Source organism: Bos indicus, chromosome 6 (genome assembly GCF_029378745.1).
Source record: "Bos indicus isolate NIAB-ARS_2022 breed Sahiwal x Tharparkar chromosome 6, NIAB-ARS_B.indTharparkar_mat_pri_1.0, whole genome shotgun sequence".
NCBI lineage: Eukaryota > Metazoa > Chordata > Mammalia > Artiodactyla > Bovidae > Bos > Bos indicus.
In genome coordinates, this window is record NC_091765.1 from 101,521,372 (window position 1) to 102,529,865 (window position 1,008,494).

Genomic DNA, 1,008,494 nt, shown 5'->3' on the forward strand with positions numbered 1-1,008,494 from the left:
ACTATCTGGCTTCTAATTTGTTTTTTTACAATATTGTCCTTCCCTATTAAAACATATTTATTCACAATAATTTTAAAATGTGAATCTTTAAAAGTCCGATGGTGATCAATTTGTGAACATCACTAATGATAACTTTCCAGACTCTCTGGGACTCTCTGGAGCTGGAGATTGGAGAGAACAATTCTTCACAATTAAATAAGGCAATGATTTTGAGAGGCAAAGCAAATAAATCTTTCTCAGACTAGAACAGAAAGTCACAAAAGGCATAATTAGAAATAAATACTACTTGAGTTTACGGGATTTGCGTTGTTTGGAGGCTCTCTGCTTGTGTGTATTTATTTTCAAGGGGACAGTAACCTTTACAACCTCTGTTCTTGTCACTGTGCTGCCTTTGTTTATATATTTAAACTGAGCAAGCTTATGTGGTCCTTTGGTATCAACCACTGTCTCTATAGCAATAGTTCTTTTATCTTTAGTTCCCTTTTCTCTCTCTCTTCAATTCTGTAGCAAGATACTCCTACCCGGATATCCTATAGAAAATTCAAATGCAAAATGTGCAAAAATGATCTCTTATCTTTTCCCTAGTCCCTGCCTTAGTTAAAAACCACAGACTCATAGGAAGCTGTATGTAACAATAGTAAAAATCAAAGACTATGCAAACTGCTCATGTTCAAATTTTTTCCAATTGTCCAGCTGTTACTAAATCTTCTGTGCATCTCTTTTTTTCATCTGTAGAATAGTTGGGCATAATAAAAATACTGCTCTCATAGACCTATGTGGTTTCAGCAAGGTAGCTTATATCAGGTTGAGGACGGTACCTAGTATACAGGAAGGGCTCCATCAATGTTAACTGGAATTTATCTCTACTCTACCCTCTTCTTCATGTTAACATTCACTCATCAAGTACTGTCTAGTCCACCCATCCTCACCTTTTTCATCTGCTCGCTTTGATCAATTTCTCCCCATCTCTTGATGAAAGCATCTCACCCAGCCCCTTAAGTTTTGGTATTTCATTTGCAGACTGCTCTTTGTAAGTCATCCTTCTGACCATTGTAGCCTTTTTAATAACATTCAAATGCCCCTCACACAGTATATATGACTCTAACTTGCAGTTTCAGTCTCAGATCCTGCCACTTCCCCCATACCTGTAATGCTGTCTCATGCCTCTGGAACGTTCCACCTTCTTTTTCTTTAAGGTTTTTTTTCTTTTTTGATATGGACCATTTTTAAAGTCTTTATTGAGTTTTTACAATATTGTTTCTGTTTTTGTTTTGTTTTTTGTGTCATAAGGCAGATGGGCTCTTAGATTCCTCACCAGGGATCAAACCTGCACCCCCTGCATTGAAAGGAAAACCTTAACACTGGACCACCTGCAAGTCCCTCCACCTTCTATCATTGTGTGCATCTTGACTGCCTTCCTTCTATCTGGCACACACCAACCATGTGTTTTTTGGTTTTTGTTTTTTGCCAAATCAAATATCAGTTCAGTTCAGTTCAGGCACTCAGTCGTGTGACCCCATGGACTACAGCATGCCAGGCCTCCCTATCAACTCCCAGAGTTTACTCAAACTCATGTCCATCGAGTAAGTGATGCCATCCAACCATCTTATCCTCTGTCGGCCCCTTCTCCTCCTGCCTTCAATCTTTCCCAGCATCAGGGTCTTTTCAAATGAGTCAGTTCTTCCCATCAGGTGGCCAAAGTATTCGAGTTTCAGCTTCAGCATCCATCCTTCTAATGAATATTCAGGACTGATTTCCCTTAGGATGGACTGGTTGCATCTCCTTGCAGTCCAAGGGGCTCTCAAGAGTCGTCTTCAACACCACAGTTCAAAATCATCAATTCTTTGGCGCTCAGCTCTCTTTATGGTCCAACTCACACATCCGTACATGACTACTGGAAAAACCATAGCCTTGACTAGATGAACCTTTGTTGGCAAAAGTATGTCTCTGCTTTTGAATATGCTGTCTAGGTTGGTCATAACTTTTCTTCCAAGGAGTAAGAGTCTTTTAATTTTATGGCTGCAGTCACCATCTGCAGTGATTTTGGAGCCCCCCAAAATAAAGTCTGACACTGTTTCCACTGTTTCCCCATCTATTTGCCATGAAGTGATGGGACCAGATGCCATGATCTTAGTTTTCTGAATGTTGGGCTTTAAGCCAAATTTTTCACTCTCCTCTTTCACTTTCATCATGAGTCTTTTTAGTTCTTCTTCGCTTTCTGCCATAAGGGTGGTGTCATCTGCATATCTGAGGTTATTGATATTTCTCCTGGCAATCTTGATTCCAGCTTGTGCTTCATCCAGCCCAGCATTTCTCATCAAATGTCAGCTCCCCTTTAAAGCTTCCTAAGATCTCAATGGAAGGTTAGTTGTGCTTTGTGCTCCCAATTTATATATATCCCTTTTACCCTTGTCCATGTCTGATTGTTTTCTTCACCAAGTTAAAAAGCAGTTTAGGAAGCAGCAAAGTGGAATGGTAATTGCAGGAAGCTGAGAACCATACAGAAGTAAGCATCTTAACAGTTAGAACCGGACATGGAACAACAGACTGGTTGGAAATTGGGAAAGGAGTACGTCAAGGCTGTATTGTCACCCTGCTTATTTAACTTATATGTAGAGTACATGCAGGCTGGATGAAGCACAAGCTGAAATCCAGATTGCCAGAGAAATATCACTAACCTCAGATATGCAGATGACACCAACTTTATGGCAAAAAGCAAAGAGAAACAAAAGAGCCTCTTGATGAAAGTGAAAGAGGAGAATGAAAAAGCTGGCATAAAACTCAGCATTCAGAAAACTAAGATCATGGCATCTGATCCCATCACTTCATGGCAAATAGATGGGGAAACAATGGAGACAGTGGGCTGTTTTCTTGGGCTCCAAAATCACTGCAAATGGTGACTGAAGCCATGAAATTAAAACATGCTTGCTCCTTGGAAGAAAAGCTATGACCAACCTAGACAGCATGTTAAAAAGCAGAGACATTACTTTGTCCACAAAGGTCCATCTGGTCAAAGCTATGGTTTTTCCAGTAATTGTGTATGGATGTGAGAGTTGGACCATAAAGAGAGCTAAGCACCATAAAATTGATGCTTTTGAACTATGGTGTTGGAGCAGACTCTTGTGAGTCCCTTGGACTGGAAGGAGATTAAACCAGTCCATCCTAAAGGAAATCAGTCCTGAATATTCACTGAAGGGACTGATGCTGAAGCTGAAGCTCCAATACTTTGGCCACCTGATTCGAAGAACTGATCATTGGAAAAGATCCTGAAGCTGGGAAAGATTGAAGGTGGGAGGAGAAGGGGATGACAGAGGATGAGATGGTTGGATGGCATCACTGACTCGATGGACATCAGTTTGAGCAAGCTCCGGGAGTTGGTGATAAACAAGGAAGCCTGGTGAGCTCCAGTCCATGGGGTCACAAAGAGGCAGACATGACTAAGCAACTGAACTGAACTGGACTGAATATGCCTCAGGCAAGGCACAAAAAAATGATAAGTCATTTAACCTTTGAGCCTTAGTTTTTTCATCTGTAAAGTGAAGATGATAACTAACTCTATTGATAAATGCAGTTTCTTAAGGCACCAGAAAGATATCTTATCGATTTTAAGTGCCTCCTCCTCCATCGTCACTGGCCTTCCCAGGTGAAACAATGGTAAAGAATTCTGCCTGCCAATGCGGAAGATGCAAGAGATGCAGATTTGATCCCTGGGTTGGGATGATCCCTTAGAGTAGGAAATGGAAAACCACTCCGATATTCTGGCCTAGAAAATTTAATGTACAGAGGAGCCTGGTGGGCTACAGTCCATGGGGTCACAAAGAGTTAGACACGACTGAGCACACACATTCTTCACCATTGTTATGCCACAGAGTATCAGCATGGAGAGTTAGCAATAAATTTTGTCTTTGCTTTATGAGGGATACTGTTATTAATCTTAATTATAAATAGTGATGACAATCTTCAGTCAATGCATGCCATGAGCAACTTGTCCATCTGGGTTTTTATTGGTTTTTATATTAATTCAGCTGAAAGCCTAGAAAAATATCAATGGGAAATTGACATAAGAATAAATTGGAAATAATAGGTAGTGTTGAGGGTTCATTTGCTGCATTCTGCATACATTTCTTTAAAACTCTTTAGACAACTGTGATGATTTTTACATTATGGGCTCAGGAAAAAAGACTTGCTTCCAAGTGAGTCTATAGTACTGGTTTGACTTATCAAACTATATGGCTATGTATCCTTTAATGAACATTTAAAACAGAAATGCCCATGCCATCAAGCTAACTAAAGTGCAGATTTTATATGTAAATTTATCATGAAGTGACTAAAAACTCCAAGTAGAATTTAAATAGTGTCATTCCAATTTATTCACAAGCTGAGGATTCCTTTTATAAAATTATATCAATGCTAGGTAAGAGAGTTTAAATCTCTTTTTAAAGATATAATTAATATGATATAATATAAAATTAATTCATATAATTAATACTGCCATAATTTTAATGATATAATTATCTTTCATTGGAAATGCAGGAGTGGATTAAAGACTGGGGTTGTTGTTTAGTTGTTAAGTCATGTCCAACTGTTTCCAACCCCATGAACTGTAGCCCGCCAGTCTCCTCTGTTCAAGGGATTCTCCAGGCAAGAATACTGGAATGGGTTGCCATTTCCTTTTCCAGGGCACCTTTTGGACTCAGGGATCAAACCCATGCCTCCTGCATTGGAGGTGGATTCTTTACTGCTGAGCCGCCAGGGAAGCCCCAAGAAGCAGACCACAAACCCCAGTGTTCCTTATATTGCAGATTTGTGCCTTCTTGGTGTAGCATCCTAGAAGAGAAAATTCATGAACTTTTGCATTAGGAGACCTGGATCATAATCCCAGCTCTGCAGCTTAGAAGTTATATAAGCTTAAAGGAAGTTACATCAAGTTTGTAAGCCTGTTCATTTTTATGTAAAATTGGGATAATAATAGTGTCTTTTCCTTATTAGATTTTTTTGAGGCATGAATAAGTGATTAGCACTGTATTTGGCATATATTAAGTGTTCAGAAAATTAAGATCATGGCATCTGGTCCCATCATTTAATGGGAAATAGATGGGGAAACAGTGGAAACAGTGTCAGACTTTATGTTTTTGGGCTCCAAAATCACTGTAGGTGGTGACTGCAGCCATGAAATTAAAAGACACTCCTTGGTAGAAAAATTATGACCAACCTAGATAGCATATTGAAAAGCAAAGACATTACTTTGCCAACAAAGGTCCATCTAGTCAAGGCTCTGGTTTTTCCTGTGGTCATGTATGGATGTTAGAGTTGGACTGTGAAGAAAGCTGAGCGCTGAAGAATTGATGCTTTTGAACTGTGGTGTTGGAGAAGACTCTTGAGAGTCCCTTGGACTACAAGGAGATCCAACCAGTCCATTCTGAAGGAGATCAGCCCTGGGATTTCTTTGGAAGGAATGATGCTAAAGCTGAAACTCCAGTACTTTGGCCACCTCATGTGAAGAGCTGACTCATTGGAAAAAACTCTGATGCTGGGAGGGATTAGGGGAAGGAGGAGAAGGGGACGACAGAGGATGAGATGGCTGGATGGCATCACCAACTCGATGGACATGAGTTTGAGTGAACTCTGGGAGATGGTGATGGACAGGGAGGCCTGGTGTGCTACAATTCATGGGGTCGCAAAGTCAGACACGACTGAGCGACTGAAATGAACTGAACTGAACTGAAGTATTCTATAAATGGTAGCTGTTGGCTCCCAAATTACTCCTGTTAAAAGGATGCTTCTGGAGCTCATAGCTGGGTTCTGGCCTTGGGAAACGGACCAGCAATGAAGCACTAGCAGGCACAGCAGCAGAGGCTGTAATTGTGACCCTGTCTCAAGGACTCTAATTTTACCTTTTCTCGGATGATCTACCGAGATTGATGACAAGAGAGAGGCATGCTAAAAGCATCCTTTCTATTTGGAATTAATACAATTACATCCATAATCTGGGAATAAAATCTAAAGAACCACCTCTAACTGTCCATCAATTTTGTCTATGTGGACACAGAGGAAGACAATGGGCATTAAAGGTATTAGGTAAAATACGGTGAACGTGCCTAAGGATGTGGCCAGTGAACACGCCTACAGTCATATCAGCATCACCTTTAGTGAATATTCGTTGAAGGAGTCCACATTCTAGACTAGCAGGAGGCGAGCTGCCCTGGGATACCTTGTTGTTCTTCAGTTGCTAAGTCATGTCCAACTCTTTGTGACTCCATGGACTGCAGCATGCCAGGCCCCTCTGTCCTCCACTATCTCCAGAGTTTGCTTAGATTCACATGAATCTGAGCAAACCCCAGGAGATATTGAAGGACAGGAAAGCCTGGCGTGTTGCAGTTCACAGGGTCACAAAGAGTCAGATGCAACTTAGTGACTGAACAACAACATGTCCCTTGAGTCAGTGATGGCTATCTAACCATCTCATCTTCTGCCACCCCCTTCTCCTTTTACCTTCAATCTTTTCTAGCATCAGGGTCTTTTCCAATGAATCGGCTCTTTGCATCAGGTGGCCAAAGTATCAGAGTTTCAGCAACAGCCCTTCTAAATGACTATTCAGGGTTGATTTCCTTTAGGACTGATTAGTGTGATCTACTTGCAGTCCCAGGAACTCTTACGAGTCTTTTCCAGCACCACAGTTCAAAAGCATCATTTCTTCGGTGCTCAGCCTAGTTTATAATAATTTCCACATGAGATGTATGGCAGATGTTAAAAGACCACAGAGGTGAGGCTGGGCAAGGCACCGCAGAGCCATCACTATGACATGAGCCCTAAAGGATGAGTTGGATGTAATCAGACAGGGAGGCAGTTTGGAGCCAAGACCTCCCTGGAGCACACATGGAACAGCATGTACGAAGGTGCTTGTGCTACAGACTCCAGGGAGGGGGCCTTTTCAAATACACAAGATGCCCTATCCAGCCTGTGCCATTGAGGTGGCCTTCTACCTAACCTTCCTGCACCCTGTGAGACTTGAAAACACACGTAGGTCCCAGGCGGCTTCTACTCTTTTATTCAAAGGAAGCAGCCAGGGCATGAAGTGTTTTGCCTTGTTTGAATTCACAGACCACAGGGGAAGAGTGCTGGATCGGTGGCTCCTGTAGGTCTCTTTCATTATTCTCTTTATAGTCTTCTTAATGGGACCAGTGGGAAATGAGCCAAGTGTTAGAACTGCCCAGCTGAAGTGCCTCTTGTTGCCAAGTGACTTGGATAACGAACAGTTTCCCAGGCAGCCTGACTTTACTGAACCTACTCTAGAGCTTTGAGGGCAAAGTTTAGCCAATGAAAAGTGTGTTGTTTAACATCCCATTTGTGGCTCAGGTCCAGGGCCGAATGCCACTCTTTATTTATGGACTACATGTACCTGCTGTCATCATAGCCCCTCGAGGGTCAAGCCCAGGCGAGACCAGCCCACACAGGTAGGAGTCCTTTTGTTTTAACTCAGGGGGTCCCTTTCTTAAGTGGAGAGTACAGGTAACAGGATAACACTGAATTTTCTGAATGAGGAGTCAAGTTGGACTATTTGCTTGGAGCAAAGCTATCTCTTGGCTCTGAGGGGAGCCCTTTAAGAATTTGTGAAAACACTAAGTCCATCCTAGCCCTTTCCTCCCAACACGCACATTCCCTGCCTCCACAAGTCATTAGAATTGGCTAACGACTCTTAGCCAATTAGAACAGGCTCCCACACTTCGCCCTCTGTTGTTGTTGCCATTTAGTTGCCCAGTCATGTCTGGCTCTTTTGTGACCCTATGGACTATAGCCTGCCAGGTTCCTCTGCCCATGGGATTTCCCAGGCAAGAATTCTTGGAGTGGCTTGCCATTTCCTTCTTCAGGGGATCTTCCTGACCCAGGGATCGACCCCTAACTCCTGCATTGGCAGGTGGATGCTGCTGGGCCACCTGGGAAGCCCTCACCCTCTGTTACTTTTCATCGAAGTAGCTAATGGTCCTTGTCACTTGTCTCCACCTGTGAGCTCATCCCCATCTTGCTCAGCACATTCCCACATTTGCTTCAAACTCTGATCCCTCTCCCATTATTCCCCAACCTTTCCATTACACCTTCTAGATCTGCCAGCATCCCCTCTCCATCTTTCCTGAAGCAGCTATGTCCTAAAGACATGGCTGTCCTGCAGCCCTCTCCAGGGTGGCCTATTTTTCCTTCCCACAGCACAATTCAACACAAATGATAATTCCCACAATTATCATTAGCCTGATGGAGAGGAAGGTCTCTCTTTGCTTTTTATTGCTACTTTCAGAGGGTTGATCCTCTCTCCTCCCTAAGAAGCTTCTTGGAAGTACATGTCACATGCAAGAGTATTTTTAGCATCTAATCAGCTGTTTGTCCTAACCTCTATTTCTCTGTCATATACCAATCTGGCCACACAGCTCCTTGACCTACTCGGTCCTGAAAAGTCTTGTTTTCCTTTGCCCAAACATCAGCCACCTGTGCCCAAGGTTGACCTCACACCATGACGTTACAAAAAATTGTTGCTGTTCTTGGGTCTCTAAGTCATGTCTGATACAGTGACCTCATGAACTGCAGCATGCCAGGCTTCCTTGTCCTTCACTATCTCCCAGAGTTTGATCAAATCAAGTCCACTTACTCGGTGATGTTATCTAACCATCTCATCCTCTGTCATCCCCTTCTCCTCCTGCCCTCAATCTTTCCCAGCATCAGGGTCTTTTCTAATGAGTCAGCTCTTGCATCAGATGGTCAAATTATTGGAGCTTCAGCTTCAGCATCAGTCCTTCCAGTGACTCTTCAGAGCTGATTTTCTTTAGGATTGACTGCTTTGATCTCCTTGCAGTCCAAGGGACTCTCAAGCCTAGCATTTCATATGAGGTACTCTGCATACAAATTAAACAAGTGAGGTGATAATAAACAGCCTAAAAATAACTGCACCATCACCAAAATGTCTATACCAAGCATCCACTCTCTGATTATCACTTCTTCTCTTTATAGATCACTCCTTTTTGCACCATCACTCCAACAATTCTTGAATGCTCCCAAAGTATCTCAGAGTCATGGGCTTGCCTAAATTTTCACAAATTATTATCCCCTCATGTCATCCCTCATGGCATCACTTCCCTCCTTGACCAACTTAGCTTCTGTGGCTCTCCATCATATTTATTCCTTGGAGTAGGAATGGCAACCCATCCCAGTATTCCTGCCTGGGAAATTCCATGGACCAAGGAACCTGGTGGGCTACAGCTCATGGGGTGCCAAAGAGTCAGACACAACTGAGCACGTGCTCACACACTCCACTCTCAAATCCCTTCATCTTCTCTTCCACCACTCCACTCATCTGGGAAGCAAAGAAAAGAACTCAACTTTGGCTAAATCCAATTTCTGATTCCTCCTAACCTTCATCTAAAAAACTAAAAGGCAGCCTTCAGAATGGGAGAAAATAATAGCAAATGAAGCAATGGACAAACAACTAATCTCAAAAATATACAAGCAACTCCTACAGCTCAACTCCAGAAAAATAAATGACCCAATCAAAAAATGGGCCAAAGAACTAAACAGATATTTCTCCAAAGAAGACATACAGATGGCTAACAAACACATGAAAAGATGCTCAACATCACTCATTATCAGAGAAATGCAAATCAAAACCACTATGAGGTACCATTTCACGCCAGTCAGAATGGCTGCGATCCAAAAGTCTACAAACAATAAATGCTGGAGAGGGTGTGGAGAAAAGGGAACTCTCTTACACTGTTGGTGGGAATGCAAACTAGTACAGCCACTATGGAGAACAGTGTGGAGATTCCTTAAAAAACTGGAAATAGAACTGCCTTATGATCCAGCAATCCCACTGCTGGGCATACACACTGAGGAAACCAGAAGGGAAAGAGACACGTGTACCCCAATGTTCATCGCAGCACTGTTTATAATAGCCAGGACATGGAAGCAACCTAGATGCCCATCAGCAGATGAATGGATAAGAAAGCTATGGTACATATACACAATGGAGTATTACTCAGCCATTAAAAAGAATACATTTGAATCAGTTCTAATGAGATGGATGAAACTGGAACCTATTATACAGAGTGAAGTAAGCCAGAAAGAAAAACACCAATACAGTATACTAACGCATATATATGGAATTTAGAAAGATGGTAACAATAACCCTGTGTACGAGACTTCGAAAGAGACACCGATGTATAGATCAGTCTTATGGACTCTGTGGGAGAGGGAGAGGGTGGGGAGATTTGGGAGAATAGCATTGAAACATGTATATTATCATGTATGAAACGAGTCGCCAGTCCAGTTTCGATACACGGTACTGGATGCTTGGGCCTGGTACACTGGGAGGACCCAGAGGGAGGGTAGGGGAGGGAGGAGGGAGGAGGGTTCAGGATGGGAAACACGGATATACCTGTGGTGGATTCATTTCGATATTTGGCAAAACTAATACAATATTGTAAAGTTTAAAAATAAAATAAAATTAAAAAATAAAAAAATAAATAAAAAATAAAAAACTAAATGTGGCTGAAGAGCAGAGGATCACTGATTGACTTGTCTACCTTATATAAAAATGGCTCATTTCTCTCTCATTGTTGTCCAGTAACTTATCTTTGTAATTTTTAAGGTCTATTTCACACTTCATAAGCCCCATGAGCTCTTTCTATCCTCATATTCAGCTGATAATCTTACTTATATAACCTTACTTACTGATAGGCTCTTTTTACTGAGAAAAAAAAAAAAAATCCACAAAGCACATGAGATCTTAGCTCCCCAACCAGGGATCAAACCCACACCCCCTGCACTGGAAGGTGAGGCTTTTCCTCTGGACGACTAGGGAAGTCCCTGTTTTAATGTTTCATCGTCATATCTACCAGACAACCTACATCTGCACTGTACACACCACCTTAGCTCTTTTTCCAAAAACCTGCCGCCTGCCCCACCCAGGCCAACGATTCCTCTTTGAGAGCACACCTCTCCTATTCCAGAATATTGCTCCTTCAAATAGACACTCTTTCTCTCTCGCATTAGATATTTCGCTTTTAGCTATTAAGCCCTCCCATACATACTTACACTTTGGTAACTTAAAAAAATCCTTTCATCTTATATATATATGTCTAATTTCAACATCACTCTTCTGCTTCACTTTTCAGGAAAAAAAAAAACAAAACTTGAATTTTCTGACCTCATTTCTAGCTTCTTGCTTCCCATGTTCTCTTGAACTCAGTGGAATCATGCTTTCTTGCTCAAAATTGCTGAGAAACTACCGTAGTCAAGGTCAGCCATGACCTTCATAAAATCAAGTCCAATCGCCAATCTTCCATCTCCATCCTCACTGCTCGGTGACATTGTCCATGGTGCCCACTCCCTCATTTTTGAAACACTTTGTTTGGCTTCCAGGATAGCACATGCTCCTAGTTTTCCCTCTGCTTTACTAGACATTCTTTAGAACACCCTCCTGTTCCTGACTTCTGTATGTTGGAACAAGAGGTACATTCATCTTCGGACTCTTCTTCTTTATCTACCCTCAGCCTCTTAAAAGCCTCTTATAATCTTCTTGTTTCAATCAACACTTATGAGTCTCAAATTTATGTTTCAGCTCAACTTCTTTCCTACCTCCAACCTCGTAGAAACTCCAGCTACTTCATATGAGTATCTAATGAACTGACATTTCCAACAAGAAATATGAATTTCTTCACAAATATGTTTCTAGCCCATCATTCTCAGTCAACCACACCATCATTTACCTTGCAGCTTATATTTCTTAAAAGTACAATCATTCCTTCATCTCTTTCTTCCGTATCACATTTCAATCTATCAGCAGATCTCATCAACTCTACCTTCACAACATATCCTTAATTGGACTCTGACTCCAACTCCTTCTCAGCACCAGCTCTTCTTAGCCCAAGTTCCATCTTGCCTTTCTGGACTCCTGATACACCTTACAATGGATTCTTTGTTTCCATTCTTGTCTTTTTTCTTAACCTCCTCTCTCTACTCAGCAGCAAGGGAGATACTTTTTAAAAAGAAATATTATGGCATTTCCATGCTCAACTCTATCCATCATCTTCCCATGATAGAATCAAAGCCCAAGATCTTGCCATGCTCTGACTCTATCTCTTCAATTTCACTTATTATCACACTTCTCTTGTCCATTATGCTTTATTCACAAGAGGCAGTGTGTGCTTAGTTTTGTCTGACACTTTGAGATCCCCTAGACTGCAGCCCAGCAGGCTCCCCTGTCCATGGAATTTTCCTGGCAAGAATACTGGAGTGGGCTGCCATTTCCTCCTCCTAGGGATCTTCCCGATCCAGGGATCAAACCCACATCTCCCCAGTCTGTTGAATTGGCCAGGCAGATTCTTTACCACTGAGTCACTGGGGAAGCCCTTTATTCACAAGACTGTCATTCTTGTCAATATAAGAATTCTTATAAGAATATATAAACAAGCTCTTACTCCAAGGCCTCTGAACTTGCTTGTCCCTCAGATACTAATATAACTCATTCCCTCACTTTATTCAGGTCTCTGCTGAAATATCACCTCTTCTGAGAACCTTGCTCTGATCACCTCATCTAAATGATACCCCTTATCATGCCTTATCCTTTTAACTACTTTGTCTGTTTTCTTAGTGTTATCCAAGACCTTGGGCTTCCCTCATTGCTCAGTTGGTAAAGAATCTGCCTGCAATGCAGGAGACCCCGGTTCGATTCCTGGGTCAGGAAGATCCGCTGGAGAAGGGATAGGATACCCACTCCAGTATTCTTGGGCTTCCCCTGTGGCTCAACTGGTAAAGAATCCATCTGCAATGAGGGAGACCTGGGTTCAATCCTTGGGCTGGGAAGATCCCCTGGAGAAGGGAAAGGCTACCCACTCCAGTATTCTGGCCTGGAGAATTCCATGGACTGTATAGTCTATGGGGTCGCAAAGAGTCGGACACAACTGAATGACTTTCACTTTCACTTTTTCAGTGTGCATAGAACAATCATGGGAGGACTGAAGTACTTAATATCTGTGGCATGGGTCAGTGAGTGAATGTTCAGAGTTCAATGTCAAGTTTCTGGTTCACATATTCAGTGATGTTCTGAGTTGGAGTTTCTAACAGAAAATAACAAATGAGTAAACTCTACCTTATTTTAGGGCTCCAACAACCCCCACAGACCGAACAAATTTCAAAGATTTGGCTTCCTATGAGAGCATCACTGCAGAGAGACTCCAGTATCTGCTGTGATGTTATTTACTCATTTGGATATTTTGAAATATGAGCCTCAAGCTCAGCATTCAGGCCCAATAGCTCTCGGAAGAAACATGTATCAAAATGAACTTTATATTATGTAGAAAAAAGCATCCACGCTATTTTTGTTGTTGTTGTTTTCTAGCCTCTGAACTTCTTATCTATTTTTCCCCCAGGATACAAATATCATAAGTCATTGGCAAGGTGTCAAAATGCCATCACATTTCTCCCTTTTTCTGGAGACTGAAATTTGTTTGTTGTTGTTTAGTTGCTAAGTGTGGTCCGACTTTTTGGCACCCCATGGACTCTGCCCAGGCTCCTCTGTCCATGGGATTTCCCAGGCAAGAATACTGGAGTGGGGTGACATTTCCTTCTCCAGGAGATCTTCCCAACCCAGGGATCCAACCCACATCTCCTGCATTGGCAGGCAGAATTCTTTACTGCTGAGTCACCAGGGAAGCCCTTCATTAATTGTACTTATGTACGATTAGACAAAATGATAACATCAAAAGGAGCAGATTCCGTGTTTCATTTGCTTTAAAAGAATAATAAAAATGGAATCATTCAAATCATGCCACTAATTTGAACACGTTATTATTTTAAAAGAAAGTAATAGATGAGTTAAAGATTTTTTGCTTTAACCACTTATTTTTAAACTGTTAGGCTTTATTTACTCTGAAGTTGTGAGGATAAGAACTATATTGTATTTATCTCCTACAAGGACACAGAGAGAGATGTTCAACAAATGGCCTTGGAGTGAATGAATGTGCCACTTAAGAACGTAACTCAGAATTTAAATTAGAAATTTAGAGCAATTTTCTGAGAGCTTGATTTGCACCAAATCCAAGTTTGCAAAATACTAACATTAAGAAATAAGCAATGGCTTTTTGAAAGTCTTCCTTTCATAAAAGAAGCACTTTAATATCAACAGTTTCCTTAGTCCATGTAAAATATTATTTGGTTTATAAAAATTGATTTTGTGTATAGTTGTTCATAAACAATCCTTTGACAAATGCAAATATAAATGTGTTTGTGAAAAGCAAATTGTGAGAGATACACTTTTATAGGAAGAGTGTGGAGAGGTTTTAAGATGAATAACATTTTATATCTGCTTTCGAGTTGCAGACAACGTGGATCATTGGGTAAAAAGAAGGAAAAGAAGGACAGAACTGGAAGTTCAGTGTCACGGAAGTGAACCATGGAGTAAAATTTGAATCTTCTAAATTGCACTTCAGACTTCTTTTACATTGTGTTTTATACTATGATAAACAAGTCTTTAATATGTGACAAGAGAGGATGGGAAATTCCAAAGTGATGTTTGATTCTTGTGTATGTACCATCATATCTCATGTGCTTAGGAACTGTACATGTCTACAGTTTGTTTCAGTAACAAAAGAGAAGACACTGATCTAAAAGGATGAACAGATCAAATTCAGTCTGGACCTGGGGAGATGACTTGCCATGTTCAATGGTCCCTGATGTGAACTGACCTGAGACAAGAGCGTTTTCAGTGTGTTTCACTACTTGCAAATGTCTTCCAGGCATGCCTTTCAAAATTCAGAGAGGAAAGACATGCAACAAGTAGCTTTCCGATAAATCTGTAAGGTCAAAAACCTCTAGCTTGAGTACAACCCAGTGCAACTGCTGAGCAAAAAGAATCCTCCTTCTAGGGTGGTTATTGCACAAGCAAGAAAGGTAGTTTTCAAGATATCTTTAGTCTCACTGTAAATGTGCTCAAAATGACCCACATATTTGGTAACTTTTCATGGCACCTGGTGTGCACCAATAACTCCTTCTGATCCTTTCTATCCATGAGCAGTCTTATGGCATGTGATTCCCCTTCTTAATATTGTATTTTCAGGTACCTATACTTGGCCACTTTTAAACTTACTTTATTAACAGAGTAAAGATATGTGATTTAAAATAGAAGCTATGCCAGAGATAACAAATGGCTTTTGGTTTCTATTTTTCTCATATATAATAGGTTCGATTCAGTTCAGTGGCTCAGTCGTGTCCGACTCTTTGTGACCCCATGAATTGCAGCACGCCAGGCCTCCCTGTCCGTCACCAACTCCTGGAGTTCACCCAAACTAAATTGTGTTAACTCAAAAGAATAGATATGTTTATCTTCCAGATTTTCTTTGTAATAGTTAGCTGGTTAAATAAAACATTGCATTTATAGAAATAGGCCATTCCTCAATTTTTCAGATGTTTCCAGCTTAACATGGGTTTGGTGACCTTATCAAGACATAAAATCATAAATTCAAAGAGGAATAAGGTTAACTACCATGTAGACACACACACACACACACACACACACACACACACACACACACACACACACACAAAACAACTTTGACCTCTCTCGAGTAATGACTAAACTGATCAGGACTTCTGATAAATTAACCTGATATTTAACCCTGTTTTACTCACCTAATACCCTCAGAAAATTATTTTTTCCTTCTTCACCGATTTTACACCTTAAAGGAAACTTATATGAGTTGTAGATGTACAACCAACATCTCCAGACAGAAATGAAGGCTATTTTTAGGAGAAACTAATCTCAAATGAAAGTAGAGCTTTCTACATGGTCACATATGTATTACACACTCATTACCCAAAGTGAGAAAGTAGGTCACTCCTCATTTCTTATTTATTCCCTGGCACAATCAGACTGCACAATGAAATCATGTGATATGCTTCAGAGCTACTGTCAGGACATAAAACCCAAGACAATGAGCAGCAGGACAACAGTTAGCAACAGGCAAATTCCAACAGTCTGGGTTTGGATTTGGTTTTATGTTACTAGAAGCAGATCTGCTTTGTTTTTTAATAGTTCATAAGAAACAGAAATCACAATGTATCAACTTCATATCCACCTACAAAGAGTTCAAAAAAGCCAAAGTTCTCCCCCCATTCATCCTCTTGTTCCACCAATATCTTGAAAATAAAAAATAAAAATAAAAAAAAAAACCCCAAAATGAAAAAGAGTGAGAAAGGACACAAATGATTTAAATAATTTCAATCCTTATTAAACATCACTGAAGTGCATTTGATCTATCAGGCTGACTTCCAGTTCTCACCACTAAGACCTTGCAAAGAAACTGGATTGCGTAGTTTTGTTTCCAGGGTTGATCTAGAACTGTAAAGATGAGATGTGTATGAATGTGTGTATGTGTTTTAAGTCCATTTCATAAACACGGACACAGGACGATTCTCATCATTTGTAATAGTCTTTGGAGTCCAATCATGCAGAGTAACAGGCAGGTGTAAATTAGGTCTTGTTGCAAGATATACATGGCAAGGTGAACAGTTCAGTGCTAACTAGGGGTGGGAGATTTCTGTCCATTAGGATATACTGGCCATTGGTCCCACATAATCAAAAGTTAGATGTACAGGAGTTCATATACAAACAGAGATCTTCCATTTCAGCTTGCTGACCAAGGAAATGAGTCAAAGTGAGCCATTTCAGACAGCGAAAGAACTGTCCAAGTGCTAAAAGAGATAAAATCTTGTATTTTAATCACATGGAAAATAATTAGTGTAACTATGTACATTATAAGTTGATTGTTGTTCTTAGAGAAAGGAGTTTCCATTCTGGGTTCAAAAATCTCTGTGGACAATATGCATGTTGGGCATTGTGAGCAGGGTAGAGAGTGGAGATTTCTCTTCAGACCCAAAGTGGTTGGAATCAAAGATTTCTCAGGCTATTTAATCTCTTGCTCTGAGCTATACAAGATAAATTCTCTTCAGCTAACCTGGTTGATAGCATTCATCACAGAGCATGATGCTTTTAAGATTTAGATTATCATATGTTGAGAATTACATAGAAATAGATTTGGAATAATTTAGATTTTGCAATGACTATTTAAAATTTTGAAGTCCATTTTGCTTATTCTGCCCCCCACCCTTCCCTGGCAAGTCATAAAAGGATTTATCTAATCTTACCTAGTCTACTTATTCTATTTGTCAAGGCCTATTTCCTGATTTATCAGTCAGCTGCTATCAGTATCCTTAGGTAATATTTTTCTGATAATGATAACAGATTGAAAAAAAAAAAAAAAAAAACTATACAGCTCCCTGGCCTTCAATTAAATAGTTTACTCCAAGTGGAGGGAACAGACCAGGCCCTGGTCCATCTATGGGGTACATTCTCTCAAAGCTCAGTCATCAGATTCTTGAAGATGCAAGATTATTATCAGTTTTTATTCCACAAGAAGAAATTTGGTTATCAGGCCGGTGTATCTCTTTTGGCCAACAGAATACATATAGAAATATCAAAGTGGGGGTGGTGGTTTTGCCAAGCTCTCTCAAAAATCTAGTTCCTCCTGCACATGGACATGTAGCTATCCCTCCTGTAAAATACTACAAAACATTTCTTGAAGGATCACTATGAAACTACTTGCCCTTTAAGGAAAGTCAGGCCAACTTTGCATTCCGAAAGGAACCCCAACCATAGGCAGGAATTTCACTTTTCCCAAGAGTGACCTGACACCCCCCTACCTGAAAAGCAGGAGAGACCTTTTGAAGGAATGGGTGACTGCACTGGAAATATTTGTTTTTTCGAGAAAAGAAGACTCAGTGCAGAACATAGTATATTCTGTGGATCTGGTAACAACATAATCACCTCCTGAAGGGACTAATAAAATGGACCCAAGGTTGTGAAGGGTGGGTGGACTTTTGCAATGATGGTTCTCTTTGTTGGCCTATTGCCTGTTGCTTTGATAATCTAGGAAAATTAATTGTAGAAGCTATCAAGAAGCTAACCCTTAGCTTGCTTTGTAATACATGATATCTCAATATAAAGGTTGTTTCATTTTCCCTTGACTGGAGGGAGTTCTGGCTGAAGGTAACCCATTTCCAAGAGACAACAGGAGAGGCCAGACTAGTGGAGTTTAGAGAAGTAAGTAAGTAGCAAGTGGAAGTAGCAAGTAAGGGGAGGGACTTTGGGTAGTTCTTGCCTGGTTTCATCTGAATGGAAAAAAAAAATCACTTCCACATACATGAGACAGAGTCTAACTGTCAAGTGGTTTGAAGTTGCTGGCTGGCTGGAGATTTCCTTTTGTCTCCTGATGTTGTTTCGTGGCTGATGAAATTCTCCCTGGGATTCACTCTCTTTCAACAGCTTCGTGCTCTCTGCACTTAATCTCATGTAGTTAAAGAGCCAGGAGGGGAGAGGCTGCAGGTATAGCAAGAGAAGAGCACAGAGAAAGGAGATAAACAAAGAAAAAGGAACGCAGAGAGGAGAAACTTTAAAGGGGGAGGGGGAGTGAGGGAGAGGGTTGAGAGAGTGTGACACAAAGAAAATTGAGAGAACTCATGTGAATGTGGAAGCGTTTTTCCAATCAGATTGTCTGCAATATTAACCAAAAACAAGGGCAGCAAGATAGAGACACTGGGCCACTTCTATTCCAGGGGGCAAGCTGCACAGTCTAATAATTTTTCTCTCCATTTTGAACAAATGACCTCTTGTCATGAAATCTATGGTGCGAAGCAATCCCTGGTAAATGGCAGCATTGCTCCCGTGGCGATGGTGGGAGTTGATTCTATTGCTTAGGAAGAGATACAGCTTCCCTATCGTTGTGTTTAAGGCAGTTTTCACAGCACTGGCATTCTTGGCTGCTCTGTTTTCCAAGGGATCCCATTTGCCCGTCATCTCACACTCAACCAGCCATCCTGTGTGTTTCACTTCTTCTTCAGGTGAAATACCACCACATTGGTGAGCACCAAAATGGTCAGAGTGCAGAGTTGTGATGGATACTTCACTAGAGTGAATAAGAGGAGAAGGGTCGACCTGGTCCTGTTATTGCTGAGAAGTTATCCTGGTATCGCCTTGTATGGAACCAGGATGTTTCACAGTGCCTCCTTCAAGTGCCTGGGAAAGCACTTTCATTTATTTTTGAGCTAAATTCAGGAGATTTTGCTAAACATTGACATCAATGCTTCATGGCTTTTAAGACACTCTATTGCTAAAGCTATTTAGGAGAGTAACTTATGGGCAGAGTTATTGCTGTCATGTCAACTTGTGGTACAAAACTCAAATGATCAGCCCTTCTTGAATTGTTGAAATTTATGAAAAAATAAATAAATAAGAGACATTGGCCATGTTAAGGAGTCGGGGAAACCCCTGAGGAACGTCTGTGGATGTTTTCAAATGCTAACCTGAGGATTGCCCTGGGCTTTGGGTATTTTTTTAAGTAATTTTTTTTTTTTTAAATTCCAGAAGAGGGAAGTAATATTTCTTCTCAAAATAAAACCTTGACAAGGTATAAACATGGAAAATAGCACAGTCATGGAAAACACAACCCACAATCTAAAAATAGCCTAGGCAAACTCACTTTTTGTTAGGGATACCACGTAGAGGCAGCTCCAGTCTATTTCAGAGAAGGGTTCCCATCAGATATGGACACACTAACCCTGCCTCACTAGCTGCCAATCTCTTCTCAGTTGTGACACATAATTTGCAAACGATAAATGAGGGTCTCCTTTCTAAAACAGGAATGCCGGTGTCTCCTAAATCTGGGTCATACCTCCTTTAGTTCTTCCTCCCACATGGCCACACTACCCTAGTCTCTCCTACCCACTCACTATCAGAGAAAAGACCCTCAGCTGTTATGCCTACCTTCCTTCTAAAGGTCAAACCATTCAGTACCTGGAAACTGTTACCCTCTCCCACCCCGCACTGTACATAAGCATCACATATGTTCTTTCTACAAATTGGTTTACAGGTGCCATTTAATCAGTTCAGATTTGGAAGCTACATCTTCAAGGGTCCAAGAGAACTCACTCCCTCCCCATATTCCGCCCTTTACACATTTTCTTATAAGACATACAGCTTAATCAATTAACAAACTAAATAGCTTATATACTGGCAATATATTACAGATGGGTTTATGTCAGAGTAATAGATCACATGAAATGGACCATGTGGTACCCCAGTGCATGATGTCTTGGGAGAGCCCTGAGGACACTGACAGTAGCATCTCTAAGTACGTGGTGCTGTATGAATACAGACACATGCGGATCTGTATCTACATCCATCTGACTAGGCCAATAGGAGCAGGTAGATGCAAGATAGAGACACACACATGCTGGATGGGGCCACTGCACACCTTGTCATGCCATTTGAAAGGGCAGTTACAGGTCACTGGTTCTGCAGCCATTAAAATTACACTTTATGGAGAAGGCTTCTCTAATTGTGTTTGATTTGCTTTCTGTAGTAAAAGCATCATTGGAAGAATACCAAAGCAAGAGCAACTAGGAGTTAAATATACATTTGGCTTAGCTGCAATACAGAACTCTGGAGAAGAAGCAGGCTGAAAGATGTGTTTCAATTTTAGACTCGGATTCTCTCCCTTGCCACGTTCTTGTCGTTGCGTGTCTGCGTTTGCGTGTGTGCGTGCGTGTCTGCGTGTGTGTTCCATCACATCATCTCCTGAAGAACGCTGGGTTTCGCAGGCAGGCGGCTAGTCACCTGCAACAACCCAGGGGTCCTGCCGAGGCTTCCAGGCTGCTGTCAGTGTCAGATGCCAGGGTCTGGTCGGTGGACATGGAGGAGATGTCATTGACGGATGAGGAAGGAGGGAGGCTCTCACTGCTGTTCACGGCTGCACCTGTGCTAAGAAAACGAAGACCGACATGACTAAACCTGGAACTAGACTCAGCTGGATGTCACTCAGCGGACAAGTGTGTGCACAGACGACAAGGCAGTGCTCCCCAACCTTTTTGGCATGAGGGACCGGTTTCATGGAAGACAGTTCTTCCACAGAGCAATAAGGGGGGATGGTTTGGGGATGATTCACGTGCCTTAGCTTTACTGTGCATTTATTTCTATTATTAGTACATCAGCTCCACCTCAGATCATCAAGCATTATTAGATCCTGAAGGCTGGGGACCCTAGATAGGGGATGTCTGCTCCATCATTCATTCGACAAGTCCTCACAGAACCACTAATACAGAGCACTACATTAGACTGTGAACATGAGGATAACAACACAGTGTCCCTGGTCAAAAGTTATTCAAGGGTTAAAGCAGTCATTCAAAATTGGGAAAGGAGTACATCGAGGCTGTTTATTGTCACCCTGCTTATTTAACTTATAATATGCGGAGTACATGATGAGAAACGCTGGGCTGGATGAAGTACAAGCTGGAATCAGTGTTGCTGGGAGAAATATCAATAACCTCAGATATGCAGATGACACAACCCTTATGGCAGAAAGTGAAGAAAAACTGAAGAGCCCCCTGATGAAGGTCAAAGAGGAGAGTGAACAAGCTGGCTTAAAACTCAACATTCAGTGAAGATCATGGCATCTGGTCCCATCATTTCATGGCAAATAGATGGGGAAAGAATAGAAACAGTGACAGACTTTATTTTTGGGGTCCCAAAGTCACTGAAGATTGTGACTGCAGCATGAAAATGAAAGACACTTGCCCCTTGGAAGAAAAACTATGGCCAACCTAGACAGCATATTAAAAAGGAGAGACATTACTTTGTCCACAGAGGTCTGTCTAGTCAAAGCTATGGTTTTTCCAGTAGTCATGTATGGTGGTAAGAGGTGGACCATAAAGAAGGCTGAGCACCGAATAATTGATGCTTTTGAACTGTGGTGCTGGAGAAGACTCTTGAGAGTCCCTTGGACTGAAAGGAGATCAAACCAGTCAATCCTAAAGGAAATCAACCCTGAATATTCATTGGAAGGACTGATGCTGAAGCTGAAGCTCCGTTACTTTGCCACCTGATGGGAAGAACTGACTCATTGGAAAAGACCCTGATGCCAGGAAAGATTGAGGGCAGGAGGAGAAGGCGATGAGAGAGGATGAAATGGTTAGATGGCGTCACTGACATGAGCTCGAGCAAACTCTGGGAGATTGTGAAGGACAGAGAAGCCTGGTGTGCTACAGTCCTTGGTGTTGCAAAGAGTGGGACATGACTAGTGACTAAATAACAACAATGCAGTAACTGTCAAATTCTGCTCTACCCTAGAAATCACCTGTAATGCTTCTAAAAGAAAAAAAAAAAAAAAAACCTCCACTAAACACCCCATTCACCCTTCACACCTCCCATATCGTAACGCATCTGGCCTTGGGTAGAATCAAGGCATTTGCATTTTTCAAAAGCTCCCTGGAGACTGATGTTAAAGGCTGAAGACCACTATTCTATGAAGAGGGCAAATAAGTGAACACCTTTAAAGTAATCACCTGAACCTGGATGGTTTCAATTCAGGAAGGTGTTTGTTTGTTTGTTTGTTTTCCTGCATAAGGCAGTAGGTGAGATTTTAGTTACTGACCAGGGATCAAACCCACACTCCAGGAACTGGAATCACAGAGTCTTAACCAGAGTCTTAACCACTGGACTGCCAGGGAAGTCCCTCAGGCAACTTTTAAAACAAACACATATAAGCCTCTTATCCCAGAAATATAGGCTGAGGTAATTCCCAGAGATCAGAATTACTTTGAGGCTACAGTTATAAGAAAGGAAGGTATATTAAGTAAATATTATTTTACCGTCATTAATTTGACATCAAACTTAAAATCCATATAGGAAAATCCAGGTAGGACTGTGGATGAAAGTTACCATAGACCAAAAAAAGAACAGAAGTCAGACCCACAGTCAGCCTCTTGAGTGCATTTACTTTTCATCAGGCTTGCTTACCTGGGAATCTCCAAATAAGAACTACAAAAAATTTTTAATTGATCTGCTATGTAGGAATACAAAGGTTTTGAAACTCTGAGGAGAAACCTGCTTATGGTAATCACTCAATAAATACTTACTGAGCTACAGTAGTTTTAAGAACCACACAGGGGAGATTGTAAAACTGAATTAAACCAAAGCACCCTGGAAAGTCCAATCACTTTTTCTCTTTATAGAGCCTTTATATTCAAGCGATACAGGTGGTGAAATGCATGTTTTGTGAAAGAGTTCACTATTAAAAATATATGAAGTATAAGCATCTAATAAAGTGAGATATATTTGGTGAAAATCATATATCCCTGTGAATAAGTCACTGTAGTATTATCAAATACATCTAATAAGTTAGGGGGAAAAATCTAATGAAGTGGAGAACTTAATACAATCTCCTTGTTCCTGGAGTAGGTAGGTGATTAAAATGTGACAGTAACTGAAGAGGGTACACACACTTAAACTAAGACAAATTACATGGATCCTTTTAAAGCTGTTCTTTGTTGATTATAACCATATTTATGCAAATTATGATAAATGTAAAAAATATAGGAAAAAAAGACAGCCAATATGCACTGATCCTCAAATTAATGATAACTATTAAACTTTTGATATATTACTTTCTAGTCTTTTTGCTAGGAAGTCTCTCTAAGTATAATCATTTCATATATACCCTTTTGTATCCTGTATTTTCTTATCCAAAAAACCTATGCAATATTTCATGTTCTTTAAACTCTTAAAAATATCAGTACCCACTAATCTTAAATGTCTCTATATTTTTAAATCTGTCTTATTAACATCTTCATGTAAATACCTTTACTCTTATTATCATATAATATTATGATATATTAATGATATATATTAATGATATATATTAATATGATAAGTTATATCATATTAATATAATGTAAAGTTCGGCTCAGTTCAGCTCAGTCGCTCAGTCAAGTCTGACTCTTTGCGAGCCATGGACTGCAGCATGCCAGGCCTCCCTGTCCATCACCAGCTCCCGGAGCTTGCTCAAACTCATGGCCATCGAGTCGGTGATGCCATCCAACCATCTCATCCTTGTCTTCCCCTTCTTTTTCTGCCTTTAGTTTTGCCCAGCATCAGGGCTTATCCAATGAATCAGTACTTCGCATCAGGTGGCAATACTTTGGCCACCTAACGTGTGCTTAGTTGCTCAGTAAGCATACAAGTAATGTAAAGTTATCTGGTTTCAATTCATTCCAGCTTTATTTGATTATATCCTTTACAGATATGGTGCAGAGCTACTTCATTTCCTCTTGTGACATATACTAGTAGATTTCAGAGGCCAGCAGACAACTCTTGATTAAACAGCCCAACTGCCCAGCTCTGTTTTTTTTCCCTTTGATTTCAGATTAAATTATACCAACATCCTCATATTCTTTCATCAGCTATAGTCTCTAATAATTGAGCATTACTGCGATGGGCTTCTCCGGAGAAGGCAATGGCACCCCACTCCAGTACTCTTGCCTGGAAAATCCCATGGACGGAGGAGCCTGGTAGGCTGCAGTCCATGGGGTCGCTAAGAGTCAGACATGACTGAGCGACTTCCCTTTCACTTTTCACTTTCACACATTGGAGAAGGAAATGGCAACCCACTCCAGTGTTCTTGCCTGGAGAATCCCAGGGACGGGGGAGCCTGGTGGGCTTCCACCTATGGGGTCACACAGAGTCAGACATGACTGAAGTGACTTAGTAGCAGCAGCAGCGATGGGCTTCTCAGAAACATCTTAAATTTTTCCACATTATTATTAAAGGGTAGAGATTAAAACTAGATGCAGGATTTTAATAAAGGCTTGATCAAATTATGGGCTGACAGAGTGAGATTACTGTCTATTCATCTCCTGAATGATATATTCTTATACTATGGATGGTTTTCAAATCAGGGTACTAGAGTTTAGATTTAGTTTTAATTTGAAATATAAAATATTGCCCATATATCTTTTGTAACAGCTTCACTGAGACATATTTCACAATCTAATTTGTATAATTCAATTGTTTTAGGTTATTCACATAGTCGTGTAATCATTACAACAATCAGTTTTGTAGAGTTTTCATCACCACAAAAGGAAATCCTATAAACTGTTTCTTACCACCCAACCCTAGGCCATGACTAACTTACTTTCTGTCTTTATAAAACTGTCTGTTCTGAACATATCAGATAAATGGAATCATACAATATGTGTCTTTTGTGACTAGTTTCTTTCACACAGCTTAATATTTTCAAAAGGTTCATCTGTATCAATACTTCACTTCTTTTTATGACAACAGTATTCTACTGTATGAATATATCCCTTCTGTTTATCTATTTATCAGATAATATCACATGATATTTGTCTTTCTCTGACTTACTCCACTGAGTGTGATCATCTCCAGATCCATCCGTGTTGCTGCAAATGGCATTATTTCATTCTTTTTAATGGCTGAGTAACATTCCATTGTACATGTGTACATAGATCTTCATGCATCCATCTGTAGATGGGTCTTTATGTTGCTTCCTGTCTTGGCTATTGTAAACAGTGCTGCAGTGAACACTGGCATGCATGTATCCTTTCAAACCGTGTTTTTCTCTGGATATATGCCCAGGATTGGGACTGCTAGACCTTATGGTAGCTGTATTTTTAGTTTGTAAGGAGCCTCCATACTATTCTCCATAGTAGTTGTACCAATTTACATTCCCACCAACAGTGTAGGAGGGTTCCCTTTAACCCATAACCTCGCCAGCACTTACTGTTTGTAGGCTTTTTTATCATGGCCACTCTGACTGGTATGAGGTGATATCTCATTGTAGTTTTGATTTTCATTTCTCAGAATCTTTATCAACCGTATTTCTAGGGTTCCATAAATTGTTGTTGCTGACTCTGTATAGCACAAATGCATTAAAAAAGGTTCCTAACAGTGCCTCTATAAAATCCCCGTTACATTCTCAGGTTGTATGTAAAGAGTTTCCCTATACAGTGCTGTGGGGGATGGGAATCTTGTGTACTGTCTAGCAGCACGCTGCGGTGGTTTTAGTGGCTTTGAGAGTCAGTTATTAGCATTTCTTTCCAATTTTGCCTTCATAGATGACATATCAGTAGCTTGAAATTGATCACAGAATATTTACACGATCAGTTCAGTTCAGTTCAGTTGCTCAGTCGTGTCCGATTCTTTGCGACCCCATGAATTGCAGCACGCCAGGCCTCCCTGTCCATAGAAATTAGTAATTGCTACAATCAGTCCATCTTTTTTAAAGAGATGATTGCATGCATGCATGCTCATTTGCTCAGACATGTTCAACTCTTTGTGGCCCCATGGACTGTATGTAGCCAGCCAGACTCCTCTGTCTATGGAACTCTCCAGGCAAGAATACTGGAGTGGGCAGCCATTCCCTTCTCCAGGGGATCTTCCTGACTCAGGGATCAAACTCTATTGTTATTAAAAATTAAACCCCACACTGTAATTAAAAAAAAAAAACTTTTGCTTCTGTATGATTTTTTCTATTGCACTATACTATATGCCTTCTCAACTGTAGCCATCTCTGGCTTTACTGAATGATCCTCTCAAGTCTGTTTTTTATGTAGACAATAAATAAATTTTTAAACCATAAAAACAAACAAAATTAGAAGGTTCCAGACAAATATTTTGGCTTCAAGTTGTTAGTTTACTGCCAAACAGTTTGGGACAATATGTTAAAAGTAGAATTGAACTGAATTGAACTTATCATTGCCCAGGATATCCTAGCAATGTGATAAATACCCCTCTTCCTATATTGTTTTCAGAGAAACCAGTAAAATACATACTCTTTTTATAAAATTTTTTTGTTAGTAAAGCATTATAAATTTTTGTCAATAAATGTGTCATTTAAATTAACTGGAAATACTAATAAAGTTACAGATAAAAAATACTAGTTACTTTCAAAATTACCTGAAAAAAATTTAGGTTTTATGGAAAGACATAATAACCTCAGATATGCAGATGACACCACCCTTATGGCAGAAAGTGAAGAAGAACTAAAGAGACTCTTGATGAAAGTAAAAAGGAGAGTGAAACAGCTGGCTTAAAACTCAACATTCAAAAAATAAAGATAATGGCATCCGGCCCCATCACTTCATGGCAAATAGATGGGGAAAAAATAAAAACAATGACAGACTTTATTTTCTTGAGCTCCAAAATCACTGCAGATGGTGACTGCAGCCATGAAATTAAAAGACACTTGCTCCTTGGAAGAAAAGCTATGACCAACCTAGACAGCACATTAAAAAGCAGAGACATTACTTTACCAACAAAGGTCCATCTAGTCAAAGCTATGTTTTTTCCAGTAGTTATATATGGATGTGAGAGTTGGACTATACAGAAAGCTGAGCACTGAAGAATTTATACTTTTAAATTGTGGTGTTGGAGAAGACTCTTGAGAGTCCCTTGGACTAAAAGGATATCAAACCAGTCAATCCTAAAGGAAATCAACCCTGAATATTCATTGGAAGGACTGATGCTGAAGCTGAAGCTCCAATACTTTGGACACCTGATGGGAAGAACTGACTCATTGGAAAAGACCCTGATTCTGGGCAAGATTGAAGGCAGGAGAAGGGGATGACAGAGGATGAGATGGCTGGATGGCATCACCGACTCAATGCATATGAGTCTGAGCAAGCTCCAGGAGTTGGTGATGGACAGGGAACCCTGGTATGCTGCAGTCCATGGAGTCCCAAAGGATCAGACATGACTGAGTGACTGAACCGAGCTGAACTTACAAAAATTTACCAGCTAAAAGTTGCATGTGTATCTGTGCGCGCACACTCAGTCACTCAGTTGTGTCTGACTCTGCAACTTCATGGACTGTAGCCCACCAGGTTCCTCTGTCCATGGGATTTTCCAGGCAAGAATACTGGAGTGGGTTGCCATTCCTTTCTCCAGGGAACCTTCCCAACCCAGGGATCACACCCGCATCTCCTGCATCTCCTGCATCTCCTGCACCAGTAGGCAGATTCCTCACCACTGAGCCACCTGAGAAGCCTAGAAGTTATCCAGCCAAAGGCATCCATAGTCTCAAAGGAAAATACTGTTCTGCTTTTCTAAATAAAATTATTTTCCTGACCCATCCACACATAAAAAGAGACACAAAGTATTATGAGAACCACTAGATTTGTTTTAGTCACTAAGATGTATTCCTTCTCTGTATTCATGGCTATCAGCTTCAGTTGGTTTAGGGGCTGATGTTTTTAAATAGAAAAAGTTATTGGGATAGATCTGTAAATAACTGGGAGGAACATACTCCCATAAGATGTAGAGGAGAAGGAGGGGCTATATATTAAAATCACTGGGAAAGCTTTATCTTCCATTTAGAGATTCTAAGAAATCTCTACCCATCTTGATGCTAAGCATCCCTAGCTCAGTGAGTCATTGTCACTTCTGGGAGGTTTACTTCTCAGGCAACAGGGTGGTGAACAGACTAAGAATCTTTGTATTAGATGACCTTCTAGTTTGTTCTTGCTCTAACATTCTATAGTAAATGCTTTTAGAAGAAAATTAATTTCTATTCATGGGCTGTTATTCCCTCAGCAGTCTTTACAAATCAATTCAGAAAGCAAGCACTCATGCTACTCTTGAAAATAAATCACTATGCAAGTGAAATCAGATAGTAGAAGGGAATATAATTATTTATTTAGAAGTGTATCTGGGGTTTAGATTTATTTCTTATTGATACACAACAATTCCATCAGTAAATTTCAAGCTTCTGTATTATTCTGCAAATGCACATTTAACTTTCTATTTACATTTTAAAAGCATCACTAAAACATGAGTTTGGGTATTAGGACAATTTTGTCACTGAAAAACTGCATTAACTTATTCCCTTGCTGCTGGGTTTCTAGTGTTGCCATGACTGAATATTAAGGGAGTCTAAGTCGTAATATTATTTCATCTCAGCTATTTACAAAATAAAATGTGATATGCAACATTCCTGAGAAAAGGTGATTATAATGAGGAATGCAATAAGGCTGAATCTTCAAAAGTTTTCTAAGTAATCGCTTTCTCTTTCCAGCATAGTTTACTGCAAATGTGTGTGTGTGTGTTAATTGCTCAGTCGTGTCCAACACTTTGCAACTCCGTGAACTGTAGTCCATTAGTCCAGCTGAACTCCTCAGTCCATGGCTTTTCCAGGCAAGAATACCAGAGTGGCTGTATATATATATATACACACCATGCACACACACACACACACACACACACGCCCACACACACGCACGCGCGCACACACACACACGCACACACACGCACAGTGGTATGCCAATAAAAATTTAGCAAATGGCTCTTCAGAGGGGTTAAGAATGCCTTGATTTGTAGAGTCAGCCAATTTCTATGTCTTAAATCCTGCATGGTGGATTTCAAGCTACAATATGAGGTCAAAAAACTCAGTGTACACAAGTGGCTCGTTGCTCCAGCACATGGCTGTCTTATGTCTCCACATAATGCACGGAAATATATCAAACACAGGGACTTCCCTGGTGGTCCAGTGGTTGAGGATCCACCTGCTGACGCAGGGACACAGGTTCAATCCCTGGTCCAGGAAGATTCCACATGCCTCAGAGCAACTAAGCCCATGTGCCACAACCACTGAGCCCTCATGCCACGGTTAGTGAAGCCCATGCACCCTGGAATCCACACTGCACAACCAGAGAAGGCACCTCAGTGAGAGGCCCACACACCGCAGCTGGAGGGTAGTCCCCCACTCACTGCAGCTGGAGGGTAGTCTCCCACCCACTGCAGCTGGAGGGTAGTCCCCCACTCACTGCAGCTGGAGAAGCCCATGGGCAGCAGTGAAGACCCGCTGGGCAAAAATAAATAATAGCTAGCTAAGTAAATAAAAGAATAAAAAATACCAAACAGAAATATGTCATATAATATGTATCACACGTATGATTTCTCAAAATCAAGCCAGGAATCTTTTCCTTTAAAATCATGTAGTGAAAGATTGAATCCACAATCATTTTAACTATAAATTGCTTAAGCCAGGCCACTATAGTTTAGAGCAGGTGTAGAAGGTAGATAATTTAGTATTGTTACAGGTAGTTGGAATGGGTAAAAGTATTTTGGCCTTCTCGTGTGCACAAAGAGCCTAAGGGGAATGTTTTATGATTAATTGCTAGCACACTAAACTAACTGCTAAGTCACTTCAGTCGTGTCCGACTCTCAGCGACCCCATGGACTGCAGCCTTCCAAGCTCCTCCGTCCATGGGGTTTTCCAGGCAAGAGTACTGGAGTGGGCTGCCATTGCCTTCTCCGACACTAAACTAAACGGGCATGCAAAAAATTTCAGGAATATATATGTCCCACAGTGAATAAATAAAAAAACCACCTGAAAGCATGGCAAAGCTTTGTCTGAAGCAGGAGTAAATGCCAGAAGCAACATTTGTGTACTTGATACTCGGTTCATTTACCTTCATGATGATTAACAAGTGAATAAGTATTAACTGGCATAAGAACATACTGAACTGCATACTGTCCCAAAACTATAATCCTGTCTTGAATTTTGTCTTTGGGAGAGCACCAAGAAACATGTTGAGGAAAGACCTGAGCACCAATTTCCAAATTAATAAATATTTAACAGGCTACTATTATGTGTAAGTTCTCAGTCCTGTCTGACTCTTTGCAACTCCATGGACTGTAGTCCATGGAATTCTCTAGGCCAGAATACTGGAGTGGGTAGCCTTTCCCTTCTCCAGGGGTTCTTCCCAACCCAGAGATCGAACCCATGTCACCCGCATAGCAGGCGGATTCTTTACCACTGAACCACCAGGGAAGCCCTTCTCTGGTGGCTCAGAGGTTAAAGCGTCTGCCTATAATGTTGGAGACCTGGGTTCGATCTCTGGGTTGGGAAGATCCCCTGGAGAAGGAAATGGCAACCCACTCCAGTATTCTTGCCTGGAGAATCCCATGGACGAGGAGCCTGGCGGGCTACAGTCCACGGGTCACAGAGTCAGACACGACTGAGCGACTTCACTCACTCATTATGTGTAAGGGATAATACTCTGGCACCGCAGGGCAAAGCTGAATATATACAATCTTTTTCTCAATGAATTTACAATTGATACAGGTAATAAGACAATGTGTAAAATACAAGTACTATTAGGACCCATAGGAAAGAAAGATCTTATTCTTTGGGAAGATATGAAAAGTCTTTTGGAACAGATACGAAAAATATTTGGGGACAAGGTGGTAATAAAAGAACACTTTTGAATGGGCAGAAAGGTGGGGAGCCAGTCAAGTAAGGCAGCGACAACACAGGACCCTAGAATGGGTATAGGATCAAAAGCGGGAAAATGTGGAGTGTATTTCAGAGGGCTGTCTGTGTCAGAGGTTACTAGGCTTAAATTATAAGTGATGCAAAGCTATTGGAGGCACTGATCAGTAAATGATTGCTCAACCTATAGTTCTGAAAGATCAACTTAGGTCAAGACTGAAGTATGGAAAATTATTTCAAGAAAACTTTAATCATAATGGTGTTAACATAAAGGTATGGTAGCAATTCGATGTAAGACATCTAGCAAGCAAAATGTTTAGGATGCAAAGAGTGACTGACAGTCATAATGTGGGTATGGAGTGAAAGGTCAGTTATGGGTTTCAGGCTGGGAGGCTGAGAAAAATAGAGTTGCCATTAATAGAAATGGGAAAGTTGAGACAAAATTTACGGCTGAGTGGGTGAATCTAAATGGAGAGGATGTGTTTGGTTTTAAACAAATGGAATCTGAATTGGCAGCATCTCACGCGTCCTGGCCCAGTATCCTAATTTCTTTATGACTAGGTTATACTCATCATTACATAATTTGGCAGAATGAATTTATTTCACAGTGAGTCCAGAAATAACAAACTACTCTGTAAACTAGGCTTCAGTTTTATTCACCTTAAATATATTTCTTACAAACTTAAAAATAATTACTTGGCCAAGACTCAGGTTCATCTATTCAGAGCACGTAGAAATTATGTCAATAACCTTAGATACTGTTCAAGAAAATGATCCAACACTTGGGATTGGTGCCAAAAAAAAAAATGAGCATATAACCTTTTACTATCACACTTGAGCATTTTTTAATAGGCCCCCTCCTAAGGGTCATCTGACTGTTTTGTGGAACATAACTTTTTGACTTAATATTCTCAGTAGATTAGGATCCAGATGTTTTATAACATTGTAAACTTGTAGAAAACTGATAAAGTAAAACTCTTTTCTTTTTCTGCCTAGTAGAAAAGACAACCACAAAGATAGGTTTGGTTGCTGTGTAGGACATTTGTAGGTTTTTATTTAATTTGGTAATCTTATCTCAGTGTTATTTTTTCCATAGACTGCTGCTGCTGCTGCTAAGTCGCTTCAGTCATGTCTGACTCTGTGCAACCCCAGAGAACCCACCAGGCTCCCCTGTCCCTGGGGTTCTCCAGGCAAGAACACTGGAGTGGGTTGCCATTTCCTTCTCCAATGCGTGAAAGTGAAAAGTGAAAGGGAAGTCCTTCAGTCGTGTCCGACTCTTAGCGACCCCATGGACTGCAGCCTTCCAGGCTCCTCCGTCCATGGGATTTTCCAGGCAAGAGTACTGGAGTGGGGTGCCATTGCCTTCTCCTTTCCATAGACTACCTAATCTTAATTTCTCATATCTTCACTGAACTTTGTCATCCTGTCATTTCCCTCATTAAGGAGCTAAAAGAAACTTTGCATGTACTCACTTTCTTTTGCAATAAGAATGATGACTTTAATGATTAAAGAATTACACTTCAATTATATACAAACTTTGTTCCTTTACCAAACACTCCAGCCTTTCTTATGGCAGATCACTGATCGCATCCCTTTAATTATCCATTGATCTCACTTGTACCATCGCTAATTCCTTTCTGCCTTCCCTGAGCTGTACAGTTTGCCTGAAAGGAATCGTGGGAATAAGAAGATTTTTGTAGAAGTTTGTGAAAGTATTGAAAAGCAAATTGTGTATTTTTATGCCATCACAGATTAGCTGTTGTGAAGACCTGGTCGGGGTTGAGGGGAAAGTGGAGGAAACAAGCAGAAGATGGGGTATCCTGGAGTGGATAGCATAATTCTGAGCTCTTTGCAAAAAAGAAAGGAGATAATGAATGGATTTCCCTGGTGGTCCAGAGGTTAAGAATCTGGCTTGCAACGAAGTGGGTAAGGCTTTGATCCCTGGTTGGGGAACTAAGATCGAATATTGCTGCGGGACAATTAAACCCATGTGCCGCTGCTACGAGCCCATGCAGCACAACTAGAGGGTTCTTCTGCAGCAACAAAAGATTCTACATGTTGCAATGAAGATCCTGCGTGCTGCAAATAAGACCTGATGCGGAAATAAACAATTTTTTAAAGAAAGAAGAATAGAAGAAACTGTGAAATTTGTCCTGTCCTGTCTTGAAATGGGGCTTCCCTGGTGGCTCAGTGGTAAAGAATCTGCCTGCAATTCAGGAGACCCAGGTTTGAGCCCTGGCTTGGAAAGATCCCCTGGAGAAGGAAATGGCAACCCACTCCAATATTCTTGCCTGGAGAATTCCAGGGACAGAGAAGCCTATCGGGCTACAGTCCATGGGATTGCAAACAGTCGGACACGACTAAGCGACTAACACTTTCACTTTCACATCTTGAAATAGGGCTTCCTAGGTGGTGCTAGAGGTAAAGAAAGAATCTGAATCTGCTTGCAATGCAGGAGAAATGGGTTCAATCCCTGGGTCAGGAAGATCCCCTGGAGAGGATAATGGCAACTCACTCCAGTACTGCCTTGAAATTTCCATGGATAAAGAGGCCTGGTGGGCCACAGTCCATAGGATTGCAGAGTCAGACACAACTGAGCAACACTTTCACTTTCAACACTTCCTGAAATGCTAAGTCACCCTTCACTGGATTCTGGTATTTCAACTTCTTAATGATTATAGGAAAAAGTATTTTGACCATTATGATAATTCTTAAGTTAGGGAGTCTTTCTGCCTTAGCAGGTGGCATCTTGCTGTTGGATTCAGTCTCTGGGCTCTTTAATCAGCAGCAGATAGAAGAGGCAGGTTAAGTAAGAAGCATCTTCTACAGACTTGTATCAGTATAGAGGCGGGGTTGAATAAATAGGGTGGGCAGACAAACAACTCCGATGATTCCTTTAACCTTCTTTGATGAAAGGAAAGACTTGACATATAATTGGACATTTTCCTAAGTCTAGAAGTGAGAAAAACATGTCATAACTGAACAGCATCGGTTTGGGTATCATAGTAGTTGTGGGTTGCAAACTTGTTAAAGAGTAATATCAGCAGGAGGAATTGACTCACTCATTCTGTTTCCTGAAATGATTTAAATTGCATGGGAAAAATTATATATCAAAAGTAGGACACCAAATCTACTTTTCTCTAAGGTAATAATTTGCAGCCTACAGTTTTGTCAGCATGATCTGAGTGTTGTTTGAAGCTGATGATAAAGTCATTACATTATTTAAAACTATTTCTATATTCTCTTTCTATTCAGAACATTGGTCCTAGGAAAAATATATTGGCATTAAAAAGTGTAAGTAAATTATCTCAAGTCATCCTAAAGCTCATTGGTGAGCTCAGGAAAATATGTGTATTATATATGTGCATGCTAAGTTGCTTCAGTTGTATACAGCTCTTTGTAACCCTATGGACTGTGGCCCACCAGACTCCTCTCTCAATGGGATTCTCCAGGCAAGAATAGGGAGTGGGTTGCCATGCCCTCCTCCAGGAGACCGTCCTGACCCAAGGATTGAACCTGTGTCTCTTACGTCTCCCGTGTTGGTAGGCAGGTTTTTTACCACTGGGAAGCCCATGTATATGTACTAATGTGTGCTATATTTTGTAGACTGCAAATGTAAAGATTTTTCTGTGCTGACTTTAATTGGACCCCGTTGTGGTTAAGGCTTCAACTACTGTCACATCAACCTTAGGAAGAGTAAACTTTAGAGTGAATGAAGGAAAAGGTTTTAGCTGGAGGGATTGATTCCTGAACTCCACACTGAGGTGGTGGTCAAGAGGGCATTATGGATCTGAATTTTGATGAGGAGCACCCACCCTTTAATCAGATTATGCTAATATTTCTTCAAGATTCCTTGTTATTTTAAAGTTCTGAAAGAACTCATGCTAAATCATTATAGTCAGAATAAATGCCACACTAACCATCAAAAGCAAGGAGACTGAAATCATTAGAGGGAAACAGGTAACACTGGTTCATATGCTTGATAAGCAGTATTATTGACTGCAATCTCTCCTTAAGGCCAAGAAAAATACGCAAGTACCGGTTTGTTGGTTATTCATTGAGAGTGAGTACCTGAAGGAGAAGGCTGTCCTTTCACAACGCCATTCTTCGTCTTTTCTTCCGAGTTCATTACTTCCTTATAGATAAGTTCTGTAACAAAGGTACCAGTGTTATGAAAATCAGTTTTCTCCTTAACCCAAAGAAAAAGTCATTCATAACAAACAATAACATTTTGATGGGACTGAGTCAATTACAAATCAAGTGGAATTTTTTACTTTTCTATTTTTACGTGCTCAGTCATGTCCAACTCCTTGTGACTCCATGAACTGTAGCCTGCCAGGCTCCTCTGTCCATGGAGTTTTCAAGGCAAGAGTACTCAAGATTGCCATTTCCTCCTCTAAGGAATCTTTCCAACCCAGGAATTGAACCTGAGTCCCCTGCATTCGCAGGTGGATTCTTTACCACTGAGCCACCTGGGAAGCCCTATTTTCTTGCAAAAGCACAGAGCTTGGCAAACATAGGTGCTCAACAGTGCATTTGACCAAATCAATGTATGTAGAATACACATTACTTCTTTTCTGAATTCTTTGGGGAATTTCTGATGCATTCTGACTTTATCTCTTACGGATTTTAATGCCTTAGTTTTGAACATCCATTTCTCTTTTATGTTCTTTCCCTAAGAGATGCACATATTCTTGTGACTTGAAATTATTACTTTCTATCCATTTCCAACTCTTACTTCATCTTTTTTTCCAGACTCAAATTTTGGATTTGTAAAACTAAACTTGCCTAAAATCCAACATTAAAAAAAATTATTACCCTCATTTCCAAACTGGCATCCATTTCTGGCTTTTTCATTGCTAGAGATAAAAATGTGTATATATTCATTTTTTACTTTATCCCTTTTAGCTAAAAATTACTCTGTGCAATTCATTCCTGCTTTGCAATGGCTTACAATTAACACAAGCACCATCCTTTATAGGTATTCCTCCAGTTTTCAGAATTGAGTCTATCCTCCTTGAGTGATATTTACACCCTATTACTTACCTAACAAGAACCTTTGAGTGTGCTCTGGTCCTTATTTAGATCAACTCTTTTTCTGTCTATCATTCTCATCATTTTTAAAATTTGATCTACTGTTTATATGAGCTTATTTTTCCATACTCTCCAATATGATCTCTCGAACAGTGGATTCTCCTTACTATCTTTATAGCACATTTTGATCATTCTTGCCCTTTGGTTTTCTCTTATATTTTCATTCTAGTATTTTTCTCTATTTTTTATTTTCCCAACTTAGAATTACTAATTCTTTCAAGGTAGCTCAAACATTTCTTTCCTTCTGATGTACCCTTTCTCTTCCTCCTCATTTTGAGCTAATCATTTGTTATAAACTGCATTTGGTTTTTTCATATTTATTCTATTCTGTGGTTATTTATATTAGTTTAGCAATTCTTCTCTGCTTTGTTTCATCCTGAGTATGATATTGACCATATAGTATGTGTTTGGAAAAGTTTTGTTAAAAAAAAAAAAGGTAATTAATATATTCACTCACTGTTTTCTTACTTTAAATGAGAAATAAGCTGTTTGAATGCATACATTTTCATTTAAATTCTCAAGTCCTATAAACTGAGTGAGTGAATTCACATATTCACTCTTTTATTTTATAATGCCTAGAACCATCTCAGGCATAACATTATCCATTTAATGTGATAATTTTATGTACAAACTTAGAATGTTTAATTCTGAAATTTTGAATTAAAGCTTGACTTTCACCATGACAAATATTTTGACAATCAGTACTATTTTTAAAAATATGTCAGTAATTAATTCCTTTCATTTTGGAGTAAATGTAATATTGCTATTAGTATGAAAAGACAGATGAAGTTTAGGAGTTTTGAAAATGGTCTAAGAGGATAGCCCTTAGAAAACCATCTGTTACTAAAGCATTTTAAAAGGAAAATACTTAAAAATATTTTATGAGTTTAAAAAAAAAGAAAAAGCACACTTAATTAGGCAGTAGAATCACCTTTCCATTCTTCAATGGTGTGCTCTCTCTCATCCAGCTGTTTGTCATATATCTGAGGTGGGGGCTGCGGGGAAAAAAAATAAACAGACAATAAGCTTTCTATAATAGCCTAAAAATAAACTCTTACAATGCAGGAGAATATCTTGCTATTCACTGATTTTAGGGGTGATCAGAATCTCATATAAATTGTGGAGTAATTATAGTGGTGAAGAAGTTTAAATTGCCCCAACAAACTTATGAAGGATTCATTTACATGCCAATATTTGCTGCTAACAAATAAGGCAGCAGAATACAAAACCCGAGAGCTCATTTTCCAAAATCTAATTCAGAACTCATGTGTTACCAATTAATGTTCAGTTTGGAAATGGCAACCTGCTCCAGTATCTTGCTAGGGTAATCCCTTTTACAGAGGAGCCTCATGGAATCGCAAAGATTTGGAAACAATGGAGCAGGCATACACTCACTCTCTTTAGAATGCAAACAAGACACTTGATAACAAGGACCCAGAAGTTGCATTTTGTCCACTCACTAGCCCTCTAACAGAACCCTGCTAAAATTATCCCAGACTGATAAGATTCTGTTCCATTTTTAGAGCCTTGTGAAGAAGAGTCTTCAATGCCTCTCAACAGACCATAGTACTAGCCTCCAGCATAAAGGAATATTTAGGCCTAATCAATGTTTATTCTTTTGAAGCATCAGAAGACAGTTTTAGACATAGCTGGGTGCCCTATATTTAAATGTTTTAATATATTTCCTCCCCTCAGGCAGAAGCAACTGCCAGTTCTCTAGAGGGGTTCAAGGTTCACTCACCTTGGACCCCCCAGTGGCCCAACTTAACCCTCTCTAGGAAAAGGATATGACGGAACTTTTAGCCTAACATATGCCTTCCTCTTGCTCTGAGGAATTTGGATATGGAAAAGGAGAAATTTTCACAAATTGAGGTGCCTTTTAGGAAGGAGATCTCAGACAGATTCCTTAACCTGCTCCTCCCAAATCTTGGACCTAGAGAATTCTATCATGGTGACATGGTAGCTCCAATTCAGCTCAAGGAAGAGGGAAAGAAAAAAAAATATCTTAGAGAAAGAAAGAGGTGAGAGAGAAGGAGGTATATTGGCCAACAATGGCTTCAGTGAAAAAAAAAAAAAAAAAGAGCTGCAAACATCTGGTGCCATGAGACAGGGGCCCCAGAATTCATGCTGTCCAATGCTCCAAAAGCAGCAGTTTTTTATAAGAAACAGTTGCTCTCAATAAAGTGACTCAGGTCTATTAGGATGTGTGTGCACACTCAGTCGCTCAGTTGTATCTTTTTGGGACCCCATGGACTGTAGCCCACTAGGCACCTCTGTTCATGGAATTTTCCATGTAAGAATAATGGAATGAGCTGCCCTTTCCTACTTGAGGGGATCTGCTCCACCCAGGGTTTGAATGCACGTCTCCTGCATCTCCTGCATTGGCAGGCAGATTCTTTACTGCTGAACCACCTGTGAAGCCTGTTCGTTTTGAGGACAGCCTTCCTCACAAGGGCTATCACAGGAAGACTTTGGACAAGATCTTCAGAGAAAGTTTCTGGCTTCTGTGGGAAGGTCTTTGACCTGTGGGCAGCACCGTAGTATCACATGGTTCTTCTTTACTGTGTGCAGAATCTCTGGCAGCCTGCATCATAACAGACAGGAACACTCCCCTTAGTCTCAGTATGCTGGGCCAGTGTCACATATCACAGAAGGAGCTGGATATAAAACTGAAAGACTGACCAGTTGTCATGGGCAGCTTAACACCATATGGAATTACTGAGAAACAACTACTGATGAGCTCAGACATTCCTTCAAAATCTACGACTGCTACTGGGACAGAGGTTTTAAACCAGCTACTGTGATTCCTTGGTGGTTCACACGGTAAAGAATCCTCCTGCAGCGCGAAAGACCTGGCTTCGATCCCTGGGTTGGGAAGATCCCCTGGAGGAGGGCATGGCAACCCACTCCAGTATTCTTGCCTGGAGAATCCTATGGACAGAGAAGCCTGGTGGGCTACAGGCCATGGGGTCGCAAAGAGTCGGACGTGACTGAGCAACTAAACACACATGCACCAGTTATAGAAATATGATGATTTAATGCGTGCATGAGCAAAATAAGGTTATTTTTGATAAATTGTGAAAATGTCATCTAAGTAAGCTAACGCAAAGCCAAACTCTGGTTATGTAAAGACACTTTTCCCAAGCGGCAGGTTTTCTGCTTTGCCTCTTACTGAGCTTACATAAAGCCATGGTGAGGTCTTCTCTAAGTGAGCCCTGTCCAGGCCCCCCAGCAGGGAGGCACACAAGCTCTCAGAGCCCCCCACTCCCCCTCTACCCGCACTCCCGAGCTCTGTGCACTGTTGGTGCCTCTTCTAACAATAGACTCAGCTCAGGACCCTTTGTGGCTGACATCTCCAAGCAGTGGATTTTTTAAGTTTCAAAACGGAACATGGCTCAAGAGTGTTATTTCCTGCCAAAGCTCATGAATGCCATATTCTCTTTGCAACTAAACTGTTTGAGAGAGGTTTTCCTTGGAGCTTCAGCAGATTGCTGTTGCTGATGTAGAAAGCACGAAGTATTACACTCTAACTGCAAACTATAAAGAAAGAAAGCAGAGTACTGAGTCCAAGATGTTACCTTTCAACAAATCAAAAGGACTGCTTTCAACACACCTGCATTAGCGCTATGGTTGAAAGAGCAACCTGTTTGTTTGTTTGTCTGTTTTAAAAGAGGGGATTCGATCACCTGCAATGGAAGGGTACTTCACATAAAGATGTTTCTACATCGCAATATAAAATAGTAATTGACCAATAATCCAAAAAGAGTAATGTCATATTCCAACATACATATGCATGTGCTCAGACAGCTACCATCAGCATGCAGTGGTCCAGACACCCCCTGCCTTTCCCTGTTAAATGAGGCTAGGGGTCTACTGCTCTGTTGTTCCCTTTCCTCACCTTACTAAACAGGAAGGATTCTCTCTTCCCAGGTAACATTCTAAATAAGAAGGAAATGAGGAGTGAGTATCATGAGAAGTGCCCCAGAGAGTATTTTAAGAAAGTTTAGTAGATTTGAACAAATTGAGATGTGAGAAAATTAAGGATGAGAAGAAATTAAGAATAATCTATGGAGAGTTATTAGGGCTTATATCTTGCATGCTTTTGCATATTCTTCAAGAGACTGACGATTTCTTTCCTCTTGAAGATTTGAACTCTGTTTACCTGTTTTAAGTTCTTTTAGGAATTCATATAGATTGCATGTCATAAGTTAATATGGATTAGATGTGTTTTATATTAATTACACCATATATACAGGTACAAATGTTTTCAGTTAAATTAGATAAACACATGGCCAAATACAAGTAACTATGAGTTAGTAGATATTGGGATTGACTTATTCATTTATTAAATTCATTCATTCATTAAAGGTTTGGGGCACCCAGTATATGTATGCTAGGCTATATTAGAAATTGATATTTTGAAAGTGAATAATATGACTGCTTGACTTCAAGGAACTCAGAATTTAGCAGGGTAAGACTTATGCAAAACAGGTAATTAACATACAACATGAAAAATAAAAGAAATACATAGGTGGTATATGGGAGCAGAGTGAAGAAACACTAAGCAAAACCTTTTGATTCTTGGAGTAGATGATACTTGTACTAGTTCAGTGAGCAAAAAAATATCTTGGATATTGACAAGGTAAAGTGAGGAAAATAAAAAGATGACTCTAGGCCACAGAATCTAGAAAACAGAATGATGATGGTGGTGAGGATGGCGCTGGTGATTGTGGCAGTGCTGGTGCGTGTGTGTTTCTCTGCTCAGGTGCACACACACAGCAAGAGAACCAGAAGCATCTGTGGTCATAAAATATAACTTATGTGGTCAGAAGGGACAAGAGGGCCATGCCTAGAGAAACAGATGGGTCAGAGAAAGGCTGGATCAAGAACGGTTTCAGTTCAGTTCAGTTCAGCTGCTCAGTTGTGTCTGACTCTTTGCGACCCCATGAATTGCAGCACGCCAGGCCTCCCTGTCCATCACCAACTCCCAGAGTTCACCCAGACTCACGTCCATTGAGTCAGTGATGCCATCCAGCCATCTCATCCTCTGTCGTCCCCTTCTCCTCCTGCCCCCAATCCCTCCCAGCATCAGACTCTTTTCCAATGAGTCAACTCTTCACATGAGGTGGCCAAAGTACTGGAGTTTCAGCTTTAGCATCATTCCTTCCAAAGAAATTCCAGGGCTATTCTCCTTCAGAATGGACTGGTTGGATCTCCTTGCAGTCCAAGGGACTCTCAAGAGTCTTCTCCAACACCACAGTTCAAAAGCATCAATTCTTCGGCGCTCAGCCTTCTTCACAGTCCAACACTCACATCCATACATGACCACTGGAAAAACCATAGCCTTGACTAGACAGACCTTTGTTGGCAAAGTAACATCTCTGCTTTTGAATATGCTATCTAGGTTGGTCATAACTTTCCTTCCAAGGAGTAAGCGTCTCTTAATTTCATGGCTTCAGTCACCATCTGTGGTGATTTTGGAGCCCCAAAAAATAAAGTATGGCACTGTTTCCACTGTTTCCCCATCTATTTCCCATAAAGTGATGGAACTGGATGCCATGATCTTCGTTTTCTGAATGTTGAGCTTTAAGCCAACTTTTTCACTCTCCACTTTCACTTTCATCAAGAGGCTTTTTAGTTCCTTTTCACTTTTTGCCATAAGGGTGGTGTCATCTGCATATCTAAGGTTATTATTTCTCCCAGCAATCTTGATTCCAGCTTGTGTTTCTTCCAGTCCAGTGTTTCTCATGATGTACTCTGCATATAAGTTAAATAAACAGGATGACAATATACAGCCTTGACGAACTCCTTTTCCTATTTGGAACCAGTCTGTTGTTCCATGTCCAGTTCTAACTGTTGCTTCCTGACCTGCATACAAATTTCTCAAGAGGCAGGTCAGGTGGTCTGGTATTCCCATCTCTTGAAGAATTTTCCACAGTTTATTGTGATCCACACAGTCAAAGGCTTTGGCATAGTCAATAAAGCAGAAATAGATGTTCCAGAAAAGGAACTCTCTTGCTTTTTCCATAATCCAGCGGATGTTGGCAATTTGATCTCTGGTTCCTCTGCCTTTTCTAAAACCAGCTTGAACATCAGGAAGTTCATGATTCACATATTGCTGAAGCCTGGCTTGGAGAATTTTGAGCATTACTTTACTAGTGTGTGAGATGAGTGCAATTGTGCAGTAGTTTGAGCATTCTTTGGCACTGCCTTTCTTTGGGATTGGAATGAAAACTGACCTTTTCCAGTCCTGTGGCCACTGCTGAGTTTTCCAAATTTGCTGGCATATTGAGTGCAGACTGAAATGAAGATGTTTTTCTAATGGGGGAGAACCCACTGAAGAATGAAAGATAACAGCATGGCCAAATCTATGGGCAGAGTCAAGAAAGACACAACTAGAATCACAGAGAAGAGTCAGGGAGCTGCTGCACCATCTAGAAAAAACACTAAAAGGTCTGGCTGGGGTGGAGATGGTAAAAATAGATAGAAACATGGATTCAAGAATCCTTAATTCTTGGGGTGGGATGGGGAGGGAGATGGGATGGAGGTTCAAAAGGGAGGAGATATATGTATACCTATGGCTGATTCATGTTGAGGTTTGACAGTAAACAACAAAATTCTGTAAATCAAATTAAAAAAGAATCCTTAATAAATATTAATAAACCAAATTGCTAGAATTTTGTTTTTGGACTGTGTGTGATGGGGAAGAATGACTCCCAGATTTCTAAACACAGTAGCTAGACAATGGCAATATTTGTGGAGTCAACTGAAAATATAGAGAGTAAAAACATAGAAAATGAGATTGATAGAGAAATGAGCCTTAGTGTTATGTGGGCAGAGATGGTTATTTGATAATCAAACATATAATATGATGTTCATAGAAATGCCGTTGGCTAGAGAAGGCAATGGCACCCCACTCCAGTACTCTTGCCTGGAAAATCCCATGGACGAAGGAGCCTGGTAGGCTGCAGTCCATGGGGTCACTAAGAGTTGGACATGACTGAGTGACTTTACTTTTACTTTTCACTTTCATGCACTGGAGAAGGAAATGGCAACCCACTCCAGTGTTCTTGCCTAGAGAATCCCAGGGACGGGGGAGCCTGATGGGCTGCCATCTATGGGGTCTCACAGAGTTGGACACAAATGAAGCTACTTAGCAGCAGGAGCAGAGACATTTATTTGAGACTATCAGCAAGAGGAGTTTGCTGAAGTCAAAGCAGGGAGAAAGAGTAAAGGGCCAAAATGGACCCCTGTCAGACACCAAAATTTAAAGGTTGGCCAGAGGAAGATGAGTTACAGAAGGAGGAGGTGGGGGGAACAAGAGGAGGGGAAAGGAACATTTACAGAAATACATGGAGAATGAGAGTATTGCTATAGATGTGCAGTGATCAGAGGGTTTAAAAAATAAAAAAGAAGTAATTGGAAGTTTCTTATAAATAAAATAAAGATTTTGGCTTTGAAAATACCAGAAAGGCATGATATAAAGTATGCCTCTGAAACCCATCAAGGTTTCCAAACTTCAAAATTGCCATCATGCCCATAAAGATCCAGATAGATTCTTGGTGGGGAACATTAATACAAGCTAGCACCTAAAAGACAGGAACATTATAGAAGAAATATCCTCAATGCTAATATGGATATGGTATATGAATAAAACAAAAAAACTGCATAATAGATTGCGACATTGTGACACTAAAGAAAAATGCTACAATGCTCTTAGATCTGCTCCCCTAACTATCTTTGTATGTGCTAAGTTACTTCAGTCATGTCCAACTCTTTGCAAACCCATGGACTGTAGCCTACCAGGCTCCTCTGTCCATGGGATTCTCCAGTCAAGAATAGTGAAATGGATTGCCATGCCCTTCTCCAGGGGATCTTCCCAACCCAGGGATCGAACCTGTGTCTCTTATGTCTCCCACATTGGCAAGTGGGTTCTTTTCCAATGGTGCCACCTGGGAAGCAGGGCTTCATAAATGAAGATCACTCTTCTATATCTAATTCTATCTCTTCTATATCTAAATAAGGGAAGTAATATTTTTTTCTGAGAAGATACTGTATACTAGGCTTTTATATACAGTGTAATAATCCTCGAATCAGGAAACTGGGATTCAAAAATGTTTTAAAAAAATATCTTGAAGTTACAAAGTTAATTAATGATAGACTTTTGATTAAAAATTTAAGAATATGAAGAATGATTCAGAGCAAATAGTAATTGAGATGAATCTAAAATAAGGGATAATGAAACAATATCTAAACAATATTTAAATTAGGATCTTTGTAAAACAGGAAATAGAAACATAAGTATAGAGGGTTTTTGTATGAAGCATACAGAGGACTGTACTTCTCAGCTTGCCCAGCACAGTCACCGTGTGTGCTTGCTGTCCTCGCAGTTACTAATAGCCCTCAGCTCCTTCACTCTCATAAGTGCTTAGAGGACAATTATGTGAGCAGCCTACTTGGCAATGCTGAAATATGCCTATTAGGGATGTCAGGGATACAACAATTGGAAGGGTGGAGAAAATAACTGCAACATTTTTCTACCACTGGAGTCTCAACACTTGCAGCTGTACCCTTTCCTGCTCAAGGACAACATGTCAGCATTTTCTTCCATTTTCTGCATTTTGGGGAATGTGAAACTCAGATATTAGTACTGCCAGACAGTACACGCTCCTGCTGCTACTAAGTTGCTTCAGTCATGTCTGACTCTGTACGACCCCATAGATGACAGCCCACCAGGCTCCCCCATCCCTGGGATTCTCCAGGCAAGAACACTGGAGTGGGTTGTCATTTCCTTCTCCAATGCATGAAAGTGAAAAGTAAAAGTGAAGTTGCTCAGTCGTGTCTGGCTCAGCGACCCCATGGACTGCAGCCTACCGGGCTCCTCCGTCCATGGGACTTTCCAGGCAAGAGTGCTGGAGTGGGGTGCCATAAAAGAGTACATTTCTACATTAAGTTAAGTCGCTCAGTTGTGTCCGACTCTTTGTGACCCCGTGGACTGTAGCCCACCAGGCTCCTCTGTCCATTGGATTCTCCAGGCAAGAATACTGGAGTGGGTTGCCATTTCCTTCTCCAGAGGATCTTTCTGACCCAGGGATTGAACCCAGGTCTCCCGCATTAGAGGCAGACGCTTTAACCAAATTAAGGAATATGGATTTGGGGGGCAATCTCTTGAGTTCTTATGGCTGGGCATGATTTTTTGCTGAAGAGATCTTTTCAATCAGCATCTATTTAAATTCCTAGTTGATTATCCTAAGGTACAAGTTGTTCTCTCTTGCAACTTCATTTTTTTAATTGGAGTATAATTGCTTTATAATGTTGTCTTGGTTACTGCTATAAAACAATGTGAATCAGCTATCAGTTCAGTCCAGTTCAGTCACTCAGTCATGTCCGATTCCTTGCAACCCCATGGACTGCAGCACACCAGGCTTCCCTGTCCATTACCAACTCCCAGAGCTTGCTCAAACTCATGTCCATTGAGTAGGTGATGCCATTCCAACCATCTCATCCTGTGTCATCCCCTTCTCCTCCTGTCTTCCACCCTTCCCAGCATCAGAATCTTTCCCAATGAGTCAGTTCTTTGCATCCGGTGGCCAAAGTATTGGAGTTTCGGCTTCAGCATCAGTCCTTCCAATGAATATTCAGGACTGATTTCCTTTAGGATTGACTGGTTGGATCTCCTTGCAGTCCAAGGAATTCTCAAGAGTCTTCTCAACCCCACAGTTCAAAAGAATCAGCTATAAGTATACATATATCCCCTCCCTCTTGAACCCCCCTGCCCACACCCCCATTCCCACCCATCCTCACAGAGCACCAGGCTGAGCTCCCTGTGCTGCACAGCAGCTTCCCACTAGCTACCTACTTTACACATGGCAGTGCATATATGTCAATCTCACTCTCCCAATTCCTCTCACACCTCCCTTCCCCTTCTGTGTCCACATGTCCATTTTCTACATCTGTGTCTCTATTCCTGGCATGCAAACAGATTCATCTGAACATCTATACCATCTTTCTAGAGTCTATATCCTGCTGCTGCTGTTTAGTGGCTAAATCATGCCTGACTCTTTGTAGCCCCATGAACTGTAGCCCACCAGGCTCCTCTGTCTTTGGGATTTCCCAGGCAAGAATACTGGAGTGGGTTGCCATTTCCTTCTCTAGGGGATCTTCATGACCCAGGGATCGAACCTATGTCTCCTGCATTGCAGGGGGATTCTTTATCACTGAGCTACCTGGGAAGCCCTTAGATCCTATATATATGTGCTAATATACAATATTTGTTTTCCTTTTTCTGACTTACTTCACTCTGGGTGACAGACTCAAGGTTTTATATCATATATGTAAGTAATAGTTCTTAACTGAGTAGGGCTTCCCTGATAGCTCAGTTGGTAAACAATCCGCCTGCAGTGCAGGAGACCTGGGTTTGATTCCTGGGTTGGGAAGATCCCCTGGAGAAGGGAAAGGCTACCCACTTCAGTATTCTGGCCTATATAATTCCATCAACAGTCCATGGGGTCACAAAGAGTCAGACACGACTGAGCAACTGAACTGAACTGAACTGAAAATATATGAATTCTTCTTTCCTTAATCTTCAAGATAATCTTATTATCAACAGCATCGCAGAAGGCTAGTGACGAAAGAGGGTTGAGAGATTATCTAGTGCCACCTTCATTTAATTTGCAAATGAGAATATGAAAACTTGGTGATCATAAGTGATTTCTCCATGGTCATAGAATACTGAATAGAATTAATTAGTGGCAGAATTACAAATAAAATGTATTATCTCTTATGAGAAAAAATGGAATGAAGAATTCTTCAGTTCAGTTCAGTTCAGTTGCTCAGTCGTGTCCGACTCTTTGCGACCCCATGAATCGCAGCACACCAGGCTTCCCTGTCCATCACCAACTCCCAGAGTTCACTCAGACTCACATCCATCGAGTCAGTGATGCCATCCAGCCATTTCATCTTCTGTCGTCCCCTTCTCCTCCTGCCCCCAATCCCTCCCAGCATCAGACTCTTTTCCAATGAGTCAACTCTTCACATGAGGTGGCCAAAGTACTGGAGTTTCAGCTTTAGCATCATTCCTTCCAAAGAAATCCCAGGGCTGATCTCCTTCAGAATGGACTGATTGGATCTCCTTGCAGTCCAAGGGACTCTCAAGAGTCTTCTCCAACACCACACTTCAAAAGCATCAATTCTTCGGTGCTCAGCCTTCTTCACAGTCCAACACTCACATCCATACATGACCACTGGAAAAACCATAGCCTTGACTAGATGGACCTTTGTTGGCAAAGGAATGTCTCTGCTTTTCAATATGCTATCTAGGTTGGTCATGACTTCTTAGAGTTGAATAAATGTTAAACAGAATAATTCAACAGTCACAAAAGATTTTCATTAATGACAAATTTAAGGATGCCACTCTGATTTCTGTTCCCATTTTCTGTCAGTCTATACATGCAACTGGATCTGGCAGCTATCACCTGAGTAGTCAATATATATTCCAAAAGGCTTTTTGTTACAATACCCTGGCCAACATCAGGGTCTCTCCACACATAAATCCAGATATGAAAGAGCTAAATTGCATTAAGTTGTTCTTTGTATTCATCTTTAAGCCCTGAATTAACATTTTTTCCATATCAGTCATGTTCTGACCATATGACAATCATGAAGATGCTGGTGTTTGCTTTCTGCTTACTTTATCCTAATTCAGCATACAGGATGGTTTTGTTTTACCTTTTTTCTCGGTGTGTATTTGCTCTCTTGTTTAAAATGCCAATGAAAGCCTTAAATAGCATTGTTTTTCTATGTGTGCATTCTCTATTAATTCAGCAGCTGGATCAAAGAAACTTATATTCTGTCCTAGTGAAATATGCTTTGTTTTTTCTTATTAACCTTTGCAGTCTGAGCACTACCAAAGCATGCATGATTTATGGTAAGGCTTCAACCAAGATAAGTGTATTTTAGTACAAAATGAAATCAGAAAACCTGTTAAAAGAAATGTGAAAACTTTGCTTTAAAATTTCCTTGACTCAACACATACAAAGGTAAGTTTTCCAAATGTGTTTAAAATTTTTGAGGAATATAACTTGTTAAAATTTTAGCCTCTTGACTGGAAATAAACATTTATATTGAATAATTTTTCAGATCAGTTCAGTTCAGTCAGTCAGTCGTGCCCGAGTCTTTGCGACCCCATGAACCGCAGCACGCCAGGCCTCCCTGTCCATCACCAACTCCCAGAGTTCACTCAGACTCACGTCCATCGAGTCGGTGATGCCATCTAGCCATCTCATCCTCTGTCGTCCCCTTCTCCTCTTGCCCCCAATCCCTCCCAGCATCAGACTCTTTTCCAATGAGTCAACTCTTCACATGAGGTGGCCAAAGTACTGGAGTTTCAGCTTTAGCATCATTCCTTCCAAAGAAATCCCAGGGCTGATCTCCTTCAGAATGGACTGGTTGGACCTCCTTGCAGTCCAAGGGACTCTCAAGAGTCTTCTCCAACACCACACTTCAAAAGCATCAATTCTTCGGCGCTCAGCCTTCTTCACAGACCAACTCTCACATCCATACATGACCACTGGAAAAACCATAGCCTTGACTAGATGAACTTTGTTGGCAAAGGAACGTCTCTGCTTTTGAATATGCTATCTAGGTTGGTCATAACTTTCCTTCCAAGGAGTAAGCGTCTTTTAATTTCATGGCTGCAGTCACCATCTGTAGTGATTTTGGAGCCCCAAAAAATAAAGTCTGACACTGTTTCCACTGTTTCCCCATCTATTTCCCATGAAGTGATGGGACTGGATGCCATGATCTTCGTTTTCTGAATGTTGAGCTTTAAGCCAACTTTTTCACTCTCCTCTTTCACTTTCATCAAGAGGCTTTTTAGTTCCTCTTCACTTTCTGCCATAAGGGTGGTGTCATCTGTATATCTGAGGTTGTTGATATTTCTCCTGGCAATCTTGATTCCAGCTTGTGTTTCTTCCAGTCCAGCGTTTCTCATGATGTACTCTGCATAGAAGTTAAATAAGCAGGGTGACAATATACAGCCTTGACGTACTCCTTTTCCTATTTGGAATCAGTCTGTTGTTCCATGTCCAGTTCTAACTGTTGCTTCCTGACCTGCATACAAATTTCTCAAGAGGCAGATCAGGTGGTCTGGTATTTCCATCTCTTGAAGAATTTTCCACAGTTTATTGTGATCCACACAGTCAAAGGCTTTGGCATAGTCAAAAAAGCAGAAATAGATGTTTTTCTGGAACTCTCTTGCTTTTTCCATGATCCAGCGGATGTTGGCAATTTGATCTCTGGTTCTTCTGCCTTTTCTATAACCAGCTTGGACATCAGGAAGTTCACGGTTCACGTATTGCTGAAGCCTGGCTTGGAGAATTTGAGCATTACTTTACTAGCATGGTTAGCCACTCCCTTCTCCAGGGGATCTTCCCAACCCAGGGATCCAACCCGGGTCTCCGGCGTTGCCGGCAGATTCTTTACCATCTGAGCCACCAGAAAGCCCAAGTAGACAAATGGCAGCTTGTAATACTTACCAGTTGATTTTTTTTTAATTGCTTAGACAAGTCTGAGGAAGTAAGTCTATATTCCTAAATAGAAATTAAACACTCTAATACTACAGATGAAGTAAATGCCCTTTAAAAGTCTGATGAGTTGAAAGTACTCTACAGTAAGGGAAAAAAGGTTAATAAAATCTGTCTCTGGAAACCAATCTGATTAATTCTTCTTTTTTAAGTCATCTGGCACTGGGTCCTCAAGGGGGAGCTGAGAAGGGGATTCATGCACAGATGATCATTTGAAGATGTGCTCTCAGGGGGCATCCTGTAAGGGACGGGAGGAGGATGACCAGGGAAGAATGAATGACACAACAGTTAGCAACCTTAACAAGAGCTGTGTTGGTGCAGAAGTCAGACTGATACGTGTGAAAGCGTTAAGTGTGAAGTAAGAAATGAAGACTTCTGAGGCTGAATAACACTGTTGTGAAGTATTTTGCAGGATGTGGTTAAAAATTGAGAATCTTTTGACAATTTGGATTTGAAGAGGGAGATGTGTGTAGAGTGACTCCTAGGGATTTGGTTCAATCACCTGAGTGGAAAGTAATGCCGTGGATTGAAAGGTGCAAAGTTGGGAAGAAAGAGGAATCAGTTTGGGGTAACAGGGGCTATGTCCAGCTCAAAATTCAACATGTGAATTTTGTGTTGCCAGTCTAAATGCCAATCTAAATCTACTGCTAGATTTACAGATCTGGAGTTCAGGACAGCCATGTGTAACAATGCATATATCTGAAAGTCATTCGTAGTAATTAAAGTTCATGCGGTGGGCAAGGAAGCCAAAGATTCCCCTGGAGAAATGAAGTTAGGGCTATGGGAGAGGACTCCTGGGATCCCCAGTTCTAAGGGAAGAGAAAACAACTCAGATAGCAGTGGTGACTAGAGAATAGGAAAGGCGTCATCACAGTGATCAGTGGGGAATGTATCAGGAAGGAGGGTGTTTATAGTCTAGTCAAATGTCAAAGATGCACAAGCTGCCAATTTTCTCTGGACTTGGCCCTTAGGAAGTCACTGGTAATCTTCAGTTCACTCGCTCAGTCCTGTCCAGCTCTTTGAGACCCCATGGCCTGTAGCACGCCAGGGGGTCTCAAAGAGCTGTCTATCACCAACACCCTGAGCTTGTTTAAACTCATGTCCATCGAGTTGGTGATGCCATCTAACCATCTCATCCATTGTAGTTCCCTTCTCCTCCCACCTTCAATCTTTCCCAGCATCAGGGTCTTTTCAAATGAGTCAGTTTTTTGCATCAGGTGGCCAACATATTGGAGCTTCAGCTTCAGCATCAGTCCTTCCAATGAATATTCAGGACTTATTTCCTTTAGGATTGACTGGTTTGATCTCCTTGCTGTCCAAGGGACTCTCGAGAGTCTTCTCCAACAGCACAGTTCAAACGCATCAATTTCAAGGTTTGAGATGTGAACTAGAGTAATTGTGAACAAAGTCTAATTTTTTACAGAAACTTGACTATAAATTGGTGGAAGATACTTCCATTGCTAATGGTGTATTTTAAAAAATAATGACTGATTCTTTATTCTTTAAATGAAGGCAGATAAAGCATGTTTATTTGTTTTAGTATACCAGAAGTATACTAGTATTACCAGTATTACCAGAGGAAAGTGAAAGATGGGACACACTCCATGAAAGAAGAAATGCCCATGCAGAAAAAGACCATACGTGAGAAAGTACCATACCCTGAGCTTTTCTGGATTTTGTGTAACTGACTTTATAACAGCTTTCTCAGTGTCATCCTCCACATCATCCCCATCCTAGAACCATTCACACAGAGTTGATTTTCACATATTACCTCATTTAGTCCAATTAATAGTCCTCCTCTTCTAGGCATACAATTAAAGCACAAAGAGATTAAACAGTCTATCGGTAAGTAGCACAGGCAGCATTAAACCTAAATCTATCTGAATGTAAACTCTGTTTGTTTGTTTTTTTTTGCATTTTCCACTCAACTATAGCTTATTATATGGAGCTTCCCTGGTGGCTCAGACGGTAAAGAACAGTTCATGCTGATTTAACCTGTTGAAATAAAGTTTTCTGTTTAAAAGTTTTCTTAACAAACCAAAGCAAGAGAGAATAACAGGGGGAAAAAGTCAATGCTGTCTCTAGTTGAAGGAACCCTCAAAATGCTATTAATTAGCATTACTGACACAAATTTCTAAGTCCCTGCAACAGAAGGGCCTGTGTGTGCACTGTATTGTCATACTGCCACCTCGTGGTTGCAAAAAGCAAAAGCAAACATTAACTAAAAGCCCGAGTTCACCATTTTTATCAAATTGCTGTCACCCAGGGGCTCTCAACTTTCGTTGCACATTGAAATCAACTGGGAACTTTAAAAATGCTGATTCGTTAATCCCACACCCAGAGATTTTCATATGATTGGCCCGCAGTGAGATCTCAGCACCAGGATATATCAAAGCTCCCAGAATAATTCTAACATGTAGCCAAGATTAGGACCTCTGTTCTAACTCCTTACACAGTAATCAAGGTTCAGTTCAGTTCAGTTCAGTCACTCAGTAGTGTTCAACTCTTTGCGACCCCATGGACTGCAGCACGCCAGACCTCTCTGTCCATCACCAACTCCCAGAGTTCACCCAAACTCATGTGCATTGAGTCGGTGATGCCATCCAGCCATCTCATCCTCTGTCATCCCCTTCTCCTACCCCCAATCACTCCCAGCAACAGGGTCTTTTCTGACGAGTCAACTAAGTTTTGTTATTTGCCTAAGTGTGCTTCATTTGTATAGATGGCAAGAGTTCCTTGGACTGCAAGGAGATTCAACCAGTCCATCCTAAAACAAATCAGTTCTGAATATTCATTGGAAGGACTGATGTTGAAGCTGAAACTCCAAAACTTTGGCCACCTGATACAAAGAACTGACTCATTTGAAAAGACCCTGATGCTGGGAAAGATTGAAGGCAGGAGAAGGGGACGAAAGAGAATGAGATGGTTGGATGGCATCATCGATACAATGGACATGAGTCTGACTAGGCTCCAGAAGTTGGTGATGGACAGGGAAGCCTGGCATGCTGCAGTCCATGGGGTCGCAAGGATTCGGACATGACTGAGTGACTGAACTGAACTGATGTATTAAACAGGTAACTAATGAGAACCTACTGTACAGCACAGGGAACTCTACTCAATGCTCTGCGGTGACCTAAATGGGAAGGACATCCAAAAAAGAGTGAATATATGTATATGCATAAGTGATTCACATTGCTATACAGCAGAAACTAACACAACATAAAGCTATACTTCAATAAAATTGTTTTAAATAAAATTTAAAAAATATTTTGCTCATGTCTATTCTCAGGCTGCCATTAGTTCTAACCTGTGTTACTACAGATTTATCCTCCAACCTTCCATCTCCCTTTTCTCTATTCGAGACTCACATTGTGTACAAAGGGACTCTGTGGTTCAGTCGCCAAGTCCTATTCGACTCTTCGTGACCCCATGGACTGCAGCACGCCAGGCTTCCCTGTTCCTCACCATCTTCTGAAATTTGCCTGAGTTCATGTCCATTGAACTGGTGATGCCATCCAACCATCTCATCCTCTGAGAGTGACCTTGCAGAAGTTCAAATCAGATAATGCTATTGTTCGCTTGCTAGCTTTCTTTTTTTAAGAATAGTTGATTTACAATGTTATATTAATTTCAGGTGTACAACATAGTGATTCATAATTTTCATAGATTGTTTTAAAACAATTTTAAACTTTAAACTCCATTTAAAGTTTTAGGAAATATTGGCTATATTCCCTGGTGGTGTACAATACATCCTCGTAGCTTATTTATTTTATACATAGTGTTTTGAATGGCTTCCCTTCACCCTTGGGATAGAGCACACGCTCCCCATGTTTTTCTTCCTTGTGTGGTCCCTGTTTACCAGCCCCAGTTGTTTCTCAACCTTCTCCACTGAGTCACCCCCAAAGATGTGCAGTTCTCCCAACCCTCTCTCGACTCTGAGTTTTTTGCCAACCCTTTCTTCTACCTTTCTTTCATTTGGATGACTCCTGCTTTATTTTTCATACATCTGTTTAGACATTAATCATCTAAATTTCACCTAAAATCATCCAAAAAGCCTTCCCTAATTCACATTACTGAGTTGAGTTTTTTCAATGTGCTTTGACAAACCTAGATGGCATATTCAAAAGCAGAGACATTACTTTGCCAACAAAGGTCCGTCTAGTCAAGGCTATGGTTTTTCCTGTGGTCATGTATGGATGTGAGAGTTGGATTGTGAAGAAGGCTGAGCGCTGAAGAATTGATGCTTTTGAACTGTGGTGTTGGAGAAGACTCTTGAGAGTCCCTTGGACTGCAAGGAGATCCAACCAGTCCATTCTAAAGGAGATCAGCCCTGGGTGTTCTTTGGAAGGACTAATGCTAAAGCTGAAACTCCAGTACTTTGGCCACCTCATGCGAAGAGTTGACTCACTGAAAAAGACTCTGATGCTGGAAGGGATTGGGGGCAGGAGGAGAAGGGGAGGACAGAGGATTAGATGGCTGGATAGCATCACTGACTCAATGGACATGAGTTTGAGTGAACTCTGGGAGTTGGTGATGGACAGGGAGGCCTGGCGTGCTGCAATTCATGGGGTTGCAAAGAGTCAGACACGACTGAGTGACTGAACTGAACTGAACTGAACTGAAGCTTAAAATCTGGACTACTTGTCATTTAATGCTTAGTGGTTTTACTTCTCACTAGATTGTGGGGACAAAGTCTGGAGGATGAAGATTGTATCTTCATTTACCAGAGCCAAACATTGTACTCAGCACATAACAGATACGACAAGGCTTCTTTGAGAAGACATTTTAGCAAAGAACTAAATTAAATAATGGAGGGAAGCCATGTGGATTTATGTTTTATGATGCAAAAAAAAAAAAAAAAATCTGCTGTAAGTCTCTTCAGATTTCCCTGGAAGTAAAAGAAACAGACAAGGAATGATACTATTTCTTATAAATAAACACATGTAATGTGTGTAACTGGTAGTACACATCTGGACTACATTTAAGTGTCCCATCACATGCCCAATGCTTATATTTCACCAAACCATCTAAGTCAGATTCTGTGCCAAATCCCCAAATTCAATCTACATCACATTCTCCACTGATGCTGCTGCTGCTGCTGCTAAGTCGCTTCAGTTGTGTCCGACTCTGTGCGACCCCATAGACAGCAGCCCACCAGGCTCCCCCATTCCTGGGATTTTCCAGGCAAGACTACTGGAGTGGGTTGCCATTGCCTTCTCCAACATCACTTCCCTTGTGGCTCAGATGGTAAAGCGTCTGTTTACAATGTGGGAGACCCGGGTTCGATCCCTGGGTTGGGAAGATCCCCTGAAGAAGGAAATGGCAACCCACTCCAGTACTATTGCCTGGAAAATCCCATGGATGGAGGAGCCTGGTAGGCTACAGTCCACAGGGTTGCAAAGAGTTGGACACAACTGAGTGACTTCACTTCTCGAACATTGTATTCTCCACTATCAGACAACAAAAAAATTTCACCATTTTCAGGAAATTTACAGTCATCATGAATCAGGTAACCATTTAGGGTTGGAGAGAAATGGAAGGATCTTGATTCTCCTTTTGCCTCCAACTTCAAATATTGTGCAATAAATTTGGTTAAGATACCTTTGAGAACAAGTTGTTTTATCTGAATCAGCTAAATAATTGGTAATCAATGCTCTCAAAGACTTTTGTGAATTACTAGTCACCTCTTTTATGTTACCTGTAACTGGCATTGAAACCAAATTGTCAAACCAACCTATCAACCACTCATTTTACCTTTGGTGGCAAAGTTGGCTTATGGCCATAAGTGGTCATAAGTACATGACAGAAACACCAGACAGAAACACTTAGTATTAAATCGAAAAGTGCTCACAGCGAACATTAGAGCTGTGGAGTTGGGGAGACAGATCTAAAAATGGGTCATTTCAGCATTGTACATGATATGATGATAGCATGTGGAAGGTTCTAAAGAAAAACAGTGTTAACTTAAAATTCTGAGAAGCAACAGCTTTTACTGCAAGGCTTACCACAGGCAAAAGGCCATATTAGCCTCCATCATACGTTACAGGACAAAATTAAGGAGATAGGAAAACATCCTGGGTGAAAAATCGACACATCAAATATAAAGAGTCAGCCTCTTAAGGTCACGTGCCATTTGCACCTCTGTTGGACAGTCACAAAGCAGAAGCAAAAGGAACAAGGGGATAAAAGCCCTTCAGCACTTCCCTATCAGTGACATGACTCAGTAGCAATTCATTCTAGAGACATTAACCAGAGAAAACCACACTCCTCTAGTTAGCATAAGTGAGTAGAGTAGCCCCGATAGGAATCCACAACAAATAAATAAACAGAAACTCTACTAAGGAAAACGGATGTGCCTATTCTTTACTGCCATTAAAAGAATGCTAGTGTATTTTAACATAAAAATTCATCTTTTTCCTATTACAAAATAGTTTTATTAAAGTATACATTTTTTCAAACTACAAGTTTCTGCTTTTCTGTCTTTCCTAGTAGTGACCTCTGTGAAAAATCTTGGTGGTGGTGGTTTAGTCGCTAAGTTGTGTCCGATTCTTGCGACTCCATGGACTGCGAACCTACCAGGCTCCTCTGTCCATGGGATTTTCCAGGCAAGAATACTAGAGTGGGTTGTCATTTTCCTCTCCAGGGGATCTTCCCGACCCAGGACTTGAGCCAGTGTCTCCTGTATGCAGGCAGATTCTTTACTGACTGAGCTACAAGGGGAGCCCAAGAACATGACATAAAGATTTGGGATTAGTGAAATTTTTCAATCATGTATAAAGAGTTCTGCTAATCTAGTAATTACTGTTTCTTCTACCTACCTTGGGTTTCCCTGGTGGCTCACTGGTACAGAATCTGCCTGCTGTGCAGGAGATGTACCTTTGATCCCTGGATAGGGAAGATCCCCTGGAGAAGGAAATGGCAACCCACTCCAATATTCTTGCCTGGAGAATTCCATGAAGAAAGGAGCTTGGCAGTCTACAGTCCATGGGATCACAAAGAGTCAGACATGTCTGAGCAACTAACACACACACACACTACCCACTTAGATTCAATACACTTGGCACATTATATAAGTAAATGTTCATGTACCATTTTATAAACACAAGATGGTCATCAGGTAAAAAGTAGCAAATATTGTAACTTCATTTCTATTCTAAATTTCATCAATACAAACATTATTAAAGAATTTCCTTTATGAAGAATAATAGATGTTTTTAAAGAAAATCATGACATAGTGCAACAACCACTGGTTTAGAACCAAGGTTTTTAGCTATGGACTGTGTAAAAGTCATTTCTAAATTTTGTCAAATGGGAATAATGGTATTTAGAAATAGTGGTAGGGGTTCTTTTGCCGGAGTAACAGGAATATAGATGGGAAGATTAAATAAAGTAGTCAATATGAAGGTGATTAAAACATTTCCTTAATTAATTATTCTGAGAACTTGTAGTGTGCTAAGAACAAGTAGTTACACCGATGATGTAACTGAATGAGACAAAACCTTTGTCCTCAAATTGTTCCTAGAGCAATCATTTCTAATGTATATATATATACGGTGGAAACAGAATGCTGGGGTGGGTGGGTAGATGACTGGATAAGGAACAGAACCACCTAATGATGAAGGATTATTTCCTACTGATTTGCTCACAAGATCCTAGCATACCCCACACATCCCATCAAGAATTATTGTCTTGGGATTTCCCTGGTGGCCTAGTGGTTAGGATTCAAAGTTTCTCTGTGGTGACCTGGGTTCAATCCCTGGTCAGGGAACTGAGATCCTCCAAGTCTTAGAGCACAGACAAGAAAATGATAACAATTGCCTTAATGCATGTTGATGACTTGATGATTGCTTCTCAGGTACACTGTGGAAGATACAGGTTGAGAACACAAGTTTCCTCCTTACAAGCACAATCAGAGAACTATGACCTAATGTAAGGCATAACTATTGTCCCTATTTTTCCTCTTAAAACATTTCATATAATATATTTTATTTTTTAAAAAGTGCATGCCTTTTCATTCAGTAATGAGATATGAAAAAGAAAATAATTCTAATTGAGCTATTCATTAATAAGACACAAATAAACAGCATTTCATTTCCCTTATGTCATAAAGGTTAAGACCGTTAGGTTGAAACGATTTTGACTACACTCACAAACTAAATGTCCCGCTTTAGTAACATCATGTATTTTCAAATCTATTGAGCATTTTCACATATAATATCTTATCTATTGACATTGTTAGATAGGAAAATTCATAGATAAAGATCAGTTGTGACAATTATACCACCAAAAACATCCTGAATCTATCATTCTTTTTTCATCCCGACTGCCATTGAAGTTCATTTTATTATCATCTTTTATATCAACTACTTCACCAGCTTCCTAACTGCTCTTTCTGATAATGGTCACCATCTCATCAGTCAGAAAGAATGGTCAACCTCAACAGACATCTCTGATCAATATTCCTACAGGCATCCTTTCTGTTTTCAGTGTGGGTTCTCTCTGAAAATGACTTAATGGTGCTTCCTGACCTGATCCCTTCCTTGGTCACACTGAATTACCTGAGAAGAACTGCAAGAAAATGTTTTTTCTCTCTTGGTCTTTGAACAGGTTGAACCTTTGAATAGAAGATTCTGCACTTCAATCTCTGTTTCATTTGGCTAACACTTCCCCATCCTTTTTGATCCATTTAAGACTTTCTTTCCTTCTGAAAGTCTCACAAACTGGAGTCAAGATTGCCGTGAGAAATATCAACAATCTCAGAAATGCAGATGATACAACTCTAACGGCAGAAAGTGAAGAGGAATTAAAGAGCCTCTTGATGAGGGTGAAAGAGGAGAGTGAAAAACCTGGCTTAAAATTCAACATTCAAAAAAGTAAGACCAAGGCATCCAGTCCCATCACTTCATAGCAAATAGAAGAGAAAAAAGTGGAAGCAGTAACAGATTTTATTTTGGGGGGCTCCAAAACCACTGCAGACAGTGAGTGCAGCCACGAAATTAAAACATGCTTGTTCCTTGGAAGGAAAACTATGAGAAACCTAGACAGTGTATTAAAAAATGGAGATATTACTTTACCAACAAAGGTGCGTATAGTCAAAGCTGTGGCTTTCACAGTAGTCATGTACAGATATGTGAGTTGGACCATAAATAAGGCTGAGTGCCAAAGAATTGATGCTTTTGAATTGTGGTGCTGGAGAAGACTCTTGAGAGTCCCTTGGACTGCAGGATCAAACCAGTCAATCCTAAAGGAAATCAACACTGAATATTCATTGGAAGGACTGATGCTGAAGCTGAAGCCCCAATACTTTAGCTACCTGATGTCAAGAGCCAACTCCCTGGAAAAGACCCTGATGCTGGGAAAGATTGAAAGCAAAAGGAGAAGGGGGCAGCAGAGGATGAGATGGCTAGATAGCATCTAATGGACATGAATTTAAGCAAACTCCAAGAGAGAATGGAGGACAGAGGAGCCTGGTATGCTACAGTCCATGGGGTCCCAAAGAGTCAGACTTGACTTAGCAACTGAACAACAACAAATTCATTATTCTTTTGGCTTCTGTAGTGCTTGAGCCTTCTTTTTAATATAATTTACCAGAGGTCAAAATTTCTCATTTATTTTGTCTATCAACACTACTATATTATAAGAACTAAGTAATAAGAATTAAGTAATTTTATAATTATAATTAATGAACCCTCAATGACTATATGTGATTGAAACTCAATGAAAATTTAGGGAATTAAAGGTAACATAACCTTTAATTGTGGACTGTGAGCGGTTTCCATTGTGCTCTGCTATCCCCCAGATAACGACTTTGGTCTCCTCACTCTGTAACTCCTTGTTTTCTCCCATTGCCTAGAACCCCTTGGTTTAAGGAAGCTAGGTTATACGCCTCAATATTATAAATTAACTCATTGCAAATCTTTTTTTTCTTTTTCACTTATATTTTTGCTAAGCCTTCTATTTGTGGGGAGCTTCCCAGATAGCTCAGTTGGTAAAGAATCCACCTGCAATGCAGGAGACCCCAGTTCAATTCCCAGGTTGGGAAGATCTGCTGGAGAAAGGATAAGCTACCCACTTCAGTATTCTTGGGCTGCCCTTGTGGCTCACCTGGTAAAGAACCTGCCTGCAACGTGGGAGACCTGGGCTCGATCCCTGGGTTGGGAAGATCCCCTGGAGAAGCGAAAGATTCTAGTATTTTGGCCTGGAGAATTCCATGGACTATACAGTCTATGGGGTCACAAAGAGTCAGACATGACTGAGTGACTTTCACTTTCACTTTTCTATGTGTGGGGAATCTACTCAACACTTAAGAACTTCTCTGTGAGCGTATGTGTAAGAATTCTGGCCAGGGATAAACTTTTCTTTGAAATTATATAGGAGACCCAAGGCAATGGAGCAGGGAACACAAGCAAGCTTGCTTCAGAAAAAGAAGTGGTAACAGATTGCTGTAACATGATAACAGCATTCTGGTGCATATGTCATGAAAAGAAGTCACCAAAAATGGTTTATGCTAGACTTAGTCCATAGTAACAAACATCTTAAAATAAGAAATTTTCAGAAAAAGTGCCCAAAGCATAGCTATTTTATCCCTTGCTACTTTCAGAAGAACATGAGGAGTTCAGTTTTCAAAAAGTACATAAAGATGGAAATAATATCCTCCCTGGAGTTAGAAACTGTGGGGAATGTCTCTTGGTTATCAATTAAAAACATTTGCATAAACAATAAATTTCATTTTTTTACAACATGTTGTGGGTGAATAAATGACACTGTAAATCCCAAATTAAACCTGCAGCAAGTTATAGAAGTGATTTTTATCATTCTTAAGACTGTCTTGCCATTAGAAAGGGACATAATAATTTTATTATACTACATACTCTGTGAAAGACCATAAACTTTTAACAGACTTATAAAAAGGGAGTGTAACCTTTTCAATATTCTGTGTCATCCTTGGGTGAATCCATTCCACCCTCTCCTCATGCAAGATGGATGCCCCAGGGCCCAAGTAATGGTTCCACACTCGAGAAGAAAATGTTCAGATCCAGCCTTTTCCATGAATTTGAAGGTTAGCATGATTTAGCACTCAAGAGCACTTCCCGGCCACCCTTTTTCTGATTCTACAGCTCCTCAGATTTCCAGACTATAGACTTCTGGTCTTAGAAGAGTTCTGCTGACTTCATCTCTATAGCTTTCATCTGGGGCTAAAAAAATCAAACTAAATATCATTCAGATTTAATAGCTTTGTTCTCACAGGACCACACATTTGTTTTCAGCACCATTAAGGATTATAGTTTCCTATTATTTCCCTAGAACGTGAAATTTCTCAATTTATCTCCTAACCTTGATAGCATGTGGTGCTGTTTGGACTCTACGTCATGTCTGACTCTTGTGATCCCATGGACCGTAGCCTGACAGGCTCCTCTGTTCATAGGATTTTCCAGGCAAGAACACTGGAGTGGGTTGCTGTTTCCTTTTTCTTCTCCAGGGGATCTTCCTGACCCAGGGATCAAACTTGCATCTCCTGCATTTCAGGAGATCTCCTGCACTGCAGGCATATTCTTTACCACTGAGTCACCAGAGAAGCCCATTACCTTGATAGCATAACCAAATTTAAGCATGAATTTTAAAACAAAATGACTGACTAACTTGACCCTATGGTCCCCCCTGCATACTGAAGAAATTAGGCCTTTTTATCTGTTTTAGCTGTTCATTTGTTTGTTTCTCTTTTATAAATAAAAAACATATCCACTTTCTTAGAAAATAGGCAAAATTCCAAAAATCTCTGGAGACAAACATGGTCAGAGAAAAATGGATACTGCAAAGGAAGGAAGTCTTTAATTAAGAGGAAAAAAATGGAAGCAAAGTATGGAGAAAACTGAATGGCTCATTCTCAGGAGACCTGTTCTTCATTGCAGAACAACGCCATCATGAAGCTATACACCAACCTGCTAACTGAACCCCTGAAAGTTCCATAGCACAAGAAAAGAGCTGGCTACTTGGAAAGTAGACATTGGCTATTAATTCTACTTAGAAAAAAAAAATGTCATTTTTAACTTGCTTAAAAACACAGAAAACCTTTTCATATCTTCAATAAACTTAAAAAATCATAATAAAATTTGCAAGCATAGTGCTTATATTTACCTATCCTTTCTCCCGAGAACCCCCGCCTAAAAAAAGTAGAATGTTTGTAGATGAAGGGTCTTTCCATACAAATAAAAATTACCTCAAGGGTAAAAATTACCTCAAGGGTAAAAATTACCTGAGATTTTTTTAAGAAGGCATTAACTCTTTTGGCTACAGCTATGACCGATAGCCAAATCTAATAGTCAATTACACATATTTTTATAGTTCCCTCATCTAAAACTTTCTGAATCAGACTAATGTTTTTTAAAAACATTGGAGACAAAAACTCTAAAATCTCATTAAACTCATGAACTATATCCCTAGGAAGATGTACACACATAATTATAGGCATATAATTTCAGTATGTTTTGCGCCAGCCCTCTGAGGCTCATCCAAGGAACCTCTAGGGATAAATGAATGCCAGAATAAGAGAGCTTAGGGCTAGATCATGAGCTCAGCAGAGTAGGAGAATGTTTCCCTCATTTGTGCCTCTTTAACTATGGAATGGTGCTTAACATAGCACATATGCACAAAGAATTTGTTACACTGAATTGTGCATGCTGGCATGTGTGTAGTAAGGGATTTTTTTTAAAGGAGGATATACTTTTTAAAAGTTCATCATACAAATAAACTTCCTTGAATCTGGTAGACTTGGGACAAAGAAAAAGTTTTTTCAAGTAGCAAACCAGAGCAGCTTTAGGAACTTGCACGTGGCCACCCACCAAATGGGCTTCCCTGGTGGCTCAGTGGTGAAGAACTTGCCTGCCCATGCAGGAGATGTGGGTTTAATCCCTGGGTTGGGAAGATTCCCTGGAGAAGGAAATAGCAACCCACTCCAGTATTCTTGCCTGGGAAATCCCATGGACAGAGGAGCCTGGTAGGCTACAATCCTTGGGTCACAAAAGAGTCAGACATGACTTAGCAACAAACAACCCACCAAATAAGCATTACTGCCAGAAATAGAACAGAAAGTGAAAGTGAAAATTGCTCAGTCGTGTCCGATTCTTTGGAGACCCCATAGGCTATACAGTCCATGGAATTCTCCAGGCCAGAATACTGGAGTGTGTAGCCTTTCCCTTATCCAGGGGATCTTCCCAACCCAGGGATTGAACCCAGGTCTCCTGCATTGCAGGTGGATTCTTTACCAGCTGAGCCACAAGGGAAGCCCAAGAATACTGGAGCGGGTAGCCTATCCCTTCTCCAGCAGATCTTCCTGACCCAGGAATCAAACTGGGGTCTCCTGAATTGCAGGCAGATTCTTTACCAACTGAGCTATCAGGGAAGCCCAAATAGAACATTGGTGACCTTTAAATTACATACATACTGATTTATATATGTAATTTAATTTATACATAATTCATATATATAATAATTCATATATGTTTTATATAATCATTAACATGTGTGCCTTGCAGAAAATATCCCCACCTCTGCACAGCAGTAGCAGTTTCTTTATCAATAAAGGTTCTATATTGAAAGCATTCATAATGATATGAAGGTGGGCAGAAAAGCCTTACAGCTGCACTTGAACTTGTAAACACAGTAGTTTAGAGGATATTCTTTTAGGACAGACAAAAAACTGTGGAAAGGAAACAGCCTAGTTTGATTATTTCAGTAACACAGTGGGTAGTCAAACAAAGCCAGAATGCAAATTACCAAGTAAGTTAGGTTTCCTAAAGATGAGCGATTTTTATGACTTCTGCTTATCTCAAGGCAAAGCTGTCCAGCAGAGATTCTCTCTTCTGACTGGCCTTTCTTTTTTCCTCTTTAGTCTTCCTCTTACTATAAAATTTGGTAAGTTTTCATTGAAAGAAAACCTTACACGTTCCAATATTAACTTCTTTGCTTATCTCTTACAGACAGCTCTGAAAGGGGAAAAAATTTATTGTTTTTATTCTCTCACAGCTTGTGAATTATACTAACTTGTGGCATCTTTGCCAACAAAGGTCCGTCTAGCCAAGGCTATGGTTTTTCCAGTGGTCATATATGGATGTAAGAGTTGGACTGTGAAGAAAGCTGAGCACTGAAGAATTGATGCTTTTGAACTGTGGTGTTGGAGAAGACTCTTGAGAGTCCCTTGGACTGCAAGGAGGTCCAACCAGTCCACCCTAAAGGAGATCAGTCCTGGGTGTTCATTGGAAGGACTGATGCTAAAGCTGAAACTCCAGTACTTTGGCCACCTCATGTGAAGAGTTGACTCATTGGAAAAGACTCTGATGCTGGCAGGGATGGGGGCAGGAGGAGAAGGGGACGACAGAGGATGAGATGGCTGGATGGCATCACCGACTTGACGGACATGAGTTTGAGTGAACTCCGGGAGTTGGTGATGGACAGGGAGGCCTGATATGCGATTCATGGGGTTGCAAAGAGTCAGACACAACTGAGCGACTGAACCGAGCTGTGGCATCTGCCACAGTGAATAATCTTTCTTTCTAGGATGAAAATATTAAGAAAATAAAATAGGCTCTCATAAATGCCTACTCCTGTGAGTAAAGTTGGTGGATCTCACAATAACTGAAGTCATCTGGGAGACAACAAACAAAAAGTTGTAGATTTGGGAGAAGCTGACAGGGACATTGTAACTCAGGCTTTCAGAGATCGCCACCTATGATCTCTGGGAAGATAATTTCTGTTCCCTTCCCATGTTTTTAAAAGAATTCTCCTCCAGTGGTCTATTCAAAAGATTAAAAATATTCGCTGCCTAAAGGGTCCCACAGAGGAGCAGCAAAGGATGAGATGGTTGGATGGGATCACTCATTCAATGGACATGAGTTTGAGCAAACTCTGGGAGATAGTGCAGGACAGAGGAGCCTGGCATGCTGCAGTCTGTGGGGGTCACCAAAAGTCAGACGTGACAGGGGCAGAACAACAATGAAAGGTAATGTATGAAAAGAAAAGCCTGATCCCAGACTCCACCAGTCAGCAAAACAGGTATCTCCTGAGAAAACACTCTCCAACCACTCCAGTTTTGACACCTGAGAACTATATACATTCAGTGAACTCTGAATCTCCCAATGATTCGAAGTCAAGAAGGCTTTTCTTCTGTAGAACAATTTGCTAAAATTAGAGACGAATGAATTAGTGTTTGAGCGAAGTATATATTCTTCTTGTAAGTCATGTAGGGAGAGGGGCCTTTAAGAGCAGGTGGCTAAATCTATCTACAACAAACATTTTGACAAGCTCCCACCAGCATGGCATCAAAACAATCCCAATGTGATTCAAAAGATATCTTCACTTTAACAGCTGGGCACATGAACTGTAAGTTTTATTTTTCTCCAGCAGGCAATTAGTAAACTGCTCACATTTTGCTGCTGAAAAGACTGCACCACCATGAACAGATGGAAATGCAGAATTCCACAAATGGCAGATATTAGGAATTAGAGACGTTGATTTAACTTTCACCAAGCAAACAAGAATCCAAAAACACACGTCACTCTTTCTATAATTAAATACATCAGAGTACATCAGATTCATATCCATTGTAAGCTCATGTTTCTTCCTTCTTATTTCTAAATTTATATACATTCTCTGTATAACAGACCTACTCAGAGTTCAAATCCACAACAAAAGGGTCTTCTGTGACAGATAGATGGCACTAAACTATTTCTCAAATTAAGCTTGCCAGGGAGTCGCACTAGCTTTTTCCCAGCGTGATGCCTGCTGCAATAATAAGAAATCATAAGACTGAAAGAGGTAGTCCTTGTGTCAGGACAGATGGAGAGAACAGCTGAGAGAAGGATTCAGCCAATTTAATAACTCCCTGTGAGTAGAATAAATCATAGTGAAAGGAATTCAGAGGAACATTTAGTCTGGAAAAAAAAAAGAATTTAAATGGTGGCAATTTTAGAATGGAATGAATAGAATAAAAATGTTTCACCTTACAATATCACACAGTAAAAACAAAAAACAGACAAAAGGTTACGAGTGACCTGAACCCAAATTATAGAGCAGGCTAGTGACAAACGCTTGGGAAGCATTTAGACTGATTGTCACATTTAAAAGACATAATGCATGCTAACATACTAAGGGAATGAAATCCACGATGTGAGGTATTTGAGGAACCACTGTTAATTATTCTTTCCTCCCTCTGAAATGGCAGTTTACCCTACTTATGAACATAGTTAAGAGAACTTACCATTTTTGATATTCTTAAAATGCTAGAGACAATGTGAAAAATCTTTTTTTGAGAACAATTTCCTTTATACAACCTCCCAGGACTTTCATGGGAATATTCAATTTATATTCTTTATTACATATAGAAATATGTCTAGTTGCAAATATGAAAACAAAAAAGTCTTTATAAGTTTTCCAAATTTTAATCCAAGGGGAGATGACAATGTGATTGAAATTATCTAAAGAAAAGTAAAAGGATTTTTTTTTTTTCTTACCAAAAGTGAGTGTACCTAACATCAAGAAGCAAACTAGTAATAATATCACTAGTAAAATCCCAGGTCATAGTCCGAGACATAGTCTTTTTTGCTTTAAAGAAAAGCGTTGAAGGCTTTTTGTCCATTAAATGTTAAGAGACACTAGTTATCTTATTACATTGGTGAAATAGAGTTTTTCTACCCCAATAAAAATTTCAGATTATACCAAAAAATTCTTAAATAGCATAAAGGTTGCAGGTTATGTTTACTTAAGGGCTTCCCAGGTGGTTCAGTGAGTAAAGAATCTGCCTGCAATTCAGGAGATGCAGGAGATGGGGGTTTGATCACTGGGTCAGGAAAATCCCCTGGAGGAGGGCATGGCAACTCACTCCAGTATTCTTGCCTGGACAATCCCATGGACAGAGCAGCCTGGTGCGCTACAGTCCATAGGATTTCAAAGAATCAAACACTACTGAAGCAATTGAACATGCACGCATGTTTACTTATATATGTATAAGTTCTTTCTTTGTATTAATAGTTGAGAGTTTCTATTAAATTTTATATCATAAACTTCATATTCAAACTGGCTTCTTTCTCAGGCACACTAAAAACAAACAAACAAAAAAGTAACACCCACTAACCCTTTAAGCGTGTGTCTATATTCCCCAGGCAAAATCAGGAAACAAAAAACAGTGGTTTCTGAATTTCAGATTGATTACTTATTCAGAAGCTGTCTTGAGGATATGGCCTAACCTTTTGATATTACTCACCAAAGAGAAATGTCAGTTACAAAGACTTTAATCTCCTTTCCCCTCAATAGGAGAGACACAGCCTATAGAGAGAGTTGTTTTCATTTATAACTCTTTTATACCATCTTTTCTAGATACTTCATGTTTAATGGTGTTAGACTCACTGAATTAGTAAAGAGATTGTAAAACATTTGAAGCAAACACATACACCTCTTATTCAGTGGTTTATCACCAAAATGTAAACTGCTGAGGGACTCTTTGAACATGAGGGGCATCAAGTTCATATTCACAGTGGCTCATATTTTTCTCATTCCTAAATTTACATTCATTCTGAGTCTAGCAGAATGCATTTAATGCATTTATAAATGAAAATATTTATAAGCCTATTCTTTACCACATTGTTTTAGGAACTTCTTATGGACTCAAGAGAATTTTGTAGAAGATAGCTGGTTAAGCCATAGTTAGTGAAGATAAAGATAATATGAACAAAACTCATTTATGAAGTAAGTAATAGAAAAAGTTAATACATGATATTTGTAATCAAATAATATTAGCTTTTACTATATATTCATGAGAATTAGAAGTAGAAAAGGAGAATAATTTCCCACCATCATCCTCAATAACTTGAATTTTTTGGAAGGCCACAGATAGCCAATATATTTATAGATGACACATGAAGTCTTTACTTAGTATGCCAACTTCAGGATTCTTTGATTATTCAATAATAATCTATGTGTTACAATTACTAAAACATACATAGGACACTGATTTGTATTCAAAGTCAAATAGTTTTTTAAATATCATAGCTAGAGATAGACTATCATAATTTGTTAAACAGGTTTCAAAGTAATTGATGCACATCAGGTCAAGGATTAGAAGATGGTCATTGCTATCTAGTTATTCCTGATTAACATTGAGGGACAATTATTACAGATTCTTCTTATATTCAGAATCTTACATACTAAACAAGTTAAATAGTCAAGTAAGGTAGATAACCCACATTTGGAGTCATTTAGGTCCAGAGATGATAAGTTATAAAATTCCCAATCAATAGAAATCTTCATTAGCTATTAACTGAATAGTCAAGACATATTTAAGAGAAACAGAAGATCAGTAAAAGCAGGCACTGTTTTTGTTTTGTTTTGTTTCTAATTCACTGCTGAATCACCAGAAGCTAGGTCAGTGTGGGACACACAGTTTGGGTTTAATAAATATTTACAGAGTGAATAAATACTAAATTGTTAATAAATAATCAAAACAAATGTGAATAACTCTGTAGGAGCTGGATAAAGAAGACGGGCTAATAAGAGAAGAAAAGACAAAGAACAAAAAACCAACCAAGCAGTGAATGAGAAGAAAGAATGACAGAGTGGCCTTTTTTGGTGTGTTTTACCTGCTTGGCAACAAAAAAGTAGCATGAAAACAACCTAAAGGAAAACAGATGGCTGAGTCCCTCACGTCCCCATGCATGGGCTGTTCAGCGTTGGCTCCACAAGCTGCAGGCTCCTCCTCAGTCACACAACAAACAACTAAAAAGTGATACCAACGTACACAAGGGAGTACACATATTCCGTTGAAAACCCAATGAGAAATGCTCTCTTGCCAAGACACTCAGGTTGGCATAGTATTCATGATTTCCTGGTAAGAAGCCAGAGTCTTCTCCTCTGCAGATTAAGTGTGCCTAATCAAAGAAATGCAAAAAAGCATCTGAGGAGGCCTTACAAATAGCTGAGAAAAGAAAAGAAGTAGAAGGCAGAGGAGAAAAGGAAAAGGATACCCATCTGAATGCAAAGTTCCAGAGAATAGCAAGGAGAGATAAGAAAGCTTTCCTAAGTGATCAATGCAAAGAAATAGAGAAAAACAATAGAATGGGAAAGACCAGAGATCTCTTCAAGAAAATTAGAGATACCAAGGGAGTATTTCATGCAAAGATAGGCAAAATAAAGGACAGAAATGATACGGACCTAACAGAAGCAGAAGATATTAAGAGGTGGCAAGAATACATAGTAGAACTATACAAAAAAGATCTTAATGGCCCCGATAACCACAATGGTGGGATCACTCACCTAGAGCCAGATATCCTGGAGTGCGAAGTCAAGTGAACCTTAGAAAGCATCATTATGAACAAAGCTGGTGGAGATGATGGAATTCCAGCTAAGCTATTTCACACTCCAAAAGATGATGTTGTTAAAGTGCTGCATTCAATATGCCAACAAATCTGGAAAACTCAACATTGGCCACAAATCTGGAAAAAGTCAAGTTTTCACTCCAATCCTAAAGAAAGGCAACGTCAAAGAATGTTCAAACTACTGCATAACTGCAATCATTTCACGTAGCAAAGTAATGCTCAAAATCCTTCAAGCTGACCCCTAGTGAACTGAGAACTTCCAGATTTACAAGCTAGATTTAGAAAAGGCAGAGGAACCAGAGATCAAACTGCCAACAAACATTGGATCATAGGAAAAGCAAGAGAGTTCCAGAAAAACATGTACTTCTGTTTCACTGACTATGCTAAAGCCTTTAACTGTATGGATCACAACAAACTGGAAAATTCTTTAAAAGATGATAACACCAGACCCCCTTACCTGCCTCCTGCAAAACCTGTATGTGGGTCAAGAAGCAACAGTTAGAACCAGACATGGAACCATGGACTGGTTCCAAATAGGAAAAGGAGTTCGTCAAGGCTGTATATTGTCACCCTGCTTATTTAACTTATATGCAGAGTACATAATGTAAATGCCTGGCTGGATGAAGCACAAGCTGGAATCAAGATTGCCAGGAGAAATATCAATAACTTCAGATATGCAGATGATACCACCCTAATGGCAGAAAATGAAAAGGAACTGAAGAGCCTCTTGATGAAAGTGAAAGAGGAGAGTAAAAAAGCTGGCTTAAAACTCAACATTCAAAAAATGGGGGTGGGGGGAGCGGTCCTAAGATGGTGGAGGAATAGGATGGGGAGACCATTTTCTCCCCCAGAAATTCATCAAAAGAACATTTGAACTCTGAGAAAATTCCACAAAACAACTTCTGAATTCCAGCAGAGGACATCAGGCACCCAGAAAAGCAGCCCGTTGTCTTCAAAAGGAGGTAGGAAAAAATATAAAAGATAAAAAGACAAAAGAGGTAGGGACCGAGCTCCATCCTGTGAAGAGAATCTTTAAAAAGAGAGAAGTTTCCAAACACCAGGAAACACTCTCACTGCCGAGTCCATGGTGAGCCTTGGAACAACAGAGGGCAACATAACCGGGAGGAAAAATAAATAAATAATTAAAACCCACAGATTACATGCCCAACAGTAACTCCCCCAGCAGAGAAGCAGTGTAGATGCCTGCATTCGCCACTAGCAAACAGGGGCTGGGCAGGGAGGTGCGGGCTGCATTGCTTAGAGTAAGGACCTGGCCTGAATGCCCCGAGGGCAATCTGAGGGAAATAAGGTTGCTTGGGATAGCAAACCTGAATGCCCCGAGGGCAATCTGAGCGAAATAAGCTTGCTTGGGATAGCAAACCAGACTGTAGGATAACTACCACGCGAAAAGCCTTTTTCTTGGGATTCTGGACGGTCAGCATCCGCCTGAGAAGGTGCGCCATTTGTACACCCAAAAAACCGAGCGGCAGGGACAGGGGAGGCAATAAGTCGCAGCGACTGTGCTCGCCAAACACCTGGTCACCTGAGCTTCTTGGATCTGGGAAGGGCACAAAACGCAGGCCCAACCGAGTCTGCGCCTCTGAGGACTATCCGAATACCTAAACCTGAGTAGCTTAGACCTGGGAAGTGCATACAACCCAGGGCTGACCTCAGACAGTTCCTGGCAGAGCAACCTAGAGCCTAAGAAGTGCAGACAGGGAAAGCACAAACACCATGAGCGCCGGCAAACCCAATGTGGTCGAGACACTGCGAGCACACGCCAGTGTTACTTGTTTGCAGCGTCCCTCCCTCCCCACAGCACGACTGAACAAGTGGAGCCTAGAAAAGTGTCCACCATCGCCCCCTTGTGCCAGGGTGGAAATTAGACACTGAAGAGACCAGCAAACAAAAGCAGCTAAAACAGAGGGACCCTCCTTGGAAGTGACAGGTGCAATAGATTAAAACCCTGTAGATAGTACCGACTACATAGGAAGGGGCATATATATCTTGAGAAATATAAGCAGGATCAAGGAGCTATCTGAAAATGAACTGACCCCACACTGCCCACAACACCACCAGAGAAAGTCCTAGATATATTTTTACTATTTTTACTATCATTCTTAAATTTTTTTTATTTTAAGTCCTCTATTACTCCTTTAATTTTCATTTTTATAACCTACTATTACTTTGCAAAAAAAAAAAAGAGATAGAGACCCTATTTTTTAAAACAAACTTCATATATATGTATATATATATATATATATTATAATTTTTGTGAATTTTTTCCCTCCTTTTCTTTAATATTGTATTTTTGAAAATCCAACCTCTACTCTAGATTTTTAATCTTTGCTTTTTGGTATTTAGTATCAATTTTGTACCTTTAAGAACCCAATCTTCAGTACCCATTTTTACTTGGGAGCGAGATTACTGGCTTGACTGCTCTCTCCCCCTTTGGACTCTCCTTTTTCTCCACCAGGTTGCCTCTATCTCCTCCCTCCCCATTCTCTTCTCTTCCCAACTCTGAATCTCTTTGTGTGTTCCAGATGGTGATGAACACTTAGGGAACTGATTACTGGCTGGATCTGTCTCTCTCCTTTTGATTCCCCCCTTTATCCTCCTGGCCACCTCTGTCTCCTTCCTCCCTCTTCTCTTCTGTGTATAACTCCATGAACATCTCTGAGCGGTCCAGATTGTGTAGGGCATATAAGGAAGTGATTACTGGCTAGCTTGCTCTCTCCTCTTTTGATTCCACTTCATGTCATCCTGGTCACCTCTATCTCCCTCCTCCCTCTTCTCTTTTCCAGGTAACTCTGTGAACCTCTCTGGGTGTCCCTCACTGTGGAGAAACTTTTCATCTTTAACCTAGACATTTTATCATCAGTGCTGTATAGATGGAGAAGTCTTAAGGCTACTGTAAAAATAAGACTGAAAACCAGAAGGAGGAGGCTTAAGTCCAAATCCTGAGAACACCAAAGAACTCCTGACTCCAGGGAACATTAATATACAGGAGCTCATCAAACGCCTCAATTCAGTTCAGTTCAGTCGCTCAGTCCTGTCCGACTCTTTGCAACCCCATGAATCACAGCACACCAGGCCTCCCTGTCCATCACCAACTCCCAGAGTTCACCCAGACTCATGTCCATCGAGTCAGTGATGCCATCCAGCCATCTCATCCTCTGTCATTCCCTTCTCCTCCTGCCCCAAATCCCTCCCAGCATCAGAGTCTTTACCAATGAGTCAACTCTTCACATGAGGTGGCCAAAGTATAGGAGTTTCAGCTTTAGCATCATTCCTTCCAAAGAAATCCCAGGGCTGATCTCCTTTAGAATGGACTGGTTGGATCTCCTTGCAGTCCAAGGGACTCTCAAGAGTCTTCTCCAACACCACAGTTCAAAAGCATCAATTCTTTGGTGCTCAGCCTTCTTCCCAGTCCAACTCTCACATCCAAACATGACCACAGGAAAAATCATAGCCTTGACTAGACAAAACTTTGTTGGCAAAGTAATGTCTCTGCTTTTGAATATGCCATCTAGGTTGGTCATAACTTTCCTTCAAAGGAGTAAGCGTCTTTTAATTTCATGGCTGCAGTCACCATCTGCAGTGATTTTGGAGCCCAAAAAAATAAAGTCTGACACTGTTTCCACTGTTTCCCCATCTATTTCCCATGAAGTGATGGGACTGGATGCCATGATCTTCGTTTTCTGAATGTTGAGCTTTAAGCCAACTTTTTCACTCTCCTCTTTCACTTTCATCAAAAGGCTTTTTAGTTCCTCTTCACTTTCTGCCATAAGGGTGGTGTCATCTGCATATCTGAGGTTATTGATATTTCTCCCAGCAATCTTGATTCCAGCTTGTGTTTCTTCCAGTCCAGCGTTTCTCATGATGTACTCTGCATAGAAGTTAAATAAGCGGGGTGATAATATACAGCCTTGACGTACTCCTTTTCCTATTTGGAACCATTCTGTTCTTCCATGTCCAGTTCTAACTGTTGCTTCCTGACCTGCATACAAATTTCTCAAGAGGCAGGTCAGGTGGTCTGGTATTCCCATCTCTTTCAGAATTTTCCACAGTTTATTGTGATCCACACAGTCAAAGGCTTTGGCATAGTCAATAAAGCAGAAATAGATGTTTTTCTGGAACTCTCTTGTTTTTTTCCATGATCCAGAGGATGTTGGCAATTTGATCTCTGGTTCCTCTGCCTTTTCTAAAACCAGCTTGAACATCAGGAAGTTCACAGTTCACATATTGCTGAAGCCTGGCTTGGAGAATTTTGAGCATCACTTTACTAGCGTGTGAGATGAGTGCAATTGTGTGGTAGTTTGAGCATTCTTTGGCATTGCCTTTCTTTGGGATTGGAATGAAAACTGACCTTTTCCAGTCCTGTGGCCATTGCTGAGTTTTCCAAATTTGCTGGCATATTGAGTGCAGCACTTTCACAGCATCATCTTTCAGGATTTGAAATAGCTCAACTGGAATTCCATCACCTCCACTAGCTTTGGTCATAGTGATGCTTTCTAAGGCCCACTTGACTTCACATTCCAGGATGTCTGGCTCTAGATCAGTGGCGCCTCCATACCTACACTGAAACCAAGCACCACCCAAGAGCCAACAAGCTCCAGAGCAAGACATACCATGAAAATTCTCCAGCAACACAGGAACATAGCCCTGAGCTTCAATATACAGGCTGCCCAAAATCACTCCAAACCCACTGACATCTCATCACCCATTACTGACACTTCATTGCACTCCAGAAAGAAGTCCAGCCCCACCCACCAGAACACGAACACAAGTTCCCTAACCAGGAAACCTTGATAAGCAACCCCTACAACCCCACCCACAGCGAGGAAACTCCACAATAAAAAGAACTCCACAAACTGCTAGAGTACAGAAAGGCCACCCCAAACACAGCAATATAAACAAGATGAAGAGACAGAGGAATACCCAGCAGGTTAAGGAACAGGATAAATGCCCACCAAACCAAACAAAAGAGGAAGAGATAGGGAATCTACCTGATAAAGAATTCCGAATAATGATAGTGAAAATGATCCAAAATCTTGAAAACAAAATGGAAACACAGATAAATAGCCTGGAGACAAGGATTGAGAAGATACAAGAAAGGTTTAACAAGGACGGAGAAGGCAATGGCAACCCACTCCAGTACTCTTGCCTGGCAAATCCCATGGACAGAGGAGCCTGGTAGGCTGCAGTCCATGGGTTCGCTAGGAGTCAGACACGACTGAGCAACTTCACTTTCACTTTTCACTTTCATGCATTGGAGAAGAAAATGGCAACCCACTCTAGTTTTCTTGCCTGGAGAATCCCAGGGATGGGGGAGCCTGGTGGGCTGCCGTCTACAGGGTCGCACAAAATCAGACACGACTGAAGTGACTTAACAGCAGCAGCAGAAGAAGAAATAAAAAAGAGTCAATATATAATGAATAATGCAATAAATGTGGAGAAGGCAATGGCACCCCACTCTAGTACTGTTGCCTGGAAAATCCCATGGATGGAGGAGCCTGGTAGGCTGCAGTCCATGAGGTCGAAAAGAGTCGGACACGACTGAGCGGCTTCACTTTTGCTTTTCACTTTCATGCACTGGAGAAGGAAATGGCAACCCACTCCAGTGTTCTTGCCTGGAGAATCCCAGGGACAGGGGAGCCTGGTGGGCTAACGTCCACAGGGTCACACAGAGTCGGACACTGGACTGAAGTGACTTAGCAGCAGCAGCAATAAATGAGATAAAAAACACCCTGGAAGGAACAAATAGTAGAATAAGGGAGGCAGAAGATAGGATTAGTGAGGTAGAAGATAGAATGGTAGAAATAAATGAATCAGAGAGGAAAAAAGAAAAACGAATTAAAAGAAATGAGGACAATCTCAGAGACCTCTGGGACAAGGTTAAATGCCCCAACATTTGAATCATAGGAATCCCAGAAGAAGAAGACAAAAAGAAAGACCATGAGAAAATACTTGAGGAGATAATAGTTGAAAACTTCCCTAAAATGGGGACGGAAATTATCGCTCAAGTCCAAGAAACACAGAGAGTCCCAAACAGGATAAACCCAAGGCAAAACACCCCAAGACACATATTAATCAAATTAACAAAGATCAAACACAAAGAGCAAACATTAAAAGCAGCAAGGGAAAAACAACAAATAACACACAAGGGGATTCCCATAAGGACAATAGCTGATCTTTCAATAGAAACTCTTCAGGCCAGGAGGGAATGGCAGGACATACTTAAAGTGATAAAAGAAAATAACCTACAGCCCAGATTACTGTACCCAGCAAGGATCTCATTCAAATATGAAGGAGAAATCAAAAGCTTTACAGACAAGCAAAAGCTGAGAGAATTCAGCATCACCAACCCAGCTCTCCAACAAATGCTAAAGGATCTTCTCTAGGCAGGAAACACAAAAAGGGCGTGTAAACTCGAACCCAAAACAATAAAGCAAATGGCAACGGGATCATACTTATCAATAATTACCTTAAGTGTAAATGGGTTGAATGCCTCAACCAAAAGACAAAGACTGGCTGAGTAGATACAAAAACAAGACCCCTATATATGTTGTCTACAAGAGACCCACCTCAAAACAAGGGACACATGCAGACTGAAAGTGAAGGGCTGGAAAAAGGTATTCCACCCAAATAGAAACCAAAAGAAAGTAGGAGTAGCAACACTCATATCAGACAAAATAGACTTTAAAACAAAGGCTGTGAAAAGAGACAAAGAAGGACACTACATAATGATCAAAGGAGCAATCCAAGAAGAAGATAAAAAAACTATAAATATATATGCACACAGCATAGGAGCACTACAATATGTAAGACAAATGCTAACAAGTATGAAAGGGGAAATTAACAATAACACAATAATAGTGGGAGACTTTAATACACCACTCACACATATGGATAGATCAACTAAACAGAAAATTAACAAGGAAACACAGATTTTAAATGATACAATAGACCAGTTAGACCTAATTGATATGTATAGGACATTTCACCCCAAAACAATAAATTTCACCTTTTTCTCAAGCGCACACAGAAACTTCTCCAGGTTAGATCACATCCTGGGCCATAAATCTAGCCTTGGTAAATGCAGAAAAAATTGAAATCATTCCAAGCATCTTTTCTGAACACAATGCAGTAAGATTAGATCTCAATTACAGGAGAAAAACTATTAAAAATTCCAACATATGGAGGCTGAACAACACGCTGCTGAATAACCAACAAATCACAGAAGAAATCAAAAATATGCATAGAAACGAATGAAAATGAAAACACAACAACCCAAAACCTGTGAGACACTGTAAAAGCAGTGCTAAGGGGAAGGTTCATAGCAATACAGGCACACCTCAAGAAACAAGAAAAAAGTCAAATAAATAACCTAACTCTACACCTAAAGCAACTAGAAAAGGAAGAAATTAAGAACCCCAGGATTAGTAGACAGAAAGAAATCTTAAAAATTGGGGCAGAAATAAATGCAAAAGAAACAAAAGAGACCATAGCAAAAATCAACAAAGCCAAAAGCTCGTTCTTTGAGAGGACAAATAAAATTGACAAACCATTAGCCAGACTCATCCAGAAACAAAGGGAGAAAAATCAAATCAATAAAATTAGAAATGAAAATGGAGAGATCACAACAGACAACACACAAATACAAAGGATCATAAGAGACTACTATCAGCAATTATATGCCAATAAAATGGACAACTTGGAAGAAATGGACAAATTCTTAGAAAAGTACAACTTTCCAAAATGGAACCAAGAAGAAAAAGAAAATCTTAACAGACCCATCACAAGCACAGAAATTGAAACTGTAATCAGAAATCTTCCAGCAAACAAAAGCCCAGGTCCAGACGGCTTCACAGCTGAATGCTACCAAAAATTTAGAGAAGAGCTAACACCTATCCTACTCAAACTCTTCCAGAAAATTGCAGAGGAAGGTAAACTTCCAAACTTATTCTATGAGGCCACCATCACCCTAATACCAAAATCTGACAAAGATGCCACAAAAAAGAAAACTACAGGCCAATATCACTGATGAAAACAGATGCAAAAATCTTAACAAAATTCTAGCAATCAGAATACAACAACACATTAAAAAGATCATACATCATGACCAAGTGGGCTTTATCCAGGGATGCAAGGATTCTTCAATATCTGCAAATCAATCAATGTAATACACCACATTAACAAACTGAAAAATAAAAGCCATATGATTATCTCAATAGATGCAGAAAAAGCCTTCGACAAAATTCAACATCCATTTATGATAAAAACTCTCCAGAAAGCAGGAATAGAAGGAACATACCTCAACATAATAAAAGCTATATATGACAAACCCACAGCAGACATTATCCTCAATGGTGAAAAATTGAAAGCATTTCCCCTAAAGTCAGGAACAAGACAAGGGTGCCCACTTTCACCACTACTATTCAACATAGTTTTGGAAGTTTTGGCCACAGCAATCAAAGCACAAAAAGAAATAAAAGGAATCCAAATTGGAAAAGAAGAAGTAAAACTCTCACTGTTTTCAGATGACATGATCCTCTACAGAGAAAACCCTAAAGACTCCACCAGAAAATCACTAGAGCTAATCAATGAATATAGTAAAGTTGCAGGATATAAAATCAACACACAGAAATCCCTTGCATTCCTATACACTAATGCCAGGGTCCTGCCCCGGCTGATCCAGGGTATTCGAAGCGGGGACGGCGTCGGCGACCTATTTATTTAAATATTTTATCAAAGATATAAAGAGTAATAGGATGAGGATAGCTCAGTAGGAAAATTCAGTGGAGAAAAGAGGCTGAGTAGCTTGGTTTACGCGGGAGACCAATAAAACTTCAAGACAAGAAGTTTGCACCACTTACGTAGGCCGCAGGCGTCCTTCCGTTCTCCCGAAGGAGAGGAGACACTGAGGCCTCCCCGGTCGGATCTTAGAAGCCTAGGCATAATTAGTAAGCATGGCGGGTTCCGCACTCCAGATGGAGACTCAACCAGAGTGAGAGAGAGAGCGACATGGGGAGACCAGTATTTCGAGAAACTGATCCCAATTCTTTATTTTCCATGGTCTACTTTTATACACTGAGATGTTATGCAAAAGTCACACGGGGTCAGCAGTCCTGACTTTTATCAAAGTTAGGTGCTTCATACAAATGTATACAGAGGTCTTAGGGGTGTTACATCATCTTCTGGCCAGGGGGCCTGCTGACAATTTATGACCCTCTCCTTGTGACAGCAGTCAGTCAACCAGGACACTTATTTCTCCAGGGGTGATTATTCTTAAAACAGACACTACCCAAATAGAGTTACATTCCTATAGGGTGAGGGTGTAGTGGGTTTTAGTTAAGGAAAGAATTTACTTAGCCTAAGGTCTAACGTGATTAATATCAAAGGTTAATACTTATTTCTTCTATATATTCATTAATGTGTGTAAGGGCAGGGGATGTGGAGACTTAGCAACAAACATTGGCTCAACAAATGAAAAACCCTTCACCAATACAATTTATAATCAGCCCATTATACTTATACTAATAGTTTTCTAACTTTTCTAAGGAACCTGTTTTTAGAAGGTTTAAAGCATCTCGTGCCTCTCACGGTTGGGAGGCTGTGAGCAATCACATGTGGCCGGACAAGCCTGTCAGGCAGGCCAGAGAACCTTCAGAGGAGTTTGTAGGTTAAAACACTCTTATCACGCCCAGGAATTATTATTAACTGGAGCTCTAAGTTAACTCATTCTCCGAAAGAGGTGGTGGGAGACAGCCCCCCCACAAAGTCAGAGGTGTAGGTGAGCACAAAATAGTAAAGTAGGCAGGCTCTGGTTATGGGGGTAGATGCTCAAGGATTTCCAGGGGGACTCCTGAGGCTCGATCCCGCCTTTGCGTATGTCGAGCCTCCTTCCTCATGACCCTTGTCACGGGCGGAGTACCTCACTCTGGCCCCCAACACACTAATAATGAGAAAGGCTGAGCACCAAAGAATTGATGCTTTTGAACTGTGGGGTCGGAGAAGACTCTTGAGAGTCCCTTGGACTGCAAGGAGACCCAACCAGTCCATTCTAAAGGAGATCAGCCCTGGGATTTCTTTGGAAGGAATGATGCTAAAGCTGAAACTCCAGTACTTTGGCCACCTCATGTGAAGAGTTGACTCATTGGAAAAAACTCTGATGCTGGGAGGGATTTGGGGCAGGAGGAGAAGGGAATGACAGAGGATGAGATGGCTGGATGGCATCACTGACTCGATGGACGTGAGTCTCAGTGAACTCCGGGAGTTGGTGATGGATAGGGAGGCCTGGCGTGCTGCAATGCATGGGGTTGCAAAGAGTCGGACACGACTGAGTGACTGAACTGAACTGAACTGAACTGAATAATGAAAAAACAGAAAGAGAAATTAAGGAAACAATTCCATTCACCATTGCAATGAAAAGAATAAAATACTTAGGAATATATCTACATAAAGCAACTAAAGACCTATATATAGAAAACTATAAAACACTGGTGAAAGAAATCAAAGAGGACACTAATAGATGGAGAAATATACCATGTTCATGGATTGGAAGAATCAATATAGTGAAAATGAGTGTACTACCCAAAGCAATCTATAGATTCAGTTCAATCCCTATCAAGCTACCAATGGCTAGAACAAATAATTTCACAATTTGTATGGAAATACAAAAAACCTCGAATAGCCAAAGCTATCTTGAGAAAGAAGAATGGAACTGGAGGAATCAACCTACCTGACTTCAGGCTCTACTACAAAGCCACAGTCATCAAGACAGTATGGTACTGGCATAAAGACAGAAATATAGATCAATGGAACAAAATAGAAAGCCCAGAGATGAATCCACGCACATATGGACACCTTATCTTTGACAAAGGAGGCAAGAATATACAATGGAGAAAAGACAATCTCTTTAACAAGTGATGCTGGGAAAACTGGTCAACCACTTGTAAAAGAATGAAACTAGAACACTTTCTAACATCATACACAAAAATAAACTCAAAATGGATTAAAGATCTAAACATAAGGCCAGAAACTATAAAACTCCTAAAGGAGAACATAGGCAAAACACTCTCCGACATAAATCACAACAGGATCCTCTATGACCCACCTCCCAGAATATTGGAAATAAAAGCAAAAATAAACAAATGGGACCTAATTAAACTTAAAAGCTTCTTCACAACAAAGGAAACTATAAGCAAGGTGAAAAGACAGCCTTCAGAATGGGAGAAAATAATAGCAAATGAAGCAACTGACAAAGAATTAATCTCAAAAATATACAAGCAACTCCTACAGCTCAACTCCAGAAAAATAAATGACCCAATCAAAAAATGGGCCAAAGAACTAAACAGATATTTCTCCAAAGAAGAATACAGATGGCTAACAAACACATGAAAAGATGCTCAACATCACTCATTATCAGAGAAATGCAAAATCAAAACCACAATGAGGTACCATTTCATGCCAGTCAGAATGGCTGCGATCCAGAAGTCTACAAGCAATAAATGCTGGAGAGGATGTGGAGAAAAGGGAACCCTCTTACACTCTTGGTGGGAATGCAAACTAGTTCAGCCACTATGGAGAACAGTGTGGAGATTCCTTAAAAAACTGGAAATAGAACTGCCATATGACCCAGCAATCCCACTGCTGGGCATACACACCGAGGAAACCAGAAGGGAAAGAGATACGTGTACCCCAATGTTCATTGCAGCACTGTTTGTAATAGCCAGGACATGGAAGCAACCTAGATGTCCATCAGCAGATGAATGGATAAGAAAGCAGTGGTACATATACACAATGGAGTATTACTCAGCCATTAAAAAGAATACATTTGAATCAGTTCTAATGAGGTGGATGAAACTGGAGTCTATTATACAGAGTGAAGTAAGCCAGAAAGAAAAACACCAATACAGTATACTAATGCATATATATGGAATTTAGAAAGATGGAAACAATAACCCTGTAAGCAAGACAGCAAAAGAGACACAGATGTATAGAACAATCTTATGGACTCTGTGGGAGACGGCGAGGGTGGGATGATTTGGGAGAATGGCATTGAAACATGTATAATATCATATGTGAAACAAAATGCCAGTCCAGGTTCGATGCATGATACAGGATGCTCGGGGCTGGTGCACTGGGATGACCCAGAGGGATGGTAGGGGGAGGGAGGTGGGAGGAGGGTTCAGGATGGGGAACATGTGTACACCCGTGGTGGATTCATTTTGATGTATGGCAAAACCAATACAATATTGTAAAGTAATTAGCCTCCAATTAAAATAAATAAATTTATATTAAAAAAAAAAAAAAACGAAGATCATGGCATCTGGTCCCATCAGTTTAGATCAGTTCAGTTCAGTCGCTCAGTCATGTCCGACTCTTTGCGACCCCAGGAACCGCAGCACGCCAGGCCTCCCTGTCCATCACCAACTTCTGGAGTCCATCCAAACCCATGTCCATTGAGTCAGTGATGTCATCCAACCATCTTATCCTCTGTCATCCCCTTCTAATCCTGCCCTCAATCTTTCCCAGCATCAGGGTCTTTTCCAATGAGTCAGCTCTTTGTATCAGGTTGGCCATAGTATTGGAGTTCAGCTTCAACATCAGTCCTTCCAATGAACACCCAGGACCGATCTCCTTTAGGATGGATTGGTTGGATCTCCTTGCAGTCCAAGGGACTCTCAAGAGTCTTCTCCAACATCACAGTTCAAAAGCATCTGGTCCCATCACTTCATGGCAAATAGATGGGAAAACAATGAAAACAGTGACAGACTTCTTTTTCTTGGGCTCCAAAATCACTGTGTACAGTGATTGTAGCCATGAAATTAAAAGATGCTTGCTCCTTGTAAGAAAAGCTATGACAAACCCAGACAGCATATTAAAAAACAGAGAGGTTACTTTGCCGACAAAGGTGTATATAGTCAAAGCTATGGTTTTTCCAGTGGTCATGCATGGATATGAGAGTTGGACCATAATAAAGAAGGCTGAGTGTCGAAGAATTGATGCCTTCAAACTATATAGCGCCGGAAAAAAACTCTTGAGTGTCTGTGGACTGCAAGGAGATCAAGCCAGTCAACCCTAAAGGAAATCAACTCTGAATATTCATTGGAAGGACTGATGTTGAAGCTGAAGCTCCAATAATTTGGCCACCTGATGCAAAGAGTTGACTCATTGGAAAAGACCCTGATGCTGGGAAATATTGAAGGCAGAAGGAGAAGGGAAAGACACAGGATGAGATGGTTGGATGGCATCACCAACTCAATGGACATGTTCAGTTCAATTCAGTTCAGTTGCTCAGTCATGTCTTACTCTTTGCAACCCCACGGACTGCAGCATGCCAAGATTCCCTGTCCATCACCAACTCCTGAAGCTTGCTCAAACTCATGTCCATCGAGTCAGTGATGCCATCCATCATGACATGAGTTTGAGCAAACTCTGGGACATGGTGAAAGACATGGAAGCCTGGAGTGCTGCTGTTCATGGGATCACAAAAAGTTGGACATGACTAAGTGACTGAACAACAACAGAATAGTCAAATTCATAGAGTCAGGAAGTACATTGGTAGATGCCAGGGACCAGAAGGCAGAGTTGGAGTGGGGAGGGTGAGGGAGATGAGGAGTTAATGTTTAATGGAGACAGAGTTTCAGTGTAGGAAGGTGAAAAATTCGGGAGATATATGATGGTAAGAGTTGCACAACAATGTGAATGTACTTGGTGCCACTGAACTGTACAGTTAAATATGGTTAAAATTTAAAAGGAGAGAGACAGAGAAAAGCATATCTGCTCTATCTGCTCTTGACTTTTGCCCTGTGATCAGAAAATGTTCTTAGCTTTGCCTCTATATAAATGCCTTGTAGGGTGGTATCTTCTCAACCTCTGACCTTAGAGTACAAGTTTCTGCTGAACTGGTCCAATGTGCCCGCCCTGCCCTCTGTGATTTGTTCACATCTGAGTCAGCCCTCCCTCTGGATTGCTCAGACCAAGCTCTGGAATCTGTGCTACTTTAACACAGGCTCCTGATTCTCTTTTTGATGCTTTCTGATTCCACACTTAGCCCTATTCTACTCTCCTCCTCATGCTTTCTGATCTGTGTGCCTGTTGCTGTTTATAATTGTAGAGCTGATATTCTGGATGCTGATACTGGACAAACTGTAGCACGCAAACATTCTACAATGATCTTTAAGCTCTCATTTAAGATTTACCTTGACTAAATTTCTAGACATACACAACATTAAAATTTACACATCTATGTCACAAAAAGATTAAAAATAGTGCATATTTCTTGTATGGTTGGTCATCTCTTCCATGTGCTCACTTTGGTAATGACCAATAAGATACAAAGGCAGACAAGATAAATAAAATAATGTCAGAGAGTAACACTGCTCAAAGAGTATGAAATCTATGATGGCCTTGCAGTAAAAGAGTTTATAATAGTCAGGTTAGCTTGTTCCTATACTTTCACTGCTCACAAAAATAACATAATCCCTAGAGCTATGTAATAGTAAATACTAATAAAACATTTAAGGCTCTACTAATTACCTTATGTTATAAACAGTAAATTTGTAACATTACTGACTATTCTGGGCTTACATTTTCACCATGCTTATTTTAATTGAACTTCAGCACTAATACATGTAAGCATTACTCTGTTTCCCAAGTTATTCTCTCACTGGGGAGCTGACAACCAGGTTGTTTAACTTAGGGTCTATATAGGTAGATTAAATTCCCACACAGCCTTGTCCCAATTCCCAAATTAATCTTGAATTGGATAAGAAATAACAAATAAGTTCAGCACTGGCTTTGCTTTCCTAATCACACTCCACTGAAACTGGATTGGATTAGCCACACCTTTCCTATATGGATGGCAGGTATATTTCTATTCCCAACCTCTCTCTCTAGTCCATTCTCAGCTGAGGCCCACGTTTCAAGCCTCTCTTCCCGCATTCTCTCCTGTCACTTTGACTCAGTCACCAGGCAGAAGGTTTGGCTTGCCTGCCAATCCTCCTCTATACTGCCAAGTATCTATGGCTTGCCAACTGGAGGGCAGAATTCTCAGATACCAGCTGCCTGACCGGTTCAACCTGTCCCTCTGTCCAGATTCCCAGAGTGATGTTTTGACCATTTAGGACTGTATCTGGGCTTCTCAGAGACAGAGCCTTCCAACAGTGGACCTGATCACTGCTGGCCATGAGCCTGGCCCCCAGGAGCAGTATCCCAGGAGACAATAGTTCTAGTGTTAGGTTAGAAGCCTTCCTTTTTATCATAAATTGAGAAATGAATGTCCTTCTCTAACATGGTAAGTTCCTAATTGAGATCTTCATGATGATTACTTTGAATATTTATTTGGCTACTCTGGGATCTTTGTTGTGGCGTGTGAACTCTTAGTTGCGGCATGTGGGACCTAGATCCCTGACCAGTGATCAAACATGGGCCCCCTGCATTGTGAACATGGAGTCTTAGCCACCGGACCACCAGGGAACTCCCATGATGATGCCTTTGAGTTTGGATGTCTTGGGTTTGGTAGCCAAGCATTTCTCCCTCCCTTCTTCCTCCCCTCCATCTTCCTCCCCCCCATCTCCAACACAGAAGAATTACAGAAGCCCTTAGTAAGTTTCCTATATACTCATGAGCTTTCATAGGGTGCTCAGAAGTTTCTGAAAAAGTTAAAACTATGTATATATATAAAAAAAGGTCACATATCATACTCTTCTTAAGTTACTTTTTTATATGCCCTGAGACAGAGTTAATTGACTCCTCCTTAGCTTGCAGTTCACAAAAATCCTCCTAAAGTGTATCCATATGCCTATTCTCAGGGGTTGCAAGGTGAGAGTCACCCTGTATCCTAGCAGGGTCTCTAAACTCAGGAATCGGACAAGAAACAAGGCAGCTGATCCCTACTGTCTCGGTATTTCCCTCCAACAGAGCACAGAGAAAATGTCAAGCTGATTCCCTAAAATTGCCCTGACTATACGCTAACTTCTTAAAGATATCAATAGTTATAAAGAATATTTGTAAACAATGTAATTTATCTTTGGATGCATGCTTGCATTCTCAGTTGTGTCTGACTCTTTGTGACCCCATGGACTGTAGCCCATCAGGCTCCTCTGTCCATGGAATTTTCAAGGCAATAATCCTGGAGTGAGTTGCCATTTCCTACTCCAGGGAAATCTTCTCACCCAGGGACTGAACCAGCATCTCCTGCAACGGCAGGTGAATTCTTTATCACTGAGTCACCTGGGAAGCCCCATAATTTGTCTTTATGTTGGCTTAAATTAATGGCACTGGATTTTCTTATACTTGGAGGGTCTACATCAGCAAAATAAATAAATAAAAGCAAACTATTTAAAATCTTACAGGAACTAGATGGATTTTAGTGATTTTTTTTAAAATGTAGATTATTTCTATAGTTTCTTGAGCAGCTCCTCTTTTTCACCAAATATATCTATTTTTCTGAATATCAAAAGGTAGCAAAGGCTTGAGCAGGCTTCCCTGATGGTTCAGTCAGTAAAGAATCTGCCTGTAATGCAGGAGACCTGGGTTTGACCCCTGAGTCAGGAAGATCCCCTGCAGAAGGAAATGGCAACTCACTCCAGTATTCTTGCCTGGAGAATCCCATGGACAGAGGAGTATGCCAGGCTACAGTCTATGGGGCTGCAGAGTCAGACACGACTGACTGACTAACACACACACACACACACAGCAAAGGCATGCAAGTAAAAATCATAATAGTAATAGTAATGATTATGAGAATAAGAATTTGTGTGATATTTACTGGCTACCAAGCACTGTACAAAGTACTTTATCTACATTAACTCTAAATTCCTGAAGAACACTCTACAATATGTATGATTGTTGTCTATTCCTAATTAAGAAAACAGAGTTCAGACAAGAAACTTGAATTAGGCCAGCTTGTAAGTGACAGAACAGGAATTTAAACCTAATGCATCTTTCCACATCTGTGATGATGCAAACAACTCAATAAATGGCATTTATGTCTGATATCGAACTCTTCTTAATGAATACTGAAACAGTGAGAATACCTCCAAGCATTTCATGAAAAAGTATTGACGGTAAATGTGGCCTTTGTGTTTGAAGAACATATTTCTGTTGCTCTGAACATTACTTGAATAAGAACTTGCTAATAATCTGAACAGATCTAACTTCAAATTTGATGTTCTGTTACACAAAGAGATGAATATTCACCTTGACATTCAACTTTGTACACTTTCAACTTCATCGTTACATGAATAATTTTCTCTCTTAGCATTATGACACCATTCATACGCTCTTCTCTTTTCAGTTTGGTAGTTTGGCACTTTTGGAAACGTGATAAGATAGCTTGCAGTATGATTAACTGATTAATACACATAGCATTTCTCTACCCTTATTTTTCCTAAAGACATCATATTCTTTTGCACTTTCTCCTTTATTAAATCCTCTACTTGCCCCCCTTTTCCTTCAAAGACACTCACTTTGGCAATATTGAAATGACTGAGAAAAAGATTCTAGCCTTTTAAGTACCCTAAATTTGATCTTTCTATACTTGAGAGGAATTTTTCATAAGAAGTTAAAATTAATTTAAAAACCCATTGAAACTATTCATTAATATGTTGTTATAGATTCTAAGCAACTGTCTCTTTTATAGGCAACATAATTACAAGTGAATTACAAATACAGACTTTATGACTCCAATTAAACTCTAGGCCACAATCCATTAAAAACACATTATACACATTACATTACATATAAGGAAAAATATATATGCAACATGATTCCAGCTATCAAAATAACTGAGCAGTAATTTCAAATAATTTATGTTTATCTAAAATTTCATCAGCATCAGTGTCTCTTTTGCTGTCTCGTACACAGGGTTACTGATGTATGGAACAGTCTTATGGACTCTGTGGGAGAGGGAGAGGGTGGGAAGATTTGGGAGAATGGCATTGAAACATGTAAAATATCATGTATGAAACGAGATGCCAGTCCAGGTTCGATGCACGATACTGGATGCTTGGGGCTGGTGCACTGGGACGACCCAGAGGGATGGTATGGGGAGGGAGAAGGGAGGTGGGTTCAGGATGGGGAGCACATGTATACCTGTGATGGATTCATTTTGATATTTGGCAAAACTAATACAATTATGTAAAGTTTAAAAATAAAATAAAATTTAAAAAATAAATAAATAAAATAAAATTTCATCAGCATAACCTCAAAAATCATCAGAGAAAAAAACTCATGCTTAATTTTCACATATGTCTACATCATACTTTCTCTTACTTATTTCATTATTTCATTCTACCCCAGGAATATATTTGAAGTATTTCCCAAGAATGAGAGATTGGAAGAGATTCTAGTTTTTAGTTGTAAGAACACTAGTTTTTTTTTTTTCAGTTTTAAGAGCATTAGAATTAAACTAAGAATATTTAATTTGGGGGATTTTACTTAGAAAAGGCAGAGGAACCAGAGATAAAATTGCCAACATCCGTTGGGTCATAGAAAAAGCAAGAGAATTCCATAAAAACATCTACTTCTGTTTCATTGACTACACTAAAGCCTTTGACTATGTGGGTTACAACAAACTGTGGAAAATTCTTTAAGAGATGGGAATACCAGATCCCCTACCCGCCTCCTGCAAAACCTGTATGCAGGTCAAGAAGCAACAGTTAGAACTAGACATGGAAACATGGACTGGTTCAAAACTGGGAAAGGACTACATCAAGGCTGTATATTAACCCTCTGCTTATTTAACTTCTATGCAGAGTACATTATGAGAAATGCCAGGCTGGATGAAGCATAAGCTGGAATCAAGATTGCTGGGAGAAATAACAATAACCTCAGATATGCAGATGACACCACCCTATTGGCAGAAAACAAACAGGAACTAAAAAGCCTCTTAATGAAGGTAAAAGAGGAGGGTGAAAAAGCTGGCTTAAAACTCAACAATCAAAAAATGATGATCATGGCATCTGGTCCCATCATTTCATGGCAAATAGATGGGGAAACAATGGAAACAGTAAGAGACCTTAGTTTCTTGGGTTCCAAAATCACTGTAGATGGTAACTGCAACCATGAAATTAAAAGACACTTGATCCTTGGAAGAAAAGCTATGACCAACCTAGACAGCATATTAAAAAGCATAGACATTACTTTGCCAACAAAGGTCTGTCTAGTCAAAGCTATGGTTTCTCCAATAGTCATGTATGGATGTGAGAATTGGACCATAAAGAAAGCTGAGCACTAAAGAATTGATGCTTTTGAAATGTGGAGTTGGAAAAGACTCTTGAGAGTCCCTTGGACTGCAAGGAGAACAAAATAGTCAATCCTAAAGAAAATCAGTCCTGAATATGCATTGGAAGGACTGATTTGAAGCTGAAGCTCCAATACTTTGGCCACCTGATGCAAAGAACTGACTCTTTAGAAAAGACCCTGATGCTGGGAAAGGTTGAAATCAGGAGGAGAAGGGGATGACAGAGGACAAGATGGTTGGATGGCATCACTGATTTGATGGACATGACTTTGAGCAAACTGCGGGAGTAGGTTATGGACAGGGAAGCCTGGTGTGCTGCAGTCCATGGGGTCACAAAGAGTCAGAGATGACTATTCAACTGAACAGAACTGAACTGAACTAAACTGAGTTGAAAGTCTAGAAAAAAATCAACTGCAAATTCACATAAGAATAAATTGGAAATAAATAGGTAGTATTAAGTGTTCATTTGCTACATTCTGTGTACACTTCTTTAAAACTCTTTAGGCAACTGCAATGATTCTTGCATTATGAGTTCAGGAGAAAAGATTTGCTTCCAAGTGTTGAGTCTATAGTATTGGTTTTACTCATCAAACTGTATGGCTGTATATCCTTTGTGCTGTGCTGTGCTTAGTCATTCAGTCGTGTCCGACTCTGCAACCCCATGGACTGTAGCCTGCCAGACTCCTCTGTTCATAGGGATTCTCTAGGCAAGAATATTGGAGTGCGTTACCTTGCCCTCCTCCAGGGGATCTTCCCAACCCAGGAATCAAACTGGGGTCTTCTGAATTGCAGGCAGATTCTTTACCAGCTGAACTACCAGGGAAGCTCATGCATCCTTTAGAAAACATATAAAATAGAAATACAGGCAGGAGGAGAAGGGGACAACAAAGGATGAGATGATTGGATGGCATCACCGACTCGATGGATATGAGTTTGAGCAAGCTCCGGGAGAAGGTGAAGGACAGGGAAACCTGGTGTGCTGCAGTCCATAGGGTTGCAAAGAGTCAGACACATCCGATTGACTGAACAACAACAAAATTTTGTAAAAATCAAGTCAAATTGACTAAAATTAATTTTAAGCAAATTAAAATTTCATCATCATTGTAAAGCTGCTGAAGAAAGAAGGTCTTAAGAAAATGTTAGAATGTTATACCTCAGTTTCCACACAGGAAAGTCATTTATCACTGAATTATTTTCTCAGAAATTTTGTAACACTTAAGAACTGGGTTACTATGAAAAGTTGCTTTTTTAATATTATGTCTATAAAGTTTGATTCTACCTGATTTTTATTCTCATCCTTCAGCTCTCAATTGTCCAGTGAAGAAGGGAGGAGAATTAATGCCAGCTTGAACCTAGCATCTCTGACACAGTGAAGCAGAACAAAAAAGCCAAAAAAAGCAAGCTTTGGATGGGCCAGAATATCCTGGTATATAGTGAAGGTCACAAGAAAACAAATAGAAAGAATATTTCAAATAGAAAATTAATGACCAATTCAAGCAAAGTAATTTGAAGGTACTATGAATCATTTAGCACAGGTTTTCAAAGAATGTGAAATTTTGATGGGAGAAGGTAACACTGTTGATAGTAAAGTTTAAAAGAGGGACATTCCTATTGGGAGGCTTATTGAACACACATGGGCAAAACAGTAGCCCTGTTTCCTGAGCAGCCCTGGATCTACTCAGAGAAAAGGAGATAGCAAAAAATTAAAGAGTTTTGCTTCTGAGAAGATTCTTTTACTATGTCTCGATGGAAAATATGGAGATATACCTTCCTATGGCAGTCAACTTAGAACCAACCTGAGACAGTGGCCTTATTGAAATACCCAATTTTTCTCATCTAATTTATGCAAAGCTTCACAAAGTCACCAATGGCCTAGTAAAAGCTTTATAATCTAAATGTTCTGCTTTTGCACAATGAAGGAAACTGTAGGCAAGGTGAAAAGACAGCCTTCAGAATGGGAGAAAACAACAGCAAATGAAACAACTGACAAAGAATTAATCTCCAAAATATACAAGGGAGCTTGTACAGCTCAATACCAGAAAACTGAACAACCCAATCAAAAAGTGGGCAAAAGACTTAAACAGACATTTCTCCAAAGGAGATATGCAGATGGATAATAAACACATGAAAAAGATGCCCAACATCACTCATTATTCAGTCAGTTCAGTTCAGTCTCTCAGTCATATCTGACTCTTTACGACCCCATGAATCACAGCACGCCAGGCCGCCCTGTCCATCACCAACTCCCAGAGTTCACTCAGACTCACGTCCATCGAGTCAGTTATGCCATCCAGCCATCTCATCCTCTGTCGTCCCCTTCTCCTCCTGCCCCCAATCCCTCCCAGCATCAGGGTCTTTTCCAATGAGTCAACTCTTTGCACGAGGTGGCCAAAGTATTGGAGTTTCAGCTTTAGGATCAGTCCTTCCAAAGAACACCCAGGACTGATCTCCTTTAGAATGGACTGGTTGGATCTCCTTGCAGTCCAAGGGACTCTCAAGAGTCTTCTCCAACACCACAGCTCAAAAGCATCAATTCTTCGATGCTCAGCTAGGGAAATACAAATCAAAACCACAGTGAGGTATCATCTCATGCCGGTCAGAAAGGCCATCATCGAAAAGGCTACAAACAGTGAATGCTGGAGAGGGTGTGGAGAAAAAGGAACCCTCTTACACTGTTGGTGGGAATGCAATCTGGTACATCCACTTGAGAGAACAGTGTGGAGATTCCTTAAAAAACTGGAAATAGAACTGCCATATGATCCAGCAATCCCACTGTTGGGCATACACCCTGAGGAAACCAGAATTGAAAGAGACACATGTACCCCATTGCTCGTTGCAACACTTTTTACAATAGCTAGGACATGGAAGCAACCTAGATGTCCATCAGCAGATGAATGGATAAGGAAGTTGTGGTACATATACACAATGGAGTATTACTCAGCTATAAAAAGGAATCTATTTGAATCAGTTCTAATGAGGTGGATGAAACTGGAGTCTATTATGTAGAGTGAAGTAAGTCAGAAAGAGAAAGACAAATACTATATATTAACACATATATATGGAATTTAGAAAGACAGTAATGATGATCCTACATACAAGGCAGCAAAGGAGACACAGATATTAAGAATAGACTTATCGACTCAGTGGGAGAAGGGAAGGGTGGGATAATTTGACAGAACAGCATTGAAACATGTACATTACCATATGTAAAACAGATGACAAGTACAAGCTTGATGTATGAAGCAGGGCGCCCAAAGCCAGTGCTCTGGGACAACTGAGAGGGATAGGGTGGGGAGAGATGTGGGACGGGGGTTTAAGATGGGGGGACACATGTATACCTGTGACTGATTCACATGGATGTATGGCAAAAACCATCATGGTATTGTAAAGTAATTATCCTTCAATTAAAATAAATAAGTTAATTAAAAAGAATAAATGTTCTTAGTACCACAGTTTATTAAAACCAGGAACCTGATTGGAACAGAGGCAAAGAGATTTCTCCTCTATTACATTTTTTGTTACTTAGTTTGCATCAAGAGAGACTGATCATTAAATACAAGGAGATACTGGTGGTGTTAATAATTTAACAAAAACTAGTGGAAGTGTGTCATGAACAGCCAAGGTATTGGACTGAATCACCATCTCACATAGGAAATCCTGAAAAAGAAATGCAACTCAAAACATAGGTTGAAGAAAATAACTTGTAGAAGGGAAGGTAGTAGCTTTGTGACTTAGGAATTTTATGAGGGCCCTTTGAGAATTCTTTGGGATTCTAACTCTCTTTCAGTGCACACCATGGCGCACCCAGTTACTACCATTTGTTTGTGGAAAGAAAATAAAATAAACCTAAACCTTACCGCCTCCACTTCAGCAGGGTCATACCAGACATTGATGTACGGATGTTGTAAGGCGTCATCCACTGATATCCTTTTTGCTGGGTCAATCACTAGCATCTTTGACAGCAAGTCTCTGGCTTGGCTGGCTGAAGGAAATGAATGAAGAAAAAAATTTGTTAAATTTTGATTTTGGCAAGGAAATTTTTTGGAGGGAAAAACAGTTTTTAAAAAGTCAATTAGCACCTTCCTTCCAAACATCAGCTAATTTCACCAAGTGTTTAGGGAAATGCAAAATGAAACAATGAAATATTTTTTATCCATCAAATCAGATCAGATCAGTTGCTCAGTCGTGTCTGACTCTTTGTGACCCCATGAATCGCAGCACGCCAGGCCTCTCTATCCATCACCAACTCCCGGAGTTCACTGAAACTCACGTCCATTGAGTCAGTGATGCCATCCAGCCATCTCATCCTCTGTCGTCCCCTTCTCCTCCTGCCCCCAATCCCTCCCAGCATCAGAGTCTTTTCCAATGAGTCAACTCTTCTCCTGAGGTGGCCAAAGTACTGGAGTTTCAGCTTTAGCATCATTCCTTCCAAAGAAATCCCAGGGCTGATCTCCTTCAGAATGGACTGGTTGGATCTCCTTGCAGTCCAAGGGACTCTCACAAATAAAACATGGCATAATATTCAATAATCTCATTCATGTTGGTTGCAGTGTAAATTGATAAAGATTTTTTTAGAGGGCACATTTGGGAGTATCTTTTAAAATTTTAAATGTGAATAACTTATGACCCAACAGTTCCACTTTTCAGTATACAGTCTAGAGAAACAATTGCACATGTTCACGAAAAGCATCCAGAAAGGATGCTCACTGCAGCGTTGGTCAAGGATTAAACATTTTAAACAATCTAAATGTCGCTGTTGTTCAGTCACTAAGTCATGGTGAACTCTGCAACACCATGACTGCAGCACACCAGGCTTCCCTTTCCTCTCCCATTTCCTGGAGTTTGCTCAAATTCATGTCCATTGAGTTGGGGATGCTATCTAACTATCTCATCCTCTGCCACCCCCTTCTCCTTTTGCCTTATCTTTCCCAGCATCAGGGTCTTTTCCAATGAGTCAGCTCTTCTCACCAGATGGCCAAAGTATTGGAGCTTCAGCATCAGTCCTTCCAATGAATGTTTGGGGCTGCTTTCCTTTAGGATCAACTGGTTTGATCTCCTTGCAGTCCAAAGGACTCTCAAGAGTCATCTACCTGTACCAATTAAGTTTGGCAGTTTTAAGCCTGGCAGGCTACAGTCCATGGGGTTGCAAAGTGTCAGACATGACTGAGCAACTTTCACTTTCAGATGTATTCACATGGACATGGTATTAAGTGAAAAAATAACTGCAGAATGACCCATAGATCCTGATGCCACTGTATAAATCTGCCTCTTCGCAATAAAACAACAAGCATTTCTCTGATAAAATTTGTACATGTATTGCTTGTATAATTAAAAATAAAAGTTAAAAGAATTGTTTTTTAAAAGGAAACAAAGTGAGTGTACACCACTCATTTTAAAACTTCAGAGCTGCAGAAAAGGACAAAGCAGTATCTGGAGGGAGGCAAGGAAGTTAGAGGTGACTTTCTGAGAATGGGAGAGATAATGAGGACTTTAATGGGAGCAGAAGCTTCAAGGATTGAGAGAAGGGGGGCAAATCTGAGAGAAAAAATCCACAAGATTTAGTAACCAAATTGATGCAGGGAATCGTTTATTTATTCAGTATTCAATTTATTCAATATACATCGTCTACTGTGTGCCAGGTACAGTTTCAGATGCTAGGGATACAAAAAATTTGCATAGTGATAATCAGTAAATGTATTTATTTAATAACATTGCTGAGTGAAGTGTATTAATTGCTAAGTCATGTCTGACTGTGTGTGTGTGACCCCATGGACTGTAGCCATCAGGTTTCTCTGACCATGGGATTTTCCAGGCAAGAATACTGGAGTGGGTAGCCACTCCCTTCTCCAGAGGCTCTTCCCAACCTAGGGATCGAACCATGCTCTCCTGCATCGCAGGTGGATTCTTTAGCATCTGAGCCACCAGGGAAGTCCCTAACTTTTCTAAAGGATGCTCTAAACATATCTGAAAATACAAAAAATGTTTCAGAAAATAAGGATCCAAACTGATTTGGAAATTTTTATGGTGAAAATATTCAATTTATTCTAAACATGGTAAAACTTCAAATTAAAGAAAGGAAAATCTAAACTGGTTTGCTAAATTAGGGAAAAGGCAGTGTGTTTGAATTCATGAATATGTACCAATTTTTAATTAGCAATTGTTTATTATTAATGAAATATGGTTAATTATAAAATTTTGAAATTACATAAAACATAAAATCCAGAAAAGCTAACCTTCCCCACCATCTGGAAGCAATCATTCTTATTATTAATGTATTCCCTTCTAGTTTTATGTAGTTTCATAATTTTGATTATACTAGAGTTAAAATGTGGCAATCTAATTTTCACCTCTACAGCATTTGTATTTCTTGTGTTATTACATTTTAATAAAATATTCACATTTACTTATACTAATTATATAATTTTTAAAAATCACTAGTTAAGTTACTGGAAGATTTTTTATTTCTATTAGTCATTTTTCTGGGGATCTCAATTCCAAACACTTAATTTCTGCTACTCCCAAACTGACACTTTGAAGTTCACAAGAGTGATGAAAGTACAGAAATATACAATGATTTTCAGTATTAGTTTCTCTGATTGTTAACCTAACAGGTCTGTGTCTATTTCATTGGTTCAAGACCTCTTTGATTTGTAACTGATTTTATACCCAGACTCACACACTCCACGGGTTCTCATGTCACCCACATTTCTGTTCTTGGAAGAGTAGGGGTTGGGGTGGTCTCCTCATCTATGGGCAAATGAACTACTGGAACACCGAATCATCTCACTGAGAAACAATGATCACTACTGCTTGTAGGGAACAAAATGAGGAAGAGGAAAAGATTTTAATTCTTCATCGTTCACTCTTTTGTTTGCAAGTAAATGTCTTACACTCTTTAATAACAGTAGAATAAATCCTTCCCTTTGATTATTTGTGTAATTCTTTATAATTTGCTGATTTTGTGTTACAATTGTAATTCAATAATTATACAATTCAGGAGTGGTACAGGTAGCTGAAGGGAGAAACCCAACTGTGCAACGGAAGTGTCACAGACACAGAAACAACACTGTACTTAATTTAAAAACCACCAGATGGAAGTCTGGAGAAGACAATATGACCCTGGAAAGTTGTAACACTATATTTCGGTTTCTCCATCTCATTTAATTCTATATTAGCTATAAATTAAGTCTGTACATTTAATCTCTAACTAATTAATTGTCCACTAAACATTTGCAGTAAAATTTCACAAGTGTATGTCCTTTTGAGGTGGGGGGGATTCCCTAATAGCTCAGCTGGAAAAGAATCCACCTGCAATGCAGGAGACCCTAGTTCGATTCTTGGGTCGGGAAGATCCGCTGGAGAAGGGATAGGCTACCCACTCCAGTATTCTTGGGCTTCCCTTGTGGCTCAGCTGGTAAAGAATCCGCCTGCAGTGTGGGAGACCTGGGTTTGATACTGGGTTGGTAAGATCCCCTGGAGAAGGGAAAGGCTACCCACTCCAGTATTCTGGCCTGAAGAATTCCATGGGGGTCCATGGGGTCCCAGGGGAAGCTGAAGTTCCAATACTTGACCACCTGATGTGAAGAGCCAACTCATTGGAAAAGACCCTGATACTCTGAAAGATTGAAGGCAAAAGAAGAAGATAAGATGAGGTTAAGATGAGCAGAGGATAAGATGGTTAGATAGCATCACTGACTCAATGGATATGAATTTGAGCAAATTCCAGAAGATAGAGGAGGACAGAGGAGCCTGGTGTGCTACAGTCCATGGGGTCACAAAGAGTCAGAGACAACATAGCAACTGAACAACAACATAGATCCCCTGGAAATAATAATTTTATTATTAATAAATATTTATTATTTTTTTTATATCTAACAGTTACTGCGCATTTAGTGTGAGACAGGCAGTGTTCTAAGTGCTTGACAAATTATTCAATTAATCCTCCCAATGATCCTATAAGATAGACACTTCTTGCTTTAGTTTGTTAAAGAAGGTACAGAAAGATTAGATAACTTTCCCAGGTTCACATAGATTTTAAGGGATAGGATTTCTTCCCCCAGCAAAGGAAAAAAATAAGATTTGCTTCATATCCCCAATTTCTGAAATGTCATAAGTTAGAATAAGAATTAAAATATTACTTATATTATACTTTATAGGTTGCCAAATTTATTCTATGTCTTCAATCCTATAAAGAAGCTGTTATGATCCCTATTTTGTGGGTAAGAAATTAAGATTCATTACTAAAGTTCACAATGGCAGACATAGTAGTAGAAAAAATTACTTATTAATGAAAGTCTTTGTTAGAAACAAAATATGAAAGTAAAAATTTCATTTGTCACTCTAAAATAAAAAATGGTGGTTAAGCATTAAGTAAAATACAAATAAAACTCAAACATCTATAGTTTCAAGATTTTAAAATGAAAATCTTGTGTTGAAAATATTTTCCAGAATATAAAAATAACTGGAACAATTGCTTCAAGGTATATATAACGTTGTTCTTTTAGCGTTAACGTTGCAAAGTAATTTTAGATTCTAAATAAGCCCCGTGAATAGTTAACCCATACCATTGTCACACACTTTATTACTAGTCTTTTCCCTAGATACCCAGAAAATTTTAAAATCCTTGATTACTCTCCCTTTGTAAGGAGGATCTTTTAAAAATACCTCTTCTTAAATTGAGGTTGTTGTTCAGTTGCTAAGTCATGTCCGACTCTGCGACCTCATGGATTGCAGCATGCCAGGCTTTCCTATCCTTCACTATCTCCCTAAGTTTGCTCAAACTCATGTCCATTGAGTCAGTGATGCCATCCAACCATCTCATCCCCTGTGGCCTCCTTCTCCTCCTGCACTCAATTTTCCCAGCACCAGGAGAGGTGTCTCCATGGTCTGCATCACCCACGCAGTGGTTCTGAAGTTATCCCTGAAGGGCTTACCTTTGAGTTTATTGTGCTCAGAGTCCGCTGGGAAGAGGGAATCTGGAAAGAGCTTGGGGAAGGTGAGTCCTGCATACTTGGGCCGATTCTCCACATAGTTTCTTACGGTGGGTTGCAATTTCTTCATGAATTCTGGACATGGTGTTCCTAGTTGCTCAATAACCTTATTCCACTGGTCAATATCTGAGAATTGAATAGTTAAGGGCAAAAACAAGTGCAGGACACCAGCTCTTGCCTTTCACTAGTTGGGAGACTAACTGCTTCTCAGAGCTCTGAACAGTCAATAACACAGAAGAAGTTTTAAAAAAACAACAAAGGACAAACATAAAAAATCAGACTGTCAGGCAGTGAATGCCCTTGGAATTTTAAATTCACTTTGAGAACACATATACTTTTGAGGAATTAGCATTACTTAACAAAATATGATATCATGAAAGAGTCCTTGGGTTGTGTCAATGGAAAGGTATTTAAATAACACAAGAATTTCTTTTATTGAGTTAAACTTCTATATAGCCATGTAATTTGGAAGAGAAAAATTATAATGACACATAATAATATTATCATGAAATTATTCTAATCATTTACTTTCTAAAAATGACAGATGAATAAATATTTTATAAAATTCATCTATACTTTTCTTAAATTCTTTATAAGATTCTTTTTTCCTCTTGTTCTCTAGAAAATGCGAAATTTCCTTGTCTGTTAATTTTTTTGACTCATGCACATTACAAATAGAATCAGTATGATAATAACTCATTAACTCTTCATCAAAGACTTAAAAGATTCTGTTTATCAAAGCAGTCGCAACTTCATACCCATTTTCTTACTTCTGATAATAGTGCCTTATATCCTGAATATTGTAATATTCAATGAAGTATGAAGGTAAACACAGGATGTTCAGTTCAAGGCAGATTTCATCCAAGCGCCTGTGTTTCACAAGCATGTTAAATATGGGGGATTTTATAAGAAAAACATGACCTCTCTATGAAAACTAATACTTACAAAACTGGGGGTCTTTGACAGGCACACCCACTGATTGAGATTTTCTTTTTCATCTTTCATAGATATTTGATATGTCAGAGCTTGGGAATGACAAACACCACTTCTGAAAACTCTGAATAGTCAACTGGAAGAAGTTGATTTCAAATAGATTTTCTTGCCATGTGTCAATGAAAGACAGAGGCCTTAGAAATTGTCAAATCCAATACCACAGGCAGTGTTCTCTCCAATGTTGCTAATTCTATAACTCTATCTTTACTGTAAAGTTAATTCATTTCTGTTAACGCAATTTGTGACAGTTCAGGGAATGTTACCATAATTATTTAATTAAGATTTCTAAAATCATTACCCCTAGTTTTTCTATAGCATTGGACTAAAAATGATGGACAGTTCTGACAAAATTAACTAATTTAACAAAAATAAATACATAATGCAATGTAGATAGGTGACAGAACAAAGGTAAAACCAAGCTAATTTGCAAATGTGCTTCTATTTCTCATATAATCTAGCTGAATAAAAATTAAATTATATATCCTCTCAGTTATTAGGATGAAAAAATGTATGACTGTGTAATATCAAGAAATGAAGTAAGAGTGGGAAAAACTGAAGAATATTCCTTTACAAAATAATAGACATAACTAAACAAGAACATCTCTCAATAAAAATTCATCTCAGTTGCCATGTATATGAGAATATATAGTAGTAAATGAGAATCATTAGGAATACAGTAAAAAAATGTCAAAGATTAGAGTTAAAAGTCACTCTTAGACAAAAACTTATGTTAATACTATCGATAATAGGTAAGCTAGATTTACTTAGATATATTTTAAATAGAAAACATTAATACAGTTAAATAAACCTCAATGCTTACACTGTAAATTATGAAAAGAGATCTACTTTTTAATACAATTCAGTTATCATGTCCTAACAAGACATAATTTAATCAGTGATCAAACTTCTTGAGAATTCTAAAGATTTGATCAGGGCAAAGAAGTTATCAGATTTTCTGTAAAGGAATCTTCTAACAAAGTTAGCAAAATACTCCCAACACACTAGTGTAGTTATATTTAGCTACAATATGGTAGCTCAGATGGTAAATAATTTGCCTATCATGCAGGAGACCCAGGTTTGATCTCTGGGTAGGAAGATCCCCTGGGGAAGGGAATGGCTACCCACTCTGGTATTCTTGCCTGGAGAATTCCACGAACAGAGGAGCCTGACAGGTTACAGTCCATGGGGTCGCAAAGAGTCAGACACTACTGAGTAACTCACACTTGACACAGTTATTTAATTCAAAAATGAATTGCTTTTAAAGCAACATTTCCAAAACAATTGCATGTTTTTTTTACAGTAAACTTTCAGAAAAAGTGAAAGTCACTCAACCATGTCCGACTTTTTGCACCCCATGGACGCTATAGTCCATGGAATTCTCCAGGCCAGAACACTGGAGTGAGTAGCCGTTCCCTTCTCCAGAGGATCTTCCCAACCCAGGGATTGAACCCATGTCTCCCACATTGCAGGCAGATTCTTTACCAGCTGAGCCACCAGGGAAGTTTAAGGGAGTCAAACGTCCTGGAATTAATTAAACAAGAACTATTAAAATGTGTCTTATTAAAAGTTATAATTAAAGTCTCTAGAAGCACTCAGCATGTCTTCCTACCTTAGATTGCTCTTTAGATGAAACACTGTTATGGTCCTTGATATAATAGTTTACCAAAAAAACCCACTAATCTTTATTATTGGCAATGAAATACTTGATTGTTATAACTATAAATATGTGGTATAGTCATCTTTAAAAGTGTGTGCCTTTATTTTAACCAATCCATTTCAAGCTCTTTCTTCCCAAAAACATGACTAGTGCATTTAAGCACTAAGTACATGTTTCACAGGCGTTCACAGGATTGCATCATTAACTATGTACTTAGTTAATCATGTGAGTTTTCTCTATAATCATAATTAAACAAATACAATCCAATACTAGAAATAATAGCTCCTGGCTCTAAACCCAGGACTTGTTCCAAGGATTCCAGAAGAAAAAGACCAAGTCTGGAACTGACGTAGTAAACATTACTTTAATTTTGCCATAAAATTGATCGTTTGTTTGTCCCAGGCAATCCCTCTTAAAGAATGCCTCTGAAATTGCTTTCTTAATCTATTAGGCCAACTTATTCACATAAAACAACTAATTTTATTAATATTTAAATAGAAAATAAGGTGATACATTTTAAAAGAACTTTTTAATCATCAGATTTCCACAATGATTATACTTTTTAAAATACATAAAATATTAACTAGGTTTTTATGATTATGTGTTAATTTAAAATAGTAAGTTTTTTAAAAGAATGACCAAAATTATTTTTGTAAAACAATTTCTCTGCTTTAGAACACTAATAAGTCATCATTTTCCTACTATATGAGTAAGGATATGAATACCTACAGATTCCAGCATGTGCAGTCATCAAAAAAGCAAACTATGTATATTTTTGATCTACTAGTTCAGAAATCATCATACAACATAATTATCAAATGTATTTAATAAAAATTTTAAACTGTCATCTAGTAGGAATTATTTGACAATATTCTCATCTAGTTCTAAATTCACTACATAAAGATAGTCATAAAAAGTTTGGTTTTTTAAATAGAGTATGATAAGATAATGTTCAACTATTTACTACTAATGTCTTCAATAAGTAGTATTGTAATAGATGAAAGAAACAAAGTATGGATTGTAAAAGTGATTATTTGAAATCCTAAGATTGAAAATCATTCCAGCTAATTTTTGTCAGTTAGCCAAGAACTTACATTTAATGTCCTCCTTTTACATTAACTTCCTTGGTTGAGAAACTTTCTAAAATATATAACAAATTGCCTTGAGCCCAATGTATGAATAATGTCTTACTATTTTCTGAAAATTTGGGGTCATAATTTATACCATGTACATTTAAGCTTTCAGAGGCTACCAAGTGGGAGCAAGCGGCTTCCTTGGTGGCTCAAATGGTAAAGCATCTGCCTGCAAATGCGGGAGATCTGGGTTTGATCCCTGGGTTGGGAAGATCCCTGGAGAAGGAAACAGCAACCCACTCCAGTACCCTTGCCTGGAAAATCCCATGGACAGAGAAGGCTGGTAGGCTACAGTCCATGGGGTCGCAAAAAGTCAGATGTGACTTAGTGACTCCACTTTTTCTTTCAAGTGGGATCATAAAGAGTTGTTTAGTGGCTTCATTCTTCTATGCCCTTTGAATTATTTTATCTTCATTTTGTTTTTCCATTGATTACTTTTTCTTATGATGAATATGGTTTCCAGAGTTGACATCTTTGTGAATTCAGATTTGCTTTTTATTCTGCTCTTAGCCTTATATTCAGTATTCTGTGCAAAAATGTTGACATCTCTTCACAACCTAAAGAATATCAGTGTTTGTCCCCAAATTCTTACCTATGCTTTTGAAGATAATATTGTTTAAGAGTACTGTCTTTAGAAAAGTTCCAGGAATGACTACTTTATCTTGCGAGACAAGCAGCTGCCTGGTTGGCACTGTGTTGTGTATTATTGGGAGGCTTTATGTTAGCCCTGCAACGAATGTGCAATAGGAGGTGGAGGTATGCATGCCATGTGTTAGGCATCATGATAAAAAACTGCAGTTCCCAAACTGAATATTCATAACTTGGGGAACTTATAAAAATATAGATCACTCCACTCTCCCCATTGATCTACAAGATTCTGAATGCATATGCTTGAGATGATATCATTAAGAAACATCACAGTAATTGCAATCCAGGTGGCCCCCGGTATATTTGAGAAATACTGACAATATCTTGTGAAAAAAATAAGTCCAGATCTAAGAATAAAGTACTAACCTGTTTCAGTTTTATGACACGGATTAGTTTAGGGTCAATTTCACCAAAATATTATTCCACATCTTTTGCTATGGAAAACTTAGGGGTTGTTCACATGGAAACATGACAAGGAAAGAAAAATCCTAATATTTGTTCCCTTTCCCCATGTCACTTTCCCAAAAATACCATGAGAAATTATGACAAGTGTCACACATAAGCTCCATGCAGAGAAAAAGGGGTTCTACTCATGAATACCTATAGGATTGAAATTACATGTTGCTATCATAAAAATACAGGTTGATATCATGTTACTACTCATGGGAAGTACTACTCATGGGAAGCATAAAAGCTATTCAATATAAGTTCAAACTATTTTACTATTTTTAAGTAACTACTCCATAATTCTGTATGATAAAATTTGTTCTCAAAGAACTCTCACTTCTGAGGACATTGTAAAATTCAGGCTAGAAATATATCTATATTCATATGACAAAGGTCTGGATTCAGATTTTCATGGTTTTGTCTTGAGTTTTTTGTTACTTTAAAAACATTTTTATTTTTTTTCATTTGAAAAGTGTTATTTTCATCTTGATAGCCCCCCTGAAATTCTAGAAATATGAATGTGACAATGAAAAATTATAACTAACATCTGTTTTCATTATAAATGAGCACAGGAAGGGGAAATATTATAAGCTAATAACACTTTGAAAAAGTCAAAGCTGACAGTTTGATTAAAAGGCTATTTGTTCACTGGCAGCTGATTGCTCATGGAATACTGTGGAACATGAAATATCCAGAGGCTAATATTTGAAGCATGATATATATGCACCTCAGCATAATCTATTTCATCTAATAAATCTATTTATCATTGTAATCTATATTTATTTACAAAGCAAAAAATATTGAAGAGACATTTCACATATAAGCAAATTCAATATATGTTAATATGTATCACAATGTAGAATTTTAATTAAACTATTGAGGGTTAATCTTTAGGGCCACTCATTTGTACAGGTCCCTTGCAAAATTCTATGCCTAGTTTTGCATTTGTAATATTAATTTTTTCTTTACATAACAACTTCCTCCAACTGCATTATATTCCGGCCTCATAAAGACCAGATCTGACTCTACCTTCATTTTGAAACTGGAAGATGTCTTGGAAATCATTTAAATTGACATCTGTATTTTGTAGCTGAAAAATGTTGAGGTGTTTTAAAATTGGTAAGTAAAATGACTTTAAGCAAAGTAGCGGATACAAACAGCTCCCAACACTAAAAGAAATACAAAATTCTATTTAACAGTTTTGGTAACTCTCTACTCTGTTCTGTGAAAACCTCTCTGAAAGATTACACTCATTTCTGGGTATAACACTATGCAAGAAAAGATTTAGAAGGGACAATGAAGTTTATATGAGGTAAAGAAAACATGCTATATGAGGCATACTTGACAAAACTTTTTATGTTTCAATTCAAAAAGAAAGGAGAAAATCCTTGCCTCCTCCATCCTCGCACTCGCACTTTGATCCCTCTTTTCCTTTAGTTGTTAACACTTTCTAATATACCATGCCTTTTATTTTAAATTTCATGATGACAAGGATTTTTATCAATTTTCTTTACATGTATATCCCTAGGTATAAGCACATAGCAAGTGCTCAAAATATTTGTTGAATAAATAAATGTGTCTATTTTATGTTCAATTAGAGTTTTTCAAGGAGATAACTTGAAGAATAAGGAGAGAAAGTATTCGAAGAAACAAAAATTGAGAAATTCCAGGAACTGGAGAAAGGTTGAAATTTAGGTAACAAAGGGAATCCTGAGAGGTAAATAAAAAGAAATCCAGACCTAGTCACATGGGAGAGAAACAGCAACTAACCAAAGATCAAGAAAAAAATTCCTAAATGAAAGGAGGGAAAAAAGACAGAGTATGTCCAAAGATGACTATCACACTGATGGCTAATTATTCAACAGTAATATTAAAACGAAAAAGCCAGTGGAAAGACACTTCTAAAATGCAGGAAGAAATAACTGTCAATCTAAAATTCTATATCCAACAAAACTATCTTTCCAGTAGGGAATACAAATCAGAATACAGCTTTATTGTAAAAGACTTCTAAAGAACTTCTAAAGGATATACTTCAGAAGGAAAGAAAATAATCCCAAAGGGTCAAATTGCAAGAAATACTGATAAGCCAAGAAAATTATAATCATAAGGGTAAATCTAAACAAACTCTATCTTTACATAACCAAATGATAATGTCAATTTATGAGGTTCAAAGAAAAAAACTAAAATACTGAGCATAGATAGCATATTTAAATTGGTACAGTAATGATCTAAATTATTAGTATGTGGTAAGATCCTTGTGTGTTCAGGAGAGAGATAAAAATTATCTGAATTAAAACAGAAATTCTCCACAAACTGAACTATAGATTCAATACAATTCCAAAATCAATGCAAATAGGGATCATTTTATAGAAGTTAGCAAGCCAATTTTAAAATATTTGAGGAAAAGCAATGGCTCATTAATAGCTAAGGTACTTCTGAAGAAGACAAAGAAAGAAGATATTTATCTTATCTGATATGTGTATAGTATACACTTGTATTCATTAAGAAAGGGTAGTTGTGGTATAGAGATAGACAAAAAAAAAAAAAACCTCATTATGAAACCGAATACAAAGCCAAGAATTTAACACCCTTTCCCCCTAAATGTGAAAACTTATGACAAAGACAGCATTATAGAACAATGAAGAAAGAATTAGCCATTCTTCCTCAGTCAGTAACTGGAAATGAAATTCCTCTTTCACACCATACACAAAAATCATTTCCAAGTGAACTAGAAGCTTAAATATAAAAGATTAAAATATTCACACCAAAACCAAAAGAGAATATAAAGGCATCAAAGGATTCTTAAGAAAGACATATAAATAAATGAACTATAAAAAAAGCAAATTCCAAAATCAATATAAAATAAAATGGCAAAATATTCTAAATAAGGGAAAGGATATTTTCAACACATAAAATGGACAAAGGTTAGGTACCACAATAAATAAAGAACTCCTACAAATTAGTTTTTAAAAATACAATTTAAAAATTTGTTCTAAAAAACAAAAGATATATTACCAGGAGGAAATACTAATGGCCAGTAAATAGGAAAAAATGCTTGTAAAGAAAATATAAATAAAAGCTCCAATGAATAGGATTTTACATCCAAGAGATTACTAACAAATTTAAAGACAAATCTGGTAATATCAAGAGTTGGTTTGGATGTGGAGTAGACAGTTACTTTTATACATATACTGTTACTCTGAAAATCAATCTGATGTTATCAACACATAGTCAAGCTTAAAATGTGCACACCTATGAGTTCTGGTGTGACTTCCCAGATGGTTCAGTGGTAAAGAATCCACCTGCCAAGTAGGAGATTGAGGTTCAATTCCTGGGTGGAAAAGATCACCTGGAGAAGGAAATGGCAACCTACTCTTATTGTTGCCTGGGAAATCCTACAGAGTAGCATGGTGCATGACTTAGCAACTACACAACAACAATGATCCTAGGCATTTATCATAAAGAATCTTGTCCATGTGCTCCTAGAAACATGTATTCATTGTTTATAAAAGAAAAAGCAAAAACTCAATGTATTCCAAAGTCTATTTGTAGAAGAACAGATTTATTGTATTAATAGAACATTCATATACTGGAATGCTATACCGCAATGAAAATGAATGAACTATTTCCTATGTACCAACGTGAATAAATCTTAAAAATATAATGCTAACTTCAAAAAAAGCTTGCTTTCCAAAAAAAAAGCAAGTCACAAAGTAATAATAGCACAATATGTAAAATGGATAAAACTAAATGGAAGGAAAGTTATGACCAACTTAGGTAGCATATTAAAAAGCAGAGACATTACTTTGCCAACAAAGGTCTGTCTAGTCAAGGCTATGGTTTTTCCAGTGGTCATGTATGGATGTGAGAGTTGGACTGTGAAGAAAGCTGAGTGCCGAAGAATTGCTGCTTTTGAACTATGGTGTTGGAGAAGACTCTTGAGAGTTCCTTGGACTGCAAGGAGATCCACCCAGTCCATCCTAAAGGAGATCAGCCCTGGGTGTTCATTGGAAGGACTGATGCTGGAGCTGAAACTCCAATACTTTGGCCACCTCATGGGAAGAGTTGACTCACTGGAAAAGACCCTGATGCAGGGAGGGATTGGAGGCAGGAGGAGAAGGGGACGACAGAGGATGAGATGGCTGAATGGCGTCACCGACTCAATGGACACGAGTTTGGGTAAAATCCGGGAGTTGGTGATGGACAAGGAGGCCTGGCGTGCTGCGATTCATGGGGTCGCAAAGAATTGGACACAACTGAGCGACAGAACTGAACTAAAATGATATGTTGTTTAGGGATAAATATGTATGTGCTAAAAATATAAGGAAAGTCCAAGAGATTGTAAAAACATGCCTTTAGGAATGCGATGACCTCTGGGGAAGAGAGAGGATATAACCGAGCAGGAACACACACAAAAAGTTCATAGGTATTGATAATGTTCTACTTTTTTAACCTGAGTGGTAATATATGCATGTTCATTTTATTGATCTTTTCAAAAGCTATAAATTTAATATTCTTCTAATTCACTTGCATAATTTATTTTGTAATTTTAAAGTAAAAGTGTCTGCCAGGGTGAAATTCATTAGGAGACCTCCCAATAGAAAAGTATCTCAGTAGTTGAATTCTGACTTTTCTGTAGAAAGTTAAACACATTTGATTTGAATAAAAATTTAATTAAAATATATCAAAATACAGCTACTAATAAAGGGTTTCCCTGGTGGCTCAGACTAAAAAATCCACCTCCAATGCAGGAAACCTGGGTTCAATCCCTGGGCTGAGAAGATCCCCTGGAGAAGGATACGGCAACCCACTGCTGTATTCTTCCCTGGCGAATCCCATGGACAGCGGAGCCTGGTGGGCTACAGTTCTTGGGGTCACAAAAAATCAGGCATGACTATGTGACTAAGCACACAACACAAAAATACAGCTGCTAATAAAGTGGCATAAAAATGCATTAAATTTTAAGAACTGTTTTTGGTTATCTAAATTTCTCAAGGCTAAAAATAATGTGAATTCGTTTAGGTATAAAAAATAAAGGGTATAAGACCGTATTTTTAAGTTTTGTTGTTATTTTATGTATTAAGAACACATGTATAGCTCATATTGCACTGACTTTTATCAATCATTTATTTTGAGAATGTCTTCATATAAATGATATGTTAAAAATAATATGACTGCCTACAGAATATTGTATAGATGTATACTACACACACTATATATCTAGTAGATTAAATATAATTTTATTGCCACTTTCAGATGTCATGTTTAATAAAAGGGCATTTCAAAAAATAAGTAATCTGTTTTGTATTTTAAAAGTTTAACATTATAATAATGAGTCTTCATAATATGTTTGCCTGAAAAATTCTGATTTGAAATTACCAACATGTTTGAAATTATGAAAAGACTGCTCTGACATTCAGAGGAGACACTTTAGTTAATAATTACCATTTACCCTTCCCAAAATTTACAAATATATCCCTATACAAGAGCTCCATAAATAACCAAAAATAAAAATACCAAGCTCAAGTATTGAAAGAACAATCTGAGACTTCTTAACATTAGCAGCAACCCAAAGGTTTACTTATAAGGGATTTTGGTATCAAGTTAAGAAATGATAACCAAGCAACTTAAAAAAAATGGATTCTAAGAAATGTTAATCTGTTTTAATAACTCAGTTGTGGAAATCTGATTTGATTTTCTTTAATAAAAATTATAAGAAAAGTAATGAAAAATAATCATTTTAATTTATAGGTGGCAAGCAAAATGAACTTCTAAAATATCAAAGAGTACAAAGTTAATAGATTGAGTCTGTTTTTTATCAAATGTCTAAAAATTAGGCAAAACTTAACTGTTTCATATTCATGTTCAAAGTCCAAATTCAAGTTTATAATCCACAAGATTTCAGAGAAATCTTGTTTTTTTTTCCAATCTGAAAGAATTCATTTTTTATCAGGCTAACATACTTTTAAAGAGTATTAACATAAACATGAATGTTGTAAATTTATAGATACTATTTAGTAAAACGTATATGCAGAAGACAATACTGCAAAACAGGCATAAATGTTTTAGAAATAAATGTGTGTCATATAAAACTAAAAAAATATTTTTAGTAAGAATAGAGTTAAAAGTAGTGCAGTTTTATTTTTAACTAAATAAAACATTTCATGTTAAGCTTCTTATCCACAAAAACTGAGTGTCTAATTCAGTCAGTTTGTAAATTTGTCCAATACAGAGAATATATGCATGCACTTAATATTTGTTACATATTAATCTTCAAAGTAAATGGCTAATTGCAGAGTTAGGCTACAATATTATTAATTAGATTTATTTTATACATTAAAACCCCATTATTATAGGCTCAATTTTGTTTTCAAACAGTGATCATTTAAGTAATGCTCATCTTATCTTTAGTATGATAATGACGTAATAGTTTGTAAGTGACTGTGAGTAGGATACTTAACTGACTAAATAAAATAAGTTATTATAAACCCATACACTAAATCATACTCTCCATATCTTTTTAATACTGCAAAGCCCATAGAACCTTTACTTGCTAATTATTAGCTGCTTAAGGGATCACTTTTACTTAACCAAGTGATATACATTTGTTTTCTTTGGATATTTCATATAATCATTATTAATTAATGAGGTTTTAATCATGGTACTTGTTAATAATGTGGAGAGAATAAAAGCAGTAATGGAGCTATTATTCCTAGACATTAAGGAAATGAGAAAAATTATTTTAGAAGATCATTTTTAAAAGGAAATTCATATGAATGTTCTCTGAATATGTGTTAATAATAAACTGATTGCATTTATGAATGAACATAAATTTAACTGATAAAAGATTTCCATGCCAAATGAGTATTTGTTATGGTACAAAAGCATAAATCTTTAGTCTTAAACTAAAAGATTTTGTCATTTATTATCTAGCTATGGATATAACAACTGACACAACTGAGTGACTAACACTCTCACAACAAAAAACAGTAAAACATAATAGAGTATATCATTGTTACTAGTTTCATAAGACTGAATTAAGGCAGATCTTTTGATAGTAATTGAACGTTTCATATGTGTTACAATATTATCTACATACAAGCTTGCTAGGAGACAAGATTACTCTCCCATGATGCCAGCTGGTAAATATGTGACATTGGAGTTTCACAGAACCCCTCTAAGGGCAGTGAGGATATACCACCAACAGTATTATACTGGAGACCTAATGGAATCGATTGAACATATTACCCATAGAGACCACTGGCTTCTAAGAAGGATACGATCAGTGCCAGGAAACAGCACTGCACCTTTTATCATTTCGCCCATGATGCACCCTACTGACCACATGTCAACTGAAAACAAAAATGAAATGAAGATAAACAAGAAGACAGGAATAGAACAGCAAATAAACAAAAACACTTCACTACCCAGGCCTTGGAGCAATGGTCTGACCTTTTGCTGACTGGGTTAACAGTGCTTTAAAACACTTAACAGTGCTTTAAAACAGGGGGGTGGGAAGAACACAAGAATGTCAGGGCCCTTTCTGCTATGCAACTGAACTAACCGTGCCATTCAATGCCACCTAATGTATGATAATATTACTTTGCAATTATAATGCAATGATTAATTTAGGTTCTGATTTAAAAGGTCTGATTTGCATTCATCTCCTAGAATCCTACTGATTTGTATTGTAAATTATTCTAGATTGTGTTAATGTGGGAAACATGCAAATTGGTTTCTCTTTCATTCTTTTGTATACCACACTTGGAGAAAGAAATAAAAGACTGAGCCGCCTACAACCTCATAAGAAAGGGTTTCTTTTATAAAACACACTTACTCTTATTTATAAATATGGATAAATTTCCGGAAGTGAAATGCCAGTTCAGGAATGAGTGTTTTGGAATAGGCTGGTTCAGTTTCATTGACTCTCACCAAAGAAGTACGTTTTTAAACAGAAGCTTTGTCTTATTCTCGTAAAAACAATTGCTTTCTAACTGTCCTTGGTTACTCACGTGTTCCTACTGAAAACTCAGAAAGAAAGATAGGTCATTCTTATGAGGAAAATTAACCTAGAAGAATAAGGGAAGTTGAGGGGGAACAAATAGGGAAAGACATTAAGATAGCACACTAGAATTTTGCTCCACTTATTCTTCCAGTTATATATTGTAATTTGGCAGTGACCTTACAGAATTCCTCGAGATTCTTTCCCAGGTGAAGGTCTCACTCAGGTTAAATGCAAAGTTTGACCAAATACCTAAACAGAGTTATCACTGCAAAGAAACGGTTATAGCTATGAAGGTGACAAGCATACCCAGAAAAGCAAATTTGTCTTGCTTCCATTTTAGGAAAGCAAGTGACATGCAAAAAGATCAGGAAAAGATAGAGCAAACAGTTGTGCATCCCTTTATTATTAATACATTTGGAATTCAAGATAATATCTGTCTCACCAGAGGTTGGTATTGTGAACACTTTGATTAAAGGGCAAAAAAATTCTCTAAAACAAAATTTGCTTTTGAATTGCAAATATTCTTATCATCAAAGTGACCAGTCTAAGTTGTTATTTACCATGTATCTACTTTTTAGAGATATTGTGGGAGAGAGAGATTTTTTTAAAAAAAGAGAGCTAAAGGCTCAATAAGCAAGGCTTTCTCTTGCCTGCATCAATTTAAACATTTGGGAAAAGGTTATTTCTGCCCCAAACCTATCCGCTAGTTAAAAAACATCTATTTCTATATTTATTTAATGAAAAAATATCTCTTTTATGTTATCTCTGACAGATATTCATTTTTTTTTTCTGCTACAGAACCAATCCCATTGCTTTCTAACTGTACATGTATGTGTTAGTCACTTGGTCATGTACAACTTTTCGTGAGCCCCATGGACTGTAGCCTGCCAGGCTCCTCTGTCCATGGAATTCTCCAGGCAAGAATACCAGAGTGGGTTGCCATTTCCTCCTCCAGCGGATCTTCCTGACCCAGGAATCAAATTCAGATCTTCTGTGTTGTGTCTGTCTGAGCCACCAGGGAAGCCCAGCCTTCTAAATGTGTATCAACTTGGCCAAGTTACTGACTCTCTCTTTTCATCCTCTAAAACATGGATGGCATTTATCATGTAAAAATTTTTTGACTTAAAAGGATTATGCCTGGTAAAGATCCTTCCACATTGCCTGGCATATAATAAGTTATCAATAAATGTTTGTTATGTATCATGTATTATATATATATATTAGAATTAAATATACATAGAGAAGGCATATTCATTTAATATTTATATACTATTATACTATATCTTATATTAATGTCTATAATTAAGAAATTTTTCCAATGAGGGAAGCTTACCACTCACTGGGCAATCCTTTTCACTGTTGAAACCACTTTGAAAGGCACTCCACGTATTAAATCACAGTTGACTCCATGGAATTTCTCTCCATTATCTAAATCGGAATTATCTTGTTCTCTAATACAAATAATAATCTTAAAATAGAATCTGTGACCCCTGACCACTCTTGCAAAACTGACAAATTTTCCTCTTTCAGACTAGAATCCCTTGCGTTTTCTTCTCCCTCACCTAATGCTGTTAAACAGCAACAACAGTAACAACAGATGCCCTAAAGAGGTCTTAGTCCCAGGGTTACTTCAGTCTCACTTGGCTCTAGATAGTTCTTGGTTTAATAACTGCTGTGTCTCCCAGTTCTCACTTATGTGGCTCTGTGGGATACAGATATTCTAAAGTAAAAGCAGAAAATTTTTGGAAATATATCTTCATGATAGAAGCTACAATTGTAGACTTAATAGATCACAAAGCCTTTGTGTGAAAATAATGTAGAGAGATACAAACTCAAGATCTGAACTACTGATGAAAATACTGAATTCCATTTGCTTTATTTAATGTACCATTTGCTTTATTTAATGTACCTTTGCTGAGTTATAATACCCTGGAAACCTCTCCAAATTCCAGTTTCCATTTAACTTTCCTCGCAATTCACTATTCCTATAGACTCTCCATGCTTATGCCACAGAAATGCTAAGCCTTATGCCTGGCCTGGAAGCTAAATTGGTAAAGAATCTGCCTGCAATGCAGGAGACCACCTGCAAGGCAGCAGACCCAGGTTTAGGGATCAATCCCTGGGTCAGGAAGATCCCCTGGAGGAGGAAACGGCAAACGACTCTAGTATTCTTGTCTGGGAAAACCCCTGGACAGAGGAGCCTGGTGGGTTAGAGTACATGGGGTCGCAAGAGTCGGATGTGACTTAATGACTAAACCACTACCACCATTATAAATTACAAAAAGGGGAGTAGATGCATATGAGTTTATATAGATTTTTATTATTCAAGGCAGGATGAAATGTCAAGAGAACGTCATTGCAACAGCCACAGCGAGGGATTTTATTAATTAGTTATCACAACTAAAACAAGAAAGAGGGAATAAAAGAATTTGGTTCTAGATCTTTTTAAATCCTTTGGGGATGCAGGGTGATAGCTTTCCCTCAACTAATTCATCTATATGCTTATCAAGATGAGACTGGATTATTTTATGAAAATTTCAAGATATTCCAATGAATACTGACTGTGCATAGACCTTAGAAGAAATTGTCAAATTCAATCACAGTTGGAAACTGGATTTTGTTGCTCTCTGAGACAGTCTGATATGGTATGTGAGTCTCCATAAGATTTTTGTACACTAATGCCACCCAGGCAGAATTCTAGTTCCTTCCATGATTCTGATCATAACATTCCTCTCATCATCAGTATTTCCAGAGAAAGCAGATTCATTTGCAATTGTGGCACACAGAAACTGATTTACTTTCCTTAAAAGGAATGCTTAGTAAGTTTTGATGTTACTAAAATATGGTTATCAGTTTTCTAAGGGAGAAAATCTCAAGTGTATCATTTGTCAGGCATTAGATTATGCTAAATTATAATTTTTCTACTCTAGTCAAGAGATAGAAATAAAATAATAAAGGTCATGACAGTTTAAATCTAAATTGTTGTTGTTGTTGTTGTTTAGTTATGTCTGATTCTTTTGCAACCCCATGGTCTGTAGCCCACCAGGCTCCTCTGTCCATGGGATTTCCCAGGCCAGAATACTGGAGTGGGTTTCTATTTCCTTCTTTCTCAAGGGGATCTTCCTGACCCAGGGATCAAACCTGCATCTCCTGCATTTGCAGGCAATTCTTTACCACTGATCTACCAGGGAAGCCTCTAGTGAAGAAAATGGCAACCCACTCCAGTATTTTTGCTTGGGAAATCCCATAGACAGAGGAGCCTGGTGGGCTACAGTCCATGGGGTTGCAAAGAGTAAGACATGACTTAACAACAAGGTTGTGTCAGTTTAAATCTAAACATAGAAAGCACTTTATTGCTACTTCCACACCCCAGTGGCTTGATCTGTGATTTATGATGGAATATTTTTTGGACTATGAGAGCTTCTATCCAGCAACCTAACACATGTTTCCTGTCTAGGAGATTATGCGGTTCTGGTAACGCAATTATGAGACCACACTGCTTTTCTCTTTAACCTAATTATATCTTCATTTAGCATAGGATTCAGACAATGGGTTTTGATAAATCTTTCAACAAGCACTTCAAAGTACAATAGAAGAAGATTTAATATGGTTTTCTAAAATCAGAACACCATTTCTTTAAAATGTTTGCTTTAAAAGTTCAAAATTTAATTAGATATTTTACAAAAACACATTGTTTTAAACTTTAGTGCAAAGATAGAATTATGAAAAGCTACCGATATGCATAAATAAACTGTGAATGTACCTATTTTGCATCTGTGGATCTAACTAAGAAAAATAAAAAACATTCATGGAACACAATGCTAAATATTCTAGTTCCAGGAAACAGAGGATTTTTCTCCTTGGATCTAGCTATTCAACTTGTTTTTCTTTCTTTGTAACTTCTATGGCATCATATTAATTTTTAATGTTTATTTTATAGATGTTATACCATTGATTTTCTTTTTTAATGAAACAGAATAAAATCCATTGAAACTTACTATAAAGAAGAAAATCTTTAGCTTTATGTTAAATTATAAATAAAACTGTAATAATTTTCAAAATACTCTGCCATAAAAAGTCTTGTCATTTTTTATTGCACCAAAATATTTTAAATTGTCATCTTTAAAATCTCTATAATTCTGCAGTGTGTATAAATAAGGAATCTGAAGAAATCCTAATGTTGAAAAAATAATTTTTTTCTTTAAACTTTTCATGTTTTGATGAACACATAGTAAATGCTTGGCTCTGAACGTTTCACATTATCACCAAATTAAATACAAGTTCCCTGAAGATTGGGGTAATTATCCTCATTTCATTTTACACATCAACTTGCAGAAGTGCTTCAGTAAGTGACGAACTACTCATTTTCTTTCCTTTTACTGTCTAATTCACAGATAATTTTGGTTTCTCATCACTTGAGAATTTTTTTTAAGGCGGTCTTTTGGTTATTTCTATTTTTTTAAATAGTTTATCTAATTCAATTTGAAGGTTATATTTGGGCTAAGGTACCCCCAAACTAATTCCATGCCATAAAAAATGGAGTTCTTTATAATTTAAAGTTATTTACAGGTATGTGTACGTTTGTAAGGGGCTTCCCAGGTGGCACTAGTGGTAAACAATGCACCTACCAATGCAGGAAATATAAGGACACAGGTTCAATCCCTGGGTCAGGACGATCCCCTCAAGGAGGCATGGCAATGCACTCCAGTGTTCTTGCCTGGAGAATTATATATATATATAATATCATCACAGCAATTCTGTAAGGCTGGCAAAGGAGGTATTATATAAAATACATTGAAACTCCTAGGAGATAATTTATGACTAAAATGAAGAGGACCAGAGCCAGTTCTTGGAACCCTTATGCTCTGGAGTCTCATCTGACTGCTGAAGGGAGAGAGTCCCATAATAGGTTATCACTATTCGTGGATTTCGTCCTAAGAGCCAATCAGGCTAAGGGCGGTTGGAATGGAATAGCACAGTAATGACTAAGGAATCTGTTGTTTGTAGTTTTACTCTGTCAATTAGTTCAGTTTATTTTTAAAGATCTTCCAGTACTCCGTCTACAGAACTGTAGAGGAATAAGGAAAAGCAATATGCTTTTAAACCTTTCTATATCTATTTCTCTCCTCTTTCACTTTCATCAAGAGGCTTTTTAGTTCCTCTTCACTTTCTGCCATAAGGGTGGTATCATCTGCATATATGAGGTTATTGATATTTCTCCCAGCTTGTGCCTCTTCCAGCCCAGCGTTTCTCATGATGTACTCTGTGTATAAGTTAAATAAGCAGGGTGACAAAGGAGCCTTGGCGTGCTCCTTTTCCTATTTGGAACCAGCCTGTTATTCCATGTCCAGTTCTAACTGTTGCTTCCTGACCTGCATACAGGTTTCTCAAGAGGCAGGTCAGGTGGTCTGGTATTCCCATCTCTTGAAGAATTGTCCACAGTTTATTGCGATCCACACAGTCAAAGGCTTTGGCATAGTCAATAAAGCAGAAATAGATGTTTTTCTGAAACTCTCTTGCTTTTTTGATGATCCAGCGGATGTTGGCAATTTGATCTCTGGTTCCTCTGCCTTTTCTAAAACCAGCTTGAACATATGGAAGTTCACGTTGTGACCAAACTAGATAGCATATTCAAAAGCAAAGACATTACTTTGCCAACAAAGGTCCATCTAGTCAAGGCTATGGTTTTCCCAGTGGTCATGTATGGATGTGAGAGTTGGACTGTGAAGAAAGCTGAGCACCAAAGATTTGATGCTTTTGAACTGAGGTGTTGGGGAAAACTCTTGAGAGTCCCTTGGACTGCAAGGAGATCCAACCAGTCCATTCTAAAGGAGATAAGTCCTGGGTGTTCTTTGGAAGGACTGATGCTAAAGCTGAAACTCCAATACTCTGGCCACCTCATGCAAAGAGTTGACTCATTGGAAAGGACTCTGATGCTGGGAGGGATTGGGGGCAGGAGGAGAAGGGGACGACAGAGGATGAGATGGCTGGATGGCATCACCAACTCGATGGACATGAGTTTGAGTGAACTCCAGGAGTTGGTGATGGACAGGGAGGCCTGGTGTGCTGCGATTCATGGGGTTGCAGAGAGTTGGACATGACTGAGTGACTGAAATGAACTGAACTGAACTGAACTGATATCTATTTCTGGGGGACAGGGGCTCCTGGGAGAAATGGCAGTCATGGTGGAGCTATGTGCATGGTCACCCAAATGCTTCTCTCCAAGGCATCAAGATCCATCACCTCAATTTATTTTTTCCTGTTCCACCACCAAAGCTGGTTCGCTGTGTCCTCCCTTACTTTCTGCCCCCCTCAATATACCCTTCTGACCTTTTATCCCAGTTATGCCTTATCCTGCCCTCTAGTACAGTGGTCCCCAACCTTACTGGCACCAGGGACTGGTTTCATGGGAGACGATTTTTCCATGGACCAGGGATGGGGAGGAGGATGGTTTCAGGATGATTCAAGCACATTACACTTATTATGTACTTTATTTCTATTATTATTACACTAACTCCACCCGAACTCATCAGGCTTTAGATCCTGGAGGTTTGAGACCCCCACTCTGGTATACTCTGGCCTCTAAATTTCCTGTGAGAAGAATTTTCCTCTTAACTCTGATCTTCCATCTGTTCAGATAATCTCAGAATCTTCAGCTTACTCAGATTTTCTTAGAGTAATAAAGGGAAGTATATTAACAAATTCACAGTGAAAAATATTCTCTTAAGCAAATACAAAGAAAAAGAAGTTAAGTCTTATTTTTTCAAATGTTTGTGATTATTGGCCATTTGTTTATGGGTGTGAAGAATGACTATTTTTAAACCCTGACTATAAAGTATGTATTGTTTGAGATAATGTTTTATTACTATAATATTAGGTAGAAGACTCAGGCTATAACAAAATGTATTAGTTGCAAAAGATTATTTGGAAATAAGCAAAGTTATTTCAAAGAGGGAAGGATTAAAAGTATCTATCTGTACTAGATGGATATAATAATCCACAGCCTCCAATTTTTGTTCACCTTACTTTGATTATCCCTAATTTTCATTTCTTCAAGCTTAGAAAGATGTGATATTTAGTTAATCTGAGGATGTTTTCTTTATTTCTTCAAATATATAATATTTTGGTAAATCATTCCCTGTTCCATAATAACCTGTTTTCTTGGAAAGATTATATATATATATATATATATATATATATATATATATATATATATATTCTTTTCTTTCTAACTGAAATTTCTCATGTCCTCAGAGGGAAAGGCAAGAAACAGTGTTTTAGCAGCTCAACTGTCAGCTTTAATCAGAAATAATATGCTTGAGGTCCAGAAGTTTCAAATGAATATGGTGTGCCTATTTATATCATTCCCCAGATCCAGAGAACTCTAGCAGAACTCAAAATAAAGGAATATCACCTGATCTTGTTTAAAAAGGTGCAACCATTTGAAGTAGAATAGAAATAAAAAGGTAGAAAGAGTATATCTATTTAAAATGGATAACCAACAAGGTCCTTCTGTATAACAGAGGGAACTCTGCTCAATGTTATGTGGCAGCCTGGATGGGAGGGGAGTTTGGTGAAGATTGGCCACATGTATATGTATGGCTGAGTCCCATTTTTTCAGAACAGTCCCACCTGAAGCTATCACAACATTGTTAATCAGCTATACTCCAACACAAAATAAAAAGTTTAATTTAAAAAAAAGATTCAGGTTTAAAGAAAGAACTGATATTACAGTATATACAAACTATACTGATATTATATGAGACTTTGGTAATCAAGAAAATACCATGCCCTGGTTGGGTTGTGGAAGGAGTCAGTGACTAGCTAGTTCTTTAAAAAAAAAAAAAAAAAAAAAAAACAGACAAACTTCCAAGAAAGTATCATAAAACTGCTGCACTATAAGCTATTATTAAAAGAAACAAGATCTTAATGAAATGTAGTCTTTGATGCCTCTTATATGATCATTGGACTATGTAAAGAAAATAGAAAATAAGTGACTTGGCATATTATTGTTCTCTAACTTGAAATTCATCATAGACTGAAGAATTATTAGTAATACTATTATTATGTCAACCTATATGCAGGTTTTAATCATAAAACCATAATGAAAATTGAGTGTTTAATAGTGCATGTTTATATAATTAAGAAACTATTTACACAATAAAAACAAATACTTTCTAAATGTTTCTTTGGATATTAAAAAGGCTAGCAAACTAATGAATGGAAAAGTAAGTATGTACGTATGTATTTTGCCAACATTTTAATTTAATCATCAAGAAACTACCTTGTGATATCATCTGGGTCATGTCAATAGTCAAGAAACCCACACAATGTTCCTCAAAGTGAAAAGACAATTTTAACACAGTAAAATAGCTAAAACTTCAGTTGTCAATGGTAATTTCCTAAGAGCTCCCAATTTTTCAAGGTGTTTTACTATTTTCACTTAGAATACAGATTTTTTTAAAAGGAACATTAAAAAGTTCTGTTCAGAGAGAAGAATATCTTTGCTTATGATGACAGAGTGCTATAACATCATTTTTCAGCCTCAGAGAAATTCAACGGAAATCACTCTGAATAATTCTAAGTGAATTATTCATTTAGATTGTTTTTTTGTTTTTGTTTTGTCTGTGAAGAATCTTGGAAGTACCCAAGGTATAAATTAGCATATACTAAACTTTGATATTACTTCCAGTAAATGCTGAAATCATTTCATTATGCTAAAATATTGATATGAGTCTTCTCCCCATAAATAAGCTCCATCAGCCCCCAAACTTGTGTCTGATCATCATGGTCTAGTGAAGTTACTTTAGTGTTCTGATCCCTTTATTACTGGTAGTAAGCTCTAATTACAAAATGATAATAATTTCATATAAAGATTAATGAAACAATTTCACCCCAAAACACAGAGTATATATAATCCATTGTTCAATAAGGATTTCTATGGTTTAGTTTAATTTTTAAATATGGTCATGACTAAGACATTAAGTTATAATTTTAATTATAGGAAAATGAACTAATTTCAACATATTTCATGTGGAAATTATTTACCCATGTTTAAGTAAAATTTAACTTGAGCAAGACATACTATATTTACGTAGCTTCCCCACTGACTTTTACATCTACACTCGGGCTCCTTATCATATTTCATATCACCAGCTCATTTAATAATTCCAAATCAGAGATATCTGTCCAAAAAGTTCCTGATGAAATCTAACTAAAGATTCAGTGGTATAAGGCAAATCAACACAGCTTTTTTTTAATTGACTACCTCCCCCACATTGTACATTCCATTTCTTTAATTCTAAATTTCATTGGAAAAGCAACTATCTATGTCTAAGTCACATCTCCAAGTCAAATAAGGAAAGCCAATTTTGAACCTACCTGACCTCCAGCAAGTTGACTAAAATTATGATTTTTAAATGTGGAAGTTCATGTTTTAAGAAAGATGTGCCTTAAGACTGGATATAGTGTCGAGAGTAATTCAATAAAGGTGTGGACAGAAGCTTAAGATGTTGGCAAGAAGAGAAATGAGCATGCCGAAATTTATAGAAGCATAAAATGGATTTAGAAAAAAGATGGGTAATACTTGCAAATAGTGATTTCTTTTGCTAATTCGAAATATATTTTAATCACTTGAGATATGTTGGCCTCTCTTATTTATGAAAAACAGCACTGCTATTCTGAGTTATAGATAAAATAATTTAAGGAAAAAAAAACATCAAAAATGTAATTAAACTATTGAGATAGGTAATCTTCAGTACTGGTCAGATTATAGAAATAATCACTTTTTTTTTTTTTTTAATCGCAGTTACACCACTTACCCAACTTTTTGCTTCTATCTTTACTCTCCTGGTAAAATCATTATGTGTTTAAAGGGAGAGAGAACAAAACAGGTAAAGCTGCAGCAAAAGGTACAAGGATACAGTCCCTTCCTGGAAACAGGATTTTGTGGCGAACCATTTCTCCCATAATGCATCCCACAGACCATATATCCACTAGAACAGGAGAGAGGGAGGTGAAGAAAAGGGAGGAAAGTAAAGTTAACTAAGATAATTGATCTCTGAAGGAGGAGGAAAAAGAACAGTTTGATTAGAAGGTACAAATTTTTGTCTCCCACCAAAAGTTGGTCAAAAAAGGTGAATTAAAACCAGCACTGGAATGTGACATAAACGATGTCTAGTAGAACTCAAGCTTTAAAAATTACTTTGTGGTGCCTTAGATTTTCCTTCAGTGCCTTAAGGTGGTAACGTGGACAAGCACCAGTTTAACCAAACTTATCTCCATGTCAGGTGACACAGCTCAAAGCCACCAAAGGGTTTTCAACGTCATTCTCTGGAGGGAGAGAAATTAATCTCAATCAACTCTTAGGGGTGGCTATTTCCATTTTCTATTCTACCCAATTACATGGAATAAGCCAACTAGAGATCATCTTTTTTTGGTCCAAATCCAAGAAACTAGGAAACGGCTGAAACTATGGTTTGAAGGCAGAAGTATTAGTGACTTCTTTTACTAATTCAAAATATATTTTAATCACTTGAGAAATGTTGGCCTCTCTTATTTATGAAAAACAACACTGCTATTTTGAATTATAGATAATAAAATAATTTAAGAAGAATAAAAAAACACTGAAAATTTAATTAAGTCCTGATATTCAGGACTTAGTTTTTCCTTCAGAAGTTATTCTTATAAATATCAGTTTGAGTTCCTTTTTGATATATCTCAAGAAAAAAGATGTATAATTAATTTGCACAGGTATAAAGGAGTCATGAAGGAAACAGAGTATTAATGGTGTTAAAAAGTTGTTAAGCACGTATGTCGGTTTCTCAGTTGCCATGCTTGTTAACGAAACATACTTCACCTTCTCCTACTAATCTTTACCCTCTTCCAACTCGCTTTTTAGTAAGGATGAAGGGAATTGGGCAAAAACATTAGGCTAAAACGCTCCTTGAGGAAGGAAGGCAGGGTTCGGTGCACAGGAGAGCTGGCATGCCTGATGTGGGAGCAAGCAGGTTTTGTGCGTGATAACCCTCATCCCACTCGTGGGTGAGAGCAGCACAAGGGTGGTAGATATGCTTTCTCCACGGGTCCAGAGAAGCCAAAAATCTGAGGCAGAAACTTGCAATCCTGTCTAGTAAGGGAAGGACAAGGGATGCAGTCACATGCCATCTGTGTTCAGCAAAGATCTGAAAATCATTAATAGCAAATTCAGACTCCCCTACAGATTTTTGTAGATTCTTGAATTTTTTTAATTGGTTCCCACTTTGATTTTTTTTTAAATATGAAGAATGTATACAACCATCTGCTTTTCCAAATAAGTTAGATGTAGTATTGCCTTGGAACAGGATTAGATTTTTTTCCTCCTCCAAGTCAAAAGGAAACAGAACTCTGCCACTGCTCACCACAGTTAAGCCTGACCTTCCTGAGAACTTTTTCGCTTCCTCTGAACAAATGCACAAAAGAACTGGCTCTCCTCTAATCTGGAAGGAGCACAAGAAATTTTTCAAAATTTTGGTGGCCAGGAAATTTTCATAAAAGTACTCTGTAACACCTACACATAAAAATACAATGATAATTATTTCTATAGAACTTACACCTTTCCAATAACTTAATAGAATAAAGTCTCAAAACAAGTATGAAAGGTATATTAAGTATACATATACAATTCTACTTTAAAACAGTTTTAATTCCTGAATATATTGGATTTTTTTTAATACACCTCATTACTTGTTAGGGCTAATCCTTCAAAATAATATACTGCAGTGCTTTCTAATAAGAATTTTTATAAATCCTCATTTTAATAAAATCAAATTGTAATGTATTTTAAAGATTCTTTCTACCTTTTCTTTGCAAGTGTTTATGAATACTACATTTTCTTTATGAAAGCAGCAGTGTAAAATTTAATATTATTCTCTCTGTATGGTTTCAGAATTTATAAAAGCTTACCAGGTAATTACTACCTTAACTATTACTTACAGAACAGTACGTATCCAACTTGAACAATTTGGATTATTCTAAAATGACTATGCATTAAGCATGTGTGAAGATTCTTGCTCCAAGGATTTGTGGTATCCTTTTGTTTGTCTTTTCCTAGGACTAGAGACACCAGTTTAAGACATGACATAAAGCCAAATGGTAAAATGCAATAGATGGATTTCTTCCCGTTTATATTCACTGTGAGTTGAGCTGCCTTCTAAATACCAGTGTTTCTGAATATCTACAGCACGTGTGCTCATCTGTATCCATACGACTGTTTAATCAGACTCTATTTATAATTCTTTTGAGTTATAACATTTCAATGTTCTAGTTATGCGTGCTTCTCAGAAGCATCCTTCATGTTGATTCTTCTGAGTAGTAATTTTTGAAAACCTCTGACTATGAAGGCTGGTAGCCCTATTTTTAAACATTCACATACGTGGGAGGGAGCACTGCTCTTGACACACTTAGTTTCTTTGCAGTTTCTGTGGCTGCTGCTCAAGAGGCGTCCTTACCGTTCTCCTTGTAGCCCATTCCCAGAATGACCTCGGGGGCCCGGTAATAACGTGTTACCACGTAGGGAGTCATCATGAAGCTTGTGCCTGCTGTTCTGGCCAGCCCAAAGTCTAGGATTTTCAATGTACAATCAGACTTGACTACAATGTTACTTGGTTTTAAGTCCTGACAACAAGAACAAGAGAAGAAATTAAAAACGAACATCAAATGGCCCATGTGACGTCCACCTACTCAATCAACACGGCAGTCTTGCAATAGCACTGATGGGCTTTCCCACTGGCTGTAGAGCCCTAGGTGAAGCCAAAGAGTACTGCCCCAAGGAAGCTTAAGATTAGGTTTGGGATTTTTTGTTTTAATATCCTCAGAAAGTTTTTTAAACCCAGAAGATAACTGCATCATTTTTACAATTTTTGGCTCATGTTGGGAAGAGGTTTTTAGGGGGAAAAAAAAAAAATCATTGATTGTCATCTGTTAGGTTTCTCTTTACAGCAACATAAGCCTTTGAGTTTATATTTCATTTCTAGGCCTGACAGAAGAGCAGATCAGGGCGGCTGTCTTTATGGAACCAGAAACAAACAGTGGGAATGAGTTGTCTTGTTTCAGCTGCACCTATGACCTCTGCCAATCAGAGTTTCTGAGAAGGCTCATAAGCTGACTTTCAGTGAGCTGAAACAAAATGTTAAACAAAATGAGCTAGCGTGCTGAAGTCTCCTCTGACACGTTAGTGAGCTATATGCTTATTCTACAGTAAAATAAATGAGGAAGTACATTATATTTACCCAAGCTCCCCTACCTGAAGAACGTAATCTACAGCTGCCCTTTGTCTTCTCCACAAGCAACTTTATAATTCTGGACTGTGTTCTTACCCTGTGAATAATCCCAGCAGAGTGAAGGTGCTTGATGCCACACAACATTTGGTAGAGCAGGTAAGACATTCGCTCGTGGTCTAACTCCATCTGAATCACCTGACACAAGTTAGCATCCATCAGCTCCATGACTAAGTAACTGCAGGGTAAATCCGCAGTGTTAGTTTCAAATCACAAGGCCCACGGAGTCCTTCAAACAAGTCAGAATCCTCTCCTAAATCTCTAACTCTTCCACATTTCCCAGCTCCACCTCTGACTGAACTAAGAATATGAAAAACTTGCAAGTATTGCATGCGTGACAGCCGTGGTAACCCTACCACAAAGGTAGCATTTATGGGTGTGTGGTTTCTGTTTGTGTAGTTTCTCCCTTCGTTTTGTTCTCAACTTTACCCTGAATTCCCTGAACTCTTTCCTGAGTATTAATATTACAAATAAGAAAAAAAATTCAGAATAGAATTTTCCATTAAATGCAGTGTATCTGTGTTAAAAAAGACAACATGCTATGATTCACTTAGAGTCACTATATTCCTGGTAATTTTTTTGCACAAAATCCAAGACACCACAAAAATAGATTAAGGATGATTTTTTTTTATCATGTCCACTATTAATATTTCTCAAAGTGAACTGACTCATTCTAGAAAGCTCACAAAATACATTAAAAATAAATAAAGAATAAATAGCAAGCCTTCCTGGATTCTGATTGAACCAAGAACACAGGACAAAAAAACGCAAAGAACCAGAAAATAGCGGAACTGTCTTTCCAGGAAGAAACACCATAAAATGAGACTTTCGGGATCCCTTTCATTTGCTGCCAGTTCTTAAGGGATTTCACTCATTTGACTCCTGTCAACGTCACTTGTGTTATTTGGATGTTATACTCCCGCTTCCTTCATGAGTTGTGTTACTTACACATCTTGGAACTCCTCCAGTGTTTTCTGGGGTGTGAAGACATTTAATAAACTAATAATCTGAGAAGAGACAGTGGGATGGGAGGAGAGAAAGAAAAAGGGAGAAAAATAATTATTTGAAAAGCATATTTAAACAAGTACTTATTCCGCTCAAAGTCACATATTAGTACTATGATGGAAATAGAAAAGTTGGAAGATTTTTCTAGAACTGTCTCATAGAAAACTGTACTCAGAAAGGATATATGATCCGTCTTCGGTTAAAATGCAATTAAAAAGCTCAAATTCTTAAGCAGAAGAGTCAGAGAAGATACATAATTGTGGTATTGCTCTAGAGTGTGGTGGTTCTCCTTGGTAAATACAAGGTGGTAATATAATTAAACAAAAAAGGAGAAAAAACCACGTAAGGAAAGTTAAGCATCAGTGAAATACCCAGCAGGACTGGCAAGGCTATGTGAGGGGGTTGTGCATGCTAAATTGCTTCAGTGGTGTCCAACTCTCTGTGACCCCAAGGCCTGTAGCCTGCCAGGCTCCTCTGTCCATGGGATTCTTCAGGCACGAATACTGGAGTGGGTTGCCATCCTACTCCAGGGGATCTTCCCAACCCAGGGATTGAAGCAGCATCTCTTATGGGTTCTTCACCACTAGTGCTACCTGGGAAGCCCATGTCTTCCTCCAAAGGAAAAGTTTGCTTTCTATGTCAAGGAGATGTTCTAAGTCAAGATTTTTTTGTGTGTTGTTACTTTAGTTTCTTTTGCTCCTACTTCCTTCACACTCCAATACTATTTAAACTAAAACCCCAATGGTATGTGTGGGGAAAGGTATGTCTTACATGATATCAATGATGAATTTAAAGGCAAATGTATTTTTAAAGTTATTAAAATTCTGCTTTTTGAATTTTTTCTCCTGCTTTAGTTATTTAATATATTAGATAGTAAATAGAATAAGTAAACTTTAAAAGGAAAAAACCTTTGTCTTACGCAACTCAATTGCATACATAAGTTGCTCAAAATTTTCTTTCAGCTAAATATCCTGTATTAATGTGTCAGTGGGAAATAAAACCATAGAAAGCAATACTCTACTCATAAAATGGATGCAACCATTTCACAAAAACAAGTGGAAGATTTATACATCTTTAAAACATGAACTAATGAATTTCAATAAAGTTCAATAAGTGGTACACAAACAAGAAGTAATAAACAAAATGATTTTCAACATCTGAGGAATGCAGTCAATTTAGGGAATGATTTAGGTCTTCAGTAGTTTTCATTTGTTGATAAATTACTGAAAAAAATCACAATACTATCCAATGCATATATATATATATATATATATATATATATATATATATATATATATATGTAGAGCCTGGTGGTCCACAGTCCATGGGGTCGCAGAGTTGGACATGACTGAAGAGAGTTAGCACACATGCACAGATATATATACATGGCAATGGTTGTATCAAAAACAAGACTATCTATTCTGAAGCAGCCTTGCAGTATGGAATATGCATATAGAAACAATATAGTTTCACAATATTTTCAAACTTGTGATTAAAGTGCTTTGTTATTCTGTATACTTAGTTATGGTTTGTGTTGAAAAATGTCTCCAGATCTCTTTGGAACATATATTGTGAGCCTGTTTTTATATTACTTCATCAATCTTAGAAAGTAATTTATTTTGCGTGTGTGCCAAGTTGATTCAGTCATGTCAGATTCTTTGCGACCCTACAAATTATAGCTCACCAGGCTCCTCTGTCCATGGGATTCTCCAGGCAAGAATTCTGGAGTGGGTTGCCATGCCCTTCTCCAGGGGATTTTCCCGATCGAACAATTTATTTTAATATTTGTTCAAATGAAAACATCAGCAACTATGTATAGGACACACACACATAAAATTCATACAAACAACTCTTAAAGATGAAAAAGTGCTAATCGATATTATCTGGTGAATAGATAATCTAGATAATCTAAATTTATCTAGAAAATAGCATTACCATTTTAAATAGATCGAGGTTGATTACTTTAAAGGTAAATTCCCAACTATATATTATTGTATTCCTTTTTACCATGCCCTTGTAACACCTTCATTATGTTTGATTTTCCTTTGAGAATTTCTCCTCTGTTCTTCCTTTTATCCCTTGTAAATCCTAATTCTTATTAATAACCAATTAAAAATCTTGTCTTTAGAAACAGATCATCACAGGTATTTCCATTTTAGTTCGACCGTGTTCAGGCAGGAATCTGATTTGGTTGCTTTTTATTCTAGCATCTTAAGCTGCACAAATATGAATCAATGACCCCACTATCATACCAGCAATCACTTCCTAGAAGGGTGTTCATTTTCTAAACAGATTGTCTTCTTTATTATTAAAATTTTAATTGGCATAATTTCAATATTTTACATTACTTCCCACAGCATTAACAGAGTTCTGCATTCTGACTGCATTTAGTTAGTATTATAAGCACTACTGTAGAATTTACATTTAGTTGTAAGTGAACTTCCTCTCTATTAACAAGTTCTAGAAATTTATTTCCATAGACTTATATACATACATATATACAAACCTATTTACATACACAGATAAATGGAGTAGCATATCAGATGCCATTTAAAATCATTATTTCAATTTGGAAATCCTTTTCAGGTATCATAAACACGAACCCCCATAGTCCAGTTAAGATTGGGGAATATGAGTCCCTCATATTGACAAAGTAAGCAGGACTTTCTCCACAATGTCTTTATTGCATTATAGGGGGTTGGAGGAAGGGTTGAAAGTGAAAGTGAAGTTGCTCAGTCGTGTCCCACTCTTTGCGACCCTGTGGACTGTAGCCTACCAGGCTCCGCCGTCCATGGGATAATCCAGGCAAGAATACTGGAGTGGGTTGCCATTTCCTTCTCCAGGGGATCTTCCCAATCCAGGGATTGAACCCAGGTCTCCCGCATTGCAGGCAGACGCTTTAACCTCTGAGCTACCAGGGAAGAAGGGTTAGGGAAATATAAATATACGAAAACAAAAACTACCAAAACTCGCCATGTAGTTGCTTCACCATTTGTGTCCATCCATCTCCCACTGCCTGTGGTATTTCTCATCCTCTTTGCTATCATAAAAATAGATTGCATTGATCATGTGGTTAATCTTGCTCCTGCCTTTACTTATCATACTCAAAGAACAAATTACATTAGTAGAATGATTTTTCTTAGGAATCATCCTTTCTGTCATCTCTATATTCCTTCCTAGAAGTATCATGTTCCTTGCCTGGCCAAACTAGAGATGGGCTCACACTTCATAAAATTTCTCTTTCTTAGAGGCCTTTCCTGCTCAACCTATTTATAAAAGAGTTACCCTATCCACTCTGTACTGACCAGTAGTTTTTTTTTTTTTTTTTGACCAGTATTTTTTATCTTCCTTCTTTGCTTTGTTTTACTTGATAGACATTCTATACATAGATATGCCTATTTTGCAGACTGCCTTTCTCTCCTCAGTCGAACATGAGCATCACTTGGGCAGTGACTGGTCTCTCTTATCTTCACTGCTGTATTCTTAGCATCTAGAGCACAATCTGTACCTGGCACTGTTATTCAGTTAACAAGTATTTGTCAAGTGACTGAATTAAAAACTCATTAGAGTAGAGTAATAGAGGAAAAAAGGAACACTATCATTGGGCCTAAATCCATATATTTTTATTTCAAATATCTTTCAGCTATATACACTCATATATTTGCTTCTACTTAGCACCTTATGACAAATTCACCTATTTATAAAGTGTACTCATAATTTCATATATTCTGTGATTTGATTCATACTCAAGAAAAATTTTGTAAGCAGTTAAATTACAGTTTTATAGTAATAATCTATTTTATTACATGTTTATATGTAACAAAATATACACTATATTTATTACGATTTATTTATTAATATTATCTTTATTAAAAGAAGAATTATCTCCCATTTATCCTTACTAAGAAGAACGGGAGCACAGAAAGAATTCTAGAGGCCTTTACTGGTGGTTGAAGATTATACTCTGAAGTGAAGAAAGCTCTGTTGTAATGGTCCTCCCTACTGAGTTTAAATGCAAAATGCTTTTATTTTTTGTGGCTGCCCTGCAAGACGTGGGATCTTAGTTCTCCACTGCAGTCTTAAGCACAGAGTCTTAACCACTTGACCTCCAAAGAAGTCCCTGAGCAATGTTCTTGAACAAACCTGTTCTGAATGCTCTGCAGATATGTCTCTGCACCTTGCCCCATCCTACCAAAAGCAAGATGCCAAAGCACAGTATATACACTGAACGGTTGGAGACCACTGCCAGACTATAGCTAAAAGTAAAAGGAGACAAAAATCTTCACCTGTTAATAATTACATTTAAATTATCATAAAGAAATATAGCGTATTGTTCTTTAAGATATTTTTGGTTTTTGGTTTTTTTGGAGGGTTTTTTTTTTTCTGGAAATGTGTTAAGTTTTCTGGTTAATCTAGAGTAAGAAAACCAAATATGGTTAATTTTTTAAATTAATTATTTTAATTGGAGGCTAATTACTTTACAATACTGTGGGTTTTGCCATACACTGACATGAATCAGCCACTGGTGTACATGTGTCCCCTATTCCGAAGCCCCTCCCACCACCCTCCCCATCCCATCCCTCTGTGTTTTCCCCGCGCACTGGCTTTGAGTGCCCTGTTTCACGCATCCAACGGTTAATTTCTTAACAGGGAAATATCTATCCAATTCAGTCCCTCCATGCCATATGGTTTTCAGATGATTTTTAAGCAGAAAGCTACCATGAGGACAATGAAAGCAAATGTAGCATATGGGCAGGATAAACAATCTTAAGAGGCAAAAATTGCCAAGTAAAGAAAGCTTTTCCCACTCAAGTTGGCATACTGATCTTCTTTTCCCAATCTCACCACCTCCCACCACCAGCAGTTTAAAATACCAACTCACGTTTTTATGATTCACACACTTCATGAGGACCAGCTCCCGGTAGGCTCTCTTGGCATGCGTTTGGTTCTGAAAGGGTCTGCTGAGCTTCTTAATGGCCACATTTCTGTCAAGAACAGCATCATACGCAGCGCTGCAGAGACCCAAGAGCAATCCGGAATTAAGAACAAAGGAGCCCTTACAGTTCCTACCTACTGAGCTAAGGGTATGGATAAGGAAAATATCAGTTTGGAACCCTACTCAAATACCTGCTTCTCAAGGCACATGTCAATCAACTGTAAATAAAGACATAAGAGTGACTAGTATAGAAACCTTCTACTTGCTAGGAAAATAAAAAGGGCTTCTTGCCAAGAAAACAGCATGTAATTGCATCAATGAGTGGGGGATAAAAGAAGAAAGAAAAGTCCTCAACTTTCTCACTAGCCACGTGACTGTGGCAAGTCATTTAATCTCCAGTGGCTTGAATTTCTCATCTATTAATATGTGATATTTAGCTATAAAACTTTATTGTTCTTTGATTATTTTAAGTAGACATTCATTCTTTCCCCATTCACAGGAACCAGTTTTTAAGGCATGATGCTAATTGCCTTGAATGCACAGGTGGGCTGATGTTCCAAGTGCACTCATTAATGATAACAGAGCTTGAAATACAGAATGTAATCAGAGAGAATTTCAGAAGCATAAATAACTTCATTTAAATACAAAGACAGAAATGAATGCTACTAACATTGAAGCTTTCAAACCATTTGAGAATAATTTACCATGCTTTATGTTTCTGCCATACTCAAAGTATATGGGTCTAGGGGTCAATGAGGAAGTGAGTCTCTTCTTGCTATTACATCTAATTAGACCACTTACAAAGTTTTTCCATCCCGGCAAATTTGGATTGTACTAGATTTTCTCTTATTTGCCAGAAGGAAGGCAGTAACCAGTATCCTACTGATCTATTGTATTGGAAGTGACATTAACCATGTAGAGCTCCAGTCTCTACACTAAAAGATAAAGAAAATAATTCCTGTGTTGCAGGATGACAGACTTACAAGATAATTTTGGACACAGCCTTAGAGTTCATCTGGTCCATGCCTGCATTTATACTTATTCCTCTCCAAAATATCTTCATCAAATTTTGACCAGTCTCTGCTTGAGCAGCTTCAAAAACCTGGGCTCCTTGACAAAAAGGCAGCCCATTCTGTCGTTGGACAACTTCAAGGGTTAGAAATGTAATCATTCTAATGAACAGAATTGTCTCCGTGATTTCTATTAACTACGTTCAGCCTTGCCTTCCAAGGCAACTCAAAATAAAGTCCTCCCTTTTTATCATGCTGTGCTGTGTTGTGCTTAGTGGCTCAGCTGTTCCCGACTCTTTGAGACCCTATGGACTATAGCTCACCAGGCTCCTCTGTCCATGGAATTCTCCAGGCAAGAATACTGGAGTGGGTTGCTGTGCCCTCCTCCAGGACTTTTCATCATGACAGACCTATAATGACTGAAATCTACTAAAGACCCTACTCAATCTCTGGCCTAATCTATAAGCACTCAGTAAGCACTCAATAACTCTTAGCTTTCCTTCCTGCCCCCACCCCCTCCCACCTGCCAAGTATTTTCTTTCTTGAGCTAAATATCACCAATGTCCTACTCCATTTGTCAGAGTGTGATTTCAAGTCCTACTGCCATCTGGTCAGTTTCCGCCGAATATATTCCAGTCTGTCGATCTCTGAAAGTGATGTTGTTCCTCTAAGCATGTCATATCAGTGAAGAGTAGAGAAAGGCTAACTCCTTCATACATTCATTCTGTTGACAGTTAATACAGCTGAGTCTGTCCTAGCTCCTTTGATAAATGCCTCACACGCTATTGATTCACAGTGAACCTATGCTAATTAGAAACACTTTTTTTTTTAAAATCTTATGCTGCTATTTGACTCTGTCTTTAGCACTGGTACTTCTATTCTTGTGTTTGTTCTTGTTAACCTACCAATGGCAGCACAAGGAAAGGAAAGAGTCAAATGGGTCTTCATCTTATATGTAGTGTATAAGGGTAACAATGAGTCTGGAAATAGAGGAAGTGAAATTGCTTCCTGCAGATAAGAAATTGTATCAGCAGGAAACTGATCAGAACAGTCACCTTAAAGAGAAAGACTAAATTTAAAGTCAAAATAACTAAGGTCAAGTAATTAAAATATCTAAAGAAAGAATAGCAATTAGTTATGTCAGCCTAGGAAGGAGTTCAGTTCAGTTCAGTTCAGTCCCTCAGCCGTGTCCGACTCTTTGCAACCCCATGAATCGTAGCATGTCAGGCCTCCCTGTCCATCACCAACTCCTGGAGTTTATTCAAACTCATGTCCATTGAGTCAGTGATGCCATCCAGCCATCTCATCCTCTGTTGTCCCCTTCTCCTTCTGCCCCCAATCCCTCCCAGGATCAGGGTCTTTTCCAATGAGTCAACTCTTTGCATGAGGTGGCCAAAGTACTGGAGTTTCAGCTTCAACATCAGTCCTTCCAATGAACACCCAGGACTGGTCCCCTTTAGGATGGACTGGTTGGACCTCCTTGTAGTCCAAGGGACTCTCAAGAGTCTTCTCCAACACCACAGTTCAAAAGCATCAATTCTTCAGTGCTCAGCTTTCTTCACAGTCCAACTCTCACATCCATACATGACCACAGGAAAAACCATAGCCTTGACTAGACGGACCTCTGTTGGCAAAGTAATGTCTCTGCTTTTGAATATGCTATCTAGGTTGGTCATAATTTTCCTTCCAAGGAGTAAGCGTCTTTTAATTTTATGGCTGCAATCACCATCTGCAGTGATTTTGGAGCCCAGAAAAATAAAGTCTGACACTGTTTCCACTGTTTCCCATCTATTTATCATGCAGTGATGTGCCCAGATGCCATGATCATAGTTTTCTGAATGTTGAGCTTTAAGCCAACTTTTTCACTCTCCTCTTTCACTTTCATCAAGTGGCTTTTTAGTTCCTCTTCACTTTCTGCCATAAGGGTGGTGTCATCTGCATATCTGATGTTGTTGATATTTCTCCTGGAAATCTTGATTCCAGCTTGTGCTTCTTCCAGCCCAGTGTTTCTCATGATGTACTCTGCATAGAAGTTAAATAAGCAGGGTAACAATATACAGCCTTGATGTACTCCTTTTCCTATTTGGAACCAGTCTGTTGTTCCATGTCCAGTTCTAACTGTTGCTTCCTGACCTGCATACAGGTTTCTCAAGAGGCAGGTCAGGTGGTCTTGTATTCCCATCTCTTTAGAATTTTCCACAGTTTATTGTGATCCATACAGTCAAAGGCTTTGGCATAACCAATAAAGCAGAAATAGATGTTTTTCTGGAACTCTCTTGCTTTTTCCATGATCCAGTGGATGTTGGCAATTTATCTCTGGTTCCTCTGCCTTTTTGAAAACCAGCTTGAACATCTGGAAGTTCATAGTTCATGTATTGCTGAAGCCTGGCTTGGAGAATTCTGAGCATTACTTTACTAGCATGTGAGATGAGTGAAATTGTGCAGTAATTTGAGCATTCTTTGGCATTGCCTTTCTTTGGGATTGGAATGAAAACTGACTTTTTCCAGTCCTGTGGCCACTGCTGAGTTTTCTAAATTTGCTGGCATATTGAGTGCAGCACTTTCACAGCATCATCTTTCAGGATTTGAAATAGCTCAACTGGAATTCCATCACCTCCACTAGTTTTGTTTGTAGTGATGCTTTCTAAGGCCCACTTGATTTCACATTCCAGGATGTCTGGCTCTAGATGAGTGATCACAGCATTGTGATTGTCTGTGTCCTGAAGATCTTTTTTGTACAGTTCTTCTGTGTATTCTTGCCACCTCTTCTTAATATCTTCTGCTTCTGTTAGGTCCATACCATTTCTGTCCTTTATTGATCCCATCTTTGCATGAAATGTTCCCCTGGTATCTTTAATTTTCTTGAAGAGATCTCTAGTCTTTCCCATTCTGTTGTTTTCCTCTATTTCTTTGCACTGATCACTGAAGAAGGCTTTCTTATCTCTTCTTGCTATTCTTTGGAACTCTGCATTCAGATGCTTCTATCTTTCCTTTTCTCCTTTGCTTTTCACTTCCCTTCTTTTCACAGCTATCTGTAAGGCCTCCTCAGACAACCATTTTGCTTTTTTGCATTTCTTTTTCTTGGGGATGGTCTTGATCCCTGTCTCCTGTACAATGTCATGAACCTCCATCCATAGTTCACCAGGCACTCTTGTCTATCAGATCTCATCCCTTAAATCTATTTCTCATGTCCACTGTATCATCATAAGGGATTTGATTTAGGCCATACCTGAATGGTCTAGTGGTTTTCCCTACTTTCTTCAATTTAAGTCTGAATTTGGCAATAAAGAGTTCATGATCTGAGCCACAGTCAGCTCCTGGTCTCATTTTTGATTACTGTATAGAGCTTCTCCATCGCTTCTTCAGCGTTACTGGTTGGGACATAGGCTTGGATTACTGTGATATTGAATGATTTGCCTTGGAAATGAACAGAGATCATTCTGTCGTTTTTGAGATTGCAGCCAAGTACTGCATTTCGGACTCTTTTGTTGACTCTGATGGCTATTCCATTTCTTCTAAGGGATTCCTGCCCACAGTAGTAGATATAATGGTCATCTGAGTTAAATTCACCCATTCCAGTCCATTTCAGTTCGCTGATTGCTAAAATGTCGACATTCACTCTAGTCATCTCCTGTTTGACCACTTCCAATTTGCCTTGATTCATGGACCTAACATTCCAGGGAAGGAGTAAAAGAGGCAAATTCTGGCACTGCCTGGCAAAATAAATGCCTTCTGAGGTAGGGCTCTGGTGGCTCAGATGGTAAAGATTCTGCCTGAGGTGCAGAATCCTCCTCCAGTGCAGGAGACTGGGGTTTGACCTCTGGATTGGGAAGATCCCCTGGAGAAGGAAAGGGCAAGCCACTCCAGTATTCTTGCCTGGAGAATCCCATGGACAGAAGACCCTAGCGGGCTATAGTCCATGGGGTTGCAAAGAGTCAGACATGACTGAGCGACTAACACTGACTGACTGATGTTGGTCCAGGCATCCAGTCAGCCAGGTGGACATCCCCACTGTGGAAGTCATAGACCTAGGCCAGTTAGCAATCTAGTCTGTGTCTCCTTAGGCTGATTCTATCTTCTGCAGTTAAAATTCTGCTCATCAGGCTCTCCCTCAGACTCCTGCATGCAAGAAGTCCACCCATATTTGATTAGCTTGACTACTTTGAATTTCTTGTAATTTAAAAAACTGGCATCTGGTTTTAAGTGTGAGCCTTTAGTGAAGCTCATCAATGTGCGTTTGAGTCCCTGAGATACTGAACAGATCCTGCAACACCATAGGCCCATGTGGGATAACCGAGAAAATGTCACCTTCTGGGGATCTGGGCAGGTTCTGGCCAGTTTCTCCTAGAAGTGTTGTAAAGTTCTCTCTCCCTCTGGTACCTCTATTTGAAACAATTCTAGGTCTGAATCAGCACTGCCGCTTAATAGATGTGAAGTATGAGCAAGCCACTTACACTTTCTGAAATCAATGTCCTCATACTTAAAAATGGAGATAATAACAATCTGACAAGATTATAAGGAGTAAATGAGATGGTGATGTATCTACAGTACCTCGCTTAATGTGTGCCCTCGATAAACAATTACTATTATTATTTTTCAAGTCAATGTCTTCGTTACTTAGAGGAACAAAATCTGCCTCCATGTTGAATCTGTTTCTTGTACTTTAACCTTTGCTTCCCATTGCTTTTATTCACTAAAAAGATAATATCTATACATAATGGCCTGCCTCAGGGAACCCTGCCCCTCTGCCTGAAGGTTACACCAAAGTGTCTAGGAATAGCTAACCCATTTCTGACCTGTGAATGGCCACAGGAAAAAGAAATGAACACATCCCCTCCCAAGGCAGGCTATTCCAGGAGATATTTAAAAGACTTTAGGCCTTTTACTTTACTTCCTAACCTCCTCCACCTTTCCATTCTATTTAAGAAACTGGCATCCAGACCCCTGACAAGACAGTTATTTATTTTGAGACACTAGTCTGCCATCTTCTCGGTCTGCTGGCTTTCTGAACAAAATCGCTATTCCTTGCCTCAACACCTCATCTCCCAATTTTATTAGCCTGTCATACAGTGAGCAAAGTGAGCTTAATAATATCCTTGCTAGAGTCATTGTGTGATTGTAGGGTAGGATAAAATATATAGAGATATATCATTCTTTTTTATATTTATGTGTTATAATTGGATAGGTATAATATCTACTAATTAGCAATTTTTAATCTTTCTATTAATTACAAATCAGTTATACTACCATCTTGACCACATATCACAATTTTGTCCCATGATATAAAAGTCTGGGACAAAAGCTTTGTTAAAATCCAGATACATCATAGCCATACAGTTCCATTACCTACCACTTTAATAAGCTATTTGCTGTGATTTATTTTTAATGAAACCCCTATTCTCAATGATCACTACATCCTTTCTCAATGGCTCACAGGTTTTCTTTTCTAACTAATGCTAGAGCCAATGTCAAGTTCAACACATATCTCTTATGTGTTTTTTTCTTCCTTCTAGAGAAATAAGAATGTTTGCCTATCTATGGTTGTATGGAACATGGTAGTTTGGCTCACTGAACTTCCACTTAACCCCATGAATCATGCCTTCCTATACTGAAGAGAAAATGAAGATCATGGCATCTGGTCCCATCACTTCATGGGAAATAGATGGGGGAACAGTGGAAACAGTGTCAGACTTTATTTTGGGGGGCTCCAAAATCACTGCAGATGGTGACTGCAGCCATGAAATTAAAAGACACTTACTCCTTGGAAGGAAAGTTATGACCAACCTAGATAGCATATTCAAAAACAGAGACATTACTTTGCCAACAAAGGTCCGTCTAGTCAAGGCTCTGGTTTTTCCTGTGGTCATGTATGGATGTGAGAGTTGGACTGTGAAGAAGGCTGAGCACTGAAGAATTGATGCTTTTGAACTGTGCTGTTGGAGAAGACTCTTGAGAGTCCCTTGGACTTCATGGGGATCCAACCAGTCCATTCTAAAGGAGATCAGCCCTGGGATTTCTTTGGAAGGAATGATGCTAAAGCTGAAACTCCAGTACTTTGGCCACCTCATGCAAAGTGTTGACTCATTGGAAAAGACTCTGATGCTGGGAGGGATTTGGGGCAGGAGGAGAAGGGGACAACAGAGGATGAGATGGCTGGATGGCATCACTGACTCGATGGACCTGAATCCGAGTGAACTCCGGGAGTTGGTGATGGACAGGGAGGCCTGGTGTGCTGCGATTCATGGGGTCGCAAAGAGTCAGACACGACTGAGCGACTGAACTGAACTGAACTGATACTGAAGAGACTTGAAAGACACACATGCTATTCCCAGAAGCTTTTGCAGCTGGTATTCTGGATTCCAATATCGTCCTGGATGCAGATGCAATCATGGGAGATTTGTAAGGCAAAAGCAAGGGTGGGAATCTTCTATCACCTCTCAGTTGGCAGGCCTGGTCTCAAGAAGACCTGAAATTTTCTTCTGAAGCAGTGAAAATTCATGCCATGCACCAGATTCCTGGGTGAGGGGAGCATTTGAAGCAGAGGCATTACTGGTCTCCAGGGCCAAGCCACCAGGCCAGTGGTTTCCAGTCACCAGCCTGATGAAGTAGCAATGATGGTAATAAAGAGCACACAGTTCCAGCTCTGTGATTTTCAAATCTTGGTTACATCATGTACTCTGGAAGTTCAGGTTTTCTAGGATAATCTCAGGGGTTGGAGCTCCCCTGGTGATTCGGCTCTCTTGTGTCTGGGAGCCATTCCAAGAAGCCCAGACTAGAGTCCACTTTTCCAGGCTTTCCAATGCACCCAATTTACCGAATTAAATCTTTGCTTATTTACAGTATTTCTGTCTCCCGCTATGAACCCTGGCTGGCACTACTATCTTTCCCATTTTCTGTAATTTCTCAGTGATTACTGGCAGCAGTTTAGCAAATACATCTGCAAGTTGGCATCACTGATGCTGCATAGTCACAAATTAATGTCTGAAAGTTTTCCATTACTCTTAAGTCCTTCTTTTTTTGAATCTTGGTCTATAAAATATTACTTTATTTCTTTCAGTAGTTTTTCTTTTTTCTACATGTAGGTGAAAAAGAGAAAAATCTTTATAAAGGTTTTCCAACAACTTCTAGCAACTTTACTGAAAATTTTCGAGAAATTTCTTGACATACAGTACTAACTCACCTCCACTTCTACCAGGTTTATTCATAAAAGAAAGATATAGCCTTCTGTTGTTATGCTCCTGTTATTTAATCCAGTTTTATGATGCAATAAAGTTATGTTTACCTCCTTGAATATATTATACAAACACACACAGACACACACACACACACACACACACATCCTTGTAGGCAAGTCTGTTCTCAACATGAAATCAGTTTTCCTTCTAGCAACTGTAGACAACCTTTTGCAAAATTTCCTTCTTCCTAAGTCATCATTATTTATTTGATAATTTCTCTTGTTCCCCTTCTCTATCACATTTAAAATGTTCTTGATCAATATTAACATGTTAGTGCACAGAAAATTAAAAAAGAATAAACCAAAAATCCCTAGGCAGGATGAAAAGAGCTTTATGTCTTAATAAAATAAAAATTTAAAAAAACCTTATCATTGGAGCACCTTAAGATTCTCAAGCCACAGCTGGGAAGCCAAATTCTGTCCCAGAATGCACACTGCACCCTCCACTGCGCCCTTCACTGCTCTGTCCCCATGTGACTATTATGTTCTCACTTTGGCTTTTACCAAAGGCCTGGTTTAATTGAAAATTATCAAAAAGTCTCTACCCAGTACCTTCAAATATCTCTTTTATGCCCAAACTGTAGAGTTCCTAGCCATGCTATCAAGACACTGACTCCACCACAGAAAAATGCATAGGCCAGCCTACAAAACCACCTCTGTATTAGGACTTTTGTTCTTTCTGCCAGAAATGCTCTTCCCACATCCCCGCTGGGCTGACTCCATCATATGATTCAGGTTTCAGCCTAAACATTACCTCCTCAGGAAAGGCTTTCCCTAACCCTCTTATCAAAAGTTAGCAGTTGATATTTTTTGATTGATTAATTTGTCATTGAATTTCTTGGCTATAACACTTTTATTATATTTTGTTAGAGACACTTTTTTCTGCTCATGGTCATTTTGGTTTATTTGCATTCATATCTTAATGCAGACAGATACACAGACATATAAATAAAATGAAATTTTTAAAAGTTTTAAACTCATAGAAGTATTTTTTAAAACATTTTATTGGCATATAGTTGCTTTACAATGCTGCGCTAGTTTCTACTGTACAGTAAAGTGAATTAGCTATATATATATTCCCTCTTTTTTGTTTTCCTTCCCATTTAGGTCACCACAGAGCACTGAGAAGATTTCCCTGCTATACAGTAGGTTCTCATTAGTTATCTATTTTGTACACAGTATCAATAGTATATGTATGTCAGTCCCAATCTCCCAATTCATCCCATTTCCCTCCTTTTCCCCTTGGTATTCATACGTTTGTTCTCTACCTCTGTTTTATAAATAAGATTGTCTATATCACCACTTTAGATGCAAAGTAATAGAATTATGACTAACAGTGACTTAATTATTAAAGGTATTCATTATATCATGTAACAGAAAGTCTAAAAATAGGCATGTCCAGGTTTCAGGAATACATTATAACTTTCATGGGCCATAGACACTTTTGATTTCTGATTTTCTGAAGATTGTTTCTAAACATGTTGAAAACAAAAGCCAATAACAGAAATCCATTAGTTCTTCAAAGGGAAGTGTAGGTGTTGCCATGAACCACTAAGACGCCCCTTCAGGAACAAAGGACTTTGTTTGTATCCAACTGCTGGGAATGCTGCTGACACACAGCCCCGCAGCTCTTAGTCCTCTCTGGTTATAACCTCAGCTGAAAAGAGCTGCCTAATCAAAGTTACAGTCTCTTCTTGGGCAGCCTTCAATCAGCAACTAACAAATCCAGGATTATGAAAGCCTGGTCATCTTGCTCCAACTCAGGAGAGTGAAGAAGGCTCATTCCCTCTTCAGAATTCCCAGTAGGGTTAGCAGAGGCTTCCAATGAGTTTCCATTGCAGCTGAACTTCTGCCTCTGCTTCTTTCCCATCCTTTCCACTGCTTTAAATCCCCAAAACACTCACTAATAAACCTCCTGCATGTAATCACCATCTCAAAGTGTATTTTCTGGGGAACATAACATTTGACAAGCAGTAACTCATGGTCAAATAGAGCAATAAGCTGTGGCATTTGCCAGGATCTTTTTCTAAGCAAAAGGAAGTTTCCCAATTGTAGCTGAAGGTGGCTGGACTCAGAGCGCAACATCAAGAAAGCCACTTCATATGCAACAAACTAACCTAGATGACCAAGTCTTATTATCTAGATGGGTCGTTTGCAGAGATGTGGATGGACCTAGAGAGTGTCATACAGAGTGAAGTCAGAAAGAGAAAAACATATTAATGCATACATGAACCCAGAAAAAGGTATAGATAATCTTATCTGCCAAGCAGAAATAGAGACACAGACATCGAGAACAAATATATGGATACCAAGGGGTGAACAAGGGGTGGGAGGAACTGGGAGACTGGGATTGACACCCACATAATTTTGATACTATGTATAAAACTTCCCTGACAGCTCAGTTGGTAAAGAACCCGCCTGCAGTGCAGGACACCCCGGTTTGATTACTGGGTCGGGAAGACCCACTGGAGAAGGGATAGGCTACCCACTCCAGTATTCTTGGGCTTCCCTTGTGGTTCAGCTGGTAAAGGATCCACTTGCAATGTGGGAGACCTGGGTTTGATCCCTGGGTTGGAAAGATCCCCTGGAGAAGGGAAAGGCTACCCACTCCAGTATTCTGGCCTGGAGAATTCCATGGACTGTATAGTCCATGGGGTCGCAAAGAGTTGGACAAGACTGAGTGACTTTCACTTTCACTTTTTTTTTAATTCATAAAATAGATAATGAGAACTCATTGTATAGCACAGGGAACTCTCCTTAATGCACTGTGATAACCTGTATGGGATGGAAGCTCAAAAAGGAAGAAATACATGTATATGTGTGGCTGATTCATTTTGCTGTACAGCAGAGGATGAGATGGTTAGGTAGCATCACTGACTCAATGGACATGAATTTGAGGAAACTCCAGGAAACAGTGAAGGACAGGGAAGCCTGGAGTGCTGCAGTCCATGGGGTTGCAAGGAGTCCGACACAACTGAGCAACTGAACAACAATGGCTGATTCATTTTGCTGTACAGCAGAAACTGAGACAACATTGTAAGGCAGTTCAGCTCAGTTCGGTCTCTCAGTTGTGTCCAACTCTTTGCGGCCCCATGGACTGCAGCACACCAGGCTTCCCTGTCCGTCACCAGCTCCTGGAGCTTACTCAAACTCATGTCCATTGAGTAGGTGATGCCATTCAACCATCTCATCCTCTATCATCCCCTTCTCCTCTTGCCCTCAATCTTTCTCAGCCTCAGGGTCTTTTCCAATGAGTCAGCTCTTTGCATCACGTGGTCAAAGTATTGGAGTTTCAGCTTCAGCTTCAGCTTCAGTCCTTCCAATGAATATTCAGGACTGATTTCCTTTAGGATTGACAGGTTGGATCTCCTTGCAGGCAAGTATGCGCCAATAAAAACTAATGTAAAAAATACACTTTGCACTTGATGGACAACAGAGTTGAAGCATGAACAGCAAGGGACTCAGAAGCTGAACCCTCCAAGATAGGACCAAAAGCAGCAGCTCTTCCAAACACTAGGAACTGAACTAGAGCTTTACAGCCCTCCAGCAAATGAGTGTTGTGGGAGATCACATAAAGACTTACCACGTGGATGAGGAATGGGGGACTAGCTAAACAAACTCATCACCACCAAAAATAGATGAAAGTGAAGAGGATGACTGTCTTAAGCTCAAGACAACAATATTCTTGGAAATCGGGATGATGGCATTGGAGAAGAATGGAAGGCTCCCAATTAGAAACTGCTTCATCTCAGTGGGATGGAATGATAGGTGCTGCTTCTCTTCTTTTCTTTCGTTTTTGTGACAAGCTGTCTCATGCCCACTCTGCTGCCCATAGAGTACCACCATGTATGATCCGGTCCATGATTTAGCCTGCAAAATTCACAGAGCTACCATGCCACTCTTTGATAAACTCAGTAGGAAAGAGTTTAGTTTAAAACTACAGTTTAGCTTGATAAGAAATATCTGGGGGTAAAGAGGCTGATCAGCCTGCTATAAAGCCTATAACGAGGTTATAGAGATTAGTCAGAATAACTGTGCTACACTGATTTTGCCACGTGTGTGGCATCAATTTATAATTATTTATCTTTTAGTGATTAGTAAAAGCTTTTTTAACTTTGCAATAAAACCCTTTTGACAAAAATAAATAAAATTGAGGCTGCATATTTAATTAAAATTGAAGAAGGCTGAGCGCCAAAGAATTGATGCTTTTGAACTGTGGTGTTGGAGAAGACTCTTGAGAGTCCCTTGGACTGCAAGGAGGTCCAACCAGTCCATTCTGAAGGAGATCAGCCCTGGGATTTCTTTGGAAGGAACGATGCTGAAGCTGAAACTCCAGTACTTTGGCCACCTCATGCGAAGAGTTGACTCATTGGAAAAGACTCTGATGCTGGGAGGGATTGAGGGCAGGAGGCGAAGGGACGACAGAGGTTGAGATGGCTGGATGGCATCACTGACTCAGTGAACTCCGGGAGTTGGTGATGGACAGGGAGGCTTGGGGTGCTGCGATTCATGGGGTTGCAAAGAGTCAGACACGACTGAGCGACTGATCTGATCTGATCTGATGCTGAATTTTCATTTCTCATGTTTTCTTGGGCATAACTAAATGAAAACTAGAAAATAATTTTCCTAAAGAAACATCAGTATCTATTTCAAAAATTAGTAATTATTTTAAGGCCATGCCCAAAGACAATGATTTCACACATGCACCTAAAATGCATTTGAACTATGACTTTTCATTTAGGTCAAATGACATTTTTAAATAAATCTTGCTTATTTTCTATATCAAGGTGTATTTTTGGATATGTACAAAAAGTTAAGCAAAAGTTTATCAATGAAAAAAATTCTTAAGGCATTTCAATTATGTCTGCTTTACATCATTTTATCTGCTTTATGCCAAATACTTCAAATATAAAATCAGAACTTTTCAATAATAGTTGGATTTTATATAATATATTAGAAACTATACTATAGTTTAGCTTGATTTTCTATAGGACAGTGGTTGTGATGTAAAAACAATTCACATTTGAGTTCAAGCAAATTGAAATATTCTATGAATCAAAATAAAATTTGCATATGTGCCAAGATTTGAAAATAGAATGTATACATGGTTAAAATAACTTTATTACAAAATTTTGGAGAAAAAGCTGATGTTGAATCAAAAAATACAGATGCTTCTGGAAGGCAATCAGCATTTTCTTAGCACCCCTTATGATTCTGGTTGAAGAACAACTTTTAGTAAATAATTCTTAAATTTCAGATTGTTTTTCATAATCACTTAGAAATCTTTAACAATAGTATTCAGTAAATGGGGCATCCCTATACTTCATCTCTTGAAATTTTAGGAAACAGCTATTAATATAAACAAATAATACTTGCAAATAGAAGCACCCTGAAATGTGGTGAAAGGAACTGATGCAAGAAAGAAATGGAACAAATCAAATAATAAAATCATGTTTGAAAAAAGTTTCCTTCAGAAAAATACCAGTGAAATTGTATAAGAGACAGAGAGGACAATGAATTTTCAGTTGATAAAAGTACATGAGAATAAATGAAGAATAATCATTCTTCGCATGTTATATTTTTAATGTTTAGGTTATCAATATAAACACATCTTAAATTTTTATTTTTGTTATTTTAAGTAATTTAGAACAAACAGCTCTAATTTTAAAGTTGTTAATTAGTCACTAAGTTGTGTCCAACTCTTTGTGACCTCATAGACTGCAGCGTGCCAGGCTTCCCTGTCCTTCAACATCTCCCAGAGTTTGCTCAAATTCATGTCTGTTGAGTCGGTGATGCCATCCAACCATCTCATCCTCTGCCACCCCATTCTTCTTTTGCCTTCACTCTTTCTCAGCATCAGGGTCTATTTCAATGAGTCGGTTCTTTGCATCAGGTGGCCGAAGTACTGGAGCTTCAGTTTCAGCGTCAGTCCTTCCAGTGAAAATTCAGGACTGATTTCCTTTAGGACTGACTGGTTTGATCTCCTTGCAGTCCAAGGGACTCTAAAGAGTCTTCTCCGGCAACCACAACTCTTTGACACCCATCAACATATTGTAGTGTGCCCTTTCACTGCCCAAAATTTCCCAACTTCGAGCTAAATGATATGCCCCCCTGCTACTGATGGCCACTGTGCTTCTTGTTGAAGAGGCTTTTGCAGGTTGCTTCCACAAGATGGGAGAGACAGAAGCAAGGAACTGCTCTTCCAGGATTATTGCTACATTCTTATCTTTGGCTGTTTCCTGGCAATAAAATTCGAAGTCTGATTTCTATTTAATAGTTTTAAGTGCAAATAGGTTAGGTGAGTGTCAGAACCTGGATGATGGCAGAGTTAGCTAAGGACTGAGCATTCACTGAGCACATCATTTTTACTTGGGCAAGTAACTCTACTCTGAAATGGCACCTCTCAAATTGGCCTTCTAATAAAAATGTGCTATGTCTCAAATTAATGCAACTAAAGACAGGAGGATGTTCCTGTGGCTCAGAGGTTGGTACTATTTCTTGACACCTGCCAGCTTAATGAGATCCATTAAGTGACCCACAGGAATCGCAAATGGTTCCTGCACACAGGACGTATAATTATGTCAGGAATAAGCTTCACTGCCCAGCCCACGGGCCTACTCTCTCTTCTCCTGCGCCTGGCCCAGCACAGCGTTTCTGGCTTTACGATTGCCCTCCAGAGTCTGACAACTGTTGCAGCATTGTCAACTATGGATGACCCCCAGCATCTCTTGACTCTGAAAATGTGTATTAGCTATTGTTTACGGCCCCTGGACTTCTTTCCTTTGTATTGTCCTGTTCCTCTTTGTCTATTATTTATCTTTTTTAATTCACTTCCATGACTCTGATATTTGGCTGATCTTTATGAAACTGACTTTTATATCTGCAACAGTTTATTTCTATGATCATTATGGTATAATGATCATTACCATATACCATAATGATCATACATTACCTTCTACTACAGTTCTTGCTATCCTCAGAGTCGTTGTGCTTCTTCAAAATCCTGCGGGATTTAGCTCTGTATACCCTACAGGTTTGTTGCATGGAATTATATTTGCTGTTGCTAATTTTTTATGTCTAGAGCTTTAAAGATGTTAGGAAGATAGCACTGTATAAGTTAAGAACAAAAGTTCAAATAACCCAAGCAGCATATTTTAATTTAATGCTGGGTTACTCAAGATGCCAAGATATTATCTCTAGCTAAGATGTCTGTCTCAAAGCTCCTGATTCACATAGACAACTACCTACTGTACACCCCTAATTAAATGTCTAAGAATTATCTGAAAATTAATATGCCCATAAACTGAAGAAACCCCTGATTTTTCTCTTCATCTGTTTCTCTTTTAAACACCATTTATTCAAAATAGAAGTCATCTTGATTTTTCTCCTCTCATCTCCTCCCCATACCCAATTCATGAAGGTCTATTTAATTCCAATATAAGTTTTCAAATTAATCCACTTAACTCTAACTCCATTTCCCCTATAATGTGCTACATGTAGTCCAGAGAATCCCCTTAAATGCTCTCCTTAGATTAACTCTTGCTTCTCAACAACCTGCAACTCCCCACCCTCATAGTCTCATTTTATCTAAATGGGGCTGTCCCTGCCACACTACTTTGTTTCTGAGAATCCTGCTTGTTTTTAGTACTTATCAAGAAAATGACTTGAAGTAACACAGCATTAATATCATAACTGATAGAACCTCATAAATTGTTACAAAAATTGTTAGCTTGACTTAAAAAAAATCTGCCATACTGCTTGCTTTTAAGTCCACTGAAGGCAGGAGCCATTTGTATCTTGATCACCTTTTTACTCCAGCTTTACTGGGATATAATTGACAGATAACATTGTATTAGTCCAAAGTGTACAGCAAAATGACTTGATACATGTTTATTGTGCAAAATCATCACCACAATAAGTTTAGCTGACATTCACCTCATCAGTTCAGTTCAGTTCAGTTGCTCAGTAGTGTCCAACTCACTGCGACCCCATGAACTGCAGCACACCAGGCCTCCCTGTCCATCACCAACTCCCAGAGTTCACCCAAACCCATGTCCATCGATTCGGTGAGGCCATCCAACCATTTCATCCTCTGTAGTCCTTCTCCTCCTGCCCTCAATCTTTCTCAGGATCAGGGTCTTTTCAAATGAGTCAGCTCTTCGCATCAGGTGGCCAAAGTATTGGAGTTTCAGCTTTAATATCAGTCCTTCCAATTAACACCCAGGACTAATTCCCTTTAGGATGGACTGGTTGGATCTCCTTGCAGTCCAAAGGACTCTCAAGAGTCTTCTATAACACCACAGTTCAAAAGCATCAATTATTCAGCACTCAGCTTTCTTTATAGCCCAACTCTCACATCCATGCATGACCACTGGAAAAACCATAGCCTTGACTAGATGGACCTTTGTTGACAAAGCAATGTCTCTGTTTTTCAATATGCTGTCTAAGTTGGTCATAACTGTCTTTCCAAGGAGTAAGCGTCTTTTTAATTTCATGGCTGCAATCACCATCTGCAGTGATTTTGGAGCCCAGAAAAATAAAGTCTGACATTGTTTCCACCATCTCCCCATCTATTTCCTGTGAAGTGATGGGACCGGATGCCATGATCTTAATTTTTTGAATGTTGAGCTTTAAGCCAACTTTTTCACTCTCCTCTTTCACTTTCAACAAGAGGCTTTTCAGTTCTTCTTCACTTTCTGCCATAAGGGTGGTGTCATCTGCATACCTGAGGTTATTGATATTTCTCCTGGCAATCTTGATTCCAGCTTGTGCTTCCTCCAACCCAGCGTTTCTCATGATGTACTTTGCATATAAATTAAATAAGCTGAGTAACAATATACAGCCTTGACATACTCCTGTTCCTATTTGGAACCAGTCTGTTGTTTCATGTCCAGTTCTAACTGTTGCTTCCTGACCTGCATACAGGTTTCTCAAGAAGCAGGTCATGTGGTCTGGTATTCCCATCTCTTTCAGAATTTCCCATAGTTTATTGTGATCCACACAGTCAAAGACTTTGGCATAGTCAATAAAGCAGAAATAGATGTTTTTCTGGAACTCTCTTGCTTTTTCCATGATCCAGTGGATGTTAGCAATTTGATCTCTGGTTCCTCTGCCTTTTTGAAAACCAGCTTGAACATCTGGAAGTTCACAGTTCACATATTGCTGAAGCCCGGCTTGGAGAATTTTAAGCGTTACTTTACTAGTGTGTGAGATGTGTGCAATTGTGCAGTAGTTTGAGCATTCTTTGGCATTGCCTTTCTTTGGGATTGGAATGAAAACTGACCTTTTCCAGTCCTGTGGCCACTGCTGAGTTTTCCAAATTTGCTGACATATTGAGTGCAGCACTTTCACAGCATCATCTTTTAGGATTTGAAATAACTCAACTGGAATTCCATCACCTCCACTAGCTTTGTTCATAGTGCTGCTTCCTAAGGCCCACTTGAGTTCACTTTCTAAGATGTCTGGCTCTAGGTGAGGGATCACACGATTGAGATTATCTGGGTCGTGAAGATCTTTTTTGTACAGTTCTTCTGTGTATTTTCACCACCTCTTATTAATATCTTCTGCTTCTGTTAGGTCCATACCATTTCTGTCCTTTATTGAGCCCATCTTTGTATGAAATGTTCCCTTGGTGTCTCTAATTTTCTTGAAGAGATCTCTAGTCTTGCTGTGTGGGGCCATCCAAGATGGAAGGGTCATGGTGGAGAGGTCTGACAGAATGTGGTCCACTGGAGAAGGGAATGGCAAACCACTTCAGTATTCTTGCCTGGAGAACCCCATGAACAGTATGAAAAGGCAAAAAGATAGGACACTGAAAGATGAACTCCCCAGGTCAGTAGGTGCCCAATATGCTACTGGAGATCAGTGGAGAAATAAATCCAGAAAGAATGAAGGGATGGAGCCAAAGAAAAAACAACACCCAGTTGTGGATGGGACTGGTGGTAGAAGCAAGGTTCGATGCTGTGAAGAGCAATATTGCATAGGAATCTGGAATGTTAGGTCCATGAATCAAGGTAAATTAGAAGTGGTCAAACAAGAGATGACAAGAGTGAACATCAACATTCTAGGAATCAGCAAACTAAGATGGACTGGAATGGGTGAATTTAACTCAGATGACCATTATATCTACTACTATGTGCAGGAATCCCTTAGAAGAAATGGAGTAGCCATCATGGTCAACAAAAGAATCCAAAATGCAGTACTTGGATACAATCTTAAAAATGATAGAATGATCTCTGTTTATTTCCAAGGCAAACCATTCAATATCATGGTAATCCAAGTCTATGCCTGACCAGTAATGCTGAAAAGCTGAAGTTGAACAGTTCTATGAAGACCTACAAGACCTTCTGGAAACAACACCCAAAAAAGATCTCCTTTTCATTATAGAGAACTGGAATGCAAAAGTAGGAAGTCAAGAAACATCTGGAGTAACAGGCAAATTTGGCCTTGGAGTGCAGAATGAAGCAGGGCAAAGGCTAATAGAGTTCTGCCAAGATAATGCACTGGTCATAGCAAACACCCTCTTTCAACAACACAAGAGAAGACTCTACACATGGACATCACTAGATGGTCAACACTGAAATCAGACTGATTATGTTCTTTGCAGCCAAAGATGGAGAAGCTCTATACAGTCAGCAAAAACAAAACCAGGAGCTGACCGTGGCTCAGATCATGAACTCCTTATTGCCAAATTCAGACTGAAATTGAAGAAAGTGGAGAAAACCACTAGACCATTCAGGTATGACCTAAATCAAATCCCTTATGACGATACAGTGGAAGTGAGATATAGATTTAAGGGCCTAGATCTGACAGAAAGAGTGCCTGATGAACTATGGATGGAGGTTCGGTAGATTGTACAGGAGACAGAAATTAAGACCATCCCCAAGAAAAAAAAAAGCAAAATGGATGTCTGAGGAGGCCTTACAAATAGCTGTGAAAAGAAGGGAAGTGAAAAGCAAAGGAGAAAAGGAAAGATATACCCACTGAATGCAGAGTTCCAAAGAATAGCAAGGAGAGATAGAAAGCCTTCCTCAGTGATCAATACAAAGAAATAGAGGAAAACAATAGAATGGGAAAGACTAGAGATCTCTCTTCATCTCATTACCTGACTTAGTTACAAATTTTTCTTATGGTGAGACTTACTCTTAGCAGCTTGCAAAATATAATACAGTATTGTTAACTATAGATACCATGCTATGTGTTACATCTCCATGACTTATTTTATAACTAGAAGTTTATATCTTTTGACCACCTTCAACAATCCCTCTTCCCACCCTTATTCCCATCTCTGGCAACCATCAATCTGTTTCTGTATCTATGAGTTCAATTTTTTTTTAGATTCCACATATAAGTGTGATCATACAGTATTCGTTTTTCTCTGACCTTGTTAACAAGGTCCATCTACGTTGTTAACAAGGTCCATCTACGTTGTTAACAAAGTCCATCTACGTTGACACGAATGGCAGAATTCCCTTCTTTTTATGCATGGATAATATTCCATTGTGTGTGTGTGTGTGTGTGTGTGTATAGATACCACATTTTCTTTATCAATTCATCCATCAACGGGCAATTAGGTGCTGTGTGCTTAATCACTCAGTCGTGTCCATGTCAGTCAGTCTTTGCGACCCCATGGACTACAGCCCACCAGTCTCCTCTGTCCATGGGATTCTCCAGACAAGAATACTGGAGAGGGTTGTCATGCCCTCCTCCAGGGGAATCATCCCAAATTAGGGATCGAACCCAGCTCTCCCGCATTGCAAGTGTATTCTTTATCAACTGAACCAAACGGGCACTTAGGTTTTTGGTAAATAATGCTGCAATGAGACTTGCTCACCTTTGTTTGCACTGAGAGCATAGCAGTGTCTGGCATGCATTTTTAAACAAGTAACCTAATTGCTGATTGAAATACTCCTAATAGTAGAGCAAAATGAAGTACTGATCTCAGATTTATAAAAACAAGAGTCAACTAACTTATAAATATTCTTGAAGTCATATGTTTCATCTTTAAAATTCATATAAAATTTGTATTTTAATCCCATATATATCCATATTCAATATAAAATTTCACTTCTTCATTAATACTTCAGTCTTTACCTTAAATCTGAGCTCCAGGCAGGCCTGCCATATTTATCATGGGGCTCTGAGTATTCCTGCCAAGCTGCATCAGTATCCCTCCCCAAGCAGCCCCTTACCCTGAACCACAAAGACTCCAGTTTGAAAAATGGGAGAGTAACATCTAGGCTGTTTTCTTTTCTCCAAAATTTGATTAACAGTTCTAGACAATAATAAGGTGACTGAAGTTTCTTCCACCGGCAAACCTTTTCCTAATATGAAATAATTTACCAGATGCACTTTAGGAAAGATCAACTAGGTTCATCCTCACATTGACAGACACTGATGGGAAGCCTAGGTAAACCTGAAATGGGAAGCCTTGATGTAAGTTTAAACTCTAGGTCAAAAAAAAAAAAAAAAAAAAACCTATGCATAGGCAATTTGATTTTAGGGGGATGTTATTTAACTAATCATAGAAACTCAAATGGCGTTTCTTACAGTAAGTTTTATTATCTATAAAGCACAGGTTGTCATTAACTTAGGCAGGAAAAACCCCAGGTTGCTAAGTATTATGCATGTAATAATCTTATAAGATAGGCACTCTTATTACCACCATCATTAATGGTGACATTAATCATTATGTGACATTAATGTGACAAAACTGAAGCTTAATGATAGCAACCAGTATTTATCAGCTTTAAGCAGTTTTCCTCCCAGTTTATTTTCTTCTAAAGTTCTTAAAACTTTCTATTTACTAGCGCATTTGATCCTCACCAAAATTTTATGAAATAAGTATGATTATGATCTTATCATGGTTATTTTTGCTATTCCTACAACTTTAAAATCATTTCAAAATAAAAATTTGACATTATTATAAATATACAGAAATACAGCACACATTTGAAAAATAAAAATGTAACTGATGTTACATGACTGCAACATTGTGAGATCTCTTAATTTTCCTCCAGTTCTTATTATTAGAATTTTCTATGTTTCTTTACTATCTCTATTGTTAAAGTCAAAACTACAAATATTCACAAGCCATTACACTAAGATGTCAGCCTTTCTGATTCTTACTTCACAATTAGTTCATTCTTCATTCATGTATACATTCAATCAACAGATAGTTAATATTTATTTAGATAATTGAAAGAACTTCAAAAAATCACTTCATGATAATAACTAAAATTTACATTTCTCATCTGGACAGATGTTAGTGAACTTGCTGTATTTTTACAGAAAATTGGCAAACTAGTGGAGCTAAGGAAACTGAGACTCAGAATGGTTAAATAACTTGCTCATGAAATAATTAGCATATGAGTGATCTGGGGATAAACTGCTCTCCCATTAAAGCTTTACTGCTTATAGCTCTCCCATTAAAGCTTTACTGCTTATATTTATAAAAGAAACGAGCTTCCAGGAAATACCAAAAGCATATTTTTAAATAACAAATTTTTGATGTGATCAATTCCTTTGAGAAACATGGTAAAATCAGATAAATGGCTGGCAAATTCTGCTGGGTTAGTTGTTTCTGCTTGCTTTAAACAAACAAGAACATTGTTCAGCATAGGTTTGGTCTATAAAGTATTCTTCTCACAAAACCTATCTTCCTAAAAATGTTAAACAGTGATAGAGAATTGGCACTTTAAGACTCTACATCAGAATTTCTTTGCAGAACTACCCAAGAAGGACCACACCTATCAAGTACAAGTATTGATTTTACTTCTAAATGATTGCCTGCCTCTTGCCATCTCCACCTTCTTCCTGTTGGTTGGTATCATTAGCAACCTGCTTACTGACCCCAAATGGGTTTCCTGATGAGCTGGTGTTAACAGCACTCCCACTGCATCCTGCTTTTATGGTTTTATGTGTGCTCAATTTAGGAACCCAAGGCACCCAACACTCATAACCACCAAAATGGAAAAGAGATTTATTTATGTATTCTTTTTGTGATGCAGGCTGAGTTCAGAATGTACAAGAGTCACTTTAACAATAACAAAAATTCCCTTCTTGCAAAGGTTCTTTCTGTGTCACTGGTAAAGATTAAAGCATTGTGTACGTGTATATGCCTGTGTGTATGCCTGTGTACACAAGCACAGACACACACATATGCATTTGTATCAATCGTCTATTCTGGGACACCTTAATATAGATGAAACTATGTGAACACAAATTCTACGTCCTCTAGGATTATTAAAAACAACATCTCTCTTTGTCCTTTGGCTACACACGATAAGGAAATGGAATTCCATTGTAACGTTTCTTTTTAATTTGAACTAATACTCGGTTTTTAAAATTAAGTTAATTTAAAATTGTTGCATCTCTTTATTCACTTAACAAAAATTTACTGATCTGCCAAGTGTCTGTTTTTCTTTATTAGGTATTTTTATTTGGATAAAATAAAAAACTTCATAGAAGAAGGTTAAATTCTGCCAGGTAGAAAATTAAGCAAAATCTTGCAATTATTTATTGTAATATATACAAAAAAAAAATACAAGTTCAGTTTCTTATATTCAAAGCACTGTGACATATTAGGGATGACCTAATACAGGAATAAAATACAAACTGAAAATATTAGCTAAAAAATGAGAGAAGAAAACACAATACACAGATGGAAAAGTCTAGTTTTAAGGAGGATGGCAAATAGGACAATTGCTAAAGATGATAAAATGATGTGGGATCTAGTTTACACAGGACTAGTTTATACAAGTGTAGGGATTAGTTTATACAGGAAAAATGCTGTACAGCATCACCCAGAAAAGTAGCCTGAATAGGTTTACATGACAGTACATATGTAGGGATAGTGGTGGTGAAGAACTTGCCAATGTTCATTTCTACTGGCTTTTAATTTTGAAGTGAAACAGGAAGCAAGATCATCTGCTAAAAGAAAGCATGGGCAAAGCGGTGTTCGAGTTTTGAGGGCAGAAAAAGGAATAAAATTGTCACCGATAGTGGTAGAAATGTAACAGACTAGAGTTTCTGAGTGCTGAGTGCTAAGTCGCTTCAGTCATGTCCAACTTGGTGTGACCCTACAGACTGCAGCCCGTCAGTCTCCTCTGTCCATAGGATTCTCCAGGCAGGAATACTGGAATGGGTTGCCATGCCCTCTTCCAGGGGATCTTCCCAAATCAAGGATGGAACTCACATCTCCTGAGTCGCTTGCATTGGCTGGCAGGTTCTTTACCACTAGTGCCACCTGAGAAGCCCCGATAAGTAAAACTCAGAGAGCTTGAGGCCCTGCATGGCTGTGTGTTAGGCACTCAGTCGTGTCCAACTCATTGCAACCCCATGGACTGTAGCTCACAGGCTCCTCTGGCTATGGAATTCTCCAGGCAAGAATACTGGAGTGGGTTGCCATTCCCTTCTCCAGGGGATCTTCCCAACCCAGGGATCGAACCCGGGTCTCCCGCATTAGAGGCAGGTTCTTTACTGTCTGAGTCACCAGGGAACCCAAATGTGGAAAGTTTAGATACTTTTCGTTTTGTTTTTTGGCTGCATAACATGCAGATCTTCCCCAACCAGGGATTGAACCCATGCCCCCTGCATTGGGAACACAGAGCCTCAACCAATGGGCCACTGGGGAAGTCTGGGCAGTAATAAAGAGATTCTGGATGGGCAGAATAAAGCCCCACTTCATCTTCTGGTCTTGAATTTAGGAGCAAACAGTCAACATGACTAAATGTTTTTCTCCAGCCATGTTTGGTGGGGAGGAGTTAGATTAAACCAGCATTTGAGTTTTGCCAGGAAGGAAGAGAGAAGGAGATAGTTGAGAGTTTATGTATGGGATAGATTATAATATCAGCCACAATATCTAAGCTATGGAAGGAGGAAAATGAGTGCATGAAGGTTATCAGGAACAGAGAAATGAGGACAGAAAACAGATTGTAGGTCCTTGTAAAATTGGGAATAGGGTGCTGTGTCAAATGTATCAGGCTTCCCCGGTGGCTCAGCAGTAAAGAATCCACCTGCCAATGCAGACGGTGGGCTACCGTCCATGGCGTCGCAAAGAGTAGGACACAACTGAGCAACTAACACTTCACTTTCACTTTCCCCCAAATGCATATGTTGAGGTCCTAATGCCTAGTGTGATGCTGATTGGAGGTGGGGCCACTGGGGGGTAATTGTGTCCTGAAAGCAGAGCCCTCATACACTGGATTAATGCTTTTATAAAAGAGGCCTCAGAGAGATTCCCTCTGCCATCTGTCATGTAAGGTTGTCGCTAAAAGACACCAACTATGAACCAGAAGACAAACTTCCACCAGACACAAAATCCTCTGGCATCTTAATTTTGAAATTTCCATGAGTTTGCATGCATGCTCAGTCACATATGCTCTTTCCAACCTGATGGACAGTAGACCCTCCAGGATCCTCTGTTGATCAGATTTTTCAGTCAACAGTGCTGGAGTGGGTTGCCTTTTCCTTCTCCAGGGGATCTCCCCTACCCTGTCTTGCAGGCAGATTCCTCACCACTGAGCCATCGGGCAAGTTGAACTCCCCAAAACTGCGAGAAATAAATTTCTGTGTGTGTAAGCCACACAGTTTATGGCATTTTGTTACACCAGCTGGAAAAAACTGAAACATGTGTCTACAGTTTTGTATTTGAGAAAATCTGAATACGTAATTCTTTCTGTGGGTGTTAAACATATGAATCTAACATTCTGGATGGAATTTTAGGTTCAGACTTTGGATGTAGAGTCAAGACATCTTCACTGAGACTCAATTCAATATTCAGCCATTACCAGCAATGCGGTGCATGAAGTGAGGAGATACCCTGCTCCAAAGCTAAACATAGCACTACCTTGACCACCTTCTAGAAGCAGATTCTCTACTTAAAAACACTGATAGCTTACAATTTATGTCTCTAAGGTAACAAAAAGTCTACACAAACTTAGAATGGGAAGAAAACTAACCCACTTAATCCAAGAGTCCACCAAAAGAAGAAATTTTATGTAGAATACAATATTCTTAAGAGATAGTCATCCAAATAGCATGGTGTGTGAATGTGTGCTCAGTCATGTCCGTGTCCAACTCTTTGAAACCTTATGGACTATAGACGGCCAGGCTCCCCTCCATGGAATTTTCCAGGCAAGAATACTGGAGTGGGTTGCCATTTTCTCTTCCAAATAGCATGGTATTGGCACAAAAGTAGAATTATAGATCAAAAACAGAATAGGGAGCCCAGAAATAAAACCATGCTCTTACAGTCAATTAGTCTACAACAAAAGAGACAAGAATATACAATGGAGAAAAGAGAATCTCTTCAATAACTGGTGCTGGGAAAGGTGGACAGCTCTTGGTACATGTGAAAAGTGAGATTAGGACATTTCCTCACACCACATACAAAAATAAGCTCAAAATGGATTAAGGACCAACTGCAAGCTGAAAACCAGAAAAAATTAACCATTAAACCTAGAAGAGAACATAAGTAGAACATTCTGACATACACTGTAGAAATTTAAAAAAAAATCTATCTCCTAAGGCAAAGGAAATAAAGGCAAAAATAAACAAATCCAGAACAAAAAGACAACCTACTGAATGGGATAAAATACTTGTAAATAATATGATCTATAAGATGTTAATATCCAAAATATACAAATATCTCATACAATGCAATATGAAAGAAAAAAATCAACCCAACTAAATATGAGAGCAGAAGAACTGAATAGACATTTTTCCAAAGAAGATATACAGGTGACCAACAGGCACAAGAAAAAAATGCTCAAAATCATTAATCATCAGAGAATGCAAGTCAAAGTCAAAATGAATATCACCTCACACCTGTCAGAATGGCTATTATAAAAAAGGAAATAACAAGTGTTGGTGAGGATAGGGAGAAAAAGGAACCGTAGTACATCGTTGGTGGTGTGGAGCCCTATACCAAGGACACAGGTGCAGAGCCCTGCACCAATGTCATCTATGGAACTGACCAAGCACCATAGCAACCATTGCTATGAGCACCCCTGATCTAAACTGGCCAGATCCATAAGCCCATGTTAGGTAAAAACACCCACCCTAACCAATCACCTAATGCCACTCTTCCAGCAGGAATTTTCTTAGTCTCAAGATTATAAAAATTGGCTACTGACCCATGAAAGGGTCAGCTCTCCCTTCAGCCAGCCCACTGTTCTAACAGTCAGCTCTCCCTTGAGCCTGTCCACTGTTCTAACAGCGTCTCTCATTCTAATAAACTCTCCTCTGCTCTCATTATGCCTCATGTCTGGAAATTATTTTCCAACCCACACACAGACCAAGAGAGGTGGAATTGTAAATTGGTTCACTCACTATGAAAAACAGAATGGAGGTTTTTCAAAAAAGCTAAAAACAGAACTACCATATGATCCAACAACTCCATTGCTGGGTATATATCTGAAAAAAAAATGAAAACACTAACGTGAAAAGAAATATGCATTCTAACATTCATAACGGCATTATTTACAATAGTCAGGATATGGAAGCAACCCAAATGCCCATCAACAAATGAATGCATAAATAAGATGGGGTATATGTATATATTCATATATATATAAATATTCAATATTCATATATATATGAATATTACTCAGCCATAAAAAATAAAATTCTACCATTTGCAATAATGTGAATGGACCTACAGAGTATTATGCTTAGTGAAATGTCAGATAAAGATAAATATTGTATGATATGACTTATATATGGAATCTAAAAAATACAATAAAGTAGTGAATATAACAAAAAAGAAGCAGACTCACAGATAGGGAGAACAAACCAGTGATTACCAGTAGGGAGAGGGGACAGAGGCAGAGTGGGATTAAGAGACACAAACTACTATGTATAAAATAAATAAGTTATAAGGATATGATACACAGCACAGAAAAAATAGCCATTATTTTATAATAACTTTAAATGAAGTATAATCTATGAAATATTGAATCACTATATTGCACACTTGAAACTAACATATTGTAAATCAATTATACTTCAATAAAAAGAGAGAGATTCATCCTCCCAGCTTTTGCTTAAAAACTATCAGTAACCAATTGCTTACATCTTCACAAAGAAGACAGCCCATTGATGAATGGTTCTGACTCTGATAAGTTCTTTCTTAAAACCAAATTCATCTCCTATTAATCCCTATATATGTCCTCTGGAGTCAAATGGAGTACATTACTGATTTATTGACACAGGTATCTTCAAATATTTGAAGATATTTTCCATCTCCCTGAAAAGTCAACCTCTCGCCAAATTAAGTGTTCTAGCTCTAGATTCAACAACCATACCCTTCCTATGTGTAAGAGAGAAAGAAAGTGAAAGTCATTCAGTCATGTCTGATTCTTTGTGATCACATAGACTATACAGTCCGTGGAAATCTCCAGGAAAGAATACTGGAGTGGGCAGCCTTTCCCTTCTCCAGAAGATCTTCCCAACCCAAGGATCGCACCCTTGTCTCCTGCATTGCAGGTGGATTCTTTACTGTCTGAGCCACCAGGGACGCCCCTTCAGCTCAGTTCAGTTCAGTCACTCAGTCGTGTCCGACTCTTTGTAACCCCATGAATTGCAGCACACCAGGCCTCCCTGTCCATCACCAACTCCCAGAGTTCACCCAGACTCACGTCCATTGAGTCGGTGATACCATCCAGCCATCTCATCCTCTGTCGTCCCCTTCTCCTCCTGCACCCAATTCCTCCCAGCATCAGGGTCTTTTCCAATGAGTCAACTCTTCACATGAGGTGGCCAAAGTTTCAGCTTTAGCATTAGTCCTTCCAAAGAACACCCAGGGCTGATCTCCTTTAGAATGGACTGGTTGGATCTCCTTGCAGTCCAAGAGACTCTCAAGAGTCTTCTCCAACACCATGGTTCAAAAGCATCAATGCTTCAGCGTTCAGTTTTCTTCACAGTCCAAATCTCTTAATAGCAATTAGTAATCAAATGTTGCAAAACAACATCAGTCTCTACCCCATCCCCTCTATCCCACTGCCATCACACACACACATGCACACATACAAACACACACAATTTTTTTGGTCTATTACTTGTATTTGATCTGCAAGCTGATGATAACATTTAGGTGTTTCAGATTTTCCAAAGAATAAGAAGCCATGAAAATGAAAGAAATTTTACCTTTGGCAGTAAGAACTATATATTCTACTCATCATTTAAAGGATAGGAAATTTATGTACTCATTCAGATTCCTACTGGCTGCAATGTACACACACATGTGGGCATGAGTGTGTGCAGACAGATACACACTCACGTATACATACATAGACACAGACTATTGGCTGCAGAGGCTTGAGAATTGGCAATTACTTCCCATGCTCCCAAGCCAAGGTTCCTAACAGATGCACAACAAATACTTTGCTAAGTGCTAAAAGCACTGTGCTTGTCAGCAGCAGTTTTCAAATGGAAAGAAAAAGCATATTGTACATTTCCATAAATAGCAAATGGGCTACATAGCAAGACTTAATTTTCAGCTAGCAAGACTTCTAATCACTGAATCCATTTTGTTTATAAAGAGGAAATTGAGGCCTAAGGAAGACAACCGACTTACCCAAAGATACATGGTTTATTTGCAACATCAGTTCTACAAGATTCTGTCTTATGTTCTAAAGATTCAGCTGTACTAAAACATACAAGTCAAGCTCAGAATGGCTAATGACCAAGACTGAGTTAAGGAACATGAAACCACCTTATAAAAAAGATACTGTTTACAAAAAATGATGCTAGTACCCAACTCCTTGCAACCCCAGGGACTGTAGACCACCAGGCTTCTCTGTCCATGAAATTTTCCAGGCAAGAATACTGCAGTGGGTTACCTCCTACTCCAGGGGATGACCGAGGGATTGAACCTGTGTCTCTTGTGTCTCCTGCATTGACAGGCGGATTCTTTACCACTAGCGCCACCTAGGAAGCCTTGCTGGTATCTTACAAGAAGTTAAGCCCACAGTGAACATGAGATACCTGACCACTGAACAAGATGCTCAGAGGTACAGCACACACCACAGGTGTTGTGACACAAGATAATCAGTCCCTAAATGTGAGGAAACTGTCACAAGGTCCATCTCCTCATTGGGAGTAAGGGGCAGGGAGAATCCTGTGTTCAACATAAACAAAACAAAGCTCTATAGAATTTACTGATATAGATTAGACTTTTTAAAATCTACTTTGAACAATCTAATAGGGCAATGCTAAAGAAAAGCATCTTTTACTATAATATTAATGTAATAAAAACAGATAAGCACAATTCACATTTAGTAAGACAAAAAGAAGTATCAAGATCGGGCCAGAATAGAACACGTGTACACCCATGGCGGATGCATGTTGATGTATGGCAAAACCAATACAATATTGTAAAGTAAAAAAAAATAATAAAAAAATAAAGTAACATTAAAAAAAAGAAAATAATCATCAATCCAGATCAAAGAGTTCTTTTATGTATCTGTGGTGTGGGTGTGCACGTTTGTGAGTTTGAGTGTGTGTGTGTGTGTGTATGTGTGTGTGTGTGTCAGTTTGGGCCTAGGAAGGGACAGAACCAGAATTTGTTGAGCATCTGTGTCACATACTGCATGTTGCATTTTACTTATATTATACATTTTAATCTTTACATACCCTCACATAATCCTGTGATGTAGGTATTACTATCTCATTTTGCAAAAAAGGAAAGAAGCTCTGGAGCTTCAGGTCATATTGCTAAGAAGTGGCAGCAGCTAGGCTGAAATCTATGTACGCTGAATATTAAAATCTATAACCATTCAATTGATGTTATATTAATTACATACTAAGGTACTTATCTTTTTTTATTTTTTTCACAGTGTGGACTTGGTCATTCTCATTTAGTTATATACAACCATCAGACCACCCCATAACAAACTAATAATTCTGTTGTATCTACATATCTTCACTGAGAAGAATGCCTAGTAGTTAGAGGAAGGTCAAAACCAGGGACTCAGTATTCTTTGGAAAACTCTGTCAGACAAGGCTTATTTCTCTTTAAACATGCTCTTTGTAAGTAGTGACTCCTGGTGGTTCAGACTGTAAAGAGTCCGGCTGTAATACAGGAGTCACAGGTTTATCTCTAGGTCAGGAAGATCCCCTGGAGAAGGAAATCGCAACCCACTCCAGTATTCTTGCCTGGAGAAATCCATGGACAGAGAAGTCTGGCAGGCTACAGTCCATGGGGCTGGACACGACTGAGTGACTAACACTTTCACTTTCCTCCACATTAACCTGTAAGATGCATATTTAAGTAAAATGGCTGTAGAATTCCTGATTGCAGCAAAGTTTAACAGTGTAAAACCTACTTCCAGCACTAGAAAATGCATGACTCAGTAGCCATTAGATGTAAATTTGTGTAAAATCCTCCACACGTGGGAATGTAGGTATGTTTGACGCACTTCTAAGATATCAGCCTTGTAAGAATCTCATCCACTTATGAGGATTAACTGAATAATCCTCTGAGGGCAAATGAGATGACTTTGAATTAGTTTTCCATGCTGCATAATAATTACCCCAAACTTAATGGTTTAAAATAACCAAAATTTATCATCTCAGGGGTTTCATGGGTCAGGATTCCAGGCATGCATAGCCTAGCTGGACCCTTTGCTCAGGATCTCACAAAGCTGAAATCAAGGTGTCGGACAGCTGAAGGAACTTTCTAGATCTCAAGGTTCTCTTCTGAGCTCACATAGTTTTTGGAAGAAATCACTCTTCTGTGGCTGGAAGACAGAGGTCCTTACTTTCTTGCTAGCTGTCAGCCAGAGGCTCCTATCAGCTTCTAGATGCCACCTCCAAGTCAGAGGCTTATTACCCACTTACTACATAATGGCTCACTCCTTCGAAGCCAGCAGGAAAACATCTCAGTCTCCTAAGAGTGTCTTACAACCTAATCAAGGAAGCGATGATCCTATCTATCACCATTGTCATACTTAAGTGACTGGACATAAGACACAGGTTCCATCTGCTCCCAAGAGGAGAAGGTTATACAAGGGTTTGACTCATTGGGGGTTACATCAGTGTGTATCCACCACGGACTTGCTATGACTGAATGTTTGGTATCACCCAAGTCCATGCATTGAAACCCTACCCCCTAATTGTGATCATGTTAAGAAGTGAGATTTTGGGGAGGTAAGGACAATTCAATGAAACCATGAGGGATGACCTCATAAATGGGATTAGTGTCCTTCCAAGAGTCCGGAGGGACCTTGCTTCCTCTTTCATCAGGTGATAACACTGAGGAGAGAGCCATCTGTGAACTAGGAAACAGGGTCTCATAAGACACTGAACCCTCACCAATGCAGACAACCTGACTTTGGACTTCCAGCCTCCAGAACTGTGGGAAATAAATGCCTGTAAGCCAGCCAGTTTACGGTATTTTGTAATAGCAGCCTGAGATGACCAAGACAGACCTCAAATCAGAAAGCTGTAGCAGTGAATTTAGTCATCCAGATCTTCTTGCTCATCAACAAGTTTTCACTCCATTCTTAATCAGTTGCAGTTTCTGACACAGAACAAGGACAAAGGGAAGCTAGCCAGCTGGGATTTAATTGTCCCATGGGAAAAAACAAAACTCAATTATGAAAGGGTTGCAAGCAAGCTATCAAGAAAATAACACAAACTTCGTCCTTCTGATGACCCAGATAATATAGCTAGATTATTTTTTGTTTTAGGACTCCTAATTAGGTCAATATTTTGAAGCATCAATAGGCAGACCCAAATATAAATATAAACTGCCCAGATTTGGCAGATCAGTTGCTTCCAAAGACTCTCTTACCAATCCTGCCCTTTGAAGCCCAAGGATAGGTCAAGTCTGAAATATACTGCTGGAAGTGTTGTTTCTCTATCTGTTTCAGTTATCAAAAATGTTAAAGATTCCAACCAAAAAAATCAATTAATATAATAAATGACATATTTGCTATTGTTAGTTACTTCATTGAATATCATTGTTTTTTCAAATTCAGCTGTAGGATTTTTCTTTTCCTGGGAGAGAAAAAAGAAAAATATGGCTAGTTCCTTTAGTTTTTAGAGGAAGTTCATTTTCTTTCTCATAATTTTTTGCCATAGTTAAGGATGGAATTTCAGGAATTAACTATCTACTATGCACCAAAAGATTGTGCTGGGCACTTTTTATGCTCCTCTACTGACACTGAAAGCAAGGATCAGAGATTGTAAGTACTCTACATGCAGTCACTCAGCTAATATATATGGGGATGATGTTGTGCCAGTTCAGGCAGATTTTAAACCCAGATTCCTTTGGTGTTTACTTTTTATCTAAAAACTGTCATTCAAACAGAAGGGAACTTCAGGTGGGTGATCAAAGGAACTCAAATCATGAAGCTAAAGAAATATATGAACTTGGAGGGAATAATTTTTTCAAGCACAGACCTTGAAAATTAAAAAGTAAATAGAGACTTCCCAAGAAAAATGTGTTTTTATTTCAAAGAAAGTGAAAATCAGAACCATCCTTTTACATTCCAAAGGACTGTTAAATAGAGACCTTTCCTTTCTCTTCCTGGAGAAGATTCTTCATATTTCAGACATTAGATCTCTCACTCTCTTTCTCCTGCCCTCCCCACTTCCCACACTCTGTCTTAGAAGGAGGAGGTTGCAGCTGTGTTGCATTTCCTATACAAACTCTAAGATTCATAATTTCTTCTTGTTTTCAAAAACCCATCTGCTTATACAGGATAATATTTGGCTTTTATAGCTTAACCCTGAAAGGGGACATTGGTAACCGATGCAGTTGTTGCTATAAGTAACAATATTCTGCATCAGATCTAGAAACTTCTTGTTTGCTTTCAGGACAAAATAAATTAATATAGATATTAAAAACTTGGAATGAGCTGTAAAAGAAGCAGAGATCTATGAACATCGTTAGACAAGTCATCTGCTATGGACATGGTAGCAGAGTCTGTTTCCATTCCCTGCCTATTATCATCCTATTTACCAAAAGAAAAGCTATTAATCATAAAGCATTTCAACTAATAAGCTTCATCCTCCTCAAAGAGCAAAGAAACAGTTGTTCGGTCGCTAAGTTGTGTCCTACTCTTTGCGACTCCATGGACTGCAGGACGCTAGGCTTCCCTGCCCTTCACTATCTCCCCTGGAGTTTGCTCAGATTCATGTCCATTGAGTCAGTGCAATTTTATAAGCACTGCTCTGTGACTAACGCTATTCTCTTTTGTCCCACTTTTTCTTTCAATTGCCTTTTCATATGTAGCTGCATGGTCAAAAGACTTCTTTGTCAATTCAGATCTCTACCTCTATTTGAGAGTAAAGCAACATTAGTGAAGAAATGTTACACAATATATCGAAGACGCTTCTCTATAAATGAAAGAAAAAAGCGTTTTTCTCAATTTTGCTCTTTCATGAAGAATTATTATCTGTTTAAAGCTAATCCCGTAAGCATCGTCTTGTTTCCTCAGAAATTGTTCTCTAACAGATATGTTTTCACTTGCTGGTATCTTCGGGCTCTCTGCCTCTCTCTGTTCTCTGCGTGTCTCTCAGCCACCTCTTTGTGCCCCCACATCTCTCCATCTTCACTCTTCCTTTTGTGCATCTGTCGCTGGTTTCTCTCTCACTATTTCTGTTTCTACATCTGTCTCTATCTTCTCTTACTTCTCTAGACTTGTCTCTCTGCTACCCACCTTCCTCGCCACACACTCAATCTCCAGCATCCAGCATTTCCCGTCAGATGGGGTACACAGATTTTCCTGTTTTTAAAAATATACTCTTCCCTTGATCTGTGTAAAGCAAGCATTGAACACTCAAGATTGCTCCTTTGCAAGCAAATTTTAGGGGAAAGGAATCCACATAAGAATTGAGAAGGTACAGCTGAAAAACTCAAAGATAAACCTTTAATAAGAGAGTGCCAAAATGAAGTCGCAAGTGCTAAACCAAAGAGGAAGAGACCCACGAGAACTTGCCGTCTTTGTCATTTGGTTACTAGGAACTTAGTAAAAGCAGTTCCCACAGAGCAGTGTACACAGCAGTGGATTCCAGTGAGCTGGGGGGTGAACAGGAGATGAAGAAGAGAAAACAGCAATAAATACTTTTTAAGTGTCTACTCTAAGCCAGGACTGTGCTAGGCCTTAGAAATACAATTGGGATCAAGTTTGACAGTCTCTGCCTGTAAGAGCTTCTATAGTCAAGTGGGAAATGAAACACTACAAAGAAACAACATAAATACGGCATGATGATGATTTGATAAAAGAAGCATGGAGTGGTGTGGAAGCGTATCAGAGAGGCACTGACATTGGATTCAGGTGGGTGGTAGACATTTAGGGTGGGAGGCAGGGGGCATGATGAGAAATGTTCCTTTTTCTGTCTTTAGATGAAATTATCTGCAGATACAGTTTATGGAGCTATGGCAGCCATCTTGTGACCATGAGGGACAACTCTGAGACTGAAAACCTACATGCTGTGGATGGTAAAGGGAAAAGGCAGAAAACACCTAGGCTGGGTGCTTGATGACATTTTTTGGGACTCTGAATTAATCAATCTGGGAAATGATATACCCAGCAATAATATACCTTATTGTTTAAGCTATATTTATATTTTTTAGAAATAATAATAAAAATAAATAAAATAGGGCAAAGACTCCAAATCCTAGTCCCCCTCCTCTTCTTGGGCACGTGGCTAGATGATATTTTCAGCCTCCTAAACAGCCTTGTAACTGAGCTCTGGTCACTGGACTGTAAACAGAGGAAAGCACACCCCTTCTGGGCCTGTGCAATAAGAGTAACTCCATGCTTTATCCCCTGCTGTTGTCTGGAGACCTTAGATGCCACAAGATGAATATGACAGAGCCTTCATCAGCCTGGCTCCTCTGATCACTGAATAGATGACTCACCCTTTTAACTACAGTTAATAATTCAGTTCAGTTCAGTCGCTCAGTCATGTCCAACTCTTTGCAACCCCATGAATCGCAGCACGCCAGGCCGCCCTGTCCATCACCAACTCCCGGAGTTCACTCAAACTCATGTCCATCGAGTCGGTGATGCCATCCAGCCATCTCATCCTCTGCTGTCCCCTTCTCCTCCTGCCCCCCATCCCTCCCAGCATCAGAGTCTTTTCCAATGAGTCAACTCTTCGCATGAGGTAGCTAAAGTATTGGAGTTTCAGCTTTAGCATCATCTTTCCAAAGAACACCCAGGACTGATCTCCTTTAGAATGGACTGGTTGGATCTCCTTGCAGTCCAAGGGACAAGTTGCTAAGAGAGTAGATCTCATAAGTTCTCATCACAAGAAAAAAATGTTTGTAACAATGAATGGTGACAGATATTAACTAGACTTATTGTGATGATCATTGCTAAATATACACAAATATAGAATCACTATGCTATATATCTGAAACTAATGGCAATTATACCTCAATAAAAATGTATATTTGAAGTAGATGATTAAATATACATTATATCAATAAAAAAAGAAACAAGGTGTAGCCAGAACAATATAAATGTGGAAAACATTAGGGATTGAACTGTGAAAGGAAATGAAAAGCCAAGGTTGGACGAACATTTAAAGCATACAAATATTTGAAAAGTAGAGAAAAATTACTCATAAAAGAGATAGATAATTATTCGTTAGAGAAGCAGGAAGGGACCAGGAAACAGTTGGCTTCAACCCAGTTTAACATCACAACCACTCACCCACCAGCCAATAATATTCATGACACTTGTCCTAGAGTCATTCCATTGTTTCCAAATTTCTCCCATTTTGACCCACCTTCATATCGGTTTTTGGCATTTGACTCCATTCCCCCTTTAGAATCTCCCTCTCCATAGGATTTAGAATTAGTACCTGCCTTTTTGCTCATTTTGCTCTGGCTCCTGATTCCAATCTGCCTTCGGGAACTTTGGATTGATTTTTCTTTTACTATCTTTCTGCTGCTGCTGCTGCTAAGTTGCGTCCGACTCTGTGCGACCCCATAGATGGCAGCCCACCAGGCTCCCCTGTCCCTGGGATTCTCCAGGCAAGAACACTGGAGTGGGTTGCCATTTCCTTCTCCAATGCGTGAAAGTGAAAAGTGAAAGTGAAGTCGCTCAGTCGTGTCCGACTCTTCACGACCCCATGGACTGCAGCCTACCAGGCTCCTCTGTCCGTGGGATTTTCCAGGCAAGAGTACTGGAGTGGGTTGCCATTGCCTTCTCCATCTTTCTGAGCATTACGCTATCAAATACAGTTCTCCATCCAGCCAGTCCCTTAGCAACTGGCCATGACCCAGACCAGCCAACACTAATGAAAACCAACATGTACTGGCTACTTACTAAAGTCAAACACTATGTTAACTAATTTAATTTGTTTTAACAACAACCCTATACATGCATATTTCTACTATCCCCATCTTCAGATGAAGTAACTGAGGTCACACATGGGTAAGACTGAGCCTAGATCCCAATCAGGCGGTCCGACTCCAGAATCTGCTGTCTTAACCATCATGCAGCACTTCACGTGCTACTCAGTTCATCCGATTCCAAAGGGCAGATTTTGAAAATTCCCAGCTTGACAATCAAAGTAAGACAACATTCAAGAAGAATTAAATGAATACTTACTATTTCCAAACATTAAAAAGAAGTAAAGAAACGAGGGCTGAAAAAGAAGTTGGTGGCTTATTAACCATTTAGGAGTCGATGGTAGCCTCTATAGCATCCTACTCCATCCAAGGGGGTGATGGTACTAGCAATGGGGCTGTCTGTGGCATGAGAATTTAAACAGTATGTGAGGCCCTAAATGTAGACTATTTTATCCAGAAGTTTGATGATGAAGAAAAGAGAGTCAAGAGGCAGAAATCAGGCATATTCTAAATAATGTTTTTTACACGAGAATTAAGTGGGAGGTCTTCAAGGGTCTGGGCAGAAGAAGCTACTGGAGAAGAGAGAGTTGAAGCAAGACAGGGAACTACTGGCAGACCCCAGAGGCAAGGAATGAAATTAAGAACACTGGTGGGCGCCCACCTCCAGAGTTCCTCACGGAGGAACTAATTGGGAGAGAAGACTGCAGACAGAGTTAGGAGGTGGAAGGGGAAATTGAGAGCTCACAGGCCTGACTGAGGCCATCTGTTCTCTCCAGGAAGAAGGAGGCAAGCCTTCCACCAAGAATAGCGTGGGTGAAGTGGAACCAGGAGCTTGCAATAACGGTCATAAAAGGATTGTAAGGGCCACCATGGGAAATGGGATAGGGGGCTGATGAGACATGTAAGTAAAAGGATTGCTAAGCAGCATCAAGGGCCCAGCTGAGGATGAAGCTCATAAACTTATAATGGAGGAAATCAGCGTGATTATGTGTTTTCTCCAGCTGGGCTCAGGCTTTGGCAGGAGGAAACAGCTCGTGGGGCTGCCCAGGATGAGGGTTTGGAAAACAGAGAGCTGCAGGAGACAGAGAGGGAAGAAAACAGACAGCCTCCTATACAGTCTTTGAAGTTATTTTCATGGCTCCAGACTTAATAGGAAAAATGTTAATCTAGCAGGAGGATGACAGAGAACAGGGAAACCTTGAAAGACTGACATCTGTAAGGACATACAGAGAGAGAAAGAAGGTACGAGAAGGAACAGCATCAGTGTGTGACAACAATTTGACTTTTAATTTCTCTCTGCTCCCTATTCCTCTCCATTTTCTTATATTTCCCCACCAGGGAATTATTTAACCTCCGAAATTTACTAGATTTCCACTGCATACTAGTTACTCTTCAACTTCTGTTTTTGCTAAGTAAATTGAGCCTCTCTCATTTGTTGCTGTTCAGTCACTGAGTCATGTCCAACGCTTTGCAACCCCATGCACTGCAGCACCCCAGGCTTCCTTGTCCTTCACTATCTCCCAGAGTTTGTTCAACCTCATGTCCACTGAGTCAATGATGCCATCCAACCATCTGATCCTCTGTCGCCTCCTTCTCCTCTTGCCCTCAATCTTTCCCTCTTTTCCCTCTTGCCCTCAGTCTTTCCAAGTTTCTCTCATGGATCCAAAGTTCATTCATTCATTAGCAGCTCAGATGTGGTGTGTGAATTAGGAGCAGGCAACTCCTTGGGGTACAGGGGACCTCCCCCACAGGGCACACTGCTGGGAGGCTGAAGGGCAGCCTGGGTTTCAGCCCCTACACTTCCCTCATCTATATGCGCTTGTGCAGGGCATCCTTCCCCGGCTATATTTTCCAGTCCCAAGTGAGCCCAGTGAAAAAATGTTTAAAATATATTCAGCATTGTAGCTCTCTGGATTGGGAGTACAATCTTGATTTTATGCATAGATGTATGAAAATCTTCTGTGGAAACATTTTGAATGATGAACATAGACAAAGAAGAGCACAGCTAAGAGGTCTCTAAAGTCCGTGTCTTTAAACGAAAGAAGCCCCATGTCATATGAAGTGGCTAAATTCCCTCTCTGATGGTGACTAACGACCCCATCGTATCGAGAAGCTTAAAATTCAATGGTTCAGTGCTGGATTCAAACACTGGATTCAAACACTCAGTGCTGGATGTTGGACACGCAAAGTGCAAGTCGCTTGACAAGGTCAAGTATTTCAAATACATTTAACGAGCCCAGGAATAGAGAGCGGGACGAGGGAATGACAGGGCTGTCTCTCAAACTTCTAAAAGATATCTTCCTTTGTCCTCAGCTTCCACATTCAAATCCGTGATTAGCAAGACAGCTCAAACTCTATAAACAGAATAGGATGCTGGAATGGGCCAGAAGCATGACTCTGCAGAAGACAGAGGGCCAAGTACCTTCCCTCGGAGCTTTATAAAAAGCTCCTTGAAGCCTTAGTATTTTTAGTTACCAAATTTATTACACCTACCTGCTCTCCATTTTTTTTAAGTCATATTAATCTACAGATAGAATGGAAAGATCTCTAAGACCAGTGGCTCAGCATAATCAATGAAGTCGGAGGAATAGCAATTGCCATCTGTTATTTGTTGTTGTTCAGTCTCTAAATTGTGTCCGACTCCTTGCAACCCATGGACTGCAGCCCACCAGGCTCCTCTGGCCATGAGCTGTTTCAGGCAAGAATATGGGAGTGGATTGTCTTTCCTTCCCCGGCTGATTCTCCTGACCCAGGGATCAAACCTGTGTCTCCTGGTAGCAGGCAAATTCTTCACCATTGGGCCACCTGGGAAGCCCATCTATATTAAGCATAATTTAATCTAACCAAAGACACTGTCTCCTTTCTGTGAAGAATGATGTTTTTTTCCGAACATGCAGGATAGTACAAGATTAATCTTTTAGGGATTCCCTGGTGGCTCACACAGTAAAGAGTCTGCGTGCAATGCAGGAGACTGGGGTTTGATCCCTGGGTTGGGAAGATCCGCTGGAGAAGGGAATGGCAACCCATTCCAATATTCTTACCTGGAAAATCCTTGCTGGAGGAGCCTGGCAGGCAATAGTCCATGGGGTCACAAAAAGTCTGACATGACTGAGCCCCTTCACGTTTTCACTTACATTTAGGTTATAGTTTATATATGTATATAACCATGAATGCCCTCTAATCCAAACAATCAGAATGTATCTAGCAAAAAAGTACATGAAGCATAAACTAATTTTAGCTTTGCAATGAAAATACCTATTGATAACCTAGAAGACACATCCTAAAAGAAATAAGAATTCGTGTCACTTAAACTCTTAATATTTGGAATTGAAGTAGAAACTGGAAAAAAATATAGTTCATTTGTTTATTATTAATAGTTCTCCTGATAGGACATTAACATTTATATCAATAACTGATTTACAGAGAAGACTCAGTCATGCATAAGTGAATAAATATCTATGGAATTTAAATGACTACTTATCCCTTCTGCCAACAAAAATATTTCTCAGCTATAAACTTTCACTGTCCATTTTAACAACAGGGATATAAATTAATTGCAAGTTTATTAAAGAAAGACAGGATTCAGAATAAATGTCCATAATACATTGCAAAATTAAACATAGTTTTAAGATTATATACAAGCTATGTCATCATTTATTGCACTGGCAATTATATAAGTATGGACATATGTACTTTATGGTTAACACACAGAAATATGGAACTTGTATAATGTTTTCCCTAAAAGCATGCTGCTACGAAACTCCTCTACCCATGGTTTCTCAAAGTCCACCTTTTCTCAGTGAAGGGAAAAAAGGTAATGTGTATGTCTCAATCACTAGTCGAATAATAGAGCAAGTAAATATTTGGGGCTTATGCTAGGCAACAAGGCCAAGAAAAACAGTGAAATATAGAAAGAGAATACAGTGTCTAATTCTGTCCTACTACACCATCACAACCTCAACTGTCTTACCAATACAAAAGGCAATATCTGAAGCTCAATGCTCCTTATACCAAGAAGGTTGTGATTTAAAAAAAAAACAAAACACTACACACAGGAGACTATATTCAGTATCCTGTAATAAACTATAATGGAAAATTTTAATTAAAAAATAAAAAAGAAGTTTGCAATTAAGGGTCTAAGTTGTAAAAATAATGGAAAATAACAGGGACACAAAAGTGTGCTGATATTCCAGATGTGTATCAGAAGGCAATCATGTCCCCTAGTCAGAGGCTAAATGGAAATGTGTGAGTAATGCTGCATTGTTTAGTATAATGGCTCATTAGGAACTCTAAGAAGAAAAATGCACTACAGGATCAAAAGTGATGTTACCAGAAGCAAAATAAAACCATCATCTGGGACCCACTGATCAGGCCTCTTTTGTGTTATTCAGGAAGTCTGATCACCCTCTGGATGGTCTCACTTCATACCATCAACCTAATTACCATAAAACATTTCTATCCAAATTCCGTGCTTCAAGATGGTTGGCAGACTCTGTGTCACCATGGTGCAACTTTAAAAACTAATATTTAAAATTTGTGTAAATATTGTAAATATCCTTGGTTAACTGAAACTCAGATTGAAAGACAGGAATGAAAAGGTTCAGAGGCTTTTCTTGACTCCATTATGGAGCATTACAGAAGTCATTTTTTGCATCCCATATTCTCAACTACAATATGCAAACAATACGCACAGTCTAAGCAACTGTCGCAATCAGCCATCTTGGTTTACATGTGTTGACCTTCTGCAATTTTCCATTGATCAAAGAGTAACATTGTCTACCTTCCTTGAAATCTACTAAAATTCATGACAACATCAGATTTATAAAGCAATCTCATATATCTAATTTGTTTTATGCTATTTGAGTCCTCTGAGATACCAATGTCTCCATTCACAGTTGAGTACAGATGAGTTCTGAAAGACTGAATGATAAATACTATCACTGATAAAGCACAATGGGAAATTCAATTATTCTGAAGTATAAGTGTATTGATAATTATAATGACTGAGCATGATAATATGAGGTATCTTAAAATATGTGTAGGGCTTCCTGGGTGGCTCAGCAGTAAACAGTCCACCTGCAATGCAGGAGATGCAGGAAATGAGGGTTTGATCCCTGGGTCGGGAAGATCCCCTGGAGGAGAAAATAGCAACCCACTCCAATATCCTTGCCTGGAAAATTCCATGGACAAAGAAGCCTAGTTGGCTACAGTCCCTGGGGTTGCAAAGAGGTGGAGTCAGACATGGCTGAGCACACACACACACAAACAACAAAAAAAAATCTTTAATTGAATCAATAGTATTTAAATGTGCAAATATTTTACAGAATTCAGATAATTTACTTAACTTCCATCCCAATCTCAATCAGCAATAAACATATATTGAATATCTTTCCATCATACAACCAAACACTGCCAAGGTTGCAACTCCTTTGTTTTGGTGTATATCTACAGATATTTCTTAACCTTTGCCAGTCATTTTGTAAATGTGTGCCATTATTTCAAGGGTGATTAAATCAGAGTCTAGATAAAAGAGCTCCAATTCATCATCAAGATGAGAAAAGCTGCTAAAAGCATCAGTGAGTCAATAACATCTTTTTTTTTTTAATAAAAATGAACATTAAAAGGGGGAGACTTTCCATAACTCGGTTTTTAAAGCACATAGAAGCTACTATAATTTGAAGAAAATTCCAAGGATTTTGATGCTCTAATAATGTGATTTGATGATTATCAGTAATTATTTTGAGCATTTGAACAAATTCAGAAATTCTTGGGGGCTGGTTCGTGGTTGTCTTGGTTTTTGATGAGAGCTCTGGCCTACCCACAGTAATCCTACTTGCGAGGAGTTTCCCAGGTAGCTCCTGTGAATGCAGGAGGCACAGATTCAATCCCTGGGTTGGGAAGACTTCCTGGAGGAGGAAATGGCAACCCACTCCAGTATTCTTGCATGGAGAATTCCATGGACAGAGGAGCCTGGTGGGCTACAGTCCATCCAGTCACAAAGAGTTAGACATGCTGAGCACTGAGGGTACAACTCATTATTATTATTATTATAAGTACTATGTGGAAATGATGCTTTTGAATTGTGGTGTTGGAGAAGACTCTTGAGAGTCCCTTAGACTGCAAGGAGATCCAACCAGTCCATTCTGAAGGAGATCAGCCCTGGGATTTCTTTGGAAGGAATGATGCTAAAGCTGAAACTCCAGTTCTTTGGCCACCACACGTGAAGAGTTGACTCATTGGAAAAGACTCTGATGCTGGGAGGGATTGGGGGCAAGAGGAGAAGGGGACGACAGAGGATGAGATGGCTGGATGGCATCACTGACTCGATGGACGTGAGTCTGAGGGAACTCCGGGAGTTTGGTGATGGACAGGGAGGCCTGGCGTGCTGCGATTCATGGGGTCGCAAAGAGTCGGACACGACTGAGCAACTGATCTGATCTGATCTGATGTGGAAATGGGAAGGCAAAGATTCAAACTGTGTTCCACAATTTAAAAAAGCCATGAAGAAAACCAACAAATTATGTTCCACAATTAAAAAAACAAATCATGAAGAAAACTCCTTTTCTTTTTATCCCTACTAAAGCACAGGGGAGATCTTCAATCAACTTAGGTTGTATGCCTTATTATATCATCACCCTTAAGGAGATTCTACTTTGAGGCATATGATAACCATCTTCCCTAAAAATTAGATGGATACTAAGTCTCATCTATCTTTTCCATCACTTTTTTTTCTTTTTGAATTAATTTTTATTGGAGTATACTTACTTCACAATGCTGTGTTAATTTCTACAGTATAGCAAAATGCATCAGCCAACATATACACAGAACTTCTACTTTTTGGATTTCCTTCCCACTCAGATCTCCATGTTGCATTAAGTAGAGCTTCCTGTGCTATAGTATGGTCTCATCACTTTAAATCCTATTTGAGGGTAAACAAGGTTCCAACACATATGTATCTGTATACGGCTACCAAAATAATACAACTACAGTTTCAGATGCTGAGCCAAGAATGGGCCCACGAGATAAAATGCTGTAACTGACTTAGTTTTCCGCATCACAGTGTTTCTTACAGAATGTTTTCTATCCCTGTCCTCCTTCCATGTAGATCACATCCATATTAAACAGATTTTTAAAAGCCACAAGTACAGGAACTCTAAACACTTTTTCAGTCTCCATTCAGTTCAGTCACTCAGTCGTGTCCGACTCTTTGCCATCCCGTGGACAGCAGCATGCCAGGCTTCCCTGTACTTCACCATCTCCTGGATCCGTAACCTGACCAGGATGATAGGACATTGCTAGGCAGGCTCACTGTACTCACCAGTATCCACTTATCAAAGGAAGGTAACAAAATAAGAATACATGAACACATGATGTTCTGCTGAACATGTTTGACAACTTAAATCTTAGATTGTTTATCTGCATCGGAGCTTACTGCTATAGACCACTGATTGAAGGACAATCACCAGAAATGATTTTTTACATTTTTGTAAATTATGTAAATTACATTAACATATATGTATGCAATATGTTATAAATTATGTATTTGTTATATATTCATTTCGTATATACACATATGGATATGTATCTAATTTAGAATTGATTAACCCACTGCATTATTACCAGGGCATCTTAGGACTACAATTACTTCTATTTCTATGTTCTCCTGTTCTAATTGGACTTTCAGGAAAGTTTAGTTAATACACAGTGTATAATAAATATTTAATTTTCTAAGTATACATTTTTATAATAAGCCACTGTAAGTCTATACTTTTTCAGCATTCAGCGTACATCTTTGACACAAATATCCTGTAAAAGATCATCTTACAAAATTGCATTGGGACTGCTTACAAGTTGATTACAGGTAGATAATAAAGAGGGGCTTCCCAGGTGGCACTAGCAGTAAAGAGCCCGCCTGCCAATGCAGGAGGTGTGGGTTCAGTCCGAGTTGGGAAGATACCCTGGAGAAGGGAATGGCAACCTACTCCAGTAGTCTTGCCTGAAGAATTCCATGGACAGAGGAGCCTGGTGGGTTACAGTCCGTGGGGTCACAGAGAGTCAGATACAACTGAAGTGACTTAGCACACATGCACAGATGATAAAGAAAACAACCTCAAGAAGGAAAGAAAATGTCATTTAAAATACTTCCTGTCACTTAAAACTGTGCAATCCATTCTTTTCGATTAAGGGGCAGATCAAACTTGGCAAGTCTTCTCTGCTGAACTTTACTGACCTGAATTTTGCCACCATTTCACTGTCACTTTAAATCATCTTTGCAGAAAGAACAGAAAATAGACATGTTTTCCGGGTTTGACAAGCAACAGCAGAACTGAAGTAAGAGAAGATAATGGACTCCCTGCTGTTGATTTCTTCCTACATTCAGTTTTTGTTCTGGAGCTGGTAGTAGACACAATGCTAATGAGATCCTCTTCTGATGATTGAAAAGATGTTCTGAAATGATTTGTTCATCTGGCTCCTGACTATTGTTGTTAAAAATACATTTTATACATCACTTTATGATTCCCCACCTAGGAAGCCACAGAGGACTTCTTTGTTCCCATGGAGAAGGAAAGTCATCAGTTTCTTTTTGTTTCAATGCGTAATATATTTTCCTCAGTGGTAGAAAGAAATTTTTAATTTATTCTAAAGATTTTATGTTAGATTTTATTTAATGATTCTAAATAATGACATATTTGGTCTATTATCTATGGTGAATGAAAAATAGCATGGTAATGGTGAATTCCTTTTGAAAATACTTTAGTATTGCCTATTTATTTTCCTGATAGTAAGTAAGCAATGAAGCCATTCAAAGAGAGGAAACAACATAAAAAAACCAATAAAAAGTTTAAGGTAACAGGAACAGGAGAAAGGAGAATCCATTTTAAACAAGTTAGGAGAATGGAGATTCTGTGACTTAAGTACTAATATACGAACAGTTCACTTGAAAAGCAAAATCCTTCTTATACATATACACAGAATTTTATAGTGATGTATGCCAAAATAAAAAAAAAATTGATGATGAATTTCCCATTTGGAGGAGGAGGAATTGGTTCCTCCATGTCTTATTCCTGTTCTAAATAAAATAAAATAAATCATCTGCTTCACATTGTCTGCCCTCCACCTCCTTCTGGGGACCCCAGACACCCCCAGTTTCCAATTTCTCCCAGTTACTCTACTCAGGATCATGCATGTGTGTGTGCTAAGTCTCTTCAGTCATATCTGACTCTTTGCAACCCTACGTGGGACATTCAAAATATGCAAATCTGAGATTTCATGAACAGAGGAAAGGTGTGGATTTTGCAATCATGTTGGGAATAAATGTGTTTTTGGTGTAGAGAAGTGGATGAACTCACCATTGACAAAAGGTAACAGGAAAAAAAATTAAATATAAGAAAGGTAGATAGGACAAATCTACAAAAGTAGATCTTCCAGAAAAACAGCACATCACAAACCCAAATTATAGTAAGTAAACAGAGATAGCTCAAAGTTAGGTTGAGGAAGAGGGACAAGGAAGAGACAACTGTATACACAGACAGAAGGGAATGTGCTGGAATTGTGTCTGTGCATGCGGTAGAATGGCACTGGAAGAGGATGGAGAGGAATACATTATCCCATTTCTGCCCCTTCATGTTTGTCTTTGCTACTTTTATTTTCCTCTAATCTCAGGAAATTCCAAGGCTAATATTTTGGAATTCAGGTGTCCTTTTATCGACAAGTTTGCTGATAAAGCTATCATTAATTTTACTGATTTTACTGGAGTAAAAATTGTACTCAAGGACATTTTATTTACTGAAATTTGTTTCAATTACTATACTTAAGATCTTGTATGATTTCATTTCCGTACAAGAAGAAACAGAGGCCCAATGTATCCTATAAAAGGCTTCCCGGGTTGTTCAGGTGATAAAGGATCTGCCTGCAATGTAGGAGACCCAGGTTCAATCCCTGAGTAGGGAAGATCTTCTGGAGAAGGGTATGGGTACCCACTCCAGTAGTCTTGCCTGGAGAATTCCATGGACAGAGGAGCCTGGTAGACTACAGTCCATGGGGTTGCAAAGACTTGGACATGACTGAATGAGTAACACTAGCAACTAGCTAATGCCCTATAGAAAATACTACAAAACTATTAGTTCTAGTAGATTTTCAAATGTTTCTGGGGCAATCTGTTAACTTCTTGAGCAAAATGGTGCTTTGGGTCTATTTTTTAATCTTTAAAAATCTATTAACTTCCTCTTAATACTACTCCTGATTTTTGTGGTAGTTTTATTTGAAAGAAAATGAAATGATTCCAATGAAGATTGGAGCATCCAAACTGCGGGTCTTGGGAAAATTTTCTCATGTTCTACAACTTTCCATTTTAAAAAGGTATCCATGAATCATTCTACTTTCTCCATCTGCTATTTCTCCTCCTTCACAGGAATTTTTGTTTCTATTTTATTTTCTATTTTACTTTGAAAATTCTTCATGGATGCAGTGACCTCTTAAATGGGGTTCCTACTCTCCAAGTGGTATCCAAACCACAGAGTAGAATGCAGAAGAAAACATAAACATGTAATCTAGAAAATAAATTAAACCTTGTGCTGCTACGTTGCTTTAATCGTGTCCAACTCTCTGCAATCCTATTAACTCACCAGGATGCTCTGTCCATGGGATTGTCCAGGCAAGAACATTGCAGTGGGTTGCCACGCCCCCCTCCAGAGGATCTTCCTGACCCAGGGATCAAACCCACATCCCCTGTGGTTCCTGCATTCCAAGCAGATTCTTTACTGCTGAACCACAGGGAAGCCCAAATTAAGCCTTACTAATAATTAATAAACTGTGGAAAATTCTGAAAGAGATGGGAATACCAGAGCACCTGACCTGCCTTTTGAGAAACCTATATGCAGGTCAGGAAGCAACAGTTAGAACTGGACATGGAACAACAGAATGGTTCCAAATAGGAAAAGGAGTTCGTCAAGGCTGTATATTGTCACCCTGCTTATTTAACTTATATGCAGAGTACATCATGAGAAACGCTGGGCTGGAAGAAGCACAAGCTGGAATCAAGATTGCCGGGAGGAATATCAATAACCTCAGATATGCAGATGACACCACCCTTATGGCAGAAAGTGAAGAAGAACTAAAGTGCCTCTTCATGAAAGTGAAAGAGGAAAGTGAAAAAGTTGGCTTAAAGCTCAACATTCAAAAAACTAAGATCATGGCATCCAGTCCCATCACTTCATGGCAAATAGATGGGGAAACAGTGGAACCAGTGGCTGACTTTATTTGGGGGGGCTCCAAAATCACTGCAGATGGTGACTGCAGCCATGAAATTAAAAGACACTTACTCCTTGGAAGGAAAGTTATGACCAACATAGACAGCATATTCAAAAGCAGAGACATTACTTTGTCAACAAAGGTCCATCTAGTCAAAGCTATGGTTTTTCCAGTACTCATGTATGGATGTGAGAGCTGAACTATAAAAAAAGCTGAGCACTGAAGAACTGATGCTTTTGAACTGTGGTGTTGGAGAAGACTCTTGAGAGTCCCCTGGACTGCAAGGAGATCCAACCAGTCCATCCTAAAGGAGATCAGTCCTGGGTGTTCACTGGAAGGACTGATGTTGAAGCTGAGGCTGCAATATTTTGGCCACCTGATGCAAAGAGCTGACTCATTTGAAAAGACCCCAATGTTGGGAAAAATTGAAGGCAGGAGGAAAAGGGGACGACAGAGGATGAGATGGTTAGATGGCATCACTGACTCAACGGACATGAGTTTGGGTAAACTCTGGGAATTGGTGATGGACAGGGAGGCCTGGAGTGCTGCGGTTCATGGGGTCGCAAAGAGTCGGACACGACTAAGCGACTGATAATTAATATTGGTCTCTCCCAAGCACATTTTATCTTCCTTACTTTGGTCATATATAATCTAGGGTAAAAGATGCAACTTGGAAGGAAAAAAGGAATTTCACAGTTTGGGGACAGTTGACAAAGGCACTCTGAACTCCTTTGAAAATAATATAGTTTGGTGTGTCTGCTTTTTAAGAGATTTATAGCAATCATCTTAATAGTAGAATATTATAATGTATGTATTAGTGTTAATGCCACAACAAATCACCACAAACTTAGCTGCTCAAACATAAATTTATTATCTTATAGTTCTTCAGGTCAGAGGTCCTATATGAGTCCCTCAGGGATAAAGTCAAGACGTCAGCAGGCTGAGTTCCTTTCTGGAGGTACTGTGGAACAACCTGTTTCCTTGCTCATTTGCGTATTGCTGGCAAATTTCAGGTCCTCATGGTTGTATGACTGTGATCTCCATTGTCTTGCTAATTGGCAACCGAGGGCTATTCCCAGCTTCTAGAAGCTGCCCTACTCTTTGTCTCCTGACACGTTGCCTCTGTCTTCAAAACCAGCAACAACAAGGCAAGCCCCTCTCATGTTTTGAATCCCTATTCCCTTCTCTCTCCTTGCATCTCTCTTATCCATTCTTCTGTCTTCCATTTCCATTTTTAAGAATTCATGTGATTACATTGGTCCCACCTTGATATTCTAGGATAATCAATCCCCCCATTTTAACACCCCTTTCATCTTAAAGTTATATGGCAAAAGTTCCTTTTGCCAAATAAAATAACATACCAAGAATTCTAGGGATTATTTGAAGGACCATTATTCTGTCTACCACACTTTGAAATTGTTTTGTGTAACACAGAAGTTCACCTGCAACTTTGTGTGTGTGTGTGTGTGTGTGTGTGTCTGTGTGTGTGCTCAGTCACTCAGTTGTGTCCAGCTCTTTGTAACCTCATGGACAATAGCCTGCCAGGCTCCTCTGCCCATGGGACTTTCCAGGCAAGAATACTGAGCTGTTTGCTTTCCCAGGGAGTCTTCCTGATTCAGGGATGGAACCCACATCTCTTATACCTCCTGCATTGGCGGGTAATTCTTTACCACTGTGCCACCTGTGACATTTTGTGTTACAAAGATATTGACCTGCAACCTTGCACCATAATAAATAAACATTAAAAATAAAAATTTACCTAGCTTTTAAAATATCTACACAATGAAGTTTTGGCCCATTATTTTAAAATGTTAAAATATTCCATCTTCAAATTGCAAAAACAGCTTCTGATTGACACTGGCAAAGACTGAAATTCCCTGGGTGAATTTCAATAAAAACCTTGGTATATTTGATAAACGGAGAAGGCAATGGCACCCTACTCCAGTACTCTTGCCTGGAAAATCCCACATGCTGTGGAGCAGCTAAGCCTGTGTGCCACAACTATTGAGCCTACGCTCTAGAGCACGTGCTCCACAACAAGACGAGCCACACAGTGAGAAGCCCGCACACCACTACTACAGAGCGGCCCCTACTCGCTGCAATGAGGGGGGAGCCTCTGTAGCAACAAAGACCCAGCACAGCCAAGAGGGATGGTATGGGGAGGGAGGAGGGAGGAGGGTTCAGGATGGGGAAAAAAAAAAAAAAAACATGTATTAAATGAATAAATGACACTTTTATGAACAAAAATTTAAAAAAAAAAGAAAAAAAAATAAGTAAAATTATTTTTAAAAAAACGTTTAAAATAATGTTTATTTCATCTTCATCTCATTCATCTCTTAAAAGGGATATTTGTATTTTTAAACAGATATCTCTACTATAGCTTTAATTTATACAACAAATAAATATATTGTTATAAGTAAATATCCCTTATAAATAAATATCAATATACATGTATATTTATAATGCGTGTCCTAAATTTTTACTTATAGTTGTGAGCCACAAAATTGAAAATTACACTAAGAAGTTCACACTAAATATATTTGGTTGCTAAATTACAAGTTAAAACTACAAAATAAATGCTTACCAATCTGGTATCATCACTTTTGCAAGAGTTTTATAACCAGTAAGTTAGATCCTGATTTGTCAGCATTTCAATTTGCCACTCAAAATGTCACAAAAAGAATGGTTACCAAGGAGCCCAAATCTTTCCATTTTGGAAATACTCAACAAACATTTTTTTAATACCTCTTTTCTAATAGGCAACTGAATTGGGAGAGAGAGAGGGTGGGAAGATTTGGCAGAATGGCATTGAAACATGTAAAATATCATGTATGAAACGAGATGCCAGTCCAGGTTCAATGCACGATACTGGATGCTTGGGGCTAGTGCACTGGGACGACCCAGAGGGATGGTATGGGGAGGGAGGAGGGAGGAGGGTTCAGGATGGGGAGCACATGTATACCTGTGATGGATTCATTTTGATATTTGGCAAAACTAATACAGGTTATGTAAAGTTTAAAAATAAAATAAAATAAAAATTTTTTTAAAAAATGAATTTTAAACATTAAGCTTTAAAAGTCACTGAAACATTTGAGATCTCATTTATACTTCTTCAGAGTATAGAATTCTACTTCTACAGAGTAGAGAATTTTATTTTCTGGTCATCTGAACACATATTTCCTCATTTCTTGCTGTGAAAACATCCAAATAAGATTTTTGAAATGCTTTAGCAAAACCTCTGGTTTTCTTGGTTCCTCTATGGCTGTTGTGTAATGGATTTTTTTTTTTTTTTTGACTAGGAAAAAGCTAGTCACAAGCAAAGATGTACATATTGTTAACCAATGGGTCGATAAACTTCTAATAATGTTCATAAATTTATTTTTCCTTGGTAGAATGGATATTTCCCATCTCAAGTCATACTGTTTATTTGTATATGTGTGTTTGTGGCTAGTCAACATATACAGCTGTTTCCCTCTAAAAATAGAAGTTAAATCCATCCTACTTACCAGACTATTCCCTGAGCCCCAGAGCCAATAGGCTTTAGATTCTGGTAGCGTTTGAGAACCGTGAACGTTGAGTCTCCCACTTCCACGCTATAGAACTGGTTGTCAACTTTGCTTTTGCTCATGTTGTAATGTTTGGCGATATATGACACATCCACTTGTTTATCGAATCCCTGTGGAAAAGAACAACAAAAACATGAGACAAGTGGACAGCCAGAATGGCAATGAGCCGCAGAGAAGCCTGTTCTTTCGATGATTACTAATACTGTGTCATCTATAACAAAATTCTATAAACCTGCATTTCACACAGGAAAAAATATCGATTAGCCCACACATGATAATCTGGAGTAAAAGAGCTTAGAAATGTGCAAAGAAAAATTTGTTTTCGATGTTAAAACTATTTATGATAAAATATTCTTAGATCTGCCTCATCTTTTCTGAAATGTTTCACTGAAACCATATATTTATGCAGCAAACACCTACCAAACATATACCGGCCCCAGAGACCATGTTAGATATTAATACGTCAAGGATGATCCCTGATCATCTGTTGTAACAGCCATATGAAGAAGAATAAAAGAATGTATTCAGGTCTTCCCTAGTGGTCCAGTGGCTAAGACTCTGTGCTCTCAGTGCAGGGGGCCCAGGTTCAATCCCTGGTCCGGGAACTGCTCTCAGATGCCGCAACAAAGAGTTGGCATGCCACAAGTAAAGATCTCACCTGTCACAACTCAGACCTGGCACAGCCAAATAAATAAACTAAATTTTTAGAAAAAGAGCAATGAGGGCTAATTTGCCTTAAAAAAAAGGTTGTATCTACATCCTTTTCTCAGAAACAAATGAGATACAAAATAATGCATACTTTTAATTTGGAAAGTTTGAATTAAATAGTGTTGACTTCTTTTGCTCTCAGTAATACCAAAAGTGCTACTATCCTGCATTGAAAGATTTTAGTCACTAACACTGTTCTAAAATGCCACATGACAGCTTTTTTATTTCAAGCTTAGATTTTAAGTATCTCAATTGCTATACCTTTCATTTATCACTAAGAGAAATTCTATTCATTATATTTAGCAATTGAAGAAATTGCTATTTTGAATCATGATTTATGAATATATATAATGTAAATATCCATTATCCATGATCATTGTTTATGCATAAATGATCTTTCTATTGCTTTCTATGACATTAAGTAGTTTGGATTCTGTAGTGAGAAGGGACGTTACAGAATATTATCCAGCCTCTTCCTTGTGGCACACATTGGCGGATGCCTATCCAAAAAGTCATTCATTTCCTTCTTGCTTATGTTGTTCAGGTTTTGAGCACACACATGCTCCATGGATTCCTTCCAAGTTCCAGCACTTGACAACTGAACAGTCTAAACCAGTGGTTCTCTTTAGAGGTGGTGCCAACCCTTAGCAGGGATTTGGGAGACCTGTGGGCATGTTTTGGTGTCCACAATAACAGGAGATGTGGCTTATCAGCCAGTGCTAGTGGTCTACGAGTGGGACATTCTCCACTCATAGTGAATGGGACATTCCCGCACAGTGAATAATTTTCTATGTACCTTACAATTTTTGAGCATACCAAAGTTTTAACTAGTAAAAAATAAAACAAAACTGGCTTTAATATTGAGCTCAGAATCTAAATTAAAGGTCTTTGTATGGTTTTAACATACACTGACCTCAGAAAATCTAATTCTCACATAATATGAAAGAAAAATTAAACCTTCTCAGGCTCTGAAATTCTAGCTGATGATAAAACCATTTCCTAGACATTTAAAAAATATTTTTAAATTGGAGAATAATTGCTTTACAATATTGTGTTGACTTCCGCCATACATCAACATGAATCAACCATAAGTATACATATGTCCCTTCCCACCCCATCCCACTCCTCTAAATTGTCACAGAGCACTGGCTGGAGCTCCTTGTTCCTGTACAAAACTTCCCACTAGTTATCTATTTTCCATATGGTAGAGTATATATGTCAATGCTACTCTCTCATTTTGTCCCGCCCTCTCCTTCCCCGCTGGGTCTAAAATCTGTTCTCTATGTCTGTGTCCCTATTCCTGCCTTTTAAATAGTTTCATCAGTATCATTTTTCTAGACTCCATATATATGACTTAATACACCAAATTTGTTTTTCTCTTTCTGACTTTCTTCACTCTGTTTAACAGGCTCTAGGTCCATCCATCTCACTAGAACTGACTCAAATGCATTCCTTTTTGTGGCTGAGTAATATTCCACTGCATATATCCTTAGACATTTTGGCATTTCATTTTTAATTAAAAAATTGAAATGGAGTACAAACTAATTTGCCCTAGTATGCTCTTGGAAGACGGGCAAGCAGCATCAACGATGCAAATGAGGAGAATACAATGGGGACTGTGCGGACATGGTGGCAAAATCTACGAATCTAGTGCAAGAATCTTAAGACCTCAGACAGACTTGAGACCAAAATACTCGTGACAGAAGCAGTCTATGATTGGGATGCATATGCTAGAAACAATCCAGTACCAATGCACTCAGACCTCAAAGAACAGAGTGGACTATATTAGGAATCTAGGTTGTTTGGACAGAGACTGAAAATCCAAGTCATTTACAAATACAGTGATGAGAGGTTTGAAATTCAGGAGGCAGTCTGTGAAGCACAGAACAGAAAATTAAACAAGACTATTAAGAATCAGAGCATTGTAAGCCCATTCACGGGAGACTAAACAGTTTATAATTTAGACAACGGGTGTGGACAATAACAGAAACAAGGACATTATAACAATCCTTTATTTCAACCACAGTATCAGGAACTGTTCTCCACATCTATAATCCATTTCTACTCTAGATTTTTTTTTTTTTTTTACATATTGGTAAAGTAACCCTAATAAAGTCATTTTTCCTCTCAACTAGGAAAGGTTAAATAAATCGTAGTTAAACTAACAAATGAATTTCATCTGTCAAGGTTGTACATGCGTGCTATGTCACTTGAGTCATGTCCGACTCTTTTTGACTCTATGCACCATAGCCCGCCAGGCTTCTCTGTCCATGGGATTCTCCAGGCAAGAATACTGAAGAGGATTTCCATGCCCTCCTCCAGGGGATCTTCCCGACCTAGGGATCAAACCTGCCTCTCTTATGTCTCCTGCACTGGAACATGGATTCTTTATCACTGAGCCACAGGGGAAGCGCCCCCCATCAAGATTAATTTGGGAAGAAATGCCTGACTTGCCATTTGGCATGTTCTGACTCTTCTTTGCATTTTTTACTATTCTATTTCTGACCACCCACAAAGTTCTTAGCATACATGAGTCTCATCAAACCTAAGTAATCTATTTCCTTCTTCCCCCATGTATTCTCTTCACCTCTGGAATGTCACTTATTCCAACTGCACTCCACATGTGTAGCGATCCTCTGTAATGATCCTTTTGTTCCAGACCTCTGACACTGGAGACAGAACAAAAAGATAAGTCCCCGTCTAGATGAAGACAGTCAAAGAAGCAGGGAGTTAAAATATGGATGGTGTAGCTTAGAGCAGAATAAAGAAAAGATGCTGGGAGCAAACAGAGTAGCAACTAATTGCCTGCCTACATTCACTACCATTAATTCATTCAACTACTAGGTACAAAACCACCACAGATGCCAAGCCATGGTTTAAAATTGGTTATGTTGAAAAGAAGACTTGATTTGTGTTTCCTCTGGAGAACCTTATTCCCAGTCCTCCCTGCCTCTAGCTGGTTCTCAGATGTGAATCTGCGTCTGGACCACCTGGGAAGCTTGATCAAATACAAATGACATAACCCCTCAGAGATGTGAATTCAGGCCATCAGGATATGTCCTGAGGGTCGGGAGATTAGCAGGCAGTCCAGGTGGCTCTGATTTGAGGATCTGACTTTGAGAAAGGCAGCATTAGAACATCATTCTCACAGTGTGCTCCTTGGAGCATCCATATTGGCATCACCTGCACACATGTTTAGAACTACGACTGCCTCACTCCCACCCCAATCCTATTGAATCAGGAACTTTGAGGTCCAACATCTTACTTTAATAAGCCTTCTAAGTGTTCTGATGGATATTTAGAATCACACCCTGGAGTGAAGGACTGCCTGAAGCCTGTGAAACAGATCATACAGCTCTGCTTGAGATATTGGCAAAGTGAAACACTTACAACACAGCAGAAATAATATTTCTGCATCTACATCAGGGAACACACTCTGTGTCTTTACATATTGCCAAATTCCATTGTCCATGGCAAACACAAACTGGCAACCAGAATGCCTAGTTAGGACAAGGATTTATCCTGTATCTCAGATTCAAGTATTTGAAAGAGACCCACTGCTCCAGACTCAAGGACTAACAAAATCTTGGTACTCAGACAGGTCACCAGCTGGCCAAGTACTATGTAATGGAGTATAGCATTTCATCCCAGCAATGGACCCACCTGAGAAGTACCCTGTAATTTTTCCCAGTGAGTGCCTGGAGCAGGACTTTTCACATAAAGGGGAAGCTATAAATGGACTTGGTGGTAGTTTGGTAAAATGTTTAAAACAATCACAGAGCTTGGACTAAGAGCAAAATTTTAGCTACAAAAGTATTCCTTGTCAAAAAGAAAAAAATAAAAGTAACTCAAACGAAATACCTAATGCCCTGACACATTTTTTTAAATAAAAATTACTCCGTGATCTTTTTTATCCATTTCAGAGAATATAATTTCTTACAATAATATTGAAAATCATCATTGTGAAGTTTGTGAATTCACACATACACACACACACACACACACTTTCCTTCCTTAATTTCCATGCAGTCTCTCTTGTCATGATTATAAAGGTCAAATACAAACTCTTCTCTAAATATGTGCCTATGAAAATATGCTATTAAGCACACTATAGAAAATATGATCAGTGATGAAGAGCTTTTTCACCAGTTGTATATTTTAATATATTCTTGGTTCATATCCCAGAACTAATGATTTGAACCCAAGAAGGGAAGAACCAAAAATTCATATTAGAAAGGCATGAGTGTGTGTTCAGTCATATTTGACTCTTTGTGACCCCGTGGACTGTAGCCCACCGGGCTCCTTGGTCCATGGGATTTCTCAGGCAAGAATACTGGAGTGTATTGCCATTTCCTACTCCAGGGGATCTTCCTGAGCCAGGGATAGAACCCACATCCCCTGAGTCTCCTGCATTGGCAGGCAGATTCTTTAGCACTGCACCACCCAGAAAGCCCATTGGAAAGGTATGACTTTAGTTTAAGGCCAATAGATTAAGGCAGAGATTCTGATGTTTTAATATAGATCAGAACTTCCTGAGGAGCTTATAAAACAGATTGCTGAGCTCCACCAAAAAGTTTCTGATTCAATGGAACTAAGACAAGACCAAGAGTTTGTTTTTCTAACAAGCTTCACAAACTTCAAGAACCACTATTTTGAAGAACAGTAGATGTAAGAGATCTCACCACTCAACAAGGGCTAGTTGGAGAGGCCAAAACTCAGAGAAATGCAGGTTAAACCAAGTAAACAAAGGATGCGGAAGTTAAAAATAAGGCCAAGATGACTTTCCTTGGTACCAGCACCCCTATAACAGGCCCGGATGTCACATTCCCTAGGATATGTTCTCCTACCTCACAGGTGCAATATAGCGCCCAGTCAACTTTACCTCATTTATCTCATGGAAATAAACATTCCATGACCTATTTATATTAAATTTATATAAAACATGGGAGGAATGTATGAAATTCACAAGTATTCACACATGCTCATCAAAATGAAAAGTCTCTTTCCAGAGAAGAAGCTAAGATGTTGATGAAATTAATTATAAATAAGAAATATTACATTAAAAATGATAAATATCACAGTGGTAACATTTGGAGGTCAATACAGCTCAAAATAACTACAGGTTTAGAATAGTCTATTCTATTATTGGGTTAGGGTGAATGGATGTGAGAGTTGGACTGTCAATAAAGCTGAGGGCCAAAGAATTGATGCTTTTGAATTGTGGTGTTGGAGAAGACTCTTGAGAGTCCCTTGGACTGCAAGGAGATCCAACCAGTCCATTCTGAAGGAGATCAGCCCTGGGATTTCTTTGGAAGGAATGATCCTGAAGCTGAAACTCCAGTACTTTGGCCACCTCATGCGAAGAGTTGACTCATTGGAAAAGACTCTGATGCTGGAAGGGATTGGGGGAAAGAGAAGAAGGGGACGACAGAGGGTCAGATGGCTGGATGGCATCACTGACTCGATGGACATGAGTCTGAGTGAACTCCAGGAGTTGGTGATGGACAGGGAGGTCTGGCGTGCTGCGATTCATGGGGTCGCAAAGAGTTGGACACGACTGAGCAACTGATCTGATCTGATTCTATTATTGACTCAAATTATTTTTTAAAGTATTTAACTCATTCTTTCACCAAATACTAATCTTATATTTAAATGACTTGACAATTTACTTGATACAGACATAATAGAATTTTCTTTGAAAAAATTAAAAACAAATTCATTTCCTCCCTGTCCCCCATCTGCCAAAAAAAATGTTTAAGCTAAATTAAAAGAAGACATTTTGTTACTAGCAGTTTGGTAGGCAGAAAGGAAATCTGAATAGAACCTGTTCTGTGAAAAGACTGCATATTACAGAGAACTATAAAAAAGGGGGGGGGCCTTGTTTCATGATTGCCCATCATCAGTTCAGTGGCTAGCACATTGCTTCGGAGTTTGCAAAGAAAAATGTCCCACGTTACTGATCCTATCTTGCAAATGTCCAAAGCCTTGGTTGCATTTTTCTCAAATTTAATAACCTGTATGTCATCCCCTCCCCATTTTCATTTGTGCATGGCTGGCCAATGTTACTGCCAGTCAGTTCCTGAGCAGGAAGCATTAAGGTTTAAGAATTTTTAGATGTTAAGTTTCTTTAGTTTCTCTTGAATGATATAACTGAAAAGATCATCAGGCCGGATTAGTTCTGCACTTAATATCTATAAAACCAAGCAACTTTATTGTTTCATTCATTTATTATTTATATTCTGTGTGGTTTCAAAAAGGATTTGTGCAGTTCACCATAAAAGATATAGAAACAATAAAAGCATTAAATCCATTTTTAAGAGCAAATGTCAAATAAAGCAGGCTGAGAGATGACAGTCTTACCAGAAGATTTAAGTTACGAATACCTACTGTCTGGAACACAAAAGTCAGTGTCATGCTTATAGCAAGCCAAAGAAAAGCATGACAACAACAGAACCACAGTGAGTGGCAAGTTTTGATTTGCTAATTTCATGAAGTATATCATACAATAGTCCATAGGAAAAGCAAAAGTTCTTCAGCACTCAACCCTAAGGGAAAAAATATTCAACAGTTCTTTATATAACCCTGGAATCAACAAATAGGCAGTAGATACAGCATTTTTTCATCAAAGACATAGAACTCTGCTCCATACAAGTCATATGATATCAGTCCTCAATAAGGCAGGGGGAGAAAGATGAACCAGCATTAATCACTTACCAAGTAAAGGTGAACTTCATATTCTGTTAGATACTATATTCAACACTAACAACAGGTGGGGGGCATATAGAGTTGTTAATTGGCTCAAAGTCTTGATACTTTTAATTATTAATAGTTGTACCAATTAGTATGAAGTTTGTCCAAATCCAAAACATGCGGTTTTCTTTTACTATTCATTTGTTCAGCTAAAATAACTTACAATGGTGATGTCATTTTCTTATGAAAAACTGAGCTGTATGAACAGAGCTTAAGAGAGATGAATGAGTAACACATCCTACTCTTTCATTGATCAATTGCCTTAGTCTGGAGTTTGAAGTTCACTGAACAGTTCAGGATTGAAGTAGACAGTCTTCTGTTGGTGACGGAAATCTGGATTTTCAGAGTTGCCCAGAAAATGTATTTGTTAAATGCTTGAAGTGAAAGTGAAAGTCACTCAGTCGTGTCCGACTCCTTGCGACCCCATGGACTATACTGTCCATGGACTTCTCCAGGCCAGAATACTGGCATGGGTAGCCTTTCCCTTCTCCAGGGGATCTTCCCAACCCAGAGATCAAACCCAGATCTCCTGCATTGCATGCGGATTCTTTACCTGCTAAGCCACAAGGGAAGCCCAAGAATACTGGAGTGGATGTTAGATGCTTTGTGCCAGGCACTATTGAAGATGCTCTGGATGTGATGTCGATCTAGCTCAACAGGATAGCCAAGATGAGTCCACTACAAAACACATCTCCAGAAAATGAACTGGTCAATCTGCTGGATAGTACTTTACCACTGATATTTGGATACTGAAAACTATCTGCCAAAAGTGATGATTCTGCTTTTGACACAAGTGATAATGAGCTCTTTAGTCTTGTAGTTATGACCAATATATTGAATTGCTCATGATGCCCCTCCATGATTGAAATATAAAGTCAGCAGGAACAATGCCTGCTACTCTGTTTGTTATGCCAGAAAGGAACGTGTTGAATCCATTTAAAATCTGAATCACATAATCTACATATGAGTTTTAAAGGGGAGATTTGAGACAATATTTAATGACCTTAAAGATGATTAAGGTTTCTGAAAAAGTAATTGTGGTTTCGGACAGTGAATTTTAAATCATTAAAACTAGGCTCAAAAACATCTTTATTAGTCAAAATAGGAACCATTATAATCAACATATTTCTGCCAGCAAGAAATATGTTTGTTTATTCCTGTAGCATAAAAATCCTTGCTTTGGGATTCAGTGAACTCTTAGAAAGCATTTTCTGCATCCTGCTGGTTATGGAAGCATTTTCCCTGCAAAAAGTTCTCAAGATGCTTGAAGAAGTGGTAGTCAGTTGGCAAGAGGTCAGGTGAATATGGTGGAAAAGGCAAAACTGCAAAGCCCAATTCATTCGACTTTTGAAGAGTTGGTTGTGTGACGTGTGGTCGGGTGTCATTGTGGAGAGCAATCAGGCCCTTTCTGTTGACTGCTGCCAGCTGCAGGCGTTGCAGTTTTGGGTGCATCTCATCGATTTGCTGAGCGTACTTCTCAGATGTAGTGGCTTCACCAAGATTCAGAAAGCTGTAGTGGATCAGATGGGCAGCAGACCACCAAACAGTGACCATGACCTTTTTGGGGGGGGTGCAAGTTTGGCTTTGGGAAGTGCTTTCAAGCTTCTTCTTGGTCCAACCACTGAACTGGCCATTGCCAGTTGTTGTATAAAATCCACTTTTAGGGGCATGTCACAATCTGATCAAGAAATGGTTCATTGCTTTTGTGTAGGATAAGAAAAGATAACACTTTAAAAGAACAAATTTTTTGACTTTCAGTCAGCAAAGATTGAAGACAGGAGGAGAAGGGGATGACAGATAATGAGAGGGTTGGATGACTCACTGGATATGAGTTTGAGCAAACTCTCCAGGAGGTGGTAAAGGACACGGAAGCCTGGAGTGCTGCAGTCCATGGGGTCACAAAAATTCAGACATAACCCAGTGACTGAGCAACAACATGAGGCACCCACGTATTGAGGTTTTTCACCTTTTCAATTTGCTTTAAATGCTGAGCAACCATAGAACAGTCAACAGTGAGTTCTTCGGCAACTTCTTGTGTAGTTGTAAGGGGATCAGGTTCAATGATCCTCTCAGTTGGTTGCTGTCACCTTCCGATGGCCAGCCAATGCACTCCTCATCTTCAAGGCTTTCATCTCTTTTGCAAAAGTTCTTAAAGTACCACTGCACTGTACTTTCATTAGCAGTTCCTGGGCCAAATGCTTTATGGATGCTGTGAGTTGCCTTTGCTGCTGTATGACCCATTTTGAATCCGAATAAGAAAATCACTTGAATTTGCTTTTGGCCTAACATCATTCCCTTAGTTAAAAATAAATATAAAATAAACAGCAAGTAATAAGTCATTAGCAAAAAAAAAAAAAAAAAAGTGAAAAATGCACATTAAAATGATGTACAGAATAACATTTATTTAAGAATGTATTCCAGTATCTAACAGCAAAGTTCAACAATGTCAAAACAGAATTATTTTTACATCAACCTAAATCGATTTTGTTCTGTCCTGAGCATATTTTCCCCATTCAACTTCTTGAAGTGTTTCCACTTTAAGAGGAAGACTGCAGTATGGAATCTTTTATTTATGCTGGTTGGCCCAGAGACCCTTACTCTGTGGAATCAATGGCTTATTACAAACCAGTAATGCAGTAAAAACTCTTAAGACGTTTGTTTAATCACTATTTTCACTTATGTGAAAAAGTATATAACAGTAAGCAATAACAGGACAGGCATGGCTTCTGCCTGCCTGTTTTTTGTATATAACATAAGATAACTAATACTGCTTGAATACCTACTAAGTACCATGCTTATATTAGGACCAGATGCTGTGTTAGTGAAGTCGCTCAGTCGTGCCCGACTCTTTGCGACCCCATGGATAGTAGCCTGCACCAAGCTCCTCCGTCCATGGGATTTTCAAGGCAAGAGTACTGGAGTGGGTTGCCATTTCCTTCTCCAGGGAATCTTCCCAACCCAGGGATCGAACCCAGGTCTCTCACATTGTAGACAGACGCTTTACCGTCTGAGCCAAAAACACACAAAAGACTTAAGTATTTTCATTTTGCACTTGAGAAATCCTAGACTGGGTACTTCAGCAAAGGGTAACAGTACAACTTTTATCTACGAATCATTACTGTGAGGCCTTGGGCAAGCTTTTAACAATCTTAGCCTTAGTCCTTTTATATGGAATGCCGGCAACATATGCATATCTTGGAAATAATGTAAGTTTCATTCCAGTTCACCATAATTAAAAAAATAAAAGAGAGTCACATGGATTTTCTGGCTTCCCAGTGCATATAAAAGTTGTGTTTACACTATACTGTAGTCTCTTAAGTGTGCAATAGTATTGTGTCTAAACTCCAATGAGCATGAAGTGAATCATAGTCTTTTAGCTGGTGGAAGCTCTTGTCATGTCCCTGGTGACTGCTGACTGATCAGGGTGGTGGCTGCTGAAGGTTGAGGGGCTATGGAAATTTCTCAAAGTAAGACAACAATAAAGTTTGCCACATCAACTGACTTCCTTTCACAGATGATTTATTCGTAGCATACAGAGCAGTTTCATAACATTTAACCCACAGTAAAACTTCTTTCAAAATTGGAGTCAATCCTCTCAAACACTGCCGCTGCCTTATCAACTACGTTTACACTTCAGTTCAGTTGCTCAGTCGTGTCCGCCTCTTTGCCACCCCATTGCCGTAGCACACCAGGCTTCTCTGTCCATCACCAACTCCCGAAGTTTGCTCAAATTCATGTCAAGTCGGTGATGCCATCCAACCGTCTCATCCTCTGTCATCCCCTTCTCCTCCTGCCTTCAATCTTTCCCAGCATCAGGGTCTTTTCAAATGAGTCAGTTCTTCGCATTAGGTGGCCAAAGTGCTGGATTTTCACCTTCAGGATCAGTCCTTTCAATGAATATTCACGAATGATTTCCTTTTGGATTGACTGGTTGGATCTCCTTGCAGTCCAAGGGACAACAGCACAGTTCAACAGCATCAATTCTTTGGCACTCATCATTTGTCCAACTCTCACGTCCATACATGACTACTCAAAAAACCATAGCTTTGACTAGATGAACCTTTGTCAGCAAAGTAATGTTTCTGCTTTTTAATACGCTGTCTAGGTTGGTCATAGCTTTTCTTCCAAGGAGCAAGGGTCTTTCAATTTCATGGCTGCAGTCACCATGTGCAGTGATTTTGGAGCCCCCCAAAAATAAAGCCTGTCACTGTTTCCACTGTTTCCCCATCTATTTCCCATGAAGTGATGGAACCAGATGCCATGATCTTAGTTTTCTGAATGTTGAGTTTTAAGCCAGATTTTTCACTCTCCTCTTTCACTTTCATCAAGAGGCTCTTTAGTTCTCTGCTTTCTGCCATGAGGGTAGTGTCATCTGCATATCTGAGGTTATTAATATTTTTCCAAGAAATTTTGATTATAGCTTGTGCTTCATCCAGCCTGCCATTTCGCATGATATATTCTGCATATAATTTACATAAGCAGAGTGACAATATAGAACCTCAACATACTCCTTTCCCTGTTTGGAACCAGTCTGTTATTCCATGCCCAGTTCTAACTGTTAATCCGTGACCTACATACAGATTTCTCAGGAGGCAGGTCAGATGGTCTGGTATTCCCATCACTTGAAGAATTTTCCACACTTTGCTGTGATCCACACAGTCAAAGACTTTGGCATAGCCAATAAAGCAGAAATAGAAGTTTTTCTGAAACTCTCTTGTTTTTTCCATGATCCAGTGGATGTTGGCAATTTGATCTCTGGTTCCTCTGCCTTTTGTAAATCCAGCTTGAACATCTGAAAGTTCATGGTTCACGTACTATTGAAGTCTGTGTTGGAGAATCTTTAAGCATTACTTTGCTAGTGTGTGAGATGAGTGCAATTGTGTGGTAGTTTGAGCATTCTTTGCCTTTGCCTTTCTTTGAGATTAGAATGAAAACTGACCTTTTCCAGTCCTGAGGCTACTGCTGAGTTTTCCAAATTTGCTGACATATTGAGTGCAGCACTTTCACAGCATCATCTTTCAGGATTTGATATAGCTCAACTGGAATTCCAACACCTCCACTAGCTTTGTTAATAGTGATGCTTCCTAAGGCCCACTTGATTTTGCATTCCAGGATGTCTGACTCTAGACCAGGGATCACACCATTGTGGTTATCTGGGTCATGAATATCTTTTTTGTATAGTTCTTCTGTGTATTCTTGCCACCTCTTCTTAATATCTTCTGCTTCTGTTAGGCCCATGCCACTTCTGTCCTTTATTGCGCCCATCTTTGCATGAAATGTTCCCTTGGTATCACTGTTTTTCTTGAAAAGATATCTAGTCTTTCCCATTCTATTGTTTTCCTCTATTTCTTTGCATTGATTGCTGAGGAAGTCTTTCTTATCTCTCCTTGCTATTCTTTGGAACTCTGCATTCAAATGGGTATATCTTTCTTTTTCTCCTTTGCCTTTCATTTCTTTTCTTTTCTCAGCTATTTGTAAGGCCTCCTCAGGCAACCATCTTGCCTTTTTGCATTTTTTTTTCCCCCTGGGGATGGTCTTCATTCCTGCCTCCTGTACAATGTCACGAACCTCATTCCATAGTTCTTCAGGCATTCTATCTATCAGATCTAGTCTATTGAATCTATTTTTCACTTCTACTATATAATTGTAAGTGACTTGATTTAGGTTATACCTGAATGGCCTAGTGGTTTTCCCTACTTTCTTCAATTTAAGTCTGAATTTGGCAATAAGGAGTTCATGATCTGAGCCACAGTCAGCTCCCAGTCTTATTTTTGCTAACTGTATAGAGCTTCTCCATCTTTGGCTGCAAATAATACAATCAATCTGATTTCACTATTGACCATCCGGTGATGTCCATGTACAGAGTCTTCTCTTCTGTTGCTGGAAAAGGGTGTTTGTTATGACCAGTGCATTCTCTTGACAAAACTCTATTAGCCTTTGTCTTGCTTCATTTTGTACTCCAAAGCCGAATTTGCCTGTTACTCCAGGTGTTTTTTGACTTCCCACCATTACATTCCATTCCCCTATAATGAAAAGGACATCTTTTGGGGGTTTAGTTCTAGAAGGTTTTATAGGTATTCATAGAAGCATTCAACTTCACCTTCTTCAGCATTACTGGTTGGGGCATACACTTGGATTACTGTGACATTGAATGTAAACTATTTTTTACATTATATTCTAAATCCTTTGTTGCCATTTCAACATTCTTCAAAGAAAATCACCAGGAGTAGCTGCCTTCTCAAGAAACTACTTTTTTTGTTCATCCCTAAGAAGCAATTCCTCATCTGTTAAAGTTTTATCATGAGAGGGTAGCAATTCAGTCACATCTTCAGGCTTCACTTCTAATTCTAGTTCTGATTTTCCACTGCAGGAATCTTCAGTTCTTCTTTCCACTGAAGTATCAAACTCTTCAAAGTTATCCAGGAGGGTTAGAATCAACTTCCTCTAAACTCCTGTTTAATTGATATTCTGACCTTGTCCCATGAATCACAAATATTCTCAATGACAACTAGAATAGTGAATCCTTTCCAGAAGATTTTAAATCTACTTTTCCCAGATCCACCAGAAAAATCACTGTTTATGGCAGCTCTGTCCTTTCAAAATGTCTTAAATAATAAGACTTGAAAGTGGAAATCATTCCTTGGTCTATGACCTCCATAATGGATGCTGTGCTAGAAGGCATGAAAACAACATTAATTTCACTGTACATATCCATCAGAGCTCTTGGGCGACAAGATGCCTTGTCAATGAGCAATAATATGTCAAAAGGAATCTTTTTTTGAGCAGTAGGTCTCAACAGTGGGCTTAAATTATTTAGTAAACCATATCATGAATAGATGTGCTGCCATGTAGGCTTTGCTTTTTCATATATAGAGCACAAGCAGAGTAGATTTAGCATCATTCTTAAGGGCCCTGGGATTTCCAGAATGGTAAACAAGCATTGGTTTCAACTTAAAGTCACTGGATATATTAACCCCTAACAAGACAGTTAGGCTGTCCTTTGAAGCTTTGAAGTCAGGCATTAACTTCTCCTCTATAGCTATGAAAATTGGCTTAAAACACAACATTCAGAAAACTAAGATCATGGCATCTGGTCCCATCACTTCATGGCAAATAGATGGGGAAATAGTGGAAACAGTGGCAGACTTTATTTTGGGGGGCTCCAAAATCACTGCAGATGGTGACTGCAGCCATGAAATTAAAAGACCCTTGCTCCTTGGAAGAAAAGCTATGACCAACCTAGACAGCATATTAAAAAACAGAGACATTACTTTGCCAACAAAGGTCCGTCTAGTCAAATCTATGATTTTTTTGAGTAGTCATGAATGGATGTGAGAGTTGGACTATAAAGAAAGCTGAGTGCCGAAGAACTGAGGCTTTTGAACTATAGTGTTGGAGAAGACTCTTGAAAGTCTCTTGGACTGCAAGGAGATCAAGCCAGTCAATCCAAAAGGAAATCATTCCTGAATATTCATTGGAAGGACTGATGCTGAAGCTGAAACTCCAATACTTTGGCCACCCTGATGTGAAGAACTGACTCCTTGGAAAAGACCCTGATGCTGGGAAAGATTGAAGGCAGGAGGAGAAGGGGATGACAAAGGATGAGATGGTTGGATGGCATCACCGACTCGATAGACATGAGTTTGAGCAAGCTTTGGGACTTGGTGATGGACAGGAAAGCCTGGCCTGCTGCAGTCCATGGGGTTGCAAAAAGTCGGACATGACTGAGCGACTGAACTGAATTGACTGACTCTTTGGCAGTTTCCTCATTTCTCTCAGCCTTCGTAGAATTGAAGGAACTTAAGATCTTGCTCTGGATTAGGTTTTGGCTTCAGGGAATGTTGTGGCTGGCTAAATCTTCTATCCAGACCAGTAAAACTTCTTCCATACCAGAAATAAGGATGTTTCATTTTCTTATCATTCATGTGTTCACTGGAGTAGTGATTTTAATTTCCTTCAAGAACTTTTCCTTTGCATTCATAACTTGGCTAACGTTTTGGCAAAAGAAGCCTAACTTTTGGCTGATCTCAGCTTATAATGGGCTTCCCTCATAGCTCAGATGGTAAAGAATCCACCTGCAATGCAGGAGACCCTGGTTTGATTCCTGGGTCGAGAAGATCCCCTGGAGAAGCGATAGGCTACCCAGTCCAGTACTGTTGGTCTTCCCTTGTGGCTCAGCTGGTAAAGAATCTGGCTGCGATGCAGGAGACCTGGGTTTGATCCCTAGGTTGGAAAGATCCCCTGGAAAAGAGAAAGGCTACCCACCCCAGTATTTTGACCTGGAGAATTCCATGGACTATACAGTCCATGGGGTCACAAAGAGTTGGACACGACTGAGCAATTTTCACTTTCACTTTCAGCTTATAATGACTTCCTCACCAAGCTTAATCATTTCTAGCTTTTAATTAAAGTGTCTCAAGACACTGCTATAAAATCAGTGTACAGCCAACAGGTTTCAGAATGGCCAGGTAATAAAATATTTTTCTATCATTTGTGGTGGAGACAGTCAGTTCTCTGTGGATACTCATGTGCTCTACTACATTTCCCAGCCTCCCTTGCAGTTCTATTGGGGCATTTCTGGCCGAGGGATTACAAACAGAAGAGGCAGGTGCCACCTAATGCATTTTGTAGGCATCTTGACCTTTTTAAGAATGGGTTAGAGATGTATTGAGTATATAACCATGCCGGGAGCCGGCACATTGCATATTGAGTGCATATTGCATATTGAGTGCAGCACTTTCCACAGCATCATCTTTCAGGATCTGGAATAGCTCAACTAGAATTCTATCACTGCTGGAGCCAGCGTGAGGAACTCCGCCCGTGGCAAAGGTCATAAGGAAGGAGGCTCGGCATACGCAAAGACGGGATCGAGCCTCAGGAGTCCCCCTGGAAATTCTCGAGCATCTATCCCCAAAACCAGAGTCTGCCTCCTTTCTGCTTTGTGCTTTCACCCACACCTCTGACTTTACGGGGGGGCTGTCCCCCACTACCTCTCTCTGAAAAAAGAGTTAGCTTACAGCTCCAGTTAATAATTCCTGGGTGTGACAGTGTTTCAACCTACAAACTCCTTTGGAAATCCTCTAGCCTGCCTGAATAGGTTTTTCCGGCCACATGTGATTGTTCAGAGCCTCCCAACTGTGAGAGGCAGGAGATGTTCTAAACTGTCTAAACACAGATTCCTTTGAGTAGTTAAAAGATTGATTAGAAATTGTATTGGTGAGGGGTTTTTCACTTGTTGGGCCAATGTTTGCTGCTAAGTCTCCATACTCCTTACCTACTGTGTCCTTGGCAGTGTACTGATTGATATAATGGGTGTATAGAAATGTAAGTAGTAGCCTCAATGTTTGTAACCTTGGACCCTTGAGTTAATTCTTTTCTTGATTGAGCCCACCTCACCTTTGCCCTATAGGAATGCAACTCTATCCAATGCTTTTTGGAGGCTGGCGCCTGACTTTAGAATAATCGCCTGACTTTAGAATAATCACCTTTAGAGAAAAATAAGTTTCTTAAAATGTTAACAGGCCTCCTGGCCAGAAGATGATGTAAATCACCTGAACTTTTGCATATGATAAGTATGAAAATCTGGCTTTGATTAGGACCAGGAACTTCCGTCCTTGCATGACTCCACCCCTTCCCCCATTATCCTCTATGCACAACTTAAGGTATAAAAACTACTTTGGAAAATAAAGTGCGGGCTTTGTTCACTGAAACTTGGTCTCCCCTTGTCGCTCTCTCTCTCACTCTGGCTGAGTCTCCATCTGGAGCGCGGAACCCACCATGCTTACTAATTATGCCTGGGCTTCTAAGATCCGACCAGGGAGGCCTCAGTGTCTCCTCTCCTTCGGGAGGATGGAAGGACGCCTGCGGCCTACGTAAGTGGTGCAAACTTCTTGTCTTGAAGTCTTATTGGTCTCCCATGTAAACCAAGCTACTCAGCCTCTTTTCCCCACTGAATTTCCTCACTGAGCTATCCTCATTCTATTACTCTTTATATCTTTGATAAATATTTAAATAAATAGGTCGCCTATGCCGTCTCTCCTTTGAATACCCTGGATCAGCCGGGGCTGGACCCCGGCATAACCAGATAAATATATACCTTTAGAGAAGATAAACAAAAGAAGAGTTGAATAACATATTCCTGCTTAGTACTGGTTTTAGAACTCAGAATGAAAGTGGACATTACTCTTCTTAACCTACTGAAAAATTTCACCTTTGCTAAAATTTTAGCCTTTGAACCCCAACCTCAATAACAGCTTTGCAGAAGAGCAAAATTATCACTTCATATATTTTTTGAAATCTTACACCAGAAGGTAATGAAATTAAAATAGTGTATTTAAGGAATTGGGTTTACCTGGTACTCAGATGGTAAAGAATCTACCTGCAATGCAAGAGCCCCACGTTCAATCCCTGGGTTGGGAGGATTCCCCGGAGAACAGAATATCTACCCACTAATTAGTTGATATCTTAGGAACACTTATATAGATTAAAGTGGAATCCACAAATTGGTGCTTTTCTGACACAGCAGTAAAGTAATGCTCACCAGGCTTCAGCAGTACGTGAACTGTGAACTTCCAGATGTTCTGCTGGTTTTAGAAAAGGCAGAGGAACCAGAGATCAAATTGCCAACATCCGCTGGATCATGGAAAAAGCAAGAGAGTTCCAGAAAAACATCTATTTCTGCTTTATTGACTATGCCAAAGCCTTTGACTGTGTGGATCACAATAAACTGTGGAAAATTCTGAAAGAGATGGGAATACCAGAGCACCTGACCTGCCTCTTGAGAAACCTGTATGCAGGTCAGGAAGCAACAGTTAGAACTGGACATGGAACAACAGACTGGTTCCAAAGAGGAAAAGGAGTACTTGTCACCCTGCTTATTTAACTTATATGCAGAGTACATCATGAGAAACGCTGGGCTGGAGGAAGCACAAGCTGGAATCAAGATTGCCGGGAGAAATATCAAAACCTCAGATATGCAGATGACACCACCCTTATGGCAGAAAGTGAATAAGAACAAAAGAGCCTCTTGATGAAAGTGAAAGAGGAGAGTGAAAAAGTTGGCTTAAAGCTCAACATTCAGAAAACTAAGATCATGGCATCTGGGCACATCACTGCATGGCAAATAGATGGGGAAACAATGGCTGATTTCATTTTTGGGGCTCCAAAATCACTGCAGATGGTGACTGCAGCCATGAAATTGAAAGACACTCCTTGGAAGGAAAGTTATGACCAACATAGACTGCATATTCAAAAGCAGAGACATTACTTTGTCAACAAAGGTCCATCTAGTCAAGGCTATGGTTTTCCCAGTGGTCATGTATGGATGTGAGAGTTGGACTATAAAGAAAGCTGAATGCCGAAGAATTGATGCTTTTGAACTGTGGTGTTGGAGAAGACTCTTGAGAGTCCCTTGGACTGCAAGGAGATCCAACCAGTCCATTCTAAAGGAGATCAGTCCTGGGTGTTCATTGGAAGGACTGATGTTGAAGCTGAAACTCCAATATTTTGGCCACCTGATGCAAAAAGCTGACTCATTTGAAAAGACCCTGATGTTGAGAAAAATTGGGGGCAGGAGGAGAAGGAGACGACAGAGGATGAGATGGTTGGATGGCATCACTGACTCAATGGACGTGAGTTTGGGTAAACTCTGGGAGTTGGTGATGGACAGGGAGGCCTGGCGTGCTGCGGTTCATGGGGTCGCAAAGAGTCGGACACGACTGAGTGACTGGACTGAACTGAACTGAACTGACAGAGCATTATTAACCAAACACTGAAAACCACAGATAATTCTGGGATCTTTTACAGCACAATTATTTTGACAGATATAAGCAATAACTTGCTTTAATCTGATTACTACCTCAACCATAATTGCTCTCATAATATTGAGCTACCTTTACATTCAGGTTAAGATCATTCAACAAGAAGTCAAGCCTGAACTTTCACATGCTTCAAGCAAACCAAACACATACTCACGTAAACCAATAGAGAAGTTCATCATTACAGAACCAAGTCTTAGGTGGGATCTATACATTTTTGTCAGAGAAGGCAATGGCACCCCACTCCAGTACTCTTGCCTGGAAAATCCATGGACAGAGGAGCCTGGTAGGCTGCAGTCCATGGGGTCGCTAAGAGTCGGACATGACTGAGCGACTTCACTTTCACTTTTCTCTTTCATGCATTGGAGAAGGAAATGGCAACCCACTCCAGTGTTCTTGCCTGGAGAATCCCAGGGACAGGGGAGCCTGGTGGGCTGCCGTCTATGGGGTCGCACAGAGTCAGACACGACTGAAGCGACGTAGCATAGCATAGCATACATTTTTGTTAGATAATATTTAGTAGCATAACAGAATCTACTTACTAACTGGAATAATTAATAAATCTCTAAAAAAAAAGGCTGCCCGAGGTATAAGACCTAAATGTAACACAAAAGTCACTCTTGAAATCTGTTTAAAAGTTAAGTTTTCGTTTATTTAGAACAGCCACCATTTGTGGCTAGGAAAATTATTATTACTATATATACACACAGTGCATTTGTTATCCAGACATTAGAGTAGCAAAATAAAATTTAATTACCTAGTCATCTAGTAATATTTTATATCTATTAAGAAAAGCATTGCTTTAACTAGAAAATTCAGCATGCTCAGTCTTGGCCATTATATCTAACAAGGGGCTATACCAAAAAACACTAACTTCTGAAGACACTGAAAACAATTTTGACATTAAGAACTCTACAAAGAGACTGCTATTTGTGTCATTACCCAGTAATATTTTAGACCTTATACATCAATACTGTCCTTTGGAATTTATATAAAAGTCTTCTTTGTTTTCCTACTGGTGACCAATAGAATCTTAGGCTTCTTTGCATTTAATTATAGTATTTTGGTTCTGAGTCCTACTCACTACTCAGTTCAGTTAAAATTCTGTTATAATCAATAGAAGATGTCAAAATTCCATGACGAGACTGGATAAAGACATTCTAGTAAAATGGCTCAGGTTTCCAACCCCAGAATAAAACATAATTGAATTCAGTCTGGGTAGTTAATGACATTGTAAAGATTAAATGAGATAAAGTCTTAATGAAGTCCTCACAGATAGTAAGCATCTGTTAAGTATTGAGGTGTTTCCTTTTCTGACTTGTTATCTTTAGCCCATAGTTATCATTGAGGTTTTAACTCAAAGTCGAAGAAGTTTTCTTTATGTTTTAAGCCAAGCTACTCTCTACTGCGCTTTAGACTAGATGGTGTGTTCTTTGAGGAGAGTCACCATTTCCACCCTGTACCCCTAATTTCTACAAGTTACAGGTCCATATTAGAGGTACTCAGTAAAGAAGTGTGTTAGTCACTTAGTTGTGTCTGACCCTTTACAACCCCATGGACTGTAGCCCTCCAGGTTCCTCTGTCTGTGGTATTCTGTAGGCAAGAAATACTAGAGTGGGTAGCTATTCCCTTCTCCAGAGGATCTTCCTGACCCAGTGATCAAACATGGGTCTCCTGCATTGCAGGCAGATTCTTTATCATCTGAGTTTCTGTGTCACAGCAGAAAAGCAGATCCCTGAGCTCAGTCTCTTTGTTTCTAGTGTTACATAAACCCATAACTGTTGACTCACTAACATGAACCTCCTGTCTCTTAAGCCTTTCTGAAAATCAAGAAATCATTTTAAATGATTTGTAACCAACTCAAGCATCAATAACAAGATAGGGCAATAAGTTGATAAATTCTTAGATAAATGTTAGATTAACACTTGTGATTAACAAATTAACCAAAATACAAATTAAATATATTCCAGTCCCATCACTTCATGTCAAATAGATGGGGAAACAGTGGAAACAGTGGCTGACTTTATTTTTCTGGGCTCCAAAATCACTGCAGATGGTGACTGCAGCCATGAAATTAAAAGACGCTTACTCCTTGGAAGGAAAGTTATGAACAACATAGACAGTATATTCAAAAGCAGAGACATTACTTTGTCAACAAAGGTCCGTCTAGTCAAGGCTATGGTTTTTCCTGTAGTCATGTATGGATGTGAGATTGGAGTATAAAGAAAGCTGAGCACAGAAGAATTGATGATTTTGAACTGTGGTGTTGGAGAAGACTCTTGAGAGTCTCTTGGACTGCAAGGAGATCCAACCAGTCCATCCTAAAGGAGATCAGTCCTGGATGTTCATTGGTAAGACTGATGTTGAAGCTGAAACCAATATTGTAGCCATCTGATGTGAAGAGCTGACTCATTGGAAAAGACCCTGATGCTGGGAAAGATTGAGGGCAGAAGGAGAAGGGGATGACAGAGGATGAGATGGTTGGATGGCATCGCCAACTCAATGGACATGGGTTTGGGTGGACTCCAGGAGTTGGTGATGGACAGGGAGGTCTGGCATGCTGGAGTTCACGGGGTCACAAAGAGTCGGACACGACTGAGTGACTGAACTGAACTGAACTGATATGCACTTTTCAAGATGTTAAGATGTTGAGAAATTGACTTGATTTTCAAAGGTGAGCAAATTTCTACTAGTGCTTTTCTGAGTTTTTATTTACCCTCTTTTATTCAAAAAGCACTTATTGAGCATTTCCTGAATTAAGGTAGAATTCTGGGCTTGGAAGACAAGGATGAGGATGCCCTGGCCCTACCCTAGAGGCCATCACCATTGAGCTGGGAAAGCGTAAACCTGTACAACCAATGGTAACACAAACTGGGATGTGGTAAATGCTGTAGACACCAGTGGATGTGCATGTGGTTTCCAACATACATTATCTCTCTGTGCATATATTTCTTGGTTAAAACCATGACTCATCTATTCAGTACATTAGAGTTCCAAAAACAGCAATTTTCACAGATTTTTTCTTAATTCATAGAGTGAAATTTAACAGTTCTTCACTTTTCTATTCAATTGAGAAAAGAGGGCTAAGAATCTAGCTTACCTACATCTCTGGAGAATCAAGAGTTCTGGCACTTTCAATTCCCTGTTGGTCTATATTTTGTAAATGATTTATACAAGGGCAAACTTAAGATTTTTTTTTATTATCTATGACAAATTCCTCCCCATAATAGAGCAAGAAACCTCCTGCCTGCAAAAGCGGCTTGATGTTTTTAAAGAAAAAAAAAAAAATGAAATGAATAGGAGTAGCTAAAAAATTCAATGAATCTCATGTTCTTCAAATAATTCAACAAAGAAATAAGGTTATTAGTACAGTTAACTGACATATTTACTGTTGATAAATAACTACCTGGGCAATTTTATTTTCTATATTTTCTGTAATTTCTTTCTTATAACAGTGAAAAACCTGGAAATATGATATAACTTTTTAAAGCCAGAGATTAAGATTCAAGAGACCTAGATTCTGGATATTCTTGTTGTTTAGTCACTAAGCTGCATCCGACTTTTTGTGACCCCCATGAACTGTAGCCTGCCAGGCTCCTCTATCTATGAGATTTCCCAGGCAAGAATACTGGAGTGCATTGTCATTTCCTTCTCCAGGGACTCTTCCCCACTTAGGGACGGAGTCCATGTCTCCTGCATTGGTAGGCAGATTCTTCTACCACTGAGCCACCAGGAAAGCCCTCCATTTTGGATATACTCAATCCCTAATTGTTGACAAGTTACTTAAAGGTCTTCACATACCACCTGTGAGACAAGAAGTTGGAAACAACCTAACCCTACTATACATGGTGTTAAATGCCACTGCATACCAGGGATCCATGAGATGTCTCATAAAATGAGAAGCTTCCAAAGCACATAGTTTGAAAGACAACTCAAGCAAATAAACAGATAAAACTCAAATAAATAAATTCTGTATTCATTTAGAGAAAATAAATACACCATTTTCTTTAAATTGCTAGAATAGTAAATGAGGCACACAGCTACAGGAAAGAAAAAATAAACATCATCAAATTAAAATTCTCCATGGAAAGTAAATTAAGCACTCTGAGTCACAACTAGAAATATTCTGCTTGCTGATATTTTTAGGGTTTGTTAAGTTATAGAATACACATGTATATTTTCTAGGTATTAAAAGTTTACAGTAAGCAAAAAAAAAAAAAATCAGAGCCATTAAAAAAGTTCATGCTTCATTTCTTCTCTTTATTCCTTTGCTTTAAACTCTTTAAGAACTCTTCCTAGAAATAGACACTCTGAATCTGTACCCAAATTTGGGGAGATGATTTAAAAATAACTTCAACCTACACAGAAACTTTTTGGATTAAAAATAATAGCTGAAGTTTTCAGATTTTTTTTTTATAATTTCTTAAATTCAGATTAATCTCAAAATATGTAAAAAATAAACATTTTTTGTTTGTTTTTGGTTTGGTTCTTAAGGGCTAATGCCCATGGTAAATGACTAGGATCATGGACACTAAGGAAATGGCTTACAATCATAAAGCTTGCAAATGGTCCAGAGATTCTAACCAGAAATTCAGGCCTGCTCGTTTTCCACCAGGGCACTATCACAGCTGCAATTGACTGCATTAACCAAACACGTATCATTCATTCATTCATTATGCAAATATTTGGTGAGAGCCCACCCTCTGCCAGATATTATTGTTAGTACTACAACACAGCTGTGTGCAGAGGAGACAAAATCCCAACTATGTGCTGCTAATTATTCAACAGCTGGCTGGGGTTGGGGGAGGGAAGAGGACTTATCTGCACGATTTGTTTATTTACATAATGTACATATTCCTATCATGACAGATCTACCAACCCAATATCACTGAACTTAGACCAGGGAAAGGTGTGCATGCTCAACGCTTGTGAGCCTTGTCAGCCTGTGGGAGCTCACAGCACATCACTGAAAAACTTCCATGCCCAAGTGAAAAATGTATTCCAGCAGAGAGAAACAACATGCCAGTCACATATATTAAAAGCTGTCATGGAGGGGACAAAATAGAAAGACAAAGAGGTTGGGTAGGAAGTGTGACATAGGCAGTGTGGAGTAGGAAGGGGCAATTTTAGATAGATAAGCAGGAAAGACTCCTCTACAAATGAATATTTGAGCCAAGTTCTAAAGGTAGTGAATGAGTGAGACAAGTGGAAGAGTATTTTAAGGAAGCGTGTCTAGGTGGCAATACCCAAGGCAAAGGCTTAGGTATTTAAGAATTTTTACCATTAGTGAGGTGAGAAGACATCTCACTGACCGAATGGTTTTTCTGTTTCATTTGTTTTCTTTTTAATCAAGGAGTGACGTGATCTCCCTTATATTTTTCAAAAATATCTCTTGATGAAGTTCTGAGAGTAAACCCCTTAAGCTCCCGCAATAACCCAGGCTTGGATCAGAATCAGCTCAGTTCAGTTCAGTAGCTCAGTAGTGTCTGACTCTTTGCGACCCCATGAACCGCAGCACGCCAGGCCTCCCTGTCCGTCACCAACTCCCAGAGTTTATCCAAACTCATGTCCATTGAGTTGGTGATGCCATCCAATCATCTCATCCTCTGTTGTCCCCTTCTCCCTCCACCTTCAATCTTTCCCAGCATCAGAGTCTTTTCAAATGAGTCAGCTCTTTGCAACACGTGACCAAAGTATTGGAGTTTCAGCTTCAACATCAGTCCTTCCAATGAACACCCAGGACTGATCTCCTTTAGAATGGACTGGTTGGATCTCCTTGCAGTCCAAGGGACTCTCAAGAGTCTTCTCCAACACCACAGTTCAAAAGCATTAATTCTTCGGCGCTCAGCTTTCTTTATAGTCCAACTCTCATACCCATACAAGACTACTGGAAAAACCATAGCCTTGACTAGATGGACCTTTGTTGGCAAAGTAATGTCTCTGCTTTTGAATATGCTGTCTATGTTGGTCATAACTTTCCTTCCAAGGAGTAAGCGTCTTTTAATTTCATGGCTGCAGTTATCATCTGCAGTGATTTTGGAGCCCCCAAAAATAAAGTCAGCCACTGTTTCCACTGTTTATCCATCTATTTGCCATGAAGTGATGGGACCAGATGTCATGATCTTAGTTTTCTGAATGTTGAGCTTTAAACCAACTTTTTCACTCTCCTCTTTCACTTTCATCAAGAGGCTTTTTAGTTCTTCACTTTCTGCCATAGGGTGGTGTCATCTGCATATCTGAGGTTATTGATATTTCTCCCCGCAATCTTGATTCCAGCTTGTGCTTCCTCCAACCCAGCGTTTCTCATGATGTGCTCTGCATATAAGTTAAATAAGCAAGGTGACAATATACAGCCTTGATGTACTCCTTTTCCTATTTGGAACCAGTCTGTTGTTCCATGTCCAGTTCTAACTGTTGCTTCCTGACCTGCATACAGGTTTCTCAAGAGGCAGGTCAGATGGTCTGCTATTCCCATCTCTTTCAGAATTGTCCACAGTTTATTGTGATCCACACAGTCAAAGGCTTTGGCATAGTCAATAAAGCAGAAATAGATGTTTTTCTGGAACTCTCTTTTTCGATGATCCAGCGGATGTTGGCAATTTGATCTCTGGTTCTTCTGCCTTTTCTAAAACCAGCTTGAACATCTGGAAGTTCATGGTTCACATATTGCTGAAGCCTGGCTTGGAGAATTTTAAGCATTTACTTTACTAGCGTGTGAGATGAGTGCAATTGTGCAGTAGTTTGAGCATTCTTTGGCATTGCCTTTCTTTGGGATTGGAATGAAAACTGACCTTTTCCAGTCCTGTGGCCACTGCTGAGTTTTCCAAATTTGTTGGCATATTGAGTGTAGTACTTTCACAGCATCATCTTTCAGGATTTGAAATAGCTCAATTGGAATTCCATCACCTCCACTAGCTTTGTTCGTAGTGAAGCTTCCTAACGCCCACTTGACTTCGCATTCCAGGATGTCTGGCTCTAGGTGAGTGATCACACCATCGTGATTATCTTTTGTTCATGAAGATCTTTTTTGTACAGTTCTTCTGTGTATTCTTGCCACCTCTTCTTAATATCTTCTGCTTCTGTTAGGTCCATACCATTCCTGTCCTTTATTGAGCCCATCTTTGCATGAAATGTTCCCTTGGTATCTCTAATTTTCTTGAAGAGATCTCTAGTCTTACCATCAGAATGGATCAGAGTGGTAATGGAGAAATTGGTAAGATTCTAGATATACTTTTAAAGGGGAGCCAACAGAATTTACTGACAGATTGGATGCAAAGTGTTGTCCAAAAGCTTATTCTGAAGATTTTGTTCTAAGAAACTGGAAAGAGGGGTTAGCATTTACTGAATTAGAGCAGAGAAATTTTGACAGAAAGATCAAGTATTTGGTTTGGTATATGTGTCATTTGCTACACCTATTAGACATTTGAGCTGAGATGTAGAACAAGCAATTGGGTATATGAGCCAAGTTTCAGGGAAAGCTTTTGCTAGAGGTATAACTGGGGAGTATTCACGGTATCGATAATATTTAAAACACTAGAGTTCAAATGAGAGCCCCACAAGAGAGAGCATGAATTTAGTGAAGATTTAGTTAACTACTTAACAAAAACATATTCTCAGTGCTCTGCAAGTATGAACTCACTTGTTTCTTATAAACCTATTACCTTTTCCCTTTTTACTAATTAACCGAAGCAGAGTAAGGTTAACTAACTTGCCCAAGCTCACAAGTAAATGGCTAAGTGGCAGATTTAGAATTTCTAACCCAGGCTGTTCAGATTCAGAGCTTTTGTTTTGTTTTGTTTTGTTTTAATTTTAATTAAAAGAGGATAATTACTTTATAATATTGTGGTGGTTTTTGCCATACATTGACATGAATCAGTCATGGGTGCACATGTTTCCCCCCATCCTGAACCCTTCTTCCACCTCCCTCCCTACCTCATCCCCCTGGGTTGTCCCAGAGCACCAGCTCTGAGTGCTCTGCTTCACGCATGGAACTTGCACTGGTCATCTATTTTACATATAGTAATATACATGTTTCAATGCTATTCTCTCAAATCATCCCACCCTCATCTTCTCCCACATATTCCAAAAGTCTGTTCTTTACATCTGTGCCTCTTTTGCTGCCTTGCATATAGGATCGTCATTACTGTCTCTCTAAATTCCATGTATGTATATATCTATATATACATATATATATATATATATATATGTTAATACACTGTATTGGTTTTTCTCTTTCTGACCTACTTCACTCCAGATCCAGAGTTCTTATTAGAGAAATCATCTGAAAGCCTGGAAGTTTGTGGCACTACAACAATTTAGAGGCCAGGAAGATAAAATAGATCAGTAAATCCTATTCATAGAACATAATACATTTTATTTTTCCATAGAAATTCTAACTACGCTCAGCGTACAGAGTAGATTTACCAGTGTTTTGTTTTCTTTGTACTTTTCTATATTTTCTATAATAAGCATGTTACTTCTAGAATTAGAAAATATTGTATTAAAATAATATTATTTTGAGTTATTTTTTAAACCTCATTTCAAGGGACATATGTCATTCTGTGTATATAACCCATCTCGATGAGAAAATACAGCAAAAATCATTACAGAAAAAATGGAAGTGCTCTCTGCTTGGAGTACGATTAGAGCTACTATAAAATTTACCAGCCACATAACAATCCCTAGTGTAAAACTGAGCTCTGTTAATGATACAATGACCACAGTCTTAAGTCAGAATGACCTAAATATACTTAGAGGAGGTACGAGCACCTCAAGTAGACTTTTTCTTAAGAATATCATTTGTATGAATACAAGAGTGCAGACCTTCTATTGTCCATGTACACTACCTCGTCACTAGTAGGTTAGCGATACCTTTATTTGTCACATTGCTGCTAGTCTTATTTGTTCCCAACTCCTGGCTAGAACAGGGCATTGAAAAACGAACTAAGGGCTGTGTGTGCATGCTCAGTTGTGTCTGACTCTTTGCGGCCTCATGCATTGTAGCCCACGAGGCTCCTCTTTCCATGGAATTTTCCAGGCAAGAATACTGGAGTGGGTTGCCATTCCCTTCTCCGGGGGATCTTCCCAACTCAGGAACCAAAACCCTGTCTCCTGCGTTGTCTGCATTGGCAGGGGGATTCTTTACCACTAGTGCCACCAGGGAAGCCAAACTAAGCACTGCCTACACACTGTTACATCTGAGTCCTGGAGACTCTGCACTTGGGGCTCATCAGTCCTGCGATCAAAAATAATATCTATTTCAGCTATTTTGATTATTTAAGCCACATTTTAAGGATTTGAAAAAGACATATTAATGCTGTTAAATATAGTAAGAAATCACTTTATACTGTGATTAAGTACAATATTTGCAATATTAAAAAGAATTCTCTTCATTCCTATTCTAAGATAAATGAACTGGGGGAAAAAAATCTAGGCATCCAATTCTACTCCCTAGGCTACTTTTAATTCTACATAAACACTAACTTTAGTGTGAAACGTGCAAGATGAAATGGCAAAATGGAAATACAAGGGAATATACTGTACCTTGTTTTACCTGTAAGGAACACACACCTGACAAAAGGCAATTTTCACATCCAAGGTTGGTTCACTGCAGTAGTACAATAAATGGAGGCTCATAAATACCTACAGAAAAAAAGGGGGCATGAATTGCTAACTCACCTAATCATTCATTATTTAATAGTTATAAACTTTAGTATAATTTGAATTATACACAAGGTGTCATGCACAACATATATTTGGCATAATCCTTTTCAGACCAGTGCTAGGTACTTTTCACAAATTGCAAATATTAAATGAAATAAGGTAAAAAAGGTCTTATCATCTATCCTGATGGATGTCATCACAATCATGAAGACTAGATATAAGAAACTGAATATACCTCATATGTTAAAGTTAATTACATCCTATCACAGAGCACTTTCAGTTCTGGGCTTTCCTGATGGCTCAGATGGTAAAGAATCTGCCTGCAATGCAGGAGACCCAGGTTAGAACCTTGGGTCAGGAAGATTCCCCTGGAGAAATGAATGGCCAACCCGCTCCAGCATTCTTAGCTGGAGAATCCCATGGACAGAGGAGCCTGGTAGGCTATAGTCCATGGGGTCAAAGTTAAGTACATCTTATCACAGAGCACTTTCAGTTCTAGGCATCTAATTCTTAAAAATATCAAATATATGTTCAAGAAGATATATATAAGAATATTTATTGTAGAATTAAGGGCTTCCCCAGTGGTTCAGCAGTAGAGAATCCGCCTGCAATGCAGAAGAGGCAGGAGACTCTGGTTCAGTTTCTGGGTCCAGAAGATCCCCTGGAGAAGGAAAAGACAACCCATTCCAGTTTTTTTACCTAGATAAGCCCATGGACAGGAGAACCTAGTGGGCGATAGTCCATACGGTCGCAGAGAGTCAGACGGGACTGAAGCAACTGAGCACACACTCAAAAAAAACTTATAATAAAATTACAGACAGGACTTGGAGTAATTGAATCAGAGCTTAGGGTATCAGCATAGATAAACATTTCAAACATAATGCTGAATGGGGAAAAAGTATCTTTCAAAAAAGTATCAATATCATTATTAGTGTAAAATTTTGAAGTACATAAAATAATATAAATTGCTTTGTTATCTAACCATATAACCATAGAGTAAAAAAGATACTATATTAACATGTGTTTAATCATGGTGGTAAGAAAAGATTTCAAGTATATTATTTTCTGTATGTTTCTTAAAACTCCTAAAGTTTTAAGGAGAGGATAATAATCTAGAGGTGGAAGTGCCAAATCAGGTATTGGTTATTTGGAAATGATGAGGCAGCATCAGAAAAATCCAACTGAAATCTTATTCAGTTCAACTGAACACACTTGATTGAATATTTATTATGCAAAAGATACAATTCTGTGATTAAACAATTTTAAAGCCACTATTGACAAAGACTTCTGTTTCAGGCAATATGAATGGCAAGATATCCTGAAAACCACTTTCAGTGCAAAATTGTTAAAAAGGTTAGATGAAAGAGACAAAATATTTTTAAAATGCATAGCTGAGCTGCTCAAAAAGAAAAAAGGGTAAGAAGAATTCTGCGAGACTGAAAACAAAGTGAAAGGATCCATGCGGAGAAGTAAATGAGCTGAACCCGTCACTTGTGTGCAGACCATCTGCTGATGTCTGAAGATCAGAACCTTAGCTTTTAAAGGGCAGCAGGCAAGAAGCCGAAGCTTGGAGCTGATCTGTGATGGGTAGTCACACTGGAAACACCTGCATAACATTTACTACAAAAAGTTCCAAACAAAACTCTGGAACAAGCAAAATAATTCCAGAAGTTCAGAATTGCAAATATATACACACATATATATTTTTTACATTGGAATGTGTGTAGATTTTTTAAATACAAAAAAAGAATGGCAGGAGTAGAATATATAAGACATTTCTGAAGAACAAGGTGGATATTTGAGGGGGTTGGGAGAGAATTGCTCTACCAGACAAGATTTAATATAAAGCTGTAGTATGTAAAGCTACATGGTATTGATGCCGAGAGAGTTGCTCATTCATGTCCGACTCTTTGTGGCTCCATGGACTGTAGCCCACCAGGCTCCTCTGTCCATGGGGTTCTCCAGGCAAGAATACCGGAGTGGGTAGCCATTCTCTTCTCCGGGGGATTTACCCGACCCAGAGATCGAACTGGGGCCTCCTGCACTGCAGGCAGATTCTTTAACATTTGGGCCACCAGGGAAAGAAAGTGAAAGTGGAAGTGAAAGTCTCAGTTTTGTCCGACTCTTTGGCATCCCATGGGCTATACAATCCATGGAATTCTCCAGGCCAGATTACTGGAGTGGGTAGTTGTTCCCTTCTCCAGAGGATCTTCCCAAACCAGGAATGGAACAGGGGTCACCTACACTGTGGGTGGATTCTTTGTCAGCTGAGCCAACCAGGGAAGCCCAAGAATAGTGGAGTGGGTAAGCCTAACCCTTCTCCAGAGGATCTTCCTAACCCAGGAATCGAACCCAGGTCTCCTGCATTGCAGGCGGATTCTTTACCAGCTGAGCTATCAGAGAAGCCTGATTAATAGATCAGAGAGCCCAGAAGCAGAAGCTTACATACATGGAATCAAACAGATAATGTTATGTTAATGTAGATGTTTAAACGTGATTATATTAAAGATACCTGGGAAGAGATGAAACTTTGCATTAAAGCATGCAGAGACAATTAGTCATGAATACTGGGGCAAGGGGAAAAGGACATACACCCTTTGCTAAGAGACAGTTGCTTCTCGTATTTGTGCAAGTCTTACAGGCAGAGGCGCTGGCTGCCTTTATTCCAGACTATGTTCTCAAGGATAGTTATAAGAAAAAACAGCCTTGGAAGGGAAAGATGCCACTCTCTGGAGTATAAGGCAGGTTTTATTACTATCTATTATCCAGTATAATATAGACAAGGTGCCCCTCTAGGTTAAAGGTAAGGCATGCTAACCGCCCACTACAAGAGACCCTCTTCTGTAACACAACTCACTGTTTGTGTGGTAGTCATCTGACCTTCCTTGAGTCACCCTATGGGAACTGGGTTTGAGAAACTGGCATGAATTCTGACACTGTAGCTCCTGCTATTAATGTGAGTAGTAAAGAACTTTTCACCTGACTCGGGAACTGCGTTTCTTCTGCCCCAGCATCCTCTGGCAGGCTACTTTGTTAGCTTGCAGGCAGAGTAACATCTTAGACTGTTAAAAGTTCTTCACAATCTCTACCTCACATTGTATACAAAACACAATTCCAGATGGATAAAATTGTTCAAGAAAGCCCAAACTTTAAATAATATGGAAGGAAATGTAGTTGAATGTCTGAAAAATACATCATAAATAATATGCAAATTGGTGGGAGTTGGGAGGGAAGTTCAAGAGGGAGGGCATATGTGTATACCTGTGGCTGATTCATGTTGATGTATGGCAGAAACCATCACACTACTGTAAAGTAATTACCCTCCAATTGAAAAAAAAGAAAAAAAAAAAAAACATGTAAGTTGCTACCTTATAAAGGAAACTGTTGACAAAACAGACTACTTAAAATGAATCATTTCTGTTTATGAAAAAAATGTGACAGGGTAAAAAAAAGTAGGCCATAAATTCAGAAAAGATATTTGACAGACACATAACCAGAGGAAGATTCATCCAGAATCTATAAAGAGCTCCTAAAATATGAGAATAAAAAGGCAGAGAATCCACAAGAAGAATGGACAATAAAACATGGACTACATTTCATAGAAAAGAAATATAAAAGCTTTCATAAATATATGTGTAATTTTAAGCCACACTGAGATACTATTTTATACCTATCAAATTGATAAAAACTGAAAAGTATGATAATGTTCAGTTTTTACAAAGCAGTTGCTCAGATGGGGATGTTTATGCACTGCTCATAGTTATACACAACTGGCAGTTAGAATAACCAAATTCAGGGGCAAAATAGCACTAGGAAATAAACTTCTGCATACCCTGCTGCTGCTGCTGCTGCTAAGTCGCTTCAGTCGTGTCCGACTCTGTGCGACCCCATAGACGGCAGCCCACCGGGCTCCCCCGTCCCTGGGATTCTCCAGGCAAGAACACTGGAGTGGGTTGCCATTTACCACCCAGCAATTCTATATCTATACATATTTCCAGAGACACTCTTGTGTTTTGCTACCAGGATACATATAAAAGGCAGTTCATGAGAATACTTTTGTAATGGTAAAATAAATAATAAAAACTAATACTAGGAAAAAACAAATAATCATAGAAAGACCAATGAATAAACTATGGTACATTCATTGAGTACGAAGCAATGAAATGGTTGTTCAAAGAAACAAGCATCCAGGTGACACAATGTCATAAACATGTTAAACAAATGAAAAGAAATCCTACAGTATGTAGTTTCTTTTTTCTTTGATTGGGCTTCTTTTGTTCAGCAAAATGCTTTTAAATGTATCTATGTTGGCATAAATATCAATAATAGTTCTATTTATTGCTGAGTAAAATGTATCAGTTAATTTATCTATTCTGCTTTTAGACATGAGAAGTGTTTCTAATTTTTGGATATCAATAATGTTGCATGAACATTTATGTACATGTATTTTTGCACAAATATGTTTTCATTTCTTTGGGGAAAATATCTAAAGAGGGAATTGTTGGGTCATTGGATAAGGATATATTTAACTTATTAAAAACTGTTAGACACATTGGCTACCCACTGTAGCAATGCATAAAAATTCAGTTGCTTCACATCCTTGCCAACAATTGGAGTTATCAGTTTTCTAAATTTTAGTCAGTATTTAGTAATATTTCATTATAGTTTTATTTTTTTACTTCCCTGATGACTAATAGTGTTAACAACTTTTCTGTGTGTTTATTGGCCATTTATTTATCTTATTTGGTGAAGTGCCTTTTCAAGTACTTTGTCCATTTGGTGAGACTGTAAATAGGGGAAGGGGGTTGTCTTTTTATAGAAATTTTAGAAATTCTCTATTTCGGGTAAAAGTTTACTATTACTTACATGTATTATGAATGTTTTCTTTCAGTCTGTAGCTTACATATTCAGGTTACTAATGTTGTTTTCAGTGAATAATAATTTTATCAAATTTATTTTACAATTTTTTTCTTTTAATTATTAGCGTTTTCTTGGTTTTGTTAGGGCTCTTTGCCCACCCCAAGTTCATTAGGATTTTCCTGCACATTTTCTTCATGAAGCTTGACATTGTTATTTTTATTTTTAGGTCTGTGATACCTCTCCAATAAATTTCAATTCATGCTATGATGTATATGTTGAGATTCACTTTTATTTCCTTAATGATACCCAGCGGCTCAAACATTCTTGGTGAAAAGACTTTCCTTTCCATATTGAGTTGCCTGCTGTCTTCGTTCAATTGACTGCACCAGTGTAAGTCTATTTCAGCACTCCATTCTATTCCGTTTATCTGTTGTCTATCTTTAACCCAATACCATCCTGTCTTGACTACTGTAGATTTATAATAGTCTTAAAATTAGGTAAATACTTCAAATTTTTGTTTTTATTTGGGAGACTAGTCGAGGTCTCTGCATTTCCACATTAATCTTAAAATCAGCCTAGTGTTTCAAAATATTAATAAATTAAAAAGAAAAACTTCTAAAATGTTGTTTTGGATTGCATTGGGAAGAACAGATATCTTAATGTTGAGTGTTCTATCCACCACAATCATAGTATATTTGTCCATTTACTTGAGTACTTTCTAATTTATCTTGGTAATGTTTTGCAATTTACAGTATATAAATATACCTTATACGTTTTTTAAGTTTACTCTTAAACATTTATATTTTTGATGCAATTATAAATGACATTTTCATTTTCACTTCCTAAACACTCATTTCTAAAAATAAAGTCAATTTTTGTAAGTGACCTTATATTTAGAAGCTTGCTAAATTCACTTATTATGTGTGTGTTAGTCACTCGGTCGTGTCCAACTCTTTAGTACCCCACACACTGTAGCCCACCAGGCTCCTCTGTCCATGGATTCTCCAGGCAAGAATATTGGAGTGGGTTGCCATTTCCCTTCTCCAGGGGATCATCTTGATCAACAGACTGAACTCAGGTCTTCTGCATTGCAGGTGAATTCTTTCCTGTCTGAGTCACCTAAATCTAGTAAATATTTTGCTGATAGTTTAGGAGTTTCTTTACACACAAAAATGTCTTCAGTGAAGACAGTTTTTGCTTTTTCCTTTCCAGTATGCCTTTTATTTTTTTCAGCTAATTGTCCTGCCTTTGAAACAACATTGAATAGAAGTGATGACTTGCTGATAATCTCTGACTTTTAACAGATCCACATATCCATTTTCATTTAAATTATGAACGTTAAGTCCATCATCATACAATTAGTTTTGAATGTGTGTGTGCTAAGTCATTTCAGTCTGTTTCAACTCTGAGAGTCTATAGACTGTAGCCTGTCAGTCTCCTCTGTCCATGAAATTCTCCAGGCAAGAATACTGGACTGGGTAGTAATGCCCTCCTCCAGGGGAATCTTCCCCGGGGATCAAAACCGCATCTTTTATGTCTCCCGCATTGGCAGGCGGGTTCTTTACCACTAGCGCCACCTGGGAAGTCATTAGTTTTGTATTTATTCTTTTATCCCAATTTTCTGGAAGAGCCTTTCTGTAAGAATTGAGTATTGTTTTGTTTCCCATTTTATTTTACATAATAAGTTATTATTTATACTTCTTTTTCTTTTATTAATGAGTGTTGCTCTAGAGTTTGCAATCTTCATTTTTAATTTTTAGTAAATTAGATTCAAATAATATTATTCTACTCCAAACATGTAGTTTTAAAAACTTACAATAGTATGCTTCAATTTTCACCTCTAATCCTTTAAGATATTGTTATCATATGTTTTATTTATACATATTTTATAAACCCTACAGCACATTGCTATTATTTTTCCTTTGCTTGAGTCATTCTATTTTAAAGAAATTAAGAATTTACAAAGAAAAGTATTTAATATTTAATCATATATTCTGTGTGTAGTCCTTTCACACCTCTAAGTTTATTTTTAAGCACTTTTATTCTTATATTTTCATGTTATTATAAATGACATTTTTATTTCATTTCCATTTTCCAAATGCTCATTTTCAGCATTTAAAAGATGATTTTCCAAGACTTTTCCAAGATTTCCTGGTGGTCCAGTGGTTAAGACTTCGCTTTCCAATGGAGGGGGTGTGGGTTCGATCCTTGGTCAGGGAGATAAGATCCCACATGCCTTGAGGCCAAAAACCCAAAACATAAAACAGAAGTAATACTGTAACAAATTCAATAAAGACTTTAAAAATGTTCTACTTCAGAAAAAAAACGGGGGTTGTTCCCTTGCTGTTTCACTACCTCGTGTGTGCGTGCGTGCTCAGTCACTCGGTCATGTCCACTCTGTGACGTTATGGACTGTAGCCTGACAGGCTCCTCTGTCCATGGGATTTTCCAGACACGAATACTGGAACGAGTGGCCATTTCCTCCTCCAGGGGACCTTCCCGTAGAGTGCATTAAATGGGGAAATGTTCTCCCGGCCACTCTCAGTCTTTTCCTTCTTCTCACAGCACTTTGTTCATACTTTAATTATGAGTATCTTGTAATACTGTAACTGTTCATATGTTTGCTCCATACTATATTATGACCTTTGGGGGAAATGATTCTGTTCTATTCACACTCACAACACCAGGACAGAGCACTACTTGTAGTGAATAGTTAATGTCAAATAAATGTTTATTGAATAAAAAAAGAATCAAAGGAAAAAAGCTTCTTTCCTTCTCTACCACAAATCTAAGTATTTTCACTATCTTCTCATATTGAGACCTGTGAATTTTCAACAAATTTTATCCAAACAAATTAGTAATGAGGAGTCTGCAGTAGTGAAAGTACGAAAGAGCCTAGCAAAGACAACCTCAGAAACCTTAGCAAGCAGGAATGTTTTTGTTCTGTACTGCTGACCTGGACATGTGGGAAATAACATCCAGCCCACCCACCTGGAATGAACAATGTATTTTCATTTTTAATGAATGAATAATCTTTCTATGAAAAGCAAGTATCTTGACCTTTCCTGATTCGCATTATAAAGATTCCAAATGTATTAATTGCACCTATGGCCAAGTCACTAAATCAAGGCAGAAGCTTCTGGTTCTACAAAGGGACATTAAGAGAAAAAGGACACTCAGTATGATAATTCTAGTGAATTACAGAAAGCTAGTCTGGTAATTATATTTCCTGATAGCATGGTAGAGAACATCTGGCACCATTACATAGAAACAGCATAAATGGCCAGGGCATTATCCTGACATTAGTCTACAATGGAATTAGTGAGAGCATCTTGGTATCTATGAATAGCTTGAAAAGGGAGGGGATGATAACTGGGGGAGTTTAGTGCTTTCAATTACTGGTTGTTCTTTTGGGAAAACCCCCATATGTTCATTTCTTGCCATGTACTCTACTGAGTTCCTCCTCATTACATGCCTATAGGAGTTAATGGCTACTCTGAGCAGAACAGTAGGCCAAATTGTATGAATGAGATACACTTGAGAATTCATTAGGCTAAACTGGTGCACAGCAGTTGCTATAAAAGAATGCAACTATGATGTGTTTTAATAGCTTAGATCAATACTTAAATTCTTTTGTATGTGAGATGTGCCAGCTAAACCACAGGAAGCTTGAGAATCTTTGCAGATGAAAAAATCAAATTGTTCTGGGCAGCTCCAGGCTCCCATGGTTTGTCACTGAAATGCAATATATAGAGGGGAAGACCAAATGACCTACTGATTCCAAAAATAGCCTAAGGTCCAGCAGTTGCCAAGGTGAGTTGGTACACAACAAACTCGTTGTAAATAATTTTTGTATTTCATACATCTCACATTTATTATAAATGACTAACAGCCTGCAAGCATATATACAATATTTAAATACAAAGTCACTGTTAATTACAAAACACTGCTTCTTCTATGCCCAAAACAATTCTCCCAACTATATGCAGAAAAAAAGTAATTATATCTTAAAACTAGTAATTATCTTTCCAAGTGCTGATATAGAAAATGAAATTAAATATAATTTTCTATTAACAACTGTTTATATGTTCACTTTAAAATATTATTAAGTCTTTACATCCATGGACTATCATTTAGAGCAGGACTCAGCAAGCTGTAGTCCATGGACCAAATTCAACTCACTGCTGCTGCTGCTGCTGCTGCTAAGTCGCTTCAGTCGTCTCCAACTCTGTGCGACCCCATAGACAGCAGCCCACCAGGCTCCCCCGTCCCTGGGATTCAACTCACTACCTGCTTGTAAATAAAGTTTTATTGGAACACAGCCCATTGATTCATTTACATATTATCTAAGGCTGCTTTTACACTATTGTGGCAGAGCTGAGTAATTGTAGGAGGGAATATATGGCCTGCAAAGTCTAAAATATTTACCATCTCACCATTTACAAAAATGATTGCCTCTGATGAGAGCACTCTTCCCACAAACATCTAGGAGAACATGATTAACTTCAGGAAATATGCTATCTCCTTTCAAGGAATCAGTGCTTGTCTACCTCTAAAAGCTGCTGCTGCTGCTGCTGCTGCTGCTGCTAAGTCACTTCAGTCGTGTCCAACTCTGTGTGACCCCATAGACGGCAGCCCACCAGGCTCCCCTGTCCCTGGGATTCTCCAGGCAAGAACACTGGAGTGGGTTGCCATTTCCTTCTCCAATGCATGGAAGTGAAAAGTGAAAGTGAAGTCACTTAGTCGTGTCCGACTCTTAGTGACCCCATGGACTGCAGCCTACCAGGCTCCTCCATCCATGGGATTTTCCAGGCAAGAGTACTGGAGTGGGGTGTCATTGCCTTCTCCGCCTCTAAAAGCTAAGTATCTCTTAAAATACTATTTATATAACAAGATGATTCCTTCCACAGAAGTCCTCTGATAAGCTTATTTAGCAGAAGTAAAGCAATAGAGACCAAAATGTAAGCGATGGGTTGTTGTATTTTGTTGTTGTTTAGTCGCTAAGTTGTGTCTGACTGTTTTGCAACCAGAGATGGGGGAAAGAGGCAAATGAAGAAGAAATGGAGTGGAGTATTAAGAGATAGAACATATCAAATAAAAGATGTATAAATGGTGGAATTCACCAACTCAAGAACTATAACATGCACAAACCTTGTTGAGCTTTCTGAATTTTGGACAAACAGCATTGCTTCCAGTCCTGGGAACCCGGTAAAGTTAGCTAACGGAAACTCATGTCATGCTCTACATGTGCTGGGTAAAATATAACAAAAAGTTAACAGACAGCTGAATTTATAGTAAAAAAAGAAAACTGCCAGTGATGTTGAAGTTAATAAGCTTACAAAATCTGAGTGTGCACATCTCTTCCCACCTCCATGCTCAATGACACTTCTTCAGTTTTTTAAACTTGGCTATGCTGGGGATATGCTACATACCTGAGCACTTTTTCTCAGAGAGCTTATAATTAAACATCTACTAACACACCACTGGAAGTTACCAGGTACCGAAAATGATAGAGAAAAAAAGAAAAACTGAAAGATGAATCATATATTTTCTATAAATATCATGAGGAAAGCAAACATCACAAGTGAGAATCGTCAGATACTATAAAAGAAATATTACAACACCACAAGGATTTCAGACATGACAGAAAAAACCAGAAAGACCATATGTAGGAATGAGAAAAATAATTAAAGAGTCAAAATAAATGTCATAAGAAATAAGCTAGTGATGTGATAAAAGGAAAAATGGATAGATTTGAAAATGAACTAAATAGAAATTGTGAAAAACATAGCTTTAAAATTAAAAGCCTTATAGATTAAACAGGTTAAACTGAAACAGTTGAGCTAATGAACTGGTAGGACACTCACAGAAATTTGTGATAGAATAATAAAGAGATGAAAAATATGAAAGATTGAGAGACATATGCAATACAAGGTCAAAAATAAATATAATGGGAGTTCCAGAAAGAACAAAGCAAATAAACAGAAAATGCAAAGGGGCAATATCTGAAGTAATAATGAAGTAATAACATGAATTTAATTCTTAAAAACTGAAAAACATAATGAAGTACTTAGCAGGATAGATAAGGATATATCCATGCCTAGAAATATCATGACCAACTGTAGAAGAGCCAACACAGTGATAAAATCTTAAAAACAATTAGAGATAAGAGTCAGAATCCCCAGAAAATAATGATGGGACTGAAGGAAGACTGATGGGCATAAAATAAAGTGGGTAGGAAAAATGATGTTTTAGAAATAAACCAATTAAAACACACTATAGAACTAACATATTAAGAACAATAAAACGTACAAACAAAAGAGATCAGTTTATCACCAACATATAATAGAAAGAAAAGTGCTCTAATGTTGATAAGAAAAATTCTAATTTTGATGAGGAGACATAGTATGATTGGCAACCAGCTGAAAGAGAACTAAATAACACTGGGGATATTCTTCCTCCTTCACCAAAGAGAGATACAGACACCAAGCAAAGTGGTCAGTACAACAGAAAATCCCAATACAAAAGATGGCTACCAAAGTAATTTTTTAAAGGGCTTCGATCTTCATAGTGAAGAAATAAAAAATAAGATAGCATTTATTCACCAAGGGCTTCCCTGGTGGCTCAGATTGCAAATAATCTGCCTACAAAGCAGGAGACCCAGGTTCAATTTCTGGGTTGGGAAAATCCCCTGGTAAAAAGCAATGTTTATCCACTCCAGTATTCTTGCCTGGAGAATCTCGTGGATAGAGGAGCTGAAGTCCATGGGGTCTCAAAAAGTCAGACACAAACTCAGTGACTAACACTTTCACTTTTCACTCTTTACTCACCAAATTGAGGAATTTTTTTTGATGAAACAATATTAAATGCAGAGAAACAGACGTACCCTGCTCTCCTCCCCCCAAACATTTATTTTGCTCAATACTTCACTCAATATAAAATATGCACTAAATAAATACTTGTTGAGTGAATCAATAGGTGTTGCAAATAAATATCCATGCACTAAGGGGGCAGTTGACAACAGGTATTCAATTGCTTAAAAATGCATTTAAGACAAGTAATTCTGTACCTAAGAATTTGTGCTAAAGATATAATCAAATATCTTACAAACATCTAAGAATGTTCACCACAGCACTATATATAGTAAAATAATTGCAAAATAAAGTGTTCAGTAAAATGGATTAATAATTACTGTAAAACCATATATCATAATTCCATTTAAGCATTTATAAATTATAAGATGGATGAATGTTCACAATATATTATAAAGTGGAAAAACATAACAGAAATATATTACAATATGTCCTCAGTCTTTTGGGCATCCCTGGTGGACCAGTGGTAAATAATACTCCTGCCAATGCTGGAGACAAAGGTTCAGTTCCTGGGTGGGCAAGATCCCCTGTAGGAGGAAAAGGCAACCCACTCCAGTAATCCTGCCTCGGAAATCCCATGAACAGAGGAAGCTGGTGGGCTACAGTCCATGGGGTCGCAGAAAGTCAGACACTATTTGGTGACTAAACAGAAACAAGTTCAATCTTTTAAAAACTAAATGGATATGGATAGATATGAATATAATTTTACAGAGCTAGAAATGTGCTTTGTGCTTTTATGTATTTTCCAGTTTCTACAATGAAGACTACCTCTTTTTAATAAGGAAAAATGTTATTACAGGATATGGTAAAATAACAGATGCAAAGCTTTTAAGTGAAATAAAACACAGCAAACATCTAAGCAACTTCTTTTCACAGATTAGAAACTTGAGGCCTAATGGTAAACAGTTAGTAAATCTTCCAAATTCATATACGTCATCAGTGAGGCAATAAGGACTCTAATCCGAATGTCCCAAACGCTATGCAGTAAACACAGGTTAAGATTCCTCAAAATGTTGGCTGGCAAACATTTAAAATATACCAGTGATGGCCTCTGAGGCTTCTGAGATGGCTCAATGGTAAACAACACACCTACCAATGCAGGAGATGTGGGTTTGATCCCTGGGTGGGGAAGAGCCCCTGGAGAAGGAAACGGCAACTCCCTCCAGTATTCTTGCCTGGAGAATTCCGTGGATGGAGGAGCCTGGCGGGCTAAAGCCCATAGGGTCGCAAAAGAGTTGGACCCGGCTAAACAACAACAAAAATAGCCTCTGACCAACTGATTTTTTTTCCTCTTCTAAATGCTCCTAAAATTCATGTATATGGGGTTTGCATCCAGACACAAGTGTTTTACTTATTTTTCTAGAATATCCCGTATACAATTACATTAGCACAGAGAAACAAGATTTTTATCATCCTTATAATTTATAAATCTAATAAAATGTTTCTTGAATTGCTTCTAGTGGGTTTAATAGACACCTCCATTTCAGATCTCGTTATCACAAAACTTATTTTGTCTAGGCGTGAGATCGAAACTACTATATTTTTGCCTGGTTATATCTTTTTTGTCATGACATTTTCCATCTAAATATCAAGAAGTATAAAGTTCGGCTCCTCTGATACTACAAGAAACCCTGTGTATCTCCCACCACCACAGACATGATCATATTCACAGAAAACTCAGCATCTGACATCTGCATGCTCCATTCACCCACAGCCATTTGTAGGTTTGTGTGTGTGTACACATGTGAATTACATGTGGTCTTTTTTCCTAAATAGGTACCCGAGGTAAAGGGAAAAGAAAGTTGTGTCTGACTCTTTGAAATTCCATGGACTGCAGCCTGCCATGCTCCTCTGTCCATGGAATCCTCCAGGCAAGAACACTGGAGTGGGCAGCCATTCCCTTCTCCAAGGCATCTTCCCGACCTAGGGATTGAATCCTGCATTGCAGGCAGATTCCTTACCTTCTGAGCCACCAGGGAAGCCCCAGATAAGGGAAAAGATGATTTTTTTTCCTTAGTGATTCCACATTAACAATATTTGTAAAGCATGGAGCAGAATGTTTTTTATAGAGTAAGAATCAACTATGTATCTTTATACATACATTTGATTAGATAAGTAAATAACATTTCACATCACAGAGGATAAGACATACAGATTACAAGTCCCAAAGAGTAAAAATAGACAAAATGTTTGTAGTTTTATTTTGATTTTTAGTCCGAATTACTTATGATATGTATAACCATTTTTATACTAACTTCACTTTAAAAGGAAAATTTGAATTCTTAGCACATGAAGTGAATGAACAATATATGTATATATCCAGTATCCACTCTGTCAGGTGCTACAGAGAGGACTCCAAGTATGAAAGTGAACAATTCAAAGATAAAAGGTAAAAATCAGTGCCTTTAATGAATTCCCATTAAATTAAAATACTGTACATATATATATATAGGTTTTTTTTTATCCTCAGAGTTCAAAATTTTCTATATTAGAGTACTTTTTAAAAATTTTTCTAAGGATGGAGTTTTCTAAGGATGTTTATTTTAACACAGATGGGCATAATAATATGCTTTAAGCCAGAAAAAGCAATAAACCTTTGGGCAATCCATTTAAAAGGCAAAATAAAATCCAATTCCACTGAACAAGTAGCATTATTGCCTTAATTATGCATCCCCAGAATAACTAGGCCAACAGGGGCTATTAATTAGGTGAAATGTCAACTTGAATCTTTGAGAGGTGTTGAACTTACAACGAACAAATCCATCCCTTAAGTGATGCGGAAAAAAATCTAACAATGTAATGAGAAGAATAAATTCAGAGGTCACTTTATCTTCCAGTCACTTAGCAACTGAATTGGAGTGAAGAGGGCAAGAGGGAAATGATTTGTAAAAATAATTAACCATAAACTCTGAAGCAGAGATTAGTACAGAGGAAGCAGTTTTTTCCCAGGGCTTCAAGCCAACTCTCCTAGTAGAAACATATTTATTTATCGTCACACAAAGCCCCAGAGATAAGGCTTACCACCATTTCTTTTTTCCATACATCCCTCTGTCCCTGCCAACTTCTTCTTTCTACTGCTCTACTTCACACACACACACACACACACACACACACACACACACACACACACACGCGCAAAACTAAAGCCATGTTCTTTGTCTTCTTCACACCCTCTTTCCACCTCGGGTTTGCAGGACAGATTCCTCTTACTAGCCTCTTGCTGCAGGCACAATTAGCACACATCCTATTTTGCACAGCCAAATCTTTTTAAATTCTAAAGTAAAGCACAGCGCAGATAGACTTAGCATCAAACAGAGTGAAGTCAGAAAGAGAAAAATAAATATCATATACTAAGTTGCTCCAGGAGTGTCTGACTCTGAGACCCTATGGATCTTAGCCCACTAGACTCCTTTGTCCATGAGATTTCCTAAGCAAGAATACTGGGGTGGGTTGCCATTTCCTTCTCCAGGGGATCTTCCCAACCCAGGGATCAAATCCACTTCTCTTATGTCTCCTGCATTGCCCACCTGGGAAGCACATACGTGGAATCTAGAAAAATGATGCAGACACAGACGTAGAGAACAAATATATGGACACCAAGGTGGTGAGAGGAATTGGGAGATTCGGACTGACAGATACACACTTTTGATACTATGCACAAAATAAATAACTAATGAGAAGTACTGTGTAGCACAGGGAACTCTACTTAATGCACTGTGGTGACCTAAATGGGAAAGAAATCCAAAAAAGATGGAATATATGTATACCTATAGCTGATTTAATTTGCAGTACAGTAAAAACACAATATTTTATTTTTTTTATTTTTTAATTTTATTTTATTTTTAAACTTTACACTATTGTATTGGTTTTGCCAAATATCGAAATGAATCCGCCACAGGTATACATGTGTTCCCCATCCTGAACCCTCCTCCCTCCTCCCTCCCCATACCATCCCTCTGGGTCATCCCAGTGCACCAGCCCCAAGCATCCAGTATCTTGCATTGAACCTGAACTGGTGACTCATTCCATATATGATATTATACGTATTTCAATGCCATTCTCCCAAATCATCCAACCCTATCCCTCTCCCACAGAGTCCAAAAGACTGTTCTATACATCAGTGTCTCTTTTGCTGTATTTTAAAGCAACTATACTGCAACTATACTTTGACTTCCCTGGTGGCTCAGACGGTAAAGTGTCTGTTTACAATGTGGGAGACCTGGGTTCGATCCCTGGGTCGGGAAGATCCACTGGAGAAGGAAATGGCAATCCACTCCAGTACTATTGCCTGGAAAATCCCATGGACAGAGGAGCCTGGTAGGCTACAGTCCATGGGGTCACAAAGAGTCGGACACGACTGAGCGACTTCACTTACTTATACTTTGGCTACCTGATGTGAAGAACTGACTCATTGGAAAAGACCCTGATGCCAGGCAAGACTGAAGGCAGGAGAAGGGGACGAAAGAGGATGAGATGGTTAGATGGCATCACCAACTCGATGGACATGAATTTGAGCAAGCTTCAGGAGTTGGGAATGGACAGGGAAGCCTGGTATGCTGCAGTCCTTGGGATCGCAGAGAGTCGGACATGACTGAGTGACTGAACTGACTGATAGTCCAATGAAAATTAATTTAAAATATAAGCACAAATTTAAGGAACCAAAATTGTATACAGCTATTCATTTCATTTAGTAACATATTTCTTTATATTAGAGTAAAGAAAGAAAAGGAGGATACTTGGGATATGACCAACACAAACTCATATCACAACCCATTTATTCCAGCAGAATAAATCATAAATTCATATGAGGTCAAATGTTCCCTCAATTTATTCTTTTAAATTAATTTTTTAAAGTGGATATTTTAAAAGTATGTTTATTATAAGAATAATGTGTGTGCTTAGTCATTCAGTTGTGCCTGACTCTTGCAACCCCATGACTGTAGCCCGTCAGGCTCCTTGGTCCATGGGATTTTTCAGGCAAGACTCCTAGAGTAGATTGCTATTTCCTCCTCCAGGTATACGAATAATATGTCTGTAATTTTAGGAAATGTAGTAATATACAGTAATATTGTCTTGTGGTTATTACAAAGATTGTAGCAGGTTTAACCAAGTAATACTTAACCTTTTAGAAAAAACTATTTTCTTTAATAATAATTAAATTAGGAGACAATTTGAAGATTTTTCTCTTTAGATAATTATTTCATGGAAAAAATATTTTATATTCTTTAAGTAGAATATTTATTTTCTTGCATTTAAATTGTTTTAATTATCTGCTAGTGTAACCCATCGGAGAAGGCAATGGCACCCCACTCCAGTATCCCATGGACGGAGGAGCCTGGTAGGCTGCGGTCCATGGGGTCGCTAAGAGTCGGACAGACTGAGCTACTTCACTTTCACTTTTCACTTTCATGCATTGGAGAAGGAAATGGCAACCCACTCCAATGTTCTTGCCTGGAGAATACCAGGGACAGGGGAGCCTGGTGGGCTGCCATTGATGGGGTCACACAGAGTCGGACACGACTGAAGTGACTTAGCAGCAGCAGCAGCAGCAGCGTAAGCCATAGATTATGAAATGAAGTTAGGAGAAGGCAAAAAACATCTACTGAAAATCATCTACAGGCAGAATTCTCTGCTAAGTGCTTTTTATGATAATTAATTGTTTAATATTTTTTCAGAAATACATATATGAACAACAGTGTATCTCCTAATCTAACAGCATAAACCTGCACGTACTTCTGCAAAGCTTATGTTTAGAAATCTTATCTCTATCCAACCTAAATAAATTGTGATATACTAAGTTGCACAGAAAAAAACCATTTTAAAATGTACACTACATAAATGCCAACAAACTACTTGTTTGAAAAACGTGTAATCATCACTTCATGGCAAACAGATGAGGAAGCAGTGGAAACAGTGGCTGACTTTATTTTTCTGGGCTCCAAAATCACTGCAGATGGTGACTGCAGCCATGAAATTAAAAGATGCTTACTCCTTGAAAGGAAAGTTATGACCAACCTAGACACCATATTCAAAAGCAGAGACATTACTTTGTCAACAAAGGTCCATCTAATCAAGGCTATGGTTTTCCCAGTGGTCATGTATGGATGTGAGAGTTGGACTATAAAGAAAGCTGAGCGCAGAAGAATTGATGCTTTTGAACTGTGATGTTGGAGAAGACTCTTGAGAGTCCCTTGGACTGCAAGGAGATCCAACCAGTCCATCCTAAAGGAAATCAGTCCTGGGTGTTCATTGGAAGGACTGATATTGAAGCTGAAACTCCAATACTTTGGCCACCTGATGTGAAGAGCTGACTCATTTGAAAAGACCCTGATGCTGGGAAAGACTGAAGGCAGGAGGAGAAGGGGACAACAGAGGATGAGATGGTTGGATGGCATCACCAACTCAATGGACATGGGTTTGGGTGAACTGTGGGAGTTGGCAATGAACAGAGAGGCCTGGCGTGCTGTGGTTCATGGGGTTGCAAAGAGTCGGACACAACTGAGCGACTGAACTGAACTGAACTGAATCAAACAAAAAGGTATTTTAATATGACTCATGACAAAATAGAATGTTATGTCATACACATTTAGTTTGCTTTAATTTCATCTATGATATTTCATGATTAGTTGAAATGTCACAAGAACAAAAAATAAAGTTCAAAAAAACACCATTAGAAAGCTGGCCTGTATTTAGCCAACACTTGCAAGAGCTTTGTGTGTGCTTAGTCATGTCCAGCTGTCTGCGGCTCCATGGACAGGGGCAATAGTTGGCCCGACTCCTCTGTCCATGGCATTTTCCAGAAAAGAAAACTTGAGTGGATTGCCATTTCCTACTGTAGGGGATCTTCCAGACCCTGGGATAGAACCTGCATCTCTTAAGTCTCCTGTTTTGGCAGGCGGATTCTTTACCACCAACACCACCTGGGAAGCCCCACCTATAAGAGCTACTCAAGTCAAGTGTTTCATCCACAGTTAAATAAAAAGAACAAAAACGAAAATTCAAGTTTCACAAGATACTAACAGTTTGAACCTATATGTTTTTTAATTGAACAATGGGTAATGTGGAAAAATATAAGATCATTATAGGAGTAATATGATTTCAAAAAAAGATATGAATCATGAATTATATCCACTCTCTTTCTGAAAGTAATAACATTTTGATAAATGGATGGTGGAGTCAGGAAAGAAAAGGCAGTGGTGCCATGAATCCTCCTTAAGTTCTGTTTAGTCTAAACATATGAAAAGTGACAGAGAAATATTTTATTTTCTTCTTTTATATACATTGATCACATAATTAACTGGTTAGTATTTAGAAGCAAATGTATGTATACGTATTAAACTCCATTTGAGTTTAAAGTTAGAAAAGCAAGTTCAAAATTTTACAATTACTTCTGAATAAAAAACAGTAGTTAATGTTTCTTCTAGTGACATTTTCCCCACTCCAGTACTCTTGCCTGGAAAATCCCATGGACGGAGGAGCCTGGTGGGCTGCAGTCCATGACGTCGCTGAGAGTCGGACATGACTGAGTGATTTTACTTTGACTTTTCACTTTCATGCATTGGAGAAGGAAATGGCAACCCACTCCAGTGTTCCTGCCTGGAGAATCCCAGGGACGGGGAAGCCTGGTGGGCTGCTGTCTATGGGGTCGCACAGAGTCGGACACGACTGAAGTGACTTAGCAGTAGTGACATTTTCAGCCTAGTATATTATATTTGTTATGGCATTTCTATCTAGGATTATAACGTTTGGATCAAGGCAAATATGTCTCTTTTTGTTTATTTTACCTAATTTATTTCTGTCTTAATCTCCAGGCTCTCTATAACCTTTGAATATGGTTATAGATTCAGTTGTATCTTAATTATCTGACAACATAAGGTACTTGTGAAGGAACAATATGATATGCCTAAGGATTAGCATTTTGTACCACTTTCCTCTCGATTGAACATGTTTAAGAAAGTTCTCCCTTTCCTTGACTTAAAAGCAGACCTTGGCTAGCTCTGCTAGGATAGAGACCACTGAGGAAAAGGGGACAGGGAGATGCCAACTGCCTGCAAGAGTCAGGGTTCTCACTCCAAGGAAAAGTCTAGAACATTCTTGACAATCTATTGCTATATGGATAATGAGATACTATTATTGCACAAAGAATTTGCATTTATTTCAGATAGATTTAAAGACTTTGTAGACAATCATTTTATCTAAACTATTTCATAAACCAAAGTTGAAAAGACAGGGTAAAAAAAACTTGGTAGAGAAATTTAGCCAAAATGATTTATTAAAATGACTTCTTAGTGCATAATATATCACTCCAAAGTCAACTGAATGAGTCTGTCCTTGTAAGTAACTCAATGGGAGACATTTCAAAGCTTGCCTTAATCACGCCCATTCGAAAAAACTGAGTAAAAACCTGACATGCGTGTTGTTCTCCTCACTTATGCATATCTACCGGGTTGGCCAAAAAGTTTTTCTGTGTTACAGAAAAACCCGATGGAACTTCTTTGCCAATGCAATACAAACTTTGGGGTTTCCCTAGTGGTTCAGTGGAAAAGAATCTCCCTATAATGTAGGAGATGTAGGTTCAATCCCTGGGTCTGGGAGATCCCTGGAGCAGAAAATGGGTCCAACTTTTTCCTACTAAAGTGGAAAGGGGAAAAATACTTCTTTTGCCTGCCTCCTGTAAGACGGAATGTGGTCAGTGATCTATAGACAGTCATCTTAAGAAGTAATTCAGAGCTATGTATCAGATGGAGATTATTGCTGGGCAGTATGGGAAACGAGAGAGGACAGTGGTAGCAGGTGTTCAGAAGCACCAGAGTCCAGAAACATCCCTTTCTTTGGCTTTTCGCCTCTGCTGATCACCCTTGGTTCTTGACTGGTCCTCCAGTCATCCAGAAGATATGCCCTTTTACCGAATTCTTCTGCTTAAACTAGCAAGAGCAAAAAAGATATCTTTGCAGAGTAGAAACTGTACAGAAAAAAAAAAAAAAAAACTACATGGTACCCAGGAAAGTTACAATTAGGTCCAATACAAGGACTTTCTCAGTCAGTGGTTAAATATTATCACTAGCTCCTTAATGGGGAGGAAGTGGAGATAACTGCCGGAATCTATTTAGTTCTTTATATTCAATTATATGTTGATCTCATTAGGAAAATTGGTTTGACATTCTCAACAAATTTTATCATCATTCTCATAACATCCTGAGTTGAAGACTTCTAGTGTGTTTTTTTTTTTTTCACATATAGATATCTGGACTGGATAGTTAAATCCAATAATATGTTATCCAGATGAATAGAACTAGAAAAGTACAAGAGAAGATCTTCTTTACTTGTCTTGAGATAATTTTAATTCAAATTAAAGTAGACAGTCCTGGTACTAAGAACTGTTACCCTAAGCTACAAATACATGGAAATATTCAGCTGCAAAGTACAAACAGAATAAAATTGCCATAAAAATGTATTTTATCAAAGACACAACAGTTAAAGACAACAACATTAGCCTGAATTGACAAAACAAATCTAAGATATTCACATCCTCTTTATCTTAAGCCACATTTAATCTCTTTTCAATTATGCTTTTTATTTGTTAAAATCTGTATGTCAATGAATTAGTTGCATAAATGAAATATAAAAACATTCCCAAATAAGTCTCAACCTCTATTAATATAAATATTATATAAATTTTGAAATCCTTTAAAAATCAAATGGATTAAGTATTCCCAAATGTGGAAAAAAAACACAATTTTTCTTACATAAACCAATTGTATAAATATATTTTACATCATTAAATAATCATAATTTCCATCAATAAATGGTTTAATTGATATATAATTTATCCAGGCAATTATTTAAAAACAAGCAGCACGTACACATGAGTATTTGTAGCTGTGTATAATGGCATATGTGTTACGAAACTACCTATGCTGGCCCTTAGGTCCATAGCTCCTACTGTCTAAGTAGCCACATTCTGCACCTTTTTGGGCCAACCCTGCCATCACAGCTGACTGGACTGGGCTGACCTAGGATAGAGAGCTACATCAAACCTCTTGTGTTCTGGCTCAAAATTGTGATATGGGTCAACTATCAGATCAGATGAAACCAGAAAATTAAGAGACTGTATAAATTAAATGAAAGAATAAGTTGTACTTTAAAATGGAAGTGTAAGAAGAAAGCACATGCTACTATGACAATACACGTGAGTTAAAATTAAAATGTAGTAGGAGGTAGGACAAAATATAAAAGACAAAAAGGGAGACAAAAGAGTTAGGGATGGAGACCTGTCCTGCAGAGGGAGTTGTGAAGAAGTTTCTACACAGTGGGAAGCCCTCTCACAGGCGGGTCTGTGGGGAGTTTTCAAATCTTAGAAGGCAACATAAAACAAACAAACCAAAAAAAAAAAAAAACCACACCTAATTGCAGAAAGAATACACACCTAATTGTAGAAAGAGAACTTTCCCTTGATAGGCTCTAACCCTCTCACAGAACAAAGGATTGAGCAAATACCAAAGGAGAGCTGCATACAGGCCCCTCCCCACCTGGAGGCAGAGAGGCAGGCTTCCTTCATCCAGGGCCAGAAGGCAACAGGCTGCTGCAATCTCAGCCACAGAGATGGCACCTTCCACCACACTGTGAGCAGGCTCCCAGCTGCTAACCAGGTCTTCCTGAGGTCCTGGATGGTTGACATCCGCCAGGAGGGTCACAGTCTGAGATCAGCTTTCTAGAAGAGACATACAGTGCACCTGAGATGGTGCTCTCATGACACACCCAGGAAACTGCGCGGCCTGGACCAGGGAGGTGATTAAGACACACGGTCCACCTGGGACAGTGTGCTCTTCAAGAACCTAGTCACCTGAGCTGCTCAGATCTGGGAAGGGCACAAAACACACACCCAACCCACAGAGACTAGGCCAGAACTGTGTCTGAGTGTCTCGTGTGAAGATAAGGGTCAGCAGTTGCCTTTCACAGGGCAGGGGCTCTGGGTGCAGCAGACCTGAGTAGGGCACAAGCCCTCTTGGAGGAGGTCGCCATTAACCCCACCATAGAACCACCAGAACTTACACAGGACTGGGGGAAACAGACTCTTGGAGGGCACAAACAGAACCTTGTGTGCACCAGGACCCAGGAGAAAGGAGCAGTTAACCCACAAGAAACTGACCTAGACATGACCATGAGTGTCCAGAAGTCTCCGGCAGAGGCATGGGTTGGTGGTGGCCTGCTTCATGGTCAGTCACTGAGTGCAGTAATGTGTGCATGGGACATTTTGAAGGAGGTTCCCCATTATCTTCATTACCTCCATCATAGTTTGGCCTCAGGTCAAACTACAGGGAAGGAACACAGGCCTGCCCATTAACAGAAAATTGGATTAAAGATTTACTAAACACGGCCCCTCCCATCGGAATAAGACCCAGTTTCCCCCTAAGTCAGTCTCTCCCATCAGGAAGCTTCCATAAACCTCTTATCCTTATCCATCAGAGGGCAGACAAACTGAAAACCACAATCACAGTAAACTAACCAAACTGATCACAAGGACCACAGCCTTGTCTAGCTCAATGAAACTATTAGCCATGCCATGTAGGGACACCCAAGACAGATGCTTCATGGCGGAGAGTTCTGACAAAACGTGGCCCACTGGAGAAGGGAATGGAAAGCCACTTCAGTATTTTTACCTTGGGAATCCCATGAACAATATGAAAAGGCAAAAAGATAGGACACTGCAAGATGAACTCCCCAGGTCAGTAGGTGCCCAATATGCTACTGGAGATCAGTGGAGAAATAACTCCAGAAAGAATGAAGAGACGGAGCCATAGCAAAAACAGCACCAAGTTGTAGATGTGACTGGTGATAAAAACAAAGTCTGATACTGTAAAAAGCAATACTGCATAGGAACCTGGAATGTTAGGTCCATCAATCAAGGCAAATTGGAAGTGGTCAAATAGGAGATGGCAAGAATGAACACTGACATTATAGGAATCAGTGAACTGAAATGGACTGGAATGGGTGAATTTAACTCAGATGACCATTATATCTACTACTGTGGGCAGGAATCCCTTAGAAGAAATGGAGTAGCCATCATGGTCAACAAGAGGCCGAAATGTAGTACTTGGATGCAATCTCAAAAACGACAGAATGTGTCGGGAGCCGCGTTAGGCATTACTGACAAAATAGAGGCACAGCCCCAGACCCCTCTCCTCATTCCACAGGCAGGGATTCCGGATCCTGGGATGAAGGAGTTAGGCCTTGTAATTCTGACTTGTCTTTTCCTCTCCTTGGCTGAGTTGACTGAAAAGGAACATTAAGGTGCTTATTGTTCTTGAGAGGAGTGTGAGAAGGCACAAAGCCTTCTGCAGCTGTGCTCAGAAAATAATTCATAAAGTTAATCACTGACATTTGTTCAAGGACTTTTACAAAAGAGTGTTCCAGGATGAGCACATAGGCCGTAGCTTGAGGCCATGGGAAGGATTGCTATTTGAAGCCTATTTGTGAGGACAATGTTTATGGCAAAGGAGTTTACTGAACTTAGGGCTTAGAAATAATTAAAACAGAAGTTAAAGATTTAAGGAATGTTGTAAAGTTAGCATATTTTACTATAGCTTATAGAAGTTAGGAATTTTTAGAGATACTATAGCTAGAAGCCTTTTTAAGAGATAGTGAGCTCAGGATGTTGGGAAACATCAAACAGGATTTAGGAAGATAAGTGGTAAACTGAGGAATGTAGCATGAGTTACAATGTGATCACAAGTTAACTATAGGACACATTAGAGGAGGTACATAATAGATGATAAGGCTGATTCTGAGAGAATCACTGAAGCAGGAACTGTGTTTGAAGAGCAACAGTGATTTATGGAGATAATAAATCTGGGAGAGGGGGAACTGAAAATGTCAAAGCTCTGGCCTAATGTTTTTGTAAAAGTATAAGAGAATCTTAAACTTGAAATAAACAGGCAGTCCAAGAAAACTGAGAGGCTGCCTCATTTCTCTCGCCGACACCGTTCATCTTTTCAGGTTGAATCCCTGGCTGCTGGAGTTGGACTCTGGCAAGAATGATCTTTGTTCATTTCCAAGGCAAACCATTCAATATCACTGTAATCCAAGTCTATGCCCCGAGCAGTAACGCTGAAGAAGCTGAAGTTGCATGATTCTATGAAGACCTACAAGACCTTTTAAAATTAACACCCAAAAAAGATGTCCTTTTCATTATAGGGGACTGGAATGCAAAAATAGGAAGTCAAGAAACACCTGGAGTTAACAGATAAATTTGGCCTTGGAATACAGGATGAAGCAGGGCAAAGGCTAATAGAGTTCTGCCAAGAGAACTCACTGATCATAGCAAACACCCTCTTCTAACAACACAAGAGAAGACCTGTAGAGACACATGGACATCACTAGATGGCCAACACTGAAAAGAACTGATTATATTCTTTGCAGCCAAAGATGGAGAAGCTCTATACAGTCAGCAAAAACAGGATCAGGAGCTGACTGTGGCTCAGATCATGAACTCCTTATTGCCAAATTCACACTTAAATTGAAGAAAGTAGGGAAAACCACTAGACCATTGGGGTATGACCTATATCAAATCCCTTACAATTATACACTGGAAGTGACAATTAGATTTAAGGGATTAGATCTGATAGAGTGCCTGAAGAACTATGGACGGAGGTTTGTGACATTGTACAGGGGACAGGGATCAAGACCATGCCCAAGAAAAAGAAATGCAAACAGGCAAAATGGTTGTCTGAGGAGGCCTTACAAATAGGTGGAAAGAAGAGAAGCCAAAGGCAAGGGAGAAAAGGAAAGATATATGTATTTGAATGCAGAGTTCCAAAGAAGAGTACCGAGATATAATAAAGGCTTTCTCAGCAATCAATGCAAAGAAATAGAGGAAAACAATAAAATGGGAAAGACCAGAGATCTCTTCAAGAAAATTAGAGATACCAAGGGAACATTTCATGCAGAGATGGGCACAATAAAGGACAAAAATGGTGTGGACCTAACAGAAGCAGAAGATATTAAGAAAAGGTGGCAAGAATACACAGAAGAACTGTACAAAAAAGATCTTCATGACCAAGATAACCACGATGGTGTGATCACTCACCTAGAGCCAGATATCCTGGAATGCAAAGTCAAGTGGGCCTTAGGAAGCATCACTACCAACAAAGCTAGTGGAGGGGATGGAAATCCAATTGAGCTATTTCAAATCGTAAAAGATGATGCTGTGAAAGTGCTGCACTCAATATGTCAGCAAATTTGGAAAACTCAGCAGTGGCCACAGGACTGGAAAAGGTCAGTTTTCATTCCAGTCCCAAAGAAGGGCAATTCCAAAGAATACTCAAACTACTGCACAATAGCACTCTTCTCACATGGTAGCAAAGTAATGCTCAAAATTCTCCAAGTCAGGCTTCAACAGTACAACACTATGTGAACTGTGAACTTTCAGATGTTCAAGCTGGATTTACCAAAGGCAGAGGAACCAGAGATCAAATTGCCAACATCTGTTGGATCATCAAAAAAGCAAGAGTTCCAGAATAACATCTACTTTGGCTTTATTGACTATGCCAAAGCCTTTGACTGTGTGGATCACAATAAACTGTGGGAAATTCTTCAAGAGACAGGAATACCAGACCAGCTGACCTGTCTCCTGAGAAATCTGTATGCAGGTTAAGAAGCGACAGTTAGAACCGGACATGGAACAACAGAATGGTTCCAAATAGGGAAGGAGTAGGTCAAGGCTGTATATTGTCACCCTGCTTATTTAACTTCTATGCAGAGTACATCATGAGAAATGCTGGGCTGGATGAAGCACAAGCTGGTATCAAGATTGCCAGGAGAAATATCAATAACCTCAGATACACAGATGACACCACCCTTATGGGAGAAAATGAAGAAGAACTAAAGAGCCTCTTGAGGAAAGTGAAAGAGAAGAGTGAAAAAGTTGGCTTAAAACACAACATTCAGAAAACTAAGATCATGGCATCTGGTCCCATCACTTCATGGCAAATAGGTGGGGAAACAGTATAAACAGTGGCTGACTTTATTTGGGGGGGGGGGCTCCTAAATCACTGCAAATGGTGACTGCAGCCATGAAATTAAAAGACGCTTGCTCCTTGGAAGAAAAGTTATGACCCCTAGACAGCATATTCAAAAGCAGAGACATTACTTTACCAACACAGGTTCGTCTAATCAAAGCTACAGTTTTTCCAGTGGTCATATATGGATGTGAGAGTTGGACTATAAAGAAAGCTGAGCACCGAAGAATTGATGCTTTTGAACTGTGGTTTTGGAGAAGACTATTGAGAGTCCCTTGGACTGCAAGGAGATCCAACCAGTCCATCCTAAAGGAAATCAGTCCTGAATATTTATTGGAAGGACTGATGCTGAAGCTGAATATCCAATACCTTGTCCTCTTGATGCAAAGAACCAACTCATTGGAAAAGACTGAAGTCGTGAAAGATTGAAGTTGGGAGGAGAAGGGGACAACAGAAGACGAGACATTTGAATGGCATCACCAACTCAATGGACATGAGTTTGAGTAGGCTTCGGGAGTTGGTGATGGACAGGGAAGCCTGGCATGCTGCAATTCATGGGATTGCAAAGAGTCAGACATGACTGAGTGACTGAACTGAACTGAACTGAGTGCTTATCCTATGTGCCCAAAACTATGCTAAATATGTTACATGCATCATCTCATGTAATCCTAATGATAACCCTATGTAATAGATATTCTTTTTAGTCACAATTTACAAGTAGCAAACTGAGTCACAGAGAGGGTAAGTAATTTGCCCAAAATCAAATATTTGTGTAAAACCAGAATTCGTATAGAACATGAGTATCTGAATCCATATTTCTTATACTTATCCACTGTACAATCCTGCCAGTTATATGAGAAAATGGCAACTAAAAAAGCATAAGAAAAGATCATATCCTTTACTGAAAAGGAAAGACAATCTAAAGCAAGAATCTTGTATATCTAGTTCCCCAAAAGACTGACTACAATATACATCCTATCCTTGGGCTCATATAAGATTTCTATATCCTCAAAGTCAAATGTGCCGAGTAAACATAATTGATACATACACTTCTATATGCTCAACAAATTGTTCTACCTATGATTCCTTCTACCCTGTCTTAATATATATAAATTTAAACAATCACCAAAAAAAGTACTTTCCATATATATATTTATTTAATTACCATTGTACTCTTGGTTTGAGGAACACCATGATGTTGAACTTGAAATTGAGTTTATAATTTACCAAAATCACAATTAAGCATTTTTAATTATCAAAGAGGGACAGAGTGCTTATCAAGGAACTCAATTATAAATATTCATTCAGTAGCTATTATTGCACGGTTCTAGGCACTGAAGATGTAACAATGAATCAATCAAACAATAAAACAATTCCTGCCTTCATTGAATTTGCATTCTATTTGTACAAGACAATTGAAAAAAATAAATGTGGCGTAGTACAAGATCCATACCAATAGACAGCTTCTAGAAAAATGATGCCAAACCACAACTTCAAACTGCATGGCCAGAGCTGACCAAGTTCATCCACATAATTGAAAAAGAGAACACTTATGAGAACTCTCCCTAAATGCGCCCACTGTTGGAATTCTACGTTTGACGTTTTTAAGAACTATTTACATAGTGTGGGCATAGATAAGTCATAAATTATAATGACTGTCCAAAATGAGAAACTTATTTGCACATGCCCATTCTGGTTGGCTGACTTCCCAGATGAATTCTGTACGAGAATATAATAAAATTCAGATGGAATTCATGATTTTGAACTGGACTTACAGAATAGTAATTAAAGTCTGCAGTGCTAATAACAGACTTAGTAAATCAGTATTATTAAATTTCTCTATCAGATAATATAAAATTTGAGGGTTAAAAAAGAGCAAGAAAGGTTATCTCAGCATGGTTTTGAACAAAAGTAAAAGTAGCATTTACATAAAAATGAGACACCCAACATTTCCTTATAAAGACACATACCTCTAATACCAAAACAGGCCACTCAGAAATATACATGCAGCTCTTTCCCACGCACGTAACAGAGTCTGATTCCATTTTTGATGCTTGATTGCTGACACTTATCCAGTTTTCCCCTTTCCCCTCCCCTCCTGCCCCACATGTAGGAAAACTGAGAAGAAAGCTCAGATGCCCCCTCTCTTGATGATGTCAGGAAATTCAAAATACTCAAGTCCTGGTCCATAGGGTTACAAAGAGCTGGACACAACTGAACCAACTTAGTATGCATACAAAACTTTGCATAGCTTTTTGAAGCAAGTATGGTATCATCAGTCTTAACATCTGAAGCAAATATCGGGTGGGAGATCCATCTCTCCTCTTCACGGTGACCAGAACAACTGACCCAGCAGGCATGTCCAAATGATAATCAACCAGCGCTGGTGGGGTCAAGAAGGGTGGGGAAGGTCTTTCTCCTCTTGCTTAGGCTTGCTAACTAGTTCTGCTGCCTGTGGACTAGCTCTTTGCTGCATTTGCTGAGTCCCTGCTCAAGCTTCTGTTGCGGATTCAACTGACCTGCACCAGAAGTTTCACTCTCTGGCATTTAGGACAGGAGTATGGAATTGGGGCCCACCTTAAAGGGACCGTGGATTACGCCTCTTGAGCTGGACCTATCTGTGAGTCATGTGTCTTGATCCCAGCCCACAGTGCCACTGATGCTAGACTCAGGGTGTGTGTTTCATTGAGGAACTGGCCCTTTCTGTGGAGCAGCAGTCCTCAGTCTTTTTGGCACCAGGGGCCAGTATCGTGGAAGACATGTTTTTTTTTTACAAACGGGACAAGGGGTGTGGTTTGGGAAGGACTGAAGCACATTTAGGGTTCATGCTCTTGTGATAATCTAATGATGCTGCTGATCTGAAAGGAGGTGGCGCACAGGTGGTGAAGCGAGTGAAGAGGAACGGCTGTCAATACAGACGAAGCTTCACTCACTCACCTGCTGCTCACCCTCTGTGGCGCAGTTCCTAACAAGTACACGAGGTACTGACCCGGGGTTTGGGGACCCCTGCTGTAGAGTGCTCAGGAGAAAGACCAACATCCTGCACAATGGTGGGCCCACTGGCTGATCTCCTGTGTAGAGGAAAGGCGGTTGCTATGCGGCATGCTAAGGTCCCACTCTAAGAACCGATGGCTGAAAATGGGACACTGTGAACTGCCCTTGCTGATGCTGCTGCCTATACCTCTGTCAACAATAAAGGTCTTTACCTCAGGATTACCAAGAAAAACAGCCACACCTCCCTCCCCCACCCCATGACACAGCCAAGGGTTAAGCCACACACAACATCAACCTGGATTTCTTAAATTCCACAAAGTAACCATTGACATGGAGGAGGACCCTAATCTTTCAGATACTGATTTGAGGCTTCTGAAAGAAGAAACATAAATACGAACAGTGTAGAGAGGACCATCTTTCCATTGAGGTGTACTGAACAAAACAACCATAAATAGAAAACTAATACAGGACATTGAAACAAACAAACAAAAAATGAAACAGAGGTCCACACCTTGACTAACTGGAAAACCAAATTTTACTAAAAAAAAAAATTTATACAAAAAGAGAAAAGGAAACTAATTAGCTTTCATGCCTTTACAATATTGGTTCTGAATCAATTTTAACAAATATTGAAATGCACCAGCTGCCAAATTCTCATGTTGTTCGATCACTAAGTCATATTTGACTCTTAACAACCTCACGGACGGCAGCACGCCCGGATTCCCTGTCCTTCACTATCCCCCAAAGTTTGCTCAAACGCATGTTCATTGAGTCAGTGATACCATTCAACATCTCGTCCTCTATCACGCGTTTTCCTCCTGACCTCAATTTTTCCCAGCATTGGGTCTTTTCCAATGAGTCGGCTCTTTGCATCAGGTGGCAAAAGTATTGGAGTTTCAGTTTCAGCATCAGTTCAGTTTAGTTCAGTTCAGTCGCTCACTTGTGTCTGACTCTTTGCGACCCCATGAACCGCAGCATGCCAGGCCTCCCTGTCCGTCACCATTTCCCGGAGTCCACCCAAACCCATGTCCATCAAGTCAGTGATGCCATCCAACCATCTCATCCTCTGTTGTACCCTTCTCCTGTCTTCAATCTTTCCCAGTATAAGGGTCTTTTCAAAAGAGTCAGCTCTTTTCATCAGGTGGTCAAAGTCTTAGAGCTTCAACTTCAGCATCAATCCTAACAATGAATATTCAGGGTTGATTTCCTTTAGGATTGACTGGTTTGATATCCTTGCAGTCCAAGGGACTCTCAAGAGTCTTCTCAAACACCACGGTTCAAAAGCATCAATTCTTCAGTGCTCAGCTTTCTTTATAGTCCAACTCTCATATCCATACTTGACCACTGGAAAAACCACAGCCTTGACTAGATGAACCTTTGTTGGCAAAGTAATGTCTCTGCTTTTCAATATGCTCTCTAGGTTGGTCATAACTTTCCTTCCAAGGAGTAAGCATCTTTTAATTTCATGGCTACAATCACCATCTGCAGTGATTTTGGAGCCCAGAAAAATAAAGTCTGACACTGTTTCCACTGTTTCCCGATCTATTTCCCATGAAGTGATGGGACTGGATTCCATGATCTTCATTTTCTGAATGTTGAGCTTTAAGCCAATTTTTTCACTCTTCTCTTTCACTTTCCTCAAGAGGCTCCTTAGTTCTTCTTCACTTTCTGCCATAAGGGTGGTATCATCTGCATATCTGAGGTTATTGATATTTCTCCCAGCAATCTTGATTCCAGCTTGTGCTTCCTCCAGCCCAGCATTTCTCATGATGTACTCTGCATATAAGTTAAATAAGCAGGGTTATAATATACAGCCTTGATGTACTCCTTTTCCTATTTGGAACCAGTCTGTTGTTCCATGTCCAGTTCTAACCGTTGCTTCCTGACCTGCATATAGGTTTCTCAAGAGCAGGTCAGGTGATCTGGTATTCCCATCTCTTTCAGAATTTTCCACAGTTTATTGTGATCCATTATAATATACATCAAATTCAATTCAGAATTTTGAATATAACCTGTCCTGAAATTTGGAATATATTTTTGTAAGAATATTATTATATATTACTCAAAGGGTGATAGAAAAAATACTACTTATTGAACAAATAATATATATCAGAATTTCATGGTTAATAAAGCAGAAATAGAATTTTTTCTGGAACTCTCTTTCTCGATGATTCAGTGGATATTGGCAACTTGATCTCTGGTTCCTCTGCCTTTTCTAAAACCAGCTTGAACATCTGGAAGTTCACAGTTCATGTATTGCTGAAACCTGGCTTGGAGAACTTTGAGCATTACTTTACTGGCATGTGAGATGAGTGCAATTGTGCGGTAGTTTGAGCATTCTTCGGCATTGCCTTTCTTTGGGATTGGAATGAAAACAGACCTTTTCCAGTCCTGTGGCCACTGCTGAGTTTTCCAAATTTGCTGACATATTGAGCACATCACTTTCACAGCATCGTCTTTCAGGATTTGAAATAGCTCAACTGGAATTCCGTCACTCCACTAGCTTTATTTGTAGTGAAGCTTCCTAAGGCCCACTTGACTTCACATTCCAGGACGTCTGGCTCTAGGTGAGTGATCACACCATCGTCATTATCTGGGTCATGATCATCTTTTTTGTATAGTTCTTCTGTGTATTCTTGCCACTTCTTCTTAATATCTTCTGCTTCTGTTAGGTCCCTACCATTTCTGTCCTTTAATGAGCCCATCTCTGCATGAAATGTTCTCTTGGTATCTCAAATTTTTTTGAAGAGATCTCTAGTCTTTCCCATTCTATTGTTTTCCTCTATTTCTTTGCATTGATCGCTGAGGAAGGCTTTCTTATCTCTCCTCCCTATTCTTTGGAACTCTGCATTCAAATGGGTATATCTTTCCTTTTCTCCTTTGCTTTCCGCTACCCCTCTTTTCACAGCTATTTGTAAGGCCTCCTCAGACAGCCATTTTGCTATTTTATATTTCTTTTTCTTGGGGATGGTCTTGATTCCTGTCTCCTATACAATGTCACAAACTTCCATCCATAGTTCATCAGGTACTCTGTCTATCAGATCTAGTCCCTTAAATCTATTTTTCACTTCCACTATATAGTCAGAAGGGATTTGATTTAGGTCATACCTGAATGGTCTAGTGGTTTTCTCCACTTTCTTCAATTTCAGTCTGAATTTGGCAATATGATCTGAGCCACAGTCAGCTCCTGGTCTTGTTTTTGCTGACTGTATAGAGCTTCTCCATTTTTGGCTGCAAAGAATATAATCAATCTGCTTTTGGTGTTGACCATCTGGTGATGTCCATGTGTAGAGTCTTCTCCTGTGTTGTTGGAAGAGGGTGTTTGCTATGACCAGTGTGTTCTCTTGGCAGAACTCGATTAACCTTTGCCCTGCTTCATTCTGCACTCCAAGGCTAAATTTGCCTGTTACTCCAGTTGTTTCTTGACTTTCTACTCTTGCATTACAGTCCCCTATAATGAAAAGGACATCTTTTCTGGGTGTTAGTTCTAGAAGGTCTTGTAGGTCTTCAAAGAACTGTTCAACTTCAGCTTCTTCAGCGTTACTGGTAGGGGCATAGACTTGAATTACCGTAATATTGAATGGTTTGCCTTGGAAACGAACAGAGATCATTCTGTCATTTTTGAGATTGCACCCAAGTACTGCATTTTGGACTCTTTTGTTGACGATGATGGCTACTCCATTTCTTCTAAGGGATTCCTGCCCACAGTAGTAGATACAATGGTCATCTGAGTTAAATTCACCCATTCCAGTCCATCTTAGTTCACTGATTCCTAGAATGTCGATGTTCACTCTTGTCATCTCCTGTTTGACTACTTGCAATTTGCCTTGATTCATGGACCTAACATTCCAGGTTCCTATGCAATATTGCTCTTTACAGCATTGAACATTGCTTCTATCACCAGTCCCATTCACAATTGGGTGTTGTTTTTGCTCTGGCTCCATACCTTCATTCTTTTTGGAGTTATTTTTCCACTGATCTCCAGTAGCATATTGGGTACCTACTGACCTGGGGAGTTCATCTTTCAGTGTCCTATCTTTTTGTCTTTTCATTCCATTCATGGGGTTCTCCAGGCAAGAATACTGAAGTGGTTTGCCATTCCCTTCTCCAGTGGACCACATTCTGTCAGACCTCTCCACCATGACCCATCCATCTTGGGTGATCCCATATGGTGTGGCTCATAGTTTCATTGAGTTAGACAAGGCTGTGGTCCATGTGATCAGATTGGCTAGTTGTCTGTGATTGGTATCCTCTCTCAGTGCCTACCATCTTACTTGAGTTTCACTTACCTTGGACATGGGATCTCTCTTCACAACTGCTCCAGCAAAGCACAGCCTTGCAATGAATACTCAGGGTTGAGTTCCTTTAGGATTGGCTGGTTTGAATTCCTTGTTGTCAAAACACTCTCATGACCTCCATAAATTTGGGGACTCAAATTAAGTTAAACTAGGACATCCTACTAAACTTATACAAAGTATTTTTTATACTCACAGGAAAGTTACAAGAAACAAAATAGAGATAAAATCTATTCTCATCTTAACCACCAGAACTATTCTTTGCCTAAATTTCACATAGCCATGAAGATCCCATGGAGGAAGCCATGGCAACTGATTCTAGTATTCTTGCCTGGAGAATCCCATGGACAGAGGAGCCTGGTGTGCTACAGTCTTTAGGGTCACAAAGAGTCAGACACAACTGAAGCAACTTAGCACAAATGCACACATGATGTCCATTGCTCTAAAATATCTTCCAGGGGTCATGCATACTCTGACCCAAACTAAATTAAGTCTTTGATACTTGCAACTGGCTTCTTAAAAAGGAACTCCATGGACCTTCCCCTTTGAGGACTATTATAAGAACTATGTAGGAAAAGGGTGATAATGACCAGTATTCCTTCATCAACAGCCAAATTTGGGTTTTTCTTAAATCTGAATGAATGAATGGCATCTCAGGGTGGATTCAGAGAAGGCAATGGCACCCCACTCCAGTACTCTTGCCTGGAAAATCCCATGGACAGAGAAGCCTGGTAGGCTGCAGTCCATGGGGCTGTGAAGAGTCAGGCATGACTGAGCGACTTCACTTTCACTTTTCACTTTCATGCATTGGAGAAGGAAATGGCAACCCACTCCAGTGTTCTTGCCTGGAGAATCCCAGGGACAGGGGAGTCTGGTGGGCTGCCATCTATGGGGTCTCACAGAGTCGAACACGATTGAAGTGACTTAGCAGCAGGGTGGATTACTAATATTCACTATTACTATTACCTAATACCACGGTCTTACCCACGTAAGGTCTCCACACCCAATACTATTAAAATTATTGATTGGATGGATCCAATCAGCTATTGGTGTGTATTCTGGTGTTATGGATTTGGTTAATTTGCTCTCTTCAGTGCCTGTTTCAACAGCCTCTCAGTCACAGTTTATGGCTTGCCCTCACCTTTGAAGGGACAGAACACACAGCCTGGCCACCCACAGCTGAATACTTCAACTGCCCCGCCATGACATTCAGTGTTTGTGGCAAAGTCTAAACTTCATCCAGCTTTCTGCAGGGTCAAGTATTCTAGCACACTGATGACATCTTGCTCCAAAGAGATTCAGTTGAAACACGTAGTCAAGACATACAAACATTCACAAACGAGCTCACAAAAAAAACGGGATGGGCATTGCCCCACACAAAGTAGAAGTTCCCACCATCTCAGTTAAATTCCTGAAAATTATTTGGTAAGCCAAGTGTCACTATATCTCTATCAAGAAATAGTTGTTAACCCTCAGCACTCAGTGTTAAACAAGCCCAGCATCTTTTATGCATTTCTGGGTTCAGGACACACCATATGCCTCACTTGCAAATTTTACTTAAGCCCATTTAGGGGCTCTCCTAAAGAATCTGCCTGCAGTGCAGGAGTCCTGGGTTCAATTCCTGGGTTAGGAAGATTCCCTGGAGAAGGGAATGGCAACCACTCCAGTATTCTTGCCTGAAGAATTCCATAGACAGAGGAGCCTGGCAGCCACAGGGTTGCAAAAAGTCAGACATGACTGAACAACTAACACTTTTACTTTAAAACCCATTTATGCTATTATTTACAAATAAGCCCATCTAGAATGGGACCTCCCAACAAAAGGCTCTAAAATCTATGCAAATTGCAATACAGAAGGTCTTCCCACTAGTGCCTCCTGCTTTCTTGAGATTTCTTCAGTGCAAGGACTTCAGTAATTTTTTCTTTCATTTCCTGGAATCTCTGGACCACCTGTGATGGACAGAAATTGCCCATGGACTGTGGCACAAGAAACTGCCCTCCTCAGTTACATTCTATCAGAATGGCATTTGCTGCATGCATTCAGTACTCTTCTGAAAAGAGGAACTCTCACAAGGTCTGAGTCCAAGATCCTCCACACTCAGCTGCCTTGAGTCATGGGAGTGCAACCTGCAAGAATCGCACCACCACTGAGGCCTCTTTGCTACAGAATTGTGTCAAACCCAGGCCCCTTATCAAACCTTACCTGCAGGAGGAATTGGCCCACCCTATTCCACCTTCACCCCTCACCCCCTTTCCACTTCCGGGCAAGCTGATAAGAAAGCACCAGATGCTCCCTGATTTGGCACCAGTAGGACATTTGGATCACACAACCTCTGTACCATGCATAAAGAAACTCTCACCCCCAACCATAAAGAAACCCCAAGCCAGTCTCTTTCCCTTGCTTTCTCATGCCATTTTTGAACCTGCTTAGGAACATACCCTGCTGTCCCCCAACAATTCCATTATATGAGCAATAAGCCTTTTCGTACCCTCTCAGTACATGTGTGGCATTATTACTCAACATAAGAACCAAATTTGGGGTGGGTGTTCAGCCTCCCTCTGCAGGCTGAGCACAACACCCCTCTACATTAATGGGTTAAACATGCCACAGTTTTTATTTTAAAACTTTTTTGAACTATGGCTTACTTAACATTTTGTAATATCCAAAATTCCATTTGTAAGAGTTAGATCTCTACCTCAATTCTGATGAGCTTCCCTGGTGGCTCAGATGGTAAAGTATCTGCCTACAATGCAGGAAACCTGGGTTTCATCCCTGGGTTGGGAAGATCTCCTGAAGAAGGGACTGGCAACCCATTCCACCATCCTTGCCTGGAAAATTCCATGGACAGAGGAGCCTGATGGGCTTCAGTCCATGGGATCGCAAACAGTGAACACCACTGAGAGACAAACAGTTTCACTTTTCACTTTTCAATTCTGATGATCTGAGTACATATAGAAACAAAGCTTTCCCTGAGCTTTCATGTAACAAACATTTATGGGACTTCCCTGGGAGTCCAGTGGTTAAGAATCCACCTTGAGATGCAGGGAATGCTAGTTCAGTCCCTGTTCAGGGGACCTAGGATCCCACACGCAGTGGGGCAACTAAGCTCATGCACCTTTTCGCTGCAAAGGAAGATCCCACACAAGAAGTGAAGATCCCATGTGCTACAGCTAAGATCTGAGGCAGCCAAATAAATAAATATTTAAAAATTTATTGAATACATACTACAAAACATTTATTGAATATATACTACATAGATCAAAGCCATTTCAGGAAATGCCAATTTTCAATTGTGACAAGTTCCAGGGAGAAAAGTCTACAATCCTGGGTGGACCTATCTGTTATACTGGGATCAATCCTAGACAGGAAGTTCAAGGAACTGATATCTGTGCTGAAGGCTGAAGAATGAGTAGAAGTGAACCAGTGGATAGTGATGAGAATTCCAGGCAGGACTAACACAGGACAGGGGGAGCTTAGGGAAATCTGAGGGACTGAAACTCGGAGCAATCAATGCCATCAAATGGTTTCAGGGTAAGCAAAACATGAGCAGACTTGTGTTTTTAAATGCTCACTCTGAGTCAGTCTGAAGAATGACGTGAAGAAGGTTGAGTAGTAGAAGATCAAGTGTCAATAACCAAATATCAGTACATAGTCACTGCAGAGGATTGTATAGACCTCAGTTTGTGTTTTCTTCTAAGTTTAGGTTAAGTTCAGAGAACTTCATCTTCTGAAGTGGACGTTTAACGAAAAATTACTCACAATTAATGCCTTCACCATTTACAGAAGTAATATCTTAAAGATGCCTCTCTATAGCAATGAAAATTAAGCCTCATTTATTTTGCAGTAATCTAAAACTTATAGAAGCAGATGCTTAGTTGGCCTAAAGAAACCTTGAAGCTGACTGTTCCCAATTAGTGTGGAAATTCAACTGCTAAAGTACATTAATACTCTAGAGGGAAAAACAGTTTCAATACCCACACAAGAATCTAAATAGTTTAATACATCTGATTTCTGTGCAGAAAACAGTCAGTAGCAGGCCGTGTGTGCATACTAAATTACTTCGGTCATGTCTGACTCTTTGCGATCCTATGAACCAAAGCCTGCCCGGCTCCTCTGTCCATGAGATACTCCAGGCAAGAATCCTGGAGTGGGTTGCCATGTCCTCTTCCAGGGGATCTTCCTGACCCAGGGATCAAACCCATGTCTTTTATGTCTCCTGAATTGGCAAGTGGGTTCTTTACCACTAGTGCTAACTGGGAACCAATAGCAGGCCTGAGATTGCTAATTCTAAAAAGGCTTGCTTGAAAGTTGGGCCATTGGCTGAAGTATGGGAACTTGTATTTGAGGCACATTTCCACCATGACTAGAACTGACCATGCCAAAATTGTGTGTACACACAGTGTGGTTTTGGCCGAACACGTGCTCTCCTGAGACTCTCAATATTGGTACGTACCAGGCAAACAGGAAATGTGACTAGACTCCTTGGGCAGTGGGTCTCCACTGAGCTTCCCCAGTAGCCATGCTGTCACAATTTTTTGCTGGAGGGATTAGGCAGGTCCTCTGAGACTCTGCTGGGAGAAGCAAGACTCTAGGAAGCTGGAATGTGATTCCCCTCAGACCTCAGCCCACCTGTCTGTTTCTTTTGCTGACTATGCCTTGCATCCTTTCACTGTAATAAATCTTGGCTATGAGAATGGCTATACTCAGTCCTGTGAGTCCCTGAATCCATCTCCAAAGCTGACAACAGTCTCGGTGACCCTGACACAGTTTCCATATTTTATCAGTAAAATAATAGGATTGAACAAATATATCATTTATTCCTATTCTGGAGTTCTTATACTTGCCTGGAGAATTCTTGTTGTTGCCTGGAGAATTATTAATAAAATATTAACATATTATTTGCCTAGTCATATTTAAAAGTAATAGGCATTTCTAGAAGATACTGTATTCCTGGTGCCCACTGATCTAAGCATCATAGTTAAGTTTCTCTCCTATATATTCTCTACAAATTTTTCCATGGATACATACTCTGTTGGTCTTCCCAGGTGACTCAGTGGGTAAAAAATCTGCCTGCAATGCAGGAGACACGAATTCAATTCCTAGATCTGGAAGCTTCCCTGGAGGAAGGCATGACAACCCACTCCACTGTTCTTGTCTGGAGAATCCCATGGAGTGAGGAGCCTGGCGGGCTATAGTCCATAGGTGGCAAAGAGTCGGACAGGACTGAAGCAACTGAGCCCATATATACAGTCTGTTAGACATATATACACATAGGGGTTTACCCGGTGGCTGGGCAGTAAAAAGTTGCCTGCAGTGCAGAAGACACCGTTGATGCAGGTTCAATCCCTGGATCAGGAAGACTCCCTGGAATATGAAATGGCAATCCACTCCAGTATTATTGTTGTTTTAGAGCCCATCATTATATTAATAGTACATTATGTCGGAGAAGGCAATGGCACCCCACTCCAGTACTTTTGCCTGGAAAATCCCATGGATGGAGGAGCCTGGTAGGCTGCAGTCCACGGGGTCGCTAAGAGTCGGACATGACTGAGCGACTTCCCTTTCACTTTTCACTTTCATGCATTGGAGAAGGAAATGGCAACCCACTCCAGTGTTCCTGCCTGGAGAATCCCAGGGACGGGGGAGCCTAGTGGGCTGCTGTCTATGGGGTCGCACAGAGTCAGACACGACTGAAGTGACTTAGCAGCAGCAGCAGCGGCATGCCAGAATGTAAAGATATTTTGAAACCTCTTTATTGGACACACGGGTTAATAAAGAGCATGAAACCTTATTTTTTCTTTTAAGATTTTAATTCAGTCCTGTAATTGAATATTATTTCAGTCAGTTTCAGAATGAGTGATCCTTGATGGAAGAATCCAGGAGGAAGCCACCGCTTTGATTTCTCCTCAAGAGTTTCAAAAATAGTTCGAGAAAATAAGAGATGATAGATGTGCTGGGTATTTAATTTTCTATTTCATGTTAGGACAATATATTTGAGAATTCTGTGTTTTATATTACAAGCATAACTGAAGACCATTTCCATAGTGAGTAGTAATTCCTTAAGAGTCTGATATGGCTGTCCTTTAACTTTTACCAATATCGTGTCAATTGAGCATAAATCCTCCATGTGAGAAATGTACACTCACAAGGCTTTGTAAATTCAATTTATCTGGATAAACTCAGTAGCATGTTTTCAATATATTTGATGCATTATTTTACCTGATTTTTGAAAAAAAAAACATTTTATGTCCAATAATAACACATCGTGAATGTCACAATTTATCTTATCATTCATGATAATATAAAACCCACGATGAACCAAAATTGAGAAAGGGCTTTTCTCACACTGTTCCTCCCATATTTGTTCTGGTGGTAGCAAAATGTAAATACCTTCTTTGCCGAACACCAAAAACTATTTGAAAAAAGACATGTAGATGGTATTATTCTCAGGTTTTTAAGATTATTTTCCCATCTGTCAGCAAAATTGATTATAAGATAGGGGTTGTCCTAAAAGACACTTAGACCAGCCTTGGAGATTATGTATGGCCAAACCAAAATTCATCAAAGACTCTCAAAAAACTTTATTCTTACATGAATAGGTAGAAAAGAAACAGAAAGTAATATTGATATGGCTCTTTCTACCTTTGCTTCTCTGATCCTCAGACTGGACACTGTCCACCTCTGTAGACATACTTCCTTCCCATCCTCACCTCACATTTTGCTTGAACAACCTTAAACTGCTTATGATATCACATAATACAGTGTTCTGTCTCCCTTCTCCTTTCCTTATGCAATTTCTTCTGCCTGAAATCCTTCTCTCACACACTTCTGTTTTATTTTTATACTTTGTTTCACTGAAGATATAAATTCATCTTAGAAGCCTCATCAGACCACTCCTACCAGATCTAGACTAGGAAAACTATGCTCCCAAGGTACCTGGAAAATCCCATGGACAGAGGAGGAGCCTGGCAGGCTACACTCCGTGGGGCTACAAAAGAATCAGACAAAACTTAGTGACTAAACCACAACAATACGATACCACAGGTATATTTCTACCACTCTCTTTACCTTAGAATTACAGTGTCTGCTACTCACTGCACAATGGGGATCCGGAAAAAGAGGATACCTCTTATTCATGTTTGTATACCTAGCACCTTGCACAGTACCAGACACAACGGTAGACACACAATACGTATTTGCTGAATAAATGAATACTGACTCCCAGTAAGGTGTGCTTTCAGTCAACCTATCTTTATGTCTTAATTTGAATCCCTCATGAATAACAATGACTGCAAATTACAGGTTGAGTCCATGCTTCAGTGATACTCATTTTATTAAGAAACAAGACTATGCATGGTTCTAAACATGTAGCAATTAAAATTCTACAGCACCTCTAAATTTGCCTTTTGAGAGAAAGCAAAAATCAAAAACTTAAATAAATTCTCCATATACTGACATTTTCAACCTCCCTCTTGAGTTTGCAAGGCAGCTAAAGATTGTCCACCAATACCCCAGTGAGCTTCTGTTAGGTTTAGACATAAAAATCCCAATTAAATCCTCATGGGAAGAACAAAGGATCCATTCACATTCCAGGAGCCATGTGAAGTCTAATTTGTTCATATCTACTGCCTACACTCCCAGATATATTAATTATGGATCATTAAAATATCTTCAATGAGCTAAAATTTGGTTATAATAAAATAATAAACTAGTCACTGTGAAAAGACCATATGGCAGCAATATGCATGCAGAGCCATCAAGATTAATCTACCTAATACCCACACCTAAAAGGGGAAGCCCTAGCATATTAGTCAATGTTTATCAAGGATTAATCATATAGAAATGATTAATCCTTACAAAACTCTTTTCTCCAGCACTTGTCTTTGTAGGTAAACACTCTCCAAACACTATCCATCAGGAGAAACTGATATATTGTTGTGAAGGAAATTATTCATATTTTGATATTCATCAAAAATTCAGTGACTTCAGCCATGAAATTAAAAGACGCTTGCTCCTTGGAAGAAAAGCTATGACAAACCTAGACAGCATATTAAAAAACAGAGACATCACTTTACCGACAAAGGTCCATCTAGTCAAAGCTATGGTTTTTCCTATAGTCGTGTAGGCATGTGAGAGTTGGACCATAAAGAAGGCCAAGCACTGAAGAATTGATGCTTTTCAAACTATGGTGCTGGAGAAGACTCTTGAGAGACCCTTGAAAAACAAGGAGATCAAACCAGTCAATCCTAAAGGAAATCAACCCTGAATATTCATTGGAAGGATTGATGCTGAAGTTGAAGCGCCAGGACTTTGGTCACCTGATGCGAAGAGCTGACTTGTTGGAAAAGACCCTGAAGCTGGGAAAGACTGAGGGCAGGAGGAGAAGGGGGCGACAGAGGATGAGATGGTTGGATGGCATCATCAGCTCAAAGGACTTGAGTTTGAGTAAACTCCGGGAGACAGTGAAGGACAAGGAAGCCTGGTGTGTTGCCATCCATGAGGTCACAAACAGTCAGACATGACTGAGCAACTGAACAACAAAAATGCAAGGACGGGACTTCCCTGGTGGTCCAGTGATTAAGACTTCGCCTTCCAATGCCGGGGGTGCAGGTTCAATCCCTGGTCAGGAATCTAAGATCCCACAAGACTTAGGGCCAAAAAAACCCCATAAAACACAAGGAATATTGAAACAAATTCAATAAAGGCTTTTAAAATGGTCCACACCAAAAAAAAAATAATTTTTAAAAATGCAGAGAAATAACTGGCTTTTCATTGCAGACCAGATTAAAAACATGAAATATATACGAACTTTATTACATTTTGCAAGATGATAAATGCAACTTTTTTGGATTTTATGAAAAACCACACGCATAATATAATTTTCTGACAAAAATTAAAATGACATGCTCAGAGAATAATTCTGAATTATCAGAACTGAAAATAATCAATCACAGTTTGGGAAAAACTGTTTCTCAGCTTTTATATCTAAATGATTATTTAAAAAACCAAAATAATACAGTTTGGTTGATTCCAAAATATATTTCCCATTCAGGACTGTATTTCTTTTTGAAGGTTATTAATTTCTTTCTTAAATGGGAGATTAAGCATGTGAAATGTCACTGCATGAATTACCATATGATTTTAAATTTTACCACTTAAAGAAAATAAAATGTAACATATAAAGAGAGCTTCCCTTACTCATTTCTAAGAAAACATTCAAAAAGACTATGAAGTACCTTTGCCTATCATGACAGCCTACTGTTTGCTGCTAATTTTTAAAATAAACTATCTCTACTAATTTTATCTCAGGATTATTTTTGTGAATATTCTACTTTCTATGCAAGTGAGGAATCAAGAGGATTATTGGAATTATTGATTCATATAACTTATAAGCTTAATATTTAAATACATCGAAGTTAATCATTACCTCTGTACTAAGGAAATTGTACTCATACAAGCTCACCTTACTAATTCCCTACTATAGAACTAATTTATAAATTATTTCTTTAAAACCACCCTTGATTTATTCACCTTTATTTTTGTACAATTTGAATTTCAGCAAATGTTACTGCCACAATGATTTTAATCCTAAAATATTGCATAACATCTAGTCAACATTTTTATCATCTCTAGTTTTATTGGAAATTATAAAGTCTTGGCACTTTTAAATACTTGTTCAGGCTACTTTTTGTTTTATTAATTACCTTTTTTATCTGCTCAGATATGAAAGGCAATTTAACAGTCCTGGAAAAAGTGGTCATTGAAGCATGTATATTACCATATATAAAATAGATGACCAGTGCAAGTTTGATGCATGAAGCAGAGCACTCAAAGCTGGTGCTCTGGGACAACCCAGGGAGATGGGGTGGGGAGGGAGGTGGGGGGGGCGTTCAGGATGAGGGGACACATGTGCACCCATGACTGATTCATGGCGATGTATGGCAAAAACCACCACAATATTGTAAAGTAATTAGCCTCCAATTAAAATAAATTAATTTTAAAAATCTAAAGCTGAGATAACTAGAAAAGACACATTGAAGGAATATTATAATTTTAGTTCCAGCTGAATATTTTGTCAGAAAAGATGAATTGATAAGCACTAGAATCTTCACCCAAGACTAATGATGACAAGAAAGTCAAAATGCAAGGAGGGGACTTTTAATAGCCTAATGTATTACCCTGGTTATTAAAATGATTTCTGTAGTATATCCTGTAATTGCGCTGTAGATATTTAAGATACATATTTATTATCATCCCTAGAGAGCTTTTACCAGTTGTGTAGAAGTTGAATGTCCAAATAAAATACCTGCAATATTTGAGACACACTTATACTAAAAAGCTTATTTATTGGTCATTATTTGAAATTCTAATTTAATTGGGCATTTGTATTTTTATTAGCTAAATCTTGCAACTTCTGTTGAAGTAATTAGAGGGATGTGCTCAGTCACTCAGTCATGTCTGACTCTTTGCAATTCCATGGACTGTAGCCTGCCAGGCTCTTCTGTCCACGGGATTTTTTAGGCAAAAATACTGGAATGTTGCCATTCCCTCCTGCAGGGAATCTTCCCAATTCAAGGATCAGACCAGTGTCTCCTGCGTGCCCTGCATTGGCAGGTGGATTCTTTACCCCAGAGCCACCTGGAACCCCAAGTAGAGGGATACTAACCATTTCCCCTCATGTTTCAACTGAAGAAACTTTTGACTCTAAACATTATAAAAATACATGTTCTTATAATGTTTAGAGTCAAAAGATAGCTACCTAAGGTGTGGGGCTCCCTTCAAATTGTAAACACAGGCCCCCTTTCAAAAATTATTATTTCAAGATGGCAGCAGTAGAGACTTAAGCCAAGTATCCATGAAGCCAGTCCCATTCTTAGAAGTTTAGCATCCCAGACATTAGGGTACATCTGAATCAAGTACTCTTAAATTACAGAGAAACAAATGGGGCCATTTTTAACTGGAACTGGTCTATACCAGCGGTCACCAAACTTCACCTATAAAGGGTCACAAAGTATTAATAAATATTTTAGGCCAGGCAGTTTCTGTCACAACTGTTAACTCTGCTGTACATAAATAAAAGTGCATAGGCTGTGTTCCAATAAAGCTTTTTTTTTTTTCTTATTTTCCACAAAGGAGCTGTGGACCAAATTGACCCATGGTCTATTGTTTGCTGACCCCTAGACTATACTACAAACATGAGCAAAATTATCAGTTAGATCTGTTCAGTCTACACAAATATAACACCTAAGGTAGACATTTGGATTATACTCATTTCCACAAGACATTAAAACAATTTTGCAAAAATAGATAACAGAGTTTATTAAGTATGTATCTTCACACTGAATGCAACCATGTAATTTACTCAAACCACTGCCTCAGTCTTCTAGATACTCTAAAAATGTATACCAGGGAATGCATAATGAGAAATGTAATAAAAGTTCCTTTTATCTTCCTCTTCTATTTAATTTTTATTTACTTTCATATGCCTTTTTATTGGCTAAAAAAAAAAATGTCAAAGGAAAAAACATGAAGAAAAGCATAGACAAGTGGCTGTCTTGGTCTGTCCTTTCTGGAGTGGTGGCTACATGACAGGCCATGCAAGGCTGAAAACTGTTCATGTATACAAGCCTCAAAGACCTTCTTGGGGTTCCAAGTGTTTTCTTTTCACATAATGCAAGCCCCTTAATAGTAAATAGGTGAAAGAGTTACTATTCCCATTTTGAAGCTAAGGAAACTAAGACCCAAAGAGGTTAAATATCTTCCAAGAATCATGTCAGAAATAGAAAGGTCAGGCTTATGTTCCAATCTTCTGAGCTCTTGGTATCGCAGAAAGTAGTCATGAACCTTGTTTTTGAGCAGCCAGTAGTCAAATATAGACAAAGAACGAAGCACAAAGACCCAAGGAGCAAAACCATACATTTAACTAATTTTGGTAACTCAGGAATACATATATTATAATACAGAATCTAAGTACTCAGTGAAGTCAGAATAACTGATGGTTACATAAGGCCTAGTTCTAGGAATAATTGGAAGTTAAAGCTACCCACTCCAGTACTCTTGGGCTTCCCTTGTGGCTCAGCTGGTAAAGAATGTGCCTGCAATGCAGGAGACCTGGCTTTGATCCCTGGGTTTGGAAGACACCCTGGAGAAGAGAAAGGCTACCCACTCCAATATTCTGGCCTGGAGAATTCCATGGACTCTGTAGTCCGTGGAGTTGCAGAGTCAGACACGACTGAACGACTTTTGCTTTCATTTTTCACTTTCATAGTATGGGGAAGAACTAGTTTTAAAACATTCTAGGGAAAAATAAATTTTCTGAGTGACTGCCACAAAGATTTGGCTGAATAGGTATGTCTCAGCTATTTTGCTTCTTCCAGGCATGAATCTCCCTCCCCAGAGAGCATCCTTTGAAAGTTGACACACCAGTGACAAGCAAGTGCTTGGCAGTCTTTAGAATCATATTATATACAATCTTTGAAATTTTCCTTTCACTCAACATTATACTCCCCAAATTCATCCATGTTGGTGCATGCCACTCAATGTATCATTTTTACTATTGTAAAAGATTTCATTGAGTAAATAAACCACAATTTATCCTTCTATTCTATCAATGGGAATAAAAGAGCATGATGTTTTTCAACGCTCGATTTCTTCTAACTAACATTTTGGTGGTGGGTTTTCAAGGTTATCCTTACCCTGAGTCTGAAAAAAAGTGGAAAGGTACCATCTTGTACAGCAGGCTGGGAAGAACTATTTCCCATCCATTTGGTTTAGCCCCTCTCTACCCTAGGCACCCTCTAGAGCAACAACAGGTTTTTCTGACCATTTCACTTTGATCAGGTTTTCTTACCTACCCATCTTTGCGGCCGTCATTACAAGAACCATAAGGAAATGCTCAGAACCCCAGGATACGGGATCATGTTCCCCAAGGTGTGTGCTTTCCAAGTTACACATTCTAGGTGACACTGATTTTAGATGAAAGAAGGGGAAAAAAGATAACAGGCCAGAGCTTTCCCTTTAAAACCAAGAATCATATGTAAAATGACTGTCCTCTCAATCATAATATGTATCAGAGTGAAGCTGCCCGGCATGAAGAAAAAAAAAAAAAAATGAAACTATGGAGTCAGTGTATCTGCACTAACATGCAGGGCTCACAGTGAACTAACTATGCGACCTTGATCTTTCAGGGCTTCCATTAACTTCTACATAAAATGGGAAAAATAGTATCCCTGTTTCAGGGTTGACATATGGAGTCATAAAAATAAGAAATTAATGTAAAAATTCCGATATATATTATTTGTTCAATAAGTAGTATTTTTTTATCATCCTTTGAGTAATAGACAATACTATTCTTACAAAAATACATTCCAAATTTCAGGGTAGGTTATATTCAAAATTCTGAATTGAATTTGATGTATATTATAATGCTACTTACAAAATAAGAACCATTTCCTGTTTATGTCTTTATTAGATATTTGGTTTTCACTTTCATTTTCTTTAAAATAGTATCTTGAATACTTTCATTTAAACCATGAATACCTAGCCCAAATCTTCAACACGAAACACTTTATTAAAATAAATGAGTGATCATCTGACAAATGTATTAACAAGTAAAGAGAATTTGTTTTCATTTCTAAACAATTGAACAAATCAACTTTTCTTTAAAATCATCATTGTCATTTTCCTTATTAACATGGATTTTTACTCACCAACCCCAGAGTTAATCCTCTAGCTCTCAAAGTTTATAATACTCTAGAAACACTGTCTTGTACATTAAGGGGGAAGTTATAATATTAGACTGAAATCAGCAATCTCTAAGACCCTTTCAGGAAGTCCATCTCTTTGTAAGAAAAATTTCAGCCATCTTATTTACTTAATAAAGTAGGCAGATGCCTTCATGCATTTACTGAAAGCATGCAACAACAGATTAGGAGGAAAGAGAGGAATCAAGAAAAACAAAAATCATAACCAGTAACTGCTCCTGTACTCTGGTGCTACATTCATTTTCCAGGTAAAGAATCTGGATTATATCACATTACTCCTATAATTTAAATTAATAACATACAAGCTTTAATTATAAAATCTAATTTTCCTGCATTATCAAATTCACCCAGATATCATAGAAGCCAATTCTTAGATTCACATACAGAAATGAACTGAGATTACTGGGCACTTCCTTGCTTTCTAGATGAAGAAATTGAGGCCTTAGAAGGAAAGATTTTTATCTGAGTCTCAAACATTTCTGTTGATCACCCTTACCTGATCAAAAGGGAAATTTCAATATTCCTAATTCCTATCAAAAATATGTTTTGTTTGCACAGGCTCCCTGGTGTTAGAGGTCAGGACAGGGGTGGGATGCAAGGAGGTCTCCTGGGTGCCCACAATGTTTCATTTCTTGATCTGGCTAAAGATGTGGATGTGTTCACCTCGTGAAAACCCATCATATTGCACACTTGGGCTCTGTATACTTCTCGATATACTTGTTATATTTCATTAAAATGTAGTAAGATGCGTTTCTACTCTCTGTTAGTGATAATTGAGATATATCACATAGTAGTGAAAAGTCACTCATCGTTTATTGAATATCCACTATTTGCCAAGTCCAGTGATTTGTACTGAAAATATAAAGATAAATGAGGTTAAACAAAAACAAAAAACACTTCCCTCAAGCATCTTTCACAGTCTGGAGAAAGACAAGTAAACAGTTGCAAAGCTGTGAGCAAAGTGCTGATAGCTGAGTAGACGAGGAGCTGCGGGACTCCAGCACCTGAGTCAGCAGGGCTGGAGGTGAACAGTGTGCTGAGGACAAGTTTCAGAAAGAGAAGATGCCCCTCCCACCCCAGGTGAGCACTGGAGTTCATTCTCTGCGGACCGAAACTCCAAAATATCAATAGGAGGACAACTGAGAGAGGAGGCTGGGCCCTGCCCAGCAAAGAGACCACATATTCCTCATTCTCAAAGTCAGGGAGACCTTCCTGACTAGAAAGCTCCTTGAAGGTCAAAAGGGGAGTGATGCCAAAGCCACCCATAGGCCTCTTCGCTGGAATCCATCTTGGCTGAGCAGTGCGTGCCTGCTCATGGGAGGATCCTGAGATAAGCCCAATGCAGACTCAGAACCAGCCAGTCAAAATGACTGGCCAAAGGAATCCCAGAAGCAATGCCCCACAGAGGTGATTCAAACTGCCATGAAGATGTAACTCTCTCTGAGAGCACGTGCATGTCTAGTTACACGTAGTGTACTCTTTTCCCTCCTAATAAACACTTTGTTTCACTACAAAAAACAAGAGAGAGAAGATTTGTGTCCCCTATTAATTTCTCACTGCTGCTGCAACAAATTATTACAAGCATAATACCTTAAAGACTGCTGGCAGAAATATCAATAACCTCCGATATGTGGATGACACCGCCCTAATGGCAGAAAACAAAGAGGATCTAAACTGCCTCTTGATGAACGTGAAAGAGAAGAGTGAAAAATCTGGCTTAAACTCAACATTCAAAAAACAGACCATGGCATCCGGTCCCATCACGCCATGGCAAATAAGTAGGGAAAAAAATGTAAATAGTGACAGATTTTATTTTCTTGGGCTCCAAAATCACTGTGAGCAGTGACTGCAGCCATGAAATTAAAAGACACGTGCTCCTTGGAAGAAAAGCTATGACAAATCTAGACAACGTATTAAAAAGCAGAGACATTACTTTGTCTTTATGGTCAAAGCTATGGTTTTTCCAGTAGTCATGTATGGATGTGAGAGTTGGACCACAAAGAAGGCTGAGTGTTGAAGAATTGATGCTTTTGAGTTGTGGTGCTAGAGAAGGCTCTTGAAAGTCCCTTGAACAGCAAGGAGATAAAACCAGTCAATTCTAAAGGAAATCAACCCTGAGTATTCGCTGGAAGGACTGATGCTGAAGCTCCAATACTTTGGCCATCTGACGCAAAAAGGCAACTTATTAGAAAAGACCCTGATGCTGGGAAAGATTGGGGGAAGGAGGAGAAGGGGACAACAGAGGATGAGACGGTTGGATGGCTTCATCAACTCAGTGGACAAGAGTCTGAGCAAACTCCAGGAGACGGTGAAAGACAGGGAAGGCTGGTGTGCTGCACTCTACAAGGTTGAAAAGAGTCGAACACGACTGAGCAACTGAACAGCAGTTCCTGGAGGTCAAGTCCACAGTCAGTCCCCCCCGGCTAAAGTCAAGGTGTTGGCTGGGATGTCTCCTCTCGGAGGCTCTGAGGGAGCATCAGCTGCCTCGACCAGCTGCCAGGGCCTCCTACACTCCTTGGATTTGACCACCTTCCTGCATCTTCAAAGTCAATAGCAATGTAGGACTTTCAAATCTCTCTCCTTCTGACCTCTGCTTCAGTTACCGGATCTCTTTCTCGTGACTCTGACCCTCCTCCTCAATTCATAGGGACTCTTGTGGTTACACTGAGTCCACCCGAGTAATACAGGGTAACAGTCTCATGGCAAGATTCTTAATTCAATCACACCTGCAAAGTGTTTTACCATGTAAGGTATCATTATCATGGGTTCTGGGAATTTGGATATAGATATTTGGAGTGGGGGGACATTATTCAGTCTATCACATGTCCTGAAAGATGAGTAGATATGAGCCAACTGGAAAAGAGAGAAAAGAATATGCCTGGAAAAGGGAGTCAAATTTTGAGTCCTTTGATAAAGCCAGATAGAAACGTAGGTCAGATTATAATGTGATTAATACTGCCAAGGTCAGCCAGTTCAGTTCAGTTGCCCAGTCGTGTCTGACTCTTAGTGACCCCATGGACCACAGTACGCCAGGCCTCCCTGTCCATTACCAACTCCCGGAGTTTACTCAAACTCATGTCCATTGAGTCGATGATGCCATCCAACCATCTCATCCTCTGTCATCCCCTTCTCCTCCTGCCTTCAATCTTTCCCAGCATCAGGGAATTTTCAAATGAGTCAGTTCTTCGAATCAGGTGGCCAAAGTATTGGAGTTTCAGTTTCAGCATCAGTCCTTCCAATGAATATTCAGGACTGATTTCCTTTAGGAAGGACTGGTTGGATCTCCTTGCAGTCCAAGGGACCCTCAAGAGTCTTCTCTATCACCACAGTTCAAAAGCATCAATTCTTCGGCACTCAGCTTTCTTTATAGTCCAACTCTCACATCCATATATGAGTACTGGAAAAACCATAGCCTTGACTAGATGGACCTTTGTTAGCAAAGTAATGTTTCTGCTTTTGAATATGCTATCTAGGTTTGTCATAACTTTTCTTCCAAAGAGCAAGTGTCTTTTAATTTCATGGCTGTAGTCACCCTCTGCAATAATTTTGGAGCCCCAAAAAATAAAGTCTGTCACTGTTTCCACTGTTTCACCATCTATTTGCCATGAAGTGATGGGACCAGATGCCATGGTCTTAGTCTTCTTAATGTTGAGTTTTAAGCCAACTTTTTCACTCTCCTCTTTCACTTTCATCAAGAGGCTCTTTAGTTCTTCTTTGCTTTCTGCCATAAGGGTCTTAACCTTCTCCATCAGAGGGCAGACAGACTGAAAACCACAAGCACAGAAAACTAACCAATCTGATCACAAGGACCACAGCCTTGTCTAACTCAATGAAACTATGAGCCATGCCATGTAGGGCCACCTAAGACGAACAGGTCATGGTGGAGAGTTCTGACAAAAGGGGCTCCACTGGAGAAGGGAATGGCAAACCACTTCAGTATTCTTGCCTCGAGAACTCCATGAACAGTATGAAAAGGCAGAAAGATAGGACACTGAAAGATGAACTCCCCAGGTTGGTAGGTGCCCAATATGCTACTGGAGATCAGTGGAGAAATAACTCCAGAAACAATGAAGAGACGGAGCCAAAGCAAAAACAACACCCAGCTGTGTATATGACTGTTGATAGAAGCAAAGTCTGATGCTACAAAGAGCAATATTGCATAGGAACCTGGAATGTTAGGTCCATGAATCAAGGCAAACTGGAAATGGTCAAACAGGAGATGACAAGAGTGAACGTCGACATTTTATGAATCGGTGAACTAAAATGGACTGGAATGGGTGAATTTAACTCAGATGACCATTATATCTACTACTGTGGGCAAGAATCCCTTGGAAGAAATGGAGTAGCCATGATAGTCAACTGCCAAGGTAGAAGTTCATATCACAAAAAGAAACACAGAAGAATTTAAACCAGAAGAGTGATGTGATCTGATGTGTATTTTTTAAATATTTTAACAGCTCTGCATAACCTTAGGCTTCCCAGGTGGCTCTGTGGTAAAGAATCTGCCTACTGGTGCAGGAGACACATGTTTGATCTCTGGGTTGGAAGAACCTCTGGGGGATGGCATGGCAATCCACTGCAGTATTCCTGCCTGGAGAATCCCATGGACAGAGAAGCCTGGACTGCAGGGAGTTGGACACGACTGAAGCAACTTAGCATGCACATTTGGTCTATTCAATACACAGTAACCAGAAAAACCATGATCTCTTCCCTGGTCAAAACCCCAAATGACTCCAAATGCATTCAGAGTAAAATCCCAAATCCTCTCAACAGTCTATCAGGGTAGACAATCTGGCACCCTCAGGGTCTCTAAGCTTGTTCTCTACTCTTCTTTACCTCACCTGTTCTGCTCCAGACACTCCTGGTAGCTCCCCAAATACCTTAGGCACACTCCCACCTCAGGACTTTGCACACATTCTTTGCTCCACCTGAAACTCTCTTCTTCCAGATACCCATGTATCTCCTGCCTTGGGCTGCTTCCTGTCTTGGTTCAAACATCACATTCCCACTGACATCTTCCCTGATCACCTAGTTAATGAAGTGATTACCCTGCCAACCCCAGTACTCTGAACCCCTGTTTCTTGCTTTGCTCAGTCCATGGCACTGTTCTTTGTAAACTTACAATTTATTTCTTTGCTTGTTTACTGTCTGTCCTCCCCTGTAAGCCTAACCTCCTCCTGAAGCCACTAGAATGTAGTAAGTTTCACGACGGCAGGTGTGACTTTCCATTCACTGCTGTACATGGAATACCATCTGGCAGGTAGTAGCAACTCAATAAATACTCGTTTCCTGATTAATGCTGGAGTGCAAGGAAGAAGACCAAATGGAAGCACGTATTTAAGAGTCACATAAGTGGGGACTTCCCTGGTGGTCCAGTGATTAAGAATCCACTTTCCAATGCAGGGGATGCAGGTTCGATCCTTGGTCCGGGAACTAATATCCACGTGCCATGCCGTGGGACAACTAAGCCCACACTCTGCAACTACTGAGCCAGCGCGCTACAACAAAAGATCCCATGTGACACAACTAAGACCCAACACAGCCAAATAAATATATATATTTTTAAAGTCACATACGTAGAGACCTATACTAGCACATCCACAGTGCTACACAGATACACACTTTTCCAGGTGTTCTTTATAATTCTTATGTTACAACTAAAGAAGCATAAAACTTAGGGGAGAAAATCTGTATGAAAAAGGGAAGAATTACATACTTTTTAAAAACATTTATAAAAATGATGCCAACCATTTTGTGCATCTTAGTAATCTGTGACACTACAACACATCCACATAGAATCATTTTTAATGAATGACAACATGAAATCAGAGAAGACACTGCCACAAGGGTTATGCAAAAGGTAAAGCTCCTTATATTTGAGACACCTGCAATTTCCAAAATGATTTTAAATACATTATTGCTCATTGATACTTACTGGATCTTATGCTTCTCTTTAATATGCATCAAACAAAAGGTCATTTCTAGTGGTTCAATTCACAATAGTCCTTAATAACATCTTTCACCATTAATAAGTGAAGTGCCAGCTTAGAAGCAACTCTAATAAACACAGTGTCCTGTAAGAACCATAATGTGGCTTATGACACTTGCTGCAAACATCCTGGAGGGACTACCAAGTACCATACAGAGTGCATATGTGCATTTTGTGGTTCCCAGAAGACATGGTGGAGAGCAATAAAATGTCAGCAACCAGTTTAAAAGGTAACTTTCAGAGGGATGATCAAAGGGCTGAGCCTAAGTGTCCCTGGCTTTTCTATTTTGAATGGCATCATCTGGTCTCTTTGAGCCTAAGAAATTTTCTTATCAAACTTAACACTGAAATTTGGGAAACTCTAGAAGACTCCCTAATCCTTGAACACTGACACAATCTTTTCTTAGGATAGCCAGTTGCTTGCATAACCTCTCTTTCAATCCTGTGTGTATGACATAATACTAACTATAAGAGCTCTTTAACATTTTATTTATTTATTTGGCTGCATCAGGTCTTAGTTGAAGCACATGGAATCTTTGTTGCATCATCTGGGATCTTTTGTTGCAGCGCAGGGACTCTTTAGTTGTACAGTGTAGGCTCGGTAGCTGTGGTTCACAAGCTTAATTGCTCTGTGACTTGTGGGATCTTTGTTGCCTGACCAGGGATCGAATTTGAGTCCCCTGCATTGCAAGGCAGATTCTTAACCACTGGACCACCAAGGAAGTCCCTGTAAGAGTTCTTTATACATCTTTTATTCGAGTTGCTTTGAAGACACTGATTTTCTCAGGATAACTGTGTACATGTCTCTAAACTACAAATTACAGAACACACACCAGCACAACAGCTAACTTGTTAAGGAAAACAAAAACTTACGTAATGACCACTGTTGCTTGCCTACATAGAATCTATTCATTGCTTTTACCTTTTTAATACAACACCAATTTTGGTTAAATAATCAAAAAGTGAGAGCTGACACTTCAATAGTACCTTCTCTGTTTCTTAATAATTTACATCTAATAACACACTAAACCTCAGGGTAACTTTATGAAGTAAGTACTGTTATCACTCCTACTAAAAATGAAGAATCTGAGTTAGAGTTAGCTTGTGCTAATTCACAGAGCAGGTAAACAGAAGAGGCGGAAATCTGAATGCAGGCAGTGGGGCTGTCTGTGCTCTTAACCTTCACACCTTCCCACGCTCAGCCTGCTTGGTTGGGGGAAGTTAATTTCCTACAATTTCAAGAAAATCTCCTGACTAGTAAGTCAATCACGTCATTCCAACTATCTTGCATGCATTCAAGTCACTTTAGTCGTGTCCGACTCTTTGCGACCCCATGGACTGTAGCCCACCAGGCTCCTCTGTCCATGGGATTCTCCAGGCAAGGATACTGGAGTGGACTGCCATCACCTCCTCCAGGGGCTCTTCCTGACCCAGGGATGGGACCTGTGTCTCTTACGTCTCCTGCACTGGCAGGTGGGTTCTTTACCACTAGTGCCACCTGGGTTCATTAAATGGCTTTCCTTGTCAGTCATAATAGTCAGGGCTAATGCACAACTTAAGCGGAACTTAAGGACTTCTCTGGTGGCTCAGATGGTAAAGTGTCTGCCTGCAATGCAGGAGACCCGGGTTCAATCCCTGAGCTGGGAAGATCCCCTGGAGAAGGCAATGGCAATCCACTCCAGTACTCTTGCCTAGAAAATCCCATGGGCAGAGGAGCCTGGTAGGCTGCAGTCCATGGGATCACAAAGAGTCGGACACATCTGAGTGACTTTATTTTCTTTCACTTTAAGTGGAACCAATCAGCCTAAAGGGAGGAATATTTGCTCTGTGATAAGAAGGGAGGTCTACTCCAGAAAAGAATGTGCGTTACTGCCCATGCTGCTGGCAGCCACCTGCCAGTCATGAAGGAAGCCAGTCTGAGGTCAAAGCCCAGAGGAAGGAAGGAGGAGGAGCCAAAAGAATCCTGAAGTCATGAAGCTGGAGTCCTGATTTCATTCCACTCTCAGCCTGCTCTGCCTCGGTACTTTCTTTTGTTTGGGCAACAAGTTCCCTTACTGTCTGAGCCAACTTGAATCAAGATGTCTCTTTCTTACACCTGAAGGTATCTGATAAATATTGGCATGATTAAGCATCTTATACACAAATTCTAGGGGCTTCCTTGATGGCTCAGCAGATAAAGAATCTGCCTACAATGCAGAAGACACAGGGTTTCGATCCCTGAGTCGGGAAGATTCCCTGGGGGAGGAAATGGCAACCCATTCCAGTATTCTTACCTAAGAAATCCCATGGACAGCGGAGCCTGGTTGGCTGCAGTACATGGGGTCGCAGAGTCAGACACAATTGAGTGACTATGTATGCATGCACACAAGTTCTAAATTGCTAAAAATCATTATTTAATCTGAACTGATTTTCCTTCCACCCTGATCCTGAGACCTGTGGTAATGCAACATTTATGTTACCGCCACTGAACTTACTGCTGAGTCATTCCCTTTCTAGGACACTCATCGACTTGACAAAGATTTATTGCACACTTACTCTGTCTCAGGCATTGTGAGGTCCTGGTTTAGGGAGATAAATGAGTCACAGCTCCTACCCTCACAGAATTAATGTCTAGGAAGGGAGAAAGACATATAAATCAACAAATTACCATAATATGTGATGGTGTTAGAATATATAAACTCTGCGAGTGTGCACATGCTGTGCAGGTACCCTGAGAGCATACAGAACAGAAACTAAGATGTTTTGAAGTCTTTATGAATGTTTTGCAGAAGACTTAACATTTTATCCTTGACTAGGAGTTTTACAGCAGAGAAAAGGACTTCTAGGGGAAGCATCTGATCAGAAGCATATGACTACAGAAAAGCTGGGAAGGTTTGAGAATGGCGGAAAGTTCAAGAGATGTTGTGCTTCAAAAAAGGGACAAGTTCTAGGGCTCCAGCCCTGGCTCAGTCTCAAGTCTTTCTGGTTTTTTATTCTCATACTTTAAGTAGCTTTCTACTTTCCTTCACTTAAGCTACATTACCCTCAGTTGAATTAATACAGCCAAACAAAGGGTTAAGCTCCAGTACTTTGGCCACCTGATATGAAGAGCTGACTCACTGGAAAAGACCCTAATGCTGAGAAAGATTGAGGGCAAGAACAGAATTGGGAGACAGAGGATGAGGTGTTTGGATATCATTGACTCAATGGACATGAGTTTGAGCAATGTCCAGAAAATAGTGAAGGACAGGGAAGGCTGGCATGCTGCAGTCCATGGGGTCGCAAATAGTCAGACACGACCGAGTGACTGAACAACAACAAAGAAGTCAAAGCTGTGTTTCTCTGGCTTTTCTAGTTCTCCATCCAAGACCAGACGCAAAAAGCTCAAGAGATGTAGTTAATTACCAGTACAGCATTTGTGAGAACTAATAGTGATTTGTAAAACTCTGGTGTTACTTTCTTGACAATCATAATTTGTTAGTGTTTCATGTTGCTTTACTACTTTTCCTAAACTTTTCTTCCACAATTAGTTTTGATGTATTCTTTGAAATTTTCTGGCTATTTCAATTACAATGTTAATTTGCTAACTTCTTCCTGTAAAGCTGACTCACAACCTTAACTTAGATACACACTGTATTCTAAATGAGTCAAGAGAATCAAACAAGAGAAATCAATAAAGTTTCTTTTAACCTCAATTTGTCACTTAGCATATAAATACTATATTTTTACTGGGTACCTAATAAATGCATAATAAGCACTGCAGATTTTTATTCAAATGTAGCTTTAGAACTAAGTCCACAGGAAATGGTTAAATAATAAAATCTCAAGTGGCTGTAGCCAGAAAATATTTCTGATGGTACCACAGAGGAAATTTCATAGAGTGCATGACCCCACCAAGCAACTCTTCTTTCCTACCTAGGTTGAGATCTCCGTCCAATGTAATTTGGGGTCAACTGGGAAGATTCACTCTCTCTCATAGTGACAGGCAACAGTGAAGCAGACTAGTGACCCCCTCCCCCACCTGCCAAGCAGCAATGCCATTATTTTTAGATGAAAGAGCAGCTGAATTGTCAATCTTATTAAATATTTCAAAGAACAAATCATAAATTTCAGTATCGCAATGGTAAGGAGACAGAAATGCTGTCAATAAAGATTCTGTTGAAAATCTAAATTTTGAATTAATTCTGAAAGACTTAGAATGTTCTGAAATTGTTTTAAAAAGTAGAATTTAGCACAGGCAATTATGACACTAATTTGAGTCAGCAAACAAAAATAACAAAAGAGAAGAAATCTGACTAGGTCCAAGAAAAATCTCTTTGCCATTTCAACCTCCAGCTTCTTATCAGATCCCTAGTGAGGATAAACTGATAGCTAAAACCAGAACTTTGTTATATTTATACATTATATATATACATATATATATATACATATACATATACATATACCGTATGCTTTCAGGTACATATAATGAAACAGTGGCTGAAATTAAATAGAAATTTATTTTTGTCACTTAAAAAGCCATCTGGAGGTAGGTGGTTGCTGGCATTGATCTAGAGGCTCAGTTATGTAACACCCTGTTTCTGTGATTCCCCTGTGCTGGGTGGAATGGAACCATCCCAAGATGGTTGCTGGAACTCTAGGCTCATCCTCGTTAGCTGCTAAAACAAGTAGGGGAGGACCAGACTTGCCAAGTCAGTCCCTGTTAACTTAGAAAGGGACATTTTCTGAGACACAGTCTTAGCAGACTTCCACTTGGGCAGAACTATGTCCCAGGGGTGGCCTCTTTTAGCAAAAGAGGCAGGAGAGAGAATTTTTTAGAAACCTTTTTCAGCCTCTATAGTGAAAGATGAAAGCAAGAGAGAAAAAGGATTGGAAAGGACTGCAGGTCAATCTGAACCAGGTCAGCCTGTAAACGCAGGAACTCATTGATCAGTATGGTGGGATACAGCTTTTTGGCCATATAGTGGGTTTGACCAATGCCAACAAATCATTGGCACTGAATCCCACATTAAAGAGTCTTTCCAAATATTTTTAAGAGAGATTTCTTGACCAAGTGGACACCCTAAAGACAAATTGAGCCAAGAGGTTTATACCTGAGGGAATCATCTGAGAAAACATCATGATTATACAACGAAGCCTTAACAAACTCACTCCTGACTGTATAGCCTACACATCATTGAACCCTAATGGGAATGTTAAATAAGGATATTAAGTGACTGTACTAAAAAAAGCTTCATGTCTAAAAAGGAGGAAATCACATGAAGTGAGGTCGGAACACATACACAAAAGTAGGGCAGCTAAAAATAGTACCTTTAACTATTTCTTATCGTTTGTCTTTATCCAAAAGCAGGAAGATTGGCTAACTGACCTTTTAAGGTCTTTCCATGGTAAAACTGTGGGCTTCCTCCACAGCTCAGCAGGTAAAGAATCTGCCTGCAATGTAGGAGCCATAGGAGACTTGGGTTCAATCCCTGGATTGGGAACATCCCCTGGAGGAGGAAATAGCAACACACTCCAGTATTCTTTCCTGGAGAACCCCATGGACAGAAGAGCCTGGCGGGTTAAAGTCCATGGAGTAGCAAAGAGTCAGACATGACTGAGCACACAGAAGCACACAGTAAACTATCCAGCTACACTCACAGGAATGATGATCTTTACAAACTTTCTGCAAGGAATTTGTCAAACCCATGGAGCTGTGGTCATTAGTTAAATATATTTGTTTGTCTGTCCTACAGAGCTTTGAAATAAACCTTTCTGTCCAATAATCACAGAGGCTTCCCTGATGACTCAGACAGTATAGAATCTGCCTGTAATGCAGGAGACCAGGGTTCAATCCCTGTGTCGGGAAGATCCCCTGGAGAAGGGAATAGCAACCCACTCCAGTATGCTTGCCTGGAGAATCCCAAGGACAGAGGAGCCCGGAGGCTACAATCCATGGGGCCACAGAGTCGGACATGACTGAAGGACCACACTCACTCACTCAATCACAGAGGCAAGCGACTGATTTCCTAGCAATCCTTGTACTGTACTTGTGGTCATCTTAAGTACGCTCATCAGAGGTTTTAAAAGATCTCAGACAGACGAGCTCTATTCTATGTTCTATTTTAAACGTTAGCAGGAGGAGATTATACAGTCTCAAGATAACTGTATCATAAAAATAGCTGTTATTCCTGGTGAACCATGTTTCTGCTGTTAAAACTGACTGAAAGCCTAGAGACTTCCAGGGTGAAAAAAATTAGAAAGAGGCAATATTTATCCAATTTTGAAGTAAAGAATCAAGTTTCTTAAATTTTAATTAAATTAAGTCTAAATTTTATAGGGGAGTCATTTGACATCCCCTGTCTTTAAATTTCCTTATTATGGAATAGAGAAAGTAGCAAAGAATAGTCAATTACACAATTTCTGGAAATGCAGTCACTGCCGTAAACAAGTCATGGACAAGCTTCCTGGGGCCTTAACGATGTACGAGTGTCCAGGAAACATGTTTTCAAAGAGCCAAGCTGATTAATTTCACCAGCGGTCATGAGCCACAACACAGCCAGGGGACATGACAGATTGACTGTTGGAGGAAACTATTATTTTTCCTCTGTGACCAATGCTGTAACTGTTGAAATCATAGCTGGGAAGAGTAAGCTCAATCATGCAGTTAAAATGTTGTTTTCAACCAACTGACCAATAATTTTCTCACTGAAATAAAACTTCAGGGATCAACCCCTAGAAGTGAAGGAGTTACCCATCACAACAAATAATTGCTCCCACATTCAAAGTCTAAAAAAGATTCTGGTTCTTCAAATCACTGAGCAAAGACAGCAATCTACAATTCTCAACGTTAAGTAAACATCTTTTTTTAAAAAACTTTACAATAAACATAAAATTAAAAAAATAAAATATTTTCCCCAAAGTATCAAAATGCTTAAGATAATGCTTAATTTTCAAAAGAAGATAAACTAACATACAAATGCAGCTCCTCTGCAAGGACACAATATATGAGTGATATCACTGAGTCGACCAATCTGCTTAATTAATATGATTAATATGTCAATCAGAGTAATGTATTTTTGAAATCCTATTTTCTGAAGATAAACAATGATAAAGAGACTTTCATTACAGGAAAAACAAAACAAAAAAACGACTAAGATGGAAGCCTGAACAGGATAGAGGATGGAAGTGGGTGAGGAGATAGGAAATAGAAAAGGTGTTCTGGTTTGGTTTCACCTGGGACTATCACTATTTTCCAGTTTAAAAAATTAGAAAAATTAGTGCACCTGCTTTTTTAACATATAGTTTTTCAAAATGCATTTCTTGGTGTCAGTGAATGAAGAACATGAACAGAATTTGATATCGAGGTTTTCAGTCTATAACATGTCTCACTGTTCCTGACTTCTTCCTCAACGCATGTAACATTTTTAGTTTTAGTCTGTATGTACTTTGGTTTTTATTTGAGTCTGATTGCTTTACAATGTTGTGTTGGTTTCTGCTAAACAACAACTTGAATCAGCCATATGTATACATACATCCCCTCCCGCGTAAGCCTTCCTCCCAGTTTCCCCATCCCACCCCTCCAGGTCGTCACGGGGCGTCAAGCTGAGCTCCTTGTGCTATGCAGCAGCTTCCCACTAGCTGTCTATTTCATACATGGTAGCGTGCATATGCCAATGCTGCTCTCAATTCGTCCTGTCCTCTTCTTCCCCCACTGTGTCTATATGTCCTTTCTCTACCTCTTCGTCTCTATTCCTGCCCTGCATAATAGCTTCATCTAGATAGGATGCTGCAGCAGAGTGAGATAGTCTCAAATGGAAGAACGCCCTTCCTTTCTCAAAGCATAAATGCTGCCCTGATAAGACATTCTCCAGTGCATCTGCTCTTATATGCAACAGGGAAAGGACTTTGGAGACCTGCGTTTAGATCTAATTAAAACCACAATCTGGTCTTGAATGATGGCTTTTACAGCTGAATACTGAAATATTTTAGAAATCACGATTCTCTCTGCTTTTTTTGATTGCAAAATTTCAGAGAAGTTGATCCAAACTGAATTTTCTTTTTCTAGGGGAAGAGATGTGGGGGTTGTAGCCTGCCAGATTCCTCTGTCCATGGGATTCTCCAGGCAAGAATGCTGGAGTGGGTTGCTATGCCCTCTTCCAGGGTATCTTCCTGACCCAGGGATCAAACCCATGTCTTTTATGTCTCCTGCATTGGCAACTGGGTTCTTTACCACTAGTGCCCCTGGGAACACCAGCGTATACTTAGCACATGATATACACTGGGCTTCCCTGTCAGCTTAGCTGGTAAAGAATTCACCTGCAATGCCGGTGACCCCAGTTCAATTCCTGGGTCAGGAAGATCTGCTGGAGAAGGTATAGGCTACCCAGTCCAGTATTCTTGGGCTTCCCTGGTAAAGAATCTGCCTCCAAGGTGCGAGACCTGGGTTTGATCCCTGGGTTGGAAAGATCCCCTGGAGAAGGGAAAGGCTACCCACTCCAGTATTCTGGCCTGGAGAATTCCATATACTGAGTAACCCATGGAGTCGCAAAGAGTCTGACATGACTGGGCGACTTTTACAATATATAATCACTTAAGAGAAAATTTGCCAGAAGATACAAAGAAAGAGAATGGAGAAGACAAATGGAAAGGAGGGAGGCCAGGTATCAGGTAAGTAAGCTGAGTTACACATTTATAGGTACTGGACAAAAGTTTCTGCATCTGAGAACCTCATGTACAGCAAGCAAATAAGGGCCAAGAAACCGTCCCCATTCTTTCTCACAAATAATTTTTACTGTGCTTTATTTAACATTATCAATGGCTTTCATCTCTACAATCAACCAATGTCCCACATAGAGACAGACTGATCTGGTGCCTTCGAAAAGTCATGACTGTGTCCACAGCTTGAATATCCTCTCCAGAGGAGAGTGGAAATATACATTTAACTAAAATTTGCCTGTTTATTTTAATTGCCAATAGTCAGAAACTTAGGGAATTAGTTACAATGAGGAAATTATAGCTGTAAAATCATGTTATAAAAGTTTCCACTCCTGTACTGAAATTGGCCAAAATTACATTATGTTTCTGTTTTGCTTATTCTGAGAACTGAATATTTGCATAAAATTAGATAATTTTCCTTTTTTTACTTTCATAGGAACATGATATATATTGCAAAATGAACAAATATTTCAATTTATTTAATAAGTACCTATATTTCTTCTGAGCAAATTACCATATTCTTTTAAAATATATATCATTGGATATCTGCAGCTTTATGTACTATATTCCACTGATAATGATTGCATTAGGTCTTTATATCAGGTAACTGGCCATGCACTATATTACTCTGCCTTTAATGTGAATATCATGTCTCACCGTACTATTTTAAAGAATTACAGAAAAGATAGGATGCAAGCATGAATATATTCTCAACTATACATGACTAATAAATTGGTATTTTTATTAACCTTAATAATAATTTATTTTCTTATGATTTCATCTCACCCAAAAAGGAAGAAGAAGCCCAGCTAATAAATGGATCATTTTAGGTTGGTTTGGATTATGATCAACTGAGTCTTAATTTGCTATTAAAAAGGACAGATACTGAATCTACATATCATACCCACTGAGAGTGAATTTCCCAGGCAGTCTTTCTGAGTCCCACAGAATGTCTTAAATCTCATGAACTCATCCTACAGGGCTCATGTGATCCATATATCACCTCCCTCTTTTTTACTGATTGCAATTTTCCACTGAGTCAGCAATGACTTCACACAGGTTCACAGACTCCCTCTTAACCCCTGCGATTGTGCTGGATGAATTCGATCCTCACACTGCTAACCATCCAGTAGTCTTGCCTCCCAGTTCTTTGTCGTTCTCGGTTCCATTTACTCTCACCTCCACTTTGCTTTAGGCATCTTCATCTGAAGCATTTATATCAGTCAAAACTGCCCCATTTTCTGATGTCAAATCCACTGAAGCACATCCTCTCATATCTCCAGTTCCTTCACACCACTCCATCTTTGCTGCCCTTTAATCTCTCCAATTGGTTCTAATTCATCAGTCTACTCCTATTTATTTTCCCTCTTCTCTCTGAGTAACCTAAGCATCGTTTTAAATTCAATCTCACCAAACCCCTTAACTCCCATTTTCTCAATCAATTCATCACACGTACCAAGCAAAACCTCAAGCCTGGATCAATTCGGCTGTCTATTTATTCCTCCTCTATGCCTAGACTGATAAGGCGTACTACAGAAAAGACAGAATGCACAATCAGGAAGAAAAATGGTATGAAAAATTCATGGATGCCAGCTTCAACTGTACCTTCAAAATTGTTTTGCAGTCCTTGTCATCGTATTCTTTGTCCCACAGTGGCTGTGTGAAATCATCCCACGCTTCTACCCTACTTTATCATTTTTAACAAATAGCATCGATTCCCTACTTCAAAGAAAAAACTAAAGTTGTCATTTGCCTCCCCTCAACACTAAATTATTTATAAACAACTCAATATTTCCTTGGGGCTGCAAAGTTAGGCACAACTTAGTGATTGTCAGACACAACTGAGCGACTTCACTTTCACTTTTCACTTTCACGCATTGGAGAAGGAAATGGCAACCCACTCCAGTGTTCTTGCCTGGAGAATCCCAGGGACGGGGGAGCCTGGTGAGCTGCTGTCTATGGGGTCGCACAGAGTCGGACACGACTGAAGCGACTTAGCAGCAGCAGCAGCAGCAGTGATTGAACAACATTTCCTTATTCATTTTTGTCCCAGCAGAAGAGATCTTTCTCCATGTATTGGGTGGGAAATATGTTAGTTTGGGGTTTTCCACACCATCTCACAGGGGATGAGATGATTGGATGGCATTAGTGACTCAATGGACATGAGTTTGAGCAAACTCTGGAAGATAGGAAAGGACAGGGAAGCCTGGCATGCTACAGTTCATGGGGCCACAAAGAATCTGACACAATTTAGCGACCAAATAAAAACATGGTATGTTACAGAAAAACTCAAACAAACATTTTGGCCAACCCATTAGAGTCCATTCTCTTTCCCTCATTTCCCATGGCCTTAGATATCTCTTCCTATAAATTCATATCATCTTGCCCAACTGGATTTTTAATCTCTTCTATGCTCTTCTACGGAGAAGGCAATGGCACCTCACTCCAGTACTCTTGCCTGGAAAATCCCATGGATGGAGGAGCTTGGAAGGCTGCAGTCCATGGGGTCGCTAAGGGTCAGACACGACTGAGCGACTTCACTTTCACTTTTCACTTTCATGCTTTGGAGAAGGAAATGGCAACCCACTCCAGTGTTCTTGCACTGGAGAATCCCAGGGACGGGGGAGCCTGATAGGCTGCCGTCTATGGGGTCACACAGAGTCAGACACAACTGAATGACTTAGCCTAGCCTATGCTCTTCTAAAGCTGAGCGCCAAAGAATTGATGCTTTTGAACTGTGGTGTTGGAGAAGACTCTTGAGAGTCCCTTGGACTGCAAGGAGATCCAACCAGTCCATTCTGAAAGAGATCAGCCCTGGGATTTCTTTGGAAGGAATGATGCTAAAGCTGAAACTCCAGTACTTTGGCCACCTCATGTGAAGAGTTGACCCATTGGAAAAGACTCTGATGCTGGGAGGGATTGGGGGCAGGAGGAGAAGGGGACAATAGAGGATGAGATGGCTGGATGGCATCACTGACTCGATGGACGTGAGTCTGAGTGAACTCCGGGAGTTGGTGATGAACAGGGAGACCTGGCGTGCTGTGATTCATGGGGTAGCAAAGAGTCGGACACGACTGAGCGACTGAACTGAACTGAACTGATGCTGGTTTCACCCTCTCTTTATCTATAATTATGTTCAAGTCTTTCCTCTAATAATACAACAGGATTTTTCTTAAACAAAATGTTTACTAACCTGCATGTCTGAATACCATATTGTTTTTCCTTTTCCCTTCATAATTATACCACTAGAAAGAGAGGATCACGTGCTTTCCCTCTTCACCTTACATTTATTCTACCAAGGCAATCTACCTTCTACCTTCTCCCCATGCTTCCACACTTCCTTTTGTCCAAGTAACATTGCCTCCAAAACTCAAATGGAAACTTTTCAACTACTATCTTACTTAACCTTCTGAAACATATGGACTGCTGTATCCTTTTTGAAATTACATCTCGCTCCCTTAACTTCCTTCAAGTCTTTCCTCAGATGCCACTTTCTTATCTACCTACATAGGTTACCTGATTTTAAAATGCCAACACTGACCCCTGCACTCGGCCCCCCTTACATTTTGCTTTATTGTGTTTTATTGCATTTTCATCTTTCAACAAAATAGAGAATTTACTTACTTATTATATTTTTGTCTATCTCTCCCTAGCAACAAAGAAGTTTATCTGCTGTGTTCCCTGATTTATCTCAACATCTCACACAAAGTAATAACTCAAAAAATATTTGTCAAAAGAATGGGCCTTTTGGTTTCCAGGACAAAAGTCTCTCTCAGTTTTTCTCATGAATTTTGGATTTGTCTTTCTCTGTCTCCTTTGCAACCCCTCTATACACTCTTTAACTTTTAGTCTTCCATCCATAGGCCCTTTTTTCATATTCCTCTGAGAGATCTCAGCCACTATTAGGATTTGAGCTACTTCCTTTATGTTAAATATGAATACCTATATTTCAAGTCCATATCTTTCTCCTGAATTCAGACCCATGTATCTCGCTTCTTTCTATGTATCTACACTTAAAGTTCCCACAGGCAACTCAAACTCAACGTGTTCAAACTCCAACATACTACGACCCTTCACTAGCTATGTATTTACATGTCTTCTGTAAAAGTATCATTTCTAAGTTAAGTACAATATTTTACCTAAAATCTTATGGTGGAGGTGAATGATACTCTGGATGTGAAATTGAACCTATGTTTTATTTAACCAGGAAGTGCTCAAACCACATCTAGAGATTTAGAATTCTAATTGTATGAAAGGGAAATATTTATGGGTAGATCAAGGAAACCTTTGGTCTCAACCCTCAGTGATATTTTATCTATAATTCTAATAATCAGGGAAGTAATGACTTAGTATACTGAATTTTCTGTTACAAGTACATATAGAGAAAAAAAAATTTTTAATTTACCCTCCAAGCCATTTGCGTCTACAAATGAAAGCCATAAACTAGCAACCATTATAGTAAATAAATAAATAAATTTATTTTTTAAATTAAATCTAATTTAATTTTTAAAAAATCTAATTTATTTTAAAAAATAAATCTAATAAATTTAACCAAGATGATCGCATTTCAGAAGCAAAACATATAAGTAAAACTATGTAGCATGATCTCCAAACACCAGAAAAGTGTGACATGGGCAAAGCATACCCTATTCTAAATAAATTTTAAATAAATAACATACACACAATGTGGACTGGGGGAAAGAATACTAAAATTAAAAACTGATGCCTTGGGTTCAAATTTTACTTCTACTTAATTGTTTGGCTTCAAGCAAGTCAGTGATAGTGAATACATACTGAGTACTTACTATATGCTGTTTACTTTTCTAATAGTTTTGCATTTTTCAATTTTCATGACAACCCTACACAACAGGCGCCAGCATGTTTCTCAATTTCCAGATGAAGAAACCGAGGAATGTAGAAGTAATGTATTCAAGATCACAGTTTGTAGCTGGCATTCGTGTTTCAAATCCAGGTTGTTTAGTTCCAGGGCCCAAATTGTGTTTTGAGGGTTTGCCATTTATAAAATAGAGGTTTCCTAATCAAAAATCAAGGTTTATTTAACGTAGTATGTAAAAATGTCTTTTTGCAGATTTTAAAATACTATCAAATGTAAGATATAAAATTACTAGTCTATAGAGACACAGATGTAGAGAACAAATGTACAGACACCAAGGGGACAGGTGGGGCGTGGGATGAATTGGAAGACTGAGATTGATACATATATACTATTGATACTATGGATAAAATAGATAATTATTGAGAAACTACCCTATAGCACAGGGAACTCTACTCAACGCTCTGCGATGACCTAAACAGGAAGGAAATCTAAAAAAGAGGGGATATATGTAAACATACAGCTGATAAAGCTAGACAGCATATTAAAAAGCAGAGACATAGCTTTGCCAACAAAGGTCTGTATGGTCAAAGCTATGGTTTTTCCAGTAGTCAAGAACAGGTGTGAGAGTTGGACCATAAACCAGGATGAGAGTCAAAGAATGATGCTTTTGAATTGTGGTGCTGGAGAAGACTCTTGAGAGTCCTTGGATTGCAAGGAGATAAAATCAGTCAGTTCTAAAGAAAATCAACCCTGAATATTCATTGGAAGGACTGTTGCTGAAGCTCCAATACTTTGGTCACATCATGCAAAGACTGGACTCATTGGAAAAGACGCTGATGCTGGGAAAGACTAAAGACAGGAAGAGAAGGAAGTGACAGAGGATAAGATGGTTGGATAGCATCACCAACTCAATGGACATGAGTTTGAGCGAACTCCAGGAGATGGTAAAGAACAGGGAAGCCTGGAGTGCTGCATTTCATGGGGTCACAAAGAGTCAGACACAACTTAGCAACTGAACAACAGATAGATGATTCACTTTGCTGTACAGCATAAATTAACATTGCAAAGCAACTATACTCCAATAAAAATTAGCAAAAATAAATAAACAAAAATAAAATGATTAGTCTAGTAAATCATAAACTCCAAGAAGTGGTTTCTTTCTTTAGTTGGGATTTGTACTGCATCACTGCCTAAATGGATTTGAGAAGCTATTTCCTTCATGTAGTGGATTCTCTGATTTGAATTTCATTGTTGAGTCTTAAGAGTTACTCTGCAGGGACCTTAAAGATAACATTAAAAGTCTACTAAAATTCAGAGGAGAGCTCTCAGACATCCTGACAAATATTCTTATAGTAGTGCACTAAAGAAAAACACACAGCTCAAATCTTATTTGCATTCTTCACCAACTTAATGGATAAATTTTCATCTGCCATCCTTAAAAGGAAACAGATATGACTGGCTCTCTATAAAAAAAAAAATACAAATCTATGAAAATCGAGTTTTAATGCCATTTAACAAAGGCACTTGGCCCATAAGAAAAATTTGGTCCAAAGTTTTAATCCACTATAGCATGCATTGCCGTTATATTCTTTCATTTATTCACTCATCCATTCAACAAACTTTACTGAGTATTTACCATGCAGGCCACTGCGTTAGATGTTACATGTGCAATGATGAGACAGATAAGACTATTGTCCTCACAGGGTTATTGTCCAGTAGGGCAAATTTTTTCACAAAAGTATTATAATGCAACATGATGAGAAGTATAGTATGGTTTAGGAGGACAGGAGAGGCCATGAGACATCTGACACATATATGAAAGGCCATGCTAATACATTTATTGGAAGGCAATATGACAGTATATTTTAAATTGGGGTATAGTTGCCTTCCAGTGTTAAACAATGAAGTGAATCAGCTATATGTATACATAAATCCCTCCCTTCTTGGCCTTCTCCCCATCTTACCCATTTAGGTCACCACTGAGCACTGAGCTGAGCTTCCTGTGCTTTGTAGCAGGTTCCCACTAGCTATCTATTTTACACAATTGGTGTATATATGTTCATGACATATATACACTCTCCCAAGCTTCCAATTCATCTCCCTGTCCTCTCCAGCCCACATGTTTGGGCTCTTCATCTGCATCTCTCTTTCTTCCTTGCTAATAGGTTCATCTGTACCATTTTTCTGGATTCCACATATATGCATTCAGATCAGATCAGATCAGTTACTCAGTCGTGTCCGACTCTTTGCGACCCCATGAATCGCAGCATGCCAGGCCTCCCTGTCCATCACCAACTCCCGGAGTTCACTCAGACTCACGTCCATTGAGTCAGTGATGCCATCCAGCCATCTCATCCTCTGTCTTCCCCTTCTCCTCCTTCCCTCAATCCCTCCCAGCATCAGAGTCTTTTCCAATGAGTCAACTCTTCGCATGAGGTGGCCAAAGTACTGGAGTTTCAGCTTTAGCATCATTCCTTCCAAAGAAATCCCATTGTTTTTCTCTTTCTGACTTACTTCACATTAACACATTTTTTAGGGCACAGGAAAAAACGCATCATCTTTTTCATATCTTTTCACTTTGCAAACCTGGAGAAGGAAATGGCAACCCACTCCAGTATTCTTTCCTGGAGAATTCCATGGACAGAGGAGTCTGGTGAGCTACAATCTATGGGGTCACAGAGTTGGACACGACCAAGCAACTAACACACACACTTTGCAAACTAAGCATTACGATATCAACTAATTCAAGGGGCTGCCTGAATACAGAACTAGCTGTTGCTCAATGCTCTTCGTATAATAATAGTCAAAACAACAATTCATTATGTTCCATCATGAACCATCTCTTTGGAAGATCCTGTTGGCTCACTGGCTATTTAAAATCATCTGCTTGTACAAAATGGAATGTGGGCTTTCTTTTTTGTAACAGGAGCTGAATTGGTCTTCTGATGTTTGAAACCTTAGCCCAGTTAAGAACCTTGTCTCCTGCCCTTTTTCATGTCTTTCTCTGTTTCTATACAGGAAATCCAGCAAATACTAATTAGAAGCATAATACATAGGGGCAAAGGGTTAACAAAATCTTTTTTTTCTTTCTCTCTTAGAATTTGACATTCAATTCACTTTTTAGATCTGTTACCTTGGCAACCTGATAGAGGAGATATATCAACTAAGTTACCAGGTAGCATTACTTACAGTAAAAATAATCTATGCTTGGTCAGTTGCATCTGGGTTGGGAACAACTATAAATGAATGATAAACACCTAACAGGTTTCGACTCTTGTAACTGGCATGTCTTCTGCAAAGGCTGTAGGAGCCTTGCCTCAGGAGTTGTTACTAGAGATATTGGCTCCTGTGGAACAGGGGTCTTTAAAGCCAAGGGAACTTTTATGCCTGCTCCTTCTGAGAATCATTCTTTCAAACCCGAGCTGTCACCTGGGAAACCAAAGGGTACAGCTCAAACTGTTGTGCAGACTTCAGGGATTTCTGCAAGGGCTGGTCTCACAGAAGAGCAATATCTGATGTTGCCCTGCTGCCCAGCTGGGGTTCCTGTTCCATGTCCTTCAAGGTGAATCTGATGCCATGGATGACTTATGGTCATCTTGTGAATCTGATTCTTTAGTGGAACTTTAAAAAAAAAAAAAAAAGCCCCGGCCTTGCCTTCAGAGCTTAAAGTAGAGTAATGGCAAATAACAGAACAACACATAAATAATGAATAAACACACCAGGAAGATGCTTCTAACTGCCCTTTTTAACATACTTCATTAACTGGACTCATACTGTGTGTTAAAATAAATGAATAAATTAATAAAATAAATAGAATAAATTAATGAATCTCACCAATTCAATGACTGAAAGAAATTAGAGCCTCAGCTCTCAAGCCCCATTTGATCCTAACTCAGTTTTCCTAACTGAGGAAACTAACTGAATGATCCTAACTCAGTTGTCATAGCTCGACACTCTCCTTGATCTTCAATCCACTTATTGATCCTCTGCCTGACCTCTTGTGCTGGGGAACTTCTACCTGCTCTTCTGTAGTTCCTCTCCAGTTTTCTCCACCTGCCCTGTGTCCAGGAGGATGGCCAGCAAGCACTTCATTCACTGCCTTGCCCAGCTGCTTCCTGTTGAACCACTAAGGAGCACCACAGAGATTAGAGGGAGGGTAAAGTTGGCTTCCCTGGTGGCTCAGTGCAGGTTCAATTTGATGTATGTTCGATCCCTGGGTCAGGAAGTTCCCCTGGAGAAGGAAATGGCAACCCACTCCAGAAGTCTTGCCTGGGAAATCCTGTGAACAGAGGAGCCTGGTGAGCTAAAATCCATGGAGTCGCAAAAGAGTTAGACACAACTTTTCGACATTCGCAAAACAGAAGATTGGGATATTTTTTTCACCAACTCCTTCCTTGTGGAGCACATCATAAGGAGGCCATTGTCACAGTCACCATGGAGTGGCTGTAAAAGTCACAGCTACTGTGAAGCTACTACTGTAAAGGTCACATCTCCAGGTTTCAGGAACCACCAGCCCCTAACCCCTTTAGTAGAGAGTGAGAGTTGGACTATAAAGAAAGCTGAGCACCGAAAAATTGATGCTTTTGAACTGTGGTGTTGGAGAAGACTCTTGAGAGTCCCTTGGACTACAAGGAGATCCAACCAGTCCATTCTGAAGGAGATCAGTCCTGGCTGTTCATTGGAAGGACTGATGCTGAAGCTGAAACTCCAATACTTTGGCCACCTGATGTGAAGAGCTGACTTATTTGAAAAGACCCTGATGCTGGGAAAGATTGAGGGCAGGAGGAGAAGGGGACGACAGAGGATGAGATAGTTGGATGGCATCATCAACTCAATGGACATGGGTTTGGGTGGACTCCGGGAGTTGGTGAAGGACAGGGAGGCCTGATGTGCTGCAGTCCATGGGTTCGCAAAGAGTCAGACACGACTGAGAGACTGAACTGAACTGAACCCCTTTAGGCTTAGGCATGGTCATAGCTTCCTGTCTACTTTCCTCAGGAGATCATACCATCTCATTATTTTTCTACACTATGTCCGTATGTTTAAATTAGTCCCTGTTTAAATATCCACACCAAATGTGAGTACACTGTCTTGCAGGACTCTGACTGAATCATCATTGCTTCTGCTATTTTTCAGATTTCTTATAATAATTTTCCTGCTCCTAATGTATCCACCTGCTTCAGCCACCGGTCATGACCTACCTTGAGTGCTTCCATATTTCCAAACTTGGTCTAATCTAGCTGCAATCAATGCTAACCGTTGATGTTTACTTACCAAACCCCTCAAGACCTCATTGTATTTTTCTGGGCCCAAACTAACCGCCCATGCCCTTATAGCCACTACCCCTTATATATTGGTATGACAAGTAGTCAGGGATTAATTTTTGCTTTGGAGACATAGCTAGATATAGCTGAAAGAGCAAAGGATTTAGGTCCAGATAGATGAAGGCTTGAATATTAATTGTGGCACTTCGCTGGTGCCTGAGCAAGTCAACAAAACTATCTGAGCTCCCATTTCTTCTGGAAATCAGAGAGAATGAGACCTATTTTGCAAGATTTGAATAAACACTGAAGATGACGTACATTGATATTAGAAGGTAACATGCACTGAAAAAAGGGGGTAGATTATGTTATTATTACAACATATTTAAAACCCAAGACCTATTATAAAGCTCATTCCAACAAAGGGGTCATTTTCAAAGCTGAATATATTCAGCTCTATTTGTTGTTGTTCCATTGTTAAGTCTTGTCTTACTCATTGCAACCCCATGGGCTACAGCACGCCTGGCTTCCCTGTCCTCCACTATCTCCCAGAGTTTGCTCAAATTCATGTCCATTGAGTCAGTGATGCTGTCTAACCATTTCATCCTCTGCCGCCCCCTTCTTCTTTTGCTTTCAATCTTTTCCAGCGTCAAGGTCTTTTCCAATGAGGAAACTCTTTGTATCAGGTGGGCAAAGCATTGATGCTTCAGCATCAGTCCTCCCAGTGAATATTCAGGGTTGTTTCCTTTAGGATTGACTGATTTGATCTCCTTGCAGTCCAAGGGACTCTCAAGAGTCTTCTCTAGTGCCATAATTTGAAAGCATCAATTCTTCATAGAGAGATTTTGAAATTCTGCTTTTAGATGCAAAAACCCTTCACTGCCTATTTCTCTCATATAAACTCACAATATCAAATGATTATGATTACTGATTATAATTGTTGCTTAGAGATAAGGTAAATATTCTATTGCCTCTAGTTGCTCCAGACATAAACAGAAGAAAAGTTATGTATCCAAGACTTCTATTTCTGGCTTATAATAAAAAATTTTGAAATTTGAAGTTAACAAGAAATGCCATATTAATTCCATTTTCCCCTATCAGTGTAACATATTATGACAGGCTTCATAGTGTATGATTTTCCTTTAACATTAAAGCTTTTTTTTGTAAAGTTGCCAAGATGTTTGGCATAGTTGCCAGTCCAAATTAAGAATATGGTCTTTCAAAGTGCAAACATTCAAAGAGTAAAAAGTTTTCCAAGCCAAATGAGTTTCACACCACATAAGAACATGAGAAAACAAGATATTTCTCTTCAACTTCTTGGTCTGCATTAGAAAAAGCTTTTAAAAGTCCCACTACTATATCAGCCTTTAAGTCAGAAGAGCTGGTAGGTTGCAAATTGTAATTTTAAGGCTGCCAAAAGGATTTTTAAAACTCCTCTGCCCTTCATTCTAATCCCCTTCAATGATTTCTGAAATTCCTCTGACAATAAAGAAGTCTATCCTCTCATAACTAGAGATATATTTAAAATTCAAAAAGTCATTAAATTGAAATGTCTAGCTATATTTGCTTTTGTTTTTTCCCGATTCTGATAAGATTTACAGCAAGGAAGGAACTGAATGGTTGAGAGGAGGGGGCTGGGAGCATTGAAAACAAACATCACCTAATTCACATTTGTGCCTCAGGAAGGCCCTGCACCCAGCTCTGGAAGAGTTGAACAGAATTCCTTACTGTGCTTCTTTCTTCTTAAGTAAGTCCCCCTGCTCTTAGTTTTTGATGGTCATGGAATTAAGGGTCATGGAGATTCTGAGCCCATTCAGAAGCATTCCTTCACCCAATAACCTAAAAAATATTCTGTTGTGAAGTAAGGGAATTCAAAGCCCCTTCTATGCCCAACTGACTCATTGGAAAAGACCCTGATGCTGGGAAAGATTGAAGGCAGGAGGAGAAGGAGACAACAGAGGATGAGATGGTTGGATGGCATCACCGACTCAATGGACATGGGTTTGAGCAAGCTCTGGGAATTGATGGACAGGAAAGTCTGGCATGCTACAGTCCATCGGGTCACAAAGAGTCAGACACGACTGAGCAACTGAGCTGAACTGACTATGCCCAAAGGTGGCCTGCCAGGCTGAGGAATTCATGGGATAGTCCCTTGAGTATCCACTGATAGAATCTAAAAAATGGATTGGCTTTGGTGACAGGGAAAACAACATGAATGGGTTATCATTTCATTTTGTTTTCCTTTGTTTCTGATACATGGGCACTGAAGGAGGATATATGAAAAAAGATTAGGAGAATGCTTGAATTCTCTTTCCACCCCTTACACAAATGGAGAGATGCATTAGAGACAGATACTGCAGAATCTATTTTCAAGAGATCTTTTGTTCTTGTTTTAATGATGTCCATAAGCAGTGCTGTTTTACTGTCAATGTGACAGTGTGCCACCCAGAGTTGAGGCAAGGTTCATTACCCCTTCTGCATGAATGCCAAGCTTGCTCTGACCTTGAGGACTGATGGTTTCCTGGGCAGCAAGGGATAACATCTTTAACTCAGCATTTTCACATCTGAAAACAGGACTGCTTCATAAATAAAGAGAAGGATAAAGGGAAGGTGGAAATTAAAAAAAGAAATGTTATAAAAAGTGTTGGCAGATTGGTTCAAGAGAACATCTGAGGAATTCTGTGGCGCTTCCTTTAACATTGGCTGGGCATACAAAACACCCAAAGAAAAGAGGAGAGATGTCTAGTAACTGGAAGATGGGGTCCTCTTTCAGCAGGTACCAAGCTGAGAGCTGCCATGGTATGTGAAATAATACAGCACTGAAATAAGATGCTGAGCTCTGCAGTCAGCCCCCAGATTTAAATGCTGGCCTAGCACTTACAGCTGTATGGCCTTGGGCATGTTATTTAATAAACAGTGCTTTGGTTTCCTCTTGAGTAAAACAGACATCATAACAGTCCCTACTTCACATTACTGCTGATTCCAAGGGTTTATACATGCAGATGGTTAGAATAGTAACAACGATAATGACAAACATTTGAGTGTTTGAATTTCATCCCATTTGTACCCATAGGTTGATGACGTCAGAAACATCTGGAAACAGATTAAGTAGCATTCTCTAAGCCTAATAAACATCTTCCTACTTTCTCTACCATCCTAAATTAGAGTAGCAAATGGCATATATCATATAAATATCTGGAGAAGGCAATGGCACCCCCACTCCAGTACTCTTGCCTGGAAAATCCCATGGACGGAGGAGCCTGGTGGGCTGCAGTCCATGGGGTCACTAAGAGTCGGACATGACTGAGCGACTTCACTTTCACTTTTCTCTTTCATGCATTGGAGAAGGAAATGGCAACCCACTCCAGTATTCTTGCCTGGAGAATCCCAGGGACGGCGGAGCCTGGTGGGCTGCCGTCTATGGGGTCGCACAGAGTCGGACACAACTGAAGCGACTTAGCATAGCATAGCATAGCATAGCATAACATATAAATATCTATTCAAATTATGTAAAAATAATAAAAGAAGCTTTTATATTTGCTTCCTGATGGACTAGTATGTGTTAATAAAATCTTCATGAATCATAAATGAATCAGGATTTTGAGAGAAATTCACTTAATCCTCTAGAGTTTTAATTGATTACTGTCTGCCTCTATACAATCAGACCTGCTGCTGCTGCTAAGTCACATCAATCAGACCTAGATAACACAAAATACTAAAAACACAAAGGAAAAAGTAGCATGTCCCCTCGCCAAAGTATAAATTTTTTTTATTTCAATCCTTATCAGATCCATCATCAGTGACGTGGGTGTGTATTATATACCGCATTTTCTTTATATCAAAGTTCAGATTTCTATGTAAGCAACCAAGTTGTTTGGACCATTTTAGTCTCCAACCCTAGGCTGCTCTGCTGAGCATTAGATGAAACAAATTAACAGGTATGTAATTCAAGTGTAAATGGGTGCAATCAGCCAGAAATGGATTCACAACTACAAGAAAAATGCTGTCCTGAATGAAAAAGCCCACAGACGTTACTATTTGAGTATAGATTTTTTTCCCTCAAATGTTGTAATTTGCCTCTGCAAAGATAAAATTGCCCTCTGACTTTTGATAGGTAGACAAAAGAAAAATTCTAACAGAGCACCTGAATCAAAAGCCACATAAATGTATTTATTCCATCATATCATTTTTCTTCTGGCCAGTGTCTCAAGATGTCCTGAGATCTTAATTCTCTGAGTACTCCTGTCAGCTACTTCTTTCCCTCAAGGAAGAGGTCAGCCTCTTGAGGTCTTCAAATACCACTTGCTTTGAGGCTTGCAGGATAAATCGCATCATGTCCCTGTCTTCTTCAGTAACCACTGGAATTCCCAGCATTCTTTCTCTCAAGCAGGTTGATCCCCATACTGCTCTGGACATGCCCTAACCTGTCCTTACATGCCTACGCCCGTCCACCTTGCCCTCTGCAATTCAATCTTTCATCTCCCTCCTGTGACCTCAGACAATTTTCCACCTTCCTGCTGTGACTGACCTCGGGGTTGCCCTTACAGGGCTCTCAGGTGGTAGATTTAGTTTGTTTCACACCCCATGTTTCTCAAAGATTTCAAGTAAAGTTAGTTTGCTCCTTCCTTCCCAGCACTTTTTCTAAGTATTTTCCCTCTTTGTCTTTCAAAATCTTAAATCATTTGAAGTCTGTTTCATTACAGTTTACCTTTCATTCCTTTTTGATATTAGGAATCCAACTCTCAGTCATTCTCTTCTATTTACTAATTATCTTAACGTTTAACTCATTGTCTCACACTTGTCCACTGTTTTTTATCACCATTCTCAGTTACTTCAACATCCACCAACGAATCTTCTGGTTTCTCAGTTCCTTGACTCCCTTAGTTCCAATGACTTTTTCTCCACCAATCACACATAGCTCTACTCTCAAGGACTGAGCGTGTGTGTGCTCAGTCGTGCCCAACTCTGCGACCCCATGGACCCTATAGCCTGTCAGGCTTCTCTGTCCATGGAATTTTCCAGGCAAGAATACTAGAGTTGGGTTGCCATTTCCCACTCCAGGGATCTCCCTGACCCAGGAATTGAACCCACATTTCCTGCATTGGCAGGCAGATTCTTTTAGCACTGAGCCACGGATTACCCATCATCAATAATTATAGAACCTCCAAATCTCAATTTCAAAATACTGTTTTTGCATCCAAACCACTCATCTAGCAATCCTTACCAGTACTTTCCCATTCTCACTCAGGATCTCCAACCCATTACCCCTTTGGCATTTCATTTCCAACCCCTCCACCATAGTCTTGGCTCCCCCTTTATTTAGCATCTCATCCATGGTCCAGCACCATAATCCCTCTCTGATAGGATCTGCTGACAGATTGGATTTGGAATGGAGAAGGAAGAGAGGAGAATCAACAATGGCTCCAAGGTTAGGGAAGGATAGAGTTGCTGTTTACTGAAATTGGGAAGACTCTTCCTTTATCACATCTGCCTGGAGAAACCTTGGCCTCTGTTAAACACAACTATCCAATCATACTTGCCAGAACCTGAGCAAATGAACACTTTTGGAGAAAATCCTGACCATCTTGATTAGTAGCACTTCAAACTGGAATCCACATTTCTTGGCATTGCCAGAAATAATTCACGATTCTTCTCTTAAAAACTCAATTTCCATTCTCCCAGATGATTTTCATTCCTCCTTCTTATTCTTCTGGAATCTTCAAAAAAAACCCAAAAAACCTCTTCTGCTCCACTCTGACCTGATAATCTTATATCATAATTCAAGAAAACAAATGTAATCAAAGACCTACCCCATCTTTCCATCAAAAATTCTTGCTCATTCTCTCTGCCTTTCCTCCTGCTCTACTGCCAGAAGAATTGCTGCTCAGATCTTTGCCAACCCTTCCTCTTGTGTTCCAACACTTGCTCTATTATGCTCTCATTTTCTCAAAGGCCTTTCCAGTGGCGATTTCTCATGCTCTGCTGAATCCTTTCACCGGCATACAAATGTGTGTTAATATTACCCAACTTAAAAATAGAACAAAACAAAAGCTTCTGTTGAACTCATGTTCCCTTCTAGCTACCATCCCATTTCTCTATGTACTTTCACAACAAAAAATCCTTGAAAGTCTCCATTTCTTGTCTTCAAATTCCTTTTCCCCTTTGCTCTTGAACCAATACCAGTTGGGCTTTTGCCCTTACCACCCACTGAAACAGATCTTGTCAAATTTTAATGATTCCATGTTGCCACATCTAATGCCAAAATTTCAGACCCCAAACCTGCCTGATCCACCAGCATCATTTGACACAGTTCACCATTTTCTCCTTCTTGAAAGAATTTCTTCACTTGGCTTCTTTGTTCTCTGCCTAACTGGTATCTCCTCAGTTTCCTCACCTTCTGACTTGCAGACATTGAAGTGCCCAGACCCCAGTCCTCAGATCTTTTCTCTCCTCCCTAAGGTACCTCATTCTGTTTCTTCTATAAATATCATCTACTGCTGATCACTCCCACATTTGGATCTATAGTCAAAGTCAGGATTTCTCCACTGAAGTCTAGAGGACGTGTGTGTGTGCATGTGTGTTTGCATACACACACTCCACATCATCTTTTAGGTGTTTAAAGATGTCTCAAAAAAAGTCCAGAAAACTGATACTTGCTTTTCTTCTAAAAACTCACCTACCCTGAGGTCTTCCCCATTTCTGTAAATAGCAATTCCATTTTTCCAAAACCTTGCAGCCATTGATTCTTCTCTTACTTACCCAAATCCAGTCTGTCAACAAATACTATCTGCTCTGCTTTTCCATAACGGAGGAGCCTGGTAGGCTGCAGTCCATGGGGTCGCTAAGAGTCGGACACGACTGAGCGACTTTACTTTCACTTTTCACTTTCCTGCATGGGAAAAGGAAATGGCAACCCACTCCAGTGTTCTTGCCTGGAGAATCCCAGGGACGGGGCAGCCTGGTAGGCTGCCGTCTATGGGGTCGCACAGAGTCTACACGACTGCGGTGACTTGGCAGCAGTAGCAGCATCATCCTCCCTACTACCATCCTAATCCTGTTTCAGGCCTAAATGATCAAAATAGCCTCTTAACTAGTCTCTGCCTCAGTCCTTGCCTCCCCAGGCACTGCGTACAACATGACAACCAAAGTGGTGCTTTTAAAGAATCTGCATTCCTCTGCTCAAAATCCACCATTAGCTTCTCACTCAGAGTCAAAAGCAAAGTCCTTACAATGGTCCATGGTCCCCCACATCCTGGGGTGCCCGGCCTCTCCTGGTAGCACCAACTACTATCCTCCCATCCCCTCTTCATTCTACATTGCCTTCAATGCCATTTCTCTAAGAAGTCAAAACACACCTGTTTCATGGCTTCTGTGTTTTCTGTTCTCTCTGCCTGAAACTCTTTTACCCTAGATATCCCCCTCGCATTCTTAAAACGTCTGGTCAAATATCACCTTATTAAAATGACCTTCCACGATCACACTAAAAAATTGCAAGGCTACCTCCACCTTCAGCGCTCTCATCCTCATTCTGTTTTTATATTTATCCATATTTATCAATATCTTGGACTTCCCTGTAGCTCAAATGGTAAAGAATCTGCCTGCAATGCAGGAGACCAGAGTTTGATCCCTGGGTTGGGAAGATCCTCTGGAGAAGCAACTGGCAATCCACTCCAGCATTCTTGCCTGGAGAATTCCATGGACAGAGAAGCCTGGCGGGCTACAGTTCGTGGGGCCGCAAAGAGTCAGACACGACTGAGTGACTAACACAGACACACACAACAATATCTTACAATGTAATCTCTATGGAGGACAGAATTTCCTTTCCTTCTGGCTCTTTTCCCAGCATCTGGAATGGTGAATGGAATCTGTAACATGCTCAGAAAATATTTCTTGAAATTAACTCATTGAAATAGCAACATAGCCAAAATAGAACCAGTCACACACACACACACACACGCTACTCCCTCCACCAAATTCGCCGTCTCCCTAAATAGCTCCATTATTCCCCCAACTGCTCAAGTGAAAAACCTATGTTGTCATCTTTAGTCCCACCTTGCCCTCAGACCCCACATACAGTTCTTCAGGAAGTCAGGCCCACATTAGGCCACCATAAAAATCAATTCCACCTTGGGCCACTTTCTCATCATATTTACTGCCATAATTCTATCCCAGGCTTTTAGAAACTTCCACCTGGACCAGTACAACAGCTTTCTGCCCCAGTCTTGATGTCCACCCAACAACCAAGCGATAGTTCTGAAGCATAAATTCAAAGTACATCCCTCCCCCACCTCTCTGGCTTCTCATTACAGCTGGAAGAAGATCTAACATCCTCCCTGCAGCCCACAGGCGCTGCATTAATGCCTGGGCTGCCTCTCGGATCCCATTTCCTCCATCCTCCACTATCAGGTAGACTTTCTTTCCCTTTCTTAGACATGCAAAGATCTTCTCCACCTGTGTTTATTTGCTTTTGATGTTCCTTCTCCTCGAATAACTCCTTCTCTAGGTCTTCATTATGGCTGTTTTTCCCTTACATTTCAGGTCTTAACTGAAATATTTCATCCTCCCACGGGCTTTCCCTGCCAGCTCTAGACAGAGTTAATGGCCAATCCCTCCCTTTTTCTATACATTACCCATATATGTAATGTTTTGTAGAACCTATCAGTATGTGAATGAATGAATTACATGTCATTGTCTCCCCTATTGTCTTATTCCCACCAGGATGTAAACTCTTTGAGGGACCTGACTACTTCTATGTCATTCTCCATTATATTTGCAGCGTCTACAATAGTGAGTGGTATGTGGTATTATACATACAGTCATGATTTAATTACTGACTTCATAATGTCTACCAGAATTTGTTGTTTTTTAGTCTCTCAATCATGTCCAACTCTTTGGCAACCCCATGGACTATAGCCCACCAGATTCCTCTGTCTGGGATTTCCCAGGCTAGAATACTGGAGTGAGTTGCCATTTCCTTCTCCAAGGGATCTTCCTGACCCAGGGATCAAACCTGCATCTCCTGCATTGCAGGTGGGTTCTTGATCACTGAGCCACCCACACTTCTTTACCCAATAGCTAAAATGTACTTTTCTCTGTTCAAAATATGGAGGCTATACAAAGGTGAAAGTAATAAAATACCCATATTATGAGAGAAAAAAGATAGATAAATAAATTTCAGCAATGCAATGTGACATTTTCTGCATTTCTCTCCAAACTTTCTAAATATAAACTACATAAATCATTTTAACCCAGCGTGAGCTATTAGGCTGTGTAGTGAGTTCACTGCTCTGTCATTATGACGTATGCCTGCACTGCTTAATGTTTTTGGTTCCTGTCATTTTGACAAATTCAACTTTCTCTTTGCTAGCCTCAATGCTTCAAATCTCTTCTTCCAGTTAATGCAAATTTGGTCTTTTAAAATCTTCCCTTTTTATCACCATGACTACCTCACTGCACTCAAGTTCTTCCTCTTGCTTCCTAGGTCTTAATAATTCAATTCAGAAAGTGCTTGAGTGCTTACCAACATACTCAGTCTGTACATCCTATCTCAGCACTCAAGGCCCGTATCTCAATTCCTACTTTCTTGCCTCTATGCAGCCCATTTAGTAATTCATATTCTTTTTTCTCCATGTCTCTACTCCTATCCGGAGAGCAGTTCTACTTCAAGTACTACACGCCTTGCCAACACCTGCTCACCCAAACCCAGGCTCAGTCTGATTAATAACAAAACCCTAGATAACAAAATAAAGATTGTAAGAAAGCAATTAAAGTTCATTCTAAATAGTTGCTATGATATGAGCAAAATTCAATATCTGGTGTCCTTAAGGTCATATAATAGCAAGAATCCTGTAAAGTAGTAGTAAAACTAATAAGGAAACTCAAATTAAAAGATATTTATATATCAATGTAGCCTAAATTTTAAAGTAAAATATGTTACTCTGAAACTGTTTTATGAATAATTGCATATTATAATGCAAAGATCATGAAGAATATTATGAACATATTATTACATCAATTTATAAGAGAAGGCTTACAACTTTAAATAAGAAAAATGCAGTGCTTAGAAAATACCTTAAAACTTGTTCAATAAAATCAAAATATTTTAAAAGCATTATATGGACTAATTTATATAGCACCCATTTGGGTACAGAAATGGAAAGCAAACACAATATAGAACAATTCCAACTAGAAATTTAGGATCTTACTGTTCAAAAGATGCCCAGGATTCTAACTCATAAAATGAAACGATGAATTTGGATTCTCAACATTTAGTATATTTCTTAAGAGATAATTTTTTTATTTACTTTTTGCCTAAAACAAGAAAGGATGAAGCAAAGTGAGATATGAGCAAAAATAAGAAAGCACTATTTGCAGTTGCAATTTAAATTTAGGTAACTAGAATGTTGTGTGCAGAAGAATATGGAAATGCTAACTAAAAATTTCTAGAATCCAGATAGTTGTAAAATACATGAAATTAAGAGGGAAAAGCTAGGTCCTGCTAAGTCTCAAAGGCTTGTACTCCTTGACTCATACTGATAAAACAGAAGATTAATCAAAAGACTTTTACGTACCTTTGACTTCAAGACCAGCTATTATTCATACTTATTCCTTTGACCCATTTTCCTGTACAACTTAGGAAACATTATGATAATTAAGAATTAAAATCTTATTGAGATAAAAATGACAGTGAGATTGAAATTGACATATATACACTGCTGCTGCTAAGTCATGTCAGTCGTGTCCGTCTCTGTGCAACCCCATAGACGGCAGCCCACCAGGCTCCCGTCCCTGGGATTCCCCAGCCAAGAACACTGAGTGGGTTACCACTTCCTTCTCCAATGCATGAAAGTGAAAAGTGAAAGTGAAGTCACTCAGTCGTGTCCGACTCTTAGCAACCCCGTGGACTGCAACCTACCAGGCTCCTCCACCCGTGGGATTTTCCATACACTACCATATGTAAAATAGATAGCTAGTGAGAACCTGTTGCATAGCAGAAAGAACTCAGCTCAGTGCTCTGTGATGACCTAGTGGGGTGGATGGGGTGGGGTTAGAGGGAGGTCCAAGCAAGGGATAAATGTACACAGACATGACTAAACAACAACATAGCTGATTCACTTGATTGTCCAGCAAAGACTAACACAATATTGTGAAACAACTATACTTCAATTTTTAAAAAAATACCATAAGTACATCATTTAATGATTTTGGATACATATTTACATCCTGCAACCACTACTCCAATAAAAATACAGAATGTCTCTAATACCCCATTAAGTTCCATCATGTCATTTCTAGACCACCCCGCATCTTATCAGCAACCACTGTCTTGAATTCTATCACCATAGATGAGTGTTGTCTGTTCCTGTGTTTCAGAATATGAAAACATGTAGTGTATAATGTTTTGTGCCTGGTAGATACTTCTCAGAATTATGTTTTTAAGATTTATGCCTGTTGTGATATGCATCGATAGTCGATTCTTTTTTATTCAGGGGTATTATTCCTCTGAATGAATAAATCACCATTTGTTTATGCATTTAAGCTGTTGTTGAAATTCCTGGGTTGTTTCCAGGTTGGAGCAATTATGAATAAATCTCCTTTGAACACTCTAGTACAGGTCTTTTTGTGGAAAAATGTTTCATGTCTCTTTGTTAAAAAACATCTAGGAGAGGAATTACTTTTTAATAGATAGATAAATTGATGCTTTTGAACTGTGGTGTTGGAGAAGACTCTTGAGAGTCCCTTGGACTGCAAGGAGATCCAACCAGTCCATTCTAAAGGAGATCAGCCCTGGGTGTTCTTTGGAAGGAATGATGCTAAAGCTGAAACTCCAGTACTTTGGCCACCTCATGCGAAGAGTTGACTCATTGGAAAAGACTCTGATGCTGGGAGGGATTGGGGGCAGAAGGAAAAGGGGACGACAGAGGATGAGATGGCTGGATGGCATCACCGACTCGATGGACCTGAGTCTGAGTGAACTCTGGGAGTTGGTGATGGACAGAGAGGCCTGGCATGATGCAATTCATGGGGTCGGAAAGAGTTGGACACGACTGAGCGACTGAACTGAACTGAACTGAGATAGGTATATCTATGTTAACTTTTTAAGAAATTAACAAACTGCTTTTCAAAGATGTCCCATTTTGTTGTCCACATAACCCATTTGGTGTAGTCAGCTTTTCAGTGATAGATATTTGAGCAGACATAATATGATATTTCATTGTGGTTTAATTTGGGTTTACCTGATGACCAACAATGTTAACACCTTTTCAAGTGCTTCTTGGCCCTTCCTATATCTTCTTTTTTGTCTATTCCAATTTTTGCCCAATTTCTTCAACTGACCCTGTTGTCATTTTATTATTGATTCATAGTAATTTTAAAAAATATACTCTGGGAACAAGCCCTTTGTCAGATTTTGTATTGCAAGCAAGTATTTCCTTCCAGTATGTAGCTTACTTACCCCTTCATTTTCCTAGCAGTTGTCTATGGGCAAGCAGAATTTATCCTTTTTTTTTTAAACCCTTTTTTTTAATCATTAATGCTTTCTGGTACCTATCTAAGAAGCTGTATCTATCCACAAGGTGTAAAGTGTATTTTTTAAATTTTTTGCAGAAGTTTTACGGCTTTAGCTTATTGCTCAAATCTATAATCATCTCAAATTAATGTCTGTATGATGTGAAATAGTTTGAGATTTATTTTTTCCATACATTTATATTCATTATTAAATTTTAAGTTAAAATTTTGGGTGAGAAACATAAAAACACAATATACCTGACATCAGCACTTACTTTTTTTTCCCTTTTACATTTTGCCAGCTTTCTTTTTAATGTTGTTGTTGCTTTTAATATAGCTTCTGTCTGCACAAGAATAGTCCAAACAGAAGCAGACTAAGACGGTTCTCGGGTCTGGAGAGGGCAAACTGCTTTTGCCATTTGCTTCTGGGCAAATTCTACCTTTTCTGAGGATATTTTCTGGATGGCTCAAGCTCAGGAGGTTTCTTAGAAGGTCTCACATATCCTTAGTCAACATGCATATTGAGTGGATTACACTGACATTGACAAATGATTTGAACTTCTACCCAGAAATCTACCAAAACCTGCAGTCACGCAGTTGCTACCTGGCCATGGGACTAAGGACTAAGTGAACTGCCAGATCTCTTTTTAATAAAGATAACACAATGCTATTCGGACGGGCTTTTTAAAATTCTACAAAATAAAATAACCAAGTAAAACCTAACACTTCAACATATCTAATTATGAGATCTCATTATTTTATTAAAATTTTTATTTAATTGGAGGAGTAATTACTTTAAAATATTGTGTTGGTTTCTGCCATACATCACCCTGATTCTTCGCGACCCCATGGACTATGGAATTCTCCAGGCCAGAGTACTGGAGTGGGTAGCCGTTCCCCTCTCCAGGGGATCTTCCCAACCCAAGAATCGAACCCTGGTCTCCCGCATTGTAGGTGGATTCTTTACCAGCTGAGCCAGAAGGGAAGCCCCAAAATACTGGAGTGGGTAGCCTATCCCTTCTCCAGAAATTTAACTGGGGTCTCCTGCATTGCAGGCGGATTCTTTACCAACTGAGCTATCAGGGAAGCCCACCATGAATCAGCCACAGGTATACAGAATATGCCATTTCTATTTACAATAAGGTACACCAGCATTCTGACCTTAGGAAAACCACAGCTCTACTGTAATAAAAAGAAAATAAAAGCTGTATGAGCACAAAATTAGTTTGCCTAAGGCCAAACAAAAGTAAGACAGTTGCTTCTGAGGTGTTAACAAAGCCAAGACATAAGCTGCACCTATTAACAGAGTTCCAAAATCTCTCAAAATAACAGTTCACATTTCTTCCTTTTCCAAAATCCTGTTAATAAAGTCAACCAAGGGAGAAGAGTTAACATGTTTCACTTGTACTTTTCTAACACAGACATTAACTAGTTCATGGTCACTAAGTCCAGAAACCACTTTAGCAGAAACTAACACAATTTTGTAGTGGTGTCTATGATCTTCAGAGAATCTGATTTATTGCCAAAAGTCACCAAGTCTGACTCTCTGAGCAATCAGATATTAATACTGTATACAAATTTTTGCCTTCACCATATTTGATTTTGATACAGCACTCTTCTAAAGTATTTCAAAATAAGAACTGAATTTATAACTTCTGTGATCTTTATATAAAATTCAAATACCTGGGTGGTGTTGTTTAGTTACTAAGTAGTGTCTGACTCCTTTGCAACCCCATGGACTGTAGCCTGCTAGGCTCCTCTGTCCATGGGATTTCCCAGGTAAGAAGCAGGTTGCCATTTCCTTCTCCAGGGGATCTTCCTGACCCAGGGATCAAACCTGTGTCTTCTGCATCTCCTGCATTGGCAGGCAGATTCTTTATTGCTAAACCACCAGGGAAGCCCTCAAATACCTGGTACAAAGTGTCATATTCAAAGAAAGAAAGAAAGAGAAAGCAGCAACCAAAAGTAATTAAAAGTAACTTAAATTCCCAGTTGGACCCCTTGAAATCTATTAAAAGGGATTCAATTTACAACCCATTTTCTTAAAATCTTCTCTTTCTTTCTCATTCCTGTTGATTGCCCATTTCTCCCACTCCTGAACTCTCCCTACACTCACTTTCTACTCTTTCCTAAACCTCCTTCCCTTTCTGTTTCTTGATGGGAACTTCCCTTTCCTTTCTCTGCTTCCTTGTTACCCCCTGCTACTCTCTTTTTTCTCAAGGCAATATCTTCATGCAAATACTCATCCCTAATTCTATTGTTCAGCCTCTAAAGATTATGCCAATGTGCACAGTAAATTGGTTAGGCAGGGGAATAGAGAAAAAGATGTCTCCTCACACACTGATCCCTTCTGTCCCTGTCACATACACATCTCCTCTTTTTGAGAAGTCTCAAGGTATGTTAAGGTACTCAGCATTCCAGTGCTCCTCCAGCTAGTAGTCATCTGTCAATCAAACTTGACAGAAAGACTGAGGTTAAGCAATTTCCTCAATTAAATTGACGATAATAAGGAATTTGGCTTAGGGCTCTGTCTCCCAAATTAAAACATGTTCCCAGGGTACACCAAGCCTCTCTAAGGCTTTACATGTACAGACACATCTTATTCGTCTTCAAAACTGACTTTACTGGCATTATAAGCTTTCTCCACTTTTCCAAAACAAAGGATCTTGATTAAAAAAAAAGAAAAACGAATGGTAATCATTTGGTACAGTTACTAGGTGAACATGGACCAGGTTTTTCACAAAATAAACATAAAATTCTGATCTAATGGATGCTTAAAGAGATCACTTTCAATTATACTGCCTATAGATAAGCAAAAATATAAAAGCTCTTATCTCCATATCTATTGGGTTGGTCAAAAAGTTAGTTTGGGTTTTCCCATACAGTGTTATGGAAAAACGAACATTTTGGCCAACCCAATACATAAAGAATAAGAGTCTAGCTAATCTTGTGTAAAACATAGGGCTGCTAGGTTTATAACCCTTGCTAGAACATTTTAAAAGTCACAACTTAAAATAATCTACATAACTTTTCAGATAAGATAAAAGTGAAATCTGTGACAAAAAATGATAGAGTCTACTTCTAATGAGCAACTCCATATACTTAATTCTACATGGTTCATACTGGGACCATCACACCTAAAATCACATTTTATCAGAGTGGAAGGCCCAAAAGACAGTAAATACCCAAGAAAGTTTCACGAACTTATGAAAGATCCCCATCATGCTATATCTGTCCAGACCTAAAATATCCTGAAGTCAAATATGATTTTATTACCTCTAGAAAAGATGTACAAGAAGTATAGAATAAAAATATGTGCTCTGGTTTCCAAAGTATAAAGATATGTGAATTTTGAGTTTTAACTAAAAAGCCATCCCCTTCAGGAAACTTCTCCTGATAAGGTTAAACATTTCCATCCCACTTAATTTCAACTTTCCTAACTCTTCATTCATATTTGATTTGGCATTTAAATGTCACTAGTACTCAAGGCCTGTTTGACTTCTTCAATGTCAAGCCAGCCTATCAGCGATATCTGCATAGGTTTGTTCAATGAGTATTGTTAACACTGAAAATATACTTTGATATTTTGGTTTCATGAAATATTTTTTTAAGTCTTGTAAACCTTTCTGATAGAAATTTGGGGCCTATATGAAAACTCTTTGTAAGAGTTTTTCCCTTGTTTTGTTCAGTTATTTAATTGACTCATATTTTTCCATAATCAGTGATCTTCTAGTTTCTCAAGATTACCAGGCAATGTTTCCATATTTTCCTAGTACCTGTCTCTTTTATTCCATCTCCCACTTACCATTATTTCAAACTAATTTCATTCTTTTCAAACTTCATGCCCTTTCCCATCAATTCTTCATTCTCAGAAAATAATGTAATCTCATTCACAAAGAATATAGAATTTGTCTCTGCAACAGTATATGTCGCTACAACCAAGGATTAGCAGTAAAACTCAGTATTTCAATAAGACAAATGCTTATTCTGACATAATATGCAAAGGTAAATAGGCAGGCAATCTAGGTTCTGCTCAGGATAACAGCGAGGACCCCAAATGTTGACTCATGACCTTACATCATGAAGATGTCCAAGACTGACTTCCATTTCAACCAGGTGGAGGTGAGGAGAAAGAGACAAGCCCCTTTATCTTCCCCAGAAGGTGCACACATCGTTTCAGTCACATCCCACGAGCCCAAATATGATCACAGAACAAATTAGCTGTAAGGGAGGCTGTGTGCCTTGCTAAAATTAAGGAGGATTCTATTACTAATAAGAATACAAGGGAAATTAATACCAGAGGCAATTTAGCATCCATCAAATCAATAGATAGGAATTTTTCAAATTAGCTCCACAAATCATAACTCTAACCCTAACCAAAAGCCACAAAAAAATGTACCTGGATCCACACTCACTCCTTCTGATGCCCTTTGGTTAGCAGAGGCTCTAACCAGCCTCCTTTCATCTTGAATCCATCCTATTTCATTGTCCAGAAGCTTCCTCTATCATTTACTCTCTTCTGCAACTTCAAAATACCCTGTGTCTGCTCACTTCTCCCCATCAGGATTACATGTTTAGATCTCTCCTGTTTTCATTCTTCAATTACCTTGAGCTATTTTCTTCTATAATGCCCTTTATAAATTTAAATTCTTGAAATATTCCTCTAAAGTAGAGAGATATGCTGTTCTGTGAACTGCCTTCATCAGAATCACCTTGGGAACATTCTAAAAATTCAGATACCTAGGTCTTATCTTGGAGAGAGTCAATTCAGAAAACCTAGCACAGTGTAGAATCTATATTCATAAAGCCCCAGATGATCTTAGGAGTCAGACACAACTGAATGACTTCACTTTCATTTTTCACTTTTATGCATTGGAGAAGGAAATGGCAACCCACTCCAGTGTTCTTGCCTGGAGAATCCCAGGGACGGGGGAGCCTGGTGGGCTGCCATCTACTGGGTCGCACAGAGTCGGACATGACTGAAGCAACTTAGCAGCAGCAGCAGATGATCTTAAACTTACCCAGTTTGGAACTCCCTAGAATGTACTTCCTCACCTCCTGTTTATACACCCAGGTCTGTTTGCATCCTTAGTAGTCCACTTGGGAGATCATGGAAATTACATCTCTACCTATTCAGATGGGCTAGAAAACTACAAGTCAATCTTGACTCCTCTTTCTCCTTTTGCCCACAAACCAACACACTACTCATTACTTACCAATATCTCCTCTATTGCTAAACATAACCTTTATTGATCAAAGATAACATTTACTGATGGAAGCACTTCATGTGTCCTGACTCTATTATTCCTCTTAATAACCCAAAGTATCTGGTACCATCATTATCACAATTTTTAAGTGAGACACTGAAACTCAGAGTGGCTAGGATGACTAGCATCCTAGCATCACAGTGAACTAGCATCACAGTGCTAGTTCAGGGCAATGGCCAGGATTTGGACTGGAAATTCGGTTCTTAATCTATGGCCTTAACCCTCAGCCATTCCTCTAAACCGCTTCCTTATCCCTTAAAAATTTCTCTAAACTGCTCAGATATCACCAACATAATCTGGACCACATAATCTGCCAGGTTTAATAGAGTGGCTTCTAACTAGTCTCTAAACCTCAACTCTGTCTTCTCCAGCCACAGAGATTCTCATATCAAATCACTAGAGAACCTGCTCATATCAGTCCATTAAAGCAAACTGTTTATCCCTTTTTATCTTCACATTTAGTGACATCACGCATGCTAAATCACCTCAGTCATTTCTGACTCTCTGCAACCCTACGGACTGTAGACCGCCAGGCTCCTCTTTCCATGGGATTCTCCAGGCAAGAATACTGGAGTGGGTTGCCATGCCTTCCTCCAGGGGATCTTCCTGACCCAGGGATCAAACCTGTGTCTCACGTGTCCTGCGTTGGCAGGCGGGTTCTTTACCACTAGTGCCACTCGAGAAGCCCAGTGACATCATATGGGTAGCTTTCAAATCAGCATGGTAGAAATATGTACACCACAGAAATGGACAAGCACCACACCTCAGGGGTGTTCATTCCTCTGAAGAGCCACTTTTCAAGCATTTGTTAGCACACCACTGACTCCAATCTCTGTTCATATACCAAAGACTTTATAATCCATAGTGCTACTCATGATCATGTGATCAACTTCATAAACGTTATAAATCTGGGCTAGTTGGTTCTTTTCTGTGCTCTTCAAAGGCTTTAAACTTGATCACCCTAGCACTGATCACCCTGTATTGCAATGGTCTGTTTACCTTACTGCCCCGTTAGAGTGTTTGAGAATAGAAAGTGTTTGTTTCATTGTGTCCCTAGCAACCTAAAACACTGCCCGACACAAAATCAGTGCTTAAAACCTATTGGTGGTATAAGGGAAGGAAATAACAAATAAAAGGTCTTCGCCCAAATATTTGCCAATCTTCACACCACTCCTCTTAGCAACAGCTTACCCTTTCCTCCTCAGTTTATGAACCAAATGTTCCAGGACATTATGGGTTACTGAGAGGCTATCTATCTCCAGGTCACACTTTTTAAAAGTCAGCAATAAACTTGACTGGGCTCTAAAATATTAGAAATAGCAACCATCATCAAAGTCACTGAAAACACTCTTTTGCATTTTATTTGCTCATTTTATACGAAGTTCAGCTTGTAATAGAATTGCAGCCTCAGCTTCCACCTTACAAAAGTCTTCTGGGAAAGAAAAGAGTTCTTGACAGCTAGCTTCTGGAGCTGGAGAAATGCCACAAAAAAATCTGAATATGCTGCTGTTCCCTAAAATAAAACCCTCTCTCATTCATGTAATTAGTGTTGCTTTGGAAGCATTATTTCTGTGGGTAAGTACAGCATAATTAATGCAATGTACAAACTCCATCTCCAACTAGAATTTTAACATGCTGTGCTGTGTGCTGTACTTAGTCATTCAACCGTGTCTGACTCTTTGCAACCCCATGGACTGCAGCCCACCAGGCTCCTCTGTCCATGGAATTCTCCAGGCCAGAACATTGGAGTGGGTTGTCATGCCCTTCTCCAGGGGATCTTCCCAACCCAGGGATCGAACCCAGGTCTCCCGCATTGCAGGTGGATTCTTTACTGTCTGAGCCACCAGGGAAGCCCCAGAATTTTAACATAATCTATCCTTAAGTTCTTAGAGAAGGCAATGGCACCCTACTCCAGTACTCTTGCCTGGAAAATCCCATGGATGGAGGAGCCTGGTAGGCTGCAGTCCATGGGGTCGCTAAGAGTCAGACACGACTGAGCAACTTCACTTTCACTTTTCACTTTCATGCATTGGAGAAGGAAATGGCAACCCACTCAGTGTTCTTGCCTGGAGAATCCCAGGGACGGGGGAGCCTTGTGGGCTGCAGTCTATGGGGTCACACAGAGTCGGACACAACTAAAGCGACTTAGCAGCAGCATCCTTAAGTTCTATCCCCAAAGAAATGTAACAGAAGTTAAATATTTTTAATTTATATAAAAAGATACCCAAAAAAACAACTGTGCTTTGTTCAGAATAGCTTATCTCATCATTTTAGGGTCTCTTTTTTTTTTTCAAGTGGTAATATTTTGTCTTCCCAGATGGCTCAGATGGTAGAGAATCTGCCTGCCACTGCAGGAGATGTGGGTTCAATCCCTGGGTCAGGAAGATCCCCTGAAGAAGGAAATAGCAACCCTTGCTATTTGTAATACTTGTAATAGTATTCTTGCCAGGAGAATTCCATGGACAGAGGAGCCTGGCAGGCTACAGTCCATGGGGTCACAGAGTCAGGCTGACTCGACTCAGTGACAGAGCACGCACAATACTTTGACTAATTTCATTTTACTTCATATTCAGATATCATTCTATTTCCCAATCCTCATCTTAATTTAGATGCCTTTTACTGATATAGTCTATCCAAATCTTAAATTATTTTTAAAAAACAAAAATGTATTGGTCATTTACTGTGTGTTCAGTCCTGTTTTAGGTACTGAAAATCAGAAATAAAAGGATCATAGAAGATTCCTCCCCTTAAGTAGCTTATATGATAGTAAGGGAGAAAAACAGTAAACAAACAAAGTACTTACTGAGAATAGTAAAAGTTTTAACAAAAGTAGAGACAGGGTGATGAAATAGCAAATGTGTCAGGTCAAGGGGTAGACAGGACAAGGTGGGCTATTTTAGATAGTCTGAAGGGACAACATATACATCCAGATGGGAAAAAGAGACAAGGGTATATTTGAGGGAAAAGCATTCCAGGTAGAAAGAATACAACAGCAAACTCAAATACCCTGAGAAAGATACGAGTATAGTGTGCTTGACTGGTGGGGAGAAAGTCACTAATAATAGGACATGGGTGTGGTCTTCAAATCACATGGTCTTCCAGTATATTTCATTTTCTTTATGGAAGTACATCACCAATTCAATGGACATGAAATTGGGTAAACTCTGGGAGATAGTTAGGGACAGGGAGGCCTGGCACGCTGCATCCATGGAGTCGCAAACAGTCAGACGTGGCTGGGCAAACAGCAATGAAAGTATATACTCATATTGTTAGTCATGAGCTTATCAAACTACCAGTGTGAACTCCCTGCGTACAGAGCTGGGCAGAGATGTGCAGTGCCACCGTATTAGAGAGTATTTCAAAGACAAATAACCTCAAGAACACCAATAACACAATAATAGCAAAAAGTAATTTTAGAAACCAGGAAATGATGTCTTGAATTTTTAATCTTTGTTTTGAATAGTACTTTTTGTGCCTTTATACAATTTAATTTTTAATAATGACTGTGTTTAATAACTGGATGACGAAACTCCTCAGAATTTAACACCTGGTTCTTAGAACCAGCTGAAGCCGGTTACAAGGCAGCTTCAGCACACCACTCCTGCATGCTCTGAGTCAGGCTCTTTAATCTGCCCAGAAACCTAAAATGATCTGCAAGGACATTTAATTTTGGGTCTAGCTCCCCGTTGCCAAATGGCTTTTCCCACTTCCCCATCACTCACTGAAAAGAAAAAGGAAAAGGAAATAATGGTGTATGGGTATATCATCTGTGGCAAATCCTGGGAAGTAAACTGTTATTTTTTAATTTTTAAGATTTCTCAAATATTAATATTAAGGTTGAAAGCCAGTTTTCTGGGGATCCTAAGTCTTGGTAGTAACAAACTAATAAAATTGTTTAAAAGAAATCATATGACAAACTTAAATTTAATACTAAGATTACTAACACACTTTTAAAAGTACTTAAGCATTGAAATAAAAGCTAGTGATTATGCTATTAGATGACACAGCAGAATGTAACTTTTAAAAATGCTACTTTTGTGGGGGGGACACACAGTTTTCAAGGGCAGAAGCCCCTATAAGCCCCTTTGCCTGGCAAAGTAATAAAGCTATTCTTTTCTACCTAAAAACAAAAAATGCTAACGTTTTTTGCAAAAGCAATGTATACCAGAATGCAATGCTGAATAACCAACATTCCTGTGTCCTGAGTTGATGAATATAACAGCATTGCTAGAATGATAGCATACTAAATAGTGGCTTATAACGAGTATATAATTTTATTTTTTCTACATTTAGCCACACCTTCACTCTCACTCATCTAAATATAATTGGCAGGAAATGGTTTACCAAACATCAAAATTTTTCTGTATCTGTTGGAAAACTGGAGCAGATGTCACCATTTATTTTTAAGAGGAAACAAACACACACAAACAACACATAATAATACTCCTAAGATTGCAAAAAATTAAGGAGCACTTAAAGATTGGTTCTCTAACATGAGAAAAACTTACATATGTATAAATTTATTATAGATATTAAACACAAAAGTATAAAATTATGATGGTTTTTAAATGGGTACTTTTAAAATTATAACCAAAACAAACAAATTATAAACAGATGACTACAAAATTATTTTCTTTCAGAATAATTTATATCACTCTTTTGGCACATGTTTTACTCATATCAAAAGACAGATGCACAATTTTACGTATGGAGGATTGTTTTAATGAGCTATACACAGTATCATAAAACCTAGGCTAATAGCCAAATTGGCCTGAAGGCCTTACTGATAAATGTAGCTTTCAAAAACAGCAAAAGAAATGGCTTGGATACTCATCAAATGGACAGATTTGACTATAATTCACTAACTCCCTAGTGTGGTACTACATTTCGTTTCAGAATAAAGATTACCTTTGGCTATGGCATCCACTCCAAAGCATGAACAGAGCAGACTGCTCATCTTTCACTTAGCTTATTACACATCAGATAGAGCATTTAGTTACATGTGGCTTAAGGAACAGGTTATGTTTTATACCAGAGAAACTTAGACACTGAAAGGCAAGAATGTATTATTGATCCAGGAATCCATATGGTTAGAGGTGCCGCAGTATAACAAAACCTAATAAGAAAAACAAATAAAATTTACTAAAATTGAAAATGTTAATCCAACCTAAGTTTCAAACAAAAAAGTTAATTTAGCAGTTTATTAAAAGGAAAAGAAACTTATGATTAAAAAGTTAAATATAGTCACCTTGTTGTCACTGTTCAGCCTCTAAGTCATGTCTCTTTGCAACCCCACAGACTGCAGCACGCCAGGCTTCCCTGTCCTTCACTATCTCCCAGAGTTTGCTCAAATTCATGTCACCTTAATTGAACAATATTGAACATCACTAGTAGTAATGAACACACTGATATTACAAACTCCTTGAATGAATGCACTAAAAAGGGCATTCTTTCTCTAAATGCATAACTTCAATTTACTTATAAGAATGATCACACAAGATCCAAATCAATACTCCAATACTTTGTAGTATTTTGAAAGTACTTAAAGTACCAAAGTCATAAGAGACCTAAAGAAAAAAAAAAAAAAAAAGACAGAGGCACTGGGGCAGATTGAAAGTGGTTAAAGAGATACGGTAAGTAAATGCCACGTAGGGTCCCAGGATTGGCTTTTGGAGCAGAGAAGCAACGTTAGTAGAAAGGCTACGAAAATAGAATTAAAGTCTGTGGTTCTTTTTTTAAGCATTTTTTTTTAATTGAAATATAGTTAGTTTATAATACTGTGTTAGTTTCAGGTGTACAGCAAAATGATTTAGCTATACAGATTCTTTTCCATTATAGGTTATTATAAAATATAGAGTATAGATCCCTGTCCTATATTAATATATTAATAATTAATATATAATAAGCTATATTAATTAATATAGCTCCCTGTCCTATATATTAATAATTGTCATTTATCTATATTTCATATAGTAGTGTATCTATATTAAGCCCAAACTCCTAAATTATCCCCCGCCTGCCCCAAAGTCTGTAGTTTATTAATAATGATGTGTCAATGCTAATTTCTTTGCTTGTCTCATTGCGCTATGGTTATCTGATGTGTTAACCTTACAGAGGCTAAGACTATACATGGGAACTGTTTGTACTATCTTTTCAAATCTTCTGTAAAATATAACATTATATAAACATTACAAGTTTAAAAAGTTACATGGAATTACAATATACAAAATAAAGAAAAAATAGAAAGCATATATTTTATCATCAAACAAAAGAGACATTTGTTGATTGCTGATCTGTCATTTTCTCTGTCTTTCTTTCTTTTTAATACTAAGTCTCTGAACACTTGTCTTTGCAAGACAGGAACGTGGAAAAAGGCATATATTCAGATTCTATCTCTATCATTTACTCTGTGATTTGGGGCAAGTAAATGAACTTCCTGTGCCCACTTCCTTGGTTGTACAGATGGGAAGAATAATATCTGCCAAATCAAGTTGTTGTGAGAATAAATGAAATAATGTGCAAAGCACAGAACAGTGTGTGCAAAAGTAAGCACCATTCGACAGAAACATCAAAACAGTCTGGAAGCAGTGCTGTCTCCCACTCTGGAAAGTGAAGGGGTTCAGAATGAGCCTGCATAAAATGTACCAGCTTGGCAAGTAGATTATTTTAAGCTAAAAGCAATCCAGACCCTGTGGTTCAAGAAAGACTTCTGTTCCTCCCTAACTATCTAGAGAATTTAAATTGGGGGTGGGGGTCTTTCCCAGAATGGAAATTATGGCCAGAGATTAATTTTATCTGAGTGACCCATCTGCATGGCAGTTCAGTTCAGTTGCTCAGTCGTGTCTGACTCTTTGCGACCCCATGGACTGCAGCACGCCAGGCTTCCCTGTCCATCACCAACTCCCGGAGTTTATTCAAACTCATGTCCATTGATCAGTGATGCCATTCAACCATCTCATCCTCTGTCATCCCCTTCTCCTGCCTTCAATCTTTCCCAGCATCAGGAAGCAAACATCTAATTACCAAACATCTCCTCTTTTTCTTGTTATGCTGTAAATTACCCTCCTTCCAGTTGAAGCCTCAATCCTTTTCTCATTTCTTAGCTCAGGATGGCATATCTACTTCTTTTTACCCTGTCTTTGAACCCCTCATATATTTGGAGATTTCTGTACCTACAAAATTAAATTTGTTTTTCTCCTGTTAATCTGTCTTATGTCAATTTGATTATTAGACCAGCCAAGAGAACCCGTAAAGAATAAAGGAAAATTTCTTCAAAATGAAATAACTTTCCCTCCCTTTTCTGCTTGCTCTAATGCAGCCGATATTACTAGAATTTGACTCATCTAACCGAGTATCGCTGACCGGAATTTTCATTTCAGAAAGAATAACATGTCAAAGGGCAGAAAATCCCCAGTCCTGGCATCTAAACAAACCCTCCCTAGATGGACTCTCAACTGACTACCTTTCGGCTTCCTGGTCATCCTCCCACCCTGTTTCTCCAAAGCACCTGCTGCTCTGTGAGCCATCCCGAGCCCTTCCCTCTGCTGCTCAACTTGGCAAGTGTTGTTTTCTAATACTTGCAGCCAACCACAAACATGTTGTGTGCATGCCCTGGTACTGTGGGTGTGTTCAGAGACTGTTATCCAATTCCTAAACTGTGGGAGGAGAAGTGCCCTTACATATCAAATGTTCTTAAATCATACTTTGAAAAGAAATGAAGTTTGTTGAGTTGGTGTTTGAGACAATAAATGGAAGAGGAAATCCCATTAGAATGTAGGAAAGGCGCAGTGCTTCCTTGAAGAAAGGTGCAGTGCTTCAGTCATTTCCAACTCTCTGCAACCCCATGGAAGGCAGCCCACCAGGGTCCTCTGTCCATGGAATTTTTCCAGGCAAGAATACTGGAGCAGCTTGCCATTTCCTACTTCAGGGGATCTTTCTGACCCAGGGGTTGAACCTGCATGGTCTCTTGCATTAACAGGTGTATTCTTTACCACTAGCGCCACTAGGAAGCCCTAAGCAGAGGAACCAGAGATCAAATTGTCAATATTTGTTGGATCATAGAGAAAGTAAGGGAATTCCAGAAAAACATCTACTTCCTGCTTCATTCACTACACTAAAGCCTTTAATTCTGTGGATCACAACAAACTGTAGAAAATTCTTAAAGAGATGGGAATATCAGACCACCTTAACTGTATCCTGAGAAACCTGTATGCAGGTCAAGAAGCAACAGTTAGAACCAGGACATGGAACAATGGACTGGTTCCAAATTGGGAAAAGAGTACGACAAGGCTGTACATTGCCACCCTGCTTACTTAACTTATATGCAGAGTACATCTTGGAAAATGCCAGGCTGGATGAACCACATGCTGGAATCAAGATTGCCAGGAGAAATATCAACAACCTCAAATATGCAGACGATACCACTCTAATGACAGAAAGCAAAGAGGAACTAAAGAACCTCTTGATAAGGGTGAGAGAGGAGAGTGAAAAAGCTGGCTTAAAACTAAACATTCAAAAAACTAAGATCATGGCATCTGGTTCCATAACTTCATGGCAAATAGAAAGGGGAAAAAGTGGAAGCAGTGACAGATTTTATTTTGGGGGCTCCAAAATCACTGTGGACAGTGACTACTCAGGAAATTAAAGGATGCTTGCTTCTTGGGAGGAAAATTATGACAAACCTAGACAGCATATTAAAAAGCAGAGACATCACTTTGCCAACAAAGATCAATAAAGTCAAAACTATGGTTTTACCAGTATTCATGTACAGACGTGAGAGTTGGACCATAAAGAAGGCTAAGCACCAAAGAACTGGTGCTTTTGAAGAGTGGTGCTTTTGAGAGTCCCTTGGACTGCAAGGAGATCCAACCAGTCCATCCTAAAGGAAATCAATCCTGAATATTCATTGGAAGGACTGACGCTGAAGCTGAAACTCCAATACTTTGACCACCTGATGCGAAAAGCCAACTCAGTGGAAAAGACCCTGAAGCTGGGCAAGACTGAAGGCAAAGAAGAAGAGGGTAGCAGAGGATGAGATGATTAGATAGCATCACTGACTCAGTGGATATGAGTTTGAGCAAACTCTAGGAGATAGTGAAGGACAGGGCAGCCTGGCATGCTGCAGTCCACGGGGTAGCAAAGAGTCAGACACAACTTAGCAACTGAAGAACAACAACAAATAAGGATACAATTATTGATTGAACCAATAGAGGAAATGACCCTTAGGCTTGAGTTTGTTCTCTAGACAACTCACTATATGTTAAACAGTAAAATTTCAATCTGGATCTTTAGTGGATGCTTCACAAGAAAACTTTGTACTAGAGAGTGGCCATGGCTATCATCGTGTTTTGCATGTGGGAAAAGTTATTTGAGAAGATGGAATAATTACTGAAGGGCCTAGATTACCATGTAAATGCAGGGTTACTTAAGTGATTGATAAGAACTCAAAAGAAATGTATTTGTCTTACAAAAAAACTGTTATTTAAAATTTTAGAATATCCAATTAGTGGCTCAGCTGGTAAAGAATCTGCCTGCAATGCAGGAGACCTGAATTCAATCCCTGGTTCCTGAAGATCCCCTGGAGAAGGGAAGGGCTTCCCACTCCGTATTCTTTCCTGGAGAATTCCATGGACAAAAGAGCCTGGCGGGCTACAGTTCATTGGGTCACAAAGAGTCAGACAGGACTGAAAGACAAACAATTTCACGCCCTTTTAGGCTCAGATTGGGTAATACTTCACGAGAAAGTCAAAATAACACTCAATTAGTTAATCATTTGAAAGTACAAATGAAAGTCTCCACAGTGGTTTGTGGATGAATGTATAACAAGAATGTTACATATTGCTAATTAAGAATCAGGAAGTCTAATCAAGAATCATACCATTAATATGGTATATTTAAAGATATTCCCTTAAAGTGAATATTTTATTTTTTTTTAATTCATTCTATTGTAATCCTAACAACTGCATGGTTTGGAATTTTACTGTAGGCTTGCTTCATATTTATACAACTGCAAAAAGTAGAAACAGTCTTGGAGATAATTTTAAAACTGTACTGCAACTATAAAATAGTAACAAAATGGGAAATTGCAATGGTAAATACAGATCTAAAAAAACACTTTATTTTAAATTTTCCCTAGTGCCAAAAAGGAAGAGTACTTCTCCCTCTCCCTTTAGCATCTTCCTTAGAAAACTTGAAATTGAAACTGCTTTCTCTGTCTTCTAGAGATGTATATGAATCTTTTAAAAAGCTTGAAAAGCCTTATATCAGTTCTGCATCTCAGGAATGTATTTCTTAGCGAGCTCAGAAGCATTTCTTTGAAATGTGAACTTCCAGGAGGATGGATGGCACTTGGCTCCCTGCCTCTGAGGGAATTTAAGCCTAGGTGTTCACTTTCATGATGGTTCTGTTACCAAGTCCAAGTTCGTTTTACTCACCGCGTGACAGGCCAATGAATCGGAGACCAGGTGTTGAGGCAAGAAATAGGACTTTATTCGGAAAGCCAGCTGACTGAGAAGATGGAAGACTGAAGTCTCACAAAAAAACCATCTTCTCAGAGTCTGCACACCGGGTTCTTTTATAGAACAGAGATTGCGGGGAGAGGGGGGAGGTGAGGAAACAAAGCAAAAAGGACAGTAATCTTGCAAATATCTCCTAGAATGCCAAAACTCTGGTAGGGGATATGTTAATTTCGTCCTTCCTGCCTTCAGAAGGTGGGCAGGATTCTGAAGAAAGGCACTTAAGTTTAACAGTCACACAGAGGGACAAGATTCTCTGAGGCAGGCCATTATGTATGATTATAATAACAAAAGCCACGGAAAGCTTGTCAAAGAAATAATTCCAACAGGGAGTCACAATTAACTTTTCCCTGCAACACTACTTCCTGCTTGTCATAAAGATACAAGAAGTTTTGGGTTTTATTTTTGACAAAGACAATTAACATGTATGCAGTAGACTGTATCTGCCTAGCTGTATAACAGGGTGAGGTTTGTTTCTCCATTTGCAGTCTCCTTAGCAGATTGCCTGTGATGTGCATCTCGGCCTGATTTAATGTTTATTCAATAATAAAACTTTTTCCTTCTTTTCTACATAGAGAAGATTCATTGGAATGTCAGGAGATTTCATTTCTAATTATATTTCCCCAAACCAGATTAGTCATAATAGGGTACAGTGGGAATAATTCTTATAGAAACTAGTTGACTTCTCTCTGAATAAACTCAAGCCCAGTTCTTAAAAGCCATGTAAGATATGCCATCAGATACAGAAACATTAAATAGAACACCAACTGATCAATATAAGCTACTAGCAGTTCTGGGGGAAAAAAAATAAAATAAGACTTTTGAATAATGTGGTTTTTTATGTTAATATAAAAGCAGAGTGCACTAGAGAAATGTAACCCAACATATAAGGGAATAGTGTCTTTATGACATGATAATGAACAATGGACCACAAACACTTTAAGGGAATTATAATAGGGTACTACCTCTGGGCTTCCCAGGTAGCACTAGTGGTTAAGAATCCGCCTGCAATGCAGGAGACATAGATGATGTGGGTTCAAACCCTGGTCAGGAAGATCCCTGGAGGAGGGCATGGCAACCCACTCCAGTATTCTTGCCTGGAGAATCCCAAGGACAGTCCATAAGGTCACAAAGAGTAAGACTCAACTGAAGCGACTTAGCATGCACTCACAAAATAAACCTCCAGACTGGAGATGGCTGGAGCCATGCCAATTTTGACACAGTTTTTTTTACAATGTTCTGTAAATGTGCCGAGAAAACTTCCGGTGTTAAAGGTGATGATGCTGCCAAGGCTGGAGAGCTTCGATACACAGTTTTGTATGCTGGATAAAGAGGGCATTCACGGTGCTTCATAAAAGCTCAAAGGCCTCTGACGGCTAGTTGTGCACAGTGCAGGTGATCACTGAAAGACATTCTCTCCTCTGTTTTTCTACTCTTCTGTATAATAAGTATGAAACAAAGAAAATTGGGCTTCCAATTGGGTTTTCCAAATAGTGGCACAGACAGTAAATAAACTGCCTGCAATGCAGGAGACTCGGGTTCAATCCCTGGGTCAGGAAGATCCCTTGGAAGAGGAAATGGCAACCCACTCCAGTATTCTTGCCTGGAGAATCCCATGGAGAGAGGAACCTGGCAGGCTACAGTCCATGGGATGGCAAAGAGTCGGACACAACTGAGTGACTAACATTTTCACTGTTCACTTTCACTTTCAGAGAAAATTTCCTAGACTCTGCTCTGTATAACACCAATCTCCCACAAGACATCATTTAGACTGCATGATAAAAAAAAAAAGGAGGAGGAAGGGGGAAGAGGTTCTGTGATCAAATAACTCAGAAAATCCCCCTCTGGAAGTTTTAGGATCTAGGTAAGCATATGAAAGGCTACGAGGATATGTGCAGTACATGCATGCTAAGTCGCTTCAGTTGTGTCTGACCCATTCAGTAATGATGATGATGATAATAGCTCTCACTTATTGGAGACTTACTCTGTGTCACAGTTTTGTGTACATTAAGATTCATCTAATCCTCATAAAAACCATATAAGGAACATGCTATCATTATCATCTCCATTTCACAAATGAAGAAACTGAAGCTTAGAAGGGCTGAGTAACTGGCCCAAGATTACCCAGCCTGTGGTAGAGGAAGAACTCGAATCTAGAGAGCCTGGCCCCAGTGACTTTGCTCAGCTGCCTCTCCTTCCTTAGCAGAGAGTTGTGCCTGCTCAGAGCATTTATTACCAGGGAAAGTTACTGCTTCCATTTCAACTGTTCTGAGAAATGGAATATTCCCTGCCATATCAGTAAACAAAGGATGTCACAGTCACCAGCAATTGTCATCGCCCAAAATGGTGAGCTGGTGAGCCCTGAGGGAACTCAGAAAGGAAAGACTACCCACCATCTAGTAGCCATCAGACTACAGCCACTCCCCACAGTGAGCCCTGAGGAAGCTCAGGATGTGAAAACACAGGATCCTGGCCCCAGACAGCCGAGATGCATATTAAAGGAATGATTTCAGGAGCCCAGATTCTTGCATCTTCTCATACATAGAAAAGTGCTAAATGCTTTAACTTGGGATAACTGGTTTTCTTTAATTTACAATAAGCTTTTTTTTAATATAAATTTATTTATTTTAATTGGAGGCTAATTACTTTACAATATTGTATTGGTTTTGCCATACATCAACATGAATCCACCACAGGTATACATGTGTTCCCCATCCTGAAACCCCCTCCCTCCTCCCTCCCCGTACCATCCCTCTGGGTCATCCCAGTGCACCAGCCCCAAGCATCCAGTATCATGCATCAAACCTGGACTGGAGATTCGTTTCATATATGATACTATATATGTTTCAATGCCATTCTCCCAAATCATCCCACCCTCTCCCTCTCCCACAGAATCCAAAAGACTGTTCTATACATCTGTGTCTCTTTTGCTATCTCGCATACAGAGTTATCGTTACCATCTTTCTAAATTCCATATATATGCGTTAGTATACTGTATTGGTGTTTTTCTTTCTGGCTTACTTTACTCTGTATAATAGGCTCCAGTTTCATCCACCTCATTAGAACTGATTCAAATGTATTCTTTTTAATGGCTGAATAATACTCCATTGTGTATATGTACCACAGCTTTCTTATCCATTCATCTGCTGATGGACATCTAGGTTGCTTCCATGTCCTGGCTATTATGCAATGAGGTACCATTTCACGCCAGTCAGAATGGCTGCTATCCAAAAGTCTAGAAAGAATAAATGCTGGAGAGGGTGTGGAGAAAAGGGAACCCTCTTACACTGTTGGTGGGAATGCAAACTATTACAGCCACTATGGAGAACAGTGTGGAGATTCCTTAAAAAACTAGAAATAGAACTGCCTTATGACCCAGCAATCCCACTGCTGGGCATACACACCAAGGAAACCAGAATTGAAAGAGACATGTGTACCCCAATGTTCATTGCAGCACTGTTTATAATAGCCAGGACATGGAAGCAACGTACAATAAGCTTTTGATGTTCAGATTGCCTACGCTTTGTTGCAAAACTTTTCTATAACCCTGGCTGCCCCATCTCACCTCCTCAGAGTAGTTCTCTCAGAGTTGCTGCCTCTCAGACTTAAGTCCTAAAAATTCCCACCGAATAAAACATAACTCTCAACTTTCAGGTTGTGAATATTTTTTAAGTCTACAGGTCTCATTCACGCCTCTGAATGACTTCTACTCCATGGCTGGTTAGAGTTATATTCCCTGGTTTCCATGCCCATCAGCTGTGCAGCTGTGACTTCATTGTCCCTTCCCTCTGCATTTTGCCAGTGCCTTCCACGGCACACTGTGCCTCTGTTCACTCACCTAGAGAACAGGAATGACACCACCTGCCTCACAGGTTATTGTGAGGCATAAACAAAGACCTGAAGTGAACAGTCTTTTGAGCAGCAGCCTGTGCAGCAAGAGCATGGTGAATACTAACGATGATGATCGCCACCATTATTTATATTATTGTCATTGTTTTCCTCATTGATTCAGACACAGAGTTAGCTTCCATGTGAGTATAGAGAACATCACATGGCTAACAGAAGGATAATGGCATTCAACTACTTAGGGTATGAAGTGACTAAGAAACCAAGGGTCTTCACACCTTCTTTCAGAAGAGCAAGCTTTTTTCTCTCTTGCAATGGAGACTATCCAGTCTAGTCTCTATGGCCTTGTAATAAGTAGAAAGTCCCTTAGAATCTAGAAAAAATAAACTGCCAATCCCTGTTTTCTTTCCTATTGTGATTTTTTTGTGTTTTCATCTGTTTTTATAGACATTTAAGTTAGAAGATGGAAATGAATGTATTAGAGAAAGCCAGTGAGATGTTATTTTTAACCAAATCATGGAATTTTGATTTTAAAAGATAGTCTTCAACAAAGTTTGCATCCTCTAAAAACCCTGAGATTTCTTTCCAGTTTGTTACTTAAAACTCAAGGAAATTGTCTTATTTGAAGAGAGTGGTTATATAAGTTCAGTGTCATTCCCATTCATGAGTTTCAGAGAAGCCTAATATTTGTAGTTACATGGACTTTGAAAGAACCGTGAAAGAACTTTGAAAGCTTAAATCACATCACTGTTAGCGTGCATCCCTTGATCCATACAGCAGTAGATGGTAACTAGACTGCTTTCCGCGCTTTCCATCTGAAGCTGACTTTCAGTGCCTGGGCAGCGCTGGCCTTCCAACCTAAAGCAGTGTCTCTCAACAGGGCTTTGGTGACACGGTCTTACCACTCATTCTCATAGAGATTCTATTATTGTTCTTTCCATCACTGCCCAGAGAAGTAGTATTAATGAAAAGAAATAATAACAATTGCAACAACTAACACTTACAGTGTTTACTCTGTATCAGGCAGTGTTTTAAACACTTCATATGTATGTGTGTGTGTGTGTGTGTGTGTGTGTCTGTGTGTGTGTGTGTGTGTGTGTGTGTGTGTGTGCTGTGAGCTCAGTTGCTCAGTCCTGTCTAACTCTTTGTGGGCCCATGGACTGTAGCCCACCAGGCTCCTCTATTCATGGAATTTTCCAGGCAAGAATACTGGAGTGGGTTGCCATTTCCTCCTCCAGGGGATCTTCCTGACACAGGGATCAGATCCTTGTCTCCTACATCGGCAGAGAGATTCATTACTGCTGACCCACCTGGGAAGACCTTCATATATATATATATATACCTTTAGATATGTAGGAGAAGGAAATGGCAACCCACTCCAGTACTCTTGCCTGGAAAATTCCATGGATGGAGGAGCCCGGTGAGCTACAGTCCATGGGGTCGCAAAGAGTCGGACACAACTGAGCGACTTCACTTCACTTTTTAGATATGTATGTGTATTGGAGAAAGAAATGGCAACCCACTCCAGTATTTCTTGCCTGGAAAATCCATGGATAGAGAAGTCTGTCAGGCTACAGTCCATGGAATTGCAAAGAGTCAGATGTGACTTAGTGACTCAACAAGAACAACAAATATATGTGTGTGTGTGTGTGTGTGTGTGTGTGTGTGTAAACTCATTTAACTTCATCCTTCATAGTAATTATATGAGTTAGAATTATTATTATCTTCATTTTACAGATAAGGAAACTGAGGCAGAGAGAAGTGAAGAAATTCACCCAAAGTCACACAGCTGATATGTGGCAGAGCTAGTAAATGGCACGGCAGAGATTCAAATCCAGGTGGCCTGGCTCCAGAGCTCTTGCTCTTAATCTCAGGCTGTGCTGAATGAGGGTGATGTGGAATTCCTTGTGTCCATGAGAGATGGGGTGGGCAGGAAGGCTGTCACCTCTAGAGCCTGCTCCCTCTTTGAGCTACCCACCTAAGAGTAGCCTTAGGCACGGGAACTCAGTTTGCTGGTTGATGATACTTTTCAGTGTCAGAAAAGACTGATGGGAGAGAAATCTTAAAGGCTGAACCAACAGGATTTGCAAACTGATGGATGGAGAGCGAGTTAGAGCCTGTTTGGTAGAATGTACTGTTAACAGAAATAGAGAATCAGATCTGCCTTCAGGGACCTTCAGTTGCATTCGTGAAAGACCAGAGTATAAATGCACTATTTCAATTCAATGAGGAAAGTAGTACGATTTGCTCCAGGTGTTCAGAAGGACAAAGGAGGAGCACTTACCCAGCTGGGTGAGGAAAAAGGATCATCAAGGAAAGCTTAAAATAGTTGAACCCATTTTCTAGGATTACAGACCCATAAATCCAGTATTTCCTCCTACAATCCATCAATAAAAATGTTTTTTTAATGTTGTCTATATTTATCACAGTTAAATAGAAACACTGCAGACTGTACTAGAGTGATTCTCGTTTTCAGTTTTCTAAGTATCTATTAATCATGAACTATTTCTGTCAAAACGTCTTATCCATGAACTTTTTTGGGTTTTGCTTTTTATTGTTTTGTGGGTTTGGGGTTTGGGGGTTTCTTTTTACCAAAAATGGGCCATATGAACTCTACATGCTGTCTAAATATACTCTCACCCTTTTCTATATTTTAATCTTAAGAATATGCATCACCAAATAGGAAACACAGATGCTATCCTTTCAGAAAAGAGTCGTGAGTAACAGTTTATTCTACATCTCTCAGCATCAGGTGTTCTAAAAAAATCTCAAAAGAGTCAAGTTATTTTTATTGTCCCTAAATATTTGAGGCATAATGTGATTTTCATTGTTTAAATGCTTACTTTAAAATTATCCCCATTAATCCATAAATTGCACACCACTGTATAAATCTACCTAATATCTTTTTAAAAGAAAGCCTAATCACTACCAGATGTTGATGCTGAAGCTGAAGCTCCAATACTCTGGCCACCTGATGAGAAGAGCCCACTCATTGGAAAAGACCTTGATTCTGGGCAAGATTGATGGCAGGAAGAGAACAGGGCAACAGAGGACGAGATGGTTGGATGGCATCACCAACTCAGTGGATGTGAGTTCGAGCTAACTCTGGGAGATAGTGAAGGACAGGGAAGCCTGGCATGCTGCAGTCCCTGGGGTTGCAAAAACATGACTAAGCGAGCACAGCAATCACTACCAGAAATAATTCAAGTTAAGAATGGTCTTCAATAATATTGATGGTATCTAGAACCAAGCTATAGCTTGGAATTTATCTAAAAATCAGATCTGTGTCTGCCTTGTTCATATTCTTGTGATAAAAAGTTTGAGTGACTGAGTTGGGTCACTGGGGCTCCTATAAATATGAAAAAGAAAATAAAAAACGATAGAATGAAGAGGCTGGATATATGCTGGTTTCTGAGGTTACCACTGGAGAGAGCACCAAGATCAAAGGCATTGAGTAAGGATGGAAGAATGGCACAGTGAGGAAAGACTTGGACTATGATCCAGATATCCCAACTATAGCTTTCAGCTTAGTTTTGTCACCCCCGAGTTCTGGCCTTCAGCTTCATCATGTATAAAACAAGGCATTGGATTAGATGATCGCCATGTTGAATTCTACAAAATCTGAGATTCTTAACTCTGCATTTGCTGCCTTAATGTTGTCAAACCCTGCCTTTTTGTCATGTGGAAAACTGCATATATTTAAAAATTATAATCTAAAATTTCATATAGTTTCAGAACATCATTTAACCATTTTCTAAACCAGAAATGGGCTGCATTTTACCCAGTGCGAGACTGTTGATCATAACAATGCTACTAGCCTAATGTTTGGAGGAAACACCAGAGATTCTCTGAATTGCTTCTTTAGGAAACAAAGATACCAAGTAATCATTAATTCATCAATACACTTTTAGCACCCCTATGTGCCCAGTTCTTTTCTGAACATTGGCAAACCAGAGATGAATGTTAATGTCATTTCCTCCCAAGGGTTTACAATCCAATAAATGAAAAAAATTACTTCCAATTAAGATACAGTTTTTTAAATGCTATGATAGGGCTGTAAACAGGGAGGCTATGGAAGCTAAAATTCAAAATAAATTAAAAATTCAAATAAATATGTACTATAATGCCTTATGTTTCCCTTGTGGCTCAGCTGGTAAAGAATCCTCCTGCAGTGCAGAAGACCTGGATTCGATCCCTGGGTTGGGAAGATCCCTGGAGAAGGGAAAGGCTACCCACTCTATTCTTGGGCTCCCCCTGTGGCTCAGCTGGTTAAGAATCTGCCTGCAATGCAGGAGACCTGGATTTGATCCCTGGGTTGGGAAGATCCCCTGGAGAAGGGAAAGGCTACCCACTCCAGTATTCTGGCCTGGAGAATTTCATGGACTATACAGTTGATGGGGTCTCAAAGAGTTGGACTCGACTGAGCGACTTTCACTTCCACTTTCATATTGCCATATAATGATGAAGGTTATTTGTTGTTGAATCACTAAGTCATGTTCGACTCTTTGCAACCCCACGAACTGTAGCATGCCAGGCTTTCCTGTCCTTCACTATCTCCCTGAGCTTGTTCAGACTCATGTCCATTGAGTCAGTGATGCCATCCAACCATCTCATCCTCTGTTGCTCCCCTCTTCTCTTGTCTTCAATCTTTCCCACCATCAGGGTTGTTTCCAATGAGTCAGCTCTTCACATCAGATGGTCAAAATATTGGAGCTTCAGCTTCAGCATCAGTCCTTCCAAACGTTATAAAGAACAGTAAAATAAGATGTGGGAATATAGACTGGTGGAGGAGTCCGTGTTTAGACAGAGTGTTCCATGTTTAATTACTGTCAGGGATAGTCTCTGTGTTGACATTTAGGCAGACATGAATAAAGTGAAAGGGCACTGAGCATATTCAAGTGAATGTTCCAGGCAAAGGGAGCATCCACAGAAAAGTAGAAAGTGACAAGGAAGGGTATAGAGATGAAAGGCTGCTGAGGACTAAATTACGTGGAGCCAGTTGGCTGTGATAAGAAGGCTGGATTTGCTTCTGGGAGGATAGAAAGCCACTGAAGGTTTTTGAGTCGAAGATTGACACGGTCACATTTTTAGTTTTTAAGGATGATTCTAGATGCTGTATAGAGAATCTACTATGAAGAGGCAGAGGCGGAGAACAAGAGTTGAAGCAGAGAGAAAAATATTAGAAGATAATTTTTATATTCACGTTACTACACACATACATGGGTGCTCATGTCACTAGATCATGGGTTTATTAATACATAATGTCATAAATTATATTTCCATATTTATATTATAATGATTATGTAAATCACATATATACCACAATATATTATTTTATAATGATACAAATAAAACATCCTTACATACCAAGAGTATCAGTAAATCAAACATATTTTATATATTTTCATACAGAGTTAGATCCAACAGGACCTGCCAGTGGATTTTCTATGAGAGGTGAGAGAAGAAAAGGCTTGTGGAAGACTCTTAAGTTCTGGCTTGAGCAACAATATGAGCAATGATGCCATTTACTGAGATGGCAAAAAAAAAAAAAAAAAAAAAAGGTGAAGGTTTGGGAAGCAGGGCTGAGAATCAAAAGTTTTATTTTGGACATACTAAGTTTGGGATGAATGTGGATGAGATGTCAAGTAAGCAGCGAGATATCAAGGTTTGGATAAAGTGGTCAGAAAAGTCAGGGTTGGAAATACAAATTTAGAGGTATCATGTGTAGTAAGCCACAGGAGTAGATGCGCTGATACAAGAAGTGGAAAAAGAAGAAAAGAATTACGATGACTGAGCTACAAAGTACCCAAACATTTCCAAGTCATGAGAAGGAGAAACGAGCAAAGGAGATATTGATTAAGAGAAGAGGAGAGTGGCATCGTGGTAGCAGAGCGGTCTACTGCATGGAGTGCTGCTAAGAAGAAGTCATAAGAACTAAAGAACTGCTCCTTGGATTTAACAAGCTGTTCTTCTTGGAACACTGTTCCAGATGGCCACATTGCTGTCAATCTCTTCAGGTCTTTACCCAAAAGTTACCTTCTTGATGATGTTGGCAATGGCCACACTATCAGTAATGTCAACCCACTCTCCCACTTACTTGTGTCCCCTTACTCAGCTTTCTTTCTTTTCCTTAGCACTTTTTCACTGTGTAAAAGACTAGACGTTTTACTTATTGTCCATTTTCTTCCTTAGAATGTTAAAGAACAAGCAATAGACACAAAATAGAGTCACTTATGCCAAGCCCCAGGCCACCAAACTGAGACTTTACTTAATTACAGTTTCAGCTCTCCCAGAAATAAAATCTCAAACCCACTCCATCAGGAACAGGCTGATTAGCACTAGGTAGGTAATCTGCCTGATAGACTCCTGCCATCCCCTAAAGGCAAGTAACCTGGCAATAACCCACCCACTTTTCACCTAGGATAACTTCCTTGTTCCCATTCCTTTCTGCTGATAAAAGTCTTTCACCTTGTACAGCTCCTAGGAGCTCCCTGGCTTCCAAGGTGGCTCAGCAGTAAGAATCTACCTGCCGATGCAGGAGACATGGGTTTGATCCCTGGGTAGTGAAGATCCCCTAAAGGAGGAGATGGCAACCCACTCCAATATTCTTGCCTGGAAAATCCCACAGACAGAGGAGCCTGGTGGGCTATAGTCCATAGGATCACAAAAGAATCGGACACAACTTAGGGACTAAGCATTTTTTGGAGCTCCTTTCTATCTACTAGATTAGCTGTTGCCCAAATAAAATAAAAATAAAATCAATTTTTTGTTTAAATAAGTGCTTAAAACTTTTAACATGGGTAGTTTGTCTTTCAACAAGAATAAATTCATTAGGAAAGACAGGAATTTCTGTCTTTTTTATTCATTGCTGTTTCCTTAGACATAGAATAGTGCCTGGTATTCAACTGACACTAAGCACTTAGTAAATATTGATTGAATGAATGAACAAATCCATCAGTTACTACATCAGATCTAGGAGCTCTACAAATTTGGCCTTCTTTCCTTTCTTTTCAAATCAAAGCTTACCTTTGGGCACGGACCTATCTTCCTTCAGTGAAAAGCAAATACATAAAGGAAGAGATACTTGTATATTTCTTGAAAATGTTGAAAGACTAGCTTGTTAAAAGTTTACCAGATACTATGTAAACCATTGTATAGACTTGATAATGAAAGGATGTATAAGGCAGGGTGGCTACTCTCAAGGGACATTCAGTATGATGGTGAATGAAGACTTGTAAACAGAAAAGCTATGAACAATATTGCCGTAAGTACAAACACAGGTAAAACCAATGAAAAAATGAAAGTGAAAGTCACTCAGTCGTGGCTGACTCTGTGAGACCCCATAGACTATACAGTTCATGGAATTCTCCAGGCCAGAATACTGGAGTGGGTAGCCTTTCCCTTCTCCAGGGGATCATCCCAACCCAGTGATCAAACCCAGGTCTCTCACATTGCACGCAGATTCTTTACCAGCTGAGCCACAGGGAAGCCCATGAATACTGGAGTGGGTAGCCTAGCCCTTCTCCAGAGGATCTTCCTGACCCTTCGCTTTTATTAAGCTTCTGTTGGTTTTACCTGTTTTTGTACTGTGTCTCCAGACAGCTGGAGAATTGGGTCAGACTCAACCTGTGCATCATGGGGAGCACAATGCCAGAAAAAGTATGAGACTTAAGTCATCTGTTCACTGAATATTCATTGACATCTCAGCACCATATTAGACACCAGGGATACAATAAGCAAAAGAAACACAGCCACTTCCCTTAAAGAATTTGATCTAGCAGGGGTTATGATCTATCTGTGTGAAGGCAGTGCTTCAAAGAAGCATCTGTTAAAATGCTTTAAAGGTCCTCAGTCAACCAATTCTAAGTAGCTGAATTACACATCTCACCAGCCTACACTGAAAAAGCAGATGCGATGGTCTGATGAATGGTTCTTAGTGAAAATATCCAAGCACACCTCATCGCTGGCCCAGTAGTTACAGAAGAGGTACAAGGTTTTATTTGAGCAAAGGGGGACAACGGAGCTATATACATTTTTTTTTTTTTAAGAAATGCATTTAGCTTTGGCATTTCAAACTGAGACGTGGCGCTGGAAGGCTAGATGCTGGGATGAAAAACTTGTAAATTACAACATTTCAGTATTTTTTTTTTAGGTTTTCAGATAATTTATTTCTAAGTACTGGCCACTTTCTGTATGATATTCCATTGCACTTGCCAATTTCCAAACTGAAAAGATTCCAAGGAACCCAATGCCCTGGCTTACAGCAGGAGAAGGGAAAACAAATTAATTTTCAAGGGTTAATGCTACAAATTCTTATAAAACAGTTGGAAGTCAAATGCAAATAAGTATTTATATGGTTGTGTAATTTTTATTAATAATTTTATACTTATAGTATAAACTTTTTATAAGTATAAATGTCTATACATTAGTCGGGGAAAAAACTTCAGGCAATCATGCTTCCCTCAGGGAAGACCACCATTATATCAGACCATTTCTCAAATCTTTCTAAGCCGCCATGGCCTTTCATTAACAGAGCCCATGGAGAGAGAAACTTACTTCTCAGATTTAACAAGGTTTCTGAGTCTGAAGAGTGTTTATAAGGAAGCTGACCAATTCATCAGGAACCATGCAAGGTTTTCAATATTTTCTAATGATTAAAGTTAGAATTCTCTCTTTTTAAAAATGGCATCTAGTAATCTATTTCTAATAAAAAATTTAGAAGAATACACAGAAATGTGTGCAACTGTTGTCCAAGAAAAGAGTAATATGACATTGACTTTCATGACTATTAAGAAAATATAATCCTTCCTGCCACATCTCCAGCACAAATTCTTAAAATGTCAAAGCATAATCCTCATTTAATTCTGTCAATAACATATTGGAGGAAAAAGCATTTAGGTAAATAAATGGAGAGATCCCCGGGGGTCAAGTGTGTTTGCAGTGCAGCAGTAATAACAGACGTGTTGAACAGTGCTGACAAGCCAAGGGGTGGAGACAAAGGAGATAATTTAGGGGTGGGAGGGGTAATGAAACCACTTCAGAGAAGGCTACGGCATCGCTGATCTCATAACTATTTTTTACAACTCACTAGTATTGTTTTCCTGTCCAGGCTGTAAGCTATACTCCTCCTCTCATGCTATTGCTGCTGCTGCTGCTGCTAAGTCGCTTCAGTCGTGTCCAACTCTGTGCAACCCCATAGACAGCAGCCCACCAGGCTCCCCCGTCCCTGGGATTCTCCAGGCAAGAATACTTGAGTGGGTTGCCATTTCTTTCCAAAGCATGAAAGTGAAAAGTGCAAGTCAAGTCACTCAGTCGTGTCCAACTCCTAGCAACCCCATGGACTGCAGCCTACCAGGCTCCTCCGTCCATGGGATTTCCAGGCAAGAGTACTGGAGTGGGTTGCCATAGCTTTCTCCGCCTCCTCTCATGAGAAAGGCACAGATGCATAAAACTAAGTTGGCAGGATATGTTTTGTAAAAAAAGCCACTTCGGAGGTTCCCATCTATTTCTTTCTCTCCACACCTACAAAGGCAACTATGTCTATGATTTCCATATATGACATTCCTTCTGGCCATGGGGAATGTGCTCAACCACATAGAGAAAAAACTGGGCGTGCAGTCAACACCCACAGAAGTGCTTCTCAACAAATGATGGATGAGGAGTCCAGAGAAATATACCCAGCTTTCTTCCTCCCAGGTTTTGATAGCTCTGAGGCGTGATGTATCTATTCCACTTCTGCAGGCCCAAGTCCATCGCCAAATCTGGTGAGTGAGTTGATAACACCCCATTTAGTGTCTTCTTCCCCTTCCCCCACTCTTCCATGTGTGTTTCTTGGGATCACCTCCCAAACGAACCACTCTGCATGTAAATCACTATCTCTGGGTTTATTCTGAGATAACCCAATCTGAAATACATGGCAGAATTTATGCTTCCACTGTACACAGGTTTTCTTTCTTTATTTTAATTGAAGGATAATGGCTTTACAATATTATGTGGGTTTCAGCCAGATCAACATGAATCAGTCATAGGTATACATGTGTCCAGAGAAGGCAATGGCACCCCACTCCAGTACTCTTGCCTGGAAAATACCATGGACAGAGGGGCCTGGTGGGCTGCAGTCCATGGGGTCACTAAGAGTCAGACATGACTGAGCAACTTCACTTTCACTTTTCACTTTCATGCAATGGAGAAGGAAATGGCAACCCACTCCAGTGTTCTTGCCTGGAGAATCCCAGGGACGGGGGAGCCTGGTGGGCTGCTGTCTATGGGGTCGCACAGAGTTGGACACGACTGAAGCGACTTAGCAGCAGCAGCATACATGTGTCCCCTCCCTCTTGAACCTCCCTCCCACCTCCCACCCCATCCCACTCCTCTAGGTTGTTACAGAGCACCGGACTTGAGCTCCCTGCAAATTCCCACTGGCTATCTAATTTTACATATGGTAACGTATATGTTTCAATGCTACTCTCTCACACAGGTTTTTAAGTGTGGGTCAGAGTTCACATTATAAGTATATAAACAGGTTAGACTCTGAGAAGCTTTTAATTAGCCCATGTGTTGGGCAATCAGAAGTTATACTGGGACTTCATATAACTTTCTCCCCGTGAGGGATTAAGAGCCAAGAGGATTGCTCTCCTCCTTTAAAAAAATTAAATTTATGTGTGAAAATAAGTTGTTGGGTTTTTTTCCACATTGGACAACAGCCAGAGCAAGACTGTGACCCGTAAGAGAAGAAAAACAAATGAAGTGATCTTTACACTTTCTCCAAGTTATTGCCTAGAGGCAGCTCTAGAGGCACAGGGAAGGAGAAGCCTAAGAAAGTTCCCTAGGGCTTCCCAGGTGGCACAAGTGGTAAAGAATCCACCTGCCTTCCCAGGAGATGCAGGAGACATGGGTTTGATCCCCAGGTCAGGAAGATCCCCTGGAGGAGGAAATGGCAATTCACTCCAGTATTCTTGCCTGGAGGATTCTATGGACAGAGAAGCCTGGTGGTCTATAGTCCAAGAGGTCACAAAGAGTCAGACGCGACTGAGCAACTGAGCACTCAGGCACAGGAAGCTCAGGGTCTCACTGTCTCCTGCAGCAGAGGAGTTCAAGAGGGCTGAGGCAGCCAGAATTCTTGAAGCAGGGTAGCAGAAAGGGGTGAGCTGCAGAGAAAAAGCTTCTGAGATCTGAAGAGAAGGCCTTTTGAGATTTTGCAGGATGCTGATCAACATTCCACACAACCATGGAAAAAATCCTCCTGAGGAAACTCTCAGAGATCAAATCAGATTAAGAGGAGTTTGCCTCTTCATGCACCAGAGAGGAAAAAATTGATAATCCATGGAACTTGGATAGAGTCCTCAGAAAGCTGTCACCTGAGTAATCAGTTAAATTAGCCCTAGATTAAAAGCTGCTGTGGTGGTGGTGGTTTAGTCTCTAAGTTGTGTCTGACTCTTCTGACCCCATGGACTGTAGCCCATCAGGTTCCTCTGTCCATGGGATTTCCTAGGCAAGAACACTGAAGTGGGGTGTCATTTTTCTCCTCAAGGGGATCTTTCCAACCCAGGGATTGAACCTGGGTCTCCTGCACTGCAGGCAGATTTTTTACCAACTGACCCACCAGAGAAGCCCCCAAAGCTGCTGTGGACCTGCCAAAATAAAGCATAAAAGCAAGATTTGAAAAGGTCAATGTGATCTGAAGTAGCTTAACTGTGCACTAAAACCAAGCCCAACACTTCTATCCCCTTGGCTTTCATGTCTACATCATCAAAAACAGCACAAAGTTCAAAGAATTCTACATCCAGTAAAACTTACCAGGTATGTAAAGCAGCAGTGGAAAATATCAGTTAACAGAAACAGACCCAAGAATGGCAGAAAAGGTGAAATGAACAGACAAGGACCTTAAAGCAGAACTTGATAAATGGGCTCAAAAGTGAGGAGAAGGTACATACATAATGGGGAGAGAAATGGGAGACATTAAAAGATCCAAATGGAACTTCTGATTATGAATGTCTGAATGTCTGAAAGGAGAAATTGCAAAGAATGACAAAGACTTCACTGAGCCAGTAGGATTTCACCCACTACATCCCCCTCTGGCCCCAGGCCTCAGGGACTTTGCACTGGCTGATGCCTCTGCCAGGAGTCCAGATTGTGTCTGACTTGCTCCCTCATTCCCTCAGGTCTGTGCTCTGATGTCCCCATCTCTGGGAGGGCCTCTGTGCCTATCCCATTTAAACCCCTATTCTCCAACTTACTTCTCAACCTCCTTCCCTGCTCTATTTTTCTCCATAGAATGCTGTGCTTAGTCACTCAGTTGTGTGACTCTTTGTGACTCCGTGGACCATAACCCACCAGGTTCCTCTGTCCATAAAATTCTCCAGGCAAGAATACTAGAGTGGGTTGCCATTTCCTCCTCCAGGGAATGTTCCTGACCCAGGGATTGAGCCCACGTCTTCTGCGTCTCCTGCACTGCAGACTGATTCTTTACCCACTGAGCCATTGGGGAACCTCTCCATAGAATATCTCACCATATACCTTGCTTCCGCTTGTGGTAAAGAACCCACCCGCCAATGAAGAAGACTGAAGAGACTTGGTTTCCATCCCTGGGTCGGGAAGATTCCCTGGAGAAGAGAATGGCAACCCACTCCAGTATTCTTGCCTGGAGCATCCCACAAACAGAGGAGCCTGGCCAGCCCAGTCCACAGGGTCAAAAAGAGTTGGACATGATGGAAGCAACTTAACATGCACTTTAATGTATGTGGTCTTTCTTCTGGGGGGGTTTAGTCAATTTTCCTCACTAAACTATAACCTTCATGAGGGCAGAGACTTTTTTCCCCTGTGTTCGCTGTCTCCCTAACATGTACTTCAGTTCCTGGCACATCATATGGGGTCAAAGAATATAGGTCAAGTGAATATTTTAGAAAAATAACTCTGGCTCCAATGTACACTGACAGTCTATCACAACACAAAAGAAATAGAAAACAAAGTTTTATAAAAATGTGACACAACATCTTTTGGTACTATACCTTCTGACATCACTATATATCTTCATATTCGTAACTGTATGTTCTCAGCATTTCCCTGCTCCTTTTCTCTCTTGTTATAAACCAAAGATTATTTTTTCCCCTCCCCTGAACAACACAGAAACCAAAACACTCAAAAGTTCTAACGGAAATGCAAAACAGAAAAATTTGATAGCAACACAAACTTTTTTAAATTTCCTGCTCTTAAAGATTAGGTGCCACATTAGGAGCCCTAATATAGATGAGTTAAGGCCATATTGGAGAGGAGAGGAGAGGAAAGTTCAGCAGTGACTAACTGAAAAAGAAGGCAGGGCTAAGGTCTCAGGAGTGGGAAGGGAGAACAGGACCATCTGAGGAGCATTAAGAAACATTGAGTGGTCCTACACTGGACACTGAGCCCTTAATGGAGAGATGGACACTTTTTGTGAGTCAGGATGTGAAGAAAAGCTTCACCCTTCAGATAAAGTAGAGCCAGGCAGAGCCAGGTAAGAATTTCCCTATTAGATGAGATTTTTCTTTAAATGAGAAAAAATTATTAATAAAGAGCAGCACTGACTGACGAACCTAGGACTGGAATGAGAACATGATTTTCTTTGCCTATAAACTATTTAATGACACAAGGAATCGCATGCCAAAGACTTGGATAAGAGAAGCGACCTAATCCACTCTAAGAAGAAAAGCACAGTCAAATTCTCATTAAAGTTAGAACTTTTAATAGTTTCTACTACGAGTTCTTCTTTAATAATGAGAATTTCTTACAACTTAGTCATTTGATGACCCTGCATATGCAATTCTAATTATTTCTTAAGACATTCTTTGTAAATTTTATTCCTAGGACCTCTGCCTTTAGAAAAAATGACTTCTTGTATCCTTAGTATTGAAAGAAATCAATCTCAACCTGCCAAAGTCTTGGTTATCAACCTTCAGTGAGCATGGGAATCCATTAGAGGGCTTGTTAAAGACTGAATGTGGGCCCCACTCTCGGAGGTTCTGACTCATAAGCCTGAGATGAGGCCTGAGCATCTGCAGTTTTAACAAACTCCTAGATGATGCTGATGCTGCTGGTCCAGGTACTACAGTTTAAGAGCCACTGACTGAACATTTTAATTAAAGAGTTATAGGCATTTCTGGATTCCATTATCTGCTTTGTCTCTCATACAACTTACAACGCAAGTTGCTGGCACATGGTGGGCTCTCAGTAGATCTTTGTTGAATGAATGAGATTGGCTTGTTTCTAAAGTCATATGAAAATCATCAAGTATCATTATATCCATATGAATTTTTTACCAGTTATAAAGGCAAACTTCTATTTTATGAACATAGCTTGTAAATGAAATTGACATTATAGAATAAGACTTAGTTTTCTGTGTTATTTAATAAGTTAAGGCTTTTATTCTACACCATAAAAAACACAGGTGTTAAAATACTTTCTTTAATTATCTTGACCTAATGGGAAAGTTGAACTGATAGATAAATCAGTAACTCAAGTCAATGAAAGGCTAAATGATATCATGGTTTCTGGTATCAACTCAAGTTTCACAGTTCAAAAACCAAAAAAGGAAAGTGGGGTGCAAATACTTAAGACTTCACATCACATACAGCAACATAAGAAACACTGAAAACAAAAAAACCTGGGCTGGATCATCATCAAACATTTGTTGTAAGCTAATGTTTTTGAGCAGATGCCACAATAGGTGGTCAATAATAAGAAGATGCAGTGAAGAATATGTCATATTAAACAGTATTTTTAACTTTTTAGTATTATACTTTGTGAGACACTATTACATTTTGGGGTTATCAAAATAAGAGATTGTCATTTAAAAATGATTTATTTCTAAAAGAGGAAAAAGAAACCAGTAACTATAATGATGACTCAAATAATACTACTCAAAGAATCACATAAACAAGCAAAACACAGAAATTTAAAAAAAAAAAAAAAAAAAAAACAACTTCCTATCCTAACACTTAATACCAGGGATCTATTTTCAGCAAAATCACACCATCTGTCTTGTTCATTCAATATTGCTCATTCAAACCTTAATATTTTTTAATCTGGTTCATATTTAATTTGTAAATCTGCTGGCTTTATAGTTATATAAAAACTGTAAACACATAGACGTTGTATAGAGTTTTATATGTGTACACATTTGAATAGCTTCCGTCATAGCTCAGTCGGTAAAGAATTCGCCTGCAATGCAGGAGTCTGCCTGCACTGCAGGAGACGTGGATTGGATCCCTGGTTAGGAAGATCCCTGGAGAAAGAAATGGCAACCCGCTGCAGTATTCCTGCTTGGGAAATCCCAGATAGAGGAGACTGGTGGGCTACAGTCCATGGGGTCGCAAGAGTCGGACACGACTTAGCAACTAAACTACCACCACACATATGAATAATTTTATTAAAAAATGTTTACTGATGAGAACTTTGATCCTGTAATTGTTTCCATAGACATTATCCAATGTTATCACTGTCTTCAGCACCTTTCTTATATCCAATCTTGCCTCAAGTCTATTCCTTTCATTGCAGCCAGAGTGACAGCCGTAAAATATAAATCTTATAATGACCCTTCCCTCTGATACACTTTTCAATGGCTCCCTCTTTTCGTCTGGAAAAACTCTAAGTTCCCTAAGATGACACAGAATGTCTTCATGTCCTGGCCCCCTCTTATCTCTCCAGACTCCAGGCTGACATCTCCTTGCCTCTACCCAGTCACCTGAACCACTGCTGATTCTCTGTGTGTGTTCTTACTTGAATCAAATGTTTGTTCTCATTGTTCTCATTTGTCTTATTTGTCTGAGCTGTTCCATCTGCCCAAAATGCTATTCCCATAATTTCATTGGACTTACTTAATTCCATGTTTTTGTAAGATTCAGCTTAGATATCAATTCCTCTCTAAGTTTTTTGCTGACCTCTTCCAGAGCACTCTAGACTACCCATAGTAATATTCATCATAGTCACACTCAATTATCATGTTCTATTTTCTTGTTTGCACTCTGCCAGAGTTTGCAGACTTTTCCAGAGCTGTATCAATATTAATATTATTGAATTCCTCCCAAAATTTTGGTGTACAGAATGGACTAAGCAAACTTTCTAAAATATAAGAATGAAACTCAATGATAGAATAAATAGGTCTGAATCTTAATGAACCCTGCCACCGTCCCATTAACTGCCACTGAGACCCTCCTCCAGCCAGCAGGAAGACTGGAGTGCTGAGGTGTAGTAAATATCTGAAGCCCTTCCCTGATCATGCCTTCGCTCCTTGCAGACACTAAATACTTACCCACATGCTTGAACTAGGAACTACTCCACTATCTCCTATTCTGGAAGCTTCACAAAGGTAGAAACTATGTCCCTCTGCATCCCAGTGCCAGGCACATTGTAAATACTTAGTAAACACTGGTTGCTTATTGTAACCTAATCATGGTTACTGACAAGCCTTATTTCTGGTCATGGTTGTTGGTTAGTCGCTAAGTCGTGTCTGACTCTTTTGCGACCCCATGGACTGTAGCCCACCAGGCTCCTCTGTCCACGGGATTTCCCAGGCAAGAATACTGGAGTGGGTTGCCATTTCCATCTCTAGGGGATCTTCCCAACCCCGGGATCAAACCCACATCTCCTGCATTAGCAGGCAAATTCCTTACTACTGAGCCACCAGGGAAACCCATGTCTGGTCATTAGTATATGATCAAAGTTAATTCAGACAGCCAACTGGATATTTCCTGAATGCTCAGGGACTGACTCAAACACACTTTCACTCCCCATCACTTTCCTTTTTGTTTTTGTTTTCTTCTTCCTTTGTACTCAACTTTAAAAAGCAAGGCAGATGATGGGTGGAATGGTTTTGCTTTAGTTCTCTATTTTTCTTTATGGAAAGACGAGGTAGGACACATGAGAAATGGATTTGGACGATGAAGACAGGAAAAGTAGAAAGGTATTTTCTGTGTTTTTCTCCCTTTGCAGCCAATATTAATAGTCAGTGCTAACATAACCTCTAAATTTCGACTTATAAGAAAGAAACCCGAAGGGCCTACTGTTGTTTAAGTACCTGTGAGCTATGATCTCCTTGTTATGTATCTATAATTTGAATCAATTTATTAGTACAATAAACAGTAATTAGCCTAAAATAAGAAAATTAGTTTTTCAGAATAAAAGATGTAATAATAAAACCTTATTTATTGTGCAACTTTAAATATGTGAATCTTTATGAAAGAGAACTGTTTAAGTATTTTAAATAAAAACTAAAAGTAGGAGAGTTTACAGACTTGATTTTGGCAGCACATAGATATGATAATATAATATTAATATTAATTTATCTAAGTACTTTATAAATTTATTTTCCAGATCTCCTTTCTTTTAAACCATCAAGACTAGGTGGTTAAAGACAAAAACTAGAAATTACTATGTTTTACTATTTACAAAGAAAGCATCTGGAAAAGGGATTTAATTATAGTATTTGAGAGCAGAAACACTACCCTTAATCACTGTTCATGGATTTGCTAAACTAGAATATTATATGGTAAACAGTGTTCAGATCTTTCAAAAGAGATATTATTCATTTCTTATTATAAGAAGGTTGTGAGGATTAAATAGTTAATATACATAAAGAATTTTAAAATGAAAAGCTTCCTTCCCTTTAAATGTCACTGAAACCACTAAACAATGACAATCAATATCCCCTTCTTAAACTTTGGAAAGATTTATCCAGTATTGGGCAATTATCTAACTTTTCCACATTAGAACCGAAATTTGAAACCCATGCATGTGTGCTAAGTTGCTTCAGTCGTGTCTCACTCTTTGCAACCCTGTGGACCGTAGCCCACCAGGCTTCTCCGTCCATGGGATTCTCCAGGCAAGAATTCTGGAGTGGGTTGCCCTACCCTCCTGGAGGGGATCTTCCCAACCCAGGAATTGAACTCATGTCTCCTGCATTGTCAGGTGGGTTCTTTACCACTAGCGCCACCTGAGAAGTCCTTTAGCACCATATCCATGAATTAAAGTGTTCAGTTCTTTTTAAAACAGAAGCAACAGTTAGAACCGAACATGGAACAACAGACTGGTTCCAAATTGGAAAAGGAGTAGGTCAAGGTTGTATATTGTCACCCTGCTTATTTAACTTATATGCACAGTACATCATGCAAAAAACCAGGCTGGATGAAGCACAAGCTGGAATCAAGACGGCCAGGAGAAATATCAATAACCTCAGATATGCAGATGACACCACCCTCACGGCAGAAAAAGAGAAACTAAAGAGCTTCTTGATGAAAGTGAAAGAGGAGAGTGAAAAAGTTGGCTTAAAGCTCAACATTCAAAAAACGAAGATCATGGCATCCGGTCCCATAACTTCATGGGAAATAGATAGGGAAATAATGGAAACAGTGACAGATTTTATTTTCTTGACTCCAAAATCACTGCAGATGGTGACTGCAGCCATGAAATTAAAAGATGCTTGCTCCTTGGAAGAAAAGCTATGACCAACCTAGATAGCATATTGAAAAGCAGAGACATTTCTTTGCCAACAAAGGTCTGTCTAGTCAAAGCAATGGTTTTTCCAGTGGTCATGTATGGATGTGAGAGTTGGACCATAAAGAAATCTGAGCAGTGAAGAATTGATGCTTTTGAAATGTGGTGTTGGAGAAGACTCTTAAGAGTCCCTTGGACTGCAAGGAGATACAACCAGTCCATCCTAAAGGAAATTAGTCCTGAATATTCATTGGAAGGACTGATGCTGAAGTTGAAGCTCCAATACTCTGGCCACCTGATGTGAAGAGCTGACTTTTTAGCAAAGACCCTGATGCTGGGCAAGATTGAAGGCGGGAGGAGAAGGGGACGACAGAGGATGAGATGGTTGGTTGCCATCACCAACTCAATGGACATGAGTGTGAGCAAGCTCTGGGAGGTGGTGAAGGACAGGGAAGCCTAGCATGCTGCAGTCCATGGAGTTGCAAAGAGTCGGACATGACCGAGCAACTTAACAACAATAATACCATTCAGTTCAATTTAGAGTTTTCAAAGACAAAAAGTGCCCAACCTAAAAATGATGTTATTAAGATTACTGAGCCACATTTACTTTCCAGAATTTGATGTAATACACAAATACCCAATTTTAAATTTTTCTTCAATGAGAAAAGATTTAGAACAATATAAAATATTTAATATTTATAGCAGCTTCAAAACTCTATGTGGTATATTTGTAGAGCTTTGTTTTTTATGTTTGTCTTAAAAGCAATGGGATATTCAGGATTGATTATTCCTGACACTCAATTTGCGTATTTGCCTTTTTGGAATTTGGAGCTACTGGAAAGATAACCACGTATCTGAGTTCAGACTCCGGTAGCAAACAAGGGTCTCTGTAAGAGTTTCTGTTTCCATGGTAACCTCTTGAGGTAAAGAAAAAAAAATTTTAAGTACAAGAAAATAAGCCAAAAAGATTAGAATTAGTACAGAACTTTAAGAATATCTGACAGTATGTTGCTATTCTTTTTTTCTGAAAGAAAAGATGGTTTAAAAAAAAAGCCCAGCAAATGTGATTATCACCCACATCTATAAAAATTATTCAAGATTTAAATCCGATAACTGATTCAGCCTAATGTTTTATTAAGTCCTTAGTCCTATTTGTCCTCCCCTAAAAGAATCTGTATACAAGTGAGACTCCACAAACAATGCTAACAGTTACTTGTAGCAATATTTATTTTTTAATAGGCCCTGAAGAAAGGACATCACATATTTTTATTCAATAGTGGGGAGCAGGTAGATTTAGTAAAGAATCAAGGATATTAAAGAATTGAGGCTGTTACACTGTTTGTAATAAATTATTGCAATAAAGTTGCTATTCTAAAGAAAAAGAAAATAAGCCAGACTTAAGGGGAAAAGCTTCTCAGGTGGCACAGTGGTAAAGAATATGTCTGCCAATGCAGGAGACATGGGTTCAATCCCTGGGTTGGGAAGATCCCCTGGAGAAGGAAATGGCAACCCACTTCAATATTTTTCCCTGGAAAATTCCATGGATAGAAGAGCCTGGTGGGCTAGAGTCCATGAGGTCACAAAGAGTCTGACACAGCTAAGCACGGATGCTCATGAAGGGGATAAAACACGGGGGAGGAGGATGGAGATGAAGAAGGCATAATTCTGAAGGGTTCTGAACACGTTCCATGAAAGAACTTAAAGCATCAGAGCAGGATTTCTCAGCCTTGGCAATACTGACATTTCGTGCCCAAAAGGTCTTGGTTTGGAGAGCTGTCCTGTGCACTGTAGGATGTCTAGCAGCGTCCTTAGCCTCCACGTACTGAATGCTGGTAGCACTCCTTATCCAACCTCATCCTCTGCCAGATGGGACAACCAAAAAACAACTCCAGATATCGCCCAATGTCCCCAGGGCAGCGGGGCTGGAGGGGAGGTGCGGGGGACTAGGGGAAAGGACGCAGAGACAAAATCATCTCCAGTGGAAAACCAGGGACAGAATTTGGCACAAAAACACCCTTGGAAGTGCCTGTATAAAACAAGTCCTGGGAGCTGTGTGATAAGAAGAGGTGGCCAAAGCGTCAGAAATGACAAACAATGCCACCAAAAGCTGTGACTAATTGGCTCCACTAACTGGAGGGGTGGGGCGGGGGCAGGGAGAGTGCTGATGGTAAGAGCTGCCTTTGAGTGGTGTCTGTTGGGAATAGACACTTGGGCCACAGCCCTAAGTACCTGCCTATGGAAGCACCACAGCTGATACCCCAAAGTGAGGATCATGGCAGTCGGCTATAGGCTCTTCAATGAAAGGAAGAGTCTAATAGCGTCTTCTAGGAAACTTGACTGGCTTAAATACCAGAAATTTCTTGCAAGGGGTTCACTGAGTTTCATCTAACTCATTAAATATTTATTGAGCACTCTGCTGTGTTGTGGGCTTCCCAAGTGGCTAGGCAGTAAAAAAAAAAAAAAAAAAAAATCTGCCTGCCAAGGTAGGAAACTCAGGAGATGCAGGTTCAATCCCTGCATCAGAACAATCCCCTGGAGTAGGAAATGGTAACCAATGTCAATATTCTTGCCTGGAGAATTCCATGGACAGAGGAGCCTGGCGTGCTACAGTCCTCGGGGTCACAAAAGAATCAGACACAACTGAGTGACTAGCATGCACGAATGCACGCCCAGTGTCAGGCCCTGCTTACTGTCGGGAATGCGGTGAAGACAGTCTACCCTCAAGGAACTTAGGCTCTAGACAGAAACATCATTACAACAAATCTGGTCTTCAGATTCCCAAGATAGGGTTAGGGTAGCCAAAAAGGATTCCAGTTCTCTACACTGATAACCACCACATAACTAAAATTTCAAAATCATAGTACGCTTCATTTTTAAAGAGCAAAAACTGCTTAGCTTGTTTCTCTATTCAAATGCTCTATTTTTTCCCCCTCTCGTTTTAAATTTCTCAACCATTTCACTGGCATTTCAGGCAGCTGCTTTTTCTCCATTTCAGAGCAATCAATATATGAACATGTTAAACAGCAAAAAAAAAAAAAAAAAAAGCACTTCAGTTGCAAATGTATTTTTCCACTGGCAACCTTGGGCACAGTCATTTGGATTCACATGACGATGCTGACCAGCCTGGGTCTGCGAACCTTCCTGAAAACGTCTTTGACACAGTGATGACTGATGTACTGTCATTTCTCATTTAGGCCCAGCTGCCTAATAATAGCAAGGTACCATTATTAATAAATTACTTGCATAGCTGGCTTGGAAACATACAATATAATTACACACAGTATTTAATTCACGACAGGCAAAAAGCTCACTAATGTTCCACATATCCTCGAAGGCCCATCTTCAGGGGAATTGAACCACATAGCCTTTATAGACAAGTCATTAGTATTCAGAATAAGAAACAATTGCTTGGAACAGGAAACACAGAAGCCAGATATTTGGCAGCATCACACAGAGTTCACGACGGAAGTCAACCGTCAAAGAGACTGGGCTGACAGTAACTGGCCTCCGTTGCTATGGAAACAGCAGTGAGCTGTGTTAGTAAATAGTTTGGATTCTCTTACCTGCCAGGACATAAATTCAGAATTTACTGCTGGATTTTAAGCCTACTATTTGTAAGTGACCTACTTATGAAGTAAATAAGAGAAATTACTCTTTGCTTCAGAAGAAATATCCAAACATTCATAAAAATATCTTGAGGTATCCAAACACAATTAAATCCAATTATGCAAAATATCTGACAAAAAAAGTCTATCTCTTCATTCTAACAGTTGCTTATTTGGCCAAAAACTGGTTCCTAAAAATGCAAAACTGGGAATCCTGAAGACTTTTCTAAATTCAGGATAAAGAATCAAGTCACTTTTTAATTTTATTCAACCCATAGCTCCATATTTCAAATTGTAAAAATAAAGTCATATTTATTTTAAGTTTCTTTCATTCTCACTTATAAGAAATGAGCTTAGACTGCCTCTTGCCCACTTTTCACTCAAATATCCCCTTCTGGAAATTCCTCTCTCTTGATAATTATGATAATTATTATCCCTAGTTTACAGATATATAAAATATGACAGAAAAAAAATGTCTGGACTGCAGCAATCCAGGAAAAAAGCCATAATGCAAGCCTCTAAGTCTCAGCTTTCTTAATCCATATTTCTTCTAGGTCATTCTGGCTTCATTAAGCATCTTTCAACTCTTTTCAATTTTATGCTGAATTATATTTTCCCATAAAATCTACAAATAAAAGAGTTATTTGGGACTTTGCCTTGAGAAGCCTATTCCTCCTCATCTACAAATGCTAAAACATGCCCATCACCCTCTTCTGTGATTTCTACTTTCATTCATCATGGTAAATAAACATTTACCAAGCAAATGTCTATATGTTGTATGTTATATGCTTGGCAAAAAAGTAGATGATACAAAGATGAATAAAGCATGTTTTTTGCTTTTGAAGAGCTAGTCTAGTGGAGAAAACAGAAATATATATGGATATACTCCAATTTGGTAAGAGCTGTGGTAGAAGTAGATTAAAATAGATTTAAGTAGATTAAAAGTGCAATGGGAGCATTATGAGGCAAAAATGTTAATTTTGCTAACAGAAATAGAAAAGGACCTACTACGAAGGTATTTTCATCATATTGTAAAGAACTGTTGTGTTGTTTAGTCTCTCAGTCACTTATAACTCTTTGCAATACCATGGACTGTAGCTCACCAGGCTCCTCTGTCCATGGGATTTCCTAGGCAAGAATACTGGAGTGATGAAAAGATGCTCAACATAGCCCATTATTAGAGAAATGCAAATCAAAACTACAATGAGAAATCACCTCACACTGGTCAGAATGGCCATCATCAAAGTCTTCAAACAATAAATGCTGGAGACGGTGTGGAGAAAAGGGAACCCTCTTGCACTGTTGGTGGGAATGTAAATTGATACAGCCACTATGGAAGACGGTATGGAGATTCCTTAAAAAAACAAGGAATAAAACCACCATATGACCCAGCAGTCCCACTCCTAGGCATATACCCTGAGGAAACCAAATTGAAAAAGACACATGTATCCCATTGTTCATTGCGGCACTATTTACAATAGCCAGAACATGGAGGCAACCTAGATGCCCATCAACAGACGAATGGATAAAGAAGTCGTGGTACATATACACAATGGAGTATTACTCAGCCATAAAAGGAACGCATTTGAGTCAGTTCTAATGAGGTGGATGAACCTAGAATCTATTATACAGAGTAAATCAAGACAGAAAGAGAAAGATGAATATCGTATTCTAACATATATATATGGAATCTAGAAAAATGGTACTGAACAATTTATTTACAATAAACAATTTATTTACAAATGGAGAAACAGACATAGAGAACAGACTTACGGACATGGGGAAAGGGGAAGAGAGGGTGAGATGTATGAAAAGAGTAACATGGAAACTTACATCACCATTTGTAAAAATAGATAGCCAACAGGAATTTGCTGTATGGCTCAGGAAACTCAAACAGGGGCTCTGTATCAACCTAGAGGGGTGGGATAGGGAGGAAGATGGGAGGGAAGTTCAAAAGGGAGAGGATATATATATACCTATGGCTGATTCATGTTGAGGTTTGACAGAAAACAACAAAATTCTGTAAAGCCATTATCCTTTAATTAAAAAATACATTAATTTAAAAAAAAAAAAAAAGAATACTGGCATGGGTTAACATTTTCTTCTCCAGAGGATCCTCCCACCCAGAGATGGATTCAGAGTCTCCTGTGCTGGCAGGTGGATTCTTTACCACTGAGCCACCATAGAAGCCCATCTTAAAGAATAATTAGGATTTTATACATAGAAGTTGAAGGGGCAGATAATAAAATATACTTTTTCAAAAGTTAAAAACATTACTCCCAGCCATATATAAAATTCATATGTGCAAACTCAGTCACTCAGTTGTTTCTGACTCTTTGCAACCCCATGGACTACAGCCCACCAGGTTTCTCTGCCCTTGGAACTTTCCAGGCAAGAATACTGGAGTGGGTAGCCATTCCCTTCTCCAAGGGATCCTCCCGACCCACGAATCAAACCCACGTCTCCTGCACTGCAGGCAGATTCTTTACTGTCTGAGCCATGAGGGAAAGACCCATACTGGAACTGGGATCTTGGAGTCAAATTATAAAGGATCTCACAAGCCTTGCTAAAGAGTTTAGACTTTGCTCTCAAACGGTGGAAAGCCATTGAAGGATTTGACACAAAGTGTTAAATTAAAAGACGTTTTCTGTTTGCTTACTCCTGATTCTAAATCTATTCAAATCTGCAATTTCTGCATACACAGCTTGTTTTGGAGTGTTTCTTAATCCAATATTTAATTTTTTCCTGTTTTCTAAATTTTAAAAATGTCTCCCAAAAAAGTCTATCCATATTTCCTTCTATTTCTATCCATATTTCCTTCCATAAATGCTACCTTAGGAAAAAGCCATGTAGACTCGGGAACTTGAGAAATTATCACTGAATTATTTTAAGATTACTCCCTCGAGAAATCTTATGCTTCCATTATATAAGAATATAAAGATCATTTTCAGTAACTAAATGATAGTCACATACTAAAATTAAAATAATTAAGAATTAAAGAAAAGGTAATCCTGAAATATGATGGTAAAGCAAGAGGACAAATACATGATTTTATTGTTATTTATTTAGGGTTTCAATACAAATTAAAATAAAATAAAAACTGACACCATCATTTTCTTTTTAAGGCAAGAAAGAGTCTCTATTAATACCCATTATTTTTAAAAATCAAGGAAGTGAAATCAATTTTCATGCCTAATATCATCACAATTTAAAATACAGTTGACCCTTGATCAACGTGGATTAGGGTCACCCACCCTCAGCACAGTGGAAATTCCACATATAACTGTACACTTGGCTCTCCATATCCATGGTTTTGCATTTGTGGATTCAACCACAGATTCTATAGTAGTGAATTTACTGAAGAAAAGCCAAATAAAAGTGGACCCATGCAGTTCAAATCCTTGTGGTTCAAAGGTCAATGTAATAGTTATCATAAACAAAAACAGTCTGCTTGATAGTATTGGGACTTTATTTTATATACATGAATGTAATTATCAAACTTTTTCTCCAGACCCTCTTAAAAATAATTGAGAACTCCAAAGAACTTCTGTTTATGATCATTAGGTCTATCAGATTTACCAGTTTAGAAAGAAAAACTAATAAATGTTTTATATGTCTATTAGTTCAAATAACCATAATAAAGCCATTAAATATTAATACAAATAATGCATTTTCACAAGATAACTGTATTTTCCTCCAAGATGCATGAAAAGAATGGCAGTATTTTTGCTGCTCTGTGATGACTTAGAAAGGTTGGATGAGAAAGTGGAAGGGAGGCTCACAAGGGAGGGGATATATGTATGTTGCATGAGTATGTGCTTAGTCATGTCTGACTCTTTGTGACCCCATGGACTGTTGCTTGCCAAGCTCTGCTGTCTGTGAAATTTTCCAACCAAGAATACTGGAATGGGTTGTCATTTCCTCCTCCAGGGGATCTTCCTGACTCAGGGATTGAACTGGTGTCTCCTACATTGGCAAGTGGATTCTTTACCACTGAGCCGTCTTCAAGTCTATCATTCAAGCATGGGTCTAATAACCTTCTGAGTCTGTGCAGTCATTCCACTCGTAAAGCATGTGCCATAAGGATGGCCAGAAAAGAAAATGAAGCATAACTAGTGTCATCTACTAGGGCAAAAAAAAAATCTTCAGCTGACCTACAATGGTATAAATCAAGCTAAATTTTAAGAAAAGTTTCAACAGTTCCATTAATTAGAAAATAAATATGTCCTTACATCATCTACCTTGTGATAGAAAGAGTCCATGGGTTCACACTGCACACAGTTTCAGACTGTCTTTTCAATAGGTTAAATGCAGATCTTTGAGTCTTACCAACATGTAACTGAGAGCTACCTAGGGTGATAGTACCCCAGTTCCATTCAAATGGCCTAATATTTTTTATAAGGAACCCTTACACATATGAACGAGTGTGGGACTAGGCAGTTGGAAGTGTGTTGGGAAATGTAGCATTGATTATAATACAAAGAATTTTAAGAGAAGTACAGAGGGCTAGGGGCTTCCCTTGTGGCTCAGCTGGTAAAGAATTCACCTGCAGTGGGAGACCTGGGTTCAATCCTTGGGTTGGGAAGATCCCCTGGAGAAAGGAAAGGCTACCCATGTCAGTATTGTGGTCTGGAGAATTCCGTGGACTGTATAGTCCATGGGGTTGCAAAGAGTCAGACACAACTGAGCAACTTTCACTCCACCTTCACTTTCACTTTCACAGAGGGCTATGGAGATTCATAGAAGGGAGAACTTTAGGTTGTGAAAATGAGAGAGAGTTAGAGGTGATGGACACAGACAAACACAGGCAGATATAACTTCAAAAAGTAGACATGGAAAGAGAGGTTATCCTGGGGGTGGGGGGAATGGTTTAAAAAAAAAAAAAAAAAGACAGGAAACATGATTCATGTTCATGAAATGGTGAAGAGCCTAGTTTGGTTGGAGGACAGACTTGTTGGACAAATAGGAGAAGTCAAACAGGAACAATAGAATGATGCTGCCTTATTGTAAAGATCCTTGAATTCCTGGTCCAAAAGTTTATAGTTCATTTTGGAGGCAAGAGGAAATAATTTTTTTTTTAATTTAAGTAGTAATCAGAGAGTCATATATCAGGTGGATTGGAGAGGAGAGGTAAAATATCAGTAACTGTCTTTTAGGGCTTCCTCAGTGGCTCAGCAATAAAGAATCCACTTGCAATATAGAAGACTTGCAGGAGATGTGGGTTCGATCCCTGGGTTGGGAAGATCCTCTGGAAAGGAAGTGGCAACCCACTCCAGTATTCTTGCCTGGGAAATCCCATGGACAGAGGAGCCTGGAGGGCTACAGTCTGTGGGGTCACAAAGAGCTGGCCACGACTGAGCAACTAAACAACAACAACAAACTTTCTGCTATTTCAGTTGAGGCCAGAAGCAAAGAATGAATGAGTCGTAAACTGGAGTTACAGAGACACAAGTCACTTTCCAGGTAAGAGTCTATATGACGTACCAACAGGTGAATATAATGCTTAAGAGAGAAAGACCTCTCAAAAATGACTCTGATTCTGCCCCTAAACCATTAGGGAAATATTGGTACTATTAATATTAATAGGAAAGTACAAAGAGGAAATGAATTGATTCAGAAGAAAGAAGTTGTTCAGCATTGTGAATTTCAGACTAGAGGTCAACTAGGCATTAGAATAGGATCTAAGTCTCATCTATTGAGATCTTGAGATATCTCTTTGACATCTTAAACCTCAAAGGGAAGAAAAAGGTAAGAATGAGGTTCTTATGGGAAAGAAAACAGATTGATTTTATCATTACATTTTATTCCAAAAAGATGAAATATCTGACATTTAGTATCCTGTATTTCTGCATACAGCTTCAAATGAGTAGTCTTCTTTCTTTGCTGAATTGCTGTCTTAACTTGAAAATTACAGAAAGAAAAGGAAAAAAAGGAGGGGAAAGAAAATAGACTTGTAAGAGTTCATGGTTGTATGCAATATAATACTTCTGTGCCTCTATTCTTGCATGAATTTCTAGAGGTCATCCCCCTTTTTGTAAGTGAGGATACATCTCATGGCATGATTTAGTTAAATTATTAATAGCCTGATTAGGTGATCTATCCAAAAATAATACTCACAAGCTACTTACCTGGCGAGTGTCAAGCCTTTAGCTTGCTTTAGAATAGACAGGGGAATAATGCACCTGCTGTCCTGACCAAGGAGAAAGGAGACTTTTCAAAGCTATCTGGGATTGGAAAGAAAACATACCACTGAAGAAGAAACACCATCTACCTTCTCTGCTAATTTTGCTAAAATAACTGCCATTCAATTAAACAATATTTAAATTGTACTCAGTGGACTTCATTTCATAACACTGGAAACACTCAATAGGATGATGATTGAGTTAGCATATGTAAAGTCCTTAGAATACTGCCTGCCACACAGTCAGGTGTTATTTAAACACTGGTATGGTCATTAGCTGCTGCAGCAGCCATATAATGCTGAGCAGTAGCTGAAAACCTTGGATATTAACATTTCTTCCATTTACAAAATTGAAAAAAAATTACTATACTCCTCATGTTAAAGTGAAAAGGAATCATTTCAAATTCAAAACCTTACAGGTGAGTATTCTCTGTTGGCACTGGAATCTGGCTTCTAATTTAGTTTTTTGCAGTTTATTTTGTAACTTGCTTCCTAATTTAGAAATTCTGTAACTAAAATGAAAAATAATTGAGGCTCAAGTGCAGTCCCACACTCTCCACTGATGCTAGTCAATGGCCACATCTCCACCATTGCCACAGGCAAATTATGGTCAGATGAACTCTGGCTTGCAGGTATCTTGCTGCCTCCAAGCACACACACATCACGTCGGTGTCATGGGTGAAGGGGGCTTTTGCTCAGAGGTCAAGGACCAAGGCCACAGTGCCTTCACACACCTGCCATCTGCATTCAACAGTCTGTGGGAGAGCTTTGTAAAGGATATCCTTCCAGCCACAGTGATGTAAATTTAAACTAAACCACTGGGACCTTCCCTTTCCTGGCCATGAGCTGGAAATCATTTGTAATGGTTAAAACCGGACCCAGAGACAGTTGGTCTGTATTCAAATCCCAGTAAATTCCAAATGTGAGACCTTGGGCAAGTTCCCAACCTCCCTCCCTGCCAGTGACTATGTGATAGTGATAGAATCTTCTTCATGGAACTGTTAAAGAGCCCATGAGTTAAGACATGTGGAGAGATCCGCACCGTGCCTGGCACACACTAAGTGCCTACTAGATGGAACTTAAGCTGGCAAGGCTGTGTGCCAGGCCACGTGCCGGCCTTGGGATTCGCTGCTGTACCACTCACCTCTGAACTGTTGGAGTCTGCTGGTAACACCCTGGGCACATCCATTAATACCCTCTGTTTTGGCTTCCATTCAAAAGTACAGAGAATATATCTCCTAAGTATGGGGCTCCATTTATTATTGTTGTTTAGTTGCTAAGCTGGGTCCGACTCTTTGCAATCCCATGGACTGCAGCCCACCAGGCTCCACTGTCCTTGGGAAAGAAAACTGGAGTGGGTCACCATTTCCTTCTCCAGGGGATCTCCCCTATCCAGGGATCAGATCGTGTCTCCTGCATTGCAGGCGGACTCTAACACAGAGCCATCAGGGAAGCCCCTCCATTTATATATCAAGTAATATATGACTGCTGAAGTGAAAGTGTTAGTTGCTCAGTCGTGTCCGATTCCTTGCGACCCCATGGATTCTCCAGACAAGAATACTGACGTGGGTTGTTGTTTCCTCCTCTAGGGGATCTTCCTGATCCAGGGATCGAACCTGTGACTCTTGTCTCCTGCATTGGCAAGTGGATTGGGAGCCCAATATATGACTAAGTGACTTGATACAGTGTGAAGGCTTCTGATAGCCATGGGCTCCTCTATTACTAACTTCCTTACAAGCAACATAAATATGATGCCAATATGTCAAGGGAGTTGATCCTAAAATTGCTGGCAACCCAAAAATCCACTGAAATGTTTTCAGCTTCCTAAGCTTGAGTCCTGTTTTTAAAACATTGTTCACTTCCTCAAGGCACTATTTATGATGGCTTGCTCTCTGTTGGTTTTTGTTTTCCTAATTTCTCACTGTGTGATTTAGTGCTTTTCTTCACAAAGAAGATTCTTCATTCCTTTCCTGCTGTGGAATGCTTTTTATGAAAGCAGCTTTAATTATTTACTCCATACCTCCTACTGTGGCACAAGTCACATTACTTTTAAGATGGGCTGTTACATAGGTTTCTTGTGAAAGTTCAAGTCAGAAAGAGGCCCAGAGACAAACAGTATCAGGAAGTCAATTCCCAAGCACTATATGATATACTTGTGACTCAGCTGGTAAAGAATCCGCCTGCTATGCGGGAGACCTGGGTTTGATCCCTGGGTTGTGAAGATCCCCTGGAGAAGGGAGAGGCTACCCACTCCAGTATTCTGACCTGGAGAATTCCATGGACTGTATAGTCCATGGGGTCACAAAGAGTCGGACACGACTGAGTGACCTTCACCTATCACTTTCATATGATACACAGTTTTAAGTTACACATACACACACACAATAACATGCACTTCACATATCTGTCCTCACAAGCAAACAGTTCTGCTAACATGATAGCAAATACAACATGTTTTTACTGCTTGAATAGTATAAATGTGTTAAGAACAACAAAAATGGCTCAGCATTAAGAAGCTTAAAATAATATTAAGCAGAAAAAAAAGTTATAAGATGGAAATCTTAGGCTCACTATTATCTTACATATTGGTTTTTATAACTTCCCTGTAGCTTAAACCGTAAAGAATCTGCCTGCAAGTCAGGAGACCAGAATTCAATCCCTGGGTTGGTAAGTTCCTCTGGAGAAGGGAATGGCAATCCACACCAGTATTCTTGCCTGGAGAATTCCATGGACAGAGGAGCCTGGTGAGCTACAGTCCATGGGGTCACAAAGAGTTGGACATGACTGAGCGACTAACACACACACATTGGTTTTTATAGGTAATCCCAGGTGAATCACTATCTTTTCTATGCTCATGGCTGCAAGCATTTTTTAAATGGCACTGACCTTACATTATAGGATAATTCTTGCATGGAGTTTGAGGATCTCCATCTCCAACACTGCTGCTAAGAATTTTTTTATCTTGTAGAGAGCCCATGAGACTTTAAAATATTGTGACTAAATTCCTTTGCTAAATGATGCCAATTTCTCCTCTTCCCTTTTGCAGAGAGATCCAATAGTCCAGAGTTTCTTCCGTACATATAACAATAAACACACTGAGGCTCCTTACTTCCTAGTAGGCTGCACACAACCTTTGCTATTGTAAATTACACTGAATGAATATCCTTATATAGTTTTTGATTATACACACACATTCTAGAAGTGAATTACTAAATCTCACAATGTAAACTTTACACTGTTAACTTGCTAATACCACATTGTCATTATCAAATTACCTTCCAAGAATGTTATACCAGAATATTTTTTGCCTGTTAGTTTTATTTATGTTTATGTATAAAATTGCTTTCTAAAGTAAATAGAGAAATTGTCTAACTTTGGTAAAGTCATACATTCCTGATAGATAATATCAAATATCCAAAACGAAGTGGATAGAAATCACTCAGCCTCAAATGCAGAGTTACATTAAAGCTTCTTCACCTAGATTTATTTTTAAAAATTAAAATAAAAAATTAATAATTTCTGATATATATAAAAAATAAAATAAAGTATCAGTTTCTTCCCCACAGCAATAAAAGTTGCACACTTAAGACTTCTGTGTGGGTATCTACTCTTTGTTTTTAATGTTTGTATTTGTTGTTGCCTTAATGCCTTCTGAGAAGTTGATCACATGATCATGAGTAGCCCTGTGGATTATAAAGTCTTTGACAGGTATGTGAACATAGATTAGAGAAAGTGGTGTGCTAACAAATGCTTGAAAACTGGCTCTTCAGGGGAACAAGATCCCCTGATATGTGGTATTTGCTCATTTCTGTGGTGTATGTGCGTGCATACATGATAAGTTGCTTCAGATAAGACAACAGATAAGTTGTCTGATTCTTAGTAACCCCATGGACTATAGCCCACCAGGCTCCTCTGTCCATGGGATTCTCCAGGCAAGAATACTGGAGTGGCTTCTTGCCATTTCCTCTTCCAGGGGATCTTTCTGACCCAGGGGTCAAACCTGTGTCTCTTATGTCTACCTGCACTGGCCGGAGGCTTCTTTACCAGTATCGCCACCTGGGAAGCCCACAGTCTATTACATTTCAAACTTGAATGAGAACCTGCAGTGATTTAATTTGATTCACATTTTCAGGGTTGATACTTATTTCTGGTCCAAGTTCCCAAACGGTCTAATAGCAAATCAAGTAGAATATCTATATTTGTTGCCAGAAAGAATAGCACCATTGCCATAGCGTTTTGGGTAATAAAGAATCTATATGGGTTGGTTTACTAAGCATTCTAATAGTAAACGTGTTCTGTAATTCTAAGACAGGTATGTTCTGTCTCATTTGCAATTTATCCTTTTCAAATGAAACTCCGTAAAGAGTTATTCGATAAATGTTAAATTCTATTGGAAGTCAAATGTTCATAATTCCATAAAATCATCTGCCTTGATCCATAATAGCTAAAATATAGCCTCAAACTACTGCACCCGTTTAAACAGTGCTACAGCATGTTTTGAGTCATGAAAAACTATTTAAGGAACAGCTTCTGACAATTTTTGTTTACAGATCAGAAAAATCATGGAAAAAGTTGCATCTGTTTGTCCTTGAAATTTCTGTATCAGCTTCTCACATCTCAGGAGAATACGTCCCCTATACGTGAAATATTTCAGAACATAATCTAGTCAGCCACCACACATTCTGCAGAGCTTCTATTTATGGGACTCACAGAACAAGGCTGCTCCAAAAAGATGTGAGGTTATGAATTCTAACCCAAATTAATTGGCAAGGAGGAGGCAAACCAACCTGAATAATGCCTATGCAGAAGTCTAAGAGCCTTCTACTCGAGTCTGACCTCCTTACAGAGCTTAAAAGGAAAGAAAAGTCAGTAACTGGGAATCACTCCTATGGCAGAATTCAAGTCCACACGTGCTCATGTGACTGACTACCTTGTTCTGAGATGTCAGCAGCTCCAGCCACGGGTTATTGCTTGTCACAGAAAGTTTATATCAAATAAGAATTACCCCCAGTACAACCACAGCACCTCATTAGAGACTTTGCCTTGGACCCAGAGAAGTCCCATTCTCTTTCCTAGGGAATGTAAAAGTCAGTAATTATGGCTTGAATGCTCCCCAAGCTCATTCAAAATCTGAAATATTCAGGTCAGGAAAGAGGCAAATTTTAATTTTTGGATTTCAGAGGAAAAAATGAGTTCATTTTGAAAAACAGCATTTATTTATAGCAGGAGGTGGATTTGATGGCTCAAGGCGTAAAGAATCTACCTGAAACGCAGGAGACACAGGAGGATGCTGTGTCAATCCCTGGGTTGGGAAGATCTCCTGGAGAGGGAGATGGCAATCCACTCCAGAATTCTTGCCTGAAAAATCCCAAGGACAGAGGAGCCTGGTGGGCTATAGTTCAAAGGGTTACAAAGAGCTGGACATGACTGAGCAACTAAGCACCTATAGTAGGAGATAACAGCAGAAATCCACCATACATGTCGCAAAGGAAATGCCGGTAATGAGAGGCAAACTTCCTCCCTTCTCTCTTCTTTATGATCCCTCAGGAGCAAATCTGTGTAATCTCTTAGTCTCTCAATGTGGTCTCATGTTTCATTTTTATTATAAATTCAGGGCAGGCCAGACATGGCACAAATCAAAATAAGCTAGAAATAATGTTTGCCAACACTGTTCGGACATTAAACTAGTGTTTTATGTATGCAATCACATTTAAACCTCACCAAATCATCCTGAGTGCCTTGGAAAACTAACTTGTCTAAGATTATACAATAAGTAAGTGTCAGAATCAAAGTTTAAACCAGATCTATCAGATTTTACAGTCACAATTTCTCCTATAACAGACTAAACATAACTGAAAATTCTAGGGAGAATAATAGGAAAGAATTTTAATAACATATAAAGTTCCCTGTCAGAGTCTCTGTGGCATCGGTGCCTGGTCAGAAGGTGCTATACAATAAAATTATCAAAAAATATTTTACTGTTACATTCAGTAGGGTATTATTTGTTATGTATAGGATATGTAAGTTGATTTAGGGATGATCAAGAGAGTCAAACCACCAAAGACAATATACATTGAAAAACCTGCATGAAAATAATGCTTATCTTAATCTAAAGAGAAATAATCTCCCTTCTAAGAAATCCAAGTGAGGTTACAGAGGTATTTCTTTGCCATCACTGGATTGCAGGATGGACCTATTACATAGTCTGTTATAGACCAATTCTAAGTGGTAAAATTGGAAATATTCTACAGGTTCTCTTCGTTTGAGATGGAAAGTTCCCAGCAAAGATTTAGAAGAAGCAGTACCAACATGTGGGCCTAAAAGAAGGGCCACGTTACACACTGAACGTGAAAAGTGAAAGTGTTAGTACCTCAGTTGTGTGTCCCACTCTTTGCAACCCCATGGTTTATTTGGCTATTAAATGCACAAAATGAACAGAAGATAATTCCTCAGAGGAAGGAGAGATAAACTCAAATAAATGACACTCAGTATTTTCCCAGCTTGAATCATACCTCTGCCTAAATGTCATCTTCTTTACTGAATATCTCTTTTTAGTAACTATCTGAAAGGCATGCGCGCATGCTCAGTCGTGTCCGACTCTTTGCCACTCCAGGGACTGTAGCCCATCAGGCTGCTCTGTCCATGGGATTTTCCAGGCAAGAATACTGGAATGGGTTGCCATTTCCTTCTCCAGGGGATCTTCCAGACCCAGCGATCAAACCTGGATCTCCTGCATTGGCAGGCGGATTCTTTACTGTCTGAGCCATCTGGGAGGCTCCTGAGAACCAAATAACTAATATTTTTGATCACTTATTGTATGCCAAATACTAGAACCACACATTCATCATCTCTGTCCTTACGACAACACTGTCTCTTATGTACTACTAATATTATCTCCATTTCGTACAGGAAGTGGAGGTTTGATGTGGTCAAACCATACCCAAATCACAAAACTTGTAAAAGGCAGAATTAAGATTTGAACACAGCCTTCCCTAGTGGCTCAGTGGTGAAGAATTTGCCTTCCAATGCAGGAGACACAGGTTTGATCCTGGTTCAGGAAGAACCCACGTGGCTCAGAGCAGCTAAGCCTGTGTGCCACGGCTGTTGAGCCTGTGCTTTGGAGCCCTGAGTGGATGTCACAACAACTGAAGGCTGAACACTATAGAATCTGTGCTCTGCAACAGGGGAAGCCACTGCAGTGAGAAGCTTGCACACCAGCAGCTAGAGGGTAGCTGCTACTCACCACAACTAGAAAAGAGTCCACACAGCCAAAAATAAATGCATACATGAATAAACCTTTTTTTAAAAAACTGGAATGCTTTAAAAAAAAGATTTGAACACAAGTAGCAGTTTGTTTTCAGATTCCTTACACCATATCATCTTCATAATATTTGGTTCCCTGGTGGCCCTAGTGGTAAGGAATCTGCCTGCCAATGCAGGAGATGCAAGAGACACAGGTTCGATCCCTGGGTCAGGAAGATCCTCTGGAGGAGGAAATGGCAACCCACTCCAGTATTCTTGCCTGGAAAATCCCATGGACAGAGGAGCCTGATGAGCTACAGTCCCTGGAGTGGCAAAGAGTCGGACATGACTGAGCATGCGCGCATGCCTTTCAGATAGTTACTAAAACAAGATATTCAGTAAAGAAGATGACATTTAGGGAGAGGTATGATTCAAGCTGGGAAAATACTGAGTTTATCTCTCCTTCCTCTGAGGAATTATCTTCTGTTCATTTTGTGCATTTAATAGCCAAATAAACTGTTATAGACAGAATATATTCCATCTTTATAAATGAAATAAATTCACATTGCCCATAAAATCTACTGCAAAAATTCCATCATAAAGAGCATCACTAATGAGCCTGTATTCCCCTCATTTTTCAGTCACTTCCCTTTTGAGGAATTCTCATCTATGAATTTCTTCTACCTACTCATATATCTGAGCACCTCCTAAAACATATATCTTTATTCACACACACACACACACACTCACAAAATTTGCTCTTCATAGCAAAAACTGCGAGAGGGAGAGGGTGGGGAGATTTGGGAGAATGGCATTGAAACATGTATAATATCATGTATGAAACAAGTCACCAGTCCAGGTTCGATGCACGATACTGGATGCTTGGGGCTGGTGCACTGGGACGACCCAGAGGGAGGGTATGGGGAGGGAGGAGGGAGGAGGGTTCAGGATGGGGAACACAGGTATACCTGTGGCGGATTCATTTCGATATTTGGCAAAACTAATACAATATTGTAAAGTTTAAAAATAAAATAAAATTTAAAACTTAAAAAAAAAAGCACTAAAAAAAAAATTATTAATGAATGGAAAGTTAAAACTGGAAAGAGCATATGAATACAAATGTGAAGAAAGAATTCAAATGATAAATCAATAAAGAACATAAGTGGTAAATAAAAAAAAAATTTTTTTTTAAATTTTTTAGTTTATAGCCTACATAAACTCTCATACTTTAGCCACTGCACTCTGTGCATAGTCTTCTAAACTTCATATTGTTTTGGACAACATTTGCACAAAGGAAATGAGGAGTTTGATTTAGTTTCTAATTCCTAACTCTCCTTTTGTTGTCATTTTAGTGCAACCTTCTGTACCTGTAAGCTTCCAACTAACAGTTGCAATTTGAAATGGAAAATACTCCTAAATACACCCTAAACCAATAATTAAATAAGCGAGGTCCAACAGAGCACAGAGGAAAAGCAGGTGGTGAAGTAATTGAGGAATATTAATAGTAATAACAGCTAACACTTATTGACCGGAGCCTAGTTACTTTTAAATGAAATAACTCACTTAATTCACAAAATCATCATATAAGGAAAGTTACTAATTGTTGTTGTTGTTCAGTTGCTAAGTTGTTTCAAACTCTGCGGCCCCATGGACTCAGCATGCCAAGCTCCCCTGTTCCTCACTATCTCCTGGAGTTTGCTCAAACTCATGTCTAATGAGACCCCATGGACTCAGCATGCCAAGCTCCCCTGTTCCTCACTATCTCCTGGAGTTTGCTCAAACTCATGTCTAATTGAGTCAGTGATACTATGTAAACATTTCATTCTCTGCTGCCCCCTTCTCCTCCTGCCTTCAGTCTTTCTCAGCATCAGGGTCTTTTCCAATGAGTCAGCTCTTTGCCTCAGGTGGCCAAAGTATTGGAATTTCAGTTTCAGCATCAGTCCTTCCAATGAATATTCAGGACTGATTTCCTTTAGGATTGACTGGTTGGATCTCCTTGCAGTCCAAGGGACTCTCAAGAGTCTTCTCCAGCACCACAATTCAAAAGCATCAATTCTTCGGCTCTCAGCCTTCTTTATGGTCCAACTCTCACATCCGTACATGATTACTGGAAAAACCATAGCTTTTACTATACAGACCTTTGTCGGCAAAGCGATGTCTCACCAATATTGTCTCCATTTAAAGGAAAAAGAAATTTAAGCACAGTAACATCTTAAAGTTATTCAAGTAGTAATTGGTGTAGCCAATATTTCGACAGCTCGCCTCTAAGGTTACTTTGCTTAACCATATACTATGCTGTTTTCCATATTTCATTTATTGAATTAGCATTATCAACAAATAGTACTGCTAAACAATCTTAGACGTGAGTGTGGTGTTAGAAATGTCTTAAATTTTATAAGACACAGCCTTCATTACTTATGAGTGTTTATTATTAAAAATTGCACATGCTTATATCTAGGAACTCAAATAGATTTCAAAAAGATGCAATTGTATCCTAGTGTTTAAATAAAATTTAAGGGGCAGTCCAAGATGGTGACATAGGAAGATTCTGAACTCATCTCCTCTCATGGACACACTAAATCTCCAGCTACATATGGAACAATTTCCTCTGAAAAAGACCTGAAAAGTAAAATTAATAGCTTCTTCACAGTTGGTTAAAGGGCCACATTGAGAGGAGTAGGAGAGGCAAAGACATGGTTTCTCACAAAAAAGAACCCTACCCCCAGCACAGCAACTCAGGATCAGAAGGGGTCTCACAAATCCAGAGCCCCTCCCTGAAGAGAAAGGGGTTTGGGCCCCATATCAAGAATCCTAGCCACTGGGATCTGCATCAGGGAAACAAGCCCTCAAAACATCTGGCTTTGAAAACCAATGAGGTTCTTGTCCGGGTGACCGAAAGGGATGGAGAGAACTGAGGTACTCCTCCTAAAGGGCTTGCATGTAGACTCACTCACCCCAGGGACCAATGAAAATGTAGCGGTTTGAATAGCACCTGGACTCTATGTGAAAGAGATTTATTTGCTAATCTTCGTGTCTGCCAGAGGGCAGGGGGGCCTGCTGAGACCCTCTCTGGGGAAAAAGGCATCACAAGGGATCACTTTTGCATTCTCCCTCTACCCTGATATTGCCAGCAGGCATGCAGCCCTGCACCTTCCCATGGCCTGGCAAGAACCAGTGGACACTCGGTAGCCCTGCGCTCTCCCAGCAACGCACACATCCGGAAGGTGCACCCCGGCCCTGCGCTCTCCTGCTGCTGTGCCAAAGCTGGGAGGAGCACACAAAGGAGAGGCTCCTTGATCGTTTGGCTCTGGTGACTGGGGGACTTCTGTGCCTGGGTCCTCCAGGACTTTAAATAACTGGAGAGACAGTTCTTAGCAGGCTACTACTCCCAGGGCCCTGCACAAACTACAGACTGAAATACACCCTCAGTCTTTCTGTGAAAAAAAGCCCACCTACTTGTCTTGGAGCTTCAGCCTGAGGGGCAGGCTTCGGGCATGCCACACATCTACAGGGCACAGAAATGCCCTTTGGGAATGTAGGCCAGGTGATGGCATCTTTGCACTCCTCCTCTACCTCACTAGAACTCACCAGAAGGAGAGTTCTCAGAAGTTCACCAGAACATCTCAGAAAGGAGTGGAGACACTCATCTGAAACCCCAAGTTCTGCAACTGTTCCCCAGGGGTCACCCACCAGATCACTCGGTCTGGAGCAAACAGGGTTTATAACTGTAATCCCATGAAAGTGTGAAAGTGTTAGTCCCTCAGTCAAGTCCGACTCTTTGTGAACCCATGGACTGTAAACTGTAGCCTGCCAGGCTCCTCTGTCCATGGAATTCCCAGGCAAGAATACTGGAGTGGGTTGCCATTCCTGTCTCAAGCGGATCTTCTCTACCCAGGGATCAAACCCAGGTCTCCTGCATTGTAGGCAGATTTTTACCATCTCAGCCTCCAGGCAAGTCCCCCAAATGGGACTCCATGTGTTTGCACACTTTAAAAGCCAGGCTTCCAAACAGCCTGAAACTAGCTGCAAACTGCAATCCCTCCCTTTGGAATACTGACGGGTCTTGGCATACCCTCAACAACTGAGACCTCTCAGGAATAAGTTAGGCTGCTTAGACAACCACAAAGGATCAAGAGACACCCAAGAGCTAGTCCAAGGTTGAAAGATAAGGTTCATCTCCTATACAGAGCCACTCTGTTAAGACTAAGAGAGGAAGCTCACTCACCCAACACAGAGAGTCAAGCAAAATAAGGAAACAGGGGAATATATTCCAAGTAAAAAAAACAAAATAAAACCTCGGGGGAAAAAATCTTAATGAGACAGAGATAAGCAATTTACCCGATAAACAGTTCAAAGCAATAGTCATAAGCAGAAGTCACAGAGCTGAGGAATACGCTAACTGAACTGAGAAATGCACTAGAAGAGTTCAACAGCAGACGCTACTAGATGAATCTGAAGGATTAGTGATCTAGAAGACAGAGCAGTGAAATTTATAGAGAGAGAGCAGAAAAAAGAAGAAAAGAATTTTTAGAATGAAGATCGCTTAAGGGACATGTGGAACAACATCAAGCAGATGACATTTGCACTATAGGAGTTCCAGAAGGTGAAAAGAGAGAAGGGGGCAGAAAACATATTTGAAGAAATAACGGCTGTGGATTCCACAGTGTAACGGTTAGCACTCTGGACTCTGAAGAAATAACAGCTGAAAACTTTTCTAACCTGAGGCATAAAACAGACAACCAATTCCAGGAAATCTAGAAAGATCTAAATAAGATGAATCCTAAAAGATCCACACCAAGACACATTAAAATGTCAACAGTTAAAAATAAAGAGAGAATCTTTAAAGCATCAAGAGAAAAACAGCTTGTTACATACAAGGGAACCCCCATAAGACTACCAGCAGATTTTTCAGCATAAACTTTGCAGGCCAAAAGAGAGTAGAACAATATTTTCAAAGTGCTGAACAGAAAAAATACTAACCAAAAATATTCTAGCTAGCAAGGTTATCATTTAAAACTGAAAGAAAAGTAAAGCATTTTCCAGACAAGTAAAAGCTGAAAGAATTCATTGCCACTACACCGGCCTTACAAGAAATGATAAAGGAACTTCTTTGAATTAAAAAAAAGAACATTAATTAGTTGACAACATATGAAAGTATAAATCTCACTGGTAGAGGCCAATATATATAGTAAAGGTAGTGAATTAATCACTTAGGAAGATAGTACAAAGGTTAAAAGACAAAAAATACTAAAAATAATTGTAACTAAAATAATCAGTTAAGTTATAACACAAAATAAAAAGGAGGTAAAAGGTGATTTCAAAAACATAAAAGATGGGGGAAGAATAAACTGGTACTGCCACTATGAAAAACAGTTTGGGGGCTGTTCCTCAAAAAATTAAAATGAGAACTACCATAGGATCCAGAAATTCCATTTCTGGATATTAATCTGAAGAAAATGGAAAAACTAATTTGAAAAGATATACACAGCCCTATGTTCACTGCAGTGAAATTTACAATAACTAAGATATGAAATCAACCTAAGTGTCCACTGATGGATGAATAGATAAAGAAGACGAGATACATACATATGCAATGGAATACTACTAGCCATATAAAAGGAGGAAATATTGCCATGTGCAATTACGTGGCTAGACCTTGAGATATTATGCTAAGTGAAAGACAAATACCATATGATCTCACCTCTGTATGAAATGTAAAGGAAAAAAAAAAACAAGCAAAACAAAACTCACAGAAGACATAAGGGCAGTCGCCACGGGAAAAGGGTTGGGTTGGGGCAGCGAAATGGGTGAAGGAGATCAAGAGATAAATCTTCCAGTTATGAAATAAATAAAGGGATGTACCATATAGCCTGGTGACTATAGTCAATAATATTATAGTATATATTTTAAAGTTGCAAAATACATATATAAGAACATTGTAATTTTTATTATAGTTGCAATGTAAAGAAGTGCTAAGTAAAAAGTAATTTAATGTAAAATGCTGCACGTTAACTCACTTCACCTCGTTTCCTTAAACAATTGTTTGATTAAGATTCCTAATACATATCTAACCAGTATCAAATGGGTAAATCATGACTGAGAAAAGAATACATAAAGAATTTATAAATCAAAAAGTCTATATAGAATTTATTCATTTGTCAACCAGAATTAATTGAGCACTTAGCATGTTCATATAGCATGCCCAGAGGACTGTACGAAGAAAACAGCCCTGTCTCTGAGGATGTCTCCCTCAAAAGAGTTATGAGGAACAAGAAAAGGGAGCATTATTTTTGCTGAGTGTAAAAATGCCCAGAAAGGCCTTCACAGAGTCAGGGACACTGCAAAATAAATGTGACTTACCCAGGCAGAGACTGAAATTAGCTGCACAGAAGACTCCAGTCAGAAGGAAATGCATGAAAGGACATGGCAACAAGAAAAAAAGACGGAGGACTTCCCTATCTGTCCAGTGGTTAAGACTCCTTGCTTACAATGCTGGGGGCATGCGTTCGATCCCTGGTCAGGGAACTAAGATCCCACACATGCTGCGTGGCACCGCCAAAAAAAGAAAGAAAGGATATGGCTTGTTAGGGGAACAACCAGAGTCTTAGATTCACAAGGGCCAGGAAATCAGGAAATGTGGCAGGCAAGAATATAACGAGACTTGGTTACTATGGTAAGAAATTTGGACTTTATGGGAGAATCACTGGATACATGTCAGCAGGGATGAGACATGTCTAGTCTTTTTTCAAAAATTCACTCTGACAGAGCTGAGGCAGAGTCTGGGAGGGAGGTAATTGCAGTGGTTTGGGGCTGAGCTGAGGCAGCCGTGGTTAAGAGGAGATTTAATGGAGAGATGGCTTCTCATAGCTTCTCCCTTCCCCCTGCAACTCCTCCTAAACACTGAAAAGGGAAGCCCACTATATAGTAGCCTGAATTCCTTTTAGAGTAGTACATCTCTGGAGTTAAACACAGTTGGCTTACACTAGATTTTTAGCTGAAAAATCTACCAAGTACAAGTCTACAGCTCTCTTCGCCACTGGAAAAGAAATTAAGCAATAACAAATAATAAAACTAAAAGACAACCACATTCAGTAGGGAGATAAAATCACTAATGAAATATGGAGTAAACTATTTATGCTAACAATTATATAAGTGCGCCTGGGAGCACAGGAAATATACACAGTTACTTGATTTTAAATCTCACCGTGTAAGTATTTAACCACCTTGTTCCTTATTATATTACTTTCAGCATTCTTAAATCTATTTTAAGAACCTTTTTATAACTGTGCAGAGGGAGTAGATGTACAAGGAGGCATCTTTCTATTTCACATGGTACCTAATCCATCTGGTTGAAAGTCAAATACTTTATTAAATTTTACAAATCTAGGAAACCTTGGGCATTCCAAGAGAAGTTTACCAAATACACAGTACCATGATTTCCGTTTTTGACTTTCACATAGATTATCCCACCTCAGGGTTTAAAAAATGATCTCATGCTCAAGTTTAAAAAATATAAATTTTTTCCCTTAGCCAGTGCCAACATGCAACTTGAACCACTAAAATCCTAAGGAATTCTAATTTATAGTGTTTGACACTTTTCCCTGAGTTACTTATAGCCTTACTTTCTTTTGCAAATGCTTAAATATTTACAAGTTTCACTCTTGCATTGAATACTGTCCTTTGAAGGACAACATGATTGCAATGTCTTACATAATGCTTCATTAAGTAGCATAACACTGTACATTTTTAAATGCTACTTTTTCTAAACTCTCAATATTTATTAGTGTTATAAACTCTATTTGCAATCAAACACACTCCACAAATATAAACATAGCTAAACATATCATAACCAGCTAGATAAATGAATATAAGTTTTTAATTCACTGATCTCCTAGTTCTACCCCTTTTCAGATTATTACTACTACAGAGATCTTTAAGAATGCAATTAATCTTGATACTAAACTGCATTGTTATATTATAATTTTATTTAAGCAGGAAACCAGCACTGTGTAATAAAGAGGAAGATGTCTTTCAATATCCACGGCCTGTTACCATGAGCAAGGACAGGCTCAGCAAAAAGAGATCCTTGTCTGGGGCTTACGACAGCATGACTCCTCTTCTCCAGGCCTGCTCTCATCACTTCGTTCTTCACTGCACCTCCTGTCAGACCCCTTTGCAAAGATCCCAAGTCATCAATTTGTCTTTCTTCCCCTACTTTTGCTGAATAACCTCCCTCTCTGGTCTCTACAGGTCACCTCATTTCTACCTGCCTAAAATGAATGAATGAAGAAAGGAAGGAAGGAAGGGAGAGAGGAAACAGAGAGGGAGGGAGGGAGGAAGAATGAACCTTTTTGGAAAAACTCCTATTTTAAGAAAGTCTACTGTTTTCAAATGCAGCTGTGTCCAAAGTGATAAATCTCATAAGCAGTTAAGAGAGTAAAACAAATCTTACTTGGATAAGGACTGACAGAGGCAACTATTTTCTAGACTTTCCATTTAGTAGAATTTTACATCCTTAATTCAGGGAAGTTCAGTTATGAGGGGTCACCAGAGACAGCACAGAAGAACAAGTGTGTACCCTGCTGTGCGTATGTGTGCATAGGTGTCCTTCTCCCTGAAAATGAGTGTCTACATATGTAAGATTCCACATAAATGTGTATTGTCTTGTGTTACTCAGAATAATCAGTATCTTTCTATGGGAACTGATACAATAATAATATGGCACTTATTTCAGTTTCTTTGTATTCAAGCAGAAGTTCATGAGAACCTCAGGCACCTGCTAGCTAAACTCCTCACCCTAATGGGATTCACAAACTATGCACAAGTGAATCAAAACAGATTTAAGCAGGAGGCTCTCAAATAAACTACATCTTTGTCACTGTGTTTCTCTATCCGCTCTTCCACACCTGAAGGAAACTCTAGCAGCGACTCAGAAGCTACAGGGATCACTACTAAGCGGGCTGCTTCCATTTCTATGTTAACTCGATATGGTCATAATGATGGGTAGAAGTCTGAATCTTTTTATCAAAATATTAAGCTAATTAAATATGTTAAACACGCCTGTTGGTGTTCTTTCTGGTACCAAGAGATCACGTGTAGAAACTGTATACTGTTCGTTTTCATCCTAGAGTATAGCACAATGTCTAGCTACTCAATAAGTATTTGTTGAATAAAACAAAAAAAGTTTGAAAAAAATTGCCAAAGAGAAAACAGAAATACTGGCAAGTGGTTTACCAATATTGTGAATGGCTTGCAAATAAATCTACAAACTCAGAGAGCTCGGGTCACTATGAAAGTGAAAGAAAGAAAGTATAAGTCCTTCAGTCATGTCCAACTCTTTGCAGCCCCTGGGTCTGTAGCCCACCAGGCTTCTCTGTCCATGGATTCTCCAAGCAAGAATACCAGAGTTGGTTGCCATTTTCTTTTCCAGGGGATCTTCCCAACCCAGGGATCAAACCCAGGTCTCCCACATCACAGGTGGATTCTTTACTATCTGAACCACCAGATATATAAAATGTATGTATATGTGTGTATATATATATATATATATATAGATATAGATATAGATATAGATATTATACAATAGTTCAGCTGGCAAAGAATCTACCTGGAATGCGGGAGACCTGGGTTCGATCCCTGGGTTGGGAAGATCCACTGGAGAAAGGAATGGCTACCCACTCCAGTATTCTGGCCTGGAGAATTTCATGGGCTTTATAGTCCATGGGGTTGCAAAGAACTGGACTTGACTGAGCAACTTTCACTTTCACATATATATATATAAACACCTGAGCTAAAAACTCATCTTTACAAGGAAGCTAGAAAATGAAGTGTGAAGACAATAGGAACAATGCCTTCCTCTCTCAAGGCTGACTTAATCTACCAGGAAAGGTGTTAAAATCAAAGACAATCTATAGCTTTCCCTAAGTTCATCAAAGCAGGAGCCAGAAACACAGGCTTTTCCAAAGGTGTAGATAATTCCATTCAAAGCGGAGAGCAACAGAAGCAGAGAAGGAATGTCGTTCCCCTCGCTTAACAGCACACGGGCAAGACACAGAACACAGAGCAGACTCCGCACTTGTCTCTGAATACAGGAAATTTCTCAAACATGATGTGTGGCCAAGTTCCAGTTTGACTGTGATTACAGAGTCCCCTCCGGACCCTTCTATCAGCCTGTAAACTCAAGAACAGAGTCTCATCAGAATAAACCAAACAAGGGAAAAAAGAGCCACTTCTGTTTATGATTCTCGGGAAAGGACTCTGAAAGCACAGGTGTTCCTTCCCTCTCATGACCTCACTGAACTGAAAAGAAAAATGTTCTCCACTGGCTTCATTGCCCTGTTTTTCCTTCGACAAAGACTCTGTACTGAGAATTCCCTCAAGCAAACAGTCACTGAAGGCTTTTCAACAGGGAAAGGCTCACGCATTTTTTTCTTAAGAGCAACAAATCAATCATGAAATGGACCTCATGAAAGACACGTCATAGTTATGAGGAAATGCGCAGTGTGACAAATGATTCAGCAAGTATAATTATCTACAAAGCCTGTTTGGAAGGAAAAAAATACTACCTAGTACTAGAGAAAAAAAGGACTCTTTAACTGGTTTTGCCTATGCTTTTCCTGGGTTTATAACTGAAATTCACTTAATCGTTAACTATGTCTTTCTGTCATTAATCTTACTTTCTTTTTCCCTTGGGACCCATTTTAGCATCTGCAATGATTAACTGACAACCTTACATTTTTTCCTAAAAACGTACACCCCTGTAGCAAGACTCTATTTACGGCACACTATTTTTTCCTTTAAATAATGCACAAATGTACGATGGATGTTCAAAACAACGCAAACTAACATAACAAAATTAACGTGTTAAGATAATAAAACCAAACTTACACGCATTTTACATTTAAATAAATTTTTAAAGCCTTAAATAAGCTTTATTTTAAATAAAACTTTACATGAAATACAACTGTATACTGAAATGCTTCTGCTAGTACTTAGTTGGGTCTGACCCTTCGCAATCCCTTGGATAATAGCCCTTCATACTCCTCTGTCCACTGGGTTACCTCAGCAAGAATACCGGAGTGGGTTGCCATTTCCTCCTGCAGGGGATCTTCCAGACCAAGGGATCAAGCCCATGTCTCTTGTGTCTCGTGCCTTGGCAGGCATATTCTTTACCTCTGTGCCACCGGGGAAGGCTCCCACTTAAATGCATCATTTCATAAATCATTCTCCCCCATTGCGAAGTTTTTTTTTTTAATTATTCTAAAGTTTCACAGACTCATCAAATTCATGTTGTGGATTTTAGATAGGGGGAAAAACTTGTGAAACAAATACAGCCTTGAGATTCAGTTGAAAAAAAAAAATCTGTAATTCAGCTCTCTATTGTGGAAAAGAGCTTCTGTGGTACTGGCAGTGGTAAAGAACACACCTGCAATGCAGGAGACATGAGAGACTCATGTTCGATCCCTGGGTTGGAAAAATCCCCTGGAGAAGGGCATGGCAACTCACTCCAGTATTCTTGCCTGGAGAATCCCATGGACAGAGGAGCCTGGCAGGCTACAGTCCATAGGGTCGCAAAGAGTTGGACATGACTGAAGTGACTTAGCATGCATGCATAATGGAATAAGGAAAGAATGCCACCCATGAAATTCCATAGAACATTAAAGAACACGTTCCGTCCTACCTTTATTGTGAAGGCACTGGTGTGGTTTGACACAACATTGTACCACTCTGGCATTTGTGACATTTCTCTGTGCCCTATTCTCCCATAGATAAATAGGCCACTTCATCCTGTAACTTTCCCCAAAATCTTTCACAAGAGCTCCTTAATAGTCTGGAGGTCATAGCAGAGATGATGGTCCAACTGACCTTCAAAGACAAAAGCCTAGGGTCAAAACCAAACCTGATTTGAAGCTGGTAAGGAAAAGCAATTTTTAGGGAAACTTCCTCAAGGCAATTCTTGCCATCTGTAATAAATGGAAAGAAGCAAGCAAGTGGAGTGAAATGCACTAAAATATAATTGTCATTTGTCCTAGGTGAGAGCACTCTATTTATATCTGGTTACAATTTTATCCTGTATTTGTTCCCAAGGTTCTCAAGAGAGAAGGCCATAGGTTTTGCATCCAAATTTAATGCTGCTGACTGATGGATAATGGCAATCAACTAATTACGGTGTGGCTGTGGAGATTTTTAAAAAGCAGCAGAACTCTAATTTATAATCAAGGATTGCCTGATGATTATTTTAGGTCATACCTGCCTCCTTCTGGAAAAAGCATGCACATTCAGTCACATCCAACTCTTTGTGACCCCATGGACTGCAGCCTGCCAGGCCCCTCCGTCCATGGGATTTTCTAGGTAAGAATACTGGAATGGGTTGCCATTTCCCCCTCCAGGGGATCTTCCTGACCCAGGGATCGATCCCGAGTCTCCTGCATCTCCTGCATTGGCAGGCAGATTCTTTACCACTGAGCCATGTGAGAAACCTTCTAGAAAAAGCAATGCTTCTCAAATGTATTCCCCTCATAAAGTACGCCTCGCTGCTCTACTCCAAAAGCAAATTGTTTCTGTGACTTCTTTTCCTATTCCAAGTCTGCCATCTAGAATTTCCCAACACCTCTCTCCTCACCTCCCCTGTCAAACTGCTGGACAACACCCTCCACACTTGCTGTCTTTGCCCCCTCATTTCCCACTAGATCCTCAGCCTATGATCTGTCTTCTCAGGCCATCGCAACAGTAAACAAGTTCTTGTTAGTGACAAATGTCATTAAATGTAATGGACAATTTTCAGCCCTGATCTTCCTTGGCCTCTAGGCAGTGACATGGCTCTAGATTCCCTCTCTGCCCAGAGTTTCTGTGCAACACAACTCCATGGCTTTCAGAAGAACATAAAGACACAGAGAAAGAGCCCACATCACTGAAGTCAGATCACCCATGCTTAAATCAGCTCTGACAGACACCAGCTCTGTGACAATCTGTAAGGCACACAACCTCATTTAGACTCCACACATATTTTTCATCCATAAAATGAGGGATAGCAGTAGCACCAAACTGTCAAGATGACGAAATTGATTTAATATATGAAAAAGCACATAAAATAATGCCTGGCCCACAGTAACTAGGGGGCTTCCCTGATGGCTCAGACAGTAAAGAAACTGCCTGAAATTCGGAAGACCTGGGTTCAATCCCTAGGTCAGGAAGATCCCCTGGAAAAGGGAATGGCTACCCACTCCAGTACTCTGGCGTGGGAACCCCACAGGCAGAGGAGCCTGGCAGGCTTCAGTTCATGGGGTCACAAAGGGTAGGACATGACTGAGCGACTCACACACACACACATATACACACACACACAGGAACTGCCATATACATTTTAGATTTTATCATTTTTATTAGAGTTTTCTTCCTACTTCTCTGGTTCCTCTTTGTTTGTGTTTATCAAGGTTTGTTCCTAGATTCTCTCCTTCCCCCAACCAGCTACAGGGTCCTGCTCCTTGCTGATAAAGCCTGAAAGTCATCTCCAGCCCACACCTAGTTCTTAAACTTTAAACGTCCATATGCAGCTGCCTACCGGATATCTCAAATTCAACACATCCACAAATGAATTCATATTTCTTCCAGGCCTGTTCCTCCTCCAGTGTTCCCGTTCTCTAAAACAGCAACCACCACCTACACAGTCATTCAAGCCAGAAACCAGGGATCGTGTCTGACTCTGTCATTCCCTCATCTTCCAAATGCAGACAAGTCCTGCAGATTCTATCTTCCTCCTAAATATCCCTGAACACAACCATCATCTTGTCTTCTAACTCTGCAGCACCTGGTCCAGGGTGCTGCTATGTTTCTCTGGACCATTGCAACAGCCTTCTTGTCTCTTCACCATTGAACTTACCCTTCTCTAAACATTTTCTATATGGCAAAGGTGGCTTTCTTCTAACCCTCAAATCTGATCATGCCTCCAACCCTTCACTTCCAGCTCTTCTACATCATAATGAATATGGCACGTAAGGCTCTTCATGATAGAACCTGGACCCTGCATGTTTCTTAAGTCTCATTTGTATTCTTGTCTCTCTTCAAGGGAGAAGGCAATGGCACCCCACTCCAGTACCCTTGTGTGGAAAATCCCATGGATGGAGGAGCCTGGTGGGCTGCAGTCCATGGGGTTGCGAAGAGTTGGACATGACTGAGCAACTTCACTTTCACTTTTCACTTTCATGCATTGGAGAAGGAAATGGCAACCCACTCCAGTGTTCTTGCCTGGAGAATCCCAGGGACAGGGAAGCCTGGTGGGCTGCCGTCTATCAGGTCGCACAGAGTCGGACACGACTGAAGCGACTTAGCAGCAGCAGCAGTAGCTCTCTTCAAATCTTTGTCACTGCTAGACTCTCACGGATGCTGTTGCCTCAGTCTAAAACCTTCTCCCACTTCACCAACCTCCTTCCTTTATCTGGATAATTCCTACCCAGCCAACTTTACTCAAGGAGATGTTCTCTGACACCTAAACTATATTCGGTACTCTTGTAATATGCTCACAAAAAATGCAATATTTATGTTTAAGTATTTAAAGTTAATATTAAAATAAATTATATAATTTATATATTTAAAAAATGTGATACATGCTATGAAGGGAACTGTTTGTGTCCCTCTCAAACTCTGATCTTACAAGGATAAGACCTTCTCTGAGCTCAATATCTAGAATAACAGGTATTCAAATGTGTATGTATATATGTGTATATATATAGATATATATGTGTATGTTAGTCATTCAGTCGTGTCTGACTCTATGTGACCCCATGGACTGTAACCCACCAGGCTTCTCTGTTCATGGAATTCTCCAGGCAAGAATACTGGAGTGGGTTGCCATTCCCTTCTCCAGGGGATCTTCCCAACCCAGGGATCGAACCTGGGTCTCCTGCATTGGCAGGCAGATTCTTTACCATTTGAGCCACCAGGGAAGCCTGTATATACACAGAGAGATAGTCACTAACAGAAAGAGGGAAGAGGAGAAAAGATAGTCCGATTTTCTACGTGCACGCACCTGTACAGGTAGAAAATCAGATTCTCTGCAGCACTTACTGTCACTGCCCATCTCCACACATCAGCCCTGCACCTCCAATGTCATCTCAGTAACTCTGACCCAGTGAAAGGTAACTCAGTACCTGGGATAAAGTTTGATACATGCTTTGATGTGATCGTGCACGCTCAGTTGCTTAGTTGTGTCCAACTCTTTGCGAGTCCACCAGGCTCCTCTGTCCATGGAATTTTCCAGGCAAGAATACTGGAGTGGGTTGCCATTTCCTACTCCAGGGCATCTTCCTGACCCAGGGATCGAACATGTGTCTCTTGTGTCTCCTGCATTGACAGTCAGATTATTTACCACTAGCACCACCTGGAAAGCCCCTAAACAGTTATTAATAATTGGCTGTATGTGATAGACTATCTTAAGTGTAGAAGTCTATTCAAATTAAAAGATCACAAAACTGTTAGAAGCTAAAGCTAAAAACCATTTGCAGCAAATATGTTGAAGACAACGGTATGTAAACACTATGTGAAAAATGATTTTTCAAATTTAAAACCTGCCATAATGATCCTGCCCTAGAGTATAAGGTAACAAAGAACCAGATAGTATTCCTACAGATAGAAGTGACAGGCTGAAAAATAAGTTGGGATTTTTTTTAATCATTTTGCTTTTTATCTTCTTGCTCTCTTTTCCTCTCACTCTTTTATTCCTTTTCTTCTCTGTCTCTGTCTCTCTCTGCAATAGATAATACCTTACACTAGTCATAAAATGTCAGAGATGCCCCCTGAGTTGGAAATTTGTCAAAAGAAATCAAACGCATATCAAAAAATTTCTAACATAAAAAGACAAGCATAATTCCTGTTGAAACCAGTGTAAGAGCAGATAATAAATGTACGAACAAAAAATGCCATACAATAACCTTTAGAAAACAACTAGAACATGAAATTACTTTTATAAATTAATGTCAGATAATTTCCAAGTCAGGGCAGAATCAATTTCATGGAAGAGAGATAATTTTTAAAGTTTAAATTGCTATCTTTTAGTGATCTGTGTATTTTAGGAGAGCTAAACCATTGTGACTGACTCTAGAACTTGGTCTTAATTGTTTGCGATCCAGTCTTAAGCAGAACTGAACGTTTTAACTGAAGCTTGACAACTCTACTTTCTCCTATCAGTGATTCTTGAGAACTTGTCTGAAGGGGCTATCAAAAAATTAGAGGCACCCACAAACCCTTGGATAGATGGTATTATCCAGGAAGATAACATGTAGAGAACTTACCCAGGAAATGCTTCCACTTTTATCAAGGATACAGTTTTGGAAGGGACAAATATAGAATCACACACAGAGAGGAAATATGCTCGTGCAGACACACCAAAAGAAGTCTGTGTTCAATATCACTCCAGGGAGCCTTCACTGGTCACCCTGTCTAAAACTGTAACCCTCCACCACACTATCCAATCCATTTCCCTGCTTTAATATTATCCTTGACCATTTCCAACGTGGGATATACAACATATTTTACTTATTCTTCTGGTTTACTCTCTGTCTCCTTCCCCCAGGACATAAGGTCATAAAGTCAGAGATGATTTTTTAGTCCACTGCATTCATCACTGTATCCTCACGTCTAGAAGAGGACCCGGCATGCAGTAGTGCTCAGTAAATATTTGTTGAGTGAATAAAGGTAATCAACCCTATCCTATGGGAACTTATGGTAAATCATAGGGCAATTTATGGTGCAGCCAGATTACCTTTACCTCCACATGGCAAGTTTAATGTAGCAAGAAGTTTCAGTTAAGTTCAGTCACTCAGTTGTGTCCAACTCTTTGTGACCCCATGGACTGCAGCACGCCAGGCCTCCCTGTCCATCACCAACTCCCAGAGATTACTCAAACTCACGTCCATCGAGTTGGTGATACCATCCAACCATCTCATCCTCTGTCATCCCCTTCTCCTCCCGCCTTCAATCTTTCCCAGCATCAGGGTCCCTTGAAATGAGTCAGTTCTTCCCATCGGGTGGCCAAAGTATTGGAGTTTCAGCTTCAACATCAGTCTTTCCAATGAATATTCAGGATTGATTTCCTTTAGGATGGACTGGTTGGATCTCCTTGCAGTCCAAGGGACCCTCAAGAGTCTTCTCCAACACCACAGTTCAAAAGCATCAATTCTTCAGTGCTCAGCTTTCTTTATAGTCCAACTCTCGCATCCATACATGGCCACTGAAAAAACCATAGCTTTGACTAGATGCACCTTCGTTGGCAAAGTCATGTCTCTACTTTTTAATATGCTGTCTAGGTTGGTCATAGCTTTTCTTCCAAGGAGCAAGCGTCTTTTAATTTCATGGCTGCAGTCACCATTAGCAGTGATTTTGGAGCCCCCCAACATTATAAAGTCTCTCACTGTTTCCATTGTTTCCCCATATATTTGCCATGAAGTGATGGGAACAGATGTCATGATCCTAGTTTTTGGAATGTTGAGTTTTAAGCCACCTTTTTCACTCTCCTCTTTGACTTTCATCAAGAGGCTCTTTAGTTCTTCTTTGCTTTCTGCCATGAGGCTGGTGTCATCTGCATACCTGAGGTTGTTGATATTTCTCCCGGCAATCTTGATTCCAGCTTGTGCTTCATCCAGCCCAGCATTTTGCCTGATGTACTCTGCATAGAAGTTAAATTGTAGGGTGACAATATATAAGCTTGACACACTCTTTTCCCTATTGGGAACCAGTCTGTTGTTCCATGCCCAGTTCTAACTGTTGCTTCTTGTCTTCACCTGCATACAGATTGCTCAGGAGGCAGGTCAGGTGCTCTGGTATTCCTATCTCTTTAAGAATTTTCCAGTTTGTTGTGATCCACACAGTCAAAGGCTTTGGCGTAGTCAATAAAGCAAAAGCAGATGTTTTTCTGGAACTCTCTTGCTTTTTCTATGATCCAATGGATGTTGGCAATTTGATCTCTGGTTTCTCTGCCTTTTCTAAATCCAGCTTGAACATCTGGAAGTTCATAGATTAAATTTGGAAGCAGTTTTCTGCACTTGCGATAGAGGTTGGTAATTACTTTGATCACCCCAGAAAGGCAAATCATGCCTGAATCTCTTCAGATGGATACTTCAGGCACTGCTCAAGGTCTGTGTCTACACTTGCATGAGTGGTTGCCTAGAACAAGGCGGGTTATAAGCCCCTTTGTGTTTGAGAGTCAGAAAAAAGAAACTGCCTCACACCACAGAGAGAATGGGGAAATGGAAAGTGGTAAAAATTCTGAGTCCATAAGATGGTGGACATCTGCATCAGACATGATTGTGTAATCCAGCAAGTTTGCAACCCAAGAAGAGGGACTATTGCAACTAGTCATTATATCAGCACGTCAATCAGGAGCTGGCGCAGAAGACAGACAGAATGGACATGTGAGGGCAGAGCAGGTGGGGAAGGGAAGGGTGGGTCACATTGGGAGAGTAGAATTAACATACACACACTACCACGTGTAAAGCAGATGGCCATTGGGAAGCTGCTGTATACAACACAGGGAGCTCAGCTCAGTGCCCTGTGATGACCTGGAGCGGTGGGACGGAGAGGGAGGTGGGAGGAGGCTCAAGAGGGAGGGGGTATGTGTATACATACAACTGATTCACTTTGTCGTACAGCAGAAACACACAACATTGTAAATCAATTATCCTCCAATTACAAAAAAAAAAAAGAGAGAGAGAGCTGATGCAGAGCACCCACTTTATCTGCAATTGTCAGTCCACGTATAATGAAAGAAAACGTTGCTCTCTACTTCCCTCGATCACCAGATGAATCAGTCTGTGGGACCAAGCGCTGATGCTGGGAATGCACTGAGGCTAAAATATCCAGAATCCTCTACCTGGCATGCAAGCTCCCATTCATCTGCCCAAATACTCAAATACTAACAGACCAGTTAGTTTTATGCTTATCATATATGCTTTCTCAAGATTTACTATTTGCCTTTTTCTATGGGTCGGAAGATACCCTGGAGAAGGAAATGGCAGCCCACTCCAGTATTCTTGCTGGGAAAATCCCATGGACAAGAGGAGCCTGGTGGGCTGCAGTCCATGGGGTCGCAAAAGAGTCACACATAACTTAGTGACTAAACAACAGCAACAAAAGTCCAACTGCTCAAATTCTGGTTTCCTTGAACTGTGGTATTGGAGAAGACTCCTGAGAGTCCCTTGGACTGCAAGGAGATCCAACCAGTCCTTCCTAAAGGAAATCAGTCCTGAATATTCATTGGAAGGACTGATGCTGAAGCTGAAACTCCAATACTTTGGCCATCTGATGAGAAGAACTGATTCATTTGAAAAGACACTGATGCTGGGAAAGATTTAAAGCAGGAGAGGGGGATGGCAGAGGATGAAATGGTTGAATAGCATCACCAACTCAATGGACATGAGTTTGAATAATCTCTGGGAGTTGGTGATGGACAGGGAGGCCTGGTGTGTTGCAGTCCATGGGGTCACAAAGGGTCGGACATGACTGAGTGACTGAACTGAACTGAATCTTATTTTCCTTAACATATAATTTAAAATCTGCTCTTCTCCCTGCCTTCCTTGACAAATTAATTCCATTCCTCTCTTCTTGTTAGAATTCCTATGGAAATTATTTTTTAATCTTACATTTGCAAAGGATTTAAGAATCTGCAAAATGTGTCTGTATACATTATTTCACTTAGATAAATAAACAGCTGAGTACTATTTTATACACTCACTTTTTTCTTGCACTTTACCACCCTAAACCCTTTTCACAGCTTACTTTTCCCAAACCGAGTAGGGTCACCCAGAGCATGCGTGCTAATAAGGATGAAAATAAAATTATTTTATTGTATTGAAAGTACCTCAGGGCATTTGCCATGATAACAACTGAGTTTCTTTAGTTATTTCAATAATGAAACTGCTTGGCAATGATCCAAAGCAAGCCAATCTTTTTCAAAGTTTTAGTGTTATAATAGCAATAACAAAATGCAATTCTCCGCTGTAGCAAGACATCATACTAAAAATGTTTTACATTCAGTTCTCTCAAAAACTATGGAATATGTAAAACATAACCATTTTATAGATGAGGAAAGTCAGTCTTAAGATTGTTAACTAATTGCCTAGTGTCAGATTAGAAATTTGGACCAGATCTGTAGGACTTGAAAGCCAAAGCCCTTTGGCTCACACTCTGCAGTCAGGTATTATTCTTTATTCAGAGTTTAAGGGCAGTCTACAGCACGGGGCACAGTCACTTCAACCATTGCCGGGAACAGACAGAAGACAAAGGACAATAAATAACATTGATTTTCCTTATCAATAAGTAAATAGGAAATGTATGTGATTGCCTGGGGCTTCAGACAGTCATGCAGTGACTAAGGCAGAAGCAGAAAAAGGGGAGAAGTTGGAGCTAAATAAGATGAGAAGTCTTGAGTAAACCTGCCCTCTCACCTCACCCAGGACAGGAAGAGTTTATCTGGGGCAAGGAGGTCTGGAGGCTTTCCTTCTAGATTCAACCACAGAGACTTCAGGTCCCCCTTTTATGAACTGCATCACCTTCTCATCTTCTGTGTGTGTGTGTGTGTGTGTGTGTGTGTGTGTGCGCGCTCAGTCACTCGGTCACGTAAAACTCTTTTGCAACCCCATGGACTGTAGCCCACCAGGCTCCTCTGTCCATGGGATTTCCCAGGCAAGAATACTGGAGTGGGTTGCCATTTCCTCCTCCATGGGATCTTCCCAACCCAAAGATCGAGCCCACAATTCTTGAGTCTTCTGCATTGGCAGGCAGATTCTTTACCACTGTGCCGCCCGGGAAGCCCCTCATCTTCATAGTGCTAATTATTAATCGTCATTTTAATCAGGCTTATCTGGCCATATGAATAGATGTAGGGTTTGAAAAAGGGGAGGACACAGGGAGAGCCTCAATCATTAGCCTAACAGTGTAATTTCACTCTCCAGACACTGTAGTTGACTTGTTTCTTTATTGTTGTAAGTAAAGAGGCAATAAAGTGGAATGCATAGTGTTCAGATTGTGCTTCACCATCAACAACTACGGGATCTTGAACATGTTGCTTGACCTCTCTTTGCTGCAATTTATTCATCTGTAAAAGGAGCACAGTAATAGTGCCTGCCTCACTTTAAGGTATTGCGAAGAATAAATGAGATAATACATGCGGTGTACTTGAGATGTTGCCTGGCTCAGAGTAAGTGCTCTATGAGCATTTACTATTACAATTACTATATAATGCATGTGTCATAAGAATTACAAAAATGATGCCTAATATTCAATGAAAGATGCAATGTGATTTCTGTCTATTCCTCCCATGAATCTTGTGAAGTAGATACTACCACTGCCCCAATTAAAAATGAAACAGAGGCTCAGAGAGGTTATAGAGGAGTCCAAAATTAAACAAAATTAACTTTATTTTTTGGGCTCCAAAATCACTACTAATGGTGACTGCACCCATGAAATTAAAAGACGCTTGCTCCTTGGAAAAACAGTTATGACCAACCTAGACAGCATATTAAAAAGCAGAAACGTTATTTTGCCAACAAAGGTCCATCTAGTCAAAGCTATGGTTTTTCCAGTATTCATGTATGGATGTGAGAGGTGGACTATGAAAAAAGCTGAGCACTGAAGAATTGATTCTGTTGAACTGTGGTGTTGGAGAAGACTCTTGAGAGTCCCTTGGACTGCAAGGAGATCCAGCCAGTCCATCCTAATGGAAATCAATCCTGAATAGTCATTGGAAGGACTGATGCTGAAGCTGAAACTCCAATACTTTGGCCACCTGACGCAAAGAACTGACTCATTTGAAAAGACCCCGATGCTGGGAAAGATTGAAGGCGGGAGAAGGGGATGACAGAGGATGAGATGGTTGAATGGATTCATTGACTCAATGGATATGAGTTTGAGTAAACTCTGGAAGTTGGTGATGGACAGGGAGGCCTGGCGTGCTGCAGTCCATGGGGTCGCAGAGTTGGACACGACTGAGCGACTGAACTGAACTGAACTGCAAACTAGCCAAGCAGTAAGTGACAGGGTTGGGACTCAAGTCCAGCAAGTCTGATTCCAGAATCAAGTTCTAAACCACCATGTTATTTCAGATGGGTAATAATATTTGCTAATAGCTACTGAAGTTTTGCTCTGTGCCAGGCTTTGTTCTAATAACTTTAAATCTCTTACAGAATACCCTATATCTCTTGTGAAAATTAAGTAAAATTCTCAAAACTACCTTATGGGACAGATGCATTTATTGTGCCTATATTATAAATGAGAAAACCAAGAAGCCAGGCATTAGGTTACATGGCCAAGATCACACAACTGGCAGATGGCTAAAGTAAGTGCACCTCCTACTGAAAGGTGGGGGAAGCTGAGGTGATAAATTTAAATTTCAGTCCATGGGGCCACAAATATTCAGACACAATTTAGTGACTGAACAGCAACAATATCAGATCGAGCATCACAATTTCCAAAAAGAAAACTCCTTCCTAGTATATCCATCTGAACAATTTCTGAGCCAGAACGATTAAGACAGATACTCAATGTTGGAATCATAAAAGAAGGAACTTATTAAATGCTAATTTATTCTGATTTGCCTTACTACTCAATCATCTTCCCACCTCTAATAGCAGCTATTTTCAGTAGTCATTTTCATTCTATCCTCTACAATTTGAATAGATTCACTATTGGCAAATAAGGATCAACTTTTCATAGGAAGCAAGACCATTACCTTCATGCATTTCCTGTCCCATAGAAGTTAAGAGGCAATCTAGAGAGAGAGAGTGGATGAATACTCAAGCTACACAACTGATAAGCATCAGTTGTAATGGATAACAACTGATTGGGTGCTGAGCAGGACCACAGTCGTCCTATAACTCTTGAACTATTTAAGCAAATTATAAAAATAAGCCCTGGTTTGCTGAGCAGAGCAAAGGTTTCATTGTAGCCCAAACAGCTCACTAAGCCTCAACAGTATGAACAAAGAGTCTGGTGTATGTTTCAAATGGATCTCAATGGATGTGAGCTCATATGGGAAGGTGCCTTTAGAAGTCCTGAGAGACATGATGCACAGCCAGGACAGAAACATATTGTTACAGATCTTGGGAACAGACTGAATAAGACACAAAAGTTCAGAAGGAGGATGGTTAACAAATTTTTTTATAGAAAGATTCTGTAGGAAGACAACACTGTGCCATGAGAAATAATACCAGTCAGGTGATTGGAACAAGTCGTCAGATCTCTTTATTCACTGCACAATTAAACACACCTGATGTGCTAGGCAAAAAGAAAGCCCAGTATGAATGAATGAATATATATATATATATATATATATAAAATAATTAAAATTTTTTAAAGATTTGGGGCATTCTTCAGAATGTTATTCTCAGTAAAGAAAAGGTTGATGATCAATTGTGTGGTCACAAATTAACTCAGTAAACAAATAATGAATTAACAAAACATAAAACAAGAACCTCATTAAGAAAGAAGACATGTTGATGATAATACATTTGACCAAAACAAAACCCAGCAGTTACTGAGCACGTCATGTATTTCACATACAGCTTCCCTGGTGGCTCAGATGGTAAAGTGTCTGCCCGCAATGCGGGAGACCCGGGTTCGATCCCTAGCTTGGGAAGATCTCCTGGAGAAGGAAATGGCAACCCACTCCAGTATTCTTACCTGGAGAATCCCACGGACAGAGGAGCCTGGTAGGCTACAGTCCATGGGGTCACAAAGAGTCGGACACAACTGAGTGACTTCACTTCATTTCACTTCATCCTTATAAAAACCATATGAGATCAGTAGCATTATTATTAATAGTACCATTTTACAGATAAGAAAACTGAAGCTTAAGAGATCATGTGATTTAACCAGGATCATTCACATGAGATAATAGAATTTGGGTTTAAAACCAGATGGGTTAACTTTGGAGTTTATATGCTTGAGCACCATGCTATACAGCTAAGTGTTAAATTAATGGAAGTAGCCACAATTAACAAGAGCACAGATGCAAGTACCAGACACATCAAATGCTGTACACCTCTATCCGCATAGAGAAAATTCAGGATAATGAGGCTCCTGATAGCAATAAGAAACCTGACCAGAATAGAGTGATGGAAATAATGAGATACAATGAAATTCAAATGCTCTTAAAAGGATGTCTTCCCTAACCAGGAAAATAGTTTACAATAAGCAAGATTCATAATCAACAAAATAGAATGGACTTCAACGCCTGGCTTTGTCATCTCAATTTGGAATCGACAGAGAATCAGTTTGCTGTGTAGGCATTTCATGGTAATGACTTTACTATTATTAACAATGACAATAGTTCCAGGCAATATTTCATATTTGCATAGCAAGCCTTCAACAGAGAAGCAAAAGCACCTGGCAAACATTCTCATTTTTATTATTGATGGCTTAGATTAGTGGAGCACTTTTCTATGAAGGAGTTCACTAATGCTTCCATGCACTCTTGTGACACAGATAGACAAGCAATCCATTTCTTCGTTTTTACATATAGAAAAGCCAAAGCCCAAGGACCTTTTTATAACTGCTTAGTAATACTGTGGCTGTGTCTACAATGACATCACAAGGAACCTGAAATTCCCCTTTCTTACTGATGGAAGCCCTTCTTACTCCAAATTATCTGAACGTGGGTACCTTCTCTATCTACTGGATCCTTCCCTACCCATTCTTACCACCTCTTCTTCAATTCTCATTCCTTCCTTCCCTGTAGCAGCTCAGCTCCATCCTCTCTCCTCCTCACACCACTCTCAGTCTTGCTGCAAGATTCATTTTCTTCACTCTGCTCAGAAAACAGCAGTAGCTCTTCTTGGTCTATGGAAAACGGACCCAAATTCCTTCAGAGATCATTCATGACCTCCCTTAACCTAACCCCAAGCTTTTTCCCAGCCGTGTCTGACTTCAATCTCCTCTGTGCCTATATCACATAAGCCTAAACTTAAGAACCCCAAGCCCACTCTTCTCTTTACTCATTCTATTGCCTCTTCTAGAAGTAACCTTTCTAACTCCAACGCTGTCTGCTAAAATTACCTTCCCAGTTCCACTCTGATGCCATCTCCTCATGAATCCCTCTGACAACACCTTAGTTAAAAACAGCTGCTCCCTCCAACTCCACAATACCCATTTAACCTTTCTTTTTTGCTCTCGCTGAATTCTATCTGGGGCTGCTGTGACTTATAAAGGTATATATCTATCTTAGAATGTTCTATCACTGAGATTCACAGAGTCAACAAGGTGTCGGGCCCTGTGAAAGCTAATAGGTGAAACAAGAGACATAGATCTCTGCCTTCACAGAGGTTACAATCTTACAGGATTTCTCATCTCAAATTTCTCCTTTGAAAGACCAAACACACTATAGTCTCTGTTTCTCCACGAATGATGCCATTCTAGGTCATAAAAGAGATGTTAATTCATTGCATACAACAGATGCTCTTTAGAAGTGGTTCTCCAGACTTCCATGGTGGTTCAGTGTTTAAGAATCTGCCTGCCAATGCAAGGGACACGGGTTCAATCCCCAGTCTGGGAAGATTCCATATGCTGTGTGGGCAACTGAGCCGGTGCATGGTAACTTCTGAGCGCACACTCTAGAGCCCTCGAGCCGCAACTACTGGGCCCACGTGCTACAACTACTGAAGCCCACACACCCTAGAGCTTGGGCTCTGCAACAGAGAAGCCACCGCAATAAGAAGCCCCCACTCACAGCAACTAGAGAAAGCCTGCATGCAGCAACGAAGACCCAGCACAGCCAAATATGAGTAAATAAATTCTTTTTTTAAAAAGTAGCTCTCCAAGTATCATACATGTGCTCGGTCACGCCCAACTCTTTGCGGCCCCATGGATGTAGCCCACCAGGCTCCTCTGTACATGGGATTTTCCAGGCAAGAACACTGAAGTGGGTTCCCATTTCCTACTCCAGGCAAGTATCACATATAGATGTCCTGAAGGTCCTCAAGACTTTTTCAGAGGGGCCCCTGAGCTCAAAACTAACTCCAAATAATATTAAGACACAGTTTGCCATTTCACTCTCATTTTTCTCTCAGATTTGTAATACCATCCTCCAGAGACTGCATAGTGTGTGATATAACAGCAGACTGAAGCCATAGGTAGATAACAGAATTCAGCTGTCTTCCATTAAGCCAGTCATTAAACAGATATACAAAAATGCAATACCAAGCTTGTCGCTAACTTATTTTTAGTTTGTGAAAGGCAGTTTTCATTCAAAGATACATTACTTTTATTTAACATAGCTAACAGTTTACTGTTACTTTTAAATTACCAAAGTATTTCAAACTGATATCTTAATTTCTGATACTGTAAATACCAACAGTGAGGGCAGGCTCCCAGCTGGTGCAGCGGTGAAGAACCCACCTGCCAACTCAGGAGCCACAGGAGATGTGGGTTCAATCTCTGGGTCGGGAAGATCCCTTGGGGAAAGAAATGGCAACCCACTCCAGTATTCTTGCCTGAGAAATCCCATGGACAGAGGAGCCTGGCTGGCTAGTCCATGGGGTCACAAAGAGTCAGACACAACTGAGTGACTGGGCACTCAGGCAAATACCAATGGATATAATGCACATGAACAAAATGTCTTCAGGTTTTTCAACAACTATGGAGTGTATAAAGGAATCCTGAGGCCACAAAGTCTGAGAATGGCTACCTTAGAGAGCAGGGACTCATGTGTTTCTGTGGAGCCCCGGTCAAGAAGGTCTGAGTAATTAGTTAAGTGATTTGTAATTGCACTGTTCCCCGAACTTGTCCTCTATTAAAACAACTATCCACCCTACGTGTGAGATAAATTTATTATCGACGCTGCAGCACCTAGCACAGAAGCAGTCAATAAATACTTGAAAGAGAAAGGAAAGAAGGAAGGAAGGAGGGGAAGAGAGGATGGGATGGAGAGAGGAAGGGAAACAGGAAGGAAAAAAGGAAGGAGGGAGGGAAAAGAAGGAGACGTGTCTTCTTCATTCTTCAGAAATTCTACCACAGTAATCTGTCCACTGAAATTATTAACCTTCAAGTAAATGTGTCACATTGATATGATTTCTAAGGTGATTAAGATGCCAGTAGTCTTATCCGATGTGTTGGTACATCCCAAATACAGCTTAGAAACCATGATTTTAAAGACAAAGTTTTAAAGAATCTTCTCATAAATAAATGAACAAACATTTACACACACTAATCCTTCAATATAAGAGGATAATTTTAAGATAAAGAAAGACACAAATTAGGAAAACAGATGCAGTCAATTTGGTTGTGTATGCATAAGTTATCTTCCTTATGGATAATAAAATCTCAATAATTAGAGGTGACTTGCTATAGTTAAAATACTTTATCCCTAGATTTAGAGTGAGAATGGGTAGAATTAAGCCAAAGATAATAAAAGGGGGCGGGTCAAAGCAAAACTGGGCATAGGTGTCTATCTTCAAGATCCTCTAAATCTCTATCTAGCCTATTCTTCCCCTTCAGCTGCCCATGACGCTGCTTGTCATCCCTATGAAGTCCCTTCACCGACCAAGGCCACCCTCACCAAGGTACTCCACTTGGCCTGGCCTTCAGGGCATTAATCTATGCTTTAATTCAATCTGTACAATTAAATCCATATAATTTTTATAGTCATAAAAAGAAACATCATCTATCACAACTCCCTCATACACAATTGAAACTCAACTAGATTAAGACTTGACCCAACAGGTATTAATTCATGACAAAGCTGCAGTGAGATTCTAACATCAAGTTCTCTTCCTTTTCCAGAAATAATATAATGAAAAATTTTAAATAATCTGCTAAACCCCTTAAAAGCACTTTCTTTCAGACCACTCTTAATTCCCTCTCCATGTAACAACTTTTCCTACATATTCCATTTCCTTAGTCTCCTATGTTAATGCAGTAAGACATTTAACCAACCATGGATATTATCTATATTCAAAATCCATGAAGTTAGTCTATCAGGTTAGTTCTCCAATCACTTTACCTCATAATATTGGGGGGCCTCACAGCATAGCTTGTGGGATCTTAGTTCTCCAACCAGTTCTCCAGACCCCAGCAGTGAAAACACCAAGTCCTAACCGCTGGACCACCAGGGAATTCTCATAAGATTTCTATTGTAATAGGAACAGTCTTCAACCAAAGGGGTAAGTGGGAATCTCACATATTATATCAGGGTCAGAAACATGAGAACTGAGAGCCAGAGGACATTCTGGCTCCTTAAATCAAGACACAAAGTCAGAGAGAAATATACATACATGGTGCACGCATGCTCAGTAGCTTCGGTTGTATATGACTCCTTGCAACCGTGTAGATTGCAGCCTTCCAGGCTCCTCTGTCCATGGGGTTCACCAGGCAAAAACACTGGAGTGGGTTGCCATGCCCTCCTCTAGGGGACCTTCCCAATCCAGGGATCAACACAGCGTCTCCTGCATCACCTGCATTGCAGGCAGATTCTTTATCACTGAGCCACCTGGGAAGAGAAGCTCTCTCTCTATATATATATACATATATATATATATATATATATATGGATATGGAAAGATATATAAGTAGAAAAAAAGAAAGAAAAAGAAACAGAGGAAGGAGAAAGAAAATAACAAGGAGAAAAAACATAGCCCAAGGGACTTTGTAGAAAAATAACTAGACTACCAAAAAATGCATCAAAAATTGTACCTCTGGATACAATTTGGAAATTGTACAATCTGGAAAGCAGCCTAACAGCCTTCTTTGTTTTATCAGCCAGCCAACATATATTCATGCAGTACTAACAAGTATCAGGCACTGTGCTAGGCATAGACAAGTCAAAGATAATTAGATCTGGCTCAAATTACTCACAGGCTAAGGTGGAGAGATAGACATTAAACAGTTAATAAAACACTATAGTAATGCAGCGAGAAGCTCCAATACTTTGGCCACCTGATGGGAAGAGCCAACTCATTGGAAAAGACCCTGATGCTGGGGAAGACTGAAGGCAGGAGGATGAGATGGTTGGATGGCATCACCAACTCAATGGACATGAGTTTGAGCAAACTCTGGGAGACAGTGAAGGGCAGGGAAGCCTGGCATGATGCTGTTCATGGGGTCACAAACAGGTGCATGTGACTGAGCAACTGAACAATAAAATGCGGTGAGACAGACATGCATAGGCTGAGGTGAGAACACCTCAGCCTTATGGAAGGATTCAGGAAGGGTTTCTGGAAGGAGATAACATCTGATGAAGTCTAATGTAAGTCTAAGCAGCGCCTCTTGAACACAAAATCACCTGAGAATCTTGTGGGAAAAATTCTGAATCAGTAGATGTAGGAGAGACTTGAGATGCTGCGATTCTAATCAAGCCCCAGACAGCATTTGAGCTGTTGATCCCCGGATCATTCTTTGAATTGCAAAGGTCTTAAAAAATGGCCAATGACTAAGTAAAGGGTGGAGAGGGTGAATACAGGCGGAAGAGACAATACGAAGTAAATTACAGAAGAAACACTTGAGTGTGTGATGAAACTGAAGCACATTGGGGTCCCCAGGTAACTGGAGAGATATTCATTGCTAAACTGGAGGTAGATGGGAGTATGGTATATTTTAAGTAGAGGGGAATTTATTACATAGGCAATGGAGCATATCTAAGTAAGCTGGGCGGTTACACAGTAAAAACTGCACATCGAATCTGGAGGTTTCATTGGTAGAATCATGAGCAAGAAGATAATATGCTAGCCTACTTTAGATAAAACTGCTCACAGTGATGACGAGGGCCTAATTTGTGCTGTTAGCAATAGATTTATTTCAAAGGGAACTGATGTGAGACATGTTTAGGAGATAAAGTAGGTCAATTTATTTTAACTTATTAATTTTTAAAAAATTTAAAAAGTTGTTATTTCTTTGCATTCTCTGTCATCCAAGTATCTCTTCTTAATCTGACAGTAACATGTGATCTCGACCAAGACACTTCTTTTCACACTAGGTTTCACATTTTAAAACAGTAAAGAGTTGACCCAAGTCAACACTGTGGTCTCTTTAAACCCTAAACTTTATAATCCTATGAATTAAATTCATCTCTCATTGAATAGTGCAACCATAAAATATATTCTTAAAGCCTACCACAAGACCTAGAATATATTTAAATATACATTGTATTACTAACTTTGAAGCTACCTAGCCACCAGGTCTGAAAATTTGAGACTTTAAAATCCTCCCTCTTCTTCACCCATGACATTCATTACTGGGTCCAATTAATTTGCACTTGTGTCCTACTGATGATTCTTTTGTTTATGCCCTTATTATTTTTTAGCTGAGCTCCTGCAATAGTAGCTGATAAGTCCCCTGGCTCTAATCTAAACCCCTTTCAAACATGATTCAAGAAACTGCTTGGTAGCACAGTGGTAAAGAATCCGCCTGCCATGCAGAAGACATGGGTTGAATCCCTGATCCAGGAAAACCCCACATGCATGGAGGAGCTAAGCCCATGTACCACAACTGCCGAGCCCTCACCCTCGAGCCCACAAGCCTTAACTACTGGGCCCACTACTGAAGCCCGAGCACTTAGAGCCTGTTCTGCACAACAAGAGAAGACAACTCCAGTGAGAAGCCCACGTAAGAGTAGCCCCCACTCACCACAACGGGAGAAAATGAAGCAACTTGCGGCAATGAAGATTCAGAACAACCAAAAATAAATAAATTTAAAAAAAAGAAACTGAAGAACTCTGGAGTCAGAAAGACCTGGGCTTACATGCTAAATCCTCTGCTTCTTAGTTATGTGATTGCTAGCAAGTTATTTAACCTCTCTAAACTTGAGTTTCCTTATCTATAAATCATAGGGATGACATGAGGATTAAATGTTTGTAAAGCGCTTAGCACAGTGCTTATTACACAGCAAGAACTCCATAAGTGCTAGTTGTCATTCTGAAAGACTAGTCGCATAAAGACTTTAGCAGGCACTTCACAACAGAAGATCAAATGGCCAATAAAAATTAAAAAAATTCTTCTTCCTTAGTAGTCAGCAAATGCAAACTACTACTTCCATGAGTACAATTATGCATCCACCTGATCAGCAAATTTTGAGAACTTAAAAATAAAGAGTTGGTGAGGATATAGAGCTTCTTATATACTGCTGATAGGAACATAAATTCATGCAATTGATTGAGGAAAATATTTGGCATTATTTAGAAAAACTTGGAGAAGGCAATGGCAACCCACTCCAGTACTCTTGCCTGGAAAATCCCATGGACAGAGGAGCCTGGTAGGCTGCAGTCCATGGGGTCGCTAAGAGTCAGACACGACTGAGCGACTTCACTTTCACTTTTCACTTTCATGCATTGGAGAAGGAAATGGCAACCCACTCCAGTGTTCTTGCCTGGAGAATCCCAGGGACAGCAGAGCCTGGTGGGCTGCCATCTATGGGGTCGCACAGAGTTGGACACGACTGAAGCGACTTAGCAGCAGCAGCGGCAGCAGAAAAACTTAATGTGCACATACCCCAAAACTCAAGAGTTCCTTTCCTTGATATGTATCCTACAGAAGTTCTTACGCATGTACTCTAGAATCTATGAGCAACAATATGTGCATAAAAAGTAGCATATGTATACTTAATGTTATCATATATAAATATATGTATTTATTAAAATTTACTTAGTACATTTATATATAAATAACTCAGGTTAATAATTAGGGTTGATTTCCTTTTGGATTGACAGAAGGAAATCAACCCTGAACGTTCACTGAAGGACTGATACTGAAGCTGAATCTCCAATATTTTGGCCACCTGATGCAAAGAGCTGACTCATTGGGAAAGACCCTGTTGCTGGGAAAGTTTGAAGGCAAAAGGAGAAGAAAATGACAGAGGATGAGATGGTTAGATAGCATCACAGACACAATGGACATGAATCTGAGCAAACTCCAGGAGATAGTGCAGGACAGGGAAGCCTGGCGTGCTGCAGTTCATAGGGTCGCAAATAGTTGGACACGACTTAATGACTGAACAACAACAACATACATACACAGACACACATACGTAATGTAGAAACGATCCAAATGTCTATCAGTGGTGAGATGGATAAGTAAATTTTGATGTATTCATAGAGTAAAATACCACATAAGTTACTTGAATAAACTACATACATTAACATGAGCCTTGCAGTGTTTCACAGGCTTCCCTGATAGCTCAGTTGGTAAAGAATCCACCTATAATGCAGGAGACCACAGTTCAATTCCTGGGTTGGGAAGATCTGCTGGAGAAGGGATAGGCTACCCACTCCAGTATTCTTGGGCTTCCCTGGTGGCTCAGCTAGTAAAGAATCCACCTGCAATGTGGGAGACCTAGGTTTGATCCCTGGGTTGGGGAGATCCCCTGGAGAAGTGAAAGGCTACCCACTCCAGTATTTTGGCCTGGAGAATTCCATGGTCCATTGGGTCACAAGAGTAGGACACGACTGAGCAACTTTCACTTTCACTAGAGGGTTTCACAAAATCAAGTGATTAAGAATATATATATACTACCATGGCTTCCCTGGTGGCTCAAACAGTAAAGAATCTGCCTGCAATACAGGAGACCAGGTTCAATGCCTGGGTCAGGAAGATACCCTTGAGAAGGGAATGGCAACCCATGCCAGCATTCTTGCCCAAAGAATTCCATGGAAAGAGGAACCTGATGGGCTATAGTCCATGGGGTCGGAAAGGGTCAGACATGACTGAGCAACTGTCACTTTCTTTCACCACGATTACAAGATTGAAAACCTACAAAGAAAGGCAAGGGAAGAAGTGACAAGAGGCAGAGTAGTGGGTACCTCTAGCGGGGAAGGGAAAGCATGTGGTCTTAGAGGAGCACAGAGGGCTTACTGGGAGTCTACTTGGTGGTCATACAAGGTTTGCTCTGTAATTATTCTTTAACTGAATTTGTTTTATGTACTTTTCTGCTGCTGCTACGTCGCTTCAGTTGTGTACGACTCTGTGCAACCCCATAGACAGCAGCCCACCAGGCTCCCCTGTCCCTTGGATTCTCCAGGCAAGAACACTGGAGTGGCTTGCCATTTCCTTCTTCAATGCATGACACTGAAAAGTGAAAGTGAAGTCGCTCAGTCGTGTCCGACCCTCAGCAACCCCATGGACTGCAGCCTTCCAGGCTCCTCCGTCCATGGGATCTAGAGTACATGGTATTTTCTAAAAAATAAGTTTCATAGCATTATTCTACTTAAAATCTTTCAGAGGTTCTTTATTGTGGAATAAAATACAAACTCCTTAACTTTGTCTTAAAAACTCTTCCATGTTATATCCCCTGTACCTTTCTTCAGCTTTATCTTTCCCACCCCCATTTATGCCCCAGCGCAGTAAATGACATCTCGCTCCCCCATCAATCATGCTCCCTCAAGTCTCTAGGCCCTTGAAAAACGTTCTCACTGTTCCCCTTCTTCTAGCTAACCTCTTACTGTCCTTAACATCCAGCTAAAATCTCGCTCCCTCTGGGAAGCCTTCCCTTCCAGGCCCCCATCCCATCTGTCTTAGACTCTCCTCGGCGGCACTTCCTTCAGCACTAGATGGCTACCCATTTAACAGCGGTGGATAAGTACCCCACTCTTTAGAAATCGCTCCCTGTTTTAATGACATACTTTATCGTAAGTGTCGCATACTTTAAACACGGCTCCTTTAAAGCAGGTGCTGTCTTCTTCATCTGTCCCAAGTGCAAAGGATGATATCTACACCACAGATTCTCAGTAAATGTTTGCTTAATGAATACATGTTTAAGAGGGGGCAATATATATTTTTGACATCACTGGGAGTGACCCATAACTCAAAAGATTAAGTTCAGCCATAAAAAAAAAATCACCCTTGTTTGAAATCAAAATGGTTGATTACTGGCAATTACGTATTTTCTCAGTCATAACAATCATTTAACACATATTGATTAAGTACAGCATAGTGATGACTATTATATCTGCTTCCTCAATGTAATCATAATCAGACTGTAATAAGAATCATGATGTGAAATAAGTACAAGGTTAATTTCATCAATCCTCCACAGTTATGGTTTATGCATTGATTCATAGCGCAGCCTATAAACCCAGAGTTATATAAGCCAATAAACAAATGAAAGAGAGATATCGATCACTCGTTCAAACAGCTTCTTTTGGAGTCTTACAAGCATCACTGTCATAATCTATTTCTCAGAGATGTTGTTTGACAGATTATACCTGGTTCATCTCCACTGGAGTCTATTGATTATTGACATTGGCAACTATGAAGCATCAAGTATTAAAAAATATATTTTGCCTATGTGAGCTGATATTTTTATAAAATAATAAGATTTTAAAATGATTCCAAATAACAAAGCAGCTGGATCTATTTTTAATACTGTCTTTATTAAGCAAAGAATTTGTAGGCTAAAATGTCCACAAATCGAGTTTTATAAAACTATGATGTGGTTTCTCTTCCCTTATGTCTAAAGATCTAAATGTTATGTTAATATATATCACATATATCTTATATACACATATATATGTACACGCATGCTGTGTGTGGGCTAAGTCACTTCAGTCGTGTCTGACTCTTTGCAACCCTATATGGACTGTAGCCCACCAGGCTCCTCTGTCCATGGGATTCTCCAGGCAAGAATACTGGAGTGGGTTGCTATGGCCTCCTCCAGGGGATCATCCCGACCCAGAGATCGAACCAGCGTCTCCTGTGTCTTCAGCATCTCTCGTACCTCCTGCATTAGCAGGGGGTTCTTTACCACTAACACCACCTGGGAAGCCCCATATACGAGCATATATGTTCCTGAAAGGAATTAAGTGTTAGAATTTAAATCAGAACCAGTATTCTCCTAGAGAAGATGAAGCAGTAAAATGTAGAATTATGTTGCAGATAATAAATGCCACCGAAAAATACTGTTATGTACATACCCAACTGTTACGCAGCCCCAGGAAATTGCTCACTGCGATCATCTCACTTAGACTAGTACCATCCAGGGCGGAAGCATTATGGTGCTGGATGACGCACTTATGCCCCTAAAGGCCTCAAGCTCCTTCACGTGGTATTAATAGCACCACACCATCAGTTAAACACTGATTTTCACCTCTTTAGTTGACATGATTTGGGAGCAGTATTTCTTCAGATCCACACACTAAATCATATGCAATATTTAAACTGGTTATGTAGATCACATGTTTCCTGCTAAGGAATGTGTTTAAGTTTGCAACTCACCACTGCTTGTATGGTTTCTCATCTACAGGAAATGGGTCTAATTCAACAGCTTCTTGCCTGAGTCGCCATAACAGAGATCTGAGATGGTGTTGCCGTTGGTGTTTCTCACGCTAGCCTAAAATCAAAGCAAAAACACAATCAAGTTTGATTTTACCATTTCAGTGGGGATTTCACCTGCATTTAGAAAAGTCAAAAGACTAACAAAGACGTTGGGGGATGGGTAGTGAGCACACAAGGGAAAGGAGTAAAATCTCAAGGTAGTTCGCTCTGTTCAAATTTATCAAACACTAGAACTTTGGTGTGGCCATCACCAGAGTAGCTGGATATTTTAACATCTGAACATAAGCCCAATTAGTAATTGTTACCTTGGATGACATGGATTTGAGTTTGTGATAGGAGGCACCCTATTCGGCTTCAACCATGAGCTCCTTGTTACATGTTTGCACAGTCTGCTCCTCATACAAGAACAATGGGTTCACATGGAAAAATGAATTACAGAGTCATCGATAAAGGAAAAGTTGAAAAAGTTTTGAACTATGTGAAATAAAATGAAACTAAACTGAATTTGAGCAACCATACTCGAACAAAAATTATTTAATAAAGAAGGCAAAAAATAAGTTAAAATGTTAAAAACTGAAGTTGGTGTAAAGCTAGAAAGAGACCTGTATGTATATTTTTCCATTATCTGATCCAGTTACAAAAGTAGGTTTGTAACTTCAGTCTGTTACTGTTACTTTTTGACATTATAATGGAAAAAAAAATCTCCAGGACTGTGCCAGTTTTCTATGTTCTAGGGCTTCCCTGGTGGCTCAGTGGTAAGGAACCCACCTGCCAATGTAGGAGATGCAGGTTAAGTCCCTGGATCAGGAAGAACCCCTGGAGGAGGAAATGGCAATGCATTCCAGCATTCCAGTATTCTTGCCTGGAAAATCCCATGGACTGGAGCCTGGCGGACTCCAGTCCATGGGGTTGCAAAAAGTCAGACATGACTGAGCACACACACAGCTGTTCCAAGCAAGAGTTCCCTTCCAGGCCAAGTACTTTCAACTGTTGTTGGACTTCTCCCCCACCACATCTTCCTGCCCTCCCCATCCCAACGTGGCCTACCACCGTTTCAGAAGGGGTGAATTTCTTTCTACTGTGAATCCCTATTGCATTTGTTGAATAGGGACATTTGATCATATACCACGTTTGTTATTTAACCTCATCTCCCTAAATGACTATAAGCTCCCTAATGGCAGAAGCTGTGTTGTATGTGTGTGTGTTAGTTGCTCAGTCATGTCTGACTCTTTGAGAGTCCATGAACTCCCCTGTCCATGGGATCTCCCAAGGGAAAATATTGGAGTGGGTAACCATTCCCTTCTCCAAGGGATCTGCCTGACCCAGGGATCAAACCCAGGTCTCCTGCATGGCAGGCAGATGCTTTACCATCTGAGCCACCAGGGAAGCCCAGAAGCTGTGTTACAGTTTCCCAAACTCTATCACCCACAGTACTTAGATAACTCTGTGCATGGGATACCTTCATTCATGGAATATTGATCGTGCCCCTACTATGCACCAGGCAGACACAGTCAGTGCCTGACAGAGATTATAATTGAGTAGTGAATACATGAAGCCCAGGAAGAGGCAATTACTGTGCTGCAGGATAAGTGCTATGACAGAGGAAGCACAGACGCTGAATGAACATTGCCCAATAACAGACACACCGGCCTGACTTCTCTATCCAGGCTTTCAGATCCTATTTCCAATGTATGAGAAGAGGATGATTACTTTAAGAAACTCGTTTTCACGAAGTACATGGAGCACCCAGGCAGGTTAACATCCAAAACCCAGGAGGCGGTTTTACATCCATGAAGACAAGTCAGTACTGGGTTATGTGTGTGTTTTCCTGCTTACACACACACACACACACGTAGCAGAAGTCTTGTTTGTTATTCTGCAGGCCACTCTGCAAATGCCTAATTGCCCTGGAGGAGAATTTCATTTTATACCTGTGTGCCATGCGAGGTTTTAGAGCAGCCATGGGTTAGGAATGCTTCTAAGGAAACTTCAGTTCTTTCTTTCTCCACTGAAAATTTAATTTCCATTCCAGGAGCATTAGTTCTACAAGCCTATGAGTTTCACATCTCACAGTCACCAGGGACAAGACCAGTGAGAAAGGCTTGTTATAAATCTAAAATGTCAATTCAACTAGAAAATCCTTTATCAAAAATAATTAGAAACTCGCAGTCCACTTTTTAAACTAAAAAAATGTTTCTCTCAATTTAAGAATTTTCAAAGATCACCTGAAGTCTCCATTTAGAGTTTCTACCAAGATTCACAATTAAGAAATGGAGTTCTTTTTCATTCAATAGTGGGGGGAAACAGAACCTGAAACATACAGGCTTTCCACTTTTTCCTCTTTGCCTTGATTCTCTTATAAGGATAAAATGTACTCAAACTAAGATATCTTTAGTCAAAACCCTTACAAGCCTGCTATGAAAATATGTACAGATAGGTACATTTCTGAAAATCCAGGCTCCAGATCCAAATTAAATTTTCAATCAATTTGCAGCATGATCTTGTATCTGAATCAGCAGCAGTGTCTCATTTCAGACTTATGCAATGCAATAAATATCTCTCATATGCTAAAGAAGCAAATGGATTCTGTTCTTTATCAATAAGCATCTCCCCCTTTAGTCTATGTGCCCAACTTTTCCCACAAGTCCTTAGTGCTCGGAAGAAGCTGTAAGAGATGCAAGTATGGTAGGAAGGAAGCCCTCAGCCTATAGCAAATAAGGCACGATACCACTTTTGTGTCATCCTTGGACACTTTGTGCCTCTTTTTTGCATAAGTGTTGCAATGTCCAACCAAAAACATAAAGGAGACTACAAGACAAAACAGGGGCAATGGAGAAAGAATTTAAAATGTCAATTTATCACTTCTTATTCTAAGTGAAGCAAGTCTCTCTTGCTTTGAGTTCATTATTCTCACTAGCAACTAAACAATCATTTTATTTGAGCACACCAATCCCATGTAAAGTCTTATAGCTACAAATAGGACCTGCAGCCAGAACTAGATCAGGAAGGGAGAGCATCTGCCCTCGTGCTTAACAAGAGAAACCCAATTTGCCTTCTTTCCCTTATCATCTGTATTCAAAGACTGTTACACTAAGATTCACTTACATAAAGTCACACACACACACACAAACAAACAAACAAAAAGCCCTCCCTTTAAATATGGGAGGCTTTATCACATTTCTTAAAAATCAGGCAGATTCCTTTTGCTTATGATATTCCTATAGGATATACTAACAAGGGAAATCCTATGAATTTTCCTGTAATTTTAAAATATACACATATTTTAGGGCATCCACCATCCATTCTCAGTTCATTTCAGCCGTGAAAAATATTGACCACACACTATGAAACCATTAAACACTAATAGCTGCAGACATACCAGACAATGACAGCAAAAACACACTTGGCCCCTCTGGGATCTGTTCGTGAACATCGCCTTCTAGCATGGCAAACACGCTCCTCCCCACAGCAGATGCTGCTCTGGGGCAGACAAGCAGGAAGCTGGAGGCAGCACCTGGTCTTTCCCACTGGTCGTATCATTTCTTACTGTCTCATCATCAAGAGTCTTTTCACCCACACTGTGAAGATTTTATAACACCAGGAGACTGTCGGATTAAAGACACCTTGCAACAACGAGAGGGAGTGATGCGCAAATGAGGAAGCAAGAAGACTCTTTTAATATCTAAGGTCATACCACCTTTGTCATTGGCTTTTCCAGTTCCGTTGTCAGGGCGAGAAAACCCAGTGTGCTTTGTGTGATCAAATAAGCTAACTTAGTACTTTGTGTCAATTCGAAGAATGAGATCAAGGTAGTGGAAGGAATACATACCCAGAGATGGCAAAACTACTACATCCGAAGTGTCTGACCCCTATAATCCGATGGCTCCAAAGTGGAGTCGGAAGCTGGCAACCTCATCCATAAACGTGAGCATCCCTGTCTAGATGTACAACAGAAACACTCACCTAAGGCAGAAAATTTACAGAAGCCTCTCTCAGAGTCACGGGCCTTCCTGCAACCATTTTAACACATGCATCAGCGTTCTGAGACCTTCCGGGGTCTGACAACTGGCAGACGAGGGGCAGAGGAAGAAATCAGACCTCGGACTGCCAATGCCTGGTGCACTTAGACCCAATTTCCTTCCGTCTAAACTGTGGCCTGTCCCATAGGACTTAGCCTGCCTCTGTCGGGTCTGTTCATAAAAGTTACTGTCAACACATCAAGGCAGGGAGGGCGGCTGTGCAGACACTGTGGAGCTCTGCAGCAAAGACAGCCCATGTAAACAACCTTGTGACTGCCTCAGCGCCAGCTGCCACGGGATAAGCTGTTCTTGTGCTGTGGTTAAATTGCAGTACCCTAGGAATGTATGCATTTAAGGGGGTAAAAGCAGAGACTTGGTCTCTAGATTTAAATGAGAGGAGGAGGGGAGGGAGAAATAGGCCCATAATTTTCTTGAAATGGCTCTAGTCTTGATTTACTTGAAGATCTTCCAATAAATCACATTTATTTTGCTGCAGGCACAAAGACATCAATTCCGCTAAATATATTGCCCTGGTCCTCTCTGATGATAGACCTTTTTCTCCCAAATGGGCTCTGACATTTCTAGGGGACACGGTATCCCAGTACAGAGCACCTGGGAACCATGCCATAAAGAAAAAAATGCTGCCTGCTGTGGACTAGCTCACTTTCTTAAAGGGACCCTTTACCTGTACGACTGCAGTGCCAATGTTTCCTCTTACCTTTAACCTGACCACCCCCCACCCCTACTTCCCATTCTATGTTCCCCTCTCCAGCTCAGATTTAGCCTTGGGTCTCTCTGCAAGAGTAATGCTGTTAGTTTTGCAACTACAATATAAAAAAAAAAAATACCGTTCCCTAACTAAAATATGTAAATATGCCCCCAAATATCTCTCTAAGCACAAAATCTCATGAAGTAAACATAAATGCATAACTTAAAGATGTGATTTTAATGTTTTACGGAGCCCACAGCATTTCTTAAATATGGGACTAAGGCAAGCACTTCTAACAAGCACAGCTGTTTCGCTCTCTCTCTAATTTTCTCTTCCTTTTTGCAGATCTGCAATGGTCTAAAAAACCCCTGGTCACAATAAAAATGCTCCCTCCCACCCTCTGCCAACCCTCACTCCAAACAGAAAGGTTTCAACACGCCCAAGTCCTGGGAGAGATGCTCCGCACAGAAGGAAAAGCTGGTGGCTTCTTGCCTCAGAGGTAGTTCACTTCATTAATCTCCTATCCACCCCATCTCTGCCCCCCTCTCCCATGCTCACTCTCCCGCCCCACCAGGAGCAATCAATAGACATAACACCACCCTCCAAAAAACCGGTTAGAACCCAGAATGAGCAAAGAGCCACCTACCATTCCGTGCTTGAGAACTACGATCCTGATCCAGCAGTGTTTGCCCCAGAAATCCTCCCTACTTGTCTCTCATTAACCACATTCCGAACTGTAATAAGGAATAGATTGTTTGGAGGTGGGGAAATTGTTTAAAATTAATGATGGACAGGTGATTGCCAAGAAAACCCAAGCGTAAAGTCATTCAAGCCCCTAGGAATTGAGGGGTGAGGAGAAAAATGGAATACTGTAAAAACGAAAAAGGAAAGAAAAATGGTAAGTACAGAACAAGCACCAACCACCCCCATAAAAATAAAAAGAGAAGGGGAGGTTTAAAAAAAAGAAGAAGACGAAGAGTGGCTTGCTGAATCACCCTCTTTCACTGCCTAGAAACCATTGTGCAGCGCGATGCTGCCTGTACCATTGTGGAACCGACCAGAGGAGACGGACAGAGGGCTTGGGGAATGGGGTTGCTATGGCAACCAAAAGGAGCACACGTGACGTCAAACCCCAGAGAGGTCTAGGGAGGGGGGAGAGGGGGGAAAGGAGAAGAGGAAAAAGTCTCTGTGCGTCTGCAGCTACCGTGTTTTCCGATTAAATGAGGACCTGGCGAAATGGAAAGGAGCAGGGTTCGTCGGCGGCCGCTATCAGCACCTAGGACATCAGGCAGCCAGTCTGCGCAACGGAAACAGCTCTCTCCACGCAGCCCTGGCCCAGCACTCGGCAGCGCTCAGAAAACAAATGCTTGCAGACCCAAACACCATTGGAAATGTACTCAATCTATGCTTTTCAACTCGCCCAGCTTTTTGCAAACAGCACAAAGGCATGTCGTGCCTCTAAGTGTCAAAGCAAACAAGGATGGTAATAACCTCGGAGGCCAAGTGAGCGTCTGGGTCCCACCTGGACCCCAGAGGTCATTTGAAATGTCATAATCCCTCTTGTCTGTTTCCTTATCTTTCAGAGAAATCCTACATAAATACCAACTAAACCAAAGTCAGCAAACTAATTCTGAGATTGCAGCTTGAATTTAGAAAGAAAATACTGATAATTTGAGTTACCAAATCTAGATTCTTTTTTTTTTTTAATTGGGTAATTCTTTAGAAAATGGATACAAATTGCATTATTACTATTTGGAGCAGATATCTCAATTTTATTTAAGTAATTTGCCCTATCTGCGACTGTCAGAGTATATTTTTGTCTCCATATATTAATAGTTTGTTAAATGTTAAATATAGGTGCTTAAATATAATGTCATAGATTATTAAATCTAGAGTATTAATCTATAAATATATGGTTTCTAGAGTGAGAGTTCAGAATAATGGAATATTCCCACAATTTTTTTTAATTATCATTTTTTTTTACCTGTTTAAAAATATTTTTTACTTAAGTAAATTTTTCAATACACATTTGGCCTAACCAGGCTCAACCCTTGGGCATCTCAGGTTACATAATTGAATCAAATTCCTTTTTTGCTTAAGTAACTTTGAGGTGAGTTTCTGTGTACTGCAACGAAGTAAGACTGAGTTTTATACCACTTGACACTGTTTTAGAACTAGCATACATACATGAATAAGGAGCTTCTTCCATATGTTAACAGAAAAGATACAACTTGCAACAGATACAAACCAAGCAATGACTGATCCACTGAAACACATCATAAAACCATATGGGACCATATCAGGTTTCCTTATTTTAGGAGGGAATCAAGGGGGAAAAAAAGTCTTGTGTGTTTTCTTTTTCATCTATTGGACAAGTTTTTGGATATTGCTTTTTTCTAATTTCAAGTTCAACAAGAAGCAGTTGATTATTAATTTTTAGTCTTGGCAATGAACCTACCTTACAAGACAACTTTGTCTCAAGAAAAATATGTATTAACTAGCCAAACGACTTTATAGCAAAATATAATTGGCATTGAAACTTTTAATTTACTTTATTCTAAGTTTTGATATCAAAGTTTTGATATTAACTCTTAATAACTGGATATCAATGAGGAAAAAATGAACTTCAACTTCTACCACACACTGCAAACACAAAAACTTAATTCAAGGTAAATTTACACTGAAACATGAAAGCCAAACTATATAAAGCTATTAGAATAAAATGTATCTTTCAGAAGAAAAAATAGCTTTCTGTTCTCAGAGCAGGCAAAGATTTCTTAGGACACAGAAATTACTCACCAGAATAGGAGAAAAAAAAAAAAAATAGACTTGATCAAAATCAAAAGCTTCCAAAATAACCATTAAGAAAATGAATAGACAGCCTCAGGCTAGAAGAAAATATTCTTGATAAACATGTCTGAAAATACTCTTGATATTCACAATTTCTAGATTTTTAAAAAAATATCCCACAACTCAATGATAAAAACAATTTTGTTTAATGGGCAAAAGTCTTAAGCAGGCATTTGACAAAGAAAGATATATATATATGGTCAATAAGTACACTATAAAGTATTCAACAGAACTGGTCATCAGAGAAATGCAAATTAAAATTGCATAAAGGCCATTTCACACTCACACAAAAAAAAATTGGCTAAAATTGGAAAGACTAACAACACTAAGTCCTGAGTAGGGTATGGAGAAATCAGAACTCTCCTACATTACTTGTGGGAATAGTAAATGGTAAAACTACTTTGGGAAATGGTTTGGTGGTTTTTAAAGATAAGCATATACCTACAGTGTGACTCAACAATTCTATTCATAGTCACCTAAGAGAATAGAAATATTTGTCTATCAAAAAAAGTTATACATAAATGTTTATGCCAGCTTTATTTATAATTGGTAAAAACTGGAAACAACTCAAAGTATATCAACGGAAGAATGGGTAAGCAAACTATGGTATATTCATATAATAACATACTGTTTCAGCAATGAAAAAAGAATGATAACTATAAATAGGTTAAAACCAATATTTCTTCTAGTAGGTGTTAATTCTTGATTTCACAAATGACAGTGGTAGATGGCACTGGGGTATATTTTACTAGGGCTTTAATATTCAACCTATTCATTTGAGTAATATTTAGATGATTAAAATGTTCTTTTAAGTCTATTCTATACGGCATAGAAAAAATAATTTCCTAAAATTAGATCATCTGATACAAGCTAATTTTTAACACTTAAATATATTTCATTCCTTATTGGATAAAGCCAAAACTCTTCATTTAAAGTCCTCAGTAAGATAATATCACATTTTGAGAAAGAACTATGGAAATATGCAACAATATAAATGAATCTCAAAAACATGCTATGTTAAAAAAAAAATGAGACAAAAGACTGTTTAGAATATAAATCCATTTACATAAAGCTCTAGGACAGACAGAAATATTCTATGGTATTAGAAATCAGAACTATGATTGAGGGAGCCACACAGCTGAGGGAAATTTATGTAGTGATGAAAATATTCGACATCTTGATAGAGGTGTGAGTTATTATGTAGATGTAAGCATTTGTCAAAATTCTTCAAATTCTAACTCTTAAGATCAGTGCATTCACTCAGTGTAAATTAAGTTGCTGTTTTCAAAAAATTAAAGTCAATTCCCAAGAAGAAAACTGCTAAATGAACAATAAGTTAGAGCTCCTAAACCTACAAATCTGGTCCTATACCTGAGTCCTGACTTTACAAACCCAAGCAGAGCAATAAAGGAAAATAACAGAATGGAAAATACAAGAGATCCCTCAAGAAAATTAGAGATACCAAGGGAACATTTCATGCAAAGATGGGCTCGATAAAGGACAGAAATAGTATAGACCTAACAGTAGCAGAAGATATTAAGAAGAGGTGGCAAGAATACACCCATCTATACAAAAATGATCTTAATGACCCAGATAACCACGATGGTGTGATCACTCACCTAGAGCCAGACATCTTGGAGTGCAAAGTCAGGGGGACCTCAGGAAGCATCACTACAAACAAAGCTAGTGGAGGTGATGGAATTCCAGTTGAGCTATTTTAAATCCTAAAAGATGATGCTGTGAAAGTGCTGCACTCAATGTGCCAGCAAATTCGGGAAACTCAGCAGTGGCCACAGGACTGGAAAAGGTCAGTTTTCATTCCAATCCCAAAGAAAGGCAGTGCCAAAGAATATTCAAACTACCAAACAATTGTGCTCATTTCACATGGTAGCAAAGTAATGCTCAAGATTCTCAGTAATCTTGAGATTACATCTGAGCATTCAAAGTAATGCTCAGGATGTAAACCAGAAACTTCCAGATGTTCAAGCTGGATTTAGAAAAGGCAGAGGAACCAGAGATCAAATTGCCAACATCCATTGGATCATAGAAAAAGCAAGAGAATTGCAGAATAACTTCTGCTTCATTGACTACCCTAGCCTTTGACTGTGTGGATCACGACCAACTGTGGAACATTCTTAAAGAGATGGGAATACCAGAACACCTTACCTGCCTCCTGCTAAACCTGTATGCAGGTCAAGAAGCAACAGTTAGAACCAAACATAGAACAATGGACTGGTTCCAACTTGGGAAAGGAGTATGTCAAGGCTGTATATTGTCACCCTGTTTATTTAACTTCTGTGCAGAGTATATCATGTGAAATGCTGGGCTGGATGAAGCACAAGCTGGAATCAAGATTGCCGGGAGAAATACCAGTAAACTCAGATATGCAGATGACACCACCCTTATGGCAGAAAGTGAAGAACTAAAGAGCCTCTTGATGAAGGTGAAAGGGGAGAGTGAAAAAACTGGCTTAAAACTGAACATTCAGAAAACTAAGATCATGGCATCTGGTCCCATCACTTCATGGCAAGTAGATGGGGAAACAAAGGAAACAGCGACAAACTTGATTTTCTTGAGCTCCAAAATTGCTGCAGATGGTGACGGAAGCCATGAAATTAAAGGATGCTTGAAGTGAAGTGAAGTTGCTCAGTCATGTCCAACTCTTTGCAACCCCATGGACTATAGCCCCACAGGACAATCGGTCTATGGGATTTTCCAGACATGAATATTGGAGTGGGTTGCTATATCTCCTTGGGAAAAAAAGCTATGTCAAACCTAGAGAGCATATTAAAAAATAGAGACGTTACTTTCCAACAAAGGTCCATACAGTCAAAGCTATGGTTTTTTTCAGTAGTCATTATGGATGTGACAGCTAGACAATAAAAAGGGCTGAGTGCCAAAGAACTGATGCCTTCGAACTGTGGTGTTGAAGAAGATTCTTGAGAGTCCCTTGGACTGCAAGGAGATCCAACCGGTCAATTCTAAAAGAAATCAATCTTTTTTTTTTAATTTAAATTTATTTTAATTGGAGGCTAATTACTTTACAATATTGTATTTGTTCTGCCACACATCAAGATGAATCCATCACAGGTTCCCCATCCTGAACCCCTCTCCCACCTCCCTCCCTGTACCATCCCTCCAGGTCATCCCAGTGCACCAGCCCCAAGACTCCTGTATTGAACCTGGACTGGCGATTCGTTTCTTATATGATATTATACATGTTTCCATGCCATTACCCCAAATCATCCCACCCTCTCAAATCAATCTTGAATATTCATTCGAAGGACTGATGCTAAAGCTGAAGCTCCAATACTTTGGCCACTTGATAAGAAGAGTCGACTCAATGGAAAAGATCCGAGGCTGGGAAAGATTGAGGGCAGGAGGAGAAGGGGACAGCAGAGGACGAGATGGTCGGATGGCATCACTGATTCAACAGACATGAATTTGAGGAAGCTCCAGAAGATGGTGAAGACAGGGCAGCCTGATATGCTGCAGTCAGTGGGGTTGCAAAGAATCAGGCACGACTGAGCGACTGGACAGCACAACAGAGCAGACCAAGAAATAGAAACAGCTAGACTCAGGTCACCAGGATCTTAAGAGATAGAGCAGTCCCTCTGAAGTGATGAAGACAATTGAGGGAGATTTGCCTGACAAACAAGAAATGAGATGTTTAAAAAGAGATTTTTAAGAGATGTCTGGCAAGAACTAAATTGCCAGGTTCCTCTGTAGGGATTATCATTCAGCCGCAGGACTAAAACTGAAGGAAATGAAGGTGATCAATACCTGGTTTTCCGAACAATAAATGGCAAAGACCTCAAGGATAGGAGAACATAAAGGAATCAAGTCAGTGAGATTGGACTTCCAAGTAGGAATTTAATTTCTAAATCTAAGTCTCAAGTACATTCATGGGGGCTAACAGTAAAACCAGTTACTGTACTAAGGTCTTCTGGGCTTCCCTTGTGGATTAGCTGTTAAAAATCCGCCTGCAATACGGGAGATGTGGGTTCAATCCCTGGGTTGGGAAGATCCCCTGGAGAAAGGAACGGCTACCCCCTCTAGTATTCTGGCCTGGAGAATTCCATGGACCATGTAGTCCATGGGGTCGCAAAGATTCAGACACGAGTGAGCGACTTTCAAGGAAGGAAGGTCTCTTATCAAAACTGGTCCCACAGCAGAGAGATCAACTGGTTCTCATTTGCCAGGGACTTCCCAGGTTTTAGCAAATCTACATGCCAGGAAATCCCTCAGGCTTAGGCAAACAGGGAAGGCTGACTGCCCTATTCCAGAATTTAGCATGGACTTGAACCCTCAAATGAGAATTAAAGGTCCCACCTGCAAAGAAATGATACAAGTGAACTTACTTACAAAACAGAAATAGATTCATAGACTTCAGATCAGATCAGATCAGATCAGTCGCTCAGTCGTGTCCGACTCTTTGCAACCCCATGAATCGCAGCACGCCAGGCCTCCCTGTCCATCACCAACTCCCGGAGTTCACTCAGACTCACGTCCATCGAGTCAGTGATGCCATCCAGCCATCTCATCCTCTGTCATACCCTTCTCCTCCTACCCCCAATCCCTCCCAGCATCAGAGTCTTTTCCAATGAGTCAACACTTCGCATGAGGTGGCCAAAGTACTGGAGTTTCAGCTTTAGCATCATTCCTTCCAAAGAAATCCCAGGGCTGATCTCCTTCAGAATGGACTGGTTGGATCTCCTTGCAGTCCAAGGGACTCTCAAGAGGCTTCTCCAACACCACAGTTCAAAAGCATCAATTCTTTGGCGCTCAGCCTTCTTCACAGTCCAACTCTCACATCCATACATGACCACAGGAAAAACCATAGCCTTGACTAGACTTACCTTTGTTGGCAAAGTAATGTCCTGCTTTTGAATATGCTATCTAGGTTGGTCATAACTTTCCTTCCAAGGAGTAAGCGTCTTTTAATTTCATGGCTGCAGTCACCATCTGTAGTGATTTTGGAGCCCAGAAAAATAAAGTTTGACACTGTTTCCACTGTTTCCCCATCTATTTCCCATGAAGTGGTGGGACCGGATGCCGTGATCTTCATTTTCTGAACGTTGAGCTTTAAGCCAACTTTTTCACTCTCCACTTTCACTTTCATCAAGAGGCTTTTGAGTTCCTCTTCACTTTCTGCCATAAGGGTGGTGTCATCTGCATATCTGAGGTTACTGATATTTCTCCCGGCAATCTTGATTCCAGTTTGTGTTTCTTCCAGTCCAGCGTTTCTCATGATGTACTCTGCATAGAAGTTAAATAAACAGGGTGACCATATACAGCCTTAACGTACTCCTTTTCCTATTTGGAACCAGTCTGTTGTTCCATGTCCAGTTCTAACTGTCGCTTCCTGACTTGCATACAAATTTCTCAAGAGGCAGATCAGGTGGTCTAGTATTCCCATCTCTTTCAGAATTTTCCACAGTTTATTGTGATCCACACAGTCAAAGGCTTTGGCATAGTCAATAAAGCAGAAATAGATGTTTTTCTGGAACTCTCTTGCTTTTTCGATGATCCAGTGGATGTTGGCAATTTGATCTCTGGTTCCTCTGCCTTTTCTAAAACCAGCTTGAACATCAGGAAGTTCACGGTTCACATATTGCTGAAGCCTGGTGGTTGCTGGGGGGAAGGGTGTGGGGAAGGGATTGTTAGGAGTTTGGGAGAGACATGTCCACACTGCTATATTTTAAATGGATAACCAACAAGGACCTACTGTACAGCACATGGAACTCTGCTCAATGTTATGTGGCAGCCTGGATGGGAGGGGAGTTTGGGGGAGAATGGATACATATCTGTTTATGGATGAGTCCCTTTGCTGTTCACCTATCACAACATTGTTAACCAGCTATTAATCAGTTAACATTAACCCCAAAACAAAATAAAAAGTTTAAATAAAATATAATAAAAACACTGAGAAAAACTGAGGTTAAAAACAACTATTTAAATTTCTTAAAATTAAATCAAAATTTATATATCAAAATAACTTTTTGAAAGTAACTTTTAATTAATATGTTTTATCATTCTACTTGGATGGGAAACACATGGCCAACAGCTTACCATGGCCATAATAATCTTCAGTGGAACGTAACACATTATTGACCAGAGATATACTAATGCCATGGGTGTTAATTTCTGCAAAAATTTCCCGGTCAATACTGTGTTAAAGTATTAATGGTCCCTCATATGATCCAGTTTCATTTCTGGGTATTTTTCTGAAAGAAACAAAAATATTAAATTGAAAAGACACATGCACCCCCATATTCATTGCAGCATTATTTACAACAGCTAAGATATGGAAGCAACTTACGTGTCCATTGATAGATAAATGTATAAAGAAGATATGGTGTATATATGCACACACATATATTTACTGGTGGCTCAAATGGTATGAGTCTGACTGTAATGCAGGAGACCTGGGTTTGATCCCTAGGTTGGGAAGATCCCCAGGGTTTCCCTGGTGGCTTAGATGGTAAAAAGATCTGCCTGCAAAGCGGGAGACCTGGGTTTGATTCCTGAGTTGGAACGGTCCCCTGGAGAAGGAAATGGCAACACACTCCAGTATTCTTGCCTAGAGAATTCCATTGACAGAGGAGCCTGGCAGGCTACAGTCTGTAGGGTCTCAAAGAGTCAGACACAATTGAACAACTAACACACACATATATATAGTGTACATATATATATAATCACATACAACAAAATATTCAGCCATAAAAAGAATGAAATATTTCCATTTTTGACAACATGGATGGACCTTGAAGGAATCAGTTCAGTTCAGTTCAGTCGCTCAGTCGTGTCTGACTCTTTGCAACCCCATGAATTGCGGCACGCCAGGCCTTCCTGTCCATCACCATCTCCGGAAGTTCACTCAAACGCACGTCCATCTAGTCAGTGATGCCATCCAGCCATCTCATCCTCTGCCATACCCTTCTCCTCCTGCCCCCAATCCCTCCCAGCATCAGAGTCTTTTCCAATGAGTCAACTCTTCACATGAGGTGGCCAAAGTACCAGAGTTTCAGCTTCAGCATCATTCCTTCCAAAGAACACCCAGGGCTGATCTCCTTCAGAATGGACTTGTTGGATCTCCTTGCAGTCCAAGGGACTCTCAAAAGTCTTCTCTAACACCACAGTTAAAAGCATCAATTATTTGACCCTCAGCCTTCTTTATGGTCCAACTCTCACATCCATACATGACCACTGGGAAAACCATACCCTTGACTAGACAGACCTTTGTCAGTAATGTAATGTCTCTACTTTTTAATATGCTATCTAGGTTGGTCACAGCTTTTCTTCCAAGGAGTAAGCATATTTTGATTTCATGGCTGCAGTCACCATCTGCAGTGATTTTGGAGCCCAAGAAGTAAAGTCTGCCACTGTTTCCAGTTTCCCCGTCTATCTGCCATGAAGTGATGGGACCGGATGCCATTATCTTCATTTTCTGAATGTTGAGTTTTAAGCCAGGTTTTTCACTCTCCTCTTTCACCTTCATCAAGAGGCTCCTCAGTTCCTGTTCACTTTCTGCTATAAGGGTGGTGTCATCTGCATATCTACAGTTACTGATATTTCTCCCTGCAATCTTGATTCCAGCTTGTGCTTCATCCAGCCCAGAATTTTGCATGATGTACTCTGTGTAGAAGTTAAATAAGCAGGGTGACAATATACAGCCTTGACATACTCCTTTCCCAATTTGGAACCAGTCCATTGTTCCATGTTGGTTCTAACTTGCTTCTTGACCTGCATACAGGTTTCTCTGGAGGCAGGTAAGGGGTTCTGGTACTCCCATCTCTTTAAGAATTTTCCAGTTTGTCATGATTCACACAGTCAAAGGCTTTAGGGTAGTCAATGAAGAAGAAGTAGATGCTTTCCTGCAATTTTCTTGCTTTTTCTATGATCCAATGGATACTGGCAATTTGATCTCTGGTTCTTCTGCCTTTTCTAAAACCAGCTTGAACATTCGGAAGTTCTTGGTTCACATGCTGTTGAAGCCTTGCTTGGAGAATCTTGAGCATTACTTTGCTAGCATGTGAAATGAGTACAGTTGAGTGGTAGTTTGAACCTTTTTTGGCATTGCCTTTCTTTGGGATTGGAATGAAAACTGACCTTTTCCAGTCCTGTGGCCACTGCTGAGTTTTCCAAATTTGCTGGCATATTGAGTGCAGTACTTTCACAGTATCATCTTTCAGGATTTGAAATAGCTCAGCTGGAATTCCATCCCCTCCACCAGCTTTGTTCCTAGTGATGCTTCCTAAGGCCCACCTGACTTCACGTTCCAAGATGTTTGGCTCTAGGTGAGTGATCACACCATTGTGATTATCAGGGTCATGAAGATCTCTTTTTGTACAGTTCTGTGTATTCTTGCCACCCCTTCTTAATATCTAAAAAAATTAAACACTAATTTATTTTAAAAGAGTAAATTTTGTGACTTTTCAATGTCAAGAAAGAGAAAGAATCTACCTGTGCATGCCTTTTTCTTCTTAATGAACAGACTTTATTATTTTAAAGTAGTTTTAGGTTTATAAGAATATTGTGCAGAGAAATACAGAGAATCCCATATACCCTGCTTCCCTCTCCATGCAGTTTCCCCCATTATTAACATCTTGTATCAGTGCAGTAAATTTGTTACAGCTGATGAACCAATGTTAATACATTATCATTCACAGAACCCATAGTTTATATTCGAGTTCACTCTTTGTCTTATGGGCTTCCCAGATGGCTCAGCAAGTAAAGAATATGTGTGCAATGCGGGAGACACAAGTTCGATCCCTGGGTTAGGAAGATTCCCTGGAGGAGGAAATGGACAGAGGAGTCTGGCTGTCTACAGTTCAAAGAGTCGCAAAGAGTTGGACACAACTGAGCAATTCTACATATTGCACTCAATTTCAATTTTCTTCCTGCTAGGACTCAATTTTACATTTAGTAAACAACTGTTTTCATATCAAAAGGAAGTAGATATTGGTCTGCTGAAAGTTTTTCCTAGTGGACAGGGCATTATTATAAGACTTTAGTGGCAGGAAATGTACCTTGAACCAATTTTTATTAAGCTTATAAAAGCACTGATTTTTTTTTTCAGTGGGAACACCCATAACTAGCCAAATTATGTCCCTTTGTGGTTAAACACACTTTGATTATAAATGCAGAATACCTGCTGCTTGGAAAATAGTAGTTATATGCCGCTTTTCAGTAGCCTGATAGACTTTTTCGAACATCTGGATTTAGTTTACAATAATTATGGGTGCTGGGATTCTATTTTAAAAAAATAGCACACTAGCTTAAACTTCTTCAGGTAGTTTTAAGCAACAGCTTTAAAAATCTAATTAGAGCGTCTGTCTTTTGAATAATAATGCTAACAGAAAATTGCGCTTCCCTAGATCCCAACAGGAGCTGGTGTGTGAGATAAAGAAAGAGCTATTCTTCCCAGACAGCCTCAGGTTTATCCATACTTCCATCCACGCACATCTGTGGGAATTTCAATTTTCCTTATCCCTGCTTTACTGAAGTGCCCCCAAAGCACAACAAAAGCATGGAGACAGCATGGATTATATTCGAGTCTGGCCTAGAAAATGAACTTCTTACAACTCTGTCGCAATTCACCTCTTTATTAAAAGGACTATTCTTTTATTCCAGCTTCATTGAGGTATAACTGACAAATAAAATTGTAAGATATTTAAGGTGTACCATGTACAGATTTGATATATGTGTACATTGTGAAAAGATTCTCCCCACTGAGTTAATTATCATATCCATCACCTAATGCAACATATTTTTGTTTTATTCTTAATGAGAACGTTTAAGATCTACTCTCTTAGCAAATTTCAACTCTACAATATAGCGTTCTCTGCTGCAGTCAGCATGTTATACATGAGATCCTCAGAATTTATTTACCTTATTTTTGAAAGTGCATACTCTTTTACCCAGCTCTGCCTATTTCCCCCAGCCTCCAGTCCCTGGAAATCACTTTCCTATTCTGTTTCTGTAAGTTCAGTTTTGTTCAGGCTCCACATATAAACTATCACGCAGTATTTGTCTTTCTCTGTCTGGCTTATTTCACTGAGCGTAATGCCCTCAAGGTCCATCCTTGTTGTCATAAATGGCAAGCTTTCTACCAAGGCTGTTCTCACCACTGACTCCGACTTGCCACCACAGCACTCAAAAAGCAAACAGTCATTGACACAGGCCAAGACACAAATGCAAGCCCAAATTTTTGTAATCAAATTTAAGATAAAATGTTAGCATATCCTTTGGATAAATACAGATCTTCTATCACCACTAAATGAAATTTCCTAATATTAGAGAGCCTATTTTTAAACACTGATGTAAGAAGACTTTTTTAATCACGAAATTAGTGAGTGAATTCTGGGTCTGTGAGATAGAGCAACAGGCTACATAAAAGTAATGCATGGTAAGAATATCCTAGCGATCAAAAGAATAGTAACCAGAGTTAATAATATAATACAGGATTTGATCTCTTTGGTCTTATATTTTTAAACCAATAGTCACCAGCGTTAACTATGTACAGCTTACACTTGCTATATTTTCAAATTATTAACCAAAAAAAAAAAAGTCTGTGTATCCTAAAGATGCTATTTAACCTTTATTGAAATGCTATATTCAAGAGAGAGAGGGGGAAATAAGAATCCAATTTTGAAAATTATCTAAATTCACAAAGAGCAATGATGACACTATAAATTAAATGAACGTCTTGTGTATCTATGCTGAATGTCTTGTGGATCTATGCTGAAGACATTTTTTTTAATTACAAAATAAAGTGTAAACACTTTTTAAAGTTCATTTGAAATACTGGATAGTGAAAAGAGTATTGGATTCACCAACAGATTTTGCTTTAATCTATTGTTCAAATAGCCATCCTGTTTCCTATCTGTGTGAGTTGCCCCAGACCACACAGCCTCTCTACTTCTTAATTTAAGGATTGACATAATGGGTGTAATAACATTGGCTTCACAGAATTTTTGTGATAATCAAATTAAATAATGTATACTACAGTGCCTGGCACAATCCTTGGTACATGACAGTCAAGAAATAGTCAACTGAATCTATTCACAATAAGAAATATGTAACCCACAGTTAAATTTAAATTTCCTGGTATGCAACAAGGACCTACTGTATAGCACAGGGAAGTCCGCTCAACATTATGTGGCAGCCTGGATGGGAGGGGAGTCTGGGGGAGAATGTATACATGTATGTGTATGGCTGAGTCACTTTGCTGTGCGCCTGAAACCATCACAACATTGTTACCAGTTATGTGTGTGCACGCTCAGTCATGTCCAACTTTTTGCAACCCCATGGACTGTAACCCGCCAGGCTCCTCTATCCATGGAATTTTCCAGACAAGAATACTGGAGTGGGCTGCCATTTTCTATGGCTGGGTCACTTTGCTGGGCACCTGAAACCATCACAGTATTTTTAATTGGCTATATTCCAATATAAAATAAAAAGTTAAAAAAAAATCCTGGTATGACTTTGTAAGTTATGAACACTGTCCAGTGCCCCAGGAGCATTCATCTTCTATTGTTTGATAATATTCTTAAAGTAGATACACATGAGGAGGTGTAGTTGATCATGTGCTACTTGGTGGTGTTGAACCAGCACTGTGGAACTAATAATAAACTTGAAGGAATTTGAGCCTACCTGCCAGTCCACACTTGAGAAGCTATTCAGGACATCAGCAATTCTCCCTGGAAATTTCCCAGAGAAAATTCAGCTACTTGGTCAGCAGATATTCAGAGATATACTCTTTCACAAGAAAAAGAGAACCAGATCAAGAAAACTAAGCAAAAAAGAAAATAGCACAGCTGTTGGAACCGATTGTCATTTCTATAATTTAATTAAAGTCCCTTCAATTAGCAAATCACTGAGTAGCATACAAATACAAAACCCTGTGTTGGAGATTTGGAAAAGAAGTGCAAGACGTGGTACCCGTTAAAAAGAAACTCATGATCTTATTGCAGAGTCAAGACTGACCCACTAGATTAAAAAAAAAAAAAAAACTCTTAAGTCCTTAAATATAGGATAAAACAGTAGAGTCTCTTGTTAGAAGAGGGAAAACCTTAACATGGGGATCTATGCTGAAAGCATGGACCTCAAATTCTGTGTGTATTCAGAAGGAGCATGGTCCAATAAAAACAGAGATCTAAGTTCTAATTCCACTATGATGAACTATCTAGAAGGTGCTGGGCAAGCAGATGCTCTCCAGATTTCAGTTTCCTCTTTTATAAAATATGATAATTATAGTTCTTCAGCAAAATGAAAGAAAGAGCCTTAAGATGATTCTCGAGCAATGAAAAGAATTTGGACAGTTGGGGATTTAAGGACAATGAGCTTAAAAGTGAGGGAAAACATATCATATTTAGACGAGAGTAAAGATATAATACTTCCCTGGTTGAAGAGAGTAGGAAAGTGGTGAGAGAAACGGAAAATCTTCAACCAGATGGTCTTACGAGGCAAAAGATGCAAACCAAACATTTGTATTAAAAATGAAAATGTAAGGCAGAGACAACAAAATCCATGGCTGAAGTCAGTTCTGGCTTTTTGAGTCATTAAAAAACATTATTTGACAATAATAATTCATAGTTGTTATCATTTTTATCACTAATATCTTCATAAACATCTTTACAGTCATTTTTGCTACTATCTTTTAAGAGCATACTCTGTCTCAAGAGCTAGGCTAAATTTACAGACATCAGTTCCAATCACACAGCATTTCTTGATCAGTGTCTCACTAACAGGTGCTTCCCAGGTGGTGCTAGTGATAAAGGATCTTCCTGCCAACACAGGGGATGCAAGAGACACAGGTTCTATTCCTGGATCGGGAAGATCCCCTGGAGAAAGGAATGGCAACCGCCTCCAGTATTCTTGCCTGGAGAATCCCATGGACAGAGGAGTTCATGGCATCGAAAAAGGTCGGACATGACTGAGCAACTGAGCACACATCTCCTAACATTTATCAATAAGCCACTGTGTGCTTGAGTCCATGCTCCATGACCATAGTCCTCACTACTACCCCATCAGTAGGTAGGATTATTGCCCCTACTTTATAGACAAGAAAACTAAGACTTGAAGTCATTAGTCCAGGATCACACAGCTAATAACTAGATGCATCAGGATTTAAATACATGTCTATCTGACTGAAGTTCCTACACTGAGAGAGTAAGAGGGGAAATACTAATGAGCTTAAATTATAAAAGTAGTATCCTTCAAACAGTAAGTCTTTGCACACATTCAGAATAGGGGCACTAACCAAGTCCTGCTGTTACTGTTAGCTTATACGGTTTGTTGTTGTTCAGTTGCTAAGTCATGTCCAACCCTTTGCAATCTCATGGACTGCAGCAAGTCAGGCTTACTTGTCCTTCACCACCTCCCAGAGTTTGCTCAACTCATATCCATTGAGTCAGCGATACCACCCAACCAACTCATCTTCTTTTGTCCCCTTCTCCTCCTGCCCTCAGTCTTTCCCAGCATCAGGGTCTTTTCCAATGAGTTGTCTCTTCACATCAGGTGGCCAAAGTATTGGAGCTTCCTCTTCAGCATCAGACCTTCCAATGAACATTCAGGGTTTATTTCTTTTAAGACTGACTAGTTTGATCTTCTTGCTGTCCAAGGGACTCTTGAGAGTCTTCTCCAGCACCACGGTTTGAAAGCATCAATTCTTCGTCCTCGCATGGTACACATGGAAAATTGTCAGGGCAGTAAAACCTTGTGAGCAGAAGCAGAGAAACTCCTAAACAGGAAGGCAGAAGAGGCCTTTCAAAGATGTCGTGTAACTGGGAAAAACAACTTTTAAAAAATATGATATGGCTGTGAACTGCTCAGCAGTAGCTAATAGAACACCTGGAGTTCCTCTGTAAGGAAGGTGACCGGCTTTTTATCCAGCAAAAGTTTTAGGCAAATCCACACGTTATCAGAAGTGATGCCAGTGCCACACTGGTCAGAGCACAGAGTTACCCCAGTGATTCACAAAGTGTGGTGAGCATGTGCAGGGGAAAACGGAAGTACGTTTTCCTTCATACACGCCTGCGCACAACACACATCGCGTAGTAGGCAATGTAGTTTGCGGGAAATCTGTAGGGATATAGAGAAGAAACGAGCTTAGAGTAATGAAGAGACTGCTGACTAAAGATATATAGAACACCAATCGGAATACTTGAAACGCAGAAATGGGCCAGGTTACTCACTGTCGCAAACCACCAAGAGACTGCAACAGCTACTAGTGATGCATTTGGGACAGACAAACCAGAAATGAAGTTCAAGTTACAAGGCCAATAAAAATTCAGTGGGAACTAGATTCAATTTGCAAGAAATTTAGCAGTCCAGTAGAAAACACTCTCTCAATCCAGTGTGTTAAGTATTCCCTTACCTCCTGTGTGAACCTCAGACGATTTTCTGTGATGAATTCTGTGAACATGTTGTCATTCTAATGCAATAGATATAAGTACAAATTAATTCCCTCAATCCCATAACAGTTTAACACAAAATAGAGTCTGCAGTATGCCAAGCATTATACTATGGGCTTTCACACTTATTCCTCTATTCTGGGCCTTATCCCATTCCTCTATTTATCATTATTATTGCTGCTGTTATTATTATTATTAATTGCACTGCGTCTTCATTGCTGCATAGGCTTGCTCTAGTTACAGCAGACAGGGGTTACTCTTCCCAGCTGCAGTGCGCCTCTCACTGTGGTGGCTCCTCCTGCTGCACAGCATGGGTTCTGGAGTGCACAGGCTTTAGTGGCTGTCACTGCGGTGGCTCCTCCTGTTGCAGAGCATGGGTTCTGGAGCACACAGGCTCTAGTGGCTGCAGCGTGCAGGCTCAGTGGTCACGGCTCCTGAGCTTTGATGCCCTGAAGCATGTGCAATCTTCCTGGACCAGAGATCGAACCCATGTCCTCTGCTTTGACAAGTGGATTCTTAAGCCCTGGACCACCAAGCAAATCCTGCCTTATTCTATCCTACTGATGAAACATAATTCACACTCACTTGGTAGGAAGGATTGAGATTTGCCTACTCAAACTCCAGTAAGCATTCAAAATAAAGGCAAACATCCCAAAAGCAAAGAAGTTATTCCCTTCTTTTCCTCCTTCGATAGTCTCAGGATTTCATCTTTCAGTCTAGTCAGATAGGGTTATACAAAATGTTTTTAACTTTTTTACTGCCAACTCAAAATCTGGTCAAAATATATTCCATAATATCAAAAAACACACATACAACACCCCTAAATAAGTCATTATTTTAGCTAAGTGAATAGCATAAGAGAAACCTGACTTTTACAGCTGGAAATGCAGGCACCAAAAAATGGAGGCCTAAAGCTAAGTAAACACGGTAAAACCCAACAAAAAACTTCCTAAAAATGAGTAATCCAATTCACCATATTCAGACTTCATGAGAAAGGAACTATGACCATCCAAAATTCTTGCCTAAAGTACATGTGTAAGTCCGCTGTTAAGATGACCTCCTCAACTAGACTGAATGCTTATCGAGACAGTGTCCCAGACATCCCATCATCCCCAGTAGCTAATACGTGCTTGGTAGAAAAGAAAAAGGGGGGTGGGGGGAGAAATCATATTTACTTGCTGTTGCTATTGCTAAGTCACTTCAGTCGTGTCCGACTCTATGTGACCCCATAGATGGCAGCCCACCAGGCTCCCCTGTCCCTGGGATTCTCCAGGCAAGAACACTGGAGTGGGTTGCCATTTCCTTCTCCAATGCATGAAAGTGAAAGGTGAAAGTGAAGTCACTCAGTCATGTCTGACCCTTAGCGACCCCATGGACTGCAGCCCACCAGGCTCCTCCGTCCATGGGATTTTCCAGGCAAGAGTACTGGAGTGGGGTGCCATCGCCTTCTCCAGTATTTACTTGAGGACTTAAATAATTAAACATACCCTTTTTAAGACAGTTGCCTAAAATTCCTAGCATCCGATATGCTAAGAACCAACCATGCACTTTCCCAAGACTAATGCAGAATCTTTCAAACAAATATCTTGGAGAACATACTCTGCCATGTCTTTTGAAAACAGAGAAAATAATTTAAATTCAATACAAGTGGACCACTAGCGTGAAGATGACTTCTGGAGACAAACTTCCCGTGGAAATTCTTCTCTTAGGTTCTTTCTAACCCTTGCTGGGGGTTTCTGCTCCAGAGGAGCCCATCAAAGGTGATGAGAAATGTGATGGCTTTATAAGCAAGAACCCATTTCCAAGGCTGAGTGTCCATATCATAAATAACTAAAGCCCATGGACTCTTCAGAATTCTATGGCAGCCAGTCATTCCCTGTAAAGTAGCTACCTTAATGAGACTGGGGAGGTCTTTGATGAAGCTTATCCACTTCCTAAGAACTGTCTTCCCATTGGGTTGGCACTAGCACTCTGAAGGTGAAGACTATCCAGATTCTCCTTGACTTATGGCCACTCTTACACAGATCTCGAAGACAGATGTTCACAATTGCAACAACTCCCAGCAGAGCTCTATTACTCCATAACCCAGAAGATTCAGATTTCCAGAAGAAGAGAAGGTGATTCTCCCACATCCTGGAGAGAAGCTGACCTAACAATAAGAATAGTGATCAACTACAGCTACCTACAGAGCCTCCCAAAGAGCCTCTGCTGTCAGGAGTTGGCAATTGAGCTGCAGGCCTTGGAGAGAGAGGGACCAGAACCAAGGGCTGCTGCTAAGTTGCTTCAGTCGCGTCCAACTCTATGCGACCCCATAGACAACAGCCCACCAGGCTCTGCCATCCTTGGGATTCTCCAGGCAAGAACACCAGAGTGGGTTGCCATTTCCTACTCCAATGCATGAAAGTGAAAAGTGAAAGGGAAGTCACTCAGTCGTGTCCGACTCTTAGCGACCCATGGACCGCAGCCCACCAGACTCCTCCATCCATGGGATTTTCCAGGCAAGAGTATTGGAGTGGGGTGCCATTGCCTTCTCCGAACCAAGGGCTAGATGACCTAAACTCTTACTGGGAGGAGGAGGGAACATGTGGAGTGCACATATCATGAGGGCAGGAATGTTTTCTATTTATGTCGATATCCTTCATAGGTAGAAGAGTTCCTGGGAAACACTTAATGGACATTTTTAAAGTGAATGAGAAACAATGAATCAGTGAATCAATGAAACAATCAAGCATGAACAGTACAAGGAGCAGATGTTTTACAGTACAAGGAGCAGATGTTTTAAAGTTTCTATCATGGATTGAATTGTGCTCCCCTCAAAAAAGATGCATTGAAATCTTAACCCCCCCCCAGTACCTTAGAATATGATCTTATATTTGGAAATACAGTCCAGATAATTTGCAGATACAATTAGTTAAGTCGTGATCAGGGACTTCCTGGTGGTCCTGTAGCTAAGATGCCACACTCCCAGAGCAGAATCTGCCGGCAATGCAGGAGACCTGAGTTCAATCCCTGGGTCAGGGAGGTCCCCTGGAGAAGGGAATGGCTACTCACTCCAATATTCTTGCTTGGAGAATTCCATGGACAGAAGAGCCTAGAGGGCTATAGTCCATGGAGTCGCAAAGAATCAGACATGACTGAGCAACTAACACTTTAATCCATTAAAGACAAGATGTCCTTATAAAAAGGGGGAATCCATACACAGACAGATATGCATTGAATGAAGATGATGTGAAATGGCCCCAGGAAAAGAGGGCTATCTGCAAGCCAAGGAGGGAGGCCTGGAACAGATTGCTTCCTCACAGCCTCAGAAGGAACCAGTCCTGCCCACACCTTGACCTTGGACTTGAAGCCTCTGGAACTGTGAGACAGTACATTTCCATAGTTTAAGCCACCCACCTGGTGGTATTTTTGCTTCAGCAGCCCTAGCAAACTAAACAATCCTGCAGGTTCTCCCTGCTCCTGTCCTGTCTGTTCTCCCCAGAGCAACCACCGTGATCAATTATACCATGTCTCTTCGCCACACAAAATACACAATAGCTTCCATCACGCTGAGAACACAATGCAAATTCCTTATCGCGGTCCACCAGGTTCTGACTCCCGGCTCCCTCACTGACCTCATAATCTACCCTTCTCTCCTTCACTCCCTTCTCCCTCCAGCCTCTTTACTGTTTCTCGAAATAGTCAAGAATGCTTCCGTCTCATAACTTTCCCACTTGCTGTTCATCCTCTCTAAGACTCTATTCCTTAATATGTGTATTATCTGTACCTCAGTTCATTCAGATCTCATGGGAAGGGCTTCAAGAGAGGACTTTTTGATAAACCTGTCTAAAATAGCAACCCACAGCACCTTTATCCTTTATTCTGTGGCTGTACACAGCAGTTACTGCTTCCTGATATATTCAGTGTTTACATGTCCATTTTCTGTCTTCTCCTTTAAAATGTGTGAGGATGGAGACAATGTTTTATTTACATCTGAGGATACATTCGTATCCTCAGCACCCAGAACAGTGCCTGACACATAGGAGGTACACTGAATAATTATGTGGTGAAAGACTGAACGTAATAATTTACACACACAAGGATGCTCTGACATCCTTGAAAAGTCTATAAAAAAGAAGATATCACTCAGTCACTAAACATCTACTTGGCACTTCTTTTGCAGCTGGGACTGGAATAGACACAGGAGAGATACATATACATCCATCATGGACTGAGCCCTTGAGAAGCTTGGCGAGAAATATAAGCATGTTCCGTGAGTTACAAAGGAGAAAACAATCAGTCCTACCTGGCAGGTAGGAAAGGCTTCTTGGAGTAAGTAACAGGTGAATGCAGGCTTAAAAGAACTTTCAATATAAAAAAGGCCCCATAATCATGCCCAAGATAGCATGGGACAGACTGGCGGATTTGGATGACAGAAAGTACTGAAATATTGTTGGAGCACAAGAGCTCATGGGCACAAGAGCCCAGTGCTGACGAGGTTAGAGTTGAGGTTCAGTGGAAAAGCAGGGGACAGATAGCTTATTTCCCATTTTAAGAAATTGGGAGTTTATCCTAGGGCCCAAAGAACTTTCCTAAGACCCAGCCCAGAGGACACATTACTAGTTTAAAGTCTGAAAGGGATCACAACTCTACTACCAGCATTTGTTCTTGTTGTTGCTTAGTCGCTAAGTCGTGTCTGACTGTTTGCAACCCCAATGACTGTGGCCCACCAGGCTCCTCTGTCTATGGGATTCTCCAAGCAAGAAACCTAAACCTCTAACAACACGCATCACAACTCTAACTACCAGCATTTGTTGCTGTTCAGTCACTAAGTCGTGTCCAACTCTTTGAGACCCCATGGACTGCAGCACACAAGGCTTCCCTGTCCATCACCAACTCCCAGAGCTTGCTCAAACTCATCTCCATCAAGTCAGTGATGCCATCCAACCATCTCATCCTCTGTCATCCCTTTCTCCTTCTGCCTTCAATCTTTCCGAACATCAGGGTCTTTTCCATTGAGTCAGTTCTTTACAAGCCAAGGTATTGGAGCTTCAGCTTCAGCAACAGTACTTTCAATGAGTATTCAGGGTTGATTTCTTTTAGGATTGACTGGTTTGATCTCCTTGCAGTCCAACGGACTCTCAAGAGTCTTCTTCAGCACCACAGTTCAAAAGCATCAATTCTCCAGCGCTCAGCCTTCTTTAGGTTCAACTCTCACATCCACACATGACTACTGGACCAGCATTTACCATTTTGCAAAAATTACTTTGGAATAACAGCTAAAAAGGAACAAAAATGCATGCGGGCAATTTGATTTGTTAGAGATGGGAACTTTGGGGTTGTTGGTTTCTTTTTATTTTCTATTAAAGTGTGGTTTGGTCAAGGTCTATTACCTGTTGGCTTAGTCTCCAGTTTTATAATTGCTACTTCTCTATGTAGGTTTGATTTCCCTGGCATCAACACATCTCTTGAGACAGTGTGTCACAATTATTTGTTGATTTTACTTGGAGTAATTTAGCCCTCAACTGTGCGTTAGTCCCAGTTTTAACAAAGAGAACAGGCCAGTCGTACATAAGGACTGCTGCTGACAAATTGGTTTTTCTAACCATTTGAGTCCTGAGCGTCAGGCCTTCTGGTTGTCAGTTTTCCAATCACAAACCCTTAGTGCATTTATCTAGTCTAACTTGTTTTCGATTTTCTTAATGAAATCCTTTTTTCTTTTCCTAAGCAAAATCTCCCACAGAGTCCAGTGTATAAAATCTGTACGGCCATGTTTAATTCATTACAAATACATTATGCAGATTTAAGTTTGTACCATTTGTTTATAGTAAAAATGATTGGTGAATGCAATACGGCTTTTTTGATGAATTGGATATTTTCAATCCTGACTGATGGAAGACAGCCATGGACCTGTTATTAACATCAGGAAATCTGGTTCTGTATATATATATATTTTTTTTTTTTTGAAAATACATTTCTTTTCTGAAACTGACTCATAGATTCTGAAAGCAATCAAAGCAGAGCTAGAAATTTTATCCTATGTCTCATTTATAGACTGCAATAGTGTATTTAAGTTGTATGTTGGATGTTGTAAACTCATCACTCTAGACTCCAGTTTAGTTCAGTTTAGTTCATAGTATGTTTTTTAATTAATTGCCATTGTTTACAAATTGAAAGATTTTACTTAAAAATCTGTGTTTCTTGCTGGAGAGGAGAGGGTGTGGAGAAAAGGGAACTCTCTTACACTGCTGGTGGGAATGCACGCTAGTGCAGCCGTTATGGAGAACAGTGTGGAGATTCCTTAGAAAACTGGAAATACAAGTGCCATATGACCCAGCAATCCCACTGCTGGGCATACACACTGAGGAGACCAGAATTGAAAGAGACACGTGTACCCCAATGTTCATTGCAGCACTGTTTACAAGAGCCAGGACATGGAAGCAACTTAGATGTCCATCTGCAGACTAATAGATAAGGAAGTTGTGGTACATATACAAAATGGAATATTACTCAGTCATAAAAAAGGATTCATTTGAGTCAGTTCTAATGAGTTGGATGAAACTGGAACCTATTATACAGTGAAGTAAGTCAGAAAGAGAAACACCAATAGAGTATATTAATGCATGTATATGGAATTTAGAAAGACGGTAATGATGATCCTATATGCAAGGCAGCAAAAGAGACACAGATATAAAGAACAGACTTTTGGACTCTGTGGGAGAAGGCGAGGGTGAGATGACTTGAGAGAACAGCACTGAAACATGTATATTACCATATGTAAAACAGATGACCAGTGCAAGTTTGATGCATGAGGCATCGAACTCAAAGCCGTTGCTCTGGGACAACCCAGAGGGATGGGGTGGGGAGGAAGGTGGGAGGGGGGATCAGGACAGGGGGAAACATGTGCACCTGTGGCTGATTCATGTTGATATATGGCAAAAAACCACCACAATATTGTAAAGAAATTATCCTCCAATTAAAATAATTGATTAAAAAATAAAAAACAAAAATAAGAATTAGAGAACATTAGGGCAGGTCGGAGAAGGTGATGGCACCCCACTCCGGTACTCTTGCCTGGAAAATCCCATGAACAGAGGAGCCTGGAAGGCTGCAGTCCATGGGATCTCGAAGAGTTAGACACGACTGAGCGACTTCACTTTCACTTTTCACCTTCATGCATTGGAGAAGGAAATGGCAACCCACTCCAGTGTTCTTGCCTGGAGAATCCCAGGGACAGGGGAGCCTGGTGGGCTGCCGTCTATGGGGTCGCACAGAGTTGGACACAACTGAAGCAACTTAGCAGCAGTAGCAGCAGCAGCAGGGTAGGTCACGTAAAGTATGGTAAAAATCTGTTGCATTTCTTAGATGGCACAAAATCTTAAGTGTGCCATTTCAGAGCTCACTTCCAATTATATCTTATGTTTATTTGTGTATTTTCTTGTGCTCTTATATTGACATTATTTCAGAACGACTTGTCCATTTAGTTTGTATTCATGGCATTGGAGAGCTATTTTTTTCCCTGAAATTGTTGCTGTATAAGAAAATTTTATCTATTGTTCTGTAAAACCTTTACAAAATTCTGGTAGATTTAAGTGAGCAGGCTATTTATTAATTTATGAAATAAACAAATATTTTTGTAGACATAAAAATATCTGGATTTCTGATTTCTCTTGAAATCTCTGAGAATCTGCAAAAATCGTATTCCTGCCTATAACTACTTCTTTAGATGGTTTGCTGTTTCCAGATAACCTTACACACACACACACAATCTTCCACTCCATACCCTTATGGGTCCTACAGCAATTATATTTGTGCTCCCTGAACTATACATCCAAAGATGTTGGGAGAAGCTGTATTCCCTTCTCTCTGTCTCTATTCTATCACTCTGCCCCAATCCAGGACACCATCAGGCTCCCTGTGGGCCACTGCAGTAACCTCCTACATGTTCTTATTCCGGGCCTACCCTCCCTCTGCAAGCCTATTTGTGTTGTATTTGCCCTGGCTCCATTCCTTATCCTTCCCTGCCTCACGTAGTCTGCATTTTCCAGACACTCATATTAGCTGTCTTCTGACTGGGATCAGCCAAGGGGGCGGCACTACAGGAGGTCAGATGAGGGTTAAAAAGAAAAGCCAATGCTTGTGTGTCCCTCCTCTCCGCCTTGTGCAGCAACTCTAACAGGAGCATCTCCCTCCCAAGACTCTATCTCCTGAAGTCTTTACACAGGTCATTTCTCCTATTAGGAATAGCCTTGGGCTCCCAACAAGGAGATGGCACATTTGAAAAGAATAATTCAAGGTGAATTTATTTGCAAAGGGATTATTTACAAAGATATAGATACAAAGGAACTTGGAGAAGGAAATGGAAACCCACTCCAGTACTCTTGCCTGGAGAATCCCATGGACAGAGGAGCCTGGCAGGCTACAGTCCATGGGGTCACAAAGAGTTGGACACGACTGAGCGACTAAATGACAGAGGAATCACAGGGGTTAGTGCTTAGCACTCCTAGACTCAGTAACAAGGAGAGAGTCAGGCAGAGGTTTGCCTTCGTAAGGAGCAGGTACCTTCAGGCGAGAGATACAGCCAACTGAAGACAACTCCGCAGGAAGGAGCGAGGGGAACAAAATCCCTCAGAATAAAATGACTTTCCTCCTTCCTCTGGGTTTCTCTACCATGGAACTATGTCATCATTTGGGGCCAGTAGTTCTATGTGGACAAGCAGGGCCGCCTTGTGCATTGCTGGGTGTTTAGCAGCGTTCCGGGAGATATCGCAACAACTGAAGTTGTCTCCAGACACTGTCTAATGTCCCCTGGGGATCAAAATCACTCCCCGGGGAGGGAACCACGGAAGTTCAACTACCTGTTGTAGTCCATTCAGGTCAGCCGCTCAGAGCAAAGAGAGAGGTAGAGAAAGGGGGAGGATGGTTCTGGAAGGGCAAACAAAAGACAGGTGGCCCAACTCTTGGCTCTACATTAACCTGACCTGGTATTGAGCCCCACTTTTACCTGGTGCCCACAGAGAAAGCCCTTTCCTAGCCAGCCCCCAACTTGTTAAATAAAACTCTCACTCATTATTCTAACTAACTCTTCCCTGTTCTTTCCCCTCAGACCTTATCACAGCTGGCAATAATGTATTTTATGTGTCTGTTTATTTTTAATATATGTCTCACCTGTGGACCAAAGCCCTTCTGAAGATATGGGCCATGACAGGCCATTCACCTGTCACCTAGCACAGCGGTGGCATAAAGTTGGAGCTCAATAAACATATGATGAATAATTGAATTACGATGAGTGTGCTAACTTGACAGCGTATGTTAATGTGCTGGAGGGTTTTGTTAGGTTAAATTTGTTTTGGATCACATTTGGGTGTTCTCGTAGTTAAACAAATAAAATATATTTCAAATACAGTCAAGAAATAAAATCTGACTCAAATATTCAAACAACTCTTACCTCAAGTTCATGAAAAACATAAAAATCTCTTATCTAGTAGAGCTTCCTTATTTTATACATGAAACTAAGTTAAACTAATGAGACAGACAAAACCAGGCAAATCAATAATAAGAGTATTCACAAAAAGAATGCAAAATTTCTGAATAAATGTAATTTGGTCTATAAAAATATTTTAAATGGAGAAAAACTTAAAAGGTAGAAATAAAAAGTAGTTATTGGGCGCAGTAACCTAGTTAATAAAAATGAAAACAATGTTTAAAATGAATAAACTCACTTGTATACTCACATTCATAGAAGCATTGGTCACAGTAGTCAGAAGATGGAAGGAAGCCACAGGTCTATCAACAAATTAATGGATCAACAAAATGTGGCATAGCTTCCCTGGTGGCTCAGCTGGTAAAGAATCTGCCTGCAATGCAGGAGACCTGGGTTTGATCCCTACGTTGGGAAGAGCCCCTGGAGAAGGGAACAGCTACCCACTCCAGTATTCTGGCCTGGAGAATTCCATGGACTGTATAGTTTATGGGGTCAAAGCAAAGAGTCAGACATGAGTGAGCAGCTTTCACTTTCATATACATATGATGAATATTTTTCAGCCTTACAAAGGAAGAAAATCCCGACACATGTTACATTATGGATGAATCTTGAGGACATTATGCTAAGTGAAACAAGGCAGTCACAAAAGGGCAAATTCTATATGGTTCTATTTATATGAGGCATCTAGATTAATCACATTCATAGAGACATAAAGTACAATGGTGGTTGCCAGGGCCTGGAGGAAGTGGGTGATGGGGAGTTGTTTAATGAGCATAGAGTTTCAGTTTTGCAAAATGAAAAAGTTCTGGAGATTGCACAGCAATGTAAATATACTTAACACTATTGAATTTTAAATGGTTAAAATGGTACATGTTATGTTAGGTATATTTTACTACAAAAATAAAAGTTTAAAAAGGCAAAAAGTAAGTAAATATATAAATAAGTAAGATCACTCAAAATACAAAAATAAAAATAAGTGGTATCTATACCAGTACAAGGAAAGCTATGGCAAACCTAGACAGTGTTAAAAAGCAGAGACATTACTTTGCCAACAAAGGTCCATATAGTAAGGGCTCTGGTATTCCCAGTGGTCACATATGGTTGTGAGAGCTTGACTGTAAAGAAGGCAGAGCGCCAAAGAACTGATGCCTTCATGGTGCTGGAGAAGATTCCTGAAAGTCCCTCCTTGGTCAGCAAGGAGATCAAACGAATCAATCTTAAGGGAAATGAATGCTGAATACTCATTGGAAGGACAGATGCTGAATCTGAAGCTCCAGTATTTTGGTCACCTGATATGAAGAGCCAACTCATTGGAAAAGTCCCTGATGCTGGGAAAGATTGAGGGCAGAAGGATAAGACGGCATCAGAGGATGAGATGGCTGGATGGCATCACCGGTGCAATGGACATGAACTCAGGCAAACTCTGAGAGATGGTGAGAGACAGGAAGGCCTAGTGTACTGCAGTCTATGCGGTCGCAAAGAGTTGGACATGACAGGGCAACTGAACAACAGCAGCAACTTAGCAATACAAAGTCCTCGGGTTATCACTACCAAAAGACAGGCATACGTTCCATCGGAGACTGTGACCCATTTAATTTCTGCCTGGTGATTCTGCTGCTGGCTGATGTCAGAGAAACACACTTTTAGGTCAGTGTGGGAAGCAGCAGAGAGTAGCATTAAGGGCATGAATCCAGAGACAGATTGTCTAGGCTCAATCCCTGCGGCTTCTACTTCTTACTTGCTGTGTGACCTTGAACAGGCTGTTTAACTTCTCTGTGCTTTAGCTTTCTCATCAGTACAATAAGAATAATGATACTAATAGCTTATAGTGAACAGTGTCAGATTCGTGATATCCGAAGAAGATTTAGCTTCGGGACCAACGACCAGGCTTGATCACTCAAGAGCTTCTGTGTAGCAGAGTTTTATTAAAGTGAAAAAAGGGCAGAGAACGCTTCTGGCATCGACATCAGAAGGGGGATGGAGAATGTCCCCCTCGCTAGTGTGAGCAAGGGAGTTATATATTTTTTAATTAGTTATTACAATAAATCAAAAGAATGTCTCAAGGTTGTAAAGGTCTTACTAGACCCACTCCCATAATTTACATTTTAAGATAACAGGATTAGCCAGAAGGTTTTCAGGAAGGAGAAACTGTCCTCAAGCAGGATACATTGTTGTTATATAATCCTTAAGTACAGAGTTTAAACTGAGTTGTTCGTTGTGTAAACATCAGTTCCCGGCTTAAAGAAAAAAAACGTTTTATGTGACTAAGACTAAGGAATGTAGAGAAAAAAAAATGTTTGTCCTTTCCTCCTCCTTGAGAATTCCAAACCCATATCTCTGCTTCGAGAGCCCCAGACCTCTTTTTCCTCCTCAAGGACCCCGGACTTCTTATCAACCTGCCTAGGAATTGACTCTCTCGATACTACATACTTCATAAAATCATTGAAAAAATTTTTGCGGTTGTATTCTCAGACATACATTAGGCTTCCTTTCCATGAAGTCTTATTTTACTTTTCTTCCCTTTGGGTACAAGACTAAGAGTCCATCCTTCTTCCAACAAACTGCTCCCTTAAGAGGCATTGTGTATTTACTCCAGGCCAAGGGGCCAGCTGAGCTATTTCAAATCCTGAAAGATGATGCTGTGAAAGTGCTGCACTCAATATGCCAGCAAATTTGGAAAACTCAGCAGTGGCCACAGGACTGGAAAAGGTCAGCTTTCATTCCAATCCCTAAGAAAGGCAATGCCAAAGAATGCTCAAACTACCGCACAATTGCACTCATCTCACACGCTAGTAAAGTAATGCTCAAAATTCTCCACGCCAGGCTTCAGCAGTACGTGAACTGTGAACTTTCAGATGTTCAAGCTGGTTTTAGAAAAGGCAGAGGAACCAGAGATCAAATTGCCAACATCCGCTGGATCATGGAAAAAGCAAGAGAGTTCCAGAAAAACATCTACTTTTGCTTTATTGACTATGCCAAAGCCTTTGACTGTGTGGATCACAATAAACTGTGGAAAATTCTGAAAGAGATGGGAATACCAGACCACCTGACCTGCCTCTTGAGAAATCAGTATGCAGGTCAGGAAGCAACAGTTAGAACTGGACATGGAACAACAGACTGGTTCCAAATAGGAAAAGGAGTATGTCAAGGCTGTATATTGTCACCCTGCTTATTTAACTTCTATGCAGAGTACATCATGAGAAACGCTGGGCTGGAAGAAGCACAAGCTGGAATCAAGATTGACAGGAGAAATATCAATAACCTCAGATATGCAGATGACACCACCCTTATGGCAGAAAGTGAAGAAGAACTAAAGAGCCTCTTGACGAAAGTGAAAGAGGAGAATGAAAAAGTTGGCTTAAAGCTCAACATTTGGAAAACTAAGATTATGGCATCCAGTCCCATAACTTCATGGCAAATAGATGGGGAAACAGTGGAAACAGCGTCAGAGTTTATTTTTCTGGGCTCCAAAATCACTGCAGATGGTGACTGCAGCCATGAAATTAAAAGACGCTTACTCCTTGGAAGGAAAGTTATGACCAACCTAGATAGCATATTCAAAAGCAAAGACATTACTTTGCCAACAAAGGTCCATCTAGTCAAGGCTATGGTTTTTCCAGTGGTCATGTATGGATGTGAGAGTTGGACTATGAAGAAAGCTGAGAACCGAAGAATTGATGCTTTTGAACTGTGGTGTTGGAGAAGACTCTTGAGAGTCCCTTGGGCTTTAAGGAGATCCAACCGGTCCATCCTAAAGGAGATCAGTCCTGGGTGTTAATTGGAAGGACTGATGTTGAAGCTGAAACTCCAATATTTTGGCCACCTGATGTGAAGAGCTGACTCATTGGAAAAGACTCTGATGCTGGGAAACATTGAGGGCAGGAGGAGAAGGGGACAATGGAGGATGACATGGTTGGATGGCATCACGGACTCAATGGACATGGGTTTGGGTGGACTCCGGGAGTTGATGATGGACAGGGAGGCCTGGCGTGCTGTGGTTCATGGGGCACAAAGAGTCGGACATGACTGAGTGACTGAACTGAACTGAAGTGTCTAGCAAGTGGCAAATCCTTTAACCTTTCAAAGGTCTGTCTGTGCATTGTGGCAACAATGGCTGTCAGGATCTCCCTGCTGTTCAAGTGAGAAAGCTTTGTCCAGGCAAAGCTAGAACCTCACCACCTGTTCTCTTATTAACTCTTTGAGCCTTCGTTTTCCACCTGACATATGATAAGCAGATAGATAAATAATTTATGAACTCCCTTCCTGGTTTTAATCTTACATTTTCCACAGAACATCTTAGTGTTGGAAAGGCAACATTTATTAATTTCAGAAGAATATGACCTAGATGTGACCCAGTAAAATAAAATAGAAATTACACTTTTATGTCAATTCAAGATGAACCATTAATCACAAATAAACAAGCTAAAACACCTATTAGTTCAGTTCAGTCGCTCAGTTGTGTCCGACTCTTTGCGACCCCATGAATCGCAGCATGCCAGGCCTCCCTGTCCATCACCAACTCCTGGAGTTCACTCAAACTCATGTCCATCGAGTCGGTGATGCCATCCAGCCATCTCATCCTCTGTTGTCCCCTTCTCCTCCTGCCCCCAATCCCTCCCAGCATCAGCCTTTTCTAATGAGTCAACTCTTCGCATGAGGTGGCCAAAGTACTGGAGTTTTAGCTTTAGCATCATTCCTTCCAAAGAAATCCCAGGGCTGATCTCCTTTAGAATGGACTGGTTGGATCTCCTTGCAGTCCAAGGGACTCTCAAGAGTCTTCTCCAACACGACAGTTCAAAAGAGACAATTCTTCGGCACTCAGCTTTCTTCACAGTCCAACTCTCACATCCATACATAACCACTGGAAAAACCATAGCCTTGACTAGACAGACCTTTGTTGGCAAAGTAATGTCTTTGCTTTTTAATATGCTATCTAGGTTGGTCATAACTTTCCTTCCAAGGAGTAAGCATCTTTTAATTTTATGGCTGCACTCACCATCTATACATGACTTCAAAACCATGAAATTTTGCTAGCTTTCAAAAAAGAATAAAATAATAAGTATTCCCTTCTTCAACTGTACGTTATCCTTTAAACATAGATTTAATATAGGAAGAAGATAGAGAAAATTTACATTTAAAAAAATTTAAGTATCATTACAAAAAGTTGGGGGAAGTACCAAGAATACAAATGATTTTTAAAAAGAAAACTTAGACAATCATAAATAGACATGACATGTGAACTCCGGGAGTTGGTGATGGACAGGGAGGCCTGGCGTGCTGCAATTCATGGGGTTGCAAAGAGTTGGACACGACTGAGCAACTGATCTGATCTGATCTGATTGTACCTTACATAGAGTCGAAAGGCAAAAGAGGGACTACCTATGACTAAAGTGCATAATAATTGTAAAGAACTAAATGGCCTGGTTTATCTTCTTTGATTAATTTTTCATCTTCACATCTCTTTGCTCTCATTTCTAAATAACCTAAAACACATCATTTCTTTCATCATTATATCCCAAAGCTTCATGGACTATTTAGTACTCACTAGTTTCTGCAATACACTTAAACATTACAAGCATTGAAGAACATGAAAGCTCTCCTTACACATCACCAGTACTGTCTTTTATCTGGGCCATCTCTAAAATATAGAACGTTGGCTTTGATTTTGTCATCAGCCTGTTTATCCATTTAGCAATTTTTATCGAGTGACTCCTATACCAGGAGCTGGGAAATAGCAAGAAGTTCCGGCTACATAAAAGCTATATTCCAACTGCAGGAACAGAACATGCAAAGAACTTTGCATATTCAAGGCAGAAAGAATAACCAGTGGAAGAACCATAAGACAGGACAGAACATATTCAAAAAACAGCAAGAAAGCCTGGAAGGAAAGCGAGAACAGTACAAAATGAGGCCAAAGGGGTAACCGGGAGGTATGGTAGGGACTTCGAATTGTATTCTGTGTAATGGGAAGCACCGAGAACTTGAAAGCCAGGATGTGACAGACCCTGGCTCACACCTGCAGATCATTCTGGGAGCAGGAAATATGTGGAGACCACAGAGGAAATGGGCTTCCCTTGTGGATCAGCTAGTAAAGAATCCACCTCCAGTGTGGGAGACCTGGGTTCAATCCCTGGGTTGGGAAGACCCCCTTGAGAAAGGAAAGGCTACCCACTCCAGTATTCTGGCCTGGAGAATTCCATGGACTGTATATTCCATGGGGTCACAAAGAGTCGGATACAACTGAGTGACTTTCACTTTCACTTTACAGTGTAAATGGAAGAAGCAAGAGACAAAGAAACAAATTAGGCAGGAATAGAGGTACAGACATACAGAATGGACACATGGACACAGGTTGGGTGGACACAGGAGAGGATGAAATGAATTAGGATATTAGAATTGGCATATATACACTACAATGTATAAAATAGATTGCTAGTGGGAAGCTGCTGTACAGCACAGGGAGCTCAGCTCAGTGCGCTGTGATGACTTATAGGGTAGGATGGGGGTGGAAGGAAGGTTTAAGAGGCAGGGGATATATGTATGCATATAGCTGATTCACTTCATTGTACAGCAGAAACTAACATAACTTTGTAAAGCAGTTATCTTCTAATTAAAAAAAGAAATTAGGATGTTATTGTTGCAGAAACCAGTATTCGAGAAACCAAGCACCACACTCAGAGAGTTAGAGAACTCAGGTTTATTATGCCAGCAGGCCCAGAGGAGTTAACACTCCAAGCTCTGAGCCCCGAACAAAGGGATTACAGAGTTTTTATAGACAGACTGTAGTGGGCAACACTAGCTGTTAATAGGCTGGTTTAAACTAAGGGGTTTCGTGCGCACAGAAACAGTAGTCAAGATGGGGAGGGGGATGCCTGACCTTTACATGGACAGGCATGATTAAGCAGGTTTGCAGGGGCTGGGCAATTGCAAAGAGCAGGACGCGGATGAGTGAGATAAGCTCCAGCTCCTAGTATTGCAGGTCCCCACTTTCTGAGACTACATGACCTACGTGATCTAGACTTTGCAAGGGGCAAGCTGAGTTACAGAGGCAGAAGGAGAAGGAGGTCATGTAAAATTTTAACTTTTCCTCTTCATTATTAGTTGAGCCAAGTGATGATGGTGAGTTGGATAAAGAGAGTAAGGGCAGATAAGAAGAGAAGTGGCTGGATTCAGAACACATTCTGAATGTGGAGACAACAGATTTGTCGATTGTAGGATGGAAAGCATGGGATAATAATTAATACTTGTTTTTTATTTATGAATGTTTCATAAAATTCCAACAACGCATCTTGCAAAGTTCAAGTCGATCAAGAAATTGTCATGCACACATGTACTAAAAGAAAACACTAAAGTTTTAACAATATCCACCTAAACAGAAGGAAGAACAGATTTCCAAATAATTACATCTAAACTGTTTTCTTATACATGAAATGCTTTTGGGCATAGCACCGGCATAGTAGAATTTATTGGAATTTTAAAGTACATAAAAACAAAATTGTTCATATTTTGATCTTCATACACTTTACTACTTTTCTTTCTCAATTTTAGATTAAAAAAATGTTTCAGTGTAACATAAACATTTCTGTAATTAATGAATAGAAGTATCACCAAATATTCTGCTGATTAGCCGCTGCAGAAACAACTGACAAATTCCTATTTGAAATGACAACCCACTCCAGTATTCTTGCCTGGGAAATCCCATGGATGGAGGGACCTAGTGGGCTCCACTGGGTCTCAAAGAATCACACACAACTTAGCAACTAAACAACAACATTCAGCCATTTAATCTACCAATCACTGCTGATCATTTTTACCATTCTAACAACTATTGTTAATCTACCATTTTAAAATCATTCTGTTATCAGAAATGACACAAGCTTTCCAAAGAACTTCCTCACAGCAGGTGAAATTTTTAAAAAAAATTTAAAAAGCCCTATGACTGACTTCAGCAGTGTCACTTCCTTCAACTTACAGCTTTGATAACATTTCCTATGTGCCTTGTCTTTCTTTACAGTATAAACCATTTAATCATTAATCCTTTACAAATTAATCATATATCTTCAATACAAACTGATAGAGATTTGTTATTTCTGAAAATCTACTTGGTTTACATCAAGGGCTGCCCACAAATTTTAAACCAAAGAAAACAAATCTATGATTTAAACTTGTAAAAATCTACACACGATGAATACAATGAGCTCCCAAAATTAAGGGGCAGTTAAGAGATTGCAAATACGAAACTGGTAAGTCTGGAACACACAGCATTCCTGGGTATAATCTCCAGGATGTCAGAAAAGTGGTTATGCATGTGTGCTATGTTGCTTCAGTCGTGTCCAACTCTTCGTGACCCTATGGACTGTAGCCCATCAGGCTACTCTATCCATGGAATTCTCCAGGCAAGAATATTGGAGTGGGTTGCCGTATCCTCTTCCAGGGGATCTTCCCGACCCAGGAATTGAACCCATGTCTCTTACATCTGCTGTGTTGGCAGGCGGGTTCTTTACCACTAGCGCCACCTGGAAAAGTGCCTATAATTTAGTAAAATAAGACAATCAGTTGCATTGTGTCTAATGTAAGGAAAGACTATGAATAGCAACAGGATATTTAGATTAAAGAACACAAAGGAAAACCTTAGGGTTGGAGTATTTACCCAGTCTTAACCAGATAAAGAGAGACAAAAGGACTGGTAAAGGAAAAAAATATTCCATCCTACTTTATCGTTTGTAATTGCATGCTTAATATCTGCCTTCCCCCACTGGATTATAAACTCCATGAGGGGAGGGACCACATCTGTACACCAGTGTGTCCACAGTGCATTGGTCAGAAGGGAATTCCATTACCCCATTCCTGGATGACATAGAGATATAGTTCCCCAAACACAATTATGGCATCTCTCTGTCCCTTTACAGATCCCTCACGTAAGAGAGGACTTTCCCAGGTGGCTCAGCAGTAAAGAATCTGCCTGCAATTCAGGAGACATGGGTTTGATGCCTGGGTTGGGAAGATCCCCTAGAGAAGGAAATGACTAACCACTCCAGTACATGGATAGAGGAACCTGGCAGGCTACGGTCCATGGGGTCACAAGAGTCAGACATGACTTAGCAACTGAGTGTGCACTTGTGTAACAGAAACGAAAGCTGGGAAGAACAATTGGGCGTTCTCAGTTGTACTGTTTTCTCTCTTGGGAACTGCCTGCCAAGGGAGCGTTTTTCACTTCCCCTCTAGGACCTAAGTCCCTGAGCAGGAAAGCTCTGTCCTGCTCTAGGACTGGAGGGACCATGCGAATAGGTATTTCTAATTCTGAGATTCAGTTTATCAGCCTGCTTGATTCTTTCACAAATCTATGCCTTCATTCCTGCTCTATGAGCAACAGAGGTGATATTTTTATTTCTATCACCTGTGCTGGGTTTTCCTTAAATTATTCAGAATTCAGGCAGGGAGAGAAAAGTTCTTATTTATTTGGCTCTCTTGAATTCCTACACGTCGCACAATATCTGACTTACTGTAGTTACTTAGCAAATATTTGTTGATTGACTGTAGAGATTAGTACAAACGGTTGATTCTGCAACTGAAGTCCTCTGCCAATGAGAAGAATTAGTGTACTACAGGTTGAAACTTGAAGGCTTAAGGCCTAGCAGCTGAAGCCCATTTTTCAGATAAAAGAACAGAATGGTCTGGAGTCCTGAGACCTAGGTCAGGCTGGGATATCCTGTTGGTGTCTAGGAAGATATCTACTGACATATCTCCTAGGATATCCTCCTGCTGCTGCTGCTGCTGCTAAGTCACTTCAGTCATGTCCGACTTTGTGCGACCCCATAGACGGCAGCCCACCAAGCTCCCCTGTCCCTGGGATTCTCCAGGCAAGAACACTGAAGTGGGTTGCCATTTCCTTCTCCAATGCATGAAAGTGAAAAGTGAAAGTGAAGTGGCTCAGTCATGTCCGACTCTTAGCGACCCCATAGACCGCACCCCACCAGGCTCCTCCGTCCATGGGATTTTCCAGGCCAGAGTACTGGAGTGGTGTGCCATTGCCTTCTCTGCCTAGGATATCCTAGGGGATCCTTTTAGGCTAGCAGACTGTGCTGAATACGGAACATCATTCAACTTAGGACTTCAGTAGAGAAGAGAAGTGGGCTGTCTATTCAATTAAAAGGAGGTACAGAAATTTAAAAATCTAGATACGAAGCCAAAAGGATAAAAACCAGGGACACACACATACATGCAATCCATTCTAAATGGATTAGAATAAAGGCTTGTGGAGAGGAGAAGTTCTGGAGAAATACTCGGATCAGACTTGCGGACAGCTGCAGTGTGTTTTATCATAAATTCTGCCACTGGAGCTGGGGTAGAGAGGAAGCAGAAGGGAGTAGGTTAAGTTGGACTTGTTTGGCTGGCTTTGAGGGGACAGCAGTCATGTTCTGAGACAGGGAAGGTATCCCTCAAGCTTAAACGGACTAAATTGCATTTTACTTGAACAAGAAAAAAGATCATATCCGGCCTGTTTCAACTTAATTCTGCCAATGATTTTCTGCTCCTGGGTATTATTACCAAAATGTACTCATTAAAAGGCCTTGTATTAAACTTGAAACAATAAATTAGGGTTTCCTTTCACAATGAACTACGACGTAGGCTCAAGCCTTTACCAAATCACACAATACTTAATTTTATCCATACAACCAGAATCTTGACATTAAAAAAGCATTTCCTGATATTTGTTCTCAAGGTTCAGGTTTGGAACAGAGTGAGTCCCTGAGCACCTATCTCCAGGTATCTGGCAGTCACTGTGGTCACTGCCCCAGTGCTCCATTCAATCTCTTCAACAGAGAAAAGGAAGGGAAGGGAAAACCTTGGTCACCTTGTTTGGAAGCTATTATTTTTACTATCCTCATATGGTAGAAGAAAAGGAAAATGAAAAAACATCCACATAGTTCATATGGACATGAAAAGAGTAAACTGAACCTTCTTCTCCAATTAGTGTTTTCTGAGTTATTTTTTAGGGCTCTCATAATATCAGACTCCCCAAGTGGCACAAGTGGTAAAGAATCCGTCTGCCATGCAGGAGACGCAAGAGATGTGGGTTTGATTCCTGGGTTGGGATGATTCCCTAGAGAAGGAAGTGGCAACCCACTCCAGTATTTCTCACCTGGAAAATTCCACAGACAGAGGAACCTGGTGGGCTGCAGTCCACAGGGTCACAAAGAGCTGACACAACCGGGCACATAGCCAAATGCCTCCTAAAATCAGTTATTTCTTTTAACTGAATCTAGTTGGTTCTTATTTACACAAAATACAATATACTACTTGAATATAAATAATGTTTAAGGCAATTACTTAACATAATGAGAAAGTTCTTTTATTTAAAAATTATTTAAAGTATACACACATAAATATGCGAGAAAAGTTTAAGATCAAAAAATAATAAAATTACTAAATAAATGGTAGATTATCAATGTACATTTGTGAACTGTATAATTTCTGTAATCATGTTAGAAAATTTACAATATTAAAAGAGCCATAATGTATAATGTAACTTGTAATTTACCTCATACAGTTCAGAAAAAAAAAGTGTGTTTGCAGAATATATACACAATTTATATAAAACATGCCGCCACTCCCATAGGGCATTGTACACTACTTATTTTTGTCAGTTAATGTGTATACACATTATAGCTATGACCAAGGATATAAAAATGTATATGAGTATTTATATCTGCCTCTTTGTGATCCCATGGACTGTAGCCTGCCAGGTTCCTCTGTCTATGGAATTCTCCAGGCAAGAACACTGGAGTCGGGTGCTGTGCCCTCCTCCAGAGGATCTTCCTGACCCAGGGATTGAACCCGAATCTGTTGTATCCCCTGCATTGGCAGGTGGGTTCTTTACCACTAGAACTACCTGGGAAGCCCCTTATATAGTATTAACTTTTCCATGCAACTCTAAAATTAATAACCAACAAATATTAACACTAAATACTACAAATTAAAAAATAAACACAAGAAGAATCGAGCAGATTATCACAGAGCCAATTCAGTTATTTGCCACATGATATATGCTGCTGCTGCTGCCGCGTCACTTCAGTCGTGTCCAACTCTGTGCTACCCCATAGACGGCAGCCCACCAGGCTTCCCGTCTCTGGGATTCTCCAGGCAAGAACACTGGAGTGGGTTGAAGTGAACTTTATTCATTGGTCTTTATGGGAAATTGGATTAAAAGAGCCAGAAACATAGTGTCTGTGACTTGTTGCCCCTGGAAATCCTGACCACCAACTTAATGTCACAAAAATTTGCCAGGCTTTCTTTGTGATTCCAGTGTCACTGTATAACAAGTCAATCCAACAATAGTAACAGAATTCATGTAACAAAACAACATTCATACTGTTTTTAGTTTTGTAATGGCTCCATGGGTAAATATTCTTGCCTGGGAAATCCCATGGACAGAGGAGTCTGGCAGGCTACAGTCCCTGGGGTTCCAAAGAGTCAGACACGACTTAGCGAATAAACAACAACAACTTTAATATAAGCATAAATATAAATACATATAAATATAAATAATAATAAATCATATGAATTATACCCATGACATTTCTGTTTTTAAAAGGAAACCTAGATGAGTGAAATTTATTCAATACCAGAGTTCATCATTTAATTTTAGCCTCAAGAACACTGCCTGGCACAAAATAGACATATAATAAAATTTTGTTAAATGATTTAATGAATGAATAAAATGATACAATGTATGTAATATTCTTGGTAAAATAATTAAAATATAGAACTCAATATGCTAGTCCTTAACAAGAAACATCTGCTAAGTCGCTTCAGCCGTGTCCGACTCTGTACGACCCCAGAGACAGCAGCCCACCAGGCTCCCCCGTCCCTGGGATTCTCCAGGCAAGAACACTGGAGTAGGTTGCCATTTCCTTCTCCAATGCATGAAAGTGAAAAGTGAAAGTGAAGTCACTCAGTCGTGTCCGACTCCTAACGACCCCATGGACTGCAGCCTACCAGGCTCCTCCATCCATGGGATTTTCCAGGCAAGAGTACTGGAGTGGGGTGCCACTGCCTTCTCCGAAGAAACATCTACTTGTTTATTAATAATACTACACTGTGGTTGTAGGCACTATATTAAATAGATATTTGTTCCCTTATGAATGTAGTCTGAATATGAGCTCTTCTTCAAACAATGAGAATAGTTTCAAAATTGACAGAGGCATATGTATGTCTGTATGTATATATATCACATGCACAAACACACACACACAAGCACAACTCCTCCAAGCTTTAAAAGTGTTAAGCTTATACTTTTAAAATATTGATGTTGGAAAGTCCAAGCAAAGCCTTGAATTGTAAGGGAATAGTGATACCCCTTCACTTCCTTTTAAGTTTTAATTTATGCTAGGTATTTATAAAAGCAAGAAATAGTAATACTAACTAATATTTATAAAGCACTTAAAGTGATTCATATATTTAATGCAATCCTGTAAGGTAGATGCTGTAAGTCTCTTGATTTTACAAATGAAAAAATCCGGGCAAATTACTCAGGATCACACAGCCAGAATGCAGCAGAATCAGCCTAGAGCCCAAGATCATAACTGCTATGCTATCTGCGTCTAAGTGGCAAATGAGGTTCAGGAGATACGATGGTAAGAGACAAAGGATGATAGTGCTATGCAAAATCTGCAACGAAACCTCAAAGCTAAATGTATTGCTTATGGAGAGCTATTCTGCCTATGCACAGAACAGACCACTGACACTGCAGACTTTCTAGAAGCCCAGAGTTTAGAGATGGGCAGATCTAGAGAAGTGGGTTGACATTAAGTGCGGAAGCAAGGCTACTTGAGTCACACTATTGCTCAGAGTTTGATCATCCAAAGCAAGTTCATTGGAGTGAGTCTGGCTGACTTTCAGAAGTTAGAAGCTCTTACTCTGCTTGGTTGGCCCACAGAACTATATTCACTCAGGTCAGTTGTCATTGATTCTGTCACCAGTTCTGGCACTTACTTATTACCATGGCTAAAAAATAACTAGTCTTTTACTAGTAGTGTGGAAACTATCATTCTTAAACCTCCCTTTCAGTCCTCCCTGAGCCAAAGCTGCACAAAAAAACCAACAAGAATTGTCCAGATCTTCTTCACAGTTACTGATGCACCTTAAAGACAACTTCCCTTGGTAGAGATGTGGTTTCAGTTTGAGAGGAAATCAGCATGATTTCTTTTTGTTTTTTTCTTGGCATCATCTAAGAAGACAGTGGCTGCATAGAAAGCATTTAAGGCACTAAGAGAGATGTTTCAAAAGTGAAACAAACAAAAATTGAAAGTACAATATTATAAGAAGAAACTAGAAGCCATTCTGAAAATATAAGCCTAGATTTCCTAGATTTACAAGGCTTAACCAAGTAAACAAGTTCTTCCTGTGGGAAGTTGCCAGGGGAAACAACCTGTAAGTTTCAGCATTGGAACTTTCAACCCCACCCCCAAGCTTTTCCACCTCCCGCAAGGGGAGAGAGGCTGGTGGTTTGTTGCTGTTCAGTTGTTAAGTCATGTCCAACTCTGCAACCCCTGGGACTTCAGCACGCCAGGCTCCCCTGTCCTCCTGGAGTTTGCTCAAATTCATGTCTATTGAGTCAGTGATGATATCCAACCATCTCATCTTCTGTCGCCCTCTTCTCCTCCTGCCTTCAATCCTTCCCAGCTTCAGGGTCTTTTTCCAATGAGTCAGCTCTTTGCATCAGGTGGCCAAAGTATTGGAGCTTCAGCATCAGTCCTTCCAATGAATATTCAAGAAGCTTCCTACCCTGGACCTAAAGTAGAGGCAGCCTCCTACCCAAGTCACCCAGAGTACGGGAGTGGGGACCTAAAGGCTATACTTCTCTTCAAAGACATTTTTTTAAACAAATTCTCTCTCCCCTCTCCACTTTCTGATTCTTTTTATTTTTTTATTAAACTTTTAATTTTGTATTGTAGTATAGCCGATCAACAATGTTGTGATAGCTTCAGGTGGACAGCAAAGGGACTCAGCCATACATAAACATGTATCTATTCTCCCCCAAACTCCCCTCTCATCCAGGCTGCCACATAACATTGAGCAGAGTTCCCTGTGCTATACAGTAGGTCCTTGTTGGTTATCCATGTTAAATATAGCAGTGTGGACATGTCCATTACTTTGCCAACAAAGGTCCGTCTAGTCAAGGCTATGATTTTTCCTGTAGTCATGTATAGATGTGAGAGTTGGACTGTGAAGAAAGCTGAGCGCCAAAGAATTGATGCTTTTGAACTGTGGTGTTGGAGAAGACTCTTGAGAGTCCCTTGGACTGCAAGGAGACCCAACCAGTCCATTCTGAAGGAGATCAGCCCTGGGATTTCTTTGGAAGGAATGATGCTAAAGCTGAAACTCCAGTTCTTTGGCCACCTCATGTGAAAAGTTGATTCATTGGAAAAGACTCTGATGCTGGGAGGGATTGGGGGCAGGAGGAGAAGGGGACGACAGAGGATGAGATGGCTGGATGGCATCACCGACTTGATGGACGTGAGTCTGAGTGAACTCCGGGAGTTGGTGATGGACAGGGAGGCCTGGCGTGCTGTGATTCATGGGGTCGCAAAGAGTTGGACACAACTGAGCTACTGAACTGAACTGAACATGTCCATTCCTGGAGAAGGTAATGGCAACCCACTCCAGTATTCTTGCCTGGAAAATCCCATGGACAGAGGAGCCTGGAGGGCGATAGTCCATGGTGTCTCAAAGATTTGAACACAACTTAATGACTGAACAACAACAATCACCACCTTGTTTTCTTTGGAATCCTAACTCTATAATTGCAGTAAAAAAATAAATCTGCCTTTATTAAAGTTTTTCTCTGAGAATAACCAGGTTACAAACCCAGAGTCAGCTGAAGGAAGTGTAGTCTTGGGAGTTTTTGCGTGTGCACTTCAGCTTCACAGCACGCTGGGAAGAAGTGGTGTCAGCCACTCTAGAGACACAGAAACTTCAGCTGCAAGAGGAGAGCCCATGGATTCCTCAGGAAACAAAAGTGAGGCCCGCTGAGATGTTCACTCACTGCAGATACAGGGTGTGGCTTTTAAACTTCTGAGAACAAGAAGCTCTCCAAGAAAGATCACTAGTCCAAAGACCCCTGTTCATGGGTGGCTTTCACTCCACATAGGAGATAATCCTTCATGAAAGTGTTCTCTGAGAATAACCAGGAGGTTAGGGCTTCACTTGTGGCTCAGCTGGTAAAGAATCCACCTGCAGTGTGGGAGACCTGGGTTCGATCCCTAGGTTGGGAAGATCTCCTGGAGAAGGGAAAGGCTACCCACCCCAGTATTCTGGCCTAGAGAATTGCACAGACTGTATAGTCCATGGAGTCACAAAGAGTCGGACATGACTGAGCGACCTTCACTAGGGCTTTCCAGGTGGTGCTAGTGGTAAAGAACCCGCCTACCAATGCAAGACAAGTAAGAGATGCAGGTTAGATCCCTGGGTCAGGAAGATTCCCTGGAGGAGGGCATGGCAACACTCCACTATTCTTGCCTGGAGATTTCCATGGATAGAGGAGCATGGTGGGCTACAGTCCATAGGATCGCAAAGAGTCAGGCAGAACTGAATGAATTAGCACGCAACACATGTCCATCCCCAACTCTCTAACTCTCTCCACCACGCCCCCCCCTACTTTTCCCCCTCACCCTTTCAGCAACCATAAGTTCATTCTCTAACTCTGTGAATCTCCTACTTTTCAAATAAGTTCATTTGTATCTAATTAAATTTTTCATTTAAAATTTTTGCAATGACAAAGCCATCAAAAAGTATTACAAATCTTTATTTTCTTTGAAAATTCTGCATCTTTTTGGCTTATCACTTTAACAGGCAGATCTATTGCAATGGTTTTCAATCCTATCCAACCCAATACACACTTTTAATAACAAAGTTTTTTATCGCCCTCCTTTACTACCATGAAGTAAAATTTGTAAATAACACAACATATACAATTTTAAAGAATCAATATAATGCATCAACTGTTAAACAGAAAATAAGTAATATTTTACATATACACATACTAAAATCATATACATTTCAGTATTTAAATGTTCAGGTGTGTCTCTACCAGAAAAGAAAAGGAAGAAGCCAGATGTTTGCCCTCACTTCAGTGAATAAACTCGTATTTAAGAAAAGGCAATATTCAATTGAATATTGTCAACCTTTCTTCTCTGTATTTGTCATTTTAAAGTAGGGGTTAAATAAATATATCCAGAGTTGGACAGATGAGAGAAAAAGGCTCTTTCAACATGGATTCAAGAGCTGTAAATGCAAAATGATCCACTTTAACAATTCAAATTCCCTAAGTGCCACTGCCTTCAGGGACACATTGTGAGCTCCCTGCCAACTCCTAGGAACTCTGAAAACATAAAAAGATCGTTTAAAATCTTTCCTCCACTTACACAGTAATTGCATTCCTAGAAAATTCAGGGCATATGAAAATCATGACAAAGTATAAAGGTTTGTCCCATGCGATATATTCGAAAGTCTCACAGAATATGGGACAGTTTCTCATTGCGTGGGGCTGTCCCACACACTGCAAAACATCCAGCCCCCTTCTTCCCTGTGAGTTAAAGGTCAGTTGGACCCCTAATCACTGGAATATCCAACAAAGACCAAGAAATCCAAAACCTCCTAAACTTCTCCTGGGTAAGTGTGACATATCTTTTCCCATCAAGAATCACTCATCTATTGTCTCAAGATGCCTAGAACAAAACTTAGATGTTACATCTCTTACATCCTGATGGGAGTGAGGGAAGTATAAAATCTTTTGCAAAGAGTACAGAAAAATAAAAGGTCTTGACCCAGAGCATAATTTTGTGTCATTCAGTGTGACTAAATGCAACTACCTGAGAAGTGAAAGTGAAAGTTGCTCAGTCGTGTCCAACTCTTTGGGACCACATGGACTATACAGTCCAGGGAATTCTCAAGACCAGAACACTGGAGCGGTTAGCCGTTCCCTTCTCCAGGGGATCTTCCCAACCCAAGGATTGAACCCAGGTCTCCCGCATTGTAGGCAGATTCTTTACCAGCTGAGCCACCAGGGAAGCCCCAAAATACTGGAGTGGGTAGCCTATACCTTCTCCAGCAGATCTTCCCTATCTAGGGATTGAACTGGGGTCTCCAGCATTGAAGGCAGATCTGTACCAGCTGAGCTACCAGGGAAGCCCCTACTTACCAGAAGTTTACAGCTAAATCAAGATGCCAATAGTTTCCTCTTACTTAGCATATACGTGATTTCCTACCTGAACTTTGTTTTAACACTTTACAAAGGTTAGCAGTGATGATTAGGCTGATGAGGAAAAAGTAACCTTTTTTATAAAAGGTTTCTATAAATTTTATAATTCTTATAATTTTACAAAATTATTTAAAAAATTTAAGTTTTTATAAATTTTATAATTTAAAATATATAAATATTTAATAAATTTTATTTAAAATTATGAAATATTGCTTTAATAATATTTCTTTACAAACTAATGTGGCCCAAAATGCTAAATATCTGAATTCATAATGCCTGTACTATTCATTTTCAGATATTAGAATGTATCCTGGCCAGATTTCCAAATATTAGCTTTCATCACCTATTAATAGATGAAACGCCCAGACAGGTGCTTAAAACTGAAAGTGAAAGTCACTCAGTCACATCGACTCTTTGTGACCCCATGGACTCTACAGTCCATGGAATTCTCCAGACCAGTGGGTAGCTGTTCCCTTCTCTAGGGAATCTTCCCAACCCAGGGATCACACCCATGTCTCCAGCATTGCAGGTGGATTCTTTACCAGCTGAGCCACAAGGGAAGCCCTTAAAGCTGAAAGCATCTTTATATAAACAGTGATACCCATTGTTAGGGGCTTCCCAGGTGGCTCAGTGGTAAAGAATCCGCCTGCCAGTGTAGGAGATGGGGTTCCATCCATGGGTCAGGAAGATCCCCTGGAGAAGGAAATGGCAACCCACTCCAGTATTCTCGCCTGGGAAATCCCAGGGGAAGAGGAGACTGATGGGCAATAGTTCATGGGGACACAAAGAGTTGGACTGGACCAAGAAACCAAACAGCAGCAGTAGCACCCGTCGTTAGGAGAGAAAAAAATACACTCATTTGTGTAACTGTTTTGTGCAATTGGTTCTTATTCAGAAAAGCAAAGTAAATACAGTTTTAAGCATTTATGAATGATTTGACTGACATTCCACAAATAGAAATATATATTTCAGCATATCTTTAGCAGCACATTATAAGGCAAACAGGCATATGTCTCTTACAAGCATCCTTTCTCCACCAATCAGCTACTGTGAGCTATTTTTCAAGAAGCTACATCATGGGTGAACAGAGAAAACCCCATCTCTGTCCTTACGTAAATTTTCTCCAGTATGAAGGCAAGGGTTAAAACAGCATTTCAAAATAAAAAAAAAAAGTGTTTCCTACAGAATTATCCATGGACCTAGTTCTGTATTTTCACCTTTAACTCAGTATGCTGCTGCTGCTAAGTCACTTCAGTCGTGTTCGACTCTGTGAGACCCCATAGACGGCAGCCCACCAGAATAACCCTAGGGAAATCATTTACTCTCTTGCTTCCATCTGAAACAAGTGATTCTAAGACTTAACTTTGTTATTCAAGAGTAGCATGGAAACATATACATTATCATCCGTTAAAAAAAAAAAAAAAAGCTATTTGGAATTTACTGCTTGATGCAGGGAGCTCAACCCAGTGCTCTGTGACAACCTGCAGGAGCGGGATGGGGTGGGAAATGGGAGGGAGGTTTAAGAGGGAGGGGACATATGTATACCTGTGGCTGATTCATGTTGATGTGTGGCAGAAACTAGCACAATATTGTAAATTAATTATCCTCCAATTAAAAAAAAATGTTTAGAGTTAACTGTAAAGAAAAACAAACTAGTTAGCAACTCAGCATTGTTCAATATACATGAATAGTAACTGTTATATCTGTGTTAAGGCCCTTATAGCTTCTCCCAAGTAGTCCAATATTTACTGCCTTCCGAAATACTTAGGACCAGAAAATCAAGCTACCAATCTTTGTCCATGTAGAAATTAACCTAGGTATTTTCCTAGGCTTGCCTCTTTTAGAAACTGGCTCTCAAAGTAATGTGCCACACAGTTGCTATTTCAGAGGTTTCATTATTTTAACTATCTGCATTACCAGTGCATTATTTTTGAAAATAATAGAATATTTTTTAGGAAAGACCCCTTTTTTCCACATTCGGCCTCATCTCAGACATGAAAGCCTATATACAAAATCAGATATGAATTTGAGGAAGATGAAACTAGTCATGCATAATTTACATCCGAGCCTATTTGTATATTTAATGGCATCTCCCTTAAGCGTGGTTTTAGTCCATGAAATTATATTAGAATTTCTCACACTTGGATGTCATCAAAATGCAAGGCTCTATAAATATTATCATAGATCATCACTTTAATTATTGTAATAAAAAAAAACTCTGCGTGAATAATTATCCTTTCAGATAAGACCAAATGGAAACAATTTAGATTTTTATTTTCTGGTCATATTAACCAGAGTTTAATCTTTAGCAATACCATGCATATGTCTACATGCAAGTTTTTCAAGTATATTATGATTGAAGAATAATATAATTATCCACTGTAAGTATTCACAACTATTTTTGCAATTGCACATCAAGCCAAGTATGAAGTGCAAAATGAGTAGAGGCCCAATTCCATAGCTTAGAGTCCAGCTAGCTCTCTTTCAGTTCAGTTCAGTTCAGTCAGTCAGTCGTGTCCGACTCTTTGCGACCCCATGAACTGCAGCACGCCAGGCCTCCCTGTTCATCACCAACTCCTGGAGTTTACCCAAACTCATATCCATTGAGTCGGTGATGCCATCCAACCATCTCATCCTCTGTCATCCCCTTCTCCTCCTGCCCTCAATCTTTTCCCAGCATCAGGGTCTTTTCAAATGAGTCAGCCCTTCACATCAGGTGGCCAAAGTATTGCAGTTTCAGCTTCAACATCAGTCCTTCCAATGAACACCCAGGACTGATCTCCTTTAGGATGGACTGGTTGGATCTCCTTGCAGTCCAAGGGACTTTCAAGAGTCTTCTCCAACACCACAGTTCAAAAGCATCAATTCTTCAGCACTCAGCTTTCTTTATAGTTCAACTCTCACATCCATACATGACCACTGGAAAAACACAGCCTTGACTAGACAGACCTTTGTTGACAAAGTAATGTTTCTGCTTTTTAATATGCTGTCCAGGTTGGTCATAACTTTCGCTCCAAGGAGTAAGCTAGCTCTCTAGTCAGTTAATTCCCTCTCTGGTGATTCAGAGATTTGATATATGAGTATGGCACTAGGGGAGATGGAGAGAGATATAAAAAGAACTTTTAGGAAGTTATGCTCTAAGATAAGCTACATGTAAGATTCCTAGAAAACATAACCTAAGTTTCTGTAGTCCATTGTTCAAGGCTTTGGGAGTTAGACTTATGTCTTTGACCAAGAGCTCTTGCAGAGGCTGACTTCAAGACACAGCACACTTGCCAGGTGTAATAAGGATTACCCGCATGTAATCCTCAGGGCTCCCCAGGTGGCACCAGTGGTAAAGAACCTACCTGCCAATGCAGGAGACGTAAGAGATGCCAATTCGATTCCTGGGTCAGGAAAATCCCCTGGAGGAGGAAACGGCAACCCACTCCAGTATTCTTGCCTGGAGAATCCCACGGACAGAAGAACCTGGTGGGCTATAGTCCATAAGGTCTCACAGAGTCAGACATGACTGGAGCAACTTAGCACACACCCATATGTATTTAAATTCTTTAAGTAGAAGTCAAATTCAAATGTGTTGATAAAAATAGCCATATTTTGACATTTTATCAAGAGAAAAAATAACCTTTTTTCCCTTCCAGAACAGCTCTGATTAGAAAGTTAAGATCATTTAATAAGATAATTCCAAATGTGCACCCAATAAGCCTATGGTTATTTACTTCAACAAATTCAACTCAAATTTTTGGCCATCTAGGTTCATTTCTTATAGGTTCCTCTTTCATATCAAGTTTACTTCTTTTTTTTTCTTTTTGCCACACCATGGATCTTAGTTCCCTGACTAATGATAGAACCTTGGCCCCCAGCAGTGGAAGCATGGAGTCCTAACCATTGGGCAACCAGGGAATTCTTTTCTTAAAAGAATAATTTACTAAACTTTGTTAATAATAAAAAGAAAAGGTAGGACTTCCCTGGAGGTCCAGTGGTTGAGACTCCATGCTTCCATTGCAAGGGGCATGGATTTGATCCCCAGCTGGGGAACTAAGATCCCATATGTCATGGGGTGTGGCCAAAAATAAATAAATAAAGCATTCCTTAAAAAAAAAAATGTTGCTATTATGTAAATTGACAGCCATATAATTTTCATAATTGAAAAAGTATTCATGATTATCTACAACTCAATAATGTTTATGACCAAAAATAATGTTTCAAACAGAATTACTACCAGGCAAACATTAACAAACTGAATATTATTATTTTAATATTTTATATTAAATATATATTGAATATTTTAAATACTGCCATTAGAGCTTTTGTTTTATTAAGTTACTTTTTTCCACAGTCATCAAGGATTATTTTTAGCTTTTTAAGAAAGACCCAATCTATATTGTGATGCTAATACAAGCATCCTTTACTTAATCTCTGTGAGACACTATCTTTAAATCTATGGATCTGTTCATACTCAAAGACTTTAAGCAGAATGGCAGAAAACGGAAACAAAACTGAAAGCTCTCCATGACACCAGGGATAACAATAGAAACCTGACTCTAAGTTCCATAGCAACTCTCTGTATGACCTTAAATATCTTTCTTGCTCTCTTTATGTCTCACTGACTTGCATAGGTGAAGGTCCTCTTTAAGGGTATTACAGATCCACTCTGTTGCAACTTAAGAGCATAACATTTAAAACATGTTAGTGAAAATGAGAACATCAGATAACTAATAAGAAATAGAAATTGATAATATTTGAAATTGTTTCTATTTGAGCAAATAATAATATGCCATTTTTTCATGCTTGCTTTATCAATATTTCAAAATTATTTTTAGTTATTTATTTTTTTAGAGAGGACATATCCCAGAAGAATATATCAAAATTGGAAAACATGTAAATTTGAAAATAAAATAACTACTTACCCTTTGTTTTGACTACTTTTTTATTTCTAAAATGCTTGCAAATAATATTTTTAAACATTTTTAATTACGAACAGTATATGATACAACAGTTGGATGGCATCACTGACTCGCTGGACATGAGTTTGAGTAAGCTCCAGGAGTTGATGATGGACAGGGAAGCCTGGTGTGCACCAGTCCTTTGGGTCACAAACAGAAACAACTGAGCAACTGAACTGAACTGAACTGATATGATATTTGCAGACTGGGAAACCAGACTTAGTAGGTTTAACAAGAATCAAAAGCTAAAACAAACTTTACTTGGAAACTTGAAAGGAGTTCAAGGAGGCACAATTACCTATGGAAAGGGATAATGGGGGAAAATACTATATTTCTTTAACATCCAAACACATTTTCTTTTTGTTCCCCAGATTTCTCAACTTTGTTATTACTATTATTAGATTTACTCAGCACCTTGTCTCTAAATGTCTTTTTTTTTTAATTGGAAGATAACTGCTTTACAATGGTTACTGCCATACAGTAACCGTGAATCAGCCATAAGTATACATATGCCCCCTCCCTCTTGAACCTCCCTCCTACCTCCCATCCCATCCCACCCCTCTAAGTTGTCACAGAGTACTGGGTTAAACTTCCTACTTAACACATTTTCCACCTTAAGTAGAATCTCATGTACTTTTAAAATTGAAGTGACATTTAGATCTACTATGGCAGAGCTTCCCAACCTTTACCAAATCTTGGCTCACATAGAAAACAGCATTTACACAATGCTCTGGGATTACGGATGAGGTTGCTGCAAGCTGAGATGACAGCCAAAGGCTTTGGGTCACCCCCAGACACAAGCCAGCTGCTCTAGTGGCTGAGTGGATCAATATCTCCATACATCTGTGTCCACTGTTGCATCATGTGTAGGGAAAGCTTAGTCCCCAAAATGAAAGGTCGTATAAATCTTCTATCTCTTCTGGAAAACAGTGCAAAGTGCACCATTCACAAAATTAGTTAGTAAAAATCCACTACCTTATTGCAGCATTAAGTATTACATACAAGCTATTTTTGAGGGCCAAAGTATACTATAAGCTCAAGACTTGCATACAAAAACAAGGGCAATTATCTTCGTTTCATAATTATACAAAAAAAGAAGCACTCAATTTTTCAGATCAGTTGCTGAGTCATGTCCGACTTTTTCTGACCCCATGGACTGCAGCATCCCAGGCTTCCCTGTCCATCACCAGCTCCCAAAGCTTGCTCAAACTCATGCCCATTGAGTTGGTGATGCCGTCCAACCATCTCATCCTCTGTAGTTCCCTTCTCTTCCTGCCTTCAATCTCTCCCAGCATTAGGGTCTTTTCCTATGAATCAGTTCTTCACATATGGTGGCCAAAGTATTGGAGTTTCAGCTTTAGCATCAGTCCTTACAATGAATATTCAGGACTGATTTCCTTTAGGATGGACTGGTTGGAACTCCTTGTACTCCAAGGGGCGCTCAAGAGTTCAAAAGCATCAGTTCTTCAGTGCTCACCTTTCTTTATAGTCCAACTCTCACATCCACACATGACTACTGGAAAAACCACAGCTTTGACTAGACAGACCTTTGTTGGCAAAGTAATCTCTCTGCTTTTTGATATGCTGTCCAAGTTGGTCATAGCTTTTCTTCAAAAAAAAAAAAAAAATCTTTTAATTTCATGGCTGCAGTCACCATCTGCAGTGATTTTGGAGCCCGAGAAAAGAAAGTCTGTCACTGTTTCCATTGTTTCCCCATCTATTTGCCATGAAGTGATGGGACTGGATGTCATGATCTTCGTTTCCTGAATGTTGAATTTTAAACCAACTTTTTCACTCTCCTCTCTCACTTTCATCAAGAGGCTCTTTAGTTCCTCTTCACTTTCTGCTATAAGGTTGGTTTCATCTGTGTATCTGAGGTTATTGATATTTCTCCTGGAAATCTTGATTCCAGCTTGTGCTTCATCCAGCCCGGCATTTCACATAGTATACTCTGCGTATAAGTTAAATAAGCAGAGTAACAATACACAGCCCTGAGGTACTCTTTTCCCAATTTGGAACCAGTCTGTTGTTCCATGTCCAGTTCTAACTGTTGCTTCTTGACCTGCAAACAGATTTCTCAGGAGGCAGGTAAGGTGGTCTGGTATTCCCATCTCTTTCAGAATTTTCCACAGTTTGTTGTATTCTACACAGTCAAAGGCTTTGGCGCAATCAATAAAGCAGAAGTAGATGTTTTTCTGGTATTCTCTTGCTTTTCTATGATCCAATGGATGTTAGCAATTTGATCTCTGGTTCCTCTGCCTTTTCTAAAACCAGTTTAAACACCTGGAAGTTAACAGTTCATGTACTATTGAAGCCTAGCTTGGAGAATTTTGATCATTACTTTGCTAGTGTGTGAGATGAGTGCAATTGTGTGGTAGTTTGAACATTCTTTGGCATTGCCTTTCTTTAGGACTGGAATGAAAACTGACCTTTTCCAGTTCTGTGGCCACTGCTGAGTTTTCCAAATTTGCTGGCATATTGAGTGCAGCACTTTCACAGCATCATCTTTAAGGATTTGAAATAGCTCAACTGGAATTCCATCACCTCCACTAGCTTTGTTCATAGTGATGCTTTCTAAGGCCCACTTGACTTTGCATTCCAGGATGTCTGGCTCTAGGTGAATGATCACATCATTATGGTTATCTGGGTCATGATGATCTTTTTTTTTTTAATTCTTCTGTGTATTCTTGCCACCTTTTCTTAGTATCTTCTGCTTCTGTTAGGTCCATACCATTTTTGTCCTTTTTTGTGCCCATCTTTGCATGAAATATTCCCTTGGTAGCTCTAATTTTCTTGAAGAGATCTCTAGTCTTTCCCATTCTATTATTTTCCTCTATTTCTTTGCATTGATCACTGAGGAAGGCTTTCTTATCTCTCCTTGCTATTCTTTGGAACTCTGCATTCAAATGCATATAACTTTCCTTTTCTCCTTTGCCTTTTAAATCCATATTTTTGATTCATATCCAATGTATTTTAAAAATTCACCTATCTGATATTTGGACCTGGCTTCCTAATTGACCCTAGTGGTAAAGAATCTGCCTGCCAATGCAAAACACTAAATTTGATCCCTGGGTCTGGAAGGTCCCCCCAGAGTAGGAAATGGCACCCCACTCCAATATTCTTGCCTGGAAAATTCCATGGACGGTGGAGGCTGGCAGGCCTCCATGGGGTGACAAAAAGTCAGATCCAACTGAGTGAATGAGCACACACGATATTTGGGTAATTAACCAAAATTAATCTCTAGCTATAAAGTAGATACTTTCTTTTCATCACTTCTATTTTTTAGCTAGCCATTTCAACTAGTGTAATTATTAGGTAACATGTCAACATTTTCTAAAACCATACTCTCATGTAGCAATCAAGGATTAAGTGTTAATATAAAAAATGTCAAGAGAAAGAACAAAAGAATACAAGATGTGACCAAATCATTACGAAAAAGATGGTCAGACTATAAACCACAAAAAAACGGTAGTTGTAGAGGCTGGAGAAGATATAGCTGGAGAGAGATGAAGGTGCCAGAGAGTGGAGTTAATGTTTCACTGCATGCATCATATTCTTTCTATCTGTACATTGCAAGCATTTTTAGGGCAAACCTAAGTAAGCAATCCTTACAACATGGAAGGTCTGGAGCTCCTTGACCCAAAACAGTAGCCATGAAGTGTGGTTAGGCCTAATCATGATGAACTACATAAGTGTAAAATACACATTCTACTTTAAAGACCTAGTACCAAAAGATATCAAGTAGCTCATTAGTATTATATTGACCACAAACTGAACTTAAAATATTTTGGTTTAGTCTCTAAGTTGTGTCTAACTCTTACAACCACACTGACTGTAGCCCCCCCGGTTCCTCTGTCCATGGGATTTCCCAGGCAAGATACTGGAGTGGGTTGCCATTTCTTTCTCCAGGGGATTTTCCTGACCCAGGGATTGAAACCAGGTGTCCTGAACTACAGACAGCCTCCTGCGTTGCAGGCAGATTCTTTACTAACTGAGCCACCAGGGAAGCACCATATTTTAGATATACTGAGTTAAATAAAATATACTATTAAAATTGATTTCACCTCATTATTTTTTAACATGGCTTCAAGCTTCAAGAAAATTTAAAAGTATCTATGTGGCTCACATTATCCTTGCACTGATGGTGCTGGTGTACAGCACAAACTGTGCACAAGAGAAAAGAAAGATGGAATGAACACAGAGAGAGAAGAAGAAGATGCTCTGGAATAGGTCAGGAAATAGACATTTCTAATAAGCACACCAAAAAAGTTTCTATTCATTCCTCAGTGAGGAGAAATTATAAATTAGGTCGCCCACTGTGTTGGGCCTAACTAACTTAACTGTGCAGGGTTCTCAGCCTGTAACATGAATTTAGTCATTTTAAACGAAGTCTTTCATTATCACTTTTATACATTCCTCCTTTAAGTATTTTGATAGATATTTAGATGACAGATAGATAGATATTTCTTCTTCATGGAATAAGTGACAACTGCAAAAAAGATCCACAAGAAAACTCCGCCACCTTACAACTGTATACTTTATGTAGATTTGCCAAGGTCTAGAAAGCCAACTACTCCAACTATGTTTTCAGGGAAAGCAAACAAATTATCACTCAAGACAGATGGTGAACTCTCCTATTTTTAAAGATCTCTAAACATTTTCGAAGAAGAGGGTAATAGTCTTTGACATCTTCACCCCTTCTCAAGACGTCAGGAACTTCCAGGGGAGCTTCTCTATCTGCTCTGGGCTCCCCGGTATGAGATAACTTCCTTACCTTGTGGATCAGCTACAGCTACTATCACCCTCCCTGGGTAAATACTCTCATTTCTTTTTTATTTAGAGTCCTATCTTATCAATTGCCATTCATTTGAAAGTTAGTCCCGGCATTCAGTTCCACTGTGTTTAAATTTACTCTGATAGCTAAAGATAAGGGAAGAAAAGATGGAAATAGACTGTGACAAATGAATTTCACAGATAGTTACATAAGCTCTGAACATGCTATGCCAAAATCAATAAATTTTCAGGCTTTTACGGTTTCAATTAAACACCATGTGGAGAAAATGATTCTTTTTCAAGAAGCAAGCACAAAATCTATCTATTTTCCACCCTTTTTCCGTGTGCCCAGATATTATCATCCCTAATAATAATCCTCATTTCACTCCTAGAGAGAGAGAGATGGTAGGTAGATAGATACAAGTTAGATAGATAAATAAGCCAACAAAAACTGTGCTCTTTAGGTAATTTAAAAAAAAAAAAAACTGAAGTTCAGTTTGGAAGAAAAATGCCAAAAGCATATTATTTCTGAAGACTTTTTTTTAGAAGCCCAAAGATCTTGTGGCTTATTATGACTCTTTACTATATGCCAGATACTGTCCTCACCACACTGAGAGAGCAGACTCATTTAAGTTCATAACAACTCTAGGTGGCTTCCCAGGTGGCACTAGGAGCAAAGAACCTGCCAGTGAAGGGAGACGTAAGAGATGAGGGTTCGATCCCTGTGTCGGGAAGATCCCCTGGAAGAGGGCATGGCAACCCGCCCCAGTACTCTTGCCTGGAGAATCCCATGGACAGAGGAGCCTGGCGGGCTGCAATCCATAGGGTCTCACAGAGTCGGACACGACTGAAGAGACCAAGCAGCAGCAATAGCTATGTGGTAGGTTGTATAATATTATTATCAACAAGCCCCTTTAAGATGGGAGTCTAAAACTCAGAAAATTAATTTACTTGCCAGCTGGCCAGGCTGTTTGTTAGCAAACAGCAGAGCTGAGACTGAACTCAGATACTGTCTGTAGAATATATGTTCCCAGTCCCTGCACAGTTCTGTGTCTCTGAAGGATGAATTCAAATCTAAGTCAAGATTTTTACTTAGCACATAGCTTTTCTTCCCAATATTAGTGCCCCTTGTTATTAAAAAGTAACATACAATCTCCATTTCTATATTATGAATAGCCTGAGGGCAAGAATCACTTGCAGTTGCAACCCTCCCTCAAAGTGGTTTTATCAATTCAGTCATTCAACAAATCCAATACTGAGCACCTAATAGGCACTAGATGCCCAAACAGGTGCTGAGGCTATACGATGGGCAAGACAGTTTCTGTCCACGTCTTAACAGTAGGAGGTGGTTCCTTAGCTGGAATACATTTTGACAAATGCTGTCCTAGTAGTATGACAGCAGTCCAATGAAAAGGAAACAATTCATTTGACTTAGCAATATTATAAAAGGATGAAAACTTGATAACTTAGAGATATTCATTTAAAGTTGTCCATAACACGTATGGACAACTTTAAGTTGTCCATAATACATATGAGCTTCCCTGGTGGCTCAGACAGTAAAGAATCTGCCTGAAATGGGGAGACCCAGGTTTGATCCCTGGGTCAGAAAGATCCACTGGAGGAGGACAGGCAACCCACTCCAGTATTCTTGCCTGGAGAATTCCATGGACAGAGGAGATTGGCGGGCTACAGTCCAGTCCAGGGGGTCACAAAAAGTTGAACATGACTGAGCAACTAACATTTTCAGTTTCACTTTCATGGTACATATAAAATCATATGGTAGTGGTGGCTTCGGAGAAGGCAATGGCACCCCACTCCAGCACTCTTGCCTGGAAAATCCCATGGACGGAGGAGCCTGGTGGGCCGCAGTCCACGGGGTCGCTAAGAGTCGGACAAGACTCAGCGACTTCACTTTCACTTTCATGCACTGGAGAAGGAAATGGCAACCCACTCCAGTGTTCTTGCCTGGAGAATCCCAGGGACGGGGGAGCCTCGTGGGCGGCCGTCTATGGGGTCACACAGAGTCGGACACGACTGAAGCGACTTAGCAGCAGCAGCAGCAGTGGTGGCTTAGTTGCTAAGTTGTGTCCAAATCTGGCAACCCCATGGAAGAGTTTCTACCAAAAAAGTCACTTAGATGAGATGTAAACAAGTATGGGAAACTGTAACATTGAAAAACATGATGCAGCTAAAGAATTCTTTTGTGGTATATATTGCTAATACATAAATATATAAATACACTCTCATGCAGACTTACAAATATACTTCTCACATCTCAACAATCACATCATGTACAAAGTTTCTGCTAAACTATTATTATTTTGCCACTCTGTTAGAAATTTTAATGATATGCCTTAGGATTAGATAAGTTTCTGACAAAAGCTCACCTCCTCTCTGACATTACTTACATTATTATTTTTTCCTCTTATTTAGTGTTGTTTATTTTGCCTTTCTGCTAATGCTTTTCTTTTCCACATCCATGTTTAGTGCAGTTTCTTATGACCAAAAAAAAAAAAAAAAGTCATATTAAAAGAGAGCAGACATCTTTCAAGCCCTGAGAACATTATTGTGGTAATGCACAGGAAAAATAAGCAAGTATATCTTCCCTCCCTTTCTCTTTCCTTCCCTCCTTCCTTCCGTCTCTCTCTCTTACTCTCTCTCCCTTCCCTTTCTCTTTATTTCTCTTCTTTCCTTCCTTCCTTTCTTTCTTTATTCTTTCTCTTTCCTGTCCTTTCTTTTAAGTTGTAGAGAGATTTAGCTACTAGGAATAGTCAGTTACCACAAAGATGCGACAGCACAACAGAAAATATCTTTTTATTCCAAAGCCCATATGAATGTATTCAAATCAGGATAGTGTTAACAGTTGACTTAATTTCTATAATAAATTTGCTTGAATCAATTCACTTTTTCACCAAAAAAGTTATAATGAGCTTTCTAATTGTATAAGCTGTCAGTCAACATGTAACAGATGGTACCCTCTGAAAGAAGAGTTTAATGGTGGTATTTGCTTCCTTGCTCCCCTGCATTTTCTTTGGAAGCTACTTCCTTCTAATTCAATGACATTTTGGTGGCAAAGTTCAGAGGTTTTACTATAAATGTACTCATAAATTAATTCCTCCATAAGTTATCATTGACCATTATTACTTTTATTTGGGGGGGTGGTGGGAGGGGGCAGCTTCCCTGATATCTCAGTTGGTAAGGAATTGCCATGTAATACAGGAGGCCCCGGTTCAATTCGTAGGTCAGGAAGATCCCCTGGAGAAAGGATAGGCTACCCACTTCAGTATTCTTGGGCTTCCTTGGTGGCTCAGCTGGTAAAGAATCCACTCGCAATGTGGAAGACCTGAGTTCAATCCCTGGGTTGGGAAGATCCACTGGAGAAGGGAACAGCTGCCCACTCCAGTATTCTGTCTGGAAGGTTCCATGGATTACAGTCCATGGAGTCACAAAGAGCTGGACACAACTGAGCAGCTTTCACTTCATTTTTTAAAGAGTTTTGTCAATCCAGTAAATATAAGCTCTGATTATGTGCTTACATATACATGAATAGTGAATATAGATTGAAAAATCAAATGTAAGTCACTAAGTCAACTTCTTCATAGTTAAATAAATTATAATTTACAGAACTATAAATTAAGGGAATTAGTATATCTGGCTTCATGCTTTATTAATGGAATTTCATTTCAGATTTGTCTCTATTTCTTTAACAGGTTTATAAATATATTTAAAGTGATGTACTGCAGGAAAGACACTAAAGTTCAAGTCAAAAATGAATATGAAATATTGAAGTGAACAAAGAAATTATCATTAGCCTCCCATATATTAGAGGAGAAATGCAACTCCTGTTTTGTCCATCCTTCATGTCTGTGAATATATGATAGGTAAGGAAGTGTGCATTCCTGTCCTGTAACAACAGCTTTTACTGACTGGAACTTTGGCTCTAGATTGTTGGCTTCCATTGAAAGGCAAGGTAAGAAATAGCATTAAAAATTGCAATAGCTGGAGGGATGCTGTTGAGATTGTTAACCACTGCTGCTGCTGCTGTTGCGGCTGCTAAGTTGCTTCAGTCGTGTCTGACTCTTAGCAATCTCATGGACTGCAGCCTTCCAGGCTCCTCCATCCATGGGATTCTCCAGGTAAGAGTACTGGAGTGGGATGCCATTGCCTTCTCCGAGCATCCTATATAAAGTGCCACCTAATAAACATGGCAAACATGATTTATTCTCAAGGAATCCCTTTAGTTTTTACATTTTGGTTAGGGTCCAATAAAAAGAGAATTTGTGAATATAATAGACAGCTTGGTTATCATCCTACTAACCATTATACCCTTTATCCCTGATGTTATACCCATGTGGTTCTAGAAAATTTGGTTTACCCTCAGCCCAAGGATGGGAGTACAAAACCTAGCATAAGGTAATTATTGCACTCCACACTCTGAGCACTATTATTGGCTCATTCACGGACATGAAATCTAGACTAATACAATCAGAGAGGGTATCAGACCTTATGTGGCAAATTCTGGTATAAAGATAATCTCTACTTCTCAGAAGTATGTGATGTGCAGGTACAATAAGTGGAATTGTTGTTTCCACTTTACTATCATGAAAAGAAGTAACCTAAAGAAGCAGATACACAGAGGAGGGCAGAACCAGAGTACCTGCATTACAGCTGTCTTGATCAAACTTTGTTTGAAGTCCATTATTACTGCTGGGTTGCCCAACTTTTAAGGTTCATATTATTTTGGTCAGTCTGTGCTGATTTTTTCCTCTGATGCAAGTAATACTTTCTGATCTTAACAGAACTCATAATATATCCCAGCTTCTGCGTCCTTTCTCTTTTAACAATTAAAATCATAGGTATGCTAACTAATGTCTTAGCCCTTCCCATGAACTCTAGAAAACTTGATATTAAACAGCAGAAATCTCATTGCCTTAACCCCAAACTCTTAAGACCCAGGACCAGTCACTTTTGCCTATCCAACTCTGAACTAGTGCCCAAATCTGAAACCTTCTACCCTTTCTGACAACTGAATCTCTTATGCCTTGTTTTCTTAATCTTTCTAATAACTATAGTCAACAGGAAACAGTTGATAAGTAAAAATTTTATTTTGGGCAAAATATGCCTACTGTAATCTGACAAGAAAAGATTTTATACCATTCCAGAGTCAGTTATTTCTAACCATATAAAATATACTTGAGATCAGAAGTTAGCTAGTCCAAATGGCTCAAAATCATTTACTAGTCACTAATTCAATTTCTCTCATCTTCTCACAAAAACACTCAGAAGACAGAAAAGAGTAATAAAAATTTAAAACAACCTTGAAAACTAAAACTGAAAGACAGCCTAATGTCAGAATCTTAAATTAAGTAGTTAGAATGTAAAATGAAGCTAGACAGAGGAAAATATCCCTAAATTGCATCTCACAGCAATATAGCTATGAGATGGTCAAGAACATGTGATCCAAATCACACAAAGGTGGGTTGAATTTCATCATTATCTAGCTAGGTGAACCTGGTAAATTAAAATTTATTAATTTTATTTTCTATAAAATAGGGATAATAATAGTACCACTACTGGGGACTGAACCTTGACACTCATCCCCCTAAAAAAATCATACATTGAAGCCATAACCCCAATGTGACTATACTTTGAGGTAGTATCTTTAAATATGTAATTAAGGTTAAAAGAAGTCATAAGGGTGGGGTCCTCATCCAACTGAACTGCTGTCCTTATAAGAAGACAAGATTCCTGAGGAACAACACAAGAAGAGGATATTGCACTTATTACCATATATGTACCTAATACAGTGTCAGACTTTATTTTTGGGGGGCTCCAAAATCACTGCAGATGGTGATTGCAGCCATGAAATTAAAAGACTCTTACTCCTTGGAAGGAAAGTTATGACCAACCTAGACAGCATATTCAAAAGCAGAGACATTACTTTGACAACAAAGGTCCATCTAGTCAAGGCTATGGTTTTTCCAGTAGTCATGTATGGATGTGAGAGTCAGACTGTGAAGAAGGCTGAGCGCCGAAGAATTGAAGGTTTTGAACTGTGGTGTTGGAGAAGACTCTTCAGAGTCCCTTGGACTACAAGGAGATCCAACCAGTCCATTCTAAAGGAGATCAGTCCTGGGTGTTCTTTGGAGGGAATGATGCTAAAGCTGAAACTCCAATACTTTGGCCACCTTATGTGAAGAGTTGACTCATTGGAAAAGACTCTGATGCTGGGAGGGATTGGGGGCAGGAGGAGAAGGGGACGACAGAGGATGAGATGGCTGGATGGCATCACCGACTTGATGGACATGAGTTTGAGTACACTCTGGGAGTTGGTGATGGACAGAGAGGCCTGGCGTGCTGCAATTCATGGGGTCACAAAGAGTCAGACACAACTGAGTGACTGAACTGAACTGAACTGAACCTAATACAAGAGCACAGAAATATATAAAACAAATGTTAAAGGCATAAAAGGAGAAATTGACAATACTAAAATAACAGTAGGGAACTTTAACACCCTACATATATCAATAGACAAATCATCCAGACAGAAAATCAATAAGGAAACACTGACCTTAAATGATAAAATAGATCAGTTGGATGTACTAGATATCAAAGGAACACTCTACACAAAAACAGCAGAATAAACATTCTTTTCAAGTGCACATGGAGCAATCTCCAGGATAGATCACATACTAGGACAAAAAACAAATCTCAACAAATTTAAGAGGACAGAAATTCTAGCAAGCATTTTTTTTCCCCCACAACAATAGTATGCAGCTAGAAATCAACACAGGAAGAAAATGGTAAAGCTGAAACACATGGAAACTAAATAACATGCCACTAAATAATTAACTTCATGCAGCCATGTTAAAAGACACTTGCTCCTTGGAAGAAAGGCTATCACAAACCTAGACAGCATATTAAAAAGCAGAGACATCACTTTGCTGACAAAGGTCCATATAGTCAAAGCTATGGTTTTCCCATCAGTCATGTACGGATGTGAGAATTGAACCATAAAGAAGGCTAAGCACCAAAGAATTGATGCTTTCTAACTGTGGTGTTGGAGAAGATTTTTGAGAGTCCATTGGACAGTAAGGAGATCAAACCAGTCAATCCTCAAAGAAATCAACCCTGAATATGCATTGAAGGACTGATGCTAAAGCTGAAGCTCCAATACTCTGGCCTCCTGATGCAAAGAGCCAACTCACTGGAAAAGACAATGATACTGGAAAAAACTGAGGGCAAGAGGAGAAGGGTGTAACAGAGAATGAGATGGTTGGATGGCATCACCAATTCAAAGGACTTGAGTTTGAGCAAACTGGGAGATAATGAAGGACAGCAGAGCCTGGCATGCTGCAACCCAGGCAGTCACAAAGAGTCAGACATGACTGAACAACAACAACAAAGATAGAACCAGAAAAATAATAGATATGATCCAGCAATTCCACCATAGGGTGTATATCCACAGGAAATGAAAACACTAATTCAAAAAATACATGCAATGTTCATAGCAACATTATTTACAATAGTCAAGATATGGAAGCAACATAAATATCCATCAACTGAAGAACAAAGAAGTTATTATATATATATATATATACATACATACACACACATATAATGCATATATATATTATATATGTATACACATACACACACACACACACACACACACACCATGGAATATTACTTAGCCATAAAAAAGAATGAAATTCTGCCATTTGCAAGAACATGGATGGACCTAGAGGTTACTATGCTTAGTGAAATAAATCAGAGAAAGACAAATACTTTGTTATCATTTACCTGTAAAATTTGAAAAATAAAACAAATGTATATTTTTAGAAAAACAGAATTAGACTCAGATACAGAGAGCAAACTAATGGCTACCAGTGGGGAGAGAGAAGGGAGAGAGGCAAGATAGGATTACAAAATTAAGAGATACAAACTATTAAGACTTCCCTGGTGGTCCAGGGGTTAACATTGGGAGCATGGGCTCAATCCCTGGTTGGGGAACTAAGATCCCACATGCCACAGGCATGGACAAAAAAGGAGAGAGATACAAATTACTAAGTATACAATAAGTAGCATGGGTATACTGTATAATACAGTATCCATTATTTTGTAATAACTCTAAATTAAGTGTAGTATATAAAAATACTAAAGCACTATATTGTACAGTTGAAACTAATATAGCATTGTCAACCAGCTATATGCTAAGACACTTCAGTCGTGTCCAACTTTTGCAACCCTATGGACTGTAGTCTGCCAGGCTCCTCTGTCCATGAGATTCTCCAGGCAAGAATATGGAGTGGATTGTCATGCCCTCCTCCATGGGATCTTCCTGACCCCCGGATCGAAGCTGCATCTCTTATGTCTCCTGCATTGACAGGTGGATTCTTTACCACTAGTACCACCTGGGAAGCCCAAACCAGCTATAACTTTAATTTTAAAAAGTGAAGAAGAAGAGACCCCAAGGATGTACATTCAGAGAAAAGGTCATGTGAGCACACAGTGAGAAGTCAGCCATCTCTGAATCAAGGAGCGAGGTCTCAGGAGAAACCATCCCTACTGATGCCTTGATCTTGGTTCTAGAATGGTGAGAAATAAATTTCTGATGTTTAAGTTATTTGATCTGTGGCATTTTATTAAGCCAGCCCTAGAAAACAAATACAGCTACCCTCATGGACTGTTGTGAGAATTAAATCAGTTAATGGGGGATTAATCTTCCCTGGCTAACTTACCAAAGGAATTTTGGGACAGATATAGAGGGATGTAGAAAGTGTTCTTCTACCCTTTTCCACATGGTCTTGTTTATTAACTAATTATAATCATTTAATTAATTTATTGGGGCTTCCCTGGTGGTTCACAGGGTAAAGAATCCACCTGCAATGCAGGAGACCTGGGTTTGATCCCTGGGTTGGGAAGATCCCCAGAAGAGGGCATGGCAACCCACTCCAATATTCTTACCTGGAGAATCCCATAAACAGAGGAGCCTGGCGAGCTACAGTCCATGGGGTCGCAAAGTGTCAAACTCGACTGAGTGACCAAGCACAGCACAATTCATTCATTCATTGTTTATGAACTAATAAAAATAACAGGAAGAAACATTCATGAGCATTTCCATGTCCTAGACTCTATATTCATTAACTGATTTGGTTCACAGCAAGAAGCTATCTTCTTCATGCACACTTTCCTTTTTCAGGTGACACTGGGATCCAGACTGCATTCCTCATTTCCTAACACTTGCAACAAATATGAGGGTCCAGCAGTAGCAAAACCGTGGTCCAGAGGGGGTTCCCTATATTAACCCACCATCAGTCATATTCTCCCAGGAGACAAATTTCTGACAGCTAATAAATATCCAGTTCTCAAACCATGGGAAGAATAGAAGGTCGAAACCAAGGGTGGAATCAGTTTTCTCCCCCATTCCCCACTGTATTAAGGGTCTCTCTCTTAAGAAACTTCTAGTAGAATTGCTCTTATAGGTAGGTTATATGTAGGATAAACTGTCCACCTCCACATTGCCTACACATTCCCCTCTTCTTCATTTCACTAACTCAGGGAAAACATGCCTCATCTATTTAGGTCCACATGCACACACAGATAGAAGTACATAAACACATCAAAATATTAACAGCGACTTCCTAACATTTACTGGGTTATTAAACCTTCTTTATAAAAATTTTCTTCTTTGTTTGGACTTTTATTTCTGTTAATTTTATATGATAGATGTGTGCTTTTTGCATAATTTTTGAAGTTATTTTAAAAGCGGAAGTGAAGTTAGTCATTCAGTAACGTCCAACTCTTTGTGACTCCATGGACTGTAGCTCACCAGGCTCCTCTGTCCATGGAACTCTCCAGGAGAGAGAATACTGGAATGGGTTGCCATTTCCTTCTCCTGGGGATTTTCTTGATCCAGGGATCGAACCCATGTCTCCAGCATTACAGGCAGATTCTTTACCAACTGAGCCACCAGGGAAGCCATCCTAAAGCTTTTATAAAAGATTCATATTCCCCTGAAAAAATAAAACCTTTCAATATTGATTATTTGAATAACTAAAGAATTGTAATGGAGGGGTTTTTTAATATAGTTATTTATTTGCATTTAATTATTCAAAAAAACCTGTTGTGCTTCTCCATGACATTTTGTGTACGTGGATTCAATTTTTAAAACTTAGATTCTTAAGTTCTTAAATAAACCATTTCCCAAATCTATCTCTTCTTCAATCTTTCTGCTTATAACTCAAAATAACCCTTGAACAACTTGTTTAAAGCTATAGCCCAAGGCTACTATAGTTATTTCAGCAGGGGTTACTTAATCACAGAAACTGAATTTTGATGGAGTTGAACAAGGATGACTTAAGGTATTATGTTTAATATCCCCTTACAGATGATTTCTGAGATTATTTTAATTAATCTGGAGATCCTCCTCTAGAGCCTGCTTATCTCTTGAGAGATCCTACTGTATTCCCAGTGTGTTCAAGGCCATTCTTGCTGCACTTCCCAGAGGATCTCTAGTCTCTGATCTTTTGCAAATCCTCTCCTCTCTTTTCAAGACTTTCCTTGTTTGGGGTCTTATCCCACAAGTTCTTGCTTTTCTGAAGAAATAGTAAAAAATCATTCATACTGTAGTTGTGAATTATCTCAATGGCAGATAAGTAATAAATGCATTGTATATATGGATAACACGTTTTATTGATCTTTGTGCTCACATAATATATTGCATATGTATATACGGTACACAGTATGTCTTTGTGACCCCATGGACTATAGCTCACCAGGCCCCTCAGTCATGGAATTATCTAGGCAAGAATATTGGAGTGGGTTGCCATTTCCTTTTCCAGGGCATCTTCCCAACCCAGGGATCGAATCTGGGTCTCCCACCTTGCAGGCACATTCTTTACCATCTGAGCTACTAGGGAAACCTTAATATGTTTTATTGCTCTTTTTACTCACATAATGCATTGCATATGTATACATGGTACACAGTAAGCGTACAAGAGGTAGAGTGCAGAATTTTAGAGAAAAATACATAAGATATCTTTCCCAAAATTTGACCTAAAATGTAGAAATTTTTCTTCATTCCATAGTTACTTCCTGTTTCAAATGACCTTAAAGCAACCTTTTTCTATGAACATACTGCAGCTTCCCTCATGAACCATTAAGCCCCAAACAACATAGAGCAGAGCCCGGCTCTACTGCAAATGAACAAACTATTAATCATTTCAAACTACTAGCTCCCTCTAGTACAGTAATCTACACACAGTACACACTCAATAAATGTTATTGGAGATTATGATTAATAGTATGAACATTGAAGGCACACAGTAGTCAGTAAACACTCATTAAATAACTCAATTTAACAGCAAATTGAGAGTGTTTGGCTAAGAAAAAATGATTCTTTTTCTTTTAATCTGGAGTTATTTTCTCAATGTGTGGTGTTTGCCATTTCTAAATCACCAACTCAAATGTGTTTTCACTTTAAACCCTACATTTAAAAAACTCATATACTTTTATCCAAAGTCATAGAAAGTGTTTTACTTTCACACATCAGTTAGAGATTATAATTAAAGTAACAGATTATTATAGACTTATTGCTAAATCATTTGCTATGAAATGCACCAAGGCAGTAACTTGAAAGTCATCAAGAAGACTTAATAAATTATATACTATTGATAAAAATTAGCAACTGCAGACTAGTCAAAACATCCTAGTATAAAAGACTCCTTTTATCTTTAACAATCTTTTCTAAAGGCTAGATCAATCAATCCTATTTATCAAAAAGTAGCAATGGTAGAATATTTGTAAGGATTTACATCTAAGAAGTTTTCACAAATTTAAAAATACATCTCTTTTACTGGCTTTGGAAGGGTAGCCTTAACTATTAACATAAATCTTTTTCTAAATGAAAATTTATTTCTTTATCATAATTTCTTTGTGCTTTTATCAGTTTTACTGGTTTTGTTTTCCTTCTCCCTTTGACAGTGGTAAAATAATTGAAACATCAATTCCACAAATTAAAAACAATATGAAAAATACTGCTATTCATATACATTTAACAACTGATCTCTACAGCATATACATTTATGAACACAAAAATTAGATATATAACAATTTACCATACAACATGATCTTACCTAATTACTCTATAGGACTCAAATCAAATAGACTGTACCATCAAATTGAAGATCACATTTTAAATCAATTCATTTCCATAAAATTTGTGTGGTCATAAGCAGTAAAACCAAATTGCTTAATAATCACTTAGCATTTTGTAATACACCTGACTTGAATTCCAAGTTCATAGATTTTGATGAGAGAGTCTTCAATGAAAATGAAATAATGTTTCATACAAGAATACTCATTGAGATTTGAGAAAAACCCCTAAAACTTCAAATCACTTGTGTTTCATCTTCTAGTTTATTTCCTCTTATATCCCTTCTTAGGAATCTGACTTAGTGGCATCAGATAACATCCAGGATAACAAGTTTTCACTGATTTTTTATAGAAAGTCTTGGAAGTAAAGATGTGAGGACCCAAGGAAGAAGTTCTAACTGTATCTTGGTCATAAGGGTGGCTCCTGTATCTCCTAACATGATGCTGTACAACGGAATTGTACTCACTCACTCATTCCATCACAATTCTGAATGCCAGGAAATACGTGCCAAGTTCTGCACCACCACTGGGGTAAACTAGTGGAATAACCTGGTTCCTTCTCCTCAGGAGGCTATAGGCCACCGAGGGAAATGGGTCATAAAGGAGATTACAATGAACATACCATGAATGTCTGGTAAGGAACCGCCATTCACTTGAAAGCAAATGTGATGAGGTAATCTAGTGTGTCATGTGTGCGTGTATGGGTGTGCATCTGATCAATTTAAATGTGCAATAACAATTCTTATCTTCTGGGTCATTTCACCAAGTTCTATTTCCCTTTTTGGCTTCTTGACGTACCTATAGTAGTAAGGGGCAACTGATTCACATTTTCTGGATTAGGCAGTACCATGACTCTAATTACATTTATTTTCTTATGTTTAAGAGCAATAAATTATTCTCTTTAGAACATGTTAAATTCCCAGTTTTAAAGAAAAACATGTAACAACATAAGCCTTTCTGACTTTTTATCTTGACCTATTCTAACCATTATTATATTTTGAATAATTCTAGATATACTAAGTTTTATTTTAATTTTTAGCTGTGTGTCCTCAGTGTTCTTTGGAAGGAATGATGCGAAAGCTGAAACTCCAGTACTTTTGGCTTCTTCTTGGCCTCATGTGAAGAGTTGACTCATTGGAAAAGACCCTGATGCTGGGAGGGATTGGGGGCAGGAGGAAGAGGGGACAACAGAGGATGAGATGGCTGGATGGCATCACCGACTTGATGGACGTGAGTTTGAGTGAACTCCGGGAGATGGTGATGGACAGGGAGGCCTGGCGTGCTGCGATTCATGGTGTTGCAAAGAGTTGGACACGACTGAATGACTGAACTGACTGACTGACTGATGATTAAAATTCTAAGGAAATTACAAAAATTTAATTTTTAGCTGTATGATTAAAATTAAGCAAATTTACAAAGCAAAATAGCACTAAGCAAAAAATAATAAATAGCTGCTATTTAATTTTCCTAAAAATATTACTACTCCTAGGTAGTAACTGAATAAACATTTGCACTTGTTTCATATTTTGAGAAACAGATTCTTCTAATTACTTTGGTATTTACTTGATAGTACATTGATATCTCAGGTTCAATCTCTGGGTTGGGAATATCCCCAGAGGAGGAAATGGCAACTCAGCCCAGTATTCTTTCCTGGAAAATTCCATGGACAGAGGAGCCTGGCAAGCTACAGTCCATGGTGTCTCAAAGACTCAGACACAACTGAACCACTTAGCACACACACCTACACACATATATCTAGTTATTCTCACCATGATCAAATCAGACACATTTGCATAACAGTCAAGCAATCAAGTGAACTGTATTTTGATTCTCTCTCTGTGACTAAAGAAATACATTTATCTTTCTTCTTTCACATGTAAAAAGTGGAGTGGGGACATTTTTTTTTTAATCTCTAAGTCACCTTTCATCTTTTCTGCATTTTTTGTCATTTTTAAAAAATTATTTGTACACTATGCACTGGGCTGTTAACCAAGAATACAAAGGTGAATAAATAATACATGGTCTCTGCCCTAAGTTGCTCAGAGTCTATTAGGGGAGAGAGAACTGTAAACATAATTGTAGTCCTATTTGAAAAAGACAATAATAGTTAATATTTAATGAATCTTAAGTATGTGCCAGGTTCCGTGCTAAGTATTCTGCATGTATTATTTAATTTTTTTCTCCACAATAAAATAATCATTAAGGAAACACCATCACCTGCATTAAACAAATGAAGACACTGAAACCTGGAGAGTTTGCGGGACTTGACCAAAGTCACACAGCTCCGTGTGAGCAGGGGATGGAGCCGAGATGTGAATTCTGGTGGCCTGACTTCGGGGCCCATGGTCTTAACCATTATGTACACAGCATCCAAGAGGAGAAAGAATAGTATGGAATGCTGGGACGATGTAGGTAAAAGCAACAGGGGGTCAGAGAGAGTCATTCATTCTTGCTTGGAACACTTTATTTTACTCATCTTCCTAGGATAATTTTTAACAGTGCCCCTCAAAATATCTCAAGAAGATAATAATTATATGGTCATCCTATTCATAGAGGAGGTTGAATTTGGGCTTACAATTTAAAAAGCAAATGGGAAGGAAATCCAAAGAAGATTACATATAGCTGACTCACTTTGCTGTAGAGCAAAAACCAACACAACATTGTAAAGCAATAAAACACCAATTAAAAAAAAAAAAAAAAAAAAGCAAATGGGAGGTTGCCAGCTGGAGAATAGGTGGTTCAGGAAGAAGAAGTCTGCTCCAGGCAAAAGGAATACAAAACACCAGCTCAGGAGTCCAGCTCAGGAAAGAAGGACCTGGGCGCTGAGAAAGAAAACCTACAGACAGATCTCAGCCAGCCACTAAAATTAGCAGTTGGTGTTAGATACTCAGTCGTGTCCGACTCTTTACAAGCCCATGGACTGTAGCCCGTCAGGCTCCTCTGTCTGTGGGATTCTCCTGGCAAGAATACTGGAGTGGGTAGCCATTCCCATCTCCAGGGGATCTTCCCGGCCCAGGCCTCACACATTGCAGGCAGATTCTTTACTGTATGAGTCACCAGAGAAGGTCAGTTTTCATTCCAATCCCAAAGAAAGGCAATGCCACAGAGCGCTCAAACGACCGCAAAATTGCACTCATCTCACATGGTAGCAAAGTAATGATCAAAATTCTCCAAGCCAGGCTTCAACAGTAGGTGAACTGTGAACTTCCAGATGTTCAAGCTGGGTTTAGAAAAGGCAGAGGAACCAGATATCAAATTGCCAACATCTGCTGGATCATTGAAAAAGCAAGAGAGTTCCAGAAAAACATCTACTTTTGCTTTATTGACTATGCCAAAGCGTTTGACTGTGTGGATCACAAAAAACTATGGAAAATTCGGAAAGAGATGGGAATACCAGACCACCTGACCTGCCTCCTGAGACATCTGTATGTAGGTCAAGAAGCAATAGTTAGAACTGGACATGGAACAACAGACTGGTTCCAAATAGGAAAAGGAGTAAGTCAAGGCTGTATATTGTCACCCTGCTTATTTAACTTATATGCAGAGTACATCATGAGAAATGCTGGGCTGGATGAAACACAAGTTGGAATCAAGATTGACGGGAGAAATATCAATAACCTCAGATATGCAGATGATGCCACCCTTATGCTAGAAAGAGAAGAAGAACTAAAGAGCCTCTTGAAAGTGAAAGAGGAGAGTGAAAAACTTGGCTTAAAACTCAACATTCAGAAAGCTAAGATCATGGCATCTGGCCCCATTACTTCATGGCAAATAGATGGGGAAACAATGGAAACAGTGAGAGTATTTTTGGGGGCCCCCAAACCACTGCAGATGATGACTGCAGCCATGAAATAAAAAGACACTTGCTCCTTGGAAGAAAAGCTATGACCAACCTAGACAGCATATTAAAAAGCAGAGACATTACCAACAAAAGTTCATCAGAGCTATGCTATTTCTAGTAGTCATGTATGGATGTGAAAGTTGGACCATAAAGAAACCTGAGCACTGAAGAATTGATACTTTTGAACTGTGGTGTTGGAGAAGACTCTTGAGAATCCCCTGGACTACAAGGAGATCCAACCAGTCCATCCTAAAGGAAATCAGTCCTGAATATTCATTGTAAGGACTGATGCTGAAGCTGAAACTCCAATACTCTGGCCACTTGATGAGAAGAACTGACTCATTGGAAAAGCCCCTGATGCTGGAAAAGATTGAAGGCCAGAGGAGAAGGGGACAACAGAGGGTGAGATGGTTAGAGGCCATCACCAATGCGATGGACATGAGTTTGAGTAGGCTCTGGGAGTTGGTGATGGACAGGGAAGCCTGGTGTGGTGCAGTCCATGGGATTGCAAAGAGTCAGACACAACTGAGCAACTGAACTGAACTGAACTCAACCAGTTGCAAATATTCCCTACACTGTAGTGAATAGGAGCTTTCGAAAGCAAAGTGATACCAGGCCTGTCCTCTGACAAAATCCTCTCAATGGTCTTCCACTTCTCCTAGAATAAAGCCTGAATTCCCTACTATGACCTACAAGGGCCCACGGGATCAGCTTTGCCCGTCTCCAGCCCCATGCTCACTTCATCCTCACTCTCTCCTCTATGGACGACTTCGAGTTTCACGTATTTTCCCAGTTCCTCAGAGAGGGACTTTTCTGCTTAAAGTCCTCCCCACCCCAGGTCTACTGAATTATCTATTCCAGCACCCCGCTTAGGTCCCTTATAGCTTCATCCCCTCAGTTAACTATTTTGGGTATTTATGTTGTGTATTTATTGGTCATCTGGCTCTAATATTAGAATGTGAGCCCTCAAGGGCAAGAACCTTAACTGTAATGTTCACAGGTATATTGCTCTTACCAGCAGAGTAACCTGCAAAATACAGGTATTTTATGAATTATACCTGAATGAGTGAAGTGTTAGGTATAAAAGCAAAAGCAACATGGAGTTGCTAAGAGGACTCTCGAAGATGGAGCTTGGAGGCCACGAGAACTCTGACTTTTGCACATCTCAGTCTGGACAGAATCTGACCTTTGACCACTAACTGTCTTAACAAATGCATCCAGAACATCTGCCAGAAACTCAAGATACTTAGTCGTCCAGTCGTGTCTGACTCCTTTGCAACCCCATGTACTGCAGCCCACCAGGCTCCTCTGTCCATGGGATTTCCCAGGCAAGAATAATGCAGTGGGTTGCCATTTCCTTCTCCAGGGGGATCTTTCCGATCCAGGGATTGAACTCATGCCTCCTGCATTGGGAAGCAGATTCTTTATCACCGAGCCACCAGGGAAGCCCTGCAAGATCCTTTCCAGACCCTAAAATAACGCATAATAGTCTATCTACTTATCAGACCCTATCCTAACACAATTCGTGATTCCTTAAGAATAAATTTTTCTTATTCGCATCAGTCAATCACAGTTCTCGTCGGGCAACTTTTCACAGCTTTGTAGCTTTTTCTTTTTATAAACCTCTGCCCCTTTTCTTCCCTGAACTGTCTTTCAAAGTTCTCTGAATCTGTGCCTCTCAAATTGCAATTCTTAAGACAGTCAATCTTTTCTTATTTGCAGCCTCCTAACATTTTTTGGTAGACAAGGTAGTATACTGAATGTAGTACACTCCAAGAAGACTTGCATTTTTAAAGAAGTAAACGTAGAAGGCAATGTTCAACATGTGGAAATAATCTTCTAATGTTAAACTGGAAGCCTCGGTGTGAAAGAGATTCAAATACTTCAATCTTTACCTGAAGATATATTCAATTCTGCTGATCACTTAACGGCCACGGCCATTAGTAAGGACAATCACAACAGCGAAAACTATCACTGTCACCATTTGTTGAATTATAATATCATATGCCAAGTACTTTATATACATTATTAGTCAATTTTTTATTTGATTTAGGGTAATGATATCTTTCTTGTGCTCCACTCAATTATACTTACCAAAGATGTGAATAATGAAATTTTTTAAATGACTATCTGGTTCCTGATGTGCCTATAAAAATACTATAGAAAGACAGAATAGCTTGTTTCTCTTTTGAAAAGTGAATATTACACGTTTTTAAGCAGCACATATATTAATTTCATTGGCACCCTTGGCAAATCAGTACATAGATTTCTTTAGTGTATGTACTTTAAGTGTACACTTCCCTAATAGCTCAGTTGGTAAAGAATCCACCTGCAACACAGGAGACCCCAGTTCGATTCCTGGGTCGGGAAGATCCTCTGGAGAAGGGATAGGCTACCCACTCCGGTATTCTTGGGCTTCCCTTGTGGCTCAGCTGGTAAAGAATCTCCCTGCAATGCAGGAGACCTGGGTTCGATCCCTGGGTTGGGAAGATCCCCTGGAGAAGGGAAAGGCTACCCATTCCAGTGTTCTGGCCTGGAGAATTCCATGGACTGTATAGTCCCATGGGACATCAGAGTTGGACACAAGTGACCAGCTTTCACTTTCACTGACTCACACAGGTAGGATTTTTTTAACACTCATTTAAGTAAATTTCAAAAGAGACTGGCAGGCATATGAATGAAAGGGTGGGAAGTTTTAAGGGTGTATGATACAGCGGAGGTTATATGAAACTCAACTGGGAATGTTATCAAAATGAGAACAGCCTGTGTAGACTATGAAAATTGGAAAATCTTAGCAAACAGGAATTATACTAGGAAAAGAAACACATTAAGGCAAGCATAAGAGACTTTTTGTAATGAATTTTAATTCTTTCCTGAGCCTTTGTTGTTATTTGCTAATGTAGTTTCCGAAGGTAGAAAACCAAAATTTATTTTTTCATTAGCTTTATTCTTTTCCACAGGCAGATATCAACTCTTCGCAGACCCTCACTTCAGAAATACATATAGCTAAAATGAATACTGTCTATATTTCCCCTTGCAGTACTTACAAACACATTTGTATCACAACGAAATCAAAATAGCTTAGGGTAAAATGTATTTTACCTACAGAAGCAATGTAAAGAGAAAAGCATTCTGGGATAGGAATGTTCTAAGAATTTTCCTCATTATTATCATACGAACTGTTTTATTAAAAAAAAACTCAGGTGGGACAAAATAATTTAAATAGCCAGCCTTCAATTGCTTTTTCATTCTGGAAATACTGGAACATCAACAAACAACAGTGAATAATGACTGCGCATCTGTTGCTTCTATGACACTCTCTTTAAACTCTGAGGACACAGAGAATTTTAGGCAGAAGACTTGCTGTCAGATGAGCAAAATATCCTGGTAGGTACACAAAACATACACGTGCTTGTAGTCAATAGCAAATCAATCATAGGATTTAGATGATGAAGGAATTAAGGCGTAAAAGGAAAGAATGAAGGCAGGCCAACCTTAGTTTTACTAGCAGGATGATCTTGGATAGATTGCTTACTGTCTATTAATATAATATTAGTAAGTAATAACGGGCTTCCCTGGTGGCTCAGACGGCATAGAATCTGCCTGCAATGTGGGACACCTGGTTTTGATCCCTGGGTTGGGAAGATCCTCTGGAGAAGGAAATGGCATCTCCAGTATTCCATGGACAGAGGAGCCTGGCAGGCTACAGTCAATGGGTCACAAAGAGTCGGACACGACTGAGCAACTATCACTCAGTAAGTAAAATAATAAACAGGATTAAATAAGAATTAAACCAGTTAATGTATTTAAAATACTTAGCATATTATAAAAATCAACAAATGTCAGCAAGGCCAGTGGACGTCCTTGCTCACGGTTATGGCAGTCAGGTGGTAGCTTACTGAAGGTGTAGATAGTTTTTATGGCCTAGAAAATCTGGAGACCTCATACCTGTCACATATGACATGATGACAGCATCCCACACCTGTCACACTAGGTCCCCAGGGTATATATGAGGTGTCCCCAGGTTGTGCTGAAATATGTCAGTATCACACACATCACAGAGGGCTCCCTCCAGGTCTATGTGTCTATGTGTCTCCAGGCTGTGCTGGAGTGACACCATCAGGCACCCTCAAGTGTGTGGCTGTGTGCTGTAAAAACACAGTCACACTGTGTGTTTCCAGATGAGTCAAATACAAAGTTTTCAAAAAGAAGCTTCATTCTCCCTGTTGAAAACTGGGAAAGAATCTATTTTTCTCAGAGTATATGCCTTACAAGGCTTCTAAGTGCTTTCTCATCTCTTTAAATGTATCCGGCTAAAGGGACTTCCATGGTGGTGCACTGGATAAGAATCTGCCTGCCAATGAAGAGGACACAGGTTTGATTCCTGGTCCAGGAATATCCCGCATGCCATGGAGCAACTAAGCCTGTGAGCCACAGCTACTGAGCTTGTGCAGAACAACTACTGAAGCCCACACAGCCAGAGCCGGGGCTACACAACGAGAGAAGCCACCGCAATGAGAAGCCTGCGTTCCGCAATGAATAGCACCCACTCCGTGCAACTAGAGACAGTCCGGGCAAATCAGTGAAGACCCAGCACCCCAGCACAGCCAAGAATAAATTTTAAAAATTTTAAGAAAAAAAAAGTATCCCACTAAATAGGTCTTTTGTCAACCAGTCTTTTTTTTTTTTTTTTCAATTTTATGATGTAGGAATGTCTCAAGATCCTGAGAGCGATCTTTTTCAAACATACATGTCAAGGAAATAGCTCCTTCCTCTTCCAGTTCCTGCGGGACTGTAGGAGCCAGACCTCCGTAGGGAGCTTGTTCCAACTTGGAAACTCTCGCTTGCCAATGCAGGAGATGTAAGAGACATGGTTTCCATCCCTGGGTTGGGAAAATCCCCTGGAGAAAGAAATCGCAAACCCACTCCAGTATTCTTGCCTGGAGAATCCCATGGACAGAGGAGCGTGGCGAGCTACAGTCCATGGGGTTGTAAAGACATGACTGAGCACCTAACAATTATATATATATATTAATCTGAAAGTAGTATACAAGATGTATTGAAAAGGTGAATACTTGAGAGATCCACAAACCAATGGGGAGACTTGTAATATTCATATAAAGGAAGTGTATTTTAGACAACTTGCCCTATACAAAACTGAAGATGCCTTATGAAAACATTTATGGTGATATTCTGACAGCTGGTGGAATTCCACCAAACTTCACTTCCCACCCTCCACTTCAGACCCTCTCTTCAGGTCGTACATCTCTTGTTTTCATTGTTTTGCTTCAGCTTAGATGCTCATACTATGTCTAGCATCTTTGTGAAGGAGCCCTTGACATGCTGGCTGTCTGGTCTCACTCAGAGACTCCCTGCAGGAAGCTGCCTATTGAATCATCCTTGGCCACCTGCCCTAGCCCATCTTATCCTTCTCTTTAAAAAAAAAAAAAGAGAGAGAGAGAAACCCAGAGTCCAGAGCTCTGGACTCCTGCTAATCTGAAAAGATGAATCAGAAGAGAGAAACTGTGACTCATTTGATTTGGAGACAAGAGAGAGAGAAAAGCTAATGCTGACTTCAGTGACTCAACCATAGCTGGCCATAAGAAATATGCCTGCTGGCAGACGAAGGTGAAGAAATAAATCTCAGGGGAAAGCATCAAAGCCAGAAGATTGAGGAGCATCTCAGTGAGCCTTGTAAGGAAAGACTTGTGAGGAAATAGCAGAGTGTCAAGGACTAAGCCCACATTCAGTGTCAGGAGGAAGAGACATCACCAGCAAGAGGACAAAGGCAAGCAGGCATTTACATAGTGAAAGCCAAGAAAAGAATGAATCAAAACTTAGGAGCTCTGAAAACAGCAAAGAGGGCAACAAGAGTAAGAACAGATAGATTTCACTGGTGGTCCAGAAGCTAGGACTCCGTGCTCCAAATGTAGGGGGCTTGGGTTTGATCCCTGGTCAGTTCAGTTCAGTTCAGTTCAGTCGCTCAGTCACGTCTGACTCTTTGCAACTCCATGGACTGCAGCACGCCAGGCCTCCCTGTCCATCACCAACTCCTGGAGTTTACCCAAACTCATGTCCATTGAGTCAGTGATGCCATCCATCCATCTCATCCTCTGTTGTCCCCTTCTCCTCACACCTTCAATCTTTTCTAGCATCATGGTCTTTTCCAATGAGTTGGTTCTTCACATCAGGTAGCCAAAGTACTGGAGTTTCAGATTCAACATCAGTCCTTCCAATGAACACTCGGGACCTCAGGACTGATTTCCTATAGGATGGACTGGTTGGATCTCCTTGCAGTCCAAGGGACTCTCAAGAATCTTCTCCAACACCACGGTTCAAAAGAATCAATTCTTCAGCACTCAGCTTTCTTTATAGTCCAACTCTCACAGCCATACATGGCCACTGGAAAAACCATAGCCTTGACGAGACAGACCTTTGTTGGCAAAGTAATGTGTCTGCTTTTGAATATGCTGTCTAGGTTGGTCATAACTTTCCTTCCAAGGAGTAGGGGTCTTTTAATTTCATGGCTGCAGTCACCATCTGCAGTGATTTTGGAGCCCAGAAAAATAAAGTCAGCCACTGTTTCCACTGTTTCCCCATCTATTTGCCATGAAGTGATGGGACCACATGCCATGATCTTAGTTTTCTGAATGTTGAGCTTTAAGCCAACTTTTTCACTCTCCTCTTTCACTTTCATCAAGAGGCTTTTTAGTTCCTTTTCACTTTCTGCCATAAGGGTGGTGTCATCTGCATATCCAAGGTTATTGATATTTCTCCTGGCAATCTTGATTCCAGCTTGTGCTTCATCCAGCCCACCTCTCTTCACAATGTACTCTGCTTATGAGTTAGATAATCAGGGTAACAATATACAGCCTTGATGTACTCCGTTTCCTATTTGGAACCAGTCTGTTGTTCCATGTCCAGTTCTAACTGTTGCTTCCTGACCTGCATACAGATTTCTCAGGAGGCAGGTCAGGTATTCTGGTATTCCCACCTCTTTCAGAATTTTCCACAGAGGGAACTAACATTCTGCATGCTGCAACTAAGACCCAGCTCAGCCAAATAATTTTTTTTTTAAGAGATTAACGGCTGATAAAATCCCTCTTTTTCCTAATAGAGTTTAACTTCCCAGTTGGTTTAATGGTAGATAATACAGTGGTAGTCCTAAAACAAAATGACTATTAGTTCAAACATGACTTCTAATATAGAAATGTGTTTCTGGAAGTTGCATATATTAGTTTAGTTCATTTTTTAAAAGTTTATATATATATAAATGTTTATATACATATATATACTATATATACAAAATAACTTCAAATATTTTCCTACTTTCCAAATGAAAAGAAATTTTCATTTTAGTATTTTCACTAAACTACTAAAAATATATCTGTTTTGTCTGTTGGAGATTTCAGTTTTTCTAAGACCTTCTTCAAATGACCCAGTTTTATGACTCAAGCACTGGGCCTAATGTACGGCTTTCCTTCTCTTCTTGAACTCATTTCTTCCACAGCAATGTCCCACAGAGAATTGTATTTTAAATCTACGTCACAGGTTAAAAATTTTTTTCTAGACTCAGTCTAAACTAAGCCATGCTAAAAATTCCTATGTTTCAAATATTTCTTTCCAAAAGACTTTGTATTTCTTTTCTTGTCAGCATTCCTTTGTTGTTTGTTGTTTGGTTTCGGTTGGTGAGGGGTGTTGGGAGCGTTTTATTTTGTTTGTTTTTGCCTTTCTGTGCAGCATGCAGCATCTTGGTCCCCCCACCAGGGACTGAACTCGGGCCGTGCAGTGAAAGCACCAAGGACTAACCACTGATTTCCTAACTAACCAAGAATTCCTATAATCTCGTCTTTAAATGTAAATTTTTATTGCAATCAACATTCAGAAAACTAAGATCTTAGCATCGAGTCACATCACTTCATGGCAAATAGATGAGGAAACAATGGAAACAGTGAGAGACTATTTTGGGGGGCTTCAAAATCACTGCAGATGGTGACTACAGCCATGAAATTAACAGATGCTTGCTCTTTCAAGAAAAGCTATGACCAACCTAGACAGCATATTAAAAAGCAGAGACATTACTTTACCAACAAAAGTCTGTCTAGTCAAAGCTGTGGTTTTTCCAGTAGTCATGTATGGATATGGGAGTTGGGTTATAAAGAAAGCTGAGTGCTGAAAAATTGATGCTTTTGAACTGTGGTGTTGGAGAAGACTCTTGACAGTCCCTTGGACTGCAAGGAGATCCAACCAGTCCATCCTAAAGGAAATCAGTCCTGAGTGTTCATTGGAAGGACTGATGTTTAAGCTGAAACTCCAATACTTTGGCCACCTGATGTGAAGAACCAACTCATTGGAAAAGACCCTGATGCTGGGAAAGATTGAAGGTGGGAGGAGAAGGGACAACAGAGGATAAGATGGTGGGATGGCATCACCAACGCGATGGACATGAGTTTGGGTAAACTCTAAGAGTTGGTGATGCACAGGGAAGCCTGGCATGCTGCAGTCCACAGGGTTGCAAAGAGTTGGACATGACTGAGAGACTGAACTGAACTGAACTGATTACGATCAAAGCACTTTTATTCAGAATAACTGGTGGGCCACTATGAACTGGATTTTTAAGCCTTTTCAGAATACAAGCTCAGGCAGAGTATGAACTTTGTTCAACACCCAAATTCCCACTTTCTCTGTAGAGTGCTCTTAAAACCTCAGACAGATATGAAGTCAGAACAACACATCAAATTCTACACTTGGTAAATAACAAGAATAACTACCATTTGTTAGGACCACTATGTGCCAGGAAATGGGCAAGGGCTTTACACACACTACTTTATTTAATCCTCCTACTTCTTCACAGAGTGGGTAACCTCATCTTTACTTTACAGAAAAAGTAGCTAAAACTCAAAGAGGTTAACATGAACTCAATTATACCACTAGTTATTAATGGAATCTATATTCAGCCTAGCTTTCCCTGACTTCAGAGTGTAGGTTTTCAACTGTACACATGCCCTCCCCTTCAAATCACCCTATAACTTTAAAAATAGTTATAAATACCCAATGTAAATGTCTGAACTTTGTTATAGTTTTAAAGCACCAAATTACATTGGTGGATGATACTAAAATGGCAATGACTATTAACCTGAATTCACCTAAGTAGACATTTTAAATAAAGTGTTAAAAACTGTATAGTGTATAAGATCCTCAAAGATGCTATTTAAATATTTGAGCTAATATTTCAAATTGCTTATTTAAAATTAAAAAAAAATTTGTTCTACTATCCAGTTAAGCAGATATTTTCATTATATTTGCTATCTTATCCTCTCTAGAAAATGAGATTACAGAATCTCTTACACTTAAAGACCACCTATGCCCTACTGTGATTTCATGAAGTTCTGCTCAATGTTGGCATTCTGTTAATATTTAATAATAAAGGGATTTAAACCATAGAAACAAGCAGAGAGACCTAACTAGCATTCAAACTAGAATAACCCATAAAGGATTCAACAGAAAATTAGTGCCTGAGAATACTTCAAGAAAAAAGGGGGAAGATGGATGGACCAAGATGCAGATATGAAGATAATCAGAAATCAACTTTATGATTTCAAAATATTCTTAGCCATAAGGAGGTTTTTCTACGTGTCATCAATTGTAGCACTCATTTCTTTCACCTTGTAACATTTCTGAAATTATATATGTTTTAAACTTGATTTCATATCATAATCCTCAATACTTTTTTTCTTTTCTAGTGGTCTATAAAATAAATGGTGCGTTTACAATAGACAGTATGGTAGCCAGTATTCAGTGGCTCCCAGTGACCCCTACATCCTGGCATTGACAGCCTTGACTCCTCCAACACCATACCAGGGTGGTCTGTGTATCCAACAGAATATAGTAAAAGTGACAGTATGCCATTCCCAAGATGAGTTTATAAAGGAAGCTGCTGCTTTTGTCTTAGTATCTCTGTCTCACATCACTCACTTTCCACTTTGAGGAAGTCAGCTGCTATGTTGTGAACAACGCTGTGGAGAGTTCACATGGCAAGGAATTAAGGCCTTTTGTTAACAGTCAGCCAGGAACTGAAGCCTGTCATCAGCAACCTTCTGAGTAAGCTCCCTTGGAAGCAGGGCTCCCTCTTCCAGCCCTGGTGAAGGTGACAGGTCACTGCTGCGTGGGTGGCACTGTGACTACCACCTCACAATAGACCCTGAACTAGAATCACTTTATGTTGCCCCAGGTTTCCTGACCCTTACACACCATGTGTGTTAATAACTGTCTTCTAATTTGGGGAATAATTTATTATGCAGCCATAGGTAACTAACATAGATGGTCTCTTAGATTCAATAAAATAGAATAAAGAAGGTTCATGGGAAGGATTTATTTCAAGAGACCCTCTAGGGTAGGGGTCCCCAAACTCCAGGATCAAATGCCTGATGATCTGAGGTAGAGCTGATGGAATAACAATGGAAATAAAGCATGCAATTAATGCATTTGAATCATCCCCAAGCCACTCCTTGCCCCTTAGTCCATGGAAAAAAGTGTCCTCCATGAAACCATCACCAAAGAGGACTGAGAAGGATGGAGGTGCTTGTGCTTCATTTCAAGTCTATGAAAGTGGTTTTAATATTACCAGTCAGAGGGCATGTCTCTATTGTAGTTGGGCACACAGTTAACCAGAGGGTGATTCCCACTTGAATAAACAATAAGTATGAAGCCAGGCTTGGCTGCTGTGGCAGGGAAGAGGGACAAGTGACTTCCTTGGCTTGATCTCAAGCCCTCAAGTTCATCAGGCCAAAGGATAGGTTGATATACTTCAATGGGTACATGAATTCCGGAAGTGGGCCACCTGATAAAAAAAAGTGGCCTGCAGCCAATTAAACTTGGTAAGAGGACCACCTGCAAGAGTGATAGGCCTCAACAGAGTGAGTTTACATAAAGCAGAACAGCGGAAACCAAGGCTGAGAGGGGAAACCGCAGCAGGAAAAATAGAACATCACTGTCTGTTTCAGAAAAGATGCAGGGAAGCCTCCAAAGTCCCAGAAAGATCTAGCATCAGACACCTGCCAAACTCAGCAGAAAGCCCTGCTGTGGCAATGTAAATTAAGAGCTTTCTATCCCCCTTTGAAGTAGTAGTTAGGGAGTTTGGGATGGACATGCTGCTACATTTTAAATGAATAACTAACAAGGGCCTGCTGTATAGCATAGGGAACTCTGCTCAATGTTAGGTGGCAGCCTGGATGGGAGGGGAATTTGAGGGAGAATGGATATATTTGTATTTATGGCTGAGTCCCTTTGCTGTTCACCTGAAACAATCACAACATTGCTAATTAGCTATACTCCAATACAAAATAAAAAGCTTAAAAAGAGAATTTTTCCCCTCTTCCACTCCATCCTTACCTCTTTCTGCTCATACTGAAGACCTTGTAAAAGTAGCAAGGAGGGCAAGAGAGAGATACTGCCCCGTGGTTAGCCCAAGCTGGGGGAGGGGGAAAGATTTTAATAACTGACCTAAGATGTTGCGTCCAACTTAAAGTAAATCAAAGTTGTTGTTGTTGTTGTTGTTTTTTACTAAGTGACCAGAAAATCTAGCCCTGTCAAGTTTTCATCCAGGGGCTAGGGAAGTACATCCCCTGTGAAAAAAGATTGTAGAGAGATAGTAGGAGACAAAAATAAAATTGCATTTGGATTGCATCCCACAGGTTGTGCTGGTCAAACACACCAGGTCCACGAGTTTGGGAAATGGTGCATACTGTCTGTGTGTTAGTCGCTCAGGGATCAAACCTCAGTCTCCTGCATGGCAAGCAGATTCTTTACCATCTGAACCACCAAGAAAGTCCACAGTTTCCCTTTGTGCTGTGCTTAGTCGCTCAGTCATGTCTGACCCTTTGTAATCCACTGGACTGTGCCCCACCAGGCTCCTCTGTCCATAGGATTTTCCAAGCAAGATTATTGGAGTGGGTTGCCATTTCCCCCTCCAGGGGATCTTGCCAACCCAGGGATCAAACCCTAGTCTCGTGTGTCTCCTGCATTGCAGGCAGATTCTTTACCTGCTGAGTCATAGGGGAATTTTAGGGACACATAAAATATCTGAAAAACACAGCAGGAAAGTTGCATGCTTAGCTTTCCTTAATCCTATACATTCCAAACTTGTTTGAGCATATCTCCCTTTCTGTTCACTTACAGTCTATTTTCTGGAATCAGTTCTTGTGCAAGTCACTTTGCCCAGTTAAGCCTGGATTTCTCCATCTTTGAAATAGAGGCAATAGCCAAACTGAGTTCAGCTCAATCGCTCAGTCTTGTCTGACTCTTTGCGAACCCATGGACTGCAGCATGCCAGGCCTCCCTGTCCATCACCAACTCCAGGAGCCTACTCAAACTCATGCCCATTGCATCAGTAAAGCCATCCAACCATCTCATCTTCTGTCGTCCCCTTCTCCTTCCTTCAATTTGTCCCAGCATCAGGGTCTTTTCTAATAAGCCAGTTCTTCGCATCAGGTGGCCCAAGTATTGGGAGTTCCAGCTTCAACATCAGTCCTTCCAATGAACACTCAGGACTGATCTCCTTTAGGATGAACTGGTTGGGTCTCCTCGCAGTCCAAGGGACCCTCAAGAGTCTTCTCCAACACCACAGTTCTAAAGCATCAATTCTCCAGTGCTCAGCTTTCTTTATAGTCCAACTCTCACATCCATACATGACTGCTGGAAAAAGCATAGCTTTGACTAGATGGACTTTTGTTGGTAAAGTAATGTCTCTGCTTTCTAATATGCTGTCTAGGTTGCTCATAGCTTTCCTTACAAAAAGCAAGCATCTTTTAATTTCATGGCTGCAGTCATCATCTGCAGGGATTTTGGAGCCCAAAAAAATAAAGTCAGCCAGTTTCCTCTGTTTCTCCATCTATTTGCCATGAAGTGATGGGACCAGATGCCATGATCTTAGTTTTCTGAATGTTGAATTTTAAGCCAAGTTTTTCACTCTCCTCTTTCACTTTCATCAAGAGGCTCTTTATTTCTTCCTCACTTTCTGCCTTAAGGGTGGTGTCATCTGCATATCTGAAGTTGTTGATATTTCTCCTGGCAATCTTGATTCCAGCTTGTGCTTCATCCAGCCAGGCATTTTGCATGATGCACTCTGCATATAAGTTAAATAAGCAGGGTGACAATAGCTGTACCTACCTCATATATTATTTGAGAGCATGAAATAGTTCAATGTATATAAAGTACTTAGCATATAATAAGTATTCTTCAAATCCTAGGGAAGGGAAAACACAGAAAGTTGGTACCTGGTTTTTTCATTTTTTCAACTTGATCACTCTTGTCAAGTAAAATATTAATGTTGTATTAAATACTCAAATGTGGTTTCCAGGGACTTCCCTGGTCTAGAGGCTAAGTTTCTGCATTCCTAATGCACGGAGCACCCAGGTTCAATCCCTGGTCAGGGAAGTAGATCCTGCATGCCACAACTAAAGGTCCCGCAAGCTGCAATTAAGACCCAGGGCAGCCAAATAAATAAATAAAAATAAATACTTAAAATAATAAGAAAATTTTAAATGTGGTTTCCAGGTCATAAATACTATCCATATCATTCTCATAACTGCAACTCAGAGCTATTTTGGTAGCTCTGGGTCTTGTATCATCCTAATCTTCTCTTCTTTCTCAGTTGTCCTGTTTGTAGCTACACTCATTCCCATGAATCAAAATTATTTCTTCTTTGTTTCATCAGTAGGAGATCATTGAACTGCTGAAAACAAAGGCTTTGTCTTATTTATTTCTGAATTCACAGCATCTACCTAAACCCTACAACATATAAGATACCCAAAGAATAATTAAGAAAAAAGAAAAGGAGAGAGGAAAAGACAGAAGAGAAAGAGGGTTAAATAAAATATTTTGCTTAGCCTCCAATTAAAATAAATAAATAAATTTTTAAAATATATTTTTTTCTTTAATGTGTGAAAAATAGACTGTGCAAGGTTCTCAATGTACTGACAGCTTAAACAAATTGACCTAATTCACGTAAGTATAGCTCTCATTTCATATTTCTTCTTGAATATGTTGGAAATGTTATGCTCTAATTCTGTTATTTTAGTGATTGCCCTAAAATACAAAATGGATATTTATCTTAATATCAGATGATATAATACTCTTCCCCTCCTCTCAATTATTATAAGGATTATAACTACTTTACCCTGGATAAGGAAATGACTACTCACGCAAGAATGCACACCAGGGAAATCCCATGGACAGAGAAGCCTGATGGGCTACAGTTTATGGGGTTGCAAAAGAGTCAGACACACCTTAACGACTAAACAATGACCACTTTAACTCAAGCTATGCCTGCTCATGTTGAAAGCTATCGTTTCCCGGTATTATAACTTAGCTTTATCTTTCTTACCCCACAAATTAGATACAGTTATTGATGTTTAATATGTTTAATGGTTATTTAAATTTCATGGTTACCACGTTCCTTGCTCACCTTTACCTCTCAGCTCTTCCTTCTGAGATTTTGCTTCCTCTTGAAGTAAATCTTTAAGAATTTCCTCGAATGAGCATCTATTATACAATTGTTCTTGAGAGAGTTTCACATGGCATAGAATTCTAGATTAACATTAATTTTGTTTTGTTGTTTTGTTTTTTGGCCACACTGCACGGTATGAGGAATCTTAGTTCCCGAACCAGGGATGGAACCCGTGCTCCGTGATGTGGAAGCATGGAGTCTTAACCACTGGACTGTCAGGAAAGTCCCACAGATTAACAGCAATTTTATCTCAGTTGTTCAAAGTTTTATTACAATGTCTTCTGGCTCCTATTGTTACTATATAGAAATTAACTGTAAATAATTACCTTGCAGCTTTTAAAATCTTCACTTGTCTTTGAGGTTCTGCAATTGCACTAGGATAGATTTCAGTGTGGATTTACTTTTATAGATTCTTCTGGGTTCATTGGGCCTCTAGGATTTGAGTATCATACCTTCATCATTTTGTATAATCCTCTCTACTATTTCTTCAGAATATTGTCTCTTCCTCCTTTTCTCTAGCCCCCTCTGGCACTCCAATTAGATAGAGATAATGCCTTCTTACTCTGTCTTACGTATCATGCACCTCTCTTTCATATTTCCAACTTTACACCTCAATTCCCCAAGACATTTTACATTCATTCTTCCTTCCCTTATCATGTCAATCTGCTGTGTAAATGGTCCTTTGGGTTTCTCATATATATATAAACTTCCAGAAAGCCTTGTTGTTCTTTTTTAAAATCTGATTGTTTATTTTTGGTAGACTGTTGTCTTCTGTGGTATTTATGATAGTATCCTGCATCTTCTTTAAAAATATTAAATATTTTTACTTACATTTGGCATCTGATAAGTTCAAATACCCAGTTTTTGCTTGTCTGATTCTGTAGGTTTTTTTTACTGGCTTTGCTCATGGTTCTGGACTTCCCAGTTGGCACTAGCAGTAAAAAAAAAAAAAAAAAAAAAAATCCACCTGCTAATGCAAGAGACTTAAGAGATGTGGGTTTTGACCCCTGGGTCAGGAAGATCCCCTGAAGGAGGGCACAGCAACCCACTTCACTATTCTTGCATGGAGAATCCCATGGACAGAGGAGCCTGGTGGGCTATGGTCCATAGGGTCACAAAGAGTCAGACACGACTGAAGCGACTTAGCATGCACTTGCATGGTTCTACATATATTTAATATTTATTCTCTGTTATATACATAGGAATTCTATCTGAAGGACTGCACTGAAGCTTGAGTTTGTAATGAGTTCCTCCAGATAGATTTGCCTTTGATTTTGCTTAGGGCATAAGAACGGAGAAGGTAATGGCATCCCACTCCAGTACTCTTGCCCGGAAAATCCCATGGACAGAGGAGCCCAGTAGGTTGCAGTCCATGGGGTCGCTGAGGATCGGACATGACTGAGCGACTTCACTTTCACTTTTCACTTTCATGCATTGGAGAAGGAAATGACAACCCACTCCAGTGTTCTTGCCTGGAGAATCCCAGGGACGGGGGAGCCTGGTGGGCTGCCATCTATGGGGTTGCACAGAGTCAGACATGACTGAAGTGACTTAGCAATGCATAAGAAAACACAAAACCCAAGAGCACTTAAGTTTTGAAAGGTTTTTCAATCCATAATAGTACAGATTTGGACCCCCCGACCCTTGACCCCACAATAAAGGAATAAACTATGTTAGGGTGGGCCTCATAAAGACTTCTCAGAAGACATGTTTTCTCCTGTTTTTCCAAGAGCCATGGCAGAGATAGGCAAGAATCTGTGTATCACCCTCCAGCAGACAGCGGTTTTTCTGGTCTACCCACTGAGGATGTGGAGGAGTTAGCTTTATGGCCCAATCTTTCACTTTGTGCAAGTCCCAAGACTGGTCTCCATGGTCCTCTCACAGCTCATGAAAGTGACACTGACTGTCCTTTGCCTTCTGATTCATGCCTTCTTGTCCTTTCTCTGGTAATTTCCCTTATTTTCTTAGTGGCTCATCTAAACATTAATTTTTAAAAATATCATACTGGACTTGTAGATGTCCTTTACAAGAAGAGTTACTCCAGATATCTGGTACACCATATTACCAGAAATAGAAGTTCCTGAATCTATAAATAGGGATATTTCTGGCACTTTTGCATAGTATCAGGCAGTGTTGAAGGAACTGTTCTCACTGAACTAAAATACCATCAACCCTCCTTTTCTATTTTTGAATGGGGATGGCCTTTCTTCTGAATACAGTGGAACACTGCATTGAGAAAACAATAGATAGATCGATAGAGAAACTTTTCTCATTTTTCCACTAATGGTTAAGACTTGTCTCTCCACCATGAAAAAAAAAGAGGGAAAGTACTGTCTATTTAAGAAATAGAAATGACATATCTATCAGAGGCCTTCCACAATGTAAGGCTGAAGAATTACTTTCTAACAATATTTTATCATTTACTTTTGAACACATATTCTCCTCACAAAAAAATTTATTCATGAAGAAGGTGTATTAATAGCAACCAGAATGCAGCCCAATACTACTAAAGTGAAAGTGAAGGAAAGTGAAAGTTGTCAGTCATGTTGGACTGTATAGTCCATGGAATTCTCCAGGCCAGAATACTGGAGTGGGTGGCCTTTCCCTTCTCCAGGGGATCTTCCCAACCCAGGGATGGAAACCAGCTCTCCCACATTGCAGGCAGATTCTTCATCAACTGGGCCACAAGGGAAGCCCAAGAATACTGGAGTGGGTAGCTTATCCCTTCTCCAGGGGATCTTCCCAACCCAGGAATTGAACCAGGGTCTCCTGTATTGCAGGCGGATTCTTTACCAACTGAGCTATAGGAAAGCCAATACTACTCTGTATGTTCCAAATGATAAGGAAATGGCTGTGCATCATTGTTATCTCCAAATAGACTGTGGCTTCTTTCACATTTGTCAAGATGCAAATTCAACATCTCATTGCACTGATTCTGTACATTAAACAGCATTTACCAAGCTTTGTGTGGTTTGGGGTTTTTGTGTTTGTTTCAGCTTTGGAGAACTCCTGAGGAGGAAAACACCATGTATGAATAATAATATCATCATTCAACAGGAATGAAAAACTGCTCTCCTCTGTTTTGTATATGACCAGTATTTTTTCTTCTTTTGGAAAATTATCTGGGCCTGCCACTTGCTTCCTCAGTACAATTGAACACATAATTACTATGTAAATGTGGATTTCCACATGCTTCCAAAGAAACACAGACCATTTGGTACTGGAGATTTTTAAAACATTAATCACTTGGAATATGGTACATTTGACGTAATCTATAAAATGAAAATACTTCTTATCTGCCTTGCATGGTCTAGTAGTAAGATTAATTTCTTAATTTTGGATAAGTAATTTGAACATGAAAAGCCTTATACAAATGAAAGTAGGTACTAATATTAAAACAGAAATTACTGAGCTACTCTGTAAAAAAGCACAGAGATATAGTTTCTGCTCATTATTTTTCCGTCTTTATTTTTATTATCATGTATATTATTAGATCATTATCTAATAATTTCTAGATTTAAAAATGTAAGACAACAAATAGATATTTTTCTTTAAGACCTGACACTCACATAGGGGTTTTCCCTCTTTCACAAAAGTAGCATTGAGTATGTTGTTGTTCTTTAGTTGCTAAGTCGTGTCCAACTCTTTTGTGATTCCATGGACTGTAGCCCGCCAAGCTCCTCTGTCCATGGGATTTCCCAGGGAAGAATGTCGGAGTGGGTTGCCATTTCCTTCTGCAGGGGATCTTCCCGACCTAAGGATCAAACCTGCATTGGTTTGATCCTTACGTCCTGACACCTCCTGCATTGGTGGAGGGATTCTTTACCACTGAGCCACCAAGGAAGTCCACTGAGTGTGTTGCTGTGCTGTGCTTAGTCGCTCAGCTGTGTCCAACTCTTTTCAACCCCATGGACTACAGCCTGCCAGACACCTCTGTCCGTGGGGATTCTCCAGGCAAGAATACTAGAGTGGGTTGCCACGCCCTTCTCCTTGCTGCTGCTGCTGCTGCTGCTAAGTCGCTTCAGTTGTGTCCGACTCTGTGCGACCCCATAGACAGCAGCCCATCAGGCTCCGCCTTCCCTGAGATTCTCCAGGCAAGAACACTGGAGTGGGTTGCCATTTCCTTCTCCAATGCATGAAAGTGAAAAGTCAAAGGGAAGTCGCTCAGTCGTGTCCGACTCTTAGCGACCCCATGGACTGCAGCCTACCAGGCTCCTCTGTCCATGGAAGTTTCCAGGCAAGAGTACTGGAGTGGGGTGCCAGTGCCTTCTCCGGCCCTTCTCCTTATTACCACTCAAATCTGTGATTCCTAACCCAGTGATGACCTGTTTCATAAATATTGTTGTATGGCTTGGACCACTGCATGTTTTTTTTGACTGGGTGAGTATTGAGAAGAAACAGCAAGCCTCTTTTTTAAATTACTTGCAGAAAATAAAATTTAAAAGTCAGATATATAGAGAGATTGCTCTAACTTTAAAATCCATTCCCTAAACCAATGGAGAAAAAACATATTTCATTTTAATTAAAGAATTACAGATGCCCCACTTGTACTCATGCAGATTCCTGGTCATATAAAAAAAAATCCAAGAAATAATTATTGATTGAAAATCCAACATTTTGTAAGAAGAGAGGGAAGAACAGAACAAACATAAAACTATCTGTTATTAAATGTTTCAATGACTCCTTTTTCCATAGCATACAGTATAAATCTATCAGCATAATACAAAAATCTTTACCATTTTTTCTAATGCCTATTTCTCAAACCTCATTGTTTCTTTCAATAGTTTTTAACCAATTATTACCGAGCATCCACTCTGTGCCGGGTTCTTTGTTAAGTGCTAGGAATGCAAACAGAGGGTGGGGGGGAGAGAGAGAGAATTCCTAACAGCATAGAGATTAGACTTTAGCAGGAGATGCAAAAAGTTAACTAAACAAATGGTTAATTATGTACCCTGTGTAGTTAGGTCAGGGACTACAAAGGTTATCACAGGATGCAACATGAGCATAAGACAGAGACCTAATCTAAGGGGTAGAAAAGCTGCCCCTACAGAGGTGTCATTTAAGCTAAGATCTGAAGAACCAGAAATTATCTGGGCAGAGTTCAGTTCAGTTCAGTCACTCAGTCGTATCTGACTCTTTGCAACCTCACGAACCGCAGCACGCCAGGCCTCCCATCCAGGCAGAGTTAGAGAAACAGGAAGAGGGAAAGTGACTATGTGTGAAGGCTCTGAGGGGAACCGGGCCTGACAAGGAGAGGAAAAAGGGGGAAGTGGCTGGAGTTGGGGCTACACGAGCAGGTGGGGCCCAGATTAGAGAAGATTTGTGACCAACTTAGTGCCTCATCTTAAGAGCAACTAGAAACCACTGACATACTTGAAGCAGTCGGCGTGAAATATTTACAAGTGTGCTTCTTAAAAAACCATTCTCTCTGTTGTATGAAGGGGAAAACCTGACAGGGACAGGAATGAAAGCTAGGCTGTCATTGTTAGAAGGTTACTGCAGTGGCTTAGGACAGAAAAGATGACAGGAAATAAAGGAAGGAGGGGCAACAGCTGAAGTATGAGGAAAGGAGGGAGGAAAAAGGAAACTCTTAACTTCAAATGTCATATAACAATAAATAAAAATATTTTCTACAATATTAGGCAAAGAATCAATTCCCAGCACATATACAGAACTTCTAGAAATCAACAAAAGACTAGCAACTCAATGTTTAAACTAAGCAAACAATGAGCACTTTATAGAAAAGAAAATATAAATATTATAAAAGTCATATAAAAATGTTTATAATTAGAGAATTAAAAGTTAAAATAATAACATTTTGAGATATTTTTCATCTGTAATATAAGTAACATTGAAGGCCCCAGTGAAAGTCAGTTTGGGAGTTTAAGAAGTGCTGCATGACAAAATTATTAAGTAGACTTTTTACTCAAAATGTTATCTACTATTGGTGAAAATTCACATTCTACTCTCACATAAAATACATTTAAAAACCCTTCAGTAAAGAAATTACATTTAATTTGGCTTAACCCAGCACTGCAGGCTGCGTCTTCAGAGAGCAAGCTCTCAGTGGAGATCTGCATGTCTAGGCAGCTTACTGGGGACTGGTTTCCTTCCAAGAGGGCCAGAGCTGATAATAGAAATGATGCTACAGAACTCATTCTTTCTTTCAGGGAGATGACAGGATCCCAGAAGAGCAAGAGTCTGAGAGCAGCACTTAACCCTCAGATGCAAGAAAGGCATAATTACCATGATGAGCAGTGAGGACTGAATGGCCTCACTCAAAAGGATCAATGAAAATGGAAATAAAACACAGGGCTCCTAGGGGGAAACAAATGGACAGCCAAATAAGGATAATCCTTAATTTATATGACCAAAGGGATCATAAATGGGTGAGCAGAAGGCTGAAGTCAGACCTCCAATAGGAAAGCCATGATCCTTTCCCTAATTTCCAGACCTGAGCCAATTCTCAGACCCAGAGCTTCCTACCATAAGTAGAGGCTGGGATTACATTAGAAAAGATTGTAAAAGAGCATGGAAAATGTATGCAGTAATTCCCTGTTCTTCCCCCTAGGGAACCATAGCAATTCATTCAGTTCATGATATACTGGAAGAAGAAAAATCCAGATCTTTTGAAGGCTGTTGTACATGGGGTCTGAGCTGATGCTGATATTTGGTGTCATTATGGAAATGAGACAATAAATGGATTTCTGGCCAAGTCTGTCTCATGGTTATCATTCATGTGAGACAGACAATGTCAATTCAATGTCTTGATGTAAGGCTATAAACCTCCTGCTCCCTGTTATAATGAAAGCACCTGGACCATCTGGACATTCTATAGACCATCACATTAATTCACTATATTGATGATATCATATAAATCAGGCCTGATTATCCAGAAGTAGCTAGTATTCTGAGTGCCATAGTGAAACTAATGTGCTCTAGAGGGTAGGAGATAAACCTTGCAAAGATTCAAGGGCCTATCTCATCAGCAAAATATTTAAGGGTCCACTGGTCTGGGTCATACCCAAGTATCTTCTTCAAATTAAAGAACAAGTTATTCACCTTGCACATTTTACTTACTTATTCACCTTGCACACTTTGCCAACAAAGATCTGTATAGTCAAAGCTATGATTTTCAGTAGTCATATATGGATGTGAGCGTTGGACCATAAAGAAGGCTGAGTGCCAAAGAATTGATGCTTTCGAACTGTGTCCTGGAGAAGACTCTTGACAGTCCTTTGGACAGGAAGGAGATCAAACCAGTCAATCCTAAAGGAAATGTACCCTGAATATTCACTAGAAGGACTGATGCTGAAGCTGAAGCTCCAGGACTTTGGCCATCTGGTGCAAAGAACTGATTCACTGGAAAAGACTCTGATGCTAGGAGAGGTTGAGGGCAAGAGGAGAAGGGGGCAACAGAGGATGAGATGGTTGGATGGCTTCACTGACTCAGTAGACATGAGTTTGAGCAAACTCTGGGAGATAGTGAAGGACAGGGAAGCTTAGTGTGCTGCAGTTCATAGGGTCACAAAAAGTCAGACATGACTTAGCAACTGCACAACTTCTATTGGGCTCAAAGAAAGAATCTACCTTACTGTTTTCTTAGAGAGAGATTTAAAAATAGCTCATCTATGGATCCTGTCTGTCAATATAGACGAGATCAGGCACGTTCAGGGTGGTATGGCCGTAGACATGTCAATATAGACCTATCCCCAACTACTAGCTCTGATATTGGCATGCCATTTAGCCAACATGTATTTCTACGTAAAAGTGAAAGTCGCTCAGTCATGTCCGACTCTTTGCAAACCCAGGGACTATACAGTCCATGGAATTCTCCAGGCCAGAATACTGGAGTGGGTAGCCTTTCCCTTCTCCAGGGGATCTTCCCAGCCCAGGGATCAAACCCAAGTCTCCTGCATTGCAGGCAGATTCTTTACCAGCTAAGCCACCAGCAACCATTCTATGTAAGGACCCTAACTAATCAAGGGCAAAGTTTCCTCATGATTTACAAATTTTCAACAAACTGAATTTTTTCTTATATAGTTTTTGTCTAAATATATAAAAATTCCATAGACAGAAGATCCTGGTGGGCTATAGTCCCTGGGGTCACAAAAACTCAGATACAACTGAGTAATTGAGCCTCACACATTGGTCTGGAGATGGATAAACACACAATCAGAAAGATAATAAGCCGAATAACTTTCTAAAATATTGTCCACCTAATACTAAGAAATAAATCTCAGTACTTTAAAAGGATTACCTTTGAAATTGTGCTTCAAAATTTTTTTTCATTGTTATTTTATTTTTAAACTTTACATAATTTTATTAGTTTTGCCAAATATCAAAATGAATCCGCCACAGGTATACATGTGTTCCCCATCCTGAACCCTCCTCCCTCCTCCCTCCCCATACCATCCCTCTGGGTCGTCCCAGTGCACTAGCCCCAAGCATCCAGTATCGTGTATCGAACCTGGACTGGCAACTCGGTTCTTACATGATATTTTACATGTTTCAATGTCATTCTCCCAAATCTTCCCACCCTCTCCCTCTCCCACAGAGTCCATAAGACTGTTCTATACATCAGTGTCTCTTTTGCTGTCTCGTACACCGGGTTATTGTTACCATCTTCCTAAATTCCATATATATGCGTTAGTATACTGTATTGATGTTTTTCCTTCTGGCTTACTTCACTCTGTATAATAGGCTCCAGTTTCATCCACCTCATTAGAACTGATTCAAATGTATTCTTTTTAATGGCTGAGTAATACTCCATTGTGTATATGTACCACAGCTTTCTTATCCATTCATCTGCTGATGGACATCTAGGTTGCTTCCATGTCCTGGCTATTATAAACAGTGCTGCGATGAACATTGGGGTATACGTGTCTCTTTCCCTTCTGGTTTCCTCAGTGTGTATGCCCAGCAGTGGGATTGCTGGATCGTAAGGCAGTTCTATTTCCAGTTTTTTAAGGAATCTCCACACTGTTCTCCATAGTGGCTGTACTAGTTTGCATTCCCACCAACAGTGTAAGAGGGTTCCCTTTTCTCCACACCCTCTCCAGCATTTATTATTTGTAGCCTTTTGGATCGCAGCCATTCTGACTGGCGTGAAATGGTACCTCATGGTGGTTTTGATTTGCATTTCTCTGATAATGAGTGATATTGAGCATCTTTTCATGTGTTTGTTAGCCATCTGTATGTCTTCTTTGGAGAAATGTCTATTTAGTTCTTTGGCCCATTTTTTGATTGGGTCGTTTATTTTTCTGGAGTTGAGCTGTAGGAGTTGCTTGTATATTTTTGAGATTAGTTGTTTGTCAGTTGCTTCATTTGCTATTATTTTCTCCCATTCTGAAGGCTGTCTTTTCACCTTGCTAATAGTTTCCTTTGATGTGCAGAAGCTTTTAAGGTTAATTAGGTCCCATTTGTTTATTTTTGCTTTTATTTCCAATATTCTGGGAGGTGGGTCATAGAGGATCCTGCTGTGATATATGTCAGAGAGTGTTTTGCCTATGTTCTCCTCTAGGAGTTTTATAGTTTCTGGTCTTACGTTTAGATCTTTAATCCATTTTGAGTTTATTTTTGTGTATGGTGTTAGAAAGTGGTCTAGTTTCATTCTTTTACAAGTGGTTGACCAGATTTCCCAGCACTACTTGTTAAAGAGATTGTCTTTAATCCATTGTATATTCTTGCCTCCTTTGTCAAAGATAAGGTGTCCATATGTGCGTGGATTTATCTCTGGGCTTTCTATTTTATTCCATTGATCTATATTTCTGTCTTTGTGCCAGTACCATACTGTCTTGATAACTGTGGCTTTGTAGTAGAGCCTGAAGTCAGGTAGGTTGATTCCTCCAGTTCCATTCTTCTTTCTCAAGATCGCTTTGGCTATTCGAGGTTTTTTGTTTTTCCATACAAATTGTGAAATTATTTGTTCTAGCTCTGTGAAGAATACTGTTGGTAGCTTGATAGGGATTGTGTTGAATCTATAAATTGCTTTGGGTAGTATACTCATTTTCACTATATTGATTCTTCCAATCCATGAACATGGTATATTTCTCCATCTATTAGTGTCCTCTTTGATTTCTTTCACCAGTGTTTTATAGTTTTCTATATATAGGTCTTTAGTTTCTTTAGGTAGATATATTCCTAAGTATTTTATTCTTTCCGTTGCAATGGTGAATGGAATTGTTTCCTTAATTTCTCTCTCTGTTTTCTCATTATTAGTGTATAGGAATGCATCCTTCACTCAAGAGGCAAGGGCTTCCCAGGTGGCTCAGTAGTAAAAAATCTGCCTGCCAATGCAAAAGATGCTGGAGACATGGGTTCAATCCCTGGGTTGGGAAGATCCCCCTAGAGAAGGAAATGGCAACCCACTGCATAATTCTTGCCAGGAAAATTCCATGGACAGAGGAGCCTGGTGGACTGGGCTACAGTCCATGGGGTCACAAAGAGTCGGACACGATTCCGTGACTGAGTACACAAGAAGCAAGTATTTATGTCCATTTACTGAACACTCATTACAAGTCTATCATTTATCTAACCCATGTCATAAACTATTCCAAATCAGGGTAGCTTAAAATAACACCCCGACATTTTTTATGATTCTGTGGGTCAGCAGTTTGTGCTGTATTCAGCTGGGTGGTTCTTCACTGGTCTCACATGGAGTCTCTCTATGGCTACAGGAACAGATAGGTTTGACTATCTGTTATCTGAGCTGCTTTAACAAAATCCCATAGGCTGAATGACTTGAACAACATACACTTCTCATAGTTCTAGAGGCTGAAAGTCCAAGATCTGGACTTACCTGCAGATATGATATCCCATGGTATCTTGCTTCCTGATTCATGGATGGGCTGTCTTCTCACTGTGTCCTCACACAGCAGAAGAGGCAAGGGATCTCTCTGGAGCCAGGGCACCAATCCCATTCATAAGGGTCCCAGCCTCATGACCTAATCACCTACTAAATGCCCCACCTCCAAATATCATTATATTGGGTATTAGGATTTAACATATGAATCTGGGGGGAGGCATAAAATTCAGTCTATAGCAACTGGGTTGGGTGGGCTAGCATGGCCCCTCTCCTATGTCTGGTGACTGGTATGGGCTATTGGAGCTCTCTCTACCTGGTCTCTCATTTTCAAGGAGCCTTCTTCACATGAAAGTCAAGGAGTTTCAAGAAGATATAAAAAACACAGTCTCCTGTTACCTAAGCACAGAAGCACTACAACATCATTTCAACTACATTTTATTAGTCAAAGTCCAAAATTCAGCCCAAACTCCAGTGGGAGTTGGTGAGGCAGATGGATGGGGAAAATGGACTTCTTCTCTTAGAATAAATAGAAAATCATGCTGCAAAGGGGCAAGAAGCCAGGGATGGAAAAATCTGTTTGGCTATCTTTACAAACAATCATTCACCTTAGGGTCTATGGACCTATTTTACACATATTCATCAGGTCATTTATCCTTATAATAATGGCATAGGAAAAAGATTTTCAATCCCACTTCACAAATTCTGGATCAGGGTTGCATTCTCATTTTTGTCTCTGGATTATTTTATTAGAATCTTCTCGAGACTACCCATAGGTTACAATAAAATTTACCATTGTTTTACATTAATCACTTTAGAAGCAGAAAGTAGACTAATAAATAGAGCTTTGTGAACAGAGAAAGATGTAGCACTAATTACACATCATCTCATTTCCCCATCTGTAGTGCAGGGCGAAAATGTTTTCAAAGCCTGAGCTTTCTATTATAGGGATGTATGGTTGACGGAATTGAGAATTGATAACTACTAGACCATGAGTGAGTGGGGCTGGACCCAGTACCAAGGCTCCACTTCAAGGGAGCGCTAAAAGAATAAGATTCTTCTTGCTGAGTCGCTTCAGTCATGTCCGACTCTGTGCGACCCCATAGATGGTAGCCCACCAGGCTCCCCCGTCCCTGGGATTCTCCAGGCAAGAACACTGGAGTGGGTTGCCATTTCCTTCTCCAATGCATGAAAGTGAGAAGTGAAAGTGAAGTCGCTCAGTCATGTCCGACTCTTAGCGACCCCATGGACTGCAGCCCACCAGGCTCCTCTGTCCATGGGATTTTCCAGGCAAGAGTACTGGAGTGGGGTGCCATTGCCTTCTCCGAAGATTCTTCTTGGTGTCATATAAATTAGTGATTTTCAAATTAAAGTTCGTGAGCAATAAAATCAATTTATGGAACTACCACCAGTATTTCTTAAGTGAAATGAACAAATTACAGTAGAATAGAAGAAGAAGAAGATGGCACAGCACCCACAGGATATGACTAGAGATCAAATAATTAATTACATAGCCAGTCCCACTAGCTCCTGTCAAGCAGAGGAGACTAGATCTTCACTAGTCCCTTTTGTTCCATCTGTTAAATTATTTACAGAGATTCGATGCTTATTGGATTACACTCTTCTGAAATCCAATTTTTTTGGAGTGGGGTCCTGATGATATATTGCCTTCTTTGGTTAAGAGTATTTTTAGGTTCTAATCTTACTAAGCTGAGCCAAATTCAACTAATACTAGAAACAAAGCCTTCTTAAAGCCAATACCACATATCTAAGACTTGTGCTTTTTAAATCACATCAGAATCAATAACTAATCTCAAACTTAGTGATAAGATTTATCCCAAATTCTTAGGCTTCTTTGGTAGCTCAGATAGTAAAGAATCTGCCTACAAGGCAGGAGACCCAGGTTCGATCCCTGGGTTGCGAAGATCCCCTGGAAAAGGGAATGGCAACCCACTCCAGTATTCTTGCCTGGAAAGTTCCATGGACTGAGGAGCCTGGGAAGCTACAGTCCATGGAGTCACAAAAAGTTGCATGTGACTGAGTGACTAACACATACCAAATTCTTACCTTAAGGGAAATAATCAAAATATTTATTTAAAATTCCTATACAGAAGTTGAAACCAACTTCCCTTTTTCTTTACCTTTCAAGCTGAAATTATCTCATAGAACACTTTAAAAAATGTCCTATTCACGTAAGGAACTACAGAGTTCATCAGTCTTCTCTACCATCTAAAGAAATACAGATACACACTAACATCCCTCTTCCCTGGAGTTTGCACTTCTGGCAATACAAGTCACTTTGAGCAAAATTAGACCTTGGCTATAAGTGTAAAAGCCTCTGAGCAACTCCTAGAGAGGGAAAATAAAAGTCACATAGTCTAGGTGGCAAAATCCTTTCAGTTTATTAAAAGAATTTTTACCCATTTTACACTGTTATTGATTTTCCAATCATAGCACACTTAAGGCAGAAAATTACTAAAAGATGTTTCACTTAGATATAAGGATAGTGATAGCAATAAAAATGATAGCTAACAACTCACTAAGTTGAGAAATAGGAAAACTGTCAAAACTCTGATAAGAGGGCACCAAAATACAGCAGTTTATGCTGCTGCTGCTGCTAAGTCGCTTCAGTCATGTCCAACTCTGTGCAACCCCAGACGGCAGCCCACCAGGCTCCCCTGTCCCTGGGATTCTCCAGGCAAGAGTACCGGAGTGGGTTACCATTGCCTTCTTAGCAGTTTATAGTTGTTCAGTATAAGTACCGATGTAGCCTTACATATACAACCTACATACATACCATCATGAGTGATTCTCACAAACATAATAATAATTGAAAGAAGCACTAGTGGTAAAGAACTCGCCTGCCAATGCAGGAAACATAAGAGACACGGGTTCGATCCCTGGGTCTGGAAGGTCCTCTGGAGGAGGGCATGGCCACCCACTCCAGTATTCTTGGCTGAAGAATCCCATGGACAGAGGAGCCTGGCTGGCTGCAGTCCATGGGGTCATATAGAGTTGGACACGAGTGAAGTGACTTAGCACCCACACACAAACCAAAATAAAAGTATATGCTGAATGATTCTAGTTATTTAAAATTCAAAAATATGCAAAACAGATCTATGGTGTTAGGAATTCAGGCCACTGATTGCCTTTGCGATAGGATCAATCAGTGGAAGAGAGCATTTCTTGGGGAATGAGAAGGGTTGCTTCTGAATTACTAGTAAGGTTCTTATTCTTCATCTGTGTAATATTTTCACTTTGTGAAAACTCATAGAGTGGTACACTTACATTTTGTACATTTCTCTTTATGTACACTATATTCAATTATTTACAAAAAAAGATTAGGTAAAATTAAAATGTGATTATGCATTTTATTTCTGTTGTGATCATATTATAGAGCATAAAATTGGAGGTTGTGTCGGATCAGGTCCTACAATAAGCAGTTGCCAAGACAGGATTAAATATGCAAGGGTTTTATTCAGGGTAACACTAGTGTGGAACACACTGAGAAGAGAGCCAGTGGGGCTGGGAGGGCCATAGCCACCATGCAAGTCTGAAGTGAGTGAAGAAGGAAAGGAGGTTGGGTGGAAGCATCCTCCACTGCAGTGTAGCCTACAGAAGTTTCGACAGGGCCGTTGGGGAGGCCCCGGACCCTCAAGAATAGGCCTGCCTTAGCGCCCCTGCCATGCTTAGCTTAGTCATTGACAAATGCAGCAAAGTATTTCAAGCACAGTAGCAGACCCTTTGTTCCATCAGCTCCCTGTGTTGGACGTGTGCAATGCGTATTCTTGTGGACACTAGAGACACTCTGGCAAGGTATTCTCTTTTTTATTAAAATATATTTTTTTAGTTTCTAAATTTGTATCCACTTTTTGAATTTATATACAGCAAAACTGACTTACTTTAGGGACAGTTCTATGAGCTCTGACAAATGCATAATCATATCACCACAACCACTGTTAAGACATTTATCAGTTCTATCACCCTAAAAATTCCTCACCCCATCCCCAGGCCCCAGCCACAATTGCCCCTATAATTTTTTCCTTTTCTAGACTATACGTGAAATCACATGTTATGAAGCCTGTTGAGTCTTAATGCATTTGAAACTAATCCATATTCTTACATGCATCAGTATTTTTTTATCTTTTTTAATATTTATTTCTGAGCAGTATTTTACTGTATTGATATACAACACTTTTTAAAATCCATCCATCAATTGAGAATGTTTAGTTTGTTTCCCATTTGAGATACTTATGGATAAAGCGACTGTAAGTATCTGCAAATATGTTTTGGGATAGACAGAGTGTTGTGCCTCATGTCAGAGGGAACGTGCACACATTGGAAATCTATTTACCATCACATTCAAGTAACAGTGAGGAATAGGAGGGAGAACTCTAAGACACTTTTTATCTACATATGCAATCAAGATCATAGAAAAACATTAGAGACTATCTGAAGCATTATGTCATCTTCGAAGGTTTGGCAACAAATTTCCAGGTTGTTACCTGGTCAGGATGTCTTGGGAATGTCTCACCAGATGTTGTCTACTTCAATCCCAGGGAATATATATTTTCAGATTACCAGATAATGTTTGGGTGCAGTCAGGATTTGACACTGTCTTTAGGTGTGTCACATGGATCCAAGAGTCAACTCCTTGAAGTTTCTCAGCACAAGGGTTAGTTAGCAGTACTTGATTGGTCCTTTCCAGTGAGGCTGAAGAGGGTTCTTCTGCAGTTGTCTTTTCCAGCAGATGAAATCTCCGGGATGCAAAGTATAATGCTTAAGGTCTTTGTTTCCCAAAAACACATAGTGAAAAGACTGCTCTACCAAAACACGGTTATTTTTAATAGAAGCAGTTCAGTTCAGTTCAGTCACTCAGTCGTGTCCGACTCTTTGTGACCCCATGAACCGCAGCACACCAGGCCTCCCCGTCCATCACCAACTCCCGGAGTCCACCCAAACCCATGTCCATTGAGTCAGTGATGCCATCCAACCATCTCATCCCCTGTCGTCCCCTTCTCCTCCCGCCCTCAATCTTTCCCACCATCAGGGTCTTTTCAAATAAGTCAGCTCTTCTCATCAGGTGGCCAAAGTATTGAAGTTTCAGCTTCAACATCAAGGCCCTCCAATATTGGAGTATCTGGCCTTTAGTCAGTTGTGAATCAAAAGAGTCAAGTGCAATGGGCATCCAGTGACTATCTCAAAGGATGAGAGCTTGAGTTCCAAAAAGAGTAAATCTGGGATGTAGAGGGACTGATGACAATGTTTTTGGCAACTTTATTCGCAGGGCCTCTATCAATTTTGCTAATTGAGTCTTAATTATGCCATTACTTAACAATGCCATTAGTGCATGTGAGTAAACCAGAGGTTTGAGGACGGAAGGCACGGTGACAGTGTTGTAAAATGAGCCAAACAGCACAGACTTGTTGAAGCACTGGACCAGTTGGGTTCCTTGTTTAACACGAAGTTCGAGAGGAGTTCTCCAGGTAGAGGTAATATTTCCCAAAAGGATTTTAGCCATAAAAGAAGCAGTAGCAGCCTGTCTGCAAGGGAAGGCTTCAGTCCAGTGTGAAAACATACACGTATGTCAAATATATTCATATCCATTAGATGGAGGGATGCATTTGCCAGACATAACCATTTAGCTAGAAATGCACATGAGGAACGGCTGTGGTTTTTAAACATAAAATCAGCCAGAGTTCTCTGGGGGTTGGAGTGCCCTCAAAATACCTAGATAACTGGGATCCCATTTCCTAGAGGTTTTTCCTCTAGAGTAAAGAACAATTTTCAAAAGCTCAAACAACTTACAGCACAACAGCTCAATGTAAACAGCTTCCAAGCCCTTCCTAGCCAATCTTAAGGAGGCAGCTTGGTCTACAGGATCCAGTTTGAAGGGTTTTTTTAGCCAGTCTCCAGAAGACAGAAGTCTTCCAAAAGAATAGGCTAATGGCTAAAAAAAACTGACATCACTTCAGAGAAATAACTCCTGTTCCTGAAGGAATGAATGAATTCTTTGAACTATAAATTCTGTATCTAACAACTGGGCTTCCCTGGTGGCTCAGACAGTAAAGAATTCGCCTGCAATGTGGGAGACCTGGGTTCAGTCCCTGAGTTGGAAAGATCCCCTGGAGGAGGGCATGGCAACCCACACCAGTATTCTTATCTGGAGAAGCCCCATGGACAGAGGAGCCTAGTGAGCTACAGTCCATGGGGTCACAAAGAGACACGACTGAGCAACTAAGCACAAGAAGGAAATAATTGAGAACATACATAAAGATAAATACATATATATCGGTGTACATATTTATATACCAACACACACGTGTACATTCAATACAATGTCATCTGTGGCATAAGAATGCTGAACATAATCTAATTTCAGCAATATGGAATTGTTGAAATAAATATAATAGATCTCTATAATGTATCATACAGTCATTTAAAATGATGTTTCATGTACAAATCTACAGATATAAAAAAAGTATTCATGATAAATTACTATGAGAAAAAGGCAGATCACTAAAGATATTACTGTATGTTCCTATTTGTTTTAGTATATGTGTGCCTATAAGTGTGCATTTGAAAATACTTACACAAGAGTGAGCATTGGTTATCTTTGGATAACTGTAATAACTGATGTTTTCATCTGTGTATTTCTGATTTTCTGTAATGAGTATTGCTTTAGTAATGGGGAAAGGGTAGGGAAGGAAAGCAAAGCATTACAGAGAAATATCATATTTAATTATTAATAGTGATGGATGAATCAAGAAAAAGTTTAAATGTGTTTGATATACTTATTAAGGAAGGCAGATTCAATATTAAATATTAAAATATTCTATTGAGTTGAATATGTTTCATTTGTATAGAAAAAACCTCATTCTTATGAATAAGGAGATGAGGTATATTTCTGTGTGCATATTTGTGTGCATATGCCATGAAAGTGAACCCACTCCAGTGTTCTTGCCTGGAGAATCCCAGGGATGGAGGAGCCTGGTAGGCTGCTGTCTATGGGGTCGCACAGAGTTGGACACGACTGAGGTGACCTAGCAGCAGCAGCAGCAGCAGCCATGAAAGTGTGTGTGTCTGTCTGTATATTCTACAAAGTAAGCCTGGGACTCCCTAGCCTCTTTCACTTAGTCATAGAGAACATTTGACCTGGAGGGCAACGTTCTGATTCATCCCAAAGCCTGAACCGGAACTGCTGAAATGTTTTTTATTCTTACTTCGCTACAAGAATTGAGTTCACAGAGTAACTCACACTTTAACAGTTTGCTCAGTTTGGGTCAAAGAGACTTACTTTTGCATTACATAGTCACAGAAACTATAGGAACCGTTTAGCCACAAAGTATGTGTCCCAAAGACATGATATTTCACAATAGAAATTCCAGGCTTTCATAGCCCATATAGTTGTGTAGACTTCTTTTCACTTAAAGTTAGAAAGATGATTCTCAGAGGACTTTATCTCCTTCATTTTTTAAAAATAACCTCAGCCTACTGACACCCAGAACACAAACGTTTTTCCAAACAGAAAGCACTTTCCAAGTCATTCAAAAATACTGTACTTCTTAAAGCAGTCTCAATGAAGGTCAATAGCAATCTGATACGCCATGAAGCTGTAGTGATTTAGAAAACATCAACCAAAACATCAATCAGATCCGAAACACCACCCACACTAGAGGACCAGGAGGAAGACACACAAGCAGCACATTCTCGGATGATTCTGGTTCCCTCTATTACGCCCATTGATGGCTCTCCTGTTCTTTTCTGGTATTTTGTTAATGAATAGAAGAGTAGTAAATTCCACTAGGAGCTTGAAAATATCTTTTATTTCATTCCAGGGACATAAAAGGAGGTATCTTTGTGTGTTATTAAAGTATGGAGACCAAAAAAAAAAAAAAGTATGGAGACAAAAATCAAGTGAGCTCAGAAAAGCTTTTCTCTTTCCCCAGGAAATGATGATGGAAACCAAATCAGTCCCTGACTCCTGAAGAACAAGTAAAACTAATGCTTTCTTTTTTCCTTTTACCCTTGGTTACCAAAAGCAGGAGCATCAGTGGCATTTTTAAAATAAAACCACTGCTCCAGTAAGGATGCTAACAGATGTATATGTTCTAATTTGAGTCAAATATGGTAGAACTTGTAACAATAATAATCCAATCATTTTTTTAAATTCATACAAATTCTTAAAATATTTCAATCTTGTTTCATAGTAACTTTTCTTTACATTTTTATTATAAAATTTTTTGATGTATTAGCAATCAGATCAGATCAGTCGCTCAGTCGTGTCCGACTCTTTGCGACCCCATGAATCACAGCATGCCAGGCCTCCCTGTCCATCACCAACTCCCGGAGTTCACTCAGATTCACATCCATCGAGTCAGTGATGCCATCCAGCCATCTCATCCTCTGTCGTCCCCTTCTCCTCCTGCCCCCAATCCCTCCCAGCATCAGGATCTTTTCCAATGAATCAACTCTTCGCATGAGGTGGCCAAAGTACTGGAGTTTCAGCTTTAGCACCATTCCTTCCAAAGAAATCCCAGGGCTGATTTCCTTCAGAATGGACTGGTTGGATCTCCTTGCAGTCCAAGGGACTCTCAAGAGGCTTCTCCAACACCACAGTTCAAAAGCATCAATTCTTCGGCGCTCAGCCTTCTTCACAGTCCAACTCTCACATCCATACATGACCACAGGAAAAACCATAGCCTTGACTAGACGAACCTTTGTTGGCAAAGTCATGTCTCTGCTTTTGAATATGCTATCTAGGTTGGTCATAACTTTCCTTCCAAGGAGTAAGCGTCTTTTAATTTCATGGCTGCAATCACCATCTGTAGTGATTTTGGAGCCCAGAAATATAAAGTATGGCACTATTTCCACTGTTTCCCCATCTATTTCCCATGAAGTGGTGGGACCGGATGCCATGATCTTCATTTTCTGAATATTGAGCTTTAAGCCAACTTTGTCACTCTCCACTTTCACTTTCATCAAGAGGCTTTTGAGTTCCTCTTCACTTTCTGCCATAAGGGTGGTGTCATCTGCATATCTGAGGTTATTGATATTTCTCCCGGCAATCTTGATTCCAGCTTGTGTTTCTTCCAGTCCAGCATTTCTCATGATGTACTCTGCATAGAAGTTAAATAAACAGGGTGACAATATACAGCCTTGACAAACTCCTTTTCCTATTTGGAACCAGTCTGTTGTTCCAAGTCCAGTTCTAACTGTTGCTTCCTGACCTGCATACAAATTTCTCAAGAGGAAGATCAGGTGGTCTGGTATTCCCATCTCTTTCAGAATTTTCCACAGTTTATTGTGATCCACACAGTCAAAGGCTTTGGCAGAGGCCTTACAAATAGCTGTGAAAACAAGAGAAGTGAAAAGCAAAGGAGAAAAGGAAAGATATAAACATCTGAATGCAGAGTTCCAAAGAATAGCAAGAAGAGATAAGAAAGCCTTCTTCAGCGATCAATGCAAAGAAATAGAGGAAAACAACAGAATGGAAAAGACTAGGGATCTCTTCAAGAAAATCAGAGATACCAAAGGAATATTTCATGCAAAGATGAGCTCGATAAAGGACAGAAATGGTATGGACCTAACAGAAGCAGAAGATATTAAGAAGAGATGGCAAGAATACACAGAAGAACTGTACAAAAAAGATCTTCATGACCCAGATAATCACGATGGTGTGATCACTCACCTAGAGCCCGGCATCCTGGAATGTGAAGTCAAGTGGGCCTTAGAAAGCATCACTATGAACAAAGCTAGTGGAGGTGATGGCATTCCAGTTGAGCTATTCCAAATCCTGAAAGATGATGCTGTGAAAGTGCTGCACTCAATATGCCAGCAAATTTGGAAAACTCAGCAGTGGCCACAGGACTGGAAAAGGTCAGTTTTCATTCCAATCCCAAAGAAAGGCAATGCCAAAGAAATGCTCAAACTACCGCACAATTACACTCATCTCACACGCTAGTAAAGTCATGCTCAAAATTCTCCAAGCCAGGCTTCAGCAATATGTGAAACGGGAACTTCCTGATGTTCAAGCTGGTTTTAGAAAGGCAGAGGAACCAGAGATCAAATTGCCAACATCTGCTGGATCATGGAAAAAGCAAGAGAGTTCCAGAAAAACATCTATTTCTGCTTTATTGACTATGCCACAGCCTTTGGCTGTGTGGATCACAATAAACTGTATTAGCAATACATGCATGCAATCAATTCAACCCTCACAACTGCCTCTACGCCAAAGAAAGAAAACTAAAGTACTTGCAGGTTAATTAACTTTCCTAAGGTCACACATAATTAACAGGTGTTCAGACTTTGTTGCATTTGCTTTACATCTTTTGTCATTTTTAGAAATAAAATATCACACACATAGATGAAGTCCCTGTTTCAGTCCTCAGTGATTCTGTTTCTTCTTACATCCTAGATGAAATCACTATCCTAAAGATATGTATCATTTGTTACATTATTTACCTTTATTACATATATATTTATTCATAATATGTAGAATTGTTTTCTGTGTATCATTCTGCATTTGCTTTTTTTTTTTACTGTATGTTTTTGTGCTATAGCCGCTTTAAATCATATAAATCCACTGCATTCACTTAGCTGCAATATAGTACTCCATTATACGAATATATTACAATCTAACTATCTATTTCTCCTAATGATAGATATTTAAGATGTTTCAAATTTTTCAATACTAAAAACAATGGCACTGAGCAGATTTCTCATTCTCAGTAAGTCCTTCCAAGGAGCTTGGAAGTGGGCAGTCCACCCTAACAAGTAAGAAGTTAAAAATCAACAACTCTCCAGAGAGCCATCAAAGAAGTAAGGTCACAGGGCAAACTGCTGCCCTCAAAAAGTGGAGAAATGCATACAGAGAGTTACAATTTACCAGAACAGAAATCCATGAGCAGAAACCTCCATGCTGGAGTAGGAAAATCTGAACTGTAATTAAAGAATGGCTGGAGGCTCAGTGTGGACAAGCCAAGAGTTAAAATTTCCAGGGAGCCTCATCTTCCAGTTCTCCACATTATTGTGAGTTTTACCATCAGGACTTCTATCAAGTTCTCACAGTGAAGACTGAAGGGGAAAAAAAAAAAAAAATTGCTCCTTGTTGTGGGGGAGGAGATAAGTAACCATTTTTAACTCACTAGAGCATTCTGTTCTTAACAATCTTGCCCTCAAAAAACTGTTTTACAAGACTCTAGTCATGTATGGATGTGAGTGTTGGACTGTGAAGAAGGCTGAGCGCCGAAGAATTGATGCTTCTGAACTGTGGTGTTGGAGAAGACTCTTGAGAGTCCCTTGGACTGCAGGGAGATCCAACCAGTCCATTCTGAAGGAGATCAGCCCTGGGTGCTCTTTGGAAGGAATGATGCTAAAGCTGAAACTCCAGTACTTTGGCCACCTCATGCGATGAGTTGACTCATTGGAAAAGACTCTGATGCTGGGAGGGATTGGGGGCAGCAGGAGAAGGGGACGACAGAGGATGAGATGGCTGGATGGCATCACTGACTCGATGGACGTGAGTCTGGGTGAACTCCGGGAGTTGGTGATGGACAGGGAGGCCTGGCGTGCTGTGATTCATGGGGTCACAAAAAGTCGGACACGACTGAGTGACTGATCTGATCTGATCTGATAGTACTGGAGTTTTATCAGAGCCTAATCTACTTGGAGGAAAGGAACTCCAGCCATTCAACCCCAATTCCAGCCCCCTCTAGCCATTCTGTCCCACTACGCCAGGGGAAAAAAACTGAGAGGCACTTGTGAAGTTCACAGAGCAGGGGTGCAGACTCATTAAATGACTGAGACCAAATCATAGGACTATAGAACACTCCCCCTCTCCTGGCACTCTATCACCACACCGCTAAAGGCTATTTACAGGAGTTCCTTTTACCCCATATATCGTATCTGGTTTTAATAAAAAATGACAAGGTATACTAAAAGGCAAAAAACACAGTTTAAAGAGAATGAACTAGTAACAGAACCAGACTCAGATATGGCAGGACAGTTGGAAGCATCAGACCATTAATTTGAAACAACTACAAATAATATGCTAAGAAGCCTAATGGGAAAAGCAGACAAGATGCAAGAACAGATAGGCAATGTAAGCAGAGATGGAAGTTCTAAGACAGTACTGAAAACAAGTGCTAGAAATCAAAAATACTGTAACAAAAATAAAGAATGTCTTCAATAGGCTTATAAGTAGACTAGATACAGCTAAGGAAAGAATCTCTGAGCTTGAGGATATGTCAGTAGAAACTAAAAAGGGAAAATAAAAAAATTGAAAAAGACAGAAGAGAATATCCAAGTACTATGGAAAAACTACAAAAGATGTAACATAACTACACCATGGTTATGTGTAGTGTAGTCTCCTTCATGGTAGAACAAAGAGAGGAAGAAGAGCCAGATCTGAAGCAACATGACTGAGAATTTTTCCAGTTTAATGGCTGACACCAAAGCACAGATCCAAGAAGTCAGAAAACACCAAGCAAGGTAAATGCCAAAAAAAAAAAAAAAAAAAAACCCACTAGGCATATTGTATTCAAATTAAAGAAAATCAAAATACAGAAAAAAATCTTAAAATGTTGAATACATGTCAATTAAAAAAAAAATAGTAAAGAAAAACAAAAATATCCTGAAAGAAGCCAGAAGAAAAAGCACCTCACCTATAGAGGGCTTCCCAAGAGGCACAGTGGTAAATAATTTGCCTGCCAATGCAGGAGACACAAAAGATGTGGGTTCCATCCGGGGGTGGGGGAAAATCCCCTGGAATAGGAAGTGGCAACCCACTCTAGCATTCTTGACTGGAAAATTTCATGGACAGAGGAGCCTGGAGGGCTATAGTCCATGGGGTCGCAAAGATTCAGACATAACTGAGTGTGCACACACATAGAGGAACAAAGATAGGAATTATACCTGATTTCTCTTCAGAAATCATGCAGTCAAGAAGAAAATGAAGTGAAATATTTCAAGCACTCAAAGAAACAAAAACACCAAAATGGAATTCTGTATCCTCTGAAATTATCCTTCAAAAGTAAAGAGGAAAAAAGACTTTCTCAGACAAACAAAAATTAAGACAGGACATATGCTTTGCAAAATACTTTTTAGAAAGTTCTTCAGAGAAAAGGAAAATAATACAAGGTCAGAAACTCAGATCTACATAAAGAGAGGAAGGTTAGAGGGGATGAATAAGTGAAGGTATATAGAAACTTTTATTTTTTTATTCTTAGTTGATCTAACAGATAACCGTTTGTTCAAAATAATAATAGCAACAATATCTTTGGTGATTATTGCTTATGTATAGGTGAAATGAATGCCAGCAGTGATACAAGGGATGAAGAGGGAGAAATTAGGAATACTTGGTATATTAGTGAGCATTCTCCAGAAACAGAATGAGTAGAAAGTGTGTGTGTGTGTATGTATCTACTAGTTTATTGCTCAGTCATGTCTGACTCTTTGTGACCCGGTGGACTGTAGCACACCTCTGTGTGTGTAGGAGACTGTAGGCTCCTCTGTCCATGGAATTCTCCAGGCAAGAATACTGGAGTGGATAGCCATTCCCATTTCCAGGGGATCTTCCTCACCCAGGGATCAAACCTGGGTCTCCTGCATGGCAAGCAGATTCTTTGCCATCTGAATTACCAGGGAACCCTGTTTGTGTATATACATATATAATGAGGAATTGACTTATACAATTATGGAGGCTGAGAAATCCCAAGACCTCTTATCTGTAAGCTGGAGACTCAGAAGAAACAATGGTGCAATTCAGTCTGAGTCCTTCAGTTCAATTCAGTTCAGTCGCTCAGTCGTGTCCGACTCCTTGCAACCCCATGAATCGCAGCACACCAGGCCTCCCTGTCCATCACCAACTCCCGGCGTTCACTCAGACTCATGTCCATCGAGTCAGTGATGCCATCCAGCCATCTCATCCTCTGTCGTCCCCTTCTCCTCCTGCCCCCAATCCCTCCCAGCATCAGAGTCTTTTCCAATGAGTCAACTCTTCGCATGAGGTGGCCAAAGTACTGGAGTTTCAGCTTTGGCATCATTCCTTCCAAAGAACACCCAGGACTGATCTCCTTTAGAATGAATTGGTTGGATCTCCCTGCAGTCCAAGGGACTCTCAAGAGTCTTGAGGTCTGAGAATTAGGGAAGGTGTTTGTGTAAATCCCAGTCAAAGGCAGAAAAAAAAATATAATGAGTTGTCCTAGTCCAAACAGTGAGGTAGGAAAAAGAAGGGGCCAATTCCCCCTTCCTCTGCCTTTTGTTCAGTTCAAGCCCTCAAGGGATTGGATGATGCCCACTCATATTGGGGAGGGAAATAACTTCTTTGAGCCACAAATTCAAATGTTTATCTCATCCAGAAACACCTTCACAGACACACTAAGAAAAGATGTTTAGTCTGGCTCTCTCTTGGCCTATCAAGCTGACACAAAAGTAATCATCAGGCTTGGTTACAATAAAGTACTTGAAGTACTCACGAAGCACCACAATGTCGTTTGAAAATGTACTTGGACCGGTTATCAACGCGTATTGCAAATTCTAGAGCAACCACTGTTGTTATTTAGTCGTTAAGTCCTGTCCAACTCTTTTGTGACCCCATGGACTACAGCCCACCAGGCACCTCTGTCTGTGGGATTCTCAGATAAGAATACTGGAGTGGGTTGCCATTTCCTTCTCCAGGGGAGTTTCCTGACCCAGGGATCAAGCCCACATCTCCTACAATGGCTCATTACCACCGAGCCACCTGGGAAACCCAGAGCAACCACTTAAGAGAGTAAAAACATGGTGAAAGTGAAGTCACTCAGTCGTGCCCAACTCTTTGTGGCCCCATGGACTGTAGCCTACCAGGCTCCTCTGTCCATGGGATTTTCCAGGCAAGAATACTGGAGTGGGTTGCCATTTCCTTCTTCAGGAGATCGTCCTGACCCAGAGTTTGAACCTGGGTCTCCCACACTGTAGGCAGATGCTTTACTGTCTGAGCCACCAGGGAAGTAGCAATGCCAATTTCATAGATGTCATGGGCATTAATTGGAAAGTGCTTTAGAAATTCTAAGATAAAATATTCGAGAAGTGCATTATCTAACATATCCAATAAAATTTTATTTAAAAGAAAATGTTACTGTGAACATCCTTGCATGGTTCTCCCTGAGCAGATGTGGATGAAACTGCTAAGCCACAAGGTCTTCAGGAGCACTTCCACTCTGCGAGGCCCCCAGAGTGCTTGAACCAATTTACACTCCACCAGTGGTTCTTGCTATTGCTCTCCACCCTTGTTGATACTCCATAGTGTTAAACTTTTAAATTTGAGGTATGAGATGACACACATCATTTTAACTTGCCTTCTACAATTACTGGGCTTCCCTGGTGGCTCAGAAGGTAAAGTGTCTGCCTACAAGGCGGAAGACCTGGGTTTAATCCCCAGGTCAGGAAGATCCCCTGGAGAAGGAAATGGCAAACCACTCCAGTACTCTTGCCTGGAAAATACCATGGACAGAGGAGCCCAGTAGGCTACAGTCAATGGGATCGCAAAGAGTCATACACGACTGAACAACATCACTTCTACAATTATTAATGTGATTCATCATCTTTTCATGTGTTTGTTAGCCTGAACTTCCTCTTCTATGAATTAACTGCTCATTTCTTTGCTCATTTTTTTATTAGTTTGTTTGTCTTTTTCTTATTGAGTCCTGCATATGTCCTAGCTAAGAATCCTTTGTTGGTTCTATGTGTTATAAATAAATATCTCTTCTCAGTTTTTGGAACTCATCTTTTCACTTATTTATGGTGCACATTAAATTTTTATAACATAAACTATCCTTATAAGTGGAAGTAAGATACTTGCAGAAACAGGGTATATGAACGAGGCCTCTTCCCTGTGTTTATCGCTTTTATTATTGTTATTTATTTTTCTTTAGTAAATAGCATATGTGCCTAGCACAAAATTCAAAATACACAAAATGATAAATATAAACAATAAATCTTCTTCCTTTCTCTGTTCCCCCCAAGATACATAGTTTCTCTCCCCTGAGGCAAATACTAGAGCTAATTTTTTTGTATCTGTGAAGACAGACCATGTACTTATGAACATTTATCACTATAGTCTTTTTTCCACAAAATGATAATATGCTACACCATGCTATTCCTTGCAGTTTTCCTATAAAATATATGTCTTAGAAATGCTTGTGTTTCTAGACAGTCTAGGATAATAGTAGAGAACATAGAGTGGCTTCCTTCTTTTTCAAACCATCCTAGAATTCCACATATATGGGAGAAACTATAGCCTAGTTAAGAATATATCAGCTTGAGAGCCTCAATTTGAGTTCCAGCTCCTCTATTAGGAGGACTTCCCTGGTGGCTCAGACGATAAAGCGTCTGCCTACAATGCGGGAGACCCAGATTCAATCCCTGGCTCAGGAAGATCTCCTGGAGAAAGAAATAGCAACCCACTCCAGTACTCTTGCCTGGAAAATCCCATGGACAGAGGAGCCTGGTAGGCTACAGTCCATGGGGTCACAAAGAGTCGGACACGACTGAGCGACTTCACTTTTCCTCTATTAGAAGCAAATTAGTTGTTCTGTGTCTCGGTTTCCCGTTTTTGCAAAAAGAGGATAATGATTCCTACCTCATCTATTTCTTAGGAGAGTTAAATAAGATTGTATAAGTGCACATTATGGTACTTTGTGGTTGTTTAGCCGCTAAATTGTGTCCAGCTCTTTGTGACCTCATGGATTGTAGCCTGCCAGTCTTCTCTGTCCATGGGATTTCCCAGGCAAGAATACTGGAGTGGGTTACCATTTCCCTCTCCAGGGACTCTTTTCAACCCAGGGGTCGAACCCACGTCTCCTGCATTACCAGGCAGATTCTTTACCCAAGCTGAGCCACCCAGGAAGCCCACTATGGTACTTAGCACACACTGAACATTCAGAAAAACTCTTACTATCCTTATAAATCATATTTTATTTAAACGATATCCTATTAAAGGGAATTTAAGTGGCTTCCAAATATTTCTATTATAAACAAACAATACTACCATGAATATCTTTGTGTACATTCCTTTTGCCCACATATGAATATTCTTTAGGATCAATACCTCGAAAATATATAGCAAGATGAAAGGCTATATGAATTTTTCAGTTAGCAAGCTATGGCTAAGTTATCCTCCAAGGAGTCTGTATCAAATTACACTCTCATCACTAATCAGTAGGAGAGTAATTTCCCTATGTCTTGCTAACCATGTATTATCAAATATTTCTTTGGCAACTTAATATAGTGAAAATAAGTGCTATAAAATATGTTGCTATTCAGTTGCTCAGTTGTGTCCCATCTTTTCTCCATTGATATGAAATACCACTTTTACATTAAAATTCTATATATATATTTGAGTCTATTTCACAACTTTCTATTCTTTCTATTCATACAGCAGTACTACACTTAAATTATGTGGCTTCCTTGTAGCATATACATATTAATATGAGATGAGCAAGTCCTACCAAAATCATCTTCGTCTTTTCAGTTCAGTCACTTAGTCATGTCTGACTCTTTGAGACCCCATGGACTGCAGCACGCCAGTCTTCCTCTTTTAGTGTGTTAGAATTTTCCAGGCTATAGTTTCTTGATCATTTTTCCATATGAGTTTCAGAGTAAACTAGTCTGTTAAACCAAAACAAAAATTCTGGTAGTATCTTAGCTTAGATTTATAGATTAACTTAGGGAGAAATATCAGCCTAATAACATTAAATCCTCCTTTCCTTGAACATGACATGTCTTGTTTTTCCCCAAGTCTTCTTTGCGTTCTCTAGTAATATTTTAATTTTTTCATGTAGATCTTGTAAATGTTTCTTAATTTTATTTCTAGGTATTTCACCTTTTATCACTATTATAAATGAACATTTTTCCATTGCATCTTCTAACTGACTGTTGTTTATCTATTGTCCTTGGGGCCTCATTTTCTTGCTTCCAGATCTAACCCTCTATGAAAGTTTTCTACCCCTGTAATCCATCAAAATCTTCTGAAGCTCTGGGCTGACCAGTAAGTACTAATCAAAAGACAGTACAAATGTCATCATGGTCATGAGGGTAGCACAGACCTCTTATTTATTTTTCTAAAATTAAAATACAAATTCAAAGCTAAAGAATGCTTTACTCAAGACCACCAGTGGTTTCAGTGAACTCATGGGCTTCCATAATATAATATTTTTTAATCGTATTTCAATTAAATACAATGACATGAGATGGAAAATCCAGCAGACCCTCAGTTCAGTACAGTTCAGTTGCTCAGTCGTGTCCGACTCTTTGTGACCCCATGAATCGCAGCACGCCAGGCCTCCCCGTCCATCACCAACTCCCGGAGTTTACCCAAACTCATGTCCATCGAGTCGACCCTAGCTCAATTTTAATGTGCTATATGACCTACTGATATAGTTTTTGGTATACCAAGAACAGTGGGTTCTCCCAAACATGACCTCCAATGAGTGATATATGCCTTTACATAATCCCCTTCAGGGCAGAAGAAATTATGACCTGCCTCTTAGTCAACAGAATACAGCACAGGTAATAGGATAAGTACTCCCTTGGTTAGGTTACATTATACGGCAAAACGCTAGCACAGTCACTCCTGTGACTCTGCTACATTATGTAAGAATGTCTTTCAGAATGGAGAGAGAGATTCTCCCGCCAGCTTAAAGAAGCATGCTGCCATGTTGTAAGAGGGCCATGTGCCAAGCAGTTTACAAGATCTCTAGGAGCTAAAAGTTGCCCTGGATAATCACCAGCAAGAAATGAGGCCCTCAGTTCTATAACCTCACGGACTTGAATTCTGCCAGTAATCGCAGGAGCTTGAAAAAGGATCTCAAACATCCCTGGTGGTCCAGTGGTTAAGAATCTGCCTGCCAATGCAGGGGACATGGGTTCAGTACCTGGTCAGGGAAGATTCCACAGGGCCCGGAGCAATTCAGCCCATGTGCCACCACTACTGAAGCCCGTGCAGCTAGAGCCTGTGCTCTGAAACCAAAGAAGCCAACACAATGAGAAGCCTGCACATGACAACTAGAGAAAGCCCATGCACCAACAAAGACCCAGTACAGCCAAAAATAAACATTTAATTTAAATTTTAAATTTAAAAAGAAGAAGACCCTGAGTTCCAGAGAGAAATGCAGCCCAGCTGGCACTCTGACTGGGATCTTGTGAAGCTTTGAGAAAAGGATCTGGCTAAGTTGTACCTGGACTACTAATCTATAGAAACTGTGAGACAATAAGTGAATGTTGTTTTAAGCTTCCAGGTTTGTGGTAACTGCTTATAGCAGCAATAGAAAGCTAGTAACACTGTGCCAAATCCTACCCCCTAATGTTGCAGCTACAAACAGCAAATATCTCTTACAGATTGGCAAATCTGTGGTGAAGTTACTTCTGAGTGAAAAAATCAGTATAATATAATTTCATTCTCTTCCTAAATTTAAATTTGTGTAAGGAATTCCAGACTATTCCCAGACACTCCCAAACTCAAAACTTTGATGTTATTCTTTCATACCACATACTTCAAAACCTAAGCTAAATATTACTCACCAGCATTTAGAACTTTTCTAAACTGAAATATGTATGGATGTGAGAGTTAGACTGTAAAGAAATCTGAGCACTGAAGAACTGATGCTTTTGAACTGTGGTGTTGGAGAAGACTCTTGAGAGTCCCTTGGACTGCAAGGAGATCAAACCAGTCAATCCTGAAGAAATCAGTCCTGAATATTCACTAGAAGGACTGATGCTGAAGCTGAAGCTCCAATACTTTGGCCACTTGAAGCAAAGAACTGACTCACTGGCAAAGACTCTGATGCTGGGAAAGATTGAAGTCAGGAGGAGTAGGGGACAACAGAGGATGAGATGGTTGGATGGCATCACTGACTCGATGGACTTGAGTTTGAGCAAGCTCCAGGAGTTGGTGATGGACAGGGAAGCCTGGGATGCTGCAGTCCATGGGGTCACAAAGGGTCGGACACAACTGAGTGACTGAACTGACCTGACTGAAACTGAAATCTTTTATATGTGCAAGAGTCTGCTTGAAAAATCAAAGGATTATATTAATTTATAACTGACAAAGGGGAGAACAGAGTCTTATTTTAGAATAAATTGAAATGCTTCATTTATCTCTGCCTTTGCTTCTTCAGTTAACCCCTGGGGTATAAATTTTAGTGCTTTCTTATGGTCAGAAACAAAACCACAATAGCCTACCCATAGTTATAACTACAATAACATTTCCATGGCAAACCCAGTTTTCTAGAATTTCGCATAATACAGCTATTTGAATGCTTACAATCCAGCATATGGGTTCAAACTTGACATTTAATGTCTGAAGGCTTAAAGCAAACTGTTTCATCTCTTTCAAAAAAAAACATTAAAATGTTGGCTTCCAAAACAATATGTTGGCTGACCAAGGACTTTCAATGCTTACAGTCCTTGAATTCAAAACTACTTTATTAAAATTTTTTTTCTTTTTCTTCTCCAAGTATTGTAAAAGGCTACAAAATTAGCATCTGACAGTCTACTTGGATGTAAATCCTTCAGTCACTCAAAGAAAAGGATCATGTCCAAAGTCACATTTTGGAAAGACCCTGGAGTAGATGGAGTTTCTCAAGAGGATGGGGATTAACACCACAGATTTCAAGGAGTCCCCACTCAGGGTCAGAGAGAGGCACAGACAACCAGAGAAGAAGGCAAGGCCAGACTCCGTTTATTTGAAAAGTCCTCTTAACAAATGAGTTGTATTCATCATCCAGTTTTAAATTTTTATGTCCTACACTGTTATTTCCAAACTTTCTGGAAAGCTGGTACATAACAGCCTTATGTGGGCTTCCCTGGTAGCTCAGCAGTAAAGAATCTGCCTGGAATGCAGGAGACCCAGGTTCGATTCCTGGGTTGGGAAGATCCCCTGGAGGAGGGCACAGCAACCCACTCCAGTATTCTTGCCTGGAGAATCTCCATGGACAGAGGAGTCTGGTGGGCTACAGTCCATGGGGTCACAGAGTCAGACACAACTGAGCGACTAAGAACAGCACAGCACTACAGCTTTATGTTAGCAGTTCTCTTATGAATTTGTTGTTGTTGTTCAGTTGTTAAGTTATGTCCAACTCTTTATGACCCCACAGAGTGTAGCCCACCAAGCTCCTCTGACCATAGGATTTCCCAGGCAAGAATACTGGAGTGGGTTTCCCTTTCCTTCTCCGGGGGATCTTCCCGACCCAGGGATCAAATCTGTGTCTCCTGCATTGCAGGCAGTTTCTTTATCACTGAGTCACCAGGGAGTGAAAGTGAAAGTTACTCAGTTCTGTCCAACTCTTTGTGACCCCATGGACTACACAGTCCATGGAATTCTGCAAGCCAGAAGACTGGAGTGGGTAGCCTTTCCCTTCTCCAGGGGATCTTCCCAATCCAGGGACTGAACCCAGGTCTCCCACATTACAGGCAGATTCTTTACCAGGTAAGCCACAAGCGAAGCCCAAAGCCCCTATTTATACTCTAAAAACCATTTAATCGGTTATTGATTAAAAGGCTGGGGCAGAGTTGGAGGGGACTAGGGACCACAGACATAAATTCCCAAATACTTTCGGGAATTCCCAAGAACTTTACAAAGCAGGTTCTGACAGTCAAGGGCAGTTGACAATAAAGACAGCCAGTGCTGGCTCTGGAATGACAGGTCATTTGGAACATGCATGCACCGAAACGGAAACAAAATCTGAAGATACTGGACAATCCACTTACTACACAACCCTCACAACAACTCCAAGAGATAGCTACTTATTTTATTTCCATTTTATAGGCGAGGAGTCTGAAATACAGAAAGATTAAGTGAGATGCCCAAGATCCTACAGCTGGTAAGTGTCAAGCCAGGACCTGACACCAGATCGTCTGCCTCCAGAGTCTGTACATATCATATGATTAAGTTAAGCGCCAGAGCAGAACGTACAGAGACCAAAGGCAGAACAAAACCATGGCTAGGAATTAAGCGATAATAGAGAACAGGGAGAACCAGAAACGACTAAGATGCAGCCCAAATACACCAGAGCAAGATGATCCTTGTTTGGGTGAAGATGGTAATGAGATTTTTCTACTAAATGGTTAGAGCCCATAAGGGCATCAGACCCTTGAGTTACACATAACATTCACTTTCACTCTAAGCGTGCAGGGGAGAGAAATTATCGCAGGCAGAAAAGCAGCTAGGGGGAGAGGGAAGGAACATAAGACAATTTTCCCTCCCACTTCCCTTTCCCTCTCTAACTCCCCACGTTCTCCTTCTGTACACACTGTCATGCATGTGTGCATGTACACACACACACACACACACACACACACACACACACACACTGAAATCTGAAAGCCTCCTGCAGTTTGTTTCTGATATTTATTGAAAATAATTAGAGAAAATTAGCTGAGACATTAAATTCAACATACCATAGCAAGGAACCATGTCAAGAGAATTTCCTATAAGCTAAAGCTCACCTATCAAAATAATTTAGGTAGCGGATAGCTTTTTAATTAATTTTAAAAGTTAGTTGCTTCAATACATAATTTGAGACTCCCTGGGAAGGCTTGTGATCCATAAAATATTTCTTTTGTCAATCAAGTTATTAAATCTACCATTAGATTTTCCCTCATTTGAATACTTTCAACTTTTAAAGAGTCTCCTATGAGTTTCAGCAACGAGATAGACTCAGCAGTACAGACACCCCTCGTGTTACCAAAAAACAAAACGCTGGATAAAATATAACCCCCGGGGACTTCTCTCGTGGTCCAGTGGTTAAGACTCAGTGCCTCCACATGGGGCAACTAAGCTCCTGCACCACAACTACTGAGCCTATGCTCCAGAGCCAGGGCGCCACAACTGCTGAAGCCCTCATACCCTAGAGCCCATGCTCTGCAACGAGAGAAACCACTGCAATGAGAAGACTGGGCATGCAACTGGAAAGTAGCCCTCACAGCACAGACAAAAACAAATAAGTAAAATAATAAGACTCAGTGTTTCCAATGCAGGGGCCGCAGGTTCGATCACTGATCAGGAATCGAATATATATTCAGTTCCTGGAGAGACAGATATATATATCAATTCAGTGCAGTTCAGTCACTCAGTCATGTCTGACTCTTTGCGACCCCATGAACTGCCGCATGCCAGGCTTCCCTGTCCACCACCAACTCCCAGAACTTGCTCAAACTCATGCGAACATCTTTTAGATCATTGAAAAAGCAAGAAAGTTCCAGAAAAACATATATATATATATATATATATATATATATATATATATATATATATATAAGTGAAAGTGAAAGTCACTCAGTCAGGTCCGACTCTTTGCGACCCCATGGACTATGGTCCATGGAATTCTCCAGGCCAGAATACCGGAGTGGGTAGGTGTTCCCTTCTCTGGGGGATCTTCCCAACCCAGGGATCCAACCCAGGTCTCCCACATTGCAGGCAGATTCTTTACCAGCTGAGCCATAAGGAAAGCCCATATATATATATATATATATATAAATATATATATCCCAAAATTAGTTTACAAGGCTGGGTAATAATAATAAATAAGAACGGTAAATCTTAAGTGCCAGAAATTAAGCAGGAACTCAAAACCAGAGGTCTGACAATAGAAGTGGATGTCATGGATCTGGAGGGCAGAGCCAGGAGAGAAGGCAAGAAAACCAAGTCCTGGAAGAGGCTGTCTCCAAGATAGGAAACCTAAGGGGTGAAAAATAACTCCACCTCAGTAAATTAAAGCCCCAAGGCTGAAGCATGCTTGGGTATATGTCTAAATTTAAAAAAATATATATAAATATATGGAGAGACAGAGAGAGAGAGTAATTAGCATAGATGTACACAAATAGACAAACAGAACGTAACTGGAGACACAAGAAAGGGACCACACATACGTGGGAACTGGATACATGACACAGACCACATTAAAACCATCGGAGAAAAAAGGCCGGAATGGCTGATGAAAAGGCTGATCAGCATGTTTCACCATCCATAAATATAAATAAAAATATCCATATAAATATCCATAGAAACAAACTAAACTTCCCTATCTAACTCCCACTACACCCAATATATTCAGATAGATCAAAAAGATAAATGTAAAAATCAAGCCCTCCAAAGAACATATAGAATATCTTTATGACCTGCAGTAGGGAATTATTTCAACAGGGCATGAAACACACAGACCACAGAGAAAAGGACCAGGGTCTCGGTGCGACAGACTGTGTCATTCTGAACACAACTGCGCCCCCCTACACCCGCACCCCATGCTATTTGCTTTGGCCAATGAAATGTGGGTATAAAGTGACAGGTGCCACTGGCAGACAGAAGCTTTAAGAGCCTTCCTGTGGGTCTGTAGTCTCTTCTCTATGTTGCAAGACTGACATGTCTAAGATAAGAGCCACATCTTCAACTCTAATCTCTGGAGTGAAAAATCTGTGGAGCAGGGCCTGTCAACCCACGTGAATGTGAGTAAAAGCGGAACTTATGCTGCAATAAACCCTGAGATCTGGGAGTTCTATTACCGTCACACGATTTACCTTAAGCTGACTGAAACAGCGACATTCAAACATAAAAACTATGGAAGCAAGACTTGCCTGGTAGCCACAATAGTGGCTAAGACTGCACTCCCAATGGAGGGGGCCTGGGTTCGATCACTGGAGAACTAGATCCCACATGCCTCAGCTAAAACTCTCACATGATGCAATGAAGATTGAAGATTTTGTGGACAGCAACTAAGACCCAGCACAGTCAAATAAATAAATAAAAATAAATATATATCTTTTTTAAAAAACTATGAAAGCAAACAGATTCGGTACAGATCTTTTCAATGGGTATGATTGACAAAGAGACTGGTATACAGAAAACAGGAAGAACATCTACAAATCAATAAGAAAAGAAAAACAACTCAAGGAAAATGGGCAAAGACTATGAATAGCCATATTGCAAAAATAAAAACCAAATGGTCCAGAAACATGAAAATAAACCCAACCTCATTACTAATCAGGAACTAAAAATTAACACAAAATGATACCATAGTTCATGCCTAGCAATATGGCAAAAATTTTATTCTGACACTAAAATATATTACAAGAATGTGGAGCAGAAGGAATTGTCACAGACTGCTAGAGAAAAAAGGGGGTATAAATCTGTACAACTGCTTTAGAGAAAAATTTGATAGTATCTATTAATAGTAAAATTTCAGAAACTCCACTTCTAGGTTCACCCCCTAAAGAAACTTTTTTAACACATACACAAGTTTAAAGATACCCACAGAAAAGATTTTACTGTTTGTAATAATGGAAAAATTAAAACAATTTAAGTGCCTATCTACAGAAGAATGGATTTTTAAAAATCAAATATTCCAATAGTGTACTGCCATACAGTAATTAAATAGGTAAAATATATGAAATAGAAAGACATATACCAAGATGTGCAGATCTCAAATACTCACCACTGACTGAGAAAAAGTGAGATATAGATAAAGAAATAGAGATATAGGATAAGTTAGAGATTGATAGGTATGGATATATTGTATGAAACCATTTAGTAAACTGAAAACATAACAAACCATACTCTGTGTGGGTGTGTGCATCTGTCTGTCTGTCTGATGTATCATACATAAGCAGCAACATCTAAAGAGGATTCTGGTAAACTCTGGGGAGAAAAATAAGGAAATGAAGTAGGTTGCATGGGTTCACTGTATCTGTAGTATAGATTTCTTTTTTTTTTTTTAATGTTTTTAGAGCAAATATGGCCCAAAATGTTGACATCTGTGAAGTCCAGCAGTGAATAGTAACAGTGTTGAGCTTCATCAGAGTCCTGTGATCCTGGAAAACAGCAATGTTTAAAGAAATCCCCCCTACTCACTCTTTTGTGTACCGGAAAACGGCTTAGCTCAAACAACCACTGGTCCCCATGTAAACTAGATAAGACTCACAGACAGTGCCCTGGTTTACCTTCAACGTGGACAGATACAGACCCTCCAAATTCCCATTCTCCGCCTCAGAAATGATTCACTGAACTGCTTGTCCCCACTGATCCAGCAGAAGAAAGTGTTTGTTAACCTGTGATTAATTTCTCTCCTACCCCAAGGTCTCTTGTCCCTTAGAGGTCCCTGGAGAACAGACTGTCCTTAGGGTAGAAAAGTCTCTAATCTATCCCATCTAGCTACCCTTCCAGCCCACTTCTGCACACCATTCCCTCTCACCTTCCTATTCTTTCTATTAAAGAAGATCCCTTTTTGTATAATGCTTGCAGATCTGATGGTCAAAGTCTTCAAAATGGGTCTCTTTCCCCATTGTGCAATAATCCCCTCAAATAAAGTCTTTCTTGGGCTTCCCTGGTGGTTCAGTGGTAAAGAATCCACCTGCCAGTGTGGGAGACACAGGTTCAATCCCTGATCCAGGAAGATTTCGCATGCTGCCGAGCAACTAAGCCTGTGTGCCGTTAACTATTGAGCCTGTGCTCGTCAGCCCAGGAGCTCCAACTATTGAGTCCATGTGCCAACTACTGGAGCCCACACACTCTAGAGCACATCAACACAATTGGAGAGTAGCCCCTGCTCACCGCAACTAGAGAAAAGACCACGCAGCAACAAAGATAGCACAGAGAAAAATAAAACAAATAAATAAAATTAAAAAAATAAAGTCTTTCTAAGTCTGGATTTGTTTTTTATTTGACAACCCAAGTACTTCTACTTTCTCATATATTGACTATTTCATAATATAAAAGATATTTTAAAGAGGGCCTTATTAAATAGAAAAAAAATAATTGTTTAAAAAGAATAGTTTTCAAAATGTCTTGATGAAAACAGCAACAGAACTCAAGTTGTATCAACCTTCTATCAGAGGTAGGATGAGAATTTCTGATTGACCAGGCCGGTCAGGGGACCCCTATGAGATAAAAGTGAAGGAACTGCGAAAGTTAAATCTGGGAATTAAGACTCAAATGGGCAAAACAACTGCCTTCAGATATGTAATGGGTTAATTACATGAGAAATGGAAGGAAGTTTCTATACGTTGCCATTAGGTAGAATTGTGATCAATAAATGGAAGCTTCAGGAAAATCTCAGCACAATCTACTGAAGAATTGTCTGACAGCATTGTCCAAAGGTGGAATGGGCTCCTTGCAAGTGCCGAGGTCCAGACATTATGTGTATGAACCGCTAGACCAATTGTGTTAGATAGGTTGTTGGACCAGGTAACCCACTGGCTTCTGGATTCCATGGTTCTATCTACTGGATAATGCAGAGAGCATCTGAGTAAACTTTAATAACCAGGCGGTCACTTACTGCCAATGTTTTCCAATTGCCAATAGTTTCCAATTCATTAGACATAAGGAGCCGAAAAAAGTAAACACCACCCACTGGAAGATACACGCATTAAGAACTTTTTTTAAGAGGGGAAAGAATAAAATCAGAATAATCATTAAGCAAAAGAAGTCATTCTTTCATTAGAGTGTTCACATGAGAAAGATACAAAAAGAACTCTAACTCCAAGACACCAGACGTAGCTTATGCTTCTTACTGCATCCATCTTAAAGCATTTATGAGACAAAAAAAAAATGTAAATTCTCCACCAAGGAAGTATTTGATGGCTGAACACTGGATAGAGCAATGAGAGACTTCTCTGAAAGCCATAATAGGAAACTCTGAATGGATATATCAATCAATCTAACATAACTGAGACAATAACAAGGTTCTGGACAGCCAAAAAAGATGACAGCTGATTGAATTTAAACAACTTCTTTACAGAAAGAAAAAGAAAAAAGCTGCTTTGCAGATCTGTTTGTCAGTGACTTTCATATTCCAGCCTCCATGACCATGAAAGCCACACAAAGGGTATAATTATATTTCACAGAAGCTGTTCTTATTTTAAATCTGCCCCTAATATAAAGCAGCCAACAGAGGAAATTGTATTTAATAAGACATCTGGCTTCTAAATGAAGATACCCATTTTTCTTCTAAAATAATGTTAATTTGGTTTGTAATTGAAACATGTAGTTGATGTCATTTAGAGTTTCCTGTCCCAGAAAATTGTTTACAAATGAAATACATCAGAATACTTTCAAGCTGCAAGATTATGCTTTTATCTAAAGTATGACAAGACTGAATAGATATTTTGACATTAACATCTTCCAAGAGAATTTAATTTCTTTTTATGCATGAGATTATATTTTCTTTAACTAAAATGAATAACACAGGATATTTGTTTTGCTATTTGCTTTATTCTATGCTATCTTTTTATTTTAATATTTATCTAGCCATTCATTCATTCTATCCATTCATTTTCTCCAGAATTAAATGTTTTTACTTACACCTCCCTCTGTTAAACAAAATTCTTCACCTGCTTCCATTGTATCTCCTTTCTTTTTCCACTGCTTTCCTTTTCTCTTATCTCCTATCTTCCTCCTTCTTTATTCTACCTTTGCAACCAAGAGGATTCATAATTGTTCACTACAAAGGGAAAGAACTGAATGCTAGTGGGGGAATTACTGTGCATACAGAAGACCCTCCTACAGAATGACACTTCTAAAAAGTGTCATCGTAGAAGACAGTCAAATGTGAAGTAAAAAAGTAGTAAAAGATGGCCAAAATTACCCAAAAGTGAAACTACTCAAATCTAGAAATTAAGATTAGTGGTTATCACAGTCACCAAAGCAAAGACAGTCCTATTCTTCCTAAAATAGCTATTGACATTTTATTACTAATTAAGAATTAAAATATTTAGTTCTTATAGTACATTGGCAATAAAATTGGATACTATGGAGAATTCATCAAGAAAAAAAAATCTTACTTCATAAGTATTCCACTAATCTCTTCTTGCAAAATAAAAAATAAATCCCTGAAAAGTGAATAGAGTGGAAGCCTGCACCCAAATCCATCTCTTCTCAAAATAATTGGCCTCTCCTGTCTTCTTTAAATTATACATACAGGTATTCCTGAGTTAATCTTAAAATAGAAATTTATAATTTAAAATAAAGTTGATTCTATGAAAAAGATTGTTTCTTTAAAATGTAAAGCATTGTTTCCGTCATTATGCATGTCATAATATGTATTTTTTGAAGATCAAATGGAGTATATTTGCTAGCATGCTGCAACACCCCTGGCTTAATTAAAATGCCTGAAAGATGCTTTTAGCCTGCAGCAGAAATTGTTATATAATTACTCTAATGCATCTGCTATGTTTTCACTTTTATTTTTTTTAACAAAGAGGAACCCAGGTGATTTCTGGGTAACTCTAATATGAATCAAGAAGGATAATTGTAGAAAATGAAAGTGTAAATAACATATGTCAAATTCAGAGTAATTCTAGAACTTTGCCTTTGAATACAATTACAGTCATTTGCTTTTTAAGAGTTTAGGGGGTCTGTTATAGTTATGAAGAAATTTTCCTAGCAATATTCATCAGAAATAAACCAATTGTCACAATGAACTTGTATGTATCAAACTGAGTTACAGGACAGGAGGCTGAGTGCATTATAGCAAATTCTAATCTCAGCTATTTTTAATTTTTAAATTGATGAATGTTCCAATGGCTACATATAGTCGTGTCCAACTCTTTGCAACACATGGACTGTAGCCTGCTAGGCTCCTCTGTTCATGGAATTTTCCAGACAAGAATACTAGAGTGGGTTGCCATTTCCTTCTCCATCCAATGGCTAAGACGGTAACGAATCTGCCTGCAATGCAGGAGACCTGGGTTCAATCTCTGAGCCAGAAAGATCCCTTGGAGAAGGGAATGGCAACCCTCCCCAGTATTCTTGCCTGAAAAAATCCCATGGACAGAGCTGCCTGGCGGGCTATAGTACATGGGGTCACAAAGAGTCAGACATGACTGAGTGACTAACACTTTCAGTTTCACCAAATTCAAGAGTTCTCCTTTTTAGAAAACTAGAACTCTGAGAAGAACACAAACTTAAGTCATCAATAGTTCACTTTAGTTCGTTTAAATACATTTTTTTCAGTAGAGTAATAGCATGTCTCCTACAACCGTTTCTCACAATATTTTAAAATAGTAAAAGTAATTCTCACAATATTTTAAGATAATAAAAGTAATTCTTAATGATATTTATGGATTTTAAGAAATCGAGTATTTATGCCTCAATAGTTTTATTCAATTATTGATATGTACACATCTGAGAGGAGTGGTTTGGCATTGTATTTATAAAAGTTTTTTTTTAAGTGTAGAATACAGATAAAAGATACAGTTGCAGACTTTAAACGCAAGGTGAGATTCAGAAATATGTAAGAGCACGATATAGACAACCATATACAGAGAAAATACTTCTGGCATTTTTCAGGGGAAATTATGTCATTTGTGATTCACTTACATTTGGCAATGAAACTGCTGTTTCTTCAGATGTTCTGTCCAGGGCCTGTGAAAACTGAAGTCTTACCAAAATTTTTACCTAGAAATAATGATCTGATTATATTTTGAGATCATAAATGTTGTGTTTCTCTTTGGAGGGGGTAATCAGCCATATTTAAACAGATACCACATACTGAGGCAGGAGATAGATGGGCCCCAGGCTAAGCAGCCAGAATTTGTCCTTGTGGATGGGTATCCCAAATGAGGAGTAAGAAAAGAGCTGAACCCTGCTCAGATAAGAGATAAATGACCACATATTCCTTATTCTCGAAGTCAAGGAGAACTTCCCTACTACATACATACAGAGAATCCTAAAAGATGACACTGTTAAAGTGCTGCACTCCATATGCCTGCAAATTTGAAAAACTCAGCAGTGGCCACAGGACTGGAAAAGGTCAGTTTTCATTCCAGCCCAAAGAAGAGCAATGCCAAAGAATGTTCACCATATCACAAAACTGCACTCATTTCACGTGCTAGCACAGAAATGCTCAAAATCCTTCAAGCCAGGCTTCAACAGTATCTGAATCGAGAACTTCCAGATGTTCAAGCTTGTTTTAGAAAAGGCAGAGGAACCAGAGATCAAATTGCCAACATCCAGAGATCACAGAAAAAGCACGAGAATTCCAGAAAAATATCTATTTCTGCTTCATTGACTACACCAAAGCCTTTGACTGTGTGGATCACAACCAACTGGAAAATTGTGAAAGAGATGGAATACCAGACCACTTTACCTGCCTCCTGAGAAATCTGTATGCCCATCAAGAAGCAACAGTTAGAACCGGACGTGGACCAACACACTGGTTTCAAGTCAGGAAAGGAGTATGTCAAGGTCGTATATTGTCACCCTGCTTATTTAACTTCTATGCAGAGTCCATCATGCAAAATGCTGGGCTGGATGAAGCGTAAGCTGGAATCAAGATTGCCAGGAGTAATATCAATAACCTAAGATATGCAGAAGACACCACCCTTATGGGAGAAAGTGAAGAGGAACTAAAGAGTCTCTTGATGAAGGTGAAAGAGGAGAGTAAAAAAGCTTGCTTAAAACTCAACATTCAAAAAACGACTATCACGGTATCCGGTCCCATCACTTTATGGCAAATAGATGTGGAAACAATTTAAACAGTGACAACTTTATTTTCTTGGGCTCCAAAATCACTGTGGATGGTGACTGCGGCCATGAAATTAAAAGACACTTGTTCCTTGGAAGAAAAGCTATGACAAATCTAAACAGCATATTAAAAAGCAGAGACATTACTTTGCCAACAAAGGTCCGTCTAGTCAAAGCTATGGTTTTTCCAGTAGTCATGTATGGATGTGAGAGTTTGACTATAAAGAAAGCTGAGCATCCAAGAATTGATGCTTTTGAACTGTGGTGTTGGAGAAGACTCTTGAGAGTCCCTTGGACTGCAAGATCAAACTAGTCAATCCTAAAGGAAATTAATCCTGAATATTCATTGAAAGGACTGATGAGGAAGCTGAAACTCCAATACTTGGACACCTTCTGCAAAGAGCCGACTCATTGGAAAAGACCCTGATGCTGGGCAAGATTGAAGGCAGGAAGAAAAGGGGACGACAGAGGATGAGATGGTTGGATGGCATCACTGACTCAATGGACATGAGTTTGAGCAAACTCCAGAAGACGGTGAAGGACAGGGAAGCCTGGCGTGCTGCAGTCCATGGGGTCACAAAGAGTCCAACACAACTGAGTGACTGAAGAACAACAACAAGCACAGAAAGGCTCCTTGAAGGTCAAAAAGACAGGGGGCGTCACCTCATGGTAATGATGTCAACCTGCTGTTAGGCATCTTCACTAGAAACCATCTTGAATGCACAGAGGAAAGGACCTTGATATTAATATATACCAAATACAGACTCAGAACCAGCCAAAGCAAGATGACTGGCCAAAGGAAACCTGGAAGAAATTCCCCATAAAAATGATTCAAAGTGATTCACCTTAGAGCAGTAGGATTGAGTTTTTCAAAAAGAGGAAATGGAAAAGGGAGGACATCTATGTATATGTAGGCTTCCTGGATGGCTCAGCAAGTAAAGAATCCGCCTGCAATGCAGGAGATGCAGGAGACATGGATTCAGTCCCTGGGTCGGGAAGATCCCCTGGGGGCGTGGCAACTCATTCCAGTACTCTTGCCTGGAAAATCGCATGGACAGAGGACCTTGATGGGCTATGTCCATGGGGTCACAGAGAGTCAGACACAACTAAAGGACTGAGCACACATGCATCTTTGAATGTTTTTGGCGGATCACAGAAATCGTTATTATTTGTTAGAAATGAATGAAGTAGCTATACAAAACAACTGTTGATAGATAAACTGAGGCATATTTTAAATTTTAAGCAAATGAGCAAAAATTAATTGAAATTAATTGAGGCAGCACCAAACAGAAAATGGTTAAGAGTACTCTTAGACTCTTGGCAGACAGGAGCTAAGGAGAAGACATACAGAAACAGTACAGATATAAAGAAAGGAAGTTATTTGATTTGTTACAGCGTAAAGCCTTAATTGTTTGTGATTGGTCATCCCTACATTTTCAATTTTGTAACCTTGAGGCATCTGCAGGCTAAGATTTTGTTTTGCTTACATAAGCCACCATGGCATTAGAGCCAGCAAAGTGTAATGGTCTCTCATTCAGTTAATTTATCACTACATTTGGTCATTTTCCTGATTGATATGGAAAGTTCTACAAATTGTTGGCAGAGGTTCAGTTCAGTTGCTCAGTTGTGTCCAACTCTTTGCGACCCCATGAATTGCAGCACGCCAGGCCTCCCTGTCCATCACCAACTCCCGGAGTTCACTCAGACTCATGTCCGTCGAGTCGGTGATGCCATCCAGCCGTCTCATCCTCTGTCGTCCCCTTCTCCTCCTGCCCCCAATCCCTCCTAGCATCAGAGTCTTTTCCAATGAGTCAACTCTTCACATGAGGTGGCCAAAGTACTGGAGTTTCAGCGTTAGCATCATTCCTTCCAAAGAACACCCAGGACTGATCTCATTTAGAATGGACTGGTTGGATCTCCTTGCAGTCCAAGGACTCTCAAGAGTCTTTTCCAATACCACAGCTCAAAAGCATCAATTCTTTGGCGCTCAGCCTTCTTCACAGTCCAACTCTCACATCCATACATGACCACTGGAAAAACCATAGCCTTGACTAGACGGACCTTTGTTGGCAAAGTCATGTCTCTGCTTTTGAATATGCTATCTAGGTTAGTCATAATTTTCCTTCCAAGGAGTAAGCGTCTTTTAATGTCATGGCTGCAATCACCATCTGCAGTGATTTTGGAGCCCCCCAAAAATAAAGTCTGACACTGTTTCCACTGTTTCCCCACCTATTTCCCATGAAGTGATGGGACCAGATGCCATAATCTTAGTTTTCTGAATGTTGAGCTTTAAGCCAAATTTTTCACTCTCTTCTTTCCCTTTCATCAGGAGGCTCTTTAGTTCCTTTTCACTTAATCAGTGTTAAAATAGCTTTCATATATAATAATTGAGACATCCCAAGACTGAATCTATAATGTTGGAATCAATATACTGCTTTTTTTTCCTCCAACCAGGATTATTAAACATAACAAAATTCTATATACAAGGTGACTTAAATCTGCTGTTTCAAAATGTGGCACTTTCCTTAACTAGTATTTCATAAGTCAAGCCACAGAGGGTCAAAAGGCTTACTCTAAAATTAATAGGAAAGTGACCAATGCTTATTACATGAATGGTCTAATTACTAGAACTCTAGTATATTATATTATCTATAAGATAATTAACATAAGGTACCACTGAGGGCCTGTGACAGGCTTCGGAGCACTGATACAAGACGTCAGGAGGCCATTTTGTACACTGCCACTGTGATGCCATCGTGTTTCTGGAGCATAATATTCCCATTATCTGATTCTAGACACACCACAGAAATACCAGTGGGGTATGAGGTTACCTTAGCTGCTTGCTGGGCTAGAACAGATATCACCCCAGCATGCTCATCTGACAGGGTTCTGCGGCAGCCCAGATTGAGTCCTTGTAAATCTGTGCACAGGACTCCAATAGTACATGGATTCTCCATTGTGTCCTCCAAGCACTGCTGCAAGGTAGCCTCCATCCCGCCACGTGTCGCCTCCTTCTGGCCACACTGGTGTCAGGGGCCCCTCAGTCAATCACATGACGCGAGAGGTCAATATACTGCTTTTAAAAACAACACAATTTAATTTAGCTATGATTATATAATAAGCTGGAACCCAAACAAAATACTGAAGTTGGAGTTACTATTAACAGAGACGCAATAGGTGTCTGATGGATGGGAGAGTTGGACTATAAAGAAAGCTGAGTGCTGAAGAATTGACGCTTTTGAATAGTGGTGTTGGAGAAGACTCTTGAGAGTCCCTTGGACTGCAAGGAGATCCAACCAGTCCATCCTAAAGGAGAGCAGTCCTGGGTGTTCATTGGTAGGACTGATTTTGAAGCTGAAACTCCAAAGCCACTTTGGCCACCTCATGTGAAGAGGTGACTCATTTGAGAAGACCCTGATGCTGGGAAAGATTGAGGGCAGGAGGAGAAGGGGACGACAGAGGATGAGATGGTTGGATGGCATTACCGACTCGATGGACATGGGTTTGGGTGAACTCCGGGAGTTGGTGATGGACAGGGAGGCCTGGCGTGCTGCAGTCCATGGGGTCGCAAAGAGTCGGACACGACTGAGCGACTGAACTGAACTGAATAGGTGTCCATGATTTCTATTACCTATCATCTCTGGCAGAATATCCTGTGAATATTTTCTTGCACCCAATGTCATACTGGTCCTTGAAACTATTTTTCTTCCTTTATCATCACTGTTGACCACCTCACCCCACTGCACCGCAGTTTAGCTCACAAAGCTGTGAAGTGTGCTGAAGACAAAATATTGACTAATGTAGTACTTGACACAAAGTGAGCAATTCCACCAAAGCCTGACCAGACATATAAATGAAGGGACAGATAAGTGAGTGAACACATTTTGACAGAGATTCAGGAGCCTCTGTCTGTAAATACTCTCTTCTACTCTGACACAGGATGAAGAAAACAAACATTTGGAAATGCAAGTGATCAAATGTGTAGCCAGGGGCATCAACAAACATCCAGTCACCCTAATCCCTGCCAGAGTTCAATTTGTGGGAGACAAGCTTTGAAGCCAGAGACTTTTTACCATAAAAGTTATAGAAGTGGAGGAATAAAAACTTTTAGCGCTATGATTCCCACCTCTAAATTTCTGTTTCTACAATTCACAGCTGAAGTTCCTCTTGTGTATCCCCTAATTAGTCTCCTTTAAAATAATTGGTGTTGTTCTCGCCTGTTATTTGAGTGTTGTCCCTAGCTGTGACACAAAATGAACCTTTCTGGAAGTGTCTCCCCAGGAGGGATTTAAGTGCTTAAGGAGGCTTATTTATTCTCAAGGCTGAGCAACCACTTAGTCCATTACAGTGGAAACGGCGATTTCAAGGCAAGTGTGTACTGCTAAAAACAGGTGCATAAGAATGTGGCTGTCTTCCAGTTTTAAGAAGGCAAGAAATTCAAATTAACCCCATGAAGTCTTCTGCTGGAAACCACCACTCAGACAAGCAAAACAATAAGCACTTTCTGCTCAACTCTGGACAGCTTGATTCTCCAGATTCTTGGCACTTTTGGTTATTTTCTTTTACTACTTCAAAGTCAAGAGGAAGCAAATCACAAAGCTTTAGTAATTCTAAATGAAAAGCCACAGGAAAGAAAAACAGCAATGAAAGAGAAGGAAATATTGCAGGTTATTAGAAATCAAACTTTACGCAAATTTTAAAATTCATTTCTCAATACAGTGGGTACAATGTTTCAATCTAGGAGAAAATTCATTTTAAATGATTTAATGCTGGCCTTGCTTATCCACAAAAACTCATTAGCTTAATAAAACAGAGGCTTTGTTTGCCAAGTCGCACACTCCTACCTGGCTCATTTACAGGGCTAGAGGGCAGCCTGACGCTGTTCTGTCGCTCTTAAATTCTCCCATGTGCCTAACACAGTGATAGGTGACTGTGACTGGGGAGTTGAAATTTAAAAACACCACCCAAAACCTAGTGCTGCTGCATTTCATTTCAAACAATAGTCAGTCCAACAACATAAATCCTGCTTGTAGAATGAAATGCTATATGAAGTCACGTCCCAAACACCACATTCCTCTTTTCCTTTACGCCTCTTCCCCAATGTCTACTGAACAAAAACGCACAGCCTGAAAGCTGAGAGTTATGTTTTATTCACTGGACAAAACTGAGGACTTAAGTCTGGAATACAACCTCTGAAATACTGCTCCGAAGAGGTGTGGGAGGAGCTGGGATACACGGGAGTTTTTGCAACAAAGACCAGGTCAGTCAGAACATCAAAAGATTACTATTAATTAAAGAAAACCAGCTATCTCAATTTAAGGAATTTAATGCTTTTCTATGCATGGAAAGATGCAAGAGTATGGGCTCACTGAAATCATTCCTTTGATATGCACCTCAGCTCTCTTTCGGGTCAGAATATCTTGTGCTTTTTCATCCTGAGTCTCCCCAGGGTGCATGATGGGGGAAGGGCGGACACATCCTTTGTTTACTGCCACGGCAGGCAATATGCGCTCAGTGACGCCCATTCATTTCTAGCTCTGTGCCACAATGTGTGCGTGTGTGTGTGTGTGTGTGTGTGTGTGTGTGTGTGTGTGTGTGTGTGTGTGAAGGGGGGAAGGAAGAGAAAGACACAGAGCAAAGTTGCTGCTATCCTAGAAGACCACGCCTTCTCCCAACAATGAGACATTTATTGTGGATTGATTTGCCTCTTCCAATAAGCGTTGTGTGGACAAAAGAAATGGCCTGAATGAGGCATGTTCGAATTACAATGGACTGACTCGATCAACTGTGGAACTAAATCGTGGTGAACTTTTTAATTCCCTACCATTAAACCTGCTCATGCTGCCAGGATGCGTTGAAATTTTGCACATGGGACCCAAGAGAATAAAGACACAGTGCTCTGGCACTCTTGGTTCTGTCTGGGGTAAAATTCTAATGAAAAATGAACTCGAGAAATTAAAATCAAGTTAATTACTGTCACTTAACAGAGACTTGAGTGTATTCAGTTTCTTGCTTACCTGATATTTTTCACTTTTTCTTTTGTGTGTGCGTGTTGCAGTTGGGAGACAGTTTTCCAAACAGCCAATTCTTGGATTTAGATGGTGCAAGAAGAATTCTAGCTGTTACAGCTGGGGTTAAAATGTGCAAACGCCTGCAGCACATCACTCTCTTTGACTAAGCTGTCAAAACATTTAAATTGTGTCCCTGTCTTTCCTCCTTCCCTCCTCCACGATCTCCCCAGCAGGGGCCCCCAGCACTGAATTTTTGTCAAAAGAGAAGACAGAGTCAAATTGGCAAACTGTATCTTTCTAAAAGGACTTCCAACCTTCTTTGTGTTGCTTGTCATGTTTATTTTGGTATGTCATTTTTGCATTAACCCTTGCTGATTCTTTCCAGTTTGATTTCATGGAAATGCCCTTATCTTAGGTCAGCTAACAACAAAAGACATCACATTTGGTTAACAGGTGTGCTTTAAAAATAATAATCGTAATTGGAGACTTTCACCATGTCTGGACAATGAGGAAAATAAGTAGTTTGCAGAAACACCTTTTAATTACTTCAACTGATAATAGGATAAACTGTAGAAGAAAGACTTTCCTAAATACGTTGTTTAAATTCTGAAATGTGTACAATGGAACAAAGAGACAAACATCACCCTTACATTGTAAATAATTAAATAAATATTATTAATATACACTTATGACTGCAGTCCATGGGGTCGCTAAGAGTCGGACACGACTGAGCGACTTCACTTTCACTTTTCACTTTCATGCATTGGAGAAGGAAATGGCAACCCTCTCCAGTGTTCTTGCCTGGAGAATCCCAGGGATGGGGGAGCCTGGTGGGCTGTCATCTATGGGGTCGCACAGAGTCAGACACGACTGAAGCGACTTAGCAGCAGCAGCAGCATGACTGTAACCAATATTAAAAATTATTAAAATGTCAGAAAATATTTATTATTAAATACCTGCCAAGACCCAGGCTCTATACTTCCAAGCACTGCATTTAGTCCTCACACATCAGGCATTCAACCTTGCACCCACACTGTGCTAAGTCTTGTCATACAGATGAGAAAGACACAATATTTACCCCTCTAATAGCTCACGGTCTAGTGAGGAAAAATGACTGGTAAAAAAATTGTGAAATGAGATTCTATGGATGCATGTCCACTTACAAAGTCATCTGAGAAAGGTCATTCAACTATAATTGAGGGAGTTGAAGATGTTAAACAAATACGGATTTGTTAAAAAAAAAAAAAAAGGGCGGGGGGAGGTGATGCAAGTACTGAAAAACTTAAGTTAGCCAGAAGAGAAAATACTGGGGTGGGAGCAAGAGAAGGAGGGGCCGTTTTTCAGGTCACGAAAGCAGCCTTTAGAAAGGCAGAGAGACTTCACTGCTGGTCCAGTGGTTAAGACTCTGAGCTCTCAATGCAGGGGGCACAGGTTTGATCCCTGGTCAGGGAACCAAGATCTCACAGCCAAACAAAGGCAGGAAGTTCTATGAAAGCAACGCATGTTTAGAAGAACACCAAATGGTCATCTTTAAACCTCAAAATGGAAGACAAGGGAAAGACACCTTAATACATAGCTTAGTGGACTTTGCTAAAGATAGTGGGCTTTATGCAGACCCTACAGAGAGACAGCAACATAATTTTTAAACAGAATAGCTCAAAAACTGTATTTCTAGTCTAGAAATAATGACATAGATATTCTTTATTAATATTTCTTGCCTTTTACCTTCTACATTAATTCAATGTAACTCTCTATACAATATTGTATGTATTATATCCTCATTTTACAGATAAAACAACTGATGCTCACAATCTTTAAGAAACTTGTCCAAGTTCATCTAGCAGCTACATTTCACAATGTTCTCAGTTTCCCACTCTCTCGCTCATAATAGCTATAGTTGTGTGGTGAAGAGCAGGTGTTTTGGAGGCTAACTGAGCATGAATTCTTCACCACTTTATTTTCTGTGTGAATTTGTGCAAATTTTTCATCTTCTGGGAAAGATAAATGCGATAGTACACATAAAGCAGTTAGTACAGTGCCCACCCCACAGTTCAATGCTAACCATTAGTAGTATGCTAGCAGGTCAGCTTGAGCACATTTTACATACAAGAACCAAGTATGGGTATTAGTATCTTCATTTTACAGATTTTAGTTAAATGCTGAAACTTAAAGAAATTAAGTCACTCACAGAAAGACACAGAACTATTAATATATGGGAGAGCTTGTTCTGCTCCGAAGACCACACTATTCTTTTAATGTAGAATATAGTGAATCAGAGACTGTCCCTGATGCCCTATAAAAGATAAATTAAAAGGAGATAAGATAGGAGGCAAGGAGTAGAATATTTAAACAGGTTTTTGTAGAAATGTAAGAGGGAGATTGCAAGAGTCTGAAATAAGTAGAGTTAAAAAAAAAAAAAAAAAAGACACTTAAAAGATATCGACAAGGTTGAATGAACAAGAATGGATGGCAAATTGGATGTTGGGAAGTCAGGGAGCTAGAGAAACAGCACCAAGCTCCCCAGCATATGGCTATAAACTCTTGGAATGTATCTTTTTTCTGCTTTCCTCCTCGCCATATAGTATTTTTAAATACTAATAAATATTAATATTCAGGATGTTCTCGTGTAACAGCTTCTATTTGCTGTGTGTTAGGAAAATTCATTCATAGGATATAATGGGCAAGGTTGCTCAAGGAAACCTAGCCAGGTTTGAATTAGCTTTTGAGCAGCAGCAATGATAGCTCAGTTGGTAAAGAATCCGCCTGCAATGCAGGAGACCCCAGTTTGATTCCTGGGTCAGGAAGATCCGCTGGAGAAGGGATAGGCTATCCACTCCAGTATTCTTGGGCTTCCCTTGTGGCTCAGCTGGTAAAGAATTCACTTGCAATGCAGGAGGCCTGGGTTCAATCCCTGAGTTGAGAAGATCCCCTGGAGAAGGGAAAGGCTACCCACTCCAGGATTCTGGTCTGGAGAATTCCATGGACATTATAGTCATGGGGTCACAAAGAGTCAGACACGACTGAGCGACTTTCACTTTCACATTCAAAAGAAAGAGAATTGCCCAGAAACACAGAAACATCAGCAAACTATAGTAGTAAAGGCTACTATTACTGCAGGCAATGAATCTGCAGTGGAACTAATCCACATAGAGGTGTGCCTTATAGCAACGTTATTCTATAAATGGTTGAACTAATACTCTGTTGGAGTATTAGTATTACTATTGGCAAAGAATTTGACAGTATTGGTGCAGATTATTAAAATGATAGTCCTTAGGGTATTCTGTTCCTTTGCTGGAACCATCAGTTCCCTATTAGACCACCTCCCCTTCTCCTTTATTTCTCTTTCTCCAGTGAACTCTTGGCCTTCCAGTAGATGCAGCATAGATATCATTTTACAGGAGATGCCTTTCCTGATTATACCAAATATGTCAGTTTCCTCCTCTTACACTTTCTTATGGTCTTCCCTGGTGGCTCAGATGGTAAAGAATGTGCCTACAAAGCGGGAGACCTGAGTTGGATCCCTGGGTCAGAAAGATCCCCTGGAGAAGGGAAAGGCAACCCCTTCCAGTATTCTTGCCTGGGAAATGCCATGGACAGAAAAGCCTGTTGGGCTACAATCCATGGGGTCACAAAGAATCAGACACAATTGAGCGACTAACACTTTCACTTTGTTATACAATTCTTTGGAGCACAGTTTCACTGTCATCTTACATGTTTAAGAAATTAAAAATGCAATTATTATTTGGATTACTCTTTGATCAATGTCAGACTCCCCCAGTTGACTGTAAACTCTTGGAATTTATCTTTTCTCTGCTTTCCTCCTCACCATTATATCTCCTATGTCTAGCAAAGAGCCTATGCTTAGTAGGTGTTCAAGAAATAGTTTTTTGAATGAGTAAATTACTCAAAAATGAATGATTGGATGAATTTGTGAAAATAATAAATAAGGAAGCATATAAACAGGTGGACAAGGAGGGAACTGAATCAAAAAGGGTCAGCAGCTTCAATGAGTTCAAAAACAGTATCAAGAGTTTCACAAGAGAGCCAAAGGCTGTGGGTATTATAGACTGAATTGTGTACCCTTCAAAATTCACCTACGAAGCCCTGAAACTCAATATCACTTAGAGGATGGGACTTTTAGGATGTAACCAAGCTTAAATGAGGTCAAAGGATGAGAATCCAATAGAACCAGTGTCCTTATACGAGGAAGATACACCAGGGGGGCTTAAGTACGGAGGAAAGCTCATGCAAGCGCACAGGGAGAAGGTGCCATCTGTAAACTAGGAGAAGAAACCAACCTTATCGGCACCTTTGTCTTGGACTCCCGTCTTCCAGAATTGTGAGAAAATTAATTTCTCTTCTCAAGCCACCCAGTCGATGGTACTCTATTATGGCATTCCTGGGAGGCTAAAAAGGTAAGCTATAGATTTTAAGTTTGAAAGAATGGAGTGAAAGTGGGGGGAAGAAAACTAAAACTTAATAGACACAAAAACAAATTAACACACTGTAGTTTAATAACTATATTGAGTACGTGCATGCTAAGTCACTTCAGTCATGTCTGACTCTTTGTGATCCTATGGACCATAGCCCACCAGGCTCCTCTGTCTGTGGGATTCTCCAGGAAAAATACTGGAGTGGGTTGCCATGCCCTCCTCCAGAGGATCTTCCCAATCCAGGGAATCAAAAGATAAATACCACATAGAAGGGGAGGAAAGAGAATCAATCCAAGTAACTTTTGAGCACAGTATTTTGACATTATCCCCACAATCTAGAGAATAAAATAGCTACAAAAAAATCAAGAGCTCTTTCTGCTGGGTTTGTCATCATGATACTGGTGTAGTTATTCTGACACTATTTTGTGTGTAGTGTAAGACTGAGAAAATAATTTGATGATAATTTTTGGAGCCAAGTTTCAACTTGTTAGGGAAATTAAAATGAAGATAGTCTTGTTCAGGCTTCAGGGGAGCAGGGCTCTGACCGACTTCTGACCTTGCCTGGACCTACCTAGCCTACATGCCTACCTGCAAGCACATCAGTCATTTCCAGCAAGTCAAACAGCACTTTGGATAAGAAAGCAAGTGGATGTTGAAATTTCTTCAGCCCCTGGAGACCTAGCCAATCCCTCATGGTCTAAGGAATCTTATGACTCAAGAAGTGAAACAAACAGCTTTGTAAAAGTTAAAAACTGGAGCTGCATTTTTGCAAGCAAACTGATAACAGTATCAGTTTGTGGCCTGGGATTATAAGCGAGAACCCCCAAAGATGCAATTTGAAATCTCACCCATGGAGTGGATACACTGCCTAGGACCCTTTCTCAACTGGAACTCCAGATTGCTGTCATTTGGTACTTTCCAGCGCTTTTCAAGTCTGGATTAATGAAAGTGAAAGTTGCTCAGTCATGTCCAGCTTTTTGCAACCCCATGAACAATACAGTCCATGGAATTCTTCAGGCCAGAATACTGGAGTGGGTAGCCATTTCCTTCTCCAGGGGATCTTCCCAACCCAGGGACTGAACCCAGGTCTCCTGCATTGCAGGCGGATTCTTTACCAGCTGAGCCACCAAGGAAGCCCATAGGTATCAGCCCAATTTGGTGATGTATACTTGGTTACTTCTCTCTATTGCTTCTATTTATTTTCTTTTAATGACTTCATATTAAAATTAAATTAAATAATCTATTAAAAATTGAAACTGTTTATGTGTAACAAGTAGTTTCTTTTGTTAATTAATCCTCCAAACCTGAAACAAAAGTAAATCTTTCAACAAAACACAACTGTGGGAAAAAGGATAAAATTATGTAATGAGATAGGGAAAAAACACCCTGAAACTATCATAATAAAGACTCATTCACTGCATCCCAGTGAGAAGAGCTCAATGAGGAGAAGGATATGTGCATAGTCCCAGAGTGTCTCCCCACAGATGACTTAGCAGTGAAAGAAAAAAATAATTACAATAACCATACATGGAGAAACCAGAACATCTTGGTTAGGTGACCAAATTAGCATCACCAGTAAGGGCAAACGGATGATGTAGTACTCTGAAAGGGAAAATACACTGATGTTGTGGACGGGTAGGCGCACATGACCTAAGTCTAATCATCAGGAAACACCAGACAGACCCAAAGTGATGAACATCCTATCCTGTATTCTTTGAAAATATCAATCATTTGTTATTAAAGAACTTTTTTTAAGAAGCTAAAGAAATCAATCTGGACACAACAGAGATAGGACAACCAAGTGCAATACAGGAACCTGAAATGGATCCTGTATTAGAGAGAAAAAAGACATCACTGGGATAATTGACAAATTGGATTATGAACTATAGATGGGGGGAAAAGTATTGTGTCAATGTTATCCTAAACTTGACAACCATACTATGATCATGTTAAAAAACATATCATTTTTCTCAGGAAACACATAAAGTATTAAGAGGTCAAAGGGAATCATACTGTAATATGTGCTCAAATGATTTTATATATATTTATGGGGGGAGGGTGTAGGGAGAATATAAAAAAAGCAAATGTGGCAAAATATTTAAAATTTTTAAATCTGTATAAAGGGTACATAGGCGTCTCTATTATTCTTTTAACCTTTCTATGTTTAAAATTGTTTCAAAATAACAAAGTTTTTGTGTTTTTTTTTAATCAAACAAATGTATACTCTGGCAGGGGATGTTGAAACTCGGGGAGGCTTTGCATGAGTGAAGGCAGGTGGTATGTGGAAAATCTCCACACTGTCCCTTCAATTTTGCTGTGAGCCGAACTTCTCTAAAAAAAAGATATCAATTAGAAAAAATCATACATGTATATGTATGACTAAGTCCCTTTGCTGTTCACCTGAAACCATCACAACATTGTTAATCGACTATATCCCAACACAAAAGAAAAAAGGTTTTAAAGAAAATATCAGATGAATAAACACAAAGACAAGATGTAAAGGAGTTGGGATGTTGTAAAGTCCAAGCCTTGATTTTAAGATAGATTCCTGAATAGTCTAAGACACAAATCATAACAACCTCAATTTACTAAGACAAAGTTGGGACTTCAAGAGGCCTCAAGATTTCAGGCTAGCTAGAGAAGATAAGACCCAGATGAGAAGAAAATGAGCCAAGCTCTTTCCTTGGCTCTACTTTCTTTCTTAATTTAGTCCCTTGACAGATGAGCTCACTGAAGGGAAGAAAGCAGTTTCCTCACGCCATTCCCCACCTCCTCCCATTTCTGAAATGATGCTCTGCTCAGATCATTAATTGTCTCATCAAGGCTCCAGCATGCACAGTTCAGTGATACTGGCCTTTTATTTCCAGACACAGCTGATAATAAAGAAACTGTGGTAAGATGTCTGCCCTTACCTCACGATTCCACAGCAATAAAGGAAAAGATACTTTTTCATCAATGTCAGGTTCAGGTTTAATAAGTACGATTTTGTTTTTCAAGCTTCTTACATACAATTTCATGAGCTGGATAACATCCTATAACCCAGTTTTCCTATCCAGATAAAAAGAGGTTAATACCAGATCTAGATTACTGGACTGAGTAATAGGGAAGTAATATGGAAGTATTACCTAAGAAATTGCTAGTATGTAAGTAATATCTAACAATATTTAAGACTGAGTTTTGTGCAACATTTAAAAATAATTTTGCAATTCATTACTGTTAGCCATTAAGTCATGCTGACTCATTGTGACCCCATGGACTACAGAGCATCAGGTTCCTCTGTCCATGGGATTCTTCCAGCAAGAATACAGGATTGGGTTGCCATTTCCTTCTCCAGGGGATTTTCCCAACCCAGGGATCAAATCCACATTTCCTGTGTCTCCTGCATCGCAGGCAGATTCTTTACCTGCTGACCCACTGGAAAAATCTTGGTTGTAATTGGGTATGAACTTTAAAGGGCTTCTGGGCACAATAAAGGACAGAAATGGTATGGACCTAACAGAAGCAGAAAATATTAAGAAGAGGCGGCAAGAATATACAGAAGAACTATACAAAAAAGATCTTTACAACCCAGATACTCACAATGGTGTGATCATTCACCTAGAGCCAGATATCCTGGAATGCGAAGTCAAGTGGGCCTTAGGAAGCATCACTACAAGCAAAGTTAGTGAAGGTGATGGAATTCCAGTTGAGCTATTTCAAATCCTAAAAGATGATGCAGTGAAAGTGCTGCACTCAATATGCCAGCAAATTTGGAAAACTCAGCAGTGGCCACAGGACTGGAAAAGGTCCATTTTCATTCTAATTCCAAAGAAAGGCAATGCCAAAGAATGCTCAAACTACCGCACAATTGCACTCATCTCACACGCTAGTAAAGTAATGCTCAAAATCTCCAAGCCAGGCTTCAACAGTACGTGAACCATGAACTTCTAGATATTCAGGCTGGATTTGGAAGAACCAGAGATCAAATTGCCAGCATCCATTGGATCATCAAAAAAGCAAGAGAGTTCCAGAAAAACTATTTCTGCTTTATTGACCATGCCAAAGCCTTTGACCATGTGGATCACAACAAACTGTGAGGATCACAACGAACTGTGAAAAATCCTTAAAGAGATGGGAATACCAGACCACCTGACCTGCCTCTTGAGAAACCTGTATGCAAGTCAGGAAGCAACAGTTAGAACTGGTCATGGAACAACAGACTGGTTCCAAATAGGAAAAGGAGTACATCAAAGCTGTATATTGTCACCCTGCTTATTTAACTTATATGCAGAGTACATCATGAGAAACGCTGGGCTGGATTAAGCACAAGGTGGAATCAAGATTGCCGGGAGAAATATCAATAACCTTGGATATGCAGATGACACCACCCTTATGGCCAAAAGTGAAGAACTAAAGAGCCTCTTGATGAAAGTGAAAGAGGAGAGTGAAAAAGTTGGCTTAAAACAGCATTCAGAAAACTAAGATCACTTCATGGTAAATAAATGGGGAAACAGTGACAGACTTTATTTTGGGGGCTCCAAAACCACTACAGATGGTGATTGCAGCCATGAAATTAAAAGACACTTGCTCATTGGAAGAAAAGTTATGACCAACCTAGACAGCATATTAAAAAGCAGAGACATTACTTTGCCAACAAAGCTCTGTCTAGTCAAAGCTATGGTTTTTCCAGTAGTCATGTATGGATATGAGAGTCGGACTATAAAGAAAGCTGAGCATCCAAGAATTGATGCTTTTGAACTGTGGTGTTGGAGAAGACTCTTGAGAGTCCCTTGGACTGCAAGGAGATCCAACCAGTCCATCCTAAAGGAAATCAGTCCTGAATATTCATTGGAAGGACTGATGCTGAAGCTGAAACTCCAATACGTTGGCCACCTGATGTGAAGAACTGACTCACTGGAAAAAGCCCTGATGCTGGGAAAGATTGAAGGTGGGAGGAGAAGGTGACAACAGAGGATGAGATGGCTGGATGGCATCACTGACTCAATGGACATGAGTTTGAGTAAACTCCAGGAGTTAGTAAAGGACAGGGAGGCCTGGCCTGTTACAGTCCATGGGGTTGCAAAGAGTCTTACACAACTGAGCAACTGAACTGAACTGGTGGCTCAGTGTTAGAGAATCTGCCTGTGAATACAGGAAATTCAAGGGATGTGGGTTCAATCCCTGGGTCGGGAAGATCCCCTGGAGTAGGAAATGGTAACTTCCTCCAGTATTTTTGCCTGGAAAATTCCATGGACAGAGCAGCCTCGCAGGCTGTTGTTCAGGGGGTCACAGAGTCAGACACAATTGAGTGACTAAACAACAACCACAATTTTTGCAATATGTATCCTCAAATCAACCAAACTCCTTTCCTCTAATAATTTTCCCTTTTCCCAACCAAACCCCTTTACTCTAACAGTTTCCCCCTTTCCAATAATTTCTGGTATGAACTTTAGCTTCCACATCTGCCAGAATTTTCTTTACTACACAATGGTGCTTGGCCCAAGCTAGGCGCAATCCCAGGAAAAGCTTTGAAGTAGACAAAAATCATCTTTACCCTTCCCTTCTTCACACCCCTCTCTTTCTTTCTTCAAATCTGCAGCCTTCACAGCTGTAGCAGATGGTAAAAACTGCATCAAACCCCTCCCCACCCAGTGGCAATTTGGAGCCTCCCATAAGAAAGACTTGATTTCTCCACTCTTTGAATCATTTGGCCACATGAGCTGCCAAGTGGGACGTAAGCAAACAAGAGGTATAGCAGAGGCTTAAAAGTGCAGGTGCTGGCTCCCTTGCTGCACCTAAAAACCCAAAACTGTCTCTTTACAGGCTTGCTGTAATGTGCTAGAGGATAAGAGGCCAGTGGAGGAGGACACAGAGATACTCGAGCTAACAGCCAGCCAACTACTGGACATGTGAAGGAGGCCGTCTGAGACCAACCAATTTCCCAGCTGACTCACTAACTTATCTAGCAGGTGACCAGAGACTCATGAGTAAGCCCAGCTAAGACCAGTAGGAAAACCAAGCTGATCCCATACCCTAACTATAAGCTAACTAATGACTATTGTTTCAAGCCGCTAAATCTTGGAGTAGTTGTTCATGGGGCAATAGATTACTATTTTAGTCTCAAATACCTCCAAGAAGGTATTGCTATCATCCAGCCTCCTGGTTACCCAAAAGCTGATCTTTTCTTCCACCATCAAATTTCATTTGTTTCATAGGTTTTAGGACCTCAAAATCCTTGACTAATGTTGACTAAAAAGATGCACAACATGAGTTATGAGTTAAGTTTTATTTGAGGGCAAAATGAGGACTGCAGCCCAGCACACAGCACCTCAAAGAGCTCTGAAAGACTGCTCAAAGAGGCAGTGGGAGAAGGTCCATATATAAGATTTTGGTGAAGGGAGAGTGCAATGCAGTCAACCACTTACTTTACAAGAGGTTTTCTGCTAGTCACTTGATATCCTCTGAGCAGCATGATGACATGATGAGTCACATGAGGAGCATCTGATGTCATCATGAAGGGATTTAGTGCTTTTCTAGATATCAGAAGATGCAAAGACTGGGATCATGAGAACAGTTCCTGAAAATATCTAAATTTAATTCCCTGAAGCACAGAATGCCTCTTCACTCTGAACTCACTCAGGGCATGTTGAAGGTCACAGGCAGATGGCAAATGCCCGTGGCAAGTGCCAATTTGTAGCTGACACTAAGCTGAAAAGCCCACTATGGGGAAAAGACCCTGATGCTGGGAAAAGACCCCAATGCTGGGGAAGACTGAGGGCAGGAAGAGAAGGGGGAGACAGGGGATGAGACCGTTGGATGTATCATCAACTCAATGGACGTGAGTTTGAGCACATTCCACGAGATGGTGAAGGACGGGGAAGCCTGGCGTGCTGCAGCCCGTGGGGTTACACAGGGTCGGACACAACTGGGAGACTGAACAGCAGCAACTAAGTTGACAAACTAATAGGAGTTAAATAACCTATAACATGAATTAGCCCTAATTCATGTAATTTGAGGATAAGAAATAAGATAACATACAGAGTACTTACAAAAGGCACAGCATAAGCCTTCACACTTCTTCCGTCAGGTATCTCCCTCTGAAGCAGCAACCTGAGAATTTATAGGTCTACCTCTTTTTTTTTCCCCTTCCAAGGAGTAAAAGTTAACTCTCATTTTATCCACTAGAGATAAAGTCTGTTCAAATGTACCCAAGTTAAGAAACCATGGCTCTCATTCCTTATCTCCCCTCTCTCTAGTCAGATTTGAATGGTTTCCAAATGAGTTGATTCATCTTTCTCCACTAAAATGGACATATCTTGAGTACTTTCCAACTCACTCTCTGAACAATTAAGCCCTTCAAAAGACCATTTTTCTGTTCCTTTATCTGTAATCAATCTCCCCACCTCCAATGTCAAAGGTTAACAAAGCCCTCCAGATAAAAAGTCAAGTATGGTTTACATATTCCTGATTCATCAGCAAGTCACAAAACATTCATTTAGACCACCAGACTTGCCACCTAACTGTTCTACAATTGTTCATTCTTAACTATATTTATACAGTAAATTTCACATCTGCCTCTTCTTAAAACGTATTCACTCATTCAGGAAACGTTAACTACTATGTCACTGAGAACCTCCTTTCTCCTGGTCTCATGATTCCAAGGGTAAGAACTTCTGCAACAATAATTTCCATAGCTTCTCTCCCACCTGCTCACTCACTCCATCCAAGACAGAAAAAGGAAGTATACTATAGCGGACTTTGGGAGAAAGTGTTACCAAACCACACTTGGGTCTGCTTTGACACAGCAAAGCCAATCTAAACTACAGTGTCTATTGCAAGGAGAACGGGCAGCTCATGTTCAAAGGCCCAAACTCCTCGATGACTTCCAAGGCAGGCTTTTAAAGACGATGTGAGGTAGGGGGTCACAGGGTATATCATCAGCTTGTACTCAATTCTATGACTGGTTGATGGTGGGGTAACAGACCTTAGTTTCTGTTTGCGAGAGCATAGTTTACCAACCAGAGATTGAACAGGGCACTGGGCAATGAAAGTGTGGAGTCCTGACCACAGGGCCACCAGGGAATCCCAACAGTAGATTATTAGAAAGTCCACTGCAGTGGTATATCTATGCAATATGCTCTAGTTCAACTTTTATTATTTAAAAAAAAAAAAAATATATATATATATATAAAACATGCTTCTGCTTTGATCTCCAGAGGCACCTGCACAAAGGTACCAGCCCTGGGGACAAGCAAAGACTAAATCCAGCCCAACTCCTGCACACCAAGCCAGCTCCCCACAGCTTTCTTCTCACTTATCCACCCAGAGAGTCAGTCTATCTTCACATCATCTTCCTGCAGTGGAAGTTTTCTTCTACTTCATTTGTCCAAAAGAAGAAAAAAATGCCTTTTTCTAATCTGAACAAAGGCAGTTTATGAGCTAGCTGCAGATGGTTGATTTCCAGCTATCTGACTCCTTTGTCTATTTCTTGATTGGTTCCCAACTTAAGGAAAGCAAGGGTCATTAATTTAGCTCCTAAAATTCCAGTACCACTGCTAGGTAGGTGGTATTGGACCAGGTATTGTGCTAGGCGTTGGAAGGAGTGGAGGGAGAACATGAGTAAGATAGAGTCCTTGACTTCAAAAAGCTCATTGTCTAGGTAAATGCTCTAGGTTCTCAAAACCACTGAGTATTTGTTTTTATAGAGAGAGAAAGTTCAATGGCCCGGAGTAGGCCTGTCCCTTTGAATGTCTGCATTCTTGGCTCCCACTCAGGGTCTTGAGGGACCTCCCAGGCATGAGTTGAGCTGTGTGAACCAGGGACAGGAAGTGTGTACAGTGGTCACAAGGGTGACAGAGCTGTGGTTGATGTGAATGGACACAAGTTCCTCACATATAAGCGCATGAACTTTCCTGGTGGTTCAGTGTTTATGAATCCACCTGCCAGTGCAGGGGATACTGGTTCACCCTGCATGCTGTGGGGCAACAAAGCTGGTACCACAACTAATGAGCTTGTGCTCTAGAGCCCAGGAGCTGCAACTCCTGAAGCTCCTGCCCCTAGACCCTGTGCTCCGCAACAAGAGAAGCCACTGCAATGAGAAGCCTGCGCACCACAAGGAAAAGCAGCCCCAGCTCAGCAACTAGAGAAAGCCCACGTAGCAATGAAGACCCAGCTCAGCCAAAACTAAAATAAATAAAACTTTTTTAAAAATTGCAAAAAGAAACAAAACAAGAAAATAGAGGTCCATGACAAAGTTTACACACTAACAGCAACTCAAGGCAGCGGAGACAGCAGACCAGAGTGAGGAACACACATCCCTCCAGACAGAGGCGCCTGCCTGACGATCACTAAGCACCTGTTCAGGAAAAGATCTTCTGTGTCCCTCAGGAAGCTTCTTTTCTGCTTTCCTGGTGGCTCAGACAGTAAAGAATCTGCCTGAAATGCGGGAGACCCAGGTTTGATCCCTGGGTTGGGAAGATCCCCTGGAGGAGGGAATGGCAACCCACTCCAGTATTCTTGCCTGGAGAATTCCATGGTCAGAGGAGTCTGGCGGGCTGCAGTCTATGGGGTCGCAGAGTCAGACACAACTGAGTGACTTTCATTCATGGAGCTTTTTCACATCCGCTGACTCCACCCCAGTTCTGGAGACTCTAAGAATCTGACTGCCCACCAGGATTACCAGCCCCAGACACTGCTGCTCAGTGCTAGGCTGGGTGAACCAAAGGTCCGTGTCCCAGGAGAACGTCTCCCAGCAGCTCTGGCTCAGGGCCACGAAGGTCTACTCCTGCAATCAGGAGAGGAACCCTATGACCAAAAAGATGAGAAGAGCTGAGACACAGTGGGGGGCGCTAAGGCCCAAAATGGCAGGAAGGCTGTCTTGAAGGTTATCAAATCTGAAAAAGCCAGAAGCAAATTTCAAAGTGATGTCAAATCCTCAAATCCAGGATCAGGCAAAGGGAACCCAGCTACAATCTGGGAACAATGAATGGGGAGAAAGAAATACAAGAGAGATGAGGATTCTTGAGCAACTCCCTCCAGTGTAAGAAGTTAAGATCAACTGAACAGATGAGAACTTATTTTGACACCCTTCATAGATAACATTCCTTTTTAAACTGCAGTTATCACGTTCCTTCATCTTAGAAGTAACAGAATTCCTGAACCAAGAAACAAAACATATGATTTTACAGTGTGTCTAAACTGCATAAAAATCAAGTCATCTTGAGAAAGTTGACTCCCATAGTAATTTTGGATATACAAAGAGTGAAAGTGTTAATAGTTCAGTCATGTCTGACTCTTTGCAACCCCATGGACTGTAGCCCACCAGGCTACTTCCTCTGTCCATGGAATTTTCCAGACAAGAATACTGGAGTGAGTTGCCATTTCCGTCTCCGGGGGATCTTCCCAATCCAGGTATCGAACCTGTATCTCTTGTGTCTCCTGCACTGGCAGGCAGATTCTTTATTACTAGTGCCACCTTGGAAGCCCTGTCCAAATATAACACAGGTGAATTTTTTAAAATAACATTAGTTATTAACCAGAAATATGGATTTAGACTTTGGCTGTAATACTGAGCGCTTCTTTTTTTGTATGATTATGAAATAATCAGCCCTCATCAGTCCTTCTCAGCACCTACCATCAGGGTAATTTACATGCCTGGAATCTGCTAGGGGGCTTCCCTCATGGCTCAGAGGGTAAAGTGTCTGCCTGCAATGCGGGAGACCTGGGTTTGATCCCCGGGTTGGGAAGATCCCCTGGAAAGGAAATGGCAACCCCCTCCAGTACTCGTGCCTGGAAAATGCCATGGACAGAGAAGCCTGGTAGGCTACAGTCCATGGGATCACAAAGAATTGTACACCACTGAGCAACTTCACTTCTCAGAATCTGCTAAAGTATTCTGACTACTTTTACCCTCAGAAATAAGCTCACATACTATGACTTTGTGATCAACTTCATATCTGAAAGTCTAAATAAAACTTATCTGTTGTTAAGAAAAAACAGGAAATGCACTGTTTACAATAGCCAGGACATGGAAGCAACCTGGATGTCCACTGACAGATGAACAGATAAAGAAGATGTACAATGAAACCACAAAAAGGGAACGAATTTGAGTTAGTTCTACTGAGTTGAGTGAACTTAGAACCTATTATACAGAGTGAAGTAAGTCAGAAAGAGAAAAAGAAATATTGCATAGGAACGCATATATATGGAATCTAGAAAAACAGCACTGATGAATCCATTTGCAGGGACGGAATGGAGACACAGACAGAGAACGGACTTGTGGACTCAACAAGGGAAGGAAAGGATGGGAAGAATCGAGAAAGTAGCACTGACATATATACACTATCATGTGTGAAACAGCCAGCTAATGGGAAGTTGCTATATAATTCAGGGAGCCCACCCTGGCACTCTGTGATGACCTAGAGGGGTGGAATGGAGGACGGAGGGAGGCTCAAGAGAGGAAATATCTATATAATTATGACTGATTCACACTGTTGTATGGCAGGAACCAACACAACGTTGTAAAGCAATTTTCCTCCAATTAAAAAAATAAGGAAAGAAAAACCAAGAGTTGCCTGCTATTAATAAATCACTGTGTGCAAAAAATTAAAATAACTTACTTATTGAGACTACATTACTTTTTCTCTTTGCTGTTAAGAATCCTGGCTGGAAAGAAAGTAGCTAGAGAACCAAATTAGAAGCTGGAAAGGACATTCACACCTAGTCATAGTCCCTAACCACATGCTATGTGTAAGGTAAAAAATAGACCACTTCTCACCTTTAAGAAAAACTAAAAATACTTGTACATGCTTTGAAAATACAGAATAAAATTATAAGGAGTCAGCATAAACAACAACCTACAAAAAACTTTTTAAAGTCTAAGCATTAAAGTGACACACCTTCCTACCAAGAAATAAAAACAGATTATTAACTAATCTCCTACATGCATCTACGTGCTTCAGTTTAGGGCCACTCTTGTCAGATAACAAGGTCGAGGGGAAAGAATGCCATATTAAAGCCCTGCTCATTCTCCCACTTCACTCCAACCCTGCCCAGAGGGAAACCATGGTTAGGAAACCCCATCTGCTCATGATTTCCTCTTTAGTACTGACCTGTGATGGTTGCCATGGATTTATGAAGATGGCTTTTTGGGCTATGCTGCTTGACTAGAGATGCTGAAATGGTTGAAAAGGGAATATGTACATGTGATGTGGTCCCTTCTCCCTCTCTTCCTCAACACCCAAGAGGTGAAGGTATGGTCTCAGCCCATCCTTCCTGAGAGAGTCCACCACCCAACACCCCAACACCCTCTGTCTGGCAGGCTCATGCTCTGTTTCTCTTTCTGGGTTCTCCAGTGATGGACATGCACCCTAGACCAGCTCTCCACTGGATTTTGAGACCAACGCTCTCTAGTTCCTTCCCTTCTATCTTGTGCTCACTTTAGCCTCTTATTGGCATACGTGGAGTTACAATAATAAGATTCTGATCCAGGCTGTGGAGTAGAAGCAAGCAGAACAGATAATTAACCCCTTTTATAGCCCCCAGCTTCCCAGGCTTATGTAGAGTTCCCGGTGGTGTCCTTCCTTGCTCACTGAAATTCTTCACTGGGGATACACACACACATCCATGGCAAGATGGTGTATTTTCTTATAATTTTTTAAAATTCTTTCCCACTAGGTTTATTAGAGGATACTGAATATAGTTTCCTGTGCTGTATGTGTACATGCGTGCTAAGTCACTTCAGTCACATCTGACTCTTTGCAACCCCATGGACTGTAGCCGGCCAGGCTCCCTGTTCATGGGAACCTACAGGCAAGAATACTGGAGTGGGCTGCCCTGGCCTCCTCCAGGGGATCTTCCTGACCCAGGAACTGAACCTGCATCTCTTGTCTCCTGCATTGGCAAGTGGGTTCTTTACCAGTAGCACCACCTGGGAAGCCCTTGCTATTCAGTGGGATCTTATTGTTTATCTAGTTCATGAAAAGTAGTTTATATGTGCTAATCCCAAACTCCTAATTTATCCCTTCCCCACCCCCTCCTCCCCCTCAGTCACCACAAACTTGTTTTCTATGTCTGCAAGTCTGTTTCTGTTTAGGATTCTTATTATTTTCTTCAAATACTTTTTTTTTTAGGATCTGGTAAAGAAAATTGCTAGTGGGAGGCTGGACCCAGGTTTTCTGGGATCTCAAATCTAATATGGTCAAAGTACCATCTTAATCACAACTCAGAAACCAAACATCCAATTTCAATAGGAAATTTTAAGAGCTGGTAAACAATGTTTATATTCTCTTACTCCCTCAACCATGGTAGCTGACAAAGTTCCAGATGGGGGCTATTCCATCAGCATAGAAAAAGGAAGGGAATTCCAGGAAAACATTTATTTCTGCTTCACTGACTATGCTAAAGTCGGATGGCATCATCAACTTAATGGACATGAGTTTGAGCAAACTCCAGGAGACAGTGAAGGACAGGGAAGCCTGGCAGGCTGCCATCCACAGGGTCTCAAACAGTTGGACGTGACTGAGCGACTGAACAAGGAACAACAAATTTAATCAGCATGGATTCCAGAGGAGGAGACTTGAGCAAACTTCCGCCAATCTGTAGTGAGCACGTAGTGTAAAGTGAAACGCAAATTTTGTTGTCATAGGTCACTAGGGTTTCACGGTTGTTTGTAACCCAGCATTATCTAACACAATGATTGGTGGTGGTAGTGGTGGTGGCTGTGTTTCAAGAGGATCTAGACCTAAGCAGTACGTCAACTTGGTGTGTCAAACTCTATAACTGGCAACATAGCCAGGACCATGCCCTTGAGAATGGCCTAAGAGATGACTCAAACTATCCTAGATGTCTTCAGACCCCCCAGAAGATATCAACACTTTGGAAGCTGCAGTTAAAAAAAAAAAGCTCTCCATACAGATTCTGCTCAAGTCTCTACTGAGGATGTAGGCCCTGTGGTAGATGGGTTCACCACTGCTCCCAGTCTAGGGCCAGTACCCTACCCACTGACACATGGTAATCCTGATGCCTAACCTTCTGTCTACACCCATCCTATATACGGGCTTCCTTGGTGTCTCAGTGCTAAAGAATCTGCCTGCCAGTGCAGGAGATCTGGGATGGAACCCTGGGTTGGGAAGATCCCCTGGAGAAGGAAAGGGCAAACCACTCCAGTATTCTTGCCTGGAGAATCCCATGAACAGAGGAGCCTGGTGGAATACAGTCCATGGGGTCGCAAAAGAGTCACTAGTCACACGACCTAGTGACTAAACAACAACAACAACACAACATCTTACATACAAGCTATAAATGGAAAACACCTCTGACCGGATATTCCTCTCCTTTCCAGATACTACAGTGCCTTCAGTGTTCCCACTTTCACTGTTCAAAGAAATTTTTAGCAATTAAACAGGAGTTTTCACAGCCTTGGCAAAATAGTCATCCTACCTGGTTGCATTTCCAACGACAACATCACAAGGTGACTCCCTTCATTTTGAACATGAAAAATTGTTAGAAAATTCTTTCTTACAAAAGGTTGAGACTTGCCTCCACATGCTTCTTTTATTCTAACTTGCAAAGTTTTGATCACCTATCTTGAAATTCTACTTTTTTCTAAGTTTCCTGGGAAGAGGTTAATCCTGGCAAGAAACGGGGATTTAAGAAAGTAGATTTAAAGGAGTTTGTAGAAAAATATTCTCTCTCTGGGTCCTTGGAGTATGTCCTGGATTATGAGTCATGAAATGGTCCAGAACAATTCCAGTGGTGAGAAAAAAAAAAGCTGCCCCTACAAAGGAATGGAGAAGGAAATGGCAAGCCACTCCAGTATTCTTGCCTGGGAAACCCCATGGACAGCCTGATGGGCTACAGTCCATGGGGTCACAAGAGTGGGACACAACTTAGCGACTAAACTACCACCACTAGACAAAGGGAACTAGACCGAGAGAGGCAGAGGTAGGAAGCTAGCCTGAGCTGGTGTGGAAGACATTTCCTGCCTACTGCTCTGTCTCCTCTATGTTTCTACCTTCAGCAAACATTTAGATCATTAAAACTCACTAGTCTGCAAACGCAGTGAAGACAAGGACCTGTTCTCTTTTATTTATTTTTTTTTTTGCTTACCTTTCTATCTGCATTACCTAGCTCTGAGCCTAACATATATCAGGCAGTCAGTAGGCTATTTGTTCGGAGAAGGCAATGGCACCCCACTCCAGTACTCTTGCCTGGAAAATCCCATGGACAGAGGAGCCTGGTGGGCTGCAGTCCATGGGGTCGCTGAGAGTCGGACACGACTGAGCAACTTCACTTTCACTTTTCACTTTCATGCATTGGAGAAGGAAATGGCAACCCACTCCAGTGTTCTTGCCTGGAGAATCCCAGGGATAGGGGAGCCTGGTGGGCTGCCATCTATGGGGTCGTACAGAGTCGGACACAACTGAAGCGACTTAGCAGCAGCAGCAGCAGGCTATTTGTTGAATGAATTATGAAATCGGTAGGTGTGAGATTAGGAAGTGGTCGGGGCTTAACTTGGGGTTTCCAAGGGGAAATAATTTAACTTAAAATGTGCAAAGGATCATGCCTTATTTCAGACTGACCTTAGGGTGCAGTGAGGCTTAGTCCTGTGTGTTTGTGGGCAAGGAGAGGGAACATTACATCAGAAGAACAACAATGCAAGCCTGGCAGGATGGCAGCATCCTGGGTCTACATAAACAGTGTGTTCATGTAGGGAAATCCAGTGAAACACTAGGTAGGCAAGCTGTACTCAGCCTCCTTGGAACAAGAAGGGGAGGGGTTTCCCACATGTGCTGAGGTTAGGGTCAGGTGGGAGGAGGAGGGAAGATGGCTGGAGAGGGATATGTATGTGAGTGTGTTAGTTGCTCAGTCATGTCCAACTCTGGCAACCCCATGGACTGTAGCCCACCAAACTCTCCTGTCCATGGGATTCTCCAGGCAAGAATATTGGAGCGGGTTGCCATTCCCTTCTTCAGGGGATCTTCCTGACCCAGGAATCAAACCTATCAGAATTGCAGGCAGCAGGCAGATTCTTTACCATCTAAGCCACCAAGGAAATCTGAGAGATATATAGGCAAATTTTAAACCCTGAGTGAAGTGAAAGTCATTCAGTCATGTCTGACTCTTTGTGACCCCATAGACAATACAGTCCATGGAGTTCTCCAGGCCAGAATACTGGAGTGCATAGCCTTTCCCTTCTCCAGGGGGTCTTCCCAACCCAGGGATCGAACCGGGGTCTGCTGCATTGCAGGCAGATTCTTTACCAACTGAGCTATCAGGGAAGGCCCTCTTAAACCCTGAAGCTAAGTGGAATGTGAATACCAAAGTCAGTCAGTGTCGTTCTTTGTCACCCCAACCTGCCACTATTCTAACTTTAAAATGCCTGACATGTTTTAGGTGTAATAACTGTTTATAAAGCCTTTGCTTGCAAATCCTTAATTGATCTTGCCACTATCTCAAGGAATTGGGTAATAGGAGATAACCGCATTGTCTCTTCCCAAAGGATCCCCACCCTTGACCTTTAGTATAAGGTCCCCTTTGATTTAATCTGGAATTAGGGTCCAGATACATCAACCCAATTTCCTAATAGTTCAAGAACTCAAGGCTCAGTTTGGTCTGAGCCTGACTTCTCAGGGCTGCCCTAAGAAGTTTAGCATGTATCTTCAACACAAAATGAAGTTCAAGGTTAGCTTATGTTGGGTTGAGGAGGGTGAAGGGAATGGTTTTAGTAGTCTGACAGCCTGTATTCATTTACACAGCTGTTACTAAAGGCACTGTATCAATATTACTGTTTTATTATGGAGAATTTCAAACACACTCAAATGTAGATAGAATGATACAGTGAGTTCCCAGGTATGCCTCTCGTGCCAACAAGTATAAGCCCAAGACCAATTCTGCCATATCCCCACCTCCATCCGTTCCATCCTTTCCACTATATTGAAGCAGGTCCCAGATATCATATGATTTCATCTGTAAATATTTCAGTGGAAATCCTTAAAAGACAACAACTTGTCTTTAAACAGACCTCTAATACTATTATCACACCTAAAAATAGGTCAGTTCCGTTGCTCAGTCGTGTCCGACTCTTTGCGACCCCATGAATCGCAGCACACCAGGCCTCACTGTCCAACATCAACTCCCAGAGTTCACCCAAACTCATGTGCATCGAGTCGGTGATGCCATCCAGCCATCTCATCCTTTGTTGTCCCCTTCTCCTCCTGCCCCCAATCTCTCCCAGCATCAGAGTCTTTTCCAATGAGTCACCTCTTCGCGTGAGGTGGCCAAAGTATTGGAGTTTCAGCCTCAGCATCAGTCCTTCCAATGAACACCCAGGACTGTCTCCTTTAGGATGGACTGATTGGATCTCCTTGCAGTCCAAGGGACTCTCAAGAGTCTTCTCCAACATCACAGTTCAAAAGCATCAATTCTTCAGTTCTCAGCTTTCTTCACAGTCAAACTCTGACATCCATACATGACCAGTGGAAAAACCATAGCCTTGACTAGACGGACCTTTGTTGGCAAAGTAATATCTCTGCTTTTGAATATGCTATCTAGGTTGGTCATAACTTTCCTTCCAAGGAGTAAGCGTCTTTTAATTTCATGGCTGCAATCACCATCTGCAGTGATTTTGGAGTCCAAAAAAAATAAAAGTCTGACACTGTTTCCACTGTTTCCCCATCTATTTGCCATGAGGTGATGGGACCAGATGCCATGATCTTAGTTTTCCAAATGTTGAGCTTTAAGCCAACTTTTTCACTCTCCTCTTTCACTTTCATCAAGAGGCTTTTTAGTTCCTCTTCACTTTCTGCCATAAGGGTGGTGTCATCTGCATATCTGAGGTTATTGATATTTCTCCCAGAAATCTTGATTCCAGCTTGTGCTTCATCCAGCCCAGCATTTCTCATGATGTACTCTGCATATAAGTTAAATAAGCAGGGTGACAATATACAGCTTTGATGTACTCCTTTTCCTATTTGGAACTAGTCTGTTGTTCCATGTCCAGTTCTAACTGTTGCTTCCTGACCTGCATACAGGTTTCTCAAGAGGCAGGTCAGGTGGTCTGGTATTCCCATCTCTTTCAGAATTTTCCACAGTTTATTGTGATCCACACAGTCAAAGGCTTTGGCATAGTCAACAAAGCAGAAATAGATGTTTTTCTTCCACTATCTTGATTATTCGATGATCCAGCGGAGTTGGCAATTTGATCTCTGGTTCCTCTGCCTTTCCTAAAACCAGCTTGAATATCTGGAAGTTCATGGTTCACATATTGCTGAAGCCTGGCTTGGAGAATTTTGAGCATTACTTTACTAGTGTGAGATGAGTGCAACTGTGAAGTAGTTTGAGCGCTCTTTGGCATTGCCTTTCTTTGGGATTGGAATGAAAACTGACTTTTTCACTCCTGTGGCCACTGCTGAGTTTCCCAAATTTGCTGGCATATTGAGTGCAGCACTTTCACAGCATCATCTTTCAGGATTTGAAATAGCTTAACTGGAATTCCATCTCCTCCACTGGCTTTGTTCGTAGTGATGCTTCCTAAGGCCCACTTGACTTCACATTCCAGGATGTCTGGCTCTAGGTGAGTGATCATACTATCATGATTATCTGGGTTGTGAAGATCTTTTTTGTACAGTTCTTCCGTGTATTCTTGCCACCTCTTCTTAATATCTTCTGCTTCTGTTAAGTCCATATCATTTCTGGCTTTATCAAGCCCATCTTTGCATGAAATGTTCCCTTGGTATCCTTAGTTTTCTTGAAGAGGTCTCTAGTCTTTCCCATTCTGTTGTTTTCCTCTATTTCTTTGCATTGATCACTGAGGAAGGCTTTCTTATCTCTCCTTGTTATTCTTCGGAACGCTAATTCCTTAATAATATCAAACATGTCCTGTCAACTATCTAACATGCTCTTCTGTCCTACATTGTCGCTATGTAGTCATTAGGTCATCTCTGACTCTTTGAGACCCCATGGACTGTAGCCCACCAGGCTCCTCTGCCCGTGGGATTTCCCAGGCAAGAATACTGGGATGGGTTGCCTTTTTCTTCTCCAGGGGATCTTCCCGACCCAGGGATCAAAGTCACATCTCCCGTGTCTCCTGCATTGCAGAGGTATTCTTTACCGCTGAGCCACCAGTAAACCCTCTGTCCTATGAATTGCCTGTAAGTTGGTAGTTGGATCTAGAAGTTTGATCAGAATCAAGTTTAGTAAAGTTTTTTTTGCAATATATTAATTTCTATCAAAAAAAAGTGTCCACCAGAGTAATCTCAAGTTTTAGCCAAATAATTAGCCAAAATCTTTGCAGAATTTATAGTAGAAGATATTGCATAAAGCACCAAGAACCTATAATTTATAAATAGACATAGGACTCTGCATCTCATGGAAAAGAGTATAACACATACACACGACCACCACCAAAAATAAACACAAGAAGAGTTCAAGTAACAACAACAACACTTAGCATCTAAGAAATGCTCAAACCTGGATTAATGACACACTTTCTAGCCGTTTAAATTGAAGACTTAGATGTTCAGAACTATTTTTGATTCAAAGAATGGAGCTTTCATCCCCCAGGTTTTGGTTCAGTTTACCTCAGCTACCGGTAGAGGGAGACCAAGATACATCTAAAAAACCACTTAGAAACCAGGCCTCAAACCTGAAAGATTTTCAAGTTTCTGTCACATATCAAAATTCAATATTAAGGATTATTTATTTTGCATTTTGGGCTTCCCTGATAGCTCAGTTGGTAAAGAATTTGCCAGCAATGAGGGAGACATGGGTTTGATCCCCGGGTTAGGAAGATCCCCTGGAGAAGGGAATGACCACCCACTCCAGTATTCTGGCCTGGAGAATTCCATGGACTGTATAGTTCATGGGATCGCAAAGAGTCAGATGTGACTGAGCAACTTTCACTTTTTCACATTTTGAATTTTACGAGGAAACATTGTACTAAGTCATTTTATATCTGATATCTGCCTGTATTGTAAAGAACAAAAAATAGCCTTTATGAGTTCTGTACAAAGTGTTTGACACAAAACACACCTTTAAAGGCTTCCTTCACCCCAGTACTTTTCAAGACAAGAAGAGGTATAAGAACCTAAGTAGAATGTATTTTGTGAGTTTTTCTTAAAGAAATTCTAAGGACTTTTAAAGAATGCAATACTCCCAAATCCCTTTCAAATTATAATTTTAAAACATTAAGCTGTAAAAGAAGCATAAGGAAATTCAACAAATTTATATTTTTCCAACGATGACTAATATATTTTGGAGAGACTGAGGGAGATGCTTGAGGGCTAAGGCAAAAGGAGAAGGGGGCAGCAGAGGATGAGACGGTTAGATAGCATCATCGACTCAATGGACATGAATCTGAGCAGACTCCTGGAGATAGAATAAAGGACAGAGGAAACTGGCGTGCTGCAGCCCATGGGGTCTCAAAGAGTCTGACTCAGCTGAGCGACTGAACAACAACAAGCTCGTGCTTCATCAACTTTGGGATAAGCCAGCTGTGTTTCCTATCCTGCAAATAACTAGCTAAAAATGTCAGAACTCACTTACCTCTCCTTTTACCACAAAACATGCACTCTCCTTATTATGCTTTATTAACATAGCTCTTTAAGCTTTATAACTCCTTTTCACGTACTATTTCATTTATCCTCAAAACTTAATAATCAAAAACTATTATTCCCACTTCAAGACAAACAAACACTCCAAGCAGTGAAATATGTTTTGGGAAGTTCCACAGCTGTAGTCTACATAAACAGGACTCAAAACCAGAACTTCAAACTTCTAAAACTCACATACTTTGTGACTCCACTGAAAAAAACCACTGCTAACACATTTCAGTTCCCCCATGCACTGGCTTATTTCCTATATCAATGCCTGTAAGACTCTTAAAAGCATCAAAGTGACTCTGATGGTTTCCACCTCAGTGAATTTGGCAAGGGACTACAGAAGCCTGTACTGAATGGCCAGTCTTGGTGCCAAAGGAAGGCACAGTCCAGGCTCCTTGGCTCTTTCAGTAGGACTCAGAGCACAGACTGCACTGCAACTGTTTAGGCCCCGGGGCAGACCCAATGGACTGCATCTCTGAGAGGCCTTCAGATGGTGTAAAGGCTGGAGTTTTTCATGGCCATCATAAATGTGCCTTTACTCACCAATCATTAACACCTTCATGGAGTCACAAAGAGTCTGACATGACCGAGCAACTGAGAACACACACAGTGTATTCATGTTAGCTACCGTTGGAGGGGCCTGCTGATCTCCAGGCATCACTTTTCCTCAGCCTTCACTGCCCTTTTTCTCTACAAATAAACTCCACTTTCTTCAGCCCCTACCTGTGCTTCTACACAGATGAAGTTGTGGAGCACCCAAGTGGCACTCAGAGTAAAATTATAAAGCTCTGCATATTTGTGAAACACTTAAATACGTACTATTTCAGAATTACATCTAAACTACCTTCTCATCTTAAATCAACGTCCACCTGACCAAACATTTAGTTCAAATATGGAATTGAATACTTACTTTTTAAAGATCACTCTTTTTTGCAACCCCATGGACTGTAGCCCACCAGGTTCCTTCTGTCCATGGGATTTTCCAGGCAAGAATACTGAAGTGGGTTGCCATCTCCTTCTTCAAGAGATCTTGCCCACCCAAGGATGGAACCTATGTATCCTGCATTGGCAGGTGGATTTTTTTTACCACTGAGCCACTTGGGAAGCCCTTTAAAGGTCACACCCAACTACAAAGAATCACAACTGATTCATACAGCTCAACAGCAAGAAAATAAATAACCCAATTTAAAAATGAACAAATGACCTGACTAAACATTATTCCAAAAAGATATATGAATGGCAAGCAGGTATATGAAAAGGTACTCAACATCACTAATCATCAAGGAAATGAAAATCAAAATCACAATGAGATATCACGTCACATGTCTATCATCTTTCTAAAACTCATAAAAAATTCAGTAAAGTCTCAGCATTCAAAAATCAGTGACATACATTTCGTTACACTAGTAATACACTATCAGAAAGATAAATTAAGAAAACAATCTTATTTACAATTGTATCAAGAATAAAATACTTAGGGTTAAACTTAACCAACAATATAAAAGATCTGTATGCAGAAATCTATAAGATGCTGATGAAAGAATTTCTCTAACCAAAGAAGACACAAATGGAAAGATATCCCATGGCTATGGGTTGAAAGAGCTTATATATTTTTAAAATATCCCTTCCTGGTGGCTCAGACAGTAAAAGCGTCTGCCTACAATGCAGGAGACCTGGGTTCAATCCCTGGGTTGGGAAGATCTCCTGGAGAAGGAAATGGCAACCCACTCCAGTACTCTTGCCTGGAGAAACCCACTAATGGAGGAGCTTGGTACAGTCCATGGGGTCGCAAAGAGTTGGACATGACTGAGTGACTTCACTTTCACTTAACCACCCAAATTGATCTATATGTCCAATGCAATCCTATCAAAATTCAAATGTCTGTATAGCACAAGGAACTCTACTCAATACTCTGTAATGTTACATAAGGGAAAAGAATCTTATAAAGAGTAGATACAATATGTGTATACGTATAACAAATTCACTTTGTTATATATCTGAAACTAACACAACATTGTAAAACAACTATATTCCAATAAAACCTTTTTAATTCCAACATCTTTTTTTTTCCCCCTCAGAAAAAGAAAAAATAATCCTAAAATTTGTACGGAAGTGCAAAAGACCCCAAACAGACAAAGCAATCTTGAGGCAGAAAAACAAAGCTGGATGCATCATACTTACTGGAAACATCATACACACAATATACTTCCAAACTATATTACAAAGCTATAGTAACCATAATGGTACAGTATTGGCATAAAAATGGACACATAGGTCAATGAAACAGAATAGAGAGCTCAGAAATAAACCCATGCATATTTGGTCAATTAAAGCATGACAAAGAAGATAAGAATATACAAACGACAAGGGATAATCTCTTCAATAAATGGTGTTGGGAAAAGGACCAGCTTCATGCAAAAGAAAAAAACTGCACCACTGTCTTCTACCATACACCAGAATAGACTCAAAATGAATTAAATATTTAAATTTAAGGCTTGAAACTGTAAAGCTCCTAAAAGAAAATACATGTTGGGGGTAAGTTCCTCAACATGGGTCTTGGCAATGATTTTTATTTGACACCAAAAGCAAATGTTAGAAAAGCAAAAATGAGCAAGTGGGACAATATCAAACTAAAAAGCTTCTGCACAGCAAAGAAAACCACCAAAAATGAAAGACAACCTGTGGATGACAGGAACTATTTTCAAATCATATATCTGATAAGGGGTTAATATTCTAAATACATAAATATCTCACTCAGCTCCATGGCAGGAAAAAAAAAAAAAATGGGCAGAGGGACTGAGTAGACATTTTCCAAAGATACACAAGTGGCCAAATGATACGTAGAAAGATCCTCCAACTCACTGATTATCAGGGAAATGCAAATGAAGACCATGATGAGATGTCATCTCACACCTGTCAGAATGGCTATATCAAAAAGACCACAAATAAGAAGTGTTGCTGAGGATTCAGAGAAAAGAGAATCCTTGTGCACCTGTTGCAGGAATGCAAATTGGTGTGACCACCATGGTAAACAACACGGATTTCCTCAAAAAAATTAGAAACAGAACTACCATTTGATGAGCAATTCCACTTCTGAGTGTATATACAAAGGAAATGAGAACAGAATATTGAAGAGATTATCTGTACTCACATGTTCATTGTAGCATTATTTATGATGGCACTGGGATATGGAAACAACTTAGGTGTCCATCAGTGAATTAATGAATAAATCAGATGTGACACACACACACACACACACACACACACGGACTTCCCAGATGGCACTAGTGGTAAAGAACTTGGTTGCCAGTGCAGGAGACATAAGAGACTAATCTCTGGGTCAGGAAGATCCCCTGGAGGAGAATATGGCAACCCACTCCAGTATTCTTGCCTGCAGAATCCCTTGGACGGAGAAGCCTGGTGGGCTACAGTCCATAGGGTTACAAAGAGTCAGACATGACAGAATCGATTTAGCATGCATGCACGACAACACACACACACACATACACACACACTGGAATACTATTTGACCTTAAAAAAAAAATCAAAAGAGATCCTGTCACTTGCAACATCATGGATGGTTTTGGAGGGCATTATGCTAAATAAAATAAGTCAAAGAATGACAAAGTGAAATAAGCCAAATAGCATGGTATCACTTACATGTGGAATCTTTTTCTTTTAAGTCAAATTCATAGAAACAAGGAGAAGGCAATGGCAACCCACTCCAGTACTCTTGCTTGGAAAATTCCATGGACAGAGGAGCCTGGTAGGCTGCAGTCCATGGGGTCGCTGAGGGTCGGACACAACTGAGCGACTTCACTTTCACTTTTCACTTTCATGCATTGGAGAAGGAAATGGCAACCCACTCCAGTATTCTTTGCCTGGAGAATGCCAGGGACAGGGGAGCCTGGTGGGCTGCCGTCTGTGGTGTTGCACAGAGTTGGACACAACTGAAGTGACTTAGCAGTAGCAGTAGCATAGAAACAAAGAGTAGAATACTAGCTACCAGGAGCTAGGGTAATTGTAGAAAATGGGGAGAAAATGGTAAAAGAGTACAAACTTTCAGCTATAAGATGAGTAAGGTCTAAGCTCAGCCTGGCCATTCTAGTCAATAATACTGTTGCATAACCAAAATTTGCTTGGAAAGTAGCTCTGAAGCATTCCCGGAGAGGCAGCAAGGAAGGAAAGAGCAAGAAAGAGAAAGGGAGACAAAGAGGAAGGAAAGGAGGGAGAAAGGGATGGAAAAAAAATTACTACTGGATGGTCACACCCTTTGGAGGCTTCCCTAGTGGCTCAGTGGTAAAGAATTTGCCTGCAATGCAGGAGACACAGGAGACATGGGTTTGATCCCTGGGTCGGGAAGATCCCTGGAGAAGGAAACAGCAACTCATTCCAGTATTCTTGCCTGAAAAATCCCACGGATAGAGAAGCCTAGTGGGCTACAGTCCAACAGGTCACAAAGAATCCTTCATGACAGCAACTGAGCACGTCCACACCCTTTTGCAATCAGAATTTGAAGTGAAACATTCCTTTCCAGCAAGTTAGCTGCCACCTGTGCTTTCAAACTCCTCCCAACCAGTGTCTGGAGAGTGTGGAATAGCTGGACCTCAGGATAACACACAGAGAGACAGACACACTCATAGAAGACACAGTGCAGAAAGCAGCACAAAAGGAAAAGTGGCTCTATCTCAGGTGGTTGTAATCAAACATTAAAGGGGACATTTACTCTACGCTGGCTCGGCCTAACGTGGATCAGAGGCAGCTGAGTTGTAAGCACACCGGGAACCCAGACTTGAGTTCATGACCAAAGGGAGGGCGGGGAGGAATTCAGCAAGAACATTTCCAAACGATTCTGCTGATGCACTGGTTGTTTCGGTTACTTTCTTGCCAGGGCCGTACATACACACCCATAGGCGGTGTCTCCAGATCACGAAATGCAGTGAAAACGGGTAGGTTGTTGAGACGATATGAACTAGACAAAAGGCTACCCAGATAATTCACTTGTCCAGAGAGGATTGTTTTGTTTTTGCTTAAATAATTGATTTTGGTTTCTTGCTATAAACCACTTGTCACCTATCTAACATACGTGCTTAGTTGCTCAGTCGTGTCCTACTCTTTGCAACCCCATCGACTGTAGACCACCAGGCTCCTCTGTCCATGGGGATTCTCCAGGCAAGAACACTGGAGTGGGCTGCCATGCCCTTTGCCAGGGATCTTCCCAAGCCAGGGATCGAACCCAGGTCTTCCACATTGCAGGAGGATTCTTTACTATCTGAGCCACCAGGGTTTCCCTTAATAATAGAACTTTGACTTTATTCCAAGCAGTGGTGTGTCCAGCTAAATGACTACATTTGCTGACCTCTCCTGCAACTTGGGACGGTTGAAGAACAATAAGTGGACCTTTAGAGAAAAATCCTTAAGGCAGACAGCTAGAGTGTGCCTTTTTGTCCTTCCTAGAACATATATGTGATGTCTCAAACCCTAGCAACTATCTTAGACCTTAACACAACCTTGGTGATGGGAACCACACGCTATCGACGGTGGAGAAATAGCAGAAAGAGCCTGGTCCTTACTCCCACTTTAGATGCCCCATTTAAAGCCTGGGGGTATCTCTCTTCAGCCTTCCTTTATAAAAGAAAAAAAAAGACAAAAGCCCATCCTGTTAAATTCCTATCTGTGTTATCAGCAATTGAATGAAATTTACAACTAATATGCCAGCTCTACAAATCACCCAAGTTACCTGGAAACTGCGGCCCCAATACCCATTTATATCATTTTGGGATACAGAAACAAAGCTTTCAAACTAACCGTGATAGTTATGGGTGATTTGATTCTCAAGCCAAAAATTAGGTCACACAATAAGAATACTTTGAATCTACTTATGGGAGAAGCAGATCATCAGCTCATTTGAAAGCTGGGCTGCGCTAGTACACCCAGATGCTATGATTCTACTTGAGTTATTAAGTTCAAGCACGCTGCAGTAATCCTGACCTGATTTTCCACTTCATCAGAAAAAGATAAGTCTAGGTACCAGGTGATACACACCATTCTAACCAGGAGCTTTAGTTTAATACGTAATCTCCGAAAGTAATTTCAAAAAGGGTTCTGGGCCTCCAGAAACTCACATTCTCCTCCCCCATAAACTTTGGTAACTGTGTGGTAATTACACCCATGCTTCTCTCTGTATCCACCAAGAAGCTTTACTGGCGCCTTATCCTATAGAACTCAGTTCTATATACTTAGTATTTGCCTCACCTAAGCCCTCTATATCTGTTTCCACATAGAAGGATAATAATACTTACCTTTCCTCCAAGGTGTGTTGTGATGTTTAATTAATGTTTACAAAGTATATAGTAAGCTGTAGATGAAAGATGCTAAAGAAGCATAAAGTAGTATCATTAGTCTGACTCATCACTTAGCCTTATTAGGTATGCAAAATGAAAGTCATGTTGCTACAGCTAAAATAGTTATGAATACACATTAGGTCAAATATAAATCCCAGAGAGATTTAAATCTGTATGCCAGGTCCACAAAGCCAACACCTGAAGCTCCTTATTATTAGAGCAATGTGCTTTTTTGTTTCCCTTTCTAACAAGTATTTACTTGAAACCCCTTAGCTTTCAAGAATAGAAACTGATTAGAAGGTTAAGGTTACAGTGAAAACATGATATATTTGGGAAACATCTGAAGTTCTTCATACTTTAATATGAAGATAAAAATTCAATCTGTAGTGATGCGAAACTCCATAAAACTTGGAAAAACTTTTGATTCTTCCACAATTGAAACTAGCAAGAAAATTCCGGGACTTTCCTGGTGGTCTAATGGTTAAGATCCCATGCTCCAATGCAGGGGGCCTGGGTTCAAATCCCAGGTCAGGGGACTAGATCCCACATGACATGACTAAAAGACCCCAGCATGCCTCAACTAAGACCCAGGGCAGCCAAATAAATACATAAATAAATATATGTTTATATATATATATATATGTTTTTTTTAAAAAAGAATACTCTGAATTTCATAGGAAATTTAAAAGATAAACTGATAACCTTGAAAGTTTAGTACAATGTTTCTTGAGTTCAAATGTGCACTATGTTGAGATGTATACATATTATTTTATATACAGTCTTCAACAATTTTCAACTAAATATACAACTATATTTAGATAATAAGTATATATTAAGATTTTACAAATTTCTGAACCAAGGAATCGTTGACACTATATGCTCTATTTTGGCATATAAAACTAAAATATCACTTTGTTGTGCAACATGGAGCTCTTTTTCAAGCTCTGTATCCTAATGTTCCCCTTGCTGTGTAGCAGAAAGAGAATTAGGAAATAGAAAGAGCCCTGCTGACGAGAAGGGCTCATTATGCAAATAGCTGGGTAAGTCCATACTTTCCATCCATGGCTTACCCTGGATGTCGAGTTTCAAAGAGAACTAATAGTCTTAAGAGTGAAAATGCAACACACACACAAACCCACACAACGAACATGCACAATAGAGTAAATGCACAAAGGAGGAATCCCACGTGGTTCTGAAAGATGTTGCAATGGGATTCATCATTACATGGTCTCAGAGAATGAGGTGATGACTGTCCTCCTCTTCCAACTTCCACAAAATTTGGTCAGTTTGGAAACTTATGATCTAGTTAGGTTTACATGGAAGATAAAAAGACACATTCATTTCATCCCCCAAAAGCACAAAGTCAACATTCTTCTGAGTTAAGGAAAAGCTTTCTGGAGACAATTAACTTCTTATAAAATTTTTTCTAAAGAGAGAGAGGGAGTAGGTAATTGCATTACAGGACAAGAGCAACTCTTAAAGGTCAGAGGATTTGATGACATCTTAACCAGTCCAGATTTAGTTACTGAAGTGTTAGAAATAATCTAAAATTATTTTCTTCTACTTCTTCGATGATTACTTTTCTCATCTCCATTTCTTCTTTTCTTCTTTAAGTGTGTTGTGATCCATATGTTTACAAGCTGGATGTTCCCAAAATAGACACCACCCCCTTCTATTTCCACATATTTTTATATACACTATGTGAATTAAAATGCAAAGAATCCCTATCTTGTATATGATGGAAAACCCACCTCATCCCTAATACTTTCATGAACAATAAAGGAACTTCCATTACTCTGAGTCACTTCCTCGGATTTCTTGCTCCTGCTGAATTCTTAAGTGGCATCTTTGTCTTTCCTTAGGTTTAATCCACGCTGACTCAGTATAGAATATATTCCAAAACACTAATTTCCCCAAAACACTAATCCCTTAAGATCTAATCACATTATAGCCGTGATCATATATCTTTACTGAAGTTTCAATAACAACATGAGGTAAGAGGGTGTGCTGTATCACAGCACAACATAGCAAAAGATTTAAACATGAATTCAGTATTCCTGCTATTCAAAGACACATTCTCTCCACTTTAATGGGCTTGGAATTTTGATACATCTTACAATCAATCTGTACAATTAAAGTGCTGTCATATTTTCTCTTGAAAAGATCTTATTAAATTGACAGTATATCACATTACCATAGTATCCTAAAATCAAAGGGATTTTATTTTTTTTTAAAAGCCACCTGTGGTCTTCAAAGTCCAAAGCCACACCCACAGTTAGGAACTTCTCACTGATCTCCTCATCCCTGTTCACTCCAACACCCACTCCATCCCCTCCCATCGTTTCCCGTTTCCCAATTTTCCCCAGTTCTTGGAGTTCTTCCCATTCTTCCTCTATATTGATCCTGTAGGCCTCACAAACCTTGTCTCTATGTCTTCCCTAGACTACTATTATGGTGACCAACTAAAGAAAACATTTTCTTTTTTGAGAAATTTTTTTAATGGCTTTTGTTTTTCCTCCTTACTTTCTCTTTTTTTTCAATTTTTTAAAACACGTTTTAAATTGAGACATAGTTGACAATGTAACATTGTATAAGTTTAAGGTATATGACGTGTTGATTTGATAAATTTATATATTGCAAAATGATTACCATCATAGCATTAGCTAACACCTCTACCACATAATTATTTATCATTTCTTTCTTGTTGTGAGAACATTTAAGATATCAACAGTTTGGGGACTTCCCTGGTGGTCCAGTGGCTAAGACTCTGCACTTCCAATACAGGGGGCCCAGGTTCGATCCCTGGTCAGGGAACTAGATCCTATAGGCCACAACTAAGAGTTCGCATGCTGCAACTAAAGATCCTGCATGTCGAAACTAAAAGATCCTTCATGTTACAAAGAAGACTGACGATCTGCCTGCCTCACTAAGACCTGGTATGGCCAAATATATAAATCTTAAAATCATTTTTTTTTAAAGATCTCAATAGCTTTTAAATGTACATCTTCTCCTACCACCCCATCAATTTTTCAAATTAACTTTCTTTCTACATAGATTTCTTTCAGCATCTGTAATTAACAGTCTTCTCTTTTTACATTCTTTCCCTTGGGATTCTTATCCAGTTGGAGAGCATATGACTTCCACCTTTCAATCTTCAACTTTTATCTCTCTTTTATCTTCTGGACTGACATTTCCATTCTGAAGGATATGTTCACCAAAACTTAGCACACAGACAGACTTCAAAATTAACACACAATCCAAGGAAAATAAGGCATATTCTGCGAGGCTCCCATTCCATGTGAATCAACAATATGGACTACAGAGTAAAGTAACAAAGGTTTACACTAGGAAGAAGAGTAGGATTCAATTGCCAAGGCCTCCAAGGATGTGAAAAGACCTTCTGCAAGTCAGAAGATCGTGGTTTACCAGATGCCTCTGAAGTCTCAAAGCAGGCACTGCTGATAGGGGACTGCAAAACAATTCAAAGTTGAGTACTGAGGGACTTCCCTGGTGATCCAGTGGCTAAGACCCAGCACTTCCAAATAAATAAATGTGTGCTCAGTCGTGTCCAGCTCTTTGCAGCCCTACGGAATGTAGCCCACCAGGCTCCTCTGTCCATTGAATCTTTCAGGCAAGAATACTGGAGTGGGTTGCCATGCCCTTCTCCAGGGGATCTTCCCAACCCAGGGATGGAACCCAGGTCTCCTGCATCTCCTGCAATGGCAGGAGGATTCTCTACTACTAGTGCCACCTGGAAAGCCCAAGTAAATAACTCTAAGTAAATGCATAAACGGGAACACTGAAATGAACCTAGATGTGTAGAACTTCAAAGCAAAGTCATGATACATGAAATTAAAGGCATCATCTTCCGTTCCTGACAGTCCAAGCTCTGTTAATGGAACTCTGAGTTTTCTAGTCACACAATTTCAAAAACTTTGCCTTTGACTCTTCTGTCTTGATCTTACCTTGTACTCCTTCAATTGTCCAGTTCTTTCACTCCAGACTCTAAAATGTCCTTTCTCTTTGCTATCCCATAATCTTTCAATAAAATGGGCACCTAAAATGTCTCTCTATCCTCAGGTTTTTTTTTTTTTTTTTTTTTCACTTAATCTAATCCTTCCCATTTACCAATGAACAGATCTTCATAAACTACAGTGCTGATGATATCACTTCCCTATAAAATCTTCAAAGGCTCTTTATTACCTGTTAAGTTGAGTACACACTCCACAGTAAACTCCCCATTGCCAAATCCAGGGGTCAATTCTCAGTCTTTATTTTATTAAACCAATCAAGAGCATTTGACAATTAATCTCTAACTTGAATTTCTGCAGTTAGTCTCATTTCAATCCTTATTTGATAACTGATTTCATAAGCAGCTATGGTGATACTTTTAAAACATAAATTAGATTATGTCACTATTCTCATTAAAGTCCTCCAATGGCTTCTTTCTATCTCACTTGGGGTAAAATTCAAAGCACATGCAATGGCCTGCAAGACCTTGTATGATGTGGGTCTACCTCTCCAACCTCATCCTCTACCATAAGCCTTGGTGGTAGAGGCTTTTTAACCCCACTTTTTAACCCCACTCTAGCTACGCCTGTCATCTTGGTGGTACTAAAGGACAAAACCTTTCGTACCCTCACCTTTGAGGTTCTGCAGTGGCAGTTCCCTTGACCTGAGTGCTGCATGGCTCTCTCCGACCCATTCAAATGTCTGTTCAATATCACCACAATGAAGGGCTCTTCTCTCTCCACTCTGTGTAACTAACATTCCCCCCAGCCTACCCAGCCACTCCCTATTCTCCATAACACTTGGCATCATCTGAAATATTTTATTTGTGTAACATTCTATATCTTGTTTCTTCCCACTAGAATATAAACGCCCTGAAAGGAAGGTCTTTGTTTCTTTTACAGCTTTCTTGTCAGAGACTAAAAGAGCTCCTTATACTTAAGTGACTGAGCATGCATGCACGCATGCATGAGAATATAGAACAAATATATACCAGGAAAAGATTGATGATTCAGATTGATAAATAAAAACTTGAAAGTCATGGTTAGTCATATCCAACTCTCTGAGACACCTTAGACTGTAGCCTGCCAGGCTCCTCTGTCCATAGGATTCTCCAGGCAAGAATACTGGAGTGGGTTGCCATCCCATTCTCCAGAGGATCTTCCTGACCCAGGGATCAAACCCAGGTCTTCTGCATGGCAGGTGGATTCTTTACTGTCTGAGCCAGCAGGGAAGCCAAAATAAATACTTATGCATTATAAATAATACCACTGGCACTGTTTTTTTTTTTTTAAGGAATACAATGAAATATTACTCAACTATAAAAAAGAATGAAATCTTTCCATTTGCAACAATATGGATGGAGCTTGAGGGTACTATGCTAAGTGAAATAAGTCAGAGAAAGACAAAAACTCTGTGTATAACTTATATGTGTAATCTAAAAAACAAACAAATGAACAAGCAAAACAGAACAGAAGCAGACTCATACATAGAGCAAACTGGTGGTTGTCACAGGGAAAGAGGGCATGGAGGAACAGACAAATAGGTGAAGGAGGTTAAGAGATACAAACTTCCAGTCATAAAATAAATAAGTCAAAGGGATGTAATATACAGCATAGAGAATATAGCCAATAATATTGTAATAACTTTGTATGATGACAGATGGTAACTAGATTCACCCACCAGGCTCCCCTGTCCCTGGGATTCTCCAGGCAAGAACACTGGAGTGGGTTACCATTTCCTTCTCCAATGCAGGAAAGTGAAAAGTGAAAGTGAAGTCACTCAGTCGAATCCGACTCATAGCGACCCCATGGACTGCAGCCTACCAGGCTCCTCCGTCCGTGGGATTTTCCAGGCAAGAGTACTGGAGTGGGGTGCCATTGCCTTCTCCGAACTAGATTCATAGTGGTGACCAGTTCATAATGTAAGTAAGTGTCAAGCCACTATATTGTACACCTGAAACAAACACAATATTACGTGTCAACTATTTGTTGTTGTTCAGCCGCTAAGTTGTGCCCGACTCTTTATGACCCCATGAACTGTAGCATGCCGGTCTTCCCTGTCCTTCACTAGCTCCCTGAGTTTGCTCAAAATCATGTCCATTGAGTCAGTGATGCCATCTATACTTTCATAAAAAATAAAGTAAAATGAAATAGAGGAGCAATAATACAGAAAAAATTCCACATATATAGCAAACAATAATCCTTAATATACCAAGAATTCCTATATATTCAACATACACAAAACAGTCCAGTAAAAATGGGTAATGGATAGACGCACAGAAAGAATAAAATGCTGAGTCCCGAGACAAAGGGAACGCAGACTCCGCCACCCTCGCTGCCGCCGCCGCCTAGTACTCCTCGCCAGGCCGCCCAAGGGACGCGAACATGGCTGGGATCGCCCTCAGCAGACTCGCCCAGGAGAGGAAAGCTTGGAGAAAAGACCACCCGTTTGGTTTCGTGGCTGTCCCAACAAAGAACCCTGACGGCACAATGAACCTCATGAATTGGGAGTGCGCCATTCCTGGGAAGAAGGGGACCCCATGGGAAGGAGGCTTGTTTAAACTACAGATGCTGTTCAAAGACGATTACCCATCCTCACCACCAAAATGCAAGTTTGAACCGCCGCTGTTCCACCCAAACGTGTACCCCTCAGGCACAGTGTGCCTGTCCATCCTGGAGGAGGACAAGGACTGGCGGCCAGCCATCACCATCAAGCAGATCTTATTAGGAATACAGGAACTTCTAAACGAACCAAATATCCAAGACCCAGCTCAAGCAGAGGCCTACACGATCTACTGCCAAAACAGAGTGGAATAGGAGAAAAGGATTCGAGCACAAGCCAATAAGTTTGCTCCCTCATAAGCAGCGACCTGTGGCATCGTAAAAGGAAGGGATTGGTTTGGCAAGAACTTGTTTACAACATTTTTGCAAATCTAACGTTGCTCTACAATTACTGGTCACCTGGGAAGGGTGGGCGGGTGCCATTTTCCATTTCCGCCACTGGTACAGTCTCGACTTGCTGAATCGCCCAGTTTTTCATACAGGGTCTCTTCCTTCAGTCTTTTGTATTTTTGATTGTTATGTAAAACTTGCTTTTATTTTAATATTGATGTCAGTATTTCAACTGCTGTAAAATTATAAACTTTTATACTTGGATGAGTCCTGAGGAGCGCGTTCCCAGAGCTGCACTTAGCCTCCCGCTGGCCGCATGACCCGGGAAAGCAGAGCTGCCCGCCCCCAGAGCCCCAGAGCCCCAGCCAGCCAGCGTCGCGTTTCCGCATCACTTCCTTTGTGTTTATATGGCGTTTGTCTGTGTTGCTGTTTAGAGTAAATAAACTATTTATATAAAAAAAGAAAGAAAGAATAAAATGCTATTCCCAGAAGAAAAGACAAAACAGTCAATAAGCATTAAATAATAAGCAGAAAATAAAAGTGAAAACAATAATAAAATACCAGTGCTTAGCTATCGGAATGACCAAAAAGATAAAGAGTTTGACTATATCAAGTGTCGGCAGGTGTACGGACAGAGAAATGTGGGAAAACAGCCCTTTCATTACAACTGCCACTTCAGAGGGCAATGATTAGTGTCTATCAAACCAAAAACAGACATACCGCGTGGCCCAATAATCCCGCTTCTCAGTATCTCCTCTAGAGAAACACCCATAAGTGTAAGAATCTTTGTAAGCATTGCTTATAATTCTACAGACAAGCCTAAAAAGGAGACAGGCTAAATATTATTAAATGTTACGTGTTGCATCTTGGGGTAGTAGGCAACTGCATACAGAGGGACAGTATTTTACTATGTTTTGTAAAAAAAAAAAACACTCATACACACATTGGTCCTTACTCAAATTCACAAGAAGTACCAAACATGCATTTACATATCTATCACAGCTTAAACAGCATCCACAAACCTACAACTGTAGCTGCTGGAGGGAGGAAGAATGTATTATGTCTGGGGTGCCAGAGGAAAACTGACCCATTTCTGTCAAACTTTAATTTGGGAAGAGAAGCATTAGCCATGTACTCTTGGTGCAGTTTACACTACATGTAAAACAGCCGATGTGTTTTTTGATGGTATGCAAATAAAAGAATCATTCCTTAAGCAAGTGCCAAGACTGAAGACATAGTTTGGCACTTCCCACGGAGTCCGACCAGTACCGATTACCTGTAAGCTCAAGTACACGCTTGTTAAAATGGATGAATGAATGGGGATGAAACAGGAAGTTGGAGCCACATCATGAAGAACCTTAATTTCTGGGTTCCTGAGCTTGCAATTTGTTTGACATAACAGATAAATGAGACAATACATTTAGCACAGTTACTATTGATACATTTTAGCATTTATGATCAACATCACATCTCAGGGCTTCCCTGGTGGCTCAGCTGGTAAAGAATACGACTGTAATGTGAGAGACCTGGGTTCCATCCCTGGGTTGGGAAGATCCCCTGGAGAAGGGAACAGCTACCCACTCCAGTATTCTGGCCTGAAGAATTCAATGGGCTGTATAGTTCATGGAGTCGCAAAGAGTCAGACACGACTGAGCAACTTTCACTTCACTTCTCATTTCAATTTTATCTTATTTCATGACCAGAAGATGGAGCTCCAAACATTTAAACCTTTTTTTTTTCCCTCTTCATAGAGGTTGTGGTTTTGTTTCTTGAGTTCTGGTTCCCATTTAAACCCTTCTATTTGCATTTAGTTCTCAGATGATCAAAATCCAATTGCTGACAGAGAGCAGATAGGAGGAGTAACTATAGGGGAAGTTCACCCTTTAGTCAGATTTTTCTACCTCTGGGGACTTCCTTGTTCCATGCACTAGGTTCCTACATTTTTATCCAACTCTTCCCATCTGGAACTCCTCAAAATAGAAAAGCGCACTCTAAACAGGTGCCAACATCTCATGCTGTCCTCTTGGGAGAGAAAATTCCAACCCTGCTACACCCAGCCTTTATCACTGTGTATATCCAGGAACTGGTGCGCTGTGGGAAGATGACCTGGCAGGGCTGGAATCAACACTTGGGACAGTTCTCCAGCTTCTATGATTTTCCAGAATAAATCCACAGAAGTCTTCCTCAAGACCTCTAAAGACTCACGGAAAATAATGTATTTTCTAAATTTCCATAATAGCCACTCTATTACCATTATGTTGATATTACTAATACAGCCTATTAGTTGACCATTCATTTATTGACTCTCTTTTTTCAATAAATATTTATTGATCACCACTGCAAATTGCAGAAAGGTTATGGTGGGACACACGTGCACATGCACACACACCTCCTACTCTAAGTCCTCAGTAAATTTATTCAAGAATACACAACCTAGGAAAGCCAGGAGAGACTCAAGCAGGAACAGCATCATCTACTAGGACTCTTCCTTGGCCTTTGTTCCTTACCCGGAGGACAAAGTTGTCAGTGATTCTGTTAAGGTGCGGCAAGAAAAATTTCTTGCTTCACTAACGGCCCTATTATACTCAGGCTGACGTTGTTTTGAAAACAATCACCAATACACACCATCGCTTAATGGAATGTTAAATACATTTGGCTCCTCTGTTTCTTGATCAAATTCAGCATTAAGAGACACGTGTCTTCAATAGTCCAGTAAAAATCTTTCTACCCACTGCCGCTTGGAATTCTTCTTAAAAGGCTCTTTTGTCTGAACCTACCAAACTTCTCCCTAGTTCTAAATCAGTATTTCTGGTCATTTCCAACTGTAAATTCAAAAAGGTTTCGACCGAACTTATTTTCTATCTTGATGCTTTTCGTCTCCCTACCTAAACCTGGTCACCTCTCAGCTTTCTGGAGATCATCAACTCATATAAACCCTTGCAGAAATGACTTGGATTTCACTTCTCCTTCATCTCCCACATGCAATCAAAAAGTCCTGCCCATTCTTCTTCCACAGTGTGCCCCAAATCCAATCCTTGCATATCCACTGTCGGCAGGCAACCTCCTCACCCACAATAATCTCAGTAGTCTCCTGAAAGTGTTAGTCGCTCAGTCATGTCTGACTCTGTGACCCCATGGACTGTAGCCTGCCAGGCTCCTCTGTCCATTGAATTATCCAGGCAAGAATACTCAAGTAGGTTGCCTTTCCCTTCTCCAGGGGATCTTCCCCACCCAGGGTTTGAACTTGGGTCTCCTACATTGCAGGCAGATTCTTTACCATCCGAGGTATCAGGGAAGCCCATTCTCTTTCTACTGAATCTTTGCATGTGTGCGTGCTAAGCTGCTTCAATCCTGTCTGACTCTTTAAGACCTCATGGACTGTAGCCCGCCAGGCTCCCCTGTCCATGGGATTCTCCAGGCAAGAATCCTGGAGGGGTTGCCATGCCCTCCTCCATGGGATCTTCCCAGCTCAGGGAATGAACTCAAGTCTCTTAGGTCTCCTGCATTGGAAGGCAGGTTCTTTACCACTAGTGCCACCTGGGAAGCCCTCTCAATCTATATGGACTGTATTAACACCCTACCAGGATGTCAGGTAAAATGCAGGACATCCTGTGTTTTTATTTGCTAGATCTGGTAGCCATGCACCATACTCCCTTTCTAAACACAATTCTGCTTGTGTAATGCTCCGATTTAAACTCTCTCCCTTCTATTACCAAGTTTTTTTAAGTTTAGTTTTCGTTGATGTTTTAGTTTCCTATCCATTACTGAATTAAAGCTAAACTCTTCACTCCATCACTCTACAAATATTTCATCCATCACTCGCAGTGCACAAAATGTTCTGATTGTGTTGTCAAGTATGCAAAATAAATAATTTACAGTCTCTGTAAGGAGCTTGCATGCTAAAGAATGATTATTGACTTTAAGAAACAAGCAAATATAGAGTGATAAACCCCAATTTAGTTTGAGAGATGAGAGTTGAGGAGATTCCCAGCTTTATAATCTTGTTAACTAAATTTGAATTTGGCCTTGGGCCAATGAAAGCTTTTTTAACCCCACCCACACACTAATCCTAAAAAAAAGTCACTTAAACAAGTCAACTTCTTGACATTCATCCTTAGCCTGTGACAAAGCCAGCTAACAAAGCTTTTCCCCAGCATATAAAGCAGAAGAAAGCAAGATGTCTTCATTCAATTCCATAGCTGGGAAAACCAAGTATATAGTTTTCATAACTTATACAGAATCCTGAATGATTAGAGGAGGCAGAAGGTACATTTAGCATTATTTCGGAAGCTATATAGACTTCCCTGGTGGCTCAGACAGTAAAGCGTCTGCCTACAATGTGGGAGACCCAGCTTCGATCCCTGGGTTGGGAAGATCCTCTGGAGAAGGCAATGGCAACCCACTCCAGTACTCTTGCCTGGAAAATCCCATGGACGGAGGAGCATGGTAGACTACAGTCCATGGAGTCACAAAGAGTCGGACAGGACTCAGTGACTAAACAAACTTTCTGAAGCTATATAGGACTTCAAATCTTTGAAGAGGGACTTCCCTAGTGGCCCAGTGGCTAAGACTCTGCCTTCCCAATTCGGGGAGCCTGGTTTCGACCCCAGGTCAGGGAGCTAGATCCTACATGCAGCAACTAAGAGTTTGCAAGCCGCAAGTAAAAGTCCTGCATGCTGCCACAGAAACTGAAGATTCTGCTTGCCACAACTGAGACCTAGTGCAGCCAAATAAATATATAAAAATAAAACCTTTAATGAATAAAGTGATTTTATTTGAATAAGCAACACATAGTGAGTGACATAGGAATAAGCAAATCAATAAGACATAATTAATATGGGAATAGCCGTTTCAAAGATCCAAAATTTAAAGGCAAACCCCTGAGTATATTCTGAATATCTGCTTCCAGGGAATTTCAAACACTGAGACTAACTGGGTCACAAAGAAATCATGAGAACAAGATGGTGCTGTCTGACAGCAGCTTCCAAAACTAACCCTAGAATGTAGAAATGTATCTAGCCCACATATCTCTTATTTATGTTCATCAGTGCTATAGAAGAATTATATGCTGCTGCTGCTGCTGCTAGGTCGTTTCAGTCGTGTCTGACTCTGTGCAACGCCATAGACGGCAGCCCACCAGGCTCCCCCGTCCCAGGATTCTCCAGGCAAGAACACTGGAGTGGGTTGCCATTTCCTTCTCCAATGTGTGAAAGTGAAAAGTGAAAGTGAAGTCGCCCAGTCGTGCCTGACCCTCAGCGACCCCATGAACTGCAGCCTTCCAGGCTCCTCCATCCATGGGATTTTCCAGGCAAGAGTACTGGAGTGGGGTGCCAATTATATGACTATAATATAATTTTATTTAAAAAATACTGTTTTTGGAAACTTTGTGGGAGAAGGCAAGGGTGGGATGATTTGAGAGAAAAGCATTGAAACATGTATAATATCATATGTGAACTAGATTGCCAGTCCAGGTTCGATGCATGAGACAAGGTGTTCAGGGCTGGTGGACTGGGATGACCCTGAGGGATGGGATGGGGAGGGAGGGGGGAGGGGGGTTCAGGAGGTGGAACACATGTACACCCATGTGTTCGTGTGAATGTATGGCAAAAACCACCACAATATTGTAAAGTAATTAGCCTCCAATTAAAATTCTTTTAAAAAAAGAAAAAATACTATTTTTGAAAACTTTAATATAAAGCAGTTCTGTGGTATTTTAAGAAAGAAATATAAGAACTGCATGGTTGAGGGAGAGGAAAGGGGAGAAAGCATATCTTCTATTCTTAGCTTTTTATAGTTTTTAAATTCTGTCACACAAGCATATATATATATAAGTATTCAAAAATTTTTTAAACAAAAACATTGTTAAAGAATATCAGCTCATTATGGACATATAGTGGGGCTTCCCCGGTGGCTTTCCCAGGAGGTAAAGAATCTGCCTGCAGTGCAGGAGACCCAGGTTCGATTTCTGAGTCGGGAGGATCCGCTGGAGAAGGAAATGGTAACCCACTCCAGTGTTCTGGCCTGGAGAATCCCATGGACAGAGGAGCCTGGTAGGCTTCACTCCATGGGTTCACAAAGAGTTGGACACAACTGGACGACTAACACTTTCACTCTCACATAGATATATAATGGTTTTAGTTTTCCAATAAGTTTCCCAAAGCCACACCATTTTCCTGCTGCATAGCAGCTCCTCAAACATATCATGTGCTTTGCAAACAAATATGGTTATTACAACTATCTCGTTCAACTATTTCAGACTCTGTGCTGTTCACTCAAACACTTCAATTGTATTTTCCATCAAAACTCAACTTGTCGCATGGCCCATAAGATGTTAGACTTTTAGTTTTGGACTAAAAGGAGAGGGAATTGGCAAGATGATGGGGTTGGGGCGGGGACTGGGGGGAAGGTCATGAGGTAGGATTCTGGCTCTGTGCCCCCTGCACCCCTCCCTACTTCTCAGTGGGAGCGCCTTTGGAATTGGATCAGGGAGCAAGCAATGAGCATCTCCTCTTGTGACTGAGCAAACGGTCATCCTCTGCTCGGTGGATTATTCCTTCTCCCTAGACTATCAGCTATGGGTTCAGGGAGGACCAGTGGTGGCTCCAGGCCTCCCCTCTGGAGGGAGGTTTGGTTACATCCTTTAGCAAATGCTGCTCTGGAGGCTTCCCCCACATGTGAGTCCCTCTTTGCCCCAACACTGCATCAGTCTTAGGACAACTGCAGCTCCCAAGGCTCATATATTAATTATTTCTCAGAGCCCACTTCCAGGTCTACAGGCATGTGAGGGCTCCCTCATCTGCACTTTCAAGAAGGAGGAACCCTCACCAGCTGGATTTTGTTCCCCTCATGCCATTTCCACTCAGGTCTCTTTCCCCACATCCCCATCACTCACAAGGTGCATCAGCAAGTCTGCTGCTTGAGAAGGTCATGCTGTCAGGGAACAACATTGTTTACTTTCCAAGTGATTTGCTTGAGCTCCCCTCCTTCACACACTTGACTTGAGAGAAGGAATGACTTTGTACATCCACTCCCTAAAAGGCTGTCTTCCTCTCCCCCAAAGTTCCCTGGCAGTCATGGGTGGTTGGGTCCTTTCTCTAACTCTGGGCCTCTCATAGACTTGAGTCCTCCGGGAGGGTGGCTGACGTCAATTGCTAGTAATTTTATAAATTTAGGAAATGAACCACATTGCACTTTGGGCTTCAGTTTGGGTCTTAACAGTAGTTAGTTCCATGGCAAAAAGAAAATTCCTAGTAGGCATCCTATAATATTTGTCAATGGCATCTATCATCCATGTATGGTAAAGATACCACCACAATTTTAGTTCTAAATGAGTAGGAGGTCTTAGTAATAATGGTTCTCAAATCTAGATCACATCAAACAACCTAGAAGGCTTTTTTTTTTTTTAATACATCTATCTATCTTAGAACCACTTGATCAGAATGTCTAGGGCTAGGATCAGGGAATTTGCAATTGAATCAAATATAAGCAGCCTGAAGTTTAGAACTTGTAATTAAGAACTCAAAAAAAAAAGGAGAGGGGAGAAGAGAAAAGAAAGAGATTTTGACAAAAGGTCAAGAAATTAATTGGGTTAAATATAAGCCCCATGGACAGAAACCATATCTATCGGATTCATTTTTGTAGCTCCCACACTTAGACCAGTGCCTAGCATATACTAGAATTCCAGTAAACATTTATTGCATGAATGAATGGGTGAGTGGAACACTTCCTTTTCATGGGAAAAGCAACTACCAGTCTCACAAACATGTACCACAACACACAGTGGGAAAACAAGAGTCTAACCAAAAGTAAATGTATTTTTTTCTGTAGTCATCGTAATGTAAACAAAGAAGGGGTTTTTTGAACTTGGATGTAGCTAAATTGGGTGAGCTGAGAAACGCTACTTAGGCTGTCTGGCCACTGGGGTGAGAGTTCTCAGGGCTGCCTGACACCATGACAAGATCTCAGCCTTGCCAAACCCAGAACTGATCAGGAGGCACGAAATCCAAACAAAGGGAGTTAGAAGAGCTCCGTGATTGTTGAGCTAACATCGCTTGGTGCACCCTTTCCCACCATAACAAAACCAATATGTAATGTAACCTGCCAAACATGACTAAGCCATTTAAATTAGAGAGCGCTGGAGATTTACTGAAAAAAATTCTCTCTCACTAGCTACCTTTTCTCTAGACTCCATTCTGTTTATCAAACTCAGTAGATAACCAGTCTTTGTCTAAGCAAGTTATAAAGCAATGGATTCTATTTGTGCCTTTACATTAGAGTCATGTGTAAGATCCCCTACTCTGAATATGTTCAGACCCCTTTGATTAACAGTGTGCATTGTTCCATCAGATGAGTTAATAAGAGGGGGAAAAAAATTAACTGATGCCTTGATTGTTTTGAGGTGGTACTTGTTGCTGTTATGGGATATTTTTCTATAGTTGCAGATATTACTATTATTGCTGTAGACTCAAAAAGGAAACATAACAATCTCTTTTCCCCACCCCACTGCAGGAAGCACTGGTTTCTAAAGTTGAACCCCTTGGGAATGACATGTATACTCTACTGATACTATGTATAAAATAGGGCTTCCCTGGTGGCCCAGCAGTAAAGAATACACTTGCAATGCAGGAGGCACAGTTGGATCCCTGGGTTGGGAAGATCCCCTGGAGGAGGGCATGGCAATCCATTCCAATGTACTTGCCTGAAGAATCCCATGGACAGAGGAGCCTGGCAGGCAACAGTCCATTCAGTTCAGTTTAGTTGCTCAGTCGTGTCTGACTCTTTGCAACCCCATGAACCACAGCACACCAGGCCTCCCTGTCCATCACCAACTCCCGGAGTTCGCCCAAACCCATGTCCATCGAGTCAGTGATGCGATCTAACCATCTCATCCTCTGTCGTCCCCTTCTCTTCCTGCCTTCAATTTTTCCCAGCATCAGGGTCTTTTCAAATGAGTCAGCTCTTCACATCAGGTGGCCAAAGTATTGGAGTTTCAGCTTCAACATCAGTCCTTCCAATGAACAGCCAGGACTTATCTCCTTTAGGATGGATTGGTTGGATCTCCTTGCAGTCCAAGGGGCTCTCAAGAGTCTTCCCCAACACCACAGTTCAAAAGCATCAATTCTTCAGCACTCAGCTTTCTTTATAGTCCAAGTCTCACATCCATACATGACTACTGGAAAAACCATAGCTTTGACTAGATGGACCTTTGTTGGCAAAGTAATGTCTCTGCTTTTGAATATGCTATCTAGGTTGGTCATAGCTTTCCTTCCAAGGAGTAAGCGTCTTTTAATTTCATGGCTGCAATCACCATCTGCAGTGACTTTGGAGCCCAAAAAAATAATGTCTGACACTGTTTCCACTGTTTCCCCATCTATTTGCCATGAAGTGATCAGACCAGATGTCATGATCTTAGTTTTCTGAATGTTGAGCTTTAAGCCAACTTTTTCACTCTCCTCTTTCACTCTCATCAAGAGGCTCTTTAGTTCTTCACTTTCTGCCATAAAGGTGGTGTCATCTGCATATCTGAGGTTATTGATATTTCTCCTGGCAATCTTGATTCCAGCTTGTGCTTCTTCCAGTCCAGCGTTTCTCATGATGTGCTCTGTATATAAATTAAATCAGCAGGGTGACAATATACAGCCTTGACATACTCCTTTTCCTATTTGGAACCAGTCTATTGTTCCATGTCCAGTTCTAACTGTTGCTTCCTGACCTGCATACAAGTTTCTCAAGAGGCAGGTCAGGTGGTCTGGTATTCCCATCTCTTTCAGAATTTTCCACAGTTTATTGTGATCCACACAGTCAAAGGCTTTGGCATAGTCAATAAAGCAGAAATAGATGTTTTTCTGGAACTCTCTTGCTTTTTCCATGATCCAGCGGATGTTGGCAATTTGATCTCTGCTTCCTCTGCCTTTTCTAAAACCAGCTTAAAGATCTGGAAGTTCACAGTTCATGTATTGCTGAAGCCTGGCTTGGAGAATTTTGAGCATTACTTTACTAGCGTGTGAGATGAGTGCAATTGTGCGGTAATTTGAGCATTCTTTGGCATTGCCTTTCTTTGGGGTTGGAATGAAAACTGACCTTTTCCAGTCCTATGGCCACTGCTGAGTTTTCCAAATTTCCTGGCCTACTGAGAGCAGCACTTCCACAGCATCTATTGAGAGCAGCACTTCCACAGCATCATCTTTTATGACTTAAAATAGCTCAACTGGAATTCCATCACCTCCACTAGCTTTGTTCGTAGTTCTGCTTCGTAAGGCCCACCTGACTTCACATTCCAGGATGTCTGGCTCTAGGTGAGTGATCACACCGTTGTGATTATCTGGGTCATGAAGATCTTTTTTGAATAGTTCTTCTGTGTATTCTTGCCACCTCTTCTTAATATCTTCTGCTTCTGTTACGTCCATACCATTTCTGTCCTTTATTGACCAGTAATGCTGAAGATGCTGAAATTGAATGGTTCTATGAAGACTTAAAAGACCTTTTAGAACTAACGCCCAAAAAAGATGTCCTTTTCATTATAGGGGACTGGATGCAAGAGTAGGAAGTCAAGAAATACCTGGAGGTACAGGGAAATTTGACCTTGGAGTACAGAATGAAGCAGGGCAAAGGCCTGCTTTGCCAAGAGAACACACTGGTCATAGCAAACACCCTCTTCCAACAACACAAGAGAAGACTCTACACATGGACATCACCAGATGGTCAACACCGAAATCAGATTGATTATATTCTTTGCAGCCAAAGATGGAGAAGCTGTCTCTATACAGTCAACAAAAACGAGACCAGGAGCTGACTATGGCTCAGATCATGAACTCCTCATTGCCAAATTCACACTTAAATTGAAAAAAGTGGGAAAAACCACTAGACCATTCAGTCAGTTCAGTCAGTTCAGTCACTCAGTCGTGTCCGACTCTTTGAGACCCCATGAATTGCAGCAGGCCAGGCCTCCCTGTCCATCACCAACTCCCGGAGTTTACTCAAACTCATGCCCATCGAGTTGGTGACGCCATCCAGCCATCTCATGACCTAAATCAAATCCCTTATGATTATAAAGTGGAAGTGAGAAATAGATTTAAGGGACTAGATCTGATAGATAGAGTGCCTGATGAACTGTGGATGGAGGTTCATGACACTGTACAGGAGACAGGGATCAAGACCATCCCCATGGAAAAGAAATGCAAAAAAGCAAAATGGCTGTCTGAGGAGGCCTTACAAATAGCTGTGAAAACAAGAGAAGCAAAAAGCAAGGGAGAAAAGGAAAGATATAAGCATCCGAATGCAGAGTTCCAAAGAATAGCAAGGAGAGATAAGAAAGCCTTCCTCAATGACCAATGCAAAGAAATAGAGGAAAACAATAGAATGGGAAAGACTAGAGATCTCGTCAAGAAAATTAGAGATACCAAGGGAACATTTCATACAAAGATGGGCTTGATAAAGGACAGAAATGGTATGCACCTAACAGAAGCAGAAGATATTAAGAAGAGGTGGCAAGAATACACAGAAGAACTGTACAAAAAAGAAATGGTCCCTTGGTATCTCTAATTTTCTTGAAGAGATCTCTAGTCTTTCCCATTCTATTGTTTTTCTCTATTTCTTTGCATTGATCGCTGAGGAAGGCTTTCTTATCTCTCCTTGCTATTCTTTGGAACTCTGCATTTGCTGCAAAGAGTAGGACACGACTGAAGCAACTGAGCACACATGCCCATAAAACAGATAACTAATGAGAACCTACTGAACAGCACAGGGAACTCCACTCAGTGCTTTGTGGTGACCTGAATGGGACGGAAATCCATAAAAGGTGGGATATATGTATATGTATAACTGATACACTTTGATGTCCAGTAGAAAGTAACACAACATTGTAAAACAATTATACTCCAATGAAAATTTTTCTGAAAGTTGAACTCCCTGCCTCCCTCATCAGGAAGGAAGTAAACAGCTTATGTGTTTGAGATAGACTGGAGGAGATTCAGCTTAATTCCCCAGTGGAGGCGGTGTGGAGGAGAGAAGGTAGAAGATGCCACTGGGGGAGAGGGAGCATTTCCAGCAGGGAATGGAGACAGTATTGGGGGTCGTCACAGCTGCCCAGCCACAGTCTCTTCTGGCCCAAAGAGCCCAGGGTTGGGGGAGGCTGGAACTACATGCAGTGAGAAGGAGGCTGGACAACAGGCCAAGGAACCTCAGCAAAAGATCCTGGCAACCAGCGAGAGAGAGTGAGAGGAGGCACTCGTCTTCAAAAAGGATCCCAGGGGCTTCGACGACAAGCTTCTGGTTAGTTACTGAATATAAGCCCTTAGGAAAGGGGAGGAACCCTCCACACTGATTGACACTTGGCATCTCACTGGGTCAGGAAGATCCCCTGCAGGAGAGCATCATAACTCACTCCAGTATTCTTGCCTGGAGAATCCCATGGACAGAGGAATCTGGTGGGCTACTGTCCATGGGGTCGCAAAGAGTCAGACAGGACTGAAGTGACTTAGCATGCTTGCATGCATCTCACTGCCAGCACCACCCCCGCTCCCCGTGAGAGGGTGCTTGGAGCCAAGTTTCATTAGATTTGGAAAATTAAGTGCTGTGATTTTTCTTGTGCCAAAGCATTGCAGGGAAACGTGTAAGCCCTAAAGTTTGTCCAAATTCTTTAGATCCAGATTTACAGGCAATCTCTCATGATTTACTTGTACAGGTGGCTAATCTACTGCTTGTGGGTGAATTTTATAAGCGTAACTCTCAGCAATCTTATTTCTATATAACTAGGAAACACTTCACTGTGCTTCCACGTGCCAACAAAAATCTCCTCAAGTATAATGTGTGTGGTTTTTTTTTTTTTTTTTTTGGTACTGTTCACAGACGGACGGGAGGTAACACATTTATAAAGAACCCACAAGGTCATTAACTAATCAGACAAGTCCCAATAGAAAATGAGAAGAGCTAGGTTAATTTTGCTGCTAAGTCACTTCAGTCGTGTCCGATTCTGTGCGACCCCATAGACAGCAGCCCACCAGGCTCCCCCCATGGACTGCAGCCTACCAGGCTCCTCTATCCATGGGATTTTCCAGGCAAGAGTACTGCAGTGGGGTGCCATTGCCTTCTCCAAGGTTAATTTTACTTTCTGACTAATGGAGTTTTCCATAGAAGCAACAGCTTCTGTGATTTCCGAGAAAAGGAAACAATATTTGTTAAGCAACTTGTTCGGGATTCCACAGGAGAAAATATGCACCGGGAGTAACTGATGATTCATCTCTCAGCTTTTGTTTTTTTTTAACTTTCTTTCTTCCTAACCTTTGTTTTGGGCTGCCACTGAAAGGCGTCTGGCATGTGAAGACTGGGGTATCTGGTAATGGATTTCTCTTCAATCCTTTCCTTCTTGTCCAGGCCTGGAAGAGAAATGCCTTCAGTTACCTCCTCACTGCACTGCTATAGCTCCTCCTCAACCTGCCCAGTTTCTCTATATACTCTCATTAGATTAATCTTCCTAACCCATTTTATCCAATTCTCCCATCAAAACCCCCTAATCTAATACCATTCCATTCAAAGAATGCTGAATGAGGAATTAGGAAGTTAAAAACATTGTGCTTCATACTCTGAGATAAGACCTTGAAGAAGACAGCTCTGCCTTTAGGCAGTTTACATTCTCAAAGGAGATGCAGACATCTTCCAACCCACTACAGGGCAAAGTATGCTAACTTACTATAAGGCGGTACTTAGTCGCTCAGTGTTTCGAAGTATGAATAAATTAAAAAAGATAAACCTTGTAAAATTTTGTTTGAGGTTGCATTAGAACTATAGATCATATTGGGAAGAATGGATATCTTAATGTTGAATCTTTTATCCACAATCATAGTATATTTGTCCATTTACTTTAGTGTGAAAGTGTTACTCGTTTAATCGTGTCTGACTCTTTGCAACCCCATGAACTGTAGCCCGCCAGGCTCCTCTGTCCATAGGGATTCTCCAGGCAAGAATACTGGAATGGGTTGCCATGCCCTATTCCAGGGGATCGCCCAACCCAGAGATCAAACCCAGGTATTCTGCTTTGCAGGCAAATTCTTTACTGTCTGAACCACTAGGGAAGCCCTATTATAAGGCTAAAGTATTCTAATTAAGGTTAAGGTTAAGGCTATAGCAGTCAAGGTGAAGAAAGAATGAAGCTGGTTCCTTTTCTGATGATTCCCATGGCTTACAAAAGAATCTGAATCACGTATCCAGTGCATTTCATAAATGGGCCCCATCAACTTACTCCTGTCCCATGCATTCTTCACACACTCGGTTGAATCGGTCTGTTCAGCTCCAAAAGCATCTTGCTGTGTCCACTCCCCTCTCTGTCCTGATGCCACGTTTTCTGAGGAGATCATCAGCTCAGGCCTTGCTGCCTGTCCAGATTCTACCCACTTTATATACCACCTTTTCTATGAAGACTGTTCTGCATCAACCACCCAGAGTGGCCTTCCCCTCCTCAGCACCTGAGTCGCTCACTGGAGTCTTTCCCTGTGTCCACAGTCACCTCCACATGCACTCCATCTCCAGGACGCACAGGATTCTGGGTCCTTCCCATCTAGTATCTCTGCCGCAGTCTAGCATCCTAGCCTTACACCACCGGCCTTGGCCTGGTGATCCAGTGCTTCATGGTCCACATCCCCAATGCTATTGGTCTTTAATCTCCAGCTCTGTCTCTCAGAATTGAGAGACCATCCCGCCCCTACTATGGAGACCACACCCTCTTCCCCTCCAACATGTGTTTCTTTTGTCTTCCTATTTACCTCAGGCTATGAAACTGCCTCAGGAAAAAAAGCAAAAACTCAGCAGAATTTGGCTGGGATGACTTTAGGAATGAAAGTATAGCGTGAGGACATGGATGAGACTTGAAAGACATATGCTAAGTGAAATAAGACATTCAGTTCAGTTCAGTCACTCAGTTGTGTCTGACTCTTTTCGACCCCATGAACCGCAGCACTCCGGGCCTCCCTGTCCATCACCAACTCCCAGAGTTTACCCAAACTCTGGGTAAACTCAATGTCCATCCAACCAGCTCATCCTCTGTCGTCCCCTTTCCCAGCATCAGGGTCTTTTCAAATGAGTCATCTCTTTGCATCAGGTGGCCAAAGAACTGGAGTTTCAGCTTCAACATCAGTCCTACCAATGAACAGCCAGGACTGATCTCCATTAGGATGGACTGGTTGGATCTCCTTGCAGTCCAAGGGACTCTCAAGAGTCTTCTCCAACACCACAGTTCAAAAGCATCAATTCTTCAGCACTCAGCTTCCTTTATAGTCCAACTCTCACATCCATACATGACCACTGGAAAAAACATAGCCTTGACTAGACGGATCTTTGTTAACAAAGTAATGTCTCTGCTTTTTAATATGCTGTTTAGGTTGGTCATAACTTTCCTTCCAATGAGTAAGCGTCTTTTAACTTGCTAAGTGAAATAAGCTGTTAGGTAGGTAGAATAGGGAAAAGGAGTCCAAAATGGCGGTGACTAGAAGACAAGGAAGGTCAAAGAAGGTCTGAGGACCAGAGTGAAGACTTCAGGCAGAACAAACAGCATTCCTGGCTAAGCCCAATTTGCAGAGGGCAGGCCCAGGTGGAGGAAAAAACATATAAAAGGAGGAGCCAAAGCACTTTCTCTGGGACTCTCTCTCCCACGTGCATGCATGCGCGCTCTCTCTCTCTCTTTCTCTCTCTTTCTCCCTCCCCACGCACTCCTCCACTCTCTTCTCTTCGAGTCTTGGATTCTCCTGCTATCTTATAAATAAAATAGAGCTGTAACACTGATTTGCCTAAGAGCTGTAGCACGGTTTGTCCAAGACCCAAGAGCTGTGACGTGCTGAGGGCTTTAATGTCCGTTGCTCCAAATCTTTGTTGTGACGAGACAAAGAACTGAGGAACATACACTCGCATGACAAAGCCATACAACTAAAGAACAGATACTATATTATTCGGCTTAGATGAGGTACCGAAAGTAGTCAGATACCTAGAGACAGAAGGTGAAGTGAAGAGAAGTGAAGTGAAGTGAAGTTGCTTAATCGTGTCCAACTCTTTGCGACCCCATGGACTATAGCCTACCAGGCTCCTCAGTCCATGGAATTTTCCAGGCAAGAGTACTGGAGTGGGTTGCCAATTCCCTCTCCAGGGGATGAGACAGAAGGTAGAATAGTGGTTACCAAGGGCTGGAGGGAGAGAGGAACGGGAGGTAATTGTTTGATGGGAACAGGTTACCAGAATGGAATGAAGAATAAGTTCTAGAGATGGTGGCACAATAATGTGAATATACTTAGTGCCACTTAACTGTACACTTAAAAATGATCAAAATGGAAAGTGTTCCCTGGTGGTCCAGTGGCTAAGACTCTGTGCTTCCAATGTAGGGGGCCCAGGTTTGATCCCGGTCAGGGAACTAGATCCCACATGTCACAACTAAGAGTTCAAGTGCTGCAACCACAGAACCTGCGTGTCCCAACCAAGACCCAGTAAAGCCAAATATACAAATATTTTTTAAAGGTGACTAAAATGGTAACTTTTATGCTACATATTATCTTACCATGATAAAATAAATAAATTAAATTTTAAAATGAATTATTCACAACATGAAGAGAAAAAGTAAGACACTGAGAGTTTGGTGGAAAATCAAAATAGAGAACTCTATCCGCACTCATTCTTTTGAGATTCCTAACTAGCTGGCTAAGTATCTCCCCTACTAAGATTTCATAAGACTGAATATCTGCTCTGGATATACCTTTGTTCTTTCTAGTACTTGGCTTTAGTTTCTTCTAGGCCACTTTGTGGCCTGACTCTGAATAATACACTTTAAAATAAAGTGTGTGAGCAATTCAGAGCCAAGGGTTTCTAAACAAATAAGTTCACCAAGGTATGACTTCCTGCTTATGGTCTTACTGTTTGATTTTCCCACCCTCTTCGGCCTTCATGTCCTGTCGACTCAGCCTCATTTGCTCCCTGACTAGTGAGTATACTTCTCCCATGAGAAGGAGAGGAACCCATCTTTTTCACTATCTCAGTTTCCCTCCCGCTCTCACAGACACACCACAACCATCTGCTTAGAATCATGGCTTCTAAAGATACAGCCTTCTACTGCCTCCACAGGGATCCTGTTGCCATAACCACTGAATTTATTTACCATACAGCTCCCAAGACACTTCATTAATACTTGTCTTTTCCACCACGTAGTGTTTCCTTGTAATATTTACCTCTCTGGAAGGCAGAGTACTTTCTCATATGTCTTTATACTTCGTAGTGACTTTATGCACGCCACATTTAATATATATATATATAACTAGAATGTGAGACACTTTAAGGAATCATATCATAATTATTAATCCAGAAAAAAATTTTTTTAATTAATCACAGAATTTCTTTTAAGCATGAATCTATGTATTACTTTTAAATGTTGCTCCTGTTTTCCTTAATTCCCACAAAGTTCATGCAGGCTATTCTCAGAGTTCACTGAATTCCATTGCAACGTCCCCCAGGTATGAATCATAGAGATTTTAATATATGTCAGTCTGATAAATCCTACTCCCTCTAATGAAAATTTCCAAGATGATATAATATGAGTACTGTTCTTCAATCCTATAATTCACTTAAATGCCTTTTCATAAAAATCCTCAGTAGGGTGGTTTCCGGTAAAATTCCTAGACTTTGGATCATGCCTTTGATCACTACTGTGAAAATTGTCTGAGCTCTGTCTAGGCTATAACCCATTAGAAAATTTCACCCAAATAGCATTCTCCAGCAAACGAATGAGAACTTCTTAGAGAAATGCTGATTCTAGGGCTAGAGTAGAACAAATATATGAGGAGCCCAGAGCATCTTATGGTGCCAGAAAGTTCAAAACACAAAAAGATAGAGGAATATCAAAGGTATTCATAAGCTAATCTGAAAACTCCCAATGGACAAAACTGGAAAAATTTAAGCAACAAAATAAAAAACATGGCAAGGAATTACAATCAAAGTACAAAATAAATGCATGTGAGTCCACACTAACATAAATGAATGAATGAATAAACAAATAAGAGAGAGCAAATAAAACTTTCTTAGAAATGACTTCCAAACATAGATAGACAGACAGATAGATAGATACTCCCCCTTCCAGGAAGTGAAAATTAATCCCCCATACACTCTCTTCTGTTGGGTGTGAGCTAGACATAGGGACTTGCTTCCAAAGAACAGGGGTTCAGAAATGGAAAAGTAGTAAACTTCCAATGGGGAAACTTGGCAAACAAAAACTGACACGGTTAACATGACCAGGAATAGTCATGTTGATAGCATGTACCCCTAATAGGATGTGAAGAGAAGGGTGCTTCACCCCTGTGACTTTCTTCCCAAAACTTGTAATCTCACTCTACTCATGAGAAAAACATTAGACAAACCAGAGTTAGTGAACATTCTATAAAATACCTGGCCAGTACACCACAAAACTGTGCAGGTCATGAAAATCAAGAGACAACTGAGAAACTGTCACAAACTAGAGGAGATTAATGAGATATGATGACTGACTGTGGTCCCAGAGCAGATCCCGGAACAGAAAAAAGACGTACTGGAAGAAGGAGAAAAATCCAAATAAAGTATGAAGGTCAATGGGCAGAAATGTGCCAATGCTAGGATTTTAGTTCTGACAAATGTGCGATGGTAATGTAAGGACATCATTCAGGGAAACTGATGAGGAATATGTAGAAACTCTGTACTATCTTTGCAACTTTCCATGAGTTAAAATTTTTCCAAAATAAAAAGTTAATTTTGAAAAATCCATTAATACTTTTTCTAGTCATCTTTAGAAGCAAATAGAGAAATATTCCCCTGTTCATGGAAGAGGCTCCTTTTCTATCCTGAGACTTAAAAAAATCAATACTATAGACTTATGTCCCTCTGTGTAAATAGCTTAACATGGCTTAATGCTTTTTCTCAACCTTATCATGACTGGACTGGGGGTCTTCCATTTTGAGTTTTGTTGGTGAAAAGAAACAGAGTTCAAAGGGCGCACCCTTGATTCTTCTGAATCTTGAGCTCACGTTCAAGAAGTGAGCACCCAAGGGTCTTCTGCCAAAATAGTGACTTCCAGGATAAATTTATAAAATGCTAAAATTTACTAGAAAATAATTCAAGTTAATTACTGCTGAAACAGATTTGGCAATTTATTCAAAACCAAGAACCCAAGAATCATATGAAGACACAACCCAAATTAACTATACTCTCTTCTATCAACAACTATACACTTAATTAAGGGGAATTCCCTGGTGGTCCAGTGGTTATGACTCCATGCTCTCACTGCCAAGGGCCCAGGTTCAATCCCTTGCTTAAATATACTTAATTAATATGAGAATATATTTAAATGTATGTACTCTTTATGCTATGAGATAGCTATGTCTTCATAAACTCCTTAATCTACTTTAGTAGTTAACCAAATCTGAATGGGAATAATAAAAACAAGCTGAGTTAAAACCATCTGACCCTCCAAATTTCCAGGGTTGAAAATTTTAAACGTTTGCTTGTCTATTGTAACAAAGTACTGAAGTATACTTCAAAGCGTGGTATCAACTGTGATGCAAACAATCCCACAAAATTTCTATCAAGTCTATGGCCATTGTACTCTTAAGGATTAAGTAGATCCAAGAGAATTATGGGATGTATCCCAGAGAAAATTCACAGCAAAACTGAAAGTGAAAGTGTTAGTCACTCAATCATGTCCAACTCTTTGCAACCCCATGGACTGTAGCCACCCAGGCTCTTCTGTCCATGGAATTCTCCAGGTAAGAAAACTGGAGTAGGTAGCCATTCCCTTCTCCAAGGGATCTTCGCAACCCAGGGATCGAACCCAGGTCTCCTACACTGCGGACAGATTCTGTACTGTCTAAGCCACGAGGGAAGCCCAGAGGAAATTCCCAAAGGAAAATCCTAGAGGAAGTTCATAGTAAATCTACAGTAATATCATAAGGAAAAAATGTAATGAGGACATTTTATTTCTCTATGTCCCCAGATATGGACAACTGTGAGGTTCTAGTCAACTGAAAAATTGATGTAGGAAAACTAGAAAAAGACAGTCTGATTCAAGGCAAAATTGAAGCAATAACAGCATCAATCTACTAAAGAATTTAGTGATAGAAGAGTATAATCTACACTAAAAACACTCAGCAGGCAGTCTTCTACAATAATACCTATAATAGTAAATAGGCTTACATAAATCCATGCTTTCTTTGGACAGTTTTTGGTTTTCAGTGTTTAATTTTACTTGACATAATTCAAAGAAGTGGAGCCAAGGGTAAGAAAGGGCTTTTTTGTTTGTTTTTCTAGATGGAAACAGATGTGTATTAGAGAACAATCCGTCATGAGTAACTCATGTACTGCAGTCACAGAGCCCAGACAATATTACATCTATTCATCCTGAGGTTTCAGATTTTAGGGAATAGCCTTCTCTATTTAATTTTAAAATTCTCCTGAGTCCTACTTTACATACCATCTTCTTAAAGGAAAAATTCAACCTTGCTAAAATGCAACTTCAGTTTTCTTCTTTTAGTTGTAGACAAAACCTCGTTTGCTTTGTTGCTCCCAGGGTTGCCTTTCTACCACTTTCTTCAAAAATAAAGATGATAACTTATTTCAACATTGTATATTATGCTAATCAAAAGTATTTATATGGGGATATAAAAAACTATTTAGTAAATATTTGTTCAGGTTTTTCCTAAGATGGTATGGAAGAATTCGAATGAACATTTTGGCCAACACGATTTAAAACAAAGAAAGAAAAGAAACCATAGAAATCTAGAGAGCTCTTCCTTTCCACTTTCTCTTCTCTTTTTTTTTTCCAAAACAATTAAGTCCTAAAGTCATTAGGTGGAGACAAGCAGGAGAGGGAAAGTCATGGTGACCCTGGGTGAGGGTATATGAGCATCTATTTGCATAGAAGGAAGACCCAGCAAGGATGCTGGAGACGAAGCAGGAAAAGGAAGATGTCCATGCATGAGGGTGCCTGGCTCAGGGTACGGGAGACTGGGTAGAGTGAAAAGGGGTCAGCTTGGTGGTGTCCAGCTACAGCTGCAGGACCCCTGCAGTCACTGAGAGGACTGTCCCCCTTCCTGGGTAGAAATTCAAGATGGAGACTTGAGGTCCAAATAGGTTTCCAGATCTGAGAAAAGCAGGTACTTTTGTTCTACTTCCTCCATGAGATAAGGAAGGAGTCGCTTTCAGAAGAGCCGCTGACAACCTAAGGTGGCTGCAGAGGGGTATGGAAGGCAGCAGGTCAGGGCTAGAGATGGAGAGAGTGGCCAGCCTGCATAACCTCCGTGATTCTGCACAAGGAAAATGGAAGGGAGCTGGGACTAATGAGACAGCTAGTTTGCAGGCAGGTGGGGAGTGGGGAATGACCACCTCAGAGGATAAGGAGGCCCCACACTAAAGCTTGGGGCAGGTGGTTTTCAGCAGCAGCAGGAAAGATACTAAAACTCCCAGCAGCAATTGCTCTGTACTGCACTGCCCATGCCCAGAATATAAAGAACATGCTGCATCCTCAGCACATCAGCGGGGCCAGGAACTCACAGACAACATTTACAGAAGGCAGGATGCAGCCCGAAAGGACTGGAGGGTAACACAAGGACCGGATACCCATCCCCTACCCAGCAGGACAGTACCATGAGTTTCCTCTATTCCCAGAGGCCGTTGCCTGGGCAGAGGAGGGTAGGAGGAAGGAGAAATCCTGAATGGGAGTTTGAACTTTGGATGCCATAATGACCTGAAAGAGAAATACTCTGAACTAGTAACAGATTGACCTCAGTTGCAAAGAAATTTAAAGTCATTCATGTATTCATCCAAGATGTGACTGTAAATTTCAAAACTAAGACCTCTATCTCCAATGTTATTTCTGCCTATCCAGTATTTATTCTCTCTTCTGATAAAAGCAGCTGAGCTTCCCTTGGTACTTTTTTCCCAAGGCCTGGATGTTTGTTTGATTTTGTAGCCTGCCAAGAAAGTACTTTCCTTCCTTTAAATTTGAAAGTAGGTCAGTTTGTTATTTGCAACTAAAGGATACCAGCTGATACAAAGTATATAACCTCAGGTTTGTACACAAACCTGTCTTGTGCACAAGAGCTTGCACACACACACCTACACACACATGGACACAAGAAAAAGATGAGAAAGAAATCAGTGAAATGTTAATAGTGATCATCTCTGTGTAATAGGATTATAAAATATCACTAGTTTCTTCTCCCTTTGTTTCTAAATTTTTTACACTCCATAATGAGTACACATTGTATTTTTATTCAGAATATGAAAAGATAGAGAAGTACTTGGTGGCTCAGAGGGTAAAGAATCTGCCTGCAATGCAGGAGACCAGAGTTCATTTCCTGGGTTGAAAAGATCCCCTGGAGAAGGAAATGGCTACTCACTCAGTATCCTTGCCTGGTGAATCCCACGGATGGAGGAGCCTTGGGGGGTACAGTCCATGGGGTCACAAAGAGTCAGACACGACTGAGCTACTAACACTTTCACCTTCAGAGAAGTATTATTCATAATGTTCTGCAAAATAACATTAGGAAGTCCAATTTATTAAAAAGACATGCCACTGGTCTTTGTCTCTTGGCATCCTGGGCCAGTCAGCATCTGCGAGCCTAAGACCTGCAGGGCAGCACCAGAGAGCTACAGACCTGAGTTTTAGCTCTGGCTCTGTCCCTAACAGGCTGCGGACTTTCGATTAGTCTCTCAACCTCCCTGAGCCCCAAGCATCTTCATCTGTGAAATGAAGGATTGAACTGCCTATAAAACCATAGAGGTCACTGACCTATCAACCAGACCCAGGCTCAGGTTCCAACTCCCAACATGCTCAGATAAATGTGAGACAGGACAAGATGTCCCTGCTGGGCCAGCCACGTTTTATCTTTCAGAATACTCACAAGAGAACTCTACAGATGCCGCTTGTTTTGCTTCTGAGCCCGAGACCTAACAGTGTCACTTGGATGTTTTCCATCTGGTTTTCATGCTATCTGTTAGACGAAAGACTGACAGCCCCGCGTTGCCTGCCGCCGGCATGAGAGCGCAGTGAGCACCTGGCCCTGACAGCAGCCCCAGATGAGCCTACGCACCCAGATGCTGCCACCTTTCTCCCTACCGTTAGCACACTGCCCCGTCGTGGGTCCGTTACCAGAGGCACAGACAGCGGGAAAGGGCTTACGGAGGGATCCAGGGAGGGGCAGGCTTGCTTCTGCTGTTTCAATCCCGGGAAATCACAATGTGAAGGAAGCCCAAAGGAATGTGGCGTTGTATCTCACACCATATCCTCAGTTAGCAGGGAGGGGATGTGTGGCGGGCGAGTTTGACCAGGCAGGGGATCTGGATGAAGCCCAGATGAAGAACATGCACAAAGAGGAGAGCAGGCATCAAGGACCTCCTGCACAGCTTAAATTCTGCTTCGGGGAACTCTGCTCAATGTTGTGTGGCAGCCTGGATGGGAGGGGAGTCTGGGGGAGAAAGGGTGCATGTGTATATGAATGGCTGAGTCCCTTCGCTGTTCACCTGAAACTATCACAATGCTGTTAATCAGCTATACCCCAACACAAAATAAAGAGTTTTTTTTTTTTAAAGGAAAAGAGTACAGTAGGCATGAAGCTGTAAGGATGTCAGAGATCAAACTAGTAACCTTTATATCTGTTGTAAACAAACCATAACTTCACAAAACTAATTGCTTAGCTTTTTTTTTTTCTTCTTCCATTCTCATATCTATGTTTGGCAACTTCCTCTGGGAATCTGCTTCCTCTTTTTACACACATCTAAAACTCCTCTTTGGCTTCCTGGGGACAAACTCCCCATGTGGCAGAGTGATGCATGGTCGGAGGCTCTCCACCACGTCCCAGGAGACACCAAACTCTGAGGTCTCCAAGAAAAATAGAAGCCCTGAAGCCCTTTAATTCTCTACAGTAAACACCAACTGCCCAGTTTTCTGTACATCTTCATTTTCTAATCTGAGGGAAGAAAATAGAATGGAAATGGACTGGGTAACCTCTTCTAAGAAAAACTTGAATTTGTTAAATGCTTAAAAAGAGAAGAAGTAAAACTTGAATGCAGAAAAGATACAATAAAGCACGCTTGCAACCTTGGCAGTAACCTTACGAAGAGCGAGGAGCGAGGAGCGTAAAGGGAATTAGACCGCGTGGGAGTCAGGATCAGTCCAAAGAAGACAAGCCCGGGAATGTTTCAAGATGGGATCTAAAGAGATGCAGTGCGTCACTGAGTGAAGAAGGGAAAGAACAGGAAACACCAGAAGACACAGTCTTTCCAGCGAAAGAAACCCTGGAACCAGGAATGAGGAAGTTTAAAGGGTAGAAATGCTATTTAAACTAAAAGTGAAGAAAAGGAAAGAGAGAGGGAAAAAATAGCCATTTGTCTCTTTGCCAGAATGGAATGAGGAATGTGGGAGGGACTGAAGAATTCCAATAAGGAGGTTATCTCCCCCAAAGAATGCCTGAGAAAGGTTTTTTTCCACAAGAGATTAAGTCATTATTCTTAAATAACCCAAGAGGTCATACATGGTCTTTCTGGGGCTTACTAATATAATCGCTGAGCAGAAAAAAAAAAAAAAAAAAAGAAAATCTAGTATGAAGTAGGGGAGCAGGAAAGGATAAAGATCCCTCAAATTAAAAATACGAGGGCACTGTTCATTACATTGCAATGTTAGGAGCAAACTCAAAGGAGAATGTGTATGAAGGTTTTAATATCTTCAAAAGATCCCCTCTTCAACTCCTCAAAAAAGGAGGGCACGTCATTGGTTTATGGTTTTAAAAAAATGGGGGTTGGGGGGAGTAGAAAAAGTCCTGACTCTGCAGACAAGGCTGACATTACAGACTGCATCATAGTTAACTGCCTACCAACTATTCTTATTAAAAATGCTGCAGGACAGAAAGCCACAAACATCTTCTAAGTCTTCCTTTATCTCTCTCTCTCGTAAGTTGCTTCAAGTCACAAATATAGCTTTAATTCAGTGAATGAAAGTGTCACCTACTCACATTTTCTACTTTCAAACCCATAACCAAAATCAGCAAACAGCACAAGCTAATTTAATAAACAAAGAAAGTATAAAATAAAATTGTAGCCACTTTGAGAGAACTCTAGTTTCTTGATTATATTTTTAAAAAATCATTTCTTTTCTGTTGTCAATGGAAATTTCTGGTAGTGGGTCTATCTGATAAGCTTCAAAAACAATAGTTGTATTGAGCTGTTGGAAAGGAAGTTGTTATGACCAGATTGCTTCCTGTGGTGAACAAAGGGCTTTTGCTGACATGGCAACTTCATGGTTACACAGACAAGCCTGCAAATTTCGTCCCTCAGAAGTGAAAGTTGTTGATGTTGCTTAATTTCACTATTTCAAGAGGTAACAGAAATCTTTAGACTTATTTCCTTAGCTACAAATGTTACAAAGCCCATGTGGGTATCATCTTAAGGCTAAGAATAAAGGGCAAAGCCCACACCTGGTCAAGGATGCAGGGTTTGGAAATGAATGCAAGGATTTATTCACCTGAAGATGTTTTAAGAAGTTGAGTGGATGTTTCAGGTTAGAAGGCTGAGTCTTGGGAATGAATGCATGAAAAAAAAAATAGGATACTTTCTCTTTCACATCCTCCCTTTCTCTTTTGTCATTGGTGTTGAGGGCATCATTGGTAGACAGAATGAAACGGGTCACTGTTGTGAGGATCAGGAAGTCCTAAAGCAGGTGTGCTTTCCCCTGGGTACTTTCTCTATGACAGGCCCCTTTCCCAGACCCCCTCTCCCATGGTTAAACCCATGATGAAAAAACCCCAGAGGAATTACTGTGGATCACCTGAGGCTACTTTCCAGTGGTACAGCCTAGATCTGTATGGTACTGGAAGAGAAAGCAAGTGTGTCTTGATAGGTACGTCTCTAAGTGAAAAATACAGATGCTTGTTGCATTTTTCATGATGAGGCATCAGGGAGAAGACCTGACGGAAGTCCAGGAAGGAGCACAGAAAAGAGGTGTTAATGAGAAGAGAGAATTCAGTTTAGTACTTCAGACATTGGTTTTGCTTCAACTCCGACTGGGGACATTTTGCCTTAATACCTAAATAGAATAAACCCCAGCTTCGGGTTTTAAAAAAAGAAATTAGTCATATATTAGACATACATTGGAGAGTAACTATATCAGTCTTCCTTTGAAAATAGAAGCAAATCACTGCAACAGAACTGGTTATGTAATTTGCAAGGTCCAGCGCAAAATGAAAATGCAGGGCTCAAAACAAAGAATTCCAAGAGGGCAACAGCAGAGCATTAAACCAGGCAAGGGGCCCTTCTGAGCACAGGTCCTGTGTGACGGCTCTAGACATACATCCAAGAAGCCAGTGCTGCCCAACAATTAAGATCAGATTTGGATGGATTCAATAAAGCACTGAGGGTGGGGGAAATCCCACTGTAAAAGTTCAAGAGGGAGAGCTTGACTACTGAAAGCAGACCCAGTTACCCTGTGCCTTTATCTGAGCTTCAATAGGTCAGGACCATGCCCTCGATTCTACTTCCAGTCCTGGTATTTTACCATTCCAACAGATCACAGCCTGCTCACTATGAACAATGAGAGCTTGGAAGGACATCATACACAGCTCTCAAACCCAGAAAAGGCTGAAAATGTGTTCTACACAGTTTCAGCTCTCTTTAAATACTTTTACTACACTGTGAGTCCCAAGTAAATCTATGCTTTCATTGTTATGAATTAGTAGTTTCAGTTCTGGAGTAAAGTGAAAATACTACTGATAAGTCACTCTTTATTTCAAGTATTTCTAAAGCACCAGTATAAATGCTATCATTTTATTTTAAAGGTTAAAAATTAGCAAAATTAAATATTTAATACCTTTAAATATAAAATTTTATCGATTTATTAGATATCAAACAAAAATGAAAATTTATAAAAATATAAATGTTAAACATTCATTATCCATGTGATAAAAATTTTCCATAGATAAATTATTCAAAACATTTAAAAATATATCAAACACTATATTTGAATTAAGATAATTGAATTAAAGGTGGTCCAGTGGCTAAGACTCTGCACTTCCAAAGCAGGGGGCATGGGTTTGACCCCTGGTCAGGAAACTAGATCCCACATGCCACAATTAAGAATCTGCATGCTGCAACAAAGATCAAAGATCCAACATGCCACATTAAGACCCAGTGCAGCCAAATAAATATTTTTTAAAAAGATAAATGAATTAACCATGAAAAGTCAGAAATAAAGTGTACACTTTTCTCTCTTTTTTTAAATTTATCTTTTTATCGAAGGATACTTGCTTTACAGAATTTTGTTGTTTTCTGTCAAACCTCAACATTAATCAGCCATAGGTATATATATATCCTCTCCCTTTTGAACCTCCCTATCTCCCGCCCCATCTCACCCCTCTGGGTTGATACACAGCCCCTGTTTGAGTTTCCCGAGCCATACAGCAAATTCCTGTCGGCCATCTATTCCATATGGCAATGTAAGTTTCTATGTTACTCTTTCTATATATCTCACCCTCTCCTCCCTATTCTCTATGTCTGTTTCTCCATTGCTGTCTGGTAAATAAATTCTTCAGTACCATTTTTCAAGATTCCTTATGTATATGTTAGAATATGATATTTATCTTTCTCTTTCTGACTCACTTCATTCTGTATAATAGGTTCTAGGTTCATCCACCTCATCAGAACTGACTCAAATGTGTTCCTTTTAATGACTGAGTAATATTCCATTGTATATATATAATATAACTTTTTTATCCATTCATCTCTCAATGGATATCTATGTTGTTTCCATGTTCTAGCTACTGTAAATAGTGCTGCAATGAACAATGTGATATTTGTGTCTTTTCCAGTCTTGGTTTCCTCAGGATATATGCCTAGGATTTCTGGGTCATATGATGGTTTTATTCCTAGTTTTTTAAGGGATCTCCATACCATCTTCCATAGTGGCTGTATCAATTTACAATCCCACCAGTAGTGCAAGAGCATTCCCTTTTCTCCACACCCTCCCCAGCATTTATTGTTTGTAGACTTTTTGATGATGACCATTCTCACCAGTGTGAGGGGATATCTCATTGTAGCTTTGATTTGCATTCCTCTAATAATGAGTGATGTTGAGTATCTTTTCATATGTTTATTAGCCATCTATATGTCTTCCTTGGAGAAATGTCTGTTTAAGTCTTTTTTCCCACTTTTTGATTGGTTTGTTGTTTTTCTGGCATTGAGTTGTATGAGCTGCTTGGATATTTTGGAAATTAATTATTTGTCCATTGTTTCATTTGCTATTATTTTCTCCCATTCTGAGGGTTGTCTTTTCTCCTTACTTATAGTTTCCTTTGCTGTGCAAAAGCTTTTAAGTTTAATCAGGTTCCGCTTGTTTACTTGTGTTTTTATTTCCATTACCCTAGGAGGTGAGTCATAGAGGATCTTGCTTTATGTCATCGAATGTACTGCCTGTGTTTTCCTCTAAGAGTTTTATAGTTTCTGGTCTTACATTTAGGTCTTTAATCCATTTTGAGTTTATCTTTGTGTGTGGTGTTAGTTCAGTTCAGTTCAGTAACTTAGTCGTGTCCGAATCTTTGTTACCCCATGAACCACAGCACGCCAGGCCTCCCTGTCCATCACTAACTCCCGGAGTCCACCCAAACCCACATCCATTAAGTCGGTGATGCCATCCAACCATCTCATCCTCTGTCATCCCCTTCTCCTCCTGCCCTCAATCTTTCCCAGCATCAGGGTCTTTTCAAATGAGTCAGCTCTTCACATCAGGTGGCCTAAGTATTGGAGTTTCAGCTTCAACATCAGTCCTTCCAATGAACCGCCAGGACTGATCTCCTTTAGGATGGATTGGTTGCATCTCCTTGCAGTCCAAGGGACTCTCAAGAATCTTTTCCAATACCACAGTTCAAAAGCATCAATTCTTCAGCACTCAGCTAGCTTTATAGTCCAACTCTCACATCCATACATGACTACTGGAAAAACAATAGCCTTGACTAGACGGACCTTTGTTAACAAAGTAAAGTCTCTGCTTTTTAATATGCTGTCTAGGTTGGTCATAACTTTCCTTCTAAGGAGTAAGCATCTTTTAATTTCATGGCTGCAATCACCATCTGCAGTGATTTTGGAGCCCAGAAAAATAAAGTCAGCCACTGTTTCCACTGTTTCTCCATCTATTTGCCATGAAGTGATGGGACCAGCTGCCATGATCTTAGTTTTCTGAATGTTGAGCTTTAAGCCAACTTTTTCACTCTCCTCTTTCACTTTCATCAAGAGGCCCTTTAGTTCTTCTTCATTTTCTTCCATAAGGGTGGTGTCATCTGCATATCTGAGGTTATTGATATTTCTCCCGGCAATCTTGATTCCAGCCTGTGCTTCCTCCAGCCCAGCATTTCTCATGTATGGTGTTAGGAAGTGTTCTAATTTCATTTTTTTACAGATAGTTGTCCAGCTTTCCCAGCACCATTTATTGAAGAGGCTGTCTTTTTCCCGTTGTATATTCTTGCCTCCTTTGTCAAAAACAAGGTGCCCATAGGTGCATGGGTTTAATCTCTGGGCTCTCTATCTTGTTCCTTTGGTCTATATCTCTGTTCTTGTGCCAGTACCATACTGTCCTGATGACTGTAGCTTTGTAGTATAATCTAAAGTCAGGAAGGTTGATTCCTTCAGCTCCATTCTTCTTTCTCAAGACTGCGCTGGCTATTTGGGGTCTTTTGTGTTTCCATATGAATTGTTAAAAATGCCATTGGTAATTTACAGGGATCGCATCAAACTTATAGGTTGCGTTTGGTAGTATAGTCATTTTCACAATATTGATCCTTCCTACCCAGGAACATGGAATATCTCTCCATCTATTTATGTCATCTTTGATTTCTTTCATTAGTGTTTTATAATTTTCTGTGTACAGTTCTTTTGTCTCCTTAACTAAGTTTATTCCTAGATATTTAATTCTTTTTGTTGCAGCGGTGAATGGAAGTGATTCCTTAAATCCTCTTTCTGATTTTTCATTGTTAGTCTATAGAAATGCAAGTGATTTCTGGGTATTGATTTCGTATCCTGCAACTTTGCTAAATTCACTGATCGGCTCTGGTAATTTTCTGATACTATTTTAGGGTTTTCTATGTCCAGTATCATGTCATCTGCAAACACTAAGAGCTTTACTTCTTTTCCAGTCTGGATCCCTTTTAAGAAATAAAGAATACACTTTTAATAAAAATGCTTTATAAGAACAAAGTGCATGTGTGCTAAGTCGCTTCAGTCGTGTCTGACTCTTTGTGACCCTAAGGACCATAGCCCACCAGGCTCCTCTGTCCATGGAATTTTCCTGGCAAGAATACTGGAGTGGGTTGCCATGCCCTCCTCCAGGGGATCTTCCCAACCCAAGGACTGAACTCACATCTTTTATGTCTCCTTCATTTGCAGGCAGGTTCTTTACCACTAGCACCACCTGGGAAGCCATAAGAAGGAAGGCATCAGTTACTTGTCACGATTCATCCTTGAACAAAATTTTCTAGTTTTTTTTCCAGCTGCTGCAAAAGTGTTCTGACTATATATTAGTTGGAAGAAATGGAAAGGAATAATTACATGTGTCATCTCCAAATAATTTTCTCTGGCCCTTCATTTCCAATTAACTCTGTTTATTATTTGATAACTTTGAGATGAACTTTGGAAGCAGTTTTTTGTTTCAGAGACTACAATGTTTTGATTGATAATGATTGTCTTGTTTTACTGATATTTTAAAGGAAAGTATTTCAAGTTCATATTCATTTTCTTTAATTTTATTATGTATAAATGAAGATTCCCAAATAGAGCTGTATCAGTTTCAAAATCAGTATTTTTACATTCCATTTGTACAGAAAATCTTTGCACTGGGGGTAAAATTTAATTTTTAAATAGAAGTTTTCCACTTCCACATTATGGTTACTCACTGAGACTCTCATAAACGCAAACCTGTCTGGAGTAGTTATCTTTCTGTATAAACTGAGCTTTGGGGTCATTGTTCTTGATCTCAAATCATAAGTGATTCAGTAATATTTTTTGAGTTAAATTTTTTGTAAAACAATAATTTTTTTCAAAACAATAGAACAGTGTTATCACACAAGCAAAAAATCAGTATGTAGGGGGTCACAGTCCATGTCACAAAGAGTTGGACATGACTGAGCAAATGTACAACAACAAGGGCATTACAAATATCACTACACGAAAGAGTAGCAGTTACAAAACACCAGTTTGCCATCATTGTTATGGTTCATTTGCTGTGGTGACCCAATCTCTCATGTATATACAAAAGTTAGTTTTATTTTGAGAATTCCAAGGTTATCCTTGAGAAAAGTAGAAACACGCTGTAGTATCAAAAACCCGAGGTTAGAATTAAATTTAAATCATAATTAAATTTCTGATCAATGAACAATCCAGAAATATTTCCAAGTTAAGACCAGGCAACAGTATGACAAAGACCATAACACCATCGACATAGCATCTCCATCATCAACTCATGCTTCACACTCTGATAGCAGCCAGCTTGGGTTATGAAGTAACCTTGGCAATGGAGGTTCACCCTCAATAGAACAAGAAAAAAGGACCCTGGATCCCTGATACAGGGGACGGCCAAACCAGCCTTGAATTGACTACTTCAAGACATTTACAAGACAGAAAATACTTAGGTCATTGTTATCTGAGATTTTCTGCCACACACAGTCAAGCTAAAAAGACAGAATTCTGTGTACCAAGCATGCTGCTTCAAACACAGAACCTGAACTATGTGGTACTGGTTCAGTGAAAGTAGTTGGCATACTTCCTAGGGGCTGGAAGGTAGCAGCCCTTCTTATGGCTTTTGCTGTTGTTCAGTTGCTAAGCCATGCCTGACTCTTTTGTGACCCCATGGACTGTGGCCCACCAGACTCCTCTGTCCTTGGGATTTCCCAGGCAAGAATACCAGAGTGGTTTGCCATTTCCTTTTCCCAACCCAGGGATCTTCCTGACCCAGGGATCAACCCACACACATCTCCTGCATCAGTAGGCAGATTCTTTACCACTGAGCCATCAAGGAAGCCTCTTTGGTCTTAGAAAATATTTAATAAAACTGTTACTTACAATAACTCAGAATGTAGACCACTTGCTAATTAAGAATGTGGTACTTGGAAAATGGTCAGAAAATATAAGAATACTTATTGGCTATGTCAAATTCTTACAAGCTTCAGTTACAGCTAGCCAGACTTCAAGCAAAGCTGGAAAGGGCTTCAGTTCTGCTGAGAGAGAGCTACTCTGCTGATAGCCTGCAAACAAAAGGAACTGAAATCTGATCAATTAGGGCTTCCCTAATTGGGAAGATCTTCCTCACTTGGGAAGATCCCCTGGAGTAGAAAATGGCAACCCACTCCAGTATTCTTGCTTGGAGAAGTCCATGGACAGAGGAGCCTAGTAGGCTACAGTCCATGGGGTCACAAAGAGTCGGACACGACTGAGTGACTAATGTGACGTGTGAAGATTTAAAAAGCCAAGGCTTCTCTCCCCCAAATGAAATAGTTTTAAGCAGTGCCTTACAAACCACAGGAGACCTGGGTTCAATCCCTGGGTTGGGAAGATCCCCTAGAGAAGGGAAAGGCAACCCACTCTAGTATTCTTGCCTGGAGAATTCCATAGACAGAGGAGCCATGGGATCTATAGCCACAGGCTATAGTCCATAGGATCATAGAGTCGGACACAACTGGGCAACTAACACTTTCACTGCCTAGAAACCACAGTCTTAACAGTACATATACCCTATCTTACGAAAGTTGCTAAGGAGATGGATTTAAGACTTTTGCCTTCTCCAACCTGTCCGTTGCTTTAGTTGACTCCCTAGTTACCATTAGCTGAGTGACGGGAAATGAACAGAACTCAAAGGCTACCAAGAGATACCAGAGCTTTCATGCAAAAAAAAATTATGTCTACACAAGTATTTTGGCTGTCATTACTTACATATGGAACTGACCAAGATTACAGAGCACTCTATTGCCAAGGAATTCCCACAAGACCAGCTTGCAAAAGGCTGAGACTGTTCAACTCCAATAACCCACTGGGCATCTAAATTTGAACCAACAGAAAGTAATGGATACAGTAGCCTCTCCAATGGCTACCTCACTGGAAGATAATGAAATCTTACCATGGAAGATAATGAACAATGAAGAATCTCTCAGAGGGCAGTGGCAGGGCTACAGAGGATGATGGGCAAGGGAGTTCCTCCAGGGAAGCAGAACCAGGAATTCCAAAGCGGGTGGGGTGAGAAAGGGCTAATCCAGAACTTACCCTCCACCCAGAGAAGACAGTCTTTCCTATATCTGTATATTGGAATTTGAGGGATACCGGATCTTCCCTTTACCAAATGGGTGTTTCTATTTTAGCTATCTTGCTGCTATACCACCATGGTATAAAGTAAGAGAAGCAAATACCTTATCCTTCAGTTTGTAGCTCGTTGAACCAAGAGGACCCACATTTAGAACTGGTAGAAAAGACCGTACTTTATTCAGATTCTAGACTTCAGGCCTTTGATCTGACTGAGACTTTGAAATTGTCTCTCTTGGGAAGATAGCAGCGAATGTATTATTTACACAGGAAGAAGGGTGTACAGAGCAGACACTGGCAAAGACTGATGGTTGTTCCCCAACAGATTCTGTAGCAAGAGAACTCTTGATTTGTATCTAGTCATTCAGCCACCTAAAATAAAAGCTACATTTTCCAGACTTCCCTGTAGTTAAGTACAGGGTCTTTAAGCCACGTGACTTCATTCTTATCAAAAGGATGCAGATAAAAGTGGCACACACATTTCTAAGATGCAACCTTAAAGGGAAAAGACATACTCTTCTCTTTCCTTGTCTTCCTCCCCAGTAGTGGAATAGAGACCTAGTGAATGGAACTGCATCAGCTCTTTTGGACAAATGATCTTGTGAATGGAGGTCATGCAGAAGCCTGGGTCTCCAACACTGTCAAGCGTTACATTATGGCTGGATCTCCAACCTCTAGACCTGCAATGTTCCACACACTACTCTTCAGCCATATGTGGCCATCGAGCATTTGAAATAAAGCAAATTCCAACTGAGCTGAAAGTGTCAAATGCATATCAGACTTCTATTTAAAAAAAAGTAAAATATCTCAATAATTTTATATTAGTTACAAGTCTAGCTATAACATTTTGTAGACATTGAGTGACTAAAATATATCACTAAAATTAATTACAACTGTTTCTTTTTACCTTTTTAATATGGCTGCTAGAGAATTTTCAATTACATATGTGATTTGCACTGTACTTCTATTGAACAGCCTTGTACTAAACTTCTATGGGGGGAAAAATCTTCTTTCTTAAGCCCTTGTTATTTTGGATTTTCTGTCACTCACAATTGAAATTCATCGTAACAAATTATTTACAAATACCTTTTTAAAAATTCTGTCTCACATCTCAGACCTCTCATGTGAATTCCAGATACATATTTTCAAACATCTACTTAACATTTCACCTTGGCTATCTCAAAGGCATTTCAAACCTACAGGTCTCATATTGAATTCGTGATCCTTTCCTACATACACCCACATTCAAAACAGTTTCTCTTCCACTGTGTTCTCAGTGAAATCACTACCATCCATCCAGTTATACAAGCCAGGGGACTATGTATAGTATTCTTTGACATTCACCTTTCCCTCACTCAGAATGCTCAATTTATCATGAAGTTCTAGAAAGTGAATCTGAACTCTCTCTCCACTACTCCACTTAACTCCACCACATGACCACTCTCTAGTCTTAACCATCCCCCTTTCTGGAATATTCCCAGGTGGCACAGTGGTAAAGAATCTATCTGTCAATGCAGGAGATGCAAGAGATGCAGGATCAATCCCTGGGTTAGGAAGATTCCCCTGGAGAAGGAAATGCCAACCAGCTCCAGTATTCTGGCCTGGAAAGTTCAGTGGAAAAAGGAGCCTGGTGGGCTACAGCCTATGGGGTTGCAAAGAGTCAGACAAAACTGAGCATACACAATACACCTTCCTTTCTACTCTGATCTACTATGATATTCTCATCCAGCCTCTTCATTCCAGTACTTTTTTCATGCTGGCAACAGAATGTTCTTTTCTGAAACTTAATCTGGTCATATAAGCCTCAGGTTTAAAAACTTTGGATGGCTTCTTATTGCTCTTAAGGTAAAAGCCAGTCTCCATTTAAAGGGCCATAATACTCTACATTGTCTAGCCCACTCATCCCTTACTCTCTGTACTCCTACCACATGAAATGCAGCATGCTCTGTCATGTCAGAGGGCCTTTGCTTATGCTGTTCTCCCCATCTGTGTTTTAGGGCCTTCCCTTCATCCTCTCTTTGCCCAGTTGACTCCCATTCATACTCTGGAAACTAGGAAAGCTTTTTCTGACCTCCTGTATATTATATATGAACATTATATATTCTCACAGAATTATATTTCTCTCTCTTAGACGACAGTCTTACCTTATAACTATATATTCACTTTAATTTATGTCTGTCTGTGAAAATTGCAACAGTGTCTGTTTTGGTTTTCTATTGTATTCTCAGTGCTTAGCACAATTCTTGGCTAAAAATAACAATCCCAAAGAAGGGCAATGCCAAAGAATGTTCAAACTACTGCACAATTGCACTCATCTCTCATTATAGCAAAGTGAAAGTGAAGTCACTCATCACTCAGTTGTGTCCGACTCTGTGCAACCCCGTGGACTGTGGCCTACCAGGATCCTCTGTCCATGGGATTTTCCAGGCAAGGGAACTAGAGTGGGTTGCCATTTCCTTCTCCGGGGGATCCTTCTGATCCCAGGATTGAACCTGGGTCTCCTGCATCTGGTACAGATGCTTTACCACCTGAGCCACCAGGGAAGCCCAATCTAGCAAGGTAACGTTCAAAATCCTCCAAGCTAGGCTTCAACAGTACATGAAGTGAAAACTTGCAGATGTACAAGCTGGATTTAGAAAAGGCAGAGGAACCAGAGATCAAATTGTCAACATCAGTTGGATCAAAGAAAAAGCAAGAGAATTTCAAAAAAACATCTTCTTCAGCTTTATCGACTACACTAAAGCCTTTTACTGTGTGGATCACAACAAACTGTGGAAAATTCTGAAAGAGATGGGAATACCAGACCACCTGACCTGCCTCCTGAGAAATCTGTATGCAGGTCAAGAAGCAACAGTTAGAACTGGACATGGAACAACAGACTAGTTCAAAATTAGGAAAGGAACATCAAGGCTGTATATTGTTACCCTGCTTATTTAACTTATACTTTACAGAGTACATCATGCAAAATGCTGGGCTGAATGAAGCACAAGCTGGAATCAAGATTTCAGGGAGAAATAACAATAACCTCAGATACACAGATGACACCAGAAAGTAAAGAGGCTCTAGAGAGCCTCTTGATGAAAGTGAGAGTGAGAAAGCCAGCTTAAAACTCAACATTCAGAAAACTAAGATCATGGCAGCTGGTCCCATCACTTCATGGCAAATAGATGGGGAAACAATGGAAACAGTGACAGATTTTATCTTCTTGGACTGCAAAGTCACTGTGGATGGTGACTGCAGCCATTGAATTAAAAGACACTTGCTCCTTGGAAGAAAAGCTATGACAAACTTAGCATATTAAAAAACAGAGACATCACTTTGCTGACAAAAGTGCATATAGTCAAAGCTATGGTTTTTCTAGTAGTCATGTACGGATGTGAGAGTTGGGTCATCAAGAAGGCTAAGTGCTGAAGAATTGATGCTTTTGAAATATGGTGTTGGAGAAGACTCTTGAGATTCCCTTGGAGGGCAAGAAGATCAAACCAGTCAATTCTAAAGGAAATCAACCCTAAATATTCATTGGAAGGATTAATACTGAAGCTGAAGCTCCAATACTTTGGCCAACTGATGGGAAGAGCTGACTCATTGGAAAAGACCTGATGCTGGGAAAGGTTGAAGGCAGGAGGAGAAGAAGATGACAGAGGATGAAACAGTTGCATGACATCATTGACTCAATGGACATGAGTTTGAGCAAACTCTGGGAGACAGTGAAGAACAGAGGAGCCTGGCAGGCTACAGTGCATGGGGTTGCAAAGAGTCGGACATGACCGAGCAACTGAACAACAAAAAGGACTCAGTAAAGATTAGTGAAAAGAGTTAATGAATTTGTATCTTTTTTTATTTGTAAATACGCTATTTTAAATACTTAAGATACAAAAAGAATCAGAAGCAATATAACACGGCATTTTAAGTTCATTTAAGCTTATTTAAATAATTTCCTCAAAAACTATATTCTACCAAAGAAGAGCACATTACAAAAAGGAAGGCATAAGACATATTATACTCTAAGTCAGGCATCTCAGAACTTCTCAGGGAAGAAAATAAATAAATCTCAGAAGTAATCTATAAGTTACTATGTATTATTATCAGTACCTTTCAAGGATTGCATTTAAGTCACCACAGTGGCCTGGTATATAGATTTACCATCTACTTCAAGGACAAAAGCTTTTCCATATAGATATATACTAAGAGACATCTTTCTCACAAACATTCTGAGCTTGGGCCCAAAGTGAACTAGCTCATTCAGGACTCAAAAGCACGAACATACATAGCCACTATCCATACCACTGAGTCTGGATGTCACAGTAAAGTCCAGTGGCATTAAAATATGACAGAGGACAATTGGGGGGGATGGGAGAACAGGCATGGATGCATTAGATCTACAAGGCCCTTATAGCATTCAATATGCATCAGAATTCAGAATAAAAAAGATGCAGTGCATCATTATACAGTAGATATTCAGCTAAGAAGAAATAAAAAGAAAAGCAAAACCTCAAATGTCAGGGGTTTCATTGAGTTAAAGTTTAATTCTTGCCCACATGAAATCCTTTGAGGCTTGCTTTACTTTGTGGCCCACTTTCTAGACTCCGCTTTGGTATTACGACACCTCCTTATCAGCACATGCTTCCACAATACTGGTGATAAATGTCTCCTCCTGAGAGTGACACACATCACTTCCACACACAATTACATAAGCCAAAGCTAACCACATGGCTACACCTCATCTCAAGGAGGTAGGTAAGTGCAATGCTCTTGCTTTCCTAAAAACAGAGAAGAATAACTAAATGAATAGCCATAATGCTATCCATAGTGCAATACAGTCATCCACATTTGGGACAGTTTGTAGTTTGACCTCAATCTTTTAATATTTACAGTGAAAATTATGTGTGTGTGTCCATCAAGTAAAACTAATACATTGACATTATCTTATAGAAACTTATGACTTCTACTATTAATGACCACATCACATATTATTACATTTAGTAATAATTATTTTATTTTGTTTTGATTTTGCCTATGAATTTTCTAAGACAAAACCAAAAAAAATAATTTTGTTGTGATTTTATTTTTTATTTTTTGTAATATTCTTATTTTATTATTGGAAAATCCATAGAGTGTCACAATAACACAAATCAGCCACAAAAATAATATTAACAAGTACACTTGAGCATCTACAGGCTTCCCTGGTGGCCTAGCTAGTAAAGAATCTGCCTGCAATGTTCAATCCCCAGTTTAGGAAGATCCGCTGGAGAAGGGAACAGCTACCCACTCCAGTATTATGGCCTGTAGAATCCCATGGACTGTACAGTCCATGAGGCTGCAGAGTCGGACACGACTGAGTGACTTTCACTTTCACTTGAGCATCTCCTGTGTGGCAGACTTTTATACCTATTATTTACACTCATTTTTAAAGTTTATTTAGTAATGTAATTAATGAATTTTTAAATTGAAGTGTAGTTGATTTACAACATTATATTAGTTTCAGGTGTATAACATAGTGCTTCAATATTTTTATAATTATACTCCTTTAAATACTGGCAGTATTCTCCGTGTTGTCCAATATATCCCTGTAGATTATTCATTTTATAGGTAGCAGTTTGAACCTCTGAGTCCCCTGCCTCTACTTCCCCCTTCTTCCCCATCCCACTGGTAACCACTAGTCTGTTTTCTACGTGTATGAGTCTGTTTCTGTTTTGTTATATTTATTCATTTGTTTTAATGTTTAGATTCCAGATTTAGATATGTGATAAGGTACAGTATTTGTCTTTCTGTGTCTAACTTATTTCACTAAGCATAAAATTGTTGTGGTTTTAGAAATTGTCTTTACTCAAAGCATAACTGTAATTAAGCTTAATCACAAACAGTGAATGAGATTTTGTCAAAAAGATCATTCCTGGACTTCGCTAACAGTCCAGAGGTTAAGAATCTACGTGTCAATGCAGGGGACACAGGTTTGATCCCTGGTCCGGGAAGATTCCACATGCCATGGGACAACGAAGCCCATGTGCCACAACTACTGAGCCCTGGCACTCTAGAGCCACGCTCCCCAACAAGAGAAGCCCATGCGCCACAACTGCTGAGCCCTGGCACTCTAGAGCCATGCTCCCCAACAAGAGAAGCCCATGTGCCACAACTGCTGAGCCCTGGCACTCTAGAGCCACGCTCCCCAACAAGAGAAGCCACACCAATGAGAAGTCCACGCACCACAACTAGAGAGGAGCCCCAGCTCTCGGCAACTGGAGGAAGTCCACTGGAGCAACAAAGACTCAGCGCAGCCAAAAATAAATTAAATAAACAAATAAAAATGTTAAAAGCCAATCATTCCTGACGTTGAATTTTTATTAGAGATGGTGAAGTATCTACTTCAAAAGCACATTCAAAAAATACTTCTTTTGCAACCCTTTGCTGCCGTAACACTTTGGGGCCTGACTTTTTATTTTCATAGGTTTAAAGATATATTTTTTATTTCTGTTGAATTTTGTCACTAAAGATACCTATTACTAAAAAATACTTCTGGTGGATCAAATCATATCTTAAAAGCAAATAAAGAGGAGACAATAAGAAACACAAAAAGGAAGGGTTTAGGGACTTCCCTGGTGGTCCAGTGGTTAAGACTCTGCACTTACAACCCAGGGGCACAGGGTGGATCCCTGGTCAGCTTGCCATGCAGTGTGGCCAAGAAAAAAAAAAAAAAAAGTTGCAGGGAAGGTTTAAGAGAGACAGGAAGAAAAGAATACTTAGAAACTGCTTGTTGGGAAACTGTCCTCCATGGATCTCTCACATTTCTGCCTGTCGTGCAAGCAAAGGAACTGACTCCCCTGACCCACACGCCACCGGATAATCTTTTCAAGGATGTTTGTAAGAGAACAACCTTGGAAGAATGAAGGAGTATGTCTCTTTGGAGCAGAGGGCAGGTTTAGTTCGTTGTGCAGCACAATTGAGATAATGTTGGGCAAAGGTTGCAGTTCCCTTATAATTGACTCGGGGCTCCTAAGCTCGGGGTCCCTCCGCTGTGATGGAACCCCCTGCTTGTGTAGTGTTTGCCTGGACCACTGCACAGCAGCTCCCCAAGGCTTGTGGGGGCACAAATGACCTGAACACAAAGCGTGTGCTGCCTGATGTGCTGTACGTAATAGTCCTCCTTCTCTGACCTAGGAATCTCCTGTCTTTTGCCAGCATCTACACGTTTAGATATATGATTTCATCCACATTCTAGAAGCCATTTTAAATGCTTATGGTTCCCAAGTCTGTATCTCCGGTTCTATCCTGTCTTCAAGTCCCAGACCAGTTGAAATGCCTGTCAACTTGGCTATTTCAACAGGCAATTGAAAAAAAAAAAAAACTGGAGTAAGTATATCTTTTCACTCCTTCCTTGGGCTTCCCAGGTGGCTCAGCAGTAAAGAATCCACCAGCCAATGAAGGGGACTTGGGCTCGATCCCTAGATTCCCTGCAGAGGGAAATGGCAACCCACCCCAGTATTCTTACCTGGAAAACCCCATGGACAGAGGAGCCTGGCGGACCAAGGTCCATGGGGTCACAAAGAGTCAGACATGATTGAGCAATTAAATGAAAACATTCCCTCCTTTCTTTTCATGGTTAATGGAATCAAGATCCTCAAATCTCTCAAGCGAAAAACTGATTCTGGAGTCCCTCCTCTTCTTAGCCATCTACACCCCAATCATATTTTTTTTTCCAGAAATACACTCAAAGTATGACCATTAGCCCCCATTTCTACTGCGAGTAATTAATCCAGGCTTTTCTGATTTCTATCCCAAATTAATGGCACGGTGCTCTATCTGGTCTCTCAGCCTCACCTCAATCTCACCTCCACTCCATTTTCCTGCCACAATTATCTTCTTACCAAATGTGATTACATCCTTCCTTTTAACGGTTTCTCTTGATTTCCCACTAGCTGCTCCATGAAGGCCCAGATTCTTTTGTCTGGGTATGATGCCCTTCATGGTGTAACCAATATGCTGTTCCAATTTCATTTCCCACTCCCTACCACAGCCCCAAGGTCCAAGCCACAATGAACTTCTCACATATCTTTTCATAACGCGGTGCCTTTGCACATTTTGTTCTCTTTGCCTGAAATGCCCTTTCTCCCTCTACTTCATACAGCAAATTTCCATTCTATCCTCAAGAATACCAAGAGCTCACCTCCCACACAGATGTAGAGAATGGACTTTTGGACACAGTGGGGGAAGGACCGGGCAGGATGAACTGAGTAAGTAGCCTTGACAGATACACATCATCATGTGTAAAACAGAGAGCTGGTGGGAAGCTGCTGTGTAACACAGGAGCCCGACTGGCATTCTGTGATGACTGAAAGGGATGGGATGGGAGGTTGGGAAGGAACAGATATCTAGTTATGACTGAATCGTGTTGTTATGCAGCAGATACCGACACAACATTGTAAAGCAGTGACTCTCCAATTAAAACATAAATTTTAAAAAGATAAATAAGAAGTGGAAAACATTTTTTTGTAAAAAGGACTCACCTCCTCTCTCAAGCCAGCCCTGATGTTCTCAGCATCTACCACAGCACTTATTTCTGTGTATTCAATTTATTTCCTCATGCATTTACCTTTTCCACTAGACTGAATTCTTTAAGAGTAAGGATCATAGGTTTTCATTTTTGAGTCCTAAACGCCTATGCACAAGGTCTTGAATGTGGCTCAAAAAAAATGCTCATTAGCTTAATAACAACTTCTTATGTTAAATCAGGGTTCAACGAATGCCTTAGCCTGGAGTCAATTCTTGAGCAACTAAATGCTGTTATTTTACATATTTTCCATATTCTGTATTACATAAATTTTATTCTTGGAACCCTTTATTCTTTAGGTTACTTCATGCTTATGCTCAATCATGTCCGACTCTGTGATCCCATGGAGTGCAGTTCGCCAGGCTCCTCTGTCCGTGGGATTTTTCAGTCAAGAATACTGGAGTGGGTTGCCATTTCCTACTCCAGGGGATCTTCCCAACACAGGGATCAAACCCACATCTCTCACATCCCCTGCATTGGCAGGCTGATTCTTTACCACCTAAACAAACATAGTAACTATCACATAGGGGAAAAAACACATTTAAATTTTATTCATTATTCAAAGTTTAAGAAGTTTGGGAAGGGAAAATACAGATGCTATTACCTAAATTAAGGATCAGGAGTATCTATGAATTATCTTTGCATCCCTTGGGGTCATGAAAAATCAAGAATGTGACCATTTGACTAGATACAAATGTATTACTGATCACATCATTCCTTATAATATCTGGAATTTCACTAATAAAATAAAAGAATTTAATTTGAAGATCCCAAGAGATTATTCTGTATACAAAATTATATTCTGTTCTGAGTGTGGATTTCATTGGTTTGGGCCTTAGCATTTTACAGTCTACTGCAATATATAGCTTGTCATTTTATCAAACTGAACAAATACCTCCTGCACTATCTCAGAAACACGTCAAGGTCCTTGAGGACAGAGAACTTTTACTTATCCCTTCTCCTCTCCGGGTGAATCATTCTGAATGCACCTTTGCTGAACTGTATTAAACGGAATGCTTCAGTCTTTCTTTACAAAATTCTAGATGATATTCTAATAAGGCATACTCATCAACTATCTGATATAATAAAACACATGTGCATTAGAAAGAATGAAAAGATCTGCTTTTACTCTTGTGTACTATTTAGCAGAAATAAATAGAGAAATGTTTTTAGGCACTCTTCGGGCAGAGGGACCTGCAGAGTAATTGCTGACTCAGTCACTGGAGGTGAAAACAGTTTACTTCTGTCAACTAAAAGAGAGAGTACGTAACAGACCCAGGGAAAGGAGAAATATTTTTGCTTCACAGACTACAGAACTGTGAACACAGCAAGAGCTAGATGCTGGGCAAAGCAAAAATAGGGTGTTTATTTATTATGGAGCCTTTTAAAGTTTTGGGTATATAAAACAACTAAACCAAAAGATAACTTTGACAATATTTCCTAATGCCTGAAAATCCTTAAAAAATTTTAAATTTAACAATGTGAAAAATGAAAAAACATTTTAATAACACTGGCAAAGTCATCAAGTTATAAGATGTCCCTCCAATGTCATTTCGGTTGGTATTCAGCCATAACCTCCATGAGTTTTATTTTTTTCTGAATGGGCTGGGCAGTGAAACCCACAAGATTTGCCCTCTGGGAGAGAGCCACTTAAAACACAGAGCTCTGCGCACTCATCACACACAAGAAAGCAGTGAATCATTCATCTTCCAGCCAAAATTAAGCTGGGTAATTGCATGGCTATCAACCTTGGCAGTTAATGTTTACATTCAGAATTTGGGGTAAAGGATAAATGAGTTTTTAACAACAATGACAGAAATTATATGAAGTGAATTATTAATGACATTCTAACTGGAAAGAAACTAAATCTTCTTTTTTTTTTTTCTTTTTGATGGCAATAGTAAATGTTTTAAAGGTATATTACTTGTTTTTCAGCCTGTCTTTTTCTTGACCACAACCAGCACAGGATATAATAATTCTAAAATAACAACCTCCTAAGTTATGTTATTGTAGAGTAGTTTTACAGCCCAACCCAAAGCAAAATAAACATCAGTAAGAAATTCTTCCCATGAATCAACCCAAGGAAAGATTGACACTAAAGGCTCATACTAATTTTTAAATGCCTAAGAAAGGTAGAACTCTGAGGTATGACAGTTTCATTGCTAATTTATGTCATCCAAGGTTTCATCAGTTGAGCAATTATTCAATTAGGAAATAATATCTTGAGAGTCTTATTGGCTCTAGTTGTAATCATTTACAAACAACTGATAAACTTAAGGATATTTCAAAGGATCAAACTGTTCATTTACTTAGTGCTACTGGTTGAAATTAAATGAAACCTAAATGCAATTTCGGTTTCATTTAAAATAGGTGACAAGTATTTTTTTCTTAATACAGAACATAGAGGTGACTGATTCATCATAGTCTTTGTTTTCACATTAGCCATTTAGCATCCAAGAAACTTAATATATCATGGGAGGTGGTGCAATAGGAGCCATATTTCTGAAAATGAAAAATGCTGTTTTCATATACTCTTTCTGTTGGCTCTTAAATTCAAACATTTAGCGAAAATATGTTTTCCTTGATTAAATGTCCTGACTCAGGCAGAATTTAATAACAACTTTTTTCTAAGCTGAATCATTGTTGTCTTGATGCTGCTACGTGGTGGCAACACATTAAATGTTTCATTCTTCCATGTACCCCAACCCCACCACCACCAAAGAAGTTCCTCTGGACTTGGTCATTCTTTGGAAACAAACAACTGATTAACTTATTGATGAATATACAGGGCTTCCCTGGTGGCTAAGTGGTAGAGTCTACCTGCAGTGTAGGAGAGGTGGGTGCTATCCCTGGGTCAGGAAGATCCCCTGGAGATGGAAATGGCAACCCACTCCAGTATTCTTGCCTGGGAAATGCCATGGACAGAGGAGCCTGGGGGGCTACTGTCCATGGGGTTGCAGAGTCAGATACGACTTAGCAACTAAGTAGCAATAAACAACAAAGAACATACAGAGGTGAAACAAAAAATGCAAAAAACATATTTTTAAAATTCTAACTGGTTATAATTACTATTTTCAAACTAGTCTCCTCTATTCTTTGATTAGCCTAGGTTGAGAAATTAAATATAGACCACTTAAATAAATCACACTTACAAATCAATTCATATATTTAAGTCACATAGGTTCAGGAAAGTATACTCTTATTTCAGAATTCTTATTTGAAAATTTAGATGCTTCATAATTTTTTCAACATTAAATGAGCTTTTATATTTCATCAACTGCAGGGCCAATAATAAGGCTTTGTATTTAGCATGCTGTCTTTCATCTTTGGCCTTTGAAACACTTTACAGGCCTTAATTGATTCCCACCACCCCCCTCTGAGACAGGCTGGTATTATTATCCCCTTTTTATAGTTGAGGAAATGAAGACAAAAAGAAATTAGTATGAGATTTGCCCACTGACATAGGAAAAACCAGGGACTCACTCAGGGTGATTACAAAACTCCTCAACAGATAACCAAGCTGTTGGCTCTTCATTTTTCCTTCCTATCAGCATCAGTGGTTTAACCTTCTTCACAGAAAAAGTTTCTCATTTACCAGAGTTAAGCTGAACCACTTTCTCATTATGAAAATTTTACATTGCCTCTTAGAAGATTTATTTTACTGCTTTCTTTTTGTTATAAAGTATATTTTTGATATTTTGCAACTAAATGTATAACTTGATACCCTGAGAAAATTATAGAGTATGCCTTACTTTCAATGAGATATAAAACTTTCAGGAAATATCTAGCATACAGTTTAGATCATTTATAGGGATATTTTAGAGTCCACAGAGGCCATTCACCAGAAATCTTTATATAACATTAGGATACGACCTCATGAAGTGACTCATCTTGGCTTGTTCGGGCTTGTGCGTTTTGTGAACTGAAGGTCTGCCATAAACCCAGTTATGACTAGTTTCTCTGTCTATTGCATTATGTCTTGCATTGACTGTGAAAGTAAAATGTGCATATCCATATTTCTATCAGAGCCCAATGGCACATGTCTGCTACTGAAGCGAAATGAAAAAAGAAAATGAATACTTTTTTTCCTTCCTTTTTCTGTTGAGACATTCCAAAAAGTTTATCTTCAGGCTTAACCAAATCCAGCAGCTTTGCTTTTCTAGCTCTTCCATGACCAGCATGTCTTATTAAGAGAGATAATGCCCCTCTTTCAAAACAAAATGTCTTGTCTGGATGGAAATGCTTATTGGGAGATATCTCTATTATTAGATTTATTTCAAGTTAGGTTTTCTTGTGCTGCCTACCAGCCCACTAAATCATACCAGATCCTCATGCTTCCAACAAATGGTCTCTCTTCAGATTGAACTCTTCTTTTCCCTACTCAGCTTTGAATCATTTGTATAAAATATAAGGCAGTGTTTACCATTGAGGAAAAAGTAAATAGAGGAATGGCAAAAACACACCATTTTAACTTTGAAACTTTTGAAACTACACTATTCAAATATGTTATGCTCCTTACCTTTCATACCCACTCACTTTCCTTATATAATACCACCAGTCTTTATGTTTAGGACATTATTAATCATATGATAAAGCTTCCCTGGTGGCTCGAAGGTGAAGAATCTGCCTGCAATGTGGGAGACCCAGGTTCCACCCCTGGGTTGGAAGATCCCCTAGAGAAGGAATGGCAACCCACTCCAGTATTCTTGTCTGGAGAATTCTATGGACAGAGGAGCCTGGCAGGCTATAGTCTGTGGGGAAGCAAATAGCTGGACATAATTGAGCAACTAACACACATACACAATCATATGTTACCAGCAGTAAACATTTTGTTTCAAAATTCTGCGATATTACACAGGGAACTCTGCTTAATATTCTGTAATAACCTAAATGAGAAAAGAATTTGAAATAAATACATGTATAACTGAATCACCCTACTATGCATGTGAAACACAACATTGTTAAGCAACTGTACTCCAGTATAAAATAAAAATATTTTTAAAAGAGTAAAAAATTCTGCTTTACTAAATTATAATAAAGATCACTATGTTGTGTATAAAATATGTATATATACACATATGTACATCATATATTTTTGTTGTTGTTTAGTTGCTAAGTTGTGTCCAACTCTTTTGTGACCCCATGGACTATAGCCTGCCAGGCTCCTCTGTCCATGGGTTTTCCCAGGCAAGAATACTGGAGTGGGTTGCCATTTCTTTAACCAGGGGATCTTCTCAACCCAGGAATTAAACCTGCATCTCCTGCACTGCAGGCGGATTCTTTACCCTGAGCCATCTGGGAAACCCATGTAAATATATATACATACATTTCAAGAAGAATAGCAAGACTTTTCAATATGAATGAATAATTTACTCTAAGTCTCAGGTTTGATAGAACCCTGTAGTTAGCAAACCTCAATTGCTAGATATTTTAAATATCTTCCAAAGTCCACCAGTGTGTACCTATTCAGTTTAGATATGTTATAAAATAATCCTTCCGTCTTAAAATAGAAATAGGTTCTATTTCCCTTAAATGAAATATTTCAATTGAAGGACACATCTTCTTTCAATATTTACTGCAACTTATAATGGAATTCTTATTGTAAAGTTTGGATAGAATCAGTTATACCCACTTGCCAAATACTCCTAAATATTTACTTTACGGAGTACCTGATAAATCTGCCTGTTCTATTTGGCAGTTTAAATGAGGTCAATTTCACCATTTGGAGCTAAGCACCATACAGCACCCTTATCTTGCTAACAGCTAATCTGAAGTAGTTAAGTAGTAATTTATTGACTTTCCTCTTTTTAACTGATGCAGCAAGCATTACAAAACAGAAGGGAAAAAAAAACCAATAACATGCAATAATCCTCACTAATTTCATGGTAGAAAGCTTGGTAAACTATTTTCAATTCAAAATAAACTTAAAACCATTTTCATACTGTTAGTGGATTCCTTCCTGTGCAGGACTAAAACATCACGGAGTATACTTAATGAACTGTGCAAGGAATGAAGGGTGCTTCCCAGGTGGCTCAATGGTAAAGGATCTGCCTGCCGATGCAGGAGACACAGGTTTGATTCCTGGGTTGGGAAGATCCCCTGGAGAAGGAAATGGCAATCCATTCCAGTACTGTTGCCTGGGAAATCCTGTGGACCGAGGAACGTGGTGGGCTACAGTCCATGGGGTCACAAGAGTCGGACTCAACTTAGCAACTAAACAACAACGAGAAGGAATGAAACCTTTCTGCTCTTACAGAGTTCACATCAGAAATAGAGCAAAGCACATTACATTCTTCTCTCATTGTAGTAAAATCCCTATTCAATCTCCTAGGTGACTCTCTGTTGCTGTATATCATGACTTTTAAGGATATAATGTGAATAATATGATACTTATTATTAGTAGTGGTAGTCTTTCTAATAATCATTCTATCATGCCTTAATAAACCAGACTCACATGTGCTCCAGGCAAATGAGTTCAGTTTCAAAAGCGCTTTCATTATTTTTACTGAGAGCAATTCACCAAAACCTCCGCCCTCTTTTCCAGAATCGACTCTTCATTGTTGTTTCTCTTTTGATTTACAGTGAATGAAAAGCTGCTCTAACATTATGGAGTTCTGTTCTTTACAGAAAACTAGCTCTGCTGAGGGATAAAGTACATATATATTAATTAGTAGCATATGAAGATATAATTATTTGAAAGCAGACAATATGAAATTCGATGAAGTAGATAATAAAGGAGGATATTTATTCACCATAAAACATTTCTCTGGATCAAGCCATGTACTGGGCACTGGGGAGACAAGATACAGACACAATCCTTGCTCTCAGGAACTGACAATCTGGTTAGATTAAATAGAAATTGCTTCCCCGCCACCCCAATTCTAATGTTTATCATTCTAATTTGGGCATTTATCACTTCCTGCTTAGAATACCACAATGGTCTCGAAAAAGAGGCTAAATTGATTTAGCCTTTGGTAAATCCCCCTATTTGATCCTTCCTGGATTGCCTATTCATTCTACCTCTCCCTTTTAAATAATAATAATAATATTAATGTAGGATTGTGTAATCCTGCTCAAAAAGCTTAAGAATTGATGCCTTTGGAATAAAGTTCTAATTTTTTAACACTTCTAAAATCTGATGCCAATCTACTCACCAGTCCTAACTGCTGTATTATCCCCATACTATAAGTTAAACTATACAGCAAATCATTCCCTATATATGACACATTCTTTCCCATATTTCCATATTCCTACCTTGGATAACAGTGTTCCTTTGTTTAGAATTCCCTCTGTTGAAATCCTACCCATCTAAGGTTAAGTTCATGTTCCACTTCTACCATAAAGCCTACCCAGAATTCCTCTAGCCAGAACTACTCACGCAGGCACCCCCAAACCACTCTTACTTCTGTGTGCCTGCATGTGTGTGTGTGTGTGTGTGTGTGATCTAAATGCTTTGACTTCTTTGTATCACTCTTACGGCACCAAATACTACCTTGTATTGTTATGTTTCTTTCTTTCTTCCCCACAAACATATTAAACACCCCCACATAACTCTTGGCATGTGTCATATACATTCAGCGATTAGTTAATAACTGTGAGGAGTTGAACAAATACAGTGAGAGGAACAAGTGCACCAGACATGAGAGTAAATATGTTGGTGGGGACAAATGTCATGGGAAGCTCTGCAAAAAAATAAAAGAAGTGGAGCTTAATATTGAAGAAAGGAATTTTATTCACAATTGTGTCAATGTATTGTTTCCTTACAAGAACGTTCCAGCTTCTCACATAAGCATTTCATTCATTTGTAAGATATGCTGCTGCTGCTGCTGCTAAGTCGCTTCAGTCGTGTCGGACTCTGTGCAACCCCACAGACAGCAGCCCACTAGGCTCCTCTGTCCCTGAGGGAGGTACAAAAAAGTATGGAAGTCACTAGGTGAAATTATTGTGAAAATGTCAGGAAAGAGGAAATTTAGAATACCTGAAAGAAAATGTGTCCATGGTAGCAGCATTATTTGCAGTCCAGGCAATTAAGTGACCAGATTGTATATGCTAAAATAGCTGTTTACTTTTGTTTTCTGTATTAAGGTGTCAGGACTTCCCTGGTGGCTCAGATAGTAAAGAATCTGCCTACAGTGTGGAGACCCGTGTCTGACCCCTGGGTTGGGAAGATCCCCTGGAGGAGGGCATGGCAACCCACTCCAGTATTCTTGCCTAGAGAATCCCCATGGACAGAGAAACCTGGTGGGCTACAGTCCATGTGGTGACAAAGAGTCGGATACAAACTGAGCAGCTAACACTTTCATTTCACACGGTAAGTAGGTCCATTTGGGACTGGAGTGACTTTTCTGATTATTTGATACATGTAACCTACTTCCTACTTCTGGCTCATTTAGCGGCTTTGTTTTGTTTTGTTTTTTAATATTTATTGATTTATTTGGCTGCATTGGGTTTTAGTTGCAACACATGGGATCTTCAGTGTGTTATGCGGGATGGGATCCTTCGCTGGGGTGCACAGACTCTCCAGTTGTGGTGGAGGGCTCAGCAGTTTCAGCATACAGGATTAGTTGCTCCAAATCACGTGGGATCCTAGTTCCCAACTAGGGATTGAACCTGTGGCCTCTGAATTGCAAGGCCCATTCTTAACCACTGGACCACCAGGGTAAATCCCTGGTTCACATAGTTTTAAGGTGAACAGTCTCCTGACCATTGAAAGGTATTAGATGCATAGTGGTTTTTTATATTTTTAAGTTTTTTTTTTTAATTAGAGGAAGCGAAAGGCAAATATATTAATGTATATATATGCAATCTAGAAAGATGCATAGTGTTTTGAAAAAGAAACAAACACAAGAACAGAAGAGGAAAGGGACTGCAACTGTCAGAAGTAGCACAGGAATTCAGTTCAGTTCAGTTCAGTTGCTCAGTCATGTCCGACTCTGCGACCCCATGAATTGCAGCACGCCAGGCCTCCCTGTCCATCACCAACTCCCAGAGTTTACTTAAACTCACGTCCATCAAGTCGGTGATGCCATCCAGCCATCTCATCCTCTGTCGTCCCCTTCTCCTCCTGCCCCCAATCTCTCCCAGCACCAGAGTCTTTTTCAACTCTTCGCATGAGCCGGCCAAAGTACTGGAGTTTCAGCTTTAGCATCATTCCTTCCAAAGAACACCCAGGACTGATCTCCTTTAGAATAGACTGGTTGGATCTCCTTGCAGTCCAAGGGACTCTCAAGAGTCTTCTCCAACACCACAGTTCAAAAGCATCAATTCTTCGGCACTCAGCTTTCTTCACAGTCCAACTCTCACATCCATACATGACCACTGGAAAAACCACAGCACAGGAGTTGCCTGTCCTCAAAGCAGCTGGTTTCAGAGGCCCTTGCTTGCTTCTCCATGGCATCTTTTTCCCTTCCCTTAAGATACAGCACTTGACTCAAAGGGAATGCCAGCTGACCACAGAAAGAAGGTAAGAAATCATTGTATAAATGATTTTATTTTTCTATGGATGCAAATAAGAAGTGCTGAGATGCCACCCAATGAATCCTGTTCTCTCCACTCTGCAGGATCCCACATGGGCCTGGAGTTTGTGTGTGTTGTGTGTGGGGTGACCCTTTCCCCTCTTCCACCACCACTTTAAGAGGAGATGAAACAGGGTGCACTTTCTTCAGGGTGGATTTAGGCCTCAAAGTTCTGAAAAGGGTGAATTTCCGGGAGGGCAAGAAAGTCTTGGGGAGGAATTCTTCAAGCGTACAAGGTCAAACTACTCTGGAGAATAACACAATGGAGTATTTGCCTAGGCTTGCGGAACAATCTGAATTTATTCAAGCTGGCGAGAGTGGGGGAGGTTCAAGGGCCTCCCACACTGGAAAGTGTGCTTAATGATCTGGCATCCTGAGAACTTCTCCACACTAGCGGGAGGAAGTTGAACTCTACAAGTGTGCTTCTGGAGAATTCTTACATTTCCCACTCCTGTTGAGAACTCAACTGGCCACACATGTGGCAGCCAGATGGCTCCCCAGTTAACTCAGAATATGAGGCGGTGGGGACAGAGGGAAGATGGGTCAGCCTCCAACTGGACACCCACAACACCTTCATCAAATCAAGCTCATCTGTATACAGCTTTGTCTTCTAATAGCTCAGAGCAACATTTTTATTGAGCAAATCCAGAGTATATTTTCAAAGTACACATATAACTTTTCTCACTTTGCTCGGGAAAACAAATCCACGTTAAAATAAACTGAAAGCTTTAATTCCCAGGATTTCTACTAATATTACTTTGCAATGACATTTAAAAAGCAAACAGGATGCAAAAATCTGAAATGCAGAAGATGTCATATATCTCTTAACACTATGATGAACTATTAAGATGCTCTCAGTCACACAAATTTTCTCTAAAGCTGCACTTCGGCTCATCCACAGTATCATAATTGATCCCAAAATGGGACACAGAGTTGAAGCACTTGAAAGATCTTCAAGTTCCTCTTGAATCATTGCAGATAAAATTGTGTTTTTTTCGAAAACCAACTCTGTTGGATAAAAGGCACAATGAAAAGGCAAAGACATAAATGTTGCATTTTTATGTAGCACATGCTACAGCAAAAATAATCCAGTGTTCAGTGCTCCAGTCCAGGAAGAGATAAGATTCAGCTTGCTTACAATGCTTGTTGCCTATGCATCCCCATTTTCTTGTTTAAACTTCTTTGACAGCTCACCATTTCCTCCGATAAACTTTCTAACTCTTTTATTTGGCCTTTCTCCTCACATTCCTAACACTTCAAATGTATTCCAGTTACTTCCTTACATAAACCTCTGCTCAAGATAAACGGATCTATTTATTGTCTCCTGAACACATCATTCACATTCTTTCTACCTTTGTGGTTTTGCTCAAGCCCTTCTCCATGAGTTTTATCCCTTCTCCATTACTTTTTTTTTCTCTTCAATTTTTTTAGTATTTTGTCCAAGCTGTTACAGGAAGGGAGACCCTTTCCAGGGCCCGGAAGTGGACTCTTGTCTAACACTTAGAACTGAATTGTCCAAGGAGACACATGTGCTGAAAAAGCAAGAGATTTTACTGGGAAGGGGTGCCCAGGCAGAGAGCAGTAGGGTAAGGGAACCCAGGAGGACCGCTCTGCCACATGGCTCGCAGTCTCAGGTGTTATGTTAATGGGATCAGTTTCTGGGTTGTCTTTAGCCAATCATTTTGACTCAGAGTCCCTACTGGTGGTGCACACATCACTCAGCCAAGATGGATGCCAGCAAGAAGGATTCTGAGAGGTGGTCGGACACGTGGTGTCTCCTTTTGACCTTTCCCGAACTCTTCTGGCGGTGGCTTATTAGTTCCCTGTTTCTTACCAGGACCTCCTATCGTAAAACAACTCATGAAATCGTTAGGGTGCCTGGCCAGGGTGGGCAGCTTCAGTCAGTGTGCTTCCCCTAACAAAACTACACAGCATGTGGGATCTTTGATCCCAACCAGGGATCAGACCTGTGCGTGCCCCCCACCCCTATCTTGGAAGCATGGATTCTAAACCACTGGACTGCAGGGAAGTCCCCCCATTATCTTTCTGGAAGATCCAGTTTAAGCACTACCTCTTCCAGGAAGCCTTTCCCCACCCTCTCGCTACCAACCGATCCACACACATTCAAACCCCTGCGGAACATCCTCTTGCCTATATTCCTCTGACAAGTACTATTGGCCTCCCTTTTGGTCTTTACCTCATGCCTCCACCCATCACTATACTGCCTATATTTATTCCCTCTTTCCAAGATCAAGGATCAGGTCTACTATTTTTACCCCCAGAAACTAGAACTAAAAAGTACTCAGTAATACTGTTGGACTAAATGTCCATCAACAGAGGAATGGATAAAGGAGATGGAGTACATATATACAATGGAATATTACTCAGCCATAAAAGGGATGAGACTGGGTCATTTGTAGAGGCTTGGATAGATCAACAGAGTCAAACAGAGTGAAGTCAGTCAGGAAGAGAAAAACAAATATTGTATATTAATGCACATGTATGGAATCCAAATAGAAAGAGATATAGATGGACTTATTTGCAAAATAGAAATAGAGACACAGATGGAGAGAACAAATATACAGACACCAAGAAAGAAGGCAGGGTGGGAGGAATTGGGAGATTGGGATTGATTTATATACACTATTGATATTATGTATAAAATACATAACTAATGAGACCAACAAAGGTCCGTCTGGTCAAGGCTATGGTTTTTCCAGCAGTCATGTATGGATGTGAGAGTTGGACTATAAAGAAAGCTGCGTGCCAAAGAATTGATGCTTTTGAACTGTGATCTTGGAGAAGACTCTTGAGAGTCCCTTGGACTGCAAGGAGATGCAACTAGTCCGTCCTAAAGGAGATCAGTCCTAAGTGTTCATTGGAAGGACTGATTTTGAAGCTGAAACTCCAATACTTTGGCCACCTGATGCAAAGAGCTGACTCATTTGAAAAGACCCTGATGCTGGGAAAGACTGAAGGCGGGAGGAGAAGGGGATGACAGAGGATGAGACGGTTGGATGGCATCACTGACTCAATGGACACGAGTTTGGGTAAACTCTGGGAGTTGGTGATGGACAGGGAGGCCTGGCATGCTGCAGTTCATAGGATCACAAGGAGTCAGACACGACTGAGCGACTGAACTGAACTGAACTGAATGAGAACTTACTGTATAGCTCAGGGAACTCAACTCAGTGCTCTGTGATGACCTAAATGGGAAGGAAACCCCCAAAAGAGGGGATATATGAATATATATAGCTGATTCACTTTGCTGTACAGTAGAAAGTAACAAAACATTGTAAAGCAACTATACTCCAATAAAAATAAATTAAATCTTTTAAAGGAAAAAGAATAATCCCATTGCAGATAATAACGTTCCACATCCTCATTTTCCATTTCTATCGATAGACATTTAGGTTGTTTCCATGTCCTGGCTATTGTGAACAGTGCTGTGATGAACATTGGGGTACATGAATCTTTTCAAATTTGGGGTTTGTTCCTGGATATATGCCCAGGAGTGGGATTATTGGATCACATCTTACAGTTTTCTGGGGGAACCCCCATACTGTTCTCCATTGTGGCTGTATCAGTTTGCATTCCCACCAACAGTGTAGGAGGGTTCCCTATAATAATGTTGATGTGATGATAATGGACTTATGGAAAACAAAGATTAGGGTGGAATCTCTTGGGAAATTACTGACCACAAAAACATGAAAACACCCTATTCCTTTACTAAATTCACCAGATATAAAAGTAACTTCTACCATGTTTTGACTAATAATCACATGTTTGCTCATTTCTTCATGGTAATTACATTCATTTTGGTAGATCTCTTTTAAGACTGCATTTCAAAATTATACACTATACATAAAAATATTATTCAAAAGTATGATGTCTCCCACTTGAAAACTCAGCACAGAACATTACTTCTAGGAATTTTAAGTTATAGTCAGAGTTTTAGTGCTCCCCTCCCCCTCCCCTCGGCTAGATGCTACAGTAATTCCCTGTATATCTATACCAGCCCAGGACGGGGGAGCCTGGTGGGCTGCCGTCTATACAGGCGCACAGAGTTGGACACGACTGAAGCGACTTATCAGCAGCAGCAGGGTTTACTTACACCTCTGAATTTTCTGATAATTGATAACACTTAAAATAGACAAGAGACATATACACCTGAGAATGTACTGTAATCCTTTGAAAACCTTCTATAGCTGAGACTAGAATTTGTTAATTTTAGTCTTGGCTATACTTCCGCGTCACTTTTCCATCAGTGAAATAGGAATAATAAAACCAATCCTTTTCTTATTGCATATTAGATAATAGATAGGAGACAATAGACCTGAAAATCCTGACATGAAAGCTAACACATAAAGTCAAAGTATTATCCATTAAGATAAAAAGCAAATTTCTTCACTGCTTGAAAAGGAAATTTTATGTCACTAAGCACTTATAATGTATCAGGTAGCTCACTGCTTTGGAATTTAAAGATAAATATGACCAAGGTTCTGGATCTCAAAACAGAGTAGAGACAAAGACTTACACAAATAGAGCAGAGGTCAGGAAACTTCACTGCCTGTTTTCGCAAGCTTAAAAGCTAAGAATGATTTTTACAGAAAAACACTTGCCATCGATTTGATAAATGAGAACACTAACTTTGAACAACAATTAAGAGAAATGTTATCCCTTCGAAAAGAATTCTATCGTTCTGATAAGTTTATCTGTATCACAAAAACTGTACTCAATTGTTAATTTTTCAGTAAAAGTCATTAAAACTTGCTTTCTCTCTTATATATAAGTACCTACATCATATCTTTGAGTTTGTCTCTTGGTCTGAACGCTAAAAATATTTACCAACCATAAACTTTATAGAAGCAGTGTGCTGACTTCTGAAATAATGAAACCTATAATGTGGTAGATACAGTGATAGAGACTGCAACTTGAGAATTTAAGTTATTGAGAAAACAACTAAATTAGCTTTTGTTTTCAGTCACCAAGTCATGTCCGACTCTTTGCGACCCCCATTGACTGCAGCATGCCAGGCTTCTCTGTCCTTCACTATCTCCTGGAGTTTGCTCACATTCATGTCCATTGAGTCAGTGATGCCATCCAACCATCTCATCCTCTGTTGCCCTCTTCTACTTCCCTCAATCTTTCCCAGAATCAGGGTCTTTCCCAATGAGTTGGCTCTTCTCATCAGGTGGCCAAACTATTGGAGCTTCAGCTTCAGCATCAGTCCTTTCATTGAATATTCAGGGTTGATTTCCTTGAGGATTGACAGGTATGATCTCCTTGCAGTCCAAGGGACTCTCAAGAGTCTTCTCCAACACCACAGTGTGAAAGTTCAGCACTCAGCTTTCTTTACAGCCCACCTCTCACATCCATACATGACTACTAGCAAAATCATAGCTTCGACTAAATGGACCTTTGTGGGCAAAGTGATGTCTCTAATTTTTAATATGCTGCTTTGGTTGGTCAACCCATGGTTTCAGGGTAGACTTCTGGGAATAGAAGCAATAGGACTGAATCTGAAAAAGTAAGTAAAAGTAAATAAGAGCGGTGAGCAGAAGGGTCATCAAGGTGTATGGGTGGGTTAGGTCAGGTCCTCAGGTAAGCAGATGCCCAGACGGGATTTCATGGGATTAGTTTAGGTGTTCATGATGCTTAACTCTATGCCCTGCCATGGACTAGATTTCAATTATAACCGGCTGCCTGATGGTGCATAGAACCAGCTGTGAAAGAGCTCTGTGAGTGGGAGCAGGGGTCTGTACTGAGAAGACACCAGTCTCTATCCCTCCTCTGGATATGGTACATGTTATACATTCTCTTATCTCTTTAGTGTGTTCACTGTTCATTTTTAAAAGTTGCACTGTTTTATACAAAAAGTAAAATAAATTTTTTAGTGACAAATGTCTGTAGAGAATAAAATGAACTGATAAAAATCACTCTTTACAGTGACCTCCAAATTTTACTTATTTTCAGTAACAGATTGTGAATAAAATACATATATATAATTATCCAGGGCTCCCCTAGTGGCTCAGTGGTGAAGAATCCACCTGACAATGCGGGAGATGTGGGTTGATAAATAGGTTGGCAAGATCTTCTGGAGAAGAAAACAGCAACCCACTCCAGTTTCTTGCCTGGGAAATCCCATGAACAGAGGAGGCTGGTGGGCTACAGTCCATGGGGTCTCATAGTCAGACACAACTGAGCAATTGAACAATAACACTTCATGCAAAGATGGGCTCAGTAAAGGACAGAAATGGTAGGGACCTAACAGAAGCAGAAGATATTAAGAAGAGGTGGCAAGAATACACAGAAGAACTGTATAAAAAAGATCTTCATGACCCGGATAACCACGATGGTGTGATCACTCACCTAGAGCCAGACATCCGGGAATGTGAAGTAAAATGGGCCTTAGGAAGCATCTCTACAAACAAAGCTAGTGGAGGTGATGGAATTCCAGTTGAGCTATTTCAAATCCTAAAAGATGATGCTGTGAAAGTGCTGCACTCAATATGCCAGCAAATTTGGAAAACTCAGCAGTGGCCACAGAACTGGAAAAGGTCAGTTTTCATTCCAACCCCAAAGAAAGGCAATGCCAAAGAATGATAAAACTACCACACAATTGCACTCATCTCACATACTAGTAAAGTAATGCTCAAAATTCTCCAAGCCAGGCTTCAGCAATACATGAACTGTGAACTTCCAGATGTTCAAGCTGGTTTTAGGAAACGCAGAGGAACCAGAGATCAAATTGCCAACATCCGCTGGATCATGGAAAAAGTAAGAGAATTCCAGAAAAACATCTATTTCTGCTTTATTGACTATGCCAAACTCTTTGACTGTGTGGATCACAATAAACTGTGGAAAATTCTGAAAGAGATGGAATACCAGACCACCTGACCTGCCTCTTGAGAAACCTGTATGCAGGTCAGGAAGCAACAGTTATAACTGGACATGGAACAACAGACTAGTTCCAAATAGGAAAAGGAGTATGTCAAGGCTGTATATTGTCACCCTGCTTATTTAACTTATATGCAGAGTACATCATGAGAAACGCTGGGCTGGAGGAAGCACAGGCTGGCATCAAGATTGCTGGGAGAAATACCAATAACCTCGGATATGCAGATGACACCACCCTTATGGCAGAAAGTGAAGAAGAACTCAAGAGCCTCTTGATGAAGGTGAAAGAGGAGAGTGAAAAAGTTGGTTTAAAGCTCAACATTCAGAAAACGAAGATCATGGCATCCGGTCCCATCACTTCATCACAGATAGATGTGGAAATAGTGGAAACAGTGTCAGACTTTATTATATTTTTGGGCTCCAAAATCACTGCAGATGGTGACAGCAGCCATGAAATTAAAAGACACTTACTTGTTGGAAGGAAAGTTATGACCAACCTAGACAGCATATTGAAAAGCAGAGACATTACTTTGTCAACAAAGGTCCGTCTAGTCAAGGCTATGGTTTTTCCAGTGGTCATGTATGGATGTGAGAGTTGGACTGTGAAGAAAGCTGAGTGCCAAAGAATTGATGCTTTTGAACTGTGGTATTGGAGAAGACTCATGAGAGTCCCTTGGACTGCAAGGAGATTCAACCAGTCCATTCTGAAGGAAATCAGTCATGAATATTCATTGGAAGGACTGATGTTGAAGCTGAAACTCCAATACTTTGGCCATCTGATGTGAAGAACTGACTCACTTGAAAAGACCCTGATGCTGGGAAAGATTGAGGGCAGGAGGAGAAGGGGATGACAGAGGATGAGATAGTTGGATGGCATCACCGACTTAATGGACGTGGGTTTGGGTGAACTCCGGGGGTTGGTGATGGACAGGGAGGCGTGGCGTGCAGCATTTCATGGGGTCGCAAGGAGTTGGACATGACTGAGCGACTTCACTTTCACTTTTCACTTTCATGCATTGGAGAAAGAAATGGCAACCCACTCCAGTGTTCTTGCCTGGAGAATCTCAGGGACAGGGGACCCTGGTGGGCTGCCGTCTATGGAGTTGCACAGAGTCGGACATGGCTGAAGCAACTTAGCAGCAGCAGCAGCAGACAGAATATGGAAAAGCAGAGACACTACTTTGTCAACAAAATTCCATCTAGTCAAGGCTATAGTTTTTCCAGTGATCATGTATGGATGTGAGAGTTGGACTATAAAGAAAGCTGAGCACCAAAGAATTGATGCTTTTGAACTGTGGTGTTGGAGAAGACTCTTGAGAGTCCCTTGGACTGCAAGGAGATCCAACCAGTCCATCCTAAAGGAGATCAGCCCTGGGTGTTCATTGGAAGGACTGATGTTGAAGCTGAAACTAATTCTTTGGCCACTTGATGAGAAGAGATGACTCATTTGAAAAGACCCTGATGCTGGGAAAGATTGAGGGCAGGAGGAGAAGGGGACGACAGAGGATAAGATGGTTGGATGGCATTACCGGCTCAATGGACATCGGTTTGCATAGACTACAGCAGCTGGTGATGGACAGGGAGGCCTGGTGTGCTGTGGTTCGTGGAGTTGCAAAGAGTCAGACACGACTGAGCGACTTAACTGAACTGAATTTGTGGCCTGTTTTTTCATTTTTGCAAGAATATTTTTTGAAGAACACAAGGTTTTAATTTGATGAGATTTATCAATCTGTTTGTTTATGGTTCATGCTTTCTATGTCCTAAGAAATCTTTTTAACAAAAGGTCAGAAGAATTTTCTTCTAGATGTTTTATAGGTTTCACATTTTGTTCTATGATCCATTTCAACTTAAGTTTTTTATATCAGTCAGTTCAGTTCAATGGCTCAGTCGTGTCCGACTCTTTGTGACCCTATGGACTGCAGGACACCAGGCTTCCCTGTCTATCACGAACTCCTGGAGTTTACTCAAACTCATGTCCCCTGAGTCAGTGATGTCATCCAACCATCTCATCCTCTCTCGTCCCCTTTTTTATATAGTGGAAGTAAATTTCAGGTTCAATTTTTTGCATATGATGTTTAATTGTACCAGCACCATTTATGGAAAATCTTTTGCATCTATCATCCTGTCATCTTTGTTGAAAACCATTTGACCACAGATATGTGGGTACCTTTTTGTGCCTGCAATGTAGGAGACAGGTTTTGTCCCTGGGTCGTGAGATCCCCTGGAGTAGGACATGGCAACCTACTTCAGTGTTCTTGTCTGAGAAATCCCATGGACAGAGGAGCCAGGCAGGCTACAGTCCATGGGGTCCCAAGAGTTGGTCACAACTTAGTGACTAAACCACCACCACCATAGACTACTTACTATGTGCTAGGCAATAAATGCTTCACAAATGCCATTCATTTAATCCTCATATTGACTTTATGAGTTGGTATGACTATTAATTACAATTTGCTGATGAGGGAACCTAGTGATAGAAAACTTAGTTAACTTTCCCAAGATTGGTGGTTCTCAACTAGGGGTGACTTTGTCCCTTTCAGGAGACATTTTCTAATGCCTGAAGATAGTTTTAGTTATTATAGGTGAAGGAGAGAATGCTGCTGAAATCTAATGAGTAGAGACCAACAACTCTGCTACATAACCTACAACGCAAGGATAGCTCCTCACAACAAAGTTGACAGAAGCCATGAAATTAAAAGACGCTTGCTCCTTGGAAGAAAAGTTATGACAAATCTAAGCAGCATGTTAAAAATCAGAGACATCACTTTGCCAACAAAGTGATGGTTAAAGCTATGGTTTTTCCAGTAGTCATGTACAGATGTGAAAGTTGGACCATAAGGAAGGGAGAGTGCTGAAGAATTGACGCTTTCAAACTGTGGTGCTAGAGATGACTCCTGAGAGTCCCTTGGAGAGCAAGACCAAACCAATCAATCTTCAAGGAAACCAACCCTCAATATTCATTGGAAGGGATGATATGAAGCTAAAGCTTCAATACTTTGGCCACCTGATGCAAAGAGCTGACTCACTGGAAAAGACCCTGATGCTGGGAAAGATTCAGGGCAGGAGGAGAAGAGGGTGATAGAGAATGAGACGGTTGGATAGCATCACCAACTCAATGGACATGAGTTTGAACAAATTCTGGGAGATAGTGAAGGACAGAGAAGCGTAGTGTGCTGCAGTCCATGGGATCACAAAGAGTTGGATAGGACTGTGCGACTGAACAACAAAAACAAAATCAGAAGAAAGAGCTGGAAAAGTTGAAAGTAGTTGCTTCTATGGAGGTATAACATCGGGTGGGAAAAAAGGTCAGTAGAATATTTTTGTGTATGTTTTTTGTTGTTGGTTCTGTTTTTTGTTGTTCTTTAAGAAGACCTGAGCAGCCGTGAAGAGATACCCCACGCCCAAGGTAAGAGAAACCCAAGTAAGACGGTAGGTGTTGCAAGAGGGCATCAGAGGGCAAACACACTGAAACCATACTCACAGAAAACTAATTAATCTAATCACACTAGGACCACAGCCTTGTCTAACTCAATGAAACTAAGCCATGCCCGTGGGGCCACCCAAGATGGGCGGGTCATGGTGGAGAGATCTGACAGAATGTGGTCCACTGGAGAAGGGAATGGCAAACCACTTCACTAGTCTTGCCTTGAGAACCCCATGAACAGTATGAAAAGGCAAAATGATAGGATACTGAAAGAGAAACTCCCCAGGTCAGTAGGTGCCCAATATGCTACTGGAGATCAGTGGAGAAATAACTCCAGAAAGAATGAAGGGATGGAGCCAAAGCAAAAACAATACCCAGCTGTGGATGTGACTGGTGATAGAAGCAAGGTCCGATGCTGTAAAGAGCAATATTGCATAGGAACCTGGAATGTCAGGTCCATGAATCAAGGCAAATTGGAAGTGGTCAAACAAGAGATGGCAAGAGTGAATGTTGACATTCTAGCAATCAGCGAACTGAAATGGACTGGAATGGGTGAATTTAACTCAGATGACCATTATATCTACTACTGCGGGCAGGAATCCCTCAGAAGAACTGGAGTGGCCATCATGGTCAACAGGAGTCCGAAATGCAGTACTTGGATGCAATCTCAAGAACGACAGAATGATCTCTGTTCGTTTCCAAGGCAAATCATTCAATACCAGCATAATCCAAGTCTATGCCCCAACCAGTAATGCTGAAGAAGCTGAAGTTGAAGGGTTCTATGAAGACCTACAAGACCTTTTAGAACTAACACCTAAAAAACATGTCCTTTTCATTATAGGTGACTGGAATGCAAAAGTAGGAAGTCAAGAAACACCTGGAGTAACAGGCAAATTTGGCCTTGGAATACGGAATGAAGCAGGGCAAAGTATAATAGAGTTTTGCCAAGAAAATGCACTGGTCATAACAAACACCCTCTTCCAACAACACAAGAGAAGACTCTACACATGGACATCACCAGATGGTCAACACCGAAATCAGATTGATTATATTCTTTGCAGCCAAAGATGGAGAAGCTCTATACAATCAGCAAAAACAAGACCAGGAGCTGACTGTGGCTCAGACCATGAACTCCTTATTGCCAAATTCAGACTTAAATTGAAGAAAGTAAGGAAAACCACTAGATCATTCAGGTATGACCTAAATCAAATCACTTATGATTATACAGTAGAAGTGAGAAATAGATTTAAGGGCCTAGATCTGATAGATAGAGTGCCTGATGAACTATGGAATGAGGTTCATGACATTGTACAGGAGACAGGGATCAAGACCATCTCCATGGAAAAGAAATGCAAAAAAGCAAAATGGCTGTCTGGGGAGGCCTTACAAATAGCTGTGAAAAGAAGAGAAGCGAAAAGCAAAGGAGAAAAGGAAAGATATAAACATCTGAATGCAGAGTTCCAAAGAATAGCAAGAAGAGATAAGAAAGCCTTCTTCAGCGATCAGTGCAAAGAAATAGAGGAAAACAACAGAATGGGAAAGACTAGAAATCTCTTCAAGAAAATCAGAGATACCAAAGGAACATTTCATGCAAAAATGGGCTCGATAAAGGACAGAAATGGTATGGACCTAACAGAAGCAGAAAATATTAAGAAGAGATGGCAAGAATACACAGAAGAACTGTACAAAAAAGATCTTCACGACCCAGATAATCACGATGGTGTGATCACTGACCTAGAGCCAGACATCCTGGAATGTGAAGTCAAGCGGGCCTTAGAAAGCATCACTATGAACAAAGCTGGTGGAGGTGATGGCATTCCAGTTGAGCTATTCCAAATCCTGAAAGATGATGCTGTGAAAGTGCTGCACTCAATATGCCAGCAAATTTGGAAAACTCAGCAGTGGCCACAGGACTGGAAAAGGTCAGTTTTCATTCATATCCCAAAGAAAGGCAATGCCAAAGAGTGCTCAAACTACCACACAATTGCACTCATCTCACACACTAGTAAAGTAATGCTCAAAATTCTCCAAGCCAGGCTTCAGCAATACATGAACTGTGAACTTCCTGATGTTCAAGCTGGTTTTAGAAAAGGCAGAGGAACCAGAGATCAAATTGCCAACATCCGCTGGATCATGGAAAAAGCAAGAGGGTTCCAGAAAAACATCTATTTCTGCTTTATTGACTATGCCAAAGCCTTTGACTATGTGGATCACAATAAACTGTGGAAAATTCTGAAAGAGATGGGAATACCAGACCACCTGATCTGCCTCTTGAGAAACGTACATGCAGATCAGGAAGCAACAGTTAGAACTGGACATGGAACAACAGACTGGTTCCAAATAGGAAAAGGAATATGTCAAGGCTGTATATTATCACCCTGTTTATTTAACTTATATGCAGAGTACATCATGAGAAACGCTGGACTGGAAGAAACACAAGCTGGAATCAAGATTGCCGGGAGAAATATCAATCACCTCAGATATGCAGATAACACCACCCTTATGGCAGAAAGTGAAGAGGAACTAAAAAGCCTCTTGATGAAGGTGAAAGTGGAGAGTTAAAAAGTTGGCTTAAAGCTCAACATTCAGAAAACGAAGATCATGGCATCTGGTCCCATAACTTCATGGGAAATAGGTGGGGAAACAGTGGAAACAGTGTCAGATTTTATTTTTCTGGGCTCCAACATCACTGCAGATGGTGACTGCAGCCATGAAATTAAAAGACGCTTACTCCTTGGAAGGAAAGTTATGACCAACCTAGATAGCATATTCAAAAGCAGAGACGTTACTTTGCCAACAAAGGTTTGTCTAGTCAAGGCTCTGGTTTTTCCTGTGGTCATGTGTGGATGTGAGAGTTGGACTGTGAAGAAGGCTGAGCACCAAAGAATTGATGCTTTTGAAGTGTGGTGTTGGAGAAGACTCTTAAGAGTCCCTTGGACTGCAAGGAAATCCAACCAGTCCATTCTGAAGGAGATCAGCCCTGGGATTTCTTTGGAAGGAATGTTGCTAAAGCTGAAACTCCAGTACTTTGGCCAGCTCATGCGAAGAGTTGACTCATTGGAAAAGATTCTGATGCTGGGAGGGATTGGGGGCAGGAGGAGAAGGGGACGACAGAGGATGAGATGGCTGGATGGCATCACTGACTCGATGGACGTGAGTCTGAGTGAACTCCAGGAGTTGATGATGGACAGGGAGGCCTGGCGTGCTGCGATTCATGGGGTTGTAAAGAGTCTGACATGACTGAGCAACTGATCTGATCTGAAGAAAACCTGAAGAATTACTTGAATTATATTTATTTAAAAGTTCAAATGATTAATAATATTCAAATCATAGACAAATTTTAGCTTGACCATTGTTTCTCATATTTTTGAAGTGTTTAGTAATGTGCAGAAGTAATATGGAGAAGGAAATGGCAACCCACTCCAGTGTTCTTTCCTGCAGAATCTAAGGGGTAGGAGAGCCTGGTGGGCTGCCATCTATGGAGTCACACAGAGTTGGACACGACTGAAGCGACTTAGTAGTAATATGCAGTTTATAAGAGTTTTCTCTCAGTGAATTTTAGCTGAATGAATGAAAAGAAGTAAAAATATTTATGAAGGACAGAATATACAAAAAGAGAACTTCCATTCTGATTGACATCTTGCATATCAAGCTCCAACTTGCAACATAATGAAGCATTTCAGACAGAAAAACCTGAAGATCCAGATTCCTAATGGGAAAGCTATTTCAAACCTAATTATAAGCAATCAAGAAAAAATAGCTTTACTAGATAATGATAGATTATCAGCTCTATCATTACATATATAAAAGCATCCAGAAGAGAGGAAGAACAAAGTTATTTTTTTTAATTGAAAAGTAGGTGAACTAAGGATGACTGTTACTCTCTTTAGTTTCCCCTCAGTTGTATCACATGCCTTATGGTATCTTAGTTCCCTGACCAAGGATTGAACCCAGGTCCCAGCAGAGAAAGTGCTGAAAGATGACTGTTTTTCTTAATAACTATTTTTAAACTCATAAATATGTGCAATCTTGTAAAATCTGTACAGAACATACAAATCTAACTTGGAAACTCACCAACGCCCAGTAGCTTGTACTGGTAACAATATATTTTTAATTTAAGAGGATATACTGCAGAGAAAAAGAAGATGCCAAGTTCATGTCACTACCAGACCAATAGACTGGATCAACAGATTATCTCACTCTATTCACATATGGATGTGAGAGTTGGACTGTGAAGAAGGCTGAGCGCCGAAGAATTGATGCTTTTGAACTGTGGTGTTGCTTGAGACTCCCTTGGGCTGTAAGGAGATCCAACCAGTCCATTCTGAAGGAGATCAGCCCTGGGAGTTCTTTGGAAGGAATGATGCTAAAGCGGAAACTCCAGTACTTTGGCCACCTCATGCGAAGAGTTGACTCATTGGAAAAGACTCTGATGCTGGGAGGGATTGTGGGCAGGAGGAGAAGGGGATGACAGAGGATGAGATGGCTGGATGGCATCACTGACTCGATGGACGTGAGTCTGAGTCAATTCCGGGAGTTGGTGATGGACAGGGAGGCCTGGTGAGCTGCGATTCATGGGGTCGCAAAGAGTCTGACATGACTGAGCAACTGAACTGAACTGAACTGAACTGATTCTCAGAGAAAACAAAAGCAAGACTCTTCCCCATCTCTATTTTATCCCCACATCTCTATTTTCGTTCTTTGGCTATCTCTGTTTGAGGGTCTCTATCTATTCTTCCCCCACCCTCCGACCATATAATTTCCCATTTTCAAAAAATAAAAGGACATCAAAATGTGTGCAGTAAGAAGTCTTGATCCTGCTGCTGTCCACATTCAGGCCATTCCTCCCTGTCCCCTAGAGGTAACTATTTTTAACAGCATGGGTCTTCTTAGCATTTCTTTATGTAAATACAAGCAAACCTAGGTATATACATATATGCATATATTTCTCATATGCCTTTTTCTATTTCTTGCTTTTTTTTCACATAGCAATACTCTAAATAAAATTTAATATGTTAAAGTCTGGCCATCTTAGAAACACTCATCCTGTACAAATGAGAAAATGTCAGTCTAAAAAGATTACATCTCTATTAAAGGGATGTAATTATATTTAACAATTATTTAACAACTACTAAATAATTATTTAACAATCTTAAAATGTTTCACAGTTCTACACTAAAAGAAAAATATTTGTAAAATCAAATATATACTATCTATGTTTTAGCATGTCTTTAAAAGTTTTAAGAAGTTACTAGTTAAGCCAACTAAATAAAAATTTGTACTTTAACAAATAGTGTGCTTGGAAACAGAGTCATCATGAGACCTAACAATATTCCTTGTATAAAAATAAGTTAGTGGTTTTAAATTGGCTATACTTTGTCGCATTTTCTGTACTGCTAAACAGTAATTACTTAAAATTTCAATAATGTGCTGCTTTATCACAGATTTTAATTTCTCATATTAAAAAATCACTCTGAAATGCTGAAAGCTTAAGTAAATACACTGAATTCAAATATTATTCAACAACATTTTAATGGGAAGCTAAGGGTCTTAGAACTGTGTAAATAATTAAACACTTCCATTTTTCTACCAATATTTCCTATCTCACAACTCCATGCAACCTGGACTGCTCAGCTGGAAACATATTTCTTTGAGTGGAGGTCAGAATGGAGACTTGGCAGAGGAGAGAAAGAAAAATGCAGGATATAACAACCATCCACCAAGTTAATTCAGGGCTTCCCAGGTGGTGCTACTCGTAAACAACCTGACTGCCAATGCAGGAGACATAAGAGACACAGGTTCGATCCCCAGGTTAGGAAGATTCCCTGGAGGAGGAAAATGGCAACCCACTCCAGGATTCTTGCCTGGAGAATTCCATGGAGAGAGGAGCCTGGCGCGCTACAGTGCATAGGGTCACAAAAAGTCGGACAGGACTGAAGCAACTTAGCAAGCAAATTAACTCAGGAATATGCCTCTTCACATCGCTTCAGTCAGGCAGATTTGGCCTGGAGCTGTGAAATAAGGAGTGTGTGAGGTACTCTGTGGCCTTTCCAAGATTCTTTCCAAGAGCAAAGCCTATTTCATATTCACCGGAAAAATCACTATTCTATGGTGGTGGTATTTCAATGAATGGTTTTCCATTCCAGTGCAAATTAATACTATTTTTGGAGTATATATTAAATTCATGGGCCCCTTTTATTTTGAGTGAGAAAAAAAATTATTGTGAAAATAGAGAGGTGACCTAGCAGATAGTCAGAAGTTATTATATCACATCTGTTTGAATTTCTTAAGGCATATGGACATATGCTTGTTTCAAATAAAAGAATACAGAAAGGAGATCAGCTCCATGCCTTAAAACAGAGAAAGAAAAAATGTCAACATATATAAAACAATTAAAGGAAATTAAACATGTACTGAATCACTACTATAAGCAAAGAAAGCATTTGCCCCTTACAACTTCCCAGAGGTTAAAAAAAAAAGTCCTATCAAAAATATGACAAAACTGTCAGATATAGATTTTACCTGCTCTCTATTTAAGAAAATTACATCCATTAAAGATTGTGTATATTCATAAGCAGGACATTAAAAACAAAGAAAAACAGTAAGAACTTTATCAAAACTCGATCAATGATATCTCAGTTGCATCAAATCCTCCCAGTGGGTGTTCCATCTAAACAAATATGTATGTTCACTCTTGTTCAGTTTTGCACAGCCAACTTATCTTTCTTTGAGTTGTTTGTTAGTATGTGTCCTTTATTGTTGAAGACTGAGATGTATGAATTTGAAATTCTTTATATAATGTATAAATCTGAAGCTTTGAAGAGACAATTTTTTAAAACATTATTAATAGGAATAAAAGCATAACCTAACAATTGAACTGAATGATCTTGTATGTTACTAGTTGGCATTGATAAGCTTCTAGAAATTATGAAAATGTAATGAATCATTCTTCAAACATTGAAGTGGCATGTGAACCAAATGATTTTCACAACTGATGCCAAAATAGGAACTAATTTTCTGTTATCATATCATTAATCAGGTGTATCCAGTATAACAGGATTTCTCAGGAATGTCATAGTAAATCTAAAATTGTTTTCCTTTCTTTTCAAAAGTATAAGAAATATTTATCATCTGTGAAGGTAACAGCAAACATGAAATCCATTTATGAAAAAATAAGCCAAAAGTAATCTTCAACTCTTTCAAAGTCAAAAGCAGTCCTTATTGGGAAGAAGAGACTTAAATGTGAAAGGCAAAATGGCTAATTTTAATACATATTTGAGCAATGGCATCCCACTCTAGTACTCTTGCCTGGAAAATCCCATGGACAGAGGAACCTGGTGGGCTGCAGTCCATGGGGTTACAACTGAGCAACTTCACTTTCACTTTTCACTTTCCTGCATTGGAGAAGGAAATGGCAACCCACTCCAGTGTTCTTGCCTGGAGAATCCCAGGAACGGGGGAGCCTGGTGGGCTGCCATCTATGGGGTCGCACAGAGTCGGACACGACTGAAGCGACTTAGCAACAGCAGCAGCAGCATATCCTTAGAAGTACATTATAAAGTTATATTATTTTCAAGGACTACATGCTGTTATATTTGTTGGAAGGACTGATGCTGAAGTTGAAACTCCAATACTTTGACCACCTGATGCAAAGAACTGACTCATTGCAAAAGACCCTGATGCTGGGAAAGATTGAAGACAAGAGGAGAGGGGGACGACAGAGGATGAGATGGTTGGATGGCATCACCAATTCAATGGACACGAGTTTGAGCAAGCTCTGGGAGTTGGTGATGGACAGGGAAGCCTGGCAAGCTGCAGTCCATGGGGTCACAAAGAGTTGGACATGACTCAGTGACTGAACTGAACACGCTGTTATTACTAATATAAATGTATGATTTTCAGAGAATGCTTACAGTAGTAGTATGGAACAGGCAACAGTAGTAACAGAGTAGTTACTGCAATCGTAACTAAGTTAAGCAATAGTAGTAAAAGACAATAGTAGTAAGCAACAGGTTTTTGCGTATATAATGCAAATATTATATCAAGACTTTGGTTTTACCAAAACTATACAAGTGTTAACTTCATTCATGATCATATCAAAATAACTACTTTGGCTCTTTGCTTTCCCCCTCTAAAACAGGCCTCTTGTGTCTCAAAGCTATTACATTTTACTTAGTTTAATCTATATCTAGAGCAAGACTGAAATAATCATGTATGTTATCATAAAAAAAACCCATTTATACAACACTGTGGAGGAAGAAAAAGGCAGTTACCTGCACTGATGACCATCAAACAGAAATTGGGAATTAAACCAACGGACCCTAAAAGACTAGTAATTTGATAGATAATTTTCTATAGTAACAGACAAATTAAGGATACTTTAAACTCTTTTAAAACCAAAAACTAATCTCTTTTATAAGACTTTTACATTTTAGTTCATAATTTACATGTACATTTTTATTTTACTACTGTAGTTATAGTTGAACATGTTATTAATACAATTGTTGACATGATACAAAAATTCATACTTTATGAAACTACTGCATTATTAAAATACAGATAATTCATTTACAATCTGTTTTACATTGAAATAGCTCATAAAGTTCTTGCTTGTTTACTGAAAGAGTTGGGGGAAAAACTCATTGTTACTACAGCTGTGTGCTTGTTCACCCTTCTTTCACCACCCACTGGCTGTTTGCTGAAAGGGAGGGCTGGTGATCTTTCAAAGCATCTCTTTGAATGAGTTTTTGCACAAAAGTGCTTTTACTTTCCATTGAAGGGAAAGAGTAGTATGTGTGTGAGTGTATGTAGGGTGATGACAGTGAAGGGAAAGGCATGGCATGCTGACTACCTCTCTTTACCTCCATCCACATGAAATAATTTTGTCAGAGACCTTGTGATGTAATGAACATAAGCAGTGCTGCTTCAAGAACCAGGCGACAAAGTATGGCACAGAGCTGGCCTTGCCCCTGCAACTGAGCTCAGTCCCACTCTCGCTCTTGGTGAGCAGCTTTGAGAGCACTCAGAGACAATCCCCTGACCCCAGCGTGGATTCCCTCATGGAGGATATTAGCAGCAGTGGAAGTGGCAAGCTCCCTAATGCAAGTGATACTCAGCACCAGACTTTCAGGAGAAGGTGTGAGGACAAGAACAAAGACAAACATTACAACATTACAGAGCACACAGGAACTGTCTCTTGGAGAATTCTGGAAATACGGGAACGAGGTGAGACATTTTTAGGAGTCTAGGGGCCTAGTGGAAGCAGAAGGGGCTAAATTTATATTATTAATATACCTGGAATTCAGTTCATACCCCAGGCTGGTGAGAGCTTTAAAGAGTGATTTTTGGCTAACGGGTTGTTAGCTAACAGATACTCTTCATGTAATTCAAATTGCCAATGGTGGGATTGAGAAGACTTTCCCATTAAGAGAACTGGACAAGAGAAAGGAAGATCATTCAAAGTACAATGAAGTAAGAGAATGCTTATGGCAACCTGAGTAACTGGAGTATATTCTCTGATCAAAGGCAACAGGGGTCGTTCTTCCAGGGACAACAGAGGATGAAATGGTTGGATGGCATCACCGACTCAATGGACATGGGTTTGGGTGGGCTCCGGGAGCTGGTGTTGGACAGGGAGGCCGGGAGTGCTGTAGCTCATGGGATCGCAAAGAGTCAGACACAACAAAGCGACTGAACTGAACTGAACTATTTTGAGAGAGTAGAAAAGTCTCTTTTCCCCCCACCCGCCAACACTATACCTGGAATATTAATCTCTCTGCTATTTGCCCTTTCCTCTTTTCCCCTCTCCCTCCCTCAACAGGGTGACAAGAATAAATGTATCAACCAACAATCAACAAAGATTAATATTTTCTGAATACTTCTGGTGTATAAGATACTGTGCTAAGCACTATACCAGGATTTTTCAAAATAAAATAGAAGCACTATTAAATGACCTTCACTTAGTCAAACCGCGAGATTAACTATCATTCTCCATTCCCTCTATAAGACACACAGACTGATACCTACAGCCTTTGAATGTTTACTAATGAGCCAAATCATGGGATGTGAACATTTATCCTTCCTCCAGCTGAGTTAAAACAACCAAAAGCCATTCATTCATTGCCTTCACAGAATCTGAGTGCCTACCATATGACAGGCACTGTTGTAGGAGCTAGGGACATAGCAATGAATAAAACAGACAAAAATCCTACTTTAATGAAGCTTACATAAAAATCAATTGTTTTAGTTTTCCAAACTCTTAATGTAAGTTATTCCTGCTAATGTAACTAGGTAATTTAATTTTTATATACTTAAGTGTAAAAGACATTTTCCTACTGAAAATAAAGTTGAAGTTTTAAAACGGTTAAAATGGTTCATTTTATGTTATGTATATATTTTACCATAATTTTAAAAAAATGAAGTTGAATGCTACAGAAAGACAAATTGTTGCCACAAATTACCAGAAGCAAAAAAACTGTAATATACTATACAAATATAGAAGCACTCTAAAGTCATATTACTGTGCTAGTGTCCTTTAGGTTCCATATTTCCTTTAACATAAAACAAAACAGAAAATTGTAGCTTTTGCATTTGGAAAGAGTTTATGTAAAAAAGACAACTTGGAACTCATGGTCAGAATCAAAGATTGGCCCAGCATCAAAAGATTTGCTAATGAATGTGTAATGACAGGTTTTTTTCATAAAAGTAAAGTGCTTAAAATTATATATGTATAATTTTTTTTTACACTTTCCTACTTTAACTTTGTAGATGAACTAAAGGACTGCTCAGCTTCAACTCTCTAAGATAAACTTCCTCTCTTCGCGTGGTTGTCAAGTGTGGCCGGGTTCAGTGTTTCTCCCACTAAATGATATTCTAAGTCAGGAGAGGGCCCTAAACTGGTAACCAGTTTCCATAAATTAGATCATTTTCCTCTTAGGTTTTCTTTTAAACATTACAGAAGAGAATGCAAAAATCAAGGCAATCAACTTTTGAGGAATTTCTTACAAAGTGATGCTTTGTTTCATTAAACATTCTGATTCCACCTTACAAAGCCTTTAATGATCAACTTCCCTGCACAGCAGCTCACTCTCATCAGACTTTAGTTTATGTTCCTTAAGACAGAGCATAAACTAGAAAGCTTAACTTCTGATTTGGTTTCCATTTCTGGGAACACTTAAAAAAAAAAGAAGATTAACAGTCATGAACCCTAAGGCAAGTCCTTTAGGTCAGATTTAGATGACAGCATATTCATATTAAATTACCTTGTGTGTGTTCAGACATGGCCAAGTTTCAAAAAGCAGAAGGGCTATGCTTATTTGCCATACTCCCTTCAACCAAAGTGGAGAGGTGGTTCCAAAACCTGCCAGGACAAGTAATAGAAATGAGTCAGAGAGGACCGGCCCCGGTAAGAACTGTGAATTAGGCAGTTTGACTTCAGCGCCACACCCCTTGAGTACTATATACTTCTCTGCCCCTCCCTTGGTATCAGCAGCCCTGAGGGTCACCCTCACACCGCATACCTCTTCTACTCACGCGGAAACTAGCTTCCCCTCATTCCTCTTTCCCCTTCACTAATTAAAATTTACCTCCCCAGTATCTCTCACCCTCAGGGTTTAAAGTGACAGCTACCTAATCTGATAAAGCAATCACATGAATGCCCGAAGAGAGAAAGTTGGAAGGGAAAGCAAATTTAACTTCACACTTCTAAAGTTGACACCTTGCAGTTTAACTCATTAGTGACTAAAAGTGAGAATTACCAGCTGAGGCATTCAGGGGAGAGAAATATTCTGAGTCAGGTGGAGCACCTGGCAAATCAAGTAGGAGGAAGTGAATGCTTTTAGCCTAACATGGTTCCAGCCTTCATCTGAGTGGCTAATAAGTCGTGGTCAAGTTTGGGGGCCAAGGTTTCCCTGGTAGCTCAGTTGGTAAAGAATCTGCTGGTAAAGAGACCCTGGTTCGATTCCTGGGTCAGGAAGATCCCCTGGAGAAGGGATAGGCTACCCACTCCAGTATTCCTGGGCTTCCCTGGTGGCTCAGATGGCAAAGAATCCACCTGCAATGTGGGAGATCTGGGTTCAATCCCTCAGTTGGGAAGATCCCCCGGAGGAAGGCATGGCAACCCACTCCAATATTCTTGCCTGGAGAATCCCCATGGACAGAGAGGCCTGGCGTGCTACGGTCCACGGGGTTGCAAACAGCTGGACACAACTGAGCAACTAACTACACAGTAGTAGTGTGTAGTTAGTAGTCTAGTAGTGCAGTAGACTCTTTGTGACCCCATGGACTGAAGTTCGCCGGGCCTCCCTGTCCATTGTCAACTCCCAGAGCTTGCTCAAACTCATGTCCATCAAGTCGGTGATGTCATATAACCATCTCATCCTCTGTCATCCCCTTCTCCTCCTGCCTTCAATCTTTCCCAGCATCAGGGTCTTTTCCAATGAGTCAGTTCTTCGCATCAGGTGGCCAAAGTATTGGAGCTTCAGCTTCAGCATCAGTCCTTCCAACGAACACCCAGAACTTATCTTCTTTAGAATGGACTGGTTGGATCTCCTTGCAGTCCAAGAGACTCTCAAGAGTCTTCTCCAACGCCACAGTTCAAAAGCATCGATTCTTTGGCACTCAGCTTTCTTTCTGGTCCAGCTCTCACATCCACACATGACTACCGGAAAAACCATAGCTTTGACTAGACAAACCTCTGTCAGCAAAGTGATGCCTCTGTTTTTAAATATGCTGTCTAGGTTGGTCATAGTTTTTCTTCCAAGGAGCAAGCATCTTTTAATTTTATGGCTGCAGTCACCACCTGCACTGATTTTGGAGCCCAAGAAAATAAAATCTCTCACTGTTTTCATTGTTTCCCCCATCTATTTGCCATGAAGTAATGGGACTGGATGCCATGATCTTCGTTTTTTGAATGTTGAGTTTTAAGCCAGCTTTTTCACTCTCCTCTTTCACCTTCATCAAGAGGCTCTCTAGATCCTCTTTGCTTTCTGCCACAAGGGTGGTATCATCTGCATATCTGAGGTTGTTGATATTTCTCCTGGCAATCTTGATTCCAACTACAACTAAACAGTACGGGGGAAATGAGAAAAGAGCCAAGAATCTGGTTGGCAAAAAAAAAAAACAAAACAGAAGCACCACAATTAAATTTTTCTGACAATCTTTCATAGGACTACCTGACCCTGGCACCTAATAAATACTTTTGAAAGTTTCTCTTCAGAATGAAAGAGATTATTTATAATTTCTGTCTCATTAAGTTTAACACTAATTGCAAATATCTGTACAGTTTTGGTTGTTGCTGTTATTTGATTTTTTAAAACAGTGCTGTAAAGTTTACAAATAGCTTTTATACACGTATTTCATTTACTTCAGTTGAACACTGAAAGAACATTACAGGCTAGTACTCAATGGACATGGGTTTGAGCAAATTCTGGGAGATAGTGAAGGACAGGGAAGCCTGGCATGCTGCTTCCATGGGGTTATAAATAGTCAGACATGACCTAGCAACTGAACACCATGTGGAACATATCAGCTATTCCTATTTCCTTCACTTTCTAGAGGAGGAAAATCATGCTCAAAGGAGTTTGATAACTTGCCAAGATTTGTACTTGAGTCTTCCGAGTGCAAATGTTGTGCTCTTCCATTGTACTGAGTTACCAGGCAGCCTCCCAATGCTTAAGAGTTACCTTTGCCACTGCTGTCATGTAACTCCTCATCCTAGGGGAATTCTCACATTTTAAAGAGAGTTCAGCTACCACCAAAAGAAAACAACCTGCTTATTCAATGGAGCCAAGGGTAATTGTAGTCCTATCTGGTTTCCATCACTGCATTTTCTCGCTAGGTAATTCTTGGTTCACTTGGAAATGTTACTACTGCCTCACAAAGTCTTCCTTAAACACTGTTGTAGAGTTTGTGCTCCAATTACCTGCTCGTGTTTTGGAGGATTACTTATCTCTCTTCTGCTTCTCACTTGAGCAAAGTTCCCATCACAGTCCTTACTTTGTAAGCAAGAAAGGATAATATGTTCCTGGGCTTATAGTGGGAAAAAACACTAACATAGTTGGTACAAGTCAAAATACAAATATTTCATATTGAGATGAACACAAGAAGTCAGCTGGGAAAACACTGCTATTTACAGATTTCGATTAGCTTAGGATTCATTTCAACCTTTAAAAGGTGATATTTTAAAATCACTGGCATTTAAAGCACACAATCGCAATGTTTTGGAGAGATATATACCCTTTCCTGAATTTGCTGAAGTGTTTATTAGACACTTTCCCTAGAAAAATACACAAAACACACATTTTTGGAATACAGTCTCAAGGAGACTGTTATGGGGTGATCCCTGGGTCCCACAGAAAACATTTCTTAGGATGGTCCTCAAGTAATGGACATTCCGAGGCTCACGGATCATGTTGTCCTTGCTCAGTTGTTGTGTCCAACCCTTCGCGACCCCATGGACTGCAGCATGCCAGGCACCCCTGACCTTCACTATTTCCCTGAGTTTGCTCAGATTCATGTCCATTGAGTTGGTGATGCTACCTAAGAATCTCATCCTCTGTTGCCCCTTCTCCTTCTGCCCTCAATCCTTCTCAGCTGCAAGGCCTTTTCCATTGAGTCAGTTCTTCGCATCAGGTGGCCAAAGTTTTAGAGCTTCCACTTTAGCGTCAGTCCTTCCAATGACTATTCAGGGTTGGACCATATGGGAGCCCAATTAAATTTGTGTTATGGCCAGCTATCTAATTTCTTTATTGTTAGAAGTGATAAACTATATTGACCTTTTTGTTTATAAGTTTTAATAGAAACTAGCAAAAGAGAAATGGCAACCCACTCCAGTATTCTTGCCTGGAGAATCCCAGGGACGGGGGAGCCTGGTGGGCTGCTGTCTATGGGGTCGCACAGAGTCGGACATGACTGAAGTGACTTAGCAGGAGCAGCAGCAGCAAAAGAGAAAGAGATTTTCTTTCATCTTTTAGAGAAAAATCAGGTATGCTAGCCTCTGAATTAGCACTGTCCTACAGGACTTCTCCCAGAGAAGGCAATGGCACACCACCCCAGTACTCTTGCCTGGAAAATGCCATGGACGGAGGAGCCTGGTAGGCTCCAGTCCATGGGGTTGCTAAGAGTTGGGCACGACTGAGCAGCTTCACTTTCACTTTTCACTTTCATGCATTGAAGAAGGAAATGGCAACCCACTCCAGTATTCTTGCCTGGAGAATCCCAGGGACAGAGGAGCCTAGTGGGCTGCCGTCTATGGGGTCGCACAGAGTCGGACACGACTGAAGCGACTTAGCAGCAGCAGCAGCAGCACAGAACTTCTCCAGGAATTGGTGATGGACAGGGAAGCCTGGCGTGCTGCAGTCCATGGGGTCGAAAAGAGTCGGACATGACTGAGCAACTCAACTGAATAAGACTTCTTGCCATGATCGAAATGTTCTGTGTCTCTACTGCTCTGTATCTGTGCTACACTTGAAACACTCCTAGTTTGACTGAGGAACTGAATTTTTAATTTAATTAAAATTTACAAAAAAATTTTTTTCATGATGAAAACTTTTAAGATCTACTCTCTTAGCAACTTTCAAATATACAATAGAGTGTTATTAACTATAGTGCCTTTGCCATACATTATATGCCCATGAATTTATACATCCCCATGACTTATTTTATAGTGGGCAATTTGCCTTTTTTAACCCCTTTGGCCTTCTATACAAAAGTAAACAATCTTGTGAAGATTTTAAATTAAAACATTTCAGAAATGCAACATTTTCTGGATTTCTAATTCTTGTAGAAACCATTGGTAACACTATAAGTATCACCATATATCAAAACATAGATATATGTACTTTTGAATAGAAATAAGATCATTCTGTATGGCCACTTGATTTTGTCACCAGGTAATATACCTGAGTAACCATAGTTAACTTAATCATTCCACCATTATGGACATTTATTTTGTTTTTAAATTTTCTGACTATCAACAATACTGCAAAGAATATTCTTTTCTTTTTTTTTCTTTTTGCCACACTGCATATGGGATCCTCACTCCCTCTCTGACCAAGGATCAAACACATGATTCCTGCATTGGAAGCCTGAAATCTGAACCACTGAGCCACAAGGAAGGTCCCAGAAAGAGATCATATCTCTGGTCATGGGTATACATATTTTTATAGGAAAAATTTCCAAAAAATAAGTAAAAGGATATAAACATCATAAATTATGAAAGACACTGCAACTGCACTCCCAAATGGAATAACCCAATTTATAATCCTACCAACAATTATGAGACAATATCTATTTCACGTGTTTTCACCAACACCAGATATTACATCTTTAAAAATATTTTTCCAATTCAATAGTTACAAATGTATCATTTTTAGTTTTACTTCTCTATACAGTTGTTTTATTTTTAAATATTTATTGCTTTTTAAAATTTCTTTTGTAAATTTCCTATTTGTTGCATTTTTATTACTCTATAGAAGCTTTACATGACTATGTAGTAAAATTTACAAATTCTTTTAAGGTTTGGGGGGACAAATGGGTAGTTACTGCTACCACCAAAATAAATTCCATATGGATCAAAGAATAAACTGTGAAGGCTATAAAAGCTCTAGAAGAAAATATGGGATAATATTTTTGGTAACAGAAAATAGACTGGCTTGTAGACATATAAAAAGTGCTCATAAGAGAATTGAAAGTACAGATGTAATGTGATAGCATTTTGTATTTATTAGATTGGCAAAGTTCAAAAAAGTTTAATGATGAGGATGTAAAGAAACAGAATGCACTCTCAAAATTTTCATCTGTATTAGAATGACTGTAACTTGTACCACTTCTTGGCTTTGTCCATCAAAACATAAAATGTTACTCTAACATTTTATAACTCAATAAAAGATGAGTATCTTTTATTGCTTCTGAAAGTTTTTCTATTAGTCCTTAGAGTTTGCATATAATTTGCAAACAAATGACAATCCTAACATTTTCAGTGTTTAATTTCTTGTTTCTATTCCACACCAGTGGATAAAGAATCCACCTGCATTGTCGGAGACACAGAAGACTCGGATTAGATCCCTAGGCCAGGAAGATCACCTGGAGGGAGAAAATGGCAACCCACTCCAATATTCTTGCTTGAAAAACCCCATGGACTAAAGAGCTTGGTGGACTATAGTCCAAAGGGTCGGAAAGAGTCGTTCACAACTGAGTGACTAAGTACATTCCATATCTAATTTCATTGGCTATCATTTCCTTACCTGGACTGATGGTGGGCATTCTTGGCCTTGCTCCTGACTCCAGCAGGAATTAGCATAGTGGTTCATTATTCAGCAAGTTTCTGACTTTGATGTAAAATATACATTCTTCAAAACTGTTTATTAAGGAACGATGCTGGATTTTACAAAATCCTTTTCAGTATCAATTAAGGCACACAGTTTCTCTCCTTTGACTTAATATAGTCAACTATATAAGTTTTCTATTACAGAATCATTCTTATATACTTGGCATAATTCCTAACTTCGGCATACATTCGTAATACAGTTCTAGTTCTACTGTTAATATTGTACTTTAATTTTACATTATATCCAAAAAGGAGATTAAACTATAGATTTCTCTTTTGTGTACTCTATCAGGTTCTGGTATCACAGTCATTTATTTTAAAACCAGCCTTTCAGCTCCTATAAGACACAAGGATCACTGGGAAAAAGCCTGGAGGGCAACCACCTGAAAAGGCCTTAATGCACACACAAACACACACACAAACTCACAACACTTTAGTTTTTCTAACTACTTTTGTGAAAATTTCCAAACCATCCTCTTTATACCTTCTTTCTGACATGAATGCATAAGTTATCCCAAGTATTATGGATATTGCTTTTCTTTCTAATAAATGCAGGAACTTTTCTTTCAGTGGCAAAACAGAGGCAGATGTTCCATGAAAGCTTTTATTCTCACAAAATGACCTCTCCCACTCTACCTTCCCAACCCATACTTAAACCAGAACATTTAAAACCTCCTATTTCAGAAAATGAGGGAAGGGCTAGGGAATTGCGCCAATCCTTCATTTCTGTCTCTAGGTCAGCTGGCCTGATCTTCTCATTGTTATTTACTTCACCACTCTATTCCTGCTGTTGCATTTTGGTTTTACATTTTTCTTTCAAATAAATGTCTTTCCTCATCTTTGCTTCCTTCATCCCACTCCCTACCCTTCCAAGTCCAATTTAAATTCCTTTCCTCCTTAATCTGACTAATCCAGCCCATTCGACATACCACAGACTTGCTCTCATTGACTACTGCACTGCACTCAGTGTTTGGCTGCACATTCTGGCTATAATCTCAAATTGTTTCAAGAATGCTAGTTTTCTTTCTTAGGCCTTGCGTTTATCTCCTTGAGGGCAGGGTCCTTATCTTAAAATTCTGCTGTGCATTTTCTATTGTGTTTAGTGCTGTAAGTATACTCAGCCCATATTTGCAAGGCATATTCGACTGAATACATCCATCACAGCTATTCATTTAGTAAATGAGATAATGAAAACGCAAGTGCTCACCAAAGGTAAATCATTATTATTAATTCCCTCATTCATCATACATGTACAGCAGCCTCAGGGGCTAAGGAGCCTAAAGATTGCAGCTCTTATTTTGCTTCATATCTCTCCATTTTGGAACCAGCCAAGAAGGTGAGATTCATCTAGGGCTTAACACGGAGGGGGGAGGGGGTGTGGTCCAAGAATAACTTAACCTGCAGGTCCCCTTGTACCAGGTTTACCTTATACTTCTGAGAGTAAACCCAAACTTTTGAAACTCAAATGATGAGATATCCTTTGCTCTTGAATTCAGTAAGACTTCCTGGTTAAACTGTGGACACGAAAATTTTTTAGCTGCTAGGACATACTTTTACTAAGCTGTAATATGTAGTTCTATAGAAAAATGGGTGTCTTTATTTTATTCCATTATGTCAAACTAAAAACTTCATTTTTTTTTAAACTTTAGGATTATCTGAACTTCAGAAGGAAAATAACAGGATTTTACGTACTTCATTATTATTATTATTTTTTTTTTTTTTCAAAAAGATGAGAATGTGAGTTTTCCTGAGGGCATCTGGGGTTGACTAAGTGTTCCACCGCATCTCTGAAGATCACTTTACAACTCTGGGAAAACTCACCGAGCTGTTTTCGTCGACCCCGCCATTTCCAAGTTGCAATATTGCTGCAGGGAACTGGCACAGCCCCGCTCTTTCTCGCATTCTTCTCCTCACCCTTTCAAAGCCCAAATCCGCCCGGTGAGAATATGGAAACAAGGCTGGAGACAAGGGAGTGCAAAGAGAGGGGGAGGGGTTTATTTAGATTCGCAGAGGAAGAGCAGGGCATTTTTCCATTCTCCCTCGCATTCCCCAGGGCCATAAAGTTCTGTTTCCGAAGTTGGAAGTGTGGGGGCGGTCGGCGGCATTTTCAACTTGGTCTGAAATTACGAGTCCACCCCGGAGGGGCTAGGAACTTTTCCCGCGGGGCCATCAACCTGAGCTTCTGGCAAGCCAGAAGTTCTCGAAAAGCCAGGCCCAAGGCACCGGTTGTCATAGGAACCTGGGCGCCGGTCTCCCCGGCGACCTCGTCTCTAGGGAGGGGGCGGGGCTGAGTGGCCGTCGGGCCAATGAAGTCGAGGGGATGGCTTGGTCGGAGATCCGCGGGGCTTCAGAAGTCCGAAGAGGGTTGATTGACAGGGACTGCGGCGGAGCCAGGCGAGCGCCAGAGGTGGAGCCCGAGAGGAGCCGGGAGCTCCCGCAGCCGCGGCGCGGCAAGGGTGACACACTGGGATTACCGCCCCGAGAGACCGTCGTGGCGGGCGGGCAGCGCTCCCCGGCTTCCCGGTCTGCCTCAGGCATATCTCGGCAGCGCTCGGAGCCGGCGGCCTGAGTTGAGCGGCCTCGCTCCGGAGGGTTTGGGGAAGCCCTTGGAGGCGCGCGGGGCAGCCGAGGGTGCGCGAGCGCTCCAGGGTCTGGCGGTCGGCCGGGGTCGCCGCTGGAGCGGTGTTTCGGAGGCGTGGAGGAGGAGGAGATGCTGCTTCTCTTCTCCCCCTCCCCAGGCTCCTTCTCCAGCTTCTTCGGCCAGCGCCCGCAGCCGCTTGGGGGAGAGGAGGTGGTGGCTTTCGGCGCCCGCGGCGGCTGCCCGCGGCCCGCCTCGACGCCGCGTCCCCGCTGCCCTTGCCCCACGCGTCAGTAGCCGGACCGGGTCTCGGGACGAGCGGGTAAGGACGTGCGCTGTCCTGGGCGCTGGGCTGGAGGGGCGCAAAGTGCCAAACAAAGTGCGCCGCGCTCTCTATTCCTCCCTCTCTCTGTGTTTTTTTTTTTTTTTTTGCTCCAGCTTCTCAAAATCAACCTCTCTATGGCCCTGGTGGAAGGAACTTTTCTTTGGTGGTGTGTTAGGGTGGGGGTGGGGGTGGGGTGGCGGGGGAGGGTAGGAAGGATGAGATGCTGTTTGATTGTGAATTAGGTAGATCCGCCTCCTCGGCGGAGGAAAGTCGGATCCTTGGGAATTAAACCCCAGAGGGGATGAGTACAGAGATTGTGGGGCAATCGAGAGTGACATTACCCGCATCGTGCTACTCCAGCTCTGTGCGTGCTGAGGGAAGGGCTCCCGGAGTCTGTTTCTCATTTCTGTAAATGATTGTGGACATGGTGTGGTTAGAGGCCGCCCAGAAGAATGTGTATATGTGAGGGTTCGAAGAAGAGGGGGTGGGGTGGTGGGGAACAGAGAGCAGAGGGACGGACACTGCCCGATGCAAGCTCTTTTATTGCTCTTCTCCGCGTTCTGGAGTTAACCACCCTCTCCCCGCACCCGCGCCCCCCGCGCCCCCGCCTTTGCTCATTGCAAGATGCTGTAGTACCGAAAGCTGGGAAGCTAAAGTTCGGTAGAGGCAAGAAAGTTTTTACGAAGTTTAATTTCCCTGTATTATAAGTATATTGGAGAAGGACGATCTGGGAGAAATATTACCACTAAAATAGATTTACAGCAATACAGTTTTCGTTGGCCTTACACAGAGATGATAGACTCCTCCACGCACTTGGGCAGCTCATCTGTTCGACAGCCTGTGTCATTTTCGTTTAATTGCATCTTTGAAACAACAAACGCGGTGACTTCATAGGGAGCTTCCTGGAGCTGAGTTTACCTCTCAGAAAATGGGGCAATCGGGTTTGTTTTCAAGGCGGGGACCTAAACAAAATGTAGGACACCTGATCTGTGGGTTGACGGGCGCAGGTAACTAATTTAAATGATATTAAAATTTAGATCTACAGAGGTTACTAAAGGATTGGGGGATGGGGGGGGGAGGAAAGAAGTTATTGTATTTTGAAACAAGCTTTGGTATTTTCCCAAATTCTTAATGACTGGGTTGGCAGGATCAACGTGAAAACTTGCTTCATGCTCATTGCTCGCTTGTGTTGTGCTATGATACAGATTATTTTTTGTATTATCATCGGCATCAGTAAGTTCTTGTATGTATTGATTCAGTAAATTCGTACAGAGGCTAGTGGACTGCTTTACGATCCAGTTTTAGATTAGTTTACGTTTTTCATAATAACTTTGTGTTCTGACTTTGATGTTCTAGCGGCTTTGTGGGAGTATGTGTGGGGGAGATGGCAGAATGGAAGCAGAAATTAAATAGAAAAAACATCTAGGTTAGTTATTAAGAAAAGGAACTAATTTGTAGTGTGTTTCACTTTTACAAGAACTTATTTTTAGCTCTTATGTAGTTTGTCTTGGATTAACATTTGTTCCACCAAAACTTTTACTTGCATGAGAAGCCCACTTATTTTTAGGAGAGTGATTACCAGCATTTTAAAATATTTATAGATAGCTTGTCATGTCACAAGTAACACATATACACAAACCGTAAAAACCAGTGTCAATTGCAAGGACGGACTTAGATACTATGATGGGATCAAAAGTTTTAAAACCTACATTATTTTTTCTGGAGGCATGCCTCAAATGAAAAGTGAATGTGAAAATTAGCTAATCAGTTGTTTTCAGTAAATGATAGACATCAGTCTTGAATGGAATTTATGTTTTGTTTTTTTTAATTAAGAAGAACAGGTCAAATCCTTGCTTTATTCTACTTTAGTAGGTCAGGGATGGGATGAGGAACATTGTAACTTCTTCTGTATCAGTTGAGTATGTATTTTTTTAGCTCATCTTATTGCCCAGGCCAGACTTCCTAGAGAAAGGGATTATTGGGGATAAGCTCCTGCTGCTGCTTCCTTTTTATTTTTTTTGAACAAGAGTTTGTAATTTTTAAATAGACTACAAAACACTTTTGTGGTGCAACTGAATTGTAATTAATACCAATTGAAATCGAAAGGAAACAGTTAGACCTCAAGCCTGTGCATCTAGGAGTTAACTCCTATCAACATTTTCTTATTTTGGAATATGCTTTGGGAGAAGTCTGTGCCATGAATTAGAAGAGTGAGTTGAAGGTTTTCTCCTGTCAGGCCTCTGATGTAACCAAGTGTTACTCATTTGAGTTGATGTCTCTTTGCAAGGCTGGGGCCTGAAAAAGGAGAAAGGATATCTGGTCTCAGGACTGAAGAGTTAGTGCTGATGGGGAAGGGTGAGGGTCTCTTGGGCTCTTTCCCATTTTTTCCACTGACAGCTTTTCTTAATTTGAAACTTAAGAACAACCCAGGAACTGCATTTAAAAAGCTTTTAAAGAGCAAATTATGATAGAACATTAAATGGTCTAAGTTAAATTAAAAGTTACATAGTCAGTGTAAATTTGTTGTTGCCCAGGAAATCCCATGACAGACTCGTAGGTATGTCACATCAAAACCATGGTCTGTAGTTGACAGACTGAGAGGCCGAACTTAAAGGTTGCAGGGAGAAGGATGGGGGAAGGGATGGTTAGGAAGTTTGGGATGGACATGTACACATGCTATATTTAAAATGGATAACCAACATGGTTCCACTGTGTAACACATGTAACACAGGGAATTCTGCTCAATGTTATGTGGCAGCCTGGATAGGTGGGGAGTTTGGGGGAGAATGGATACATGTATTTGTGTGGCTGAGTCCCTTTGCTTTCCACCTGAAACTGTCACAACATTGTTAATGGGCTATACTCCAATACAAAATAAAAAGTTAAAAAACTTGTCTGTAAACTGCTCTATGAGGAAGAGTTCCAGTCATCCTGTGAGTCTAGGGGGCAAAATGAAAACCCCTGTCTTATTCCTGTTTAGTGACAGGAGGCCCTGTGACTGCGCGGCCTGTATGAAGGCTGGATGACAGTAGCTAACAGCTTGTGAGGCAGAAGGAGACCAGTTATTTAACTTCTTAAGGTAGAAGGATAGCAACTCCTGTGTGGTCTAGTGCAGAGACTGGTGGGGAGTTGAAGCACCGATGCACATGTTTTTTTCCCCAGGGTTTGCTTAGGAAATACAGGAGCTGGTCTAAGCACCTGTTTAAGGAGGTTTGCCTTAGCCTGTGCTCCACCACTGAATCCTGCTTTTTATTTTTCTTTCTTTGATTCCAGTATGAGAATTTATTGAAACAGACTTCCTCAGAGAGAATTCTGCTGTACTGTAAAGAATGTGTACTTTACTGTTTGAGAAACATGTGTCCAAATCCTCGGGAACATCTTTTATTTTCCACATCTGTAATTTAATAATACCTACTTCTCATAGTATTTTGAGAATGAAATTAATAATATATATAAAAGTGGCAAGTGCAAATTGACAGTAGTTTATTTCCTCCTTTTTTAATCTCTTTTACATATTTGAAAACATTCAGTAATAGCAAAACTTATGTTGGTACACCGAAATTATTCCTGAATGTTTAGAACATGTAACTCACCATAGTCCTCAGAGTGAACTTGAATCTGGGTTGCCAAAAGGCCCTCTTGCCTACCAGCAAATAAATGTCTTTGGTTGTATACTGCATCTGTGCTTAATAGACAGTTTCTTAGTTTCTTTCTAGTTTAGTGATACTCTGGCTGCATGATAGAGTCACCTGGGTGGCTTTTAAAAATCTTAATGCCCAGGACTCAACTCAGACCAATTAAACTAGAATCTTTGGGGTTAGGACCCAGACAAACATATTTTTGGAAGCTCCCTAAGAAATTACAATGTGGAGCCAACTTGTGAACCAATATTCTAGTCCTCTCTAGAAGGTTAGCATAGAAAATTCGATTCTCAAAAATGTAGCACCAATATTGTTACATTATGTACTTTCCTCTACATAAATCACAAGAATTTAAAGAAAATAAACTTACGTCTCTGTGTATATACACATCTACAGGCTTTTTACTATTTGAATCAGAATGTAAGGTGTAAATGTTTCCCTCCAGTTCCTTAAAGCTGCACATGTTGTTAACTTTAAATTAATTAGGTATCATTTAAAGTTCAGTTCCTTATTTCACTGAAGAATTTTTTTAAACCATTTTATTGAGATATAGTTGATTTACAATGTTGTGTTTAGTTTCTGCCGTACAGCAGAGTGACTCAGTTGTATATATATTTTTCATTTTTTTCCCATTATGGTTTATCACGAATATAAATTATCATTCCTTCTTGTTTATCCATCCTATAATAGTTTGCATCTGCTAATCCTAAACTCCCTCCCCTCACTAACCAAATTTTAAGGATTCAGCAGCTACTTTTGGCTCAGTAGCCGCTGTATCGAACAGCTCGGCTATGGAACATTTCTGTCACCATAGAAAGTTCTGTATTAACCTAGAGATTTTAAAATTTATATTCCAGTTTCTCCTTTGAAATGAGATATATGTGACATATATATAGTCTTTTCTGTCAGATTTATAATTGAAAGTATATATAGTATTATTTTTGATAGTTTTTTTAAGGAGAAATACCACATTTTTGATGCTTATATTTCCTCTTTCTTCAGTTTCTTGTACCTAGCTGTGAGGTGTTCTTTCCAAGTTAACCGAGAAGAGGAACTTGAATGTCCTTATATTTGTCATTTATATCAGTATGCTCCGAATCTAAATAGATTCAGGAAACAGAAATTCATCAGTTCAGCCTAAGTGCTGGAATTTGATTCAAGGTTTTTCTTTCTGGGGGAGGTTCTTTTTTTTCTTTTGCAAATGAAGTCTCTTCGTTGTCATATGATATGATTGAATTTTCCAACAGAGAATCATCTTTAGTTTTAACATGAACATGCACCAGAGACTTTTTCTTCCCACAAGAAAGCATCCCCTTTAACAAAAACGAGGTTCCTAAGCAGTTTGAGATGTTTTAAAGCTAACACTACGTCATCAGTTTTAGTGGTATTTGTCACTTGTTAAACACTGAGGCTCAACTTAGAGGAAACTGTACTCATAGTTCATCTCAGCTGCACACCGCCCTCCCCCCCACCGTAAAAAAAAGTCAGTTTTCCTTATTGTCTTAGGGTTTTAGACACTTTTTCTAGAAAAATGTAATTTCTAAAATAAGCATTTAAACTATTAAGGGATTACTTATTTTAGGTCATTGTGTAGTCAAATACCTCTCTGCAATATATAGTGCTGAAGTGAAGAAATAATCAGTATTTTGACCCAGGAGTTTCCCTTATCATAAGATTTTGAATGATAAATTTATTCCCCCGGCCAGAGTCTTTCATATTCTTGGCTTTGAGGTATAATTTCGTAGGATTATTTGAATGCACTATTGATTAAAGTCATTCTTCACACAGTCTATTTTGATTTTACTCTTATGGCTAGTTTCTAGAAGTGAAGGAATGAACTTCAGACAATGATTCAGATGTAACATATATCAATTTTCTAGGTACTGTATGAAAATTTACAAAAGCTAAAATGTATCCTTGTAGCTGTACTTCATGAAAGCTGAAATAGATGTTTCATTAAAAAAAAAAAACTGATCAGCTATACTTGAGTTAAAAAAAATAAAAACATTTTAGATTAAAAAACTGATAAAAAATTTAAAATATATAATAAATATAATTTAGGAGTATTTGATTATCAAATGTAAACTATCTAAAACTGTTCTGTGGTTATATACCATTCAATTGAGTTCAATCAGAACTTTGAAATCCTGGCAGTGCTTTGAGGTATATAAAAATAAATAATAAGTAGGATATGTGTTATTACTTAATACATGGCAGTATTGCTATTTCAGTTATAATTCAGGTCAACACATACTTCAGTGTTCATTGTTATGCAATTCTTACACTTACAAAGAAATCTAGACTGTATTGTTTTCCATTATTAAAATTTAATGGAAATTTTCAGTTTTTAAATAAAAGAAAACATATTAATGTGATCACATATACTTGTGTAACTAAAGACAAAGCAGAGCTATATTTTTTTTAAAAAAGAATTCGCCTAAATCTTTCTGTTTGTGCTTCAAGACTTTGTCTAAATTCAAAGGTATTTTAAGGCTGTATTGAGGTCCTGGGGTTTAACTTAAAAACAGATGATATTGTTCCATCTAAAGGGATTTTAAAGAATCACTGTTGATGGACCAAGCCAGTTGAGTGTTTTTCAAATAGCAACAGTGATGGATCTGGAGTGATAACCTTATTGTGGTGACCTGCTTCCTTTTTAGTTGTTCTGTATTCAGTAAGTATACATTGAGTACAGTAAGTGTACATTACATTAAGTTCAGTAAGTGCCTCTGCCAGGCACTCTGCTAGCCACTGGTGATACACAGAGGTCACATTTCCAAGTTAGCTGATAAATGGAATAGTCTGTGCCCACATATATTTGATCATCTGAGATCATGCCAAGCAAACCAGCCGATTGACAGGATATATTGACACAGAAGAGTTGTGAAGATAAAAATGAAATGATACGTGAAAACCTTACAAACATCTGGGTACTGACTTGAATAGACATAAATTGTTTTTAGATGCAGTTGTACTTGATGTTGACCATTCCTCTTTGGTTTAGAGAGAGTATAGCACAGAATTTCGACCATGGACTCTGGAGCCACGCTGCCTGGGTTTTAATTTCTGACTCTCATATACAGGCTCTATGGCCTTGTGCAAATTTTCACTTTTTTCCATCTACAAAATAAGGATTATAGCTAAGCCTCTTTTATAGGTTTGTGGTAAGGATTAAATGATTAATTCATTAGAACATGTAGAGCAACAAAGCAGTACCTAATACATGTTGTTGTTCAGTCACTAAGTCATGTCGGACTCTGCAGCCTCATGGACTGCAGCACAGCAGGCTCCATGGGGTTCTCACCTAATGCATATGGGTATTTAATAAATATTAGATTATTATTTTTGATACATTTACATTTTACTTATAACAGTTTTTTTTTTTAAACATTGGGTAAAGGTAATATATGAACTTAAATGTGTTTTTTTTTGTTTCAACCTTCTTTAGGTTGCTTGTTCCTTGGGTTACATGTTTCTGTTTCTTCCACACATTATTTGGACTTGATATATGTTACCTGTGCCTAACTTTCACACACTTGGTGGAACTTGTGAAAATAAATGTCATTCTCTTCAGACTACTCTTTTTTTTTTTTTGCCATGGCTTACAGCTTGTGAAATCTTAGTTTCTTGACCAGGGATTGAACTTGGGCCATGCAAGTCAAAGCACAGAGTCCTAATCACTGGACCACCATGGAAGTCTGTAAACTACTCACTTTCAGAATCCTACATCTCCTGTTTTGGAGTTACTTTTTAGATCATGTGACATGTGGCATATGTCTTCTTTGAGAATAGATTTGATTCAATTAAATAACACATTCATATTCTAGTAAGGTGAATGATTAAGGAGGATATACTAATTTCAAGTAAATTGGGAAATGATTATAAAGTAAAAGGAGCAATTTTTTAAATGAGACTGTAAACATGATTAGAAAGGAGAGTCCTAGAAATGTCTCTGATAATGTGTGTGTTAGTCACTTAGTCGTGTCCGACTCTTTGTGACCCCATGGACTGTAGCCCGCCAGGCTCTTCTGTCTGTGAGATTCTCTGGGCAAGAATACTGGAGTGGATTGCCGTTTCCTTCTCCAGGGGATCTTCCTGACCCAGGGATCGAACCTGGGTCTCCTGCATTGCAGGCAGATTCTTTACCATCTGAGCTATAGGAAAGTCCAGAAAGGAGGGTCCCAGAAATGTCTCTGATAATACTGTGTTTGAAGCCGAAGGTATCTATTCTCCCAAAGTGTCTATTTTGAAAGTTAACACTCTCAGATATGTGAATTGTCCACAGTCACACAAACAGAGATATTGTTGCAGTCATGGAGTCACAAAGAGTTGGACACAACTTAGTGACTGAACAACATGTTGTTATGCCCTTAGGAGTAAGCATTTTGTAACATAACATAAAATTCTTGAGTAAGTATTACTGGACATTCATCCTGTTATTGTGTGCACTTTTAGACCCTTTGATATTCTAATATACCTTATGAATCTCCAAGATAATAACATGTACAGTTGTCCCTTACTATTCTCCAGGGGATTGATACCAGGACCCATAAGGATATAAAAGCTGTGGCTAGTCAAGTCCCTTATGTAAAATGGCATAGCATTTGCATATTACCTATGCAAATCCCCCCACATACTCTAAATCACCTCTAAATTACTTATCATATCTAATACAATGTAAGTACTGTGTAAATCATTGTAAATACTATATAAATCCTGTGTGAATAGTTGCCAGCATGCAGCAGATTCAAATTTTGCTTTTTGGAACTTTCTGAAATGTTTTTCCCCCCAAATATTTTCCATCTGAGGTTGGTTGAATCTGTGGTTGTGGAACCTGTGGTTACAGATGGTCAACTGTTTATCATTTTCATTTCTTTGACAATTTAACTGCGGAGTTCATAATGCATCTCTCGTAACAGGGGCACTGATTTGGGAAATATTCTGTGTGCTTGCCCTATCCAAGACCACTGCAATGAACTGTTTTGCTTCTTCCAATTAGAAATTGCATTGGGTTGCTAGTACAGAGACGTGGCATAACAGTGACCTAAAGAAGGTTGGGATTTTTTTTTTTTTTCTGTAACATAAAATCTTGGCATAGTACTCCAGAGCTGCTGGATGACTGTTTCAAGAAATGGCAATGAACCCAGACATCTTTTTTTTCTTCTCTACCTCCTTATAATATGGCTTTCATCCTCACGACGCCCTCTTGGTGACAGAATGGCTGCTGGCATTCTGTTAAAAATGTTGTCCTTCTAGTTAGACAAAATATGGAAGAAATGGAGGAAATGGCAAAAATAACAAAAGGTGAGTGTGCCTGCCAGCTGAGTCAGATCTTTTCAAAAAATTTTCTTGAATTCCTTACCCAATGCTGTACATCATGAGATGCTGGGAATTGTTTTTTGCTGGGCACTTGGCTGTCCCCAACCTGACAACTGAAGAGAGTAGATATTGGGGATTCAATGATTGTTTTCTTCAGATTTCCTAACACCTGATCTCCATTTGTTTCCAGCTTAATGGAATTTGGTTGTAGTATGTATGGATAAATTATAGGTCCTATGCTAGGTTTTGGGGTGAATACTGGTTTTACTAACTTATCGCTTGATAGCCAACACATCTATTATGCTAATTAAAGTGCCTTGGCCTAGAAAATAATTAAAAACTGGATTTACTGTCTGTGGAGGCTAGTTCACAGAGATTGTTTAGTATTTTATACTTTGTGTGGTTTGATACTTAATTCCTTGTAATAAATATGAATCATTCACACAATTTTTATTATTTAACCTACCATTGAAATATTAAACTAAGTTACTGCTAACTTTTAACAGGACAAAATTAATATATTTATGTTCATTCTTAAATGTTTAGCTTTTGTGAAAACTAAATCTAGGCTGTGTCATAATTTGCTGTTCACATTCAAACAAATTTGGAAGCATAGTATAGTAGAAAGAGCACAGATTTTAAATTTAGGTGGTCCTTGGTATGTATTTTAGATCTTTTAGTAATTAGAGTCATTTTGGATAAGTGATTTATCCAATCTGTTTGATCTATAAAATGGAAATAATATCCGCCTCAGGAAGTTCCATGAGCTTTATTCCTGAGCTCATACAATTTATGTATGAGCTTTACATACATAAATTGGTTGGGCACAGCCCAATTGATTCAGTTAATAAGAATTCTTTACCTTTCACCACGCTTTTCATCTGTATATATTGGACAAAATAGCAAACTACTAAGAAATATGATTCATTATACTGAGAAAAAGCATGGCTTATCTCTTTATCCATGCAGATTTTAGCCTCAGAAGTATATTTTGATTAGGTCACTGACTATGCTTTGGTTATCAGATGTATTCCAAGCAAGATCTTTTTAGACGTAGTAACTACACATAGGTTACTTTAAAGCTAAAATGATTGACATCTTAAGGGAAATAAAATGGGCAAACCTGCCATGTCACCTTGAATATGAGAAAACTATGGAAAATGGTAGAAAAAATACCCGCAGAATTATTTGACGATAGTTAAAATAGCAGCAATTTAAAATGTCTTTCAAGTAATATAAATTTTTGTTGTAATGGTCTTTTGTTTCTTAACTAATTATATAGCTGTAAAGCATTTGACTGACTACTCTGTGTGTGGAATTATTTTTGGTATATTGAGGAATGGGCTTCCCTCATGGCTTAGTGGTAAAGAATCTCCTTGTCAGTGCAGGAGACACAGGTTTGATCCCTGGATTGGGAAGAACCCCTGGAGAAGAAAGTGGTAACCCACTCCAGTATTCTTGCCTGGGAAATACCATGGACAGAGGAGCCTAGTGGGCTACAGTCTCAAGAGAGTCAGCCATGACTTAGCAACTTAAACAACAGCAGCATTGAGAAATACTAAAAAAGGAAAGGAAAATGGTTCCTACCAAAAAAATTAAAATCTAGGTTTAAAAAAAAGAGCAAATAATAAAGATAGGAAACCATTATATTACAAAACAATCAATACAGTACAAGTTTTAAGAAAGTGTGGCTCAATCAAAGGGTTCACTTGGGTAGAGATTGATCTGTCTTGGAGACATTTTTATTATCTGGGAGCCAGCATGGTGTATCATTTGTTGTTGTTGTTAAGTTGCTAAGTCATGTCCGACTCTTGTGACCGCATGGACTGTAGCCCACCAGGCTCCTCTGTCCATGGGATTCGCCAGGCAAGAATACTGGAGTGAATTGCCATTTCCTCTTCCAAGGGATCTTCCTGACCTACTCACTAGATAATTTTAATAGTGAAAATATTTGTAACTTTTAGTTTAAGGTTAGAAGTAATGATCTTATTAAGGTGTGATCATTAAGAATAGTTTATGACCCGCTCTCCATTCCATTCTTAGTGCATTTAAAAATTGTCCTTTGGTTTGGTTGACAGCTGTGTTTCCAGAGCCCCAAACTCTTGGTGACTGCTAACAAAGTTTCTTTTCTTCTCCTTTGAATTGACTCTTTCAGTAGGCTTGCATGCCTTGTATGTGGTGCTGTAGAAGGGAGATAAGAGAACTCCAAAATTTCTAAATTTTAGTTTATCATACAGTTTTAAAATTCATTTGCAATATAAATTGATTGACATTTGCTTTATTTGGAGAAGTGGAATTTATATCCTGGAGTTCTTTGAAACATAAAATCTCTATTCACCCTTTTCCTTAACTGTTTTCATGGCTTTTTTCCCACTTAAGAATCCCATAGCATCGTCATGCAAACAGTTAGATGATCATGCAGTTTTTCACTCAGTGAAAAGTTTTGTTGCTCCACAGGTTTTCATTACGGTAGCAGGTAAAGTGTGTTTTATTATTTTTAAGTATCTTATTTTTCAGAGTAGGCAAAATGTGCGTATTGAACAAGATTGAAAAGTACAAACATTAAAAAGTCAGTCATCTTTCTAGTCCTGTCTCCAGGTCCCCTCTTGAGGTGCTTTGCTGCAACCTTCATTTTCAGTAATGTCGTCAGAGCCAGGAGGAAACATTGTGAATGATATACCAATAAGTTTTCCTCAACGGGAAGCTTTACGTGTACCCTCTTAGTATGCTGAAAAGTTCTGTGCTTTTGAAAATAATTTATAGAAAGTCTTCCTTTTTTATATATTTAACAGTTCACCTTTATTTTTTTTTTATTTTCTCCCTGCCCCCAATTACCTCATTAGTCAATCATGTCTCACATTTTTGACCAGTTTATCTCCATTCTTTTGTTACCGGTTAGAAATCTGTTAGTAGTAAAAGCAAAGTTGAATGTTTTACCATTAATATACTGTTTTGTTTGTTAAGTTGGACATTTTCTTGATAAATATTTGGTTGATAAATATTTGGTACAGCTGAAGTTGGATCGTTTTGCAGTTGAAGGGCAACTTAAATGTATTTCAGTTCTTTTATGGAGCATTGAGTTATAAAGAAACCCTAGTATATAGAAATGTTTGGTATATAGAAATTCACTTATTCTTCTGGTTTTCTTGGTTAATGCATGAAAACTGAAGACTATATATGGTCTGTATATGGACTCTTACTTTATACCCAAAGTTCAAATTTATTACCTGCTTAGAGTGCATTGGCAGAAAAAGTAAGAGCATACTTTTTGATAACATTGTTATAGCTCTTTGTAATTATGCTGTCTTTTATGTGTACCTTTTGAAACATAGGCAAAAGATAGGGTAGATTGTAGTTTCTAAATGCAAGCTGTATCTGAATTATCTTATGAATTGGTTAAAATAAACATTTTGGGATGCTTCCTAGACCCCCAGGAATTTATAGTTTTAAAACATACTCCACATACAGCTTTCCTAAAATTGGTGGAAAATAAATATGCTTTTTATTGTATCTTTTTAGGAATCCTATCTTCCACCTTTAAAAAAAAAACATTTTCTCCATGCTTTTATACATTTGTTTTATAAGTTAAAAAATATAAGTTAATTTGTTGGGATAATGTTATACATACCCTTCAGTAGGTATCACTAGCCTCCATACCTGTAGGGACAAGAAGGGTCAGAGATAGTTGAGGGGGAGAGGAAGACAATAATGAATGATAGATATTGTGATGAACGAAAGGGCTCAGACTGTAGCTAACGTGGACATCTGCTCCCCACCTGGAGTTCTGCCCCATCTCCTTTTCTCCCAAGATTTTTATATGACATTTCTCTAATTTGTGAAATTTTCCAATGTACAAATACTGGCACAATTTCACACTTTGGAAAATATGGTCTGGGCCATTGCTCTCCAGGCAAAACCCAAGTCTGCAGGCCAAATAAAGCCCATGGGCCACGGTATGCCACCCGTGCCCTAGATTCTTTTAACTACCTTACATTTGTATGAACTTGCCATATTGTGTTTTGACATTTATTAAGGGATAATAATGATGATAATGCTTCCAGTTGTCTGCCTTGATTAATATTTCACTTTAACATATTAGTTATATAAACATTGGATTTTTGCTTAGGAAGAAAGGAAAGAATAAGACTGTTTTCTAAAATGTGTCAAGGACAGTGTCTGTGTAAATGTATCAGAGACTTGGTTCCATGATGTTTCTTAGAAAAATTTAGTTCTCAATCCCTTTCTTTCTCAAAGTCTGTCCTTCTTCCTTCGCCTGCCTGCACATCCAGTATCTTCATGCTCTTCCCATGAATGTGCTTTTCATTTGCAAGAATTATGAAAGAAATCCTTCGTATAGAAACTCTGCAGAATGAAAATCATTCTGTGACTGACTTAAGCTGCACAAACTTCTAGACATTCTTCACTATAGCATTAAAATTCCATAGCCTTAGTACTATTTCTTTCAAATGTGCTTTTTAAACAGAAGAATGACTGCCTTTAAGGCCAGCAGTGAAAAGACTCACACAGAGGCAATCTGGGGGGGCAAGCTCGTAACCATGAAAGATTTGACCCCAAGCCATCAGGAGGGATGGTTGAACTGAGATGCCGTTTACAGTGGCTCAGTACAGAGAAACAAGCATAATAAAGCGGCAAAACTTCCGCTTCTAGCCAAGATGCAGTAACAGGGACACGATTCTGTCCACACCAGCTAAAAAACGAAGAAAATGCTGGAAACAACTATTTTTAAGTCACTGGACATCAGGCAGTGAGAGACAGTGATATCCACGAGAGAGAGAACTAAGGTGAACCTTCGGATTGCTCAGGTTTTAACTTGAGAGAGTTTCTAGGCTGTGGTGCAGGGGTGGGAAACCAGGTGCAAAATGGTATACACCCTGAATTCAGCACTTACTGCTGAAAGCCTGAGGAGACTAAGGCAACCAGAGTTAACAGGACAGAGTAGTAAGCTGAGAACAGAGCAGAGAAAACCCCAGAAAGGTTCCTACAGAGGGCCCTGCAGAGGGTCCTCTTTGAGTGTTCGGCCGAGTACTCTAAACACACGCGTGTGAGGAAACTGAAGGACTGTAGAGGAACCACACAGAAGGAAGAAAAGGAACAGTACTTGAGGATGCTGGCAGGGCTGGGAATCGTGCCTGTTCCCACAAACCAGACTGGAAGACCTCAGGGTTCATAGGGTATTAGATAGGGTACACAGAAGAACTCGCCCCACCAAACGAGCCCTAGACCTGCATTGCTCTGGGCCAAACTAACACATCTTAAAAGTTAGACCTGAAAGGATCAAATTTACAAGTTTTCAAGTAATTTAACTTCATCCCTAAGCAAAACTCAAGAATATGTATAAATACATTCAGTATCCAACAAGATGAAATTCACAATATTTGGCATTCAATCAAAAATTTCCAGGCTTGTAAAGAAGCAGGAAAATATGACCTGTAATGACAAAGTAAATAGATTAGACTGCACACAGAGGTTAGAACAGCAGAAAAGTACATTAAAATAGTTTTTATAACTATTCCATATATGCAAAAGTTAGCAGGAACACACTGAACTTCTCAATATGAAAACTAGAATGTCCGAGATGAAAAATACAGGGATGGGATTAATGGCAGGTTAAACATTACAGAAGAAAAGATTAGTAAACTTGAAGACATACCAGTATAAAAATCATTCCAAGTGAAACACAAAAAGGAAAATAGTTTTTTAAATTAACACAGCATCAATTGTGAGATAACTTGAGGTGGCCTAATATACATGAAATTTGAGTCCCTAAAGGAGAGAAGGCCATGATGAAAGGCCATTATGGCTGAAACTTCCAAATTCGCTGAAAGCTGTACACACGCAGGTTCAGAGTCTTATGAAGCCCGAGCATGAGGAACACGAAGAAAATTGCACCAAGGCACATCGTATTCAAACTGTTCAAAACATGAGAAAGAGGCAGTCTTAACAGCAACCAGAGAAACAGAGAGAAATAAGAAGTGTAACAATACATTTCTTGTTACAGACCAATGCAGACAGGAAGACAGTGTAGCAATGTCTTTAAAGTATCGAAAGAAACTGTCAACCTAGAATTTTCTACTCAATGAAAATCTTTCAAAATTGAGGTTAAATAAAGACTTTTTTCAGAGATAAAATAGCTGAAAGAATTGATCACCAGGAGATCAAAGAATGAAGTTCCCCAGGCAGAGAGGCCAAGTGATACCAAATGGATAGAAAATAAAATGCTAAATACACTGGTAAATATATACAGTATTTTTCCTGTTATTTAAAAGTGTTTTAAAGGTAATCTATAAAAGGCTGAGAAAAATAGATTCATAGGCCCATTCTATATAAGAATCCCAAAATGCAAAAATGAAATAATAATGGCTAACATATTTTGGCCACTTACTGTGGGCAAGAAGTTTTATATCATTTTTCATTTAATCCATCTGATAGTCCTTTAATTAAGTACCATTGTTGTTACCTTGAGGAAAGTAGCTTGTTAGGAGGCAGAAATAACGTGTCCAGGATCACACAACTGTTAAGTGAATGAGCAGGAATTTAAATTCATTCTGACTCTAAAGCCTAGATACTTCACCATTTTCCTACACTGCCTTCCCAGGGAAGGAGCAAAGAGTATAGAACATGTGATCACAGGTCAAAGAGGATGAGGAAGGAGTCAAGGGGGAAGGAATAGAGAGGCGGCAGACAGTTTGGAAGACTGCATCAATTCCTTATGTATGTATCACCGATTATTTCCAGTTAGATGGTCAAGGGCACTCAAGGCGGCACTCTTCTTAAATTTCATTTATGTTCATTCGGCTGCATCGGGTCTTGGTTGCAGCAGGCAGGCTCGTCGTTGTGACCCACAGGCTTCTCTCTAGCGGTGGCAGGCAGGCTCGGCAGCTGTGGTGTGCCGGACTAGTTGCTCCACAGCATGGGGGATCTTAGTTCCCTGAGCAGGGCTTGAACCTGGGTCCCCTGCACTGACAGGTGAATTCTTAACCACTGGACCGCCAGGGAAGCCCTAAGGTGGCACTTTTAACTCTAATATTTTTTAATGTAAAATTTACACAGATGTGGGAGCCAGGGAGTTCAGATGTCTTGTTTTTAGCTTCACATAGTTCAGAATGTGCCCTCTGGAGTTACGGAAGGGAGGTGATGAACCTCTCTGTTCAGGCAGCCAGCTCTTGCATCACTTCAAGTAGCTCTCACCAGTTGGCTGGGCTACAGGCTCAAGTTATTTAAATAAATTTTCTCTTTCATTTTTAAATAACAGTTGTAATATTTTAACACTTTACTTGCAAGGTCAGCCAGCCAGAAGAAAAACTAATTTGACTTGTGCTAGTAATAACAGTGATTAGGGCACAGGAGAATGGTTTAAAAATACCTATGGATAAAGAGCGGTACTTTTTAATGTGCTTTTATTATGTGTAGTAAACTTTTTTTTAAAGAGATAATTTATTTTAAACAAAATAATAATAGTATGGAGGTTGTAGTATGAGATTTCCCTGGTGGCTCAGACAGTAAGGAGTCTGCCTGCTATGTGAGAGACCTGGGTTCGATCCCTGGAGAAGGGAATGGCTATCCACTCCAGTATTCTTGCCTGGAGAATTCCATGAACAGAGGAGCCTAGCCAGCTGCAGTCCATGGGGTCTCAAAGAGTTGGACATGACTAGCAACTAACATTTTCACTTTTTTCACCGTGGAAGTTAAATACATGTAAAAGTAAAACGCATGGCTTTGGCCCACAGGTTGAGAGTGGGACAATGAAAGACAGTTGACCCTTGAATAACACAAGTTTGAACTGCATGGGTCTACTTACATGCAGATTTTTTCCAGCAGTGTTATAGTGCTGTGTGATCTGTGGTTGGTTGAGTCCATAGATATGGGGGAACTACATATATGAGGGGTTGACTGTAAATTATACACTGATTTTCAACTGCATAGAAGATCAGTGCCCCTAACCCCTGTGTTCTTTGAGGGTCTGTATACGTTGTGGCTTCTTATGAAATGGTATAATACCTTCTGAAGATAGATTGGGATAAGTCAAAGATGTGTACTATATGTGTGTATAGCAGAGATGAAAATAACAACAAGTTATAACTACAAGCTAACAAAAGATAAAATGGAATCATGAAAACTGTTGTTAATCCAAAGGCAAGAAAAGAAAAAAAAAAGGTGAGCAGGAAAACAGGCGGGACAAATGTTTTTAAAATAGCAAAACAATAAATCCAACTATATTAATAATCACATTGAATGTAAATAGTTAAAACACCCCAGTTAAAAGGCAGAGCTTGTCACATTGCTACAATCTGGTCTTGATTTTTAAATCCATTCTTAATTGATTAAAGGATGGGAATTCCCTGAGGGGTCAGTGTTTAGGACTTGGCACATTCACTGCTGTGGCCTGGGTTCAGTCCCTAGTCAGGGAACTAAGATCCTGTAAGTTGTGCAGTGTAGGGGAAAAAAAAAAAAAAAAGTGAAAGGATGGAAAAGATATACCATGTTACTACTGATTAAAAGAAAATTGGCTATATTAGTATCAGACAGAGTGCATCTCAGGACAAAGAATGTTACCAGGTTGAAAAAATACCATTTCATAATGACAACAGGATCCATTCATTAAGAAAATATAACAGTTCTAAACATTTATGCAGCTAATAACAGAGCTTCCAAATACTCAAAGCAAAAACAGAACAAGTGAAAATTGACAAACCCACAACTGTAGCTACAGATCAATATGTCTCTTTCAGGAGCTGACAAAATAAGTACAAATGTACCTTGGAGATACTGTGGACCCAGTTTCAGAGCACCACAATAAAGTGAGCCACACAATTTCTTTGGTTTTCCAGAACTTAAAAAAGTTATGTTTACACTAACTGTAGTCTACTAAAAGCAATAGTATTATGTCTTAAAAACAATGTACTTAATTAAAAAATAATGAACTTGCTTGATACAGGATTGCCAAAAACTTTCAATTTGTAAAAATTCAAAATCTGAAGTGTAATAAATAAAGCAAGGTTCAATAAAGTGAGGTGTGCCTGTAGAAAATCAGTAAGATACAGAAGACTTTAACAACATAATCAACTAACTTAACATTTATAGAGCACACCGCCCAAAAACAGGAGAACCAACACATTCTTTTCTAGTGCACATAGAATAATCACCAAGATAGTTCATATTCTGGGTCACAAAACAAGTTTTAATGCATTTAAATGTATTCAAGTCATAAAAATGTCTGGGAAATTCTCAAGAAGTTGAAAACTAACACACTTCTAGATAATCCATGGCTCAAAGAGGAAATGAGAAAGTATATTATTGGGGATAAAAATGATGACACGGTATATAAAAATGCATGGCATGTAAGCTCCTAAAGCAAAACTTGGGGGAAATTTTATAGCATTAAATACCAACCACAGACAAGAAAATATGTCTCAGACCAGGTTTCTCATAGAAAAAGAAGCAAAGTAGTAAATAGTAGTAAACTAAGTAGAAGAAAGGAAAGTATGAAGGTCAGAGGAAAAATCCAACAAACAGAAAGGAAAAACAGGATTGGAAATCAGAGAAACTTAAAGTCGGTTCTTTGAAAAAACCAAGTAAATGTATAAACTTCTAGCCAGACTGATCAGGAAAAAGAGAAGACACTAACTGCTGATGTAAGGAATGAGAGAAGGTGGCATTGCAACAGATTCTGCACTTAATGAAAGAATAATAAATGAATATTATCGATGATTTTATGCCAGAAAATTCAGCAACTTGAAAGGGACAATGAAATCTACTGAAATATAGGCCCTCTCAAACCTTACTGTTGGATTCCCCCAGAAGTTCTTTCAGGCAAAAAAAAATGACAATGATGCATTTATTTTGTGCTTTCCTGGAGAAATTAAAATTTAAAACCTCCCAAGAGTAATGTCTTCAGATAACTCTATTTTACTTTTACCTAAGCAGTTCTTTAGAACGCTTGGAATAGTACTTACATCGATTCTTTCCCTTACAAATGATGATTTATTTAAAAATGCTAAATATAAGGTGGGGGTTTCCCAGGTGGCTCAGTGGGTAAAGAATCCACCTTCAGTGCAGGAGATGCTGGTTCAATCCCTGGCTTGGGAAGATCCCCTGGAGGAGGAAATGGCAACCCTCTCCAGTATTCTTGCCTGGAGAATCCCGTGGACAGAGGAACCTGGCTGGCAACAGTCCACGGGGTCACAAAGAGTCATGACTGAAGTGACTGAGCATGCACGCAAACATAAGGTAGAAGGTTCAAAGGTTTGTTCAGTGGCTCAGTCGTGCATTTTATAAGGTTCGTGGAGTTGTTTTTTCAGCCTGATGTTCGTCTGAATGTTATCTCGAATCCTTAAGGCTTATACTCCAGTATTTGCCATAAATATAGCTGCCACAATTCCAGATATTGCCTGTAGATACCTCACTGGCTAATGTGTTGGGCGTTCCCACGATCAACCCAAGTTCCATGCTGTGTTCGGACAGCTCACAGGACTCAACAGAATAGATTGGTCACAACAAAAGGGTGCAAAGCAAAATCCACAAAGGGGAAAAGGGCAATGAGACAAAGCCTGGAAGAAACCAGGGGCAAACGTCTAAGAGTCCTCTCCCAAGGGAATCACACAGGATCCGTTAGTTTAAAGAGTTGCTTATTGTTGTAATATTGCAAATTTCTTTTCACGCAAGAGTCTTTGTCTACACTATTATATAGTTGATTTTCCAATTGATATTCTTTTTCAAAAAGAGTCACCTTATTTACCATAAGAACTTTCATCTTTTCTCAGTGAAGTTGTTATTTTTTGGTTTGACATTTATGAATTTCCTTCATGATTGACAGAATACTTCTGCCATGGTCAATTAAATAGTCAATTCAAGTGAAAAATCAGTTGGAATTATCGGATAAATGTAATCACTTTGGGATTTTACAGTGGAACAAAAGTCATCATAATTCATTTCCTAATATGACAGTTGTAGTATGTTGTTAGGTGCTCAGCCGTGTCCAACTCTTTGCAACCCCGTGGACTGTAGGCCTCCAGGCTCCTCTGTTTATGGGATTTTCCAGGCAAGAATCCTGGAGTGGGTTGCTGTTCCCTTCTCTGGGGTATCTTCCCTACCCAGGGATTGAACTCAAGTCTCCTGCATTGCAGGCAGATTCTTTACTGTCTGAGCCACCATTCCTGACCATGTGCTATGTTGGCCATGGATTAAAACAGAACAGTCCTTTAATGAATGAAATTCCAATAAGGGATTGTTGATTTTGGAAATGCCTCTGACAATAGACTGCTAAAATGTAGGTGTAGGTTTAAGAAAGTTGAAATGTTCTTCATAAACAGACTTTAAAATTATTCATTTTTGAATGAAGAAAGAAATCTGTTAGGAATATAATTGCCCTGTTTACTTAAGATTTAATTACTTGTGGAAGTAAGAGATTGTCATCCAGTTTATTATTCACGAACAAATTCAAATATCCTACTGAACTGCATGTTAATGCTAACATGTATTTTAGTTGTTATTCAGTCAGCAAGTTGTGTCCAACTCTTTGCAACCCCATGGACTGCAGCCCACCAGGCTTCCCTATCCTTCACTATCTCCCAGAGTTTGCTCAAACTCATGTTCATTGAATCAGTGATGCCATCCAACCCTCTCATCCTCTGTTGCCTGCTTTTCCTTCTGCCCTCAATCTTTCCCAGCGTCAGTGTCTTTTCCAGTGAGTCGGCTTTTTGCATCAGGTGGCCAAAGTATTGGAACTTCAGCTTCAGCATCAGTCCTTCCAATGAATATTCAGGGTTGATTTCCTTTTGGGTTGATTGGTTTGATCTCCTTGCTGTCCAAAGGACTGGTCCACATCAAAAAATTTTATTAATAGTAGTTAATGACATGATTAATAATAAAAGTAAACTTACCTAAATAGAAATTCTAAAAGCAGAATGGCCAATATTTACTTTAAAAATAAAGTAAATAAAAACTCAGTTCCTCTTGTGCACTGGCCACATTTCAAGGGCTCAGTGGTCACATGTGGCAGTTGACTTTTTCATACTGGGAAGCATAAATGTTAAGATATAGCCATCATCACAGAAAGTTCTGCTGGACAGCACTGTTCTAAACAATATAGAGGAACCAATAGAAGTCTTGAAAGTTATCAGATATAGTCAAGATATATTTTGAAAGAAGGGCCAATAGGATTTTGTAACTGATTGGATATGGGATATGAGGGAAAGATTGAAGTCAGGTGACTCCAAAGTTTGTGGCCTGAGTAATTGGCTCAGTTCCATTTCAAAATGGAGAATGCTGGAGGAGAGGTTTAGTAGATGAAGTTTAGTTTTTTATTTGATAAATAACATGGCTATATAAGAGTCAGACATGACTGAACAACTGAACTGAACTGATGCCTATTAGAGAGAGTATGTGAAAGTGAAGCCGCTCAGTCATGTCCAACTCTTTGCAACCCCATGGACTGTAGCCTACCAAGCTCCTCTGTCCATGGGATTTTCCAGGCAATAGTACTGGAGTGGATTGCCATTTCCTTCTCCAGGGGATCTTCCCGACCCAGGGATCAAACCCAGGTCTCCTGCATTGTAGACGGGCGCTTTACCGTCTGAGACACCAGGGAAGTCCTGAGAGAGTATAAGATGAGGATCATTGAATTTGGCAACATGGACATTAATGCCCTTAAAATTTTTTTTCAAAATACTTTTTTATTCTTTGCCCTGTGATAATTAAGTCTGTGTACTTTTCCTAAAATGAGAATGCAATTTGTGTGTAAATTACATCCAGTTTAAGAAGGTTGAACATATTTGTCAACTTAATATCTTAAGTCTCTGCTTAAATGATAGTAAAGAAATTAAAATGTTAAAGGGTTTCCTAGGCAGTGCTAGTGGTGAAGAACCGGCCTACTAATGCAGGAGATGTAAGAAACGTGGGTTCCATCCCTGGATCGGGAAGGTCCCCTGGAGGAGGGCACAGCAACCTACTCCAGTGTTCTTGCCTGGAGAATCCCATGGACAGAGGAGCCTGGCGGGCTACAGTCCATATGGCCAGCTACAGTCCGTAGCGTCCCAAAGAGTTGGACATGACTGAAGCGACTAAGCACGTGTGCACAATAAAGAGGAGAACGGATGAGGGGGCATCTGTTTCTAGAAAAAGTTAAAATTTTTAAAAATGATCCTTGGAGCAAAGGCACCTGAGGAAGCAAAGTAGAAGAAATCAGGCTCAGAAAATGAGCAATATAGAAAAGTGAAAGTGAAAGTTGCTCAGTCGTGTCCAACTCTTTGCGATCCCATGGACTGTACAGTCCATGGAATTCTCCAGGCCAGAATACTGCAGTGGGTAGCCTTTCCCTTCTCCAGGGGATCTTCCCAACCCATGGATCGAACCCATGTCTTCTACATTGTGGGCAGATTCTTCACCAGCTGAGCCACAAGGGAAGCCCAAGAATACTAGAATGGGTGGCCTATCCCTTCTCCAGGGATCTTCCCGACCCAGGAATTGAACCAGGGTCTCCTGCATTGCAGGCAGATTCTTTACCAACTGAGCTGTATAGATAGAAATATAGAAAAGGGTAGACTCATTTTGTCCCAGTGAACCCTGGAAAGACCTAGGCTCAGAAACATTAGGTGTGAAGGGAAGCAGGAGTACAATGTGTGATAGAAACAAAGATGGGAACTGAAAGATTTAATATATATTATTAGTGCTTCAGGTTATGTAATTCTGTTATTATTTGAATCAATGAAGATTCAAAGAGTACATAGTATGTCATTTTTTTCTGCCAATAGTTTCCAAAGCATTAAATGAAAATTCAAGATGCCCCATTGCCTTTACCATGCACTCCTTCTATGCTGAACCCCTGTTTTTCTTTAATTTTGAGGAAATCCCAGATACATGTCTTACATATTTAGGAAGGAGTGGCGGGAATTCCAGTGTGACATTAAATATGGAGGAGCCGCTTTCAGGTTCTTCCTCTCCCATTTTTTACCTTTGCCTTGGACACAAGGGATAATTAGGAAGAATTACCTCTTACCTGCACGATAAGGCCAGTTCAGTTCCAGTGAAATTCACCATCTCTTTCTTTTGTGAGCCTCACCTCAGTTCTTTCTGTGATTCCCAGAAGGGAAACTGCTCTGCCTGGATTTGGACCCACTAAAGAGGATAGAGTTATGCAGTGATTTAGGGGAAAGCATCTTGTAAAAATTCTGTTATATAGGGAAATATAACATGTATATAAATACCTATTTTGTGATGTAATTGTAATATTGAATTTAATTGAGGTATAGTTTATGTCAGAGAAGGCAATGGCACCCCACTCCAGTACTCTTGCCTGGAAAATCCCATGGACGGAGGAGCCTGGTAGGCTGCAGTCCATGGGGTCGCTGGGAGTCAGACACGACTGAGCGACTTCCCTTTCACTTTTCACTTTCATGCATTGGAGAAGGAAATGGCAACCCACTCCAGTACTCTTACCTGGAAAATCCCATGGGCAGAGGAGCCTGGTAGGCTGCAGTCCATGGGGTCACTAGAGTCAGGCACAACTGAGCGACTTCACTTTCACTTTTCACTTTGATGCACTGGAGAAGGAAATGGCAACCCACTCCAGTGTTCTTGCCTGGAGAATCCCAGGGACGGGGGAGCCTGGTGGGCTGCCGTCTATGGGGTCACACAGAGTCGGACACGACTGAAGCAACTTAGCAGCAGCAGCAGCAGCATAGTTTGTTTCATAATGTCAGCAATGTTGACTGTTTAGACAGGAGGTTCTGAAGTTTAGTTATGAGTCATGAAATCTGGAGAAAGAGGTTCTAGAAAGTTTTTGCTCTGTTCTCCTACACAGATAACCCATAAGTGTTAATGAGCCCATTAACTGAACCATCTAAGTCGTCAGTTTTTCCTTAAGAACAGAATTTGTTTAAGCTTGTGTTTCCTGTGCTATATTCATTTGAGTACTACCATCATAATCTTTGTCATATCCTAATGCTCTTAATATTTTTAAATATCTCATTTTTATGTTTGAATTTGTTTAAAAACTGAAATCTTAAATCTGTATTATTTTCTTAAATGGAAAACCAGTAAAATGTCCTGCCAATAGAGACTAAGTGGAAAAGTCAATATCATTTTGAAACCTGAAAACATAATAATGTCATTAAGTACAAGCTATAATAGAGTGGCCTGCCTGTGCAGCAGTGCTCCATGCTTAGGACATGTCTGTATTTGTTGAAAGGGGAGATTAGCAAATAAAACAAACTAACTACTACTAAACTGGAACTTTCTCCATGACCTAAGCAGGAACATTGAAAGAGAATTTAAAACAGAGCCTTGATGAGGGTGAAAGAGGAAAGTGAAAAAGCTGGCTTGAAACTCAGCATTTAATAAAGCTAAGATCATGGCAGCTGGTTCCATCATTTCATAGCAAATAAAAGAGAAGGTGGAAGCAGTGACAGATTTTCTTTTCTTGGGCTCCAAAATCACTGCGGACAGTGACTACAGCCATAAAAGACACTTGCTTCTCGGAAGAAAAGCTATGACAAATGTAGACAGCATATTAAAAAGCGGACACATCACTTTGCTGACAAAGGTCTGTGTAGTCAAAGCTATGATTCTTCCAGTAGTCACATACGGATATGAGAGTCGGACCATAAAAAAGGCTGAGTGCTGAAGAATTGATGCTTTTGAATTATGTTGGAGAAGACTCTTGAGAGTCCTTGGACTACAAGGAAATCAAACCAGTCCATCCTAAAGGAAATCAATCCTGAATACTCATTGGAAGGACTGATGCTGAAGCTGAAGCTGGTGGCGGTGGTGGTGGTTTAGTCACTAAGTCGTGTCTGACTCTTGTGACCCCATGGGGTGTAGTCTGCCAGGCGCCTCTGTCCATGGGGATTCTCCAGGCAGGAATACTGGAGTGGGTTGCCATTTCCTTCTCCAGGGGATCCTTCCGACCCAGGAAGCAGCAGACTCTCTTACCGACTGAGCTATGAGGGAAGCCCTTGTAGGGAAAGTGGTGGTAGGTGAAGCTGAAGCTAGATACTGGGAAAGACCCAGCATCTGATGCTAGGAAAGATTGAATGCCAAAGGAGAAAGAGGGTGGCAGAGGATGAGGTGGTTAGATAGCATTGCAGACTCAATTGATGTGAATTTGAGCAAACTCCAGAAAACAGTGGAGGACAGAAGAGCCTGGTGTGCTACAGTCCGTGAAATCCCAGGGATCTGAACATGACTTAGCAGGTGATTCTAGTGGTAAGAATCTGCCTGCCAGTGCAGGAGACAGAAGGGATGCGGATTCAATCCCTAGGTCAGGAACATCCACTGGAGGACAGCATAGCTACCCACTGCAGTGTTCTTGCCTGGAGAATCCCATGGACAGAGGAGCCTGGTGGGCTGCGGTCCATAGGGTCACAAAGAGTCAGACATGACTGAAGTGACTTAGCGTGTGTAGCGACTGAACAGCAGAAACAACTTACTTGCTGTGAAATTCAGTTTTCTAAAATTTAGCTGCAGACATCTCACCACTAGCATTACTCTTAGAAAAGCTCTGCTTCATCTAAATGTAATAATCTGAGATGTTAGAAAAGATGTTTAGGGATAGATTGATAGAAATGTGATATCGTGACAGAAATTGAATCTTGGGTTTCTTCCTATTGCTGTCTTTCCACTCCTCCTAAGAAATGAAAGCCCTTAGAATATGGAAGGGTTCCAGAATTGTCTCTTTTCCTTATCTGAATTTTAAGGGAGTTTCAGCATGTTTACTTACCAAAAACAGCAAACAGCAAACATTGCCTTTTTCCTCTTTTAAATTTTTCCTTTGTAGTAGATATTTGAAAGATCAAAGAACTTGAATTTTCTTTCTGCATCTGTAGGGTAAGCCCATCTCAGGCTAGTGGCTAGTATACTTGTAAATGCAGCATATATTCTCCTTTATGAAATTTCCATCCTTGAACTGCCAGAAAGACTGAAAACTCCAGCTCATTTTTGGTATTTCTTTCAATGGAATATCTCTCTAATCTGTTTTGATACTAATGAGTAATGTTTATTAAGCAATTATTATGTGCCAGGCACATGTTCAAAGACTGTTATATATATGTTAACTCGGCAACCCCCATTTTCAGATGAAATCATAGCACTTGAGTTCACATCCCAACTGCACAATTTACTGGCCGTGTGATCTTCGGCAGTTTATGTAATTCCAGTCCTCATATGTACTATGGAATAGCCATGGTATCCACCTCACAGAATTGTTGCAACAGCAGTAATTTCCTGTGCTACCCAGCAGAATTGTTAAAGGGTGAAGTGTCTCTTGCTTAATATAGTCAGTCTGTCCATTTTCTCATTTCAGAAGCCAAATCTTTACTGGTTTGATTTTTGTTTTGCTTTTTAGTTTTTGTGATATTTTGGTTTTTTGGGTGGGGTTTTTTTTTTTTTTTTGCATTAGAGAAAAAAACTTGTAAAGTTTGTACAACAGGACAAACAGGATTAAAGACTATTCTCTTTCCTGTTTTTGTAGATATTGAAAAAAGTTTCCTTATTGGCCATTTTGACAGTTTCCTTATTCTGTAGAGTTATATGTAGAAAGAACCAAAATTTAGTGATTGTTATGAGTATACGAAAAACTGTACAAAAAAGATCTTCATGACCAAGATAATCACGATGGTATGAGAGCCAGACATCCTGGAATGTGAAGTCAAATGGGCCTTAGAAAGCATCACTAGGAACAAAGCTAGTGGAGGTGATGGAATTCCAGTTGAGCTATTTCAAATCCTGAAAGATGATGCTGTGAAAGTGCTGCACTCAATATGCCAGCAAATTTGGAAAACTCAGCAGTGGCCACAGGACTGGAAAAGGTCAGTTTTCATTCCAATCCCAAAGAAAGGCAATGCCAAAGAATGCTCAAACTACCACACAGTTTCTCTCATCTCACACACGAAGAGTCAGACACGACTGAGCGACTTCCCTTCCACTTTTCACTTTCACGCATTGGAGAAGGAAATGGCAACCCACTCCAGTGTTCTTGCCTGGAGAATCCCAGGGACGGGGGAGCCAGATGGGCTGCCGTCTATGGGGTCGTACAGAGTCAGACACGACTGAAGTGACTTAGCAGTAGCAGCAGCAGCAGCAGCAGCACACGCTAGTAAAGTGATGCTCAAAATTCTCCAAGCCAGGCTTCAGCAATACATGAACCGTAAACTTCCAGATGTTCAAGCTGGTTTTAGAAAAGGCAGAGGAACCAGAGATCAAATTGTCAACATCCGCTGGATCATGGAAAAAGCAAGAGAGTTCCAGAAAAACATCTATTTCTGCTTTATTGACTACGCCAAAGCCTTTGACTGTGTGGATCACAATAAACTGTGGAAAATTCTGAAAGAGATGGGAATACCAGACCACCTGACCTGCCTCTTGAGAAACGTACATGCAGGTCAGGAAGCAACAGTTAGAACTGGACATGGAACAACAGACTGGTTCCAAATAGGAAAAGGAGTACGTCAAGGCTGTATACTGTCACTCTGCTTATTTAACTTATATGCAGAATACGTCATGAGAAACACTGGGCTGGAAGAAGCACAAGCTGGAATCAAGATTGCTGGGAGAAAGATCAATAACCTCAGATATGCAGATGACGCCACCCTTATGGCAGAAAGTGAAGAGGAACTAAAAAGCCTCTTGATGAAAGTGAAAGAGAGTGAACAGTTTGGCTTAAAGCTCAACATTCAGAAAACAAAGATCATGGCATCTCGTCCCATCACTTCATGGGAAATAGATGGGGAAACAGTGGAAACAGTGTCAGACTTTATTTTTTTGGGCTCCAAAATCACTGCAGATGGTGACTGCAGCCATGAAATACTCCTTGGAAGGAAAGTTATGACCAACCTAGATAGCATATTCAAAAGCAGAGACATTACTTTGCCAGGAAAGGTCCGTCTAGTCAAGGCTGTGGTTTTTCTAGTGGTCGTGTATGGATGTGAGAGTTGAACTGTGAAGAAAGCTGAGCACTGAAGAATTGATGCTTTTGAAGTGTGGTGTTGGAGAAGACTCTTGAGAGTCCCTTGGACTGCAAGGAGATCCACCCTAAAGGAGATCAGCCCTAGGATTTCTTTGGAAGGACTGATGCTAAAGCTGAAACTCCAGTACTTTGGCCACCTCATGTGAAGAGTTGACTTATTGGAAAAGACTCTGATGCTGGAAGGGATTGGGGGCAGGAGGAGAAGGGAACCACGGAGGATGAGATGGGTGGATGGCATCACCGACTTGATGGATGTAAGTCTGAGTGAAGTCCGGGAGTTGGTGATGGACAGGGAGGCCTGGCGTGCTGCAGTTCATGGGGTTGCAAAGAGTCAGACACGACTGAGCAACTGAACTGATGAGTAAACAATACTCATAATTCTTGTAAGTATAACCAAAATTCTTAATAATATGTAGTATTTCAGATTTGAGTTGGTATATGTATTTTTTTTTTTTTAAACTGTCAGTAATTTAGTGTGTGTTCTTAGATAAACCATTTCATAAAATGTACTCTTTTACCTCTCTGGTATGCATTAGCCATCCTTGTGGAGTTACGTTCCTCCATAACTTTTATAGCTATATGCTTTTCTGTTTACTTATTGTCTCTCTCTTCTGATATTAATATTCTAACTCCATGGGACTTGATGTTTTTGTCTGCTGTTTTCTCTTTTCTTCAGTGTCTCAAAGAATGTCAGGCTTATAGAGGGAACTCAATAAATATTTGTTGATTTAATGAATAAAAATAGAGCAGCTACCAATGAATAGCACATAATCAGATCAGATCAGTCGCTCAGTCACAGCACGCCAGGCCTCCCTGTCCATCACCAACTCCCGGAGTTCACTGAGACTCACGTCCATCGAGTCAGTGATGCCATCCAGCCATCTCATGGTCTGTCATCCCCTTCTCCTCCTGCCCCCAATCCCTCCCAGCGTCAGAGTCTTTTCCAATGAGTCAACTCTTCGCATCAGGTGGCCAAAGTACTGGAGTTTCAGCTTTAGCATCATTCCTTCCAAAGAAATCCCAGGGCTGATCTCCTTCAGAATGGACTGGTTGGATCTCCTTGTAGTCTAAGGGACTCTCAAGAGTCTTCGCCAACACCACAGTTCAAAAGCATCAATTCTTCGGCGCTCAGCCTTCTTCACAGTCCAACTCTCACATCCATACATGACCACAGGAAAAACCATAGCCTTGACTAGACGGACCTTTGTTGGCAAAGTAATGTCTCTGCTTTTGAATATGCTATCTAGGTTGGTCATAACTTTCCTTCCAAGGAGTAAGCGTCTTTTAATTTCATGGCTGCAGTCACCATCTGCAGTGATTTTGGAGCCCAGAATATTAGCACATAACAGTTTTAACAAATATTTAAATAAATAAATGAATGAGTGGTTAAATAATCTAGTTGGTGGATCATCTCATTCTCTCCTAATGTATTTGACTCTCTTCTAGCTTTTTTTTGTTTGTTTGTTTGTTTATATTGAGGTTTGTTGATATACAATATTTTACAAGGTTCAGGTATACAACCATAGTGGGTCACAGTTTCCAAAAGTTGTATTCCAAACTAGTGGCTCTAGTCCCTGTGTTGTACATTATATCCTTGTAGCATATTTATTTTATACATAGTAGTTTGCACCTCTTAATCTCCTACCCTTGTCATGCCCCCTCCCCGTTCCCTTGCCCCACTGGTAGCCATGAGTTTATTCTCTGTATCTGTATATCTGTTTCTTTTTTGTGGTATTCACTAGTTTATTGAGAAGCTGACTTCTGACTCCAGGGATAACCATGAAAGAGACACCTAGGGACCCTTATTCACATTATGATGTGATGTGTGATCCTGTACTCAGAGACCCCAACTCCAGCAGTCCCTTTGTTTTGGTTTGCTAGTTTTCTACACTGAAGAGAGTCCCACTTAAAATAGCCCTTTGTCATTAGTTAAAGAGCCTCTAATTGCTAGAAATCAAGGATTAACTTGACAAGGAAGTACTCAACTGGCTGATCTTTGATTCATTCGGAAAACCTGACACTGATTGCTCCTCTTTTAAAATTGATTAATTTCAGGATGATCATAGGAGTTATTGGAACTGTGAGTTAAAGCTTTATCTGAAGATGTTTAGTGCAATGATTCTTTAATATTATTACATATGAGAATTAGCAGGAGAGTTACAGATTCCTGAAACACCCTGAAAGAAAGTCACTTTTTGCAGTAAGTAAGCAAATGCACATGTGTACCCAGCATTTTGAAACAAGTCACAGGGAGTGCATCACTCAGCCCAGGAGGCCCTTAGGCAAGAAGTCTTCCTCATAACTTTCCTCTGTCTGCTCACATGCTGCTTTCCGTTTGACTTCAGTGGACCTGATGAAACATCTAAAGGATAATCAGTTCCTTTGTGACCTTGCCTACTACTCACGCACCTCCTCTTGTATCTTCAGCCTCTTGACTGGTTCTTTCCCTCAACATATACACAGGGTCCGTTATAATTTAAAGTCAGAGCAAACATCCATCCTCACCTTCAAATTTATCGTCCTAACTTTACTCCTGTCACCAACCAAGTTTCTAGAAATTTGACTACATTTAAAATTCAGCATCAATTGCTTCCTATCTTACTGGACTAAAACTTCTTAGAATAAAATTACCAATGACATCCAGAGAGCCAAATACATATGTTCTCACATTGCATGACTTTCCTATGTGGTTTGAGAAGGACAGTGATGAAGGGCAGTTATTAATGCTGCATACTAGTTCCTGAGGCGTATGTTTCTCATCTAACTCTTGCCAATTTCCCTTAAGATAGGAATCATTTATAACTTTCTTTAAGAGAAAAGTTGATCTTATTTGCAAAGCAGAATGAGAGACAGAGACCTAGAGAATCAGTGTATGGATTCCAAGGGGGAAAGGGAGGGAAGGAATTGGGAGATTGGGATTGACATATATATACTATTGATACTATATATAAAGTAGATAACTAATGAGAACTTACTGTATAGCACAGGAAACTCTACTGAATGCTCTGTGGTGACCTAAATGGGAAGAAAATCCCCAAAAGAGGAGATATATGTATACACATAGCTAATTTACTTTGCTGTAAAAGCAGAGACATTACTTTGCCAACAAAGGTCCATCTAGTCAAGGCTATGGTTTTTCCAGTGGTCATGTATGGATGTGAGAGTTGGACTGTGAAGAAAGCTGAGCGCCAAAGAATTGATGCTTTAGAACTGTGGTGTTGGAGAAGACCCTTGAGAGTCCCTTGGACTGCAAGGAGAGCCAACCAGTCCATCCTAAAGGAAATCAGTCCTGGGTGTTCATTGGAAGGACTGATGCTGAAGCTGAAACTCCAATACTTTGGCCACCTCATGTGAAGAGTTGATTCATTGGAAAAGAGCCTGATGCTGGGAGGGATTGGGGGCAGGAGGAGAATGGGACAACAGAGGATGAAATGGCTGGATGGCATCACCGACTTGATGGACATGAGTTTGGGTGAACTCTGGGAGTTGGTGATGGACAGGGAGGCCTGGCGTGATGCGATTCATGGGGTCGCAAAGAGTCGGACACGACTGAGCGACTGAGCTGAACTGACAGTAGAAACTAACACAACATTGCAAAGCAACTATAGTTCAACAAAAATTAACTTAAAAAAAAAGAAAACTGAACCTAAAAATAATTAATTTGCGAAAAGTTACAGAGCCAATGATCTGAATCCAGACAACATGGCACAAAACTTCAGATTCTTTATCTTCGTTCTGCCAATCTCCTGTTTGAAACTTCTCTTTCATCCTCCCTAACATAATCATCTTATGATTTTCTTCCTATTTCTCTGGCTGTTTCTTTTACAGGTACGTTTGCAAGCTCTTTTCCCTCCTATAATTTTTAAATGCTAGTGCCTTCCAGGTCTCTGTACTTGCCTCTTTTTCTTCTTAATAAGAAGTCCCTCTGCCTGGGTGACTTTATCCAAACTCATGATTTTGTCTATCATTTACATACTAACCATTTCCCAATCTATAGTTCAAGACCTCTGTTGGTTCCATTCTCTAATTAAAATGATCCTTCAAGAATTCAGATTTTGTCACTTTACACCTCACCCTCATATTTGCTGTTGCCTCTTCATAGGTTGCAGCATAAAATTCAAGCTGCTTAGCCAAACCACAAAACAGCTTCAGTGGTCTGGCTCCTACTCACTGCTGTTGCCTCATGTCTCCCCTCCCCATTACAGAATTTCAACACCATCTCTGTTTCTTATCTGTTTTCAGGTTTACAGGGTGTTCCTTTGCCTGGAAGACCTTAACTCTAACTCTTGTATCTTCTTCATCTGCCTTCCTCCACTTTATGAGACTTGAAAGATTAATTTCAGAGAGATTGAGAATGAATAAGCAGCAGTTCTTAGGAGACGAAGGTGAAAGAGAGAAAAAAAAAAGTCAAAGAACAGAGACTTGGAGCCTGCTAGCAATGGCACCCCACTCCAGTACTCTTGCCTGGAAAATCCCATGGACGGAGGAGCCTGGTGGGCTGCGGTCCATGGGTCACAAAGAGTCGGACACGACTGGTGACTTCACTTTCAGTTTTCACTTTCATACATTGGAGAAGGAAATGGCAACCCACTCCAGTGTTCTTGCCTGGAGAATCCCAGGGACGGGGGAGCCTTGTGGGCTACCGTCTATGGGGTCGCACATAGTCAGACACGACTGAAGCGACTTAGCAGCAGCAGCAGCAGCTAGAGGAATAGCGCTAATCTTAATCTTCTTGGAATAATAAGATTGGCTGATTTGGAGGAAAATATTATTTTATTTTAGGGTTTTTGGGCCACTCCATTTGCAGGATCTCAGTTCCCTGGCCAGGGATTGAACCTCGTCCGTGGCAGTGAAAGAATAACTACTAGGTCACCAGGGGACTCCCTAAATGTAATGAATTTGATACAAGAGCACCCAGGCCAAAAAAAAAAGTGCAAAGTGCAATACATAGTTAAATTTAAAAATCTAGAACTTGAAACAGGGCTTTCTCAAGGCTGGAGATAGATTTAGGAATCTGCCCTGAGGTGATTAGGTGAAGTCTTGGCAGCAAATGCATTTCTTCAATAAAAACTGGATGTAGAGAACACTTCTAGCTTTATGAGAATAGATGGAGATTATATGAGTTAAAATTAATTTTGATGTTGAGTGGCATTGATTAGTGTTAAAAGAGATGGTGTGATGTAATCTGAAATTAAACTCAAAATTTTGACAAGTGACTTGTAGAGGGGAGTACATTATTCTAGGTTATTCTAACCTATAATACATTAGTATTCAATTTGAATAATTTACCCAAAATGATTTTACCATTATTTGTCTCTAAGCATGAACTCCTTTATTTTCTCTTTTGAAAAAGGCTACCATTGCATTTACATACTAGTGATTCTTTTCTATGACAGTTGCACAAGAGCACTGTATAGTTAATTAAAATAAAAATTAAATATGGAAACTACACCTTGAGAAACACATCTTTATGGAGTTAGTTGGATTGCCACAAATTAAAGGAATACCCTAAACCACATGGGATTGGGTTGATAAGTTTTTTTAAGTCATGTCATTATTTCAGTTATAAGCAATAGTCTCATTTAGTTGTCACAGTGATATTAGATAAAATAAAAATGGCATAATAAACAGCAGTACTCAATATGAATATCTCTTGTGTCACTGCTTAGTATTTTCAATTTGGTTTTCAGGTTTATTGAATTTATTGTTTTAGGTAATTAGGTGTTTTATACCACATTTCAATTTTTTAGATGTTTCAAAATGGAAATTGGTAATGTCAAAATCACTTTTAGGATGGAGCAATTTGAATAGAATTTTGGCTGTCTCCAAACATCAAGTTGAAATTACTTTTGTAATTATTGGAGCGTGCGTAGGTTTATTGTGCTTCATCTGTGACTTGTGCGGTCATTTGGGCTTACTCTTGTTTCATTTATTTTTATCTAGAGTCAAAGTTGATTTGTCCACATTAATACAGAATGACATCTACTGCTTTATTTCATACTGCAGTATAAATTTAACCCCCAATTTTTAGATTCAGTAGATTTGGATAGATTCGTAAGAAAGGTCAGGAAGAGAAGACAAACATCACTTTCTCCTTCAGTATTCAACTTTTAGTATTGAGGTTGTTTGGGTTTTTCCATAAGATCATAGGGGAAAACCCAAAAGAACTTCTTGGCCAACCCATTATCTGCCACTTAGGTAGAGTTTGTTGCCTTCTGCCTCCTAACACCTCTAATAGCTGACTTCTTGCTGCTCATTTAGATTGTAACTGTAGAAGTATTGCCTGATCTTGAGAATGCTAACTAGTGGAAAATCAGGAAAATATTATAGCAAGAGCCTCTTTAATAAACTGGCACTATTTGTCTTGCTTATATTAGTCATTCACTTCTGAGTCGAGTGAGCTTTGGTCCACTTTTCTGGATCACCTAACATTATATCCCAAACAGTGTATGATAAAGGCACCTCAGTGCACATTGCTTTGCCAATTAAAGCATGAAGTAACAGGTTTGTATAAACCTTGATGTCTAGAAAGACAAGCTTAATTTACTCAGCATGTTCCCTCTCTTATGAGATCCACTTTAATGGTCTGAAAGCATTATCCTGAAAACTTTAGAAGTATAATAACAGGACTTACTTTTTTATATTTTCTTCAAAATCTGTACCCTGGTTGTATTTATTTTCTATTGTTTCTATTGTATAACAAATTACCATAGAGTTAGTAGCTTCAAACAACACATTTATTTATTATAATCTGACTTTATTTATCTTTGCCTATGCTTGGGTCTTCGTGGCTATGAGGACTTTTCTCTAGCTTCAGTGGGCAGGAGCTCCTGTCTTGTGGAACATGAACTCTAGGGCGCACAGGCTTCAGTATTTACAGCATGTGGGCTCAGTAGTTTGCAGCTCTCGGGCTCAGTAGTTGTGGCACAGGGGCCTAGTTGCTCTGAGTCATGTGGGATCTTCCAAGATCAAGGATCGAACCCATGTCTTCTGCATGGGCAAGCAGATTCTTTACCACTGAGCCACCAGGGAAGCCCCAAACGACACATTTTATTATCTTAAGTTCCTGTGGGTCCGGAACTCAGGTGCAGGTTAACTGGGTGCTCTGCTCAGGGTCACACCAGGCTGGAATATCAACTGAGGCTTGGAGGTGGTCTTCTGAGCTCTCTGTTTATTTGGTAGGACTCAATTCCCTGCAGCTGTATGGGGTAAATTTATCATTTTCTTGCTGGCTGTCAGCTGAGGTCTGCTTTCGGCTCAACGGTCTAACCATCGACTCTTTGCCATGTGGTTCCCTCCGTAGGCAGTTGACGGCATGATTGTTGGCTTCATCAGGGTGAGCAAGGGAAAGCTCCCTGTATTTGAATTCCTTTCCAGTTTGCTCCAACAGTCTACTATATCAGGGGTCCCAAACCTCTAGAATTTAATGCCTGGTGATCTGAGGTGGACCTGATGTTATAATAATAGAAATAAAGTGCACAGTAAATGTAATATGCTCGAATCATCCTAGAACCATCCCCCAACCACGTCCGTGGAAAAACTGTCTCTCAGGAAACTGGTTCCTGATGCCAAAAAGGTTGGGGACCACTGTTCTATATCACAGCTGAGTCAAGTGGGCTCCTATCCCTTGATATTTACTGGTCCCATCCATAAGCAAAGGGATGATTATATACACTAAGATATATGCCAGGGTATACCAAGGGGACAGGAATTTAGGGAGCTATGTCAGAGTTCTACTTACCATAGTTTTGCCTCTGAACCCATATGCTCACTCACAAGCAAAATACACCCCCTCCCCTGGTTCCCAGAGTCCTCATCCTGTTAAAACATCAGCTGCAAGTCCAAAGGCTCGTCTGAATCATCTACATTAGGTATAGATGAGGCTCTTGTGTGTCTCTTATCCCGTGAACCTGTAAAATTATAAAACTAAAGAGACTGTTCCAAACATTCCCAGCATAAAATGGTGGGACACACCAGGGATAACTATCGCAGACATTCTGGTCCAGAAGGGAGAACGGCAGGATGGAAAGTCAAAAAGGAGTCTCTGTCCATCACTGTCCCACTGTCCATAACAGTTCTGAGATTCAGGTGGGCAGATTGGCTTTTTTTTTTTTTTTTTGGTTGGGCTTCAAAGCCCGGGAATAACCCTTCAAGGCAGTCAGCTCTGCCCTCTGAGTCTCAATTCTGCCTTCTGAATCAGTCTTCCTTTTTCTAGGATGGTAGTGTATATTTGCAGCTGAGTGGTTTCTTTCAACCAGCCTTTGTCCTGGCAGTAGAACTGAGGTTGCAATCCAACAGCCTCCTTTCATTTTATGTTCTTTCTTTTAGTCCAACCCGGCAGTGTTTATGCTGAAACCATTTTCTCAGGAACTTTGGGTTTTATGTGGATTCCACAGGGATTCACTACATTAGACAGAAGTTACACCTGTGAATTTTTATTTTTTTTCTTTTCAAAATAATCCTTTTGCTGTCTTTGCCTCCTCCTGCGATGGCTAAGGGAAAACTCTAAAGCTTACCAGAGACCCTTAAAATCTTGACAGGGCCCTCTCTGTGACTGAATCCTCTGACCTTTTGACCTTTCTGAAATTTTAGCAGAAGATCATTTTTTGTCTATTGTATTTTTGGCAACCATTTCTGGTTTTTGGCATCTTTTGCTATCTGGAAAGGCTGGGTACTTTCAGAATTATGTAGTCCTGATGCTTCCTCTTTAACAGGACTTTCCTCTATTTCTCTCTCTCTCTTTTTGCATTTTACTGTAAAGAGCAAGAGTAAACCAGACAGCATATTTAACACTTCTCTTGGAAGTCTCCTTTGTATCATATGTGCAGTTTTGCCACTTGAAAGTTCTGCTTTCCATGTTAACTGTAGGGTACAATGTCATAAGATTTCTGCCACTATGGAATACGGATTCCCCTTCTTCCAGTTTGCAATAATGTGTTCCTCCTTTCTTTCTGAGCCCTCACCAACAATATTCAGGTTGAAGTCCACTCATCTATTAAAAATCTGTTTGAGGCAAATTAGGCTTTCTCAAAATTCTTCCAGCTTCTGCTCACTACAGTTCCGAAGCTTCTCCTCCATTTTTAGTCACTGTTGTAGTGGAATCCCAGGGTCCCCTGGTAACTCAGATGGTAAAGAATCTGCCTGCAACACAGGAGACCTGGGTAGGGAAGATCCCCTGGAGAAGGGAATGGCTACCCACTCCAGTATTCTTGCCTGGTGAATCCCATAGACAGAAGAGCCTGGTGGGCTACAGTCCATAGGGTTGCAGAGTTGGACACAACTAAGCGACCAACACTCTCATTCATAATGGAATCCCACTTTCAGTTGCTACAAATTTAGCTCACACTTATTACCTTGCACTTCTTGTTTGTCAGGATTCTGGGTGCACGTGATCCTGTTCCCTTTTTCAGGATTTCACCAGACTGAAATCAGAGTGTCAGCTTGGGAATACGGTAACATCTGAGACTCTCAGTCCCATGACACATTCACTGGTTGGTGGTAGAATTCAGTTTCTTGTGGTCATAGAACCATTGTCTTGCTGGTTGTTGGCTGGAGTATCCCTCAGCTCCTGGTCTTGTACCTCCCCATAGGCAATTCACAACAGGAAAGGGAATGTTGAGGACAAACTCTGAATTCTGCCTACAACATTCATTTGTTTATTACAATATGAAAAGCAAATAGGAATTTTTTTTCATGGACTTTTGTGCCTCATCGTATTTGTTTCCTTTATTGGCTGTTATCCTGAGGCATTTGAAGTCTACGTTTCTTTTTTCTAAAAATTATCTATCTATTTGTATTGGCTGTGCTGGGTCTTTGCATTGCTCAGGCTTTTCACTAGTTGCAGAGAGCAGGCTTCTCATTGCTGTGGCTTCTCTTGTTGCAGAGCACAGGCCCTAGGTGCTCGGGCTTCAGTAGCAGCTCCTGGGCTCAGTGCTTGCGGCTCCTGGGCTCCTGGGCTCAGTAGTTGTGATGCATGAGCTTAGTTGCTCTTGGCATGTGGGATCTTCCCCCATCAGGGATGGAACCCTTGTCTCCTGCATTGGCAGGCAGATTCTTTACCACCAAGCTACCAGGGAAGCCCCAAAGTCTACGTTTCTTGATGACCAACCAGGTATTCTAAAGCAGTGATCATAACGAAAGTCAGTGGGTGGAGAGGAGAGGTGATGCAGAAAAACCGAACTTCAGAACTAAAGTTCTACCATTACCTTGTTTTCTGTTGGTACATCCCAGTTGGTGAGGAAAAATATAACACATGTGAGACTAGAGGTTTTCCCCTCAATTTACTTTTCTCCTAAATGTAAATGATCCAGAGAGATAAAAGAGTTCCAGAATGCTTCTTTTGGTTTTTTGAAGCTGCCCTTTGAAAAACAGGGAATAGGCATATATGATTTCTATTTAGATAAGTAGTTGACTTGAGCCAGAGGCCCAGAAAGGCAATTTAGACTTGTGTTTTAGTTTCTCTTCTCTCACTGGAAAAGTATAATGGAAAAGTTGACAAATATTAAGCTTTCCTCTAACATCAATAAAAATGTTTAGACACATGCTATTTTCTACCTTGAGGCAACATCCAATTAAAACTTCACTGACTTTTATCTCTTTTTCTCCTTAAAATCTCAATTCTTTCTTAGTCTTTTTCTGATTACAGTGGGCAGTAACATTTTCTCTACTACTTGATCTGTACATACGCTCTAATGGAAGAGAAATATTCTGTTTGTTTTTTTTTAATTAGGGAGATGAGCTTTAAGTCTTTAAGAGATCTGGTTGTGCTTTTGTTGTTCCTACTTTGTATACATCTGGCTTGGTGTTGACCGTTTCTTTTTGGATTGACAGATAAAAGGTAGAAATAATTTCACATTATTTCACATGGCCTATAATTTTCGTAATTATACTTTCAGGTCTAAATGCTTTAGGAAATTAGAAGTTGAGAGAAAAACAAGAGCTTGCTATCTTGAATAAAGGTTTTTACAAAATTATTGTGTTATCAAGCCACATATTCTAGCTTGAATAATATAAGCTACACAGCATCTTAGATATGCTTTGGCTGTTTCAGAAAGGAAAATCTTAGATTTAGCCTAGCCGTGGATTTTGATTTGTCTAATAGATTTTATTTTAATGGGAGAAAAATTAACTTTAAGATTCCTTCCCCAGGGGATCTTCCCAACCCAGGGATTGAACCCGGATCTTCTGCATTGCATGCGGATTCTTTACCATCTGAGCCACCTAACTTTTAGAATAGCGGTCCCCAAACGTTTTGGCACCAGGGACCTGTTTTATGGAAGACAGTTGTGAGGGAGAGGGTGGTAAGGCAAGTGATGGGAAGTGGCAGATGAAGCCTCACTCTCTGGCCTGCCACTCACCTCCTGCTGTGTGACCCGACTCCTAATTTGCCCCTGGACCTGTTTTAGAAAAAAAATTTTTTTTTCTTTTTAAAGCATGTGTTGCTTGTTGTCAGGGCTTGGTTTCTTCTGGGGAAAAAAAAAAAATGCAGTTAGCTTCCCAGGACAAAGAAAAGGAATGCTGTCCTGGCTTTGGTCAGGTTTAGTTTGCTTTCTCTTTTTAACAGCTTTATTGAGGCATAACTGACATATAATAGACTATACGTATTGTGTGCAGTTTGCTGAGTTTTTGACTTACGTGTGCAGCTACCTGTGAACCATCATCGGGGTAGGGAATGTATCCACTATCCCCAAATGTTTTCTCACGCTTGCTTGTAATCACTGCCACCTGCCTCTTCATGGCACAATGCCATCCTTAGGCAACTGAGCTATTTGTCATAACTATAGTTGTCACTTTCTATAATTTTGTACAAATGTAATTATAAAGCACATACTCTCTCTTTTTTTTCTTGATCTAGCTTCCTTTACTCAGTATAATTATTTTGAGATTCATGTTGTTGCATGTATCAATACTAGTCCATTCCTTTTATGCTGACTAATATTCCATTGTGAGAATATACTAAGATCAGTCTATCCATTCACTTGTTGACAGTTGCTTGTTTCCAGTTTTGGGCTGTTACAAATAAAGCTGTTACGAACATTTGTATATAAGTCTTTTTATTTCTTTAAGAAATTGAATGTTTTATTTAAGACGAATTTGAGGATTATAACCTGGGAAGAGCATCTCAGAAAGTTTTGAGAACCGTTCCCTTTGTGTAGATATAAGCTTTCATTTCTTTGGGGTAAATACTTAGGAGTGGAATGGCTAGATCCTATAGTAAGTAGGCTTATATTAAACTTTTTATGAAACTGTTAGTTTCCCCAAAGGTACCATTTTACTTTCGGACTAGTTGTGTGTGAGTTCCGGTTTCTCCACATCCTTGGCTACACTGAGTATGGTCAGTTGTTTTCATTTTAGTCATTCTGATAGCTGTGTGGCAGTATCTCATTGTTTTAATTTCATTTTCCTAATGACTGTTGAAGTTGAGCATCTTTTTATGCTCATTTGCCATCCATGTACTTTCTTTCTTGGATGAAACACCTGTTCAAATCTTTTGCGAATTTGATGTAAAAAATTTGAATTGTTTGTTTTCCTATTGTATTTTGATAGTTTATATATTCTGGGTTATGAATCTTTTATCAATTATGTGATCTGTAAATGTTTCCTTTAATTTGTGACTTTTCTTTTTATTCTTTGAACAATTATTTTCAAAGAGCAGAAGTTTTAATTTTGATGAAGTCTTAACATTTTTCTTAACATTTTTTTTTAACTCTTGCCTGAGATCAACATGTACACGTTGCTATTTTTATTTTTTATTTATGTATCTTTGGCTGAGCTGGGTCTTCGTTGCTACACAATGGCTTTCTCTAGCTGTGGAGAGCAAGAGCTACTCTCTAGTTCGTGGCGCACGGGCTTCTCATTGGAGTTGTCTTTTCTTGTGCAGCACAGGCTCTAGGTGCATGGGCTTCAGGAGTTGCCGTATGTGGATTAGGGATTGAACCCCCGTCTCCTACATTGGCAGGCAGACTCTTATCCACTGTGCTACCAGGGAAGTTGAAACTCGTAACCATTTTTTAAGGGTAATTTTGATGTTGTATCTAAGAAAAATTTGTCTGATCCAGAATCACAATGATTTTTCTGCTAACTTTAAAAAAATACATACTGTATATAGCAAAGCTTATTGAAAATTATTTTTAAATGAATATTCTTATTAAATTACAAATTCTGAAACCTAGTTGTTAAGTTTCTAAGGTCAGTTATTTTACTTGTAGAAAAGATTTGTAGTCACTTTTAGGGGACCTTTTGATTGAGTATATGATCCTATTTTCAAACTTAATTAAAATGCCTCAATTGTTTTAAACTGCATTCATACAGTTAAAAATTGTCCTCTAGAGACTTCCCTGGTGGTCCACCTTCCACTGCAGAGGGCATGGATTCAATCCCTGGAACATTTATTTAAAATTTTTTGACTTCTAAAAGTATTTCAGTTGTCTGACTGACCCCCACCCCCGCCACAAAATCCTGAGTACTTAAAGAAGTCTGTAATGAATGGAAACTTGTAAATATGCTAAGATTTAAGTTCTTTTATTTTCCAGTGGTATTTGTGATATTTTATATAAGCCTGAAATCATTTTCTCAGTTACATTATTTAAATTGGAATCACAAGCAAATCTGTTATTCGGACCTATTTTTCTTAAACATTATAAACAGCTAAAATACCAAATATGTACAGATACTAATATATGGGCTTTCTGCTCTTAAAATTTTATGAAATTCATTGTAAATTTTCCTGAATTAAAGATGTTTGTAACTTTGGGGATTGCTTTCTCAACTCACTGTGATTTCTTAATGACCTTAGCTAGTCCTTAGACAACGATGAGTGTCTCTGTGCTCCAAACTAGTGGCACATCTTTGTTTTATAGTTGGCTTTGTTCTTGAAACAGGTTCTCTTACGGTCCTGTTTCTTTTTTCTTCCCCCAGACTTTAAACTTTTAATTTTGTATTGGAGTACAGCCAATTAACAATGTTGTGGTAGTTTCAGGTGAACAGCAAAGGGACTCAGCCATACATATACATGTATCCGTTTTACCCCAAACCCTCCTCCCATCCAGGCTGCCACATAATGTTGAGGAAAGTTCCATGTGCTATAGAATAGGTCTTTGTTGGTTATCCTTTTTAAATATAGCAGTGTGTACATGACTTCCCAGACTCCCTATCCCTTCCCCCCAGCAACCATAACTTCATTTTCTAAGTTCGTGAGTCTCTCTGTTTTTAAGTAAGTTCATTTGTATCATTTCTTTTTAGATTCTGCATATAAAGGATGTCATATGGTATTTCTCCTTCTCTGTCTGACTTACTTCACTCAGTATGACTCTCTCTAGGTCCATCCATGTTGCTGCAAATGGCATTATTCCCTTCTTTTTAATGGTTGAGTAATATTCCTACACACACACACACACACACACACACACACACACACACACACACACACACACACCCCCCACATCTTCTTTATCCATTCCTCTGTTGATGGACACTCACACACACACACACACACACACACACACACACCCCACATCTTCTTTATCCATTCCTCTGTTGATGGACATTTAGGTTGCTTCCATGTCTTGGCTATTGTAAACAGTGCTGCAATGATCATTGGAGGTGCAAGTATCCTTCCAGATCATGTTCTTCTCTGGATGTATGCCCAGGAGTGGAATTGCAGGGTCATATGGTAGCTCTATTTTTAGCTTTTTAAAGAACCTCTATACTGTTCTCCATAGTGGCTGTACTAATTTACATTCTCATCAACAGTGTGGGAGGGCTTCTCTCCACACCGCTCCAGCATTTGTTACTTGTCAATTTCCCTCATGGCTCAGCTGGTAAAGAATCCACCTGCAATTTGAGAGACCTGGGTTCAGTCCCTGGGTTGGCAAGATCCCCTGAAGAAAGGAATGGCTACCCACTCCAGTATTCTGGCCTGGACAATTCCATGGAATGTATAGCCCATGGAGTCACAAAGAGCTGGACACAACTGAGCGGCTTTCACTTTCATTTCATCCTGATTGTTGTGAGGTGATATCTCGTTGTAGTTTTGATTTGCATTTCTCTAAAAACTTGTGATGTGGGACAGCTTTTTATGTGCTATTGGCCGTCTGTATATCCTCTTTGGAGAAATGTTTATTCAGATCTTCTGCCCATTTTTTGAGTCATTGTTTTGGTATTACTGTACAGTTTGTGGGTCACCTGCCTGATGTGTATGGGGTTTGATTTTATCATGATTGCACCCCTCCTACCGTTTCTCTGCAGCTGCTTCTTTGTCTTTGGACATGGGGAATCTTTTTTTGGTGGGTTCCTGTGTCCTCCTTTTGATGGTTGTTCGACAGCTAGTTGCAGTTTTGGTGCTCTTGCAGGAGATGAGCACACATCCTTCTCCTCTGCCATCTGAGTGGGTTGTTTGTTTGATGCTATTAAGTGTCATAAACTGTAAATTTTGAAAACGAATGCCTTAATCGGTCACATCATTTGCAAATGTTTTCTCCCAATCTGTGGGTTGTCTTTTCATTTTGCTTATTGTTTCTTTTACTGTGCAAAACCTTTTGAGTTTAAATAGGTCCCATTTGTTCATATTTGCTTTTATTTCCATTATTCTGGGAGATGGATTCAAAAAGATGTTACTGTGATTTATGTCATAGAGTGTTATACCTATGTTTTCCTCTAGGAGTTTTATAGTGTCTGGCCTCACACTTAGGTCTTTAATCCATTTTGAGCTTATTTTTGTGTATGGAGTTAAGAAATGGTCTAATTTCATTTTCTTTTACTTATGGCTGTCTACTTTGCCCAGCACAGTTTGTTGAAGAGACTGTCTTTCCAACATTGAGTAGTCTTGCCTCCTTTGTCATAAGATTAATTGACTGTAGGTGCTTGGGCTTATTTCTGGATTTTCTATCCTGTTTCATTGATCTATATTTTTGTTTTGTTTTTGTGCTAGTACCATACTGTTTTGATGACTGTGGCTTTGTAGTACAGTTTGAAGTTAGGGAGCCTGATTCCTCCAGCTCTGTTATTCTTTCTGGAGATTGCTTTGGCTATTCAGTGTCTTTTGTGTCTCCGTATAAGTGTTGAGATTTTTTTGTTCTAGTTCTGTTAAAAAATGTCATTGGTAATCTGATAGGGACTGCATTGAATCTGTAGATTGCCTTGGGTAGTATAGTCATTTTGACCATATTGATTCATCCAATCCATGAACATAGTATATCTTTCCATCTGTTTATGTCTTCTTCAATTTTCTTCATCAGCATCTTATAGTTTTTGGGGTACAGGTCTTTTGTCTTCTTTGGTAAGTTTATTCTTAGGTATTTTACTCTTTTTAATGCAGTGGTAAACAGGATTGCTTCTTGAATTTCTCTTTCTGATCTTTCATTGTTAGTGTATAGAAATGCAACAGATTTCTGTGTATTAACTTTACAAAATTCATTGATGAGTTCTAGTAGTTTTCTGGTAGCACCTTTAGGATCTTCTATGTATAGTATCATGTCCTCTGCAGTGGCAATTTAACTTCTTTTCCAATTTGGGTTCTCTTTACTTCTTTTTCTTCTCTGATTCCTTGTAGCTAGGACTTCCAAAGCTATGTTGAATAAAACTGGTAAGAGTGGACATTCTAGTCTTGTTCCTGATCTTAGAGGGAATGCTCTCAGCTTTTCACCATTGGTGTGACCTAGTTGCAGGTTTCTCATATATGGCCTTTATTATGTTGAGGTATGTACCCTCTATGCCCACTTTCTGTAGAGTTTTTATCATAAATGGGTGTCAAATTTTGTCAAAAGCTTTTTCTGCATCTATTGAGATGATCATATGGTTTTTATTCTTCAATTTGTTGATGTGGTGTATCATACCGATTGATTTGCAGATGTTGAAAAATCCTTGCATCCCTGGGATGAATCCTACTTGATCATGTTATATGAGCTTTTTATTGTATCACTGGATACAAATTGCTAATATTTTGTTGAGGATATTTGCATCTATGTTCATCAGTGATATTGGCCTGTAATTTTCTTCTTTTGTGGTATCTTTCTCTGGTTTTGATATCAGGATGATGGTGGCCTCATAAAATGAGTTTGGAAGTTTTCCTTCCTCTGCAACTTTCTGAAAGTTTCAGAGTAAGTGTTAACTCTTCTCTAAATGTTTCATAAAATTCACCTGTGAAGCCGTCAGGTCCTGGACTTTGTTTGTTGGAAGGTTTTTAATCATGGTTTCAATTTCAGTGCTTGTGATTGGTCTGTTCATATGTTTTATTTCTTCCTGGTTCAATATGGACACTGTCCCTTTCTAAGAATTTGTCCATTTCTTCCAGGTTGGCTGTTTTACTGGCACACGGTTGTTCCTAGTAGTCTCTTATGACCCTTGGTGTTTCTGTGTAGTCAGTTGTAACTTCTTTTTCATTTCTAATTTACTGATTTGGGTCCTCTCCCTTTTTTTCTTGAAGGTTTGTCGATTTTATCTTTTCAAAGAATCAGCTTTTACTTTCATTGGTCTTTGTGCATGTTTTCTTTGTCTCTTTCATTTATTTCTGTTCTCATCTTTGTGATTTCCTTTCTTCTACTAACTGCCTAAGTTTTGTTTGTTCTTCTTTCTCTAGTTGTTTTAGGTGTGAGGTTAGGTTATTTACTTGAGATTTTTCTTGTTTCTTGGGATAAGATTGTATTGCTACAAACTTCCCTCTTAGAACTGCTTTTGCTGCATACGTTTTGGACTGTTGAGCTTTTGTTTTCATTTGTCTCTAGGTAATGTACTCTTACAGTTGTGTTTCTTTAGAATCTATTTAAATGGTCCAAGTTCATTAGTCAATCCCCAGACAAATTGTCATACCACTTGAGTGGATTCAAGTCAATCTGTTTACTGTTTAGTTCTTTTTGAAATCACTTTTATATGTTTCCTATTTGCTGAGTACCACAAATCCTTCAGGATTAAAATGACATCATTAGAATCTTTTTGTGATTTTATCTAACTCTGTGGGCACAGTATTAAGGTCATGACAATAATACCTATATTAACCAAAATCATAAAGCTCAACATTCAGAAAACTAAGATCATGGCATCTGGTTCCATCACTTCATGGGAAATAGATGGGGAAACAGTGGAAACAGTGTCAGAGTTTATTTTTTTGGGCTCCAGAATCACTGCAGATGGTGATTGCAGCCATGAAATTAAAAGACACTTACTCCTTGGAAGGAAAGTTATGACCAACCTAGATAGCATATTGAAAAGCAGGGATATTACTTTGCCAACAAAGGTCCGTCTAGTCAAGGCTATGGTTTTTCCAGTGGTCACATATGGATGTGAGAGTTGGACTGTGAAGAAAGCTGAGAACTGAAGAATTGATGCTTTTAAACTGTGATGTTGGAGAAGACTCTTGAGAGTCCCTTGGACTGCAAGGAGATCCAACCAGTGTCCATCCTAAAGGAGATCAGTCCTGGGTGTTCATTGGAAGGACTGATGCTGAAGCTGAAACTCCAATACTTTGGCCACCTCATGCGAAGAACTGACTCATTCAAAAAGAACCTGATGCTGGGAGGGATTGGGGGCAGGAGGAGAAGGGGACGACAGAGGATGAGATGGCTGGATGGTGTCATCAACTCGATGGACGTGAGTCTGAGTGAACTCCGGGAGTTGGTGATGGGCAGGGAGGCCTGGCATGCAGCAATTCATGGGGTCGCAAAGAGTCGGACACGACTGAGCGACTGAACTAACCAAAAACATAATGATGATGATAATAAAACATAATAATAAATAAAACATAATAATAAATGATTATTTATTTGATAGTCTTTCTAACAATGTGGTTCTCATGTAACCTACCACTTTTAAGGAAATAAAAGTGAATTTTATGCTTATGTGTATTGTAAAGTGAGACCTTTTTGATAGTAAAATAATGCCAGTCATTTATCTGCACCCCAGGTTATCTCATAATGTGTCCAAAGGAAACAGTTAAAGTAATAAACTCTTTAGAATGTTCATAACTTTTTCCCTCTTAAGATTTATTTATTTTTTCTCTACTTCCTTTTTGTTGCATCCCTCTTCTACTTCTGCATCTCTTTCATTCCCTTTCTTTGTTCCCTTTCAGACTTACTGATCTGGAGAGCTATAGTAAAGGTGAATAAAAATAACAGAGAGGGAAATGATGATGATAGTAGTTGCCAAACTTGGTGATGGTAGACAATTTATAATCTATAGTTATGTGTTATTTGCTTGAATTTTAAAAAACTACTTTAACATGTTATCTTGAGACTGGGTGATTAGAGGGTTGAGGCCGTTTTTTTAAAAACAGTAAACCTCTTTTCTAGCAAAGTTAATACATTTAAAGTGTCTAATCTCTTGTGTTAGCTAGATGATATTATGTCTAAAGACATATATTCCTTCTATGTTTTGGTGGACTAATAAATTCCAACCAGAAATATATACAGATCTTACACTAAATAGGCAAATTTTAAAATTTTAAAGAGGATTAACAACATATAAATCAGACCTGACTGAATCAAGCAATAAAGGTGTAATTTTTGTAGACAGAAAAAATTCTGTTGTCTGGTAGTTACTTTTGATTTTTCTTATTCTTATTTATGGGAAGGTTTTATTTTAAAAACCAATTTCTTTATACCTAAAATAGTTAAATTCATACAGTCAGAAAGTACATTGGTAGATGCCAGGATTTGGCAGAGGGAGTTAAAAGGCAGAATGAGGAGTTACTGTTTAATGGGGACAGAGTTTCAGTTTAGGAAGGTGAAAAACTCAGAGATGGGTCTTGTGAGAGTTGCACAACAATGTGAATGTACCTGGTGCCCCTGAACTGTACAGTTAATTATGGTTTAAATAGTATGTTTTATATTAGAAGACTTTTTAACCACAATAAAAAATATTTTTTAAAAACCTATCTCAAAGCTTCCCAGGTGGCTCCGGTAAAGAATCCACCTGCCAGTGCAGGGGACACAGGTTCCATCCCTGGGTGGGGAAGATCCCCTGGGGAAGAAAATGGCAACCTACTCCAGTATTCTTGCCTGGGAAATCCCGTGGACAGAGGAACGTGGCAGGCTACAGTCCATAGGGACACAAAGAGTTGGAACTAAACAACAAAAACCAGTATCTTAATATTTAATATGGTGTGTGTGAGAATATAGCATTTGCTTTACAATAGGTAATCATAAGCATCTTATTTTACCCCTCACTTTTCTTTCTTTCTGCCTTCCCTCCATCTTTCCCTCCCTCCTTCCTGTCTTTCTCTTTTACCTTCTCGAGGGGAAGTTATTGTTTTGCCTTTATATGAAACTCAAGTTCATGCTTCTCTGTTCATCCTTTGAGAATAATAACTGCAGTCACATATGTTGAAAATATAATGTTATTTCTTTAACTAAAAGTCTGAAAGAAAGAAAGAAAGTGTTAGTCACTCAGTCATGTCTGACTCTTTGTGACTCCATGGTCTGTAGCCTGCCAGGCTCCTCTGTCCATGGAATTCTCCAGGCAAGAATACTGGAGTGGGTTGCCATTCCCTTCTCCAATAATTAGGCCTTCCCTGGTGGTTCAGACGGTAAAGCGTCTGGCTGCAATGTGGGAGACCAGTGTTCGATCCCTGGGTCGGGAAGATCCCCTGGAGAAGGGAATGGCAACCCACCCCAGTACTCTTGCTTGGAGAATCCCATGGACAGAGGAGCCTGGTGGGCTACGGAGTCGGACATGACTGAGTGACTAACGATTTCTTTCTTTAAGACTTCAGACTTCACTTTCACTTTCTCCGATAATTAAAAGTCTTGTCTATATATTAATTAACATTTCAGTCTTTATTCAAAGATGAACCAGTTCCTTCCCCTGGCTGGGATTAGCAGTAAGTGAGAAGCAGTGTGATTGGCTTCCCTTCTTGTTGCTCATCTCCTCATCCATTTGCCAGTTGCTGTATCTGATTCCATCGGGATTTAAACTAGGGGTAGAGAGGCAAACAATTTTTTACTAGCCTTTTGTTATAAAATGGCTTCACACTCTCTGATTCATTGTGTGCTTAAGGCTGACCTTTTTTCTTGTGTTTTCATGGGGTTCCTCCACTGGAGCTATCCTTCATGTGACACTTCAAAAAGATTTTCCTTCTAGCCAATACCCAAATCTTCTTCCTCTTCCTCTACTCCCTCTCCCCTCATACTTCCTTTTCTAATGCTTCCTCGTTTCTTCCTCCTCCTCATCAGTAGTCTGGGAACCTCAGGCGGTACGCCAGGTAGAATTTTTTTTAACAGCTTTGTAAGTAATTACTTAATTAAATTTGCTTTTGGCTGCACCAGGTCTTCATTTCTTTGAGCCGGTTTTCTCTGTTTGTGTCCAGCGGGGGCTACTCTCCAGTTACTTCTCATAGCAGTGACTTCTCTTGTGGAGCACAGACTCCAGGTGCGTGGACGTCAGTAGTTGGGGCACATGGGCTCCGTAGTTGCAGTTTGCAGGCTCACGGGCTCAGTTGCTTCACAGCATGTGGAATCTTCCTGGACCAGGGATCAAACCCCTGTCCCCTGCAATGGCAGGCAGATTCTCTACCACTGAGCCACCAGAGAAAGTCCATTTTTTTTAAACAGCTTTATTGAGATATAAATGACATACTATAGAATTCACCTTTTTAAAATATACCTTCAGAGTTCTGCAGCCATTGCCACAATCTAAATTTGGGGACATTTTCATCATCTGGGTAAGATTTCATTAACTCCAAGCTATGTGTTCCTGCTCCTCGCCCCTCTTCCCCTCCCCCACCCAGCTAATATCAGAGTCAATAGAGCTGGCCTCCTCCGCCAGCTGTCTTGTGTGCCCTCTCCTCCCTCTGACTGCTGTCTTAGCCTAAGCCTTCAGATTCCTGAAGTATCAAGCTCAAGTCTATGGTGTCCTCCCTACCTCCAGGGAACACATACCAAACAACCTTCCCACCGCCTCCCACTGGAAGAAGCATGAGAATCAGTACAGCTGTCTTCAAAGAAATTCTCTTTATGCAATTTTCTCCCTACTGTTTATACCCTGTGTGTAGGCTTTAGAGCTATCTAACTGGTTCTCATTCATATCGCTTTGGAACTTTGCTACAGATTAGTCTTTCTCACAAGTCTGGTTGGTATCTGATGGCTAATAGTATCTTCTGTTGAAATTTCCAATTTAGTATAGTGTTTTATGTAGAAGATTATTCAGATACCTTTTAGAAAAGAATGAAGCTTCTATTTTTTTTTTTTTTTTTTGATTCAAAAACTGTGCCATTACTGTGCTATCATATAATAAAATACATGAGAAACTTCGAGAGTTGGAGGGGAGGGGATCTGAATAAATGATCCCTTTCTTGTTCAAGCTGGATAAAACTCTGTGACTTTTTCAAAGCAGTATCTTACATTTTCCCTCTAACCACCACATTGCTCATTTAAGTAGGCACCCCTCAAGGCAGACTCTAAGAATTAAATGCTATAGTAAACATGTGAAAAGGACAGTAATAGCACAAAGCTGGCCTCATGTATAGAACTGTAGTTGATGTTTTTCCATCTGGGTTAAAGTATCATAAATGTAAATTAAAAGAAAATATTAGGTTTTCTTGCTAGCTGAGTAAGCAAAGTCAACTTTTATCAGAAAAAAATGTTTATTTTTAAAACATCTCTTAAAGTTTAATGAAGGATATAATTACAGAAAATAAGTATTTAACATTTTCTACTCCTTCTAGTTTCTTTTCCAAACCCACTGCTTCTGCCTATCAATAGATACACATTATTCTTAATTTAGTTTGGTTAGTGTAGAAATCTCAGTGATCATTACAAAGAGCAATTTTCTTTTCAAGGAAGGTTAATTTAGGAAAACTTATAAAGGACGATTTTGACTAGCTGCCTTTCCCTCTTCCAAAGTGAAAAAAAGGATCATTGAGCCCTATGGAAAATCTCGTTTCATCAATATATTGCCTACACATTGAATGCTTTAAAAAAAATTGACCTTACAAAAATGTCACAACAGAGGCACCTTTCTGATTTTCTGTTAATTCAACTTGTATAGTGTTTTAGATTACAAAGCGTGATTACGAGCATAGCTTCTTTCCTTACCACAGCCACCTCAAAATGGCATTGTTGTTCCTGTCTTGTTATTATTCCCATGCCACATATGGAAGACTGAAGTTTAGATGTAAAATGGCTTTGCGAGGGGCAAATGGTAAGTTGGCAGCAAAAGCTGAGTCTAGAAATATTTAAGTTTACTTAGTGCAAAATTATAGTATATTTTGAGAAATATAGAAATCAGTGAATGGAAAAAAAATGTGTCCATCTTATTTCTAACTTTTTCCACCATGGTCATTGGATCTCCTCTCTATTCTTTCTACCTTGGATGAATAGAATGAAACCTGGAACTCCAATCTGGTTGCTTTGATGTAATCGTCTGTAGTTTTGGTGTCTCTGGTACTTTGAGTCTCTCTTCTGCCATGAAGTAGTCACCACTGTCACCAAATCAGGCTTGGTCTGCTTGCCACATGCTGCTGCTGCTAAGTCACTTCAGTCGTGTCCGACTCTGTGCAACCCCATAGACGGCAGCCCACCAGGCTCCCCCGTCCCTGGGATTCTCCAGGCAAGAACACTGGAGTGGGTTGCCATTTCCTTCTCCAATGCATGAAAGTGAAAAGTGAAAGTGAAGTCGCTTAGTTGTGTCCGACTCTTCGAGACCCCATGGACTGCAGCCTACCGGGCTCCTCCGTCCATGGGACAGGCCAGTAAATCAGGAGAGGAGAAATAGCGACTTTATTCAAGAATCCAAGTGTCTGAAAAGATGGCAGACTGGTGTCCTCCAGTACCATCTTATCAGGGTCTGGTTGCCAGTTTCTTTTATAAGAGGGGGAGGAGGTGAGAAAGTAAAATCAGAAAGACGTAATTCTTGCAAAATATCTCCTGGGTTGGCCAGCATCAGAGAGGAGATGTGTTCATTTCTTTTCTGCAGCCTTTCACAGGTGGGCAGGGTCAGAGTGTCTTCCTGTGAATTGAACGAAGGCAGTTGTTTAACATTCAGTCAGAGGGGCAGGGCTCCTCGAGGCAGGCCATTGTGTATGCTTTTAGCTATAGACAGCGTCCTTCTAGTGGTTATAGTAACAAACATAACAAAAAGCAAAGGGTAAAGAAACAGATCCAACATGGAGTCAGGTTTTGTTCTTCCCTGTTACACCACTATGGCCATTCTCCAGGTCTGTCTCTGAAGTTGACCGTATTGGGCTAGGGCATATGGTTGTTGTGAGAGTTCTTTTCCTCTAAGTCCTTTCTGTCTACTACTTGAAGCTGTAGGACTATGTAGTGTATATATTGAGGGCCATATTGAGAACTTAGGTGGACAGGGACTTCATAGACTCATTGCCGATGGAGAACTTTCACTACTGCAAATGCAGTGAATTGGCTGACGTGTAGACCATCTGTTACCTTTGTTTCATAGGTAATATGCACGTGTCACTAGCTGAGGCCCTGGAAGTTCGGGGTGGACCACTGCAGGAGGAAGAAATATGGGCTGTATTAAATCAAAGTGCCGAAAGCCTCCAAGAACTATTCAGAAAAGGTAAGTGTGTGTGTGGGCGGTGGGGGGGGTGGGGGGGGGTGTCGCAGAAAAGCAGCTACTGTGGCAGACTGTAGAAAGCAGTGCTTTCTTTTATCTCCCTTAGGACTGAAAAAGCTCAGATCTTCGCTGCTTTCACTGGAACATCTTATGTATGCTAAGCACTGAAAATATCATAGTGTTTAAAACTGAAAATCTTGCCTATCTCTCTAGAACTTACAGTCCAGTGTGGAAAATACCTGTTAATAAAATACTTATATAAACAACTGTAAAAAAAAATGCAATCATGACAAGGACTACCAGGGAGGGAAATCGGTTGACTATGAGAGCCCATAGTAGGAGGTTTTGACCTGGTGAATAGGAAGAAAAAGAAGACTTCCCTGTATAAATCACCCCTGAGCTTAGACCTGAAAAAAGAAAAGATAACCATGTAAGAGGGAGGAAAAAACATTCCTGGCAGAAAGAATTATATGTGCATCCCCAGAATAATGAAAATTGATTAACTAGTGTGGTGCTGCCTGATGAGGTGGTTACCTGGTGCAAATGGTTGTGTGACATTTTGAAACTAGAAAATTTACAGCGTGAGTCACCCTTTATTTGTTCAAAACCATTTGATATTGTGCTGAAAAGCTCCACACAAAGATGGTGTTTGCCATTCACACCTTATGTCCAACTCTAATTTAGAATAGTAGATAAAGAAACCAAACTTCATCTAAAGAAAGAATTCAACTTTAAAATTGATTTTAATTAATCTGAAGTCGAATGGTTCTATGAAGACCTACAAGACCTTCTAGAATTAACACCAAAAAATAGATGTTCTTTTCATTACATGGGACTGGAATGCAGAAGTAGGAAGTCAAGAGATACCTGGAGTAACAGGCAACTTTAGCCTTGGAATATAAAATGAAGTGGGGCAAAGGCTAACAGAATTTTTCCAGGAGAACGCACTGGTCATAGCAAACACCCTCTTCCAACAACACAAGTGATGACTCTACACATGGACATCACCAGATGGTCAATACCAAAATCAGATTGATTATATTCTTTGCAGCTTAAGAGGGAAAAACTCTATACAGTCAGCAGAAACAAGCTTGGGAGCTGACTGTGGCTCAGATCATGAACTCCTTATTGCAAAATTTAGACTTAAATTGAAGGAAACAGGGAAAACCACTAAGCCATTCAGGTATGACCTAAATGAAATCCCTTACATTATACAGTGGAAGTGACAATTAAATTCAAGGGATTAGATCTGATAGAGTGCCTGAAGAACTATGGATGGAGGTTCATAACACTGTACAGGAGATGGTGATCAAAACCATCCCCAAGAAAAGGAAATGCAGAAAAGCAAAATGGTTGTCTGAGCAAGCCTTACAAATAGCTGAGAAAAAAAGAGAAGCAAGAGCTAAAGGAAAAAAGTAAAGATTTACCCATCTGAGTGCAGAGTTCCAAAGGATAGCAAGGAGAGATAAGAAAGCCTTCCTAAGTGACCAGTGCAAAGAAATAGAGGAAAGCAATAGAATGGGAAAGACTACAGATCTCTTCTAGAAAATTAAGGGAACATTTCATGCAAAGGTGGGCTCGATAAAGGACAGAAACGGTATGGACCTAACAGAAGCAGAAGATATTAAGAAGAGCTGGCAAGAAATCACAGAACTATATGAAAAAGATCTCAATGAGCCAGATAACCAGTATGGTGTGATCACTCACCTGGAACCAGACATCCTGGGATGCAAAGTCAAGTGGGCCTTAGGAAGCGTCACTGTGAGCAAAGCTAGTGGAGGTGATGGGATTCCAAATCCTAAAAGATGATGCTGTGAAAGTGCTGCACTCAATATGCCAGCAAATTTGGGAAATGCAGCAGTGGCCACAGGACTGGAAAAAGCTTTCATTCCAATCCCAAAGAAAGGCAATGCCAAAGAATGTTCAGACTACTGCATAATTGCACTCGTCTCACAGGCTAGCAAAGTAATGCTCAAAATTCTCCAAGCTAGGCTTCAGCAGTGCATGAACCGAGAACTTCCAGATGTTCAAGCCAGACTTAGAAAAGGCAAAGGAACCAGAGATCAAGTTGCCAAAATCCATTGGATCATGGAAAAAGCAAGTGCATTCCAAAAAACATCTATTTCTGCTTCAGTGACTGTGCCATACCCTTTTTTTGTGGACCACAACAAACTGTGGAAAATTCTTAAAGAGATGGAAATATCAGACCACCTGACCTGCCTCCTGAGAAATCTGTATGCAGGTCAAGAAGCAACAGTTAGAACTGGACATGGAACAACACACTGGTTGCAAATTGAGAAAGAAGTATGTCAAGGCTGTATGTTGTCACCTTGCTTATTTAACTTACATGCAGAGTACATCATGTGAAATGCCAGGCTGGATGAAGCACAAGCTGGAATCAGGATTGCCAGGAGAAATATCAATAATCTAATAATCTGAGATATCCAGATAACACCACCCTTATGGCAGAAAGTGAAGAGGAACTAAAGAGCCTATTCATGAAAGTGAATGGGGAGAGTGAAAAAGCTGGCTTAAAACTCAACATTCAAAAAGCAAAGATCATGGTATCTGGTCCCATCACTTCATGGTAAATAGATGGGGAAACAATGAAAACAACGACAGACTTTTTTTTCTTGGGCTCTAAAATCACTGCAGATGATGACTGCAGCCATGAAATTAAAAGACACTTGCTCCTTGAAAGAAAAGCTATGACCAACCTAGACAGCATATTAAAAAGCAGAGACATTACTTTGCCAACAAAGGTATATATAGTCAAAGCTATGGTTTTTCCAATAGTCATGTATGGATGTTAACGTTGGGCCATAAAGAAGGTTGAGCACCGAAGAATTGCTGCTTTTGAAATGTGGTGTTGGGGAAGACTCTTGAGAGTCCCTTGGACTGCAAGGAGATCCAACAAGTCAATGGTAAAGGAAATCAGTGCTGAATATTCATTGGAGGGACTGATACTGAAGCTGAAGCTCCAGTACTTTGGCCACCTGATGCGAAGAGCTGATTCACTGGAAAAGACCCTGATGCTGGGAAAAATTCAGGGCAGGATAAGAGGGTGATAGAGAATGAGATGGTTGGATGGCATACTAACTCGACGGACATGAGTAGGAGCAAGCTCCAGGGGATAGTGTAGGACAGGGAAGCTTGGCATCCTGCGGTCCATGGGGTAGCAAAGAGACACAACTGAGGGACTGAACAACAACAACAATTAAGCACAATAATTGTAACAGAAATAGGGGAGCATTTGAGGATAGTCAAAGTTCTCAAAGTGGATCCCTGGATGGGTAACACCCGTGTCACCTGAAGCCTTGTTAGATATGCAGATACTTAGGCTCACCCTAGACCCACTGAGAAGGAAATGGCAACCCACTCCAGTATTCTTGCCTGGAAAACTCCATGGACTGAGGAGACTGGTAGGCTACAGTCCATGGGGTCACAGGGTTGGAAACGGCTGAGCTACTTCACTTTCACTTTTAGACCCACTGAACAGGAAATCCTCTGTGTGGAGCCCAGCCTTTTGTGTTTCCGCAGATCTTTAGGGATGTTCTGATGCATGTTAAAGTTTGAGAGCCATTATACAGTTGAATTGCTGAAGACCAGGAGCCATGGGAATGTTTCGAAAGGTCTAGAGGTTAGGTGGCTTCTGACTGAGTAAGGAAAGTCAGGAGCACAGGGAAAGAGTGAGGGTAGATGCTGATACTTTGTTTTGCTGCTGTCGTTTTCCAATCCGGAGGCAGGAACTTAAAACAAGGTTAGGACCCATCCCATTTTTCTAGCCCCTGGAGTAGGAAATGGCAACTCACTCCAGTATTCTTGCCTGGAAAATTCAATGGGTAGACAGAGGAGCTTGGCAGGTTACAGTCCATGGGGTTTCAAAGAGTCAGACACAGCTGAGCGACTAAGCACAGAAGCACGATTCTTTTATAACCTAGATATTTGATAATCTTTGATTAGAGTTAGGATTCATTTAAAGGAAATTTATTCCTTTTATCTAACATGACTTACTTAGAACCTAGTTATTTTCAGTGGACCTTGTTTGCTTCATTGTAATTTTTCAGAGAATTTTCAGGAAAGTATTAGCCCTCTGGAGTACAGAGCAGATAGCCGTGCTGCAGAGGTGTTGTTGAAGGAAGGATATGTTGGTGGCATTACTCAGCTAATTACCAACAGTCCATTAATGTTGAAAAATCATCTCCTACTTGTGAGGTATTGTTTGGAAGATTCCAATAAATAGAAGGTGTGGCTTGCCCTTAAGGCATATGCACCAAATAGCCAGGTGCATGTGGAAAGTTTACTACTTCAAAACAGTGTGCCAGATGTGTGATAGAGACAGGAAGTACTAGGGATGTTCAGAGGAGGGAGAAATAATGCCTTTTTTCATTATGCTAATGGGGAGATCACTGCCCTGCCCATGACTCATAGAATATAAAGCGTCTCACACACTGTGAGTACCTAAGGGTTTCTTTCTTTCAAATTTTGCAACATTAATAGAGATTGAAAACTTCCCCAGTGGCTCAGACAGTAAAGAATCTGCCTGCGCTGCAAGAGCTCTGGGTTCGATCCCTGGTCGGGAAGATCCCCTGGAGGAGGGAATGGCTACCCGCTCCAGTATCCTTGCCTGGAGAACTCCATGGACAGAGGAGCCTGGTGGGCTACTGTCCTTAGGTTGCAGAGAGTCAGACACAACTCAGTGACTAACACTTGCACTTTCAATAGAGATCAAACATCTGAATATTAAGTCCTTGTCATTGAGATGCAGTTATTGCATAACATATTGGCCCATTACAATAAAGAGATTTATTGGATGTGTTCATAAAATTAATTGTGAGGCAGCTATATCTTAAACACTGCCCAGTGGGATCTGGTTATCATAAAGCCTTCCGTTGAACTCACAGAATAACATCAGTGATACAGAGAAATTGAATTTGTGTTCTTTGGCAGTCTGGAGATTACCAACTCTTATGATTGCTAGTTGGAGTTTTCTATTTATTTGGAGGAAACTCATGCTTATTTGATTTAGTTTAACTGAAATCTAAAGGTTTCCTAAATGGCTCTGTAGTTAAGAATCCACTTGCAATATAGGAGACGTGGGTTCAATCCCTGGATTGGAAAGATCTCCTGGAGTTGGAAATGGTAACCCACTCCAGCATTCTTGCCTGGAAAATCCCATGAACAGAGGAGCCTGACAGGCTACAGTCCATGAGGTCTCAAAGAGTTGGATACGGCTGAGCGACTGAACACAGCACATCTGAAATCTCTGGTTTTTCATTCCTTTTATTTGATAGCACACTCTTTTTTTTTTTTTTCTTTTTAGTAGTGTCTTTTTGCCACAAGTTCTTCTCCTAACTGTTTTAACAAACTGAAATAAAAATAACTATTTTCTTTGCTTATTTTGTGGATGAATGGTGTTTGTCTTGGTAGACACATTTATGAATAATACTGGGAACGTTATGGGGAACAAAGCAGGTAAAATACAATGGACTCCAAGAAATTTGTTTTTTTATAATGTGTTTTCCCCTCCAGATTTTCTTTGTCCTTTTGTGTCTGGTATATGATCTCTCAGTTCTTATGGATTTTTTTTTCCTTTATTTTCTTGAACTTGTATGTTGCTACTGTGTCTTTTTCAGTGCAAATTGACATTCCTATTAGTATAAATAAAGGCTGAAAATAAGCATTTCTACTGGGGGATTACTGAACAGAAGGTCAAGAAAATTATTTCTTCATGTTTTTAAGACTCCTAGTAATTTGAGTCCTTTTTAAAAACAAAATTGTTATGGTAAATATTTATAGAATAATGATATCTAAGCATGACCTTGTTGAGAGATATCATATTCAGATGTGATTCCAAGCATCTTGATGATGGTGATGATGACAAGTGGTTCTCTTGTAAGAAGTTCCTTAGTGTCACTGTCTTGTGAATATTAAAACAAGATCAGTGTGATTACTTTTTAGAGTTTTTTGAGATTTTTGTCACAGCCTTGCCACATGGTCTATTTTTGTAATATCCTGTAGGATATTTGTGGGAATTTGAAAAGAATGTGTTTTTTCTATTTATAAGGTATAACTTAAGCTTGTTAGATGTTTGTGCTTTAAAATTTTTTCCTATATCCTTATTGCATGGCATTCTTGCTCTGTCAAATTCTTAGGGAAAGTTTAAACTTTTCACTATAAGGATGTTTTTGTCTGTCTTCTTACTTCATGTTTTTGTGCTATTTTATGATACATATAATGGCTAATGACTAATTTAAATGGGCTGGATCTTTTTTCACTGTAAAATAAGCTTCCCCCCTCCCGTTTTTACTACTCATCGCCTAAAATCCTGTTCCTCTGCTCTTAATATTGTCACCTGTGTTTCCTTGCCATTTACCTAGTATGTTTCTTAATCCTTCCTTAATTTTCAAATAATTTGTATTGTAACTTAGATATCATTTGTAAATAATAAGATAGCTGAATTTTACCTTTTTGCCTCACTAATTTCTTTAATTAGGAAATTAAATGTGGCCATTGAAATAAAAGTTCTGGAGGAATTTCATAATCAGAGGTCCACTTGTATCATGAGTTCTAATTATATATATATTTCTCAGTTCATCTTATTAACTGATTGGGAAAGCTTATATCTGAAAATGTATACATAATTAAGATTTTAGCTTTTACATCACGGATGAACTCATGCAGGGGCTAATGATAATTAAGTTCTGGATAATTTTTTTTTTAAATGCTGTTCTCACATGAATTCTGGATAATCTTTAGAAATGAAATTATTGCTGTGTTGAAAGTTTTAGCTTGCACTTACAAATTCTGATAAAGGTGACTTTATCCTTTTTTCTTTTATGCATCATCCATTCGGTGTCATATCTAAGAAATGTTTGTCCAACTCAGAGTCAGTTACTGTCTCCTATGGGCTTCCCTGGTGGCTCAGTGGTAAATAACTCATCTGCCAATGCAGGAGGCTCGGGTTTGATCCCTGGGTCGGGAAGATCCCTTGAGGAAGGAAATGGCAACCCCCTCCAGGTATAGCCTGGGAAATCCCATGGACAGAGGAGCCTGGAGGGCTGCAGTCCATGGGGTCACAATAGAGTCAGACACAACTTAGCAATTAAACAACAACATGCTTTCTTCTAGAACTTTTATACTTCTAAGAATCAAAATTTTTTTCTGCATCTATTGAAACATATGGCTTTGATTCTTTAGTGTGTAATAAATAAAAGCAAAAATAAGCAAAAGGGACCTAATCAAATACTCATAAGCTTTTGCAAAACAAGGAAAGTAATAAATAAAAGTAAAAAGACAACTTTTGGACTGAGAGAAAATATTTGCAAATGATGTGACTGACAAGAGCTTAATTTCCAAAATATACAAACAGCTTATACAACCTAATTAAAAAATGGCCAACCTAAATAGACATTTCTCCAAAAAAGACATTCAGTTCATTCGCCTCCTGAACATACCATATGATATCACTTATATATGGAGCCTAAAATATGACACAGACTTGTCTATGAAACAGAAACAGATCCACAGACATAGAGAACAGACTTGTCGTTGCCAAAGAGGAGGAGGGTGGTGGAGGGGTTAGATGGGGAGTTTGGGACTAGCAGATGCAAACTGTTGTATATAGAATGGATACACAACAAGGTCTTACTGTGTAGCACAGGGAACTATATTCAATATCTTGTAATAAACCATAATGGAAAAGAATGTATACATATATATATATAATAATGAATCACTTTGTTATACCCCCAAAACTAACATACCATTGTAAATCAACTATATTTCAGTAAAAAATAGATAAAATAAAAATACTCTAAATTTGAAATTTAATCCCTCAGTTATGTTAGCCACATTTAAGTTCTTAAAAGCCATCTGTAGCTGTGCCTGCATGCTCAGTTGCTCACTCATGTCTGACTCTTTGCAACCCTATGGACTGTAGCCCACCAGGTTTCTCTGTCTATGGGATTTTTCCAGCAAGAATGATGAAATTGTTTCCTCCTCTAGGGGATATTCCCAACCCAGAGTTCAAATCCACCTCTCCTGCATAGTGGGTGGATTCTTTACCAATGAGCCAGCAGGACTTCCATTGAGCCCCCTAAGAGACCCAGGTTTGATCCCTGTGTTAGGAAGATCCCCTGGAGAAGGCAGTGGCTACCCACCCTGGTATTCTTGTGTGGGAAATTCCATGGACAGAAGAACCTGATGGGCTACAGTCCATGGGGTTGCAAAAGAGTTGAAGATGACGTAGTGACTGAACAACAACAGCAGTGATATGTGGCTATCAGTTCACTTCAGTTGCTCGGTCGTGTACTACTCTCTGCGACCCTGTGGCTAGTGGCTACTAAAATATGCAGTTAGAATTTAATGTCCTTCTAAACTGAGGTTCAGGAAAAGGGACTTCCCTAGTGGTCCAGTGGTTGAGAGTCAGGTCGGGGAACTCATGTGGCGTGAGTCCACATGCCACGACTACTGAGCCCTTGTGCTATAGCTAAGACCCAACGCAGCCAAATAAATAAAAAAATTTTTTAAACAGAAAAATGTCTCTCTTTTTTGTCCACATTTTCAGACAAAAACTCAAGTATATTTACCATCAACAAACCCTCACTGAGCAAATTGCTAAAAGATGTATTTCAGGATGTAAGAAATTTAATTCAGAAGGAAAAAGAAAGCTTCAAGAAGGAATGAAAGCAAATTAGTCAGCTTGATAATAAATCTAAATAAACATTGGCTATATGAAACATCCATAATGATGTCAAATTTAACACTATAAATAAAATAGTAGGACTTAGACTTGGATAGATGGTAGGAATAAAACAAGTTACAGGTTTGATTCTATTTATGAGAATGATTGGTTTCTTGACCTTAAAGTTTGTAATGGTAATCACAAAACAAAAATAGAGAAAATGTGGAACTTCCAACCTGGTGGAATCAAAGGAGAGTAAGTAACTCAATGCATGAAAAGGGAGACAAAGTACTGAGCTTCAAATTGGCTTACTGGTTGGTTTGTTTCTTTAAGCCTTTATAAGAAATATGGAAAGTTTTGTGGATTAAAAGCTTTTGAGTAAATCTTTATATAGTCTCTGCAGCTTTTAAAAGACCAAAGCCTAACTTGTCTGTCTATATTACATTCCTAATTATTTACAATCATAATTTTCTTGATTAACAGGGTTTACTAGTTGTCTTTGACATGCTATGTCTTGTCCTGCCTTCATAAAGCCAGAGTGAACAGGTTCTTCAAGTTAAATGTGTTTGAACCAGATACAATTACCCCGTATGTTCCCTGGAAACAAACTATAAAACCTGAAATTAATTTAGTACCTAGCACTCTTAAAATGAATAATGTGGGTTAACAAGTGTATAAGGCCCTCGTAGTAAAGCATCCCTCCTCCACAACTATTGTCAATACACTATGTTTTGATTTGAAATTCTTTTGGCTCTAGATGTGAAAAACAGGCCATTTTATAAACTGAAAGAATCATATATTTAGAGATGAAATCAGCCACAGGTCATGCTCTCTAGCCCCTTCTTTGCTGACAAATATATATTTACTATATGTTTTTTTTTAATTTAATACAACAATTTTTTAAGTCAGGTATAGTTGGCAGCATTATTCTTAATTGTACTGTCTAATGAATTTTATAAATGTACATAGTTGTATAACCACAGCCTCGATTGTTTCTAGCACCCCAGAAGGTTTCTATCCTGCTTCCTCTTAATCAATTCTTGGTTACGAATAGTAATCATGATTATGACATAAATAAGTTTTTAAAAATCTAATTTTAAGCATCCTATAAATAGAATCGTGCAGTGTGGACTCTCTTGTGTCTGACTTCTTTCACTCAACATTTTGACAAGAGATTTTTCCACATGATGTACTAAGCTTTTTAAGGAAAACATTTTACAATTCTCACATTTCTTTTGTCAAATATAGAAATTAGGGGGCTTTATGCTTGTATCATTTAGTGACAAGTAAAGATTTTTCTGTGTTGGGGTGATGTGTACCAGTCATGATTAACATTTTTATAAGAAATTCTAATATTTATTTTCAAAAAATGTTTACCAATTAAATAAGCCTCCTCCCTCCTTTTCCCTTCGAGAAGGAAAATTTCTTTCAAATAGGAGGGTGATCATCTAAAGAGCCACAGAGAATAGCATAGTGATCATAAAATATTTTTTATAAGTAGCTACAGATCATGCTTATATGGAATCATGTCACCATAAAGCCAGTTCGTCTCTGGAACACTATATATTTCCTTCTGCTGCAGACTGAAAATCTACAGTAATCTTCATTGACCTTTTCATCTAGTTCAAAAAAAAAAAATGACAGTCACCCTTGGAAGTATTGGTTTTTCAGTCTTTGTATAAATTCCAGGTCCTTGAAACCTAAAGAGAAGTTGCTGAGTTCCTCTTTTTTAAATTTTGTGTTCTTTTTCTCTCCTGGCTTTATGCAAGTAGCAGGGGTGGAGGATCTTTAACCTGAAACTTTGTATCGGCTGGAAACCCCAAACATCTGCTGGGTAAAGGGCCTTTACTATATAACTTACATCTGTTTGCTGATTTCTTCAGTTATAGTTTATTTTGTCTGGCAAAACACAGTGCAGCAGTTGTGTGATCGACAAAGGCTGTCGTGAAGTTTTTAGGTGGCAGCACAAACACCAGTGCCTTTAAGCAGCTTAGCACTTAGTTCCAAGATTGCATAGACAAAATTGTTAAACTCACAATAAAAGTCAAGTTTTGAAATAGATTTTCCCATTCAGGATTAACATTTTTACAACTGTTGAATGGAATATTCAAATAAGATATGACTTGTGCGTTTTAAGAAAGAAACCACCTTCAAGCAAATGTGTCTCTTGGAAGTCTACAGCCTAAAATAACATAGACATAAGAAACAGTTTTGCTCTCAAAGTTTAAACTCTCCTTGGGGAAATAAAAATTGGTATTAATCCCAGGATCTTTTCCATGTACTGGTTGTGTGCTTAATACCACATTGACATTTCAGACAGGGTAGAAGAGATCAAAGTGGCTCACCCCAAGGCTTGAACAGATACAACGTAGATATTCACTGGCTGTAAGCAAGTATCAGAAAAGAAGCAAAGTGCATCGGAAGTTCATTTGTAGTTTGCTTTCCTTTGGGAACAAGATAGAAAAAAGTCAAAGATAATTTTATTAGCTGCATAAGGCAATTTATTTCTAAGTTCTCAGTCAATGACATCCTCAGTTCCGTGCCATTTATTCAGCTTCCTCCGTATAAATAGAGAAGAGCTATTTAAGTCTCACTTCTAGTCTAAAATTATTTCTGATAGTCATTCTGCCTTTCTAAATCAAAGTGACTTTATTATAATTTGATAAAAATAGTTACTTGTAAAACTTTCTGGCTTACCATATCTCTTATTAAATGCCTCATTTGTGGCTTTATAAGTTAAAAAGAAATTTGAGCATTAAGGAAGGATATAAAGTCATACATATTCTATTTCATGATATCCTTAGTAATAGTTAATTGACATAGAAATGGAGCCATGTGCAAGGTCAAGTTGCAACTTACTTGAGCTATGATACCATTTTATTGACTCTAATAAGGGCATTGGTTCTTATTTGTCTGTTGGGTAGATTGATGTGCCCATCTGAATCCCCAGGAAGCTTTTGGAAAGTACTGTGTAGAATCCTGTGCCCAGTCTCCAGAATTCACACAAAAATCCTGTGTATTAGGAGAGAGAAGGCCTCTGTGCTTTCTCGGTTACCCCAAAGCCATCAAAATCAGAGACTTTGTGAATATTTGTCAAAAAAGCTGACACTTCCTTTCCTCACACTTGAAAATGTAACTGCAAGTAGTAAAGATTGGAGAATAAAAAGAAGATGCAGAGTTAGAGTTCTTGATGTTCAAAAGTTGAAAGAAAACTTTTCTTTATAATTGTCAAAATAATATTTATTTTTGTGATCTGCAAAATGTAAATTGTTAAGTTGTTGTCCGAGAGCAGGGCAGAAGGATGTTTTTAAGACTAGTGGTCTAGAGTTAGCATTGTAAACAAATTCATATTAAGTATTGCAGTTTCCTTATCATAATGTTATACTTGATTTTTTTGGAAATTCATATTTCCTGTTCTTAGGCCTCTTATATTCTAGAAGAAGTGTGTGAAACAGAGTTGCAAAAGCATTATGTTCAGTATTTTGGCATATAATTTTGAGGTGTGCAGTTTTTATTAGTGAGGATAAAAAAGATTGGTGAGAAAGGTGAATGCTGAAGAAAAATGAGAGGGAAAAGTTAGTATGTTAAAGAAACAATGTGGGCAGTTTCTTCAGAATATGATAAGAATGCAGTAGAAAAATGTTTCTGCAGCTGTTTCCTTAATGCTGATCAGGTGGCCAAGGAGATTTGCTGAAAAGGAGGACAAATCCTTTGATACTTGCTGCCTTCTATTCATATTGTTCATTTAAGCCCTATTGCTTTTAATAATCATAACCAATTTAGTTTTACTAATATAGATTATATGTGTATCTTATATATATGTGTGTATGTGTTGTTGTTCATTCACTAAGTTGCGTCCAACTCTTTGTGACCCCATGGACTGCAGCACACCAGGCTCCTCAGTCTTCCACTATCTCCAGGAATTTGTTCAAATCCATGTCCATAGAGTCGGTAATGCCATCCAACCATCTCATCTTCTGCCCCTCCTTCTCCTTTTGCCCTCAATCTTTCCCAGCATCAAGGTATTTTCCAATGAGTCAACTCCACATCAGGTGGCCAAAGTAATCACAAAAGTGATTTTATATATACATATATATAAATCTTTTTTTTTTAATTGGAATATAGTTAATTTAGTGTTATGTTGGTTTTTGGTGTACAGCAGAGTATTTTGGTTACACATATACATATATTCATTATCTTTTTAAGATTCTTTCCTCATATAGGTATCTCAGAATATTGAATAGAGCTCAGTATTCTGGCCTGAAGAATTCCATGGACTGTGTAGTCCATGGGGTCACAAACAGTCAGATACAACTGAGCAACTTTCACTTTCACTTTTCCTGTGCTATAGAGTAGATTCTTGTACTATCTGTCTTTTATATAGTAGAATGTTTGTGTATTCATCCCAGGCTTCTGATTTATCCCTCCCCCACCCGTGTGTCCCCTTTGGTGACCATAAGTTTATTTTTGATATCTCTGTTTCTGTTTCTTCTTTAAACAAATTAGATTCCACATATGAATGATATCATATGAGATATTGTCCTTCTCTATCTGACTTACTTCACTTAGTGTGGCAATCTCTGGGTTCATTCTTACTGCTGCAAATGGCATTATTTCATTCTTTTTTATGGCCAAGTAATATTCCACTGTATATATGTACTACATCTTCTTTATCCATTTCTCTGTTGATGGACATTTAGATTGCTTCCATGCCCTGGCTATTGTAAATAGTGCTGCAGTGAGCATCAGGGTATATACATCCTTTCAAATTACAGTTTTCTCTGGATATATGCCCAGAAATGAAGTTGCTGGGTCATATGGTGAAACTCCAATACTTTGGCCACCAGATGCAAAGAGCTGATTCATTGAAAAGACCCTGATGGTGGGAAAGATTGAAGGTAGAAGGAGAAGGGGACGACAGAGGATGAAATGGTTGAATGGCATCACTGACTCAATGGACATGGACATGAGTTTGAGTAAACTCCGGGAGTTGGTGATGGACAGGGAGGCCTGGAGTGCTGCAGTCCATGGGGTCTCAAAGAGTCAGACATGACTGAGCAACCAAACTGAACTGATAGTAACTGTATTTTTAGTTTTTAAAGGAATTTCCATATTGTTCTCCACAGTGGCTCTGCCAATTTCCATTCCCTCCAACATTGCAGGAGGGATCCCTTTTCTCTACATCCTCGCCAGCATTTATTGTTTGTAGGTTTTTTTACGATGACCATTCTGACTGGTGTGAGGTGATAATCTCATTGCAGTTTCGATTTTCATTTCTGTAATAACTAGTGATGTTAAGCATCTTTTCATGTATTTTGTTGGCCATCTGAATGTTGTCTTTGGAGAAATGTCTATTTTAGGCCTTCCACGCATTTTTTGATTGGTTGCTTGTTTTTTTTTTTTGACCTAGAACTGCATGGGCTGTTTGTATATTTTGTAAATTAATCACTTGTCTATTGCTTCGTTTGCAAATATTTTCTCCCATTCTGAGGGTTGCCTGTCTTTTTGTTTTGTTTATGGTTTCATTTGATGTGCAGATTTTAAGTTTAATTAGATCCCATGTGCTTATTTTTGTTTTTTTCCCCATCACTTTAGGAAGTGGCTCAAAAAAGATATTGCTGCAATTTATGTCAAAGAGTGTTCTGCCTGTTTTCCTCTTACAGTTTCACAGTATCCAGCCTTACATTTAGGTCTTTGATCCATTTTAAGTTTATTTTTGTGTGCGTGGTGTTAGAGAGTGTTCTGATTTCGTTCTTTTTCATGTAATTACCCAGTTATTGAATAGACTGTTTTTTCTCTATTGTGTACTTTTGCCTCCTTTGTTATAGGTCAATTGACCATAGATGCATGAGTTTATTTCTGGGCTTTCTATTCTGTTTCATTGATCTGCACTTTTATGTGCCAGTACCATAATGTTTGGATTGCTGTAGCTTTGTCGTGTAGTCTTAAGTCAGGGAGTCTGATTCCTCCAGCTCTGTTTTTGTTTCTCAGGGTTGCTTTGGCTCTTTGGGATCTTATATGTTTCCATATAAATTTTAGAATTTTTTGTTCTCATTATGTGAATTTTTTGTTCTCATTGTGTCATTGGTCATTTGATAGGGATTACATTGAATCTGTAGATTGCCTTGGATACTATAACCATTTTGACAATATTGATTCTTCCAATCCAAGAACAAGGTATATTCTTCCATCTGTGTTGTCTCCAATTTCTTTCATCAGCACCTTATAGTTTTTAGAGTAGAAGTCTTTTGTCTCTTTAGGGAGGGTTTATTCCTAGGTATTTTATTCTTTTTGATGCAGTGGTAAATGGGATTATGTCTTTAATTTCTTTTTCTTATCTTCTGATGTTAGTATATAAGAATATGAGAGATTTGTGTGTATTTTGTATCCTGAAATGTTGTTGAATTCATTGATGAGCTCTGATAGTTTCCTGGAACTATGTTTAGGTTTTTCTATGTATAATATCATGTCATCTGCAAACAATAACAGTTTTACTTCTTTTCCAATTTGGATTCCTTTTATTTCTTTTTCTTGTTTGATTGCTGTGGCTAGGACGTCCAAAACCATATTGAATAAAAGTGATGACAATGGACATCCTTGCCGTGTTCCTAATCTTAAAGGAAGATTTCTCAACAGCTTTTCACTGTTGAGAATGATGTTAGCTGTGGGTTTGTCATATGTGGCCTTTATTATGTTGAGGTTCGTGCATGCAAAGTCACTTCAGTTGTGTCCAACTCTTTGTGATTCTATGGACCATAGCCTGCCAGGCTCCTTTGTCCATGGGATTCTCTAGGCAAGAATACTGGAGTGGGTTGCCATTTCCTTCTCCAATTATGTTGAGATATGTTTCCTCTTCCCTGGTGGCTCAGATGGTAAAGCGTCTGTCTACAATGCGGGAGACCCGGGTTTGATACCTGGGTCAGGAAGATCCCCTGGAGAAGGAAATGGCAGCCCATTCCAGTACTATTGCCTGGAAAATCCCATGGACAGAGGAGCCTGGTAGGCTACAGTCCATGGGGTCGCAAAGAATCGGACAAGACTGAACGACTCCACTCCACTTAAGTTTCCTCTCTTCCCACTTTCTGGAGAGATTTTATCTTAAATGGGTATTGAATTTTGTTAAAAACTTTCTGTATCTGTTGAGATGATCATATGGTTTTTTATTCTTCAGTTTGTTAATGTATTACACTGATTGATTCACAGATATTGAAGACTCTTTGCATACCTGCAGTTAATTGTATTTGATCATGGTGTACAATTTTTTTAACATGTTGTTGGATTTGGTTTGCCAGTATTTTGTTGAGTATTTTTGCATCTGTGTTCATCAGTGATACTGGCCTGTAGTTTTCTTTTTTGGTGGTATCTTTTTCTGATTTAGGTAACAGGGTGATGGTGGGCTCATAGAATGAGCTTGGGAGTCTTCCTCTGCAGTTTTTTGGAAGAGTTTCAGAAGTATAATGTTAACTCTTCTTGAAATGTTTAATAGAATTTGCCTGTGATGTCCTCTTGTCCTGGACTTTTGCTTTTTGGAAGATTCTAATTACTGTTTCAATTTCAGTACTTGTTACTGGTCTGTTCATTTTCTATTTCTTGCTGGTTCAGTCTTAGAAAGTTGTGTCTCTCTAAGAATTTGTTCATTTCTTTTTGGTCCACTTTATTGGACTAGTTGTTTATGATCCTTTGTATTTCTGTGGTATCAGTTGCAACTTCTTTTTCATACCTAATTTTATTTATTTGAATCCTCTCCCCTGTCCTTTTTTTTTTTTTTTGATTCCAGTGAATCTTAAATGATTTAATCACAAAGCTTTACTACTAGTGAAAGTGAAGTTGCTAAATCGTGTCTGACTCTTTGCGTCCCCATGGACTGTAGCCTACCAGGCTTCTCCATCTATAGGATTTTCCAGGCAAGAATACTGGAGTGGGTTACCATTTCCTTCTCCAGGAGATCTTCCCGACTCAGGGATTGAACCTGGGTCTCCCACATCGTAGGCAGACGCTTCTGTCTGAGCCACCAGGAAAGTCCTAAAATATAGGGGATTTATTCTAAACTATGTATTTTTCTGTTTGTGCATTGTTACACCAGATCATTGACTTAACACTGTGTGTCTTTTTTTAATGCACATGTGAGCTGAGTTTATGAGTGAATTCTGTGTGATAGAATGACTTCATCAGATCCTTCAGAGTTTGAAACAGTGGACTCTGCATAGATTTTTGCCAAGTACTGTAATAGAACATGTGTGTGTGTGCTCAGTTGCTCAGTCATGTCTGACTCTGTGACCCCATGGACTGTCGCCTGCCAAGTTCCTCTGTCCATGGAATTTTTCAGGCAAGAATACTGGGACGGGTTGCCATTGGATCTTCCAGAGCCAAGGATCATACCTGCATCTCTTGTGTCCCCTGCATTGGCAGAGGACTTCTTTACTGCTGAGCAACCGGGAAAGCTCATAATATGTGCTTAAATAGACCAAAGGATTTTTCAGGTCAAAATGGTTTCATTGTTGTTCTGAGTTTTTAGATGATTTCCTGATACTTTGAGTTCTTTTGCCTTATCATGTTTGTTACCCAGTTACGATCATTTCTCTAATTTTATACTGTAATTGGAGGGCCAAAAAATGAAATGAAGTGGACAATCTAAAGGAAATGAGAAGATCCCTCAGTGCAGGGAAAATATGTAGATATGTCTTAGATTAAAGGCACATCAGAAAGAAGTGCTAAGATGTTTCTTTGCATATCAGATTTCTGCTTATTTCTAAGTTTGCCTCTAACTGCATAATATTTTGAGTAAGCAGCTTTTTCTGTGGAATGTTGGTGAAAGCCTTTAAATAGAATCGTTTGAGCACTGAAATCGGTTCACGTCAGGTTTACTCTTTCATAACAACAGCATTCTTGAGGACAGTCATCACACAACTAAAACATTAGGGAACACTAAATTACAAGCTTCTGGAATCCTGTTTTTAAATCTTCTTTTGTTAGCATTCTTTGAGGGATTTTGAATACATTTGCCTTAAATTCTTTCCCTGTTAGTTAGACAAGGAGGGTGAATTAGACAGATTTCAGCCAGGACTCTAAGTTTCCTCACACGAAGGTTTGCATAACCCTTTAAATTATTAAAAAATATATTTTGTGGTCTGTTTTCTAAAGAACGTGGTGCTTAAATGTTGTGTGTGTGTTTTGGGAATTTGACAACAGTGTAGTTTGTTGTCACAGCTGCTTCAACTTTATTACCAGACATTTAAAAGCTGCACTTGAGAGCAGTGATAATATTTGTGTCATTTCTTTGTATGTGTGTTTTTTAACAAGTAAAACTATGACCCACCTTGGTAATTGTGTTTCTCACTGTTCTCTACCATTCCTCTGCTCCAGGTTCTTGCTGTTCCTTGTACAAATTTAATAATTTCCTGACCACATGCTTTTGCCTTGGCTGCCTCTTTTTGGAATCTCCCCCTTAGCCAAGGTCAAATCATACTCATTTTAAAGGCACATACAAAAAAAAATTAATTCTCTCTTCATTGTTACTTAAGTAATTTCCTCTAAATCCTCTTTTATATTCTTTTCTCCCTTCTAGATACCTTATACTTACTATCTTATTTTTATTTTTTTAATACATTTTATGTTTCCAATAACACTATGGACTCTGTCAGCAATGGATGTGAATTTGAGCAAACTCCGGAAGATGGTGGAGGACAGAGGAGCCTGGCATGCTGCAGTCTATGGGATCACAGTGTCGGACACAACTTAGTGACTAAACAACAACGACTATGAGCAAATGACTTGACGTTTTGCGAATATTATGTTTAGATATAAAAAGTGAAAGTGAAGTTGCTCAGTCATGTCCGACTCTTTGTGATCCCGTGGACTGTAGCCTAACAGGCTCCTCCATCCATGGGATTCTCCAAGCAAGAATCTGGAGATTCCACTGGATTCCACTGGAGAACCCACTGGAGTGGGTTGGCATTTCTTTCTCCAGGGGATCTTCGCAACCCAGGGATCGAACCCAAGTCTCCTACACTGCAGGCAGACGCTTTACCTTCTGAGCCATTTAGATATATAAACTACTTAAAATAATGGTATACTTTAGATGTTCAGTAAAAACTAACAAAAATTTATTGTTTAAAGCAAAAATTGAAAGATACATTTCTTGTCAGTGTAGTTTTTTTGACCTTCATTGTGCTGATAAGTGAATAAACAAACCTGTTAATTTCAAAGCTATAAGCAATTGTAGATAACTTTTACCTGCAGCAGTTTTTGTTGTGTGCCACCCTGTAAAGAAGAGGGTAGAATCAGTCTGTTGCCTGGGGCAGGGAGGAAGAGTGTGGTGGAGGTTTAGTCTCTAAGTCATGTCAAACTCTTTCAGTCCTATGGACTGTGACCCGCTAGTCTTGTCTCCACATGAAATTTCCCAGGCAAGAACTGGAGTGGGTTGCCACGCCCTCCTCCAGGCGGTCCTCCTGACCCAGGGATCAAACCCACGTCTCTTGCAGTGCAGGCAGTCTCCTACATTGTAGGTAGATTCTTTTACCACTGAGCCACCAGAGGTCTGAATTGATACCAATGCCAAGAATGGCGGGACAGGACAGAGCATTTAGACTTTAGGATGGCACTCCTCCTTCTGTATTAGCTGTGATCCCTGATAATTTATAAATTCAAATGGCAATAAGTATACCAGAAATCATAATTCTGTCCCCAGATAAGACTAACAGGAACTGGCATGAGAGTTGGAATTTGTTCAACTCCCTTTCTTAGGTTCGGGATTGGATGCTGGGCCCCTTGATAGAAAGACTATTAAATAAAAAATTAAAATGGTGAAGTGGAGCTTGACACTGATGCACAAAAGAATTGTAAGAGAGAGATTGTGATGCCATACTTGGTGTGGATGCCCCAGAAGAGAACAGCAAGCTGGAAGGAAAGACTGAGAAGGAGCAGCTGGTCTTAATGTTGGAGCAGCCCAACCACAATCCTTGTTCTTAATTTCTTTTCGATCTTAAAACTAACTTTTTGTTCCTCTCATCCAGTTACAGGGTTTTCAATACCATCTCTTAGGGCAATGACTCCCAAAATATATCTCCAGTTCAGATCTTTCTCCTAGACTTGAGATCCAACTGCGTACTTGACACCTCCATTTGAATATGTAACAGATATCTTCAACTTAATAGGTCCCAAAGTAAAGTTGAATCTCCCAGCCCTGCCTCAGCAACCTATGCTACTCCTATAGTCTCTTTACTCTCAGTTGATGACACACCATCCTTCCTGTTACTGATACCAAAACCTTGGAGTCATTCTGATTCTCCTTTTTCTCACTCCACATCCAGTCTGTCAAGAAATTCTTGCTGTAAGTGTCTCTGAAATACACTCACGTTCTAACAGGTTCTCACTACCACTGTGGTTCCAGGCCATCGTCATCTTACACCAGGTATCAGTGCATTGCCTTCTGGATTGTTGTAGTGTTTGCCCCATTTGGGCTTTCCTGGTGGCTTCCCTGGTAAAGAATCAGCTTGCAATGTGGGAGACCCAGGTTCGATCCCTGGATCAGGAAGATCCCCCGGAGAAGGGAATGGCCGTTAGTTGCTAATTTGAAAAGAATTGATCATAGACTGTTTTATTATGTCTGTGACACACATGAAGTCTCAATATTATGAATAGCAACGTTTGGTAAAGAAAATATTGTTGTACCTGGTTTGAGTTCTCTGGCTGAATTTTGTGGTATTTGTGCATGAGATAGATACCCAAGAAGAAGCTTTAACAAGAAAATGTGTAAAGTGGCTGAGAAGCAACAGTATACCTAGGCTTAACAGCTATGATGATTCATTGAAACTTATTTTGCCATGAGAATTGAGAGTCTTGTTCTTAGCAACCTGATGTGTGATTGAGTTGGAATATGAAGACCAGTGATCTGTAACTGGGCTTCAGGGCAACACAAGGTACACTGAGTGAAGAAAGATGCATTCAAACACTTTTCTCTTCCTTGACACAATTATTAAAGACATGTTTCAAATTCATAATAATGCAGGAGAGTGTGTAGTTGCCTTTTTAACCTTCAAAGGAGAAATAAAGTTTACTTTTTTTTTTTTTTTAAAGTTTACTTTTTTATCAACGTAAGTCAAATTCTGATGATTAGAATCTTGACCACAGGTAGAGGTTTAAAAGTCAAAAAAGATCAATGATTCTCTTCTAATAGAAGTTGGTTTTAGGAAAGTATACTTACTGTATATTTGATAAACTATTCCACAGACTTCTGTCAGTTTCTTATGACTTGAGTTAGATAGAATATAACCCATTCAGATCAAACAATAGTGTCACTGTTTGTCAGAGGCCTTTTGTGACTTTCCTGTAGAGGTATCTTGAGTCTGTAACTCAGTTTCATTTAGCAGTTACCTTAAAACCTAGATTAATTTCCTTTTGAAATGTGAGGTCAAAATAAAATTCCCTCTAATAAGTGTGTTTTATTGAGCCTAATGTATATAGTTTTAGAGGAGGCCTGCTAAAATTAAAATCTAAGGATTTTTAAAAGACTACTCTTAAACTGAATTCTTAGGTGCAAATATAAACAAACATCTAAACAAAACAAAATTAACAACCTCATTGATTCCATTTGGTAGCATGGAAGCTGTCTGAAATTCTACTGAAATGATGAACAAATGGAAACTAGACAAATATACATATTGATGCAAAAAAGAGATTTTCATTTTAGCTGGAAACTTTACTACTTCTAAATCTGATGAATTATCAAGGGAATTATTTTCTGTCCATTTCAGGGCTCAATACTATAAATCAGGGACTCAACCTGGGATCCATAAATGGGCTCTAAGGAGATCCATGAACACCTTTTGCTTATGGGGTTTTATATTTATGGACAGTTTCCTTGAAAGGGTTTCTTGATTATAGTTTTCACCAAATCCTCAAAGGAATCCATGATCCCTTCCCCTACCACCAACATGTAAGGACTATTGATTCTTATTCATATCTCTGTATCACTGTGATGGAGTATTTGAACCAGGTTCAGTCTTATGACTAGCAATGAACGTTCTCTAGTTTCTTAGATCTGCCATCTAGTCTAAGTTTGAAAGACTAAGCCAGATCCAGATCCATGGTTGTTGATAATGCTAACAGTAGTAGATGAATGATCCTTGTCTCTTTTTATAGCATGTTGCTTTAGTGTATGTAACTGCACGTATCTATGACTATGCTTGGATATTCATTTAAGTGATCTATAATTGCCTAATTTTAAACACCTTTTTTTTTTCCTTTTCATTCTGGGTGGTTACAAAGCAGTAAGCATAGCTGACCCTGCTGCTCTTGGCTTCATCATTTCTCCATGGTCTCTGCTGCTGCTGCCATCCGGCAGTGTGTCATTTACAGATGAAAATATTTCCAATCAGGATCTTCGTGCATTCACTGCACCAGAGGTTCTTCAGAGTCAGTCACTCACTTCTCTCTCCGATGTTGAAAAGGTAACATTAAGTATTTTTTTTTTTTTTTTGGCTTGATTTTGTTTTGGTGGGCGTCGGAAAAATAGACACTGAACTACCCTACATCAACCCTCTGAAAAACACTCATTGAATTTTAAATAATCATGAAATTACTTATAGTATATGGAATCTAAAAAATACAACAAACTAGTGAATAAAACAAAAAAGAAACAGACTCACAGATACAGAGAACAAGCTAGTGGTTACCAGTGTGGAGAGGGAAGTGGGGAGGGATAAGAAAAGGGGAGAGGAGGGAGAAGTACAAACTATTAGGTACAAAATGAGTTGTAAGGGTATACCGTACAGCATGGGGAATATAGCCAGATATTTATAGTAACTATAGGTGGAGCATACCTTGAAAATCTGTGAATCACTGTGTTGTACACCTATAACTTATAGCATATGGTGTAGTATTATAGTATAAGTGAAAGCCGCTCAGTCGTGGCTCTTTGTGACCCCATGGACTATACTATCCATGGAATTCTCTAGACCAGGATACTGGAATGGGTAGCCTTCTTCTCCAGGGGATCTTCCCAACCAAGGGATCAAACCCAGGTCTCCTGTGCTGCAGGTGGATTCTTTACCAGCTGAGCCACCAGGGAAGCCCAAGAATACTGGAGTGGGCAGTCTCTCCCTTCTCCAGGGGATCTTCCTGACCCAGGAATTGAACCGGGGTCTCCTGCATTGCAGGCGAATTCTTTACCAGTTGAGCTACCAGGAAAACCCCCTGCTATTACAGTATGCCTCAACTAAAAAACAAAATGACCATGTATTCCAAGAAGTTCGTATTTATTTTAAGAATTCGAAGTAATTTTATTAAAATGTATAGGTCTAAGAAAAAAAACATGAAAAAAATGTGAGCCTTTATTAATTCAAGGTTTAAAATACTTATTAAAAGCCTGCTATGTATAAAACACTGTACTTGTGAGGAAGATACAAAAATAACTAGAAGGTGGATCCTGATCAATGTATATAGACCAATAAGGTAAATACAAATAAATGATGTATAGAGGGATAGAGTTTAGAAGAGGAGCAATTTTCTGTTTAGAATGGTAGGGCAGAGAAGGCAGCATTTGTGTTGGCGTATAGTGACTAGAATTTAGAAGTCCATCCTAAAGAAAATCAGTCCTGAACATTCATTGGAAGGACTGATGCTGAAGCTGAAACTCCAATACTTTGGCCACCTGATGTGAAGAACTGACTCATTTGAAAAGAGCCTGATGCTGGGAAAGATTGAAGGTGGGAGGAGAAGGGGACGACAGAGGATGAGATGGCTGGATGGCATCACCGACTCAACGGACACAAGTTTGAGTAAACTCCGGGAGTTGGTGATGGACAGGGAGGCCTGGAGTGCTGCAGTCCATGGAGTCGCAAAGAGTCGGACACGACTGAGCGACTGAACTGAGAATTTAGAAAATTGAAAATAGGTAGGAATGGGGATTCCACTCAGGGTTGCTGTGCTGTGCTGTGCTGAGAGTAGGAGATTGTGCCCTCTGATGGGGAGTGTTTGGTCAGATTGGTTAGGCTGGAGCATCCCCTCCGTGGAAGGCTGTGGTTAAAGGGAGACGACAGGTCAGAATGAAGAAGACAGTGAATACTAGAAACTTAAAACTTTCTTCTGGGATATATCTTTAGGAGAGTGATGTGATGTGATTTGTTACCTCCAAGTTTGATGAAAGTGGATAAACGAGATGAAAAACTATGTAGAAATCTAACTGGGGCATTTTAATAATCTGAGGGACAGAACTAAAAATTGTATAAGGCCTTGGGCATGTAAAGGTGGGGATGATGGGGTTATAGTAGAAGCAAAGCTGAAAGAGTTTCACAATTGATTTGATGAAGCAATGAAGAAGGAAAAGTTTATGATAGGAATATCCAGTCTGAGGATAGCAGTGCCATTGATATTTGAAGATCTAATTTCATTGTCAAGGCTCTGAAAAGAAATTTTGGAATAAATATGTGTATTTTGTGTAGCAAGCTGTGATAATTTTTATTTATTTTCGGCTTATCACATGGCTTGTGAGATCTTAGTTCCCTGACTAGGGATTGAACCAAGGCCCTTGGCAAGGAAGGCACAGCGTCCAAACCACTGGAGCACCAGGGAATTCCCAAGCTGTGATAACATAGATAGGGAACTTTGGAGAATTCAGAATTGGCTATGGATATCATTTCTCATACATCAGTGCATGTAAGTGCAAAAACTAACTTAATAATTTCCTAGTAGTAACATTGTTAAATCAGAGTATGTGCATTTAAAATTTTGACAGGTAGTTGACCCTTGAACAACTCTGATTTGAACTGCATGGACCCCCTCATGTGAATATTCTTCTCAATAGTAAATACTCCAGTACTACACGATCCTCAGTTGGTTGAATCTGCAGATGCAGAACCACTGATACAGAAAACCAAGCCTGCCTGTTACACAGATTTTCTAATGTGAGGAAGACATCTTGATTTGAGCCATTGGTTATATATCTGAAATAAGACTGACGAGAATTGGTAGAGAATCCAGTTTTATCTACCTTTTATATTCCGAGAGCTGCTTAAGAATTTGGAAAGGTACATGCAAAGCAACCAGTGAATAGAAACCATAGCTATGAAGTGGAGGTAATGCTGAAGGCATTAACCCTAAGAAATTTCCCATTATGTGCAAGGAGGTGTTTGCAAAGGACTTTGTTTAATACCCAGTATGTACAGTGTTGGTAGTTTTATATCATGAAGGCATTTATACTGGTAGTGTTTTATTAAACTGGATACCATATGTATAGCTGCTGGTAAGTCGCTTCAGTCATGTCCGACTCTGTGCGACCCCATAGACGGAAGCCCACCAGGCTCCCCCGACTCTGGGATTCTCCAGGCAAGAACACTGGAGTGGGTTGCCATTTCCTTCTCCAATGCATGAAAGTGAAAAGTGAAAGTGAAGTCGCTCAGTCATGTCCGACTCTTAGCAACCCCATGGACTACAGCCTACCAGGTTCCCCCATCCATGGGATTTTCCAGGCAAGAGTACTGGAGTGGGGTGCCATTGCCTTCTCCGTATGTATAGCTATGTATATTTAAATAGTGTGCATTCATTCTGTATACTCTGTGATTCCTTTAATAATAAGATTTTTAAAGATAGAGATTAATTGGAATATTAGAGATAGGCATGATGTGTGTGTAAATTATTTAACCCTTGAGATTTCTGAATCTTAACTGAGCTTCAGGATATCTACAAACCAATGAAATGATGTACTAAGTGTTGTGTGTCTGAGCACTTTAGGGGCAGGGGTGTCCTTCAAACTGGGTTATCAGTCTCTCAGGTGGGTCTGGTGACCCAAGGAAAACTGTAAGAATCACTGCAGTAGAGTCACAAGTGTCTTCGTTTTAAAAACTGCTGCTGAATTATAAGTAAGTTTTCTCTAGTTAAGAAAAAATTTTGCACAAGTGTTTATGAATTCTTTCTGCAAGGTATTTAAAATCCACAATTGAAAAACTGCTGGATAGGTGCACGAGTGCTTTTCTGACTTGCCAAGGGCCTTCCCAGTTTGTCCTGCGATGCCAGAATACCCAGACAGTAAACCTCCCATGTACTTAGGTACAACTGTTAGATCCTGAGTTTGGGAAAGTGATTGAAGCCTCCCTATTATTAGGCTAGGTGTTCAGAATCAAGTGTTGGGGATGTGATGGGCATTGTTCCATTCCTACAAAGTTGCCAACTGTACTCTGACATCTTGAGAAAGAAGACGGTAAAAGCATTTCATAGTTTCCTGAGTTAAGGATATGCCATTTTTAACTTGTTCTCAACAAATGTTTGCTATTGATAGTATATGAAATTTTTTTAAAAATATATGATACTTAAAGCCTAGCTTATGAATAATATTGAATACTTAGTAAGATCTTGACCTGTGAAAATGTTTCCTTCATTCAATGAAACTTGTTTTGTAAACTACATATACAGTTATATGAAAAAAAGTTTACCTTACCACGACACTTTGCATTTATTTGCCCTAAAATTTTACTTTTCCAGATAGCATGCCCATTTATTTAAATAACTAGACAAGATTATATAGGTCACACGAAGCTTTTTGATTCTCTGGTTTTCCCTTCAGTGAGTAATTGTTTACTTCCTGCTTGCTTGGCACATGATTAATTTGGCAATTCTTTTGAAATCATTTTGTTAGGACTAGAACCTGAATCAAATTCTTGTTTTGTTTTCTCTTCAAGATTATTGGACATGCACCAGGGATTTGAACTATATCCCTGGTGAACTAAAGGGATCTTAGGTTAAGTGTTTATTTTCACTAACTTACAGTGTAAGTAGCAGTAATTGTGTTTCTTGCTACTGCTAAGTTGCTTCAGTCATGTCCGACTCTGTGCAATCCCATAGATGGCAGCCCACCAGGCTCCCCTGTCCCTGGGATTCTCCAGGCAAGAACACTGGAGTGGGTTGCCATTTCCTTCTCCAATGCATGAAAGTGAAAAGTGAAAGTGAAGTCACTCAGTCATGTCTGATTCTTAGCGACCCCAGGGACTGCAGCCCACCAGGCTCCTCCGTCCATGGGATTTTCCAGGCAAGAGTACTGGAATGGGGTGCCATTGCCTTCTCTGAATTGTGCTTCCTACCAGACAGTAAAGAATCTGCCTGCAATGCAGGACACGCAGGAGATCTGGGTTGGATCCTGGGGTTGGGAAAATCCCCTGGAGAAGGGAATAGCTACCCACTTCAGTATTTTTGCCTGGAGAATTCCACGGACAAAGGAGCCTGCCGGGCTACAGTCCATTGGGTTGCAAAGAGTCAGACACAACTGAGCTACTAACACTTTCATCATATCTATACTTCTTAAAATCAAGAGTCATCTTTAGAAGGATAATATGAGGAAACAGCAGAAACCTCAAATGAACTTGTTTTAAAGACCAAATGCCTTTAGCCACACTACACTACATTTATTCTACATTAATTCTTACTAATCCACCCTCTCTCCCTTCCATTTGTTCCCATTTATCCATAAATTTGAAAGTATAGTTATTACACACAGGCATTTGAAGAAACTCCAGGGCTGTCTAGTTCTAGAGTCCAACATTTAATGACAGAATTAAATTAAAAATTTAAATGCTAGGGTTATAGAGATATCATCTGGCACCCAATAGACTGACCACTATCAAGAGAACAAAAAATAGCACGTGTTTTTGAGAATAGAGAAGCTGGGACTTTCATTTACGTTTCTGGGACTGTAAATTGTATAGTCGTTATGAAAAACAGCATGGCGGCTCCTCGAAAAAGTTAAACACAGAACTGTTATGTGATACAGCATCTCACGTCTGGGTGTATGTCCAAAAGAACTCGAAGCAAGGTGTAACTGGCAGGTAGGGCGTAGAACAGTGGTTCTCACACTGTATCCTGCATCAGAATTACCAGAGGGACTCGATAAAACACAGACTGCAGGGCTTACCTCCAGGACCTCTGATTCAGTAGGTCTGGGGCAGGGTCTGAGAACTTGTTTTTCTCCCAAATTCCCAGGGGATGCAGATGCTGCTGGTTGGGGAATAACTCTTTGAGAATCACTGGTATAGAGCTGAAAGCTAAATGCGATGATACTTGTTAAATGCTTAGAACAGTCCCCAGCATAGAGTAAGCACCCACTGAGTATTAACAGTTACTATTATATTAAGTGCAGTCCTAGGTCCTGGGATAAAATTATGGATAGGACAAAGTCGTTTCATTCAGAGTTCATATTCCAGCCCATTATAACTGCAAAGACAAAACAGATTTCTCTTTCCCATGGAATATATTGGCTCTTTCAACTCTGTGTGTGTGTGTGTGTGTTTTACTGTCACATTTTCACATCTTTATCTCTGATTCCTGCCTTTCCACAAGTCCACTTAATTGCCTAAATTTCTCAAGTCATCTTCCCAAGTCCAGCCATTCTATCCTCTCCTCTTCAGCCCTATTGCCAGGGCTATGGTAGGGTCCCCATTTCCTTTCTCTTGAACTTTTATCATAGTCTTCCAACTTAATCCTGCCTCTTGACTATTTGCCCAACTGCTGTCAGATTAACCCCTCTGATCATCTCTCTTTTTTTTTTCCTTCAAAAACCTTCTGCTTTTTTTACCCAGTTAAATACAGATTCCTTTGCAAAACCTAGGAAACCTCTCCAGAGTTTGATTCCAACCATATTTCAACTCCTCTCTTTCATATGCGCAAGTTGTAATCAGTGATTATTAAAGAGATTCTATGCTTTGTGGCTTCCCTCTTTTGTATAACAGTGCCCTTCCCCATTTCTGCAAACTCACATCCTAAGTACCAACCATTCTTTCAATGACCGTCTCTCGAGGACTTAGATATTCTATATTAGGCCATAGGTTTACAGAGATATTGAATAAGAAATAGTCTTTGCCCTCAAAGGGAAAATAGTAATGTAAGTATCAGTAATGGAGAGACAGACAAAAAGCAATTAATAATAATAATAATGAAAATACGAGGATAGTAGGTCTGTACAAAATATTAAGAGAACACAGAAAGGGGACACATAACCTATGTTCAAGGCTCAGCTTAAACTGCCCCTGCTTTAAATTTCTTCCCTAATCAGAAGTAAGCTTGTCTTTTTTGGATTTCGCTAAGAGTTGGACACGACTAAGCGACTTCACTTTCACTTTTCACTTTCACACATTGGAGAAGGAAATGGCAGCCCACTCCAGTGTTCTTGCCTGGAGAATCCCAGGGACGGCGGAGCCTGGTGGGCTGCTGTCTATGGGGTCACACAGAGTCGGACACGACTGAAGCGACAGCAGCAGCAGCAGTACAAATTTACCACTTCTTTGTTTGATTCATACATATATATTCTCTCTATATATATGTATATATATATCTCATATTTGGATATTTATTAAACAGGAGTCTCCAGAGAAACTAGATCAGTAGGGTGTGTGTGTGTGTGTGTGTGAAGAGAGACTTATTAGCTCATGTGATCATGGATACTGACAAGTCCCAAGATCTGTAAGATAAGCTGGCAAGCTGGAGACCAGGAGAGCAACATTGTAGTTCTGGTCTGAGAACCAGGAGAACCAAGGGTGTAGTTCCACTCTGAAGGCCAGAAGGCTCGGGGCCCAGGAAGAGCTGATATTTTGGATCAAGTCCAAAGGCAATAAAAAGCTGATGTCCTAGTTTGAAGGCAGTCAGGCAGAAAGAATTCTTTCTTACCTGGGGGTGGATAAACCATTTTGTCCTACACAGGCCTTCCAGTGATTGGATGAGGACAATCCATACTGGGGAGAGCAGTCTGTCTTGCCCACTTTACCAATTTAAATGGCACTTTCATCCAAAACGCTCTCCCAGAAATACCCAGAATAGGGTTTGATCAAATATCTAGGCATCCAGTCAAATCGACACATAAAACTAACCATTATAGTGTATGTATATGTAGATGATCAGCAAATGTATTAAGTTTATAATCTATTTTTAAATGTTATTAATCTTTTATAGTCTTATATGTTATTAAAGTAATTCAATTCACATACTGACAAGTAAATATAATAAAGGATCTTAAACTACTACCAGTATCTCAAAGAACCACAAATCAGAATTAATATATTAAGAGACATATATTTGAGTATGCAGTTCATCATTTTTGCTAAAGGTATGAAAATGTTTTTCACATGTGAGGCTCTTTGAAAAGGTGTTTCCATATGAGGTTCCTTGAATTCTAAACAGAAATGTGATACAAATAGTCTGCAACATGTTGCCTTGAACTTCATGCACATTTAATTCAGTTCACCAGGCATGTATTGAATATCTACTATGTACAAGTTGTGTCAGTTGCTAAGAGGGATATTAAGATGTATAAAAAACGAGGCTCCCTCAAGGAAGACAAACAAGCAAACATCCTAACTATGTTGCAGGTAGTATTAGTTAACTGTTTCATTAGAGATACAAATGAAATGAAAACTGTATCATATAAGAGAGAATGCTTTGTACAGTTGGGAAAAGATGTATATAGCATTCATAATAGATAACAACATCTTTGGGCTATCAATAATGGGTAGAACTTTTATTGACAGATGAGGAAAGAAATTCTTGGTAGGAGGAACAGTTCAAAAAAAGCTGGGAAAGAGAAAGATTGGTTTGCCAGCAGAGAATTATCTTTTAGTTTTGAAGTGTTTAGGTGTGATAGAGAAAGGAATGAGAAGAGAAGGAAGACTGAAAAATCTGTTTGGAAAATGGAGATGGAGGCAAGTCAGAGTGAGCCTGGTGTATCATAAAGAATTTGGGATTTTGAACATTGGGAGCCATGAAAATATTTAAAAAGAGGAACAAACTTTTTCTAATCTGTAATTTAAATGCTGTGAGATTCTAAGGATATCCAGTTTTATATGGATTTATCTCACGTATATCTAAAGAGGTTTGAGACAGTTTGTATAATTAAAAATAGAGATGGAAAAATGACAGCAAAATGGAAAAAAAAGAAAAGACACTGAAGATGACATTGCAGTAAGATGGCTACAAACAAAATGTTTGTGGTAAGATTATTCAATACTGGGAGAGCTGGCTGAACGTTTAGCTTTGAATCTCTTAACGAGAGCTGGAAAATGATTACTGGAAATGATTAGCTGGAAAAGGATTAACTGTCCACTCTTTAGGTCCCTGTCCACTCTTTAGGTCGATAATCTTGCTTCCTGTTTCACCAGGGGGAAAAAAGTAGAAGTAATCAGGAGACTTCTCCCAAGATCCCATGACCAGATTACCCACATAAATTTTCATATTCTTTGCTTCCCTGCTTTGTAAGAACTGGCTGTGCTCCTCTGTGAAGCCAACTCCTTCATCTGTGTGTTAGCCTCCACTTCCTCCTGCTTACTCATCAGTGTTCTCCCAGCTGTCTCCTCTCTCCAGCAATTCCAGTTTTCCCTGTTCTATCCATACTATCAGCATAAAACTATGTTGTCATTTTTCCAATCTTTAAGAAGCAAACAGACAATGAAAAAGGAACCTTTTCTGACCCAGCTTTTTTTTTCCATGTGCTACTACCCCATCCATTCTTGGTAAGAAAAGTGCTAATCAAACTGTAATGAGATTTTTTTTCTCTTTTCAGTTCAGCAAACAGCTTCATAACACATTCTATGGATAAGGCTTGTGGAAAAAAAGTCTCATATGTTGCTGTAGAAATGCAAAAGGATAAAACGTTGTGGGGGGAAATCAGACAAAAATGTATCAAAACTACAGATGATTTGCTCTTTTATTCATAATGTAAGAGAGTCAATTTAAGAGGAATACTTGCATGTACAAAAAGACATTTCCAAAACTGTTTACTAAAACTTTATTTATGATAGCAAAAGTTTAGGAAATTTCTAATTGCCAATTAGTGACAGATCAGTTAAGTAAACAATACAGTAACCATAAAATATAGTTCTATGCAGCAGTGAAGAGTTAAGAGATTCGAAGCTAAAGAGATTCAGTGCCATCTCTAAACAGTCATAACCTGTCTTGTTATATTAAAACTGCAAGGTGTTGAGTAATTTTTTAAAATTTCTGACCTTTTGTAAAAGAAATGGAAAGTCAGAGTTTTTATTCATATTCTCTTGAGTTTGCATAAAGAAACCTTAAATAAGAAATGGGGGAGAATGGATACATGTAAGGTATGGCTGAGTCCCTTAGCCGTTCACCTGAAACCATCACTGCATGTTAATTGGTTAACCTCAATACAAAATAAAAAGTTTAGAGTTAAGAAAAAAAAAGGGCTGATAAAAATGATTACTCATAGCAGACAGACTGAGGAGTTGGAAAGTAAAATCTGTTCTGATCATTTACAGTCTTATTTTCTGTTTTAAGCTCTCACATACATTTTTAATTTAAATTTATTTATTTTTAATTGGAGGATAATTGCTTTGCAATACTGTGTTGGTTTCTGCCATACATTAGCATGAATCAGCCATAGGTCCCCTCTCTCTTAAACCTCCCTGCCACCTCCCACCCCATCCCACCCCTAGAGGTTGTCACAGAGCACCAGATTTGAGCTCCCTGCGTCATACAGCAAATTCCCACTAACTCTCTGTTTTACATAAGCTCTCACATTCTTTTATGCAAAATATGAAATGATGGTTTTGTCAAATCACGTGTTACATTTTCTTTGGAGCAAAAAGTGATGAATATATAATACTTGCTAGATTAACTTTTTACCATAAAATGATTTTTTTTTTTAAATTCTATTCCTAGATCCATATTTATTCTCTCGGAATGACACTGTACTGGGGAGCTGATCATGAAGTGCCTCAGAGCCAAGTAAGTCAAGCCATCACATGTGTACAATATTATACTTTTTAAGAAGCTCTTCTGTGCATTCAGGTGTTCTGCAGTGTACTGTCAGGCACACCAGCGTTTCTATACTGGTTGTTCACGTTAATAATGTCTTCTCTCAGAATGAAGTAATAAAGTACTAAAGAAATTATTTTTCTGAGAATGTTCTTAGAAATATAGAAGTCATCAGAGGATGGTATGGCAGCCCACTTCAGTTTCCTTGCCTGGAGAATCCCCATGGACAGTGGAGCCTGGCGGGTTTTCCAGGCAAGAGTACTGGAGTGGGGTGCCAATGCCTTCTCCGTGTATACATGTATATGCGTATATATAAACTGCTTACCAAAACCCTTGGTTAATCAAAACATTCCATTTCTTAAGCATACCAAAAAACCCCAGTTTTTTTTTTTTATAATAACTCCTATTCTTAGGAGATATATGTTAACCGTCCTTCGCTAATACAGTTTTTATGTTATGAAAAGGTAAAATGCACTCAAACATTTATGCTACTACATAAGGAATTCACTTCCTCCAAGTATTTGAAGTGTATTTATTTGGTATGGTTCCTGTGACTCTGAAAATGGTTTGTCTCCCATTCGTTCAATTTACCCTAGCTGATCAATGTGACCTTTCCTTTCTTTGTCCTCAGCCTATCAAGCTTGGAGATCATCTCAACAGCATCCTACTTGGAATGTGCGAGGATGTGGTTTATGCTCGGGTCTCTGTCCGGACTGTCCTGGATGCTTGCAGTGCCCACATCAGGAATAGCAATTGTGCGCCTTCATTTTCCTACGTGAAGCAGTTGGTAAAACTGGTTCTGGGAAGTCTTTCTGGGGTAAGCCACAGTTCCAACTGGTGCATATAGTCATACTTTAAACTTTAGTAGCATTTCACAGGATTTTCTTTAAATATGGATAGCATTTCTCCATGGAGACTAGGAACAGGAGGCTGAATTTCTTTCAAACATTAGTTGTTTATTTGCAACAGTACTTAAAATAGAAGCCCACTGCAATAATTTAGTCTTACAAATTTTATGAGAATTTGTCTTTTTTAATTTTTGAAAATTAAAAAAATTTTTTAATTGGAGGATGATTGCTTTACAGTGTTGTATTGGTTTCTGTAGTACAACAGCGCAAATCAGTCATAACTATATATATACACACATATATATAGTTATAGGGAGGGAATATGTATGTATATGTACATATACGTATTCCTTCCCTCTTGAGCCTCCCTCCCACACACCCCACTAACCTATCCCACCCCTCTAGTTCATCACAGAGCACTAGGCTGGATTCCCCGTGTTATGTAACTATAATACTAGCTATCTGTTTTATACAAAGTAGTGTATATAATGCCAGTGCTCTTTCTCAGTTGATCCCACCCTGTCTTTCCCCTGTGGTGTCCATAAGTCCTTTCTCTACGTCTGTGCCTTTATTCCTGTCCCGCAAATAGTTTCATCAGCACCGTTTTTCTAGCTTCTGTATATGTATGTTAATATACAGTATTTGTTTTTCTCTTTCTGTCTTTCTCCACTCTGTATAACAAGCTATAGGTTCATCCACCCTAGTTCAACTGATTCACGTTTGTTCCTTTTTATGGCTGAGTAATATCCCATTGTATAATATACCGTAACTTCTTTAACCATTCATCTGTTTATGGACATCTAATTTGCTTCCAGGTTCTGGCTATTGTGAATAGGGCTGCAGTGAACACTAGGGTACATGTGTCTTTTTGAATAGTCTTTTTTTTAGAACTTTATTCTAGAAAGTAGTATAGAATCACAGCATGTTAAAGCTAAAAATGTCTTCTTGCCTCTTTTCTTTCATTTTTTCCTATGGAGCTTTCAGTAAGTGAGTTTATCTACTGTGAAAGCCATATGGACATGCAGCATGGGTTTTAGAGTCATTTACATTCATTTTCAATTGCTTTAGACCTCTCTCTTGTCTACTTAGTCTGGACCTCTTAAGTATTTCTACACCCTCCCCGCCTTATTTGCACATTGGCTTCTGGTGTGTGAGGGGGATACATGCTTGCATCCCTACCAGATTAGTCCAAAACTGGGACTACCTTTATTTTCTCGCTTGTCTTAGATATGAAGAATCCGAAGACTAACAGTCTGTATATGTAATAATCCCTCCATTGTATTTCTCAAGCTGTATTCTATCCTATTTGCCATAGATTGGCCATCCTTTGTTGTTGTTTTTTAAGGAAATTCTTTTATCTCTCTTTTTAAAATAATTTTTGTTTATTTATATATTTATTTTTGGCTGTGATGGCTCTTTGTTGCCATTCAGGCTTTTCTCTAGTTGTGGCAAGCAGCGGCCACTCTCTAATTGTGGTGCACAGGTTTCTCATCGCGATGGCTTCCCGTGTTGCTGAGCACAGGCTCTGGGACATGTGGGTTTCAGTGGTTGCAGTTCCCGGGCTCTCGAGTGCAGGCTCAGCAATTGTGGCTCAGGGGTTTAGTTGTTCCACGGCATGTGGATCAGGGATCAAACCCACGTCCCCTGCATTGTCAGGTGGATTCTCGACCACTGAGCCATCAGGGAAGCCTTCTTTTGATTTTTGGTATTTGATCTAGATTTGACCTTCATCTGCTCTTGCCCCTTACATTATGGTACCTTGAGTTCCTCTCTTTTATGCAACTTTGGATAGACTTGTCACTGTCACACAGTGTTCTTGCTGGCTTCCTCTTAATTTCTCATCCCTAGGGATTTAGTTCTGCTAACCTTAACCAAGATGTTGTATGGCTGGCAAGGATATATCCAAATTCCACATGCTTTGCCAGTTGATAGGTTCATAAAGTCTTCTAGGCAAATGGTTTATAAAGTAGACTCCAAGGAGCCTTTGCAATTCTGTAGTGAGAGGAATTGGGGTAGTAGAGGCTAAGTGAAGAGGGTTCTTGGCCATGTATTTCCCCTTCTTAACTAGGGCTGATTTATTTGTATTTCTATGTGTAACTTTTTTTTTCCCAAAACAAAGATAAAGATACTAAAAACTTAGGAAAGCCCTCTATCCCAGAGGTCCCCAGCCTTTTTGGCACCAGATTTTGTGGAAGACAGGTTTTTCCACAGACTCAGGCAGTGGGGAGAGTGATGGTTTGGGGATGATTCAAGTGCGCTACACTTATTGTGCACTTTATTTCTATTATTATTGCATCAGCTCCACCTCAGATCATCAGGCATTCAGATCAGATCAGATCAGTCGCTCAGTCGTGTCCGACTCTTTGTGACCCCATGAATCGCAGCACGCCAGGCCTCCCTGTCCCTCACCAACTCCCAGAGTTCATCCAGACTCATGTCCATAGAGTCAGTGATGCCCAGCCATCTCATCCTCTGTCATCCCCTTCTCCTCCTGCCCCCAATCCCTCCCAGCATCAGAGTCTTTTCCAATGAGTCAGCTCTTCGCATGAGGTGGTCAAAGTACTGGAGTTTCAGCTTTAGCATCATTCCTTCCAAAGAAATCCCAGGGCTAATCTCCTTCAGAATGGACTGGTTGGATCTCCTTGCAGTTCAAGGGACTCCCAAGAGTCTTCTCCAACACCACACTTCAAAAGCATCAATTCTTCGGTGCTTAGCCTTCTTCACAGTCCAACTCTCACATCCATACATGACCACAGGAAAAACCATAGCCTTGACTAGACGAACCTTTGTTGGCAAAGTAATGTCTCTGCTTTTGAATATGCTATCTAGGTTGGTCATAACTTTCCTTCCAAGGAGTAAGCGTCTTTTAATTTCATGGCTGCAGTCACCATCTGTAGTGATTTTGGAGCCCCAAAAAATAAAGTCTGACACTGTTTCCACTGTTTCCCCATCTATTTCCCATGAAGTGATGGGACCGGATGCCATGATCTTCGTTTTCTGAATGTTGAGCTTTAAGCCAACTTTTTCACTCTCCACTTTCACTTTCATCAAGAGGCTTTTTAGTTCCTCTTCACTTTCTGCCATAAGGGTGGTGTCATCTGCATATCTAAGGTTATTGATATTTCTCCCGGCAGTCTTGATTCCAGCTTGATTCCAGAGGTTGGGGACTACCACTCCATTCAGACCAAGCTATCCTACATATTTTGAAATACATTTTTGTTTAAAAAAATTTCTCTGTGTTCAAGTAGAGTTGAGGGAAAACTCTTTAAGGAATATAAAATGTATATTCACTGTAGAACTTCTCAGAGCCTTTAATATACTAGGTTGTATCACTAACCCTCAAGAGGGAAAGATACATAGGTGAAAGATTTCCCAAACTTATTTGAGCCTTCTTTCACAGATCTTCTCATAATACTGATGTTCTTGTGAAAACTCCCTCTGAGGAATGATCTGCACTAACTCCTTCACTTTATAATTTACCTATTTCTATGTTTGCTTTGTTTTTTTAAAAAAACATTTTGAAGATTTTTGGGGATTTTTTTTGGCTGTGCTGGGTCTTTGTTGCTGTGCGGGCTTTCTTCTAGTTGGGGCCAGTAGGGGGCCACTCTTCGTTGCGCTGTGAGGGCTTCTCATTGGGGTGCCTTCCTTTGTTGCGGAGCTCGGGCTCTAGGCACGAAGGCTCAGTGGTTGTGGCGCATGGGCTTAGTCGCCCCAGAGCATGTGGGATCTGCCCAGACCAGGAATGGAACCCATGTCTCCTGTATTGATAGGTGGATTCCCATCCATTGGACCCCCAGGGGCATCCTATATATATTTCTTAAAGAAATTGAGACTCACAAAGCTTATGTGACTTCCGTTTCCTATTAATCAGTCAGGAATTTAACAGCTATCAGAGTTTGAGGAGAAAGGATACAAGTAATGACTGAGTTGAAAAAGAGAGCGTTAAACTAGATCCCAGAGACTGGATAGAAAGAAAGGGTAATCCAGGCAGAGGGAAGTAAACTTGGATCAGTCCCCTGAGATGGGAAAGAGCAGAATGTTCAACGAACAACGATAAGTCTGACACAGGATGTGCTGTGGGACTTTTTAGTGGGAGAGAAGCATAGAAAGGTCAGTTGGAGTCAGCAGGGAGAGAGCTCGCCTTTCCAGAGGCAGATTTCAAAGTAGAAATAATAACACTCCCCCCATCCATTGCTCTTGAGAGTCTCCTGGATATCCAGACAAGTAACTCTCATAGCTACCATTTTTAAATGTTGAGTTTGTTTTGTGCTGAATGACTTATGTGTTTTTTTCACCTTTATTCACCAAAATAGCCCCAGGTTATTAGAGAGAATGAAACCAAGGCTCAAATAGATGAAATAACTTGCCGTGGCCACACGCATGGTAAATGACAGAGACACAATCGGAATCTGGATCTCTCTGACCCTGAAGCCCATGCTGTTAGCCAGCACGCCCCTCTGAGACTATCATTCTCCCCAGTAGCTGATAGAAAGACTTAGTCTTTCATCCAGTGTGAAATTCACTACAAGTGTCCATAATCCTAACTCACTTAAAATTAATTAGCCTGGAGTAAAAGTCAGTGGGCCAGCTTACTTGTCAGCATTCCTCCACTGATTTAATCTTATAACGTGTTTGAATGCAGTTTTACTTACCTGTAAGATAGTAGTAATAGTGCATACCATCCACCCATATTAGTGAGTAGTTGTAAAGACAATTATTTCAATATTGATGAGCTACTTCAAGGTCCTTAGAAATTTGCTATTTCTCCCTTTATTGTAATGTGAAATTAATAATAATATATACCACTTGAGGTTTTTTTGATAGTTAAATGACATTAAGTATGTAAAGCCCCAAAGGTGGTACCTGCCTTATAGTAATTGCTCAGTAAATGTCAACTGTTATTAATAGTAGTGTTCATGCAGGAATACCCAAAGATGATACAGGATATTTTCTCTTCTGTTACTGATAATATAGTACAATGTGAACTAATATATAATTGAAACAATACCATCGTTTCAGAAATATTTCCATTTAAGTCTTCTTATAGGTAGGAAGCATAATGCCTTCAATATACTACCTTAAATGGATTTTTAATTCATATTTAAACAAGTTCCACTCGTGGAGAAATAATAAAATGTATTAAATGTGTATAAACAGATAAGTCTGCATGCTCATGGTGCCAGAGTTAAGTAATTTTTCTTTACCATTCTCTCTTCTTACATTTATTTCTTAAAGTTTCTATTCTAATTGATCATCTGAATAAACTCAGTAGTAGTCTTAACATTTCACCCCTTGTAATATGGAATTTGATCTAATTTGACATGCTTTATTTTAAACAGGTACCCTCGGTTGAAGTTATTAAAGTTTAAGACTACTTAAACTTTAGTTCTAAAAGAGTCTCAAAAGAGCATTGATTTAAATTTAATTGTTGTCCCTCAATATATCCATTTAGTTTAAAGCGTATTTCAAATGTAACTTCTGGCAGGCAAAATCTAGAATATTATTTTCAAAAATAATTTAAATCAGCACTCTCAATTCATAGTTACAAGCAGGAGAAAGCTTTATTGTACCAGAATTAATGTGGTTTTAAAATTTTAATCACACTTGAGAGATGAAAGTAGTTTGGGGAAAAAAGAATACTTGGAGTTTATTGCTTTGAAATGGAACTCATTTTAACTAACTTTGTTCCCTAGTTAGCAGATTAGGCTTTGATAGATGTTTCTTGGCTTGTATTTCCTGAAGATGAATTGGCCAGAATTAAGCTACATAAATCTTATCCAAGGAATATATATTAACAATAGCATATATGCAGTGTTTTTACTCAAATACTACAGCTTCCAAAAACTATCTAGTTGGTGTCATTCTGTAGACACTTACCTTGAACAGAAGGGAGATTCTTTAGTCAAACTTGACTTTTGATTACCTGTGTACAGACGGATCAGCTTTCCCGTAGCAGCGAGCAAAAGCCTGATCGAAGCCAGGCTATCCGAGACCGATTGAGAGGAAAAGGATTACCAACAGGTAAGAGTGTGTTAACAGAAAATTTTTAGACTTTAAATTTGTTACTGTTTCCTTTACAAAATCTTAGTTAACCTAGCTTGAAAATCTGGTACTTATGATCATAATCATAAGTGTGCAAAGTGGAGGCATTGAACAGGTAGGAACACTGGATGTATTAATATATAAATCCTTGATCATTTTGCAGAAAATGTTAATACAGTCAGGACACCCACAGTATATCATTTCTTTCCCAATATTGTTATTATAGCAATAATATCTTTATTTACTTTATCATGATATTTTTTTATTAAAAATACATTTTAAAGGATGATAAAACACACAAATTTATGAACATAAATGTTACTAAAGCAAAAGTTTCAGAAAACAACATTATTCTTGTTGCATACTATTATTTTCTATTTTTCTTTTTTTAAATGCTAATCTCAACCCACTAAATTGATTTCATGACCAATGAGTTGACTTGCAGTTACCAAATACTTAGGTTATACAATGCTTAGTAAGTAAAAACTGATGAAGAGTGGTTTTGCTATTTGCCAACAGCATTAGATAATTGTAGGGTCTACATAGTTATTAAATTTATTTTTTTAAGGAAATGAATACAAAATCAGATTCAAAACACATGAAGTAAAAGTGGAAAAAATAAATTTTTTTATATGAAAGTTTATTTTGCAGTGTTAAGTTTCAAGCGTGGTTTATTTATAAAGTGAAATTTTGTTTTTGCTGATTGTCTTTGTTCTCTTTACTTCTCATCAAGCAATATTAATAATCATGGTCATTTAAACATTAACAAAAATGTTTTGTGAGTGAAATATTTTGTCTTAAGTCTAGGAGCTGCAGTAAAGTAACTATAAATATTGCTTAAATATATTCTAATATAACATACTAATTGATATATTAAAAATTAAGATGTTTAACTATTTAATTAGATCATCAGAACTCAGCTATCTTAATTAAAACCTATGAGAAACTCTCATTGTGAAAACCAAAAACAGACATTTGATTATCTGGACTAGCGTTTTGCAGAATTCAGAACTCTCATGTCTGAGAAGGACAGATGTGCCCTAAACAAGTGTACTGGTTACTTTAAGTCAAGAAAAGCAATAAAATTGTTTCTAATGGGAGTTGGTAATGGACAGGGAGGCCTGGCGTGCTGCAGTCCATGGGGTCGCAAAGAGTCGGACATGACTGAGCGACTGGACTGAACGGAGTGATTCTGTCATAGTGCTGTCAGCTACGTGTCTGTTTTGGTGCTTTCATTTTACTTATTGTGAATAGGGATTTTTTTTCTGAAGAGGCACCAAGCTTTCATATCATCAATATAATTAATTTACTTCGAGTTGCATAAAGTTCTGTTTCTAATACATACATTATTAGTTTATGCATGGGTCAGGAAAGAAGGCAGACTTTAAATTTAAAAAAAATCTTTAACCCTTTTTTCTGTTTTCTTACTATACTTACATCCTTAAATATATATATATATACAATATAAATATTTATATAAATAAATAAAAATAAATAAATATTCCTCAAATATACATGTGTGTGTGTGTGTATAGATATATAGACACACCTTCCTCTCATAGGTAAAAGTTGTTTTTTTTTTTTTTTTGTCTTAAAGGACACGAGGATTTGAAATACAATGTGAACCTTGGTGCTAAAAATAGCAGCACTTTGTTAGTCCATCAGATTTTCAATCAGTCCCCTGTTTTGGAAATAAATGAGTCCTTTTTGAATGGACATGATGGATACTTTGATAAATGAACATTAGATTTAAAAGAAATGATTTATTTATTTATTATCTTTCTGTTTCTTACTCCTTCCTTCTCTTACCTCCCTTTCTCCCCTGCTCCTTGCTTTCTTATTTCTCTTTTATGTACTTTCTCTTTTTGTAGTTCCCTATCATCTCCTGCTTCAAAGTGGCCATGTTATAAAATTGAAGTTTGTGTGCTTGGTTGTTACTTGTTGATTTAGTGATTTTAATGCTATATTGTTGATGATTAATTTTTAAAGGTAGTTGGTTTTTTTTTTAACTAAAAGAAACTTAGTTTCTTTAAGAATAAAAAATGTTCCTATAAATATGAAACCCCTCATTCTATCTATATGCATTATAAATTTATTGAGTCTAAAGAAAAATATCACTCTGTTATATTTAGTTTATCAAATTTTGAAAACTAACAAATGTTAACATAATTTAGTTTATATTACTTTCAATGACTGAGTTTTATTTTTTCAGACATGAAGTATTACATAATATTGTAGAAGTAGCAATAGAGATTGAACTGAATCTATACCAACTCTACAATATACTTTTTTTTTCTGGTTATCTATTTTTTTAATTTTTATTTCATATTGGAGTATAGTTGATTTGTAATATGTTAGTTTCAGATGTACAGCAAAGTAATTCAAAGGTTTACATATACATGTATCCATTCTTTTTCAAATTCTTTGCCCATTTAGGTTATTCCCATTAGGTTAGATTACAGAGTGTTGAGTAGAGTTCCATGTGCTGTACAGTAGGTCTTTGCTGGCTATTTGTTTTATTTATAACATATTTGGTTAGCCAAAATGTTCATTCAGGTTTTTCCACATTACAGAAAAACCTGAACAAACTTTTTTGGCCAACCCAATACTTTAAATACCCAGTTATTTACTTATCTTAGATAACTCAGTCGTGTCTGACTCTTTGTGACTCCATGGACTCTACAGTCCATGGATTTCTCCAGGCCAGAATACTGGAGTGGGTAGTCTTTCCCTTCTCCAGGGGATCTTCCCAACCCAGGGATTGAACCCAGGTCTCCTGCATTGCAGGCAGATTCTTTACCAGCTGAGCCACACTGTTAATGAAAGCCATATACAAAATTAAGTTTTCTAGACGTGTATATACTAGAGATGAGGAAAATCTACCAAATTAAGCACATTACTTTTTGTAGATGTTAAATAAATATTTGTTGATTTTGAGTTGATTTTCTCATGAGTATGAGAAAGATATAATAACGTCTATAATATAATTTTAATGGTTCCAAAAATAAATATATGAGACTCTTGATTATTTTTTTTAGATAACTTATTTTAAACATTAAGTTGCATTCAAAATAAAAAGTAAACTATAGTTCACTATTTTGGCTATAACAACAAATATATCAGAAGTTTTAAACCAAATTATTAATGCCTTTTATTTATGATTTTGTTTTTATAATATTAAAACTTAGTATAATTGTCTAATAGTGCTTTAGAATTATTATGACTAATAGACTGTTGGATGCAGATAATCTAGAATTGACTGTAATAACTTAAGAAAATTTACAGAGAAGTCTTTAAATAGCCTATCCATTGATTTTAATTCTCTTAATAATCCTGTCTGCTTATTGGAGAATAAAATGTCCCCAATATCAAAACTCAGGAGAATTTTTGTAAGGAATTACAGTTTGTCACACAGAATAAACCTGAATGAGTTCCTCTAACTTAGGGTAGAATTCGAGGTCCTTGTATTTAAAGAAACAGTAGCCCCTCTTTGGACTGTGTGTGTGCATGCTCAGTCGGGTCCGACTCTTGGCGACCCGATGGGCTGTAGCCTGCCAGGCTCCTCTGTCTGTGGAATTTTCCAGGCAAGAATACTAGAGGGAGTTTCCATCTCCTACTCCAAGGGATCTTCCCAACCCAGGGATTGAACCCTCTGGACTCTCCTGCATTGGCAGGTGGATTCTTTTACCACTGAGCCAGCTGCGATAGCCTTTGTTGGATCAACTATAATGGGAGAGGATTCCTCAGTTCATCTTAGCCATTGCTTACCACAATAGTAATAATGCTCAAAGGCTCTTTTAATTTATCCTTAAAAATTTATAAAACCACATCTCAAGGACAGAATTAATATAGTATACTAATTTATAGGCATTATCAGACAGAAGAAGTTAGGAGCTAATAGTGGCATAAACTTAAATAATATAAATCTTTTTAAAAATTAACTCATAAAGAAGAAATACTCTTGTATGACAGTGGTATTACTTAGGAGCAGTACCAGTTCTTACCTGTCTGTGGTCCCTTGGGCAAAGCAACGTTGTCGTATTACATTAGTAGTAAGGCATTCACTTTGACGTAGATGAACCTAAAACCTTTATGTAGTGATAACTTGTAGTTTATTTGGTTCCTGACCACTGTTCTCGATAAATAAAATGTCAAGATTTGACATTTTCCAGTGAGATATAGAATTAGATTAAAAGAAGTGGACAATTTTAGAGATAATGCCTCATACCTAAGTGATTTGATTGTTCAATTAAAACATAGCAATAACATTTTTCATCTATGAGTAAATGAGCTTAAAAAGTCTCCCCTTATATCTTACCTCTGAGATCTGTTACAGAAGCTAAGGCCTGAACTAGCAGGCTGTGGGCCCCTACTTTGTTATTTAATACTGCCAGCGCACTAAATGTAACAGCTGCACTAAGCAGAAAGAAATCAAGCATTTCCTGCCAGGTGAGCTTAAGGTAGAAACCTACACCTTGATCAGATCAGCATGATGGTGCTCCAGAACTCAGGCATGTTGATAATATCATGTTTCTTTTTTTTTTTTTTTTCGTACCTGATCACATTTGTGAGGACAGATGGGGAATCAGGCAGCCTCTTTTAATCCTGAAATGTCATTTTGAAGTTAGCTTCTAAGAGGTGCTGTGAATTTGAGTCTGTGTGTGAGGGGAAAGATGAATGATGCTATCCCATTAAGGATAATGTTAATCATAAATAACAAAAACAGTTAAAACAGTGTACTTTACAAGGAAGGTTTTTTAAATTTAATAAGTAAAATATGTTATATTATGAATACTCTTTATGATCTTAAAATCTTTTATTAAAACCTCTTCAAAGTTTATTGTTTGCTCTTTACTTTTTAGCAAACTACATGCTCTCTGAAAGGAAAATGCTTGTGGTTTCATTTTAAATTTGAATACTTATAATTGTGTGTAATCTAATGTTGTCTATAAATTCTCTGAACTCAAAACATCCTTAAGAAATAGAAAAATCTACCTACAATGACTACTTGTTCTGAATAACTTGATTTTTTATTATAGAATCTAAAATTTTTCTAGGAGATCTTTTGATTTCTGTTTTTATGATTTTTCTTTCAAAAGGAACTTAAATTCTCCCTCAGTAGATAATTATATGCTGAGAAAAATAAAGCAGAAGCAAAAAAAGGCAAAATTTAGAATTTTATGCTGCTACTTGTTCAGAAGAGCTTATGGATGGTTCAAATGGGTTAGTTTATTTATCCTATCATCTCTAAGAAGAAGGCATAGCAAATTATATCCACATTTTCGTAGATGAAGGAAGTGAGAAACAGAAATTAAGTGGCTTGCCCAAACTCACGGATTGAATGATAAAGCCAGAATTAAAACCCCATCTTTTGACAGTAATCTTTCTGGTAGATTGTGCTACTTAAGTTGGCTTAAAAGGGTTTCATAAGTTATATATTCATTCTGTTCTACAAATGTTCTTTTGAAATTTCTTTTATCGGGAACTGGAAGTACAAAAACAAGTAAGACGTGGTCCCTTATGTTATTATTCCAGTTAGGGGTGGAGGTGAGAAAATGAGTAGGAATGATGGCAGATATAGAATATAATGGATAATTTTAATATAGCGAGAAAAATGTCTTCATAGAGGTCCAGCATGCTCTGTGAGTTTAGGTGAAGGAACTTCTAACTCTACCAGAATGGGAAAATACCACAGAAAGCTCCTCTTGAAATCTTTTACGAGTAGCTACAGTGGATATTCCTTTCAGAAATACCGTTAGTTAAGTTTCCTGTGATCAAAATGAGTAGTAAGGATAACTGTTGAAAGTGAAAGTCGCTCAGTTGTGTTGGACTCTTTGCAACCCAATGGACTGTATACTCCACGGAATTCTCCAGGGCAGAATACTGGGGTCGGTAGCCTTTCCCTTCTCCAGGGGATCATCCCAATCCAGGGATCAAATCCAGGCCTCCCGCGTTGCAAACAGATTCTTTACCAGCTGAGCCACAAGGGAAGCCCAAGGATAGCTATTAGGTATACTTAACTAATTATTTCAGTGCTGTTAATTGCTTGTTTGATAAAGTAATTATAATAGCCTGGGCACATGTTTAGAAGCTCTGGAAAGCAGCTGAAGAAACTGCATTTTATATAGTGTCAGATTGGGAAGTGGCACTGGTATTAACAGTGGATGGTTTTCACTGGTGTGGTAGACTTAGGCATCTAATACACGGGTCAAGAATGCCATGATTCTCCTCATTCATATGGCCAGATTCTATATTTAAGCTCTAATTTTGAATTCTCAGATTAGTGAAATTTTTTCCCTAAATGCTTTAGCATCACAACAGCCATGATACTGTTCTTCTGTGCATGATCCATATGTATTTTATCTACCTGTGAAGTGTTAATGAGGCAATTACATATCTCATGTGGTTGAAGATAGCAAGCATCACTGACATAACAAAATGCATCAAGACTCCTGCCAGTTAGGAGTATGTGATTTAAGAATAGTATGTTTGTAACCAACTGAAACCCACTTCTCTGTGTCCTTACCTAAAGATGTATCTCCTTTTTCTTCCAAAAAGCAAACAGAAGCAGTCCTAGGCTAGACGGTTCACTGGAGAAACCACTTAGCTCAAAACATCTCTTTCCTACCACTTCCTTTCTCTTCCTTCAAAAGGTCATCCACACTGTTTCTCCCTTTAATAATTTTGTAGCTCATAGCTCTTACAATTTTACTTTAGATCATCTGTAACAAGTATATACGGATCACTTTGGACCTTATTTCACACCTCCACAACCTTTTGCCTGTTTTCCTGAAGAGCGGCAATGCCTTCTCCCTCCCCTACCCACCATCTTACTTTCTCACTCCACTTTCTGTATCATCATGCCTTTCTTTGTCCTCTTGGCTACTAGAAGAGACCTCAACTGTGGTTCAAAATCACCCTTTATAAGTAACAGTCATGAGATCTTAGGTTAGTTATAATATGACTTTCAAGCATATAGAGCAAAATAAGTCATATTTTATAGAAACAAAGTAGGAAGTTAGTGTGAACTTTTTAAAAAAATAAATCAAAGATTGATATTTGTGTAAACTTTTAAGTGAGTTATTTTCATTGTAATTTTGTACTACCCTACAGAATTTAAAATGATAACTTTCTGAATTTTTTAATAGACATGAACTGAAATATTTTTATATCTACTAATTTTCATAAGGGTTTCCCTTGTGGCTCAGCTGATAAAAAATCTACCTTCGATTTGGAAGACCTGGGTTCCATCCCTGGGTTGGGAAGATCCCCTGCAGAAGGAAAACGCTACCCACTCCAGTATTCTGCCCTGGAGAATTCTATGGACTGTATAATCCATGGGGTCTCAAAGAGTTGGATACAGCTGAGCAACTTTCACTTTCATTTTCAATTTTCATGAAGACAGTAAAAGCTAGCATTTATAAAGTAATAGTAATCTAAGAGCCACCTTATTAGTTTTTAGTTTTAAACTTCATATGGCTAGTGAGAAGACATGGTTCTTTTAGAATACCATGGCCCATTTACATATTGGTAATAAATACTAATTTCCTAAAAGGGGATGATAATTAACTTGTTACAAATAGTCTCATGATATGTCAGTAGTGGTCAGGGTATCTTCACTGAAGAAGTCATAAGTAAAACTATAGAATGGGAAAGAACTAACCACAAAAAAGGTCTAAAAGAGACCACTCAGGGAAGATAAAATGGTGTATACAAAGGCCCTAACATATAAGAGACCTTAACAGAGAAAAACCGTGGCCTGGATGGAATAAAGAAAATGGAGGTGAATCCCTAAAAAGGATTCAAGTTGCACACACAGAAGGAGTCTAAATTGTATTTGGAGTGCAATAATTATGCCTTTGAGACTTATTAAGAATAGTGACATCATGGAATGTGCTTTTAAAAGATGGTTCTAGCTGTTGAGTGGAGTATAGTGGATGCAAAAAGAAGCAGGGTGACCATTGCAGTTATCTAGTCAAGTGGTAGTGTTAATTGGGAATAAGGGGATTTCAGTAGAATTGGAAATAATCACATGGAGTAACCTATCTCTGAGAATTTAGGTAGCCAGCACTTTCTGATGAATTTAATATGGGAAATGAGGAAGATGAAGAGTTTCAGGAGGGTGCCCATATTTCTGTTTTGAGCAATCAGCTGAATAATGGTGCCACTGATCCAAGTTGGAAAGAGTGGGGTAAAGGACATCTCCGGATATGGGAAGCGTAAGGTTAGTTTTAAGCATGTTCGCTTTGAGGTGCTTCTGAGATACACAAGTAGAAGTTCCAGTTTCTGTTTCAGATTGGAGCTCCCAAAAGAAGTCAGTGCCATGAATATAAATTTGGGAGTTGTCAATATGTAGAAATATTTAATATTTCACTCTGTTATAGAGTGAAAACATAAGATTCTAAAAGCGACACCTGAGGAAAACCAACAATTGGATATCCAGTAGAGGAGGGGAAAAAAAAGACTTAAAAGGAGCTGTCTAAGTAGGAAACCAGTCTTGTAAAGAGAGGAAAGTGATTCCTTAAGGGATTGTTCTCACTGTAAGTGGTCACTGAGAAGTAAAATATGAATACAAAAGTGTCTACTGAATTTGGTGCTATGGATGCCATTAGTGATACCATGATGGGAGCTACCAAGTTGCAGAGGAGCTGGAAGTTGACTAAAGTGGGTAGAATAATGAATGGGAAGGGAGAAATTGGAGACAGCAGTAACTAGAGGGGAATGTGGTCAGAGGGGAGACGTTTTGTTTAGTTTGTTTTGTGATAGAGATATAAGGGAACGTTTGTATACTAATGAGAAGGACTCAAGAGAAATGGGAGACAAGGAGGATGGAAGCAGAGCGGGCAGAAGTTAACCAAAGAAGCAAAATCATTGATAAAAGTAAGAGGAGCGGGTGAAGAGAACACACACCGGGAATTGGCCTTCAACTGGTAGGAAATTTCACCCCTTGAGACAGTAGGGAAAAGATTGCCGAGACAAATAGATATATAGAATTAGGCATGGAACAATGAAAAAGCTCTCTTCTGACAACTTGTTTTTTCTTGGTGGAATATGAGACAAGAGCATCAGATAGAGAGGTAAGGTGGGAAAGAACGAGGAAACGTGAATCCATCATTGTGAAAAGTGAGTGATGTTGAGTGTCCATCATGGTTGACCATGAATTTATGTTGCTGCCAGAATACTTGTTTGATTGTCTCCAAGGTTTGACTCAGCTTGGTAGCCAAGATAGTAAAAGGAGGCAGATTGTTGAGCTCATATATGCTTCTATGATTCTTAAATCCTTTCGATTCTTATTTTTTATCGATTGTATCCTATCAACTTTTAAGAATATCTTTGTTCTCTATTTTTTAATACAATTTTAAATAACTGAGTTTCAATATGTGATTTAAGAATGTAATTCACCACTGAAGTACTGTAACATAGACATATGTTTATCAGTTTTAAATTATTTTATATCAGGATCCAAAGTGTGTGGCAATCTATACATCCAGATGTAGGATGGTCTATTTCCCTGTATTCTGAGCCTCAGATACATGTATCCTTACTTGCACTTGAGTGGATTCATGTTCAGGGGAAGATGAATTCCAAGAAAAGCAAAACATTTGAATCTAATTTTCAAGCAATTATGTGTTGCCATTCTGAAATTGACTGTGATGTTTAAGGTAAAATGTGTGGTGAGGGAAGAAAGCTAATAGTTGTTACCCCAAACAGGCAGTCAACTTATTCAAATATGTTAATAAATCATTTATTGTTACTGGGAAGGTTTTAGTTATCATTTTATATTGTATCCACAGCAAATAGCTTATCAAAGAGGGATTACAGATGGTCATTCTGGAAATCTTCAGTGTTTATGGGTTATTGATGTCAGTAACTATAAAGTATTTTTCTGCATTTCTCATTTAAATAGTGGAGCCATATATATGTGTGATTTTTTGTTGTTGAATCTGTGAATTCAAAAAATTTCTGACTGGGCATTTTTGCTCCTCTTCAATGCATTTATAGACTGCTGCCTTGAAAAAACATTAGAATGGCTTACTGGTTTTAACTACATCAAGGACCAAAGCATAAATAAGAATGGGTAATTTATTCCAGTTAACAAATATCGATACATAATGTTTGAGAGGAAAAACTATTTCAGGATATGATGGTCTGCTATAGAAAAATTAAGTTACTTATGTAATTTAAACACAATCAAATTGTCTGGATTTTAAGCATAATCAAATTTTCTGGAAACATATATGACCTTAATAAAACTTTGATACTCAATAATTCTAAATACTACAGCAGGAATTTTTTTTTTTCCTTTGAGCACATTTATTTGAATGACCAGAAAATGGCAAGGCTTTATATTGAAATAATACATATTTGAATTGTATCTGTAGCCATTAAAAGAGTGTACTATGTATTCTATTATTAACTCCAAATCATTTTATGAATAATTAATATCTACCAAACTGGATAGTATCAGAAACTCTTATCTATTTTTTTAAAACTAAATAAGTCACCTTTGAATATAAAACAATGTTACTTTAAAAACCAAGTTCTATATGTTACTGATACCATTTGGTAAGAAACACTGGACCCTGAAATATAACATCCAACTAACAAACATACCATTTTTTTTCCAGTTCCCTTACCATCATCACCATCCCATTTCATCTCTGATTCTCCATTTGGAGAACTGGAAAATGCCACCACTCTCATTGTCAATAGTAAGGTTACATTCCAGTTATTTTCTAAAAAGTCTGTGCATACATGATAGATTCTTATCATTCCAGGAAGAAGCTCTACTTCTGATGTTCTAGACACATACAAGTCTCCATTCTGTCATCAGGCCTTTCTTAACAAAGGGCTTAGTAAATCCATGGGATTTCTATCTATCAAAGATACACGAGATGAGGAAGATTATTTCAAGGACCTTTCATCAGATAATAACTCTGGACAAGAAGATTCGGAAAATTCCTGCTCCCCTTACCTTTTCAAATCTAGTGGCCCAGAAAAAAAAGCTGTCCCTGGCCTCGACGTGCTTCCCAAGAAGAAGATCTGGGCTTCATCCATGGACTTGCTTTGTACAGGTGACAGAGACTTCTCTTCTGGGGAGACTGACAGATACCAACGCCGTCTCCCTGAGGCGGTCACAGTGCGGACTTCAACCACTCCTAGAAAAAAGGAGGCAAGATACTCAGATGGAAGCCTAGCCTTGGATATCTTCGGGCCTCAGAAAATGGATCCAGCATTTCACACACGAGACTTGCCCACCTCCTCGGCAATATCAAGTGCTTTGGACCGAATCCGAGAAAGACAAAAGAAACTTCAGGTTCTGAGAGAAGCCATGAATGTAGAAGGTTAGTAATTTTGTGTGTGTTTGAGAGAGAATTGAATCAAATTGTTTACAATTGTGTTTTGAAATAAAAAAGGGTTACGAAACCATTCCATAAGTCTTATTTCCACTGCCAAACCTTTGTACCCAAGTCAGGCTCTTTCTTCTTTGTCAGCTTCTGTTCTTCCTCCCACAAAAACCATAACTAAAGTACACTGTTTCCAAAAGTCATCTCTGCTAAGCATACCCGGTCCAGCCACCTTATACTCTCTCCGTGTTTTAGGTAGGCAGGGGCCATGTTTTCAACTGCTTTTTAATCCTCCACAGCCTCGTCTTTCATGCACCATCTTGTGGGAGGCTTCCGTAAAGGGCTAGTTCATGGAAATGAGATACAGTTAATCAAAATCAGTTATCCAAGGGAGGCAGCATAGCCTGGTGATAGTGCAGTAGTCTGGAATGACGCTTAGATCCATGTTTTTATTTATTTTTGTTTAGATCTCTGTTTTTTGAAATCATAGTATTTAGGTTTATCAGTTTAGAGTCAGGCAGCCTAGGCTTGAATTATTTACTCCCTTCAGTAGTTATGTGATCCTTACTTTGGCAATGGGGCTTAATCATGCCAGGTCTTAGGTTAGCCTGTGTGTGTGTGTGTGTGCTTAATCACTCAGTTGTGTCCAACTCTTTGCAGCCACATGGACTATTAGCCCACCAGGCTCGTCTGTCCATAGCATTCTCCAGACAAGAATACTAGAGTGGGTTGTCATTGCCTTCTCCAGGGGATCTTCCCAACCTAGGGACTGAACCCAGGTCTCCTACATTGTAGGCATTCTTTACTATCTGAGCCACCAGGGAAGCCCATGTATAAAATGGGCTCAATAAAAATAAATTAATTCAGTAATGAATGTAAAATGATTACATTAATAAATTTATAATTATTAATTAATTAATTAAATTATTATGAAACTACTATGGGGGCATAAAATGACTATAAATTACCGATTCTCATTATTTATAGGGGAATGCTCTTTCAAAAATACCTGATTGATACACAAAGCACAGTATATTGAATAGAATAAAATTGTGTTCTAGTCATATGATAGAGTCTATTTTTAGTACAGATAGATGGAACAGAAAGCAAAATAAATGTTTTCAATCTCATCCTCTACATTTTTGATGATTAAAGTTTTATATATGCCCCTTGATCACTAGACCCCTGGGACATAACTGATTAAGGGGCTTCTAATTCAGTGAGAGTAGTGACGTAATGAAGGGTCATATTTATTCAGTATTTTTAAAGTCAATGTCCTAGTTGAATGTTTTTAATTCATAGGTTGCCCTTAAAATACTCCGCTAACGGTTTGTTCTATTAAGTTTCAAGCATAGTTCTATAACTGAAAATACATTCCACATTGTGCTTTAATTCTCATAAATGAAGCCTTGCATTTTTTTCAACATAGGAATTGCATATTAGTGAGGAAATTGGAATTATGGAGGAAATTATTGAACACTTAATACTATAGATTTATATATAATTGCACTTTTATAAGCATTAGCCAGCATTATGAGATAGTTGAGTATAACCTGGATCTAAAAACTTTCAAAGTCATGGACTTGCCTGGTCATCCAGTGGCTAAGACTCTTGAGATCCCAATGCAGGGGCCCAGAGTTCGATACCTGGTCAGGGAACTAGATCCTGCATGCATCAACTAAGACTCATTGAAGTTAAATAAATATTTAAAAGCTTTCAAAGACAGAAAATGAAAAATTAGAAATTTATTTTATGCATGATTTCACTGTTTAAGTCTTAGAGTTGTAACAGCAAAAAGTAGTCACTTTGTAGCTTAAAGTCTCTCTTTTCAGAATTTGTATTTTATGACCATTTAGTGTTACACCACAGCTAACACATGAATATAATTTAGCTTCACATTCTTATGAGCATTCCCTCATGGAGACATTTATATAAATAAATTCTGCCCATTGTTGTTGGGGGGGAACAGTCCTTCAGTGATTCAAACAGATAGGACCATGGTCGTCTCAGAATATAAGGAGTGAATATACATACCAATTTAGATGGCTTTCTAACATTTAAGAGGTTCAGTGGTATCTTTTCTTAACATGTAAATATTAAAATTGTTGTTATTGTTCAGTAGCTAAGTCATGTCCCATTCTTTGTGACCCCATGGACTACAGCACACCAGGCTCCCCTTTCCTTCACTGTCTCGTGGAGTTTGCTCAAATTCATGTCCATTGAGTTTGTGATGCAAGCTAACCATTTGCCACCCGCTTCTGCAAGTAGTAATTTGGATATGTGAAGTCTGAGAGAAATGTTTTTACATTTGAACCTTGGTTGAGAGTTAAATAGTAAAAACATCAAAACTATGGTGAAAATATTTTTTAAAATTATATTACAGTAAATAGTCAGTTTAGCATGTTTTGCTTGAATATATAATTTATAGGAATTTCCTATAAGTAAAACTCTGTCATGGTTTGCATGTGCATGCATGAATGTGTAAGTGTAAAGAAACTCAAATAGATCAACTTGTTTTCAGATATGCATATATACATATATATCTGTAAAGATAATATATTGAGTTGGCCATAAGGTTACAACCCAAATGAAATTTTTGGCCAACCCAATAAAATCTGTATAGACCCTTATTTGTTCAAAATACTAACTTGTTACCTCCCCAAAAAAATTTCTGAATTGAAAAATTTTAGGTTTATTATAAGAGATACAAGAAAAGGAAAAGATTTCCTTTTAAAAGTAAGATAAAATATGCTTTCAATTATTTAATGTAGGACAATTTTTATCCTGAAATCTATCTTTGCATTAAAAGAGTTTTCAGAAGCATTTGCTCCCACAAAATATCTACCAATTTTTTTCCCTAGAGTATATTTCATAACCAAATTAAACAAAATAGAACACCTTGAAAAATGTTGGTTTATTATGGAAATACTTGTACCACCTTAAATAAGCTCCATTATTATATAGTAGTAATAAATTATGATTGTTTTTGACTAAGAGCATTGTTTGAAAGGAATGTTTGAGGTTTGGAATTCAAAAGCAATAACTCTTACTAGTTATTTAGTTGAGTAACTTGCTGGTTTTATGCTGTGCTGTCTTTTTGTAAAGGTAAAATAATTTATGTTGGCTGTGCAAAGTACAGATTGTTAATATGAAGAGTTTAGCTAGTATACTAAGAAGAAAAAAGAATGGAAAATAACAAACCACTTATTTAATTCTTATGAAAAATGGGCTTCATAGATCCCTTTTATGTGTGACAAATCAAGCAGAACAGTGGATATTATTCATGTACCCATTTTCTTGTACACTTTTCTTTTGAAACATTCCTATTTTAAAGCATTTAAAAGTTATAATACTCTACAGTTTTTGCGATCTTTACAATTGAAAGTTGTCACTGAGGATCAGTAATTTTAGAATTAGAAGAGGTTTTAGAGCGCGTGTGCTTGGGCATGTGAAGATTTAATCCCATACCCAGAATCACATAACTGGTTAATGATAAAGTTTCCATCATTATGGGAGATTGTAAGTTTCCATCATTATGGGAGATTGTAAATTTCCATCACAGATTTGGCATTCCAGTCTAAGGATTTCCCACTACATGTTACCTCCTAATTTTTAAAAAAGATGTATTACGGTGTCCAGTGGGATAATATACAATCAGAAGAAAAGAAATTGCTAAATTTCAGTTCATTCTTTGGGGCACATGAACATTCAGGAACTGATGGAAAAGACTGTTGTCTCCTTCAGCCTCAAATGGATAGCTGTTTCCTTTAGCCCAGGCCCCATCCTCTTGAAAGGAACCTGTACCTAAATCATTTCCATAGCGTCTCCTCAGCCGACAAAACCAACCAGCCGACTGGCACAAGGGAGACCAGACTTTAAAATCATGGAGTAGTGCTGGAAGGAACTTGGGTACCATTTTAAACATCTCATTTTCAGGCATCATCAGACCTCTTAGGTCTCTTCTTAATAACATTATATAATTTTTAATATAATAAAAGTATTTTATTATGAAATAAAAGCTCGTTTGGGTCTTCCTTCAGTAAACCATCCTGGGTGAAGGGTTGAGATGGAGCTCCATTTAACCATGTAGCAGACAGAGGGATTTTATTTTCATTTTTGGGATAGTGTTTTGATGGGGCTCTATTATTACAGGATCTATAAAATGGTTATCCAGTACCTGATGACATAAGAGAGTAAGCTATCAAAAAGCAATGGTTATTATTAAGTGCTCTGATTCCTTTGGGAACAAAATAAAGTTAAGAACAAGAAAGATTCCAAGAAAGAAATTGTAGTTGAAATTTTAAAATTATAAATAAAAGATTATTACTAAGATTATTAATCATTTCCTACATTCATAAAGCCTTTTCATACTGTTCATGGGGTTCTCAAGGCAAGAATATTGAAGTGTTTGCCATTCTCTTCTCCAGTGGACCATGTTTAGTCAGAACTCTCCACCATGACCCGTCTGCCTTGGGTGGCCCTGCAGGAGATAGTGAAGGACAGGGAAGCCTGGCATACTGCATTACATGGGGTCGCAAAGAGTTGGACGCAACTTAGCAACTGAACAACAACACTCATAAAGCAGTAGGAGAGGCAGGAAAGAACGTAACAGCTTTCTCGCATAGAAACTAGTTTTAAAATTTGATGTCATTCCCTTTTTTTTTTTTTTTGCTTTATTCTTTTCATTTCACTCTTTCTGCCTTAGCATAGGACTGTCCTGTTCTACTCTTTTCCTTCTTCATTTCCAGGCTTTTCTTTTCCACCTCTCTCTGCTCCGTCTCAAGAGCTGAGAAATCGTCTGCTTTCTAATGAGAGTTTCTGTCTCTGTGTTGTTTGTGGGGTAATTACCACACACTCCCTGTCCATCACTCTGTGGGTTGGCAGCACATTCCTGATTATGAGAGATTGACTTGGAACCGGTACTGTGAGTATAGTATGAACAGACTCCACACCCTGGGTGGGGACCGTGAATAGCATTTGCTTAGAATAGTCAAAACTCCCCTGCATTCTGTGTAATACTAGAAGGGCGAGTGTAAACAACAGATACAATTAAATTCTATAAAAGTGACTATGGTTAAATAGGACTTATTTAAGGAGTTTAAAGTCAACCCATTGTACGTCATGTCTAAATTAAGTGTTGTCTCCTTTCTTTCAATGCTGTGTCTTCTGGTCTAGCCTAGTTTTGCTCTTCTATGACTGCTCTGTGAATGCAGCTTAAACTCTCTTGTGCAACTAGAGTGTGTAAACACTCAAGTATGTGAGCCTGTTCTCATTATTGAGGCATCGTAATACTTCCTTTCCATTCATGTTCATTCCATTGAACTTGAAAGTGCATGTATTTTTATAGTTACATTTCAGAAAAGCAAGAGGGTGGATTCATAAATGTTACAGTTCATCATATTGGATGCTACTAGTGACACTTTATAGGCTTCCCTGGTGGCTCAGGTGGTACAGAATCCACCTGCAATGCAGGAGACCTGGGTTTGATCCCTGGCTTGGGAAGATCTCCTAGAGGAAGGCATGGCAATCCACTCCAGTATTCTTGGCCTGGAGAATCCCCATGGACAGAGGAGCCTGGAGGGCTGCAGTCCGTGGGGTCACAGAGTCAGACACAACTGAGTGACTAAGTACAGTGACATTTTATGGAGAGAGAGGAATGATTGCAATTTCAATTTTTAAAATTTTTGTCTTTCTTTTCTAAGATCCTGAACTAGTAAAGATGAGCTACTCTGTTTATTTCCTTCACTATATTTCCCTCTGGATAGCACCCCTCCCCTCCAAAAAAATAAAGATTGTTATTTGGATTACTCCCCGAACTTAAATAATTTAAATAATCAGTTTCCATAGAAGTAAATATGAATAAACAGGGATTTTATATGATGTTAGTCAAATATCCCATGTATTTAAGTATTAATGACTGAATAATTACACTGAGATAAAAATACGTTTAGTATCTCTGAAGAACACACTAGTATAAATGGATTCAGCGACTTGGCCAGAAAGAATCAAGCGCCCACTGTGTTTCCACAGCTGATGAAATTTTTATTTATTTATTTATGGCTTCACCCCACGGCATGTGGGATATTAGTTCCCCAACCAAGGATCAGATTTGCCATTCCTTCACTGGAAGCACAGTCTTAAACACTGGACTGCAGGGAGTCCGGAGATTTGTGTTTTAGACCAGCATTGCCCAGTAGAACTTCTTCAGTGGAGGAGAAGTACTACATCTACAAATTCCAGCTAAGCAGACTGGACTTCAAGTTACAAGTCACAGGTGACTGTTGGGCATGTGCTTTCTAATGCAACTGCGGAACTGAATATTTTATTTAAATTACATAGCAACACAGGGCAGCTTCAAACCATTCTCATATAGAACTAGTCCAATAAAAAATACCAGTGTTCAATGGAGGGAAAATTGGCTTGAGAAGCATTTGAGAAGAGATACACAGTAAGTTATTCTTTAGCTTAAAAACAACAGAGAATAGACATTTGCTTTTTTGATTTATCCAAGTGGAAAAATGAAACTGCATCTTTAAACACTAAGGAAAGTTAAAAATGAAACCAAAACAAATGTTCCAGTGTCTATATCCATAGTAATATAATACTGATTTTGGAGTCCACAGAAATCCATGGCTACTTTATCAGAAATTAGAGACCTAATTTAACTCATACATGGTTAACATAGACCCAGTTTGGCTTTGATATAGAAACCTTCTGAAAAGCATGGACTGATATGTATTAAGGGAGATTTAAAATAGAGCTTACTGGTAATGAGTATCTACACAAGCTTTAAGACCCAACAGTTTGGGGGTGTTTTTGGCCACACCATGTGTCATGCAAGGTCTTAGTTCCCCAACCAGGGATCTGTGGGCTCAGAATCTTAACCACTGGACCGCTAGGAAAGTCCCAAATGCAGGGTTTTTATTTTTGTTTTTGTTTTTTCTTTGTTGTTGTTATTTTTGGTCACATAGCATGTGGTAAATCTTAGTACCCTGACCAAGAATTAAACCTGCACTCCTTGCATTGGAAGCATGAAGTCTTAACCACTACACCACCAAGAAAGTCCCCCAACAGTTATAACCCCCAAAATATTTCATTTCATCCCAGTCTCTCACTTCCTTCTGTTGTCCATGGACTGTAGAACTAGCTTTTTAAATTGATCTCTTAGCTATAATTTGTCCTCCATTTTGCAGATTTGAATACATTTCTTCTCTGCCTGCAGCCGCTTAATAACTTTTCATCTGTTGAGCAGGATAAAATTCAAGCTCCTTAGATTATGGCATTTAAGGCTTTCCATTATTTCCATTATCATTTCTCTCCAGTCTTACCCTTTTGCATTTCCCATCTCACAAGTCGCTCCAGCAATATATGTGTTCTCTCTCCCTCCTCCCCCGCTTCCTCCCCTAATATGTGCCATTTTATATTATCATGATTTTATTCATGCAGCTTTCTGCCTTAAGACTTTAAACTTTCTCTCATCTTCACACTTCAGGATGATGGCCTGTATTTTTCACTGAAATTATTTGTTTTGAGGAGCTTGTTTCTTCTCTTATAGACACTGGAATTTTGCCCTGGTCTAATTCATGGCTATATCCTTAGTGTCTACCACTCTGCCGGACATATAATAGATACTCAGTTAATCTAAGCTGAATATTGCAACATGGCTCTTAACACTAAATATTTAGTGTATTCAGTGGTGCTTTTTCGGATACAGAATACAATAATATTCTCTGAATTATATAGTGAGGAGAAATCTCACCTTCGTCTCCTGTTTTGTCCAGCTCTAAGAGAAAATCACATACTTGTCAATCACAGCCTGACCAGTCAACAGCAAATGCAATCACTTTTCTTTAGAGCTCTATACTGTTTGAAAGCTTTAGGGGGGACAGTTGAAGTCATGACAACAAAGGATGCTAGAGGATGCTGGAAGAGTGGTATAGCTGGCCTAGAGTTGTGGCTATGATGTTATACACAACCCATGTAGAGGAACTGTTCACTCTTGTAGCAATCCTACTCTGCACAGATGTTCCATCTATAAAGTCATTTATATTTCACAGAATATTCATCTCTTACCTTCCTTGTTTGTACATATATATATATTCATACTTACCTGAGCTCCGTTCCTCCTTGTTAAAAATTTTATTGATCATGTCTGGCTCTCAAAGAATTTTAGGATATGTTATCTTCTTGTATCATGCAGTGTGATGTAATATAGAATACACTGGATTCTATGATCACAAAGAAGGTACAATCTCTAATCTCCAGAAGTTAACCCTCTAAAAAGAAAGCATAGAGAAAAACACTTCATACGTGAATACACAGTGTTCTTACTTTTGTTTGTCTGCTTATTCGAATATTGAAATATTTTGTTTGTTAGGAACCATAGCTATAAAAATGCAGGGGTTTAATTTTCTTTTTTTCCCCAACAATTCTAGTGACAAAACCAGCCATCTTAGTGCATTTCTGTTTGAAACTTTTTTCTGTAATTTGGGTCATGTATTAAAGGAGATAAAGAAATGCCAGGTTGAAAGTGTTTATTTAATTCCTGATGTTGCAATTGCCCGAGTCTCAGTTTCTTCATGTTACTTGTCTGAGCTTGAATATGTGTCACTTGTAAATGGTGCTTTTCGATTACACTTTATGCTGGCTTAGGTTCATTTTAACATGAAGATTGTAGATTTTCGTGTTTCATCTAAAACAGCTTTACGTAACCGCTGTATATCATGCAAGTCTTCATAACCCTGTGCCACAACTTTGTATGTTTAAAGTGTTAAGTGTGTTAAGTGTTGGTGGAAATTGTGGCTCTTAATTGTCAAGGATTTATGATAGAATACTAACCTATGGAAAAACTGCCTTTTATGTTGCTATGTACAAGTGGAGTCAGTGCTCTATTAGAGTTGGCATTTAGAGAATCCAGATTAAAGGATAGTAAAATATTTGTCAGATTTTTATGCATTGTCATCTGGCATAAAGATGGTATACTCTTAATTATGGTAAATTAATACTAGAAATTAAAAGATATTGTCAGAGAATGTATATTTACAGAATCTCTATAACTAGACTTTATCCAGATTTTTTATTATTAAAATATAATTGCTTTACAATATTGAGTTAGTTTCTGCTGGACAATGAAGTAAATCAGCCCTGTGTATACATATGTCCCCTCCTCTTGGATGTTCCTCCCACCTGCATCCCACCCCTCTAGCTAATCACAGAGCACCCAGTTGACCGTCATGTGCTTTATAGCAGGCTCCCACTAGCTATCTATTGTACACGTAGTATCATATATATATGTCAGTCCTAACCTCCCAATTCATCCCACCCTCCCTTTCCTACCCCCACATCCATGTCTGTTCTCCTCATTAATTCTTTAAGCCATTCTTCTGCAGTCCCTATTTTTCTCATCCTCTCACCACTATTCAACAGATTGCTTTCAGGAGACACTGTATTCCTCTGTCTTTATGTATCTACATTACACACACACATACACGCACACACTGAATTTGGTGCTGCTTTTTTTGGTGACTTGTATCCAGGCTAATTTTATTCTCCCATTGTTTTCTTTTGTACTCATTATTATTTCTACATTAAGATTCTTAATTCCAACCTCAAATTCCATGTCTAAACACTGTCCTTGTAGGAAGTCAGAGATGGAAATCATGTAGTGAAATGAGGAATAATCATGATCCTAAAGGAATTCTAGTATACGGATTTCTACAGTGTAGATTTCATTTAAATATTTACTAGCTGAGAAGTTTGCAGACCAAAAATTAGATACTGAATCTAATTTTACCCTACAAGTCAAATAAATTCAGTTCTCCAATTATAATGGTGACAGCTTAAAATTTTGCTTACAGTTTTAGCACTGCCGTGAAAGTAACTACATGTATATTTTATAAAATGGGTATTTGAATATTCTTAACAGGTTCATTGCACATGACTTAAGAACTTTGGCATTCAGAAAACTTTGTAATGGTCTATAAATACTTAGGAGCATCTCGTTTTTTTTAAAAAAAAAAGTCTAAAACTTTCTAATTAAAATAACAGTTATTAGATTTTGTTGATGCTGGGAGATGAGTATATATGAGGACTTACTGTGTACTCTTCATGTCTGTTGAGTTTTCATAATAAAAAGTTGTGTTTTTTGGTTTTTTTTTAATCACTTGGTAATACCACATTCCTAGGATCTGGACCAAACCTAAATGCTAATATTATACATTTAAGTGTAGACAGAAAACATATCTGTGTTGTTTGGTTCCTCTGAAAAGAAGTTATTAATAATGTTAGGATCTTGTGGAAAATTAGAGATTACCCTTCTTTTGTTGACTAGATCAGAGGAATAAAGCCTGTATCTATCTAGTTAGTATCTTTTAGTGTTAGTCGCTCAGTCGTGTCCGACTCTTTGCTACCCCATCTACTATAGCCTGCCAGGTTCCTCTGTCCATGGAATTCTCCAGGCAAGATTACTGGAGTGGGTAGCTATTCCCTGCTCCAGAGGATCTTCTGATCTGGGACTGAAGCCATACTCTGCCGCACTGCGGGCAGAGTCTTTACCGTCTGAGCCACCAGGGAGGCCCAGAGTCAGTGTCTGCTTGGTGCCTTTTGTGTAGATCATCAGAAAGTCAAGAAGTGTTTCTTTCCAGGTGATCTGGAAAATATGCCACTCCATATGCACCAATGCAGATGATCTTGGTACAGGAAATGTAATTTGTTAATAATTCATGAAACTGTTACATTTACTATTCAGAAATGGAAGCTTGTAAGGCTAACCTTTCTCATAAGCACAACTGAGTAGTAAATTTTGACTGAAAACTGAAATCTGATTATAGCCTTCTTATAAGCATGACTGAATAATAAATGTTGCCTGGGAACTGTAATATCGTTAGATCTGCCGTGCCATTGCATGAAAGGAACATGGCTAACAACATTCTTTTTTAAAGGTACATTCCAGAATACAAGAAGCTCACAAAAAATCCCTACCACTTAATTAACATAGATATACCACTCCTGGTTTTTTTTTTTTTTAATCTGAGTTTAATGTTTTTTTGTAATTTATTTTTTAATTGGAGGAAATTTGCTTTACAATGTTGTTGATTTCTGCCATACAACAATGCAAATCAGTCATAATTATATATGTATGCCCTCTCTCTTGAGCCTCTTTCCTTTCCCACCACCCCACCCCTCTAGGTCATCACACCCCTCCTGATTTAGAAGAGGGATAAAAAGGTCTTCCTACCCTCAATTTTCCTGCCATGCTAGTCATCCAGTTCATGTTTCTGGAGTGCTTGTGCCCAGTTAATCTGAAATGGTAAACCATTGTAAGCCAATGTCCTTCCTCCCCCAGGTGTGGTACTGAGAACATTTAAAGACCAACAGTTCAATCTAGGGAAGATGCTTTATTGTTATATTTTTAAGAGGGTTTGTCAAAGTTACATTAATTTGTCTTCCAGAGGAATCCAAGGGTTGAAAAAAGTTTACTAATGTTGTCAATAAAGGAAACAAGGAGGAAAAAGGAAATAAAATATAGGCAAACTGAAAACAAGGAATGTGGACCTGTGAAATAACCTAAGAACAATTATAAAGCACCACCAAAGAACAGAAATTGAAATTAAAATTTACTCTCTTACAGCCACTTTGCAGAAATAGTTATGAAACAGTAAATTCATGAAATTGTTGTTGCATGGCATAGATTCACATGACTGAGGTTCTCTACTCTGTCTACCGAATAGGTTTATTGCAACTTTCAGCTTTTCTTTGTGAGGTAAAACTATATTGCCTCCATCCTTGTGGGTCTTCTCTTTGGCCTTGTTGGTTTTACCGTCCTATAGGTTACAATGCCAGGTTTGGCATTTGGTCAAGTTACCTTGGGAAAATCCCTCAAAACTTTTCCATGGAAGTTCTGTACAACAAAAGAAAAAGTTCTTTGTTGCTCCTTGAAAATAATATTCTTCTTACATAATCATTTAACTATGTTCATAAAATTCAAGTAGTATTAGATAAAGCTATTATTTGACATCTTCTATAATCCTTTCAAATCATGTTCCTCTTATACCAGAGGAATTTGTTTTGTTTTTTATTTTACCATGTCACTTCCTGTGGTAGCATGGAATCCTTTTTTTTTTTAAGTGCTGGTCAATATTTGTCTTTTCAATTCCAGAGCTCTTTTAATTATAGTTTTATTTGACACTTACATTCACTGTATACAAAGCTGGACAAAGTAGGAGTCACGTATATTATACCTGCTTCACCAGGTAAACATTGTTATAAGAACAATACACAATATCCTGTCCGTCAAATCCATGGCCATTTATCCTCCTACTCCTCCCGGCATGACGTCTACCCTTTGCCTCAGCATGACCTCCCATTTTTCCAGCCCATCATTTCCATCCTGATTCTACAAGCCTAGTCTCTGTGGTGCCATTTAATTATTTCATTCATTCATCTCTTAATTTTTATTTTTAATAAGCTCTCTTAAAATACCTTCTAGCACAAGGGAATAATTCATTTTGTGAAATACCTGCCCTCAAGTTAACAAAGAAGTAAAAAAGAAGCCCTCACATACGTTGATCATCTGTTACCTTGGATCCCACACCACTCCTCGGATATTTCCCATGGTCTGCTTTCTCTAGTGCCTAGAAAAAGCCACACAACCATTCTGATTGGCTTCAGTAAAATTCATGCTTTCTAGCCTCATCTAAACTCTCATTGTTACATAAAAGCTTTCACGCGTATTTGCTGATTCTTATCACAGCAGAATTTCTTTAGTCTTCTTGGGAAGTGGTTTACTTTCCTTGCCAGGAATGAGGCATATTTCTAGTACAGGTTTCTTAGGATTGCCTCTGTTTTTTCACTCCTTTCTTTGTTTCCTTTCTCTTAAGAAGGAAAGGTTCTTCCTTCCTCCTACACTAGCCATCTTATGTATGTTGGGTCTTCTCCCATCTCCTGTTCTTCCTTCACATTTTTCCATCTGTATTCCCCTCCGTCATTTGCAATCTCCTCCAATCTACAGTCGTCTTATCCACTGCTTAAAAACATTCTCAAACATTTCTCTCTGCCAAAAAGACCCTAATAACTCATTTAGTCTCATTTAGTTTGTTTTTGTTTAAATCTTTCTCCTTTCTCAAATCTTCGAACTTCTTTAAAGAACAGTGTTACTCATTTTCTCAGTTTCCTGTCTTCCAGCCTGATTTGGCCCCTCACCTGTCTGTGCAATGGAAATAGTCCTCTTTAAAGATCATCAGTGACCTTTGTGTATCACTTATATTCCTCTGTTCATTCATTTATTCATATCCACTCAGAAAATATTTATTTTGTGTTTGCTATGCATCGGACGCTTGCTTGATAATAAAGGTACATCTGAAAAAGATACAGTCCTTTTTGCCTAAGTTTGTGATTTAGGTAGAGGAAAACAAACAGGTGGGGAAAGAACTATAAGGCAGTGAAGAGTTACAGTTATATAAGCATAAGGCAATATGAAAGTATCAGAAATGGTGTATAACTCAGTCTTTAGGTGGTCATGAAAGCTTTTGTGAACAGGAAAGGTTTTTTTCCTTTAAGTCTTCTCTTAAAGGACAAAGAAAAAGGATTCAAAAGAAAAGAGGAGGAAGAGCATTCTAGCAGGAAGAATATCTGAGGAAGGAATTTCAAAGTTTATATGCTTTTGGTTATTTGTAAATTCAGTAGCAAGAATGGAAAATCTGGAGAACTGGGTGGTGATGATGCCCTGAAACAAGGGTTCTACCTAGATTGAGTTTTTCAAGTTCTCTGTCAATATTTGTGTGCCTGTGTGTTTTAGGGCTGCGGGAGGAGAGAGGTCTATGCTTTTCATGATTCTAACAAGTTAGAACCTATATATTCACAGCATGTAGAGCTACTGCTGTAAATGTAGTCGTGGATCAACTTATGAAAGGCTTTGAATACTAAGGAGACATTGAACTATATGTTAAAAACTCTAGTTTGAAGAAGTTTAAGAAATACAGCAATGTGCTCAGATTTTCGTTCGTGGAAAGTTCACTCTCTGTAATGTGCGTTATAATATGAGACAAGCAAGACTGCAGAAAGGGGAATCTAGGACAGTTAAAAGTAGTCCAGGCATGAGACTTATCATGGAATTATCATCTATGCTAGTGATCACAGAAGTGTGAAGATGAGGGGCTGAGGCAGAGACATTGAGAAGGTAGAATTTAGATTTCAGTGGAGTGCTTCCCTCCTCGTACAGAGCATACACCGCACAACCCTGCACAGACCCCCCACCCACTCCCAGTGCTTACTGATCTCATTCTGGTGGAACTAAATGTCCCATCTTGAGTATTTTGTATTTCTACATTTAAAAAAAAAAAAAAAAAAACTTGTATTGGTGTATAGCCAATTAACAATGGTGATTAACAGTATTGTGATAGTTTCAGGCAGACAGCAAAGGGACTCAGCCATACATTTATATGTATCCATTCTCCCCCAGTCTGTCTTCCCATCCAGGCTACCACATACCATTGAGCAGAATTCCTTGTGCTACACAGTACATCCTTGTTGGTTACCCATTTTAAATATAGCAGTGTTGTACTTCTGCATTTTAAATTATTTGAGCTTGGGGCTGGGTGTCTGGATTTTTCTATCCCTAATAGCACCTGAAACAGAATGATGTTTATATAGCATCTGCTCTGTTCTAAGAGCTTTGCATATGAGTTCGGTTAATGCTACAATAACCTTAGGAGATGTGCATTTCCCTTATACCCTCTTTTCAATTGAAGAAGAGTCACAGGAAAGTTAAATACCGTCCCCATATCATGCACTTGGTGAGTAGTAGACCTGAGATTCAAACCCAGGCAATATGGTTTCAGAGTCCAGGACCCTAACCAGGATGCCAAACCACCTCAAAATTGTAGTCACATTTTTAAATGACTATCCAGTGATTAGTAAATTTAAAGCAATAGATGTTCTGGTCTCACAAGAATAAATGTAGTGCTTTATATGATTGTGGAACAGCTAATGAGATTGCTTTCTAATGTTTTTGTTTTAATCCTTTCAGAACCAGTTCAAAGATACAAAACTTACCACAGTGATCTCTTTAGTACATCCAGTGAAAGTCCATCTATTATTTCCTCTGAATCGGATTTCAGGCAAGGTAAGAAGCATCTGAACAAGCAAAAATTCATAAGAAACCATGATTGTGCTGTTTGATTCCACATGATTGTGCTGTTTGGCACCCTACTCCAGTACTCTTGCCTGGGAAATCCCAGGGATGGCGGAGACTGGTAGGCTGCAGTCCATGGGGTCTCAAAGAGTCGGACACGACTGAGCGACTTCACTTTCACTTTACACTTTCACGCACTGGAGAAGGAAATGGCAACCCACTCTAGTACTCTTGCCTGGAGAATTCCAGGGATGGGATCCTGGTGGGCTGCCTTCTATGGGGTCACACAGAGTCGGACACGACTGAAGCAACTTAGTAGCAGTATACCAGATACCTAGAATAGTCAAATTAATACTGTCAGAAAGTTCTTTTGTAGATGCCAGGGCGAGGAATGGGGAGTAAGTGCTTGATGGGGACAGAGTTTCAGTTTAGGAAGGTGAAAAATTTGGGCGATGTATGATGGTGAGTGTTGCAAAACAATGTGAATGTACTTAGTGCCACTCAGCTGTACAGTTAAATATGGTTAAGAATAGTACGTTTTATATTATGTGACTTTTACCACAATTGAAAAAAAAACATTAAAAAAAGAAGCTATGATTTTTGTTCTTTCAGTAGTGTTGAGATATAAGGTGTGAAAAGAATAATTCTATATAAAAATTTTTAATTACAAAAAGCTTCCAATTACTCATTTTAACACTGTTATAGGTACGTAAGGGCTTCCCTCATAGCTCAGTTAGTAAAGAGTTGGCCTGCAGTGCAGGAGATCCGGGTTCAATTCCTTGATCAGGAAGATCCCCCGGAGAAGGAAATGGCAACCCACTCCAGTATTCTTGCCTGGAGAATCCCTTGGACAGAAGAGCCTGGCAGGCTATAGTCCATGGGGTCGCAGGAGCCAGACATGATTTAGTAACTAAAACCACCATAGGAACTTAATAGCAGTTTCATCAAACAGCAGTATAGTCATTTTCAAATGCTAAGTTGCTTCAGTTGTGTTCGACTCTTTGTGACCCCATGGCCTGCAGCCTACCAGGCTTCTCCGTCCATGGGATTCTCCAGGCAAGAATATGAGAGAACGTAATTCATTGTTTTCAAAAATAAAATGACTGCCACTGAAGAGTTTAATGACATTATATCATTAATTTGATTATGTGAATATGATTTGTAAAAATTATCTTATGTGTCTTCTGAGTGCTTATGTTTTAAATAAGATTATTTCATATTTTTATGACTTGTGCTATTCCTTTTCATTCACAATTAGTGAGAAAAAGTGAAACTTCAAAGAGATTTGAATCCAACAGTGGTCTCCCAGGCGTAGATGAAACCCCAAGTCAAGGCCAGTCACAGAGACCAAGGTATGTAATATGAAAAAATGGTAATATATTTCCAGTTGCATGTGGTTTTTTTCTTCATTAGAATCAAGGAGAATATTTTTTTAATTATTCTCTTCCCTCTGTTTTCTCCATTCTCCTTTTCTTCCCTCCTCTTTAAGTTCTTGCAAATTCAATTATATAAAAAATGTTACAATTGTTTGAGTTATTGGAATCTTTTAAAATTAGAATTGGCCCTGATTATTTTAGTTTGTGCTTGATTTTTTTTAATTGCCAATATGAATATAAAATAACTAACAGTATGGATGTTCTAAAGGTATAGCATTAAACATCTATGAGAAGATACAAACTTTGATTTCTAAAAGAATAATGCTTTTTTCAAAAGGTTACATGGGCTCAACAAGTAGGCTTTCAGTACTATTTGTTTAATGAATAATTAGTAGATTACTACTAAGTAACCTATCATGTGAAATCTATTATATGAAAAGTTAAGTTTTCACTACATCTTCCTGAATTAAAAGAAGCTATCTTGTACTTAAACTTTTTTTTAAGCCCAGTTTGGACTGTTTAGAGTTCATTTTCATACTGAGACACTCAGCATACTTATAAGATTAACCCTAGCAGTTATTCTTGTGGTATTATAACTGTGGGTTGATTTACTTTGAAGTGAAATGTGTCAACTCAGTACTGAATATATTAATGTGTGTCTTCTTCATGTGTGCACAGATCCCTTACATGAACAGAAGCATATTGTTAAAGTTAAGCATTAATTTGAAATTCATAGTGTAATATTAGAGAATCAGAAGTTGCTTCAGAATTTACTACCAAACTATAGTAATACTTTTAAATTTGATATCTCAGTTCATTTGATTTAGGTACCATTATATACAAAAGTATCATTTGGAAATTAACAAAAACCTGCCCCTTAGCTGACTAATTCTGGCAGGCAAATGTTTCATACCCATAAACTGTTAATAGTCTAGGTAACCCTACCCATGTGATTAAAGCAGACAGTTTATCCAGGGTTAACACTCCAAGTAATTACATACATTGCACTAAAATTATTCTGTAATATTTCAGTTTTTATGAAATTTATGTCTTTTTCTCGTGTTCCTTTTTAAAATGTCCGTGATACTTTCTATAAGGAAAGTTCTAATCAGTGTTCATTTGCCTAAAGTGATATAATCTTCACATAATAGCACTGTATATTACTATAACCCCATTGTGGGAATAGTAATTGCAATGAGCCTATTTTGGTAATTTTGACCAAAGAGATTAGAGACAAAGATAGATCTATGCTTGATAGTAGATAGTTTTATTAAAGAAGCAAAACTGTTTGGAGATGACCAGCAATAATAAGCAAATGTTGAATTGCACTAAGGTCTGTGTTGAATTGAGGAAGTCACTCCTCTCTATATCTGTAATTTAGAGAAAGCTTACAGTTAATATGATGCCTTCTTAGCTTAATCAAAAGAAGGAATAGAGAACAATGGAAGAATTGTTGGAATTATATGTTAAAATTGATTGATTTTATAGTCAGTTTGCTAGTTATTTAGAAAACATATTCCTCCAAACAAAGTTAAATCATTTTGTGAGACTTACTTCAGTTTTCTTGAGAAGGTAACTCAAAAGCATGGGGATTATAAGAGAATCTTAGTTTTGACTGTTTCCAGTTTTTTTTTAGGAAACAATAACATTAAAGTGTTAGCTCATCAGATCATAATTTAGTGATAAGCTGCTTTTATTTCACACTTTAAGATGTTAAAAAACACAACTTGATGCTCATAGCATCTGCATTAGATATAGGTGAAACAGAAATATTTCTTTCAAGGAGAAGTTGACTGTTATTGTTGTTTAGTCGCTAACTTGTGTCCAACTCTTTGAGACCCCACGGACTTAAGCACACCAGGCTTCGTTGTCCTTCACTGTCTCCCAGAGTTCACTTGAACTCATGTCCATACAGTCGGTGATGCCATCCAGCCATCTCACCCTCAGCTGCCCCCTTCTCCTCCTGTCCTCAGTCTTTCTTAGCATCGGGGTCTTTTCCACTGAGTTGGCTCTTCACATCAACATGCAGCTTCCAGTGAATATTCAGGGTTGATTTCCTTTAGGATCGAATGATTTGATCTCCTTGAAGTCCAGGGGACTCTCAAGGGTCCACGGTTCAAAAGCATCAATTTTTTGGCACTCAGCCTTCTTTATGATCCAACTGTCACATGACTACTGGAAAAACATAGCTTTGACTTTGTTGGCAAAGTGATGTCTCTGCTTTTTAATACGCTGTCTAGGTTTGTCATAGCTTTTCTTCTAAGGAGCAAGCGTCTTTTAATTCCATGGCTGCAGTCACCATCCACAGTGATTTTGGAGCCCAAGAAAATTTTTCCACTTTTCCCCTATCTGTTTGCCATGAAGTAATGGGATAGGATGCCATGATCTTAGTTTTTGAATGTTGAATTTTAAGGCAACTTTTTCACTCTCCTCTTTCACCCTCATCAAGAGGCTCTTTAGTTCCTCTTTGCTTTCTGCCATTGGAGTGATATCATCTGCATATCTGAGGTTGTTGATACTGCTCCCAACCATCTTGATGATGTTTCCATCTGTCCAAGGAAAAACACATTAACTGAGGTATTGTCTAAATTTCTTATTCAAGTGCAGAGTTTTCTGTATGTGTACAAAGTCTTCTGAAAATATCTTTAACATGTCAGTACACAATCAGGAGGTTCTGTTTGTTCTTTAGGTCACGTATTTGTGAGATCTATAAATAGTTCTCTATTTAGATATGTTACATAATTCTTTATAAAAATTTCCATTCCTTTATCTAGAATGAAATGGAAAAAGAGATCCACACAGTGCTATTGATTTATATCATAGTGGGTGGGAGGAGATTAACAGGAAGTTATGAGTCAGATCAAACTGAGTAATTTTGGATTTTGAACTATCAAAAGTGTCTTTCAGTGACCAAAAAAAGACATTCAAAGCTATTTTCCAAAGAGCATCTCTAAATTTTTTTTCTGTGTTAACTTTTGAAGTACAGTTTTACATAGTACAATTCCTACTGCTTCTATGCGTATCTGTTTAATGATGTAACCTTTTTTTGTCTTGAAAGAACTTGTTTATCCGTTCCTAAATCATCTAGGTTTTGTGAGTTTCTTGTTTGTTTGCATGTGTTTTGTCTATATTTTGTTCGTTTTTGTTTTGCTTCTCAAACGTTGCAATCAGATACTGTGATGGGACACAAAATGATGATCAGTCACTTTTGTTATCTGTTTGTTGCTCTGGTAGAAAAGAATTTGAACAAGAAGGCTAATATATTTGATGAAAATGACAGGTGTGGGTTAAAATGTATAGATTCAAAGTTTTATCGTTTTCCTTGACCCCCGTTAAGTGAGAGCTAGCCATAAAATCATGTTCAATCACTGGCTCAATAGTGTCTTCCCTGGTGACTCAGAGGTTAAAGCGTCTGCCTCCAATGCGCGAGACCCGGCTTTGATCCCTGGATCGGGAAGATCCCCTGGAGAAGGAAATGGCAACCCACTCCAGTATTCTTGTCTGGAGAATCCCATGGATGGAGGAGCCTGGTAGGCTGCAGTCCACAGGGTCGCAAAGAGTCGGACACGATTGAGCGACTTCACTCACTCGCTCACTCACCTTGTAGAGGGTACTTCTATGTACGGGAAATGAGATCATGAACAAGACCAAAAAATTCCCTCCGGAGATGTGATAGGGCTGAGAGATATTCGGTAAACCACTAGAAAAAAGTAAGTAATGCACCATCAAAATGTGATGGTACTTGGAAGAAAAATAAACCACGCTAAAGAGATAGAGACTGCAAGGGTATGATGTCCAAGTTCGAGTTCACTTAGGTAGGCTGGTCAGAGGAGGCATCTCCTAAGGGTTAGGGTTAGGATTAGGATTAACTATTTTGAGTATAATGGGAATCCATTGGATGGTTGAGACATAGAGAGCTATGATCATATTTACATTTTAATGGGATTACTCTGATCTGTTCTGTGAAAAACAGATTACAGAAGTAAAAGACTGGTTTGGAGGTGATTACAGTGCTCCATTTGAGATGCATACAACACAGACTAGTTTGTTAGTAATAGAGAAGAGTTGGAAATAGATTTCTTCAATGTTATGCCCTTAAGGATTTGCTGCTCATTCAGATGTTGGATTTGTAAGGAATGAAGAATGACTCCAGATTGTGTCCTAAGCAACCAGTGAATGATTGAGAGAAGGTTGCACATAAGTAACAAGTATCAAGAGTTTGGTTTTAGACATCTTAGGCTAAAGATGCATATTCACATCCAAGTCGAACACTCACCTAAGCAGGTAAGTAGAATCAGAATTCAAGGGAGAGCCTGGAGTTATGGAAATATAAGGTAATTGAGGCCATGTGACTACATGAGATCAGATAAGTGTGACCTGTATATGGAGACTAGAAAAATCTGGAGGTCTGAGCACTATTGTGGTCTAAAGTTGTTGTTGTTCAGTCGCTAAGTTGTGTCTGATTCTTTGTGACCCCATGGACTGTAGCACACCAGGCTTCTTTGTTCTTTACCATCTCCCAGAGTTTTCTCAAACTCATGTCCATTGAGTCAGTGATGCCATCCAACCATCTCATCCTCTGTTGCCCCCTTCTCCGCATGCTCTCAGTCTTGCCCAGCATCAGGGTCTTTTCCATTGAGTCAGCTGTTCAGATCAGGTGGCCAATGTTTTGAAGCTTCAGCTTCAACACCAGTCCTTACAATGAATACTCAGGGTTGATTTCCTTTAGGATTGACTGGTTTGATCTTCTTGGTAAGGAACTCTAAAGATTCTTCTCCAGCAATGCAATTTGAAAGCATCAATTCTTCGGCGCTCTGTCTAACATTAAGAAATTAGAAATGAAGGAAGATCCAGAAAAAAAGACTAAGGAAGAGCCAGTGAATATTTATTTTTGGCTGTGCTGAGTCTTCGTGGCTGTGCATGCTTCTCTCTAGTTGCAGCAGTGGTTGGAGGGGAGGCGGCTGCTCTCTAGTTGTGGTACACAGGCTTCTCATTGCAGTGGCTTCTCTTGTTGCACAGCACAGGCTCTTGGGTGCTTGGGTTTCAGTAGTTGTGGCTCATGAGATTAGGGGCCCCATAGTATGTGAGATCTTCCTGCATTAGGAATCGAACCCATGTCTCCTGCACTGGCAGGAGGATTCTTAACCACTGAGCCAGCAGGGAAGCCCCAGAAGTCAGATGTTTAATGACTAAATAACTATGCTATAAGGTGCTTGGAGGTCAAGTAAGATGCAAACTAAGAATTATCCTTTGTCTTTGATTACACTGAAGGCAGTCTTTTCTGTGACTGGTTTTGGGAACTGTTAAGGACTCAAACTATGGGTCTGAGTCCAAGAAGAAGTGGAAGATGAAGTGGAGATAAAATTTAAAAGACAGTTTTGAAGAAACTTACTCTAAAAGACAGCAGAAAAATGAAATAGAATCTAAAAGGGGATATGGAACCAAAGAAGAGTTTTTTTGTTCTAAGTAGAAAATGGTACAGCATGTTTGTATGACATGAATAACCTAGTAGACAAGATGGATGATGCGTGTGAGAGGGTAACTGCAGGAGCGAAGTCTCTGGATAGGGAAGAGGGTTGGAACCCCATGTACAATAGAGGCTTGAGGCCTATATAAGTGTGCAGGAGATCTATCCATTGTACCAGAAAAGATCAGAACATCAATCTGGAAAGTCTGGTGGTAGAAGGATAAGGAAGTTGTTTCCTGTTTGCTTCTTATTTCACCAAAAAAATTGAAGAGAAATCATCAGTTGAGAGAGAATGAGGGAGGAAGTTTTGAAAGAACTTTGATAAAAAAAGAAAAGGAAAAAAATATGAAATAGTTCTCTAAGAAAATGAATCACCATGAAGCACTGAGAACCCAGTGAGATCAGTCAGCATGGTTCTGCAGTTTCGTGAGAGTTCAGGTCGTATGCCAAGAAATGATTTTCATGATGGGCTGTACAACTCAAGCAATGTGAGGGCTAGAGGGGGTTAATAGAATTAATGTATAACAGGTATAGAAAATTTAACATCTTATGGAAAAACTCTAACTTTTTGGCCTATCCAGTACTAACTGGTTTTATGACATAAGTGGAATGACATCTATCAGTTGAATTACTGAAGACTGTGTTGTACCCTGAACCATAATACTTGTAATACCAATACATGATAAAGCAGTGTGGTCTAGAAGATAAACATTTCTAATTTCAGATCATAAAGTAATCCATTAGTTAACATGACATTAAAAGTGTAAACACTCTAAGTCAAGATTTCTAAAGCATTAATATATCACATTTATGGGAAGTAAAAAATTTTTTAAAGTGTAAGTTTTAACAGAGAGGAAGTGGTCCAATCGGTGAACTAAAATTCCTGATAGAGTCAATGAATGGTTTGATGGAGGGTGTTAGAAGAAGTGAGCTAGAAAAAAACAAGGAGATTAGATGGAGAGGGTTTTGGAAGATAGAAATAGGACATTCTAGAGGCTGCACAGTTATTGTTATAGCCAACATGACTTGCCATGGGAGTAGAATTCTGGCTGAGATGGAGGAAGCCAGGGTGTTGTAAGACTCCCCAGTCTCTGTTAACACCACCATGAGTGATGATAGCAGTGGTGTTAGAGAAGACCACTGCGTCAGGCACTTAAGTCTGTAATGCATAAAGAAGAGTTGGCCAACAGAATGAAATCTAGAGCAAAGCAGATCAGTGAATGGTTTGATTTCATAGCTCATATTTCAAGGAAAGGGAAGAGACCTGGGTTTGATGCCTGGGTTGGGAAGATCCACTGGAGAAGGAAATGGCAGCCCACTCCAGTATTCTTGCCTGGGAAATCCCATAGACAGAAGAGCCTGGCAGGCTACAGTCAGAGTCAGATGCGACTGAGCACCTAACACTTTCAATTCAAGGAAGCTGGAGGCTCTTGGAGGAGGAGTCAGTAATGATCTGAAAGCTGAAATAAAAGTCCAAGGAAATCTCTGTCTCATGTCCAAGCCCACTGGTGCAGGATTATGAGGATAAAACAGCCCCAATCTGAGAGAACCACAGCGGGAACAGTTTCAGATGTTGAGCTATTTCAGAGAAGAGGTAGAGGATATATATCTACCCACTGAAAATGAGACATCACAGTATATTAAAACATTAAAAATAGGACTGAGGAGTTACTTCAAAGGTTCTTTTGAAATGAAAAAATAAAATTTGTCTAAGTTCTTGATACCTTGCTTAACATGATATTTTTTTCTTGATTAGACTTAATATGTTTTTTTCTCAATCCACTTTTCACTTTTCTATATGGCAGACAATATGAAACACCTCTTGAAGGCAACTTAATTAATCAAGAGATCATGCTAAAACGGCAAGAAGAAGAAATGATGCAGCTGCAAGCCAGAATGGCCCTTAGACAGTCTCGATTGAGCCTGTATCCAGGGGACACCATCAAAGCTTCCATGCTTGATATCACCAGGGATCCCTTAAGAGAAATAGCTCTAGAAACAGCCATGACCCAAAGGAAACTAAGAGTAAGTTGATTCTCAGTAAGTTGTAACTGCATCTAAACTTGGTCTCATAGGGAAATGTTATGTAAAGTAGTTTAAAAAATTGTATAATTCTGAATCTCATATTTAAGTTTCCTTTGATGTTAAATATCTTGTTGGTTGACATTAAAATATTTAGCTCTTTTCATGGTTTCATTTTTACAATAACATGAGATGGATTTACAATATCTTAACTGTATATTTTTAAAAGTATATTTGTGATCCTTAAGTCAACTGGCTTTATTCAGTATTGTGGTGGATTACCTTTTAATATTTATTATCCCACAAACCAAGAAGATCAGAGATAGAGAGTTCAAGGTTGGTTCAGAAGCTCAAGAATTCTATCAAGTACATTCCATCTTTCTGCTCTGCCATTCTCAGAATTTTGGCAGTAATTCTCTTTATAGTTAAAAGATGGCTGCATTAGCTCCAAGTATCATATCCTTGTATTAAAAAGTAAGAAAGAACAAATCTTGTTATCTGTGGGGGAGTTTTCTTTTATGTGTTTAGTTGGTTTATTTTTCTTTCATCATATATCCTCTGTATTTTTAAAAACATAAGCTCAAAATGAACATAGTCTTTTCTCATATAAAATATCATGAACATTTTACAACTTTTATAATATTATTGTTAAGGGCTGTGAGGTACTCTACTATGTGAACTTACCATGTACCATAATTTATTTAATCATTTTCCAGATATTGGACATTTAAAATCCTTCTAATTTGTAGTTACTATGAACATCCTGATAGCTAAACCTTTGCAGATAGCTTCCTCCAAGTAGAATAGCCAAGTCAAAGGCAAACACCTTTTTAGACATTTTTATACCTTGTCAAATTGCACTTTAAAAATTTCAGTTTATGTTTCCTCTGATCATGACTGTTTCACCATTTTCTTACTGACTCTCATTGTGTCATTCTTTTTTTTATCATCACCAATTTGATAGATGAGGCAATATCTCATTGTACTATTGCTTTACGAATAATTCTTCAAAAGCAAAGTAAATAATAGTAAAAGTGATAAAATCTAAAGCAATTTTTTTTTCTTTCTAGTCCTATGCTAAGAAAGTATATTATCTTATTCCGTTTTGGGTTTTGTTGCTTATTTCAAACAGTCTTCTTAAAAGCAAATTTATATACCCTGAAATCGACAGAATTCAAAATTTTCCTCCTAATTTTCTAAGAAGAAAAGTGTTACATGGTGAAAATTACACTGAACTACAAATTAAGAGACTTGGATTCAATTTCTAATAATTTCATTTCTAATATGTCTTTATGCATATTTTTAAACCATTTTGTGTCTCACTGTGCCAATTTTTAAAATGTGGAATTAAGTTGTAATTTATTAGATTCTGGTTTTAAAGTTATTAGATTTCAATAAAATATAACTCAATTTATTTTAAGCCAAAAGGAAGAAATTCCATAAGACTTCATCAATTTATCATTATAAATAATACATTTGTCAAAATTAAGCAGTAGTCAGGATAGCATGGGTTTCCAATAATTAAAGGCACACATAAAGCAAAAGGGGCACACACATATACACATCTTTTCCTAAATCATAGTTTCAGAGAACTAATACAGAATTTTGTTACATTAAGGAGTCATAAATGATATTCTGTACCTTTATTGTATACCACTGTTACGTGTCATCTCACTAAAAACTTGTGTTTCCTTTTAGGCAATGCTATCTGGCTATTTAAAAAAAAAAAAAAAAAAAGCATACTTTTTTCAACAGACTACATCAGTGACTAAAGAATTTGAACTGCTGATCATTGAAGAACCACATAGTATTTTTTCTTAAAAAAAAAAAAAATGAACAGGAAGGGAAAATTCCCCAGCGGTCCAGTGATTGGGATTCCACACTTCAACTGCAGAGTGTGGCCAAATAAATAAAGGAGGAAGGATACATTTTTGAGTCTGAATAAAGAGTTCTAGTGCTCAGAGGACCGATTTCACAATTGAATTAATATTCTTTTCTAAAACATAACTTTTTATTTTTTCTAGATTATTTTTGGTGTAGGCACATTTTAGTGTTCATACTCAGTTTCTTTAGTTGATTTGTATCAGATTCTGTCTTTAACATGGCAAACCATTGTCATTTCTTCTACTCTGTTTCTATTCCCATTTAAAATGTGTCCTGCTGGTTCACTGAAAATTAACAAATGCTTAATGTTAAACTTTTACCTAAGTGGAATGGGGTCACATGTTTGACACTCCATTGATTGGATAGAATTCCCACATCAAGTAACCAAATGAACTGTACAGAGAAGATGCAAAGAAGAAACCAACAAAAATAAATCTCCGTATATTTATGAAGTGCACAAGAGTGCATGCCGGGGACCAGCCCCGGCTGATCCAGGGTATTCGAAGGAGAGACGGCGTAGGCGAAGATCAGGCGACAATTGCTTAATTAAATGTTAATTAAGGATATAAAGAGTAATAGAATGAGGATAGCTCAGTGAGGAAATTTAGTGGAGAAAAGCGGTTGAAGTAAGGATAGCTCAGTGAGGAAATTCAGTGTAGAAAAGAGGCTGAATAATTCAGCCAGAAGGTAAGAGAAAGAACGACATGGTGAGACCAAGTTTCGGTGAACAAGGCCCGCACTTTATTTTCCAAAGTAGTTTTTATACCTTAAGTTACGCATAGAGGATAATGGGGGAAGGGGTAGAGTCTTGCAGCAAACCAGGCTTTCTTCCTGCAAACTTATCATATGCAAAAGCTCAGGTGATTTGCATCATCTTCTGGCCCGGAGGCCTGTTAACATTTTAAGACCTTTTCTTCAGAAAACTTATTTTTCTCTAAAGGTGATTGGTCAGGAGCCACCCTCCAAAAGCATTAGATAAAGTTGCATTCCTACAGAGCAAAGGTGTGGTGGGCTATAACAAGAAAAAGAATTAACTCAAGGGTCCCAGGTTACAAACATTAAAGCTACTATTTACACCAATTATATTAATCAATACACTGCCAGGGACACAGCAGGTAAGGGATATGGAAACTTAGCAGCAAACATTGGCCCAACAAGTGAAAATCCCTTCACCAATACAATTTCTAATCAATCTTTTAACTACTCAAAAGAATCTGTGTTTAGACAGTTTAGAACATCTCCTGCCTCTCACAGTTGGGAGGCTCTGAACAATCACATGAGGCCGGAAAAACCTATTCAGGCAGGCTAGAGGATTTCCAAAGGAGTTTGTAGGTTAAACACTGTCACACCCAGGAATTATTAACTGGAGCTGTAAGCTAACTTTTTTCAGAGAGGTAGTGGGGGACAGCCCCCCGTAAAGTCAGAGGTGTAGGTGAAAGCACAAAGCAGAAAGTAGGCAGACTCTGGTTTTGGGGGTAGATTGCTCGAGAATTTCCAGGGAGACTCCTGAGGCTTGATCCCGCCTTTGCGTATGCCAAGCCTCCTTCCTCATGACCTTTGCCACGGGCGGAGCTCGCTCCCCGCAAGTGCACACACACACAAACACGTAGACCACCTGCCTTAGGCCTCAAGATTAGCCCTGTGTTCATTCTACTTTTCTTCCCCTTTGGATGTCATGTTTCAGTCTATTCTGAATCCTACTCCCCCATTGAAGTCTAACTGTTTTAAGTTATCTTTTCAAGCAATTCTTCTCTCTAGGCAGAAACCCCTGGATGTACAAGACAGAAAGGGAAAGAGTAGATTGAAAAGCAGTAAATGCAGAGTGTGGACTCTACTTCTCCTAGCTCCCGAGATACTGTTTTCGTAGTAGAGGCAGCAGTGCAGAGCAGAGACCGTGACACCTATAATAAGCCTGCCTGCATGCTAAGTCACTCAGTCATGTCCGACTCTTTTGGGACCCATGGACTGTAGCCCACCGGTATCCTCTGTCCATGGGATTTCTAGGCAAGAATACTGGAGTGGGTTGCCGTTTCCTTCTCCAGGGATAATATCCCTAATTGCCACTAATTAGAGTACAGGGTTGTGAGAACTTGGTTACAGGTGAATGTGTCTTTTGTAGTCACAAAGCAGATGTGGGCCACTAGAAGACTTGTTTTAGGACAAATTGAATATCACTCTCTGAAATAATAAGATTCTATTCAATTACTTTTCACATTAGCAATATAAACCAAATCCTTATATGAACTTGATAACCCTATATTCAATAAATGAGACTGGTGGTTTTTTTGAGAGAGAGAGTTTGGGTCTACCTGGAGTCCAAAACATGAAAACCTTTATTTATGTAAAACGGTATAAACCCAGGCTTTATATTTTACATCTCTCGTAGGATTCGAAGCTGATAAAATTAATATTTACAGTGTAAGGCACATTTCAGCCTTATTCTTTTTTTCTTTGAAACTGACATATTTTTACCTTATAAACATGGCAGAGTATTCAACATTGAAACAGAACGACAATGAAACTGGTTTTTAATTGCATTTCCAGTTTATACATTAAGTATTATATCTTTGAGCCTACCAAATTTCTGATTGTCTATTTTTGAAAAATGATTATAATTCTGCTGTATTTCTTTATCGAAAGTTATACATTTGTTTCAGATCTCTAGTTCTAATATGATGACCTTACATGTAGTTTGCTATTATTATTTGATTATTTATTATATTTTTATTTATGTTATTTTTTAATTTATTATTATTTATATTATTATTATTATTACATTATTTTCCTTTCAAGGGAAGAGCTAGAATAAGTGATAATAACTATTGATTCCTCTTTTATGATTCACAGAATTTCTTTGGTCCAGAGTTTGTGAAAATGACAATTGAACCATTTATATCTTTGGATTTGCCACGGTCTATCCTTGTAAGTAATAAGACCACTTTGTCACTCTGAGAAAATAACTTTGGTAATGATTTTTTAAGCAGTTAAAATTCTTATCATGGTGACATTGGTAATTGCCATTCATTTTTTTCAATTGTAGACCAAGAAAGGGAAGAGTGAAGATAACCGAAGAAAAGTTAACATAATGCTTCTGAGTGGACAGAGACTGGAACTGACTTGTGATACCAAAACAATATGTAAAGATGTGTTTGATATGGTGGTGGCCCATATTGGCTTAGTGGAACATCATTTGTTTGCCTTAGCTACTCTCAAAGGTACCAAGACATTTTAAACTCAGGGTAGAGTGTGGAAACCTGGCATCAGTGACCTCCTATACCTGTTCTACCTAACCTTCTTCTGGGGAATATTGGTGGTGGTTTAGTCACTAAGTCATGTCCAACTGTCTGTGAGCCCATGGACCAGTAGCTCACCAGACTCCTCTGTCCATGGGATTTCCTAGGCAAGAATACTGAAGTGAGTTGCCATTTCCTTCTCCAGAGGATCTTCCTGACCCAGGGATTGAACTCAGGTCTCATGCATTGCACTCAGATTCTTTACCAACTGAGCCACCAGGGAAGCCCTTGGGAAAATTTAACTAAATGGATATGTCAGCATTGAGAAGTAGGAGTTAGGAGCTGTCTTTCTTTTCCTAACTCAGTGCATTGTCTTAATAGCTGTGTCTTTTTAGCATCTTCTGTACTCAGCCCTGAAGATTTGTCTCTGGCATTGTCTATATCAGTTCAGTTCGGTCGCTCAGTCATGTCCGACTCTTTGCGACCCCACGAATCACAGCACGCCAGGCCTCCCTGTCCATCACCAACTCCCGGAGTTCACTCAGACTCACGTCCATCGAGTCAGTGATGCCATCCAGCCATCTCATCCTCTGTCGTCCCCTTCTCCTCTTGCCCCCAATCCCTCCCAGCATCAGAGTCTTTTCCAATGGGTCAACTCTTCGCATGAGGTGGCCAAAGTACTGGAGTTTCAGCTTTAGCATCATTCCTTCCAAAGAAATCCCAGGGCTGATCTTCAGAATGGACTGGTTGGATCTCTTTATAATATATTTTAATTGTTATATTTGGGGGATCATTATTTACCCATATATGTACTTTAGAAATCAGTATCCTCTAATATGAGTTTGAATATATAGCGAGACCCCATTTCCGAATCTCCATGTGAACTCCTTCAGCTTCAGTTCAGTTCAGTCGCTCAGTCGCGTCCAACTCTTTGCGACCCCATGAACCATGAATCTATTTGTCATTTCCATTGTATAATTATAAGGGATTTGATTTAGGTCATACCTGAATGGTCTAGTGGTTTTCTCCACTTTCTTCAATTTATGTCTGAATTTGGCAATAAGGAGTTCATGATCCGAGCCACAGTCAGCTCCCGGTCTTGTTTTTGCTGACTGTATAGAGCTTCTCCATCTTTGGCTGCAAAGAATATAATCAATCTGATTGCGGTGTCGACCATCTGGTGATGTCCATGTGTAGAGTCTTCTCTTGTGTTGTTGGAAGAGGATGTTTGCTATGACCAGTGCATTCTCTTGGCAGAACTCTATTAGCCTTTGCCCTGCTTCATTCCGTATTCCAAGGCCAAATTTGCCTGTTTCTCCAGGTGTTTCTTGACTTCCTACTTTTGCATTCCAGTGCCCTATAATGAAAAGGACATCTTTTTTGGGTGTTAGCTCTAGAAGGTCTTGTAAGTCTTCATAGAACTGTTCAACTTCAGCTTCTTCAGCATTACTGGTCGAGGCATAGACTTGGATTACCGTAATATTGAATGGTTTGCCTTGAAAACAAACAGATCATTCTGTCGTTTTTGAGATTGCAGCCAAGTACTGCGTTTCGGACTCTTTTGTTGACCATGATGGCTACTGCCTTTCTTCTAAGGGATTCCTGCCCACAGTAGTAGATATAATGGTCATCTGAGTTAAATTCACCCATTCCAGTCCATCTTAGTTCACTGATTCCTAGAATGTTGATGTTTACTCTTGCCGTCTCCTGTTTGACCACTTCCAATTTGCCTTGATTCATGGACCTAACGTTCCAGGTTCCTATGCAATATTGCTCTTTACAGCATCGAATCCTGCTTCCATCACCAGTCCCATTCATAATAGGGTATGTTTTTGCTTTGGCTCCATACACATAATGCCTTTTATTTTTTTAACACAAATTTAAGTATTTGTTAGAAATAGAAAATTTATTCACAAAGACAGTATTAAAATTTTTTGTTATTATTACAGAATTTCAGACATGGAGAAACATTTTCAAGAATAGTCAAAAAAATTCCCCAGTACTCTTTATTCAGATTCTACCAGTGTTAATATATTATTACATTTGCTTTCTCACTGTTCTCACTCTTGCTCCCTGTGGAAACAGTGTCTTTCTTAAATGTTATCAGTTGATGACTGAAGCTAAGTCTTTTCACATTTTTTAAACATTACATCTGCTAACCTTTGACATTCACAACCACTGTGGTCTCAGAACACAGATTCGGTAGAAGCTGATGCTGTTTATCAGTTAGAATTGCCATAGCATTAAGAAACCCTTTGGAATTGGGTTTTACTGAATATTTCTTTAATAAGTTACTATATTTGTAAATTGCTTTTCAATACTTCAGATTCCTGTTTACCTCAAAATAAAAAGCTTGACAACAAGATAGAATAAATTACAATTGCAGGATCAAATCACCCTGAACCCCTTCAAGATCAGGATAACACTGTCTTCTTCATACAAGAATTATCTTTCAACTTAGTTTATTGAATTCTTGTTTCTTAAAAGCAAATAATTGATTTTGTAAAATAGTCCAATAAATATTCAGTTGGTGTGTACTGATGTTCTCTCACTTTACTGATTACAGTGTTAGACTAATCATGTAATCAGTGCCCACTCACTCAGTTGAGTCCAACTTTCTGCAGCTCCGTGGACTGTTAACCGCCAGGCTCCTCTGTCCCTGGAGTTTTCCGGGCAAGAATAGTGGAGTGGGTTGCCATTTCCTACTCCAGGGAATCTTCCCCACCCAGGGTTCGAATCCACATCTCTTGCATCTCCTGCATTGGCAGGCAGATTCTTTACTACTAGGGCCACCTGGAAAGCACATAAACATTAGTACTATCTATATAAAAATATTCAATTAGTCAAAATTTTTATTTAAATTGTACCTAATTTCTTAAACATTCTGGATAAGTCAGATTTTACTGACTAATCTTTTATTTGGAGAGAGTCAAACTAAATGATATGATAGCTAAAGATAAAATGATGGTTATTGTTCCTCCTCGGTTTCAATGGTAGTTGAAGTATAACAGATCCTAGCTAACATTTATTGAATGCTTACCACTTGACACACGCTTTAAACTACCAAGTGTTTTATATCCGTTATGTCTTTTGATCTCTACAAAAACCCTAAAAAGCAGAAATTAGCACTGTTCTGATTTTATAGACAAGAACACTGATGTCTGGATAGGTTACATAATTTACTCAGTATCTCACAGGTAGTAAATGATGTGGCCAGGAGTTAAATCCAAGTCTCTCTGTCTTCAGAGGCCTCATTTATGAAAGACTGAGCCATATTGCCGGCCATCCGTATGCAGTGTATCAGAATTCCCTGCCACACTTCTTAACAATCCTGTTAATAGTGTGAAGCTGTTTTGTGCAAGTCTGACCACAAAATGAAGAAATTAAAAGATGACATGAAAGTATTTTTATTTTATCTGAGTGTTTCTCATTCTGTTCTAGATAATGAGTATTTCTTTGTTGATTCTGATCTAAAATTAACCAAAGTGGCCCCAGAGGGATGGAAAGAAGAACCAAAGAAAAAGAGCAAAGCCTCCATTAACTTTACTTTGTTTTTCCGAATTAAATTTTTCATGGATGATGTTAGTCTGATACAGTGAGTACACAAGAGTTTCTCTGTTTCTCTTTTGGCCCCTGGTCTTTTGACCCTTGAGTTTACTGATACTGAATTATTTGCTTCTGACCAATGATAAAGTCTTCTTTATCATAAAAGAAACATTTCTTTCCACGTTGTTTATTCATTTCTCATGCTTAATCATAAGCCATGTTGGCAACTAAACTTATATGCCAATTTAAAAAGTCACCCAGGCTTCAAGATCAATAGCCTGGATGTTTTGTGTGTGTGTTTATTTTCCCAGACACACTCTGACCTGTCATCAGTATTATCTTCAGCTGCGAAAAGACATCTTGGAGGAGAGGATACACTGTGATGATGAGACTTCTTTATTGCTGGCTTCCTTGGCTCTCCAAGCTGAGTATGGGGATTATCAATCGGAGGTATGATTTATTTTTTTCTGCGGGACAAGTATTTTGCATTATTGTTCTTATCCTCAGCATGGTTAAAGACTGAACCTGGTTGAGTGTTTACTATTTAGATCCGGAGGTTTTTGAGGACAGTTCAGTGCCTCAGAATGACAAAGTTCCCCGTGTATATTGGTTATTTAAAATCACGTAGTGTGGGATTTTTTCTTTCTTTCTTTCCTTCCTTCTTTCTTTTTAAAATTATCCCTTTTCAGAGTTTTGGGATATCTAGCACTTAGCTTCCTAGCTCCCTATTTCTAACTCACAGATACTAGACATAAGGGTTTCCAGCCAAATCTGAATCAAAGGGGTCTTCCACCTCGCCCATGGATCCTTGTGGCTGAGAACCTAGCCGAGCTCTCTCTATGGGAACACATGTTCAAGGCCAAGTGCACCTGAATATACACGGACCTGAGAGGAAGCAGGAAACTGGAAGAGACTGTGCCACTCAAGTAGCACCCTTCACAACAGTAGCCCTTAACTTTAGTGACATTTGGTTTACATTTGGTCTGAGATTATCAGTCTTTCCTCAAGCTTACCAATCAGTTCAATCTTTCTGTTCTGCCTCACTGAATAAAAGAAAAAGACTTAACTGTACTTTTTCTAAAACTCACTCCTCAGAGAGAAGAGTGAATAGGAATACCTGATCTCTTGGTTGAGGCAAGAACTTTAAGACTGGAGGAAGAGAGCAAACAGACTTTCTTACCAAACCACTCTCCTTTCTAGGTTCATGGTGTGTCATATTTTAGACTGGAACATTACTTGCCTCCAAGAGTGATGGAGAAACTTGATTTGTCCTATATTAAAGAAGAACTACCCAAATTGCACAATACCTACATGGGAGCTTCTGAAAAAGAGACAGAGTTAGAATTTTTAAAGGTAAGCCCGCCAGATTACAAATGATAAACTGTATTTTTCCAAAGTAAACAAGAAATGTTGGAGGCCGTATATCTAAAAACTCAGGTGCCAATAACTGAGGCTGTGTGCTTCGTCTCCTCTTATTTATTCCTGGCTAAAACCATAGTATTTTAATTCTCATTTTGTAACAGAGGGAACTGAGGGTCAGAGAAGAGACATAGTGTTCCCAAAGTCAGTGGCTGGAATGTGGATCACAACTGTGATTTAAACTCATGTCTATCTGAGTAGGGATTATATTCTTTTATCCTTTTTTATACTCTCAAAATCAAGATATATATTTTAATATATAGTGAAACTATGTGTAACTTTGTTATGTATTTTCCAAATCTCCTGTAAATGTGTTATCATACTTTCATAATTTAAAAAAGAAAAAAATTAATATATGTTGTAAAAAATAAACAATTTTGTGACTGAATAAGAGGGGCAAGTTCAAACTAATTCTAGAGTTGTTTTGCTTTTTTGAAAAAAAAAAAAAGCTTAAGATTCAATTAAGTCTTCTAAAAAATAGTCTTTCCATTAATGCCAACTAATTCATGCAGGGGACTGGGGGTTAGAAAAAGTGATTTATATCTTTAATTCTGCCACCAGCTACCTATAAGACCTCAGATGCATGTGTGTGTGTGTTTGCTCAGTCACTTCAGTCGTGTCCAACTCTTTGCAACCCTATGGACTGGAGCCTGCCAGGTTTCTCTGTCCATGGGATTCTCCAGGCAAGAATACTGGAGTGGGCTGCCAAGCCCTCCTCCAGGGGATCTTCCTGACCCAGGGATGGAGCCATCATCTCCTGCATTGCAGGTAGATTCTTTTACCACTGAGCCACAGGGGGAATCAGATGTATAATAGTGCATTTATGATTAGAAAAGATAGTGCTTCCAATATGAATAACAAATACATGATAACATTCTATTGAGAAGAGAAACTTCAGAACATTCTTGTCTTACTGCTCCCTAGGATGTAACAGTGTTCCTTAACCTTGCTGCTCTGTAATAAGGGAGCCAGGTTTCCCAGCCCTACAAATACCTATGAAAGGGTTTCATTCACAGACTCACACTACATTTAATCTAGGATTCATGGTTTGTTTTGTTTAAGGTGAGTCTACGTTTAAAGACATCACATTTTACATTATGTGCTTATTTTTTTCCCCTCAGTTATTAAATTTTTTACACTTGCAGGAAATAAATATCAAGTTATATCTTTGTCAACAAAGGTAGAAGACATTAGCACAGTGGAACGATTTTGCGTGGGGATTTTCAGACAGTCTTTCATTTGAATTCTTGTTTCAGCCAGCTGGGTGAATGTGGACATTGTACTTAAAATCTCTCTGAGTTTCAGTTGTCCCTCTCTAAGTACTGTGCTTAGTGCATAATAGGTTGCCCTTTTCCTTCTAATAATGTATCCTCTTCCTCCTTTTCTCTATAGCTTGAGCATGCTTCTTCTAACATAAGAATTTTTTTAATCTCATTAATATACCCTTCCAAGGTTACCCTTCTATTACATATCATATTGCCTTTGAAAAATTTTTCTTTATGTAAATCTGCTTTATTGAGGTATAATTTGCATATAATAAAACTGACCACTTTTAAATGTTCGATTCAGTGAGTTTTGATGATACATGTACAATTGGGCATTTCCTACCTGAGCGGTAAAGAACCCACCTGCCAATGCAGGAGACACAGGTTCAATCCCTGGGTCAGGAAGATCCCCTGGAGAAGGAAATGGAAACCCACCCCAGTAATCTTGCCTGGAGAAGGAAATGGTAACCCACTGCATTATTCTTGCCTGGAGAATCCCATGGACAGGGGAGTCTGGCGGGCTACATACAGTCCATGAGGTTGCAGAAGAGTTGGACGTGACTTAGCGACTAAACTACAACAACATACAGTTGAGCAGCCACTCCACAATCGTGATAAAGAGCATGGGCTAGCACACTGTGGCCTGCCTGTTTTGTATGTAAAGCTTTATTGGAACTTGGCCAAACTTGTTTCCATATGGTCTGTATCTGCTCTCACACTGCAACAGCAGAGTTAAGTATCTACAACAGACATCATATGACCCACAAAGCCTAAAATATCTGGCCCATTAAATAACAAGTTTGCCAGCCCCCAACATAACACATTTCCAACACCAGAAAGTTCCCTCCTGTTGCTTTCTAGTCAGTCCCTTCCCCTACTCCTAAACTCTGGCAACTACTGATTTGTGTTCTATCAGTATCATTTTCTCTTTTCTAGGATTTCATTGAAAGAATCATATATCACCTAGTCTTCTGTGTGCCTCTTTTTACTGAAAGTAATACTTTTGAGGTTCATCTGTGGTGTGGTGTGTATGGTGCTCAGTCCCTTGGTCGTGTCTGACTCTTTTGTGACCCCATGGACTGTAGCCCGCCGGGCTCCTCTGTCCATGGGATTCTCCAGGCACGAATACTGGAGTGGGTTGCCATGGCCTCCTCTAGGGGTTCTTCCTGACCCCAGGATCAAACCCAAGTCCCCTGCGTCTCCCGCACTGGCAGGCGGAGCCTTTACCACTAGCGCCACCACCCCTGGTGTGTATGTAGTTTGCTTATTTGTGACTGAGTCGTTTTCTGCTGTACAGATTAGCAGCAAGTTTTGTTTACCGTTTCTTTAGTTAATGGCTATAAAGCTGATGTCAATACGCATAGACTGATTTTTGCATGAACATATGGTTTTGTGCTTTTTCCCCTCTCAAGTGAATACTTAACATTAGGTTTGCTGGGATCTACGGTAAGTGTGTGTTTAACTTCTACAAAATTACCAAATTGTTCTCAAGTGGTTGTACACTTTTGCACTACTGCCAGTAACGTATGGAATTTCCAGTTGCTCTGTACCCTGAATAGCACTTGGTATGTTTTTTTTTTCTTTTTAGCTATTAAAGTAGGTTAAGTAGAGGTATATGACTGTGGTTTTACTTTTAATTTCCCTAATTACTGTTATTTTCAGCATCGTTTGATGTATTTATTTGTTGTTCATATATATTCTTTGTTGAAGTGTCTAATAAAATCTGTTGCCCATTTTTTTATCTGGATATGTGTTTTTTTGTTGAGAAGTACATGTTCTTTGTATGTTATAGATGCAGTTCCTTTATCAGATGTATATTCTACATAAATATATTCCTGGTCTGCGACTTACCTTTGTTTTCTTATCAATGACTTTTGAAGAGCAAAAGCTTCTAATGTTAATGAAGTTTCAGTTTACCAATTTTTTCTTCTATGGTTCCTACTTTTTATGCCCCATCTAAGAAATCTTTCTCTAATTCACAGCCATAAAGATTTTCTAAATTTTATGGTTTTTAGCTATAAATTATAATTATAAATTATAACTAAAATATAAATTTTATCATATATTTAAGTCTCCTCCTTTTGGGGGTAATTGTCATGTATTGGTAAAGTAAGGGTCAAGATTCATTTTCTCGGCATGTGAATTTCCAATTCCAGCAACATTTGTTTAGAAGGCTGTCCTTTCCATATTAAACAACACTAATACAACTACTGATTCCCTCCGCCACCTATTGCCAAGGTGCATTGCTGTGTTGTGGTATTGTTCCAACAGGTCTGCCAAAGACTGACAGAATACGGAGTTCATTTTCACCGGGTGCACCCCGAGAAAAAGTCACAAACGGGAATACTGCTTGGAGTCTGTTCTAAAGGTGTCCTCGTGTTCGAGGTTCACAATGGAGTTCGCACACTGGTCCTTCGCTTTCCGTGGCGGGAAACCAAGAAGATTTCTTTTTCTGTATGTCCATTTTAACCTCTTTTGATTCTACGTTTAAATAGGTGTTGCTGATTTCCAATGTAACATATTAATTGACTTTCCTTAAATGAACTTCAGACCTTAGCATTCAGTAGGGCTTATCTTTATGTCTTAATACTATTTAACTCCTCTTTCTTGGTTGTAGGAAGTATTATTGAGGTTTTGTTTTTGGTTTCCTCGGGAGGTGATTTTTAAAAGAATTCTTAGCTAGTTATATGCTCAGTTAACTTTAGTTAAATTACAACCAAGTTGACTTCTCTGTTAAATCAGAACTTCTCACATGGAGAAAACCCACTAATGTATTTAAGATTGATGATTACCTCAATCGCAGTGAACTTGGTCTAGCTCAGTAATAGGCCCCTCACAACAACTATATTTGAATCTCAGTGGTCCAGAGGTTTACTGGCTTTTAAAATTAGCCTCAGGATTTTCTACACTTTTCAGTTTTAGGGTATAGTCTCTGGAGATAAAGTTAGGAAAGTGGTTTTTAGAAAATCATGTTTATGAAAAATACTGAGGCATATTTGATTTGGGGTGTAGATGGAAAATCTGAACTTGATGTGCCATTAGTAAACCCCAGAGGCAAACCAAAAATCTGTTCAGGTATTTGTTTCCCTAAGAGTGTTCAGGGACTACTGACATCTTTAGTATATATTTGGGCTGAAATATGGTCTCAGGCTCAGAGGAGCCTTGTATGCTGCAGTCCACGGGGTCACAAAGAGTCAGACGCCACTTAGTGACAACAACAATGGTCTCAGCAGAACAATGTTTATAAGGAGGCAATAGGAAGGTCCCAGCTGACTCTGGATAATCTCCAAAGTAGAGAACTTTGAAATCAGTTCTAGATTTAAGTCTGGTTAGTTGGTTGGTTTCCTGTGAAACCCAGAGTTACCACTAAAATAACCAGATAATAATGTATGCTCTCAGGAAAGCCCAGACCGTCCTTATGTTCCCAAGATTGTCAAGACCAGGAAATTACCTCAGTTTAATTTACCTTCCCCAATGGAAATGCTGGCAGAGCAAGCGCCTAGAAGAAACCATAGATTAATTAAAAATAAATCTAATTTGGACCAGTTTTGAAAAGGCAACAAATCAAATAATCATCTAGCATTCAGCACTCTGTCATTTGCCAGCTGTCACATCAGCCCTGCAATACAAATAGAACAAGCTCTGATGAGCTCATTTTTAAAGATCTCTAGTAATAAAGAATAAACCACATTTCCCCGCAAACTATTCCCATCTTCAACAGCACTTGTTTATCATAAAGTTCTCGCTAATACAGAGCTCTCTTTTTAAGCTCTCCTTTTTTTCTTCCACTGGCCTCTGGAGAGATGGAAAAGTCACCCTTTTCCCTTCTCATCTCTTACCACTGAATTCTCCTAGACACATTTCTTGTCCATCCATCAGTTAACATTTAGAACCAATATTCTTATGATTTGTTTCAAACCCGTACAGCAGTGGAGTTCAACATCCTTGGGAATTACTTGGTAGTGGTAAAGGCCAATGTTGGATAGGAAGAAAATTCCCCAACTATTTGAAGTGTTACTACATAGACTACTGGTACTCAGGATGCTAGTTTGGTGCTACTGTATCTTGAACTCCTCTCTAAGACTTGCTGACCTCCTTTTTTTTTTTTAACAGAGTGAACAGGGTCCCCCAGATCTCATTGGTAACAACATCTAGCAAGAATTTAATAGTCCTATTTTGTTTTTAAGACCAGGAATCATGGAGATGGCACTTGCCATCTCTTCATAACAGAATTTGAATAATACTCTGTTACATCTTTTGTGAGCCTGTGAAATTTGACTTGTCTGAGCATGTTTCTGCATTTGACATAAAGACAAAGGACATGAAATAGAATAATTTATAGAGTAGAAGAAGCCGGGAGCTACAGCAGATCTAACTGGGCTTGAGCCATTCTCTAGAGACATTAGTCTTAGATCCCTGACATGATGAAAGCTCATCTTTACGGCATCTTTTAAGGCATATGGATCGCTGCAAGCTAGAATATAGGTCACAGTATTAAGATGTCCTCTTATATGAGAGACATTCATTTTTTTAAGAAACAGGGAGGTACAGGTGATTTGTGGTTCTCTTCCTTTCCCTGAATTTAGCAAGACATTCTTGCTAAATGTCTCTAAATATTGATGTGTTTCATCTCTGAGCCCAGCAGTTACATTATCCGATGCTTTTATATGCCAACATTTTCCATAATTTCCCACATCTTCCAGCCCAGCCTTTATGCCACCAAGATTTTTCTTGACTAAATCACAGTTCTTATTGTTGGATATTATACCAGTTTTTGATGAACTTCATTTTCTTTATCCAAAGGATTAGGATATATATTTCTTGTCATTTTTTTTTCACACAGTTCTGGTGTTTGTAAACATTGCGGTAAACTCAAAATATCAGTAATCTTTAAAGGAAACTGTTTCCCTTGCTCATGGCTCCATGCATGTGTGCTAAGTCACTCAGTCATGTCCAACTATTTGCGACCCCGTGAAGTAGCCTGCCAGGCTCCTCTGTCTGTGAAGCTTTCCAGGCAAGAATACTGGAGTGGGTTTCCACTTCCTTCTTCAGGGGATCTTTCCAACCCAAGGATCGACCCACATATCTTCCGTCCCCTGTAGTGGCAGGCAGATCCTTTACCATTGCACCACCTGGGAACCCCTTTGTTGATGGCTGGTATACAGTTTATATAGTCTGACTTAAGCTACAGTTTCTAAAAGTGGCAAACAATATTAATTTCATTTATTTTCTGAATTTCTAACAATACAGGATTATGTTTTTCTATATTTATATTAGATAGAAGTCAATGAATATGCGTGCCTAATGATGTGAAATAAAAATAATGTCTCAACTTATTCATTATTGTTTCTAGAATTGTTTTTAGATAGGTAAATATCCTAATTTTTAATACCACTGATTAATATTGCAGAAAAAGAAAATCACGTTGCAGAATACTTCAGATGGAATAAAACATGCCTTCCAGACAGACAACAGTAAGATATGCCAGTACCTGCTGCATCTCTGCTCTTCCCAGCATAAGTTCCAGCTGCAAATGAGAGCAAGACAGAGCAACCAAGATGCCCAGGATATTGGTAAGGAGGTGCAAACTGTGTCAGATGACTCCAGGGTAAATGCATGATTTTTGCCACAAACTTTAAAAGGACTTCCATATTTAGGATGAAAATGACAAGGTACGTAGATGTCAAATGACTGAGTCAAATTCATAAAGGTATCATAAATGAAGCCGAGGCATCAATTTCATGGATATTTTGAAAATAAACAGCCCTGATGAGTCAGGGAGTACCTGTTGAACTATTTTGTGCTTATCGTTAGGCTAGCCAGTGTATCAATAAATACTGTAAAAGTTTCAGTCATATTCTCTACCCATAGTAAGCTTACACACTGTTTGGGAAGATAAGGACAATATACATGAAACAGTAATACACACGAGAGGGTCAGAGTTTTAAGAACAGGTTATATTGCACAGCCTCTGTGATCTACATTACAGGAGGAAAGGGAGATCAAAGGAGAGAGTATGAGAGTAGTCGCACTTGAATTGAAATTTGAAGGACAAAAATAGTTAAGTAGACTGAAGATAAATGGAAGGACTCTCCAGATGAGGGAAAAACATGGGAAACAAGGCAGGGAGCAAGGGGAGTTACATACCATAACAGTTTTAGGGATGATCCATTTCCTTTGAACTTGGTCACATCCCTGTTCTGAGACTGAAGTGAATAACTTATAGTGCCCAACGTGAGCACTCAGGAGAGTGATTTAACTTTTGCAGAGGAACCAACAGAAGAAACTAGTTTAGCTCTGAAAATAATCAGAGCTGAAATATTTAAAGCTTACTCTACAAGGCCATGTGTAGAGATTAAGGTTGTAGAAAGTCTAGTTCTGCACAGTCAGTTCTTAGGGACTTTAGCGAAGCATTCTGAAGAATTTGATTAAAAAATTAAATATGGTAGCACTGATGACTTTGTGCAGTAGAGCCCTATGAATTCTTTATCCAAACTTTCTCCTGTCCTAAAATCTTACAGAAAGATATATTCCCTGTAGGGTCAGACTTGGGTGATGGCAACCTATGAATAGATGTTTCTCACTTTTTCAGAATCAAGATGGTAGGGACTGTATACTTATTAAAAATGAAGATTCCAGAAACCTACCTGAAACTTAGTGAATCACAATCTTTGGGCATTTGGTCCCTGGAATCCGCATTTTAACAGGCTTTCCTCTGTAATGATTTTTATGCATGCTGAAATATGATAACTACTACTACTATGATCTTATTGTTCCTTTTCTTTCCCTACTTTGCTCTGCTAAAAAGTGTGTATGTGCTTATGTATTTTCAAAAGATCATAAAATATCAAACTTATCAGAGCTATCCGTATTCCTACTTGGACTAATATTCTCTTCAATACAAATCAAAATTGCAACAATTGAGGGTTACTTTATAATAGATGGTGGTACAGTGTGCTGTAGTGAAGAGTCAAAACCATGAAGCCAGCCTTCCTCCCTCAACATTTCAATGGTAGAGGGTAGTAGTTAAGAGTATGGACTGTGGAACAACACTGCCAGTGTTCCAACCAGTGTTCAGAGCTTGCAAGCTCTGAAACCATGGTCAGGCCACTCAAACTCTCTGCCTTAGTTCCCCATCTGTAAAATGGTTATCATAGTAGTAATACCGGCATCATAAGGTTATTGTGAAGACGAAATGAATTCATGCATGTAAAAGTGCCTGGCACAGAATAAGTTTTGAATAAATATTATGATTATTTCATCACCATCTTCAACATTGTTTTACCACAGCTACCACTAGTAAAGGGGCTTCCCTGGTGGCTCAGATGGTAAAGAATCTGCCTGCGATGCTGGACACCTAGGTTCAATCCCTGGGTTGGGAAGATCCCCTGGAGAAGGGAACAGCTACCCACTCCAGTACTCTGGCCTGGAGAATTCCATGGACAGAAGGGTCTGTCAGGCTACAGTCCATGGGGTTGCAGAGAGTTGGACACGGCTGAGAGACTTTCACTTTCACCACTAGTAATAATAGTGGTGGTGGTGGTGGTGGTGGTAGTAGTAGCAGCAGCAGCAACATAGTAGTAGTAGTAGAATGACCTTGGGAAAGTAATTGACTTTTCAAAGTCTTGTTTTCTTCAACCGTGCAGTGAGTATGTTCAACGAATCTGTTTTGCCCCTTGGAACACAACTGTGTATCCCTAGCTCAAATGTTAAAGGACTTTAAGGTGGTATTAGCCACATCTATTCCCTTATTTTGGTAAGCTTTCAAAGGAATTATTTTCTTCTTGGAATCGGCTTAGAAGTAACCATCTGCCTACTTAACTGTCTGTACCAGTGAAAATAATAAGTGAAAATAACTGGTGTAATCTATAGGAGGTTGATGGGGGGGCTCACAAGTGTATGTTGCTTTTTTAGCATCATATAATATGGGTTCTTTCTAGAACCTCACAAGCCATTAAGCCCAAAATTTTACTGCTGAGGAAACAGGTTCAGAGAAAACAGTGTCTCCCTTCACCTCATAGTTAGAGGTCAAAGAAGACTAGACCCTGATCTTTTAATTCCTAATCCAGTGTTCTTTCTTTTGATAACTTTACAAAAAACTAATTTGCATGGAATGAAGTTAAGATTAATAATCATTTACTGAGCACTTACTGCTTACAAAATACTCTGCTAGGTGCTATGGGTTAGCAAAAGTAAATGAATCCAGAGAGCATACAGTTAAGTTGATGATATAAAGAGATACAAAACAAGTACAAAAGACAATAGAAACATGTAGATTGCAGACTGTGGCCTTTGAGTTCAAATTTGAAACATTAGTAATAGGATGTAGGTTCATTCTAATGTCCTTCCCATCCTGGCGGTCCTTGTTGGAGTCCATTCCAGGTGAAAAGTAGTTGGACAGTAGATAAGTGATTGGTTTATTATCTATTCCATGAATATGTGCCGGATTTTAAGTTCTGCCCAGGAGTGAGCTATGAATGGATTTGAATAGCATTATCCTTGGTATGTTTACAAAACAGACATAACCTAAGCTGAACTGTCTAATCCTATTCCTGCTAAAATTTGTCTGCATTTCCTTCAGGGTAAGGAAATGTATTGGGTAGAGAGGCATTTTCCAGCAGCTGAATCTGTATCAGACTCAGTTTTGAATTTTTGAATAAACTCTGTTTTCAAAGAAAACAGAATTAATGTAATCTGTTCTAAGAAAAAAAATCTATTTTAAGCTTAAGATTATTCTGGGAATTTTAAAACCACTCTTTTTTTTATTATCATGTTTTAACTTGCTGTCCACTTCTACTTTAGAGAAAAAAATGATGAATTTTCCCGGTGACAGTGAGACATGTTTATTTAAACTTCATTCTGATGCATGAACATGAAAGAATTTTAGTGTTTTTCCTGTCTGTTTATGTCTGAGATGAAATACTGATTATTAATTTTCCTGGGAATTAGAAGATAAATGAAACAGAATCTAAAGATCCAAATCAACAGCATTTGACATTTTCTTTTAAAAACAAGTTTTGGGGACGGTTTACTTAGTGGTCAAGCTGTAATTCCCTGTAGAGTGCAAAACAGGGTTGGTACTTTCCATGGGGGGACCAATGCGTGTGCCTTGTGATGTGGATTACTAATGCATGAACACCCAAATCATTTGAAATTCTGTGCTCCTGATCCTTTATATACATGAAAGGATTTTGACGCCAGAATTCTGTGATTCATTGCTTTCATTTATAGCCTCAAATGTTCAACTACTAACATGACATTGGCTCTCACAAAATAGAATGGTCAGTTACTTGTTAGGAAGTATCCCTAAATTTAGCCCCCAAAAGAAGACTTGGATAAGTATTTAAGACTGAAACGAATTTAAGCGTAAAGAGAATCTCAGCTCATTGATGTGTTAACTAACAGAAACATCCTGTGAGGAAAAAAGTCAGCAAGAGGGGAAGGTGGTATTGACATTGAAATAAAATGACAGAAAATTTGCCATAAAAGGTTTTTTTTTGTTTTGGGTGGTTTTTGTCTCAGGTTTTTTTTTTTGTTTTGGGGTTTTTTTTGGGGGGGGGGTAGTAGTTCTATTGAGATCTAATTCACATACTGTACAATTTACCCACTTAAAGTGCACAATTTAGTGATTTTTCATATATCTTCATTGTTAACCGAGTTGTGCAAACATCACCACAATCTGCCATAAGTTTTTAAAATTATAATAAGAATGTTCTCTCTGGGCGAAACTCTCCTCTGCACAACTTTTTTCAGGCATGAACTCACCATATCGGCCTGTCCAGGTTTGATCTCTCCCTCTCCCCATCCTTGGTTCCCTGGTGTTTTAGCAGAGGTACTCCTAGGGTTAAATGTCATTCTCTGTCAAATGTCATTTTCCTTTGTAAATGAGCACTATAATTGGGAACTCAGGGTCAACAAGCCTGAATGAAGCCCAAACATTAGTAAATCCAAGATCACTAGCTGAAGTTAGAAAGGCTGACCGGGCCCCTCCCTGGCTGTGAGAAAGCTACAAGGATGGAGAGATGGTCTGGAAACCAGGATCTTCCCACCTACTTTTTAAAACCCTCGGTTGCCACTCTCTGAAAGCTGCCTACTTCCGCAGGCAATCAAAATGAGTGAAAACTGCATGCTGTCTTTTCTATTTCTTAAAATAGCTCTTCTCCTAAAGATTCTATGGTGTTTCCATCACGTAAAGCAATCCTGTTTCCTTGTAGAGAGAGCTTCGTTTAGGAGCCTGAACTTCCAAGCAGAGTCCGTTAGAGGATTTAATATGGGACGAGCAGTCAGCACTGGTAGTCTGGCCAGCAGCACCCTGAACAAACTTGCCGTTCGACCTCTGTCGGTTCAAGCTGAGATTCTGAAGAGGCTCTCCTGCTCAGAGCTGTCGCTTTGCCAGCCATTGCAAAACAGTGCAAAAGAGAAGAATGGCAAAACTGCATGGGAGGAAAAGCCTAGAGGGATGAGTAAATCATACCACGATCTCAGTCAGGCCTGTCTCTACCCTCACCGGAAAAATGTCAATGTTAACATGGAGCCCCCACCACAAACCATTGCGGAGTTGGTAGGAAAAACGCTTCACCAGATGGCAAGATCTGATACAGAATCTCTGGCAGGAGTCACAAAACTCAATAAGTAAGGACATAATTAAGGCAAACTACCTACTTGTAAATTCTACATTTCATACTTTTGTTTTTGATGATTTATTTTCACCGTTTTTTTTTTTTTTACATTGACACTTCCCCCCTTCCTACCTTTGCTTTTCCCTCTTTAGTTCAAAGTCTGTTGCGAGTTTAAATAGAAGTCCTGAAAGGAGGAAACATGAATCAGACTCCTCATCCTTTGAAGACCTTGGTCAAGCATATGTTCTAGGTCAGCATAAACCGGCTTACCTTCTTTCTCCTATGCCCCTTGCTCATAGTGAAGGAAATGAGACAATGTTAATTACCAGGAAGTTAGAATTTGGGGTCCTGTTTCCTAATGGTCTCAACTTTTTGTGAATATAAAAGTTCAGACTACTTTAAAAATACCAAAACAAAAATAAAAAGCACCACGTCAAATTAAAAAAATTGATTTAACAGGTGATTGCCTCACGGCATGGGCTGTTTGCTTTCTCTTGGTCGCTGTTCAAAGTCATGACAGTCTTACCGAGAGAACCCAGACAGTCTGGTGCCATGGCTCTGGGTAGCCTTTGGGTTTTCCTTGCAGCCTGTGAGAGCAGACTCCACTAATGCTACATGTTTTGAAGAGCAGTTTATTTAAGGTACTTTCTGAATGGAGACAATGGACAAAAGTTTATTTAGGGTACTTTCTGAATGGAATTGTCTCTAAAAAGGAGATAAGTTTTAAGAACTGTGCTATGGTTGTTAGGTAGAAATTCCTAGTTGATTTAAGTTTTCTCAGATTCTCCCAGCTAGCTATGAACTCTTTTAGACAAAAGTTATTTGTGTTGCTGATACACACACATACTACCTTATAAATAGTTAAGGATTCCCATTGTTTTGTGCATCTTAAAAGGGAAAAAATGTGGGAATCCATCTTTAGAAGACTGGATATTTAAGCATAAAGGTCTGAATGATTACTCAAAATAGGAAATAACTAGGGAGACAAGAGATCAACAAGGATGCCCTCTGCAGTTGTTTTATTAAATAATACTAATTAACTCCCCCTTAGAACTGAATTTGATTGTTTAGCCCTAAGCACACAGAGTTAAAAAAAGTATTTTCTCACCCTGTAATTAGATTGGGAATAAGTGTAATAAATGAAGTCAAAGAGAACTATACACTATAGTTGTTAAATATTTATAGAAAGTCACATTACTTCATTAATATAGATTTATACAACTTTCAGAGATTATACTATCATCAATTTAAATTGAATTGCTTAAAAAAAAACTTAAAATAGCTGAAAGACAAGACTCCATCTTATAGGTTACCCTATGCTTTGAAAATAGCCTAAAAAGCCACCAATTCAATCTTTTAGAAAGTAATTTTCAAAGTGTATTCATGTATAATGAGATCTCTTATAGACTCTTAAGTTATTTTCATTAGGAAGGCTTTGTTCATTATAAAAATTCATCACATATGAGGTGCTGAGTAGTAAATATTCCATAGGAAAGCACAAGTAAAATTCAACCATGAAAGAAAATTTCTGTATTTGTTTTTGATTGATTATTCATTCTTTTTGAATATTGAACTTCCTTATAACATTTGAACAGACACCTTTAAAAATCATTTTAGTTTCATCATTTCATATATGACATATCAAAATGTCATTGTCAGAAACAATACATTTGTGTTTCAATTAAGTTCATTGTGGGAAGACATTATTCTGAGTGTAAATAACAGAAATTGTTGTTGCCTTGATGTTTTATTGATTTTTATTATTTTATCACAAGAAATTTCTTCTATATATAATATCTGACAATTTTTAAACTGTCTAATAATCTAATTTATACTACAGGAATGACTTTGCATAGTTCTGGAAATTCTTCATCCCAAGTACCCTTAAAAGAAAATGGTAGGTTTACAAAATGTTTTTCCCCTCATTTCCATCATATTTTTCCTCTTGTACCTTGTAAGAACATCGTGGACCTACTAATAAATAGTTTTCAATTCCATGCCAAGGATTTTAAGCCTTGCCTTACATTGGAGTCAAAGGAGAGTTGTGGTTTTCAGCATTTTGATGATGTGAAGGGACCTATAATGTAGACTACTGTGAAGTCACAAATTCGAGATAAGGACACTAATTGGGGAGCTAAGATAGCTTAGATGGGAGATAATTTTGATTGAAAAGAGCTTTAACTCAGGTAGTTATTTGAAAGGGATACTTCTGCTGAATCTTGAAATAAAAGGAGTATTTATTCAGGCAAAGTGGTATAGATAAGTATTTCAGACCAAGGACACAGTATGATCAAAGACATGCAGACATGGGAGAAGATAACCAGATTCAAGGAAATGTACGAACCTCAGACTGGGGGAATACTGGGGTCAAGGTGAAGATCAAGAACTAAATGTGGACTATCGTTGAATCTTACCATAAATCTTTTGGGAAGAATCTGAAGACTTTAAATGTTGAGGTAAAGAGTTTAGAAAGAATCTGAGAAGAAACAGAATTGTAGGAAAAAAAAACTTTGTACAATGATTTGAAAGTCAGTGGGTTCAGAATGTTTAGAATTTAGCTTACTTTCATGTACATTATTTCATTTTTCTAACAACTTTCATGGGTCTAAAGAATATTATTATCACTATGTATACACTATTTTTTCTCCAAAAATGTTTACGTTTTACCCTTAAATTCTTAAAGTTGAAATAATCAGAAGCCTGATGAGAAGGAAGCAAATATGCTAATCAAAAGTGTTAATATTGTTAAACCTGATGAAACTTTAAGTTTTGTCCTCATTTTCCTGAGAGCCAAGGCAAAAATAAAGGCATGAATATTGGTTGAACTATATGAAACTTGTTTTTGTAGGTCAAAACTGTCAGACCCCAGTAAGTTATTTTGTATAATTCTCATTCTCTAATAGAAATACAAATACACATGCAAGAAAAGAACATTTTTCTTGGGAAGCAAAATTGTGTCCCAAAGTAGATCTTTTTACTTTTATAATATCTTAAATACTCAGAACAAATAAAGATTTTTTTTCATTTCATAGTTTTTCATGTATCAATCCTCAAAAAATCTGAGGGTATACGAGTAAAGAAAAAGTTAGTCAACTTACACTTGGGCATAAGTTACTAAGACCTTGTTGTATAGCTTTTTGATAACCAAGTGTTTTTCATGGACTGAAGTTAGAATACCTCTGTACCTAAAAGAACTCAGTTATTAACATGTCCGTAATGGTTGTACTTATTGTCTGACGGTTCCTTAGTGCTTACTATGTGCCAAACACTTTTCTAAGTGTGTTATGTTTAGCTCTCAGTCCCTACAACAGTCCTGTGAGGTGGATCTAATGTTATTTCCTTTTCACATGAGAGACACCAAAGAACAAAAAGGTTGAGGTGCACAGTATGTCATGGAGCTGGCAAAAGCTGGTGCCATGATTTGAATGCAGGATGTCTGTTTCCAGAGCCCACACTCTAAACCACCCTTTAGGCTGTCTCCTAGAATAATAATGCCTAATTATTTGTAGGTATTATTTTTCCCAGCTAAACTTTTGAAAGAAGCCGAATAATAATCTTTTCAAGAATGAGAACCTGAAATGTGTTCTTTACCTAGATTCTAACAGGAAAGAATATGAACTTACATTCTGAATTCGAAATAAACAGCCTGTGCAGAGTAGGATCTATGTTTAAAGTTCTGGGCACCTGTATTTTCCCACCTGCCCCCTACAGCAGGGCCAATCCACCTTCCCATGGAGGCGTTCCCCTGTTGGCTTACACACAAGTTTATATTTTCTTTAAGATTCTCCTTGAATCAGTCCAAGTAGCCCTGAATTAATTAATGTCGAGAATTGAGTTTTGACATAGTAGAGCATGGCAAACATGTTTTTCCAGATAAGGTAACTGAAGATTAAAAAGTTAAGTTATTTGCCCATTGGTCAAATATAGGACTTTTTAATTCTAATTTCAGTGTTTTTCTTTGCTCATCAAGACTACTAGGAGAAAATTAGAAATGAGCATTAGGTAATACTGAATTATTTACCACTTAATATAAGGACCAATGAATAAAATTTAATCTTAGCCTTTTACAACTTTCAGAGACCCATAAAGAATGTGGAACTTAGAGGATAAAAGAAAAAGGCAAGAGTCTTCTATCTCATGAAACAAGTATGGAAAGGATTCTAGTCCTTTGATTAACTGTAATTTCCCCCCCCTTTTCAAAAGAAGGTTGCTTAACCTTTCAGAAAAAGATACATCGTATAATAGCCCTTTTTTTCTTTTTTAAAAATTATGGTTGATTTATAATAGTTTCTAGAGTACAACATAGTGAAGAGTATTTTATACTTCATTAAAAGTTATTATGAAGCAATATCTATTATTATTACAAAGCAATAATTCCATGTACTGTACAATATATCTTGTTGCTTATCTGCTTTATACATGATAGTTTGTATCTCCTAATCCCATACCCCTGTCGACCCTCCCTGATTCGGTCTCCCCACTGGTGACCACTGGTTTGTTTCCTATACCTGTGCATCTGTTTTGCTAAATATATATCCATTTGTTTTATATTTTAGATTCCACATGTAACCAATATCATACAGTATATGTATTTTCTGTCAGACTTATCTCCCTAAGCACAGCATTCTTATTCTCTAGGTTCATCCACATTGCCGCAAATGACAGAATTTCATTCCTTTTTATGACAGTGATATTCCATTGTGTGTGTGTGTGTGTATCACATCTTTATCCATTCATTCTATTGATGGACACTTGGGTTGCTTCTGTATCTTGGATATTTGTAAATTGTGCGGCTATGAACTTTGGGGTACATGTGTATTTTTGAATTAGTGATTTTGTTTTTCCTGGATATATGCCCAGGAGTGGAATTGCTGGGTCACGTGGTAGTTCTGTTTTTAGGTTTTTGAGAAACATCCATACTGTTTTCCATAGTGGCTGCACCATTTTACATTCCCACCAACAGTGTACAAGGATTCTCTTTTCTCCACTCCCAACAGCATTTGTTTTTTGCATGTAGCCATTCTGACAGGTGTGAGGTAATAGCTCATTGTGGTTTTAATCTGCATTTCTGATGATTATTGATTTCAAGTATCTTTTTCTGGGCCTGTCGACCATTTGTATGTCTTCTTTGGAAAAATATCTTTTCAGGCCTTCGGTCATTTTTTTTTTTTTTGATTGTGTTTTTTATATTGAGTTGTATGAGTTATATATTTTGGGTATTATCCCTTAATGGTCATATTTGCAAAATACTTTCTCTTATTCAATAGATTGTCTTTCCATTTTGTCAGTGGTTTCCTGTGCTTTGCAGAAGTTTTTAAATTTATTTGTTCATTTTTGCTTTTATGTCGTTTGCCTCAGGAGACATATCCAAAAATATATTACTACAATTTATGTCAAAGTGTGGTTCTGCCTATGTTCTCATCTAGGAGTTTTATGGTTTGGGGTCTTTGATCCATTTGGGGTTAATTTTTATACATGGTATGAGGAAATTTTCTAATCTCATTATTTGACATGTACTATTCCAGTTTCTTTAAGCAACACTATTGAAGAGACTGTCTTTACTCAATCATATATTTTACTTCCTTTGCTATACAATAATTGACCATATTCTTGTTCAGTCACTCAGTCATGTCCAACTCTTTGAGACCCCAGGGACTGCAGCATGCCAGGGTGCCCTGTCCTTCACCATCTCCTAGAACTTGCTCAAACTCATCTTCATTGAGTCAGTGATGCCATCCAACCATCTCATCCTCTGTTGTCCTTTTTCCCTCCTGCCTTCAATCTTCCCAGCATCAGGGTCTTTTCTAATGAGTTGGCTCTTCTCATCAGGTGGCCAAAGTATTGCAGCTGCAGCTTCAGCATCAGTCCTTCCAATGAATATTCAGGACTGATTTCCTTTAGGATTGATTGGTTGGATCTCCTTGCAGTCCAAGGGACTCTCAAGAGTCTTCTCCAACACCACAGTTCAAAAGCATCAATTCTTCAGTACTCAGCCCTCTTTATGGTCCAACTTTCACATCCATACATGAGTAATGGAAAAACCACAGCTTTGACTAGACAGATCTTTGTCGGCAAAGTAATGTCTCTGCTTTTTAATATGCTGTCTAGATTTGTCATAGCTTTTCTTCAAAGGAACAAGCGTCTTTTAGTTTCATGGCTGCAGTCACCATTTTGGAACCCAAGAAAATAAACTCTCACTGTTTCTGTTGCTTCCCCCTCTATTTGCCATGAAGTGATGGGAGCAGATGCCATGATTTTCGTTTTCTGAATGTTGAGTTTTAAGCCAGCTTTTTACTCTCCTCTTTCACCTTCATCAAGAAGTTCTTTAGTTCTCTTCACTTTCTGCCATAAGGGTAGTGTCATCTGCATATCTGAGGTTATTGTTATTTCTCCCAGCCATCTTGATTCCAGTTTGTGCTTCATCCAACCCAGCATTTCGCATGATGTATTAAGCATATAAGTTAAATAAGCAGGGTGACAGTATACAGCCTTGACATACTCATTTCCCGATTTGGAACCAGTTCATTGTTTCATGTCCAATTCTAACTGCTGCTTTTTTACCTGCATACCGGCTTCTTAGGAGGCATATAAGGTGGTCTGATACTCCCATCTGTTTAAGAATTTTCCACAGTTTGTTGTGATCCACACAGTCAAAGGCTTTAGCATAGTCAATGCAGCAGAAGTAGATGTTTTTCTGGAATTCTCTAACTTTTTCTATGATCCAACAGGGTATTGGCAAATTGATCTCTTGTTCCTCTGCCTTTTCTAAATCCAGCTTGTACATCTGGAAGTTCTCAGTTCACAAACTGTTGAAGCCTAGCTTGGAGAGTTTTGAGCATTACTTTGCTAGTGTATAGCAAGGGTTTCCCTGATAGTTCAGTTGGTAAAGAATCCACCTGAAATGCAAGAGACCCTGGTTCATTTCCTGGGTCAGAAAGATCCGCTGGAGGAGGGATAGGCTACCCACTCCAGTATTCTTGGGCTTCCCTTGTGGCTCAGTTGATAAAGAATCCACCTGCAACGTGGGAAACCTAGGTTCAATCCCTGGGTTGGGAAGATCCCCTGGAGAAGGGAAGGACATCCCACTCCAGTATTCTGACCTGGAGAATTCCATGGACTCTATGTAGTCCATGGGGTTGCAAAGAGTTGGACACTACTGAGCGACTTTCACTTGCTAGTGTGTGAAATGAGTGCAATCGTGTGGTAGTTTGAGCATTCTTTGGCATTGCCTTTCATTGGGATTGGAATGAAAACTGACCTTTTCCAGTCCTGTTGCCACTGCTGAGTTTCCAAATTTGCTGGCATATTAAGTGCAGCACTTCAACAGCGTCATCTTTTAGGATTTGAAATAGCTTAACTGGAATTCCATCACCTCCACTAGCTTTGTTTTTAGTGATGCTTTATAAGGCCCACTGGAGAAGGCAGTGGCAACCCACTCCAGTGTCCTTGCCTGGAGAATCCCAGGGACCAGGGAGCCTGGTGGGCTGCCGTCTATGGGGTCGCACAGAGTTGGACACAACTGAAGTGACTTAGCAGCAGCAGCAGCCTAAGGCCCACTTAACTTCACATTCCAAGATGTCTGGCTCTAGGTGAGTGATCACACCATTGTGGCTATCTAAGTCATTAAGATCTTTTTTGTATGGTTCTTCTGTGTATTTTTGCCACCTCTTCTTTATATCTTCTGCTTCTGTTAGGTCCTTTATTGTGCCCATCTTTGCATGAAATGTTCCCTTGGTATCTCTGATTTTCTTGAAGAGATCTCTAGTCTTTCCCATTCTGTTGTTTTCCTCTGTTTATTTCCATTGATCACTTGGGAAGGCTTTCTTATCTCTCCTCGCTGTTCTTTAGAACTCTGTATTCAGATGGGTGTTATCTTTCCCTTTCTCCTTTGCCTTTATCATCTCTTCTTTTCTCAGCTATTTGTAAGGCCTCCTCAGACAACCCTTTTGCCTTTTTGCATTTCTTTTTCTTGGGGATGGTTTTGATCACCACCTCCTGTACAACGTTATAAGCCTCCTTCCATAGTTCTTCAGGCACTCTGTCTGTCAGATCTAATCCCTTGAATCTATTTGTCATTTCCAGTGTATAATTATAAGGGATTTGATTTAGGTCATACCTGAATGGCCTAGTGGTTTTCTCTTTCTTCAATTTAAGTCTGAATTTTGTAATAAGGAGTTCATGATCTGAGCCACAGTCAGCTCCTAGTCTTGTTTTTTCTGACTGTATAGAGCTTCTTCGTCTTTGGCTGCAAAGAATATAATCAATCAGATTTTGGTATTGACCATCTGGTGATGTCCATGTGTAGAGTCATCTCTTGTGTTGTTGAAAAAGTGTGTTTGCTATGACCAGTGTGTTCTCCTGGCAAAACTCTGTTAGCCTTTCCCCTAAGTAACCATAGGTGCATAAATTTATTTCTAGGTTCTCTGTCCCATTGAGCTATGTGTCTGCTTTTGTGCCAGTACCATGGTGTTTTTATTACTGTAGCTTTGTAGTATAATCTGAAATCTGAGATGATGAGAGCTTTATTTTTTTTTTTCCAAAATTGCTTTGGTAATTCAGGGTCTTTTGCCATTCCATATAAATTCTAGGATTATTTCTTCTAGTTCTGTGAAATATGTCATATATATTTTTACATTAAATATGTAAAGTGCTTTGAGCAGTATGGCCACTGTAGTTTTCAGAGTGAAGGTCTTTTACATCCTTGGTTAAGTTTGTTCCTAGGTATTTTATTGATGTGATTTTAGGGAGAATTTTGTTGTTGCTTGCATGCTTTCTTTTTAACTTTCTCTTTCTGATATTTCCTTATGAGTATATAGAAAAGCAACATTTTGCTGCTGCACTAGGTCTTCATGGCTGTGTGCAGGCTTTCTCTGGTTGCAGCAGTCAGAAGATACTCCTGCATTCAGTGCCCAGTCTTCTCGTTGCAGTGGCTTTTCTTGGTGCAGAACACAGGTTCTGGGGCACCCGAGCTTCACTAGTTGTGACTCACAGGCCTAGTGGTTGCGGCTCACAGGCTCTAGCGCGTGGGCACTCTCTGTTTGTGGTGCCCTGGCTTAGTCACTCCACAGCATGTGGAATCTTCTCAGCCCAGGGACAAACCCGTGTCTCTTGCATTGGCAGGCAGATTCTTATTCACTGTGCCACCAGGGAAGTCTGCAACAGATTGCTATATGTTAATCTTATATCCTGCAACTTTACTGACTTCAGTACTAAGTTGAATAGAAGTGGAGAGATTTGGGCATCCTTGTCTTATTCCTGAATTTAGAGGAAAGGTTTTCAGCTTTTCACTGTTCGGTATGGTGGTAGCTGTGACCAGGGTGTTGGTCACACACTTTATTATGTTGAGATATGCTCCTTCTATACCCACTTTCCGGAGAGTTTTTATCATGAATAGATGTTGAACTTTGTCAAATGCTTTTCTTTGTCTATTGAGATGATCATGTGCTTTTTATCCTTCCTTTTGTTGATGTGGTATATCACAGACTGTTTTGTGAAACAAACAATCCCTGTGTCCCTGGAGTAAATCATGATGTATGACCCTTTTTATATAGTTTTGCATTTGGCTTGCTAATATTTTGTTGAGGATTCTTGCATCTATATTTATCAAAGATATTGGCTTGTAATTTTCTTTATTTTGTAGTGTCTTTGTCTGGTTCATACCATAATAATGGATGGTGGCCTCCTAGAATGAATTTGGGAGTATTTTATCATCTTCAGTTTGAGGGAATACTTTGAAAAGCATAGGTGTAATCTTCTTTAAACGTTTGATAGAATTTTCCTGTGAACTGTCCAGTACTGGACTTTTTTACTGGGGATTTTTTAATGACAAATTCAATTTTCCTGCTAGTGGTAGGTCTGCTCAAAGTATCCATTTCTTCTTGACTCAATCTTGGCAGGCTGTATGTTTCTAGAAATTGGTCCATTTATTCTAGGTTGTCTAGCTTGTTGGCATGTAACTGTAATATTCCCTTATGATTTTTTGTATCTCTCTGCTGGGCTTCCCACGTGGCACGTGGTAAAGAATCCACCTGCCAAAGCAGGAGACACATTAAGGGATGCGGGTTCAGTCCCTGGATCAGGAAGATCCCCCGAAGGAGGGCATGGCAACCCACTCCAGTATTCTTGCCTGGAGAATCCCATGGACAGAGGAGCCTGGCAGGCTACAGTCCATAGGACTGTAGATTCAGACACTACCAAAGAGACACAACTGAAGCAACGGAGCTGAAGCGACGGAGCACGCACAGTGTTCATTGTTATTTCTCCTCTTTTAACTTCCTCTCTGATCGTTATTATTTTCTCCCTTAGGCTGGCTTTGGGCTTTGTTATTTTTCTGTTTCCTTTAGGTAGTAGGTTAGGGGAATTTTTTTTTTTAATCTGGTAGATTACATTGTTTATTTGAGATTAAAAGATTACTTTTTAGTCAGATATCAAGGACCAGTATAATTTAAATGCTAGGGTTTTTTTTTTTTCCACCTAAAGTTTAATTAGGATACATACATAGTTGAAGATTATGAAAAATAAAAGTCCAAAGTGCTCACAGAAGATTTAGCAGATATGAGAATTAACCAGAAACAAAATATAGTCAGATAAATTGAGAACTAAAAGGAATTTAAAAGTTTATCTAAAAAAAATATTAAAAGTTTATCTAAACCAAGCCTTTCAGTCTATGAATGGGTTAAATATGTCCCTGAAATGTTATATGGCTCCATTTCACTTAGCTGATTTGTGCTGTCACAGAAACAAAACACCAAAGTTTCCATCATGATTTTCTGCTTCTGCCACCAGAGCAGTTAGTGTATTAAGTGATATAACAATGAAAAATACCTCTCTCTATTCTTATACCAATGTAGTGTTGCTGGTCCGTCACCTCCAGGTTTGAAATGGGTCTTTTTTCCCTAGAGTGAGTGATGAATTTATCAGGTGCCTCCTCTACCTTTTGTCTGTTTCCTCTTAGAACCAGTTTTGTGGAGCTGCTTGATAATTGACAAGGGTCTGTATCTGTAACCCAAAAAAATAATTTTCCTTAGAAAAAGAATTATTGATTCACTTAAATCAATTATATGGCCTTGGCCTTACCTGAAAAGTGCTTTTACTAGGAAATTCCGATAATTTACTCATATATGTATCTATCATTAGTATCCACAATTATTCTACTTGGGATCCTCATGAGCCTTATGAAAGATGAGAAAGGCAACACTGAAACAGTCTCTAATGCAGACAGTGTGCATTTAATTTCTGAATTATTATACATGTATCAGTTCTTAAGATATTTCACAGGTAAAATTGGGAATAACACCAGCATGTATTACTTAAAGAAATAGTAATTTCTATTTGAGCCTCTTTTTCACATTAAAATATTTGTGGAATTTGCTGTGGCCATAGGAAAAGAAAATAATTTTAAAGATGTAAAAAATACATGCTTTGAATATTAATGCTTGTTTCCATACAGTAATTAAAATAACTCAGAAATGTCTTGGTACTTGAAATGTCTTAAAATGTCTGGTTCCTCACTTTCAGTGATTCATAAATTCTATTTAATCCTTATTGAATTCTGTATCTTTAAATTTAGTTGGGTTCTTATGTACTATATACCTCCAGATACTTGTCTTTTTTTTAAGCCAACAGAAGTATTTTGAACTTATATGTGAATAGAATACAAGATAAATATAAATTCAGTATGTGCACAGTACTGTCTACTCACATGTAGCTCTACACCGACATTCTTCCTCTGTCCCCACGTTAATAAGTCAGGATGACAGGTGTGGGTCCCTGTTATAAGGAGTAGGTTAACAAAGCTTCACTTTCCAAAATAGTATTCAACTCCACCTGACTCATCTTGTATTTTAGCCAAGCTGATCTGTGCCATCTTCCCAGAAGCTTTTCCACCTTTTATCCATCTCAGCTTTTGTTAATGCCTTACATGATTGTCCAGGGTGGCTCAGACGGTGAAGCGTCTGCCTACATGCAAGAGACCCAGTTTCAATCTCTGGGTCGGGAAGATCCCCTGGAGAAGGAAATGGCAACCCACTCCAGTGTTCTTGCCTGGAAAATCCCATGGACGGAGAAGCCTGGTAGGTTACAGTCCATGGGGTCGCAAAGAGTCAGACACGACTGAGCGACTTCACTTTCTTTTCTTTCTACATGTTGTACATGTATACCATCTACATAATCCACTTATTAAACTGTACCTCATGTCCTTGAGGAGCTTCCCAGATGGCACAGGGGTAAAGGAACTGCCTGCCAATGCAGAAGATGCAAGAGATGTGGGTTTGATCCCCAGGCCGGGAAGATCCCCTGGAGAAGGAAATGGCAACCCATGCCAGTATTTTTCCTAGAAAATTCCATGGACAGAGGAGCCTGGCGGGCTACAGTCCATGGGGTCATGAAGAGTCGGACACAACTGTGTGTGTGCATGCGTGCACACACATGTCCCTGAAGTCTCTTTTTTTTCTGGCAGGGAGAAAGCTCTCTGCTCTTACAGGTCCAACTCATACTTTTGTGATACAAATATTTCTTTGAGTGGTTAACATTCTGTTCATCAGTCAGACAAATCTTCGTTCTTCTAGCCTGACCTGACTGAGCTCTGATCTGAGCCAACTTCATTACACTAGCAGTTTTCATATGGATTGTCACTTTTTTATATTATCTCTCTTTATTTTCACCAGTTGCCTAATGAGTGACTTTCATAGGAATATTATTCAGCAACTGTTGGGTTAGCCAAAAAGTTCACTCAGGTTTTTCTGTTAAGATGTTATGGAAAACCCCAAACGAACTTTTTGACCAACACAGTATTTGAAAGGTGAAAGTATAACTGAATAAATGAATATTCAAATCTCATTGATGAATCCTTGAATCCATATTCAAGAGCCTAATCTGTTGCTTCTAGTTAGAGAAATAAATACCAAAAAAATTGCATAATTAGTGTGTATATGTACATATATCCCAATATTGTTTACCTAGGAAATGTTTTATGTACATGCACACACATATTTTTTAAAATAAGTAGCATAAATAACCAATGTTGTAAGTACATATTGTTGGAAATGAAAATAGAGAAATGGCATTTTTATTCTTTGAATCAATACCTTTGACTTGTAGCAGATACTCCTTAAAAACATTCAGAATATTGATCACTTTTATAATCAAAGGCAGAAACACTCTGCTTAAAGGAAATGGACTCTGTCTTCACAATGGTGATAAAAGTTTACATTTAATACCTAACATGACTTCATCCCTTATTTGTTTCATTTTATCAGTTTCATTCTGTTGTATTTTTTTTTATTTAACTCTAGCTGAAAATTAGAGTTAATCATCTATTTTAGGATGAAAGTAGAGTCTGACACGACTGAAGCAACTTAGCAGCAGCAGCCTATCAGCCACTTAGATAATATTAATTTAGACAATAATTCATGAACTTTACTTGTGTAAACTAAATATATAAGGCTCTTCATATGATTGTCCAGTGATCTTTTTCCTTTTTTTTGATATCTCATCAGTTAGAAATATTGAACTACTACAACCTCTGTTGATTATAGCTGAGTTTATAACTAAGTTTTGGTCAAAAAGAAACAACACAGTAGAGACACGTATACTATAGGGAGCTATCAAGCTTGCACTGGTACTTGGTGCTTAAGCGACAAGGTTAATTCACTTCAGAGAGCATCTGATGGTGGTGGTGGTTTTCTGAAATTAAAGAAGTTTATTGCTAGAATATGAACTATCACATTTGCATCGTTTAAGCATTCGTACATGTTGTGTAACATGTTATTATTAATAACGTAATAATGCATTTTGAAATCCATGGGTAGTCATATGTTGGTGGATAACCTCTAATTTTCAAAAAGTTTCAATATGCCTAAAAACTATTTAGAGATAAATTTGCAGATTTAAACAGATATCTTTCTGAGTGTGTTGAACTCATTTGCTGCCACTGCCACCTCCTCACACACAGACAAGTGTCAACTATTAAATTACAGTTGATGTTAAGAAATGTACTAATTTACTCGAGCTGCCATAACTCGGTCCCACAGATTGGGAGGCTTAAACAACATAGGTTTGTTCTCACAGTTCTGGAGGTTAGAAGTCTGAGATCAAAGTGTCAGCAGCATTGATCTCTTGAGACCACTCCTTGGCTTTGTAGATGGAGGTCTTCTTCTGTCTTCACGTGATTTTCCCTCCATGCACACATGTCTATATCTACATTCCCTCTATATAAAGAGAAGTCGCTCAGTTGTGTCCAACTCTTTGCGACCCTATGGACTGTAGCCCACCAGGTTCCTCCGTCCATGGAGTTTTCCAGGCAAGAGTACTGGAAGTGGGTTGCCATTTCCTTCTCCAGGGGATCTTCCCGACCCAGGGATCGAACCCAGGTCTCCCTCATTGCAGGCAGGCGCTTTACCATCTGAGCCACCAGGGAAGCCCCCCTCTTTATAAGGAAGAAGTCATATTGGATTAGGCCACCCTGAACACCTCATTTTAACTTAATTATCTTTTTAAAAACCTGTCTCTAAATATGATTATGAATTCTGCGGTACTAGGAGTTATTGGTTCAGCACATTTATTTGTGGAAAGGGTGGAGGAACACATTTTAACTCATGACAAGAAGTGTGTGTGTATATTTCTGTGTTTTCACATGCTCTGATTGCTAACTAAATGAAGTAATTTTAATAATATGACAATTAAGTGGCATATTTATTGGTTTAATTTAGGAGATACTTTTCAGTGACCCACTTGCTAAAAAAAAAAAAAAGAAGTGGAAATAAGAAAAAGTAAATTTTAGTTTGGATGCCAACATTCACTCAGTGTATTTAGCATATATCAAGTGCCTAAGGTGTTTTGCTGGAGAAGGCACTGGCACCCCACTCCAGTACTCTTGCCTGGAAAATCCCGTGGATGGAGGAGCCTGGTAGGCTGCAGTCCACGCGGTCACGAAGAGTTGGACACGACTGAGTGACTTCACTTTCACTTTTCACTTTCGTGCACTGGAGAAAGAAATGGCAACCCACTCCAGTATTCTTGCCTGGAGAATCCCAGGGACGGTGGAGCCTGGTGGGCTGCCGTCTCTGGAGTCGCGCAGAGTCGGACACGACTGAAGCGACTTAGCAGCAGCAGCAGCAAGGTGTTTTGCTGGGCAGTGATGCCCGCTATAATCTTGAGCAAGTCATGAACTATTATTCCTCATCTGCTAAAAAGTGACTAAAAATCTCTTTGCCTACCTCCTGAGATTGTTCCATAAATAAAATAAGAAATAAATTGAAGCCCTTTGAGAATATAAATGTGCCAGCCAAGTCGTTAGTCAGATTTAAAAGAATTAATCCTGTCTCTTCATAAACCTTAGAATTCACCATGAATGTTTTACTCATACAAGTAGAAATATCAGCCACTTATTAGTAGAAGATTTACATATTGAACATTGTCAAATTCAGGAGGTCAGCTATAATGTGACAGAAAGACATAGAGTGTAACAACCTAAGTTTACGGTTCGTTTCTTAAATGTACTAACTGAGTGAAAGTGAAAATGAAGTCGCTTAGTCGTGTCTGACTCTTTGTGACCCCATGGACTAGCCTACCAGGCTCCTCGGTCCATGGAATTTTCTAGGCAAGAGTACTGGAGTGGGTTGCCATTTCCTTCTCCAGGGGATCTTCCCAACCCAGGGATCGAACCCAGGTCTCCTGCATTGCAGGCAGACGCTTTACCATCTGAGCCACCAGGGAAGACTGAGTAAACTTGCTCAAGTCATTAAATTTCTTGAGGTCTATTTATGCGTTTGTAACTGAAATATACTGATTTCACAGGGAACCATTTATAAGGAATAAAGGAATAACATAATTATTTGGTAAACTATAACTCATTATCAGCAGATAGATAATAGCATATTATTTAAAATATGATTTTAAAGTGACTGAGCAATCTAATAGTGAGCTTTATTGTTTAAATTGGAACAAGCAGACAGTCTCAGTGCCTCACCATGTTATGTTAATTGTATCTTACAATTTCCCTGTAGATGTGCTACACAAAAGATGGAGCATAGCATCTTCACCAGAAAGGGAGATCACTCTGGTTAACCTGAAAAAAGATGCACAGTATGGCTTAGGTAAGTCACTGAGATTCTTCAAGGTCTGTGAGAATTCAAAGAAAAAAGGTCGATTGCATAACATGGGCATTGAGGAACCAGCCCACTTGTCCCCACCTGAGTCCCCTTCTCCCGCTTGCCCAGTCAGGAAATGCCAAAGGTGAAATGCATACAAGCAATGTTTCCACCAAATTTGAGTCCCGTCTCACATGTGTTACCTATTAAGTCATATTCAGTATGAGTCTGTACACTTCTATGTGTCAGACAGACTCATCATTAGTCCTTGAAAGCACTAATGTCATGAGATATTTTCATTTTTACTTTTTTTTTTATTGAAACAGTTGATTTATAATGCCATGTTTCAGGTGTACAGTATAGGGATTCACAATTTTTAAAGGTTATATTCCATTTATAGTTATTATAAAATATTGGCTATGTTCCTGTGCTATGTAATATATTCTTGTAGCTTATTTATTTTATGCATAGTAGTTTATATCTTTTAGTCTCCTAATCTGTATCTTGCCCCTCCCCATGAAGATTTTATTTTAATGTGCTGATTCACAGGATTTCAAATTATTGGTGGAGAAAAGATGGGAAGACTGGATCTAGGTGTATTTATTAGTTCAGTTACTCCTGGAGGACCAGCTGACTTGGATGGATGCTTAAAGCCAGGTATTTATTTTTAGGGAATTTAGGGAATTTCCTAAGTGTTTACCGGGCTTCCCTAGTGGCTCAGATGGTAAAGCTGCCTGCAATATGGGAGATCCAGGTTCGATCCTTGGGTTGGGAATATCCCCTGGAGACGGGAATGGCTACTCACTCCAGTATTCTTCCCTGGAGAATTCCATGAACAGTGGAGCCTGGCAGGCTACAGTCCATGGGGTCGCAAAGAGTCAGACACACAACTGGCCAACTAACACTTTCACTTTAAAGTACTTACTGACAGTGAATTTGCACAGATGGCAAAAGTAGAAGTTGGGGAAAACAGAAATAATGAGGGGGAGGTAACATTTCTAAGATTTAGCCTGAATTTCTCTTAGCTGTAGAAGACACTGGGTTGTCTGTTTTTACAGGAGACCGTTTGATATCTGTGAATAGTGTCAGTCTGGAGGGGGTCAGCCACCATGCCGCAGTTGAAATTTTGCAAAATGCACCTGAAGATGTGACCCTGGTTATCTCTCAGCCAAAAGAAAAGCTATCCAAAGGTAACACTGTGGACGTCTCTGAGCTGTGGATTCTGTTCCAGTTCCCACAAAAATTTCAGTACCTTGACACATAAATTAGATTTAAACTTTTATTTCCTTTCTGGAAATCTAATATGTGTAGTTCTGATTGCTTTAATTTTATGCATCAGTACAAGTCTTTCATTCATCACTTCCAAGATTTCCTGTCTCATTCCTCTTTACGTGCATAAAAATTATTTGTTGTGCAAAATCAGTATCACTTGAGTAAATTCCAAGTACTTGGTGTGTTCTATCACATCTTAGGCCAAATTAGAAATAAAATTCTTAATCATTGCCCAATTAATATAGTTATATAACAGTTATCTATGAAGTCCTGTCTTGAACCTGTTTATAAAAGGGAAAGGATGCCAACATACCAGAAATATAAAAGACATATATGTATAAAAGACTTACATATGTAAAAGACCATATTTTTGCACCATTTTTCTAGATTCCACATACATGTAGTATCTATAATTCTTTTACACATGTCACCTGTGATTTTCGTCTTAGGAAAGCTTTCCTAAGTGGCTTTTAAAAAGAACTAGATATGTAAGGAGGATGGAATTACCTTCTTTGATAATTACTTAGAGTCTAAAACATGCAGTTTGTTAAGACAATATAAAACAAGTATATAAATAACCATTCAACAAAGATCTTTGGAGATTCAAGTTATCTCTGGATAGGGAATTAAGAAAGTCTTCACAGAGGACTTACTTGAAACAGGTCTTGGGGAATGGAAATGAGGAGTTCAGGTGAGGCGGGTACACATTCCCATAGAAGTTGCCCAAAGAATGACCAAAAGAAGAGGCAAAGGAAACAGAAAGCATCTTCAGTGTTTATTGGGACCTTGTCATGGTTCCAAGCCCCGGTCAGGTGTTGTGCACATGTTATCCTGCGTAAAATCCTCGCAGCAGCTACCAGGGAACATTGTGCATGGGTGTGAGCCCAGGCGTGTGTCACTAACCTGTCATCCTCACGGGCTGATTTTGACTTTGCAGTGCCTTCTACTCCTGTGCACATGGCCAACGGCACGAAAAACTACATGAAAAAGCCTTCCCACCTGCAAGACGGCACTGTAAATTCTTCTGAGGACCACTGCTGGCCACGGGGCACCCCGAGGCACATCTCAGAGAGCTCGTTTGGGCTGTCTGGGGGCCTGCGGGAGGGCAGCCTGAGCTCTCAAGATTCCAGGACTGAGAGTGCCAGCTTGTCACAGAGCCAGGTCAACGGGTTCTTTGCCAGCCATGCAGCTGACCGCAGCTGGCAGGACTCACAGCGTGGCAGCCCTTCCCCATCTGTGATATCCAAAGCCACCGAGAAAAAGTGGACTTCTACTGATAGTAACCGAAGCAAAGCTAAAACTACAGGCATTTCTGATGCACCAGATTACTCTGACCGTGGAGATTCAGACATGGATGAAGCCACTTATTCCAGCAGTCAGGATCATCACATACCAAAAAAGGCACCGTTTAATTTGAATTTTGGTTTTTATTTTTTTCCCCCCCACTTAACAAAACAAACAACAGCAAATGTATTATAGAGCAGAATAATCTACTATGAACAGAGTACATTATTCTGGAAAGGAGAAATCGTTTATGTATAATGCTACTAACTGCTACTGCATTTGATGCTAACTTTCAGAGAAATTAGCAGCTTTGAATACTAATTCCAAAATGGCTATTATTCTGGGAACTTGCTACGTGATTACACAAAGGAATGAATAACCAGATTATGATTGTTTTCTATAAATTGTTTCTCTCTTGCATACTTAATATTTATATTAATAAGAGAATTTAATAGCTGAAAAAATTGTTCCTAAGTAATTCATATAATGGACAGGTGACTTTACTATTAACAGCCTAAATTACTCTGAAGTTCTGAATGTATGATAATAAGAACAATAACATAGAAAATTGACCATTTCCTAGAAATATTAGACATGATATAATTTAGACCCATTTTCACAAGTGGATTCAGAAAAGAACCTTAAGCCCTTTGTTCATTGAGAAACATTCCTCGTTAATGTCTCCAGCATTCCTCTTGAGAGAGTTCTGTCCTTATAGATTAGGCTTAGCTGTTGTGCCTATGTTTATATTGGATTTAAACATTAGCAAAATAAACTTGAGGCCTACTCATCTTAAAGGCCCAAGTTAAAAGCTACTACATGATATATATGGATTTTTTTTTAAAGGAAATAGAAATGCTTCCTAAGTTTGAGTGTATAAAAAGCACTGGATAAGGATTATGTAAAAGCCAAGGTTTGAATTGGATTCTGGGCTTCCCTCAGTTATATCTTTTTACCTGAAGCAAGCCCTCTAGGCTCTAGATCTCAATTTCCTCAGTTTTAAACTCTGAAGGCCTTGGACTAGATAATCCTTAAGATCTTTTCCAGCCTTCATCATTTTTGAGTCTACTCTATCCTTTAATATCTTGCTTTTTCTTAATTTTTCAAAAAGAGAAAGATCTTCCATTAATAATTCTGTTTGATGCTAACAAGAAATGCTTTTGTTTGTTTTTCTTTGTTAAGGAATCTTCCTCCTCCATGAATACATCCAACAAAATGAATTTTAAAACTTTTCCTTCATCACCTCCTAAACCTGGAGATATCTTTGAGGTTGAACTGGCTAAAAATGATAACAGCTTGGGGATAAGTGTCACGGTACTGTTCGACAAGGTTTTCAAATGTTTTCTCTTCTCCATTTCCAGCAGCCTATCATATGCCAATTTATTACTTGAATTATTTTGCTTCAAAAAGGAAACTTGTCAAATATTTGCAAAACTTTAAATTGGATTACATCTTAAGACTTTTTTTAAAAAACTTATGTTTTCTAGTCACTTTTTCCTGTGGTTTAAAAGAAAGTAGACAAATGCTGTTTTCCCCCAGAGATTTCATACTTGTTTAATCTGAATACAAGACTTGAAAAATATAAAATTGAGAAGTATGTCTTATATATATTTGGCAGCTTCTACATCAGCATGGAATAATTTTAACTTACATCATAAATAATTAAAGTCTAATATATATTTATATGCCCTTCACTTCATAATACATCTTGGCATGTAAATATGATTAGTAGCTTAATATTAGAAGTTCCCAAAAATATGTGTAATACTTCTAAAGAAGTTAAAATATGAGCATAGGCTATTTGATGAAACTGCTTTAGAATTCTATTAATGTACTATACCCTAAAGTATAATATTATCATTTATATTTGAAGGATGTTGTTTGTTAGGAAAAGCCATTTAGAAATAAGGTAGAAATAACACTCTTAACATATAGAGATCCAATTTTCTATCAGTCCTCAATACTGTAACCCTTTTTATCTTGTCCGTAACTTCTTTAGAATTTTATTATCTTCCTACTGTGAAGGGAAATAAAAGCTGAATATCCACAAGAGATGGAGCATCTACTCAGTAGATCTCATCTACTCTGTAGCACAACTTCTATGCCAAAACCTTTTAAAGTGAAAAGAAAATTTTCCATTGACTCATGAGATTTATTTTCAGATTAGCAAATATGATCTGAAGTGTATTACTCCATATGCTGTTTATTTCTGACAGTTATATTCTCACCCTAATATTTCATGGCTGGATTTTGCTTGCCATTTGTGCCTAATGCGTGGTATAGACTTCTGAAAGGAAGAGCACCCCCTCATCCAGGCAAAGATCTGGCATGTCGTTATTTTCTGAATAAAGAATGTTTCTAAAACATAGCTGCTTTTGCATTTGGAAAACTTACTAGAAATATTCTTGGGTATTGAAGTAATTGCATGTGCTAATGTGATGCTGCTGCTTTGGCTGATGAATGGAATGCTTTCTAGGTCTCAGACCTGAAAGATGGAGTGCAACATTTTTCATGTGACAAAACATTATTTGTCTTTTTCCACTTAGGGAGGTGTGAATACCAGTGTCAGACATGGTGGCATTTATGTGAAAGCCGTTATTCCCAAGGGAGCAGCAGAGTCTGATGGCAGAATTCACAAAGGTAGAGTGTTTGTGGGTATGGGAATTACATAAGGATTATCATGTCAACAAATAAAGAAGAAATTGGAAAGTTGATGAAGACCTTCAAATTATTCATAATATAAAATAAGAACATATTATTTTAAGATTACAACATGAAAAAGCTCCTTGATATGATTCCAAAGACTCTTATTTCCAGCTTATCCTCTGTGCTGTGCTTAGTCACTCAGTCGTTTCTGACTCTTGGCAACCCCATGGACTATAACCCACCAGGCTTCTCTGTCCGTGGGGATTCTTCAGGCCAGAATACTGAAGTGGGTTGCCTTGGCCTCCCTAAGGGATCTCCCTAACCCCGGGATCAAACCCAGGTCTCAGGCACTGCAGGCAGATTCTTTACCATCTGAGCTACCAGGAAAGTCCATCCTCTAAATAGTATCAGAAAAGATCTTGTTTTAGTTCATGCTTTGTACTTTTTAAGAAGCAAATTTCCAGAGAATTGGAAAGGGGTAGTGCCCTTGTAAAAACAATGACATTTGCATTTCTAATAAGAACTAACTAGGTTAGTTACCTCCCATCTCTCTGCGTTTGTAGCTCTGTGTGTCATTTTTTTCATAATTAAAATTGATTTTATAGTATATATAATATCCAATTTGAAAATATACCTAAGATTAGCTGTAGAATAGAGAAAGGAATTAAGTACATGTTAAAGAAACTCTGTGACAGACTTTTGTCCAGAATTTGTCTGAGTCTCTCCTCGAGCAAATTACTATAAAACAAGACCTTAAGGTATTAAAGAACATGTAGAATCCTTATTTTATGACTTGCTTCTTTCATCATTACTGCCTAATTTATAGGTGATCGTGTCCTCGCTGTCAATGGAGTTAGTCTAGAAGGGGCTACCCACAAGCAAGCTGTGGAAACACTGAGAAATACAGGACAGGTAAGAGATCATTATACCAGCCTTTTCTAGATATCTCAGAACATAATAATGTGTGAATAATACCAGTTTCACTGAGATCTCCAAATTTATTAGTCAGAAAACAAAGCCTGATTAATGTAAATAAACATGCTCGTATTTTTTTCCTTCCAAATTGGGAAGCAAGGATTATGACGAGGATTTTTATTGTGGAAGCAGGCTTTATATATCACATTTAGCCCTGATATCACCAGAGATCTGCCAGGAGGAAGGGGAGAGATTGCCTTAACATTTTTTTTCCGTAAACATCTACAAATACCTAATGGTTTTCACTTCCAGGTATCCTTCAACCCAAAGGATAATTCACATTGTTCTAATACATTTATAAGTCAGGGAGTTTACAAATTACTTCTAATGGTATTTATATTATTAAGATAATAATGATTTTTTTTTCCATCTTTAATTGGAGGATAATTGCTTTACAGTATTATGTTGGCTTCTGCCATACAACATCATGAATCAGTCACAAGTATGCATGTGTCCCCTCCCTGCTGAACCTCCCTTCCACCTCCCACCCCATCCCACCCCTCTAGGTTGTCACAAAGCTCTGGGTTAAGCTCCCTGTGCCCATACAGCAGCTTCCCAATGGCTATCTGATTTTATTTTAGTATCTGAATTTTCTAAAATGTGTTTATATTATTTTTATAATAGAATTTTTTTCTTTCTAATCATTTATCTTCTTCATACAGAAAATAATAAAAAAAACTTGATTTTGACATTTTTAGTCCCTTGCTTTTGTCTGTTTTTTCCTCCCTCTACTTGTGTTTTGGTAGACCAGAGAGTTACTTTAAATGATTTTATACCACCAACTGTACAAAGTCCTGAAAATTTATTTGCTTTCTTATGTAACCTTCTTCTTAGTTAATAAGGCACTCTTCTATTTATACAGGTGGTTCATCTGTTGTTAGAAAAAGGACAGTCTCCAGCATCCAAAGAACATGTCCTCCAGTGTACGGTCTCTGATCCAGACACCCAAGGTCAAGCCCCAGAAAAAATGATGACGAAAATGACTCATGTCAAAGACTACAGCTTTGTTACCGAAGGTCAGACCTTGGGAGGCTGTCATCTCACCTTAAACTTATTCCTGGATTATTCAAAATTTGATTTTTACATGTCGGATCATAATTCATCCTGAGTCTCTTGATTCTTGTCAAGTATAAATAAGAACCTGATGCAGCACTGTACTGAATTTGGGGAGGGTGGGGGGAACCACGTGTAGTTGTAGTTCTTGAAGTCTGAAAGGCTTTGACTAATGAAATCAGGCACAAAACAAATTATGGTCATTTAATGGTGCCTAAAATAGTTGTAAAATTCAAACTAAAATTTGTAAGAGAAAAAAATAAATATAAATAACTGCTGAGAATGACTTCAAACCCATATGAAACCTTGACTCTTACGTTTTCTATATATCTGTTTGATTTTACGAACTTGTGAAGCTAACTCTGATAGAAATTCACTAACAGTTCCCAGATACTTGTTTTCCTTACAAACGTTTCCAGCTAACTGGTAGTAAAATTGGACATGCCACTAACTCGCAATGAAAAAAGGAAATCAAGACTAATGTAGTGAGTTTTTCATAAGGTTAAATGTAGTCATAATACAGAAGTACTCTTCATTCTGAGTTTATCTGTCTTCCTTTTGATGGGTATAAATGTCCTTTACTTTATAAATGGTGGTGGTGGTACATAAGCATTGTTTTGTCTTTATTTTAGATTTTTCTTTGCTTATACAACTTTCATCAATTCTGAATTAGTCCCCAAAATAAGGAGAAAATATTAGCCCAACCTATATCATCTTTCCTGATTATGAAAATAAGATTAGCATGTCCACTTAATCCTACTGTCTTCTGTTCTTCCATTATTTCTTCTGTTACTATGTCTTTAAATATATTTCTTCATGCTTTCCTGATTATTATTCTTTTAATTTCTTCTGTTGATGAGAATTTTATCATCATGCGTTACAGTTTTACTGAATTAAATTATATCTCACCTAAATATTAAGTCACCTATCCACTTCCCCATAACCCTTCTCTGTTATTTGTTTTGTTCTTCTTACCATATCTGTCCCATTTATGTCTGAATTTCTTTCACTGTCTCCTTTCTTGGATTTTTCCCTCTTTTTCTCTGTCATTCTGCAGTTTATAAAACATGGAATTAAGACATAGTTTCCTTTTTAGAATCTTTTTTTCAGAACCCACTTTTCTGATCAGGCAGCCTATTAGTTCATGCAGCTCAGTTCAAGAAGTTAAATTTTCTTAATAACAGATTGTAAAGTGGGATTTGAGTATAGAATAAGGGTGCAATAAGTGCATATAAAGCTGTGAGCATGGTGGAAATGGGCTTTTTAATAATGTATTCAAAACTGTATATGTTTATACATGCATAGAGAGAGCCTGTTAAGAATATTCACATTTTTTGATACCTTTTTTTCCAGAGAATACATTTGAGGTGAAATTGCTGAAAAATAGCTCAGGCCTAGGATTCAGTTTTTCTCGAGAGGATAATGTTATACCCGAGCAAATGAACACCAGCATAGTAAGGGTTAAAAAGCTCTTTCCTGGACAGCCGGCTGCAGAAAGTGGACAAATTGATGTGGGAGATGTTATCTTAAAAGTGAATGGAGCCTCTTTGAAAGGATTGTCTCAACAGGTGAGCCCCCAGCCTGTGGAGTGCAGCATTTTTAATGAGGCAGATCGGTCTTTCGGAATGAAATGGTTTAACCGTGTCTTCATTTCTCATTCATGGTTCCCCCAGGAGGTCATATCCGCTCTCAGGGGAACGTCTCCAGAAGTATCCTTGCTCCTCTGTAGACCTCCACCTGGGGTGCTACCAGAAATTGACCCTGCTCTTTCGGTGAGACTGAGGAAAAGTACTTTACACTATTATAGAATGTCAACGAGTGATTAACTCAGTTGTAGTGGTTTCATCGTTGATTGATCTCCTGGGTTTCATCCTAGTTAATTCTTTAGCTGGGAGTATTATCTTACGTGGGTCACATAACCTGTGAGTGTATTCGATGTTTATAATATAAAGTAATTCACTTTCTCTTCTCTCCCTTCTGATTCTAGGATTTGGGGAATTTATTTGCCAAACATAAGTAGAAAAAGATGTAAAATATTGGTTACAATAACCTTTTGTCCATTTCTTCATTGAATCAAATTTTAAAATATAATCCTCCTTCTGAGCTAGTTTAGATGAAAATGAGAATTATTTAAGATTTTTTTTTGGCCTTTATTTTTAATACTGGGAATCAGAGTAGGCAATTCATTTGTCCATTTCACTCTCTTGTATGAAGGAATAGCTAAAAGACCCAAAATCTATTTTGATGGTTATTTATAAATTGCATACTAGTAGTTAGGAACCCACACATAAGTGAATAATAATCTAATTGAAAGCCTTTGTCTTATCTACTTAAAATAGTGTTCCATTACCAATGAACGTGATCACTGAGTATCAAAGACAGGAGTGTCTGGCCCCAGAAACTTTAACCCTTATACTGGGGAGAAGGAGGGAGTATTATAAAGACATTAACAGGGAACTAACGTTTCTGAAAGGTCATTGTCATTAGCATTTTAAGGGACGACATTGGTTTTGGTCATCAGATAGGAAGAACTGAGAAATTCTCTCAGTTCTTGAGTATATATGTTGATACAATCTTTCTGGAAAGCAATCTGGAAATATTTAACAAGGCCTTTAAAAACATCTTATGTTCTAAATATAGAAAATTATATTTCTATTACAGAAAATTGCAACGAAATAATGAGAAACTCAGATGAAAACCTACATACAAAGAAGTTCTAGATTTCTATTAATAGTAAAAAGCTAGAAAGAACTCTGTATCCAATAAAAAGCTGTAGCCAGTTATAAGATTATTATACAGTTTATGCAGTATTTGCAAAGCATGTTTAAGGATTTCAGAAAATACTCATGGTAGAAACCTAAATTTTGAAAGCAAGATGCAAAGTACAATATATACTATGACTCTAATTCTGAATGAAAGTACAAGTTGTACAATATAAACAGTTGTTACTTTTACATATGATTTTTTTTCTCTAATGAGCATAAATTACTTTTATCAAGAAATTGAGTATTTTAACAGGAAGTACTAATGTTTAATTTGTTCATTTTCACCTAAATGAAAATATAAGTTAATACACGTTGTCACCCTGACCTTTTTAAATGTGTTTGTTACAGACCCCCTTGCACTCTCCAGCACAAGTACCTCTGAACAACAGCAAAGACCCTCCTCAGACAGCGTGTGCAGAGCAAGGCACCAGCTCAGATGAAAATGAGATGTCTGACAAAAACAGAAGACCATGCACGTCCCCATCCAGGAGAGATAGTTACAGTGATAGCAGTGAGAGTGGAGAAGATGACTTAGCGAAAGCTCCAGCAAAGATACCAAACATGAGCTGGAGCTCAGCTTTGCAACAGACTCTAAGCAACATGATGTCACAGGCACAAAGTCATCACGACACACTCAGGAGTCAAGAAGATCCCATTTGTACCATGTTTTACTATCCTCAGAAAGTACCTAATAAGCCAGAACATGAGGGCAGGTATTGTCAATATTGGGCTTCCCTGGTAGCTCAGCTGGTAAAGAATCTGCCTGCAATGCAGGAGACACCGGTTCAATTCCTGGGTCGGGAAAATCCTGTGGAAAAGGGTTAGGCTACCCGCTCCAATATTCTTGGGCTTCCCTGGTGGTTCCATCAGTAAAGAATCTGCCTGCAATGCGGGAGACCTGGGTTTGATCCCTGGGTTGGGAAGATCCCCTGGAGAAGGGCATGGCAACCCACTCCAGTATTCTCGCCTGGAGAATCCCCATGGACAGAGGAGCCTGACGGGCAGTCATGGGGTCGCAGAGAGTCGGACACAGCTGAGCAACTTTCACTTTCTTTCACTTTGTGTATATTCAGGTCCAACTGTATTTGTTCAAGTTTTTTATTGTCTGTTTTTTTTTTTCTATGATGTCATCCAAAATAACTACAAGAGTAAGGCTCTTTATTTCTTTTTTCTTATTATGTTGAAACACACATTAGGCTTCTGATAACATTAGCTTCAGCCTTAGCTCCAAAATTAACAACTGGGAATCAAAAATATATTTATTTAACTTTTCTCACTGATTTGTGCAGCTTAAAGAGATCGACAGAGAATAAAAATCAGTAATATTAGCACATAACAGATGTGAAATAAATTCATAGTCCAGAATCAAACTAAAAATGATCTCACTAAAAAGCAGATGTAAATGTTTGTTAAGCATTCTCTATCTGTGGTACAAACTTACTATATTGGCATTGCAATGTGTTTGAAAATAGTCTTGCTTTGTCTCTGTAGTAACCCTCTTCCCCCTCGACCACTGGATGTAACTCCTGGGCAGAGCTGTCAATCTCAATCAGAATCTGTTCCCATAAATGCAATGGATAAATATCATACACATCACACTTCTGAACCAACTAGACAAGAAAGCTTAACATCTTTGAAAAATGACTTGGAAAACCACCTTGAAGACTTTGAACTGGTGAGTTATTTCCTTTGTATGAAGAACATTCTATATTTTCTCAAGTAAAATGTAGTTCCTCAAATAAAATACACAGCTTCCCTTTAGGGAAATTGCTGTCCTTTAGATCAGCCTCATATCTATGCTCAGTAAATAGACAACACATCTGCCGTGTTTCTCTGCTAAGAATTCAGGGAAAAGACAAAAAGACTTGGGTACACGTCCTGACTCTCCCAGTGACTTGCTATAATTTGGCAGATGCTATGGATGAATTGCTTAATTCTTCTGAGTTTTAGCAATTTTAGCTGTAAAATGGGACTAGTAACCTCATGGTATTGTGGTAAGTATTAAATGAAATAACATATATAGAGCACCTAGCCCAGTACCTATAATTTCCCAAACTCGACGAGTTACCTGTTTACTCTTTAATCAAGTTTGAACGTAATTTCATTCTCTTCCACACTGTTTTATGGGTGCCTAAATGGAATCCTTTATACTAATAACCCTAGAACTTCTAAACTTACAAATTCACTTTGGAAGTCACATTTCTAATAGAAATAACATCCCTTGGACATACACAGTGATAGCACAATCATCTGAAGAAAAAGAGAATCTGAGTTTTGTCATTTCTATCATTCTGTCTGACCACTTGGAGTTTTTAATTTCAAATGTAAAAGGTGAAAAAATTTGTTTGAAAAAAAATTTACAAAGTCTAAATTTTTTGGTAGTTCCAATTTTTGATAAATATAGTATTTTTTGAATTTGAAAAAAAAGAATAATATCCTTAACACTGATTCAAAGTCACCCTTTTAATACATTTTTTTGTTACCTAAGTAATAAATACTTATTATAGAAAAGTTAGAAAAGATTAAAACCATCACCAGTCAGAACCCATAAACACTTCAATCTTTCCAGGCACTTTGTTTCCCTATAATTGTGTGTGTGGATGTGTGTGTGGGTGTGTGTGTGTGTGTGTGTGTAGCATCTACATCTTCAATTTCATTCTCAGCAGTAGAATGAAAATAATCTTTGGATGATTTCCTTAGAAATCTGTCATCACGCCTATAAGCCCTAAGCAACCCTTGTGCCACAGTTAAAATCTTAAAATAAAAATTTTTCATACAACTAAATATATCAAGTTGTGATATTTAATCACTCAGACTTCATGTTTTCACCCAAGAAAAGCTTTCTTCTGTTGCTCTTGGCATGGGTGGTTTTTTTTTGTTTATTCTGAAAATATAAGAATTGAAGCTTGAGTAAGTTCTGGGTCAGCTATCTCCAGACAAGCACATAATGTTGAATTTAAACCCAACTTTTATTTTGCATTGGCAGGCAAGAGGTTGGAGCAGTACCTTCTGTCTAGAACTAGACATACATACCTGCCTTCTTTACTTGGGCAAGTTAAGCAGCCTTTTAAGGTTTAGTTTTCTCCCGTGTTAATCAATGGAAAGAATAGTTGTCTTTCTCTTTGTACTGCAAAATAGAATCACTGTTTCTTTCCTTAGGAGGTGGAACTCCTGATTACCCTACATAAGTCGGAAAAAGGAAGCCTGGGCTTCACAGTAACCAAAGGCAATCAGAGCATTGGTTGTTACGTGCACGACGTCATTCAGGATCCAGCCAAAAGTGATGGGAGGCTGAGACCTGGGGACCGGCTCATCAAGGTAAGACATTTGAGCAGACTGTGTTTGTGCCAGTGTGGCTAGACAGGTGGTGCTAGTGGTAAAGAACCCACCCGCCAATGCAGGAGACGCACGTTCACGATCCCTGGGTGGGGACGACCCCCTGGAGTAGGGCATGGCAACCCACTCCAGTATTCTTGCCTGGAGAATCCCATGGACACAAGAGCCTGGCGGGCTACAGTCCATAGGGTCACAAAGAGTCGGACACGACTGAAGTGACTGAGCATTGCAGCAGGGCCAGAGATCAAGCCAGTGCTGCAGAAGGAAAACCAAGAAGGTTGAGTTGATATAATGCTCTATTTCTCCATTTGGTTTATGTTTTCCTTCTCCACCTCTTGTAAATAAAGGCCTTTATATACTCATAGTTTGGAAAGACTTTAAACAAGCAATCTTGAGTCTCAGAAAGTTTCTTAAATTGCTCTAAGAATAAATTTTCTATATTAGCAAAGTAATAACATCTGTATTAGCAATAGTAATAGCATTATTATTTCATTTATAATTACTTGGTCTTTGTGCTCATGATTTCCACAGTAAAGAAGATTATTAGTAAATTAGAGACTAGACTCTCTTTCTTTTTTTTTTTGCTGCACTGGGGTCTTTGTTGCAGCACATGGGGGGCTTTGCTCAGTGCAGCGTGCAGTCTTCTCGTGTTGTGGCACATGGGCTTCTTCTAATTGCAGTGTGCAAGTTCTGTAGTAGCACTGCATGGATTTCATTGCCCCGTGGCATGTGGGATCTTAGTTCCCCCACCAGGGATCAAACCCATGTCTCCTACATTGCAAGGCAGATTCTTAACCACTGGACCACCAGGGAAGTGTCCCTAGAGACCACTCTTCATTGTGAATCTCCTACTAGCCAAAATAGATTATATGGAACGTTAGGGAAATTACTATATTTTGTCAGCAACTTATGTGTTCCAAAAACTGTAATCCCACTTTGGCCCTTTCTCATCTTTGTAGGTTAATGACACAGATGTTACAAACATGACTCACACAGATGCAGTGAACCTGCTCCGAGCTGCGCCCAGGACAGTCAGATTAGTTCTTGGCCGAGTTCTGGAATTACCCAGGATGCCGGTGCTGCCTCATTTGCTACCTGATATCACATTTACGTGCAACAGAGAGGAGTTGGGTAATGGCAAATTCAAGCTTTGGGCAGTGTGACTTTTCTTGGATAGATTAAAAGTACATACTGTTAAGCCTAAGGAAACAAATATTTTTCTATTTCCTGAAGGTTTTTCCTTATCTGGAGGTCGTGACAGCCTTCATCAAGTGGTGTATGTTAGTGATATCAATCCGAGGTCAATCGCAGCCACAGAGGGTAATCTCCAGCTCTTAGACGTCATCCACTATGTGAACGGAGTCAGCACACAAGGAATGACTCTGGAGGAAGCTAAGAGAACATTAGACATGTCACTTCCTTCAGTAGTGCTAAAAGCTACAAGGTACTCCACGGTTACTCATGGATTTTTGTGTGTGTGCACATGCATTTCAGGCCGTTAGATTCTCTTAAAGATATTCCTGAATTAGTAATTCACAGACTAAATGGATGGGGAATTAGTAAAGATTACGTGTTTCCTTCATGATGGTCAAATGGCTGTGTCAGTTTCGTGACTCATGTGCATCCCACACTGTCCAGATCAATCTTCAGACAATACTCACTGATCATAGTAGTCAAGCAAGGACTGTATGCCGATTGCCTTAGACGTAAATTCAGATGAGTCCTGATGAGGCAAAGGAATGAGAATATATTGGTTGGCCCTGGCAAGTCCTACCTGATTCCCAGAGCTGGAACACAGTCTGTCCTCCCAGAACCTCATATCTACAACCAATGAGGCATAGACTGTCGCATCCACTATACCTTCTGACCATTTCCCATTATAAGAAATGCAAATAGCAACTTTTCTTTCTTTCTTTAATAATGGAAATAAATTTTTTTAATGTATGTGTTAGTTTCCTGCTACCAAATGACTACAAATTTAGTGGCTTAAACCAATAAAAATTAATTATCTTAACAGTTCTGGAAGCCAGAAATATAAAACGGTCTCATTGGGTTAAAAATCAAAGTGTTAGCAGAGCTGCATCCCTTCCAAAGGAGAAAATCATCTCCTTGCCTTTTCCTCCTTTTAGACATTGGCCATCTTTCTTGGCTCATGGCCCTCAGTCATCCTTAAAGCCAGTGATCACAGCACCCTTGGTCATCCTGTCTGTCTGACTCTGACATTCCTACCTTCCTGTTTAACTTATAAGGACCCTTGTGATATCATGAGATAATCCAGGATAATCTCTTAGTCTCAAGATCTTTAATTTACTCTCTCCTGCAAAATTCTTTTTGCCATGTAAGATAACATATTCAAAAGTTCTGGGGATTATAATGCAGACATCTTTCGAGCCATTACTCTGCCTTCCACAAGGACATGAACCCAGGCTTTTTAGATTACAGTCTTATATTACATAAAAGAAAAATTCACATTTGTGTCTGTGACGCAGGATGGACTTTACATAGTATGTATTCCACCATATAGGAACAGTTAATAAATCATTTGATCATAAGCCTATTTCTCCTTCTGAACCTTTAAGTTCGATTGTATACTTTTCCCCTTGAACATAATTCCTGACCAGTTTCCCTCAATATTTCTAAAAATTTGATTGCCTACAGTTATTTTCATAAATGTAGCTGAATGTTAATTAGTGGAGGAGAGAAGTGTTCAGACAACCTGGGAAAATGTTTTTCTGATTCTACTAACCATAGATCTAGAATTTTTGCCTCCAGATTACTAGAGCATCTCTTGAAAAAGAAAGTGGAAGTGTTGGTCAGTCTGTCGTGTCCAACTCTTTGTGACCCCATGGACTGACTGTAGCCTGCCAGGCTCCTCTGTCCACAGAATTCTCCAGGCAAGAATGCTGGAATGGGTTGCCATTTCCTGCTCCAAGGGATCTTCCCAACCCAGGGATCAAACCCAGGTCTCCCGCATTGCAGATAGATTCTTTACCATCTGAGCCACCAGAACATCCCTTTCCTCAGGTCTAAAATCAGTTTTTTTCATCTACTTTCGTCTTTGCTGAAGTCACTAAAGATACAGCTCAGTTCAGTTCAGTTCAGTTCAGTCGCTCAGTCGTGTCTGACTCTTTGCAACCCCATGAATTGCAGCATGCCAGGCCTCTCTGTCCATCACCAACTCCCGGAGTTCACTGAGACTCACGTCCATCGAGTCAGCGATGCCATCCAGCCATCTCATCCTCTGTCGTCCCCTTCTCCTCCTGCCCCCAATCCCTCCCAGCATCAGAGTCTTTTCCAATGAGTCAGCTCTTCACATGAGGTGGCCAAAATACTGGAGTAGTCCCATTACCTTCCCCTTCATCTTGCTTCCAGCTACAAACTAGCCAGTTGTGATTTTATTATTTAAAGAAGTGATTCTTAATCTTTTTTCAGTCACAAATATCTCCTTCCAGCATATATAGATGAAGACTGATAAAATCTTGTCTACAGCATCAGAAAGTACATAGACCCCTCAAAGTGAAAGTGAAGTGAAGTTGCTCAGTCGTGTCTGACTCTTTGCGACCCTGTGGACTGTAGCCTACCAGGCTTCCCCATCCATGGGATTCTCCAGGCAAGAATACTGGAGTGGGTTACCATTTCCTTCTCCAGGGGATCTTCCCAACCCAGGGATCGAACCCAGGTCTCCCACATTGGAGGCAGACTTTTTAACCTCTGAGCCACCAGGGAAGCAGACCCATGAAGCCCATCCAAAATAAAACTCGAGGCAAAATGGTTAATAGATAGTTTGAAGGATACTTAAGCAAATATCTTAAATAATTTACAATTTTGTTTTCTTTCTTTTTCTATTTTAAACAACACAGAGATGGTCATCCAGTGGTTCCCAGTTCCAAGGGGTCTGCTCTTTCAGCTTCAAAGTCAGCCAAAGCCAATGGTAAGGATACAGTGATTTTTTTTTTTTTTTTTTAATGATACAAGTACTTATGGAGAGGTAACTATCTTTTCCCAAAAGCAAGTTTGGGTACTGTCAATATAGTGTTCTATTGCCCTTACAGACTATTTTGTAGAATCTAAGTGAAAAAGTGACATTTAAATAAAAGCTTGTCTAAAATGCAGTGCATGATAGGAAAGAGTGGAGCAGCATGGACCCTAGGATTTAAAGCCAGACAGACCTGAGTTCATTAGGTCCCATGTAACCTTAGGAAGTTACTTGATCTATATCTAAGCCTCTGTTTTCTACCATAGAGATGAAAAGATTATTATAAAAGTATCTACCTTATAAGGTTATAATGAGGCATAAATACAATAATATGTCAACTTATTACAATGATTGTCACATAATAATTTATTCAGGCAGTTACTGAATTTCTTTTCTGTGACAGACAGAGTTCTGGGCATTGTGAGTATAGCAATGAGTAAACAAAGCATCTGTCTTATAATCTAGCATAGTAATAGAAATTATAGTATTAATAGTGGTGGCAGCAGTTAAGATTAATTTAATGCTTTTTCTGGACTAAGCATTCTTCCAGGTGCTCAGATACTCACAACAACCCTGTGAGACTGTTATATCCTCCTTTTATAGAAGCAAAAGCCAAGGCCCTGAAAAGTATGATAGCTTGCCCAAGCTCAAAGGATAAATAAATAGTCAAAGCAGAATTTAAACCTAAGATGTCTGACTCCATGCTCTCATTTACATAATCAGACTTGGTAAATGTAGCTTTTATTGGCAGTATTCATACCATATAAGAATGTTAGGCACAGGGGAATGTGGTCAAACTTAGAGTGTTTGAAATGTAAATCCAGTACTTCTTTATAGAGCTAAACTTTTAGGGTATTTGGCCACCACCATGCTCAGAAGCTCAGTCGTGTCCAACTCTTTGCAACCCCATGGACTGTAGCCCACCAGGCTCCTCTGTCCATGGGATTGTCCAGACAAGAATACTGGAGTAGGTTGCCATTTCGTTCTCCAGGGGATCTTCCCCACCCAGGGATCGAATCTGGGTCTCTTGCTTTGCAGGCAGATTTGTTATCCTCTGAGCCACCCAGGAAGCACAGTAGTATCTAAGTACCAAAACAGCTCAGAGAAATCTGACAGCTGCAGCCACGGTTTGATTATCTTCTGAAAGCTAAAACACATCTGTTTCTCTCCTCCTCTGTTATCTTGAATGCCTTAGGGGCCCTTCCTGCTGCTCTCTGATAATTCTGGTTCACAGTAGAGTCAGACTAGGTCACACAACAGTCAGGAGAGCATTTGTCTAGTGACCTCCGAGACAACTCAGAAGTTTGTAACTTTCAAGCCTGAGGAAAGTAGCTGTGCCCTGCCCTCCTTGTAGAAACTGCCTAGTAATCTGTCTTTATGGGATTCTCTGACCTAATTTCTTTATGAATTCTGAAAAATCATATAATATCATTCCTTAGGAATTCTCTTGCAATGCTGAATATGTAAAATGGTACAACCATTTTGGAAAGCAGTTTGCCAATGTCTTAAAAATTTAAACATACCTACTGTGTGATCTAGTCATTCCACTTCTTTGTTTACTCAGGAGAAATGAAGCCATATATCCAGAGACAAAAACTTGTCCAGAAATTTTTTTAGCAGCTTTCTTTGTAACTACCAAAATCAGAAACCACTCAAATGACCAAGAACTGTTGAATGAATGAATAAACAGCCTATGGAAAAACCCTAATGAACTTTTTGGCCAACCCAATAATATATTCAAACAGTAGAATATTACTCAGCAATAAAAATGAATAGACTGTTGATACATGCAACAGCATAATTAAAATAAACTCAAAATAAGTATGCTGAGTGAAAGAAACCAAATATAATAATAATACAAAATAATACAAAAAGGAATTCTTATTATATTATTCAGTTTATACAAAATTCTACAAAAATGCAAGTTAATCTGTAGTGCCAAAGCAGATCAGTGGTTGCCTGAGGACAGAGGGCGAGAGAGCAGGGACAGGGGAGAGGTTGCAAATTATAAACTGTTTGTTTCATACCATTGCAATATGATTCCTTTGAACGAGTGGTTCAGTTTTTGGTACCCTGTTTAATTATTTTTCCTGGCAATTTAATAAAGTATCTCCTAGAAATAATCTAATTTTTTCAAATACATACATTTTTAACTGTAGAGAAAACAATCTCATTTTTAATATTTGTATTGAATTTTTGTGCTGAGGGCTAAGAGTTAAAATCAGCATTTGGTTTAGAAACATAGTCTCCAGTTATATCCATACTTATTTTCCTGTGTTAAATCGATAGTCTTTGTGAAATGAGATAAAGGATCTGCTGTCTTTCCGGTGACTATAGTTCAGCACCTACAATTTCTCTCCCATTTAGTTGGGAAAATCTATATTCATTTTCAAATAGTAGAAACACTTAGACCAAACTGAGCTTTTATACCAACTTTTTTTTCTTTTTTTTTAAAGAAAACTAGTTGACTTTGTCCGTGGAATAAACCCTCCTCTAAGATTTGATTCCATCTAGTTGATTTAAAATCACATGGTGTTATGACCTCTCAGTATATTAATAAAAATAAGAACATGCTTAGAAATTGTCGGTCTTCTTTCACTATTATCCCTAATGTGGTTCTGAGTGGCTCATCTTTTTCTTTCTGTTCTTCCTTCAGGTCCTCACATTGTGGAGCCTTGTGGCAAACCTTCGCTCACACCTAATAACTCGTTCTCCAAGGTAAGTGAAAGACCACCTTCTTTAGATACCTTCTTTAGTATTGATTTTAGATACATGTACTTAGTAAGCAGATTTTATTTTCTTAGGCTCCAAAATCACTGCAGGTGGTAACTGCAGCCATGAAATTAAAAGACACTTGCTCCTTGGAAAGAAAGCTATACAAACCTAGACAGTGTGTTAAAAAGCAGAGACATCACTTAGCTGACAAAGGTCCCTGGTGTCAAAGTTGTGCTTATTCCAGTAATTGTGTATGGATGTGAGAAAGTGAAAGTCACTCAGTCGTGTCAAACTCTTTGCAACCCCATGGACTATACAGTCCTTGGAATTCTCCAGGCCAGAATACTGGAGTGGATAGCCTTTCCCTTCTCCAGGGGATCTTTCCAACCCAGGGATCGAACCCAGGTCTCCCACATTACAAGCAGATTTCTTTACCACCTGAGCTACAAGAGAAGCCCATGGATGTGACAGTTGGATCATATAGAAGGCTGAACACCAAAGAATTGATGATTTCAAATTGTGGTGTTAGAGAAGACTCTTGAGAGTCTCTTGGACTGCAAGGAGATCAAACCAGTCAATCCTAAAGAAAACCCTGAATATTCATTGGAAGTGAAAGGTTGTTGCTAAATCATGCAAAGATGCCAGGATTCTTGGCCTCTGAAGGAGAAGAATTCAATCCGGGGCCCAAGACGAGACTTGATCACTCAGAGCTTTTGTGTAATAAAGTTTTATTAAAGTATAAAGGAGATAGAGAAAGCTTCTGACATAGACATCAGAAAGGGGTAGAAAGAGTATCTGCTTGCTAGTGTTAGCAATGGAGTTATATACTCTCCAATGAATCAAAAGAATGTCTGGAGGTTGTAAAGATCTCACCAGACCAACTCCCATAATTTACATTTTAAGATAACAGGATTAGCCAGAAGGTTTAATCCAGAGACTATCCTCAGGCAGGATACATTATTGTTGTATAGACCTACTCTCATAATTTACATTTTAAGATAACAGGATTAGCCAGAAGGTTTAATCCAGAGACTGTCCTCAGGCAGGATACATAATCCTAAGGAATGTAGAGGGTAAAAAAAAAGTTTGTCCTTTCTTCCTCCTTGAGAATTCCAGACCCCTCTCTCCTTGGGGACCCCTAGACTTCTTATCAACCTGCCTAGGAAATGACTCTCTCATTCCCCTCTTTTCTTTTAGGAGAATTATGTTGCCAAGGGAAAAGGCGTCATTTTCATTCCATAACTACTTCCTGCTGTTTAGGGATGTGGTCCCTATATTGTTGAGGCAACATATTCTCCTAACGCTCATATTGAGGGTCTCTGATCCAGGGGTCCCAAGTAATAGTTGGAGGAGGCTGGTGGCACCGTAGGAGCTTGGACAACCATTTGTAACTTAAAAACTAGAAACAAATCCAATTACACAGTTACAAATGCAGGAAACAAACAGCAAAAATAGAACAATCAGAATTATTGTAATTAAGATAGTTTAAAAGTCACGTTATGTCCATACTTACATCAGTCCTTCTTAGGATTGTTAGATGTCATCAGTTGAAGAAGAAGCATCACATATGATTGTTGTCGAAGGTATTCGCAGACTTGGAGAAAGTCTTTTCCTTGAAGTGGAGATGTCCACCATGGGAAGCCTTCCACTGACGAAGAAGGCCGTGCTCCACAGACCCAGCAGTTAGATTGATTGTGAAATGCTGAGTAGGAGTGAGCCCAGGACAGGAAGGCATTGTCTTGAGGATCAAACGGCAGACTCTGGATTTTTAGAGTCAGCAGAAGTAGGCTCACATAGATTATCAGGCCCATCTTTGGGCTCATCTAGGCAGTGCCATTATGGAAGCGGATCGGGAAGAAAGTGGGCCAGGGGCTTCAGTAAGTACAGCGTAAGTTGCCCCAGTATCTAAAAGGAAATTGACAGATTGGCCCCTCACAGTTATTGATAGTCTGAGTTCCTCAGGTGTAATTAGGGCGGGAGCTTGTGTGGGGACCTTCAAGTCCTGAGTCCAACCCGTGAAACCTATGCCTCTGGGGGCAGTCTCTCTTCCAGTGTGGTCTTTTGCAGACCGAACATGGAGCTGGGGGTGGCTTAGGTGCCTGAGGGCAATTCCGCTTCAGAGGCCCCTCCTTTCCACAGTAATAGCAAGCCCATCCCTTTTCACCTGGGTCCCTCTGGGCATTTTTCTCAGGCTGTTTAAGAACAGCCATTTCAAGGGCTTCTGCCTTTTCCTTTGTCTTTTTCTGCCTTTCTTTTCCTCATATTCCCTACCATAATAGACTGTCTGAGCCAGTTGTAACAGATTATCTAAAGACTGATTTGGTCCATTTCAGTAGCTTACGGCAGATATCTGGAGCTGACTGAGTGAGAAATCTATCTTTTAAGATCACTTTTCCCTCTTCACTTTCGGGATCAATCTCAGTGAATCTTCAAAGGGCTTCTCTCAGTCTATCTAGGAATTTACTAGGAGCTTCCTTCTCCTCCTGTTCTATGTTTGCCAATTTGCCATAGTTTAAAGGCTTAGAACGCGCCTGCCTGAGTCCTTCAAGAATACACCTAACAAAATGACTCTGATCCCATCCTCCTTTAGCTGTGTTGTAGTCCCAGTCTGGTTCTGTAGTTGGGACCACCTGATTCCCAGTGGGGAGGGTGGTTATCTCGTCCTCCCTCTTCCCTACTGATTGATTATCAAATCATTCATCTCCATAAGTGACCGCTTTTCCCAAAACTCGAGTTTTTGAGTAGGGAGTCAGCATTTGTCCCAAGATATACATCACATCCTTCCAAGTAAGGTCATAAAGCAGAGTCACACCTTTAAAGGCTCTAATATATTTTTCTGGGTCCTCTAAATAGTCTCCTATATCCTCCTTGATTCTTTGTATTTCATGATAAGAAAAAGGCTTATTAACTCTCATAGACTGATTATTTCTCCCAGTGGGTGCTTCATGAAGAGGCAACAGCTTGTGTGGCTGTTCCTCAGTCTCTCTGGCTGCTCTGCGCATATGATCCCAGGGATAGATTGGAGAAACCTGCTTTTCTTTATCTCTTTGTCTCCTGTCTTCCATCTCATCTAGCAAAGTAGGAGGACTGGAGGGAGCTGGAGGAGTCACCCTTAGGGTGACTAAGGTGTGACAAATCTGTACCCTTAGGACATAAGTCTGGCATATTTCACAGACAGAAAAAGGGCAACACATAGGCTACTTCTACCCATTTCCCTTGTTTTCTACAGAACCGGTCTAATTGTAAAACAGTTTTATACTTAAGAGACCCTCCAACCGGCCATCCTTCGCCATCCTCCATTGGATACCATGGCCACGCAGTATCATGTAGGAAGACCAGGTGTGTCTTCTTTAAGCCCTGGGAATCAAATCTATCCCAGTTTTTCAGGATACAGTTCAAAGGAGTGAGGCTGGAATTGTTAGCTCCCATCTATAAGAGAGGAAAAAAGGGACCAGGGCCATCTTTCTACCGGAGACGTCCCTCCCTGCTCTAAATGGGGGTGTAGACAGACTTTACACCAAAGCTTTCCTTCCCTAGTCGGACTTAGTCTGTCCCTTACTGACACAAACGACCTACTCGTCCCTCCCAGTTCTACAAAGAGACGTGGTGGAGATGCACCGGGGGTAGACCTGAAGGCATCCCTAACTGCCGTCCAGCTCCTCACCATTAAAACCTTGCTTGCCTCTGAGGCCACCCGGGGTGCAATCAGAGTAACCTTCCGAAATGCCTCCCAGGCTAAACCGCTGGGAGAAATGTTTGTCACCTGAGTGCCTATGCACGACCCTGAGTATATTCTGACCACAATAAGACTGATAAAAACGTAAAACTGAAATGTTTCTTCCAAGCATCACCACACCAGTATAAGAGCCTCCTCTGGCCCACTAAGAGCCAGTGTTACCAAAGGAAAAAAACCCATTGTAGTTTCAATCTGAGTAACCTTTAACCTCAGAGATGCTCTTGTAGCCAGAGCTCCATCTAACTTCCAAACTTTCGATTTCTAGTGAGGCTAGGTGCTTCCTGGCTACCAATCCAAATTTGGGACCTAAGTCATAGTACACAGTACCAGCATAAATCACAAGTCTCTCTCTTTTTTTTTTTTTTTCACAAGTCTCTTGGAAGTCTGTGATCCAACAGATTAGATTCGTACTTTTAATTTCCAAGGAGTTATGAAATGGTCAAAGAGACAGAAAAGTTTGACTGAGAAAGGAGAGTTCAGTCCACATGTTTTGCCCATTTCTGGTCGGTCACCGAAGGAGATGTTGGGTGCCTCTTGGCATTGGCAGGTCGGTATAAACCCCTGACAGGTTTCTGCCATAAGCCATATGAGGTCACCATGGAACCGCAGAGCAGGGCTCCTCACTTGCTTCACTCAGGGTGTTTCATTCGTTCACGCAAAACACCGTAGAGTTAGTAAAGTACAGCAGAAAACATGTTCGCTAGGAGAACAAAAACTAGAGCTCCAAGCATCCTTACCTTGTCCTGAAGGATCCCAGACAAGCCCCCAAGATGAAAGGTTGTTGCTGAATCACACAAAGACGCTGGGATTCTTGTCCTCCAGAGGAGAAGAATTCAATCCGAGTCCACAGACGAGGCTTGATCGCTCAGAGCTTTTGTGTAATAAAGTTTATAAAGGAGACAGAGAAAGCTTCTGACATAGACATCAGAAGGGGGTGGAAAGAGTACCGCTTGCTAGTGTTAGCGATGGAGTTATATACTCTCCAATGAATTAAAAGAATGTCTGGAGGTTGTAAAGACTTCACCAGACCTACTCCCATAATTTAGCCTTGGAGTACAGAATGAAGCAGGGCAAAGACTAATAGAGTTTTGCCAAGAGAATGCACTGGTCATAGCCCTCTTCCAACAACACAAGAGAAGACTCTACACATGGACATCATCAGATGGTCAACACCGAAATCAGATTGATTATATTCTTTGCAACCAAAGATGGAGAAGCTCTATACAGTCAGCAAAAACAAGACTGGGAGCTGACTGTGGCTCAGATCATGAACTCCTTATTACCAAATTCAGACTTCAATTGAAGAAAGTGGAGAAAACCACTAGACCATTCAGGTATGACCTAAATCAAATCCCTTACGATTATACAGGAGAAGGCAATGGCACCCCACTCCAGTACTCTTACCTGGAAAATCCGATGGACAAAGGAGCCTGGTAGGCTGCAGTCCTTGGGGTTGCACAGAGTCAGACATGATTGAAGCGACTTTACTTTCACTTTTCACTTTTCATGCATTGGAGAAGGAAATGGCAACCCATTCCAGTGTTCTTACCTGGAGAATCCCAGGGACGGGGGAGCCTGGTGGGCTGCCGTCTATGAGGTCGCACAGAGTCGGACATGACTGAAGCGACTTAGCAGCAGTAGCAGCAGCATGATTATACAGTGGAAGTAAGAAATAGATTTAAGGGACTAGATCTGATAGATAGAATGCCTGATGAACTATGGACAGAGGTTCGTGACATTGTACAGAAGACAGGGATCAAGACAATCCCCATGGAAAAGAAATGCAAAAAAGCAAAATGGCTGGCTGGGGTGGCCTTACAAACAGCTGTGAAAAAAAGAGAAGCGAAAAGCAAAGGAGAAAAGGAAAGATACAAGCATCTGAATGCAGAGTTCCAAAGAATAGCAAGGAGAGATAAGAAAGCCTTCCTCAGCTATCAGTGCAAAGAAATAGAGGAAAACAACAGAATGGGAAAGACTAGACATCTCTTCAAGAAAATTAGAGATATCAAGGGAACAGTTCATGCAAAGATGGGCTCGAAAAGGACAGAAATGGTATGGACCTAACAGAAGCAATAGATATTAAGAAGAGGTGGCAAGAATACACAGAAAAACTGTACAAAAAAGATCTTCACGACCAAGATAATCACAATGATGTGATCACTCACCTAGAGCCAGACATCCTGGAATGTGAAGTCAAGTGGGCCTTAGAAAGCATCACTACGAACAAAGCTAGTGGAGGTGATGGAATTCCAGTTGAGCTATTTCAAATCCTGAAAGATGATGTTGTGAAAGTGCTGCACTCAATATGCCAGCACATTTGGAAAACTCAGCAGTGGCCACAGGACTGGAAAAGGTCAGTTTTCATTCCAATCCCAAAGAAAGGCAATGCCAAAGAATGCTCAAACTACCACACAATTGCACTCATCTCACACACTAGTAAAGTAAGGCTCAAAATTCTCCAAGCCAGGCTTCAGCAATCCGTGAACCATGAACTTCCAGATGTTCAAGCTGGTTTTAGAAAAGGCAGAGGAACCAGAGATCAAATTGCCAACATCCGCTGGATCATCAAAAAGCAAGAGAGTTCCAGAAAAACATCTATTTCTGCTTTATTGACTATGCCAAAGCCTTTGACTGTGTGGATCACAATAAACTGTGGAAAATTCTGAAAGAGGTGGGAACACCAGACCACCTGACCTGCCTCTTGAGAAACTTGTATGCAGGTCAGGAAGCAACAGTTAGAACTGGACATGGAACAACAGACTGGTTCCAAATACGAAAAGGAGTACATCAAGGCTGTATATTGTCACCCTGCTTATTTAACTTCTATGCAGAGTATATCATGAGAAATGCTGGGCTGGAAGAAGCACAAGCTGGAATCAAGATTGCCAGGAGAAATATCAATAACCTCAGATATGCAGATGACACCACCCTTATGGCAGAAAGTGAAGAGGAACTAAAAAGCCTCTTAATGAAAGTGAAAAAGGAGAGTGAAAAAGTTGGCTTAAAGCTCAACATTCAGAAAACTAAGATCATGGCAAATAGATGGGGAAACAGTGGCTGACTTTATTTTTCTGGGCTCCAGAATCACTGCAGATGGTGACTGCAGCCATGAAATTAAAAGATGCTTACTCCTTGGAAGGAAAGTTATGACCAACCTAGATAGCATATTCAAAAGCAGAGACATGACTTTGCCAACAAAGGTCCGTATAGTCAAGGCTGTGGCTTTTCCAGTGGTCATGTATGGATGTGAGAGTCAGACTGTGAAGAAAGCTGAGCACTGAAGAATTGATGCTTTTGAACTGTGGTGTTGCAGAAGACTCTTGAGAGTCCCTTGGACTGCAAGGAGATGCAACCAGTCCATCCTAAAGGAGATCAGTCCTGGGTGTTCATTGGAAGGACTGATGATGAACCTGAAATTCCAGTACTTTGGCCACCTCATGCGAAGAGTTGACTCATTGGAAAAGACCCCGATGCTGGGAGGGATTGAGGGCAGGAGGCGAAGGGGACGACAGAGGATGAGATGGCTGGATGGCATCACCGACTCGATGCACATGAGTTTGGGTGAACTCTGGGAGTTTCTGATGGACAGGGAGGCCTGGTGTGCTGCGTTCATGGGGTAGAAAAGAATAGGACAGACTGAGGGACTGAACTGAAGATAATGGGATTAGCCAGAAGGTTTAATCCAGAGACTGTCCTCAGGCAGGATACATTATTATTGGAGAAGGCAATGGCACCCCACTCCAGCACTCTTGCCTGGAAAATCCCATGGACGGAGGAGCCTGGTAGGCTGCAGTCCATGGGGCCGCTAAGAGTCAGACACGACTGAGCAACTTCACTTTCACTTTTCACTTTCATGCATTGGAGAAGGAGATGGCAAGTCACTCCAGTATTCTTGCCTGGAGAATCCCAGGGATGGGAGAGCCTTGTGGGCTGCCGCCTCTGGGGTCGCACAGAGTCGGACACAACTGAAGCGACTTCGCAGCATATAGACCTACTCCCATAATTTACATTTTATGAGAACAGGATTAGTCAGAAGGTTTAATCTAGAGACTGTCTCAGGCAGGATACATAATCCTAAGGAATGTAGAGGGGAAAAAAATAGTTTGTCCTTTCTTCCTCCTTGAGAATTCCAAACCCCTCTCTCCTTGGGGACCCCTAGACTTCTTATCAACCCGCCTAGGAAATGACTCTCTCAGAAGGACTGATGCTGAAGCTTCAATACTTTGGCCACCTGATGTGAAGAACTAACTCATTGGAAAGGACCCTGATGCTGGGAAAGATTGAGGGCAGGAGGAAAAGGGGGCAGCAGAAGATGAGACGGTTAGATAGCATTACCAACTCAATGGACATGAACTTGAGCAAACTCCAGAAGATAGTGAAGGACAGGGAAGCCTGGCATGCTGCAGTCCATGGGGTCACAAAGGGTCAGACATGACTTAGCAACTGAACAACAACAATAGGACTTAGTAAGTAACTCACACAGTGGAAAGCCCAACACAAGTAACCCTTCATCACTTGGCACACATTCAGCTCTTGGTGGTGGTGTGACTAAGTCGTGTCCAACTCTTGGGAGCACATGGACTGTAGCCTGCCAGGTTCCCCTGTCCATGGGATTCTCCAGGCAAAAACACTGGAGTGGCTTGCCATTTCCTTCTCCAGGGGATATTCCCAACCCAGGAATCAAACCCGGGCCTTCTGCATTGCAGGCAGATTCGTTACTTAGTGAGCTACAAGGGAAGCCCACATTCAGCTCTTAAATAGGCTAATTACTTACATAGATAGCTTTAGTGCTGTGATTTTTTGATTAACGTGCACAGTTCTTTTGGTTGTCTCTTAGATATCCAGAAGAGAAGATGTAGTTAAGAGTGGGTTAACGTTGACCAGCAGTGACTCTCAAATGACAAGTCTCTAATACTGAGGCAAAACTAGTGGCAAAAGAAACAGGCTTACTTGAAAATGCTTCACTACATAATAAAATGAAAGAACCTGAATCATTTAAGATTAGGATAGAGAAATCTGGAGGTGATTTAACATAACTGTTTTAATATGTAAATAAATTCCACTTTCCAGCTCTTTGTTTAAGGCTACATGTGTGCCCATTTGTCTGGTTAACATTTCTTTTGACTTTCTGGCATGTAATGTATGGGACTTCCTAGGTGGCGTGGTGGTAAAGAATCTGCCTGCTCATGCAGGAGATGCAAGAGATGTGGTTTCAGTCCCTGGGTAGGGAAGATCCCTTGGAGTAAGAAATGGCAACCCGCTCCACTGTTCTTATCTGGGAACTTCCATGGACAGAAGGCTATAGTCCATGGGGTCGCAAAGAGTCAAGACACGACTGAGCAGGCATGCACACATGTAATGTACACAGCTCACACTGCATCTTTATTTTGTGGAATTGTTTTATCTCAGACACATCTCCTACAGTCTCTTCAGAACCTCAGTACTTGAATGTTTTTCCTCTTAAAATCCAGACCTGAGGCATTTCCCTCCTAGTAATCTGAAAATCTTATCAGCTCAACAAGATTTCTGGGAGTGAGCTGGGTTTAGTGCAGGAAGAGATAATGAATTTACTGACCAGAAGCCCCAAATTCGATGCTTTTCATCTTGCTGTGTTGTCTCAAACTTGTGACATGGTTTAGCATGTCAAAATGATTAGGACACAAAACTAAAACTTGCTTAGTGTCTGTATGTTGGTAGATTAAGACATGGCTACACATTATGTTCTGTTTATTCAGAAGGTCTCCAATTTCACATAGCTGAAGCAACTGAATTTCCATGTATTTCTAGTATTAGTCGTGCCGTGTAGTGCTTATTTTCTTTGTAATTATCACCATGTTGTTGAAAGGGAGAAAGGGTAGAGTTTCTGTTTAGATTAACATAAAACTCTAGAAATTAGAACTTTTGTTATTTGTGATTGCAAACATTTTTGTTGGAATTAAAATCTTCCAGGAGGGCTCCCAAACAATATTCTGTCCTGGAATACTAATGTCTGTACTATGAATTTCTCATGTAGAACAGAGTTTTATAACCCAATGAGATTTTTGGCTTTATGTAACCACTGTTTGAGGCTTCTCATATGGCTCAGTGGTAAAGAATCTGCCTGCCAAGCAGGAGATGAGGTTTCAATCCCTGGATTGGAAAGATCCCCTGGAGGAAGACATAGCAACCCACTCCAGTGTTCTTGCCTGGAGAATCCAGCTGACAAAGGAACCTGCCAAGCTACTGTCCATGAGGTCGCAAAGAGTCGGACACAACTGGGAGACTAAAGAACAGCAGCAACCACTACTTATAACTTTATCCTTGCATCTACTATCCTTTTCATTTTAATTTAAAAAGTAAAATCTTTAGAGCAAACCACCTTTTATTTGTATAAATTATTTTCATTTATTCAAATCAACTTAATTTTGCATTTTTTTCCCTAATCATCTTTCTTTTTATAGGTTGCATGCCATGAAGTGCTTCACAATTAACCATTAAATTTTAAAAGTTACATTCCATTTAATAATTACTTTATAGTTACAAATCCATTGCTCTTTTCTTGGAGCCAAGATGAGATTTAGATTAGATTTGAAAATCTTTACAGCCAACAGTTGATCAGGTCACTAAATCAAAGACTATCCATGAAACAACTTCATAGATACTTAAAAGATTGACTTTTATCTTTGACAAAGGAGACAAGAATATACAATAGATTAAAGACAATCTCTTTAACAAGTGGTGCTGGGAAAACTGGTCAACCACTTGTAAAAGAATAAAACTAGAACACTTTCTAACATCATACACAAAAATAAACTCAAAATGGATTAAGGATCTAAATGTAAGACCAGAAACTATAAAACTCCTAGAGGAGAACATAGGCAAAACACTCTCCGACATACATCACAGCAGGATCCTCTATGACCCACCTCCCAGAATATTGGAAATAAAAGCAAAAATAAACAAATGGGACCTAATTAAAATTAAAAGCTTCTGCACAACAAAGGAAACTATAAGCAAGGTGAAAAGACAGCCTTCAGAATGGAAGAAAATAATAGCAAATGAAGCAACTGACAAACAACTAATCTCAAAAATATACAAGCAACTCCTACAGCTCAATTCCAGAAGAATAAATGACCCAATCAAAAAATGGGCCAAAGAACTAAATAGACATTTCTCCAAAGAAGACATACAGATAGCTAACAAACACATGAAAAGATGCTCAACATCACTCGTTATCAGAGAAATGCAAATCAAAACCACTATGAGGTACCATTTCACGCCAGTCAGAATGGCTGCGATCCAAAAGTCTACAAGCAATAAATGCTGGAGAGGGTGTAGAGAAAAGGGAACCCTCTTACACGGTTGGTGGGAATGCAAACTAGTACAGCCACTATGGAGAACAGTGTGGAGATTCCTTAAAAAACTGGAAATAGAACTGCCATATGATCCAGCAATCCCACTGCTGGGCATACACACTGAGGAAACCAGAATTGAAAGAGACACGTGTACCCCAGTGTTCATCGCAGCACTGTCTATAATAGCCAGGACATGGAAGCAACCTAGATGTCCATCAGCAGATGAATGGATAAGAAAGCGGTGGTACATATACACAATGGAGTATTACTCAACCATTAAAAAGAATACATTTGAATCAGTTCTAATGAGGTGGATGAAACTGGAGCCTATTATACAGAGTGAAGTAAGCCAGAAAGAAAAACACCAATACAGTATACTAACGCATATATATGGAATTTAGAAAGATGGTAACAATAACACTGTATACAAGACAGCAGAAGAGACACTGAGGTATAGAACAGTCTTTTGGACTCTGGGGGAGAGGGAGAGGGTGGGATGATTTGGGAGAATGGCATTGAAACATGTATAATATCGTAAATGAAACGAGTCGCCAGTTCAGGTTTGATGCACAATACTAGATGCTTGGGGCTGGTGCACTGGGACGACCCAGAGGGATGGTATGGGGAGGGAGGAGAGAGGAGGATTCCGGATGGGGAACACGTGTATACCTGTGGTGGATTCATTTCGATATTTTGCAAAACCAATGCAATATTATAAAGTCTAAAAATTAAAAAAAATAAAAATAAATAAGTAAATAAAAATTTAAAAAAAAAAAAGATTGACTTTTTTCCCATTTCCCTCAACTTCTAAGTTTAGTAGTACTATTTAACTTTTCTGAAAAAATCCTATGGAAGATAAGTCCCATAAAGTAAGTTTAGGAGATGTACAAGAGATGTAGTTTAGGAGATGTAGTCAAGTAAGTTTAGGAAATAGTACACGATGCATTTATCTTTTGACAACTCACAGTTTATATTAGTATTATGAGAATTCTTGAAATAAAAATCTTGGTTTAATGTTGTTTAATCTAGTGTGTCTAGACATATTTGATGATGGAAAGTCCCATCCCCTTTGCACCGGTATCATTGCACTGGTATTTCCTGGAAGCGCTGATGCAATGTGGGGAGATAGAAGAAGGATTTTCTACTGAGAAAGACGGGGAGAAGGACATGGAGGGCCAATGTGCATTCTCTACCTAATCCCGGAAGTTAGTAAAATAGTGAACTAATGATTTACTTTGTTTTTTTTTTTTTATTTTAGGTTAATGGAGAAGAAATCATTGAAATTTTGTACCCTGAAGGAAAATGTTCTACTTATCAGATGAAGGAATCAGCAAACCTGATTCTGTACAAAGGTAGTTTTCCAAATCAGCCATCTAATTACTCTAAGTGCCCTAATAATTTTTAAAGAAATTTCTTTAAAATAAGTTTTAAAGAAATATTGGTAGCCTTTCTTATTTGCCTTACATGCTCCTGTATTTTACAAGGAAAGATTGTTGTTCAAAGAAATAAAAGAATAGCATAAAATTAATACTGTTAGCTATACTACTGTACAAATTTCCAGTATTCATTCTCACCTCTTAAGATTAAAACAATTTTTAATTGCTTGAAGAAAGAGCAGTTTTATTTGATAATGTTTCTTGTATTCTTTGAAGCAACAACTCACAAGCTACCTAATAACAAATTTTTTCTTAAAGATGCTTGGGCTGCCCTATTATTATATATTATATATCCATAGTCTTTGTAACATCTTTAGTTGACCTTCTTTAGTTTCTTTTATAAATTAATAATTTAGGACTAGTTTAGGGAAATAAAACATTAAATTATTAATATTTCATGAAAAGCTGTATCACACACATTGATTTTGGTTTATTCAGTTGCATTTGTGTGGCCTTTTGTCTTAAGAGTCAGAACAGTTCTAGAAGTAAAAAATGCTTTCCCTGTCATTGATGCTTTTTTGGAGTAAATGCTTAAGATTTGAAGTACCTGGCATGTTATATGTGCCACATGGTCTCTTTCTCCTATCAGTATTTTTTAAAGTAAAACCCCATGTCGATTACTGTTTTTCAAGAATCTGATGGACAAGAAGATGAGAACTACGATGATCCTCAAGAAGCTGAAGTTATCCAGTCTTTGCTGGATGTTGTGGATGAGGAAGCTCAGAATCTTTTAAACCAAAATAATGCAGCAGGAGATGCCTGTGTTCCAGGTAGATGAACCAGAATGAGTAAGTTAGTACCCTAAAGGATACTGGAAGGCCTCTACAGAGCATTTTAATTCCTCTTGGCCCATTTCTCTTGCCCAGGTGCATTGAAAGCCAATGAGAAGTTATCTGAAGAGAGAGCACAAGATACATACTGTGATGGTTCACCTTTACCTGAAGATTTTACAGAGGTGAGGATAATACCTAGGTAGACACTGTGATGCTGTATCTTGTTAGAATTCTCTGATAAGGTCTTACCTCTCCCAGCCTACCAGTTTCCCTTCTAAATATTACAGATAATATCCTGATGGCTGGTTAGTAACCTCATTTACTCAGAGTTAGAACTGATATCTTTTACTCATTTTGCAGAAAGAACTTACCTTTAAATCATTTAACCTCTTTTGGTGAAGGTTTCCATTCAGGAAAAAAGTGCCCGAAAATCTTGAATCTTTTTTTTTTTTTTTTGGTATCTTTATTATTGTTGCACCAAATAAAAGTTGGTAATTCCAAGATCCCATTCCAGTTAATACCTAACCTAGGTAGGAAATCTGATTTTTATCCTTGAATGCTTGTTTTCTTCTGTCTTTCTTGAATTCTTGGTCTTAATTATCATGAAAACATATATTTTCAGTTATTCCATGGCTTTTGCTGTGATCGGCCTGCAATTTCAATTGAGACATGTTTTAATAGATTTGGGCAGCTGGCTCATTCATAATACATTAGATTAGTTGGATCCAAGCTAATAAAAATAAGCTGTCCAAGAATTAGTATTCTACATATATAAATTTGTTAAAATTTTTAAGAAAATAAAACTCAAAAGTTGGAATCATCTTAGATTCATTTTCTTGTTGCATTTGAGAGTCATCCTATGCCAAATAGTTACATTTAGAATGAATAAACAACAGGGTCCTAATGTGTAGCACAGGGAATTATTTTCAATATCCTGTAACCATACTGGAAAAAAATACTAAAAAAAAGAATGTTTCCAACAAAAAGTCATCCCATTCCAGACAAAGTATTACTATTCAAATTTCCTTAAGCCAAAAGAAGAAAAAGACAGAGAAAGAAATAATTTTCAAAATGTAATGATAAACTTATTTAAGACTAAGGCTTCATATTTTCTGGGATATTGAGCTGACTAAGAAAAGAGCATGAAATAGTGGATAAATAATATGTTGTTGTTCAGTCTCTCAGTTATGTCTGACTCTTTGCAACCCCATGGACTGCAGCATGCCAGGCTCTCCTGTCCTTCACCATCTCCCAGAGCTTGCTCAAATTCATGTCCATTGAGTGGATGATGCCATCCAACCATCTCGTCCTATATTACCCCCTTCTCTTCCTGCCCTCAATCTTTCCCAGCATTAAGGACTTTTCCAATGAGTCAGCTTTTCGCATCGGGTGGCCAGAGTATTGGAGCTTCAGCATCAGTCCTTCCAATGAATATTCAGGGTTGATTTCCTTTAGGATTAGCTGGTTTGATCTCCTTGCAGTCCAAGGGACTGTCAATAGTCTTCTCCAGCACCACAGTTTGAAAGCATCAATTCTTTAGTGCTCAGCCGTCTTTATGGTCCAACTCTCACATCCATACATGACTACAGGAAAAACCACAGATTTGACCATAGGGACCTTTGTCGGCAAAGTGATGTCTCTGCTTTTTAATACACTGTCTAGCTTTGTGATAGCTTTTCTTCCAGGGTGCAAGCGTCTTTTAATTTCCTGGCTGCAGTCACCATCTGCAGTGATTGTGGAGCCCAGAAAAATAAAGTCTTTCACAGTTGCAGTTGTATCTCCATCTGTTTGCCATGAAGTGATGGAACTGGGTGCCATGATCTTCGTTTTTTGAATGTTAAGTTTTAAGCCAGCTTTTTCATTCTGCTCTTTCACCTTCATCAAGAGGCTCTTTAGTTCCTCTTCTCTTTCTGCCATAAGGGTGGTATTGTCTGCATATCTGAGGTTATTTCTCCCGGCAATCTTGATTCCAGCTTGTGCTTCACCCATCCTGGCGTTTCACATAATATACTCTGCATATAAGTTGAATAAGCAGGGTGACAATATACTGCCTTTATGTACTCCTTTCCCAGTTTGGAATCAGTTCATTGTTCCATGTCCAGTTCTAACTTGCTTCTTGACCTGCATACCGATTTCTCAGAAGCCAGGTCAGGGGGTCTGGTTATTCCCATCTCTTGAAGAATTTTCCACAGTTTGTTGTGATCCACACAGTCAAAGGCTTTGGCATAGTCAAAATAATACATAAGCCTGCTCAAACTAGGCATCACTGTATCTATATGAGTCTGATCTTGCTCATTGTTTGAGGATGATTTCCCCTCACAGGTCTTTTTAAACTTCCTAATGAGCATCTTCAAAATTGTCAAAACCAAGCTGCTTTGGATTCTTACTATGTATGCACCCACACACAGTCTTATATACACTTGATTATTTTCATTAAAAACTTACAAATAATTAATGTGTGTAAATAAAAGGAAGTGTTTATCTGTTTGGTATGTATTTCCTAACCTTAAAAAAATGACTACACAAATATTGGATAGCTCACAATATATCATGCTGTAGTGTTTTTACGTAAGATGCTGTTCTTTTGTACTATTAATAATTATAGCAATAAGCTCTTTGTAAAAGGCTTTCTGAATATTTTAAATCATACTGACTTTAATCATATTTTATTAATAATACTATTTAAAATATGCCTTGCAACATATGTTCTGAAATCTCTTAACTAAGGCCATAATGGCACATCTCTCTAGACAGCATATTAAAAAACAGAGACATTACTTTACTGACAAAGCTCCATATAGTCAAAGTTATGGTTTTTCCAGTAGTTATGTATGGATGTGAGAGTTGGACCATAAAGAAGGCTGAAGACTGAAGATGTTTTCAAATTGTGGCACTAGAGAAGATTCTTAAGAGTCCCTTCGACTGCAGGGAGATCAAACCAGTCAATTCCAAAAGAAATCAACCCTGAATATTCATTGGAAGGACTGATGCTAAAACTGAAGCTCCAATACTTTGGCCACCTGTTGCAAAGAGATGACTCATTGGAAAAGACCCTGATGCTGGGAAACATTGAGGGCAGGAGGAGAAGGGGGAAACAGATGATGAGATGGTTGGATGGCATTACTGAATCAATGGCCTTGAGTTTGAGCAAACTCTGGGAAATGAAGTGAAGGACAGGGGAGCCTGGCATATTGTGGTCTATGGGGTCACAAAGAGTCGAACACCAGTTAGTGACTGAACAAAAACAACCCTTGACTACAATAGTCTCTCCCTGTCTCCCATCCACAGTTCCACTTTAAGAGATCTCAGTTACCCACAGGCAACCTCAGTTAGAAAATGTTAAATGGAAAATTCAAGAAATAAACAATTCATAAATTTTAAACTGCATGCCATTTTAAGTAGTGAGATGAAATTTTGCGTGCTCCATCCCACCCATAACACAAATCATCACTTTGCCCATAAGTCAGTTAGTAGCCATCTTGGTTATCGGAACAACCATTGCAGCATTGAAGTGTGTAATGTAACTTATTTATGTTTCTATAACTTATTGCACTTAATAATGGCCCTGAAGTGCCAGAGTAGTGATGCTGGCAGTTTGAATTCACCAAAGAGAAACCGTAAGTGCTTCCTTTAAGTGGAAAGATGAATGTTCTCTACTTCATAAAGGAAGAAAAAAATCATATGCCGAGGTTAGATCTGTAGTACGAACAAATCCGTGAAATTGTGAAGAAGGAAAAAGAAATTTGTGCTACAAGTTCTGTTGTTGCACTTCAGACTGCAAATGTTATGGCCACCGTGCATGAAAGTGCTTAGTTAAGATGGAAAAGGCATTCAGTTTGTGAGTGGAAGACATGAACAGAAGACAGTGTTGAGTACTGTCCGCAGTTTCCGTCATTCACTGGGGGCTTTGAAACAAATCCCACTCAGATAAGGGAGGGGATTACTGTGACTCTTAGTAAAGTACTTCAGGCCAGTGTCTGTGTCCTATTTATGAATGAAGGAATGAATGCCAGTCATAGGCATTATGGTAAATTATCATCTAATGTTTCAAAACTGAACTTGTTGGGTTATTTGGGGGATAACAGGGTTAGAAGGGACGTCAGGGCTTCTGTCCATTTTTGCTTGTGCAGTCTAGTGGTCAGTTTGGGAGATGTACACGTGCAAGTGGCTCAGGAGTAAAGAATCTGCCTGCCAATGCAGGAGACACAGGAGATGCAGATTCAATCCCTGGGTCAGGAAGATTCACTGGAGGAGGAAATGCCAACCTACTCTAGTATTCTTGCCAAGATAATTCCATGGACAGAGGAGCCTGGAGGGCTACAGTCCATGGGGTCACTCAGTCAGACACGACTGAGCAGGCACGCACACACACACAAACCATATATAGATGAACTTTGCAAAATTAGTGAGAAATCGGTTAATACAAGTATCAATATAGTGTATGTCAAACTGGGCTTTAGTTATTTTAATGTTGATAATAACACTTTACTCTTATAAAAGGCTTTATACTTTGCAAAATGATTACACACATGGTAGATTCCTAGATCAGGATTATGGTGGGGAATAAGAAATCCAAATGACTTTACTTGGAAATCAAGTTTTAGACCAGACTAAAATTTTCAACTCTTAAAAACAGATAAGATCTAAGAAGCTTTGTTTTTTTTTAGTTGTCAGTGGATTAAAAACAACCTACTTTTTTTTTTCCTCCATAAAAGTTCTGTGTTTCCCTCAGATCAATTGAAAATTATATCAGAGTAACTTAATTATAGATACTTTTTAACTCTACAATATCTATAACAGGGCAAATAAACATGCAATTACAAGTTGTGATAAAGTCTATGAAGTTTAGAAAAGAAAATGCTTGAAAAGAGAATAACCAAGGAGAACTGTGTTTAGCCTGGGTGGTAGGAAACGTCCTCAGAAAATAAAGACACTTACACTAGTAAGGAAAAAGTGAAAAAAGATGAGTGATTTTGAAGAGCTCAAGAAAGGCCCATGAGTTTAAAGTCTAGTTAGGGAAGGCGAGAGTAAAACCAGAGGCAGACAGAAGCCAGATAATGCAGAGTCTTGAAGTGAAAGAAATTTCCGGTTAAGATAATTTGTTCTGATGAAGATTGAGACGTAAGATTAACCATGTAAAAATTCCACTTGGCATCTTTTTCTGAGTGTAGCAAAATGCTTCTTCAAGACTTGGGTCTCTGGGACTCAGCTAAACTATGAACTAATTAATTTGTGTTCCCTAAAGAGACACCCTTTACTTTAAAAGGGCAAATATGGTATTACTTATGTGTGCAATCTGAAGTATGATACAAGTGAACTTACTTACAAAATAAAAACAGACTCACAGATAAAGAAAACGAACTTATGGTTACCAAAGGAGAAAGGGGTTGGGAGTTGGGATTACTGAGTTTAAGATGGACAGATACTGACTTTTATATATAGAATATATAACAACAAAGACCTACTATATAGCACAAGGAACTATATTCAGTATCATGGAATAAACTATAATGGAAAAGTGGTTTTATATGTGTTTATAGATATATACACATTTATATGTATATAACTGAATCACTTTGTTGTACGCCAAAAACTAAAACAACATTGTAAATCAACTGTACTTCAATTTAAAAAATATTTTTTAATAAATGGGCAAAATAATTTAACACGTTGGAAATTTTAGATTTTAAACTGTTGTTCAGTTGCTAAGTCGTGTCTGACTCTGCAACTGCATGGACTGCAGCATGCCAGGTTCCTCTGTCCTCCACTGTCTTCCCAGAGTTTGCTCAAACTCCATGTCCATTTAGTTAGTGATGCTGTCCAACAATCTCATCCTCTGTCATCCCCTTCTCCTCCTGCCTTCAATCTTTGCCAGCATCAGGGTATTTTCCGGTGAGTCAGCTCTTCACATCAGGTAGCCAAAGTATTGGAGCTTCAACTTCAGCATCAGTCTTTCTAATGAATATTCAGGGTTGATTTCCTTTAAGATTGACTAGTTTGATCTCCTTGCAGTCCAAAGGACTCTCAAGAATCTTCTCCAGCACCACAGTTTGAAAGCATCAGTTCTTCGGCACTTAGCTTTCTTTATGGTCCAACTCTTACATCCGTATATGACTGCTGGAAAAAACATAGCTTTGACTATATAGACCTTTGCCAGCGAAGTGATGTTTCTGCTTTTAATACGCTGCCTAGGTTTGTCATAGCTTTCCTCCCATGGAACAAGCATCTTTTAATTTCATGGCTCAGTCACCATCTACAGTGATTTTGGAGCCCAAGAAAATAAAGTCTATCACTGTTTCCACTCTTTCCCATTCTCTTTGCCATGAAGTGAACTCTTAGTTTTTTGAATGTTGAGTTTCAAGTCAGCTTTCACTCCTCTTTCACCCTCATCAATAAGCTCTCTGGTTTCTCTTTTTACTTTCTTGCCATTAGAGTGGTTCAGTTTCAGTTCAGTTCAGTCGCTTAGTCATGTCCAACTCTTTGCGACCCCATGAATCGCAGCATGCCAGGCCTCCCTGTCCATCACCAACTCCCGGAGTTTACTCAAACTCATGTCCATCGAGTCAGTGATGCCATCCAGCCATCTCATCCTCTGTCGTCCCCTTCTCCTCGTGGCCCCAATCCCTCCCAGCATCAGGGTCTTTTCCAATGAGTCAACTCTTCGCATGAGGTGGCCAAAGTACTGGAGTTTCAGGTATCATCTGCATATCTGAAGTTGTTGATATTTCTCCAGGCAGTCTTGATTCTAATTGTAATCCATCCATCCTGGCATTTCTCATAATGTGCTCTGCGTATAAGTTAAATAAGCAGGGTGGCAGTATACAGCCTTGACATACTGCTTTCCCAATTTGGAACCAGTCCGTTGTTCCATGTCCGGTTCTAACTGTTGCTTCTTGACCCACATACAGGTTTCTCAGGAGACAGATAAAGTGATCTGGTATTCTCATCTCTTCAAGAATATTCCACAGTTTGTTTTGATCCACACAGTTAAAGGCTTTCATGTAGTCAATGAAGCAGAAGTAGGTTTTTTTCTGGAATTCTCTTGCTTTCGCTGTGATCCAAAATGTTGGCAATTTGATCTCTGGCTCTTTGCCTTTTCTAAATCCAGCTTGTACATCTGGAAGAGCTCAGTTCACATACTGCTGAAGCCTCACTTGAAGGATTTTAAGCCTAACCTTATTAGCATGTGAAATGAGTACAGTAGTACAGTAGTTCGAATGTTCTTTGGCTTTGCCCTTCTTTGGGATTAGAATGAAAACTGATCTTTTCCAGTCCTGTGGCCACTGCTGAGTTTTCCAGATTTGCTGAGTATTGAGTACAGCACGTAAACAGCATCATCTTTTAGAATTTTAAATAGCTCAGCTGAAATTCCATCACCTCCACTAGCTTTATTCATAGTAATGCTTCCTAAAGCCCACTTGACTTCACACTCCAGGATGTCTGGCTGTAGGTGAGTGACCACACCATCGTGGTTATCTGGGTCATTAAGATCTTTTTTGTATAGTTCTTCTGTGTATTCTTAACATCTCTTCTTAATCTCTTCTGCTTCTGTTAGGTCCTTACTGTTTCTGTTCTTTATTTTGCCCATCCTTGCATGAAATGTTCCCTTGATGTCTCCAGTTTTCTTGAGAGATCTCTAGTCTTTCCCATTTGATTGTTTTCCTCTATTTCTTTGTACTGTTCATTTAAGAACACCTACTTATCTCTCCTTGCTATCCTCTCAAACTCTACATTCAGTTGGTTATATCTTTCCTTTTCTCTCTTGCCTTTCACTTCTCTTCTTTCCTAAGCTATTTGTAAAGCCTCCTTAGACAACCGCTTCGCCTTCTTGCATTTCTCTCTCTTTAGGATAGTTTTGGTCACTATTTAAAAACATGTCACAAGTGCACAGGTAAACAGTCATTACTTTAGGTTTTCCTTTTTCTTTTTCCTTATCTCTGTACATTCATACCCCCTATGTAAGAAATGAAAAAACAAAATGAATGTGAAGATGGGTAAATGGAGCCAGCAATAATTATCATGTTGTCTTTGTAACATGAGGATGAACGATAACAGTAAACATTGGCAATAATTAATAGGAAAAAACTGAACATTATATAAGATAGTTTTTTTTTATAGTAGGCTATTTTGATATTGATTTCTCTTTATCATAGTCTACCAAAATGAATGGCTGTGAAGAACATTGTGAAGAAAAAGGTAAAAGTGAAAGGTAAGAAAATAATTTTCAAGTATCTATAACAATTTCATTCTTTTTTTAGAAGCACTCTGAAGATTTCCATTTAGATGTTGATTTTTAAGTTAATTTATCTTCTCCTATAAAATGAGACTTGGGTAAATTATGAAACTACAGTTGAAAATTTTAAATGTTTTAAAAATGTTGTTATAAGGCGGTTCTAGTGACATGTGACAATGTGTTTATTATAACATTGCTCAAAAAAAAAACCAATATATTCTCTTCACCATCAGAAAGAATTCAAGAAGGGTCTACAAGAAGATACAGTGATAATAGTATCTTCTCCTGGTATATTTATAGGCAACTTATTTTTCTACTTCTCTATTTTTCTATACCTCATAAATTTCATTCTTTAATAAAACCATAGCAGGTAAGAAAATAAAATAAGTAAAATAAAACCAAAGCAGGTAAGAAACATTTTAACCCCCCACAAATGTTTTTCCTGTTGAAAACAGTTTCTAATGTAAGATTTTTATTTTGTAACACTAAATGATGTATCAGGAAAAATTATATATATTGTTGGCCAGCAAAGCGATTGTATGTGAATTTTGCTTCGTATTAAATAATAACCAAGCAGTCGAAGGGAGTTATATACAAATTGACAGTGAATTTTTCACTAAGTAAAGTTAATGCATGCTAAGTCACTTCAGTGGTGTCCGACTCTTTGTGACCCTGTTAATGTAGAAGTGCATGGTTTTATACTTAAAGGATTAGCAGATATCTGGGCCAACTACCAATATCTGTAAGACATAGGCTTTTCCCTGTTTGGCAGGCGAGGGAGAAGAAGAGTAAATTAGTATATAACTTCTTCAAGTGGCAACTGAAAACATTATTAACACATAGATTTTTTTAACATGTTCCCAGTTCTTGGAAGCACTTTTGAAATTTTAACATCTCTGAAATCATGAAGGGTTATAAAATTATAGTCATTGATATTATTTCTTTCTTAATGTAAACTAAGTAACAGTGTGTCCTATAATGATAGATGTCATGTGTTCAAAGAACTGTAGTACTGATACATTCCCTTCAACCTAGCAATTTTATTTCTAAGAATTGGTCCCCACTCTTGCCTGGAAAATCCCATGGACGGAGGAGTCTGGTAGGCTGCAGTCCATTGGGTGGCTAGAGTCGGACACAACTGAGCGACTTCACTTTCACTTTTCATTTTCATGCATTGGAGAAGGAAATGGCAACCCACTCCAGTGTTCTTGCCTGGAGAATCCCAGGGACAGGGGAACCTGGTGGGCTGCCGTCTATGGGGTCGCACAGGGTCGGACACAACTGATGCGACTTAGTAGCAGCAGCAGCATACAATGAAATACTAAGCAGCTGTTCAAAAGAATGAGAAAGAAGGGACAATCCTGGTGGGAGGAGCTGCAAAACATATCCTTCCAGACAACATGAACTTACTGGAAGACCAGAGAGACCTCATGGATGCAGAGCTTGCAAATTATATGTTAATTGTGATATACAATTAGTCGGAGCAGAGGAAAGTGTCCACTATAAAAGCAGCATAGTTGCTATCCTGTTATGATGTTTCAGGAGCATTAGTACATGTCCTCCTTAATGGTGTATACAGTGCCATCAGACAAATGTACTCTGCTTTGTTCCCCTGAGCATCAGAAAGTGAAAAAGTGTACTCTGGCCTTTGTGTTATCCTTTGTCATCTCATCTTATCACTAAACACTGTTGTCTTCTACGTAGCTTCTCTTTTCTAGCCACCTATTTTACCAAGGAGATGGCTTCTGCTGTGTACCCCTAGAATAATGAGAACTTGTGCTGAATTTTATTACATTAAGTGAATACCCAAATACAGGACTGTAGCCCTAGTTGGCTATAGTCCATGGGGTCACAAAGAGTCAGACGTGACTGAGCACGTGCGTGCATACACACACACACACACAGTATCTTTATACTGAGGACTTCCCTGGTGGCTTAGTGGTAAAGAATCCACCTTCCAAGAAGGAGATGGAAGTTTGATCTTTCAGTTGGGAAGATCCCCTGGAGGAGGAAATGGCAACCCACTCCAGTATTCTTGCCTAGGAAATCCCATGGGCAGAGGAGCCTGGCAGGCTACAGTCCATGGGGGTTGCAAAAGAGTTGGGCAGGACTTAGTGACTAAACAACAGCAAATATAGGAGTGTCCTCTTAGCCTCCTTTTGTAGCAAAAGACGGTCCATCAGTTGGGACTTCTGTAATTAAAGAATCATTTTATTTACATAATTGTAATCCCTGGTCCACAACGAAGGGTGGATACAAACCATGACCTCTCCATCCCCAAGAGGACTCCTTTAACCAAAGACTTGGGGTTTATTTAAGCACCTGATGTAAACTATATTAAGCAGTCGGGCTCTCAGTCTTAGTTACCATCTTTTGAGAAACCTCTGTGCCATGAGAGTGAAGTGAAGGAAGCAGCAAATGGGCAGGCTGAAGCACAAAAGAAGAAAGATGAGGCAGAGGTCCAAGTAAACGTGTACACCCACGGAAGCCACAGAAGCAGAGACAAGGGAAGCCAGGGGCCAGGGATGCTGGTACAAACCACTGGACTGCCTGCCTACTATCTAGAACTTGTCTCGATGGATCTGGAACACCTGTGGCCATTCTGATTGCCTTGACCACCTTTGAAAGACCCACCTTGCTCATATCAAAATGGTCCCTTTTGGTCCTTTACCCTGGACCTCTGATTTTATGGACTAATTCTCTTCTCAGTTGTGGCTGAATGTAATGTGTGTACAATAAATCATCTCTTTTGCCATCTTAGCTGAAGAAAAAAAAAATCTGTACCTCAGTTTAATTATATCTACCTATAAATTTTAGGAAGTATGGATTTGAGGATTTTTTAATCATATCTATTTTTAAATAGATTATTATTAAAATTACTAAATTCAATAATAATTGTGGAAATGTGCGGTTCAAGGACATAGTATTTACATTTATTTTGGTGACAGAACTGAAGAAAATATAAATGTGTTTTGTTGTCATAGCTTAATTCAAAAGTCAGAAGAAAAGAAGACTGAGGATGATGAAATAACATGGGGAAGTGATGAATTGCCAATAGAAACAACAGACCATGAAGATTCCAATAAAGGCAAGAAATTTATTAGCAACTTTTAATCAAAAACAATATATAAAATAAATACGTGAGAATTACAGTTTTCAGAACATATAGATGTTATTTCACTGTAGGTCTACATTATTAGGTTCTGTACATAAAATTAAATCACATACGCAGACATCAACGTTCATTTATATGACCAGATTTTTTGCACAGTTGTTAGAATAAAATTGTCAATGGCTTGGAATAAAACATGTAAATAGATGTATAGACACACAAACAGAAAATAAAAATTTTGCCATCTTGGAATAAGTCAAGGAGCACATTTTATTTATAGCAAAGTAGGAAGAACAGGTCAAAGACAGGAAAATGTTTAAGAGCAAAAATCAATTGGTCTGTCCTATTACTGCCTCTTTGTTTTAATCTGAGCTAACAGAGCAATAAAGTTCCATCTAGTGTTAAACTTCTCTTTTCTCATGTAAGGAAATGCTATACTAATATAATGAAACAGCATGGTTTTGTAATTTGAAGTCATTGTTGAAAGAAACTAAACAAGTTGAATTAATACTTTTTTGATTTAGGTAGATTGTTGGTATCAAAGGAAATGCTCGAATCCTATAGCCCAGGTTCATCCCTCCAGCCTCTGAGCTCCTGTTGCATTCACACTCAGTCCTGTAAAAGTTTGCAGCTATTTCGTATGATTGAATTTTGTATTCACAACTAGCCTTCACTCCAGACAGACGTTAAGCTTCTTGAGTATCCCCCTGCAGTGCCTGGAATTACTGTCGCTTGCATAGTAGCTGCATCATCAAAATCCTCCTATCAACTGATTGATGTAATTAAAGCTACACTTGTGCAGACTATAGCAAGAAGTCTCTCCTACATTTTTTCCCGGATAACAGTTGTCTTCTGTTATCAGCAGTTTCCATAGCCAGTGCAGATACTAAATTAGACACATACCACTTCCTTAGACACTGATATCACTTATTTGATAAACTTCTAAAGACCCTAAGGATTTCATTTGCATGGAGAAAACTATAAAATGCCAGAGATAGTGGCACCAAGTACCACGGGTGGGTAGAGAGAGGAAAAATCAGTGTTTCCAGGGCAGTGTTCCCTGATAAGGAATTTCTGGAGCATCCCTTCTTCATTTTTCCTCCATGTGCTTGGAAGCCAATTTAAATGCAAAGTAAAAACAGGACTAAATACATTTTTATCAAGTGAACAGTGCCATTTGAGTCCAGAGAAACAGAAACAATTTAAACTCCTTTAGGAACTTTTAAGTAATTGAGAGTCAAGAGCCCTTAAGAACACTGAACATTCAGCAAGGAGTTCCCTTAAAAGTTGGGTACAAGGATCTTGCTATGGCTAGGATTTCCCTTTGTTGACTGTAGATACCTGCCTACCTGTTAATTGTATTGCCTTATTAATTTCAATACTCTCAACTTTGGTAAAAACCAGATGAGGTGAGGATAAGCTCAAATTAGTTCTCTTATTGGCTAAATCAGTTCTGGGGGAATTTTTTTTCAATTAACTGGTGTCTTCTTTTTAGAGCATCCCTTTCTGACAAATGAGGAACTCACCACACTCCCCATCATCAAAGTGCTTCCCTCCGGGAAGTACACTGGTGCCAAGCTGAAGTCAGTCATTCGGATGTTGCGGGGTTTACTCGATCAAGGAATCCCATCTAAGGAGCTGGAGGTAAGGAGCTTCTGACAGTGGTTCTTTCTCAGATGAAGTTTTATGCAAGGTTAAGAGAAATTTTGAAAAATTTGAAAATGTCTACTTCTTTACAACCTCCAACTATAAAAGCACCATCTTGTCATTTCTAGCATGCTCAGTCACTCAGTCGTGTCTGACTCTTTGCAACTCCATGAACTGTAACCCTGCCAGGCTCCTCTGTCCATGGGATTTTCCAGGCAAGAATACTGGAGTGGGCTGCCATTCATTTCTAGCAATAAATTAATTTTTCTGATTAGAGTCCTAATAGACTAATTTCAAGGAATCTCTTTAGACATTTTGGAGCTTGATAAATCTCCTTGAAGAATATCCTCTTATGTTAAGATGAAGAGTTTTTTTAAAAAGCCAAGTATCAATTCTAATCATCCACTGAACTTCATAGTTAATACATTATAGATGAGATGCATCATTTGCAACAGTTTATTGATTTAGTATTGGGATTTTAGGCTGATTTGTATTAACAGGACATAACTATTTCTAAACAAAGTTCGCCCTAATCAATAGTCAGTTTTGCTGCCTGTACATTTAAAGCATTTGCAATCATTACAATGAATTACTGCTTATCTCAACAAATTTAATTTTATTTCTATTTTTGCTTAACAGAATCTTCAAGAATTAAAACCTTTGGATCAATGTCTAATTGGACAGACGAAGGAAAACAGAAGGAAGAACCGATATAAAAATATACTGCCCTGTAAGTTCCAATTTGGTTTCAAATCAAATGTATGTTTACTATAATTTAAACCAGTTTAAAACTTACATGCTAGTTTATCACTCACGTAAGTGTGCACACACACAGAGACATACATCCAGAGATTTACATCAGTAACAAATAAATTTATATATAGTGTGTGAACTCTTTTAAAAGTTTCTGTGTATTCTGAAAATTGATTAGGGGAATCTTAAATGTATCTTCAGACATTCGTGAATATTTAAGGTCTTTCTAAAAATATTAAATGGCTTCTGGATAAGCAATTTCTTAGTTCATGTGTCATAGTCAGATCTATATATTCTGCATTTTAAGCACAGAGAAATGTCTGTGGTCATAACAGCTGTGGACGTGCACGTGGCCACTGTGGGACTGCCAAGTTGCATTGTCCTTTGAATTGTTTCAGATGCCACATGGAAAGACTGGTGATCCTTTTTACCCGTCCCATTTCACAAATCAACATGTGACTTTTTTAAAATATATATGAATATATGTATATGACTAAAATACTAACATCTAGCAACTTCTTATAATAATCACGAGTCATGTTTACATATATTGGCATATTGAATTATATCACATGACACATTGACCTTATCTTTGCCAGGAAGTCATAACTTCAAAGATAAATAACAGAACCAATAATGACAAACATGCAATAAAAATAACACAATTGAATTTTTTCAATCAGGGTAGAAGATACAAAATTCATTTAGAAAAACCTCCTTTAAGAGTTGAATTTCATATAAATCAAATGCATTTCAAGAAAAAATTTTTTTAAAAAGAATTGAATCTTAGACAAGATTTTTTCAATGGAATAAATAAAATAAAAATGGAATAAAGAGCCTGGTTTGCCATAAAGTACATGATGATTATTTCAGGCAAATAAAAAAATGGCCAGACTAGTATCTCAAAGCAGAATGGGATAAATCATAAATCAAGAATTACTGAGTGTATTTGCTTCTGTGGAACAAGAAACAGAAGTCAAGTGATAGAAGGGCAATTGACAGAGGATTTTGAAATCTATTACTAAATATTATAATTTGGCAATCACAGAAATAACCAGTTAAATTTGTGAATATTTAAAATAGAAATTACTGGCAATGTATAAGTACATGCAAATTAATTCTCTTGGATAAGATGACTTATATAATGCTTACGTCGGCAGCACATATACTAAAACTGGAACGATACAGAGGTTAGCATGGCCCCTGCACAAGGATGACATGCAAATTCGTGAAGCGTTCCATGGTTTTTTAATGGAACATTACTCTGCCATAAAAAGGAACACATCTGAGTCAGTTCTAATGAGGTGGATGCACCTAGAACCTATTATACAGAGTGAAGTGAGTCAGAAAGAGAAAGATAAATACCGTATTCTAACACGTCTATACAGAATCTAGAAAAATGGTACTGAAGCATTTATTTACAGGGCAGCAATGGAGAAACAGACATAGAGAACAGACTTATGGACAAGGGGAAAGGGAAGGAGAGGGTGAGATGCATGAAAAGAGGAACATGGAAGCTTACATCACCATATGTAAAGTAGATGCCCAACGGGAATTTGCTGTATGGCTCAGAAAACTCAAACAGGGGCTCTGTATCAACCTAGAGGGGTGGGATGGGAAGGGAGATGGGAGGGAAGTTCAGGGTGGGGGGGGATATATGTATATCTATGGCTGATTCAGGTTGAGATTTGACAGAAAACAGCAAAATTCTGTAAAGCAATTATCCTTCAATAAAAAATAAATTTAAAAAAGAAAGATGGCTTATATATACTTTTCACTGGGAAGCCTGCTTTGAAAATTTATATTTTGACTATATGAAATTACAATGCCTGGAGAATGAAGCAACCTACCTTTTTATTTATTGCATTAGTTTATTATTTTGGCTGCTTACTTAAAGGAATATAGTTAGATAAGCATTAATTGTTCCAATCATATTTGTAATAAGTACTTTTGTAGTTTCCCAACTTGGGGGGAAACTCACTGAGTTACATCTTAAATATACTTGCAACATGAGGGAAATATACAAAATGATTTCATTGTACTACACCTTGAAAAGATGCCTTTATTAAAATACGTTTGTGATTTCATCTGTGGTTATGAGGAAAGTCTCAATCTTTGACTCATCTAGTCTATGAGGCTCTTTAAAAATGCATGATACAGATGACTGTGTATTGTGATGGAAATTCACAGATGACGCTACCAGAGTGCCTCTTGGAGATGAAGGTGGATATATCAACGCCAGCTTCATCAAGATACCAGTGGGGAGAGAAGAGTTTGTGTACATCGCCTGCCAAGGACCTCTCCCCACAACTGTTGGAGATTTCTGGCAGATGATTTGGGAACAAAACTCCTCAGTGATAGCCATGATGACCCAAGAAGTAGAAGGGGAAAAAATCAAATGCCAGCGCTATTGGCCTAATGTCCTAGGCAAATCAACCATGGTCAGCAACAGACTTCGACTGGCTCTCGTGAGAGTGCAGCAGCTGAAGGGCTTTGTAGTAAGGGCAATGACCCTGGAAGATATTCAGGTGCGTGCATTCAGTCTTTCCATGATTACATCAGTGTCTTTCTCTGAATAAAAGCTAATGATTTGAGTCCCATTTCAGTGGAACTAATTCCACCTATTATTTTTAATCTAATAGAAACTTTACTGTGACCTTCGTCATGAATTCTGCCCGTTTCCTCTAGTATATTGTTTAGTGACTAAATCATGTCCAAGTGTTTTGCAACCCCCTGGACTGTAGCCCGCCAGACTCCTCTGTCCATGGGATTTCCCAGGCAGGAATACTGCGGAAGGTTGCCATTTCCTTCTCCAGGGGATCTTCCTAACCCAGGGATCAAACTCGCATGTCCACATTGGCAGGTGGATTCTTTACCACTAAACCACCAGGGAAGCCCTTCCTCCAGTATATACTGTATTCAAATCAAAATGGAAATGCAGGACTTTTACAGAATTAACCATCATCCTTTGCTTGGTGTGATAGCACAGAACAGCTCAAAAACTATGTGCTAGAAACTTTTTTTTTTAAAGGTCAAACCTCTAAGTAGGCTCAATAAAACTTTTAAAAAAAATCTCCACATAGAAAATAATCCCCTACAAAGACAACATATTTTAATATAAGGACAATTGTAGCATAAATGTTTGTTAATCAGGTGATTCCGATTGCTCCACCTAAGCACTAAACAAATTATCTTAAATTAGATAAGTGGTTATACCTGAGGTTAAGCTTCTACTGTTTCCCCACCTCCACACACCCTCACATTTTTTCCTTCGTCCACCCACTAATGCTAACTCGGTTTGAATAATGTGTTAGGTTCCGACTGGAGTTTTAACTTTGTTAAAGAATTATTTTATTTTCATAGAAACAAAGCTGATTGACTCCGTGTTGTTGGTGGCATGTAAACAGAGCCTGAGAATTTCCTTCATGATTTCTAATTTGTGATTTTACAAAGATATTTCTGTATTCATTTACACCAGCCTACGCATTATTTGGGGGCTTCCCTGGTGCCTCAGATGGTAAAGAACCTGCCTGCAATGTGGGAAACCCAGGTTCGATCCCTGGGTCGGGAAGATCCCCTGGAGAAGGGAATTGCTCGAGATCCACTCCAGTTCAGTTCAGTCTCTCAGTCGTGTCCGACTCTTTGCAACTTCATGGACTGCAGCACGCCAGGCTTCCACTCCAGTATGCTAGCACAATTGTTCGGTATTTTTTAAACGACTTATTAAACAACACGTTTATAGAGCTTAGACTTTGTTATAGAATCTAGGGATTCAGAAGTTAACCATACAACCAAAGGAAATTGCTGACCCCATGGAAAGTAATTTCTAATGAGAAAATACTGATGTTGATGCCGTGAGAAAGTCAACATCACAGGGACGTTGTGGGGAGGGAAGCGTTTCAGTCAGAAAGAGCAAGTGCAAAGATCCTGAGACTAGACTGTGCCAAGTGTTTTTAAAGAACCAGAGCGGGCCCTGTGCTGCAGCAAAGTGGCCAGGAGGAAGAGGTTAGGTGTGAGAGGAAGCCGGACCACATCTGTAGGGCTTTTAAGCCCCTGCAATGACAGTGGCTTTTACCTGAGTGAATTTGAAAATGGGTCATTTAAAAAAAAAAAAAAAGGTTGTTATTCATAACAAAACATAATTTGCTTTTAGGGTTTCCAAAAAGTAGTTTTTACCAATATTTGAAGCATGGATCTAGTAACCTTTTTTATTTTTCATTGGAGGACAATTGCTTTACAATGTTGTGTGGGTTTCTGCCATTACAGCAATCTGGTAACCTCCTTTATAAAGGTCCTCCATGTGTTGTCTGATGGAGTCTCTTTGTCTCTTCCATTTTTATTTGGATCTAATCCAATGGACCAGGCAAAATTTTTAAAGGACAAAATAATAAGAATTAATTATATGTAAATGACATAGTATACCTTTATCTACTTATTCTGTTGTACAATTTCAGACCGGAGAGGTACGACATGTTTCTCATCTGAATTTCACTGCTTGGCCAGACCACGATACACCTTCCCAGCCAGACGACTTGTTGACATTTATCTCCTATATGAGACATGTTCACAGATCGGGGCCAATCATCACACACTGCAGTGCGGGCATTGGACGTTCAGGGACCCTAATATGCATAGATGTGGTTCTTGGATTAATCAGTCAAGATCTTGAAGTGAGTACAGGATGTGTTGCGATCTCAGAATTTTTTATTTATTAGTTTGTATGAATGACAGTTTTCTTACTACATAGAATTGCAATTTAGTAAACTTTCAAAACTGCATAGGGCATAATCAAGAAGAAAATAATATTCCAAACTTATATTTGTTTTACTGGGGTTTTTTAACCATCCATGTAAAGCCCCTTATGTGGCATTGCATTTTTACTCTGTATAGTCTTTAGATTTGTGTAAGATATTCATTGTTGTTATCACACTTTTAGAGACAGAAATATTGAAGTGCCCAAGAAAGTGTATCTTTGAAATGAAAGTTTATATTATTTTGTTATTGTTATTGTTACCTATAGGTGGGAAACACATACTTTATTATACAAATTGATACTGAATTGTCTAAACAATTACTCCTGATTTTTCAAATTACTACTAAATAAGCAAAGTTAATAAGAGTATGCTGCTGCTGCTGCTAAGTCGCTTCAGTCGTGTCCGACTCTGTGCGACCCCATAGATGGCAGCCCACCAGGCTCCCCCGTCCCTGGGATTCTCCAGGCAAGAACACTAGAGTGGGATGCCATTTCCTTCTCCAATGCATGAAAGTAAAAAGTGAAAGTGAAGTCAAATAAGAGTATAATCTTACTTAAAACCTAAATTAGTATAAATCATACTTAAAATGTTATCTTACTATACATAATATGTAACTAATCATTATCTCTTAAAGAATTTGCCAAGAACCATACTATCTTGCTCTTCACACACTCATGATAATTTAAGTAGGACAAAACAGTCTATTTCTCCATTGGGGATATAAGAAGATCAGGAATTTTATTCTGAGCAGCAAAATATAGGAAAAATAGTTAATGGAGACACTAGAAATTAGTTGTTCCAAAGGAAAGAGAATTCCTATTGGGGACTTTCTAATAGAATAAACATCCTAATTCTTAGAAAGATAATAAATAAAATTATCAAATGATGGCAAAGTCAGTTCACCAACTCATTTTGTCTGGAAGACTTCCTCAAGACTGATAGAAGGGAAAGGAGATCGGGGTGAAGAAATCTATATAAGCCACTCCTTGGTGAATCTTTGGGGTTCAAAGTCAGTTATCATTTTTATATAATATACAGACTCTGTTTCCTTTGGCAGTTCGACATCTCCGATTTAGTGCGCTGCATGAGACTACAGAGACACGGAATGGTTCAGACAGAGGTGAGTGTCGGCTCCTACCTTCTGATGAAGATTTTTGTAAAAGTATTTCTAGGGCTGTCTTTTTTTCAATATTGCCTTTTAGTTTAAAAAATAAGAAAATGCAATACCAACAATGAATAGATTACAGAGAATAGGATGGCACATTGGGGGCAAAAATTTGATGTGGGACAAAATAGCATGTAATTAGTGGCATTTCAATTCCAACCTTAAAAAGAGAAGGTAATATTCTTGCTACAGAATTTTCCTGAGAGGGAATGGTTTCGGCAGCATTGACTTGAAGGCATAAAGGGAGTCTGGAGTTCTTAGCTTGGGAAAGAGTTCGTTTATCCTCTCCTTTGGTCATTTTCATTTCTCTTACCTAAAGTTAAAAGGTAGGTTATGTCACCCACTGACCTGCAGACATGGGTCCTTCCCAGGGACTACATGACTTAGAGTGTCTGTCTACTCTGCATAGTTCAACTGTCCTTTTTGTTTATAGTGGGAGGGGAATACATTGCACAGTTCTGTATCCCGCATCTTACATTCAACCGTATAACACGATTTTTCCATATTTTCAAAGTTGCTCAAACATCACTTCCAATAGTGGTGAAGCTATATATATCAGTATATATTCACACTATACATCTGGTCTTCTCTTCCTCTCTCTCTTTTTCCTCCTCTCTTTTTTTTTTGTTTGATGTGGAAGCTGTGTCCATATATCTGTTAACTTATATTTCTCTAGCTCCCAAAAAATACAAAAGTTTACTATTTTTAAAATTAAAACTTGCCACCTTTCCTTTCATATACCTTTTAAATTCAAATTAAGTCTCCTAAATATTAAGACTTATTCAGTCTTTTTTTTTTTTTTTTTTTAGGTAAAGAAAACATATAAAAAAATAGTTCTTTAGACCCAGAAGTTCACTTGTTCAGCAGATATTTATTAAGTGTCTACTGTATGCCAGGCACTCTTCTAGGCGCTTGGGGCATGTCAGTAAATAACTTGAATAACAAAGATCTTCTGCCAGAATAAAAGATCTTCTGGTGGGTGGTGATGAGCAAGGCAGATAATAGATCCATTTACTGTACTCGGTTATGCTATAAGTTATAAGATATTTGAAAGTGGTAAGTGCTTTAGAAGGAAAAAGAGTTGGGTAGAGGATGAGTCATGGCAGGTTGGGTGATACTTTACATGGAGTGGTGCCACTGAGGATGTAACCCCTTGAGCAGAGATGTGAAGGACATGAAGCAGGTGGTCATACGGATGTCTGGGAGAAAGAACCTTTCAGGCGGACAGAACCGCCTTCGAAGAGGTCCATGATAGGAGTTCGTCTTCTGTGTTCAAGAGTAGTCACAACCAGTGGCTGAGGCAGAGGGAGCAGGAGGGGAGGGGTGAGAGGAGGTGACAGGGCCAGAGCTTGGGGCTCCCCCTGAGTGAGATGGAGCCATCACGGGATTGTCAGTATGGAATGACATAAGTTAACGCCCATCTTAAAGGACCACTCCAGCTGCTGTGCTAGAACAAGACGTGGTTTGGGGAGGAGGGTACAGGGTTAGAAACCAGAGGACCGTAAGTATCACCAAAGCACAAAAAATAGAGGTGGCCCACCCATCGGAGATAACTTCAGTTAGCACTCACCCACCACCCCAAGGCTGCTTCCTTCCACACTTTGTCAGTCGGGTTTCTCTTTCTTGTCATTTTCATGACACTGCACAATTCTGCATCCTGCTTTTACTTTCAACCTTATAACACAGCTTTTCCATATTTTCAAAATTACTCAAACATCGCTTCCAACATTGGTGAAGCTATATATCATATATTCACACTAGACAGCTGAAGTCTGCTCTCCCTGTCTCCTTTTTTTGTTGTTGTTCTAGGATCAATATATTTTCTGCTATCAAGTCATCCTTTATGTCCTGACACGTCTTCAAGCTGAAGAAGAGCAAAAAGAGCAGCCCCAGCCTCTGAAATGACATGAGAAGAACAGCCTTCTGGATATCTGTCCATTTCTTTGCTCTCTACTTAAAGGTCACAGGACAGCAAGTCCATAAAACCTCATTATACTTATTCTCCTCTACCTTAGAGGGGCGTTCTTAATAACAGTAAATAATGGTGACCTGCTGTATTTTTACAGCTGCTGCAACCTGTGATAAGTATCAGAGATTTTTTTAACACTAACTGAATAATGCAGATCTTAGGGATGAATAAGGCAGCATTTGACTATAGACATATCGAGTCTATTTTTCATGTACCAATCTTGTTTATAGCAAAATTATTTTCCAGTATTTTTTTAAAAACTAGAGCTATTTTATAGGGGATACTTGAAGCCAGTATTTAAGCTTTAAATGACAGTAATATTGGCATAGAAAAAAAAAAGGTAGCAAACATTCCCTATATCAATTTCTAATGTTTACTATCTAGAACTTCCTGTAATATATTTATATACTTTTCCATGAAAATAGAGATACCAAATATGTTTGTAACTGCATCATGCTATACATCCGCTCACTTTGTAAATAAAAATACACCTTAAAACGTGAACAAGCCAAGAGTGTGTGCAGACAAGTGTAACATTTTCAGTGTGCTGTTTTTTAACAACATGTAGGACCCTGTGAAGGCAGGAACTTCTGGACTGCAACTTCCCATCTCCCCATTTGGTCCCAGTCATGCCAACCAGAGACTGGGAGTATTGTTGGAACCCCTGGAGGTCTGCAGACTCTGACATGAGGGTCAGGTACTGACTGACAGTGGCTAAGAAATTCAGTCTCCCTTCCCGCCTCCTCCCCACAAGCCTAACTGACGCCTGAATCAGAATTTTCAAGTCCTAGTTGTTGCAAAACTCAGAATATCTCGCTGACAAGGGTTAATGAAAGAAAACAGTATCACGCTTCCTGGGAGGTTGATGTTGATTCTGCCTGAAGGAAACAGCTTCCCAGGCGGCGCTAGTGGAAAAGAACCTGCCTGCCAGTGCAGGAGACGTGAGAGACTCAGGTTTGACCCCTGAGTTGGCAGGATCCCCCTGGAGGGAAAGCATAGCAACCCACTCCAGTATTCTTGCCTGAAGAATCTCATGGACAGAGAAGCCTGGCAGGCTACAGTCCATAGGGTCACCAAGAGTCAGACAGGACTGAAGCAACTTAGCATGCCCCACAAAGGAAAGAGATCAGCTTTGAAGAACCCACTTCCAATTCTCAGTACCAAACGTGTTTCACTAACTCCTAGTTCTGACAGCATTCCTCCACTCTGCCATGATTGATGCCATCCCAAGACCCCGGAAACTGCTTGATTCCTCCTCATAGGATTGACCAATTCTGAGCTAATTAACTGGAATGTCTGATCTTACCCAAGATCTCCTGGGAACTACTCCTGAAGAGCTGCTGCTGCTAAGTCGATTCAGTCGTGTCCGACTCTGTGTGACCCCATAGACAGCAGCCCACCAGGCTCCCCCATCCCTGGGATTCTCCAGGCAAGAATACTGGAGTGACTTGCCATTTCCTTCTCCAATGCATGAAAGTGAAAAGTGAAAGTAAAGTCGCTCAGTCATGTCTGACTCTTAGCGACCCCATGGACCGCAGCTTACCAGGCTCTGTCCATGGGATTTTCCAGGCAAGAGTACTGGAGTGGGGTGCCATTGCCTTCTCCAGAAGACAACATCAGGAAATGCACAAAAGTCCACAGGGATGTGGCTGACTCCTCACCAGGCAGCAGGTTTGAGTCCTACATCAGAAGTGACAGGACTACCCTGGTGACTCAGACGGTAAAGAATCTGCCTGCAGTGCAGGATCAGGAAGATCCCCTGGAGAAGGGAATTCAACCCACTCCAGTATTCTTCCCTGGAGAATCCCATAGACAGTGGAGCCTGGTGAGCTGCAGTCCATGGGGTCGCAAAGAGTCCTGAAAGTGAACCCTTTCAGTTCACTTCACTTTTCAGAAGTAGCTCTGAATCTCTTAAGAGAAGCATACTTCATCACCATCACTCCCACTTCCATCAGAACAGTTTCTACAGATTGGGTTGTAGGAACAATTTGGAGTGGGGCCGGGGGAGGGGGGGTGGTTCTGTTGCTTTAAAAGCTATTTGGAAACTCCTGAGTGGGCTGGAATGGTGAGACCTTGTTTTCCTGTCATAAGCACAGGAAATGAGGCCAGCGGGGCTCCGGGAGCCAGTACAGCTGGAGGTGATTAGCTCCCATCCGAAGTCCACAGAGATGGGCAGGGGGAAAGCTGGAGAAGATGCTTTTTCTGGAAAGAACGTAGCTAGGAAATGCAAACTGGGGGAAGAAAATGTGAGTTTCGCTTTAGGGACCCTGAATGGAAATTTCATTATAGCAAACATGTTACTGCCCCCCCCCAACCCCGCCCCGGAACGTGGCTCCGCTACCAGAGTGCGGGGAACCCTTGGCTAGGGCCGCACTGGTAGGAAGCATGCTGAGGCCACAGAGCTAGGGTGGCACAAGGAGGCACTCAGCAAACGCGTGAATAAATACACCTCGGCTCCTAACGCACGTCAGACAGCTAAGTACTAGAACACGCACAGCCAAACAGAGTGGCTCAAACACAACAGAAGTTTCTCTAAGAGTTCTGGGTAGGGGAAGAGCTCGGCAGGCTGCCTCTCCTCCCTCCAGTTGGTAGGAGCCCGGGCTGATGGAGTTTCTATAATCAACACAGTTTCCAAGGTCATCATGAGAATCATCTCCATACCCCCAGCCAGAAAAGGGGGAAAGACTATGGGGGATCTTTCAAGCTGGGCAGCCTGGAAGCAAAGCACATGACTGCCACTCATTCCATCAGCAAGAACTGGTCAGTGTCCCTGAGCACAGAGAAGCTGGGAAGTGAGTTGGCTAAGCAGCTGATCCCAGTGACAAGACAACTCTACACAAAAGAAGGAGAAGCACAAGAAGTGATGGAATCTATCTATAAAACTGGACTGAAGTTGCATATTCTAAAAGATATATCTTAGTATGGTCCTGAGTATGTAAGACTGGATACATCACTTTTGTCCCCAGGTTTGGTATATGTATTAGTAGAAATATTTCTGTATCAAGATAAAAAGGAGAGAAATGGTGATTGAGAAAAGGTCAGGTGTTCACATCTGTGGTTCCAGATTGCCTGTTAGATCTCTTGGTTTTAAAATGTCTAGTTATCTAAATGCAATGTGATACATCCAAGAAATTAACAACTCACAAAAGCTGCCCTTCAGTCAGATATCTTGATAGTGAAAGAATGTGTTTCCATTTTACATAATTCAAGGTACTTTGTTATGGTTGAGATAAATGTAACAAATTATGCATTGACCTGCATAATATTTTAAAGTCAATTTAAACTTTAATATATCAATTTGGAGTTGCACTTGACTGCAAACAACCAAAAACTAAATCAACAGGCTTACACAATTTAGAGGTTTCTTTCTTTAAGAAAACAAGTTCAGAAGTAGACAGTTGCCGGGCTTGATTCTACAGTGTGATAATGGCGGATGTAGTCCCACTTGTGTATTTTTGGTTTTGTTTCCCTTGCCTGAGGAGACATATCCAAAACATTATTGCTAAGACCAGTGTCAAAAAACATATCACCTATGTTTTCTTCTAGAAGCTTTATGATTTCGGGTCTTATTTGTTGTTGTTGTTCAGTCTCTAAGTTGTATCTGACCCTTTGTGACCCCATGAAGTGCAGCATGCCTATCCAACTTCTCTATCCTTCACTATCTCCCAGAGTTTGCTCAGGTTCACGTCCATTGAGTTGGTGATGCTAGCTACCCATCTCATCCTCTGCCTGCCTTTCCCCTTTTGCCTTCAGTCTTCCCCAGCATCAGGGTCTCTTCCAGAGAGTCAGCTGTTCACATCAGGTGGCCAAAGTATTGAAGCTTCAGCTTCAGCATCAGTCCTTCCAATGAATATTCAGGGTTGACCTACTTGAGGATTGTCTGGTTTGATTTCCTTGCAGTCCAAGGGACTCTTGAAGAGTCATCTCCAGCACCACAATTTGAAAGCATCAGTTCTCTGGCATTCACCCTTCTTTATGGTCCAACTCTCACATCCATACATGACTACTAGAAAAACCATAGCTTTGACTAAACAGACCTTTGTCAGCAAAGTAATGTCTCTGCTTTTTAATATGCTGTCTAGGTTTGTCGTAGCTTTTCTTCCAAAGAGCAAGCGTCTTAATTTCATGGCTGCAGTCACTGTCTGTAGTAATTTTGGAGCCCAAGAAAATAAGATCTGTTACTGTTTCCACTTTTTCCCCTTCTCTTTGCCATGAAGTGATGGGACCAGCTACCATGATCTTAGTTTTTAGAATGCTGAGTTTTAAGCCAACTTTTTCACTCTTCTCTTTCACCCTCAAGAGGTTCTTAGCTCCTCTTCACTTTCTGCCACTATACTGGGTGCATATATATTTACAATTGTTGTATCTTTATGTTGGATTGATATCTTATGTAACCATTATGTAATGCCTTCTCTTGTTACAATCTTTGTTTTAAAGTCTATCCTGTTGGATATAAGTACTGGTGCCCCAGCTTTCTTTTGTTTTCCACCCCTCACTTTCAGTCTATGTATGTCTTTAGATCTGAAGTGAGTCTCTGGTAGGCAGCATATATGTGTGTCTTTTTTTTTTTTATCCTTTTAGTCACTTCGTGGTAATTAGTAATAGGTATATACATATTGGCATTTTGTTCATTGTTTTCTGCTTGTTTTGAAGCTCTATTTTGTTTGTTTGTTTTTACTGCACTGTGCAAATGTGGAATCCTAGTTCCCCAGTCACTGAACCATGTCCCCCTGCAGTGAAAGTGTGGAGTCTTAATCACTGGCGTATTCCCGCCAGGGAAGTCCTGTTCCTTCATCTTTTGCTCTCTTCCCTTATGATTTGATGATTATCTGTAGTGTTGTGTTTGGACTCCTTTCTCTTTTGTGTGTGTGTATTTAAGTTGATTTCTTAAGTTCAACTGCATTGGTAACAACCCTGCATTTTTGTTCCCTCTCCCCACATTTCATGTGTTTGACATATTTTACGTCTTTTTGTTTTGTGTATCCTTAAACCAATCATTTTAGATATAGATGATTTTACTACTTTTGTCTTTTACCTTTCCTGCTAGCTTTATAAGTGTTTGATCTACTACCTTTATGTATACTTGTCTTTACCAATGAGACGACTTCTTTCATGATTTTCATACTTCTACTGTTGGCCTTTTCTTTTCCACTTAGAGACATCTCTTTAACGTTTCTTATACTGTTGATTTAGTTGTGCTGAACTCTCTTAGCTTTTGCTTCTCTGTAAAATTCTTTCTCTCTCCTTCAAACCCGAATGATAGCCTTGTTGGATAGGGTACTCTTGGTGTACATTTTTTTCTGTCACTTTGAATATATCATGCTACTCCCATCTGGCCTGCAATCTACTAAAAAGTCAGCTAATAATCTTATAGGAATGTCCTTGTACATAACTAGGTGCTTTTCCCTTGCTTCTTTTAAATTCTCACTTTATCTTTAATTTTTGCCATTTTAATCACAATGTGTCTTAATGTGGTTCTCTTTAGTAGGTTTATCTTGTTTGGGACTCTGTGATTCCTGGACCTGAATGTCTGTTTCTTTTCCCAGATTAGGGAAATATTCAGCTATTATGTCTTCAAGTATGTTCTCTGCCCCTTCCTCTCTCTCCTCCTTCTGTGACCCCTATACTGTAAATGTTAGTATGCTTGATGTTGTTCTGGAGGTCTCTTAAACTGATTTTTGTTTTTTCAGCTTGAGTGATTTCCTCTGCTGTCTTCTAGCACTGATCCATTCCTCCATATCGTCTAATCTACTATTGATTCCTTCTAGTGTATATGTTTATTTCTTTTATTGTAGTCTTCAGCTCTGTTTGGTTCTTTATATTTTCTAGCTCTCTGTTAAACTTATCACCGTGTTCATCCATTTTTCTTTTTTTTTTTTTAATATTTATTTATTTGGCTATGCCGGGTCCTAGTTTCAGTATGTGGGGTCTTTGCTATTCATTGAGGCATGTGAAATCTTTAGTTACAGCATTTGGGATCCAGTTCTCTGGCCAGGGATTGAACCCAGGCCCCCTGCATTGAGAGCACAGGAGTACGGCGTCTTAGCCACTGAACCACCAGGGAAGTCCCCATCCATTTTTCTCTTGAATTTGTTTTGCATCTTTATGATCATTACCTTAAACTCTGTTGGGTAAATTGCTTATCTCCACTTAGTTTTTCTGAGATTTTGGTCTTGTTCCTCATCTGGAACATATTCTTCTGTCTTTTCATTGACTTAATTCTCTCATTTGCATTATGTAGGTAGGTTATGTTTCCCAATCTTAAAAAACTGCCTTATGTAGAAGACACATTATGGGCCTCAGCAGTACACTCCCTCTGGTCACCAGAGCTGTATGCTCTAGGCATTCACCTTATGTTGGCTGCATGGGCCCCTTTTATTTTTTTTAATGGCAGGGCTGACTGCAGTGGGCACATTGTTGGGCAAGGCTAGTCCTGGCCCTGCTCCTTCCAGGCCCTGCCTAGTGCAGTGGCTTCAGGCCCACTGGTCGGCACTATTGGGTCCCAGTGTAGTTGACTGCACAGCCAAAGGAGGTCAGCCAGTGCCAACCCACTGGTAGACTGGTCAGGGTCTCAGGGCAGCCCACTGCAGACCCCAGGTGGTCCCAGGGGTGATTCCAACCCACTGGTGGGCAGGATAACATCCTTTTTAAGAAGGGAGACTGAACCTTGCTCAAGATTGTCCAAATAACAACTGGGATTCAATTCAAGGACTGCCTGACGACAACCCGTTCTAGCTCTTTAAGTGTGTTACAACAAATAGCTCTGGTAAAGCCCAGGTTCTTCCCACTACACTCTGCTGTCTCAGCTGCCCACCTGGGTCTTTTCCAGACACAGAGCTGACTCATTCTGCTTAACATTCCTCTGCACTCCCCACTTCTGAACTTCATAGGGGCCCTGCTTTTATGAACACATGATTATTTAGATCAGTTAGAATACAGTTTATTCAGTTAGAGCTTTTGTTTAGTTACGTTTTTTTTTTTTTTTAAAGATAATGCCTGACCTCTTGGACAACCTTTTTTTTTTTTTTTTGTATTTATTTTATTTATTTGGCTGTGTCGATCTTAGTTGCAGCACGCAGGATCTTTCAGTTGCCACGTGCAAGCTCTTAGCTGCAACATGTGGAATCTAGTTCCCCGACCAGAGCTCAAACCCCCAGCCTCCTGCATTGGGAGCACAGTCTTAGCCGCTGGACCACCAGGGAAGTCTCGACTTGACTGTTCCTCTTTCCTCTCAATGACATGTTTACAACCATCTCTGGAGATGGCAATCTTCCAGTGTGACTACTTTCAAACCCTTACGTTGATTTCTGTTGTTTCTGTCTTAAAGGATGGCTTTTGGTGTACTCGTCTCCAGACCTGTCCTGATGGTGGTAAACACTGATCATGCAGTTAATACTTTGAGAATGGAACATGGGAATTTACCATTTTCTGTTAGGTGCCTATGTAGACAAATGATTTAATCCCTTTCTTTAGGATCCTTTCAAACGCATGGGAATGCTCATTTTGGAACTGGGGATCACTGAACAGCCAATTCTACTATGTTAACTGCAGCAGTTGAGAATTAACAATCATGTCACACATGTGTGAACTTCCTTTCCATATACATATACTTGTGATCCCTAATCTGTCTCTTTCTGTACTACCATGAAGATGGCCTTAATTGGGAAAATACCATAATAACCATTGCCATTATATATATAAAACCTGTAAGTTCTTGGGTATAGTTACAAAATAAAATTGTAAAGCACTAATCTCAGACAATATGCTTTTACACATTTCACAATTAACAAATAATTTAAAAATGGAACCAAGCAGAGCCCAATAAAACACAGTAATAGAAAGTTATAAAGTGGCATTTCATATCAGTAGAGAAAAGAGGACTCATTCAGTATATGATGTTAGGACAATTAAACAGATTTTTAACATAGCATAGAAAAATTCAAAATAAATATGTACATATTTAGTTGATCAAAGTAATAGAAAATATAGGAAATATTTTTAATAATGTTAGAGGAGAAGGATGGGTTTTATCTACTTCAGACAGTATACTCAGCAGCTAGTAAATATGTTGACCCCAAAAAGAACTCCCTGAAAAGGGGCCACATACATTCATGAAAAAGGGGTCTTTTACAATTCATGATCCACACAAAGATATAAATATTCTAACATTTGATATATCTATCTTAAGGTCAAAATACAATTTTGAAAGACTAATAAAGCTGAACATGTGAAACTTCCATACAGCAAAAGACATTATACAAAACTAAGAGACAAAAGAGCGGTAAAATATTGACAGAACAGAGCAGAGTCACTGTCCACCATGTGTTCAAATTTATCAGTCAAAAAGGAAAAAATACAATAGAAAAGCGGGCAAAGGACATGAACACGCACTCATGAAAAATGCTTCACTCGATTTTTACAATTCAATTTTAAATGAGATATTTTCACAAAGCAGAACGATCGTTCTTAAGATGAATATGGCTGTGGGAAACCAGACACTCAGGCACTGCTGGTACCACGTTGCCAGAGAGCTCTCTGCCCAGCATTTTAATGTGCAATCAGCCTGGCAATTCAAGTCTAGAAAATGATCCTACAGAAATACTGGCATGGAGGCACAGGTGTTTGTGATAGCACTGTAATACCAAGAAGTTGAAAGCTATCTAAATGTCCTTGAAGAAGAAATGGTGAAATAAATTACAATCCTTCCATACACTGGAATACTTCTATGAAGCCACTGTTCTAAAGAATGAGATAGGTCAACACAGACCGACATGTAAAGATGCTCTGTAATATATTGTTGGTTTTGTTGTTCAGTCGCTAAGTCATGTCCAACTCTGCAATCCCATGGACTGCAGCACCCCAGCTCCCCTGTCCTTCATCTCCTGGAGTTTGCTCAAACTCATGTCCACTGAGTCAGTGATTAATCATTTAGTGATTTATGCAACAGTATACATGGAATGCCCTTTTTAAATTATATAACTCGTAAATCTATATATTAGAAGAATAAACATGCCTGTCTCTAGGGAGTAAAAATACTACCCTCAAGGGTTCATTAGATTCCCTCTAGGGAATGTAATGTAATTGCTCGTATTACATCTATAAATCTAAGATTTTCAAGCCCTTAAAAAACAATCATCATTTGAGAAAAGACCCCATTTTTATAAGAGCTGTATGTTTTCTCCCCACTACCCCAAAGCACTTGCCCAAAGTCAAGAAGTCAAGTGGGTCCAGACTCTGTCCTTGCCCTGCAGTGTGAGGTGACATTTCTACCCAGAGGCTTAACTTGTGAGATTAAAATTCACAGCTTGACGACTTCATGTAACGATGGGGATCGCTCTTCACTGTACGGGAGACAAGAACACACATAGCAACTAGTAAACATGTTGTGTAAACCCCCAAAGGAAGAACCAGAAATAGGCAGAACATATTCTCCAAGGGGATCCTATGACAACTCACAAGCCACACAAAAATATAAATATGTTACCATCACACACATTCCCACAAGCCCCGCCAACAAGATTCGCTCGTCAGCTCTGCGCTGTCTCTACTGGCCACTCAGGGAGGCAAGGTGTAGTCAAACCAACAAGCCCCTAATTGGCACGTGCGATGTCACCAGTTGGCGTGGGAGCACCGTGGGGATCCACGGGTCCCGACGGCCCAGGACTTAGAGTGGCTTCTTCATTCACCTCCAAGAAAGCAGTGGTCTCTTTAGGAGAAGTGGATTTCTTCCTATGGCGGGCTTCTTGACAACTGGGCTTCTCGTTTCCGTGTTTGTTCTTCAATCTCCTCTTGTACATCTTATATGCTAAATGTTAAAACACACCAGTACTTAAAAATCACTTTGGCAAAGACTGTAATTTGGTAACATTGTACACGGGTCAAAACTTAGGGGGTTTGTTTGCTTTGGATCACATATGTATAAACACGGGGAAAAAGAGGAAGAAGACAAAACTAGAACAAAATAATTCAGTGTATCAGGATGGCTATTTCTGTCTGGAATGAACCTTCTGTGATTGAGACACTCATCAGATTGCTGACAACTCATCCATCTATCCATCCGTTCATCCAGTCATTCATTCATTCAGTTAATCGGCAACTCCTGTGGATTGCTTACTACGGATCAGGTGCTCCCCTGGTGCTTTTGTGACTGGGAATGGACCAAGCATATTCCTTCAGAAACAGTCTCACCATGAGAAGGTCTTAAAATTTGGATCTAAGACCAGGGTTTTACTCTTCTAGAATATATCTTGTGGGAAAATTAAACCCTGGTGTTCCTTATACTGATTGTTCTGTCAGTAATCAGTATATAATCAGTTTTATGAGTAATCATTGAGGCTTAGTCGAATCTGTTCTGTGACAATAAATTCACAATGGCTAAGATTAATCTATCAGTCTATATATTTTAAATTTAACCTCTGTGACCCTGAATAATGATAGGGATGGGTAAGCACATATGTGCTGTGCTGTGCTTAGTTGCTCAGTCATGTCCGACTCTGTGACCTCTGCACTGTAGCCTGCCAGACTCTTCTGTCCGTGGGATTCTCCAGGCAAGAATATTGGAGTGGGTTGCCATGCCTTCCTCCAGAGGATCCTCTCAACCCAGGGATCAAACCCAGGTTTCCCACGTTGCAGGCAGATTCTTTACTGTCTGAGCCATCAGGGAAGCCCAAGGACATATATATGTATGTTTTTTAAAATGTATGTGTATGCATTATGGAGAAGGCAATGGCACCCCCACTCCAGTACTCTTGCCTGGAAAATCCCATGGACGGAGGAGCCTGGTGGGCTGCAGTCCATGGGGTCGCTAAGAGTTGGACACGACTGAGCGACTTCACTTTCACTTTTCACTTTCACGCACCGGAGGAAGAAATGGCAACCCAGTGGCCTGCCATCTATGGGGTCGCAGAGTTGGACACGACTGAAGCGACTTAGCAGCAGCAGCAGCAGTATGCATTATATTTCACAGCCATTCAGCACAATTCTTAGTCACAGAAGTACTGTGAAATAACATTTGGAATATTTCTTAATAAAACATAACGTCATTTTTGAGATTAAATAATTGCTCATGGACAGTTCTGAGAGTGCATTGTTTCTTTGCAAAGCATACTGGTTTGTAAGCTCACTTTCACAGTTTTTTTTTTTAATATTTTTCTGTGAAACTTCCACTTGTGGCACAGGATCTTGTTTATACATTTATGTTCCCTAGAAATGTCATGCTAAAAATGTATCACAAGGGCAGTCCATGTAGATTCATGTTGAAAAAGGAGTTTGTGAACTGGGTGAACAATTTTCAGTCACGCCTACACACTGGGGTCTTTACGTACCAGCAACCATGAAAAACCCATTCAGCATCTGGAAAAGTCCATAGGCCAATATGAAGCCAAATATCTGGACCAGTTGCTCTGCAGTGAAGGATAACTGCAGCATGGTGAAGCACATCTGAACATTCTGAGTTCCAGTTTCTAAGGAAATTGTCCTGCACCTACCAAGACAAAAATTTTATGTACCAGCAATAAGGATTATACAAAAATCTTCTCTTACGTATAGTAATAAGTGCAAGCCAGGAGCTGAGACTACCAAAAGTGCTTACTACAAATGCTTCAATAATTATTTGACGAGTACCTACTCGGTAGGCGGTCTCTTAAGAAGCACCTCTTGAATGGGGCTCTACCAACCTCCCCTAGGAATCTGGGTGAAAAGACAAGATACACGGAAACAACACACGACCAAGCATGATGATGGGTCAGGGAGATGGTGCAGAAATTCAGAAAAGTGGCGTAAATGCCACTTTTAGAGAAGGCTTCACAGAGGAAGGGTGGGATTAAAGGATGGACAGGGAAAGAGGCATTTAATGTGGGAAATGGTTGTTTGGGGACAGACATGAGTGTGGCCTGGTCAGTAAGCACTGCTCATGCTCTAAGCCAGCCTGTGGGAAGTGAAGGACAAGGAGGTGAGAATGGAAAATTGAGTCAGAGACAAAACAGTGTAAACTAAAGAATCTGCCTGCCAATGCAGGACACTCAGCTTCCATCCCTGCGTTGGGAAGATCCCCTGGAGAAGGAAATGGCAACCCACTCCAGTATTCTTGCCTACAAAATCCCATGGGCAGAGGAGCTTGGCAAGCCACAGCCTATGGGGTCGCAGAGAGTTGGACACGACTGAGCAACCAAACAGCAACTTAAACAGGGCTTCTCCAGTGTCTCAGTGAGGAATCTGCCTGCCAGTGCAGGAGATGTGGGTTTGATCCCTGGGTCAGGAAGATCCCACATGGTGCGGGACAACTAACCCTCTGAGTCACGACTACTGAGCCAGTGCTCTAGAGCCCAGGAGTCACAACTGCTGAAGCCCACTCGCCCTAGAGTCTGTGCTCCACAACCAGGGAGCCACCGCACTGAGAAGCCTGTGCACCGCAACCAGAGAGCAGCCCTCATGGCGACGAAGACCCAGCATGGCCAAATAAATAAATAAAATTATTTTTTAAAAAAAGAAACATAAAAATCCTATGTGAAAACCAAATGTCTGCAATGAAGTCTTTGGTGAAAGGGTTTAGTAATAAGTTTTGTATACTTTTCTCTGTTTGATTTGTTTTCAAAGGAAGAGAGGAAGGGAGGAAGGAAGGAAGAGCAGGAAGGAGAAAAAAGGAAAACCTAGGCAGGACCTTGGAGGCTGGGTTAGGCAGCTTCATCTTTTCCAGTTTCCAAAGGGCATCTTGAGGTTTTCACAGATGGCAGAAGAGAGGACAGAGGCATGTGATAAGGCAGCTCCTCTACCCACACTGGCTTCCCAGGTGGTTGTCATGGTAAAGAACCTGCCTGCCAATTCAGGAGACTTAGAGACAAGGGTTCAATCCCTGGGTCTGGAAGATCCCCTGGAGAAGGGCATGGCAACCCACTCCAAGTATTCTTGTCTGGAGAATCCCATGGACAGAGGATCCTGGTGGGCTGTGGTCCACGGGGTTGCAAAGAATCGAACACGATGGAAGTGACTTAGCACGCTACGAAAACTGGACTGAGATGTGAAGGTGACAAGGTGTGTAATGTGGGAGTAAACCTATTATCACTAGTACAGGGCAAATTCAGTGGCCCTGATTTTATTTCTAATTATCCTGTTTCTTGTTATGCTTTCTGCAGATTACTCTCACTTCTTTCAGAGACCTTGTCCATAATTTGACATGATTAAGCTATACAGCTGTACCTCATACCTGGACCATTCACAAAGCAAATGCAGTATCTCAGTCCTGATATTTCTCAAGCCATCAAGTGCGGGAAAAAACAAGAGTGCTGACTACACTCTGCCATAGGAATCCTTCTCTCCAGACTCAATTATATTTCAAATCCTCAACAGTCTGTGTTCCTAAGGACAGTCAGCCCATGGATTCAACCAACCTCAGATCAAAAATATTTTGGAAAAGAAAAATTGCGCAAGGTTTCTAAAAGCAAAACTTGAACTTGCTTCGCAGGCAACTATTTATGTAGCATTTACATTGTGTTAGGTATTATAAGTCATCTAGAGACAAGTACATGGAAGATGTGCATGCATGCTCAGTCACTAAGTTGTGTCCAAGTCTTTTGCAGTCTCATGGACTGCAACCCACCAGGCTCCTCTGTCCATGGGACTTCCCAGGCAAAAATACTGGAGGGGGTTGCCATGCCCTCCTCCAGGGGATAGTCCCGACCCAGGAATTGAATCTGTGTTTCCTGTACTGCAGGCGGCCCTTACCATTGAGCCACCTGGGAAGACCTATGGAAGATGTACATAGGTTAAATGCAAATACTATGTTATTTTATATAAGGAAGTTGAGCACCCTTGGAGTTGGAGTCTGGTATCTTCAGGGGATCCTGGAACCAGCCCCCTGCAGATATGGCTGTACTGACCTTGTAAAAAAAAAAAAAACCCAGGTCCAAATCTTAACTCCACCACATTCTGGTTCTATGAACTTGGTCAGATTACTTCTCCAAAGGGTTTGCTCATCTGTAGAATGGGTAACCAAGAGTATCTACCTCTTAGACTTGCAGCAAGAAGTAAATGAGATACACTTGGCAGAAGTGAAGTCGCTCAGTCGTGTCCGACTCTTGCGATTCTGTGGACTGTAGCCCACCAGGCTCCTCCGTCCATGGGATTCTCCAGGCAAGAATTCTGGAGTGGGTTGCCATTTCCTTCTCCAGGGGATCTTCCTGACCCAGGGATCGAACCCAGGTCTCCCGCACTGCAGGCAGACGCTTTAACCTCTGAGCCACTTGGCAGAGCCTCACCAACTATTTGGTACCATCCTGAATGTTTCCCAAGTAGACAAAAACATAAAGCTGATTAAAAGTCTCCCACTTCATGTTTTTAAATACATATATGTGTCTATTCTGTTTCTTGGATAAAATTTTACCAAGGATCAAAAGAAGAAACCCTAGAATTTAAATGGGGAGATCTACATATCACAGTGGATTTCTTCTTAAATTGACAATGTTTGTGATGTGCTAAGTTGCTTCAGTCATGTCTGACTCTTTGTAACCCCATGGACAGTAGCCTGCCAGGCTCCTCTGTCCATGGAATTCTCCAGGCAAGCATACTGGAGTGGGTTGCCATTACCTACTCCAGGGGATCTTCCCGACCCAGGGATCAAACCCATGTCACTCTCCTCTCCTGCATTGGCAGGCAGATTCTTTACCACTAGCACCACCTGGAAATCCCCAACAATGTTTAGGTTGTAAACAAAGTACCAGTTAACATGAAAAAAAAAAAAAAATCCCCAAACATCACTTTGGGAATTTAATGGCACAGTTTATTTTTCAATAATGCTTTTCTGATTTGAAAAGTAGTATATATTCATTATGCATCAAAAAATTTAGATAATATATCAAGGAAATATTAAGAAACTAAAATTACTCTTCATCCCACTACTCAAAATTAAACATTTATCATAGTGGTGGTTTAGTCACTCAATTGTGTCTGACTCTTTGAGAGCCCATGAACTATAGCCTGCCTTCCAGGCTCAGCTGACCATGGAATTTTCCAGGCAAGAATACTGGAATGGGTTGCCATTTCCTTCCCCAGGGGATCTTCCTAACCCAGGGACCAAAACCCATTTCTCCTGCATTGCAGGCGGTCTCCTGCATTGTAGGCAAGTTCTTTACTGACTAAGCCATGAAGGAAGCCAAAATATTTTTGTTTATGTGACTGCACAGAGTTTTAGTAGTGACATGCAAACTTTTAGCTGCAACTTGTAGGATCTAGTTCCCTGACCAGGGATTGAACCCAGGCCCAATGCATTGGGAGTGAGGAGTATTAGCTGCTGGACAACCCGGGAAGTCCAATTAGCCTATGGTATATTTCGTCCAATATTTTCCTAAGCATAAAATTTTTCTATTTTCTTCTACAAATGGGAATCAAAATGCATACTGTTTCCTGCTCCTTTTAAACTTATTTCAAGTATTTTCCAAAAGCATTAAAATGGATGAATTATAGTACTCACATAGACACAGTCATGAATTAAATATCTCTTTTGTCAGATATTTAAACTGTCTCTATTTTTTATATTCACACATAACACTGAAATTAATATCCTTGTACATCAGTATTTGTTTGTTTATCTGATTTGCTAGCTTCAGGACAGATTTCTAGAAATAAAGTCACTGAATTAATAGCTATAAATATTTATAAGGCTGTTGATATGACTAAATAGCCTTCCAGAGAGTTTGTGCCAAATTATGTTCCCACCAACACTGTATGATAATGCTCATCTCATTGACAGGCAAAACAGTATGGAGTGTTATCATTTGTAATATTTTATAATGTTTATTTCATGTAAGGATGGGCATGATAAAGGCCAGAAATGGTAAGGACCTAACAGAAGCAAAAGAGATTGAGAAGAGGGGGCAAGAATACACAGAAGAACTACACAAAAAAATCTTAATTACCCAGATAAACACAATGGTATGGTCACTCACCTAGAACCAGACATCCTGGAATGTCAAATCAGTGGACCTTAGGAAGCACTACTACTATCAAAGCTTATGGAGGTGATGGAATTCCAGTTGAAGCTATTTAAAATCCTAAAAGATGATGCTGTTAAAGTGCTGCACTTTATGTGAGCAAATCTGGAAAACTCAGCAATGGCCACTGGGTCAGTTTTCATTCCAATCCCAAAGAAAGACAATGCCAAAGAATGTTCAAACCATACAACTGCACTCATTTCACATGCTGGCAAGGTTATGTTCAAAATCCTTCAAGCTCAGCTTCAGTAGTATATGAATCAAGAACTTCCAGGTGTACAAGCTGGATTCAGAAAAGGCAGAGGAGCCAGAGATCAACTTGCCAACATTCACTGGATCACAGAAAAAGCAAGAGCATTCCAGAAAAAAACGTCTACTTCTGTTTCACTGACTATACTAAAATTTTTGACTGTGTGGATCACAACCAACTGGAAAATTCTTTAAGAGATGGGAATACCAGACCACCTTACCTGCCTCCTGAGAAACCTGTATGTAGGTCAAGAAGCAACAGTTAGGACCAGATATGGAACAATGAAATGGTTCAAAGTTGGGAAAGGAGTACGACAAGCCTGTATATTGTCACCCTGCTTATGTAACTTACATGCAGAGTACATCATGTGAAATGCCTACTGGATGAATCACAAGCTGGAATCATGATTGCCAGGAGAAATTTCAACAACTTCAGATATGCAAATGATACCACTCTAATGGCAAAAAGTAAAGAGGAACTAAGATCTCTTGATGAGGGTGAAAGAGGAGAGTGAAAAAGCCGGCTTAAAACTCAACATTCAAAACACTAAGAGCATGGCATCTGGTCCCATCACTTCGTGGCAAATAGAAGGGGGAAAAGTGGAAAAAGTGACAGATTTTCTTTTCTTTGGCTCCAAAATCACTGTGGACAGTAACTGCAGGCATGAAATTAGAAGACGTTTGCTCCTTGGAAGGAAAGTGATGACAAACTTAGCATATTAAAAATCAGAGACGTGACTTTGCCAACAAAGGTCCATCTAGTCAAGGCTATGGTTTTTCCAGTAGTCGTGTATGGATGTGATATTTGGACCATAAAGAAGATTGAGCACCGAAGAACTGATGCTTTCAAATTGTGGTGCTAGAGAAGACCCTTGAGAGTCCCTTGGACAGCAAGGCAATCAAACCAGTCAATCCTAAAGGAAACAACCCTGAATAATCATTGGAAGGACATCCCACTTGTGGATGGGACTGGTGATAGAAGCAAGATTTGATGCTGTAAAGAGAAATATTGCACAGGGACCTGGAATGTCAGGTTCATGAATCAAAGCAAATTGGAAGTAGTCAAACAGGAGATGACAAGAGTGAACATCGACATTCTAGGAATCAGCGAACTCAGATGGGCTGGAATGGGTGAATTTAACTCAGATGACCATTGTATCTACTACTGTGGGCAGGAATCCCTTAGAAGAAATGGAGTGGCCATCACAGTCAACAAGAGAGTCTGAAATGCAGTACTTGGATGCAATCTCAAAAACAATAGAATGATCTCTGTTCGTTTCCAAGGCAAACCATTCAGTATCACGGTAATCCAAGTCTATGCCCCGAGCAGTATCACTGAAGAAGCTGAAGTTGAACAGTTCTTTGAAGACCTACAAGACCTTCTAGAACTAACACCCAGAAAAGATGTCCTTTTCATTATAGGGGACTGGAACGTAAAAGTAGGAAGTCAAGAAACACCTGGAGTAACAGGCAAATTTGGCCTTGGAGTACGGAATGAAGCAGGGCAAAGGCTAATAGAGTTCTGCCAAGAGAACGCACTGGTCATAACAAACACCCTCTTCCAACACACAAGAGAAGACTCTACACATGGACATCACCAGATGGTCAACACCAAAATCAGATTGATTATATTCTTTGTAGCCAAAGATAGAGAAGCTCTATACAGTCAGCAAAAACAAGACCAGGAGCTGACTGTGGCTCAGATCGTGAACTCCTTATTGCCAAATTCAGACTGAAACTGAAGAAAGTAGGGAAAACCACTAGACCATTCAGGTATGACCTAAATCAAATGCCTTATGACTATACAGTGGAAGTGAGAAATAGATTTAAGGGACTAGATCTGATAGATACAGTGCCTGATGAACTACAGACTGAGATTCGTGACATTGTACAGGAGACAGGGATCAAGACCATCCCCATGGAAAAGAAATGCAAAAAAGCAAAATGGTTGTCTGGGGAGGCCTTACAAATAGCCGTGAAAAGAAGAGAAGCGAAAAGCAAAGGAGAAAAGGAAAGATATAAGCATCTGAATGCAGAGTTCCAAAGAATAGCAAGAAGAGATAAGAAAGCCTTCCTCAGCAATCAATTCAAAGAAATAGAGGAAAATAATAAAATGGGAAAGACTAGAGATCTCTTCAAGAAAATTAGAGATACCAAAGGAACATTTCATGCAAAGATGGGCTCAATAAAGGACAGAAATGGTATGGACCTAACAGAAGCAGAAGATATTACGAAGAGGTGGCAAGAATACACAGAAAAACTGTACAAAAAAGATCTTCATGACCCAGATAATCTCCATGGTGTGATCACTCAACTAGAGCCAGACATCCTGGAATGTGAAGTCAAATGGACCTTAGGAAGCATCACTATGAACAAAGCTAGTGGAGGTGATGGAATTCCAATTGAGCTATTTCAAATCCTGAAAGATGATGTTGTGAAAGTGCTGCACTCAATATGCCAGCACATTTGGAAAACTCAGCAGTGGCCACAGGACTGGAAAAGGTCAGTTTTCATTCCAATCCCAAATAAAGGCAATGCCAAAGAATGCTCAAACTACTGCACAATTGCACTCATCTCACATGCTAGTAAAGTAATGCTCAAAATTCTCCAAGCCAGGCTTCAGCAATACGTGAACCGTGAACTTCCAGATGTTCAAGCTGGTTTTAGGAAAGGCAGAGGAACCAGACATCAAATTGCCAACATCTGCTGGATCATCGAAAAAGCAAGAGAGCTCCAGAAAAACCTCTACTTCTGCTTTATTGACTATGCCAAAGCCTTTGACTGTGTGGATCACAATAAACTGTGGACAATTCTGAAAGAGATGGGAATACCAGATCACTTGATCTGCCTCTTGAGAAACCTGTATGCAGGTCAGGAGGCAACAGTTAGAACTGGACATGGAACATCAGACTGGTTCCAAATAGGAAAAGGAGTTCGTCAAGGCTGTATATTGTCACCCTGCTTATTTAACTTCTATGCAGAGTACATCATGAGAAACACTGGGCTGGAGGAAGCACAGGCTGGAATCAAGATTGCCGGGATAAATATCAATAACTTCAGATATGCAGCTGATACCATCCTTATGGCAGAAAGTAAAGAAGAACTAAAAAGCCTCTTGATGAAAGTGAAAGAGGAGAGTGAAAAAGTTGGCTTAAAGCTCAACATTCAGAAAACGAAGACCATGGCATCCGGTCCCATCAATTCATGGGAAATAGATGGGGAAACAGTGGAAACAGTGTCAGACTTTATTTTGGGGGGCTCCAAAATCACTGCAGATGGTGATTGCAGCCATGAAATTAAAAGACACTTACTCCTTGGAAGGAATGTTATGACCAACCTAGACAGCATATTGAAAAGCAGAGATATTACTTTGTCAATAAAGGTCTGTCTAGTCAAGGCTATGGTTTTTCCACTAGTCATGTATGGATGTGAGAACTGGACTATAAAGAAAGCTGAGCGCCAAAGTACTGATGCTTTTGAAATGTGGTGCTGGAGAAGACTCTTGAGAGTCCCTTGGACTGCAAGGAGATGCAACCAGTCCATCCTAAAGGAAATCAGTCCTGAATATTCATTAGAAGGACTGATGTTAAAGCTGAACCTCCAATACTTTGGCCACCTGACACCTGATGCGAAGAGCTGACTCATTTGAAAAGACCCTGATGCTGAGAAAGATTGAGGGCAGGAGGAGGAGATGACAGAAGATGAGATGGTTAAATGGCATCACTGATTCATGGCACATGAGTTTGAGCAAACTCTGGGAGATAGTGGAGGACAGGGAAGCCTGACCTGGTGCAGTCTATGGGGTTGCAAAGAGTCAGACACGACTTAGTGACTGAACAAGAACAACAGTATTTAGGTATTATATACCCCACATTGTAATGATAATATTTAAGATAAATTCCTATTGTATTTCTTGAATTTGTCCTATCTCCTCTTGCCCTTTATAATTAGCATTTTTTTAAAATTTGGCACAAATAGATAAATGCTTAATCTTTGAATCCTTGCTCATCCTCTAGAATGATCTCTATATTTAGTGAAACCATCTCACCCATCCTCTTAAACTATCAGACTAAGAAGAGAAGTGTGTCCAGATTGCAACAAGTAGTTTGAAACCAAGGCCAAATTGATGGGAAGTTATAATTTGTGAAATTAGGATTGGCATATTGACACCATTAATGAATGATCCCTGGGTTGGGAAGATCCCCTGGAGAAGGGTAAGGCTACCCACTCCAGTATTCTGGCCTGGCGAATTCCATGGACTGTATAGTCCATGGGGTCACAAAGAGTCGGACACAATTGAATGACTTTCACTTTCACTTTTTCATTTATGTGAAGAATTACTATGATCTTTCCACTCTCTTTTGGAGAAGGAAATGGCAACCCACTCCAGTATTCATGCCTTGAAAATCCCATGGACGGAGGAGCCTGTAGGCTACAGTCCATGGGGTCGCAAAAAGTTGGACACGACTGAGCGACTTCACTTCACTTCCACTCTCTTTACGATGAGTTGTCCTGTTCCACCCACTTTATAAGGCAAAACTCTTTGTGCTTCCAGACACAGACAGGCAACAAAGTCTGCCAACAGCAATGTGTTTAATTTGTCCTCTTTATAAAAGTTTATGGATAATTTAACTGTACCTCTGCCAAGATTGGTGGGTAAGAAGTGCCAGGAGAAAGCCTGTGGCATGGCCAATCAAAGGAAAGATGAAACTGATCATCAGAAGAATGATGTCTGAATTCCAAAATTCTTTCATCAGCACCATACCAGCCCCTGTGACGACCAAAAAGAGGAGTCCACCAGCAATGGCCCCGATCTAAGAGAAATCAATAAAAGAGGTATGCGTGAACATCATGGTCTTTTTGCAAAGCCCATCACTGCTCTAAAAGCCTTGAAACCTAGAAGAGAGGAACAAAAGAGAGGACTTAGAGAACCACCAAATCCTATGTCATTTTACAGAGGTCCAACGTGGTCAAGTGACTTAGCTGAGGAGCTAGAATTCGATGAAGCTCAACACAAACCTAAGTCTTCTTATTTTATGACCGGTACCTTTTTCCTTTCAAGCGGAGGATTTTGCCAGAAGAATTGGGTAGTGAAATTTTTCATGGATAGGACACATTTGTGAAATAAGGGGAACATCTGTTAATAAGCATCAAACACCTCCACACAGGGCTTCCTGGAGGCACTAGCAGTAAAGAATCTGCCTGCGATGCAGGAGACATGAGAGACGTCTTCCCAATCCCTGGGTTGGGAAGATCCCCTGGAGGAGGAAATGGCAACCCACTCCAGTATTCTTGCCTGAAGAATTCCATGGACAGACGAGCCTGGCAGGCTACAGTCCATAGGGTCACAAAGAGTATAACACAACTAAGCTCCTCTGCACACAACCTCTCGGACCCCACCCTGGAATCTGTTGTCTGAGATCTGCCCTGCCGACCATCCACCACTGTTTTCCCACCACCCCTTCAACTGCCAGAGATTTTTTACACCATTGATTCCTGTGCTTCTCTCCGCCAAATGAAATTTACCAATGCTTCATTAGACCGCCTGAGCTAATGTTAATGTAATATGAGAGGTACTGACAGAGATCTCTATCCTCTCCCAAATGAATACTCTCATACTTTTGTTGATCAACAGTTAAAAATTAAACAAAATTTTTTTCCAAGAAAGGAAGCAAGACCCAGAATATTGGCGGAAAATCAGGATCTTGGCAAGTTCCCACACACATCATGCACACAGCAAACTCTTCACCAAGTGACAGCATCAACCTTGATTTCAAATGATTCGGGGTGTGGAGAACCAAAGCAAAATAAAAACAACCCAGCGTACCTCAGGTGTGTCCTGGGGTCAAAATCAGGGAAACACTGGGCCTCCGCCTAACCGAAGATGCTGCAACACGCTAAGGCCTCTGAACTTTCTACCAAGAGAGGGATCTCAGAGCTTAAAATTTACCAAAAGCAACTCATCCAGAAAATGAATCAGATCTATGTTGATGTCTGGCAGAAACCAACACAATTCTATAAAGTAATTATCCTTCAATTAAAAAATAAATAAATTTAAAATTAAAAAAAAGAAAATGAATCAGATCTAAAATTAAAAGAGGACTAGGAACAGAGAATGAAGACATCCCAAAATGATGATTAAAGTATCCTAATTTTAATGAAGATACTCTAAAATATAGTTATATACATTGTTAAATATTTTCTGCCACAACTCCTACGGAATAGCCAAAGGGTTTTGAATTTGCTCTTTACAAACATATAGGAAATATTTCTCCAATGACACTGATGAACTAGTAGAGGATTTGGAAATGCCAAAATCATTATTTTTTTTGGTAGGTACTCTTTTAAGGAAGTAATTCAAAATAAAGTACTTGAAAAGTAAGAGGTTCCGGGGACTTCTCTGGTGGTCCATTGGCTAAGAATCTGCCTTCCAATGCAGGGGACACAGGTTTGACCCCCTTGTCAGGGAACTAAGATCCTGCATTCCACAGGGCAACTGCTGAGCCTGTGTGCCACAACTAGAGAGCAACCCATGTGCCACACCAAGAATAAACAAACAGGAAGAGGTTCCCGTGATCAGACTCGTTCCTGTTGTTTCGTAAACAAAATTATAACCACCCACTGCCACCCTGGAAATTTTCTCCTACTGAAACAACAGTAAAGTCACCATGTCCAATCCACACACATACCATTTCATCCTTCCCCCAGTTCCCTGGGAATTGATTTGTCTGCCTCCCAACCTCTCTTCTCTCATTCTCCACCCGCCTGGAGGAAGGGTGGGAGTGGTTCAGTCTCACACCAAAGTGGAGAAGCAGCATCCATGCAGGCGAATGGAGTGGCATGTTCTGCCAGGTACAGCCAAACACCAAGCTTAAGCTGAACCAAGGTATAATCCTCAAACTAAAAGGAGCTGAGATTTCATTTGCCGAAATTCCAATTAGCTCTGAATGTTTCTTTCTTTATAAATACAAAAAATAACTAAAACATTTTTTAAATCTTCATGAAAGCAGCATATATTAAAAGGGTAAAAGCATATATCTTCTAAAACAATACATACTTGGAATCCTAGGGGAGGGACACCATTGTTGAGAATGCCTTCTTTCAAGCCAGATAATTTTTAACAGCCATTTAACGAGGACATTTGTTTGTTTCTCCAATAAACTAAAAACAACCCTAAGGAACTATATTTAATGTCCTTGAATAATCCATAATGAAAAAGAATACAAAAATGAATATATATATATATGTAAAACCGAGTCATTCTGCTGTACACCAGAAATTAACACAACATTGTACATCAACTATACTTCAATTACAACAAAAAAAGACAACCCTGGAAAGTCAAGAGGAGGCAAGAGGTCCCAGTTCCCATCATTCCTCAACACGTTCTGGATGATTTCATTCTGACAGTGATTTGGGTGGTCAGAAGTCCTTGCTTGTGTGTACCGACTCCATCTTTAGAGGCTCCCCCAGGAATGCTTCTGAAAGACAGCGCTGCTCCCTGCTCTTCCAGGAAACCAGCCACATCCTAAACACTGGGCCCCACTGCACGCAGCCCTGAGCAGCCTTCGCTGGAGGGCACCATGTGAAGCCTTGTGAGCGAATGGGCGCTCTCTGTCCACACGCAGGCCTAAGCTTTTCTGCCCTTGGAGCATAAGTTCCATGCTTTGCAGGATGTCATAAGCCTCAACGTAGGGGCTCACGGAAGTGAAAAGGCAAGCCTTAGACTGGAGGAAATAGAGCGACTGGATACAAAAATGCAGGGCATGTAAAGAAAATTGCTGGGTGTGGGCTGTATTCTACTGGTCTGTTTGTTCTGGTCATTGCCTACATCCGTTTGTCAAGTCTCAGTGTCTGAAATGTCCCATGGAATTCCTTACCTTAAGAATAATTTTGGATTGTTTTGGCCACCTATAATTCACATAGATACCAAAGGCCACAGGAATGATCAGGCACACAAGGGTGATTCCTGAAAAGAAGAAACATCTGTCAGACCGTAGGTATCCTTTCTCTACCCTTATCTCCCAGGCCTCAACAATTTATGTCTGTTTCACTTAGATAAAAACTTTAATTAAAGCAACATTTTATTTCTGCATCCACCTCCAAAAAATATTTTAATCTTTGAAAGACAGTCTTTGAAGGGTATATGATAGCACTGAATGCCATCATATATTTCTCTCAGAATCCTTCAACAAGCACATGGGATTTTAGAGACAACTGAAAATGTAAAGATGAGAAAACAGATGGACCCTTTTGTGTCTTCAAGATTCTTTGGTTGCTACGTATGGGGTCACCACTCTACAACTACAGCTATTATTTCTCTATTTGAAGCCAATGAGTGATTTGCTTTGCAAAGAATCCTTATTGCAAAACAAACACACCATCTGTTTTAGAAACCAAAGCAAGTTCTCATACTTTCACTTGTAACCAGGTAACCCATAGGCAGGTAGAGAAACACATCAATACATCGTTTAGTGAACACAAGTAAATGAAGACATTGAAGGCAGGCTCCATACAGCAGAGGTCTACTTGCCCAACAGGAGCCATACCCTGACATTTTCCAGTGCCACATTCCAAATCTGCTCACTTGAAATACTAGCCAAAGCCATATAAGTTGCTTATAATATTTGGGGCTTAAATTGTATACAAGTGCCTATTATTATATATTATCAAAACAGAATATATTAAATCTCTTAGTAACATGAAGAAGTTGCATATAAAATTATGATTTCTAAGTTAAGATTTCACTCAAATTTTACAAATTCAATGGGCTTCAGCTGTTACCCGGATGTGGCTCTGTTCATAGTTTTGAACTATGGGCCATGGGTTGTACACCCTCCAAGAGATAACTTGAAACTTCAGATTGACACTTTGGAGTTCAATAACCAGTTTCTAACAATTCTTCAAAGACTCTGATCAAACCAGGATAGACATATCATCTCACCAAGTTTTTCCTCTAAGCTGAGTAAGTTCACAGAGCTCTCTAAAAAAAGGACAGAGTTTAAGGAGCTGATGAAGGAGATGTGGGTGTGGTTGTGATGTGTGGATATGCTTTAACAGTTCATAAGAATCGTTTGTGTTGATCAGTAAAGAAGTCGAGGCTCACAGGCCACGTGACAGATGAAACTGGGGAACCAAGGTCTCGTAAGAGGCACTGAGATGCAGTCAAACTACTTTCCAGTGGATTATATAAGGAGAGTTTGTTTGTTTTTAATAAGTGAGTTTTCTGACTTTATTTTCAAAACTGAACACTTGTAGGCCTTAAGAACTGGGACTTTGCAGTCAGATTCCAGAGTCAGAAATCAAGTTCTGCACTTAGCAGTACACAACCTTGGTCAAGTGAGTTCACCTATTTCTGAAAATACAAGATATGGAACTGGTAATATAATCTATACTGTTGGGTTATGTGGAGAATTAAATTAGACATATGTAGAATCCCCTGTATAAAGCAGACACATACCAAACAACAGCTGCTATTATTACCATCACTATTACTATTTCACGTCACAAGCCCAATACAGACCTATGTTCTGATATGGAATCGTGAGATTCTGCTCGAGGTTCCAGGACAAGGTGTAGAGATAAAGGCAGAGTGGCATCATTCCCAGGGCAGCCATTGTGGAACAGGTTGTCATACTGATGCTGAAAGTAAAATTAAAGTCATGCTTACAAGGGAGGTTTTGAAATAAAGGATTTAATCCTTAACCAAAACAACTTCTGGGGCACAACTTCTTACACTTGATGTAAGGTAATTTACTTGAAACTCCCTCCTGTCTTATTATTCAACAAATGATGGCAGATTTGTGGTCTAGAAAAACATTTCCGGCAGTTCTTATCACCTATCAATTAGTTCATTTTTTATGAACATTTTCTTGTCCTAAATGTTCTGATAGTCACTGTAAGGATTCATTTTTTTCCTTATACAGTTCTTTATTGATACATAACCCATAGGCAATAAGATTTCATTTTAAAGTATCCATAGTGGGGAATTCTCTGGTGGTCCACCGGCTAAGACTGAGCTCCCAATGCACGGGCCCCACGTTTGATCCCTGGACAAGGAACCAGTTCCCACGTGTCACAACTATAGATCCCACATGCCGCAACTAAGACCCAATATAGCCAATTAAAATAAAAACGTATTTTTAGTAAATGTGACTATGCTATTCTATTTCCAGAATATTTTCATCACCTCCAAAAGAAACTCTACCCTATTAGCAGTCCCTCCCCATTCCTTTCTTCCTCCATCCCTGACAACCAGGAATCTACTTTCTAATCTATGGTTTAAGATGTCCAAATTTTCCCACTTTTATATCAATTCAGAGAGGGAGCCAAGAAGTCTTATCTGGGTCCTAAAGTCTTATAATGTTTCAAAAAACAGGGACGGAGCCAAAAGATGCCAGGCTATATTCGAGATTGCTTATTCCTTCTAACCAATGGTCTTCTCACCGGCTTACTGTTTCTGTCTATAGGATTTTGTCCCTATCTGGGTGATAAAATCAACAAGAAAATGAATCAGTAAAATTAGAGGTGTGTGGCAGAAAGTGAAGAGGAACTAAAAAGCCTCTTGAAAGTGAAAGAGGAGAGTGAAAAAGTTGGCTTAAAGCTCAACATTCAGAAAACGAAGATCATGGCATCCAGTCCCATCACTTCATGGCAAATAAATGGGGAAACAGTGGAAACAGTGTCAGACTTTATTTTGGGGGGCTCCAAAATCACTGCAGATGGTGACTGCAGCCATGAAATTAAAAGACGCTTACTCCTTGGAAGGAAAGTTATGACCAACCTAGATAGCATATTCAAAAGCAGAGACATTACCATACCAACAAAGGTCCGTCTAGTCAAGGCTATGGTTTTTCCAGTAGTCATGTATGGATGTGAGAGTTGGACTGTGAAGAAGGCTGAGTGCCGAAGAATTGATGCTTTTGAACTGTGGTGTTGGAGAGTCCCTTGGACTGCAAGGAGATCCAACCAGTCCATTCTAAAGGAGATCAGTCCTGGGTGTTCTTTGGAAGGACTGATGCTAAAGCTGAAACTCCAATACTTTGGCCACCTCATGCAAAGAGTTGACTCATTGGAAAAGACTCTGATGCTGGGAGGGATTGGGGGCAGGAGGAGAAGGGAAGACAGAAGATGAGATGGCTGGGTGGCATCACTGACTCGATGGATGTGAGTTTGAGTGAACTCCAGGAGTTGGTGATGGACAGGGAGGCCTGGCGTGCTGCAATTCATGGGGTCACAAAGAGTGGGACACGACTGAGCTACTGAACTGAACTGAACTGAACTGTGCTAAGTCACGTCCGACTCTTTGAGACCCTATGGACTGTAGCCTGCCAGGCTGATTGTGGGATTCTCCAGGCAAGAATACTAGAGTGGGTTGCCATGCCCTCCTCCAGGGGATCTTCCCAACTCAGGGATAGAACCCATGTCTCTTACATCTCCTGCACTGGCAGGCAGATTCCTTACCACCAGCATCACCTGGGAAGCTCAAAGTCAGGGGAAATAAGACAAATGGCAGGGCCTCCCAGGTGGCACCTATGGTAAAAGAAACTGCCTGCCAATGCAGGAGTCGTCAGAGACATGGGTTTGACTCCTGGGTAGGGAAGATCCCCTGCAGGAGGGCATGGCAACCCACTCCAGTATTCTTGCCTTGGAGAATCCCACAGACAGAGGAACCTGATGGGCTACATTCCGTAAGGTTGCAAAGAGTTGGCCACGACTGAAGCGCCTTGGGATGGATGCAAGGTAAATGGAAATGAGATATCCTTCAGGTCAACAAAATACTTTATCTTTAAAACTGCTAGGAAAATTATACAATCTGTTTACGAATGTACAAACTGTCTATAGACATGAATACTGGCTGCTCTACTGATTAATTGAGGCACAGGAAACATCATACAACACAAACCAGGGATAAAGCAAGAGTTTGTTCACTTTAACACTAGCCCTCGAAAGTCAGAGAATGTTTTAATATTCACTATTTAGGTTCTCAGAGCAACCTGCCTCGCATGTAGTACATGCCTAACCTGTGGTACAGATGGCTGAGAGACTGAGGCTTACTTTACCTCCCACCCCACCAAGGAGAAGGAGAGGAGACCCTTTGCATGGCTAAGGTCAGCTGCAGAGAAAGCAAGGGTCCTCAGCACTTGATCAGGCCAGCAAGTCAACCATCATTCCTCCCCATACTATGAATCACCAATGTTTCCATTTAATTAAGTACCCTGCCTATAAAATAATCTGCCTGTGATGACTTTAACATTTTCTTTTTTTTTTTTTACCAGGGAAATCCACACTTTATTTTTTTTTTTAAGCACAAGTAATGGAAGCTAAGTATAATACAGCCTCTTTAAGGTTCTAAGGGAAAATTATTTTCAATTTTATTTAATATTATATATATATATCTACATTTATATAAAAATAATGGGTATTTATTATTTTCAACTTTACACTCAGCCAAACTATATGAGGTCCAAAAAAAGACATGGTGGTTTCCAAAAATTTATCTCCAACTGAAGGTGTGTTCCAGTAAAGTGAAGGACTAAACCCAGGAAAGCAGAAGACCACATGATCCAAAAAGCAGGAAAGTAGCTACGGGCAGTCTCAGGTGATGAAAAGGGAAGTCTCCGGACAGCAGCTAGGTAGCAGGCCTAGATAGCAACTTGGCCAGACCACAGCCGGGGACAGAGGGTGCTGGGAGAAAACAGGAGATCATGAGATGATCTGATACGTCTGCACACCTGGGAAACAATGTCGATGGTGGGCTGGCAGATCTTCTTCAGAGAGGTTGTTTTTGGTCTCCTTGTCCATCTGGCAGCACCAGCCCTCCAGCCGTTCCGTTTCTGCCTGGAGCAGCTTCAGGAACCAGTAGCCGTCCCGGCGGCAGGCCCCGGGCTGCGCGGGCTCTGCCGGGGAGCTGGAGGAGGTCTCCAGCCAGGGGTCGGGCGGGGGCAGCGAGGACGCCTCCAAGGCAGGGTCGATGTTGTCTCCATAGGAGAGGTTGCGCTTGATCTGGGCAATCTTGGGGGCCTGCCGGGGGCCGGCATCGATGCTGATGGAGTTGGGGTGCGGGGTGCAGTCTGGGAGGCTCTTCTCAGAGGACTTACAGCTTGAGTCATTGGCATCCTGGGTATCCGAGTCGGTGTCCCGTCGGGAGGACATGCTGTGAGAGGGGGCACTGCTTCGCCAGTCGTCCTCTACCTGAACCCCGATGGATTGGAATTTGGTAGCGGGACTGGGCTCCTCGTTTGGCACTGGCTGAATGCAGTCAACTTGTATTCCTATAGATGACAGTTTCCTTTTGGGGATGGCCTCGGGGTGGGATTCAGAGCTGGTCAGGGTCCCTTGTTCGCTCTTCAGAGCTGCATGTTTTGTGGGTGGCTCGGGGGCCTCGGGGGCTGGGGTAACACCGCCCCGTGTCACGCTGGGTGGGCAGGTACTGCTGTCCAGGCTGTCCGAGGAGTTGCTCAGGTCAGACTGGCTCGTCACTTCGCTCTTGTGGTCCTGGCTGTCCAGGTAGGTATCCTGGGCAGACTCGGTGCTGCTCTGGAGTGTGACAGAGATGTCCTCAGCACTTGATCAGGCCAGCAGGTCAACCATCATTCCTCCCCATACTATGAATCACCAATGTTTCCATTTAATTAAGTACCCTGCCTATAAAATAATCTGCCTGTGATGACTTTGACATTTTCTATCAAAATAACAGTTGTGAGAGCCAGATGGTAAAGAAGGCATAGTGCCGAAGAATCGATGCTTTTGAACCGTGGTGCTGGAGAAGACTCTTGAGAGAGAGAGAGAGCAAAGAGATCAAACCAGTCCATCTTAAAGGAAATCAACCCTGAATACTCATCAGAAGGATGCTGAAGCTCCAATACTTTGGTCACCTGCTGCAAACTCCATTGGAAAAGACCCTGATGCTGAGAAAGATTGAAGGCAGAAGGAGAAGAGGGAACCAGAGGATGAGATAGCTGGATGGCATCACCGATGCAATGGACATGAACTTGAGCAAACTCCAGAAGATGGTGAGGGACAGGCAGGCCTGGAGTGCTGCAGTCCATGGGGTCACAAAGAGTTGGACACCACTGGGTGGCTGAACAACAATCAGAAGAATGCTTATACTTCCAGAAAAGCAGCAATCATTATACTTCAGTGATATTAAAAATACTCCTTCTGGGAACTTTCCTGATGGTTCAGTGGTTATGACTCCATGCTTCTAATGCAGGGGGCCCGGGTTCAAGCTCTGGTCAGGGAACTAAGATCCCACATGCCATGAGGCATGGCGAAAACAATACTCCTTCTATACTCTCAATCATTGCCAGTAAAAATGCAAAATGGTGCAAAACCTGGAAGGAGTTTGGCAACATCTAGCAAAACTTTGGCCACCTGCAAAGAGCTGACTCATTGGAAAAGACCCTGATGCTGGGAAAGATTGAGGGCACGAGGAGAAGGGGACAGAGGATGAGATGGTTGGATGGCATCACTGACTCAACGGACATGAGTTTAAACAAACTCCGGGAAATAGTGAAGCACAGAGAAGCCTGGCATGCTGTAGTTCTGGGGTTGCAAAGAGTTGGATACAACTTAGCAACTGAATAACAACAGCAAGCAAAATTACACATGTGTTTACCCTTTGATTCAACAATCCCCCACCTGGGAATCTAACCCAAAGATGCACCATCAAATATTTGGCTCACTGATGACCCTTTAAGAAAACTAGAGTTAGGTAATTCACAAGTATTTGTATATATCATCCTTCTCCTCTCTGTTTATATTTAAACATTCCTGTTTCATGGTTGCTTGTTCATTGAATAAAGGTTTATTCTTTTTTCTTTTTAGAGCAATCACACAATACAACTTACTCTGTAGCTTGGTTGCTTTTGCGTTCTTTTCCACTTAATATCACAGTCATTTTCAGGACAATAGATATAAGAAACTCATTTTTTTTTTCAAAAGAACTTCAACATAAATATGCCAAAATTTCCTCAATTACTCCATTAATGATGAAAAATTGCTTTGAGTTTTCTTCTGTTATAAACAATGTTATAATAAGCATTCTTACACATATTTCACTTGAATAATTCTTTTCCTTCTGTAGAATAGATTCTCCAAAGTTGAATCGCTATGTCAAAAGCCTGTTTTTCATTTTAATAGATACTACCAGATTACTTTCAAAAAATTTTATTATATTTCACTATCTTCCCTACACTGGAGGTGATCCCTTTTACTTCCCATGAGAACACTGAATAATGCATCTCACTCTTCTTTTGTTATACATCTGATTCTGTACGAGGTTGTGCTTTCCAATGTTTACTAGCCTCTTGGAAACGCCCTTACAACAGCCTTGCTTGTCCGATTTTTCTTTTCTCAACTTGCAGGAGCTATTTTAAAAGTAGGGTTGTTGGTGTTCAGTCACTAAGCCATGTTCGACTCTTTGTGACCCCATGGACTGCAGTACATCAGGCTTCCTGGTCCTACTCTATTTCCCTGAGTTTGCCCAGATTCATGTCCATTGAGTCAGCGATGCTGTCTAACCATCTCATCCTCTGCTGCCCTCTTCTCCTTTTGCCTTCAATCTTTCCCAGCATAACTCTTTCAATGAGTCGGCTCTTTGCATCAGGTGGCCAAAGTACTGGAGCTTCAGCTTCAGCATCAGTCTTTCCAATGAATATTCAGAGTTGATTTCATATCATCAAATGTAATACAAACATTTTTCCAAGCGTATATTTTAACTATGCTTATGACTTTTGCCACAATAAATAATGAACACAGAGGTAGTCAAATCTGTCCATTTTCCCCCCCGGCTTCTGAGTTCCCTGTTTTATTAGAGATCCCCCCTTCTCCTGAGGTTTTTCAAATATTGCCCCCACTTTTTACTTTTTCATAGGTTTATATTTTACATTTATGTTTTCAGCTCATCTAAAATTTATATTTTATATTGTATAAGGTATGAAACTGATCTATTGTCTTCTTTTATTTACTTGGCTGTGCTGGGTCTTAGTCACAGCCCTCGGGATCTTTGCCCTAGGGCCCGTTTGCCACAACAAGCCAGCACAGTGAGAAGCCTGTGCTCTGCAATTAGAGTAGCCCCACTTGCCGCAACTAGAGAAAAACCTCTGCAGCAATGAAGACCCAGCACAGCCTAAATAAACTAATAAAATAAAATACAAAAACAATGAATGTTTGAGTTGGGCAAAGTATTCTTCCTAACTGAAGAGCAAATTAAGGAAGAAAAGCAGTTTGCCAGAGCTTTCAAATCTCTGTATCCATGAAGAGGGTGTCTGGGACACTTCCTAATTCCTAGTCTATGACAGTGCTTCATTTCTGGCTCCTCATACCACCACATGCTGAAAGGAAGTCGATACTACATCGCTTTGATCTTGAACTTCTGGAGAACTAGCATAGCATTTTCCACCTGTATGGCTTTGGATCAAATCCCAGAAAGGTAGGGTTTCCCAGGGGGTGTGGTGGGTAAACAATCTGTCTGTAAGGCAGGAGACACAGGTTCCATCCCTGGGTCAGGAAGATCCCCTGGAGAAGGGAATGGCAACCCACTCCAGCACTTTTGCCTGGAGAATCCCATGGACCGAGGAGCCTGGTGGGCTACCGTCCATGGGGTCGCAGAGTCAGACACGACTGAAGAGCCTGAGCATGACGCACGCACCAAAAATGTAGGATTAATGACTGTGGGAAGCAAACTGTGAGATTCTATCAGACTCATTCTGTACCCTTGATCACACGGGTGACGATTTCCACCCTTTACACAACTCATGCCCATCACACGCACAGTAATGGTCAAGGATGGATGGCCATCCGTGACCCTGGTGCTCTGCCAACAATTACAAATACCAACAAAGCTTGGAAAAGCACACAGCAAGTGTGCATGAATGCGATGGACAGTCACACCTTTTGCTTTACTGCCATGAAATTCCAGTGCAGCATAAACAGAGGATGTGGCCAACTGGGTCTCTCAGCTACTCACCGAGGAAAACTGTTGGCAAAATCTGACTGCAGTATAACAAGAATCTGCTTGCACTAAGCAGAATAGCATCACCATCCACAAACCATTATAGAGAATAATGAGACAGACTCGACAGGTCTGGACAAACAGGTAAACCCTGAACCTCCTTTAAAACATGGAAATTACATATCTGTGCATTATACTAAAGTGTAGTGTCCATGGGTATACTATTTTGCAATGGGTTTAAATTATTCAATGGTTTTTAGCTTGAAACCAATAAACTCTGGAACGTTGACACTCAAAACTGTGAAAAAATACATTTGCTCTCCCACTGAAAAAAAAAAACAAACACATAAAATTATCTAGCTAGCCAGATGGACATGGAATATACTATAAGATCAGATCAATAGACTTGGCCCTAGAGATAGGTTCCAGGCCAGGTTTTTCATCCCCAAATATAAACATTACTCCTGTCTGCTGCTCCTCAAGAAGAGTAATCAGCATTTATTGAGTACCACATGCTAAGTATCAGACTTCATTACATACATTTCCCTCTTTTCATCTATAAAACAATTCTATGTGTGGGTATTATTTTCATTAGGAAAAAAAATACTAAAGTATGTAGAGTTATAGACAGAAACTTACACTAAGTCACATGGATTCAGTCTCAGTTCTGTCTCTCTCCTCTTCAGTTCTCCACCAGGCCCTGTTAAGCAGACCTGAAGAATCTGAAGTCCTATTTTCAGGGTCTCTGCTGAAGGATCAAGAACTTCTTTAAAGTCAAAATTGGCCGCTGACTCTCTCAGGCTCTACCACCATGAGTGCCCAGAATTCTTTCTTTGCTGCTAAGGACAAAAACACGTCCTCAGGGAAGGACAGATTTCCTACATCAAAAGTTATCAAACTAGAGTTCCCAGGTAGCCTAGTGGCTAGGATCCCAGGCTCTTGATGCCAGGAGCCAGATTCAGTCCCCGGTTGGGGAACAGATCCTGTAATATCCTGAATGTACTTAACGCCACTGCCTGTACACTTAAAACGGTAACTGCTATGTTATTTATGTTTACCACAATGGAAAAAAGGACCTCATATGACACGAATTTACCTACGAAACAGAAGCCAAGTCACAGACACGGAGAACAGACCTGTGGCTGCCAAGGGGGAGGCAGCAGGGAAGGGCCGGATTGGGAGTTAGGGATTAGCTGATGCAAACTATTATATATAGAATGGGTCACCAAGGTTCTACTGTATAGAAAGGGAACTATATTCAATATCCTGCAATAAACTACAATGAAAAGAAAAGAAAAAGGGACCTGAGAGAGTCTAACCCATTACTTTCACAAATGAGGAAACAATCCAGAAAGGCAAATTGCTCAAAGACACAGGACCTAAAACACAGACCTCTGACACAGTGCTCTTTTGCCTAACCTATATAATAATAATAATAACTTTATATTTATACATATATATGTGTGTGTGTGTGTGTGTGTATTGCCTCATTCAATCCAGGCAACAACCAGTGAGGTAGCTTATGTTTTTCCCTATTTTAGAAGTGGGCTTCCCTGATGAAATTAAAGCATACAAAATTTACATGACCTGCCAAGATGACCAAGTTAGTAAGTGACTAGGACTTCAAGCTCCCAACGTAGGGGGCCCAGATTCAATCCCGGGTTGGAGAACTAGAAGAAAAGTTATGACCAACATAGACAGCATATTAAAAAGCAGAGACATTACTTTGCCAACAAAGGTACATCTAGTCAAGGCTAAGGGTTTTCCAGTGGTCATGTATGGATATGAGAGTTGGACTATAAAGAAAGCTGAGCGCCGAAGAATTGATGCTTTTGAACTGTGGTGTTGGAGAAGACTCTTGAGAGTCCCTTGGACTGCAAGGAGATCCAACCAGTCCATCCTAATGGAGATCAGTCCTGGGTGTTCATTGGTAGGACTGATGTTGAAGCTGAAACTCCAGTTCTTTGGCCACCTGATGCAAAGAGCTGACTCATTTGAAAAGACCCTGATGCTGGGAAAGATTGAGGGCAGGAGGAGAAGGGGACGACAGAGGATGAGCTGGTTGGATGGCATCACCGACTCAATGGACATTGAGTTTACCCAGAGTTTGGGTAAACTCTGGGAGTTGGTGATGGACAGGGAGGCCTGGAGTCCTGCGGTTCATGGGGTCACAGAGTCAGACACGACTGAGCTACTGAACTGAACTGGAGAAATGGATCCCAAATGCTGCAACTAAAGATTCCACGTGCTGCAAAAGGACCAGGCACAGCTAAATAAATAAATTTAAAAAAAATTTTTTATGTGTGGGATATGTTTAAAGAACAATTAGTAGTCCATTCTTACTACAGACCAGCTATGCTTAAGGGGTTAATGGGAAATAAACCTACAGAAGTCCATTAGACTTGAATTAGGTTCTATTCAATTTAGCAGGTGTTGAAAAGCCTTTATATGTATATATTCCTTTTCTCCTCACAATACCACAAAGGAACTACTATGATTTCTAGTTATAAAAAAGAGGTCCCAAGTCAGGATATAAAGACAAGCAGTCAAATCTCAGAGCCTATCTTAACCACTTACTACAAAACCATGATGGAGGCATGAGTACATTCTTAACATATCTTAACCACTTACTACAAAACCATGATGGAAGGCAGAGAGTACATTGTGAAGGTGCTGCAACTGGCCAAGAAAGGAACTGTGGGGCCTGAATAGAGGTGATGACAGTGGAGAGATGGGAAGCCAAGCTCTGTGTGACGCCAAGAGGCTGGGCTACAGTACGAGCCACAGGACTGAACGGAGGAAGAGAAGCATGGACAGAGTCACAGGGGACTGCCAAGATGATGAGCCCAGGTGACTGGGAAGAGGACTGCGGTCAGCATCAGACACTCAGAATACAGAAACTCAGTTGTGTCTGACTCTGCAACCTCCCGGACTTCAGCCACCAGGCTCCTCTGTCCACGGACTTCTCCAGACAAGAAGACTGGAAGGTGTAGCCATGCTCTTCTCCAAAGGATCTTCCCAACCGAGGGATCAAACCTGGGTCTCCTTCATTGCAGATGGATTCTTTACCATCTGAGCTACCAGATGCTAGACTAAATGCTCTTAGATTTCATCCAGTATGAAAAACAGAATTCCTATCAATGATTGTCTACTGAGTTTTGTTAAAAGTTATTTTTGTTGGTAGTCAAGTAAGAAAAGCAATGAACTTGGATACTGTTTCAGTCAATAATACTGAGCTTCCAATTTATAATTTTTACAGAAAATTAAGATTTCTTACTCTTGTATCTATAAGCTTTTGAAAATCTAGTATTTAGTCCCCATTTAAAAATTTCATTTCTTTGATTTAAATTTTTTTACTTGATTTTTGTTTTGTTTTTTTGTTTGTGAGGCTTGAAATCAAAATTTTATAAGAAAAAGGGGAAAGTAGCTAATATTTACTGTGTACCTACTATGTCCCTGGCACCCTGCATATATATTTCCTGCTTAAAATACAGTCTCATGGGGAATAGGTAATTTTAACCCCATTTTACAAATGAGGCTTATAGGTTAATTTGACCGAAGTTAAAAGCTAATTAAGCAAAGTAAAATGAACATTACATTTTACAGACTTCCTATTATTGGTGCTTTTATTATAATGTTGGCTAATAAGAGATGAAGATAAATGTTCTCTTTCCCAGAGGTATTTAAGAACACTGTTTAAAGATGTATGCTCCTACCTAAATGTCCATCAACAGAGGAATGGATAAAGAAGATGTGGTACATATATACTATGGAATACTGCTGCTAAGCTGCTAAGTCACTTCAGTCATGTCCGACTCTGTGTGACCCCAGAGACGGCAGCCCACCAGGCTCCCCCGTCCCTGGGATTCTCCAGGCAAGAACACTGGAGTGGGTTGCCATTTCCTTCTCCAATGCATGAAAGTGAAAAGTGAAAGTGAAGTCGCTCAGTCGTGTCTGACTCTTAGCGACCCCATGGACTGCAGCCTACTAGGCTCCTCCATCCATGGGATTTTCCAGGCAAGAGTACTACTCAGCCACAAAAAGGAACAAAATTGTGCCATTTGCAGAGAGATGGATGGACCTAGAGACAGTCACACAGAGTGAAGTAAGTTGGAAAGAGAAAAAACAAATACTGTATTAACACACATATGTGGAATTTAGCAAAATAGTACAGGTGAAAGGGAAGTCGCTCAGTCGTGTCCGACGCTTTGCGACCCCACGGACTGCAGCCACCAGGCTCCTCCATCCATGGGATTTTCCAGGCAAGAGTACTGGAGTGGGGTGCCACTGCCTTCTCTGAGTATAGGTGAACATGTTTGCAAAGCAGACATAGAGACACAGATGTAGCAAACAAAGGTACAGACACCAAGCAGGAAAGAAGGGGGTTTAGGACGGATTGGGAGATTGGGATTAATATACACTACGATGTATAAAATAGATAACTAAAGAGAATGAACTGTAGAGCACAGGGAACACTACTCAATGCTCTAAATGACCTAAAGTGCTCTAAGTGGCCTAAATGGGAAGGAAATTCGAAAAAGTGGTGATTTAGGTAAACATATAGCTGACTCACTTTGCTGTACAGCAGAAACTAACACAACATTGTAAAGGAACTATACTTCAATAAAAAAATTTTTTAAAGATTTATGCTCATACTCAGAAGATCTAGTTGTGCTAATAAACAGCATTGAAAAAAGTGCCCAAATTGCAGACTGATGAGAAACAGCTGTGACTTTAAATCTGAATTTTGCCATATTCAATGTGTAGCATTTGGCAATCTACTTAACCAATCTGAGACACAATTTTCTCAGCCATAAAATTCAGAATTATAAACGGTCATTTACAAGGTTGTTTTGAGGGCCAAAAAAAGAAGAGAAAGAGCATTCGTGAAAGCATCAGTCCTGTGCCTGTTCAGGGTACTTAATAAATATGTGTCCTTTTTCTTGCCCAAAACTTGCAGTCCCTGGAAGTTATCACTGTTATATAAACTTTGTGTAAAGAATATTTATCATTTTCCAATTATTATGTTAATGTCAGCTTTATTGAATTTCAATTAGCAGTGCACATTGAGGGGGGAGGGTTTAAATGAGCGAGGCAAGTGATTCATTTTAAATCTTTGATAAGTGGGTAACTAAAAACATAACCATATGAAAATTAATTATTGGTCTGCTTGGCATGAACCCATTAAAATTTATAGGTGAAATAAGTTCCATATGCTAAACATTGAGCACATGCAGGAAACTAGAAACCCATAGCTGCAGCTGACTCACTAACGTCAACTCCCAGCAAAGTCACCACCTGATTCATTCATTCATTGTATACTAAATTTCAACTAAATGGCATACACACCGAACAAAGATTTAAATTTATAAGTAGGTCTTTCCCGGGGCAAAAGGTGAAACAGCTTGTTCATAAGTAAGCAAAGATTCTAGAACGACCACTGCTTTGTAGCCCTTTCATTTTTATAATTGTGATTCCATCCTTTCCTCAAATGCCCTTTTTTTCCCCTCATCGGAACAAGTACTCCAAAATATATGTGATTAATTCATTTTCATTAAAATGTAAATGAATGATAAAGCCTGATGTCTCCCCACGGGTTTTCAGCTACACTGTAACTGGGATCAGGGTCATTGACCAAAATGAAAGGAATGAGATTCTAGTAGTGAATGCTAAGCATCTGCAAAGCCACAAAAAAGCTTTAGTCATAAAAGTCTTTGTGTTACTCCGCAAGTCAACTCAACAGGCCTCTTAAAGCAGGATACCCCTGAAGCACCCTTATCCAATCCCCCAAAATACTGATCTCATAAAGTAGGTGCTCATTAGGGTCACGAGGCCCTCATTCTGCTTGTGCGGACACCACCATCACCCCCACTACAATAGCAACCAACTATCCTTAGCTTCTTGGGAGTCTGAGCCTATTGTGAAATTAGGACTGTTGTTAAAGCCATCAGTGTGGGTGAGAATGAGTTCACGCCTAGGAAGGGCCACTGGGTGAGGCGGAGACATGACTTCACTACTGTGTATGAGCCCAGCCCCTTTACTCTGAAAAGAATAACTCAGAAAAGTTGCCAGTAAAACAGAGGACAGTCACAGCAAAGTTAATTTTAAGTTCAAAAAGGAAAGTCCTGGGGACTTCCCTGGTGGTTTAAGGGCTTAGACTCCCCACTTCCACTGCAGGAGGTATGGGTTCGATCTCAGGTCTGGGAACTAAGATCCCACATGCTGTGTGGTGTGGCCAAAAATCAAGGGGGTAAAAAAGATGAAAGTCCTTCTGGGACTGAACAATCTCTGTAAAATGTTTCCCACTGGAAACTCTATCTAGATTGGCAGAGTGTTTAACACAACCGTGCAAGCCTCCAACACCCACCCCAGGCAGGGGAAGACAGCTGAGCTTCCCTCATATAACTTACCTGAGATCCATATCTCCATCCACCCAGAAGGTGAAAATGTTTGAGACAGTTCCCCCTGGGCAACACCCCATGATGAGGACAGCTATAGCTTGGAGTGGCTTCAGGGAGAAGCTGATGATCAGGAGGTAGGCGATGAGAGGCATGAGCCCAAACTGGCAGAGCATTCCCACAGCGATGCCCCAGGGTCTCCTGATGTGTCCCCAGAGCTTCTGGACCTCCACAGAGCATCCCAAGGAGAACATCAGCAGGCCGATCATCAGGGCCGACACCACTGTGAATACGAGGTCCAGGTTCCCGAACGCCTTCAGCCCCTCCGGCAGCTCCTCCTCCGAACTGTTGGCCGGGCAGGCCAAGCCGCTGGAACAATTTGCTCTCATCTCCTTATCTCCATAAGGCAGCATCACAAATGAACCTCCTGCTGTAATGCCTGGGCAGGTCTATCCTGCTGTATTTTTAATAATGTCACCAAGTCACACGTGGAGGATCATTCCAGGAGCCAAGGGCCAGCCAGGTGATTCATCCTAATTTGGTCAATTTATTCACAAGTGGTATTATAAAAGTAATTATCATGGCCAAGAAACATAATAAACTGTGGAAAGGAAGGCTTTCCACATTTACGGATACTTACCAGTGAACATTCACGTGAAATGAGACAAGCAAACTGACTGTCAAGTGGAGCAACCGGTGTGCTGTCAACAATCACACTGGGTTCCAGGAAAGCAGGCTGGTTGGCAAGACATAATTCCTCCAGATTCAGCGGGGATTTCCAAGAGCCAGGATGCAATGTTTTGCAGAGAGAAAGGCTAACTCTGGGGGAAAAGAAAAAAAAAACAAAGGCAGCTAAGCCAAAGCCACACCTCGTAGCATGAGCAAAATACTTCAGCCTAGAGAATTCTATGAGGAGCATAGAGGAGCCTGGCGGGCTACAGTCCATGGAGTCACAAAGAGGCGGACACAACAGAGTGACTAACACTTTCACTTGCTGTTGAAGAAATTAAAACAAAAGAAGGCCAGTTTAAGAAATGTCAGGAGGGAATAAGGATCATTTCAAGAGAGCTTTGGAATTAGTCACTTTTTCTTCTTTCTGTTTCTACTAGAATGCGTGTCTAAAACCAATGGTTAAACGCCGCTGAGAGTAATACGGTGTTAAGCACCCGGTGGGTCTCGTGAAACATGTGGAAACTCATTTCTGATCTGAACCCAAAATAATTCAAGGGAAATGTCACTCTCCTTCGGAGAATAGAGTCGGCTTTGAGAAGCCCCACCCCTGGGTCTTGAGGTGAGGTCTGGGAATTCAGCAATGAAATGTGATAAAGAGCTTGTCTGGGGAAGGCTCGAGACAAGAGTCCGAGGTCAGCCTGTGACCGCAACGGCCTGGGGCCTCTCTGTGTGTCTTAACCACACAATCACATGTTTTGTTGGCAAAACCAGGCGAGAAAAGAACGGTCCCATGAAACTAAGGCTCCAAAACAGCAGACACCACACCCTTTCTCACTGAAAGCAGGAAGTATATTTGTGGCACAGAGGCTGAGGACAGGGAACACTTTATAAATGGTCCCACGTGTCTTCAGAGTGACACTAGCTCTGCATTGTTTATTTCTAGATTAGCAAATTACTTTCCATGACAAAATGTTCTGGGCATGCTTGCTGTATACAAAAACAAGCTGAATACAAACGTGAAATGAAATCTATTTGCAGGAAGTATAAACTCACTCAGGCAACCTACACCCCAAAAGCAGCTCTGAAGGGAGAACCTTGCTGGAGGCCATTCACAGGTCTTGTTTTATGCCCAAGAACAAGCTAACATCTACAGCAAGCTTGGTGAGCTTGTCAGGAGACAATCCAGAACCATCTGCATTGTGTTTATTCAGAGTCAAGCAAAGAAATGGGCTTCCCTTGTGGCTCAGCTGGTAAAGAATCTGCCTGCAATGAGGGAGACCTGGGTTTGATCCCTGGGTTGGGAAGATCCCCTGGAAAAGGGAAAGGCTGCCCACCCACTCCATCATTCTGGCCTGGAGAATTCCATGGACTGTATAGTCCATGGGATAGCAAAGAGTTGGACACGACTGAGTGACTTTCACTCACAAGCAGAGAAATGGATATTTAGGAGTGGGTTAGGTCTCTGGAAAGCTGGTGTTCTCAGCTGAAAGATGTTAAGGTGTGGTCAAGCTGAAGCGGAATGGAGGAAGGAAAGAATTAACATTTTTTTGAGGACCGACTAAGTGACAGGGGGTTTCCCAGGTGGCTCAATGGAAAGAATCCACCTGCCAAGCAGGAAATGCAAGTTCAATCCCTGGGTCAGGAAGATCCCCTGGAAGAGGAAATGGAAACCCACTCCAGTATTCTTGCCTGGGAAACCCCAAGGACAGAGGAGCCTGGTGGGCTGCAGTCCATGGGGTCACCAAAGAGTCGGACACAACTGAGCGACTCAACAATAAAGTGACAGAGACATGCTAGGTTACTTGCACTTATGTGGCTGTGTCTGGTGAAGCAAAACATTTTTAAACTTTATTTAGTAAGAAAGTGAAAGTGAAGCCACTCAGTCGTGTCCAACTCTTTGAGACCCCATGGACTGTAGCCTACCAGGCTCCTCCATCCATGGATTCTCCAGGCAAGAGTACTGGAGTGGGTTGCCATTTCCTTCTCCAGGAGATCTTCCCAACACAGGGATCGAACCCGGGTCTCCCGCATTGCAGGCAGATGCTTTACCATCTGAGTAAGAAAGTATCAGATTATTTCTGTTTGGATAATGTTAAAAAGTCCCTTGGTAGACCTTTCTTACTGAAAGAATCACTTGAACAACTCTTCTTAGTTATACAAATTTAAGTTTAGTAAGCCATACCCAATAGTGATTGGTTTTGCTACTCAGCTCTACTAGCTGGAAAATGAAGTGAAATGTGAGTTGCTCAGTTGTATCTGACTCTTTGCCACCCCTTGGGCTGTAGCCTGCCAGGCTCCTCTGCCCATGGAATTCTCCAGGCAAGAATACTGGCGTGCGTTGCCATTCCCTTCTTGACCCAGGGATTGAATGAACCCGAGTCTCCTGAATTGTAGGCAGAATCTTTACCGTCTCAGCCACAGGGAAGCCCTGAGGAGGGGGCTAAATTTGCAAAGTAAACTTAAGTAGTCTCCAAAGGCGAAGGTAACCTTGGCCACTTGCCTTTTAAAATATAGTGTTATCAGAATTTCTCAAATGTAATTCAGTTGGATGATTCCAACGGAGGTCCGTTGACAGGAATATTTATTAAAGTCTAATTACACACCAAGAAAGGGATGTCTGGACTGGTGACAAGTTCCTCTGGACCCAGTTGTCTTGGGAGAGATGTCACAGGGTGATAAAGGACACGGTGAGTGAGTACATGGATGCAGCTGGAAAAGAAGTAGCCTTGAGAGGCCAAGCTTGGGCACCACAATGATGTGTGCAAGGCGGCAGTGAGAGAGGACCCACTGGCCTTGGTAGAACCAACTTATTCAAAACATCCTGAGGCAGGAAGTAGATGGGCCAAGATGAAAATAGCAGGACAATCAGGGAGGAGGCTGAGCCCTGCCCAGACAGAAGATAAGAGACCACATATTTCTCCTTCTCAAAGTCAGGAGACCTCCCTGTCTACACATGCGCAGAAAGACTCCTTGGAGGTCAAAAGGGGACTGATGCTAAGTGATGCTAACTATGCGTAGGCCTCTTTGGTGGAATCCATCTTGGCCAAGAGATATGTGAAGATCCTGAGATATACCAAATATGAACTCTGACCCAGGCAAATCAAAGTGACTGGCCAAAGAAAAAGTCAGAAGAAACGCCCCATAAAAGTGATTCAAACTACCACAAGGGCTCAACTCTCTCTCTGAGTCCACCCAAGTCTATCTACAGGTACTATACTCTTTTTCCTCCTAAATAAACACTTTTCTGGTTTCACTACTTCTGTCTTTGTGGGAATTCTTTTCTGCAAAGCCAAGGAGAAAAGGAAAGATATACCCATTTGAATGCAGAGTTCCAAAGAACAGCAAGGAGAGATAAGAAAGCCTTCCTCAGTGATCAATGCAAAGCAATAGAGAAAAACAATAGAATGGGAAAGACTAAAGATCTCTTCAAGAAAATTAGAGATACCAAGGCAACATTTCATGCAAAGATGGGCTCAATAAAAGACAGAAATGGTATGGACCTAACATAAGCAGAAGATATTAAGAAGAGGTGGCAAGAATACACAGAAGAACTGTACAAAAAAGATCTTCATGACCCAGATAACCACGATGGTGTGATCACTCAACTAGAGCCAGACATCCTGGAATGTGAAGTCAAGTGGGCCTTACGAAGTGTCACTACAAACAAAGCTAGTGGAGGTGATGGAATTCCAATTGAGCTATTTCAAATCCTGAAAGATGACGCTGTGAAAGTGCTGAACTCAATATGCCAGCAAATTTGGAAAACTCAGCACTGGCCACAGGACTGGAAAAGGTCAGTTTTCATTCCAATCCCAAATAAAGGCAATGCCAAAGAATGTTCAAACTACTGTACAATTGTACTCATCTCACATGCTAGCAAATTAATGCTCAAAATTCTCCAAGCCAGACTTCAACAGTATGTGATCCATGAACTTCCAGATGTTCAAGCTGGATTTATAAAAGGCAGAGGAACCAGAGATCAAATTGCCAACATCTGCTGGATCACCAAAAAAGCAAGTGAGTCCCAGAAAAACATCTACTTCTGCTTTATTGACTATGCCAAAGCCTTTGACTGTGTGGATCACAACAAACTGGAAAACTCTTAAAGAGATGGGAATACCAGACCACCTGACCTGCCTCATGAGAACTCTGTATGCAGGTCAAGAAGCAACAGTTAGAACTGGACATGGAACAACACACTGGTTCCAAATCTGGAAAGGAGTACGTCAAGGCTGTATACTGTCACCCTACTTATTTAACTTATATGCAGAGTACATCATGAGAAATGCCAGGCTGGATGAAGCACAAGCTGGAATCAAGATTGCCAGAAGGAATATCAATAACCTCAGATAAGCAGATGACATCACCCTTATGGCAGAAAGTGAAGAAGAACTAAAGAGCCTCTTGATGAAAGTGAAAGAGGAGAGTGAAAAAGTTGGTTTAAAACTCAACATTCAGAAAACTAAGATCATGGCATGTGGTCCCATCACTTCATGGCAAATAGATGGGGAAACAATGAAAACAGGGACAGACTTTATTTTCTTTGGCTCCAAAATAACTGCAGATGGTGACTGCAGCCATGAAATCAAAAGACGTTGCTCCTTGGAAGAAACGTTACGACCAACCTAGACAGCATATTAAAAAGCAGAGACATTACTTTGCCAACAAAGATCCATCTAGTCAAAGCTATGGTTTTTCCAGTAATCATGTGTGGATGTAAAAGTTGGACTATAAAAAAGCTGAGTGCTGAAGAACTGATGCTTTTGAACTGTGGTGTTGGAGAAGACTCTTGAGAGTCCCTTGGACCACAAGGAGACCCAACCAGTTCATCCTAAAGGAAGTCAATCCTGAATATTCATTGGAAGGACTGATGCTGAAGCTGAAACTCCAATTCTTTGGCCACCTGATGCGAAGAACTGACTCATTGGAAACTACCCTGATGCTGGGCAAGACTGAAAGCGGGAGGAGAAAGGGACAGAGGATGAGATGTTAGGATGGCATCACCGACTTGATGGACATGAGTCTGAGAAAGCTCCGGGAGTTGGTGAGGGACAGGGAAGCCTGGCATGCTGCAGTCCATGGGTTTGCAAAGAGTCAGACATGACCGAGCAACTGAACTGAACTGAAAGCAAGGAGTCAGGGCCTTGTCTCTGACCACTGATCTAGTGGCCAGGACCTGGTGCTCTCACTGCTGCGACCCAGCCTCAGTCTCTGGCAGAGAAACCCATCCCGGCTTCAGGCTGCTGCAGGACAAGACCACCTGAGATCACATTTGGTACCAAAATCTGGGAATTTAGAAAGTCAAAGTAAATCACAGGCGTTGCTGAGCTGTGGCTTGAGGCCCCCAACTTTTGCTCTTGCTTTCTGATTCTCACTCTTCACTTTGCTTTCAAGACCCAAGGGCATAATCTTTGCCCGTTCACAGCATTACGGGTACCCCCCAACATGGGGGTGGCAGGCTAATTTCCCCAGGCCATGCTGATTCAAACAATGCTTGGGTGATAGCTGATGCTGTCCTCTGAGACTTGGTGGAAACCATGTGATTTCCACCATGAAACCATCACAAATTATTTGTGATTTCCAACAGTGCGGGAGCCTGAGGGGTCTCTCTCACTGTCCTATATGGAACCCTCCACTACAGTTTTCTTTTCCACTTTACTCCCACAACAAAGTCTCTTTCTCACTCCTTATTGCTGTGCTCTTCTAGGGAAGGATTTCCTAGATATCATTCCTTAACTGCATCCCTGCCACAGTCACAATTGGTGCTGTCTAGGTCAGACAAAATCGATAGATGATTCTTAATTGTATCTCAGCTGCCAGGAAGACAGAGAAAATGATTTGGGGTTCTTCTGTTGTCTAGTCCCTCACCTCACTCAATGCCCAGAAATCTACTTTGAGAATTTCTCTGCCTTTCAGCCCTCAAGCTTGAACCCCGTGCCATCTTCCATTGTGCCCAACTCCAATTTCCTCAAGGGTTCTTCTTTGCATCTATCAGGTCTCTTCACTCCAGGCCTTGGCAGTCTATATATCCTATTATGGACAGCCTATCAGACTGGCTGCTACCCAGAATCCCAAATCATAAACATCATAGATGCTCAGTCAGTCACGAGGAATACACCCCAGCACAGGAAGACTTATCACAGGACATCAACTCTATAGATAATGGATCCTTCCTAAGGAAAGTCCAGGCAACCAGTCTGAACTGGTTCAAAAGCCCTTCTCTGGCTGTGCTGGAGGAGGAGCTTCGCACAAAGTCACAAGGAAGGCCAGACACGTCTGGTCGGCAATCAGTGGGCGAATAGAGGATGCCTAGACCCCCAACAAGTTCAAAGGGAATTTCAGGGACACCCGGAACTCCTTCAGGTTAAAGCCTCCTGTTAACTGTTCCTGGGACACTGGATTCCATTCTCAGAGCGCTGTCTCATTCTTTGCTGGAGGTTTCTCAACATGGGAGAATCCCCCTCCAAGCCAGAAGAGACACCTCTGCAGTATATCCTTAAGAATTGGAAATATTTTAATGGATGGGCCAAAAAAAGGAAAAACTTAAAATTCTACTGTAACAGGGCTTGGCCTTGTTTAAGTTGGGAAATGTAGAAAAATGGCCTGAAACTTGGTCTCTTGATTACAATACCATTCTGCAACTGGTCTTTGCCACAGGATGGGAAAATGGGGTGAGGTCAGGTTCTCTATAAAGGTTTTCATGATCCTTTACCCAAACCCTGCCCTATACAACTCTTGTAATTCAAAGCCTGGGAACCAGCAGAAGACTCTCTTGACATTTTAGATGATCCTCTTCTCAGCTCTCTTTATCTTTCAGGGGGAAAACTGAGCTCCTCCTACTTCTGACAGTATCTCTGCATCTCTGGAGCCACCTACTTCTCCTGGTCCCTCTGACTGACCCAAACTCCACCTTCCCAATGTCCCACCATACATTGTTACCCCAAGAAAGAGAGACTAGGCCCTCTGGGGTAACTCGCAGTGGAGCTTCCTATCGCCCAGGATAAGGGGACATGTGCCCCTCTTAGAGAAGTGGCGAATGGCAAAGGGCCAATCAGATTACATGTGCCTTTCTCTTTAACTGACTTAGTCCAATGCACACAGAAACTGAAGACCCTAGTAAGTTTCTTGAAGGGTTTCATGTCCTAAGGCTGGTCTATGATTTAACTTGGGAGGATGTTCGGGTAGTCCTATCTACCTGATTGTACCCATGAGGGAAAATGGGGAATCTGGAAGCAGCCCAGGGGTAGGCTGACCAGCTTGCCAAAGACCAACCCGAACATTATGCTATGGGTGGAGAAGCAGTCTCAAATCAGGAACCCTCTTGGAATTTTTTTTTTCCAGAAACTGTTTATTTTCCATCAGCCAAATTCATTTTAAGAGTTCGTATAAGAACAGCTTAAGATCACTCAGTGGTTCTTCCTACCCGTGCAGTGGCCTCAGCACTGGGAGATGCAATCCAGTCTTCAGTGGCAGGCTGAGGAAGTCAAGGTTGGTGCCACCTAAGGGGCTTCCTGCTGCAAGGAATTTGAGGGACACCCTGGTCCTCTATTCACAGGACATCAAGGGTTCTGGACACGGTGAATGTTTCCCTTTTAAGTTACGAGGGAATCCAGAACAAGGCTGTATAGATCCCTGTCTGGGTAACCCTGAAAAGCCTCTCGGAATTATAATTCCCAGGAGGGAATAGAAACCAGGAAGTACATGATCCAGTGTGTATTAGAAAGGATGGGAAAGCGTATCAAAAAGTCAATTAACTATGAAAAGGTTAAAGAAGTGACCTAAGAAAAAAGAGAAAATCCAGCCCTCTTTCATGGGTGGCTTGCGGAGCCATTTAAGGAAATATACTAACACAGACCCCCTCCTCTGCTGAAGGTCAGTCCTTGCTGAGCCAGGCCACCCCTGATACTAGGCAGAAGCTCCAAAAGTTACAGTTTGGCCCACAAACGCCCATCCCCCAGCTCTTAGATGTGACCTTTGGGTTTCTAATAATCAAGATCAAGCTCAGAGAAGGATAGAACCCAACTTGAAGAAAGACAGGCCAGGGTTCATGCAAAATTGATAGTTGTTGCTGTCAGTCATGCCTTGTGACCTCAGAACAACCCAAGGGGGCTAGGAAAGTCCAACTATCCATCTGGAGATAAGACCAACAAGAGAGTATGCTAAAATGCAAGGCAATAGGCCGCGGAGATTGCCAGAAAGAACCCCCGGGGCCACAGCCAACATGCAAACAAACAGATCACTGGAAGAGGGAGTGCTCCCAGTCCTGAAGGGGAAGCAGGGTGCTCCCGATCCCGAGATGGCCATGCTATAGGACTGAGGTGGCCTGGGGATTCTGGTAGTTCCCCCCAACAAGACATCTATATCCACTGAGGAGCCCGGGGTAGTCCTTGACATGACAGATACAAAAATCGATTTCCTAACTGATATGGAAGCCACTTACTCTGTCTTAATTTCTCACACTGGACCTCTTTGCTCCAAAAGCTGTACTGTGACCGGTGTCGACAGAAAGCCGGGCGCTTATGACTTTACTGGGCCTCTCACTTGCCAATCTGAGCAGCGGTTGATTTTGTGTGACCTTCCAGTTGTGCCTCAGTGTCCTACCCCACTCCTGGGAAAGGACCTTCTGAGCTCCCTCGGGGTCACTCTCTGGTTAAAAGGTCCTAAGAAGCCCCTTATCTTGACTCTAAGACACACCAGCCACAAGAGCAAGATTCTACTTCCAGCCATATACTATAGGCAGTAGACGCTTCAGTATGGGACAAAGGAACCTCTGGAAGGGCCGTAAACACCCAACCTGTAAGAATTAGCCTTAGGCCAGAAACTGCCTATCCTAACAACAGACAATATCCTATAAAGCTGGAAATGAAGAAGGGTTTACAACCCCTCATAGATAAATTCCTAAGGCACGGCCTCTTGCTGCTCTGCCGTCTCTGTACAACACTCCTACTCTACCAGTTGTTAAGCCAAATGGGGAATACAGGATGGTACAAGACCTGAGAGCAGTAAACCAAGTGGTGGGCCCTATACATCCCTAATGGCCAATCCTCCAGTTCAGTTCAGTCACTCAGTCGTGTCCGACTCTTTGCGACCCCATGAATCACAGCACACCAGGCCTCCCTGTCCATCGCCAACTCCTGGAGTTCACCCAAACTCATGTCCATCGAGTCAGTGATGCCATCCAGCCATCTCATCCTCTGTCGTCCCCTTTTCCTCCTGCCCCCAATCCCTCCCAGCATCAGGCTCTTTTCAAATGAGTCAGCTCCTTGCATCAGGTGGCCAAAATATTGGAGTTTCAGCTTCAGCATCAGTCCTTCCAATGAACACCCAGGACTGATCTCCTTTAGGATGTACTGGTTGGATCTCCTTGCAGTCCAAGGGACTCTCAAGAATCTTCTCCAACACATTTCAAAAGCATCAATTCTTCAGCACTCAGCTTTCTTCACAGTCCAACTTTCATATCCATACATGACCACTGGAAAAACCACAGCCTTAACTAGACAGACCTTTGTTGGTAAAGTAATGTCTCTGCTTTTGAATATGCTATCTAGGTTGGTCATAACTTTCCTTCCAAGGAGTAAGCGTCTTTTAATTTCCTGGCTGCAATCACCATCTGCAGTGATTTTGGAGCCCGCCAAAATAAAGTCTGACACTGTTTCCACTGTTTCCCCATCTATTCCCCATGAAGTGATGGGACCGGATGCCATGATCTTAGTTTTCTGAATGTTGAGCTTTAAGCAAACTTTTTCACTCTCCTCTTTCACTTTCATCATATTAACACAAATCCCTAAGGATGCTAAATGGTTTATTATACTCGACCTTAAGGATGCCTTCTTTTGCATCCCAGTTCTTTCCTCATCATACTATCTGTTTGCCTTCAAGTGGACTAACCCCAACTCAGGTCAAATACCACAATATACCTGGACAGTATTGCTTCAGGGGTTTCAGGACAGCCCACACTTGTTCACCCAGGCCTTAGAAAAGGAACCAGAAACAGATGGCTGGCGGCACATAGATCAGAAATCGTTCATACCTCTCTCTGACCAATGGAAAATTAGTAAAGGGCTACATGATTCTCTCCATCTGGGGGAGATGCAAGGTCTATGATTGTTTTCTGATGTTTTACAGGGAAAGGGCTCCTGGTGACAACGTAAGAGTTACTCGAGCCTGTGCCCTTTGTGCCACCCATAATCTAGGAAGTACCCTCAAGCCTCCCCTTCTTGCTAGCCCAGTCCAGTGATGAGGGACTCATCCAGGAGAGGACAGGCAATTAGATTTCACTCAGATGCCCTCTTTTCAGGGCTTTATATACTTAACTAGTCTTTATGGATGCCTTTACTGGATGGATAGAGGCTGTCTCCATTAGAGCAGAGAAGGCAACTGAAGTTGCTAAGTTGCTCCTAAAGGAAATTATTCCTAGAGTCGGGTTGCCTCGTCACCTTCAGAATGACAATGAGCCTTCATTTGTAACAAAAGTCACGCAAGAGCTTTCACAGGCTTTAGGAATTAAATACCACCTCCATTTATCCTGGAGACCTCAGTCCTCAGGAAAAGTGGAATAGGTTAATCATACACTAAAGAAAACTTTGGGCAAACCCTGTCAAGATATGTCAGAGTTGTGGTATCACCTGCTGCCAACAGCCCACTTAAGGATCAGGGCAGCTCCTAGAACCACCACCAAGTTAAGCCCTTTCAAAATGACCGACAGAAGGCCATTCCTTACTCTGGACATGCTAACTGATCAAGAAACCCAGGCTCATCTTAAATATTAACACATTATAAATCTGGACCAGGTCCAGAAGGCCACACAAGAATATGGCAAGCGAGTACAGCCTGCTGCAGATGACCATCTGAGTTACCCTGTTGTAAAACCTGGAGACTGGGTACTCTTACAGACCAGGAAAAATGAGTCCCCCAGAGACTAGCTACTCCCAAAATGGAAAGGTCCTTACCAAGCCCTGTTGTGCGCGCCTATGACAGTCAAACTCCAGGGGTTTCCAGCCGGGCTCATCTGTCCAGGATTAAACCTGTTCTCCACTGATATATTACAGGACCCTGAAGACCCACATTCCAACTATCTCTGTGATATAGTTGATATAGATATCCACCCCTTTCTCCAGGATCCAGAGGACCCAGAACCTGAAAATTCCAGTGCATGATCTGAAACTACTATTTAAAAAGGACAAAAGAAAAAATGAAAAAAAAACCCTTAAGACCCTAGGCTAAGTGTCCATAGCTACTATCTTCCTTTTGCCTCCCAGTACTTCAATCCAGTTACAGAATATTTGACACGGTCTGGTAGATTTAGATAATTATTCTCTTTTTTGCTCTGACCCTTCACTGGTGGCTCAGATGGTAAAAGCATCTGCCTACAATGCGGGAGACCTGGGTTTAATCCCTAGGTTGGGAAGATCCCCTGGAGAAGGAAATGGCAGCCCACTCCAGTACTCTTGCCTGGAAAAGCCCATGGACAGAGGAGCCTGGCAGGCTGCAGTCCATGGAGTCGCAAAGAGTCAGACACGACTGAGCAACTTCACTTTCACTTTCACTTTGCCCTGACCCTTCCTCTTAGAATTCACTGAGCTTCTCTGTCCATGCTGGGTGATTTAAATATGTCCCTGACTGGTGCTAGTATGAAGCTAATGATTGCCTTGCTTTTCTATGCCTTGTTGTTCACTAAGTCATGTCCAGCTCTTTGCAACGTCATGGACTGCAGCGAGCCAGGCTTCCCTCTTCTTCACTGTCCCCCAGAGTTTGCTCAAATTCATGTCCATTAAGTAAGTAATGCCATCCAACCATCTCATCCTCTGTTGCCCGCTTCTCCTCCTGCCCTCAATCTTTCCTAGCATGAGAGTCTTTTCAAATGAGTCAGCTCTTTGCATCAGGTGGCCAAAGTATTGGCATTTCAGCTTCAGCATCAGTCCTTCCAGTGAAAATTCAGGGTTGAGTTCCTTTAGAATTGACTGGTTGATCTCCTTGCAGCTCAAGAAACTCTCAAGACTCTTCTCCATCACCACAGTTCGAAAGCATCAATTCTTCAGTGCTCAGCCTTCTTAACGGTCCAACTCTCACATCTGTTCAAGACTACTGGAAAAACCATAGCTTTGACTCTATGGACCTTTGTCAACAAAGTTATGTCTCTGCTTTTTAATACACTAATTTATGTTACATTTTGCCTAGTGCTCTACTGTCTTCCATACTTGTTGCAAATCTGAAACTAAGACCCTTCAGTCCAAGAAGAAGGCCTGGGACCAAAAGGATCAGACCTTCCATTTTAGAAACAGAGAATTACTAGAGAAATAGAAAAATACTAAAATTTTAAGCCTGAGATTATCAAAAATATGCTGACCTTGTACAACCAGATTTCTACCCTTGCTTGAGTCTCTGATTATAATAATCTTTTACTAGTCTTTAGCTTCTGCCTCTCTAATCTAACTATTTACTTTGTTTTCTCTTGGGCGTCACAGGACAATGGTGATACAGGGACTCCAGACACTCCCCAGAGCAGATTTTGTCAAAATAACAATGGAATTCACACTGGGGCCCTTTAATGAGAAGGGAAAGAGCTCCACAACCCCCAACTAGGTAGGGTCTAAAGCCCCTTGCCAGCCTGAAGAAGGTACAGAAAACAGACCTTATGTCTTCCCAATAAAGATTTTTCAGGGTCTACCTCACTCAGAGATTTGAGGCAGGAGGTAGATGGGCCCCCTCAGGGTAGACAATCCAAGATGAAAATAGGATGATTAGGGAGAAGGCTGTGCCCTACCCGATGGGAGACCACGTATTTCTCATTCTCTAAGTCAGGAGACCTCCCCGACTACATATTTGCAGAACTGCTCCTTGGAGGTCAAAAGAGGAGTGATGCTAAATGATGCTAACTACCCATAGGCCTCTTCGGTGAAATTCATCTTGGCTGAGAGATGTGCATGCAAACATGGAAGAATCCTGAGATATACAACACTGTAAATCAGCTGTACTTTGATAAAATCTATTTTCTAAAGAATCCTACAGAGAGTGCCCTGGTGGCCTAGTGGTTAGGATTCCAGGCTCTCCCCTCTGTGGCCTGGGTTCAGTCTCTGGTCAGGGAACTAAGATCCCACCAGCTACATGGTACGACCAAAAAAAAACCTTAAAAATAAAAATACTATCACCTCGTGTTGTGTGTATGAGTACATAGGGCCAGGGATACACCAGTTGTCAGGCAGGCAGGGAGGAGGCCATGGCTGCAGTTTGAGGAGGTTCCAAGGCCCTCTGTGCCTGTGTCTGGCTGAGCCGGTGTGAGATGAAGAGACAATCCTAGCACCCAGATAATCAAGAGTTTGGGCCAGACCTTTGGGCAGACACTGAGATAGGAGGAGACACTGTCAGACACTGACACTGAGGAGCCAGACAAAAAGCACAGACTAAGGTGATGAATTAATAAGGAACTTAGTGATTTGGGGGCTTCCCTCGTGGCTCAGGTGGTAAAGAATGCGCCTGCAATGAAGGAGACTTGGATTTAATCCCTGGGTTGGGAAGCTCCCCTGGAGAAGGGAACAGCTACCCAGTCCATTATTCTTGCCTGGAGAATCACATGGACATTGGAGCCTGGTGGGCTACAGCCAAGGGATCACAAAGAGTAGGACATGACTGAGCAACTTTCACTTTAGTGATCTGGCCCATGACCCTCCAGCACAATGTTGTGAGGTCAAGCTGGGGATGATGTTTCATTGGCAAGCCACAATTATGGGACCTAATCTAATGACAGTCCATATCAAGGTGGTATGAATTTGTGACAATTCATTTTCCTAACACTACCTCTTCAAACCACCTAAGGCTACATTTACCCTAAGAATTTATTATCGAGATCTTCCCTGGTGATCCACCTTGCAAAACAGGGGATGCATGTTTGATTCCTGGTCAGAGAACTAAGATCCCACATGTCATAGAGCAACAGAGTCCATGTACTCTGGAGCCCGCAAGCCCCAACGAGAGAGCCCACATGCCACAACCACTGAACGCTGGGCACTCTGGAGTCTGCGTGCCACAACTAGAGAGCCGCACACCGCAACAAAGGATACACATGACATAGCAAGGAACCTGAGAGCTGCAACTACTAATAAAACTGAGGTAGCCAAAAGAATACATATTTTTTCAAAAAAAGACTTTATCATCCAAACATCAACAGGAATGGCAGCCCTTGTCTCAAAATCCTAAGATTACAATGGTCACCTGCCTTAACTATTCTTAAGTTCTTTTACTCACTTGTTCACTGCTCTGAGATCGAAACCCAGATGATCCCTGAGTACTAATACCTTGAGTACTAATCCCCAACGCCAAAGAATGCTCAAACTACTGCACATTTCTACTCATGCCACACGCTAGCAAAGTAATGCTCAAAATTCTCCAAGCCAGGTTTCAACAGTACATGAACCATGAACTTCCAGATGTTCAAGCTGGATTTGGAAAAGGCAGAGGAAACAGAGATCAAATTGCCAACATCCATTTTATCATCAAAAAAGCAAGAGAGTTCCAGAAAAACATCTACTTCTGCTTTATTGATTATGTAAAAGCCTTTGACTGTGTGGATCACAAAAAACTATGGAAAATTCTGAAAGAGATGGGAATACCAGACCACCTGACCTGCCTCCTGAGAAATCTATATGCAGGTCAAGAAGCAACAGTTAGAACTGGACATGGAACAACACACTGGTTCCAAATTGGGAAAGGAATACGTCAAGGTTGTATATTGTCACCCTGTTTATTTAACTTCTATGCAGAGTACATCATGAGAAATGCTGGGCTGGAGGAAGCACAAGCTGGAATCAAGATTGCCAGGAGAAATATCAATAACCTCAGATATGCAGATGACATCACCCTTATGGCAGAAAGTGAAGAAGAACTAAAGAGCCTCTTGATGAAAGTGAAAGAGGAGAGTGAAAAAGTTGGCTTAAAACTCAACATTCAGAAAACTAAGATCATGGCATGTGGTCCCATCACTTCATGGCAAATAGATTGGGAAACAAGGGAAACAGTGACAGACTTTATTTTTGGGGGCTCCAAAATCACTGCAGATGGTGACTACAGCCATGAAATTAAAAGATTCTTGCTCCTTGGAAGAAAAACTATGACCAACCTAGACAGCATATTAAAAAGCAGAGACATTACTTTGCCGACAAAGGTTCATCTAGTCAAAGCTATGGTTTTTCCAGTAGTCAGGTATGGATGTGAGAGCTGGACTATAAAAAAAGCTGAGCACCAAAGAACTGATGCTTTTGAGCTGTGGTGTTGGAGAAGACTCTTGAGAGTCCCTTGGACTGCAAGGAGATCAAACCAGTCAATCCTAAAGGAAATCAGTCCTGGGTGTTCATTGGAAGGACTGATGCTGAAGCTGAAACTCCAATACTTTGGCCACCTGATGCGAAGAACTGATTCATTTGAAAAGACCCTGATGCTGGGAAAGACTGAAGACAGGAGGAGAAGTGGACGACAGAGGATGAGACAGTTGGATGGCATCACCGACTCAGTGGACATGAGTTTGGGTGAACTCCGGGAGTTGGTGATGGACAGGGAGGTCTGGCGTGCTGCAGTCCATGGGGTCCCAAAGAGTCGGACACGACTGAGCGACTACACTGAATTGAACTGAATCCCTGAGTACTATAGATCCCTGCATGGATCTATAACACAGAGATAAGCACAACAGAGTATCTCAGGAGTAGACTCAGAAGTATGCCATGTGATACTGCCTTAAGGTCAGAATAACTCACATGATAGACGGAATAAATTTGTTACATTTTTTAAAAAATTTTCTTATCAGGCTGCTCCCCTCTCAGGCCTTGTCTTTTTTAATTTTATTTTTTGTTTATCTCCCTCCATTCATTCACATACTCATCTGAGAAGACTTATAAGTTCTTCCAGCTTTGGACAATAACTGCTCTTTTCTAAGAAGTAGTTAAAAGTAGTTAAAAGAGAACACTTGCCCAAGAGTCAGAGTTTTTTAAAAAATGGAAGATGCATATTATATGGCCAAAGTCTTCACTCTAATGTGGTTATGAGGCTAAAACCATTCTTCACAGTTCCAACATGCTGAAGAATCATCTGAGGGAGAGACAAATGGAGGCTTGGTTGTCACTTCAAATGAAGCAGTATTACTCCAGCAGCATCCATGCCATTCTTGTTTAAGCCTTCCACTGTAAGAGATTTGAGATTACATGATATACTTTATGCTCATCACAGATGTGGCTGGAGAATTGGTATTGAGCTGGTAGCATCAGCAGAACAGAAAGTGAGATGTATTTTATATATATCAATAAAGGAATGACCTGTTTTTATCCTACAGACAGTGCAAATTGGAAGTCAAATACCCTTTGTATTCCAAAATAGGACCTCAAACATCTTGTAATTTTCATTTAAATTGTAGGACGCTTGAAGCTGTTAATCTATTTTTCCAATAACATACTGTTTAATATAGCCCAGAATAAATGATGCAAGTTGTCAATGGATGAGTGATCAACTAATAGCTTTGCTAGTAATTGATTTATTTTTCTTCAATAAAGTTGCAGAAACCAGTGGGAAAACATACTAGCACCTCACAGAAAAAAAGAACCCAATACTTGAACAGAAAGTTCAGAAAAGAGTTAACAAGCATAGTAATCACTAATAATTTTTTACATACATTACATTAACATGTAGGGACTTCTCTGGTGGTCCAGTGATTAAGATTTCATGCTGGAAGTGCAGGGTGCATGGGTTTGATCCCTGGTCAGGGAACTAAGATCCTACATGACATGTAGTTCGGCTGAAAAAAATTTTTTTAATTGAAAAAAAGATAACTTTGTGTTTCCTAAAAAAACAAAACTATTTTAAAATGAATGTCACTTGTTAGTAAATAAGAGTTGAGTGAAAAAGACATTCTCATATGCTGCAGACAGGAGTGAAAACTCATACAATCTTTCAGGAAAATGTCTGGCAATAATGTACTGACAGCCTCATCACTGTCAGTCTAAGGAGTTATCATAAATGAAACAGAGACCAAGAAAACAATAGCAAAGATCAATGAAACTTAATGCTGTTTCTTTGAGAAGACTGACAAAATTGATAAACTTTTAGTCAGATTCATCAAGGAAACAAAGGGAGAGGACTCAAATCAATAAAAATAGAAATGAAACAGGAGAAGTGACAACACTGCAAAAATACAAAGGATCATAAGCGACTACTACAAACAACTATATGCCAATAAAATGGACTACTTGGAAGAAGTGGACAAATTCTTAGAAAGGTACAAGCTTCCAAGACTGACCTAGGAAGAAACGGGAACTAGGAATAGACCAATCACAAATAATGAAATCGAAACTGTGATTAAAAGTCTTCCAACAAACAAAAGCAGGTGTTGTAATAAATAAGCTGAAATACTGGCAAAAATTTATTATTATTATAAACGTTCCTGTTTATAATAGCACTATTATTTATAAATACATTCTTATTTATAATAGCATTCTTATTTATAAAAGCTGAAAACTGAGAACAACTTAAATGCCCAAAGTGAGTCTAATTTAAGTAAGTTTACAGTACAATGAGATAGGATGGAGTTCTTAAAATATAAACAGTCTAACAGTGAGAAACGTTTATGTTAGGAGGTTAAGCAAAACAAATCTAGATCAAGTGACATAGATCGAATGCTCCCAGCCACGTTAAACAGCACCAAAAGAGACCAAATGGAAAGGCTCTAACATCTTCACAGTGATTCCTTCTATATGGAAGATCTTTCTTCTTTATTTTTCTACTATCTAACATCTTTGAAATAACTATGAATTACTATTTGCATAATCAAGAGAAAGGGAACTAAACGGAGTAAAAGAAGAGTAAGTTGTGGTTCTTTCTTTTTTAAGAAGACATTCTTTGTTTTATAAACAGAGCAGGTAGGTGAATTACAGAGAATTTAGAATGGCACACGTAGATGTTTACATGGAGATTATTTTAATCAACAATTAATCTAATCAGTCCCTGTGTAAAAAATTCCAGAAAATCTATTATATGAGAGGGAAGGAGTAATATGATTTTCTTTTTTTTTTAATTTACTTTTTATCAACATAAAGTTCACCACATTGTGTTAAGTACTGCTGCACAACAGTGTCTCAATTATACATATGTATACATTCTTCTGCATATTCTTTTCCATTGTGTTTATCACAGACTACTGAATATAGTCTCCTGTGCTCTACAGTAGGACTTTGCTGTTTATCCATTCTATATATACCAGTCTGCATCTGCAAATCCAAAACTCCCAATCCAACCGTCTCCCCACCTCCCCCCTTTTAAAAAACTTTGTATTGGAGTAGAGTTGCTTTACCATGCTGTGTCTGTTTCTGCTGTACAATAAAGTGAATCGACTATGCTGCTGCTGCTGCTGCTAAGTCGCTGCAGTCGTGTCCGACTGTGTGACCCCACAGACAGCAGCCCACTATACATATACACATATCCCCTCTTTTTTTGGGTTTCCTTCCCATTTAGATCACCACAGATCATTGAGTAGAGTTCCCAGTGGTATACAGTAGATTCTCATTAGTTTTCTATTTTACTGGGTTGGGCAGATCCCCTGGAGAAGGGAATGGCTCCCCACTCCAATATTCTGGCCTGGAGAATCCCATGGACTATTCCAGGGGATCTCGAAGAGCGGGACCCGACTGAGCAACTTTCACTTACACATAGAAGTGTGTGCGTGTCAGCCCCAGTCTCTCAGTCCATCCCGCCTCCCCTGCCCCACTTGGTGACCCTAAATTTGTTCCCTATATCTGAAGCTGTGGTTATTTCAAACAGCTTTCTAAAAGTTGATGACTCCATGAGGAGCCAGATTGTTGAGATGACTCAACCATTGTCTTTGTTCATAGGTTTTTATAAGAAAACCTAACAAACAGCAAAGCTTCCAGGAAGAGATACCTGCAGAAAATGGAATGCAAGGGTGTGAGAAGGACTGATGGGCAGAGTCAGGACCTAGAGAAGGATGGTAATGGGGTTAGCCCAAAACAGCACCCACTCCACCCTCAGGATAAAATAACCCAAAGGGAAAATGAAGCATCTCAAAACCAACTGGAAATACCTGTTTACCCTGCACTGGTGCCCTGCTATTTATAATAGTACTGACAGTCCTTTTCCCAGGATCTTTTCTGGCCTCAGCTCATCAAATCAGATGTAGTTAAGATTATAACCATACATTCGTGTAGCCAGTCTAAACCTTAGAATTATGAGAAGAAAATCCACAAACTGTAACAAATGCGATTAATGGAGTTTGTCAGCCATGAAAGCAAATGACTGATTCTGATTTTCTATGATAATATCAGTTAAAATAGCTACCATTTAGCTCTTCCTATAAGTGTCAGGCCTTATGATAGGTCCTTTATATATGAAGATGAACAGAATCTGACACCCCCAAATATACCACTTTGGCATAAAGATTATTTTGAGCAGAAATCAATTAAGAAGAAGCAGATACAAGAAGAGTTCCTTACCCTCCTCCTATTTGCCTAAAAGTAGGACATAAAGTTATAAAAGTGTTTCCTGTCCCCTCTCTACCAGGAAGACAGGAGCTAATCACTGGAGACAACTCTAGACCCTTTTAAGCCTAGAGGAACCTACCCAACAAACCTTAGCTAGCTACCATTGGTTTCCCCGTATGTTTGCCTTCCCACCTCTAGAAGCTAAAACTCCTTTTCCTTTGTCATGTCTCTAACACTGTATTGTTCCTTTAAGGTGGTATGTAAGGCAAAGTTCTAACCACCTCTTTGAGTCACTAATTTGTGAGTACTCCCATGCGTATGTGTGACACATATGTTAATAAACTTGTTTTTCTCTCGTTAGTCTTTCCTTAGTCTAATTTACAAGGTCCCAGCTGGAGAACTCAAGATGGGGAGAGAAAAAAGATAATTTTTTCCTCCCCTATACATCTCATTTAGTCTTTTCAACAATCCTGTCATGTAGGTACCTTTTTTTAGTCTCATTTACCCATGAATATAGAGAGATTTATAGAAGTTAAACAACCTACCATGGGCTAAGCTAATAAATGACAAGGCAAGATGATGGTAATTGACTCCAGGGTCCAGACTACATACGAAAAATAAAACAATAAAAGTTCATGAACTTCCCTTGTACAAAACATTATTCTTGCTATTGAAACAACATATCACATCCTGGGGATTTACCTGGTGGTCCAGTGATTAAGAATCCACCTCCCAATGCAGGGGACGTGGACTTAATCCCTGGTCGGGAAACAGGACCCCACATGCTGTGGGGCAACTAAGCCCAAGCACCAGAAGCTACTTCCAAGCAAGCCCAGTCTGGAGTCCGCTGCCACAACCAGAGAGAAGCCTGCGTGTTGCAACAAAAGATCACACGCCGCAACTAGACCCAGTGCAGCCAAAAAATAAAAGAAAAAAATTTAAAGAAAATAAAATCACATCCTGGTTGCTGTTATTCACCTTCCTAAACCCTTAATTCAGGTGCTGAAATACAGGGGCACAGTAAACATCTGCTAACTGATACAAATGTTCATGAAAAGGTAATGATATCAACGATACAAATGTTACTAGAAAGGTAATGTCCTAATTTACATGTCTGAATAACTCCTTTGTTTTGAAGAAATTACATGATTCAAACATTCATGATCTTAAATATAAAGAATATTTCCTAGCACTCACTGTAGGTTGTAAGTTACTTTATAGAGGTCTTCCTAAAAAAATACATAAGCAAAACTCAGCAATCAACTACCAAAAATGGGTGGAAGCAGGAAAGTCGGACATTTGACAGTCATGATGAAAGTGGCCATTTGCCTTTTCTTTCGACACTTTTACCAGAGCTTAAGCCCTAAAGCCATGGCTATTTTTTCTCTACCTTTAACTGCTCAACCAGGAGCTCACGTACCGAGTCCAGTAGCCAAATTTAATAAAAATATAGAGTGCCACTGAGTTCAAGTATTTTGTAGGAAAACCCGGGATCAATCTCAAGCATCTGGTATAAATTTCTAGGTTTTTTGATCAGACCATTTTTAGCTACCATGTCTGGGACATTTAAGTGCTCATTAAATATTAGCTTTTGTGTTGTAATTATTATTAGTTATTATTATTACTAACATCTGTTACATCTAACTGAGAAAAATAACTATGTCAGTACCAAAAATAAATAGTTCTTTGCTCCTGCTTACAATTTTTGGATTTTCTTTTCAAAGACTTTTGTTAATAAAATTTAGTAATTTCTTTCAAATGCTAAAAAAAGTGAATTAGCTCAGTCGTGTCCGACTCTTTGCGACCCCATGGACTATAGCCTACCAGGCTCTTCTGTCCATGGGATTTTCCAGGCAATAGTCCTGGAGTGGATTGCCATTTCCTTCTCCAGGGGGTCTTCCCAACCCAGGGATCAAACCCGGGTCTACTGCATTGTAGACAGACGCTTTACTGTCTGAGCCACCAACAGTCATGTAATTCCATGATGAAAGGAGACCACTATTATGAAACTACCTACCTTTTCTCTTGAATGAAATGAAGTCAGCTATGTATGACTTTTAATTTTAATGTAATGTATGTAAAGTAATTTTGACATTGTTAAACTGCAGTGCATTCAATTGGGTATATCTTTCCCTTTCTCCTTTGCCTTTTACTTTTCTTTTCTCAGCTATCTGTAAAGCCTCCATCAGACGACCAACATTGCCTTCCTGCATTTCTTTTTCTTTGGGATGATTTTAGTCACTGCCTCCTGTACAATGCTATGACTCCATCCATAGTTCTTCAGGCACTTTCTAGATGGTTAGATAGCATCTCTGACTCAATGGACATCAATGTGAACAAACTCCAGGAGACAGCAGAGGACAGAGGAGCCTGTCAGGCTGCTGTGGGATCACAAAGGGTTGGACATGATATAGCAACGGAACAACAACTGCAGTGCTCGAGATCTGACAGTCACTCTCGTGGGAACACCCAAAGTTTGACGCAACAGAGCTCCTGGGGAAGGAGGCGGTTCAGGTAATGAAGCTCAGGACGTGTTTGGTTATTTGTTGGGTTCAGGTTATTCTTTTCGTAGCTGTTCCACATACGTGGTGAGAGCAAGAGACTAAATTCCAACGGAAATACCCATTTGGTGAGCAATCCCTAAAATGATGAGAGGGAGTTTGTTTCTGGCACTTGGAAGAAGTTGTTTTGACAGAGTTGATTTGATGTAGGACAAATGGTACCTACAATTGCAGTGTATGAAGGCGGCTACACCTACATTCCAATACTGGGAAAGTCTCAAAGTGAAAAACAAGTCTGGAGAGTGAAGGTAGATGACTTGAAGAGGAGAGAGAGAGATCGAAACTGAAAGGAGTACATGAATGGAGGAAGTGAGCCTATTAGTAGAAAATCCAAAACAGACTGAGATGCCTGATACACTGGCAACTTTCTCCTTCTCTAAGACAGTGCTAAGTCATGTCTGACTCTTGGCAACCCCGTACGTAGACTATAGCCTGCCAGGCTCCTCTGTCCATGGGATTCTCCAGGCAAGAATACTGGATTGGGTTGCCATTTCCTTCTCCAGGGCATCTTCCCAACCCAGGAATCGAACCCAGGTCTCCAGCATTTCAGGCAGATTCTTTACCGACTAAGCTACATGGGAAGAATATGCCCATGATTAAAAATAAAATAAACCATGGTCCCTAGGTTCTTTTCATAGATTATATCTGTTCTGAGAGACAATGAAAACATCACTAAGCCTTCCTGTCAGTGCCTCTGTTGTCTTGCTTCCTGCCCCTTTAACTCCCAAGTGAAGCAAAAGAAAAATCATAATTCAGTTTCACCTTGGGCTCCATAATGGTGGATTGGTGGCTCAGTGAAGTCTGAATAGATTCAGCAACTTCCCTGCTATCTGTCCCCAAACACCAAGGAAGGAATGGCAGTGCTATGATCCAAGACTGTCTATCTGTGGGATGAAAGATGGTCTTATATGTATCCATTCTGTTCTCTCTCCATCATGATATTACAATTATGTTAAGAGTTAATGGCATATTACTTAGCTATTGGTCACAAGATCCATGCTAAAGAGAACGACTGTGTGTCACTCTGAAATCCTGGACTTGGAACTGGTTATGATTTTGAGGAATAAGTGAGTGGGTTTATATATAAAAAGAAGGGTGTAAATGAATGGGAGTGGTCAAAAAGGTAACTGGAGACATCTATTCACTGCTGCCCAGCTGCCATTCTCCTCCTGCCATGGTAAAATAGCATGGCATTTCTTTTGCGGAAATACCTCACCTCGTAATTCTCAGTCACACAATTTGACCCTAACTTCTGTTCTTGTATTCAGAATAGCTTAAACCAATCAGCCAAATCAGGGTTTTAGCCTTGAAACATTTGGAGCTCTATATTATATGTGGGGGCTGGGGGAGGGGTGCTGTCCTGTATATTGTAGAATATTTAGCAGCATCACTGAACTCTACCCACTAGAGGCCTTTGTAATACCCTTCAGTTAAAGTAACCAAAAATGTTTCTAGGCATTGCCAAACATTCCCTGAGGGGGAGAGGGAGGAGGGAAAAAAATCACCCCTCATAAGGAACCATTGAGCCAAATTCACCCTTCATCCTACTAATCAGAGTTCTTGATTTCAAAAAAAATTAATAACAGGTATACCTTATTTATAAATTATTGAGGCTTTACTGGGGTCTCAGACAGTAAAATAATCTGCCTGCAGTGTGGGAGACCCAAGTTAGATCCCTGGGTTGTGGAGATCCCCAGAAGAAGGGAATGGCTACCCACTCCAGTATTCTTGCCTGGAAAATTCCATGGACAGAGGAGGCTGGCAGGCTATAGTCCCTGGGGTTGCAAAGAGTCAAACATGACTGAGCGACTAACACTTTGACTTTAACCATACTTAGCACTTATTATACATGAGGAATTGCTCAAATAATACTCAATAGCTCCATGAGATAGTGTACTAGGGGGGTAAAGACAATATTTATACAACAAAAAGAACTCAAAATGCAATGGCTTAGAAAACAAAGACATTTCTCTCATATTCAATAATCTTGATGTGAGTAGCAAACATTGGTGAACTCAAAGACCCAGGTCCCCTCCATTTTGTTGTCTATTTGGTCTACATTACGTCTACATGGCCAAAGCTGGATGACAACCACGTCAGGGTTCCACCCACCAAGAAAGGGAAAGGGTAATGGAGGAGGTATACACAATGCCTTTCAAGGTTCAGATGTGAAAAGGGAACATATTCCATTGGCAAGAACTTAGCTACATCCCCACACTTAGTGTAAGTCAACTAGCAAATATGGCCTAGCTGTACAGTCATGTGCTCAGCTATCACACAACTGTGGATTTGAATGTTTGTGTCCCCCAAAATTCATGTTGAAGGGGGATTCCCCACTATGGTATTATTTGGAGGTGGGGCCTTTGGGTGGTATTTAGGTCATGATGGTGGAGCACTCATGAATAGGGTTAGTTCCCTTAAGAGATACAAGAGAACTGATCTCTTTGTCTATCATGTGAGACAGAACAAAAGGCGACCATCTGTAAACCAGAACATGGGCACTCACCAAGAATCTGACAATGCTGGCACCCTGATCTTGGACTTCCAGCCTCCAGAACTGTGAGAAACAAACGCTTGTTGTTTAAGCCACCCAGTCTTTGGCATCCTCTTGCAGCAGCTTGAACTGATTTTCAAAGAATACCATAGCTTTGAAAAAAGGGGGAAATAATTTTTGTAGAAAACTAGCAGTCTCTGAATACTACCAGTTTACAAATTAGGACAGTAAAGTACAGAGCTAAAGTAACTTGCCCAATGCCATATGGCTGGCAAGTCAATTCCAAAGCTCATGATCTTTAAACACTAGGTCACTATTTTTCAAATCTCTGAATGATAACCTAAAATAATAAAAGCATTTTACTTAGCAACTTAGGACATATATGTGCATGTTTATATGTGTATATGTCTCATGACACAATCCTTACCCTTATCACAGTCAATGAACACCAATATTTCTATTCTATAGTATTTCATTTTTAAAATGTTGCTAAGACCCACTATATTGATTTCATAAGCCTTGATGTATTGAGATTAACAGTTAGAAAACAGTGCACCACACTCAATTCTGGTAGGAGAGCTGGAATTTGTTGAAAGACTACTGGAGAGCTCACAGTATGAACTATATGAATAAGAAGGCTGAAGAATAAAATTTAGAAAACAGGTCAGTCCAGCAACTTCAAGAAACCCAGAATCACAGCTAAAATAATATCTTGGGAAGGGTCTGTGAAGATGAACCTGATGCCATCAATATTACTTCCACCTCTGCCTCTGGACACTGGATGCCATGACACTGTCACTGAAATCAATGCCACACCAGCTTGGCTTCTCTGCCTCTCTTGCTCCAGATTAAATGTCCCAGGAGAAAGCATTCAGTTGGTATATTTTGGCTACATGCCTATGCCCAGGCTCTTGGGATCAGGCAGAGCAAGAATCTGGCTTTTTAGCTCACAAAACCATAGACATGAGGTTATGGTTCTAGGCAGCCCCAAAAATGAACAAACAAACAAAAAGGCAAATGTCCAATATACTCATAAACCACTAGAAGTATATATTGGTATAGCCATTTGGAGAGCAATTTGGTGTTATTTTGCAGAACAAAAATGTGCATCCTATGATGTAGAAATTCCATTTCTAGGCATAGAGTCTGGATTGAAATTCCCACACAACTGCATAAAGAGATTTGTTTAAGTATGTTTACAGAAGCATTATCTGTAATAATGAAAACTGGAAACAAGTTAAAGGTTTATCACTTAACAAATGGACAAGACTGGGTCTTGTTCATCTTTAAATCCTAGTACCAAGCACTGCTGACAAATTATCAGAACCAAATAAATACTTGTTGAAATGAACAGCAATTGAATGAATTACCAATCAGAAATTATCCAGGGAGTGATACACAGGTTTGTTGTTCAGTCTTTTGGTTGTGTCCAACTCTTTGTGATCCCATGGACTGCAGTACTCCAGGATTCCCTGTCCTTCACCATCTCTGGGAGCTTGCTAAAACTTATGTCCATTGAGTCAGTGATGCCATCCAACCATCTTATCCTCTGTCATTCCCTTCTTCTCCTGCCTTCAATCTTTCCCAGCATCAGGGTCTTTTCTAATGAGTCAACTGTTTGCATCAAGTGGCCAAAGTATTGGAGCTCCAGCTTTAGCATCAGGCCTTCCAATGAATATTCAGGACTGATTTCCTTTAGGATTGACTGGTTTGATCTCCTTGCAGTCCAAGGGACTCTCAAGAGAGTAGTTCAAAAGCAAAAGGATACACAGGACTGGACCAAAATATTCAAAGAACCTTTAGAAGAAAGGTCATGTGGGGGCTTCCCTGGTGGCTCAGACGGTAAAGAATCCACCTGCCAATGCAGGAGACCCAGGTTCGATCCCAGGAAGATCCCCTGGAGAAGAGAATGGCTACCCACTCCAATACTCTTGCCTGGAGAATTCCATGGACAGAGAAGCATGGCAGGCTACAGTCCATGGGGTCGCAAAGAGTCAGACACAACTGAGCGACTAAAACTTTCACTTTTCACTTTCAGGGTCATATGAGATCTAAAACACTGTGGTTCTTACCAGTTCTCCTGTAAGTGGCTCTCCTAAAAGTCCCAAATGATTTAGTAATGGCCTCAATATATTCTTCATATAGAAGACCATCTGGGAACTCTCCAAATATACACAACAAAAGCCAAGGGATCTTACCTGCTAAACTTCACCTTGACACTAACCATCTTTTTACCTATTCTGTCTCGAGAAGACCTTATCTGTCTTGTATGTTATCACATATAAAGGTATTGAGAAGGAACACCCCTATCCTGGGTGTTACCTTCCATGTGAAGGGAATTCCAACAGCATTACACTCCTGGCCTCTTTCTGCCGCCACATTCACTCCACCTCAAGGGAAGTGGAGCTAACTGATAAGTCTGGAAGGATAAAGTGGATACATGTGATCCAACTCTTTCCTTCTTTCTTCCCCTTGGAAGCTAACATCCTAGAAAACATGTATTCTTAACTCAGCACACTTATTGGAAATCACCCTGCTATCCAGAAGGCCTGCTGTGGTCCAGAGCTACCATAATAAGATGAGGCAGGGATCATTCGCTCCTGTCTCGTTCCAAATTCCTACTTACCCCAAACCAGCCATACTCTCTGATCTCAGATTTCTCAATAGGTCAAACAGGCATCCAGGCCAAACTGGACCAAGCAGGTGGCTTAACAGCATAGGTTTCTGGAAGATGTTGGACTTTGAATTCCATTCCTTTAAAAGCTGTGTCACTTTGGGGAAGTTACAAATCCTTCATCTAGCCCCATGATTCCTTCAGAACTGAAACAGGGACTTGAAAACATGCCAGGTTAAACATACACCTACTATACAATCCAGGCATTCCTCTCCTTGAAGTTTCCACCCAAGAGAAATTAAAACATATGCCCACACAATGCTCAAAGCAGCTTCATGTGTAAGCACGCAAAACTGGAAACAACCCACACATTTATCAATGAATTCACGGATAAACACAGGGGTATATTCATACAGCAGAATGCCACTCAGCAATAAAAAGGAGTATATACACAACAACATGGATGAATCTCAAAATAATTATGCTGAGCAAAAGAAGCCAGACAAAAAATATTACATATTGTATTTTGCATGTATAGGAAATTTTCAAAAACACAAATCAATCTATAGTACTGGAAAGCAGTTAGATCAGTGGTTTCCTGGGACTGGAGATGGGAAGCGAGCAGTGAAAAAGAATGGATTATAAGGCACACGAGAAAACTCTAGAGGAGGTGGATATGTTCACTGTCTTAATTGTGATGACGATCCTACAAGTGTCAAAACTCAAATTGTATTTTAAATATATAGTTTCTGGTATAGCCATTGACACACCAATAAAAATGACAAGTACGAATGTCAAAGTATATACAGAGAAGAAACAACTGGTATCAAATCCCCTGATCACTCTTCAAAAGTGGCAACTTTTCAATCAAATATACTACTTCAATAAAAAATTTTTTTTGATCAACAAACTTCTGTCCAGGCTCAATAAGAAGAAAAAAGTGAGTACCCAAATAACTAAAATAAGAAATAGGAGAGGAGAAATAGGGAGTTCCCTGGCAGTCCAGTGGTTAAGACTCTACACTTCCACTGCAGGGGGGGTGGGTTCGATCCCTGGTCAGGGAACTAAGATCCTGCATGCTGCAAGTCTTGACCAAAGAGTAAGAAAAAGAAAATTTAGAAACTGAAAATATGCCCAATACCAACTGAATTATTTGATATTTGACAGAAACCAACAAAATACTGTAAAGCAATTAGCCTTCAACTAAAAATAAATTTTTAAAAGAAAAAAAATCTTTAAAAAATTAAAAAGGAAATGAAAAGATGGAACTACCCATGAAATAGTTTAATTTCCCAGAACTGAGGGACATGAATTTCCAGCTTGGAAAGACCTGTGGAGGGCCAAGCACAGTGAGTTCTGGTAAGAGTATTGAGAGCTAATGCTGTCAGTGTTAGTGCTTCCTCTTATGCCAGGCACTGGTCTAAGTGCCTGACATATTAACTCATTTACTTGTCACAAGTGTCACTAAAGGACAGAGAAGTTAAATAATTTGCCTGACTCCACATTTTCAATTCAGGAGATGTAGGTTCAATCCCTGGTCAGGGAACTAAGAGGGCGCTAAGACCCCACATGGCCCTGGGGTGTAGTCAACAAGAAAAAAAAATTGTCTGAGATGACACAGCTAATAAGTGATGGAGCTGGCATGCAAACCCATTTGACCCATGCTGTACACTCAGTGCTCTAAATATCTATGCGACATTGGATATAAATAGTCTTCCACCATGATTCCTGTCAGAATACTGGGATCTAGGAGGACATGCCATAGTTGCCGGAGAGAGAGAAAAAAAGCGGGTTCTAAGGAAAGGATCTGGAGTAAAACCGGCTTTAGGAATGCTCACTAACATATCAAATACTAAACAGAAATAAACAAGGCCTTCAAAATGTAACAGACTAACATATCAAATACTAAACAGAATTAAACAAGGCCTTCAAAATGTAAGAGACCTGGGCTTGATCCCTAGGTAGGGAAGATCCCCTGGAGGAGGAAATGGCAATCCACTCCAGTATTCTTGCCTGGGAAATTCCATGGACAGAGGAGCCAGGCAGGCTACAGTCTATGGCATCCCGAAGAGTCAGACATAAATGAGCACACTTAAAATATTACAGGAACATATTTGCAACCTAGACTTCCATACCCAGCCAATCTATCAATGAATTCTAAGTAAAATAAAGATTTTGGACAATAAGACCTTAAATTTTTTACCCACATGTACCCCTTCTCAGGTGACTACTGGAGGACATATTCCATGATAATAAAAGATTAAAGCAAGAAAGAAGATGATGAGGGACATAGGAAACAAAAGCACCTACACTAAAGAGTATGAAATGGATCCCCCTGATGGTAATGTAGAAACCATAGGAGAGCTAGTTCTTAGTGTACAAATGAACAGCTCAGGTTACATACAGCAAGTCTTTCTCAGAGGACTTCTCAGGAGGATGAAATGATAGACTATATAGGGATGTTATAAGAACATTAACAACTGGCAAAGAGCTTGGGATTGACTGAGTGATAAATACATTGAAAAGCAATTCCCAGGTGGCTTAGTGGTAAAGAACCTGCCTGCCAATGCAGGAGATGCAGGTTTAATCCCTGAGTCGGGAAGATCCACTGGAGAAGGAAATGGCTACCTAGTCCAGTATTCTTGCCTGGGAATCCCATGGACAGAGGAGCCTGGTGGGCCCAGTCCATGCGGTCGCTAAAGAGCTGGACATGACTCTCTAAATTGGAAGTGGTCCAACAGGAGATGGCAAGAGTGAACATCAACATTTTAGGAATTGACTGCAATGGGTGAATTTTATTCAGATGATCATTATATCCACTACTGTGGGCAAGAATCCCTTAGAAGAAATGGAGTAGCCCTCATAGTCAACAAAAGAGTCCAAAATGCAGTACTTGGGTGCAATCTCAAAAATGACAGAATGATTCCTGTTCATTTCCAAGGCAAACAAATCAATATCACAGTAATCCAAGTCTATGCCCCAACCACTAATGCTGAAGAAGCTGAAGTTGAACTTTTAGATCTTCTATGAAGATCTAAAAATCCTTCTAGAACTAACACCCCAAAAAGATGTCTTTTTCATTATAGGGTACTGGAATGCAAAAGTAGGAAGTCAAGAGATACCTGGAGTAACAGGCAAGTTTGACCTTGGAGTACAAAATGAAGCAGGTCAAAGGCCAACAGAGTTTTGCCAAGAGAACTCATTGGTCATAGCAAACACCCTCTACCAACAACACAAGAGAAAACTCTACACATGAACATCATCAGATGGTCAACACTAAAATTAGACTAATTATATTCTTTGCAGCCCAAGATGGAGAAGATCTATATAGTCAGCAAAAATAAGACCGGGAGCTAACTGTGGCTCAGATCATGAACTCCGTATTGCCAAAGTCAGACTCAAACCAAAGAAAGTAATGAAAACCACTAGACCATTCAGGTATGACCTAAATCAAATCCCTTACAATTATACAGTGGAAGTGACAAATATATTCAAGGGATTAGATTTGATAGACAGAATGCCTGAAGAACTATGGACAGAGGTTCATGACATTGTACAGGAGGCGGTGATCAAGACCATCCCCAAGAAAAAGAAATGGAAAAAGGCAAAATGGTTGTCTGAGGAGGCCTTACAAATAGCTGAGAAATGAAGAGAAGTGAAAGGCAAAGGAGAAAAGGAAAGATATAAGCATCTGAATACAGAGTTCCAAAGAATAGCAAGGAGAGAGATAAGAAAGCCTTCCTAAGTGATCAATGCAAAGAAATGGAAAAAAAAAAAAAACAATAGACTGGGAAAGACTAGAGATCTCTTCAAGAAAATTAGAGATACCAGGAAAACATTTCATGCAAAGATGGTCACAATAAAGGACAGAAATGGTACAGATCTAACGGAAGCAGAAGATACTACAAAGAGGTGGCAAGAATACCCAGAACTATACAAAAAAGATCTCAATGACCCAGATAACAATGATAGTGTGATCACTCACCTAGAGCCAGACATCCTGGAATGTGAAATCAAGTGGGCCTTAGGAAGCATCACTACAAACAAAGCTAGTGGAGGTGATGGAATTCCAGTTGAGCTATTTCAAATCCTAAAAGATGATGCTGTGAAAGTGAGGCACTCAACATGCCAGCAAATTTGGAAAACTCAGCAATGGCCACAGGACTGGAAAAGGTCAGTTTTCATTCAAATCCCAAAGAAAGGCAATGCCAAAGGATGTTCAAACTACTGCACAATTGCACTCATCTCACACGCTAGCAAAGTAATGCTCAAAATTCTCCAAGCAAGTCTTCAACAGTACATGAATCAAGAACTTCCAATGGTCAAGCTGGATTTAGGAAAGGCAGAGGATCCAGAGATCAAATTGCCAACATCTGTTGGATCATAGAAACAGTAAGAGAGTTATAGAAAAACATCTACTTCTGCTTCACTGACTATGCCAAAGCCTTTGACTGTGTGGATCATAACAAACTGTGAAAAATTCTTAAAGAGATGGCAATACCAGACCATGTGACCTGCCTCCTGAGAAATCTGTATGCAGGTCAAGAAGCAACAGTTAGAACTAGACATGGAACAACACACTGGTTCCAAATTGGGAAAGGAGTACGTCAAGGCTGCATATTGTCACCCTACTTATTTAACTTATATGCAGAGTACACCATGAGAAATGCCGGGCTGGATGAAGCACAAGCTGGAATCAAGATTGCCAGCAGAAATATCAATAACCTCAGATATGCAGATGACACCACCCTTATGGCAGAAAGTGAAGAAGAACTAAAGAGTCTCTTGATGAAAGTGAAAGAGAAGAGTGAAAAAGCTGGCTTAAAAGCCAACATTTAAAAAACTAAGATCATGGCATCAGGTCTGATCATTTCATGGCAAATAGATGGGGAAACAGTGGAAATAGTGACAGACTTTCTTCTCTTGGGCTCCAAAATCACTGCGATGGTGACTGCAGCCATGAAATTAAAAGACGCTTGCTCCTTGGAAGAAAAACTATGACCAACCTAGACAGCATATTAAAAAGCAGAGACATTACTTTGCCAACAAAGGTCCATCTACTCAAAGCTATGGTTTTTCCAGTAGTCATGTATGGATATGAAACATGGACCATAAAGAAAGCAGAGCGCCAAAGAATTGATGCTTTTGAACTGTGATGTTGGAGAAGACTCTTGAGAGTCCCTTGGACTGCAAGGAGATCAAACCAGTCAATCCTAAAGGAAATCAGTCCTGAATGTTCGTTGGAAGGACTGATGTTGAAGTTGAAGCTCCAATACTTTGGCCACTGATGCGAAGAACTGACTCACTGGAAGACCCTGATGCTGTGAAAGACTGATGGCAGGAGGAGAAGGGGACCACAGAGGATGAGATGGTTGGATGGCATCACCGACTCGATGGACATGAGTTTGAGCAAGCTCTGGGAGTTGGTGATAGACAGGAAAGACTGGCATGCTGCTGTCCATGGGGTTGCAAAGAGTAGGACACGACTGAGTGACTAGACTAAAGTCAGTTGCTAAATACTGCACACATTGTTTGTGGTTGGTGAGTTGCTAAGTCGTGTCTAAGTCATTCACAACCCCATGAACTGTAGCCCACCAGGCTCCTCTGTCCATGCCATTTCCCGGTAAGAATACTGGAGTGGGTGATATACCCAACCCAGGGATCAAACCAAGGTCTCCTGCATTGGCAGGAAGTTTCTCTACTGCTGAGCCACCTGAGAAGCCTACAATAAACACTTAATTGTGCTTAAATATAGCCTTCATATTCAAGTGTACTTTACTGGATTCAAATTCTAGGAAAACTGGTTCATGCAAATCCAATTCTTTCCAGTTAGTCAATTCCCCATTCTCCAACCACTCTGTACAAGTGAGTTTTCCTCACAGATGCTGTCTTTGTATTTTCATGTCATTTTCACATATGCATGCGTTCCACATGCTCCAGAGGGCATCCCAGAGAGACAGTATGAAAATAGGCAAAAGGAAAAAGATGACTTTTTAGAGAACAAAAACTTTAAACTTGCCACTTTACAGTTCCACATGAGAGGGACTTCCCTGGTGGTCCAGTGGCCAGGACTCCATGCTCCATTCAATGCAGGGGGGGCCACGTTTGACCCCTGGTCGGGGAATTATTAATAGATCCCACATGCCACAACTAAAAGATCCCACGTGCTGCAACTAAGACCTGGTACAATCAATAAATACTTTTTAAAAAATAAAGTGCCACATGAGAATAATAAATGATGTTTCATTGAAAACTGGAAACTAGGTTACTAAAATGAAACCCACAATTTTTCTCTAATAACATTTTTTACATTTAAAAAATAATTTGTCTCTCTCCTTTTTTGGCACCTCCTTGGGGGTCTCAAAGATGAAAATTCAAAATATTCTTCAAAATAATGTCTCTTGGGGGCAGGGGGCAATGCTTCTGACAAGAAGCTTCCCTTTACCTTGGTGCAATTTTGCAAAAATCAAAATGAATAGCACAAGTGACTCAATGCCAGCAACATTTTCATCTACTTACAGTGCTGTTGTCTGTGATATAACGGTACAAATAGGTGGCTGGAACACAGATCTTTGAGAGCTGTCGGCTAAGAGCTGTCGGCTAAGAGCTGTCCGATAACCCACAGGAGCTGGCTCACCCACCAGGGGGCATTCAGATGTCTGCATCCGACTGCACACAGGGAAAGGTCAGTCCTTCATCCTCTTTGCATGCAAAACCCACAGAGAACAGATTCAACTATGAGATGACAGTCATTTAGGTGGAAGAGGTCTTCTCAAACCAACTGGCCTTTCCCTTAGGGAAAACTGAATTTTCTTAGCTGCATTTTCCTGACATTTCAGGTTATTCAAGCGCTTCATTTCATACTCCCTTTCACACTGGATGGCTGAAAAATAAAATACACAAAGCAATCCAACTGACATTTTTTACCAGGCATAGTTTAGTCCAAGATGAATATTTATCACACAGAAAAATCCACATTCGTGCATACTAAACAAGAAGACAGAGCTACACAGAAGGGAGCATGGGTGTGAATGAGCCGATTTAAACACATGTCTAATAATCAAAATAACACACAAAACTTAAAATTTATTAAAGTAGTTCCTACAGAACTTACATTCTGCTGAAGGGAGCAGACCATCCTTAATGGTTTTACATTTTCTGAGGTGTACACAGCTACCAAATGCAATTTCTTCCAAGAAAGGCAACTTGATGTTCGCTAGTTTCGTGTACCACGTCTTTGTGAGTAGTGCAAGTTCCCAGGGTTCCTGTCTGGGGCAAAAATTAACTCATTCAATAAACATTTATTGACATTGATGACAGGATATAGATAAGACATTTGCGTTCTCAGTTCCATTTCCCACTAGAGATTTTGGTTTGCAGAGGAGTATTCAGGATTTTCCAGAGTTGCAAATCTAGCCAGGAGAAGGGAGCCTTAAATCAACATGTTATAATCTTTCAATGTAGAAATATTAATATATTGAAAAATAACCATAAATTATAATGATAGGAACTTTCGCTCAAAAAACAGCCTCCATGGAGTCAATCCAATCTTTCCATGTCTTTAAAGAGGATGTAGTTAAAAACTGTAAGCTCCAAGTCTTTCTTGGTTAATCAAAAATACGATCACATTAGGGAAGGAACAAAGGGAATATAATGATTATGGTGCTTGGCACACAGTAAAGCTTTGAGTGTGTGATCTGACTTTTTTTTAATTTTTTAGAAATATTTATTTATTTGGCTGTGCTGGATCTTAGTTGCAGCATGCAAACTCTTAGTTTTGGCATGTGGGATCTAGTTTTTGGACCAGAAATCAAACCCATACCCCCTGCATCGGGAGCATGGAGTCTTAGCCACTGGACCACCAGGGAAGTCCATGATCTGATTTTAATCTTTACAACACCATGGAGGTAAGACAAGGGAACAAAGACTCAGAAGTTAACTGAGAACCAGAGCTGAGATGTAACCCAAGTGTATTTAGAAGTATCAACAGAATCCTTAGAAAACAGGAGAAAGGAATGAAATCCCAAACTACAGTATTTAAAAATAATCACAATGAAATTTTAATGGATTGTTTTATGTATCCTACTTTGGAAGTTTTAAGTATCAGCTATGTTTCTCAGTTATAGTCAATGTGAACTCATATGTATGAGGAAAGGGGAAAGACCTGCTTTGGTATAGGTAGGCGAAATGAGCTTACTACATACATGCCATCTGTCTTCCTCCTCTAGCTTCCTTGTTATTTTATCGTCTAACCTTAAGGAGTGACTTGAAGTCTACAATTATTATAAATGCACTTGAACAAATACACAAAGATGTATTTACAAGAATCCTCAGTGAAACATTGCTTATCCAAAAAACCTCACAAAACAGTCTTAATGTCTACAAAGAAGAGCCTGACTAAACTGTAGTACACATATGTAATGAAAGAATGAGGTTTATCCTTACCTATGGATTTGGAAAGATGAGCAATCAAACAGTTAATGTTTTCTAGCACCTACTACATGCTGTTGCTGCTGCTAAGTCACTTCAGTCATGTCCGACTCTGTGTGACCCCATAGACGGCAGCCCACCAGGCTCCCCGTCCCTGGGATTCTCCAGGCAAGAACACTGGAGTGGGTTGCCATTTCCTTCTCCCATGCATGAAAGTGAAAAGTGAAAGTGAAGTTGCTCAGTCCTATCCGACTCCTAGCGACCCCATGGACTGCCGCCTACCAGGCCCCTCCGTCCATGGGATTTTCCAGGCAAGAGTACTGGAGTGGGGTGCCATTGCCTTCTCCCCTACTACATGCTAGATACTCTTTTAATCAGTTTACAGGTGCTATTATGCTTATTTTATAGGTTGGGAAGCAGGAGCAGAGAAAAATTTACTCAACGTCACAAGGCTTGGGTTTGAAATTTTAATGCATGTACAAATATATCTATGTATACATATATAGGAGTGTATATATACATATATGTATGCACACATGCATAATACAGGTTTATATAAATGATGTGAATACAGTTCAGACACTGATGGCATTATGGACTAAAAGAACAAAAGTGTTCTAAAACCTAAGACGTAAATGTCTAAAATCTACAATTTACTCAAGATCACAAGGCTTGAGTTTGAAATTTCAACTCGGAAAATCAGATTCTATAATCTATGCTCTTAACCACTAAGCTACACAAGATAAAGTAGGGGAGGGAGCAAAGTTCAATATAATCCCCCATGTGCAAAAACGTGTGTGTGTACACACATGTGTATGTATGTGCATCAGATACAAGAGACAGAAATTGTAGGAAAACATAAAACATTTTACCTGAGTGGGACTGGGCAGGTAGTATAGGGATAAGATATGAGAGATAACATTTTTATTTTACTTTAAAAGCATTTGAAAATAAAAATGTTAAATGGTTTTGATCTTCTAAAATTGCTTAACCAAAAAAACCCCAAAGTGAAAGACTGCCTGAGCAAATGAAAGAATCTGCCTGTAATACAGGAGGACCCCAGTTCGATTCCTAGGTCAGGAAGATCCCCTGGAGAAGGGATAGGCTACCCACTCCAATATTCTTGGGCCTCCCTGGTGGCTCAGATGGTAAAGAATTGGTGTATAATGCAGGAGACCTGGGTTCGATCCCCGGGTTGGGAAGATCCCCTGGAGGAGGGCATGGCAACCCACTCCAGTATTCTTGCCTGGAGAATCCCCAAGGACAGAGTTGCTGGGGAGGCTACAATCCATGGGGTCACAGAGTCAGACATGACTAAGTGACAAAGAATACCAGTCTGTTCCTCTTAATTTAGCTGCTGTTATAAACAGGATGATATCAAATACTGTCCTGTGAGATTGACAGAGAAGACACTGGTTTTGCAGATATTATTCATGATATAAAATGCTATATAGCCAAAACCACAGAATCAGTGCTTTAAATCATTCTCAGGAATGATTTAAATCATATACAGGAATCATTTACAGGAATATCTTGTTATAAAAATTATGCTTGCAACAATGACTATAGTGGTTATTTGCCTATAGTTCAAGGTCTAAAGTCATACTGAACTAACAGAACTAAGCAGAGTACAATAATGAGTTTTCCCATAACTCTGGTTTTATAACCCCATGGGATGTATCCATTTCCTTCTTAGAATATTGTCCAAAAGTAAAGTTCAATTCACTCACAATGATAAATATATCTAGATTGCGGCTGCTGCTGCTGCTGCTGCTAAGTCACTTCAGTCGTGTCCGACTCTGTGCTACCCCATAGACGGCAGCCCAACAGGCTCCCCCGTCCCTGAGATTCTCCAGGCAAGAACGCTGGAGTGGGTTGCCATTTTCTTCTCCAATGCGTGAAAGTGAAAAGTGAAAGTGAAGTCGCTCAGTCGTGCCTGACTCTTAGCGACCCGGTGGACTGCAGCCCACCAGGCTCCTCCATCCATGGGATTTTCCAAGGCAAGAGTACTGGAGTGGGGTGCCATTGCCTTCTCCGATAGATTGCGGCAGAGACGTTAAAAAACAAGTTCAAAAATTTAAAACAAGGTAGCACAACAGTCAGAGAAGGTAATGGCACCCCACTCCAGTACTCTTGCCTGGAAAATCCCATGGATGGAGGAGCCTGGTGGGCTGCAGTCCACGGGGTCTCGAAAAGTTGGACACGACTGAGTGACCTCACTTTCACTTTTCACTTTCATGCATTGGAGAAGGAAATGGCAACCCACTCCAGTGTTCTTGCCTGGAGAATCCCAGGGACGGGGGAGCCTGGTGGGCTGCCGTCTATGGGGTCGCACAGAGTCAGACATGACTGAAGCGACTCAGCAGCAGCAGCAGCAGCACAACAGTATTACAGAGTGAAACTCTCATGTAGTAGCAACCCATGTTCACTATGGGTTTACTATTATTTCAGACAACATACAAGTACCTTACCTACATTACTTCATTTGTATTCCATACCATGTGGGTCCGTACTGATCTGTTCATTTCACAGATGTGGAAGCCAAGGCACAGAGAAGCTAAGTAATTTACTCAAGGCAGCATGGGCAGCCAGGGGCAGAGCCAGGCTTTGAGCCCTGGTTTTCTTGGTAGGGCTTTTGTTTTTTTTTTTTTTGAACAGAGTTCCTTTTGCTAACAATGGGTCCTTGTTAGTTATCCATTTTAAATACAGCAGTGTATACACGAAGTATTTCCTAAAGTTCTTAACTATCCCTTAGTTAAGATAGTTAAGATAGTTCTTAACTATCCCTCCTCAACTCCCCCACCCCAGCAACCATAAGTTCATTTTCTAAGTCTGTGAGTCTCTGTTTTGTAAGTAAGTTTATTTCTTTTTAGATTCCATGTATAAGGACAGTCATACACATCTCTCCTTCTCTGTCTGACTTACTTCACTCAGCATGACACTCTCTAGGGCCATCCATGTTGTTGCAAACGGCATTATTTCATTCTTTTTAATGGCTGAGTATATATGGACCACATCTTCTTTATCCATTCCTCTTTCAATGGATATTTAGATTGTTTCCATGTCTTGGCTATTGTAAACAGTGCTGCAGTGCACGTATCCTTTCAGATCATGTTTTTCTCCGGATATATGCCCAGGAGTCAGACTGCAGGATCATATGGTAGTCCTATTTTTAGTTTTTTTATGGAACCTCCATACTGTTCTCCACAGTGACTGTACCAATTTACATTTCCAGAGCCCCAGTCTTCTTGATTGGAAAGCCCATATTGTCCATTTACTACCCTCCAAATACACAGGATGCAAAACTGACTCTGTACCAGTTAATCAAGTGTTCTGTTAAGATGTATCAGACACCAAGGCATTTTAAGTTAGATTTACACTATCTAAAGAGGTATTTTAAGGTTGTTGTCAGTAGTAGAAAATGTTGCTTTGGAGTAAGAAAACTCATACTTCAGTCCTTGTCACTCCCTTGTACTACATGACTGAGGGACTTTGATCATATTACCAAATTTTAGTCTTCTCATTTGAAATTTGTTTTGTTGTAAAAAACCAAGTAAGAATAGTTAACAATCCTTATAAAAGCATTTTCCTTTTTTAAAAAAAAATCAGTATTCAGGCACCAGAAAATGCCTCATACAGTCCAGTATCTCACGGGGAACATAAGGATGTCCAGTATTTTTATTTTAACAAGGACGCTTCCCCCCCACCCCAACCCTGAGTCAGTGCTTACCTGATAAAAACTACTTACACTTTATAACAATTGCACCGCAAAAGCTTTTCTACTCCATTCTTTCTTTGCAAGCCATAAGCCATGGTGAATTATTACAGTCCAATTTCCTAACACAGGTGCCTGATGTAATGACTCAGATATTCTTGTTCATTTTACCTGAAATGATTGCAATACACCTAATTAAGATAAAATATTTCACTTGACTATTTTAATATCCAAATAATAAAAAGATCCAGAAAAAAAAAATGTCTGAATCTAAGAACCTCCCTCACCGATGTTCATGAACTGAACCTCTATTCTCTTCTATTTTCCACGAACTCATTTTATCACTTCTTGCCACGTTAGGAGAAAATGCCAGCTAAACAGCATCAGCATTCTGGCCTCGTATTCTGTCCTTGCCTAAAGCCTGCCAAATGGGCTCAAAAAACCTCAACACCAAAATGTGTCTCAAACGTGACAATGTTAAGCCACAAAGCACGGGCTGGCACCGGGACTTTCCGTCCTCCATCCGCGAGCCCTTTTAAAGAATGCAGACCTTCCTCCCAGGTTTTCCCTTTTGCAAAAATCTGCGCTTAAAATGTGACCCACTTCATGTACCACTCCCATGCCTCCTCCCGCTCAGGCTTCGGGATGGGTGTCCTCCCGCTGGATGCGCAGATCCCGGGAGGACCCGGATCCTCCCGAGCCCGGGGTGGGGAGGAGAGATGAAGAGGGGAGGGAAGTGGGGATGAAGAGGAGGGAAGAAGAGGAGAGACGGTAAGAGGGAAGGAAGATTGCGGGGAGAGGGCAGGGCCGGCCCTCCTTGCGCCTTGCCCACCCACGCCTAGCTCCGCCCCTCCTCCCACCCACGCCTAGCTCCGCCCCTCCTCCCACTCACGCCACACCCTGGGCGGGAGCGGCCACTCCGCCCAAGCCTCGCGAGACTAGTGCCCGCGAGAGGACGCTGGCGCCCGATTACCTTCGCTGGGGTGTGGGAGGGTCTCGGGGCCCCCATGGGTCGAGGGCCGAGCGCGCGCCCATCTAGTCGCCCATGGCCGCGCGCACAGGCCTTCTTCCTGCTCGCGCCTGGAGGTGCGGGCGGCCCTGCGTCAGGCCAGAGCCTCCATAAAGGGCTTTGTGGTGAGGGCCACGCGCACGAGAGGTCCCGTTGGGGTCCGGGGCTCGGTGTCCCACAGCCGACGGCCGGCTGACGCTTGACGGAACCAAGCCCACAGCTTGTAAGCTAGGCCTTTACCTGAAGACGACGCTTCTGACAGCGAAGGGGTTGAGTGCAGCGACCTGGGGGACTTGGTTTGGGGGCAGCACTTAGAGAAACGCGCTGGGTTCTGACGTGTGGACGTGCGTGAGTCTCCTGCGTGCCCTGAGGGCGCGGAACTGCGTTAGTTCCCGCACGCCTCACGCGTCAGGGCCGCTTCAAACAGTGATGTTCCAGACATCTGATGAGCGTTAAGGGCAAAGTAGGCTTGCGAAAACGTGGTCTGATGGACACGTTTCTGAAGTCCTTACAGGGTGGTGACTCAGGACGAATCTATATTACTATGTCAGATGGTCACCGCTTAACGTCAAACGGAAATAGTTACCTCTATTTTGCGCGCAGGTTTTGGAGTCAGAACTGGGTTAGATTCCTAGTTCCGCCACTTTTAAGTTGATCACTTTTAAAGTTAATCTTGCTTACGTAAGTTTTCTAAGCCGCAATTTCTTTCACCTGTAAAACAAGTATAATATTCTATATCTTACAGGGTTGTTGTGATGATCAAAGGTCGAGTCTAAATTCTCTGCCACAGGGTAAATGCCCAATTACCTAATTTTGAGCCTATTAACAACTTGATGGGATGGGCGAGGGATTAGCATTCCAGTTGTAAAGAAGTGGATTGAACTAAGATTGAAGGACTGCCTAGGGTCCGGTAGCTAAGTGAGTTTCAGGGCCAACTTTTGAAGCTAAGGGCTTCCCCTGTGGCTCAGCTGGTAAAGAGTCCGCCTGCAATGGGGGAGACCTGGGTTCGACCCCTGGGTTGGGAAGATTCCCCTGGAGAAGGGAAAGGCTACCCACTCCAGTATTCTGGCCTGGAGAATCCCATGGACTGTATAACCCATGGGGTCGCAGAGTCGGACATGACTGAGCGACTTTCACTTTGAAGCCAAACCCAGTACCCTTTTCCCTTTGACAAGCTACTTCTGATACTGTGTTAAGTCCTGTCCGACTCTCTGGGACCCTGTGGACTGTAGACCGTGGGGCTCCTCTGTCCATGGGATTCTCCAGGCAGTAATACTGAAGTAGATTGCCATGCCATGCTCCAGGAGATCTTCCCGACCCAGGAATGGAACCAGCATCTCTTAAATCTCCTTCATTGGCAGGCGGGTTCTTTATCACTAGGACCACCTGGGAAGCCCACTTCTGGTACTAGCTCCTGCCTTAATTAGAACAGGCCGGTAGGGTTGACACACTGGTAGGACCACGTTGTTAACTAAGGTCACACCCAGATGGAGCAGGGATAGACTACCTTAGAGTTGAAGTGGCCATGGTTTCCTGGCCTGTATTCTTTTTATAGATGAACAAATCAAGATGCAGGAAGAGGATGTGGTCATATTGAGAGAGATCAGACTGTGATTTCTCCATATGGGAACCCCCATTTTTTTAAATTTAAATTTATTTTAATTGGAGGCCAATTACTTTATTGTATTGGTTTCGCCATAGATCAACATGAATCCCATTTCTTTTTTATATGTATATATTGCTGACAATTGTAGTTATTTTCTGTGTGACTCACTTTGAACAAACGCGGTGGAAGTTAGAGCATGGCTTCTGAAACCAGGTCATAAAAGCTGTCGTGGCTTCCTTCTTGTGGTCTCTCTTGGATCACTAACCCTGGAAGAGGTCGGCTGCATGTTGGAAGAATGCCCAAGCCAACTTACTGAGAAATTCATATGCGGTGGGATGAAGGCCTCTAGCCAACAACTGGTGAGGAGCTGAGGCCTCTTGACACCAACCATGTGACTGAACCATTTTGGGAGCAGGTCCTCCAAGGCTCAGGCTGGCCTTCAGATGACTGTAGCCTCAGATCATGTCTTCACTGAAATTTCATGGGAGAGCCTAAGCCAGAACCACTTCACTAAGTCACTTCAAGATTCCTGGCCCTCAGAAAAAAATGAGATAATAAATCATCATTTTAAGCCACCAATCTTACAGATACCTGTTACCGAGCAATAGATAACTAATGTACCATTAAGTGTCTTGATGTAGAAGGAATATTTTGCAAAGAGGAAAATAGCCATATTTTTACAATTGAGGTTAATGATTTAATTTAAATGAACAGTAAAACACATTATGCTTTACTGACATTTACTGGGCAGCTGGTATTGTTAAATCTCTTTAGGACACCCAGTGGTGGTCCAGTTGCTAAGTCTTATTGGACTCTTGGGACCTCATGGATTGTAGCCCACCAGGCTCCTCTGTCCGTGGAATTTTCCAGGCAAGAATACTGGAGTGGGTTGCCGTTTCCTTCTCCAGGGGATCTTTCCGACCCAGGGATCAAAGCTGGGTCTCCTGCATTGTAGGCAGATTATTTAAGGGAAGCCCTAGGACCACTATAGATCTTTAAAAACTGTCAACACAGAAAATACACTTGAAACTTGAACAACATGGGTTTGAACTGTGCATATCCACTTACATGTGGATTTTTTTCAGTAATAAGTACTACATGATCCAAGGATGAATAAATCTGTGAATACAGAGGAAACACAGGTATGGAGGGCCAACTGTAAGTTATAGTCAGATATTTGACTGTGTGGGGATCAGTGCCCCTGACCCCTGCATTGTTCAAGGGTCAATAGTATATAGTAACCACCACTCCCTATGTGTATTTCTAAACAAAAATAACACTAGATCCTATAGAATGTGAAATGATATTCAATAAGATCTGGTTCTATGCCCACCCCATAATCACTATTTCAGTGTTTTCTTTTGCAATATCAAGTTATTTCTAAATATTTCTCTCTCCCTATCCATCTTTCTCTTCCCCTCTCTTTCCTTCTTCCCTCCCTCCTCCCTTCCTTCCTCTTCTCTCTCTAACTCTATATAACCGCTCCCCCTATTTTTCTGATGCCCTACACACACCTTCCTACTTGATAAGCCTTCACTAATTTCAACTCCTCCAGAAAGTTGTCTTTCATTTAAATTGGTTAAGGGAGCATTGCCGCCATCTAGTGATAAAATACAAGGAGGGCTGCAATGGAGACATAATCCTAACAGGGACTTCCATGGTGGTGCAGTGGTTAAGACTCTGCATTTCCAGTGCAGAGGGCACAGGGTTCATTCCCTGGTTGGGGAACCAAGATCTCACTTGGCATGGCTGGAAAAAAAAAACACAAAAACATTATTGATATGATAACATTGACTATGCTTTGGTTACTGTTCTAGGTACTTCATATGTGCGTGCGTGCATGCAAAGTCGCTTCAATCAGGTCTGACTCTTTGCAACACTATGGACTGTAGCCCACCAGGCTCCTCTGTCCATGGGATTCTCCAGGCAAGAATACTGGCGTGGATTGCCATGCCCTCCTCTAGGGGATCATTCCAACCCAGGGATCAAACCGAAGTCTCTAAGTCTCCTGCATTGGCAGACAGGTTCTTTACCACTAGCGCCACCTGGGAAGCACCAGGTACTTCATATGCATTGTTTCATTTAATTATCACAAAAGATGCTGTCGTTTAGTGATGTGACTTTCCAGTTATTGAGAAGAAAAAACAGGTACCTCAAGCAGGTCACAGGGTTTGACCCAAGACTATCTGATTCTGGTTTTCTGCTCTCTACCACACTATACATTCTCCCAAGATTGTAATTAGAGCAAGGCTTCCCTGGTGGCTCAGACAGTAAAGAATCTGCCTGCAATGCAGGAGACCTGGGTTCAATTGCTAGTCTGGAAGACCCCCTGGAGAAGGGAATGGCTACCCACTCCAGTATTCTTGCCTGGGAAATCCCATAGACAGAGGAGCCTCATGGGGGACTACAGCCCATGGGGTTGCAAAGAATCAGACACAACTGAGTGACTAACGCTTTAGCGTGTATACTTGTAAATATTTTTGCAACTGCCCTTTTCAAAGACAGTTAATTTTTCATCATATATAGAGTATATATATATATATATATATATATATATATATCCCTGCTACTTTGAAGGAGCAATGTTTTGTTTCTTTTAACTTAATATGTAAATCACAGATGCAGCCTATACTCTTTTCATGCTACCCCCAAAACTTCTCTAGGAATGCTACCAACTCAAAGTGAATGATAAAGTAATTCATCTGAAAAACTTTAAAATCACCAAAGAACTTAATGCACTGAAAGCCCTATATGTACTTCTGTACTTGCTCTTCAGTTGCTCAGTTGTGTTGGACTCCTTTGCAACACCACCAAGCTCCTCTGTCCATGAGATTTTCTGGGCAAGATTACTGGAGTGGGTTGGCATTTTCTCCTCCAGGGCATCTTCCTGACCCAGGGATCGAACCCATTATCTCCTGCATTGCAGGTGGATTCTTTACTGCTGAGCCACCAGGGGAGCCTTCTATACTGCTGCTGCTGCTGCTAAGTCGCTTCAGTCGTGTCCGACTCTGTACAACCCCATAGACGGCAGCCCACCAGGCTCCGCCATCCCTGGGATTCTCCAGGCAAGAACACTGGAGTGGGTTGCCATTTCCTTCTCCAATGCATGGAAGTGAAAAGTGAAGTCGCTCAGTCGTGTCCGACTCCTAGCAACCCCATGGACTGCAGCCTACCAGGCTCCTCCGTCCATGGGATTTACCAGGCAAGAGTACTGGAGTGGGGTTCTATACTAGCACCTTCCTAATTCTCTTACTTCTCTATCCAGTCCTTCCCATGTTTCCCTCTTTCTTCCTCCCCTGAAGTTTGTGTGTGCCCATAATTGAGATGCTTTTCTTCTGTTTGTTGTACCCCAGCACTCTCAGTGGCTGTACTCTCACTAATGCAATTATCACTTCTCTTTGGATAGGCCCCACATCTGATTCTCTAGCCAGCCTTGCCTTCTTTCTGAATTCATATCCTGCATTTCCATTGGTTTGTGGGATTTTCCTACCTGAATCGGAGAAGGCAATGGCACCCTACTCCAGTACTCTTGCTTGGAAAATCCCTTGGATGGAGGAGCCTGGTAGGCCTGAATATCCTGTCCGGTTGAACATTTCAGCATATCCAAAATGTAATCTATCGCCCACTCACTAAACTATCTCTTTTGCTTCTACTTCCAGGAATGGTGATGCCCTATGAGTATCCCATGAGTCACACTTAAAGTATTGAGCCAATTTAAAGCATACTTTTGGGAAGCTACTCCATACCAGCCAACATTCTTGGCCATCTTCCATAACATTGGATCCTCATAAGTTAGGAGGGGAGAAGTATAGCGGGGAAAGAGTTTATAGGGTTACAAAATGACTTGCTTACAGTTATACGACTAGTAAGTTGCAGAGCCAGATTTAACCTAGGTCAGTTTCACTCCTGACCTCCTTTGAGTTCTCCAGGTCACCTGCCTTGACTGTGTCCCTTTGTCCATGAGATTTTCATTGCATGCTTACAACATTAACTACCCACTCATTTTATTTGAGGTCAACGGATTATGTTTCTGTACCTTAAACACATAATTTTCCAACCAAAACAAAGAACAAGAGCCTCAACTAGGGTCCAGGCTTCTCTGCTCTGCTTAGAGGCAGAAGCTACAATTTTCTAGGTACCCAGTTCTCCTGTTCTTTACGAGGCAAAACAGATCAGAATGCATTATCCTGATCCAAGACTATGACACATGATTCACAGACTAGGATTCTCCCCAGGACAAAATCTGGAGCTGCAGGGATCCCTGACTGGCTTTAGGAGGGCACCACAAACTGCACCAGCCGTGTAGCTGTGGACACCAAGAGAGCTCAGTGGCACTTGAGTCCCTCCACTGCACAAGCATACAGCATTTGTTGTAAGAGCAGGAAGAAAGTCTTTATTTACTCAGCATAACATATGAGGTCTTTGGGCTGTTACAGGATCACCCTGTTAAGTTCTAATTAGAAGATTTATCTGCTTCAGACCAATTGACATTTCAACTTCATGCTAATTTATAATGTCACTTTAAAAAAAGTAGGGGACTTCCCTGGTGGCATAGTGGATAGGAATCCACCTGCTAATGCAAGGGATACGAGTTCGATCCCTGGTCCAGAAAGATTCCACATGCCGAGGAGCAACTGAGCCCACGTGCTGCAACTCCTGAAGCTGCCCGAGCTCTGGGACTCACATGCTGCAACTCCTGAGCCTGTGTGCCTCAGCTCCTGACGTCTGCGCATCTAGAGTGTGTGCTCTGAAACAGGCCACTGCGGTGAGAACCCCATGAATCACAAAGCAGAGTAACCCTGCTCACCACAGCTAGAGAAAGCCTGCATGAGCAACAGAGACCCAGCGGGACCAAAATAAATAAATACAATTATTTTTTAAAAAGAACGTTGTCTTTAAAAAAAAAAAGTAGGAAAGTAGAAGCAATCAGAAAATAATAGATGAGATCTCTATTCATTAAACATTTATTAAAATGATTCATATTTGGTTGATTTTTCAAACATAAATCTGATCCATTGAGCTTTCCTGAGGAGGTAGAAACCCTCTGAAGAGGAGGTGGACTCATAAAAAGGATCTAACTAGGAATCCAGAACACCTGGATTATAGACTTCATAAATATGAATGATTCTAAGCCTGTGTGTCATTTATAAAACCAAAAATTCAGAAATATTTTTATGACTGATTCAAATTCATGGAATCAGTCATAAAAATATTTCTGAATTTTTGGTTATATAAATGACACACAGGCTTAGAATCATTCATATTTATGAAGTCTATAATCCAGGTGTTCTGGATTCCTAGTTAGACCCTTCTAAATCCTTAATCGGAGAAGGAAATGGCACCCCACTCCAGTACTCTTGCCTGGAAAATCCCATGGACGGAGGAGCTTGGTAGGCTGCAGTCAATGGGGTCACTAAGAGTTGGACACAACTGAGTGACTTCACTTTCACTCTTCACTTTCATGCATTGGAAAAGGAAATGGTACCCCACTCCAGTGTTCTTGCCTGGAGAATCCCAGGGACGGGGGAGCCTGGTGGGCTGCTGTCTATGGGGTCGCACAGAGTCAGACATGACTGAAGCAACTTAGCAGCAGCAGCAGCAAATCCTTAATAACTTAGTAAAGGTCAATAATTAACCTATTTTATATTTTGGTATATTTTTGTAAAGAATAAAAGGACATCAATTTTGCTTGTCCTAAAACTTTTAAAGATTTATATCCAAGGTTTATTGTATCCATAAACTTTTTTATTCATTTCAGTGATTCATATTTCATTGTAAGCTCTAATTCAATTAAATTTAAGCCAATTTAACACACATCTGTTGAGCACTTTCTGTATGCATAGTTCTGTGATCGGCCCCTTCAGTCTAAACTATGTCCTCCCTTTGCTCCATCCTCTAAATGTGTAAGAAAAGCTCTCTTTTCCCTTGAGGATTTAAATTGATTATAGAAAGTATACATTCTCAGCTTGGAGAAATATGGAAAAAGAAATTATTGCCTCTCTCTGTCAGCTGTGAAAGTTGTCTTGAAACAAGATTCTTTTTTAGGCCAGAATCTAAAATTAGAATGCATATAAGCCCCCAAAGGCAATAAATATCAAATTACTTAAATTCTAGATTAAAAAAAAAAAAAGATTATTTCAAAGCATAGAATGTCTTACACTTGCTCAAGCACTGATTTCCTAATGTTAAATTTGTTTGTGAATTTAGTCTTTGATTTTTTGTTTTCCGTTTGAACCACTAAGACAAATTCTTTGTGTGTGTGTGTGTGTAATAAAGTTTTATTAAAGTATAAAGGAGATAGAGAAAGCTTCTGACATAGACATCAGAAGAGGGTAGAAAGAGTACCCCCTTGCTAGTGTTAGCAATGGAGGGTTTTTTTTTATAATCTATAATTTATAATCTTTTTTTTTTTTTTTTTTTTTTTTTACTTTACGATATTGTATTGGTTTTGCAATACATCAACATGAATCTGCCATGGATGTACATGTGTTCCCAATCCTGAACCCCCTCCCACCTCCCTCCCCATACCATCCCTCTGGGTCATCCCAGTGCACCAGCCCCAAGCATCCTGTATCCTGCATCAAACCTGGACTGGCGATTCGTTTCTTATATGATATTATACAACCACCAGACTGTTCTCTATGTCAGAAGTCACCAGTTCTTAACTGTTTCTCAGCTCCCATTTCTACTTTCAAGGCACCATCAGGAAATCAAAGGACACCCCCTGCAGCTCAATAGTAGGCATTGCAACCTAACATGCTTTTAATTTTTAAGGTTTATTTCATATATTCTGTATATGGCAATGGCACCCCACTCCAGTACTTTTGCCTAGAAAATGCCATGGATGGAGGAGCCCGGTAGGCTGCAGTCCATGGGGTTGCTAAGAGTCGGACACGACTGAGTGACTTCACTTTCACTTTTCACTTTCAAGCATTGGAGAAGGAAATGGCAACCCACTCCAGTGTTCTTGCCTGGAGAATCCCAGGGACGAGAAGCCTGGTGGGCTGCCATCTATGGGGTCGCACAGAGTCAGACACGACTGAAGTGACTTAGCAGTATATTTGAGAAAGGAAATAACAGAGGTAAAATAATGCTAGAACAAACTCAAATTTTATGCCAAAGTTAAGCAAATTCTCTCAAACATATATAACTTTATAGTTTCCTCAAATATCTAAAATAAGTATTCTATTCTAAATCTCAGGAATTGGAAATGTTCAGAATAATATTTCTTATTCCAGGGAGTGCTTTATATTTTGCAAGTTGTGAGTCTTTTAAAGAAGACTTGAAATTCCATAGCAGAGTGACAATACCTTTATAGTAACTTTTATAAGAGCCAATGTTGGCCTTAAAACTCTAGCCAAAATTCTAAATGGCGGCAGAATTCTAAAATGATCCCTGGAATGGGCTGAATTATATTCCTCCCAAATTTATATGTTGAAGTTCTAACACCTAGTACCTTAGAATGACTGAATTTAGAGAGAGGGCCTTTAAAAAGATAATTACAGTAAAATGTAATCTGGGTCAGCCCTAATCCAATGTGACCAGTATCCTTATAAGAAGACCATATTAGGACATAGACATGCACAGAGGGAAGACCATGTGTGGACACAGGGAGGAGAGACAGCCACCTTTAAGCAAAGGAGAAAAAGCTCAGTAGGAAACCAACCCTGCCGATAGCTTGATCTCAGAATTCTAGCTTCTCGAAATGGCAAGAAAGTAAATTTCTGTTCCTTAAGCCTCATAAGCTGTGATGCTTATTATGGCAGACCTAGCAAACCCATATGGAGAAGGCAATGGCACCCCACTCCAGTACTCTTGCCTGGAAAATCCCATGGACGGAGGAGCCTGGTAGGCTGCAGTCCATGGGGTCGTGAAGAGTCGGACACGACTAAGCAACTTCACTTTCACTTTTCACTTTCATGCATTGGAGAAGGAAATGGCAACCCACTCCAGTGTTCTTGCCTGGAGAATCCCAGGGACGGGGGAGCCTGGTGGGCTGCCGGCTATGGGGTTGCACAGAGTCGGACACGACTGAAGTGACTTAGCAGCAAACCCATACAGCTCCCAAAGTTCTCACCTACCTATGTACACACCCTGTATAAGCTGCTATGGAAGTCAGCTGTTGTGTTGTGGCTAGAGCATGAGACTAGCTTCTCAGAGCCAAGAGCAACCACTGCTGACAGCCAGCAAGATAACAGGGACCCCAATCTTAAAACCGAAAGGAACTGAAGTCTACCAGCAGCTTGCAAGAGGCTCTGAATAGACAGTGTGCTCTGATAGAGTCTAGTCTATCAGATGAGAATGCAGCCCAGCTGGCACCTTTGTTTCAGTCTTTTGAGGTCTAAGCAGAGAACTAGCTGTGCCAGGCCCAAACTTACGATGTGTGAGATGATAATTGAGTGGTCTTATAGACTGTTAAAGTTTGTGGTACTGATTTACAGCACAGAAAACTAACACAACATGAACACCCAAGAGTTGGGTGGTCACTGTGTGTGATGCAAAGTCACTTACTTTATAACACCTCAAAGAAAATGCAGTGCCCAAGAGGGTCTCTCTTTTTCCCATCACGTCTTAATAAGTCCCTGAAAAGTGAAAGTGGAAGTCACTCAATTGTGTCTGACTCTTTGTGACCCCGTGAACTATACAGTCCATGGAATTCTCCAGGCCGGAATACTGGAGTGGGTAGCCTTTCCCTTCTCCAGGGGATCGTCCCAACCCAGGGATCGAGCCCAGGTCTCCCACATTGCAGGGAGATTCTTTACCAGCTGAACCACAAGGGAAGCCCTAAGTCCCTAGTATTTTTTAATTAGAATTCTAAGTTGAAATGTCCCATTCCCTTTTCAAATACTACACTGTTCATTCAGAATTAGTAGTGGACAGTTTTCTTTTTTCTTTATGCCCATCCAAGATCTGCTCTGCTTCCTTTATTGAAGAGTGCCTGTGTGAGTTTTGAGGGCAAATAGGACTTACCTTGCACAACAAGACCAAACTCCGCTTGCTCTGGCCCCATTGGTCAGGACACCACCTCTCCCCCTGGTCTTGGCTCCCTCCTGGGTTTTGGAATCTAAAGCAGGTAATATATATAGATGTGGAACTTAATTTCCCTCCCTTTGAGTGTGAGCTAGACTTACTGACTCTCTTCTAACAAATAGAATAGAGAAGAAGTGACTGTGTATGACTCAGAGGCTCCATCATAAAGGGCACAGTGGCTACCTACATGTTCTTCCTTTCAGATCACTTGCCTTGGGGGAAGTCAGCCACCCTGTTGAGCAGTCCTGTGGAGAGGCCATGGAGTGAAAAACAGGCCTCAAGTCAACAGCAATATGGGTGAGCCGTCTTAGGAGTGGATCCTCTGGCCCCAGTTAAGCTTTCCAATGACTGCACCCCTTGCCAGCATCTTGACTGCAACCTCACAAAAGATCCTGGGCCAGAAACACCCAACTAAGCTGCTCTCAAATTCATGACCCACAGAAGCTATCCAATCACATGTCTATTTTAAGGCACTAAATTTGGAGTAACTTGTTACTCCAGTAGATAATTAACATAATAGGCTGGATTAAATCTCTTACATGAAAAAGAAACACAGAAGGAAAGATCCAGGAATCAGTAGGAGTTAAGAGGAGAAAGAAGTAGAAAGAGGGTGTAGTGAGAATTTCAAAGGTGTTCATTCTTTTGGAAAAACAGCATGAGATTAAAGCAACTGATATAGAAAGTGGAACTCTGGGGACAAAAAGATGTTAAAAGGTATATTTAGGAAGCTTTTTGCCTGGCTATGTGATATAAATCTCTCCCCTATATTCCAGGAAAACTTTAAGTAAAGATCTATTTATTTTTAATAATAATCCTAACACTGCCCAGTGATTTAATGTGTCCCCAGGCTCATGAACCACTTATTTAAGTCTACCCTAGTCATTTTCTCCTGCATCCTCAACTCCCCAACTTTTCTTATAACTCAGGTGGCCACAGTCAAAGCTCTGGCCAATGAGACAAAGGAGTAAGTGTGTCAGGAGTTTCTGGGAAATACTTTGATTCCTGCTGCGGAAAGAAACACAATTTGCTAGCACTGCCCCTGACTTCCTGTCTTAAGTATCATGAAAGATTGTGTGAAGCCCACATCTTGTGCCAAGGAGAAGACAAGCCTAAAGATGGAAAGGTATCCAGCGGAGGGTGGCTGAGCATCAGAACAGAAAGAGACAGGAATCCTGGAGCCAATCACTGAGCAGCTATATCCAACCTGGATTGCCTCCTGCTCACCTTCTCCTTAGGAGAGAGTAGTAACATTCTTTATTATTTAAGCCAGATGTCGTGTCTGACTCTTTGCAACCCCATGGACTGTGTCCATGGAATTCTCCAGGCCAGAATACTGGAGTGGTTAGACTTACCCTTCTCCAGGGGATCTTCCCAACCCAGGGATTGAACCCAGGTCTCCTGCATTTCAGGCAGATTCTTTACCAACTAAGCTATCAGGGAAGCCCCCAAGCCAGACAAGCTATGATTAGTATGGTTTTCTGTTATGTGTGGTAAAACCATTCCTGATACTGAGATGAATATTTGCTTATAGGTGGTACCACCCTCAAGCGGGTCAACATCACATGTGTTCTCATGAGACCAAATGAGTTCAAAATTGCCTCCCATGGCACTGAGGAGTCCTCCAGTTAGGAAGGTGCCTCAGCACCTCAGTGTTCTATCCACAAGATGGACATACTTATACTTTCATCACACAACTGTCAGGGTCAGTAGTTGAGAACACATATTACTTAAAAGACTGTGTAGCCCATATTATATCAGTTCAGTTCAGTCCCTCAGTCGTGTCTGACTCTTTGTGACCCCATGAACCACAGCACACCAGGCCTCCCTGTCCATCACCAATTCCTGGAGTCCACCCAAACCTATGTCCATTGAGTCAGTGATGCCATCCAACCATCTCATCCTCTGTCGTGCCCTTTGCCTCCTGCCCTCAATCTTTCCCAGAATCAGGGTCTTTTCAAATGAGTCAGCTCTTCGCATCAGGTGGCCAAAGTATTGGAGTTTCAGCTTCAACATCAGTCCTTCCAATGAACACCCAGGACTGACCTCCTTTAGGATGGACTCGTTGGATCTCCTTGCAGTCCAAGGGACTCTCAAGAGTCTTCTCCAACACAACAGTTCAAAAGCATCAGTTCTTTGGCACTCAGCTTTCTTTATAGTGCAACTCTCACATCCATACATGACCACTGGAAAAACCATAGCCTTGACTAGATGGACCTTTCTTGGCAAAGTAATGTCTCTGCTTTTTAATATGCTGTCTAGGTTGGTCATAACTTTCCTTCCAAGGAGTAAGCGTCTTTTAATTTCATGGCTGCAATCACCATCTGCAGTGATTTTGGAGCCCATAAAAATAAAGTCAGCCACTGTTTCCACTGTTTCCCCATTTATTTGCCATGAAGTGATTGGACCAGATGCCATGATCTTCGTTTTCTGAATGTTGAGCTTTAAGCCAACTTTTTCACTCTCCTCTTTCACTTTCATCAAGAGGCTCTTTAGTTCTTCTTCACTTTCTGCCATAAGGGTGGTGTCATCTGTATATCTGAGGTTATTGATATTTCTCCTGGCAATCTTGATTCCAGCTTGTGCTTTCTGTGCTTCCAGCATTTCTCATGATGTACTCTGCATAGAAGTTAAATAAGCAGGGTGACAATATACAGCCTTGACTTACTCCTTTTCCTATTTGGAACCAGTCTGTTGTTGCATATCCAGTTCTAACTGTTGCTTCCTGATCTGCATACAGATTTCTCAAGAGGCAGGTCAGGTGGTCTGGTATTCCCATCTCTTGAAGAATTTTCTACAGTTTATTGTGATCCACACAGTCAAAGGCTTTGGCATAGTCAATAAAGCAGAAATAGATGTTTTTCTGGAACTCTCTTGCTTTTTCGATGATCCAGCGGATGTTGGCAATTTGATCTCTGGTTCTTCTGCCATTTCTAAAACCAGCTTGAACATCTGGAAGTTCACGGTTCATGTATTGCTGAAGCCTGGCTTGGAGAATTTTAAGCATCACTTTACTAGTGTGTGAGATGAGTGCAATTGTGCAGTAGCTTGAACATTCTTTGGCATTGTCTTTTCTGATCACACGGATCACAGCCTTGTCTAACTCAATGAAACTAAACCATGTCGTGTGGGGCCATCCAAGATGGTGAGGTCATGGTGGAGAGGTCTGACAGAATGTGATCCACTGGAGAAGGGAATGGCAAACCACTTCAGTAGTCTTTCCTTGAGAACCCCATGAATAGCATGATAGGACACTGAAAGATGAACTCCCCAGGTCAGTAGGTGCCCAATATGATACTGGAGATCAGTGGAGAAATAACTCCAGAAAGAATGAAGGGATGCAGCCAAAGCAAAAACAACACCCAGTTGTGGATGGGACTGGTGATAGAAGCAAGGTCCGATGCTGTAAAGAGCAATATTGCATTGGAACCTGGAATGTTAGGTCCATAAATCAAGGCAAATTGGAAGTGGTCAAGCAGGAGATGGCAAGAGTGAACATCAACATTCTAGGAATCAGAGAACTAAGATGGACTGGAGTGGGTGAATTTAACTCAGATGACCATATTATATAATAGGTATAAATTCTCATTATGTTGAGAGTTTAAAAAGCAAAAACGTAGTATTCAAAATCTTGAAAACCAAGAGAATTCTCACAAAATTTGAAGCTTATCAACTATCAATTTAGGGTCTACAGATAATCTGCTGCTATAATTAGTAGATCTTGCAGAGATGTAGAGTGAATTTGGTTCTTAACTCTTCATTCAGTGAAGGAAATTTCCAACAAATACAAAAGCAAAGAGAATCATATACTGAATCTCCATCTACCCATTATTTACCCAGTGTAAGCAGCTATCAGGGCTTCCAGGTGGCTCAGTCAGTAAAGAATCTAACTACCAGTGCAGGAGACACAGGTTTGATCCCTGGGTGGGGAAAATCCCTGGAGAAGGAAATGGCAACCCACTCCAGTATTCTTGGCTAGAGAATTCCATGGACAGAGGAGCCTGGTGGGCTATATAGTTCATAGGGTCACAAACAGTCAGACACAACTAAGTGACTAACACGCATACAAACAGCTATCAATATATCTCTGGTCTGGTTTAACCTGTCACTCTCCCCAGAAATGTTGTTGTTGTTGTTTAATTGCTAAGTTGTGTCTGACTCTTGTGATCTCATGGACTGTAGCCCTGTGTATATATTTCTAGAACTAACTCTGTGTGTGTGTGTGTGTGCGTGTGTGTGTGTGTGTGTATGTGAGTCACTCAGTCACGTCTGACTCTTTGTGACCCCATGGACTGTAGCCTGCCAGGCTTCTCTGTCCATAGAATTCTTCAGGCGAGAATACTGGAGTAGGTAGCCATTCCCTTCTCCATTCCCTTCTGCCATTCCCATCTTCCCAACCCAGGGACCGAACCTGGGTCTCCTTCATTGCAGGTAGATTCTTTACCATCTGAGCCACCCAATTTTTTTCACCTGCAAAAAGGCACAGATTAGCAGTCAGGATCCAATCTCTTGGGTCACTGTGAGAAATAAATAGCAAAACAACGGTGAATAATAGCTGTAATGACTAAACCAGCCAAGCACTTGCCTAAGCACTTTTCCTGCAGTATCTTTCATCCTCAGCATTTGGCACATTCCCAGTGCTCAGCAAATGTTCCTTTCCAGGCCTAGAAGCAGGCTTTACAGCGATAAAGATGATGGAGTGGCGGCCCTGCTTAGGACAGGTTGGTGAGAAAAAGTAGTACCTTATGAGGCAGAGTCTTCCACAAAGCTGGGAGGGAGACAGGAGTGGCTCAAGAAAACCTTCTCAAATCTGCAGCTGAGTCCTGGAGCCTGAAGAGTGAAGAGTGATGTGAAGAGATGGGAACCAGGTTGAGAGGAAATGAGGAGTCAGGAAGAGAGGAAAGTACCCTGAGGCCTCTCAGCCTCTGGAGTGTGCTCCTGATTCACACGGCACCTCCCAGCAGTTAGCAGTCTGCACACTTGGGTTCCGAGCTGGTCCAGACTCAGGCTAGGAGATGAGGTCAAGAGTCAAACCTACAGCCATCTCAGAATGATTGTTGTGTTCCACACAACCACAGCATGCCCTTTGAAAATTATTATTTTATTTATTTTTGGTTGCTCTGGGTCTTCGTTGCTGTCCGAGGGCTTTCTCTAGTTGCCATGAGCAGAGGTTACTCGCTAGTTGCAGTACGCAGGCTTCTCATTACATTGGCTTCCCTTGTTGTGGAGCTTGGACTCGAGGGCTTGTGGGCTTCGGATTCTAGAGCATCGGCTCAATAGTTGTGGCCTGTGGGCTTAGTTGCCCTCTGGCATGTGGGATCTTCCTAGAGCAGGGATGGAACCTGTGTCTCCTGCATTGGCAGGCAGATTCTTACACACTGCACCACAGGGAAGTCCCATCATGCCCTTTGCAAGTGATCTGAATGAGAGTTATTTTTTACAAGACTGGCTTGTGACACAGCTTTGGGAATGGGCGATACCAGGGAGGGTGGGAGGCTGACCTGAGCTTGGCCCCAGAAAGACCACCACCCCCATTATCCAGGAAGGCAGTTCCCAGCACCCACTAAGCTTCTGAGGTTCCCATTGCTGTTTGATGGGCCTGCAGAGAATATCTGGTCTGCAAATCAGGGCTGGCTGGGATGGACCCATCAGCTGACTACTCCAGCAGTCCTGACCATCCCAGAAGTCCTGACCACCCCACCTGACCTTAAAGGCCCAACCATTTCCCAGGAAAGGCTCCAGTCAGCAATAAGCTGGGAACAGAGTTAAGAAGGATGAATCCAAAATCAATGTTTATTAGAGAGGAAGGGCTTCCCATGTTTCTGTTTCTGTCTTCAGAGGGCTTTGTGTCTAAACTGGGCTTTAAACTTGGTCTCACAATACTTCTCAAAGGGGGAATCTGTGAACCCAAAACAATCAAGTGAAGAATTAATTTAACAGGCATAGTCTCAGACCTTGTTACCAAAATTCTAATTCAGATGCTCCAGGGGTGAGGAATCAAGAATTAGCTTTTCAAAAATAAGTCTCCAGGCGATTCTCCTTTGGGTGCTTTTGGACATGTCTCCAAAACTGGCCTGAAGATCATTGTGTCAGATAAGCACCTGGTGTCTTGGGAAAAACACAAATTTCATGGATATCCTGAATGGTCAATCTGCAGGGGCAGAGTTAGAGGGGGAAAGTGAGAAAGGAAACCCAGCCATCTGCATTTTAAAGAAGCTTCCCAGTTGAAGGTGTACTGGCAGACTTTAAGAACCACCTGCCCAGGGAATAACAAAATGTTCTCTTAGAGGTGCCACTGGCTGGAAAACCTATTTCTGCTGAATCTTCTTAAGCTACTTTGGGTGTATTTTCATAAAACCACAGCCCCAAGGCTCAAATAATGAATGAGAAAAAGACAAGGTACTAAGAATAATAATTGAGTAAACCAACAATGAAAGTGTTAGTTGCTCAATCACGTCCAACTCTTTGTAACACCGTAAAGTGTAGCCTGCCAGGCTCCTCTGTCCATGGAATTCTCCAGGCAAGAATATTGGAGTGGGTAGCCATTTCTTTCTCCAGAGGATCTTCCCAACCCAGGGATCCAACCCAGCCTTCTGCACTGCAGGCAGATTCTTTACCATCTGAGCCACCAAGGAAGCCCCCAAACCAAGAATGTTTCCACTTCAAAGATTTTTTTGTCCAGTTTCTCCAGCAGGAACACCACACTGTATTTGCCCTCTTATTCATCATACTTGGCCTGCAGAAGTTTTCTTATATCAAGATGCTCAATAAATACCCATTGACTTGAATGTATTCCCCTTTGGAGAGCAATACTTTCAACAAGGATTGCTGCTAAATCGCTTCAGTCGTGTCCGACTCTGTGCGACCCCATAGACGGCAGCCCACCAGGCTTCCCCGTCCCTGAGATTCTCCAGGCAAGAACACTGAAGTGGGTTGCCATTTCCTTCTCCAATGCGTGAAAGTGAAAAGTGAAAGTGAAGTCACTCAGTTGTGTCCAACTCTGTGACCCCATGGACTGCAGCTCCTACTAGGCTCCTCCGTCCATGAGATTTTCTAGGCAAGAGTACTGGAGTGGCTTGCCATTGCCTTCTCCACAACAAGGGTTGGGTTGGCCAAAAAATTCATTTGAGTTTTTCATACCAGTGTATAGAAAAACCCGAACAAGCTTTTTGGCTAATATAATACTATATTATTTAGTGCTGGTATTTGGATGAATTCACATGTGTACATGGGCAAGGGGCAGAAGAGGTGGTGCTGAACAAAAGTGGGTTTGATAAAGAAAGGGAGATAAAACTCAATGGGTTGCTAAGTAGACTTAAGTTGTAGTTAGGGAGAACATAAATACAAGTTCTAATTTTGGCTTACTTCCTCTCTTGCCCTGGGATCTTAAGCAAGCTACTTTCATTTCGCTATTTCAACCGTGACTTTTTTTCCTTTTTTTAAAGGAATATTCCTGTGGAATTATTTTAAGAAATAAGAAAGAAGACATTGGAAAGCACCTTTTCCTCTTAGCCAAAATTATGCAGAAGAGAATTGGAACAGTTCAATGTCAGAAATAGTTTCTTCCTTCTTTTTCTTTCCTTTTTTAAATTTTGTATTCTTCTAAAAAAAATTTTAGGCCATACCATGCAGCATACACAATCTTAGCTCCCCAACAAGGGATCAAATCTGCATTGGCAGGGCAGAGTCTTAACCACTGAACCACTAGAGAAGTCTTTGTTTTCTTTTCTTTCCATAAACTAAAAATAATTCATTTAGTAAATATCTACTGAGGATTTATTATAGAAGGTATGATGACTTCTACAGGCTTCCCAGGTGGTGCTAGTGCTAAAGAACCCACCTGCCAATGGAGGAGACAGAAGAGACGTGGGTTCAATCCCTGGTTCGGGAAGATCCCCTAGAGGAGGGCATGGCAACCCACTCTAGTTTTCTTGCCTGGAGAATCCCATGGACAGAGGAGCCTGGTGGGCTATAGTCCATGGAATCACAGAGAGTCGGATATGAGATAAGGGATCCATGCAAAAAAATAGAGGAAAACAATAGAATGGGAAAGACTAGAGATCTCTTCAAGAAAATTAGAGATACCAAGGGAACATTTCATGCAAAGATGCACTCAATAAAGGACAGAAATGGTATGGACCTAACAGAAGCAGAACATATTAAGAAGACATGGCAAGTATACACAGAAGAACTGTACAATATGACCCAGATAACCATGATAGTGTGATCACTCACCTAGAGCCAGACATCCTGGAGTTTGAGGCCAACTGGGCCTTAGGAAGCATCCCTATGAGCAAAGCTAGTGGAGGTGATGGAATTCCAGTTGAGCTATTTCAAATCCTAAAAGATGATGCTGTGAAAGTGCTACACTCAATATGCCAGCAAATTTGGAAAACTCAGCAGTGGCCACAGGACTGGAAAAGGTCAGTTTTCATTCCAATCCCAAAGAAAAGCAATGACAAAGAATGTCCAAACTACCACACAATTGCATTCATCTCCACATGCTAGCAAAGTAATGCTCAAAATTCTCCAAGCAAGACTTCAACAGTATGGGAACCAAGAACTTCCAGGTGTTCAAGCTGGATTTAGAAAAGGCAGAGAAACCAGAGATCTAATTGCAAACATCCATTGGATAATAGAAAAAGCAAGAGAATTCCAGAAAAACATCTACTTCTGCTTCATTGACTATGCTAAAGCCTTTGACTACGTGGATCACAACAAACTGTGGAAAATTCCTCCTGAGAAATCTGTATGCAGTCAAGAAGCAACAGTTAGAAGCAGACATGGAACAACAGACTGGTTCCAAACTGGGAAAGGAGTACATCAAGACTGTATATTGTCACCCTGCTTGTTTAACTCATATGCAGTGTGAAGTGAAGTGAAGTCGCTCAGTCGTATCTGACTCTTTGCAACCCCATGAACTGTAGCCTACCAGGCTCCTCTGTCCATGGGATTCTCCAGGCAGGAATACTGGAGTGGGTTGCCATTTCCTTCTCCAGGAGATCTTCCCAACCCAGGGATAGAACCCAGGTCTCCCACATTGCAGGCAGACACTTTACCATCTGAGCCACCAGGGAAGCTCATATGCAGTGTACATCATGTGAAATGCCAGGCTGGATGAAGCACAAGCTGGAATCAAGATTGCCAGGAGAAATAACAATAACCTCAGATATGCAGATGACACCACCCTTATGGCAGAAAGCAAAAAGGAACTAAAGAGCCTCTTGATGAAAGTGAAAGAGGAGAGTGAAAAAGCTGGTTTAAAACTCAACATTCAAAAAATGAAGATTGTGGCATCTGGTCCCATCATTTCATGGCAAATAGATGGGGAAACAATGACAGACTTTATTTTCTTGGGTTCCAAAATCACTGAGGACAGTGACTGCAGCCATGAAATTAAAAGATGCTTGCTCCATGGAATAAAAGCTATGGCCAACCTAGACAGCATATTAAAATACAGAGACATTACTTTGTCAACAAAGGTCCATCTAGTCAGAGCTATGGCTTATCCAGTAGTCATGTATGGATGTGAGAGTTGGACCATAAAGAAGGCTGAGCATCAAAGAATTGATGCTTTTGAACTGTGGTGTTGGAGAAGACTCTTGAGAGTCCCTTGGACTGCAAGGAGATCAAACCAGTCCATCCTAAAGAAAATCAGTCCTGAATATTCATTGGAAGGACTGATGCTGAAGCTGAAGCTCCAGTACTTTGGCCACCTGATTGGAAGAGTCGACTCATTAGAAAAGACCCAGATGCTGGGAAAGATTGAAGGTGAGAGGAGAAGGGGACGACAGAGGATGAGATGGTTGGATGGCATCACCAACTCAATGGACATGAGTTTGAGCAAGCTCTGGGAGTTAGTGATGGACAGGGAAGCCTGGCGCACTGCAGTCCATGGGGTCACAAAGAGTCAGACACGACAGAGCAACTGAACTGCTGAGTTTTTAAATGGTGTTTAATAGCAGCAGCTATTAAGAATCACTTTAAAATTTAATCTTTTATCAGATTTAGACTTATGAGGTGTCAGAATGCTCATCTGTTCAAATATTTACTAATGTTTACTGTATGCCACATGAAAGAACAGTGAAACATCCTTCTAGTCTCTGCATGAATCAAACACACAACCTCTATACCAGTTCTTGCTTACAACAGCTCAGATGCTCTTTCCAACTCCACCAGATTCCCCATAATGTACATGCATGCCTGCGTGCTCAGTAGCGTCCAACTCTTTGTGACCCCATGGACTATAGCCTGACAGGCTCCTACGTCCATGGGCTTTCCCAGGCAAGAATACTATAGTGGGTTGCCATTTTCTCCTCCAGGGGATCTTCCCGGCCTGGGGATCAAACCCCCGTCTCCTGCATCTCCTGCATTGGCAGGCAGATTCTTTACCTACTGAGCCACCTGGGAAGCCCCACAAGGTACACCAATAAATAAAACCTGATGATAAGACAGAAGGAGGCCCTGAGTCACATGATAAAGTCACAAGCTCTGAAATTTTATAGCCTTAGTCCAGAAGGACTGGTCATAATCTCTTTAGTTGTAATTTGGTTAAAAATAGAACTTCCAAGGAACTAGATTAAATTGAAGGAGCATGGTGATACTGGCTTATCTCATGAGACCCCAGGGTAGGAATGCAGCCAGCCCTTGGGCGGGGCCTGAAATCAAGCAGTGGAAAGCCAGGAGCACTGCACTGTATCTCATTTCTGCTTCTCTCTGCATTTGCACTCTTTCCTGCAAGCTGATTTTTCTAGTCTTCAAAGCACAAGATAGAATACAGCTGCCTCTCTTGAAGTTTGAAGTTAAAGTTGGAAGCAAATGGAGGCTGTCTTTCAGTTCTAACACCAAATACAGAGAGAATCTGATGGGTTTAACTTAGGTTCAGTGTCCTTTCCTTGGACCGATTAGCCTTGGTGGTGATGGAAGTAGGTGAGCAGAGCTTCAGCACAAACCTGCAGCCAGGGCCCGATCTCAGTGAACAGCAGAGCACCCAGTACCAACATCCTCACTTTAATGATAGGAGATACTTAATCTGATGCCAGTCAAAGGCACAGAGATAAATGACTTCCTAGGAAGACTTCAAAAATCAAGCCAACTCTTCAACATTCTATAGACAGTGACAGAAACAACAGAAGCCAATTCAAAGTCAGAGCCTAAAAATACAAGCATCAAAGGAACTGTAGTAAAGTCAGGATCAATGTAGCAAAGTATGTCCAGGAGTGCAGTAGACGTGGATGACCTTCCAACTTATTCATTGCTAATACAGGTCCAGTTCTGTCCAGGCATCTACCCTCCTCCACTTGGTCATGTGCTTGTGTGGATACTGCTGCTATTTAGTCACTAAGTCATGTCCGACGCTTTTGCAACCCCAGGGATGGTAGCCCACCAGGCTCCTCTGTCCATGGGATTTCCCAGGCAAGAATACTGGAGTGAGTTGGCATTTCCTTCTCCAGGGGATCTTCTGACCCAGGGATGGAACCCGTGTCTCCTTGGCAGGCTGATTCTTTACCACTGAGCCACCTGGGAAGCCCCTGCATGGATGCTGGCTACTCCCTAATCCTGAGAATGAAAGTGAAGTGAAGTCGCTCAGTCATGTCCAACTCTTTGTGACCCCATGGACTGTAAACCTACCAGGATCCTCTGTCCATGGGATTTTCCAGGCAAGAGTACTGGAGTGGGTTGCCATTTCCTTCATCAGGGGATCTTCCCAACCCAGGGATCGAACCCCGAATCTCCCACATTGCAGGCAGACGCATTGCATCTGAGCCACCTGGGAAGCCACCAATCCAGGTAATACCATTCCCTTTATTACTGATAGATTTGGGCTTGAGTAGGTGATGCAGTCTCACCAATGAAACATGAAGTAAAATGGACTAAGAGTTTCTGGAAAAGGTCTCTTCACTCCTAGAAAAGATAGATTATGAAGAGATTATTTTATCTCCATTACACCCTTCAGTGTCTGGATGTTTGATACACTGAGAATTGCTGCAGCCATTTCATAACCCTGAGAGTAAATAATGCAAGGAAAATAGCAAAAAGGGAAAAGCTAGAAATTGGAAAGATGAACAATAATGCCACTTATCACTGAATTAACTGTCCTGGGAGCCATCCTACTTTGGACTTCTTATATGAGATATATTTTCTTATTTTCTTTAAGCCACCTGGAGTTGATTTTCATTCTCTTGCTGCTGAAGGCATCCTAACTGAAGCAGAGGATATGGTGAGAATTAAGGCTTCAAAGGCAAGTTAATTGATCTTACATTCAGAATCAAGAGTCAGAATGGAATCAGACTTCTCAGCAACAACCCTGAAAGCCAGATGATGAGATTGTGAAGGAAAATATTTTTCAGTACAAAATTTTCTGCTCAGCCAAATTATCATTCAAGTATGAAAGCAGAATGAGAATATTTTAGTACACACAAGGTCTCAAAAAATATATGTACACTGAATTCTCTCTAGGAAACTAGAAAGAATGTGCTTTTCCAAAATGAGGGAGTAAACCAGAAAAGAAGAAAATATGGGATCCAGTAGATAAAACCTCCATCTTGAGAAGTGAAGAGAGAACCCATAATAACTGTGGGCAAATTTTGAAGGCACCTCCAAAGTAGGAAAAGTGTTAGTCACTTGATCGTATCCAACTCTTTGCAACCTTATGGACTATAGCCCTCCAGGCTCCTCTGTCCATGGGATTCTCCAGGTAAGAATACTGGAGTGGGTAGCCATTTCCTTCTCCAGGGGGATTTTCCCAACCCAGGGATCGAACCCAGGTTCTTTTTTTTTTTTTTTTTTTGAGAAATATATATTTTTTAATGCTGATTATTGCACAGGTTTTATATTTTATCATATTGTTCATAAGACATGTAAAAGTGCATACAATTTAACAATTTCAGGAATACAGTTTGTAGGAAAAATATAATGCCAGTTCAACATAGGGTATCAGTTCAGTTCAGTCACTCAGTCATGTCCAACTCTTTGCGACCCCATGAATCGCAGCACGCCAGGCATCCCTGGCCATCACCAACTCCCGGAGTTCACTCAGACTTACATCCATCGAGTCAGCGATGCCATCCAGCCATCTCATTCTCTGTCATCCCCTTCTCCTCCTACCCCCAATCCCTCCCAGCATCAGAGTCTTTTCCAATGAGTCAACTCTTCGCATGAGGTGGCCAAAGTACTGGAGTTTCAGCTTTAGCATCATTCCTTTGAACCCAGGTTCTTTACCATCTGAGCCACTAGGGAAGCCCAAGGGCACCTCTACAAGATGCACAGCAGAAGGAGATGAAATTATTTTTTTTAATGATGTCTCTGAATATGGTGCAAGGAGTTTTATAAAACTGACAGGAAATTAAGGAAATGGGGGGATTAAGCAGAAAAGGGAAAGTTGTTATAATATACCACGTGTCTCAGATTGGATTAGTATTTGCATGAACACTTATTTGTGCAAAGTTATGGTATACTGGCAAGATGGGTGCACAGGAAAGACGTGTGAGTATGTGTGTATGTATGAAAGAGCAACATCTTCAGGACTGGAAAGTTTAAATTTTAAAATTGAGTAGTAACATAAGCATTGTATTTAGAGATATGAGGAATATGTGAAAATAATCGAGAGTGAAAGTTGTAACCTCTGAGAAGAGGGGAAATGGCAGGGGACTAATGTTTACAGAGCAATCTTTTAGACTGTTTTTCTTTTCTTTTTTTTTTTAGACTCTTGTTTTTCTATGGGCATTTTAAACTGTGATTTAAAATATTTTAACAGGTAAAAAGAAACTGTTATTGCAAAAAAGAAAAGGAAGGCTTAGGTAAAAAGTTTAGGTAGAAATGTGAAAACACATCCCAAGGGATTGGGAATATATTGCCTCTATTCGTTTTTGCTGATTGTATGACAGGAGGTCCTTGAATGATATCTAAGATGTACAAAATTTTATCCTGGAAGAAATAGGATTCGGGGAGTTTTGTGAGCATGACATAATCATGCCCATGGAAATCACTACATGGCAGAATGGAGAATGGTTTGGAGAACATCAAAACTAGGGGCAAAGGGGCTTTCCTGCCAATCCAGTGGTTAAGAATCTGGGCTTCCACTGTAAGCAGTGTAGGTTCGATTCCTGGTTGGGGAATAAAAATTCCACATGCCACAGAATACAGCCAAAAAAAAAACGGAGCAGGAAGACCAGTTAGAAACTTTTTCACAAGTTAACCAAGTCAGAACTGAGGACTGGAACCAAAGAGGGGAGGTGAAGAGAAACAGAACAGCTGTGAGAAATGGGGAAGGAAGTCTTAGTGACTCATAGGATGTAAGTGCTGTTGAGAGAGGGAGGAAATTTCGAAGACTGGTTTGAGCAGGAATGAGATCCCATTGGCAGCCTCTTTTCATAGGAATTTCCTCAGCTTATTAGTTTTGTGAAACAAAATCAAAGTGGCATAATTCCTCTAGTGCCACCCCGTCCAACCCCACTCTTGGCACTATCCAACACCCAAGTCAGATCTCTTAGCACAGATTTTATTAATAGGCTTAATCAACACAAAAATGTTACATATTAATTTTAAGGCTGGTCTATGGGAGACTGGAAAGCCCCTGGAACTCCATCAAATTCCTGGTCTCTGAGCTGAGATGAAGATTTTGGAAAGTTTTCACAGAGTTTTTTTTTTTTGTTTATTCCTTTGTGTGTTGCTGCCACAACATGCCTCACTGGTGTTCCCAGGAAGAATACTAAATGCTCAGAATACCGAGTGCTCATAACATGCCAAGTATTTGACTTAATTGTCCCTTTCTACCTTGTGTATGTGTCAGTCACTCAGTCGTGTCCAACTCTGCAACACCCAGACAGTAGCCCACCAGGCTCTTCTGTACATGGGATTTTCCAGGCAAGAATACTGGAGTGGGTTGCCATTTCCTTCTCCAGAGGATCTTCCCAACCCAGGGGTCAAACCAGTATCTCCTGTGTCTCCTGCGTTGCAGGCAGACTCTTTACTGCTGAGCCACCAGGGAAACCCTTGTACTGCCCTGTTTACAAATGAGCTGAGGCTCAGAAATGTTAAGGGAACTGATTCTGATACATTGCTTAGTTAGCAAATCTTGGTCACTCTTGGTGTGGACCCACAGCTTGGTTCCCCAAACCACTACCCAGCCCTGTGCTCTCACTCTTAGTAGCTCCTCACTCTGCCCCCAGGAATGGACGGGTCTCCCAACAGTCAATGCCTCCCTTCATCTATGACCTGCATGCTTTGGCTGCTGTCAAAACTGTATTTAGAAATCACTGTCTGGTACCAGTTTTGCTCGATGCTATTGAGATGTCTCTACTCCCAGTTTCTTTCAGAGGACAGAGCTAATCAATACAAGCATGTATACATGCATTTATGTATATATGGACCTGTATTTATGAACACATACTCATAAATGCGTGTATTACTGGGTACATCACATCTGCGTGTCTATATCTCTCTACATTAAAAACCAGGGGGCGGTCCTAAGATGGCAGAGGAAGAGGACACGGAGACCACTTTCTCCCCAACAAATTCATCAAAAGAACATTTGAATGCTGAGTAAATTCCACAAAACAACTTCTGAATGCTGGCAGAGGACATCAGGTACCCAGAAAAGCAGCCCATTGTCTTCAAAAGGAGGTAGGAAAAAATATAAAAGATAAAAAGAGAGACAAAAGAGATAGGGACAGAGCTCCATCCCAGGAAGGGAGTCTTTAAAAAGAGAGGTTTCCAAACACCAGGAGACACTCTCACTGGCGAGTCTGTGGCGAGCCTTGGAACCTCAGAGGGCAACATAACCGGGAGGAAAAATAAATAAATAATTAAAACCCACAATTATGTGCCCAACAGTAACTCCCAGCGGAGAAGCAGCACAGAAGCCCGCATCCACCACTAGCAAGCAGGGGCTGGGCAGGGAGGCGCGAGCTGCGTTGCTTAGAGTAAGGACCAGGCCTGAATGCCCCGAGGGCAATCTGAGGGAACTAACTTGGGCTAGCAAACCAGACTGTGGGATAGCTATCCCGCGAAAAGCCCTAACCTAAGACACCGCCAGGCCCGCTACAGAACAAAGGGCTGAGCAGAGCTAGCCGGCTGCGGACTGGCCCATCCCCTGCCAAAGACAGGCAGGCGAGGGAAGCCATAGCCAGAAGAGGGTAATCATGGCCCCAGAGAGGCATCATCTACCAAACTGCAAGCAGGCTTCGTTGCTAACCAAGACTTCTTGGGATTCTGGACAGTCCACATCCACCAGGAGGGTTGCAGCCAGAGATCAGCTCCCCACAAGAGACACACGGTGGTGTGCTGGTTGTACACCCAGAAAACCGAGCAACAGGAACGGAGAGACGATAAGTCCCAGCCTTCAACTGGGGGTGACTGTGCTCGCCAAGCACCTGGTCACCTGAGCTGCTTGGACCTGGGAAGGGCACAAAATGCAAGCCCAACCGAGTCTGCACCTCTAAGGACTATCCGAGTACCTGAACCTGAGCAGCTTAGACCTGGGAAGTGCATACAACCCAGGGCCGGCCTCAGACAGTTCCCGGCAGAGCAACCTAGAGCCTAAGCAGTGTAGACAGGGAAAGCACACACACTGAGCAGGGGTAAACCCAGTATGGCTGAGACACTGTGAGCACACGCCAGTGTTATTTGTTTGTAGTGTTCCTCCCTTCCCACAGCACGACTGAACAAGTGAGCCTAAAAAAGTGACCACCACCACCCCCTTGTGTCAGGGTGGAAATTAGACACTGAAGAGACCAACAAACAGAAGCTAAAACAAACAAGGGAACCGCCTTGGAAGGTGCAATAGATTAAAACCCTGAAGTTAGCACTGACTACATAGGAAGGGGCCTATAGATCTCAAGAAGTATAAGCCAGATCAAGGAACTATATGAAAATGAACTGACCCCACACTGTCCACAACAACACCAGAGAAAGTCCTAGATATAGTTTTGCTATTATCATTTGTTAAATTAAAAAAAAAAATTTTTTTTAATTTTTAAGTCCTTTAATACTTTAATTAATACTTTAGTATTAGTATTAGTATTTAGTCCTTTAATTAACACTCCTTTAATTTTCATTTTTATAACCTACTATTACTTTGCAAAAAAAAAAAGACCCTATTTTTTAAAGAAAACTTCATATATATATATATATTTTATAATTTTTTTGACTTTGTTTTTTTCTTTAATATTGTATTTTTGAGAATCCAACCTCTACTCTGGATTTTTAATCTTTGCTTTTTGGTATTTGTTATCAATTTTGTACCTTTAAGAACCCAATCTTCAGTACCCATTTTTACTTGGGAGCGAGATTACTGGCTTGACTGCTCTCTCCCCTTTAGACTCTCCTTTTTCTCCACCAGGTCGCCTCTCCTTCCCCCTTCTCTTCTCTACTCAACTCTGTGAATCTCTTTGTATGCTCCGGGCTGTGGAGAATACTTAGGGAACTGATTACTGGCTGGATCTGTCTTGCTCCTTTTGATTCCCCCTTTATCCTCCTGGCCACCTCTGTCTCCTTCCTTCCTCTTCTCTTCTCTGTGTAACTCCGTGAACATCTCTGAGGGATCCAGACTGTGGAGAGTCAATAGGGAAGTGATTACTGGCTAGCTTGCTCTCTCCTCTTTTGATTCCCTCTCTTCTCCTCCTGGTCACCTCTATCTCCCTCCTCCCTCTTCTCTTCTCCATGTAACTCTGTGAACCTCTCTGGGTGTCCCTCACTGTGGAGAAACTTTTCATCTTTAACCTATATGTTTTATCATTGGTGCTGTATAAATGGAGAAGTCTTGAGGCTACTGTAAGAATAAGACTGAAAACCAGAGGCAGGAGGCTTAGGTTCAAATCCTGAGAACACCTATTCCTGACTCCAGGGAACATTAATCGATAGGAGCTCATCAAAGCCTCCATACCTACACTGAAACCAAGCACCACCCAAGGGCCAACAAGTTCCAGAGCAAGACACACCACGCAAATTCTCCAGCAACACAGGAACATAGCCCTGAGCTTCAATATACAGGCTGCCCAAAGTCACACCAAACCCACTGACATCTCATAACTCATTACTGGACACTTCATTGCACTCCAGAGAGAAGAAATCCAGCTCCGCCCACCAGAACACCAACACAAGCTTCCCTAACCAGGAAACCTTGACAAGCCACCAATCCAACCCCACCCACAGAGAGGAAACTCCACAATAAAGAGAACTCCACAGACTGCCAGAATACATAAAGGCCACCCCAAACACAGCAATATAAACAAGATGAAAAGGCAGAGAAATACCCAGCAGGTAAAGGAACAGGATAAACGCCCACCAAACCAAACAAAAGAGGAAGAGATAGGGAATCTACCTGATAAATAATTCCAAATAATGATAGTGAAAATGATCCAAAATCTTGAAAACAAAATGGAGTTACAGATAAATAGCCTGGAGACAAGGATTGAGAAGATGCAAGAAAGGTTTAACAAGGACCTAGAAGAAATAAAAAAGAGTCTATGTATAATGAATAATGCAATCAGTTCAGTTCAGTAGCTCAGTCATGTCCGACTCTTTGTGACCCCATGAATTGCAGCACACCAGGCCTCCCTGTCCATCACCAACTCCCGGAGTTCACTCAAACTAAATGATATCAAAAAGACTCTGGAGGGAACCAACAGTAGAATAACGGAGGCAGAAGATAGGATAAGTGAGGTATAAGATTGAATGGTTGAAATAAATGAAACAGAGGAAAAAAGAAAAACGAATTAAAAGAAATGAGGACAATCTCAGAGACCTCTGGGACAATGTTAAACGCCCCAACATTCGAATTATAGGAGTCCCAGAAGAAGAAGACAAAAGGAAAGACCATGAGAAAATACTTGAGAGAATAGTTGAAAACTTCTCTAAAATGGGGATGGAAATAATCACCCAAGTCCAAGAAACTCAGAGAGTCCCAAACAGGATAAACCCAAGGTGAAACACCCCAAGACACATATTAATCAAATTAACAAAGATCACACACAAAGAACAAATATTAAAAGCAGCAAGGGAAAAACAACAAATAACATACAAGGGGATTCTCATAAGGACAACAGCTGATCTTTCAATAGAAACTCTTCAGGCCAGGAGGGAATGGCAGGACATACTTAAAGTGATGAAAGAAAATAACCTACAGCCCAGATTACTCTACCCAGCAAGGATTTCATTCAAATATGAAGGAGAAATCAAAAGCTTTACAGAAAAGCAAAAGCTGAGAGAATTCAGCACTGCCAAACCAGCTCTCCAACAAATGCTAAAGGATCTTCTCTAGACAGGATACACAGAAAGGGTGTATAAACTCGAACCCCAAACAATAAAGTAAATGGCAACAGGATCATACTTATCAATAATTACCTTAAATGTAAATGAGTTGAATGCCCCAACCAAAAGACAAAGACTGACTGAATGGATATAAAAACAAGACCCCTCTATATGTTGTCTGCAAGAGACCCACCTTGAAACAAGGGACACATACAGACTGAAAGTGAAGGGCTGGAAAAAGATATTCCATGCAAATAGAGACCAAAAGAAAGCAGGAGTAGCAATACTCATATCAGATAAAATAGACTTTAAAACAAAGGCTGTGAAAAGAGACAAAGAAGGACACTACATAATGATCAAAGGATCAATCCAAGAAGAAGATATAACAATTATAAATATATATGTACCCAACATAAGAGCACCACAATATGTAAGACAAATGCTAACAAGTATGAAAGGGGAAATTAACAATAACACAATAATAGTGGGAGACTTTAATACCCCACTCGTACCTATGGATAGATCAACTAAACAGAAAATTAACAAAGAACCACAAACTTTAAATGATACAATAGACCAGTTAGACCTAACTGATATCTATAGGACGTTTCACCCCAAAACAATGAATTTCACCTTTTTCTCAAGTGCACATGGAACCTTCTCCAGGATAGGTCACATCCTGGGCCATAAATCTAGCCTTGGTAAATTCAAAAAAACTGAAATCATTCCAAGCATCTTTTCTGACCACAATGCAGTAAGATTAGATCTCAATTACAGGAGAAAAACTATTAAAATTTTCAACATACGGAGGCTGAACAACATGCTGCTGAATAACCAACAAATCACAGAAGAAATCAAAAAAGAAATCAAAATATGCATAGAAATGAATGAAAATGAAAACACAACAACCCAAAACCTGTGGGACACTGTAAAAGCAGTGCTAAGGGGAAGGTTCATAGCAATACAGGTATACCTCAAGAAACAAGAAAAAAGTCAAATAAATAACCTAACTCTACACCTAAAGCAACTAGAAAAGGAAGAAATGAAGAACCCCAGGGTTAGTAGAAGGAAAGAAATCTTAAAAATTAGGGCAGAAATAAATGCAAAAGAAACAAAAGAGACCATAGCAAAAATCAACAAAACCAAAAGCTGGTTCTTTGAGAAGATAAATAAAATTGACCAACCATTAGCCAGACTCATCAAGAAACAAAAGGAGAAAAATCAAATCAATAAAATTAGAAATGGAAATGGAGGGATTACAACAGACAACACAGAAATACAAAGGATCATGAGAGACTACTATCAGCAATTATATGCCAATAAAATGGACAACTTGGAAGAAATGGACAAATTCTTATACAACTTTCCAAAACTGAACCAGGAAGAAATAGAAAATCTTAACAGACCCATCACAAGCATGGAAATTGAAACTGTGATCAGAAATCTTCCAGTAAACAAAAGCCCAGGACCAGACGGCTTCACAGCTGAATTCTACCAAAAATTTAGAGAAGAACTAACACCTATCCTACTCAAACTCTTCCAGAAAATTGCAGAGGAAGGTAAACTTCCAAACTCATTCTATGAGGCCACCATCACCGTAATACCAAAACCTGACAAAGATGCCACAAAAAAAGAAAACTACAGACCAATATCACTGATGAACATAGATGCAAAAATCCTTAACAAAATTCTAGCAAACAGAATCCAACAACACATTAAAAAGATCATACATCATGACCAAGTGGGCTTTATCCCAGGGATGCAAGGATTCTTCAATATCCACAAATAAATCAATGTAATACACCACATTAACAAATTGAAAAATAAAAGCTATATGATTATCTCAATAGATGCAGAGAAAGCCTTTGACAAAATTCAACATCCATTTATGATAAAAACCCTACAGGAGGCAGGAATAGAAGGAACATACCTCAACATAATAAAAGCTATATATGACAAAGCCACAGCAAACATTATCCTCAATGGTGAAAAATTGAAAGCATTCCCCCTTAAGTCAGGAACAAGACAAGAGTGCCCTCTCACCACTACTATTCGACATAGTTTTGGAAGTTTTGGCCACAGCCATCAGAGCAGAAAAGAAATAAAAGGAATCCAAATTGGAAAAGAAGAAGTAAAACCCTCACTGTTTGCAGATGACATGATCCTCTACATAGAAAACCCTGAAGACTCCACCAGAAAATTACTAGAGCTGATCAATGAATATAGTAAAGTTTCAGGATGTAAAATCAATGCACAGAAATCCCTTGCATTCCTATACACTAATAATGAGAAAATAGAGAAATTAAGGAAACAATTCCATTCACCATTGCAATGAAAAGAATAAAATACTTAGGAATATATCTACCTAAAGAAACTAAAGACCTATATATAGAAAACTATAAAACACTGGTGAAAGAAATCAAAGAGGACACTAATAGATGGAGAAATATACCGTGTTCATGGATAGGAAGAATCAATATAGTGAAAATGAGTATACTACCCAAAGCAATTTATAGATTCAATGCAATCCCTATCAAGCTACCAACAGTATTCTTCACAGAGCTAGAACAAATAATTTCACAATTTGTATGTAAATACAAAAAACCTCGAATAGCTAAAGCGATCTTGAGAAAGAAAAATGGAACTGGAGGAATCAACCTACCTGACTTCAGGCTCTACTACAAAGCCACAGTTATCAAGACAGTATGGTACTGGCACAAAGACAGAAATATAGATCAATGGAACAAAATAGAAAGCCCAGAGATAAATCCACGCACATACGGACACCTTATCTTTGACAAAGGAGGCAAGAATATACAATGGAGAAAAGACAATCTCTTTAACAAGTGGTGCTGGGAAATCTGGTCAACCACTTGTAAAAGAATGAAACTAGAACACTTTCTAACATCATACACAAAAATAAACTCAAAATGGATTAAAGATCTCAACATAAGACCAGAAACTATAAAACTCCTAGAGGAGAACATAGGCAAAACACTCTCTGACATACATCACAGCAGGATCCTCTATGATCCACCTCCCAGAATATTGGAAATAAAAGTAAAAATAAACAAATGGGACCTAATTAAACTTAAAAGCTTCTGCACATCAAAGGAAACTATTAGCAAGGTGAAAAGACAGCCTTCAGAATGGGAGAAAATAATAGCAAATGAAGCAACCGACAAACAACTAATCTCAAAAATATACAAGCAACCCCTACAGCTCAACTCCAGAAAAATAAATGACCCAATCAAAAAATGGGCCAAAGATCTAAATAGACATTTCTCCAAAGAAGACATACAGATGGCTAACAAACACATGAAAAGATGCTCAACATCACTCATTATCAGAGAAATGCAAATCAAAACCACTATGAGGTACCATTTCATGCCAGTCAGAATGGCTGCGATCCAAAAGTCTACAAATAATAAATGCTGGAGAGGGTGTGGAGAAAAGGGAACCCTCTTACACTGTTGGTGGGAATGCAAACTAGTACAGCCACTATGGAGAACAGTGTGGAGATTCCTTAAAAAACTGGAAATAGAACTGCCTTATGATCCAGCAATCCCGCTGCTGGGCATACACACTGAGGAAACCAGAAGGGAAAGAGACACGTGTACCCCAATGTTCATCGCAGCACTGTTTATAATAGCCAGGACATGGAAGCAACCTAGATGTCCATCAGCAGATGAATGGATAAGAAAGCTGTGGTACATAGACACAATGGAGTATTACTCAGCCATTAAAAAGAATACATTTGAATCAGTTCTAATGAGGTGGATGAAACTGGAGCCTATTATACAGAGTGAAGTAAGCCAGAAGGAAAAACACCAATACAGTATACTAACGCATATATATGGAATTTAGAAAGATGGTAATGATAACCCTGTATACGAGACAGCAAAAGAGACACTGATGTATAGAACAGTCTTATGGACTCTGTGGGAGAGGGAGAGGGTGGGAAGATTTGGGAGGAAAAAAAAAAAATTTCAAGATAATCCTGATATGCATGTGGACTTTAAAAAATGATTACAAGTTTTTCTATTAAATGGTAGTTTTTTAGAAAAAAAAAAAAAAATCCACTGGATTAGGGAAGGCTTAGCTTTCCTTCCAGTTCTGGCAGCTTGTGGATCCAGAGTGGCATAGATTGTCACTGCCTTTCCTTCTACTTCATATCTTTCTAAGAGTATAATAAGAAAAAAAAAAAATTATAAAAAGCAATAGGTTCACACCAGTACCTCAGATTTCAAAGTATTCTAGCCTTCCTCCTTTCCTTATTTGTAACTTCTTTCTCCAATAGTGAAAAATTTGGCTTTCTTTACAATATAATTACTTACTTACTGAGCCTCCCTAAATACATAAAGTGGCTTTTTAATTACTAATGTGTATGCCATGAAAAACATTTGCTGGCTAAGATATTGAACTTGTATACATTTTTTGGTGTCTTTATCCAGGGAAAATACTGTTTTGTAAAGTAAGTTAATTCTTAACTTTCCACCAACAATGTGGGTGATACCTGAGAACATTATCCTGAGTGAAATACTCCAGACAGAGAAAGATAAAAATTGTGTGGTATCACTTGTATGTGTAATCTTAACAAAAAGTCAAACTCAGATATTTTTTTGTAATTTTTTGTGAACAATTCTTAAGACTAGCAACTCTAACCAAAACTTTTAACCCTATATTTTTAACAGATCCTTTTCACTTCTTCAAATAGTCCTAAAAATACCAAGACAGAAACTTTATATTTCTATAAATTTATGTCACTTAAAAGGCTTATGTTAAATCTTTTCAGATATTCATATGTTTTTCTAATGTATGTACAAAAAATTAGTGTCTGAAATGGATACAAAATATTCTTCAACTCTTTCATCTGTAAATCTGCTGCCAAAGAAATTTTCTTCCTTCCTTCATTTTGCTTCTCTGAGGTTTGGTTTTCTTACTATAAAATGATTAAGATTAGAGTAACACGTTTCCAATGTTCTTTTCAGCAATAAAAATGTATAAACCGAAAAAAAAAAAAAAAGAAATCCCTTGCATTCCTATACACTAATAATGAGAAAATAGAGAAATTAAGGAAACAATTCCATTCACCATTGCAATGAAAAGAATAAAATATTTAGGAATATATCTACCTAAAGAAACAAAAGACCTATATATAGAAAACTATAAAACACTGGTGAAAGAAATCAAAGAGGACACTAATAGATGGAGAAATATACCGTGTTCATGGATAGGAAGAATCAATATAGTGAAAATGAGTATACTACCCAAAGCAATCTACAGATTCAATGCAATCCCTGTCAAGCTACCAAGGGTATTCTTCACAGAGCTAGAACAAATAATTTCACAATTGGTATGGAAATACAAAAAACCTCGAATAGCCAATGCAATCTTGAGAAAGAAGAATGGAACTGGAGGAATCAACCAGCCTGACTTCAAGCTCTACTACAAAGCCACAGTTATCAAGACAGTATGGTACTGGCACAAAGACAGAAATATAGATCGATGGAACAAAATAGAAAGCCCAGAGACAAATCCACACACCTATGGACACCTTATCTTTCACAAAGGAGGCAAGAATATACAATGGAGAAAAAACAATCTCTTTAACAAGTGGTGCTGGGAAAACTGGTCAACCACTTATAAGAAAATGAAACTAGAACACTTTCTAACACCATACACAAAAATAAACTCAAAATGGATTAAAGATCTCAACATAAGACCAGAAACTATAAAACTCCTAGAGGAGAACATAGGCAAAACACTTTCTGACATACATCACAGCAGGATCCTCTATGACCCACCTCCCAGAATATTGGAAATAAAAGAAAAAATAAACAAATGGGACCTAATTAAAATTAAAAGCTTCTGCACAACAAAGAAAGCTATAAGCAAGGTGAAAAGACAGCCTTCAGAATGGAAGAAAATAATAGCAAATGAAGCAACTGACAAAGAATTAATCTCAAAACTATACAAGCAACACCTCCAGCTCAATTCCAGAAAAATAAATGACCCAATCAAAAAATGGGCCAAAGAACTAAACAGACATTTCTCCAAAGAAGACATACAGATGGCTAACAAACACATGAAAAGATGCTCAACATCACTCATTATCAGAGAAATGCAAATCAAAATCACAATGAGGTACCATTTCACACCAGTCAGAATGGCTGCGATCTGAAAGTCTGCAAATAATAAATGTTGGAGAGGGTGTGGAGAAAAGGGAACCTTCTTACACTTGTTGGGAATGCAAACTAGTACAGCCACTATGGAGAACAGTGTAGAGATTCCTTAAAAAACTGGAAATAGAACTGCCATATGATCCAGCAATCCCACTGCTGGGCATACACACCGAGGAAACCAGAATTGAAAGAGACACGTGTACCCCAATGTTCATTGCAGCACTGTCTATAATAGCCAGGACATGGAAGCAACCTAGATGTCCATCAGCAGACAAATGGATAAGAATGCTGTGGCACATATACACAATGGAGTATTATTTAGCCATTAAAAAGAATACATTTGAATCAGTTCTAATGAGGTGGATGAAACTGGAGCCTATTATACAGAGTGAAAGTGAAAGTGAAGTCACTCAGTCGTGTCCAACTCTTTGCAACCCCATGGACTGTAGCCTACCAGGCTCCTCTGTCCCTGGGATTCTCCAGGCAAGAGTACTGGAGTGGGTTGCCATTTCCTTCTCCAGGGGATCTTCCCGACCCAGGAATCAAACCTGGGTCTCCCTCATTCCAGGCAGACACTTTAACTTCTGAGCCACCAGGGAAGCCCCTACAGAGTGAAGTAAGCCAGAAAGAAAAACACCAATACAGTATACTAACGCATATATATGGAATTTAGAAAGATGGTAACGATAACCCTGTATGCGAGACAGCAAAAGAGACACAGATGTATAGAACAGTCGTTTGGACTCTCTGGGAGAGGGTGAGGGTGAGGGTGGGACGATTTGGGAGAATGGCATTGAAACATGTATATTATCATATGTGAAACGAATCAGCAGTCCAGGTTCAATGCATGATACAGGGTGCTTGGGGCTGGTGCACTGGGATGACCCAGAGGGATGGGCTGGGGAGGGAGGTAGGAGGGGGGTTCAGGATGGGGAACACATGTACACCTGTGGCGGATTCATGTCAATGTTTGGCAAAACCAATACAATATTGTAAAGTAATTAGCCTCCAATTAAAATAAATAAATTTATATTTTTAAAAAAAAACATGCGCTTTTACCAATACTTTGAATTCTAATCTGTCACCATAAGGTTCAGCCTAGTTTAATATAATTTAATCCTTTCTCCAATAGTGAGAAACCTGGCCCTCATTATCCCTAATATTTGATCATTCCTTCTCAATACAATCATCTCTGCTGTCTTCTTCCCTGTGCAGAAACCCTTCTCAATGCACTTAGATCCCAGTACTCTAGGCCAGGCCACCCCACCCACTGTGTGAAAGCCCTCTCACTCCATCTGGGCTCTCACCTGCACAGAGCTGCCTGCTGTGTGAGCTCACAGCTCATTCAGGTTCTGACTCCCCATACCTGCTCCCATGCATGGATCCCTTTCTCCCATCTTGGTCTCAAACACCCAGAGCTCGGCCATTCTCATACATGGATGTCCTCCTGGCCCCTTGTGAGTTCTGATCCTCCATATCACATCACCCTCAAGTGCTGTCCTCCTCACCTTATTCAGGCTCTGAAAAATGGATAAATTGGATTTTGCCAAAATTTTAAAATTTTTGTTCCAAAGGACACTACCAGGAAAGTAAAAAGACAACCCACAGAGTGGGAAAAAATATTTGCCAATCATATATATCTGAAAAGACTTTCTTCCAATGGAGATAAATGGCCAATAAGTACATGAAAAGACACTCAACATCATTAACCATTAGGGAAACACAAATCAAAACCATGAAATACTACCTAACATTTAGTAAGATGGCTGTAATTTTTTAAAAGACAGATGATAAGAAGGTCTGGCTAGGATGTGAAGAAATCAAAACCTTCATACACCCTTACTGTGTGTTAAGTGGTACGGCCCACTTTGGAAACATGGAGTTTCCATTTGACCCAGAAATTCCACCCTTAGGTATGTACCCAAGAAAAATTAAAACATATTTCCACTCAAAAACAATAACCCAAAGGTGGAAACAACCCACTTGTTCATAAACTAATGAATGAGATTTTTTTTAACTTTTTTTTTTTTTTTTTGCCACACAGCACGCATGATCTTAGTTCTCTGACCAGGAATTGAACCTGGGCTCTCAGCAGTGAAAGCAGGGAGTTCTAACCACTGGATTGCCATAAATGAAAGACCTAATCACAAAAATTACCTATTATGTTATTGCATTTATATTAAATATCCAGAATAGGAAAATCTATAGGGAAACAAAAAGTAGACTAACAATTGCTAAGGCTGGTTGCTTTGGTTATCATTGTATCAAGAAATGATAGCAAAAGGGTATGTGGATGATTCTAAAATTGATTGTGAATTACAAAACACTACTGTGCATTGTAAACGAATTGTGAATCGTGAACTATATCTCAATACAGTTGTTTTGGTTTTCTCTTAAAGCCCTCTGACTGTGTGATAAGTAGATGAGAGAGGCTTTTCCAATTTCCAAGTTACTCTTCCTACCACAACTCAATGTCTTATATACCAAGCCATCCTTGAATTCAAGTCAAGGTCCTCCCCAAGGGCTAACCACCAGGTCTCCGGTTCCTGTAATAGTGTCAGGATGTAAATATGTTTCATAATGTAAATATGTTTTCTTGTCAGAACAAATAGTAAAGACACAGGAAAAGGAAGAGTTATTATAATAAGTACCTATTGTTGTTCTCTGTCAAGCACCTCCTCTTCTCCTATTACAGGAACCCCATGTTTCCTTGGGAAACTACCCCAACTCACTTTTCATCCTCATAGTGGGTGCACCTGTTCAGTTCAGTTCAGTCGCTCAGTTGTGTCCAACTCTTTGTGACCCCAGGGACTGCAGCATGCCAGGCTTCCCTGTCCATCACCAACTCCCAGAGCTTGCTCAAACTCATGTCCATTGAATCAGTGATGCCATCCAACCATCTCATCCTCTGTCGTCCCCTTCTCCTCCTACCTTCAATCTCTCCCAGAATCAGGGTCTTTTCCAATGAGTCAGTTCTTCACATCAGGTAGCCAAAGTATTGGAGTTTCAGCTTCAGCATCAATCCTTCCAATGAATATTCAGCACTGATTTCCTTTACCATTGATTTGTTGGATCTCCTTGCAATCCAAGGGACTCTCAAGAATCTTCTCCAACACCATAGTTTAAAAGCATCAATTCTTCAGCACTCAGCTTTCTTTATAGTCCAACTCTCACATCCATACATGACTACTGGGAAAACCATAGCTTTGACTAGACGGACCTTTGTTGGTAATGTCTCTGCTCTTTAATATGCCGTCTAGGTTGGTCATAGCTTTTCTTCCAAGGAGCAAGCATCTTTTAATTTCATGGCTGCAGTCACCATCTGCAGTTATTTTGGAGCCAAAGAAAATATTTAAGTCTGTCCCTGTTTTCATTTTTTCCCCAACTATTTGCCATGAAGTGATGGGACCAGATGACATGATCTTTGTTTTTTGAATGTTGAGTTTTAAGCTAGCTATTTCACTCTCCACTTTCACTTTCATCAAGAGGGTCTTTAGTTCCTCTTCACTTTCAGCCATAAGGGTGGTGTCATCTGCATGTCTGATGTTATTGATATTTCTCCTGGAAATTTTGAGTCCAGCTTGTGCTTCATCCAGTCCGGCATTTTGCATGATGTACTCTGCATATAAGTTAAATAAGCAGGGTGACAATATACAACCTGATGTACTCCTTTCCCAGTTTGGAACCAGTCTGTTGTTCTATGTCCGGTTTTAACTGTTGCTTCTTGACCTGAGGTTTCTCAGGAGGCCGGTAAGGTGGGTGCACCTGACCCTGCTCCAAATTCTAAGAATGATCATTGACACCGACTTCAGCTAATCAAAGCAAGTGGCCACTTTTGTGCCTACAGATTAGAGTGATTGGCTCAAAGATGAGAAAAGGAAGCAAGTTAACCCAGCCAGCATATATATCCTAGAACTTTCGTGAGAGTTTACAACAAAAGAAGCTCTTCTTGAAACTGTGACACTATAAGCATGAAGGCTTCCATGGTGGCTCAGACAGTAAAGGATCTGCCTGCAATATGGCAGACCTGGGTTTGATACCAGGTTTCAGAAGATCCCCTAGAGAAGGAAATGGCTACCCACTCCACTGTTATTGCCTGGAGAATTCCACGGACAGAGGAGCCTGGCAGGCTACAGTCAATGGGATCACAAAGAGTTGGATACGACTGAGTGACTAACACACACACATAAGCATGAAACCACTGGGGATACCAGACAAGGCACAACTGATCCATGATGAACCAAGCCAGGAGATGGAGAAAGACAGCTCTCTGCAACACGTTTTTGAGCACCTGAGTTCAGCCATGCTGGAAGTTAGATCTATTCATGGACTTCACATCTTTATTTGTTCTTCAGTTGCTAAGTCGACAAGAGCTAATAAGTCCCCCTCCTCTTTTTTTTTTTTTTTGTTTGTTTCATTGGTCCAATCCTGTTTGAGTTGACCTATCTATAATGTGTGAAGGAAAGAATACTCTCAGGTACAGACATAAACCAAAGACCAACTGTAACAGGAAGGAGGCTGTGCAAGTGTAAAAACAGTATACCGCAGTAGGGTTGAGCTCTATATTTAGTAACTGTACATTGCAAGTTTTATCTTTTTTGACCATGTGCTCTATGGAGATAAGAAAACTAAGGCTCATGGTCCCACTTAGTAAGTGAAAGAGTCATGACTTAAACTCAGGTCTTCTGACTCCAAATTTTATCCCCTTTATAAGACTGTGCCACAAAACTATCATAAGTGACTGCATAGTAAAAAGCAATGTATGTGCATTTTACACACACTTTATCTAGCTCCTGTGAACTATGGGGCTTCCCTTGTGGCTCAGCTGGTAAAGAATCCACCTGCAATGCGGGAGACATGGGTTCGATCCCTGGGTTGGGAAGATCCCCTGGAGAAGGGAAAGGCTACCCACTCCAGTATTCTGACCTGGAGGATTCCATGGACTGTATGGATTCCATGGGGGATTTCCATGGGGTCACAAAGAGTCAGACGTGACTGAGTGACTTTCATTCTCACTTTCTTTCTGAACTTTGAGATAGCAGTACATGAGCAAGTGAACTGCCTAAATATCTCCCATATGACCTTTTCATCCTTACTGTTACTGGTTATGTTTAGCTTTCACCCTTTAACACCCACATTCAAAAAAAAATTTTTTTCCTAGATTTTCTCTAATAACACAGAGTTTTGTCTTTGACATTTATGTTCTTCAGTCATCTATAAATTTGTACATAATATTAGGAAGGGATCCAGTTTTATTGTCTCCATACGGCAATCCAGCTTCCCACTTATCTATTTTGGTGCCAACAACATCCAGTATTTTTTCCTATATTTTTGTAATATGCTCTAATATCTGATGAAGCAAGACGTACTTTTTATTCTACTGTTCCAAGCTTAACTTAGCTATTTACAGACTTTTACTCCTCTCTATGACTTTGTCAAGCTCCTTAAATTTTTCACTAAAATGTTGATTGGGCTTATATCAAATTTATAGATTATTTGAGAAAATTACTATCTTTGTAGTACTAAGTTATCTCACCCCAAAACAGGGGATGTCCTCTCATTTGTTCAGATCATGCCTTATGCTCTCCAGTGTAGTTTTATGTTTCTCTTCATACATGTATTACTACTTTAAATAGTGCCTTTAATTCCATTTTCTGGTTCATTATTGTCAATGGGGAGAAAAGCGCTTAATTTGTGAACACTGTGCTGGTATCAAAACTATTATTCAACTTTCTTATTATTTCTAATAAGTTTACGATTTGACTCCATTGGTAGTTTTCTATAGATGATCATATTATCTGGAAAAATTGCAGTATAATCTTTTCTCTTATATCCCTTCAGATGTCAGAAATTTCCTAATAGCATTGGCCAAGACCAGTGATTCTGTACTAATTAACACCAGTAATATTGGACATTCTTTTCCTGATCTCAAAGGCATACATTTAGGGTTTCTCCATTTGCTTCCATGTGCACTGCTGAGAATATAATACCCATTAATTATACCTTAAAACTTGGATAGAAATTGTTTGCATAATCATCTAGGCCTTGAGGGGTTTTTGTTTTGTTTAATCCTTATTAGTCTGTTCAAGTTCTTTCTCCTTGCAATATTTTTGTTGTTTTGTGTTTCTTCTTTAGGTTTTGTTCATTTAATTTTGGTTTTCAGTTTTATTTACACACAAATATTCACAATTCTGTTTTGCACAGTTTTAATTTCTGTTGAGACTGTGGTTAATTTCCCTTTTTCATATTGTTATTTTATTTGTATTTTCTCTCCTCTTTTCATCAATCTTGCCATGGATTTGCCTTTCTTATTTATTATTTCATTACTATTTCCTATCTTTTAAAAATATTGCTGTTTTTATTTCTTCCTTTTATATTAGGGCTCCAAAATCACTGCAGATGGTGACTGCAGCCTTGATACTAAAAGACCCTTGCTTCTTGGAAGAAAAGCTATGACCAACCCAGATAGCATATTAAAAAGCAGAGACATTACTTTGCCAACAAAGGTCTATCTAGTAAAACCTATAGTTTTTCCAGTAGTCATGTATGGATGTGAGAGTTCGACCATAAAGAAGGTTGAGGGCTAAAGAACTGATGATTTTGAACTGTGGTGTTGGAGAAGACTCTTGAGAGTCCCTTGGACAGAAAGGAGATCAAGCCAGTCAATCCTAAAGGAAATCGGTCCTGAATATTCATTGGAAGGACTGATGCTGAAGCTGAAGCTCCAATACTTTGGCTACCTGATGTGAAGAACTGACTCATTGGAAAAGACCCTGATTCTGGGAGAGATTGAAGGCAGGAGAAGAAGGGCACAACAGAGGATGAGATGGTTGGATGGCATCACCAACTCAATGGACATGAGTTTGAGCAAGCTCTGGGAGTTGATGATGGACAGGGAAGCCTGGCGTGCTGCAGTCCATGGGGTTGAAAGAGTCAGACACGACTGATCGACTGAACTGAACTGATGTTTGTCTTTTGCTTCTTTCTTGTTTCTTTGGATATTTCTTTTATTCCAATACCATAGTTAAATTCTTAACTGTTTGTTTTCAAACTACCTTGTTTCTTAATAAATATATGTATTTGTAGGTATTGTTTTCATTGCTATGTATTTCTAAGCTATCAATTTACTTTGTACTTTCCTGTTTTCTTTTCTTTCTTTCTTGCACTTTCCTTTTCTTTTTATTATTTACTTATTTTTGGCTGCACTGGGTCTTCATTGCTTTTTGAGGTCTTTCTATAGTTCCAGTGAGCAGAGGGCCACACTTCATTGCGGTGTGTGAGCTTCTCATTGCGATGGCTTCCCTGGTGGAGCACAGGCTCTAGGCATGGGGTAGAGTTATAAAGCATGGGCTCAGTAGCTGTGGCACTGGGCTTAGTTGCTCTGAGGCATGTGGGATCCTGGACCAGGGTTGGCACCTGTGTCCCCTGCATTGGCAGGCAGATTCTTTTGCACTGCGCCACCAGGGAAGTCCTGCACTTTCCTTTTCAACTTAAAGGTTATTCAGTAATACATACCTTAATTTTTGAATAGGTGGAATTGTATCTATCCTTTTGTAATTAAATTTTAGCTTCATTGCAGTGGGTAAGGGCCAGACATGACCCTAATGGATGGCAGCAAAGGGAGATCTTCCCAGTAGGCTTATCTGCTGTCCTGGATTGAACAGGGTTCTCCCCCAAATGCATGTCCCTCCAGGACCTGGGCATGTGACTTTATTTGGAAATGGCATCCTTGCAAATGTAATCAAGTTAAGAAGGTCCTGTTGGGTTAAGGTAGGTCCTACCCCAATGACCCATGTCCTTATAGGAGGGAAACTTGGATACAATACACAGGGAAAATGCTGTGTGATGACAGAGGCAGAGATTGGAATGATACATCTACGAGTCAAGGAATACCAAGGATTGCCAGCAGCAATGGAGAGGTGAGAAATAATCCTGCCCTGGTGGCTCAGTGGTGAAGAACCCACTGGCCAATGCAGGATATGAGGTTGAGGTTCCTTTCCTAGGTCAGGAAGATCCCCAGAAGGGGGAAGTGGCAACCCATCCAGTATTCTTGCCTGGGAAACCCATGGACAGAGGAGCATTTTGGGCAACAGTCCATGGGGTCGCAAAAGAGTCGGACACAACTGAGTGGCTAAATAACAACAGAGCTTTCAGAGAAAGAAGAGCCCTACTGACACTTTGATTTCAGACTCCTCGCCTCCAGAACTATGAGACAACTTCTGTTGTTCTAAGGCACCTAATTTATAGTGATCTGTTTTGGCAGTCCTAGGAAACTAATATATCTGCTTTATCTGATGGGAGAAGACAGACATATGTACACTAATTCATGTGATGTTGCTAACAGTTTGGCTGGATGATTAGGGAAGCGAGCAGATTGAAAAGTGGGGATAGAGATGTACAGAGAAGAAGAACGTTGACGAGCTTCTTGGAAAGGACACAGACTGTAAAGATATTTGTGTCTACCTATATAAATGCTCTCCAGAAGGGATTCTCTGCAGAGGAGGCACTTAATAATCCAGAGGACAAACAACATGCTCTGTGGATGTCAACCTCTTTCAGACACCCAGTGCTTATTCATGGGCCAGTGAACAAAATGGTCCTATCAGGGTTGGAGGGTAGCCATGGACATCACAACGCAGACTTCTCCTTACCAAGGCTGATCTATCTGGCTAATGCTATCACCGAGTGCCTTATCTGCCAACAGCAGAGACCAGCACCAGCCCCACATGCCCCCCACCCCCACCCCACCGCCGATAAGGCACCATTGCTCAGGGTGATCAGCAGCCACCTGGTAGCAAGCTGATTACATTGGAACTTTTCCATTGTTGAGAGGGCAGAGAAGTCTTCCTCACTAGAATACACACATAGTCTGAGTATAGCTGGCTTCTCTACTTGTAACCATTCTGCCAGGACTTCTTATCAGTAGAGTCACAGAATGCCTTATGCAACATCAGCACTGCTTCTGATCAAGAAATTCATCTCACAGCAATAGAAATGCAGCAGTGAACTTACCAACCTAGATAGCATGTTAAAAAGCAGAGACATTACTTTGCCAACAAAGGTCCATCTAGCCAAGGCTATGGTTTTTCCAGTAGTCATGTATGGATGTGAGAGTTGGACTACAAAGAAAGCTGAGTGACGAAGAATTGATGCTTTTGAACTGTGGTGTTGGAGAAAACTCTTGAGAGTCCCTTGGACTGCAAGAAGATCCAACCAGTCCATCCTAAAGGAAATCAGTGCTGAATATTCATTGGAAGGACTGATGCTGAAATTGAAACTCCAACACTTTGGCCACCTAATGCAAAGAACTGACTCATTTGAAAAGATCCTGATGCTGGGAAAGATTGAAGGCAAGAGGAGAAGGGGGCAACAGAGGATGAGTTGGTTGGATGGCATCACTGTCTCAATGGACAGGAGTTTGTGTAAACTCCAGGAGCTGGTGATGGGCAGGGAAGCCTGGCGTGCTGCAGTCCATGGGGTCACAAAGAGTCAGACACGACTGAGAAACTGAACTGAACTGAATGAAATTACACCTGTAAATTAACAGATCTTGCCATATATTCCATCATCTAGAAGAGGCTGCTCTAGCTTCACAGTGAAATTGCTTACTGGAAACTCAGTTACGGTGTCAGTTGTGAGACAACACCTTTAAAGACAGGATTGTGTCTTGCAAGACGCTGTAGTGGTATTGTCTCCACATCCCAGAACACATGGATTCAGGAATCAGAGGGGGTAAGTGGGAGTGGCTTCTCTCACTGTTGTATTCAGTAACCCACTCACAATTTTTTGCTTCTCATCCTGGCAACTTTGAGATTTGTTGCTTTAAATGTCTTAGGTCTGACAGGGGTGGGAGGTGGGAGGGAGGCTCAAGAGGAAGGGTTTGTATGTATACTCACGGCTGATTCAGGAGAATCAAACTAGTCAATCCTAAAGGAAATCAACCCTGAATATTCATTGCAAGGACTGATGCTGAAACTGAAACTCCAATATTTTAGCCACCTGATGTGAAGAACCGGCTCATTGGAAAATATCCTGATGCTGGGAAGGATTGCGGGCAAGAGGAGAAGGGCACGACAGAGGATGAGGTGGTTGGATGGCATCACCAACTCGATGGATATAAGTTTGAGCAAACTCCAGGAGATGGTGAAGGACAGAGAAGTCTGATATGCTGCAGTCCATGGGGTCTCAAAAAGTCAAATGTGACTTAGTGACCGAACAATAACAGTGGCTGATTCATGTTGTTGTACAGCAAAAACAAATGCAACATTGCAAAGCAATTATCCTCCTATTTTAAAAAATTAAGTTACTAAAACGTTTAAAAAGTTAAAAAAAAAAAGGATCTTTGTTCTCAAAAGAGAAATGCTTCCACACAGCAGCACATGCACTAAATTGGAAAGTGAGGCTGCCACCTGGCCTCCATCTTGGATTTATTATGTCTCAGAGTGACAGGCAGTAAAAAAAGGTCTCTGCTGCTGCACTGATTGATCCTGACTCCCAAGAGGAAACAGATTGCTGCTAACCATTGAGTATGAACAGGACTATATCTGGAACCCAGGGAATTTCCTGGCATATTGCTTAACATTTCCTTGCTCAATAGTAAGTATGAATTAAGGAAATAAAACCAAAAAGAGGCAGGAGTATAAAAAACTGATATGCTTCAAGATGAATTCACTCTGCTAGGAAACCGACCAACTAAGCTTGTTATTGTTGCTCAGTCACTCAGTCATGTTTGACTCTTTGTGACCCCATGGACTGCAGCACGCCAGGCTTCCCTACCCGTCACCATCTCCCGGAGTTTGCTCAAACTCATACCCATTGAGTCAGTGATGCCATCCAATCATCTCATACTCTGTTGCCCCCTTCTCCTCTTGCCCTCAATCTTTCCCAGCATCAGGGTCTTGTCCAATGAGTCAGTTCTTTGCATCAGGTAGTCAAAGTATTGGAGCTTAAGCTTCATCATCAGTCCGTCCAATGAGTATTCAGGGTTGACTTCCTTTAGGACTGACTGGTTGGATCTCCTTGCTGTCCAAGGGACTCTCAAGAGTCTTCTCCAACACCACAGTTCAAAAGCATCAATTCTTTGATGCTCAGCCTTCTTTATGGTCCAACTTTCACATCCATACATGACTACCAGAAAAACTATAGCTTTGACCGTACACACCTTTGTAGGCAAAGTGATGTCTCTCCTTTTTATTTTTATTTTTTTTTCTCATTTAAAAATATGGAACGCTTCACGAATTTGCGTGTCATCCTTGCACAGGGGCCATGCTAATCTTCTCTGTATCGTTCCAATTTTAGTATATGTGCTGCCGAAGCGAGCACTGTCTCTCCTTTTTAATACGCTGTCTAGGTTGGTCATAACTTTTCTTCCAAGGAGCAAACATCTTTTAATTTCATGGCTGCAGTCACTGTCCTCAGTGATTTTGGAGCCCAAGAAAATAAAGTCTCTGACGGTTTCCATTGTTTCCCCATCTATTTACCATAAAGTGATGGAACCAGATGCCATGATCTTAGTTTTTGAATATTGAGTTTTAAGCCAGCTTTTTCACTCTCCCCTTTCACCTTCATTAAGAGGCTCGTTAGTTCTTCATCACTTTCTACCATTAGGGGTTGCTGATATTTTTCCTGGCAATCTTGATTCCAGCTTGTGTTTCTTCCAGTCCAGCGTTTCTCATGATGTACTCTGCAGATAAGTTAAATAAGCAGGGTGATGATATACAGCCTTGACATACTCCTTTCCCAGTTTTGAACCAGTCTATTGTTCCACGTCCGGTTCTAACTGTTACTTCTTGTCCTGCATACAGGTTTCTTGGGAGACAGATAAGGTGGCCTGGTATTCCCATCTCAGCTGAGAGCAAAGGAAATATGGACTAGGTAATGAAAGAAGGGGTTCGTAAATACCAACTATGGCTCATGACCAGTTACAAAATCAAGGACAAGAGGGACTTTGGGTGTTTCCTCTTTGCTTGTTATGTGTATGTGTTTATTTGTTAATGTTAAATATTTTCTTCTTTTTCCTATTCTTTTCCATACAAATTTCTGGAGGTTAACTTTACAATTGCTTTTAGTCTTTAGGTAATAGTGGGTTGGCAAAAAAAGGTCCATTTGGGTTTTTCATTAGGATGTTATGGAAAAACTCTTAAGGAATTTTTGGCCAACACAATAGAATATTTATTAGGATTGTGGCTGATTTTGAGCTAGTGTTAAAATACAATTTTTAATTTTTTAAATTGTGATAAAATATGCATAACACAGAATTCATCATTTTAACCATTTTAAAAGGTACAGTTCACTGGCATCAAACACATTCACATTTTTTGTGCAACCCTCACCACCATCGATCTTGAGAACTTTTTTCATCTTCTCCAACTGACACTTGGTACCCATTAAATAATAACTCTCTATGCCCTCCTTCCCTCAGCCACGGCAACCACTATGCTACTTTCTATCTCTATGAACTTGACTGCTCTAGGATTGGCTTAAGATACGATTTTTTTGAAAGTTAAGATTATAACTCTCATACAAATATAAAAAGATTATATGTCAGAGGTTTTACTTACCTCATTAATTAATGAGGAAACCAGTAAGATGTTACAGTTAGATCACAGAAGAACTCAACAAAGCACACAGATAGGCAACTAAGAATGCTGGAATGAATTTAGAAAAAGATAGAAAATGGTGCAACCACAGGAAGGCAATCAACTGTATTTCACTGGACACAATTCATTTCCATTCCTAAAATTGTTTACATTATTTCTCATTCTCTACAACTTACATAATATGTGAAACAGTCCAAAAACAATGGAAGGAAAAGAATGCTGTTGCTGTTTACTCGCCAAGTCGTGTCCAAGTCTTTTGCAACCGTGTGCACTGTATGTGGCCTGCCAGGCTCCTCTGTCCATGGGATTTCCCAGGCAGGAATACTGGAATGGGTTGCCATTCCCTTCTCCAGGGGATCTTCCCAACCCAGGGATTGAACCCATGTCTTCTGCATTGGCAGGCAGATTCTTTAGCACTGACCCGCCCGGGAAGCCCCCGTAAGGAAAAGATAACCAGGAAGAATATTCAATAACTACACACATAAACATTAATGAATATTGACAATATAGCACTGAGTGGGGGGGAAAATGGCGGTGGACTGTCCCAGGTATTCACGTCTTGTTTGCCAACTCCAGTGCCTCCTGGAGATGGACGTTCTGTGAACATTGTGATTTGCCAGCTGGTTCAGTGTTAGGCCTTATCAACAGAGGGCGCTGGAGAGACACCGCAAGGCCCAGCAGAGGAGGTGGCTGCCCTTTCTGGATCTTCCGGTTTCTGTCACGTCTCCTATGGAGACCCAGTGGCACTCACTCTCCAGCAAATCCCACCACTACCCCAGTGGACAGCTTCCAGCTGACCACCCCGATCTGCGGGCCACACCCCAGCTCGGAGCTGCGGCTCTCCAGTGAAATTCTGCCAGCTGGTGAACTGCAACCTCGCCCTCTCCAAGGAGGCCTAAGTCACCGCTGGGGCCAGGGCCTGTTCAGAGTTGGTTCCTCCCTCAAGTATTCTTCCTCAACCTCAGAGCTAGTAGTATTACTTGCATTTTCTATTCCACAGTTGTCTTTTCCCTCTCTCAATAGTCTTATAAACTTTGTTAAAAGTCGAACCACCTTCCCTTAGTTGCTAACTGTTACATTAAATGCTCCCTGATAAATCATTAGTGTGGTTTCTGTGTCCTGACCGATACAACCATAACCATAGTTATTTTCTCCCTATTTATTTATTAAATGCATCACATCTATATAATTACCCTAACAAAAGAAGTACATATTCGTATGGTCTCCTGTCCCTTTCATTTTTCTACCAGAGCATCTATCGTATTAATAATATCCAGGATTTTAGTTTGCATTGTAGTGGATATATTTTTTTCTCTTTTGTTTGGTCCTAGTTGCTTTCTCTTTTTTAAGGTTACAAGAGACTTTACTAAAGTATATAATAGTGTTTAAAAAAATTCTTTATTTATTTTTGGTTGCGCTGTGTCTTCATTAGGAGCCTGGTAGGCTGCAGTCCAGGGGGTCGTGAAGAGTCGGACACGACTGAGCAACTTCACTTTCACTTTTCACTTTCGTGCATTGGAGAAGGAAATGGCGACCCACTCGTGTTCTTGCCTGGAGAATCCCAGGGACGGGGGAGCCTGGTGGGCTGCCGTCTATGGAGTCGCACGGAGTCAGACACTACTGAAGCGACTTCGCAGCAGCAGAAGCAGCAGCAGCAGCAGCAGCAGTGTCTTCGTTGATATTCGCAGTCTTTCCCTAGCTGCAGTGAGTGGGGTGTACTCCTCCCTGCTGTGCACTGGCTTCTCGTCGTGGTGGCTTCTCTAGCTGTGGAGCACAGAGGTGTGGGCTTCAGTTGTGGTCCATGGGCTTAGCTGCTCCACAGCTAACTTCCTGGACCAGGGATCAAACCCATGTGCCCTGCACTGGCAGGTGGATTCTTATCCATTGTACCACCAGGGGAGTCCTATAGTATTCTTAATTCTCTTACTTCTGATATCTCTTTTTAATTCATTAATTTATACTGCACTATTTGGCTTGTGGGATCTTCGTTCCTCAACCCAGCATTGAACCCAGATCCTTGGCAGTGAGAACTCAGAGTCCTTACCATTGGGCCACCAGGGAATTCCACTGACATCTCTTAAACACACCAGTTTTCTTTTTTTCCTTCTCATTTCTGTACTTCCTCAAATATATTTTCAATGTGGGTCTTTGTGTGGCATATTTTTTGAGAACTTGTTTGCCTGAGGCTAATATCACTTTTCCTATGCTTTCATTTTTGAATGACACTTTGGCTGAATACAAGACTCTAGCCTCACAATTTTTTCAGTACTTGGTATATATTACTCCTTTGTCTTCCTGCAGCCAGTGTGCTGTTGAGAGGTCTAATGTCAATATGACTCTTGTTCCTTTGTAGATCACATGTCCTCTTTTTCTAGAGAGTTTCAGGGTTTTCTCATAATGTATAGGTCTGGTTTTTCCTTATCTCTTCTCTTTGGCATTTTATGAGCTGAAAGCGTTCATCTTTTCATTGGTTATAAGAAATTTAACTTTTTTTCCCTTCAAATATATCCCCTCTTCCTTGTTCTTTTTAATTTTGTCATTTGAAACTCTTACATAGATGCTGGCACATCGTACTTCTTTTCTTCACATCTCTTTTCTATGTTTTTTTATTTATCACTTCCTGGTAGCTTTTCTATTTGTGAGTTTCTAGAAGAAGCCTGCAAACTGCAGACCATGGGCCAAATCCAGCTTACCATGTGTTTTTTGTAAATAAAGTTTTATTGGAACAGCCAGACTCAGTCATTTACGTACTGTCTTTTGTGCTACAATGGCAGAATTAAGTAGTTGCAGTGGAGGCCATGTGACCAACAAAGCTTAAAATATTTACCATCTGGCTCCTTATGGAAAACATTTGGCAACCCATAATCTAAAGGGCAGGGTTAATTTTGTTCCTTCTGTCCTGAAGACCTAAATGTTCCTTGCCCAGTTTTGGTAAATAAATGAATAGATGAATAGCCTTTGAAAGGCAGATTATTATTTCAAAAGGTGAAACTGAAGGATTATTTTCAAAAGGTAGAAACTGAGCATTCTAGCTAAAAAGAACAGAAACAGAGTAAGCAAAGAGAAAGAAGTGAAAATCAGGGGTAGATTTTCAGTAGAGCAAAATATTTAACACAAGCGAAGCCAAAAAGACTGCCTTAAGAATTATTCCAGGTAGTCTTGGGTCTAGAATGGGGAATTGGTCTCTTTGCAATTGCCAGACATGTCATGTGACCAGAAATATGCTTACAGAGGACGCATGTGGCGGCCCTGTGGATAGCAGATTAGAGAGAGAGAGGTGGGAAACTGCTCAGAGGCTGCTGGAGTAGTGCAATGAAAAGAAGCTGCCTCAATCCAGGGGTGGTAAGTTTGGAGAGACGAGGCAGCTTGTCAGAAAGCCATCCATTTCAGAATCGCAGACTTGGTCGACACAGGGTCCCACGATATTCTAACTGAATTATTGGGCAAGTTGTTCAGTCTGAGTTCCTTCATCTGTAAAACATGGTGATTCAGTCCGGATGAAACTAGGAAATGAACCCTCCTGCCAGTAGAGAGAATTTAATAGGGGAACTAGTTAAAAGGTACAGACTGGAGAGCTAGCTGTTAGACCCAACCAGGGAAGGTGAGACTACCGAGGGATTAAGCAACTGCAGGAAACAACAAACAGCCACACCCAAGGCTGGGACTGAGGGGGAAGCATTATTGGAGCCCAGGAAGCACAGTCACTCATCTGGGTCTGTGGGAGATGGTGGTAGGGAGGAGGGGCTGCCTCTGGGTCAGAGAGAGGAGCAACACCCTGGAGTCTCCTCTCTTCCTGCCTCCAGGCTCCTCCCAGCGCTATCCATTGGCTCGACCCAACCTAAAGTCCATCTCCCAGCAAGAAGTCTGCAAAAGGTGGTTTGCAAGAATCAACACCCTGTGATTCACAGCGCAGTAGAGGAGGAACAGGGGCTGGATGAGGGAAAAGAGCAACTCACCAGCACACAGAGGGTTCCTGTGAACACATCGGTTGAGATTACATCCTGAACTACCACACAGTATACAATCAGTGAATGGTAAGTGTTCCTTTTTTTATTACCATATCTTACTTTTCTATCATCAACTTTTACTCTTTTTCCTTTCATTTCAGATGTGTTGAAGTATTTCTAGTTTCTACAACTTACCAGGAAGTCTGTCACTCTGGGACTTGTACATGTTTGGCTGCACGGTGCCCTCCCCAGTCACACACATTCTCCAACTCCCTCTTTCGCTTTATGATCATCCTAGGTTCTACCTCTGGCAAGATGTCTTCCCTGAGTCCACTGGTTTTTGTTAGATGCCCCTGTCTAGGCTCTGAGAGCATCCTTCTGCATGCCTGTCCCATAGCATTGAGCAGTCTCTGTGACAATGATCTACTTATCCTTTTATTGCTCTGTATTAGTTTTCTGTTGCTGCAGAACAAATTATCACAACCTAGAAGTCTAAGACAATACCCATTTATTACCTTACAGCTTCTGTAAATCAGAAAGCCAGTGTACTTGACCTGGGTCACTGCTCACAATCTTATTGGCTGAAGTCAAGGTGTTGTCTGGGTGTATCCTCATTTGGGCTTCCCAGGTAGCGCTAGTGGTAAAGAGCTTGTCTTCCAGTGCAGGAGACATAAGAGACATGGGTTCGATCCCTGACTCAGGAAGATACCCTGGAGGAGGGCATGACAACCCTCTTCAGTATTCCTGCCTGGAGAATCTCATGGACAGAGAAGCCTGGCAGTCTATGGTCCATAGGATTGCAGAGATGGACACAACTGAAGTGACTTTGCATGCATGCACGCATCCTCATTTGGAGGCTTAACTAGGGAAAGATCCCTTGCCAAGTTCCTTGGCAGAATTCATTTCCTTGCAGTTGTATGACAGAGTCCTATTTTTTTTTTTTTTTTTTTTGCCAATTGGAGGCCAAAAACCACTCTCAGTTCCCAGAAACCTCTCTCAGGTCCTTGTTTTATGGCCTTCTCCACAACAGAGAGGGCTTCCCCGGTAGCTCCATTGGTAAAGAATCTGCCTTCAGTGCAGGAAATCTGGTTTCAATCCCTGGGTTGGGAAGATCCCAGAGATTGAGAAGGAAATGGCAACCCACTCCAGTATTCTTGCCTGGAAAATCCCATGGACAGAGGTCAGGCTTGTTCCTTTGAAGCTGAAGAAAAGCATCTGCTATAGTTTTGAACCTCTCTGACTTCCTCCTTTGGCCCTTATATCTTCTTTTTTCAAAGAGCTTGCCTGGTTAGATAAGACTTACCCACACTCAAAGAGAAGAAATTAAACAGCAGATACACAACAGGAGAGGGAATCTTTAGAGCCATCGTAGAATTCCACCATCGGAGACTTCCTTCGTGGTCCAGTGGCTAAGACTTGGTGCTCCCAATGCAGAGGCCCAAGTGTGATCCTTGGTCAGGGAACTAAATCTCACATGCCTCACCAAAAGACCCTGTGTGCAGCAAATAAAACAAATATTTTTTAAAAAGAATTCTGCCTTCTACACTCTTCTTTGAGATGTGAACTCTCCAAGGACAAGGATAGTCTCTCATTTGTCTTTGTATTCTTGTGATTGAACAGAATTAGTACCTGACACTTAGTGGTGGTGGTTTATTCACTGAATTGTGTCCAACTCTTGAGAACCCCATGGACTGTAGCCCACCAGGCTCCTCTGTCCCTGGGATTTTCCAGGCAAGAATATTGGAGTGGGTTGCCACTTCTTTCTCCAGGGTATCTTCCCAACCCAGGGATCGAATCCTGGTCTCCTGCATTGCAGGCAGACTCTTCTATTTGTTTTTTATAATTTTATTTCTTTATATTTGGCCGAGCTGGGTCTTCGTTGTTTGTGGGCTTTCTGCAGTTGTGGGGGCTACTCCCCAGTTGTGGTGTGAGGCTCCTCATGGTGATGGCTTCCCTTGTGGCTACTGGACTCTGGAGCACACGGGCTTCAGTTGCGGAGCATGGGCTTAGTTGCTCTGCAGTATGTGGGATCTTCCTGGACCAGGAATCGAACTCGGGTCCCCTGCATTGACAGGTGGATGCTTAACCACTGGACCACCGAGGAAGCCCTGCAGGCAGACTCCTAACTGACACTTAGTAGTCATTCAGTAAAAGAATGGGGAAATGAAACAGAAACAGGAAGGGAACTTGTAGGGAAGGGAAATACTTAGAAGGAAAGTTAAATATGACTTGGTGGGTAAAGGACTTTTTTTGGTAACTAATAAACTTCAATTTTATTAATGTAGTAAACTCAGTTTTCTACAATTTGAAGGAAAGTTATGACCAACCTAGATAGCATATTCAAAAGCAGAGACATTACTTTGCCAACAAAGGTTTGTCTAGTCAAGGCTATGGTTTTGCCTGTGGTCATGGATGGATGTGAGAGTTGGACTGTGAAGAAGGCTGAGCGCCGAAGAATTGATGGTTTTGAACTGTGGTGTTGGAGAAGACTCTTGAGAGTTCCTTGGACTGCAAGGAGATCCAACCAGTCCATTCTGAAGGAGATCAGCCCTGGGATTTCTTTGGAAGGAATGATGCTAAAGCTGAAACTCCAGTACTTTGGTCACCTCATGCGAAGAGTTGACTTATTGAAAAGACTCTGATGCTGGGAGGGATTGGGGGCAGGAGGAGAAGAGGACGACAGAGGATGAGATGGCTGGATGGCATCACTGACTTGATGGACGTGAGTCTGGGTAAACTCCGGGAGCTGGTGATGGACAGGGAGGCCTGGCGTGCTGCGATTCATGGGGTCGCAAAGAGTCGGACACGACTGAGTGACTGATCTGATCTGATCTGATTTTTATTTATTTTTAAATTGAAGTATAGTTTATTTCTGGTGTTGCATTAGTTTCAAGTATACAGCAAAGTGACTCAGTTATATATGTATATGTTCTTTTGCAATTTCTTTTCCATTATAGGTTATTACAAGACATTGAATATGGTTCCCTGTGCTATTCCTTGTTGTTTATCCATTTTGTATATAGTAATGTATATCTGTTTATCCCAAATTCCTAATTTATTCCTCCCTCCCCCCACTTTGCCTTTTGGTAGCCATAAGTTTGTTTTGCATGTCTGTGAGTTTATTTCTGTTTTGTAAATAAGTTCATTTGTATCAGTTTTTCAGATTCTACATGTAAGTGATATCATGCGATGTCATATGATATTTGTCTTTCTCTGTCTGACTTTTTTAGTATAATCGTCTCTGCTGCTGCTGCTGCTAAGTCGCTTCAGTCGTGTCAGACTCTGTGCAACCCCACAGACGGCAGCCCACCAGGCTCCCCCATCCCTGGGATTCTCCAGGCAAGAATACTGGAGTGGGTTGCCATTTCCTTCTCCAGTGCATGAAAGTGAAAAGTGAAAGTGAAGTCGCTAGGTCCATCCATATTGCTTCGAATGGCGTTATGTCATTCTTTTTGATGACTGAGTAGTATTCCATGGTATCTGCATGTGGTGCATCCTCTTTATCCATTCCTCTGTCGATGGACATTTAGGTTGTGTCCACATCTTGGCTATTGTAAATAGTGCTGCTACAGGGCACGTGGGGTACATGTACATTTTTTAATTAGAGTTTTCCTCTTTTCCAGATATGCGCCCAGGAGTGGGATTGCTGGATCATATGGTAACTCTATTTTTAGTTTTTTAAGGAACCTCCATACTGTTCTCCATGTTGGCTGCACCAATTTGCATTGCCACCAACAGTGTAGGAGGGTTTCCTTGAAAATGGACATTTGAACCTGAATCCTGGGTTGGCAACCAAATAGGAGGAATTAAGTTGGGTGGGTTGTGGAAGAATGAATGGACAGAGTGAAAAACTATGAGCTTCATACCAAGTATGCTGATTATGTTTTGTCTATGGGACAACCCTGTGGAAATTTCCTGCAAATATACGAGAGTGACAGTTTGGAACTCAGATGAGAGAGATGGATTGTGGTGAACTGTGTAGTTAAAGTTGTACCATAGTCTTCAGGACCCTTTTACCCCCAATCTTGCTCCACTGGGAGCTCACCACCCAGTGGTGCCTCAGCATAACTTGGTTCTTGTATTCTGGTTCTGTTTGTTATTTCTTTCCCTTTTTCGTTTTCCAAATATTTGATTTTCCCATCATCTCTCAGCTTACTTATCCTATTCCTATTTAACCCTCCAGATGTAACTGTCAGAATGAAAACCCATTGCCAACTCCCTCAGGCTTGCTGATATAGATTTAACTGCAATAGGCATTGGTTGGGATGTTTATATTAAAGGAAATCAACCCTGAATATTCATTGGAAGGACTGATCCTGAAGCTGAAACTCCAATACTCTGGCCATCTGATGCAAAGAGCCAATTCATTGGAAAAGACCCTGATGCTGGGAAAGATTGAGGGCAAGAGGAGAAGAGGGAAACAGAGGATGAGATGGTTGAATGGTATCACTGACTCAATGGACATGAGTTTGAGCAAATTCCAGGAGATGGTGAAGGATAGGGAAACTTTTGCCTGGAGAATCCCAGGAACGGGGGAACCTGGTGGGCTGCCATCTATGGGGTCACACAGAGTCGGACACGACTGAAGTGACTTAGCAGTAGCAGGGAAACTTTGTGTCCGTGGGGAAACTACAGTCCATGGGGTCACAAAGAGTTGGACACGACTTAATGACTGAACAACAACAACGACAAAGAATATAACCCTGAGAACCCAGAAAAGCTGGATTCAAATACTGTCTCTGCTATTTGAACTATATAATCATGATAGAGATGAATAATCTCTCTGAATTTATTCCTTCTTCAAACAGGAACTAGAGCTATACACATATTTTCAAGGGAATTTAAAACAAATTATTTATGAAATGTTTAGTAAGCTGTTCTTCCTCTTCTTCTAAGTTGCTTCAGTTTTGTCCGACTCTGTGCAACCTCATAGACGGCAGCCCACCAGGCTCCGCCATCCCTGGGATTCTCCAGGCCAGAACACTGGAGTGGATTGCCATTTCGTTCACCAATGCAGGAAGTGAAAAGTGAAAGTGAAGTCGCTCAGTCGTGTCCAACTCTAGCGATCCCATGGACTGTAGCCTGCCAGGCTCCTCCGTCCATGGGATTTTCCAGGCAAAAGTACTGGAGTGTCGTGCCATTGCCTTCTCCGTAGTAAACTGTAGGTATTCACAAATACCTACATTTTTTATTTAGAGAGAAATATGGATTTGGACTTATAATTTGCTCTAGATTCACTCAGTTCAGTTCAGTTTAGTCGCTCAGTTGTGTCCGACTCTTTGCGACCCCATGAATCGCAGCACACCAGGCCTCCCTGTCCATCACCAACTCCCGGAGTTCACTTAAACTCACGTCCATCAAGTCAGTGATGCCATCCAGCCATCTCATCCTCTGTCATCCCCTTCTCCTCCTGCCCCCAATCCCTCCCAGCATCAGGGTCTTTTCCAATGAATCAACTGTTCGCATGAGGTGGCCAAAGTACTGGAGTTGCAGCTTCAGCATCATTCCTTCCAAAGAAATCCCAGGACTGATCTCCTTTAGAATGGACTGGTTGGATCTCCTTGCAGTCCAAGGGACTCTCAAGAGTCTTCTCCAACACCACAGTTCAAAAGCATCAATTCTTCGGCGCTCAGCCTTCTTCACAGTCCAACTCTCACATCCATACATGACCACTGGAAAAGCCACAGCCTTGACTAGACGGACCTTTGTTGGCAAAGTAATGTCTCTGCTTTTGAATATGCTATCTAGGTTGGTCATAACTTTCCTTCCAAGGAGTAAGCATCTTTTAATTTCATGGCTGCAGTCACCATCTGCAGTGATTTTGGAGCCCCAAAAAATAAAGTCTGACACTGTTTCCCCGTCTATTTCCCATGAAGTGATGGGACCAGATGCCATGATCTTCGTTTTCTGAATGTTGAGCTTTAGGCCAACTTTTTCACTCTCCACTTTCACTTTCATCAAGAGGCATTTGAGTTCCTCTTCACTTTCTGCCATAAGGGTAGTGTCATCTGCATATCTGAGGTTATTGATATTTCTCCCAGCAATCTTGATTCCAGCTTGTGTTTCTTCCAGTCCAGCGTTTCTCATGATGTACTCTGCATATAAGTTAAATAAGCAGGGTGACAATATACAACTTTGACACACTCCTTTTCCTATTTGGAACCAGTCTGTTGTTCCATGTCCAGTTCTAACTGTTGCTTCCTGACCTGCATACAGATTTCTCAAGAGGCAGGTCAGGTGGTCTGGTATTCCCATCTCTTTCAGAATTTTCCACAGTTTATTGTGATCCACACAGTCAAAGGCTTTGGCATAGTCAATAAAGCAGAAATAGATGTTTTTCTGGAACTCTCTTGCTTTTTCCATGATCCAGCGGATGTTGGCAATTTGATCTCTGTTCCTCCGCCTTTTCTAAAACCAGCTTGAACATCAGGAAATTCACAGTTCACATATTGCTGAAGCCTGGCTTGGAGAATTTTGAGCATTTCTTTACTAGCGTGTGAGATGAGTGCAATTGTGCGGTAGTTTGAGCATTCTTTGGCATTCTTTGGGATTGGAATGAAAACTGACCTTTTCCAGTCCTGTGGCCACTGCTGAGTTTTCCAAATGTGCTGGCATATTGAGTGCAGCACTTTCACAGCATCATCTTTCAGGCCCACTTGACTTCACATTCCAGGATGTCTGGCTCTAGGTCAGAGATCACACCATCGTCATTATCTGGGTCGTGAAGCTCTTTTTTGTACAGTTCTTCTGTGTATTCTTGCCATCTCTTCTTGATATCTTCTGCTTCTGTGAGGTCCATACCATTTCTGTCCTTTATCGAGCCCATCTTTGCATGAAATGTTCCCTTGGTATCTCTAATTTTCTTGAAGAGATCTCTAGTCTTTCCCATTCTGTTGTTTTCCTCACTAGTATTTTCCAAATTACAATTTTAGATACTAAATCAATGAACAGTACTATTATATAACTCAAAAATATTCATAATCCCTTTGGGATTGGGAAATAGTGTATAGTAGCAATAAATAAAATCTTATACATAATATAAAACTCATTGTACTTGTTAGAAAAAATGAGGTCAGAAAAAAATAAAAGGTCAGGTCACTAAGAACTATGTTTTATGCAAAGTGATCATGATAAAATGCAGTTACTTTAATTACAATGGTTGTGCACTTCTTGCAGCAAAAGATAGCAGGTTTACATTTGCATATCTTCCTCCCAAGTAGATATGTAAAAGCTGGGAATTTCTGTGTCTGCGTACAATCTATGCCCAGCTCTCAGTACACTTTCTCCCATGGCCTCAGCGATTAGGATGACAGCCTTACTGTCTCCTATTCATCTTTATTTTCATCTGGCAGCCACAGTAGTCTTTCTATAATGCAACTTGATCAAATCAACTTCCACTTAGGATGAAAGGAATGCTCCCTAGGTTGGCACGTAGGGCCCTTCACCACCAGTTTGCCTTTGATTTTTCCTATGTTCTCATCACTGCCCTTCATAATCTTTGCTGGAGAACCTACTTCTCCTCTTTCTTTTGTGTTCTTTTTTTTTTTTTTTGAAACTGGCTCTATCTCCCCTGCCCTTTGCCTGGCTCAGGCCAGTCCTCCTTCCTCCCTTTCACTGTTCCCCGCTCCCCGTCTACACCATCTTCCCCCATCTGGGTTGAAGTTTTCAACCCAATGTATACTTATAACCAAGTGTATGCTCGGTTAGGATTTATCTGCCAGTTTGGTTAGGACTTTCTTACACGTTGAAGTAATTCATTCCCTTTGAAATATACATGCAGTAATTTTGGAGTAACGTCATTTAAACTGCTGGTTTACAAGACTCAGGTCTTGCTGACTACAGAGTTTAGGAATATTCCAGGCTGCCCAAGCAAACAGCTGTCAGTGTTGTGATGCAGGCACATTTCCCTTCAGTCTCAATCTCAACATGTATTCCCACCCTGCCTTGTGCAGTTCAGGAACTCTGAGAATATAGCCTATGAGCTTCTCTGAGTCCCTGGAGATTCATTTGTTTGTTTGCAAAATTTAAGTAGAATCATGGCTGAAAATTTTCAGGTAAAACCCCAGGAGTCCTTACACAAAGAGGCAGTTGAAAAAGTTCCATAGTTGTATTACAAAAAAAAGGGGGGGGGGGCAAAAAATTTTTTTCAGTTCTGTTATAAAAAAGATCACTTATGTCAGAGACATGCTTCACCTAAGCAGAAACATGATCAGAAATAAAATGACTAAGTTGTAAAGATGAAGAAAGTGCTAGAATTTCAGCCAGTGAACTAAAAATGTAACTGAAGAATTCCTATAATGAAGATAGAGGAGAGTGTAGCTAACAAAGTGTAATGTCTGCATCTCCTTTGCATAATCGCTTTTCAATTATGTCATACATTTTTTTGAAAATTTAGATATAACTTCCCTGGTGGCTCAGATGATAAAGAATCTGCTTGCAAGGCAGGAGACCTGGGTTCGATCTCTGGGTTGGGAAGATCCCCTGGAGGAGGGCATGGCAACCCACTCCAGTATTCTTGCCTGGAGAATCCCATGGACAGAGGAGCCTGATGGGCTACAATCCATGGGGTTGCACAGAGTCGGACACTACTGAAGCGACTTGGCATGCACTCAATCACTATTTAAAACAACCTGCTTATTAACTGATTATATACATTGTGACCTGGAGAAAAGGCAGAAAAGCAACTTAAAAACTCACAAGAATGACTGCTTTTCCTTTATGGTGACTGCAGCCATGAAATAAAAAGACAACTACTCCTTGAAAGAAAAGTAATGACCAACCTAGACAGCATATTAAAAAGCAGACACATTACTTTGCCAACAAAGGTCCATCTAGTTAAGGCTTTGGTTTTTCCAGTAGTCATGTATGGATGTGAGAGTTGGACTGTGAAGAAAGCTGAGCACCAAAGAATTGATGCTTTTGAACTGTGGTGTTGGAGAAGACTCTTGAGAGTCCCTTGGACTGCAAGGAGGTCCAACCAGTCAATGGTAAAGGAAATCAGCCCTGAATGTTCATTGGAAGTACTGATGTTGAAGCTGAAACTCCAGTACTTTGGCCATCTGATGTGAAGAGCTGACTCATTGGGAAACACCCTGATGCTGGGAAAGATTGAAGGTAGGTTGAGAAGGGGACGACAGAGGATGAGATGGTTGGATGGCATCACTGACTCAATGGACATGAGTTTGAGTAAACTCCAGGAGTTGGTGATGGACAAGGAGGCCTGGTGTGCTGCAGTCCATGGGGTTGCAAATAGTTGGACATGACTGAGCGACTGAACTGAACTACCTGTCCAGAAATTAATTAATAGAAGCATGCATTGGAATTGTCTATTTACCTACCTGTTTCTGCAAGGCACCAGAAGCTCATGAAAACAGGTGCTCTGTGTCATTGACATGGCCCATTTTAAGGCACGCTGCCTTAAAAATATTCCTATCAATGTCATGAGCTAACCTCTGAACCAAAGGTACATCATCTTCAACAACAACAACAAAATCTGCAACATTGCATCCCTCACCTCCAAAAGCAGTAAAGCCAAATTATCAAACTTTCACTGTCAATGTTATTTACTAAATTGACTACAGATTGAAGGCATTAGGAAACTTCATTGGATTAGGAATACAAGGGAAAAAGTTTTAGATTGATTAAAAAAAAACCCTTCAGATTATAAAGTATGACTAGGTTTATTAAAAAGAATAAAATAATCTATTTGCAACAACATTAATTCAGTTCAGTTCAGTCGCTCAGTCGTGTTTGCAATGTGGATGGACCTAAAGATTGTCACACTGCGTCAAGTGAGTCAAAAGGAGGAGAAATATTACATGACATCCCTTACCTACAGAATCTAAAAAATTATACAAATGAACTTATTTACAAAACAGAAACAGACTCACAGACTTAGAGAATGAATTTATGGTTGCCAGCAGGGGAAGGATGTGGGGAAGGGATAGTTATGGAATTTGGGATGGATAAGGTACTCATGGGGTCACAAAGAGTCGGACATGACTGAGCGACTGATCTGATCTGAAGGTACTCACTGAGCTTCCCAGATGGTGGTACTGGTAAAGAATCTGTCTGCTAATGCAGGAGATGCAAGAGATGTGGGTTCAATCCCTGGCTCAAGAGGATCCCCTGAAGGAGAACATGGCAACCCACTGCAGTATTCTTGCCTGGAGAATCCCCATGGACAGAGGAGCTTGGCAGGCTACAGTCCACAGGGTCGCAGAGAGTCGGACATGACTGAAGCAACTTAGCAGGCACTCATGCAAGTACTTGCTGCTATATTGATAATGGATAATCAACAAGGACTTACTTTATTGCACAGGGAATTCCGCTCATTGTTATGTATCAGGCTGGATGGGAGGGGAGTTTGGGGGAGAATGGATCCATTTATATGTATGGCTGAGTCACTTTGCTGTCCATCTGAAACTATTGCAGCGTTTTTCATCAGCTACACTCCAATATAAAATAAAGTGTTTAAAAAATAAAAAAATGGGAGGTGGGAGAGGGGTTCAGGATGGGGAACACATGTACACCCATGGCAGATTCATGTCAATGTATGGCAAAACCAATACAATATTGTAAAGTAATTAGCCTCCAATTTAAATAAATTTATATTAAAATATGACATATATTTTTATTTATATATAAGCTTATACATATTTTACAATGAAATATATTAATTCCATAACAAAAAGGTTAAAATATTCGTTATGATTAGAATAGATATCAATCTTTGTTAGAAACATTTAAGAAGCATGCAAACTGGCATCTGTCTGGGGTGATGGCTGTCCCACCTGCCTAGGGAAGACCTCCAAAGCTTTCACCCAGAGGCACAGCAGATCTCATCAGGGGCACCTTAATTATTGTAGCTGTTAAGGTAAATCATTATAATTGTGAAAGCATAGGGAGTAGGGAAAAGAGTTATATTTTGCAAAACAATCCATGGGATCAAGCAGCCAAGAGTTTAATTTGGAAATGCGAATATCTATCGCTTAGGTTTTCGGAACAGTGTTTATGTGGAAAATGAAGGAATCAGGAGGGGCAGAGCAACAACAACAAACGAAAAAACAGGGCAAGAAAGAGGAGTTATTTCATACATTATATTAATTTACATTCTATTGCATATGAAAAAGGTGATTTTCTTGATCCAAATGATTTCACCCATTGAAACCATTAAGAGGGGACTTCCCTGGTGGTCCGGTGGTTAAGACTTCAGGTTCCAATGTAGAAGGCAGGGTTCAATACTTGGCAGGGAGTTAAGATCCCACGTGTCTGATGGCCAAAAGGACAAACCATAAAACACAAGTAATACTGTAACAAATCCAATAAAGACTTTAAAAACGGTCCACATTAAAAAAAAAAAATCTGAAAAGATTTTAAACCATTAAGACATGGGGAAAATCCTGTCTGGGCCGTTTGATGATATCTTCCTGCATCCTTTTCAGGGAGGGAGGTGAGATACCACTGAGAGTTCA

The 1,008,494-nt window shown here is 39.8% G+C and overlaps 4 protein-coding genes, 3 non-coding genes and 3 pseudogenes across 31 annotated transcripts; 4 read left to right on the plus strand and 6 right to left on the minus strand.

Annotated features, from left to right (window-relative positions):
• Positions 1–19,953: 19,953 nt before the first annotated feature.
• Positions 19,954–643,060, minus strand: MAPK10 (mitogen-activated protein kinase 10). Of its 13 annotated transcripts, none has more exons than XM_070791729.1 (15): positions 642,678–643,060; positions 634,792–634,889; positions 385,265–385,379; positions 209,806–209,877; positions 180,902–181,071; positions 129,530–129,659; positions 124,591–124,649; positions 123,682–123,820; positions 122,815–122,980; positions 120,250–120,321; positions 97,387–97,569; positions 92,311–92,435; positions 37,186–37,249; positions 35,232–35,309; positions 19,954–20,849 (listed from the first exon to the last, which is right to left on the minus strand). In XM_070791729.1, exons 4-15 carry the CDS (start codon positions 209,869–209,871, stop codon positions 20,707–20,709), a joined length of 1,395 nt encoding a protein of 464 aa, XP_070647830.1. In that variant the 5' UTR covers positions 209,872–209,877; positions 385,265–385,379; positions 634,792–634,889; positions 642,678–643,060; the 3' UTR covers positions 19,954–20,706. The 13 variants fall into 13 exon arrangements, with proteins under 13 accessions (XP_070647830.1, XP_070647829.1, XP_070647828.1 ...); XM_070791728.1 differs by lacking the exons at positions 634,792–634,889; positions 642,678–643,060 and adding exons at positions 232,160–232,341; positions 390,699–391,136; XM_070791727.1 differs by lacking the exons at positions 634,792–634,889; positions 642,678–643,060 and adding exons at positions 232,146–232,341; positions 390,699–391,136.
• On the minus strand, positions 519,314–520,967 carry LOC139183667 (ragulator complex protein LAMTOR5 pseudogene; annotated as a pseudogene).
• TRNAG-UCC (transfer RNA glycine (anticodon UCC)) lies at positions 557,674–557,746 on the plus strand. The gene has a single exon. It is a non-coding gene; the product is annotated as a tRNA-Gly (tRNA).
• On the plus strand, positions 561,309–561,908 carry LOC109560651 (SUMO-conjugating enzyme UBC9-B pseudogene; annotated as a pseudogene).
• Positions 643,061–643,275: 215 nt separating the features above from the next.
• On the plus strand, positions 643,276–864,366 carry PTPN13 (protein tyrosine phosphatase non-receptor type 13). Of its 10 annotated transcripts, none has more exons than XM_070791737.1 (48): positions 643,276–643,756; positions 696,083–696,202; positions 718,152–718,333; positions 728,538–728,603; positions 729,265–729,450; positions 735,415–735,502; positions 746,302–746,868; positions 761,897–761,992; positions 763,260–763,353; positions 770,650–770,869; positions 775,598–775,672; positions 775,791–775,965; positions 779,425–779,578; positions 779,841–779,979; positions 780,730–780,882; positions 784,485–784,667; positions 787,624–787,786; positions 792,428–792,845; positions 792,985–793,082; positions 794,673–794,729; positions 808,837–808,926; positions 809,470–809,577; positions 809,979–810,110; positions 811,130–811,593; positions 812,659–812,805; positions 814,023–814,116; positions 814,949–815,034; positions 815,960–816,113; positions 817,504–817,718; positions 817,824–817,922; positions 819,264–819,628; positions 820,407–820,590; positions 822,075–822,233; positions 823,211–823,382; positions 823,485–823,695; positions 826,112–826,182; positions 828,884–828,945; positions 841,271–841,364; positions 842,081–842,218; positions 842,315–842,403; positions 850,375–850,430; positions 853,439–853,542; positions 855,062–855,210; positions 855,853–855,943; positions 858,157–858,494; positions 860,421–860,636; positions 861,778–861,840; positions 863,695–864,366. In XM_070791737.1, the coding sequence occupies exons 2-48, from the start codon at positions 696,088–696,090 to the stop codon at positions 863,788–863,790; spliced, it is 7,476 nt and encodes a 2,491-aa protein (XP_070647838.1). In that variant the 5' UTR covers positions 643,276–643,756; positions 696,083–696,087; the 3' UTR covers positions 863,791–864,366. The 10 variants fall into 10 exon arrangements, with proteins under 10 accessions (XP_070647838.1, XP_070647839.1, XP_070647837.1 ...); XM_070791738.1 differs by having other exon boundaries at positions 643,277–643,756; positions 718,155–718,333; XM_070791736.1 differs by lacking the exon at positions 643,276–643,756 and having other exon boundaries at positions 812,659–812,790.
• Positions 857,111–857,214, plus strand: LOC139183763 (U6 spliceosomal RNA). The gene has a single exon (XR_011567380.1). It is a non-coding gene; the product is annotated as a U6 spliceosomal RNA (small nuclear RNA).
• Positions 864,367–869,715: 5,349 nt separating the features above from the next.
• Positions 869,716–903,854, minus strand: SLC10A6 (solute carrier family 10 member 6). Of its 2 annotated transcripts, XM_070791745.1 has the most exons (7): positions 903,454–903,854; positions 889,610–889,728; positions 887,967–888,055; positions 884,725–884,900; positions 875,179–875,336; positions 873,541–873,659; positions 869,716–873,195 (listed from the first exon to the last, which is right to left on the minus strand). In XM_070791745.1, the coding sequence occupies exons 1-7, from the start codon at positions 903,852–903,854 to the stop codon at positions 873,193–873,195; spliced, it is 1,065 nt and encodes a 354-aa protein (XP_070647846.1). In that variant the 3' UTR covers positions 869,716–873,192. The 2 variants fall into 2 exon arrangements, with proteins under 2 accessions (XP_070647846.1, XP_019818620.2); XM_019963061.2 differs by having other exon boundaries at positions 869,716–873,659.
• Positions 892,034–893,658, minus strand: LOC109559955 (disks large-associated protein 4 pseudogene; annotated as a pseudogene).
• A 34,146-nt stretch (positions 903,855–938,000) lies between the features above and the next one.
• C6H4orf36 (chromosome 6 C4orf36 homolog) lies at positions 938,001–944,708 on the minus strand. Of its 3 annotated transcripts, none has more exons than XM_070791746.1 (4): positions 944,370–944,708; positions 943,430–943,567; positions 938,366–938,520; positions 938,001–938,134 (listed from the first exon to the last, which is right to left on the minus strand). In XM_070791746.1, exons 2-4 carry the CDS (start codon positions 943,492–943,494, stop codon positions 938,001–938,003), a joined length of 354 nt encoding a protein of 117 aa, XP_070647847.1. In that variant the 5' UTR covers positions 943,495–943,567; positions 944,370–944,708. The 3 variants fall into 3 exon arrangements, with proteins under 3 accessions (XP_070647847.1, XP_019818619.1, XP_070647848.1); XM_019963060.2 differs by lacking the exon at positions 944,370–944,708 and adding an exon at positions 944,000–944,327; XM_070791747.1 differs by lacking the exon at positions 944,370–944,708 and adding an exon at positions 943,684–943,977.
• A 46,981-nt stretch (positions 944,709–991,689) lies between these two features.
• LOC139183747 (U6 spliceosomal RNA) lies at positions 991,690–991,796 on the minus strand. Its single transcript, XR_011567363.1, has one exon. It is a non-coding gene; the product is annotated as a U6 spliceosomal RNA (small nuclear RNA).
• Positions 991,797–1,008,494: the final 16,698 nt, after the last annotated feature.

Bases quoted from the DNA above. Each gene is read 5' to 3' on its own strand.
- C6H4orf36 (XM_070791746.1), bottom strand. From the start codon at position 943,494: ATGGCTTATGGCTTGCAAAGAAAGAATGGAGTAGAAAAGCTTTTGCGG. The intron at 938,521-943,429 runs GTAAGTAGTTTT...TTTTTGCCCCAG, and splicing joins CGGTGCAATTGTTATAAAGT to ACAGGAACCCTGGGAACTTG. The intron at 938,135-938,365 runs GTAAGTTCTGTA...TTTATTTTTCAG, and splicing joins TCTGCTCCCTTCAGCAGAAT to CCATCCAGTGTGAAAGGGAG.
- SLC10A6 (XM_019963061.2), bottom strand. From the start codon at position 903,854: ATGCTGCCTTATGGAGATAAGGAGATGAGAGCAAATTGTTCCAGCGGC. The intron at 889,729-903,453 runs GTAAGTTATATG...TTTTACTTTCAG, and splicing joins GATGGAGATATGGATCTCAG to CATCAGTATGACAACCTGTT. The intron at 884,901-887,966 runs GTAAGGAATTCC...GATTTCTCTTAG, and splicing joins AATCCAAAATTATTCTTAAG to ATCGGGGCCATTGCTGGTGG.
- PTPN13 (XM_070791737.1), top strand. From the start codon at position 696,088: ATGCACGTGTCACTAGCTGAGGCCCTGGAAGTTCGGGGTGGACCACTG. The intron at 842,404-850,374 runs GTGAGGATAATA...TCTTTATCATAG, and splicing joins TACCTGAAGATTTTACAGAG to TCTACCAAAATGAATGGCTG. The intron at 855,211-855,852 runs GTAAGGAGCTTC...TTTGCTTAACAG, and splicing joins TCCCATCTAAGGAGCTGGAG to AATCTTCAAGAATTAAAACC.
- MAPK10 (XM_070791731.1), bottom strand. From the start codon at position 209,871: ATGAGCCTCCATTTATTGTACTACTGCAGTGAACCAACCTTGGATGTG. The intron at 129,660-180,901 runs GTAAGTAGGATG...GGGTCTCTGCAG, and splicing joins GGGGCTCAGGGAATAGTCTG to CGCTGCGTATGATGCTGTTC. The intron at 122,981-123,681 runs GTAAGAACACAG...TCTTGTTGTCAG, and splicing joins CTGCTGGGATTATTCACAGG to GACTTAAAACCAAGTAACAT.